Consider the following 1,017,719-nt stretch of genomic DNA (forward strand, 5'->3'; position numbering starts at 1 on the left):
TAACTCATAAAGCTCAACTATTTACTTATAACCCAGCAAAAAATTTAACAAGAGGTTATATTTTCCAAACTGCAATAGCGAAAATAGCAGACGATAAGTATGATGCAGTAGTGTTTAGGAGTTATAGTAGCGTAAGAATTAAGAGGTTGGCTGCTTGGTCCTAGTACTTTACAGTGACACTCGGTGCGCGCAGAGCGCCAATGTAGACACAGCCAGTAGCGCATCGATATAAACACTGTAGAGTGCGCGCACGGTACATACACACGGACAAGTCGTGTCTAGCCGCTGTCAAAGCAGCGGCTCGGAGTCGGAGTCTGCAGTCTCCTCTCCGCCGTCGTGACTCCCGGTGCGTCGAGACGCGCGCGCGCGTATATGTGTGCCTCGATCCAAGTATACACCTATTAACCAGTTGTGCGCGTCTGTTTGTTTCGGTGTACCTATACGCGTAAACAGCGCGAGTCTTCGGGCGACTCGTATCGTATAGCATCGCGCGAGTACAGCCATAGTGAGGGAGAGAGAGAGAGAAAAGAAGGAGGTGTACTTGTGGAGGTTCAACGGAGAGATCGTCAAGGCCGGGAGTATCCGGGTCGGCGGACGGAGCAGAAAGCAGAGAGCCAGTTCCAGCTATCCACAGGACGCCTGAACGTCGCGCTGCTGTAAGGTTAGGTTCGCCGCTTTCTACTGCTGCTCCGTTTATACACACACTCGCGCGCTATAACTTTCTCACTTGCTTCTTTCTTTTGGCATCGGACTTATTTTTCCACGTTCTCTTCTCTCGCTCTCGGTTTATCTATAGTGTGTATACACGTGCTGATTTTCAGGACAGTTTCGAGACTGAAAGTTGATTACAAACAAGCTGCTAGGCGCTTCAGGTAATTGCTCCAACTTATACTCGAGAGAGAGAGAGAGAGGTGTGCTGGCGATAATTAGATTTTCGGGATACGAACGAGTTGTTCACGAGCTTGTCACTCGGTTCGAGTGAACACTTTCTCGTCAGCTGTTTTTTTTTTCACGTCCTCTTTCGGCATTGACGAACAGCTGACGACGCTAAACCATTACGACAATCGATGTCGTTGACCCGCTGGATTACTTCTCGCCGTAATGGGGAACTGCACCCAGCACACCTATTTTAGTTCGATATAAAACTCTCTCCAAGAATCAATCAAATTAACGAGCTTATCCAGGCTAATCTAGCTCCGCGATAATTTTCCCGCTCAAATTCGCCGACGCGAATCGAGTTATAAATATTGAATATTACCAGCCACGCGCGCGGCATGCATGCTAATGCCAAAAATTATATTTGCAAATATCGCCGCGTCCCGCATAAGCTGCGAAAAATGGAACGTAAATAAAAACCGCGCGTAATTAGCGCGGGAAAAAAAGGAAAATCAAAAATTCGCGCCATGCATTCGCATAACAATGCGTGCGGTCTGAAAGCCCGTCAGCGGCACCTGTTTCCGCCGTCGTCGTCGCTTTTCCTGCGGCAGCTATCGATAAAAACGCGGCTCTGTTGCTGAGGAGATAGCGAATAGCGCGAAAAAGGCCGACCCCCGTTGAATTTCCCCGCGAGCGCGCTTGCGACGAATCAATAAAGAATTCGTGGGCAGCTGCCAAATCTCCGCGGTGAGGTTCTCGACTTTTGGCACTTGATGCGACGCATAAGCGCGCCGCAGTGAGTTATAAGTGCCTATACATTCTCTTTTTTATTACGAGTGCCCACGCGATAGTTTACGCTTTGTTTACACGTCGAAGAAGAAACCTACATTCCCGAAGAAAAACAAAAGCAGCCGCCGCATGCACATCCCTCTTCTAGAAGAAGAAAATCACTCTGATATTCAAAAGATACCCCCCGACAATCCAGCCAAGTCTCTCTTTCTTTCCCTCTCTCGGGCAACGCGTTTGCTTATTCTCCTCGCGTCCCGGCGTCAGGTGTAATGAGTTTCCCTTTTTTCGCGGGGAAGAGCCAGAATAAAAGAGAAGAACTTTTTGCTCGTCCGAGACTCGTCGCTCCGCCGCGAGTGTTTGCCTGCTCGCGGACGTGTGTGTATAGATGTACCCGCGCGCGCGTGTGTGTGTGTGTGTGTGCGTGTGTGTACTTTCTAGAGTCGGCCGCGCGGAACGAGTTTTTTTCACCGGCGAATATTACGGATACACTTTTCCTTTTTTCGACTATATCGAGTGTATAGCGATGACACCGCGGGATTTCGAAAGAGCATGCATGTTTTATCGGGAGATTCGCGCGCGTCGGATCGAGATGTTTTTGCGGCTGATAAGTTTTATCGACGCCGGCGTACATAAATCGGGCGACTTTTCGCATTGTAACCGAGTTTTTGTCACAGATTTATTCTTGGTGTAATTTTATCTCCCGAGCAAACCTCGTCTTTTAATCAACCGCCCTAATATTAGCCTGTTAAATTTTTCCACGTGGATAAACACACGTGACGTTGAAATTGACGTAACGACGTTCAATATTGACTCTCTCCTCGGCACCTGTGATTAAACGCTCGGCTCTTGTAATTTTGCAACGATTATATCGAAGAATAAGTAAAAAGTTCAAACATAACGATCTCTATTTACATCGTTGCGCGAAGCCAACGCGATAGTCGAAATTTCCGACACGCGGATCCCGAGCCAACTCTGTATCTCGAATTCCTCTCGCGCGACTCTGCGTAACAAACTCCTCCGCGAAAAAAAAAACTCTCCTCCGCTGGAATATTCCTCACGAGTGTATCTGGGATGGAGAATTTAGTCTAGCGTGAGCGGAAACCGCTGATCTCGTTATGGGTCGTTTCGTTCTCTCTCTCTCTCGTTGCGACTTGGATTTTGGCCAGCGTGTATAACGTTGTAAATTGCTAAAAGCGTATACTTTTTGCGTTAGAGAAGAAACTTGCACGTCGGCTCTAATGAAGCATCGAAATACGCTGCCGTAAAACTATTATCGTGTACAATATAACACAACAACACACGGGAGTCCGGAAAAAGAACGACCGAACGTATTAATACCTTCCGCCACTCTCGCGTCGTCGGAGAGTCTCTGTCGCCTCGTGCGGGAGAGAAAAACAAGTCTCGCTTGGTGTATACACACGAAATTCCGTCTCGGAGTTTGTTTGGGCGTCGTCGGCGGGGCTTAAGTAATTCACAAAGTCGCGCGGCGAGGATTAAGCTCGCTTGGGGGGCTTCCTCAAGGAGGAAGCGCAAAAAAGAAAACCGGTGCGAGCAAGGCTTCATGTAGGGTAAACACGAGGAAACCACCGCTGATGCAAAGTGTGCGTGTACTATGTAGCGCGATCTTCGGTGTATCGAAACGAAGAAAATAATCAGCGCAGCTCTGATTAGCCCGAAGCGGAGGCTTCTTAATCCAAACGTCGCAGTCAGCCGATTCGGCAGAGCTAACTCTGTGTAAATGTATATAGCTATATAAGTAGCCCACGAGTTTGAAATTTTAGCGCGAAGAGGCAAAACTGCTGCATCAGCTCGGACGATCGGCACATTTCGACGAAGTCGTAGTTTTTTCTTCCTCGCGGCCTTAATTAATCAAGAGGATTTAGGATAGGAACGTGTATCGGGAACGGCTATTTTTAAAAAAGGTCTGCAGCGACAACGACGTGTATAGTGTATGCTCGAAAGACGACGAAGCGCCGGGCAGCAGACTGTGTAATAATGGGATGAATCGATGCAGAAAGTCGAGTTTACCGAATAACCTGCTCGTCCGCTGCGAGTTTTTTTTCTTCTTGTGAACACGCCAGGTTCGTTCGATTCGCTCGATTGAAAATAAACTTGCTGTATTATTTTGTAGGTGTAACAATAATATTCGTTCCTCGAATTAGATGCACAGCGCATCCGCCGTGTCCCAAAATAAAAGTCTCTGAAAATGCAGCTGTATAGGTATATAACACGAGTCTTACATTACATGAACTTTTGAAGCCGCTTTATCGCGTGCGACTCGAAATTGAATACTACCCGCGGGAGTCCTCGGCTGCGGCGCTTTGTAATCTTGGCTAATCGGCGCGCGATGATACCCATACATATACCTATCCTCGAGGGACACGGGTGCATGTACCGGCGATTTTCGCTTGATGCGTTTGTTACGTGTACAACAGCGGATTGGTATATAGTGTAGCCTCGTTACGTGATTATCTCCTCGTTCTTCTCTCCGAAGGTGGTGATTTTTTGCGTTTACGACTTTTATCATTGTCCGCTGATTAGACGCGGGGCTTTGATTGCGGGACCGGAAGAGCTCGTAGGATCTCTGGATTCGCGGAAGACGTGCCAAGGAAAAAAGTTAACACGATTTTCGTCCGTGTATATAAATACCTGATTATTGGTTTTCTTCGCGAGAGCTGCTTAGCATTTTCCCCAACTGTTGCGTATTTGGCAGAACTCGATTTTGAATAATTCATGCACCGGGAATAGCTATCTTCTGATAACGCCGAAGAGAACGTTTCCCAAAACTTGCTCATACTTTGCGCCATATCCGAGTATATACGATTCAGATAACAAAAGCGCTGTATTACGGGTTGCTTATACCGCGCGAGTGAAAAACATCTCCCGACTCCATCATCGACGTTCTCCGGTCACGAAGAGCCGCGAGATTTACCGGCCGTTAAAGTCCGAGCTCTATTTTTTAATCCTCGCGCGCGCGCTTTTATTTTCCCCAGACCGACGAATCGCTCTTGCTTTCGCGGAATTCTTATATAGACTCGTGGGAAAGGGATATTCGAAGATTCGTCTTTTATGACGCGTGGTAATCGAGATGCCCACTTCTTCGACTGGAAGCTTATATGAATATTGTTGATTTTTCCATGTGTATACGCCGGTGCGCAGAGAAAAATGTCTAAAGAGAACCGTATCTCTTCCCGATCTCTCGGCTCATCAAAACGCGAATAAAATCTGAAATGAAATTCCCTACCGTAAAAGGCGTCGGGAGCAAGAACGTTGAGTAAAATCCACAAATTATCCGACGAGTCAGTCCGAAGAAACGTCATTTTGCTGCAGCTCTGCGCTGCACAAGCCGTGTATTATATTCCGGTAGCGCCGGGGGCTCCTTCGGAATTCTAACCCAAACCAGAATGTAAACCCGCGGAGTTCTCTCTCTCTCTCTCTCTCTCTCTCTCTCTCTCTCTCTCTCTCTCTCTCTCTCTCTCTCTCTCCGTCGTTTGTTTTATTCGCCGAGCTGAAGTGCTGTAAAGCAAGACACGAGCGGATGAGAAGAAGCTGTGCTGCGCGCGTTTTTGCGTTGTACACAGCGCCGGTCGAACTATTACGCGCGTCGTTTAATCTCCGGGATGTGTAGAGTTGCGCGGATTTGATTAAGCGGCGCGCGCGGAATTGAGCCGTTAAATTTTCCGCCGCTATATAGTGAGTAATAAATAAAAAAAAAACAGAATCGGGAGAGCGTTTTTACGGCAGCTTGTGCAACACTGTTATTTAATCGCAAGTTATATTACGGCTTATCTCCCCGAGAGAGAAACGTGAGTCTGGGCAGTAATCGTTCGAAACTTGGCGGATGTCGTAATTTCGGCCGGCCTGACAGCCGTGATTTTTCGATACGGGAATTGACGCGCGAGGGTCGGTAATTGTTATCATCGACGCGATTATGCGAGACCCTGACATTACGTCGGTATACTCGCGGCTTCCGGACTTAGGTATTAATAGTCCGAGGTCCGACCTGAAATAAATCTATAATACGAACAATTAATAACGAGCCCTCTCTATCTCGTACAAAAGGACGACCCGAGCATACCTACACACTCCATATAATACAATACAACTATATACCGTCATCGCGTGCGCCGGAAGTCAGACTAGCCGCGCGCGCAGCTCGACTGTCATCGGGGCGGGTCACGCACGAGTGACAGAGCGCAAATTATTGCGCGCGCGAAGGTTCGAGGAACTCCTCCTTCTACCGTCACCTCACTTCGACTCCGGAAGTCCCGTTTTTCGTTACGTTTATTAAATTAACCTTTTGTCCGCGGGCACGCCTCGTTGATCTTCTTCCCCAACCTTTGCGCTCGGCGAATAGCTGAGTCGAACCAAATGAGATTTCGTTCGCTCCGTAGTATAGCGTATCGCTTGAATTCGAAGGACCGTTAGAAAGCGAAGATCGATCGATCGGCTCACCACTGCGGCAATAAACAAGTCGTCGTCGTATGCAAAGGCACAGCGAGTATAATAGTCCTTATAAACCGCGCAAACAGCAGTCCATCAAGCCGTGTTCGGAGTCTAAAAACTTCTCCGGCTGCCGAGCCGGGACGATACAAAACAAACTACTCTTTTTCTCTCTCTCTCTCTCTCTCTCTCTCTCTCTCTCTCTCTCTCTCTCTCTCTCTGAACAGCGTCGGGGCTTCCGCGCACTGTTGTAAAGCTCTTTCTCTCTGGGAGTCCGCGAAACGGCATTAAAATTTATCGACCCTCTCCTGCACTCTGCAGCCGCAGCGCAGGGCGTGTATGACACCCGAGTCGAAGGCTTTTTCACGGATTGAAAAGCCGGCGGTCTGCTGTCTCTCTTTTCTGTTGGAAATCGAATTCGTTCTCGCGGTTCTTCCTTTTGTGGGAGAGGTCAGTTTTTTTCGGTCGAGATCGATTTATTGCCTCGATGTGTATTGGAAGGAAATATTTAATTATTCCCGATTTTCGGACGATCGGAATTCGTGAGACCGACGAGCTTTTATTTTTTGTTATAATTATCGGTTAGTGGCCATATCGGGACGGCGTCGGATTGAATAAGCTTTTCGCGGAGTTTTTTCTCTCGCAGGTTGAGTATTACGAGGAATATCTATAGAGATAAAAGAGGATCCTCCGGGAAGAGGAAATGGCTGGAAGAGCTCTAAAGATCATGTTCGCTCGGTCTGCAGAAAGCTTCGGACAGATATCGACACCCGGCGATTAATGGCTACGAAGTGTATGTACGGAAAACTTATGTTCTTTTCGAAAGCCAGATAGCCTCGTTATTTTCAATTCTTATTGCTGATAGTAGACGTCAGTTTATAATTACGAAAATATTATGAAAAAAATTTTAAAACGTTCTCGCTTGTAAAATACGAATTATGCACCCGACAGATAAGACGAGGCATTGCAGTAACGAAGGCAATTATTAAGCTGCGATAAAAATCCCCATCACTCCAGTACATAACATTTATGAATCATAAACCACACTCGATAATTTACATACAGAAACAAAACGCTTTCAAAGGATCAACCGCTCGTACAGACACGTGTCTCTAATCATCTTTTCAAATCTCCACCGCACACCTGTTCGCGCATACACCACCTGTATTCAGTTCCGTGTGTTGCAGCAGATCACCACTAAAGATAGTCTCAGCCTCGAGAGCCAACGAGAGACGGCTCCATCGCCGCCGCGAGAGAACCCGATACTCGACGCCGTATACGACGAGAGAAGAGAGAAAAATAAAACGAATCAGCAAAGAGATAGTCGCATCCTTAACGCTATGATACACTGTACGCAAAAGCGACGTCGTCCCTCTTCGCTAAATGCAGGCCGACGCGACGAGCCCGATAAGAGCCGTTATCGCTCCTAGCACATCCTCGCCTACGCTACTTCCATTTTTTTTCCTCCTCTTTCTCCTCTGCACCATCATCGCGACCGCTGCTTTTCGCAGCAGCTACACATTACCTATACGACAAATCGCGCCCGCGACAACATCGCATTCGTGGTAATGCCGAAAAGCACGCCTTGTCGCGTGTGATATCGTTACACATAATGTAGGAAAGAATGTGGGACGTCGATTAGGCCGATAACTGCTGTTTATAAATGGAATTGACTTTTTAATGATTTCCACATACACCACCAGGGCTTTTAGTGGATGGGCTGCCTTCGAACGAGCGGCTGTTATGACACCAGTGAGGGCTCGTTATATTACGCTTAATATTTTACAGAACAACACAGAAACAGCCACGTGTATAGAGAGTCTGAAAATTCTCCCACCCACTCATCGTGCAAATTCAATTATAAGAATCTCACACCGCCGACCAAGCGAGCTAGTGTTTAACACGAGTCTCGCGAACGCGCGTCTAATCTATATATACACAAGCGGAAGCTCGGATACCGTTATCACCGCGCAGCTCGTTACGAGTCATCATTTTTCCCTCGAAAAACGCGCGCGCGCACATCAATCAGCATTAAACGCACACCTTGATTCCTCAATATCACTTAGCGGGCTCTCGCGCCGCCGCTCGCGCGACGATGATCGTCCTCCGGTCGTTAAGAGCCATATTTCGCGCGATAAAAAACGAAGCGCAATAACACTCTGTACACCTTGCGGTGCATCTCATCGGGAGCAGTAGCTCATTGCCGTACGCCTGGCGTCGGCTTTTATTATCCGAGCGCGAGTAAGAGGCTAACGGTGCATGCATAATCGCGGAAAAGCGGAGAGAAGTCGCTCGAGCTATACTAGCTTGTTACGATGCCGTGTTTGAAATTATTTTTCCAACGAATTTCGCGAATAAGAAAAAACTCGGCTGGTTGCACGAAGAGAAAGAACGTGCTTTCGGCGCGCGAGGTGTTCTTCCAGCGAGAGAGAGGGCACTTATCGCTCGCTCCTCGACAATGGCTTCACGTATGCGCACGCACGTAGATCGCGCGCTCGTAAGGAGGATAATTTTGAGAAATAATTCGCTTAATTGTCCGCTTGCGCGCTTCTTTCCTCTCGACGTAATGCCGCTCTAGACACGATGCGCGACAGCTGATAACCGCGCGCGCTTTCCTGCCCCGCTACTTACTAAGCGCCTTTGCGTAAGCTCGTTGCGCTTGCTGTCGTGAATTTTTTTTACGGACCGATAGATTTTTTTCTGACGTGCAAACTGTCTCGGCGAACCAGCGTCACGAGATACCGACGACGTTTTTTTTCGAACCATCCTTTACTTCATACGGTCGCTTCATTGTAATCTTGACCCCCCGCGCGTGTAACGGGTAAAATATCGTTCTGGAAGTGGGCCAGGGAAATTTTTCTCCATCCACCGATTTACGCTCGTGCGGGAGAAGTTTGAAGTACGATGTCTTCGCGACGCGACGCGCGAAGAACCGTTGCGCGACGTGATTGTCTATAGTATATAAAATTGGCTCTGGCGTCGAGCGTTTTCGCGATGCTCGGAAAATCCTTCATAACTTTGAAAGAAGGGCAAGACGCGCATTCGAGAATATATGACTCGTCCCAAGAGACAATAACGAAGAAACCACACCGACAAATAATCTCTCGCGCGTTTCCTCTCCGCGCGCCGGATATATGCACGGGATGTACGTGAGGATTAAAGAACGTCGCCGATTACGATGCTTCCTCGTTTTTAGCTCCCTCCGCTGACTCGTACTCGATGCAATTCGTCGTCCCCAGTCGGAGCGATCAAGTAGTGATCTTGGCGGAACGCAATTTTCGCTGCGCAGCGCAACTTGCATTCCTTGTGTACGCGTGACTCGGCGTCTCGCTGTGATCTCGTCGATTGAGAGGAGGAGCTTTTGTTATTCGTTTCATATCGAATGGAAAATAAGAAATAAATTTATGATTGATGAAGAAAGCGATGCGCGTGACGCGTGTACGAAAGAATGATGTCAGGAGTTTAATTGGAGGTCGTAGCGTGTAATCTTTCCGCTTAATAAAACACGATTGATCTTCTGCCTCACTCTCCTGTCCGCTGTGTGTGCATGCAAACCTGCGCCTCCGCTTATTTATAAATTTACATGGAAAAATCAATACATCTGGCGCGAGCTCAGCCTTATGCGCGGCTCGCGTGAATTATACTCCTGTTATTCCAGCCAGTTTCATAACGAGATGCTCCAAATTCGAAGACTCGCGCAAAGGAACCGCGTTATATTTGCCTCTTTCTAAACGTCAATTATCCGAATTTCGGAGTTCTCGTCCCGTGACACTTGACACACAGGACAGTCCTACACTTACTGCAATTCGAGACTCGACTCGCGCGGCGCCGTGAATTCCGTCCAATTATGCTCACCGTAACGAGATTAGCGCAAGAAAGTGGAACAATTAAGACCTGTTTATCGCATCTCTGCACTACGGGAAAACTCTTTTGCTCATATATAATTATCAACGTATAGGGTCACACATACGTATGCTTTGCCCGGAATCCCAGCCATATCGATAAGCCATCAAACCAAAAGGCAAACGGACGAGCGTCGACGAAAGAGCCGTCAGCCGGCGACGACATCCGAAGAGCGAGTCTCCGTCAAATGAGATTCAAGCAGACGTTGCAGGAGGCGCCCGACAGCCGCGACACCAGTCATTGCGCGCGCCAGTCGCGCAATTACCGAGCGCTTGGCGGAATTTCCGCGAAAGGAGTGAAAGGACTCCCCGGCTGCGTTTCCCATTGTCAGGAGGAGGCATATAATGGAAAATTGACTAGTAGACTCGTTTGGCTTATCTTTGTCTTTGTCTCGTTTCGTTTGGGCTTCTGCTCTTTTTTCCGGTTAGCAGGAAAAAGAGAAGAATTTTTCGGGCTTTGTCGATACACACGGGCTTTCACGGATAGTATCTGTTTGAAAAAGAGAGATAATACACCGAGAACAACGCCGATGTGTATTTACTTGGGAGATAACGAGTTTATAGCGAGCCGCAGCTCTCCGGTGAAAAGAATTTTCGGCGAGTTTCAATTTCAGCGGGTTTATGCTGGCCCGTAAAATGCGGTAACGAAATCGATTTTGGAAAAGTCTTTGCCCTTTTACGTACATTTATAGTAAGAACTGTAACAAAATTTATAGATTCTATCGTCGTGGCCGTAAAAAATACACGAGTTATCTGAAGCCAATGCTAGAAGTATGTTTCTCTTGCTTGCAGTTTTCTTTTTTTAAGCACAAAATGTTTTTTTCTTGATGATCTTTTCATATAAAATTTGACCGGTTATAGATATAGTTTATACGCGTTCGATAGTCGCGATTGGAGCGCAGATTTCTACATTATCATCATCGGAAAAACAGCTGGAGCTTTTCCACTTTCTCCCTGCATGAAGCGCTCCATCGATGTTTCACCACACTTTTTTATCACCTGGCGCTAATACACATCGAGAGAAAAGCTTGCGAGCGACATGGTCGGTAACTGGAATTCCTACTCTAGTATTCGCGAGGTTCGAAATAAAAATGCGTTTTATATTTAATGAAAAAACTTTCACAAAGCGCTTCGATTAATAATTTGTAAAGCGTTGCACTTGGTAAATTATTTATGTATAAATGTAGCATTTATTAAGAATTAAAATTTTTGTTTCTTCGACATAAATCTATATTTTTATACAATTACATGTCTACCGTATGTACAATGTGGTCTTTAGCAAGCAATTTTATCGGATTTCAAGAGATTCCTTTGACCGATATTCTTAATGTTATATAATTCTAAATTATATGTATATTTTTCACCTTTTGATGTACTATATGGTTATGGTTCATAGAATACATATATACACTTACGCTAATTATGAGAATATTTATTACTGATTTGAAATAAATCTCGAGTCACTCGAAAACTCCCATTCAGTCACAAAGTCACTTTTCTGACAACTATACATCTACAGGTAAAATAGCGGTTATCTCTAATTTATTGCACTGCTTAACATTTATAAAATCATCTGCTGTAACGTATCGGCTATTTTCTCTTTGGTTATTTCATTCAGAAGCTGCTGCACTACTTTTAATCGAAAGCACCCCGATTTACGTATTATAACTTTGGATTATATACAAAACAAGTCCCATCCAGCCGTAGGCCACACACAGCGTTCACCAAGTCAGTCTCTTCGATCGCACAAGCACTGAACACACTACGAGTTCGATTCCTACACGTATCCGTGAGCCTCGAGTTTGAGGGCTGCCTCGTACGAAGGCAGTCCCTCGTCGTCCCTTCGGCACTCCTCCTCCTTGAGGCCCCTGTGAACTCCGCTCTCGAGGTCGAGGGGCACTGGAAGGATGCAACCGACCGGCGACAGACCACCTCCGGGCTTCTTGTCCGATGGGGAAGCCAGACAGGGTTTGAAAATCAGGCTCTCGTAGGCCGGCGGTGGACCCGGTGTCGCTGGACGCGGCTGCGCCATCGTCGAGGCCGTCACCTCCTCTGGTAGAGACTGGATCTGCTGACCGTGCAGGGATATGACGTTTCGGTCGTAGCACTGGGGAGAAAAAATTGGCCGTCGTTAATTTTTATTTTAATCCCGATTATAAGCAAACCCTCTCGAATAATGGTCGCGAAAATAATAGCCAGCCACGACCTCGATATCCCGCAGACAAATTATAGAAAACGAAAACAAAAACGCCGCGCTCCGGCTATAAATAGAACAGCCGACCCATTTATTAATGAATCCCCATCGATTCCCGCCGAGTCGCGCGACGCGGATCAATGATAATCGCGCGTCGCTCGGCTGGACGTACGTATTACAGGAGGATAAGTAATAAAACGTAATTACCATAGCGTGCGAGTCCATGGTAAAGACTTCCAGGCTGTGGACGTCCGGCTCGGGTCGCCAGTACTGCGTGTACTCGTGCGGTCGATTCTTCCTCATGTTCCTGTGGCAGCAGTAGCACACGAAGAAGACCACTGCTATCACGCCGCCCAACATCGCCCTAAAACGAAACAATGCGGATTATTAAAAATATCGAGTCTGATCCGTCGTTTTTTTTTTTGCTTATGCACACGGTTTTTCGCCAGCGAGGCAATCAACAAAGTCAAAATAACTATGAACGCGGGGCCGTAAAATCTAAAAATCCAATAATCGAGAAGCAAAAACAACGAATCCGCTCGACTGCGCGGGCAATAATTTGCGAATTTTATTTTTTCCCGACGATCGCCTCCGCCAAGTGTAAACAACGAAATAAACGTATACGCCAACTACATAGCTCGCTTATACGATTCACGCGAGAGCCGCGCGGAAAAGTTTCTCGCGCATTCTGTAACGGAAGAACCAATCGCGCGCGGATTTACGAGCCGCATATAACGCGAAATTCCGATCGTTCTCCCCGCAGGGATCGTCGCAGCTCATCATAATCACTATCGCCGAGAGCCGAATGCGGGCTTGTTTTAAATCGCTTCGCGTCGATTGAGCGTTGCGTTGAAAAGCCACCGAGAATTCCAGCGAAAGTCTGAGAATTACGAGAGAGAGAGAGAGAGAGAGAGAGAGAGAGAGAGAGAGAGAGAGAGAGAGAGAGAGCTGAGCTCAATTTCCTAAAAACGTTTCTGTTTACTCGCGAGCGTTGCGTGTCTACGCGTTTTTTCGCCCCTGTTATGTATACTCTGTGTGGATGTATCTCGTTTGTACACAGGAGTCCTTTCCGAGGGTCTGGTATATCGGAAATGGAAAATTTCCCTGGGTATTTTTCTCAAACTTAAAATAACCCTATCTAAAATAGCGACGTTTCACATTATCTGGCATAGGGACCGATGTCCGCGTCCGATTCAAAGCGAAACCGTAAAATATCATATTCGCCAGGGCCTGCGCACATTCAAGTGAAAAAAGCCAGACACGTGGGCGGCAGCTCGTCGGGCAGTTTCCACTTTGAAAAATATGGAGCAGCCTCTGTGGTTAGCCGAGCTCTTTGCGCAGGCGATTTCGGCCCCGCGCGATGACGTGCAAGACTCGCTCACGATTAAATCATCCCCCGACGACGGCGCGGCAACGTTTCCTCCGCTACACACGATCCTTTCGGAAACGATTAACTTTTTTAAAGCTCTCGCGAGCTTAATTGCTCGCTACTGCCTCAATTTTTTTCCCTCCGCGTAAAAGCCTCGTAAACTTTCTTCGCAGCCCTGCGCTGCTGCTGTGTAACGTGTGCCGGGGATGGAATTATTACACACCGGCTCCGGGGAATTGTCGCGCTTGAATTATTTTATTGGCAGAGTGCGCCGCGAGCGATGATTAAAAAGATTCGTATTATCGCGGGAGCCCTTTATACGCCGGATATAATAAAGACGGCCGCGCGTGTGAATCATACTCCGAGGAACTTTACAAAGTTTAGTTGTAAAAGTTGCGTTTCGCGAGTGGATTTTTTTTTATCTCTCATTGGTATATATCGCGTGGAAGGAGGAATCTTCGGGGCCGACTCGCATATAATGAGTTGGGAGCGTACTTTAGGAAGCGCTTACGAAGTTTACTTTTTAATTTTCAAACATCCGTCCACGATAAGCATCCCGGATAAGGATCAGTCCTGCGCGTTCATTAAATCAAACTTGTTTACGCCGACGTTGATATTTTTCCGGGCGTATAGGTGCAGTATCGGAAATTGATCGGGTTCGCTGTTGACGTTATTATACGCCGCGACGGCTGATTCTCTCTCGACGTGTATTTGTGGAAATCTCGGGTAAAAATCATGAAAAGAATTAAAAATACACGCGACCGCGCAATAACGAGCCAAACAAATTCGCTTTGGAAAGCGCGCGTGTACACCGCAGTGAAAAATCGACGAGTAAGACGCGCCTCCGCGATATGAAAGCGGACTTTGTCGTAGCGTCGAAAAAAAAATTCTTCGTTCGTCTTTTCGCCGATGTGTATCACAGAAGCTGGAACAACGTGTAATTGCGCGTATTCGGTTGGAAACGCGGTCGCGATGAGAGCGAAACCTTTGAGAATTATTTAATACATCTGCGACGCGCTTCGTTATTCCTCATGCCGGCTCTTCTTTAGAATCGCGCGTCGATTTGAAAAATTTACAAGCGTCTCGGAAAACCCAATAATAATTCATACATCTGTACAGAAGCGCGCGTTATCCAGAACGATAACGGTTTGCCCGACTGCCTAGTGGGACGACTCGGCGATTAATGTTTCAGGAGCAGCCCTCGCGAAAAAATGGCCGCCATGAATTCGAAAAATAAATTGAGCGGCCCACCCCATGTATGCATCGTCTGGAGAAAAAAGCCCTGTAACATCGAACGAAATGTAAATTATGCAAAGCGCTTCCGACCGCGATCGATCCTATGGCGAGAGCATATTTTTGAGGAAACGCAGCCGATTTACATTCGCCTGTACGTCATTCGCGCGTCGACCCCAAAAGCCCATAACTCGCGCGGATATCAACAAATGCTCGCCGAATAAAACGTGCCCTTTTTGCTTGTCCTTTGTGCGTTGATGGGAATGTTTGCTTATACGAGAGGCTGTTCTCGAGATATAACGCTGGGGAAATGCGTAGTTGAACAGGGCAAAAAATCCCCTTTTTAAAATTTCTTAATTTTTGGCCCACGACACGTTTTTTCATTACGAAATTTTTTAATTAAGTTACCGCGTTTCTGCAAAAAAGCAAACAATACAAGCAGAGCATCTTCATTCAATTTGCGTAACTAATTCCCCGACTTAAAAATCGGGACGCGGGAGAGCCGAGTTGAATTAAATTTCGCGCATTCGTACGTGCTTGGCGGCTCTTATAATATCTGCGAGAGGGGCGACGCGTGCGCGCGAGGAAATTAAATTTCACGGCTTTGCTTTGGTAAACTTGCTGTGTAAGACGGAAAATTCGGCGTTTTTTCACAAAATAAAGTAAAAAGCAAAATATCTCACCCTCCGAGCAGGATATTGACGTTGCCGTGCAGGTCGGTCTCGTACCGGCCGGACCTGCCGCCCCCGACGCCGCTGGACATGCTGTAGCCCTGCTGTCCAGGCTCTCTCGCGGCTGCCGGTGCTCCGGTGCTGTTGTTCTGCAGCAGCTGGGCCGTGTGCACTGCTGACAACACGGCCAGTCTCTTCATCGACATAATGCAGGCCTGAACGGCCGGACCTCTGCCCTCCGTTGTCCCGGCTTTTTTCCCCGGTTATAACAAGTTCTTCGGTTCCTCCGCGGTCAGGAGGCACCTCTCTTACTCCGCGTCATCGTTCGGACTGCTTCTCTTTTTTTTCGTTCGCTGCAGCGCCTGGAAAGAAAACGTTTGGTATAATTCCCGTTGAAATTTGTCTGTTGCAGGTCTCGCCAGCGAGCAGAAGATTTTGGATGAGGCAACCAGCAAGACCGGCAGGATTAAAAAGTGAGTTTGGCTTTTTTTATTTAATCTAAACAGCGTGGCAGACTCGAGATCTGTGGTACCTGTTGGCTAACGCTCGAATTTTCAACTTCGTCCGCGTACACGCACGAGTACTAGCTTTGACGAACGAACGAAGCCCTCTCTCTGCGCCGCTAATTAAAAGCAGCAGCAGCGATTGACGTTATTACAGTGAAAACGTTCGTTTGAAATGCGCGGATTATGTGCCGCTCGGATTAATCACACACGTGTAGGTCCAGCGCGTCCGACTACGCTCGACTGTTACCACTTGTCGCTGTGCCGCTTCGATCACGCGTCGAGTCCCAATTAATTCTTTCGCGAGGCTTTGTGTGTTTCCCCGATGCTTTTGTACGTAAACTAAGAGATACGCTCGTTTTCAAGTGCCCTCGAGGCATTCGCTCGCGGTAACAACGTAGTCGTGGTGGTCGTTCACCTGTCCCCTATAGGCACCTGTACGTGTATTCTCGCGCCTTAGCTTCCCCCCTCGCGGTTCTCGGCTATTTCAAGCGAGACTCCCCGGGTCCTTGATTGCGCGCTATAGATGCACCCGCGTGTATTTATGGTAACCCCATGCGCCTACCACCATCGGCGTTATGTGCGCTTTTCTGTGACTTTTTCCATTTGTCGCATAACGTATGAGCAGGTGGCGAGTCTCGAAAACGAAGTGATCGGCCTAATGGCCGTCGTTCAATCGAAAAGCCGTGTACTTACGGGAGTGAACGGAAATAGCCCTCGATGGGCTGTATGCAATTATATAGAGGCGGTTCAAAAAACTTTTCCCGTCTTGCGTATACGCGCGCCGCGGCCGCCAAGCGCGCGTCGTTATTTTTAGAAGGCAGGAGGGTAAAAATAGAACGAGACACGTAATTCGCAGTCGATCCGCGGCTATTTTTACTTCAAAGACTCCACGATTAGCCGCTGACTATAGGAGACTATGTATGCACGCGATTTTATTCACTCGCTTCTGATATTATACTCACAGCGATCGATCGATCGCGACGCGGTGCGTATCATTCAAACTGCTCTGAGATAGAGGGTGATGTATATTGGATCGAAATTCAAATTCGCGGATTCGAAAGCTTAAAAAACATATTATACATCCGTTGGTGTAGAGCTAAAGTCGCGACTCGCTCCGGCCGTCTATATATACCCTGTGTGCACCCCAGTCGGGCACTTATAAGTTACGCACGTAGGTGCCCTAGGTGCACTCGCGGTCCGCGCGTTGGAGGTCAGTATCCGCAGTACAGCCGAGCAATAGAGACTCGCGCGCGCGATTTTCCCGTTATTGACCGTAGTTTTCGTGCGCCTACCGCTACACCAGCTAAACCAGCTTATTCGAGCCCGTCAGTGACACTGTCGTCATTCCTCTTCTTCTTCTTCTTCTTCTTCTTCGCTGAAGCTCCTTTCTTCTTGTTTCCGCTCTTCCTATTATACGTGTACGCAGTGCTTGTTTGGGTTATGGCCGGTCGGCTTTGTTTTGCTTGCGTAATTGCTGGCCGTCGAGGTGTTGCGTTGCCGATGGAGGAGGGCTCTCGACTTTATTGGAAATGTGTTTACTATTTTTCTTTTTGCCCCGGTGTCTCGTTTTGAAGATTTTTAAAAGGGAACGGTATAGAGGTCGCTCGCGTGACGCATGACATAACCTCAAATTTTTTGAATTCGAAGTTGGTTTGCGTATTTCGCAGGCTCGTATATTTATGACGACTAATTCGTTCATCGTAATTTAAACGTAAAACAAAGTATAACGGCGCAGAAGTTATGAATTATTAGCCATTTTGATGCGCTGCCGGTGCAGATTTCACACGTGGTTTGCTAATGAAAGTTTGTAAATGTTTGATTAAATTATCGAACAGTCGAGTAGTTTTGTCGGCCGCTGTTTTCGTGTACACACACACACACACACACACACTTTTAATAGAGAAACTTGGGCTGTATACACTTCCGTGGGAATTAACAAACGTAACAAGCGCGAAAATGAGGAAAGGATAACTGACACAGTTTATGGTGCGAAGAAACGTGTAGCTGATGTTTCGAAATTTATTTAGCCGAAAAAGTTACTATAGGCAAATAAGTGGGTTTGTTGTACTTTCAGTCGAGCCTCGCGATTCTCGATAGTATACATAGCTGTGGGTATTGGGGTCACTAGAATGCCCTGTCCTTCTGACTATATTTGCTCTTTCAACTTTGAATTCGCAATTCCCGCGCATTAGTTTCATATCCCCTACTGCACCACCTTTTATTTTCAACGATTATTTTTTCTCTTACACGCGAATATCCGAATAGCGTTTATTTTAAGAGCCAACCCAAATTCAAAAACTTCCGCGCATTTCAGCCCTTTACACGCGAGGCACGTTCGATAAAATATATTGGTATACCCATATATGGCTCGGAACTGTCTCCGTATGTACATTTGCTAACTTTTGCGTACAACGCGCTCTTTGCATCCACAGCTCTCGCAATAATAAATGCGAGCGACGCGGGTTTTCATTATTTGCTCAATGATTCAGCCGCTGAAATGATGAGAACAACGAGAAAGAAAACGAAACCCGAAGCGAAGGCACATCCATTTCCGCCCGAAACTTTATATTCCCGAGTCGCGTTTCCCCGATAGTAAAAAAGAAAATACTGAAATCGACTCTACTCCCAACTTATTTACCGTTACATTATCTACCAGCTCTTCGCGCTTATATTCTTATTTCACTCGCCCCACACCCATCGGAGATCTCATCCGTCTTCGTATTTTCCAATTTAAAAAATACACATCATCTCGCGCATCGAGATAACAGTCTCCATTCCACGCAACGCCTCAACCTTCCTCCAGGCCGTTCACCGCCGACAATGCAAACCTAACTAAAAAAAAATACATCACGACAACGAGATGCTACTGTTGCGCAGTCTGGGCGCGGATTTCGCCGCCTACGTGGAGCTACGAGTGCGTCGCCGTCCTCTCGTCAGGTAAACAGCCTCCCCCCGCAAGCTCTCTCGTATACGCTTTATTTTTCCTCCCCTCTCGCAGACTCGGAATTCGCGCACGCACTCTTCTCCCCGGCTGCATTATTCATGTCACGCAGGGAACAGTCGCGAGACGCACACGGCAAATCGGCAGACTACACGCGAGATGGATTTTTCCCCCTTTCTCTGCGCGCGATGAGCTTTTTCCCCGTTTTGCCGGATTCGGAGCTCGAGTCTTCTCGACGCTGTAATAATGTATACCATATAATGTATAACCATCGCCGTGTCATTGTTGAGGAATGAAAACGGCGAATCATCCCCGATTCCACGACCTATTTCGCGAACTATATGATTGACGAACGGGCAATGAGCACCGACTCCTTGCTTGCTCCATTTCTCGAACGATTCGCGAACGCGATGTGCCGAATCGTCCTTGGAAAATCGCCTTGCCAAAAATTGGAAAACAGTTGGGATTTATGCGGATCAATCGCTGCAGTCTAAATATAAAATTTAGCCGGAATCATAAATATTTGCGGAGAAAACCCGGTTATAGCTCCATCAATCATGCAAATTTTACTAGGCTCGAACAATGAGCGGTATAATTAAAATCGGAATATCTGACGCAACTGATCGCGATAATTTCGAATATTCTTTGTTACAAACAATTCGAGCGTTCCAGTAGGACACCGCATATCCTTGAGTAAACAAAAAACTCTAATTGCTTTGTAAAATCGAAGTAGCCGGCCCGTAGTCCCTCGCAACGCCGCAGCGGCGTCGCTTATGTAATAAACGAATAAGGTACAAGCGGCGCTGGTTTTTGCATTTTTCTTTTCCTCGAGTCAATCCCTCGCGCGCGGGAAAAGCCCATTTAAACGCAAATCCAAGCCAAATGAGAGAGAGAGAGAGAGAGAGAGAGAGAGAGAGAGAGAGAGAGCAGAGGGGAAGAGGGAAAATAACCAGTCACTCTGCCAAAAGGAAAACACGAGAAAAAGAGAGCCGAGCGAAGGATTAAGCTTATTGGTGATGCAACGAATTTCGCCCCTTCAAAGGGCCGCGCGCTTTTTTCGGCTCGTTAAGGGATGCGGAGAAAATTCGTTCGTTTCTCCGAGATCGCGTCGAGATTAATTTCGATTGAAAATGACGGAGCGGCGATAAATAATAATACGCACGATTCAACGGCCAAGTGTAATGGAAATTCCCGTATCTTTCGCGAGAATCAGTAGTAAAGCGTCAGGCAATAGTCAGACGACCTTGAGCTGCCGGCATGCGCTAATGGCGTTTTCTCATTCGAGCATTATCACCTTTTCCCCTTGTTATACTCTTTGCATTAGAGCGAGTATAAATATTCTCGTAAAACACTCCCCTTGCTTAAGAAAGTATACCATCAACAGCGTCATACCTCCGTCTATTCAGGCACTCGGAATCATCCCAACACCCACGATCTTCGACGTTCCAGCCACCTCGTGCTTACGGCCACGTGTTCCGCTCATCTTATCGGTAGCACACTTTCGGGCTGTCTCACTAGCAACATTGCTTCACACGCCTAAGAGGTATATCATCGCCATCGCACATCAGCACACTCCTCGTGTTCGTGGGGACGACGATGCGAGGTTATCCGCAGCGATGCGGCGCGCCGCGAACTCCGCGCGAGACTGACTCGACACCGGCGACGGCTTTTCTCGTTACTACGGGCTACGAGAGTCGAGTGCGCGCGACCAGCCACCCCTACTCTGCTATGCCATCGCTCCCCGCGTGTATACTCACCTGCTCGAGAGCATAGCGTGTACGGGGGGGGGGATGACGACAATTTTTTTTATTTCACGTTTTCGTTGGGAGACTGATTGATTGCAAGTAGTGCGGGATTTTCGAAAAGTTCGCTCAAACAAAACAAAATTGTGAAACGTAGAAGCGGAATGAATGTCCGGCTAAGAGCGAAAACCGCGAAAGTTCGTCCTTTCATCGCGCGCGGCTCGTTTAAAAACGTTTCGATGCCGCACAAAGCCTATATACATAGACCGTGTGTACGTTGTCGGCAAACACTGTAAAGTCCCTGTGTACCAGAGTCAATCAATTATGAAAGCGACTGCTTAATTTCTCGCAAACTCATTAATCGCATTGACTTTGTACTTTTCTTCGTACCGCAGCTAATTCTTCGCAGGCGTGCAAAATCGATTGCTGTATAAAAGAACGACGAAATTTTTAACAACCGCACCACTCTCGAAATCGCCGCGCAGACTTTTTCGAGCACCTATATCCTCCCACGACACACGCGAGAATAAAAAAAAATCTACTCAACCAGCGAAATTCCGTACGTAGACACACAGGAAAGGACGTGTATCGATTCCTCGACGCGGCGACTCTCACGCACACGTGCCGCCGCCGCAACGGCGGCTGTTGCGTGATATGCGTCGCTCGCGCGGAAACTGCTTGGATTTTCAAATATCCCGTAATTTACGCGCGGCCGGCGTCCTTTGCATTTATGTTTGCGATATCAGCTTATATATACCTATACACACGGCGGGGCTGTGGGTAAGGAGGACTTTGATGAATATTTCAGGTCGGAATCGCGAGAAACGTTGCGAGGACAGCTGGTGGTTTTTTCGTTTCCTTTTTTTCTCTGTAATACCGATATGCGGATTAATGCCGGGCTTTTATCGCGCTTATTCGTTGGCTCTTGTTTTTCCTTCGATCCGTATCTATCTCCGCGATGTGACGTGCCGAGGAGTAATGAAAAATGTACTACACGGGAAATTTGCGATGAATTCATACTCGGCTCATTTGAAATTTAAAAACGCTGAAGTAAACAGGGACATTTCAAACTTCCCGCCATTATCCGCTTTTTTGCAACAATTTTTTGTTCTGTATAAATTCATACCAGTGTACGAAAACATAGAACACCGCAGCATCGTCGTCGCACGATCTGCGTATATTTTTAAATTAGAAACACTCGGCTCGCGCACGAGACTTATTTTTTTAATAAATGCCGTGTCTTATTCAAGCTCTTTTTGAGCATCGCATTGTTCGCGCCTCGTCGCCGCGCAAGTTTATTGTATGAACGAGTGGACGAGAGCACTACTAAGTCCTCGCTATATTTATAAAATATGTCAACGACTCTCCTTGCCTCCTTCGTTATTATACCGCCAGCAAATTGTTTGTTATTCGTCTAATTTCTTCATTACTCACTTTAACTATCACCATACAACGAACAAACAACGGTCGCACTTTCCAGAAGCATCAGCGGCACTGCACCACCACTTCCTCGCCGATTCGCTTTGAACTTTAAACTCGCGCGCGGCGAACCGGCCGCAACTTTACACTGTGTGCGCTATACTCGCGCCGGGGGACAATAACACACGGCAACGCGTTACACTGCAAAAAAGCTGCTTTGTGTGCCGTGTGCGCCTCGTTAATTGATTCTCGAAAGTATGTACGTGTATCGTTAACCGATCGCCCCCGCACACACAGACTATAAGTCGGGAACGCTACGTCAACGGGATCGATTTTTCGACGACTGGATCGATGCATGTGCAAAACGAGCATTAGGGGTCGACTAGGGGCTACTTTTGCGACGCGACGATGACAAAGGTCGCGACGAATTTACGCAGCTATGCTTGGGAGAATTTATGCAAAACTGCGATATTGCATATCGCTGTTGTACCCGAGATTTTGTTCACCGGAAGTCCTAGAAATTTGATTGAATCCGTGGGACGTGCACGAGTTTGAAATAGATGGAGTTTGGAGTATACATATAATTCTAATGGTATTGCTTTATTGGAAATTCTGCGTTTTCGAAAATTGCAGTTTTCGACGAAACTACGCTTTGCATCTCTCTCGACTAATGGAATATCGAGTTAAAATGTTTGCTCGAATGCGGAAAATAATTCGAGTTTGCCAAAACGCGAAATTAAAAATCGCAACCGCGTTTCCCTTGAAAATAAATTCCAGTGTGTTTTCACGGTAAAGCAGAGTTCGCGATGGAAGTTCCCGTGATTCTTAGCTCTAGTAGTTTTTTTTCCGCTCACGAAATTATTCATTGCCTCCACGCGCGGGCTGCCTTTTCGCTAATTCAATGATAACGTACTATTATGAGAGGTTCCAGGAACATTTTTCGGGGCAGGTCGCTTCTGATGGTTATGTAGCTACACTGATTTTTACCGAGGCAAAATTGGTGAAGAGACGAGCTCTTATCGGTCGCATGATATTTCGAACGCGAATAGCTGACACATTTTTGCACATCGCTCGGCGTCTCGCTCTTTTGTTCGAAATTCCAGGTATTTTCGGCGGCAGCGCGCACAATATGAATTTCGAACTTTCGAGCGCACTGCTGCTGCAGGGGTTCAAAACAGCGTGTAACAGGAATGTACATGGCGAAAAAATGGAAGTTGCAAAGTTAAATGAGGCGCAGGAGTCCTTTCATTTCTCGCATCGCTGCCCACACGCGCGTTACACACGTCTCGATTATATACACTCCGCTTGATTACCTTTGATCGTTATTTTAGAAACCTTAAAATTCAACAACAACCCCGTAATCTCTCCACACCCCTCCTCGCGTCTCTCTGTCTGTCTCGCCCTTCGGAATCCATAACACGTACAGGGCTATGCGTCGGGAATCATTCGCTCTTGTCAGCCGCCAGTCTCATTACGGGATTTTCCTTCTTTCCCGGCGCTCTAACGGAGATATATATCGGAGCATTTCCATCGACGCTCCCCTGACGCCTATGCGACGCGACTTTCCTCCCGCATATGCGATGCGGCTGCTGCGCTGCACAGAGAGAGAGAGAGAGAGAGAGAGAGAGAGAGAGAGAGAGAGAGAGAGAGAGAGAGAGAGAGAGAGAGAGAGAGAGAGAGAGAGAGAGAGAGAGAGAGAGAAAGAATCTCCGATTTTTGAGCGGCGAGCCTCCGAAGGATGAATAATTCCTCTTTGGCGCGCGGATTTTCCCCGTCATACGGGCTGTTTTTTTGTCGTCACCGGCGGCGTGTATAACGCGATGAGTTTCGGCTTTCGCTTTTTACTCGCCGCGTGGGAGTATAGCGCGGAATAAATCGAGTTTGGCCAGAGACGCGAATTGGTTTAGACCCTCCGTAACGAGCTTCTACATATTGGGAGGGAGAGCGAAAGAAAAATCGAATCTCGACGACGGGATTTCGACGTTAGAAGAAACATCCGCGTGATTCTCGATTGCGTCGTGGAATTAGCCCACCATACAGCTGCGAACAATGAACTCCTCAGTCGAGCGGACTTTTTTTCTACGTCGAAAGAGCGTAGGCGATGATTGTCGTGTGTTCGTTGAGGACGTTGCTGCAGGTTTGTATACGTAGGCAGCCTTTGTTCGGCAGCTTTGTCACAATGACTGATCTCGCTGGTCCGCTCGATGGTTATTTTTTTCGCCTCTCCCCCCATTGTCACGACTGTTGTCTGTTTTATCCTTTTTTTCTGCTTGTACGTGGCGCGTAGGCTCGATTATAATCGAATTATTTATTGATCCATGCGTATAAGGATTTATTTTCGCGAGCATTTACAATCGTAATTTATTAGCGATTGGCATTTAGCCAAGGTTATATTCCACATAACAGTTGCTGGGAGGAATTTCAACAACGGAGCAATAGAGTCTCGAAGTTACAGCGCGGTTTCTTACACACTCGCGCGTCTGAAACAGAAATATCAGCATATAATTAGCGTTTGCACATTATCGCGCGCGGGCATTAAAACTCGAATTTCAATCCGACTAATTATCTCCTTCAAAGGACGATTGAGAGCTCTCCTCGGAATAACGACGTTAATTGCTCGTAATATTTATACCCATCACAATATATGAAATAAATCCTAATTGGCAATCAAGCGTTATTGGTATAGTATATTTAAGATTCCACTCTATCACATATATACATCGAATGTACAGCACATATAAATTAATTAAATTCATAGAAGCTCCCACTCCGATTGTTGTCTAATTATAAAGCAATTTCACAAACTCGCGTGCACTAGCGGGTTCGTCGAACCGCCGGTGACATATTTACAATTACATCCAGCGAGCTACCCATCGCGCATACACGACACACAACAAAGTCTATTTACCGAGTCTCTGCAAACGCTCGCGCGCAAGCTCAAAGGAGAAAGTAGACGTGTGTTGGACGTATGTCGGTCCTGCAGGAGTGAGCAGCTCAGAGCCGCGTGCGAACAGCGGCACCGCATCGCAGAGCTGGGCATCAAAGCCGCTACGTCGTGGCTCTCTATTTTTAGCGCATAATTTCGCCGGCCGATCCTGCCTGGCGATATCGAGCGTCCTCGTCTCGTACACACATCTGCGGTCTATCCGTATACACCTATATCTACACGGTCTACAGCGCGCGGGGCGCGAGATAACCTGGATATTCGCGAGCGCACGCGAGAATACGTAGACGGCCAGGACTCGACTTTTGCTTTCGCGCTTTTTTTCCCTCTCCTCCTTGTGACGATCGATGAGGGCATGTTGATACTTTTTTTTTGAAGATGTGGGATCGGCATCGCGTTGATTGGATTGTTTATGTCGCGTCTCGCGGGTATTCCGGTCGGCGGGGGAATCGCGGATTTTAATTAGGTTATCGCGAGTAATTGGTTTTATGCGGATTAGATTTTTTTTCCGCGGATGTATAGGAGCGATCGTTGATGATCGCGAGGGATCACCTCGTTTGCAAGGAGGTTGGATTGTACTCGCCGGTTATTATAATTCGAAAAGTACGAATCGATGGACACAGCCGGTTAATAATGCAGGTAACGACTTGTCGGGCTGGGGAAAGTTTTATTATAGACGCTGTGGGACATATATAGACCACCGTACACATTGCAGTATGAGTTTTTTTTTCAAACTCACCCAGGAATTCCACGCGACGAAGGCATGCACGAATGGCATAATTGAGCCACTATATAATGGGTTTTCTATAATTCTATAAATAAGCGTCGACTGCGCGTTACGCAATACTTCATACGCTGTCTATGCGTATCAGATCAACATACGACGTTGTCTGAAAACATTATAAAAATGCGTTTCAATATGATTACACACAAATCGTCAAGAGAACCCGATAAGGGCACCCCAAGAGAAACACACGAGTTAGAGCCTCCGGTTCGATCCGATTTTTCGGCCCTTAACAGCAACTGCCCGAGTTCTAGCCTACCTGTTTTTGCGTGTTTTTCCGTGCTCTTTAAGCCCGTGTAGGTTAGATTAACGAGAAAACGTGCCGAGAACGCCCGATAAGTGCACCCCAAGAATCACGCGATTTACAGCCTCTGATTCGAGCCGATGCTTCGGCCCTTAGCAGAAACTGGCGGTGGTAGAGACCTACCTAGTTTTGCGTGCTTTTTTGTCCCCTTGAAGCCTATGTAGGCTAGATTAACGTGCAAAGGTACCGAGAACGCCCGATAAGTGAACACCAAGATACTCGCGTATCGCATAGGGTCGAACTGCGTGCCTGACTAAACGCTATCTGTTCTACTTGCAGGTTCGCGAGAATGGTGGGTAGCGTGCCTAGCGGCTGGATGAGGCGGGTCCTTCTCTTTCTCGTTCTTGTCACCGGAGTGCTCCTCATCGCCATGTTCGCCCACACGCCACCGCTTGCATCGCTGCAGCCCTTCACCGCACGCAGGTAAGACACCGTATACAACTTTTAACTCACAGACCTATGGAATGCCTTTCTAAGTCTTGTGCTTGTCGTTTCTCCCTATTTCTTTCTCTTCGGCACCAATGCTGGTGTCGATTTTAAGTTAATACAAATCAATCAGTTCCACGCTCGCGGGGCTTCGTAAAATCGACACCAGCAAGACGAGGTTAAAGTGAAAATGTAATCCTGGCATGTGTTTGCGCGGCCGTTATTTCCTCCACATACACCCCCTCCGTTCCTCGTCTCTCGCGTGCATCGTTGAGAGAACGAGCGAGAAATTAAAAAAGCAGCGACTCTGCGCCCCCGTTTCACCGACACAGCCAGTTTGCTGCCGTAGTCTGAAGGATCTGCGCCGAAGCATGGTCACCCTGGTAGTCTCCGCCGACGACGAGGAAATCGCCTCCGAGAGTCCTCGCCAACGACTTTACGAACTCCCGGAGGACGTACCTCGTGCCAATAGGTAAAGAGAGAGAGAGAGAGAGAGAGAGAGAGAGAGAGAGAGAGAGAGAGAGAGAGAGAGAGAGAGACGCTGCGGCTAAGTGAAAAGAGAAGCTGTGCAATGGGGGTAATGATGGCTTTTAGCGGGATCGGGTGTTCGCTCGTGCCTAGGCTACTGTCCCCGAGATTTAACGCGGCTAGATCTGTCTGTTTGTCTTTGTCGAGATGGCTGTGTGTATTATCATGGTGTTTGCGGTAACCAGTATCCAAAGAATATGGATTATTTTTAGTTTTTGTATTTTGGGCTATGGATTTTGTTTTGTGTCTGTAGTTTGGTTTTTGCTTGTTTTATTATGTATTTTTTTTTAATTTTAATTGATCTCCGAAATTAGGACGCGTATCACATGCATATTTAATCATGCTATTATACGTATCAATTCAGCAGCCGGCAGCGAAATGTGCCTCCGTGTGGAAATCCACTCGTAGAGACGTAGACATCCATTCGTTATGTATACATCGACGGAGTTCTGTTCGATTTATATCTCTCGACGTAGTCGCGTTTGCCATAGGCTTTGAGAACATCTTTAGCCGTCAGGGGACACACGTCTCTTTGTTGGAATAAAAAGATCTGCGACACTGTAATACGTTAGAACCTCATATTCATCGCTGCAAGTGGACTGAGCTGCGCAAATGTATGATAATTGTAATCGTAGATTGAGCTGTATATTGACTATTTGGTATATAATGTGTTTATTTAATATAAATAAATTAATTTTTTTGTATTTACTCACGAGTATACAAGACGACACGTTACATGTACAAAATGTTTATCATCTACGATTGTATATCACCGCCGTACACACGGAAATTAACACTGTACACGAAAGTGTATATACAGCAACGATAATTGTACCTCCTAAACACTGAATTTTAGAACACGCACACACTAAGTGTAACGACCAACAGCAGACCTACAACATAGCGGAGAGCTCTGTAACGATGTACCCTGCCCGCAACTCATTTTAAAATTAAGAAGCGCGTGACATGAGCGAAGAATTTGCTACAAAAGATTTCTTATTTCAATTGAAATAAACCTGGATCGCTGTCTGCTTTAGAATGTGAAATTTTCGCCTCAAACGTTTTTGTGCGCTAGATACAATGGGTCTGCAGATTCATTCATTTTTTCCAACTTCCACCTTATAGTTACATCTTTTTGTGAAAATTGTAAAGCCATTTCAGACAAAATTCGATAAAACTGCTAGTCCACGAAGAAGCCGAGCTTTAAACTCCTTTTCAGCTTACAGCAGGGCCTCATGAATCCTCCATACACTTAACAAATCGTGAACAATACACACTAACAAAAAAAAATAAAACGATTCCAAATGCAGCCTCTAATGAAAAATCTTCGTCTCGCTACAGGACGTTCCAGAGTCCCTGGTCGTGGGCCTGCGTGGCTGGAAGGTGCGAGCGTCGTTCGGTGCGCAGCTCTCGCATCTCCCTGGCGACCTGCACGGCCATGTGCGGCGGCAACTCGAGGCTCCTCTGGCCGAAACCGTCGGGAAGAGTCGACCTCGGTACCGACCACCTCGTCTTTCACTGGCAGCAGGTCGAGCTCTCCACCGTCAACACCAGTAACCAGGACGTCAGGGACCTGTTGGAACAAGCCAAGGATGTGTTCATGGGTATGCGAGAGTGAAAATATCGTTACCATCCATTTGTCTCCTTCCGATGATAATGAAATCAAATTTATTTCCAGGAAACCTGAGGAGTCTGGTGCGAGCGCCGAACGCCAAGAGCCGCTCGGCGGTCGACAGCTTCGTGATCTACCTTAGTGCCGGCGCAGTCCAGGACGCGCGACTGACTCTGGACACCGACGAGTCCTATCACCTACAAGTACTTACCAAGGGCAAACACCTCGAGGTACGAGTGTCCGCTTGATTCGAACTCACTGACTATACATTGATTAATCTTTTAACAACGCAGGTGCGGATAATCGGCAAATCATACTACGGCGTGCGCCACGGCCTGGAGACGTTCTCGCAGATGATCTGGTGGGACGAGGCTTGTAGCAAACAGGGCTGCTTGCGAGTCTTATCTCAGGCCAGTGTCGAGGACAAGCCGGCCTTCGCCTATCGCGGCCTTTTGGTCGACACCGGCAGGCAGTTCTTCAGCCTCGAGCAGCTCAAGCGCGTGATTGATGGTAGCTTGCCTCGCATTTGTCACTTCCGCTCTGCGGGGAAGAGTATACATGCTCGTTTATGAATGATATTGCGTCGGCCGTTGTGTAACGCCGCGCTGATTATGCCGTCCCTTCGTCGAGTGGGAGTGTTTTTTTTTTTTGCCACGAAAATCGATACGCGCCTGAAGGGATGGTTCGGCTTTCTCCTTCGTTTTTTTTTTTTTTTTTTTGACGACGAAACGAGGTGTCCGAGTAATTGCTTTCGGGAATGATTAAAAGTTCGTTCCTCGGCGATTAATTTGCATTTTTATCTCTCGCTACTTTTATTTATCGTTACATAGCGCTCGTAACGGCGCGGTTAATTATTCGCGACTGTAAAAACATAAATTCGCGAACCCGCGATGTCGGTTGCAATTATTTATAGGCGGTATACTGAATAAACGAGCGCGCTGTTTAACGGAACGTGGAGAACGAGTGGACTGCATTAAAAAGCGAATAATTTTTCGCAGGAATGTCCGCCTCCAAGCTGAACACCTTCCACTGGCACCTTAGCGACTCGCAGAGCTTTCCTTACGACTCGGCGCAGTTTCCGGAGATGGCCAGGTGGGGAGCTTACAGCGGCGACGAGGTCTACACGCCCGAGGACGTCAAGGAGCTTGCGACTTATGCCAGGATACGCGGCGTCAGGGTCCTCGTTGAGATCGATTCGCCGGCTCACGCTGGCGCCGGATGGCAATGGGGTCAGTGTGTTGCGCGTATTTTTTCTTTGAAGAAACTATTTCTGTTAAAATTCAGGAAAAAGAAAATTAATAAATGATACGCTTTGCAGGTGTGGAGCACGGACTCGGGGAGTTGGCTCTGTGCGTGGACCAGCAGCCGTGGTCGGCGTACTGCGGCGAGCCGAACTGCGGCCAGCTGAATCCGATCAACGAGAACTCGTACAAGATCCTCGAGGGTTTGTATCGGGAGCTACTCGACCTGACGGAGGTGCGAGACATCGTCCACCTTGGAGGCGACGAGGTCAATCTCGACTGCTGGGCCCAGTACAGCAACATCAGCGCGGCTATGCAGGCGCAAAACATGACCGACTACCACGTGCTCTGGGCTGAGTTTGAGAAGAAGTTGCATTCGGTTGGCTCTCCTTCCCGATCAAATTTTTGTTATAATGTACGCGAATGCAGAATGAATCATTGACCCATGGCTCTCTGTTCCACAGCGCCTGATAAAAGCGAACCACGGCGAGGCTCCGAAAGCGGTGATCCTCTGGAGCTCGCCTCTTACGAAGCGGCCGTACATAACGCAGTACCTGGACTCGTCGGTGCACGTGATACAGTCCTGGGGTGGTAGCAACTGGCCGGACACGCCGGACCTGCTGGAGGACGGTTTCCGGGTGATTCTGTCGCACGTGGACGCTTGGTACCTGGACTGCGGTTTCGGTCGCTGGCGAGAGACGGGCGAAGCCGCCTGTGGGGAGTACCGTACCTGGCAGACCGTTTACAATCACAGGCCCTGGCGGGATTACCCGCCCCAGCAACAGCATCTGCTGCTGGGAGGAGAGGCCGCCATCTGGGCCGAACAGCTGGGACAGGCGTCGCTGGGACCTCGACTATGGCCCAGGGCGTCCGCCCTCGCTGAAAGATTGTGGTAAGTTTGTTGACGAAAGTTCGAGTAATAGAATCAAGATCAATATGTAAAAAGAACCTTTTAAACAAACAAAATCAAGTTAGAGAAGGACGGTAAAACAGATTCTTTCCTCTAGTTTTTTGTTTTGCTCTACTTTATCGACTGAACAGAGAAGCAGTCGCAAATATTTGTATGTCATAGGAGCCCGGGTGGTACAGTTGGCCCGGCTAGCTCAGTCGGTAGAGCATGAGACTCTTAATCTCAGGGTCGTGGGTTCGAGCCCCACGTTGGGCGCATATCTTTTTGTTTTTTTTTTCGTATCATTAGCTTTTAAACCGCGACGCCAGGCTAAGCTTTTGCTAAAAATGATAGAGCCAGTAAGAAATCAAACGCCGATACCCTTTGTAACGTCCGCGTACAAACAAGATTGTATTTTTCTTTTCGCTAAGATGCTGAAACCAATTGTCGTTTCAGGAGTGACCTGCCTTCAAGCGGCTACACCACGGATGAGAGCGTATACACACGACTGTCGGCCCACATCGAGCTGTTACGCTCGCGGGGAGTTAGGACTGAGGCGATGTGGCCTCACTGGTGCACTCAGAATCCTGGAAAATGCCTCTGACCAATCTGGAATATACGTAGAAGTTAACAATAGAATCATTAGCGGATCATTACGGCACTCGTCATTACCTCCCCGATGATAAATATGTATATTCGTACTTCAATGGGTGATCGCCATTTCCCGAACCTTCGACGACTGCAGCACCCTGTTTTATTCTTTTTCATGAATTTTCTTATGTGATTGCGTAGTCGTAGAGAGGTGTTCTTGATGATTATCTGTACGAAGCAGTGGCTTTTGTTACTTTAAGCTAAGATAATGCGATTTTTTCTTCAGGATTCGTTTGGTGTGTCGGAAATCGCAATTATGGCTTATGTTGAAAAAACGTAGGTTATTCGAATAGATTTTATTCGAGGCAAAAATGAAAGTAAAAAAACAATGTGAAAAAGGTAGCGTTTAACGTAACAAAAGCTACCGAATCCCGTTCGAGAACTGCGTTGCGTTGCGTATTTTGAAATACTAATGTCAACACAGTACGTACTCTCGTCGGCGTCGCAATTCGTGCGTTAGACAAATCATACGGCGAACTGTAGTTAAATATATACATACGTATAAAGCACTTTTATAATTATTTGGTAGCAAGTATACGCATAGGTACATCCCTTTATAAACTATACGTAAGAAATTCGGATATGAGCATGGCCCATGCTGCAAAGTACATAGCGAAATGCCAATTTTTACTTGGTTTCCCGATGATAGCTGAAAGTTTGATGATTAGACTATAATAATGCACGCGCTCTTATTGCCCATGTAGCGCTTGCTTTAACTTTGCAGCAGGCTACCCTTGATAGATACGTATTGACTGATACATGCGTTCATCGGTATATATATATATATATGTGAATGTTCAAACGTAAATGGTGTACGTAAGCAAACCATGGCTTGGTCTTATCTGTCAACTAAATACCGCTAAGTACTTTTAAAGTAAACAGAAGTATTTACCGGTGTTTAAGATTGGCCTCAGCGTATAAGTGACGGAACAAAAATTGCACAGAGTGTCGGAAACAGTCAAATGGACACAGATACCTTGGGTTTGTTTCGTTGGAAGTGCCTTTTGGATTTTCAGTTTAGTAAAAGTAACGTATAACAAACTAACTCCTGAAAGGAGTGCGAGCAGCATTGTCGTTCCTATAATGCTCGACTAAAGTAAATTATTACAAAGAAAGCGTATATAACTTAAATACTCCGGCATTTCGAGGCGCTATCGTATGTGTGTATTCAAAAAATGATATCTAGACAGCCACGATGACAGTGTTGCATTAATAATCATGAAAAGCGTAAATTTTGCAAAGAAAATTTTGTATAGAGAATAAGTATTTATATTTGATGGATTAGATTTTATAACGTATATAAGCTTCTGTAAAACTTTGAGAAAAGTTTCTTGGCTTTGGCAGGTCGATTTATTTTTTTTTTTTTTATTATTTTATTTTAATATGAAGAGAATACGAAGAAAGCAATGCATCATGAGTCAATTATGAAAATATTGAATGTGCATTTTTATCTTGAAATCTTTTATATTCGTAAAATTTTATATTTTTAGCAGAGTTTTTGTTAATAAGTTAGCTGATTTACATTTTACTTTGTGCAATAGAAGGTTGTAAGCTGTTAATGACCTGCCCTCAGCTTGATCGTATTAAAAACGCAATGATAATGAATACTACAGCATAATTTCTTATGCATGTGATTTTGACCAGTCGCAGCAGAAAATTAAATAAACGATAAAATAAACAAACATAATAGAAAAATAAATATTTAAACATATGGTACTTACGCGTGCACATCTTTGCTATAGATTTTTATACGCCAGAATCAATTATAATAGCGATGCAGATTTTGTAGTATATATTTATAGAACCAAACGTTCACTAGAAACCTTAGGAGACTTGCTTAAATAGGCAAATACGTTTGGATGAAAACGTTATACGATCGAGAAGAGACACGCGAACGCCAACAGATCGAAACTGCATTATTATAGCATAATTATAGACGTACATAAATTACATACGAATATATTTATACAAGGCATAAAGCACTGGTGTCTAGCTTTATTATGATATAACACAACTATTTATAGCGACTCTGTGAAAGTTCAGCGTGTCCCTTTTCAAAACCATCTGCCGAATGATCTCTGCCGGTCTTTTATACACAGGCCTACGATATCAATTACGTATATTATACACAGTTGCTGGAAAACTTAAGCGTTTATTGCGCGCAACCGAAGCAATAGAAAGATTCAATTCAACTGTCACACAGCCCGCGCGAAGTTACGAGATCAATTATAACGAGTAAAGCGTCTCCTTTCCCCTTAAGAAAATTTATTTATTTTCCGCGAGCACTAGTGCAACCCTTTAACTATGTAATACCATTGTATTGTGTCCGTTAATTTGCATTTCATACTTATGTACATAATATATAATCACGTACCGAGAAATTCACAAACTGCGTTCGTTAAAACGATGAAGACGATGAGATGACGAAAAAATACTCTCTGTTGCGAAGTGCGTGTGTAAATTACGGAGATTCTATATAAGCACGAGAAGATTTCCGTAACGAAGGAAGTCTCGAGTTCTCTCTTTATTTGACATGTATTTCAACATCGTCGTTAATAAATTTATGTATAAATATTTGTTACTATAACAGCCGCCTGTCTCGTCTTGTTCATTTGTACTGCTTGAGAAAGTGCTTGATGAAGTCCTCCTGCAGGTCTGGCCTCACGCCGGCGCTTTGCACGCTGTACGAGTAGCTCTGTTTCAAAGCGGTCAACTCTTTCTTCTGCAGGCTTTCGACCTCCAGCTTAGTCTTGCGTGACCAGTCGCTCAGCCGGTCGATGCTGACGACTTTGAATTTTTCGCGGGCCGGCGGAGTGCTCACGAAATTTTGCTGATGCTGTTCCTTCGAGTTGCGGAAGATCTTGTTGGCGAAGAAGTAGAAGAACTCGACTAGGCTGACGAACGAGCCGCCGACGCAGAGGCCGAAGATGCCTCCGAAGGACGCTGCGAAGAAGAGCGTTTTACGATCATTATTTCTCTGTTTGTTTCATCGATTCTGTACAAGCCAGTTCGAGCCTTACCCAGAACATCGTCCCACGACATCCAGGACTCTTTTCTGTACTTCAAGCAGGTGATACCTCGAAAATAAATGGAAGCAAGGGATACATTTTTCACGTCGAACCCCTCGCTGTAACAACGTCAATTCGATCGTTCGTTAAATCCAAACGGACATTCTCATCCATCACGGGGTATATTTGTTTATCGGAACTTACAGTATTGGCAAGTGAAACGAGACATTTTCCATGAACGCGTTTTCACTATTGGAAGTATATCGGTTGTCATCGCACGATGGAAGACATTCGCACTTGACTGAGTCTTGCGTATTGTTCTCCGTAACCAAGTCGATTATCGTTCTCAGATTGGATAAGCTACCTGGAAGTGTGAATTCGCATTTTATCGTTATGCGCCTATAACCCATCAAAAGAAATTTCAATACAATACCTCTGTACTTGGTAAGGCAATCGACATCTAGCAAAGTGCAAACTCGTTCTTGATCTAAAAATCAAAGGCGTGCTCATTGAATAATTTTCAGAGTACTTTCAGAGTACGACTGATTGCAAATACTCACAGTAATTTGGATAATAAAATGGAACACAATTGCAATATCTCCTAATGTATCTTATCCTACATTCGGTGATACACGACTGATAGCTGTACACCGTGCTGATTTGAAGTTTCTTCTGCAACGAATGAGATCGTTCATTTCCATTCCATTCACGCATCAAAAAAATACTCTCACCTCATCGTTGAACCAGCAGTTCCGCCTCGTCAGGTCGAGGTTCCTCACGTCAGGTGCACTTTCCATGATCGTACCCGACAAGATCACAGCGATCTCCTGGGTGGGCTGTATGAAGCTAGTTAGTATTTCGACTTCCGGATAATTGAATGGATCGTGCACTAGGATCGATGCGCCGACGCTGGGCTTGATCGAGCCGTAGTAGGCCTCTTTCTCGAGGTCCAACACAACCGACAGTCCGACGTCTCTGCCTGCGCCTGGTACACTCTGTTTCGTTAACACGTGTCGTTATTGTTGTTTTCGATAGTTTAAGAAAGGATAAATTCGAATTTAATTGTATGAATCTACCAGGACTTCGAAAACGCCCGGCTCTTCTTTCGTGAGATTGTGTCGAACTGCCGAGCTGACGTTTATGTACTTTTTGGCCCCCTTCACTCCGAAGCTGCGGAAAGAATCGGATGTGAAAACACAGATAGTAGTTTTGATTTCGTTGGGATTTCGTTCGCTCTCACATGGAATTTTCAGACGTGTCGACGTGGTAGTTGAAGGCGCAGCAGAATCCCTCGATGGACTTGATGGGTTTGAAGATTTTGTTGCAGTCGTACACCTTTCCCTCCCACGTGCACCTCAGCAGCAGCTTCTCGCACGGCTGCATCATCTGACATGGATCGGGCCGTGGAGTCATTCGCAAATCATATGAGTGAGTATATTTAAAAAACACTCACATCGTACATGATATCCTCGATGGTGACCTCCGGAGAAGTCATCAACTCCAGAGCTCGTCTGTTGTCGGCATCGATGTAGTCAGGCCTGACTAGCTTCGGCAGCGACGCGAAGAAAGTCACGATCTCTTTTTCGCTCAACCCTTTCCGTCGCCTGAAAAGACCACGATTTGTAACGATGTGAAAGAAGCTCAGCCCATTTTAATCCAGTATGGACTTACATGTCTTCGGAAAATTTATCGGCGTGAGGTTTGTAAACTTTATTGTAATTGCAAATGGAAACCGCTGGAAAATTGAGACTGAAGATCGGATGCGTCGTTGACTCGATGGTCGTTACTGTGGGCGTTTGCTTGAATCTCTGCCACACGAGCATCATCAACGCCACGCTAAAACTCAAGCCGAGAATGCAAACCTGGTTGTTGCACAGAAATTCATTTATTCGTTTATTCGATATGAGCGAAAAAATTAAATTTTTCCATGTCCTCCATCCTTATTTGCTATCAGTTTTCAAAAATATTCGAATGTTTTAATATACTGTACCAGCAACCAAATGAATTTCTCAACGATCGTCGAGTCGCGCGAAACCACGTATCGAAATCCATGAAGCGTCGTGTTTTCGCAATACTGCTGGATAAAGGGTTTCCAAAATTTTTCACCCTTTCTCTCTAAAACACTCATCACGTCGAAAATGTATATCGAAGCTTTCGAATCTGAAGTAAAAGAAAACGATTAAAATCCACTTCGAGCCTTACTCTCACCCTTGAAATTTTTCCTAGTCTTGCCCATCCCGACACTCGCGCGCTCAGCCACTCGACACCTCGCACTGAGCCTTTACAATTCCTACAACAAACATTCGCGGCAATAAAGTGTAATTGCTTTTCCCCGGAGAGACCAGTGCGGCGCTTTTCATTACCCCATTCATCGTTCGCGCAACTTTTCCACACTCTAGCCCCCTCGTTCATAATTAATGCAGTCGTGTGGTCTTTCCAGATCTTTTGTCCGCGATAGTGTGCCGAGAGAAGAGTGAATTAGCTAATTGAAATGCAGAGTTCGATTTGTTCATGCTTTGAATAGAGCTGCTGATACAACATTGATGACGATTCGGGGTAGTTTTGCGTAGCTCTTGGAAAAGCTTTGAAAACAAACTCTGTGCTTGTTATAGTCGTGGGGTAGTTGTGGGATTTCCAGCTAGAAATGCGAATTAGTGTTTTGATATCGAGGTGTGGAAATTTTTCGTGGTAATTACATTAGTCTATAAATTATAGTGGCTATACGGATGATTACTGTTGATTTATATCCTTACCTTAACTTGACTGCAATTAACTGCAGTTGAGTTATATTCTTGATGCAAAAAATATGTACTTCTACATTGGTGTACGAGTGACAAGATAAAAATCAGTGAAACCACTCTTTTATATTGCCTAATACAAAAATAAGAGTCTTACGGAAATAGTGCGTTTTCATCACAGAAAAAAAATTAGGCGTGTAATTGAGTTCATCGAAAAATTAGTAGGTATACTACTAATATCTGATCCAATATTTTTAAATAGGCCGAACGAGGTTTATAATAATTTCTTGTCCCGGGATGATTTGCAAAAGATCAGAGCTCTATTTTTACAATTATAGTTCAAGGTGTATTTGAAAAACACAGAATATACTGAATAGAATATTCTGTGATGAGTAGAATAAAATAGAAATTATTATTCAAATTTGAAAATTATTGGTTTTCGGAACACTGTTACCAGAATATTTAGCATTTATAACTGCAAATGGCAACTACCGCTTTTCTTATCCATTTATGGTAAAGGACTGGTATCCACAGCCCTTCTGGCAATACCTTATTGATTTTCCCTTGCTCGCAGAATAATACAGTTTCATCGTGTGCTGCTGCCACCTATATCCCTGCTAGTGCCTGTGAAGTAAAACAGAGTACCAGTACAACTGAATTTCGATTGTTCATATTTTTAATATAACTGCATTAGAATATTTCATTAAAATATCATCTCTAGATACGCGTCTCCAATTTTTAATTTCACCACTACAACGCATATCATAATGACCGACAAAACCCAAGCCCGAATGACTTTTTAATCGCGCAAAGTATACACACAAGCATATCTCAACCCCCTTCGATCGGTCATCCCACAATCAATCATCAATTTCCAAAGGCAAACAATCGCCGTACACACACACACACACACAGACACAGACACACACACACACAAATCGAAAACCGCATCGCGGTGTCTCCTCCTCCTCTCCTAGGCATTTCACGGATTATGATTCGAGCGAAAGGGGTGTCACGTCATAGCACTTCAATCAACGAGGCGTGTAGTCCCAGAAGGTTACGCGCGCTTGCACGCGCCGACACGCGGCGACCTACCCTTTTTCTCGCGACTGATTATCGCTCTTCGCACCTCTTTTTCCATCCGGATCGATCATGCACGCGCGCTGCGTATGCAGAGTTAGGATGTAATTGCGCGGAAGGGATAGTGCTAAAGTGGTTGACTCTGCGGTGTGTGATGAGTCGGTGAATGATTACCACAGGGGCTGGATAATTTTTGCTTTGGGAGTTGAATTTTTAGCGAATTAATTTGATGAAAATCAACCGTTCTCTTCTTTTGCAACTATATGTTAATACTGTTCTAAGTTTCAAGAACTTTGAAAGTTTCGTATGAGAAAACTTTACGAAGAAAGCGCACGATGTAACGGTTGGCGCAGGTGTTTCATCAGGACGCATCTGCGTCTCCTTAATACAGACTACGCCGACCCTCCGCCGACTCTCTCAAGATAAAGACTTCTCTCTATAGAATCACTTTTTCTTCTCGAGATTCTCGAATAGTCGTTCTAACATTTCTGCCGTAAAAATAAGAATAATTATTTTCTCAGCATTGATCGACCGTAAATAAAGCGGGCATGATTTTTCATGAAGAAATACCGAGTTTTCCTCAACAAAATCGTAATTAGTTAAAATTTCCAAAAATGTATACAAAAGATAAAACAACAATTTCCATCTTTCTCCGATTCGAACCTCGCAAAATCGTCCAAAAATTCACTACACCAATACCAATATTTTCGAAAGCTCCGAACGAGCTTTTTAAAAACTATCAATTATTCATAGCCCGTTTCCTCGACAACAGTGCAAAATCGCAGCCATTTCCCTCCAGAGCACTCAGGGATAGCGATGGCGACGCTTCATCTCCCGTCGAGCAGGGCGTGTTCGCCTCATCTCCCGGAGGCTGTTGCGCCAGCATTGGTCCAGCCGAAGCGTGGGCGGAGCTGCGCCGAATCTCCCGCGACGAGACGCAGCATCCCTGCGACGGCGAGATTTTATCAGAGACTCTAGTAGACCCGGGACTCGACTGTCGGGTCTCGATTTTCGCCTGTGCAAGTTCTGTGTCTTTTTTCGAAGATTTCGTTTTGTGATTTGTGTCGAGAGTCGTGGTGTCGATTGCAGGACTCAAGATGCGCTGTCTCGAGGGAGAGTCAAGGCACCGAGTGATTCGGTAATCTTCTCGGTCAACTTTCGGTAAGGATGCATTTTTTTTTTAATTTAAGTTTGATTCAGCTCTTTTTTAGTTATTCCTTATGAAAATCCATCGCAAGTCGCCATTTGCTTCCCAAAACCGCACGAGATGCATATGAAAAATAAATGCGACCACCGGCCTCGCGACACCCATAAAAATGAGAGCGGGCGCGAAAAACTCCAACCAAAGGCGTTACTGTGAAAAAGTCGCGCTTCGCCTGAATCATGCAGTAGCCGAGGAATCGAAATCGAAACTGCGGCGATTTACAGTTCCCTTGGGAGCTCGGTTTCTTCTTTTCAGAATCGCCGAGATTTTACGGGGCTCGGTTTTACGCCGCTTTGAATTTTTAATGAAACGGGCCGTGCATTATTGGCAGGCGTTTTGATCAATAATTCCAAAGGGCGTAAAAAGCGGTCGATTCGATCGAGCGAGGGAAAGATGTAATTGTACGGCATTTTTACTTCCAAAAGCCTATACCTCAGACAAAGGATTCTCTTAATCCGCATCGCGAAATCTTCGGCAACTACGCCTACACGCTTAAGTTATAACGGCAAATATTTGCGCGACCGATTATCCGCTTAGCTCTTACCCCTTTTCTCCGTTCACCTCCAGTTAATGGCTCTTCCTCGGGGAAATGAGGATGATTGCTCAGCTAATATAGCAATGCGATAAACGCGGGAGATTGACAGCACAAGGAATGTTGAGTTAACAAAATGTGTTTTTATTGCAGCGCGCGAGAAATGGAAAGAGAAGTGCTGCTTCCTATTTCGGCCTGCTGCAACTTGAGTCTTCAAAGTCGGCGAAGGTTTGTGGTGAATCGTGTATACTTGATTAATCATTGCTCCGATGATTGGAAGCTTGAAAAACCATAAGGATTTTGGTTGTTGTTGCAGAGACAGGGAGAACATGGCAAACGGCGGTCACAACATCGTCAGCGGCGTGACTTCGGGGACGGGAAGCTTGTCGAGAGAAGAGAGGCGCCGACGGCGTCGGGCGACGCAAAAGTACCGAACGGCTCACGCGACCAGGTAAAACACAAGCAGTTCTATTTTCACGCGACGCTTTGAATTCTCAAAACGAAATTACGACACGCGCCTGCAGGGTCGACGTCCTGCTGATAGACAGTTAACGAGCTTTAAGCTCAAAATATATTCGGGAATCGTCGCGATCAATCTCTTCGTTCTTGGTACAAATGTAAAACACTGACGAAAATAATTTCCAACAGAGAAAGAGTGCGAGTGGAGGCGTTCAACCTGGCGTTCGCCGAGCTTCGAAAGCTCCTGCCGACGCTGCCCCCGGACAAGAAGCTTTCAAAGATCGAGATCCTCCGGCTGGCCATCTGCTACATCGCCTACCTGAATCACGTTCTCGAGGCGTGATTTTTCTCGCGATCATTGACGAGAGAAAATCGCACGTTAAAGTTCCTGCCGTCCCGAAGACGACGACGCTGCAACGAGGATAATATAAGCCAACGAAGAAGAGTCATTACAATTATTCCTGTGTGTAAATAGTCGGAAATTTCTCGTTCGTTCTTTGCGTAGCATAAGCTCAGCTAATCGTAATTTCGGTATTTTCGAGTGAGGTGCGTAAGGAAGGCGTGTGACTGTGTAAAGTTACCGCATCTCAGAGGCGGTCTCCTGTGTACTATAAAAACACGCCGTAATTAAACTTGTCCTAATGTATAATGAACCGACGGTCCTGTGCATGTACTGTCTTCCGAATCTTTCGTTACATCGTTCGCCAAGCCTGTGTACACCCTCTACACGACGTAATTATATACACGATTATTTTTGAGAAAAAAGAAACGATCATTTTTTCACGACCCCCCCCCCCCCTCCCCCGAATCCTTTGTTCGAGCGCATCATCGATCCCGAATGCTTGGCTCTACTCCGGAAAACGGAAAACAAGTGCCCGTCCGCACGTAGCTCTATCTCCTCGGACATATGCTCGTCGAGGCTCTTAAATCCCATTTCAGCTCGTATACAGCAGCGCGGCAGGTCCGAGCCTCCCCTGGGGTTATCGCGCCGGTCTCTCTAAGTGAAAAAGAATGGGATTACAGCGGAGACGGCATTTCACGGATCGTCGATGGCTGCACCGCCTATATAGATCGATTCTCGTCGGCGATGGAGGCTCTTACGTCTAATTATCCCAGCCGTGCAATGAGGGACCTTGTGTCGTGGTAATTATCAGTTTTATGGTGCTGGACGTAATTCACGTAGGCGTGTGAATTTACCGCTGGAAAGTATACGTGGAAAGCGATAGATGGTATCGTCGCTGTATGGATATATCTAGCGTTTTGCTCGGGCTAATAAACATGTCGGATTCGCGGAGAGAGATTGATATCAACGTCTAAAATGGGAATTTCGCTCCGAAATAAAAGCGATATGGTATATTCGTCGAGTTGTATAATGATCTAATCCACTTGCGTTATATATACCTGAAAGTAGCACGAGGTCGAAAATCGATGATTGATTTTCACCTGATTACGAGTGTCTCCTCTGGGAAATACATAATTATCTGTTTTATGCAAGTAACGCTCGGATGAAATTATTCATAGAATGGCGCGATCGAAGCGATAAGACGTGCGCTCGTCGCTTCTACGAATTACAAACAATCGTAAAATTAATAAATCCAAAACACATGCACTATTCATCTCAGACCCCGTGTACACCCATTACAGGCAAGTTGCAAGCCGCCCCAAGGATCAGCATCAATTTACAAGCCCGAGACAGTCTTATAATCCTCATCGGCGCAGGCGCGTCCCCGAATCCATATTCTCCGCCGCGCATACGCCCATCGACTCGTCGAGCTGTATGCGTTATTTACATGTGTCGAGCCCATGCAAATCGACGCCCGCAATTCTCGCGCCCCGTGTACAATATACCCACCCCCAGAGCCGGTAATCATTCGGCGTCTGGGGATTCGCTCTCGGTTTGACGATCGGTTTTTTTTTCGACGCGATTAATTGAATGCGATATTGCTTTGTCGCACGCGAGCGTGCATATGCGGGGCTGAGTGGATTTTTATGGGTTTAGAGAAATTCAGGATTTTTATCTGCGGAAACATGATTGAATTGATTTCTTATGACTGTTTGCGTTGGCGTGATTCGATCACCCGCAAATAGTAAAACAAACAATGGTATCTAAGTAAAGAGAATATCGGCGAGTCCTTGGTCTGACTTTTCCAGCCTTCGACGCTGCGGAGAAAAACTACGATTGGTTAGTAGCTCGCGATACGCGATACAGCCGATAAGACACCCCGCTAGTGCGGATCCGAACACGCGTGTATAGTCCCGCTAATTACACGACTTCTATATCCATACACAGCTTATAATTTGCATACCTTCGTTTTCATCGAAATATATCAACGTCACGAAACCTCGTCCTCGTTATATTTTTTAAAAATGCGCCGGACAAAGCCCGATGCGGACGCTTTGCCATCCGTAGAAAACGTCACGCGGACCCTCACCCCGGTCCTCTGGCTCAGTCGATTTAGCGGCCTGACCGTTTTCGAGATGCCGGCCGGCACACCTTGGCCGAAATTCAGCGCTGCGTATGCCCTCTTTCTATGCTCGGCCTACGGAACAATGATCTGGTTCGGCGAAACTTTCATCGTCAAGGAAACGACTTCCGTACCCCTCGTGATATTCATATACGCGCTTGTCAAGTATGTCAACGCTTTCCTCGCCGCAGTGTCCTTCGCTGTAGGGCTGCTGCATTACAAGGTAACGATGAGTAGAAGCGTAAAGCTGAGCCGTTTTTATAAAAGCTGTATTTCTATCGCTCAAGAAAACGATGAAGTTCACAAAGAGGCTCAAGCACGTTGACGAGACGTTGAAGGTCTTTGGAATCGAGCCGGAATACGCAGCTTCGCGAAAGGAGAACATCCGCATCGTGCTGATATGGATAGTTGCGACGGTTTTTCAGATTATCGGGGACGCCGCCATATGCTTCGTTATTTACGATCCTGCCTACATTGCTATACTCAAGTTTTTCATTTTTCATATCCCCTTCCAAAGTATGTCCTTGTTGGAGCTGACCTTCGCTATGAAAATCTCGTATGAGCTTCGCTATCTTCATCCATATCTATTCGAATCACTATATGTAATATTGACGATTTTTCGAAATTTCTCTTCAAGCACTGTGAGGTCGAGGTTCGAAAAATTGAATGCCCTGTTTCAAAATGTGCTCGAGAATCCAGTACTGCCGATGCACTTCAAGCATGTGAACAAGTATCACAACATTTTGCGGAGACAGCACAGCGAAGAAGGTGACCGAAACAGAAAGAATCTGGAGTTACTTCTGATGACTTCGAGGTGACGTAAAAAGTTACGGTTTATACATCGTCCTAAGTACAATATTGTCTTAAAAATCCTGTAATTCCATGTTTAATCGGAAGACAACTGCACCTGGAGTTATGTGCAATAACTCGAGAGATTAATGAAGTTTACGGAAAGCAGTTGGCGATGTCGATAGCAGCGAAATTCATTTATGTAACCGGATATGGCTACGTCTTCTATCTCTATTACAACGAGCCGAGCATTTCCTTATCCATTAAAATTTTGAACTGCACGTATATCGCTTACAATTTAACGTTTATCACTGTAATGATGATATACTTCATAGGACAATCGGTCGCTGTAACATTTGAAGTAACTATTGCCAATTGCTAATTACCAAACTAACTATGTACTGTGTACAACAGGCAATGTCTCATTTCAGGCACAAAAAACTACTCAAATAGCTCACGAAATGCCGGTAACGCAGTCGCAAACTAAAATAATTGATGAGGTACAAGTGTATGGCGTATTGCGTGTTCTGTTCACACTCTTTAGAATATTCATTTTAGATCCATCAATTCTCTCTGCAAGTAACGCAGCATCCGTTGGAGATTACGGCTGCCAGTTTATTCACGTTGAATTTTGCCTTCATGCGAGGGGTAAAATTGATTATATAGTAACGAAACTTTCGCAAACGAATAATGTAAAAAAATTAATACGATTAATTTTTTGCATCCATATAGTTCATCGGCTCGATGACGACTTATTTAATCATTTTGATTCAGTATCAACCAAACATAGCGGCAGCAGCGAAGTCGATGATCGACGAGATTATGGCTAATATGCAAAACGTTAGCGCCTTTTATCATTTTGCAAATTTTTCGACGGATTGATTGGATTCTCAGTGTATAAATACAATAAATTAGCGTCTTGTCCGTCGATTCTTTAATGACCCGCAATTTCCCAGAATTTTTCAAGATCTCCCGCGCTGAAAATTAGCCGCATAATTATTAGAAGAAATTGTCACTCAGCGAACAAGGTTTACATACCTATAAACCTAGAGCGACCTGAAAGCTTATAGGACTAATTTGAGAAGTAATCTACGCGGCGAATAAAAACGCTTCGGGGCTGACTCGGCACACGTGAGATTCTAATCGACTAATACGAGCATGTGTCCACGCGCATCGCGTGGATACCCCCGTGGCTCGCCTGTCAGCGACTCTCGTAGTCCGGAACGGACGCGGTTCGAGGGTGGGTATGTGTACACGCGCTATGTCGACGCGTGGCTCGATCAAGCTATCGAAGCCATTCGCTGAACATTATACGGAGTCTAGTTAGTCCGTTTACGGGGACGACTCGGTTCGACAGAAGGTGAATCATTCGAGAGGCAAAATGTACAGCGGCAAGGTATCGCCACCTGCTTCGACCTCGAAAAAGGCGCCGATCAGTTTTCGCGATACGTGCCTTCCTATACTATGGCTCAATCGAATCCTAAGCATGGTCGTCATCGAGGTACCGGAGGGTCGACCGTGGCTAACGCTGAGCATAATTTACGCTACCGCCAAGTGGGTCGGCTACGGTTATTTGTTGTGGTACACGGTGAAAAACGACGAAAGCCGCATTAACAGCATTCCGATCATGGCTGCGGTGTTTCAAGTCATTCTCTACGTCAACGTCGTCATTGCCGTTCTTTCGACTTACTTGGGATTGGCGAACTACAAGGTAAGTCCGTCGCAAGGTGAATTTAGTGCGATCGATAAATCTTTGCTGCGGGTGAAATTAATTGATATAATTTTCTGTTGCCGAAGAAATACGAGTTATACTTCAAAAAAATTGAGTTGGCCGACGAAACACTGGAAATTTTCGGTATCGATCCAGAATATTCATCGGGATTCAAAGATTACATGAAAATAACAGCTATATGGTCTCTCGGAGGCGCACTTGTCTGTGCGACTGACTTCGCGATAGCGTGCTACACCTTCAGCTCGGTCCCTTACGCCATCATCAGAATCCTCGTATTCGAAATACCCATGGTGCTGAATCCGATGGTCGAACTCAACTTCTCCCTCATGATCAAGTAATTCTGCTACTTCTGATACACTTTACTCTGGATAAACGTTAGCTGATCGTTTAAAAATGCTTTTGCTTTTTTTTAAGCGCGATTGGAACGAGATTCGAAAGATTGAACGCGCTTATCCAGAGCGTAGCAGTTACACCACTGCAATCGATGAATTCAAGAAATTTTGACAAATACCAAAATATTTTGAACAGGAATCAGAGCAAAATTGCCGTCAAACCGAATTACTATTATTACAAAAATAGGAACAACATCGAGCTGCTACTGCGAACTGCAAGGTTGCTTTTTACACTCATTGCAAGTTTAAATAGAAATACATAGTTTTTGTTGTAATTTGTACTGTCATTGTTTAAGACAACTTCATTTGGATCTATGCGCAACTGCTCGTGAGGTGAACGACGTTTGCAGTAGACAGATGTCGATGCAAATGGCAGCCAAATTTCTGCTTATAACTGGATTCGCCTACTGCTTATACCTCATTTATAACGATCCAAACATACCACTATCTGGCAAATTACAGCACTACGTTTCCCTGGGAGCTTGGATAGTCATCAACATAGCCAGAATGATTTTCGTTGTTCGCACGTCTGTTAACGTAACATCAGAGGTATTGAGATGTCAATTTTTCTTTACAAATAAGTACCATTGATAACACATAGACACATCATTTCAGGCACAAAAAACGAGTCAAATCGCGCACGAGATTCAAGTATCAAAGTCCCAGAGCAATCTTATTGACGAGGTTTGACCACTAACGCAGTGAATTGTTGATTTTAGATTTATCGCCAAATTAACGACCAACTTAATTATTCACTTTTGCAGATACATCAGCTCTCTTTGCAAATCATGCAACATCCCTTATTTTTCACTGCTTCGGGTTTGCTGGTGCTGGACTTTGGATACGTGCGAGGGGTAGGTTTATTTAGTACAAAGATAATTAATTTTGCTATAAGGACGCTTACAAAACGTGATTAAAAACTCTTTATTTAGTTCGTCGGATCTGTGACAACGTATTTGATGATCTTAATTCAGAATCAATCGGATATGTTGAAAGCTGCTACCACATTGGCTAATCCTAATAACGACACAAGTGCAACCACTCCTTCGCCTTAAATTACTTATACAAGCGTTTTCTGATCATTTTTAAAATTGTACATATTAATTATTTGTTTGTAATAAATTTGTATTTGATATTGATCCGTTTTCAACGTACAAACAAATCCTAGCTATAATCAACTCAATCATGATGAAAAAGTAGAACAAATATTAATTTAAGTAATTTAGTTAAAATACAAGTTTTACAATGTTTCAAAAGCATTGATATACATGAGTATTCTATCCTCGCGTAATCAGTTCTGTATTTTTCCAAGCGCGACGAAAGCTCTTGCAGATCGATGGCAAGATTGAGTCTTGACTTTGACACTGCACCGTTGCAACCGATGAGCCCGGTTTGATATAGTGAATTGCATACAGTAAAAGGGACAGTATTGTACGTACATTGAAATAAGTTAGTTATTGAGATTAAATTATAATTAGTGCATTCAAGGTTGCGTTGAGGTAGAAATTTTTAAAATAAACAATAACATGAATAATTATGAAAAATTATACTTGTTGACTTCTTTAAATTTACATCTGATGACAGAATGTTTCGTATACGGAATAATAAAATTAATCCAAGAAAAGGAAGACCCATATTGAACATCGCGGACTCCTTTCGTCCATTCGTTTGGATAAACGGGTTAATGGGATTCGGAATGATCGAAATGCCATATGGTCGACCCTGGCCAAAACTGAGTGTCTTCTATGGCCTTCTTAGAGCCATTGCTTTCTCCATTCTCTCTTGGTACGTCTTCAAAAATATACAACCGAACACTAGAATTTCGGCACTGATGTTTCTTATCTATAAGATTATCATCGCTGCCAGTGTGGGTGCAGTCGTAATTTCCTCGATAATGGGACTAATCAACCATGAGGTAACAGTCAAGTATTTGAAAAAATGAAAAAAAAGCAATTTACTCATAATATAATACTGGCTATGTTGTTCCAGAAATCAAAGAAATTGTATAAAAAAATCAAATTGGTTGACGAGACGTTGAAGATGTTTGGGGTTGAACCAGAATATGCGTCAGATCTGAGAAGAAATAGAAATATAATAATCAATTATTACCGAGCAATAATCGTATTGTTTATTATTAAATTAGGTAGTTCTTATATTTTCAGCAGGGAGGCGTTTTGTACTCGAAATATTCTTAATGTATTGTATTTCAACATTCCATCGATTATTAATCCATTAGTAGACATTAACTATACATCAAAAATTCAGTACGTATACTCGATTTTAATAAACTCGTTTCGATGCATTTATGTAATATATGATATATTTTGTTCGAAAAGTGTACTAGAAAAGAGATTCGAAAGGTTAAATGCTCTAATCCACAATGTAACCACTTCGCCCTCAAAAATGATGCATACACATGATTTTAAGAAGTATGAGATGATTTTGAACAATCGTGGCGTAATTTCAGTTATACCTAAATACTGCTTCAAAAATAGAAATAACATAGAACATCTTCTCAAAGTTACCAGGTATTATTGATACATATTTTATATCGTACAAGAATAATATAATAACAAGATTTTTGTTGAAAATCTGAAGACAACTCCACTTAGATCTTTGTAATACCGCAAGAAATATGAACAATCTGATTTACACTCAAATGTCAGCGCAACTATCCGCAATATTCGTTCATTTAACTGCGGGTACTTACTGCTTTTATTTTATTTTCAATGAAAAGACTATTATACCATTACAAGCTAAAATACATAGTTACGTCTTACTGATATTTTCTATAATATGTGGTATTGTTCGGATAATATTAATTACCTATGCGACTGTAAGAGTCACTGATGAGGTAACTAAAAAATAAATTTGAATATTCAGCGCTATTTTACTTGTCAATGCATACCCGTTTTTAATATTACATTATTCAGGCTGGTAAAATAAGTAAAATACTGCATGAGATTCAAATACAGAATACAGAAAAAAAATTAACTAATGAGGTAAACATATATTGCTATTAGTGTTGAGCATTGCAACTTTAAAATAATTTAAATTGAAATATTTTCACGAATTTATGATAGATTCATCAATTCTGCATGCAATTAAAGCAACACCCTCTCTCTTTCACCGTTTGTGGTTTCGTAGAACTTAATTTTTCTTATGTAACTGGGGTAAGCTTAAAATTTTGTAATTTTTTAAAATACAAATTTTATATACAACTAGCCGGTATAAAGAGTATTTGAAAAAATATTTAAATATTTTAATAAAGTTTGTAGGTGCTGTCACAACTTATTTGATGATTTTAATACAGAATCAAACAGACATGATAGAAGCTGCTAAAACGATGGTTGATCCTATTAAATCTAATTCGACAAGCGTAACTCCTGCATGAAAATTTTCGTGATTATCTTGATAGAAATTATTATAGTTTTGTCTTTTTAAAAAAGCACGTAGCATTAAATAATTACAATAATAAAAAGATCATTAGTATTATTAAAATATTTGTTTGATTTTTGTACATCGCGCATATAATAAATAATTTTTATATATATCATAGAAAATATTGAGCGAACACTTAAAAAAATTATTGGCTTGGAAGGCCTTTTTAGTTAAGAAATTGCATCACTTTCTTGGTGCATTCTAAATGAGAAAAAAAAACAGTTCTTAGTATGCTAATTCAATTTAGTGATGAAAAACATAGCAAGATTCAAGTATAAGTTTGCGCCATAAGGTCTGTCCTATCAATCTGACATCACACGTGTAGTCTATAACAGTTAGCTCGCTAAATTTCAAATTTTTCTCTAGTTTTGAATTAACTACTTAATAAATTAGTACCACTTAATAAAAAGTTTGAAATAATTGCTAAAAAGTACCAAATCTATTAGTAATCATGGGTGACATTTTTGAAGATATGGAAAAACCCTTTCTTCCTATGCTTATATCAAACTGGATTTTTGGCATCGGTATTATTGAATATCCAATAAGGAGGCAACTGAAACTACTGAGCATAGTTTATAGCACTTTAATTTTAGTTGTTTACGCATATTTAGTTTATATTTGTCATGCGCACATTTATTTAACAGCTGTAGCTCAAATTAAGCCTATTATAGAAATGTTACATTATTACACAAATATTCTAATTACTATTAGCATAATTATTTTTGGCTGGTTTCAAACGCAGGTATAGTAAATAACATTTATACAAACAATTACCTTAATTGGTCAGATTGAAATTGAAAATATTTTCTAAAAATGTGCTTATTATTAAAGGGATTACAAAAATGTATGCTAAAAGCAGCGCAAGCTAACCTTTTAATGCAACAAATTGGTATATTCAAAAATCATTCGAATATTTTGAAAAACGAATTGAGAAAATTTATGGCATTCTTTTTATTTATATTATCAATTATTATAATAAACTCTACAGTAACATTCTATAATTTTGTTCCAAACTACCAACAAATTATATTCATTGTAATATTGCAAAATGTTCCACTTCTTTACGGATACATTGCTGATTCTTCATTTTTGAATATCATTGGGTCAGTTATGAGAATTAACCTAACACTTTCATTTACTCGGAAATTTATGAATTGCATTTTTTACAGCTATGCATACTTTAAATTTGATAGCTTAAATAAATTATTAAAAAGTATATCAATAACTAAAGCAGACAACCCAATGCACAAAATAATTGCTAAGCAACCTTTTTATGAAAAAGTATATCCACAAGTTTATTCAAGTATCGATTACAAAGATTATACCTTCCTGATAAAGAAAATAAAGTAAGTTGGAAATCTATTCTGATGATACGCATATACATGATTATCATTAGTATAATTATTATAATATTATTGAAAATAATTTTCTACAGGTTAGCTCATTTACGATTAGTAAAATTATGTCGCGAAGCAAATAATCTTTATAGTTTTCATATTTTATTGTCTATTGCTATTGCTTTCGTTATGATAATAAATAAAATTTTTAATATTTATGTAGTTTTGAATGATGATGATATTGACGAAGGTTCTAAATTTAGAACTATTGTTAGAAGTGTAAATTGGCTTATATATTATATAGTTAGGAATTTAACCAGTTGCTGCCTCTGTACCACTGTTTTGAACACTGTAAATATGTTTTTTTAATTTCAATATTTACATATTGGACTGAGCAGCAAAACTCGTCATTTATGTTTATAGGCTACAAAAACTGGTGATTTGATTTGCGAGCTTTATGATGAACCTTACATTACCGAAAATACTAGAGCTGAGGTAATTTTTTATTATGATATTATTTAATATCATACAATAATCAATACCAAATGAACATTTTTTTAGATAAGATATTTCAATATCGAGCTGGTTCAAAATAAGTTAGAATTTTCTGCCTATGGTGTTGTTAATATTGATTTAACTTTGTTACAAGTCGTAAGTTCTTATATAAATAATAATTTTTTTTTATTACTATTTACTTTTGGTTTTCTACATGCAGAATTTTTTTAAGATGGCGTCTACTATTGCAACATACATTATTATTATAGTACAATTTCAAAAACTTCACTTTGTACCGAACGCACTTGTGGGAAACCAAACAAACACATATAGAATTTGAACCTAAGAATGGTGTAAGAAATACCTTCAATCTTGACACAAGATATTATACAAGATACTAAAATTATATCTTAATTTTTATAGTTCAAAATTTTTCCTGATGAGTCAAAAAATAGATTAGTTTTTGCATCTGTACGAGAAAATTGATTTCTCTGAGTGAAGAATACATATTTACATTGTAGGGCATCCAATAATAATAAAAGTAAGAGTGGATTTTAAGATGATGGAATTTTTATTCTGATGAAAGAAAAATAAAAAACAAAATTATAACCGCAAGCAAAAACATGATAAATAAATAAATATACTAATGAAATTCTAGCTGGCGAAAAATAAATCTTGCTTTATAAATCTTCATTCTTTAACTCGACGAAGAAGTTTAGTAGGTTCCATACCTGTACTCCTTATAGTCACAATATTTTTTTAAAATCTTTATTGAAATGGTCGACATATTCGTTGATATGGAAAAACCATTCCTACCAATGCTTGTATCAAATTGGATATTTGGTATAGGTATCGCCCAATATCCTATTGGAGTACCTCATCGTGTATTAAGTTTTACTTATTCTTTATTAAACATTACACTCTATTGTGTAGTTGCATTTTTTGCTTATCCTTACTATATCAAATTCATCGATGTAACAAAATCGACGTTAACTACAATGATATTTTCATTTTCTATCAGCATTTTATTAACCATCATAATGATCACATCTGGTTGGTTTCAAGCCAAGGTAAGTCAATATCTATTTACAAGATAATTAGTGCTAAGCCGTGTATAAATTTGCATTTTCTTGCACAGGGTGTACGTAAATGCATTATCAAAGCAGCCATAGTGAATTATCTTATGCAACAAATTATGATTCCAAAGGAAAGCACAGTCATTTTTTTCAAGGAATTCATCAAGTTTTTAATCCCTCTGACTTCTATCTTTCTTATAATAACATTTAATTTATTTATTACGTTTTCTGAATCCTTCGCTCACATAGGTCAAATAGGAGCAAATTTCACAATGAACTATCCAATCATTGTAATGTTTATAATCGATTCGTCTTTTGTAAATATTATAGGGAAAGTTAAAAATTATATATTAATACTCATGTATAATAAGTAGTTTAAGATCCCCTTAAAAAATAATTTAACTGCGTACTTTGTTTGACATTAACAGGTATGCAAATTTTAAATTTATTAAACTAAATGAACTCTTGTATAGTTTATTAACAAGTTCAGCAGATGTACCACAACATAAGAGGACATTCAAAGAATTTATTTATAAAGAAAAAAATTCGAAGTTTCAATATTTAAAAAGTATTAGAAAAGACTATAGTGATGTTATCAAGTGTGCAAAGTTCGTAATTTAATAAATTTTCTATAAATTATGATAATTATTATGTATTTTATACGAAAACGTCATTATTTTATTTATCTAAATTTATATCAGGCAGATTCATCTTCGTCTCGTAGAATTGTGTCAACATGCAAGCAATACTTATGGACTGCATTTTCTGATATCTACTGCTTTTGCAATTGGAATAATGATATATAATACGTACAATATTTATAATATATTAGCGAGCATCGTGATAACCAGCGCTGAATATAATATACACATAATGAAACCGATATTATACAACTGTAATTGGCTTACTTATAACATTTTAAAAATAGTTCGACTTAGCTGGTTTTGTGATTCAATTTGTAAAGAGGTAAGCAAAATTAATAATATGACAAAAAAAGTTATAGTACACTACAAATAAGATATTTGAAATAAATAGTCTGTACGAAGTGGTGATATAGCAAGTGAACTTTATGACGAACCTTTCATAAGTGAGAATACCAAATCTGAGGTATGATTTAATTATACATTTGAAAGATTTTTGTTTTCATAATTTCGTTCATGAATTGTACAGAAGGAAATTGTATTTGCAGATACGAGATTTTGAGAACGAGTTAATTTCAAACAAATTAACATTGACAGCTTATGGATTTTTTCATCTAGATTTTACACTTGTTCATGCGGTACTTTTTCACAGTTTATTAATTTAGACAAATAGATTTTATGCTTTTCAATTTAAATTAATTTCTATTTTTAGATGATCTGTACTGTAGCAACCTACCTTATGATTATAATTCAAGTGAAATCTACATGTCGATAACATTTAAAATAACTAAGAATGCTAAAAAATCGTTCGCACATATTTGATTACTTATCACTACATCCCCATAAAAGCTCATGATTCATACAGAATTTCTTTTTATATTTCTACTTAAAATGATACGTCCATTGGGTGGAATCGATTGGCTTACATAGATGATGAGCACACCTCATACCCATCTCATTAGTTGCTGTTGTACTACGCACTGTACTTGTCAGCATTACGAGAGTACGGTTCAAGCAAGTAGTCTTACGCATTGGTGATACAAAGTTTGAAATTTTTTTCAAATTAAGTAATCAAGTCTACTAATCATGAGTGATATAATAAACAAATTAGAGAAAGTAGTTTTGTCTATTGCATATTACACAAATTGGTTTTGTGGTATAGGCATAATCGAATATCCAATAGGAAAACAGCACCGTGTCATGAGTTTTTTATATACTGGAGTTGTATTAATCGTATATAGTGTACTGTCTGTCTACGTCTACTCCGACTTTGCTATAGTCTCTCGAGACTATGAAGTTAATCAGACAATGATGAAAGGTGTATATTGTGCTACGTTTATTCTGACCTTCAGTACTATCGTTATGGGGTGGTATCGCAATAAGGTAAATTATTACATTCGCTTTTATTTATAGCTGTAGAATCGAGATTTCATATTATACATTTTGTTGTAAAGGAAATACGTTCTATTCTACAACGAATGAATATTGCAATGCGTATAATAGACAAATTGGGTGCATCAAAAAATTACACAAAGGCATTTACAGTACAAGTAGGCTATGCTGTTGGAACCTTAACGTTTCTTATTATCATTGTAATAATTAATGCACTTGTTGTATATAAACGTGATCCTAAGCATGATAGTCACGTATTGACTGTGATGGCTGTAAATTATCCTTTAATAATTTTGCAAGTCGTTGATACATTGTTTATTAACATTATTCAGTAAGTTGAAATTATAGCATATTCATATAAATGTTTCTGGAAAGTGACATATTTATGCATCACACTTGTTCGTTATAGGTATGCTAGAAAAAATATGAGAGTAATAAATGACGTATTACGAGAAATGCTCACGTCCACACAAGATTTTCCTCAGCACACAAAAATAGTGAGGAGATATTTAAGAACTTTGGATAGTCCAGAGCTTGATACGGACATTGTGGATCAAAAAACAGATGCTGAAGATAAAATGTACACCATAAATATGAGCAAGTAAATCCTTTTCTATCAAATCAAAAACTAATATTCCCTAAAAAAATGTATCAAATACCGAATATAATTGTTTACAGAAAAGCCCATCTGACTTTGGTCAAGATTTGTCAAGAGACTGATGACACTTTTGGCCTACATATTTTGTTATCAGTCATCGTTGCTATTATAACGATAACCGTATCGATTTATCACATTTATATGCTAGTCGATTATTTGAGTATTTCACGAGCTATTTATGATAATACATTACTACCTGTCTGTATTTTGCTAATCTACTACTATGTCAAAATCCACGCTATAAGCCATTTTTGTAGTTCAACATCTGAAGAGGTAGCAGTAAAACTTTCAATTTGATTCATCATGATTCTATAAACATATTTTACTAACAAAATGTCTTAGGCAGTAATTACTGGGGACATCATATCAGAACTGTATGATGATTCTTCTATAGGCATAGAATCTCAGACAGAGGTATCTGAATTGCACTGCTATTACGTTATTTTTTACATTGCCCGAGCTACAATTTATAATTTTTTTTTTTTTTTTTTAGATAAGACAATTCGGTGATCAGATAGTACAAAATTCTTTGACTTTTAAAGCTCACGGATTTGTCACTCTGGACTTTACTCTAATTCAAAATGTAAAGAACGGCATCAAATGTGTTAGTAGTTTTAAATGTACGCTTTTTTATTTTAATATATTTATTATGCTGCAGGTCGTAGGATTTGTAACAACCTATTTGATGATTTTAATTCAATTTGGAAGTTCTACGTCAATAGAGATTTCACGTTAACAAATTAATGAAAACCATTAACAGTTTTACTGTAATATATCATAATAACCATGATTAAATATAATCAAGTATATTTATCGATGTGGGAGTATCATCATTATCATAAAACATTATTAATATTATTGATTTTTTTATAATCTTCAGAGAATCATATTAAACGAGTCTAGCTATTTTATAGTAAATACATTATATTCTTTGAGGTGTATGTACGCTGCAGCATATTAATATTCTAAAAGATTACTATTTGAATTTAATATATAAAAAATGAACGAAAATGTACCAAACATTATAAAGGAAATCCAGAAACCGGCCTTACCATTTTTTTTTTTATCAAATTGGATTTTCGGTATTGGCATAATTGAATTTCCTGTTGGTACACCACAGCGACTACTTAGCTTTTTTTACACTTTCTTTATTTTAACACTGTACTGTAGTCTTACGGCGTATGCATATCCTTTCGTACTTCTATTAATTAAAGAAGTGGAGAAGAATATATACATGGTATATCTTTACTTTTTCTTTAATATTTTTCTCACAATCTGTACAACTGTTTTGGGATGGTACCGAAGTGAGGTATGGGGAAAAGCTCTTTTTAATAAACTATTCTGTAAGTACTATACTAATGAATTTCAACTAACATTTAGGGATTGCATGAAATACTTGTTCACGTAGCCATCGGAAATCACATGTTGGAAAAGATTGGAGTCGCCAAAGAATATTCCAAAACATTTCGTTCGTAAATGACATTTCTATCAAAATATATTGTTATTATTGTGATTGTATTAACGGTAAATGTAGTCGATATGCTGTCGAGAGATTTTTCAAGAAGTAGCAAACTTATATCCATAATTCTTTGCGACTATTCCATAATTATTATATTTGTAGTTGATATATCCTTTATTAATATAGTGAAGTGAGTTATATACCATTATACTTGATATTTTGCTAGTCCATTGATCTTGTACTACGATTTAAATAAATACATTTATTGAATAGTTATATTGAAACGAAGATAAACCACATCAATAAGTTATTAATGATTTTGTCTACAAGTACAGATAACTACCCGCAACATAAGAGAATATTGAATGAATTTAGAAAAGAGTACCAAACATCCTTATGCGAAAGAGATGATCTTATTGTATTGGATAAAACATTTATTATTCGCACTGCAAAGTAAAATTTACTTTATGAAACATTTAATTTTATACTGAGAAATTATTTTATAATTGAAATATAATTTATTTTTATGAGAGTACAGGCAAGCACATTTGGAATACATCAAAAGATTACGAACAGCTGAAAATATTTATGCTTTGCACATAATTATGACCTTTTTGGTTGCCGTTAGTATGATTACGGGAAGTTTGTACTACATTTATATCCTGGTGTACGCGACATTTTTTCAACATAAATCTTGGAAGTTTGAAGTTAACAGTTGGAATTGGCTAGTATACTATACTACAAAGATTTTCGTATACAGCCATTCTTGTGATTCTGTTATACAAGAAGTACGTTTCATCAATGTAATTTTAAGAATATCAAAATATTGTTTTAAAATGTTTATCTATAAACTAATTAATATTTTTAGCCAAAACAAAAAACAGGCGATGTAATCTTTGAATTATATGATGAACCTTTGATTAGTAAAAGAACTCGAGACGAAGTAAGAACTCTTCATTAGGCATCAATGATTTAATAAATTATTTAATAATGAAAGAAAGTAGTGACTGCACTATATTCTAATTTCAAATATGCATGATTTATTGTAGATCACAGAGTTTCACATACAATTAATACAAAACTCATTGGAATTTAGAACTGGTGGATTCATTACTATTAACTTATCTTTGATTATGGCGGTATACGATAAATATAACATCCATTAAATTTTGTAATGATTTCATAAAAAAAAATTTTAACGTGTATGTGTTTAAGATTATTGGCGCAGTGACAACTTATCTGGTGATATTAATTCAATTGAGTTATTCGCCGATATAAATGTTTTAAACAACAAAAAATCTACAAAAAATTATGAGCTCACTTTCAGCTCAAAATAGAAAAGTTTTTCAAAGGTCCGTATAGCATATAAAACTAAAAATAAAAACCTTTTTTAACTCCATTTTAACTCTATAGTATTAAAAGTCAGGATACAACTGATAATATACACGAGTAAAATATACTGTGTTATTGCTTTCGAATCATGTGCAAATCTGATAACTGCACTACGCACGCAAGTTTTGACGCATGACCTTCAGTGTGGTAAATCTGTCAAGTTTTTAATGCAAGGATCATTAGTATTACAATAGGTATTGTACGCAGTGAAGAAAGATTTGTGAAACTATATGTATGTTTTAATTTTAATCATAAACATGCCGTTATTGTTCTTAATAAATAAATTGATATAATCGATGTACTTAATAAAAAGTAGATTTTCATGTTGAACACAATGGTTTTAACAAAAGAATTATTACGACCATCTATTCCATTGTACATATCAAATTGGATTTTTGGAATCGGCATTATTGAATACCCTTTAGGAACACAACATCCAATCGTTAGTTTTATTTACTCTTTGATCATAATTTTTACTTACTGTTTATTATCAGGTATCGCTTATCCTTACATTATGACTCTATCCGAATATTACACTAGCAATGTTCCAATCAAAATTATGTTTTACTCTAACATATTGTTGATGATAAGCATTATTATTTTAGGTTGGTTTCGTAGTAAGGTAAGGTCAAATATATATATATATATAGAACATAAACTATAAAATATTCATAAATAATCCATAAGTTTATTCATTAAGGGGCTCCAAGATTGCATAAAACATTTAAGTGAGGCTGATTCCTTAATGGAAAATATCGGTGTGGAGAAAAATTACAAGCTTGTTCACAAAAGATACCTCTTAAAAATTTTCTACGGTTTTGTATTTATGATAATTTTTATGATGCTAAAAGCAGGGATAATTCTAACAGAAAATCTAATGATGCATGAAAGAATTTTAGTTGTTATAGTAACAAGCTTTCCCATAATAATAATATTTGTTGCTGACTCCACTTATACAGGTATTTTGAGGAAAGTATTTTATATTGTTTATTGATAGTCTTTTATTTTATTTTATATTTAAAAAATTTCAACAATAGGTATGTCCGTTATAAGCTGAAAAAACTGAATGAAAAATTGAAAAATTTATCGACAAGCTCTATTGATTCTCCTCAGCACAAAAGAGTTATGAACCCCACTTACGTTGTAAGAAAAGTCTTAAAAAGAAACGAAGAGCTTATTCTGAGAAATGCAAGGTAAATTTAAGTTAAGACTTACTTTTAAAAAATGAATATATTATAATTTAATGTCGAATTTCAATACAACAGGCTAATCCACACGAGATTAGCAATAGCTTGCGATCTAGTTAATACAAATTTCGGATTACAAATTTTTTTGTCAATCGGAGTAGCGTTTGTTTCTATATTGTGTAACTTACACAATACTTACATGATAATAAATGACTCTCAAATAAAATCCCAGCAAAAAATTTACAAAGCATTTACTATATCATGCGTTTGGATAATTTACTATACTATAAGAATCAGTAGCTTCAGTGATGCATGTAGCAGTTGCCAAAAAATGGTAGGTGGTAGAATCTAAATTTTACTGTACCCCATACTTAAATATATATTACTTTTTTTTTTCATAGTCTATTCAAATAGGTTATTATATAAATGAGTTTTACGATGAACCTTTTGTCAGCAGTGAAATACAGTACGAGGTACAATGAAATCTTTAAAATGTCTTTTGATTTGTTTTAAAACAATAAATAATATATTAAAATCTTTCACTTCATTGCCAGATTAGACGTTTTAATGTTCAGTTAATACAATTACCATTACAATTCACAGCACTTGGATTTATTAATGTTGATCTTGCACTCATACGCGTGGTAATAACCTGTTATACTTATAACTATCTTATTTATTGTAGAGTCGTTAAACTGATTTCAAATAATTAATTTTTTCAGATGATAGGCACTATAATCACGTATCTAATGATCATGATACAACTTGGAAAAGTTCAACCTGCAAGGAATTTTAGCGATGGCACCAATTTCTTATAATCTCACTTTTTAATTTTTGTTTTACGAATAAAAATAATAATAAATACGTCTTTATATAGTTGCATATAAATCAATCCTTAAATAAGTAAAAATGAACATGCACACATCACAAGGTGGAATCAATTTCAAGCATTATTGCATACAAGCACGATCATGGTGAATGCTAAAGCTATCATTACACTTATAGTTTTTTATCATTAGCTTGAATCGGTATATTCTACGCATTTGGCTATAGCTTCACAGTATGATGATTCGTCAGAATAGGGACAGAGTAATTGTTTATCACCAAGTAACACATGCGTGAACAAGTTTAAAATTATTCTGGAACTAATAAGAATCCATATAATAGTTTTGCTTTATTGTTGTTCGTATTCTCGAAAATTTTTCGACTATCAAACAGCTTTAGACTAATTACTGCATAAATATATCAAAATGGTTGACTTAAAGCCAATATCAAAATCAGTTTTACCTGTGCTAATCGTGAATTGGATATTTGGAATAGGTGTAATTGAATATCCTTTAGGAAATCCACATCCTATTTTCAGTTTTATCTATTCTTTGATCAGCGTCATCCTTTTTGCTGCATTAGCAATTTGCAATTATTTTAACATAGATTTGTTTATTAAAGTCACGCCAGGCATTGCTGTGCCAATAAAGGTAATTTATTTCTCACAAATCATACTTGTAATGAGTACCGTAATTTTAGGATGGTATCGCAGTAAGGTAAATATTATTTCGATCGTTATCATTTATAATTTAAATAAGAACGAGTAATAACTCCAATATATTGTATAAAGGTAATTCACGAATGTGTTGTAAAGGAAGCATTAGCTGACAACCTAATGGAGCATATTGGCATACAAAAAAATTACAAACAAATGTTAAAAGTTCAAATAGGCAATGTACTTGGCGCATTGACATTTGCTTTGTCTGTGATAATAATTAACTCGTGTATGATTTTTACGAACGACAAAATACCGTTGCGTTCCAAAGTTTCGTCAGCATTTACAATGGGATACCCTGTCCTCGTAACATTTATCGCTGATACAACATTCATGAATATTGTATGGAAAGTATATTATCTATTAGACTAAAAAGGCCAACATTTTGCAAACGCTAAAATACATTATTCGGACAAACTAATTTTGAATAAACATGCGAAAAAGTTCAAATCTGTTTAGCAAATTCAAAGTTATTTTGTCCGAATACTGTGCATGACATAATTGAAATAAAAAAATTTAACACTCGTATATTACTTTCAAAACAGCAGCTGTGCTAAATATAGGTTTACAAAGTTGAATGAATTATTATTGAATCTATTGACGAGTTCACTTGATTTTCCCCAACATAAACAAGTATTGCAACCAATTAATGATCTTAAAATATTAAAAATTGGTACTGTACAGAAGTCATCACGTAACTATGTAACGATTATAAAAATAGCAAAGTAATTGACTATAAAAGAATTGAAATCATTTCAAATCTCATGTTTATAATTCACAATATAATTCTTAACTGTTACCAGACAAATTCATTTGCAATTAATTAAAATATGCCAAGAAGCAGACAATTCATATGGTTTCCAAATACTTTCATCGATTCTTGTGTCAATCATGGTAATAACGGCTAATATGTATATGGAGTACATAATAGTAGTCAAACTTAACTTGCCTCGAAAATTTGTGTATAGAACGATAATTATTGGATTCATTTGGATTACCTATCAAATAACGAAGCTTTTTGCTCTAAGTTGGGTGTGCAGCAGTTGCGTCGAACAGGTTTGCGATCAATATAATAACAAACATGTCTTCCAAATAAGCTTTCTTATATTCATGATCATTCATACCAACAGGCCATTAAAACAGGAGATGTAATAAATGAATTTTATGACGATCCTGTAATCGATAACAGAACGAAAACTGAAGTTGGTACACGATTATTATGTTTCTACGTATTGAATTGCGATGCAATAAAATAAACTCATCCCGTGGTCTTATTTTACAGATTCGCTACTTCAATGTTCAATTAATCCAAAAACCCTTAAAATTCACAGCTTACGGATTTATTGATCTGGATTTTACATTAGTACAAGGGGTATTGCAATTTCATATTTAATATAAACATGTTGAGACATCTCAAGCTATAAGTTTTTTTAAATTTCAGATAATAGCCACAATAACTACCTATTTAATGATAATGATTCAACTTGCACATATTCCTTCATCTCCAATTTTTCAAAACAATTCTACATCTAATGCACTTATTCGCAGTTAATACAGTTATCAATTTCTGATAAATTATTAAATCATCACGAGACAAGAAAAAAACTGTATCTTCTTAATCTCCATCTTGCGTTTTACAATATTTTATTTATTTATTTAAAAATAAATAGGATTCAAAAGCTGACCTTGTATCATTGCTACCCTTCCCCATTCCTACGTCAAAGTAATTACGGAGACACATAAAATTATCATAATTAACAGCACTGAAGTACGTGGTATCATGAAATCGATCGAGCAAGCCACCAGTGCCACTTACAACTCTTCATCCATGCAGTACACAGAGACAGACAAGCTCATCACGCAAGCTTCATAAATAAAAAACAAAAATATTTTCTAATATACGTGTGTGTTTTGGTCAAAATGTTAATATTTCATTTTCTGAGTATGATATTGCATTTAATAAGATTAAGTTACTTTCAGTGATGAGTCGGGGTTAAAACAAGTGAAGTCTAAAGGCAAAATTTATTCAAACCAATATTTTTAATGATTCACTCGGCGGATTATTCAAACAAAATAATGGAGGATTTAAAAAAAAATCAAAAATATGTCCTTCCTTTGTTCGTGCTAAACTGGTCGTTTGGAATGGGTTTGATGGAATATCCACTCGGTACACCGCATCCTATCATAAGTTTTTTATATACGCTACTTTGCATCATTGTTTACATCACACTCTCAGCAATAGCGTATCCTACCATCATCAAGTGGTCCGAACTCTGCGCATTCAACAATAAGGTTCCTGTGAAGATACTTTTTTACTCAAACATCATTAGCAACGTCTGCTTTGTCATCATGGGGTGGTATCGTAGTAAGGTAAGAATTAGATTTTTTTTTCATAACAATACGAATTAATATATTATTATTATACAATCTATGTCGAAGGGTTTGAATATCTGTCTCAACAGAACGCTTCAGATAGACGACTTAATGGAACGTATTGGCATACAAAGAGATTACAACAAAATGTTCAGATGCCAACTTAGTAAAATGTGTCTTTTCCTACTGTTTTCCTTTGCCGTGATCATTGCCCACTCGTTCATAGTATTGTCACAGAATGAGCCAATAACTTCGAAAGTATTGACGATGACGGTAATGTGTTACCCGATTATCCTAATGCTTGTAGCTGATTCGACATTCTTAGTTATTATCAGGAAAGTATGATTTAACATTCACCTTTCAACGATTTTCGTGAGATTTGAAACTTTTTCGTTTACAGTGTACCGAGCTACAAATTCAAACTACTGAATAATCGCTTAAAAAAAATGCTAACCAGCAAAGCTGATTCGCCTCAGTATCGAAGAATCATCAAACCGTTAAAAAGCTACAAAGATTCTTCACCGCAACTTACTGAAGAAGTTCTACGAAGTCCCGTTATTGTTATCAAAACCGCCAAGTAACTCTTTTTATTGCACTATTCTCAATCAAACACTAAACAAATAAATAATGACGAAGCAAAATTATTTTCCAGAGAAGTGCACATGCTATTAATCAAAGGTTGTCAAGAATTAAATCATTTGTTTGGTTTGCAAATTCTACTATCTCTAGTAATTGCGTTCGGAGTAATAACAGGATATCTTTACGACACCTACATGTTGATGCATGAGAGAAACTCGCGAAAATTAATTATTTACAAAGCAATATCTTCTTCAAGCATTTGGATTGTTTATTACACTGTCAAGATCTGGTGCTTGAGTTGGGCGTGTGATAGTTGCACTCAAAACGTACGTAAATATTTATGTAATGATTATCGTGGTGATGCACGTTAATACTAACCAAAGTATCTGTACTCATAGTGTATACAAACTGGAAACCTTATCAACGAATTGTACGATGAACCATCGATCAGTGACGATACCAAAGCTGAAGTAAAAAACTCAAATATCCATTTATGGTTCGTTTTAATATAGATATCTTTGCGTAAATAATGCAACTTCCTTTCAGATTCGTAACTTCAACATCCAGCTGATACAGAGGCCACTACGGTTCAATGCATGTGGATTCATCGATCTCGATTATACTTTGATACAAACGGTAACCCTTTAACATCGCGAATTACATGGATCGTCGCATCCGAACTAAGACTTAATTTTCATTTTTAGATGATAGGATCGATTACCACGTATCTGATGATTCTGATTCAGCTAGGAAACTCTCAAGAAACAACGATGAGTCAAGAGCTTAAAAAAAATGCCACGCATCACCTGCATAATGTTGGAACATCTCGTATAAATGATTAAACAGACATATATGATCGATCAGTTGATAAAGGATTAATTTCGATTCGGTGCCGAGAGAGTACTTGATCAATTAGACCGACGCGAGAATCCCCGATTGAGTTTTGTCGGTTCCCCCGCTCGACGCGTCGATCTATGAAATTGACCCGTGTATAACCGGGTCAGTTCCTTTGTAAAAGTTTTTGAGCTTTAGCGATTACTTGAGCCTAGATTCAAGGACAAGGTAATACACAGAAAACAACTTTTTTTATTGAACAATTATCTCCCTCGTGAAAATGCACTTTTTCAACCTTCTATATTTTTCCTTATAGTCACTGTAATAAAGTGCTTTTATCGATTTTCATCGGACGGCTCCGTCGGCAACGTAAATAATAAATTTTAATCCACTCCAAATTCTACTAATAACAACCAAATTAACAGGTTCGGAATAAAAGCGTCAAACCATCCACATCCTCTCGATCCGCAAAAACACTCGCGACTCATCTCCAGCCACCCCATCGACTCCTCCTCCTCCACAACGTTTTCCAAAAGACACTGCAGACGACACAGCGAGAGAAAGAGAGACAGAAGAGGTGGAGGCCGGAAAGCCAGAGCAGAGCCACATTAATTGGGAATTAGAGGCGTGAGCCGGAGCAAGCGAGCCGGCCACCTGCTACTCGGGGAGAATTGATTTATCGCACCCAAGGGGAACGAGCCACTCGCTCGCGCGCACCATATAGCCCCTCTGCACAGATCGCGTAAAACGCCCTGTAGCGTGTAAGTCAGGGCTTGTGAAGATTCGACCCCCCGCGGGGCGCTGCATTATACACACGTGCGAGCGCTTCGACACCTTTGCTTTATTGTCCGGCGATGCTCGGAGAGCCCTTGTGGTGCACATATAGGCACCTATGCGTTTTAGGATAATTAGCATAGTCGGTGCGTGCAGTTTGAAACTACTTTGGCTGATTGCACCGGACGAGGCGGTTATGACCGCTGATTATCGAAATTGAAAATTTCAACTGGCACGGAGCCACTCGAGCGAATATATATGTGCCTCGTTTTTCGAAAATCGAGTGCAACGCGCAACGATTTCTGTTCGCGATTGGGGTGGCGACGAGTGTGGGCTGAACGAATATCGCAACAACATACGGCTTGGATTAGGAGCAGAAGCTGCCGGGAGGCTTATCCAGATACACATGAGTGTAGGCACAGTCGATGTCATCTTAATCCTCAAACATCGTTTATCATTCGGCGAAACTGTTTGACGTTTACTGATTCTACGTCATTGAATTTTTTTTGTAGGGCTTTGACTCGTCAAATGTTTGTTCGATGTTTGAGAACCTTTTGTTAGTTTAAAAGAGTTATGGGGTCGATTTAGCTCACAAGATTCCTTGGCAATGATTGAGTAAACAAATTTCATGAGTTAAATATAAACTTTTATTTGTTGGGGTTGAGAATATTCAAACGGTCGCATTTATATTCTGGTAATCTTTCACGTGCCAAGATAAAAATATGCTGATTTACTTAACATGATGCTTAAAATTTGAATTTACGTTATTGTAAATTCTAACAAAATAATTATTAAATGTAATAACATTCGTCATACCTGATTCAATTATTTACATTTGTACAAAATACGACACTTCACTTGTCCTAATCCTTCTTCATGTACTTCAATTTATTTTTGAATTTCTTAGGATTCAATCCATAAGCTTTCAGTCTTTCAGCACTTAAGGAAGCAATTTGATCGACTTCCTTGGAATCGCCTTTATTATCCTTTTTGTTTTTCTGTTTATTCTTCTCCAAAAACAGTAATCGTCTTTGCTGTTTCTTGCTCAGTACGCCGTTTTCAGGCTTTTTGTTGTTCTTATTCTTTTGCTTCTTTTTCATTTTCTCACCTTCAGAAGATTTTACATTTTGAGTTTTGTCACATTGTTTGACGGTGTCTTGAGCTTTGGGTTTGCTCTTGGACTGCTCATTCGATACTGTAGACTTCATATGTTCGAAATCAGATTTACCACTTTCAAGATCGTTTTGAACAGTCTTCTTCTTTTTCTTTTTCTTCTTTGATACTTCGGTTTGCTTATCTTCCGTAGATTCATCTAGCTTTATCTTCTTTTTACTACTTGGCTTGTTGTTTTCTTCCGTCAAATTGCTTTCAGTAGTAGAATCTTTCTTTTCGGAAGTCGATTCCGTTTCTCCCTTAAACTTTTTCGATTTCTTAGCATTTGACTTTCCATTTTCGACGGATTTTTCCTCTTTTTCTTTCTGTTGGTCGTTGGCGATTTCTGCGTTGATCTAGAAAAATGAATCAGTCAGTTATTATAAAATCTGCATGATGCAATTTATAAAAAAAAACTGCTTTTACATACCTCTCCATTCTGCTTGTTCTTTCTCTTGCGTTTGCGACTTTTATTTGTACCTTCAGTTCCTGGACTTGGTAGAATACCAGAAGGACCAGGTAATGGGTCTGGCGTCTCTTCTTCTGGGGCACTTTATTTGAAAATAAACACAAAATATATTACATTTTATCTTAAATTTTGCACTGACATAGGCACAAATTGCTATTTACCTGTATAAACTTTTCAGAATCTTTTTCTTGAGAGCCTCATTAGCAGCTTTATGTTTGTAAATTTTTACTTCGTTCAATTCTTTATACTCAGGCTTGTGCTCTAAGGCCTTTTTCAAAGAGCACCATTTATTTAATTCTCTATCATCGGCCATTAAAATCTGTAGAAATATTAAGTTCCAACATAAAAGTTTCACAAACTCATCCTTACAATTTCACTTTTTGACTGAATTTCGTAAAATAGCTTACCTCTTCTACTGTCAAACCATAATCATTCGGCACTACTTGTCTGTACTTAAATCTACAGGGCAAATCACCTATCATGTCTTCATAATCAAGAGCATAATACTGATCATAATATTCTTGATAAGAAGGGTGTAATGTAGGATCAAACTTGGGCTTTTCTTTGGAAATCAACTCGGCGAATTTACTTCGTCTCCTTTTCTTTCTTTTCTTAGTAGATTCTACTAATTCTTCTTGCAAACTTTGCCCATTGTAATCTGCATCCATCTGTAAAAAAATATGACGTTTAAATCAGACTCATTACTTTGTTACCAACTGATGATAGCTATACAAACATTGAATTCTGGATCCTCGCAATGAGGTGCATCGTGATATGGAATCTCTTCTTGGGAAATTTCCTCTGCTCCTGGTTCGTAATCATCCCACGTAGATTCTACCTGTAATTCTTCATCAATATCAGGAAACTCTGGCTTTGCATCTTCTTCTTGTCCAGCATAATAGTCTTCATTAAAGATTTGAGACATCTTTTTGTCATACTCATCAGGATCAAAATCTCCTTCCAAATCCATCATACCCAATTTTAGATCATCGTTTCCTACGGGAAGTACACTTAGTTATTCGATTTTAAAATTAATAAACATTCTAAACCCAGCTTACAAACCTGTAATTTCTTTTAGTTTTTCTATTTTTTCTTCAATTTCTTTTCTTTTCAGGGCTTTCAATTCCTTTAATTCTTCCCTTTTCTTTAATTTTTCTTCTTCCTTACGAGCTTTGACTTCTGCTCTTTTTTGAGCTCTTCTCGTGTCTTTCTTTCTTAATGAATTTTCTAAGGTACGAGGATACCTTATAACAATAGTGATGATATTAAAACAATGATATTATTGAATAAAAATAAAGTTAAATAAACTTGACAATCACCTCTTTATAAATTCTTGATCAGGTTCTTCAAACCTAAAGTTGTACTTGTGTTCAAATTCTTCTTGAGTATTGATATTGCGCTCATCTTCTGACAAATTTTCATCAGAATCATGGGCTATATGTTCGTAGTCAAGATTGGCATCATCTACTGATTCTTTATCCAAAAACTTATTATTCAAAACGTAATCTCTCAAAAACTTTTCATTTGCATCCAAATTAGGATCAGTCCAGAAATCTCTCAAAGGTTTCAATTCTTTTTCTTGCTCCTTGTTGATATCTTTTTTCTGACCCTTAAGCCATTCTTTATAAGCTTCTTCTTCCTATGAGCATTGTAAAATAAATATTATAAATCAACATTTAAAATCCAATTATTTTATCAGTATTAATAAATTACCTTTTGCTTCTCTTCCTTAGATTTAGTTTTAGGCTTCAATAACAAATCATCTTCTTGATCCTCCAATACTTTTTTAAAACTTTCCTTGAGTTCCTGCTGCTCTTGAACATAAGTTGGATTACGAGGCTTTGCTTCATTTTCATTGACTTCATCCTCGCTGTCACTGTATTTTCCACCTCTTTCCACAATGATTTTACGTTCATAATCACGTAGAAACAAGGATTTCTCTTTCTTTTCTTTCTTTGCACCTTCGACACTCTTCAAATCCGTTTCATCAAAAAACTTGACTTTATCATCGTAAATTCTTGGATCTTTATTCTTGAGACAGGCCAGGGTTTTATAAAAGTTCTTCTCAAATTCTTCTGGAATTTCCTGGTAAAACACAGTAAGCATAAGTCCGAAATTGTTTACGTCAAGTTTATAATGATTAATTCAACCTACCTCTCCTTCGTCATCTTCAGACGATTCGCTTGAATCTTCATCGGATTTTAAAAGAGTTTCCGCGTCCTCTCCATAACGCGCTTTCACTGCAAAATCAATTGAACAAGTTGTACACACGATATAAACAAACAGCATCAACATTTTTATCTGCTATTTTCACTTACATTTGTGCAACTCCTCCTTCTGCCGCCAATTGTCGTAATTCGTGGCATAATCTGTGTTGATGTTAAGCTTTTCCTCAGAATCTGAATCGTCGTTTTTAAACAATTTCTGCATTTTTACTGCCACAGTTTAGAGAGAGACATGGAAACGAAGAACACGTTCAACTGCGAATTCTAACCTCTAAATCGGAAATGCACAGTTTTGTCCACGCGCACGTGCGCACGAGTATAGCGCTGCGTTCGCAGTATAAAGACCTAACTTTTCTGATGATGTTATGCGCGGCTCGGCTACTGCAACATGCTTGAGGTTGAGAAGGAAGACTATGCTATGGGTTATTAGTTGCGAAATGATGATTTTTAAAATTATTATTCAAAACTTTGGCGTGCATAAAAACTGCTGATACGGTTCAAAATTTTAATTTAACGTTTTCGATTGTTTTTTTGAATTTGTTCATTACTTTTCTTGAGTGCGCTGTAAGTATATTTTTGAGTAAATCTCTTTACATTCTTTTGACTCTAGCGATTCAATTTTCTTTTCTATTCCAGGAAATTTAACAATGATGAACATACTAAGATGTTGTAGAGGAAGATTGCAGGTGACACCTGTCACCACAATTTTTCGCAGGCCGTACATAAAAATATCGAACAAAATGGAGATATTGTTGAAACAAGCTGACAAAATACCACGAAACTTTGAACTTATATATAGGTATCCAACATTTAGAAGTGCTGGATTTCTGTTCCACACAGTTAATTTCGTTACCATGACTACATTTACAGTAGTCGCATGTGCATATTACATGGATAAACCTATAAATGAAGATGAAAGAAAGCTAGATTTGATACAAAACCCAGTACGTGGAGTAATAGTAGGTTGTGCTACATTTCTAATACTTGCTTTAACATGGACTATGCGTAGTAGGTCTCCTATGAGAATTTATTATCATCCGGACAGTAAAGCATACAGAGCAATTTTCCTAGGAAAAATACCGTACTCATTAGAATATTATGAATTTAACAGAGGCCAGATGAGTTACGTATCTCCAAATTCCATATTACCATGGCGAAGTTTATTATTTGAAGCAAATGGTCGTAAAATGATATTGTACGATGACCATTTCAGAACAGCAGCTGATTTCGCTGAAATGTTTAAACCAGAAGAAAAATAATTATTAACGTTTTGTACATACTCTACAAATTAAAAATGTAAAATAAAACTTTAATTAGCTTCAATACATTTTTTTATTTTTTACAATTATGTTTATAAACAGTTTTTATATGATAGCTTATTCAAGCCATCTAACACGTTTCATATGATAAGTCTTACTTCAGTTTAATAGCTAAACTATGATGCTGGCAGTAAACTATTTTCAATAATTGAATTAGAAACTGACACAAATATAAAATTCTAGACAATTCTTTAAAAAAATTCATTTATTTAGTTCTTATATATATAATATGTATTTACAGCGTCATCACACATAAATGAAATTTGTTTAGTCATAAAATATCAACCTATGTACTTGCATATCTGTTCATAAGGAATTCTTTTTAATAATTTTCTTCTTTCTTTTAACTCAATGTCAACACAAAAATCATCGATTCTCACTTTTTCAACGGTAGCAATTTCACCATTGTATTTACCCCACAAAACCATGACATCTCTGCCAATTGATGGGATTACTGTTTCAAGATATTCCTGATCTATCTTAATAACATGTCCTTCTACATCTTCAGGTGATTTCAATTTAATTTTCCCAATAAAACAATTAGCATCCATCACTTCCTCAACTGTTCCTTTAGCTTTGTAATATTTATCTCCAAGAGATTTAGTGACAACCTTGACTGATAAATCTTTTCTGAGCCAACCTTTGAATTTGTCTTTTTCATCCTCACTCTCACTGTCTATTCTCGATTTTTTAGATGATACACTTGTATCCTTGTCTGTACTTTTTCGTTTTGGCAATTGTTTTTCTTTTCCAGAACTACTTGTGCTCTGTTCATCATCACTCAGAGGTTCTTCTTTAACTTTTACTAAATTTGGCTCTTTCTTTATAGCCAAAACTGGTTGTAAGGGTAACACTTTTTTGGGCTTTAATTTAAGTTCAAGCACAAGTGGAGCATCATCTTCTGGTCTTGCAAGTGGTTGCTTAAATTCCTCTGTGCCATCATCAGTAGTTTTTCCTTTTTTAACTTGCTTTTCAATGAATTCCATCATCCTCTCTTGATCATCCTTGTCCATTTTCTCTTTCTTTTCTTTTTTCTCTTGAGCAGCCAAGGTATCAGGATCTCTGTCTATGTACGTCACAAACCAACCTTTCTCTGTTTCATCGACAACACATTTACCAGTTCTACCCAACCATTTTATATATCCAGTTAGCGTGAGCCACATGGTAGCATTCATGTGTATGTGAGTTCGATCTGCAATGTACTCCTGATACACCCTATTCGCTGGTACACGTTTGGTTCCAAACTGGCGTTTCAACAGCTGTAAGAATCCATGGGAAAATTCCTTGGAAAATTGATCCATGTACTTGTTGGCATTATCAGCAAAGAGTAGCAACTGTCTGTGGTGGGACTCGGACATTGTGTGACACTTGAATCCATTCTCATCTCTGCACTGTTTTTGACACATCTGACAATACCAGCGTAGCTTCTGCAGACCCTTGGCTTTTATTTTATTTGCGATGTATTTGGGTGTCCCGACTTCGTGTTTACCCATTTTGCGAAAACAGCAAAGACTTGATATGTAGCTTACAAACAATCTGGTTCTTAAACAAGCAATCGCAGTTAACTAAGAAAGGACGTTTTGCAAAGTGTCAACACTGACACAGACACCTTCCAATAACATAACCTCAATAACAAAGTCACTTCGTGACGTCACGAGAACATCTGTAGAGTGTGATGTCGCTACTTCACACGATGGCAACGCAAGGCGGGACTCGGAATACTTATTCGACTTGGAAAAATGTTTTCTCGTTCAAGAAATTGCTTCAAACTCAAAGGCTTGAATGTTCTGACGGTGTTTTCTCTTTGGCTTTCCGGCCTCTACTCCGTCCTGTGGTCCGTCATTACGATGGATTCACTCCTACTTCATCAACGACCGTAGCTCACATCGCGACCTTACCGACCTCCGCTAACTCAGTTCCCTTCCCAGCCGTATCCCTCTACATTCCCCCGCACAAAAAGCCGCCCATACAGAAAAATAAATAAACCGTCTCCTCTCGCGGCCGCGACGAGGAGAAAACAAAAGCGGCGTTCGGGGGGCAGCGCTCCGCTGCTAGTAAGGGTCCCAAACACGGTGGAGTGCGCACGCCCGGAGTATAGACTCCGCGAGAGCGGCACGTGCGTGTATGCGAGAGAACGAACTCAGCGGGCTCGAGCTTGCGTGTCTGTGTGCGAGAGAGAGAGAGAGAGAGAGAGAGAGAGAGAGAGAGAGAGCGAGTAGCGAGCGAGCGCTAACGGCGGCCGAAAACTCGCTCAGTGAGTGAGTGTCTGTCGCGCCGCGGAGAGACCCCGAGAGAGCGACTCGTCTCCTCTCCTCGTATATATACTTATATACACACACCTCCTCCATTTTCTCTCTGTCTCTTGTCGCGAGTGTGTGATTACGTTTACCATATATATGAAACAGTTGTCTGTTGTGTGTTTTCTCGGTATATCTATCGCGAGCGAGAGAAATTAATAAGTGTCGCCGACGTTGTTTTCTGCATGTGTCTGCGAGAACTCGTGCCGTACGCGTGAGAGTGTGTATCCGTGTGCGCGTGTGCCTGTGTATATACATAACAAGCGGGGGCACATATAACACACAGGAAAGAACAGAGCGAGAGAGAGAGATATCTACTTCATACATTGGCGTAGCGAGCGCGTGAAAGGGTCGCCGCCGCGCCTGTGTATAGTACAGAGAGCAAGTGAGAAGAGTAGCATTTATTATAGACATACAACGAGAAGAAAAATCGAAGAACCGAAAATGGACGCGCTGCGCGAGCAGGTGATGATCAATCAGTTCATGCTGGCTGCCGGCTGTGCCAGGGAACAAGCCAAGCAATTGCTCCAGGCCGCGCACTGGCAGTTCGAGGTCAGTCTTCGTCTCTTTATCTATCCCCTCTTTTGTTTACGTTACATATTCGCGCCGGAACGAGAACGCACCTGCATAAATTATACATATTATCGGGGCTTTTTCCTCGGACGTCACGTGTGTCTTATGCCTCGAGAAGCTTCTTCTCCTTCGTATTCGCGACGGTATGGGGGTATACGTATAGGTATATACGCGGACGACGAGAGAGCCCGGTCCGTCTGGTGGCGGAGCGTGTTTTGGGTGAGGTGGCTCGTGCACCTCCGAACTTCTCTGTGTTTGTGTACATTCCTGCCATCCGAGGAGTTGTGGAATTCGCTAACGCACTTGTCGTCGGCTGCGGTCGAAAACGTAAATAAACAAAGGAGCTATCGGTATACGGGTTAGCTCGCGTTTCGCGAGGCGATTCAATTTCGATGCATTCTTTCCTCTCTTTTTGAGGTTAGGACCGTCTCTCAATCTCATCGAGCTCGTGCTTCGCTGATTAATCGAACCCCTCGAAACATCTGTATGCCTCGCTAACACTGTCTTATCATCATTTCCAGACACAACGACTCGCAAAAGACAATAAAACAAAACCCGATCGCTCCGCCGCTTTGTTTACACCCCCACCTCCGGCCGAAGCCGTTTTGCAACAAGCCTCGCACACATGTAAAAAAAACAATGGCCGTGTGTGCACATGCACGCGACAGAAGAGGATAATCTAAAAATCCGCAAAAGGTGCCGTCCGCTCTGCCGTCATATCCGCGAGTGGCTGTGCCTTATATGTAAACAAAGCGGGGAGAAAATGGCTGACGCTAGTCGAGCGCGCGCGCGCGCCTTTCCTTTCCTCCTCGCGCGCGCGGCGCTCGACGCGGCCAATTTTCTCCGGTTTGCGGGTTTGTGTTTCGGATGCGAGATCGCGTGACTCGACTTCCTCCTATGGCGTTTAGCTTCGCGAATGGAAATTGACGTTTTGATTTCGCTTTTTTTTTCTTTCTCACTGTATCTCTGCCAGTGGAATTGTTTTTATTTAGCGCTTGGTAATTGTTATCCGGGTTGTTAATCGTTTTATCGTCCTTGAGATATCAATTCGTTATCTCTAGGATCTCGTTGTTTATCGCCGTTTATTGATTTTGGATTAAACGTTGCGACTCCGATTCATCGATTTTTCTTCGTTTATAAACTAACCACTGGCCGATTTACATTCCCGTTCTAGAAACTTTGTTTCGATTTCATTAGCATTTATGATTCGACGTGCGCGCTGTTTGCAGTCGTAATAAACAAAGGCCTCTCCTGCGCGCGAGTATAAAGTTTCCCGTATACAGAACATCACAGCTCTGATGCTTCAATTTTCCAGGCAAACGCTGTAAATGCCACCGAGGTTTTATCGATTTACTTTTACATAAGCCGTGTGCCACTACGCTTATTCAATTACATTATTTAATTTCCTTTTAATTCGTACTCGCCGACGCCTCGGCTCGCGCGCGATAATCTGGGGCCCGAAAAGGCGTATACGTTTAATAATGGAGCCTTTATCACTGCGATAATAAGTCAGCGATGTGATGAAACGAGAAAAACAAACAGTCGACACACATGAAGCATATTACAAAATACGGTCGTGAATTGCGGAAAAATGAGCCGCTGCATTAGCAGCGATCGAATAAGCACGCTATACTGTACTGCAGCATAGTTTGTATTTCTTTCATTTGTAAACACGATAATTACACCCCATTAAATCAATTTCGTAGATATCCTAAACAATCTCTTATCGAATCCCTGCAGAGCATCGTTGCGTGTAAAATAAACCTCGAAAAATTTTCCACTCTCCCAAAAACCGGAGCTTCAACCCATCGCACTCGCCTACGTAACACTTCATCCTCCGCTTTTACCTCCAAAAAGCCCGTACATCCCAGCTCTAGGAAGCGTCGAGGCACATTATTCAATTGATCATATAAAAAAGAGCCTTGACACGAGCCGCCGCCGTTACGTCACACCGCTCTGCGCCGCGCGTGTTTACAAACAGAGCAGCGCGCGCGCGAGCGCCGCGGTGGCCGTCATAACAAGGAAGGACAAAAAACTCGAAAGGGAGTATACGTGTGTGTGCAGCTGCAACGCATCGCCGCTCTTCCATAGGATTATCAGCGTCGATGTTATAACCGGGGGAAAAATCGAAGCCTTATTTTTCGCCGCTTGATAAAAGTGTATGTACATATACGTAAGGGAGAAGCGACGCTGGAATATTCTGTAGACTGCTGCAGTGTGTGCGAGAGACGCGGCGCAAGGTCACGTCGTCGATCAAGTCGCGCGTGCGCCCGACGACTCTCTGGGCACACGGTGAAATTGTGTATATATATTGCTGCGAGAGCTGACGTTTTCATTCACGAAAATGACGCATTGTCCGCTCGCGTTTGTTTATGTTTATTGTTTGAGGTGGGTTTGTTCAACTCTTTCAACATGATTCGTATACACAATAAACGGGGAATAAAAAAAAACGTAAGCAAACAAAGTCGTAGATCATCCCATTAATTGCAGGAATGGAAGTTATCTCTATCAAATTTTCGATAAAGCCCGATGTGTGTTAGTCGCGCGACTCTCATGGTTGTATGAAAGGAGCTAAAAACGGATGTGTTTATCTACTTTTATCACTCCCCCGGCTAGAGCAAAAAGATTGATAGTCAACTGTGAGAAAATTTTTCAGAGAGGCTGCCTCGTGTCATGTACCATGTGATGCCCAAAAATTAGATTCTCTTCTTGTTCGAAGCGCGACATATAAAAGCGGCACACCTAAAATTTCCCAAACAAAAAGCCCCGGCGATATCCAAGGCCTTTCTTTCTTCGCCGAGAGAGAAACGTGCTGCCGGGCCTCTCCAGCGAAAGAAAGAAAGAAAGAAAGAAAGAGAAGCAAGCGCCGCCCTCGTCTGCAGGCTTCGCTCTTTCTCTCTCTCTCTCTCTCTCTCTCTCTCTCTCTCTCTCTCTCTCTCTCTCTCTCACTCACTCTCTGTGCAGCGTGTGCGCTCTATATAGGTGCGCGAAGATTGGCCTCGGGCCACGACGCGGTCGAGGGCCATTGAGAGCAGAGCGGCGGCGACGGCGTCGTCTTCTTCGACGACGACGAGCAGACGAGAATACAAGGGAAGTCCTTGCGCGCAGACCCGAGCCTATGCAAGAGTCACGAGACGCTCGCTCGAATTATTTAGACTTCGGCGCCGTGCTCTCAAACCAACGATTGTTTTATAGATGCGCAGGCCTTTGTCGTTTTTGTTCTTTCTCGACGAGTCTTGACGGTTCCGTCTGCTACTACTGACCCATCGATCATGCATCCGTTACTACTGCAGGCTTCGGAGAGAATCGCTTTTAAATTCAAGCTTCTGAGAATACGCGTCAATGGCACCTTCTCCGTTACATAATCGCTTGCGCACTTTTACACCTGGTATACATCCAAGCGGTATACGCAAGATGCGCTCTATATACTTGTCTAGGACTGCCTATTACTCTGGTGCATGAGAAAAAACTCCGAAAATGGTCGGACGAATCGATTCCCCCGTTATTACGCGAAACAAAGAGCCATGTCGCTGTATGTATACACGCTAAAGTGTTGGAAAACATTACGTAAAACCGGTTTATCTCGATCGATCGAATATTTTTCGCCTAATCAAACAAATTTTCACGAGCCATTGTTTCCAAGTCACATCAGGCGACGTACAAAGACACACGCGCGTGCCATCGTGTGAGTAACCATCGGCGGCGCGCCGAGACGACGGCTACGAGGCGCAGAGGGAAAAGTCACGGGAGCAGAGCCTATACTCCGATGCGACGTTGCCAAATGTCGCATCTGCTCTCTCTCTCTCTCTCTCTCTCTCTCTCTCTCTCTCTCTCTCTCCCCCTCCCTCTCCGCGTGTCTCGCGTATATATATATATATATATATATATATATATATATATATATATATACACAACTCGGCGTGCAGATACACTTCTTCCTCTCTCGCGTCGTGTATATGTGCGTGTGCGGGTATTAACAGAAGAGATATAAACGCGAGAGTTCGATTATACACACAGAGAGCTGCGGAGAGGCCGTTATCTTTTGCTCGCATGCGAACCGCCTTTTTTTCGACTTTGCAGCACTGCGATGTGCTGTTGTTGCGAAGCCGAAGTTATGTATTGCGTGGCGCTGCTGTTGCCGGCCCGCCGCCGAAGTCGAAGTTTCACGCTTCAGAGGGTCTTATACTGTTTGCGCGAGTATGGTGGGGTTCCTTTTTAGACGTTTTTCTTTCGGATGAAGTATAAATAATACACACAGCAGCGACTAGAATGGTTTTAAATGGAACCGAGAGTGGAGACTGAGGAGAAACGTTACATTTATATATTATATATATTTATTAATATCCGTTTTGGGATGCTCGAATCGATATGCATTGTGTACAGGAAAAATTCGCACTCGACGAGTTATCATCGTCGACGCTGTCCAATTTATTTTGCATAATAAACAGCGCAGAGTCGATGATGTATTTTTGCAACTCCGTTTACGAGTATACTCCAAGTTTATGACTATGACGCTTCGTCGGCCTATTGATTTATCGGGAAGCGCTTTACGCGCCCCAAAAACTATTTCGAGAGTGTTTTTTTTTTCAAACTGTGTATATGCTTACAATTGCAACGAGCTTACATAAGCGTAAAACACGCGTAACGGCCTTTCGCGCACGCGAGAGCACCTCCTTGTTACTTCGATTACGCCGTCGTCTAGAGAGATATGATTCACCTCTCGCGGGGATTTCCAAGAAGGGCGCGACGTCGCCGAAAAAAAGCAACACGATCGCGACTCGCTCGCGGTTATTGCGCGAATCTCACGAGTACCCATACTCATACTTATATACTCGCTCGTGCGTGTCTCGGTGTGTGAGTGTTTTTTTTAGTATACTCAGACTTCCTCTCTTGGCACAGCCGGTTTTAATCGGTGAACGAGTCCTTTTTTAGTCCCAATTCGCTTGTGTTTGTATAGCCCCGACGTTTCTTGATGTAACCGGAATGCTCCGGGGCTTTCTGCCGCTGCTGCTGTGTGCTGTGGAAAGTTATATTATACTTACTCGGCTGATTCTTTCTCCTCGAGTGTAATTTCGAACGAGACCTGCTGTAGGCAAAATTCGTTTCGTTTTTAATACCTCGTTTTGACACACACACGCAACCGCTACTCGAAATTTAAATCGCCCTACGTAAATCTCACATCGCTCGCTGATTGCGCCATTTTTCATCGCGACTCTCTCTCCCTCTCCACGCGTGAATAAATCATCCGCGAAGCTCTGGAAAATTTCCCCGAAAACAAAATCCGACCCATTCATACGCTAATACACACACACACACACACAATACCCCGTACGAGCAGACAAACAGCGCATAGCGTCGATCGCAAGGAGCCGCTTCATTTCAATAAAACCACTTTCCTTCGGTGCCGCTGCCGAACAATGGAGAGAGTGAGGGACGCGTCGGGCTGTATTTATAGCGGGTGTAAGTTCCGAGCTGTGTACGATGAGTGGGAAAAACACCGGAGGGAGAGAGGAGGAAGGAAGGAACTGTAGTGAGATGGATAATGGTGTCTGCAGCGAGGAAGTCGGGCCGCGTCATTGTACTTTGCTTCGCGAGCGAGGGTGTAATATAGCGTCGTGCAGTAGTGATGTATAGGTATGCAGTGGAATCGGGTCGAGATTATTGAAGAGAGGATGAGTTATGGGTGCTTTTTCGGGGACGGGGGATTAAATTAGCTGGAAAACATCACGCCGCTGGTGACAATGATCGATTTAACCAGTGACGGAATGAATATGGAGATGCAATTAGCTCGTTGGTTGTATCTCGTATTTTAGAGCTATCGATTCCGATCCGAGAAGACAGCTAATAGACATCGCGGAAACAATGCGGTCCCGCAAAAACTTAGTCGATCCGCAACTGAAAGTTTGCTGTACACACTATGCATCAACTACACATACATACACCCACGTATCCACCCGCGCATACGCGTATACACATCCGGCCGTACAGAGGGTTTGCGGCGAATGCATTTGTCTCTTGCGTCCCTCTCGCGAGGGCGTCGCGTCGAGTCGATCGATCGACGAATTTCCCCATGTGTGTGTGCGCGAAAGGAGAGGAGGTAAACGGGGAATTATTCAGCGGAGCCTCGCGCGTTATTACCGTTTCAATGAACTTTGCCGCAGACGTGAATTTGAGAGAGAGGATATGTATATACGAGGAAGAGAGTCTATCGGAGTTTGCGCGCCAAGTCGCTCTCTCTCTCTCTCTCTCTCTCTCTTTCTCGAGTGAACTTTGAAGTGTAGCTTTTGCCTTTAATCTTTGTTTATGCCTGTGGAGTCGCGGAAGTGATTGGATACTTTATGGAATAACTCCTTTGAAGGCTCCGCATCATCGAGTTTGAAGCTTTTTTCGAGTCGACATCACAGCCGATGAGCGAAAATTTCACCTCAGGAATTTTGCAAAGCCAGATGTGCGAACTGATCTAACGCGAAATGCAATTACGCGCTTTTCGAAAGTTAACTCGTCACTCAAGAGTGCGAGAAGCGAGGGTTATTATTTTTGCAAGGAATTAGCACTCGATTCTCAAATTAGCGCAATTTGCAGAATTTACTTATGCAAAATCAGATCTCATTTGAATCATAATAGTCGAGTGATTCAGAAGCAATAAATATACGTCTATTCGAAAATGCATTATACATTATAAAAAACACGCGCGCTAAGCGCCGCTACTTCGCAACGGTAAATAAACAAAAAAGGCTCTTGGCGGTCATGCTACATAACTTATGGCGGCCTGCTTTACTTGGAAGGAATAATTTGCCACCGAGTGCACATCAAGCATTCACGAAATCGTATCGGTGCAAAAAAGCTTTTGAATTATTTATAGCCGGCTCTATTTTTCCGACAGTCGATTGGCTATTTTTTTTTCCATTATTGAAAGAGAACGTTATACTCTGTCGCGGATATACTGTGTATGCAATTATGTGGTGAATCGATCATTGCATAAGTTGAATTATTTGGTTTCTCTTGGGAAATTTTGTAATGAAATCCATTTAATCAATTTAAATTTTAATCCGCCCCCTCGTCAACGACTCGATCAATTTCATTTATTTTAAACTACGAAATCAATGCGTATTGATAGCAACTTATTGATAAAAGACTGATCTTGAACAAATCAAATAAATATATAATATACGGATGATTGCGTTTTAATTAAATTGCGCTTATCGCGATATAGAGACACGCAGATGTATCGTGAATGTTTTGATATTTTTTTCCGCGAAGTAAAAATATCGTTTCTCCATAAAAAGTCCTCAAAAACAGCTCCGGCTATACTCGAAAGATATTTTATTAATTAAAACAGTTTAAGAAACTCACCGACTACAATCAATGGAGAGTTGAGATAATGGTGACGCAGAAGATTGAAATTTCCACTTTTATCTCTTAACGTTCGATACAAAGCTACATATAGAGAAATAAGAAACTAGAGTGCATAGAAGCTTGTTAATTTAGAATTTCAAGTTGGAACTTGTCTCTTTATACACAGAGTAAACGAAACAAACAAGATTACAATACATCAGTGCGCGCGCGACCATAGGTTATTGAACTTTAGACAGATGTTTGATAACACAAGACACCTCATTGATGACCAGCCAAGGACATGTGCGACATTCGATCATAGAGTGTACTGCAAACAAAAGGGACAGTCGATCATTGTCGCACCAGACTGAAATAACCACCGCTAGTACTATATTTCCAAACACAGCTGCAAATAATATTTGCCCATACGTTTATCTCCTTCTTGTTTTTTCTTCTCCCGGCACGTATCTATACACGACTACGCGATTCCTATCTATCTTATACATGGAAAAGCTGCGGATACGATTTATTATGTGGCCGATAAAGCCTCTGCTTCTAGAGAAATTAGAAGATCCTACTATCGTCATTACTATTTATAGGTTCCAGTTCAATCATTTCTGCTGTATCATTACTCTCCAGCCAAAAAAAGAAATCGTCCGCGAGCCTCCGTAAATAAATTTCCCGTTTCGATCGTCCCGACACCGTCAGCGTAAAAATTCCTCCTCGATAGAACGAACGCGTTTCGCATGAAGCTGCAGAGTACACGTGCCGTTTGCGTCGTCGTCGCAGGACGTGAGCTCGCGCGTATACATTATGTAGTATCTGGCCGAGCCACTTCCGCGTCAGCTGAACGTCAGAGAGGAGGAGGATTTCGCGACTAATAGCCTCGTGTGGTCTGGCTTATCGATTGGGAGGGCTGTAGACTCTCTCGTGTGTGTACAAACGCGCGGACTGCTGGGATTTAACAAACTTTTGTTGTTGGCCTGGGGGCGATTTGATTCGATTCCGCCTGATCCGATTCAACGTCGGATGTTATTGCGTAACCCGGTCTCTGATGCTTCTTTCATTGAAGGACGCTTGCCTTTTGGTCGCTAGATTGATAAACTGATAAGCGAGATTGTAGGTCAGTTTTTTAAGGAACGTGCTTGGCTTACGAAATTTTCGAGCATTTAGACGTGCTTGCACGTTTTTATCATGTGAAATGGCCGGTGGTACTTTTTTTCGTCCGTTGGATCATAATTCACGTTTAGTCAGGGGGTAAAAGAGTTGGGCATCGTTCGTTGCGAGTCACTGAATTAAGAAAAAAGTCATTCGTTTGAATCGATTTCCTTCTCTGCGAGGGTATACGTGTGCCCCTTTTGGAGGCTTTATATACGAGATCGTAATAGATGATAACCGAAAAAGAAATGTGTTTCCAAGTGAGAAATTGGATAAAGCGACGTTTTTTTCTTTCTTTGCAAACGAGAAAAATTAGATACACAAACTGCAGCTAGATAACTCTGTTACACACATACTTGCTTCAAAATAGACAACGTCCATTGTTTATTTCCCGTTTATACCACTAATTGGTCACCCGATCACTGCAGCTATATAAACCGTTAAATAACCATTCGATGCGATACCGCTTCCATTACGGAATTCGTTACGATCTATTAATACATCAAAATAAAGCAGGATTTGTTGTAGCTTAAAGATCCAGCGCGCGATATAATTAAATAATAACCATCATTATCTTGGCTGTATTGGCTTACTTCGGTCGAAACGCGCCGTGCATTTATTATGTCATAAAGTTTTTACTGCGAGATATAAATGTTAAAACTATGTATGCCGCTCCTGTGTGACGATAAGAATATCGGCTGTAATTTATACACATATAGCGATAACGAAGTTTATATGCATTTTTTCATTGATTTTTCAGACGGCGCTCAGTATATTTTTCCAAGAGGCTGCGATACCCTCGTGCGCTCAAGGACCCGGTGGTACACACTTTGGACAGGTGAGTTTTCAACTATAATTATAATAAGTTCAAGTGCATATAAATACAGCAATGATGATTTGAAAAAATTCGCGAAAACACAAAGAGAATTCATGCGAAAAATGTTGTTATTGCACACCGTTGATTTTATTTTTCACCTTCGTATCTCCACGTTTTCAATTCTTCTTTTTATCTGCGCGCGCGAGCAAGGCTACGCGTTATGTACAATGTACATTAATGCACTCGCGCTGCGCTCATCAAAGCGCAAACAGAAAACGAGTATCTCTCTCTCTCTCTCTCTCTCTCTCTCTCTCTCTCGCGAACAGCGCAGAGCCTCATGAATGAATCGGCAAGAAAAAGCTGCCAAGATGTATACTTTATTTTTTTTCGCATGTCGAACTGACAAGCCCTGAAAAATATTGTTCGAGCCTATCGTGAGGCATATCATCTGAAAAAATCTCGCGCGATAATTTCTCCAACTGTATACGCAAATTCGCGTCTCTGAGATTTCACGCTCCAGTGCACCTGCACCAGCTCTCGGCCCGCGGGAAGCATTATCGCGCTCCAGTCGGATTGTGTGTGCGCGTCTTCAGCGCATAAACACGCCGCGACGGCTGCGCTATTGCGCAACTGCGTAAAGCAACAGCCGCTGTTATATATAGGTATATATACACACGCTGGCCGATGACGCCTAGGTTTATCGCTGCGGAATATTGACTCTACTCCTGCGCGTATTTTGTTTGGATTTAGTTTTTTTTTCTAATCTCGGAGAGTAAGAGTTGATTAAATGGAAATGGTTCGTCAAATAGTTCGTCGACAAGGCGAATGAAAACATTTCGTTGCCCAACGTCGTGCGTAAGAGAGCATTTTTTGTGTGGACTACGAAAAAATCAATTTCAATAAAATCGTATCAAAGACATTAAAGTTACCCACACACGTCGAGTTGCTTAATTTTAAACGAACGACAGACTTGTTTAGACATCGGAACATTAAACTCGCGCGCGCGATACGATGTTTCTAATCGTTCACGCCTGAGATGTGGCTCTGCTCGCACCGAGATCGAGGGGCATTGGAAAACACATTGTGTCCCTCGCGCATCTGACCCAGTAAGATACGTCCATCCCATTAGGAATCATTGAAGTGTTGTACGTCCATTGTGCAACGACGTTATGACCCTCTTTGAAATTTCCTCTTACTATAGCATAGAGTTATTGTTCGAAAGTAAATTACTTTCCTTTTCAACAATTTCTGCAACAGCATACTCGCAACGATGCCGCGAGTATATTAAGTCGATTTGTAATTAAACGCCGCATCTCGTGTAATCTTCGGTCATTAAAGCTCGCGTCCATTACAGCCGAGACGCAATCTTCTCTAATACAAAGAGGTTCCACAGCGAGGAAGCGAACGGAGAGAGAGAAAAAAATTGAAATTCCCTCGCGTGAGGTCGAGTGACAGCTGTGGTGCGCGCGGAACACAGCGTCATGTGTGTAATCGAATTGCGCAATTTAATCCCCCTGGCTGTTTGTTAACAGCGAGCCCGATTTTTCTCGATATCTCTATCCTCTCTCTCTCTCTCCGGCGGATGGCGTTTATTTTTGTCATATCCGTCTAAAGTTCCACTCTTCTATTTTTAGCGCAGTCAAACAGCTCTTCCGAAGACACAACATTTCTGTTCGAGCGTTAAAACAATGTTAAACTTGTCCGCAAAGTCTTTTGTAACCAGAACAAAAAAAATTGAACCGTGTCTGACGCTTGTGCCAGCTTTACTTTTTGGTGATTAAGAAACGCCTAGAGAGAGAGAGGGACAGAGAGCGCATCCGCATTTTCGTCTCGTGCGCACTGCACAAATAGAAAAAGTGGATCGCGGCCAGTAAAACAGCGAGAAAATAATCGAGCCACGAGCCACAGGGGCATACCAGCGTCTTGCTGAAACGTGCCGCAGTGCTGCCTGTGTTATTTTGTCTTGTTGTTATTGTTCCTCTATTTCCTGACACGCTAATGCTGTGTGCTGGATATTTTAAATAAGAAAAGCCGTGTGCGCCTGACGGTTTCTTTATTCGAGTAATTTTCTATACCTTGTATTCTATGATCTCTAAAAATACTCACTTTCAAAGACTGATGAGTTCAATTACGCGATTAAAATAACGTAATGCTCAAATGCAAATTCATCGTACACTTTGAAATCGAAGTGGAGTTTTGTTATGGTTAGCCGAGAGATTTCGGATTAACGACGAAATTCAGGGAAACGTTGAAGGCATCAAGTGCTAAGTCCCTTCGCCAACAGCTACTTTAACTTCCTCGAGTCACGCGTCAACATAAATTAAATAGACCGAATCCAAAGACGCCGAGATGCGCGAGTATAGAAGAAGATAATCGCCTATTTACATTCCGATGTTTGTATATTAATATGCAGCTAGTTAAAAATAAAATATGTCGATTATTTATAATAACCGTAGTAAAAAAGATTCGCTGAGAATGTGTTTACCAACACAACACACGACGTCGAGTCCAGCAGCGTCGGTGACGACAAAACCCACCGAGTTATGCTAATGCCCGGAGATGTGTACAGGTATATATTATAATAAAGCGCGGACACCGTCGCCGTGTCTGCAAACAGCGGAAGGGAAAAACGAGCCTGCCTCGAGAGAACGATGACTCACCCGAAGGCCGCCTCTAGCGCACAGCGTCTTCTTCTTCGCTATAATCACGGCTGCTGGGACTTTCGGAAAAAGTTATTTTCGTCAATTATCTAACAAGAGCTCTACGCGCGTCTATGTCCTTTTTTAAGTTGAAGGCTGTCGTCTCGTCGCGACGACGACGACGACGATGATGGACATGAGGCGTTGTATTTCGAGAATGTTTATTTACGATTGTTTGTCTTTTGTGTAAAGTCTGGCAATTATGCAGTTTTCTGGTATTTTCGGAGCCGGTCTTACATAGTCGCGCGAACGATATTTGCGTGTATTAACGACGCCGAGGATTTATTTTCTCAGCTAGACTCTATATAGACGCTGTTGTTTATGCAAGTCGGTTACGACGTGCGAACTCGATTGCAAACAATGTTTCAGGTGCGTTTCTAGTCGAAAATCGCGGTACCTAATCGTGGATCTAGGGTTTTATATTTAAATAATTTGGCAGATCTCAACGTCGCGTCCCTCGAGTTCAATTTGGAAAACAAATTAGACGTGTTAATTATTTTACAAAAATAACGTGCACTCGCGTTTATTAATACAAGGCTGGCAGGCAGAAATAAAACGCGTCTATAGGCAAGAGATGCGCGCCAAGAAAGTCGATATTTCACGTCCCTTCGAAGTGAATGGGTTGTAAATAACAGCTTTTATTGGCCAATAGAGGAGGATGTGAAAGCAAATTTAATACTTAGTCGGCGGAATGACACGGCAGCGCACGAGGTATACTGAACTTTGTTATTTAGTTCCCGGCGCACGTTGGGCATCAAAATTTTTAATCGTCGATACTTAACTACAGCCTTTCCTGTATACTATAAACAAAATAAAATTAACCGATCAATAACGCTGCTGCTGAAAGTAAACACGAGTTAATCGCAATCGCGAAATGTAATCAAAGTCAGCACACGTACTCGCTTAATTTAAATCCGCGATTTTACACGCACGGAATAACTCCCAGTTTTTTTATATGACACCTACACTGTAATGCAGTATCTATTTCGCCTTACGAAAGAGCCGGTGTAAAATCGCGAGTTGTGCACACTGCAGAGCGGCGGAAGTCTCGTTCTCTTCTCCCCCTTCCGGTTCGTAAACGTCATCCGGGAGCGCCTGCTCTCCTTTCATTTTTATTTTACACCCCGTAATGTCCAATGCTTATCTGGCTCAGGGTAAATAAGCCAGAAGTCGTAAAGTGCACTCAGGGCTCGAAAAAGGCGCGACGTTTGAATATTTCAAAAGTCGGTTCGCTTTGATAACTTTTTGTTTTTCTATTCTCCTTCATTCCAAAAAAGAAAACGTAGAGATATAGCCAAGAATTCGCTCAGCGGCGAAAATCACGGCCTTCCAATATCGAGCGAAGTAAGTAAGTAACAGCTTGAATCCGAAGCAGCGCCAGTCGTACAATAAGCAGCTGATAAAATTACCTTTTCGGTGTGCTCGCGCGCGTAGGTTTGTAAAAGCATACCACGTGACCCAAAGACCTCTGAACTCGTAATATACGCTTCACCCACACAGCAGACGCGCGTCTCTGTATCCAACACTCTTTTCTCGTGTGCGACGCGGTAATTTTAGAAGGAGGTTAAACGTCTATTCCCGTTCGCTCGATAAGCGGCCTTTTTTTCTCTCGAAAACTACATATTTTCGCTATTCATAGAAGCGCTAATGCGCGAGCCTCTGAATGGCCGGACTATTTTCGTTGGACGGGCCAGCGCTCGTGTGTATACATACACGATAGACACTTCCCGAAAGAAAGCCACGGCGGCGGCGGTGTGAGTTTTTAGGCCTAATGTAAATACAGGGTGAAAATAGCGCGAACTCGACTCTTCGGAGAAGCCGCTATATATATTGTGTACTTTGTTCTCGGGAGGCTGTCTTTTAGCAAAATTGTAATCTCTGCACACGCCGTCTGCAGTATACTAAAAAATGATAATCGGCGGATCATAATGACGCAGCAATAGCGAAGAAAAAAGCCCTCGCGCACAGTTCACGCTCTCCCTCTCGGTTCAGCGAATAAAAAAATCTCTCCAATCTAACGCTTTGTATCGCTTCAGTCGGGCGATAAATAAACAAACAGCAAGAGAGAGGGAGATGGCATTCGCTGCTCCATTTACATTTTCCGCTTCGAGAGCTTGAATTATCGTCTATGCTAAAGAGCCGATGATAAAACACGTGGCTACCGGGCGCACGAGTGAAAGGTAAAATTCAATATGTCCTTTCGCACTCTTGTCGCGCCGCGCTCCGTTACTCGCTTTGCCTCTTGTCCTTTCTAACGAAGGATAACTGCGCCAATGGGAAACGGGTAATTCCTCTTTTTCTTCTCTCTCTCTCTCTCTTTGTACGGCCAGTGTACAGAGAGACTACTGTACCGGGTTGCGCAGCACAGTGGATGAAAAGGCGATCCGGAAAAATGGGAGCTTTTTATCACGGCTGCGTTAATTAGGGGGAAAGTTTAAATTATCGTGAAAGTGAAGCGGGATGGCTGTGGAATCAATAGGTTTGACGTGTGTGTGTGTTCAAGTTTAAGAGTCGGTTTTTGTAACGATGGAAATAGACGTTGGGGATTTGTATTCGCTGACGTTTCGGCTTTCGTCGGCTTGGAAAATAGACGTTTGAAGTGGATGCGTGCGTGTAATGACCGAGTTAGCCCGCAAATATTTAGACGTTCGGATATCACCTGCATAGCGCGTGCGTGTGCGTGTATTTTTAGCGTCTGTTTTTATTATGTCCCGATTATCGACGCTGCGGTTTCAAAGATCGCCTCTGGGCCGGTATCGCGCAACAACGCGAGCTTTATCTTCTCGTAAACAAAATTCGACAGAAAATTACCGCTCGATTCGTTTTCCATCGAATCGTGTCGTCGCTGGATAATACGCGGACCCCGCCTCCTTTCGCCCGCTCCGAAATAAAAATATGCGCAAGTATTCGTAGCTTCACGAAGGTCGGGTTTTCTTAAACATTCAAAGCCTGTGGGTTTCTCTCGAATTTATGGGAGCCGCGACATCCGACTAGTGTGTTACGACATGTAACGTTCTTTCACGTAACCGAAAGGCGTGATAGAACTACAGCAGCGACCTCTTAATAGCTCCCATACTCAACGGCGTTTTATTACAAAGTGAATTTTCGTACACACGCACACGATGAAAATTCAAACGTCATAAACCTCTCTCTCTCTCTCTCTCTCTCTCTCTCTCTCTCTCTCTCTACGGTCGAAAGCGACGCGCCTCTAAACAAGCGGGAGAACACACACACACACCTCGTGACGCGATGCTTCTCTCCACAGCAGCTCGGCTCTATTCTCGTCGGCGGCATTCCGATAAGCCGCGTGCCAAATCGCCGCCGTCGCTGCGCGGCGTGCCTATCGCGGCCTTTGTTCGCCTCTCTCTCTCTCTCTCTCACTCTCTCTCTCACTCTCTCTCTCTCTCTCTCTCTCTCTCTCTCTCTCTCGTGCGTTTACGCCGACGATCGTAAACAGAGGACACGACCGCGGGAGGGTTATGATGCCCTCTGGGATTGATTTGTTGTGGGACTGTGTGTGTGAGCGAGAGAGTTGCCGGGAAATCGCCTTTTTGGAAGCTGTTTGCGAGGGGAGGGGGTTAATTAGGAAGGAGGAGAATTGCGCTGGTTGGTTTTGATGGACCTTTGTTCCGGGGAGGGATCGCTGTTTTTTATTGTCGCGTTAGCTGCCGGCTTTGGTTCCGACGCGGAGTTTCTGTATTTTCTATATAGGCTCGTAAAATCAAAGGAAGGAAACGAATCCGAAATCAAATATCGCCTATCGAGCAAACTTCCGTATTAAAGTTGGAATGGATGATATGCATATGGAATCAATGAATCAGAAAATATCGCGGTTTGTCGTGTCAGCCAATTGTTTACTTGGAGAATATCGGAAAATAAGTATACACTTATACAAGCATAACTGTTTCTTTTAAAATACGCGAGTATTTTATTTTAATGGGTCATGGTTTCTCACTTATATTAATTGGATTTCGTTCACGGATTCGCTCTCGCTCGCGCGATAAATCAGTCATCCGCGCAATGAACGTATAACATAATGCTCTTTTAAAAATATATCTTCAGTAACTGAAAACGCGTCAGTCTGTTATATCTGAAAATCCTACATTTTTCGCTCTCGAATTTATTTTCGCATTGTGTATTCAAATATTTAAATGCGATGTTCCAGAACTTTTTTTTAGCTTCCGCGTCATTTGTAAAAATAAATACAGAAATCTGTTGCCGCGCAGTCGAGTCCAAAATTCCTCGTGATTCACGTGTGTATAGCACAAGTGATTCATCGACGGAGTGTCTTTACCTTTGGCTTTAATTAAGAATTCGAATTCGAAGCTGAGAAACACAGCATTTATTCGCTCGGTTTCTTCCAATAACCGATACTTATCTCAAACTCGTCAAAAAATCTCGAGCAAAACTACCGATTCCTTCTCTCCCTCAGCGCAGCACGCGTCTGTGTCCGCTTCGCTTGGGGGCAGATGGTCATTTTTTAGGCTCATCCAGAAAACGGCAGCTCGTTCGTTAAGGCGTCTCGAATGAGGGAGACGCTTCGCGCATGTGTAATTCGCTCGTCGATCTGCACTGATGTGGGGACCTTTCGTTGTCTCGTCGCAGGAGTTGTGCCGGGAATAACGATCGGATTCTGGAATGCGTGCGACGGTTGGGCTTCCGTCGATGTAATTTCGAAAACCTTCATTCCAATCTCGCCTCTCCTCTCATAAATCGAATCGCAACGAATCAACATCCGACGCTTACATCCAGACAGAGACAATACCAGCGAGTCCATAAACTCCACGCGCTCCGTGCTGAGCGGAAAATAAAAGCTCGAGGAAACCCGATCCCTTCGCAAATCCTTTGCATACACTGCGATCGAATCGAAACCTCCGAGCCTTGTACACACCAGGAAGAGGAGTCGCTCGATACCTTCTCCTCGCTGCTCTTAAACACAAACACACGCGCAGGCAGCCGAGCAAGTATCTGTCCACCTGATGGCGATGACGTCACGCAAGGAGGCCGCCTCGAAAGGTTGAACGACCTTTGTATATACACACATGTGTATACGCGCGCGGGGACGGACTGTATACGTATAGCAAGAGAGCAAGAACGAGCGACGGCATGCGGGCGAGCGGAGTATTCCGGTTTCCAGCCGCGGGAGTGCTGCTAACGAGCTTATACACACTCGTGTGTGTGCATGTGTGGAGTGGATGCGAGCTCTCTCGCAAGCTCGTTTGTTTACTTTTGCATTGTTCAAGCTCGTGTGTAGGGGATGGAGAGATCGGACTAGAAAGGCAAATGACGTACGCGATTCTTTTTAAAGCGTTATTATAGAGCTTTGACGCGTACTTTTCCTGTCGGCTGAATTTGTCGTCGTGGGATTTTATAAGAGCGAGACGACGGGGTAAAGATCGACGATCGAATGCGTTGCTCTCCTTGGAATCGAATTTCATACGTATGGTAGAGCGCCGTCTTTCATCTCTCGATATTATAGCTCTCGGCGCTCATTTTTTTCCAATAATTTCCACCCATATAACTCTTCAGGTCAATGCTTGGGATTCGAAGCGCTCGTGCCATCGTCGTCGAGGAGTCGAACGAAGAGAACTGGTTCACGAGACGAGTGTACACTGAAATTCCTGATTTTCATTATTATACGTCTCGTTCTCTATCTCTTTGACGCGTTAAATTAATTTTCTATGCAAATTCAAGGTGTCTTGTGCTAATTACGCTCCGAAATTGCACTTTGAATGAAAGCTTTTCTTCGCTGTGCACTCCTGAGAGCGGGAGTTTATTTTCGTTTTTAGGTAGATCGATAGCATCGATTCGGAAAACAAGAGTCAGTCATTGCATTTTTTATGCTATACGAAAGCTCGTTCTCGTATTCGTGTTTTTCTTCCGATATTTGTTGCCAAGTGAAAATGATTATATACTAGAATTAATGCATTTAAAAAATAACCATTACAGCAAAACATTCACGATGTTCTGATAAAGTCGAAATTTTTGCCTTGCAGATAACGCCATGCAACACACCGGCAACTCCACCGAATTTCCCGGACGCTCTGCTGGCCTTCTCAAAAATGTCGGCGGGAGAGAAAACGCCCTCCGGTAAGTTGAAAGCTCTTATTTTAATTAAGCCCTTGCACCGTTCCAGCGCCGCGGCGCAGTTTTTGTCTCTCGTATACTCTCCCTCGACGACGCGAAACGTCGTTTTGGCTGGAGTTTTTTCAATTAGGTATAATGCCTCTCCCGTGTGCCCCTTTGATGCAGCGAAACTCGTATTTAAAACGCGGCTCTGAATAGACGCGAACTCGGTGGAGGCACTTGACAAGCATCTTTTCAATTCGATTCGAAGTCGGAGCGATCTCTTCCCGACCTTGCCTTGGAAATGTCAGTCGGAACATCGCTTCTGGGAAAAAAGCAAACACGATTAGCAACAAAGTGCTCTGCTCGTATTTCTCCGCGATTTTCGAATATCCGCGCGCGCTAAAGCTCCCAATTATCGGCGGTTTACTTTCGCGCGCGCGGGAAAATGTCAAGGCTCGCTTTTCCCACCCCTGATGCAGCTGCACACACCCCCCCTTCCCTCGAGCGGTTCTTGGTCACGGAGTCGACGCTGTTGTTAACACTGCAGCCACTCTTGTCCTCGCGCTTTATTCTTCGCGCGTGGACGAAAAGTTTTCTCTTTCTTTCATTTTTAAGTACACGAGGCTTAGGAGAGTGAACGTTTTCGCGCTGATTCGGGCTTGATTCAAGAGGGAATTCTTGACGGCTTAATTAAAAGTTTCGTCGAGCTCGAGTTTAATGTAGATACAGGTATATAAGTATATTATGCACGTGGAGGGCTATAACGTAGGAAGAGATGAAAAACATGTTTTTCAGGCGGAAGAGGAAGAGTCGATCGCGAAAGAGGCTTCTGTTGACGCGCGCGCAGAAGACGGGTATTGTTGTCAGTGTGCGTTATGCTTTCGAAGTTCGAGAGCAATCATTACTCGCGTAATTCAAATAGATCGATAATCTTGATTTATTAAGCTTCCACATCCCATCAGCTCACAGTCCTGAGAATAGTTTGTCGATCAAACGAAAGTCCAATGAATATATAGGTGAGAGTCGTGGACTAATTACTTTTATCAATCCTAAGCACCGCAGGAGGTAATGAAAGGTAAAAAGCCAATGATATACATTAAAGAAAAAGTTGCGCGAGATAGCCTTAATTAAATGCTCGCACTGACGAAATCGCCGAGTCCGTTTTCATTGATTGCTATTGTGACTCGATATAAGTGTCAAACAGAGTACAGTATTCTGTGGGATGATGAGGTAATCGCATCGATTAAACGAGTCAAGCAGGTGCTGCCCGTTATGCCACGTCGCACATCTATGGCCATTCAGACTTGTCATGCTGAATATTCTGCGCGAAAACAACGAAACGTTCGCTATCCAGGCGTAATGTGATACTCAAAGACGAAGTATAATTGCCGAAACATTGTGAAACGGGGCAGAGAAGCGCGCGTGAGTCATTTGCGATTTGATCAATCAACGTCCTTTCTCCTCTTCACGTCGACTACAGACGCTCTGTATTACACAATGCGAGACGCAATGGAATTACTTGGAATTGAATTGTTATTTGTCCTGGACCCGTTTATTGTGCTAATTATCAAAAACAAATCGATCGAAAGTATTATGCAGTGAAACAGACACATCGCGCGGTTCGAAGCTTCGAGAGAACGACTCCCTAAATATAGAAACGGCTTCGCTACGCGGGACATTCAAAGATAATGGAATAAGACTCGGGAACTCAGTTGCGTATGGCATCGATGAGATCCGGAAGTGTTGTCTGTGTGTGTGTATTACCTTTTTCCCGGCCGTGTGTACCGCCGCTTTCGCATGACGTGTTTCGCTCGCGCTCGACGTCAGCCGCCCACCTTTTCAGCGCTCGACTGCAGTTTTCTTGCGCCTTGCGTATATACACAGCTTGTTTCATTCATCGAATCGATAGAGCATTTCTCTCTCCGTCGTTTGTTTTTGCATCCTGCAATCAAATGATGATGACTCTTAATAATAGGTTTGTAGAATTGTTTTGAAAAAAAGGACGATTCATTTCACTAATGCAACTAGGTATAATTATTGAATCGTCGACACTTCAGAGTATACAGATTTACATCATTAATCGCGATTCTTTGCTTCTCGGTGAAAACAAGTCTCTGGTGAGAGAATTATCTCGTGATTGCAGATTTAATGAAAATACGCGCTAAGCTGTATCTGCATTTATCTCGGAGCCTTGTGAATTTATCACTTTGTTTTTGCGTAGAAGTACCATAATAGTACGTACCTTCGGAATTCAATTAGCGAAGTTGAACTGCAAAAATATCAATCACGCTCTTCTCTCTTTCTCTCGACTTCGAAACTGGCGGGTTAATTTGCGTGCGATTCAAACTCCATGAGCTTGTTATTCCGAATCCGTCGCTCCGCTTCGCTTGGTCGTAAGTCTTCGCATCTTTTGTTCCTCACTTCTCGGGGCATATCCATTTCACGGCTTGAAAAGTGCAAAGTTTCCGAGCTTACACTAATTGCGCACACTTTGTCTGATAGAGAGTATGTAATAAGACGACATTATCTATTATTAGTTATTGATGATGACGAAACGATCGGGGGAAAATATTATACCGTTACACAATGAACTTACGTAACCCATTTTTATCAGACAATGCCTGCGCAGACAATTGTTTTTGCTCGATTTCCGCGAAACACGTCTGCGTTAGAATTTCAAGAATCCTCACGAACGCGATAATTGCGATTCTGTGTACTTTTGCATAAAAAAATAACCGACTTTTATTTCGAATTCCAAAATAAGAACGCGCCCCGATTGCCGTTACGTCGATAAAACAGATAAGCGAGTAAATTTGCCATCGACTGCAAGTATAACAAAACGTGTATATTTTCTTGTGATTGCAGGCATGTCGCCAAGCCAGAACGGCCTCGGGCTGAACCAGCAGCAGCAGACGCCGGCCCAGCGATGTAGCAGTGTGTCGGGCAGCCACGGGCAGCACCATCACCACCATCACCACCAGCAGTCGCCGGCGGCTCAGCAGCAGTTCGGCCTGGGCGAGCCTCAGAGATAAGAGATACTCGTCCCGACGAGAGGCCTGCTCGTGGCAGCAGATCGTCAACATCTTCATCGTCATCATCGTCATCGGCGTCCTCGTCAGAAGGTGTAACACGTGCTCCAGTGCTCTCTTCATACCGCACAACAAGAGGCAAACACATCGTATATACACACTCACATTGTTATACACAAACATTGACATACGAGAAGGCGCAGCAGCGCGCGCGTCCTCCTCGCTGTTTTACCGACCGTCGGTAACCCGTTTGGTTTGCTTATTTCGTCGTATTCATATGCCAGAGGAGAGAGTCGTAAGCGCGTTTGATTCGCGCTCAGTGCCGATGGATGCTAGAGTTCCTGAGAGATGTAAACACACGATAGACACTAACACACACTCGTACTCACACATATCCAGGTCAGCTGCGAGACTGGAATTATGGAGTCGGGCGAAATGCACGTCGATAAAGAGACGAGCAAAGAAGAAGTGAATTGAACGAAGTATAAACGTATGTAGTGCGATGATCCCGTGGTGTTGCGCGATGCACGCGATGTAACGACTCGTTCCAGGCTCTGAATTTTTATGAGTGATATAACAATCTATGTTCTCGTGCGGTCTATGGGATGCAGTCTCTTGTCTCCCGAGGAGATGGCAAAGTTGTTTGGTTATTGACGAATTGAAAGCTTTCGTTTTTCTTTCTTTTTTTTATCGAATGACAAAAGTTTGGATCCCGGTTGTACCGGTGCTCCATGACTCTAAATTTTTCATACATATCGAATTAATTTTGGTTTGACGTTTAGAATGTAGTATATATGTACATGATTTACATGTAATTATTTGTGTAAATAATCTGGAATTTGTATTGAAAGAAATTTTTGTGGATCACCAAAATACTGGATAATGTGACGGGTTGTTAATTTATAATTGATGATTGTTAAGTGTACATAAGTATTGAGCAGAAACATAAAGTAACTGGAATTAAACGAGGAGAATTTAAATTATTGGTGTTGCTGTCCGATTACGATATTTCAATCCCCCAATAATCAACTTCTATTGCTCCGTATCACCTGTGATTAGATTGATCACTTAACTGAAAGCTAAGAGCAAAACCGTTAAAAAACTCTTGTTAAGAAGAACAAACAAGTCCATTGATGTCGATTTTACGATGTTACTAAAAAAACTTTTCACTCTTAGCTTATAAACAAAGACTGGCTCGATTTTTCGTTCTTTAAAAATTCAGAGTTCTTCAAACAAAAAATGGATGAAGCGAAATCCGAGGTAGTGCGTAGATTGAGCTATGTGTCGTAGTTAAAAGACGAAACCGTCCCTCGCCGTTGAAACGTCGAATAAAATTGTAAGGACGCCGACGCGGGGGGCCATAGATTTGGTTTATTTTTTTTAAATGCGTCTGTTTCCCGGATTTTTTCGGACTGTAATTCTCTTCTGAAATTCGACTGATAAAACTCTACTCACTGAATCGATGTTCTCCTATACACACCGTTGCGTTCTACTCGTGGTCTCAAAGCTAATTTTTGCACAAAAATTTACTGATATAAGGTTTTTGTGCGTCCATACGTAAATAATGTTCAATATAGTTGTTATTCAAATCCATAATTAAGAAAAGAGTTTATGTTAAGAGAATGCGTACATCGATTCCCGGTTTTATCAAGTAAAATTTTCCTCCAGAGAGGATGTTACGGAGGGACAGAAGACGCGAGCTTGTTATCAAGTCAGGACAATAGGACCTTCATGCATGAGTTGAAGCTTTTACGTACAATTGTACATGTAGTTCGAAAAGGAGACGAAATACGTTTTCGTCGATTACAAAACGATGGCAGAGAAATCAAGCGCTTTCGTTCAATCTTTTTTGTCGATAAGGGGGTTAAGGAGAGGGGGCAGTAGACGATTAAAGAAGTAACGGAGAGTACTGCTTTTGTTTATATGTGACAGTTTCCAGCATTAATTGTTTCATTAAAGTGATTATTCGTTCGAGATTGCCGATACGACTCTGTAAATGCAACTGAATTAATGAAGACTCGTGATTGTTTATAAGTTTTCCTGTTCGAGTGATTTCTTAAGCATATAGTACAAAAAATAATAATTATTAAATGTGGTGTATGATTGATACTTTGAAAATTTCTTGTCACGTTGACTTTTAAAATTTTCGAAACTAATGTAGATTAAAGAAACCTGTAAATAATTTAAAAAGTATAATGTTTAAAAGATAAAAAAAATAAAATTTCATGTGTAATCTAAGTGTATAAAAGAAATTTTTGCTCTAAAGGCTAAACTTTTAAAATATTGCTAAATAAAGTTACTATTCAATGTATTGAATATTTTCTTTTTTTTATAAATTAATCGTTCAGATTATGAAAGTGTTAAACAAGCCATCAAACGTTCGGTGTTTGTTGTATAATATGGTAATTGCATGTTTGAACATCGCGGTAACAAAAAGGACGCATTTATTTTTACATGATTTTATATAAAATTAAATCAAAAATTAATAATACAAAGACAAGCGTTAGCTTAGAAAAGGTATTATTTTGGTAGCCTGTAACGATTATTTCCTCCGATTAAAACGACAACAAATGTATACTTCGTAATGCAGAGTTTATTTTCTTATACAGAGACAAAATATGTAATCAGAGAAATTTCGTATGATATATATTCAATATATAAATAAATCGGCTTCATTAAAATTGAAATTATTACACAGACTTACAATATAATAATGTTTAAAGTAACGCGACTTATTCTGAAACTCCTTTCTGAACGTTTTTGCAAATCATCGAATAATTTTCGTCCTTCGTATCATATAAAATGGGCAATAGTTAACTTCTACACAAAGTTATAAATGTATATATATCTACTTAACTTCTTAAAGCGAGAAACAGTAGTTTGAATTCAAAACTTTTGTTCTGTGGTCCTTATCTTTATATTTTTTTGACGTCGTCTTCCAAATAGAATCTGCGTCTGCAAACTTTGAATTTTTAAAACCAATTTCAAAATGTTTTTCGTTGTCATTTTGCGGGCAGACCTTGAACTCCAACAAACACAGTACTGTACTGCGGTATCACTTCACGTCACTATAAATCTTATAGAGCATATTCTGTTTCATTAATAATTGCTAGTATTTCTCCAACGCTCACTCGTATGCATTCGTTATCAGACATATAAAAATTTGTTTCACAGGCTTCCTCAAGCTATTAATTCAAATCTTGTGATTGTTTTAATCAAGGACTCAGTTAACTGTAAATTTCTGAAAAAGATTTCAACAATCGAACGACTTTTATGAATCAATGTACATAATAACAATAATGCGCATAAGTAACCATACAATACGCTTACTCTCTCCATCAGGGTTCAGCATGTAGGATAGGATGGACATAAACGATCGGAAAGTGCTGCGATCGCGTGTCTGATGATACCGTAAAAAAGCGAAATAAACAAAGCTCGCTCGGTCGCTTCAACGTTTCCTGAATAGTCTCCGCAACCTTGAGAGGCGATATGCACTTGAACTTCGCGCGATGCTACAGCCCTTGAAACTATACACGCAATCGCAGCCTTGACCTTCGCCTTGAATCGACCCACTTCCGCCTCAGACTCGAGCGAAATGTTTTAACAATAAAACGACCAAATTGACGCAATTGTACTCCTGCTCTCGCGAAGAAAGCAAAAATTTGATCACAAAGGCAGAATCAGAAGCGGTGTGTTTACATATGAGACTGATCCGCGCAAACACACGCTACATAATCCCGCATTGCATCATCAGCTCTAGTTTTCCCTTTAGCCCTGACCTTTATACACGACGCATATACACTGCTACTGCCTTTCCACCCTTTGTCTCTCTCGTTATTATTACTGCTCTTGTTTAACACAGGAACTAAAGGGGGAGACGAGGGAAATCGTACGATTGCGCTGCAAGCTCTGTATCATAGAGTAATTCGATAACATACACACACTTATGTTAAAACCATAATTTTACAAATTGTGTATTGTACTGTGTTCTTTTACTGAAGCGAGGCGGCTTCGTCCAAACTGTCTCGCCTGTTCCTTTCTGTCCGTCTCTAATATATATGACGTTTTGATGATTTCGTTATAGGCCTGTTGCCCCTTTTTCCGGAGATTCGCGTTGTTTTGTATTAACGAGTGACCAATATCGCACAAAAATCCGCTGCAGAGTTTGCGTTATAAAGATTGAATTGTATTGAGAAAGTTTGCGGCGTATTGTGAAAACTTGTATAACTCGAGCGATATTATTCAGTCGATAATAATAAGTGTCATGGCGAACATTTTTTTTACACTGTAGGATTATTCGAGGGTCGAACGATGAATTTTTGGAAAATTGGGCAAGCGAGTCGTATACATGTTGTACATATAGATAATTATAATTATGTATAATTTACCGATCATAATATACCTAGTTTAGATTATTATATAACGAATGCAAAATTCAAATCAACGATCATAAGATACTTTTATACTTATTTAAAAAAAAAAGAATTGTAATTATAATTAGACGTTATTTATAAAAAATACAGGATTAAGCATAATCATCAACTTCGGAAGTAAGCTCGAGAATCGCATGATTCTACAGTGTAGAGATGAACAAACGCAAGTACATTGTGAAGTGTTAGTAACAATAATAGTTTTTCTCAGCGGTAGCCGATAGAGCGAAGGCAACTTTCGCAAATGTAACGATTGGCGAATATGCAATTTCGACTCTATATACGACAAAAGCGAGAATATACTTAGAGTATAAGAAAAGAGTGCGGAACATCACCGCAATAGGATCGAAGCTGTTTCATGTAAATATTATCTCGCGGCGACGATTATGATAATAATGAAAAAAATGTAAGGATTATAGCGATGAGATGATGAGAATCAAGTGTTTTTCCCCCTCGAGGTACATGCTTTAACGTTTCTTGAGCGAATATGCCCCCTTCACGTCTATGACGTCTAGGCTATTATTATGTTATAATTATTATTGTTTCTTTGATTATTAATTATAGAATAATGTTCATTGTACATAATTAAGAGAGAAAAAATTATCTGAATAAATCATTAATAATGGTGCTTTAATAGATGATTCGTTTGCTCGTCCCTTATCCTGTCCTTGCAACTATACATAAGCTATTGCTAATCCATGCATTTTTTAAAAAATAATTATGTCGAATGGGAAGTATAAATTTTTATTGTACAAATATATATTTACATTTGCCCTTGCATATTTAACATGTTTAATAATACATAAGCAGCAATCGACTATATGTAAACGAAACAAAATTTTCGATTAAAAATCATTACAAACATTATCACATTCGATTTAACACAAGCATCTTCTTCTCGAAAGTCTATTGCATAATACGTTTGGCAACAGATCTGTGATTTTGATAATTTCTAATGCATCGTACAACAGACAATATTGACACAAAAATGTTTATAACTAAATAAATATTCCTACGATAGTTTACTAGTTTGTTAAAATCTTTAATACACGCGGTATTAAATATGGTAAATTTTTGTATTAATAAAAAGACCTTTTGCGTAATTATTGCAACAAGTAAATATTCGTATATAAAAGTTCATTACAATTACATAAGTTATTTTAAGTTGAGATGTAATCAAGACAAGAGTATTGCACAAAGTATTAATAAATAAATAATAGAAGTTAATAAAATAACAAGCAAAACAACAATGAAATAATCTGTTAAAACCACAGATCTGAGGCGTGAAATCAGTAAGTTTTGGAAGAAGTATGTCTGAGAATCAGCATCAGTATTGACCATAACTTCACAACCGAAACTCAACTCTAACTGTTCGTTGAAAAAAACTTTTCAGTATGAATATTATACCTGAAGTACTGCTTCTGATTCTCAGTGGCGCAAGTTGTTCGTCCGAAAATTTATGTGGACGTGACACCACGATTAAGACCAGTCCATCTGTCTGGCACCGGTAAGAAATATTTGTGCATCGCGGCGATAAAGCGTGCGCGGTACTCCCCCGGTGAGACAATCGTCGGCAATTTGCCTTGACCGCCAAGGATTCCAGATTTCTTCACCATCGTCTCTATCTTCTTATCCCAAGTAAATGTCCGCAAATAATCTGGGAGAACGGATTTTTTTTATTCTACTCATTTAATTATTATTATTATATTTTTATCATAATTATCAATATTGATAATAATGATGGATAGATAAAATAAAATCTTGATTCTTAGTATGAGCCTTAATTAAACAAATATAACCGAAAATATCTGGTTTCTATGGCCATAAAAATGAGAGACAATAACAAAATTCTCACCAATTATGCCTAATACAAGTTCGTCCGAAGTCGGCTCAAGGCCCACAAGCAGTGAATAGTCCATTACACAGTTGTCTGCCAAGAATTTAGTGTCTTCCTCGATAGCCTTGTTCAAAACAGCTTTGGCATGTGGTCTAATATACAATGGGGAGTCGCAGCTCACTAAAATATGATCGGAAGTGTTTAGTATTACGAACACTCTTTGACGTTCGTACATTGATGTGTAGTTCGATATCAAACGGATTACTTCGCATCTGTTAATAATTCAGTGAAAGATAAAAAACTATTTTCTGTTATACTTACTATTTAATAAATTCTCATCTAACAAAACTAATTCCCCTTCGTGATCGACATCTTCCGGGTTGACTAGTCTATTCCTGACCGAGCCTTTTAGGTCGAATTTGTCGGTGATGCTTCTGTTATAGAACAAATTTTCCATCACAAGTACGCTTGTTCTCAGCGCAGCGTTAGTCGTATTATTTTTAAACGACACCCGATAGATGCCAACAATTTTTCCCAAGAGTGTGGGCTGCTTGGTTTGCTGACACTTTTCCATGTACGCAAAGTAATTAGGAGCAAAGTCCAAGAATATCTGCATGTCCATCCTAGTCATTTCTTTCAGAACAAATCTATCGTCTATTATAAATAAAATCTAATTAGAATAGTTCCTAGTCGACAACCCAAAAATAAAAATCTCCTAACTGACCTTTTGTTTTGCAGAAAGAACTTCCGCTCTTCCCACCTCTCGCAGCCCACAGTACACTCCTACTCAGACTCCTGGTGTATCCTTCTTCACCGTACGTTAACACGTTATTCCTCAGAGCAGCAAACTGTGCTGCAAAGTAAATCCTGCAATAGAAATTAGTCGTCGAGTCAGCGAATTGCACTTCAATGTAATTATGTTGCTGTTGTTTGGCGGCCTTCTTTTCCTCGTCAGTCTCAGGATTCGGAGCTGGAGGAGCACCTGTCGTCTCGATTGACGGAACGACTTTATCGGTTTCCATTGGACTACCCTGAAAGTATGAGTAGAAAGGTTGAGGAGATGCGAATTACTCTCGTCAAGGGTAGAGTGGAATGGAATTGAGGGTGTCGTTATCAGATTGCAGCTGAGCCCTAAGAACTTGCCAGTGCATTTGGATTCGGACTATTGCCTCGTAGGAACGACAGGACTGACGGCCTCTTGGATTCACCAGATTGATTTATCTCCGAAACGTTCTCCTTGTTCTCTGGCAATTTCCTTCTATAGAGCGGACTTGGATTTAATTCCGGGCCCTTGGTACCTCGCAGCTGCTCCTGCAGCGCGTGCTTATAGTCGTGCGAATCCAGAGCGTAAGCTATGATCGATGAGGGCTCCGATTCGTATACGACGATCGGCACTACTGACCTAGAATAGAAATTTTTAATTTATTCGATGGTATTTATTTTTCTCAAACATTATTGCTTACCCAAGAGGTAGTAAATGATGTTCGAGGGGTCCCAGAGGATTTGGTATTGTATTGGTTGTGGATGTCGACGGTAAGAGCTGCGATAGTATTGTTTTCTTTTTCTTCTTCTTGTCTGGCGCGTCTTCCGCAGTAGGAGGTATTGTGTCGGAAAAGGATCTTTGATGTGTTTTAGGAGAACCTTAAACACGAATAAATATTTTCATACGTTAGATTTTTTACCTATGTAGTTGTAATAACAGTTAACACAGTCATGCTGACCTTGAATGACGACGATTTCTTCAGGATTCGTAATCACAGTGGGAGGATCAGGTAGTTCTCCATCCGAGCTTTCAACCGGGTCAAAAGACATCAAGTTTGCCTGTATCGCAGTGATAGCATCAACAGCATTGTAGTCCGCCGACATTGGACTAAGGTCCTCCAGTTGTGATTCTGATGCTGTGTCCTCTGTTATGTATCCATCGTTGCTTTCGACAGCCCCTGTACCACTACTACCGCTAACACTGTTAGTTGCCGTGATACTACTGCGCTCAACTGTAGTTCTCTTATTTGTTTGGCGTTCATATTGTTGACGTTTGGCCGACGCAGTCGCCTCTGCAATTTTAGCATTCCAATTCAAGACTGCATCGGAGATCAGACGTTTAACTATCACGATGCCATCTTCGATGCGATACATCAAACTCTGTACTTGTTTTTCCGAATTCTTGCCTGAAAAAAGTGTATTATTTATTACGAGATTATGCAGAACAATTTGAAATTTAATAGAAAATAAAAATTAAGCACCTTGTGACTTTTTGTTTTCCAAAGTAGGCGAAGTAAGCTTTAACTGCAACTCCTCGATCTTATTCTTAAAGTATAACTGATCTTTCCCCAACTGAATTTTCATATTAGCAAGCATCGCTTCATCCAATTGCAACCCACTGATCTTGTCCTTGACATTACAAAATACCTCGTCACCTTTGAGCGCCAAAGACTTTATTTCTTCGATAACACTCGCGTGTATTCGCGAGTCGTAGATGACATCGATAAGTGGTGGCGGTAGTGAAATCTCCCACTGCGAAATCTTACTGTAGCGCATAATCGTTAACATATTGCGCTTAGAAAAATACTGCTGGTGGTCATGGTGAAGGGAATGTTGACAATTCTCCGCTCCTCGGCGAGTGTAGACGTTGCCATGAAAGCGAAGCTCTAGGTACTTGGCAAAGGATAGGGACCAAGTGTCGTCAGAAATTGGAACGACCGGCGAGACACTCTTGCACTTAGTACACTTGCTCCACATGAATATCTGCTTTGAACTTTCTTGACCTGGATTAGTAAACGGGTCGGCGCTCATTTCGCACAAGCTTATGTGGACGCATCCACCGTCATGTACGAATCTCCTCACGTGCTGAGATATCTGAGCTCTACAACTTTGAGCTGGACACTTGTACTCGGTGGTTAGACAGTAGCGTTCCAGAAAGCGGCCGAGTGCTATGTCATTCCTACCATACAGGTCCATGTTTACCACCCACGGGTTTACACAGAAGGCGGGTGCATTATTTCTGACGAATAAAAAGAAATGTCTCAGTTCACATCAAAATGTGATTCGTTTTAAATATAGACATCAAACTTACGTATTGTTGTTATGAAGAAAACTACAAAATAGCACCGATAATCTTTGGTGACTTGCAGGATCAAGACAATCCGGCCACACAATCTGCTGGTCCATCGACTCGTTTTGCGTCGGAGCTGACGATTGCTTCTTTTGCACAGATACATCGTTGACCGGGTGGAGACGACTACCGCAGGCTCGGAAATGTGCAAGCATCGTCTGGACTTCACGACTGTCAGCTCCCGCCGTTAGCTTTGCCTTGATAAATGGATGCTCCGGTTCGAATTTGATCTTCTTCATGGGTTTCTCGGAGCTCGACGATTCCGCCATCAAGCTGGTCAATTTTGCGCCTGATGGGAATATCACTTCAATGATTTAGTTTGTAAGGTTTCTTTTTGTTAGTTTCCGTAGATTTTGATGACGATTTGGATTAGCTTTTAATGATGTTTTAAAAATCTGAATGGAATATTTTTCAAACCAATTGCAATGGAAAGGTATTACGGTATAAAGTGATTCGTAAATGAAATGTAAAAATTGAATCATTTGTAGCATGAATACCTTCCATCTTATCCGAAAAGTATGCCGAATAATACAACTCCTTAGGAAAGAAGCTCCTCAATACACAGTTTCTTCCAGGCTCGGTCTCCAAATATGGAATGGAAAACTTGAGGTACGGCGAGACGCTGAGGATCGTCCCCTCGAGTGCCTTCTTGAATTTATTCAGCAGCGGCAGGTCAGCCACACTGAGGCATTGTCCGTTAGGACTAACTTGGTCGAACACCTCGTCTTCGTCTTCATTCATGTATTGGTGCAGCGGGTCGCTCTTGTCACTAACCGACTCGCCGTGAACGCGTTTTTCTGGGTCTGGCTTGATTTCCTTAGACTTGCTTGTCCGGGTCTCGTCAGATGCTGCTGCTTCACCTGATGAGCTCTTGCCGAAGAGTTCCAAGGTGCTGTCGTGGTCCGATGTGGTACCGATACCTGATGTATCGTTTTGCGAGCTCGTTTCAAGTAGCGCCGATTGAACTTCAGTTAAACTTGTCTGTAAAAAATGCGTGATTTGAAATTCCGTTTTAGATGATGAAATGTTTTAAAGTTGGAGAATAATAACGAAATCTACCTTTTCGCCGATTTTCGATTCATCAGAGCTAGATTTCGACTTTGTCTTGAATAGCTTCAAAGTGTCATAAGAACTGGTAGCGTTCATCAATAAAGCGGATACTTGATTGAAGTTCTCACTATCGCTGATATTCTCAATACTCTGTTTCCTATCATTACTATCACTCTTTACAAGTGTGCTTTTGTGCATCGGCAAATGATTGTCAAAGTTCTGCTCTTCTCCGGAAATGACACCACTAGTGTCCTCTGATGATTTTTTTGGTTTCTCTAAAATGCTATCTTCACCTTCTTGGTCTAATAGAAAAAAAAAAAAAACAATTCCCATTATAAAACGATCAAGATTTTCGATTAAAGTAAAGGTTTATACGCTTACTTTGGCTGCCAATAGATTCTTTGGTTTTGCTAGGCGAAGCGTTACGCGAAGATTCATCCAAGAAGGAGTTGTCTTTGGGAGAAGGTGGCCTCGCAAACTCGTCCATCAAGAAGGATTTTTCCAGCCGGCAGGAGTATGCAGCAAAGATCATCATCGACGCTACGTTTTTCACTTTGCGCAGCTCGTTCTGCGAGCCACCGCGTAGCAGTATCGTAGCACCGAGGTGTGGGTTCGCACAACCTTCGAAATACATCAACGTCTTCACGCCAGCTTTAAAAGAAAAGCAGCTGCGTTATTATTTTAATTAATTATGTCCATATTGTAAGCTCGAAGTGTACTGACTTTTTTCACTCGGGAAATTCCTTAAATAAAACTTTTTACACGTTCCAAGTCTATATCTAGCGGAGATATGAGCGTCGATTGTGTCGACAATGTTAGCACCGGTGCACCTTGCTAGCCTTTCAAGGATGCTAAGTTTCACATTCAATACAAGAGTTATGCCGCATTCACGCAGTCGGTCTTGTGCTAATCTTGACACAGACCGATGCACTAAGACTATGTCTGGGCCTAGGGAGTTAATTCTAGCTACTGTGTGCCCTAGATATTCATTTTCCTATGTAATCGTAAACGAGTTATTAATTCATTAACCACATCTATATTCTATTATATTAGTATTTTCAATACGATACCTGTAGCATCACAGGTTCTAAGCTAAGCAACCTCCCCTCAACTCGCTGATACATGAGACCACAACGCAGCAAAAGAATCTTTGGATTCGCTATCATAGCGTTCATTCCTTTGTGAGCAACATTTTTGCTGCACACAACTCCGGAGACGATTTCGCAGTCATTCTTACTGCCACCAGGAGATTTCTTAATTTGCACGTATTGCCGGATGTCCATGTCGTCGGCGTCGTGATGCAGATCGGGCCTCACGCGGTCGATTATCTGATGGGCTATTTCGAGAACTACTTCGGACCAGTTTTGCGACAGACCTTCTTTGTTAAGTAGCTGTCGAAGGAGAGAATCTTCGTGTTGTTTGTATGCGGAACTTTAATGATAGAATTTGAGTAGAAATTATTATTATTTTTTTTTTTAATTTCATTTATAAATCAAAACTCACGTTAGACAATTGTAAACGGTGGATTCGTTGAAAGCATTATTCAAGTTCGCCACTTGGTGCCATCCTTCTTGTTTTTTAATATCCTGGACTAACAGTTTATCATTGAGAAGGTCCTCAGGTACTTTATTCTCCCGAGTCTGGAAATTCACTTCCTTCTGCTCGACTATCCCATCGTTACAGTCTGCTGTAGTCGATATTATATCTTCTGAGGTCGGCCTCTTTAAGGTAACTGTTGAAGCTTCTAAATTTAAATCTAAGTAAAAACTGGAACTAGATGAAGGCATTCGCCCTTGTACTTGAGGTGGCTGCCTACTCTCACTCTCGGAATCTGAAATAAATTAGGTGTTTTTTAAAATCATAAATATTGGTAGTTAGAAAAAGGAGAATGGTTTATAAAGTACCCGTAGTCGAATCATGTTGAGGAATATTTTTCACCCATGCTGGTTCCTGAGCATCACAAGAAGTTTGATTATCAACTAAGAAGTCTTTACTTTGTACTCGCGAAAGTTTGGCAGGTTTAAATAATGCAGCTGAATCGCTAAAAGCATTATCCATTAAGACAGGTTCAATAAAACCAGCTTCAAACAAAGCTTGCCCTATTGCAGTTGCTTGTATTCTAAAAAAATCAACATCAGAGTATTATAATGATTTATTCAATTATTCGTAACTTTATTTTCATTGAAGTATAATTTACCGCGTAGCTGCTCTATTCTGAGCAATCATCCAATTTACTAGTTCATTTCCTATAAAACAATTGTAATAACGATTTAATCGGATCCTATGCGTCTGCAGAATGATCGCTTGATTGGAGCGAAACAACTCTTCATAAATCATCCTAAGGGATGTTGAATTTTGCAATGCCAAAGCGCGTTCTTGCGAAGTTAAATAGTTGTGTGACGATCTGAAATTGTTATAAATTAGAGAAATTCTTACTTACATGATAAACTTTGTATTTGCAATGAAAATTTACCTGCCAGTCGCGTATTTCTCTTCCATATAACCAACACTGAGTTTTCTTCTGACAAGAGTCTCATTTTCTGTACTTTCATTGGTACATTTATTTGAGGTTGGTGGTGAATTGGTACCATATTTTTCTTCTAAATCCTCTTGCAAGGCTCTTAAATCTGCAGAAAGATCACTCCTCATATCAGAAGATTGTAGGTAGGACAAAACAACTTTGCAGCAGTATGTACAAACCCTCAGATCACCTGAAAATTATGAAAAGAATAATTATTATATATTTATAGGTTGCACTGTATCAACAATTCATATATTGATCTTCTCACCAGTACAGCCCATGATTTTTCCTGGAATTTCGTCACAACAGCATTTTGAACAAAAAATTTGGCCACACACCCGACAGTGATGTCTTCTCCTGAATGTAGTAAACCTCTCTCCACATTCGTAACATTGTTTGCTTACACTGTCAGGCATCCAATAACTTCTGAGTTGGGAGTCTTTGTATGATTGAAGGTTCTACAAATTATATTGATGAATTATTGTTTGCAGAAGTAATATTTAAAGATATAAAAGGAAAACTCACATTGCTTTTCAAAGCCACAATATTGCTAATGCGTTTCAAGACATTTGGTAAGCTTCGACCCTCCGTTGTATCAACTGAGAAACTCATCAGACTGCTGGTATCTTCTGAGGGAGATTTTTCTGTACTTCCAGGCTGTTTCCATGATTCAGAATCTCCAGATGAACTTTGTTCATCATTATTTGGAGATGTTGCAGCCGTAACACTTGGAGTTGAACCTGATAAACGCAAACAAATTATTAAAACCATCTTAATTCAATTAGTGCTTATTTATTGTCAATTTACTATTTGTAAACCATTTGAAAATATGTTTTGAATTATATAGCATTGTGGAGTATTTGTGAAAAGTCTACAGATGGACTTGAAAGATAGTTAACAGTAAGCGCGTATAGATAAAGATAACAATTAGTGCAACCTATAAGAATTAATCCTTGATAAAATATTCTTTAACCATTATTTTTATCTGTAAAACTTCATGTAACGGATGTTAAACATTTTATCGGCTATTAATTAATGCTATATATAGAGCCACATTGCCTTTAAGGAAATCTTTTTATAAATGTGTACGCACTTATCATAACCTATACATTTGTTTTTTCACTTGTCAACAGGCAAAGCATGGCCTTCAACAAATAGCAATGCTCAAAGCAAGCAAATAAACCACAAACGAACATTTCCAACAACTGTCATCGCCAGACGTAAGCAAAAAGAGCCAAAATCAACAACCACAAAACTTGTCAACCATCCCAAAGAATCAGCTGCAAATGCACGAAAATGCACCACGTACTCTTGGCAAATCCGAAGATCTTGGAGAAAATTGAGGCGACGACGGGCTGGCTCTCCTCTGGGCTCAACGGAGCGAACTCCGTGAGTTTCGACGGTGAGTTCATGTTCTTGTTCATCTTGCCGAGAGTTGCCGCCTCTATACTGTTGTGTTATCCTCTTCTCGCGCTGCAGCAGGACCTCTGTTATCTCTTGGAGTTGTCCGTCATGATGAGACCGATCAGCATCGTGCCTGACACGAGAACAATTGCTGCTCTGCAGCCTCTCGGAGGTGGAGAACGCGAAAACTTCGCGTCGCGATCGCGTAATAACAATAGTCGCGTTCGAGCCTCTCGTCAGCTGATCGACGCCTATATAGGTGTGTTATGTGTATCATATAGGCTGGTCGCGCGGGGATTTTTTTTCTTCCTTATTTTGAGTTTTAAGGTCATTGACTCGAAAGGGCAGTAACTATACTAAAATCGGGGGACTTAAAGAAAGAGGCTTTGTTGTTGTTTGGATCTGTTAGAGTTAAAAAATACAATCCAGGGGGCCCAGATCCCTTAGTTACGGTACTGTCGAATTTGTATACCTATACGAGCCTGGAGTCACGTGATACCGACAATTACAGTTCATCACACCGCGATATTGCGGAATCCAAAATTCGGGACTATACGACGTGACGGAGTTTAAACGGATTAAAATAAAAATAAAGTTAAAGAATGATAAAAGCTATGCCTGACGTCTATTTTTGTATATTTAATATACGTACTTATTCATTAAAGTCTTACTGTGAATCGACTTTATTCAAGGCCAGAAACATTTTTATTGAATGTTAGTAGTTATAAGTAAATAATGCAATATAGCAAATGAACTTATTATGCTGTCTAAACTCTATATTTTAATTGAGTTTACTCAAACATTAAAAAATAAATAAATAAGCTCGATATGACTTTTCCTCTTAAGACGACAATCCGCAACAGAATTTAATATCTCAAATCGTCCGATCGATTCATCCCTCGTCGCATATTCCATTACGACCTAACGTGTCTCGTCGCATTATGTCATACACACGACGACGACGTCGCATCGATTATCATCACACAAACCCCGAGGACTTAAGACTCCATAATGGTATGTACTTTAAAAAGCACAGTCCCGCAGTAGACAAACACGGAAAGACCAGCTTTTCACACGTTATAGACGTTTACTCAAGCCTATAGCCCGAGACTCGCGATTTTCCGCGGACTGGCGTAAATGTTACATAAAATGCGCTTTTATCGATCAACCTTTCACGTTGCAAGACACCGCGAGTCCGATAGCGCAATGCACGTACTTGACAATGGCTTTGGCATTAGTAAGCTATTTTTATACATATATACGCTTCAACACTTTCATGCTCAAGGTGTACGATTATCATTTTGTGCAAACATAGAAGCTGACGAAGCTGCCGATATTTGAATGGAAAATAGTCGTAATTTTGTTGAACAATTTCGAATTCTAATAGAGAGCCGATAGCATATTATCCCATATCTATCGGAATATGGAGCAGTGGGCTGTGTTATTGTTTTCCGCTCGGCGAAGCTCGCGCGCGAGCGTGACTACAAACAGTAAAAACTCGCAATAGCTTCATAACGTTATCCACACATATTTCGCGTCGCGTGATTAGGACATGCTATCCGCGGCATTTATAAGCGACAACACCGGAAGCGTGAAAAACTTTTCTTAAAAAAAAATAATCAAAATTAATCGCCTCCAAAAAAGCACACCACCGTAAAACAGCGCTTGATCGACGCCTGCAGAGCTTACCGCCAGTATAGCAATTAATCAGCCCGTGACACACGTAAGCATACCAAAACACACACACACACCAGCGGCCCGCCTGATGCAAGCGCGAAAAAGCTCTCGGCGGCGGCGCCGCAGAGGGAGCGGAGCACGTGGCGGCAGGTGTGCGCAGGTGCTCGTATACGTACAACAGAGCCAGCTCTCCGCATAGTCTTCTCATTAAAGTCGCCAGTGTGTAGTCGTCGTCGGCGGGCGCCGCGCGCGACGCCGCTCTCTACTCCTCGTGCTTCCTTCTGATGTGTACACATAACACATGTATGTGAGCCAGTTCGTCTTTTGCATGTCCGTGGAATAGGAGTCACGTGCACTACTGCGACTGCTGCTCTGGTGCATTGGGTGAAGTCGCTTGGAGCCGTGGATATATAGGAGGAGGCGATCGAAGAGCGCAGCGACGATGCGATGGCCGAGGGAAGGAGAGATCGCTCTGGCAGAAGGTGAGCGACCGATTATGAGTGATGTACTATGGGGAGCTAATTTAAAGGAGTGTTGTTGTATTTTGAGGCTTGGAGTAGAGACTTTCATTCACGATCTGGCTGCTTGTGTTTTGGAGGCATGATATAGTGATACGTCGATCAGACTGCGATTGATCTAACTTTGAAAATGAGAAATCTCTATTCGCACATAATTCGATTTTCGAGAAAAATGGTGTTTTGAATTTAGTTGCGATTCGAAAAACAGCCGCGCGCGTTTCTAGAAGTCGTAGAGCCAGAACTGCTAACAGGGTTAAAGGAATGCTCGTAAAAAGTGCAGAATTTACACGTCGATTCGAGTAGGCGCAGGCTAACGTGTTGCCAAACCCTGTGTTTACTTTGCATTAATCAATATTTAAAGTTACGTGTATAGAGCTTTTAGAGTGCGTTGACTCCGGCTAAAGTCTTTATTTCAAGCACGAAGACGGCTTTTTTTTCTATAATGATCGCACGAACCGTCTGAATTTGAACAATTTTTAGGATAACTTCGCACGACTCGATTTTGCATTTATTTACAGTGCTCGTGTCGAATGCGTATAGGTATTGTTCCTATATTATTTTGTTGATCTAGATGAGCATGTTTATTTATTTATATTCGTTGATTAATTGTTTGCTGAATGTATTTTATTATTAGTGTTATAGAAAATGAAAATTGCATTAAAAAGCAAGTTTTGATAATAAATCTGTAGAATATATAATCAAATCATATAAAGATTATAAAACTGGCATCATTTTTGTTTGAACAGTATTGGTTATAAAAAATTCAACAATATTTAATACGTCAAATTAAAAATTGATACATATATATAAAACGGATACGCAGATCAACAGCAACTTGTTTCGGGTTCCAAAAAAAACTGGAGATGCCGGGGATCGAACCCGGGACCTTTCACATGCAAAGCGAACGCTCTACCACTGAGCTACATCCCCGCACGGACAAAGTAGAAGTTATAGACCTTTCTAAGCGCCGTACAAGCTGTTTTGCGCGCGATTTATAGAATATTTTCACCTTTTGCCAATAATCGTCAGTTTACATAATTTGCCAACTGCCATTGTTTTTTGCTTGTTTTTAAACAAGACAAAGCAATTCCTTACCTGCCTCATTCATTACTCTCCAATTTATATTTCGTTTCGATTTATCAAAGAAAGAATGAATTTTTTATCGAGCAAAATTTTCATTGAGGAAGCGTGTATTGAAATAGCCAACCAACTGATTCATAGTTACGTAACACACATCACTTCTCAATAATAAGAAAAGCGAATTCGCGTAGGCGAAAAAAACTAATGGTGTAAATTCGTGACCGAAAAGTGGGTCACGACGTTATACTTACCCAGGTTGCTTTTTTCGTATACAACGCCAAGACTGCTCCATCATTTCGATCATCCCATACACGAGTAGGCAGGTCAGTTGCTGCGACTAGCTGTCCGCGATGCTATCTGTGCATCTGCTGTTCTAATCAGAGCCAGGAGCTTTCGACTTGACGATTTTAGGGCTCGTAAAATAGAAAAAATATATTACGCTCGTGTAGATCCTTACCGATCAGTTGCAGGAAACTACCTTACCGGTTTCTAATGCTTTCTATAAACGTTAATTTAGTCTTGTACAAAATTCACGTGTAAATTCAGTATTCACACCTTCGAAAAATTCCACACCCATCCACAAACAACAAAGCGATCGCTCGTCCCAGTCCAGCCAACCTCGATCGCCTCCACTCAATCCTGCCCCAGTCCAAATATAACCGCGCATAAATCCCTTTTACTTAGACCTCGCTCTATACCATCCCACGTCCTGTCGGCACGTGTCTTAAAGACCGTCCAACCTCAGGAAATTAAAGGCTTGCCTGCAGCAGCAATCACTGCTAATGCAGATTTTTCCCGCGACGTGACCTTAATTGCCCCCCCAACCGATTTTTCTCTCTCATAAGGCGGAGTCGCGGGTGCGCCGCCTTCGATCTTCGTTCTTTTTTTTTTTAGAGCCATATCGTTTTAGGACGCGAGCCGAAGGTTGCACGGGATAGTCGCTAATTTGATTTGACGCCGGTATAATGCGCGCCGATTTGCATCGGCTGATCTGTGTCTTTAGCCGATGACCTTCCTTGTTTGTCTATATTTATCTTAATTGGGCGGAACGCGATTGATATTGTATGTGCATACAACGTGTATTATACGCGAGGCTATACATTATTGTCAGATTTACGGTATAGACACGGTGTGTAAAGATTGACATTTTTACCGGGGGATAATTGCAATGTCGCCTATCTTATTTATGTACCTTTAGCTTCATCGGCGATTCGTTTTTGTTCGAGACCGTTTTAATTTTGAACGTTTGAAATTCCGCATACGGTTGTACAGCCGAAATTGCTCAGTCCAGCCGAAGAAACAGCGCAACACGTAAAATTGTTCAGGGGCTGCAGTGCCCGGCTAATTCAGCCCAGAAAATGCAAATGATTTAATCACCCTCTGCTGAGTAAAGTAGATTTAGACAGAAGTAGCGCGTGTGTATGTACTTAAGCTCGAAAAAAGCTCTGTTCTCGCAGGCGTGTGCACTTTTACTACGGCAGAGCCGAGACGACGTCGTATAAATAAAATGGCTCGGGTCGAGGAAGTAGACGAAAGGACGGAGACGGCCGAACTGGAAACAATGTCCGCTGGCGCACACGCAAACTTATAACGAAGACCCTTTTAAAATCGTATAGCTGCTTTGATTTTGCTCTCCGATGCTTAAGTGCCCCATATACTTACCTTATTGTTCTTCATCGATTTCGCTTCATCGAGCAAGTTGTACCGCTTAGGCTCGCAGTTGGAACTTACCTTTCTCGGCGACAAAATTACTATTCATTCATCGTATCCATTTTCTCTATAAAAATCCCCACATCCCTCTCCAAACAACAAAGCCCATTCCCCCGCGTCCAAGAAAACGAAGCAAGCGTAGTAAGGTCCTTTCCTCGCGTGCCGCCGGCTGGAAATGCGTCAGATTGAATCGTGAATAAGGAGAGGGAGCTGCCCGTACAGAGAGAGAGAGAGAGAGAGAGAACTCCACTGACCCCACGTCGTATAATAGTCGGAGCCCTACAACCTCCCCTTATACACACTTATCGTATATACCTGTATATAGTCTCTCACACGGAGAAAACCGTTGCGTGTGCGTGCGGGCCATTTATTTGCCGGCGTTGGGGGGGGGGGGGGGGCGAGCGTAGTGTGTAAGGCGTCGAGACGGTGCGGCATGCAAATCCCCAGGAGGGAACCGGGTCACCGGGTCAGTACTCGCTCTTTTCTCGATCTAGCCTTTGTAAGGCAGCGCTGCGAGGAAGTGTTTTAATGCAGGATTTTTTTCTGCGTTTAAGCGATTTTTCGAATGTTTGCCTTGGGAATCGATTCGACGTGATTGCGCTTCGAATTGATGGTGTTTACGCACGACAGTCGGGAGACTCGGTAATTGGGCTGATGATCCGAACGCAAACATTTCAAGACTATCCCTGGATTCATCAAGCTCTTGCACGCCACGATCCTTTCCTTGACTCTGACGAGGACACCGGCGACAATCGCAGTCGAGTCTTCCGTAACGATTCACGATCGCGCTGTCCGTGTGTCCGATGGAAAACGGCTTTTTCCACTGGTCATCCCCGGATACGAATATCCTTTTTTTTTCTCAATCGTGGCAGTAGTGGGTAACCACTTCACGCAGGACAGAGGAATAAGCCAGATCTGTTTGCCCTTTTAATTACGCTAATAGGCAGTATCGACCGTCGCCCTTTCGGCCGCGTGGAACCTCTATAGTCGGCCTTGACACCGTGTCGGCGGGGGATTTGAATTCCTCGGTGATTTGTCCCAGATTTCGGGGGAGCTTAAGGAGTCTAAAATTAAAACACCTCTCGCCATCCCTGCAGCGACAAATCGCTACAAACCACCCCAACGAAATAAAATTCAAACCCCGTCTCGCCTCAAACGTCCCGATTAACTAGCTCGCAAGCTCGCGTTCGAAGCAGCAAGCTTTTCGGCGTGTGTCGCAAGTAGGTCTCCCGAATAAATAAGGCCCGATAGTCATCTCTCTAGCTCTCGGCGCGGAGGCCGTTACATCGAATTGACTAAAGAGGTTAATAGATATTAGGTCGCCGATAGAGAGCTAATCTCGGAAACGAGTCGCTCCGGCCGTTAGCGCCTCGTGCTTTGTATCTCGTGTCTGCGTATGGTAATTTTTCAGGGGTGGGGGTTTCGCGAGTCCCGCGTGATTTCTATTCATATTTCTCGGAGTAATTCGAGGGAATATTATATAGGGATGGATAGCTGGAATTTTAGTTCTGATGGTGGTCTCGGTGGCCTCGTTCTGCGGAGAATTTCACATCCGCGTACTTATATTCTTACTAAACTTTTCTAGAGAACTTTTCAAGAAAGCGCGACTATAAAGCCATACTGTACTGTGATCAATGACGCCTAATCACTATTTCATAAGAGCCTTGCATATCATTAACATATACGACGAGCGCCGCGTACGGCTGAAATTCGAATTTGATATATTAACACTTTTTATTGCAAAAGTTTACGAATCGCAAAATCAATAATTTGAACCATTGGGAGCAAGAGTAAGCGTTGCTCTCGGCTAATAAAAAGCAAAAAATAATGGCAGCGGTGGGATTCGAACCCACGCCTCCGAAGAGACTGGTGCCTTAAACCAGCGCCTTAGACCGCTCGGCCACGCTACCCTCGTAGCGCGCACGCACTTATACGCGGAGACACCCGAACATGTCATATATATCTCTCGGCTACTCATTCCACTGCTCGCCGGGATTTTCCGTTTTACGAACATTTCACTTTTGAACTATTTTTTTCCCATTTGAAATCAAACATTGCCATAACGATATATTATAAATAACCACTTACTGCTGTTAGTCGTAAAAGCATAAATTAAAACTTCTATATTTCTCCATTATTTCTATCTCGTTTCCCGCGCTGCACACACGTCGCAACAGCGCAGCGTCATCGCGACCGTTAATCGCTCCTCGCAACGCGATCCCTCAACTCGCTCCCTATTATACAGCACAGTTGTGCAGCACAATACGCGCATAATGTTTAACAAAATCCCTCTGCCGAGCATTTATTTATTCATACGAAACATCGTTACGTTTTCCAAGTAAAATTTAACGTTTCCCCGCAGGCGCCGTCAATCTCTGTCCCTAAGGTACATAACCAACGACTCCATTAAAAACTGCGCAATATTATGCAAAACCAGTGATATATCTCAAAAGATTTTTTAATACACAGTTATTTCGTGCATCGCTACGATCGTCGTGTCTCGCGTGCCGACTTCGTGATCGCCCACAGCCCGAGAAACGATACAAACGGGCTGGTGTCCCAACGGCAGCTGGTACCGTTTCCCGCGGACAATAGCTGTGCGCATTTCGTGTTACAGACGTCGATCGGGGAACGGCAATTTTTAGCTTTTCGTTTTTCTCCGGAGGACGTTCGTGAGACAGACTCGTTAAGCCGCTTTGTGTCTTCTGCTCCGGTATTTGTCGTCTGTAGTAGGCTGTGATTTTTCTTTGCTTGGTTTGCTTCCAACGGATATTAATCGCAGGGATTTTTGGTTGATGTACGGACCTTTGGGACGCATTTTCGAAAAGTTGCTCGGTTTACTGCTTCGCAAGTGTCGAGCGTAAGAGAGTTAGTCGTTAAAGTTGTATTGTAGAGACGGCTTATAGTTGAAAGTCACTAAACGTTGCACCGATTTGCATAATTTAAAAGGCTGTTTCATATTTGTACATAAGAGTACATAAGTACACATAGTTTCATCCTAAGGTCGAATCCGCGAGTCTTTAGCGTATACACTCAACAATACGTCATTTAAGACTGACTATCTCTCAAAAATCCATAAACTTGAACCCATATCCCAAAAATCCAACGAACCAGGTCACACGTACACACATCGAGGCTCATCATCAAATCCCGATCCCTTGTATTACACCCTCGCGATCCTTCCAGCGCGCATAAATTTTCCACAAACACCATAATTCTTTTCCGGAAGTAGCTCGCGCGCATAGGAACAAGGCACCTTCTCAAGATCGATGCGTGTGTATATACAATCTTCAGCAGTTTCGCGCGTGTGTGTGTGTATGCATACGGGTTATCGCACGGCGTGTATCGTGCGAGAGCCGCCGCGGGAGCGAGGTCGCGAGGCGGCCGCAGATTTTTAGTTCGCCGCCGGCGCTCGCGGCCGGCACGCGGACCTCTTATACCTTGTATTTTACGCTGCATCTTCGCTCGTCTGATGCCTATGTCGTTGTGTTATGTGAGAAGCTGGTGCTATAGTGTGTGTGTGTGTTTTTTTTTTATAATAACTCGTCGAATAAAATTTTAATTAAAAATAAAAAATAAAAAAAGCATATCCCGAATATAAAGAAAGCGCAGATCGGCGGCGGCGGAGCGAAGTGGCCGGCGCGCCTCCTCGGACAGCGAGCTAGCGCAGGCCGCGTTCGACCTCTCGCGAGGCCGACGCGAGAAGCGGGACAAGTCGGACAACTGGCGTGAGAAATGCCACTTCCACGAGGGCCTCGACGTCGACCAACTGGCGAGGTATCGGCGCAGGCGAGTCGAGAGCCAACCCAGGGATCACCTCGGACCCTGTGCGCCGGACGAGGACGAGGAGGACGAGGAGGAGAAGCGCAAGAAACTCGTCACCGAGTACAGGCTGGCCTTTAGAACGAGTAGCGATGACGTCTTCCGCGATGCCGAGGTATGGGTTGTACCTTTAGTTCTTGCTTAACGTTTTAATTTTCACTCGCTATATTCATCTGCGTAGGGAAGCGTATCGCCGGTCAGAACGAAGCGTCATGTACAAGACGATCGGCCACCGGTACCTCTCACAGCGGCTAACACACGGGCTTCCTATCACGTTTTTCCATTAGAAGGTGTAAAGAGCGACCGCGACAAGGCGAAACCAGACTCGTCGTTCGTTTACAAGACGCAGAACGAAATCGACTTCGCGAAAATCATGGACATGGGAACCGACGTTCTCAAGAGGCCGGCGCCTATCAGACGGTAAATACAGCCCCCCATTATGGTAAATATCTCGAAAGAGAAGATTCGATTATTCATCAACGGCGACTCAGGGGGACGACACTTCGCTACGAGGGCGACTTCAGCTCGGCCACGGAGTACTCCAACTACGTGGCTCACCCTGGGCACCATCGATCGGAGCTGCGTCGTCGAGGGACATCTCTGAGGATGGAGGGTGACTTTGCTGGGAAGACGGAAAAGGACGACAAGTTCGTCGAGTGGCCTGCGGATACCTGGTGCCGACCCGAACCTGCCAAACTTCCGACGCATCTGAAGATGGAGGGACAATTGCAGACCAGTACCGAGTGCCATGACAAGTATGTGCCCTTTGTCGGTGCCAGGAGGCCCGAGATTCTCAAACAGTCGGATCATCTGAGGCTCGAGGGGGATTCCAGCTGGACGCCTGAGTACAGCGATGTGTTCAAGGAGTACGATTTCGTTGGTGAGTCTGATACTTTTAAGGATTATTGTTGATGGTTTACTACCCGTTGAACATTGTATCGTAGTGTGATATCAAAGGTGAACGATCGATAAATCGTTGCGTTGACGACACTTAACCGAATGAAATTATTTTAAATTTTCATATTTGGTAAAAGCTTCTCGTAACAATTGTTTCATTTATCATAACGTTGTAATTTTTATTTTATTGAAACTCTAGGCTTTCGAAAACGTAGCCTCTTCTTTGCTGGGTGGTAAAGCACATTGGTTCCAGAGATTAAGTTGAATTAATTTTTTATTTATTAAACTAGAGCTTGCAGCTTGTATGTGCATGCCGATCGATTGCATCTCATTGCAATGTAGCGCATTTTACAAGCATGAGATTCCTTAGTATAACTCAAACAACATGATAACTAACGACAATAATTGCATAATTTACGATAAAAATCCCGAACAAAATTTCTTTTTCAGAACGTCGAGCTCCTAAGGTGCCGGAATCGAATCTGAGGCCGGGAGGTGGATTCTACGAGAAGACAGAGACGACGGAATTCTTCTCGGACCCACGTGACAAGGAGGCCGAGTTGATGGCCGAACTTGCAAAAGACGCCGAAGAGGAGGAGGAGAAGAAGAAGAAGGAAGAGGAGGAAAGGAGTCGGCTGAAGAAAGAGGAAGAGATGAAATTGCTCGTGTCGAAGTTGGAAGACTTGAAGGGGCCACCGCTCGAGATTCCGGAGTACAAGGATGCTTACAAGGTTGGCGATCGATTATAACTATATTTTTTTTTCTACTAAGGTACAACGATTCGTCTCTTTCGCAGGATTTCCCGCGCGAGCGTCCGAAGCTACTAAAACCAGAGGACGAAATCGGCCGAGCAGACGGTTCGAAGGTCAGCAACGCCTCTCCGAGTCACTCTCGCTTCAAGACCAAGATCGACCAGGACCCGGAGTACAAGTCCATCTACCTGGACCCGGCCAAGGAGCGTCCGGTCTATCACAGACCACCGATGTCCCTCCGACCGTCCGACAACTCGTCCAGTCGGAGTAGTGTCCAAATGAGGGGCCCGACGCAGCTCGATGGCTATCACTACCAGCGGAGAGACTCGAGGAGATCCGACGCGCCTCTGAGTGAAATTCGCTCGCAGTACGTGAACTATGGACAGGTGCCCAGAGTTGAGAGCTTGAGGATGCCTGCGAACCTTAGGTACGTGTTTGGAAAATTGCGTTGCAATTGCTTCCGTGGTAGAATTGAAAAATGAAACCTCCTGAGTGTTCCGAGATCGATCATACTCGCGAGGTTGTACACCCCCGTCTCCAAAAGAGCCGATCCGACCCTCCTCTCAGAAATATCTCTCGCATGTTCTACTCTAAGGCTGGAGGGTAACATCGACCTGGAGCCAGAGTACCGCAACGCCTACGGCTCCACTCAAGACTACCGGCGAGATTCTCACCAGTCGGTCCAGCCGAACTACAATCCGAAACGTCGTGATCGAAGCCTCAGCGCGTCTAGGCGTAAGGACAGCAATTACTGGATCGATAACGATAACCGCGATCTTTTCGGGACTATCAATGCTGCCGAGGATCAGGACGCGTTTCAGGTGCTGCAGACCAGGGTTCACGAGGAAAGTGTTGTTGGGAAACCGCCTCCGGGCAGCAAACGGTATGTTGAATTTATTTAATTTTATAGTTTATTATTTTACAGTTTCTACCTAAAGTATACTCATAGAAGTGGTGAAAGTTGGCTGTTTTGGCTTGGACGGATCAATTTTCTTGGGACCATAACATGTTTTCGTGGTGTAGTGGTTATCACATCCGCCTAACACGCGGAAGGTCCCCGGTTCGATCCCGGGCGAAAACATTTTTTGATTTTTTAAAGAAATATTTTTTAAACTTACGTGAATCATTTTATTTAACCATTTTTCTAATCGTCAAGCTTTTTGACACGAATTATTTATTGTATTCCGCATGTAACAGCAATAATGTCGCTTGAGAATCATCGAAAGTAACGTGATAGAATTACGTAACTCCGCTCGAATACGTTATCAAAATCGCAGTTAAGATTACATTACCATTGTCGAATTAATTAGCAAAATTGACTAATTTGTTTAATTAACTTTTTGAAAAATTTATAATTACTCAAGAGTGAATACAGAACGTTGAACTTTTTAAGAATATACATTGGACAACTTAATTATTCATTCGCATAAAAAAAAACTAGCGCGACTTTATTTTCAACGTCCGACCCATCTCGGACCCTTTCTACTGCGTCTCATTTAAATTGCGCAAAAAACGCCATAGCTCCTGAGAAGAGCTCCTCGTAAACACCATCGACCTCTCCCTTACATTCTACCACAACTAGCCTAACTCCATAACTGCAGGAATTCCAGGTCTTCCCTGGCACGAGACTCGCTGGACATCGATCGATCGGCTCTTCGGAATAACCGCTCACCGAGTCCCAGCAGTTACAGGCTGCAAGTGACCCATGCGGACGAGCAGCCTCGAGGCTTTGCGAGACAGAGACGTTCCCCTAGTCAAAATCTTCAAATCCATCCGTCCACCGATCGAAGCCCTTCGCCTATTCAACAGGTCGAGCTTCTCTATGGCTGATTTTTAGTTTAAACAAATAAATAAATCCTAACGAAAATTTGTTGATCTTTTCATCAAAGACGGCAGAACGTCCCTACTCGCCGAGCTTCGCCAGGGAAAACTCGGCTTCTCACTCTCGACAGCAACAAGCTTTCGTCGTCCTGGACAACAGGGACCAGGAGGACGAACTGCCCAGAAGACGACGTACCGATAGGAACTACAATCCGAGGGAGAGCTTGACGGGTCTAAACCGACAGAGCAACGGCAACGTGGCCAGGCCGAGAAATCGAACGCCGCCCAATTGGATGCCACCCTGGTACGACAGTAGTACGAGTACTATCTAAGCAGAGTATTGTTGAAACAGACGTGTTTTTGTAAATAATAGAGAGAAATTGGTAGACATTAGTTTGGAGTTTTCTCGAATAGCGATTTCGAGCCTGACGTATTCGAGATACTATCATGAATTAAGATCAAATATTTTGTTAATAATATTAATGTTTACGATATACTATCGATGATTAATACTGCCACGATCATTTAAAAACAGCAATTTCATACGCATGCTAGTAAACATACATAGTTACATACACCTTAACGTAAAAACAGGTACAGCATCTAATTTTTATATATAGTTATGGCATTATGGTGATTATTTCGATGTTAATGTAAAGTTCATTGATTATGAATTAGTCCGAATATTTTGATATTGCCAAGAGTGATTTATTTTTGTAATTATTTACGATTACGATATTTTTGAATTAATTTAAAATATATTTTTCATTAGTCAATAAAGATAGTGTTGTCATTATAAATTATAGTATAGTAAAAAGCATGGACTCATTCACAATGTGAACAAAAATAAAAAATGCGAATGAAAAATACATTTATCGAATAGCAATAATCAAGAAATTTGTAATCCTTCGCCAATGCAAACTTTCGTATACAGTAATGCTCAGGTACTGCAAGACATATTTGCGATCAACAGTTTTAAGAACTATATATAATTACGACGACAACTTGTACTGCCGACTGAAAGAATATTATCAACGAATATTGTTACCGCTATGTATGTACAATGAAACATTGTAGATCTTCCACGACATATAATTTTTAGAGAACTATAATAGTACTAGAAATAAAAAAAGTAAATACGTAAGCAACACGTACGTAGTTTTAACAGAAATTTTTAATACAAATATTGTTGATTCGCAAGACTTTATACGTTACCTTTTCTCCAATGTCTAACGAAACGATTATTTGCATTGGAATTTTAATAATATAATAGAAATAACTTTTAAAACGAATGAATTTTATTGTTAAAACGTCATAAACTCTGAAAGTGAATTTTTGTGCAATTATAGACACATGGTTTATTTTTTACTAAATTAAACGATTATACTACACATCATCGTTATAATTGTGTAATTATTTCCTTTTTTAAACGATATTCAATTCCTAATTGCTATTTGACAGCTTTAATCAATTTTCTACACTAACAGTAACTCGATTCACACTTTGATAAATAGAGTACTGTTTTGCAGCCTTCTGCGTGAGCATGTGGAAAAAAATCGATAATCCTGATGTAGTTTTATTTGTAAAAAATTAAATTTATTTTGATTTTTTTTTAAATATTTTTAGAATTTGCTGTAATGGGTTACAAAATTCTATAAAAACTATTTCAGCCCTAATATATCTTTGTGCGTTCAATTATTTGCCATAAACGTTGAGATTCGTAAAAATAATTATGATTACATACCTGTTATCCGGATTACGATAGTAAATGTATACTTATTGATTTAATTTCCTCTTGTTTGGGCGAGAAAGATGCAGCCATATACACATAAGTTGTTCCGAAAACGAGATTTCCTGAGATTCCAATCCCAGCAAAAAGTATTTGCAGGATGATGAACTCATGAAAAGAATATGAAATTAATGTTATAATATTATGTACGTTTTAAATACGCTATCGAAACTTGTTTTAAAAAGTTAGATTTTAATTATGCCTAAAAGTTATTGACTAAATTTTTTTTCAGTTAACTGAGGAATTAGAGTATTTATTTTTAATGCATCAGGTCTAATCGTAATTCGCTATCTCATTTTGAATATGAAAACCATTTCACAGTTTTCGTTCAGCAATACTTAATAAGAATGTACAAATTTGAAATAAAAGAATTTTTTGAAATATCATTAATTGATTGCTTACCCTATCAATATCATCTTCAAAATATACAATCCGTTCCTTTTAATTTTATACAAGATGTAATCTTGTATCCTATAACAAAATATATGAATTTACAACATGATTTTTATGAAAACATTACGATGAAAAATATGAACCAAAAGTGATAACTGTTGTTAAAACTCATCACACAATCATTCATTATTTCATTCTCACGTTCTTTTTCAAAGGATGGACCGAGTTAAAAAATGAAAAAAAATAAATAATTTTAATTATTTATTTATTTATTGGTGTAGAGTGCTGAAATTTTAGGGGCTTTTCCCCACCGAGTCAGAAAAAAGTGCTGCATGCCAATTTTTCCCATTTCGGCAGTGAACGAGTAATAACTTCACGGGTCGCAAAAGCCTGATAAGATCCAATACGTACGGGTCGCATAGGATCACATTCCTATTACATATTTGCATCCAAACGTATCGGGCTCTAATTAGACTTTTGCGACCGGGTTTGGTACGTTTAAAGTTGGGAATTGCACTCGAGTTAAAAAATGGGCAAAACTCAGTAAATTGTGCAACAAGGGAAGAAAATATAGTATTCAGTACAAGTGGTAGTCGAGGGCGGTAAACACCGACTTGTGCTGAAGATACCTTATCCGAAAGGCCATTATTTACCTCATGTGATATTTTTCGTGCCAGGGAAGCGAAGTACCTACATCATTTTGGTGAACGCTCTAGCATTGTCCAATGTTGACTTTGCATATGCAGGTAAGTTTTATTTCACACTCGACCGAAATGGCCACTTTTTACCCCTGAAAATACAGGGGAAGTAGCAAATTTTTCTTGTAAACTCCATTTGCGAGGCGAAAATAAATTTACCGGGACGAACGTAAAATTTGCGAATGCGGGTATACAAGAACGGTCGAGAGTGAAATAATAGTCTGCTGTTTGCCAAGGGCGTAAAGTGGCCTATTTTAGGCACTTTGGTGTGTCGAGTCTGCAGTACGAGTCGAGACGTGCTAGCACAAGCCAAAACGAGTGACGGGCGATAAATTGCTTCATAGCACTGGGTGGCCTAAACCGCACTTAGGTCATGCTTCTCCGTCACTTAAGTATATCCATTATTGCACCTACAAACCGCTAACCGCATGGCGCAAAATGGACTGTTTAATGCACGAATAGCTGTAATAGCGTGTTTAGGCAAGCAGTGATATAATAGTACATTACGATTAAAACGTCGTAAATGCCACTAAAGACACGCGTATCGTAAAATATTATAATACGATATTCGTGACTTAAGTTACCCATTCACGCCCTCAAGTATTGGGCTACTTAGGTCATACGTATCGTAGTGTACTATTAAAAACGCAATTAATTAATATAATTAGAAAGGGTATAGATTCAGGTGAATCATCGTCTGCCATTTAAAATTCAGAGTAAAGCTATCGATTTACTCTCAGCGACTTAAAAGCAAACCCAAAATAAATTTAGTATTATGCAATCTGCATAACTATCAATGGTCGAACGAAAGAAAAATTGATGTCTTCTTCAGTACTCACCTTATATGCTGTAAGCTTGAACTCCTGAGAATCTGAGATTCAACATAGTCTCATATCTATACAATATCTACACATATTGTGCACAATGCGCCTTTGAATTAATTGCTATATTACTACACATGTTGGTCTTATCTCCATGACTGTACCGTCCAGTTACGCCTAAAACAATTTTAGAAAGGAAATTGAAATAAAAATGACAAATGTATAAATTAGTATATTTTTTGACAAGATGACACCAAATTTTGAAGATATATGGATAAAATATAAAGATTTTATCTCCACCACTTCCAAAAAATTATAAACTTAATTATAGTGTATAAGGCTAATCGCAAATCTCAAGCACAAGTCGCTAAGTGTGCATTGACAAAAAGGTGAATTAAAACGGGCTTAGTAATTTCGGGAATCGAGGTCCAAATAATAACGGATTTGAATTTGAAACTTTGTGTCTGTCTATTTTTGATCAAACGTGGGTCAGTTAGTTTTGAATAAAATTTCACATGAAAACGTACTGATAAGGATTTACTGGCCTTGCAAATGAGAGCAAAGTTTACACGAGTAAAAACATAAATAAAAGTATTAGTGTAAACATATAGCAGCAAAAATAATCTGGTATCTTTCCTTCCTCATTTAATAGGGTAATTTTGTGGAAATCGACTTCAGTCTTGATGGAAACATTATAATAAAAAGTGTCTCAAAGTGTTCTTATATCTTCCAATTCTCAGACACAGTTCAGTGCGCAAACCTTGATGAAAAGAATGTGATAAGCCCAGAAAATAAACATATTTACTATTATACTTTTATTGTAATAATTTACATATATATGATATGCGTACAGTATATAAACATTGGAGATTGAAATATGTCGAAGTTTTAATTTCTTGTAATGCTCCATTAGCCCTGTCCAATCTTCTGCCGATTCTGATTTTAAAAGTACAGAGGTAACTATGTGGTACTGGTTATGTTGGTGATCTTGCCTTCAAAGAACGAGGACATGTGGTAGAAGGTAATTAACGGCTATCTACAAAATATATTAAGAAAACAATATTTTTCCTGTTAACTATTAATAAACGACTTGCTGTATACTTATCTATAAGATTGTATAAAAATGTATCATAATAAAAAATTTATTAGCACTTTAACCATTATGATTTCATAATATATACTTCCCAAAGGAGAAGCTGTTCTTGCGCTCGGATATTTCATGAAAGATAACTGATTATGCCAAGCAGCATGTGAAGTTCTGCATACGTGCATACTGTGGAGATGGTTACCCAATAAATAGTCTTATCAGTATCACTGCCACTATGCTTGAGTTTGGAAGTTGCTGCGCCTGAACAGTCCTTTCTTTTTTTACCAATTACCTTCGAAACGTTGAAATCTGGAAATTCTTACGATGTCTACACTAATTGGTTTGGATAGATGCTTCATAAACGTTGAAATATTATAATTACTGCTAACTTATTTTGAGATCCATACCATTGATGATTCATACAAACGAACGATGATAGAATCTTAGAAAGCCATTGACCATATTTAAAAATACAAAAAGGGAATATACATAGGTTTCTACGGCACCAATGAAAAAAATTGAAAAACCAAAGTGTTTGGATTCATCATACACTACTATCAAACAACTTGATATCGGTGCATAGTTTTATTTCTGCATCAGAAATTGAAAATGTTTTTACAAATGTATCGGTAATATGCGCTATAATTCTTTGCATTAAGTGTAAATAACAATTAGTTTGGTAAATTGGGAATCGCGCATAAAAATGTTGTGTCGTTTGATGCTAAAAATGATATAAGGGAAAACTTGTCTAACGCAGACATGCGAACCATGTCATCGATTTGATTACGTACGTACGAATATTTTTACTTTCTTATCACGTCGAAAATATTTGTATGTACAAAAAGAACATCAGCAAAAGGAGATTAAAAAACTGGGAACGAAAATTAGAGCAAAATACACACGTTTTATCGGGGAGAGATATACAATATCGTGGCTCATAGATCTCCTAATCTATTTGAGGTCATAATCCACAATTTTTATAGCAATTCATTATTATACTGCTCTATGTATAAAAAAGTCGCCTTTTTAGTTCACATCTATCACGATCACCGAGGATTCAACGTCAATTTCATGTAAATCCACGGTTGAAACTTATACGCTAGCAGTTAAAAATGTACAGTTATTTTTTACAATGAGTTTAAATCAACCGATTTTCTCGGCAAAATTTAAGCACAGAGAAGTGCTTAAACTAAAAATAACGAAAATATTGTCGGAGAGAAAGAGTGAAAAATACGATATTATCGTTCGTAAAAATGTATCAATCTTTCTCTCTTCACCGCTTATTTAATCGCTTTTTGTTAAATTTGGATTGAAACCTGGGTCTGGGTGATATATACTTTGTGCTCGTGAGTGTGTTGTCTCCGTTGGTTGGATCCATCGCTAGGTTCCCGTGTGTGTGACTAACGTCAGATTCCACTGCCTGCGTGGTCTCCTGCTGATTCTGCTTCTCTAAATCAGCCCATCTTATCTATGAACAGATTAGAAATGTGGACATTATTATAATGTTTTATTTAATAATAAATCAAAAATTTTGAATCAGGCTTTGGTTATGACTGTTTTCTGAGTTGATATCAAAATAAAATATGTAATGTTAATATAATTCAGAAAAAAAAATCAGATAGAAAGATTCTATTAATATGCACATTCGATTTCATATTTTTAATATTTTTATAATATTCTTACGCGTTTCTTTCCAGAACTATCTTTCACATTGTAGTTATCAGGAACCTGCAGAAAATCTTCCATAGATCGTGGTTTATTTTCGTGTTTCCGTTTCAGACCATCGAGTCGATCTATAAAACAAATTCGATTGAATATTACTATTATTTATTTGTTACTTGAAGTCATTGCATAAAATGCAATAGATGTCTTACCTAACTTATCCTCTCCTTCCATTTTTTCCCATTTTCTGACTTCCTTTGTATGTACTTGACTGCCTTCAGTGTCATCATTAGTAGATTTATCTTCTTTCTCTTCAGAATCATCTTTCGGAACTTCTTGCTCATCTTCCGATTTAAACTAAAAATTTGGTATTATATGTTATAATTTTTTACAACTATGACGCAATAAAAAACAAAGTAAAATAAGCATGTATTACATCTTCAATAGTTTGCTCTTGAAGTAGAGGCGTGACATCTAATTTTTCGTGATGACTCGGGGTTGGTTCAAAATAGTCTATTATCCTATTAATTTCCGCTTCCGATCGATTATGAATGTTTCTTTTAAGGCATATTTGCACATCTGTTTCCATTTCACACACATAAACTTTAAAGCCATTCGTTTTGGCTAAACTCCACATTTCTTCATAGTCTGAGATTTTTTCATTAATATTATCTAATATAATAAAGTTGAAAAAGCCATCAGTAACGTCTTTCTTAAATGTTTTGACTAAATGGTTGGAACATTCTGGTTCCATTTCTTCTATGTATCTGTACTCCATTTCCTTAAAAAATTGTCAATCACATTAGTTTTCAATATTAAATTTACACCTATAAAAAAAAACATAGTTACTCTTCATTATAGATTAAGAAACTTACTTCAGTCTTGTCATGGCCTGAAGCTGAATCTCTTTTTACAAGGAAGTAGTCATCGATACTCAGTATCCTCGGTGACGAAGCTCTCTGTATAACCTCCTTATCCTGAAAAAATGAAATTTAAAATATATTGTAAACATATTTAAGGTAAAGATATATATATATATATATATATATATATATATATATATATATATATATATATATATATATATATATATATATATATATATATATATATATATATATATATATATATATATATATATATATATATATATATATATATATATATATATATATATATAGTGGAACTCTGTAGCATTAGAGACTAATTATTACCTTAATTAAGTTAGCTATCAAAGATTTTCCACTTCCTGGTGGTCCTCTAAGAATTATAGCAATCTTGAGTGGCTCAGTTAGCTCACTTGGAGAGCAAAGAATATCGTCGTAAGATAATCTCACCGTTGTGAGATCGGATATTTTTGGTGCAATATTCTTCAAATTTTGCGATTTGTTCTTTTTTTCTTCCTCTTTATTATCTGTCAGTAAAATGAAAATGAAGTGAAAAAATATTATTAATTACAAACAAAATCATGAAGTAAAATTATAATAGAATTATTTGTCTTTCTTCGAAACAGAAATTATTAATTTACTCAAATCAAAAATTAAATAAATTATGGACCTGGTATATATTGTTAGCTGTTAATTAAACCTTTAGAATTTCTAAATATCTGAAGACAAAAAGTCTTACCTGGATTAGAACTTTTTTCGTCTGCTGAAATCGTATCTGTAGCTGGAGTTATTGCTTCAAGTTTTCTCATCATTTCTTCATAATATTCTGATAAGTTCTCCTCATTCTCTTCCCAGTTCTTGAAATCTGCACTTAAGTTGGGTACATTCAGATGTGATTCTCCATGTTTATAGTCGAACACGAAAATGGGTTCTACAAATTCGGTTACGATTGGTCTTTTTGAATGTGCATAATCTATGACTTTGGCAGGTGCTGTGAATTCGTTTTCACTTTTTGGAATATCTTCATCATTACAATTTAACTGTGATTTAGGAGGTATCTTCATATTTGGAGGCGGAACTATTTTCAAATCTAAGAGGGATGGAATGGCCTTTTGGGTTGGCGGCGGAGCTAAAGGAGGCTGATTTTGAGCTTCACGCGGTCCAGACAATGGTAGAGCATTGTTGAAATTTTCTGAATCAAATGATGGAAAATTGCTTTTATTTATTGGCGGTTCATCCACTATCAAAGGGTGTTGTTCAGCAAACGAAGGACGAATAAAATCGTTTGCCCCGTCGAGATTAATATCGTCACTAAAGGATAACGTTGGTGGTTCTTCTAAAGTAGATACAATAGCTGCATTAAGTTGTTTGGATGGTTCTGGATTGGCATTTAAAGCTTGTTCATCTTCAGCTGGTAATATTTTCTCAATTACCTGAGTATCTGGATTACTATCTTGACCTTGACACATCTTATTTGAGATCGGATTCAAATTTAATTCGAATTGTGACGATTGCATACCGAAGTCGGATTGATTCGAGCCTTTCAGACCTGCAGGATCGTTCAAATTTCCCGAAAATTCTTTGGTTTTCGAATCTATCTTATTTTTATTCTTGCCTTTTTTGTTTTTATTGTTTTTACTGTTAGGGCCCTTATTAAACTCAAGAGGACTATTGTTCTCAAAAGTATTCGGACCTTTATTTCCGGCGTTATTTGACATAGCATTAGGTAAATTTCTAGGATCTTCAATACCAAAATCATTTGGACCTTGATGGTGAAAATCATTTCGATCCCTATTTTTAAAGGTTGGTTCAACGTTATCAAAATCACCTCTGTTTCCAACGTTTGCACCATCATTATCAAAATTGTTGAAACCTCTGTTACCAAAATTATTAGGTCCTCGGTTCCCAAAATTGTTAATACCATCGTTGCCGAAATTATTTGGACCTTGATTCCTGACATTAGTAGGTTCATCATTACCAAAGTTATTCTGTTCTCGGTTATTGAAATTATTCGGACCTCTATTTCTAAAATCATTAGGACCATCATTATTGAAATTATTAGGTCCTCTATTTCCGAAATTGTCAGGCCCTCTGTTTCCAAAGTTGGGACCTCCATGTTCGAAGTCATTCGGTCCTCTATTTCCGAAATTGTCAGGCCCTCTATTTCCAAAGTTGGGACCTCCATGCTCGAAGTCATTTCGTCCTCTATTTCCGAAATTATCAGGCCCTCTATTTCCAAAGTTGGGACCTCTATGCTCGAAGTCATTCGGTCCTCTATTTCCGAAATTGTCAGGCCCTCTGTTTCCAAAGTTGGGACCTCCATGCTCGAAGTCATTCGGTCCTTTATTTCCAAAATTGTCAGGCCCTCTATTTCCAAAGTTAGGACCTTCGTGCTCGAAGTCATTCGGTCCTCTATTTCCGAAATTGTCAGGCCCTCTATTTCCAAAGTTGGGACCACCTTGCTTGAAGTTATTCGATCCTCTATTTCCGAAATTGTCAGGTCCTCTATTTCCAAAGTTGGGACCATCATGCTCGAAGTCATTCGGTCCTCTATTTCCGAAATTGTCAGGCCCTCTATTTCCGAAGTTGGGACCTCCATGCTCGAAGTCATTCGGTCCTCTATTTCCGAAATTGTCAGGCCCTCTATTTCCGAAGTTGGGACCTCCATGCTCGAAGTCATTCGGTCCTCTATTTCCGAAATTCGGCCCATCTTGTCTAAAGTTATTAGGTCCTTTATTTCCAAAGTTTGGACCATCGTTGCTAAAGTTATTTGGTCCTTTATTTCCAAAATTTGGACCATCATTACCAAAGTCATTAGGTCCTCTTTTTCTGAAATTCGGTCCATCTTTACCCAAGTTATTCGGACCTCTATTTTTCAAGTTTGGCCCGTTATTAAAGTTATTTGGATCTCTATTGCCAATGTTTGGACTGTCATTTTTCATGTCTTGAGGTCCTCTGGAATCAAAATCTAGATCGTTTTGGTTGAACTCTTGGCTCTTTGTTGATGGTTTGTTTCCAAATTTATTATTATTGCCGAAATTATCATTCTTATTATTATCGTTTCTAAAGTTTCTATTCTTGCTGGATCCATCAAAACGATTCTGACTATCATTTCCTTCATTCAAGTTATTTTTGTTGCCTTGATTACTATCCATAGTTTCTTGACTATTGCCCATGTTTCCTTGATTTCCAGCCATATTTGCTGGATTGAAATCATTATTTCTGTTTCCTGCGTTATTAAAGTTACCGCCTTGACTATTGAAATTAACAGGTGGAGCTGCATTGAACCGCTTTTGGTTTTGATTATTATCACTGTAAGGTGGAGCTCTTTGTTGGTTTTGCGGTTGATTGAAATTGCTTTGACTGTAATTAGGGCCTTGTTGTGGTTGAAGTTTAGTATTAACTGACGGTTGAGACAATGGTGGTGGCATTGCATTACTATTAACTGATGGTTGAGGCTGAGTGAATCCAGGTGGAGGTTGTGACAAATTGACAGGTGGAAATCCTGGAGGTGGCTGTGAGAAATTTGGCTGAGCTGGTGTAGCCATTGTAGCCATTGACATAGGGGGAGGCATATATGGAGTCATAGGTGTGGCCATTGGCTGTGTGTATTGACCCCACTGAGCCCAAGCTTGGGTCATATCAGCAGGCTGCATCATTGGTGTCATTGACAGTTGAGGTGTAGCCGTCAATGTTGGCTGTTGCATGGGAAGTGCAGGTCCAATTTGTGATGAAGGCGCCGTTTGCTCCTGTTTGGACGTCGCATTTAAGGATGTGCCTATTCCTAGAAAATTATAAATATGTTCTTGATTATTAGAAATAGAGAAAATGGTCGGTGTTTTATTACCACTTAGCATACCTTTCTTCTCTGAATCACCTTTTGCAGCAGCAGCAAGTTTCTGCTGTTCTCGTTTAAGCCGCTTCAATTCACGACGTTTGATCTGTTTTTCTCGCCATGATGTATATTGAGCTACATACTGGTTGTATTTATCCTAGAGAACAATCAAAAAGATAGTTTAGAAAAAGAGTTTCAAAATTTGAAGAATTATTTATTCATTCATAAGCATTATTTTTATTCACCCTATCAGGATGATTGGCATTTTGCAATTTCCATGCGTTAAACTGCTCTTCACATTGTTTAAATTGAGCATCAAAGAGTTTCTCAGCCTCGCTGGGTTCATCATTGCTCTCTTTCATTTTTTTGGCACTATCTGACTCAATCTCAGAAATAGATGGTCGCTTAACACCACCGTTGCTACCATTAGGTGGGGGCTATAGAAAAAGTAAATTACATTTTTTGTAACTGTAGTGGTTATTGTATGATGTAAAAAAGAAATGCAATTTAAGATTTAAAAATTCAGTTTACTTACAGGAAGTGCTGTGGAGTATCCATATGAACTGACTGTACTTGCGGGAGGTAATGGAGGTTTCTCATCTTTAGGTGGTGGAGGTGGTGGCTGTGATGTCACAGGTAAAGGTGGTGCCTGTTGGCCGTATTGTTTCATAATGCTTTCCTGATACTAAAAAAATCCAGTGTAATAAAATATTAAAATATTTTGTATTTTTATGTATTTATGTATGGGTTATTTAAATTTAGAATGATATTTTACCTTTTCTCCATATTGTGCTTGCCATTGCTGGTACTGCTGCTGCCATTGTTGATAGCTGGCCCAATTTTGTTGTTGAGCAGCCGCCCATTGTTCTGCTGTGTAACCACTTGGTATCTGAACAAAAAAAAATATATATAATGATTGCCTAAATATCCCAGTAACTTATAAATTTTGTTTAAAAGTTATACAACTTTGTATGTACTTACCGGTTGATTAGGATATTGCATGTAGGTCATAGGATTAGTATTAGGTGCAGCATATCCTGTTGGCGCTGCGGCCATAGGAGTAGCGACTGTGCTTGTTGGTATCGGACATTGATTCCAGGTTTGCATATTTAATATTTATTCCTTAATTACTCTAGTTTTATTTTCTGCTATTTAGCAGAATGACGATGATTTTTCGCAAAGTTGTCTCCTTGGCTACAGACTACAAAGTATCAAAAAGAAGAAATTTTTGTTATAGTTATATATTTGTAACATATACTCTCATGGCGATTAAGAAAAAGAAAAAATAAATATGACAGAAATGTATAAAATAATACCAAATTAAGCATATCAATAACACAAAAATGTATCATGTGCTGAAATGAAAAGACTTTGAATTCTATCAAGATGCTATATGAAAATGTTCCGCAACTTTTTCTATCTACTTTAATGACAATATTATCTTAATTCATACAAACACAATTATCATAAACTATTTCCTTCATATTTCTGTGCAACTATGCAATTTGCATAATAAAACATAACAATTCTGTATCAATATATTCTCAATAGTTCTTCAACCAATAGATATCCTGCAGCATTAACAACATAAAATTTTTGGTTAGAAATACAAAAAGAAGCCACAAAAAGTGAAATTATAACTCTCGAGCATTTGTACTATCAGCCATTCATCGTACATCAAGATGATAAACTTTAAAGTAAATTTGTTGGAAGAAATCAAAGCCTTTGAGAGCTAACTGCTATTGACCCTCAAAAGCTTCAGTTTTACCAAAATTTAACAGTTTTAAAGTTTGCAGGTGTTTGTGGACTATATTCTGTAGTCAACACAAAAAATGTACATGCATGCACACCATAACTTCCCCCACATTCAGACTCGATTGTTCCTACACAAATCACTTTCGCATAATCAAGTAATGCAACACGCAGTATATTTTGATACGTATTAATATAAAGTATATAAAAATCATAACAAAACATAACAAACCAGCGCAGCTAAAGAGCGTAGGCAATGTGCATCCTGTCGATCTTACTGATGTTTCACATTGGAAGAGTGAGTGGAGTTGGAGACACAGCGAGTCGCAGACTCGGGCATAATCGACTGCAGCGCTACACACAGCAGCCCTCCAGCGAAGCTTCCTCAGCTGACTCCATCTTTTTTCTCGGTCGGCGAGTCGCAAGTCGCGTTGATAAGTTAGGTATCTGACGCCGCGTACTTATAGCGATCAATTATAACAATATAATGTTATGGCACTCCTGCGATAAATGATCACAGCTGGTGGCGCGAGTTTGTTGGTTAGGTTGCGCGAACGAGCGCATGGCGAGTGACGCGTGTTTACTCTCTGTTTAAAAACGAGAATAACCAGTCCGCAGTGAAAAAAAGAATATCGTTCGATTTTTTAATCTTGGATAAAATATTGAGAATTAAATTAGGGGACGAAATAATGGCAGACGCGCCAGTAGTAGCAGACGCCGCGGGACCGCCGAAGACGGCTAAGCAGCTCGAGAAGGAAAAGCAGAAGTTGGCGAAGCTCGAGAAGTTCAAGCAGAAACAGGAGAAGAAAAATGCCGCTGGTGCCGGTGAAGCCAAGGAAAAGGCCGAGGTTTGTTGGTTGATTTTGCCTTAGTTGATCGTAGTATTCGAGGGATTTCAGGTTGACTCCTGGGGGATCGCCATATGGCTTTGGGATGAGACGTCCTGTGTATGTAATGGATTTTCAGGAAGTGTCGCATCAGCATTTAGGAATTGATGAGTGCAAGTGAATTTTTCATTATTTCAGAAAAGTTAGTGTTATCAGTGTTCACTTGGTTCTGCTGTCAAACTTGCATCAGCTGTCATTCATTGTTTATCTTCGGAAAAACTTTTACCAACAAGTGAAATTATTTATGATTCATAAAGTTGTCATTGATAAAGAATGTTGATTTATATAATATATTTATCTTGAAAATCATGGCTGTATTTGATTATTTCTATCTTGATATCTTGATCTGATTTTGAAATCTATTGCTCCATAACTGAATCAGATCATGAGTTCAGTGAAAGTTGACCTTTTTGCATACATCAATCATCAAGACTTAATTTAATTTTTTTTAATTATTGATTGTTGAATTTACAGAAGAAACCTGAAAAGAAGAAGGAAGTTAAAGAGACTGTAGTTTACACTTCAAATACTGCACCAGGAGAGAAAAAAGATGTTCAATCTCCCATGCCAGATGCTTACAGTCCACAGTATGTTGAAGCTGCATGGTATTCGTGGTGGGAAAAAAGTGGATTCTTCAAGCCAGAATACAATGTAAGAAAAGAGTTAATTTATTTGCATATTTATGTATTGATATGGATATACATATAATTCATTACATTTAATTTACAGGGAAAAATATCAGAGAATAATCCCAAAGGAAAATTTGTCATGGTCATTCCTCCACCCAATGTAACAGGTTTTCTTCATCTTGGACATGCTTTGACGAATGCTGTAGAAGATGCAATCACAAGATGGTAAGTAAAAAAATGTGTACCTACTTAATAGTTTCATATGACATTGAAGATACAAATGATTTTACTTTTATCTACTAAATTTATTAAATGAATACTTCAGGAATAGAATGAAAGGGCGTACAACTTTATGGAATCCAGGTTGTGATCATGCTGGTATTGCTACTCAAGTAGTTGTAGAAAAGAAACTATGGAGAGAGGAGAAAAAGACTCGTCATGATTTGGGACGTGAGAAATTCGTTGAGAAAATTTGGGAATGGAAGAATGAGTGAGTAGTCTTGATTTTATAGTCAAAAACATATTTTTTAATGTTATTATTCAACTTTGTGCATTTCCTATATGCCAATACAGAAAAGGTGGAAGAATCTATGACCAATTGAAAAAATTAGGAAGTTCCTTTGATTGGGAGAGAGCTTGCTTTACAATGGATCCCAAATTATGTCGGGCTGTTACTGAGGCATTTGTGCGTTTGCATGATGAAGGTACCATATATAGAAGCAACCGTCTTGTGAACTGGAGTTGCACATTGAAGAGCGCTATTTCTGATATTGAGGTGGATAAAGTAGAGTTGACTGGCAAAACGCTACTATCTATTCCTGGCTATCAAGAGAAAGTAGAGTTTGGAGTTTTAGTGCTGTTTGCATATGAAATAGAAGATTCAGATGAAAAAATAGTAGTAGCCACGACACGTATTGAAACAATGTTGGGCGATACCGCTATTGCTGTTCATCCGAATGATAAGCGTTACGCGCATTTAATTGGAAAACATGCCAAGCATCCATTCTGTAACAGAAAACTGCCAATTATTGCTGACACCTACGTTGAAATGGAATTTGGCACAGGTTAACAAATCTTTTTGACCAGACATTTGTTGACTACATACTTTATTATTTGTATTGAGGTGATAATTTTTTTTTTCGTTTTATACAGGTGCTGTTAAAATAACTCCTGCTCATGATCCAAACGATTATGAAATTGGAAAGAGGCATAATTTGCCATTCATCACAATATTTGACGATGACGGTAATATTGTCGGAGATTATGGAGTATTTACGGTATGACATTAATTCATGTATCTTAATTAGTATAAAAAGGCGATTTAATAGTTTAACTATATTTTTGCGCGAATGATTTTAGGGTATGAAACGCTTCCATGCAAGAAAAGAAATCATTAAAGAACTGACTACTAGGAACTTATTTGTGGAAATTAAGGATAATCCTATGTTCGTGCCTGTGTGCAGTAGGTCCAAAGATATTGTTGAGCCCCTTATTAAACCTCAATGGTACGATTATTGGAAGATAAATTAATATGCATATATAGTATACATTTGTCAACTTTTATATATTCAATTATAGGTATATTAAGTGCGATGAAATGGCAGCTAGCGCAACTGAAGCAGTAAAAAGCGGAGAGCTAAAAATTATTCCAGAACAGTTCAAGAAAACTTGGTATTACTGGATGGAGGGTATTAGGGATTGGTGCATTTCTCGACAGTTGTGGTGGGGTCATCGTATTCCAGCATATTACATTTCTATCGAAGGTGCTAATATTGAGGTAATATGAACTCCATTTTTCTGTCAATAATTTACTTATCGCGTTGAATTTAAATATATATATATATATATATATATATATATATATATATATATATATATATATCATCATCGTAAACTTTTACAGGCTTCAGATGATGATCGATGGGTGAGCGCACGCTCGGAGGATGAAGCCAAAGAAAAGGCGGCTAAGAAGTTCGGTGTTAGCAAGGATAAAATTTTACTCAAGCAAGATCCAGATGTCTTGGATACGTGGTTCTCGTCAGGTCTATTTCCGTTTTCAATATTCGGCTGGCCGGATCAAGTAAGGATTTTTGCATTAATGTTGTATGTTTTATTAATCAGTTATAAACAATAGATTTTTATTGCTTTTAGACCGAAGAACTTAATGCTTTCTATCCTGGCACGTTATTAGAAACTGGACACGATATTCTTTTCTTCTGGGTGGCTAGGATGGTGTTCTTAGGTCAAAAATTATTAGGCAAGCTGCCTTTTAAGTAAGTAAATATTTTAGCGCCCTAGAAAACATAATAATATGCGCTGTAAGATTCATTTAAATATTTTCTCTAGGGAGGTCTACTTGCATGCGATGGTGAGAGACGCTCATGGTCGAAAAATGAGCAAATCTTTAGGAAATGTTATCGATCCAATGGATGTGATCCGTGGAACGACTTTAGAGGTAATTTACCAACACTTGTAATATAATTACAAGGGCATGAAACATTTCTAATATTTCTTATATTCTTTTTATCAACAAGAATCTTCACAAGCAATTGTTGGATTCCAATCTGGACCCGAAAGAACTGAAGCGAGCGATGGAGGGTCAAAAGCAAGACTATCCCCAGGGCATACCTGAATGCGGTACCGACGCATTGCGTTTTGCCCTTTGCTCTTACACGTCGCAAGGAAGAGACATCAATTTAGATATTCTCAGGGTGCAGGGTTACAGGTTTTTCTGCAATAAGTTGTGGAATGCCGCCAAGTTTGCGTTTACGTATTTCGGTGACGGTTTCAAGTACGACGAAGCTGAGGATGTCAAGGTGAGATTAATAGTGCACTTTCGGTGAAGGTTTAAGGAGTTTTTGTTTGAATTTGTGTTTGCTTTTCTTATTCAATTATTTTCTTACGTATAATATTCGAATCACCCTCATACGAATGCACTTGTATGGCACACTCTTAGATGATATATAGTCACCCATAATCATTTAGGCCACATTATATGAAATTCCTTTTTAATGAAAAAAAAAGATACTTATCCCAATAATTGCAAAAACGAAAACTGAAAAAACCTTTAGCGCCGCGAGAGCTCGCGAGTGATGGGTGACGCCGACTGGTACCTAGGCACATTGAGCGAGTCCTGCGTGCGGAGCTCGCTCGACGCCTACCTGGCGGACTACCCCTATTTGGATGGCTACACTGCCTCGCATCTCGACACCAAAGTTCACAAGGCTGTTACTCGTCTTTTGGCTCAAGGCAACGATTGCGACCTTGAGCTGAGGCCTCACCTCGCCAGGTGGTACCATCATATCGGCACCCATAGTGAAAAAGAGAGGAGATGCTTTCGATCTGAGAACAGAAGGATACTGTCCTACTGCGAGATCAGGATAGGAGTTGAGGGTGGAAGAGATTGCAATGGCGGATTTCAGGTGACGGGGCTATTTGCTTTCTGTGTCGTTGCTGGTGCTGTAGTTGGTTTTTATTTTTTTTTTTTTTGGTTGAGAGTAAAATTGAAGGGTATGTCAACAAATGAGTGTTGATCATTTTATAAAATTGTTCTCAATCCGGATTTTACACTCTGAACATTTTAAGGGGTTACATAATTCGTTTTGTGTAAGAACATCCTACAACTAGTGCTTTGTTTGGGGCCTTAGGAGTATATAATATACCCCCTCTCCCATTAGTAATCATTAAAAAATTTGAAACTAATGAAAATTCAATATCCTCAGCTTACCGGCAACGAGTCCAACATCGATCTATGGATGCTCTCGAGGGTGAGTTATGCCGCGCAAGTGTGCGACGACGGCCTAGGTCAGTACGACTTCAACAGTGCCACGACCGCCTGCTACAACCTGTGGTTATATGATTTGTGTGACGTGTACCTAGTAAGTGTGCAAAAATATATCGATTATTACTGGAACATATCACATATATGCTATTTAATTTTGAATTTATTTGTATAGGAATGTTTGAAACCTGTTTTCCAAAGTGGCACTGAACAGCAAAAACAGGCAGCCCAACGTGTACTGTTCAAAACCCTGGACGTCGGTCTAAGGCTACTCAGTCCCTTCATGCCATTTATCACGGAGGAACTGTACCAACGCTTACCTCGTAAAAACTTGGTCTACCCCAGTATTTGTGTCAGCCCTTACCCAACTGCTTCTGAGGTAAACCTCTTCAGATCTTCCTACAAACCAAAATAATATATTTAAAAGTAATAAATGTTTACTCAATGCATTGTTAAAATACAGTGTCCCTGGAGGAACGAACAATTGGAAAAAGACATTGACTTTGCCCAGAAGGTAATAAGAAGTGTCAGGTCGTCAAGAGGCACTTACAACATACCGAATAAAACCAAAACTGAGGCTTACTGCGTATGTCACGACGCCGAGCACAAGGACCGCGTGGCTAAGTACTCCGATGTCATCGGTACGCTGGCGTACTCGATCGTTAAGCTGGAGGAGCCACCCGTTGGTTGCGCTATCCTCACGATTTCGGATAAGCTCCAGGTTCATTTGCTGTTGAAGGTAAGTTTTGGAGTTTTTTTTATATTTTTGTCATTTGTGCACTGAATTTTATTATTTATACATAATCGGGTTCCTGTAGGGATTAATCGACCCGGTGAAGGAGTTAGAAAAACTGAAAAAGAAGGAGGAACAGCTTGCCGCGACGATAAAGAAGCTGCAACAGGCCATGTCGTCGGCCGACTATAGTATCAAGGTTCCTGCGGAGGTGCAGGAGGCCGACAAAACAAAATTGCTCACGAGTGAGGGTGAAGTGCAAAGATTAGTGGAAGCGATGGAATCTTTGAAAACAATGTGAATCAACTAAGACAATTTTTTAACGATATTTGAAGATAAAAATTTATTACTATCATATTGATTTCTTTATTTATTAATAAAAATTGGATTTTTGGAAGACGTCTGTTTTTTTCTTCCTACATCAGGTGTTCCGTCACAAATGGTGAAGTAAGAGAGATGTGCGAATGTTTCATGTTAAATTTATTTGTGCCAATTTATGTATATGTATATAATAGATGTATATCTATAGAAAGATATACTTTAACAAATATATTACACATTCCCTATATAACGTATGCTCAAAACGAAGAAGAAACATGATACGTAAAATGGAGCTTTCGATACTCGAGTTTTGGCGCATGTAACTTTCAAAGATCTGAGTACTCTAATGTCCTACTGTTTCTCATTCAAAATAATCGCTCTGTAGACTTTTGCCGGTAAGCTGACGAATAACTGGTAACGATACTAAATTAAAAAATTCAATTCAAGTAAATATATTGTCCATGGTTGCGGGCTAGCGCGACTCTATTTATGAAATATAAAAATCAATGCTTCTGAAAAAAGTGCATCATGATATATATATAAATATAATATATAGTCTAGTTTTACTTTCGGAATGATCATTCTTTCATTCTCATTGTTATTTACAAAAAGGAAGAACACAATCGCCACCTTGAATTTTCTCTTTGTTGATCGATGAGTAATATTATGCCTCTAATATTTTTTTTTTCATGAAATAATTGATTATAGAAATCTCGAATTTACAGAGTATGATATGTCTCATTCAATCGTGAATTCACTAGACTTGTGCAGGAACTTGTGCTGTTTGGGTTCCAATTGAGCTAATATTATTATTACATAGTTTCTTAAAATACAGCTTTTCTTCTGTCGAAAATTCGCATCGAGCTTACACCTACGCAACCTAAAAAATTGGGCAAACTCGCAATGAAAGACTATTTACTATAATAACGCGTGTCTCGTAAATCGTAATTTCATAACAAACATAACTATCACAATAAATGCTTCAAAAACTTTAAAAAACCACACATTGCTGGAAAACAGAAGACAAAATTAACTTATAAGTAAATTACTCAAATCAGAACAAACAAAAAATTTTTACACTTATACAATTGTAAATTATAGATCTAATATTCAATTTTCGATAATTTTTAATGCCCAGTAATATTTTAATGAATAGTAAAATTTAACTCTATCAATGCAAATATTCAGTCATTTTATCGGACCGGCTATTCGTTGTACCCAAAATAAGACATATCAGGCATGCTATAAAGTGATTGACTTCGTTCGTTAAAATCTTTTGCTTTTACAAAATAAATCGCTCTGTATATTTCGCACACTTAGCATCGATTAAATGGACAGAGATAGTATATTTGCTTTATCACAAAAATCTCCAAATTAGTAAGCTGGAATTTACCATTGAAAGAGAAAGAGCAGCTTTCTTTAGCCTTACGTCGATGTTTGATTTGTTTTTATGAGATATGCTTTTTTATCACCAGTGATTTCTACCAACATAACAATATGAATTGATAACATAACCATTCCTATTAATTTAACATAAAGCAAACAGTTTGAACGGTTGATAGATGAAAGATTGAAAGCTGCTTATGTTCTATTCATAGCATCAACAAAATATCAACAACAGAACTACCTTCGTTTATTATTTCATCTTTTACTATCAAATATAAGCCAAAAATGTTGTAAACGGCATCCCTTTTTTTCTCGCTAGCCATAACAAAACGCTGACAGTGCATGTAAAGCCATGCAAATTCATTCGATACATACGTTTCCTTTCATTCGTTCGATGAGTTAAATCAAAATTTACGGTACACGATATTGTAATTTGACTTAGAAAACGTCGATACGACTTCCCGATTTAAAAATCTAATTGAAGAAGAATTGACTAATTACCTTTTCTCTTTTTTCAACGAGATCTACTCAAATAGAATTGATGAATAATTAGTCGATAAATTTTACATACTTGTTACCGATTAATATGCACAGGATATTAATCGGTATTAATAGAGGATCAATTTATTTTTTGCTAACAATTGATCTATTGTTATTAGCCTTCGAAAGTACATTAAAAATATTATGTGTGATGCGAAACGCAACTATTTTCATCGACAAAGTAATACTTTCTAAATATTAAACGATTTCATCATTAATATTCTCCAGCTACTAAACAACTCTTTAGAGTTCTAATTTTCTTTATAAAAGTATTGTAGATATGATTGTTCATAATGATTTCGTTTCCGTCTTAGAAAAGTACTACTGAGCAGATAAAACTTATTTTTGGTATTGAATGTTTAGTTGAGTTAACCTTCTAACTAAAAGACAAGTCAGCATAAGTCACAATTCAATAACCTAGTTAACCCTGTGCCCAAGCTAACTAAATTGAAATACCCCTACGTTACTTTTCATTATTAAATTGTTATAAATTATGTTTCATCGGATGCATCGATTTCATCGTATTGCATCGGAAATGCTAGATATTAATAATGATGTATAAATAAATATAGTTTCTACGCTAACTAAAGAGATAAAAATTGATTATGCAATTCGATTACAAGATTGGTCAGATTCTACAGAATGAATGAGCAGTCTCAAAAAAAAATCCAAACTACAACTGCGACTGATGCTGCTTTGCCCCCGTACTTTCAATTGCGATTCACATCATCTAAATATACATACGCGACGCGAGTCAAGAACACGTTAGCGCAGTCCGCGAATAGAGTGTCTGGTGTACTTGGAAATTCTTCACTCGAACTTGGTCCAGTTGCTCGGCGACTTGACGGTCTGCTGGGCACTGAAGGCCGTACCGAAGGCCGCTTTTCCACTATTTCCGTAGGTTGGCTCTGCCTTGCCACTACCGACGCTGTTGCTATTGCTACTGTTGAGAAGCAGCTTCGAGGAGGAAGCTACGTTGTTGGCGGTCGTATTACTGTGACTGCTCCCGTTTGACAAGTTAAACTTGTTAAAGTCTAGACCGTATTCCTGCAGCAGGTCTAGGTCACCGACTTTTGACTGAAAATGAAATATAATGAAATTCATTGTGTACATTATGAAAATAGTTTTCATAGTTTCTTTCGTTAAAAAAATACCTGGGTAGGAGCCGCAGGTTCCGATTTACGCTGTTGCGGGGCAAAGTACGGGTACAGCGGATTGCTGAGACCTTCACTCATCTCTGGCGCGTGAAGCGACTGGCTCATCTGTTTGGGAATGCCACCGCTACCAGTCGTCGACGGCCTCGAGAGCAGCGGGTCAAAGTCGTCATCGCTGTTCGTCGAGTCCAGTCGAATGAGGTCCTGCACGTCCGATGTACGATCCTATAGATGTTTTGATATTTATTAAAAAAATATAGTGTGAATGCAAGTATTAGTTACTATTTCAATTCGAAATTTATGTATAAATTCTTTTATGTATGCTATAAACGAGTATATTTTGCTGTTGTAAGTGTAGAAACCTTATGTAGATTCGAGAAGCGCATATCTGTGGGACAAGCTATACGTATCACTATAATATTAAGCTAATGAAATAAATTTTATGAAACCAAAACCTGATGGTATGAACCTACTGTTGGTGAACATTTTATATATAAAATCTCAGATATGCACTCTTAGAATATATTGCATGTGTATACAGTAATGAACGTTCAAAAACATGAACTCATCAAACAAAAATAGAAAAAAAACGTACTACACAATTATACCGTGCTCTATAAATATAAAAAAAACATGTGATGTAACATTTACCTTAGCATGTGCAGAGCAGGAATCTATATTTTTTAATGACGAAGGTGAATCAATGGGCAAATTGTGGTTATCTGTGCGAAACAGGGGATTGGGAAAACCAAAAGGATTGAGAACTTGGCTTGTGTCAAAGGGATCGCTCAAACTCTGATTAGAATAGATTTCATTGAGGGTACTTGGATTGGAATAGAGTTCAAATGGATCTTCTGTTCGAAGTTTATTGACAACCTCCTTACTACCATCAATTCCTGAGTCAGTTTTGACTTTTGAACTGCCATCAACTGATTCAAAATCGAAATTTCCATGGCTGACAAAGGGATTGGTAGGATTGACAAACTCATGAGAGACATCAGAGGACTTGGTTTCACTGGGAGCACTGTTTGGTCGAACAGAGGACAGCCCTATCAGTGGAGCTTTGTCCTTTCGCAGCTTTGAGCTATTGGAGGATTTCATTTCTAGAGAGTTTGAGCTAGTACTTTTTTGGTCATTCAACTGAGCAGCATCAACAGATGCTGTCCGAGAAGCAGGAGGTGAAGGGTAAGGATCTTTGGGGATAACAGCTTTGGGGGTAGAATGTTTGGGCAATTGGTAGTGTTCGTAGGGACTGGAGTTTTGAGTGGTACTTGGATTAGGCGGAGGACCGTGCCGCAAGCGCCCACTCCATGCAGGTCTCAAGCTGTCTAAACTGCGTACTGGCTTCAACTGAAAGGTGATGCAACACACACACTTAACTATGGTCTCTTGATTAATGCCATCAACTGGTTCTGGGTGAATTGGTGATAGGTTTGAGTCTTAGGCTTTTGTAAACTTTCTTATTCAATGTCTTCATAATTACCACTCTTAATATAAAATATACTTATTCAAGTTTTTTTTGTATTAAATTCACGAAAGTTAAGCTTTTATTTTATAAATATTGGTCTATCATTTCATGAATTCAAAAAGTACACGACAGAAAGTCTCATCAAACAGGATACGATAAGATTTATCAAAATACAGAGTTTGGAAAGATAAAAGCGTGATTTCAATATAAAGGTTTTCATTGAAATGAATTTTAACGAAATTCGAAAATCGAATAAGTATATAATTAAGGTGATTATGTTAGCAAAAGTAAATTTATAATATTGATTTAAAAAATAATAATAAACGTATAATCTACGATTAAGGAACATGCTAATTAATATTCATGCTACAATAAGATAGATTTTCTGTGATCTTTGAAAATAAATGAAAATTCAAGGAATGCAAATAGGCGAAAAAAAATATTTTTCAAATTTCAAAGACTCATTTGTATGAAAAAAATGCTCGATTCTGAAATCCGACAAAGAGGCGAGTTTCCAAGTAAGAGATAGGGATCGAATTGTCGCTGACTAGACTGAAAAATACTACCACTAGATTAATAGCACAAATCTTATCGGGAGCACACGAGAATCACAACTGGCGTGGCGTTGTGGTTCGCCTCTTGTGTCGAAGTGCAGAATCCAGCGCATTATGCAATGGTACAATGATATTTCGATTTTAGCAACAAATAACGTCTATGTAATGGCTTGTATCCCACTCCCTTCGAGGCGACATAAATATAATGATTATCGAACAAATCACGCGCAAATAATGAATGAGACAAAGAGAATTAAAGTCTGTGCACGTACGTTCTGGGTTCCTCCAGCGCATTCGTAAAATTCTTTTGGCGTAAATAAAAAGAGCAGATCACTTTTCTACGATATAACGAGCACTAATTACGTCTTTTTTGCAATTTCTTATAGTTCTCTATTTCGAAACGAAGCATTTCATGCTCGAACCGATGTTAAAAAAAACACACACACAACAGGTAAAAACGCACGTGTGAGTCACAAATGTGTGTAAAGATGATGAGGCTGGTGTTGAAGGGAGAAGAACACGTTAAATAAGATGAAAATGAGTACAGATGAAAGAGAGCAGAGAAGTGAGGACGATGCGCGCGTTATCACGTGATATTGTTGTGTGCATGTATAAAAGTTGCAACTGAGTGATAAAAGATATCTACTCTCTTTCTGGGCCGCTTTTCTGCGAGTATACTCACGCTTCGGTCCACCGGCGGCGTGTTCGGGAAAATGACATCGCGTAACTCATGCATCAGATCGATGTCTAGTCGCTCCGGCGGCGAGTCCTGATCCTCCGGCGAGCTCGGATTCAGGGGCGAGTATTGCTTCCTGCTGTTGATGCAATATTAATATTAGTATTAATTCAATTTTTTTTTTAATTAAGTAGAAATATTTTTATAATCGAACCTGCACACGAATGAATATAAAAAACTATTACACTACGTAACATAAGAATGATCTATTCACTTAAAATAATCACCTAGTTTCGACGTTACTATTACGAAGCCGAAGTTCTTTTCGGTAGCTTGTCGTGGGTGTGAGGCCACTTGGGGATTTAGAGGGGGAAGCAAAAGATATTGGTCTTCTATCCATCGTTGGCGAACTCGGAGCAGACCTAGGCTGATGAAATCGCATGCTGTTGTCACCTCTTGGAGCTCGTCCTGAAAGATCATTGTTATCACGTCAATTTTTTTATATAATTTTTTTTAATCTAAGTGAAATTCTGCACACCTTTCCACTTAAGGCCTTTGTACGCTGTTTTCATATCCTTCCCCTTATCTTTAACCTGAAATTATCAAATGATTCATCGAATAAACTTGTTATTTTTTATAATAGAGTTGTTAAACATGATTAAGCTTACCGATTTAACTGCGTATTTTACAGCGGGGTTCGCCTATAAAAATATATGATTCATTGACATTTTATTAGTTTTAATCTTCTGTAATAGTTTATTTATAAATTATGCATATCTTATCACAGAAGATAAGGTACTATTAATTAACACTATAAACTCACCTTATCTTTTACACTACGAATAAAGGCCGAACCTTCTTTGCGCATGGCGTAAGTCCATTCTCTGTATTGTTGCATAAATTTACTACCAGATTTATCAGAGTAGTTGCAAGCTTCCATTTCGAACTCGTCCGAAAAGCCGAGACCAGAATTCAGCATGTGTAGCCTCTCTTCGATAAACTGTAAATAAATGGAATTCTATCATGGGTAAAATTATTTTTGCTATTTCTATGTTTTCGAAGAATTTTACGACTTTTTACTATTGGATGTAAATTATATGCTAACATTGTACTATATAAAATTTTAGCGTAAATGAAGACTTCAAAACTTCTAAATGGAGCTGTGACATCTGTTTTATGCTTATCAAGATATCAAATTTTCAGCGCGTCACCACTTTCCGGGTCTTTTGTAAACATTTGCACGCCGCATTGTAGTGCCGTATATGCCTTAAAATTTCTTTATTTCATACCAACATTTCAAATTAGCATCATTTTTCGCTTTTAAAAATACCAGTACGTATGGATAGGTAAGCGAACCTGTTGGAAAATCTGCAGCTCCAGCATCTTCCTGAGAAAAGGTTGCATAGAAATTGGCCGACTCTCGACGAAAGCCTCCTGATCGAAGGTGATCCTCACGTGTTCATCGCTCTGGCCTTGTTGCAAGGTTAGTGCTTCCCGGTAGCCTGCCGTTAATTGAACTAATGCGCGCAAAAAGGCCCTGGACACGCCGTCGCCAAGCAGGGCGGGCCGGTTGCGCAACGCTCGCCTCAGATTCGTTACCTATTCAGCCAAAAGCAAATTGCTGATTAGGTGAAGTTAAGTGGAACGTTTTTGGCTATTTATATACAATGGTTCGAGCTAAATTTAGCTGCATGATAATTCATAATTAAGGTACTCACAACATCTTGGGGTAAGGATTCCAAGTCTTGAAAGGGAGATTCGATCGTGCTATTGTCGGCATCGAGAATTACGACTTCTCCCAAGTCGCTCTGCCGTACGCTCTGTAATAAATAGTTTTCTTCACATATACATGATTTTAGAAGCTTCAATTTTTATGCATCAAAAGAGAGGCGAAAGAGTAAAAGAAAATAACGACTTTTTTCCTAAATTTATTTTCTAACTCAACAGTTAATTTAATGCGCCGTCAAGCGTGTTACTTTGCCCAGAATAAAAATAAATTTGTTCATTAAAAATATCACGCAGACGGTTAATTAATTTTAATTTTATAAATAAATATTGCAGAATAGTACCTTAAGTATTGGCGATGGTACCCCGATTAGAAATGGCATAGGCGCTAATAAATAATCCGTTAATGAAAGCGGTAAGACTGGTATGTATATGTGTTGCCAGATCATTGGGTAGATTAAAGCGTTGCAGGCCTGCACACATGCACTCAATCTGGATAATCTTTTCGACGTGAATATAATGCGCCTTTCATACAGCATGGAAGCAAAAACCATCATCATGTTATGGGAATCAACCGCGCTGAAATACTCCGTCAGATTCCTCTGCAAACCAAATGGTTGCGTAAATTTTAGCCAGAGGTTTTTAAATTTATTTGCCGCTTCTTCGTCTTAAAATAGTTAATTTATAAATATACGTACGTTCTCCGGTATACTTGGCAATTGGAATTGCTTTGGCCTTTGACAGACAAATGTCTGAAATAAAATAACGTTAAAATTAGATTAATATTAAAAAAATATATTAATAAATGCATTTTCCGTGATCAATAAAATGTTAGCCTTACAGTCTTGCAGTCTGGCAATGGAATACTGATCGATGCTCCAGAAACTGGGATGGTAGCCTCATAAACATCTCCAAGAAATTTCCATAAATCCCCTGCATTTTTACTAGCTGTTAAGGTTGCTATATTATTTAATAATCTAAAAAATCGCAAATATTTCATTGTTATAATAACTGAGATGAAATATAATTTTCAATCCTTAAAAAAATACGATGATCACATACTTATAAAATGTTTCGTGCCATGGTAAAGCGCTAAGAACAACTAAAGCTGTTTCTGTCTTTGGATCGTGCCGACAAAATCCAAATGTCCATTTTGAGTCTATGCTGGTGAGTACGAATGAAAAGTGCTGTACTACAACACTGAAAGTACAATTGATTGATTAGCATCTGGCAAATGCTGATAGATGATGATATGCATAGATGTAGAATTGCTTACTTTTCCAGTTCACAAGGATAGGCAAATTTAGGAACAGATTTGAGTACCTCTGAATCATTGTAAGATTCAGGGTACCTCTGAAGTATCCATGCTTGTTTCTCTCCATTTGGTTGTGCTACCTCGCAAAAGCACTCAAATAGCTGCTTCACATTTTCCCTATAAGATTAATTGATATTAACAAAAACATGCTCATTCTTTAGCTCACTTGTATACCTAGTATGTTTGAACTCAAAGATACCAATGTTTTATCATAAAGTCCATAAAATCAAAGAGTTCTGTGACCTAGCAAATTAAAATTCAGAACAATTATTCTCAAACAGGTTGACCATAATCGGAAAAGTTTCTAATGTTTGCGCAAGCATTCCATTTCCATATATGCAATGTAGCATGCGAAACGACTTTCTAATGAGATTAGTGAATTTCTAACCCTTTGCAGAAGGAATCTTCAATCTACATTTTTCACTTAACTTTCATTTAAAAGCTATGCTAATTTATAAATAAAACACTCGTGTTTATTTTGAATTCAATCGACCTTTCAGTTACGAAATCAAATTTTGACAGAAAATAGAATTGAAATTCTAAAAAAGAGGAAGTCTTTCGAAAGCAACTATTATTGGAGTATTGAAGACAAAAAGTAGAAGCTCAAATATAACACATCCTTGCTGCAGCAAGAAAAAGCTGTAAAAATCAACAGCAGCAACACCTCCGCAAAGCCTCACCTCAATCTGGAGCCCATTGCGCCGGCTACTAAAACAATTTGATCTCCTAGTGCAGCAATCCAAGCATCGGCAGCACATCATCTTGCAGGTGTGCGCAGTGACCAGGGCACATCTCAGCAGCAGCCTGCATCAGGCAAATTCCACAGGCAGTCACGAGCATCGCATTCTGCGTTTATTTTAAAGCACATATGTGCAGCAGGATGCGGCACAGACTTTTGCACTTGAATTGCACTGCACACACTCACACGGACACTCTCCTCTTCCTCCCTTTTCCTTCTCTCTCTCTTTAGCTCTCGCTTGTTCAGCAGCTTCGGTCGAGAGCGACGGCTCCTATTAAAGTATATAGGTAGCTATATCTCTCTGCACGCAAATCACAGCTTCATGCGAGTCAAGTCGGTTTGTGCTAGCCTGGCACTATGCTCGCGGCCGCAGCCGAGAGGAACGACTGTGCGTGTGCGCGGTATATAGATATTTCTATCGGCGCCGCACGTATAGGTAGTGGGAGGAGAGGTGTAGGTGCTGCTCTTGATCGCTGACGACGAGATGATTCATCTCTCGAGTGGCCTGCGGGCCTGCGGCCACGGGCCAACGGCAACTTCGCGCGATGCGCTGCTCCGTTCGTGAGGTTGCTCGCTTATTGGCTCGATGATCTAACTCGATTTAAATGCCCGCGATTGGCTGACGCGAACATTTAAATCGACGAGTCTGCAGTCTGCAACCGGGTATTTTTTTTAATTTGACGTTTATCAGGAATAATATGCATTTCGAGAGCTTGGACACTAGGAGCTAATGGGAAATCTACTGAGAATCTGCAGAGGATAATAAATGAAGATGAATGAATGAACAGAGTGCGATTGTTCGCACCAAGATTCAGGTAATTACGTGATTCTAAGGGTAGCTTTTTGGTCGCATTCTTAGAGTCACGTAAAAGCTCCGAGACACGTAAATCTTTTTTTACAGTCACGTAAAATTTACGTGTCTCGAAGCATTTACGTTACTCTAAGATTTTTGCGAAAAATATACGAAACCCAAGTTGTCCGGAAAAACGTGACTCTAAGAATGTGACCAAAAAGCTACCCTTAGAGTCACGTAATTAGGTGAATTTTGGTCCGAATAACGACGTCCATAAATGAACAATTCAACGACTATTTTTATCTTATTTCATTATTTTTACAGTTCAATATAGCAAGTACAACTTTTGTATTAAAACAAAATAATAAACGATAAATTTAATGTTAATTGTCTGGAGCACAGCAGCAATCAGCAACTAAAATCTATTGAGCAGACTCTTAAGCACCGCTGCATATGAAGTTCGTGGATTACACCGGTTGGCAATGGATATTATTTTCGGAAATGCAGCTACTAATTTAGACGAATAAAAAATTTCCAGGCAGTATTTACCCGATAAGGCCACCTTATATGTGACCTTAGCACATCTTTCTTCAGAAGGTTGAATGTTAATGTTGGCCTTGCTAGGGCCTGTCATTTTAACACATAATTGTCCATATCCCGCAGCTGTAAAATCAACTCCAAACTCGTTATCCTCGTTCGTATATCCCAGTTCTGTGGCTTGTCCCGTTATCAGGACTTTGTGTGCTTGAGCAAGCATACTTTTATTTACATCAATACTCATGATCGGGTTTACCTGTATCATTGAACAATTTTTCATGACATATACATGGTGTATTCTTTCACTCTGTGGTATGAATGCTACGCTGACAGAGCCATCTGGTTTTGGTATAAGTTTCCCATGATAAATCATGTTTTCGTTTCTGAGGAACACCACGTATTGACTAATAATATCTCTTCTTATCGTATGCGGTAATCTAAATTTTATTTCTTCGTCGAAGCATTTTTCTGATTGTACTCCATCATCTAAGGAAGATGATATTTGAATTAATTAATGCAATTGTATAAATTAATTATTAAAAAAAATTTTTTTTTAAAGTAACTCACGTTTAACTGTAACCTTAAAAGGACTTTTCCATATTTTAACGTTGTCCAACATAAACAAGACATCATGTACTCCTGGTATTATAGGAGTATAATCAACTTGTATTATTCCTTCTTGAACTGATTTAATAGTTACGTTTTTTTTCAAAATATGTCTATTTGGATCTATGATAGATATTTGTAATCTGTTGCTTAAATCAGGATTGTAAATCTTTTCAGTGGTTTTTATAGTGAATTGTGTTAATTTTTCACAACTTCCTGAAAGAATGCCAGAGCCATAGACGTAAAAAACTTGTACACCCGTTTTCGTCACGATCTGTTTCACCGCACATCTTAAATTCGATGCTGGAAAATTACATCTTATTATAACATTAAATAGTATATTCATATTTATTCAATCATCGTGTACACAGGCACACATACATAATAACATTCGCTCACGCTAGAAATAACTAATTGAAATCTTACATTGTATACGACGTTCGTTATTCAGCATTGCACAGAAATTGTAAATTCCTTCTTCCATAATATCATAATTTAATTGTAGAAATCCTGTATTGCTTATTTTGAAGCGCAGTTGTGCGTCATCTAAAATAAAATGTATACAAACATCAACCAAAATTGCACCAAAAATCCATTGATAAAATATATAAGATTAAAAACTTCAAAAAGGAGTAAAGGCTTAAAATGCAAACCTTTTTTTTTCATTCGATAGGGAGACACCGAACAAACTGTACACATCAAAACCCTACAAAAACGTATTTTCTTACACGGATATTTTCCACACCGATTTTCTATTATTTTACTACACTGCAAAACTCTAGACAATTACATAACCTATTGTTAGATTATATTGTTACAACAATAAGTTATACGCTTGTATAGAGTTTTGCAGTGTAGTAAAATAATAGAAAATCGGCGTGGAAAATATCCGTGTAGAATTTTTCCGCGCAGGAAAATACGTTTGTGTAGGGTTTTTATGTGTATAAAGTTTGTTCGGTGTCCGATAGGAAAAAAAAAATGTTGTTTGTATCCGCAACCAAATGCGCGAAAGTTCCCGCAAGGCGCATTTGTACTCATGTGCTTGCGCCGGCCGCAGCGTAGCGATTTATGACCTCTATATACGCGAGTCGCGATCCTATATATCTGTTTGTTTTGAAAATTCTATCTTGAAATTTTCGTTAATTCTATTATAAGCTATATATATTTAATAGCTTTATCTATACACCGGGTAGCGCGTATACGTACGCGAAACTGGACGCGAAATGTTCGCGTAGGCGAGTCGAAATTTTGCGGAGCTTTTTTTTTAGTCGGAAAATTTCACCAAGTTCAGTATTTGATTTATTATGAAAAAGTACATACCTCCGAATCCAATCACTGAATTCTCTAAATTAGGAGATTCTGTTTCATCCTGTAGTACAACCGCATTTTGCAGGTTCATCTTATATGAGTCGCTGATTTATTCATTCTTCGCCGAACGCTCTCTAAATACTAAGTGTCATACCTACAAAGTCGTACGTAGAAACTCCAGCTATTATTTTTCTCTCGCCTCTCGTAAGCCCCCTCCCTCTCGCCCCGCGCTTTTGTATCCGGTAATATACTGTATCAGCTGGACTTGGGCATAAACGGCATTATATCTAAGGATCGAGACGAGGAGATGGGACAATCGGAGCTCTTCTGATAAACAATAAATAACATCAATCAACATATCTCTTCTTCAAAAAAGTGATACCGAAAAATTTAACCGACAATGGATTGGTGGATTCTGATGAACCGAGAAATGTGATTGGTTAATGGCGGCGCTGCAGATAATATCTAAATTTGAAAATTTCAACTTAAAAATGTAGTGCGCGGTATAGATTTTCTTAGCAGGCATAGGGGAAATAACGATGTTAAAAAACAAAAAGCATTACCACTCAATTTGACGTTTTTTTTTTTTTTTTTTTTTTTTTGAGCTAATGGGAAATCCACTGAGAATCTGCAGAGAACGAATGAACGATTCATCGACTTTTTATCATATCTTATTATTTTTACAGTTCAAAGTCAAGTACATACAACAAAAAAACATCGTCGTTTCTTTACACAGTTAGAGTTCAGCAAACATTACATCTCTCCTCAACCGTCGGAGGTAGCAGTTGCACTATCATGTCATGCCGGTGTTTCGCTTCCTCGCAAAATCGACCTTACTGTACCTAGAAATCGTCTTACTGCAAGAAGTTATACTCAACTCCCAGTTTCTGAACTTCACCTCGCAGTGTCATCTCGTGAGAAACTCGATGAACGTGAAGTTCCGCGTCAACCTCGTGGACTTCATCACAGTCGCGGTAATAGTGTACTGCATCCAGCCCTCGTTCAGGTACGTAGTTGTCTTATTTTTGCCGGTCGGTGGGAAGCAAACTTTCCTCAGCGCCATTGCCTTGAGCAGCAGCCTGGCGAAGCTCGAATTTCCCGCGAATTCGCATTGGGAATAGAGGAGTTCGATGGGCCTTGATCTAAACTCCTGATCCTGTTCGTCCCTTTTGCTTCTGTTAAACGGTGCGACTTCGAGAATATCATCAGCCCTTGTGCAGCGCTGCTCTATTGACGACGGATTGATATTCGGAGTCGTTGCCGGTATACGGAAAACGGTCGATCATTTCTTTCTCCTATTATGTATTATATATAGTTAGCGATCTCACTGTGTACCGATTATATAAAGGATCTTATGCAGATTCTCGACTCCTTCATAGGTCATTTGGTCAGGATACGGAGGCGAATTACGATGCAATGATAGTAGTATACGATAAGAAATGTTACTACTATCTATATACCCCAACAGGGCTGATGAGAAACACATGCGCCACTTGATGACTGTTATGATTTTAACACGAGTTTTATTCGACGGCATCAGCTAGTAGACAAATATATATATATCAGTTTATATCGGCGGATTAGAAAAAATTGTTATTTATTTTTAAAGTGTTCTATAAAAAATTGCATAAAAATAGCTTGTTATTGCAGTAAAAATAACTATTTGAATACAGTACACAATTTATAAATCGTATCTGATATAGTAGCAACCCATAAGCGCGTCGGCCGGTTAGCTAATGATAACATAAAGGACCGCAGCCTATCGCCACCTAACAACACTCGCGCAGTCTTAAATTCAAAGCTCGAAATTTTGCCTCCCCTCTCTACAATAACGGCTTCTTGCGATGATAGTACCTACTGGTATATCCAAACATTCCATCGCATTATACCGAGAGACGACCTATCGCGCGAGAGGTGACGGAAAGCCAAGTGAAAGCGTAATGCAATAAGATTCCTTCGATTGTTCGCAGAAGATTTAGATTTGCGAGTCCTCATGGCTGCTAAAAGGTCGTCATCTGCTAGTCTAGATTCAGCATATTCGAAAAAGGCCAAGTTCGAAAAATTCGACGAGTAAGTGACACGAGTTTTTTCTATTGAATGAATGCAATGTTTTCTGTTTCTAGAATCTAAAATTAACGTTTTATTTCAAAACCGGCTAAGGCATCGACTGATCGCTAACCAACAGTTTGGTAAAGAGAATGTAGATCTACTTGACTATCAAGATGAGAACAAGGACCCTTTGAAAGACTCGAAGTTTCCTAGAAAATCCACGCGTTATCCATTCAACAATCGACGAGCCAACAAACGCCGCAACCGAAATCGTCACCTCGTGAGTTCTATCCAGGTTTGGGAGCATGACGTATCAGATCGGACCAAGAACTTCGGCAACAACCTGTATAATCGTAAGGACCATCCGGGCACACGGCAGAATTTCTGGCATCAGTCTTTTTCTCGCGATGAATTGTCTTTCCATCCTTATCGTGAACTCGATGCTGCCAGAAACCGAGTGATATCTTGGGATGATTATCGAATGTGGTCCAACGAACTCACCAGGTTTGACTACGGAGAATTACCTTTCTATCCTAATCTTGACTTCTGTGGCGTTACAAACACGCTATCTTGGCATGATCACCGGAGGACGTTTAATGAACCCACGAATTTCAACTTCAACCACATGCAGACAGTTGACGCTATGCATCAAACTACATTCGAACCATCGAATGCTCGATCACAGGTTATGCCTTTGGATACGACTTCACCTTATGGAACGCCGCATCAAGTCGAGCCTGTTAAAAGCTCGCCAGCATTAGCAGCACCAGCCCAGGCTTCGAATCTCGATCCCATGGAGCTGTTCGAAAAATTAGTGGAATACGGTATCGTTCCAAAGCCAAACACCGAGGAGAAAAAGCCCGAGGAAGAGACAAGGAACGATCTTATGGAGAAAATGTTCGACACATTCTTTCAACCTGGGACAGAACAATATTTATGCTTACTGCGCTGCACGCAAAATCCAGCTGCTCTGATGGAACTTCACAGTGGAAAGCAGTGCGGCGAATGCGGAGTCAGGTTCCAGATGAAAAGAGAAGAAACTGACTCTTTTAAGAATCACTTGGATTGGCATTTCAGGCAGAATCGCAAGAGGAAGTATTGTTGGGCACAGAATGATACACTGAATTCGAGGCCGTGGTACTGTCGCAAAAACGACTGGATTCAGCTCGATAAAATCGGAGATTTTGAAAATATAAGAGGTATGTTTACACTGACAGCCTTCGAATCGATTTTGATAATATGTCGTCAGAATGATTGAGATTAAAATCGGTAAACGTATTTCACATGGTTAGAGACAGAGATGATGTTAATGATGGACGCGAAGAAGCAAGAGCCTAGTGTTCCTATAATGAACTTCGACGATGATGCTATTTGTAATCTGTGTAAGGAGTCGTTCGAGCAGTTCTTCAACGATTCTGATGATGAATGGCACGTCAGACCAGCTGTTGCTTTCGAGGGACAGAACTACCATCCACGCTGTCTCGAAGATTATAAGGTTGAATAAATTTGAGTATTAATTTTTTAAAGATATTTCGTACATTAAACAAATTTTTATGATATTTAAAGAGAGAGTTGGAAAGGCCGGTTTCAACGCCATGCATAAGTAAAAAGGAAGAAAAGATTGAAGGTAATTGTGAAAAAAACGAAATTGAAGATACTTCTGACGAGAAGAATGAAGATGGCACTGCCGAAGAAAAAGCACCACACGATGCATCTCCAATTTTCGAAAACGTTGAACTCACCGAAGAATCGGTTACCGTAACAGGTATATAACATACACTGCAACTAATTGATATTCTTCCAAAATTGATATTTTTTGTTTCTAATGTAATCATGTCCTGATTTTTAAGTTATACCATTTTTAAGTTATACCAGTTATACCATCGATACCTGTTCCACCTTCCAAGTTCCAGACGAATTGTGCAACTAATATTTCGACAGCTTCTAATAAAACCGACGAGTGGAAGAAAGAGAATAAGATGCTAGCCGAGAGTCCTTTAGAAGTTGAGCCAATGAAGCTTTTATTGGTACCGGCATCGGTCAAGCCATCGTTACAGGGCAAAAAGCTGACGAAACATCCTGCAGTTGAGAAAGGTGCCGAACTCACTGGACTTTGCTCGGTTATGTAAATCATCGAGTCATTTGCGCAAAATTGATGTTGAGGGTATTGCCGTTAATTAAGCGGTATTTTTAGCTTTTGACAATTGAATACAGATAGCTTTATCAAGAATTTTTTCTTCCATTTTAGAATTAGTTTGAAGACCGTTGTTGAATTTATGATATGTTTCGAAGAAATATTATTTGAGTTTCAAAAACTCCAATACACAAATATATGTTTTTTAATGCAAGACTTTTTATCTATTTACTCTCCTTCTCCTCGATCTTTTTCATGACCGTATCTGCCTCATGTAAATTTCTAAATAGTTTTTTCGTTGACCTGAATATACACATATGTATACTCACAGGGGTTTGTTTATTTCGACGCAGCTGCATACGCGTGGCATTTTTTGAACCCTGACGTATTTTTAGGCTAAGGTAAATTTTGAGAGTGTGAACAATGGTCGCGGCGGAGGTCAATGTTCCCCGAGTTCGGATGGACGGGTTCGGGTTCCTTCCCGATGATTCACGCGAAATTGTTCGGAGGTATACTCTTATATAAGTCCTTATCCAGTCGCGCTAAAAATAACCAACTAAACTCATCGGTATACGACTGTTTTGTGAACAGGTTTACGATCACAAATAAAAACAACGCTCGAGTCAGGCTGATCAGTTTGGGCGCAGGGATTCAGTCGATAACGATACCGAGCAACACCGGAGACGATGCGGATGTTGTTCTTGGATTCGATAATGTGGCCGGTCGGTGTAATTGGTAACGAATTGTTGTGAAAAATCAATCAATTCTGCAAAATCATTGGTTTTCAGGCTACCTGAAAAACCGCTACATCGGCCGCATAGTCGACCAAATTTCCAACCCACAGGGAACCATAGGCGATCCATCATCGTCTAAAATCAGCGGCTGCTCTTTCGACATCAGCAACTGGGACTCGTATATTTTAGGCGAGCGAGTAGTGAGGGACATCAGTGTCGTTATCGTGTTTTTTTTTCGTAGTTTGAGACGAGAGTTTTTACGACGTTGTCTGTGTAGGTGATGACGCACGTGAGTCGCGGAGGTTCGTTCGGTGATTTACTGACTCAAGTGACGTATTCCTGGACCGATGAACAGAAGCTTCATGTGGAGATATCCGCTGTCACGACGAAGCCGAGATGTGTAGACATCGGGCTGTGCTCTGTTTTTAATCTCGCTGGACATGTGAGCTTTATTTTATTGATCAAGAATTACCTTACAAAATTAGGTATATGAACATTTTTTCAGGGGATGGGCCCAGAAGAGTTGAGGAAACACATAGTCACTGTAAACGCGGATAGATGGACGCCGATTTGCATAAAAAGTCGATTACCAACTGGGTGTATAGAGGACGTTCAGAAGACTATCTACGATCTGCGATGTCCCACTTGGTTGAGTTCGAAAAGATTACGCAAAGTCCCAGGTGGTGGTTTCAATCACAATTTCTGCATCAACAGTCCCAGTGATCGGTGGTGTTACCGGTTTCACGCGAGGTGAAATTGTTAAAAGAATTCACAAAACGTTATTTGTTGACATTTGACTTATTGCAGATTGCAGCATCCGGAAAGTGGCCGATTTTTGGAAGTTTACTCAAATCATCCCGCGATGCGTGTGTACACTGCCAACGATCTGCCTGATCTTGAGAAAGTCTGGCCGCCAGATTTGGATGACGAGGTAAACACTTTCTTCCGAGTGATTTTCCGTATGTTCGATATAAGAAATTTCCTTTGTTTTAGGGAATGAATGCAAATGTAATACGCGAATCTCGAGATAAAATTATAGGAAAAGACGGACTGCCGTACAAAAGACACGGAGGCGTCGCTTTGATTCCTCAGGGATATCCGTGTGCATTGAATCATGCGAATTTTCCTTTGAATATTTTACACCCTGGCAAAGTTTATGTACATAAGATGACGTATGATTTTGGAGATCTAAATCAGTAAATAGATTTATGAAAAAAAGTTAATAAATGAAAAGAGATGCTCCAGATTACAAAAAAAATTAGTTTTTTTTTATTTTACAAAAGGAAAGACATTGTTCGTTTAAATGAACCAGTTTCTATGTCCATTCACGTCTAGAGTATAGTTATGTCAACTAATTTTTTTAACATTGCATGCTGTTTTTTCTTTGCACATTGGCCGTAACTTACACCCCCCCTTCTCTTCCACTATCTCACATAACTTGAAAAATGTACATCTTGTCAGGATTGGAAGTCATCCTAATATAAATTTGAGAATTGATTGATAAAAACAATGAAACTTTAAAACTATCCTGGTTTAACGGTTACGAGAGTCCCGTCAGCAATGGCGACTTTGTCTTTCCTCTTCTCCTTTGGAGTCAATGATTCCTCTTCTGCAGGCACCGTCGACTTCTTTTGCTCTGCGGATTTGTCAGTCTTGTCATCGGCGTTTCTCGACCACGAGCAGCTCCTCCGTCCCGGAGATTTGGGCAGAGACCAGGTGCTGCTGCGTGACCTTCGTCGCGGTGGTGATCCGCTTCGAGACTTCGCTCGGGTAACCCGTACTCGGGATTTCGCTCGAGGAGGCGTTCGGCGACGTCTCCGAGATCGGGACTTGCTGCCGTTACGCGTCTTAGAGCGAGAACGCGAGTGGCTGCGCGAGCGACGTTTCGAACGGGAACGAGTCATTGACTTTGTTCTGCGATTAAAAAGAATTTTTATTTTAATTTTTATATTTAAAATGTTCTATCTGTTGTGAGTTACAAAAATCGCTTATAGCAACTAACGTCTACAGTCGATCAAATGTACGCACCTTTTCTTTGAAGGTGAGCGCCTCCTCTTCTTCGACCTCGAACTTGACCTAGCAGCGTCACTTCCTACGCGTCTGCGCGACTTCGATCTGGGCCTGTGCTGACTTCTCGATCGTGACCTAGGCTTGTCCTCGTAATCGCTTTCGATGAAATCGTGATAATCTTGGCCGACGAGGCTTGCGAAATACTTGTAGTATTGTTCGTTATACTCCTGTGCGGAAAATTGTTGGTAATTTCCACCACCACCACTATGGTTTCCACGCCAGCGGCCTCGACCGCGACTACGGCGAGCACCTCGAGAGAAGCCGCGTACTGGAGGGACTAAGAGGGGCATCCCTGTGTTGTAGTACCAAGCTTGTGGAGGAAGTCGTGGAAAGCCGTCAGCATAGGGATGATCTGCGTCTGCTATATTTGTGAAAAATAAATTGTTTTAGAAAATTAAAGAAAATTATAAAAGTTGTATTTTAAGATTTTCATGTACCTTCATCATTATTGTCTTTTCCCTTAGCACCTTCATTTTTCTTTTTATCTGTATCTGAGCCAGATAAATCTAAAAGTTTTTTCTGTAAAAATATTATGAACACGTTATTCACGATCAAATTTATCGGCGCATATTATTGTTTGCAACTAATTTACTTGAATTTTACCTTTTTCTTCTTCTCCTTTTTATTCTTTTTCTTGTTCTTTGCCTTGTCTTTCTTTTTAGAACTGTCTGTATCTTCTTTGGTCGCATTTTCATCCTTAACTCCAGATTTTTCATCTTTTTTGTCATTGGCAGCTTTTGGCTTGATGTCGATTTCATTCTTTTCTATCTTAATCTAAAAACGAAAAATTTGATAAAATGTTGCCTTTTTAATTAGTTGTAAAAAAAAAAAATGTCTGTACCTTAATCCTATCAAATAGTGCATCTAACAATCTTATACTCTCTAATTGCCTTTGGGCTTTTATAAGTTTTTTTTCCTCTCTAGCAATTTTCAAAGATACTTTATCTTCTTCTTGTTTTCGAAAAACAGTTAACGCTTTGCGCTTTCGTTTTTCTTCCCTCGTTCGCCGCCTAGAGTCCTTTCCTAACATTTCTGTCTCTTCTTTTTTTCTGTGTCACAATGAAAAATAGTTGTCGATTATTAAGGTTTTTAAAAATCGTTTAATTTTTTTCTCAAACTTACTTTTGTTCTTCTCTTTTCTTAGCTTCTGCTTCTTCTTTGCGGCGTAATTTCTCAGCAGCTAAATTGTCTTGTGCAATGAGACGTTTTCTTTCAAATTCTCGGTGGGATACCGAATTATCACTCATATGTTTTGTTTTGTCAAAATCAACCTGAATAAAAGTGCATTAATTTTATTTTATTCCTAGCATAATTAGACTTATACAGATATGAAATAAAGAAAGGAATTACCTTTATAGAAGCTACTAAGTGATTCTTTTCTTTTTCCTTTCTAAGAAGCTTCATACCACGCAATGCATCCATAGCTCTGACAAAGTCCATATACTCCACATATTGTATGTACGCATCAAAAAATATTCCATCCTCATAACTGAATTTCTGTATTGTAGCTCCAAGCCTCATTCTAGATCTATATGGATCTGCTGCTGGAACATCTACTCTTCTCAAGGTACCGTATCTTTTGAAGATTTTGGCTATTAATGGCTCACTTGGGGTATTTCCTCCATCTTCACTGAACCATTTAACAGGAAGACCTGATATGTGAATGGTGTCAGGCCGTTCGCCTGCTTTTAGTTCATTCATATGTTTGGCATCTCTGAAGTATGAGTCCCAGGAATGCCTTGTTGGAAAATCATCCTTCACCTCTGCAGCTTTGACCTTCAAAAATTAAAATCAAATTTAACAAGTTTGTCAGAAATTAGTGTCAATATTGCATCATACAATAGGAAAAAAATATTACAATTACCTTTAAGACGTTTGGGAAGCCCGCCAGGTTCAGGCGCTGCCCGTCTAGTCTCGCCAACACTCGCTGAAGCCTGGATTTGTCCCCGAGGTCTCCCTCGAATCTGATGAATTCTAATGTACTCTTGACGACTTTCAGGGAAGCAAACTCGTCGGGCCGTATCAACAGGCGTACCTTCTCCATTACCTCCCATGTTGATATTGTTTTTCCTGTTTATATTGTAGTAATGATCTGTAAAATCTGCCACTATTATACAGTACATTAAATCAAATTCAAGACTCCGTTGCATCATTTTCTCATTTTGATTATCTTCGAGTGATGACAAGCAACGCAATCCAGAGTTTGCTCTAGCCTTCTTTAACAGTTCAGAACTGTTTCTCTCTAAATAAGTAGAACTAACACTATCATAGTTATATTTATATATTGATTTATAGGACTGCCAAAACATAGAGAGAAAGACTGAAAATGAACCGAGTGAAAATAATAGTCTAAAGACTTTAGACTAGAACCAAAAGATTGAATTAAAGAACAGAACAGTAATGATTAAAGTAAAAGAATTGAACTCATTAGTTATAAATAAAATAACTACTGAACTTAAGGAGAATACATCTGTCAAGGCTGCTGGCGTGTTTTACCTGGACTCTTCAGTTGTGGAAGATTAATGGACACATGAATTTTAGCAATCGGTTTTAAGTAAATCGCTCTTGTAGTGTACAGTGGTACAATGTCGCTGAGATCCCTACAGCTCCGAAACCCATTAACAACCTCTCCACTAGAAGTTTCACCTACCTTTGTACTATTATCAGTCATCGCACACAAAAAACTCTGTGAATCAAAGGACTCACACTGGCCACTGAAAAGTGCGTCAGATGCATCCGCACAAATCGATATTTGCAAACAGATCTATATGTGTGTGTTATGATTCAAACCAAAAAAGAAAAAAAAAAAAGACTGCGAAATTCACAACAGCGAGAACATAAAAAACACGCAAAACTCAGTAGAGAGGTTGTTAAAGGAGGTTGAATGGGTGCAATGATCCTGAAATACGCTGGGCATATTTCTCTTCGCTTCCTTACTCTTCTCCAGGTCCTCTTCTTCTCGAGGTCGAATTCGCGAGTTCTTCGGCTTCGAGAGGTGTGAAAACAAGGTGAACACTACTCGAGCAAAACGCTGATACGAAACCAAGTGAAAGAAGCTCCGACCGCCATTGCAAATTACGGACCACTCGCAAGTCGCACAGGTCGCACTCCGTCTGCCGCATTATATACTTCTTGTGCTGTATAAGAAAGGGTCGTTTGCATGGAATTGGATTGGTGTTGTAAACTAAACAGAGGTTTTATGGTCGTATGGCAGACGAGCAGTTGTGTCAAATAAACAAAAATTGTTCTTCACACGTTGGAGGTTGCTCGTTTGCTTGGATTCTAATTCTTTTGGAGAGAAAACATGGATCATTATAGTGCTCAATTGATGGATGACATTGTTCTGGAGGCCAGGGGAAGTCCTAAGCCGAATTCGTAAGTTAATAGAGTGGATTAATTTTGTACAATTGCTCGGTTAGTTAGAGGTTAATCTTTTAATGAATCACCTTTCTGCAAGATTTTGACGTAATTGAGCGATAAGCTCTATTGATTTGCTTATAGTTATAATCTTCAATGGATTGACAATCAGTTGGTCACTTGGTCTTTGAAAATCATTGAAAACTTTACCTGAATGGTTGAATAAAAGCTATATTTCTTACTTGTATTTCATGCTTGCAGGTCAAAATCGAACGCAAAGAGTACTAATTCAAAAACTGCCAATGTCAACGTAAAGAGCACGAATCCGCCAATTCCTCCTAAAGACAAGCCAAAGTCTGAGCAGCCTACTTTTCGAAGCTTGAAAGTTGAAATGCAAACTTTGCGAGTTTCTCAAGAATCAGAGAAACAACTCTATGACACATTAAAACATATTCATGGATCTGTATGTATGAAAGGCTTTCTATTTTCTACCTTAGAACATGCAATGAAGTAAGGATTGTGTGCTTTACAGGGTTTCAGACTAGCCAATCCTTCTGAATTCGAAAATAAAAATACAAATTTAGGAAAGCAGTATTGGCTACAAAGAGGCAATTTAATTATCAAAGGAATAACAAATTACTCAGCTAAGGAAGCAGGTGTGAAAAGTCATGAACAGATCACAAGGGACTTTGCAACTTCCAAGCTGGAAACTTACAAGTTTGTTTGATTTATTACTTGTTCTAGTATATAACATAATCAAATGGAGGTTCATTGATAAGTATTTTGTATTCTAGCTTTCATGCATCTCATTGTGCGGAAGCTTTGGCACACACAGAAGGTCACATGGGCAAGGCTTTGGAACTGTTATTTTATAAGTATTATGGGATTGAAAATTTGCCAAAAAAGGACAATTTTGATGGAGTAGATCTAAATGATTTGTTACAAAGAAGACAAGAAGAAAAAGAAGCTTTGGAATCTATTTATGGTGATAGTTTTAAAGAGAAAATAAAAAATCAAATTTGGATTTTCAATGTGAAGTTGGATTATTTGGTAAAAACTGATGAAGACAAAAAAATAAAGAGCAAACCTAAACCACTGTCAAAGGATATATGCAGACTGTACTTACAAGGTAAATGCAGATTTGGAATTAAATGCAGGTTCCTGCACCAGCAGCCTGAGCCAGCAGAAAAACCAAAAGCAAAAATAGATTCTATGTTTACTTTAGAAATTAGATTTCCAGATGGTAAGTTAAAAAAAAATTCAGAAATAATCTTTTTATAAGCCGTTTGTTAATGTCTAAATTTTATTTTATTTTTAGACTGTAAATATCCTTATGAACCTCCATACTTTTATTTTTACAAAAGTGATGGAACTTTTCCTGCCTTAAACTCTTTAAGAATAGCTAGAAGATTACATAATGAAGCTTTGACGTTTTGTGAAGATGGAATACCATCTATGTACTCTGTCATTTCTTTATTAGAAAACGAAGAAGAAATTCTGTCATATTTGAGTGAAAACAAAGAATTTTTCCTGGATCAGGATGATCCCCTTTTCGCCAAGTCTTCAGAAATAGAAAAGGATGGCCCCACACATTATAAGAAGGGCTCAACTAATAAGAAAAATAGAGATGAAATAGCGTGGGACGATATTCTTAGGCAAGACATTGAAATCAAAGCCAAGTTTATGAATAAGCAGAAAAATCCACATTATCTAAAAATGAAAGACGTGAGAAGAAAACTGCCGGCTTGGAGTAAAATGAACGAAGTATTGGAAACTATTCACGAGAATCAAGTAACGATTATTTCAGGAGAGACTGGTTGTGGTAAAAGTACTCAGGTAAAACTTTTTACCAAAATCAAAAGAAAAATGTTTTTATAAGAACTACAATGATAACAAAAAATTATTCTTCATAGGTTCCCCAGTTCATTCTTGATGACTGGATAATTAATATGAGTGAAGAGAGTAAAGAGCATGTAGAAATAGTATGTACTCAGCCTAGAAGAATAAGTGCAATTGGAGTAGCTGAAAGAGTAGCTGCTGAAAGAGATGAGAGGATAGGAAACACAATTGGTTATCAAATAAGATTAGAAAGCAAAGTGTCAAGTAATACAAGATTAACATTTTGTACAACAGGAATACTACTTCAAAGATTATCTGGTGATCCTCAACTTAAATCTGTAACACATATCATAGTTGACGAAGTACATGAAAGAAGCGCCGAAAGGTAAAAATGAGTATAAATTTAAGAGTTCTATGGTTCTTATTGAAATATTTACTAACAATCATTATGTAAATCTGTTCACAGTGATTTTCTGCTAATGTTGTTAAAAAAATTACTTCGACAAAGACGAGATTTGAAAGTGATTCTCATGAGTGCCACGCTAAAGTCTGACATATTTTCAACTTACTTTGGAGGTGTGCCAGTTTTGGATATACCTGGTAGGACTTTCCCAGTGACACAGTTCTTTTTGGAAGATATTCTGGAAATGTCTAATTATGTTCTTGAAGAAAATTCAAAGTATACTCGGAAAATCAAAGGCGGTTGGGAGCAATTGAACGTCGAATTAGAAACGGCTGATGCCGAAAGTTTAGCGACCGTAGCTCCCAAAAACACTATTCTCGATGAAAACTTGACACTACCTCAAATCATGGGACGATATTCGGATTACTCGCGGTCTACACACAAAAATCTTTACGTCATGGATCACGAGAAAATCAATTTCGAATTGATCGAGAGAGTGATTGAGTGGATTGTTGATGGAGATCATGATTATCCAAGAAGTGGCTCTATTTTGGTAACTAGATTGTTTAAATATGAACTTATTTATTTCTCTAATCACAGCTTTTAAATACTTTCGTAATATACTGATTAATGTTACTTTCAAAGGTTTTCTTGCCCGGTATTGCTGAAATAATGTCATTGAAAGATCTTCTAAATGACAATAGAATGCTGTCTCCTAAATCTGGAAAGTTTCTCATAATACCCCTTCACTCAACTTTGTCGAGCGAAGAGCAAAGCCTAGTATTTAAAAGGCCTAAACCTGGTGTTCGAAAAATAGTACTTAGCACAAACATTGCTGAAACATCCGTTACGATAGATGACTGTGTTTTTGTCATTGATACTGGCAAAATGAAGGAAACCAGATTCAATTCAAATCAGAACATGGAGAGTCTGGAAATGTGTTGGGTTTCTAGAGCTAATGCTCTGCAAAGAAAGGGTCGTGCTGGTCGTGTCATGTCTGGTGTTTGCATTCATCTTTATACGTCATATAGGTATGATTGTTTTTTAAACTATTCGAATGCGATTTTCTAATTTTAATATTGAAATTTATTGCAGGTTCAACTACAGTTTCTTAGCCCAACCAATTCCCGAAATTTTGAGGATTTCCTTAGAACCGTTACTCCTTCGTATTAAAATTCTACATAAAAGTCAAGATGTTGATCTTTATCAATCCTTAGGTATATTATTTTAAATTCAAATATTTCTATGAATAATTAACCTAAATTTTTAATTTTAAAATTTGTATGCTAGGTAAATTGTTAGAGCCACCAGCTCAAGATAGTATTTCAACAGCAATCAAAAGGTTGCAGGATGTTGGTGCATTTGATCCAGAATCTATGTTAACCCCGTTAGGTCACCATTTGGCAGCTCTGCCTGTTGACGTTAGAATCGGCAAATTAATACTGTTCGGTGCAATTTTCTGTTGCGTAGATTCTGCTCTAACTATTGCAGCTTGTCTCTCTCACAAAAGTCCTTTCGTTGTTCCTTTCGATAAAAAATACGAAGTCAATGCAAAAAAGAAAGAATATGCTACTGCCAATTCTGATCAATTGACTACTTTAAAAGCATACAGAGTAAGTTTTCTTATTAAAGTAACTTATATAATAATATATTTCTTTGGATACCTTATCAACACAGTTATTTGTAATGAATACAATTTTTTAGAATACATTTATTTTTGTTCACAGAAATGGTTGGAGATTAGTGCTCACGGATACCTGGCAGGACAAACATTTGCAAACGCAAACTTTTTATCCGTACGAACTCTTCAGACTCTAGCTGACATAAAACATCAACTGCTGGAATTATTAGTTTCTATTGGATTTGTACCTGTAAACATAAGAAAGCGACCTATGGGTCAGGACAAGATTCTCGAGGTCACGGGTCAAGAATTAAACACTAATAACGAAAACTACAATCTCTTACAGGGATTACTTTGTGCAGCATTGTATCCTAATGTAGTAAAAGTATTTACTCCAGAAAAATCATTTCAAATGCAGTCTTCCGGGGCCATTCCTAGACAGCCAAAGCCGGAAGAACTCCGGTTCCAAACAAAGGAAGATGGAATGGTCAATATACATCCATCTTCAATCAACTTTAGTGTTGGATATTATACTAGTCCATACTTGGTCTTCCAAGAAAAAATCAAAACCAGCAGAATATTCATTAGAGAAGTGACAATGGTGCCTATGTTGGCACTTGTATTATTCTCTGGTTATGGTATAGATATTGAACTTCACAATGGTACTTTCATTCTTTCATTGGGAGATGGCTGGATTATGTTTGCCGTAGAATCTCATAGAGTAATACCTTTTTCCTTATAAAATTTTTCAAGCTGTAACTTAATGAACTTGAAACCTAACTAGTATTATTTTTAGGTTGCACAACTGTTGCAGTACGCACGAGTGGAGTTGATTAAACTATTAGAGCAGAAAATGGAAGATCCTCTTCTAAATCTTGTGAATCATCCTCATGGAAGAAAAATTATAAGAACTATTGTTAATGTAGTGACAAATGGTTAAATTGATCGAAATTTGCTGGTTTTAAATCTATTTTGGAAAAACTTATATTTATTTATTCTTATTTTAATAGCAAAATCGTTTATTTATGTCGTTAAAGATAATAGTAAAATTGTATATAAGAGATTTTATACGAATGTTATACGCGCGAAAAGATAATATTTTTATAACATTCAAATGCTATATTTATAAAAAAGCATCTTGCGTCTAAACAGAAATATGTAACCAATGTTTTGTAAAAACGATTTGTTACATGAAAATTAAAGCGACTATACTTTTATAACAAAAATGTACGTTTTGAATGACCCGGTATTTATAGTACTTTGCGAACCCAACCTTTATTTGCTCCGAACGCTGCGATTGGATATGAGCAGATATGATACACTATGTATTGTGCGTCAGCGTAGACAAGTATTGTAGAGTAGGTATAGCAGGTACAAACTGACCTTCTTCTAGTAAGTCAATAAAAACATCAAGAATTCTTTGTAAATCGATAAATATAGTTTAAAGTTAATGGAAGACATAGTTTCGGAAGCGCCAGGAAGTTCAAAGACGAATTCGCAAATTTTTGTTTATTAGTTATTAACATTTCGAGGTTTCGTTTCACGAAACACTTGATCAATGTTTTGACACAGCGCGCTTGTCTTTGCCGTACCTTTTCCTTTTTATTAACGAATTTTAACATTGAAGGTTTAACGTTGTTTATCATTATGCCATTTGAATAATTTCATAATTTATTAGTGAAATGATGATATTATTTTATAATATGAAAGTTTAACGTTTTTTCTTTCGGCAATAATATAAAAAATAAGGGAGTCGATGAATTGCTGCTATATAATCTGTTTCAAAAATATTTTGTAATTTATAGTCAAACGTTTAATGTCCAAAATTATTTTTTTTTTACATTCAGTATATTGCTAAAAATATAAAAAATTCATTATAATTAAAAAAAATCAATTTTAGTTACCTAGCCTGATAAAATATTTAGAAATTTATTAGACCAACATTATAGCACTATCATCACCGCCTTTAAATAGTTGCTGCACATCATAGCCAATATTGATCAAAGTCCTATCAAAAGATAACCAGTTCTATATTATGATTGCATCAAAATAAATTTAAATGGTGGTAAATTTACAATATATATTTTTTACTCATTATTTATTTATTTAAAAAAAATTATAGACGCAACTCAAATGCGAGGAAAAAAAAGGTTCGCTCACATTCTAAAAATAAATATGAGGTGGAAGTTATGCCTCAAAATTTAAAATTGAAGTACAAATTTTGGAACTTTCTCAGTCTTATTCATAAAAGCCCATTTGTCGATTCAATCGATAAAAAGCAAGAAGTAAATGCAAAGAAGAAAGAATGCGCAAATCCGATCACTTGACTGCGTTAAAGATCTATACGGTAAATTTATATAAAAAAAATTAGGGGCTTATTTTTAATAAGAAAGTTTAGTTATGATTGCAAAATAATTTAAAAAAATTTACCTTCTTTAGAAATGGCAACAAATAAGTGCGCTTGATTCTGAGAGTGGAGACGTTTTTGCAAACGAAAACTTTTTATCGAAAGAAACGTTAAGAACATTAGTTGACACAAAAAACAAGTTACTCGAATTATTGATTTCTACCGGTTTTGTGTCTGTAATATGCGGAAGAGTCCTGTGAGCCGATGCTTTTGACAAAAGATAACGAAATACTTTCCATACATCCATCGTCCGTGAACTTCAATGTTGCAAATTTCTCTAGTTCGTTCTTGGCGTTTGAAGAAAAGATCGAAAAAAGCAAAATTTTTATCAAAGAAGTAACGTTGGTACCTATGTTGCCACTAGTTTTATTTTCTAGTCATGGAATAGATATTGAGTTTAACGATGGCCAATGCTTACTATCATTGGATGATGGCTGGGTTACGTTTGCTGTGAAATCTCTTAAAGTATATTATAACGATATTACGTTGTTAATTCTTGAAACTTATATTTACACAAGTTTTTAATTTATTACAATTAAATTGTTCTAGGTTGCGCAACTGTTGCAGCTTGCAAGAGCCGAGTTGAGCGATGTATTAGAGAAAAAAATGCGAGATCCTCAGCTTAATTTGTTTGACTATCTTAGAGGAAAAAAGATTATAAACACTATTGTCAACATAATATCAATTTGTTAAAGTAATAAGAACAATTGTTTTTTGTACTGATTCACCAGGGGATAAAATATACGTAACATTGCCCAATACGACAATTGCCGAATATCGACTTTCATTGCTTTATTAAAAAAAATGAATCCAAGATTCGCGATTCGGCTGTAATTTAAATCAGCTTCCTGTTAGCGGTAGTCGGCAGAGGGCAGCAGCTACCATCAGGCTCATGACATATACCTACCTATTATAAATATATATACGTATGCGCGGAGTAGTTGTCAAACAATCCTTCGCGGTTCGCCGCGACCCGCGTAAGCAAGACCGAAAGTAATAATTGTACATACATCTTATACGCGTTAAAAAAGCTTAGACATGGATCGTAGCAGTATTAGATTGATGGAGGATATAGTTTTGGAAGCCCGAGAAGAGAAAAAATCGAATTTGTAAGTTTTTAATACGTTGTTATCACAGTTATTTCTATTCGAGCTTATAACTTGTATCGAGATCGTAAACTCTTGCACAATCTTTTGACACATAAGACCTGTTGCATTCTTCTATCGACTCTACTGTTCTAAACAAATTATGTTAAATGTCATATCGGCCTGTTGAGTAAAAAAGATTTTTCGCAATATTTTTTAATAATTTTAAAATCGTGACATACACTATAAACAAAATCACATTGCTCTTATGAACTTTTTATGAATTTAATAAAAACAAAAGGGCTTCATGTATTACCATAACAAACAGATTCCCGAGCATTATTTTATTTCAAAATTTACGAAATCGAGCTTTTCAAATTCATTGCACTAGTATTGCGCAATAACGGGAAAGCTATTCAGAGGCCGAGATAGAACAAGTTCATTTATCCAGTGTAATATCAAGCGCTTTTGTTATTAGTGTCTCATACTAAAAGTATGTTTATTTCTTCCCATATCTCAAACCGAGATAACGTATTCCAATTATTAATCTTGGACAGATCGTTGTCGACTCTGGACGGCTGAGTGTTTATATCGCTATAATTAAAATGAAATATTGTTATGGTGAATGAATAAACGATAATTTATTGCTAAAAGTTTAAATTATACGAATAATATCTTCTAAATTATAGATCGAAATCACGATTGCATTTAAAGGAGAAACCAAAATCGAAGGACACATGCTGCTTGAAAGCACAAACGCTAAATCTTTCCAAAGATTCAGAAAACCAACTTTTGCATAAGTTGAATGACGTTCGCGGAACAGTATGTTTATCAATAACGTTTTAAATATTGCAATGAATAAATCAATAATATGTATTTAAACATTCATGCATGTGCGTTTTCGTAGGCTTTAAAATTAGCCGACCAATGTGAATACAAAAAGAACAGTAATTTAGGAAAACAGTATTGGGTTGAACGATGCCAACTAATTGTTAAAACAGAGGCTGATCCTTCGTTTACCAAGACATCAGAAGTAAAAGAGGATTCTTCGATATGTAATGACAAGAACTCGCAAAATAAAACTGAAACTTTGAAGCAAAATATGGAGATTAAAGCTATGCATTCGAGGATACAAACGAATTTCGAATATTTAGAAATCGATATCGAAAGGTGCCCGTTGCGTCTACAATATAGAAAATTAAAAATAATAGAAACGATTAACGAAAATCAGGTCACGATTCTTTTTGGTGCGATCGGTTGCGGCAAAACCACGCAGGTATAGCAAACGACGCACAAAAGCACTTATATTATTTATTTATCTATAGATAATCGTTTTATTTCGCAGGTTCCTCAGTACATCCTTGACGAATGGTTAAAAAGTGAAAGCGAAGAGAGTAATGAAAAATTTGGAATAATCGTTACTCAGCCACGCCAAATGAGCGCGATCGGCGTTGCTAAAAGAGTAGCCGCTGAACGTCACGAGAGCGTAGGTAATATAGTTGGTTACAAAGTAGGGCTAAGAAGCGCCTTATCGAGTCACACCAGGTTAACATTTTGCACAGAACAAATTTTGCTCGAGAGACTGTCCAGTGACTCTCAGCTTGATTCCGTGACACACGTTATAGTCGATCAAGTTCACGAAAGAAGTGCTGAATGGTATGTGAAATTATATTCTAAAACTTGACGTGTGAGCTTATTTTGTATAATCTAATTTTTTAATTTTTAATTTTTAGTGACTTCCTCTTAATGTCGTTGAAAAAACTGATTGGTCTGAGAAAAGACTTGAAAGTAATCCTAATGGGTTCCTCACCAAATGTCGATGTATTTTCTGATTATTTCGGGAAAGCGACAGTTTATGATGTTTATCCTGATGGATATTATTTTTTCAACAAAACGGAGATGTTTTTGGAGGACATCATGGATCGCATGCATTACAGTATCGATGAAGGTTCAGAATACGTGCGGAAAGACAGAGGAGACTGGAATCAAATAAACGAGGATATTAGTAATGCCGATGATTTGAAAAAAATAAAGCCGGCGCGTGTGAAAGATACGATTCCGGATGAAGAGTTAACGTTACCCCAAGTTATGGGGCGGTATTCCAAGTACTCGCAGATCACTCGGAGAAACATTTACGTCATGGATCACGATAAGATTAATTATGATCTCATTGAGAAAACCTTAGAGTGGTATATTGATTACAAAAGTTATGACAATCCTACGTGTGGTGCTCTTCTGGTAAACGAATAGTTTTTTTATAATATTTGCTATAAAATTTGTCAAACATCATCTACATGTGTGTGTCTCTTCTTATAGATTTTCTTACCAGGCATAGAGGAAATAGCGACGATGAAAAATATTCTGGAAAAAAACGAAAAACTCGCAGATCCTAAAAAATTTGTCATCATACCGCTTCACCCGGATTTAACACCAGAAGAACAAAGTTTAATATTTCAAAAACGAAAAGCTAAAGTTTTGAGAATATTTCTTACTACGGATATTGCCGAGTCTTCCGTCTGTATAGACGACATGTATATGAAGATCATCGATGCCGGAAGAATTAAAGTAAGACGATTCAATATTAATCTTCACAGGGACAGCTTCGACACATGTTGGATCTCTAAAGATAATTTTAATCGGAGAATGGCTCGAGCTAGTCATACGTATGCGAATTATTATATTCACCTGTATTCATCGTTTAGGTATTGTCAATATTCATTGTGTAAGAACTTATTGTGATGCTAATATTTTCTATTTCCATTATTTAATATCATTTTGCAGGTTTAACCATCAATTAGCTGACAAACCCCCATCAGAAATTTGCAGGATTGCTTTGGAACCGCTATTACTCCGCCTTAAAATACTGCAGAAAAATAAATATTTAGACTTCTATCAAGCTCTGGGTAAAAAACAAAATGATTCTTCAAAAATTATTTTATAAATTAAATAAAAGTGTAAATGTGTTAAACGATTACAATATTTTAGGCAATATGCTAGAGCCACCACCTGTCGATAATATCAATGCAGCTATCAAAAGATTGCAATATGTTGGTGCATTGGATCCCGGATCCATGTTGACCCCGTTAGGCTATCATTTGGCATCTTTACCCGTCGACGTGAGGATAGGCAAATTGATACTGTTCGGGGCGATTTTTCGTTGTGTGGACTCTGCCTTAACTATTGCAGCTTGTTTGTTGCACGAAAGTCCTTTCGTCGATTATGCTCATAACAAACAAGAAATAAAAGCAAAAAAGAGAGAATACGCAACTGAAAATTCGGATCAATTGACCAGTTTGAAAATTTACAAGGTATTTTTCATTATAAATTGTTTTTTTTTTCATTTTTTGAAATTTTAACACAATGACGATAAATTCGGTCCATTTCAGAAATGGCAGGAAATCGCCGCACGCGATTACGATGCCGGAAAAATATTTGCAAATGAAAACTTTTTAAGCCTCGACACCTTAAAAGTCTTAGCAGATACGAAACATTACTTGCTCGAATTGTTGAATCATATTGGTTTTGTATCCGTAAACGCAAAAACCCATTCTACGGTCGAAGATCTGACGCTCGTGAGTACCGGTCAAGAACTGAATGTTAATAACGAAAACTACAAACTCCTGCAGGGTTTGATATGTGCAAGTTTGTATCCTTGTTTGGCAACATTAATTCAGCCAGAATCTTCGGCGACCGTTTCTGAACTATCAAATTCAGAAGAATTCAAGTATCTAACAAAAGAGAACGAGGCGGTTCACGTTCACCCGTCATCCGTCAATTTTAATACCGAGCATAATCGCCCCAGTCAATTTTTAGTTTATCGACAAAGAATTAAAAAAAGCAAAATTTTCATCCGAGATGTATCGGAGGCGCCTATGTTACCAATTGTTCTATTTTGCGGCTACGGAATTGACATTGAAGTTAACGATGATGGTTGCACACTGTCATTGGGAGATGGCTTGATTTCGTTCTCTGTGGGATCTCTCAAAGTATGATATATCAGTCGTACCCAAATTTATTGATAATTGTACAACTTACGCTAATAAATTGCCATATTCTAGGTTGCACAACTTTTGCAGCACGCAAGAATGGAGCTGGCGAAATTATTGGAGCAGAAAGTTCGAGATCCTCAACTAGATCTCGTCAACCATCCCACTTGGGGAAAAGTTGTGAACGCTATTGTCAGTATAGTTACGAATGGATGAATTAATATCTATTTATTTAAATATTTAAAAAAATAACTTGCTGTGTTCTTAAAAGTATCGTGTAAGACTTTATCTGTGATGTTGATCCCTAGAGAAATTTTGTATCGACTTTTTATAAAGACAAAGTTTGTTACTTGTAAAATACAGTGATTTTACTTTTGTATAATGGAAACTTGTTATTTCATTGTGTATTCAAATCTCCCGGCCTTTCCGCCATCTTGCTCCTAACCTTACCTACGTGATGTTACGGAATACGGAGCTAACCTCAACGAGAACACAACAGCTCCGTGATCGTAGCACATTGTTGTACTTATTTTGTTAAATTATGTGAATTGAACATTGTATAATTAAGTTGCTTTCAATGCCGGTTGGCTAATACAGCTATACTATATTATTCTGTAAGTGATTTTGAACTTATCAATCATGTCTGTGGCGAATTTGATCATTACTCGAGGTATATCAACCTCATGCGCCCGATATGGTAAACGTAATTTTAGAAAATTTACGTTGATTAACAAACGAGGCACCAGAATATTCAAGAAAATGCAAGCCGAAGATCCGGATCCACGTTATCCTATTGACAGTAAGTAAAAATTTGGTTAAAAGTATGTCTTTACTTACGCTTCATACTACTGACCCAATGTGTCATATATTTATATTATTACTACAAGATTACTATTACTATTAATTCGCTTGTGTCAATGCTTTTAGAACGTGGAGTAAGAGATGTAGGATACATGGATGGCAAGAAGTTTGTGGAAATACCAGAAATGATTCCAGAATTGATAGTTCCTAATTTGGAAGGTTTCAAATTGAAGCCATACGTTACCTACAAAGTTACAGAAGTTAAGAACGAAGTATTCACAGCTGAGGATCTATTTTATTCGGTGTATGCAAACAAAATCAGAGAAGACTATAACAAAGGAAAATTAGGACCAAATGGAGAACCGTTAGAACCCAGTCCTGAGGAGCTTCTCACTCCCAAAGAAGCTAGAGAACTGGCTAGCAAACCTGGCAACGACATATTTACAGCACCACCAAAACCAGCTGGAACTATTATGCCGCAAGATCCAAGATAGGAATTTCTTTCTTCTCAAGGTACACCGATGATGAAATACACGTACAATACTTTCTTTTTTTACATCTAAAGAGTATTTATTGCAATTTTAGATTAAGTTTAACGTAAAACACTGCGAAAAAGTAATAAAAAAAAATTGTTAAACGAAAAACTACTTTTTGTTGAATAATTTCGAATTTCCCAAAAAGGTACACAGAGGAATCGGAATGAAAGTCTGGTGTCATTATAGTTTGTATATATTTTTATTCAATACATTCTATATCCACCTGCGTTATATCGTTGACGATCCTCTATTTGACTTATAAATAACTGGCGATTATTTGCCATCGCGTCGACAACAACGAACTTCCTCTCTTTCTATCGTCCCTCCTCTTTTTTCTCTCTGTCCCCGCAGTTTTCATCTCAAATTTACAAACGATTAATCACTTTTCCTCCGTCACCTCCTGCGCCACTTGATATGGATCGATCGCGAAATTAAAATCGCCTTTATGTTATTCTGGGTACTTCACATCATGGCAAATAGTCACTCTAAAAAATGCACCTGCAACTATTGACTACCGAGTTTTAAGATCTCGCGCCGATGCAAAAAAGGATGAGCCCTCGTATCACATTTATAGATTATAATTATATATCGTCGTTATACAAAAAAAAATCGCTCCTTCCTCTCTTCTCCTCGTTCGTAATAAGTCGAGTCAAACGCAATCGTTATATAATAGAGTATACAACTTGTGTTTATAAGTGTACGATAGTGTGTGGGGTATTGGTATATTTTTATTATTTATTTTTTATTCCAGTGAAAAAACGCGTGCGTACGCGGGTATACGAGAGAGAGAGAGTTGATTTGAATATTCTCTTTTCCTTCTGCGGGTGACGTGAATTTTTTCTTAGTAAATTATGTTAAAAATTATGAGGTACAACAGTCAAACTGATTTCTTAACTTTTTTTTCGGAAACGATCAATTCCTAATACATTCATCATGATCGATTTCGCGTTTTCCGCACCGCACGTATACATCAAGTAAAAATGTGACGATCCGAGACATAATTAGGCTAAACTTAAGAGCTATATACGGATTCGCTTATCAAAAAGATTATATTCTCGAGCGAAATTTGATTGTTTTCATTCGTGTCACTCCTGCCCATCACCTGCTTCAACTTCCTCGATCCTCGCACGTACTTTTTGCTTGTTTTTTCATTAGTTATCGTTTATAATGGTTTGCTTTGCATTTTTATTCATTTTGATAAAAAAATGGCGATAAACTGGAGCGTCTCTCAGCGTTTCCGTTATATAATCGTTGTCGGTTGTGCGCGGCCGGTATATTGCTTCCTAATAATTAGTGATTAAGATTCGATCTAACGATTAAGAAGAGCGATGCACTCCGTTGAAAGCTCGCGGAGTTCCCTGTGATCCTATATTGTCTGTGTTTCTTTTTTCTTTTAAATAAGACGGATTCGCATCAGTATATATCGTGTAGAAATTTGAAATAGTCGTAGTCTAATCTCGATTAATTCATTATCGTATAATATTATTGTTATTATAATTATTCCTTTAAGATTTCCCTCTATGTGTAAGAAACAAGGGTACAAGCTTTGCGTTTATCATTATTATGGTGTTAAACAATTGTGTGTATACGATGAGGGTTTATGTGAGAACTTTAAGCTTAGAGATATGGTTCATTCGGGAAAACTACAATAAATGAGGAAGCTTTTTCGGAAGTTGGTTTACACACGTATCGCAGTGGATGATATTCAACCGCATAAATGAAAAACACCGTCTAATCACTAAGCATTACCGACTAGACTTGAAAAATCTAACTACGATGTATCGGTGCGTTGATACACACACCTATGCGTTATTAAATACATTACGATCATCGTGTTACATGCGTATATTGTAGGTATATAAAAAGATCGTCGCACATGTGTCGCTTTTATAATCAATATACAATGATTGAACGTTCTTCCGTTCGGCTTATACACGTTCTCTCTTCGTCTCTATACGAATATAGCTGGCGAATAATATCCCTCACCAACCGAGATATGAAAGACGAAGATTCGCTGTCGGATCCAGTCTTATACGGTAGCCTTCAAACGAAAACAGCTCGGAGTGCATCGCCTTCCACACTTTATAAATACACAGTATACCCTTAATAAATGACTTCTTCTCGTATTCGGCTACTCTTTTACAATTTTTTTATTTATTCAAAGAGCTATGCAGTAATAATTGATATGATAATAATAATATCCTTTTGTTTATTATCGTCGGTTTTTCTGTTTTTTTTTCTGTTGCCTCGTACCGTGTGTATGTTTGTGTTTACGTGTATAGTCGCCTCATTTACAGTGGAAGATTTTTTTCATGTCTATATATATTGATACACTTGTATGCGCTGGGTAGTGTAAGCCGAGAAAGATTGTTTTTTTGTTATCAAGCACATGATTCCCCATAAAATCTGCAGCATATAGTAACACACGTTCAATCGAACCTCTAATAATACTCGTGCGGATTTCGCGGGCGGAAGTGATACACGTGGCGTAGAAGGTCTTGTAAATCGTGAGCTTCGAAAAGTTTCAGTATACAAATCAATCGAAAACAACGTGTAGAAAAACCAATTCACTTGCTCAAACGCACGCGCGTACTCGAGAAAGCTCCCGAAAGCTCGGTTACGCTTCGGCTTCGATAATTCCCTGCTAAAGCTATATGCTCGTCTCGACAGCGAATTTATACACCGCGGCACACCTATATATCTACTCGTTCACGCCTCGCCGACTCCTGACACGCGATTTTTCCTCGTTTTTTTCGTGTCCTTTCCTGCTGCTTATCTGAACTTGTATACGCCGGATTCTCTCTGTTCCGAATAGCTCCTTTTTTCCCGAGTCTCCCCGCATCCGCTATATGATTACGAAGTACAATGCTAACTGGTGTATCGCGTGAATATTTTTTTTGTTTCCAAGACCTTACGCCGCTTGTTCCCTTCGTCAGCTGGTGCACAGTGAGAAGTTCGCTGCGGCTGATGTGACTTTTTATTATATAATTGTTTAATTCGAGCTTTTGCTTCACACATCGTCGCAGAAACTTTCTCCGCGAGTAGTGAGAAGAGGCGGGCGATAATAAAGATGCGCAGCTCGATTATGTTGAATTGACGACTTACACTTATGTCCCCCAAGTATAGTATCGATTGCATGTAGCTTCGCATTTGTTTCATTATTGACAGAAGAGTTATTATAATGCAGAGAAGTGGTCGGTATGTCGTAGACGCTTGAAAAATCTGTACAGTAAATCACTCATATAAAATGATAGCCGTAAAAGTGCGCGAGAATTATTAGATCGGAATGTGAAAGCATATTAGTTGTACGTGTATACAAAGTCTTAAAAATAATCGCGCGCGCGTGTGTACGTGGTCGAAACTTTAAAAAGGGATGAAGGGTCAAGTTGCCGGAGATCATAAGTATAATATAACGGGCATACATCGACGAGTATGTAAAGCTCGTCGAGCTTCGATATATCACATTTTTTTTCAACGCATTGTTTAATCATTCATTTTTTGTTTACTCGAACGTCGCATACTTAAGAGTATATTTACCTATTGTATAACGTGCTCTTTGGTCGAGATAAAAGAAACGAACAGCTTTTGGCCCTTTTTCAAAAGTCTCTTTCAGAAAAAAACCTAAATATGCCTCCTTGATTTGTATTCTTCTTCTCGTGGTGTGAATGTATATTTGCTCGCCTCCACGTTCGTGTAAAAGTGCATTAAAGTGTTCAATGTCGCTTGGTGTTACTCATTGTTTTTTTTTCTTTTTTTTTTCATATACATCAGTCTATAATGAAATTGCATATTATTTTCTATCTCTTCATTTTATCGATATACATGTATAAGATATCGTTCGTCAGTCGCGTATAATAATTAAGGCGTACGTGCTACCACAAGACACTGGACTACCGCCTTACGTTTATCTAGTGGATATAATAATTTTTTTCGATTTTTTTTTCTTCAACATTTTTTTTTGCATCTCCGTCGCTAGCATGGTATCATCGTTTAACTTCTCGCGCGAATCACGCAGTTATACAAGTCGCTAAAAAGGCTGACTCTCGTCGGGGGCACTTCCGCGAGAGACGCCACAAATCTTAGACTCTTTACTCACAACAGCTGACTCAAAGAACTTTTAAATATTCGTTTTTTCCTCAACGAGACTCAATTGTATATTTACAATTTTGATGCAACAATATTTTATTTTTTTTATAGAATTTGAGTTGTGTGTATAGTATTATACAATAATATGACTGATTATGCTGAAAAAGACTTGCTCCACTGATATGCGAGTTACGAAAAGTTGTCATTTACAAAAGGGTTGGCAAGTTCACTTATAAAATTTTGCAAGTATTGCTTACAAAGTGCAAAGTGGAAACATACTCGTACAAACACTCGAAGAATTTTCAAAAGTAAATCAAAGAAACGATAATCCATATAGAAAGGACCCTTTTTCGAAAGAAACTTTGTTAAAATTTATAAAAAAAGAATATCTAAAAGTTGATTGACTCTAATCCCTATTATAAACATCAGTCGCGTAGAGTCTCTAGGAGTCATCTACGCCTTTGTAATAATAGACTTTTTATCATCGTCACACGACCAAGAATCTCGAATCGTCCTCGAAAAATCGAAACTTTTATTTAAAAAGCCAATACACAGTTTATCGCTGTTCATCTTTCCGGCAACCAAAAATAACTCGTGTATAGAAACGTACAAACGCGTCGTGTGGAAAGAAAAGAAAGAAGAAAAGCAGAGTCTCTTCGAGAAGCGATTCAAGACGCTTGGCCTTGTAACGTCAATGCAATGACATTTTTGGTAGCACGCGCCGTTCCCCCCCATTACATCTGGAATCATCGTGTGCGACTGGATATAAGCTATATATCTATTAATACATTAACATTGCTCGCGCGTTCAGCGCAGCGCGAAAGATATTGACGTTCGACGATCAAAAGCAGTCGGCAGAGACTGAACAATTTTTTTATTTTTCCGTAGCGAAGACCGCGTGGCTTTATATATTTTTTATATATAGTATACGCTATGTATATATTTACGACGTGTACAATACGTGTGAGCAGTTCCAGAAGGCTGGAATCGAACAATCTACGTAGCGTTTAACAAAAATCGAGATGGACAGTGCATCAGCGTAACGTCTGTCGCTCGTGTATATCGATAATTCATCTCAAAAACTCGCGTTTACCGACCGAGTCGAGTTTTTAGGGGGGCTTTGCGAACGATACTCGACGTATACTATAAAACCAAACGAGTGCATCTTCGAAGCCGTATAACACTTGTCGAAAATCAGATTGAAACGGTGCGTTGCAACGAGTTGCGGTCAAATCGTAACTAAATCCTGTGTACAAATACTTGACGAGTGGCGTTACCAGCTCGGTCGGTAAAAACGACCTCGGCTCTTTCTTCTGCGAAATTCAGGGTCGAATCAGGGACCTCTTGGAGCCGGAGCCACCGGCCGAGCCACTGGCACTCCTTAGCCGGATCGTGCAGTTGGCGAGAGAGGCCCTGATGTCCGGCAGTCATTCCATCGGGTCGCCCGCGCTGTTCTCGAAGATCGTCGAGTGGGGGTTGCTGCTAGTCGGCCAGAGAAAGCCGCCCACGCTTCCTGGCGGAAGGTACGATGCGCCTCCGCTGAGGCCTGCCACCTGTGCGCAGTCGCATTTTTACATCGTCATTTTAACCATCTTTTTTTTTTAATGTTCATTATTGTTGTCGTTGCGGTGGTGATTTTCTACTTGTGCGAGAGTTGTTGGCGTGAGTGAGTGTGAAGCGAGAGATGACCGAAAGTGGATTGGGGATACAGAGAACCTGTTTCTTTTTTTTCTGATGAAATATATGTGTTGGATGACTTTTGCAGAAAACGAGTGCCTTGACCTTTGGAATAGAGATTCGGCTGTCAAAAAAGGAAAAGTTTTAGGAGAAAAAAAACCGGCTTCTGATAGAGCGTTTTGTTGCTGGTTCGGAATTTATCAGAGTGACACATGGCGCGGGGTTTGCATTATGTATATCAGTAGAATGTTGCGGCAAAGCCCGTTTGACATTTTTTTTCGCGATTCTTTAGAAAGTTGTCGCTCTTACAAATTTAGGAGCCACTTTTTACTCGGCGCTTCGCAGACAAGCTCGGTATACAAATCCACTTTGGAGCATCTCGTCCCTCGTGTTGTAAACAATAGCGTGTCAATCAAAGCGAGTCGGTGAAATAGTACACTCAAAAAACATTGTTAAATATCATATTATCACCATATGGTGGTTCAATGCTCTGGCATAACATGATATTTAATCACACTTTTCACATATTCTCGATATTTTTCTCTGAATTAAAAAGTTCAGTTGACCCCGACAAGGTTTTAGGACATTATCGTGTTGGTTATATTTGTAATTTATACGAGATCATTAATTCATGTCGCATGCAACTAAATATTTGATAAAGAAGCGTATTATAAATAGCATTAAAAAACATTTTTTAAACTACTATATAGGCGAGTCGATATTGCTTAGTCGATAACACATGGCTAGTGTTCACAAAAAATATCGAATAATAATCAAGTACTTATAATAAAAGTGTATACATAATAATAAAAATATATAAATAGCAGTATAATATAATAATGTATATAAACTAGCAGCGTGCAGGATACATGGCGGGTATAGTTGGTTGCAGTGGCCATAAATAAAGTACTCGGTGGGTTCAACGAAAAATAATCATTTATTTAAATCAAATGTTGTATAGGAACATAATGCAGGTACTAGAACTATGCAGTGATTTTTTTCGTAATCGGTATAAAACACGCGACAACTCTTTTGACAGACGCACTCCTTTGCATTCAATTATATCGTTATCTCTCAATATAGCTTTGGTAATTATAAATATTATACAATATGCATCTTTCGCGGGAAAAGAATGCATCTTTCTGAAAGGTTTCTGATGATTCTTACTATAATCAACGCTTAAAAAGGATTCTCTTTATACTTACGATAGTATGCTCTCGTTTAAAGCTAGCTTCTTAACACTACGTTTTACTTTATCACTATAATATGAAATATGCACCTATATCGATCTAAATTATAGCCGAGTTATCAGAAGCTTTCAGAAAAACGCCTTTGCGTGGGTGGATGTACTTAAAAATAAAAATCTAACTTTTTCGTACATAAGCCAAAATTATAACGTAAAAATTACGTAAATAAAAGTAAATATATATATGAATATTTAGTTCGATCACAGTATAAAAAATCGAGACAAAAAATATTTGGCAAATGACATGCTCTTCTTATTCTTTATATAGCTTATCTAGTAGTAATCAAATATTGCTATATGATCTTTTTCGCAAAGTTTAAAATACTTTAATCGCTTATTTATGGCTAAATGCTATAAATAAAAGAAATGCCTTATACAAATAATTTAGAGAAACATGTTTTGAGAAGCGTTGTATTAAAAAATTTCAAGTAAATAATGTAAAAATATACATTTAAAAAATGAGTGATAATTCCATTCTATAGTGACAGAGAACTTATTGGTGCAATCAATTTATATGATCGTGGTAAAAATAATTATATTTTTTCCGAAATTTCGCGATAAGCGTTATCAAAAACGTTTCATCTCAGCAAAACTACTTCTACGTACAAATATTGAAACAAGAAAAACAAGAATAATCTCATCACTATAGAGTAGCATTCTGTATAAGACGTTTTAGTCGCGTCGATGGCAAAACAAATCAGGCCTTTGTCAAGTTTTATCCGCATCTAAAACACAGATAAAACTAAACGAAGAAAACAAGTAACAAGCCGGATTGAGCCAGTCCAGTAGTGAAATCTCAAAATTATCTGCGTCTACCAAATATTGATTATCGTCAAGGCTGATTTGTCTTTGCATCCCAAGAAAAGAATAAAAAAAATAGTGATAATGTAATCGTATACTAAAAGAAAAGATAGAAAACTGAACGAAACATAGGCATCTCGCAAGAGAAATTGAAAAGACATTTCACACAATATCGACAAGAATAATGCTAAAAATAGACAGTACAGTAATAATATCCCAAAAGCTCGATCGGCTCGTGGAAGTAAAAGCTCCACGCGCTCGACTGCACCGAGATCCTCGTACTTTCATCTATACGTCATTTGTGTCAGCACGCATTCTCGCACTCGCTCCTTATTTCTCACGCATCTCTCGTATATATAGATATATAAATACTGTGTGTATGTGTCGTTTCAACAAAATTCATCTAAATATACACGATACTCAGAGGAGTCTCGTCAGAGACAGTAATAGTAATAATAGTAATCATAGTAATAGCAATAATAATGATAATTCGTGCGAGAGCAATGATACTCCACGGTAATATTGTTATTTGCCTCTAAAAACATTATTTGGTGTGTGTCGGTATATGCGTGTCTCGGTCTCGATGTCGGTCTACGAGGTTACCTGCTGGCTCCAGAGTAGAGTGCGCTCGGCCAGTTGGCAGTCGGCCGCGAGCCTCGAGGGCAGGCTCTTCCAGCGCTCCTCGTCCCGTTCCCTGCTGCTCCCGCCGCCCATGAACTCGTCCTCCAGCAGATGATGATGGTGGTTGTGGTGGTGCAGGTGGTGCGACTGTCCCGACATTACCGACTGATGGTGGTGGAGCCCGATGCCGGGACTGTGGTGGGGGGAGGGCCCGCCCGGCAGGAGGGGGACAATCTGGGCCCGCTGGGCCAGTTTGTAGCTGTCCTGGCGGGCCAGGTGGTCGCCGCCACTGCTGCTGAGTCTAACGGAGGAGGACGAGATGGAGCTGTTGGCCGAACCGGCCAGAGGTGTGGGGCTGCCGCCGCTGCGGTGCCTGTGGAAGAGGCTGCGCTTCTGCTGGAGCATGCGCTGCTGCACCAAGAGCTGGAGCTGCGTGCCCGAGTCGACGCTGCGCAACTTAAACTGCGACTGGGACTGAGGAGAGGCTGGCGGTGGACGCAGGTGCACCAGGTCTAGGTGTCCCCTTGCTTTGCCCGAGTCTGAAGGTCAGGTTCAGATTTTCTCGTTAATCAACCGATCGAGTCGTCGCTAGGTCAAAACTAGGTTTTTGATCGGGTCTTTCAGCCTACCTTGGATGCTCCTCTGCTTGACGGGTCTGTCGCCTCCTCCCTGCTGAGCGAACAGCAACCTGGGCCCCCCGTCGGATGCCCTTCTGCCCTGGGCTGCGACCCTGGATATCCTGCTGGCAACGGGCGACGGGCTTTTGGGCGGCGGTGGGGTACAGGACGGCAGACTGCTGGTGAAGCAGCTCGAGGTGGTGGTGTAATCGGGCGGACAGCCGGAGTCAAAACTCGACTCGAAGAACTCGGACGACGAGCTTCCGTTGCTACCTCCGTTGTTAACCCCACCGAATATACTCGCGGCGCGTCCGTTGCCGTTCGTGGCCGCGCCGTTGGCCTGGACCTGGCTCTGGTGTTGCATGGCTACCTGGCCACCGCTCGCGGCTGGCTCGAGGGGCTCGAGGATCGGCGAGCCCGACTCGCTGTTGAAGTGCTGGTGCTGGTAGTCGCTCAGCCGACGGTTCACGATCTGGCTGTCGATGCGCTGGCTTATGTCGCGGTCCAGGCCCAGCCGGTGCTCCTCGAGCTTGATCTGCGCGTCGCGAAGCTCGTCGCCGGAGGGCACCTCCTCCAGGTCGCCCTCGGCGCTGCAGCAGCCCTCGTCCGTCGAGGAACTCGTCGAGCTGAAGCGCTTGCCGCTGCGGCACATCTCCTCTCGGCCTCTGTAACAAGTGGAGAGAGACGGTTTAGTGGCGGTGAGCTTGCGCAGGGCTTTGCGAGCTTGCGGCTTTGAATTCTGAGCACGTGAAGCTTCTATTGCAAGTATATAGACTTCACGTGCTCACTGCAAGCGGTATAGTAACGGTACTCATGGCATATATGTATATAAGTCGAAAGTTATAATCAATGAAGTCTTATGAGATATATAGTTAATATGCGTGCCGCATTACCAAAAGGCGATGTTCGTTCAGCGCAGATGATGGACTATGAGATATGTGTTATATAGTGTTTACATGTTAGTTACAGAGACTCATTACCAAGCTTCGATTGACACATGGTTCGATATACGTATGAACTTATGGACATTACGGCAGCAGCAAAATCAACACAGTGTTATATATAGAGAAGAGAAGCGAGTTTATTACGTTTAACTACGGAGCAGAGGATTAATGAGCTTGCAGATGAACGATGAAGTCCGTGAGGATTTTTTATTTTATTTTTTTTTTTCAATCTGATATATAAGAATGTCCTATCGAGATGTACAAAGCTTCAGATTTTCTCTAACTGATGATGATCAACCAAGTTAACGATGAGCGTTTTCACAACAACGTCTTTACAGTAACAAAATTAAAAGTTCGATACGCAAGATTCTCTGAAGTTTTTCTTTTGAAAAAAGGCAGTTTTTATTGAACAAAAAATCAGAGATCTTGGAATTGTGAAATGGCGCCGCAAACCAGGAGAGAACCCAAAAAGCGTCGGATTTGAAAAAGCGATAAATATAGACAATATTAATAGCTACAATAGAAATTTGATCATTTTTACAAACATAAATGCATGTACAAAAGTAATAAGCAGTAGTATAATCTTTTCTCAAATTTCTTAATATTATATTAAAAAAATCTGTGTAATATTAATGACAGTAATAATAACCGAAGCAGGAAAAAAAGAACCGCTCTAATAAAAAGTACCAACACCCTGATTATAATAATAATAATAATAATAATGCAAGAAAGAGAAATCATACACAGTTGAGAAAGAAAAGGAAAAACAGAGGATTAATGACGTTCGCAGTAATAGTAGATGAAGAGTATATAATTATAAAGAAACAAGCAGGATTGTCGTTTGTTTTCAAGTGAAAGAGTTTACCAAAAACACTGAAAGAGACAGCCGCGATCTTCGGCAAATCCGACTTGTCTCTCGAGACAAAATTCAGTCAGATCCTCATAACAACATTGGTCTCGGCCGACCCAATCTCAATGTCCGACTAAGCTATCACTGCAAATAAAAAACCAAAACAAAAAAGATTAAAAATAAAACTCCATCGGCGCATCCTTCTCTCTCTCCCTCTCTCTCTCTCTCTCTCTCTCTCTCTCTCTTCCTCGTAGTCGCAGTCGTTCGTGTATAGCAGCGCAGCCCATAAAATTACAATCTCGTCGTTTCGTTCGTGTGTATATCGTTTTGTTTGTTTCTCGTTTCGTGATCGATGGCGGTGCTTTGTCTTTTCCCACGATGAGTTTGGCAGTGGCGGAAGCGGAAGTTATACAGAACGAGAGACGGTACAGAGATCGACGTGGCTTTTTGTTATTTGTTTGGTTCTTAGGTGCAGGTGATGTCGGTATGTGGTGGTGCAGGTGTGTAGTTGGATTGTGTTATATATTTGTATTGTGCTCTTTGAAAAACAGACAAATCGGTGTGTTAGTGCAAGAAATGGTTAATTATTTATCGTCGATTTATCGCTGTGTGTGTGTGTGTATGATTTTCAAATCGATATAAGTGTTCGTGTGCAAGGAGGTGCTTTTAGTTTGTATAATATATAAAGTAAGCGTATATTATGCTGTAGGCGAGAGTTAGTATAGTATCTCAAGTAACACTTCGTAAAATTATGTTCTCCAAAACTTTTGCACAAGTCTAATCATTGCTTTTTAGTCTTACGATTGCGAAAAGCTTGTATAGAGTTATCGAAAAAAGCTCTGAGCTTGTCGTATACTCATAAACTATATCGATCGCATATAGTATATTCGTGTGAAGTATGATAATCGACGTACCTCGATTTGAATTTCTCGTCCTTCGTTCGGCTTCGATGCTGTTTCAGTCTTTCGAGAAGTAAGAAATATATGGCGGCGTGATGATCGTAGCTGTTGTTCCTCAGTGACTGAAAGCACAAAGCGCACAACCTCGTCAGTCCCGTCGTGTATTCGAGAGACAACGAAAAAAAAATCGGTCCTCACCTCTCGAGTGCGCGCGATGTCGATTCCAAGGCTGTGCATGAGCCTGAGTATCTGCTCGTTGGGTTCCTGGAGCGACGGCGAGGTCGTCGGCACGACAGGGCGAATCGAGTCCGTGGCGCCTGCCATCCAGCGGTGCCTCTTTATCTGCGGTATCGTGTACCGTTTGCCCGGCTCCAGCACCAGCATCTTCCTTATCAGGCTCTCGCAGTCTGAAAATCCGAACAAAGAGCTCAGTACACTCGATTTTGTCCGCTAATTAACGAGCTTTAACCCGTTCGCCAGATAGCCGTTAAATCGATAGCGCAACTACGGGCCGATAATATTTTACGAGAGAGAAACTGTGTTCCACGGCTTGCATAACGTCGATACTCTCACGGCTGACTCACCTGTGCTCATGAAGTAAGGGATGCGGAATCTGCCGCTGAGGACCCGATCCCGCAGCGATTGGAGAGTCGAGCCGTCGAAGGGCAGAGCGCCGCAGACTAGGACGTACAGAACTACACCCAAACTCTGAAATAGAAGGAGAACATTATTATTTGTTATTTTTAACGCAGCAAAAACAAACGTGCGCTTGAGGAAAAATCGGCCGATTTCGAACAATTTCAGCGCAGGCGATCGTAAAACGGCTTATCGGCCTCGAGGCGAAAAAAGCGTTTGACGTAATTCACGGCGGCTTTATTGCTCCAACGAGCAATTAAACCTTTCCGACGACTCGAGCGTTCTCTCTCCGCGTGAGAGGCATTATCTTCGCAATTTTGATTCACGATCTTATCGCATTCGAAAGTGAAAAATAGAAGCTCTACAATTATAAAATTATAAAATTACGCGCGGAAAGCGTTCGCGAAAGCGTCGATTGATAAGCGAGCGAGGCAACGACAAAAAAACAACGAAGTGAATCACTCGAAAGCACGTTTCGCGAGTTATTAGCATTCGTCGCGCGATTTTCAAGCGTTACACTATATACTCTCAGCAATTCGCTCATTAGAATTCCAAAACTCCACTTTTTACGGCTCCTCGTACAATTGAAAAGCGAGCGAGAAAAAAAAATCCTTTCGAAATCGATCACACGCGCGAGGGTCGTCAAACCCGTCCAAGGCTATATAACGTGTGATACACTCACCCAAACGTCGATCTCCGGGCCGGCGTAGTGCTTCCCGCGAAAGACTTCCGGGGCGGCGTAAGGCGGACTGCCGCACCAGGTGCTCAGTCTCTCCCCTGGGGCGAACCTGTTGCTGAAGCCAAAGTCGGCGATCTTCACGCACATCTGGGCGTCGAGCAGCAGGTTCTCGGCCTTGAGGTCGCGGTGAGCGACGCCAGTCGCGTGGCAGTACTCGACGGCCGAGAGGATCTGAGCGAAGGTCGCCCGAGCTCGCGGCTCGCCCATTCGACCGTAGCGGGCTATGTAGTCGAAGATCTCGCCTCGACTCGCGTACTCGCAGACCTGACAAAAAAAAAAATTATAGTTTTTTTTATATGTCTGGAAGGAGGTTTCCGAAGAGCGCAAAAAGAGTTGATTTTATGCCTCAGCGCATGCAGCGATTGTTATGCACTCGTCTGATTGAAAAATTCTTATAGCAAATATCAACGTCTCGTTTCTCACCATGTAGAGCATGTTCTTCGTCTCCATGACCTGGTAGAGCTTGACGATGTGCGGGTGCTCGAGCTGCTTCATGATCTCGACCTCCCGGTAGACCTTCTCGAGATTCGTCGGGTCCAGCTGACTCTTGTCGATTATCTTGATGGCCACCTGCGAGTAGGCGAAAAATAAAATTTTTTCATACGATACTGTGTATAAAGCTTCTGTCGACGCGGCAGAATCGGATAGCTTTCAGAATGCTGATACACGGAGAATATCGTTTTACAATTGACGCGCGGATCATTGAAAGCTCTTTGATTGTAGCCGGAATTCTTACCTCCGTCTTGGTGATTCGATGTCTGGCCAGTTTGACCACGGCAAAGTTGCCCTTGCCGATGGTGCCTTCGATGTCGTAGAAACCCACGCGGACCTGCTTTTTACCCTGACCGGCTCCGGCGTCCATGTCTGCCTCATAAATTCTCCCAAAGACGATGAGAAAATCCAGCCAGTCCTCCTTTATTCAATCACCTGTAAACACAATTTTTACGTGGTAAAATCAAAACGACCGCGTGAAATATAGATCGGTAAAAATCGCAAGACCTTGAAACAGTACGAGCTTCGTATAATCGCAAGGAGACTACGAAAAAAAAGTATACATAGCCGTGTCGTGAAAGACGATCGTTTGTCAAAACGACACATAAACAAAGCCGCGCGTTGCACAGAAAAAAAAACTCAGCATCGATTCTCGCCGCGCGATTTTCCTCCTACGCGCGACACACACACACACACACACACACACGGCTATACAGCACCTGCTCATTAAAATATTTCAATATTCATAAAACTTTGAATATCCGCGAGTGTGTTCCGCCGGCTCTTGTGTGTGTAAAATAGAGGAGCTGTAGAGAGCTATAAACGAGAGGAGAGAAGAGATATATAAGTCGCGAGTAAGAAAGTCGCGCGGATGGACACAAGGTTATCCCCGTACGTATAGGCGCAAGTGACGCAAGAAGTGTCGCCGAGTATAAACCGGTTGCTAGTGTTGTCTATCTCTAGCTGACGATCGGTATGGGAAACTTTCCGAGGAATTTTCACGTCCGCTGCAGTCGTTGACACTCCGATCCTGAAGAGTCGAGTCATAACAGCGAAAAGCACAAAGAACCTCCTCTCGAGAGCACACGTGTGTCCCCTTGATGTACAGACAGGAGCCGAGTATCGCGACCCACCCGACTTTGACGATTCGCACTCCAAGCTCCCCCTCTCGAGAAGCGTCTCATCGAGAGAAATATATACATCTATATACACGCGTCCTTTGTCACGGACAAAGGACCGCGCGAGCAAGGTCGTCTCTCTCTCTCTCTCTCTCTCCAAACATTCAAAGAGCCCGCCCCCGCGCGACCCCTGGGATACAAGACGTGTGTACAGAGACGGATTTTTAATTTCACGCGAGCTAGCCTAGGATTTTTTCGCGAAAAATACACAGGATCGTTCCGGGTTATACGCATGCACCGAATTTTCCGCAGCGCCGATAATCGATGCACACACGCCTACGCAAAACGATATGTCATTATATCTCGTGCGTCAAGTAATAATCGCCGCCGGCGTAATTCAATATCAACCGGCCGTTCAACTCTATATCCTTTCCGAGCCGAAAAAATCTCTCTCTTGCACACCATGAACCTTATACATCCATATAAAGCGGTAAGCCTCCGGTAAGAGAAAATCGATCTAATTGAAAGCACGTAGTAGTGCATCGCACGAAAGCCTACGTCAGCCGGCAACAAGTATATAGATATATGTGTATACGTGCGGGCGGCGTCGCACACGTATATACGCGCGAGTAGCTGCGCTCCCGAATGACGTCACTGGATGAACGCGCGGCGGCACTATGCAGTCGCGGGGCCGCGACCTCTCTCTCTCTCTTCGATATCCCGGGGGAAATTCGCTCGGATGGGCTTCGTCCCGGAATTTTTCTCTCTTTCGGTGAGGGAGATTTATTGGGAAGTCCCCGGCTATAAAGTTTGGACACGTTGTTGGAAATTTCGTTACGACTGTATAAAGAACGAACTCCGCGAAGGTTACGCGCGACTGTATTAATAGGCTAATGAGGCTTTATTTACAAGTGATTTTCTTAATAACAGGGACGAAAGCTTCGCTAGCGCTACTCACAGCCTCCCATACGCATAAAAGCTTTTTACTTTGCGCCGAAACAAAAAGTACACTCCGACGTGGGGGTGACGAAGCTGCTGCTCTTCCTAGCCGGAAAATAATCACACGCGTATACAGGGGAGCCTCTACACAACACCGGAAATCATCCGGAAAGTCCAACCAATAGCGCTCGCGCCTGCGTGTAGAAAGAGCTTTTCGCGCGAGAAGAGCCGCCGCTATCGACTTCTTCCTTCGACCCCCTACACATACTTCGGGGAGCTTTGCCCTCTCTCTGGCGGAGCTTTTGTTTCCGCCTTGTCGCGATCTAATATACAGAAGGGAAGCATAGGGAAACCCGAGAAAAAGAGAGAGAGAGAGAGAGAGAGAGAGAGAGAGAGAGAGAGAGTTGTGTCGCGCGGATGTTTGCAGAAAATAAACGTATACATGTGGGTGTCATAACTCGGAACCGGAATCTCCCCGTTAAACACACCCTGTGGACGAAGGGAGGAAACTGCGCGCGACCACCTCGTTACGCGCCTCTCTCTCGGTCAACGTTCGATTATGCATGTGTGTGTGTATCCTATATCCGGTCGATCGAGCGAGCGATTTCCGTTTTGCGATTCGATCCAGTGGAGGAGCTACTTGAAATCCCTGAATTTACACACGTATACACACTGCTATTAACTCTCTCTCTCTCTCTCTCGTGTCTAAGTATGGAAAGTCGCGTCTCGATCTGAATATCGAAGGTTAGCTGCATTATACATACGCGCGGACGGGAGAGAGCGAGTATAGAGACTCTCTCTAAGTGTTACACTGTGTCATAATCAGTTTTATCTATTCCGTTCTTTTCCAGCGTGTGACAACCGGCTCCCTCCGGAGGACAATCGAAAAACGTTTACCTACAATACACTTCGCTCCAGTTCGTCTTAGGAAATATGGAACAAGCGAGAGAAAAGAAAAGCTTCTGCAATCAAGCTCGAGACGTTTAACTCGTCGTTTTCCTCCGCGAGGAACAAAGACGCTTCCCTCGCGCGTAGCTCCTATATGTGTTCAGCGTTTCTTGTTTTCTTTTCGGCGAAGCTCTGATGCTTCAATGCGGCCCGAAAGAAGGTCATTGCCAGAGAGACAACGGCTTGTTTACGCTTTATCATCGCGACTTGTGTCAATTTTTACAGTCGGCCGAGCAACGAGGCTCGTTTGAATAATCGACGCCAGCTTCCTGAAACTGTCGCTGGAGAAAGAGGGGGAGGGAGAAGAGGAGAATTACCTGTTCATTAGCCGCAAGCACAGGTGGAGACGAGAGCGCGTAAGGGTACAATGAACTTTCCCCGCTGGTGGTTTCTCTCTCTCTCCGCCATAATGAAAGTGTCCATTTCGGAGCTCGAAAACCAGCAGCTCCGACGACGTCTCGCGCATTTTTTGCTCTCTCGTTTATAAATAAGAAACGTGTATAAGTACCGAGGGAGACGCACAGCCGGCGCTTTGTCTCTCGCGGAGCCTCGTAATTAAATTGACCGAGAGACGCAGATCTCAAAGCTCCTCTGTTTGGTACAGAGAGCGATGAAAGCACACAAAGAGACCGGACGTTCCGAAAATCGCGAACAAAGAGTACATCAGCACCCGCTGGATTTCGAGATTCCAATTGGAAGGACCGTTGTGACGTTGTGACAGGCTCTCGTTATCTCCGCGCTTCTATACGCGAAATTGATAAAGCAGCGCTGATAAGCGCAACTCGCGTGCATGATCCGGGATAGACTAAACCGAAACCTCTTCTCGTGCTCTATGTTCCCACGCAAACTCGCTCTCTCTCTCTCTCTCTCTCTCTCTCGCGTGCGATCAAAAGCACTTAGCGCGCTCGCGCCTATATCCCAAAAATAAACGCCTCGGGAATATACCATATAAACTCGGCGCCATTTCCGCCGCTCTCCGAAAAATTCCATCGCGCTTGCCCCTCTCGAGGTGAAAGCTTTCGCGATGTACCAGCTTTACTCTCTACGAGTAAGGGATGAGGAAAAAGTACAGTGGATAGTAGTGCCCTGGCGCGTACCTGGGGGCAACGATATCTCGCCGCGCTCGTGCGATCGATCCCATCGGCGGCGGGGCAGCTTTTTCCCCCTTAGCGGCGCTGCTGCTTCCCTTGCAAGCTCCGCCGTGACTTAGTCGCCGTCGTCGTCGTCGAAGATGAACTGCTGCTCTCCTCCTCTTCTTTCACCCACATAACGATACTCCCGTGCTCTTGACGATGCAAATCGCTGCGATGTATACGACGATAATACCAACAGTTACAATAAGCTAACGAACAACCAGCTGCGTTAGGTGTGTGTGCGGGTCCGCCGCGATGACAACACGCGTCGTTGTACGTACGATGGACTCGGAGGCGGAAAAACTAAAGCACACATAGGCACTCGCGTACTCGTGAAGAGTCGTACCTACGTCTGGCCGCGCGAGCCGCGACGGTTCGATACCGACTGCCAGAAGCCCCGGTGCCGGCCATCTTAGTCGAGAGAGTGAGAGAGAGAGAGAGAGAGAGAGCAGACGATGCGCGCAGGCGCTTTTGTGCGAGCGCTTGCGGAGTGGGAGCACGCGTACGCATAGCTACTACTACTACTACTACCACTGACGCGAGGGTATACGCTGTGTGTAGGAGCTGACGTATTTCGTGCGATATCGCTTCTGCGGGGTTAGCAGACGAGAGAGAGAGGACAGATACCTCTCGCTCGGGTGAGAGCTTTTTGCCGCTTTTGACCGAGTTTCCAGAGGACGCTTTTTTTCCTTTTGGAAAAGATTCAATATGGAAAAGCTCGATTTTTTACTAGGGGAATTAAGGAAAGCAGCGGACGACGTTAGCGGAACGTCCCGCGGTGGAATTTATCGAAATTTCATAAATAAATCCCGTCGACTGTACACAGCAGCGAAATTTCAATTTTGGCTCGGCCCGCAAGCCAAACACGGCGGAAGCTTGTATAGGTACGCGCACACCCCCGCACTCGATTCGAAAGTCGAACGTGGGTGGAAAAATCAATGCCACACAGCCGTGACCTCGTATATGCAGCTGAAAAATCGCGAAAATCGAACGCTGCGAGCAATCCAATCGCGACTAATGAAAAATGCATCCGAGATAACCAACGAAACGCCGAATCTCGCACGACATCCCCTCGGGATACGTCTATACATACAACCGCATCGATCACACTCTCGCGAGTCTAAAACGAGAAAGCCAATCTAATAATCGAGAGACGCGTACGACTAGGCTGCTGAAATGGAAGAAAAGCCGCACGCGAGGTAGGTCAAAGCGGAGCTTACACGAAGGATTATAAAAAGCGCCCTTATGTAACGCCGATTATACCGGCATGCGTCAGTTGTAACCCCTGCACGCGTCATTAGGATTCTCGTTTTCTTTTGTGTATACGAGCCACGACTAGGTTTTCAGTACACACTCGAAGCGTAACCATCAGCATCCAACGAGATTATGTCGAATTTATTTTAATAGACGTGTCGTCACACCGCCTGAATAAAACAATAAATTCGGTGAAAAACGCCGAGCGTTACACAGACCGGCGCAACGAGTAAATATGTGTAACGATCGTAAATTAGATAAACCGCTTATTCTTCAGGCCCTTACATTCGGCTTTTTATGGGTCTCTCTCTCTCTCTCTCTCTCTCTCTCTCTCTCTCTCTCTCTCTCTCTCTCTCTCTCTCTCTCTCTCTCTCTGACGTCAATCGTGCACGAGAGCTCATTACGTTGCTCGGCCTTTTTCCTATTCTGCTTCTCGGTAAAAATTCCCATTCCAGAAAGTTTCGCCTGCCCAGTCGTGTGCCTGGCATTATTCATGCCTTCGCTGCACGTTTTGGCCGAGGACTTTTAATCGGACTCTTGTTCGCACCTGCTTGAATTGGATCGTGTACACGGTGTACAAAGAAATAATTATACGTAAAACTGCTGTACATCGTTTCAGTCAAGGTATTACTCACGCGGCTATTCTTCTCGCGGAAAACTCTCTCTCTCTCTCTCTCTCTCTTTCTCTGCCATTAGTTTATTTCCAGCTTCGACATGAAAAGGAAGCTTCATCGTTGAAAGTATTGTATTGTCCCGGGACAGCGACAAACAGCTTTGATTGCGGCTATTACGCGGCTGTACGTCCTCGTCGCTACAAACGATCTCGTATTGAAAGTTTTCAAGAGTTATGGCAATATCGAATTAAAATAATATTCCGAGCGGTGAAACGAGCTCACCGTCTCGGCGAATTTTCGAGGCTCGAAGCGCGGGGCATACAAAGTGGGCACTAAATTTCCAGTATTCATCTTTTACGACGCGTTTTCTCGTCGCGGGAGATAAGGTCGAACGGCCCGAGAAACGACTCCCGGGTAATCTTTATCAGGTGCTTTACGAGATTTAATTTGTCGCGTCGCGCGAAAATTCACTTCGCCCGCCTCGTCGGGAAGTGTCAACGCCCCTGACATTAGAAACTCGAGCTTTACTTTTTTAATGCCTCGAATTAAAGCGAAATCGTTGTCATTCACCGCAGTGTATGAATGATTAAAACGGTTGAGAGAAAAGAGAAGCGAACGCTGAATATTCATACAGCCCCGCATCAATATTAATCAGGCGAAATGAGAAGGGCACGAGAGCTGTGCACTTCCCCGGAGTTTCCCAATATTAAAAAACTTCCTTCAAAGCCAGATAGCGAAAAGCGACTAATTGTATTCGCTTCTTGAATCCGGCCATTATTCTAAACGTATTTTAATGCCCAGCGGCCAGTATTATTACGGCTCAATTACGTGTACGAATATTCAGGAGGTTTATATTATTGAAAGCTTTCGCATATCGCAGTTTCGTCAGCCTTATAGACGATAATTACACCTACCGGTTATCGATCTCCCGCCGCGAGTGAAAATCGGTACGTACTACTTTCGTCTTACGTATGTAACATCATGGAAGTGCGCAGGCCTTTCCGTTGCTTTATCCACTTACGAGCCCGGCTAGAATTGGAAAATCAAACGCGATCTTGCGTCAAGCTGAAGAAATCTGAAGAACACGTGGTGCGCGCAGCCGTCTTCCGCACACGCGCCACTGCACGCGACGACGTCTCTCGAAAAAAAGCGAGCCTCGCACACTTTTCTCTCTCTCTCTACGTAAGTATAACACATACGCAGAGACAGATGTCTCGAAAACAAAGCATCAGCGCGACCGCAGCAATGCATCATCGTCGCAGCCGTCACACATACCTCTATATACGTGTTCCCTCGCTCTGTGTCTCTCTCTCTCTCTCTCTCATTGACCGTGGACTTTCGTCGCTTCGCTCGCGCCGAGAGCGAGCGAGCAAGAGAGAGAGAGAGAGAGACGAGGTCTCCGGAGATCGATTCGGCCCTGCGGGCAATCGTCGCGCGCGCGTCTGAACTGACGTCAGAGACGAGGTGGAGGGAGAGAGAGAGAGAGAGAGAGAGGGAGAGGTGGGACGTATTACACGACGATGTGTGTATACAGTTCTTTCTTGCAGCGAACTGTGCTAATTGACCGGCTTCCTCGGACGCTTATAATTGCATATAAACACAGAGTTGATCAGCGCTGATGCAATTTTTTCGGCCGGTGTCGTTGATCGCTCGACGAGCATTTCAAATAAATTACGATATAGTATGCACGATCTAATAATCGTGCCGACTGACGACAATTCAATCCCGCCGACTGTCGTCAAAGAATCAAGTGCCCACGTCAGATCCATAACACGCCCTAATGCAACCGAACATCGCTCCGACGTGTCCCTCTGATGCGAGCAATCAGAGGAATTCCCTGGCAAGTGAGCCTCGTTTCGTATGTACGCACGCTCGCTCGGAATTGCGCACACACGACTTTTTGGCAAGGGTAAGAGTAGGCATTCATTGACGCGATTGACCGATCCCATGCGAGGACTATTTCGAAAGTTGCGTATTATGCACTGCGAAGTGTTTATCCGAACAACTATCAGAAAAGCGAGATTCTCATTATTTAAATTTCCCGCTCATTTGAATTCTCTCCGCATACGTGTTCTCGCGCACGTACACGCATTAGCGACGGAAGTACGAAAAAAGTCCGTAATAATCTCTCTCCCTCGAATATAATTCAATCTCTCGAAAAGCTCGTCTGGCGCGAAAATTCAATATCCCACTCGGCGAAAGCTCTCAGCGCGGCACATTCAAATATTGAAGCTGGACTCGTAATAATGACGCTTACCTGCGACGTATAACCCTTCGGAATATAATACCGAGAGATAGACGTCGCGTAATTCCGTCTTAGCATAGATTTTCTCTTGCTTCGGTTTAGTCTCTACGTCTGAAACTTTTACCTTCTCGAGGACTATCAAACGCGAGCGACGCTGATGTTTCGGCTGAATAAAAGATGCTCGAAGAAGAAGAAGAAGCTACTTTTTCGGGGATTATTTTCGCTTATCCAGTTCATTTCACCAAACAACCAACAAGAAGCTATACATTCGTTAAACGCTTTCATAATCGGTAAACTGCAAAATATCCGCGCATCTTCTCTCCTCGGGAGCAGTTATACGTCAAAACAAAAACAAAGCCGTTGCGAAGCATACGAAAACATCCTATTGACAGAGTGTATACAGCAAGCGGAATCTCCGAGCGCACGCGAGACTCACGCGGTGACCTCTAAGCGCACATACGGATCGGCTTCTTCTATCCGATGGCGCAAAAGGAACGCATCATGCATTCGCCGAGTGCGTCATGACGAGAGCGATGCTGCACGAGCAAAGCGGAGCTCGTGAGAAATTCGATAAGAACTGACGCTCATTGTGTGCTCTCGTTTTTTTTGCTTCCTCCTAGTGGAAGCTTTGTAATAGTAAAATTTTGAGTTTCTTCAAAACTTCTAGAAAATACTTTTTAGTGTGTGTGTATGTATACCGTAATATTTCTGGAACTACTTTGTCAATATCAATAAAATTTGACATGCATATATATTTTTGGATTCTGAATTTGGGAAAAAAAGTTATTTTTAAATTCTTAACTATATATTTTTTAATGGCCATTTTTGATTTTTAAAAAACACTATTTTGCGTTTTTTTCAATGACCCCATGTTACAAACAATTCAGCTATAATGCATTTGAAAGAGAATAAAATTGCCTACTTTTCCTCGTTTGGTGCTCGGGATGCTCGTGCTTTGTTCAGCAGATAAAATGAAAAAGGCGATTTTTTCTTAAATTCATATCTCTAAAATTAAACGTCATAACCTCGCGAAAAAAAAATATGTCAATGGGTCACGTGTCAAACTATATCCCATTAATATTTCAAGTGATTTGACTACTTATTTTTTCAGTAATCGAAAACTGAAAAAAATGAGTTTTTTTGTGCCTCGATTACGGACGCAAAAAGGCCTTATTGCACTTGAGATTTCGGGAAAAAGTAGATATTTTATGTGTTTTGGCTAAGTTTATTGCACAGCTTTAAAACCCCTATGGTTCGTAAGATATCAAGGTTTCAATTTTTTTTTGAAAATTTTTTGATTTCTTATATCTCTAAAACAATGTAGTCAAATGCTTCAAAATTTTATTTGGTGATTCACTATAAAAAAGCTATATGCTGTTAAAATTTTAAACGATTCCATCAAGTGGTTTTCAACTAAAGAGCTAAAATGTAAAAATCGTTTTCTTGAAAATTGCTCGAGCGACCTATCTAATGAATAACCTGCTGTTTTGATGGTTAGGTTGGTTAGGAACACATGTAAACATGCGTGAATTTATGTGAAAAAAAATTGACGACAGTGTTGGTATTCTATAATAAGAAAACAGAGGGGTCTGCAAATTTTTGGACAACGAACTATCCAAAACTTTTATTAAATTGTGTATCAAAAATCGCCTCATACATTAGCAAGCAGATATATAGATATATTAAAACAATATTTTTTTTATTGGATTTAAAAATTTAGTTGGAGGAAGCTACGTGCCAATGAATTGGCAGCGGTTTTTTTTATTATGCTTATGCCTCTTTTTATTTATTGCGGGCGCACGCGTCAGGTGCGCGCAGAGAGATGAGAATCGGTTATCTCGAGTGGCGGGAATTTTTTGATTGGCTGCAATAAATTACTCGATCAAACGAGGAATTCCTGAAGGCGAACTGGCTTTTGTAATATACTTTCAATTAAGCGAAGTCGAAGAAGCGACGCGCTTGATAAGCGATAGACAGTTTTGCGTCAAAGAGACCACTTTCGAGTGGCCCAAGCGACGTACACTCGTGATTATCAAAATCTCCGATTGTAATCTCGTCGAGCGTACGAACTGATACATGTGCAATTACACACAAGACTCGAGATATGTGCTTCCGATGCGCGTCAGAGAGAGAGAGAGAGAGAGAGAGAGAGAGAGAGAGAGAGAGAGAGAGAGAGAGAGAGAGAGAGAGAGAGAGAGAGAGAGAGAGAGAGAGAGAGAGAGAGAGAGTTATGGTATCATCGGACATTTTGAGGTTCGTTTGCTTCTGGAAAACATCGATGGGTATCGATGACTCATTCCTAACTAATCACACGAATCTAACGTCAGAACCCTCCGATCATCACGAGCGCCCATCCCCGTATTACAAACTCGGCAATCGGAATCATCGCGATAAGATGCATTGTTGGCGCCGGCCTCTGCGTAAGCCTCTATGTTTCGTAAATATGTAGCATAAAGATCGAGAGGAGCATCGCGTTATCGCGGAAGATAAAGCCTTACGCAACCTCTATCCCTCCCGAGAGTGAATTATTAGTCCAAAGCGCGTGCGGCGAACTCTTATGCTAAATCCGTTCGATAAATAATTCAGTCTGTCCAGGAGCGTCGCGACTCGGTCAAGCGTATCTCGGGGCAAGCTCGTATAAACAAACCGTGTGCTCCTCAGCTCTCTTCGTTAATTATGATGTGAAAACGTGTCGCCGAGATGTACAGGCGCTTATTAAGATGCTAATTGCAGTGCAAACATAGCCGCGCCTCTGACGCAGAGACTCCGTGAGATACTCCCCTTTTAAATCTCAGCGCGGCGAGAGCTTATCTGACAAATTTGTCGAGCAGCCGGGCAGACGGAAAAGAGAATAAGCGAATGACTCCGAATTCGAGCGCAAGGAAGATATACTGATCCGCAGCCGAGAGAGTAGATCGACGATAATAATGCGCGCAGGCGCTAAGCCGTTATCTTTGGCCAATTGACGTCAGAGCTGCAGACTCTATGTCCTTCTCTCTCTCTCTCTCTCTCTCTCTCTCTCGGCGATGTGTGCTATAATATATACTGTGTGTACACTGTACGGCCTTATCGCGTGTATATAGGCGAACGTCAGTAGTCGAGGCGTCAAGTGCACCGCCGCCGACGAGGAGGAGTAGATAAGGAAGCGTCCTTTTGTCGGCCGTAAATTTTTCAGGAGAGATACAAACCCTGCCTTGCAAGCTTGATTCTACGCCTATACTCTTTCTTCTCTCTTTCTCGATATAATAACGCAAAGTCGACACAGTTTTTGCAGCTGCACGTGTTTCCCCAGGCTCCGCGATAAAAATCGTGTTTACAAGTGTTATAGTCCTCCGCGAGGCTTCGGAGCTCCGCGTATATTCACATGCTAAACCGCTTCCGACAATACCATCGCACGAGTATTTCCGTAACGCCGACGATTTCGAAATAGATGTATACTACACACTCTTTATATCGAGTGAATAAAAACGCGTGGGCTGCACCAGCGCACTTGCGATAAAATAAATAACGTTTTTCATTTTTAAACCTCCTCCCACTCGGAGATACGATCGCAGGCGACAATTAAGCAAATCCACCCACAGTGAAAACTCGACGAAGTTTGTACACGCGCGCGCGCGCGCGAAAAGAGGGACATTTTCGAGTACCGCGCGCCGCGCCCACGCGAAGATCGATGCTCGCAGGCAGCGGATCAACGTGCGCGAGGTGCGATCGAGAATAGCTTTGCGGAAAAGGGAGATAACGCGTGTATACTCCGCGGGAGCTTCTTTGTTGGGATTTTCGGACGGGGATCGAGTGTAATTCGGAGTTTTCGCTTTTTGGAGATAAGCGAAGAGCTTTACGAGATGACGAATCGCTTTCGAGAGGAGTAAGGGAGACTGGGACGAGATTCGAATTGGATATTTTATCTTTTATTCATTAATACACATTTCAAGTTATAAATATAGCGAGTCTGTTTACAAAAAAGAGGATATTGAAATACTACGCAGAATAGCAGGAATATCGCAAAGTCGATCCCTATATACTTCTTGCAAAGATAAAAGTCTTCAACAAAACCAATAAAATAACCAGTTGTAAAATCAACAAGCTCTACGCTAGCCGTTAAAACTTCTGTTGATATTGCAGCTGCTCCAGTGTACACACTATACTACCGTACACGAAGTAATATAAAAAGTTCCTCGGCCGGGACAGGGTTGTTCGTAAAGTAAAGTGTAATAATTTTCCCTCGCGAATCTCGCCGAGAATATTTATTAGGAGGTTTGTGCTTACGCACTTCGCTTATAATTTATAGAATTTGTCACACGACTCTTCTCTCGAAAGCAGCTCGGGTTTAATAATAGCGAAATATATCGCAAAAATAAATATCGCCAAACCCGCTGATTCACCGCGTCGTGCGCGAGAGGGTATATAGTCGCCGTGGACATCTTCTTGAAAAAACTATTTTAGACCGGGATTATAAATTATACGCGTTTGTTTTTATCCTCGATAAATTCGCGCTACGGTTATACAATCCGTATTATTGAACAAAATATGCTGTAGTCGACAATAGCCGCCTTTCTCTCCCAACAATAACGTCAACGCGGAAAAGGTGAATAATCATCGAGCCTCTACTAACTACTACTAGTTACATCGAACATAAAATGGTAACTCTTTCATTTTTAAAATAAGATCGCGTTACAAGCGTTACACCTACACTCGCGAAACACACGCGGCTCCAAGAGAGAATCGCGTGCGTCACGTGTGCAGTAGTAGTGAAAAAAAAGGTTCGCAACTGTACGAACGCGAGTTTTACGTATTTAAAAGCGCTGATTTGCCATTTTTACTGTTGCGCTCGCGCTAATCGTATCGTCTTCCTCAAATCGCGTCATCGTTCGCGAAGCTTTCTCGGAAACACTTTCGCGCGTATGTATCTGCGTAATGATTCAATTGTTTAGCGATTTTTTCTCTCAACACATTAGCGCGATCGTGCGTTTGAAAAATAGTCGATTCATCGCGCGGAATTGATCGGCTCTTTTAATTGTGCAATATCTGATTTTTCTTTTATTCTCGATATATAAGTGGATTTCATCGAATCGAACTTATAGCCGTGCGATGTAATTAGAAGTTTATTAGCTTTCACCCAGTGATTACGCAGTCAATAACGAGCGAGTCCTATTTTTTTATAATGAGAAGGAAAATCGACTCGCGTTAACGTATATCGGCTCCTATTCCACTTTCGTCATCGACGTGACAATCAAATGTATGAATACCTCGCGATCGTTGAAAGGGCCGAGAGACAAAAGCTCTTTGGAATCTGCGACAACACGTACTACATATACGTATATAGAACGCAAACATACGCTCGTTTCGTTCGACCGAGCGATGTTGACTCGTTACGTGGTTTTTTTTTAATAGATTCCTGATGGTCTGCACATGGTGGTTGTTGGGAAAACAAGGCTATTTCCGATGCGGCGTATTCAAGGGGTGCGTGTGGATGGAATTGTTGTTATAACGCCTGTGACGATGCACAGTATACTGCTCGTGGCCTTGAAAATCGCTATTCAGTGCGGGGAGTATCTCTTACCTATTTTGGACTTGAGAGCGCTGACCTAGATGTATAGATGTAAAAGAAAATAATAATCGTTCGGTTTCAAAAACGAGTCTTTTAACAAACTAATACGAAGGAGGATGTTGCACCCCCTTAATTATAATCTTCATTATCAACATCATCAGTAAAGTTCCTACCCCGTCGCAACCCCTTAAAACCCGCTATCTCTCTCTCTCTCTCTCTCTCTCTCTCTCTCTCTCTCTCTCTCTCTCTCTCCACAGCCTCGTAAAACACTTGGAAAGCATATTTCCAGCTGATCCGACAGCCGAGAGCGTCTACAGCCTCTAATCGAATTCTAATCCGATCAACCTCTCTCTCCGGCAAACTCCAATTAACCCCTGAAATCTCTCTCTCCCCCACTCACTCGAAAAGCTCAGCAGCAGCGCCGTGAAGCTTCGGTCACCTTTACACACACAGAGACCGTTATATTTTCGGCGCACAGCAGCAGCGCACGTCTGCATTACGCGCGCGTAGAGAGAGAGAGAGAGAGAGAGAGAGAGAGACGTGCGTCATAATTAAAGGAACGAACGCGTATACGCGAGTTAGAGTTTAATATACCGATTGACTCGACGTCCGACTCTCGAGGTCTAACGTCAAGCGTCGCGTGGCCTTTTTTGCCTGAGTCACATCGGCAGTAGTCTTTCTCGAGCTTTTTTTTGCCGCCTCGTCGCGATTGTGCCTGGCGAGCTTTTTTACGAAGCGACGCGCGCGCGCGCGACTGAATTGGACGATAGTAGCGTTGACGACGAGGAAAACCTTGGCTCGCTGAGAGAGCTTCCTACGACGCTATTAATTAGCGTGTCACGCGCTGGATTGTGATTTAGTGTAATGACGGCTGTCTCGGGCGTGATTCGATTCTTTTTTTTTCTTTCAAAGTTTTCAGAATTCAACGGAAGAATTAATTAATAAATTCGCAATCGAAACGCCGTTATAAAACACTTTCGCGAGAACGCAAAACTCATAGCGTGTGCTTATACTTTATAATCGCGAAATGCGAAAGAAAAACATCGCTATACACTGCACAATCGCGCGAAATCAGCGCAGTGCACGCTTTCTGCACGTTACACAACGTGAATACCAAACCTTTTTCCTCGGCGCACTCCTATCTCTCCCGTCCGATCGAAATCCTTCGCTTTATATACTTACTCGGTCTGACGCAGACGAGCCGCCGTCGCTTCTTCCCAAAACCGGCAAAACGATCGTGCGCGCGTCAACGGCCCACTATATACACGTCGACGTTAAAAGAAAAAGGAGGAAAGAGCGCGGCGCGCTTATTTTTAAAATCACGCGCGAAAATGTCGCAGAGAGGATGACGGGAGAACCAACAAAAGTACGCTTTGACGTCTTTCGCGAGGAACTTTCACTGTGTGTTTACGCGTGTATACGTGTACGAAAGTCGAGTACAGTTGCGGGAAGCGGTTTGCACACGTGTTTCATATAAATTCGCTTACCTTTGAATTTTGCGAGGTTTTGGATGATTTTGGAGAATAGAGCGTAGAGTCGAAATCGTCGATCCGTAGCCCTTGAGGAACTCTTCCAGGCTGCATCGCAGGTAGACACTCGTAAGTGCGTGAGGGACAATTGCGGTGCAATTCCGTTTTTTCGGAAAGCGGGCCTAATCCAGATAGTCTAGTACGTCACTCGAGAGTGTCATAAAATTAAATCTTCTTGTAAACTGTCTTGTAATGAGCTACAACGAACTAAAAGCGCGTAAACTCTGCAGCGGAATTTTGCTATGAAATTTTAGTCGGGATAATCCTCGCTGCATATTACCCATCAGACTCTCCAATTTCAGGAGCTCCTTACACTATGTCAGGTTAAATACAGCTGGAAACCCTTTCCAAAAATACACCTCCAGCTACACGCGGAATCAATGAAGCCGTCCCGAAACGAAAGTCCTCGACACACCGGCTCATCTCTCTCTCTCTCTCTCTCTCTCTCTCTCTCTCTCTCTCTCTCGGCGCGAAAATAAATAGAACCGAGAGACGCTGATCGCCAGCGCACGTTTTATTTATCAATGACGATATTCCGGTCCATTTTTGGCGCGAATTCGAGAGAAGGAGAGCAGACGCGTGGGACGAGAACACGCAAATTTTTTCGATCCTCGCGAGCTTATAACGCGACGAAAATAATCCAGATTCATAAATGCGCGTCACGCAATCCTAATTACGACGCGTGACGCATATACAATACCTGCCTTTGTTTACACGTATCGGACACACATACTATTTATGCAGATCGATTCCTTCCTCTCATCCTCGCCAACAAATAACAATAAGCGCTAATCGTTCCGAAAGCCTCTTTGCGTATTCGTACGCATGTGCGATAATGCGGGAGGCGAGAAGAGCGAAAATTTGTATATACGCGCGCGGCGAAACGAAAACAGAGAGAGAGAGAGAGAGAGAGAGAGAGAGAGAGAGAGAGAGAGAGAGAGAGAGAGAAAGAGAGAGGATGCTCATAGCGAGCCGAGCGTAAACAGTGGATTTACGCGCGAGCGATGATTGTCGGTGTATATAGTCCGCGCTATGGCGTCAACCCGGCCGCGAAGATGCCGGAAGTATAGTCCTTGTGTATAACATGGCTCTGCTTTTTTGCGTTTGTTATTGTTTTTCTTTTTGTTCGTCGTTATCGCTGTTTCGGTCGTGATTAAGCTCGTGTGAAGGGAGAGCGTGACGGAGGTTTTTTTGTGTTCGCGGAGACTTTTGTTCTTCTACGCATAGTTGTTACATTATGCGGCTTATTGTAGAGCGGATTTGGATCGGGGTTATGCTTTTTTCGGGTTTATCGCTTTTCGATTTGTCGACAGCTGGGAAATTGAGTTTTTTGTTCAAGCGCGGAATTTTCAATGTGGTCTGGATCGAATTTCTCTTCGTTTAGATAGATAGATAGATAGATTAGCCTTTATTTTGCACAAGTCAAAAATACATATGTATCACATATTGTCATTAATTTATCACAGATTCGTATTACGCATTATGTACATTTTTTCTTCTTATTCGTTTCGTTTGATTGATATACTCGGTTGTATTTTCAGCGCGTCGAGTAAAACTTTCATAACTGTAGTGTAATTCTGTGATTCGAATAATTAAACGATCTAAAATATTAACTCGATGTCGCGACAGCAACAGGAAATCTGGAAATAAAACACTAGATCGAAAACCTACCTTCAATCAAAAAAAAAAAACCGCGCGATTCAAAAGCCGAGAGCCCTCAAACTTGACCGCGCACAAAAAAGCATCCCGCTTATAAAGAGGCGGAAAGCGCATCTATACAGCTGCTGCTCGGCAGTCGCGCGCGAGCTTCTATTTATCAGCTCACCGCGGCGGCAATTTCTGTATTGCCGCATTTAATTAACCGACAAAAGTGCAGCGCTTCCTCCTCGGCTCTCTTTTGACGTGTCTCTCGCAAGCGAGGTCGACGGCCACTTTTCTCTCGCCGCGCTGGAAAACGAGCGTCTGCCCTTTTTTTTCGCCGCGAGACTAGACGTATTACAGTCGAGGGCCATTAAGTCGTCTCCATTTTTTTGTTTTCTTCTTTTTAGGTCTCATTCATCTCGCGGCTAACAAACGTATACGATATTCCGCTTTATTTCGTATGTAGAGGGCAATTTCTCAGAAGACCCTTCGACGTTTCTTCGCTGCTGACGCATAGAGTGTGTCTCGGGGAAAAATTGCCGTCGCCTACGTTTTATCGAACTCGCGCATGTACGCGCGCCGACAGGTTAATTTGCCGGAGTGCAGAAAATTGCCTAAGCTCTCGCTCTCCGGCAATTTGCTGTAATAGCGGGAAAGCCATTCTATGCATTGTGTGTGTGTGTGTGTGTGTGTATCGTCGCGGCTCGAGGGGTTGCCCCCGCGCGCGCGCGCGTCATTACAATTGAACTCAGACGTGTGCGGGGGAGGATCTGATGTAAGAGTCTTGCACCGCAGTTTTTCAATCTTCGTATAAATGAGATTAGCTTTTTACTCAGATTTCGCTTTTTGCAATACACCTGACAATTACACAAGAACTTCTCCAAGAAGCTCCCGCATACAAGTATTCCAAACTCGCGGGCAGCCGAGATTATAACCGTATCGCAGTCGGTCGTGCCAAGGACTCGACACTGGTATTTTTCCGCTCTCCTGCGCTCGCTCGCTTGCGCGCGACATTTTCCAATAAAAAATATAAATAAGCAAGCCGACGACGTGTATCACAGAGGAAAAGCCGTGCGTATCGCCATAAAATCACACGCTAGAGCTGTCAAGCGATTCTAGGATCTGCTCACGGCTACTGTTATACGCTTCGCATCTAAAACCACGACGCATCTCCAGACTCTGCACACGTTCACATCAGCGAACTTTACTCGGTAACATCGTGTCGAGATAACGCGACTACACAACACCGCCGTTACAGCGTGTCACCTGGAACCAACTGCGAAAGTTAGGCGTCGCGCTTGTTAATTTCACGTATAATAGAGATTCTTCTTCTCATTTTTTATTCGAAAAGATCGCGAGAATAACATAAAAGTTTTTCAATGAACGCCGAGGCGCTGAAACTTTCATCGAGCGCCGACAACAACAGGTGCAGTAGCCGTCGAAACTCGAATATATGCAGACGGAAGAATTATATCGCGATTACGAAACGTTGTAAATCGTCGTTTTTATACACGAATATAACGCGCATGTCCGAAATTTTATTATTAGAATTTATCGATCGCCCGTGCCAACTTTCGTCCCTCGCGCGCGGATGAAAATAATTGCAGGTATGCATGATGTATAGCTGCGGCTTTTATTCATGTTCCTCGTTGTTGTTATTTTCGAGCTCCGTTTCGAAAAAGCCGGCTTATTATAATACCGAGAAAGGAGCGCAAAAAATTCCCTCGGGGTTCGTGTGGAAAATCGAGTGCTGAGAGCTATTTCGGCCAAAAATCATACCGGTATATTTATGTTCGAGCCGCACGGCGCGCGAATAAATCAGGAATGCTATAGTACAGCGGATGAAAATAGGTGCTGCTCGCGGCCATAAGTTATATCAATTTCCTTTTCACTCTCGTCTCATCCGGGTCTCCTGAAACTTTCATCCGAACCTTAGCACAGGATCCGCGAAGTGTAACGGGGAGGGAGGCGGCGATTACGCGTTACATCACTGCGATTTTCTCACGAGCGAGCCGAGAGTATAAGTATAGGAAAATCGGAGCGAAACTCGCAAGCATAAACGTCCTGACGCACGAGACGGCGTAAAAAAATCGGCGTCAGGCAACGATCGGCTAAAAAGGCGGCGAAACAAACGAGTGCAATTTCCTCATCTAAACTCGTCCAGTTGGGTAATCGGCTTTTCGAGCGTCGCGCGCGGAAATTGGCTTTTCCGCGGGTCGCTCGGCTCTCGCTCACGGCCCTGCTTGACGTCAGCGCGCCGGGCAACTGACGTCAATCCCGGGGAGCCCTCTATAATACAAGCCGCGAGAGTCGACTGCGGCTGTATATACCTACGCGGGTGTGTACTATATACACGAGTGTGCCTGAATGTGCCTACTGTGTTGTGCGACGGCTTGGCTTTTCTCGGGGGTGCGGGCGATGTGCTTTTCGGTGGGTGTTGCTAAGTGGCAGATTTTCCCTTGCTCTCAGGGAGTAACGAGTGGGATGATGGGGGATTATTGAATTTCTTTTTTTGATTTGGTGATTTTTTGCGCGAATTTTTTTACAATCCGTAATTATGCTCGGAGCTTTTTGTGCCACTGGTATAGGTTTGAAAAAAAAACGGAAAATAGTTTAACTCCGTTTTTCTCCGAACGTAAATGTAAAAGGGCATGGCGAGAGAATGATTTATACCGTGACGACGACTTCGATGTGTGTCTGTGTATGCCAAACTCCAGAAGCTCTTGTCAGCAAGTCCGAGAGGGATGAATGTCACGTTCGCTTCTTTCCCTCTTCTTTACCAGCCCGAGATCTCTTGGAAAAGAATTTTCATCTCGTTTGTTGCCCTATGATTTATTCACTTTTCCCTTTACTTTCAAAACATCAGGCCGTATCCCCGTTTACAACAGTCATTCGCGATGCGGAATCGCCTCTTTACCCAGCTTCCGCAGCCCTCTCGCCAAAGGATGCGTTTACGGGAAAACACACGGCATCTCCCGGGGGAGCACCTCCGGCGCGAGCTTACATCGTCGTTGAGAGCTTTAAGCACGCGATTTGAAAAAACACCCCTACCCACGGGAGTAAGTCGAGAAAAAGCTCGAGTTGAGCGAATGTAAATACGCCGCGTTTATACTGTCCAAACAAAATTTTTCATTATACCTAACCTCGTGTACCTAGAGGAACGAACTACTCCACGCTTATCAGTTATATTTCTTTTTCGGACGCGTCACGCCCTCGAAAACTTTCTATACTCATAAGTACGGCCGTAGTTCCTCGAGTGTAAGCTCACGCACAAGCTTTGCGGGCTTATAGCCTTATCAGATCGTTCTCTACAGTATATGATTATCTCGCCGCTTGGTTATTGCTTTTCGGACACTCGATAAAGCAGTGTTTTGCGCCGTGGAATCAAGACTAATATCCCCCCTCTCGTCTAGTATCGCAGTGATTAATCTCGACGTTAATCTACATTTTATGTGTTGAAGAAAAAGTATCCCGTACACAGTTCGAAAAAAGCTCATCTCCGTGTAGCTTCAGGACAACAGCCCTTAGCATTCAGGTGACGCGCTCTCTCGTGTATCAATTCCACTCGAAAATCGACGGCGACGCCTCCTCCATCCGTCTTCTTCTCTATTAGTTCCAGCAAACTTCCTGCAGGAGGAAAATCCTCGCTCCCCGAAAATCGGCCCCGTGACGTCAACGGTATCGAGGGCTGCACGTGTGCCTCTCTCCCCGACGACGACGATGGCGAAAAAAAACGGAAAAGCCTCTGACCCACTTATACATCAGCCGCGTGTAATGTACCTTTATACATATATGTATAGACGATCATTCGAAGTGGGCGGTGGTGCCGGAGCTTTTTTTTCGTGAGCGAGCTTTAATTGACCGAGGTGAGAGCTTTTTTTCTCTCCGCGCGACTCTCTGTTTGTTGATCCGAAAAGGGAAGCATTGATAAGGGGGTTTCGCGGTCCGGTATATTTTTCCTTTATTTTTTGTCGGCTGGCGAGTGATGGTGTACAAATAAAGGGGGGAAATCGATCGATCTTTTACTTTTGCCGTGTCGATGCTCGCCTAAACAATGCCTGCAAAAATAACGACCCTCGCGCGTCCTTGTCTGCTTCATACGTCCTTTTGCTTTTTAACGTTATCGATGCGCGACCTTATATTTCTCTCGCCTATTTATTGAAAAATATAAACAGACGATCGTCGTCTCGTCTATTGGGATTTTAAATATACATCGGTATAAGGAGAGATGTGTCGCTCGCGGAGAAATGAGCAAATTTATAAATAAGCGACATGCAAAAATAAACACTTGTACCGACCTACATTACACGGCCTTTTCTACCTGAGAGAGCCGCCGACGATGAGTCAAGGAGAGAAGCTCGAGAAATATTTAGTCCTGTGTGTGGTCAGGCAAGATAAGAAGCGTATACTCTACACAGCTCGTCTATAATGCATTTCTGTAGTATTTTTAATCGTCCCGTTACAAGACTACTTGTAATTGTAGCCAAGGTCGCCGCGTAAGTATAACATTAATATTCATTAACTCTTCAATTAATCGTCTAGGAAATTCCTGGTTTTACGTAATTGCTTCTTATACGCACACCGTGGAAACAATAAAATTTTTCACACGCGGAAGCGTCTTCCTACATTTCAAAGGAAAAAATTCTCTCGCTCACGTAATTCGTCTAATTTTAATAGTACACTATACGACTAAAACCCAAAAATTAACGCTTCTCATCCTCGCGTCCAAAAGACTCACGTTTACCTCTCGTGTATGTGTGTGTGTGTGTGAGTTGTGAGATGACAGGCCGATAAGGTTATTGAGGCACGTGTGAATTTGTAATTTGCGGAAAATTGCGACGAGAGGCACTGTATAGCTCTCGAGGATGTAATCGAGAGCCGCTCTTCCGAGGCAAGACGATGAGCCGAGGCGATATGGATACACTTGTAGCGATTCGATCACGAGATTCGTGTGGGAATTGTGGGCCCTTTTTTAGATTTAACTGTAGGTGCATTTTTTTGAAATACGATTTGTCGACGCATTTATAATGTATTTAAAAAAATGGAATTTCCAGGGCAAATTACAGCGTCGCGGTTTTCTTGAATTTCCAATCGAGCCGGCTTATCGGTTTTATCGCACGCCTTTCCGCTTTTTAATCTTGAACCGCCGGCAATCGATTATTACACTTCCAACAGCCGTTAATCGATCCAATCAAGTTTAACGAGATTCCGATGGTGTGTCACTGTAACGTGCTAATTTTTCAGATACGTTTCTTTTACTCGCTGGTAATCGATACACTCACTTGTACACGTAGTCGAGCGATTATTCATTGCAAATCGATGAAACATTTTGAACGCCTCGTTTAGTGCGAGTAAATTTATAATTAGCGAACGTAGTTGTTGAATAATTGATGCTGAAGTAGAAGGTTTTGCAATGGAACATGGCATCGAGTCGATGAAATATGCAGTATCACGATCGAAATGGGAAAGCACAGTTGCAAATCAACGTGATCGGTATGAATAAAAGCCGGGGTAATTTTGTATTCATGTTATTTAAATTTTAGAAACCGTTATGTTCTTTCTCGGAACTTGGGATGAATTGATGAAATGTGCAGTTGATGCGAGTATAGTTTTACGTGTTTCTTAAATAATAGCAGCGATCGAAAAGATTATTTAATATTTAGCAACAAATTACCATATCCTTGTCGGAGTTCACATGGGTGAGTAATGCAGGTAACCATGCGACGTTTTATCGACGAACTGCAAGTTATCAGAAGTGCTGGTAACTTACCGTCTATTGCTGTCGTACAGTTATCGATTTTATCTTCTGATAATCAAAAAGCTCAACTTTTCATAGTTCCATTTTATTCTACATTACATACAGTACAAAATACAGAATCTTTATTCAAAACACAAATAATTTTCAAATACAATTATTCTCCTCAACTCCTTCCTCGTTTCCTCATCTTAGCCAAATACCAGATCACGTACTCTCCGGTGAGTATGAAAAGCGAGAGACCAACGCCGCTGAAGAAGAGTGCAAGGATCGGCACGACGCTCCGGAAGCTCATCGGTATGTAAATCGAGGCCTGTGGTACCATTTTCCTGAGGTGCCTGTTGTTGAGGACCTTTATAATTCCGTGCGATCGAAAATTTTCTATGCTGTGATTTGAATTTATTCTTTAAAAGTGTAAGCGTTCGCTTAATGACAAATTCAAACATAAACCTACTAGTAATTCAGCAATCCGGTGTAGGGACTGTGCTTGAAGAGAGCAAAAGCCGCGCTGTCGAGTCGTCCACTGCTGATGGACATCAGGGTGCACGGGATATCTGCGCTGATTTTGTCCACGAAAAGTTCGTTGGTACAGAGCACCACCTGCTCGTTGCAAACCTGTTTGATCGCTTCGAGCATGTTTAGAGGTAGGTCCTCTGGCCGCTTCAGTCGTTCGCGCATCTGTAGTGCCAGGCTGTTGTTTGATCGCTAGACGGAAACGATGATTCGTGTTAAAACGATAGGAGATCCTAGTTGAAGTTGCGACGAGTCGATTTTACCTCAAAGATGTCGTGGTAAACGCTACCGCGAAGGACGGTCAAGTTGTAGGACTTGTCAGATGCGAATTCCTGTTCCGAGGTGAAGGGCAGATTCGGATTGAACACTGCGAGGTAGCTAGTCAACGCCGCGGAGTAACTGATGTAGATGACCATCGACGGCATGACCAGAGACATGAAGGCTATTTTAAGCGACGATGCTGTAGGAAACTCTGGGACATAGAAGTTAATGATTTTAATTGTCTGAAATTTTGAGCGTTGTAAGTTAGTATGTGCACCTGGAAGCGATTGCTGGCATTGAATGCCCCACACGTAAAAACAGTTGTCTAGAGTGAGAGGGATGATTTTTTTATTTTTGAGCTTCCACATTATCACTGCTATGAGGAACGAGCAGATCATAGCTACGAAGAGGTAAACTGTCCATATTCTGTCGTCTAGTACCTGAAAATAGCAGAAAATATTACGTAAAGTTAACATTCCTTTTAAAATAAATTTGATCAAAATTTGCCTTTACACACCTGCGTATAAGTTGATCACATAATCGCGCTCATATTCGGCTGCTTTATGTAATAATTTATCCTCGTCAATAACAGCGGCACTGTAAAGTCGATTATGTCCATTCTGTGCTTACTTCGTCCAAACTCAGCCACACCGATGTCTACTTCTTTGTACACGAGTCTACCGATCGCTCCGGACCATTTTCCTGTCACTGGTTCATAGCTTCCGTAGTAGTCTTCTGCAGCTATTAACTCAGCCGTGAAGTTTGCCATATCCGCGAGTTCACGCAAGACACTCCCGAAGAGACCATAGAGGGTGTCTCGGTTTTCCTCGTGGTTAGCCATTGCGAATTTGGATTCCTTCGACAGAGATTTTTCTTGCATTCTTTTGAACTTATGACTGCGTTAAAATATAAATTTAACTTACTCTAACTGTAGCAATTCGAATAGTGATGTTATCCAATCGATTCCTCCTCTGCCACATCGAATGTCTATTCACCATGACGAAACCTTCATTCACGGTCCATCTGGCCACCGAATTAACCTTAACTTCAACTCCTCTTACCGAGTACTACTCCTTAATTATAGGATCATTCTCGCACTTGATCAGTATTTTCGTGTTGAAAATCACGTTGAACAGGTTTCTATCCGGTTTCTGACAGAACTGAAGAAGTTCCGGCGATTTGTAGATGAAGACAAGCCAAAGGTTCATGGACATAGTGAAGTTCTTAGCGAAGTTGGAAAATTCCTCTAAATCAAGTTGGCTCTTGAGGGTTATTATATAGAGGGGAAAAAGAGATCGGTACTTGTAGTACTTCAAGTACTTGCGAACGTTGCTGAGCCTCGCAGTCTGGACCAGCACGTTGTGGTCGGAGAAGCAGCGGGATATGCGGTCATCGTCGTTAGAGTTTTAAAAGCTAAGAAAAATTTAAAAGTTTGTTTTAATTGTGCAATATGATAACGTTAGTTTTAGAATCAAAATTTGTTTTCTGTTTACTTCTACTCTTTTCGTTGTAGACGTTAAAGACGCTCGAAGCCCTGTAAAAGTTCTTGACATCAGCTGCGAGTCTAACATGCTCCATCAGCTGTTGGTTAGATATCTTTGCATCGGTCTCCTTGTATTGAAAATTCGTCACGAGAAAAAGGCACATCAACCACAGAAACATTTTTTTTACAATATTTACAAATCTCTTCACTGTTTCGTACGAACGTCTATTCAGCATAACGATCATGACCGAATCAGCACTTGAGATGAATCTCTCTTTTCTGCCATCAGTTTACTCTCCTTGTTCTGAGACTTTAATTTGACAGTCTGATTGATAAGCGTTACATATTTCTGTTTGACGATGCACTCGCAGATCAAGAATTGCAAGGATATGACGATTCCGATACACAGGATTCCCAAGATCGGTATCACGCTCCAGAGAGCTACGGGTAGGTAACTGGAGTCATCGAAAATGAACTTTCTTAAGTATCGGCGCTTGAGGCACTCGACTATCCCAAAAGCTCGCAAATTCTTCAAACTGAAAGTTATAGAACATTTAGCGCAACTTTCTGTATAATACAAATGAACAACGCGAAAATATCGGTATTTACTTGTAATTGAATATTTCTGTGTAAGGACTGTTTTTAGCAAGAACAAATCCAACGTTGTCTAGTCTGCCTTGGGTCAGTGACGTCAGCACGCATGGAGAGTACCGGCTGACTTTTTCGATGAACAATTGGTTTGTGTAGAGTACAACCCTTTCATTACACACCTGAATTGCATTAAATTACATGTTTTCATTCAGTTTTGAAGTAATATTTTAAATAGGTGAGTTTTTAAACATTATATCTGTGTACGCGCATAAATTGAAGTGGATGCGAATTCCTCCTATCATTTTTGCGAATGCTCATAAAATTCGTGAAGTACTGTTATCATTTATTTGACTAGATTGACGCAATCAGTCCAACTTTCAAAGTATTGGTATCTAATGAATATTGTATGCAAATAAATAACAAAATACTTGCCTAATTTGTTGTACAAAAATAAAGCTACCACAAACAAATTCGTCAAACCAAACATAAGCAACGAATTCATAATAAATATAGATGAAAATCTCGACTCATCAAAATCGATAGCAGACTACGATGACAGAGATAAAAAAAGTGCTGACTGATCGCAGGGGTAACTCTAATGTATACATCGCACACCTGCCTGTGATCATGACCTCTTTGAAATTCATCGCTTTATATTTGCATTGGATAAATTTGAAAAACATGCACAAGAAGTGAATCTTCCAGAAAATGTGTATACCTTAGGAAAGTGCTGTAGGCAAAGACGCGAAAAAGACGTCGTTCTTAATACGATACGCAAACATAAGCGATCAAATATTTTGATAAGCGTCTGCAGTGAAATCCACTGTTCCACGTCGGTGTTGAATATGTACAATAATTCAATATCTTACTTGTTTTAGTGCTGCGAATATGTCATACGGTAGATCTTCTTCGGCTTTTAGCAGTTTTCCCATTTTCGAAATAATTGGTATTTTCGATCTCTGTAAATGATTGCATATTTAATGGAATGGCTTGAAGTGAAAAAGTATTTGATATAGTATTTCACTGCATATGTTTAATGATTTGATTCATGTCTAGCCAATTCCATCAATTCTGAGATAATCAAAAATTAAAATGATAAATCTGGGCCATTGTGCTCAACTATGAAATTAAGCTATGTGGCGATCGAAATAAATAAAAAAAAGATTTCTACTGAAAAATCATAAATTAACAATCTCAAGCGTTATTAAACATGCCAAATTTTAAAGAACAAAACTCTTTTACCGGGAAGTTGGATGTAAATAGGAAACAACTACGTATCTTCATCTGTTCACAATGCAAAACATATCGCCACAAACAAGCATAGGTAGTAATTAAGAACTCACCGTAAACAGATCATGATTAGAGCTGTGCCGCAGGATTATCAGTTTGTAGGTTCCGTCCTTGACAAAGCCCTCGAAGGTATTAAACGGTATACTTGGCGTGAAGACCGTGAGATAGCTGGTGAGATAAGCCGAGTAAACGGCAAAAAGGACCAGCGATGATAGGAATACCGAAAGGTAAGCTATTCTTAGCGATGATGAGGCAGGAAAGTCTATCGCAAACAATGTTTTATTTGGTAATGTATTATTCACGAATAAGTGTTGGATTTGTGGTTGGAAATTTTTTATTTCTTCAGCCATCGTCATGTGGACAACTTTTATCATAAACAGACATTTTTTTCATTCCATTCGCAGAATTATATATAGTAAAAGTTACCTGGCAGTGACTTCTGACAGTAGATGCTCCAAATGGCAAGATATTCCTCTAACAAATAACAGCGGCTCACATCGCTCCCTTTGCTGATCCTACACATTATCGCTAACAAAATCGGAGTAATCGCGAGAATTGCAACTATCAGCCCCCATATATTCGTATGAAAAGCCTGAAAATGTATGAATCTCATAAAGGCCCCGTATCATCCTTAAAAGTCATAAATTTCACATACCTTGACATAAGCCGACCAATCTACGTTCGACATATTCGGTCGCTTGATGTATAAGTCAGAATGGCTGAGCATCAGTGGTACCGTATAATCGACAACATCTGCTCGCTGTTGACTCATGGTGAACTCGCCGATTCCGATGTCAATCTCTCGAGCTTCTAAACGGCCTATCACTCCTGTCCAGCGATTCTCGGTCTCGTTCCAGATGCCGTAGTAGTCCTCCTCTGAGATGAATTCCATTTTGAAGTTCATGGTTGAGGACAGCTCTTTGAAGATCATGCCGAAGAAGCTGTTTAAAGATCCACTCCAGTCGGGAATCAGCGCTACTTCCTGCGCAGAAACATTTGACGCGATTTAAGATATGTTCTTGAAATGAATGAACCCAATCCATTGACGCAAGTTGAGCACGGGTTTTCATAATTACTTTTACAGATGAGACCTTCAAACTTATCCCCTTGAAATTGCTCCTTCTCTCGTAAAAATTTTTTTCTGATAGCTTAGTCACACCCTTCTGTATACTCCACATCCCATATTCGGCCACCTCGATCTTCTTTTCGTCCATCGAGTACCATTCCTTGAGCAAAGGATTATTGTAACACTTGGCAAACATCTTCGTACTGACCACGAGATTCAGCACGTTGTCACGTGGTTCCCTGCAGAAATCGTTGAATTTTCTATCCTTTGATTCCATGAATATCACTAACCACGTGTGCAGCCCCATGTTGTACAGCTTCGTTGTGTCACCAAACTGATACAGGTCTTCTAGGGTTTTTAGCATCACAACGAAAAGTGGTTGTACACTCTTGCCATTGTAGTACTCCACTTCTTGATACAGCTTCGTGAAGTTGATGCTCTGCGAGTGGACGTACTTGCGGGAAAATTCCTTCAGCATCTTCGTCATTAGGATGGTTTCTTGAATGTCTACAATTGCGTGAATTGTCACGGTATGTAAATTAAACAAATAAAAAATCTTTCAAAGAAATTAACACAAGCTTACTTTGGTAATGTCCAGCGTTTACGATGAAAACACTGGAAGATCCAAACAATCCTTGAATATCCGAAGCTAAATGCACGTACTGTAGATACAATGAGTAAGACTGATTTCGATTCTCCTCTCCAGCAGCGTACGCTGTGATCGAAACAGCTAGGCATCCTAGAAGCAGTAACATCCTTGCAGCAGATCATCCACCCTCGACTAGTTCACCCGAACCACTAACTTTCGTGGACTCGAACCGACTCCCTTCGACGCAAAGGTAGGAAAACATCATTTTTTAAAATCGCATGCGTAATTACGAGGGGCCAAGTTTACAGGTGGACACGAGCGTGAGTTGACAGTATATTCGGCGCGTCGAGTGTTTTCTCTTTTTTTCTTATCTTAGCCGAGGACAAATCCAGAGCTTTTATTTATGCCCGTCGTTTACGTGATTGCTGGTTTAAGGATCGATAAGGACGCGGTGCGTCGAGTTGGCCGGCATGAGCTTTTCCCCTTTGTCCTTACTCATATAGGCTGTTTGACGTACAAAAATATGCGTAGATTTCTTTTTCTGCTTCCCTTAGTGTAGAGTTATAGTATAGGTCGTGAAAATGAAAACATTGGCATTCGAGTTTTAAAGTTGTAGGGTTGCTTAAATTGCTTTTATTAATAAGTTATTCAGTGCATAAGTAGGCGTACAGTGATTTATTTAGGTAACTTATTATTGCCGGGTCTTATCAGCGGCTTCCAGTAGTTCGTTCTCGATTTAATAAATCCCAGTCTTTTTAAGCGTATAAAGAAATATACCTTTTCACAAACCAAAATCACCAAAGACAACAGCATTCCTTTTATTAAGACTAGAAATATTGGTAAGGCGTTATACAGTCTTACTGGTTCGTAAGTCATATTTACAGACTCACTATGACGTTTGAAGCTTTTCATTAGATGTTGGATCAATCCGCGACTGTTGAGTATGCGTAAACTAGATCAGATGATAACAACACAAATATTAAATAAATAATATCCAAGTTGTCGAATTAGACAATGAAAAATAATCGTAAAATTTTCTTACTAATAGTTAAAGTAATCGACGTAGGGGCTATTTTTCGTAAAAGCAAGTGCCATGCTCACTTGCGAACTTTGTGCGAAAGCCATCAATTCGCAAGGGGGATTTGTTTGATTATTAGTAACGCTGTAGTGGTCCATAAATAGAACAATTTTTCCTGCACAAACCTTAATAAAATATCAATCAAACCTAATTCAATTATTCATGTATTTTACATTTTGTAACAGCATAACATGTAATTTGAAAGTATAAACTACCATTTCAATGCCTTGAGAAATGTAAGTTGGTAGATCATTTTCATCCAGTAATATGCCACTAGCTTTTTCATCCATATCCTAGCGACATAATATTTTGAAGTGATATTGTCACATGGTTTAAGATAAAATAGCGAAAAATAAGTACGTACTCTAAGCAATTCCAAATAGTTCGTATTTTTAATTATTGCTAGTTTATAGCGCCCATCATTCAGGAATTCTTCCATTGTGTTAAATGGTAAATAAGGTATGAAAACCGCCAAATAACTCGTGAGAATTCCTGAATAAATTATGAAAAGTGCATATGCTAATACATGCAGCCAAATATATATACTTAACAGTGATGAAGAATCTGAAACAACAAATTGTGACAATGGGTTATAATGGGTTCAATTATCTATATAATTTATATATTATTGATGTTATGTATAATAATTTACTGTTCAGAGGCATTTTACAGAATATTCCAAAAACGTCAAAATAACAATCTATAATGATTTTTAAATAAGAATTAGATATTTTCCTCGAATCGTGCATATTTCTTCGACGTAATTCTACATAGCTGATAATTGGAGGTAGAATTAGAATAATCGATATCAAGACATAACCAACTGTCTGTCCGAGTGCCTGAAAAATATTATTAGCATATGATAACATAAGATAGCCATAAATTTGAAAAAATACCTTGTAATACATAGACCAGTGCAAAATATGTTTATCCGGTTTTTTGATGTAATATTTTGATGACGATGTAATAACAGGATCACCAAAATCTGTGACCTCAAGTCGATCCTTCGTTGGAGTGAATTCTCCTAATCCGATATCTGTCTCCTTATTTGCAAGTTTACCTATAACTCCGTTCCACTTTTTCGTTGTTAGGTCTTGCACCCCGTAAAAATCTTCAGGTTCCTGAATGTCAATTTTAAAATTTGCTACTTCTGCAATTGTTATCAATAAAGAAGCCATCAAACCGTGTAATCGTTTGTTCTTGTTTGATCTTGCATTCTGAAATAAAAACATGAAAATGGACAATTGAATATTATATTTATATAAAAAAAAGCAAAATTACACTTTTCACAGCTGTGACTTTTAATGTGATATTTTTGAATGATCTTCTTCGTTCCCATAAATTGGATTTGGTCGATATTATCAATGTAGCATTTTTCCAAATGGCAAAATGATCAATTATAGTTTTGTTAGGATGTAAGGAATACCATTCGTAAACGTTTGTCACGGGTCTATGATCGAAATATTTACAAACAACTAACATTCTGGTATTAAACAATAAATTAAAATCATTTCCACGTGGATTTTCACATAGGTTCATAAATGTTTGATTATAGCTTTTAAAGATTACAAGGGAAAAAAAAGTATTTGTTTTTTTAAGTAGCGTAAGTCGTTTATATAATTCATAATCTTCGGACGATTGAAGATATACTACGTTAATAGGTTTAGCAGTGTCGTCTTCATAAAACTGTACGGCTTTCAGTAGATCGGTTATATTGATTATCATCGAGTATATATTTCTTTCATAAAATTTTTGTATCAATTTTCGTTGTTCAGTGTACTGAAAAATAGCTAATTCAACAAGTGTTTGTTAATTTAATAACTTATTTTAAAAACAATAAATACTCTCTACTTACAATCATTTGTTTTACTAAAAGCGACAATTGCAGAGGATACGCCATATTCGTGAAAGATTGATTGCATGAATCGAATAAAATCTACTTCATCAAATTGTTCACAACATGTCGATGTTTCTCTGATCAAGATCGCATATGAAATTACTATCAAAACATGCAAGTGAATTTTCATTTTTATTTTCGGCTGTTTCTCTCAGCAAGTATTCACAACCAACTGTGGATAAAAGAAAACTATGGGTATGAAGAAGGCAGACAAGTATCAATTTGTCTAATGCAGAATAATAACACAATTATTTGTTATCGGGACGTAATGGTTCAAATGTGCGTTCCTTCAAAGCTATTCGTCCACACTATAATTTTTATGATTGTACTGGTTTATTAACCATTTCAACAACAAACGAATGCATAATTGATATCTTAGAACAGTTTCTCGATTTATTAGTAAATTTATAAGTCAGCTAATAGTTGAATGAGTGAAATATCACAAAGCGTATAAATGTTGAATAAATCAATTATCTCGGTGCAGCATAACACTATTATATTGTAAATCTCTGAAGGGAAGTTATTATAAGTCTTAAAATTAGTTATCAGTACAAATTTATAACAAACAAATGTCAAATACATACATTTTTAAGTATATATGTATCATATTTCATTAGAAACTTAAAATTCAGGTCGTATAAGAGACTTCCAATAATTCGTTCTTGACTTTGCAAATTCGTGTCTTCGCAAATTTACGTAGAAATAAATGTTTTCAAACGCCATAATTAAAATAGATAAGAGTATTCCAACGATCAGTATGAAAAATATCGCTAAAGTTCCAACTAATGGCATGATTTCATAACTTGTCTCAAAATCATTGATTCCACGTTCATAGCGTTTTCTAAGAACTTGCAGTACTCCGTATGAACGCAGTCTCTGAAAACTGAAGGAGATATTTTTTATATTTTTGAAGTGAGAAAAAATCAATGATCCATCAACATAAAATGCACTTACTAATAGTTAAAGAAGCCCACGTAAGGGCTATGTTTTACAAAAGTAAAACCCATGTTTATCAGTTGACCTCGATCGAATGCCTCTAATTCGCAGCTAGGGTTGGATATATTGCTACGAACACTGTACTCGTCCATAAATAAAACAATCTTTCCACCGGAGCAAACCTTGTAGTAAAACCAAACAACCATTTTTACATTAGAAACAAATCTTAGAATTTTAAGATGCGCAATCTATTTTAAAATTACCATTTCAACCGTGGTTGCGACATACTGAGGTAATTCTTCATTGGTTAGCATGAATGATTGAAGTTTTTTCATCAATGAGCTATTTCCATGCTATATTCAGTGAATAATATTATTTTTTTTTAATTTTGTTACAAAATGCTGTTGAAATAAAAAAATCCTCCACGCACCTTGAAAATGTCCACAAAACTCGTATCTTTCATTACTGCAATTCTGTATGTTCCATCTTTTATGAATTCATTTACTGAAGTAAATGGTAAATGTGGTTTGAAAACAGTCAAATAGCTAGTTAGAATTGCAGAGTACAATGAAGAAATCATCAATGATAAAAAAAATAATGATATGTATATAATTCTCAATGATGAATTTTCTGGACAGCCGGTAATATTAATTTTCAAATTAGATAATGGCGCAATGAATTTTTTAAAACGTATTCATAGTGACTTTTTGAAAAATTACTTAAGATAGTTATTATATATTTTACTTGTATTTTGCATCCGTCTCTTATGCAATGTGATACAACCAATCAGCGGAGGTATGCCTAATACAATTCCTATTAAAATATACGAAGATCTTCTACCAAATGCCTAAAAGTTATTTGAAAAAATCATTGCAGGCACATTATTTTAATGCAGCTATAAATAATACTCATTGGTGGTAAAATTACTTTGTAGTATATTGTCCAATGGAAAACATTCTCAGCCGGTTTCCGTACGTAATAGATGGCATGCGAGATGATGACTGGCTCTGAAAAATCCACAACTCTTTGTCGTTGCTCTGTTATATTAAATTAACCTAAGCCAATATCAGTTTCGCGGTTCACCAATCTTCCTATTATTCCATTCCACTTTTTTGACAGCTCATTGTAAACTCCATAAGAATCTTCCAATTCTTGACGATCTATTGAAAAATTAGCTTCATCGGCAATAGTTCTCAGCAAATCACCGAAATAGCCATTCAATTTCTTGTGTCTTTCTAAAGTTTCATTCTGCAAAATAAAAAACGATGGAGTTATTCGAAGGTTCAATAGTCTGAATTATGGCAAAATTCAAAGAAATATGATATTCAAAGGTTTGACGACTTTGTGTTCTAGATACGCAAATGACTGCTCAAATTCGTTGACGGTGATGATCATTGAAAATACTTTTTTATCAGATAACTGTCTCGATATTTCTAATGCCTGAGTTGAATTTTTATTTACTGTGAAGATAAAAAGTAAGAATAAAAGAAAGTTTTTAGTGAAATATTTATAAATTTAAAAAAAGCATTACTTTATATACTCACTACTGCATGAGTTACTCAAAGCAATAACAATCGAATACGTCTGATACTGAGATTTGATAGCAAGTATGAATTTTACAAAATCTGATCTACTCTCACTTAATAAACACATTAAATGCATAAATAAATGTTAAATATGAAATCATCATAAAAAAATATAGGTCCATTCGCATTTTAATGAACAGTCAAGCCGGAAGAGCGGTGTCTTTCCGTTGTCGTTTTTAACTACTGCAAAGAAGTCAACATTACAAAAATAAGAAAATCAATATATAGTATTTTTGTCAGCTAAAATTGATGTCATTCTGTATGAAGATAGTATTATACTGTAAAAGCATTGGCTATTTTAGTTTTGCGTTAAGCAATCAATACCTTACCATGTGTGTGATTACAGAGTACTGATGCTTTTCTGAGAAGAAATCATAGCATTACTCTTACATTATCATTATGAAGCTTTTTAGTCTTACTTCTTTTGAACTAAAAGCTTATCGTTATAAAATATTTATAAAAATAGAAATTTGTAACTATATATAAAGCATTATTCTAAAATTATATCATCGGTGTATAGAGAACGAGGAAATTTGCGAATCAGCCCGATATTAGTGAATCTATAATGATGTTGATAACGATGCGCGTGATAATATGATTCGCTAACGTGACCACTTGCGCTAAAGCGGCAAAAATCCATTTGAAACAAGTCTACAATCGTGTATAATTATTCAATTCTGAGAATCAAAAGTGTGCTAATAGTGGAAAATGTATAGATCGATGTTATTGGGGCTATTAATTTGTGTACTTAAAATATGTGGGATAATCGTTTATTGCTGATAACACATGTGTTATTCCGCCTAATTTATCCTGATTTTTTGGTATAAATACTGGAAAAGTAGTTTCGAATGTCACAGTTTGATTTAATCGACTCAAGCTTCAAACATGTTCTCCAAGGCACTCATCCTTGTCCTTTTGGGCGCTACTCTGGTTTTGGTAAGTAGCATTATTTTATACATTTTTATACGTTTATACATTTATCCAAAAAAAGAAGTCAGCGACTCTACAATGTTTTCTTTTTTAATATTTACAGTCCAGCCCCGCCCACACTCTTGACGACCAGATCGAACTGAGGTCCAGTTGGAAGGAAAAGATCAACCAGATCTGGAACAAAGTCCAGGAGACCGTCAAGAATATCTACGACAAGCTGAAGAAGACCTACGACCAGGCCCTTGAGGAGATCAAGAAGCAGGTCGGCAACGCCGTCGAGCTCGGCAAGGAAGAGTACCAGGAACTGAAGGAGAAGTACGAAGATCTCCAAGAGAAGGCTAAGGTCGCCATCGAGCAGGAGAAGAAGATCTGGAAGGCCCGTATCGAGGAGCTCAAGCACCAGGGTGCCGAGTCCGTCGACGCTGCCAAGGAAAAGCTCGAGGAGCTGAAGGAGAAGGCTGAGAAGGCCATCCAGGAACAGAAGGAGAAGTGGCAGGCAAAATACGAGGAGTGGAAGAAGCAGGTCAAGGAAGCCCTTGAGCACACCAAGGAGCACTAAGCTTTAGTTGTTTAAATAATTGTAGCTGGATTTACTTCCTTTATTTTTGTACGCATGACTTTTTGAGCGAAATTTTCAATAAATTGCGTTTTGAATATTTTTGCTAGTTTTATTTAAAATTCATCTATTTAGAACGAATTAGTAAACAGTTGGAGATTTAGCTAATTTAGAGGGCCGATGGCTCATGTAAAATACGATCGTCTCAAAAATTAATATTACCACGCTCAACAAAATTCCAAAGTAAAGAATTCCAAATAGGGGTATTGTGCTCCACAGATCGACAGGTTTGTAGGTCATCTGACTAGGTTCGGATTGCTTCATGTTTTGATATTTTATAGCGTCCAACAAACCAACATTACGCATTCTTTGCAAGCTATAAAAAAATAGCATCGTACAATATAATAGATAAAATCGCAATAAAAAATGTATCCATTTGGATGCTTACTGATAATTGATTAGCCCAACGTACGGACTGTTTTTTGGAAGACCTAATGCCATGCTGCTTAATTTTCCTCTAGTCAAAGCAATCAACTCACATGCCATGTTGATCTTGTTGCTTCGCAAAACTATTTCATCGATGTAAAGGACGAGATTATTCGCTTCGCATATCTTGAACATATAATATGCTTTGATTAAATTAAATCTATGGAATAAAATAAGCATGTTCATTATTTAAAACGGTTTTAACTTGATTTAAAGCAGCCGGTAATGTTGTTGGCAGATCCTTGTCCTCCATCAAGAAACTGTTCAATTCTCTCATCGAAGTGTCATGAGATATCTTTAAACAAGAAGTCATAATTAATACAATTTGAACAAAAATTATTTTTTGCATGATATGTCTCTTATAAACCTTGAATAAATCCATAAAGCTTGTATTTTTTATCGTTATGATTTTGTGTGTCTTCGCATCAGTAAATTCTTCCATTGAGTTGAATGGCATATCTTGTTTGAATATCGTTAAGTAACTGACTAGTAGTGCAGAGTATATCGCATATAACATGAACGATAGGAGACACAGTGAATAATATAAGATTCTTGCCGATTCGTGAGAGGGAAATGCTACAAACAAAGTTCACACGCAATTGATTGAAATTTCATTAAGAACTCGTTTATTGACGTACCTGTCGATTTGGCACAAAAAATACCCCATACGTTGAAATAGTTTTCGTATGCGTTGGCTCCAAAGCTTCTTTTACTTCTTTTCGTCGTTGAGAAGCTCAGTAGAATCGGCGATATGATAAAGATGATAAATAAATAATATGAAGCTTTCACTCCAAATGCCTGTAATAAAAGCAGTAATTACATTTTGAAATAGCTTATTTAAATTTATGTATACATATTTATGAAATCAAATCACCACCTTATAATACATGGACCAGAGCACATGAGATGTGTGTGATTTCTTAAGATAAAAAGTAGACTTCGAGGCAATGATTGGAACTGAAAAATGGACGATATCGAGTCTCTCCTGAGTAACGGTAAACTGGCCGACTCCTACGTCGGTTTTTTTTTCATCGAGCTTTCCCATTACTCCAGACCACTTTTTCGTTACTGGATCATAAGAGCCTGGAGAAATTTCGTAAGGCTGTATATCAATGTGGAAATTTGCAAGCTTCGAAATCTCATCCAGAATTTGGCCGAAGAAGCCCGTCAACTTTTCATTCTGTAATTTATGATACTTATAAAAAAATTATCTTTTGTTAATGACGACGTTACATAACATTTTACTTTAAAATAGTTTACGTGTGTTTACCTCCGTCATCGTGACCCGTAAGCTCATGTTGTTGAGTGAATTTCGTCTTTCGTAGAAGGTCAAGTTGGTTAGCCACTTGAATCCAGGATCTATGCTGTTCCATTCGAGAAGTTCGTTTATTATCGTTTGGTTTGGATACATAGAGTACCATTCTCTGATAAGAGGGTGTCCTAGGCATTTGATGAGAAACCTGGAGTCCAAAACCAGATTGAAAGGATTGCCTTCGGGTCTAAGACATAGTGCTTTCATGTTCTCCGAGAAAATCATCAACATTTGATAAAGGTTCATGTTGCTCTGTCTGGTAACCTTCGCGAAATCGTTGAAATCTGACACTGATCTGATGATGATCACGAAATAAGGCGTAGTCATTCGCTTATCGTAGTAGGCAAGATTTTTAGAGATGTCCCTGATTGTAGTTATCATCGAGAAAACGTTTTGCTTCGAAAAGAGTTTGAGCATTGTCACAAATGCTGTGGACACGGGAAGTTCTGCAAAGAAACAGCATTAACTTTAATTAGGGAATCAAAATACTTTCTTGGAAATATCTTGGATTAAAAAAAAAATTTACCTCCAGATGGTTCACTTCTAGCGATAAAAATGTTGAAGGCTCGAAACGCATTTCTAAAATCACCCACAATTTTTACCAAATTCGTGTAAGTTTTCTCCACACCCGAGTTAGCAGATACAAGCGAAATTATCACTAATAATACGACTGTTGTGAGCTTCATTTCGTAAATTCGAACATCCAAATCGAGAACCCACAGAGCTAAAAATGCTTCTTTTTTCTACCACGAATTCGATTCTACCTCATCGCTCAAAATACTGCCAGATCAGAATATTAATAATAATATGATGTATCATTTTATCTAAACATGTGATCACAAGATCAGCGGGCCTAGTTCAACAAGCTCTTATTGTTTTACGAATTGATACTATGGCTCTGCGTTAGTCCTCGTAAAAAAGCTTTCAAGACATTGAGCCCGAACTGTCCTAGATTTAGGATCGATGTACACGCATGCTACATTACGTGGCTGTTGACACGTTGTAGCGTCATTCGGTGCTTATACCAGGGGTGAAAGGAAAAAATGCCCAAGCGGTACTTATATAATATGCAAGGGTGACGTGTTTACAGGTAAATAGTATGTGTAACTCGATTGTAATATTGTATCTCACAAGTATTGAACGATCAATGATCTTCTGATAAAGTAAGCAAATAAGGTACTGTTCACTGATCTGAGAATAGAATAGTGGCATTGAAAAAAATTTTTATTTTTTACAAATTCTTTTTCAAGCGAATTGTATTGAAACATTGGATATTGGCCGAGTTAGACAATTTTTATTAAACGCCAACTATAACAAAGCTGAGTCAACAATGACAACAGCTGTGCACACTTCTTGTACTTTTTCGTCTTCGCCTCCAGGTTAAACTATCTCGTAGATTCTGTGATTTCGCTGTGCTGCTCGAATCATTGTCACCATCATCATCGAGCTGCGACGACATGTTGTGATACAGCTTTTCGATGAACAACATCAAAACGCTCAATATTGTACCCAAGATCAAGATGGTTATCAGAGGAGCTATTCCCCAAAGCCCAACAGCGTCGTAGTCCTTCGTGGGCTTGTTCAGCTTTTTGTAGTACATTCTCCTCATTCGCTGCATGATTCCGTTGTCTTGAAATCTTAGAATGCTAGACATATGTGTGTTATATTTTTATGGGTACTTTTAATGAAAAATTTTCTCAAAATAATATTCTTACTGGTAGTTTATAAATTCTGTAAAAGGATTGTTCTTCGTTAACGTGAATGCTAAATTTTCTATCCTGCCTGTTGAGATGCCTTTTAAATTGCACGGAATCATGTCGCCCATTTTATCTCTCATCGCATCGGTCGAATAATATGCTACTCTTTCGTGACAAACCTGCAATACAGAGCATATCATTTTCACGATCATGTCACTTCTCTAATTGCCAATAACATTCACCTGTTCAAGTGCTTGGATATCGGTCACCGGCAAATCCTTGTCCCTCTTCATAAGTTTGCTCATTCTTTTCAACTCGTGATTATGCGAAGTCTAAAAAACAATGCGTACATAATTCCAATTAAATTTTCGCACATGAAGTGCAAGTATCGATCGTAATACATACAGCGAACATTTCGTGTTCGGCGCTGTGCCGGACAACGATGAGTTTGTAAGTGCCATCACCCACGTAAGACGCTAAGGTGTCAAACGGTAAGGAGGGGGTGAAAATCGTCAAGTAACTTATTATTGAGGCGGAATAAATAGCCGATAAAACTACGGCGGAGAAAAATATCGAGACGTAAGCTATCCTCAAAGACGATGAATCTGGAAATTCTGAAAATTTAACGAGTCAAGAGATGACCATAGAAAAACTAGAGAATACGATTATTTTCAACTCACCTGATAATCCTTGTTGACAATAAATACCCCAGACGTACAAATGATTTTCCACGAGGTAATTCTTCAGACACCTTATTTTAGCTATTTTCGTTTTCATGTAGGTCAGTAGAATCGCAGACAGTATTATTAGGATTATCAGCGACACCCAGATGCTTGTACTGAAAGCCTGTAATATCGCCAGTAAAATTATAAAATGCGAATGCGTAAATAATCCAACAGTCGACTCCATACCGAACCTTTAAATAAGAATTCCACTGCACATCAGCCCCTCCAGGTTCTCTGATAAACAATTTGGCCCTTGTAATAATCAACGGACAAGCAAAATCGAACGCATCCATTCTCTCTTTCGTCATGGTTATCTCGGAAGTCGCAATGTCAACCTCTCCTGATTGCAGTCTGCCTAATATTCCGGTCCACTTGTTATTGCTGCTGTTTAACACACCGTAAGCGTCTTCGGACGAGACGAAGCGCAAACGGAAGTTCATTTGCGTCGCAAGTTCGATCATTATCTTGGCGAACATTGCGACGCCTTCGCCGTTTGCTTGATTTTTCAATAGGCTTTGGTGCTCCTTTGTGGAGGTAATTTGTTTATTGAATAAGCACAGAATCGATTTATGAATAAACTGAAAAACTCTACCTTCACGGATGACATCCTCAAGACAGTCCCTCCGACGTTGTACCTCCTCTGATAGAGATTCTGTCTGGTCTTCAGCACGAGTCCTGTCTCCCTCCTCCACTCCATCAAATCGGTCGTGATCACCTTGTTACTACTGTTCACCGAATACCACTCGCGAAGCTCAGCATCGTCGTAGCACTTGACCAGCATCCTCGTGTCAAATTTCAAATGGAACTTATTCTTGTCTGGTTTTTGGCAGAAGTCTTGTAGCTTTTTGTCTGTCGATTTCCAAAATATGACGAACCATACGTGAAACGACAACACGTGGTACCTCGTAAACTCGGAGAATCGAGCAAGATTGCTCTCGGACTCCAGTGGTAGGACGAACAGCTGTCATGGGTACTTGGAAAAAGTGTCGTTGTACTTTTTAATCAAGTCGCGGTACTGCAGAACTTGAGATAAGGTCCGCTTGTCCGAGAGGCTTTTTAGATTGTTGAGTAGCATTGTCGTGATGAACATGTCTGTTAAACGAATTATCATATTAAAAGTGGAAAAAAAATTGTAAAGTTTTTGTACAGATGAGCTTACTTTCTTGAAAATTTTCATACACAATGTAAACACTAGTCGCGTTATAATACTGCTTGAGGTCTGCTAACAAAGTAATGTACGGATCTGTCGACTGCAAAACGTTTCCGCGCATGGCCTGTATACAGGATTGTATGCATACAAGGCTCGTTATTAAAAAATTTACCAGAACCATCGTTAATTAATTTAAAATTTTATTATACACAATCAAGTGCGTATGCAGCGTATAAGTGTACCGTTGAAGAGGGGAAAACACTGTCGGTCGTGCTTCCGCCGCTTGACGTTTGACGCTTACCATCAAGGTGTACATTAAGTGCCGTTATCGGGGATAATCTTAAGCGGTAGATCGTGGAATTTGATATGAATCGCATCAGTGTGATTCAGGAATTTAATAATTAATCGTCCTGTCAAGAGAATAAATGTAAAATAGGGTATAGGATCCCGTTTTAATGTTCTTGTGAAAATATTTGTTTATAGGCATTGCAAGTAGTGTAGTATTCCAAAATAATTTGTAATATATTTTAATTATGAAAACATAGTTCGGTTTCGTACAATTTTTTGCTGCATTTTTACCAGAACTTTTTGGGGCATTTTTATGCCGTTAATTGTACTGCTATGTCTATGTTTGATTTTGAAATATAACCGTTCCAACAGCATGATTACAAAACTCAGGATCATTCCGAACAGCAGAATAGCGAGTGCCGGCGCGATTTCTTGAAGGTTGACTGGGCTGAATTCCGTCGAGAAATCGTCGTATCTATTGTAGTACATGTTGAATAAACGATTACTCATACCGTGTTCTTGAAACCTGAGGATACTGTAAGGAATTAAGTATTCAATTTGAGCAAACGAAGTTGAAAAAACATTAAATAGTTAGAACAGTTGCTCACTCACTAGTAGCTGAAAAAATTTCTGAGAGGACTATCTTTAACCAAAGGCAAAGCTTGGTAACGTCTTCGATTCACGGGTACTCGAGCTAATTTGCAAGCTCGAGCTGATTTGTATTTTTTGACCTTTTGATCGTGAGAGTACAATGCGATTTTTCGTCCACCATCACATGCCTGAAATATCGAAGAAATGTGACCTACTTTCCCTTAAAAAAAATATATATATTGTTAAATTACCATTTTAAATCCCTCGGTGAAGTTCAAAGGCAAACTTTTCCAGGGCAGCATTTGCGTATTCCTCATTTTAACCAAAACTGGATCCTTAGTATTCTAATCACATAAATTTTTTGTAAGATGTATAGATGCTTATTTTCAGGTAAATAATAGCATAAGACTAACCAGAAAAAAAGTTTCATCGCTACCGTTGAGAATAGTAACTAATTTATAAGAACCATCATTTAAAAATTCTTCCACAGTTGTAAACGGCAGCCTTGTCTTCAGAGTTGCCAAGTAGCTGACGAGAATCGCAGAGTATACTCCAAAAAGTACTAGTTGTGATAGATAGAAGAATATTATTGTGATTTTCCAGGACAAAGAATATGAATCGTCTTCTATTCCTTGTTGACAGAAGATACCCCAAACATGTAAATAGTTTTCAATGAAATCGTATTTGCCTTCGATTCTCGCTTTGATGTAAGCTAAAACTATTGGTAAGATCGTCAAAATAATCGCAAACGTTATCCACACGTCGACTGAAAATCCCTGTAACGAAGAATAATACAATTCAAAGCTTAAAACAACACTTTTAGAAATAGCTAAAGATACAAAAACACTACATTAATATAAGCATTCCACTCGATATCGGAGATTTCCGGATCTTTGTAGTAAAGCATACTGTGTGCTAAGGTAAGCGGCCATGTGTAGTCGAAAGAATCCAATCTCTCACTGACGATACCAAATTCACTAAATGGAACTTCAATGTTTCCAGCTAATATTTCACCCATAAAGCCGATCCACTTGTTTTGCGATTCATCGAACCTGCCGTAGGTCTTCACTGCTGGCAAAAGTGTCACACTAAAGTTCATCGCATTTATGAGCTCGTAAATGATATTTTGATAGACGTCGATGTGTTGCATTTGTCCATCAGCTGTTAGTCTCGGAAGCTGCTCTTGATCCTATAAAATAAAATTTACTATTCAGGTATGATTGAAAATCCTGAGAAATATGATCATGTTTATTTATGTATGAACCATCATTGCTGCTATTTTTAATTCTGCTCCTCCGAAGTCACGTCGCCTGTCGTATACGTTTTTCTTATTTCGTACAATCAAACCACTTTCGGCTTTCCATTCGATTAAATCTAAAGTTTTTACGGTATCTCTTGCTTTTGACGCGTACCACTCACGAATTTTTTCACTATCATAACATTTTACAAGCACGTGATAATCGATATTCAAATTCAGCCGGTTATCTGGAGGTTTTTCACAAAAGTCAAGCATACTTTTCGTAGGCATTCCATAAAAAATGACAAGCCAATTATGAAAAGCTAAGTTATGGTCTTTCGTGAAATTTCCAAAGCTTTGAAGTTCCTCTTCACTAGCGATCAACATCACAAAAATTTGCCGTGAATAATTTAAAAAAGTTCGGTTGTACATTAAACTCAATTTTTTGATATCGAGGGCTTGTAACGATAAGTTTCTCGCAGAAAATTGTTTTAAAACGTGCAACGTAGCTGTGCCCGCAAAATGATCTAATAAGTGTAAACAAAATTAAGGGTGTAATCGCTTAATGTAAAAAATCGTATAATAAGTATCGTTATAATACTCACTTTCCAAAACATTTTTGTAAATAATAAAAGTACTGTGTAAATTATAAAAATTCTGAATATCCAAAATTAAGGAAATATAGTCATTTATTACTTCGGAGATGTCAACACTCAGAGTACTCGATGCTGCCGAAAATGAAAAAATTAATAAAAGTAAGATATTTCTATTTGTACTCTTATAAAATAACATAGCGAAGATATTATTCAGTTGTGTATCTTAAAAAGTAAACAAAGGGAGTTTCGAGGAACACCATCGCAATCACGGTTTACCCGGTACTGATGGTTTTTCAATTTTCTACTAATAGCTGGGGTGATTATTTTATCTCCTTTACAAGATCGGTAATAGACGATTTTATGATTGTGCTTTTCGATCTTTCTGTAATTAAAACTAAATTATTGGGCTCGAATATTCAACTGATCGTAAATACGATAGCTGCATTAAAATTACAACTTTTGTGATTTTTTTTGTTGCTTTTTAATACTCCAATTTTATTCCTGAGTAAGTTGTAATTTCTTTATTTACATGATTTTTAAACGTATATTTAAGAGCGCTACTTATGCATTCTAACAACAATACAAAAATACTTATAAGTACTCCAAATACTAGAATCGTAAGAAGTGGCGTAATCTCACTGATGCCAACGGAATCGTAGGTTTTTCTTGAATAACCGTTCTTCTCCATGTAATAACGTTTTGTTCGCTTCATAAGACCGTAGTCGTCGTATCGACGTATACTAAAGTAGAGAAAGAAGAATTGGATACATTTGTGTGCTAAAATACACTTCTTTAGCAATTGACAATCGTAGATAAAAGCTTACTGATGATTTAAAAAACCCGTGAGAGGATTATTTTTGGACAGTGGTAGTGCCATGAATCGATTCCCTCCGGTCAAGATGGCAGTGATTTTACAAGGTACCGTCTTCGCGACTTTATTTTTCATCGCTTCGTTCGTATAAAACGCAGCTTTCTCACGGCAGATCTTGAATACACAGCATTTTGTTATAAAATAATAAGCAAAAATGAATTATTTTATTACCTGCTGTAATCCTTCCACATTATTAGCAGGCAAATCTTTATCTCGTACCATCATCTGTTTCATTTTTGCTACGATCGGATCCTGATTGTACTTCGTAAATTAAGAAATATATTAAAATCTCAAAGTCCAAAACGAATGTTTAAAATTTATTTACAAGCTTACAGTAAAATATTCATGATCGAAGCTATTCTTCATGACGGTGAGTTTGTAAGTGCCAAGACTGACGAATTCTTTGAAGGAAGTAAATGGTAGGACTATCGCCAAGTTAGTCAAATTACTGATGATAGATCCAGAGAAAGCAGCCGTGATTACAATAGCACAGAAGAACATCGAAACGTACGCGATTCTAAGAGGCGAAGAGTCCGGAAATGCTGCAATTTAAAAATAATGTGATGAATGTACATCGATCACATGGTACATTTTACGATCCACAAAAGTACCCACCTGGTAATCCTTGTTGGCAAAAAATTCCCCAGACATACAACTGATTTTCTAAAAAGCTATTTTTGTTGCCATAAGTTTGTTTGATTTTGGCCTTTATTATTGTAACGGCTATCGATGCAATTGTCATTAATATCATTATGGATATCCAAATTTTGTAGTCAAAAGCCTAAAATCAAGGTTATTTTAATAAAAAGCTTTAGTATTAACTAAAATCTAGAAATATTTACTTTTGAATAAGCATTCCATTTAACGGCAGATTTTCCAACTTTTTTTATGTAAAGAACATTAGGCGTCATGAAGAGCGGCCAAGTGTAGTCGAAGTACCGATGCCTCTGTCGGGTCATGGTTATGTCAGTGAAGCACATGTCGATCTCACCACGCGACAAATTTCCTAGCATCCCGTTCCATTCCTGTTCCGTCTGATTGAACAGACCGTAGTTTGGTATTGGCTGCTGAAAGCTGACGTTAAAGTTCATGTAGCGCATCATCTCCGTCATCATCAGTTCAATCGGCCTATCCTCGATTTTATTAGAATTACCCGCAGTGCGGACGAGTTCCTGAGATGAAGATTGAATTTTAATAAGTATTCAAAAAAATCGCAACATTTGAAAATATTGCTTTGCAGTGTACCTTGACAGTCGATACTTTCAGCAATTTTCCATTAAAATCTCTCCTGCGCTGATAAAAGGTCAGCTTTGTCTTCCGGATTAAACCTGTTCCAGGCATCCATTCCATCAACTCGTTGACTCTGACTTCAGCTTTCGGATCCAAAGCGTACCATTCTCGAATCTCTGGATTTTCCAGACATTTGACCAGCATCCGAACGTCGAAGTTTAGATGAAAACGGTTCACCTTCGGTTTTTCGCAGTAATCATGTAAAGCTGTTCCACGTCTGGCCCAGAATACAATAAACCATGCGTACATCGATAAATTATGTATCTTGGTGAATTGTTCGAAGATCTTAAGAGTTTGATCGTCCGTAAGAAGAAGAACGATCAGTTGCCTTTTGTTGCCAGTGTATAAGCTCTTATAATTAGCGAAAAATTCGGAATGATGTATCGCTTGAGACAGGATCTTCCGCGAAGAGAATCGTCTTAAGAGTTTGAACGATAACGTGTCAACGGCGAAATCTGTTGCAAAAGTTTTTATCGATTCCTGTTAAATAAATATTAAAAAAATATTACAACTAATTTTTGTATTCCTACCTCCATGTTTGCCATCGAGTACAATATAAACACTGCCAGCCGTGTAGAATTTTTGGATATCGATTATCAAATCAACACGAGTGTCAAGCATACTTTCTTTAGTGCCATTAACTAATGTCGCTAATATCGCAAGTACAGCGCACGAGACTCTGCATGCTAATATCATCGCCTCTTCGCAATTAGTCGTAAAGCAGACATATTATAACCACAGCAGGTACATACTGAGATTTTTAACGCACAAACATTGTTTTGGTTTGTAACTCATATTTGGGAATTCCTCTATACCCTGGGACACATTGAAAAATTCATCATCGCCGATGAAGTGATATGTCGACTCTAAATGTATGAGTGAGGGTGCACGTTAAGATTGAAAGGTATATCATGAAAAAATCTCAACCTATTTTGTCACGCGATCGTCGATACCCATATAATAGCTTCAGCTCGAACTGGACATAGCTTAAAAAACGTATCACTGATGCAAAGCTCTCTTTAAAGACCGCATCGCACGCTCAGTCCATCTAGCGACATTGAAGTGGAACTAGAACGGTAGATTTCGGTTAAAATATTGAATATAAACTTTTGTAACTATCGTAACTTTTATTTGGATAACGATGCAGATTTTGAATCATACATCAGTGACAACTGTAATTTTTTTTTTCAACAACGTCTGAACACAGATTTACAATAGTAATAGACGTATTCTAACGACAATATGAACAAGCTTATTATTACTCCAAATGCCAATATTCCGAGTAGCGGTGCGATTTCGTCGATTCCAACGGAACCACCCCTTTTTCTCAAATTGCCATCCCTCTCTAGGTAAAGGTTTTTCGTCCGCTTCATAAGACCATAGTCCTCGAATCGCCGAATGCTGTAATAATTGATTTGCATTTTACGAATATATTCGTTCTTATTTATTTTTTTTTAACAGATACTTACTGATAATTGACAAAACTCGTTAAAGGGCTTTTCTTAGTCAACGCCAGTGCCATGTAACGATTTCCAACCATAGGGATAGTAGTTATTTGACACGGTATGGTCTTCGCCACTTTGCGTTTTGCCGCATCGCTTGTGAAAAATGCTGTTTTCTCCTGACATATCTTCGAAATTCATTCATGAATTACATAACTAAGATGTACAGTTTTTGGTGAGATAAAATAAGTATTTATTACCTGGCTCAATCCTTGGACATTATTAGCTGGTAAATCTTCATTCCGCACGATAAAATTTTTCAATTTGATTATAGTCGGATCATTGCTATACTATAGAAAACAATAAAAATATGTTACAAATTATAGTCCAAAACTCACGACGAATATTTATAATATAGGCTCACAGCTATATATTCTTGATCATAGCTCTTGCTTTTGATACTAAGTTTGTAAGTTCCTAGTTTTATAAATTCTTCAATAGACGTGAACGGTAAGGCTGTTTCTAAATTCGTCAAGTTACTGACGATAGACCCAGAATAAGCAGTGATGATCGCAATGGCACAAAAGAAAAGGGATACGTACGCAATTCTCAGAGACAGAGAATCCGGAAATTCTGCGATTCAAAAATCTTATTAAAAATGTATTGCAAAGTTAAATAGCTATTATTATATATACAATTAAAGAGAACTACTTGGTAATGCTCGGTTGCAAAAAATCCCCCAGACGTACAATTGATTTTCAAGGAAGTCATTATCGTCCCAATTACCATTTCTCACTTTAGCCTTTATCATGGTGATGACTACTGATGCGATTATCATTAAAAATAATATGGATATCCAAATGTCCCAGACAAAAGCCTGAATACAAAAATTAAACTTAGAGCTTTATTGATTTTCTTACATCACAGAGAATTTACCTTTGAATAAGCCGTCCATTTGACAGCAGCTTTTTCGAACTTCCTGATGGTAAGAACATTACCCGTCATCCATAGTGGCCAGGTCCAATCAAAGTAACGTTGCCTTACTTGCGTGACTGTCATGTCGGTAAAACACATGTCGATCTCGCCGCGCGACAAATTTCCCAACATCCCGCTCCACTTATGCTCAGTCTGGTTGTACAAACCGTAATTAGAAATCGAGGGCATAAAACTTATGTTAAAGTTCATGTAGAGCATCATCTCTGTCATCAATTTTAACACCATTTCAGGCTGTTGATTCGACTTTTTGTGTGTTTCCGTTGCATCGACTAGTTCCTGAGTTGCGACATATAATTATAAATGAATATAGCTTTTCAAACTTTTACATTAAAAATCCTTCCATACATAGTCAATACCTTGACAGTTGTCACTTTCAACAACTTTCCATGAAAATCCCTCCTGCGCTGATAAAAGGTCAGCTTTGTCTTCTGGATCAAGCCTGTTCCAGGCATCCATTCCATCAACTCGTTGACTCTGACCTCAGCTTTCGGATCCAAAGCGTACCATTCTCGAATCTCTGGATTTTCCAGACATTTGACCAGCATCCGAACATCAAAGTTCAGATGAAATCGGTTCACCTTTGGTTTTTCACAGTAATCGTGTAACGTCGCTCCGTGTCTGGCCCAGAATACAACAAACCATGCGTGCAACGATAAATTATGTATCTTAGTAAACTGTTCGAAGATGTTTAGAGTTTGAGCGTCGGTCAGAAGAAGAACGATCAGTTGCCTTTTGTGGCCGGTGTATAAGCTCTTATAATTAGCAAAAAATTCGGAATGACGCATCGCTTGGGACAGAATCTTTCGAAGCGATAATTTTCTCAGCAAATTGAACAACAGCGTATCGACGGCAAAATCTGTTGTTAAAGTTTTGGTTTATAAATTGTCATGGATGTATTTACGACTTATTATATTCTTACCTCTTTGCAGGTCATCGAGAACAATATAAACGCTGCCAGCCGTATAAAACTTTTGAATATCCGCTATTAAATTAACGTGAGTATCGAGCTCACCCTTATTATTATTATTAGTTAATATTGCTGCCGAAATCGCGAACATGGAGCACAAAATAATTAATGCTAATATCATTGTCATTTTGCGATTACTCGCAAAGCTGACATAATAATATAACCCAGGAATTCGATGTTACTGTTAAAACAAAACTCTATAAATTGAACTGCGATTTTTCACGTGGATTCACGAGATTCCCTTACTAATGTGTGACACGTTAAAAATTCATCATCATCGATGAAGTGATATCACGGTTCTTAATATCCGAGTGCACGGCAAGATTGATGAGTGTACCATCAAACATTTCAACCGAACGCTTTTTTGCGATCGATAATAGTTTTAAGCTGTTTTTGAAGATTTTGGAAAACTGATTATATACTGGTAAAATTATTTATTTCATTTTCAATCCTTATACGACAGTGTATCCTGAATTTTTGCAAATGCGAATTCTGTATTGCATTTGCTCTAATAAAAACAAGAGAATACTAAAGACAAAGCCCAGAAATAAAATTGCCAACGCGACACTGATATCGGAAAATTCAACGGGGTGGAATCCATTGACTGTGTTGTCATGTGTCTGTGCATGCATATTTTTTATTCGGTTCATAATTCCATTTTCTTTAAATCTCTGAATACTGTAAGAAATTTCGATTCCTGTCATAGTAATCTGACAAATTAATTATTGCAATGTAATATTAACGGTCATATAACTTACTAATAGTTCATGAAATCCCTCAGTGGATTATTTTTAGCTAATGGAAAGCCCATGAAACGATTTTTATTCGTGAATACCATTGTCAATTTACATGGATACTCGCTAGTGCTGATTTTCTTCACTTTGTTTTCTTCCCCGTAAAAGGCAAGTTTTTCGTTACAAAGCTGTAAAAGATAGTGTATCTAAAATCCAGCAAAATTGACTAAACTCAGTAGTTGACGCTATAACTGATTCATATGTTACCTGACGGAAAGCTTCTATACCACTAACCGGCAATTCGTTATGGGGCTTCAACATTTTGCTCATTTTAGAGTAAACAGGATCTTGTGAAGTCTGCCGAAGGAAAAAATCTATAAAATTTATTATCATATCGCACTTCGAGAGTCAGATTTATCATAATAAAACTTACGGAAAACATGATTTCTTCAGCACTGTTGCGAAGAATCGTCAGCTTATAAGATCCGTCCTCTACGAATTCAGATAATGTTTCAAATGGCAAAGTCGTCGACAGCGTCGTTAGATCACTGATTATAAACGCTGAGTAAATAGCTATGATTATTATTTGGGAAAAGAATAAAAATACGATGGCAGTTCGAAGGGACGATGCTCGTGGAAAATCTGCAATTATTTAATAATAATAATATTCGTATAATTTTTGCAAAATAATTTGAAATGCTGTATAGAAACCCACTTGGTATTCCTTGCTGGCAATAGATACCCCAAACTTGCAGCACATTTTTCATGAAGCTATTTCCCATTAAATTTGTCTTTTCGATTTTCACTTTCATGTAGTATAGCATAATCGATGAAGCTAATAATAACGCTCCTAACGAAATCCACACGTCGGAACTAAATGCCTGTATATCACCAACAAATATACATTATTACAAATTATAAGCCGTTCTCGTAAACGAAAACGCAATAATAGCCTACCCTCAAATAAGCCTTCCACTTGAAGTTATTCATTTCAGGCTCCCTAATATACAGCGAATTCCTCGGCATCGAAATAGCCCAGGTATAATCGAAATACTCAGCTCTGTCCTTCAGTATAGTGAATTCGGTGAACGGCACGTCGACTTCGCCCGAGTCGATTTTGTCGAGAAGCCCCGTCCATCTGTTCGCCGTTTTGTCCCAAGAGCCAAAAGTGTCGACAGCCAGCAGGAGCTGGAAAGTGAAGTTCATTTGCTGGAGAACCTCGAGCATCATGTGCTGGAAGACGTCGATATTGGAGATCTTTCCGTTGCTTATTGTCGGTCCACTTTTGCCCTCCTGGGATTTTGGGTGAATTATTTTTTTATTAAAATACAAGAACATATGAGCTTATTAGGGTTTACCTTAATAGCCGCTAATTTAAGTTCTGCTCCTCCGAAATCACTTCGTCTCTGGTAAAGCTGTCGATCTGATTTTAATATCAAACCACGTTTTAAAGTCCATTCGAACAAGTCGAAACTTTTGACCTCTGTCCTTGATTTGATAGAATACCACTCGCGAATCATTGGGCTGTCGTAGCATCGAATTAGCATCATGGTATCGACGTCTAAATTAAAACTGTTTTTTTGTGGATTTTCGCAGAAGTTTCGCAAGGTTTGCGGTGAACCACCGAAGATTATGAGCCACACGTGAGGTGATAGTGGGTTTGCATTCGCGAAATTTTCGAATAATTTCAAATCTTCTTCTGATTTTATAAATACGGTGAATAATTGTCACGAATATGTTGAGAAAGTCGGATCGTATTTTGTGTTCATGTCCTCTAATGATATCGCTTGGGAGAAAATACGGCGTGTAGAGAAGCGATGTAGTAAGCTCCAAATCGACGTATTTGAAAATAAGTCTACAAATAAAAAAATATTTACGTCAATAAAACCGCAACATCCTGAACGTTGATTATTTCTTACCTTTTTCAATACTGCTGTGGATAACGATCACACTACTCGTTTTATGAAAATTCTGAATATCCAATATGAACTGAGAATAATGATCGATTTCGTGGAACACATTAAGCTTGAAGGCCATCGATGGTATTATAAAAGTGCAAACTATTAAATTTAAACTAGCGAATTTCATTGTTTATTTATTCCTAACTTCATTAATGAAAAACTTTGACAACGCAAGGTTTTTTTTAATGTGAATCGAACACTTGGATCGTATTGATAACTATCAAATTATTCGTTCGAATAATTATTTACTCAAAATATTACTGTTTCAGTCAGACTAATACGAAGTCCAGCTTAAGATTAAGTGCATTCGTATACAGTAGTACTAGCAAATGTAAAGATTAATATCATGTTTAGGATTTATGATTACACGTTTGATAAGATCTGTGTTGGGTGTTAAACGAGTTCGAGGTTGTATGTATAATTAATAATTGTACAGCAGTTTTCAAGGGACAGTTGGGTCTTGGCTTTGTTTTGGAAATTTCGAATCAATACGAGAAACACGTGAGCATTCAAAACGAGCTTCGAAATCCCGATCTTTATAAGATAACACGAATGAAAGCTGTTTTTACTGAATTTAAAAAATTTGCTTACAATGAAATTCGACGATACGAAATAATACAAGTTTTATTTCACGCTTTCAAAAATAAATATACATTTTTTACGTGATATTTACATTTTAAAACAGCCTATTATCTTACAATCTATCATTTTTATCAGCTCTGTGTGTAAATCTAACAGAGACGATATAAAACTCGTATGATAAATGCACTTTTATGAAAAAAGTACGATAAATTGAGGCAGTTATAAATTACATAATATAATAAATATATCTATTCAATAATCAATAACTTGTTAAGAATTATCCATCTTGCACAGCAACTTCTTCTGGTATAATTTTCGCCACTTTCCTCAACTCTTTTACTAAAGTTTTGGGGCACTGCATTTCTGTCCAACTGACTGGTACCATGGCAACTCCTGCAATTTTAATGTCTTTAAATGTATGTCCAATCAAAAGTTATAAAATATAATAAATAGATTATTAACCTTCTTCACTGTGAGCGATGACAACACCCAACTCATTTTCAGCTGTGCTCAATTGATATGTGTGTGCCTCTGTCATTGGTAACTAAATCAAGTATTACAGTGCTAAGGAAAATAAGCTTTCCAAAAACAAGAATTATTTTAAGCTGAAGCTCGTCAAAAATATAAGATCAATAATACATTTGTCAAATGTAGAAGGATACAACTCTTGCGAGGATTATGTCACCAGGTCGAAATGATTTGTACATTTCAATTCTGTCTTTCTCTGTGGCTCTGACATCTTCCCTCCGGACAATTCCTCTGTATGGTCGACTCAATACAATGTCACCAATACACTTAATAGTGCATTTACAGAACCGTTGATTGACAATTGTAACCATTGCTGTGACTATGTCCCCTGGAGCAGGTACAATACTTTGATCCGTCATCCCATGAACTTCAACCGTACACGTCTGTGAATTGTAAAAATTATTATTTACCCGCTATTATTTTCGATTATACGACGGAACAATATATTTTAATTGTATTACATTGTCATTTTTTATAACTTTCACTATTCCTGCAAATTTGGAGTATATGTAGCCAAGTTGTTCATATGTGCCTTGCCCAGCAATATTCGTTTTATCTGCAGGGCATAATCTCTGTCCTGTAAATGCATATTTTTAACTAAATATGTTGTTGATAATTCATTCAATTTTGAATTGGTTTTAGCAACAAAAACAAACTTATAGGTTAGATTCTCGTACTTTCAATCGTAAATATACCGTTATGTATAAAATCTTACCGGGAATACAAATTATCGGGTCTTTGTCACTCATTTTATGATGTCGATCAATTAATACTGCACTAAAATTATTACTTATTTTCTAAAATAGTCCAAGTGGTTTGCGCTCCAAAATAAATCGAACCAAACATCGAAGTAGCACGTGTAGTACTGTGCCAACTGCCAACTGTGCAAAATCGAAAAGAGCATTCCGTCATGTTGGCTATTTTGAGAGCCGTGAAGCGCGCGAAAATTAAAAATTAGACGACATGATAAAAAGAAAATAAATTACGAAATGTGGGGAATTGCTAAAGTAATTTTGTATAAATGATGAAATAAAGATTCAAGAGCTGTAGTATTTAACAGGAAAACGTATGCGCACTATTGCTTATCACAAGGAAAGTATATATTTTCGAGGAAAAATTTATTATAAGGATAAGAGGAAAATAGTAACAAATTATGAAAATAGTTATTTTTCAATTCATTATTTTTTTCATTTATTAACAACAAAATAAACAATTTTTTATTAAAACTTGTACATTGATATAGCCGTATAATACTTTTCATACATACTACGAAATACTTAAACGTAAACGGTTATAATAATACTTATGAACACATAAGAAATTTATAACTAATTAAAGATTTCATGTATATAATATGTACTGAGGATCTTCATTGCGATCATCTTCCGAAATGGTACTTGAACTTGCAACCGCAGTAGCCGGACACACAAATGGTTATCAGATTTTGTTGGCAAGGCTTGCAGTCGCTGACTGTGTCACACTCCTCTGAAAATATAAAAAAAAAATGAAATTATTACCGTTTTATTGGTTTTTATATTTTTAGAACAAGTGATTAAAAACAATTGTTTTTCAAAGATAGATTCCAGATTTGTGGAAATAAATCTGTTATAATATATATGTATGCTACGTTTCTATGCTAAAATATTTTTTCAACAAGAAATTCTATCTGCACTCTATCGTTACTTTTGTGCGAGTTCTAGTTTTTTAACGAGGAGCGGGTGACTAATAAAAGTTTTCACAAAATTCTCTGCAATGCATACAGCAAATAATATAGCTTTTCCAAAAAAGTGATAATTTTACAACGAAGTTAAACCATTTCTTATGCGCAATCGCATCAAAAAGCTGATACTGACTCACAAACTGATTGAATAAAAATTAAAGACCCCATACAATCTTCCCTACAAAAAAAAAATAAATAAAAAATAACAAACAAAAGCAACTACTCACTCGCCCACTTGTCCGGTTTATCAGGAAACAGCTCGTTCTGCGCCCAAGCCAGAGCGACACACACCATCAGCAGCAGTAGGCAAACTTTCGCCAGTGAGCCGGCCATCCTCTCTCAAACACTGTAATATCGTATACAGCAACTCCGAAAGCGAAAAGAGCTAAGGAAATCGAGTGCGATCCGATCCCAACGAAAGTCGCCTCGCGAAAGTGCTCCTCGCCACAATGCCGTCGTTATTTAAACCGCCAGCGAGCTCGTAACACAGCCATGGAAATACCGCCGTCGGGAGAGTATACAACAAAAGCATTCGCGAATGGCAGATCAAGGAGATTCGCGCTTATCGTTTTCTCTCTCTCTCTGTCTCTCTTCATGCGGGATTTCCAGTATACACCTGACGCGCATACTGTACTTTTATTCGTCAGGGTAGAACACCTCGACTAATTGAACGCGACACTGTTCTGGCTATACAGAGGTTTGATTTTTTACGACGGGAAGTGCGTGGTTAGTTTTTCCGGTCGTCGGAGGCGCGACAAATAATACATACACACACGCGATGAGTAACGACGACACTTTCTCGTTTTGGCATCGCGGATTCCGGTTTATCGCGGCTTTATCGTTTCTCGCGCTGTCCCTCGAAAGATAATGAGTCATGCGCGCTTTCTTGGTTTTTAACGGTGATTTGTGCCGAGCGCGGGTGGTTTCAGTATAATCTATATAGGTGAGCAGCACGTTATCCGATAGTTGCGTAAGAACAACAGCTTTCGATCGGTATCGATTATCGATCTGAGATAACGCGCTGACGGATGCGCTTGTTTGGATATGGGAATTCTGAAGGTGTCATCACAGGTTTTTTTTATTTTTCGGCAAGAGCGTCGCTCAAGGAATTTCCTCGCGGATAATTCTTTATTAAGGGGACCTAACCACCGTAAACCGACTTTTGAAAATCAAATAAAAAATTGATAACAGATCGGTTGTCTACTATTTTTGGGGTCGCTGATCACGTTTTCACTATTTTTTAGAAAAATTTGGGAAATTATTTATTGCAAAATTAATGTTTTTCCGGTAAATATGAAATTTACGATCAAAGTTAGTAAAAGAATAATTCATACACAATTATACACATACGCGCGCAAGTATATATATATATATATATATATATATATATATATATATATATATACATACACACATAATTACATATGTGTGTGTGTGTGTGTGTGTGTGTGTGAGTGTGTATACATGCATACATAGATAGCGCGTTATTGTAGAATCAGCTTAGTAGCTACGGAATTTTTCTTCATGCATACGTAGCCTAATGTTGACATGCTTATGTTATGCTACAGGTTTCTTCTGCTTTTAATAAAAAATATAAAATGTATTCAAGAAACCGTCATACAAAAATTGCTAAAAAAAGATCTCTTGGCAGAGAAAAAAAACGTCCAAAAGTTTGTAATGCGAATTATAAAAAAAAGTTCTTCCGCTTATAAATTATTTTCTGTTTACTATCAAGAAGTCAGTTTTGAAGGTTATAGGATTTTTGATATGAGACTTCTTTTTACAATTCTTGAAAATAATTTAGTGTGTAAATGTGGTGGAAATATCAAATTGTATAAAGAATGTTGCAGTGGATTAGGTGGAAAGTATAGTATTTCTTGTGATAAGTGTAAACATGATACTTTTTTTTTTTAATTGCAAGAAAATTGGTAAAAAATCAAATATTTATGAACTAAACAGACGTAGTATTCTTGCCATGAGAATAGTTGGGGGTGGCCTTGAAAGCCTCAGAAGTTTTTGTGGAGTGATGGATTTTCCTGCTCCAGTGCAAAACTCAAGTTCTACTAAAATCAGAAAACAGCTATTAAACGTTACCTGTGATGTTGCTCATAAATTCATGACTGATGCCGTTGAAGAGGAAATCAAAATTACTCAGAATTCAAGCAAAGAAACTGTTGAAATTGATGATTCCAATCACGAAGCTATTCGTTGATTGAGTATCAAAAATTTAGAACAGGAAGATATGTCAGAGAATGAATCGGAGTTGACAAATACTCCAGACGAAGTTGTAGCTTGTACGCGAAACATAGGTGTTCAAGGTGATGGTACATGGCAGCGTCGAGGTCATAGATCTTACAATGGTGTTTTTACAATTATTGGACAAGAAAGTGGAAAAATCATTGATATTGAAGTGCTTTCCTCATACTGTTTACAGTGCAATTTATATGGAAAAATTCATGGATCTGAAGGGACTCCAGAATGGCAAGAATGGTTTAGTGCGTACTTACCATCGTGCACTAAAAATTTTATTGGCTCATCCGTATCAATGGAATCTTCAGCCATTGTGGATATTTTCTGTCGCTCAGTAGAAAAGTATGATGTAAAATACGTATCTTACTTGGGCGATGGAGATTATTCAACATTCTCAAAAATTTTGGAAGCAAAGCCGTATGGTAATCATGTAGTAGTTACGAAGAAAGAATGTTGTGGCCACGGGCAGAAATGTTTTGGCAAGCAACTCAGAACATTAAAAGAAAAAATTAAATCAAAGATTCTTTCCGATAAAAAGAAAATTGGTGGAAAAGGGCGCTTGACAGATAAACTAATAAACGAACTACAAACATATTATGGAAATGCTATCAGAGGAAATTCTGATTCTTTAGAAGACATGACCAGAGCAATTTGGGTCATTTTTTTCATAAAGGTTCGACTGATGAAAATCCCCAACATATGTACTGTCCTACTGGATCCGCATCTTGGTGCAAATATCAAAAGGCATTTGCAGAAGGTAAAGAACAAGATTATATCCATCCTCCAGCAATACCAAAAGCAATTTTAGATGAAATTGAAGATGTGTTTAAAAAACTGTCTGAGCCGGAGCATCTTAGAAAATGTTTAGGTGGACAGGCGCAGAATGCTAACGAGTCCTTCAATAATGTTTTATGGAACATCGCACCAAAGACTGATTTTGTTGGACTTGAAACATTAGATATATCAGCATATATAGCGTGCATTATGTTTTCGGCTGGCTGGAAAGGATTATTATTTCTCATGTCTAACCTTGATATTGAACCTGGCAAAAATGCATTATCTGCTGCAGTGATAAAGGGCCAATTACGTATCAAGGAAGCTGAAAAACAAACAGAAATGAATTCAAAAGAAGCACGAAGATTGAGAAGGCAATTGAATATTCCCACTGCTGATAATGAATATGTCAGTGGCGGATACTGAAATTTTATTTTAATTGTAAGTGGCGTGTATAAAAAGCACAAATACAACATTTTAAATTTTTAAATTGCAATTTTTCATTCTAAGATTATATGTTGTGTTTACAGATTTGGCTTGGCGTATTCAGAGGCTAATAAGTATTGAGACGCAGTCAGATAATTAAAAGTATTATGAGAAGTTATCAAAAAAGTATTGAACTATACCAGTCGCTATTAGTAGTCTCAGTCAGTGATGAACACAAAAGTGTAAAAAAGTGAATAATGTGATATATATTGAACAAAAATGTAATATTAATAAAAAAAAATAGTCAAAATACTTATAACTGTGATATTTAATGTTATTTGACAAAAGTTAATATTGAGATGATTAAGTATTGTTCACTGACCGCAAAATTCAAGCGTACTGAAGCATCGTATTACAACAAATCAATGGTTATTTTGTTCGTTGTGAGTGTTCTCATGGTCCGAGTGTGGGATTTTGAAAAAGAAACTAACCTTAAAAAATTTTATGGAACGATAGTCAACATTTTCAATAAAATCAAGAAAAATACAAAAATTTTGACTTTCATTCCATTAAACTTTTTACGGCCAGCTGTTTTTTTAAACTCCCACACTCGGACCATGAAAATACTCACAACAAACAAAATAACTATTGATTTGTTTTAATATGGTGCTCCAGTGCTTTTGAATCCTGCGGTCAGTAAAAAAACAGCATGCTTATTAGCATAGCTATTTTTGAGCATATAAGGCCACAAAAAAAAATTTAAAACTGTTTTTTTTCGTTTTTACTATATATAACATATATTATAATGTATTTTAACATCTATCAGTTTATTTATTTATTTATTTTTTAAAAATATGACAGCATAACAAACATTATTTTAAGGTGGTTAGGTCCCCTTAAGCATATGCGGACGAAAATAAACACAATTCGTCGTTTGCATTCATTGTATACAGCGAATAACAATTCAGAAAGTAAAATCGAAGTTGCAGCCGCATCGGCCGTTTATGCATTCGGTAGTCATCTGACGCTGACAGGGAGGACAATCCGCGGGACTGCTGCATCGCGATGCTTTTGGATCAACGTAAAAAAAAATGTCACTTTTTGATAAGCTGTGTAAATAAGCAAACTTTGAATGCCCTCGTATATACGTTCCTCGCGAATTTTGACATGCAACCGTGTCAAGGCAAACAAAGGCAAACAGTAGTAAAAGAGTAGCGAGGATGGATTTCTTCATGATGCAGGCTTTCGGGGGCTTACTACAGAAATTCGCGGAACGCTACCAGCTTTAAATAGTTTCGCATAATTATTTCGAAAGGTTTATCATTATAGCGTTTTTTCGAATAGGCAGTAAATTCGTTTAACAAAAGTGATTTGAATATTCGGAAGTGAATAGTGCAGAGGATTCAGTTTAAAATACACGGGGAAAACTTTTTTTTTATGTCGCTTTATTAAAAGATATCTTAGTCTCCATAAACATAAGGCTGTACAAAAAAGACTTAACTTGACAAATACTGATCTAACTCTATTTACTTATTAGAAAAATACGGACCTGCCTTGAAAAAAATGAACAAAATATCGTTTACAGCTTCTTTCCTAACGATAAGCCTTTTTCTATTACATAGATAGCACGCGCTGAGGCGTTACTGATAAAAATAAGCCGAAACCTTGCATAAAAATTAATAATTCTAACAAGTCATTTACGGGTGTGTGCGTATACAGTATATCTCGTATATAGGACTTACGATGACTCGCTATATTCTTCATTCATCCCGTTTTGGTATTTTTACACTTAAACCTACACTGTACAAGAATATTTTCTACGATGTCTTCTTGATTTTCCTTAAAAATCAAGACACACGAGCTGAGGGAATCGAAGAGAGAGAGCAATTAAATAAATATACATTATACGTTCACTGCGGTTAGCAAGAAATCGGCGTATGCACCAGACACGTATATGAGTTGGATTACTGTTTTCTATCCTTAGAAGTATTCCGGAATTTCTGTTAAAACAGCACCACTTTACAATAAATTAAATTATCGATAAAAAAAACTGTGAAATCATAAGAAGAAAAAGTAACGAAGTATATTGTTTTGACTAAAAAATGAAGTGTCAAGAAGAATAAAATATTTTTACCGGTTGCACCGAATCATGAATCTTTATAAATCGTCGATTCTTAATTTCTAACACTCGATTTTTTGTCTTTAATTTCAATGTCAAAATAAAATAAAATATTCATCTTCTACGAATTATCCAAAAATTTCTCTAGATTTTTTTCGCAACTGTTTCACACTTCGTTTTAACGCTATCTAAATTTCCATATAACAATTCGTTCGTGTGGTAAAAAAATGGCAAGACACGTGTAATATGCAATCGAAAAGCAAAGAATAAACCATAACCGTACCTAAAAACTGGTTACTCAACGACGAATTTTGAAAAAGAAACGCCAAAATCATTATAATATTATACTAGTAACCACTTGATTTTCATTGCCCACGCGCTGAGAGAAAATCGTTTTTCAAAAACAAAAAATCATTTTTCTACGTTATCACAGAAATCTGTCTACAATAAAAGTCTGTTAACGAATATGGTCCGATCGAATGAGCTCGTCTTCTGCAGTGAAAATAAGGAGCGTCATTACATCTGATATCCTCGCTATTGTCAAAAAGTGGCACAGACTTCCAGAAAACGATTTTTTCTCAGCCGCTCTTCACAATCACACTTCACACTTCGAAAGTCTTTATCAAATCCGCGTATAAAAACCTACACTATATCAATCAACGTCAACAAAATAAAAATCGCTAAAAACCGATCCAACTCGCTTAGCCAGTTGGATCCATCGACTGTCATCGGATGTGCATTGAATTTCGAAAGTCTAGGTCCTCAGCCCTTTTTGAACTTCAGCAGGAGTATGGCTATGGTGAGGAACACGACGATCCAGATGAAGGTGGCGATGAAGCCTTCGTAGACAGCAGGCTCTTCCATAGTCCAACCACGAGCGAGCATGTATCGGAAGGACTCGGTACTCTTGGTCAACGGCAGTAAGAAGCTGATGTACCTGAGCACATGGTGCATACCTTCGATCGGCCAGATAACGCCGCACAACATGACGATCGGTAAGAACGAGCCCATCGCCATGTAGGTGGCGCTGCGCTCGTTGTCGCATGAGCAGGCCACTACGAAACCTGTAATGGCATTTTTGATGGTTTAAACGATGCTTATTGGAATCGGAAGAATCGGTTGAATAGAATATGGATTTACCGAAGCACATGCCACACAATCCGGTAAGAATCGTTAGCAGAGTGACCCAGACGACCTCGCCCTCGCATGTGACTTTGAACACGGCGAAGGCCACCACCAGGACCATGATGGTTTGCCAAACCATGACGACGAAATGCGTGACAACCTGGCCGAAGAGAACCTCGGTACCGGTGACACCTGTGACGTTGAAAATTTCAGTAACGAGCTTCTTCAAAATTTGTGTGGAATCGAAGGAAGATAACTTACCGACGACTAAACTTCTCTCAAGCAAACCTTCGTTTCTCTCCAGCAACATGGCACCGGACGTCAGAGCGACCGACAAGAAGAAGATGATCCTGCAGTTGGTAAATGTAAAATTAGATTCATACTTCTACAGAAATAAGCCTTTCGTAGAATCAATGGTGACTGTAGGTACTCACGTTAAGATGACACCAGGCGCAGCGAAATCGGTAAAGTTGGGGTTGGACGGTCCGTAAATCGGTTCCTTGAACTGTAACGAAGAACTCATTTATTATCGAAACATCTTTCCATAAATCCAGCAGCTCAAAGTGTTCAACTCACCGATACGGGTATGTCAGCCAGCTTATCGCTGTAGTTGCAAGACTTGGTGATGTCCTTCGAGAACTCCTGGAACGAGTAGTAAAGATCTCGCTGCAGCAGTTGTCCGATCTGCTGATCTGCAATCCGAACCAAATTCATCAGTTTCAACTACGTCACTTCCGCGATCATCGATAATATTATCACAACAACGCTTACTCGACATATCCATAGTGACGTGCATGTCCGCGTACATGATACTGAACTCGTCAGCGTCTTTGCCGTAATCTATCCTTTCCATCAGCGAAGCCGAGTAGTTTCCGGGAAAGTTGATGGTGCCCCAGGCCCAGCCCTTTTCCACGGCGTGTATAGCTTCTTCGTCCGTATCGTAAGGAACGTAGATGACCTTCCGTTTTTCCAGATGTTGCAAGAACCGACAGCTGAGTAGCGTTAGATTACAGCCTATTGTGGGGATGCACGGTTCCATGCTCGAGTTCAGTTCGTTGTTAACGATTGCCAGGCGTAAGCCTACCGGGTCTTTGCCGATCGACAGGCAGAACAGGATTATTTGGACCACGGGAAGACCGATGATAAACAGCATCATTCTGCAAGCGAAATCGAAAAGTTAGCATCATTTGGCTCGATTCGTCGATTTGGAAAGCTGAGAAATTAATAATGGCTTATTACCCAACGTTTCTCCACATCCATAAGAAGTTCTTCCAAATTAAAGCTTTCATGTGTTGTGGATTCAGCCACTGGAATTTGGTGGAGCCCTCTTCCTCTGGAGGCAGATCCAGCGGCTGTAAATGTAGAGGAGAAAGTTTTAGCATGATACATCGAATGAATTAGCTCAAAGTGTGACTCGGCAAGAGAGAATAATCTGATTTTTCTTACGTCATCGTCGGATGTCACAGCTATGCTTCTCCTTCGACTAGATATGCTAACGTTGTCACCGAACTCTCCGCTCATTTCTTCATCCGCATCCTGCGCAAAGAAAGATTTTTCTTATACTCCATGTTTCTTTAAATCTTATTAAAAAATTATAAGAACCACAATTTCAACTCACAGGTTCAGGTGGTACACCGGTTACACTGCTGAGGATACTACTCCTCCTCCTCAAGCCCATGTTCTGTCTCCTACTCAGTTTCAGGAACACCTCTTCCAGGGTGTCGAGTCTGTGCATCTCCATGAGTCTTCTGGGCGACTCTTCAGCCAAAAAGCGTCCGCTTCTCATGAGACCGATGATACCAGCCTGACGAGTCTCCTCGATGTAGTGGGTGGTGATGATGATGGTGGTTTTGCTGTCCTTCGTGATCTGTACCAGATGGTCCCAGATGCTCTGACGCAGCACTGGGTCAACGCCAACCGTCGGCTCGTCCAGAATCAGCAGCTCTGGATCAGCCAGGAGGGAAGCGGCCAAGGAGACACGACGTTGCTGACCACCTGAGAGGTTTTTGACGAAGCGGTTCTCGGAGGGCAGTTGTAGGAACTGTAATCAGATAGGGAAGGTCAGGGGATATCCCACTTTTAAAATAAATCGCAAAAGTGCAACGGCCTACCTTGAGCAGAAACTCGAGCTTCACGTCGACCTGATCTGTGCTCATACCGGCGCACCAGCCGAAGAATATGAAGGTCTCACGAATGGAGAACTCGCCGTACAACGCGATCTCTTGAGGCATGTAACCAACACGTGGTCCCGGTACTCCAGAGCCTTTGGAACCTGGACGTCCTCCCAGGACCCATATCTCGCCTGAGTTCAGTCGACGGCGACCAACTATGCAGGACAGGAGGGTCGTTTTTCCACAGCCACTGGCGCCTAACAGTCCGTAGCTGGAAAGACAACAAATTTGTTAGTCATCAAAGAGAATTTAGCCGTAGATTGAACATTCCTATTAACTGACGTTGCGGAAGTGTTTGACAAGACGAATTATGATTCATGAATAATATTGACAAAGTGCATACTTTTTAGCGAAAATCTTTCAATAGCGTATTCTCTACGTCGAAGGAAAATCAATTTGCATTCAGAATTTATTTTTTCGGCCGATTTCTATATACGTATAGTCCCGAAGGCTGGAAAAAAGTAACGTAAGAAAAGGCATCGACAAAAACGTTGTTACCATTGCAAAACTCCGTCCTATCAGGAGACATTGCCGATCGCGCTCACGCGCCAAAATAAACATTTCATGTTGTTTTACCGATTCTTTCCCCGTAGATATATAATAAGGTCGTTCTCAAGTAAATTTATGCTCCTTTTCATCTCAAGTTCATTCATGCTGATCAGCTGTTGGCATCGAAAAAAGCCAGAATATCAACCGGCATTTTCCTTGACCGTATACATATACTCGCGCCGATAAATAAAGCAAAGCGCACAATCCGGTCAAAATATTCCTTGAATCACGCACGAAATCGGCTTTCACCGAAATATTCCACGCAACAACAGATCGATCCGTCAATCAGCTTCTTTTTTCCACTGGCCAAAGTACCTTTCGACCTTGATACTCGTTTTACACACACTGCAGCCTCACCGTCGAGAGATTTTTTTCAGATCCGAATAAACTACGCGATAATTAGAAAGACTCGTCCAACAGTATGCGCACGTGCAGAGACGAGCAAAAAGAGAGACGAGCCACACACACACACACATATGTATAATCAGCCTCGCGTGATACGATCTTCCTGGTGTGTACTTTTACCGTGACTTTATGATAAATAGACTGACGGTTTTAGCGGAGTCTTTTTGCGCGACGCCGGCTACTTTTTTTACGGGGAGAACATCGTTTTTGCGGCTTTTTACTCGCGGAGGCTGCAGGTTGCGCAACGGGGAGTCGAGTTTACGCGAGACTTTGGGCGTCGTGTGGAAAATCGGAAATCGTTTATTTTTTCCACCAAGGAAGATGACGGCTGGAGTCTCAGTTTTTGCCGGTAATGTCAGTGGTTATCGTCGCGACTTTGTAACAAGACGATAACTGCAACTCTAATAACAAGACGATAACTGCTTGGTAATTCAGAGGTATAACACACGGTGAATTTTCACTGAGAACAGACGGTATATTGATACGATTCCACGTCCTTAGAAACCTTGCACCGATAAATGCAAATCAGTTCGTATACACTCCTTGCGTAAGCTCATTATCCTTCGCTCCTTACATAAGTCAAGAGCTACGTCGCGATTTATCGAAGAAGCTTTCGAACATGTAAAATCGTGTTCAGAACCTATACGCAGATAGATAGAGCCGGTGAATCTACGAACATTTTTTCCGAACTTTGCCGAACGTGATCAAACGTTTCATTAATTCGGTAAACATCCCGCGACGGTACGTGACATTGTTCTCGAATCGCGAGATTGTAACGCAGCCGGCGTCACTTCACGATGAACTACGCTTTAGAGGCTAATGAGGTGCGAAGACACTGCTAAAAGCCGCAACGAGTTTACGCAATCCTTTCCAACCAGAACACTCACATCGTGCCTTTGGGTACGGTCATGTTGAGCCCATCGAGGATGACGTTGGGGTTGCTCTTGGGGCCGTATTTCTTGAACGCCCGACGGACGCAAACGGCGTGTTTGCGCCTCGTGGCGACTGTCGAGGCCTGGGTCTTAAACTGGGCCCGGCGAGTCTTCAGCTCCAGCGAGGCTACCGGCCCGGCCGGTGCCACCGTTCCGCTCGCACCTGACTCCATGTCTGCAAAAATCAAAATCGAATTTTACAACGTTTTCGTACGCACTTGCAAAGCTTCGCGTAATTACCCCAAAACCATAACACGGCCGCGACGTACGTACGTAAATCCGCGGCATAAGTGTAACACGCGCGCGCGCGCGCGCGCATTAGCGCAGCGGCGAGAGAGTCGTGCCGATGTCGTAATCGAGCCTGTGATTTCATCGCCGCGATGAAAGGGAGAACGAATACGAGCGAGTCCATACGCCGAGGTGAGGTTTCACCTGCCGTTATGCGCTTATGGGCTTTTCTTATGGAGAGAGAGAGAGAGAGAGAGAGAGAGAGAGAGAGAGACTCTATGATGATGCGCCTGGATGCGCTCTCGTTTGGAGGTCGAGGGAAAGGATCTTTGCGATGTCGCGGAGACAAGTCATGGGAATCGAGGAGATTTTTCTTCTTGTTCCTATCGAGTTATGCGGTTATTGCCATTGTGTCGCGTTATGCGTCACAGTCGAATAAACCGCGTACACTCCCGATTAAAGTGACATAACCCGCGCTAACAGGTGATATAATCCGTTACAAATTCCGGCCAATTTAATCAATCAAACAAAACAGTGCGGTCTTATGAAACTACGATTTTGAAAGTTCCACTGTGCGACAGCCGGCCGATTCTTCGAAAAGAAATACTATAGCGGATTCTGTAACATCGTCGTCATAATACCTCGTTCTCGTTAAATAAAATTCACGTAAATAATCGTAAAAGTGTCTAATTTACATGCACAGCATAAGTGCACTTATCAATCAACTTAATGCCTCGCAACGAGTCTCGCACTTTTCTCATAATTAAACTTTTTCTCATCCGCGGCTGACCTTTGTCGCGACACACATTTTTTGCGAGATGGTGAGAACAAAAGAAAATTTCTTCTTTCGATTAGAATGATACGTGTGCCATTAATTAAGCTGTAAATAGCCGGCTACCGAGGGATTTTCAAAACAGTGCGCGAGTATAACTCGTTACCGTAATCATCGTAAATAAACAGATAATACTCGTGTTCTCTGTCGCAATTACACGTTTTTGCATCGAAAGTCACAATCATACCATTAGAGCGCGCTTTTATTTTTCACCGCTTCGTCTATTGTCACGACATCGTTGTAGCACCCCCAGTATAGACACCAGAGCTAATCGCTAAATTACGCATTTAAAAGTCCGAACGAATTACGGCAAAAGCCGACTCTTACGCGCGTTATTCGCCCATACGTATTCCTTACGTAACAAGTCCCATTCGGCGGAGCTAAAAGTGCGTTCGAAAGTGAAAAAAGGTGAATACACTTTTTTCTCTCGTTTGCTGTTGATTTTCATCGCGGGAGAATAAACATCGTGCGACTAGATTGAACGATTTTTTCTGACGCAAACAGAAACGTCGATCGCGAGCGACAAAAACTTTATTCTAAATCAAATGCAAACGAGCTTGTAATTGGCCGTGAATATTCCGCTGATGACTATTTCATTGGGTAAAATTAACTTTGCCTATCGATTTATTCAATAACAAAAATAGCCTAAAGTTTACACTCTCCGCGCGTCTAACAGTATCCATTGTAAGCAAATTCGGCTCGTTACAACGATCGGGAAAAGTCGAAGCGGCGCAAGTGCCGATGATGAGGTAATACGCGGGCCTGGATTTTGTATTTTTTCCACGTGACGCAATGCGTATACACAGCCGCGAGATGAAACGGACGGGACTTCGGGTATATGCTACTCTCACCGCGAGCCGGTTACACCGGATAATCGCGAGTCTGTATTATGGTGTGTACACACGAGCTCGAGAATCGATTAATACCGACAATCGGGAATTTTTCGATCGCCTTTTGTAATTCCCCGGCGTTTTCGTCATCCCCTGCGGTTTCTAGCTTGGGAAATGGGAGCGCTGATGCGTGTATTCGTGGAATTCGACTCGATATCGCACAATATAATAACGAGGGTGTAATAATGTGTACCTCGTATACGTAAATAAGAAGCCTTTTTTACCGTTTCTCGAGCGATACCTGTTTACTCGCTCACTTTCATTTTATGCAGGTCATTAATTATCGACGAAAATACCAGCCGGCAATTACAAAAATAAAGCGCGCTTGCGCAACGCGCAGCTCCATCGAGCGATTTTATACACAATGAGATTCACTGATTTGTCGAGAATCATTTCAATTACCCAAATCAACATATCAGGAAAGTATAACGATAATCCTTACATAAAGCTGTGCCGCATTCCCCGCAAGTTTTCCACTTAAGCATAAATCGCGTCAGCCGCGCCGAAGCTATTTATTATCCAATCCGAGCATCGGGTTACGGCACATCGAAGATCCCACGCGAGAATCGAACTCTCCCCGAAGCAGCCTCTCTCTCTCTCTCTCTCTCTCTCTCTCTCTCTCTCTCTCTCTCTCTCTCTCTCTCTCTCTCTCTCTGGGCTAGATCTTTATGTAACGCGAAAAACACCGGCAGTCCCGAAAGACATTCTCGCGTCTGTGGATTTCTATGTGTGTACGGCTTGGTCGACTATGTAACGCTTATAAGAACGGATAATCGAACACGTGCGCGATGCGAGGTGGCTCGGATGTAGGTGAGAGTAGTTTTACGGAGCTACGGATTCGTATTATGTAGCGAAGCTCGATGAGTCCTGATTCTCGACGACGCGTGTGTGACACACTTTAATTAGGCTTCCGAGAAGAAATGTTCAAAGACTATTATACGCGAAGATCGAAATTTTCCGATGAACACACGGAAGCCAAACAATCTGGTCGTTATCGTCGGGTAATTTTCTGTAACGACACGACGTCGAACTAGAAAAAAAGAAGAAGTAACGTAATTCGATCCTCACGGACGCCGATGATGACCAGGCAGAAATCCCCTCATTAATCACCTGCTCTTATACATATCTCAATCCTCGAAAATCTATTCACTCCTAAAGAGCTCCGAAAAGTAATGCTCGTACGCGCGACGCTTATGCGCGCATAAATCTGCATAATAGCCGGCGATTTTTCACGGAGGAACCGACAAAAAAGAAAAAGAGACATCTTCGCCTAGTAGTGTTCCAAGCACATCCATGACTCCGAGCGACCTCGATTTTCAAAGAAGATAATAACGCGCGATCGGCGGCTGCCGATTTCTCAAGGCGCACGGCTTTTCATATTTACGCTCGTGTAAAGAGCTTTTTATTTTAATTTCTTTTTTCGCGCCGTCTATACTCCCGTCGTTTTTAAAAGGCCGATTATTGGACGCGAGAGTGACGCAAGCGAATTCCCGGCGCCGATTTGAGTTTCTGGCCCGCCGCGCACTGCGAAAATTGTTTGTGCCGATTGTGCAGTTTAAAATCGGCCAGTGGGTGCGACAGGCTACTTTTTATTTACGTTAATTTTGAATACAACAAAGCAAACACCGCATCGATATGCGCAACATTCCAAATAAGTCGGAAGAATTCTTCTCGATCTTCGCTGCGGTGTCTAATGTGATTGCGATTTAAAATTCAAAATTGCCTCGGCTGCAGTCGCCGTTTTTTCCGTTAATTGCGCGAGGAGTTTGTTAGCCAGAGCAAAGCAAATTTCCGTTCGGCGAACGGCTGTCGAAGCTCAGCCATTCAGAGATTTTCTTTGTTGGGAAATTTGCGTGAAATGACGCGCGAACTTTTCGTGCCTTGTTTTTCCATTCTAAGAATCGTACGATCTGACGCAGCCGTCGAATGTTTGGTTTGTTTGGTTGAATTGAAGTTTTGCGGACGGAAAAGCGATTAAGGGTACACCAAAATCGATAGTTCGAGACCTCAGAAGTGAAAAAAGAGACGGAAAAACAGAATGATTAATCCAAGAGGAAACCCATCATTACGCCGCTTATTAATGCTTCAACACTACATCCTTGACTAGTCTTCCCACACGACACCGATAATCAATTTACGAGAGCCGAGTTTTTTTTCTGCTACTATATAAAAGAATAAAAAATAACGCAAAAGCCATATCAAAAATCACAAATCACGCGCACAAAACTCGTCACCAACCTCGTGCACTGCAGGAATCGGCGAATTGTCCAAAAGCGCACCACCAGAGCACTTCACTGAACAACAACTAAAAACCGACCGATCACTTGCGGACGCTCGGAAAAGAGGGGGAACTGACACAGGTGCGATCGCGCGGAGAGTAAAAGGTGCGTGCGTGTGGCTCGCGCGCGAAGCCACCGGGAACTGAAAAGTCCGCGAGCTCACGTTCGCCGCCGAGGCGAATATCTGGAGTGGACGAGGTCTGAGTCTGCGATCAAGAGAGAGAGAGAGAGAGAGAGAGAGAGAGAGAGAGAGAGAGAGAGAGAGAGAGAGAGAGAGAGATGCTTAATGGCGGGGGATAAGCACGCGGAGTAGGGTGTTTTGGTCAATTGGAGGATATCGTTGGAATTTCGCGGTGTGCGCTGTGCACAGATCGTTAGCAGTCGAGAGCTTCGTAATTTCGTGGGTATATGCAGAGAGTGTGCCTTCGCGTGTTTTGTTGGGTTATCGAGCGGAGCGTGAGTGTACGTAATTTAAAATTTTTCTGAATATCGATCGGTAATTAAACATAGGATTTATTACCTCGACGAGAAAAACTCAAGTTTGTTGCCTCTTTCCCAGTATATTCTCAAACTCAACTTCGCACATTGTTTAAAGAAAACAACAAAATATCCATCGCTCAAACACGTAGTCAAACACGGCAAAAAATTTCCCCGAAAAAACTCTCATAAATCCCTCGCTTCGCTCGCGGATTACAAATTCAATGACGTATGCCCTGCGCCATCGATACGAATTTTAAGAAAACATCACGAAACTCCATGATCGCTCACCGTCAGAGTTCAAGACCGTCGATCCTCTCGTCCAAGGCTATATGCACCGCGACTTTTTTCCGGATCTCCGCAGTGAGGCCGTTCTCCAGACGGCTGGACTGATGATGGAAAATTTCGGTCCCTGATTATGGCAGTAGCTCTTTCTCCGACAGCCATACCGATTATGTCGACTGTAATATACAGTAGTGGGCTTTCGTAATTCGCCTCGGGTGGCGTATTTTATTGCTGCTCCTGGCGGTGCATCGTGATGCTGGTGGCATACGAGTTTCCGAGGGATTGCTTTGTTGTCGTTTCGGGGCCAAAAGATTCCAAAGTCCGAAATTATTTAGAGCATCGTTGGTACTAGTTTTTTCAACCGAATTACATCCAAGGAGCGTTTATGAATTTATAATTTTTGTCCTCCAGTCAAACGCCGAGTTAGACAGGAATCGAGGAAAGGCAGAGCCGTGGTGATCGATCGAATTGTCATTTTTTTTGAAATGCTGGAACATCACATCGAAGGAGATCCAGCTATTTGAATTTTAAGAAAAAAATACAAGATCTGCAAGTGAATTTTGCGTAAATTTCAATCGGTACTCTATTATCCAACTCGCGGAATTATCAAGCCTCGAAAATAACACATCAAATCCTACAAAACAATGCTTCTTCGCGCGTTTCTGCCAGAAAAAAGAGTCGCCGCAGTGAAAAACCTGATACGTCAGCTAAGCTCTCGTCATCGCTTAGGACCTGCAGAGCCAAGGTTGGCGACTTCAGTGCCTTCCCTTGGTTTATTAATAAAATGCGCAAACAACTCGCGACGACTCGCGAGATCCTCCTTTTTTATCGCGTCTATATAGCATCTCAGGTGCAAAACGAGCGTTAGAACTCGTATATATAGCCTCTGTTGACAGAGGCGCGAACTTGAGACGGAACTGGCTTTGGGTTTGAAAGAGGTGCAAAGTGAATTTTTTCAGCTGTGCGAATCGCACTTTTTAAAATTTACCCGGGGATTCCCGGAGCTACAACTCCACCTTTTATTCAATTTTCCATATAAGTACTATATTGCAGAAATGTCGCGGAGAGCAGCATCGCGTGCAGCTGCGGGGATTCCCACGAGAATGTACGTACGTACAGGCCTGAGGGCGTCGGATGCTGCGATGACGTAGCACCGGATCAACGTTACCTGTGCGTGTGCTGACGTCAGACTTTCAGCAGGATGTCGCAGGCGAGCTGTTGAACTCGCGAGGGATGGATGTGGTTATGGTTTTATACTGTTGTAAAATTCATATTATTGTGAATTTCTTCACCTGCGACGAGTCAATTACAGCAGCCGACACTTTTAAAACATAAATATTTTTTCCCGTAAGAGACTCAACGCTGTTTACGCATCCACTTCTAGCAATTTAAATCCCATTAGGGATCAAAAAAATCTTCCAGAACAACCGACTGCAGCATCGCACTCTATACTCCAGTTCCTCCCGGACCGGTTTTTCGCGCACTTCTACCGAAAAGTCACCCAAGAGACTTGAACGCGCGGTGAGAGTCGGTGCATCGCGTGGACTTTATATTATGCTCTTCAATATGATCTTCATGCGCAGCTTCTTCGAGATTAGAAAGCGTTAACGTGTAATTACACTCCTATGCCTATACATCGTTGATATAAACTTTATAGTGGGATGTTAATCTCTATGATAATGCGAAACGGACTTTCGTCGACCAATAGCCGAGATCCATCTCGTATGAGCATATAATAAACACGTATCGGTCTAACAATGAAAATAACTCCGAGAGACCACTGCGCAACGTTCGCTAGCTCAGAGCCATAATAAAAAGAAAAAGAGACTTTTATATACAGCCGCGCGCGCCGATTTGCGAAACGCCACTTCCTCTCTCTCTCTTCGCGCATTAAATGGTGTTTTCGCAGAGCCAAAGGAGGAGCATCGACGCAGCGGCTTCATTAACGCCGTGTGAGTCGTTGCGGCATATCCTTCGCTTTCCGAATATCACTTTCACTACTTTGCTGCTTTGTTGAAAAATTTATTGTATAATATACATTGTGGTTTTTTATAGTTTGGCTTTGAAAATAGTCCTCGTTTTGATGAGGCTATTTTGGTGCATCTGTTAATGAACAGCTGATCGTTTCCTGAAACTCATTAGCGCGTTCGATGCTTTAGATTTTTTTAGTGGTTATTGATAAATACCTACAACACTTGCTCGAAAAAAATCCAGAGGGTCCCCCAAGTTCAAGGTTAATGCTCCGTGGACATCGTCCCAAGGTATAGACGCGTATATAGCTTGTTTTAGGGTCCGACGGTGCTTGCGAAAGATGCACCGGTTTTTTTGGCGGCCAACGACTTCGCGACGCGAGAAGGACCACAAGGCACTTACCCTGTTCTTATTCATTGTGTTACAGGCATACACTATTAGACAAAGGAGTTCTTTGTTGCTCGCTGGTTTTCCGAGGTTTGGGATAAAGGTCGACTTTGTATTTATAAATAAATGCGTTTATCTTATAGCGATGATAATAAAAACGTCGTAGATGTAGCGTGAAACGAGCGAGAAATGTTTATTCCTGCTATCGGACGATGCTGATATTTATATTACTTATCCGTGACTGCATTAGCATAACATATTCCACACGCGATTCATAATTATTCTAAACTAAATGTATTTCCTGTATTATTCAACCGCGTGATAATCAGCATCAATATTCAAGAAAATTTCCTGATCCCATCTATCAAATATGTGTACAAAATTTACATCATTTAACTTCAAGAATCTTCTAAAACGCTGGTAACGTCGACGGACTGTCCAAATTAAAATGACATTAGGATCCGCGAAAGGAAGGTGAACAGCCTGACAGTGGAATTTTTCATTTCTCAACAAAAATATAAACGCTGGCCTTGAAGTACGATTTCGCGGAACTGCCTTTACGCGTACAATGACATCAATCATTTTAATGTTCGCCATCAGGATTGCATGTGTAAAATTTTGCTACGACTTTTTACTTACACAAGGAAAAATGTCCGAAACTCCAAACAATGCGATGCACGACATAATGGCGCAGCGAAAATTCGCGAGCGACCCACATATGCAAAAAAAATCGCAAACGTCGTACTGTCTGCCTAAGCGAAAAATCTCGAGCACGTGAAGAGGGACGAGTCGTCATTGTCGATTAGTCGCAAACTCGATCCACCTTCGCGCGTTTGTTTTAATTAGCCGTCGATAATCGACACAATTTGGACTTGGAGTTTTACGGGAAAACGATTTTTTTTTTTCGTAAGATGAGGTGTGAATTTGCCGCGGATCGTTGACAAGATGCACCTGAAAGATTTGATCGCTTGGAAGCAGTACCGACCGAAGAGGCTCGTAGAGGCTGACTCTTGTTGCGAGAAATTACTGAGTAAGTTTGTTTACTTCATACCGATTAGCAAGGATCGATAGTTTTTTCTCGTCGTGTTAGATGACACTCGTTTTCAATGATACTCGATAACGCGTCGTATTTTTAGCGACGATGGAACATTATGCTCTTGATGATTTTTCATCGAATAAACGTCGAGCGTTTCTGGATTTAAAAAATCGGTATAATTTCGTAAAAAATATTCACGTAGTTTCTCTGTACGTCACGATTCTTCTCCATACGTACATCTCGCAAAAAGTCGAGACATATTCCTCGAATCATAAATCCAGCTCTGCGAAATTCTGAAACATAATTTTCCATCGTCAAAAAATATTTTTCATCTTTCGGTAATTACACCCTATGAAAGCGTTAGAAATAACAAAATCCCAATCCTAAAAAGTGGCCGCGAGCCAGACGTTCGCAAAGTAGTAAAAATAACAAATCGAGCTTTTTGCAAGATGCAAACGACGACGCAATGACGCGTATCGAGCGATGAGCAAAAAAAAAGAAGAATCGATGCTTTTTTCAAATACGCGCGCGCGCTTTCGTTGTCGCAATGAGATAATCGATGAACTGCACGCCGAGGATCGAAAGGCAGAAAAAACTGTTTGGATGGACGCGCGAGTCGAGGATTTCGTGTTGAAAATAGCAACTGGATTTTCAATTCTAAAAAATATCGAAACTCTAGCGTCATCCAAACCACAAAGCGACGTCAAAGCCCGTATGATAAATTCGTAAATTAAAAAAAAAATCGCTCCCGTACTTTTCCACATCCTCGATCTCATTGCCTGCGTTTCCATGCCGAAAACGAGCGATTTATATTCGCCTCAGCCTTTGTTATTGCACTACACATTATACACTCGAGTTTTATTCTCGCAATGATGCATGTAGTTCTTCGAGCGTAGTCCCTACCATACGCGAGTCAAATAACTATAACAGACTCGTATGACGAAAAAAAAGCAGCAGCGGAAGGTCGACCGGTGCTAATTTGCATGAGAAGTGTTGGATTTTCGTCGACATTATTATATTCTCTTCTAATTTTGAAAATCGTTACCGGAACAGACTGGCATTCAATTTGTTGACTGTGTAACCCACGAGAGCTGTAAATTTACGCAGATTTTTTGCCCCGTAAAAAATTATGGATTACTAATTCACGTCTGCCGCCTTGGATTCTGCAAAAAGAAGCGCCCGCGTGAAATGTTTATGCGATGCGTGGAATGATGTTTATGCCTGCGTGATTGATGCTTATGTTTGATAGTTTTTATGGGTTTTATATAAAGAATACACGTACGCGAGTATCGAATGCAAGGAGCTTTGTGCCTCGTGTAGGTCGTGCCTGATTCTTCTTATACATTTATTTCTGTTAAACGCCATACCCGTGAAATAAATCACCGAGTTACAAGGTGCGTTTTTGCGCATGAAATTTTCGAAGAATATAATATGTACTGCGCAAAACATTTGTGTAAAAAGAATATCTACATTTATGACGCCTATTCGCTAATGAGAAAAACCTAAAGTTCTCTGTCAAGATAATAGTCGCGCTAATCCATAAAACTGCACGTGCCAACGTTTTTTCAAAACCGTTGGGTCAATAAACTTCGAATATTTCTTTCGTCTCCTCAACAGAGATGCAGCGAACGACGTCAGGTGCGGACACATCCCCCCGTTTTATTCAGCCAAACCGGATTTTGGAAGATAACCGCGGAATTCCTTATAATATACTCCGTGTGCCCTGACGCAAAGATGGAATATTTTTCCGATCCAGCGTGATTATTTAAAAATGGCTCTTAAGACGAATCGACGTACACGCGAGAGTTTGTTTACGTAATACATAGGCTTTTAATGTATTCGCGTTAGAAAGAAAAGTCGCCTGAGCGCATGAAGTACTCGTTTTGATTGACGTGACTTTAACGCTCCGAGGGATTCTTATGCAAATGGGCTGTTACTTTCTAAAATATGGTGTATTACGAATATTTCGATTAGCCACTGTTTTGAAGTCGTCGTAACGGATGAAAAGTTGCCGATTCAAGCTGGATTTAAAAAAGGACTGTTATAAAAAGACTGCGAGATAGCAATAAACGCTGCGTCTGAATATTATCTCCGAATCTCGAGCCAAACATCAAGCGGTTCGAGATTCTAGATTAAAAATCCACAAAATCTTGTAGTTTTACATAGGAATTACGTCCTTAAAAAATGTTGCCTCATCGCGCTCGATCTCAGCAACCGCCGGTTATTGTCGCATTCGCGCAAACGCGAGTTTTCTCCATACAGCAAACTTACTTCAAATTATCCACGCACTGCTTACATTCACGAGAGCCAAATCTGACGTCACGTCTCATTAGAATTTGACACTTGCGCGACGTTACGGTTATTAGCATCTTAACCTGGAAACTACGTCGGAGCAAAAAATTCGTAACCAGTCATCCTTCGGCAAACTGGAGCTTCTCGCATTATTTTCCACCGAACATATAAATACGTCAGTCAAACGGAGATCGATTTTTATCGAAAATACACCGGCATGAAGCAACGGCTGCACTTTAGCTTTAGATAAGCCAAAAGTAACGAGATCATAGAAGCTGTGGCATCGAAGCAGTACTTCACCGTGACTCGCAGCCGCGATGATGACATTGACATGTTTCCGATCTCGCGACTGCGTGACAAGGTCGTCGATACTCGCACGTCGCGAGGGTAAACCAGTTTCCCGCTACCTAGAGCCGATTTTTCCAAAGCCTCGGCTCGCTGATGCTTATTTTATCATTAATACACATCGATGATGATGTCGACGCTGCGCGAATTCATTGAGAAAGTCTGAGGTAATTCGATTGAGATTTTATTACAGGTGAATTATGCAGGCTTCTTTGTTAATATAGAAATTTATGAACAGGCTGCGGCACATTAGAGTAGGAAAATTCTAATCCGGTAAAACATATGCAAATTAATAATTGATCCGATTGGATCGTTATTCTCGTGAGAAACGATTCATACATCTCGCCCGATGTGCCATCGACTCAAGATCGAACCAAGAGAGAGAATGACGATGCAGAGAAGCTGCGCCTAACTGGTTTTCCTGCCTTACGCTGACTTTCGTGCGCATTGCGTGGCGGAGCGATGAATAATCAAGGAAAAACGTGGCTGGACCTTTTTCAAACATTTATTTAACGAGCAGTGAACGAAATGTTTGAAGTCGAATTTCGCTTAATATTTAAATTAGCAACGAAAAACGCCATCTGTCGGTTCGATCTAGAAACGTTCAGTAAAATACCGGTTGCCGATCGCTTACCGATGCCCGGTAATTTTAACCAATCCTCTCTACATTACCAACCATCGAACGCAGCATTTCCCATCGGTCGGTAACGTCGCACTCTTCACACCGCGCATATCGAATTTCAGCCCGCTCGTATACCTTACTCAGGTGTTCTCTCCTATCCGCACAAAATCCACAGAAACTCAAGAGCGCGATACTCCCTTCTCTCTTCCCCTAGAATAATATTTCTCCGGAATAAAATAATTCCCCATCGATTTCCGATACCTCAACACACATAGCAAGCGAAGCGTGTACTCTCGAATCTCCTTAAAAGTCCTCGAAATAATTATCCACGTAAAATCGTCCGGAATCAGCGAAGCGGAATTATGTTGATGAAGCAAAGGACTGCGGGCTGCATCCGTCGGATCGCGCGGGGCCGGAAATAATTGAACCCGATTAGATTCCCTCCGTCCCGCCGCGACCCAGTCCGCAAACCCTTCGAGGCTCTCTCTCGCGAACTTTCATATATATATATATACGAACGATGCAATTTCAACTGCTAATCGCGACGTAAAAGACGACCGAGTATACTTGCGAGCTTTTATGCAATATGTAAACAACGCGATGCGTATCCAGCTGGCGATTTCAATACAATTATTATTATCTCGAGGAATAATAATAACAAACGGCGATGCGATGCATTCCTGGGCCTGCACCAATCGGGATATGTCACGCGTTGCGTATTGGCTATCGAGTGTACACGAAGCTTCGACGTGTGCTTGGCGAACTTTTTTTCGATTGATACATTCGACGATTATATTATTCTCTTGTCGCGAGTTGATTCGTTTATTTTTTTTTTTAACTTTGTAAAAAAAGAACTATCCCAAGCCACACATAGACACTCGCGCACGACTCATCGCTTCGTCGTGAAAGGAGGTCCGCGTGCTGGTGCACCGCCGACGATACAGCCGCTATCTTTGCCCCCTCCCCTTTCTCTTAGCATCCATCCTGCCCAAGAGGCCCCGCTAAGCACAACCTCTTCTCACTCGGCCAGTGTACGTGTACTCGTCTGCTCGTCGTAGGCCCTCCGTTATAGTCTTCCTCGCTCTTAATTTTTTTCCTTGTGTCTTCTACAACTCTCGCGTTTTTAAATCGACCTCCTACAGAACGTAATAATTTATACAAACGCGTGGCGCTATAAGCCGAGTGTCGAGGTAAGCACAGAGAGGAGGAGAAAGAAATCCCATCGCGGAAGTGCGCCGCGCGGAATTCGTGTCGCGCGGCGACGATGAGAAGATTTGCGGTATCGACGCTAACGACGCCGACTTCTGGGCCTGACTTCTGAGCCGTGCAACAGAGATATTACAAGTACACAGGCTGTATACGGAGCATTGGATTCGGCCGCTTTTCCGCTGAGAGGATCGAGGAAATAGAACGTGAGTAGCTCTGTGTGCACACGCTAAAGTGGAACGAGCCGCTTTTATACATTGTGTCGGGACACGATTATGCCGTTCGCTTTCCTTTTGTATTCCCGGATCGAACGCGAAAAACAAATCTCCGCTTCGCAGAGGAAGACACGCGCGATAAAAACGCAGCAGCGACACATGTATAGAAGTGCACGCCTATAGAAACTATCTCGACTCCGGAGCTCGATTTCGATTCGAATCGCCCTGTATAGCAGTCGGATCACGCGTGCGTGTGTACCGCCGGCGGAGGCCCATTTCGGCGCTCGGCCCGCGAGGGAAAGTAAAAAGAGAGAGAAGACAGTTTTTAGTTTACGGGCTCGTCCACCGTATAGCAGCAATAAACCTGCGCAACGAGAGGAGAGATAGATCGGGTTGTAGCTACTTGTTTCTTTCTTTCTTTTTTTTTTTTTTTTTTTATTACGCAAGCGCGATTCCGAGCGAAGATGATGATCGATCGCGAAAAGTGTAATTGAGAAATTTTTGTTTTCGTATGCCGAGGCCTTTTTTCGCCGGGTTAAGCGTTTTGCGTTTGCCGACGGTGCGGGTGACACTTTTTTCGCGAGCTGCGCCGCGTTGAGAATCTTTTTAAAGTGAGTCTTATAGATTTCCGCGCCTTGATTAATAATTAAAATCAAAAGTAAACTTTCCATTGCATTATTCACCCGCACTTCGTCGATAATACACTCGCATCGACACTTTACAAAGCAAACACACACACACACACACACGAGAAAGTAATCAAAACACCCACCGAATTCTCGCGCGTCGCCCCTTTTCGCGAAAGACAACAAACGCTCGGAGAAAGAAAATAAAAACCCGAAACACTCACCGACTCTCGCATAATTGCAGTCCAGTTGAATAACCATGTCGCCGCGTTACGATGAAACAACTCGGAAGTCCAGTAGTGCGTCAGCCAAAATATAATACACTCTCCCTGCGCGCGCGCGCGGCACAGCTTTCGCGAATTATTATTGCCGCAACATACACACACACACACGCGCGCTACTGCTCTTCTCTAGCACTTTCTCGCGGACTCGGCTGCTGCTACTATCATCTCGCTGGATCGACGCGCGTTTATACTCGTTTTTATCCTTCTCGAGTGAATTACAACGCGCGAGATCGCGAAATCCCGGGCGACGAGGGCCGACTGCTGAGAGGGACTGGCGGATTTCGGCTAGCTGATTAGGAGCTTCCAGAGAGCCGTGACTCTATAAGGCAGGTCAGTCGCTAGTTCGAAAACAAACAAGCGCGACGTAGTCGTTATACGCGTGTGTCCTGTGTTATAGATTGTAATATAGTCGATATCTCGCGGTGTGTGCTGGAGATCGTTGGGACTTTTGTGCGAGGTACGATGAAAAAAATTGAATATATACGATGTAAGCGTATAACGGCCTATGTGTAATGTAAGGCTTCGAGAAGGAGCAAAAAATCTCTCTTTCGCGCGAAGCCGTCAAAACGAGCATTGTCCGCGCGGAAATATAGGCGAATCTAGAAAGTAAATGATCCGGTGAAATTGGCGCCTCGAACAAGGACGTCGTCGGATTAAAGAGAGCGAGACGCTGTGTACTTACACGCATACGTATATATTTGTCCATCTCTCACTTACCTCGGGTCTACGAACGCGTAGGTTTTACGGAAAAATTCAGAACAAGGACTCACGCGAGGGGAGCCGCTGATGGAAGTATGGAAAATCGCAGCCGTGTAATTATATTGATTGCGCGAGTCCGCGGTTCAACCAGCTAGAGAGAGGTACAAACCGTCATTTTTTCTCTCTATCTTTCTCTCGGAATTATTATGAGAGAGATCGCGGCACAACTGTTTGTTTCTCCTTCGTCGTCGCGAGCTTTTCTTTAATTACACGTGGTTACATTGTCCGCCGACTGGAACAGCTATGAGAGATTATTCGACGAGCGAAACTGTTACGTTATACCGTATAATGGAAAATAGATTCGAGAATGAAGATCTCGAGCTGTAAAAAAGCTCAGAGCTTTAGTTTTCCTTTCGCGAGGAATAAAGTCGTCCATTAGAGCCGATAGAGAATTATACGTTGTTTCGCGGAGGCGAATGCGAGCGAGCGTTCCATGAAAATTTCAGCCACGGAATAACCAGTTCCGAAACTCGGTGCCGTTCGGTCCTAAATTATCAAAAAGATACGGTGTGTCAGCCCCTCGCGCTTTTAATGTCGCGTGAGGAAACGGTGTCAGTAGATCGGCTTTATAACGAGTTTCGTAGTTTCGTAGCTGAAAAAGTGCGAATCTCTCTCTTTCGAGTTTTTTATTTTGCGCCGTGGAGATACTTGCACAATTGTCTTCTTTTTTTATCGAGAAATACACGATTGCAATTTTTATAAGGAGACAAGCGTCAATTATAAAATACTGGCGTATCTATTCCTACGATCACTCTCGGTTATTTTTAAAAAAAAAAAATCGCGCAAAACCTTCTCTTTCGTCATCGCGATGCTCGAGTATTATGCTCGCGGTAGAGATGTCCGAGATAAGCAGAGCCGATTTCCTTATAAATATGCCATTACGATAAATTACGATTCTCGCTAAAGTCTCGGCATTAAAACCCGTAACGCGGCTCGAAAACAAACTGAAAAAAACAATCCGCATAAAAACATAAGCGAAGCTAATTTTGAATAATTAACCGGCTCGGCTTTCAACAGTCGATAGAGCGCGCGAAACATCCATAATATAAAAAAGTAAACAGAATCGCGCAAAAAATCGCTGATATATCTCAAAAACCAACTGCGCACGTTTATCATAAGAACTTGCAAATGACCGTCTTCCTGGCTAAATCCGTCATATCACGTATACCTATACACATAGAGCTATATGTATCGGCGCATCGACGGCACTTTTTGAATAATGAATGATTCTACTCGCTATACACACGTCCAGTAGTGTGGCATACGCGATAGGCCGCAACTCGCGGTGGCAATTACCAGGGGGGGTAATCGCGACGCGTGACTCGCGCTGCTCAGTCGCGCTCGCGGCCTCGAAAAGTGCGGACACGATCGGTCGTGGTCATATACATACATATATATATAGATACAGGTAATTTGTCGGATACAGTGTACATACATGTGCAGAGAGGTTGATCGAGGATACGAATTAGGATACAAGTGCGAGAATAACAGGAGACATCATGACGAGCAACCAGGTGCACCCGCGAGAGACCGGAGGTAGGTGTACGCAGGGTCACGCAGGGGGTGACCCACTGACCCTCTTTGCGAACCCTCTCTTTTTTTACGAGGCGTTACGGGGGATTCTAACGCGATTTCGGTGTACGGATTTTCCGTACACGCAGATTATTTTAGAGCTTCGGGTTGACCGGTATATTATCGTAATATGGAATACGAAGCGCGTCGATTTTGAGGTTATGTTACGCGTGGGTGGCGCAGAGAGAAGCGTATACAGTAAAGCGCGCGAGTATGTATAAAAGTATAACGGATGGCAGCCGACACAGAGTATCAACGGGGCTCGTATAAACGTTTTATGAGTATACATGGGACAGGTAAATCGAGTATACAAGCGCGCGCCGGACGCGTCAAAAGCTGTGTGTATAAACCGAGAGAGAGGCGCATTACGATCGCTGATTTATTCACGGAGTGATTTATTCCGAAAATACGGGATTGATGTATCAATAACAGCCGAGAGATAATCTAGTACGTCTGTTTTTCTCCTCCTCGCGTTAATTTTCATCGCTAGTAATTTTCTCTCTCACACACACACAGATTTGCAAACACCCGCTTGTGTGGATATGTGTGTTTGCATCTGGTCATTTAAGTGCACGCACGCGACGCCGAGACATTCCCATTTCACCGTGTTTTGACACTTAACAGCACGTGTAATTAGTTTAACTCGTCGCTTGTACACACACACACACATAAACACAAAGAAAACCGAGAGGACTGCTAGAGAGAGAGAGAGAGAGGCAGAAAGCTAATTTAGCGCCGAGAACTGTCGGAGATTTAATGCACGGGTGGATTTCAATTTTCGATCCGAGACCTAGCGAAAGTTCAAAGACACAAAGAAGAAGAAAGTTTGAACATCGCGCCTCGTTGTTGCTCCCACGGAGAGTTATTACGCGTCCGTCAGTAGAGCCCCGGGCGACTCCGAGAGACGTTCTCCCGGAAAAATGCATCAAGTCGGATCGTGAAAAATCGCACTATAGGTACAGCGTCCCTCCATAAAACAGAAGAGTACTTCACGTGATCTCGCATAAAGCCAGCTCTGTATACATAACGTCGAGCGCATATAACGGAGATCAACTATATTACAATTTATTTATTTTTCTTCTTTTAGTAAAAAAAAGCAAAAATCGGCGAATCTCCTCATCGAATTCGGAGCGCAATTTCCATTTGCGCGTAGCGCACGCGAAATGGAATATATACGTGTGTGGGTGAGATAGAGAGCGACACATCGAGCTCTTCCGGATTATGCGAGGTTTCTCAGGGTCGAGCTAGCTCGAATTATGTCTCCGTCACCGTCGCTGCCTCGGATAATTTCTGACTGTTTGCTTTTCGGAGCGCGAGCTAGGATGTATGTGTGTGGGCTCTTTTTCTCCAGCTTTATATCTATCTCTCTCGGGGATAAGAGAGATGTGGCTTTTAGCCGGCGGAGTTTGCGTCTCCGAAGTGATTTTCCATTGGATTTTCACTCGGTCACATACGTGCGCAAATTGAATTATTTTTCTCGTACACTACACTTGTAAATATAGCTCCTTACAACACTTCTGGCGTTGAAGCGGCTTAATTGCCTTTTCCGCAACTATCGCATACGCGAGCGTAAGAAATAAAACGTAAACTACGATGCTACCGTCGTCAAATTAATCGACTCGATTTTCCCAAACTTTGGACATAATCATCGTTATTAAAGGCCGAGCTCGTGCCGGCAATAACTCCGGCTGGCAATATCGGCAAAGCCCCATAAAACTATAATACGTCAGTCTCTCTCTCTCTCTCTCCCTCTCGCCGAGTATCGAGCACAAAGTCGTAAAGTAATGCTCGCAATATTACACTACTCTCGCAACAATACACGCCGAGAACATTCCAACCTAATTCGTGAAAGTATCATAGGTAAACGCGCTCATTGAGTCACACGAGACGTTAACAGAAATTTACGTAAAAAATTGCTCAAAAAATCCCAAGCTTTATCACCACAGCTTACGTAAACAATGTAGGCATTATCAGGCGTAATAACGGCGTTAGAGCGTCGACGACAAATCGAATTAAAATATCCGAACGTAACAGGGGGACTACTATTGAGCGAGCGACGCAACCTTCGATTACCGCATAGCGGCTTTTCCCGAATAAGCGCCGAGAGAGAAAGAGAGAAAAACTCTACTGATGTATAGTGTAGAGCTCTCGGCGAGCTATGCTTTCTCAAGTGCAGCCGGGCTTTATGTAACGGATAGAGAGAAGAAAGAGAGAAATGGAAGGGGATGTGGCCTGTGTGATCTCGCTCAGCGACGTTTGCGCTTGGGTGGATTGAACTCTCGCTATATATACTGCGGCTACTTGCTGTGCCACCGCCGCTGCAGTATTTTTCGAGCTTTCGCGATAATTTCCTAAAGCTCAATTTTCCATCAATTCATCCTCCTTCAAACGCGCGCACTTTTTTACTCTCGTATTTTCGCACCTGTAGGCACCTCTCTCTCTCTCTCTCTCTCTCGGCAAACAATCGGCTCTCGTTGCGTCACGCGACGAATTATGTCAGCCGTTGCCGATCCCGCGGCGAGCTTTTCTCGCAACGCCTTCCGAGAACTTTCCTTCGAAACACACATACACACAGGGCGATCGGAAAGCCGCGCACGCGCCGTTTGATTTTTCTGATCTTGGAATACAGTAGCCGAGCTGAATGCGAAAAGAGGGAACCGAAGCTTTTCGTAAGGTTCAAGTGCTACTGAGGTTTTATGACAGGCAAGGGATTAGGCAACCGCGGCCTTGCTCTTGCGCGTCTCGTTGCACGCGAGGACTTCAGCGCGATTGTTTAATCCGTGCGCTGATTTCTCAGGGATCTTCGCTTGTTTTACGGCCGGAGTAAAAATTCCAGAGTTTATGTAGTAGACTGTCGTGTAGGGGGATGCTGGAGTGGGCTGAATTTCAGGGGGATTCCTCGTGGGCTTAGGGACGTAAAAAAGGACTTTATTTTTCTCGCTGAAATGAGTGGCGAGATATAAATGACGATTTTAATTGGGTCGAGCCTGCGAAAAACTATCGGCTCCATTAGTTCAAATCGCCCGCGATGATGTAGGCGGAAATGGCTTTAATTACCCATTGACACCGAATCGCTCGTATACCGATCTCGATCGTATTTTCAGGGAGAAAAAAAAAATATCCGCCAGCTCACCGTCCGTAATAGAAGAATTGTACAATCGATAATTACAGACAAAGAAATGCATGATACCGAGAATTTGAAATAAATTGATTCATGCGTGCGATATTGTGTAACCCAAACACACACTTTTATCTTCATAAATATACGCAAATGCGCTGCGGGTAGTTTTTACATTCAGCGAATTTCCTCACATCAGTGTACTGAGAGAGGACACGATGTTTGTTTGATTACAGGCTCGTCACTGTGTCGATCGACACGTATATGCGGCGTGTGCTCCGATTGTAATTACGGATATTAATAAAATTAAAACGCTCCTGACGCAAGCTCGTATATAACGGTCATTATCTTCTTCCGATTGTAATTGCTCTATCTGTCGCAGCGCGTTGTTGATTTTTTGCTCTTTTTTATATGCCTGTTTAAAATTCACTTTAATTTTTTTATGATAAATATATAACATACACTCCGGTGCGGAATCCAAAGTACGCAGTTTACCGAGAGAGAATAGAGTAGCGCTTTATGAATAAGTGAATAGAATCAATGCGAATCCGTTATATAATAATAATAATTCAAGCGGTTTCAAGTTCCGCGAGTATTATATGCATTCTCGGCTTGAATTAATAATAGGCTTTATAGTAATTGTATATCAGCTTTGGGCGTTTATAAAAGTATAAGCTTATATTTTTTTCTTTATCGTCGTCGTTGCGTCTCTTGCTTTTTGAAATATACTCTCGGTTTATAAAGCGCTTTATTTCGGAAAAGCGAAGCGAATGAATAAATAAAAGTCTCGCATCCATCTCTAGAGATGGAACTAGTGTGTGCAGTATATCGATTCGATAGATAGGCGTGGAACGTGCTCTAAAAACGCGGAACCGTTATGACAACCTCTTCTTTTTTGAATATTCGAACCTCGATTAAAAAATCGAAACTTTTGTTTCAACAGCTCTTCTATCGCATGGATAAAAGGATAGAACATCGGATATTCAAATCGCGCGAAAAGTATGATTCGATCCCACTAAAAACTTCTTCTCGACTCGCAGCCTCCGAAGTGAGCGAGAGAGAACGTTGACCTACAGATACGGTTTTTTTCTCACGACCGGTCACGTGAGCGTTCACGCATATCGCCGGGACCCATGACTATATATATATATATATGCACCTATACACACTCCACCTTCTCTCTCTCTCTCTTGCTCGGACGTAACGGTAAACTATATAGCCACAGAAAGAGAGACGTCGCGGCGACCCTGACCCTGTTTACTCCTCCTTCTTTTTTGGGATGTGTATAGTGATGTATACGTGTATATAACACAGACGAGCTGACCGAGAAAGGAATCTATTTTCTGCGATTCTTCCCGATGCCGGTATAGACGACATTCTTAGTTTGTCTTCTTCCCCCTTTTTTCTTATCTCCCTGACATTTGCCTTCCGTCGGACCTGTACAACTAAAAAATTGTTTTCCACGTGGCCATACACTCGGCAATCGATAGCAGCGCGCAGTTAAAGCCGAGTTTGACGATCGACCATTGCGCTAATCGCTCAACTTTTCATCGCTTTGCGTGATTACATCCATAACTTTTACCCATTACTCGAAAAAAAGCCAACAACCTCCTCTAACACACTCAAGCATCGGCGATAATACCGGCCAAAACGAAGGTTAGACCATCGATTAAAATCCGTCTAACGACGCATTGTGTCGTCGTCACGGCACGACGACGTAATCCTTACATTTGTATTGCGCGCGTGCGCGCAGCGGACGAGGGCCGAAATCTTTGACCGCGAAGCCAATTTCGTGACCCGCTTACGAATCCCGATTTTTTTTTTTTCCCTCTTCGTCGTCGGCTGCTGCTCTCGACGAATTCCTTGTACGCGTTATATGCATATGTGCCTCGGGCTATGTATTTGAAAACATGTTCTCTATCGAGCGAAAGACGCGCGCGAATTCAGCTCGAAATGAAAATTCATACGTTCCGCGTATATAAAAATCCTACTTCCTCGATGCAGCGGAGGTGGGCTTTAAAGCGGCTTATTACTCGGTACACGTAGCGCACAACGTCGCCATGACTAACGTCCCGCGTATAGCCACAAAAGAGAGGAGATACGCGGCAAAAATCAGCGAAGTCAAACCCCGTATAATATGCACTTCGCAGCGTGATTCATACACGTTTGCGGGATCGGGAGACTTATTTCATGAATAATTGAAGCTGCTGTTGACGATTCTTTATGTTTCTCTCGGGTGACGGAAATTAAAGCGCCTTATTTTTTCGCTCTCTCCCGCGAGATAAATCGCGGCTCTTTTATCGGCCGAACTTTTGAGCTTCTTTTCCCACACGTTTTCCAATCGAATTCCATCATTACTCCCGGAATCTCAGCTGCATAAACGAAACAGCTCCTCGGGAGACTTTTATTTGAGTTGCTCCATAAGTCGAACTTGACACAGCTATATGGTAAAATAAATATTTCAAGTGCAGTATATATGTGCCGGGGGGGGGGGAACTTTCGGGCGACGAAAAGTTTCCCGCGAACTTTGCCGTACAGCTACACACTTCCACGTGAAAAAGACGTAGCTATCGAATTTGCGTCAGCCATAAATATCACACACATACGCGCGTTGTTTCCCTAAACGCCTTTCCCGCAACTCATCGATCAACCCATCAAAAGCGAATTTCAGCCTATACGCGTTTCTCCCTGCAGATGTGCATCGCGCGAGAGAGAAATTCCTCGAGACGTTCGATTCTCTCCGCATGCGATATAAGCGCATTTTTCGCGTGCCGAGGCAGCGTATTTCGAATTCGGCACACGATGTGCAGCTCTCTCGGAGTACAGATCGTTGCATGCGATGTATGCGCGCGCGCGTCGGCGTACAAGTACGCGCTTGAATATTCGGACGTTCGTCAAAGCGACGCGTGAGATGCGGGATTTTTCCGGCTGGAAAATGGCTTTTTATGAAATTTTTCGAAACTTTTATATTACACGCCATATTCCGCGAGCAGCTCATTAAAACTGGCTCGTAAAACGCGAAATTCGCATCCCAAAAAAACCATCGTCGCAGGAAAATGTAGAGTAATCCCACCCGAAAGCTCTTGAGAGACGATGATGATATTCACGAGAGCTGTTTGTTTTTTCCAGATACATTCCCGGCTGAGGTGGATCCAGGGCTCAGCAGTATGCAGCAGGACGCGATAATCGTGAGGTTCGCGCGCAAGCGCTACGCCAAGGGCCAGCCGCCGATTCTCGACGGACTCAACATGACCGTACCACGAGGCTGCATGTGAGTTTGTTATTTTTGGGCAATTTTTCGCGAGCGCGAAGGACGTTATGTCACACGACGCGTGCAAACGATTTCGCAAAAAGCTGCCGCGCGGCAAAAAGAAAGTTTGCGCTAAATCATCAAAATAAAGGACCGACGTGTTTTGTAAATGTCCTCGGTTTTTTCCATTACTTATTAATCAACATATAAAAATTTGATGATTGAATTACTGCCGCGCATCAAAACCGTCGAAACTTTTCCGCGCAGTAAACTTTGCGTGCGAGATAAAAGCTAAAAGAAAAAATTCTCTCCGCAAAAGTTACGGGCTACTGGGAGCGAGCGGCTGCGGCAAGACGACCCTGCTGTCGTGTGTGGTAGGCGTGAAAAAGCTGGACAGCGGCGATATCTGGGTTCTGGGCGGTAAGCCCGGAAAGCAAGATTCCGGCATACCAGGCCCTCGAGTCGGATACATGCCACAAGAGATCTCGCTCGTCCAGGAGTTTACCGTCCTCGGGGCGCTTTATTATTTCGGCAGGATCAACGGCCTCGAGGACAGCGATATCGGTGAGCTTTTATTATCATTTTTTTTTTCGTTCATCGCTATATGTACATCGTACGAGGTGAACTTTTCCTCGGTATACTCGTACGCTGTATATAACGTATATAGGAGAGCTGTCAGTTGCCGGCGGCTGTCTCATCGATAAAGTACACATCGACATTTAAATTCCGCGCAGACGAGAGGTACGGCTTCTTCTCGGAGCTGCTGAGTCTGCCGCCGAAGGACCGTCTGGTGAAGCACATGAGCGGCGGCCAACAGCGTCGTGTCTCCTTCGCAGCTGCCCTTATACACAAGCCGGAGCTGCTTATCCTCGACGAGCCGACCGTCGGACTGGATCCGATTCTGAGGGAGAAGCAAGTAGACTTTTGTGTTCTATACCTGAGAGAGAGAGAGAGAGAGAGATAGGCTCCTTTCGAAAGTCGCATTTTATTTATAATACCGCTCCTTTTCAATTTCGAATGCGCTCCCCGCTGAGCTTCCGGGAATATCTCGATATTCGGCGATAAATAAAAGCTCGCCGGTGTAATAAAAGCGGGGCTTTATTTTCTTGCAGTATCTGGAACTTCCTCGTAAAAATCACGAAGGAGGAGGGCACGGCCGTCGTCATCACGACGCACTACATCGAGGAGACGAGGATGGCCAACAGGGTTAGTGCGGCCTTCGTTATAATAATTCTGCATTTTTTTTTTTAAACATAATGAAAATTTTTTATGGACTCTAGATTGGCCTGCTGAGGTGCGGCCAGCTCTTGGCGGAGACCTCACCCACGGCGCTACTGAACAAGTTCCAGTGCCAGTCTCTGGAGGAGGCGTTTTTAATACTCAGCCAGAAGCAGAAGGACAACCAGGACAAAGGCGTGCTGAACAGCGCCGACAGCGAGGTGATCGAGGACTTGGACGAAGTCGCGACACACTCGGTGCCCGTCTCTCAGAACAACCTTCGTAGTAGCACCGAGGTAAGGCTTCGTTTATAAAACGTTGAAACCGACGATTCCTCGTGGATTAACACGTTGATTTTTCCAGTGCATAATGAGCAGCGAGAAGCAGCTGCTGGACAGCCAGTACAACGAGAAGAGACGCACGCCTATCTTCGGTAAAATCTTCAGGGCGCTGATGACGAAGAACATCCTCCAGTTCTTGAGGCATCCGGGGTAAGTAATTTTCTCCGATAATCGAAGGAACCTGCAGACGTACAGAAATAAAAGAAGGTAAATCGATCGGTCACAGGGGCATTCTCTTCGCCTTCGTATTTCCGCTGGTGCAAGTGACGCTATTCTTCTACGCGATTGGCCGCGATCCCAAAGGCATCGTCGTGGCGATCGTTAACGACGAGGCGGGCCACTGCGATCACGGCAACATCATCGGCTCGGTTATCCACAATCCAGACGAGGGCACCTGCGACTACGTCGATATCAGCTGTCGATTTCTCAACGGATTTAATTCCAGTATTATGGAAAAGGTATAGGTGAATTCGATATTTCAAAGCTCGGCATTTACACGAATTCAGCGCTGCGAAAGCAAGCGCGCGCAAGCAAACAATCGCATTCCTAAAAGCTCTCTCTCCCGCGCCAGCACAAAAGCACTCGGCTGGCCACAATCAAATCACGTCTCTAAACTCCCTCTCTCTCTCTCTCTCTCTCTCTCTCTCTCTGCAGGAATTCTATAGTTCGCGAGAAGACGCCAAACTGGCTGTGGAATCGGGAAGAGCCGCCGGCACTATGTTCTTCTCGCGGAATTTCTCGCGCGCTCTGCAGAGCCGACGCGACAACGTGGATTCCGCGAGCAACGCCGACATTGTCGCAGGCGAGATAGACACCGTTCTGGATATAGGCGCAAGTACGAAGACATTTTTTTACATTTCTTTTACGTATCGGGATCGTACTTGTTACACGTGTCATTTTCTTCTTTTTTTTCGGTAGATCGGCAGATCGGACTGTTCCTGCAGAAGAAGCTGTTCGAGAAGTTCATCGAGGTGCACGGGGAGATCGTGTCGACGTGCAACATCCCGAGGAAGTTCGCCGATACGCCGGTTTACGTATGTATAGCGTAATTCATGATTCGAGTAATGCACTTTGCTCAAGAGTTTCATTTGTTGTTCATGATGCTTGCAGTTCGAAGAGCCGATCTTTGGACGCCTGGACGGCAAGTACTCGGAGTTCGTGGCGCCAGGATTCATCCTCACGTAAGTGCAAACTCGTACATTTTCATTAATTGCGTATAAATTAAATTCAATAATAACGATGATTCCCTCACAGAATCATCTTCTTCTTATCGACGGCAGTCTCCTCCTCGATAATCATCGCCGACCGAGCCGAGGGCGTCTGGGACCGCAGCCTCGTACAAGGTAACTTGACAAACAAAAATAAAAAATCGTCCCACTCGACAACTACACCCGTATAGAAAAATCGAAGCTGCTCCTTTTCTGCGTCGCTCGGGTCGCTTATTATGGAAAACAATGAGCCGCTAAATTGCCAAAGCTCGCGATTGATATGCGAGGCGCGCGCGAGACCTCCGCGAAGAGGAGGCTCGTCCCTCTGGCAGTCCGGCGGAAAACAAATTCTTTCACCTCCTTCCTTATTGAATCGGCTTTATGAATAATAATCACGCGCGCATATCGTACCTACCGCGGATTTCTACGAACGGTATATCGCAGTTTCTAATTTATGATGATAAAGCTTTTGTTGTTAAATTTTTCAGGCGTCACGACGGCGCAGATCCTCTTCTCGCACATCCTGACGCAGGTGGTGATGATAATAATCCAAGTGACGGTGGTCATGTGCATCAGCTTCGTGCACTTCCAGCTGCCGTGTAAGGGCTCGCTCGTCACCGTCACCGCGATGGTTCTGCTCACGGGAATATGCGGCATGTGCTACGGTAAGTGCTCGAGGGACCCTCGAGCGGATTCAATCGATTTATCGCTTATGCGTTTGGAGCTTAATGAAGACGCTCTCGTTTCCTGCAGGTTTCCTCATCTCCGTGCTGTGCAACAGCCACACGGTGGCCAACTTCGTGTCGACCGGCAGCTTCTATCCGATTATTCTGCTGTGCGGTAAGAGGCTACTTTTTGTCGTTTTTTTTTTATATACAAATTGCGGCGCATATTCATAAACACGTTTGAGTTTCCGAATTCACGGTAATTTCAAAACAGCTTAAATGATGCGCAGAATTCGCGCACAGTGTTTTTCCGTGTTTGCGAACTAAAAAAAGTAAACAGGATAATTTTGAATATTCAGTGCAAATAAGAATATTGAAACGCTCATTACCATGTTTCGCCACCTCGGTTATAATTTATACACATAATCTTGAAAAATATTTTCCAAATTCACAGGCGCAATCTGGCCAGCGGAGGGCATGCCGACGGTCCTGCGTTGGGTGAGCTTTGCGATGCCGACGACGATACCGAGCTTCTCGCTTCGTGGAATCCTCGAGAAGGGCTACGCAGTCGCCGAGCCCGAAGTCTACACCGGCTTCCTCATCGTCTTTGGCTGGACGTCCGCCTTCGTAATCTGCTGTCTGATCGGTCTCAGAGGCAAGACTGTGTAGATACCGAATTTTCAAACTGTCGCCCCACGAATGCCGATCTCGGCTGGGCTTTCTTTGCGCAAGTGTCAAAGAGAAGCTTCGCACTTTAGGGAGAGAGGAGAGTTCAGGGCTGTTATGGCGATGTTACATACGGGCTGTCCGCGAGTTCGCCGCTCGAAGATACGTATAGAAAAAATTTAAGCGAAACGTGTATAAAGAGAAATCGGTTTTCTCGTCGATTTTTGCCATAACCGAACGACGCCTCGCGCGCACTGTATTATCATGTGAGCTAGACGTTATCGTGCAGGTTTGCTCGTTTTTACTCTCGTGTTTTTACTCGATCAATAAGAATCTAACGACTACCGTATCGACAATAGCAGTATTAGATTTTTTTCTTCGGTGTTCTTTTTAATCGCGCGTCGTTCGGCCGCCGGCGAGGAACTTTTTTAACGATCGCCGAGACTCGACGAGAAAACCGATCGCGCACTGATATTGACGCTCTTGCCAATAATCTTCGAAGTCTCGCGATAACTATTAATTAAACAGGGTTCTTGCGTTGTAAGATATTTTTATAAGATTTTTTTAGCCTCCTCGAGGTGCTGGTAGATTGATTTTTTCTTTTCCATTCGTTATCTCCCTTAGTCGAGATATAGTAGGTCTTATTTAACTGGACATCTTCACACTGGATGTTGTTATATTTTTTTTTTTATATGGATAAGAAGATGAAAATTCGACAAAACTTTATTTTTCGTTGTGTATAATTCAGGTAGTAATAATTTTAGTTTTAAGTTTAACGCAAACTTCTTTTTTTGTATAATTCGTATAGTCGTTAATTATTTTATTTTTTAAATCTACACTTTCCGTTAGTCTCTTTTGTTGATTTTTATCTGAGGAATCCTAGATGGTTGTAAGGAGAAAAATTACTTTCTTGCTCGGACGCATCTCTAGTCAGAAAACAGAATAAAAGGAAGGTAGCATCAGTTTGATTTTTTTTAAACGCAAAGGGAATACGAGTCCTTGTATATGTATACGAAGTCTTTATTCCTAGACGCGCAGTGGCAGACAATTTTTTTACCCTATAGAAATATATGCGAGAGGTTGAGTATAATCCGAAGCGAAGTCGACTGTAAATCGTCGTCGTTGCGTTTTATAAACTTAAAAATATGTAAATAACTTATTTATAAACATAGTGAATTCAATAAACATATTTTTAGCGAATATGCCCTGTTTTTTGATTTCGCAAAATGAAGCTACGTCCCGGGCCCTAAGGGGAGGGGGTGGAAAGTTCCGAAAACCCTATAGGCCTATAGCACGCTTCTACCTGGGAATTTCCGAAAAAGGCGGGGCAGGTCGGAGCGCCCCTTCTTACGGTCTACGCCGGTGCATTTCCCTACAGTCTCGCAAATGCAATTTTCAGTATAGCTCAGTTTAGCAAACGGCGTCGTAGTGGTCACGTCGACGTACGCCGCTTGAAAAATTTCCAAGTTAAGAAGCGTCCCTTATACTTTCCGGCTCTTTCAGTCCAGTTTACCGGTGTGTTTCCAGAAGTACAGACGCTATGGATCAATTTTTCGTAAGTGTTATAACTATTACATTGTAGTTTTTGTGAAATTTGTTGAAATAAGCTCTAATTTGTGAATAAAATTCTAGCTACAAAAAAATGGTTGGAATTGGAGTCAAGTGCACGGTGCCATCGAACGAAGCGATGAGGCCGAAATTCAGAGCCTTCTCGGCAATACGCCTGTATTACTATACAGAGATAAAAACAACAACACGTTACTGCACTTGTCTGCCAGAATCGGCAATTATGCACTGACCCAAAAATATATGGATCGTCACGGTATCGATCCTAACTCAATCAATTATTCTGGCGAGACGCCGCTTATGCTAGCTGCCCAATCGAACCAGCTCGAGATAGTGAAGCTGCTCATTGAATACGGTGCCAACGTCCTATGCAAGAGGTAAGACACGAGTTATACGATAAATTTTTACATCATCGAAAATTTCTCATCGATTATTTCAAAACTAAAATTTTCATCTATCTTCCAGGAACGACGGTCGAACAGCACTCCACTTCGCAATCCCATCCAAGAACCCGGCCATCTTAAACCTGCTCATCGACCAAGACAAGGAAATCCTGAATATGATGGACTGGCGTGGAATTACAGCTCTGCATACGGCCGTGAGTCGTGGAAGCTACGAGCTCGTGGACATTCTCATAAGTCGAGGCATCGACGTAGATCGAGGTCTGGTCGGGTACACTTCGCTGCACGCAGCTTTGAAAAACAGAGACACGTTGATGACCGAAAAAATTCTGGCCGCCGGTGCCAAGAATGTCTTTTTCGAGTTCGCCCAAGGCGCTACCGCGCTGCACTTGGCTGTCTGGATGAAGAGCGTCAGAATCACAAACCAGATTTTGGATAGGGGTGCAGATATCAATGCCAGAGACGACGACGGACTGACTGCTTTGCATGATGCTATCATTGCCTCCGACTACGACCAGGTCGCCTTGCTCGTGGCTAGAGGAGCTAACTTGAACGCGAAAACCAATACTGTAAGCATCTCGACTGTTCGCTCAATTTTTTTTTCCAAAAATTTAAAAATATTTAAAATCAAACATTTTTCTCCCGCATTTGCGGGAATAAATAATTTTTGTTCGTCATAATAATCGTCGTTTGTCATCGCCTTTTCAGCAAAAGACGCCGCTTCACTGTGCCGCAATTAACAAAGATCCTCGAAGTTCTCAGAATATATTGAAGCTCCTACTTTCTCGAAAGTGCAATGTGAACGCGCGTAATCAGAGGGGCTCCACCCCCCTCCACTTTATCGTTAAGCTTGGCACGTTCGAGGATTTGAAGCTTATGACCGCTGCCGGAGGAGACGTCAGTATACTAAACTATTTCGGTGAATCAGTTTTATACTCGGCGGTGGCCAACAAGGACCCTGAAATCTGTCGCTACCTCATCCGCGAAAACAAGCGCAACGTCAACCGGCACTGCTTACTAGGACTGTATCCTCTGCACATCGCTTGCAAAGGTGGACACGAAGAGGTCGCCACTGCGCTGATCGAGGCCGGAGCAAAAATCAACGTAACTTGCCTCACCGGCAAGTCGCCACTTCACTACGCGATCTACCACAATCGGCACAAGATCGTCGCAATCCTGCTGGAACACGGCGCGAATATCAACGGACCGAAAACGAAAGACATGATGCTCAGGTTGGCTACAGAGCGCAGAAGCCAGGTTGCCGCCAGGATCATAGTGAAGTTTCTAGCGAGACTCGAAGCCAAAGGGGTGGCCATCAGCCCAGCGGATTACCAATTGATTGCAAAGAAGGAAGAGTTACTGGAACTTCTGGAGCAATGCAGAGACGAGTTGAGGGCTATGATGGAACAAAACGTGATCAGCAGTGTAACTTTCTTCGACATACTTATTAACAGTACGCGAAACGTACTGTTAGGGTACGTGAGGAACGAGGACTTCCTCAGAAATTTCGAGGGACGAGTGCACCGCTTCCCCTATTACGAACCCACGCTTAGGTCCAATATTAACTGGGCAGTGCAGAGAGACAGATTCCAACGGTCCGTGTCTAGCCTCATGTGCGAGGTGCTTCCAATAGAGGACCCGCAACACTTGATCATCCAGAATATCGTTCGGTTTTTGGACGAGAACGATGTGCCAAATTGGCAGAAGATCGAGGAAGCGTGAGGATTCGACGAGTTTTTAAACTCTGAAAAATCGACGACTGAGGATAAAACCAACGAAGCCTTGTGCGAAATTTGCGTTTTCGCACGTTGTTCCTATTATAACATAATATGTACTGTTTTTAATTTTTTCTACTGAACTGTAACTCATAAAGATGCATTTGCAATAAAAATATGATATGAAATTATACCTAACTGTTTGGCTTGTTAAAATTATTTGCGATATAATTTTTATTGATATATCCCAATCTTCCGACATATATTTTGTACGTTCGCCAAATTGCGCTGCGCAGCGGCAATAAAATCCGTCGTATCCCTGCCTTGAACGCAGGTATGATCAAGTCTAGACGACGACTGGATTTTCCCGACCTTAATTATTGGGATCGGTGCCAGAGATGCGATTTCGTGTCATTAGGCGCTCTCTACCTGGAACGACTCCACCCCTCTGTCTACCCCTGAGTCGCCCCATCCTTTGTACTACCTTGAATCCACCTAACCTGATGGTCTCACTATAATAGATATAGATATTTATGAAGTATATTTGTGCTAGTTGGAATAGATGAATAAATAAATAAAATCTGAACTGCAAAAAATATCATCTTTCAAGACAATGGTGACATGGCAGAATAAAGAAAGAAATTTTGCTTTATAAATGTATTTCTTTTATTCAATATCATTTGCCCTCTCGTTTCGTTTACATTTCGCCGAATAATATATCTCAGCATAATACGCATGCCTCCGTCCCACACATGTATGCACGTTCAATTGCTATTCTCTACGCTCATATAGTACAAACATATACAACATGAAAACTATATACGTTATACGGTAGCAACTTTGATTCCGAATCGCAAATTCGGAGCCCGATTCAAGTTATACACGTCGATCTCGTTGCGGGGTGCGGACACGTACTGGCGATAAAAATTGATCACTTTTTTTTAAATTTTTTAAATCATTCAGTCGTCCTTATTGTTCTAGTATTTTTATTCATCCCTTTTTTTCATCCGCCTCGAAGCACAAAGTTCTCCATGTTACATGATCATCGTATAGTATATAAGGTAGATTATTAGGTGGTAAATGGAATAATCGGCTGTCGATACGCACTCATTAATCAAAAAGACATCGAATGTATAATCATCATGCGGGAGGAAAATATACAGAGCTTCATACGCTTGCGTAAAAATATAGAAGGCTTTTCAGTATAGAACACCGATGATAGATCAGAGGATAGAATCTCGTTACGTCCATTTTTTAAGTTAACAATTAGTATGCGCCTTAATTTGATGAGTCTATCTAATTAACATTAATAAACAACTAAACTGAACTAATTCTAATACAGAGTAATATCATTCAAAATTGACTAAAAAAACTCATGCTAAGCTCGCCAGCTCGAGATTCGAATTCGCCGTATAGACAATTTGGCAACTTCCGCTCTGTATACATCAAGAGCATTGAAAAACCGCGCTCAAATTCGAATCTTGAGGGTGAACTCGACGCAGTCCCCACTGGTGATCCTGATCTTCCTGGTCTTCTCGTGCTTCTTCTCCCTCGACCTTGAGGCCTCTCTAGTCTCCTTTGGGACGATCTTGTAACCTGCCTCCCGGGCGAGTCTCTCGAAGGCCTCCTTCAAACTCGCGGGCGTCGCAGCACTTGGCCCTGAAAAAAGAACAATGCGCGCGTCGGCTGCGTTTAGAGCTTCGTCGTCCTCTGCCGCGGCTGTGTCAGTGTCCATGGTTCCAGTAGTGCGCTTCCGATAAAATTTTTTTTATCTCTGTGCAAGTGTACATGCGCTTCGTCTGAGGGTATATTACAGTCGAATTCGAGAAGAATCAGCGGGGGACAATGAGGCATTTTTTCGATGATATAAGGGTAGATTCATATAAGGTTCGCCTTTGTGCCGCGCGGAGCTTCGTTATTGTTCCTCGAGGAATGCCGAGAAGAGAAGATTCGCCGCGATGACGTCAAGCGCGGCGGGGCGAGGCTTTGCGCGCGTCTCTCGGTGAATTTTCAAGATATTGCCAGCTAGGGGGTGCACTGTTTCAAAGGCTTGCGGGCCGAGTTATTAAAAATGTTGTTGGAGCCATTGAATCCGACAGATTCGAAAGAATTGAGCTATGTGTGCCGAGCGAGGCATGAAAAATTTAACGTATAGCATGTCGTCCGAAAATTTGATTCGTCGAGTTGAAAAATATAAGAAAAAGCAGAGGAAGATCCATTTCTTAGCGAGTGAGAGAGCTATGCTTTTACTTTATCGTTTGATTTTTAGTCACTTTTTTAAAGCTTTGGTCACGTTCACAGTTTAGATACATTTGGTTTTAAGGTTGATTCTTTTTGTAATAGGAGATGATTAACTTGGATGATACATATAAAACCAAAAGAATTTGTCACATAAAAATTCGTAAATTATCAAAAGACCAACATCTACGAACAGACAAGATCATGATAAACATCGATTATAAATTATAAAAATAACTTATCGAGCATTGGTAAATCTAGCATTCGCCAAACAAAATATAGGTCAAAGCTATATATCTATAAAGTAAAATTGATACAGAAACGTCATTCCGTACTATACATAGGTATAAGCAACGATTATCCGTCACTTTTGGCAACGCAAAGTACGCTACATTGCTATAAAAAACGCCGTCTCGCTAAGTCAGTTTAGTTTTTTTCTCTCTATAAATATAAATATATGAAAAACTCGCCGCTACGGCTTTTTCAAGTAGACGTCTATAAGGTCCGCGTTTATAATCAAAGTAGAAACTTAATAGACTATAGGTGTACGTACGTGGTAAAAAAAGTCTTCCGCCTGGGCAACTTTTTCACATCGACACGTAACTCAACATAGACAATTTTTTTTCATGCAACTATATGTATATAATTTTATGCATAACGGGAGGAACGACCATGAGTTTGTTTTTCGTCGTGTGTAAGAAAATTTCGCACGTTTTATCTTAAATTTTATCGCTGATGTAATCAGCGTGTAAACGCCCTTGTGTAAAACACTTTCAAAGTGAGAAGACTTTAATTTCTGTAAATATTGGCACTGACGTACGTAATTCAAAGGTCGCGTGTTTACAATGTAGAATCGCGGGGGAGAGAATCATACATAATAATATTATTTCAAACGATAAAATATATGGCTCAGTGAAATTCGTTTCTTTTGGTCTACGCACTCGTGTATATAGTTTCTCGCGAGGAACGTTGATGTCTCCTTATTTAAAGATTACATACTCGGAAAAATAAATAAATGATCCTTTAACTGCGCGTTCGTCTTGTACATAGCAACATTTGGAACCTTTTTGTCTCTACGTCATATACGTTCCTTAATAACGTGCATTATATATAATAAAGATTATATATATAAAATCTTTATTATATAATTTGTTTCTAATTTTCGGAAATTCATATACTTATAATAAGAGCCTTTACAACCACTTTCGTTTCTTTTTTTAAATGCTTACTTCGTTTATATACCAATCATATGTGTATATATATTTAATGTATATATAACGTGTATAATTATATGAATTAGCTAAGACTCGTATATTGACATGTGTCCAGGATTGTCATGTAAACTCTTCTTTTTAAAGCCTATGAATCTCATTTGTCCTCGAAAACATTCGCATCTCGCGCAAGTCCGATGCTTGGCACATGTTTGGCAACATATTATTTTCTCTTTTCTCGCTTTACGTTATAATATATTCGTGTACACCAATTCCTCTATACAATCCCTCGCTTTTCTATGCTCTTCTTTCTTAAGTCATTAATTGATCTCGTTAAAACTCACAGCATATGAAATCAGAGTTCGACGTTTAATAGTCACTTCGTCAACTGCGTTTTTTTTGTTGATAAAAAAGTGAAATACCGACAAGAATAAACAAACGCCCTTTTCGTTCGAACTAATTTGGATTTCCATTATATTGATCTATTCTCCGTACAGCGCACCGAAACGGAAAGCTGGTAAATTAAAATTTTAATTAATGAAAATTCAAATTGGAAATCCATTAACACGCAGTCGAGAGCGACGTCAAAGGTTTAATTGGCTTTTCGTTATAACGTTCACCTGTTTCGCGTCAAACAACGTCTTTCAAAGGGGAAAAAAAATTTTGTCGATAAAGCAAGCATCCGGGCTACGAAAGGTGTCAACGCAAAATGTTGTGTTCACACGATCGTGGCAAAACCTTTAAAATAATAATAATAATAATAATAATTAGCGATAATTTAACAAACAAATACGTATAAACTAGTGTCTATTCGATATACTCTCTGTACAATACGATACAATTCTCTTTCGCAGTCCAACGTCAAAAAATAGACTTTCAAAATTCAAAACATTACAGAACCGACCGCTCCGTCATCTCCTCGCGTCGCTATAATAGTCTTTGCGCTTGAACCAAATTGATTTCTTTAATAACGCTTCTATAATCGGAAATGGGCAAATCCTCAAATTGATTGTTTCCTTGTGATACGTATATAGCAATATACGTCGCGTTTAACGTGGCGATCGACTTTGTGGAATTGGTATGTGTGTATAATCGTTTTTAACGTTAAAATATTTCGTTGTCTGTTAAAAAACCTCGTTCTCGGCGTTACACGGTTGGCACGCGAATATCAACATCAAATCATCGGAGAGGAAGACACGACACCACAACTAACGAATCCTTTAAAAACTCTGTCTAAGGACATAACTCATCGTACAGCTTAAAACTTTAGTAAAACCTTGATATAAAAAAGTGTTAAACTTCTTCGCCTACACCTTAAAAAATACGCGACAACCACTGCTGCGATATGTTAACGGCAATTCCACAAGCTCGATGCCACCTCGCCGATTAAATAAAGCGGCTATAACCGAACGGAAACTATAACAATAACCATCACTACAAAATAATCTCTTTGCTACAGTCATTGCCCATATCCTCGCCCTATAACACAGTCTCCTTTTGGCTGATGATCTTGATGCCGTGCTTCGTGAGAATCATCTTGATGGTATCGCTGTCCCTGATCTTGACGGTCCTGACCGCACTGCTCGTAGTCACCCCGTTATCGTCCGTATCGGCGTTCTCTTCGAGAGAGTCGAGGTTGTCCCCGGACGAGTCGAATCTCCCAACGTTGTCAGCTGATCTTCTGAGTGACCTGCTCCTCGCGACCCTCGGCCTGATGCTGTCAGCCGATGTCATGAATTTGTTATCACGGGATTTGGAAAATTTCTCGCCGCTCGATCTGAAGGACATCCGGTTCTGCAAGTTGTCCACCGAGGAGAACCTGCGCTTCTCCTGGGCCGCTCTGTCGGCAGCGTTTCTAGTCTTGGCGTAAGATCCCTTGCGGCTGACTCTTTTGTCCCTACCCCCGATGCTCAGACTCCGAGACATGGCTACCTCGTCCTTCGGAGCCCCGGCGTACCTGTAACTCTCAGCCTCGCTCATTGGCTGATGTCTCGGGAGTAGCGGAGGTTGACGGTGTCGAGGTGTGATGTTGACGTAAAGGGGCTCTGGTTGACTGCAGGTGTCGAGAGAGGCGCGCAGCCGGCAGTCTTGCAGTCCGCAGTTGTCGATCTCGAATCGGTCGTCTTCGAGGGTCGAGCGCCCGTAGCTGCCCTTGCTGATCTCGATGGTTGACTTCGCCTTTGGAAGACTCAACGGCATTGGCCTGGAGTTGATGACTGAGCTTTTAGGGTCAGAGGTCAGAGGTTCGTCAGCACTCGTGGCCGGCTCACCGCAGATCTCGCAGATCTCGGCGGTTTCGCTCAGACTCTGCGCGTGAGTCATCGCCGCGTTGTTGCAATCGTTCGAGTCGTCCCTGAGATTACACGAGCTGCAAATGTCGCACTCGGTTGAGTCCTCGTCCTCCGGGGAACTGCAGTTCGACCTGATGGTGTAGAACACGTCAGCGGACGAAGGCTGCTCGAAGCAACAGGCCGAGCAGAACTCCTCCGTCGGCGCGTCAAACTCCTGCGCCGTCACCAGTTGACTCGTGCTGTCGGACTTGAGCTTGGTTGACGCGATGGTGTCGTCGCAGTAGGATATCTCGCCGGGTTTGAGACTCATGACCACGTTGCGCTTGATGGACTCGAAGCTCTTGGACTTCTTCGACATCGACTCCATGACGTTCCTAGCGCCGACGTTGGTTTCGTTCAGGTTGATGGAGTCGAGACTACCCTGCAGCTGCTGACGCTGGTTGATCGGCTTGCCGTCATTGATGATCAACCGCAGTCGCTTGATGTAGCTGATGTCGTCCTCGAACAGCTTCGTGTTCTTCTTCAGCTCGTCTTCCACCACCTTCTCCTTCTCCTCGACGGTCTTCTCCTCGGTTGACTCGGGCGTGCTGTCGATCAACTCGAGCTTCAGCCTCTCGTCCTCGACGCTCTCTTCCTCCTTCGACCTGTCGCTGTCCTCGTCGTCGGTTTTCTTGCCCTTTCTTGAGCTGACCAGGGATTTGACGTACTTGCCATCGATCTCGAACTTTGTGGCCTGTGAGTCCGAGTCCGGACAATCGTACCCCAGAGACTCCTCGGCCCCCTTGGGCATCGTATCGTCGGAGCCGTTTCCCAGCCCGTTGTTCCGCACCGACGTCTCTATCGCGTCCTCCGAGCTCTCATCGTACGTGATAGACAGCGCGTCCTCCTCTCTGTCGTTGCTGTAGGTGTTGTCGCAGAGGGTCGCAAGCTCGCTCTCGGTCGTGTCCTCGAAAGCCAGAAGCTCGTTTCTGGCTCGTGCGCTGCCTGGCAGCTCGACGGGGCTGTGAACGCGCGGACTCTGCAGCGGCAGAAGCGACGAGGAGGACGACTCGCCCCCTGTCAGATGGAGCGAGTCGTTGACGATGCTCCGGAAGAACTTCTCGCGAGCCAGCTCCGTCGTACTGGCCGAGTCATCGGAGTTGTAGCTGCTGTTCTGGAGGTTCTTCTGGAGCACCGTCTCGGGCAATGACCCGTCCTCGTCGTTCGTCGCCTCTGCCGTTGTCCTGGTCGTAGTCGTGGGCTCGCAGGGACTCGTGTCGCGCATGGGAACGTCGCTTGGCGACCGCGTCAGGAAAGCGTCGTCGGCCTGGCTCTTGGCCTCGTCTACGTCGAGATAGTCGGTCGAGGAGTGAATGGAGGAATATTCCAACTTACTTTTGCGCGTCCAGTGAGTTTCGTTGGGACGTCAGTGGCGATGACGGTAGAGAAGAGGGCAGCGTGAAACAAGAGAGACATTTTGAGAAGGATTTAGTTGTGCGACAGCTGGATGTGGGCATCTTTTCACTGTCGAAACGTAAATTTGGCTTACTAGGCAATGTTGGAAAATTATTTTCGATATCACGAAAGATACCCGCCTCCGCTGGCAATAGAATTACGAGAACAAGCAAAAAATAAAACACAAAAATTCAAATACGTAAGAACAGTTTATTCAAAATATTTTGGTCACGTCCAGGACTTTCTTATAAAGATCATTCGATCGCATCGGTGGCCCGAAGCGAAAAGTAAAAATAGTCAGCAAATGTATCCGTCCCACGTTACTTTATTTCCAGAGATCAATATATCATCTCTACACCGAAGAATCATTCTCACTGTTTCAGCACCAATCGAATGCATCATCATCATTGTATAAAATTTGGCTGAAACTTCGCTTCGAGCCGCCTTGAACAGCTCACTTAGTATTTATACAACTGGAAGACGCAAAGGAAGACAAGACTAATGGAATCCTTCTAAAGAGGCAGCCTTCGTTTCGAAAAGTACTCTGATACTTAACCTACATCAATATTGGAACTTCTTTGCAACGTGAGATAGAAAAAAAAGAATAAGCCCGAGAGAAGTTCTAAGGTGAATCAGAGCTACGCCTCCTTTCGCCGGCTCTCCTCGGCAATTAAAACTCCTCCGCAACATCGATGTATCAACCGACGGAACAGCCCTCGCCAAGCTTCTCTCACGGTTGTAAAAACCTAAGTTTCTACGTCTATATAGATAACTACATAACTATACGTATACTATCTCTAGCTTTTTCAGATACATCTCGGCACGGCCAAGTACACATCCTATCATAAATAAAACACACGTACAAAAATAATAACGCTATTCGTCTACGAGCGCGACAAAGAAAAAAGATAACAATGAATCTTCAGCCGTTGACTCACGTGTGCTGGTAGTGGTCCGGATTTTTGGAGTTGTATATTTTGTATGTGTAGATGTACTCCAAGACGGAGTCGTGCAGCAGGTACTTGACGCTCTCGCCGCGCTTCAAAGCCCTCCTTATGCGCGTCGAGCTCACCTCGTTCGGAATCCACTCGGTCACTATGTGTATGTTGTGCTGAAAGATGGGCAAAGGGAGGGAGAAGGAAAAGAGGTTGCGGTGAGATTAATTCGACGTCTGCTGCAGTCTAATATCGGAAAAAGTTCGCTCGTGCAACGAGCAAGAGAGAGAGAGAGAGAGAGAGAGAGAGAGAGAGAGGAAGAGAGAGAAGTTTATGCGCTTTGCAAAAACTTACCAAATGCTTGGCGAGGATATCAGAGTCGTAGATGAACTTGTAGGGATTGGAGCCCACCCGCGTTATGACTATTAGACCGTATCTACCCACGATCTCCTCGATCTGTACAGAATTCAGGTATATAGCTATGCATAATATGTAGGTGTACAAGTGTGCAACACGCGTTGCGGTCGGAGCTGGCGTCGATCGAATACAACCGCGCGACTAGCGGTCAGTCAAACCGTTAGCAGCCCCGCTGAAGCGAAACTAATTTATCTTTGATCGAGCGGCAATCAAGCCGCTTGGAATTGAATTTTCAGCCTGGTAGTAAACCGAATTTCTCGCGCGCGTCTGTGTCTCGTGAACTCGCGAGTTTCTTTCCGCGTCTTCGAAAGACAGCTCTCCGGCTAATGGAGCAGCGCGTGCTCTCGCGAAATAATTTAACGGCCTGCTACCGTAACAGGGTTTTCAACTTGGCACTCGTAGCAAATCAAAACTTTCAGAATTTCCACTCCTCAGCGCGAACAATTTCCGTAACTCGTTCGAATGGAAGCGAATTGAAATTCCCCGGGAAACGAAGTATTTTCATGCTAATAACGACTTGAATAGAGACTCACATCCTCCTCGGCCCAGAGTCCGGGCGTCGCGAAGCTCTCGAGCAGATCACCGCCGCACAGAAGCTTGATCCTCACGGGGCTCGGATCGCCCGTGTCGCCGTTCCTCAGAACATCGGGTATCCACGTCAGATCTTCCTCGTCGACGTTGCTGTTCGCCGCCGCCTGGCCTTGCACCACCTCGTCGAGGAGCGTCTGATGATGCTGCAAGCTCTGGCGCGTTCTCGTCCAGGCCTTCTGCCGAAGCTCCCACTTACTCAGTCGAATCCAGTCGCTGTCGTGCAGCGCGCATTTCAGCATCTCCTCTCGGTGCTCGCCGGCAGCCAGCTCGCTCTTGGCATAGGCGTCGTTCACCGGGGATATCACTCCACCCAGCACCACGTGCGTCCCCAGCGAGTGCAGGTGGTCACGAGCTCGTTCTGCAATGAGAAATAGACGCGCACCAGCGGATGAGTTATCGGGAAAGTAATTAAAAGGCTGCTAGCTGAGGGGGGCGGGTTAGCGGACCGGAAATTTATGTGCGGCTGATGAAGCGCTGAAATTTCGAGCTTTAAATGTTGTGTAAGCGTTGAATTATACAGCCGAGCTAGACGTTGTTAATGGACTCCGCGGCAAAAAAATTATCCGAGGAAAAATTGCAGCGCCAGAGAGCTAGACGTTCAATTCCCGAGACAGCCGGAATTTCCAGGGCTGCACGCTGCAGCAGAGACGAATTTTGCGCGTCAACGTTGATGAGTAGTAGAAAGTTTATGGCTCCGGCTTGAGTTGCAAATTTCAGCTTCTGTGTGTAGCGCGGCTGATTGCGAGAATTGCGAAGATAAATAAGCCTCCCTGGCGATGGCGAACTTTCCTTCCAAGATTAATGAAAATATGCGCGCAGCTTTTTAATCTCGTTATAAGCCCTGGATTCAGCGCGCGGATTTGCATACGAGCCTCGCTGAGTAAATTAGAGCGGAACTGTAACGTTAGCGGGAAGACGTGTTGTTTCAAACAACGCAAGCGCGCTTTTGAATTCTAATTTCGTCCACCGCGTACATCTCTCTCGTCCACTTTGACGTGTCCCTCTCTCGCTTCAATAAAATCGCGCAATATTTACCCGCCGCAATGGAAAACTCGCTGATGAAAAATTCCACAAGCTTCACCGCGCGGAACAATTTCCATTCGCAATGGCCGCATCGACGAGGGATATAATCGCGAGAGAGAGAGAGAGAGAGAGAGAGAGAGAGAGAGAGAGAGAGAGACGAGCTGTCTTATCTCGAGTAATTCATGCACTGGCAGTAGTTGTAGCGTCGCGTTATCGCGTACAGATATAGCCGAGCGCGTTACGATGATGAGGACGGGGAATTGCGGTGTATTTACGCCCCAAAGACGACGTCGACGAGGACGACTGGAGATGCAGCGCAGAGTAATTATACCTCTGCGGAGGCGGAATTGCTGCGCTTTAATTTGATGGTTAATTTTCAAGCCACCGCGCCGGTACGTGTGATTCTCCGAGGGCAGACATCGTCGCTGACGATAAGACTTCGCTGGGATACTCCCGCGACAAAGGCAGTCAAGTTTAATTATTTCGAGCTGCGTGTTTGGATAGCTTCGAGCAAAAAAAAGTTGAAATTTCTCATTCACTCCGCGAGTAGGTCAGGAAGATCATCGTCAGCCGCGCGGAACTAATCCCCTCTATACTTTCCGGGAAATTTATTCAATGAGTGCGCGCGCGCGCCTTTGATAGTCAATTTCCCCAACTTTTTCTCGGCAGCAAACAAAAGCACAGCAGTAGTAGCGTGTACGTACACGCGGTGGAGAGCTTGTTTCCGCGGGAATTATGAGTTTATCAAGCGACTTTCTGTCCCGCGCGCGCGACGTGGATTTATATCGTTCGCTACCGCGAAACTCCTCCAACATTCATCTCTTGACTTTTCATCCCTGAAATGGTACACACACACACACACACCCGCCTCTCGGATCTTATTCTCCTCTCGTGCGAAACTATACGTCCATTTAACGCCCTGTATCGCTGCACACGAGCTTTTGAATAAAACTTCATCGGCCCTGTTTCTTCTCTTTTCTTTTCCCATCGCCGTGTATATAAAAGTATCGTAAAAGCTATATTTATACGGCGCGCAGCGAAAATAAAACTCTTAAGATTCATAAAGAACGGATTAAAAAGCCCTCCGCCGTTCTTTATAATAAGCGCGCTCGGCGCGCGTAGCCATGCGCGCGTAATACAATCAGTCCACCTATACGAGCGCTCTGACCTATAATTCAGTCCGCAATTAATTTAGCTAAGCAGAGAGAGAGAGAGAGAGAGAGAGAGAGAGAGAGAGAGAGAGAGAGAGAGAGAGAGAGGGAAAAAAAGTAGGCAACGAAAATACCAGCTATACAGCCATACTACCGCCGCACCTAGTATAGAAATTGTATACTCCCTCTTTCTAGCTTGCGCGCATCAGCATATCAAAACGACGCGTTGAAAGATTCGCGAGCGTGCGAGCGAGCGTCCATTAGAATATATCGGAAATCCGCTTTTAAAAATAAAATAGGCCGGAGAAAAGCGAGCCAAGGTCGAATATTCCTCACGCTCTCCTACTTTGCATGTGCGGCTCTTTTCAGCGTGCTTTTTCGCTTTGGACTGCACGCACGCACACACACGTCCCTTCGAAGCTTTCCTCCTGCGAGGCATTGAATTTGGGGCGTACAAATGCGCGCGTTATTTACATCTCTTCTGGCGGGCCAACGGGGATTTATTTCGCGGGGTTTCTACTCTGCTTTTTTGCAACATCGGTGTATGCGCTTTTTCGGCTGGATTAAATGAAAACCGCTGCAGCACGGAGTGACTATATACGTTCGTGTACACCTGCAAGAGTCAGGCTGATAAAATTGAGACGTACGGGCTTCTTTCTCGCGTAAGCTTCGCTGGAGCGAACGAACGCTCATTGAAGCGAAAACGCGGGAGAAATGAGACTTTACGCGGACGGAACATTTTTGTCTGTGTGAAAAAGCTCTCCTGTGTGCGTATGTGCGAGGAAAAGGCGAAAAAGGAGATTCAAAGAATTAATTCCGCTCTCCAGTCGAGTGGGAGGTAACTAAAGCGAAAAGAGTAACGCCAGGTGGTTCTCGGAAAAAGATGTGTTTGTGTGTGTGCTTGCAAAAAATTGTTAAAGCGGAAAGCTGCTTAGGAGACTGACGGCCGAGAATAAATGGCGAGGAGATAAAAAGGACTCTCAAACTAATTAGCCAGAAACTCAATTACCTAATGACAACTTCGGAATGGGATAGTTTCGCATGACACTCGCTCTTCCTCGAGCGCGCGACGGGGACAAAAATTAGTCTTCCGTCGCGGAACATGATTTTAACAAGTTTGCGCCGAGTCCCAGGAAACGACGCCTATTATATTCAGTTGGCTTTCCAGCGCGCCGACGAGATACTTTTTTCATTCGACGACTCGCTCGGCTACGCGCGTTCGTTCTTTATTAACGAGAATAACGAGTTTCGCTTATGTACGCGAGCGCATAAAAATTAAACAAGTTCAGAAAGAGAGAGAGAGAGAGAGAAAGAGAGAGAGAGAGAGAGAGAGAGAGCTTCAAAGGGCAGCTTTTAATATACGCGCTTAGAGCAGGACGAGCGATGCGAATGCGATGCAGAATACCCCCGTGTTTCGTAACAATTTCCAGAGATAAGAGCCGTTGTAATCTTGTTTGCCGGATGTATTCGTGCCTATAAAACTTCCATTAGCCCGAGTGCCGTTTCATGCGCGCATTTTTCGCATTACACGTATAAGCGGTTTTGCCGCTGCGCTTTTCTGCGAGCAAACATTTTATCGACTCACTCTCGAAGCGTCGAGAAACACACACACACAGATGCATGAAGACAACGCGACGTTTATCATGCATTGATTGGTGTTCGTTAAGTCAATACTCCCGACGAGTGGAAGAACGAAAAAAAAAATCGTACAACAGAGGCGCCAATTTAAAAAGTCAATCAAACGCCAATACGTTTGTTATCCCAGCGGTCCAATCAAGGGGGGAGAGCGCGGGAACAAAAAATGCGCGCTCGATCACCAGCTATAAATACAAAAGCCTTCTCCCCCGCATATATAGAAGCACACTCTCATCGCGCGCAATAATCGAGATAGACACGCACACGTGCTTCCGCGGATCCGTATACATACATGTGCGATGCGACTCCCCCGAAAAAAGACCATCCTCGGCGAAAACAAAAGAGCGATATAGAGAGAGAGACAGAAAAAGGGTGCGATCATTCGAGGCAAGCTCTGACGTCAGGCCGGCGAAGATAGCTGTAAGCGATACTCCACCCTCGAGCGCGAGCAAGCGAGAGAGAGATACAGCTATATAGAGTATAGTTGTGTGTATAGACCGTCTCTTTCCAGCTCACGCAACAGCAGCAGCAGCAGCTGGCGAGGCGCGTTAAAAGCGCGTTATCGATCATGACCAGAGCTCCCGGTGTGCGTTGTGTGTCGTGGGGCCTAGGTATGTACACAGAGTGAACGACAAGGCTCTGGAGACACACTCACCGAACATCCGGAAGTGCATATGCGTCGGCGGGTTGTAGCTGCCGCACGACATCAGGATCACCCGGTGCTTAGGCTCTTGCTTCGTAAGCTCCATCGTCGTTCTGCGATATCAGCGGTACATGGTTGGCCACCGAAAAAAAAGAAAATTACTGCCGTCAGGAGAAGGAACTCTGTACTCTACTGTGCTTCGAACTATTTCAGTACTTTTTTTTCTCTCTTTCTTCTACCGAGTATTTCTATTCGGCTTTCGCTCGATGCGAGAGCGCCGAGCGTCGAGCGCGCACTGAGCGATGCTCTTTTACGAGCCGAGCTGCGGGTGCGAGCTCGCGCCTGCTCCGTGAGCTGAACTTGGCTTTGCGCATGACGGGGCTCTGCGATGGAGGGAAAGCCGTAGTTTTGATATTTTTACTCACAAATTACTTATTGGTTTGCGAGCTCCGTAGTAGTTGTTCTCGTAGATTGATTTCAGCACATTTTTGTTAACCAGCCACTGAATACTCTCGCCGCGATGCAGGGCTCGACGAATCCACGTGGAGTTCACCTCGTTTGGAATCCACTCGGTCACTACGTTTATGTAGCGCTGGAAGAGAAGAAAAATTAATCAACGAGTTCTTGAGAATCGAGCTTGAAGATGAGACATTGTTACAATGTATTTGCTGAGAATGTCAGAATTGTAAATAAATCTATTGATATTCTGTCCGTCCTCGTCTATGATTACTAATCCGTAATGGGTAAAAATTTCGGCTATCTGAAACGAGACATTGTCGTGAAATATTGTGCTATGTACGTATCTGGATAAACTTACTTTACACCTTGACTCACCTCCTCGTCAGTATAATGTCCAGGAGTCGTGATACTCTCCAACACATCCATACCACAAACTAATTTTATTTGTACACGTGGTACCCGAGGGCTGAGTCCTGCCATCAAGTAAGCTGCCGGTACCCACCTCTTTATTAATTTTGGATTATATATATTGTCATTATCTTTAGCCGCAATATAGTTCAGCACTGTTTGATGAAATCTTAAGGTTTCAAGAATACTTTTGGCCGTGTTTTGTTTGACTGCCCATTTGCTGATAGTCATCCATTGAGTGTATTCCATTGCTAATTCCAACAGCTTTACTCTCACGCTGCTGTCTTCCAGGCAAGGGTCATCGGAAGAATAATTGTTTATGGGTGAAATCGTACCACCAATTACTGTCATTCCCAATGATCGGAGGTGATCTCGTGCTCTTTCTAAACAGAAGAAAAAAATTGTGTAAGTGCATGGCGATTGAACTTCTTCTGGAAACACTCATGTGTGTCAAGTAATAATTATAGTCATGACTAAGGATAGCTTTGCTTGCGAATCACAGTATTATGAAAACGAACAATGACTCAAACGAGTCAGCAAAGCTTTTCATTTTCCCGCAGAATAGCTGCGCGAAGATCGCTGAAAAAATCTAAATGCCAACCAAGTTGCACATCTCTCTGTCTCTATTTGTGAAAGCTCGTATGTAAACATTGAAACATAACCCAACCAGCCGAGCATCTATTGCATCTTCTCGCGTCGGATTGAAAATGTAACTCTCTCGATAAACGCCAGCGCGAATTATTTTCAAACTTTTTTCTTACTCACCCAACCTCCTCAGGTGCATATTCGTCGGCGGATTGTATTTGCCGCAGCTTAGCAGAAGCACATCCTTCGTTGGCATCTGATTATTTATCGTCACTATTTTCTCCTTTTTTCCTGCTTGCGCTGCTTCGGCATCAGCCGTCTCGTATATCGTCTCCATTTTTGCCTCTCTTCTTCTATCTTACCCTGTTTATTAGATATATAAGATAACGCTACTCTATATAGCTAACAGTGAAAATTATAAACAATAAAGTGCAAGTGCAAAATGAACGACGCAGGTGCGAGAGCGAAGTGCACAGTTCGAACGTGAATCGCATACTGCTGATACTGCTGCAGTCAGATTTTAAGGTTAGGTTGGACTCTCTGTTGTCGGCCTATCGCAGCAGCGGCTGATGTGCACACATATATATGTACATATACATATATGCTACTGCTACGCATTTGCATATCTCGACTGTAGGTTATATAGCAGGCTGGCCGAGTGTGAACAGCTGATGCGGGTTTGAATAATCTTTATTTTTAGAACGCCTGAGGGACCTTTGTTTGCGGACACGGATTCTTCCTTATCAGTTCGGAAAGATTAGAGCTGTACGTTATATTATAATCTCGTTGCGCGAAAGTGATCGCTTTATTGATATTTTTTTCTATTGCAATTTCTTCAAAAATTTATAAAAACTGGATGATAAATATTATTTAAAAAGAGAACATAACAGAATGTTCTTTTGTTCTGGTTTATTTCAAAATAATCAATGCACAGCGGGTAAGGAGTTAATAAAATTACCGATTAAATAACGGCACTTTATCATAATTAAATTTGACAAAACTACGTAACATTTGATGTTACGAAATTTCGGTCGATCAATACTTTCCGAGCGCAAGTTTCCCGCTTCCCTTCGGAGATGGCGCCAAAAGCCCTATTCCGCGTGAATTTTGAATAACGCGCATTTATAAAACACACCACGAAAATAAAATTACACAGCTTTGCATACCGGTATATTAGTTAAAATACATCGAGCATCGCAGAGCTTTCACAGTGAGAAATAATTCTCCTTTACATAACTTTATCTAAATAAGAATCGTAATAGCCTTTTTAAAGAAAAAAGAGCTTTTACCGCCGCGCGGCTGTAAGTATGGGAAAAGTCAGCTTAAAAAAAAAAAAAAGAAAAAAACAAGCAAGGCCCTTTTGCTTTTACATCCAACCGTTACTTATGCATCTTCCAACCGCACGTTGACTGTGTACGCAAGACGTGTATATCAAAGTGAAACTTTAAAGGCGAATCTGTTTGCTCTTAGAAAAATGCGCGCGCAAAGTCGGGGCGAAATATTTTGAAAATATCGTTGCGAAACTCAGCGCTTCGTTGTACTCGATTTTGAAAATAAGTGTACGTTCTTGAGGCAAATAGAAAAGTATGCCTCATACTCTGGTCCAAAATGATGTTCTTCAACCAGGTCCTCTTCAACTCCGAGCAATCTCGTTAATGGAGCATAATATCACGTCCCTCTCGAAAACTCGCGTCTCACGTCGTCTTCGTGATCAACCGTAATACACATCGAGTATGCCAGGGAACAGTACATACGTAGGCTCGCATGTATAATACCTCGCGTATACGTAATTGCGGGCGGCAGCTCCTTCGCGACTACGGCGATAATAATAATAACAAGCCAGTTGCCGGTGCTGCACTTATCGGGCCGCAATCAGAGGCGCATTGAGCGCAAAATGGACTAATTGCGCGACTATGGCATTGTGGCCTCGAGTGTGTAGTGCGGTGTATATGGGACTGAGGAGTGGTATTATGGACTGTTTGAGAGCTTCTGCCGATGTATGGATGCGTGTGTGCGTTGTATGCACGAGGAGATGTGGAGGGATTTCGCTTTTTTTTCTTAGGGAGACAACAAATTTGAAGACGAGACACGAGAACACACTGAGGGAAATGAAAAGCCAAAGACACACAATCGTTTGCTTAATAATACACAAATTTTATTTGAATCCGCATAAGCAGAGAAAATCATCATCATCATCATCATCATTATCGTCGTCATCGCCATTGTCATTAATTATGTTCGATGAACAGAGTTGCTCTTCGTCATATTCGCGACAGTCATACGAGTACACATGTAATTACATAACGTATGTACAATAATAAGTTTTTTTTTTATTTCATAGCTGTTTCTTCCCTCTTATATTAATTCATAATTTTTGTTTCACCATTTTCTCTCGCATCTCCCATGTGTGTGTGTGTATGTGTACCTGTTTTGTGTCTGTGTTTTACGCTCTTATTATACTTTCTCACACCTATACGTCCACTCGCTTATCTCTCAATCATCTACAAGTCTCGCATTCGCAAAGTTATGTTTCTCCCACTTTTTTTTTTGTCGCTGTTGCTTCTTTATCTTTGTTAACGATATAATTAATAAGGATAATTAATAATAACCATAATAATCGTAGCGATTAATGAAAATCGTAATAATAATAGTACATTTTTTTGTATCTTTCCTGTCTTTTCCCGTGATGCACAATCATATTGAACAATCGAAAAGAAAAACTGAACCGTCCCAAGAACGCACGTATCATATATGTGTGTGTGTCTCCCTGTCTCACTCATCCCCACATTCGACTCGCTAATTAATTGATTTCTCGCAAGGGCGTAAACCATCTCTCTCTTACTCTCGTCCTTAACCCTTTTTCTCGTTTATTGTTCTAACTTCTCCTCTTTCTTTTTTTTGTAACATATCTCGGCTTTATTCTACTCTTTTACACCGCCCGACACTCGCACACACGTATACGCTCCCATAACGCTCGTTCACGCAGTAATATTACATAATATAACATTATATTCATTTTTTCTTTTTTTTTCTCCTTAAATCGTAGTTACAACTTGTTATCCGTTTACAAACGTGAAACTGGTATATTTTTTTTGTAATTTCTTTTATTTTTTTATGCCATTTTTGTATTATTTTTTTTCTTTAATATCCACTAAGCATTCTTCTACCATTGATTAAATGCTCTTAGTGCCGGAGCCTCTCGCGGTTCTTCACACACGTTCGCATACATACACTCTACTCTCTCTCTCTCTCTCTCTCTCTCTCTCTCTCTCTCTCTCTCTCTCTTCCAACCACTCGCTTCTCGATGAAATCTCTCGATGTCTCGGCCGACTCTTCTCTCCTCTACATCTCCTCTATATAATGTACGTGAATTTTCGAGGCGACGAAACGACGGAGAGAAGGACCGCACTTTTTCTCCGAAGTTGATCGTCCCCCCCATTACTTGATGTTTCGTGTCTTTTACGTATATGTTTGTGGTTATTGTATTAATTGCTCGAGTTTGTCGGAGAGAAGAGAACGGCTCCGACGAATTTTGCAGTTTAACGCGAATAATATTCAGCACCTGATTAAGGCTTTTGACATATTTATATATTACCTTATGTATATTTACAAAGCCAATCGTTACTCTTATTCATTTTCTTTTTTTTTCTCTTTAAATTATACACACGCTAGCAAATTTCACGTCTCTATTTCAAAATACTTTTCGAAAATTTATTAATACTATTCGCAACGCAACTCAGTGCCTCTGCAATTTTGACGCGAAAATCAAATCGAATTTTCCATAACATATTGTCGACACATCGTCGCGCGTCGATTCTCCGTGGTGTATCTACGTGAAAAATCGAACTAGTCTCGAGCGATAATAATCATTTACACAAATCGGACAAAACTCACGTCGAGACTAGTCGAATTTCAACGTTTATAGATGAGAAAAATCGAAGCGCGCGGGAAATTATGAAAACGAAGCGCACTGCTCGGCAACGACTACAAAACTGTTCTGTTACGCTCACACGACTAAAAACATTTACATACGCAGTAATACAGAAAGATTTTTTCAGCAACAAAACACTTTTATATCTCGTCGACGCGATTCACCTATATAATAAACAGCCCAGCCCCCCTCCCAGCCCTTCAACGTCTTAAAACCTATAATTACACGCACGATTACAGCATAATAATTCGTATTTCAGTCAATTTTGAAAAATTCAAAGGCTCCTATAAAACAGACTCTCAAACACAATATATTATCATATATCGACGTATCGCGTCGTCGAGAGAGATCCTCGAGAACAAAACTCATCGCTTTTCACGCCTCACATTTACACACTCACCACTGTCGCTATATCTCGCTTCTACACTCGCATACCACCCGTCGATTTGTAGTTCAATATTTTTTTGCATATTTTTTTTTCTTTTATAGATACTCATCTAAACAATGAAAGCAGCAAAATGTCTTGAGGAAAAATTGTTCGTAGACGGCGATTAGGGGGGCGCGCGACATCCTCGCCGAGCCCGAGACGTGTTTATGTGACCTTTTTTTATTTGTTACTTATTTTTTTTATACTTCTTATTACAGGAGCGCTAGTCGCTTCTTTACGCACTTTTTTTTCTTCGTTCTCTTTCGTCTCCTTTTATCTCTCCGTAAAGTTTTATGAACACCCTCTCGTACGTCTGTTCTTTTTTCGCTTTTTTTTTTTGGTAATATGATTTCCGTTTTTTCTGTGTGTCTGCCATTCTTATACTTTTCTCGCGCGTTTGTCAAGGATCTATGATATATCTTCTGGTGCAGCGGAAAGTCCGTTTACTTATTATTTCTCGTACGTTTGCGTGCGCTGATAAAAGCCGAGTAGAAAAAGACTGCAAAGTGTATGTGTTTTTTGTATCCCTTACTTTTTATTTTACGTTCGGAGAAGACCTCGCATTTATCCATCGTTACTATTATATACTATATTTTTATTAATTTTTTTTTTTACTATTTTGAGACGTTTGATCCTTTGTTACGATTTACTTACGGTAGTGGCAACAGGTATTTATCGCGATTTCTCCCGACTCTTTTCCATGTATCTCTGCTTATTACACGATTTATTAAGCTTGGTTTTTTCCGATTCCAGTAATCTAATAGACATCTAAAAATAACACCCATTTTTACTCGATAGTTTGTATGTTTATGTTTTACGACTGCGTTATTACATATTTTCATTTTTTTTTTAAGTTTCTCCTGATACATCATGTAACCAAGTGTGTTTTATCAAAGATTCTCAAGATCGTTGCGCGCCGCCAAATTCGAGGACTTGTATCTCTATTATTAGTTTTAAGAATTCCACCTGTTCGACGTTTCTTTGTTCCATTTCTATATAACCCTATCGTTAATTTTTTTTTTAATTTATATACTTATGTTTCAGAGTTTGTCATTTTGCTCCTGCAGCCGCGGACCAGCGTAAAAAAGGGCCCGAACGGGACGTTAGAAAAATAAGAAAGAAGATTATCACTCGAATGACGAACGCGTCGTAAAAAACTGTCCTCAACGTCTGTCCGCCTCGTCCTCCCCACAGTGTCTCGATAGGATATCGAACTTTGTTTGCGCCGCGCTTAATTTATATATGTTTGGCCGAGTCCTCGTACTTCAGCGGCGCTGGCAACTCCAGCGCTATTATTTCGTTTGTGTACATACGTTCTTTTGATGTGTGTTTCTGCGTAGCATCATTTTTGTTTTTTTTTCTTTAAAGTTATATTATCAACGCTTGTAACCTGCTCTCAAATAGGATGTAAATTCATTTTTATGCTATAAAAATTTCTCGGTGAAAAACAGCTGCGAAAGAGAGATTTCTTTTTATATATCTGCTCGAGTGTGAGTATTGCTATACATATGTGTGTGTGTGTGTGTGTTCGTGTGTTCGTGTGTTGTTGCTGCGCCCGTTTTCGTCTTCCACTATTGCGTTTGAGCAAAATGATTTGCAGGCGAAAATTTCAATCTCGGATATTGCATGGTCGCGAGAAAGCAGACACTTTTACACGCTTATAAAACGAAACTCTCCGCGTACAAACAAGCCGAGACGTAAGTACATAATAATTTAGAATTCACTTTATAATTTTTGACTTTATTTACAAGAGTGCGCGATTGCGCGCGAAATTTCAAACAAACTAAAAGCTGGTTTCGGTATACGAAAATTAAAACGTCGCAAGACGTAACTCAACCCTCCGCGCACACACGCACAGAAACGGACGAGCGAAAATCCGACCGTCTCTCGGCCCGGAAAGCTCGAATGCCACTGGAAAAGCGAGCCGCAAAAAGACGACGTAACATACAGTCGTCCTTTGCACAATATCGCGTGGACGTCGAAAGGCAAGAAATAGCCCGTGTGTACTTTTGAAAAAGTCGGAGCTTTCGAGTTCAAGCTTGATTTGACGTGTTTAGTGCTTAGATTTCGTCTGCTTCCTCTTGAAGACCGGTGAAAAATAGTTTTGATTCGATCACTGCAAGGAAGATTAGCCAGAGGCATTCTCGATTCTGTGTATTTCTGTTTCATGGCGAGAGCTCGTCTCGAGGAATTTTTTGTACAAAATCCGTAGTGTATTCTTTTTCGCGAGAAAAAAGTTTATTGAAATTTTCTTATGATGTTTGAGATACAGTGCTGAACGCAGTTATGTTGGATTAATCGTAAAACAATTTCGTCGCAAACCCCCGCAACTTAAATAAAAGTTTCAAAAATATACACGCAAGACTATAAATATATTTCGATAAAAATACTTAAAAGAGGTACGTAAAGAGCAATAAGTGATGTTCAGCACTGACAAATCCTCGAAGAATTCATCCGTCGTTAAAATGAAAAATAAACCTTAAAAAAAGACGAGTAAGAACGAAGAGAAATGTTTTCCGTGAGTATTTCCGTCTGATTGCTTTGTACACATATATCGACCGCGCAAGTTTATACAACAATTAATATGATTATTTCCGAGGCTCTTTATATCTCCGCCGTTTCTCTTTCTTTTTTATTTTCAATCGGCGAGACGGAACATTCTTGATACAACAATGCGCCGCAAAGTTCTTCCCATCTTCTCTCGATCTGCGTAGAGAGCTCTCCGTTTATTAAAAAGTGCGAGCGCGCGGTGCGTTCTTTGTGTGTGTGTGTGTGTGTGTGTGTATGGCGCTGTTTGTGTTCTTACTCGAAAACGAAAGACGCAAAGTAGTGATTAAAAGGTAAAAAGCGTAGCGATTAGTTGGCCCAGAACGAAAATAATAATAAAAATAAAAAATACATTTTTTAAATATAATATCATAATGACTGTGATCGTACAATTAATACAAGAAAAAACTAAAATTAATCGACGGTTTTGACAATTGATTTATCTCGTGTATGCGTGTAAATATATATTGCAGTCGAGGTCGCACAGAAGCGTCAAAAGACTTCCTCCCAGAATCGAAAGTGCCTCGACAGACATGCGAACGATGCGCAAAAATTTTCGAAATTTCTTTTTTCGGAACCTCGCGTTTGTTTAGTGTGTGTACAAGCTTTTTTGAAATCGTTAAAAATCCTTAGTCGGTGCGACGTTACACTAAGATCCTCATTGTATCAATGTTTTCTCTTTCTCTCCCTCTCATTTTTTCCCTCGACACCGCGACTTTTTACACATATCGGTTTCAGAGATCACTCGTTACGTTTTTATTTTTTTATTTTTTTTTGTGTCAGTCTATCTAATCTTAAAAATCTACATCGCAAGCTTCGACTCCGTAACCTGCATATATCATTTTTTTAAATCATTTTCTTCCGACCTTCCAGTTCGCGGAGAAATAAAATTCTCTCTCTACCCTCCTTCCCTTCTGCTCTCCCTCTTACACCTCTGCAGCTTCGAGGCCGAAATCTACGTTGGCAACCTTATGAAGGAAATAAAACTCTCCACCGTTGGACGCTTAAAATTTAAATCTCACTTTTTTGTCGAGAGATACAGACAAATTTTTGTTTCCGAATAAATAAATCACTAAAATAATAACACACGAGTTTCATTAAAATTTAGAAATAATTTAGCCGATACATAAATAAAATGATATACTTCCGCCTCGAAGAGATTTCTAGAAAAAGAATTACTTTTTTGCCAGTCAATCTCGAGTTGAATTTTCTCGCTCGTCTCTAGCATTCCTCTAACCTCACTCAGACACATTTTTCCGTCGCTCTTTCTCTCGTTCGCTCTATCTCTCCCTCCTCGCACTCGATTTTCTGTCGATACACCGGAGCATCTATAAAGGCCGAGCTAAAAGTCGGTCGCTAAAACAGGTGATGACGCATATGTTTTACACAAGGGTCTTACAGAATTTGTACTTTTTATCTCGAATGCGCTTCTTTTTTTTTATTTATCTCGCCACTTTCACGACGACGAAACGCGCTACGACGTTTCTTCGTTATTAAACATACGAGTTACTTCAGTATTACCTTAATTAATTATAATTAATTAATTATAATAATATTAATAATGCGCGATTTTTTGTTTGTTTGTTTGTTTGTCGTGCAGGTATTGCACAGTAAATAAAAGTCAGAGCGAGAAATCAGAGCGCTGCTGCGGTCGATTTCCTACTCTGATTTTCCAAATGTCTGTTACTTTCGAAAGTACGATTGACCGAATCACTGTATGGACAATTTTCCCGAAACTCAAATTTTCAATGCTTGAAATTGAAATCCAATGAAAAAGTCTAGCTTGCCGAATATTTATAATATTTTCATCATTGGGCAATCGTGCTTTCGAGCAATAAAACATCTATGTATTTCCTTACGTACATTAAACGACGTTGGCTGTCTGTTCTCCGCAAGTATATATGTATGTGGAATAACACCAACAAAACAACTGGCATTCCGCGATAAACTGATAATCGCGCGTTTAACGACAAATCAACACCGCTTTGTCACTTCGTATGCATGAAAACATTTTTTTCTTCCCTTTTTTCTAGTTCCTCTTAAGAAATTTTATTTTTTTTTTTTTTCGTCAACATCACACTCACACGCGCACTCTCTCTCCCGTTTTTTACAAACCGTTTATCCAGTACAAGCGTGGCGCCGTAACAATTTTTCTTATCGCAAAACGAATCTTAACTCGAAAAAATGGTCTTCCCACGTTTCACGCAGAATTTTGAATTCATCGTTCTTATTTTCCTCATCGTGGCTTCGAAATTAAACGTAAAACGTGCGAGACGAAACCGTTAGCGCAATCGCTGACATTCAACTCTGCGCTTTGCCGAAACGACGAGAATGGACCGTCGAGGGTGTTCTTTACTCTCCGACTAATCTGATATAAATTATACACAGACAATTTTTTTCAAGGTATCTCCGAAATGTACAATTCAAAGGTATGTGCAACGATCCACTCTCGCGTAAAATTCTCAGCAAGAACGCTTGTTCGATGTTCGCAATGTATCAAAGCTCCCTCATCCAACTCTCAAAATATGTACAAATAGACCACTCGTCCCTCATAATTTGCTTTTATTTTTTACACGTACGATAGAGATAACATGCAATGCTCCGCGTGATTCTCTCCCAAACGCTCGATCCTTTCTCTCTCTCACTTTCGCGCCCGACTGTACACATACGTTAATACAACGTCGAAACTTCAACCCCATCCTTTCTCTCCCTCTCTCTCACTCTCAAAACATCGAAGTGTGTGTGACAACGATCATCATCGTCGTCGTCGTCATCAGAAGAAGAAGAAGAATAGTGAGATCTTCCCTCTTTCTCTCGCGCGTGCGCTTTTAAAAAAGGACTGGTTTTCTTCTTTCCCTCAATAGCTCGTCTCTTCGCAAGGGTGGCCAATGTATGTATATAAAGTCAATCCTGCTCTCCACGACATGGACGCCTGTGTGGTTGTGTCTCATATCTTCGTACGTCGAAACGAATCTTCGCTACCGTATGGAAATCTTCCTCGTATCTTCTAGGTTGTCATACTGTGTGTTAGGCGCCGAGATTACGCTGCCTCTGCTGCTGTTGCTACTTGATGACGTAGTCCTCGTCGTCGTCCAGGTCCGTAGTCGTCGTGGTCCTCGTAGTCGCTCTGATGGCTGTCCTCGTCCGTTTTCTTACTCGGCCACGCTTCAAGGTGCTGTTCTCGCCGCGCTTGCCGCCACCCCCGCGCCGTCTTCTTGTCTGCAAGCAACAAGCCGATGACATTTTTCATTAGAACATTATTTATAATCATCAATCTCTACAAGGGGCTCATATTCACCCTTCCCGAATACGGAACACAGCAAGCGCGCGGAACCGGCGATTTTCAATCAGCCGTCATCCATACGTCCCTTATACACGCGGGAGAGCACATGCACGGCGGCGAAAGCGCGCAAAGGCAAATTTACGAGCCAGAGGAAAGCCGCCCCCGCCGGCTATATATAACCGAAGCTATATAGGAGAACGAGGCAAAAGCGAGCGCAGTTTCTCAAAGGCCTCCGAGCCTGATGGATCGCTGCCTCGCTTCAGCCTTCTGTGTGTGTGTGTGTGTGTGTTTCGAAGGGCGCGTGCAGTGCACCGATTCTCCATCGGCCCTCTTCCCCCGTCCGTGCTTTTTTCCAGCGATTTTAGGGGCTTCCAGGGATTTGGAGTCTCACACCGAGACGGGGTTAAGTGCGCCCGATATACTCGGAATTGTGTAGGAGGGCTTTATACGCAGTCCTCTATTGAACATTTGAATTTCGCGCCAGCTCTTCGACGTAATAATTAAATTTTTTCAAAAACGAATATTTCGCGGTATATTTACGCGCGGCGCGTCGGAAGCAGAGCAAAAGTTAACGGCCACAAGCTTCGGCGATAATCCCCGAGGCCGAAAATTAATTTCTGTAATATGGCCGGAGGCGGGGGCCCCCCTGCGTTTATCGGCTCGGTGCGCTTCTGAAATCTCCCGCGCCGATTACGAGCGCCGCAGACTTCCGCGCGCGCGCGCGCTGCCGCGGCCCCGTTATTAATTTTCATTTACATGTGTGAGAGAGCATAATACCACCGCGTGCTCCGGCGGGGGCGGTACTGCTTTTTGCGGCCTGCTGCGGCGCGAGGGGCGATTATAGTTTGTTTACGCGCTGAAACCGTTCGAGCGCAAAACTTACTGCATTGCTATTTATAGTTCGGTATATTTTGAGATATTCACCTAAAGATTGTCCATCATCTCGGAAAGGGTCAGCCTGGAGGTGGACATCGCAACGCCGCTGTCGCTGCTGCTTTGCACGCTGCTATGGTCATCGGTGTCCGACTGGTTGCTCGTGTATCCAATCACATCGACCTCATCTGCAACAGGAAATCAAAAGCGTGGCTCATTATCAACTCTGCGATATTGCAGTATATAACTCTTTCCATCGAGCCAACCGCATAGAAATCCACGTTACAAGAGAATTCGGTGAAAAAAAAATTTCCAAATTCCAAAAGCCGTTCGATCGCTCGTGTCCAGCCCGAAATAATTTCGAGCCCGGCCAGCATCGTTGGCGGCGCGCGTTCCGGAATTTTATGCGAAATCGATACGCCGCCGGCCACTCCCCGGAGTTGCAGCACCGCCACACACGTGCGCCGTCCACGTGCAGCACCGCCGCGCCCAGCACCCCTGGGATATGCGATGCCCCCATGGATGTCTCTCTATGCGTGTGCGGAGAGAGATGTACGAGAGAAAGTTCTTTTATTTAGGATTATAAAGAGAAACGATTTTTTTTAAATTTGGGATATCGATCTCGTCGATTGAATAAACACAGATTCGAGATTGGCTATACAGGGAACGGAGGGAAAATTTCTCGGGTAAAATAAATATTCCCAACCCTCGCCCGTGACTTTTCACACACTCGGCGAGAGGAGAAGCGGAAAAAGCTTTCGAAGCGCGAGCGCGACGAAAGTCGAAATAAAATTCCCTGAAAATGCGTTACGGCTCGAAAAAGCCACTTTTCCCATTCGTTCCCTCTGCGTACACACTCGATACGTCGACGCGCGTCTCGGAGAATATATCACCCATACCACGTTGTAACTATTTTCGCGGTTCATTTCACGCGTAGGCTCGTGTACGGCTTATTTCATGCTCGCCTGGCTCTCGAAATTCCGGTAGATAAGCGTGAAAAAATCCAGTTTGCTTCTCATTTACATCGACGCGAAAGGATATGCAAATTTTGTACGTTTGCTCGGGGCTAATCCAAAACAAACGCAACGAAAGCTGTATTTCAGCTCAATTACACGAAAGCTCCGGGTTAGCGTTTGTTTTTGCGCGGGAATTCGCATACGATTCTCGCGCTCGGCTTTTTTTCTCCGCAGAGAGAGAGAGAGAGAGAGAGAGAGAGAGAGAGAGAGAGAGAGAGAGGCGAACGCACAAAGCAATTATTCGCGTGGCGTCTTCAAAGGGCTTTGGAAAAAAGACCTGCTGACCCAAATCCGACGTTACAGCGATCCGAGAATAGCTACCCCGACGGCGCTGTAAAAATAATTACAAACGGTGTAAGCTCACGCGAGGGGCTACATACACTAGAAGGAGGACAGCAGGTAGTGTCGGTGTATAAAAAAAATACGGCTGAGCTGTTGCGAAATTGATAGTTTGGAAAAATAAAAGAAAACCATAATACGAAAGAGAGAGAGAGAGAGAGAGAGAGAGAGAGAGAGAAGAAATTCAGCAGAGGACACGGATAAGAACGACGTCAACGGCGTCGTGAAGCTCAGCACAGCGAGAATTTCATTTTATTTGTCCTCGTGTTTACGAGAAAAGCCAAGCGCGCGCAGGACTTCACTTCAACGACACACGTCGCTGGACATCCCCTGGTGGCTTTTTTCCTTGCTTTATCGCTTGCTCTTTCTGTGTGTGTACTCTTTGGATTATCTTATTGTTGGAGTTTTTAGTGCGCAGCGGTTGCAGCAGTTTCGCGAGAGAGCGAGATACTTTTATTATACGGCGCAGCTTTCGGGACGATATTCTCTGCGGAGCTCGGATTTACTGTACCGAGTATACTTGTGCGCACGCATCATCGAGCGACGATTAATTCGGTCTCGTGAAACACGATTTCCTATACGCACGTGTAAAAAAGAAGCTACAACCTCATCATGAACTGCCGCTCTAAACTTATACCTCAAGAGCCGTAATAAATTATACCCGCGTCGAGGTGACAAAAAAGCTCTCGAGCGATCACACAGAACAGACGATCTCTTTCATCCTATATTCTCCCCGACGAGAAAGAGAAGATTAGAGGAAGAGAGCGGGGGGCATAAGGGCCACCAGCAATGTACAAGTTATCGCCGGGGGATCATTAGCGCAGTTCAGCGCGTGTACAGCCGCTTCGATACGCCTATTATGAGCCGTGTTAACGACGTCGTTTGCGAGACGCCAGTTTCGGACAGCCGCTGCCGCCGCTGCTGCTGCTGCTTAATGGCCCGATGAAAAAACGTCGGGGATTATACATTCGAGGAATTGTATAATATTATGAGTGACGATTTCGCAACACACGTGTGGGTGCTTTTAGTAGGTATGTGAAAAGAACTTTTGTTTCCGCGAAGATCGCGTAAAACAAACAGGAAAAGAAGGGAAGGAGGAATTACGTAAAATCGTTATAAAACCAGCACACGCTGATTATCCAAATCCATCGTCCCCCCGAAAGTAATCAAACACACTCCCCCTACACAGGGCCTAACTAATCGCAGCGCATCTCAGGACAAACTAAAACAATAACTTATACGTGCTCTAGCCTCATTCCCATCGACTATCACAAACGTAAAGCATTCGTCAGTGTCGCTACGCGAGCGTGTTCGTTAATTTCGCTAATTGCGTAAGCGATGAACGGGTCGGGGACCTCAGACACGGGCTGCTATCGACTGCCATTATCCTCAGCACGCGGCTCTCTCTCTACAGCGAGAGTTTACGTAAAGCCTGGATTCGAGGAATTCTTCAATGCATTTCGACGCTTCGCCGAGTGTATACAGACGGATGAGGAGAATTGGTAAAGGAATCGCCGAAATATTTCCTCTGAATCAGCGCAAATCCAATCAATTCGGCGTACGGAACGACAAGCACACAAGAGAGAGCGAATATTCCAATAGAAAACACTCTTGGTAAAAAGCTGCCAGTCCGGGAGACAGACGCACACGGCCATTATCGTCTGTTTTCGAGCTTCGAGACGACGACGAGAGACGTCGGCGACAGTCTATAAATAAAAAGGAGCTAGTCTTCGGATCGCGATATAACCCATGGACACGACGAGGATTAACATGACGGAGAGGAGACGATGATTTTTATACGCGTCTTTTGTTATTCCCGCGAAAATCAATTTTTTCTCGCAAAAAGCCCGCATTATACCCTCTCCTATATTTGTCCCTCGCGTCATCGGCGATCAGTCGCGCGAAGAAATTCAAAAGTCGCGTTGATTGATCGAGCGTCGAGGCTATACGTGTTATACGCGTATACAGAATTGATGGATCGACTCGCGCCCGCGAGTGTTTTAATCAATTACGCCGCACGCTCGCGCACCCTTTACTTTGTACGCGCAGAAACGGACGTAATGAATACAAATGTTGCCGCGTTAATTGGCGATGGTGTATCGTTTATATGTGATATATTCGGAAAAGAAGGAAATAGGATTGAGTTTTGAGTGTTTGTCGAACAAGCGCACACTTTGTGTTTTTAATTAAAAAATATGCCTTCACTCAACGTGGGATTTAATCTACAGTATTTAAACGCTTTAATTATATTCCGCTTTTATAACGAACGACGTTTCTGAAAAGTCCGATTTCCGCGAAACCCCCACAGCGTTACATAACCTTCCGGGCGCGCGTCTACTCCACGAATTCCTCGTCTCTCTCGCGTTTCTCCCGCGGTTTGCGTCATCTTCGCATTATCCGCGTCACGGATCTCTGTATACGAGCCGCCGACAAAGATTTGCGCGGGGCGGATTAGCGTCTGCCGCGAAAACAGCCTGCGCGTCTCGCGAGTGGAAACAGACGAGTTAGGCCAGACGAGTATACGGCGACAAAAGCGTAGAAGGCATTTCCAGGTATAAGCAGACTGCTGAGCGTTACAGACCGAGGATTAGCTCGGGTCTTAGCGGCGGTGAGTATGCTAATGTAGTTTTTTAATTAATTAACTTCTTAATTAGAGGAGAAGCTCGAAGTGGAGAGACAGAAGGGGGTTTAAGTAGTGTAAACTTGATTGTGTCGGACAGTTGGTGTGTGGAAGTGCGAGAGGCTGCGTATGATTGAAAAAGAGAGGATATATAAACGAAAGTCGCGGGTTTGTTTACGGGCGTTTTTTGCGAGTATTTACGTTTGCGTATACACAGCGAGGAGAAGAGAACAACGCGAAAAGGGGATGAATGAGCAAATAGATTATGCAAATGACCGCTACGAGTCGAACAGCGCGCGGCTTTGAATTTCCTCGTGTGTGTTGACAATTATGTTTTTGCGGTAATTTTTTAGTCGTACACTTCAACCAGTTTCGGAACTTAGCTCCAAAAACACGTCGATTTTTCAAAAAGTTGCACTTTCCCGAACAAACATTGGGAGCTTGCGAGAGGCAACTCGCGTGAAAAAGCAAGCCGCGGCGCTTACTGGAACGGAAAAACGGATAAATCGCTCGTTTCGCGCACTGTTTACCCGCGAGTCGACCTCGATATTTTGATTGCTACGGATTTTCACAGAGTACAAGCCACTAATCGAGCATAGGCATTCATCATCGCTCGCCCTCGAAAGCTCAGCTCGATCCATCTTTCTTCCAACACCTGCGCAGAGCTAATAACGACTCTCCGTTGTGTCTCGTCTGTTTCCACCTGCTCATCTCGCAGCAGAGACGAGCCGAACTGTACCACTGCTGTATTATTTAGCCGAAACGATTGTTGTTATTATTATCGTTATATAGGCTGGCGGCGCATTACACGCTCGCTCGCATCTTACAGGATCAATAATGATTCAGCGGCTACACCGCACAGGGGCGCGTATGTACGTGTAGGTATATACATAGGGGAGGGAGAGAGGAGCCGAGCGACGACATAGCCGGAGATGGATGACCCGGAGGGAGGAGGAGGTCGCGTAATGACGCTCGCTCGGGCTCTCGGCACGTACACGTGGAAATTGACGCGCAGCTGGCGACGATTTCGACCGAGTGACCGCCGAGCTACTGGAATTTGAGTTTCGAGCGAAAAATGCAGATGATAAATCGATCTCTGATTTTACTAAAGTGTATAAACCCATCACCTGCGAGTATAATTTCCGTTATTCCACGGGTGTAAGTATCGTTTCCCTTCCTTCCTTTACCTCGCGTTTACCGCATCTATTTCTCTCTCCGTGTAATTCCACCTCCTCTTTCTCTCCCTCGGCTTGTGTCTCTCTAACTACGTGTCAGCGACACACGCATTAGTCAGTCGGATTCACGGAGCGAAATTTCCGCGCGCATACTCTCCTGTTCTCTTGCGGCCATTGTTGTGCTCGCCCTGTGCCTGCGCCACAGTGTCCCTTATACACACACGCGCGCGCATACACTTTTTGCCCTCGTCAGTCAAAGAAATGACTGTTGAAGCGCGGGGGAGGCGTTGATTTCGGGGCTCTTTGTGCGCCGCTAATCGCCGGCAAGAACTTCAGCGCTCAAATGTTCATGCGTTTGTTCGCGTCGAGTTACCACATCAGTTCTGAAAACGGAGATTATCGAAATTATAAATTACTACGTCGCAGGGAGACAAATCGCATTTCGCCGCGCTGCAGCTGGCTTCGTCGATAATTAAGCGCGAACACATTTCAGGGGAATTCCGCTGTCACTATTTTTTCCGCCCCGCAGGAACCGAGTTATAACGAATCGAAGCGGCTGCCGTCGCTCGGGGAAAAAAGAATACGATACGTATGCGATGCCCGTCATACCCGTAGGTATAGAGGACGACGCGGAGGAAAATTATTGATATTTATTCGGATGGGACATGCGGACGGTGTTATTAGCGGGGAGTCTATATTTACGGGAAATTAATCAAAGCGAGCGTGTAGTATTGACGCGAAACTCCGATGATGAAATATTCAATGATTTTGCAAACGCTGCGGTGTAATTAGCTGCTCGTTTGAATTTTTAATCGTGTACAGGTCGAAACGAGGATAAAAGGCGCTCTTGGATCGAAATCCCAAGGCGTTGCTCTCTCGCGCGCAATTTACACGCGACTATTGTCTTATACACACGCTAGCACAGTGCAGAGAGCCGAGGGAGCGGATCTAGAATCTCGGGAATGACGATTTACGAGGGCTGCAGAGCGACAAGGCGCATTTCAATTAGCGCCGGGGATTTACACTGCGCTCCCGGCAGCGAGTTGATTAGGAACTCGATTCCGGATTAAGAAGCGAAGTATATACAATCCCTGCGCCTATACACACTATACTGGTAAAGCACGGCGGGAAATTCAAATTAGAAAAACTAAAAGCCACTCCTAATCCTCTCGCGCATAGGCGATAAGCCTATACACACGCGTTGGCTTCCAAAGACGATTAAAAATCCTCGACAGTCGAGCTCTCTAGGAAGACACATATAAAGCCTTCGGTCCCTCTACACCCCCACAGATCTTCGCTACTGCAGACAGACAGACAGACAGAGATTAGGAGCATAGCGCAGCTCGCTCAGTCCCTTTGTTCCTCCTCGGCAAGGCGCACATATACACGCACGCGGTATACCTACTCCTGTACCCCCTGCACAAATCCCGGCATAGACTAGCACTCTACTCCGCAGTACACTAGACGCGTCGTCCGCCGCGCTGCAGTTGCGCTTGCGCGCAGTAACTCGTGTAAACGTTATCTGGCCAACGAGCTACTACCGGCGCATGTGTGTGTGCGCTACGCGCCGCAAATTTACGCAGCGTACATTGTGTGCGAGGAGTTCCAGAGAGAGAGAGAGAGAGAGAGAGAGAGGGAGAGAATCTAATGTGCGATGGTTAATGGCGTATGCGATAATGCAAGAGCAGAGGCGCAACTCTGCATGATTTATGGCCGAGCGCGAGTGCCGGCGTGGTTGCGTCCATTGTCGCTTCCGTTTCGTAAAACGCAGCGCGCGAGCGGAGGCAGGCCAAAGAGTGGGTTAAATTAAACGGCAATATTCGAAGGTCGATATGTACGCGCACCGCCGGACTTGGCTCTTTTTTGGAGCGTATAAAACGAGTTCGTCAGCGACGATCGAGAACACTTTCAATTTATGAAGAAAAAAAAGCCCACGATGAAAAGCGGGCCACGATGACGCCTCCATCAGCATGTCATATCCCGGCGTTTTTTTTTTCTTGCCCTCCTAAACAAGCCGAAACGCAACGCTGCACCCGTATATCTCTCGCTAATGCTCGGCGCACGCAACGCTCGGTTACCTCCGCCTCTCGCGCAGATACCGAAATGATATACACGCGAGTATTTCCTCCCGCCGCCGCCCCCGTTGCTGCGCCTCTTTTTTCGACGTACCTACACACACATAGAAAGAGACAAAGGATTTCGCGTCGATTTATGGCGCCCAACGAAAGATACCAAAGCCGCGATAAGGATTTTTCTACCCATTGTGCGACACACGTGTTGAACGTGTAAATTGGCCCGTTGGCGTGTTTCTATATTTAAATCAGCTGTGCCCGTATACTGGAGGGGGGGGGAAGGAGAGGTTTTTTGTTTCGCCACGAAAAAGTGTGCGTGCTTTATTGAGGTGATAAACGGACTCGTTCCTCTGTGCTCTACACGAATTACGGATTTTTACGGCCTCGGATCGTCGGCGATGTAAATTTCGAGCGCAATGAACAAGCTGTGCTTTTTTTCGAGCGCTTATCGTTCCGAAATCAACAACATCGACGCGCTAACCGCGAAACGAGCAGCTGCTGATTACACAAAAGCAAAACACACATATCACTCCACCCACGCGCACTGCTGATTTCCATTTCTCGCCGAAAAAAAAGGAAGAAAGAAGCGCCAGGATGCAAAGCAGCCGCAGCTTTTTATATACGAAAAAAAAATGAAGGCCGCCAGCACGCACAGAGAGAGAGAGAGAGAGAGAGAGAGAGAGAGAGAGAGAGAGAGAGAGAGAGAGAGAGTGAGAGCAGCGGCTAATAAAGCAATATATTTTCCGGCAGCCCTCGTTATAATATTTCAACGTCAAACGCATCGGGCTTCTCTCGCGTCTTCTTTTTCACGGTAAGCTCGTGATGCGCCAAGAGGTTTAGGGGGGGGGGGAGAGGGATATACCACACACACACACACACACACATATATATATATATATATATATATATATATATATATACACATCCATACGAATGAAATCCCGAACTCGTTTGTATGCAAATACCGCCGAGGCGATCTTCTCTCTCTCTCTCTCTCTCTCTCTCTCTCTCTCTCTCTCTCTCTCTCTCTTTCTCTTGAGTTTTATACACACACATCGCGATGGCTTTGTTTGTTTTGGCGAGTGTCGCGCTTTTCCGGCGATACTTTTAACGCCTCAATTCTCGAGGACCGCGCGCGGCTGTGAGAACTTGAATAATCGACGTTCATTCGAATACCTATATACTCGGCTGCTTTATATCACGGTATAACGTTAATATAACCCGTGTATTTATAGTGAGGAGGATTAGCGCGTACAGTGAACGAAAATAACACCGGAGCTTGCAGCGGCGGCATCGGCATCGCATCGCTGCAGCCAAGCGTAAAATAGTTATCCCAGCAGTTCGATCGACATTTATGCCCCAGAGGGCTGCTGCTCTGACGCTTGCCTATCTCCGCTGCAGTAGCCCGGCGTAGAACTAATTTCATCAATTTTCCTCCATAAACGGCTTTGGAGAGTTTAAATTATTATCACGCGCGAACGCAGTTATTCGCCCGATAAAGTACACACCCCACACATAAGAGTTTTTACGCAGTGGTATAGATACCGACGAGGGCATATTTAAAAAGAGAAGATAGAGAGAAAGAGAGGGAGAGAAGCAATTAAATCCGCGAGATTTTCACGCCGTGTCCTTCGCCCCCTCTTGGCTTCCGGCTTTAATTGTTGTTTATCGAGCTTGCGAGCGGCAAAGACGCCTCGGGCTAAGGGTATATCCCGGAAATTCGCATGCAGGAACCTCCGCGCTCGCGTCGGTCTCCACACACACCGGATGCGCATCTCTCCCGCATAATCTTCTTAGTGTGGCCGAGCTTGCGCCTCCGGCTGTTTATCGGGGTTTCAGTTATTTTTTTCTCCGCTCGCCGACAGACAGAGATTTTTGTAGTTCTCTCTCTCTCTCTCTCTCTCTCTCTCTCTCTCTCTCTCTCTCTCTCTCTCTCTCTCTCTCACTCTCGCTCGCTCGAAATTGTTTCCGCGCGTCGCGACTACTGCGGAGAATTTAATAATCCGCTCTCTCTGTCTCTCTGCGACGGTAAAAATAACAATAATGGAAACGACGCGGCCATAAACGCGAGAGAGCAGGAAAGCTCTGTATCAAAGCTGCACAATACCTCGTCCGCGATCGCCTTTGCTTTAATATGCGCGGTTCATTTTCTCGATTTCCCGCCGCGGCTGCAGCGTTATACGTGTTCCCTTTTTATTAGCCCTGCGCTGTACGGCTCTCTCCTGTAAATTTTACTCTCCGCCCCGGAATTTGCATTCAGTGCTTGCGCGCTTTCTAGCTGGCCTGCTGCAGAGAGATGGAAAAGAGAGAGGGCGGAGGAAACAAAGGGAATGATGGAGATTAAGGCGATGCTGTACAACGAGCTTTTTTGAAATAGTATAAAGCCGAGCTGCAGTCGGTATACAACGGAATACGCAGACGCGCATCGGTACTTTTATCATTCGGAAAATACCATTTTCCACAGCCTTTTCAGCCAGCTCGCGCTCATTGTTTGTCCCTCCTCCCTTTCCCTCTGCGTTTAATTTCACCCGTGTTTACACCGAGCGCCGGCTTATCCGCGCAGCCTTTTCTCGAGGCTGCTGCTGCTTCTTCTGCTTTTAATGCCTATTTACGACTTTTGTAACTCGTTCGCGGCTTAAGGCCTGTATACGCGAGTAGTAGCGCAAGCTCTTATCTCGCCGCTCGCGATTTCGGTTTGTTTTGGGAATTTTAAGGGCGTTCGCTTCGTGCCGGGAAAGGTTAACAGCCGCGGTGCGGATTTCTTTTTTCGTTGCGCTCGAGCGAGTGCTTGCGCGATTAGAGCTTTTTTCAAGCTCGCTGAATAAATTCAATCCGAAACCAGCTTACACTCGCAGTCGTCTCGATTTCGGCTTTATTTCCGTGAATACTTCTCTCCTGAAAATCCGGAATATCCCGCCTCAAAAAAGGAATTCCCGAAATCAAGTGAATTCCATCCGCCATTGAACCATTCCTAACAACATTACGCCCAGCTCGATGCACCTCGTCCGAAAGCTTCTCTCCCTCGGAGAAAGAGAGAAATCCCCCTATACAGTGCAAGGGAGGGTAGTCGTCGAGGGTAAAACTCGGGTAAAATCCTAGCGCGCTGCGACGCAATTAGCATGCACGAGAGCCGGCCGGAGAACAGATAGACGACGTGACCGTGAGGATCACTCGATTTTATGCAAAAGCTTGGCGCGCGCGCGTATAGCGAGAGAGGGAGAGAATCAGACAACGCGAGGAAGATTCGAAGCCACGGGCCGGCAGGAAATTAGGCTAGGAAGATTAAACGCCCCTTTCTCGCCGGTGAGCTTAATCTCCTTCTCTCTCCATCATTCTGTCCCTCAGGTCTTTTCGTCTGCTCTCTGCTCTATGCGGGAATTATCCGAAATCTATTTTGCCGAACTGCTATAATACCGCAGCGATAAAACTCAAGTAAGAGAGAGCGCCTTCTTTATATCGCGATATGCAACCGGTTCCAAGATTTATCCGCTGCTGCTAATCAAGAGAGAGCGTCTAATTTACGAGAGGCCATTAAAAAGCCCTTTAATGAAATCACGTTATCTCGAGAGCGAGAGAGAAAGCGCACAATAATCGATCTCCGCAACGGTAAATTCGCACCGGTAGACGTAATCAATCTCGCGATGGATTCAATTAATCCGAAATCCACACGCAGTCACGCCCAGAGAGGTGTATAAACAAAAGCTCGCGCTCCCCTTCTCGTATATCTCTTTCTCTCTCCGGCGAAATAAGCATTCCAGAGCGGCAGCCTATTTCCATACGCCGGCGCTGCAGTTCTCCCTCCCTTTCTCGAGGGGCCGGTGAGTTAGCCGAACTTACTCCTAAAAGCCAATCCAGCCGAGTGCGATTAGCGTGACCATCTCTCCCCGGCTCTTCCTTGTTCCGAGAGCGAGTGCATCCACTACTTCGCCCCGGCGCAATTTCGAGCTTTAAAGCTAGCGCCCCTGCTTTTTCCACCCTGCTTAATAGTCGTGCATAGTTTAGGCTAATCTTTCTCCCATCCATCCCCACTCTCTTCGCGAGAAATGTTTACGCGGCCGTGTGCGAATTTTAATCAGTCCAAAGAGTTGGCTAAACGTCGATCTAAAATTCATCGCGTCTAATCTTCCTTCTTACGGCTCGGGGACGACCCCGCCAGCAGAAACAAGGAACTTCCGGGGATAGATAATACCTTGGGCTGTCCAAGTTGGAAAACTACATTTGCCCCCTCCGCCATCACGCACACACACACACACACATAGATCCGAAGTGGAATAGAGGGTACTTTGACCGTAAAGGACGCATCGCTGCTACACCAAGACGACGTCGGAGGCTTTGCCACCACCGCCGTTTCCTAAGACCGAAAGAGGGAGTGGAAAAGTTCTTAATCGAGGAACTGCGCGACGGGCTCTTTTTTCTCGGCCGCCTCGGGCTAATGGATTGGGAAGTGTGGAATCCCGTGATTCGAGCGAGAGCTATCGAGTATATGAGCGAGGAACTATCGAGAGCGCTCGGTATTGATTAAACAAAGCTATGCGCACTCGTGGGAAAAAAGTTTCCTCGGCTTAATTAATCTCGCGCTGATGTATTGAGATGCGAGTTCAGCGCGCGAAGCTGGCACACGCTCTGGCGTCAAATTCCGTTACTACAACTGACGCGTTCGGGCGCGGTCATTATACCCTGGCATTGGCCTTAAAACTTTAACACCCTTAAGTTACTTACAACTTATAAGTATGGAGCAGCCTGTTCCCTACGCCCACCACCTCTCAGGGGATAGATGAGTTTACAAAATTGACTTTGCTAGTGGCTTAGCTCTCGGTAAGTATGATAATAAAGCTCGAAGTCGCGACATACAATTACGAAATTGAGTAAGCTCGTTAACACTGATGGGGAGTCGAAACCATATACGTACAGTACTGGACAGAAGCTTTCCGAGGTAAAAAGCTCGTTCATTTTTTCGAAAGAAATTTCATCCCCAAATCCGGAATCCGATCGAAGCGACGAGACAGAGCGAGAGAGAGAAATACCGAATTAGGGGCGAAAGAGAAAAGGGAGTACAGAGCTTCGCATAACCAGCAGATGGTGCGCGCCATCCAAGTGGATTACGACACCTCGAAATAGCGCGCAAGCTCGCATATAGCCGAGCTTTCCCGGCTACATACCTACTGTTCCGCTGCCGGGGGGTAAACAACCTCTCGCACGGCTCTTTCCCATTGTTCGATACGATTGACTCGGACACGCATGCATTGTATCCGCCGACGGTAATTAATTAATACAACGGGACACCGGCTCTCTCTCTCTCTCTCTCTCTCTTGATAATTTTCTCGTTAGAAATTGCCGCGGTCGCCGCATTGAATTTCCCGCGACGCGTATACGTGTAAGTACGACAATGGAGAGCCGAGCTCGAAGTGCGACGTTGCCGCGGAATTGATAATCAGGGTACTAATGGATTCCTGGTCTACTCTTTTCTGGAACGAACAATCCCCGACAATGCATCAAAATTTCTCTACCTCTCGTGCCCAAAGCCAAGCAATTCCGCGCGCTCATCCAGCTGTCTGGCATAAAACAAAACGCACTGCGGCATATACGCAGGGACACGGGGTCCATATCCAGAAAAACTATTACTAGCCCGACGAGCTGCTGCCGCTGCTACTGTTCATCTCGAGCCAGTATTTCTCCCTTATTTACGATTCAATAAGCGAAAATACGAGCTGAAAGAGAGATAGAGAGAGAGAGAGAGAGAGAGAGAAAAGAAAGGAGAGAGAGAGAGACGGAGACATAGATAAGCAACGTCGCGCCGGCGGCGCATCGAAGACGCAATTGGGAATTATTGTCCTCGAGGGGGTCAAGGCTGCCGCTGGAATTCGCGCGCGAGAACAAGGCAGAGCGGATAAGAGGCGCATTTGGAATTCGCGCGTATATAGCCTGCAGTGAGGAGAGCGCGAGACGGAGAATTTATGGCTAGTGGACCCTGGCAAGGAGCTCGACGGAGCTAAATCATGCCGCGGCTTCGTTACACGTGCTCCGCAGTCTTCTTCCTCTCTTCTTTTTCTTCTTCGTGTCCAGGACTTTTTCGAGGCCGGAGTAGTTGGTCCTTTTCCGCGGACGGTTGACACGCTCGCGCTCAAGGTATTTCTTGCATACTCTAACTCTAAATAATGTCTTTAGAATATTTTGGAGAAATTTTCAGAATGCCGGAAGTGAAAAGCGCGTCTGACTGGATACCGAGCGTTTCTACTTGTTCCGCAAAACGTTTCTTCGCGGAATCGAGGATGACGTATCCCCTTCAATTTTTGATATACCTCGAGAAAAGACTATTTCAATTTCCCTCAAATTTTCAAAAGCGCCAAACGACGCCATACATTTCGCCAAAAGCTGTCAATTTAGCGCTGCGCGTAAGACACTGCCAACTCGGACCCCCTCAAACTTCAATTTTCATTCTCCTCTGTATTTCACGTACGCGCGGCGCTACTGTGGAGCAGCTTTTTTTCCTTTTTTTTCTACACTTCCTCTCTGTTTCTCTCTCATTTTTCGCGGGGGGTCTTATAAGTTTAGAGATAAGAAAAGTTTTTTAAGGATAGCTGTGTTCGAGCGTTGTTTAATTTTGTTTCCGGAGAAGTCCTTCTCCCCGGCGAGCGATAAATTTTCCGCACGAGTTTTTGATTTCGATTGTCTGGATTCGATTGCCCCCGAGGAGATCGAATTATACCGTATCCTCGATAATTGAATTTCGAGCTTGTATACGCTTGACGATAAACAAAACGCGAATTTCAAATTTCCCGCGCGTTCTTCGAAAAAAAGCTCGCGTTGTAATGCGACGCGCACGCGACCTTCGTTACGCATTCGTGCAATAATCCCCATCGGCGTCGAGTCGATAAGGCGCGAGCATGCGAGGCTCGTCAAGCTGATTACGCCGAGGGAGAAAAAAGCTCTGCCCACTAGTGTGTGTGTGTTTCGCGCTGATACGAGAGGCGCGTGTTTCCGCCCTCCTTTTCTCGGCTCTCGTATCTTGAATTTAAATAATTTCTGAGATAAAATTTCCCGTCGTACTGCTGGAAAAGGGTTGCGAGCTTATATGCCCCTTTTTTAATTAAGGAGCGCGTTCGGCAAACATCCGATTTATCTGCAAACACATACACATATACGGTTTTAATTTAAACTGCGCATACATGCATAAACCGGCTGGTAAAAAACACTTCTTATACGAATTTAATTACATTTTATTGCCCTCCGCAAAATTCGTATAATAAACCGATTTTCGAAAATAGTGTATGCACAGTATGCGTTCGCGACGTGCTTAATCAAGGGCGTCTAATTAAATTTCATCGTGGGAATGTAAACAGAAAAAAAAATACCCGATGTTGTTTCGCCGAAACGACGCAGGATAAGAGCAAATATGACGAATCCCGGGAACGAAAGCTCGAGAGCTTTTACGAGAATCGCAAAGCAAAGTCCTTTTCGCCGAGCTAAAAACGCTTCTTGCGGCTAAAACGAGAAAGATGTGTCGGGGGGAGGCGAGAGCATGACAATTTTGAAATTGCCGCGAGCCCTTAGGGCGCTCTTCCGCGGGCTTGTGTCTAATCTTCTTAAGCGCTGAATGTTTGAGCTGCTGCTGCTACACAGCGCCGAGCAAGTTTTTTAATCTAAAGTTGTGTGTGTTTTTTCTCCACAGCCGTTTGCGAAAGTTCCGAGAATTTTAATGAGTGTATTTTCAGAAAAAAAGGAGAGGAGAGAACGTACATCGTATATTTTCAGCTCGTTCTGGCGCGACGACGACGCGTATGTATGGAGGAAGAAAAATTTAATCTCTCCCCGGCGATAAAAGAACGACCGCGTAAAATTTACGTCGAAGTAGAAGAAGAAGCAAATAGAGAGGGCGAAAAACATTCGTCACTAACGACAAGCAATTTTACAAGCTCCGCACACAGGAAAGAGCCGAACGACTGACGACGACGACGACGGGCAAAAACAAAATGAATTACAGTCCGGGCGAACTCGCGAAACGCTCGAAAGAAAAGCCATTCGCAAATTACTTAGCGACGGAGGGAAAGAGAGAGAGAGAGGAAGAGAGAGCAATAGGGCTAATAAAAAGTGCAGTTAAGGGGGCGGACGAGTAAATTCTCATAACGACGACTTTCGTCTGTGAGCAGCGGATCGTCGGGGAGAGTCTCAACGTCCTCTCTCTGGTAGAACATCGAACGTCGACTTATTACGTACTCGCGTCGAGGAACACTTTGTATCTATTATTTCGCAGGTTCGTCCCTGCAACGATAATTTTTGCCTCCCGAGAGACTAATCCAAGAACGACGTCTGTATACTATACCCGCTAATGGTCGCAGACGAATCGCGATGGATTCGAGAAACTCACTCGGCAAACAAAAGGGAGACGAATAGACGAACTCGACGTACGCGCGAATTACCTCCGCGCCGCTGCGGTATTAATATTACCGCGTCAGTGAGAGCGAGGGAGAGAGAGAGAGAGAAAGGGTTATTTATCGCCCCGACACACGCGCCGGGTTATTAAGTGAAATTCTTGATTACCTTTATGGCTTCGGTTAATTAAATAGCCGCGCGCGCTCGCGTCTGTGTAGGAATCGTAACGTAATTATCGAGGCCTTTTTTAGTCGTCGTAATTTGATTTACGGCTTACGCTGTAAAATCCGAGATGAGCGAGCTACGCTGTTTCGCACTAGTGTACATCAGAGGAGAAAATCTGGAAAATCGAGAGACAGACACGAAGAGGAGAAAAAAGGGCGGCTACAGCGAGATGATCTACAATCGACGAGGGAAAAAGAGAGACACGAGAGAGTCGAGATGGCAGACAGTTGATGGGGTCGCTCTCTTCGCGCGTGATGTATGTTACCTCGTCGCGACGCTGTCCTTAATGATTATCTTTTTCTTTGAAAATTCTATATTTTTTCCCTCACCGATTGTACACGGGACTAGTTTCGTGTTTGGCAGAAGAAAGTAATTGGGAGGGACAATCCTGGACGAGATGAAAATAGAAGACGGCCGAGCTGATTGGAAAAGCTATCGAAGGTGAAAATAAGAAAAGCGACGATAATTTCTTAATTGGAAAAAAGGGAGCGAGCTCTAGGAAATTTCTCTTTATTTTCCCCGAGTCGCATAGGAGAGTAGCTGCATTTTTGCACACTCGAGAGTCCCGCCGGCGAACAAGAGAGAAAAAAGAGAGAATCCAACACGTCGACCGGCGTCATTAGTCGCGCGGTGAGTTGATTGCGACGTCGGTCTAAGTGGATTGAAACGTATTAGCGTAGGCGCGAAAATGGAATTTAATTTTTCCCTCCATTCGAAAACACAAAATAGTCGATCTCGCACGGTCGGCCGGAAAATTGAGCAGATTTCGCTCGGGAGAAGAAAGGGAAGCCTCCTTCAGACACACGCCTTATTTTCCTTTCTCCGAAGCATTGTTCCCTCGTGCAAAGGAGGAGCCAACGTCAACCTCCGAGAGCCATTGTGTATCGAGGAAGAAGCCAAGGGAATCTCCGCTTCTTTTCGGTTCTGACTCTAGACTCGAGCATTTTATTTCGAAGATTTCCAGCTAAGTGCCTAATTAGAGGGCTTTCCGCTGAAATTTCGCAAAAACTCGTGTGTACCCAACGATCGGCAGGTAAACATCGTTAGAGGTGAACTGCCTGCAGCAGGTGCACTTCGCGTCTTAAAAATTCTCTCCGCGGAGAAAATTAATTTTCGCGACTTGGCCGGAACTTTCGAGACTTTGATAGAACTTTAATTAACCCCTTCTCGAATGTACTTTTTACTAGCGAGCGGCTCCGATTCGTCATCCCTCCCCCACCCCCCTCGTTCCATCAAAAAATAATCTACTTTATCAAAAGCCATGGCTATAGCCCGTCTGGAGAGAGAAAAAAAGGAACAAACCAAAAGCCCCAGAGAGAGAGAGAGAGAGAGAGAGAGAGCTGAAACATCAAGCTCTCGCCGACAACTCGAGCATGACGAAGCAGCAGCGGCGAGTCGTGTTTATCGTCTCGAATCGCCGAGGACGTCGTCGTCGTCGTCCCTCGTGCGAATGTTTGCGCATCGTAATAGGCCGCCGCTCGACGAGCATTTAAACTTTCATTGCGAGCTCGCCGGGGCAAACTTTCGACGGCTCTGTACATGTATATAGGAGCAGAGTCGAGCTGCTGCTGCTGGGAAAAAGTTGAAAAATTTGCCGACAATTACTAGCCGGCGTCGTTTAAATTCATTTGTTTTACGATTACTGCACGAGCTCGTAATTGCGATGACGCTTGCGTTTTTCTTTTCCTAGGAGAGTATGTGTGAATAATAGCAATAATACGGCAGTGGAAAGCTTACTCGAAACTTCGCGCGAATGTTTATACGCGATAAACTAGCTCTCGGGTATACGGGCTAATTGAAGGGAAGTTTCGGGACATTGTACGCGCTCATTGTATTGCTTATGGGTTTCTCCATGTTGTTTCGCGAAATTGACCGGTCGCCCCTCGCTGCTACTACCCGAGAGTTCTTGTTGTTTCCCCATTGTTTAATCGTAACAATCGCAGCGCGAAAGCCGGCACGGAGCAGACGGGAAACGGCTTCTCCCTTATAACTAAATTTCGACTGAGTTTCTCTCCCCCTCTCTATCTCTTTTTATTTTTAATAGGCCAAAAAATCGTAGTAGACCCCGCAACCGAACGCAAGCTCGTGTATATTCAACGGCCATTAGACCGACTCTCTCCTCGGCTTTATTTGCCCGGCACTCGGAGTAATTATCCGCCTAATTGGTATTCGAATCGTGACTGTCTCGGTTGCGATGGCCGTCGCTGCTTGTTTATTTATCGCTCCTGCTGCGAGCGCATACCTGCCTGCGTTGCGCGCAGTTTCACTCGGTGAATTTTAGTACACCCGAGCTTTAAAGGAGAGAGAGAGAGAGAGAGAGAGAGAGAGAGAGAGAGAGAGAGAGAGAGAGGGGGAAACGATAGAGTCACGTCCGACACTATTATACCGCGTTGTACAATGAACAGAGCATAGCTTCGGAATTGAAAAGGTACGAGCGCAGCGTCGAAACTATCGATATTAAAAATCCAAGCGTATGTATGCGCTCTCGAGGATAGAGAGGAGGCGCAGCGGTGCAGCACAGTCGAGCGCACGATATAATCTTTCATTTAGCAGATAGCAGTGCGCTAGTATCCCGATATGATCTGCCTCGGCGGATAATGCGAGTCCATATTGAATCTACATAAGTGAATCGCATTATGCCTCGCTGATATTCAGATTCGGCGGCAGTATAACGTGTACGCGGCGAGTACTGTACACACACTGCGCGTATAACCCGAGTGCTTGGGATTCTCCGAGTGAAAATGTTTGAGGAGCCCCCCCGCGCAGACAGTCTCTCACCGATTGATGGGTATATTGTGCGGATTGTTCGAGTGTATTCTAAAACCGAAGAATTTGTTCAGAACTATACGTTTCCGCTAAATTCAAAGCAGCCAACAACATAGCAGCGGGAAAAAGCTGGATCGTTCGAGGGCCACGCGATAAGAGAAGCGGAAGAGAAGAAGAAGAAGAAGAAGAAGAAGAAGAAGAAAGGCCGACAAAGTCGTAAATGCGTTGCAGCAGCGGCATAAAACAAGGTCGAAACTTCCTTACTACGCCCTCCGACGTAACTCATTACTTTTATTACCCGTCGACTGAGTTACAAGCGATCCGAGAGAAAGACAGCCTCGAGACTTTCATAGCGGAACGCGGAATCTGGAATTCCTCCGTAAGAGCAGCTCCGCGAGGAATTTACATCCTAACGAGAGGTGCTCTCCTGGGGGGAGAGGGAGAGGAATTAATTCGCGTAGTATAACGCGAGAGAAAGAGGGATGACTCGCGGAGAACGATTTACGCCCAGGCGAAGGACGTGTCTGCAGCGATTTTCGCTCGTCGGGCTGTGAGAAGTGGGATACGGGATAGTGAAGATTCACTCGATTATCGAGAGACGTCGCGCGGATCAACTCACGGTGACGAAGCGTCGAGATGACTGCAGTGTACTCACCTGCAACAGAAAAAGAAGCTTGCGTTAGTTTTCAAATTTATCGAAAAATTATCGATGTACGGGTGTGCAAACGTATAAATATTTCAAGAGGAAAAAGAAGGAGAAACAACTGCCGCAGGCACCGACTCAAGTCCGGAAAGTTTTTATTACTCGTCTCGAAAGTTGCGGCGCACTTGGCAGCTCCTCAATTTTCGATCGACGCTGGGCAGAGAGAGAAACGCACAAATATCGTCGACGACATAAATCTGGCCGGTAGGGAACGATGATTATCGCCGCGATGAACGATGCGCGTCCGCGTATATTTATGCGCAGGCCGAAGATAAATTTTCCCGCTATACACAGACGACGCCGAAAGTATGCTACGCCGAGAGAGAGAGAGAGAGAGAGAGAGAGAGAGAGAAACAGGCTGCAGCTGCGTGCCGGTGGTTGCCGTCGGAATTCCCGACGAATTTGCGATGTTGCGCGTATATTATACGCATTGCGCTGCGGGAATGCGACGAGGAGAGCTTTTCTTGCACGCAGCGCTTAATGAAAGAACGGTTTGATTTGAATTTTTGAATTTCCCGCGTTAACGCTCCGTCGGTAAATGGTAATACCGAGAAGGGGATGAGATGTAACCGTCGCTCGTCACAAAGGCCGTATAATCCTGGATAGAGAGAGTGTCGAGGGAGCGGTGAGTGGCTATCGAGGCTGTATTACCGGCCGTTGCGTAACAATGCGCGACTTTGTTTCTCGTGGCTGCTTGGAGAAGCCACTCGACTGACTAATTTCCAATCGTCGTCGTCGTCTGTCGCGAAGATTTTGTTTTGCAAAAGAGCTCCCCTTTCACGAGGATTTCTTTTCTTTGAGGAGCTAGACGGAGACTTTGATTACCGGAGCTTTGAGTTATTACCTTCGTATTGGAGGATTACGCTTTCTCGTTCGAAACAATACGCAGTAACGGTTTGAAATATAAATATCGACTTAAATATATACAGTCTTAATTGCGCCCTCGACTTTCATATCAGTCCATCGTCTGATACTACAACGGCACCTCCTTCATACCTGCTGACAAGGACGCCAGGAGATAGAGAGAAGAAAAAAATCGCTGTCACAACAGCAAGCTGCCATCTTTGTCGTTATCGTGACGTCAGTCTCTTCGCGAAGTAAGAGAGAGGGAGAAGCCTAAAAAAAGAAGCAGTAGCCGCTATATCGGATAGCATACAACTAATGCACGTGCGCCTTCTATGCCCGTCGACCTATAATACCGGGTCACGTTGGCTGCTGAAGTTACACTTTTTTCTTTCCACGTGTGCGCTGAAGTTCTTGGATCGATTACCGTCTCGAGTGTCCCCTCTGCGTCGCGCGCAGGCTTTTTAAATAACGTATGTAAGGGGACTAAGCGAAGTTCCTCGTATGCATCATGCGCGCACATCCCCCCTCCCTTCCCGATGCTTCTGAATAATGGATTGTTTTATTTTTCGAGTTTGTTTACCGAAGCCTCGTCGCAAAAGCCTTGCATATTTCACGAGCTATCTTGCGCCGGCTTATTATCGTCGAACAAAGAGCTTGCTATGGCGTGGTAAATCCTTTATGGTATAAAAATCCATAAAATCGCGATTTTCGTATATACTAGAGAGAGTAGAGGGACATGTATATGGAAGTTCCCTTGGCTGCAGCGCGAAAACCGCCAAATCGTAAATAGAGCCTGAAAACGGACGATCGTAAAGCTCCGCTACAACTGCTGCTGCTGCTGCTGCTGCTGCACCGGTGGGTGTAGAAAAAAAACGCGAAGGAATAGCACGACCGACGAAATATCGCGCGTGGAAAAAAAAAGAGGAAGACAAGGGAAAATCGAAACGCGGCGTGATTTAGCGAAAAACGCGCGTGTGCGCGGATTTAATATCTCGAGAGCGAGAAAGGGGAAAGGGAAGAAAAAAGTCTAAGCAAAGAGCTTGCTCGCGTGATTTACATTCAGCTGGGACGGGTCGCAACTTTTTGCGGAGGAAAAGATTGAAACTTAGCCAAGGATTACGTGACAGCCCTACAAAGCGCAATTAATAACTTTCAACGCTGGACTAGCGTAAATATTTGAGAAAATTGTAGGATCGATAACTTAGCAAACATAGCACTCTTTTCACCCTATAAGCTCGCTCTTGCGCGACGACTGCACGAGTTTGCCTCCGGCTAGTCTTCGGGGATTTGCTGCAACACACCGGCCGTTCCAGTGTTCTACTTGTCCGATATAATGGCACAGCCCCGAGTGGCTGCCGGTTGTTCAGGCGTTAACGATGACGACGCTCGCGCGAGAAGGAGCTTGTCGGCTGTGTGTGTGTGTGTGTGTGTTTTGAAATTGCGGCGAGAATAATTAAACGAGTATACAGCCCGTGGAAAGTTTCCTCGAAACGACCCCCTACCCCCGGCCGCCATTACAAGATCATCGTCCTCGTAATAAATCAACTTCCCCGAGCTCGAAAACTTTATGCATCATTTCCATCTCTCTTTTGTGTGTGTGTGTGTGTAGCGGTCGTCCAATCCTAGGCTCCGACGTCGCAAAGTGCTCTCTTTCTCTCTGGAATCTCAATCCTCCCGCCCTCGCATCCGCGTTATGCAAAGTGGAATCGGTCGGCCGGACGGGGGTGGGGCCGCATGTTCCCAATCGGACGGGAATTATTTTCAAAAAGCACGGCTGTGATTCTTCTTCTTCTTTGTGGTTGCGATATACATTACGGATTTTTGGATACCCCGCTGCGATGGCCTATATTCTCCCGGTGGATGTGTTTCGAAACTGTATGTAGAACAAGAGGGGTTTTTCGAGTTCCGTTTGGGTGTTTTGAAATTCAAAACGACCGAGTCAAAACCAAGCCCGAATACATTAAAACTTGTACGATTAGCATGAAAATTAGCCTCATTTCAAGGGCTGTAAGGAATTCGGAAAATTTTCGCCCCTATACGCGAGTCGACTGAAGCGATGACGCATCCCGTGACTCTACAGCGCAGTACAGCGTCAACAGCCGAGTGTTATTACAAGGTCGCGTATAACGTCGGTAATGATCGCTCAAACTTTACAGCCGGGGTATAACTAGCTATCCATCTCCGGCGCGATGGGAACAAACAGCTTCGATGATAAGCCATCGTAGACCCCGTGTCGCACAAAGAGCCGCGGCCGAAAAAAAAGTCAAAACGCGGGGGAAGAGAGCGTATCGATCGGGAGCACACGACACGCGCGAAAGAGTTGTGTACGGCTGGCTCTCGGTTGAGCACCCCTTGGGGGTGGCGGGGGGTAAAGCGACGGTTTAAGGGTGGCGCGAGTACCGCCGACTGAAAGAGTTCATTAAAACTAGCGCCGTCTGCCTCGCCGGATCCCTCGCTCTCTATTTCCGTCCCACGAACCCTCTTCTTCTTTTCTACCTTCCGCCTCGCTGTCTCTCTCTCTCTCTCTCTCTCTCTCTCGGCGCTTTCTTCGCTCGCTGAGCTGCATCGAAAAAAGAAACACGAGTTCTTTTCGCGCCGAAATCATAATTTCGACCTTGGGGCGTGTGTACGCGTCGTTTCTCGCTGCGGAGACAGACGCGACGATTCTTTGTACGTCGAGTAATGGATGTTCTTAGTTCGCGGAGGCTCTTTGGCCGAGTTTTAATGAGACACGCTTTTTCGAGCCTCGAGGTGTGTGTTTCAACTTTTAGGGTTTTGAAAATAATAGGGGGTGCGGGTTATAACAAATTCGAATTGAGGTATAGGATGGAGGAGGCGCGCGAGTAAATAACAATATTTTAGAAGCCCCGCGAGGGAGCTTCCGATGCCGCCGCGGCGTCAGGCAATTAATTATAGGATTCGTCGCTGCTCGGGAAAAGCCAATATGCATATAAATCGAGAGAATCGCATAAAGAAGCTTTCTACACCCCTTCTATATTCTCTCTCTCTCCTCTCGACGAATTTTGCAGGCTCGCTCGTTTTCTGCCACTTTGTCCCTCTCTCACTCACTCCCTCGTATATACTTTGAGCTAGATTGAGTTTCTTCCATGCCATGACTAAAAACTTCGCGACAATCGCGCGCACCCGACAAAATCCAACATTTTGCCGGAGGCCAGATTGCGAAACTCGCGAAATGCATTCAATCAACTCTCTCTTCCTCGCTGCGACTAATAATAACAGCAGCCCACACAGAATTTCTCTCAATGGCGAGCTTGCGACAAAGTTGTGTCCCGCGGACACGGCTCCCACTCGCTCTTTTTAATTCTGCATCGCGCGGCAGTGTAATTTCAAGCCCCTCGGATAACTGAAAGCGCGGCGGCGAGATACGCACACGACGTCACGCGCAGAGAGATGGAGTAGAGCTTAGCCGTGCGGCGTTTCTGCTAGTTATGGCCGCTCCGTGACCGGACAATAGTTGTACCACTGTAAACTGCGCGAATTCCCGCGCACGTGAGCGAGAGCGAGTTCGCGGTGTATAATTATATGCGCATACGTGTGTGTGTGTGTGTGTGGGTTTGCGCGAATCGAATGGTAGAAGTCCTGGCCAGAGGCGAAGGTAGCTTCGAGCGGAAATTGGTGACAGTACTTTAGCGTTGCGGACAAAACGGACGACATGATTTACCGGACGTCGTGTCCGTCGTACACGTATACCGTCAGCCTTTCTCTCTCTCTCTATCTGTCTCGAGCTCGCTCGCTCCGTTTTGTCCCTTTCGCGGAGAGAGAGGGGAGGGGAGTGCGGGAGCAGTCGGCACGTATATAAATGCACGAGCGTGTTGACAAATAGTATTTCCCGTGCGGCTGTTTAAATACGCGAAATGGAGGTGAGACTCGAGTTCTCGCGAGGGAGCTGATGTTTGTTTGATCTTCGGGATTTTCCGCGGCTGTATTGCTAGAGAGAGAGACGTATAATGAAGGTTGGGATTATACGTGTACGTTACACGTTTTTGTTCTTTAAGGTCGAGCTTGTTTAATTATCCGTGAAACAATGTTAATGTCGAGTTGCTTGTGACGCGTGTAATGAATTCGGACGAATTATAGCAATGTGGTTTAATAAATATAACACATGCGTGCATTATTTGCTCGTGCTGAATTCTCGTTAATTCTGCGCGCGATTTCATTTCGTAATTAACGAATTCCATCGAACGCACTGGATTTCAACTTTGACATAATTAAAAATCTCAAAGCACGGAAATCGCATGACAGTATAAGCTACCCAATGAAGTCGGCGCAGTTTCATACGGTTATTCCGTGTACGAGTTAATGAAATTGAAAATTAACGCGACTCGTCGAAGAATGTTTCATTTACTTGAATAGACGACAAAGGGTTCAAGTATATTCGTATGCGTCGCCTTAATGAAATTAAAAATTCCTCCGAGCCACTAAAGCTCGAGACTATCAGCGGCGTCTTTCCCGAAGCGAAGCGCTAAAGATATTCGAGGACAGCAAAGCAAAAGCGGCTTGAATACACTTGTGTTTCGAACAGAATTACGCGAGACGCTTTACGAAAGAATAAAATGCCTCCGGCTGAATAAACGTCGGTTGCGGCGAACGTTCGCGAGTTTGTTTGCTTTGAGATGGGTTTGAATTCGTGCGGCAACTTTGCCGAATTATCAACGCAGATGACGAGCCCTTTGAATGTATGAATATTCATTGCACCTGAAATTTCTATTATTTTATTAGCTTCCGTGTTGCTGTGCGTTGTATATTAGGCCGTTATAAAAACTCGACGTTATTACCAACGTCATTCGCCATAAGCAATTACACTCGCGTCTCAAAAAGCGCGTTTTCATCCGGCCGCTAAACACGTCTCTCTCTCTCTATCTCTCTTTCAAACGCAGCTGGAAAATAAAAAGAGCGAATCTCGCCGTATTAAAAGAACGCGCAATTCCCTCTAAACCCTGTGGCTCTCCTCCTCTACACACACAGCGCCAAGAGCGGGCTATTTTTCTCCTTTCATCCGTAGTATACTCGTCCTGCGTTGCCCCGACGAATACCTCGTTAGAGTCTAATTGTCGGTTCTCCATCGCAGCCCCTTCTCAAGACACATCCTTCTCTCTCTGCATCGACGCGGTGACAGGGGTAAATAAACGCAGAAGCTTGGAGCAGAGAGGAGGATATAAGCCGCGCGCAGTAGTGCAGACACGGCTGTGGTCAGACTCGGAGATTTTATTCCCCGTCGTCGCGGCTAATGACCAGCTCCAGCAGCCGGGCAATCAGTCAAAGCCGCGCATCCGCGAATATCGTCAAAGAGCGCTGTAGCTTCCGTGAAACTCGCGCGTAATCCTGCGGCCTGAACAAAAAGAGCGCCGCACGCGGGGAAATAAAGACTATATGTACGGTGTACAGAGCGGTGAAAGGGCGTCGCTGCAAACCGTCGGAACCGAACGGAAAAGCCACTCGAACCAGCCAACAGCGCGGCGGCTCTCTTTGTGTACCACAAAGAGTAATCCGGCTTACGCGTTTGCCTTTGCTGTGTGTGTATATGACGCTGTAAATATTTCTCGGGCTATATCGATAAAGAGATTCCGAGTCGTTAGCGACGCTGTCCGCCGAGGTATACCTCGATCCGACGACCTTGAAGCTTTGAACAAAAAAATTCGCTGACGCCAGAGTATATAAGCAAACAGCCATTACAATATCGGCGCGGGCAACTTGGTATTCACGCGCACGCGCCTGATTACCTCTCACGCGTATAATTGTTTCTCCCTTTCTCTCTCTTTCTCCGCATCCCAGTGTGTGTATACAGCTCGTTCGCGCACGGATACGCCGTCGACTGTGCGCACGTGTAAATATAAAAGCGGCAGTGGGAAAGTTGCGCCGTCGTCGTCGTCCCATTGTGTGCAAAACGGACGATTAAGCTCGAGAGCGAAAATTGGTATTGCCCGTCGCCGCGTCTTTATTTATCGTGTATATTCGGCGAGAGAGAGGAGGATTTCGGCGAATGGGTTTTCATTAGCAGTTATTGTCCGCGCGGCTAATGGCGTGCTAACGATTGCATGAGCTTCCGCTCTCGCGGAAGATTAGGATTTCAAGAGCTTTGCAGCTTCCTCTTCCTCTCTCTCTATCTGTTTTTTTTTCTTTTTTTTTCGTTGGAATATATGTAAGGCAAATGGAACTTTCTAATCAGAAAAAAACACCGGCACGTCGGCGCTCATTATACCAACGCTCTAACCATATACGCTGCTGTGGAGTTTCCTTTTGACACTGCTTTCGCGCACACTGTAACCAACTCCTCAAAAAGATCACGTCGCGGAAAGAAAGAAGAGCGAGTTCTCAAAGCGACACGAAAAAGAGAGAGAGAGAGAGGCTGCTGCTGCAGCGCTGCCTCCTTTTATTTACCCACACAGAGAGAAAGAGAGCAGAGCAGTCCATTTTTCTCGGCAGGCGAATATCGAAAAAGAAAAAGACGATTCGCGCCGCCGGCTAGCAGTAGAATACTTCTCGTTACGCAAAGAAGCCCTTTAGCCGCGCGTGTATAATGCGCGCGCCCTGAGTCCCTTCCGCCTTTCATGTCGAGGCGTCTCCTGTGAGAAAGAGAGAGAGAGAGAAAACATCAGAGGAGTCGCTACTGTTGCTGCTGCAGTTGCTGGTGCGTAGGCTCGACTTTTCATTCGGCGACTGGCACGTGCTTGAAATATTATTTTTTGTTGGAAAGTCGTGCTTTTAACGATACTTCCGATAAGTTAGAGAAAAAGATTCTATAGTAGCCATCATCAGCTGCGAGTATAGCGTCACAAAGGAACAGCAACAGCAGCAGCGACGAGAGCGGAATACGGAAAGAAAACTATACTCGTCCGTTGCGCTGTCTGTTTCGTAATCCACGAGTATATCGTCTGCAGCTTGGGCTTACGAGCTAAACGCCCTTCGTAAATCATCGGCGCAACGCGATATAACTCACGCGGAATGTACAGCGGATCTCGCGAGAGGATTTTCGCGCGTAATTTTACAAGAAAAGATCGTGTACAAATTTTTCAGTCCCCGGAGAATATTTTTTCGAAATTCAGCAGCAATCGTTACGCAATTCCGTCACGATAGGATCGATGCAGAATTTGAAAAATTCCCAAACGATGAGTCTCGCGCGGATCGCCTTCCTAAGATTTTTCAGCCGTTAAATGCGAAATTCTGCTCGCATGAAAAAAGCGAAAAATGCAAGCTCTCTATTATGCAAAAACGCTGCTTTTACTCTATTATTCAGCGAAAAATAAAAGCTGCCGACCTTCCACCCCATGGGAAAAAAACCACCTCTAAATTTCAACATCCCCTTTTTTTCGTCGCGACGCGAACGAGCGGAAAGCTGCACACTCTCTGTTTCAAGCTCCACCAGCCGCAACTACAGCAAACAGAGGGACGACGGCAGCTACACAAAACTGCGTCGCAGGGGGTATAAGGACAAGACGACGCCGGACAAGAAAATTTCGAGAGACGAATCGGATACAACGAGGGTCGCGACAACGACGCAGAAAAAAAAACGAGACAAGGGAGCGAGACTTTGACAAGTCAAACATGCGCAAACTCCCGCGGTCTAGGTGAAAGCTCGGCTTCAGCGATTTTTCCCGACGCTGATGTATGCGCGTATGCGCGATCGAGTCAAAGGGTGACGACGGGTACTCGAGGATTTCACCGGTGTCTGCTTTTTTGCTCATCGACGACAATTTCCGACGTCATTAAAATGAGGTCGTAAGTTCTCGAGAAAAAACGCAGCGAAGGAAACTCCCGGCTATTATTTTTCAGCGGCGAAGTCGGCGCTATCAATCTGCGTTCGCCCGAAAAAAAGACGGGGGAATATCCGCCGATAGAGCGGAAAAGTGGGACGCCCGGCTCTAAAATTATATTCGAAGATATCGACGTATAGCCGCCTGTGCTGAGGTGAACGAACCCCACATGCGTCGCTCTCCTGTGTTTACGAGTCGAACGAGATCGCGTCGTTCATAATTGGAAGCTTTAATCTCGAAAAACACGGGTATAATTAGTTGCTCGACGTTGATTAACTTTTACCGAGAGAGAGACTTTGCGCTCGTGCTTGCGTCAAAGAACTTTTTGATTAAACTGCGAATTGTTGAGAGAATTAATTTTTCGATTAATTAGCCGCTGCGTATACACGTTTTTCGGACCTGCCTCTGAAACAGTATTCGAGAGAAATTCTCGTCGATTCCAGTCGTAATGAAGAAATAAACAAATATCTCCGTTACGGAGTGTGAGTGTGTGTACAGCGCTTTTTCGCGCTAATCGAAACTCGATGCGTCAAGGGCGGCCCGGAAGTTTGAAAGCTTTTTCCGGGCACTCGAGTCTCGAATATTGCTTCATTTGCTCAAATATTCCGCGAAAACGGAGGAAAAAAATCATCGACGAGGGTCTATGAAAAACTCGTTAGCGAGCGAACGAGCGAATTTCAATGGGCTCTCTCTCTCTCTCTCTCTCTCTCTCTCTGTCTCTCTCTCTCTCTCTCTCTCTCTCTCTGTCTCTCTCTCTCTCTCTCTCTCTCTCTCTCCTCCAAACGCGAAAAAGTTGATTTCGCGAAATAATGAAAATCAATCTCCCCTCTCTCTGACTGCAGCAGCGGCAGCGAACAATGGCTCGCGTATTTCTTGCTAATAAACAAGCCGAGCCGCATTCAAGAATCGCACAGCAGGTATAGATGGAGAAAAAAAACAAATCCGAGCAAAAGACCGCGTACAGCGCGTAACCGAACCTCGCATTGAAAACGCATTACACGCGTAAACCTCCGAACAAACAAGCGCGTAAGCTCGCGTTTAAAACTGCCGCTGGCCCGCACGAGAAAGGGAAAATTGCTGTGCGTTTCGAAAAATAAGAGACGCCGCGCGCGGCTGCGCGGCAATGCATCACTCTTTATTAAACGATAAATCGGCGTAACGAAGCCGCCCATAGAGACGTACGATCTCTTTTTGTCGCTGCAGCGCTCATCCTCCCGTATACACACGTATTCCGGCCACGAGCGAGATGTATGTACGCCACGGTATATTGCGCGCTTTCTTTATGCCCTTTCCGATTCGCTAGTTAGCTCGCTCCTCGGTATACTGCGCGAGCTGTGTTTAATTTTGATAAATGGATAGTAATTTTAGTAAGAAAAACCATACTGTGCGTATCCGCTGTCTATGAACGCGAAAAATTCGAAAAATACCAGACTCTTTTCAAATCGCGTTTTCCCTCTCTGCGCTCTTAATTAAACTCCGCCGAAAAAGCGGGTAGCGAAAAAATTTTTTGAAACGGCGCGTCAAAAGAATACCTCGTCTTCTCATCCCCTTCGGTGTATACATATCCGGAGCGCGGCTTTAATTAAAAGCAGCGAGAGAGAGAGAGAGAGAGAGAGAGAGAGAGAGAGAGAGAGAGAGAGAGAGAGATCACAAGAGTCCTCTCTTCTGCGAAAATTCCGTTTGATGCAGCAGTAGCAACGACGACACAGGCCTGAAATAATCGTCGCGTTCGAATTGACGTTTCAATGTACGATGAACGCAATTACAGAAGGATGAGTTGGCCTCGTCGACGGCACGTGACACTAACAGAGACACGACAAGAGAGAGAGAGCGACAATTTTTTTTTAATATTCGATCGCTCCTCGCGCCTGTCAATCTCTCGGCAGGCTTGTGGCCTATATTCGAGCTGGTGACTCGCGAAAAACGCGGATGCACACTTGAAAACGTCACTAATGATTTTTTTGAAAATTATTTCAGATGCGAGTAATGTAAGCCTACGCGATTATCATTTTCTATTAGCTAGTAAAGTTTATACGCGGGAGTGTTAAACACAATGCTCATTTGCGTTAATTATATTCTCTCAACCGGCGGTAATATATAGCAGCGCGATTTTCCATTCCGACTAAGGCCTTCAGATTGAAATTGAAATAGTACGGAACAATTTAGGCGCGTAAATTGCAAGCTCGCGTGTACTTATTATAATGCTCTCGCTTCCCTCTCTCTTCCTGTGCACGTATACTATATACGTGTAGCCTGGGACTTAGCTATTTTAATTACTTCGCCAGGCAGCGGGAGCAACAACTCTCGCTATTTTAATAAAGAATTTTCTCGCGCCCTGGCCATTACACGTATACAATAGGGTCCTGAATATTATCCCCAGAGGGCGATTAAAATTCTCGGGGACGAGTTTCTACTTACGCAAGGATACGCGTTTGTGCATCGGTCGCGATAGCGGTATTTATATATTTCACGTGATTTAACAGCTCGTTCGAAGATAAACCTATAAAACGGCTGGTTATATGCGTCGAGCTCGCATGAGCAGAGGCAATTAGAGCTTTCATAAAAAATGCTCTCGTGCCGCGCGCTATGAAATTTATTTTCAGAGATAAATGTACACGTACACACTCGCAGGGGAGTCGAAGAGCGAGCCGTTGCGGGGAAAAAATCCCGGCATTAGAGTCACCTGCGCAACTGCTGTGTTTAACACTCCTGTGCATTTATCTGGAGAAATAAATTGTCTTGATTAACAACTCAATTTAGATGCGAGAGATTTTGAAGTACAAACTTCTGGAAATTGGAATTCTTATCGCGAATAAGTAGCGCGCGCGCGCAAGAGATGGCTATCCGGTAATTAAATTCCAAAATCCTCGATGAAACAAATCCGAATGTATACTTCATATTTCGAATGCGCCTACTACTATATGTGCGCTGCAGCAGTGGATAAGCGAAGTGGAGTCACGGGGCCACCGCTGATTAAAACTCTCTCGTCGGAGTGTACACACCCACGCAGGTGCGCGCGGCTCGCTCTCCTGAATACAAAGCAGAGAGCACACGCAGCCTCGTTGTCGTCATAACCTCTGCGAGCTTCTCTCTGTCAATAAGGTCGAGGCTTGTGCCTGCACTATTGCAGCGGAAAATCAAACTCGCGCCCGTTTGTTCTTCGAACGCTGCTGCGGCTTTTCCGGCGCGAGCTGTTTTGAAAATATATTTTCCGCGAAAAAAAGGATGGGAGAAGAATATAACACGAACAGCCCATTCAACAGCAGTTCTCTCTCTCTCTCTCTCTCTCTCTCTCTCTCTCTCTCTCTCTCTCTCTCTCTCTCTCTCGTCGCTGTAATTGGCATCCACTCGAAAAATCGACGAGTGCGTGTACGAAACGCTCCGCAATTACACAACGAGACCTGGAATAACGAAGCGTCGAAACAAGAATCCAAAAGGTCGATGCTCCGCCGACACGGAGTCATTATTATTATTCGTCGGCAAATTATTCGTCCAAGCGCGCAATCGATCAATTTCCTGGTCACGACGACGTCGACTATACTATACGCTGCAGGAGCCGCAGCGCTTGTTTGATGTTTAACGAACTTGGATAGACACTCCGTTTCACGCACACGCACACACACATCAGCTATACACACCACGTCATCGTCTTCGACGAGAGGTAAACTCGGAACTGCAGCGCTTCGTCGTGTTGACGTAGGTAACGGCGTTTAATGGATGGCGCGAGCGCGAGCGTACTTTGCAACGAAAATAACGCCGCAGTCGATGATAGAACGCAAACTTCGAAGGGGTATATTGGCACGAGAAGAATGATGGTTTTGGCTGTACATCGCGGGGATACGAGATACGAGTGAAATTTTCGTAAAAGAAGGTTTAAACAAAGTTTTCCATGGAAAAGTGGCACGTTTGTTTAGCGCTGATTTCTCTCTCTCTCTCTCTCTCTCTCTCTCTCTCTCTCTCTCTCTCTCTCTCTCTCTCTCTCGCGCCCGGCTATACAGGGACTTTTATGGGCCCGCGCGATATAACTTATTTGGAGTGCACGCGAGCTCCAGCGGACTCTCGATAAATCTCGACTTCTTTGCGAGGTCTAGGTGCTCCGCAGTTCGTCTTCCTCCTCTTCCTCTTTTGCGCCGCTGGTATACACTGCAAGTATGCGTGCGCCTCGGCCTATGCACGTTTCTCCCTTTTTTCCCTCCTTCTCCCGAAGGTGTCTCGTTTTTCTAACAGCTCTTCGTGCTTCCGAACTTCGCGAGTGAAGCATTGCCGGCTCCGGTAAATGAATCTACACCGAGTTGTCGTGCGACGCGGGAAAATTCCAATCGAGCTTCGTTCGTTTAAAAAAAAAATAAAGCGGAAGCATTCATCAAATGCGCAGTGGAACTGCCAATAACCGTCGGCCGCGTTCATTATACGCGCGAGCGCGCGATTAATTAACTGATGACCGCGCGAACAAAATTAATCAATCAGCCGACGTTCACGGGCCATCGCCGCCGGCTGCAGCAGCCTATACATCCAATCTCGTGTATCTTTCCGGAGTCTTTTTCCGGATGAGCTTGCGCAGCGAAAGTTTTTTATCGGCTTAATGCACTCTATCACTACACATACACGCGATAACAATAACGATTCGAGACAGACTCTCGAGAGGCTGCGCGCAGCGAACAAAAAGGAAGCCCATCGAAGCGACAAAAAGAGAGAAGAAAGCATCCGGCGGGTGTAGGTATGTGTGGGTATAGGGAAGGGTCGAAAGAATTTTCGGCCTCTCCAGAAGCCCCGAAGTGGGATGTGCGTCGTCGTCGCGACACCCGGCATCGATCGCTGCGCGAATGCGTAATGACGGGGAAATTATGACGGGGGCGCGAATGAATGCGGTCTTTGTCATACAGCGAATCTTACTGTCGTCGTGTTTTTATATGAATGGACGAATTGCGGCTCGTTTCTATTGTCGTAGACCGACGTGAATGGGTCATCGAGGGGTGAGTTCATAGGAATGGGCTTGTTTTCTTGGGACAGCTTCTCTGCGCGTTATGGCATTTTTATTAAGAGCGTCACCGACACCCTATCCTGAAGAGATTCGTGGCTTTTGTACTCACGCGTGTGCAACCCGACAGTCGGAGCAGTTAGTAAGCAGTACTCACCTGGAACAAAAAAGGAGAAAAATCTTGTTATAGCAAAATTATATTTTGTATACTATATGCGAATATTTTAAAACCAGCACCCCTTTCGACGAAATCCTCGAGTGGAGCCTCCCCTGAAAGCGATACTCGCGCGCAGTGTGTGTGTGTGCACCTCACCGCAGCGGGAAAAAAAGGATTAAAAAGCATGGGCGCGCGCGATCACAAAAGGACAGAAAGGCACTCGAATTTAAAGCGAGCCCTCCTCGAGTACGTCAGCGCGCTCGCTTCTTGAATTTCGCAGAGACGCGAGACCCAAAAATCCGGCGCTCTCTGTGTTTCGTATTTCGGCTCCGACACACGATATCTCGATGCTATACATTTTGCGCGTATGTGCCGTGCGCTTCGAAGAGTATAAAATTTATTCCAATTTCTTGTCGCGACAGTCATGTTACGTTCTCGAACATAACCTCAAAAGTCAAAGACACCGCAGCAAACGAACCGCGAGGTAAAAATAGCCGCTACTCGCGCTTCATCACAGAAACCGCGAAGCCGCCGCTAAAGGCTCTCTCTCTCTCTACATAATGCCCCTGCGCGCGCACGTTTACCATAAGTCCAGCAGCGCCGGCTAATGATCGAACGTGCGAGCATTAATGCGACCGGCGGAGATTATTATGCAAGCGCGCGATGTGTGAGTACAGGGATGGACGTGGGCGAGTCTCGTTCCGACGGGTGAAGCAGAGGATATGCAGGACGACGAGATTGAGCCCGGCCGTATGTGGGTTATTTATTTGCTCTGCGGTCGTCTGCTTGATTTGGACGCGGATTCAACGTTCTATGCAAAATCGTGCGTTGGTGGGTATATCTTGCTGGGGAAGGGATGGTTTTGTTAGTGATGCGATTAAATTAGTTTCTCGGTAAGCTCGGAATACTCGAGGCAGCTTAGAAACTCTGAATAATTGAGCGATGATGTGATCCGGAGCAAGTGTCAGTATAGCACGAGTTGGGGCAATAGAAGCGCTAAATAATGCAGGGATTACTTTGTCCCGCACGAGCCCTATTGATTCTTAGAACCGAATGGCTGTATAAGCTTGAATGGATATTTTATGGATTTTCTTTGACGGAGGCGTATAGACACGTCGAGATTATATCTTACATTTTCCATAATTCACCGAACGCTCCCCTTACGCAAGTCTAATAAAGTCGCGCAACGACGCTTTCGAGCCTTCTACTTTAAAAAAAAAAAGTAAAAAAAGAAGCGAGTGAAACAGCCGTCGGCAATCTCGAAAGCTTCAAACCCTCGTATCGTCAGTGGAAAAAGGAGCACATCCGAGTGCATGTGGCTCGGACAGCCCGAGAGAGCTAGCGCACAGTACACATACGCCCTTTTTTCGAAACGAGTCGAGGGCAAGAAAGCTCGCACCCTTTTTTCTCGTTTTCATCCATTCTCTCTCTCTCTCTCTCTCTCGCTCTCGGATAATGCAGAAATAGAAAGAGAGGCGCGACAATGTTGGAAGCGAGTCTCTCGAAAATGAAAAAGAAGAGTGGAATTAAAAGTATCTCGAAACGCAGAGGAAAGCTTTTTCTGTTTCGAAGATAAATTATACCATCCGAAGCTTTAATAATTCCAGGGAAATGCTAGTCGTCGCATCAATAATTCAACAAGTTAATTACGATCCTCGGTTACTTTCCCATCATCTCTCTCTCCCACTCGGCAAGTTTGCGGCCCGGCGAGAAACAACACGAAACTCTTTTCGAGCTCGTTTAAGAATTCATGCCGCCCCCGCGTGTCGATCAAGAAAAACAGCCACAAGTAAACGAGAAACTGCTCTCTGCCGTCGAGAGCTACGGAGATGGAGAGCTGAAAACAGATCGGTAAGAGGCGAAACTGTCGAAAACTAAAGACGTCGAGTAGATGTAAGATTGATTTAAAAGCCAAGCGATACACTGAATAAAATTCATTCCCGACTGGAGCTTCTAAAAGCTCTCAGGTACAGCTTCATCCCATCTTATCCTTCGACGTAGTGAAGGGAGTACAGCAAAGAGGCTTGACTCTCTCGGACAGTCGAGGATCCCGCGGGAGACGCAGCAGCTTACGTGACCACTGCCTGATCTTCTATCCTGTATCCTACGAAATCGAGAAGATCCTAGCGCGCTGGACCGAGTTATCCTCTTTTTTTCACTTTTACTAAAAGCGAGGGATATCGCGGTGTAAAATTTCGAGAAGCTACAACGCGATCGAACATGCAGCAGACTATCTCTCTGACCAGTCAGAATTTCGGCAACACTGTAATTTCCACCCCGGCGAGTCGAGAGCTGGTATATTTCTAAAAAAAATAAAAATTCCACGCGCGCTGTTAAAACAAACAACCACGGGGGAGAACATCCGTCGCGCGTGTCCAGCTCGCTCGACGAAAAAAGCCATAAGGGAGGTCGTGTATTTTTCGGAAAAATATCTTTACGATCCGCAAAGTGTTGCGCTTTCCGCGCTCGAATATGCGGGCAGCGCGCGCTCGCGGAGAAGAATAATAAAAGGAAAGGGAGCCTGAGTGCTCCCTAAGACGCCATAATCCGACAAGGTAATGCCCGGCTGCTGAGAGAGAAGGGGGTGGAAAGGGGGGGGGGGGCGGAGTAAAAAGGAACGGAGGCGAATTACAGGACGGGTGAGTATAGCACTGACCATTTCCGAGCGTCCCCGATCCGGAAAGAGACGCGGATTTCCAAATCGAAGATTCCAGGACGACTTTGCGGTCGAGCTTTTTCCCCGGGCTAGAGAAAAGATGTTTTTCCGGAGAGGGAAAAATAAAAATTTAGGAAAGTTTTACGACGGCCTGCGCACGCGGTAACTTATTGAATAGGTGTGTATACCGCCGAGCTTTTACAAAAAATATTTTCCCTCTGCAGCCGATGCTATACGTATACATACGCCCGTCTGGGAAAATAAAGCAACCAGCAAAATCCACATCCCTCTCTCTCTCTCTCTCTCTCTCTCTCTCTCTCTCTCTCTCTCTCTCGCGACATCATATGCGCCTCGCTCGACTGTTAAATGCAGTGGGGCTCTGCACCGCAATCTTCTCTCCCTCGGCGGCGGCGGCGGCAGTAGTAGAAACGTTCCTCTCGGCACTACTGCCACGAGGCGGCGCACACATACTCGGAAACTCGCGTGGAGGTCCACCGCAGTTTAGCAAACGGCCACCCGCCTAATTGTTCCTATATATTTCGAGTTAGAACGACGAGTACTAGCACCGCCGCTGCGCCACCTAATCCCTCGGCGCGCTCTGGATTTCTTCGGGCGACGAGTGAGAGTGAGTGAGAGAGAGAGGGGAGGAAAGTTTCGGAGAGAGAATCTGTTTTTGATTACCGCGAAAGTTCGAGAGCGCTGTCGTGACCCTCGGGCTAATCAAGAATAAGCACAGTAATTTTCAATGGGGATGAGCTTCGCTATCGGCTAATACGTTGAATCGATCGATTTACATTTTTCCTCGAATATTTAACAGACGACGAGAGAAAAGAAGTAGATGCTTAAACAAAGCCAGACGTTTAATTAACCAAAGAGGCTGCGGCAGTGGAGTAGTGCGGAGCTGCCGCCGCCGCAGTGCAGCTCGTTAAAAGAGCGGCCCTAAATTCTAAATAATAATCCTCCACCCTCGACCGCAATCCTCGAGAGCCCGCGCCCTTATCGCATTTGGTAATTCGCCTAATCGCAGCAGTTAAGAGTCTCGAGTGCGCCAGCATTAAGGTCTTAGGCCGCACGTGTGTGTATGTGTGTGTGTATCGTCGGCCGCCGCGTCTGTCCGACACCACAGCCGGAGAGATTTGATCGGACACGTTGATTTCTGCTGTGGTACCAGAATCCGGCGATCTTAATTAGCGGGAGGAAATGACGATCGCGCGAGGACACGGCGTTTAATGTTGATGATGCCCGGGAGGCTTGTTATTCGAGATTATTGCGCCGAGAGAGTGGAGGAGAGGAGATTACATAGTTGTTTTTCGAAGGGATGAATATTTATCGGATGAATTATTCAGTGGCGCTCGGAGAGCCGTGTAATTTTAGACGTTCGTATACATCTGTTCGAAAATGTTTGTAGATCAAACGCGAATTAACTGTTAATTAAACGCTTTGCAATTTTAATCATAAAAATTATTCAAACGCAAAAATACTAGCCGTCTCCTTTATATTCCACAGCAGCCGGGGAATTATTGCAGTTGCGCCGGCCAATCAAACTTTTCCAATCACTCAAACGGAATTCCGCAGAGCGCGCGCTCGATGCAAATGCGAAAAAAGCTCCCTTTGCGTAAACAAGTTCGCGATATAATGTCGGCTCGCGCTAACTTTTCATCGAATGAAATCCGGCGCTGCAGCGAGAGAAACCCTTCGAGAACAAAGGGAAAGAAGAAAAACAGCACGGAATAAAAAGGGTGTATCGCGCGCGGGAGAAACATTTGCAACTCCCTCGTGAAGCTCTCTCCCCGCGCGTCTTCGATCGTCCGTGCGGCTCCGCGCGCGTAACCACCCGAGAGTATTCGTCGCGTGTAAAGACGCTAAACTTGGCACTCGGACAGTCGAGGCTGAATTTTCAAGTTAATCGCGCGTAATGGACACCTGAGAGCTTTTCTCTTTTTTCCTCGAGTCTCGAAAACCAATGCCAGCGACAATACGCTCTAACGACATCACCTACACAAACGCATCGAGGCTTTTCAGTCGCGCCTTTCCTCGTAAATACCCATTCAGCGAGTTTTTACCTACATCTCTCTCTTTCACTCTCTAAGTGCGTGCGAAAAGAACGAGGCCGTTGAAAGCGTCGGGAGAGAAACGATTAGTGCCTCGAGAGCGGATGGTATTTTTTCTGGGATTTCGCCTTTAAATTTTTCGCCGAGTCTCGCGATCGTTGCGATAGCGCGGCTGGCGTATATGAAATAATAAGGATAGATATCGAAAGGAGAGCCGGCAGCCGCTAATTGAATCGGTCGAAGAAGCGCGGAAAATGAATTTCATCCGATCCCTTAGCTGGAAAAACCATCTCTCGCGCTGCGAGGAATCTTTGTTAGAGAGAAAGATACAGCCCTCTCTCAATGGCAATTGCGATGTCCATTTCGCGGAAGTAAAATCATCGAAAGCATGAACGCGAGAGAGAGAGAGAGAGAGAGAGAGAGAGAGAGAGACGTCTGTGTACGCGTGTGTATAGGTATAGCTACAGCTGAGAGTATTCTCTCTGTCTGTCTTGCTTTACCTGCGCGGCGCGTCGGTGCTGCTGGGATCCAATCGATACCGCGCGCCGGCAGACCTAACCTCACGTGCGCCGACCTGTGTGCGGCGTAACTACCTTGTCCGTGTTGTGGCTGTACGTACGGATATTATTTCAGCCGGACAGCTGCTGGCTACGTATGAATTTTCATCCTCTGTATCATCGTTTCCGATGAAACAAAAAGTTTATTAATACACTCGTTCCTCAGCCAAAGTAACGCATAATGATCCCTTATGAATCTCTAAAGACTCTCGAGGGCGCGTGCGAAGCTCGAAAACTTTGTCGCGCAAGAAGAGCCGCCGCAGCAGCGAACTCGGCAAAAAATCGTGTGGCTCAGCGGACAGCAGTCGTCTGTGGCCACGAGGGAAAACCATCTCTTCTCCTTGTCAGCAAGAAAAATTTCAGTCATTTCACGATCGTCGTCGTCGGAAAGTTCTCCATTAACATAACAATGCCGATAACAAGAAAATGTCGCGGCGGCGGCGAAACTGCAACTTTTCAATTATACAATTTCGCGGAGAGAGACGAAGACGAGGCTCACTTGGCGCTCGTCGTCTTGAAATTCAAAGGAGTGAGCGATGTGGCAAAGGAGATTGAAAGACGTCTCTCTCTCGGATCCGTCCCCTTGAGATCTTCGCTGGAACATTTCTACGTCTATAGCTCCTACGAGACGCGGCGATCGAGTTCCAGCGCTAGCGCGCGCAGGAAGGAACTTTAGCGCGCCGGAACACTTTATGGTCCAGTGAGTGGATTCCTTCCGGTTTCTACGTCCTCGTCCTACTCCCCCTCTCTCTACATGTACCGAGACTTGCTATACTCACTGCGTCTCTATGCTCACCATTGTTTCGCTATATTTCTTTCTCATTGTTCACGGCGGCTCTATTGTACGGCCGGGATTTTTCAGCTGACTTACACGACTAATTTCGAGCGCGGCCGATCTCCCGATCTCGTATTATACAGCCATTACCTCTCGTACAGAGGAGATAGCGTCAAAGTGGACGAGGAAAGCCGGCAAGTTTCGGGCGCGAAAACTTCCTGGGCTCGTTCTCTCTCCCTCGGCGCTCTTGGGGTTAATCAGCGTAATTACTCGCGCTGAACTTGGCGCGGAGGCGAATGCCGTTTGATATGATCTCGGAACAGGGCTTTCTCGCCGGGCTTCGTGTTGGATCGACTTTTTTGATTATTCGGTTTCGGAAGAATAAAACGAAACTGAACAACTAGAACCGAGAAAAAAATTCGGCCGCGTATATCGCAAAAATGGGAGAGTATCGAAAGCCCGAACAAACAGCGCGAGAAGGACTTCAGGTCGCGGAATAAAACCGGCGTGGGGGGAAAAGAGATCTCAGGGGCCATTTCGTTCGAACAGTCGTCGAGCGCGAGAAAAACGCGCTGAAGGCAAGATTTCGCTGGATGTGTCAGCCCTTCCTCCGACAGAGCAACACACATACACACACACGAGGAAGCGGCGGACGTCCGAAACGGATGCGACGACCGAATGGCAAATTCTATTTATTTCAGTTACGTTCGCTCGTTTCGCGCAGAGCGGCGGATGCTCCTTTCTTTTTATCTCGTCCCTCTCACTTAATTTTCCCTTTTCTCTTCTCTCTCAATTTTCCGCGTAACCTCTGGCTTTGACAGTCGGCCCTGGCCCTTCGCTATGTTTGTTTTATACATTTTTTAAAAAAATTTCACAGTTCCTCATCTTTCGCCGACCTTTTCTTCTCCGCGTCCATCTATATATTTTTACGTCGTCGGCGAATTGACAGGTATAAAAGTTGCGCGTGAGGGGGAGAGTGTATAGCTTTTCCGCAAAATTGGTAGATAAAGGGACTGCCGCGCCGGCGATGAATTTTCCGGCGATACGCGGATATATAAATATTACGCGCGCGAGCTTTTTTCCGGGTATAATATCAGTTCGTTAATACTGTATACAGCCCTCGCTCTTTCACTCGACAACATTATTAAAAACGTCCGTTTGATCTTTCTCTAGAGCTTGTTTATCGCATACCCCAGCAGCTTTTTATCAGAGGCGGAGGAGGATATTTTTAATCTCGCACAAGCCTCGAGACTGGCGGCGCTAACGCAATCGATTCGAAGAAAGGCATAAAGCACAATTATACGTGTACAGATACACACGCGCTTCGAAAGTCGTTTCGCGCTTAATCCATAGCCATAACTCGCCACTGCTTTCTCTCTCGCTTCGCTGAGGCTTAACGAAGTTTAACTGCCGCTTCGATATTCTTTCGATTTAATTCCTGGAGAGCGTCGTAGTCGCGTAGTTTCCGAATTAAACGAGTGACTCCTATCGAAGAGAGAGACTGGTCGATGCAATAATAACTGCCACTGTGCGCGTCTCTCCATTAATCTCGTACGTCGCGCGGCTGCGGTGTCTGTGTCTGTGTGTATGTATCTAGCCGAGCCATCTGCAGTATCCATTTCCCATCCGACGCGGCAATGAAACGCGTTATATTGAGCGACAGCCGTGTATATTCAAGTCCTGACGCCCGGCTATTTCAGTTTTCCGTCCTGCTATCCGTGACTCGAATACGCCGCCGAGCCCTGTTCTCCCCCTACGCGCATATATTCGAGAGGGATAGAGCGCGCGCTGCGTATGATCGTTACTTCGTCGACGAGGGAGAATGGGTCAAGGATGTGCCGCGATAAAATTCTATAAATATAAATCCGTCGATATAGGACACACATCTACTGCCGAATGAAAATTTCATTCATCGCCGCCGTCTTCTTCATTACTCCCCGCAAGCTCCGGAGTTTTATACAAGCCCCTCGCGACGCGTTGTTTTCCCGCATCCCGCGGGAGGCCCGCCGCGCGCGTTGCAAACGAATCCTTGGCGACTTTTCATCTACTCCCTCCCTCTCTCTCTCTCTCTCTCTCTCTCTCTCTCTCTCTCTCTCTCTCTCTCTCTCTCTCTCTCTCTCTCTCTCTCCACGAAACGGGTTAAATCCGAACCCGGCGGGACGCAAACCACCATCGTCGCTCGTTTATTTGCGCGCTACTTCCACGCGATGGGATATCTCTCCCTCGACTCGTCTTTCCACACACACGAGAGCAGGTCTTTTCGTTTCCAAAGGACGTTGTCGTCATCAGGTGACGATTCGGTTGATAGGTTTATTCGCGCGGTAATGAGAGTGCAGCGAGTTCGACAGGCGGACGAGGCAGCAACCAGCGAAGGCGCAATAAAAGCGGGATCACGCGCGGAAAGAAAACGCTAAAAATGAATAATGGATAAAAAAGAGGGCATACACGGCGACGCACAGAGGAACGCCGGAATGAAAGAGGAAAGCGACTATGAAAGGACAGTTAGATACACCGCAGGGGTAGAAAAAAAAGAAAATTCAACGGGAGAGAAGAGCGCGCGGGAGATAGCGACAGGCTGAAAAAGTGAGGGGGAGGAGCGCGCAGCTCTCGCTCTAGGTGTAACAGAGGCCAAGTCCTTCCACGCGGAAAGATCGCGGTTCTCGATATCTCTCCGTACTCCCATTTTCTCTCTCTCTCTCTCTCTCTCTCTCTCTCTCTCTCTCGCGAAATATTTCTCTCCGCTGATGGTCTCTTTTATTTCTCAGCTCTTTCTCTCTTTGAAAGTGAATTCGAATCCGCGCGCGCTTTTTTTTCCATACCCACGGCAAGAGACTCGTGAGAGGTATTCGACAGCGAGCGCATTGAGGGACTTCATCAATCAGCGAGCGCTAGGAGATAGAGCTGGGAAAAAAGAAAACAATAAAGTTCGTCACGCCGAAAAATCAGCACGTTTTATCCCCCCGAGCTGCTTTTTTCGGTTCGATATCGTGGGACGCGAGATAAATTGTCACGTTCCACTTTCGGGATTTACTTACGCACAGGTAGTACAGGGTTAGATCGTTTGGCGGAGTGTACTCACCTGAAACAGAAAGAAAAATCGTAGGTTAGTCGCGAATTCATTTTTGGGTCGCGGAAACGAGGTCGAGTTTATAAATATACGTTTCCTAATGGAAAAGGGCGCGATATCCGATAATTGCCAACCCAAACGAGCCCTTCATTCTTCGCGAAAGACTTTGGCTTGCTGAAAAATACACGTCGACTCGGCAGAATAGCAGCGGCAATAAAACAAAAAGGACGATTGATTTATTCACCCGCCGAGAACTGAATTATCAATGCGGTCGTCCCTCACCCTATGCAAAATTGATAACATTTCCATGTCCGTCTTGGAATAATGCGCCGCCGCCGCCGCGTCAAACGTCGAGTCGCTCATTTTTCATCGGTCGATTTTAATATTTCTCTCCGTGTGTGTGTGTGTGAGTGTGTCTATGCGTCCCTTTCCGTACTTCCAACTTTATTTCCCGTTGCGCAGCAGCGACGCAATTATATATATATATATATATATATATATATATATATATATATATATATATATATATATATATATATATATATATTCAAGGCGCGGCGCGTTATAACGAAGAAGTCAGCGCGCGGGAGCGACGATAAATCTTGGCGGCGCCTTAAAACTTAATTCCTGCGGGGACGTAGCTCGCCTGCCAGACTTACTTTGTGTCCTTTTTGTCTCTCTCTCTCTCTCTCTCTCTCTCTCTCTCTCTCTCTCTCTCTCTCGACGTCGCTTCCTTCGCCGCCTTTTTCCCGGCTATATCCCCGATGATATCGCGCTTTCTCGTATTGTCTCGGCCTCGATTTTCCATTCTCTCCGTCGCGTCTTTTCTCGCGCGCGTCACTCTTTATCTTTCTCACTTTTGGCTCTTCTCCCTCGAATTAACGACTTCGTCAAAAGCGACGTACGAGTAGGACTACTCGCCCGGAAAAATATGGACTCGTATATAACGTTGAGTCGGAGTTTAATTGGTATGCCTCGCGTCGTTCGAAGAAGTTTCCTGCAGGTGCGTCAAATTATCCGTAATTGAGAAGAACTCCGCGACGCGCGCGGATGGAATTTAAATCGATCCTACGTACACGCGCTCGAAGTTAATTGTATTAAGACGACTGTTAATGGAGGCCGGAAGTACACGCGCTGTAAACACGCCGTAAAGCTTGTAGTTTTCTCTCGGGGGGTAGATGTTTATCGCGTGTACCCTTTCGCCTTCGAGAGAACTTGGCTCTTAATTACACGATTGCGGCGCGTATCTACGTCATCGGCGGAATTGCCCATAGAGGAGAAAAGTTTAAATACGACTACGCTGTGTTGTTTATTAAAAAGTTGCGGGACGAAAAAAAGCGTGGATTCACGGAGAGGCTAAGCAGCAAGCAGCGTTGCATGTACGACAACAATTTCAGCTTTGAAAACTAAACTTGAAACCAGCGCGAGTTCCTTGCGCTTAATACATCGATAACGGGAACTTGCCAACAACAAAGAAACTTTTGTTCCTGCGCGAGCCGGGGAAAACTAATTTTAACGACTTGGCATTTAATATACCTCTCTCTCTCTCTCTCTCTCTCTCTCTCTCTCTCTCCCTCTCTCTCTTTCTCTCTCTCGTAAAGTTGATGGACATTTACGGCCGCTGAATGCATAACCGAATGTACAGAGACGAAGTGAACTTTCCGCCTCTACATGAGCCGCGAGTATATATTATTGTTATTATTGCGCTCGAGAATTTGCACGCACGAAAATCGTCAGATACGTCCGATAACTCCCGCGCAGTGGTCCTTCTCTCAAAGTGTCCTCCCTCAGCTCTCACCCACACAATGGCTCGAAGCCACTCCCGCGCAAGGGGGAAAAAGGGGGACGACGAGGAAAGAAAAGCTGCCGGCGCTCGGCTCTAATCAAGTGTCCTACGAGAGCAGCAGAAGTAGCAGCCGTTGCAGTATATAGGAGCGAAGGGATCCTCCGAGCCGAATACGTATGGCCGGATTACGGCACGGCGGTTTTCGTCTGAATTCGCCGGCGCTGCTGAAATTGGAAATAATGCCATCGCCGCGCGACGGACGCCGACAGCCCTCGGGCTTTCCCTTTGTCGCGCCGGCTCCTTCTTCTCTGTCCGCCGCCGACGTCTTCCGAAGAGTATGTGTGTATGGATATGAGAGCTATGCGCGCTGGTCGAGGATGGATGAGGAAATTACACTTCACGCGACTGTGTGTATGTGTGTAAGTTTTCTCGAATTCGAACGATTCTATCCTCGGGGTGAAAAGTTTACCGCACGACCTGTACCTGCGAAGCGAATGTCGCTCACGGAACGTAGAAGTGAAGGGAAAGAGTCGCCGACAAAGCGGAAACTTCGGAGTGTATAGTGCGTTCAAGAAAAACCTACGCCGTGGCCGACTTGTATTATTCATAAATAACGGCTGCTGCTGCTGCTACGCCAAGCACTTTGCAAAACAAATAGAGGAGAGAGAGAAGTGGGAGGGGGGAAATCCGTGGATGCACAGGTTAAAGTGGTTTTCGGGAAAACTTCGGAGAGTGCAGCGGACGGCGCCGCGAGTCGAGCTTGAATATTTAAGAGGGCGCGACCGATAATTTTCTTGCGAGACGAGTTTGTTGTTTCTGATGCGTTCGCTTTTTGCAAACTTTCTCTCCAGCGCAGGTTTCAAAGAATATTGATAAAAAAAAAAGCGTCCCACAGAAACAATGGAGGCGACATTCCTTCGTCGGCTGTACTGCACTTTGTAAGGGTTCCTCAACCATGCGCGACGGACACTTGTGAACAGGCCCTCGAAAAAGGCGATTTAATCAGGCGTCGTCACCTGCGCGCACTCGTACAAGTATACGAAAGCTAAGCGCGTTGCTGAAGAGCCGGAATTTCGGTGGGATTGGCATTTCTTTTATCCTGACGCGAGACGTTGAATTCTGATTCGAGTTCACGTGATTTTTTTTCAACTGAGCCGTGGAAGAAACTCGATAGGATAGTGTGGACGAAAATAAAGAAATTCGTATAGGGCTTCAATGCTTTCGAGGGTTTCGCGCGCCTGAAACGCATCGCCGCCGAATATCAGACGCGTTAACGCGATTTATACGCTTTCTTCCACTGCTAACTCGATTTGCCGCTCTATTCTCGTCCGCGTATACATCGTCCCGAAAAGCTCAGCACTCTCTCGAGAATAAAGGAAAAAGCTCCGTATACATGACGCCAGAATTAATTGCACCGTCGTCCAGCGGCAGAGCACCTGCTCAATTGGAAAGCCACAGAGAGGAGGTTCCTGCGGCTAGACGGCTGTGCGTGTGCGACGAAGCTTGCGGGAGACTGGATATTCGGCCGGGCGTGTAAGTGCCCTGTGTGTCGATAAGGCTCCGCTGCCGGTGTCCGGATTTGCCAAGAGACACTGGGCCTTGTTAGCGACTTAATTAAAGGGGCTCGCTGGAAGGCGACGCTTCTTGGAAACTGTCGCTGAGAGCTTTTCGCTGATTACGGTATACCCGTGACACGGAAATATTCACTAGCTCAAAATCGTCGGATACGTGCAGCAGAGAGAAATAGAGAGCGTCGTTTCGCGGAAAAAATGAATTGCGTCGACGCCCGCGGGGCGAAAAAAATCATCGCGGCGACGAAGCGAGCTTGCGGCTGTCCACGAGAGAGGAAAGAAAATTACACGCGATTCAATAAACTTTAAATTAAAACGCGGCAGAACTCGCGCGCCGTCCAGACCCGCCTTTTTCCATTTCGCGAAATTGTGCGCGCGAGAAACAGTGTGTCTGCAGCGCCGGGAGACGCGAGGATATTTGCGAAATGAGGAGGAGAACGAAGAGCGAGAGCTTTAATGCGCGGCTCTGATGGTATTGCTCTCGAGCGAGAGAGGATATTGAAAAGGAGCATTTCGTGGAATTTGAATTTCCCGCGTAAAATTCGTTCGACGAAAGAAAAAATATATATGAGGAGGACGTCGCACCCTTTTACAAGCACACCGAAAGGAAACTCCCTTGGAATATAAGAAACTTCTCTCGGCGAGACGTACAGCCTCGGGGGGTATAAACCTCGAATTACCCACGGATGCGCACAGGTAAAGAGAGAACGAGCGCGTTTGTAAGCGTGCGTGTATACGTGCCGCTCGAAATTATTTTATACTGCGCGAACTTTCCGCAGCGCCGGTATAGCTGTACGGCTTTATTATCCGCGAGTAAGTTTGCGCCCGCGCGGAAAGAAAGTATTATAACCCGCGCCACGCGCTGCTGTACGGCAGTAAGTCAAACTTCTTCGAAGGTACTATACACGTGGAGAAAAAGTCCTCCGTTGTGCTTGATGGATATTTTTTAGGCGATTTTATCTCTCTTTATCGAATAATTCGAGCAGATAGCCGCAAGCATTTGGGATGAGAGCTATACCTCGTTCGTTGGGCTCATTTCTTTAATTGCGTTCGCTCCGCTTCGGCAGGCTTTGTTCCGCCTCTCTTTCTCCCCCCTCTCGATTCGCGGTTTCTACTGATGCAGTGAAATTGGAAGCGGAGAGGGATAATGAAGCATTTGTCGGATTGATCGGTTCGGTCTGTTGCCGAGCGCGTGTTGTGCATACTCGTGTACCCCAGAGCTTCCAACTAATTACTTTCGCATTTTTCAATAAAAACGACACTTTCATACGAGGCCGGCTCAGGCAAAAATACTCGGGATTTCCAGCAGTAGAGGTATCTCCCATCGTCCGGCGTAGAATCCTCCTCAACAGCATTTCTCTCATTCCTCCGAACCATTTCCTCTCTTTCCCTCCTCGGCCGCGGCCCTGTACACACTGGCGCACACATGGGCCGATTGCAATCGCGCAGCCCCGAACTCTCGACAGAAGGAATCCGAGCAATCCTGTCCCTAGCGCTCGCGCGAGCGAAAAGTGCGCCGACTGGAAATTACAATTGAATTGTTCCGAAACTAAATCAATTCGGCGTGGAGTCGCGCATTTGCAAGGAGAGACATCCATTTATCGCTGGATAGGATTCGGCCCGGCTGGATTATAGAGTCATTAAGGCGATCGCCGGACCGGATAAGGGGAGGATACGCGTACGGGCTAGTTTCGAATTGAAAAGAGATTCGATGCTCTTTCTCAGAGGCGAATAAATTGTTTAAACAAACGATCTTTACTCCGGATTCGTACACGACGATGAGTCTTCGAACTTCCAATCGCGGCCGGGGCGAACTTCGCAAAGTTACACGGACGGCTTCAATATGCTCTCCAAGTTTAAGCAATTTTCCTCTCGGTTTTTATCTCGCGCACAGGAGAGAGTTTGCCGCGCGCGCGCGCGCACGCGAGACTCGGGAATCCTTGTTATTTCGAAGTTACGCTGCGCCGAAGTTACACGATGTAACGGCGCCGGAAGCGGGAATCTTTTTGCTACGCGAATTCGCAACTCGTATTTCGAATTTTGCACGCATAGTGCGCGGCGGGGGAGAACGACAATTTTTCACGAACTTTTAATTGTACGCCCCCGCGCCGGGAAGATTGTTTTTCAACTCGGAGAAGATTTTAATAACGCTTCGCGCATTCCGACGAAGATTGTATAAAAAGAGACGAGACGGTCCACTTCCGCAGCGTAATCTCCGAGCGCAAACTCAAACTCTTATATACTCCGGCGTAAGATTGAGCAAATTAGGAGAGAGAGAGAGAGTGAGCCGAAAGCATACACGAAAATACGCTGAAATCTCGGCGCAGCTCACTTATCTCTCCCGTTCAACTCAGCCTCCTAACGACGTATCCCACTCTCTCGGCATTTTCCGGACCGGAGTCACGTCCACGAGATGACGAACTTGCGCCGCCCGATAAACTTCGCCGTGTGTATCGCGCAAAGGGCGGCGAAAAGAGAGGGAAGGACGCTTGTTTCTCGATTACGCGCTCTAATTCGTATTCGATTCTGCGCAGCGGCGGATTTCCCGTGGGAGAGGAGATGCCTCTGAGCGTTTCGTCGTTTACGAGGCGGGAACGAGCCTGCAGTCGATGATTTTTCGCTGACTAGCGCGACGAATCAATGATGGAAATTGAAGGCACTGCATGTTGTAAATTCGAAATCTTGAAAATGTTGTAAATTCGAAATCTTGAAAATGTTTACTCTTGCAAACGGTGCATATCCGCTACGAAACACGATTCCACAGCGTATCAAGGGAAGGAAGTCTTGAATAAAACACTCGGCTCGGCCCGGTAATAAGATCCCAATCATCCTTTTTTCCACGAGACATTTTTGCACTTGGCACGCGAGAGAAAAATAAACAAACAATTTTCAACTCCACCGCTCGCGTGACTCGCCCTTTCGACGTTCCCGCGTATTAGCCACTCTGTGCAAAAATCACAAACTCCCGCAAGTTTTTAAGCAATATACTATAATACGCAGTATGGCGTCATAAATAATCTCTCCCCATTGTCTTTGCAAAACTTTCTTCCGCGAGAGTTTGCACATCCGGCTTTGTTTGCCTTTCCTTCCCTCGCCGGCGCTCTTTGTTTGCTCTCGCACTCTTCCGCGGATGGTCACGCGAAGATTCGCGCACCGAGGCACTTCTGTGTGTATGTGCGAAAGGCGTATCACGCGATCCGACGCCATTTTTAGGGAGTGAATAATGAGATCTGATATACACGTGCTTCTGGAGGCGTCGCGGAGAGATTTTTGTTTTCTTTGCGATTGATTGCGGTTTTTAAAGACACAGCTAGAGATATAAGTAGTTCAGGCCGGATTAGGTCAGACGCCGAGTGATCCAACTAGCAGCTTTCCACTGACTCACGAATAACCTATACGCCAACGCATCGTTTTCTACCGTCACCCCTACAAAAGATCGTTCCACGACAAGCCCGACGGCGGCGCACAATATACACACAAGCTGCAACGCGCCATAGCCGAGAATTTGAATTTTCACCTCGGCTACAGCGACATCGGATGAGTAGATTGGTATCTCGCTCGATTGAGTCTCGATCGACTCTCTCCCCCCTTCTGTGACGGTCTCATCTTCGCTCGGCGATTTAGCCTTAGCACCGGAACGGTGTAATACTAACGCACCGCCGCGAGATAGAGAGCCGAAGCCGACAAGGCCGATCGATATGGCAGCAGCGCGCGGATAGAGCCTCTCGAAATATGTCTGCAAAGACGACGACGACGCGGTGGGATAGGAAGAAGAGGAAGAAGCGAGATAAAGTTCCGAGTGGAGAAATGATCGGCGCAAAAGGATGGGAGAGAGATTTCAAGGGGATGAAAGTTAATTGGCTGACTTTGCGCGCGCGGATGCGTTACGGACGTTAACATAGCGTGTGTATAGGAGAACGAACGCGATTTTTATAAATATATACGCACAGAGTACAGAGAGTCGTTAATTAACGCTGCCGAAATAGAGAGAGAGAGAGAGAGAGAGAGAGAGAGAGAGAGAGAGAGAAAGCTCCTCGGCAAGGCTCGAGATGGGCGATAGCGCACGGGAGAGAAGAAAATGAGACGGGGGGAGAGTGCAGATCATAAGCCCGCGAGAGAGAAAGAGCAAGTATATAGCAAAGCGAGAGAGATGGAACGGCGCAGGTTGCAGCAAACTTCGCCCGAGCGTTATATCCAGGCGGCGTGACGATAAGAGCTCTCTCACCCCTCCCCCGACTCTCGATGCAGCAGCAGCCGAACTTTGCGACCCGCAGACGGAATTCGCCCCGAAAATGACAGCAGCCGCTCTAAAATCTTTCCCTCGTTATTTATCATCGCGCTTCTCATTAGCTCGCTCGTTTCTTCCGCATTTTTGCGAGCCGCACCTTTCTCCCTCGTGTGCCGTTTCCATCTCTTTCTCCGCGTGTATGGAGGAAAAGCTGGCGCTGCTGGTAGTGAAGCTCTGCTGAGTCAGCCGGAAGAAAGTCAAAGAACAAACTGAAGGCGAGACTCCGGCGCATTTCGCCACGTAAGACACTAACTTTATTAGCGCCGACGTGCGGACTCATGCTCAGGAAGGAACGAGAGACTGGGAAAGAGAAGGAGGTTTAAGGGTGAGGCAGTCCTCCGGCTCTATATACATGTATACGGTGTTTTCGAGGGTAAGTCGCAGGGGAGAGAGAGAGAGAGAGAAACTTCATTAAAGAGCTGCTCGGTGACTCGATCTTTGCCGCTATATGGAAGCTATTCCGGAGTTCTGATTTTTCTCGAGGTGAAAATAAGGGGAAAATAATGAAACTCACCGGACTCCGAGACGGATGGACTGCCCGCAGACCTGTCGGAGTTCCTGGAGCTGCCTGTGGAGCTGGTGGACGATGCAGTGCCCACCGAGCACTCGGAGACGCTTCGCCTCTTGGAGAGCATGGCCGCCGCGGCTGCCGCAGCCGCGCCACAGGACGACGCCGCCGGAGCCGACGAGCTCAGCCCGTGTAGCCCGTGTAAACCTGGCTGACCCGTCAGCTGTTCGAGCCTGCGCCTCAGGAACCTCTGCTCCCGAGACAGCTGTTCCTTGTGCACCGCGTGCTTCCTGTCTCGCTCCTCCAGACTCTGAAACAAAACACCACACGGCCGCTGTAGCTTCTTTCTTTCAACACGAGGCATCTGGGACCTCCTCCGAGTCACGCGATCGACGCGCTTTTCGAGAGGGACACCCGGTACACGCCGCACGCGCGCCGGAGAGTCATTACGCGCTCGACTGGCCGTTAACAATGCTTTTTACTTTTCCCTGTATAAACCTGCCCTACTGCATTCGTGTAATTCCGCGAAATTGATGGTTATTCTCCAGCCATTGTGCTTACAACTCTCGCTGCAGACAACCGGCGGCGAATTAAGTTATCGCAACGTCGGGTTTGACAAAGTATCGAATTACGGTTACTCCAGGCGGTAATCGCTCCGAAAAAATGTCATCGCAGCCCGCTCGATCTCCGGAGAGATAATGGACGCAGCCGTTATTGTCTCGATGCCCCGAGACCTCATCGAGAGGAGGAAAAAAGAAAATCGAAGCCCGATCGTGCGCTCAACTCGCGGTGCAAATTCCCGAGATCGCAGTCGCCGGTAATTGCGCGGCTGTGTTCGATGCCAAAGAGAGAGAGAGAGAGAGAGAGGCCCATAATTGCTTTCCTTTGTATTGTGGGACACGCCATTTCGCAACGCCAGGCCGGCGATCGGCTATAGCCTGAAAAGAGGCTGGCCAGTTCCGGCCCTGCGAGGGATGGATATAGCGGTTTTGTAGAGTCGACGGTGATGAGAGAGCAGGATTTTTAAAGCTCGAAAAATTACACCACGGCGCTTCGCAAACTCAATTCCCGAGATACGTTCGAAGCGTTTGCAAAAGTCGGGATGTAAAATAGAAGGCTCGAGTTTACTCTCGAAAGATTCTCCCGCGCGATAAACGTTTAAAAAAAAAAAATGGAGAGGGTCGTCGCTGAAACGGTTTTAACTTCGTGCTCTCCGAACACGACGCGAAAGCTTCGAGTGAACGAAGTGTGAGCGCCGAAACGAGCTGAAAAATTCCGGTCTCGAAAATTTTGTATCTCATCCCAGCCCCCCCGCGAACTAGAAGCGAGGGAAAACGTGATCGGAAAATTTCGCCGTGGAAAAAAGGGCTGTAACTAGAATCTGGATTCGATTATTCTCGGCGGCGACGCTCGGCGGGGAACACAAAGGATTTTAGATTCGAGTTGGATTCGATCGTTCGCCGACGAAATGACGCTCTTCCCTCCTCCTCTCTATCCCCACACCAGTGTCGTTGTCGTCGAATTTGCTGTAAAATATCGGAGGACTCCGATCCGACTGATTAAACTTTTTACACACGCGAGAGGCGTAAAAGCTCCGGCAGCGAGCTTATTTCGCGCGATCGGACGATTTTACGCGAGGCTGTATCTCGTCCGAGTGTTATGAGACGGCTGCGTTATAAAAGAAAAATTCGGTTCCATTCGCTACTGTTGTAAACTCGAAAGCTCCTCGATCCGAATTTCTCGTCCCTCCGCCTCTTAAAAGCAAACGACGCGTGCACGCACTCGCAAATGAACGAGCGCCAGAGAGAACACAGAGAGAGCACTCGTAGTTTTTCACCAGCGCATCTCCGTTCTCCGCGGACCGCACAACGATCCAATAGTCAGAAAAAGCTCTCGACTCGTGTGTGTCCGTGCAAGCACCTGACATCTATGTATGTATGTATATGTATACGGAGATGCGCGAGAGCGTGCACTTGGCGGCGGCGGACGCTCGGGTCGTTTGAACTTTACGAAGCAAACGGAATTACGTCTGCTCGGAAAATTACGAGTCGCCGCGCACGGCGTTATGTACACTGCGAGAGTCGAGGACAAGAGCGTGTAAAGGGAGCTTGGGGCATATACGCGATGGACAAGGCGAAAAAGGGACGACGCCGAGGGACACGAGTATACATGCGGCGTGTCATACGAGGGCGAATGGCGCTGGATTGCTTTTTTCGAGTGCAGAGCGCGAGAGAGAGAGAGAGAGTTTCGTTGACTAGTATAAACAAAAGGAAAAAAATCGACAAGTCGGGCCATCAAGCCCATCGTCGGACGGGGAGGTCTATCGATACCAAACGTTCCGGAACTTCCTCGACTTCGAACTTCGAGCCGGAAATACACTCTTCCCCCTTATACTCTCGGAGTCGAACTTTTGAAATTTCATGCTCCGTCTATGGGCTACAACAGCTGCTTTTTCCTCAAAACTTCCCCGGCGGACGAGAGAGAGAGAGAGAGAGAGAGAGAGAGAGAGAGAGAGAGAGAGAGAGAGAGAGAGAAAGGTATACACCCACGCAACTTCCGCGCGCGGAGAAAGAGAGAAATATTAACGTAAAGAAGACAAACGACGCCGTGCTGCAACTCGGGGCGGGGGAAAAAAGCAACGCCGCAGCGAAATTTCGAGTCGACGCACACACACACACACCTAAGAGAAGCTGCGGGGGAATTTCAAAAGGTCCCTCTGACAGTGCGCCGAAAAAATTTCCATAAAAATGCGCGCGGAATTTTCGCCCTCTTCGCTTTCGGCTCTCTCTTTCTCTTTCCGCGTGTACGTTTACTTCGGGCGGGATAATAAAATGAAGTGAGAGCGAGAGCGAGTCTATTTGCGTCGTCGAGCTTTTTTCTTGCGAGCGCGGGGCAAAAAATTTCATTAAAATTTCGCCTAGTGTTTCGCCGGCGAATATGGCGTAACGAGAAACTTTAATTAGAGTAAAGCAACGGGATATCCTTCGCTCCTCTATCATATACTTTATTTTTCTCCGCTATACTTACTAGTTTATCAAAAAATGCCATACGCCTGCATTTCCCCGCAGCTCTCCGTTATATAAACATTCACGGCCCTATGTGAGCACCGTCGTCGTCGCCGGGGCGGGAATGAAAGAGCCGAAACCGCGCTTAAAAAGTTCTCCCGGAGAGAGATAGAGGTATACACGGGACAAATAGCCAGCGGTGCCGCGTCGGAGGAATTTAAGAGTCGCATCGGCCAAAGTACAAACGCACTAATTGCGGCGCGCTCGCATCGCTAATTGAGTTTTCAGAGCTGCGCGCACCTTCATTTTTCGACTCGGAATTAAAGTCGCTGCCGCTGCCACAGTCTTCCTTATTCTTTTTTCGCGAGTTTATATACGCGCAAGCTCTCACTGAAAATTAACGACTTTGCGCGCGTATATTCTTTCCTTTTTTTCCACAGCGGTTGCGATATCCTCCGCGTATACTGGTGTAAAGAGGTTGAACCTCTGGAAGACGCAATAACCGCGATGAAATTTTCACGAGAGAGAGAGCTGTACATCTCTGTACTTAACGGTAAACACGGATAAGCTCCCGGCTAGCCGCGCAAGCACAATAACGCGGCAACTCGTTCACCGGCTAACCCACATAAACATCAGCCCCTCTAGCTTGCAAGCGCCGCTCGTAAAAATACACCGCACCGCGCGATACGAAAATATGGCAGCCGGCGGCCCTTGTGTCGTTATATCTCTGATAAATCGAAACCGATTCTCCGGCGAGGCTCATCGCGGGGGAATATAGAAAGAGTTGCGCGCGAGGGATCGAAGTTGTGAAAAAAAGCGCGATATCACTCGCATAAGTCAGTATATGGCTACCCTATATGGCTCGCTCCTTCAATCAGCGTTTATCTCGCAGTCGTCGGTGGCCCCCTTCTCGTTCCATAAACTTCGGCTCTTCTATATACGCGGGTCTTTCTCGAGGGACGCTTAATCGAAAGTGTATTACGAGGAAAAATTGCAAAATCACGCTCGATGAAATAGAACGCGATAAGGGCTGCGTCGTCCCATCCGAAATCAAAGTGCCTTTTCGCAAACGAGAAAAGGCGCTTAATGGACGTACGCGAGGGTGGAATACAAAAAGACAACAAAAGCGTCGCGCGGCAGCAGCAGTCGTCTTAAACGCAGCGATTATTCATTTTCAGCTTGCTCGGGGAAAAAGTCCGCTCGAAAAATCCTCTCTCCCCCTTAGGAGCAGAGCGTATTTTTCGCGCGAAATTGCGCCTTAATGAACAGAACGGGCGAGGAGAAACTGCGCTACTGGTATAGCACTGCCAAGAGAAAGAAACGGGGAAAAAGCGCGCTAAGCGCCGGCAAGAGAGAGAGAGGGAGGGGAGACGGAGTTATATACACTCGCCCTCTGTATTTTCCTGACAATTAAACGCTCGATTGTCGCGCGAACGTTCCCGGAATTTATAACCAGTGCCGATGCGATGTCTATCTTTCGCTGTGTGTATACAATAACATCTCTCTTTTCCCTCCCGGCCACAAGCTATTCTTTGTCGTTAATTTCAACGACTTTGACCCGGTCCTCTCCGCGCGGGAGTTAAGTCTCTAATCTTTGCATATTTGAATTCTCGATCCGCGCGCAAAATTCGGGTAATGTAGGAGCATGCGTGGGTGGGTGGCTTCGTTTTACTTTTACCATACGACGCGAATTGAATCGTTATGATTTTCGGCGAAGCTCTCGACGTATATTATAAGAAGTGGTAAAAACGCGGTATTTTATTCGCGCAAAACGCTGATGCAGCGCGAGTCAACAACAGCCACCCACAGAGGCGCCGCACACATGGCTGATTGGATGATCCTCAATGTCAGTGTCGTAAAGTGTTGTGTCATCGCGCGCGCGTATATGCGGGCTGCGCGCACGTCAATTAGAATCCATCCCTTCCTTTCTTTCTCTCTCTCTGCATACAATGCACCGACGTATACAACGACGCACAGCCAATGGATGGAGAGAGAGAGAGATGCATATAAAACGCGTTGATCGATCGTCGCCGGGGGTACTAAGCACAATGTCGGAACGTTTAATTGCACCGGCTGTAATCCGGCGTCGTCGGCTTTACGAGAGGCCGCTGCTGCAGCGTCATGCACGTCACGAACAGAGTGAGAGAGAGAGAGAGAGAGAGAGAGAGAATGGACGCTGCGTATGCGGAGATGGACGACAAATAACGACGGAGAGAGGGCAAAGGGAGTGCAAGCTCTGTGCGGAGTATTGCCTGCCGGTCAGAGCTTACCCGAGAAGATTCTGCACTTGGTTCGGATATCACGAATATCGATCGATTCAAGCCAGCCTTTGACTGCCTTGCGATCTTTGCCTTCAAAGTATACATCCGCCGCGATATTCAAACCTAACGCGCCGTCGCCATAACCGGCGGTATATAGTGCGCCAGCACATCTGGTCCGGAGAAGCGAGAGATATAGGCTGACGCACAGCAGCGTCGATATACACACTGCCTCGGCCGCAGTATTGACACGCCACACAACAAGCCACCTCTCGCCCCAACCCAAAGGTCAGGATTGCGGGGGTGGAAGGAGGCGGCTTTATCAATATAACGCCGGAGCTGCTTCTCGTCTCTCGGCTCGCTGACTGATGCGGATTCCGGCTAATTATGCAGGCGACAGCCGGAGCTTTGCCGGGCGCTAAGACGTCGATTGTCCGTTTTGCCTCGATGATTTCATATACTCCCGCGAGAGATTAACAACTCGAAACTTCGCGCAATTACGCAGCGGCAACGAGAAACTCACGAGCGTTATACTATACACTATACACCTCTCGCGGAAAATAGTCCCACTCGCTCAACCAGAGAGAAACAACGGAGGAAATAAGAGCTGCGAGGCAGCGAGCGAAATTTATTTACCGTCATTACGCGCGCCTCAATTAAACGAGCAAACTGTTCTCTCTCCGCTGCATAGATGCATAGGCGCAGACTTGACGTGACGTAACACCCCCGAAAGTTTCAGCGAAACTCGAAAGCCGTTACTGCGGCGCATGAGCAAGAAGCGGGGAGGACGACGGAATCGGTAGACAAATAGCGCAACAACTCGAGCCGCCAGTGAGAGAGAGACGTGAGACAAACGAGAGGCGTGCAAAGACGCACATAATGCGACGGAGACAAAAGACTCGGCGATGCGTGCAAAAAGCGGCCTAGGCGGAGCGAGAGTGAATAAATCGAGAGGACAGCTTTGCCAGCTGTGAATCGTCGAATTTTTATTATTTGCTACTGTTGCAGCTTTTTTTATAAACCAAAAAGGATCGAGAGGAAAAAAGACTCGAGAATCAAAGGGTTAGCGGGGGCATCGAGGGGCGCGTCGGAGAGAGCAAGTGCGAGAGAGAGCATGATTGAGCGAGGTATCACGCGTCACAGCGACGGGAGACAAAACTCCCGACGAGGACAATGGAAGAGCGGGAGCGACCGCCGCGCGCGCGCGCGAAACGCGGCACCGAGGGCGCCAACGCATTAGGTAATGAATATTCCGTTGTTGCTGTTCTCCGACTCGTGCACAGTGTACACCCTCTTCGTTGATTTCTCTCGCGAACGAAGATTATTTTTCCCTTATCAAAACCACCCCTGAAACTACTGGCCGGTATCGAACGCCTATATCGCAATCTGGCGAGCCTGCGGCCATAAACGTGGTCCTATACGTACGACACATGCGCGGAACCGCAGAGGGAGAGGGAGATAGGGGACAAGGTGTTGCGGCAAACAGAGAGAGAACGAGCGAGGGCTGTATATAGCGCGAGGCACAATGGACGCGCAGTTAGTAAATTACAGACTACCGCTGCCAGTTGGAACAATGCTATTTGCTCTATATCTGCGCGACTCTGCTCGACTGCACGGCTTTCTCCTCCGCTTCCGACTCTTATCGTTTTTCGCGGCTCTCTGTCTCGTGTATTATGCTTGATTGCTTCGTTGTTATATCGCAACCGCTTATGCTCGATTTCAACCGTTATACTGCAGCAGCAGCAACTTTCAAATACGCGCAATGTTGTTTATTGCCGCGCGGTCGGCCCACCTCCTGGGACAAGGAACACAGAGTAGCTCGTAAAAGTGGATACTATACTGCTGCGTGTGCATAAGATGCGCGAGACAGCGTCTTTATGCTTGTATAGACCGAGAGAGAGAGAGAGAGAGAGAGAGAGAGAGAGAGAGAGAGAGAGAGTCCGCGCGATGTAAATAAAGGCTCGCGGTACTTGCAGAACCCGGCGATCGGACAGCCCGCGGAGAGAGCTCGGGGACTCGTAAAATAGTGTTTTAAGAGGGCGTGTGTGCAGTGTGTGGAAAGAAGTAATTAAAATTTATACCGCGCGCGAAAAGTTTCAAACTCGCGAAGAATATAATGTAAATACGTGGTGTACGCGTGAGTAGCAAAACTAGCTCTGATGCAGATGATTCGACGGTGAAAGAGAATTTTTATGCGGAAGAAAACCGTCAGAAACAGAAAACTCCGTAATACTCTGCCCATCCCCTTCGCGCATAAAATTTGAATGGCCTTAACGCGCGAAAAAGTGTAAAAGCGATACTTTAGCAGCAGCAACAGCAGCAGCAGCGTCTCGCCCTTCTCCGAGTAAATTCAATGAACATACAGGTAGATGCAAAGTGGAAAGTCGCGAAGTTTCTTTCGCAGCGAGGCGGAAAGTCCGAGACAGTTTTCGGCGAATACTTAGGCGCTCTAGCTCTCTTTCCACCTTCCTCGAGCTTTATCGAGCGTAAAAATATCGTTCCAGCCCCCGAGAGAGCGTCTACTTAACAAAACGAGCTTCGTCCTTCCGCGTTTTCTTTCCTTCTCCCTTGTGCCGCAGCGATAGAGCCGAGCGCGTTTTAGGATAATGGCAGGTGTCGAAAACACACGCGTATGGAGGATGGATGTGACGAGGGTGAGAGAGAGAGAGAACGTGTTTTTTTTTCCTTGTCGGCTGATGGCTGTTTTTGAGCGAGGAAATGATTTTTCTTCTAGAGGGAGAGATTTCTTTCCGTCTCGCGCGAGCTCGTGTTAGGATTACAGGGATATTCGATGTTAATGGGGGCAAGTTTCGATAGGACCGAAAAAGAACAAGCCGCTGATCGGCGCTTGAGCGTATAACGACCCTTCACTTACGTCAGTCAAGCGCCATAACGCGCGGCTAGCCAGACAACAAGACAGCTAGACGGACGGAGCGAGTCGGGAAAATTTAACGTCCGCGTCGATCATCGCCCCCCTTCGCCGACGAGTGTAAGGTGGGGCAAGGTCAGGTGCTGACAGGATTCCGTCGCGCTGCTGCTTATCGATCGGACGCGGTTTTTAACTCGAAACTGTTTTACCGACCGTGTGGTATAATCAGGCTATTTGGCGCGCCATAGGTAAAACAGTTTCGAAAAAAGCATAGGGGAACCTGAAAACGCTCTTTCTAACGAAATAGCTTCCAATCGGTACGACCCGTAGCGTTACGATTGCTAAAATCTCGCGCTCGACAGGTAAAAAACGAAGATCGAGGAAAGCAAAAGCCTGAAGAGTTACGCCTTTCGCATTTTTCACAGTGTCGCGGCCACGTTGCGGCAGGGGGCTGCGTGCGTGCGCCGCGGAAAAAGCGGCAAGAGCGGGAGCGTGAAAGTAAACGAGGGGCGATTTAGTGGAATCCTAAGGCGATGCGCGCGGCCGCGCGGAAATGCAGGATGATGTATAAGGAGCTTTTGAGGAGCCGCGAGCGTGTGTGTCGTTCACGAGGGTCATTTTCAATTCCCGATGCCAACTCCCTGATAAATTCGGAATTTTAATGAAAGATCAATCTCCTCCTCAAAAACTACGCGCCGCAATTCCTTATACAAAAGACTATGCAATGTATGGAAAAAAAGACAGGCGCGCGTAGCACACTCCTTGGGAGTAAGAGAGATAGCGCGCGGCCGAGGAAGACAGACAGAGACGCGTCGCTTCCGGCGTATTCCCTGCGCTAATTACCCCGTTTTTCAGCACCGCCCTCGAAGCTCCGCTTCGCGGAAACGACATGAAATATTCAAGCATCCGCCGACTTTACGGCGCTCGGCAGCTCTTTCTATGTATCTGCGATCTCTCTCTCTCGGCCGTCGTTGCCTGTTTTATACTTCTATCTTTTCGCTCCTGCGCGAACAGGAGTTTCGCGGCTTCCACAGCTCCGCCGCTGCCGCCGCGACTCGACAGACGAGCTTTCGCAGACTCGTGTAAATGGATTTTAACACCTTGTTTTCGGGGCCCAAGAGAGGGAGAGCAGATATACACACGGGGAATTTCGGGTTCTCGAGAGCACGACTGCGTAATTGATGTAATCTCGCGATTGTTGATGAAAAGTTACAAACCGGATAAAATAATTTCTCCTCTATTCATCAATGCGCACAGCCCAGTGAATAGCATTCTCGCCATGAATATGTAAGAGTGATTCCTGGGTAGTTTAAGAAAACTCCGGGTAATTGAATGATTCCACAACTTATCCTCCCCCTCCTCCTCTAGCTTCTTTATCAAGTTCCGCGAACACTTTACATCGCCACACCCTATTTCAATTTCGCTTATGTATAGCTTTTTTCGCTACTTTTTTTCATTACTTCTTTGCCCTCGATCCCGCAGCAACCGCTTCTAATTTTGTGCGGAAGCCACCTTATTTAGCTATATATCCCGTGCGGAGTGCAGGAGAAAGCATCGCACGCAATAAGACGCGTACAAAGGCTGAGGGAGAGATGCGCTGAATTAAATGGGGAGAAATCCTCTCCGATTCTCGATTCAAACGCGGAGGAATCGCGTCGAGTGCTGGTCGTAGTAGTAGTAGTAGCAGAGACGCATTCAAGGAGACTCGAATAATGGCGCGAATCCGGTTCTGCTACCGGCAGAGAGATTTTTCTGAGATACTCTCCTCCCAGTTTGATTGTACATTTTTTATACTTTTAGCGCAGAGAATACGAGAAATAGATATATGAACTTACCTTAATAAAACGCTTGGCCTTGGTCAGGAGGCCGAGCGTGGTGTGCCTCGACGTTTCTGGACCTAAGGGCACCAGCACTTTCAGCTTCTCGAGGCAGTTCCTGAGATGGGCTCTCCTGCAACACAAACAAAGCGCAGACGGACGATTAAACATTTGTACACCGTAATTGAGTCTCGATCGTGTTTGCGGCCGTGGCGATATAGACGTGTATACGCGCTTCGTTATCGTAAACAAACGGCGGTCGAAATCGACTCCAAAAAGCTCTCGTCCTTCCGGATTAATCCGGATTAATTCCGGATTACACGCGGCTAAAAAACTTGTTTGGCCTATACGTAAAAGAAAAAAATAAAAGGACGAGCCGCGTTGTTCTCGCCCTCTCCTTGATGTAAATAATACCGCGAGGAGAAAAGAGTTCGTCGCGCAATCGAAATTTCCCCCACAATAGTTCTTCGGCCTGGGCTGTACACCGGCTGGCGCGACTGAATTATTTCGACCAGCGCAATCCATTCTCCGGCCGCAGACTAGTATCAGCGCGGCGCAACACACAACGCGCGGAGTAGCCCGCAGGAATAATTTCCGAATGATTCGCGCGTGGAGGCCCGTATTTCACGGGTATTTATCGCCGGGGACGCGCCTAATGGCCCGTAATCGCGTCGATAACCGGCTGCGAGTTCTTTTTTTTTTCTTCTTCGTTCTCTGCGTGTACACGCGTGTGTATTATATGCGCGAGCTTTTTGTCGTCGTCGGATGAGCGAGTGAGTTGTTTTGGGTTCAATGGGTGAGAAAGCCGCGATTGAGTAGCATCGTTATACGTGGGTGGTTCCGAGTTGGAATCGTACATCGTCATTCGAAATTAATCATGGCTATGTATAGTAAGCTAATAAAACGGGCTTTAGAGCGCGTATAAATTTTTATTTATTCAATGGAAGGCCAATCGCGTCCAAGTGAAAATTCGTCCCCTCTGATTCCTTACGTATACGTGTGCGAGTGTGTATGGCAGAGGGGCACTAAAATCGCGGAAGATATCTCGTTTCATCCTTTATTTTCGGATGGAGTGCCATTCGCCGGGCTATCCGCTGCCAAAATACGACGCGACATCGAATTCGTTTTATTGGACTTTTATCTCACTTCTTTTTCTCTCCATCTCTCTGCTATTTAGCCAATTTCCGGCCAGACTTCCAGAAGCTGCGCGACTGGAAAATCTACATTTACGACCTCTCCCAATAAAGATTTTTAAGCTTGTATTTTTCTACAATATAACCTACACTTTATCCTCAAAAATCACTCAAACGAATAATACCCGCAAACTTATCACGCGGACCATTAGACCTGCTTGATTATATGTTTATACGGAGTTAATATCGCATAGAAAACCGTCCGCTCGGCGGCACACACCAGACCATACGAAGTTATACGTCATACTCCCCCAGACTAGACAGAGAGATGAGTATGGCTGGGAAACGGCGGGAGACGTATAAATTCGCCAGGCTACCTCTCGTCTGCGCTGCAGCAGCGTCACACACGCGAATATGATAGTAGAGCCGGCAGGGCTGCAGAGGGCGACGTGCCGGCGTTTTACGAGAAACAATAAGCCGGCTCGGGGTTAATGACGTCATCAAACGGTATTATGCCTTCGCTTACGCCGCCGATATATATATAGACGGGGGTAGAGGTCGGCTTCGTTCGCGCACTCATAGTCCGGGGACGTTTCGCAAGATTTATCGGGGCTATTTATATTGTGATTCTTTTGAACGATTGTTTTCGCGATCATAATGAATATTAATCGAGGTGGTATAAGCCTCTCGAGGAAACGAGGCACTTTGAGCGAATATGCATCAAACTATTGGCACGGTTCTCTCGCGCTTCGGCACGTGCCAGAAGCTAACGAAGCGGCGTTTCGCAAGTCTCGCCTGACCCGATTTCCTCGCGATACACCCACACTAACACGATCGGCGCTTCAAAAATGTTCGCCGCTTTATCAATCAAACGAAAAGTTTGGTCGGGAAAAACAGAATCGCGAAATCGAAATTAATCGTCATTCCAAGAGAGAAAAAGAGCGATAATTCATTAATATTCCCCGACGAGCATCTGCGCCGAGCAGTTCAGTCGTCGCGGGTGGGGGGCGGGGTAAAACTATCTTCATTAACAAACTCGCGATGAAAAAGGAATCTGCGAGGGAATAAGCGCCGCAACGATAAAGCGATAAAGAAAGCGAAAGGCCAGAGAGCTAGCAGCAAGACAAGCGAGCGAGACGAGAGATAAATGCCATCGAGAAAGCACAAACAGCCGCGCGTCGGCGAAAAAAAAGGAAGGAGAAGAAAGTAGACGCGAAGCGCCGGCACAAAGGGCTGCTGCTGCTGCTCTGCAAACGAAGTTGGAGGAAGAGAGCGTAAGCGGCTTAAGGTCGCATCCGCCATTTAAAACTCGAACTCTTTCATAATCAGGCTCGTTGAGAGAGAGGAGCAGAAAATAAAGGCAGTACTGTGTGCAGCAGACGCGCAAAAGGAGGAGGAGGAGGAGGACGAGGCGCAGTTATTCCCCGCGGGACGAAAGTCAGTCGCTTGAATTATTGAACGGGTATTACGATCCATCTCGCAACTTCCCCGTCGGACGAGCTCTCGGGGCCAGCTCCGAGAAGATATCCTCGTCCGGCGCCAGCAGCACGCAAACTCGTTCCTGCACGTCCGCCTGTTCTCTCATCGCACCTACGCTGCTCTTGATACACTCGTTTGGCGAGAAGACGCCGAGACGCGTCCCTTAAACTTCCGCTGAGCCGCGCTTGAATTTTTCAGCGAACCGATCGCTAATTCCGAGCAAGAGCGTTTATACGGCACAAAAATAGCGACGCACATCCACGAGCGCTAGGGAGAGGCGGGTTACTCGTCGTCCGTATGCACGTGCACATCCATGAAAGATGAGGGTGGAGATATAGACGGAGATAGGGCAGCGCTGCTGCTGGCAAGGCACGAAAATTACTCGCTAATTCTCTAACAAGTTTCTACCCTAGCTTCTCTCTCTCTCTCTCTCTCTCTCTCTCTCTCTCTCTCTCTCTCCTATATACGCCAGCATAATGCTCTGCCATCAGCGGGTGTCTTTGCACGAACTTGCAAGGTCACGTCTTTGGCCCGCGGGCGCCTATGCATTACAGCGCTCGTGTGTGTGTGTAGGTGCTCAAGTTATAATGTAGGAGAGACGACGCGACGTAGCACTCGAGAGCGGGAGTAAATTTAAATTACTGTAATACACGCCGCGCGCGGTAACTAGCTCTTTAGAGACGGCTGGACGCGATTTTTTCTTTCTATATTCGGAAGAGCGCCGTAGGCATATAGTGGAAAATTCTCTGATCCAGCCAGCTCAGCGTGAAATGAAATTCTAAGCGCGGTAGCGCCGGGAGAGAGATGCGTCCTGCGGTGTATATAGCTATATAGAGGGTTCGGTCCGAGTTTGCCTCTATCTATCCCAAAGAGGCCAAAGGGAGAGTCAAGCCCCTCGCATAGAGGAGCCCGCTATAGAGAGTCGAGAGTGGAGAAGCGTAACTTGTCGCGTTTATGCTTTAGCCAGTTACGCTAACTATATATCGGTTCTATACATACGTAAGCAGATCGACGCCTAGAAGGGACCAGCAGCAGCAGCAACGACGACGTTAGAGAGAACTATTATACGTTCCGGAAGCTTCCAAAGCTTTCCGGGCTGCTGCTGCTGTGCTCTATACCGATATGCTACGCTGCCGGAGATCTTCGCTTCGCTCTCTCTCTCTCTCTCTCTCTCTCTCTCTCTCTCTCTCTCTCTCTCTCTCTCTCTCTCTCTCTCTCTCTCTCTCTCTCTCTCTCTCTCTGCGTATACGAAATTACAGGAGTAGGAGCTTCGCGATGTATACGTCTTTTCGTTAAACTAATTCATCCAGACTGCAGAGAGAAGCAGCTAGTCTTCTACTTCTACTCGGCAGAGCGAGGAAAACTTGCTCGAAATTCCCACGACTTTGACACCAGAGCAGTGCAGGCTGTCTCTCTGTTTCGCGCGCTCTCGACACGTCGAACTTGCAGGCGATATATATACGGAGAGCGAGTGTATCCGGCCTCTTGGAAGAGCCAACCTTTGAGAACTCTCGTCGATCCCCACGAGAGAGAGACAGTTCGTGGGATAGTCGAGAGATCACTCGACGAAATTAGCGCGAGTGCTTGCGTAGATGCTCCGCGGAATAATATTCCTTTTTGGTTGGGTCCATTCCTCTGCAATATCTAATTAGTATAAAAAATAATTTACAAACGTTCTCCTTTTTCTCTAAGTAATAATCTCCTTCGTAGAGATGCACCGCTCCTTTGTTCGGTTCCGTTTTCCCGAGACTCCTCTCTCTCTCTCTCTCTCTCTCTCTCTCTCTCTCTCTCTCTCTCTCTCTCTCTCTCTCTCTCTCTCTCTCTCTCTCTCTCGTGTAATGCGCTACATCGCAGGTAATCGCACTCGTTATACCTCTCGGAGTCTGTTATACTCTCCCTCTGTGTAGTAATATCGTCGGCGGATGCCGACGATCCTTCTTCGGATGCACATGCACGCAGAAACTACGCGAGAGATGATGAAGGAGATGGCAAAAGTTTCTTCGCCGATAATACCGCACGAGAGTATAGGAGAGAGATACCAGTTTTGATTTTTTTTTTCGTGATTATCCCCTTTATACCCGAAATTAATTCCGCCAAAACGGGCGCACAAAGTCAGTCCCGCAGCAGCCGCTTTGAAATACGGCTTACGCAATCTTATTTTCGCCTCGGCTCGACGCGTGCTGCTGCCATGATATTATACCTACGCGAGCAGCACGTAACGTGTATGCATGTATATAGACCTGAGTCGAAGCGCGCGTTTGGCCGCCGCTCGCGGAAAAGAACGCGCGACCTCGTACAGTATGGACGAATTTTGTTCCGCAAAAATTTCTCAACAATTTCCAATGCGCGCGGTCCATTAAAGTTCAGAAACCGACATACAAAACTTTCCTTACACCCGCTGAAATTCATTAATAAACTTTTCATTTACCTTTCCGCACATCGGTCTCGCGGCAAACAGCAACAGCGACGAGGAGACAAAAAGAGAAGAATCAAAACCTCGTCCCTGCCGCGCAGCAGCGCCGCGAAGGCATGCATGTATGCGTGGCCGCAAGAGAGCGCGAGTTGGGTGCATTGGCCGGCCATGAGTTAGATCGCTTTAACAGCCGCCTGTAAACAGCCTCGTAACTTTTCTCTCTCTCTCGCTCACTCTTTGGCCGCGAGTGCGGCCGCCTGTTTTTCTCGCGACGACTACTCGCCGCTATTGATTAACGTTTTCGCTGGGATCTCCGTTTATGTGTGATGGATTCCAGCTCGACGTGAATTTCTTCCTCGTTTTCGAAACGAACATCCAGCTGGAAACGTTAAGGAGAAAGATCCTTCCCCCTCTTCCATCTTCTCCTCCGTCGCCTTTGTGCGAGCCCTTCTCTCTCCTTTATTCGTCATTAATCGCGTCTTTCTCTCTCTCTCTCTCTCTCTCTCTCTAACTTCGTCCTCCAGCTCCTTGACTTCGTTTTTCCCCTCCGCGAGCTGCGCACGTGTGTTTTTGCTCGATTTTCTCGCTTCGCTCCTTTGTTCGCGCCTGTTATACTCGACTTCTCCGCTCGCTCGAGCTGCTAGCTGCAGTTTTCGGATTATTTATAAGGCCGGAGTAGCTTTATTTTACAAAAAATTATTCACCGTTGGCATATCGAGTTCGGAAAGTGGGTCGCGCAACCGCTCCATACGAATTCGAGCTCATAAACAACTTTGGCAGAATATTTCACGGTAATCAGTTTTGATCGGTTACATAAAAGTTGAGGGACGGCCCGAAACTTTCGGATAGCCGAGTCATGAGCTCTATCACGAGCAAAAAGTTATTCTGTTTGGAATGCAGACTTGCGAGCCAGAGAGAGAAAAGTTTGGAAATTCCTCTTTCTTACATACGCGTATATCTATTATACGTATATTCGTCGAGAGTTTTTCCTCGCGTATTAATATACTAGTGCAGATCGCGTTGGGCCACGTGGCACAAAAAATCGCAGTTTTATTTTCGTCGCCGCGTGACTCAGCCGTCGAACCGCAGAAAATCAGAACAATATATAGAACGAGAGCAACTCTCAGCACGTAGTACATCTCGTCACGATTCTAATCCTGCGAGCAGCAATATCGTATCGCAGTCGGTCTGCTCAGCGTTAATCCGATCCGACCTCTTCTCACTCGCGGCGTTGTCCTTTTCCAGCGCGGCAGCGTATAATTATCGCCGTCGATACATCTTAGCCGCGAAAAAGGACAACACGCGTTTCTCTCCTCTTTTTTTTTCTCCGCCAGCCGAGTCTTCATACGCGCGAGTGCGCTTTATGCGCCTATTGTCCGCCGCTAGTGGTTTACAAAGCCGCGGCGCAGCTTCTTGGGAAAATCGCTCGGCTGTGAGAACGCCGTAGCGGTGCAAAACTGTGCCGGGCCGGAGTGGGGAGGGAGAGCGTTTTTTTTTTATTCTCTCTCGTTGCAAAATATGCACCGCGTGGATATATACTGTAATAAGGCGCGACGCGGCTGTTTACCGGCGCGGCGAGTGTGACTTAGATGATAATGAAGCCGAGGTAGGCGAGCGAGCGGCGCTAATGAATGCCGTGTGTGTCATGTGATTGTTTTACAATTATGGCGAGAGATGAGGAGCTCGAGTGTTGTTTTTTCTTCGGAGCCGCGGGTTTGTTTGATTTGATAATGAAAGCGAGGTGTCGAGGTGCGTTGCGAAATTTTTAGACTTTCGCCACGCTGTCTCAGGCCAACTTAGTATAGTCTGAAAAGTTTCGAGTGCGATCGTCCACCGGAAAAACTTCTCCCTCTGGTCAAAAAACAAAAATTTTCGCGAAATCTCTCTATTCATCATTTCAAAAGAGCCACGCACACATTCACGAGAGCGGGAACAAGATAAAACCGGCGAGTGACTGACGTTGGCTTTTAAATGTCTGAATTTACGTAATTGCGTATTTCAGGTGGCGCAGCCGCGCGTACACGGCACAGCACTATATACACGGAACACCATTTTAAATTCCTTTTTTTCGCGAGCGACGCGCGCTGCACACACACATAGCGCTTGTTTCTTTTAATGGATTTTTTTTTAACGGGGCCGTTCCTCATCGTGGTTTACCGCAGCGAATTTACATTTTTTTCGCGTGCGCGAGTGGGTGTTATTAATTCGTCGGCGGAACATAATTATGAAGCATTTTCGCGGGAAAATAATTACGGAGATTCGCGAAAAATTGATATACACTGGGGAGAATAAAATTTCGGACGCGGCGAGTGAAGTATGGGTTTTGGTTTATTGAACGGAGCTCGATAAGAGTTATTAAGCTGCGTGACTATCATCTCCGATGAACGTTAATTAAATCCTCGTTCGCGATTTTTCGCCAAAAGTTCCGGGCTAAATTCAGCCCCGTCAGCCATTTCAACGATTACCGCCTACGCGAGCATTCGCAGCGAGTATATCCGTCGAGTTCTAATTGTAATAAAGTCTCATTGTTCGGCCAAAAACGCGCGATAAATAGCAGCTGCCAGCAAAGCAAATTGTACCGCGCGAGGATACAATACGCTAGGCGCATTACGTAAGCGTATCATCCGCTACGTTATTATTCCAGCCCGGCATATTTCAGAAAAATATATTTCGAAGGAATTTGCTCCCTCGCGACGAGTTATAAAATTCCGTCTTTTTTTCGAGACTCGTTGCAGCAGCAGGCCGAGAGATGGATTTTCGGTGGAGGCCGGTAAATCACGGACTTTACGAGAGACGAGAGAGAGCTCGTTAACGTTCGCCGCTCGAAGTTGATTTAAACGGGGGGGTCAGGGCGGTTTTACGAGTTTTTAAGTAGACTCGCAGAGCTTTCGGGGATATTAGCGCGAGCGGATTTGAATATTCATCCGCGAGGATATCTTGGATTTACGCCGCGCGACGGACGTAAGAAGAAGACGGATTTGAATTTACTCGATTCTCCAAAACGATCCAAATTAACGACGAGTATACTCTCACCTTCGAACTATGCTACAGCTGACGTCACGTTTCTCCTCTCTCAACCAGTGACGATCGTCACGTCGTCGAAAGGACGAGGAAATCCACTTACAGCCTCGAGCTTTCTCGCGCACGGCGCGCGACTATTGACCTAGATTCTCTCTCTCTCTCTCTCTCTCTCTCTCTCTCTCTCGCGAGCTTGCGAGCTTGCCGAGCTTTGAAAAAATTCTGTGACGTCGTCGATTGTTGTTGGCGATTTTCACCGCTTCGAGAATGGACGAAGAAAGTTCGGCGGGCTACTGGCGTTGACGAACGGCTTGTGTGCACGCGAGAGCCCCCCGCTGCAGTAATTTTTTCCCGGAAAACTTTTCGGACTATATACCCGGGATGGATTTATCCGAATTTAGTTCGCGCGCGCGAGTTCGGGAGCCAGTAGAAGTTTCCTACTAATTTTCGGCCCTCCCCCCGGTTATTGCGAAAGTTAAAGCGCTGTTTTGCGAGTTAAATTTTCTTGCTCCCAGTGCGTGTGTGCCTCACGTCATTAACGCGCGAAGCTCCGAGCGTCGTCTGCGGCGTCATCCCATTCAGACTGTTAATTCATTCAGAAATAGCCGGGCGCGCGAAACAAAACCTCAAAAGCACGTCTGCGCGACACTTGGCGGACAAGGGCAAGGCGAGAGAGTAGAAGAGCGACGAGGAGGAGAAAAAGGCTCGGCCGACAGAAATAGAGTGCAAACAAAAGCAGCAGACACATCCTGCGCGCGCGCGTGCGGAGACGGGTAAAGGTCAGAGCTGACGCGTCGATTTAGGAAATTGCTGATTGAGGTGTTGGTACACACACAGCGTTACTTTCTTTTTTCTCTCGCTCTCTAAAGCTGTGCTCTTGTTTCGGGCTGAACTTTGAAAAACCGATTCCAAAAAAGTTTCCCAACCGGCGTCGTCTTGCTGGAATTTAAACGAGCCTCTCGAATAAGCTCAACGAAATCACTTCTCCCGCTGACAAAGACAATTATCAAGCGACGTTGAATTTCATCCCAAGGCAAATCATTCTAATCTGGCCTCTCGATTAAACTCCTGCTCCGTTCTTTTTAATTCGCCGAATAAATACCGAGAGCCAGCTCCTTCTCTATCTCTCCCGCGTCAAACTTTCAGAGAGACACCCACACGCGGAGCCGAGCGGCAAGAGCCGGGGTAAAAATGACAGCAGAGCCGCAGTGGCTGCGGCAGCGGCGAATTAGAAATGAAGCGAGATAGATAGAGAGAGAGAGAGAGAGAGAGAGAGAGAGAGAGAGAGAGAGAGAGAGAGAGAGAGAGAGAAAAGGGCAGAAGCAGCAGCTCTCGCTTAATTAAACTGCGTCTAGCTGCTGGTCCAAGCTAGAGCGAGAGGAAGAAAATGAGAGACACAGAGAGAGAGAGAGGGGGGGGGGGGCGGAAGCGGCGGCGTCGCGGCGGGCACACGACAAAGGCATGCGCGCGCGTGCCTTCATTAGGACTCGGAACTTGCGCCGGCGGAGGTGTACGTATATAACCCGAGGAGAGGACGAGCTGCCGTTGCAGCCAGGGTAATCCGAAACAACGGGGCAAGGCTAACTTCGTTTATAACCCCGTCTCTGTCTTTATAGCTTCTTGCCGGCTCTCTCTGCGCTGATGCGACTTTCTCGTTTTGCGCCCGGTTTCTTTTGTCCTAGATACAGCGGGAAGAAGGTGTGACCGGCGCGATCGGGAACTTATGATGATTGCGCGCTCGCTGATGAAGACGAATTAGACAAAGCTGTAGAGAAGAAGGCTAATCAAGTAAACGTTCGACGTATATAAAACTGCGAATCATCTCATCGGCATAATCTCCCGAGGAAAAGCTGCGTCTCATCGAGCGGAAATTCACGGTATGTGGGGCCATTAATGAAAGCGCGGAAAGCCAAACAAGTGCAATAAAGGGCAATAAAGCCGACGCCTTCGGTAAAAGGGTCGTCCGCGACGCCGGCGTCGCTGCGAGAAAGTCTATATATATATACGCTACTGTGGAAGACAAACTCGAAAAAGGCGTATATAGTGTGTGTATACAGTGCGCGCGACTGCTGTAACTTTTCCCGTTTCCGGCATACGTGCCTCCCTCTCTCTCCCTCTTTCGAGTTTCCGGGGCAGCTTTCTTTGCTTATACTCGCCTAGACACCGCTCGCGCTCGGGCTGTTAGAAATAACGTTACTTTTAGGGGCTCGTTCCAATTATTTTAGAAGTTCGAGAGATTCGGACGCCCCATTGTGTGTCGGGCGGCGTTTTTGAAAGTCGTCGCGTTGTAACCGAGGATTATTGTCTATTGTGCATGCATATGATTTTAAGTTACTTAGTTTCGTTGGCAATCCCCACCGATTCCCATTATTCTCGTAATAGCGGGAGTATAATCGTCAGGACGATGTTTGCACGCGACACGGGTGTTGCGTAACTGAAATTGCACTTTTCGAGAGCCCGAGCGAAAGACAAAGCAACAACAATGGACGAAAAGTGCTTAATACTGACATCAGTCGGATGGTTAAGTACACGTATGATCTTAAACAAACTTCCCGCGGCGCACGCAGGTATCCGGCGGCTGCACAAAGGACTGTGTGTATGTGCGCGATTCGCATGTGACACGCAAGTGGAAGTAGTCAAAGTCGCGTTGCGACGGCCTTTTGTGCCATCGGTCAATCATGGGCTCGACACCGAAGTACACACACGTGTAATGCACGTATACACTATAGTGTATAAGCGGAATAATCAAATTTGCCGGACTAGCTGACGCGGCTGAATTGTAGGTATAAAGAGAGAGGTAAAAGTGAAGTCAGACTATGTGCGCGAAATATAGAACCGTTGCGTAACTCTATGGATTTCTCGGGCTGCGATGGCTCGTGAAATTACTGTTGAAACGAGTTTGCCGCTAGCGCGATGTTTATCTCTCCTTAGACGCGGGAACGCGACTCGTTCGTTTGAACTTCGGGGGCCCAATTAAGTTGACAATTACATCCTCCCACTCGCTCGATTGAATGATCGATCTTACTTCAGATGCATACTATAACGAAAATCCAAACGCTCGAGTTTAGTCTGTAATACAGCCTCGACGAGGACTAAACGCAACCGATCGTTAAACTTGCATCTCCCCCGCGTCGTTAATTGCCATCAGCGTGGAATGAAAAAAAAACACACAAGCATCGACCTCACGGCAAGATCAAGCCAACGACGTGCGCAATTTGTCCTCTTTCTGGTTCACTGAACCGATTACAGCGCAGCGCCGCAGAGAGAGAGAGAGAGAGAGAGAGAGAGAGAGAGAGAGAGAGAGAGAAAGCCGTGGTGCTGCACGACGACGACGGCAACAAACAGAGAGCGGGAAGAGACGTAGTCGTCGATGACTCTCCTCGATTTTCCAATTGCGAAAAGGGAAGGAAATGCCGCCGGATCCATTGTAATTCAAACGGGAGGAGAGAGGCATGACGTACAACGTCAGGTCGCTGTAATTCTGGAATCCCATTTGGATGCCTGACTCGGAGTGCATTGCAGTGAGATGCCGAGAGGGAACAATGGGGAGAGAGAGAGAGAGAGAGAGAGAGAGAGAGAGAGAGAGAGAGACGAGCTGGAGGGAATCTTGTAACACAAGATAGTCATTATTTGAAATTTAACGATGTAAACGTTGGATGCGAGTTTTTGAATAACGATAGTAACTGCGATCGAACCTCGCTGTACAGACAAAAGTTCCCGTAACTCGGAGCTTGCGAGAGTTCCGGAAATCTTGCATCCCGTGGGGGACGATGCCCTTTGGTCTAGTGGCTAATTTCGCCATTCCGCAGAACAATCGGCGGACGAGCCTCGACGCGACACTGATTTAATAAGTTTCCAAAGCTCGCGAGATAAGCTCCGGAAGGAAGGGCTGTAACGCGGGATTAAGTTTAGGACGACCCTCGAAGTTTCTCTCCCGTTTTTTTCTCTCCTCCCTCCGCAACTGGGTCAACGGGAACGACGCTTGGCCATCGGGTTTCGATCATTCCATCATTAGCCCAGTTTTTTTCGCAAATTAGAACTCTTTCGGCAAGGCAAACAGCCGCGGTATCGGAATTAATTAGGCGCTTTTGTTCCAAGGACTTAACAATCTTACACCCTCCGAATTCCCGCAGCGCGTGCTCTCGGCTATAACAATATATTAGCAGCAGTAGGGGCTGAAACCGCGAAATTTAATTTTACACCGGCGCTCATGCGCGAAATAATCAGCAACGAATATCCACTCAATTATCAAACGCTGCAGCAGCGCCAGCCGTCCTCGAATAAATAACGCGAAAAAGGATACGCGAGAGAGAAACGGAGATAAGGGTGAAAGAGCGAGGGATTCCCTGGCTCTGATTAATTGCCACTCGGTGTTTAATTACGATTAAGTGGAGTTAGTCGACGAAGCGACGTGTGTGTGTGTATATATATATACGCGGCGCGAAAGAGGAGCGTCGCGTCGTGCAGGTATGTGTATACATTTCGGAGGAGCGTGTGCGCGTCGTTAATCCGAGAGAGATGCTGCTGCATCGATCACCTGGACGTGCGCTGATTGCGGGGTGTGTTTGCGATTGTCTTCCGATTATACCTTTTTCCTTCTTCCCGGCGCTGTAGTTATTGTTTGCGCGATGGCTCTTCGGGAGTACTTTTCATTAGCTCGATATTTGCTACACATACAGCCTTATATAAAAATTCATCTCACGCGCATGCGTGGAGGCGTAATTGAAATTCCCCTCGTCGAAATTGTCACTTTGACGAGGAGCGAAAGACAGAGCGCGAGGGAAGAGTCGATAATGGATTACCGCAGAGCGACTTTTACGCTGCACCGAGCCGCGCTTACGTATTGCCGAGGTTGCGAAGGGTTAAGCCGCAGCGGCAGCTGTATATGAGCTCGCGCGAGCTGATGTACGATTATAGTCGATAGAATTAATTATTAATTAATCGGAGTGCGACAGTCTGCTGATTTTACGCTCAAGAGCCGTCCGTTACGCTTATATTACAGCTGTTGCTGACCCCTCGATTCAGACGGATTTACAGCGTATGGCGAAATGATGAACGATTTTGCTGTCCTCTCTAACCGAGAGGCGCGAAAATAAAGGTCAGACAAGCTCGCGAATAATTCCGACGGCGATAAAAGCTCGTCCTTGGCTCGAGGCTCTCTCGACCTAACGACCTTATCGGCACTAACTGTTACCGTTACTGTTACTCTCATTGCTCTAAGCTATACACACACTCTCCAGCGCGATATCGTCCGGAGTACATACGTACGCGCGACGCTGACGACCCCCAGCGGTGAAATCACTTTTCGATTTCCAGCGAGATTGCTCGGCGATTTTTAATCTCAGTCATTCTTGTAAAATTTTAAATACAAATCCGAATTCAAAATCAGACGACTCCTTCAAGATGGAACGATCGAAACTTTCAGGTATAGGACACACGGCGGATCGAAGGTCGTAAAGGGGGGAAAAGGCGAACACGTTAATGACCGAGTAAAAAGAAAAAGTAAAAAAACGCGGCCTGCACACATCCAATCTCTAGCTATAAGAAAACAACCGCGCGCCCGACAACGCCGTGTGTATACACTTTCACCTGCAGCGCGAGAGACAGAGACTGCGCAAAGTTCGATGCACTCTTGGCCCGATGTCGAGTCGCCGCGAGTCGCGATCTTTTCGACCGAGAAAAAATCGGTACAGCAAAGAAGAGCAGTACCTAGTGGTCAGCCTCGAAAAAAAATCCCGCCACACAAGGTCCTACAGCGATCGCCGAACAAAAAGCAGCTGAAGAGAAGGTGACTGCGACGGCGGCGCGACTTTTCCCGTCGCCGTTTCCCTTATACGTCGCTCTAACACCGAAGTGAGAGAGAGAGAGAGAGAGAGAGAGAGAGAGAGAGAGAGAGAGAGAGAGTCGGGTTGTTGGCCCCGCTCGACGCGTCGCGTCTCGTTTAATTGACGCCGCTCGGCTAACAGTTCCCGATTCCTTATCCACACGTATACTGCCGAGTGAAATTTCGCACTTGAGATTTAAAAATTTCGAAAATACGCTACCGGCATTCCTCTACACAGAGACTCGCGACGGTAAACATTTCCCATAGCATTACAGCGGCGATTAGAAAGAGCTACCGCGGTCATTACGCGTAATGCCGCCAATAACGGCGTCCATTAGAGAATCTTCCTGAATTACGGAAAATCTCGCTCCAGCCCATAGGGTCGCGCGCGTACATTCACGCGTGCTCAATTATATACCCGATGCTTTCTCGGAATGCCCATATGAATCCTTCAATCAGGCCTTATTCTACAGAAAAAAATCGGAAAGCCGAACAAAGAGAAAAAACACCGCGGCTGTAAGCCAACGGCCGGAACAACAATGTAAAAATCTTTCATTTGCATGATTGCGGTACGCGTTACGTGTATACACGCGTGTACCTGAAGCTGGTGCGGAAAAAATTGTAAATCACATCTCAGCGTGCGCAGAGAGAGAGAGAGAGAGAGAGAGAGAGAGAGAGAGCCGCGTGTTTGCTCGGACAAATTGAGTTGTAAATTTAACGACGCAGTCACCACCGCTGCCGTTTTCTTCAATTATGCAATCTTTATGGGTCTGTGTGCGAGCTCGACACGAGAACTACTGCGCGGCTCTAACTGGCTTTTACGCGATGACGATTGTTTTATGCACACGACTGCCTAATGTCGTGTACGTTATGTATATGAAAGTTAAAATACATGTGCGCAGTTCTTTTTCGACTCACGTATACGGCCCTTGGATGGTATTTGTTTCCGCTCACCTGGAACAGACAAAAAAAAGACGTAGTTATTTATTATTATTATTATACAATAAGGCACGTCATTCGATACACACACTGCGCGGGCTAAAAAGATTTGCGAAATCTCTCTCTCGTCTATCTCTTGGAGTATATTTTCGCGGAAAGCTTTTCGTCGCAGCCCGGCAGTTTTAAGTTTCCTGCACTCGCGCGCGGTCCCAACCTGCGTCAACTCTCTCTCTCTCCCGCTGTGGAAAGCTCGACTTTCCAGGAAACCTCATCCGAGCCTTGGCTTTTCTCTCTTTTTAGCCGCCCCTACACAAACACACACACACACACACACATGCAGACTCCTGGACGGAATGGCCGAGGCGTTAAGTGCCTTCGATGTCGACTTTTCTTGTTTGCGCTCGCGCGCGAGATATCACCGAGCTCTCGGCGTTAATACATTTGTCGAAAGTAGTTTCCCGGAGAGATGGAATAATTCGAGAAAACTATCTACTTGCAAACGAAGCAAATCAGCCGTAGGCGACGCATTTGAATCTCGCGAGAAAAATATAAGGGAGAAGAGGAAAACAAGTATATATACTCGCTGATTCTCCGCAGGGACTTTTCCATTTCCTGCTGTGAGGCTCCTATACTCGGGGAGTAAGAGAGAGAGAGAGAGAGAGAGAGAGAGAGTAGGTGTGTCCCTGCGGTAACGTAGCTTAATTTATGTTTCACTTTATTGGGTGCTGTTTTATTCATAAGAACTACTCTCCTCTCCTCCTCTCGTGCCTTATTTCCACGCGCAGTTGTCCTCTCCTCTCCCTCTTGCTCGCAAAATCGCATTCGAGTCCCTCTCTTGCTCTCAAGCTGTCTGGCAGCGCAGCGTCTCCAGATCTGAAGTGTAATTGACTCCTGAGGGACTCGTTGTGTCCCGGGGTTAACAATCTACGACTTATTCTTCTTGCCTCCGGTGCTCCACTTTTCTTTTTAGCGACGACGTGTTCCTCGCTCTGCCTCTCTATTTTTCTCCCCACACGCTCAACGAGCTCCGCGTTTCGTCCTCTAGCGCGCGATAGTCAGCTTGGGATATTTTTCCATCGGGCCCGCAAGCTTTAATTCCAACAACTCTCGGCCTCATTTTTAGACAGGCCATTCGAGGCTGTTTAATCGATAGATTTCTTGTAAATCGAAACGGAGCATACACAACGCTGCGTTTTCGCTATCTCCTCGCGTCGCCATTAATCAAACAGCCGCGTGATGTGACCATTATCGCGTCAAACGCTGGGGGAAGAAAAAACCGAGACATAATTCCGTCGACTCCGCCTCTCGGCCGCGCGATAAATCACACGCGAATTTCGGGAATTCTAAGCGCGCGCGACACTTTTCTCGCATATTCGTCGCGCGGAAGATTTGTAGGCCGAGAGAGGGAAAAGAAGGAGGACTATGGTCAAGCTATCGTCTGGTGGCGGGAAAATTCGATTTTTTAAATTCGAGCGCGCTGAAGAAAATGTTTATACCGACTGTTTTCGGTAACGAGCGGCGCATTGATGAGGGTATAAAACGGCTGGGAGTAGAAAAAGAAGCGACGATGTAGAGGACTGCAGCGGAGGAGAAAAGAAGGAAAATGAGCGAAGCGATTCGAACGAGCGATCGTAACCCACGTGCGATTTACGATCGAGCCCGAGTCGTTTCGTGTATAAATGGCGCCGTAATAAGACTTTTAGTGGTGGAATATAACGAATTAATTATTTTTTTCTTCTTCCCTCTCTGCAGCCCCCGTGAAAATTATGCCCCGGCGAGACTCACTTTAGAGGGATATGAAAACGATAATTTTAAAGGCTGCTCTTTAATTTGCAGCGCCGGGTTATTATGGCTTTTGTTCTCGTTATAACGAGAGCCTCCTCGTATTCGATTAACTTTGATGCCGAATCGTCGACTAATTCCGCGTTAATCGAAGAAGAATTACTTTTCTTACGCAACTCTATACAACGTACATCAGCAGCATTGCTTGTATACAAATACACAAGCAAAAAGCTCACGTTTATTTTCAAACTCCCAGCGCTGCGCACGCGAAAGAGAGAGGGAAAAGTCTCGTGCGCGCTGCGTATAAATAATGCAGGCGCGCGAGAGCTGCTGGCGTCCTTAAAAAACCGATAGCTTTGTATATAACGGATAAACGCGCGAGCGCCGGCTAAGAAACTCGGCGAGGGTGTGTATGTCTGCTATACATATACACACGGGGAGTAGGTATAAAATATTAAGAGGCCGATAAATTTCCTTATTATGAGGGAGAGAGCCTTTTCATGCGCGCACTTTATCAAATTACGGAGCTTTTTTAAAGGCGCCTGTGTATACCACCCCGGTTCTTGCGTCTGATGTCAGAGAGACGAATTTTCTCGGGGACGTGTATACCTATATAAGTCGTCGGGAGAGTTTTACGCGCGGTATGAAATTTCGCATTTTGTTACGGCGTTGCTTATCGGATGATTATGCACTCGCGCGTCTGCTTTCCCTTGCGAAAATGCACTTGGACGAAATCATCAAAGTTTTTTCTCGAAACTTCGCTTGAAAATACCGAGGGCAGCGGCAGTAGCTGCAACGATGACGCCTCGTCCGCTCTCGATTCCGATCGGTCCTCTCGCTCTCTCTCTTTCTCTCATATCTACTGCTCTGTTCTGCCGCCCTTTGTTTCCATATACCTATACTCTTCTCTTTTTTTCTCTCTGTTGCAGCTAGGTTTTATTTTGTTTTTTTTCGTGAAAGCCCTTTTTGCAGGCGCGAGTCAATCAAAGCGCGATGTAACGACGACGCTGCTGCTGCGCTATGCGTTTGACAGCGTTTTTTCCTGCTTGTATAAAGGCCGCCGACGGTGACACAGGGGAATTCCTGTAGTGTTTTTTTTTTAATAAAAAAAAATGGGCAGGGGATGCGTCGGCTTTTTCGAATTTCGTTCGATGATAGTGCCGAATATAATGAATTTAAACAAACACAGCCTGGTAAGCCCATCGGCTCCATTAATCAAGCGCGACGCAACTTTCCTTTCTCTACCCCGCTGATCTCAATTCCTCTTATTTTCCCTATCTTTCAAGGTTTCCCTTATTTCTCTTATTCCGGAACACAGCAGGCTTCTTGGAAAGCTCTCGGCATCCAATATATCTTAAAACTCGGGCCATCATTTATCGGTGCTTGTTTTCCGTTTCGTACTTACGCGCGCGAAACTCTCCTTTCTCATAGTTCGAACCGCTTCAGACGCGGGGCTACTCCTTAAAAACAAAGGTCGAACGTAAAAGAGAGAAGCTTGTTTTTCCGAAGAGGTGAGTTTCGAGCTTCGACTCGTCTCTTTGCTGGCGGGAGAGCTTAAGTGGTTCGCGTTCGGAGGCGGACTTATGGAAAATGGAGCTTTTACGTTTTCTACGAGCGAACTTTGATAATATTTGACATTTCATTGCGGAACTCGAACGAGCGAGTAAAAATTCGTTCCAGCAGCTCGTTAAAGCGTATAAACGTCAGCGAAGATACGGCAAAGCGAGACACACTTGAAGATCGCTGTTTGAAAATTCAAACGTTTACCCGGCGGCAAAGTTTGCTCTCCCCCTCTGCCTTCGAAAAAGTACACCCTGTCGCTGTGAAGATACACCCTTCAGATATAAAGGAAGGCCCTTTCACGAGCTTTTTCTCTCGCGAAAAATAAACATCTGCGCGCGCGCTCGGCTCTTCATTTCTGAAAAGCCGAGAGAAGTTTGAAAACGAAGATTCCACTTGGCTCCGATACTTTTCCCGAAATAGTTGCTCCATTTTACGCGACTTCACAGAGAACGAAGTAACTTATCATCGCGTCGTTTTCTCTCTCTCTCTCTCTCTCTCTCTCTCTCTCTCTCTCTCTCTCTCTGCAGAAATTCCGCAAACACATCGCGTCCAGCAAAACCCCTTACATTCCAGATCCACCCTTTTCTGTATTATCTATATACCCCATCCTCGCCTATCGACGACGTCGACGACATCTCAATCGAAGCTCAGCAAGGCGCGCATTCCTTATCCCCAATCTGAGCATCAGCATGTCTCTCCCTCCCCCCCTCACTCTCTCTCTCTCTCTCTCTCTCTCTTTCCGGACAATTTCACGGGGCACGCAGCCGAGAATTCGCGGCTTGCTCGCGCCAACTTTCGATTATACAGCGAGAGCCCGGCGTGTCTAGCGCCGATACACGTCGAAAGGAAAGATGTAGATAAAGAGAGGAGGAGCAGCAGAGGAGGCGAAACGTCTCATCCAGACTTGCACATAAAATATTCGCGACGCGACGGAGGAGCCCAGTGACACTCGATATCAGTGAAGCCAGTCACGCGAGAGTGGCTGCTGCTGGTGCTAGCGGCGGACGTGCTCGGGATCGACATTGCGAATCACGAGAGAGAGAGAGAGAGAGAGAGAGAGGAGGTTAGGGCTGAAAAGCTTCTCTTCGATCAGCCCCCTATTCTGCGCTTAATAGTTTCCGCGCCTCTGATAACGACGCTAGAGGAGGGGGTAAGGCTTCGATCGTCGCTGGAAAGATTTAAACAATCGCTTCTCGCTGACCCAGTTACACCTGAACTGCTGCTGTGTGTGGAACGACGACAAAGTGCCTTTCGAGGAGGCAATTTAAGTTTCGTTCCGACACACACACACACACACACCGCACTGCGAGAGAGTAAATCCTGTTTTATCGCAGTTCTGCTAAACGCGGGATTTTCGTATATATTTTGTCGAAAGCGCATACACTGCGCGAGCGCGCGCTCTCATTTATCCTTCGCTCGTCATTTATCAAGACGCGAGCTTCGCCGTGTCGGAAAGTTCCTTATACACAAGCCTGTCATATTTCACGCGCTTGTTTCTTTCGAATCTCCCGCCAGCGATACCCGCATAAATCTCGCACAACCGCGGCGAGAGTTTCAACAAATTTGCGAATCCGCCGCTTTATCGTTATTCGATAGAAAATAAGTGCGCGCCGTATGTGTACGAGCCATTAATCTAAATTACTCGCGAGATTAATGACGCGTACATAGGATTCAAATCGGCACGAAAACTCGTCCAGAATTGAGAGTCACTGCGCAGGGATATCAGTCCCGCCGCGCCCGCAGAACAGATACCAAAGCAGCTCTCAAAGTGCACGCCGTGTGTGTGCCCTCGCTGCCGGGATATATCAACGTATAGTCTAGACGAAATTGAATTTAAATATGAATGCGAGTAGCGGCGCTGCCGCGGCGCGCATGCATCGAGCGTATAACAGGCGCGTTTCTACGCGAATAGATATTAAGTACGGCCTTCCTCCTCCTCCTCCTTTGCAGCCTTGTATGCCCTTTTCTTCCTCGTCCCATACCGTATCCTACTCCGTGGCTGATATTGTTGCTGTTGCCGTGTGCGAGAAATAATAGGCGACGGTTCCATCAGTCAAATCCTTTTTTCTGCGCGCGGGTCCCATTATATCGCGTATATTCAGACACACGGCACAGCGCGCATCGACGTCTGTCAGCGAGCGAGCGACGGAATACGGGGAAAGAAAGTGATTGATACAAGCGACGCGTTCGCTGTCAGGCCGAGCTTGAAATTTCGGAAAATTGACGCGAAGAAAAATGCTAAAAATTTATAACTATATAAGCTACATACAGTAGCGCAGTGGAAAACTACGTTCTTCCGCAATCATCAATCTCGCGCTCCCATTGAACATCTACTCTCTTGCACCTCCGAAAAAGTCCAGCGAGCGCACATAACCCCTTGCGTATCTTCATTTTTCTCCCGCGGCGGCGCGGCGCTCGGATTTACCGTCGCGCCTTTCTTCCGCCACTCCATCATTTGCGCTCTCTTTCTCGCGGAGTTTCCTCGTCTGCTCATCTATCAAACCAAGCCGGGGAAGTAGTAGTGTGTATCCGCGAGAGCGCAATTTGCAAAGTTACAGAGAGAGAGAGAGAGAGAGAGAGATCGCGCTGCTGTAACGCGACGTAACGGACCGTAAAGCTCTCGCGCGCGAAATTATTCCTCGCGATGGCAGCGTATTATCGAGTGGAAGCTCGCGCGTCGATCGTAAAGACGCGACGAGTTTATATACTATGGGGTAATAAAGAAGCCAGATGCAGGGTTTAATTGGGGGGATGGCTATCGTGTTTAGCTGGATTTATCGAGTGTAAGAGCTTGGACGATGATTCGGAGCTTTTTTAATTCACGCTCGATTTTCCGAGACGAATCGAGAGGAAGTGAATTTCGAGGCACAGACGCATACGGGATGAAAATACGGCGGAAAGTTCAATCACTTGTGGCGCGCGAGACAACGTGCCGTGAAAAAGACTAAGCGGAGGGTATTAGCGATTAATTAGGCGGCGCTAATTAAAATTTAAGCGGCACCGCGCGCGGATAAAATTCTCCCCCGCGCGGAGAGAGCGAAGACAAGATCCTCCGAACTAATACACTTTGTGTTCGTTTAGAGTTGGAGAAGACTTTTAATTTGAAAAAAGTTTGACCCTCTTTCAAGGCCCCTTCTATACCTCGAGAGCTACCGTCCCTGTCGAGGTGGAAAAGTTCGCGCGGAAATGATCCTTAAAAAACTTAGAAAGCTCGTCGGCATAATCGCGCCGACGCCGCGCGAGTAAGTATGAAAAGCTTTTTATTGATATAATTTTGCGAATCTCTCATTACCGGATGGACTCCCTTATCGAAGTTTCTTTTTTGACCCACAGAGACTCGATCCACTTCGGCGGGGAGAGAGGGAGATAACATAACGTTCGAAATCTACGCGGGACGGCCCCGCCGGGAATATTTAAAATCACGAGCAATGAATTTTTCGAGCTGAAATTTCATGCGCGCCACTTTATATCGAAGCGGAAATGAACTTTTTACTATCACATTTTGTATTTATGGGGAAAACAATATCCCGAGGCCATACGCGATGGAACGTCGATGCACCGCGTATGAAAAAAAAAAGGAAATCAAACGCGCCCGCCGTAAAATCCTCGAATATTTCAACGTGGAAAAATTAACTCGGGTATACGTATACTCCCGCGTAAAAAAGCTCGCCCGCATAAATTCAAAATCCAACCGCGCCACGAAACATTAACCGCGAGCCGGCGAGAAAAAAAATCCGTTAAACCCTACACGCGTCACGCTAGAGAACTTTCCGTCCGCAATAATCCCCGACGGCGCTAAGACCGTCTCATTAAAACTCCTTCATACCGATAAATACCCCTTAATTGACTTTAAATCCGGCGAACTTTCGGCTGGCTCTGTACATCCCTCGGAAAAAGGAGGAAAGAAACGCACGGGACAGACGCGCAAAACAGGACTAACCGAGAGAGAGAGAGAGAAAGAGAGAGAGAGAGAGAGGGAGAGGGCGTAGGATTTTCAAGTGGATACGCTCGCGACGCTCCTTAAATCATTAAGTATTAAAGTGGCTGCGGGCGAGCTTGCAGTGCCCGAAACTTTTCACGATCCGTCTCTGTCCGCCGTTACGCCGACTGATTCTTTCCCTCACGCTCGGCCCCTTTTTTCGCCGTGAAGCTTTCGGAAGAGAGCAAAAGCTCCGCTAATTTAACAGTCAAACGGCGCAATGCGGTAAAGATCGTTTTTGGGCTTGAAAAACGTCGGCGTATAACCTCGAAAGATCAAAAAGCTCTACTCTATGAACCCAGCAGCAGCAGATGATGAAAATAACCCAAAAGCTAGCTCGTTAATTATTTCAATAGACTCTCGTAAACTCCATAAATATGCGCACACGACGTATGAAAGGGGGACAGAATGCAGCAGGCGGAAGGCCGTGTGTGCGCGCGAGGCTATACGAATTAAGGCGCGTTTACAACCGAATTAGCCGTAAACGTGATCGTCATGTCGAAGCACTTTGTAAGCGAAGCCCCTCTCTCTGTATACAGCCGAGGAGAGAGAGAGAGAGAGAGAGAGAGAGGGAGAGTACGGCGATGCCGAAAGCCGCGTGTTATATCAAAGCGCGCGCACATGCGCGAGCACGTGAACCCGATCGCGATATAGAAATTTTAAGGGTTATCAAAAGTGCTCGTATTGTTAGCGTTAGGGCGCCCTTCGGATATTATCGCGAGAGCACGCCGGATGGATATTGTTGGATTAAGGCTACGACGGCGCTTTAAAGACTCGCCGGAGAGAGTTTGTTCGATAAGCTTTATTCGGAACGTTTTAATGCGAAGAGCACGGATGTATTTTTAATAAATCCGTACACGCACGCCTTCGGTGATTTTAATTTATGCCCGCGATCGGAGATTCGCAAACGTACGGCTCGTTTTCAATTCTCCATAAATGAATAACGCGCGCAAGCTCGAAAGACGTTCCAATAAAAGCTCTCGGCCAGCTCCCGCGCTAAAATAATTTCCCCGTAAAATCCAAATCGTCACGTTCCACTAAAACCTTCCGCGGGGTTGTGGCCTAACCTCTCGATAAATATTTAAAAACCTCCACGTTAGCTGCTCGAGGCCTCAGAGCAGTCGGCTCTCCGACTTCGTACGGCAACTCCTCCCCCGCGCATAAGTCTCTCTCTGCAGCAACGCGCGCGCGAGCGCGAGTCTCTCGTACGTGACTGCCGCGAGCGAAAACTCGCCTCTACGTGCGTATAATGGCGAACAGAGCAGATGAAAAATTTGCCTCTCTCTCTCTCGCTCTTTTTAAAAATTTACAAAAATGGAAAAGCTATTTTCCTGCCGCTGACACTAGCGCACTGGAAGGCAGAATCGAAATGGAAATTACGAGGGGGTGGAGTGGAATGCGGAATGCGCGGGATTTTCGGGGGTGAAGGGAGAAGGAAGTCGGACAAAAGTCACGTTCGTCGAGGTTTTATTGAAGGACCGCGACGTGAGCGCGAACCGCTGTAAAGGGATTTTTTTCGGAAAATAGCGCGTTTTTGGAGTGACGCTTTGTTTTCGCCACGACTCTGTATAAAGTCGTTGTAATGTACGGCTGAGTGTGCGAATGAATATTCATTGGGCCTTTTGCCGCAGTGAGAACTTTCTTTATTCGGGAACGCGTCTCGAGTCGCTGGTGGAATGCAACGACGATTTTTCTTTCGCTTTTTGTTTCAGGTGTGTAAACACGGATACTTTGGGCTAACAGTCGCAGGGCACAGTTCAGGGCGAAGTTTCGTCGCAGCTGCGTAATGAGACGATGCTCGCACCAATTAAAAATTTTCAGAAAGCATCACGAAGTTATCAGCGTAGAGGACGAAGTTTTTTTGTAAGGCCATAGGATCATACCCGACACAATACATAATTTCGATCAAACCCAGGGCATTATTTTAAAAAATACACCCTACACTCGCTCGGAAATCGCTTCACACGCGCGCGCCAAGAACCGCCGTGGCATTGTGTCTCCTCTCGAAAAAGCTCCGCTGAAATTGTTTGCCAAGGCGCAACGTGTCCATTGTTACACGGCATTGTCATCGGCGAGCGATATACACCCACACACACACAGTAGTAGTAGTAGTCCGTTCCCTTTTTGCCGAGACTTTTCTCCCGAGAGCAAAGCGACTAACTTTATTAATGCCTATCTCCTCTTCTTATTCTTCCACTGCTGCTGCTGCTGGCACGCGGAGATTTTCAATTTTCCCGTCGTGTAATCCCGCGGATTTGTGTAACGCCCGGCGTTGTTGCAGCGACGATCGCCCTTCTCTCTAGCCTCTTTCAGAGGCTTCTTTATTTCCGGGGGAGAGAAGCTTACTCGACGATTCTCGTTTTATTTCGGAGCTTTTGACGAGAGGAAGCGTTGAGATTACGCGATTTTCCCTTTCTTGGTCTAATCGATTATACTTAAGGACGTCGAGGCTTAGTCGAGGTAAAAAAATTCGCGCTTTCGCTTTTGATTTACGTCACACGCACACACACGCAGAGATCATCAAACGCGCGTCTATACTTTCACAAGCCGCATTCCTCGTCGGCGCCGCCCGTACGCGCTTTTGCGCGGGAGATATTCGAATTTCCCAAAGCGAACAATCTCCGGCATTAATCATTCGATAATGGAGTTTCTCTCACTCTTGTTCGGAGGGGGAAGTTCATTGACTTAATCTTCTCTCTCTCTCTCTCTCTATCTCTCTCTCTCTCTCTCTCTCTCTCTCTCTCTCTCTCTCTCTCTCTCTCTCTCTCTCTCTCTCTCTCTCTCTCTCTCTGGCTTACACGAGCGCCGATCGATCCCTGTGTACAGACGTACACACAGACACAGAAGGAAACGTTAAAGTCTAAATCATATCACCTACGTTGCATCTTGGAGAATTATACGAGCGATAACTCAGGGAAGCCGAGAGCCAACTCTGGACGCGAGCTTTGCGCAATTCGCTAATAGCCGATACTATAAATAAACGAGTCGAGCCAACGGCTGTATCGATGGCCTGCAATAAAGCGGGACGACGCTGAGCGAGGAGAGTCTGCTGCTATGTATGTGTGTATGCATGTGTAAGATGAAAAGAGAAAGAGAGATAAACGGAGGAGGGCAACACGACAAAGACAAGAGTTATGGGGAGGAAGAGCGAAATGGAACGTTAAGAGGTGTATTGATTCGTGTACTGCCGCAGCGTGCTAATTTCGGCGAGTGCTCGCTTTTGAAAACGCAGACTATATATGTATACGTACGAAGATAATAATAACGATATACCTGTGGTCGAGATTCGCCAATGAATGAGTGATCGGCATTTGCAATTCCGACGAGCCGGCGCGCTTCAAAGCTGAATTTTGAATGAAATTTCGTGAATCACGATTTTCCCCGTCATGTGTAATCAAGTCGTAATTACACCATCGACGCACACAGCAATTTCGTCCCTACGCTGGAAAATTCGAGGCAAATAGCCTCGAATGAGGCAGACAAACGTGAATACAGACGGATCGAGATCACCCCCTCGAAGATGATGAACACGGCCACTCGACGCAGTCCCTTGACACCTCTCAGGACGATGTGTACCGGCGCGAACAATCGCCGAATCGATTATTCCGCAGACGTATCATCCTCTCGCGTAATTTAAATTAGATTCGTACGCGTATCCACCGTAGCACCACACCGCCAAAAGCACTTAGTCTCGAGCATCGCCATCATCATCATCAGCGCGCGAAAAACACATTTCCCTTCCGCTCTCCGCCGACGTAATTCCATATCCCCTCTCGAGCTCGTCTTTAACATCGCGACTACTTCTTTCTTCCCTCTCACTCTCGACGCGACGAGGGATGATGCGTGGATGTCGTTTCGCTCGAAATTACCAGGGAAAAGTGCGCCGCACGCACACCCTCGGCCTAATGGCGCAATGATTACACGAATGAGTATATATAATACACGGGCGCTGCTGCTGAATATCATTCTCGTATGCTCAGGTGCAGGAGTCGGTGTATCGATCCAGCTTGTTTTTATACACCCACGCGTGCGTGCTGCTCGACTGTTTCGTCGCATTGACGAGCTTTCGATGAGCTTTTTATGACTCTTCGTAATTTTTAATCGTGCGCGAGGGCTGTGCTTTTATTATCGTTTCGAGATGGAAAAAAGGAAGGACGGCACTTTTGCTCGAGGTATAATTTGAAATTTTATCGTCGTCGCTCGGCAAGATTTTTTCCCCCGCGGAAGAGACACATGCCGGCAGCAGCTCTTCTAATACACTCTCTCTCGCTCTGTGTTATCTCCGGCAGCCGCTGCTGTTTCGCGCGGCAATAATCCGGACTTCACTGGCCCCTTTTTCCTGTTGTTATCATCTCCAGATATGGAGTAAGAGAGAGCGAGAGAGAGAGAGGGCACTTTAAAGAAAAAAAGTTGATTCGCGCGGTGTGTCCCATCGTTGGGTAAATCATCGTTACGTTGTGTACAACAGTATATAGTGAGAGCCGATAAAAAATAAGATACTTTTCGATTTGATAAAATCCATCATAAAGCACTCATCGAGTTGGAATGAGAAATACACCGTTGACGCAATCCGGGCTTAAAAACACACTTTTTCTGCCTCGTAAACCGCGTATACAGGCGCGCTTGCGCTCGTAAAGAAAAGAGAGCGCGGCGGCGGCGGCGGCGGCTGGAAAAAAGGGCCGACTGAAAATATCAATAATCGACATCGAGTTGCTGTCGCCCTTTACGGCACGCTATACAGACCGAGCTCTCTCTCTCTCTCTCTCTCTCTCTCTCTCTCTCTCTCTCTCTCTCTCTACGGCGTTTCGTTAAGAGGTCAGGACGATGATGACGCGCGTCTTTAGAGAATTATACAACTGCTGCAGCTCTCGCCGGATGGAAGTGACTGAGTTCCATTAATTTCGCGATAAAAATCTATATCGAGGAAGCATCCATCACGCGAAATTTTAAACCCCTCACGACGATCATTTTTTTTCTTCGTGTATACACCCTGTGCGTACAGAAACTCATCGCTTTGTGTAATACGTGTCGTGCGTCAAGCGAGTCGCGTGCGACAGGCGTATATAAGGGGGCGAGGGGGAGAAATCGCTCTCGCTTGACCTTCCGATAATCAGCGTTGCCTGGCAACTGTATTATGAATTTTCTTTTTCCCCGCGACGGCCGCCGCGCGAAATTAATGGTTTTAATGTGCTTTAGAGCGCGTGATAAAATTTTAATTTAGATCCCCGGCGGGAAAGTGGTCGCTCGCGAGCGCTCTCAACCTTTTGCGCTTTATATTTCCTCCTCTTTTTATGGAATCTTTGCGAGGGACAGCTTTTATTATTATCGAAATAACGTATGCATTCGCGGATATGCCCATTAAAAGCTTATACGACGAGAGCTTCTACGGCCAAGGGCTCTTTGGAAAAAAAGGACGACGACGACCCACTTACATACACATGAAGTCGCAGCCACTACTGCGAGATATTGAAATGTTTTATCGAATCGTTTGAGATGCCTGCGCCGACTCCTCGAAATTGAAAACCCAGCTTCGGAATATTTCCACTGAGAGAACAGAGGAGCTGCGAGTACGGAATCCGTATAAACGCTTTCGAAAATATGCGCAGCGCGAAAATAGCGCGCGAGACGAGCTGAGAATTTTTTGCTTGCGGATGGAAATAGAGACGCGGAGAGTGCAGTGCATTTCCTAATCCCGCATAGTTGAATAGAGTAAACAAGCTTCCTACTATAATCCTCATTCGTGCATAGTCAAGATTGTTAGCGCGCGATGAGGCAATCGCTATTCCGAAATACCCTCGGAGCATCATCGTGCACTTGGTTTTTCGGCCAAGAGAAAAACGAGAGAAAATTCGTAATTCAAGTTTCTTTCAAAAAGACGCGGGAAATTTGAATTCCCCCGTCTGTTTGCCTATCAGCCAAACGGCAACATCGAAACCTGACAATCTACCCCTAAAGTCACGCGCGCGCGAAAAGAGAGTAATCGCGACTTCCTTCGCCCCGGCGTCGTCGAGCGCAGCCTTCCGCGACGTGCGCTGGCCCCGAGCCAGGCCCGGCTATCGTATTTATTTATTTTAATTTGCAAAGTGGACGGCAATCTTAGCAGATTGCGCTTATTCCACCGAGGTGTTGTATGCGCGCTGGAATTCGGGTTTTTTTTTCACGCCGGCGTCAAGGTGATCGATCCGCGTTTCTTCGCAAGCGGATGGAAATTCTCGAGAGTTGATGGATTAGAGGAATTCCGTCAAAATATCGGAGATTCGCGCCGGCTTGTTGTTTTTTTTTTGTATGTGTGCGAAGTGCAGTGGCGCCGCGTTATAACGACATGCATTATTCATCCAATTTGCATACGTAAGCTCATTATTCTCGCGGCATTCGAAACGGATGTAATTCCGCGCGTTGATGCTAATTCAATTTTAATCCTTTTGGGGAAGAAAATAGCAGCCGTTCGGAACTTGCGTTATTAAAACGGGCGTCAAGCGGGCCGATATGAATTTCAAACGAGATTAGAGCTCAAAGCTCGGTATTATTTTGCGTTTATTGTTATATAAAATAAAGCAAAACTGCATCGAACGATTCTCAAGATGATTTACGGGAGGCGAGAACAGCGATATTTTTCTCCTTCAGTAATATAGTCGTCAGTAGAGCATGAAACCGTTAAGCGCTGCATTAAACGTCGACGGCAGATATCAAAATTATAGAGTAGAAAAATCCGAGCTAATTTTTAAGAAGACGCAAATTACCGAGTTTCCGAAAATCAGATTTCAAGGCAGAGAGACAGTCAATGAAACTTTGCTCCGTTATGAAATTGTAAAACGCAACTTCGAGCAGCTTTCCACTTTAGACTTCTCCTCTCTCCCGGGGGCGGGTTTCAATTGGCGCCGAGACCGGAATTTCAAAACGCTCTCGAATTCAAAAGCTCCGAAATCAGAAGTTTGCGGCCGAGAATATTCCCGCTGAATTTCGAATTTAATATTAAGCAGTAGTCGGCGTATAACGTACTCGAAGCTCGGAAAGCTCACGTCAAGCGCAGCGCTGCTCAGCGATAAGTATCTCGAATTAATCGCGCCGCTGTAATTTCGATCGCGACTATCTGCTTGTAAACAAAAGCGGAAAGACGTTGAATAAAAAAATCGTCTTCAATTCCAGAGAGTGATCCCTGCGAGCATATCATACATAACGCATACATACGCGTATAGCCTGGGGCGCACAGGAAAGCCGGCAGACGGACAGCTGGTGAACAATGAGCCTCTCTCTCTCTCTCTCGCATTCGCATAAAACCGACGACGACGTCCGCCGCTGCTGCTGCTCTCCTTACCTATAAGGCGAAGCAGCAACGCGTCTCTTCAACCTAAAACAGCCAGAGAGCTATACGACTCTCGCAATTAGCCTCGCTTCGCGCTTCCGTTTCCTTCACTCTCTTTCCTAACCTCACTTTCGCCGGCGGCCCGGCTGCACGCTTGGCTTCGAGCCCTGCCCCTGCCGTCGATTTAATGGCTTATGACGCCTTCTCTCTCTCTCTCTCTCTCTCTCTCTCTCTCTCTCTCTCTCTCTCTCTCTCTCTCTCTCCCTCTCACACTCGTCTTATTCTTCCTCCTCTTCTTTCTAGTCTGGCTTTTTGCTCTTCAATTATCCATTTAACTTTTTGCACGTGACTGGGCGAAATATCGGAAGTGTTGCTGATACAGCTCGTCGTCACGCGTTCTGAGCATCTGTGCATCATTCAAGGTTGGCCGATTCTTTTTTCGGCGAAACTCTGCGATCCTTTGTATGCACTGGATTATTCATCGCTGATAGCTTTTCTGCCAGCGAGTGTAGAGCGTTTAATCTCATCTTTATTCAATTAATCACCGACGAGCCACTATACTGTACACACTCGGAAGTATCACCAGAAGCAGAGTCGGTGCAAACGAGACCGCGCTGAAGCATTTAATCTAATTACCTTTTTTCAGCCGGAGTCACCTGCTGTAAACGGAACAAATCGACTCGCGCGCATAGCATCTGAATACATGAATATGACGTGCGTTAGAATTTACGCCGGCGTAAACAGCACGAAATTCCCTGAATCGACCATTAGAGCCTCGCACATCCGCGTGCGCGAAGATCGTCACGCTTTTAACGCGTCGCGATCAGATTTCTTTCTTTCATTCTTTCCCCGAATTCCAGCCTAATTAGATACCTCGCTTTTCGCGCGAAATGAGAAATCTCCCGAGGCGCAGATTAGCATATGCCCCTCGGCCATTTGTCATAATTAATCTAGATGCGGAGAAAAAGAGGGACGTCCGTCCGTCTGAATAATCCAACGTCGATAAACAATCGCCGAAACAGGTGGTATCCGCAAACACACACCTGCGCAGAGGGACAAGCATCCAGGAAAGGACGAAAAGCCGCGGAGATAAAAATAAGAAGATATACAGAATGGAATGAGGACCTGTCGCGAACTCGCGGTCAATCGAAGCTGCGGAGAGACAGAGAGAAGTCATCGTCGAGTCTCTCTCTAACGACGACGACGAGACAAGAGGGAAGATGGAAACTTTAATCGGATTTGAAACGACGACGACGAGGGCAAGAGGAAGAGGAGACAGAGACGCGACGAGAGCTCGCTGAAAAGCAAGCTCGTGGTCGCGCCCAGAAGCAATTTGGGAAAAACGAGCGGCGGAGAAGACGACGGGGATGTAGCCTCCGCAGTCGCGATAGTCGAGGATGATTTATAAACGAGGAGGAGGCCGGAATTTGATTGACTTTATTTGCCGCGCCCGCCGCCAATTGTCCGTGAAAAAAAAAAGTGTTTCGGAACCGGATCGATCGGCCGCGCTGCTCCGTATAATGGTGAATTGGGGGATGTCAACCAAGCCGCCGCCGAGAGCATCGGGCAATTCATCAGCAGCCGAATACGAGATTTGAAATTGTAATTTAATTTGGACGAAGTAAGACGAACGCGATGTTTGACCCACATATAACGAATGCTGCAACATTTATCTCGGCAATAATTCAAGTGTACAAAAATCTTGGACTAATTAAATCCTAATCGCGCGAGCGCTGATTAAGACTGCACTTTTTCGAAAGCGAGCGTAAGAGATCGGATTAATTCAAGCTCGTCGTTTATTCGCTGTCCGATGTATAACTCGCGCACAATTAATGCACACAACGCTATAAGTGTCTTGCACATAAGAAAGTCGCGGACGCGGTTAAAAATTGATCTTCGTACCGCTGCGGAGATAACGACGTCGGAGACGGCTTGATTGAAATTTAAATTAAACTGCGTCGCCGGTGTACAACACTTGCTATCTCAAATTTTCTCGCTGATTGAATATTTCGGTGCAGTCCGGCGATAAAAGCTTGTAGGTCAACGAGATATATTTTTTGACCCTTGGTACATAATAGACAATTAAGAAGATTTGCGGCCGAAATTTTGGAAGGGAATCGCCACACAAATCAGGCGTTATATTCTTAAGAGAGGGAGAGACACGCGCGGAGGAGAACGTTCAAAGAGGTCAGCAAAAAACAGGGACAACGACCTCCAACGGCTCGAGATAATGGACGACCGGCCGTAGGATAGTTTTCGCGAATCTTGGACACGAGCTCGCTCTGGAGGGGGGAGGAAGAGGCGCCTCTCTCGATGTGAAAGCGCGGACTTTCACGCGATGACTTATACGCGCTCGCGCGTTCGAAGAACTACCTGCGCTCACGTTATGCCAAGGAGATTAAAGTTGGATTTATCATCGCTCGCGTAGTTTAATTTCCCCGATTGTAAACTTACGTGAGCGTGTGTACGCAGTCGTGGAAAGGAGATTTAGCACGTACCTGAAACAGAAAGAGAATTCGATTGATTATTATCGCTGTGTGAGTAAATCCACAATATTTATGCTCATTACCGAGCGCCGAGCTCTATTCAATAAGCGCAATCTAATCGTGCCAGGGGGGAAAAGTCGAGCTTCGCCGTTACACAGCGCGCAGCATCTCTTGTCGTGCGGCTCAATCCCCTCGACGAGAAGAAGACGAAGAAGAAGAAAAAAAGCTCGAGCAGAAGGTGTCAGGAAGGCAAAGTAGGCACGAGGCGCTCGAGTCACGATTACACGAGCGGCACGCCGAGTCTGCAGTCACGAGCTTCAGCCGCGCTGCACGAGAGTTCGTGCCGTCTCTGACGCGACGGTTTACCTTTTTTCTTCTCGTTCTTCGGTTTTTTGGAATTTCGAGGCGGCACTTTTTTCCGGAATCTTAATGAAGTCGCGGGAGAGAGTTTAATTGGCAGCGTCGTGACAAAGGTTGTGTAGCGTTAAACTTTCAAGCGAGTAGTATACTGCACACAATGGAGAAGCTAGCGCGAATAATTTTTTTTCTCGTCGTTCCCCTCCGGCGAGGCTTTAAAAAGCCGAAAACTATTTGTCAGGTGCGGTAAAAAGACGCGCGCGGGGATAAGCCCTGACAGTGAGAAACGAAGCGATTCCGTCGCATTAAGCGCCGACGTCGATCAGACTGCTGTACTCTGCTGTGTATGGTGTCTATCGAAAGTGATTCGCTCTACGTTTTCGAGGCAAAGTATCGCGTTTTAAAATCGAGATTTTTTTATGTTAAAAAAAAACAATGAAAATTGAACTCTCAGGGATCCCTCCAGCAGGAAAAATCAGCCCGTCGATCATTCCAGCGCACGCACGCGACAACGTCGTCGTCGTCTGGTCCCGCGATAAAATTAATCTCGCGTGCGCAAACGAAGATGGAACGACGGCCGGGAAAAAATTGGCTCTCTCTCTCTCTCTCTCTCTCTCTCTCTCCGCAGTGCACCGCATGTGCGCGCGGAGACGCGTGTGCGTGAAAAGAGCGCGTTACGCTTGAAAAATCACGCCAGCAGCAGCAGCGCAGCGCGTAAACAATTTTTTCGCCGTTAGCCCCATTATCCTGTTTATCACGGACTGAAAAGAAAATCCCGAGGTGATTTGCGGTTACGTGTGCGGACTCGTTATGTGTTGCGCGCGAGCGTCTACGTGTGTATGTATACCTTCATGATTATTCATGAGCAGAGCGAGCGCGCAGGCGCTGCTTTAATTAAATTTCGTGTTGGCGGTTTGCGCGCGCGGGTATTCTTCTTCTTCTTCTTCTTCTTCTTCTTCTTCTTCTTCTTCTACTTTGCTCCGGTGTTTCGGCGGTGCTTTATTTTTTTTCGAGCTTGCGGGGAAGGTTCTGTATTATTTTTGTCTATGGGGGTTGTTCTCCGGTGCAATTTGGCGGATTTTATTAGATTAAGAAGGTAGTTGTTCGAGTGCGGGTAAGTTGTCGGTACAGCTGCGTAAAAAGGTAGTTATCCGCCGCACACAGTGTGTGCATAAGATAACCACATGTCTGGCAGGCATTTCGGTCGTACCTATAGCATACAGTGAAGTTGCTCAACTTCGCGAAGTTAACTTCAAATCAGCGTAATTTATTCATACGAGAATAGTTCGAGCGTCACTGTTTGTTCTTCGTTTCGTCGTCTGTATGACTAAAGAAAGGACATAAATATCCAAACGTCAAATCAGCCCACGCGAGCGAGAAAGAAATCAGGTACATCACCCGGCCATATCCTGACGGCAACAACCTTTTCATGCGCGGCTCCCCCGCGAGAAAAAGTTTGCCCCCTCCCCCTCGCGTGACTTTTTTTCCAGAGCCTTCGATCTCTGCCCCCATAATTCATAGGCTCGCCCTCGACTTATACCCCTTTTTCCGGCCCGCAGCAGCCTCATCGCGGTCGAGGAATATCGCCGATTCTTGTTGCGCGAGGCTTTTTGCTCGTTCGGAGCTGGAGGAAGAAAAACGAGAGTGCAGCAGCAGCAGCTGCCGCCGCTGGTATTAGAATTTCGAGCGTGAGAAGACTTATTTTTGCGGCGATCGTGGAGGTGAAGGGTCGGATGGGGGTAGGTATTGCATCGCTTCTAGGTGTAGATATTTATTGGACGAAATCGTCGACTTTCAATTTTACGAGAACGATGAGCGATGAGCGTTGGATTCGCGTAAATGATTCACGCGGGCTTTGTACGACTGAGGTTTATCTTGCACACTGCATAGGCCCACAGTACGTCATATTACCTTATAGGGCGCGCGGAGGCACAAGTGTATTCATGATCCGCCATTAATCCTGGGATTACCGACGTACGATTCATCACGATGATTACTAAGGGCGACAGTGTCAAATCCATGCGGCTACTCTGCTATACCCCCTCGTAGTCGGGTAATTCATATTTCAGCTGTATATTCTGTGTGGCATCTAGACGCTGCGCGGATTGTTTTTGTCGCCTCAAAGGCGTCCTTGCCCTCTGTCGGCGGAGAAGAGTAATGACATAATTTCACGCGCGCGGGAAATTTGAATTCAGAATATCTAAAAATACGCGAACGGCGCAAACATGCTGAAACTTTCTCCCACGTCGAGCAATTTATCAATCAGCCAGAAAATTGCCTCTAGCCGTCATTACTATGAGGTTACCCGTCCACCCTCAACACATCAGCAGCAGCGACAACAAGGCGCAAGCTCATACGGTATAGAGCAGGGTCGACGAGACAGGGAGTGAAAAAGCGAGACGCAGGGAAAATCCCTCGGCAATTTTCGAGCATAATCCAGGAAAATCGCGCCGAGTATAGACGCGACGAAGAGGAAGAAGAGAGGCAGAAGATAGGTGACCTTTCGCGTCTCTCTCTCTCTCTCGCGGGCTTGCACATGCTAGCGAGCGGGCGCCGGGGCGAAGGCATTTTTCTCACCGGGCGGGCCGACTTGACGTATTGCCAGGCGTATCTTGGCTGCGGATCAGCGCATACATGCATTCCTAATGCCACCGGCTTACGCGGCCAGTCTCCCCCGCTTGCTCTGGAACGAAAAGAGAGGAGGGGGGGGGAGATGGTGCATGCTATCACCGTTGATGAATTGCCGCTAGAGGCCGAAATACCTAAACACACTCGGCTCAGCTCTTTGGCGGGAAGGAGGAGAGATGGAATTGCAAGAGAGAGAGAGAGAGAGAAAGAGAGAGAGAGAGAGAGAGAGAGAGAGAGAGAACTGGACGACCACTACTACTACTGAATTTCTTTCTTCTTTTTGAGGCTTGGTAAAGAATGAGCGCATTCCGGCATTTTTTCGCGCGCTCTTCCTTTTTCTCCGTCGAAATTGAATGAGCAGAGAGATAAGCGCGCGGCGATTGTGAATATTTTCGTTTCGCGGAAAATCGAGCCTCGACGCTAACGAGCGCTACAAGATATACACTTGTTTTGACGTAACAAGTCGTAAAACATACATAGTAGGCCGTTATCCCGCGTGCAACGTGAGAAAGATCTCTCGGCATGCAGTACACACACGAGGCGCGAGCGAAGCATAAAAAATTAATTAGCAAATTAAATTTGCTCTCTCGTAACATTGTCCCGCTTCTCGATCGATGTGTTAACCGCCACCGCAAACACCTACGGTTTTACAACACTCTGATGAAGCGTGATTTGAATTTTCGAACGTAATATCGAAAAGGAGCTGCAAAAAATAAAATAAAATACCCGAGCGCAGTACAATTTCTCATATCACTCGCAATTGCCTCGTACTTATTCATCCCGTCCCGTTGCTAACGATATACCCCCAAGAGAAAGACGACGACGTAAATTCATAAACAAGTTGTTTTCGGAGCTGCGCGCGCAAGAGCAAATACATTTTTAATATATATCGGGCCGGAGAGAGAGAGAGAGAGAGAGAGAGAGAAACTGCATGCACTCGAGAGATACGTTGCTTGCCTGCCTGACTGCTTGCTTGCTTATGCCAGCGCTGGGTTCCCGGATAAGGCAATTACGATATCAAGTGCACACACGCGCGCTCGCCGGGTTGCGGAGCTTCTTTCTGCTTCGAGTTTGTTAGCCGCTCTTTCGTTTTCGTTATTTCAAGTCGATGTAGACGTTATTATTTTCTGCGGAGAAATGCCTTATTCGAGCTGATAGACTCGCTTTTATTCGATTTAATTGGGGGAGTGTAGTAACGATGATTTGTGTCATATTTTTCGGTCGATTCCACTATTCATAAATCAGCTCGAAGCATTTTAACAATATTTTCCTTTCGCCGATTTATTTTCCCCTGGATAATACAAGTGCACGCCGAGAGCAGGCATATTTATCGCTCGTTTCGCGTGCGATATAATTTTCCAGCTTTGCGAAACACGCGATGAAATAAAATACATTTCTGGACTACATTGGAAAGGGGAAATTTCCGTTTCACCAATATAACGAGCAGCGGCGAGTATTTTTCGTAAATCGCGAAAAAGCGTTAATGCAAAATGAAAAAGGGGAAAACTGGCGGAACGAACGGTACGTAATCGAATTTATCACATTTGGATAGCGCAACATCGAAGATACAAATTACAGGCTGATTATTTACGACGCTTCCGAATCGAATCGTAATTCACGCCTCGCTGAGACGGAATTTACGCCTCGATTTTCGATGATCGTCATTTTAATTCATCTCTATTTTGATTATGCATTTCGCTATCTCGATATCTTTCATCCAATCGAAGCGAATGGGGTGAAAAAATCCACCCCACCGCTTGAACCAACTTTACATAGCGAGTCTCTATAGCTTCTTACGACTCATTACCCGCAATCAGCCACGTCTCCGGGCAATCGAATCAATACACACCCGTGTAAAGCCCCCGCCAGCTCGCTGCGTTATGCATTTTCCCTCTATCCGGCTTTGTACACGTACGCGGATCCAGTCGAGCTCGGGTCACGCCTTTCACAGTGTGCATGTGCGTATACCTACGATATGTGTACGAATGTGTGCGAAGACGAGCGCGCGGAAAACGGGCAAATCGATACGTCATGCGCGGCGCGGCTCGTGTCGCCCTTTTCGCTCGAGCTTTGTGTAACGTGCTTTTCTCTCGTAACTTTTTTAGTTTTTTCAAGGTATGATTACGTAAACACGCCGCGACGGCTGATTCGATCAAGCAAGTAACCGATCGTAAACGGGGAATACTTTGGTTTATCGTCTACTCGAACATCCATTCCGTCGTTTCACAACCCTATCCCTCGTAGAATACAACGTACACGCTCGGATTGCACACGCTCCTACCCCCCGTATCCTCAGCCGAAAAACAGAGAGATAGAAAGAGACGAAGACGGAACAAGCCGGCGGTGGCAGCAATCACTTACTCCGGTTTTACGATTAGTTTACTGCTGTCTCTAGCAAAGGGCCACGCCGAAGAGGAAAGGGACAGTCGAGTCGTTAAAGTCGGTGGCCTTTAACTCGGAAGACGAGAGAGAGAGAGAGAGAGAGAGAGAGAGAGAGAGAGAGAGAGAGAGAGAGAGAGAGAGAGAGAGAGAGAGAGAGTCTTGCGCCATCCGCAAATTAATTGCCACTGAATAACAACCGCGTGATTCCTGCAAATTGGATGACAAATTTTAATGGGGCTGCGTTCGCCCGTTTATATGTACCTGGAGATGAGAGCAGGAGCAAAAATTTATACGGGATCACTAGGTTATACTGTCAGACAGCCAATGAGGACTGAAGAAAGGGAGGAAGCTCGGATTATTTTTATTGCTTCATTTATCGTTCCTCTGGGCCCGATTGGACTCCTGTTTACCCGAGCGCTGCACACTACTATACTTAAACTAATCAACCCAGCATCAATCGTCAACGGCGATGTACTACTAGGATGAAAAAAGAGAAGGGACGAAAATATTTCTCATTTCGGCGCGCCGCGAGCAACGAAGCACCTCCGATATATAATCGTTCACCACAGCAGCAGCGGCAGCAACGCTCCCATCACACGACTCGGGCGAGCTTTCACACACACACACACACACACATACACGCACGTATAGAACGCACATCGGTCAGGCGCACGTACATACAGCTGAGAGCGGCAGCTCGGCTGGTTGCACGCGCATTTATGCCCCGCGGCGTCCTGCATTGAATAAGGCATGAACGACGCCATGATAAACGCACGATTTTATCGCGCCGGGCAAAAGTGTCGTTGCGCCGGGAATCGACTCTTGGGTTCAACAAACTAGACAGAGAGCAGATGGCTATACGCGCTCGCGCTGTGTGTGCTCTTTTTATTATTCGTGAATGAAGCCGCCGTATAAAGGTGCAGAGGAGTGATGTTTAATAAAATCTGTCGGCGGCTCTCTCACTATCTGCCGCTTCCGATGCTGCTTTGAGCTTCCGGTTGTATCCTCTCTATATTTAAATATTCATTAAGGAAATTTCGCTTCTGATATCGTTTCGCGCGCGGGGCGAGTATAAATCAAACGGCAAAAATATTCCCGGGAATAATTCAGCGCGCCCGGCCGATAAGAAAGGAAAACAAGCCGCATCGAGATGTATGCCCTCGGACACACACAAGCGAGAGATAAAAACATCCTTCCCTTTATACGTATATATACAGCAGTGCCGCCGACACGTATTTCATTCGTGTCGTCATTTCGTTCCATCTTCATCCCATCTCTCTGCCTCGTATACGTATATCTATACGTATCCACGCGTATCTCCCTCGGAAGCACCTCCATATCCGAGCCACTCTTGCTCGCTTGCGCGTACTCGGCTTCTTACTCAAGAGAGAGAGAGAGAGAGAGAGAGAGAGAGAGAGAGCGAGAGAGAGAGAGAGAGAGAGAGAAACCGAGAGAGATAGGTCGACTTTGCTCATTACTCCTCTCCCCCCCCCCCTACGTGTATATTCCAGCTCCTCGTCTCCGCACGCTCGCTTCATCTTCGCCAGGTCGATTACAACATGTTACCCTGCGCGTACACGTATAGTATAAAGGCCCCCCGGCCTCGTCTTTGTCTGACGCGCTGCAATTTCGCGAGAGAGGGGCTAGGAGCCGAGGCGATAATGCCTCGTAAATTGCGCAAATCGAGTATCACGCGCGCGCCTGTATTTTTGACGCGCCTCTCGCGTCGTCTAATTTCGGCGCAAAAGAGAGAATAACGCGCCGACGGGAATTTCGATTAGCATTGTTAACGAGCAATTCAAACATACACAGAGCGAGCGAGCGAGCGAGTGAGGCTGGAAATTAAGTGAAAAGTCATTTCCTACTTTAATAAGGAATTGCCCGCGTGTGCGCGGCGGCGGCCGCCGGTAACGGTAGCGGCGCAGTGGTGTTTGAAATATTCATAACTCAATTACGCTTATGAGATTTCGTGTACCGAGATGAGGATTAAGGAGTTTCGCCGAGCTTGGACTCTCGCGACGACGTCGGGACGTGCAAAGGCTCGGATGGCCTTTATGTAGACTCTGTGTGCGTTAGACGTTGATGCAGGTTAAGGGAATTTAGGGATGTGTGCTCGTTTTATTCAGTAATGAGGCTGCTGTGTTTGGATTGACGAGATGACGATACTGCTTTGGACGGTTTAAAGAAGTTTTATAATTTACGAACCGTCGGTAAAACAGAACAACGGTAAAGCAAGTCGTAAAGAAGCACGATTGCTAACAAGATCCAAGCGAGCGTAACAACTCCGCAAACAAAGAAGTCTCGTGTCTAACCTATAAAAAAAAGTAACCGAGCCAAATGCTCCGCCGATAATCTCGCTCGACTTTGCCCAACCTCGCGTGTCACCCTCTTTATACTTTGTTCGCTGCAGTGTTGCGCGCCATCTAGTTTGCTCATCTGTATATCTAATCCTTATCTCTCTTCCTTTCTCTCCGCGCGAGACCCCCCGCCCATACACCTTTCCGTTCGCTACTTTATGCTCGCGCGCCGCGCATATTTACATTCGACAACGATGACCGACAAACGAGTCGCAGATAGCGGCGAGAGCTTCGAGGTCAAGAACCAGGACTTTTACAAGCGCAGGTTATTCGAAAATCTCCGATCGTCATCGCGTTGGTGTATATAGGTATACGAGTGGATGCAGCCGAGTGTGGTAAGACACGACCTCGCCGAACCTTTTACCGCTAAAGTATCATATACACCAGGCTCTACCGCATTGTTTATCCCTCCCTTCGAATAATCAACACCTACGCCACTGCGGCCCAAGTACAAGCGCACTCGATGCTGAACTGCAGCAGCCGCAGCCATCTCGAGATCTAACCTCACGAGAGTAAAAGAAAAAGAGAGAGAGGGACGCGTACACTCGGGCGAGCAAACGAGTATTGCGGGAGAGGGCTGCCGGATAATGCACGTATAATGACGGAAGAGCCGAGTATACGCGTGTGTATAACGCGTATACTCTATCTCGTGCTATTGCGGCGAGAGAGACGTTTTCTTTATGCCGACGGCGAGGATCGATGGCGGCGCCGACATGTTTATGGATAGCGGTTATTGTTTTTCCTCGATGCGCGGGATTGTTGCTGCGCGGAACGCACGACTTCATCGTCGGCCGACGTACGAGCGTTTGTCAACAACGTAATTTGTTGTGTGTTTGAGCTGTGGAGTAAAGAGGATGAGCCATTACTGCGAGCTAGAGTTGATTTCAAAGGGGAAACAATTAGCGAAAATATCGAGAGAGACCTGATCGATATTCCATTGGAACTACGACACCGCGCGCATTTATTTTGTATCTGACTCTGCGATCTACGGATAAGGGTGATAACAGCTACGCCGTTCGAAAATGGTTTAATTTCAACTCCACGCGAGCTGTCGTAACTCTGCGCGCGTATATGCAAATAGCGCGAAAATCGACCCCAATTTCTGGGATGAAAAAAGTACACACACGAACTATTTTCACCGCCGTTAAAATTCATCATCGAGACGCCTATACAAATAAGGACGAGGAGGCTCGCGCGAAAAACCTTATCACGTCCAAGGACGGCCGCGAATTAATTTTCCGAGCGATAAGCTCACCGAGAAGCGAGGGATAAAAAAATCGATGCAGGACCAGATGCAGCGGCACGCGGTGAAAACTCCACTCGAGCCAGCCGGCCATGCATTTGCATGCAGTGCTGCTGCTGCTGCTCTCCTGGTCCAATCGAAAAATAAGGGGCTCGGAAAATTAATTCCAAGTGCACACTCGACTTCGGACAGCGCATTAGGCACGCGTGCCACCGCCACCGCCGCCGCCGCGACTCGCATCGCCAAGGAGCGGAAGCCGCAACGGAGGGAAGGAGAGGCTGGAGGAAGAAAGAGAGAGAGAGAGAGAGAGAGAGAGAGAGAGAGAGAGAGAGAGAGAGAGAGAGAGAGAGAGAGGGACGATGAATAAGAAATCGGCCCCGACGGCGAAGTTCGAGGGCGGTCGGGTAATTAGATCAGGTAGATGGATTAGACTGCATTATTTCGAGCCTGATGAAACGAGTTTATTTTTACTTCTTCTTGTCAAATGTTGCGCATCATGAATCATTCAGCGTTAAATCCCTTACTTTCTAATAAACTCAAAAAAACAGCGTTGTAAAAAGCTCGAAGCGCAGCAGCGAAGAGAGAAACAAAAAGAAATCTCGCGCGCCAGCTCGCTCAAATTGACTTCGTAAAATTTTACTACGACTAAAGGGATATAAAACATCGCTACGAGTCTAAGGAGGCCAGGGTACAACGCTCGTGCGAGAAGTTAAAAGATTTCAAGTGGAGAGACTTTTCAAAGGCGAGCGAGCGAGAGGGTGGCACAAAGGCGCTCGGGACGGAACGAGAGGCTGGCCGCGACGAGAGAATGGAGCGGGAAAAAATACGTCGGGAAGAAGAAGACGAAGAAGAAGCTGAAGAAACCAGAAGAGAGAGAGAGGAAAGGCGCTAAGAGAAAAGACGGCTGCAGCGGTGAACTTGCAGAGGGCATATGATTTTATGAAGATTTTATGAAGATTAAGCGTTTTGCCTCGCCGCGAGACTTGGCGCCTCGAGCTCCGCCGCGATGAATAAATTAACGGTTAAACAATGCCTGCACGTATTTTCATCCCTCGACCCCGCTGCCTTCTTCTCATTCGGGTGTCTCGCTGCTGTGCTTCTTGGCCCCGGCTTCGCGCCTTCTACAGCTTGTATTATGCAACGGATCGAGGCAAGTTTCGCGGATTCCGCGAGGCTGCGCGAGCTAAGATTTCGTTAAGGCGAATTTCGAAGTCAGATTTCAGATGCATGCGTTATACATCTCCGGCGAGGTAAAATTAAGAAGCAAGCCGGGTATGAATGAATCATTCGCCTCAAACTCCTGAAAATCAGACTATACGTATTTACCCTTTCCCGGAAGTCTCCCTCCGTGCCATCTCGAGCTCTTCCATTTGCTCTATGGTCGCTACGCTCGAGGTTCTTTTAGCGCGAGAAGCCCCGCTACTGCTATTACATCCCACATAAAGCGAGAGCTCGGCGCAAGACTGAGAGCTAAAAGATCGTTCAAGAAGAGAGAGAGAGGGAGGGGGGGGGGGGGCAAAGAAGACTTTACAGCGTCAAGCGCGTACTCCTCGTAAATTCAGCTCTTTGCTCGGTCAGTAATCGGAGAGAGCTGCTGCTGCTGCTAGCCGAAGCTTAAAGCGAGAGAGAGAGAGAGAGAGAGAGAGAGGGGGCCATTGTTTTTTCGGCCAGCCCCAAAGGGCTCGTTTATTAAAAGTACGTGCGAGAGGAGGGATCGACTGGAATTCGCGAGGTATTCTTGTTCTCGATCTGCAGTTGGTTTTGGACGGTGTCACACAACCCGAACGAATTAGATCAAACTCCTAGCTTCATTAAACGCGAAGGAGTAAAAATAGCCCGGGCATCGAGGAGCGCAAATAAAATCATGACAGATGACGCTCTCTTCGCCTAATGGGACTTTCTTAGACTTACTCCGAAGGAGCTGCTTCTTTCATCTTCGATACCGCGCGGCGGCTTTTCCCTCTCATTTCATTATACTTTTCCTAACTCCGACGCGTGTATCCCTCACCTCTCTTTTTTTTTCCGCGACTATGGCGCACGACGCGTCTGCAGCTCTTCTACTCCATTAGAAGCCGAACTGCGGGGGAGATGTAACTTTGAAAAAGTGCATGCGAGACGTTCGTGCCTCGAATATATCGCGAAGCGAATTCGCTCTCGGGACGCCGAAAATTATTATCGACTTTTTTCGCGTTTACTCGTTCTGACTCTGCTGTGCGATGCATCGATATACCGGCGCATTATATACTTCAAGCTTCAGTAGCAGCAGATCGGCGCGCAAACAAACAAGAATCATTCGGAGCGACTCTTCCATCGGCCTCATGCATATATTCCTCCTGCGCCGCCGTGGCGTATAAGCGCAAACGCAACTAAATTTTCCTTGCGTCAGCTCGAAACAACAAGGAGGGAAAAAAAGGAGAGAAGCCGCGAGAGAGCAGCAAAGTCTGCCTTATTTTAGAGCCATCCTCCTTCTGCTTCTCGCACAGCCTTCATCAATCCATTCCCTTGTCTCCTCGTCCTCTCTCTCTCCTCCGCTATACACACTGTTTGTTCTCTCTCACTCGCTCGCGCACGTAGATTTCTCTCCGGAGTCTTTTCGCAGTGCCGTCGAATATTTATACAAACAGGCTCCTTCAAAGAAAGAGAGAGAGAGAGAGAGAGAGAGAGAGAGAGAGAGAGAGAGAGAGAGAAGAAAACAAAGAGAGAACCGAGTGCTGCTGCTGCTACGATCTTCGGAGGGATAAACATGCGATACGATGCCATCGTAGTATCGCTCGTGCAGCGGGGCTTTTTATCTCTCCTTTTCATCCTCTCTCTCTCTCTCTCTCTCTCTCTCTCTCTCTCTCTCTCTCTCTCTCTCTCTCTTTCTCTTTCTCTTTCTTTTCTCCTCTCTCGCGTAACAGGAGCACACCGGCGTCGTCTTCGAATCTATGCTCTGCTGCTGCTGCAAACGTATAAATGCATAAATAACCGAGAGAGAGAGAGAGAGAGAGAGAGAGAGCGCAGTCGGGTTACGGTCTCTCGTTTTTTCTCCTTCGCTGCAGCGCTGCGTGCAAGCAGCCACCTTTACACACAATTCACGACGAAATCTCGCCCCGGGGATGGATTCCGCTGTGTACGCCGCTGTCTCGGTTTAAACCGCATCTAGTTACGTTATGCCGTCGCCTGGAGAGATGGACCAAGCGGATAGGTCGCGATTTTAACTCGTCGAGTATATTCTTCTCGAAAATTCTCGCAGACAAGAAATCGAGGCGAAAGGCGCAAAGCCGAAACAATACGGGAGAGTTTGCAGCATCTCCATAACGAAATTCGCCGGCGAATCGGAAAATATGCGCGCGAGAAATATGCACACTCTGGAGAGGGAGAGAGTGTGGGCGGCGCTATACCGCCGATCGAATGTAAATGGCGCGACTTACGGAATGCGGAAACGGAGCGAGAACACACACACACACACACACATGTGTATCTCGCGCACGCATTCATTTTTTAAGAATTTCATCGTTGGAGAGGGCGAGGAGAAACAGAGAGCGAGGCAAATGCTAGAACGTGCGCCACCGGTACGTTTACTTTTAGAGCCGCGAGAGAGAAAGAGAGAGAGAGCGCGACTGCTGCTACTGAATGCGGGGGAGTTAGCCTGGCTTCTGGAAATGCACGCGGAAAATAAAGTTTGGATATTCTCCACGCCCGCCTGCCCCACGCCGCAGTATTCCGGAGACGTTTTCTTTCTGCTCTCGCCGAGTTGGAGAGAAGAATTTTGTCGGATTGCTGCGCGCCTGCTCTAGGGGGCGTTGCCCCCTGTTTTCTCTTTAATAAGGCTAGGGACACACAATTAAAAAAACGTTGAACTTTGAGCACAGAGTCGTGCGCGGCCTTTTATCCCCGCATCGAAGATTCATAATGTCGCGGAGTAATTCGATAATTCGCGTATACCTACAGACCGTGCGATACTATACCGGACGGTAAAAAAATTCATATCCTTGTTATCTACTGCCGGTACGCGACAATAAGCCCCCCTATCGATGTACCCTCAATTTGATTCCTCCCTAAATCCCGGCGCATAGCTCGGCTCTTTGAGCAACAACTGCGCGAGGCGACTTTTAAGAATTTATCGCGAAAGAAAAATGCGCCAGGCGCGTTTAAAAGCAGCCCTTGCCATCGGTGCGCATGAGAATGCGTCGTCGCGCTCAGCCAAGTTTTGAATTTCCCGTCGAAATACTTTGACATTTTTGTCGCGGATTTAAACCGAGGACCTCAGCCCCCCGGAGTTTGCGTATGATATTTAAATTTGTAATGCTTCTGCATTAAACATTTTCCTTCGTCCGTATACTTTTCGGAGGATTTCGCGGCGATAAAACCGCGAAAACGCGGTGAGCTCGGATTTTGAATTTTGTGAGTACGACCTCGTGAAATTAAAAATAAAAATCCACCTCGCACGCGTCTCGCGGGAAAAGGACCGGAAAGCGTGCCGGGAATAACGAATAAAAAAAGCGCGCCGTCAGCGGCGAATAATCGATTTGTCAGCGACTGCGGAATGCGTATCCGTTTACATAAGCAAATTCCCATTAACAAAAATAACGCGCCCCGGCCACGAGGGACTATAGCTGCCATGCGTCACTTCGCAAATATTGATTCGAGAGCTGTGACAAAGGGAAAACTCAATTCGCGTTTTAATGAACAGAGCTTTCGAGCAAAAAGTTTTTAAAAGTATACGCACTGCAGTGAAAATTTCCAAAACGACCGTCGCACGTCCGAGGACAAACGCTTCTCTCGCCTCAAACTCGAAAAAAGAAACTCAACGATAAAGAGAAAGCGAAAAGAGAGGAGAATCGTGCAGCCGGAGAATGAAGACGCAGCAGCAGCATCGAGAGAGAGAAAACGAGGAGTCGAACGGCCGTCTCATCGCTTTACGAGGTGCTTCGCGAGAGCCGGCTTCGATTTTTCAACGCGGCAGCAACAATCTCGGGAATACGATCGACTCCCCCACCCCCCTCTTTCGCCATCCTCGAGAAAGAGAAAATCGAGCAGGAGCCAATCGGTTTCTACGTCATCCCTTATAAAGCGCCAGCAGCAGCAGCAGCAGCCGTCGAGGGTGAGATATCAGAGAGCAATAAAGCTCTCTGTCCATCTCTCGCACGCGCGACCCCCTATTCACCATGCAGTCAAAGGAGAGGGGGGCAGAATTGATTGCTTAATGCGACGTGGATTCGATGTTTCGCGAGACATCATTCCGATCTCGCGCGAGTGTTTTTTGTCGCGAATTTATTTTCCCAGCTTTAAGGACGAAGTGTAAGCTGCAGCTGAACAAGGCAACCACTCGCCTGCGAAGCTCGTAAAGTTGCACAGTGGGGAAAGGGACTGCATAAAAACTAGATGCAAATTCTCTCTCTTGGCCAGGTAAAATTTCTTCAGTCTCGGGGTATTAATTGACTTTTACATCGCAAGCTCGTCGCGGTAATTACTTTCTTGATTGATCCCCTCAGAGCTTTGCCGGTCTTTTAATTACGTTTCTCTCGTTATTAAATCTCTCTCTCTCTCGCTCTCTCGCGCGCGCGCGGGCAATTTCAAAGCTTACACGCTGTCGAGTTTTGTTTAATTACTCTCCTGTGCCTCGTCGATCGAATAAAGAAAAGCGGACGCTTCGAGAGTATAACCGAACGCAAAAACGTTGTAATACGGATACTTCCAGTACACATGCGCGCGCGCGGCTTTGATTCCACCCTCACTATCTTTCCGGAATCTTGGCTTTCTGGGCTTTGTAATGAGTTCTGTAATTACGGAGATTTCTTCATCGCTATCTTCCTCTACTCGAAAACTTAAAGTTCTCTCGGCAGCTCTTCTCGCTGAAGTATACAGGAAAGGAGCCGCGGAAAGCAAAGGCTCTCTCGGCAACTAAACTTACCTCTCTCTCTCTCTCTCTCGACGAGGAAAAACACGCTTCAACTTTGCAAGGTTTTCTTTCGACGCTCGCCGAGGAAACTAACCGGTGATTGGAAATAAATTTCAGCCTCGATGCGCAGCCGCGCGGATCGTACACGAGTTTCCCCAACTTTATTTAATTAACCTGTCGTCCTCTCCTCTCTTCTCTATAATAATTTTGTCCCAGCCCGATGTATCCCTCTCGAAACTACGACAACAGCAATAACGCGTCCAGACGACAGTTGCGCGCGTCTCTCAAGGTCCGGCGCTGCTTTCGTTTCCATGAGTTTTTGTACACATACTAGTCCCATCTTGATCCGAGATGCAGGTGCACGATCGCGCGGAAACTTTGAATTTCGTTTCGCCGCATAAGTTAAGGCTAGTAGTGCGCACGCAAGAAGTTCAACGGCAGCGGTAGCTCGGGGAGAGGGCTAGGGAAATGGGACCTCAGTCGGAGCGAGGGATGAAAACGCATTACAAGCTCTCGCGCGCGGATAAGAAACTTTCGAGCTGGAAATGTCGGTTTATTTCGCCGCGGCTCGCTGGGGTTCGCGCGCCGCAAGGCTCGCGGATTGCGTGATGCGATATTTATAAGAATATCTGGTCCTTTCAGGGACTTTAGAGCGAATTAGTGACCTTGAAGAAATGAGAACATTTCCAGAGCGTGGAGTGCACGTGACTTCGAGTATAGAGCGAGACGAGCGCAAGGTCGAGAGGGACAGACGGATGAAACTCAACGCACACGCGTATAGCGCGGCTGAAGCAGCAGACAGTTGTGACGGAGAGACAATTGCCGCGTCTCGGCTTTCGAGCTGCACTGGACTACTATGTGAAGAAAGCGAGTCGTGCGTATGTTTTTGGATTAGACTATACACGAGTGTTTTGCCGTTTAATCGCAGTGAAATTGGAGTACCTGGGGGTAAAAAATCCCGGAAAACGAAACTCGAAGTAAAAGGATAGGAACAGGAGCGTCGAGGCAAAAAATCTCCCGCCGAGCGAAAACGATGAGCGAGAAAAGCTCAAGCGCGTACGCAGTGTGACAGAGAGAGAGAGGCATTTACATTATTCATGAAACGCGCCACTCCGCTTTAATTTGAGATAAATGCGCGCGAGAGAGAGAGAGAGAGAGAGAGAGAGAGAGAGATGACGTCGTCGTCGTCGTCCGCATTACGCGAACGTCAGCCGTACAGGTAAACGCACTCAAGGGTAAATCGCGATGTCTAACCTCTCGTCGCGCCAAGCTTGTGTTGTTTCCGTCGCTCCGCTATATAAAATCCGCCTCCGTATTTCATCTCGTACTTTGCTCCGCGCGACAATTCAAAAGTTTCACTCAGCTACTTCTGTCTCGCAATTTTTCACGGCTGCGAATCGTGTAGCACGTAGAATTTTGACAGACGTGTATATGCCAGGGTTATACTGAAAGATTAATCATCGTATCACACTGAAACCCAAATCCCAGAGCCGAGAGCGGCTTCTGACACCAGTCGCGCGCTAATGCTCTAATAACTCGAAACTCGCTCTCTCTGTATACGCAATACAACGAGGAACGAGAGCGACAGCTGCTGGCTTCATTGTGATCGAAATAACGCGCTATAAGCGCGATCGATGGTGTTTGACGCGCAACAATGATCCTTGATGGTAATTATGCCGCGATTGTCTGCGCACAACTGTGACTGAAATTTCATTCGACGCTGTGTCTTGATCAGTCGCCAGCTCTGATCCATACGCGACCGGATGACGTGTATCGACAGCTCACTGTGTGCAGTGTATTACCGATAATTTTTTCGAGAAACAAAATACACCTCGAGTACAGCCAGTGAAAGCAGCAAAAAACGAAAGTGTCCCCTATACGAGAGCTCAGTTATAATACACAGCCGACCGCAAAATTGACTTCAATTGACGTCCCTCCCTAATGACAGCGCGCAGCTTAAATTCGCACCGCACTTCTCTGCGCACGTGTCGCTAAAGACCACGACGGGGAAAAAACGAAGAGGGACAGCGATAGCGCACGAGGGGTGACATCGGAAACAAAGCCGTCGCCGGGGGATCAGTCGGCAGGACAAACACCGAGGACGACCGGAAGTTAAAAGAGCCGCTGCTGCTGCTGTATGTCTCTAATGTCGTCCTGAAAAATGCAGGCTTCGCTGCGGCGTAATAACGTGGCGCGAGAGAAGTTTCGTGCGCGATCGCCACCCACCATAGGCCGGGACGATCGAAAGAGGCAGACGGCGTGTGCGAGCTTTTTTCGCCGCGAGGACTGTAATCCCTGTCTTTGGACTATTCGAGCAAAAGAGAAATTCCGTACACAGCTCCGTACGTGTTCGCAGAGCGAAAGACACACGGTATATGATATACAACAACACGACATCAGCTGCGCCAAAACCGAGGCGGTATACACGCCTGCAACATCGCCGACCTTCTCACTCCGGTGTGTAACGCTCGCGTACACGTACACACGTACATCCGACAGCGCACAGGCAGTGGCTGCGCGCTGTCATGTCCGTACACGCGACATGTGTGTGCGTATACACGCGAAAACGCGCTCCGCTGGCCACGAGAGCTCTTTTTCCCGCTGCCGCTACATTATGATGGAAATGAGGTAATGCTCGCACGAGGAATAGAACGACGAGGTATTATATGCTGCTGCTGCTGCTACTACAAAGTGAAAGAGCATGATGATATGCCCGAGCGATATGTAGGTGAGAGAGCACAAAGGGACGAGGAGCGACACGCGCGAGTTGTCGGTAAGAATTTTCGGAGGGTTTGCGGTATGTATAGAGTTATATATATATATATATATATATATATATATATATATATATATATATATATATATATATATATATATATATATATATATATATATATATATTATATATATATATATATATATATATATATATATATATATATATATATATATATATATATATATATATATATATATATATATATATATGCAATTTTGCGCTGGATTATGTATCGATTGCCGGTGCGATATGCTTTGTCTGTTGTGCGGACGGTATCTGCTGGCAACGACGACACGGTGTAATATAACATAATATTCGTCGATATTAGTTGCTCTGTACACGCGTGGAAATTCCGTCCGTTGCTGGGCGGCTCTCTGTGTTTGCACGGCAGCTCGGAAAGTATTGATGATTAGCTGTGGTCTATATACACTACATAATACGAGCTGCTGCCTTTGTAGATAGACGGCGCATCATCACCGCTAATTATCAATAATCCAAACGTATACAGCCTGATTGTTTGTTCGCCTAATAACTGCGATGTGTGTCCGTGTATATAACGCTTTCGAATGGGATTGTTTTCTCTGCTAGATTTTCAACCTCTCGTCGCTGCTCATTTTTTACCTCAATTAACCCCGACGTTTTTGGAAGGGGATGGAATATAGCGAAGACTCTCAGGATTTAAAATTCCAAGAGGGAAATCCTGCTGCCGATGGAAGGAAAAGCTCAAAATGCGATTTCGCTAATCCTCCTAGCAAAACAGAGTACATACACATCCTGTATACTAGAAGCTTATGCATCTCGTCTAACCAAACACGGCCAGCACTACTATACTGAGCTTTCCAACTTCCACTCGTTAATTTTTCCCAAATAAGCGAGCCAGCTCGTATAACCGGTCGCTTTTGAAAAAGCTCCGAGCTCTCTTAAAAACCGCGCGCTCGAAACAAAGCACGCGCTTGAAAAAAATTAATAAAATGCACGCGCTCGGGATTAACGGCGTAAACTCGCGCTCTCTGATCCGGCGCGCGTGCGTCCGATGCAATTTCCACGCTCTTTCGAGGCGCTGAATTCGTAATGCGGCCTTCTTGGAAAAAGCTCGGACGGAAGAGTTGAAGTTGCCGAGAGTAAACAACGACGATGACTAAACTATAGTTTACGGCTCTCGCGATAATCTTAACTGCCGGTTTAAAGATTATCGTTGAGGGAAAACAAACGAGTCTTTTTCTCGCGGCGGGACAATAGCGCGTCTAATGCGAGTTTACGGCTGTGTACAAAACTCGACTAACGCAGACCATTACACGCCCGTTAATTCGAATTTTTGCGATAAAGCTCGTTCGACAGGCGCGTCGACAAAAGAGCCGGGATTATTCAGATTCCGATTAAGCTCGCGCCTGAATAATTCCGCAACAACGCACGCGCGTCAAGCCCATGTACGGCCGAGCGAGCGGGGAGAAACTTGGGACACAACTGCATCTACTCGGCGGTGCTGGCGTTCCACACGGCCTCGAAATCGGGCTACAAATCGCTGCCACCAGAGAATTCGCGTCCAAAGTTAGCGGCGGCTGCCGAGACGCTCGCGGAGAGAGAGAGAAAGCAAACTCGCCGTGTAAACGCGAGTGCTGGGAGTGGGAGAAAAGGGTAGAGCCGCAACACAAGCTTTGATTTTAACTCTGGGTACACTCTATTCCAGCGAAATTAAAACTCGAATGTTTCTTTTCAAGGGGTGTGTGCTCAACCCCCGCATATTAGCCCCGTCGCCGATCGAACCACCGATAAGATGCAGCGATATAGTCTCGAGGCCGCAACTTTCGCTCCCCCCCCCCTTGGCTAGGAAAACATTTCCATCATCCGTCAGCCCTTTCTCTCGTGACACTTCCTCCGATCGTCCAGGCCCTTCTCTCATTTCAATCGCGCGCGAACGACTCGGAAAAGGGGTGTCGGGGGAGGAAATGGGCTTAGAAGCGGATAAGGTCGCGCGCGTATACATAACGAGGTCATCGAGAAATAAATTCCGAGGGCAAGCGGCCGGAAGAGCCGAAGATTGATCGACGATGCTTTTCTCGCCGCGCGGCATCGGAAGCTTTTTCGTTTGGATGATCAGCGCTTAATTTTCTTTTTGAGATTTTTGTACTCACGCTTATGTGTTCTGAATGCTTCTCTTTCACACACTCACCTGAAACACAAAGGGAAATGCGAATGAATATTTCGTCGGTTGAAATTTATGTGCGTAATTGTATCAAAATTATAGGACATAACAACGTTCCCCTCAAAAGAACCAGCGTAAAAACAAACCGCGCAGCCATGAAATTCCGCGGAGTAACTTTTTGCTCAGCGCAACTGCGCGTAAATACGCTCGAAAATTTCAGCGCACGCTCGCGCTTAAAAAACGAAAAACCGCGCAAAACATACCGGATGAAAATTCAACGCAATTTTCTCCCCTCAACAATGCAGCAACTTTTGACCCGGTATTTCGCCTCGTCGCGGGATAAATATTTCATATAACGCTTATATTCTCCGCGCTGACATTTTTTCAAGTCCGCGAATTAAACCGACGAAAAATGCGAGCTTTTGACCCACGAGAGATGCTCATTATACGCGCGGATTTTCCGCGAAGCCGCTCTTTAGGCAGCCAGCGCGAATATTCAAAGCACGATTAATTATAATTTCATTCTCTCCAGCGCAGGCTATATACAGCTTCTCGCTCGCGCAGCTGTGCGTTAAGGAGAGCCGAGAGCAATCCTACGGCTCTTCGCGATGACACGCTCGAAGCTGACGGCGCCGCGCGGATGCAAATTTATGCATTAACTAATTTGCTCGAACAAAATAAACGAATTTCCCCGGGTATAATCAGCTTTGGAAAAATCCCCCGCACGCGCGCGGAACTTCTCTCGCTCGCGAGTTCTGCGGCTGGAGAGAGAAGAAAAAATTTTGATTCCAGCGGCAAACTCGACTCTGCGCAGCACAAAAGAACCGCGGAGAGAAAAAAGAGAGCCGAGCGCGCCGGTAATACCGGCCCAGATAAAAAGATTCGACGTCACGCTCTCAAAAGCGCCGCCGCTGTTGGAGTAGGGGAGAGATAAAGCGCGAAAATTTGAAAAAGTGGACGATGGACAGCGGCCGATAAGACTCTCCCAGTGTGTTGGAAGTGAAAGCCCCGAAGAGCAGCCGGGGGGACGACGAAATGATGAATGTTTGACGCGCGAAAGCGAGCGAATGAGGGAACGAAACGCGAAAGAACTGCGAGGCGAGCGTAATTTTTTCGAAACCAGTCTCGCGCGCTATAAGAGCCGTCTCTAAATTAACTAAATAGCCTTTTAATGACGAACAAAGCGCGCACGCGGGGCTCTATAACGACGTTACAATCCCAAACAGAGAGCCGACTGTAACGGCTCGAGAAATACCGAGAGCGACACTACGAGGATGAAATATAGACGGCAGCAGCGGGGCTGTATAACCCGAAGAGCGGCACCCCTCCCCCGCGCGGCCGTCTAGTCTCTGTGCAAACATTCGCCGTCCGCCTCGTCATAAGCGAACAATGAAAATGTCCCCGGTGTATTTTCAAGGGAAAATCGAATCTCGTGTCACTGAATCTTTCTGAAAAATTTTTCGAGATTGCAAACGCGCCCAGTTAATAATTCGCCGCACCAAAGCCCCCTTCACGGGTACACACACACACACACACACACACACACACACATATATATATATATATATATATATATATATATATATAACGCTCTCCTTAATAAACGCGGCGTTCGCGGGTGCGAGCTTATTGCGCGGCGGGCTGTTGCCGGGGCTGTTGCCGGGGCTGTCGCTCACTGGAGAGTGAGATCGTGCAGCGCAATAATCCTCCATTACGAACAGACGCGTACGCCGCGGCCCTGTCGCGCGATTTAGCACCCGAGCTCGACTATACATATTTATAAGCGCGATATTCCAGCAGCCTACTCGAACCAATATGCGCAAGCTCCGGCCCGTTTCATGAAGCACCGCCGCGTTGTAAATATGATATAGGCTTGAAAATCTAGAAAAATAACTGCGAAGACGCTTACAAGCGCGAGTTCGCATGTGCAAATGCCGGAAACTGCGAGCGATAGTGGGGGCAACGGCGCTTACGGTGTTGTTCGAACGTTTACGAGCCATAAAAAAAAAGCGCGCGCCTGCAGCGGCGATTGTCTCTGTCTGCTAGCGTACAACTGCGAGAACGAGTAATTTATGGTAAATACGCCGTAAATCCAAGGGCCGCTGATGTGCAGGTGACGCTCAGCTCGAAAAAAATGGAATAACGAAAAGTCCGACTCTCGCGAGTAATAAAGCCGCTGATGATGATTAATTTGGCGAGTCTTGTGTATGTACGCGAGGAATTTCGAAATTCGATTACGTATAGTACAGTATAACTCGAGCGCGTGAGAGTTCGGCAACTAAATAGCAGCGAGAATTATTCGTCGTTGCTATACACACGAGGAGCTATTGTGCGCGCCGATGAAACGTAGAAATTGTTGAGCCGATGTTTGAGGGCTTGAGTCTTCCCGCCGCTGGAAAGTTTTGATTTGATTCAAAACCTAACGAGGAACCAATAAACGCAAGCGGAATTGGCGAACTTTAACGGCTTTGAGGTTAGGGTCAACAAACTCGCTCCTCTGAAGTTTCTCCTGCCTAATGAAGAATCCGATCGGTGTGCATTGCTACAAGGGCTGCATTATTTCTTCCAAAAAAAGTTTCCGCACCGCAGCCTCTATCGGCTGTGTACATCCCACGCGGCTTAATAAAAAAACACAGTATTTTTTCAGGGTTGCGTTTGACGCAAACTTCATCCGGGCTAAAGTCCTGGTGGTGTCCACGCTGCATTAATAAAAAAAAGCCCAGAGACGAGCCGCGGCATAGTCGCAGTAAATTTCCACGAAAAATAGCTATCGCGTGTTTCGGAATTTCATATTGTTTTCGACTTTTTTTTCGTCGCGCGGATATCGATTCGGCAATTATTTTGCCCGAACGGCGGGCGCGGAAAGTAACTAAAAAGGCTTTTATCGGGACAGTGAGGGAAAATTATTGCCGCACGAGCTTTTGTGCGTTTGCCTTTTTTCACCCCCTATGCGCAACTATATATATATATTCGAGATATATAGAGTTTCAATCAACGGCTTCGATTGTTATCGCGCGTATTAAAAACTTTTGCCTTGACGTATCGACATTCTCCGCGAATATAAAGCGCAGCGGCGTGTATTAATACAGTCTCCCGAACAAAAACAGGAGAAAGAAAAAGCTCCGACTGCATCACCGAGAGGGAGAATCAATAGCCCGTAGTCAAAGCTTTAGCGCGGCTACGTTGCAAATTATCCCTGAAACTTAACAATCCGCGCAAGTTCGCGCGCCACAAAGGCTCTACTATTACTGCCTCACTCCGACACCTGTCGAACTCTCGGCGCGCGCTTATGATGTTTCGGGCGTCAATCGCAACCCTCGCGAACTTGGCGCAGTAACGCATTAATCGCGCTTGTTTATAATTGCGTTAGAGGGCTCGGCGACGGCGAAATTCCGGCGAATCTAGTTAATTATTCGGGAGTTTCGCTCTAGCTTTTTTGTGTGTGCAGATCGATGACTTCATTTTTGTCCGGCGCTACTGTTGCTGCGCTGTTATTGCTGATATTCGTTTGCCGAGAGTGGAGTTATCGGAAATTTTTCGGGCGCAACGAAAAGTTATTGGACGAAATTTTTGATAAGCGCTGGTGAGAACGCTCGCCGGCCGTTTACCATGGGTTCGCTAATTTTACTATCGACTTGAGGAAAATGATATTTTTAGAGTAAAACATATTCTGTAATTTCATTAAGCGGTTGTAGTATGAGCGGCCCAAGCGCATACCCCTACATGTCGCATACCTCTATGTGTACACTTCCAAAGCAAATGGTGATGAGGGAAACTCAAAAGTGCCTACGCGCCATCTATCTTCGCTAGCCAGAAGTTTGGCGCCTCGGTACAGATCCAAATGACCCAATCAACCGGCTCCTCATACCACTTACACACACGCACAGTTTCGTCGGCGCGATCAATCTCTGACCGAAAAATATGATCCCGCCCTCGAGACAAAGTCCAAATTAAAAATTATCCCGACGCGAGAGTTATAGCGCGGAAAGAGAAAGAGAGAGAAAAAGGAGAAGAGCGACAAGGATCGAAATTTATTGTCCACCCGATCCCTCGATCAATTTCGTTATCTCTCTCTCTCTCTCTCTCTCTCTCTCTCTCTCTCTCTCTCTCTCTCTCTCTCTCTCTCTCTCTCAGCGCGCGCGGGAGGACGAATGATGGCAATTCAGCAACACGCGGTTCTGCTCGTTATACCGTAATGTAATAATCCGAGAGCCGCCCCCGGACGAGTGTATATACAGAGGTGGGCGAAGTAAAATGAAGTCTCTCGACTTCGCTTTCTCTTATTGTCGGCTCTTCTGCTTCTGCTCCGGGCTTCCTTCGCCGCTGTAAATCACGATTATTCGAAAAAAATTGCCCACCGACGAGCCGCAGCGATTTTATCTCCGCGCTCGATGATAAAGCCGTTCGAGCGCGCGAAATTCCTTTCTAATTCTTTCAATTAAATCGAGTATCAACGTTTTTTCCTCCTTTTTCTACCTTGGTTTCTCTGCGTCTTTCCTTTATTAAGAAATTTGCTGATCCTTGAATTCGGTAATTCCGTTCACTGAATTAAACCCGCCTCGACTTTTTCTGCTCATTTCGTCAAGTTCGCCGTGCTCACTCCCCTCTTTAATTTCCTCCTCTTTACACTGCTTTCGTCCGATGACGGAAAAAAGCAGCCGAGAGAAAGAGAGAGAGAGAGAGAGAGACGAGCGGCCTCAGGGGCAATTAAGGAAATAGGAAGGACTCGAGAATAGGTTAAACGCAGGACCTCCGCTACCTGCAGCGAATGTTTGCAGTCGTCGCGCGGAGATGAAAGAGCGAAAATTAATTAATTAATACACTCGCACTTCGCCGAGCCAATCCGCCTAATAATATATGCGCGCGTGCAGAGCGCATATTCGGCGTTAAAATCCAGCCCCGCGTGCGCACGCGAGAGAGCCTTTATCCGAAATCAATCAGCTCGGCGCGTCTCATTACCACCGCCGCGCGCAAACCTCAATCGAATAAGCGCCCCACACACACACACACACACACATTTCCAGCTGCTAAAACGCACAGCCTGGTGGCGGTATGGTAGCTCTCGCGTGGTGTCGGCCTCAATTCCCTCAACGCAACGCGACGCTCTCACGCAATCCCACCACCAGCGCCAATAAACTCTCCCCCTTTACATACTGTATGTATATAGTTGTGTACGGGCGCGAAAACCAAAGCGCTCGCAAATCAGGCTACAATGCATAATCACCCTGCGACGAGGACAAGAAACAGCGGTATATAGAGAGCGCGATAGGACTTTGCGGAGGAAGGAAGCTCGTAACTCACTGCAGCGAGAGAGAGAGAGAGAGAGAGAGAGAGAGAGAGAGAGAGAGAGAGAGAGACGTATCGCGCGAGCAATCTCGGGCGCGAGTCTAATTATAAGCCGACGGAACTGATTGATATTCGGAAATGTCAAAGCGACGTGTCTCTAATACCCCTCTAATTGCTAGAGAGGGGGAGTATAAGGAGACGCCGGCATCTGCATCAACCCTTCCGAGGAGATCGATACATACAAGGGACGTTGTATATGCTATAGTGCCCACGTCGCGCGTGAAGAGGGTGAATATCGAATGGAATAATTGCTCGCGGCGCATCAGCCTATATAATATACTTTTCCATCTACAGCAATATAATTGGCGAATTCAAAACTAAAGTGCGGCAGTATCTTCGAAAACTGAAATATCGCGGTACAAGCCGTTACAAACAATAAAAGCCGTATTATGCTACATCGCTCCCTCCTCGCGCTTTCTCTTACTGACGGGGACTATATAGCCGGCGCACGTGCGTCAGTCGCAGCAGGTGCAGCAGCGCGCTGTATATTATTAGATGCATAAACGCCGGCCGCGCGCTGCAGTAGCTCTATATAAGTGTTCGGTCTCGCGGTATATTCCAATTTTAATCCGATGACCGTTGCCTGACTTGCTATACCGCTGCTCGCTCGAGCGCGCGCAGGAATCGCCAAGTTTTTTATCGCTTTACGAGCCGAAGTTCGAGCGCTTTGAAATCTATATTAGATGGCTCTACCACCGATGGGGAAAAATTAGTTGGCCGCGAGTTTTGGAATGCTTTTGCGAAAAAGTGACGTTCGGGTTCGAATTTGGCGCCCAATTTCGAGCACATCCGCATAAACGCTGACGTAATGCGATGTATCCGTCACGAAACGCACCGCAGCCAGAGGGCGCTGTGTATTACGCGCTGGATACGAGGCAATGCGGGCAATTAGAGTTGCACAAGGAACGAGGAAACCAGCAGCCGTATATACACTCGCCGGACGCGGACAAATCTCAATTAAGTAAACATAATTTGGTGCACCCGTAGAATGGATCCCGATACACGATAGAAGACCCGCAAGGCCGGCATTAGCCAACTTGACGCCCTTTTGTAGAGAGCTTTAGCTCGTTTCTCTTCGACGCCTGTCGCGCTGGAATAGAACGCTCTGAATTTTTTATTTCTCAAAATTTCTGTCGTATATTTAGCAGTAGCGGAGAATACTCATACTTTAATCGAGCATAACTCGGAGGTAGAAGGCTCAAGCATGCGCGAGAGAGATTCTACGCCGCCGCTATGGATAATTCGCCGTGTTTCCGGCCAAAGGCGGCTGCTCCGTTCATTATGCAAATCTCGCCGGCCGAAATTACCTTCTCTCTCTCTCGCTCTCCGGCGCCCAGCCACCTCTGATTTTCTCCAAATAAACGACTCCCGACTGCTGCGCGCGGCCAAGTTGGAGGTAAAATTTATGGTGTGCTTCGCGGTTCTTTTCCCCTGAAGGATGAGACTTCATTGTTCTGGAAGTTTCGCCACCGGGATGATGAAGTTCGCGTCTTGTTTCGTGTACCGCCGCGCTGACGTAACGAGTTCCCTCCTTCTTCTTCTTCTTCTTCCGCGGGAAATTCGAAGAAACGCTCTCTCTCTCCCCCCCCCTCTCTCTCTCCGTATATTACTCATCCTTAATCCAATTCCGAAGTATGAATCGCGAGATATAGCTGCTGCTGAGGTAAAATAGTCGAAGCCCTAATTCAGGCCTTCAGCGGTTTCATAAATTTTTTGCCCAACGCGAATATCGCCATCCCCAGCGATTCAAAATCGAATTACACCTCGCTGCTGGATTCCGATTCCAATTCCAGCTCTCTCGGCGCTAAGCCCTCGCGAAAAAAAGGGGCTAGAGAGAGCTTCGAGCGCGCAAGTCCAGAAATATGAGAAAGCCAGCGCGCTCTCTGTGTAATATCGACCACCTCGAGGGCACTAAAAATATCCATCTCGGGAAACAAAATCCCAACGAATTCCCTCTCCAGCGACTACTACTACTGCTGGTACTAGATAGCGAGTCCGAAGGCAATTTAAAGTGGATCCCCGGAGGAGATTGATTCGCCGTAGGTATATGCAGCGCCTCTAGAAAGGAGCATAAGAAAGTAGCCCGACGTCCGACGGATATACGAGAGAGAGGGAAAAGGACAATGCCGGAGAGAGAAAGAGAGAACCCAGTGGAAAAAGTCGGCGCGGCCCGAGGCATCGCTGCTGTCGCTGATTGTCGTTACCAGAGGTCTCGGGAAAAAAGCTGAAGCCTGAAGTGGACGGAGAGCTACGTACGAAGAAACAAACACAAGTCGTGTGAAGAGAGGAAAATGGAGAAAAGGTCCGAGGAGGAGATCTTCAACGGCACACACGCTCTTGACTCGCGATATGTATACACGTGTGCGTATGGAACTGACAGAAATCGAGGGGGCGATCGATATAATCACCGCGCGAAGGAGAGCTGAAGCGCGCGGAAAAATAGAAGCGTAGGAGGAAGCAGAATGAAGTCGCCCGAGGCCTGTCTATCGGCGCGTCTTGTTTGGCCAATGGAGCGACTCGCCGGGGAATTGCGAAAACAGACTCTCGACCCCGGGCTACGTTATAGAGGGATATGTGCTTGCTTATACGCGTGTGTGTGTTATTCCTCTTTTCGTCGCGAGACTCGAAGTAAAGCCCGTTGGCGGGAAAAATCGTTGGGAACGGCTTTTATGAATCGAGTTTACAACCTAGAGAAACAAAGAAAAGTCAAGACTCGCGACAATAAACAAAGGGCACACAGAGAGTTAACGACTGCGCGAATCGTTTTTGTGTATACGTGCGCGCGGGGGTGGAAAATAAAATTTAATTTCCAAAAGAACGCGCGAATATTAACCCGTTCTCGCTCGCGCGTCCCTTTCAATAAAACAAAAACACCTCGACGCAATTTTATCTCTCTGCCCCTTTCCTTCCATTCACCGGCTTTTCGCGACAATGCGCGCCCGCGAGAAGAAAAGCGTCGTGATATAATCGCGGCGTGAATGGGCCGCTCGCGAGTGTGCGCGGAAATCTCATAAACCGTCGAAAAAAGCAAATACGTATACACACGCATGAGCTTGCAGCAGACTACTCTTTTAAACGGAAGCTCGTTCGGGAGCGTAAAGGTGACTCGTAATTACTGAAGCTTTTCGGGAGCTTTTTATGCTTTTTCGATGCGTCCTCGCGAGTGACTGGATCTGAATCGAAATTTCGAAATACGACGTCGTCTGCATAAGCCGAGGGTAAATCTAAGATCGGCTCCCGGAATTATTTCGGAATCCCGCGGCTCTCACCCTCTAAGCGTCGCTTATACACACTTCCCCCCCCCCCCCCTCCTTGAGGTCGTCGTCGAGGCGCGCTATCTAAATTCTCCGGGAAAATACATCGGATCTTCTTTTATTAAATTTCAAATAAAAGAAAACGACTATACCGGGATATACTCCAGAGGAAAAGGTCACAAGAGAGCGAGGGTGAGGGATGAACTCCGGGCTGACGTGCTTTTTGATTAAGTGTTTTTAATACACACCTTCGCGCCAGACGTTAATCTATTACGTATCACATTGGCTCCGGCGAGTTAATCGCGGCCTCAAATTCAAAAATAACAGAGACCGAGAGAGGAACCTTTGACAAATGAAAGTACGATGTAGCTACTGCCGAAGAAGAAGAAAAAAAATTCCAATATTCGCCGCAGCAGTTTTCGCTGCGCGGAAAATCCCCCCTGGGTTTTCCGGGAGAAGAGATGCAGCGACGACCCTCTGCTCGTTTCGTTAAGGCAATCGTCGGTCGGGGGGAAAATACGAGCCATGACGATGGCGGCAGCGCCAGATGCCACACCGGGAAAAAGGGAGTGAATATCGCTCCCTGGAAAAATCCCCCGGCGAATTTTCCTGCAACGCCGGCTCTCTTTGATTTTCTTTTGCACTCGTTACTGGCGCAGCCTCCGTAGATTGCCTCGTCGGCGCTATTATTTTCGGTCTCGGAAAAAGTCAAGAGAGCGAATTCGAAATAAACGATCGACTCGTCGATCCGAGCGTAAACGGGGCCGAAGAGCGCCGAGTCGATAAGCAAGTACATTCAAATCGAGTCCCTGATCTTTCCGCGCGAAGCTCCTAATCCAGTGCAGCCAACGCGGCTTCCTCCTCTACTCCATCTCCGAAATAGAAACAGACAGGGGTATACGGCAGCGTATTTCGCTCTCTTTCGTCGTCGAATAAACCCTCGAAAGTGTCACGAATCCACTTTGCGGCGGCTTCCGCACGACGAGTATCGACAAGTCAATTTTTGCCTGGCGAAAAGAAGAAGAAGAAGCAGCAGCAACGGAGGAGAGAAAAGGGCCAATCGTATTTCACTGCTGCTGCTGCTGCCGTTGGAAATCCAACAGACCGTTAAATACGTGAGCGAATTTCGCGCGCCCTCGGGCGGATTCTTGATCCGCGAATACGGGGGTTGTGTGTATTGGCAGCGTCGACGCGTGATCCTTGTTCTATCGGTATTGGGATTAATATCGACGATGTAGTTAGCTGCTGTGTTATTTTCTTTTTTTGCTTCTCTCGTGGATAAATAAAAATATAAAAACGTGCGCGTACTCACGTTGCCTCGCGGCGGCAGATAACTCGCGAATTATCAGTGTTATTCCCGGGGACGCGAGAGAAATGCGCGTTACGTAAAATAAAAGAGTGTATCTCTCAATTAATTATACCGAGTGCGCGTATTTTTCGCGAGCGACTCGCGAATAATTCGGCTTATCTCTCTCGCTTCGCGATAACCTTGAAAAATGCAGAATCTGTATATAGGACGATAATCGTTCGATCGGCTGACGTGCGAATGCAAAAACAATATTGTGTGAGTGCCTTATCGGCGATAAAGAAATTATCTGTATACGCTCTCAGACAATACGGCCTCGAGAGCAGCAGAGCTTGGTGCATATACTCGATTAAAAGCCGACGATTTTTTTTCTCGCTGGTGTGTCTAAATCTCGGAAGAAGCGGCCAAACGGTCACACGCAAATGCCAGCCCCCCCCTGAATTTCCTTTTTTTCGACTACTGAGAAATAGACCGTGAAGGTAGACAGAAGAGACTATCGAATCCGGCTCATTTAACTCGATAACCCCGGGAGAGAGATCTGCTTCTTCTTCTCCTTTTCTTCGCAGCCTATACACTTCGATCCGCGCAGCGGCGGCGGCTTTTTGGCGACGCGACCGTAAAAGTGCTCCAGCTCGTTTAACTCGATAACCCCGGGCTCTTTTTTGCATTTTCAGCGCTTCTGCACTCTCGCGAAGGGCTGTCTCTCCCATTTTCGGGGGCCGGACGGTGACGGACGAGAGTGGAAGAGGCTCGAGGCTAAGGAAATCCGTTTGGTTTTCTCGAGAGGACTTACCTAAATAAGGGTGTGGGGTGGGTCACGATGCGACACTTACCTGGAACCGAAAAATGAGAGGAGAATATTGAATTATGCGTTTGAAATGTTATTGCAATATATATCGAGAAATTCAGCAAACATCGCTTTGAAATTCCACAAAAAAAAAAAAAGAAAAATAACCCAGCAGCAGCACAAAGGCCCCATTGATCAGGCTCTATATCCTCTGGCATCACTCGCAGCAGAGGCTTGTTGCACCCTATGCGTTGATTGAACGTTCTCTCTCTCTCTCTCTCTCTCTCTCTCTCTCTCTCTCTCTCTCTCTCTCTCTCTCTCTATCTCTACCTCCCACTTGAGCCTCGCCGACGACGACGGCCTACATATATCGGCTCGTCGCAGACCTTGAGCGCGAATCAATGGTATGTACGGGCGTTGCTCGCAGTGCGCGAAGGCGCCCCAGTATCGCCCGGAGGCGGGGGGATCTATAAATACGAGCGATGCTGCTGCGGCGTAGTAGTCTTCTTCGTCTTCTTCTTTTTCGAGGCTTCTTATCTCGTTGCTGCTGCTTCTGTTCGGTTTTTTTTTCGTCAGAGGTGTGTGGGTGGGAGATTAGGGCGAGTTTCGGAGGTCGAGCTTTATCGAAGTCGGAGGAGTTTGCAATCTTTCGCAGATTTCGTGAATTATGCATCGAGGTCTCGCAAATCAAACAACGATTATACTGTATATATAGAAAATGCGCGTATGGATTTACTCAAGCGCGTATTGCGAGAGCAAATTTCGATTCGCGCGTAACGGTAAACAAGGTTAATTAACAAAACGTGATGTTCCCATAAAGGAGTCGATTTGAGCGCACGACAAACATCGCGCGCAAACGAATTTTTATTTTTAAATTCGTGTATTTTTTTTCAGCGAAACGTGATATTTTACTGGAAAATTGTTTGATTAATCACGCGTCGCGACATTTTTTTTTTTTTTTTTTTGACCAATGAAACGCACACGGAAAAAAATGGTTAGTTACCAATAATTTGATAAATGTTACCAAAAAAGCAGGTAACTTACCAATTATTTTATTATACTTACTAAGTACTTGGTAAGGTTAACCAAAAAAATAGTTGGTGCGTATTTTGCCAAGCGGTTTGTTACTGTTACCAACCATTTTTTACAGTGCACTGATGCATAAATATGAGATCGAAATGGGCTGCGATTCTCTCTCTGCGTGTGCATCATTGCAGTACAGCCGATACGCGTAGTGTAAAAAAACACTCGACGTATTATTCGAAAATATCGACGAATAACTTTGCATGCCCGATTTTATTTACCGATGATAAAGCCGTAATGTAATTTCACTCTGATTAATATTCAGGCGGAAGTTTGCGCGCCTGTAACTTCGCTCGCTCGCTCGCGAGCAGCGCGATGCATAAAGCGAAACAAGTGAATTTAATTTAACTCCAAAGTTATTCGGACTCGGCGTGGTTAAGTAATTTTCAAGTTATTCTCTCTCTCTCTCTCTCTCTCTCTCTCTCTCTCTCTCTCTCTCTCCGCTCAAATTCCGCAATTAATGCAAAATTCAACGAGAGAGCAACAGATCAGACTCCGGATAACCCCGGCTGTTAATCGTGATCGAGAGAACTTTTCCAAGAAACCCCAAGCGCGCTCGAATTTCCCTTTCGGCATTGCGGCGAAAGAAAAGAGGCGAGCTTTTTCGGACGGCGCTTTAAAAGCGGCGACGCGCCGCGATGAAAGTTTTATCGCGAAAGTAGGTATGGAGAGCGCCGGCGTACAGAGAGACAGAGAGAGAGAGAAGCGGCCGCGCGACAAGAACTCGGGGATTTTACGACTTGCCGCGCGCGGCGAAGGGGGATGGCATTAGTTTTGAGGGAGAGAGCAGCGGTTAAAATGACACGGAATTCCAGCGGAAAACGTAAACCGCTGCGGATTCCCCAGCCGAAGCCGCTTATACACTAGGAGAGAGAGAGAGAGAGAGAGAAAGAGTAAGAGAGAAGAGCGGAAGATAAAGTGGGAGGAAGAGGATCGAGAGAATTTTCAGGGCGTATTTTCCTGCTGAATTTATACGCGGGGAGATGTTAATGACGGCGCGTGCGCTCTCTTTTTTCCGGCAGATTTAGAGCGATTTTATTCTGTTTGCCGCGCGGCTGAAAATAGGCTTGCGGTTTTCGGGGTCGCATTGAGCCTTTGATTTAGATACGCGGGAAATTACGATGTCGCGGAGGAGTGTTATAGGCGATGAAAAAGACGGCGTGCGGTGGTGGGATTAGAGGGAGGGAAAAGTTTCACGGAAAGAGCGAAACGGAGAGAGATCAAGAGTATTATGTTTCTGGGGTCGGTGTATATCCGCGCAGCTAATTATAAAGCCGCGGATACTTATGCTAATGAGTGTTTCATAGCCATTCTTTTGTGGTGTCTCTTCTTTTTAATAGTTTTCGGAACTGGCTCGAGTGTAGCATTCAGCGTTGCCTCGTATCCTGCGCCAATCAATCGAAAAAAGTCGATAACCCACGAGGCTCCAACAGAGCACGTGTCGCGCGACCTTGACCCCGGCATCCTTCCGAAATCGATCGTCGCTTGTACTCAAAGGTTCGTCCCTGTCGTCGCTCATTGGCCGCAAGAAGAAGAGGGGAAAAAATGGAGAAGCGCGAGCTTAGTATACAATAGGTCAAGAGATGCAACGATCGATTTTTACAAAACAAATAACAACAAAAAAGACCATCCAGCCACACGCTGACACTCGAATCAAAATCAAAAAGCTCGAATCGCAGCGCAGTAAAGATAAAGCCGCAGCGCAAAAACTCGGCCGCAGAAAAAAGCTCTAGAGAGAGAGAGCTTGCACGGACAGACACACGCGCGCGCGGTAGTATAACACCGAAATGGCAGGCTGCCAGTGCACGTGTGTCCCGCTGCTGCTGCTGCTTCCTCTTCGCGTGTCACGATTTTCTCTCCCTGCGCAGCTCGCGAGATTTCGAGCTTGAAGGAGCTCCGCTCTGCAGTGCAGCGCTCTGTTTTTGCGCCCGAGGAGATTCCCAACAGGTTTGCAAGAAGACTACGCTCAGCTGGACCTCTTTTTGCGAGGGCTGTGCGCGAGGCAGAAAGTCGTGAAGCGAGAGATTTGTTGAACGTAAAATTCCCCTTTCTAAAGAGCCTCCGGCTCTCTGCTCTAGACACCGAGTTCTTAATTTTTTTCATTTTGTTCGATATAGTTTCTTCGAAGCGCGCAGCTCTCGAGTGTAATATTGGTAATACGTGCGTATACCGCTAGGAAATTGTCTCTCGCAAGACAAAATCAGCGATCGAGCGAAAAAAGCACACTCGGTCAAAGAGGAAGCCCCGAGACAGAGATAAGCGCTAGTCCTCGAGAAATCGGGTACCGGCGCAGGCACGACCTATCGAGCAATAAACGTCGTGACATCTCTCCTGTGTATCTACGAAGGATCGAAAAAAAGCTTCGCCTAGCGGGAAAAGCGGCTGACCCCAGATACTGGGATACTCTCTAGAAGCTGTTGCGGCGATCTGCTCGCGCTGTGCGTAAAAATTTATACGGTCGGTATAAATTTTTAATAAACTTTATCGGCTGCACACGCGGGAGTTATGAAAAAAAGCGGCAGAGACGAGATTCGAAAAGGACCTCGCGATGGAGTCCGAAATTGCGCGATAAACTTTGTTTTAAGATCTCGTAAAGACGAAAATTCTCAAGGTTGCGAGTTCTATCTTATTGGCCGTTCGCGAGTCCTGCGAATCGATGGTTTGTGCCATCGAGTGGCGATTCGATTCTTATTTTCGGAGAGTATACGAGGTAGTAAATTTTTCATCACTTTCCGCTTTATCAAATCTAGAAAATTCTCCACAAAAAGGAGCCTGAAAAGCAACAACGACAGCAAACGCTCGAAACAGGGACGGAAGAAAAAAACCAGCACACAGGCGTGTGTAAAAATAAAAGAACCAAGAAAAGCAGGCCTCGCCTTCACCTCTCGTCGCTCGAAAAAATTTCCCAAGCGACCACGCGGACTTCCCCTCTGTAGCAGCAGCAGCGACGAGCGAAAGAGAAAGCAGCGGTGCAATTAAAGAGCCGTAAATCTTTATCTCCGACTTCGGCGGAACCGAAGCTCGCCTATGTGGGTTAAAAAGCCGGCTTCGAGGAATGTGGCTATGGCTGCAATTTGCGCGTCGGCCGTAAAAGCGCGCCGAGCGCGATCATCGTGCGAGAGCGGCGGCAAAGTGCAGGAGGACGACGAGGACGGTGCAGTAGTTTGGAAACAGCTGTGCTGGTGTAGCTGCCGTGTCTGCAATTATCCGAACTAGGAAGACCGGTGTCGTTTGTGCGAATTATGTTTATGGGGTTTTCGAGAAATTCGTTGCTCGGGCTTTGGTTTGAGTGGCCTCGATAAAAGATAAAGTATCGTGACTGAAATTTGCACAAGCTCGACCTTGTTGACGCGCAGCACAGTCAACTGGAGCGAGGTTAAGATCACCATCCGCAATCTTATCTGTCGGACCTCCGAAAACACGCGTCATCAATAAACAATAGTCTGCGAGAACGAGCAAGAAGCTTTGCGCTGCTTCTTTATCCTGTTCTCCTGGTTCCACCGGGGGATGGATCCGCCGAAGAAGAAATTGCCGAGGAGGAACGAGAGGCTGCAAAGAAACAAAGGAGCATGCGATAAAAGACACGTGGACGGTCTGCGGCGAATCAAGGAAGAGATTTCGTAATCTAGAAATGTTTCCCTCCTACGATTCGATCTTCTATACCAACCTCTCGCAAACAACATTTTTAGCTCGATCTATCGAATCCTAATTCCGCGGAAGCTGCTCTCGAGTCAAAGCGGAACGTCGACGAAGGAGAGAGAGAGAGAAGGAGAAAGAAAGAGAAAACGCGCAGACTCTCGCGAGGATTTAAGATACGACTACGGCAGCCTGTGCCGAGGTGCACTTCGGGGATTCCCCCCTTTCCCTAACGAGTCCCGGGATTTTCTCAGCCATGGCCTAGCAGATCCTCTGCAAAGCCAGCGGGAACGTAATCGCGACCGATCAAGCCGACCGCGAAAAATAAGCTGCCGGAGCGCCCTTTGCTATATACCTATATACATACCTATACCTAAGACGACGCCGAGGAGGAATCGAGGGAGAAAAGAATGAGGAAACTGGGGGAGTGTTTTTCATCTTCTCTGGCGCTTCTTTCTTATACTCTTTTTTTCTCTGCTCCGCACGGATGGAAGTGCGTGATGAGCGCTGATTAAGTCCTCGGGCGTGTCTGGTGACTCGGAACGAAAATACTCAACGTTTCGATGAATGAATTTCGAAAAATGTATAGAACTTTATATCTAGCGATACGAAATTATCTCTCGGTGTAACGGATCGATTTCCCCTCACCAGCGGCCCATACTTTCATTAAATCAGCCGAGAATAATGGCTCCGCGAATATCGAATCAATTCAAACCGAAAGACGATTCCATTAGCCGCTACACGGATAATGCATAAGCCATAGCTATATATATATATATATATATATATATATATATATATATATACCGCTATACCGAATGTATATTTCATGCACAAAGTAGAGGACTCCAATTCTCATATCGAGGAGGACCCGGAGGAGAAAAAGCGCACTCGGAACGTCGCCAACGATCTCCATATGAAACAAATGAGCCCCGCGCATAAAAATCCGAGAAAAATAGCTAAGAACGAGGAGATATCCGGCATGTGTGCACAAGCGCAGAGACGAAACAAATTACGGTTTTCAGGACGACTCGTTACCCCGTGGAATCTGTCATCTGGGACGTGGCAGCAGCAGACGCCATCGACGTCTGCCATTTTTCCCCGACTGCTTTTATCTCTTTCGTCGTGGCGAATGTATAAGGGGCGTATGCATATCCCGCGGGAAGAAGCGAAGATGCCGCTGCGTGTATGGAAAGGGGCGACGCGATACGCTTAGAAGCTGGCGTCTATTTATTATCATGGGACCGTCTACCGTCGATGTCCCGGTCGCGCTTTATTTCGCGAATGTAAATGCGTACCGCTGCTGCCTCTCGAATGATTTCGAGAGCAAGAGATACGTCAACTAGGTTTCGCGCTGAAAATTCTGCGGTGAAATTTTTCTGAAAGTAGAAATTTATATTCGGCGCCGAAAACGTGCGCGTATGATAAACGCAGCCTTTACAGTCTCAATATGTCGAGCCATTAAAGCTCCGCGGCGGCCTTTATGAAACGCAGGGCGGTTTTGTACTATGATTCCGGCGAAACTAATTGCTTCATAAAAGAGATTTACAGCGAAGACGGCCTTTTAATTTGCAAAACAAGATTTAACTTTCTATTTAATCCGCCATACTCCACGCACACACACACACACACGCATGCGCAAGAGAAAGGCTGTTATGCAGGGCGTAAACAACGATTTATCGCCCTTAACGGTCGAGGCGCGATTAATTTTCCAAGCAAGCTTCTCTCTCCCTGGAACCGACAAGCAGTTATCTGTCACATTAGAATACGACAAAGGACCGAGAATACCCAGAGCTCGGGAGAGAGAAAAAAACAAAAGACATCAATACCTCTCTCTCCCCCGCATCTCCCTCCGCCGCCCGCATCGTATTCTTTGTATCGGAGTTCGATCTTCTTTCTAACTTCCATACTCGTTTCTCCCCCATCCTCCTCCTCCTGGCCCTATTCTTCCGAGTATTTTGCCAGGGCGTGTAAGCGAAGACAGCGGCGAAGTCATACGACGGCGGAGACGTTATGCATATCCTTTTTTACGTATTCATGCGGAGAAAGAGGGCAAGGAGACGACAAAAGCGAGAGGAGACAGTTTCTTCATTCTTTTTTGATTTGATATAGAGAAAAAGGGACGAGAGAGGCGAAGACTTTGAAAGTAGTTTTTGAAATTGAAAAGGATGAGGGACGTTATAAAAAGTTGCGCGCGGAGCGTAATAAACGAACGCGAGGCGCTGCTCTCCTTTTCCGGCTTAATATTGCATAGCGCAACGGCTGACGTCGACGTATATTTTTCACGGCTCTTTGTTTCGCGGATTCAGAGAATTATTAATTCCCGAAGATTGGAAAGTACGAGCGACACCTGCTGCTGCAGCTCTGCGAGGGAACTGATGAAAAAGTTGTCGGCAGAAAGAGAGAAAAAAGCTTCATAGCCAATTAAACTCTCATCTTGCGTGGCGCCCCCTAGCGTCGCGCCTAACCTCTCTAAACGGAATAAAAAGAAAAACTAATCTCGCGCCGGCGAAGAAAGCCGAAACTTCCGTAAACACCTTGCGCGTGATTTAAATAGAACCGCCGGGCTATCCTTCGAGTAAAAGTCTCGCCCCGACGTCGTCGTCGTCGTCGTCTCGCAGGCGTGAGCGGAAAATCCCTCAGATTCACTTTTCGCTCGACGACGGCGGCTCTCTGCCTTCGACGTGTGCATGTGTGCGAGCGTGACGTGCCGGAGGTTAGCTTACAGGACTTGCATAGAAAAAGAAGATGGAGCGCAAAGCTCGGAGTCAGGGGGAAACAAGAGTCTGGCGAGAGGGAAAATTGTTTTCTCTCTCTCTCTCTCTCTCTCTCGGTTCGATATCGACTGCTGAAATTCGCTGCAGGACTTGCAAATCCAACTTTCGCCCTTTGAAATCCGACGAGAGAGAGCAGTAGCCAAAATTCAGGACCACGCTCATCTCCCTCCCTAATATTAGCATAAAGGATTTCCCAGTCGGGATATGGGTGTACGAGAGCGCAAGGGCGCAACGAAACAAGCCGGCGCACGCGGAGACAGATAATAAACGGAAGTGCACGACGCAACGTATTACCTTAGTCATCTTCGTCAACGTCCACGTCACGTATTCCTCGGCGCATAATACGGCAACGGCATCCCAACCCTACAGAGAGAGAGATGCCTATATAGCGGAGGAGGAGGCGAAAGCGCCAGCCGGTGTATCGATTACACGTCCTCCCACACTGTCGGCTGCGAAGTTCACAGCCCTCTCCCTCTCTCGCGTAGTAGTAGTAGTAGTAGTTCCTCTCTTTCGCTCTCCTTCCTTCCGTCGATCCGCCGACACCAGCAGCAGAACGAGCCTCGTTGTGTACAGAGCTGTGTGTGTTTGTGCGGGAAGAGGAGCTAGCGAGACAGAGCCAGCCCGGCGCCGAGGCGATAAGAACACAGCTGAGGAATTAGCGGCGACGCGATAACCGCGTTAAACTCTTTTGCTTATACACCCGAGTTGTGCGACTCTGCTCTCCGGGCTACATAGACATGGCTCTAAGCTGCCTCGATACTCTCTCGCTTGTATGCATGCATTTACGCACACACACATACAGAGGACGTTGTTGTTCGGGAGGATGAGGCTAGATGGCTGAGCGAGTTTTTCGGGGAGGCCGAGCTGTTTTGCATATTTGATCGAACCTTTTTCGGGCTATTTGCTGCGGGGATTGTGGCGAAATACGTTGTTGATGGGGCTTCATTGTTTACGACACGCGGCTCAGGATTGAGCCGTCGTTGCGGTGGAAATCGCGAAAATGAAATGAGATTAAAAAATACGCGCAACTACTTCGCAGTTCAATGGATCTCATCTATATATACGACTCGCATTGTTCGTATTCACGACATGTCCCCGTATTATATCGGGCCGCGGAAATGCTTTAATAACTCGTCTCGTTATATTTTCTCACCGTGGCACTGTATGGAGAGGATCGATGGCAGGAAGGATCCCGATAACGAGGAAATAGGAAGGGGTGCGACGGAGCTTCGCCGTGAGTTTCGTCGAATATAAATCGCGAAAGAGTCGCTACCGCCGCCGCCGCAGTCGGCTGGAAGACACGAGAATAATGGGACTAATGAATCGTGTGTACGCTCCGCTTCCGAATACCTCGGTTATATGATTTCGCGGATTTTAATAATGTGCCCTCGCTATCTCTCGACTTACGTTTATTGTTAGACGGCCCATATGCGGTGTACGTACCTGGAACAAAGGAGAAAGAGGCTTCGTTATTTTTTAACAATCATATGTGCATAGATGTATGTGTATTACAGTGTGTTATCTGAATAGGAGAAGAAGCTCTGCGGGGGCGAGAGAGGGAGATATGATCATTTTCACACTATCTTTATCGGGCGAGCATTAAAGCAAGGAAAGTTGGCGCATAGATGGAGGAAACGCCTCTACTTAAAGACAGGATAATATTGGGCTACGATAATGTCTCTCGGTGTAGATGGGACGTAAGTATCTGCTTTCGGAGACGGTAACGCGAGGTCAGGATTTTATATGCAAAATAACACGCTGTACACCGCGCCCGTAGCGAATCCGCTCTTTCTCTTCTTTTTATCATTTTATTACCGCAGAGACTGCTCTCCTAGTACATCGCGTTACTTTTCATTGCCCCTCCTCTCACTCTAACGACTCCGACCGACGCGAAATCTTCCAAAAACGCAATTCCTCGCCGTCTCATTAAAATCTAAAACGTGCGAGCCCAGCGCGTCCGCTCATTCATCCCCGCTCTGAGCAATGGCCAAGCGTAAAACAAGCCCTTCTCTCCCTCTCGCGGGCTTTAAAGCGAAGAGAGAGAGAGAGAGAGAGAGAGAGAGAGAGAGAGAGAGTGAGCACAGCCGGCCTCGCGGGCGGTTAAGTGTCGATGAATAAACAATGCCAAAGTTCCGACCGCGGAGGGAGAACTCCCTACACTCGTTCGGAGAACTCTCCCACGTGCGTGTCCGCGAGAGGTTTTTCTCCCCCTGAAATATGCATGAGCCGCGCGAGGATGCTGCCGCCGAGTGGCGCTTCGGGTTCGTTAATAAAGACGATTTTAGAGTAGTTCCGACGGACTTCACCGTATGTGTCTGTGTGTTTGATCCGAATGCTTTCGTCGAGGGCCGATGCGGAGTCCGATTGATTTCGGGTAGAGCAAGCTTGAAATTTCCAGCGGCGTGAAAAAAAACGATAAGCTTAGCCCCGCTCGCTAATGACGGAATCGACGGATCAATCGGGAGACGAAAATAGAACGCCACGGCTATAACTTTTGACGTCGGTGTAGTAGCTACCCTCGCTGAAGACGTTAACCTCCCGCTTTTTCTCCTCGGCGTGCGTGTGTGTGTGTGTGTGTGTGTGATTCTTCGAGGAAACTTTCCTTTCTCGAGGTCGTCCCGAGCGTGAAAGACGCGTGTTCGGGATGAGCTAACTTTTTACGAAAATTAAGCTCTTTCCGACCCGCAGAACGAACGGAAGACCCGAGAATTATGGCTCCGTCATTAAACCGTGCGTATAGGCTTGACTCACCGGCGTCGACTCTCTTTTTCTTTTCTAAGGGAAAATAGATCGCCGCGTGTATATCCCGTTACGCGTGGGACGAGCAAATGGATGTACCAGCATAACGAAGTTGTTTGGCTATACACGAGAATAGACTCGCAGCTAATTGACGAGAGAGTCGCTTATCGAACTCACCGCTGCGACCTTGATGCTGATGCACTTATTTCTCTCTTCCTCTTGTTCTCTCTAAAATTCCGTTCAATTATCCTCGATTCTCTCCTCTCGGCGAGTCACCTTGGCAGTGAGAAAGCGGTAAATTGGCCCGGCCGAAAATAGAAGCGCCGAGGCAAAATTTATCAGCAGTGCACAGTGCATGTGCGCGCCACCTGTTTGGATGCTCCAATTTCTCTCTCTGCACACACACACACGAGGTAAAAAAAGCTTGGAAAGAAAGCGAGCTTAGCTTTATCGCCGCTGACGAAGTATGTACGTTATATACATCAGCGAGCGTGGGGAAGGATCAATAATAAGCGCGCGATGATTTTATCGCGCTTCTAAATTTAATCGCCCCGCGCGGGCGTGATTCATTAGGGACTTTTTATTGACTCCTCATCCGCGTCGCTGTAACGAAGTAATTAAACGTTTCATTATAGGCTGGATTAACTAATCAGTTGTCGGTCGTCTGTATAGTATATAAAAGTCGCGTCGTTTATTAACGTACGACTTTCAATTTAAAGCGCTATATACGACGCTGTATAAATCGATAAAACGCGCGCGACTATAAGCGTGCAATTTTCTCGGATTCAACAAACAACGGAGCGAGACAATAGCCGCGATCGATTAGAAAGTGAATAATAATCGCGCGCCGAGTATATCGTTATTAATAGAAGCGCGAGTCGATAACAGTCCGCGATAAGGCACGGGAGAGAAGCGATCATCTCTCTCTCTCTTTCTCTCTCTCTCTCTCTCTCTCTCTCTCTCTCTCTCTCTCTCTCGCGTCCGTAAACATTTCATCATATGACAGAGCGAGTAAAACTCGATGCGTTTGGCATAAAAACGTTACATCTTCGAAGCAATCTCGTCGGGACGGCTCTGCGTTTGTTAATGCGCGAGACTGGAAAAAGGACTGCGTTATGTGCGTAATGCGAGAGATAATGCGTAGAAATTAATTATCGCTTCGGACGGATGGAGTGTGTGAAAGCGAAAACAGTCATTTATAACGGAATGCGTGCGCGTATATTTTTGCCACTTTAATATAACATCTCCAACATAGACGTAGTAGCAGCAGCTAACTAGTAGTTATAGCATGAGTGGTTCAGGCAGGTCCACCGAAAGAAGGCAGTTTGGCATAGGAGACACACCGCTATACATGCACTGGGCTCGCAGATAGCAATGAGGGGAATAAGGAAGCGCCTGGGCGCCACCTACATTCGCCCGTCAAAGACACTCATAGGCCAGTCCAAATCTCGGTCTGAACTTACGCGCGAATCGAAATCAGTTTCAGGTTGGACCGATGGAACAGTTTCTAATAAAAACGTTCAACAATGCAATTTTCTTTTCATCAGAGACACGTCTTGTTTGTCGCGTCTTCTCTAACGCGTTTTCGACTCTTCTCTCTCTCTCTCTCTCTCTCTCTCTCTCTCTCTCTCTCTCTCTCTCTCTCTCGGCTATCTTTTTGACAAGAGCATAGCGGCGAAGAGAATTAGAGTATACGTGACGCAAGGCGAATTCGGGCGTCGGAAAGTGACTTTGTTAGGGACAGCCAGATGCAATTAGAGCCAGTGCTGGAGATCTTTTGATGTACGCACTCGACAGAGAGAGAATTAAATGTAAGGTACTACATACAGTCTAGCGCTGAATTTTTTAGCGGATTAGCGCCGGCTTGAGAACAATTTTTTTTCGGTAAAACGAGGGCTCGTTATTTAACCCATGAAAAATTTAAGTTTCCGGTCTGGAAATTTTACTCCTCTCAGCTACAACCGAGAGAAAAATCGAATTCCTCGTTTATCTCCGATGCCAGACAGACACTCGTTAAGCAAGTTCGTAAATCGTCGGTATCTGAAAGCGACAAAACACCTTCCCGCCGTCTCAATTTGCAGCTGTCAAAGGGTGAAGCTCGAGCAACGGCCGCAGCAGCAACAACGTGCAACAACAAGCTCCGAACAAGTCAGCGACACTAGCCGCGGCGCAGTTCCCGATAACGCCGACTTATAAATTCTCCGCCGCCGCCGCTGTCTATCCGGCTAAAGTGAGGCTTATCTCTTCTCTCGCGCGTATAGACTGCTAGAAAACTATTCGCGGATCGCATTGACCGTTGTTTGGGCGATTTTTTTTTCCTCGACTCTCTTACCGCAATCAAGCCTGAATATCTGGCGATTCTCGAGTCTCCTGAAGAGGAAGAATAATTATCAGTTCGAGCTGAAAAGGTTCGCTCACGCACTCGTAAATCTCGACGCGGCGAAAAAAAGACTCTCTCACAAATCATCAAACTCGCGCGCGATTCTGAACCAGCAGAGAGAAAAAAAGAGGAGTATGAGCTGCAAAGCAAATCCACGAGAAAGAGAGACAAGACACAACAGCGGGACTGAACCACGCCTAGCGAATCGCGAGCGCGAAAGGGTACGAGTAGCGGGAGAGAGATAAAGCCTCGCGATAAAAGGCGGCTTTGATTTATAACAGAATACAGCGCGCGTATTATAGGAAACACACGAGATCTCCTCTCTCTCTCTCTCTCTCTCTCTCTCTCTCTCTCTCTCTCTCTCTCTCTCTTGTGCTGCACGCGGGCAAATAAAGGCACGTATAGACGAATTACGTGGAAGATTGAAACGGGGAGAGCGAGCGAGTGAGAGAGAGAAGCAGCGTAATCATTGACCTCGCGGCACATTTTATCCGCGAGGTCGACGGCCCCGCCGAGGTTGCAGCAGCAGCAGCAGCAGCAGCAGCGGCAGCGGCGCAGCGTCGTGTCGTGTCGCGGAGGAGGAGGAGGTGGGGGTGTGGAAGGGGAGGGGAAAATGGCAGAGCGAGAGACAAAGGAGATACTTTGCGCGCTTTTGTCTATAAGGAGACGAGGAGCCGGTCTCCGAGCCGCTGATGGACACACGTAGGACGACGTGCGCAAGCGCGCGCCGGTTGTTAGCTCATGCGACGGGCTTCTTTGTGTACTGCGCGTGTGTTTGTTTTCTCGAACGTCTGATGGGTGGAGATTTGGTTTCGTTATCTGAGATTCTATCGAAAAAAAAACACGGACTATTACGATTCTTAGATACATACATTCAGCGCGTGGATAGCGACGAGGGAAGCGGAAAAGTGACCACGCGCCACCTATCTCCACTAGCCAGTAACCTGCAGCTACAGACGAAGAAGTAAACGAGAAGACAAAAGCGAAAGAGAGAGAGAGAGAGAGAGAGAGAGAGGCGCCGCGACGCGAATCGAGAGACGCGCGAGCGAGTAAACAGCCCAGTCTCTCTCCCTCTCTCCGTCTTCTCTCCTTTTTTCGCCGCTCGTTATTTCGCCTCGCCTCCTCTCCCCCCTTTTTTTCAGCGAGCTCGCGCGGGCGCGTCCTGTTTTTCGTGATTGTTCATTTCCTGCGGCAGGCGCGGCCACCGTTGCCGCTCTCTTTGAGAGCCTTTTCACGGAAGAAACGAGATAAAGTTTGCACACTGCTCGCAGAGAGGAGAACCGCGCGGCTATGTATGTGTGTGTGTATACACTTGCTCGTCGATCGGCCGAGTTGATCATCGCATGGGATCGGATTTGTTTTTCGATTACTCGCAGCAGCATCGAACCTAACCTCAAAACCGTCGTCGCTGTGGATCAGGGAATCAGTTCTCGTATAATTAAACAATTCCCGACGGCCGCTATAGAAATTATTCAAATTCGCCGAGCGAAAAGATTCGGATCTTTCATGCGCCTCGTTTTTGTCATCCTCGGTGCATCCATTGTGCAAGATGCCGAGCGCGCGGCGGCGAAGTTGTCTCGAAGAATAATCGTTTTACGTAATTGAATTCTCTCCGCGCGAGGGTCGGGGGGGAGGGACGAAAATCCGATAATCGTAAGGAAATATTTAAATATACCCGCGCGCTTTCTATATACTCCGGTCTACCTCCGCGGACTCCTTATTAAATTCCCTATTATTTTCATTGCTTCGCTCTCTTCCCCCTCTCCCGCGGGACCGTTCCAATACCTCTGGGATAAGCGAGAGCGACAAGACGGACAGACGGAATGGTATAATAATATTCGCATGAAAATCTTATCGGGGCGGACCGCGCGCATCTGCATTGCAAATGCGATGCTTGTCTTATCAGTATTTCGCAATAACTTCTTCATGCGGCGCACGATACGTGTATGTGTGCAGTGTATGACTTACTGCTGTTGTAACTCGTATGCGCGCCGCGTATAATTTCAAAGTTTCTCTAACTTCCGTTCGTCTTTTATGTATACGAAAAAAAAAGAATTGATATATTGCCGAAGATAATTTGTCGACTCCTCAATACGACCGTTTCCACGACGTAAACGTCCCCTCGTAAACAGCGAACTTATAAGCACGTGTCAGCCGTCTCTGCCAAAATTCGTCATCGAATGTGAAAAACGATTCCGAAAAGCATAGAAACGCGCCGAAAGCAAATCTGACTGAGACAAAAGCGAGGAAGAGTTGGGTAAGGTCAGGAGATTCTACGGTAGTGACCGCGTGCGGCCGAAAGGAGGGGGGTGGGGAGGGAAGACTGGGATGATGTGTCTCACTCTCTTTTTTTGGCGTTTTTATCTGACTTAATGGCGGACTGTAGGGAATTTCAGCCGAGAGAGCGTGTCTGCAAGTGTTTTTCGGATGTTTAGTGCCACCGCTTCTCTGTTATCCCCTTCCTTTTGCCCAGTGTATACGCTGCGCTGGATTTTTATCTTAATTAGCCTCGGTTATTGCAATAACCTCGCGCTTCGCTAATAATATTGTTGAAAAACACGGTCTATCTCCCACGTAAAGCTTCATCTTGCATCAATGTTTATCGAACTTTTGTTTCTGCGTACACCCTAATTACCGAAACTTGGCTATTCCAAAGGATCAATAGGCGCCCGCTGGCATATGCTCGGCTTCCCCCCCCCCCTTTTTCCTCCCAAACACACTCGCAGTTCTTAGCCCTCCCTCCCGAACGTTCCACGGCTCCTTTCCCCCTCCTCCTCCTCCAGCGCCAGAGCCAGACAAACTTTATACTTTCCCTCTCGTCGCCGACGACCTTGAATGAGAATCTCGTCCGGACCGCGAAGCACGTATATTCGCATTCTGCGCGAGTGGCTCTCTTTCTCTATATCTCGCGGCTTGTTTATTTTCGTTATACTCCCTCTTTTATTCCCCGCTCCGCGAGCGTTTATCTTCGCGCGTTCTCTTTTTACCCTCGCGTTTGTTTACCAAGCGTATAACCAGTAGAGACTTTTCGCGCGATGATCTCTGCCTGAGCTCCGATTGTTTCTCGGCGATAATTAGCGCGCGGCTGCATTTCAATAAACAATGATTCGATAAATCGAGGACCCTTCGAAAGAGAGAGAGCGAGAAGCGAATAAATGAGGAGTAAGAGAGCCTGAAAAATCGAGGCGTACCTTAATTTTTTACACTCTCTCTCGCGAGCGCACAACAACGCGGCTGTATCTCTCCCGCGTGGTATCTTCGGGCCGTATACATCGCCCGCTGTGCGATTCCACGTTTCGTTCGATCGCTGCGCACTTTATTCCTCTCCCTGCTCTTTCCCACCTCGTTTCTTATCTCCCTTTCTCTTTCTCTCTTTCTTTCCTGCTGCCTTCAAAGCAGCGGCTATCAATCGTAGCACTACTGCGCCTCGACTCGCTTTGTCGATCATTTATCAACATCCCGTTCGGCTTCAAAGCGCACTGGCGCGCGAACTGGAGAAAGCGAGCTTCGAGTAAGATTTGTCGACAATTAAAATTAATTGCCGCTTCGATCGCGCCGGCGGATATCGTCTATCGGCCTTCTTTTTTATAAGAGCTGGATCAGAGAGCTGCTCCCCCGGCGTCGTGGGTTTTTTCTTCCCCTTCCACCAGCGTAAGGATATGGGTATCGAGACGCGCGCATCGATCTCGTCATCGGGCCAAGGATGCGTCTATCCAAATATTCCCTCACCGCTGCAGCAGCAGCAGCAGCAGAGTTTGTTTGTCTAGAGGCGAGATTAATCCCGCCGTAAACTCGCTTTCCAAAATTAAACTCGGCGATCGGTTTTAGAACGACGCGAAAATAAACTTTTATCGACTCTGCCGCGCTCGAGATTCGCGTCTCTTCGATTTGCATCCGCGCGGTATGCGTCTTTATCTGCAGGAATTAGCATAATCCGTTTCCTCGGCGGCCTTGGTCGGCTTCGTTTTTATATCGCACGTACACAACTAGCCAAAATTTCTGCGCATCATCGCTATTTACCCGCAGCGTCGTCGCGAAAGCCCGAAACTGTACACGTAACGGGCCTGTGTATAGACAAAAACGCCCCCGCGCGGATATTGACCGGAGTCACGAGATCTCGCGATTAGGAAAGCTTTGTTCGGCGCTCTTTCAGGGGGGGGGGGGGCCGTTAGCAACACGCAGTGGCTCACACAGCACCGCTTGGATATTTATGTCCTTTTAAGGTCAAGTGCTCCGCAGAGCGGGAGTATGACGTTTTAGTTAAAACGTGTGTATAGGTGTCCGCGCACACGTACCTATTGTACATACGTATGTACATACACTGGGGCTTACGAGCGAGCGGCACGTCAAGTCTCGCAAACTGGTTTGTCGATGACGATAATAACGTTATTGCGCGGGAGGGCAGGCTTTATCACTCCCGCGCACGGCTTATTCAACTCTATTTCACAAATTCAAACAGACCATTCGCCTCGCGTTCGGTGTAGACTCGGGAGCGAGACGAAAGGAACTTTCGGCATTTCTTTCGCAATTTCCGCGGACGTATAGCGAAGAAGGGCATCATCCCGGCTTTTCGCGCGAGATATGGATTGACGCGGCAGCCCGGCTCGACAGTTATTAGATCGAAAACGTACGCGAAATCCGCCCCCGCGCGCGATTTGACGCTCTATTTTCATCTGACGAGCCGGCAGCGCTATCAAAGGCAATGTTTATTTCCGTCTTTTTCGGGCTTATCTGAATGAAAAAGTTGCGCTGACGCTTTTGTAATTGCTTTGCGTGTTTGCGCACGAGGATCGCCGTATAAAGGTTAACGGAGGAGATGTATACTTTTACTACTGACTAATACCCCATCTACGCCGGGGGATGATCCCCGACTCGGATTATCCCGAGGTAAAACCACATTCGAGGAAAAGCGGCCGTATTCGCGAAAATAGTCCTTCTCTGCGCTTTATGGCTCTGTGGTCTATTAAAAGCGTGCGAGCTTCGTTTCGAAAAACGCCGATAGAGCAGTTGCGCGATGATGGAATTACGGGGAATCGTGACTTTTTACATAGAGATGATACATCAGCACGTACGCGCGTAAAAGTATGATGGAAAGTTGGCAACACGAGCGCGGAACGAGATCACATCGTTCTGGCTACATTGTTCGCTCGGATGATGATCTGATATGGCGACGGACGAAACGCGATCTCCGGTTACAGTAAAAATTAACCCATTCACGCTCGGGACAGTGAAGTTTATGGAGACGTTTCGCAATGTTTTTCTGGGTCAACGCAAGCGCGGGACTTTCAATTAAAGCGTTATCTCAATGCTGGATAATTTGAAATTAGACGGGGAAAAAAATTCTCGCGTTACGATTCCAATTATACCAGTAGGATAAACTTGAAAAGTTCAAAAAGTCGAAATTGTTGTCTCGCCGCCTGCACTAATGGAACTCGAGGGAGGGCAGACGACGACGCTCGGACATGCTCGATGCGGCCCCTAATTGGAGGCTGTTAACGCATAATTAACATGGCGTTGTTATTCTCCTATTTCAGCGGAGGGCCTCCCAGCGCGCGTACACACACACACACACACACACACACACAGCTCCGCACACCCCAATCGACGATCTCTCACTGCGACTCTATATTCGCGTCGATACGCGTCCGATGCCACACAGACCGCACTTGACTGCGTCTGGTTTCTCTCGGAGCGAAAACGACGCCAACAGGTGCATTCGTACATTAGTTATTTAAACAACGAAAACTACTCCGATATAAAATCCTCCCTTCGCTATCGCATAAAAATTCCCCGTCGATTTCATCGACCCGCAGAGCGACGCACAAAGGCAAAGCGAGCCGCCTCTGCTTTCTTCGTCGTCGCCCTATATCGAAGGGCCTCGGCATCAGCAGCGCCACTCGATATCCCTTCAGCGGTATACTCTGGGACATCAAAGTCGCTACCGTGCGCGCAGCTATGGATTTCTATTTTTAGGCGGATACACATCGAGGGACGCGTCATTCTTTATACGTCGCGGATTCCCTTTAACGAGCTGCCCTCCCTCCGGGCTATATAATGCAAGTGGTCGCGACGAGTGTGGGGAAGATAAGGGTGTGGTGTGCGCGGATATAGCACTATCTCTCTTATGCTTTCGGAGGCGATCCGGATTTTCTGCTTTTTACGGGGGAACACGAGCCTTGTTTTATTAAGGAAGCGGGAGAGGAAAACAGTCGGCCGGCAACGGTCTAACCCATTTCCAAAACCTGCTGACCGTTTAGCCTTTTTCCAATATTCGGATATGGCTGACGTCGAAGAAGAAACTCGCATCCCGACCCCTCGAAATTCGGAGGCCCCCACGTGGCGCTGAATATTTTTACGCGTCGCGATAAATGTGTAAGAGCGGCGCATTTGAATTATTTCGAGAGAGATTGAAGGCGGCGCGGGCAACTGAATTATGCATTTCAATCAACGCCGACAATGCGCAGACCCGTAATTTTACGCTTCGCACCGCACGCGTCTGTTTCAAGCATCGGCAACGAATTCCGTTTGATGAAAACTTTCGATCCGGAGCCGCGGCGTTACAAAGCGCATTCGTTAACGCGAATCGACTGATTACACGTTCCGCAAATTATTACCTCCGCGCGTTTGTGTAATTTCCCGTCAGTGCTCTCACAGCTAGCGAAGCCCCCGAATACGCGCATTCCCATCTTTCCCACATACAGACGCGCGTATTCAAGGTTCAAAACAACGGCGCACATCATCGGCGAGTTTACAAAATAAGGTGTCGTCCCCGCGCGCTTTCGTTAAAAATAAAAATCCACCGGCGGCGGCGCTCGTTGGCGCGGCTTACGGCTGCTACTGTAGGCCGGTGTTTATATCGCGCTTGCGCGTGGCACTCTGCCATTTGTGCTAGTTTGCATTAAATTTAATTTTAAATGCCCGTTCGCGCTGCGACGAGACAGAGAGAGAGAGTTTGGCTCTGCGGATTCGAGAACGGCCCTCTCGCTGTATACTCGAGCGATTGAAAATTTCAGATGTACGAAGCTTTTGTGGGAGAGGGCTAACAATGAAATTTCTATACCGAGAGAAAGAGCGTAGAAAAATCGATGAGCGAACAAAGCGGAGCGGGGGGATATAATTGTTGCGTTTGGTCCAAGATTGAATGAGCGCTCTCCTCGCCTATGCGTGCAGTGTATCGAGCGTCGGCTGCAGCGTTATATGTATTATGAAATTCCTCGGGAGTCGCGCGGATTTATCACACAGCGGTGGACTTCTTCTTTGAGCTTCGAGGAAATCACTCCGCTGTCGGTATTTCATTTCCGAAAAATCCGAAGCGCACGCGACTGTGTGTGTATAAAACAAGCAAAAACAAAAACACGACGCAAAGTATACACACTGATGCAGCGAGAGAGAATACACTCCCCCTACACCGGGCGCCGCGATATCTCGGGGAATTTATCAGCGATCGGCATCGCACAGGCCGGGGCTAACGGTCGCGGCACGGAACCGTGAATCGAGTAGCCCACGAGGTTGTTTATGCATCCGAGGCACGCCGAGCTCGCGCTGAGCTCTCCTCCCTCAGCTATATAGCTGCGCTTGGCATTAAGATTGCCCGAGGTCCGAGTCGCGCGCGTAATGGGGGCCACATGGCGAGGGACATTATTAACGCGCTCGTAGCTGCCCCGCGTCCAATTAGACGAGCTTTCGACGTAGTTTTTGACGCGCAGGCGCCGGAGGGGAAGTTAATTGGATGACTCGGAAAATTCCCCCGCCTGGAAAACTACGCGCATGCGCGCGAATTAAAAATATTTTGCTATAATACTCGAAACTTTGGAGTCGAGAGTCGCATAGCGTTATAAAGCGAGAGAAACCCTCGTCAAAGAATCCAAGCGGACAGCTCGATTACTTCTCAAGCCCAGCAGGAGCGAAACGGAAAGCTCCTTCGACGCGGATAGAGCTTTCTCTCCCCCGCACCCGACGACGAGGCTCCATATACACTGCCACGTATTACACACGTTTCGCGCGTATATATATTTATATATAATCGATACGGCGACATCTGGCCTGTTTTTCGACCTGCGTGCGTCGACTCTATGTGTGTATACCCTGTATACGTGCTCCGCGATGGACTTTTATGTTATTGATATAAACGAGGATTTGAGAGCCGGACTCGCGAGATGACTGGGCTGCTTGGAGTGCTTTTTAAGCGCGTTAAACTCCGTTCGGAATTTATCGCTTCGTTGCCTTCGCGAGACTGTTCGTAAAAGAGCGTAAAGCTGAAACTCGTTCATTATATATAGAGAGAACGAGAGCCGGTTAAGCAACGCTATCGCACTCGTTAGCACCGCGTTCACTCGAGAGAACAGTCCCTCCGTTCAAATCCCCGAAAAAAAAAACAGATCGCGCATCGCCGCTCGCTTTTTACCCGTATCGTGGAAAATTTTCCCGACCACGCGCGGCATGTACTTATATTAATATTAGCCGCGCGCGATCAATGGCTTATCTGCCCGCTGTTCGCCCGGAATAGGCCTCGAATTTTCGGGGCTTCGCTCGATCATTATGTGCCCTATAAATACAAACACGAACTTTTTTCTCCTCAGCTCTCTTCGGTATTCATTGCACACGAGGCGCGGATTAAACATCGCACGGCATCCATCAACACCTCGATGTTTCTCGTTAATACGCGCTAATTATTTCCTCTCCCGAATTAGAGGAAGATGAAAAAAAAGCACAACAATAACGTCGGGGTGTATAACAGATGCTTCGCCGTCGTCTAACGAGCGCGAACGAGATGAAACGGGGGCGACGACGTCGGGAAAAAAATATGGGCGAAAGGGTCGTCGTCGCGTCAGGAAGGAAGACCAAGTGCGGGGATATCGCTTTCAGACACGCTGTAAGCCGATACAAGCGCCGAGGTCTCGTCTCCACCGAATCAGAGAGAGAGAGAGAGAGAGAGACTCTCTTTCTCGATTTAATTACCATTTTTCTTCTCTGATTTCTTTGTACTGCGTCTTTCCAACGCTCTCTGACTTGGGTGCGATGACGAATTTTTCGGCTGAGATGACACACGATATTATTTTCTACGAGAGAGACAGAGTAGTCATAAGATATCTGGCACTCGTCGCTTTGCTTGTAACTATGCAAGTCTAGCGGAAACGAGGGCCGTAACAGGATATTGCTTTTATGCTTTTTTTCTCAGACAATTTAACCAAACTCACGTGCGTGAATGTGTTCAAAGCAACCAGTTCAGTGGATAGTACGTACCTGAAACAGAAAAAAAGGAAGCATTTAACATACGAGTATAATTATAAAATAGAATCGAAAGTTAACAAAGTTCGATTTCGGCAAAATCAGAGCAATTCTAGAGCATCGACGCAATACCGGGAATAATTTCAATAGCTCGCGTTTGAAATTTCGCTCTCTACAACTAAAGTATGCAGCAGAGCGATACGTATAGCAGCGCGAGTATATAATAGCATAAATTTATAACGTCGAATTTGCATTTAATATTCTCATATCCCCGATGGATTTGGAAATTCGATGAAATAAATGAAGTTTATACGCGGCTGCGCTACACGCGGATTAATCGAAATTTAATCGGCCGATCCTGCACACACACAATGCAATTCCCTCTAATACAACTCTACGATATTCGACAAAAGGTCCGACGTTAATCTCTGCAATATGCGTTATGTGTGTAAAATTCGTAATCGCATTCGCAAACAATGGGACGGATCAAAGAGAGTAAATTATATACGGAATATTAAAAAAAAAACTGAAATTGCCTCGAAATGCACAACTTTTAAACCCAAAGCATGTGAAAAAAGAAAGAAAAACCGCTCGCTCGAGCGATAAATCTCCGCGGCGGCAATGAATTCGCAACGCTCGATTTCAAAAGCCCCGCTTATACGAGAGCGCTCCCAAGCGTCCGTTCGCCAATATGAATCATTAAATTCTATTTCTCGAACTTACAACTCTTCCGTAATCAATACTCCCGTTATACCCCCACCCGGAGAGCGGAAACCCACGCGAAATTCCGAGAGAGAGAGAGAGAACATAATTACACTGCACACGTCGATACATAAATAAGGACACATTCGCGTGTACATACATAATAACGACCTCAGCCTGAAATGAATCTAGGACCGGCGGGAGGGGCTTTGCTGCTGCTCCGCTCTGTGTGTGTGTGTGTGTGTAGAGATATTCAATTACCGGAAAATATCGACGCGCAAATAACGGCGGCGATGCGCATATGGGCGCCGCGGGAGGCCGTTTGCTCTCGCGTCTATATCATCGGGGAGTAAGTCGCTCTTAAAATCTAATACGAGCCGGTAATTTCGCGCGTGTTCGGTTATGCGTGTATACGTATAAAGGGTCGAGTGTTTATCGGATGGAAGGGTCGCGAGTGTGCTTTCGAGGCGTTCATCGCTTCGATCGATCGACTCGCTCACTTTATATATTTAAAGAAATAATAAGCTGCGTCTAATTCCTCCGTTAAAATCCAGCCTAACAACCCCATCCTACTAGACTATAGCTATATACCTCATGAATCCACTCCATCGCTCGGCGGTCTTCCATTCCAGTCTCTGCTGCGACTATCGAGTCACCACAAGCTCGAGCAACCGCAGCACCTTAACAATCTCGCCGTGTACATCGGCGCACACACATGCACACACGCGACGGAAAGATATATCCTATCCAAGGAAGGAGCTGCCGCCGCGATCCTCTACGTTTACGTATGCGCCGTGCCATAACAAGCTCGCGCTGCTGCAGACAGAACAGAGGCAAAAGGGGCTGCTGTGGAAGAGACACGCGCGCATGCATACGTACACAGCAGCAGCAGCCGCTGTTTATTTACCTCTCGAATCCTCGCGTAGAGCTAGAGAGTCCGGCTCGGCGATGCGCGATACGATCGCTAAAAATTCGCTTTACTCTCTTCAGCCAAGAGAGAGAACTTACCCGTGCAGTGGAGAGAGAGAGAGAGAGAGAGAGAGAGAGAGAGAGAGAGAGAGAGAGAGAGAGATTCAGATCCGAGGGACGAGGAGGCAAACGCATGAGAATCGCGAGGCGCAAGAGAAGTGTGCTATCGCTGTGTATGTGTGTGTGTGAAGGAGACGATGCTAGATTTATTTTTGAAAATTTGCGCCTTTTCGGAAAATTGATCGATCAGCCTGTCTCGAATGTTTTAGAGAGAGGGAAACAAGCGATAAAACTCGCCGTGTGCGCTTGGCAAACGTTATTCTGGTTGAACAGCTGCATCGCGAAAACAATTAGACATCTGTGTGTATATATAAAACACCATCGACGTTCACCGATAGCTGTCGTCGATGCCTCTCTAAGTGAGCGCATCATCGCGTGTAGCACCTAATTGCTCGTCGCTATTAGACTATACACAGCTAATAGCACACTACAAGATTTCCGAAAAAGCCCGCACTCTGTTTGCTCGAAAAATCACGGAGCGCAAACCTGCGCCATTTGATCAGCTGTTCAGCCCAGCTGGTGGTGGCGTACGTAACTCGCATACAAAATTCAAGCTCGAGCGAAGAGAGCCAGAAGCATTCCTTCAGCCCCGGAGCTCTGTAATACACGCATCCTTCAGCGTATCTCCGTGTGTGTACGTGTGTACAGCAGCAGCAGTAGCGGGAAGGGGGAGAGAAACGAGGTGACTACTACTGCACCGCGATGAATATTTGAAGGCTTGAAAAACGAGGCTCTCGCGCTCGCCGCTCTCGGAGAGTGTAGGGGCCGACGAGGGCAGGTCAATTGGAGCCGATTTGCCGCGCGGTGACGGCGGCGCGATTATTTTTTATGAAATGTAACGAGCGCAGGGAAGAGTGTCTGATGTGTGGAGGATTTTTCGTGGAATCGCGGAGAATTAACCGTCGTTTTTTATAAAAATACCGCGAAGGCGTTGAAATTTCCGACGCTTTTATCGCGCGCGTACGACGATTGTTCGCGACGTGTCGTACAGGCGACTGGAAAGGCGACATCAGTTTTCAGAGCAAAGTGTACAGGCGGTGGTTGAACAAACTTATTTTTAGCCGACAAATACACATACCCGTCTTTCTACTTTCGCGCTCGCGCGCTTGCCGCATTCTGTTTCAGCGCTCGCGCGAGAAAGCTGAAATAATCGATATTTCATTTTCGGAATGCGGCGACGGAGAATCGGGCGCAGCGCCTGGACCTTTTAAACGAGGTATAACGTCGCAGCTCTTACGTAAGTCGAACATCGGGAAAATTAATCCCGCGTGTAAACAACGAGTCAAAAGCCGAGAGGAGCAAAAGGAGGATCGCCAAGTTCATCAAAGCGGCCTTGCCATGGCTGCAGCGTCGTGGAGAGGAAAGAAATTTTCGCTGCAGCACTACTGCTGAATTGAGAACCGCTGCCCTCGAGAGCTCAAGGTGAACGAGCTTCGCGCACGGCCTGCTGGCGAACGAACGAGAGAGGAGAGAGAGAGAGAGAGAGAAAAATAGAGAAGGGTCCATCGTCCCTAATGCCTCGCATCTGCAGCAACGGCGAGAAGGAAGCCGAGGCTCGATTCTGCTGACTTTCGAGAGCGATGGCTCCTGCCCGTGGTTGATGAACTTTTTCAATCTCTCAAGCCCCGCGAGAGAAGCGATCCCATCGAAAAATCAATAGCGTTACGCGCACACGCACACACACACACAGAGGGCAGACTCTGGGATTTCCATAATTCCATCAGGTCCGCGATCCCCTAAATTAGCCGACACTCGGCTGGCGCTTACTCCCCCGTATCACCTCCTAAATTCTCTCCCTATACACTATACACGCTGCTGTACAGCCACCCTCGGAATTCTCGCAAAGGAATCACCTCGGCATCGCCGTTCCCAGCCTCAAACCTCCATCTATTTTTACGGACTCGATTCGCCTCCCTCGCTTCATACATAAAAGCACGAGGCTCTCTTTCTCGGAGAGAGAACGATACGCGATTTATACAGCGTATACACACACACAGACAGAGAGAATCGAAGGAGGAAGAGCAGCGGCAGCCGCGGCATATACCGAGCGCGAGCGGGCCAGATAAGGCTAATAAATAGATAGATATATGTAGGTGAGCGTCTGAACGAACGAAGAGAGAGATTGATAGAGAGATATGAAGCTCTCTCTCTCTCTTTCTCTATACGTGTGTATGTGTGTATGTAGGGAGGGAAAAGCGATGGTTCTTTCGCCAGGTAAATAATAGATAAGTGCCCGGGTTCGCGTTACTCCACTCCCTCTCTCTCTCTCTCTCTCTCTCTCTCTCTCTCTCTCTCTCTCTCTTTCTCATGGATAGGGGAAAAAATGAAATTTCGTTCATCTTCCCTGCGGATTTCTCGGGTTTCCCTGCCACTGATACACAGTCGTGACCTCGACGCACACACGTCTTGAATTTTCTGCTCTTTAGACGCTGACGAAGGACTGACAAACTTACGTCCCGAGACGGCTGAAATTCAATTATTTCGGAATTTCGGCCTGTCGGCGGATCATCGCCGGGCACATTTTGCTCCAAATACGACGCTATTCTACAGCGATGCGGCGGTCCTCATTGTTGTATCGGCTGCCGGCATGTATACGTGTATACAGAAATGGAAACGCTTCGGCTGTTTGATCGCAGCGAAGCGACGCTCGTGTTTGGTTTTTCAATATTTGCCGTCGTCGAATGGGTTCTCTCATTGCATTGCATCTCTCCGGCGACTTATCTATTTGCGGGCTGTTAATACGGGATGACATCGAATTAGCGTCGCTATTAACGCCGACGATAAAAGCAAGCGAGGTGTTTTCGAAAAGTGTTTTTCGCTCGCGAAGCAATCGATATCGATTCGCGTTCAAGGTTACACAGCCGCAGCCGCAAGAAGTATATCTGTCCTCGGGCTTTTAGTTATCACCCGGCGATAAGATTTTTGACACCGATACGCGCTGCTTTTTCTTTGTCGCTTACTGTTTGCATTTGCGCTGTTTGTATTATCGTTATTGAGCGAAATTTTGAAAGACTTTGAGTTTAACTTTCGAGCTTTTTATAGACATAGAGAACGAGCTTGAGTTTGCTTAGGTGAAAGTGTAACGCGGACCTGAAAAGATAATAGACTCGACGATCGCTCGTCTGATTGATTTCTTACATCACCCTTTCAATACGACGTCTATCTTATCCCCGATCAGCGAGTAAACAGAGCGCAGCGTTTTGTATCGGAAAGAGTCGGTTTTGAATCAAGTCGCAAAAAAAGGACGATAAATCACCGACGCAACGTCGCAACAACGACGAAGAAGAAAAAAAATAGCGCTGCGCTTATACTCCGAGAAACAATCTCCGTAAATACACACGGCGCGTCGAGAGAAAATCCGCGTTCTCATCGTCCAATGATGTCTCGGGATCGTGAGAGAGAGAGAGAGAGAGAGAGAGAGAGAGAGAGAGAGAGAGAGAGAGAGAGAACGAAAGGGAGAGACGAAGGGAAAGGTCAGGTTGGAATCAAGAACAAAGAGACGCGGAATGAAAGGGAAGTCTACATTGTAATAAGTGAATTATCTCGAGGCGGAGTGAGTCGCTCGCACTCCGGCTCTCTCTCTCTCTCTCTCTCTCTCTCTCTCTCTCTCTCTCGACTCGAGAGTAATATTCTATCAAGCCAATGCCGCGCCGAGATGGAAGAAAAATATTTTGTATCAACCCGGGAGAGCTTTTCGCACAATGGAGGCCTTATTTACGTTAAATTTAATTCCGGCCGCTAGGGGGCGCGCGCGGGCATTAAGAATTCCGAAAGTTGAAATAGCGGCGAACTGGGCCGATTCAAACTTTTAATTTAATCTCGCTTTTTTAGAGGGCCGTAGCTTCTGTAATGAAAAAGGTATACGCTGCCTCCTCGTCATTGTCGTCGTTGAGAAGTTCTACCGTGTACAAATTTTACACGAAACCGGCACAATGCCAAAATCTCGTTGGCTGGAATTAGGCGAAAAATGAAGTCACGGCGCGGAAAGTTCAAACAGCTCGAAAGTTAATTTGATTGACGTTTCGAAAAGCTGAATTTAAATTACGCCATCGAGCTAGTAGCAGGTCCAAGCTTGCAGGTCGTTAACGGAAACGTTTCGTCGATGCTATCTAGCCTCGTGTATTATACCGAACCAATCTCCAGATCTTTACACGCGTGTAACACGAGTCGTACAACTTTAACAGCAACGACCTAACAACCTCCAAGCATTTGCATAACTGATGAACGGAAACAAGCGAATAAATCCATCGATTCACCTGCGCGCAGCGGCAAAAGCTCTATTTCATCTCTCTTCCCTCTTCACGTTTCATATGTGTAACAGAACACAACGCGGCGCCAAGCTTTATTTCACCCTTCTGACACACATCCCCATATCCCGGCTAAAATTTAAACAATAAACCCGGTCCAAAGACTCGCGGAGCGCAATTCCGACACACAAAGCGCAATTTTTCAGAGCTGCAACGTCGGCCATATACACACACACACACACACACACACACACACACACACAGAGCTACTGCGTGGAATCGAAAAGCTGCGCCGAAAAAAGAGGCGCGGGGGTGGTAGGAAACAAGGAAAGGGCGTGGGGGCGGCCGCGATAAATCACCGGATCGCGAAATCCAGACTCCGCTGTATCGTACTTCCTTTGCCAGAGCGTAGTCGTCCTGACTTTTCGCGCATGCACGCGTCCGACGAACACCGACCGGACACGAGCTCTGCGAGACAGCTTCTGCTGCTGCTGTGATTTTTCTAGATGACTGATACGTTCGCTGCTATGTCTCTCATCGAGACTTTTTTTTCGGGTCACAGATCGTCTAGTGTTTCGAGGTTATGTCGCGGCGTTGTTTGCTTCAAACGATTGTATTTCCGCGCGGCGACGCGAAAGCAAACAATGAGTTTATTTTCATTCGCACGGAGTCCCGTTCAATTACCTAATGAAACTCGTTTACAGCCCGAGCGGCTCCGCCCACGCAGCGGCGAAGGAGGTCAGAAACATAAGCGCGAACCGCCCGAAAAGTCCGTTTATAAAGCTAAAAACAAGCGTGTACCGGGCTTAATCGATGAACGCGCGAGCATATTTAGTCGCCTCTTTATCGGCCTTAAAAAAAACCCCTTACATAAATCCTATTGCGGAACGAGGAAGAGAGGAGGATAATGTATATACACTTTTTTTCGTTCTCAACGCGACTGTGACGATCATTAGCAATTTAAACTTTAAAGACATCGATTTTTATCGCTCTCTTCTGAATGACGTGCAATTAAGTAACCGCTTATCAATGAAAGCTTATCTTCTGGATGAATCGCCGTCTCCGATAAGCTCTCTCTTTTTCTCGAGACAAACGGCCTCTGAAAAAACCAACAACATCCAGCGCAACGTTCAAGACTCTCTCTCTCTCTCTCTCTCTCTCTCTCTCTCTCTCGCGCGTTCTTAGCTTCGGAAGATTGCGCACTGCAGTGTCACTAAATTACGACAATTAAAAAGCGACGGCGACGCGCATGTAAATCCTTCACCTCCGCCAAAAAAAAAAAACGACGTAGAAAGCGACGACAAGATCCCCGTCAAGATAAAAAGCAGCGGCGCGGATGGTTGAGCCTGGTCATGGTTTCAGAATGCGCGGCTCCGTTTTTTCTCAAACGCGTACTGCTGTTGACAAAACCTCGGCTAAAAAAAGATAATAGAGATTCGTAAATTACGCGCAGAGGAAGATAAGCGCGCTGTTTGCGAGAATTTCGCGAATGCGAGGAAGAGACAAAGGAACGGATTTTGATGTTTTTTCCCGAAGTATCAAGCGCTCGTTGTTGAAAGATGAGTTTATTTTTAGCAATCCCGGAGCGACGAGGTGTGTAATATTTTAATACGCAGGCGCTGCAGTTGTTATTCGCGGCGTATAACCTGTTTCAAAATACACGCCGAGTGAGAGAGAGAGAGTCAATAACATCGTGTTTTGTAAACAGAAGATTGCCGCACTTTGCGGATATCGCTGATACACTGCGTTATGTATTTATCAGAAAAAAGCACGACACTCACGGTGGCGACATGTGGGTTAATCGAATGAATTCCTTTGTTTACGCGCAACTCATTAGCCATGCGCTTTCCGCGGAAGCTTTTTTTTAAAGCAACGACTTGCGCGCGAACCCTCGTCTTATCTGAATATTAAACTTGAGAAAGAGAGAGAGAGAGTAGGAAGCGAGCGAGCGAGTGGTGAGGGATGAAGGATGCGTAGGTACAGGTTCCCGCGGCTACGACCTTGACCTTGAGGTTGGCCGGCAGCTACATTCTTCATGCGTCTCTCTCTCTCCCTCCTGCTCGTGCACTTGCACTTGCTCTTAGCGCTCTCTCTCTCTCTCTCTCTCTCTCTCTCTCTCTCTCTCTCTCTCTCTCTCTCTTCTTACCGCCTCTTCTTCTTTCTCCACCCTTTATCATCCGGCTCACCTTCTCTCTTCCTCCGCCACCTGCCTTTCTTTAGCGCGCTTGTATGTGTCTTTATTCGGCAGGATTCTTTCATTATAAATTGCGTCGATTAAAGGGACGTACAGCGATTAGAATATTCTAGGCAGAGATGAGCGTACAACGCCGCGTAATAACTCATCTCCTCCCGGCAGGCTGTCACCTTAATCCCGATATCCATTATACGCACCGATCCTGCAAAATTCACAAAAGGAGCAGCGGCGCACCTTCGCCTCTGCAGACACATCGATCGCTCTAAAGCAATTAAATCCTTCCTGCTTCCCTCGCGTAGTCGAGCTCCGTTCGGTCCTGTATTATTCCCTCTACCGACGTTCATCCACTTGTCCTTCTCTCCCTACCCCTCGGCCCGATGCAGTATATAGTCGACTTTCTTGCTCTTCCGTCTAATCTCCTTTTTACATTCTCTTTTATCTACGAGCTGCCGCCGCACGTGTACATGTCGCAGCGGCTTCCTTTCCTATATTGCGGGTCGTTTCGCGGAAGGGAAATGCGGGGGCGCGCTGCCGTTGTTTTATTGCGATATTACGGGAGAGAGAGAGAGAGAGAGAGAGAGAGAGAGAGAAATGTCTCGAGAGCAATGACGCCGCTCTCCGTCTTCCGGAAAGTGGAAGGAATTTCGCGTAATACTTTTGAATTTCCCGCCAAAAGCAGAGTCAATTAAAAACCCTGTCGCGACAAATCAGTTCACGGATTCAAAAACACAACAACAGCACGACCGACTCCGAGATGGAAATTTATGGCCCGAAAGGGCTAACTCAGAATAATTACCCCCCTCGACGAAAAATGTGTCTCGGCATCGCGCGCGCGGGGGAGTGTCTAAGAGGAAGAAAACAAAGCGACTCGGCCGCGAGCGGACGAGTAGGAAAAAGCGCCGGCGATGGCCCTCGCGCTCGCGCGAGCAAAAATGCCGAGCTAGGTGTATATATAGCAGAAAGAAAAGAGAGCCGCGCGCGCGCGCGCGCAAGACTTATGCAGGAGAGTTACCGCGTGAATTTCCAGGCCGACACTGACAAGTAACGCGAGCTCCGCTCTTTTATCATTGCGTGCATTAAAATATACTGCCCGCTCTCTCTCTCTCTCTCTCTCTCTCTCTCTCTCTCTCTCTCTCTCTCTCTGCGCGGCGCACAATAAGAGCAGCGAGATAAAAAGTATTAAGGGCCGTGGTTTCTATAAATTTTTGTTATCTCCCCGCTGGAGGCCGGTGCTAGACACTCTGCTGTCGTTTTCTTCTCCACTTCCTTTTCTCTCTCTCTCTCTCTCTCTCTCTCTCTCTCTCTCTCTCTCTCTCTCTCTCTCCTAGTCGTCTCTGTCTTTTTTGTCTTTTACGAGCTGATGTAAGCCTCCGCGCAGGCGCGATATTTTCAGTTTAGCCCCTTACTTTTAATGGGATATCGACGTCTCTCTCTTTACCCGAGGGCACGACTATAAGGCTCTTGAGGAGAGAGACGGTGATATTTCCGTGGGAGAGAAGAATTAGAATTCTTCCTGATCTTTTTTTTTTTTTGAAGAAAACACACGCATGCGTACACGAGGAATGCTCGAAAGCAGCTGGCTTTACGATCATTAGAAGCCATTAAATCAAACTACAGAGTCTTTCCTGGGAGAGGTAACTCCCCGCCGACACGCGAATCTCCCAGAAGCCATTTATCCGTCCGTCATTGAAAATCACGTTTAACGACGCTTACACTTCACACGCCGCTTTTAGCGAGTATACTTACCAACGCTGCTCTAAGTGCGCGACTCTTCGGTAGTTTCTCTCCCAACGCGACGTAGTTTCTCGCGCGCATACAGTTCCCCGAACAAAAGGCCAGCCGGCGCATTACGCATGCCGCGAGCGAGCTGCGAATGGAAACTTTTTAAAAGTACGAGAGACCGGCGCAGCTGTATAAGCGGATTCCGTAGCTTTTGTGTGTGTCTCTCTCTCTCTCTCTCTCCGCGTAACAGGAATTTTCGTTACGGGCCGCTGCCCTCGCGCTTCGAATTCGATGTAACGTATTTTGCGTAAATTCCAATGGAGCAAAGCTCGCTGGCGCGAAAATTCGAATAAAAAATTTTTCGGCAGAGGACACACACTATGACAGCCTGCGGTGTACAGCGGCCCTCTTCTCTCTTTATTCGGCTGCGCATAGGCGGTGTCGCGTTAGCGGATGCACCGGGCGGTTGCTCTCGAGTGCGCGCAAACATAAGCGGGCCAGTGCATCTGGAGCCCGTCCAGAAACACAAGAAGCCCCGCGCGCATACGTGCGGCATCGGCAACCTGTAGATACGGAACTCTTCTCACGATCTTTTATTTTCGGGGGATGTGGGCGATATCGGGGTTCCTCCGCGGCGCACCCTGAGTCGGGCTCGTGTGTGTTTTCGGTGACGCTTCCTTGCACGTGGCTTTTTTCGCGCAGCTTGGCTCGCTCGTCGATTTCCAAGAAGCGATTCTTCAGACCGCATCTTTCGACTTTTTTTCAAGAAAGAGAAGCTAATCGAGTAAGCCAAACGCGACATTCTTTCACAGCGGTATAGTAGCGGCAGCAGAAGCTCTCCCTAAAGAGGCCAGAAGTCCTCGCAAAGTGTCGGGACAATTAACATTGCCGACGTTCTCTCTCCCTCTCGTTTATGACACGCGAAACAATCCTCGGACGAACGGAAACGACCTCGAGAGAGAGAGAGAGAGAGAGGGGGGGGGGTAGACGTCGGGAATCCACCTGACCAAGATTAAGCTGCCGAGCGTAAAAGACGACGAGGGGAGCCATTCCGCGTTTATGTACTTCCTGTCTCTCGGCTTTTCTCTTGCGCCCGCCGCGTCTCTCTCCTATATCTATATAGATTATACACTTTCCGTTTCCGAGGATATTTTTCGAGAAGCGCTGTGGGAACTGCAGTTCTCTCCTTAAACATTGAATGAAAAAAAAAGATCGAAATTTCTTCCTCTCGATATATTCCAAAGCGAGGCAAATTCCCGCAATCGTCTCCATGCTCTCTCATCCCCGACAGTGCGGAGATAGTGCGGAGCAGTGAGGAGATGCAACGGTATACGGCAACGTTACACAGGGAAGGTATGCGCGCGAAGGACTCCGCATAACTAAATGGAAATTTATGCACTGATTCGAAGCTCTCTCGCGGCGGCCCGAGTTCATTGACGTATAAGGGACGGAATTAAGGGCAGCACAGCCAGTTCTCTCTCCCAAGTTTGCGGCCATTCACGATGTGCACAACGAGGGGAGGAGAGAGAGAGAGAGAGAGAGAGAGAGAGATTCGTTACGTAAGCGGCCCAATTCCGAAATTTCCGAGCTGTGCCAAGGACCGCCCCCTCGTTGCGGTCGATAGTCGAAAAAAAATTGCGAGGATAGCGATCCGCTTAAAATTCATACCTATACAGCCTATCCCGGGCGAAACAAAATGCCAGGGACGATTACAAGCCAGGACGAGTCTTTGGGGGAAGAACGAACGGTAATAAAAATCGAAGAGCGTGAAAATGAAATTTTCCGCGGAAATCATTTCCGCTTCGTCTGGAGGGGCTACTACCACTGCGCCGCAAGTCCATCTGAGCGAAGTATAGACGTTCTTCTTCTTCGTCTGCACAAAAGTAGTCGGCGCGGGGGAGAGCTTACGGAAGAGCGAAGGAGCTTTTCGTTCGCGAACTATCCGACGCGGCTTAGTCCGAGTGAAAGCTGACGGAGATCCGTATACATATAGCTTCTCTCGTGCGGCGATTCAACGAGATTTTGAATTTTCATCTCGGCGACGAGAAAAATAAATAAGCGAAGAACGGCACATCAGAGAAGAAGCTTCAAAGGGAATAGGCAGCGGAGGAAACAATGTGATGAAAAGATCTAGAGGCTCGGGAAACTGGAGATCGTAAGATCTAGCGCGCGCCGGGGAGGCACACACAAAGGGATAGCGTGTACAGTCCCTACTCCGACTTCCGGCGCACGCTTAAAAATTCAATGCATTTCAAATGGGAGAGAGAGAGAGAGAGAGAGCTTCGTCCTGCTGCTGCTGCTGCTGTGTCTTGCCCTCCGGGCTGTAACGAATCGCAGATTACTCGCGAAATTCGCTCGACTGCGCCGGGTCCAATGAGGCGCTTGCATGCACGGTTCAAAAAATTTAAGTCCGTTTTATATAAGCCAACTCAATTACACCCAGACACCGACTCCTCGCGCGGGAGAATATGCGTGTTCGTTTTTACCGTATAACCTAGAGGGATCTCAAAAAAGGACACAATTTCCCGTGGTTTTAGCTACATCTCCGACCACACGTTCCCAATCGGATTCGCTTCCGTCGATCGCCTAGCTACAATGTTCCTCTTTTTTGTCGACGCAGCAGCCCTCATCCGAAGTTCGATATTTTAGTTCATACGGGCACAGCCCTCCCGATGCAATCGCGCGCGGACCGGAATATAACTTTTTGCCCTTTTTACTATATATATGATCGTTACACGCGAGAAATTATTTCGGGAGCCTTTGTTGCCTATACACGCTTTGCATTACAATGCCGAGTATTTACGAGGTTATTACTGTAGCAATTAACGAGCGGCCGATGTAATCAATAGTCCCGCCATAAATACGGAGATTTATGTATCTTCGATTATTCGGCAATAATAAAGAGCCCATAAAAAAGGGGTCCGAACTTTCCTCCTCCTGCTACATAAAAAAAACAAGAGAGAAAGATAGAGGAAATCCTGAACGATGACCAATGACGATGAGAAATAAAAAGATAAAGGGCAGGCGTACAGAGCAGTAGTGGCGGCACATGGCGATACAATATCGGAAAAAGGGGGCGGAAAAGAAAGGGCCTCCGTTCGTTAAAGGGCAGAAGGAGGAAAAAAAACTGGAGAGAAATACGAGGCCATAAGTCAGTGGGATAAAAGGGGGGTGAGGGGTGGAAAAAATTAATAACGAGCAAAAAGGGAAAAGCCAGGCGGGAAAGAAGGCGCGCGATGACGAGGAAAGCCAAAAACAAATAGGATAAAGCTCGAGATAACGGGGTGAGCCAGAACACGTGCTGCTGCTGCTGCTACACTGTACGGATATGATGTATGTGCGCAGAACAGCAGCAGCAGCAGCAACGCGGTGTATATATACAGTATTCAATAAGCCAGTACCTTGGTCCAATCATCAGAATCGTATACCCGACATAAAAGAGCAACTGTTTCCCTCAGCTACACACCGGGGCAATTTCCAAAGCCAACGATCCAATCTGGCCTCAAAGTCTCAAAACTCGGCCTTTCCGCCGAGCGAAGAGAACAAACGAAGCTTTCCCTAATCGGCAGCGGGGAAAAAAGCAGTAGCAGCAGCAAAGAGGGAAGTTCAAGAGTAAAACCGAGAGAAAGCGAGTTCGTCGACTCTAAGCGCGGAAATGAAAGGAAATAAAGAGGCTGCGGTAGAGCCCACCGCCAAAGTCCGTCCGAAGGGGGTTGTCGAATCGAGCATACGAAGAGAGAGAACGAGACAGAGAGGGCAAAGCCAGAAGGAGAATAAAAAAAAGGAGAAGAAGGAGGAACAGCGAGCCCGTCGATAACCCGGGGGGGGGGGGGGGCTATCGCTTCCGCATCGTGAACACGCCTCGAAAATACCTATCTACCGGAAGTGCTTGTGTAGTATAAACCGAAGGGAGGAAAACCAGATGCCTCTGCTGCTGCAGTGGAACGTGCCAGATATATTCTCGATGCCGCGCCGCGAGGTAACCGAGCGAGAGCCGATCCGATGTGCCCGCTCTATACAAAGGAGAGAAGCTTGCTTCGTGGGACGGATGGAGGGATTTATTAGAGATGGGGGGGGGGGGCAAAGGAGCGTATCCGCGAATTTCGGCGGGAAATTCAAAAACAATCTCTTATCAGACGGATAGCCGGATTCGCAGGAGCAAACATACGTCTCCTCGGAAAAGACGACGAATCCGAGATGAATGCGGGAGAGCGATCGAAAGTCGGTGGATTTACTCATTCCGCGCGCGTCACACACACACACAGAGAAGAGGTAACTCTCTCCGAGCACTGGCGTCGTCGTCTTGGACGAAGATTAAAAGCTCTTTGAATGGCAGTCAATTTCGAGAGCCGTGTATAAAATTGATTGCGCATAATTGTCTCGTCGCGAGAGAAACGCGATTCAACAATGATGAAAAAGCCCTGTCTCTGTCTCTCTCGCTTCGCAAAGAAGAAACGCCGGAGTCTGATTGTGTTTAACGAGTGGAACGTCGTCCGAGACGTTTGTTACCCTCGCGAGAGAGATATCCCCGAAGATTTTTCTTCCTCCCGCTTTTAAATTTGATTCGACGGTTATTCACGGAGCTCCTCCGATGAACGTTATATTCCTTGTCCGAGGCTCCAGCTGGCGGCGACGCGTTGTTAAATCGAGTAATTGAATTTGCGTTTTTATACCGTCGTCGTTGCGCCGGATGTGGAATGATTACTACGGGGGCTACTGTATACGTATGAAAAAGCAAATTGATTGGATGGTTGACGTTATACTCGGTGTCGAATAAATGGATGCGCGCTTGGCGCTCGGCGCTCTCTAACTTTTGCAATTACGGAGCCGCGAGCGAGCTGCGGCGCGTGATTAATATTCAGCCGCTAAACCGCGTTTTGTAATTCTTGCCAGGAGCCGGCGAGTAAATAAACCCCATATCGCCGCGGCGAACTGATATTACAGCGAGAGGCTAATCGAATTTAGCGTCTAATTAACTATCTAATTTCCGAGAATAGACGATGGATCTCGGCGAAAATAGCACAGCGTCGAACTCGCGCACTAGGACACTTGAGAATAGCTCGACTATACATATATAACTATACTCGTAATCTCGTTTGCGAAGACAATGCCGCAATTACGTGCCGATACATCGACGGGCGCCGGAAGCTCTCGAGAGTGCTTGCAGTATTCCTTCGTCTCTCTCTCTCTTTCGCGACGCAGTAGTGCATGGCGATACTAACGGCAGCGTCGATGCTGGAAAAAGCGAGAGATAGCGTGTGTGTATTCGTATATACGACTGCTCGTTATACCAAGTCTCTCGCTCTCTCCCTCCCCCGCGCGACGAACATCAAAGTTGCGAATGTTCTCTGCAGTAGTGTATACGCGAGCTCGCGCATAAAGGTTATTGACTCTGGTCGCGCGCGCTGCACGCTTTGAGGTCACGGAATCTTTTGGCGTAGTCGTTATGTATACCTTTGACGATCGAGCGAGCTTGTAGCTTGTTTGCTGAATTACATGTAAATCTGTCGAGCTTGCGAAAAGTTCCCTTTGGACTAGTTCGAATTTCCCGCGCTTTTTCCTAACCTTTACCATCCACACACAAAAAAGCAACAAGTCCGCGTATATGGTTGCTCGCATCATCGCTCTCGGATATCCGAATCCGAGGTGATTCAGAGCGAGCTTGTGAACAGCGAAGCGTATGCGCACATACTCGCGCAGCGAGTATATAAATAAACCCGCGCGCTCGCGCGGTGTAAATACGCCTCGCCACGGTAGATTCGCTACAACCTTGCGTAGCCTAGCAACGATTCGCCGACTTGCGTGTCTGTGTGAGTGTGACGCACTGCGTGTACGAGTGCACATGTGCATCGGCCGCTAGAGCCAGTGGTAGGGGGGGGGGGTATCGCATTAAGGCTAGCTCTAACTCTCTATATGGCCAAGCCGTGATGATGATGATGAGGAGGAGGAGGAGGTGGTACGGCATTATGTATTACGGACGACGTGTGCGCCGCATGTACGCGTCGCGAATATCGAGGATGAGAAGCTTAATGACGCGCCGCGGACCTTTTGACCTTGACGCTGGACGACGATCGAGGCGGTCTCTCTTTGTGTTATTGCGCTGCGCATATTATGGATTCCGTTTGTTTTCGACGTAAAGGCAGCGCGAAGCATAACTACTTTGACCGATGAACGATTATATGAACGACGGATTAGGTATGTAGGCCGACTAATTTCACGCGTCTTAAAGTCTAGAGAGCAGCTTCGAAGTTTACGCCCGTCATTAGGGGCCGGCTACCCTCGAATCGATTGTAAACGCGCCCTTATGCGCTCCGTACCGGCCGAGGACGCATGCGCCGCCGTCTTATCTATATCGTCGGGGGGAGAAAGGCCGTAAAGGAGCCGGAAGCACGTGGCGGGCTTTCGAGCTCGCGGTTAGCGTTCTTATCCCTCCGAATTTGAAAATCGTGTTTTATAATTAACCGAATTCCGCGGAAGGTTCAAGAACTCGAGCGAAATCCAAACGCGGCGGCCGATGTAAATTTCCCGCTTAATTCCATGGAATTTACGTAACTCCATGAAATGCGTGGAGCTTATACGCGCGGGGGAAGCTTTGCGGAGAGAGAAATTGGAATGGAGTGTGTAATTCGCGTACGAACGAGAGGAAAGACTGCGAGAGATAAGAAGCGAAGCGAGTTCCGAATGCAAAAGCTCATCGTCCTAATTAGACCGCCGCGATATTGTTTATAAGGTATTAGCACACGCGTTTGTTTGCCTCTTCCCTCGCGCGTCGTCGGGAGATAGCGATCGAAGTGGGTCAGGAGAAGACCTTTTTTTTATCGCGGCGATAATTCACGGTAATAAACTCGTCAAACTAAACGGAAAAACGCGTAAAAGCCAATTTTTACTCCGATCCGGACCCACGTGCGTATAAGCCGTAAATAAATCCCCAAGTAATTTTCCGTTCGACCTCAGCCGCGCGGATTACAACTCGAAAATCCGACCCTCGTATGAAAAAAGGAGGAAGCAGGGGCCGCGCATTATGCGCGCGAAGGATTCTCTCGGTGAATTTACGCTCATTCGGCGTAGCGCTAGGGTGGACAGAGAGAGAGAGAGCTATGATAGGGCAGATGCGAGCAGGGCAGTTTATAGCCGGCGCTTGCGCCTTCCGATCACGTGTGCGCTCTGTTGTTATTGCGCCGTGCGCTCGATGAAATCCTGCTTGATTTATACGGGATTCGTTTTGCCCAGTATAAGCTACAACTCTCTGGGTAATCAGAAGCAACGAGAAAAGTGAAAAAATATCCCCTTTCGACTTCAACGCTGAAGCAAAGAGAGTATACACAACACGTATATAACACATACGCAGCAGTGAGTCTTGGCAGCGGCTCGACGACAGTCGACGTCGGTCGTGCGCGCGGCGCGTGTCGGAGAGATATCCTCTTCTCTCTCACTCTCTTTCAACTTGGCGTGACGTAGACCCGCGCTGCATCGCTGCCACGTGTAACGCACATGCGTTTTTCGCGCAATAATAACGACGAGTAACTCCGCTTCGCTCTCTGCGCTGCATATGCATGTATCCGAATTCTCGGCTGCGTATTAATAGCTCTCGGTATTAATATATCCGCTCGGGGACGCTTTCGGTTTTAACGAGTGCGAAAAAATCGATTTCTCTTTTTCGAAAAAAAAAAAAAGAAACGCGACTATCTTAATTAAGCCGACTGCGCGGCACGCGTCTCCCGAAAACACAAAAGAATCCCCCCAAGGCCAACCGGTACAATCAGCCCGTCAAAAAAATTCGCTCTCACTCGATGGATCCCCCTTTTTTCGCCTCCTCTCTCTCCCTCTCTCTCTCTCTCTCTCTCTCGCTCCATCCGGGCTTTCGCGAAAGGGCTCGAAAAAAGTCAGTCCGTACATACATATCTAGCCGCGCACACAGAGAGAGAGAGAGAGAGAGAGAGAGAGAGAGAGAGAGAGAGAGAGAGAGAGAGAGAGAGAGAGCCGCAACCGCTCGTGACGCAAATTCAGGCGTAATTATAAAGGGCAGGGAAGGATAAACGCATTGCCGCAGCAGCAGCTGTTTTTTTTCGCTCTTGCACGCGCGTTTTTTTTTTGCGTCGTTATATGCAGAGAGGCGAGTGCTTTTTTCGCGTTATTTGTAGTACATATAACGTGTAAGGTGCGGTAAGTCTAACTGTTTTGTAAGCGAGAGACGCGCATATATACCGTAAGCGAGAGGGGAAGTGATGGATTCGAAAATATGCGGAGGCGAGAATTATATTAATAGGCGCTCGCGTATTTTTAAGCATCGATTGAGCAATGAAAGTCGCAGCAGGAGAGTATATTCTTCGACGCTTCCTCAACATCGTCAACAACGACAACAACGACAACAACCACGTGGCGCGTTCCCTTATGCCGGTTTCGATTTCACGCGAGAGACCCACCTTAAAAAGGGGGCGAGGCAGGCTCCGAACCGAGACTCGACACGACGTCAACGTCAGTTCGTGCTCTGCAGCACACGCGTCGTCCGCGAGGCTTATGTAATGCGACAGAACACGTATATACGCATAGGTGTGTCGTGTGCATGTGTGAGCGGAGAGGGGGGTACACCCTCGTGTGGAAGGCTCTTTTTTCTCGCTGTTTGCGGATTCTATATGCAGTATCGTGAAGGTTACGCGTATTGTTTTTTCCGCTCGACGATGATGAATTCAACGCGATGTTTTGGTCGGACGGACCTGATGATGACGGATTTTTGGTGTATGTGTGTGTGCATCGATACCGTACGGATATAGCTCCGCTTAATAGAGATTAATGATTTTTGCCTCTCTCTAGCGAGCGGATCCAGTTCGGAGATGACGGGTCGTTCGTAACGATGATCTAACGCGGCTGGCTCTCTAAAAATAAATTAAACTCGAAATTTCCTCGAAAATACACGTCGTGGTATTGTACACCGCTGCATCGAGCGTACACTACATAATACAAGCGTTCATTGCGACATATGTCCCTCTCTCAGCGCACCTTTCCTCCGGAAAATCCACAGGCCGTTATTCCCATCTGCCGGTCGCCTTCGCACGCACAAAACCTTTTCTCTCTCTCTCTCTCCCTCTCTCTTGCTTCTCTCTGGCGCTTTCGGTTTTCATCCCGAGCGCGCGTTAAACAGAAAGCGAGAAACAGAGACGGAGAGTAGGGCACACGCGGAGCGACCCTTCTTCGACATGGGAAAAAAATCAATAGAGTACGCAAGTTCCTCTCTCTCTCTCTCTCTCTCTCTCTCTCTCTCTCTCTCTCTCTCTCTCTCTCTCTCTCTCTCTCTCTCACTCTCTCACTCGCTCTTTCCAAGTGCACGACGACGTTGAGCACGCCCTTGCGTGTGATTTTTTTTTTTCGTTTTGGTACTCGCCCTGTGTATTCGGCTGGCGGGGATGGATGCTACGGCGATTGTTTTTTTGCGTGTGAAGTGTGTACAGGGGAGAGAGGCTTTCCCGCGCGGATATCGATCGAGTTTTCGTGGTGGTTCCCTATAGGCTGGCGCTGATGAAGTCGAAGTTTCCCGAGGCTGAAGTTGCGTCGTCGATGTGCGCTGTGTACTGCTCGGCTTCGAAAACTGTGATGCCGGACGGTTTTCGTTGCTTTGAAAGGAGGCATACGTTAGATTGCCCGTATCCCGCGTACTAAACGGCCCGAAAAAAATTCCCAGCGTATTCGCCCCCTGAAACACTCGGGCATCCATCGAATCCACAACAACATCGCAGCAGTACTATGGCATAGTGCGCGCGGCTCCATCGTTTACGACAGCGTAATTTTTAACGAGGTAATTTCCTGGCGCGCGCGAGAGAGACAGCGAGTTATAAGCCCTAAATGGCTCTACATAATGCAGCGTCGCTCTGGAAGAGAAGGAGAAAAAAAACTCTCCGCATAGCTGGCATCTGCGGCTTTATAAATTCTCCGGGGAGAGAGTTTTTGCCGCCTTGCAATTTCCGAACGACCTCGCCATATTTCAATTTTAAATCGAAACTCCGCGAGACACGTACGTGCTCGGCTCTATATTAGATTCGGAATACGGAACGTGTCTGTCTCGCGCTAGAGGAGATGCCCGAATCGTTGCACACTCGGATGCTGCTACCGCTATGCAGAGCCTCTAAATCGATCGCAATTAGGAGGAACGACGCGAGAGAGACGAAAGGTGAGTTGCTGCAGGTGCAGTGTGTGTGTTAGGGAATGTATAGTGTGCGGTTTACTGGATCGATCGATCGATCAGCTGAGCCGAACTGCTGCGCGTTTTAGATTCGAGAGGATGCGCAGGTGGGATATGCGGTCGCGGGACGATTTGCGCTAGCTTTTGCCGAAGGGTTTAGTTTCCCAGTTGGCATTTCGAGCTCGCTTCAAAAAACTGGAATGCTTCAGTGTACCAACGAGCGAATGCGCGGTAGTTTTTTTCGAAGGACTTCAAAGGTAACGCGCGCGCGTTTGAATTTCCCGCCAAAACAGCCAACAAAGGCGACGCTTCAACTTCTACAATCGAAAATAAATTCGACTTCCTAATCCTCGTACAAGCGAGCCCATTCAAACGGTGTACACACATCACGAACGACCTACCTTAAACTCCCCCCACTCTTCCTTCCCTCGCATCCGTTTCTCTCACCCTCCTTCGAGGCATTATAGCATCGGCAACACACAAAGCAACGAACGAGCGAAGGTTAGGCGGATCTCTCACTCCCGGGGCTCTCGGGGAGGAAATGATTAACCCCCTTTTAACCAAAGTAGGCTCACTCGAGCTAAGGAATCGTCGCAGTTTCTTGGCTGCCGCCGCCGGAACCAGTTTCACTTTTGCCCCATTGTTTCGAGGCTTCCGCTGAGGGAACGCAAGGGCCAAAAGTCTTGAGAAGCGAGAGCCACGTGCGCCGACATAACACGGTTGACTTTGCGATTGAGACGTTAAAGGGGTATGCGCTCGCTTTTGTCGCGACGTGGGAATTTAGGGGCTGTTTAGTTGGCAAGCTTTGGCTGCTGGATTGTAAAATTAATTTCTTTCACCGGACAAGTCGATCTCCGACCACGTCTCCCCTGAAGAAACAAACGCCGATACGTCCTTCGCAACCGGCGCGACTTAAGCGTCCCGAAGAATAAAGGCTTAATTCACAGGGCATTTTTACCGTTTCCGTGAGAGAGAGAGAGAGAGAGAGAGAGAGAGAGAGAGAGAGAGCCAATTAAAAGTTTCTCAAAACGCGCGCCGCGCTCCGACGCTGGAAGAAAGCATCAGCAGCGGACGCGAGACACTCGAACTCGAGCGAGAAAGTAATAAAGGAACTTCTCTCTGTCCCGCTCTCCGTACTCCTCAATTTATAATAAAGTCAGTCAGTTAGAATTCTCGAAAGGAGAACGCGAGCGCAAAATAAGCGTGCTGGAAGGAAAAACGCGAGAGAAAAAAAGGACGAAGTTGCTGTGTGTGTGTGTGCGTTAGGCACTTTTCGTTTGCCCTCGCGCTCTCTTTGTTTCTTCCAGGACTCGTTGCTTTTTCTCGTCGGAGGAGAAGAGAGTTAGACTTTGTTTTCCGTCTCTGTGTCGGATTATTTTTCATTACAGTATAAAAATCTTTGTAAAAAAATAAAAATCGTTGAAAAGCGCGCGGGGTGTTGGCAGCCCTTTGAGAAAAAGGACAAGAGATGCTGTTGCAGCCCCCGGAAACGCATTACGAAATCGGCGTTTACTGTCGCGCGACCTCGCGAGGAGGCGAGGAGGCTTTCTTTCTTTCGCCAAGCCCTACGAGTGCAGGCCGCTATAGCAGTTTGTATCTACGCGAATAGCCCCGGGGGTCGATAACAACGGCCGCCAGAGAGAGACTCGTCAGTGTATGCGTACATGAGGGGATGGGGAGGAATAGAGAGTGAGGGGCTCAATGCTAATGACCGACACGATTATCCTTGTGCCACTTGTACTTTTCTTCGCCCTTCTGATTGGGGTGAGATGTCTTTCGCATGCTCTTTTGTTATAAATAAATGAATAGCAGCTTTTCTTCTGTCTGCGATATTGGCATTTTTAAATACACTTACACGTAGGAGGCTGTTACGTAGCGGAAGAAAAAAGAGCCAAGCTCGAGTTATCCGGCTCCGCGCGCTAAAAATATAATACAAGAGCTTCGCATGCATAAAGACACTCACCTATTTTTTTCCAGCTCGTTATGCGTCGTCCTGCGAACAGAAAGAAGAGAAACGGCGATTACTTTAAGTTACTTAAAGCTAAAGCTCGCCGAGATAAATATTAAACATTATTTGCGTGGGAGGCGGCTACGCAGCTTTTAATTCATGATAATTTTATTCACCTCTTCGCGAGTCCGCTAAATACTTTGATACTCTTACAAAAGAGACGACACGGAGGACTTTTTAAGAAAACATAGTGTATTTGTGGGTCTGCGTGCGTATAAGCTACACGATGAGGGCGGAGAGGGAAAGATAAAAAGGTTCCGCGTGTAATTAGACATGCCAGCTAAAGTAGCGCTTCATCGTGGCCCCCTCTCTTAATAGCTGTGTAAGAAGCGCGATGTAGCTACATTAATTACCCATAAATCTTGTGTTATTTGTAATGGGTAATTTTATCGTAATTGAGTTTTTTGTACACGGTCTTTCGCGCTGGAAATGACGAAGCGCTCTTATAATACAAAACAATCAAAGGATTAAGGCTGATTCTCGTGCGCGATTAAAATTTAAAAAGTGCGCGTTTCTAGCGGCAGAGAAGAGCCGCGCGATCGATGCGCGAAGCTTGCGAATGAAATTTGCAACGTCAATTTATCGTCGCGTACACGCTCGGGTTCGTGACTTTAGAACAATGGATAATTCAATCGGCTAAAAAAAGAAACATTGTTGTGTAAACACACGCGCGAACGCAATATGTTTCTAGTTAGGCTACATACCAAGGAGTTTGTAGCGTTAAATTTACAATTTCTATTTTCTTCGCACACCAGCGTAACGAACTCGCCGTTCGGCCTTATCGTTTCGCGAAATTTTAAAAAACAAACCGATACGCGAACAAAACTCACGATCGCAATTCCACGAAAATAAAACGATTCTCAAAAAAGCGAACGATAAACTCTAACAATAAAAAACGGAAAAATTCAAGCGCACGAAAATAAAACGTTCTCCACGAAAGTACAGCACAGGTCCAGTTCGCTCGCGTCCCAGCAATTTTCGCTCCAAAGGATATGATGGCAGTCGCTGTCGGAAACACAGAGCGAGAGCTTCGTTCGACAACACTCTCGCGAGCGATTCCCAAAGCGGAATCGATAATAATTGGTCGCCGGCAGCGCAATGCTCGCATTGTCAGGGCCGACGCTGCTGCTGCTGCTGCTGCTGCTGCTGCTGCTGACCAGCTGCACGTGACTGTCAACGTGTGACAGTAATCGCTCGTCGGTCAACCGACGACAAAGAGAAATTGGATACAGAAATGCTATATAGCGCGACTGTAGAGGAGAGGAGGGGGACGAGTCGTAGCTGTGCGCTTCTCTATTGCATCGTTGGATTACGATCTTTGCTCTCTGTCTGTGCGTTTGGAAATAAATGCGATTTATGGGTTATTGCGAGATCGATTGTTTAGCGTTTCGTTACGGCACACCGGATTTCTTTTGTTGGAAGATTTTAGTCTTCGGATTGATACGTCTTGTGCATTGCAAAATGGTTTTTAAAAAATTGATCGATTGACGCGTTCCATATCGAGCAGTCATAATAAATTTACAAATGAAAATCGAAAGACGAGAAAAAAATACAGAATTCCATCTCGCGAGAGTCATTTTCGCGTCAATCTCACGGCCGCGCGTGCGGGCCATATATATACCTCTACGTACACAACTATATGCGCAATTTCTCTCCACGGAAGACAGATTCGCGCATCGCGGAGAGGAGAAAATCTCTCTCTACGCCCCAGCGGCTATAGATCAGCGATTTTTACTCAAACTCCGACTAATTCAACAATACCATGTCTAATTAAAATTCCACAAAGCATAGCTTCCACGTGTACACGTTAAACGCAAACACGCATCGTTACACTGCAGCGATAAAAAAATCTCAGAACAGAAGCCCACGAGAGCTGTATATACCGTATATAAGTTGATTAACTCGCGGCGCAAGATAAATCTCGCGCGCACGCGAAACTTCAAAGCCGAAGCTAGCGAAGTGTGTAGCGTAATAGCAACAGCAGCGATAGGATGAAATTTATTGCGTTATTGTTGTTGTTTCCAGTCTAGCAGCTAATTGTGGATACACACGCACGTAATGAGTTATACGGACGCCGCAGAGCCGTTGTATAAGAAGAGAGTAATTGCATCGGAGCAGCGATGATTACATTCGAAAGGAAAATAGAATTGAGGAATCCGCGACGAGCGCGGGTTATTTGAAATTCAAAGCGCCGATGCGAATTACGCGATCGAATTCCAGCTGCATCGAGTGCTCTTTCTCTGCAGGCTTTTGTTTTGTGTTTACGCGCGTGTCTAAGCAAATATCAGACGATGATTAGTATAAAATAACAAAACTCACCTGCTTCCTTGGGATTTTTTCGTCTTTGGCCTCTTGGTGACCGTTCGGATGTCGTCCGGTATCGGCATTGTTGAAGCGTATCCATGTTCGGCTTCTGCAACACAAGCGACGCAAAAAAATCAAATCACCATCAGCGACAAAAGGAGCCTATATATAAGAAGGCTGCGGCGCTCGAAATTCGAAGGAACGGCAGCACGCGACAAAGGAGAGCAAGAGAGGAACGTGCTTGAGAGCACGTTTCGTCGAGCCGCGCGTAAATCGCGGAACCGATCGCCGAATTCGACGACGACGAGGAGGAGGAGGAGGAGGTGGGAGAACCGACCGAGGGTAGAAATAATAAGGAGAGGACTGCGGTGCTGCTGGAGAGTCGTCGAGTTTATTGGACTGGATTTTCGATGGGGATTGTTAATTCTTTTGTGTTCGAAGGCAAAATTCGATGTCTTAAAGCAATTACCGCTTGCGTCTCTCTTGAGATAGAAAATTGCGTTCGCTATACACGATCCAAGAGTGCAATTAGCCTGTACAAGGCAGCAGACTAAATTTCTCATATGCCATTACACTCGACGGCAACACAACACAACCTAGAAATTCCAAGCCTTGAAATCGACGTACTTTTCGCTAGTGCGCCGAGAGCCAATTTCAACGCACTAGTACACACACACACGCGTGCGCGCAAATCTCTCCTCACGCGTGAGAAGCACAATTAGCGCCGCGCGGATTAACATATCACAAAGGCGATCGCGATATTAATTACAGTAGCGCAGCTACACGCGTACCTCACCTGCATCAATTTTGCTCCACATATTCCGATATATGCCCAACGTATACGACGGGAGAGAAAAATAATCGGTTATGTTATTCCGAGTCGTCATCGGTTACAAAAGCGTCGCGTTGAGTTACGTAAAAAAAATATACTTGCGCGGGGGAGGGCAATAACAAAACTTTGCGAAAGTTTGAAAAGCCATTTAAACGTCTGGAAGCTGCCGGCGCGCAGTAGTGCTGTATATGCGCCGAGATTAGTCACTGAAAAAACATCGCCAGCCGCTCATGATTATGCAAAGCATCGCGAAAGAAACTAGAATACGCTCTCTCTCTCTCTCTCTCTCTCTCTCTCTCTCTCTCTCTCTCTCTCTCTCGCGCGCGCGCGTATTTATAATTCGCGTTATGCCTCTCTATATACCTCTCGCCGTACATACGATTTTTTCACTTTTTACTCAAGCCGACTCTCGAGAGCGTATAATATGTAACTTTCAAAAACGTCCAATTTTCCCGCGAGTTTCCGGAGAGCGTCGTACACTCGTGCTTAACTTTTCTATAAATCAGCACTTTACTACGCTCACGCTCTCTGTCGACCCGTAAAAGTCATAGGGGACACAGTCAGAGAGCGCGGCGTATAAAATATCCGCGGGTAGCTTTATTGCCGCCCACATTCGTGCAACAGTTCAAAAATTTCCTTTTCTTTTTTTTCACCGTTTTTCATGCGCTTACAACGTCACGGAATGCAAGAGGGCCGCGCGTAATTGTATTGTAACCGATCAATCGGGCTGTTGCGAATTTCAGCGAGTGCGTCTGGCGCAAACATCACGAACGAATTATCGGCCGGTATAATACGTGCGATTGTGAAACGGCGACGCTATATACTGCAGTCGCCGCGCGACACGACAACCTTGAGACTTTCGCGCGGGCCTTGGCGTAATTTTGCAGTCTAAATTCTTTTTTGTCGAGACCGGAGAGTGAAAGCGCGTATGTGTGCGAGAGATTGTTGTTGGTAGCCGCCGCCTTGCAGGAACGAAACTGACACACAAACGCGACCGAAAATCTCGCTAAATTTAACCGGACGCTTTAAATCGCTCGACGACGACGATGGAATCGGAGAGATAACAGTGATGTGCAGTCACGAGGTCTTTTTTTCTTGTCGAGAAATTTCGTGGTTGGAGAGAGAGAGAGAGAGAGAGAGAGAGAGAGAGAGAGAGAGAGAGAGAGAGAGAGAGACGCAACGGACATCTCCTCGCTCTGGGAGACCGGTTCTCTGTTTTTGGCTTTGGCGAGTCGATGGATACGTGCGTGTATTATATTTTTTTTCTGCTTTGTTTCGCTCTCCTGCAGATTTATTTATGGCGTGTGTTGATGCTGAATATTTATGTGTTTTGCTGGAGTCAACGGAGCCTGAAGTCGCTGGCCGGTGGAGGTGTTAAGATTATTTATACTCCGGGCGAATCGTATTTCTGGATTTAAAGGGCGCATTAACGTTCCCGGTAATGTTCTCGCGCATCGATTAAATGCGAATTTTTGCACCTCGTATACATAATGCATTCGGTCCGAAAAAAAATTCATCACATCGCCGAGCGCAATCGAAAATAATTCCGACAAGGTCAAAAAACACGCCACGCATCGATCCCCACCCGCGCTAAAATCCCCGCACCCCGACGAAAAAAAAAAGGAACGCATATTCTCTTCCTTCAAAACAACGTCTCCCGTAATCGCGAGCGCGAGTGCGTCGACCTTGAAAATCCCGGCGCGCGCGCGATATTGTGCGTGCATCGCCAGGCGGAATAAAAATAGTCGTTGTTCTTTTTGCGGGACTTGTGTTTTTTCGCGCGCGCCCGCGAGAGAGAGAGGCGAGTTCTTGCGCGCCGCGTTAACGAGTTCGACGGGATTTCGCGCAGCGGCGGCTCTCGCGGTTTATTCTCGGGAGAGGAGAGTTTGTTTTGCGCGCGCGCGCGGAGAGAGGAGAGGCTTTTTAAATCGAGACTGGTATTTCTTGCGAGCAAGCGCGAGAAGGAGCTGGATTATACAATGTGGGTTATGGATGTAGGAGGTGCTGCGGCTGATTGTTTTTTGGGTTTTACGTTGTGTAAGTTAGGCTATTTCTCAGAAATTGGAAAAGCGCACTTTTCTCTGTATTTTAAAGCGTCGATGCGCACAGTGAAAGACCTGCTTCTATTTTTCCTTCCTTCAAACTCCTTCCTATACACATGCGCGAATGATGTACGGTTTCCTCAAACTTTTATTTATGTAACGGAAAGCCGAGCAGTTGCAGCACGCAGAGAGAGAGAGAGAGAGAGAGAGAGAGAGAGAGAGAGAGAGAGAGAGAGCTATATACCGGCTGGAAGAATTATTGCTTCGGTAATACTAATTTTTCCGTGCTTGAAAATGATACTCTTAAAGAGTCGTATAGTTACGTAAGTCGGATGAAGACTTTCCGCGCGAGCGATTCTCCCAGGCTTGTTTGTTTTAGTTTCGGCACGTTGCATTGTCTGCGGCATCTGATTGTTCGCGATTTCGAACCCTCTCAAAAAAAAGGAATCAGCGCTACGTCAACAACGCGAGGCAACCACCTCGCGCAGAGAGAAAGGGGCCACGATAAAGCGGCGGGCGGCTTGTGTATAAACATACGCACGCATGTGATGCGCGAGTTTCGAGCAAGTGGAGTGATAAAATGAGATCATCGCGTTCTGGGGACGAGACGCTTGGCACAGCGCACACACACGCGCGTGGATACTTTCTCAACTCCGCTGTATACACATGTGCGCTTGCGTGAGCGAAACCTCGTCGGCTTCTTCGTCGCTCCGACGAGGTGTTGAGCTTTGCTCGTTGGAATGGTGACAGAAATTGAAGCTTCAAGCTCGCGTGGTCTTTTTTTCACGTTGTCTATCTCTCTCGCTGCAGGTTTTTCGGCTCGGCTATTTTAATTATAGAAATATAGACCCACATTTCACGTTATTACGGACCTTCGGACGACGAGCAAGGCGACCTTCGATGATTTGCTTGTTGTTTTCGAGAGAAAAAAAGAGAGAAATTCGAAATCTAAACATAGCGCGCGACAATGCGAAAACAGCAGCGCTATCGCTTCAGTAGTAACAGACGACCCGTCCCCCGAGAGCTTTCTCTTGACCGCGCCGCATTTAAATATCAAAATTTGCCTGAGCGGGAGAGCGAGAGAGAAGTGCTCGAGCGAAATGTTGTTTTCGCGCTGGCGCATTATCTCCGTCTGCCGTATTATTAATTCTTATCACGTGCCGTGATTCATTATATTCATACTCCATTCATCCTCTCTCTCTTTTGCTCTTCTGCGCTGCTCCGCCTCCGCGAATAACTGTACGCGTCTAGTATGACTTTTTACGATGCTTCTTCGCCGCGAAAGAGAGGGACAGATAGAGAGAGAATATTAACATTCATTTCGTTCTTCTTTTTTTCGAGGCTGAAAAATTGCTCGAGATACTTTTACGAAACTCGAAGAAGCGATGCACCGAAAATAACCCTTCGACCCCGAAAAAAGACCCGGAGCGATGAATCCTGCCGTTTGAGAACAGAAAGCGAGAGACGACGGATAATTAAGCGAAAAAAAAGAGAAAGAGAGACAGAAGTCACGTCATACTTTCATTGCGTCTGTCGGTTACCGTGTCCCAATTGAAATTTCGAAATGAACTTTTTCAGCGAGCATTGTATCACAATGTAGGTTAGAGTATACGAAGGTTTTCCGGGAAATATGGGCAAAGTTAATTAGATCGGAATGCTCGATGTAGCTTTGTTATTTCCCGGAGCTGCAGAAACGGTTGGCCTATGCAGCGAGAGCCACCGCGCGCGCAGTATCTATGCAGCGTCGAACGTATGGGCCGCGTGTAAACAAAGAAACCATGCTCTGAAATGATCGTTTCGCGAAAATTGTTTTTTCAGGAGTTTCGGGAAGTTGTTTTAAGGCGAAAACCGAGGGGTCGCCGTGTTTTGACCATATTCCAGGAATCTGTAGCGAGAAAAGTAGCCCCACTGTTTATACGCGCGGCGAAGTAAAATAAATTTTGCCGAATAACGTAACCGTAATTCGGAACGCGATAGAACTCGAAAGTTAATAACGAAATATGGGTCGAACGAGGAAGCAAAAATCGTTTCGAGAGAAAATTGATAAGTTGCAAAAATTGAAGAAAAAAGTCGCGATTTAAAACCCACGGCAAAAGCGTAAACACTTTTCTTCGCTGATGTACGACTCAGCAGCGCAAGAAAGAGAGAGAGAGAGAGAGAGAGAGCGAGAGAGAGCCAAGACAGCAAGGAGAGGTTAGGTAGGTCTGCGCGTACACGCGTTTAAATGCCACGTCCTCTCGCGAAAAGAAAGCCGCTCTTGCGCAGCGTCAATTTCTACATGCACACGTGTACCTACTCATACAGTGACTTGTGCCGATGAAAAAAAGAACTCACCTCTGTCCCTTCGTTCGATATACTCAGCGGCCTGCAGGAGGGCAGCAATGCTCATATTTCCCCAGTTTGGCGTGTTCCCCCGCTGTTCCCACCGCCGGCTCTTCCTGCGAATGCACACTCGCGGTCACACACTGAATATTCTCTCTCTCTCTCGTACGTTCTCCTTCTTTTTTTTTCTCTTTTTCTCGTTCTTTCGCTGTGTCTCGGAAGCGCGAGCGGAACCAACACCAGACACTTGTATAATAACGTATACTCCTACTGTTACTCAACGACGGAGACAACTACTTAATATTATTATTAATATGTACAACACAAGCACTATACTGGACGATGGCGGTAATATTGCGGGTGAAATTCGAATCTGCTCTTTACGTCCGTTTGTTCGATGTGTGGATGAGACGAGGATGACGCTGCTGACGATGATGCTCTTCGTGTGTATCGTACGGGTGTACTTACGATCCTGCAAAACAGAAACACCGGCGACTCGCGCGTTAGCTACTGAAACTCGTATACGCATGCGATGTGCACATAAAAGAAAGCACGTGCACACGGCTCGTGTGGTCGGCCTTATTCACTGGCTCTGTATTATACTGCACTGTCGCGGCGAACTAGCTCTCGCTCTCTCCCTCTCCCCTCCCTCGCGAGAAATTGAATAACCTCCGTTAATTTTTCAACGCGTTATACACACTGATTTGCCAAAGAACTCCGCTGTATCGAGAAAACTGCGGCGCGGCTGACGAAAGGAGGAAAAGAAACAATAACCGCGAGGGAGGGAGAAAGAGAGCGCGAGATATAGATAATATGCACTCGCGAGCGGTCTACCTGCGTGTCGCGCGTATAGGTATGTATATTGCACAGCCGACTCTCTCTCTCTCTCTTTCAGCTACGATACAGCGACCTCTCCTTCTCACTCTTTCTCTCTCTTGTATGTACGTATGTGCTATAGGTGTATATAGCTCGATCCTTCTCTTACTCTTACTCTCTCTCTCTCTCTCTCTCTCTCTGTCGAACGAGGCGAAAAAAAACGCTGCACGCGCGCACGCGACCGAGGACGAGGAGCGACTGAGGAGCCGCTGCGCGAATGCATCGCACAGGCGGTGGTGGCGTTGCGCGCGCGCGCGCTCCCGAGTCCCGGCGGTGGGGGTATATAAGGGAGAGAGATAGAGAGAGAGAGAGAGAGAGAGAGAGAGAAAAGCGAAACGAAGAGGAGAGATGTGCATGCTACTGCATGCGCGCCAGTTGCGCGCGATGTGGATTGATGCCGGCGATTGATGCGCGCTATAGGGAGAAGCTTCCGCGGATTTCTATCTGTCTCCCTGTTTTGGGAGTATTGATTTTTCGAATTTTGGCGGGAACTCCGAACAAAGGCTCGCTGCGCTGTATCGCGGGCTCTGCGAATCTGGGTCCAGTGAGTAAATAACTAGCAAACTTGAGCGCGTGACCTCAAGACGAGAGACTGCAATTTCGCTAACGAGAATCATAAATTTGCATGAAGCTCGCGCAAACAGAACGTTTACAAGCAATGAACTTGATAAAATTACGCCGTCAAGGCGCTCAGTTGAGCGTGAAAAAGAAACGAGTGTAAACAGTATATATGCGCGGAGAGCCCTCGAGAAAGCCATTAAAAAATCGTCCTCGCACCTGCAGCAGCAGTATACCCCATCGAAAATACCATCATCACTCACTTCGAAATGCAAAACGCGTGTCTTCCTCGATATCCCCCAGCACCAGCGACTTTCGAGCGGAGAAAGAAAAGAGAGATATATGCACCGGGCGCACACGGGAGTTCACCTGGATCCAGATGGTCGCGCCTATAACCGGCAGTTTAGCGGAGGGGGCAGAGACGCACGTGGCGCGCGCACTGTGTGTGTGTGTGTGTGTAGCTACTTATAAGGCGAGAAGAATGTTTTGAAAATTCGCTGCGCCGGCTGAGGCCCTAAGTACTGCGTGTTGTTCTCACGGGGCGGCCCGCATAAGGTACTGCTTTTCAGGAATTAGCCTCGAAGAAGGGGCCGAAGAGAGGGAGAGATGCCTATCTGCGGGAGTAATTGATACGTTTCGACGCGGTGTCTAATTTGGCCTGATGATTTTATGGGGCTGTTACTTTTTCATTATTGTTGCTGCTGTTGGGCAATGGAATTTCGCTGGTATATCTGATTTAGCTTGTTTTTCATTTTCGAAAACTCTTTATATACCTACACATAAAGGTATATATGCGTGTATTTATTCGCGTTGCGTAACGCGAGCAATAAATCTAAATTTACGCGGCTCAAGGTGGCGCACATACTCACACACACGCGTGTAATAAATTTTTAACTCTCGTTTTTATTATCGGCTCACTCGCAGATGTGGGCAACACCTGTTTCGGATTCGGAAAACGGAGCGTATATTAAATTTCCTCCGTATAATACGAAACTGCACGAAGTTGCACAACTAATTATTTTCCTCGTGTGTATTATATGCGCGCGACGCGGCTCATAAATATTAGATAAGAAATCTCGGCTCTTTTTTTTTCGCGCGTCGCGTGTATTATCGATCGATTTTAGCGAGCGATTAAAATTCAATGGAACAAAACGCCGCGTTATCCCTTGCGATTATTAATAACAACGAGCGTTATACAGAAAAGCCCGCGTAGTTAACAACAACAATGGGCAAACGTCGCCGACCGCCTCAGTCGCGCTCGGCGCATAAAGTGGGTCAGTAACCCCGCGCGCGAATTTCGGCTCTCTCTCTCTCTCTCCCGTCGAGCCTCCTACACCTCCTCGCAATGTATATAGGTACCTATACAGCACTGGAATCGTGACGCGCAGGTTGGGTCGCGGATTTTCGCCGCTGTTGCCACGCGCCGCGCGCGACAATGGCTCTCTGGGTAACTCGACTGTCGTTGCATAGCGATAGAGAGCGAGAGAGAGAGAGAGAGAGAAAGAGAGAGATATGGGCTCTCTCGTTAAACTGTGTGTAATTATACGCCTATACTGATATCGATTCTCCGCGATACGTTTTTTAATCGATTATTAAGAATCGACTACTACCGCGATGTTCACCGCAGCCTATACCGAAGCTCGCTCTGCGTGTAATGGAACCTAACCGCCTAGAAAAAAAAAACTCGAAGCCTTGAAATCAATCCGGCAATGACACACGCGGACAGTATAATTTTTTTTCGCCTCATTGTTCCACGGACATTTTCCGCGAAGCGCTCGAATATAATGCAGCGCGAAAAATAAAAACGGGAGCGTAAAACTAAATCATCGAAAAACTTTATTACTATGCGAGAGTATATACAGAGCAGATATAGTCGAGGGAACGAAACAAACCGTTTATCCGGCGTGAAGTTTACGAGGGAAAATAGCAGTTCGCCGGAGCGAAACTTCGGCGTCACGCCTCCGCGTTTCTTGAAAATTTCGGTCCGGTTTCCGAGACTTCGCCGCCGCTGCGCTGTGGCTTTTAGGCGTATTGTGTTGTGTAGTTTTCCGGTGAGATGAACGCAGCGAAGTGGATAGGAAAAAGCAACGGCTCTATCGCTGGGAATGAGAGAGGCGAAGTTTTTCGTTTTGTATAACCCGCTTCTCCGCTTGATAGGTATGTTTTTACTGTTTTTATTAAATCTGATATGCTACTGCTTTTATCCGGATAAAAGGATTTTTACTCGCTCTCTATTCCGTTCGGACTCTGGCCTGGATGTTTTAATTGGAAGCAGCCTTTGAAGGCTTACTTTTGATAAAAACTTAACAAACACTTCACTGCCTAAAAATCCAACGTTTCACTCGTTCTAATCACAAGCCCGGCGAAAGATCGCGAGAACCGCACTAATTTTTCAATTTCCTCAATCTTCCCGGTAACGTATACCTACACACGCGAACACCTCCCGACGAGCCGGCAACCGAGTGCAAAAAACCGACGACTGCAGTCACGAGGTCTATACGCCGCTCTCTCTCTCTCTCTCTCTCTCGCCTCTCTGTTATGTGCACTGCACGCGAGAAAATTCGCGAGTCTCGTACCACTATACTGTATATAGCTCGCGAGAGCCTCTCACTGTTATAGCACAGAGTCCCGTATACACGCTGCACTGCACCGCCTCCTCGACACCAGTAGTCTAGTCTTTCTCTTCCACGTCGACGAGGTGTGTATGCGACCGAAGCACCGCCGACAACAATAACAAGAGCCTCCGACGACGGCAGCCAGCGACAACAACAACACGGCGCTGCAGCAGCTCTATCTCTCTCACTCTCTCGCTCTCACCAACACGCCTTTATCGATGTGTCAAACCTCAGGCCGAGCTTACGCGGACTGTCGGACTCGGCGATTGGCTGGAAAGCTTCGCAGCCGAAGTCCGCTGGCCAATGGGAGACGACGTTGCTCCGGCCGGCCGTGAGCCTGTCACGTGAATCTCATGCTTGCAGCGGCCGCCGAGAGGGAAAGAGAGAAAGAGAACGCGCACTTTCCGACGAGGGGAAAACAAAACAAACAGCTGGTCGGTCAGGTGGGTTCCTGCGTGCGTTGCTTATCGGAACGTCAGCTGTTTTTTACGTAAGCAGGAGGAGAGGAGATTCGGAGAGTTTTCTTGGCGCGGTTTTGATTATCATGGGATGCTTAGGTCTTTTTTCTTTGAAGATTGTGTCTTATCACGCTTGGCCGTTTCTACTGGCAGAGCTTTGGGGAGGGAAATTTGAAAATCGGAGTTTTACAAAATGCAAAAAGTCTATTAGCTAGCAAACGTGGATAACTTCGTGGTACGGTGTATAAATAAAAGTCGGATGCGTCTTTGAACTGCGGTAAAGGCAGTTTGTCTCTATTGATATAAAAATACTTATTTACACGATTACTCTCATGTATGTATGTAATGAAGTAAAACTAAATTGTAGGTTTTGATTGCGCTAAAAATCTGCTTATCCTGGCCAAATAAACAAAACTTTTAAACATTCTGTGGATGTTTAAGTAATCAATCTTCATCTCTTTATGCTATAGACTTTTTCATTCTTTAAAAGACAACATCACTTGATGCTCTCTCAGATCTGAAAATACATTTTATCTGTAGGGTTCAGTTTTCCAAATCACTCCATTATACATATACAAGCCATTTAAAATGATTCTACTTACATCGACTACATGTATTGGACTTCCTTAACTTCTAACAGAGCCAATGAATTACGTAGAATAATTCGCAATGATCTGAGAAGATGCAGCCTTTCTGAACATAACTCAGAAATGCGGCTATCGAAAGTCGGGTTTGGCTGTAATATTAATGAAAAAATGTTGATTTTTCTCTTGGTACAATTACCACAGTTTATACTCGTTAAATACTCACCATTAAAAATCGATTTTTTTCATAATATCGACTAAATTCGTGGCATAGATTAGACACAAATGACCACAGCAAGTGAACATTCACATTAAGTTTTGGATGAAATGTAACAGTAGCCTTTAATACATCTGGATATTTAATTATATAATTATAAAAGAGATTCCATTCCTAAAAAATGTAAGATAATATATTTATAGCTTATAAATTAAATTTGAGAAATATTAAAAATGTATGTCAATACCTCAATGTCCAATGTTAAGAATGTAAATAAATTTTCAACTTCCGGGATTTGTGGAATTTCTCCCTTTAATAGAAGTTGTGCATATTTATCTAATACTGCATTCATTCGAACATTATTATATAAAATATATGATCCCTCTGTAAAGAAGAAAAATTATTTATTTATCAGCACAATTATTAGATTATTATAACAATTCACAATGCAATAAAATTACCTTTGACAGATTTATCAATATTATCAAAGTTTTTTAACATTACTGTACTGATGTGTTTTGTTGAAAGTAATTCATGAGATACAGATGCATCTGCAATTTTTTTAATATCCTCTTCACTGTTGCTTCTGGCAACTAAGTCATCAGGATGTCTTTGATCACATAATTCTTTAACTTTTGAAATTTTATTTTGCATGTAACTCTCTACTGTCAAGCACTTCTCCTTTCTTCTGCTGCTATTCACGACAGCTCCACATACATATCGCTCGTTCTTATCAACAGTTTTACCTACTGACTTTATTGTGAAGACATAATTGTGATCGCATACCTCATCTTGAACATTGAAACCTTGGGCTTTCAACAGATTAGTAGAAACTTTTTTAAGCAAATCCAGCCTCAAGTTGGTAAGTTCGGACTCCTCAGCATATTCAACTCCTAATTTGACTTTGATTCCGCAGTCTTCATTAATTCCAAAGTTCTTACCTTGTGTATAAACAGCCTTAATGGCATAAACTGCGTGTACTCCTCTGAGATATTTGATATGAACTAGATTTTGATGAATAGAAAAATCCAACATATACAGAAACTTTGCCATGTCTTCATGTTTTCTTTTAATGCATTTTGAGATCATCTGTAAAAATTAGAAAAGTGCATTAGTCTAACATATGAGTATTGTACAATTTTGAGGTTAAAAATAGTTAACAAATACAATTTACTTACTTGCGTTCTCAGCAGATCAAGAGATATAGTTTTGTCTGAATGAAACTCGGTCCAGCCTAACAAATTGTGCATGGAATAATCCAAAATATTTGTTAGGCTCTGCAAAAAAGGTGTATTGAGTTCGACATAACCTCTCCAATGCTGGATTTCCATCGGGAACGCCAAATCATAATGGCATAGATCATAGTGCGGATTTTTTGAAATATGAACTGTTTTCGGACACTTATGAACACGACCTGTGATGGTTTCAACAATAATTTCAGCTACTTGATTAGGTGTGAATATCATTTTGATGGTTAGGCAGTACTTCTAGTTATAAGTAGTAATACACGGTACGCATGTGCAAAAGTAGCGCTTACTTGTGTCGAGGCCTGTCGAGCACATCGACACGACTGACAGTTGACACGAGCCGCCTTGCACTTACATAGTTAAATCATTGGCATGCCAATTGCCAGCCGAACACAAGAACGTCGGAAAAGTGGGGAGAGCTTCCCCTCATTTTTGGACTCATTTTCCAGCGTAAACGCACCGTCCCTTTGCTACGATGGTACAAAACTTGTGATAATTGGTGTCAAGAGTAAAGTAAAAATGCGCAATCTTTTCATGATATTTATTTTAAACAACTAGAGCAATTGTGCATGAAAATCGCTGTAAAATTTACAGATGATTTTTTTTGTACGAAAATTCCTATTGTCTTTTATATACATATATATTCCTTTCGTTAAAAAAGTCCATTTTTAACATTTTTGATTCACACCTAAACTATTAACAAATACTTGAGATGATTATCCACACAATTTAAAATATACATGTAGTTAATCGTTTTAAAAATTTGTTGTTATAATTTGTCTAGCGCAATTCCATGCTAGATCTACTTTGTATGCTTCGATTGAATCCCTATAAAATGCAAATTATTGTATTTACAGCTAAATTTACATATCATAAATTTCGGGTAATCAGAACTGCTATGTGGAATGATGATATTTAACGTATGCGATCGCCGCTAACTCTTTGCAAAATTCTTCTGTCACAATCGCACTTTCAAGCAGAATTTGTTCCACTTTTGACCTAAAAAATAAATATTTTATGAAATCTCGTCAAATTTTTCGCGTCGAGCACAGAAAATGTAAAAGAATAATACCTGGCGCTAGATTCGGAAACTGTTGAATCATCGATCTGACAGCAATCATCGAATAATCGCAGCCTGGTCTCTTTGAGCGCTTGCTTGTAGTTCGGTATCTTAGGAACTTCGTTCATAAGTTGTTTAACAACTCGCTGCAAACAAATGAATAGACTCTTCTTTCCGGACGTCAAAGGGATCAAAGGATTCAGCAGAAACTCGTGGAGATACGGGTGCGGTAGCAAGGCCAGCTTGGAAATCAGGACAGTCAGTTGTAAGTTGATGTCGTACTTCTGCTTAGGGATGTTGCTGACTTTCTCTAGTAACATGGAGAGAAAAGGTCCTGGATAAAATCTGCTCGAAGAATTATCTGTTTCTGGTCTGGAGTCAGAACTGCCAGAGTCATCCAACGTCACGGCTTCTAGTGGCCAGGCAAGAAGGGCACAGTTCTTTACAACCATCGAATACTGCTTCTCCCAATCTCCCATGTACCTTCCGTAATTGTTGTCCGATTCAGTCTGCAGTTGTCTGGGCACCAGAGAAAGAAAACTGCAAAAATATTCTCGTTAGCAGGCATAAGTAACGAACGATGAATGAATTACAAAATCAATCTCGCAGTACCAATTCAAGATTCTGTGTATATTGCTCGGTGCCAAAGTTCTGCTGTGACTCGTCCCGTGCGAGATATCCATAGAGCCTTTTTTCTCGCGTTCCCTCTCGTCCTCCTCGTCGCTCCACGAAGCGATTGCGCTATCGGCCGCGCTGTTATCGTAATACCCACGCGTGTTTAAGTACGTTAAGACTAGACAGTGCAGGATATGTTCATCCTTTTTCTCGATCATCTCCTCGAACAACTTTAACGTTTCCGTGGTAAGATCGTCACTTTTTGTACAACAATTGTCTATGAGCCTATGGATGACGGGTGAACACCACACGTCTGGAATGTCGGGATCCCTCTGCTGACCCACCAGCCATCGGCCGATTTCTAGAAAATTTTAAAAATTTTAATTTCTTTTTACATTTATGCAAGTAGTTCCTAGATAGAATCAAATCTCACCAGTGCTAAGCGGGGAGCAAGGAATATCCTTTAAACATTTTGTGATCAACGCCGTGATCAGAACGGCATGATGAGCCGATAACGCCGGGGTTAACACTTTTTCGAAAAAGTTTATTCTAATATTTTGAGCTAAGACTTCCGCGACATCCGGATGAGCTTCCCTGGAGAGTTGAGCACAAAAATCGAGCCACATGAAAAAAGCGGCTACTCTTCGACATCCAGGAAACTTCTTTTCATTCAGCAGAGGAGGTGAATCAAGGGCCCACGTTACTTCGATATCTTCGATTTCGCCAGGCTCAACGTGAGCCGGTATTAAGTTAAAGAGAACCTCTAGGCGTTTTGCTAGCACAGCCGATAAATTACTTTTGGCAACAATTTCAGCAAAAAAGGGGTCGTCCAATGAAGCTAGAACCATTATTCCTTCGCATGCTCTTATTCTAATTGTGTTGTCCTGAAATAATTAAAAAATCATCGTCAGTACGAGTACTACTGATCCGTCAACTTAAAATAAAAATACCCACTGCACTGTTTACGTAGCTCTTGAGGGAATCCAAGAGCAGACATTTAGAGTGCTCAGGGCTGCCTGGACCGCTGAGTGTAATATCGTGTTTGCTGCTTCTCGATTTAATATCACCGTTACTAGAAGCATACTCTTCGCTTATTCTTAAGTCTTTAAAATCATTAAGTGCCGCTATCACTGGATCATATGTAGAAGATTCAACTTGTTCAGGTACTTTGTACAAATGTTCGGTTTCTTGGGTGTCGTCGCTAATTTCGGACACTGAATTTGGAATGTTTTCATTGGGCTTTTGTGTAAGTGGACTCGAGGTTCGAGAAGCGATTTCCACGTCCCTTGATGACCTGCTGGATTGTGTCGAGGAGTTTGATCTTGTAGATGTATTACGTATGTGCTTGGACGGTTTGTTTTCTTGTGAGTCCTCTGACTGTGCGATCGATTTGTCAGCAGAATCATTGTGAAAAGACTGGTTCCTGCTGTAAAAATATTAGCAAGATTCGTAAATTTTTACATCCATATGGTAAGTGAACACTCAATTATTCCTCATATATATATTTCTCACCTTGTTTGGAACAGATCAGGATTTACCAACGTAATAGCTTGTGTATTCAGTGGTTTAAACAAAGGATTGGCATTATTCATTTTCCTAGCAGGTATGTAAGTAACCTTTTCAATTTCTGACTTTTCATAATCACAGTGCAAAATTCCACTCTCTTGTCTTACATTACTAGAGTCATTCACTATGTTTGTTACATGTGGGTACTTGCAAACTAGAAAACAGAGACACAGAAGAAATTGTATTTCTTCGTTCTCAATAGGTGAGGCAAGATTTCCATTGCACATAGCTATAAGCCTTTGAACAGGCCCGTAAACAGCTGCATGATGCAGCAGAGGATGCTTGGATCTGGTCAACAATCTCCGCAAGAAGGACAAACAGACCAATCTCATCCCGGGTGGTGTTTCTGCACTGGCCAGAGTTGCCAGTAAATCCAACAATCTGTGCTGCAGTAGATACTCGAGGCATGGACCTGGTTCATCTCCATGTTTTTCCTCCTCTAGCAAGAGCTCCAGCAAACGATCCAAGTGTTTTGGTATGCTTGTGGTTTCTACAGGTACTTTGGAATCGCTCAAGTGATTGACATAAAAGTTCATAAGCTGCTTCCAGTGATAAGTGAAGTCTTGTAGAGGCGTAGCTGGAGGAGCGATCTGGAAAGCAAAGCAGGAGAATAAGCAATTCGAGTTAGATACTTTGCATACAATCTACATATGCTGATCAATTGTTAGTAAAAAATTGCATAGGTTAAAGAAAAAAGAAATATGGAGCGCAACGACAAGCAAAGGAGAGGAACGAACGGGTTGTGGGTCACAAACAAAAACATAAACAGTGGTGGAATGCGTTTGAAAAAAAAAACAACTAAAACAGCACGAACGACAAAATTCACAATGAAGCTGAACAAAAAGAAACTCGATTATGCAAATATGCCATAAACGACGAGCGCAGCGTGGCACACTCACCACGTCAATGGCATTTTTCAAAGCAATCTGCAGACCGCTGATCATGTTTTTGTCTTTGCGATACTCATGCGAAAAGACGGAGACGCTCTGCGCTACTTTCTCCTGACGCGTAGAGTCACCGCCAAGTAGATCCGCATTTTTTTAACGAAAAAAACCACACCGAGCTGCTCTCCGTCGAGGTTGGAAAATTCAGGCTCGTCGTCGTCGTCGTCGTCGCAGTGACACAAACGTCAATATACGCGAGTAGGCTGGTAAATGCGCGGTATGCACTCGCGCGCTGACAGCGAAACGCGCGCACTGCCGTGTAGCAGAAGGAAATCGAGAGGTTTGCACCTTTTGGACCTTAGGTGGCAGCACTTGTCGCGGTGTGGGGGAGGGGGGAAATGTAGACGTGAAAATAGAATTAATTAGCGTTTATCTTTCGACGGTGGGTCATAATTGTTTCCGTTTTTATTCTCTTTCGGTTACTGTTTATCGTTGCGGTGAATATTATGTATACATAGCTGATGAAAAGAACGTTTTTAAAATTACGCTGAAGAAGAATGCTCGGAGTTAAACGAAATGAATTTCAATGCAGTTATGCACGACTTCTAGGTATGATTTTGAACGAATTACTCGTTATCGGCGCGTTATCGCCTTAAGACTGCTATAATTTCAATAGTGCACAGCGGTGTTTGGCTTATCGGTTAAAAAAAAAATTCACAAAAGCTTATACGTAGGATTCAATAGTTTTTTATTTTGCAATTTCAACGTGTACATATTCAACAACATTTATCCTTGGATGTAAAAAAATTATGGTGGATCAATCGAAATGTTATACATGTATGTACTTTGTATACTTTTATACATATGATTACTTTGTTTTCCTTAATAATCATGAAAATTAAGCATCCGGTCGGTTACTAGCCTCATAAAGGCCTCTGTGTTTGTTTACTTTTTTTTCTCTATAACAACGCTTTTTTGTTTTGTAAATCTTCCTCGCGCTGTAGCACCTGCACACACTTGGTGTGTATTTCGACTCAGCCTGGCATTGTTTTGCTATTTAGTTGTCGACTTTTTGTTGCTAAATATTTTTACCATCGCTTTGGATTTTCATAATATACGCAGGATCCACGTTTGAAAGTATACACAAGTGGTACACACTTTATTACAGCCTTTTATAAAAAGAATCGTTATAACAAACCAATCGTATAGTTTTTTCCTATTACTTTTGTCTCTCTCGCGCACATATAATAATAATAATAATAGTAATATCCTCTAAAAAGATTCGAAAGCAACGTTGCCGCTGTACAATGTGTGACTCTGTTAACAAAGCGTCTTCGAAATAATAAAGTCTTTGATGTATCGTAACGTGCAGGTGACGGCGCGATTCTTTATATGATACTACCAACGCGCTTCAAAGGTTCTCCTTTACGAAACCTTAAACAGCTCGTCGATCCGATCGTAAATCTCGAGTTCGATCGTCAATCGTCGTTCTCAAGTAAAATCGAATTTATAATAGTGACTAAAAGAAGCTAAAACAATATATTCGAAGAGTCGACTCGTTCGAGATTTTCGATCGAAGCTATCAATCGACGGCTACGGATACTTCATACTCTACTCACCGACTTCCGCGACAGACGGCGAAACATCGTCGACGCCGAGCAAGAGACTACTAACTCGATGGCTTTTCGAAATCCGAAAAGAATCAGGTGTACATGACTCAAAACCGCGCGAGAACAAACAAGTTCTCTGCGCGGCTAGGCATGCAATATTCTCGCGTCTCTTATCAGCAGATAACGATCGTCGTCGCGTCTCTACATTATATTATTATACGACGTACAGCAGTGCGAGGTACACGCGCATGGTGTGTACCTTTTTATTCGCTTATTCAGTGCGTCGCGCCGCCTCGATCACAACGAAGTGGGAAATTTAAAGATTCGAACGATAGTACAGTATACACAAGTATAATAGATTCGCCAGGCTTAAACGTATATGAATATGATCGCTCCTTGGACTATCTAATAATAACCCTTTCTTCATCTCCTTCCATTTAATTTTTTTTTTCACAATAATTATTATTACTTTTTGTTTGTTCAATTTATACGCTCATCGGCCTCTCCCTTCGCGCGCTTCACTTCCTCGCACTCAGTCGAATTATTATTATTTTCTTGTTTTTCACGTATACGCAACTCACACGCACACATTATTACATATACACAGACGTATATAAGTTTCTCGAGAACTTAATGTAGCGTGTGGCCGGAGCCCCCCCGACGCGATGGTTATTTTCCTTTTTTCGTTGTACGCATATCTCGTGTTCATGAGGGTGTGTGGATTTTCTTCCGCTTAGCGATGTTGGAACGCTGTGCTCGTGAAAAGTGTAAAAAGTATACACGTCTTCGCCCCTCTTCTACGCGCTTCTGTTCTATTCGCGATATGACAACGCACAAGTTTAGCCTTGTGTGTTCGGGTATACATCTATATACGTACGCGAGCTTTTTATTTTTAAAGCAGGCGTGTTTCAAAGGTTCGCTTCTCGACTATGTAATGACGGCGGACTTGGCGAACCGGCGAGTTTCGTATATTTCTCTCGTTTGAATTTTGTCGAAGGAAACGGCGTCGCCGGTCACATAATGGTTGCAAAATTTTTCAAAGAGTTTGAGCGGTAATAAAGACAGAAGTAGTAACTTTGTTTCTTTTCTATTTAATAGAGAGAAAACGTCGAAGAAACTCGCGGTTTGATCGCTGAGACGTTTCTTTTTACATAATATTATCGTGGTTAAGGCGTTTCTAGCTCTTTCTCCTTACTTCGGACCTGCGATATTGAGTCGCGCGATCTGGGGCCTCCAAATACGTATATTCACCGTTAATCTTTGCTCTCGTCGACGCAACGTTTCTTTCTCATCCCTCTAATGCTTTCGCTCTCGTATATTAGCTTCTCTCTTGCACTACACAGTAAAATTTGATACCTCGGATAATACATAATAATAATAGTAATAATATAATAATATATAATAATATAATATGATTAATTACAATATGAATTTACAGACAGAAATTTCTTCCATTGATCATTGGATGCGAGTCGCAGTATATTTTACATACGTTTCGATATTTTATTTTTATTTAGCTAACACGCTCGTGTACTTTAGCTGCCGATGCTGGCAAATTCATAAAACGAATTCGATAAGTAACGATAATAAAACCGATGTACAATAATAAAAAAGAAATGAAGGTCGATCTTCGTTGAGTCGCTCTACAACGTTTTGTTACATCATTTTTTTTATCCAAGTTTGCTCACTTATATATATTAAAAATACGACAGCGATGCGAGGCTCTTTCAGTATCAAAAAATATGGCGGAGCTTCGTGTTATATGTATATATATATTTTTTTCATTTATCTTCACCTTATTCTTCGCAACGTCCGGTATTATCCTTCGAAGAGCCAATTTTAAAAAAATATATAAAAAAATCAACGAATATAATCGCAGTAAAAAGAACCGAGAAACAATTGTCCGGCATCTGTTTTCCCGACGAGAAACAATTATTACAATCACACATGCACTTGTATATATCTTTCTCTCCCTCTCAGAAGATCAGGGTAACGATAAAATCATATGATATACTGACGTCCACGCATCGGACGTCCACGAATAATAATATAATAATATAATAATAATAATATTTTCACTTTTCCGTTAACATTTTTTCCCGTGTATCATGTGTATTTTCACTTAAAAATCGTCGGCTCCGCAAGCTCCTCACGATCACTCGTTCAAAGCGGCTGGTGCACAGTCGGGCTTGGCCAAGCCCTCTCCGACGTCTTTCCTTCGCTCTCCGACATGTGTGAGTGGTAGGTATTTTCATCAATCTTTTTTTCTTTCGTTTTGTTTGTTTCTTTCAGTTAACTAGACTACGCTCTTTGTGCTCTATGTACAGAAGTGTATCAATCTGTCGGTACTTTTTTTAAATTTATTATGTATAATAATATTTATACTTTAGTCTAGAAGTTTTTTTTTAAGTAAAGTTGTAAGCGGCCCTGCCGCCTAGCTTCACCGCTTTTGCGCGGCTACTGCGGCAACCAACGCCGCACCGCGACCGCTGCCGTCTTCCGAAAGCATCAGGTCGAACTGTGAAGCAACAACGATGCGGTTTAGTATAAAAATTTTAAATTTCAAGTCTGCCAGTATGTGCAGTGACAATATCTCACCTTGTACGGCTGCAACGCGCTGATCTTCTCGACCATGAGGTCGTGGAAGTGAGGATGGAATCTGTAGACAGAGCCGTCGACGCCGACCGTCACGTTGTTCTCGCCCATCTTGACGAGGAGCGTCGCGATACCCGCGGACGCCAGATGAGCCGCTCGCCTCGAGACGACCGAGCAGACGTACCGCACGTTCTCGCAGTCCTGGTCCGTCGCATTCCTGATGCCCAGCTCAGCCAGGATCTCTCGGCAGTTGGCGTACTTTCCCTTAGGATCGCTGAAAAACAAACGTCCGTCGGTAAAACATGCTTCTTAACCACAACTTATCACATGTAATATCCCTTCATGTATACTCACGACTCGATTTCGGACACGTATTTGGTGAAGAACTTGCCGCGCTTCCTCAGATCGCAGGAACACTTGCCGTTAAAGAGCAGTCCGTTGTTGGTGAGTTTCTCCAGTACCAGCCTGGCGAGCTCACCCATGTACATTCCCGATATCATCTTCTCGAAGAGCTGTTTGCTCGGGTTGATCGAGTTCTCGTCGATGTCGCGGTCGAACTCGGTCAGGACGAAGTCGAGGGTGCCCTGCTCGCCGAACGCGCCCCACTCCGTGTTTATCAGCATGTGGGGTTTGTGCGCCGCGTACTGGCCCGGTATCGCGCACTCAACGTTCTCCGTCTTCTCCACGTAGCAGGCGTTACTGCCGGTACCTGGAAAAAGTCGATAACCTCGTTACTGTAATGCATAGATTCTGCATTACCGACCGAGCTACAGTATATCTAATTACGCTTTGCTCTTCGAATTAAAAACTGATGCAGTCAGTCATTAAAATAATAGTCGGTTTGTTTTTTCCCTTCGGACAGGATTAGATTTCTATCGCCTTGAGACAATGTGTCGCGCGAGCGTGCGCGAGCGAGTAGAACGTGTTTAATTTAGTCATTACTAGAGCACGATATACATACTCTTGCGCGCGATATCGATTATTATGAACTTACCAACAATGAGGCCAACGCGACAGTTCTTGTTTTTCCAAGCGCAGGACATCAGCGTACCAGTGGTGTCGTTCAAGATCGCGCACACGTCGATTTTGACGTCCTAAAACAGAAGACGAATAGGCGTTATCGAAGCAATTCGAAACTGTAGTTAATAACAAAGTCAATTTTATGCACGGAGTCTTATTATGCCCATTAGAATAGATCAGAGATATCAGAGCAACGTCAAAAGAAGCATTTATCGCGACTCTATAACGACGGATTTTTCCCTTGATGCACACTTTCATTAGTCTCTCTCCACAGACTGACCTCCATTACGGCTAACAACTCAGCACGCAACTATTTCGAAGCTGCAGTCCTTCGCTCTACATCAAACTCTTGCATTTTACGACAATTATACAGAGCTAAGTATAGCCCTTGAATCAATCTACTTTGTTGCAGCTTTTTTTTTTTCTCTCATCTCATACTGTGACAAACCGGCTGAAAGCGGTATACAGGCACAGAAAGCGAAACTCACATTTCTCCTAGCGATGGCATCCTCGAGGAGGGCAACGACGTCCTGCTCGACGACGCCGCTGCAGTTGAATCCCTTGGTCCACCTGACGAGAAGACCCTTGGTGAGGCCCTGTTGGCTCAGGGGGAAGCTGAAGGTGAAGCCAAGGGGCAGAACCTCCTGCTCGAGTTTGAGGTCCTTGACGAAGAGGGCCAGACACTGGGCGATGTGGTCGAACAGCTGACGACCCGTGCCCAGCATCAGGCTCTGCGGTATCGCGTAGATCTTGCTCTTCATGTCGAAGCTCTGACCGTCCAGGGTGATCAGCAGTACGCGGAAGTTGGTACCGCCCAGATCAAGCGCCAGGAAGTTGCCCTTTTCTGAAAACGTCGGGGAATCGGTTTAGCCAATTTGTATCCTCTTAGAATGAAAAGCGTCCATTATGCACAAAGCTGCAGCTCATGAATACCGAGAGCGAATATAATGGCTTTTAAGGGTATCATAGAGTTGGAGAAGCGAAGCTTACCGGTGCCGTTGGGTAAATCCTGCACGTAGGTGGTGTAGCATCTGACGATAGCCTCCTCGTGGCTCTGCTTGGACAGACCCCGGTCGATCTGGTGCCTGAGCCGCTCCATGACAAGCCGGAGCTGCTCGTCCGTGAGGATGAGGTCTTTGCACGCATCTCTGATCTGGAACGGAAATTTTGAATCTTCGTTAAAGCCGGAATGAAAATGGAATAAGGCATAATTCTGTAGAGATATTTGAACCCTTTATCCAACCGGGCAAAAACGCGGCTAGTATCGATTATGCAAGCCCGCAGCTCCGTACGTGGCTGGTAACAGAAAAAGCCGGCGCCGCCGAGACCATTATACATGGTAATCAGGCTTAATTAACTCGGCTGTATGCTACAGCTCTACATGATCTATTTTTTTTTTAATTCTTTCATTGTATACCCAAAGAACTATAAAACACATCGCATAGAAGGAAAAACGCACTCGTCCTTATCAATCATCCCGAAATCTCCGCCTGTGCAATTAAATAATCCCTCCTCTCACCCTCTTGAAATTTACGACTCTACTCTCCAGACGACAGATCGTAAAACAATCGACAGCGGAATCGGATCTCTCTCTCTCTCCCTCTTATCTCGTCTCTCGCAAGCATCGTACGCCGCTGACCTTTGCGCGTCCTTGGCCGACCTTCGAGCGTCTCGCGGCGCTCGAGTCGAGCTTTTCTTGCGGATTTTCGTTTTCCTATTTTTCAAATTCGTACGAATCAATAACAACTAGTGCGTCTATTATAAACGACTTGTAAAACAAGGATATAATAATCCTCGACGTGCAATTATTACTCTCGCAACGATTTTCGAGTCCCCAGCTCACGACTTTCTATTTCGCAAACCTCGCTGATGCGGTTTCGACATTCCGAAAGTCTCTCCGCCGTATAGGAGATGCAGAGACTTTCCTACAATAGTCAAGGTCAAAGTCGCGATAAGCGAGCGCTAGTAGCGCAGGCGATAAGCTCGAATTACACTGGTCTTTGAAATTCGCGCGAGGAATCGCTCGGAATTTGCATAACGCATAGAACGTATAATCGAGTTGTGGTGTGTATGAATTTTAAGGATCGACGCTGTGTTTTATAAACAAGAGAGACTCTTCTTACGATCTTCCTTATCGCTACAGACGAAATAAAAATAACACCGAGTTTCATTCATAAAAACTCGCCGAACGACGCACGCGCGACTATGCGCTATCTCTTCTCCTCTTTTCCTGGATCTATCTACTTTGAAAAAAAAAATACTGACAGACCTAATGATCCGTATACTCCGCTCTTTTCCCTCATAACTATAAGACAGTTTTGAGAAATCGACAATGGTAGGTATAGGTGATTAACGATCGTGTTTTCGTTTGTTCTCTCTCGTCGGCTGCTTGAAAAATACTCGAAACGGCGAAACGCGTGATGATACTGCAGAAACCTCCGAGTGAATCATACTCGTGTAAAAACTGAATTATCATCGTAAACACGAGGAGAGACTATATGAAAAAAACCGCGATGCGCACCTGTGGACGTTAACGAGCGAAATCCAAAACACACATAGAGAAATCCTCTGTATATTTCAGCGCCGACCTTTGACACGAGATCTTCGGGCGGAAAATTCGCGCGAGTCGAAGAAGAAGACGCAGAAGCTTTAATTGCGCGCGAGGCGTCCAAGGCCGGGAGTAATTAACACGTCCAACGCACTTCCTACATCTCGTGCAACCGGTCGAAAGTCGTTTGCTGCACTGCTGTCCTCTATGACGCTCGATTATTGCGTATTTCGCGCTGTAAACAATTTACGTCACCGTCTTTCTCGGTATACATAGTGCAATAGTTAAAAAGACGAATCTGATTGGTGTGATACCGGTTTCAACTTTGACTTTCTCCCAAGCAATGATCGTCAATCAGCGCGGCCAACGAGTTCGAAGCGATCGAAAGCTCTCGCGAAAAAGCTCTGGTAATTTTTGCGTTTTATATATCTAAATCAAAACACGCGCCAAAAAGTCGCCCAGCGTATCTTATCGAGCTTTCCTCGATTATACCGTCTGTGTTTTGAGGGCCGAGACATCGTACGATCGGCAAAAAGCGAATCCTCAATTCGACGCGATAACGCGATTACGTTTGGCAAAAGAGGCGCGCGCGAGTGAGCACAGCATCATCGGTGTCCCACGGAACGACCACGAGTTCGACGCGTGACTGGATGGAGGAACGGCTCGTGTATAGGGATTCGCGGGAAGGTTCTGGTATTTTTGCGGCTTGATGTGAGAAGCGTTTATGATAAACAAAGCGTTAACGTCGATGTTGTGCTGCATCGGAGTGAAACTGGACGTTTTGGGTTAGGAAACTTTTGTAATACTGCGAGTCGCGTGTACGGACTGTGTAAGAGGAAATAAAGCCGACGAATTCGAAATTACGTCAGGCGTTGGATACGGGCCTTCTCTTTTAATTAAGTATAGCGCTTTTGTTCGTTCATTGAGCGATTTTCCGAATAACAGTGACGTTTACGTTAAAGTACTGCTTTCTTAGATCGCGCCGTTATCGATTTCCTAAAAAAGCCGATGATCAATCGTAAATCAAACAATCGCACAAGCCAGACGACTTCGATCTTTTGATACTTACGTACATCATCAGGATTTATCGAGTGTACAGATTCGGTAAAATAAAGCCTATTCGTTCAGAGCAAAAACGTTTTCCAACGTCAACCTCTCGACAAGTATACTTATTCTCTGGCACTGATCGTCACGGTGCAACGACCCATCATCGATTGCCGTCAATTACAGCCGATCACCGAGAGTACACTGAGCCGCGGCTCGTAAATCGAGGAATCGTGACACCGCCTACGTCTCTATCGCCGGCACTGCTTTACGGTGGTGTATTATGTGGCGCATCGGACGCACGTGACGCCATGGGTCAATCTCACGAGAGAAAGAGTTCGCGGTTTGAATGATAATGGCCAAGTTGTGCGTCATGCGGCTGTTTGATGCGTGCGGATCAGCGAGAGTGTTTTTTCGAGAGCGTTTTGGAGGCTTGTTTGCGGCGGAAGATTTTAAACGATTTTTCCTCGTTCTATTGTTTCGAAAAATACGCCGAAAGTATAAGGTTTAAAACTCAACACTTTGCGAATCGCCTGCCCTATTATTCCCGAGCTTTATCTATACTGTCATCGTCGGGCTTCCTCAAAATTAGAAAAGCAAACATCTCTCACTTATCACACCCTACTTCTTCACTCCCACGACCTTATCACGAATCGCAAAACAACAAACCCAAATCTCAAGATCTAAAGTAACCCATCAAACCTGATGGCGTTTCCGTCTCCGTTCATGAAAAAAAAAAACGAAGCTCGGACGTGCTGTCGGACACGCGCATAGACTGATTTCGGCGGACGCGATTTGGGTCACAGTCCGCGTGCGAAAGGTGTCTGGGTCGATACGTACGCGTACACGCGCGCGATTTCGCGAGTCTCGGCCTCGAGTCTTTACTCTGTGCGACTGCACGTTTTTTTTCTTGATTTTTATAGATCCCCGATAAGTCATAACTTAACATATAGCTTCTTTATTATCGATACTAAATAATCCCACCGACGCTAAAGTAATTCTTATGTCAAAATCAATAACTCAGCTGACTAATCTTCGGAATAATTTATGCACAATAAAAGAGACAGGTTTGGCACTGCATATAGACACTCATCATTATAGTCTCTGCGGCTATACTCGATTCGTTATGGTCTGAAAAACCGAGCTGTGCTCGCGCGTATAATTTATACTTTCTTCGAAAGAGAAAGGGAGACAAAAAAGACGAGACTCCGAAAGGCCAGCAACATTTTTGTCGAGGTCGTTGGGTTGCTTGATTAAACGAAACCAGCCGATAAAAATGAGAGACATATACGCTTTAAAGCTCCAAACTGGTATTTCGTATTTATGAACTGTGTGAGGTGAATCGAATGCAATTTCCGATTACTCTATTTACGAGTTTTTTTTACATCGGATTCCTCGCGCGAAAAAACGCGGAATGTCGACGCATAAAGAGCTGGAGATAGACTTTGCTTGTTCGTGGAAGTGCGGAGGAAACTCGATGATGCAGTTGAGAGAAAGCAGGAAGCACAGCGTTCATTGTGCGGTGCGAACGTTGAAAGCCTAAAACGATTAGTCACCGCAAGGCTTGGAGCGACGCCTTGCAAATCTATAGATAAAAAGAGTGGCTATAATACATTAGTTCTCAAGTATTTTCGCGGAGTCGCTTGAACACCGATGAAGTTTTATTCGTTCTGCACCGAAGTAACCTTGCAGTTATTCCAGCGATCGACGCAGCGATGGTTAATTTATGCTTCAGTAGATAAAGACTTTCCTCAACAGTGTATCATACACTCGAGGTTTTTTCCAAGCGCACCGTGCGGGTTAACCCGAAATCCCAAGTTTGTTCAGCCACGTGCGCTAATGGCTTCTGGAATTCCACCTGATCCTTCAAAAACAACACGCGCACCCAAAATTCAAATTTCCCGCCCTCCGCAAGCTCCCCATATCCCAAGCCGCGCGTGCGCGCATCTCGTCGCGATCGATCCGCATATGACGTAGCCACGACACACCCGCGACTGATGCGGCGCATGAATGAGGCATACCTCGTCGTCGCGGGAGCAGGTGCGCACATGACGATCGGAAAAGCGTATACGTGTGTAATGTATAGAAGCCGTCCGGTACGACGGGGAGCTTATCCTGGACACACGTGGAGATGCTGGTGCTAAGAATAGAACGGCGGTAACGGGCGGTATAAGAGGGCTTTTTTTAGGCTGGAGATTCTTTGCGTCGATGCTGTTCAAACGGAGGAGGAAGGAGTTATAAATGCGAGTACGGATTCTTATTATACGCGGAGATGGGTTGGAGAGGGTGATTTACGTAAGCCTTGCGTACATCCTTACCTAACCCTTCCGATGTACCTACTTAAGGGATTGGCGAGTGCAGACGGCGTTGCGTCATGTTTATCCAACTTCTACGACGCATCAGCGTATAACGAAACTTATCAATAATGCGACGTCTTCATCAATCAAAAGCCGGCTAATAAAAAAATCATCGAATCAGTCCAATCGAGCTCGAATTAAGCGCCGGTATATCGAATCAAATCGCGTCTGTCGCGAGTCTCCATTATACTCCTCAGGTTCAACAAACGTCTGCGCGCATAGCGCGTCTGACTCAACGCACGGAATGCAACAACTGGAACGGACCCGATGCACACACGTGTTATTGTGGCTATCCAAGAGGAGAGAGAGAAACATTCCGAGGCGTCGTGTATCGAGGAGGAATACGCCGATTCGGCGTTTGCCGTGAGGAGAAGCTATTTTTAGAGGACGCCTTTGTTTGTTTGTTTGTCTCGGAGCGAAATACTTTTGGACTATTTACTCGAGTGTGTTTTTTGATGTTTCAGGTGCAGTAGCTGAAAGAGAAGCACTTCAGAGCCTTTTCTCTCGTCTCTCGCTGCTGCTGCTGCTGCTGCTGTATTCAAACGGTGACGCGCGCGCAGTTTAATGCTCGACAAATTGCTCCGTAAACGAACTTAAGCGAAGCGCGCCAGCGCACTCGCATACGACGGGGCAAACCGCGACGGACGGGTTCTCGAGAGACGACGATTATTATCAGTGCAGGATTAACCAAACCGCCACTGCTCGTTTCTTTCTTATTCTTCTTAAGGGAAAATTGTGGCGCACCGTGTCATTACACATTTCTTGCGCTTTCGCAACGCCTGTAACCCGTAACGAAATATCGAGAGCTCCGGATATGGAAAAATTCCTGGTAAATTATGAATGAGGATCGATGGCTGGAGAAGAGTAATTTTTTAGAAAGCTGGAAACGAAACAATCCGTCAGTGGAGTTTAAAAATAAAATTTACTAATCAATTATACACACGGTCGAACGGGAATTCGGAGACGCGCCATTTATTTTGAATTCATTCATGCATTATTATTACGCACGGAGTGCGCCCTATTGAATCTTTCGATTTTCCTCTGTATCGTGGAAAGTTTCTTTTTTCTCTTCTTCGAGATGAGTATAGGTCAGAAAATGATCGATCCTCGTTGGAATAGCTATTTTCGCGTCGATATGCAATAACGATTTTGACGCAACCATTGACGATTTTCCACTTTAATTATACGGCTCGATCGCGTCATCGCGAGGGTATTTTCTCGGTCGATTTGCCGGCAGTATTGAACTTTAAAAGTGCATAGAACCGCGACACGTGGATATATTGTGTTATAATTGATCGATTTTTTTTGCCGATTGATTGTTCGAAAGAGAGAGTTTGTGTTCGCGAAATGCGTGCGCGAGCGTTATCGAGTATATACGACCGCCGCGACATGACCGAGAACGATCGAATATTTTCCTTCAAGGGAACAGTCATTCCTGAGTCATAAAACAAATCGCTGTAACCGAGCGGATGTGGATCGGTTGGATAAATATTACGAGGAGGTTTTGTAATATTTGAAAGTCGGACGCGTTATTTTAAGTCGCAAATTTGATTAAGCGCGTCATATTTGCTGAAATGCATCAGAGCGATTATCTCATCGCACTTCAGATGTCAGTCTCGAGTATCGTCTAGCTCGCTAATGAAGACGCAAGTACTCGTTTGGACAACTACTTATACACCAACGAGTGCGGTGACAGAAAAAATTATAGCCAGAATCAACAAAACCATTTAGTCGGGTGACTCTCGGCTATTTGATAAGTCGACTGATTTTTTTTTTTTTTGTATTCAATGCTAGACATTAGTGTGAAATAACTGTTGCGTAAAGTACGAAAAAAAAGTTAAATTACATCCTGGCACGCAAAAATAATCCAAACGTCAATCCGAAAATCCTGCCGAATCCCAACGCAAGAACTCAGACCAGAGAATCGCCGCAGTAGCAGCAGCAGAAGCAGAAGAGGCCGGCGGTTCGCAGTCAGCCGTTATCGATCTCTCGGCCGCTAGCATTGTGTAACGCGTCTCTTCCCCTCGCTCCTCGCTACCGTCCATGTGTGTGTGTGTGTGGCGCGAGCGCGAAAGCCAATGTCAGAGCGGCGGACTCGGGCTTTTCCGTATTTCTTCGGAAGAGCTGCCGTTTTTTGCGTTACTTTGAGGATGCCATTAGTCGTTTAAAAATAAGCCGGTTTTGTTCGCTTATTTGACTGATCGATGCAGGATTTGTCTGTTATTATTTGCGCAGGAAAAACCGAAGCCGAGGATTATCGAAAATTAGTTTGTTTATACTGCAAAACTCGTTTTCGTTTGCTGGTAGCTGTTGGGATATCTCGGTTTTTTGTACGTGGAAAGTCGATCTATGAACATAATGAAATAAGTTTCGGACGATAAACACACTTCGTGCGAATATTTCCAATAATACGCTCCATTTACCCGTACATTTCCAGGCGATTCACGGCGACCCCGTTTTTTGCACTAAAAATACCCTCTGGAAGAAAAGAAAATGTTTATCCAAGCCGATTTTCGAATAATTTGAAAATTGAAGAAAGTCTTAACACGCGAACATAACCTCAACCTGGCTGATGAGGAAATGCTAGTAAAATTGCTAAGTCGACGCAGGAACGTCCTGTAGCGATCAGCAGCGGTCACGACCTTTAAGATTAAGGCCTCCGTCAGTGCAGCCATTGCTTTACCGATGTACCGGCGTGAACGAACGCGGATGGACTTCAGGTTATCGAACATCTTGACTAGTGACCCATAACTACCAGATATTCAAAATCTGCGCTGAACTCCGAGTATTTCTGGGTCTACCGGAGCAAACAGAGCCTATATTTAGAGCTCATTGAATATTAGCGCATGTTTATGTGAACGAATCGAAAATCGGTTCTCGAATTCCAAATGAGAGCGGAGCTGAACGTCAGTAGTTGGGTCACTTACCCTGACTAACAATAAATTCGGCCTTGGTGACGTTTACCGTCGACGTCCTTCCGCCTTTTGCTTCGAGGTATCGATCGAGAGACTATAATTGTTTTTCGACGCAAGGGTTTGACCCTTTTGCAACTTTGCGTTTACGTGTATTTAGAGACTGACGCAGTAGGTCAAATCGAATGTAGGTGGTGTAGAGACTCAGTTTGCGCTTTTTATTTTTACCGTGATTTTGAGAACAATTTATAGAACTTCGCGTATCCAAATGACTTTAACGAGGAAGCAGCAGAGTAGATGTGCCTTAAAAGTAATTACGGCCGCCAATTTTTCGACGGGAAATACGATTTTCCGAAACTGCTCCAAAATGAATTTCGGAGCGGCCGTCTAATAAACAATTCTATCTCATCGCCATCAGCGAACTTTACAATCTTCCCGAATAGCGTAATGCGCGTCTAGTGCACTTACAACAATGCTAATCATTTTAATGATCCTCACGTGTCATAATTCAATTTGCCGCCGACATACGACAGATGAGGTTATGTAAAAAGCTACCTGCAGTGAGTGTACACACTCGCAATTTACTAAAAATCAACGTCCGCGCCTTTGACACATACTCGGTTGGAAAATTGTTTTTTGCTTGAAATTAAAGCACTATAACGTCGCTGCTTATTTTTCACGATAACAAGTGCAGGCAGTTGATGAATTTCGCTGAAAACGAGTAATCAGTTATTCGAAATACCACAGTCATACTCCGAGTCAGTTTTCCACACTGTCAACAAAACATTCACGACTCCCATCGATCGTCGCATCTCGAAAAAGCCGTCCACCTCATTATTCTTTCATCAACCGCATTACAAGCATAACCGATAATGTTCAACAAATACAACACACACGCGAGTTCGTCGGTAAGTCAGAGTCCTGCAACGCGAAAACTCATCAGCATCCACTTAACCTCTTTCTTCGTTTTCTAATTTTTCAAAATTACACCCGCTGATTCCGCGAAGCGAGAAAAATTCTAATCATCGTCATCATTATCATCGTGACGCTGTTCCGAAGTATAGGTATACGCATACACTGACGCCAGCGAGTGTGTCTTGTCTCTCTCTTGCGCGCCGGGGAATAGAAAATCGATAGTCCTTGCCTTGAATGCGGAGAGAAAATCCCTGAATCGACGAGCGTATACGGGAACTCTCTAGATTATTACATTTTTTTCCGCTCGCAGCTTTTTATTCAAATATTCCCGCGCTTAGAACGGTTATTTCCATCGAGTTCAAAATAGTAGCAAAGTCCGAGTTTACGTAATCGAATCAATCCGCGAAACTGAAAAACTGTGGCAATTCGAATGACGAGCCTGTTTTTTTTTATGCACTTCTGCGCGGCAGCAGAAGAATAAAACGTCACGTGGGGTCAGCGACTATATACACACACAGCGTATACGTATACTCACGATGTCAGTCATCGTGCTCGCGAGCGTTTTCCGCGAAAGCTTTGACGTTTTCGGGTCTGCGTATTGATTGACGCGAGGTAAACAGTGGCGGCTCGCTGCCTTACCGACTGCGAGCGATTATACTTATTCTCGTATTTCCTTTGCGCTTCCTTTTCTTTTTATTAGTCGGCCTCAAGCGCGACGTGATGTAATTGACGAAATTCGCGGCGTCGCGTAAGCGATAAGCGCGGGAAGTACGAATTATCAAATAGTAATCAGTCTCTCCACACACACATAGAAGAGCGTAGTTTTGGACTGTATAATTCAAGATCGTACGTCACACTGCAGTGAAAGTCACTTTTCGAAATTCCTCACGAGCTCTCGCTATCGATCCCACGCTGCTGCCGCGGCGGCGTTTCGATTGAGTCAAAACTGACCCTCGCGGCGAGTGTCTACCTCGCATCGGACCACCCCTTCGGAGCCAATCCGATCCACACACACACACACACACACACACACGCTCTCACCTCCGGCTTGAGCAAGTCACTCGTGCAGAGGCTCGGTGTCATCTTCATCCTCTTATGAAGCAGTGTGGCGGCTGACAGTGTGAGTCGGTATACACAGAAGTAGTAAAGCAGTCGACGTTCCGCGCCCTTTTTCACCCCCTCTGAACCGTAGGTCTATATTTCTTTCTTCTCTCCTAGGAACTTTCACCGACGAACTTTCTTCCGTCACCGAGATTGATACTCGTGCTTGCGACAAATACACGCGAGGTGTACTTCGATTGCGAGCGTAAAACGTAAAAACGAGTCGGAGTTTGAGATAAAATGTCGAAGCACACGGGGGGACGATACACTACTCGTCTGCGCCGCTCGCGTGCTCACCAGTCCAGTTTTATATCGCGACTGCCGACACACACACTCCGTGTGTAGCCGCCGCCGCCGCCGCCGCCGCCGCGAGCGGCGCCTCCCTCCCTACCACCTATACGCTCTCTATAGAGACTTGCGCGCGCCGCTGGAAGGGTGGGGGCCACTGCTGCGGTTCCGGGAAATCGAGGAAGGGAGGGGGAGCTCTACGCTCTTTAGTAGTGTGCGGGTGGTTGGCTTTTGGTGAACGTTGCTCGCCGGAGGGGTGACAAGGTGACCTTGAGCCTACGGAGTGCCTTCTTCCGGTTTGGGGGTAAAGATCGCTGGTTGAGATTGCGGGATCGAGACACACACGCGCACCTTATCGCTGTTTGGGTTTAATCTGATGATGACGGGAGTGTAAACAGAGAGGATGATTTGTTGATTTGTTCGGCAAAAGGTATATGCGCGGCGTTAGATTGCAAAGCCACTTTGGAAACGGACCTGGTATCTCGCTGCTTCTTTTTGCAATGAGACAGGTATCGTTGGCCAGGAATTTCAAGGATAACGGCCGGACTCAAAAGGTTCCTTTTTATTAAAGCGCTCGCGAGTACAGAGAGAGAGAAAGCGAAAAAGCGACTCCTCAAAAATTTAAACAAGCTAAAAGGACGCTGGAAGGACGAATATGGGCATGGCGCGGAAAGTAGAGCAGACGAGAGAGAAAAATGAGCACAAAAACCGGAAGACGGTCCAAAAATAGAAATGCCTATACTTGTAACTCAGAATCTGTGCAGCACGAAAAAACTCACTCAAGATGCGTAATACAAACCCGCACGTACAAAGGACAGCGACAGCACAACGAAGCATCGATCCTGTCCAGACCCGCGCCAAAATACCGCGTATCCATCAAGATTTACAAAAGAAGCATCTCGAGCCTATACAGCTGCATCACCTCGCGCACGTGCGCAAGCGAAACGCACCGAAATAAAAGGAGGGAGGGAGAACGAACCTGAATGAACCGGAGAAAGAGAAACGAGGAAGTTCGGACGTATATGTGCGAGAAATTTGAGTCACACGACGCATGCAGCCTCACGAGATACACACACACACACACAATCACACACACACATAGCGAAGATTAAACCGAAGAGAGAGGCAGGAAAAAACGTATAGCAGAAACGTCGGAGGCTCGATCGCGCGCGCGAGAGGGGAATCCCCCTGGTGCTTCCCCCACCAGAGGGGGCACGAGCGTGCACGGGCATATAATTCACGGGACGAGCTGGAGCAAAATTGCGTGGATGTTGCGACAGATGTGTTTTTCCGGATTCTTCGAATTTTGTCGTTTGCTGGGTTTTCAAGATTTTTTTAGGTTGAGTAGGTTAGGTTTTGGAGTTGGAGCGAGTTCACGACCTTGCTTATCTGGAGACGAAGTTGTATTGCGTTGTGTTTCGGGGATGACGAGAGACGTTGTTGTAGGTGATAAACTGGTGTCAAAGTGTCGTGGAGGTTATGTTTACGTCCGTGCGTGCTTTGCGTTCTAGTTTGCGAAAAACCGCGAGAGGTCGCGAGGGATTACGCAATGTGCAACAGCGGCACGGGTTGTCGAGTGCGCGCGATAATGCGATAAGAATTAATGACGTTTCTCTCTATAGTTCTTTTCCGAGGCGCCATTAGGAAGAATATTGACTTTTGACTTGGAGTTCATCGTAAATTGCGCGTCTCCACGAGATACCAGCCGAATACCTGTGACATTGATTGCAGCTGTTTGAAACGTAATTTTTTCTAGCGGACCGTGACTACTATTACGTAGTAAAATACCTTTGCTTGTCTAATCAGACGTGCGATAGTGATCCAGATCTCGGATGTTCATGACTCGATTGTTTTGCGATATTTTTCGTATTCGTGACGCTGCAGTACAAAGGCTATTGTATTTATAGCTCTGTACACACCAGCGTTCGTTATAAACTTCATTTTTTCCGCGAAAGATAAAAGCACAGGAAATGCTCATTATTATGGTAAGCTGTATAACAGTTACCTTATCGATTTGCGAAGAAAAGAAAATTCAAACAAATATTCTATTCAAACCTGTGCATAGTTGTTTTTATTATAAGTGTGAAATCGTAAAATCTCGTCTGAGGCTTTTCTAAGTAATATAAAAATGTCGCGATTTCCATACGAATGAAAAATCTCGTCCCGAGAGCGAGATGAGATTAAAATAATCCGCGAGAGGGAAAATGAACATTTTCGCAGAAATTCGCAGCAAGGATGTAGAAAACTTTGAATTCAAAAGTTACCTGAACATTTTTCACGCGTTTTCAACCGCTTCTACGAAAAAGAATAATCTCACGCAAAGGAAGGACCTATACAGACGAAGACAAATCTTCTCGTCGTAGCGGAAGACTAATAGGGACTCGATTCGTGGGCGTCAAAAGAGAAAGAGACGAAGCGTGCCACGACTCACGGAGGCTCGGCTCGGCTTGAAGGTCGAGGAGAGGTCACGCAGCCCGGGAAATTCGCGAATATCGTTGCGCCAGCCGGTGGGGTTTCGTCATCTCGTGTAAATTCGACTGTTACTACAGACGATTAGAGAAATGCGTTTACTTTTTTTAATATGACAGTAGTTGCATGGGTCAATGCAATTAGTAGAAGTAGATAAAATACTTATAACAGGCACTTGTATAGATTAGATAAACCTTTGCTCGGACTTACCTGAAGCAGAAAAGAAAAGAAAAATGTCACTAAATGATTGCTGACGCACGAGATTAAAAATTAAGACTTTCGTACGTTAAATCAATCTCTATGAAACGATTAAAAAGTTTCACCCCCCAGCGAAATCCTTCAACGAAAGGCGCCAATAATTGCGTCACCCTTGATCCTCCCGACAACTTTTCCAATCAAAATCTTGAATTCCAGTCATCACATCTGAATCAATAAGCCATATTCTGCGCGGATCATCCTCTTTATTAAACTTTTAAATTCTACGGCTTCTCCGCGTGAAAATGGAACGCAACTCTAATTGACTCTAGTATAAGGCGATTCGATCCAGTGTCTCTTTCTCCGTTTCTCGATGTGTAGAGCGTGTCGGAACGATAACGATACGCTTTATGGGACAGTGAAGATTATTCAAAGTGTGTTCGCTGCAGTCATCTGAGAAGTAAGTAACAGCAGAAGCCCTCTCGGCTGCCCTATTTAGATACGAGAATTTCGCGTCATCGATTTTGCATTACGGACTTTTACGTCTACAAGGTGCAATTGCATCAGAATCAGCTGCCGACGAAACGGTCTACAAAATCTGTCCAAAGAACGTCCAAAGATCGAAGCATCGTCAGCAGCCCATAAAAATTAGATCAGCCTAACATCATCACTTGCGTCACATCAACGTTTCCTTTAAACCCTGCCTCGCGACGTCTATGCAAAGGACCTTCTCTCTACTATAATATATAGCACATACAGGCAAGTAAAACACACACGTACACGCACACAAAGCGGGTTCCACGTGAGTAGGGGCGCGATCGGCTGACGCAACGTCGGCGCAACTCGCCATTGGCCCTCGGCGAGGGGCTCGTGCGCGTCGATCCCCCCACGCGCTGACGTCACCTCGCAGAGGCTCCATATAGGCGCGGTTAGCGGGTATCGCTCCGAGGAGTGCGCTCGATCATGGAGGTCACGCGAGGGGAAGTCTATAGACACGGGTGGAAGGGTTGAGTCGCCGTGCGAGGGGTGTAGAGGTGGCCGCTGCGATATTTTATTGCAAAGTGAGAAAGAAAAGAATGAATGTTTGTTCTTGCAAGAGATTTTAAACAAAATTACAAGCCCACATTGTTTACCGCATTATATACACAGACTTTCTAACCAGAGTCGCATTAGACGCGAAACTTTTCCAACACCTCCGCACACACACACACACACACACGCCTACTATCGATCACGCATTTACACGTCCGCGCGAAAACACTTCTCTCTCCACATCGCATTTTTTAAGCATGACTTGCACCGCCCAGACTTTGCACGGCGCAGCAATAATCTGCATCGCGGGCGCGTCTGACGAAATATCCCGGCCGCGACGTGCCCCCGCACGAGGATGACTCATCGGGCGCCGAAATCTCGCGAAAGATTAGTCGTCGATTTCGATAAGGTGAGCTGGCTCAATGTCGATGGGTGTGTTCGCGAAAACAACGGGCCGCTTGTTATCGGCGTTTGTTTATACAACGGGGCAATGAAAATGTTCGGCGTTTGCGTTTTGAGATTATAACGCGTGCATTTGAAGAAAAAAAAATCTGAATGAGAGCGAGGTGAATCACGTTGCATTACTCTATTTATCGACATTCATTGTCGAACTCGGTGAGTATACGCGGGATCAGGCGCAAAGTGTCTGAAAAAACGTGACATTCGAGGCTTCTCAGATTCCGATTAACGCCAGTGCGAATATCGCGAGGATTTAGTTGTCGGCGAAAAGTTTTCCGTTCACCTCCTGTTGACATTCCAATTTCACAGCGCTTTGGAAAATCCTGCGTGTTTTTCTGTTCATAATTTTTTTAAGCCGATCGTTGATCGAACGCATTGTTTTTAATCAAGCTTCGATCGTTTCCTTATTTTTCTGCAATGCACACCGATAAAAAATTTCCAGTCCATCCAAAACAAACAATAGCTGCTGAAAATCATTACTTCGAATCGATAACTAATACACTTGCGAAAACGCGGAGTGGGATTGCAGCAGAAACGATCGGCGAGCACGAAAGCCGCAGAGATCGATCGCAGACGAACCGGGCGGGGAATATACGTGCATGTGCGCGACGACGCATTGCCTTTACTTGCACACATGGCGAACCGGTTTGCGCGAACCGAAATACCAAGAGCCGCGCCCTTTTTCTCCTCGGTCTCTCCTGATGCTGTTGCTCCTGTTACACACTTGTTATAGACACTGCCGAGAATGATGGTCGCCGAAGTTAAAATCTGATCTACTTTTAGTTCAAATGCCTACGTGACGCAAAAAGTCACATCAGCACACAAGACAGTCCAAAAAACTCATCGCCAAAGATAACAGCTCAGTATATACCCGTAGCGAATATCGCGAAAGCGGAACGAAAAGCCGAGGACGACGTGCCGAGCCACACGTGAGCTTCATTGCGTTTCGAAGAAGGACCACGTGATCACGAGGTCCAGACTGGCGTCTCTCGAGTTTATGTATAGGTGTACGTGGAAACGAAAGTCCTCTCGATTATATGCGTTCGGGCTTACGTAACTTTCACCTTGAGCTTCGGGATTCGAAGACGACGGCTTTGGAGTTTTGAAACCGCGCTTCCCTTTCGTTTGTTTGGAGTCTATTTTTAGATCAGCAGTGAGAGATATTTTACATCTGAGATGGCTACATATTTAGTTTAGCAGTGTTCAATCACAAAGCAGTCCATTAAAAGTGTCAACGCTTGGTTCATATTTTGAGCAGATATAACTGCGAAGGATTGATTTACCGCGGCGCAATAATTTCATCCAACTGCAGCAACAGCTGCTAATAATAGAATCCTGTACCCGAAGACACTATAGCGAGTTCGCACATGTGTTTGCTTTGGGTCGAATATGAGTAAACACAGTCATTGAGAAAAGTTTTATCGGTCTGAGTAACTGTTTAGGCTCGCGATACAGTTTTTTCTTTTACTGAAAATCACATAACTTCTCTCGAAATGAGCAATCGAAGAAATTGTGATTTTCCTTTGTTCGAATTGTTTATGACGCTGAGCGTATCTCCGGCGAATTATCGTTGTAAATTTAGCGGGAATACTTTGTGATTTATAAGGCATCGTTCAGAAACGCATTTATTGTTTGAATGAAATTCTCAAAATTTGATTCGCTAGAACTAGACGAGTTCAAAGAAGCTATTCGTTTTACCAAACGAATAGTTGAACTATCCAAAACAGAACAAACTTTATCTCCGAGTGAAAGATACTTTTAAAGGGTGTAAGAGTAAACTTGTAAATTTCGTCAGCTGCAGGGAAAAGCCAGAAATTAGATGTTCTTCGAGAGCGTTCTTATTGATCGCCTGGACTCTTCCTCCAGTGTGTTCGCGTCAAACGCACACACTCATACCGAGTGTGAACCCCACTTATCAACGAGTTATTATTGATTCCCGCAAAGTCAAACATCAAATCCTCCCGACGATGCTATCACCTGATGCCTCATAAACCCACTTCGAACAAACAATAATTCTCAGCTTAACAACAAAATTAAACTTTTCAATCTCCTCATCGTACACAGCCATGAAAGACGCAAAGTTATTCATCTACGATTTCCTCCGAGATACGATACCGCGCATATTCTCTACACGTGTAGTAAGTATAAGCTCGATGAACTTCAACTCCACTGCGTTGCGTAAGACGCGCTTCGGCATCGCTAATTAATCAGACGATGCACTACCCCGGCAACGGCTTATTATGTAGTTGAATAATTTTCGTACAGGTTTGCGTTTCGGAATTGATGATTATGAATTCATTACATTATATCTCCTCAACGCACAGCTCGGGAGCACAATTTTATCCGCCTATAGGTGTTCGAGGAAGATCTGAATTATTGGAGATCGATGCATAATTCGATCGTAAAAAATCGAGCCGCGGTTTCAACCACCGAGTTATTATTATAGAAACACTCGCGTCAGCACCGATGAAATCAATAACCTCGTCCGCGATCGTCAAATCTTCCGTTAAAAATCGATCGCACTCGATATCCATCCCTATAGATCCTATGCACTTTATTACGCATCTCGTGTCTATATTAAGTGGCAGCGCCGGTAAGCGAATATTTGTTTCCGCGCAGTTCGTCGTCGGTGTAGCTTTACAGGTGTATCGCGCGAGATCGTTTTGTTCGATCGAGATCGACTCGGATGTCTCGTCGCGTATGTTCTTCTGGAGATGGAGAGAAATCGGTCGTATACTCGGAATCGATTTCTGTCTTGGAGCGGTGAGAGACGGATTTTTTTTCGTCGTCGGGTGAAAGTGGACGCTGATTTCGTAATTTGTTTGATAAGTGAATTCAGACCGAAATTCGACATAAAAACTGCTTTCATCAATTCATAGAAGCGAGATCACTCGTATAAAGCACTCTAACGACAAAATTCCAACTTTGAAACTACTCATGCTCTCAGCGCACCTCCTCCTTCATAAATTTAAATGCGCGTGTGCTCGAGTGCATCTTCTCAATTAACGCACTAGGCTGCGTCACGTGTTCGTAAATGCGCGCGTGTGAGCTTCTGCGTCTTTCTCCATCGTCTCTCTCATTGACGCTCGGGATGGACTTGCAATTTAGAAGATTTCGAAAATGAAAAAAAATCATACGTACTGCAGTGGATATTATATTCGTCGCGTATCTCTCGCAACGCGATCCGCGAGAGAGCACGTTAGCCTATATAGTCATTTTTGTATAGGAGACACCTATACGTCGCGGTTGCGTAACTCGCGCGATAGTTGCGTCTCTCTACTACTACACTGTCGCGTATATGTCGCTGTTCGATTGCAATGTATAAAGCGAGAGCCAGATTGTAGTCGAGCTACGTTGTGTTGGTCTTAATTGATAACCACGGGTTTTCCTAGAAGTCATTTGATCCGTGGGTTGGGTTAGTTTTTTTTTCGAGATACGATGATCTGCGTTGCCATCCTGATTCATAATTTTTTTTTGAATCAGAAAAAAGTGCTGCAACTACGTTTCAGTGCGATTCGGTTCGAGCTTGGTGTAAGCTACGACTTAGCATATCAGTGGATTTACATACTCTTTCTGCGCAGAATCTCAAACGGATGTAAAACAGAAAAGCACACATAGTGTGTGTCCCGATTACGTCCACAATGTCTTTTAGACGTTTATCGCGCAGGGCTTTTGAATAGGCGGAATTTATCACCGAAAGGGAATACGTTTTACACTTTATGCTTGGTTTAATAATCACACACATACTAGTTTAAGTTATTAGCCTATGAATAGTGTATCACACACGGTTTATCTGAGTATAAACGGCCATACAAGTGTATTAAAAATGCAAAGTGTAACCGCGAAACAATGTTCGCTCAATAATAGCAAATAGATATCAACCGCAATTTACATTCAGAAAACCTAATTTCGCAGTAACCAGAGATTGGGGAAAAACAATGCCTACGATGTACAACACTGCGATAGCGCCACCGCGCACGTGTTTCCTCGTGTAAAAACGTGAGACGCGCGAGAGAGCGGATTTTTTACTTTGAAATCTAAAGCCCGCGCATTCCAGCGTTACATGATTCACCTGCGCACACTGAGCGCCTTGTAGTTTTGTCTGCTGCTCGTGTGTTTTGTTGATTTGCATCGAATTTTTTCTCAATTAGCAATAAGGATTATTGTTGGATATTAGGCGATTCTTTTTCAAAGATTAACGTTGCAATCTTTATGGAATTTGGTATGCCTTGCAGAAAGCTAAGTTTACCTTTGGTCGTAAAAGTTTTATAGTTTTACAGCTAAAAATATGACGTTTCTAACGAAGAGTGCGATAAGACTCTTAAAAACAGTAAGTCGTAAAATTGCCGTAAAATGACAGCACGATTTTCGCATACGATAAACTTGAGATTGACTAGTTCATCATTAAACCTACAAAAGCGTGAAAAGTCATCCCGATAAAGATCAACAAAGCGTAATTCACCTCATCCGTCCAAAAACACCCATCAATCCCCGTAACCCTCGAGATCCGAAGAAGATAACGACCCCTTACCTAAAAGCCTCGAGTCTCATCGCTTAAACATCCCGAGAATAAGCCTCGCGATTGAATTCCCGGAGTATATTAGCATAAGAAACTGGTATTTAATCGCGCGACTCGGGAAAAATGCCCGACTAACACACCGTTATGAGCTTCGGCTTAATTTATAGTGCAGCGAGAGGGTCCTATTTTAAATTCCGATGCTCTTCGAGGGGGAAGTGAAGAGGCTTTATTCGTTTTAGTGTATTTTGGGAAATTGAAAGGAGAGGATCGTTCGGCTCTTTAAAAATGCATTTTATAAATAATTCTTCAGAAGTAATCTTTTTAAATGTTTGGATTAGAAAATATCGACGCTAAATATGCTAAAAAGAACAAACGTGTGCGAAATCGTTGCCAAAATGCGTAACATTTATATTTCTCATGCATTACCATAACATGTGTACATTGCACACTCGACTGCCGAAAAATTCCATCCAATACAATAAGCCCACGAATTTTAATCGATTAGTTCGAATTTAAAAATACCCGAGTCAAAACAGCAGCGCGAAATTGTATTTAAGCCCGTGAAAGAATTAAAGGTATCGCCAGACACACGACGCGTAGTTTTCCACGGATTTATATTATACATTTGGGAATAGTTCAAGGCTTGCGCAGACGGCTCACGTGATCTGTTGATGTAATGATTCTGCGGTGGATTACACGATGCTCAAGTGTGAATGACTCTTTGGTGGCACAATGGTAAATCTTTTTTGTGGAGATACTTCTTAAATAATCGCGTTCGATACGCCCCTAATAGCCGTCGGTGTTCTCTGGGATTCCCAGGACGTTTTCCTCGATGTTTATCGTTCGCTAATTATCATAATCGACTATATTCGAACATTTGCTTATTCCATTCACTTGAAAAAAGCGTTAAACTATGTACCTCCAAATCATCAGACGTGCGCAAAAAAGTCGACGCTTCCGAAAAAAAAAGAAACAAAGGCATCCGTCAAAAACACAAAATCTCGTCAAAAGTCGAAGAAATATTTGCCTATCGAACACGTGCGGGCTCTCGAGGAACGTCGCATAATACTCGCGTGATATAGATTCCGCCGCCGGCGATGTTTACGTTTCTCCTTCTCTCGGGTACACACACCGATGCCATCTTCTATACCAAAACTTTCCCGCGGTTTTTCTCTCGGCCCGTATGCGCGATTTCGGGCGTCACTCTTTTTTCGCATTTGAATTTGAAATTCACGATTCGCACACACTTGAATTATTCAAGCGGCCGATTAAAGAAGAGGAAAGCATGTCGTAATGATAATTCTCACAAAAGGCTTCCACTCGACGGGACTAATTTTTCGGCAAACATACCGTCCAAAAATATTCAGCGACGACAGCCGCTTATCTATACACGCTAATATCGACAAAAAAAAAAAAAAAAAAATCGAAACTCACGCTATCGTCGGGCATGGGTCCGCTGAGGTAGCTGACAACGGTCGGCATGATTCGTCCTCTGCTTGGTATACTGCCCTCTGCTAAACTCTCCACTGGACGATCACAACAAAACCAACTCCGGAAATTTCACACGAACACGACGCGAACCGGTGGACTGAGCTGAAAACACGTGTTGCCCGAACGAGCGATCGGCAGCGTCTGACGCCGGCGGCGACCTGTATACGGCGCTGAGTCTCGGAAGGAGTGTGTGTGGGGAGGTTGTTAGTGTTTGTGTATATGGAGAAAAGTTGTCTCCGTGAGGTTCGGCAGGGGAAATGCCAGCGCCTACGTAGAATCCAGTTTATATATACGTATGCCTGCACTGGAGAGGGGCATCTCTCACTCTCTCTCTCTCTCTCTCTCTCTCTCTCGCAGCGGCGACTTTTTGCGATACAGCTGAACTGACGCTGCGTTGTGCGATGGATCGAAGAATTTTCGGGAGACAAGGATGCTGCTCTGTATTCTCGGGTTACATAATGGTGAGCACACAAAGAATTCATTGAATTCGTTAAATCGCGAGCATTATCTCTCGGTGTCTTCCATAAACGCGCGTAAAAAAGACCGAACAATATCGCGAGCAACACAACAATAAACACACGCCGCAATCAGTCCTTCACGCTCCGTCTCCCTATTTCGTTCGTTATTACGTTCGACTTATTATTGCCATTATCAGTCTTTGCCTCGTTTCTCGTCCCGATTCTTTGATCTTCTCTCCCTCGCCTTTTCGATAACCTCGAACGTATAACGTGTAACTCTCACAAGCACGTTTTGAGGAAAAAATAAGAAGTGTAATATCCAGGGAATAGCGCGTTGCAAAATTCAATAATCTTTACGACGATCATGAGCCCGGCGCGTGACACGAGTCTGATCTTTATTAAATCCCTTAATTTGGATTGTAAAGCGAAACTTGCGCTGATGAGCGTAAAGCTGGAGGATAAATGAGTGAGCGCATCGCTCGGTTGTAAAGATTAGTATAATATATGGCGTTTTCGGTCGTTATATTGAATTCTGTCGCGCGTAATAAACTCTCGTGCTGCACGCGCGGATATTTTTAACAATATTTCATTTTAACTTAATATCGAGTTCTCGAATTTCCAGAGAAATTTCATTCGATTTGTATATAATGTGCATGTGTGCGAGGAGATCAACACACCAGTGTCGCGAATACACGACGTCGAGCTGCAGAGGCGACCTTTTCTGTACAACAAAATGTTCAATCGAATACCGTCGAGGGGCCAGTAGCTCGCGCACGTGACCGTCGCATCGATCTACACTGGAGGCTGCAAAAATAAACTCGGACAGCTGCGCCGGCTATTTTCGGCCTGACTCTGGATCACTTGGAAGATCGAGGTGGTATTTAAAGGACTCGTCTAATTTTACAATTATTTATGGTTTACGTCTAAAATTTGATCAAGACACCCTCTCCTCGTCATCCTCGATCGTCAGACAAAGCCGAAACCCCGCCGGCTGTAGAAATCGAAATTGAGATTTCAATAGATAAGCGAGAACAAGTACACAGAGTAGTGCGGCTCGAAGCACCGACCTTGAACTCGACTCTGGCGGGCGGCGCGATCGATTTGAATATCTTGAAAGGCCAGGAGCCTCGATTATGACGTTAGCTATTATGATTTGGAATTCGATGGGGATTTGAATTTTTTATTGGGCTGTTGCATTAGAGGCGTTCTCGAGGCGCAGAAGCGAGGTTGGGTAAGATTTTGGAATTTATCGGCGATTCAAAGAGGAGTTTCGTGAGTTTATACTTGAAAACGGTGTATTGTCGAACGTCATCGCGCAGCGTGAAAACAGCAACAATAACGAATTAAAAGCGCATTAGAAGAATCTGCAATCCGCTATCGATCATCTCCTAAGTGATTTTCCATCAGAACGAATTTGAATCACTAAAATCAATCATACCTCATCTCCAATTAAAATCACACTCGTCATAACCCATCCCAAACATGCACACTTCATCTGCATGCGGACAATTAAAAAAGCGCGCGTTAAAAAGTCATTAATCCTGAAAATAACGATTGTAACATACGCGAGTTAACACGCGGTACAAGTATCGCATTTCGCCGGACGAATGCACTCGGTCGAGGCGTGCGTTTACCTGTGACGTCACCGCTGAACTTGACCCTGATGAATCCTCGGGGTCTTCCTCCTCCTGAAGCATCTGCTCGCGCGAGTAGCACTTGCACAGTTTGCTCAGAACCGAGATGTTCTTGTTCTTCATGATCAGTCGATCGAGTTTAATTTATGCACACGAGGAACTGAAGGGGTATGCCAGGGGTCGAAATTCAGGGACGACTCGCGAGAGCTGCGCAGAAGAGAGATATGAGGGCAAATTCGTTGTGGGTGCAGTAGAGGGCGGAGACCACGCCTGGAGACGTTTCACTACTGCGCCTGAGCGGCCGGAGACTGCGTGGATGGCTCGCGAGTGTCTAGATTATCGCATCGGCTGGATTACCGGGAATTTTTGACGTTGCGGTAATTTTTTATGCTGCAGAAGGGTGTGGCGATAGATAAGATTGCATCGACTCGATTTTTATAGAGGACCCGTAAACGCCTCGAAAGTAAATAAAAGCACACAACGGATACTCGATCACACTAATAACCAAGATCCGTATAATTTCTTATCCGTTGAGCGGCAGCATCAAAGCCTCGAGCTCCGCAATGAAGCAAGAATCGTTGCGCGAATTCTCGGTACGTAATGCGTATCTATAAGACAACGGACCACGTGCACAGCTGATCGTATCTGCGTAGAGCTTGAAAAAAGAAGCTGCGCACGATGGCCTTGGCAGTTCGACATCTATCGCTTCGCTCAGAAGCGCAACCGCCAAGAATGACGAGCTCTCGGCTTATTGCTTTGCCAAAAAATAAGGCGTCGAGCAGAGAGTTAAGAGGTGTATGATAAAATGATTGTAAAGTTTTAGAAGAGAAAGGACAATAGAAACATCGAGGGTAGACGCGTGATTTTCTCGCTGTCAGCTGATATGCCGAAAGCAGTACGAGGTCGAGCAGTGCTTCTGGAATGAAGTATCACAAGTTGTAAACGCCAATGACGCGAATCGCGTAGGAAGCTTTTGTCTTGTTTTTCGAGAGATGCTGTGCCATTTAATTGCAGCGGAGGAACGATCGCCGGCTGTATAATCCGAGTTCATGAATGGATCCGCGCTGTCTCTCTTATTTTCGTTGGTGCTCTCGGCGATTCGGCTAATCTCCGGGCGATACGTTGTTTTTATGAAGCTATTGCTTTAATTTTTTGAAGAATACTCTTAAAATCTTGAAAAATCAATGGTCCAGGCCGAGCTCATCACCCCAAAATAAGTATTTATCAGCGTACACACGAGGCGTTATCTCCAACTCGATAAACACACATCGTCAGCTCGCGTCTCAATTTCGTCAACATAACCCCGACATGCATCCTCCACTCGTGCGGAAGAGAGCTTTCGTAACCGATGTTTGCAAGTCGCCCGCGCGCTCGCGATTCTCATTGTCACCCACACCAACTCGCACAACGCCTTTGAAACACGCTTTGCCTCTCTAACAATGTATACATACTTTTCATAATTCGCGCTAGATTCGTTTGGTGAATCGGAGGTCCGTTCTATTTTTGCTCATTGTGACGATCCAAGCATAATTCAATCAATGTATACGCTTCGATAGCATAACGACAATTATATTTAGGTCAGCGCGTGCCCTATGCTCGAAAACAAAGCTTGCGTAACGTGTTCATAACCGATAGGTCGCTTTGTTGCTAATTAGCATAAAAAAATTATCCTTATCGCTTGCTTCGGTGTTAATCTCTCTCTCTCTCTCCCGAGTTCCCCTAAAATCGTGGTTTCGGTTACGAGACGGCTAATTATAATAATTGCTCAATGCTAAATTTTGCAGCAAATCAATCCTTGCGTAACGGCTTCAGAGCTGAAGTCAAGTTCGTCATTAACTTCGGACTCGCGGTGCATAACCTGACATTGGCGCTTTGAAGCCTTCGATTCGATTGGAAATTTGAACGGCGTGTTTTATCGCAGACTTGCATATGGATCAGCTCCAGTTTAATCAACCGATAGATTTTTGCCACCTACATTCTATGCCAAAAGCTCACACTCTACGAAATCAATCTACGAAGAAAAAACTCACGTTCTGCTCAATGTGCTCCCACTTTTCATTCACGTAATCCCAAGAAACCGCCTCGCTCGCCATCTTCCCAACCGAACAGCTTCTTCTTCTTCACTGAACTTTCAACCGAAGCAGAAGATCACCACGAGGCAGAGCAAACTTTCCGGTATACGACACTTTTCCCTGGCACTTTTCTCATGCGCGAATCGGAATTTTTTCGACTTTACCTCGACTCGAAGCGCGCGGAGAGAGAGAGAGAACGGACACTTTGTCGTACGAACGATCTTCTCTCTCTCAAGGCAAGAGACGCGCGCGCGAGTCTACCGCTCGAAATACACACGCAAGCGCTGGCATAGGCAGGTATTTTTGGTTGAGAAGACGGAGACGGAGAACGCTGAGGGTATTTTTGAGTGGTCGATCTGTGTGGGGGGTACATGGGTTGAGGAAGACGTTTGCACTTGACATTCGGGAGAGAATCGCGGGCTTTTTTTCAATTGTTTGGATTTATCGGAGCGATGATCTTTTATCTTTTGAAATGTTATACTTCATCGATCATGATACCGATCTCCAATCAGCCATCGATCGAATCGATATATTCTTTCTTTCTTGTCGCGATCCCGCTGAAACATTGTATTAATAGCTTGTCGCTCTCGCGGGGGAACAGCGTCAACGATTCAAACATCGGCGATTCTCGGCACGTACGCACTTCAAGGCTATGAACTCCAAGTGTCCGTTTAACGGTCGAGAACGGCGTGCGTTTGATGTGTACCGGTTTTCCGCGAGCTTTTCATGTCTTTCCCGTCACGAGATTCGACGCCTCCGATTTTGCACTCGGCCGCTGGCGTTCGATTTATTTCGAACAAATGAGACGTCGATGTGGTAAAAATAGATCGACATAGGCTTCGGGAATCGGTGGATTTTTCCGTATTCCTGATACTTTTTAGAGGGAATTGAACCATCGAACGTTTTTGAATTCGTATAAACCCGGGAAGAGAGGAGCTTTGATTTCGTTACACAAATCGACGAGTCAGCAGCTGCTAATGCATATCATTACGGTTATACCAGAATGAATAGATAAGGCTTGTTTATCTTCGCTTATCTCATTACCGCATCCCCCACTACTGACATTTCTTTCTCTCCTAAGTCAAAGCTCGCGATTAACGAACGTCTCTTCGTTCGAACTGATCTAACTTTCGAAAAGCCACAAGCAGGAGCTTGATAATTTCTGCAAATTTTGAAAAGATCGATCGGATCTATAGATCGCGATATTGATTTTTCAAACTGCGCACCGAGAAAATCTCGATCATAAGTCAGGATGGCCGAGCGGTCTAAGGCGCTGCGTTCAGGTCGCAGTCCACTTCTGTGGGCGTGGGTTCGAATCCCACTTCTGACAAATTTTTTTGCCTTTGTTTCGATTGTTGAAGTTGAAAAAATACCAGGAGTCGTCGGGACAAAGGATTTCGAGGATTGATGTTTTCCAATGGCAGGTTAACGATGAAATCGGTGTTCGAGGGACTGTGAGATGTTGCTATGCTTTACAAGTTGAGTTTTTCGTTAAAAAACGTTTGAAGTACTCACTAAACCGGTAAATTTATCCTTAGTTATACAGTTTTAACGGCTTATGATAATATTTGGGATCTGAGTAGTTATTCGGCGAATGAGTCAGACAAAAGTCTTGTATGTTCAGATTATTTTAAGGTAATTCGATTAATAGCGTTTTTCTAAGATTATGCGGTTATTTTAGAAAATCATAACCTGCTTACTTGTTGCTGCAAAATTTGCCCCTTCATTCATGGCGATAAGAGATGATGGCCGGGATGGATGCACCACCCATGGTGGACCCAAAATTAATCTTGCCCGGAACAAAAGAACACGTTCCAACGTGCATACACAAAGAGCACTTGCACTGCCACTACTTATTTGTCTCTCTAGATTTTTATCCAAAATATTTCAACACTCTAGTGTCTGATTCTGTACAACACCTATACACCTACTCACTCCTTCGAGAGTCACTGCCATCGCAAACTTCCAAAACTGATGTCCCATCCCATGTCCTCTGCAAGGCTTCTCCGCCACCATGTTACCCCCACCCCACAGCGAAAGCAAAAACCACAAAAACAAAAGATCAAATTTTGAAATTTGTTTACCCGCCACTCGGTTGGCACTACTGCGCTTATTCCTCGTCGCCGCGAATTTCCTCCAAACAACACATCGTCCGCCGGACTTCCTCGGCGTCGCGGCAACGTCATCCTCTGTTCCTCACCCGTCGATTTCGTCCTTGAATTTCTCTCGGAAACCGCGAGAGGAAAGAGCGCGTGTATTCTCAGTGTCGTATCCGCGGCTTTCAAGAGCAAGTGTCAACCATATCAGTGGCAACATGGCTGATGACGGCGACGACGGTCTACTCGTCACGATTTCGGGAGCTGCTTTTTCCATGCTGCTGTTTGAGAACACCCGTATTCACGATCAGGTTTAGATATCAAGTGCCTTGTGTTTTTTTTTTGTTCATAATTTTTTTTTCGTTTTTTTACGAGTTTGGGAAGGGTGTGTTGTGGGATAGTGAGGTTAGGGCTAACCTCACTTCGATGCGACTTTTCGGCGAGTTTTTTCGTTTGCGAAATTAGTACGCGTTGCGGTGCTGCTTGTTTTTTGCAATTTGAAAGTTTTTGTTGTCATGGTTCGTTGTAATTGATTTTTAAATAGTATGGCGATTTGGTTACATTCTGGACAACTTTGCAAAGTTTGCTTGCTCTCTGATGTTTACATTTACACTTATTCTGTGAATCATAGTTTTATGTCACTATTTCAGATTGGTTTTTTATTGGGTGAAACGCTCGTTTATGTTTCGACAAAAGTCACAGATTCGGACAACGATGTGCAGCATAGAAAGCTACACATAAGTAAGTATCGCTTTTTCTTAAAGGTAATAAATGTAAGATAGTTTTTTACACAAAATTCAACTTCATTTGCAGATATAAAAAATGTCGTATCTTATCCCCTGGGAGAGCCATTTTTCAATGGATTAGGACTAATAAAGAAAGACAAATTAACAGCTCTTCTGGGCCAAAAGTTGAAAAATGTTGTTGGCTGGTATCACTTCCGACAAGAATTTAGATTAGCAACATCGTTGAGAGACAAAAATATACACAATGACTTGTCAACTCTTGTTTCAAGTATCAATCCTTTAATGGAGAAGGAAAGTTTCACACTGTGTCTTCTAAGTTCTTCAGTCAATGAAACTGGTGGAACTCACAGATTCAAGCACCAATTGTTGCGTAGACAAAAGTTTGTACAAATGCCCAAAATAAGTTTGTTGTGAAAGAAGTGATGGTGATTGGAATTGCATTGATTTTTTATGTCCACAGTAAAATTTTCAAGCCAGTGCCATTAAAGATAACTAATTTAGGAGCCGATGCAACAGACCCTGATGGTTCCGATTACAAGCCAACACCAAGATGTTTCTCAAATGATCTTGATGCCTTTGATATAGTATATGACAATATCAAGTAAGCATATTAAAGTAAAATTTGACTGATTCTCATAGTACAAAACTTATTTAATAATTTTTTTTTCATGGTAGGAATGAATTATCAAATTTATCTGGAGTTAAAGCTGTTACACTCATAGAAAGAGCTGCTGAGCATCTTTTGGAGAAATTGAGTCCACAAGTATCTAGCTCTGATAAAGAAGTATCAGAGCTGGAAACACGAGTAGCTTTACTGCGTAATCAGATATTCAAGGCACAGTTTGAGCGTGCCAAAAATAATTTTACAACCCTGGAAGAACAGATGCAAAAAATGGAAGTTGATTCAAAGTCGTATGCTAGACCACTACTCAAATCTCCTTCACCTGAAATTATGGATTCTCCAATGGTAGTACTAACAGTCAACTCACTCACAGATCAATACACTCTCTTTAGTTTATTAACAGAAAAATTTTAATTTCAGAGTCCAATGCCATCCACCAGTGCTACAACAATACAATCTCCGAAGATAACGCACGACGGCAGTGGCGACCGAAGTTCTCGTGACAGGGGCTCTTCTGATCGAGAATTTCCCAGCTCCAACCTTACGCCCTTGAGTTCACCAGGCGATGGCTCGAGACTTCAAGAGTCCGACAAATCACCAAAGGAATCCGCAGCGTCAGCTAGTAATACGTCAGAGTGCAATCGCCCGACAAGGACTAGGCAAACGACTGATCAGTTTATACAGAACACCACGACGAGGTCGTCGACGCAACACCGAGGTCTGTGTCCATCGCCTAAATATAATCCGGATTCTTAACTGTTAAATTCCACAAAAGACGAAGGATGATGATCGTCTTCGTTTTAAAAGGATATATCAAGGAGAGACTAAGGATGACTAAATGATTCTCACGTCTTTCACGTTCATAAATTGTTTACTTTGCTCGTTGATACAACTTGTGTAAATACTTTTGTAAAATTTCGTTATACACGGAATGAGTTGAAGAGACAGTCAGTTCCTGGGAAGGAAATGCAGCAATTGGAGAAAAAAACTCCGCTGCTCAAGAAGAGCTTTTGCACCGCAAAAGATGACGGATATAGATATACATTATAAATATATATAGTACAGAGCACCGTGGGCGCATATATTTTTAAAGAATGTCGGCGGGGTTGTTGGGCAGGCCAGTGACCTCCCAAATAGTGGCTGCAAGCCGCCTTGAGTGCTCGAGTACACAGGACGAGGTGGCAAGGCCCAGATGTACGCAGTACAGCTCATAGATACGGATCTTATTCGGCGAGAGTTTCGGGAAGTACGCCTCGGCTAATTTCCTGTAAAAGTAACGACGTTTAGCTTTTGCGGTTCCCGTTTTCTTGGAAACGAATGCTCAGTGAAAAATATTTTTATTTTTGCAAGAGATTGCCATATCAATGAGAACTGAGCATTCGCGTTTGAGAAAAAGAATTCTGGTTGTTCAAACCTGTAGTAATCTCCACAGAGGATACCAGGCACCGGGAAGTTCTTGAGCGTGTGATTAAAGATTGTCTTGCACTTCAACGGTGTGCCCTAAAAAGCAAAACGCGTTTAAGATTGTTAAATCGAGAAGATATATTAAAGTCGTTGAGCGCGCTGTGAGCTTTCACATACCGAGCTGTCTTCAAACCACAAAAAGTAGGCGTAGTTGAAGGTTGTGTCCTTCCACATTATGGACATGTGACCCTCCTGCAGGTGTATCCTGCTCTGCTCAACCATGGTCCATATCTGTGGAAGTCAAACGATTTTTCTACAACGTGTATATTATACCTAGTTGAACTAAGCTTCTGTAAGTGCTACAACGGACTTTTTCTATCGAATTCCACAACAACGAAAACTCGTTCGTATAAGTGATTATTTACTGCAATCAACTTGTGATTACACGAAAATTGAGAAAGTTAAAAGCGCACTAAGATTCTACTGAAGCCGTACTTTACATAAAATCGTTTATTTTTAAGCTTCGATGATTTGTAATAAGTGAAATCTACGTTATAAGTTACTTTCATTCGATTGACTTTTCAAAGCTGTTATCAATAAAATCAGTAGAAATTTACCTTCTTTGTTGTTAATGCTAGCGTTTCGGAATTCGTGAAGTCTATCGTTGGGGCGGTCAACCTGTGGGTCGTCCTGTCTATGTATATAAAATGCACCAGTCCGGGAAATTCTTCAAGATATTTGTTGATGGTTAGGGAAGTTCTCGTAGAGATGCAAAATAAGACATTAAGGACAGATACTCAGAAGCGTTTTAGCAGAAACACATAATTATTATGTCAAAAAAAGCGAAATTTGTTTTCTATGAGAACCCGTTTTTATTTCTTTACGTTGAAGAAACGAATACTTGATATTCTTATAGAAAACTGGCTTGGATTGAAATTTTAACAACAGTGAAAGCAGAGTACTTTGTTTTTAGAATTGCTACTTTCACCGATATATATATTGTATCAAAAGGATATGATCTAATGTTGAAGTTCTTCAAAGCCTTTACTTTAAGAAAATCGCTGAAATCGTTCAACTTTTGGCTGACCAGTCTACTGACTGTCAGTATCACATCGGTTCCTTGCTTTAAAAAGCTTTTGTCAAGGCAAGTCAGTCTGAATAATTCTTTTAAGGCATCTACAAAACCAACCATGTTTGATTCTATTTGAAGTATTGACTCTGGATCTCTGGACTTCAGAAGTTCCAAATATTTTTTTCTGACAAAGTCCCATTTCATCTGTAATCGCCTTTGGCACATGTCAACGTCGTTGCTGACGTGCGATCTGTTCTTCTTTATACCATCCAAGGTTTTTTTGATCGCTGTTTCGAAATGATCGAATGCTGGCCTGAGTTCATCGATATCTCTTTGCAGTTGAAGCCCATTTATTACATTTAGGTGGAAAAAACTGTCGTACAAACCAGATGAAATGGCCAAGTTTGTCATTTCAACTATTGTTACTAAGTTAATACCCTCAGCTAGTTCAGATATGTGAATGGCATTTGCTGTGTAACCAGTTTCTTCAGAACCAAGAAGCACCAATTGGCTGTAGAGTCCATCCAGGGCAAAATAGCAAAGACCCTCACTGACCGATGAATCCCTTGAGCCTTCTGTAAAATTGATTCGAATATTCCTTTAACAAACTAATTCAATTCAATCAATATACGATGAGAATTTTACCCACCAAATAAATTACTTATATCTTCAGATGTGGGTATGGAAAGTTTTCCAAAGTTTCCATGAGACTTAGCTTCCTCTTCTTTCTTAATTGATTCAGTTCGAGACATAAGTACATAATCATCTTTGGTATCCTTTTCAGAAACATCGTATTCTCCATTTCTCCACTTTTTTGCTACGTAGCACAAGAGGATCATCAGCAGAATATCAGAAGCCAATAAATCCTGCGCATTCTTGCTGGAGTATAAGGAAAGAAACTTGTGTTCAACTAGTATCAAAACGTGCACATTGGAAAACTCTGACTGGGCTTTCAACTTGTCAGCTGCATCGCTTAGAACTCTCAATGTTGCTGATGCCAAGTCTGCATTTACTGATAACTGTTCAACAGCTTCTGTCAAAATGTTCTGCTCGCTACCCCTCAAGTCACTCCATGCATCTAGGAGATGTGAAACCATTTGGACCTTTTGTTTGTTCGTCTTTAATCTATAAGCAGTGAAATATTATCATTTTTAGTTTTGCAATTCGATAAATCGATCATAAAATAATTCCTGAAATCTTACACAGAGACATCTGGACCACAGAGATGCCTTATGATAGTGACGCAGACCCCCAGAGTTCGTCTCATCAGCTCCACGTCTTCATTGGACACGTAGACAAAAGTATATCCCATAAACTCATCAAAGACCATGTTGGTGCCATCTTGACACTTCATCGATGTGTACGTATTCCCAAACTGCGATGCCATAACGTGCTGCGAAGTGACAATTGGCGAGAACAACTGCATTATGATGTTTGGACTGGGTTTGAAGTGTTGTGAATCATTTTCATCCTAAACAAGCGAACACAGAGGTAGCTTTATTACCAGTTTTATGACTACAAACAAGCAAAGTCTGCTCTTCAACTTCTGCCTTGCAGCTAACATAAGCTTGTTTGCAGTAGTGAAGCAAGACACCATTGGAAGACTAATATTCCATTACCATCTTCAAACATTTGCATACCAAAAAAGGAAAGTCTACGTTTGAAAACAAAAATTTCAAAGTCACTACTTTAGAATTCAAAAACTCCCACCTTGTTCTCACCGACCAAGCCTTGGAGCCTGGCCAGCTTCTGTATGTGATTGGCGAACTTCCTGTTGCACTTGGTGAACAGCACATCGTTCAGATGATCGAATATCATTATCCCCTTCATGGCGTGTTTCGATGAAAAAATACTCGTGTACTTCACTAATACGGTGCGTAAAAAAAAGTCTTCTGCGACGGGGAGCGAACTTCTCTATCGCCGTATTGTTTCTCACGACGCCTATATCCTCGGCGTTACGTAAAATCACGGCGGTGTTATTGAACGCGCGTCCGTCAAACGAACAGGTTTCGCCTAGCCGCAAGCGAGTACTACACGCGGTTTTATTTTTGCTAAGTATACACAGTTGTGTCGTCTGTTCGCGCTGCGAAGGCGTCTGCTATTGTGGAGCACACAACGTGTGCGGAGGAGACGAGTGTAAGACGTCGTCGTGTGTTGACAATGTAGGTGGCAGCAGTGCGTCCATTGATTTTTTTATCTCGACTCGGAGAGTGAGACGAGTGAACTCGGGCTCGCGATAACTGTTGTTGCTACTGCACTTTTTCTCGGTACTCAATCAAGCTATTTTCGTTATCGTTCTATTTATTTATGAGTTATGCAATTTGAAAACAAATGGTTGTTCCAATGGGATGATTTGTTAAATATTGCCGCGCTGTATTTGACAATGAAAAATGCTTTACATCGTCTTGCTCTATTCCGATAAGTCCGGCCCGTTATCTCGCATGGACTTTTCTTCAACTTCTCGCTATTAATACTTACGATTGATTGTTTATGCACTAGAGATTATAATCCCGTGCGTCACGTTATGACGAATATTCGAAAGAATTGGCATTCTCGGTAGATATGTTTTTTTCGGTTTTCAAAGTGTTCTCAGATGATAATAAAACAGGAAATATACAATCGAATGCAGTTTGAAGTTGATTTATCGTTTATTTACAGTAACACAAATATATTAATATAATTTGTCGGAATAAAAATTAACTTTTACAAGCCTAACGAATACGCTACGATCAAAATAGCGTTTGAACGTAAAACATACGGATCACGTTTAAATTACAAAACGTTTTACAAGATATTATACTGCGATGGATTATGCGCGTGACGCTTTGTATCACGACGAAGTGTGTGTGTGGCAAAACCTTTATATCTATCTGCTCGAGTTATACACAAAACTTTATCCAAACTCATGCGTTTACATGTACTTTCAATTAACTTTAATCAAACGCGGCTGAATTATGTTTCATTGCTTACGGATTCGATATAACACTGGTATTTTTCCCAAAAACTTAACAACGCAATCTCGGTGTTTGTGTGTATATAATATTTAGCATCGATTCGCAAACGAGCGTGAATTCGATCTTGCGGGCGAAGATTTATATTTTTTTTTTCTCTTGAACAATGTTTTATTATATACTTAGAGCACCCTGTTAAACATTTATTATATTTCACCTTTTATTTTTAAAACTTAAAGCTACACGATATCCTACGCTTGAGATAAACTGCACTTGCATTTATTAGTTTTTGTGCAATTTTTTTTTATAATAATCGGCCAACCGAGAGTCGGATGATTTTTCTTGTATGTAGGCCTTTATCAGCTTTTAAGAGGATATATCCAGTGTGAGTTTATTTGTTCTCTTTTGCGTTTGGCTAAAAAGCATTAATTATATGATAACGATGCAATAATGCAATCATCGAATCTAGGCACTAAGAATATCTTTTAATTTTAATTTTACAGTTTATCGTTTACAATAATATCGAATATTCATTTAATTTAATAAAAAGCTGAAGAGTACAAATTTTTCAAATATTTTCTTGTAAAATTCTTAAAAATATAAGCTTAAATGCAATTTAGCACTTGATAACGATAGCTAGAATATATTTTACGATTCGAAACTTCACGACTATACAAAGATATAATTTGGAAACACACAAAGCTGCGGTTGCGTGTAAACGATTCGATAAAATACTCAATTTTGCGGTAAACATACGATCAACAATATCATTCAATGCTTCTGAGGATTTTTTTCTCGAAAAATCCTGGATGTACCCTCTTACGTAAACGACAGTAACGTCTTAATTTCGACATTGCTGGCACAAGCTTACGATCATAAATTCATATTTTATATAGGAGATTAGTTTTGTGCCTCGTTTTGAAGATTTTAAGTATCACTTTGCCTTCGGTTTTCTCACTCAAAAACTTATAAAGTACAATTTGATAAGAACTCGGGGATACTATATTGTAGATGTGCAGACTTTCCTATTTTGTTCAAATTATTTCGAAAGATCTATGCATTTTGCAAATATCATTGGATAATACCTATGATAAATAAATCTAACACAAAAATAAAGAAATATTATTTTGGTTCATGCTTCGTTTCTTTTTTTACAATAAAACTCGTATAGCATCATTCGTTTAATTTATAGCTTGCTGACTAGATTGAAAAGTTTTTCATCTCCTATTTCTTTCTTTATTTTATATTTTCACCCTAGACAACTTTCTTAGTTACTTTTGTTTTTAATCGATCGCCTATAGAAAAGATTTCTCGTATAATCTTCTTCACTATACCTGTCAGTGTATATAATATTTATGTATATATGTACATACAGAATTTAATTTTTTTCTTCATATCTCTAACTATTTATATATATATATATCTCATTTCTTCAAATTTTTACCTATATAGATACAATTGAACCTCAATTCTCAATGGCCGATTTATAATCGTGACTCCGATTTCACATATAATTGGACAATGTTTATAACTGTGTTTTTACTTATCTATCTTTCTCATATCGTTCTCTTAACACTTTACGTGAACCAATAATTTTTCTTAGATCTGTGATACTATAGTAGCGATTTGATCGAGACTTTCTTGTTTTTTTTACGCGCTTACTTTCCAACTGAGCTTTTTTTGCGAAGTTTTCGGTAAAAGTGCAGAGAGACAGAAGAGACGGAGCGATGATATACAATTATTCAGTATATAATAGCTTCAGACAGAAAAGTATACGTAGACGGCGTTTTACATTTTTTCCCCACATAGTATGGTTCGAGCACAGTAATATGGTCGATAAATTTGAAGAACATGAAAATCGAACGCGTTATCATTGAGTAAAAAGGAATATCTCCTCTTCGTCGTCGAAAGGACTTTTAAAAACTGGAAAAGATCGTTGCTAAAATCGATCGTCGGTCTTGATTCTATAGTTTCTCTCCCTTCCTTTTCTTTCATTCTTCTTTTTTTTTACTAGAAAAATAGTTTACGTTGTTATCGGAAAATGCGATCGAGCGAGTCGTCTTCTTTGTCATTATTATTTTTTTTTTCGAAAAAAATATCAGATTTACAAAAATATCGTTGAAAAATGTGTTGGTTTCAAGTATTCATACGAAATGCTTTTGCTAAAGTTAGGTATATAGGTTCACACCGAGTATTGTATTTGGCTAAAAGTTCTAGAAGGGAGATCGAGGTGGGTTATAAGAAAAGCTGAACAGTTGGAAACGATTCTCTTTTCCTCTTGCGGTAAAATTGCTTTTTTTCAAAGGCTTATCACCATAACGCAGTTGATTATCATCTATGCGTACACTATGTTTATGATTTAGTGGCAATGTTTTCTTCCTCAAAACAAAGCGAGTACAGTATCCCTTCATTCTATTGACAAAGGATTATGCGGATAAATTTATAAACTTCTTTCGACCACATCGAATCAAATCATCAACTTTGTATCCTGCAAGGAAGCAAACGCCTTGTCCTAATCTCCTTACAATTAATTTAAAATCACATATCCTCGAAAGGGCCGCAGCAACTTATGGAATGTTTCGGAGATTTGTAATACCGCACGTAATGTGAGCGTTTCACCAACAAATTTTAAAGTTTGCGAAGAAGATATTATCGCTCGGTTCAGTGAGTGCGCTTCGACTTATATTTTTCTTCATTAAAACTCTATGTGTATATAGGTACGATAATAACCGATGATCTATAATTATAATACGGTAATCCATAGGCCCGGCTTGTATAATTGTATGAAAGACCCGAGAGACGCCTCTAGTTTAAAAATGCACCGACTGCATGCGTATATAAGTAGTATAATTATAATTATAATTTTAATCGTAACTTATCTGGCTAAAGGCAACTGTCTACTTTGTTACGCATCGCTCTGCTTTTCAGACGCGATTTCTTTAAATTCATAGCTTCCAACGAGTTAAAATTACGTACGTATCGTATGAAAGGAATGACGTCTTTCATTCGAACGATTTTGGTTTTAGACAAATTCCCCACGGCTGTGGCTGCTGTCACGTCATCGTATCGAGCAATTTTTCTTTTTGACATAGTATCTCATCCAACTGAAAAAAGGCCACCAGTATATATTGAAAGATTAATCGAACCGAGTGAACTATAAAAGAGAATGACAAATGACCCTGAGGCCGTTATTCACATAAGTATACAACTCAATCAATTACATCTTTTTTGATTCCTTCTTCTATATAATACAAATGTGAAAGTTTGTCAAAAACAACAAAATCAACAAAAATACTGATGCAACATTAACCATTCAACAATTATTTACAACGTTAAAAAAGGAACCGTAAAAAAAGCAAGAGATGACCGTTCGCTCGAAATAATCTCCAACCTAAAGAATCTCATCGCGACCCTTCACTCCAGGGCTGTACATTTTTCAAAAGTAAACAGTGAAAGTTTTCACGTCGACAGTCGACAATTTGATCACAATGTTTCACTACACGCATCATCATTAGTTTCGCCGCGCTCAGCGCGTGCCGAAGCTTTATTCTTCGTCAACAACGAACGAAAAGAATTCTTCTCTCGAGGGGGTCCTCGCATAAAAATTTCACAAAGCCTACTTTGTCAAATCAACGAGTATTTCAGTTCTTAAAATCCTCCGTTGCAAACTAAATCACTCGAAACGCCACCAGGAAGAACAAACAGCGATGTAAACAAAAAGAAATTCTCATCTCGCCTCGGCTTCCTCGAGAGAACCGTCGACTCTTCGTCCCAAGGGTGGAACGTATCGCTTCGATTTTCTCGCTGTGTATGGTATAGATGAAAGAAGAAGAAGTGGTACATATAGGAGCTTGCTGCCGCTGGTTGTTCCTCACTCGGAGGACATCAATTGCACGCTGTCCTCGGCGGAACGGTGCATGCGCCGGACCTCCGAGAGTGAGCGGATCGGCGTCGGGTTCAGCAGCGAGAACGTGTGCGAGTGTCGATCTGTAAGAGGGATTTATATGCGAAGCTTTGATTAGACGGCTTTCGAGTGGATTCAGCGTAGATTTATTATTTCCCAATATTATGGTATATTACTCTGTATATCCCTAATGGATTTAACGTCCACGACACGGCGCATCGCAATGTCTAATAGTATATAATGAATTTCCATTGTGCGGAACGACGTTCGAATCGATATTCCAATACACACACGCGCGCGCGCGCGCCCCCGCAATAACATAATATTACATTACAACCGCGATAAACTGGTTCAAACAATTCCATAACGCAGCGTGTGTATCCCGCGTCAAATAAAATAGTGGATCATCGCAAAACGCAGTCGAGTTTTGACTTTGAAATGGCCCGCGCGTGATGCATATATAGAGCTTGCAATAACTCACAGCCCTCGCTATGCATCATCCCGCTGAATAATGGCGCAACACACGCGAGAGCGTGGATGAGTGACACGTATGAATTCGCGAGCTGAGAAAGTCCATTTTGATGCATCTAAAATCATGCTAATCGCCGTCTGGCTTTTATACGATTCGAATCTGGGTCGTTTTAACGCTTTGGCTTGGATTATAACAACCATGTTACAGAAAAATCAGACAGCCGCGACCGATCCATCAAATCATCGACGAGTCGCCCGGCGGCCACAAGATTAATGCATGTATTCGGGGGCTTTAAAAATATAGGAAATCGATAAATCCCCGCGGCGACGTGTCCATTGTACACACGCGACTATACGGGCGAGGAGCTTACATCATCATCTTCGGCAAGGTCGAGGGCGCGATTCACTTTACGTAATTGCCGCGCACGTGAGCCGGCTGTTCCTTCTCTCTCAGCACCTGAGCTTTCGAGGATCCTCTCGAGGAGGAGAAGAAAGAGAAACTCGCCGCGGCGTGCTTTTCTTTTAATTATTTCCTGGACGGAGGTCGCCAGAATTAATTGAGATTTTTCTTTGTGGTCGAGGTTGCGATGCTTGCTTTTTTCCGCTGCTGCTTAGCATGTGAAAGGGATTTGAATTTTGAACGCGTGGGCGAGTAGGGTATGCACTTCTCCGGGTCACGGATTCGCGAATCGATGTGTGTCTCACGTGCCGCGACGTGTGTGAGCTTGCGTCGTTGAATTTATTCCAGGAGGATGACACGATCGTGTGGATTTATTCGAGAAAGTGAAAGATTCGAATAGAATTACTTCCCCCAAAAAGCCTCTCGATCAAAAGCTCGTATACCTTTGATCTCGCCGTCGCTCTTGGTCTGCTCGTCGCGGTGAAGCATCGATTTCGGCGACGTCGTCCTGTGCAGCGGCGGCTGCTGCTGCTGCGGCTGCGACTGGAGGTGCGGAAAGTGGAACATCGGGGTTCGGCTCCAGGAGGCCGGCGGCGGGCTCCTCACCATGTGCTCGTGGAGCTGCGCCAGTGTCAGCGAGTCCGTGTCGCCGAATTCCTGCGATTTTTAACGTGATGCTTTTTATGGTATAAAAATATGGCATAAATAAGAGTATCGTGCTTAATTTCAGCTCACCTGTGACATGAGGATCGCATCATCGGATTCCGATTCCTCCGTCGGCTCGATGAGGCTCTCCTTGCTCGCCAGTATCTGCAATCGACGAGGGAAAAACAGTCAGCGACAATAATAAATCACGTCGAATGTCAGAGGGCAATCAAATTCTCATCAAGAAGAAAAATCCGCCGAGAGCGAGATGGACAAAAGAAGCGACGAATCTCCTTCAATTGACGGACGAAAATTCGACGGCCTCACGGCTCGAAGCCCTTCAAGGCTATGAATATACGTCACATCGCGCTTTGCATCGGGGAGCAGATTAAACCGGATGCGTCCGAAGGGTAACCGAGAAAAGGGCTAATCGACGCTCGGAGGCTCTCTCTCTCTCTCTCTCTCTCTCTCGTTTCATGGAAATCCCTGAATCGAGCGACACGACGAGGCTTTATTGACGAGGAAGCGGACCCGGTTCTGATTAGTCGGCTTTTGCCGCTCGAGAAGAGGCTTTGTGCAGTGGTCGCGCTCTCTTTTTCTGCGGCTAATTGTTCGAAACTCTCCAAGTACTCTCGATGCTCATTTCTATTATATACCTTGAAAAAGCGGTTTTCAAATCAGCCGCGCGATGACGTTGCGTAATCGCAAGCTTCACTCCGGAATAATTGCTTGTTTATACCAGAGAGAGAGAGAGAGAGAGAGAGAGAGAGAGAGAGGGACCTCGGCGCGATTATGAGGCGAATCGGTGCAGCTTGTTACATCATCAAAGCTCGGCTAACTCCCCCCTCGTTTATTCCTTTCCTCGTTCCGGGAGGGGCTGTAGGCGAGAGTCCTTGTACCAGAAAGTAGCTTTGTTGGAACAATAAAGGGAAACGCCAACGGCTTCGACAGCCATTCTTTTGGCTCGACTCGCAAGCTCGCAATGTGATCCGCGAGCTTTCTTTCTATACACCGCGATGTATCGCGGTTGGCCTTATTTTCCGATTCGAGATGGAAAACGAGAGAGGGAGAGCGGCTATAACGAGAAACAAAGAATCGAGCTTTACTCGATGTATTTTACTCCCCGCAGAGCTTCGAAGTCTCGAGGAGGTAAGTTTACACTTCGGATTGCCCGCAATCACGGCGAACATTGTGCTGCAATTTTCCTTTGTAACGAAATAAAAACCCGAGGATCACTACTACAACTTCTAATGCTATGTACATTCCAAACTATCGAGAGCAATCCGCATTAAGCTCGCGCATTGTCGGCTGCATTATATAGCGTCCGCTGAGCTCTCGAGAAGTATACAGTACAGGTATACACTCGTGCGGACTGAGGAGCCGAAAGCCAATATAACGGAGGCTGCACAGACAGGAAGCTCTTACCTACGTCAGAGAGTAGAGAGAATAGAGTAGCCCGGCTAATTGTATTTATAATACAGTTATAGATCGATGTTACATGCGGAATACATCGAAGATGTCCAGCGAGGGCACAATGGGCGATTCGCGAAAGGGGTATTGTCGGCGTAACTCGATTCGTCGGAGAATTAGGGGAGCTAATGGGACGTTATTGGCCGGGCTTTTCAACGCGGTTAGCTCCGAGCTTTGATGAACTTTACTCGCGTGGTGGAGAGAAAAAAAAGTCCAACGACGAAGCGACCCGAAATCGCTCAGAATCTCTCGGAAAATCGATAGCACAGCGAGCTGCGAACAGAGTAAACAGATAGTACTCGCCTGCAAATAGGGATTATCCTGCCGACTGAGCCTGAGCGCCTCCATGTCCTGGTCGATGTTCCGGGTCCTGCCGGGGGTCAATGTCAGGATCGAGTGGGAGGGTGAAGCTCCGTGGGCCGCTGCTGCGGCGGCAGCTTGCCTGCAAGCCACCGCTACGTCGACGGCCGTGACGCTCAGGGTCGAGGGGATACGCGACTGCACACCGCTGCCCGGCTCGTCGACGACGTTGCTGCTGCTGCTGCTGCTGCTGCTGCTGTGCAGTCCTGCAGCTGAAGCCACCACAGAGGGTTATACGTACGTATGCGCGAGAGGGAGTGAGGAGATGGGCTCGGTGGGTGCGGGATTTTGGAGGATCGATTGTGTGTCCCGGTGCTGCTGCACTCGTGGAGTGGGGCTGGTTTTGGACGACTTTTTCTTTATTTTAGGTTAGTCAAACTTTCTCTTGTTCCGTCTCTCGCTCGCTTGATTTTACCTTTTACGAACGACGTCGAAACGCGCAAGTGCGCTTCGAATCGTGAAACTTTGCTCGTAGGCGCCCAAAGCTTGCGTACGTATTGTTGAAAGAAGCGTCACTCAGCGACTCGATTTTCTTACGCATCAGTCGTATAAACTGAACTATCCTTCAGACAAATGCAACAAACTTGGGATACTCGTCTAAAACAGATTCTTATCGAACCTTCCCCCGCGTGAAAAGTCTTCTAATTTTTCCCGCCGAAAAAAGCTCGACTTGCCAAGGACACGTGGGAGAAACTTCCGTCGGCTGTATTAATCGTTCGATTGAAACTTTCGAAGGACGAAAGGTGCAGCGGAATAGGTACGAATCGTGTTTGTGCGATGTTTTTTTTTTCGAGGATTCGTTGCGCGATTTTTCGCCTCGATGAATAATGGATGAGGGCGGGAAGCAATTAATGCCGATCGAAGCGGTGCTGATTAAATAAGATTTGCATCTGGTTTGCATTAATTGAACGGCGAGTGTGTACTTCGGAAATATATTATACGCGGCTGGTGGGGGATATTGAATTTTGGCGGGATTTTATTTAAATCTCAGCGTTGATCAAGTGCACCCTTTGATTCAATCGAATCGTGTATTATTGGACGATCGATTAACTTTGTAAAAGTCGTTGCACGATCCCATTCGAAGGCTCTCGCGTATTAATGAAAACGTGACGTATTCGCAATTTAACTAATACGCCGTCTATTTCTGTCTCGAGACCACGTTTTGATTAATCCTCCTAATTAAATAATAACCAGCCCAGACTAGAGGCAAACTCCCCCGAGAGTGTGTGACTACTACACACAAAGAGGACATCAGTCGAAAGCTCGGGACGTCCTTTGGAAATTCGGCTCAGCGCCGCGTGACGATGTCCAGCGTCGAATTACGATTTAACGCCTCCGTCGTATAGAAAAAGAGAGACACGCACGTGGGCAGAGAGCCGTGTCTGGGGGTTATTACTTAGAGCCTGAGTTATGGAGTTTGACGGCAGCTTGCATGCGATTTTGGAATTATTCAGCGGGTTGGCGTGCAGAATTCATTCGAATGCGCGATATGCCCTTTTTCGGGGCGAAGGTCGTCGATGCCTCGCAGTTGTGATTAAACAATAAAACGTATTTTTAGAGGGAGAGCTTATTCTTCAAAGGCGATTCGATAAAGCGAAATTTACGTGAATGGATCGAGGCTAAGCGAGTTAGAGGAAAAGCTCGGGTGGAATGACAAAGAGGAATTGAAAGGGAGTATAAGGGCGCGGCGAAAAACGAGCAGAATTCGACGGTGTGTATACATATTTACCCTGATGGATTTACTCAACCCTTGGGCTTTTACGAGCCTGGCGCGCTTCGAATGTTTTATGTGTCGGTTTTATTAAAATTTTCTGACGGATTCACTCTACACTGGATTAAGCTTTATACGGAGAAAATTTCGGGATAGCGAAAGAGCTTGCGGGAAAAGATATACGCTTCCCCCAGGATTCCTCGGTTCGTTTCCGTCTTTCAGGATTAATTCCGCCGCAATCGAATAAACGTCAGTTAGCGACGAATGAAGGTTTGCGACGATTGCGTGGGAGGACACTGGTTTTGCAAACGACGCGCGCGCGTCATTACGTCGATTCGGAAGCGCCTATATATGTATACGCATATTTCCCTATTGATTTCCCAAGGCTGTGAATTCCGATGCGGTTTTGACATGTGTCTTTTGAAAGTTGTCGTTATTATTGGGAAACGCGAAATTTCAACTGGCTTCTTAATGGAACGACCTCGACTTCCCACGTAAGGTACACTCTTATAAAAATCCCGGAATATAACTGCGTCTTAATAATTAACCCTCTTACGCAAGAGAGAGACGCATCGCTGCCAAGGTCGACGGCGACGATTAGAAAGTGAATTTCGCGCGTACCTGTCGCGGGAAGAGGCTTAACGAGGGGTAGAGGAACGAGCGTATAACGAGAGAAGGGTCGAACTGGAGCGACGGGGATTACGCGTTCGTTGTCAGTTGAAATAATTGGAGTATATACGAATTAACTCGAGATACAATAAGCGGTAATTTTTCAGCTTCTCTGGGCAGTACAACTGCGGAGAATAATATTAATGAAAATAAAAATCTTCGAATAATCACCTGGATTCTCGAGTCTGGGTGAGCGCTGCATGATAGTCTCGTTCGTCTGGCTGTTCTTCTCCTCGTCGATGATCCTCATGCCTGCGAGACAGTTATGATTACGACGTCTCACTTTGAAGAGATTCGCCAAAAAGGTCAGGCTCTTTCGCCTCAGCCTGTCGCACTTATCGCTACCACTACCACTACTACTACTAGTGTTGCCGCTACTGCTTCTGGGACAAAGCCCCGGTCCAGCACCACCGCCGCCAACGGATGTTTGCACGTGTATCATTATCGCCGCTCGTGAGCTTTCCGACTTGCTTCTGCGTCGACCCACTGATTTTTTTTTTTTCATTTTAATCGAGAATTTTTTGCAATATATAGTAATGAAAAAATATCGAGGCCTTTGCGAGAGTACATATTACATCGCTCAAAGGAGTCTTTGATGCGTGCGCACGCGAAAAGGAGCCTTTTTCTAACTCGCGGCCTTCAAAGGCATTTTTCGTCAAGGGCCTGCATGTGAGCGCGCAGTTTTGAATTTTCGTGTAAACGAGGCGAATGAATATTGTTGCTGAAAGCGAAGAGATTTTTTTTTTCTTTCACGTGCGCAATTTACGAGTACCGCATCTGCGTAAAAGTCTCCGGTTATACAAGACTGTACGCGTGAAAAACGGAATTTATCGCGATAGCTACATATCAATGCGCGAAAAAGAGAGCGAGCAAACAAAACGAGCTTTTCGCAGATTTGATCGGGCCGTTAAAAAATTAGCGACTGAAAAATTCCCGCGCTGCAGTGCAATAGAGAGCAGGGGCATTAAAAATTGTAAATTCCTTTCTAACGAAACGTTGAAGGGTCATTAGACCGCTGTTTTATGCCGAGTCGACACGTTATCCGCAGCGTTACGAGTTTTAACGACTTTCAATTATTTTCCGAGCAGGTGCTTTGTTGCGCTTGTGTATGCAACAAATTGCTTACACTATTTCGAAAATAAAAAAAGCTTCTCGCTATAAACTCGAATTTAAATAACTTTCCAACGCCGAGAGAGTTCGAGGAAAAACTTGGCGTTGTTACTCGAGATCATTGAGAAAAGTTTCTAGTACCCGATTCTTCCTTGACGTCACGCTCCATTCATTAGAAACTCTATACACCCTCGGCGCGATGAATAAGATATCTCGCAATGAAAGAACGAGGCGCCGCGCTAATTAGCGTTATTCCAAGCAACAGCGACGATACACTCTCGAATGGCTCGAAAAAGTAAAAAAAAAAAAAAAATTCGCACAATGCATCAACCAACCTATCCCGTCGAAAATCAGCGGGCCGAAGCAGGTGACAGCCAGCAGCAGCATCGACGGCAACGACTCTCTCGTCTCCGCATAAACAACAACACACCCCACTGTATAACACCGTATAAAAAAGCTCCCCTAACGAAGGCTGCGGGTAAAAAAGCTACGGAAGACGAGAGCGGCGCACGTGTCCATTGAAAAATACCGAAAGAGACGAACAAGCAGGAGGAGAAGAGGAGGAGGAGGTTATAGAGAAGAGAGAGAGAGAGTAAAGCCGCCTCGCCGGCGCCGAGGCTTCTACTGCAGGTGTCGAGGGTGCGCGTCGCTCTTTTTCGCATCCCCCCTCCGAGTGGCGCTCCATACCCCTACCAACGCGCGACTCGCCGGTTTCGCGATGTCTCGCGCGCAGAGGAGCGAATACCCGGCTTTAAGCTTCGTTCATACAGGTTTCGGGCTTTTTTTGACGAGCTATTAAAATTTTCGTTTTTCACCAACGACGTACGTTCGAAAACGCAGAATCGCGTAGAATGTAGGTCGCAGGTAAAAAAAGACAGTCCCATTTTACTTTGGCAAACACTACCTCCCACTAACTGTTTGAGCATTAATTATGCCCTCGAAAAGGATAATTACGCCATTGTCCCGGTTAAACGCGGCCATCCACGTGCCGCTCGAGATTTCCGCGAGCGTTTACACTGTGGACTTCGATATGTATAGCCTCTACTGCTTACACATCGGGTTAATGTAATGGAAGCGATTGAACGCGCAGAGTTTGAATCGAGTTTTGTGTACGGACGTTTAATTCGATTGCCGCTGCCCGTGAACGACGATATTGCCTTAACTTGAAATTAGCCCGCGACGAGCTTTTTTTGCCGGAAAGAGCTTTCCGCTCGAGTCTGCGGTTTCGGACTGTGTTACTGGAATATCGATGCCGTCGTATAAATAGAAGCTGATCGTCACCGAGGTAGGTTTATTTCTTTGCGTTTTCAAGGCTATAAATGCGGAATAATTCTTAAAGCGGCTATCCTTCCAACGAATATTTCGAATATGACGCGGAGATGTCGAAAGTTAGAGCGATTCGCCCCAGTTAACTCCCGCGAAGCGTCAAAACGTGCCGCTAATCGTTGATTAGAAAACTTTAGAATCTCATCATCAGCCCCATTAAGCTGTCAGTGCGTGCACGGCCCGGACAACCTTCCGAACCAACTATATAAGACACGTGCGCTTAAAAAAAAAGACTAATCAACCTTAGCAATGTGAATCCCCCCCGACGTCTTCCGACACAGGACTTGGCGCAGTTACTCGAGGATCGAAAGCTCCGCGATCGGACACACGTGTGCGTCTGGCGCAAATAAACAGCCGTAAATTTAAAAACACTCCTCTTTCTCCAATCTTTACATTTCGTTCTCCGCGATATAAGCGCGCGGGAGTAGGGATTGAATTAATGGAGCGTCGTGAACATTTCTGCCCGTGATTTACGGTCTCGGGAATTTTTCGAATTTATGCGAGAAGTTTTCTTTTTTTCTTTTATAATTTATACCGCTCTCGCGCGGTTATACGAGAAAGAAAGAGCCGTCCAATTAACCTCGCCGACTCTCGAGAGCATTGCATCGATCAGCGAGGGACTTTGGCGAAGCTCGCGTACGGAGAAAGAAAGAACGTTCGGCACTCGCGCGCGAAAGAAGCCCTCGAGGCTCCGAAGTGCGTCTCGCTCGATATTTCCATAGGCTTTCATCCCGACTCGAACTTGGCCCGATAGTCGGAGCGAAACAACCCTCGTGACCTACATTCCGCCTGTCTGATCGTTGCATGCGTGAGCTTGATCGAGAGAGAAAAAGAGCCTATAAAGCATTTTTTTCTACCGGATTTAATTCCGCAAACTCTCGACTGAATATAACGATTTTTGCGCTATACCACTAGTTCGAAGTTTCATACTTACGGGGGCTCTCGATATCGAGTTTTCGGAGAGAGAGAGAGAGAGGCGATTTAATTTTCCTTCCTCTCGACGACGGAATTTTCCCTATATCCGCCCTCTCTCGCGTCGTTTCACTTTTCCCCGGGAGAGAGTCTTATCTCTCGTTGCCGGCAGTGATTCGGCTCGGCGGTGTGGAAAATTCGCAGTGTCTCGGCGACGAGGATTAAGGCCTCGTTTCGGCTTATTTACGACGAGGGAACTGCTGCATAATGTGATTTGGGAGAATAATAATGCGGAATTATTTTTCCGAGGAGTATGTCTTTCTGTAATTACCCGTCGATGAACCACAACAACAAACGTGTCCTGCGGAACGTAATACGTTTACAAGCTATTCTCGTAAACACGAGTTAATTTTACACGTCGGCTTGCAAGCCCCTCAGACGCGTAAAAACGTTCCGAAACCTCGCACATACCCAAAGTGTATGTACGAAATAAAAACCCTTTTCTCTCCCTCGCCTCGTCATCCCTCGAAATCGTCATTTGCCTCTCAGCGCGTCTGCAGAAGTCGTGTCGATCTCGCAATCATCCTCATCCCTGCACACGTGCGCGAAACCGTCAAATGGGTCATCACTCGCGAGCGCGCGATCGTCCAATCAGTCCCGGTAGCAGCTAAATTTCCGGACGGCCTCGATTCTCAACTTTCGAGTACACGATAGAGATGCGAGGAAAATGTTGCAGTGTTATGTTCGAGCCCTATTACTGTTTTGTTCTTGAATTTTTTTCACAAATATTTTTCTTAAATAATAAAGCCGTCGAACGCATCCTTAAAAGTATCTCCCAGGAAGCTTCCCACCCCCGGCGAGTAAACTCAAACATCTCCGCGAGTGTATTGTGTTGTATAGTGTCTCTTTCTCTCTCGGCGAACGGGAAAAATCCATTAGGACGACGACGCACAGTCGGCGCTCGCTTTTTCCGCCCTGGGGAAGAGGTGATACAGAGAGAGACAGTCGCAGCTTGCGAGCTTTTTCACGAGCGAAGGGTGAAGCGTGATTTAAAAGCTGGCGCGCGATATTATTAAAAGCCGGCTTATTTCACCGCTGTGTGACTAATGCGTCGCTTTGCTATAGTTGAAAATAATTAACGGAGAAATTCGTTTAATGAGCAGGGATTATATATATATATATATATATATATATATATATATATATATATATATATATATATATATATTCTTTTACATTTTTTGGCGAAAATCGCAGCGAGTCGGACTCGGGAGATACGAGTGTATAATCAATAATGCATTAGCAAGGGGTCTCATTAATTGATAACCGATGCTAGAGTCGTCGGGCGAATTAATATTTCACTCGAGATAATAGCGGTCTTTACTGCGCTATTTTCGACTCCCTCTATATCGCGGCTTTCAGTTTCGGTTTTTTTTTTCGTCCATATACACTCGCAGCTTTTACAGTGAAAAATCGACGTGACCTACATTTTCACCATAACGAATTTATTCAACAAAACACGTACGCGCGGTGTGCATTTGGATCCCCTTTCAACGAAATTGCCAGTGGCGCGGGAAAAAAAGCTACATTTAAATTCCACCGCGGGAAAATATTAAATCTCGTCGAAGCGTCGTTTTTCCCCATTGAATCGTGAAGAAAGAACATACCGATCGTGGCTGTCGACGCAGACGCCATCTGTAATTACGCCGAACAATAAGGGAAACGAAGAAGAGGGAGAGCTTCGATTCTACGTTACCGGTCTCAATCCGCGCTGTTGAAAAAAAGCCTTGAACTTGCGTGTCTCGGCTCAAGTTGAATGTTACACTTGCGGCCGAGATAGGATCGAACTCGAGCTTTTCAGCCCCTGTGCGGTCGTCCTTTTATTTTTTCACGGCGACATATCGATGTGAAAACGCGGTAATTTTAGTCGGCTGATTAAAAATACAGTATAAGTGTGTATGGACGACATCGCGTGAAAGACTATATTTAAAACGCTCGGAACGAATATAGAAAAGCTCTACATTCGTATACCGGCGAGCTTACTTTTTTCTCTTTATACTCGCAATCGAAGCGCAACGATGTGCAACAATGTACAGCCACAATAACAGTGCATTATTCTCCGACGAACCGTAACGGCTTTCGATGCGGTTTATCAAAGGTCAATGGCAGAATTTCTTCACGTCGATCAAACGCTACTCGAGCAGCTCTCTACTCTCTTATTTAAACGAACGTTCGAACTCGGCGAACGAGAAAAAAGTCCACCATCTTATCCGAGCATAACTTTGCAGTTAAATTCCAAGTGAGTCTATTCGCAAGCTCGTACGCAGCCGCTTCTCGAACAATGGCAATAAAATCAACGCATCGGTGACTCCTCGGCTTAACTTTCCTCATGAATCCTTGTTTCAGCTTCCACCCACCCACACACATACATACACTTCTCCATCTTTCCCCACGTATATAACTAATCGAGAAACCAAGAAAGTTTTTCCACTAAAGAAAAAAAATTCATACACCATCCAGCCTCGGGTATGCGTGTACAACCGGCAGCGGCGGCGGCCTCTCCCCGCTAGTATAATACACCTACGTACCTCCTACGTCAGATCGATCGCGCGCGCGCGCGCGTATACACCGTGTGTGTGTGTGTGTGTGTGTGTACGATCCGCCTCCGAACGACAACAAAGCTCTCTCCCACTCCCCTAACGCAACTTTACGCACATTCTAGAAGCACAAGCACACACACACACAGAGAGCGAGAGATAAGGCTAACAATACGGTACTCACTATATCAGTTGTCGGGGCGTCGTCGGCGACATCGTCTCCTGGAGCGCATCCTTCACGCGCGACCCGAGGACGGAGAGTGCGCGAGTGAAGCGTCGAGCTTGCGGCCTGTGTAGCGGCCAACTGCGAGAGGGAGAGAGAGACAGAGCTGTATGCGCGAAACGGCTGCGCGCCGGCTTCACGATGCGACGCGGCGCGCGCGAAGGGTGACTGACTGCACTGCACTGGGGATGTGTGTGCGCGAGCTTGCGAGCTTTTGAATCCCTCCGCGCTTTGGATTAGCTTGAAAAGACGTTTCTTTCTGCGAGATATTTGAAAAGCGTATGGTTGGCAGATGACAGCAATTCTTCAGGGGTTGATAACGTTGAGCTTTAAAGCTATTTTATCGCGAGAAAGAACTGCGAGTAGAATCCTTCTCTTTCTGATTTTTTTTATAATTTTACCGAAGAAAAAATCCGTATCCGATACCAGAATTACACGCACTACTTTGTCCCTTCCCCGCCGAGTAACTTATTTAACTCTTGCGCCGTAGCGCACGGCTAGCTCTCTTTTCTCACTCTCTCTTGCCGACTGACCCCGATATTTTATTTACTATGACTCTCCGAGGAGAAACGGGTCGCGGCTCAATTTTTCTAAGCGCCATTTGAAAAAAAGCCGCCTTGAAAAGATATTCTCTCAAGGTATACGTTCGTGTCAGTAAATATAACGCAACGTCTCTGCTACATACGCCCCGGGAAAGCTAATTCTAAACTGGCTTTCAGATATGCAGTCCCCGGTTTAGAAAAATATTCTCTCGTTTTTATAATTAGAGCGAGTAAAACCACGTATAAAGAACGTCTCAACTTGGGTATTCAGAAAAGCTCCCGTCTTTTAATTTTCCCGAGCTTAATCTCATCTGCCGCTAATTAAAAGTTCGCTTCTTCACATAACGAGCATAAAAGACGCGTCCAAGAGAGACCCTGCGCTCAGCTCTTTCGAGTAGGTAAAATATATCGAGGAGACGGGCGACTCGTTAGGACGCACTCGAAAAAAAAAAACTCGGATCACACGAATAGCGGCGTACCGCTGCCAGACTGTTACTACTGATGGCTGGAAGCGTGGGCTATACGAAGAAATCCATCGTATAGCCCACTCATCCTTTTTTGAAAAAAAGCTGAGCCTCAATATTTCTACGAAACGTGTGCTTTTCACCGAATAATTATATTAACATATGAGTATAACAACATCGCGGTGGCCCAGGTCGAGCGCCGGGACACAGAGCAGCGCGCAGTAGCGCAGCATCGATCGTCCGGTGCGGTCGGCTTTTTAGCATGAATGGAAAGCGAGAAAACACGAAGCACAGAGAGAGAGAGAGAGAGAGAGAGAAAAACAGAATAAGCAGAAGCTTCGAGGTCGTGTCGAGCCGATTCGCGAGGATCGATCCTAACCTTCGCTACTGGCCTATGCCGTGTACTCTCCGGACTCGTATCTGCTGCTGGCAGGGCTGCACATTATTATGCACTTGTTGATTGCCACTTTTGCCGCTGCTGCTGCGCGCGAACTTGTTGCCGTGTCCGCGAGAGACAGTGACACACTTCGCGGGGGTAGTGCAGCAGTAGCTAGTCTGCGAGTCAGGTTTATATTCTTTGATGATGGGTGTTGCGCAGTTTGTTGCAAGCTTCATGAATTTTTATTTATTTTTAAAAAAAAAGTTTAATTAGTTTCCTACTGAGAGCTTTAATTATAGTTGAGGCTCGTTAAGGAAAATATCGAATAACTTTTACGCGTCGCAGAGCTTTCAAAAACACTCGCGCGACTTTCAAAACGAAATAAAACCATCGGCGACATCAATACGATCTTCCATTTCATTTTGAAAACTAAAAGCCATAAAAGAGTTAATAAAGCGAATGGCGAAACTAATTACAGAGATGCGTCGAGAAAACAAGTATATGTATATGGAGTTGCGCCGCGTTTCGCAAAGAAACGCAACCGCATCCTTCGTCGTCACACTCCACGGTCATTCCGCTTTCCCTCCCAACCATTAAGTAAACGTCAGAAACAACTTCGATCTCTAAAATTCCTACCTGTTCAGCATCGTCATAAAAAAAAAAAAAAAAAACAGCAGCCGCCCACTTCACAGCATCGCGCCACGATGAAAATGAAAAACCTTCGATCTGGAAAGCTTCGCGTCCTACGCCCTCATCCCTCTTTCATTACACGTCTCGTCTCGTCGCGTTTGGCCTATGTGTGTGTAACACACGTCTCGACTCGAGACTCGAGACGCGTCGTCGCGCAATACCCTGCCCCGATAGAGAGCCGCAATTTCCCGTGCGCGCGCGATATTATCAAGCGCCTCTAGCTCGTGTAGACGCGACGTGTGTACGCGCGAGCTTTTTTTTCTGCTAAAGGGAAAAATCGAACGGATGTGCTTTTTTTATCGACGAGGGTACAGGCGGTTATCAGGCTTTGTATTGGGAGCGGGGTTGATGGACTTTCGAGAACGAGGTTGAAGGATGTCGACGCCGGTATTGAATTGCTGTGTGTGCGGCTAAGATTGAGGAAGCGTAGGGAGATTGTAGACAGATTTCTACTGCTGCTGGAAGATTTACTTTTTAGAATGTTCCGCGTCGCCCGTGGAAAAAAAGGAATAGGGAGGAGATTACGCGTAATGATCAAAGTTTGAAAAAAAAAGAACGTTGACATCAGCGCTGCAGTTTAAACTTGCGAAAGTTCGGTCAGTTTCTACTTTTTCCGATTCTAATTAAACGAAAAAGCTTTAGTGACTTTCAAGCTCCAAAGGACACTTTTAGGAAGATACATTACTTTCGTTTGCCGTCTCGCGCAATAAGGTACACGGCTTTTCGGTACTTTGAAAGAAAGTAATTTCAAACAATAATAGTTTTTAAGAAAGAGTTTATTATCTATATCGAGTTGCTAGAAACGTGTTATTTTCGCTTTCACGGCTTGGTTTGCATTTCGGTACTTCAGCAATTTTGACATTTCTCTCGACCTTGACCCAGTTTTTATTCTCAAAGTGCACACATTTTAACGAGGATATGTAACGCTGCAATTTCGTAAGCAAATAAACGCCACATCAAACTTTGTAACTAATTAAAGCGCAGTAGGAACCTAATTAAAGAAATCTTAACAAGATGAGCTTCCAAGAGTAAACAATTTTGACGAGAATGAAAATAAAAGCGAGCAGCGTCAAGGTGGCCGGAGGTTTTCTCTACGTGTATATTTTCAAGAAAAGAAAACTCAGATATTTGTTTTTAGAAAGATTTATAATATATATATGCAATTCATCTCATTTCGTACATTTCTCGAAACTGCATATCTCGATTGGTCGCAGTGTACAGTCAACCCATTCAAAAAAAAAAAAAAAAAAAAAAAACGAAACATGCGATGAACACTTCCATCGCAGCATTTGCATTAAAAAAAAAAAGAGAACTAAGGAATAAAAATCCCATAACTCGCTTCCGCACAAGATTGAACAACGAGAAACGCCTCTGACATTCGCTCGCACTTTTCCGTTCTAACTCTATCATTTTCGTTTTTAATTGTCTCTTGTACAAGAAGACAAAAACGAAGTACACACAGCTACACGGCTATCGATATGGTTAGTCTAGAAAAGCTATACTCGTTTCTCGATATCGTCCTTCTCGTAGTCGTAAACAAAGCGCGAACACCGAAACATCCTCCGCTAATTATATCCATACAAAGTCATAATTAATATACATATAATATATCTTTTATATTCAATATAAAACATTTGAAAAATCACAGTTACTTAAAAACACTTTTCCATCGTCGACGCGCTCGCGACGCACACTCACTCACTCTCCTTTGTGGTTTATTTCTTTTTTCGCGTGTGCTTTTCGTTTCTGTATTATATCTGTCTCTTGGAGTTTCATTTTTCTTCTATATACTTGTAGTTTGGTCTCTCTTGGAGAAACACTGGCTCCCGCTATATAGTCGTTGAAATATCATACTTTGTTCAATCGTATCAAGCGTATTACGTTTTTGTTTCTCATGTCGATAATTTGTTATTGTGAGTAACTTACATATTTAGATCGAAACTTAAACAATCACTTTGCAAGGTATGTTGGAAACGAAGTGCTCGTATTTCATAGACGACACTTCGTATGATAATAGTAATATAAAAAAATAAAACTTAATAGAAAAGGGTCTACGATCCTTAAATTACAAATTTTCAAATGGAAGAAAGTCTCGGCTTTCTTTATCCTCTCACACGATTTAAGATCTAAAATGCGCCTAAATATCGAAGAGTAAAACTAAACTAAAACAGCTGTCTATCAGCGAGCAAATAGTCTACCCTTAATACACCGCCTCCTCGATTCCGTAGGAAAATACTTATAATCTTTCGTAAAAAAGGGGAGAGAAATGAAAAACTGAGAGAAAGCGTATACAGCAAAGACTTTCCTCTCGAAGCGATAAGTAATCTTAGTCAGACACATGTTTCAAATATACGAAGACAGTTTCTTTTTTCAGTGCACAGGTCGTCTATACCTATACAAACCGAGTGACGCACTATCGGAGAGACAATTTTTCCCTTCGAACCGACAACGGAATCTCCTACGAGATTAGAAAGACAAATGTGTTAGAGTCCTCGGGCGAAACCGTAAATTGCAAAGTGGCAGTGTCTTAGTATATATATTTCCGAGGCAACTCACTCGAGAAACGGAAAGAAGTATATAAGACATGTATTTTTATCATCGTCACCTCTCGATATGCTGTTCGGTGAATCTCGCCCGGCGTTAATGTTATTATTGTTATAAATAAATAAAGGATCAGCGAGCGAATCGGCTCACCCAACAGCATTCGACGGACTGTTTTCTCGATTCTTTTCTTCCTCGTTATACATCATTAATTTTATTTTTCGTGTCGACGATTATATTGACTTTTTTTACTAAGCATTTTCTCAGCTCACTCGCGCACGCAGATTATTATATATGCACCTTATACTTTTTTTTCTTCTCTTCTTCTCGCTCGCACTCGTGGTGGGAAAAATATATGCAAAAGACTTACACGGCAGAAACGCTTTTCTCTTTCTCTCTCTCTCTCTCTCTCTCTTTCGTGACTGCAAACTATATATAGCGTATATTCTGTAGGAAATAAGGTCGAGAGAGAGGCCGACGGTGGAGGAAACAGTTCGGAGAGGGAGAGAATAAGTTCCGATTCGTAACTCACATATTCCAGAATAATCCAGTCCGTTCTCCGGCGAAGGTATTATTATGCTTAAAAGGTGCGTAAAAAATATCACGGCAGGCAGTGTCGTTCGCGGATTTTTTGCTAAAAGCAGCTGCACACTTTACACACTCGGGATTGAGGGCTGGAATATACAAATACTCGCGAAATCACGTACGCGACCACCTGAATCGCACTGATGACGAGGAGAGCGCGTGTTGTGTTAGAGGCGATAAAAGCCGCGATTAGAAGATGTCCGATAAAGCCGACGATGTATATAGTATCTACGTGGGGATGGACGTTACATATTGTTATTATCGTCGTCGATCTGATTTGTCAATTTTATGATGCTCGTATATTTTCAATCGTGTCTATATAGACCCGCGCGCACTGATCGAGATAACGTTTCCGTTCCCGAAAAACCAGTATTCCCCAGAATGATTGAATAGCAGAAGTATTCACACGTGGCAGACGTTTCCGGTTAAACGAAAAAAAATAACGTTTTATAAACAGAGCGGAGAAAAGAAAATCAACGACAGGATGCTCGCCTCTCTCTTATCATTCACATATAGGGTTATATATCACAGTATAGTGTGTGCGAGCCGACTTCTCGCGTCTCGATACGTCGACCTGCTTCCTCCTTCGTCGCCTCTCATAGTTTTTCGTTCTATTTCGTAAAAATAACAAAAGAACCGGCGCTGAAGTTTGCGTAGCCACGTTTCGTTGCTTCGAACTGTGTTACGGTGAACTTATAGGATATATGTATGCAGCGTCGTGTATTTAAGTAAGAATATAACAAAAGCAACGAACGAAATGCGTAGAGATCCCGGAAGCAACGAAACGTGGCTCTATGTATGTACAACGACTCGCTCGAACGTAGCTTATATCTTACAATTACACCGCGATAATTCCGAACAGTGGTTGGCGAGAGAATTTTCACCTTCTCTTCATACGTTTAGTATATATGTATAATATCCTTAGGAGAGAACGTTGACTTCGCGAGGAGAACCGCAGACGTTGAGGACGCTGCCCGCGGAACTTGTCGGCGCGATCAGCTGGCTTCGAGCTTCGCTTTGCGCCTGGCGGATGGCTTCTTTATACGGGCCTTTTTTCTTTTTGTTGTAACGCGTCTGTAAAGAAATGAGGCGAGGATTAGTTTGCAGTAAACGAGTGAATTTACGGATTCAAATTTCCCGCCATTCTACGGCTTGCTCTGTTGGTACAACGAGCGGGAGGAATTCGAATATTGATCGTTTTTTGCTCTTGTTAGTCTTGGCTGATGCCTACCTTGAATGTTTCGAGGAATGGACTGAGTTGATCGCAGGACATCAGTGAACTCGTCGATGAACCGTACCAGGCGACGTGTGCTTGCGGCCCTGACGCCGTTCCGTCTTCTTTACCGGCATCTGTTATGCTTAATACCTACGATTTCAAATAGCACAATCAAAAATCAATTAAAACGGTTAAAGAAGTTTACCGATCGAAAAAAATTGATTTTGTACCTTGCCAGGCCACCAGGGAAAGCCGTGAACCTTCCCCCACACGACGTCGCCCACATCCATCCTCTTACCGCTAGCCGTCAAGCAGTGTTCCACGGGAGTAGCAGCGGCAGAGAGTCTCATTACCAGCGGATGCTGCGGCGGTGGGAAGTCCGGTGCCGTTTCTCCCGCGACTTCGGTGCCGCTGTCTCCCACGTTACACCCCGTATCCTCCTCTTCCTCGTCCTCTTCCTCGTCGCTCGTGGCACCAGGACTCTTGCATCCGGAGGACGCGTTGCTCACAGGGTAACCGATCGACGGTTCGCATCGCGCCGCGTAAGCGTTAGTGTTCAGTCTCTTGAGGGATATGGAGAGCTTCTGCTTGAGACACTGCTCCTTTATGGCCGTGTACGCCGAGCTGTCCTGCTGCTGGTGGGCGTCGTGTTGGCTGGACTCCGAGTTGTCCGCTATGATGGGTTGGTAGACTGGAAGATGATTAGGATGATCCAAGCCGTTCGACGACTCGTAGGACTGCTGGCTCTTGTGCTTGCGCTCCTCCTTGTGCTTCTTCTTGTGCTTCACTTTGTGCTTGCGACGATGGTACATCATCTTGTCAAAGTTCGAATTGTACCTGGGCGAAAAAGTAGCGTTAGTCTTGGTCGGTAAATGAGATTGCCGGTAAAAACGAGTCGTTACCTTGGCGAACCATTACAGGGCGACCTCGCCGGCGACGTCGCCCCGTACATCTTCCTCAGTGCCTTTTTCTTGGCCTTTTTCAGTGCCTTTTTCGCGGCCTTGGCGCTGGCCGTCTCGCAGTCTTTTCCCAGCAGGGCCTGCCTCTGTGGGTCCACCTGCTCCTGGCCGTCTTCTCCGTTGCCGCAGTGATGATAGCCGCCGTACGCATCGGCTTCGTAACTCTTCGGCAGCTCCAGCGGATCTCGTTCTGGCTCCGTCTGTGCCTCTTCCGTGTCGGTGTCCACGTCCCGACCTAACAGCAAAGTCAATTGAGTCTCAGCGATTTAAATATCGACAGTAAAAAAGCCAGACATAATAATCCATTACCGTCATACGGATGCTGTATCTTCGAAGGTATTTTGAGCACGGTCCCCTCGCCCTGAGCGCCAAACGATATTTTGATGACAGGCGTCGCTCGCGTAGCCGTCACCGTTGTTCTCGCGGGGTCTTCGAACACGGACTCGTCCCACAGATCCTCCATCAGTCCTATCGAGCGTTTTTTCCGTGTCACCCGAACCGCTCTGCCGCCACCTAAAAGAATAATAAAACCATTAGACCGCGCGCCGATTTGCATCTCTATACAATTATAGCCGAGTTTTCAATTCGAAATCAGCAAGCGTACCCTTAACCGTCGAATCGGCGGCGGCGAGGGTCTTCTTGTCCTCCTCATCCGGCGGTATCTTGGCGCTCTCCACGGACGAGCTGCTTAATCGTCGGGGCGTGGCGCAGTAGGCCTGAGTCGGGTTGCTGTCGAGCTCCATCGGCTCGGGTCGCGACAGCGTGTTCATCGGGCGATTCTCGACCTCCGCCTCCGCCTCCGCCAGGTTCTCCTCGTCGCGGCCGTTCCAGTAGGCACTGCGCACCTGCTCCGCCATCTGGATGCACGACTTGACCGAACCTGAGGAGTCGAAGTACATTTTAGCCAATTTGCTTGGTTGGCATAGATCGTTACCGACGGTCGGTAAAACAGGTAAGGGGCTCACCTTTGCTCTGAATGGCACTGCCGATCTCGGCGGGCCTCAGCCTCGAGATCTTGGGTATGAGGGTGGGACTGAACTTGTGCGACTGCTCGGACTGGCTCGAGGACGTCGTCTTCGAGGAGGAACTCTCGTCCGAGTGGTCGCCGATCTGGGGCAGCCTGTGACTCCTCGTGTTGAGATGCGTACTGGGTTTGGCTTGCTGTTGTTGCGTGGAACTGCAGCGCCTGTCACTGCGTCTCGTCGGTTGGTCCGAGTGACTCGGCTCCTCCAACTTGCGTTTGCGGCCAACATTCTCGTTGTTTTCGTTGCAGATCGAACGGCACTTGCTGCATAGGACCTGTCGAGGTCTCAGTCTGACTGTGGGTCTGGAATTTTTACTCCTGGCCGGTTGGTTAGAGCTGCGTCTCAGGTCTGTCTTGGTCAGGGCCGTGTGCCTCTTCTCTTGGAAGTAGCTGAAGCGCGCAGCTATCGTCGCGAGTTTATCGCCGTCCGGATCCTTTACCGGCTCTGGCGGTTGAATCCCGCATGGAAGACCTCTGCAAAAAAGCAAGCATTCGCATTTCAAACTTTCTATTCCCCTCTTCTCGGACGTTTTAATAGCAAAGCCCGCGAGAGCGCAAATACACGCACGAGTTGGCGGCGTCGCGCGAGCTTTATCATTCGGATACTCGAGAGCATACTCGCCCTCCGCTGAAAGCAAGCAGCTAATTTTCGCATGAGCTACTTTGCCCGGCCGAATTTCATATCTCTCGGCAGGGCGTCTGCGTCTGCTCATCTCTCTCGAAATTTGCCTGCAAGCTCACGCGCCTGTATATAAGCAGACCTGCGCGATCGCGATAAATCATCGCCTCGAAACTTCTCTCTCTCTCTCTCACTCTCTCTCTCTCTCTCTCTCTGATGCTGTGTTTGTGCGATATATATTCGCGGCTCGGATAAATCGTCGTCTTGGCAACGTAGAAATGCTGCTGCTGCCGAGAGACATTAGACGGGAAAGGTGGACAGGGAAAGTGTCTCGACGGTTTTGCTTGATGGACGCTTTTGTAGCATCATGCAGAAGAAGGGCTTGAATTACGGCTATAGCTTTCCCTAACGCAGTTCGCGGAATACTCCAGAAGCAGCCGTTTTTCAAAACCCGAACGGATATTCGATGACGCGAAGCGGAGATGGAATTTCATCGGGCGCGGCGGATTGATATTCCATTTTATCAGAAATCTAATATTCCGATTTTTCTGATACATAGCGTAGCAAAATTCGAGAGCAAACTAATTAATACCACCAAATGAAATTCTTCCCAATCGCCAAGCGAACGTCGCGCACCCCTTTTACGTACAGCCCCCTTTGTGATAGCACTTACGCACCCTACCTTCGCATTCCCGTATCCATCACACACAGGTACATAGCTGCCGCGGCCGTTGGATTTCGCGCTACGGCAGACATCCCTCACACCGGCAGTCTACACGGCCACTGTATGTGTGTACGCCAGTTTTAGCGGTATTGATTCGCGAGCGCGAGAGAGAGAGAGAGAGAGAGAGAGAGAGAGAGAGAGAGATAGAGAGAGAGAGAGAGAGAGAGAGAGAGAGAGCAGAGGAGCCGTAGAGAGAGATTTTAAGGGAAAGCGAAGGTAAACGCGAAGCGAAGGAAGACGATAATGTCGACGGCTGGCACTCTCGTATACGCGGGGAAATTAAAGGGCGCAATTAGCGAGGAGCTGCGGAGTGCTGTTGTCGTTGGGGCGAATTCCAGGAATTCTGCAAAATTAGCGCGAGAATAGTTTCGCTCTTCCCCAGCAGCACTTGAACTTTTTCATATACACAAACTTCGCTTCGTGTGTAGTGTGTATTATATATACAGCTATTATAGGGGGGGGGGGGGCCACTCGAAGGTGCAAGTGCGCAGTGCGGCGGACGCATCGGCGAATTATGGCAGCAGCAGGTTCCCCAACGAAGGGATGGCTTGGACAACAAAGGCGATTCGCAAATGGGAACGCGTTGGAAGAGGGTGAGAGCCGAGTCAATGTGTGCGAATGGGCGCAACACGCGGCAATCACACCACCGGGGAAAAGAAACCAGTGGATAAAGAGCATTAGCCATTTAAGGGATCAAGGGTACTACTATGCGTACCCCCGATGCGTGTACTATCGCGAAAAAAGAGGCTTGATATTCTCTGCGTTGAAATGAATTCTCTCGCGCCTATTTTCAAACGATCCCATAGCCGTTCGACCATAGATCCTTGAAATTCTAAACTCGTGCGCCTATACACGCGCGCAGGCGTAGCTGTATTGGCTTTTATTTATATTTTTTTTTCGTGTCGTCACGTGGTATCTTTCCCGAAAAAATTCCAACAGGCGCTTGGAATTTTAGCTTTTTTTTGCAAGCCAGTGCGCGGTATTTCAAATATTTTCAGAAGATCCGCCACTGCTATTTTTTACCTTAAATTCTGACAAACCACGTGAATTCCCTCCGATAAATCGAAAAATCCCCGTCGCCCTCGCCAAATCCCTTCCAACTAATTAGTCATATTACAGAGCCGGTCCCGATCGATGGGTGGCGCGCGCGGTGTGCGCTAACGAAAATTGATTGGGAATTAAATCGGACGTCGTTGCTGGCTATCGCTGCAGCACATGTGTATATATAGAGAGCAAAGGGCTGTCAGGGTAATTGCTGATTTACGCGGTGGCAGCAGCAGTCATGCGGCGCTATTCTCATTTTCGAAGGTAATCCGTCGCCGTAATTATGGCCCCGCGAGCACGCCTACGACGACGGGCCGAACAAAGGCGTCGTTTATATTCAGAAAAGGGACCGGTCGTGCTCGCCCGGCTACCTGAGATTCTCTTTCTTTTGGACTCGAATTTTCGTCCTTTGTGTGTACGAGCTCTGCCTGTACATATAGCCTTTGTGTATTATCCCAAATGAAACATTTGATTTTTTTCTCATTCTAGAATAATAAAGAAAAATTAGAGCCGATAAAATCGAATTCAAAGCGACTTTGAAATATATCGGTGGAAGCCGGCAAGTTAGGAATCTTCCCCAATCACCATCAGCCCCCTTTGTCGAGCCATCCAATCCATCCCCCCTGGTGAAGCTCTCTTATCTCCGCAATTCCTCTTCTCGATCCGCCCCTTTCGCCCGTATGCACACACGATATATATACCTGCACATAATCCTTATCTGTGCCTCCAGTGCGCAGTAGCACATCCACTTTTTTCTTGCCTCTAATTCCCAGGCCACGTATATCCAGCGTCAGACCCCTAATGAACCTCATTGACGTCGGAACGTCAGTCAGACTCTCGACTATCCTCGTCTTCATTAGACCGACGGATTGAATAATCCAGAGCGGTTAGACTTCGAAAATTCGGTGAGTCACGCTTTTTTGGACGACGCGTACCTTTTAGCAGCGTCTACTGTACGCGAATGAATCACCGGAGCGAGAGAAGCTTTTAGGGGCTGCCACAAGGTTGAGACAATTTCGTGGGGATCGAAATGGCGTTTATGGTGTATACGTAATGTAGATCGGTTGAAGACAAACAATGGGACTGCCTCGAAAGCGAAGCGAATCGGGCAAAATGACGGCTGATTCGGCGAAAGCGTGCGGCTGTAGTTGGCTTCTATGTACAACAAAAGATTTGTCGGAAATGAATTTTATAAAACGCTTGCGGCACGTCCGAAGTGTGTGACTCTGCGAAAATTTCGATTTCTATTCTCGGCTCTAAGGCAATAACGAGGTCGCATTTTTCTCGCTATCGACCATCGCCGAATCAATCCCTCGCTAGAAAAATCGATCAATCTGATAAGCTATATGCGGGTGTTGTGCTTTGTGTCTGGATTTGTTATATAAACGAGTGGGTGCAATTTGTTCGGATTATCATCGATTATATCGACTGATTTGGAGTACAATTTTTTTTATACTTTTGAAATTGCAGGGTAGCATTGATTTAAAAAAAAATGCGCTTAGCTTTGCATTTGCGATATTTGAAGTATCAACTTGCTATCGATACTTGCAGTATTGCAACAAATAGATATGTGTAATTTGAGGCAGTTACATTTTGTTACGCATGGGTTTTAATGTATTTTTGCTGGAAGTTAGTTTTTGCAGTGGTAGAAAAACTATTCGTAGAAATTAATAAGTAAAATTATTCTACTTTTTATGACTGACTGCGAATGCAAGGTTTTCTTTTACAAATCAGTCGTGATTCGAAATATTGCGATGGATAGTCATGGGTGTACGATGAATAAGCCTATTTTGAAACTTGTGATTTTATCTATTTTGTTCGTTGTGATATTCGGATCAAATCAAAACGACTGGATTTATCGTGTAGTATTCGAAATGCGCAGTGACATGAATATGAAATATATTTCTTTCCTGTTACCGTCTCCAACGAAATTTCATTTACTTCCGCATTAATCGTAAAAAAATTGAACACAGAATTTTTATCCTGCACTGTGCACCCAGAATCATTAGAGCCAGAGTTGATGAATCGTAATGTTCATCTAGATGAGTTGCTTGCATTAGATTCCACCCAGGCGGTAGTTAATGTAATGTTGATAGATGCATCTATTGAAGAAGCCATAATTTCAGCAGATATATTGTATAACTTTTCCCATTTTGAAAATTTATGGATCCAAGATTCATGGCCCTTTTTTATCTTCTGCATTAATGTGAATAGAGCTTTGAATTTCAAGGAACTTCTCAAAACGCTGTGATTGGACAAATATTTATATGTGAATATAATAGAGGTGATTTATCCTGACGATAATAAAAATATGGTGCAAGTATCAACAGTAAGGACGCATGAAAACGTTTCCATTCATCAGTACAATCCGTTTAATGATTCTTATGAAGTAACGCTATTATCGAAAGCCGTCCACCTTTTTAGTGAAAAGTTGAAAAATTTGCATACACATTGAACTCGGGCTTTACTAGAAATGAAGTTTTTGTGATGCTGAATGAAGATTCTTTCATCGCTAACCAATCTTATTCATTATCAGGTGCCGATTTTCGGATAGCAGAGAATATAGCTCATGCACTGAACTTTACTTGCGGCTACTCTCCATTACATCATGAAATAATTGATTTTAGTATGAACTGGTGGATAGCAAGTGATAGCCTGAACACCAACGCTACAAACATTTATATCCTACGTCCTTATGATACGTATCATCTCATTATAAAACAATACGGTTATTACGAAACAGAAATTCGATGGAGTTTTTTATCAACAACTTTAATCGTAGGTTCAGTTACAGTTTTAATAATAGCTTCAACGTATTTATCGGGATTTAAAAGTAAATTTATAACAATACACAATATTGTATTAATGCTTATCGGAATCCCAATAACTATTGAGCCTGGTAATGAAGAAGAAAAAATATTGCGTTTGTATCTTTCGATGGTTTCATCGATATTTTCGACGCAAGCTCTATGTTACTTGTTTAAACAAAATTTCAATAAACAGAAGTTTTATGTTTTCGACACTTTGGAAGATTTGCTTGATTCTGGCATAAAACTGAAAATAGACAAAGAAACGCGTAATATGTTGTATAAATACCGATCACATGAGTTATTGGCCAACGATTCAGTTAATACCGAAGAAGACGACTACTGCACAAGAAAAAACATTTTTGATGATACTATTAATGTATGTGCAAGTGTTGCATGTCGTTAACTACATAATAATTTATTCTCCACTGTGAAAGCCCTTCAAAATTTCGCATAAACGAAGAAGATTGGCATAGGTTGGCTCGCTCTCGTTCGATAGAGCCCCCCGGATTCGAGATGACGCGGCTGGAAATAGCCCGGCCGATCGAGAAACGACTTCTCACTCTCAATTAGCTAATCTCTCTCCCTCCATCTCTCTCGTTCTCGCATAAGCTTTTGCCTCTCGGCTTGCGGATGCGGGATGCAGCGGCGGCGGCGGCTGTAATTGGATTATTTCAGAAGAGCTCTGGGGCTTTCTCTTTATAGCGTGCCCAGTTTTCACGTTGTACACGCACTCCCGAGAGAGAGAGAGAATTTCATCTGGAAGCAACCCACATCATCAGCAGATGAATAGCCCTTTTAAAATACACACCGGCTATCAAGTGCACCTCTGTCATCTCGGATCACCGGATGAGTAATCCCCAAAAACACAAGCGAGAGCTTACACAGAGGATAAAAAGTCGCGAATACATCAACCGAAAATCCTCTCTCTTCTTTCCTATAGCCTAATCCTCGAACGCAATATTTCGCGCGACTGTTAATCTTGCCACCTCGCGCGACGCAACCCTCGCTTAATTGATCAGCGTTAATCCCTCAAAAGCGGAGCTTCGAGATCGGTCGATAAAAAAGAGCTTTCCGCCGTCGCATCTCCTGGGAAGATTAGTCTTTCTTCTTCGGTTCTTAAGCCCCGGTGTTCATGGCATATCGATCGACACGAGCTCAAGAGAAGGACATTAACAAAGACCTTTGTCGTACTGCTAGTTTCCGCCGTCGTGGCTGTGTGTAGGAAGGAGGGAAAAACTGTCGCGGTGTACGTAGCGCTGTAATAACGTCAGCAGATGGGAGACGTATATACTCTGTTATACCGGGGGAATAAATGTTTCAGAGACATTACGCGCGGCTAATCATATTTTCATGTGCCGTCGAGGGCTTTCAGCTCATCCCGCACAGTCCGTAGCTTGAAAAAAAGAGAAAAGATTCAATGATAATCCCGTCCTCTCAGAGAAACTCTCACTCGAAGCCAAAAGTGTATCAGAGCGAGCGTCCCGGCAGATCCTTATTACAAAATTATTCGTTCCACTTCTCGGGACGATTTCGTTACACCCCTCATCGCGAATGGATTCGGCTCTCTGCGCGAAGTCACGCTAACTCTCGCGTGATATATATGAGAGAGAGGGCCGCAAGGGGACAAAGAGACTACGGAGAATCTTCTCCAGTTTGTGATGCACGAACGCTCCGCTGGCGGTTTACTCTGGATTCGGCCGCGCGCTTTGTCGCTATCCGCTTTGTGCGGGTGTGTAACGATTTTGCGTGGTTTTGGCTATATGCTTAGGGAACACTGCTTTTGTAACGAAACCGCCGTCGTTGGTAATGAAGCTTTCACGCGTGTTTGGTTTTGATGAGTCTTTGACGAGTAAAAAGAAACTAAGTTCTAAACTCTTGAGGAAAGACTTTTTTCTTCCGTACGAGCGAAGTTACCCCATGAGTTTTCCGCGACATTTCAGGGTTTCCGGAAGGCGCGCAAGTGCAGCTAATTTCCACGAGGATTTTGACTCGAGCGTCTGGCCCGTGAATTAACGGCCCTAATAAACGACTGTTACGAAACGCTCGGAGCTAAAGCGAGAGACAGAGACAGAGAAAAAGTGTCTTTATTGATGATGAACAGGCATGCCAACTCTGGTACCCGCGATGAGCTCGTTAGCGACGTTTCTTTTTTATTCGCAGCGAGGAACAGCTGGACTGCAATTTCTTTGATATCTCTTAAGCGAGTCTCGTTTCGCAATGAAGACTCGAAAATAACGAGCCGCAGCTTGTTGACTTCGACAAGCCCAGAGTCTGAAGTGTTTTCGCGTGTCTTCCAGGGCTGAAGCTCTCCGACTTCAGCTTCAAACGCGTTTGTACTCTTGATTAAGTCGGATTCATACCCATAGTCGTGATTTATCATAACAATGGCCAGAGGAGTAAAGCAACGCATGTATCCGAGGGAATTTCGTCCGTCCCTTCGGGGAAGAAAGGGCTCGGGCATTTTATAGCCGACCGGAACGATTCGTTACGTACAGCATTTGCACGAAGCATCAATCAAGCGACGTCTCCTGCTCGCTGTGCTCTAGAAGATAAAACGAGAGACGTGGGACGTTTTTCCGTCGAAAACTACTTATCACTCGAAAATCCAATAAACGTCGGGACGCGCGACACGGCCGAAAAACCAAACCTCCTCTTACTCCGCGGAATATCGTCCTCGTAAATTCCGAACTTTCATCCGCCTACGTACAGCGAACGGATGAAACAAAGCCGCAGCAGCAAAACCAAACTCGACGAGAGTCATACTATCTCTCTCTCTCTCTGCGGACGAATACGCGATCCGATAAATTTGTTTCCCACACCTTATCGTCGTTGTTTATCCTAACTCCTGCACACACCGCGGCGCTTTGTTCTTACGCGCGCGCAGCTGTGTGACTCGGCCACCGCCCAGTAAGAGCTGAAATTTACGGACTCGCGACGCAGCCCTTTTTCGGGCTTCTAAAGTTTTTGTTTTTTTTACCGAGGGTAGATCGAGTTCGTTAGGCCTGAAAAAGTATTAATTTATAACCCTTTTTACATTCCGAAGCACACCCGCGAAAATACGGAAGCCTGCGCACATCCAATGGTTCTTTTCTCCCCATACAGTAGGAGGAGAAGGAAAAAAATCGACTCGACAACGACGACATTCTTCACGTTTCTCTCCGAGGCGCGACTTTACGCAGCTTCCCTCGTTCCTTGGGATTTCATTAACTCTCCCTCTCAGACCCAGTGAATATACCCATACGTCTACGTATGGAGAGAACAATGGAGAAACGAGCGCGAGGATGGACGACCGGTTGGTCCTAGCTTGGGAGACTAATTTGTCCGTTTCCATACAGCGATTGTTGCGCTCTCGGGTCAGTGGGACTAAAGGGTTGCGCCTGAGACGGCATAAATTTTCGGAACGTTTAGTCGGCCTTAATTCGAGGGCGTGAGAGGCTCCGATAAGGCGACGACGATGAACTCGCAATTCGAGAATAATCGTGTCTCGCGGAGAAACGCTCGGATTAATCGCTCGTTAATCTACACGTTAACCTACGCCCGTGATAAGAGGCGCGTTATAGAAAACCCAACCGTCCGCTTTCTCGCGATAACCCGTTCGCGCTGTATATTTTCAAATCAAAATCCGCAAACTGCAGACACGGTAGCCGATCGCAGCAACAACAACAGCTATAGCTATGGAGGAAGAAGACAGGGCGTTTCCTGCTGTGCCACGCGGTCTTTGACGAGAGATCGTATATCCGCTTTATCGCGCGGCTTGTATCGCCGCCGAGAGGAGAGGGAGAGCACGTGTGGGCGAGCGCAGAGTCTGGAACAGAGCCCAAGGAGAGGCTTCGCCTGTGTGGGTATGCGCGATGCGAAGATGAATGCTGAGGATTCTTCGATCGGACGAGTTGGAATCGACGAGATTTTTACAAACTTTTCTGCAGACAAAGAGAAAAAAGTAAGCTGATGTCCTTGAAAAAAAGCGAGAAGGGCATGTGCGTGCTAAAGGAGAATAGAGGGAAAAAAAGTTGGAGAGGAAGCGCACAAAAGAGAGATGGCCATCTCGCGAGACGAATCGTAGGAAATTCGTGTACACGAGGGGGGAGAAGAAGAAAGTTGTCTGTCTGAAAAAGTTGCCGCGCGGAAAATTAATTGATGGTATCTTCGGATCTCTCGGTTCATTGATAAAACTCGGCGAGAATTTAACGATTCGTTTTACAGACTGTAAATTCAGAGACTTTTGCACAACACCGTGTTGGGCAAGAGCTTATATTTCTGCTTACGCGTCGTCGTCGTTCCGCATCACCGTAACTCACCTGAAACAAAAAGAAAAACGAACGAAAATTAGTCAACCGCATAGCAGTCGAAGCAAAGCTAAATTAACAATTCCATTATCCCGCATCGCGACAACAAACTCAAGATGGCGTGTCTCGAGAGCCTTGGAGGACAGACACACTGCACTGTCGTCGTCGTCGTCGTTGGCACGCACGAGGCGCCATTGCACAGCGTTACAGTGTGGCTCTGCGGAGAGAATATAGACGCGATCTAATAACTTTCTGCTGAGACGCGCTTAATCCGAGCGTCGATATCACGGATGAAGTTTCGAGAGAGGAGCTTCTCTCCAGCCGCGGTGCGGCTGAAGTGCGGCCACTTCGGGAACCTTTTAAAAGTGTGAGAGAGCAACATTTTTTGCTTTTGAGGAGTGTTATAGACGCGATACTTGAAGTGGGCAAATAGTTGGAGTTAGTATCTTTTGAATAATATAGGAGATAAATTTTTGCTGACAGAGATTATCGTTATATGGTAGGGTTTCAGCGAAGGGGGCGGGCTGAAGTTCAGACTCTCTCTCTCTCTCTCCCTCTAAAGTAGTTACAAAGCCAGTGAGTGTCTATGCGGTTGTACGGGCTCGATTTGCATTATTCTAAGTGCGCATCAAACTTTCTCGGCGGAACAAGATTTTCGAAGGTCACGGAGGGTGTGCCTAATGAAAATTGATGGACCGAAAAGATGTAGCAGGGTTTTTTACCAGCTTGCTCAATCCGCTTTAATTTTCACTCCAAATCGGTTAATATTACAAGCTTTTAACGCACGACTCGTAAAATCCTCCGTTTATGATTTCCTCGATACCTATATACATTCTTCAAACATGTTCCTCGTCTTTCCTCCTTCCTCCTTCCCTCAACCGCAGTTATACGATGAATAGCGCATCTCTCGACTGCGGGAAGAACGAAAGCTACGGAATGGCTCAGAGAGAAAACCTCAACGCTGGCATACAGAAGAATAAGCGATAATTCAGACACACACAGTTGGGAAACAAAAACACGGGCCGCGCGTCACATTCATTTGCAACCGACGACGTCAGTTCAGGGTCTCGAAATCACTTGAGTGTAGTGCGGCGCATCTTTTTAAAACTCCAAGTAGTATTATAGTTTTCAAAGTTTCGCATAGAGCTGAAATTGCGGTTAAGTACGGTCTTGAATGGGGCGTTAAAATTTTTTTAGAGCTTTCTCCGAGAGAGAGAGAGATAGAGAGAGAAAGACGCTTTTATGGGGGGCCGCTGGTAAAATTTACGTCGCTACGAATTGTGTAACTCGAGTTTTACTCGCTGAGCCTCTGCGCGAATTGAGATACACTTTTTTTACTGTTTCCTGTGTACATATTTGCAGTGACGCGCGTTTTTCTCTCCTATAAATACAAGTCCCTGTACAAACGTTTCGGAGCTAGAATCCATTCGTCACAACGAAAAGCCGCAGCGAGTCAGCATAGGCACTGTTTATTAATACCATTTATATACAGGACCTGTGATATGGCGTATCAGAGATAGCGTGTCACGATCCGATCCCTCAAGACGAAAATTCGCCCGGCGCGTTTACATACGCATCCCTAATACCGAGCATATGTCGTGTGGCTGTGGCGTCGATAAGTCGTTCGCGCGTCGCTTGGAATTTCGAGCGTAAAGGGGGTCGGAGGAGGTATGTATATTTGAATTTCACGATGTCACTTGGCTCTGCGGCGCATTCACGCATTCGAATCGAACAAACGAAGCTGCGACGAGACACGTTTTATTGTACTGTATAATCGATTTTACGCTCCGCTCGGCTTTTCCGCTTTGTATAGAGGACGCTATTCCTACACTGTTTCTATGAAATTTGCTAAAATTTACATATCACGTGTGTGTGCTTGAAATTCCAGCCGGCAGCCATAAACCCTCGCGAAGCTCCGCGTCCGTATAGCTTCCGCGACGTCCCTCTCGAAAAGTACCTCCGTGAAAATGAAGACGTCGTCGGTGCCGTTAAACTCTCCTCTCTCTCTCTCTCTCGAAGTTCTCGCGCGTTTTAAGGGCAGAACATTCGGCGAAAGGCACGCGCGACAAGCTCGATAAAGCCGAGCTTTATTGGCCAGGGCATCAACGTTTAATATCTCGCGGCTCGATCGATATAGTTCTTCTCTCTGCTGTGCTGACGATGACGCAAAAGCGTCGTCGGATTTTCCGAACTGCGGATGGATGCGAAAATCGCGGCTGATGTATCCTCGAGGCGAATATATAAGCGAAAGTAAGTACTTCAGAGCTAGACTAATTTGGTCGTCGGCAGACGTAATTTGCGCGCGGCTCGCTCTCTGCGTTACGTCTATGAAAAAGTGCAGCGCGTGAGTCACGCCAGCGGTGATCATCGCCGGTGAGCATGACCTGGCTTGGATCAATCTTAGATTTTGACGCAATTGCTTTAGTATATTAATAAAAAATCTCTAGCAATTTTTACGATCTAAAACTTTAAAGTCAAGACAGCTGTTGCCCATTGACCCACAATTTCACCCATTTCACCTCTGTCACAATGTAAATATCACTCCAACAGCTGGTCAACGGCTGTCCACTGTGTACACAAAGTTCTCGTTTTCTCCAACGCGATTACACTCGGGCTACACATTAATGAACGCGACTTTTTTCCTTGTTTTACAAGCTCCATCATTTTCCCGGGGGGCAAGTGTTTTTTCCCCACCGATGTGTACCGCATAATCCGACGCGGAGGACACCGTTATTATCGTGTACAAATTAAACGTCCAAACAGTATAGAAGAAAAAAATTGTTATCGTTGTTTACGTAACAGTTTCGCATCTGCGCGCAACGCGATAGTAACAAAGTACAGGAGAGACAAGGCGATCGGTTTCAATGCCAGGCTAAAATTTTTAACCGTCATTGCACAACGACACAATGGGTATAAAGAGAGAGAGAGAGAGAGAGAGAGAGAAAACACGCCAGGACAGAAACAAAGGAGCTGCTCGGTTCCCCCGAGGTATACAAAGGGATTATTAATTTTGCTTTGCTTCGATGTTCATCTCGTCGATTGAATTCTGTAATGATGATATTTTTGTGCTCCGGCCCACGATTCTCTGATGAGCAGCTTCCGGTATGCGTAGTTCTTACGCATCTTCTTATCACGTAATAAGAAAGCAAAATGAAAAAAAAAGCGAGAGCCGGTCGACCACATCCTCGAGGCAGCCAACCGCCGCGTCAGCCAAACGCATGTAAAAATCGCTGCCCGCAAGAAGAAACAAAAGCGGAGGGAGAAAAGAATATGGCGCGCAGAGTCGGACGAAATTGAGCGTGGAGAATCGGCAGAGGTGCTTATTCGACGGCTACTTTGCTTCATCGCGTCTTTTATTTCTTGAACACTCTGAGCTTTGCACGAGTTGATTGCAGAGGATGACAAAATGGCGGCAGTCGAGTGCCCCCTAGCGGATCATTACGGAGTACATCCATCAGCCCAACGAAGAATTAACGAAGTGCCTTAATAACGTCCACATCGATCTCTGCTCTCAGCCCGAATATAACGGGGGCCATTCTTTCGTTCCGACAATGCGACCTTGACACTGTCTCGCTTACTCTCTCTCTCTTGTCCCAGGGGAAAGAGCCGCGACTCAGTGTACAGTCCGTAAGTCGAGATTCGGAGCCTCGAGTAAGCGGACACCTAATTCGCGTCATCCCTGCTAATACCCATCGTCAAAATTATTTTTTCCGCATTATTATTTATCGCGAGCATAAAAGCAAGGGATGCTCGCACCCGCATGACGAGATCCCTTTTTTTCGATGCCGCACTCGCTCTCTGCGCGCGGAGGCTGTAATTTCACGCGATAAAGTTGCCTAAGAGCCAAGCGCTGTACGGGAGATATAACGCGCGCGGGCTCTAAAAACGCCCCGCGAGCGAGCGAGCGATGATTTATATATATACGCGGCTGTGTGCAGCCGAAGGGGAGGAGACGCGAGAGAGGAAATTTCATTTTTTTCTGACGCCTGCGTATACGCGAGCATGTTTATGGGGCATTTTTATTTCGCGGACAGGCCGGGGATATGGCTTTCCGTTTTACGGGATGTGCCGCTGATGGGCTTGATTTTTAAATGCAGGGGCAGTTTCATAACGGGATGATCCTTTTGTTTAAAAATTACCGCCTCGTGACAATGCGGAAGTCGGACAGGAGATGGAGTAAAAGAAACTATATCGAAGTGACTCGTTCGAATCGAAAATCGCGCATGAACGATTGTGAGTCAGAATTTGTGAGTAATCGAAGATTACAATGGATTGTATTATTCTTCGTGACTCGCTGGTTTTCATCGCTGTTGCGAAAAATGAAAACATGCTTCAAATTTTACCGCAAAACAGAGCACTCTATTATCCACAGCAACAGCAAGCGAGAATCTCGTTAATCAATCTGTACCCCCGCACAACCATTATTATCATCATCGATTAGCATTATCGACGTCTTCTGATAAAACTCAGCTCTCCGTCATGCAACAACGGCTTCAAATATTCACATCGATCACAGGCAGCCTAAACACGTTCCCCAGAATCGTCATAGTCTACCTGTTTAGGCTCTCTGCACACAATATTCCACACACACACACACACACACACAAGCGAGCTAGAATAAAGGGTCACATCCCGCGGGAATAGATCGAGCTGGTGTATGGCCAAGTGGCGTGACGTCACGGTCCGATTGCGAACCGCGAAAGAAATAGACGAGGTTCGGGATGGACGAGCGCAGCCAACATCATAGCGATGCTGGGCGGATGAGATTTCGGGAGGATATACGGGATTTTGCGGCAGTGGACACGGCTTTGCTTTTAATTTTACGATATTTCGGTAAGAGTGAAGCTGATAAGAATAATGATAAACATTACGGCTTATCGCCTCCGCGTGTGTATGTATTAGTTATATAAATGCAAATATGAATGATCGGCATCGTTATATGCACGGCATACACGAGCATTGCTTTCTACGTGTGCATTGAATTTCATTAGATTTACAACTAGCAGTACAGCAGCGTTAGACGGAATATAATGCTGCATTGGTAAATTGTGAAATGTATGATTAAGAAGAGGCGCATTATGTAAAGTTACATAATTCATAAACAACATATTGTACGGACGTGTAGGGATTCATAAAAAATATAAATTTTAATCAAATATGCACACGTACACGTGCAACGACTGTAAAGTTGCACAGGCGAACTAATACAATATTACTTTCTATATAATACCCGAGCCAGATAAGCCTCGAGGCGGTTAACATTTTTGAAATGGTTAGTAGCATTTCCATAGATATTCACACGCTGTAGAGGAAAAAAATATGTTTCAGCTTTACAGGCCTCTCTTTTTCCCTATGTCGACCGGAGCACATTTCTTCGTTGTCCGATATTACCATTTCAGGATCGATGGAATTATCCTCGAAATAGAATCTTTTTTATTTTAATGAGGAATATTCGCTCGAAAAAAGTCAGCTCAATCAACCCCGCGACTCAATCAGCGACATTTTTCCCAATCGAACCCCCGAGAGGAAATGAAGTCGCACGGTTCAATTAGGCCGGTTGCCATCTCCGTTCGTCATCGGAATATTATTCGTTATTCGCTTCGATCGGCTGGATATACCCAGTTCGATAATACGGACGGCGCAAAAACATATTTTTGATTCGATCGGGAAGCTGAGAATTTGCTTCCGTCGCCACAAATGAACTTTGGAGAACAAAAGGCTCTTGCAACCGACGAAACTATACTTCGCGACTTATCTGTACCACGCGATAAATCACCGGTTAACAATGTCGACTCGCGCAACGTAAAAGTGCGAGTTTGTCTTCGAATCGTGTTTTTTTTTTTGCTCCAGGGATTTAAAGCGAGTTGTTGGAGAAGTGGGCCGATTCGAGCTTGTTCGCGAGTAGGAAGAATATATGTAATGAGAGTACAGGCGATGTTTTGATTTGAACCATGTTGTTATTGCAGCTGTTGACAACGACGGCGATGAAAAAAACATAACCTCAATGTATCTGTGCTCGGTGTGATCACGTGGGCACATGACTGTGTCAATCAAAACATGTTTTTCCTGCCTCTATTTTCATTGTGTTGATTAATATCAATCAGCGTTTCTACATATATAAATGCGTTTTTGGCATGCATGTTTATTTCGAAAATTTCAATGCAGATCTTCTGTAAACACATCGAAGCCTACTGTACATCTATATAAAAAAGCACAATGCCCATGCATGGAGTTAGATTCGTTATCTGGTCAACGACCCGTCTCCCATAACTGATAAATAAAGCCCTTCGAGCAATCCATCAAGCCAATCGTTAATTTCGAGCATCGGAACCACCCACGAAACTCAACAATCCATTATGCATGAGTTCCAGCGAATCAGAGACCCCATAAAACGCCCCCTCACATCCGATTCCCAAAAATTCTCAACATGACTCACACCTATAACATAACCCTTTTGAAATTTCCTCTCGTCATTGAGAAAAATCCTGTCTTTCACTCGAAACATACCTCTCGGCTAATTAGCGCCCACGGGCGAAATATTCTTCTCCAGAGAGCCGTTTTCGCGTGCGATGTCACGTATTCGAGAGAGAAAAATATCCAAGCCCGCAAAAAAGACGGCGACGCGGAGCGACGGATCGTCGCGCGGTTTTTGCAGCTCTGACGAGTGTCTCAATTGTCCGATATTGCGACGAGTCTCTGCGATGGGAAAGCGCGTCTGGGGAATTTCGGTTTTGGAATTTTTGCTCAGAAGCCAGATGGAAGTTGCTTTGGAATGAGAAAGCCGGATTCGGTTTTGAAATTGAAAGTAGCCTGGATTGTGACGAACTTGGTATTTTTAGGGCTGATAGGTATACATCTCGTATATTGATAATCCATTGCAGGCTTGAATAATGGCTAAATGCATCTACGGGTTATTGCGCATTTGCAAGGTTACATGCCCACTAAAGTGCAGTCACAGACGCTTTGAAATCTGGCCGAGGCATATTATATTCCATGTGCTATTGGCTCTTTTAAAGTTACATAATGTACCAAACGACGCTTATACACGCATATAACTTTTTACTCAGGTCAGAAAAGTGTTCTCTCTCCTGAGAGAGAGAGCGAAAAAAAAGACAAAAAAGCGACACTGAACATTGGCAGACAAAAAAAAAATTGAGAAAACTACTAAGAATACTTCAGTCAGCAGTGATAAATGTCTATCCTGAATACAACGTACACGATTCTTGTGACATCTGTAGAAGACAAGCCAATTACGGGACAACTTTTCCGAATATGAAAATTCGACTGCGAGAAGAGCTACGCACACCCGCGTTTAGCGTTTTCCTCCGAACGAGGCGGAAGACGGAAGTGCAAAGAGCGAAAAAAGACGAGAAAACGTGTTTGCTCGACGGAGAGTCGCAGATAAGGCGCAAATTCTCGCATGTTTTCGAGCTCCGATGCCGTGTAACGCAAAATGCGTTTTAACAACTATACACCGCTCGGAAAATGCTTCGGAGAGCTCTCTCGGCTCTGGTTTATTTTCGATGTGCAGAACAAGATTTAAGAATAGTGCCGAGCGCGTAAGGAATGCGAGGCGTCTCCGCTTGAAAAATATAATCGCAAACGGGATCGTTGCAAAGTTCCACGTGAAACCAACAAAATACTCTAATCTCCGCTCGGCCAAAGTGTGTATAAGTCTGAGAAACCGACACATTGTTTGGAAGTTTCCACGGCCTGCACTGGATTTTCGAGATTGAAGCGCGGAGTGACTCGACTTTAATATTTTTGAACTAAACTCGAATATTGTTGAAAAAGCGTCTAGAGTAAAAATACCGCGGCAGAGCGCGAGCGACGGCCTGCGCGCTTATTTGCATCACCTGCGGCGCTTGGGAACACACTAAATTTCTCGAAAAAAACTCGCTCTAAGCAATTGGAGATACACTTCGACTGTCCTGCTTTAGCACAGAGTAAAAAATTTTCAAATTTTCAGCGTTTCCGAGCGCGAGACTCGCGTTGCAACGGTTTCACGAAGAACCTTCGATAACCGCGTGGGCAACGATTTCCCGGTGAAAATAGAAATCCGTCGTCGATTCCTAGACACAGTCCCCCAGAGACCGCGGACAATATTCCCGGAAAACACGAAAAACCGCGCTTGAACTCGCGTTTCAAAACAAAATCCTGCGCGAACTCCCAGCCACCTGCGGCTTCACCGTTGTCCCGAAAAAACCCTCGACACACACACACGCGGTTTCCTCAGCCCTTCGTTGAAGGAAAAGCAAAAAAAGCTGTCCTGCACACTACGATTCTCTCTCACCTCTTGGTGGCATCGAGCAGTGCTCCCTGGAAGTTCTTCCGTCCGTGCTGATAGCTGACGACGAGTATATCCGGCAGCGCACTCTCGACCGTCACGACGATCCTCTCGCCGACCTTGAGCTCTTCCGGCGAGTCCTGGAGCAGCATGAGCTTCGGAGAAGACGTCCTCGTGCAGCCGACGGTCGGCTCCTCATCCGCCATTACGTGTCCTCTCCTCCTCTTCCTCCTCCTCCTCCGGCTCCGGCAACTGTGTCACACCTCACGCGCACGAAACCCGTCCCGACTAGATTCCCGATCTAGCCTCGAGGAACATCAGCGGTAAAAACAGCGTGCGAGCGCGCCTCCAGGAGGCAGCTGCTGGGCTGCTGCTTTCCGACGGTCGGCGCAGCGCAACGAGAGCAGTGGCCCCGGGCTCGCGCGGGCACGGCGATGCCGATCGTCCGTCCTTGTCTCTCTCTGACTCTCTCTCTCTCTCTCGGCGGCGCGGCGGGGCGAGGAGAGAGAGGCAAACGCGCGCACAGCTGGCCTGCAGTGTAGCAGCAGCAGTCGGCATGCCTCGCTGTATAAAATGAGAAAGAGAGAGAGAGAGAGAGCACGAGTCCGTGTGTCTAGAGCACGGACCGCGCGAGGATAGCAGACGACGCGGTGCGCATGCGCAGCCGGCCAGGGGCGGCCCTGCGCTCTGTGGATCCCCGGGCTTTTCGGAACGGGGATACGTGTGCTGCGGGGAGGGAGAGAGCCTTTTTTTCTCCGCCGCACATGGTTTATGGTTTGTTGTTGTTGTAGCTCGCTGGATGGTTGTTGCATTGTTCACGAGGAGGGGCTCGCTCTCGAGCCAAAGGGCTGCCGGGAGTGGAGGGGGGTAATACGGGAGACGGACGCATCGCGCGAGGGAAGACGGATTGTTGATGCGTTTTATTTATTATTTAGCCGCGATGCTCCGAGGGCTGCTCCTCTTATGCTCCGAACAGGTTGAGAAGGAGCTCGTGAATTATTTCGCGAGTCTGCGTTATGTATAGTAGCGTATAAGACGGGATTTTTTTGTAAGGATGGATAGAGGGAATAGGAAGAGACACGTATAGTCGTCGTCTGTGTAAGTTTAGATAAAGATGAATGTTCTCGAAGCGCGTTTTCGTTATGTGCTCGAGAGAGCACGTTGAGGATCGTGTGTTTTGGAAACCATCCTGGAGATGCTAAATTTGTAACACCTGAATTGTAAAAGACGTTTTTCCGCGTTATGTGCAAACGGTTGATTCAGTTGCTTTCGAGTCTGGCGTAGGAGAAATTTTTCAGATTTTTCGTTATCAAAATACGCCTCTACACGCGGAAATTGCGAAGCTGCCTTGATTATTCACGAATCTCCTCTAGAAGCAAATATCTGAGACGTTACAGTCTGCTCACAATGTAAAATCCGTCTCGAAATACTGCCTCGAAGAATTCATAAAAATCCGCAAAAATACTCCTCCCCAGTTTTCCTGAAATATTACTAAAATATCCGAATTTTCATATAAAATATGTAAACTGATCTTTCATCAAGTGGAATAGGGGGGACGCTCGACGACGTGTCCGAGAGAGAGAGAGAGAGAGAGAGAGAGAGAGAGAGAGAGAGAGAGAGAGAGAGAGAGAGAGAGAGAGAGAGAGGAGGGGAGCCATGAAAAGAAGACGTCGACACGAGAGACGCAGGGACAACTCGATGGATGAATTTTGGTAAATTTCATCAACTTTCATACGCGGCATACATTTTTTCACCGCAGCCAACTTTCTCGTCCCTGTGTAATAACAGTCGCCACATCGTTTGCCGCTTAACAGAAAATCACCAGAGCACATTGTTCCTCGCACAAAGAGAGAAAGAGCCGTAATATTATTCCGGACAGTTGCAGCAGCAGAACATCTCGAAAAGAGCCAGTCCAAATCTAATAAATTCTAGGTGAGGGAAAGGGCGTGCCAGATGGAGAAAGAGGGAGGCAAGCGCGAGAGGGACGCGGACAGACAGCGCCCGAGCGAGCGAGTGAGAGAGAGAGAGAGAGAGAGAGACAGACTCACTGTATCCATAGATCGATAGGAATGTTCTTCCATTTATTGCCGCGTGTGTATACTATATCGCTGCGAGAATGACGGGAATTTCGTGAATTTCCAGCGACAAGTCGTTCGAGCATTGTAGCGCGAATTTGCCTGTGTGCACTAGTGCTCTCCATCGACGCTTGTCATTTTAATTGGACGTTTTATCGTCTTTATGCCATACCCTGTGCACTATCGGCTGCTTTCTGAGATTGTCTTGGTATTTAAATTCCATGGCGTGTACAGTACGCTTTCCACCGGTTGAAACTGTATGCAACTCTTTTGAAATGTTAATGCAAACGAGGAGCGAAAAGGATCGGGAAGAAAGACGAGGCTCGGAAATCTGGACGTGAGATATTGCAAAGTCAACAAACTTTCAGGTGCGAGAAATACCTGGGCCGGTAAAAGGGACGGCGAGAGGAGCGAAATTTATGGAAAGACCGCGGATAAAGTATAAAACGCGGATAGATGCGGATAGCCTGATAAATCCGGTGTAATTTATACACGCGCGGGCGTCGTCGTCGTGACGAAATTTAGTAGTGCGATGACGAAATTGTTAACGCCACTGCTCTAATTAATCCCGTCGATATTCGCTCTCGGAAAAAAAAACCTGTGGCTCTACCAGAATTTCCAAATTCTCCCCTGACGTCTTTACGAGGGCTGTTCTCCTTGTACATAGGCGAACGCGGAGGATCCATTCTGTAATTGAGAGATTTAATGACCTTGGCAGACTAGCTAGCATATAGGGGGAAAACGAAGCGACTGTATACTATATATAGTAGGAAATTCGTGCTTTGTGCGCGCATCAGCCTGTGTCCTCGCGCGCAGGTACTTACGTATACAGCTCGGGGATCTTATTACTTTAATTTACGACTTTTTTTCTCTCTCCTCGTCTGCTGACTATGCGGCTTTTTTCCATCAGTGCGTGGGCGAATCCGACTTTATTTACTTATTTTTTGATAAATAAAGTTTCTAATGGCCGTAGACTCAGCGGACGACACGTAACGATGTCGTAATGTACCGAGGGTTCGTCGTAATTATTTTCGTATCGCTTGGCAGGTACGACATTCGCGCTGTTCCGTGTGTATGATGGAGCGTTATACAGGGTGACGCTTTCGTTCGCCCATATGTACGGGCGAGTTGGTTAATATACCTCATCGTAAAAGCGCTTCGTGTCGGCCGTTAGTTAATTAATAATGGCATAATTTATGCAGGGCTTTCGATTACGTTACGGCTCCCGATATGATGCGATAAGAGCACTTCCCAACTTCTCCCATTTTAGCTGTATTACTGTTGCACTGGTTATTCCCTCTTTGTTGACCGAGTGTGTGTGTGTGTGTGTGCGAAAGATTAAAGCGACGATTGAACGTGCTAGAGCGCGTGCGGGGAAAAAGTAAAAGTTATAATTGAAGATTAAACAAATCGGATAAGCAAATCGGCCTTGATACGAAAAGATAATGACGATATTCTACATTTCGTGCTTGACACATCAACGCCTGACTCGATTTTCTACGCTACAACTTATCGCTGTGTGTATGTATGTAGTGATCAAATAAAAGGCTGCAACTATTTTCCGAAATATTTTCTCGACGAGTAAAATTGCGAGAGCAACACACGCCGGGTCTTGTTTAATAACAGTCGTCGGTCGGGGCGCCTATTGATTTTCTTCCTCGCGTCGACTAGAAAGCTCGTCGAACCAACAAAACGGCGAAGGAACATCATGTTTTCGCGAAGAGCGAACGAAAGAGTCACCGATATATCTATAGTTTAGTGTACATACGTGTGCACAGACGTGGTCGCATTGAAATGGCTCTGTGTACGAGGAGTTTGGGCGGTTTTAGGCGACGTGGAAATTTTTCTCTTTTTTGTCCCGCTTAGCAAAACACGAACGCAAAAAATAGAACGTCGATGATGAATGAGTCACAAGTGGCGTGGAGGAGATATAAAAGTGCAATTACCGGAGAAGTAATCTTTCAGCTGAGTCTTTTACGAAGTAAATTTATTTAGCAGTAAAAATAGTAGCCTTATTAAGCGGTTCACACGAAAACCTACTTCATTTCCAGAGACTTTAATTACTTCCCTCGACGCGTCGATCAGAATTAAGAGACAAAGAATCCACACAAAGTATAACGTCAATGCAGTAAAACAGCCCCCATAAAGCGCCTGGTACAGCCGATATATCCATCAAAAAAACACTTTCCCCGCCCAAAAAGCTCTCGACTCTTATCGTCTCACAGGGGCGATGTAATTTTCAGAGAAGTGCCGTCGAGGAGGTCGACACTCACACACACACACACACACACGCATCGAGTCGTTCAATCTTTCGTATCATCAGTCATGCGACGTTCGCGGAGAGACACTATCCAGGTCCTTTAAAAACTGACGAGCATCTGTTTTCTGGCTTTTTCGGCCTTGAGAGATGAATAGAGATGCCTCGCAACTGTGACTAAATATTTCGCGGCTGAGAATCGTTAGAAAGCTACTGATGCTGCGTTTTTTGGGAAGATTCTGTTGTTTTGCTGAAAGAAACGAAAAAATCTCTGCATCTGCATTAAAAAGCACGTAATAAACGAGAAATCCACTTCCTGCCATTACACACCTCCAAAGCAGCTCCAATAGTCCTCGTCTTTTTGTCTCGCTTTTACGTACAGTCACCGGCCACATCATTGTCGTCGTCCAGTCGAGCCAACGCGGATAGCCACGTATATATAGTATACTTAGCGCCGAGCGTCGAAAGAGACTCTGAGTAAACTTTAAAATAAGCGTCGGACTGTATTTTTAGGACGATCTAGGAGTTGGTTTTCTTTCGTATGAATTGTTTCTCTCTCGAGTGTCTCGCAGTCACATAACCGCGCGTGTGTGTGTGCTCGCTTTTTCCTTTTCGGCTAATTATGGAGAGAATTGACTTTGGAGGTCGTCTCTGAATGGAATTTTTTTTCGCGTGGAAAAGGTTCTTTTCACGCTTTATTCCGAGAATTAGATTACCGGCTCTAATTTATTTCTTGGCCACGAGTCAAACGCGCCATTACGTTATTTCAAGCGTTTTGCATTAGAGAGGGGAAATTCTTCCTCCCGACCACAGATGCGGCTGTGTCGTTGGGAAACTGAAAAGTTCACTTTCCTCGCTAGCGAAGACTAATTCCTTACTAAACACGACGAATCGAATCCCAACAGCCGCAAAAGCGAACTTGGCTTCTACCGCGACATCGAGCAACTCTTTAGCTCGGTGTAGAAAACTTATTTTCCCTTTCCGCAACTAAAAGTACGCAAAACAAAAGCTCGACGAGTCCATATAACCGAGTCGAGCCACACACAAGTTGGCTGAAAGTTTCTCCGCGATAACTCTTCCCCCGATAGCTCCGTCTGGTCCTCGAATCTTCCTCTGCTTTTTTCGCGACCCTGTCCTCCAAACTGTCTCGTGTACCCAAGCCGTCGTCGCAGTTTCTATTAGCGTTCGAGCTAACGGTTTTACGTTGCGCGACAGGATGGCCCATGCATGTGTGTGTGTGTGTGTGTTACGGGACGTCGCCGGCAGTGCTGCGAAAGGAAAGTCGCGTCAATTAAGGCAATGAGAGCCAATTTCTGCGAATCGATATGTGCTACGTGTAGGCTGCATATGCCAGATGCGAGAGAGTGCTTTGAACCCTTTGAATATTCGCTTTGGCTGCTGTTGTAGAGCGATGCTCGACGCCATTTTGTGCGTTGCGGCGGCCATTTGCTGGTGCGCTGAATTCTGTCTCGCTTTAAAAAAAAATTAAATTCATCCCAGAATTCCAACAATTAGTTGTAAAATGCTTGCGAATTTCATTTCCAAAGCTCCATATACCACTTCCTGCTGTTCGTGAGGTTTATAGGGCGCGTGCAGATGGTGCAGAGGGCTTAAAGTTTATCGCCGACTCGAAACCAGTCCTCCGCGACTCTGCATGGATTTTACTGTTTCCTAGATAATATTTACGCAAGCGTTTGTCAACTTTTCAATCAGGCATAAATTCGAAGGACGCATTTTTTCCAAACAAAACACAGCCGAACCTCGTACATTCACCGGTGTGTGTGTGTGTAAACCGGAGACTGCGCTCGAAAATCCATAATGTCCGTGTGGCGCAGACTGCGGCTACAGTATATATAGGTGTATGCGCGTTCGCGCGGGCGCCTTTGTTATCTCTGCCTTTATCTATACGAGCTGAGATCGAACTCCGTTTCGCCGCGATAAAAGCAAACAAAATACGAAGGAAAAAAGCGCCGAGATTTACATACACGCGCTATTATCGTGTATGTATAAAACGCCCGCAGTGAAAATCCTGTCAATCTTACTTTGTCTGATGCCTGTGTGGTATGGATACCAACACACAGACACACACGCCTTCTGGTTATTTTCGAAGCCAGAAGTGCAGTAAACCCTGATAACTCGCTAGCTGATGCGCGAGGAAGTGGATGTATTTTTAAAAATGCAATAACGATCCAGATCCGTCTGCATGCTCTAAAGGAAGAAAAATCATCGTCGTTATGAAATTGCCTTGAAACGTTCGATAAGCGTATGCAGACATGTGAATTTTTTTTACAGACTTTCGTTCTCTTTCTCACCTATGCGTGTATCCAGACGTGCAATTTATCTACCCAACGTTTATAGAGTACAGTCGTCTGGGTGTAATAGAACACTTGTTATAACTTACTTCAGGAACGCCGCTGCGAACTTTCGCGTTCGGCGCAAAGCTGCCAGTGTAAGGCTGCTTCTCAATTTACTCGTGGCGACATTGTGTGCTAATTTATGTCATTACACTTCGATGCTTATCATTCGGAAAGGAAATTGAGGAAAGTTTATAGGTTTCTCCGTCATTGTTGCTCTGTATATTCTATAATTGAGAAAATCGTCAATCGCGCTCGTCGAATGCAATAATAATCCGAGGAAGCTTTATTCGTTTTCCGGGTCACCAGAGCAAATGCATCAGCCGAAGGTGAGCGGGTTAACGGATGAGAAGAAACAAAAAATTGTTGATTGCTCTTGCGTAAACTGAGTCTCCTTCGAGTTCTCAAAACTGTTAATACTTTTATCATAGTCTGTAAATATAAATCAACGCATAATTTCTAAATTCTTATTTCATCGGCTTCGAGCCATTATCTGGCACAAGGCTGATATGCAAATTTGCTGATACGCTTATACAAAGTCGTACAAATTACATGTTCAACTTTAAACAGTTTTATCTTCACCGCAAGCACCATCATCAAGGATTCTGAAATCTGAGGAAGCCGCGCGCACAGATTGTTCGAAAATCCCTGAGACATGTTCGAAAACAACGAGAGCGGGAGAGAGCTTCTCTCTCTCTCTCGGGCCATTAGGCAGAGAGGCAATCCATTTCATCAGAGTAGCAGCGGCGTCTTGTCGAGAGTCTATGGGAGATGAACGTCGAGCAGAGGAGGAGGAGGAACTAGAAGAAGATCCACGCGGGCACCTGATGGCGGAACGTCGCTCGCAGCTGGTTAGATACGTCAGTGGCTCGCTGATGGCTGCGACTAGTGCCAGCCAGTGACGTGCCCGCCTGTGGTCGGGCCCCACCGAGGTTTGGAAAAAATAATAAACACGGCCGACATCCGTACGTCACATTCCTGACAGCTTCGCATAGATATGGCTATACTGGCGAAATAATAAAAGGACGAGTCTAGCCCGCCCCTCGTCCGACCATCTTTGGGAAATTGCATATCGAAGGGACATAGGAGAGCACGTTGCACACGGCAGAGGGCTGTAGGGGGGGGGGTCCGTATGTATATATGGATAGCTATATAACTGCAGCGCGACAACGCACACGTAACATTTCGCCGAGGGATTCGGCGCGCAGGGCTGACGGCGCAACCGCTCGATCCCGTGGAGGCTCTCTAGGAGAGATGGAGTTTGTCGGTGTACGTATGTGTGTGTGTGTGTGGATGAAGTAAATAAAGCTATGTTTTAGCAGGGGATTTCGGGGTAGCTTTGAAAATAGAAAATGCGGTTTGGTGGATGTAGGGCAGGCTGAAGCAGGATATTACTACAAGGCAAGAGTTGAAAAACGTGAAAAATTTTTCCACGTTTGATTCTATTATATTTCCTTTTACGCGGGCACATTATTTTTAATCGCAGTGGATCTCTCGGCACCCTCGACGTGCACTGGTGCAGGCGTCTCCCCTTTAAGGCCGCTGGAAGTTTGCCTCGCGATGATACATTCCCAGTCAAAAGTCGGACATGACAAGAAGTTTCTTTTCCATTTCATATTTAATATATCCTTATAAATTATTCCGCGCGGTGGCAAACATGTTGCGAGAAACTTTTTCTCTCCTGAATATTTAGATGCTACTACGGCGGCGAAGTGTGTACAAAGAAATGTGTAACAGACGTTCGAGGTACTTTTCGGAAAAAAGTGACGAAACGAAAATTTTTCGTCGAGTCACGCGACGAGATCCATCAAACTCGAGCCTTTAGATGATCTTTTGGGGTAGGGCTACCAATATACGACAGTTTGAAATAAATATTAAAAAAGTAAATTAAAAGCAGGATACTTCTCAGCCACCCTGTACATACCCTACCTCACAGCAACACTCCCCGAAGCTTCAGGCTAGCCTCGTCGCGGGAAGGGGGAATTCTCGTGCGAGTTTTCTGCCCCGTCTCCCTCTCAATCTCTCTTTCTCCAGCTAAAAGGACTTTTCCCCGGAAGGGTCGAGAGCGTATACCCTGGGACCGGTTCTGCAGCAGCAGCATCAGCTTCAATGGAGCGAAGCAGAAGGAGACACATTATACCGCGTCGGCCAGCGTCGCGGATTTTAGGAGAGACTTTGTTGCGTCGCGCGTACGGGCCACATTTACAATTTAAATGGCTCTCGCGCGCCGGGGACTTTAATTCGAGCCGCCGTGAATGGATTGCGCGTGTGGGTATAACGAGAGAGCAGAACAGTATATGTTCGAAGGTTATGAGTGGCTGGACGAGTATAGGGCTAATTTTGAGAAACACACTTTTTCCAGCCCTCTGTACGAGCTTGCGATTGGTTATGTACTATATCAGAGCGCGCTTTTCAGAACTTCGTGAGGCAAGAGTATAGAGCAACTTTTTTTATTAGAGAAACGTGACAGCTGTATAGCGGCCAACTGGCCGCTCGCCGCGGCTTCTTACGCAAGAGTTCACGAACACTCGAGCTTCAAAGAGCGGATTCAGCGCTTCTCCGATAATGAATAACTCGCGTAGATCGTGAAATTATTTGTAGTGTACAAAAGAACACCGAATCCTTCTGGAAAATTCTCTTCGCGAGAAGCTAACCGCCGTGAAAAAAAAATTCTCACGTCTCTTCGATTCCGTCGGATCACACGCCAGCGCGCATAGTAATAAAAATCCGCTCCGTGTACCCGCATGTAATCGTACGTTTTGTCCTACACCCACAGGCCGAAGCACGGACAGATTTATACCTGATATTATAAAAATTGTTCGGTATTTTACGTTAGAAAAAATTTGTTTCTCGTAACATTATTCATATGCATCCATCAACCTCAACAATTCCAACGGCCGACGAGTGCACACAGTATGCGCGGGCTGTACAACGCGTACGCGCTCTGCGTAAATGACACGTGTTGACCTCGTCTAGGCGGATATACGATTGTGTCGCTGCTGCTGCTGCTGCTGCGGGCTTGCGTGAGGACGGCTTTACTGCGGTTGGCTGCTGCTGCTGTTTTGTCGGGGAAAAGACCGGTGGAAAATTGAAGCTGTATGCGGGAAATATCGGAATTCGGGATTTTTGCGGTTAAGCTCGCGCTTTGTTCACTTATCGGGATATTTCGTGTATTGTTAGCGATGAATTATTGAAATAGCACGATAAAGTTGGCTTTTCTCAAGTTCGACGAAACGAAAAAGCGTCAGATTTTTTTTATCTTGTAACGCGGACAATTTTAGATTAGACCGCGTTACGCAACCTCTCGCCGCTCACCTAGACACCAAAAGTTGATCGCACGCGTTCTATAACTGCGAGAATCGCTACGATACCACGCGTCTAAAAAGTAATTACAGCGACGTTGAGTTACCACTTTTATTACGCTCAACATTATTTCGAGAGAGAGAGAGAGAGAGATAAGTCTTAATTATTTTCGACGATACAATTTCGCAATCGCTTGCGTAATCTCGGCGGAAGCTCGAGTCGCCGAGTCTCTGATACCTATTACATTGTGCACGAAAATATTTACACTCGTATCAAGAGCAAATCACGCCGACTCGGAAACGAATTAGACGACTTTTCTGTTCGATTCTATTTTTACGGTATAGAGTAATCGCTCTTTGAAAAATTCTTCGATAAAATAGCCGAACCGGCTCCTTTTCGCCCTATCGTTCTCCTACGCGTTTGGCGGCTCGTCAACTCGACCGGAAACGCCGTGCCGTGCGTCGTTCCCTTTCTTTTTTTCCCTCTCAGTGGGCCGTACGTATAGGTATACTACCTGTATAGGCGCGTGATTTTTCGACTCGCAAAAGGCAGACGGCAGCGAGAGCCGATTGGTGAATGAGAAAGCGCGACTGAATGGGCGAGTTTTATAAGTGCGACGATCGATGAGTTTCCTTCCGATTTTGCGTTGTACCGGCGAGTCTTTATCGATGCGTATAATTTTTTCTCGAGAAGAAAGTGCGGATATACTCCTTTGTCGATTGATCGGCTGCAATTTCGAGTATCAACTCGTGTAGCGCCATCTGTGCTCGAGGCGGTTAAATTGCTCCGCGAGTTTCTATATTATGTGACGAGTCCATGTGTTTGTATATGGAACGGATGTTACGTGTATTTTTCGAGCCGTATCTTTCGTATTACTGGAAATCTGGTATCGAACCGATGATGCATTGCGTTTCGAAGTCGACGCAAGAGCTACGTAAAAAATCAATCCCTCTCCCACATCGATTCGTAAAGTATATACACGAAATATTTCAATTATACTTTAATCACTATTTACCAGCCAATTCAAACCACGCGCGTTTACTCCCCTTTGGCTCCTCGCCCCACAATCCCTGAATTATTTACTCGAAAACTCTTCGCCTCTGCACACCGACCATATACCATACGATATAGACTCGTACAACTCAAAATTTCCAAAACGCGACGTAAAAAGACGATCGAATTTCCATTTCTTGCCCCCAGTTGCTACGCGAGTGACGGAGAGAAAACACACGCCCCAGAGCGGGACAAGAGGAAATGAAATAGTTCAACCTAAAATCGATGTTTGCCTTGTCCGAGCGCTGCGGCCGCGGGTCATTTGTTCTCGACGCGCTATACTCTGTGCTTTGCATTTATTGAAATGGGGCTTTGATTGTTCGCCTTTCACACCGAATATGTGCTTTTTCAAGCTCTTCGCGTACGCGAATTAAAATAAACATACATAATCATTTTCCGCCCGACGGCAACGCATAATTCTGCAGAACTTTATTTATACTGTATACATACTATAGCCGTAGATAAAGTCTTATCGCGAGAAGCGATTAACGTTATCGTTCGCCGGGACGAATGCAGATATATACGGATTTGACAATAGACCGCGAAGAATGTGCACACGTGAGAGTGCTTTGTTTGAAGTTCGCCTATATAGCAGAAAATTCATTCGCGGATACGTGAGAAAGCGAACGTAGGACGCGCAGCGACTGACGTGCGCAGATGTGAGCTAAATTTGTTCGAACGTCGGGTTTTGAAAATTTCGAAAATTTAATCGTAAAAAAGTAACGTCAAGAGAGAGAAATAACGGATGTCGGCTAAAGTTTCAACCGTCTCGTTAGAAGTCGGCTCCGCGCATATAAAGCGAGTCTAATTAATTAAGAAAAAACTTTGCCTCCCTCGCACTCTCTGCTATTGGCAGGGCGAAAAATGTAGTGCTGGTGACACGGATCTCCCGCTATACAGGGACGTCGATTTAAGCTTTTTTTTTTCACGCGTCTCTTTTTTCTCCCTACTTTTTCAAAGCCTGAAGATTGCTCTATGTCAATTGTATAAATAACGATATATTCAGAACAGAACAGCACAGCGAGCGCAAATTAATTGTAGAGCTGAATAGTCCAAGCCCTGAATAAAAAAAATCTTCCAGAGTAATAGCACGTACGCCGCAAAAGTAAAAAGCAACCAACAACAACGACTCCCCTCGCTTGCTCGCGCGAAACTTTTTTATACAAAGCAGCTCCGTGCGGCAGTGCCGTAGCCGCGAGCCGGCGTCACCCCGAAAACCAGCTGCTTATGTATCCTGTTTTCTCTACATCTAACAAGAGACCTTTCTCCCTTTGTCTTTTCTTCACTTTCTCTCTCTCTCTCTCTCTCTCTCTCTCCCTCTATAGCGCGCACTCGCTCTATATATCCTGCTTTATGCCTTCTTTCTTTCTTTATCTCTTTAGGCTCAGACCGGTCCCGTGTGTCCTTTTCGACCCGCCTGCGTTTTCCCTTTCTTCTCTCGGGCCCTCTCTCGCCATCTTGCCTTCGTTCTTTGGAGCTGCCTGGCTTTTATCATTTTTCCGGTTCGCTCAGCTCTCGGCATTTTTTGCATCGGGGGTTCGCAGGGGATCGGAGATTTCGTTGGAATATTTTTTTTTTATGTCGCTTGGCCCGATCTATTGACTATACCGCAAGTGCCTCGACAATAAGGTATACGAATGGACTAATATTGCAATATTCAAGCGGTTGTCGTGCGCGCGAGCGAAGGGAAATTGTCCCTTGTACGCTCGAAACGCAAAATCGATAAGCGAGCTGCGCTGCTCCGTTACATATTTCAGGATCTAATTTTGAATCGTTGAAATTAACTTAATCACCTGGCTTGAATAATACACAGCCCCTATACTGTATCGCCGCGCACGTCGTTGTTACGCAAAGGCCAGAAGAAGGAAAAAAAAATTAATGAGCCCTTATCATTTCACGGAAGAAACGGCACATTGGCATTGCTGATGGAAGCGAATTCGAAAAAAAAGGGCGCGGACATGCAATATTCAGTATGAATTTCTCGGTACAATTGCGCACGGGGGAATATTTCTTTTTTTTTCAAAGCTAGGGGAAACTTTTTTCCAGGTTGCGTTCGCGGCGCATGCAAAAATGGTGCGAGTGCTGCTCGTCCCTTTAACTCGGGAGAATCTACGTGCGCGCGCACTCCTGCCAAGCGGAAGTGACTGCGTGCGGCGTGTACACCGTGTGTAATTTGACTATATTGTACGGAATAATGGTGTGCTTATTTTTATTTCATTCTGCCTTAATGCCTCGTTGAAATATTTACGCGCAAAGCGTCTGAGTAGGGACACGAGAGCGATTTTCTTATAACTGCCTATCTCGAGACGATAATCCCTCGTATATATGAGTATCTCCCAACGCACATCGCATTTTCAACAAACGCACGTACAGTCGCATACCTGCACGGCCTGGAACTCATGCATAATCCGTCCGAATGAAACTCGAGTCTATTCTTTATTTAGCCGAGGACGAGACGTTCGAACTACATCCAAACGACGAAATTCGACGCGAGATGCATCTGGTCGATGTGTGTACTACGGTCTTACATCGTTGACGTGCGCAGATGCGGTTTAACGCGCGGAAATCCTCGGGGAAATCGCTCTACGTATACATGTGAGAATTGCGCGGTGCGTTTGAGATGAGAATAAAACGCGCGAGTGAAATTCAACTCTTTTTTTCTATCAAACTATCTTTACTTCTTCTCGCTTTGTATACGTACACGTTTTCTCTCCTATACGTACCTCCTCCACTTTTCCCGGGCACGTGTTTCACTATCGCCGGCCGTCCGCAATGTAATTTCTGTATTATTACACTCGGACCATCATTACGCTTTTATCTCCTTTATTCAGCGCGTTATTTTAAAGGTTTTCGAGGGCCGAGTTACTTCTTCTTTCTCTATACTTCATTGTGGAAGTTTTAAAAGTTGCGGAGTTTTCTCGTTTTTTTTTCGCTTCGAGATTGCGCAGAAAGCGCTTTTTATTATTCCGGCGCGTAATTATGGTAATTTCAGTTTTAACGTAGTTGCTGCCCGCTGAAATTGTATTACCGCGCTGCGTATGGTAAGTAGCGGTTTTATGGAACGTTTTCCTTCTTTTTCTTCGTTGATGGATGTTACTTGGAATTGACAAAGTAGGTAAGAATCGTATGATTTATGCGAAACTTTTTAATTTCACTCTGGACGTTCGAATGGAGGAGACTTTTGAATTGGTTCTTGAATAGAACATCGTGTGGTGGAGTAGGTTCGGTTGCATACTTACAGGCGCTAATCGACGGATATTGCATTACCGCTACGTAGCTGTATCATATACGTATTTATTATCACTCTCGAGTCCACGCGGAGAATACTTAGCACTCATTACGATCTCGAAGCGTGTACAGCGTTATTTTCCATGACAAAAACTTAGTCCGAGCTTGCGCTTTACTATGGTAAATGATGATTTTTTTCTTTAAAAAATTTCTTTAAAAAATTTGAATTTCAAGCGAGATTCGTTAAAAAAATTCTTCTTCCACCAGCACGATCCAAGTGCAATAACGCATCGATCGAAGAAATCTGCCCTGGGGATATCGTCTCCCTGAAATTTCCGCGCGCGCTTTCGGCTTCCCTCTTTACCGGGTAAGCTTACAGCGCCAGCGGCAAAAGGTCGATAAACGCGTAGATCTCTGCGCTATGAGCTCGCGATAAAGGCGACTCCGACGTTTCCTTTGCGGCTACGATCGAGAGATTGGCAAGTGGCTCTTAAGGATGTGGGCAATGTTACTGACCTGTCGATATCAAACGTGCTTCCTGAAAATTCCCATTAAAAATACGATCTTCGAGCATTTCAATCCTCCCAAGTGTGCTTTTAAACACCCTTCAAAAAAGCTCGAAAGCTCGTAAGCTCCAGAGCAACCGAAAAGAAAATCCAGCCAATTTTTCCAAAAACCCGTTCAATACCCAAAAATCCAGCCTCCTCACCCCGCCGCACACCCATCTCTGCGCAGGCGCTCGCCGAGCCTACTTCGGCGTGAAAACGTGCGCGATCACGTGAGCCTGCAGCACACACAGACACACGCACACATCCGTTTTACCAGTAGCAGTCGCGCACAGCAACGCGCACGCATAAGGTATCATACACACGGCGTAAGTGATCATATACACACGGCGTAAGTGACGCGCGCGCGCGCGAAACGCCAGTAGTCCGCGGCAAAGATGCCGAGAGCACATCACGCGCGTCTGTAATACCTGTCGCATCGTCTGATTCTTCTGGATTTTTTCCCGGAGGAGCTGCCCGCAACACACGAGGGACAGCAGATTCGCGTGAGTTGCTTCCGCCCCGCATCGATCGATGCTTTATTGCGAGGAGAGAAAAGGTAGAAACGACTGGTTTTGGCTCGATTTTTCGCAGAGACGAGGGGAGAGAGAGAGTGAGCCAAGTGTGTGTGTGTGTGTGTGTGTGAGAGAGAGAGAGAGCGTGTGTGCATCAGTGCTCCGGTTTCACAGCGGTGGCATTCGCGAGTTTAAGTTTTCTCGGAATAAGCGACGACGTGTGGGTCTGCTCCGGAATCCTCCCCCGCGTGTGTACTTACTTCGTTCAATGTTTACGCGATAAGCTGCTTATCTCGGGTTTAGAGGGAGAAACGTCAGTGTGGAGACATGTGCTCGCAGTAAAGGTGGATTTTTTTCGTTTCAGGTGTACACAGATTAGGAACGAGGCCGAGCTATTCGTTGTAGAATGGCGAACGACAGGCTGGACCTGGACAAGCCCCTGTGGGACCAGAGCACCTTCCTGGGCAGATGGAAGCACTTCGCTTGGGTCACCGACTTCCGCACCTGCGTCACTCCCGAGGCGGAGCTGCACAAGGCCAAGGAGCTTTGCGAAAAATACAGGTATTGACTTTTCGATCCGATATCGCTGAGAGAGACTTTGGACGTATCGAATGGAAATCAATAATACAAGAGAGAGAGAGAGAGAGAGAGAGAGAGAGAGAGAGAGAGAGAGAGAGAGAGAGAGAGAGAGAGAAAACAATGCCGACGATCAAAGTCCATCGGTCGATCGATGTGCTTGTCGCACGTGTCTAGTGCGCTGAAAGCAGCTTGTCGATGTTATCGATCCGCGACGCTGATTATGTAAATTGCGGTATGGATTTAATGACACGCGTTATATACGATGTAACGTGTCGGTGGAAAAAACCGGTCTTGCGATACTCGTTTTTCCGTGTTTTCCATCGCTCAAACTTGCCAAGATTTTAAAAAAAGCTGCAGCTCTTTGAAGCTTTGAAAAAAAGCGCCAAATTTAAACTTCGACGAAAGACACGAGCTCGATGTTTACGATGTCGCTCATGCATAATACAACTACATCGAAAATGCATGCATACATCCCCGGGTCAGCGGCGACGAGCTTACGTAAGTGTTAAGCTCGCGCGCGTTTCCCGACTCGGCCGAGTTATTTAAGTATGCGGCTATAACTGCATAGAGAGAGAGAGAGAGGCGTCGGAGGGTTTCACGTATAACATATACTTCACACTCGTTCGTCTTCTATTATTTTTCAGGCTTGGCAAAGAGCCACCAGGAACGACCCGCGAGCAGGTCATCTACGCGAAGAAGCTCTACGAGTCGTCGTTCCATCCGGACACCGGAGAACTCCAGAATGTCTTCGGGAGGATGTCGTTCCAGGTGCCTGGTGGTATGGCCATCACCGGTGTCATGCTGCAGTTCTACAAGTAACTTTGATCACGTCGCGAAGCTTGAAAGCTCTTCTCCGTGTTCGCGAAACTGCGAGAAAATTTAATCAAGCCTCGTTTCAAAATGCTGCGACTCGGGCAGCCCAGAACAGAATCGTCTCGCGACACTCGGTCGAATGAAACATTTTCTAGTTCATCGGGAACAATCAACACGGAAATTGAATTACGCGCTCTCATCGTAGCGGGAACTGGCATGTGGGAGAATATTGAAATTGTGAAAATTTCAGCTTCGAGACTTCGCCTCTAAATTCCGCCAACGTGATAAAGCGACGATATTTTTAGCGTTATCAATATTCCATTATGCAAGCCTGCAAGCCGACCTTTTTCCCACAGTACACTCGTTGCATAAAAATCCTTTTAGCCTGTATATCGATCGATCCCCGACACAATGAAAAACGCGACAAAAGCTCTAACGAAGGTTTCTTTGATAAAAAAAGGACGACGACGGCTGTGGTGTTCTGGCAATGGGTGAACCAGTCATTCAACGCCCTGGTGAACTACACAAACAGAAACGCCAATAGCCCGGTGACGACGACCCAGCTGGCAACGGCCTACGCAAGTGCGACAACCGCTGCCATGATCACTGCCATTGGATGTAAGAGTTTCTGGCAAAAGAGGGCCAACCCCCTCATGGCTGTGAGTGTACTGTTTTCAAGACGCGCGTTTATCCCACTATGATATACTTTACAACGTGTATTGGCATACGACGTTATCGTTGCCAAAGTTCTCAAACTTTGAGAGGGAAAGTCAAAAACTGCCAATATTTGGCGTTGAAAAGTTTTTGGAACGTTATGATGTAGTATAGATTAAAATTCGATTCGAGAGAATCTCAACGCGCGTGGTACACTCGATTAAATCTATTTCAGAAAATATCCTCCAAGGAAACGGATAGTTTGAATCAAACATTTTTTCCAGAGATACGTGCCGTTCGCCGCAGTGGCTGCCGCTAACTGCGTTAACATTCCGCTGATGAGGCAGAATGAAATCCTCGGCGGTATCGACCTCACCGACGACGAGGGCAAAAAGCTGACCAAGTCAAAGGTGAGACGTCGACTAGCGATCGCAGATATCTAATGCTTGACAATAGTTCCAATACGATTTGCATGCATCGTAAAGTGGCTTGCGATCTATTTGAATTCGGTCGAATTCAATCAGGACGCGGTATTGTAGAATGAAAAATACCTTTTTTCTCCGTTTTAGCTAGCGGCTGTGAAAGGTATTAGTCAAGTTGTGATATCGAGGATCATCATGTGCGCTCCTGGAATGGGTAAGCAGAGATTTCAAAATTAAAATCGATTCTAGTAAGAATGACGTAAGTGACGACCGTTATATTTTTTACAGTGTTGCTACCTCCTCTGATGGAGAGACTGGAGAAAAGATCCTGGATGCAGAGAATCAAATTCCTTCACGCACCTTTCCAAGTCCTTATGTGTGGTATCTCGTGAGTACAATGCATTTATGAGCTGAGAAAAACCATATATCTTTTATGAAAAAAAAAATCATAAAAATTTCGTGATCATTTTACAGATTGACAATAATGGTACCAACAGCGTGTGCACTGTTCCCTCAAAACTGTTCGATTTCCTCAAAGACTCTGCAGAAGTACGAGCCAGAGAACTACGAGCTGCTGAAGCAGAACTGCAAGGGAGGCAAAATACCGGAGTATCTCTACTTCAACAAGGGACTGTAAATTAAAAGCAAAACGTTAGTTATTTCTGAGAGATAAAGAAAATAAAAGAGCAATGGATAACAACTCTAGCATATCTAGAAAAAGTTCAAAAGAGACGCAAAGGAGAAGTCTATTTTTATGATGTATTGATCTCCAAGATAAATGCGAATACAATAATAGAATTAATAATGTGTGTAAACAAAGGGAGATTATGAGGGACAAGTCTACGAATTTTGTGTAACCTTGCGAATTGCGTTTTTGCTCTGGTCTTCCACTTTTGTCGTAATAGATTTTAACTCGAGCAGCTGATTGCTTTACAATAAAAATAAATAATACAATAAGCACAAAGCAAATTGAATAATGATGAAGAAAAAGACAGTAGATTACTAATGCATTTAAGAATAACTATTGTGTTATTTACTTTTAAGCGTGAGAGGCATCTGCGGATTGCCTGATTTTGAGATGCTGCCATGTATATCTTAAGTATTTCGTTAATAAAAAAAAGTGACAGTTACTAGAAACAAGTTTTCTTTTAATTGGTACAAAAATTTTCCCTATGACATAAGCTTATTTTTAGATCTTAAAAATTAGTCTTTGAAAATAAGTTAAGAAACCTCAGTAAGGGCATTTTCACAGTGTAATGTTGGGTCTTGGATGGGTAGCTTGCGGAGTCTGTGGTACGTATCCAATTCGCTCTTGTATCTCGGTCGTTGAAAGCTTTCCTCCCCAGGCTGGAGGAACAAATGAGCCTGCTTGTTTCTCCGCCTCCTTTTTGGCTTCTTTCTCCTTTTTTACAGTTTCATATTCTACCAAATCGTCTAAACTCAACTCGACCCTTGTTGGACTCCTTCGAATCATTTTTCTGGAATGATGATAAGGGATATAAGTTTAATACACCTAACCTACGTAAAACAGTAAAGCTTATTACTTATAAGATACGACTGCTGTCAGGGTGTCGTGTGGACAGTAGAATGACCGGATAGTCCGAAATTCGTCCGAGATTTTCTCGAAATTCTTCGTCGGTTATTAAATTCTTATACTTGTTCAAAACTCGGAAAGACCCGACAGAACACCGACATTGACTTTGACTTTCCCTTCGTGTTATGTTGTTTGTTTTGTCGTTAGTGGCGCCACTTTCTGTATGCAGTACGGCCATCAGCAATCATCAGTTCGATCACTGTTTGCGCGCATGCGCAACGCACAACTGCCTACGTTGAAAGTATCTTTATTTATTTAACAATTAAGGAAAGTAGAGCTGACAAAAACTTTACTTGAGCAATTATATATGTAACTTGAGTAGTTTTTTAGCACTTTGAGCAGTTTAAAATAGTATATATATATCAAAAGATATGGAAGTTTAAAAATACGGATAAATGCATTTTTTTCAATGACTTGGCTCTATGCAAAATCACCAAACTGTTCTAGTGACTTTGCCGCATCCGTCCGCATTCGACCGCAAAACAACGTGCTTATGTGGCCAGGCCTTTAACGTACAGTAAAATGACCTGTACCAAAGAAATTACCTAAATGTAGAAGGAGGGGGAGGTGCGAAGCGCACATGCACGACATGTTGTCTGCGCGTCTGGTACAGTAGGGCTTGTACGCGTCGCGCGTCTCCTCCTCCTACATTTAGGTAATTTCTTTTTTATTTATTATCTCGGAACATTGCACTCATCGAAATCGAGTAAAAAATCGATTCCAATTCAAAATTGAACGCCGATTTACCTAATAACCAAAATGCAGCCATTTCTATCGCATTTCGATTTCAAAGCTAATTTTACTAGACTACCGGCACCGGATCATTGTTATTTGTTTGTTGTCACCGTGTCTGCGCCTGCGCAAAGAGCGCGTCAGGCGTCTGGTCTTCTGAGGTTGGGTTAGGTCTTCAAACCGCCGCCGCGGCCGCGCGTCGTCTGCTTCACCGCTTGGAGCATATATAGCTGTGAGAGCTGTGAGCTGTCACATTAGTCGAGTGTTGACTGTTGAGGCCTACGGAGCACCAACATCTCCGAAACGGAAAGGGTCGTTTTGGTGTTTGCATAAAAAACCGCTGTCTAAAAGATGTCTGTCATGGATGATTTAGACGAGTGTAAGTATATTTAGAAATACAGACCGAAAAGTCGTGTTTATAAAAGAAATCGTTATTTTTTTTAAGCTTTTGAAAATTTCGATAATATTGAAACTCGATGTTTTTACCTATAATACTTAGTTCGAAACCAATTAAAAACTGAAACAAATATTCAGCAAGGTTATGTTTACTTATTGGTTTGTGTACATTTGCAGTGGGTCAGTCACTTCCTCAAGAAATGAGGGACCAATTTACAAATTTGAGAGAACTGGACTTAAGTGTGGAAAGTAAGTAAATAAAAAAATATACAGCGATTTTATGCTCTTTTAAACTGTTATTTAAGCACATTGGTTACAAATGAAATTTTTCACCAAAATTGTCATTTCTTAGATAATGTGGATAAGGCAAAAAAACTGGAGAGAAAACTGTTTGCCTCGGCTAAGAAAATGGATGGAAAGGAACGAGAAGCAGCCCATGAGGAAGTCATGAAACACTTCAATAAAGCCAAAGAGGATGCTGATGAAAAGGTGGAAATTGCAACTCGAACGCAAAACATGATACTGAATGTTATAAAGCAATTAGACGCCCAGATAGAGAAGAAGAAAGCTGATTTGGATAGAGAAATTCCAGGGAGTTCTGAGAGAATAGAAAGACTATCATTAGAAACAGATGGACATCCGACAAGCAGAAGCGGGAAGGTGCATAAATACGCTTTGAACCCGACGAAAGCTAATGACAAGCAGAGTAAGTGTATATTTTTAATTCAATTTGTCTTTGATTACTGATTTTAATAACAAATCAATAGCAGTATATTTAATTTATGTGACTAATAATACTATTAAAATCTTTTTCATTGAGCAGCAAAAAAGAATTCAAAGTCAAAGCATCTTACACGCAAGGAGAAGAAACGTCTAGATTCAAATGCATCTTCTACCTCAGTAGAAAAAAACATGGTTTATCCTACTTCCAGCAGCAGTATTCAAGAGCCTCGACCAGATTCAGCTAGTTCTGGTGCCCTCGTGGCCCAGCAGCAGACGTCTTCATTGCCAGTTCCAACGTCTGCATCTAGTATGGCTGGATCGGCCAATTCTGTTGTACCTGTTAACCTGGGGCACATTGGACCAGGTGGTAATGCCATTGCTGCTGCGGCGTCACAAGCCATTGCGGCAACGCAGCAAATGCAACAAGGCCGCAGGACAGCCAGTCTGAAGGCTAGTTACGAGGCTATCAATACTGGAGGTGGAGTGCATGCTGCAGAGTTCAGCCGGGAACTCGCTGGTGCAGCTCAGACTGCCATTGCTGCAATTCAGGAATCATCGAAGAAAAATAAAAAGTAAGTTGAAATAATTTAAGTATACGAAGTATTAAGAGACGTGTGTGCTTTAATCTTAAAGTATAGTAGGAATGCTTTTTTTTTGTAAGAATTTGAATTAGTTCCAATATTTATTTAGAGATTAATCTGTAGTAAAAAGAGAGACTATAGTTGCTATGTAGATTAAACTTCATCAAACTTATATAAATTCCTCACAACACAACGTTTATATGAAAGAGTAACATATTTGACAGACTGATGATCTTAAATTGTAATTTCTGAACGAAAATCACAATTTAACAAGATAGTAATTGAAATCTGTTATTCTTTCTCTAGGACAGAATGTTTGAATGAAACATTTTAATTTTTTTTTTTTTTGCACGTTTTAGTCCACGTCGCAAAAACTAAACAAATTTTTATCCCAACCGTTTCAATAGAAAAGTTTCATCGGTCAATGGGGCAAGTACCAATGCAATACCAGCTTCCCCACAGCAACTGCAAGTTCAGCAGCAAAGCCCACATCAACAGCAAACAGCAGCAGCTGCTTCCGCTGCACCCGTAGCTTCAGCACTCAGTGATCAGACGGGTGCGTCATTCAATTCCGCTAACGCTGCTACATCAACCATTGCTCAGACAAACGCGGGTGCTGAAGTTGAGACTCATGAGTGGATTTATGATCCAAACGAACCAAGATACTGTATTTGCAACCAAGTTTCTTATGGAGAGATGGTTGCCTGCGACAATTTGGAAGTGAGTATTTTGTTGCGTTTCTTCTTGTTTTCTTCAGAAGCAACTGCTTTCTTTAAAATTCGATTAACGGATAATCATCTTTTACAGTGTCCTGTCGAGTGGTTCCATTACCCGTGTGTTAACATAACGGCTCCACCAAAGGGCAAATGGTACTGCCCTCAATGCAACGCTGCCATGAAACGTCGAGGTGGTCGCAAGAATTAAGTAGAAAGAGAGCAAGATGACAATAATATATTTTTAATAGGAATAATAATTGACACCACTACCTCACAGGGCTCTCCCTGATCAAAGTCGAATATGCGTATATTCGACAGTTTTACTAGATAAATTTGTTGCGAAGACGTGCGCTGTAGCGCATTATAGATAGTTAAATTCGTCTTCTACTGAATTAGAGTTTTTTCATTATATTTTTTGTTTAATTTGCAAGGAAAAAGTTGATTGCTGTGATTATTTCTATTTTTGTATCAGTTCTTAATGTTGTCAGAAACAGGAGGGTAGAGTATAGCTTTAAATTGACAATGAAGTTGAGTTCCTTGTAAATGTTGAATTACTTGCATTTAATTTGAGATGACGACTGATTATTGAGATCAGGGTATTTAATAATACTTATATATTTTACATTGAGTTAACCAATAATTAGTTTGTTTTTAGTCGTTTATAAACGTCTATGCGTGTTAGTAAGTGTAGTAATTTGTTATATGAAAAAGACTGAATCCATGGAAGAATCTGTGGACTGAACTGAATTTTAAGGACGAAATAGATAAAATAATAATTTTGATACAGAATATGATGAATTTTTTAATAAAATATGGATTTGCAATTAAACAATGTTGTTTGTTTACTTTTTTAAACCAATAATCTATACCTACATATAAATATATTCCTTCAGGGGTATGTATTTGAATTTGTACATACGTGCCGCCAGCAGGTGTGTCACCGCAGAATGTGTCACGTGATCGAATTGTTATTCGCGAGCTACCAACCAAAAAATGATTACCGCATATTGCACACACACACACACACACGCCAGTCCTGTCTGATAATCCTCGCGAGTGTCCCAGTGTAAATACAATTATTTATTAAATAAGAAAACTTAAGAAAAAAGATCCAAGACACGATCCGAAGATGCTCTACCTGGAGGATTATGTTGAGAGTATGTACTCAGTAATATGGGCTAAAGGGTTGTCTCTTACTTTTTATGGAAAGGAAGCTCGCGTACAGTGTTTTGTCTTTTTTTTTTCAAAGAAATGGATTTTCCAACTTTTAGAATGTATTTACGATGTGGCTCATTGTGGAAAACTTTTTGATTTAGTTTCTAAATTGTTCATATTCGTAAGATTTCGAGTTTTGTTTTGGTTGATTTTGAGGTTAGCTTTATATCTTTGGACACTTTTTGTTTGCATTATTTATTTTTTGACAAACATGATATTTTGGATTTATATTCATTTAAAAGTTTTTCTTGTTATGATTATTTGTTGCTGATTAAATTTGGGGATCTATTTTCATTTGGTGTTTGAATTTCAAAAGAAGTGCTTGCTAGGGTTATGTTTACTTACTGTGCTGCGTATACGTTTTCAGTGATCGAGCATCTGCCTCAGGAGCTGAGGGACAGATTTACAGAAATGAGAGAAATGGACTTGGGCGTACAAAGTAAGCAGATAAAAGGAATATCTTTTTTAAGTTATATATATATATATACCCCCACCTCCAAAATGATTAATATTTTGTAGATTCAATGGACAGTATAGAGAAGAGGGTAAAAGTTTTTTTCTCAAATGCCAAGAAGATGAAGACAAGCGAGAAAGAAGCTGAACACGAAGCAATAAGAAAAGAGTATTACAAAACCTTAGAGGATGCAGATGAAAAAGTTCATCTGGCAAATCAAACGCACGAATTGGTTGAAAGGTACCTAAGGCGACTGGATCAAGAACTCCATAAATTTAAGATGGAGCTCGAGGCAGATAACAAGGGTATTACAGAAATACTGGAAAAGCGATCTTTAGAGTTAGATCAACCATCCACGAACAGCAGTCAAAAAGAGAACAGATACAGCTTCACCTCAAGTAGATCTCGTGATAACCACAGCCATAGTTGTAAGTATTGTATTGCCAAAAATCAATTAATAGCTCAATGTATATAATACATTCGCAGACAACAAATTAATCGTATTCCAAAGCAATGTAACTAACCAAACAAATAACTCAAATAAAAACTGCTTTTATTCAACAGCGAAAAATAACGCAAACCCCAAAATTCCAGCCCGTAACGAGAAGCGTCGGGATTCCAACGCGTCCTCTACATCGGTAGAAAAACGCGTGGTCGTGGAGAAAGTTCCTACCCCCAGCAGCAGTCTTCCAGAGTCTCGACCAGCCTCAGCTAATTCTGGTCCTCTCGTGGTTCAACAACAGTCGTCGTCTGTGGGTTCCACATCAGCAGCGGCGGCCGCGGCACACGCCGCGGCTGCAGCTGCTGCCGCTGCACCTAGCTCAGGCGGACTAACCAATTCCGTCGGACCGGTCAGCTATAACCTAGGGCACATCGGAGCTGGAGGCAATGCCATCGCGGCGGCAGCGTCACAAGCCATTGCGGCGACGCAGCACATGCAGCAAGGTCGAAGAACAGCCAGTCTGAAGGCTAGTTACGAGGCTATCAATACCGGGGGAGTGCATGCTGCGGAGTTTAGCCGGGAGCTGGCCGGTGCTGCTCAGACTGCTATTGCTGCCATTCAAGAGTCCTCGAAAAAGAACAAAAAGTGAGTTCATTGATGAGGTTCATATGACAAACGTTTCAAGACGTTCGTCAAGAAAATTAAAACATCTTTTATCTTAACAGAAAAGTCACATCGACGAACGTAACGAGTACCAACGTTATACCGTCCTCGATGCAGCAGCAAGCTGTCCACCAGCAGCAACAAGCTCAGCAGCAAACAGTTCATCAGCAGCAGTCACATCAGCAGCAAGTGCACCAACAGCAAGCAGCGGTAGCATCCGCCACCGTCGCAGTAGCTTCAGTATCGGGTCATCAAGTTAGCGCAACAAATAGTTCCGCGACTGCTGCTACGACATCAGCTGCTCAGGCAAATACAGTTGCTGATCCAGACAATCCTGACTGGACCTATGATCCCAACGAGCCGAGATACTGTATATGTAACCAGGTTTCTTACGGGGACATGGTTGCATGCGACAATTCCGACGTAAGTGTCTGCATTGCGTTTTTTTTTTCCTGAAATGCAGTATCTTTGGATATCGAATATGGAATAATTATTTTTTATAGTGTCCCTTCGAGTGGTTCCATTATCCATGCGTCAACATAACGGCTCCACCGAAGGGCAAGTGGTACTGCCCCCAGTGCACCTCTTCTATGAAACGACGAGGTGGTCGAAAGAATTAGGAAGCAAGAGAGAAAGAAGAGGAGAATGGAAAAAAATAAATAAAAACGCTTGCCCGCCACGGCCCAGGATTCGCCACTACCTCTAAGGGTTTTCTCCGATTGTCCTACGCGATGGACAGCAGCGTCGGGAAGCCTTTAGTTATTTAGGATGCACGAATATCTCGTTAGATTCGTGCTCTAATACAACTGTAGTTAGCAATTTTTTTTCAAATTTGAAGAAAGGAGGAAAGGCGTCTACTGCAATTCAATCGTTGAATGACGACTTCGTTTTTTCTTCAACCCGTCTTTATTTTAATATAGTGCTCGAAGCATTTTTCTTTGTAAATTACGATTTACAATTTTTTTTCTTTTTTAATAAAACTATATTTTTTAAATATCATCCAACTTTTATGACATTTTTTAAGCTCCTTTTGTATCAAAACTGACAGAAATCCTATTATATCCTATTACTGATTTTAAACGTTTTCGCTAGTTCCTAAATGAAAATCTTGATGGCATATATTATGGCAAGAAACTTTTATTAGACAATATAAAAAATTTTAATAATAAGATACAGTGTCAAATTGAAATTGAAATAATGTAGTTACAGTTGTAATATTTGTTCTCAGTGCAGGCAACAATTTGATTGTATGACTAATTCGTTACTTACAATTCCAACTTCGTAATATGTACGTCGCTCTCGCATTTACACGGGAAAATGTACACTGTTGACAAGTCTAACGCGACCTTTGCACATTCGTAAAAAAATATATATATAAGTTGGGAGATTCAATAGAGTATTTATAATATACAGGTATTAATATAGATTTTACGTATAAAAACAATAATATAACAAAACAATAAATTAATGTAAACGAATGAGATTCTTCTTTTCATATGTAACGTAAACATATAATATCCATTCGATTAATACTAATGGAATTTTGATCTTCGTTTCAATGTTATATAAAAACGATTAGAATTTCAAGCTTGTTTTAACAATTAACATCCTCGCACCGCTTTAGAAAATTTCAACTAACAACAATTTTATGGCAATACCAATCGACTAAATATAGCGTACCCTTTACGTATATAAAAATTAAAGCATTCATTTTGATCTGAGCGAAATTGTCACTTTGAAAAAAGCAATTTTATGACACAACTTTTTACCCTTTCGAAGTTTTGCGTAAATTCAAGACACTAATTGGTTTATGTACAATCCAACGTACAACACTAGCACTTCTCAAATTTTCAGGCAAGATAGACACATCGACCCGTCGTACTTTCATTCAACGTCAACATTCAACCCAACGTCAACTTTTCTCAATTCGAGCGCATCAGTAGTCCGCTTCGCTGACGATCGAGCAGCAGCGATGCCTCGCACATGATCTTGGCGCTGGTGCGGACGAGGAAGAGCAGTTGGTACTCGTCCGTGACGGTGAGCTGGGCTCGTGCTCGGACCAACGCGTGGAGCACAGTCGCTCGCTCCAAGTCCAGCCATCGTTGAAGCGCCTGCTCGCGCTCACGTGGACCGCCCAGTGTCGCGTCCGATGGTCCCCAGAGGGAGAACTCCAGGACGGATTTTACCTGTTGGCGAAACGACGTTTTTTTATTGTTAATTTAAATTCTAGCTTTCTCGAGTTAACGAGAACCCATCGAAGCAAACTTGCTCGTAGTAGCTCTCATTATAATGTAGCATAGTTACCTGGGACAGCGTAACGGCTTTCTCTCGCATGAGCAGCTCCTGTATGAGCGGCAGCTTTTCCGCGAGATTAAGCTCCTTGAGACCGTTCTGAGCACACTGGCACAGCGAGGCGTACTCCTCCCCGTTATTCTCGCAGTTCTCGATGTTCAACCTGCTTCGGCAAAGTTTAATTGGTCTGGTTATAATAACGATGCTCTATACTAAGGTATTTTCTTTATTGTATATTTTCGTTGCGTGAGTAATTGGTAGTTATTAAAATGATCGCAAAATAAAAAATAAAGCGTGCGTCATGTTTATGAACAAAGATAACTCATTACCCCTGGAACATGTAGAGTCGGTGATAGGCGTCCTTGTCCTCTCGGCAGAGCACGACGTTGGCTAAGTTTCCCGGAGCTTCTTCGACGCCCCGAGCTTGCAAGCTCTTCAACGCGCTGACGAGCTGCAAGAGGATGAAGGAAGACTCTCGAATCGAGTTCTCGTCCATGCCGCCGCTTTCGGAGGAGGATATCAGCTCGGCGAAGGACTTCAGGGTGTTGACTTGCAGCCGCGGCAGAACCGATATCGTGGCTGCAGCGAAATTTCATTAATAATCTAATCAACGAGTATAATAATATCGATAAAGCGAATGTATGAACCTTCGGAGCTCTTCTTGCCGTTCAGCCGTCCCAGATCCGACACATCCTTAGGCACGGCATCGATGAACTCGACGATCGGCACGAGGTAAAATTCTTTCCTCGACGCGTGCATACTCGGATCGAAAGCGAGGCAGAGGGTGACGTTCTGCTCGTTCCACACGGCCGAGAAGAAAACTCGACGACCCGTTGAGACGGCGGAGCTTCGGTCGATGCTGAAGTCGCCGAACTGCAGGTTGCTCGCGGTTTTTAGGCTACGGAGACCGACCGGTATCGGCGAGGGCTGGTTCGTCTGGAAAATTGAATCGATAAAATGCTCGTGCTCTCTCTCTCTCTCTCTCTCTCTCTCGTATCACGCGAGGATCGCGTGCGCGTCATCATACCTGTTCCAAAAATTGCGCGAGGGCCTCGTGATTGGCGACGATAACAGCGCCGTAATTGTCCTCCAGACTGCGGTGCACGATGCTCCGACCTCTGCGCTGCCTCAGCCTGCCGATTCGCGTTTCCTCCTCTTTCTTTCTCTCTTGGCCGTCTTCCGCGCTCTGTTTTTCAAAGAAGAAAGCTCGACTTTTAACTTCAATCAGCGTTATTGAGAAAAATCGAATCGTTCATCGCCACAAACCTCGTCTCCGTAGTAGTAACCGAAGGGGGAGTACATCTCGCTCTCAGCCTCGCTGGCGCAATAGGGCAGAGACGTGGACCTGATGAATAGCGCCTGTTGGAACTTCATCTCGCTGCTGTTGGACTCGAGTGCTCCGCTGTCGGATTGCCTCTTGGTGACGGGGTGGTTGCTGCCGCCGTATCCCTGACGCAGCTCCAGACTCGCCGAGGAGTCGTTGAGCTCCGGCGAACAGGAGCGACGGTCGCTCGACGCCTGGGCGGAAAAAATCGTTATGCTCGTCAAAAATAAGAAGCTAAGATAATCTCACCTTCGCTAGTCGCTCCTGCAGGTCCGCTATGACCGGCCTCTGCCTCTCGACTCCCGGCTGTCTCTGCAGGCCTACGCCGTTGCCAGTCCCGGAAGCAGCAGCTCCGATCCTACTCGGCACGAGCCCAGGAGTACCGGTAGTTGGGTTGCCGTTGTTGTTGTTATTGTTGTTGTTGTTAGCCTGGTCCCTCATGCTGGAGGTGCGCCTCGGCTTGGCGGGGGCCAGGCCGCTCCTCATCGCACCTGCAACATCCTCCGCTGCTGCATGCCCTGATGCTGATGCCGCTGCCGCCGCTACTGCTTCGCGCGCGCGGGTCACGCACACACGCCCAAAGCGCGCCATAGTGTTAGTATCAAGTCACAACATCACAAGACAACAAGACTGGCAGTGGTGGTGGTGAGATTGGGTGATTTTTCTTTTTCTCGCTTTTGTTTGGCTTGGCTTTTTCCCGACTGTTGTGTGTGTGTGTGGCACGAGGGTTTACATGGTCGTATGTATAATGGGGTGCTTATATTGGCCATACGCTGTTATGCGGGCGTGTATGCTTGGAGCTCGATGGTTTTTGGGAGGAATAATTTGCGTCGATTTTAAAAAATACCGTTAAACTGCGCAAGTGATAATAGCGAATTGCGCATAAATATCCCGGTCTGCGTGTGTGCAGCGCCGCGAAAGGCAAGGAAAGAGCTGCAAGACAAGGAGTCTGCGACGCGTATAAGTATATAACATCTTCGCTCCGCGCATACGGCGAAATCTGCATTCAATGCATGCTGCGTTAGTGTTGTTGCGCCCAGAGCGGCCAGTTAGAGCGGATAAGAGCTGCTGCTGCTGTTATGCGTATGTGTGCATACGCGCGTGCGGAGGAACGTATGCAGATGAGCTCGAGATGCTACCGGGTAAGTATATAAGTTGTATGATGCACGATAATCGGGCTTTTGGCTCGTGTGTGTGTATTTTTTTTTTTTTTTTTTATTTATTTTTGTCTATTCAGCGCTGGAGGAATTATCGTACTCGACTCTAGCCACAACCAGTTAGAAAACCGCGAAGCAGGAATCGAGCGAATGATAAAGATTTAATACGAGCCAGCCCTCGCGGACACACACTTGTGCCCGACATCAATATATTATGTCGCCTATGAACGCGCGTGGGACACGACGTAAGGTGAAAGCGAGCGCTATTACACAAATCATGATCAAAATGCGCGCCTTTTACACACGTATGTATACATGTCGTATGCACTCGTTTATTATATTGTGTCCTTCTCAGATGCAGACAGTGGTAGGCGCAATGGTCCGTTTTCCTTTTGTTCTTTCTGTTTGTATGTTTCTCGTTTGATTGATTTAGTTGTATGGACGCGAAATTCGAATTTTTTTTTTTCAGTAGGTATGGTTATAGTCAAGGTGCTGAAGTGTTTTTTAGAGTCGATCAACGCATTCGGTTCACTACAATCGGAAGGTGTGTGGAGTGTGAATGAAAACAGATCGACAGATGCTGTGCTGGATGCGAAAGAAAAAAGTTTGCAACGAATACTGTTCGATCGCTGTGATATATATTCATTTTGTCTTACCAGCTCGGTCGTTTTACTCCTCGAAAAAAAAGGTTAAATTAAAAAAAAAAAACCAAAACAAACACAAATTTAAAACAAAGGAGACAAAGAAGACAGAACGAGTAAAAAAAGACAACACAAAAAAACACAAAAACTACGTGACAAGACAAAAAACAAAAACAAAGTGAAGGCGTGTGTGATACTGGCTGCAAGAAAATCATTACCTCGTTCGGTTAGAAAAAGACGTTTATTTTTCCAAAAAAAAAATAGAGAACACAAGTATATCGTAAATCTTCGATTTCTGAATTACAAAAGTTTTCTCGCTTATATAAGTTAAATTGTAGCTTCTCGAGAACTGTAATAAGTGTATATTATGTATACTTTTCCTATACTCGCATAAGAACAGAGTCGACCACGTCTATTCAGCCATTCTCAAACTTTTTTTTCCACGCCTTCGCGCGATCCATCCCTTTCTATCCTCTCACGTCGTTTTCTCTCTCATATTTCTTGACAGATCGATATAACGACCTGCTCCGAGCGATATAAAAAATACTGCTAACAATAATTTTACGTACATGCGTAATAGTAATAATAATAATAGTAATAAATGTATATCAAAGTAGTAAATATATCACAGGATATATCGTTAATCCTCGAGACTCGTGAAGTATCCGTGAAAAGTCAAGAAAAAGGAAGAGAAAAATAAAACAAAGCTGGTGTACAAATAGGAGGAAGAAAATGTATAGGCATTATTATATATAAATGATAGAAGTATAAAGTCTCTACGTTTCACGAATTCACGAATCGTTTTAAAGAAACGACCTAAGATTATTAACAAAAAACTTATTGCACTATAGTTCATGTAGCACACATCGGACGAGATTAAATCGTTTTTTTTTTTTGTTATCGTTGTGGCGAACGAGAAATAAAGCAAGTTTCTTCGCTGACAACTGGACGAGGTTTTTCTTTACGTTTCTGTCTTTTTTTTCTTCGAGACCTTGGGCAAAATATTGCTGCTTATGTTGGGGGTCTTTTTTAATACTACTACTGTTATACAAATTGGCTTCATCACACCATCGTGATTAATTATTTCTCGTTATTACATTGACTACTTTACTTGCTTTTTAAGATTAGAGACGAACAGAGTTCAATTAACAAAGTACAAAAAGAAAAGGATCATTACACCCATTATAAGGGCAGTATTATAAAAACGTACATAAGTTTTGTTTTATTCATTAATATTATAAACGTATATAGTTATTCATTTCGACCTGCATTATTATGTTTACTTTGTAAAATGTACACCGAGAGAAAAAATCAGATTTAATATTCACTTTATGAATTACTAAATTTTCGATACGTCTAAGAAGTCCTCGCTTATATTTTATAGGAGTAATTCAAAGCACACGTTTCTTTCTTAGATCACATGGTAATGACTTTCAAGATTCTCTCCTGCAAAAATATTTTCATTGATTGATTCTTGCAATAAAATGTACCTATACTAATTGCTTTTTGAATTTTACAAGTAAAAATGAGTAGTATGTCAATCAACTGTAAAAAATATACACAATTTATTTGAAAAAATAAACATCAGGATATTCCTGTAGCAATCAACAACTAAAAAAATTCAATGCAAATAATTTTTCAAATTTTGAATCGACATACCGTCCTAAATTTTGTAAAAGTAAAATAAGTACCTTGACGCTCAAACCAATTTAAATTTTGGTATCATTTAAAACATTAAGTGCTAACCTACTTACCTACCTCTAAAAATAATTACTACTAGTATCTATAATACTTTGCTATCGTGAATAGCTAAAAATATAATAATGCTAATACTACTTTTCAATGTAAAAAAATTACTGGTACGCAAGTAAAAATTCAATCGATATCTACAACGAGACTCTTCATTATTTTTTTAAGTCTTTTCTATACCTCTTTTTTCTTCTAAATACTATACTACTTCAACGCAATTTTGAAAACATCTCTATCGCTCACACTAAAAAAATAGAAGAAGTAACAGACTCTTTCTGTCGGTGTACAAAATTACACTTCGTACACAAATCAACAACTGTTTTATCATCATCATCATTATATAAGATAAGCAGGTGCGAGTATCGTGTGAGTATGGCTGTTACATATAGAGACGTAAACATACGTATGTAAAGTATCTATATCTAATAATTATACTTGAGCGTATACAGCAAAAAAAAAAAGAAAGAAAAAAAGAGTGATCGAATTCGATCAAAGTAATAATAAATTGGCGGATGGCTAAATAGAATAGGTGGTGGTTGGCTGGTGGTGGTGGATTAGTTGCACTGAATGGGCCTGAACTTACCCAGATTCGCGTAAATCGAATCGGAGGCCGAAGAGCCACTGCCGCCACTCGGCTGCCAGCTTTTGCCCGTCAGCGGCTTTCCGTTGCTGCTGCTCGTCGGGCTGGACTGTTGGGGCTGCTTCGGGACCGAGGCGCGAGATGTGGGCCGTGACGACTCGTCCAGCGACTGGGACCGCGGTGGCGGTGGTGGTTTGCTTGGTCGAGCTGAGAAATAAAACGAATGTTTGTTTTTTAATGAAATCTGGTAAAGTTATGCTTAATTCCAATATTAATCATAAAAATCGTTCATCAGAGCGGTTATAAATTGAAAAACTCACTCGTTACGTGTTGCGCCCCGTGCACCGGCTGACTGTTGGTGTTGCCCTGTGGTTCAGTCTTGGAGTCGGTCGTGTCCTCACCGCTGATCTTGTCGTTCCTGAGAACCTGCACAGCAGCACCATCGAGTTCCAGTGGATGGATGATTTCCAGTCTCGGCTTCGGCTGTGGCGTCGATGGGATCTCGTCGTTTCTCGAACCGCTCGAACCTCCCGTCATGTCCACGTCCTTTACCAAAACGCAACCATCAAAAAAACTCTGCTCACCGTAAAAATGCAATTCACAAGACTCGTAGTCTCACCTTTCTGGTGCCCATCCTCAGTAACTTTTTCAGCGAAAACTTGGACCGGCTTTTCTTCTTCTCCTCGACGATCCTCTCGGATCCAGCGGCCATCGCCAGGCTGTCCTGCGACAACGAGATGTTTCTCCTCGGCGCAGGTTCGGGTGGTCTACCGGTGACGACCTGGTGGCTCGGGTCCGGAGCATCGCAGACGCCGGACTTGCGGAACTTGGGACTGCAGCTCGAGGCGCGTTCGCGCTTCTCCTTCTCGCGAACTACGGGACAGTCGGATTTCACGGGAGTTGGAGCTGGGTTTCGAGCGAACATCGTCGTGGAAGAGTCTTCCGCCGAGACAGTAGAGCTCGGTGGCTGAGGTGCCATGCGGCGTTTGTTGACGTTAGAACGCGGCTGGTCCGTCGACGAGGCTTCGCTGTCGTCCTCGTCCTCGTCCTCTTCCGTCTAGTATAAATTATAATTTTTATCTAGAGTCAATTATTCTATTTTCAAGTCGCGTGAAAAATAGAACGTACCGTATCATCCTTATCGCCGACCTTGGCCACGCTAGCCTTGAAGATCTCGCTGCACGACTCCGCGACAGCCTTGCCACTCTGGCTCTCCTGTCCGGCGTTCCTCTTCGTCACGACTTCTTCGCACAGCTGAGTTTCGCTCTGCGAGTGCACAAGGTTGTTGTTTCTCGCAGCCTGACTGAGCCTGAACTCGTACGCCCTGTTCTCGCTGAGAAGCGACGCCAGACTCGCCCCGACGGCTTTCGTGGGCAATGTCACGGGTTTCTGCGGTATTACGGGTTTACCGATCGTTTTGGTCTCCGTGATTCCGTGGAGGAACGATGTCCTGGGCTCGGCTAGCGTCGAGTGTCTCTGTTGCTGCTGTTTCTCCAAGGCGAAGGTGCTGGAGCTGGACTCGATGGGAGGTGGGCTCTTGGGTAGGGCTGGAGGCTCCGCGATGACCTCCTCGTCGGCTTTGCCGTCTGGTTCTCCAGCGGATTCGCGACTCTCCTCGAAAGGGTACTTGTCGGTCGCGGCCTCGCCTTCGACTTTGCGCTCGGTTAGGTCCGCGATGCCAGTGGTCTTTCTGGGGTAGTCTGTGCTTTTGTAGCTTGGGATCTCCTGAGACGGAAAAATTCGTTTTAATTTTTTGATTTCATAAATCACGCGTTTCAAAATTTGATCGTTTTACCTTTCCAAAGGTAGTGGTCTCCCTGACGATCTCCTCACCGACTCTGATCGGACTGAGATTGAGCTCGACTCCGTTGGACATCTCCAGATTTTTGTGGTTCCTCGCGGTGTTCTGGTCCACATTGGGCTGCGCAACGGCAATTCTAGGCTTCTCGTTCTCGGGCTTCTTAATCGCCGGTGTCCTAGCGATGCTCGTCGCCCGTTGCTTCTGCTCGGTACTGCTCGTCGACTTGGTCTCGATGACCGACAGGAGGTTCGTCGACGTGATCAACGGCATATCGACGATCTTGCCCAGGTTCGAATTATTGCTGTTGGGGATCGTTTTCGTCGTTGGCGGTTGTTGGCATGGCTTGGGCTCGTCGAGAGGCTTCTTAATCACGGGTTCGGGGGCAGGTTTGGACGTAGGTTCGGCTGCCGGTTTTGGCTTGGTCTGCTCCGGAGACTTTTTGTCGCTTGGTCTCCTGCGATCGACGGAATCGCGAATGTGAGAATCGAACCAACCTGGAGAGAAATTAAAAAAATCGTATCTTACCTGGCAGTGGGAACGCTGTCGTCGCCCCCGAAAGGCGTGACTGTAACGAGCAGCGGTTTCTTCTTGGTGTCTCCATCCTTCGGTGCCCTGCCTAGCATCAGGCTCGCGAAGCTTTTGACATCGTTAGGTTGGACCGCGCCGGTCAGGTTGGCCGTCACGGTATTGAAGTTCGTGTTCGCCCTGGTGAGGTTACCGAGAGCTCGTTCCTCCTCGCTGTCGGGAAGATCATCGACGTCACTGCCGAGGCTGACCTCGAGACCGTCATCGTCACCACAGCCGCTGTCCGGATCGTCAGGTTGGTTCGGGTCGTCGTACTCGTAGTCCGACCCTAGGTCGTCGCCGCCGTCGTAACCAATGATCTCGGTAAGAGATTCCGGGAAGGCGACATTCTTGCGCTTCGAGCGGACTTGGTTCGGTGGGCTGGCTTCTTTCAAGCGCAGGATGCCCTGGAAGGTGAAAGGTATGATTTTCTTAATTCCAGGTATGCAATCTTTATGGTAAACACGAATCAGCGAACATACGTAGAAGCACTTGAGCATCGTTCCATTCGAACAATACACAATATCTCACGAAATTCCAATCGATGTACCCAACTTCCTACTGCACTTCGAAGCGCACAATGCAATTACACAGTCCCGCGATCTTAACAGTGAAATCGTCACTGGCGAAGCCTCTTGTTAAGTCCGGGAAAGTCGAGCTCGTTACAAAGCGCGACGACAGCGATAACCCGCCAGCGAACACGTAATGCGTCGTTCGGAAAATTATGTCCACGGCTTTCGCGCTAACACTTCCGATGTGTGTCCAGCCGTGATTGCCGTGCCGTTAAAGACAGTCGCAGTTTTTGTTAGAAACTAACGCGGAGTATTTTAATCGTCTACCGAATTTTATTACTCGTGAATCACCGAAGACCTTCGATAGTGTAAACTATTGATATTTCACGAAAAATTCTTCATTTTTCGAACGATCATCATACTTGCTAATGCCACGATAAAAGCTCGCACAAGAGTGCATAAAAAAGACGCACTTCTAAATCACCATCAACGCAACGATAAATCAAGACAAAGCGCAGTAAAGCACGAACAATAAACTCGAGCAAAGCATCAGCCCGCGGTGTGAGTGTGTATACAATAAATCATCAGCCCACGATAAAGATCTTCACTCTCTCGCATAAAGAAAAATAATCCTCCGACATAATTACTCATAATCGCGAAATCGACCCCGAAACTCTCATATTTCCCTCGAAAAGCGCAACACCGCCGCTCTCGTCGTTAGGCGACAACTCGAGAGCACGGCATACAATATATAATTGGCCTCGAAGATGCACCGCGCGGATAATACATAAACAATCGCGCGCTTTCCCGCGCGGCTTATCCGCGGCCCAGATCGCTTTACGCGCTCTTGGATGATATTACGGCTTTCGCCCGCGCGCGAAAATCGGACTGGAGATTTTCTCGCCGTTTTTTTTTGCGTCGTGGAAAAACAAACAAACGCTTTCGCTGAATCGAGCTACGTATGGCTGGTGCTTGAATCGACGAGTGAAATTTTTTTTTCTTTTTTTGACTTTTCTGTGTAAATAATATAAAAAGCATACTTTACAGTCACATCTCGAATGTCTAATTTTTCCTCGCAAAAATTACCCTACGAATAAAGTTTTTAACTAGCAATAAGGCTCACCGCAAGTTCGCAACACTACAGTTATATGCACAACCGCAAAAAATGCCACATTCGCATACTCTGCCCTTCAGAAGAGTCGCCGACGGTCTTCCGCAAAAATTTATGAATGGGGAAAGCCTCGCGAGAGAAAAGTGTCCAACTGGAGAGAAACTAGCGGTGCTCGGGCCGTTAATCGCTAATTACATCAGCGATTACCCGCTGCTTTACGATGCCCGCGCGTAATAAGCTGGACTTTGCAGAGACTTTTTTGCTCGGCTGTATTAAAGAAGAGGTATATAATGAGCGACGTTTGTGTAATCGAGAGGATTTATCTACGGGATTGAATTAGAGGCTTAACGCCTGATTGATTAATCTCTCGTTGCAATGCGTATGTGTAAAAATGACGAGTATTACTGCATTATTCAATTGCATCTAATCGACCCAAACCGATAAAATCTCCAAACACTGTGCGGGTATCGCGACGCATGCGTAAATGCACTTGCGGCCGTCGTGGCCTCGTTTTGACGCGACTTCCGCATCGTGCAAGGATAACCCAGTTTTCTCCTACGGGATATGCAGCGCTCGCCCGAGGCCCGTTGAGGAATCCTCGCGACGCAAGGTCGACGACCGAGAGCCGCTAAGGTCAGCCGTATGCTGCTGGTGTTTGGTTTTTTATCGGAGGCGATTTTTTGCCCGGAAGTTTTTTCAGCGTTGTTTCGATCGGAGTTTATCGAACTGTCGATTTCGACGAATTGAAAAATCGATAAAGAAACTCACGTTCACATGGTCTATTCAGAGTCTATTCAGAAACATTGTGTACAAATACACGGCCGCGCAGAACACGTTTCTGAAACCGCGCGACGTTTTGATGACTAGGATTAATCGGCTGCTATTATCGATGGTAAACACGGAAGGTGGAGCGCAGTAATAAGGATTTTATCGTGCGAGCGCAAAAACTCATCCATCGCAAGACCGGCAGCATTTTCAATCGAGGCAAAAAGTAGTGATCGATGGATTCATTACAATAACCTATTAACAATACCTGAACCTTGTGAGCGACGCGTTTGACGCTATTGGCCGTCCTGGTGACTATCTGCCTGTGGCTCTCCTGATTAGCCGCATGTTCCTCTCGTGACTTGAAGCAGTTCGAGCAGAGCTCCTTCTTCCAGGCGTTCTGCACGAAGTGCCTGCACTGCGTCGACATCGTTCAAGGCTGCGATTCCACCGCTACCGTTACAGCTTCATTCTCTCTGCTGCTCGTCGTCTCCTCTCCTGCAATTGAAAGGAAGAGAGAATGCCGAGGTTAGAGCCTTATCCTTTATCTTATATTTCGCGTATATAATAATCATCGCATTTGATGTCGCGTGCGAATATTGGGCAACAGGTGGGGTAATCGAGAAATTTTATATCAGCTGGAAAAACGTTCGATTTTTGTGGTTTACGAGTCCAGGAAATTGTGAATCTTATAACAGCAGCTCCTTTCTTCGCGTTGTTTCTCGATTCAATCGTCGTTTCATGCTTCGTCTGCGTTTTCCATTCCGTTCGCTCCGCGAACTTTTCACGGTGACGGGGAAACGGCCGGTTTTGAAGAAAAAACGTTGCCTCACACTTTCGAATACCTGTGCTCGATAAGCCTTTTGATTCTAGACTTATACACACAATGCACACTTCGCAAGAACGCCTGTCAATCAAACGTTGTATAGAAAGCGAAAGCCTCGATCATTACAATGCAACGGTCAAGCCTTATCAGTTATTGCATTAGGCGAAAGCTTTGCTCTATTTGGAGACACGCTAATACGCTTGGCAGTGGACGTTTCGTTAACGAGTGTTATACGCGATAGTAGTTTAACATTATTTTTAAGTTTGGTAATATTAGATCTATTTGTAGAACCGATGATATCGAGTATGAATACACCTAGTTTCCACAATCTGAGTGACACATTTTCCGAAACCAACAACAGACACACACACACACACGGCACAGCCGAAACCAAAACAAACTCGAAAATTCTCCTCGCCGTTTATCCGAGCTCACTCAGTTCTCATTCGTAATTCGACAAGCAAAGTTCGTCCCATCCCGCATACTCAACCTCGAATCTTCTTACCAACAAAAATTCGATAAATCCCACTCAAAAAATGGCAAGACCATCAAGCCGCAGCATCCCCCGCGTCGCCCTCGCCCCTCCCTCGACTCCTGCACCCGAGAACCAAAGAAGACTGGCCTTTTCCAGAATAAACAACATCGTCACGGGTGTGGGCGTATCTAACCCGGCGCCAGTGGACAGCAACAACAACAGCCGCCACGAGAGGTTCCGGATCTTTATCAGCGTCATCAACTACAACGATCGTCGATCGGCAACTTCTAATGCCGATCCAACCGTCGCAAACACTAGAAGGATCGAGAGGAGCGTCAGAAACCGATCCGCTGCTTCGAGGCCGTCTCAACGTCCTGAAGGAGCTAGAGGCAGAAGTGCCAGGAGGGCTGAGAGAGAACAGCAGGAAGAGGAAGAGGAGGAGGAGGACGAGGTGGATAGCGAGGACGACGAGTTTACCTCGTCGAGGAGATCGTCGAGGAGGAGAGGAAAGTGCGACCACAATCACGCGCTGGAGAAGAGCTTCTGTTCGAGTAAGTGGCATGTTGTTGTTTGGATTTACGCCAGTTTCAAAATCGTCGAAAAATTTCTAAATACGCTTGCTTAACGACGGAAAAAATAGTGTCAGTTTCGATCATTCTCCCACATCAGGCGTTTTCGCTATACCTCTTTTCAACGCTCTAACGCCTTCTTTCTCAACCTCGCTTGCAGAGTGTCACATTCGGCGTCGTCATCTGTGCCGCTGGTGGTGTCGACAGCAGTATCGCCGGCAGGTCTGAAAGATACACGCACACACACACACACACGTACACCAATTCCGTCGAGCTGGCTGTGACAGCTTAGAATTGGCAAACTTCGAGGGCGACGAACCGAGGAAAGCGCTTATTCGTCGAGGCTCTTGCTTTCGTTACTGTGATCGACATCAGACTATTCGATTTTTTAATTTATTGATTATAATATTCACACCCCGTTGACTAGTCTGACGTTCAGCGTGAATTTACTTTTATCTATATATAAGCAATTTTCCATTGTCTAACGGTTTGGAAGACTGTGTTTTTAAACGTAGCATATAAAATAAATTTATTTTCATTACTATTCTACGAGCCGATCGATTCACAGTTACGTCGATTATCCTCCCATTCAATCCAGTCGAGCGTATACAAAGAGGTGTGAGAGAAAAAAGGAACTTCTTGAAAGGGGCCGATCCTGCAATCGGCTCTCGAATCAGCAAAAGTGCCCGGTCGTTAATTTTCCGCGAACAAAAGTACGGATACTCGGTGAAAAGCGAAGATGAAGAGCCTCGGCAAAGGCGTCGTAAAATCTGATTAGGCGACACGACGCGGAGAGTCAAGTTCGCGGAAGGGATTTACGACTTCTCGAATAGAGCAGGGGCCTCGAGAGCGACTTTGATGGCCCGTAACGACGAAATGACAAGTGGATAACGGTCGGAGGGACTGTGTTTTTTCTTCTCACGCGAAAGCTATTTTCACTTCGGTTCGTTTATTCGAAGAAATTTTTCAGTAGAATAAATTTTTTTTATTTCGATCCCATTGCGTGGGCTCTCGATTACAAGCGATGCAAAAGGTAAGCTGACGACAAGGTCGTGTTTTTCCGTAGCGTCTGCGGACGGTCTGGCGCAGCTCGGAACGAGTGTTTTTGCGCGGGTGGCATCGCTGCGCATGTTTCTCGTGAGCTCTTGGTTTACTCGCTGCGGAGGTAAATATTTATAGCGATCGAGATTGTTTTACGAGCTGTGCTTTGGTATCGACGTGAAACATTGTTGTAAAATGTCTTAAACATTGACGTCAATTTGATTTTTGCACTCGCTGGAATTTCATTGACGCAGTGTGTGGACACTATCGCCATCAGGAATTCGTTCATCGGCAAAATCGCGCAATAAATTTACCAAATGAAAATCCTCTCCACAGCGGCACGTGCGAGAGCACATACCTCCACGCGAGCATCGAGCGCGGCAAGGAATTATACCTCGAGGATACTATATACGCCTCGCGCCAGAAACGGTACACTCGCGCGTTTTCCAATCTCGCTGGCCCGTTACATCCATACGGCCACGCGAGCGCGATGAATAATGAGACTGTCCGCTCTCCTCGAATCATTATTATCTAACGTCTGATGCAAGGCAAGCCCCGTTCGTCTTCGCTTTCTAATTAATCTTGTCTGCAGGGTTTTTGGGGTTTGTGGTCTTCTCGATATTTTTTGCTCTTTTGTCTATTTGTTCGGAGTAGAACGTACCAGGCTTGAAAAATAAAATATAATAAGCGAGTCGAGGTGCAAGCACCTCTTTAAATTCCTCAGAAGTACCACTACTTCGTTGCACCGCTACGTCGGAATGCAGCGCGATGAAGTATCGTAAAGATCGAGATCACAATAGTTTAGAGCGATCATTATTAAGTAGGTTGAAGTAATCACGATCGACTGCGTAACGGTTATTCCGATACTTCAGTAAAACAACAAATTGAATCATCCAACGCGATGATTGCGCTCTCGTTACATCGAGACAATCGTTAAGCTACGATCCGATTTTTCGACATACAGCCATATGAGTGATCGTTTAATTGAATTACGCATGGATCTTATTCAATTGCAAACGTCGATCCGGATCGAACAGCGAGTCGCGTCAGTACCGATCTCCGACGTGCCCGCATCATCGAAACCGATCGATTTACATAAGCTACGCTATAAAATCCCGTAGTGAAAGTTCAAAACTACTGAAAATCAATAAACCACATCGGACGTGAACACGTACACCTACATCGCGATCGATAGAGTTATATCTCCCGCTGACGGCGAACACGGAACGACAGGCAGCGTATACTCGTACACGTACCTATATACGAGATAGGCTGCGTGCGAGCTGCGGTGATTAGTTGCCCGGGAGGATCTACATGAGCGCGCGCGAGACGTCTTGTTTGACCGCCGAGGGGGACGTCTCCCACGATGACGCGCGGACTGAACTCTCGCTTCTGTGTCGGGATTATCGTAAAGTTTGATTTAATAGCTATAGAAATATCGCCAACTTTACTCACCGGAATATTGTGTCCGAGCTTGAATTTCCGGCCTAGATCTCGCCTGAAACATAAAAATAAGCGGTTGTTAAAGCTCACGTACAAACTTTCCTCGAAGCGTTGCAACAATGTAACCCATTTCCTCGGTGTATCGAACACTCCCCTATCACGCCCGCAAAACAGTTAGTTACGCGGCACACGGCGATTATCTTACGTGATCTTCGGAGCAAAAAATCGGCACTTTCCACCGGTAAGTTTCCTTTCTCCTCCTGCAGGTTGAAAAAAAAAACCTCCGTTATCACTACGACGACTACATACGTACACGCCCTTTACGTCACCGGATCACCTTATAGATAGACGGGAGAGAGCGTAGATCGGTATCTGCGACGCTCGGATAACAAACCTGAATATCTCGTCCCCTCGTGGCTCCTGCAGTCGTAAAGCCGAGTTATGCAGTTCGCGGTTTGCGGAGAGCCGTGAGAGTATATATAGAGAGAGAGGGTCGAGACACGCGGATCGTAAAAGGTAACGCGTAGGATTGCGTTTCCGATCGTTTTGTGCCGCCGCCGCCGACGACGACGAGTCGTGGCATGTTCGAGATCGGTATGGCGCGTCGGTAATGAAAGGGGAAGGAAGAGATGCTTCTGCGGTTGCTAATGGTGTCGGGGATGAAAGATGGGAAGGTTATATCAAGGTTCTATTGTGCTTGGGGTCTGGAATTGTTATATAAAAGCGTTTGTTTGAATTATCATTCGGGGTTACATCGATTGGCCGGCAGAAACAAATTTTATGCTTTTGAAAATGCAGGAATATTGATTTTCAGAGCCAGGCTTTGAATTCGTTTTTATGTCTGCGAGAACGTTTTGAATATTTAATTGCTACGTGAAGCACCGGTAGCAAGTATTTAAAATTTTCAGTGTTGCAAACAATTAATATATGTAATTTAAAGCAGTTACGCTTTGTTACGCGTGATTTTTAATGTACTTTTGCTGGAAGTTAGTTTTCGCAGAGGTAGAAAAATTATTCACAGAAACGAATAAGTGAAATGAGTCTACTTTTTATGACTGCGAATGCAAGGTTTTCTTTTACAAACCAGTCGTAATTCGAAATAATGTAGTCAAAGGTGCACGATGAGTAAGCATATTTTGAAACTTGTGGGTTTATCTATTTTGTTCGTTGCGATATTTGGATCAAATCAAAACGACTGGATGGATCACGTAGCATTCAAAATGCGCAGCGAAATGAACGTAAAATATATTTCTTTTAAGTTGCCGTCTCTAACGAAAATTTCATTTACTTCTGCATTAATCGTAAAAAAATTGAACACACAATTTCTATCATGCACTGTTCACCCAGAATCATTAGGGCCAGAGTTGGTGAATCGTAATGCTCGTCTAGATGAGATGTTTGCATTAGATTCTATCCAGGCAGTAGTCAATGTAATGTCGATAGATGCGTCTATTGACGAAGCGATAATTACAACAGATATATTGGATAATTTTTCCCATTTTGAAAATTTATGGATCCAAGATTCAAGACCCTTTTTTCTCATCTTTTGCATTAATACTAATAGAGCTTTGAATTTTAAGGAACTTCTCAGAACTTTGTGGTTCGACAAATATCTGTATGTGAGTATAATAGAGGTGATTTGTCGCGACGATTCTAACATTTTGTTGCGAGAGCCAATAGTAAGGGCGCGTGAAAATGTTCTCATTCATCAGTACAATCCTTTTAATGATTCTTACGAAGCAACATCCATATTGAATACCGTCCACCTTTTCAATGAGAAATTGAAAAATTTGCATGGATACACGTTAAATGGAGGTTTTACTAAACACTTTATTTATTTGATAATGAATGAGGCTTTTTCTAGCGGTAATAAAACGTACTGATTATCTGGTGCTGATTTATTGATCGCAGAAACCATAGCTCATGCACTGAACTTTACTATGAAAAAAATTTTTTTAAATAAGACTAAAGTCAGTGCTCTGTCAAGCTTTAATTCTGCATTTGATCACGGAACAATCGATTTTAGTTTGAATTGGTGGTCATTGATTGATAACCAGAACACCACAAACATTTACATCCGACGAGTTTTTGATTCGCCACTTCTCATCATTAAACAATATGGTCATTATGAAACAGAAATTCCATGGAGTTTTTTATCAACAATTTCAGTTGTAGGTTTTCTTTTTGCTTTAATAGCCGCTTCGATGTATTTATCAGGATTTAAAAGTAAATTTACAACAATATACAATGTTGTACTGATGCTTATCGGAATTCCAATTACTATTGAGCGTAGTGGTATAAAAGAAAAAATACTGTGTATCTTTTGACGATTTCATCGATATTTTCGACGCAAGCTCTATGCTACTTGTTTGAACAAAATTTCAATAAACAGAAGCTTTATGTTTTCGACACATTGGAAGATCTGATCAATTCTGGCATGAAACTGAAAATGGACATAAAAGTGCGTAAGACGTTGTCTGATGCATACGAATCACATGAGTTATTGTTCAACGATTCAGCTAATTTTGTAGAAGATGTAGTCTGTACACGAGGATACGCTTTTGATGATGATATTATTAACGTTTGTGCTGCTCCTGTATACGTAGCTTACTACTTAGCAAGAACTTACTCATTTGCAAAGAATGGTTGGATAGTGAGTGTCATGAAGGAACCGATAACCTCCGTTTGGTCATTAGTATTGCTCTCCAAATATTCGTCTTACAAAAATGCATTTGATCGAGTAATAAAAACATCACTTGAATCAGGATTGTACTTCGTTTGGTTAAGTGAAGCTCTGGCAATTTACGGGAAAAAATGGGTATACATGATCTATCCTACAAGATTAGACCACTAGAGCAAAATGAAGAAGGTTTGTATGAATCAACAGAGGAAATGCAGCCAGGAATGAAATTAATTTATTCACTCTTTCTGGGACATTTAATATCATTCGTTATTTTTATAATTGAAATAATTCTGTCGAGAAAGCGTTGCAAATAAAACACTGTCTCTTGAAAATAGCTGACATGTAATGGTTTCCCGCGTTGTTTTTCAAAATTATCAAAATAAAATTACAAAAAAAGCCTTATACCTTTACTACCGCGTTTATAATTTATTCTCCACAGCACACTACCAAGCATCGCAAAATCAATACCTCCAGAAAAATCGAACTATCGGATAAGCTATACGGAAAGGGCAAAGACAGGCGAGGCATTGAAATTCAAGATACGGAAGGTCTAGCCGCATTCCAACACCAGCAACTGCTCTAGCTGACCGGTTCACTGACCGAGTCGGACCCGGCGCGACTCCGATCGAAATTCTGGCCGATCGGCCGCTCTCGCGTGATCTCATTGGCCCGCTAGCGCGTACACGTGTTGGATACCTATACATACGAAGCAAGCAGCTTACTCTCTCACAACGAAATTTAAATGCCCGTCGAATCTGGCTGTACTCGAACATTTTTCGATTCTGAAAATTGAAGTCGCTTAAGAGCGAATTCAAGGACTCTGATGAAGAGCTGTTATTAATTTTTTGTACACGATAATGAGCGACAAGTGCGTCGGAGCCATTTGTTCTGCCGGTGAAACATTGCGCTCATTAAATATCCATCAATCACGTTAATTACATTCCTCAGCACAGTTTTTCGTGCGCAGCACTGTATGCCCAAGGAAAAAATGTCAAATTATAATTCGTTCTAATGCATGATTAACGAATACATTGTTCCATGCACTCAACCCTTCCAAAGCTCATAGCTTTTTCCACATCAGAGAGGCGATAATTTCGCTCTTTTAATCCTCTCTCTTACTCGCGCGTAGTTTTTCGAACAAAGAACCCGTTCGGATCTGCTGTGTAGGTACACAAGCGCTTCAGCGCAGTGTCGCGGAGGAGGCCTTGAACGCGAGACGCGCAGTAGTAGGGAATGCCATTTTAAAAAGGGAAGAAAATGCGTGTGGGAATAAGCATTTGATTTTTCGTTTCTCTTGCCTCTCGAGCTTCGGTGAGTAATATTTTGTGCAAACGATCGAGCGCTTATAAGTGGAAAACTCCTTTTTCTCCTATACATACTCGGGTGTATTTTATAGATGAAGCTTGCGCTCGATTATCAGAAAATTACCGCGCGGCGCGCGCTAGCTCGTGCATGTGTTTGTATCTCGATAAATCAGTGAGTTTTTGCCCGATGCAATCTCCGTGTGTAAAACCGCGAGATTGATGCGGGCTCTTAGCGCGCTCCTGTATCGTTAATTCTCGAGCGATACCATTTTCTTAATTTACGCTCGTATGTGCATATTTCCATCGCTTCATTTTCTCGTCCGAACGTCTTGTTTACGTAAGGCTAAACGTGAAAAAGCTCCGATCGCGGAGGGTCAGCCGGTGCAGAGATTGAGGAGAATCGACCGTCCGTAAGAGGAGACGTAACCGATACGACGCGAACCTCGACTTACGCATTCCCGCGCGCTATACGTATAATAACAGCAGCGGCAGCAGAATATATACGACAAGAGACTCGACTCCTCCTCGGAAGACACTACAGGCGGCGGCTCGGCTCTTCCAAGGCCTCCTTGCATTCCACGCCGCTGAGTGGCTATGCATATGCATCGCAGTATGCGCAGCGCTAAGTAACGAGTCGACCGACTCGATGAATCGGCGATCGGTTGAGGATACGGGAGGATCGAGAAAATTTAGCGCTGTGTTTCATCCCTCGTTTCAGGTGATTTTTAACTCGGAGCGAGTGCATCGTCAGCGCGTGGAAAATGTGTGTCGCGAGATAAAGAAAGCGCGTGCACGAGGAAAACAATGGAAGCGAGAATTTTATCGCGCGATAGCAGCCCTTTGTTTCAGCGCGGTTTCATCGGGTTCATCACCCCTCTTCTGATAGACGCGCCGATGTCAAGGGTGATGGGGTGATGATACTCCGATGGGGCTTCGGATCGATTTTATACACTTAAATTCTCGCGTTCCGACTCCACACTGTGTACACCCACACTTAGAGCCTCGAGGCAAGGACCTCATTTTCCACAAGTGATAATTACAGCCGTACACTTGCGTAACGCATTCCGTTTTCCTTTTTATGATTATTCGAGAAAAGAGGAGGGAGAAAAAAGAACTGCGCGCACGCATGCATACGAGAGGCGTGTATAATCGCCGGGAGGCGGCTCTGGATTCCCACGGCAATGAAAGAAAGAAAGGCGTGGGAGGAGAGGAGAGGAAAAGACAGGAGTGTCATCGCGACGAGTTAACTGAACGAGTGCGGCTGCAGTGTGTATAATGGCTTTGTTATAGAGGCAGTGCGAGACGATTTAAACAAGATAAATCATAAATCGCGTCGAACTACTTATCGCTGTTTGGTTTCTAAAATTCCTATCCATAACCGCGAATCGTCGTTAAAATTCCAACTTCTCTTCCCCGTAAACATCCCAACAACCGCTCGTCATTCATTTATTCTTTCCCTCCTTCTTTGCGCCGCGTCAAATTGTCGGCGAGTTACTGCCTCACTGCCTTTCAGCTCTCCCGACTCCACTGCGCAACAATGTGTATTCCGATGTGTAATTGCACGGATGCATTATCGGTTTCTCATAATAAATCGAGCTTCCCACGTTACCTTTTTACGACGAGGCTTTCCTCCTTCGAAACGGCATTGTTGCGTTGATGAAGCTTACATTCGATTGTACTATACATTTTCGAATGGAACACTCTATCGGTTTCGATTTTACCAGCGAATCTTGCCCGCTCCGAAAGTCCGGTTCTCGTGCCGCGCGGCCTACGCACACGTGCACGGGCGAGAGCAGTCGTCTGCGCAGCGAATTGAATAATTGCGGCAATTAGCTCTCGCCGCGGGATTCGACGTAGGGAATTCACGAGATATACAAGCACGTTAATTATCCGGAATTTTTTCGACAAAACGATTTATTTCAGTCGTTCAGCTGAAAACCCTTATATACCGAGAACCGTTTAAAAACTGTCTCCGAGAGCTACAGCAGCTACGCATCTGGCAAAAAATCGTCCCTTACGAAACGTGCAACGCATCAACGCAGCCGTCGACTCGTTGCAGCTTCCTTTGTTCCGACGCCGGAGAGAGAAAGAGAGAGAGAGAGAGAGAGAGAGGGAGAGTCGGCTTAAAGAACGAGCGTAGAAGGAGGAAAAGGCACTAAAAGGGGTTACAGCCAGTCGCGGCTCGGTTCAAGGCGATAAACCGAGCGGCGATGCGAGAGGAACTCGACTTTACGCGCGCTGTAACCTTCTGTGCGGCGCCGCGAAAGAGCAGATGCGAAATATCGTCTCTCGTCTGTGTGTTAGCTCGTTCGATGATCGTATCATTTGTATACTCACGTATTGAGGATGATGTGCTGGTTCGGTTTGGACTCGGCTGAAACATAAAAATGAGACACTTGGTTAAAAACTCGATTTCCCATCATCGCAGCGAAGCCTCGCATCACGATCCGCGAGTGGAATCTCCCCCGTAAAGCCACAATTTCGCAGCGTATAGCTTCACCCAGCAGCAGATCGGCGCTAAATTGCATACCGAAAAACGACAATCTAGTCGCGAAGCTAAAGCCTCATCATCGTCGCGCCGGAGAGGAGCAATTCGCGTCGCGTCAAACGACGACACAGCTATACTCTACCGTATCATCATGGCGAATATTCGCGGTATATCGAGTCGCTCGATGATGATAACAGGGAAGAGGATATGACAATGGCCTCGAGCTTGACACGCTTTGGACGTAACGGAGATCCACCTGTTCTATTCTATTGAATATAACGAAAATATATACACACAGTTTTGAACTTTACGACGGCCGTTTTATTATTCCGATTCCGTTAACGCCGCAGCCTCGCGAAAAAGTGGAATACAGAGAGGAGGATCCGGAGCTTATCGAGCTCTTGCGATTCGGAGCGTTGACATAGGCGATATTTCATGTAAGCATCTCGTCGAGTCATCATAAATAAAAGCGCGCAGCGCGTTTACCGTTATTGCCGCGAAGATAACACGCTTAATTATATTTTTGCTTTTCGGAATATTGTCTCTGCTTTTAATTGAATGCAGTCTTGACATTTTCTTCCGTGTGCTCCAGCAGTTCTCGGTCATTTCGGCGTGACTAAACGCGGCTAGTCAGCAGGAAACGATTATCGAACGTACTCATATGCTCGATCGGAAATGGGTTAATTCAATATATACTGCGGCAAACAGGTTATTCTCGCTCTGCATCGCATGCGCGCGCGGCTTCGCTTTTTACAGACGGGATGAACTGTTCGTCGCGCGCGTGCGTGCAATTTATAGTCGCGTGACATAACGCTATAAATGATAATCGCGTTATGCCTCCGATTAATGGGAGAAAAATTTACTTATCAATTAGCGCGAGTGTGTGTGTGTGTGCGTGTGTACGGAATTTTTGAAATTCCTTTTATTCGGAAAATTACACTCGCGCGCGGAAAAGAAATCGAGCGAATTTCTCCTCGACATCGCGCAAAATTAGCGCGTGTGTGTCTCACCAGACCAATTACGCTCGTGCGCAAGGACGATGACAAAAGGTCGACGACGAAAACTAGTTTCAGCGACTGGTGCGCCGATGGCATTTCCGCTGTCCTTCGACCGTTTTTAATGTATGCGGATATTTTTTTTTTTCGTCGCGCTTTGGAAGTATCGCCGCCCGATCGTGCGGGTCTATCGGGAAGAGCTGAATTGATCACAGGCGGGTTGGGATTTAGAACCGTGTAGTTTATGGGGGGATATCGTCGAGCAAATTGAAATTCACGTCGCGTCGAGTGGGTAGTTTGGTAGATTGTAGCTTCGGGAGCTATAAGCGATGCTTTTTAAATCAAGCTTGCGAAATCGAATTTATCGTTGCAACCGTATATACGTGTGTGGGTTGCAGTACACAAGAAACGATATTCTCCGTATAACGGCTGAACTGACTTCGTGACTTCGCGTCGTTATGACTTCAAAAAAAAAAATGGAAAAAATTCGGAATACCACAAATCGCCACCGCAGTATTTTTCACTCCGGCCCTCTAAGCGTCGACCTTTACTGCCAATTAATTCTCCGGCGAAAACATTCTTTCTCCAACGATACAGCAGCAGAAGGAAACCGCAGCGGGTAATAGCACTGATGGTCCTAAACGAGGTCGTCCAGAAGTGAGTATCTATTGTCGGTTTCCTGGATGCAGCCGAGGTTGTATAGGTATGGAGCCGATCTGGAGATCCAATGCGGAGATACTGGACTTTGCAGAAGTGGAAAAGAGATCGAGAATAGATGCTTGAAATTCGAAAGAAAAATAAAATGCCCCACATGAATTTTCCGCTCAGAATTCGCTGCACATACAGCGCACGCGAATAAGGAAAGCAACAGGTGCGCGCTAAGGCATGTCTTTGTTACAAAACAACTGGTTAATTAAAAAATTACCTCTCGCTCGTAACACAAACGAATTGCCATCGTGGAATAACACATCGGCGAATTAACCTAATCACGATTCCATTTACGCGTCCAAAACGACGGGAAGTTGGGCGTTTCGTCACGCGCTTGCTACTTTTCCGGGAGTCTTTAGTAGACCGAAATTATGTTTTCATTTCCAGGTCGTCACTAAATCATCGCGACATACAGTAATTTCACTCGTACGCACCTGCTCTGCATATGGTTGGAAGCACTGAATCAAGACGTTAAACTTTCGATCGTTACCTTATAGACACATACGCCTGTATATAATCGTCGAGTTGATTTACAGCTCGGCTTCGGATTTTTCGAGAGGAGATTGAATAAAATTAGAAGCAGATCTTATCGGCCTGCACTACTCAAGCCAACGATTATGTGTCGAGGACATACATATTTTTCGAAAAATTCGTTGAAAGTTCAGCTACACGTCGTGTGAAAGTGTATTAGAGACACGACGTTCGGATGTTAAACTCTATACCGGTTTAGGAGAGAAGATCCTTTTCACGAGTTCGAGAAATTTGAATTTAAAAAGGCCGGGGGGGAGGGGGAGATTCGTTTGCATAATTTCACGCGGGGCACTTTCGATTATTCCGGTCGACGGGTTCCGGCAAAATTTTCGGCTTCAAGCCCATTGTGCCTCGCTTGTTTCTTATAATCTTCGAATTATAAGAAAAACATTTCAACGAATTCTATGTGGAAAATTCTGCAGATCAACATTCAAGATTTCACAATTATTCGGAAAGCCTAATCGATGCCAGCCGCATGAATAATAGGCTGCGCTAACGACGAGCGGATTGTTTGCCAAGAGCACTGAGGAATGCACACGTGACGCGCGTCGCCTATACATCATTAAGCGAATATAAATCCGCCGCTTATTCTCCGAAGCAGAATTAAACAACGACGGATATATTAAATAGCAATAACCTAAATTTCTCCAAATCACGACACCTCCGCCGGCCGTAAAGTTACATCGGAAAATCCATTTTCACTCGGGCTCTTCTTACGCAACCCTCGACATAGTACTACTTATAATCCGATCATAACAACGATATAATTGCACGTCCCCAGGTGAATTTGAAAGCAGCCCATTATACTATATCGCGTGCAAGCGCCCGCATACGACGCGTCGCTCGTTTATCCTTTTCACGCGCGCGCGCGCTTGTAATTTCAAAGAAACTTTCACTGCGCCGGGGCCAGAATTTTAATTTCTCTCTCTCTCTCTCTCTCTCTCTCTCTCTCTCTCTCTCTCTCTCTCTCTCTCTCTCTCTCGAAACACGGAAACTTAGCGTCGGAGCAACGAAAGCGTTTTGCGGGATTTTATGTGTACCTCGTGTGGAATCGGACTGATTTACATCGAGCAGGAGAAAATTCGCGCTGTGTACTTTATACATCGCGTCGTCGAGATCTAGATTAAATTAACGGGTCATTAATCGCGAAAATAAAACCAGCACCGATTGCCTTTTCTCATAGAGATGCGTATACTGTAACAATGAAAGTCGAAACGTAATACAAAGCGCTGATTTATCGCCAAACCGAATCTTAATTAAAGCTGCGCCGAGAGTTTGCGCAGCCCTTTCGCATTCCCGGCTTCAAGTGCATTGACGGTTTGGTCTAACAATGAGTTGTGCTTTATACATATGAATATTGACGTAGCGCATTTCTCGCGAGCCTCGGAGACTCTTGAACCCGATTTATTGGTTCGTAACAGTTTCGTCGCGCGCGTACGTGTCAGCTGGAAGTTTGTCATTGTGTGCATAGTTATGCGAGAGCGAAATAGGTCAATGAAATAAAAACGTCAGTTTTTGCGATGAATTTTCCAGCGAACTGGAACGATCTCATTTTTCATACCCGCACCCAACGATCGAGTAATCGCAGTCGTTCAAAGCGTATAAGCGTCTGCGTAACAAACACAGCTCTTTGTATAATCTTCAACTGAGCTCATCAGTATGCAGCCCACACCGTCCCGAATTTCCGTTACAGATCATCCCAGTCGAACAATCGATCGATTCTTACGAAACCACAACTACGATCAAAAAGCCTCATTGTCCCTCGTAAACCTGCTGTTCTACGCTTGTTAGTACAAGCCCGCGAAAACTAGTGTCTCTTATTCAAATGCACAGCGATCACCAAACGTGTGAAATATCCTCTGGAATTTCACGCCTGACACAGACTACGGCTTCGCGTAGATTCGAGCGGATGGAATTGAGCAACAATGCGGCGATTGATCGACGCAATTATGACGGACTTTCCGTATTTGATGTATAGCTGGACTCGTTCATGAGGTACTTATATCGATCGGCGTTTCGCGGATGTACGCAGGACAGACAGGTAATTATCGCGCGGTGATTCGATGGGTAATTGAGTTATCGGAGAAAAATCGACGGGTTCCACACAATGTCGCGTTACTCGTGTATAAGGAAATGCTTCTTTACAGCAAAAATCAAAATAAAACTTACAAACGATTACACTCGTCCCGTAGGCGACGCTCCATCAACTCGGCAAAAAATCCCAGCCCCTATAACGGCGCCAAAAAAGCCTGTACCTGTCTCAAGGACTTGGCTAAACAACGAAGAACCCGCATCCTCTTACACACGGCTATACACATCATGAGTATGTCGTAACGCGACGATTGCAGTCGCGGGTATATAGCATCGATCCTCGAACGCATTGTGTCGCTCGGCTCATTACGCTCTCGCGATTAGTGTAGGTATGTGTGCGTACGGCGCGATTTTTTTCTTCTTGTTTTTCACGGCTCGGGTTATTGCGCAATTTTTTGCGCGTCGCTCGAAGCGCGATTCGACGCGCGAGAATTGAAGAAGTGTTCCGGTTGCTGTTTTTCTGTGCAAGATTTTTCAATTGAATTAATAGTTCAAATCAATAATGAGCCTACACATAATCCCTAATAACCTGCAGCTCGACTTGAAACGTCTCATTACCCAACTAACCGCACATCATCCCGCCTCGCAGAATAACTCGTGGGCGTACTTTCCCTTCCTGCATACGTTTACATACACGTATTCTACTCGAAGCCGACCTTTGCTCCTCCTATCTGTATCGTGTCAAGAGAACTTGGCACGATTCTGTCGTAAAGCCAAGCGCCTCAAGAGATACGAAGATGCGCTTTCGTATACGGATTATGGAAGGCGGATCTCTCGTAATTATTTCTATCCAGTATGTGTGTGTGTGTGTGTGTGTACCTTCGCGGAGTATAATTGAAGATCGTGTGCGGAATGAATGATCGAGTGTGTATGAATTTAATAAACCGTTTCGAACTTCAATATTAGAATAATCAAACGCACGCGCGCGCAGCTCGATACTTTCGAAAGTTTACACACATCGAGGATGATTTACGGTGTGTACCCTGCATACGTATATTATACTTTCGATGCTATATGGCTCGTGTACAGAGTGAGAAAAAGCGCAGCACCTTTCTCCCAAGCTTAATGAAGTGGATATATTCTAATTCGCTCGAGTTTCGCATCAAAGTGAAAACACTGCAGAGATCGCTGATGCGGGTATTACGCTAATGTATAAATTAGAAGCTCTACTCGTGTATCGATCACTTCTGGAAAAAAAACGCTGCAGTTTCCCTTTCGGTTTTATAAGTCTAAACACAGACCTGTCGCGTTATAGTATTCCGAGAGATAACGACTGATTTTTTACGCTCTTTTTATGACGCACTTCGGGCTTCCTGTGTACAAGAGAGGCGACATCCGTATATTAACGCTTTCTATATGCAGATGATAAAAATATACGGTTTCACGTATTTTTTTCCACTCGTGTACGACTGAAGCTAACGTTTTCATTATGCAACCTCTAATGCAGCGTCTTCGCCGTAAGTCCATTGTTACACTTGTGGAAGCGACTCGGAGCTGTTATCTCGGGTATAAACCCTTCGGCTGACGAGCGTAAACCCGGGGTGTTAGTAGCAGCTTTTATACGACGTCGCGCATGTATAATGTGTGACTTAATTGTCCTCCGGATATTGTGCTATTTACGCTCGAGCTGTTACAAGCACGAATAATGTTGCTTATGGAAACCTTCAGGGATATCATGTACAGCTTCTCCAGAATCGGAGAGAATTAATAGCCGAACAAAAAAGTATAATTTCTCTTTCGGCAAAAAACGTCCTTCTCTCTCGAGAAGGCGCATCCTTTCACTTTTAATCGCCGGACTAATCTCGAGGCGGAAGCTGCGAGCGATGTATACACACGTGAAGGAATACAATGACAGAATTGCGGAGGAGGAATCAGGTCCCTGTAGCGGAGCGTCGACCTGGTGTCCTCTGTCTGTCTCCAGAGAAGATCTAAGAATAAGGTTTCAAAAATTAAATGTTTAAGCACAGCGAGTATACACTCGGTATAAGCGCAAAGACAGCAGGAAATCACGCGATGGAGAGAAAAGCGCAGTAGGAATATGCCGTTACGGCTCCTTTTAATTGCCAGCTGCCGCGGCGCATCCAACTGTTAATTATCGGCGTCGATCGCGGAAGCTGCGAGAGATTTCCGTGCGATTTCTGCCTCTGCAGAGGCGTCACGAGACGTTTTTTTCGAGAGAGAGAGAGAGAGAGAGCTTTCGCGAGGGAATTCGCTAATATGCCGTCTTTTTTGTGTAAATATTCAATTTTCAACGTTTCAGCAGCTCGAAGACACTTGTAATAAAACGTACAGCGGAACTCGAGTCCATTGTTGGCTTTTCCGCTTTTTAATAACGCGGAACTGCCGTATACGTGCTCGCCGTCCCGCGCACGTCCCTCCTCGAGCCTTTTCGAATTCGAACGTCGTATAGCTTTTTAACGAAGACTATACCTACACACGTGTGTTGATATAGGCACGATCGGGAATATTGTTTGCTATACCTACACTGTCTCCGTGTTTGGTTAACGGTCAGCGTCGCGACGGTTTCGAGGACGCGAATTCACAGTTATAATATAGAGCTATACCCTCGGTTCGAATCAGTGTCGAGTGCCGATTTGCATAATTTTCAGAAATAAACGTAGATCCAACGCGATAATCGATATCGATTCGACGGAGCATTTCCTCTCTTGCTTTTCCGCGCCGGTAGTCGCGCCTATATCCGGCGGGTGAGCCGATCGGATACGTGGTTTGCTATTATAGCTTGTGTACTTATGGACTCCATCTGACCATTAATCACCGACTGTACCAACGAGATCACTCGCCTGCGGTGTATAGTTGGCTTTTGATTTTTTAATTATCTCTCCCAACTACACCATAAAAAAATCTCTCTCCCAATTAAAAGCACGAAATAACTTGGTGAAACCCAAGTGACAATGCAAATTCGCGAAATCGAGCCTTGTACACACACACACACACACACGCGAGAGGAAAAAGAAACCAGCGCCAGTCTTGTGACACTGAGAGCTGCAACGATACCCTCCGGAGCATGAGGTGGCTCAATTTTCGTATCCTTCTGCGCAAGCCTCTAAATACGGCAATCTTATGACTCTCGCTTATTCCATAAAAAAAATGCCACACTATAATAGAAAATTATCACACGTATCCCCGATGCATCGCGGACGTATCCGAGAAAAGGCTCTTTAAGGAGTGAAAGATATCTCGACGCGACGATGAAAAAAAAAAAAAACGGAGAGAAGATAGATTCGATACTTCACTCGCGAGAGACGCTCCTCGTTAGGCCGTTCCAGAACGAGACGGGAATCTGCCGCCGCTGATGCGTCGTGTGTGTATTATCGGGTCAAGGAGAGGCGCGAAAAAAAAGCGCGAGGGGAAAGGAGGCTACACCGTATGTATGTGATACGGGAGTTTGGTATGTCGATGTGCAGCTTTGTTTTCTTTGTATTTTACAATAATATATAGCCTTGCGATCGAATGCTTGAATTTTATTCCAAAGTTTATAGTAGGCTGAGAGAGAAGAATCTGCAAACGGCTCAATTAGCCTCGCGATTTTCGGGCTCGTTAACTCCAGAGGCTTCTTCCTTGTGGCCTAACTTGTTAAGGAGATTTTCGTTGGGTTCATTCGATGCGTTATACTTTCGCGTAACGTACGATTATAATACAGGTATACGTTAAACGCGCGTGAGCGAGTGTTATTGGGATCTCGGTTGGGAATCGCAAAAAGAACGGGTTTAACGAGTGTCAGTCGAGAAATTCGTTATCTGCTAATTTTATTCCGAATTAAACTTACCCGCGATGAGAAAAACGTTTTCGAATTCCACCACGATGTAACCGTGAAGATAAGAGGGAAGCCCATGAGAAAATCCTGCAGTTCCGTCTTCGCTTCGGTCGATTGATCGTCACCGCTTTAGAGTTCACGCTCAGAAGGCCGCGATGATCGGTTCGCGGTGTAAATTTGAAATTTTAGCACCGCCAGTGACGCAATGAAGCAGCGCTGTTTTTCAGGAAGTCGAAATGTACATTATTAAAAAAACAAGCAATTCGCACTAACCATAGTCGTAAACGTGAGTTAATCTCGCTAAAGAGCGAAATTTTCGCGCGATAAACCAAGTTTCTCCCGCGGCGCGCGAAATTCAAATTCGGCGTGTAACAAGGTTAACGGCTCTCTTTGTCACGGCGTAGAATCTCCTTTGACACACATCCTTCCTTCCTTAAAAAACAAAGAGAAGAAGAAGCCGTTAAGAAAAAACGCAATAACGCAGCTCGTTCCGTGATGTGTACACTTTTTCCGCGCGCGCGGATCTCGAATAAAGGTCAGGAAAGTTCGCTCTTGACTCGTCGCTTTCGCGAATCGAAGACTTTCAGCGCCGTGACGAATACGAAATTCGGTAGAAATTTTTCCGAACTGCAGTCGTATGCCGATTCCGATCACGAAGGACACTTTCGTCCTCGAGCTTTTCCCAGCTTTGCATCGCATTCCCTAGCAAAGGAGCATCCGCTATACCGCTCTCCATAAACACATGCGATTATTCCAAAGAATGCCGGCGGTCTCGAAAATATTTCGCGCTTAAAACGAAAATTTACGGACGTCCGAGAGCCAAGGAGGTCAATGCCTCTAGAGCGCCTTTCTTCCTCTCTTTCTCGTGAAACTGCAGTAGCTACGCTGCGCCTCCTCTCTTTCTCTTTCTCGTTAGAGCCAGTCGTGAATGGGAATTTACATCGATGAGTTAGCGCTCGTTTCGGATTTTTCGAGAGCCGGGAAGATTTTTTCCCTCCAACGCTGGAATGCGCTCAGGATGGGATATGGTTTCGCGCCGTTTTTACAATGAAGCTTGCAAAATTAGTTTTCTACTCTTTTGCGAAGAACGACCGCGTCGTGCTAATAGGGTGAGTCGTCGTGTCGAAAATTGAATTTTCGAAAAGCGTAGCGATTTCTATTGTTAAATAGAAGCCTTTAGATAAACAAAAACGCGCTTGCATACGCGCGCGACAAGCTGCACTGACACTCGTGGGGGCAAAAAAAGGCATTCCCAGGAAAAGTGAAGGGCCCGGTGCAACGTTCGCGATAAAGGCCCGCACAGGCTGCTGCAACAGCCTTGACACGGGACGAGCATCGTGTCATAAGTAAGCGAGTATATACGCACGCAGATAAGGCGATTGTGTACACGTGTGCATAGGCTATACGGGTGATGATTCTGTGAACATTTCAGTTTCTCTTTTGTACGTATACCCACTGCAGTTTTTATTGCACACGGTGTGATTGGAAACTGGATCGAAGTTCGAAGTGTCAGTTTTATTGGCTGTTTCGAGTGGAATGTGCGGGGCAATAAGGTATACAACTTTCACTCGGGTGTATTCAGATGTGTAGATCGTGCAGCTTTTATCTGAGAATGCGACGCTCGGTGCACGAAAAGCGCGGGAGATTTGAATCTGCAGGTTGAGGAGTGATCCATTAATCGAGTGTTTCACGGCTTTGAAATTCATGTAGCTTTCGTATCTATTTTTTTCGAAACCAGTTTTCAGATTAATACGTTAATATATTTTAATCAAGTGTACGTACGACACTGAACGCTGACGTGAAGAGTGGAAATTGAAATGTTTACTACTTACAGCTCTATCACAGCTTCAGTGGAAATTCAATTTTATGTGTACAAAAGGGGTCAAAGAAGTTTTCACGATATAGATCTCGCAGCGCTCATATACTATATCGATCCGCAGCTGATCAAAATCGCGCGGTAATTTTGAAATCCATAATTACCAGTTTCCACACGATTTCTCCGCAAACGCACTCACATACCGATACATCCAAGACGGCCAGCCATCAGAGCACACAGGGAGTAGAAAACAATGAGACCGTACGGAATCCGAGAATGTAAAGAGACGACGCGCGAGTAACTACTGCAGAAACGGTACTCCACTCGGCCATCGGCCGTGTTGATATTTATTCGGAGGACGGCAGGCACATATATGTGTGTGTGTGTCCGCGAGCAGTGGCTGCTGGAACAGTTAGGCGCTTCGGGTAGGTATAACGCCACGCTCTCGAGTCGACAGGTGCAGCTGCTAGGATAACGTTATTTTTGCCTGCTCTTCAAATTCCATTGTTTTTCCAAGCTGATATGAGTATAAATAAGTGTAATTTAGTTCTTATCAAAATTAGCCAGCGGCAAAGACACTGTATACTCGATCCAACAATAAAATTGCCGTCTTCCATCAAACGTCAAGTGTAAAAAACTCACACCGCCAATCAAGCCTCATCAAAATCACTCCACATGCACATACTTTCACTGATCGCGATTCCGATACGCCGTTATTTTTCCTCTCCTCTAGCGCGCACTTTGTCAGACGCACATACGCGCGCGGTGGTGCTTTGGTCGTTTTGACACCCTAACGAGCGCCGGGACATCCATCAGGCGCGACACGCTCATTACACTTTCACTATATCCATATCGAAGCTGCTGCGCATACGCCCGGGTGACCGTGACAGTGACACGCGAATTTTCACGGGCGCGGTGCTTTCTCCCGCTTTCCCGTCGTGTTGTATAGCCTTTTTTTTCAGAATCCGCCGATTTTATTATTACCTTGAATTTGTCACCGACTGTTCTCCTAGTACGATACAAATAATTTTTAATACATTTTCAACCATATAAAGAACATCGCGTGTACCATAGACATAGAGAGGAATAATAAAGACCCGAGTACGTACTATATGCGTTCCCCCTTTGTTATCCGCGATGTCGATTCCTTAGACCCTGGATATATTACACGCCCATTTCCGCCGTTGGAAAACGTTCTCTCTCGCTCCTCGGTACACGCACTTACGCCACTTGGAGCGCGAGGAATTTATTTTTAGATTTTTATACGCAGCTGGAGGGAAGATGTTGCGTCGGAGGAGAGCCTACCGTCGAGTGTTTTACGTAGACGCTGAGAGATCGGTCATCAGTCGTTTGTTGATCCCCGTGGCTTTTAGGAATACATATAAACGACTATTCTTCATCCATAACGTAAATCTCACGTCCCGACGCACGTATAATCGCAACGAATCCCCCTCAAGTGCAACGTATAGCAATAGCAATGAAAAGAAAAGCGCGAGCTTGTTTGCTAATTCGCACGTGAGAAAGTGTTGCTGAACAATATAAAAAAGGAGCAGAGCAGAAGAAGAAGAAGCAGAAGAAGTCGAGGTTAATGCATCCCACCGCCGCGATGTATGATTTTCCGTTAAGGCGCGGTAGCTTGAGAGTTTTCTTTTCTCCTTCTAGTCGAGAGCCCCGTGCGAGATTTCGCAATATAATTTTAGCGCGAATTCCGATGTTTCTTCTTTTTTTTTCAAGCTTGAGAGTATGACGCGGTTGTGAGGTGTGAGTCAAAGTTTTACTTTTAGTGTTCGAACGCGTGTATGTTTAAGAAGCTTCAATTGAAACGAGAATTTACGGTATAGCAGCGTTTGATTTAGTAACCGGTCGCTGTGGGCTTAGCCCAGAGTCGAGGTATCTTTTCTAGTAATTAAGTTCTGCAATTCGCGGTTTTATAAGCGAAAGTGATCGCAATCTCGCGCCGTATATACTCACAGTCATTACATCGATAACGTCAGCCGGCACAAGTGATTCTCTCCATTATGTTCTTTGCTCACCTGCAACAAACAGAGAGGAAAAAAAAGCGTAATTAGTCGGTGCAGTTGTTCTTAAACTCGAGGCTTTACTGCTTCTATAAGATCTCGTCGCGTATAACAGAAGAAAGTCGGTATGATATGTATAAATTCTCTCCCTTCATCTGCAGCCACAGAAAAAAAGAACGCGGTAAAATAACAGCTTCTTTTCACGAAGACGAGCGTATAATGACATCTGCGGAACCTGGCATTACAATTAGCTAATTGACGCTAAGAATACCACAGCCCCGAGGAGAGGATTATCATTAAAACGTGTATACGCGCAGAGGGATTGTGTGTAGTATCGAAAGTGAACCTTGACACCGCGTGTACTTACACGCAGAGGATGTATGCGTTATGCGCTCGCTTTGCGCAATTGATAGTTTTAACGGAAACTCGACTGTATGTGTGCGTTACGCTACTAGTGGCCCCGTTTCATCGGCTTTATTTCGGCGAGAAAGCGATGCAGTTATACTAGATGTCAATCGTTTTGTTTCGATGATGGATCGCGACGGTTGTACCGTTAGGCTCGAGAGAGAAATGGGTGTAATTTGTCCGTGACGATAACGAGGGTATTTTTCTTCTTTTCTAAAGAAAAGAAACGCTTTATCTCGTATAAGAGCTGGTATGACTCATCGAAGCAGACCAGATTTCCCGAAGGTAGAAAAGCCGAGCTGCACTTACGTAAATATGAAACCAGCCGTTGTTGTTCGTATACCAGCGCGACTTTCACGAAAAAAAGACTTTTACGCTTTGCCTTGTGCTCGCTCGAGCGTGTTATAAGTATACACGGGAGCAGACACGGAGACAATCTATTTCCGTCGGAAGTGCACTTTTTGTCTGTTTATAATAAGAGAAGAGAACGAATGCTCGCCTTCGTGGAAGGAGTTTTGCATCTCAGGCGTGGATTCTTCCGAGAATCGTATAATCATCGAGTGTGATGTCATTAGAGTCTAATGATTAATTCTCTGGCATAACACCTGCACTGTGTGTCTACTCATACACTGCTGTAGTGTATACAAGTTCAGGAGAGCAAACGGAGCAAGCATCGCAATTTGCGAATTCCAACACATAACACAGCTGACTCATCTCAGGCGGACGAACGAGACTATCATCGGCTGCGAGTTTCCATTCAACGGCTCTAAGATTAAGTGGCACTTACAGCTCGCCTCTTCGAGATACGCGAAATTAATTGAGACACTCGCGCACGAGCTAGACGTATAAGCTTGTTACTTATCCTCATATTTTCACTTCGCTTCTTCTCCCTCCTCCTCGATTCCGCTCTGGCTCGAGACGAACAGTCACGCGCGGCTATGTTAATTCTATTTCCTGAGTCGGCGTCGAGTTCAATAAAAAGCCTTATTATACTGCATCATCGTCAACCCAAAAAAGTGCAGCTTATACAGCCGTACACGGCATCATCTTCATAATCATGAATAACAACGTGCAGACAACCCGCCGCGTGTATAATCCCGTCTCCTCGTGTGGTCGCGTCTCCGGCTCCTTTTTCGCTCTTTCTCTCTCTCTATCGCGCGCGAGACGCCTAAAAATACGAAGTAAGGGCGCGGTGAGTACACGTATATATATTTTCGGGCGCGCCTTCGCGACGCGACGCGTGAGTCATGAGTAATTGATTTCGCGAGGCCGGAAACTGAATCATTTTTTCTCCCGACTTCGTCGAAGAGATCAAAGTTTTTTTATATAGTTTATGTTGTACGAGAGAAGTAGACAGACTCGAATGTTGAGCAAGTAGCCGATAGATAAGGAGATAATTGTAATAGTGTAAGCGAGTTCCACTTGACAGCAGCTGTGGTTGCGATTTCGATGGATTGTTTCAAATCGTTTATTCTCGCTATATTTCGCGACTGGGTTTAGTAATTTATGCGGCTGTATAGCGACCGAATAAAGATTTTATCTTTTAATTAATAATTCTTCGGACTGTATGCGTGGTTATAACGTGTACGTTCGATTATGGTTGACCAAACACGCGGCTTTCTAAACGTCACCTTGTGAATAGAATCACAACAATCGCGAAATTGTCCCTTCGGTCTCTACATAGTATATATAGAAACAAGAAAAAACGTATCTCGATAAAATCTATACAGTCGGCATACATAAATCGAGTCACGATTTCTGTGTATCATAAAGTATTTATTACTCTCGGCTAATACCGGATCGTTGCGCAAGGATAAAGTCTAGGACCCTATAGGGCGAGAACGAGTTCAACACATCGCGATACTGCTTATAAAAACCTATCGCTCGACCTCGCTTCGCTGGAATGAACAGCTATACACGAGCTGTGTCGCGGAGAAATTTATTTTCACGAAAATTGTCGCTTGCACTAGTGAAAACCCGTCGTTCTGCCGATCGACTCTTTCTTACGAGGAAAAACAATGAGAGGTCAGCTTTAGTTATAGAATAAAAGTGAAAATTGTTTATTACCGGTAGCCACAGTAGGAAGAAGAAAAAACGCCGGGCTAAGCATTCGACAGCGTAAACAAAGTGTTTCTAAGAAGCCGCACAATGAGCAGCATTGTTGGCATGTATAGAGAGGAGGGGACGATAGCATTTCTTCGCCGTTGATTGACTCATTTCCGACTCTTACATACGAGCCACTGGTTAGCCTATAATTTCGAAGCTCGAAGATTCAGAAGATCGCGTGAAGCTTTTTTTCTTCCAATTAGCTATTAAAAGAGGCGACAACAAAATTTATTGGCCATTATCTCGGAAATTGCAGCAGCACCGGCTAATACGAGCGCTTCTTTATGCTGACAATAATAATATACGCTTTACAAAGTAGTCACGCTTTTCTCTCGTTTGTTATGGTCGAGAGATGATGCGGGTCTTTGACCTGTCTCTATCTCTCTCTCTCTCTCTCTCTCTCTCTCTCTCTCTCTCTCTCTCTCTCTCTCTCACGCTCCTCCACTACATATGTATACTCTGCGGCTCTCCTCCTCGTGTTTATTATGTGTGAAAATAAATTGATATAAATATATATTTTTTCTTGATTATACGAGCTCGTCCGTTTAGAAAGCTGCTCGTAAAAGGAAGCGAGCAAAAAATGCATTTCCCGATATTTTGATGTAGACAAAATAATAATAACTCGTTCAAACCGAGCTAAAACAAGCAATTCGAATTTAAAACCGGTAACACAGCAGCCGCGGTAGGTATACAGCATTTCTCTGCGCGTTTCAACACCGTAAAAGTGATAATCCCGCGCGTCAGTGCTAGCGAGCTCACCGAAGCAAGATTCATTATACCAGCTGCTGCAGCTCTTGCGCTCGCGGATTACAATGTATACATATACAACTGGTCCCGCACCTTTAAAACTCTCTTATTCTCTCGCGTAATCCTTCTGCGCTCTCGGGCGAGAATTACAAGCGTTGACAATGCCGTGCACCGATGAGCGATTGTGAACTCGGGAGCTGGTGACGTAAATAAAAGGCGGGAGTGTCGCCAAAGCAGCATAGAGGATCTAGAATCTAGAAGGATCATTTCGACAAGCTTCTCTCCGCTGCGCGAACGTTTTGCCGAAAAACGAGAAATTTCACGGAACAACGCTTTCTCCTGAACGTATAACCCACGGACAAAGAAGAGCCGATCTTCGCCCTTTAGTGTATCGTCTCGCGCGTTATATTATTTAATCGCCGCTGGATCTTCCAATTAAGAAGTGAAAAGCGAGCGCCTAAGTCGACGCGGAGGCCTAGATATCGAACCTTTCGCCGCTGCAGGCGGAAGCGCGCGGCGTGTATTCTCTTTGTCTGAGCCAAGAAGTCTATAAAACGGGCGAAAAATCGGCGCATTGTTCCCGAGCCGAGAATCGATCGACTTTTTTTCGTCGATTAATATTAATTGGCCCGATGAGTTTTTTTTTTATAAATAAACGGCTCGATTGGCTTTTAATTGAGTATCATAGCATCGATCTAGAGCGAGTTAACGCCTCTTCGTCCTTCGAAAAAGGAGCGTCGTCGATTGGGTAACTGCCGCATCGACCTTGTTCCCAGCAGCAAAAAGCCATCATTTTCCCTCGATTGAGGCTCTCAATTGACTTGCTGAAACGCGTGCATTCAACTCCATTTCTGCTCTAAACTCACCCATCATCGCGTAGCCTCGTCGTCATCGTGACACCAGGCAATAATCCATACACACATACACAGATCTATTTATATCCGGCTTGTCACCGCAAACCTACTCATAAGGTCTCTCGCGCGGGGTTTTATCGAAAATTCGTCGAAAAACTGGCGGGAAAGCGCGCGCGATTCGGATATATACCATTTACACGCGGCGTATGCGCGCGGAGAGCGTAATTGCCAGCGGAAGTGACCCATTTCCCGCGTGTAGAGATCGTTTGTCGCCGCCGGCGCGGAATGTGGGTTAGAGCAGGCTTCTCTACTTCTACACTACATACTCCTTCTTTTACGCGCAACGAAAAACTCCGCCGAGCTACGATTTCACTCTCGGAACTGCTTCGACATTTTTTTTGTTCACCCCCGGCTTCATCTCGAGATCGGTTTGACCTTGATCGGGAATCTTTCGCTTTTCTTCTCGGCCTGACGTCATTTTTTTTTTTCTCCTCGCGAGATTCTTTCAATCCTAATAGCGTCTAATGGACGGAACGACCGCGAGTAATCGCTCGAATTAAGGGGCAATTATTCGTAATTCGTTTATTCATCGCTCCGAAATCTGCAGCGACACCTCTTGGGTCGTCGAGAGAGGCGCAGCCGATTACCGAGAATTAGCGTCCGCGTATGCTATACAACCGGTTCGACGATTGCTTTCTAAGTTTCCCAGGCCCTTGTTCCTGAGCACATGTGCAATTGTGAGCCGCAGATGCTAAGGAGCGGAGGGATATAACGGAAAGAATAGATGGTTTGCGTATCGATTGGCGCAAGCGAGTGGGAAGTGCGCAATCGAGGGATCGGTATTGTGGCTTAGTGGAGGAGAATTTTCATTTATACCGAGAGATTGATGAATGACCCCTCAGATTTACGTGCCGAAGGTCGTCACACCTATATCAATCTCGATCTGATGCAACTGTAACGCATACCCTTGCGCAACGAGCTGAACAATATAAGGTCCCATAATCTATAATATCCTAACACACAAAAAGCCGATATTATACCGATTCCTCGTAACTTTCCCACCTTAATCCTCCCGAAAAAAATCACCAAAGCATTCTACTCTCGAACGAAGCCAACCTCCAGTTGTCGTCAGCAGCAGCAGCGCAGGCCAATTAGCAAGTTCGCCAACTCGACAGTTCGATTCCCACCTCTCGATCTCACCTGCGCGCAGCGAGAGGTAGGCGTGGGCGCGTAATTGCCCGTCTAATTATACACGCGCCGCTGACACTGGCAGATTTTCTACGTTATATATACTTTCTTCTTCTCCTTCTGCTCCTCTGCAGCCGAAGAAGACAGTTTTCGAGCTCAGCCGCTCGGGATGATGACGAAAGAGACGTTATTTTGTCAGGCTTAATTTCGAGGCTAATTTGCGTGCGATTAGGCTTCGTCATATAGAATTGCTTTTCACCGTGTCTAGCACTCGACGATCGTACAACGGAAGAACGAACGAATTCGCCGCGGAAAATTCAAACTCACTGGCTTTTACGCAAGAGCGTTTAGCAATTGATTCGCCGCCGGATTCACTCTAGGCGTAAGGCTAAAAATCGATTTCAACGAGAACCGTGAGAAAACGCTCGCATTCCTCTGTATAGGCAAATAAAATTTAACTCTCGGCTAATTGACCGATCGCGTTTACTGGAGATAGGTATCGGTAAAAATTTTAACACTTCCAGAGAAGCTATCGCGTTACACGTGAGAATAGCGAGTGTCTATACACTCGAAAATATAATTCTATTGATATTGCAAACGAGTATACCCTCACGCTTGGATTTATCGTCCGAAGAACAATCGAATCCTGCAGCGTTCAAAGCTCATTTTTACACACTCGACTGCGCGGATCCGTTGCGAGGGCCTCGACCGCGAGCTAATGAATCGCACTTTCTCACGGGAGAAAACTCGAGCGTGTAATATCGTTGCTGCTGTTATTATTATTATTCGGAATCGAATTGCTGCGCAGTTACGTTTTCCGTTATTAATTACATCGAGATCGAAGAAAGAGAGTTTTCGTTCTCTATCTCCGCTGCTGCATCGGGTCCAGGAAGCGATAGATCAGCCAAGCAAAAAAAGAGTCGCTTCGTATTTTAATTTCGTCACGGAGGAGGCAAAAAAATAACTGTGATTCACAGGAAACCGGTTTGAATCCCAAATGTCCGATTTCCGATTTCCTTTCTGGGCGTAGGCTGAGGTACGCGCTGGGGGGAATAAAGACCGAGAAGGGAATAACGTCTCTCTGTGTGTAAGCGTTCGATCGACGAGTATAGAAATAAAAGATCGAGATCTCGGTTCAGGGCGAAATATGCTAATGACGCAGGGGGGACCGACGGGGATTTCGAATAAATGTTTGGGGAGCCGCTTGACTTACGTGCGAGAGATGCGCTGGGAGAGGATTTTTGCGCGAGACTCGCCTGCAACATAAATAAAAAGCGTATGTAAATATTTTGGAGTATAGAATCGTTTCATACATCATATAAGTTAATCGTCGTCGGAAATCCAAGAAATCGAGTCTGCAAGTTCGCAGTTGGAAGGCGCAGTGCATCGCAACGCTTATACACGTGCACACACATACACAGTAACGGGAGAGCCGACATCCTGCTGCTCTTGCGGTTTCATCGCTGCGTAACGTGCGCCTCAACACTCCAGCGCGGTATGGTATTATTATAGGAAGAGGGAAAAAAGCCCGATAGCGAAGGTTGTACTTTGGAGCTATATTGACGTTTGTATAAGAGAAATTCCTATAACGTTACAATCTTTATCGACCTTTAATTAGGTACACTTGCGGTAGGTGCCGAGAGGTTTATCGATTAATTAACGAAGAAGAAGACGCAGCGCGTTAACGATCTTCTCAGCAAACAAATGATTCATAAATTTTTAATTGGTCGACCGAGGGAGAAGAAATCAGGCCAATCAGATCTCTGCACTTCCTCTCGGCTAGCCAAAAATAAGTTTTCTCGACTCGCGCACAGCGTATAAAAAGTAGGTTAAAGCAAAAATTAAAACTTTTTCACGATAAGCTTATACTCAAAATTATCGTCGAAAAATTTCCTCGTATACATGAAACTATGAAAGAATCGTATCCCGATTAATCCTCTCGAGCAGCATCTCTCCTACTATCACACGCAGCTCTTTATCACAGCTCTCCGTGCAAACATCGTCGCGAAATTCACAGTTAATCGCGGAACTCGTGACGAGACTGTACACACGCGCGTCGCTTTTATATGACGGAATGTTTTCGGCCGCTCCGCGCGCGTTTGATTCATTGCCGTTACGACGCCTCGTTTTTATCGTCCCAAGATTTACTGTCGGCTCTGTGTGTGTTTACGTTTATACATATCTACGGGCTCGTCGTCTAACGGTCGATGATCGTGATGTACCTGTGTGTGTGTGTGTGTGTCTACGCGATGCTTCAGATCAGCGCCGGAGATTCTGAATCGCTGCTTCGGGATAGAGAGAGAGAGAGAGAGAGAGAGAGTCTGGAGAATTATTTTTAGGGGAGGAGACGAGGGTTTGACGTTTATTATTCGTAAGCGTATTACACGCTGCGTTTCCGTGTTTACTATATACAGAGGGTTCACGCGCGAGATGTTATCTCTGTGAGTCGCGTCGGTGATCGCTGAAATTCATAATTTTCTCTATGGTGTGTATCATGCAAACAATCGAGCAATAAATTCCTTCGACAATGAAAAAGCAGAGATAGATGCGCGCGTTTTCCCAACTTTTGCGAAACAAACGCGCCGCCGCGATATGCAAAGCAGTCGAGGCTCTGCTAATTATCTAATTAATTACGTAAAGTCGTGGTATAATTAAACTTTGCGAGAGACAGTTTTATTAGTTATTAATACGGCTTTTAGTTTTAATTGGATTAAGCAGCTGTCGCAAGGGTGAAGTTCGCGCTTACAACGAATCGTCTTTGAGAAAAAGACGGAAAGCACTGGCGCCGACTCGTATACACTCCCGATGATTTGTGCGAGTTAATTCTGAGGATAGAACGACTCGTGAGTCAGCGAGACTGGATTTTTCAGTGGCGCGAAAATGCTAAGGTTCCTTACGATCGCTACTCCAACGAGAAATAATCAACCTGTCACGAATTCGCTAAATCGACTGCCGAAAGGCATCAACGAAGATCGCGATTATTCCGTGTGAAACGGCGCAATCGTATAATTGACCTTTCATCTCTCGACTCTCCTATGTACTAACTACTGTATGCCTTCGGGGGGAATTATTATATCCCATACGCGCTAAATTTCCTCGGCTATGTGATAAGGTGGCGAAATAAACGCCGACTTTGCGCAAGAGACGTGCGTTGGAGCCGGTCGGTGATTTTTCGTGTTTATAATAGGCCCCGATGCGTGTAATACAGTCGACCGGTTGCTCGTTCGGCAAATTTCGCGATAACAACTCAATAAAACAAACCGATCCCGCGAAATTGCTCAATTATTTCTATCGCTGTATGCGCATACCGATTTCTTTTTGGTTTGCTAGAAATCGGCGAAGCTGGAATTTAAGCGTGAAATTCAGCCGACGAGGTCAGCTGTATTGTGGAGGAGACTCGCGACCTCGAGACCGGTGTACTTTTACGCCGACGTTGCCGATTTCAAAGTGTGGGTAAAAGTTGTGCTTCCCGGTTTCTAAACTTCGCAGGTTTTATTATTTTAGCGAGGACGGTCGTAATTCTTTTTTTGCGAAATTACGTCGCTGGCTTGTAATTATTTGGATTGCAGTATCGGTAAGTATAGAGACGTTTATACCCACAGCTATTTTCAACGAATTTCAAGTAAAGAAATCGACGGCTATTTTTTTCACAAATATTTGCTTTGACTCACGATGCGGAGTATTATCGGCGCGAAACACAACGCCCATCGAGAAAATTGTAATACACCGATATACGTGCAACCGATCGGGTAATAAAAAGTGACACAATCGCCGAAACGAATCTTGTAAATCGACGCCCGATTCCGATTAATTTACGGGCCTAACCGCGATACCGATCTCACGTTCGAGATAACGCACCAGTTGCCGCATCTCTCGGTCGTCGCATGTTTTGAGAAAATAAAGCGATCGATGAGTAGCTTATGCAAATACGCTTTTGTGTGAATGAAAAGACTCCGATGTTTTCGTTGATACGACGAAACGGAGCATTAAGGCTTACATTAAACGGCAAATTGATCGATATCGAAACGAAGATCGGTAAAAAAAACCTGCTCGAAATCGGACGACGCCTGGACTTTCACAAAATAAACCTCCTCAACATCTCCCGTATCGAAACTACATCTCAAGCGCAATCAACGGCGCGAAATTAACAATAATTCAACTCGCCCTTCTCTTCACTCAAAAGAAACTCAAAACCATACGTGCGCATGCGCACACTTTCTCCCAAAAAACCACCACCACCACGCGACTACTTCGACCCAATTTTCACCTCGATGAAAAAAAAAAAAATGTTTTCGCGTTTAATAAGTCACGAGCCAGTATCTCCGCAGCGCATACCGGTACATAGGTGTATCTTATTTACATGGGCGACGCGAAGTTGCGACACGCCTTGCCGGTTTTATCGTTCGCTCGCGCTTGCTGTACGGTATATTATTTCTTCCGCGCGCGGCGCCGGTGAAGCGGAAACGAAGTCCGAGTCTTCGAGAAAACTGCATATTTTGGTTCTGTAATAACGGTTTGGTAATACGCCGATTCAGGTTCGCGATAACGACACTTTTTCAGAACGGAAATCGGCAAGTTCAGCTGGGTATGTAGGTCGAGCGTCGAAAATAGCTTAGTTTTGCATACGTTAACCTCCAACTTTCGGCTTATCAGTCGAAGCAAGTGTAGCACGCGGATTTTTCGAATTCCTGCAGTTCGCGTGTACGCTCATTAGGAGACATCTCCTCCTGGATGCATACACATGTACGGATCTGTGTAGCGATAAAAGAATCGATAAGAAAGAGAAATATTTGCTCGCGCTTCGTTCCAATTCAAAAAAATCACGAAAACTTAGAGCTACTATATCGAATCGACAAAGCCGATCGACACATGACTTATCGAGGTGCAATCGTTGCGAGCGATTTTGTCACCGGTTCATGCTAATCCAGCGCGATAATGAGAGCCGCGTGGGATCAACGACACGTCGTCGGTCTCGCTTTGTCGCGGGAATTCCACGCACACACAAGTGCACGCAGAGGAAGCGGATATGCGTTTTTACGCGCGATATGAGTCGTAAACGCGGAAATTAGTGCTCGGAAATTGTAGGTCTGCTGCATGCCGTTTTCGATGTTACACGTGTATTATAGCTGTGGGAGCGACGTTTTTTCGAGGTGTGATGCACGTACATAGCGAGGAATTGAGCTCGTCCGACTGTACCCAATATGATTTAATCTCTTCCGCTGCGCGTGAATCATGTCGGAGAGAATAGGAAAAACCGCGACAAAGAGCGACAGTTTTATTTGCGATGAATAACGAGACACTGTGTGCATTAATAATGGATTAGCAACGCTGCGACTGTGTGACGCAAGCTCGCTAAATTCGAAACGCAGCAGATCCTTCGACTTTCACGAATTTCTGTCTCAAAAAAAAGAGAAGACACGTGGGCTGGCGGGAGATTTCAACGCCGTGTTATAATATAGTGATTCACGAAAAAACACGAAGGACACAGTGGGGAGTTCGAAAATTTAAAAATAGCATCGAAAAAAATCTCCGTTTAATCCTCTGCGATCGTCGTCCAAAAAAGCCTTTCACTCGATCAGGCGGGACAGCCAGGCTCGCATAATTAGAGATAATATGCCTTCTGGCATCTGACCTTTTGGAGGTGTGCGCTGATTTAGTGTGTCGGCTGCTTATATACACGTATATACTATATATCGCGCGGCAAAAGAGAAGGGAAAACGCGCGCCTGTGTACAGTTTGCTCGGTAAGAGGCGTTATTTCGACTCTATATACATCTCGCGCGAGACATTTTTAAAAATTCTCTCACTGTACACCTAAACCGCGAGATCAACAAACGACACGCTGAACTCTTTTGTTTCTATGAACCGGACAGACACTGTTTTCACCTCGAGGTTCGAAAATATTTACGCATTCCTACCTGGAAAGCAGCCCTCGATATCTGTCTCTCTAGGAAGTATCTCCGAGAAGTATCCCACAAACACACCAAGAAGCACAGAATCACACACGCGAGTAGGAGAAAATACGGTGAAAAACAAAGTCGAGTGTTGTGTATACGAGAGAGAGAGGCGCGCCGATCGTGCGTCGAGGCCGCCGGTGCCAAACCGACTGACTGACTGCCGAGTCGAGCAGCGTTGCTGCTGCTGCTGCAGCACGAGGAGAGCTGTGTGGTATGGGTGTACATGTGTGTGTGTTGGTGCGAGCGTATGCCGTTCTTTTTCAGCGGCAGCCTCCAGTGTCTCGATGTGCGGAGAAGGTCTGGAGTGAGAGAGAGAGAGAGAGAGGAGGATGTGTGTGCGGGGAAGGCGCCCCGAAAAATCCCAGTCCACGTGTACAATCTTGACAGAAAGTGTGTGCGGTCGATTGATTTTTGGTGGTGGATTTTTGAAGGCTTGATTTTAAGACTGATTTTTATGAGTGGGTATGAGAATCTTGGTTCGCTGATAGTTTCTACACAAATTTTGGACTATTATAAAAATGTTTTAATGATGCATTTCTCATTATAATAATGCCAGTCAAATTTCCCAAAAAGAAAAACGTAAATTGTAATAATAAACTAATACAATATTAAAAAGTTTATTAAAAAAATCATAAAACGAAACAATATACGCATGGAGCCACTTCGACAGCGCTGTGCTATATCGGTAACCAAAGGGGTTACAACAAACAATGAAGCCTCAAGGAAGTGCGGGAGCGCGTCTGGAGCATTGACTGATCGGCTCTCGTTTGGCTTTCTCAAATCAAGGTCGACGAGATTTCAGTACAAATTCAGCGCTCCTCTCTTTTTCGCTTGTATTATATACGCTTATACGCGCTCTGCCACCGCCGGCGGAGATCACGCGAAGAGGTTCGGTGCGTACAGTCGATGTGGAAATTCGCGAGTTTAATTATGGGGGCGAATATGTTTGAGGTATTTTTTGGTGAAGATTTCGAGTTGGCGATTAAAAAATTCGTGACTGCCGTTCGACGGTGTGTGAACGGATCGTTATCGACGATATTTGGAAAAAACGGGATTGAAGAAATTGATTGGAATGAATATTTTCGGTTTATAACAAAAAGCGTGAGGTCTCTTTTACACTTGGTAGAGAAAGCAAAAATAAAAGGAGAAATACTGTTCGAGCTCTTTCGCAATATTTGGGTGCGCGTGAAAAGATATCTACGTTATCGAGCGTCGCTGTGGATCTCGGAAGTTTCCTTCTTTTCGATCGATGTAAAAATAGATTTTTTGCATTTTTAAGGTTTTTTTTCTCTAAACGCATTTTTGATGAAAACAATTTATACGGTCGTTCTTACTTACTAAGAATAATTTTGAAAAAAAATCACAACCAGCAAATTAATAATGGTAGTTTTGAAAAAGTTTTAAATTTATGTCAACGATTTATTTAACAGGCTATACATTTTCATAAAAATATAAAATCGTGTGCTATTTGAAATTCATTTTGCATGACTCATTTAAAACTACGCTACTGCTCGCGCATGACTATTTACATTTAAATTTAAAATTAAGCCCTGAATAGTTTACTGGCCATCTGCAATTAAAAAACGATTCCAAACGTTGATCCATTAAAATATCTAGAGGTAGATTCTGGCTTTACAAAGTCAAAAAAAAAAATGAAATATAAAAATCTATGCTTATCATCTAGTAGCTCACTTCCAATAAATACTAATGAGACGCTAAGGTCTTCAAGAGCAGCTTAACGCGCTCAGAGAGCAAAAGATCATCTGTTAACAATTCCGTCATGTCGATCGTCTTATCCGCTTGGCCGCTCAAAATCCTGAATTCGTTCCTAGCCTCGACGACATTTTTAAGCGCCTCCTCTAATTTGTCCTACAAAAAAGGCAAAATTTCTATACATATTCATCGAGCATCCGGCTGAAACGATTCGATCGGTCAATCGGAGCGTATAAATCGTTTATGTAAATTTATGATAAATTTATATACTTCGAGAGCCTCGTAATTCGCGACTCCGATGCAGCTGACAAAGCCCTTGCCGTGCGTTAAATATCCTAGCTTACGCCGAGAGAGGCCGAACACAACGGGCACCTCGTGCCTCCTACAGGAGTCGATAAATCGATGCACCATCTTATCTAGTTCACCTGTAATGAATGAGACATTACACAGTGAGCTCCGGCATCGGTACCGGCAAATTGCGATCGTTAAACGTCCATTAATAATGAAATGATGAAATGAAGAAGAAGAAAAAAACACTTCGTGCTGTTTCGACGTTCAACGACGCGCACGTGATGTACACGCTGATTTACCATCGTCGTCTTTGCTTTTATCTAAGTTAGGCGCGACGAGGGCGAGCTTGACTTTGTTGAGCTTGAGGCGTTTCTCGATTTCTCGAAAACCGGCGTAAAATCGTCTTCTGTAGCGGCCCTTGGCGTTGTCACGATTGTACAGGTTTCGCTGGAGCCTCGACAGTTCGGCGATAAATTTTTCAAGAGCTTCGTTCAGCTGCGGGTTTATCGTGTTCGTACAGTACCTACAATTCAACGCGACGACGGTTATCGAAAATGAGGTAGATCACGCATTGAAGTAGTTCAGGGGAATTAGTCAATAATTTCGTTTATTGCTGTAAAACATCGTTACAAAAAGTGGTAAATATAAAATATTGTAAATTACTATGATTCGTGTATAAATGTAATTTACGAAGAACGAAAAAGAAGAAGAATGTACATTTAGATGATTTCATTATGATTTCACAACGTTATAATAAAGCCTTTATGTCGGATGAATGTAAAAAAAACTAAACTTACTCTCTAAATCCTCTAGAAAAGTCAACTAAACCGCTATGAACAACCGGCAATTGAGAACCAGGTTGGTTCTGCGCGTTTGCACTAATATCCAATGACACTGTCTGATCAATGAGACTCATGCATAAAGTTTTTTGAGGGACCGCGTCGTTTATATGGTAGGGATCGTGAATACTGACATTTTCCAACTTTTTCGTCACATCAGGCCTGCTATCTAGCACTGTTCCATCACCCATTTCCACTGGTGGCTCTCGATGGACATTGTCGTAGCAGCTCATCGTTGACACAGCACGGGCAATGTTAAAGTCTATTTTTGGGTCTTCTGCCACTTTGAACTTTGGCGAATCAATTTTCGTCACCAAATCCGATATTTTTGCGTCCATTATGTGATTCTCGTATTCTCGCTTGAAAATCAACCCTGCGTTTGATACATTTTTCTTAGCACAGATCACTTTTCCTCTTGGTTTCTGTACAAAATTGAATCTGTCCTTGATGTGATCCTAAAACAAAATCAATGTTATATTACACGGACGAGCTGCGTGTACTTGGCATAGAGTTGGCTTTACATGCAGTAGAATTCTGTTAACCCGTTAAATTGACAAACTCCATGAATCATTGTTTTTTATCACACAACAAAAGACAAAAGATATTTCTTTCTGAAGATCTGGGTCATTGATTACTTCGTGACATAATACTTTCAAAGCCAAAAGCTGTTTTAATTACTCATTGTCAAATGGAGAAAGAAATCAGAAAGACAGAAGCTTAATAATTTGTACTTACAAGTGAACAAATTTTTGTCGAACAAGCTTATAATACAACTAAAAACATATTCATGTATGGATGATAAATAATAAATTCAAGTTCTAATTCTAAGTAAAGCCAAACAATTGTTAATTTGCTGGACACTTGTATATCTCAAGCGATTAGTAAGCGTAACCTTGTTATTTACAAAAGTATAACTTTAAAGGTCCACGGATCTCTCTTTGTGCGCACGCGATAGCGACTTCCTTTTTTCTCTCAGTTTTATCTATGATTCACGCTGGAATAACTCGATTCTCAAACTAGTTATTCGAATGGCAAAAAAAGCACGAGTACTGCGCACACTGGCAGGGTAAACAAACATGTCCAAAAACAGAGTTACTCCAGGCTTTGGAAGACCAATGAAATCGAATTTCCCATCTCCTGTGTGCAGGCAACTTTCACAAAACAAAAATCCAGGAGTGGGATCCCTGCTCTGTGGGAGTGCCACACAGACACACATGAGTAATCATCATCGTGCGTCTCTCCGTCTCTCTCTCTCTCTCTCTCACCCACATGCAGTCGAGAGAGTTTAAATGGCCTCCCCTGCAGCAGAGGAGAGAAGGAGAAAAAAGATCGATCTCAGCAGTGAAAGGGTCCCCGCGCGCGCAAGAGTGTGTGTGTGTGTATACAGACAAAGAGCGCATGTATATAACATACAGATATATATGTATCAGAGTTAGAGAGAAAAAGGGTGACGAACCTTGGCGTCGCGGTCCTTATTCCTGGAGAAGTGTCGCAGCAGGTCCCGGTGCATTGCCATCTTGAGCTTCATGTCCCGGGCGGGTGGCTTGACCTGGACCTTGTCGTAGAGCCTGTGTCGCAATACCTCGATTGGTGTCCATTGCTTGCTCGACGTCTTCTCGTCGGACGTCTCTCTCCAGGATTTCGGAGCCTCCGCGTGCTGGGCTTCGTGCTGACCCTCCTCCATCCTTGCTCCGTGTGCGTATGTGGGTGGATAGGCTTACGAACTACGGGATACGCTGGTCGGGTCCACGACGAGGTGGTCCCTTTTTGCAACGAGAGACGAGCTTGTCGAGGAGTGTGTGTATCTACTGCGACGACGATGGGACTCGCGCAGCCACTGGATCATCTGTGCTGCGCGACACTGCGACGAGACTGTAGCACTGTATACGCGCTATGTACTGCACTATACTAAATACTTCGATCTGATCGGGATAGAGAGTCGCGGGCTGTTTGGGGGGGGGGGGGGGGGATTATCGAGCTGCTGACCGACACGTAGGACGTATGTGAACGTATGTGGTGTAGCAGTCGACGTATGATAAGCACGAGTATTTTTATTGGTCGGTTGGTCGAGGCGGCGGTAGAGGGCGGTAGCTGTAGCTGCTTTGCGCGGGCTTTTTTGAATTTTTGGATTTTTACATTTCGCGTAGGAGAAACCGCATCGAGTAATCGAAGGATCTTTAGTTTTTCGATCGATTCTTTGTTAAAAGTAATAATAAGAAGAATCGTTTAAATATAGCCCAGCTGCGTCTCTTCAATACACAGATGCGCGTCGGCAGGTCACTCTACAGGCGCTTCCAAAAACACACCGCAAGATGTCCCCACTCGTCCCTCCGCCAACTCCTCAACATCCTCGTCATTATCGCTCATTCACGCGATTCTCCTTCCCCTCATATACTTACAACTCCCTGCGCTCACAAGCTATATAGAGCTACCCCTGCCGCTTTCATTCAGTCGCGAAAAATGATCGAGCGCATGCGCCGAACACAAGCGGCGTTGACGTATAATTGCGCTGCTCTCTTTTTCCTCCTGCTGCAGTGTGTATAAGTATATCGCCTACGCTATAAACACACCGCGCGCTGGCTATTTACAAGCGAGGGAGAATCAATTTTTATTTTTCTAGATCCTATCGTTTTTCGCCGTACACCCGAGCGGTGTGAAATTTTTATAATTATACACTCCGCGAGACGAGAAAAAAAAAAAAAATACGATGTCGTGCGCGTCACGACTTGACGCACTGCACCTTGCGAACCGCGTGACGCGTACGCTGTCTTAAAAAGCGCATCCAATTTTTTCCTTCGAACAAGTCTCTTTTTTTTCTCTCTGACAATGAAAAAAAAGGGCATCGTCGAGCCGCCTGAAACAATTCAACGCGTGTATACAAAACGCGAGTGTATTGCGACGACGACGGACGGACGATGTGTGTGTGTGTGTGTATATGTACGAGGCGAACAATGGGAAAAAGGAGGCAATAGCGTGGGCGGCACGCGCGCGCCAATCGAAAATTATTATTTCGCGCGTGCAATCAACCGTTTTGTTATCGTTGCGATGGGATAGCCGTGAGTATATTTGGGAAAAAAGGCGTTTCGCGATAATTGAACACCGCGCGGTGCGAGTGAAGTGCGATGTCGAGGTGTGAAAGATAGAATTCGGTGTTTGGCTTTTTTTTTTCAGGGTGGGCGAGGAGCGTCGATTGCTGGGTTGAACGGTTCTCGTGGGTGTGGTTGAGAGTAAGAGGTGTATTCAGGTGACGACTGGTATGTGGTTCTCGAGCCAAAACGTAGCGATAGAGTAAGCCTCGATCCTCGAAAACAGCGATACATCAGTATCGCGGGTAAAGGGCTGCGGGGGCGGGAACTAATCAGCTGCTTATATAATCTCCTCCTCGTATTTAATGAAAAAGGAGCGTCTATTTATGGATATGTTTTGCAAGCCAGATATTTTCCTCTTCTTCGCCCGGAAGAAAGATTGGCCAAGTTCTGCGAGGATTAGTCGCGCTTTTCCACGCCTACGCCTACTTTTTAACGACTCGCGGAATCGTCACTCAACTCCTGATTCGATGATCGGACGATAACGTACGTTAATTTTTCCCGTAAACTCGCACTCGATTCCCTGAAAAGCCGTAAAGCTACCCAAACCGCGAGCCGTTCGCACTTTTCTCCCATTCTAGCCAGTTCCCCGTATAACACACGCGCATACGCGCACTGAAACTTTGTTCAGGGCCGCAAGCTCGGATGCGCATACGTCATCAAGGTCCTCTCAAGGTATTATAAACGTTAGCGCAGCGTCACCTCGTAAATGTTATAACAACGTGGGGAACACCTGCCTCTCTCGACGCTTAATTAATAGCGCTCCCCCGTGTGCGCAAAAGATTAATTAATTAAGAAAAATTTTTCGCCGCACACATGAGGTCGGTCAGAGACTTGTCAAAACAAACTGGCTTTTATACGAACTTTCGCGAAATATGCGAGAGAGAGAGAGAGAGAGAACGAGGCCAGCGGAGCCAAGGTCTATTCAATCAAAACGCGGAGAGCGAGCTGTTGCCATTATATTCGTATACATAGGCAGAGTATAGTTTGACCCGGCGATATCGGCGAACGATTTCCAAACTTCGCGCGGGGACCGAGCTTGTCACTCCTCGGGACAAGCGGTTAATGCGCGGTAGGTATATAGCGACTATTTATAGCTCTTTCGAAGTAGGTGACTAGCGCTTGCTCGGACTTTTGCTTTATATTCGTATCGTGAGTGTGAGTGTGCGTGTGTGTGTGTGTGACGCTTTTGTGTATAAATTATAAAGCAAAAATTAAGAGTAAACTCGAATCGACAGCGCTAACGTCGCGCAATCCGTCAATTCCTTCCGCTGCAAGCTCGTGTCAAGCTCTCGGCCGCAGCTGCGCGCAATGGAGTCTCGAATGGAATTCATTAATTGGCGTGTTTGGATGTTGGCTTTTTCGTTTGTTTTCGAAATGTAAACTTTAGCTGGTGCAGTGTTTGGGCTGGAAGTTGGATGCTCTCGAGTGGTAGCAGTCGGGATGCGTCAGACGCGAGCTATGATCTGTTGATCTGTTGTTACAGACTTTGCAATTAAAAAAGTTGGCTGCGCACTAATTCCCGGAAATTTGTTTTTACGAGCCTGCAATGACGGCATTATATACTCTCATAATCTCGAGGTTATTACAAAAAGCGCGGTAAATTGAATTTTTTCAAAAATTCCCCTCGAAATGAAAGAAAACTCGGAAAAAGTTTCGCATCGCGCGTGCATCCACTCTCCTCTCATCTCGACATACACCCTTTCCCTCGTAACGCGCGTGCGCGCGCCGGTTCTCCTCTCTATAAGCTCTTCGTGTATACGCGCTCTCTTCCCGCAACGCGCCTAGGGGGGTGGGATCAATAATTTCCGGGGATATAAAGGACCGGCCCGCGGCGCGCGCCACGGCACACAGAAGCGTGCAGTTCCACCGGTTCTCTCAATCCAGCCAGACGCACACGTTACTCGGACGCAGAACGGCACGCACGATCGGCATACCCGTGTAATACTCACCATCCACCCCCTCATCAAGAGCTACGGACACCCATCACGTAAATAAATTTAGTGCGATATAAGTGAAGGAAAAATTTTTGAGAAAAAAATTAATCAAACCAGTGTTTCGTTGTTGTTCTTGTGCTGGCAGATCTCTTCTCTGTATTCGTTCACACACCCGCACCCGCACACCCACACACACACACACACACCCCCACACATCCATCGGAGAGCGGAGCCGGCGGCACAGCAGATCAGCAGCGTCAGCGGCGGTCTCCGGAACGCGTTTGAACGGAAGAGATTCTCCTAAGAGAAGTATTTACTCGCGGTGGTAAATATCCCGGCGACATATAACATACCGAGCTCGGCGTAATAAACAGCTCTTCCATTTACTATCTTCTTCTTCACTTCTTGCTGTCCCACATACAATATATATATATATATATGTATATTTTTTTTTAAAAAGCCACCACCAATTGCTTGCTGTCGTATGTCCGTATGCGCATACACGAGTTGAGAGAACAAATACATATGCGAGTGGCTCGAGTGCGTGTGCGGCGAGGACGAGGATCTCCAGGACTGGTGACTTTGCTAGGTAGTACGAGTCGGGGGAACGAAAACGGTGTTACAGTGTGTCACAAGTGCAGTCGATGGAAAACGCCGGAGGCCTGCGCGGCAAGGACGGGTAGCGAGCACTTGTTGAATGCGTGTGCCGAGCGCCGCTTACATAGACACCCTCTCCGGTATCTCTTGTGTGCGCGTCGGCTTTTTTAAAAATAGCAAAGTCGCCTCCAGTCGGCGATCCTCGTCGTCGCCGGGGAGAGAATGAAAAAGCTCGCGGACGACCCTTGCAGCAGGGCGTCCGCGCGAGCGAAGGTCTTGACCAGAAAAGGAAATCCTTGTAAAACGAACATGCACTGCAATGAAATGTTATTGACGAGATCGTAACGCTTGAGTATAGGAAGAAATAAGGGTAAACAAACTATACTGTCAAATTGCTTTGAGAACAAAAGTAAAATAACGCTCGACGTTCTTCTCTCTCTCCACACGTTGCGGCAGTGTCGGCCCCTTAGTTCTTCTCGTGCGGCTCTCCTATATCGCAGGCAAGAAAAAAGGGGCCGACGAGAGAGCGTGTGGGGGGCATGGTGTAGGCCTCCTGGGGATACCCGCCATGTAAAACAACGGGAACGCGTGCCTCGCACGGTACCCCCTGGGTGACGCGGAAAGCCGTGCATTCTCTCTCTCTCTCTCTCTCTCTCTCTCTCTTTCGATCTTTTTCCTGCATCCATCCTGCACTGCTGCTGGTACACATCAGAGCTCTATATACGCCCAGGACCTATACACGGAGAGAGATGTTTGCGGATATCAAGTATGTATGCTTTGGTTAATTCAGAGCCAATCGCCTGCCGCCACACACACACACATACACGCACGGCTCTGTTTCAATTTTCAAGAGCCTCTCGCCCGGGCCTTTGTTGCCTCGCGCGACGATGATCGATGGCTATATGTGTGTGTGTGTGCATAAGTTGATGCTTCGTCCGAGAAATTAATTCACGCCGTCTGTTTCAGCTCTGTGCCAGGAGAGACTACGCCAGTGCGACGGAGAAGTGTATTGTGCTTTTGTGCCGCCGACATATCGCCGAAAATAGCCGCAATCAAGCAAATGAGCCGCGCGCGAGTATATATTATGACGAAAAGCGAAGAGACGATATACTTTTTCGTGCGCGCGGACGACGGCAAAGTTTCCGGTTATTATATACGCCTGTCCCCAGCCGAGTGGAATCTTCATCTTCCTGACGTACGTTTATTGGTCCGAGGCATGTAACTTTCGCGTTAACGTAATTCACAATGTCACGCGCGAAGAGAGTTTAACCTTCCGAAGCGATGCGGGGAGCGAAGCTATTATAAAGTCTATACTGTAACGTTTAAGTAGAAAATAGCCGAACTTGGTCAGACGCGCGCGCGAGCGAGCTTTTTTTCTAAAAATTGATTTGCAAGCGCGAAGGGGATGTATTTTTAATTTTTCATGAAAAAAAGCGCGGTTGTCTCATTAAAAGCTTGATAAGGAAAACTTGATACGCACACACGGCCGCGGCTGTTAATTTAATTGTTACGAGCTTTCACATAATGAAGGATATAATAACGACGCGATCGGGGCACTTCGACTAATAAAGTGGATTATATTTCGTTGCGATATAGTTTAACGAGATTAGAAATGATTCAGCCCGGGGAAAAGTTTTTCGAGTAAATATATATACAAAAAGCGATTACGGGGATTACGACGCACTGTAAATCATCGTAACTTTATAACAGCAACGCGGCGTAAAACCGCCGTTTCGGATAAGAGGCTCGTTATGATATAAAAGCGCGGGAAATTCGAAAAAAAAATATTACGAAGAGGAGCCCGCTGTATTTTTATCGGCCGCTACTGCGCGCGTCTGGGGAAAGTTTATGCAAATCCCGAACAAAAATAGAGCGAAAGTTGCTTCGCGCCTTTCATCTATCTCCGCGATGAATTGTTTATCCCGAGCTCATTCAGTCGAATGCCGCCGCGGAGAATTAAAAAGAGATCTAATATTGAATCAATCAAGACGTTCGCTTTGGAAATCAAGCGTTTATCGGCTCTAAAAGCTCGACGATGGATTAAAGGAGCTTTTCAATCTCCTCCTATAAATTAGATACTCCTTTTCCCTCGGGGGGATGAAGAGTATACAAGTATTGAGTAACGTCGCGCAAAGCGATACACACACACACCGCGGAAAATAGAACGCGCTGTGAAAAAGCACCTCGAATTCGAAGCGACGATATGGAAAATCCGGTATAATTTTAAGCTCGCGCGATGTATAATAAGCAAACCGATACGACCTATCATCCCCCGCGTTCCGAAGGACGTCGCCGAGCTGCATAGAGGGTGAGAGAGAGAGAGAGAGAGAGAGAGAGAGAGACAGAGTGCTGAAAGTGAAAAAAAGATAGGAACGACGCATAATCAGCGCCGTCTCTTTGCACGCTCCAATTAGATCGTCGTTTCAGAACCGATATCCACGCATACAAACGCTCCGCAATTTGCGGCTTCGAGGATATAACACACGGTCGTGACGTACGTCGCCGCGTCACTCCTCAGCGGGATCTGTGCGCGAAGGTCGGATTTTCGAGGAATATATAAAGCGCGGATATGTAGAGCTTTTTAATTTTCGAATTAAAATCGCGGATCCATCGAGCTGCGTGGTTACGAGAGGGAGACGAGGGCCGGGTGCGGTATATAAAGTATCATATAAGGTTACAATCGTTATCGATTGCGCTCGGAGCTAAGTGCTCCTCTCGATAAACGCTGGGCAGAGAGGGAGAGAGAGAGAGAGAGAGAGAGAGAGAGAGAGAGAGAGAGATAGCGGTCGCTTCATTATTTAGAATTAATTAGAGGGAGAATCGTTAAAAGTATATGCGCGCGATTGAGAGAGAGAGAGAGAGGCTCTCTTTTCTCGCTCGATAAGAGCGTAAATAAAGATGTCTATTAATAGCCGACTGAATCGCGAGTTCGATGTTTTATTTTCGAACGACGTCGTTGCCGTTTAATTGCGCGAGGTCGAAAGTTTTCCGACACACACGCACACTTTTTTTTCACAGAGTTCGAACGTACTTCCTTGCAACTTGTTTACGAGCGATTATCGTTTACGGGCGTCATCGCGAAGTTTTGATTCGACGGTTTGAATTGCCCGCGCGTCGCGCGTTCGAAATTAGCGTTATTGTTACCGAGAGCGGAAGCCGGAATAACTCGCGCGTGCGTTGATTAATTTTCGGCTTGAATAAACAAGCGATCGAATTTTATCAGCTGTGTATACTTGTTTCGTTATAATTTAACCAAGGGCGAGAACAGTCGCAGGTATACTACGAGAGTCTCAAGGGGATTACCCATAAAGGCGCGGCTCTTTGCGTGCTTCGAGGTCTATTAGTTTTCCGGGAATGCAGGTCCGGTTTATGACACCTGTAAAAGCAGCAGCTCCGAAGCCTGCGATACACCGGAATCATATTATAAAAATTCAAACGCTCGCTCGAGCATACGCACCGCAAAAATTCGAACGTCAGCAGATCGCGATGTTTGCGATAATTTTTCCCGTTAATTATCTTCCCCTGCGCGCGAAAGACCGCGTTGAAATGGTAATGAGCTTGAAATTGCATCGAACTCCCGCTTCGTTTCGTCGAATCCACGCTCGGTTGTTTATACTCGAAAAATTCCGAAATCAAATCGTACCTCGCCGAAAAGCTCTCAAGCTCGCGTGTGTGTACTTTAGCCGAGGAGTCAGCCACCCACGATGTAGCAAAGAAGAAGAGGCGACTATACACGCGTCGCAGTTTGCGTGGGCGTACGTAATAGCCGCTCGTTCTCCGGGTCATTTACGCGGGCCAGACGCGAGAATTAAGACGCTTCTTAATCCTCGATTTTTCCTCGATGTGTGTATGTACGTTCTATAAGTCTCTCGAAACTCTGATCGAAGCCCGCATGAAACATTCAAAAAGCCCGCCGCGCCTTTAATTTTAAAGCTTCGCCTTCGTCTTCAATCTTTGCGAAGCGCTCACCCCCGGCGAGATATCGAGGGGAAGAGATTTAGAGCCGAGAGTGCTCTCGGTTTGGCTTTCCCTCTTCTTTTATACGCATACGTGTGCGCGGATAGGAGATGCGTTTACGGGAGATGGGGATCGGAGATACGAGCGCGCGGATATGGACTTGTTAGGCTGTGTTATATTAGGAGGTGAGATTTTTATGGGATCACGAGGACGGGGGAGTGAGAAGCTTGTTCGGGGATTTTTACATAAATGTATAAGAAATTAGTATATACTCTGCTCATTCGACGCACGCGCTCGCGTTACTGCTCCCAATCACGCTATCACTATGTGTATGATGTGTTCGAGCGCAAAACAATCCCCTTATATTTTCACTTGTATACTCGTAAGACCCTCCGAAAATAGCATCCGAAACTATCTGAATTCTAAGCCGAAAACGCCTCGGGTTCTCCCAGGCCAAAGAAACTCGACTGCTGCACTTCCTTGGAATCCGCATAAACACACTCTAAGCGCGTTCCATAACCGCGACGCCGAGTAATTTAATGGAATTCGCGGGGGCGTGTGCACACACAAGGATGGAAACGACGTCGTCGTCGTCGTTGCAACGGAGTAGGTATATACTATATACGCGGGATTCCGTCGGCTCTGCTTCTCCGCGAGTGGCTTTGTGGGGATCGATTCGCGTTTTGCTTACGCTTCGCCTTGAGCGAGGCGATTTTTTTTTCCCCCGGAAAACACCGCGGTAAGAACGAATTAGCATATGAAAGAGAGCAAATACAAGACTGTAGCCGAAAACTCGCGCGCACGCGAACTTTAGCTCGTTGCGTGCGCCGTTGCAGCGTTTAAGAAAAGAAAATCGTTGGATAGAGCTGTGTGTTGGAGTATACGCTTTAATAACCGCTTCGAAATTCGGTACGATTTACGCATCGCGAAAACACGTCGATTATGTACCAGAAGCGGAAAACAGTATCCCAGTCGAAAAACGCTCGGTGACCCACTTCGCGAACACGGGTGTAATAACGTATAATACAGGCGCAGGCTCGAGAGCGTAAATTTGCTGGAAGCGGATAAGTACAGGGTCGGAACGTAATGATACGCCGAAAATTCGCGCAATTTACAGCAGAGCCAGAGAGGAGAGAACCGTTACTTTATTACACACATCGAGTGTGCAGTACAGCAACGATTTCTCGTTTACGCCGTAGGGGAAAGTACAGGGCTCGTTATTTGCGTTTGTTCGAGAGATATGGACTTTTAACAACGACGAGATGGTTATACGGGAACGATTGGCTGTCGATCGCGACTGTGTCGACGTGTTTGTGACTGAAAGTTTAGTTTAGGCGATAAATTCGTTAGATTTTTGGAATTAAAGAGCGAAAGTCGTTAGCGTAACTTTTAACTTACGACTACTGTGTATCCACGGGGAAAACCCAAACAGCGTCCGCGCGTTACGCTGAAAAGCCGACCGTTGTCTCGAGCTTCCTCCATTAATGATTATTGTTAGCAGACGTCGACCGCGCGACCTTCCAACTTGTACACACCTGCAAACTTGGTCATTATTCCGGCACGTGTGTCCCCCCGTTATACATCCTCTTCGTGAGTCGCACGAAAAAAGTCCGAGTAATTACAAAATCTCTCAAAAGTCTCCCTCCCCCCCCCCCATCGATCTCACACCCACGCTCTCGAGCCACTCGAAAATCAGACCTCGAGCGGAGCTTTAAAAAATTCAGCCTGATTGCGGTGCAGCTCCCCCCTCCCTCTTTTGTGTGTCTAGCCGTCCGAGGGTAATTGATTTCTGGAGGCGAGCCCGCGAGTCTACGCGACGCGAATACGACCTGTCTCTCTGTGTCCCCGAAGATCGTGAAACTCGTGTCGATGAGCGACGACCCGAGAGCTGAGCCTGCGGGAATAAAATATTGCGTTTATGCAGCTCTCTATGTACACGTGAGCTGAATGTCTCCGTATAGTGTCCCGAGCGTTAATCGATGGATTGGATCATGTGCGTCTATTGTAGCCTCGTGAAATGCTTGTGTGATGGATCGGGCCGAATGTGTGCGCTTCAATCTCCTGATGATTTCCGAGAATCTACATGTGCGCGTGTTGTACATCGATCGGACGTACGCACTAATCATCGTCACAACTCGAGTTCAGAAATCAGCTCCGCGAGAAGAAACTTTGGGGTAAAAGCTCAGCAGCTAAACAAACCAAACGGCTCGTTAAATCTTCCTCCTTGCAGAGATAGAGGAAAAAGCGATTGATTGGCCCCGTGTACACACGTAGCGCACCTGCGAGGATTATTGCGTTATCTCTCGCAAACTTGGAAATTGGATCAGTCTACCCTGCCGAAGAAAGGAGGGAGTTTTGGGGCTGAGAGCGTTGACGCAAGTTTGCGGAGGGTGATGCTTCATCCTCGGCTAGTTTCGGCTTGATTATGGGGATGTTTGTCTAGTCCGTGTGGCAGTTGTTTCGAGGGGATGATCCGCTGTGTCTCTCGCGATGAAATCTCGCCGCGAGCGAGTTATTGATATCTTACCGCGTACATTTGACGATTGGCCAATCCTATTTGGAACCTTATCTGGTATTACACATTTTTGTCGTGGTTATCGCCGTCTGACCATACCCGGCCTTACTCCACTTAAAAGCTCGCCCGAGATGAGCTCTCGTGTACGTGGGCGGCGCGACTCTCATCCGTTTCGGCGCTTAGCATGCATCTCGGGAACGTATACTATATGTGGCCGCATCAGTTTCTCACATCGGGCCAACGATAAGCGCAGTTTGTCTCCCGGCGTTTTTCTCCGAACGCTTCATTCGGTATACACAGTCGTTATCTTCCCGTGTGTACGTTTTTGCGAGTGAGACGAAGCTTTGTCCGAGCCGACGTTTAAATCTCCCGCGCTTTTTTTCTCTTTCACGCCTCTTTTCGAGAAAGAGTTGCTCGACTTAATTAACGCCGCGAAAAAAATCAATCGGTGAGATGGGTCTAAAAAAAGAAGAGAAGCTAAACTTCCGAGTGATCGAGCAGAGCCGCCCGCATCCCACCCTCCGTCGATCTATTAACATTCGCACTCCCACGCTCTGTTTTTCAATGCCCCTCTCTCATTACCAGCCTTGAACTCCCTCACTCTCTCTCTCTCTCTCTCTCTCTCTCTCTCTCTCTCTCTCGTTCTCGCTCAGCCATGGCTATTATACCGCGCACTATGCAACGGTGCAACCCCTTTTCCGCGCGTGATACAGATAGTATTTCTTCATTCATCTGCCGTTTGTGCGAGTATCTGTTCTTTTTTGCAGCGGAGGTATTTAGGGGTAGCGTTGCGCGCCGTTTAAAGGTCGGCATTTTCCTTCGGGAAAAATTATCGCGCTCCAGTTTGCCAGCGCTTGTTAAGAGCTTTCTGGACAGAGGGTCTGGGGGGTTGCTTCTTTTTTCGGACTCGAGGATTAATTACGTTTCACTTGGCCGTGTATTCACCTGGCGATTCGGGGCTGCTACAATTTATTCGGGCTTTATTGTGATAAATGAAAAACCTACTCTCTCTCTCTCTCGTTAACTCAAAGTATACGTATATGTAAATAAACGAATGAATAACGAAAAATTTCAATCATCCAGCGTAAGAAGCTTTCTCCAATCGTCCCTCGGCAGCAATTCCATCGCAGTAGCTCTGCAGCCGATAAAACTCGGCTCTCTTATCCATGTGTACACACGATCCCACACCCGGATTAAACGCCTGACGCACGAGGCGCCGGCGCTGATGGTCATCACGCGATGCATCGGCCCTATTGCATCGCGATGCTAATGCGATTGGAGCCGCGCCGTCGGCCTACTTTTCGCCTATATTTTTTTTCTTTTTACTCCAGTGTACTTTTCTTCCGAGCAATTCTTTTGTTTCTCGACCGACTTCCTTCCTTCCGGCAGAAAATCGGAACTACTATTTTCAGAAAAACCGATTATCCCGCGCGCACACACACACACACGTCAAGACGAAGACTAATGCCTCCGCTAAAAAGGTAAACCTTCCGAGCCCTCGACATCGCCGTTAATCATTCGTTATCGCGCGCTAGAGAGCTCCTGTTTGTCTTCGGAAAATATCGCATGCAACTAATGACAGACTCCCGTACACGTACACGCGTGCTTATACTCGAAAGTTCCTTTTTTTTTTGCGCGCGCCAACCTGCAATTTCCCCTAATTGCTGAAAACGAAGCCGAATCGAGCGCGGCGACCGTTATTTTTCCACTTTCCGTTAGCAAACACGAGATGAGAGAGAAAAAAAGCTGTTATTGCTATATGTATACACTCGAGATATTTATTCGCGCAACGGTATGTACAGAAATACTCGAGCAGCTGTGGCGGATCATGCAGATGAGGGTCTAAATATAGCATACGCGTGAGTGAAAGGATATCGCGGCTGTTGGACGGAGAACGAGAGAGAAAGTGAATTTTTGCGCTTGATTAAACGCGCGACGCTTTCATGTTTGCTTTTTTTCAGATCTCTTTAATCGGCGCTTGATTCGCTGCCATCCACATGCCCTACTACTACACGCCAGGCTTGTTCTACTCGGGAGAAAAGTTTTTTTCGCGGAGCTGCAGCAGGTACGTTGTGAATTTTAATTGAGCGAGCTGCTCCTTTTTCTCCTCTTTTTTAGCCGAGTTCTCACTTTAGAGGGTGATTACAGCTCTGCTCGCTGTTTGCAAAGAGGAGAGAGTAAAAAAAGGCGTTGAATTACACGGAGAGAACGATGATGATGATACTGGTGCAGCAAGTGATTAGTATCGAGTTTCTCCGCGGGTGGGTGTGAAGAGCGTTTCGAGGGTTTTCGATTGTTTTTTTTTTTTTTTACAACCATCCGAACGTCGTCGGCGACATCAGACACTTTTCTAATTATCCTTTTTCTTATACGAGCGCCGCCGGTGAATTAACTCTCTTTCGTCAGATCGTCGCCGGGAAATCGAGCGTGCAATTATCGGACTAATTGTCGCGACGATGGCCTACATCGCGTTTTGCGCTACTTTGCGGCTCTTTTTACGTCCTACGAAGAAAATCGGGACGAGTAGGTGAGCTTCTCCCCCAACGCTCTACGATATCCGGATTCCTTGGAAAGTGAAATTTCATTATTCATGGAATACCGCGATGTGTACGCGTCAGGATCACGTTATACGCCATTCAGATCGATGTAAATTCCCGCGCTCGAACAAAGCAGCTGTCCGAACAATGCACCGCGTAAATTTCAATCGAATTAGCGGACTTTTTGAGATCGGCGCGTCGGTCAATGAAGTAGGTGCATAACGTTGACCCTATTGTACGACAGGCCGCGAAAAAGTCGACGGAGCGATAATTGGGGTTTATCGATGGAGTTACGCAACTTTTTGCAACTCCATAGTACTGTATAGGGAGAGACAGGCCTTTATATACAAGTGGCTCCATTATACTCCGGCGCGCTTATGGAGGCTCAGAGAAGCTGAAGCGCTCGCTCGAGCGGGTTTAGGCAGAACTGCTGCGCTGTTTAATTAATTGCCTTCGGCAGACGCCGCTTTGCTCGAGTGCCAGTGAAATTCGGAAAAAATAATCTAGAAGCGCCTCTTGGTCTGTGTTTGATCTGGCGCTATAATTATCGGAATATACACCGTCGAGAGAGCGTTATCACATCTGACATCTGTTGAGTATTACTTTAATTGGGTCGTCGGTCAAGTGCAGCCGCGGATTCTCTCGCCTCGAGATTATAGTACGATTCTTATTAAGCGAGCGCCTTTGACACCGCTCTTTTCGCCTCCCGAGTAAATTTCCTCCTCCGTTTGTTTGTTTGTTTTTTTTTTCATTTTTCAATCTCGAAATTAGAGTTAAGAAAGTATATAACGAGTTTGCCGCAGAAAAAAAGGTAAAGGGGAGAATCCTTCAAAGCCACGTGGAAAGCTCGGCCGAACTGCGCACTTGGCCAACTCCTCGAACTGCATACGCGCGTGTACAGTCGTTAGCCCGGAAGTCACGTACGAGCTTTGGGTACACAAAGCGACTGCTGCAGAGAAGCGGAGCAGCCACCCCCGTGTACGTGTACACCTATGCACTTTAGCCTATGTAGACGTTAAATCGCAGCGAAGGGCTGCATTACAGCCGGTTGCGACGATGCTGATCGCACGTGGCTTTGGGTAATTTGCTGTTTCGTAATCTCTTTCTCACGCCTCTGCGTTTAAAACTCACAGCCTACGTAATACACATACACGACGCTGACGATTATAAGTACAGCGCGATTACCCAACGAGCGCCGAGATAGAACAAAAGCACGTGAAATTCGCTAATCAGAACTATATATCCACGTCTACACATATCTATCCAGCGAGACGTGTTTACCCGGCGTGTATACCCGCTGTGGATTTAACCTACATCGTGTAGAAAATTAGTCACGACACGCAATCAAAATTTGAATTTCTTAATTGAATACAGCCCGATTCGGATTACGTTGTCTTCTCTCGCTGTTTGTCGCTGTGTCACTCGATTATTTAATGAAAAACAATGCCGGAAAACTCATTTGCATACGCGAGGCTCTAATTTGCCAAGCGATCCCAAAAAATTCGAAGGCTCGACGCTGCAACGATTTCGCGCTCTGATATCCAGACCGAGAGACTCGCGAAAAACAATGGACCAGCCAGATCGGCGCTGTATACAGCATGTAATAATAGCCGAAGCGTCGACTTCCTCTCTCTCTCTCTCTCTATCGCAGCGCATCGCGGAAGAAAAGGTGCGCGCATTAGTCCGCGCAGACGGCGTGAACGGAAAAAGCGAGACACGCGTCCACCGAAGAGGACGATCCGAAAGTGCGCGAGGATATATATAGACGTCGCGGAAAAGCGCGGACTTTCGCCACTTTGCATTGTCGCGCGTCTCTTCCGTGTCCTTGTGCTCGCTCGGCTGGAAATTCGAAGAGGAGAGATTTTTATTTTCGTGTATGATGGTTGAAAGTCTTTATACGTTTAAAAAACGTTACGAAAGAAACGTGATATCAAAATTACACAACGGAACGTTTACAGAAAATAGTACAGGCTGCGGCATATTGTGTAACTTTCTTCTTCGCGCAATTTTCCTCGATATAGCGCACACTACTTTATGCAATGCGTGCGCGGGACGAGAGAGAGAGAGAGAGAGAGAGAGAGAGAGAGAGAGAGAGAGAGAGAGAGACATGCGGGCGTGATGGTAATAAATTCAAAAGAACAGCAGTTGCGTTGTTATGTTTCTTTTATTACGTTAGAAAAGTATGGAGAATCTCAATCACCGTCACTTATAGCCATCACAGCACATCACCGATCTTGTACAGGACGTCGACTGGTAAGAGCTTATAAACTCGCGGACTTCTCGGTGATGCCCCTTCCACTCGACGAGATGATCTCGATCACCTTTGAAAACATTGTCGAGGCTGAGCAGGTCGTACAGCGCCATCTTCAGATCAACGTCTCACGACGTTCATCTGCGGGTCCGATTCGAACATCTTACCAAAGTGCACTTGGCGAGTATTCTTCTGTCCAGCTCCAGGTTTCAAAATCCGATTCAAGATCCGTATCTGATTCCGATTCCACAAAGTCGTCGTGCATTCCTGTGCTTCTTCCCCACTTATTTACGTACAAGATGTCGCAGATGATGACCAGCTTGTCGTTGTTGGCCAGTACTTCATCCATTATCCTGCTGGTTTCGCTGAACCGAGAAATGCCAAACTTCTGGTTATAGCTGGGCTCGCGCACCACGATTACGGAGTTCCTCGTTTCTTCGTTTTCGTTGCTCAGAGTACTGAAACGAGCTGACACTGGGATTCCCATCAGCGTACTGCAGCGGCAGTACAGGAAAAGCGACAGGTAGTTTGTATTTTCCTCGCTATCGCCTCTAGGATTCAGACACATCCACCACACACGAACTAGCGGAAATCTCGTCAGGAAGCTCGGAGACTGGATCTCGTATTTTTCTACTTGGGAAGTGAAATTTTCGATTGTCCACTCGTAGTAATTGTAAGGGAGGACGTGGTGGACTGTGCCGCGAATGAGCCTCATTTTGAAAATTCGCGGTGAATATCTTGTAACGAATCAAACTAATATTGTAGAGAGACTCGTTAGAAACTACGGGTATCGCTGGTTAGACGTAGATCAGCGGATCTTATCGCAGAACGCATCGCGCTGATTATGCGACTTTTTGCGCCGCTATATCAGCTAGGCTATCGTCATTGGTCACTTTGACCTTCATTCTATCTCTCAGCTGAATATAAAAACGTAAAACTTGTTTCCCGCGTGTCTATATATAAATATGCCGGCAGAACACGTCAGCGCACCTCGCACATCCATCCCGCGCGAGAATCTCGCCGTTGCATTAAAAAAATCTAGGTCTGTCTAATCGTAAAAAGTAAAATCAACATAAAAACCTCTCCTCTCCGAGACACGATCTACTAATCCTCGAAAATCATCTCGGTTTCTCTCGCTTCTCCTCGCCAACGAATCATCCCTGTATTATATGAAAAAAAACTCCATTCGTTCGATAAACAATCGATAATAGCCCTCCCGCACACGCATTAAAAATCGCTAATCGGCGGCGCTTCCGAGCGCGAAAAGCCGGCGCCTGGCAACAACAACAACATCGCACATAACAGGCTTTCCAGAACGGAACGGAAGTTTCTCGTTTCCTAGTTTTTAATTAGGCGGCCGACGCTAGCGCGATGATAAATTCTTACGACTCTAATTGAGAGACGGAGCTCGCGGATACCAGGAAGCGCGACGAGAGCGCCGTCCAATTAGTCGCGTTGTTCTCTCTCTCTCTCTCTCTCCTTCGTGCCTTTATATACACACAGCGGGGTGTGTACGTTATGGCTGTTCTCTCTATGCAGCTGGAATACGATGGCGCAGGAGTCGGTTGTTTTGCGTTCGGAAATTCAAAAGTCGACGAGTGGATTTGTAACCGATACGCGAACGATTAATCAATCGGAGCTTGCGGCGCATGCATACAGCGCTAATTTGTTTCCGTCCAAGGTCAGCGTGTCAAAGTCGGCGGTAGACGATTCATCATCTCGGACTCGATGTAACTGTTACGTTATACAAACTGCGGCCGTTAAAAATCCGTCAGCACCTATGTGTGTACTCGAACAGACGGAGAAGATCGATCGAGATGAGAGACCGGCAAAAGGGAAGAATCGACGAAATCGAGCGGATCCGCGAGCAAAAGTGGGTCACCTGTTGTGCTGCAGCAGACGGCAAAAAAGTCGCCGCAGCGCAAGTATAGTATATACATACACATCCACGCGGCTCTCTCTTCTCGATTGCGTCTGCGATCTTCCCGAGACTACAACGTTCGAGGACGTCTCTGCGCCTCGATGCACTTTCGAACGTCTGCTTTAAAAATCAAGTCCGATGTAAATTTCAAATTTGACGCATATACAATCGAATAATTCGCGAATCCCACGCGATAGTATAACTCGGCCTGTCAGCTGGTCTAATCACAGAACAATGAACTGGCGGCATAACCGAGATGCAAATTGAGAAATCACATATTTCCCATTCCTTTTCTCGCGCGTCGCGCCTGATGAAGCGGCCGCGATTTCAAGCCTATTCTATGCGATAGAATGCAGCCTCATTTATGCAGCCGCGACGAGGATTTGCGGCAATTACGCAAGCTGCCGCTACTCTCGCTAATCCGCCGGACGGAGGTTCTTCCTAATTTGCATCCTGTACCCTCTGCAAGTTATTCGATTTCACGAGAATGAATTATTTGAGAAAAAAGCTCTCGTCCTTTTTTTACGACTATTCGTATTTTTCCCTCGTGTTATATATTATACCTGGCTCGGCGGCGTCTTTTTCCGCTTTTATACAACGGCCCTGCAGTTCTTCGCGAAGAAACTCGCTTGCGCCTTTAATGCAATTCCACAAAGTGAATCAGCCCAGAGCTCATATTCCTGTTTTTCCTCCCGCGCGGGAAATCTCGCGAAGCCAAAAGCTCTCGAATATAATGAATAACGCAGAAATTTCATCTTTTCAACGACGAACTATACACTCGTCGGGCTTCGCGGGGGAATCGAATGAAGCTATTAATGAGAAACTCAATTAGAGCTGTATGAAAGTTCCTTTCCGGTGAACTGCTTTGAGTCGCGATCTTTTGCCCGTAAAACGTGCGTTCAATCGCGACTACGAGAACTATGTAAATTTTGCAAAAACTGAAGCGTGGAAAATCAGCCGAACAAGTGCACTCGTCAGAGTCGGACTTAAACGAGAGCAGGAGTAGTATACAGATCGCTGGAGAAAAAACAAAACGGACTGCATACGTAATTACGAAAACTGCAGGCTCATCTTTCTTTATTAAACATCGGACCTGTAAATCCACGCTGTATACACTACGCCTTGCAGCTCTCGTAATGCACTTTTCGCTTGGCAAGCGCTTCGGTGTGTACAGGTGCCCGTCGTGTTTCATCATCCCGGAGAGAGATATTCCTTACTTGTCATTGCCTCCCACGCGCAGCTTTGAGGAATGGACTGGCGTCGAATTGGATTTGTGAATGGGGTCTAACGGTTTCTAATCGAATCATTTCATCATCGAAAGCAGCGCAGCTCTGAATTTGGTTTAAAATTTCCAATAAAGCACCCCTATACCCCCTCGTTCATCGCTTGCGCTAATTAGCAAAGTTGATACATCCACACGCGCTGGTTAATTGCGCGGCGATGCGTAAGCGCCAGATTTCGACGCGCGCGTATCATTCAGAGTGAAACCGAGATTTTTGCGCAATTCTGAGAAAATGGGTTTTCAGCTCTCTCTCTCTCTCTCGGGATTGTTTTATCAGCGATATCCGCACGCTCCGAATGAGGATATCATCGAAAGAAATTAAAAGCAGCTGCGAACTCTCGCTCGCAGAAAATTGTCGCGCATCGCTGGCCCGTGGCGCCATATACAAGCTAATCTACGTAATGATCGGGGGAACAATGTAACAGCAGTGATCGGCCGTAATTAACGTTATGACTTTTTAATGCGCCTCTGCGCGCGGCATGAATAATTCAGCCGACGAGTAATTAATACACACCAGCTGTGTGTGTGTGTGTATGTGCATAGGAAAATTAAAAGTAATTGAAGAGAGCGCGGCAACAGCTGATAACGCGAAGATGGAGTGCTGATGTGGATTCGCGTTTGCGCATCTGTGAAATATTATGCGCAAGCGAGCGGTGGTTTTGCGCGATAACGCTTCTGGTCTAGTTGGAGAGGTATAAGCAATATTGCATAATTTAGACGCGGCTTTGAAGTTTCATCGATTTTGTAAAATTCGCCTGTTAAGTTTGGACTTGGGGTTGTTTGCGCAAATAGTGTTACACGCTTAGGTAATTTCGATCGCTGGAAAGTTGGTTTCTTGGGACACGACACAGCGAATGAAGGCACGATGAAGTCGACGCATTTTTTTGACTCACTTATAGTTTTGCTTAATTATGCATAACTGCAGAGAACAATTTTACACGTGTGAATATCATCGATTTCCATACCAACTTGTCGCCTTGTAAATGTATACCTTTTACAGGTTTATAGCGACGAGCAACAAAGCTGAAAATAAAATATTACCAACACCCGAAAACAAATCTACAAATATCCCAACACCCCCGCTATCTCCCAAGAAACCGCCAGCCAATTCCAAAGACCTCTGGGCAATCCAAAAAGCCGGTGTAACCCGACACCGCGTCGCGATATCGATTTCCAAGCGGCCGATCCGACGAAATCGGCGCATCGCTTCGGGAATAAAACGGCCATACGTGCGTATATAGGATCGCGTGCCTGGCTCGAGTTGCACGCGATCTTACTCCGGCAAGAGGCACACACGCGAAAGTATAAGTATATATATTTGGGGAAGAGCGCAAAGCGCCGCTTTAATCAACTGCTCTTTTCGAACTTTGGCGTTTCAATCTGCTATCGGCTCGAGATAGCAGTGCCTAACTATCCGAAAGTCGATCGATAAATCTTCGTTATTTTACCGAGCGTAGATTGTAAAAAATTGCTGTTTCTTATGCTGGCGCGTGAAATTCGAGAAGGGCCCTGCGAAACCGCGACCCGCTGAGTTGGGCCCTCGCTGCTTTCGTCGGAAATGCTCGAGAGCATTCGTCAGAGGGAGGATCGTACGGTCATCGATATAATACCTGGCGTTTTTCGCCTCTTACTCCTTGCCCGGACTAATGCGGCGGCTGACTCACCGACGGCGAGCCTTGTTAATGTCTGCGTAAAATTCGGAAGTGATGGGGGATGAGTCATCTTTATCGTCCTCGGTTATGATGAGTTGATATTTCGTTTCCCTCTAAAAAATTGGAAGAAACGAGAGTAAAAGAAAATGAGATGTCCCGAGTCAGCGCAGTACGTATAAGCGCAAAATTTCTTTCCTCTATCTCTACCGCTTTTATTTGGACATCCCCAAGCAGTTACCGTCAAACGAGGAAAAACCACTTACTCCGTAATCTACTTCGGCTCCGTCTTCCCGCGCTGCTCTTTTTTCCTCCCAAGAGAGCCGTAAAGAGTCGAGAATTGTTAGGAATTAATCTTAGCGACGCCTGATGCCAGCGAAAGCTCCGAAAAGTCATCGTCATCCCTGTAAGTGTTCGAAAATGCAACAAAAAAAAAAGAAGAGCGCATCAAGCGAGGAGAGACCAAGTCACTGGTGCACGACTCGCGGGAGAAAAGAGGAGGAGGAGGCCGACGGCCCCGTCTAGCTCTCGCGGCGACCCACTTCGTCGTCGTCGTTGTCGTCGCGCGGGGACTTACCGGTCAGTTTTCCGCGCAATCCTATGTGTGGGAAATTGATTCGTCGGTAATCGTGTACTTGGTGACGATGTACGCGGTTGGTTTGATCGGTGGAAATGATGAATTATCGCTTTGTGGCGTATGAATAATTTTTCAAAAAAATGTACCGTATAAAAGTTAACTCATTCCAGCGCAAACACATTTTTATCTTTGAAAAAGAAGCAACAGTTACGTTGTACAAACTCTGCTACCCGTATGATGCGTTATACGAAGCTTAGCGTCCAAACGGTATATTTTCACTCTCGAATACAACTCGTCACACTTAGAAACAAGCCTGCACTTCCCAAAAAGCTCTCGATAACCCGCAGCAGTCTGACATACCCCCGATCGCCTCCTCCTCGACATTACCCCCCTCCAAGCGAGAGCCTACACCTCTCACCGCGAAATCTCGTATACCCGTACCTCTGGTAGCCGCCTCGGAGACAGAGCGCCGCAGTACACGCCGGCAGAGCAACGTGCGTGCACGAATGCGTGTGCAGTGCTGAGTCGTCGTGTGCATCCGAGAGAGAGAGAGAGAGAGAGAGAGAGAGAGAGAGAGAGAGAGAGAGAAAGAGAGAGCGAGAGACGGACTACCGGGAGAAACGGCTTGGCTGCGAACGGGTCCTGCGAACGAGCCAGTTCGACACGATACTCGGCCGCGAGCGCAGGACGCCCGCTGCGCGCACTCTCGCAGTCTGCTCCTTACCGATCTATTTACTTCGCTTATCGATTCTTCGATTTTTCACCGCGGATATTTTCGGCGGACGAGAAGATTTCTGCCGATCGTCGCGCTCGACGCCGGAGATCGGTATAGTGAGCTTACCGATTTTTCTACCGGTACTGGATTTTTATCAGAAGTAAAAATAAAAGTCGATCGAAAGTGTACTCTTAGCCGGCTACGAAGGTGTGAAGTGCAGCAGTCGTCAAAAGTGCACGGATCATGCGGTCGGGCTGAGGATCGAGGAAACCATCAGGGCCACCAACAGCAGCATCGACTTCATCCCAATTCGGTGAGTCCCACACCTTGGGGGTCGGAAAATTCCTCGCGCTTATTCTAAATACCGAATTCTCATAGGCGAAGCTCGCTCGATTTATTAACCTAAATAACGTTGCGCCTCTCGCATTATCTATCTCTTTATGGCATCGCTCGGTGTATCGTTCATTGTCATCTAGTTACATCGCGAGAGAGTGCGATTTAATACTCCGTAAAATAACCAAGAGCGCTAAGCTGTGCTCTCTCGGGGTTTGGAAAGCGGAAACTCGTATCGCAAGGATAGTTTCTTCGATATCGTTCCAGTTTGAGGCTAGCTCCGTGTGTGTTACGAAACAGACCTATTCCAATTCGATAATTTCTAATTTTCCCGAGAGAGATGTGTGTGTGTGTGATTAATGCTCGCAGTGGCGCAGGTGTGGTTGAGGACGGGATTCTCGGGGAAAATCGGGGTTTAATGGATGGCTAATTCGGCGAATGGCTATTATTAATTTTCAACTCGATCGAGGCTCTATCGATTCTTTATTATACCAATCAAAACGTAGCCGCTGCTGCTTGACAGGTTTACTAGGTCGCGGGCCGTAATAACGTGTCATCAGAGTGTCCCTCCTTCGAAACATCGACTTTTCAGGCCCAAAAGAGCATTATCCGACCGGTCTCTCTCTCGTTTTCGAATACGGAGCAAGAAACTCGACAAAAAAGGCAACGCAACACTCACGAATCATCGAAATCCCGGAAAAAAAGTCCCCCCAGAAATCCCCTTAGCAGCTGAACCGTGTATAAATATGCAAAGCCAGAGATCTTAGCTTAGGCAATCTTCTCGCGATCTCGAGGCGCGATAAAATCAATCGATACCCATCGATTATATCGATCGTTGGCCGCTCGCGCGGCTCGTAAATCATGTCGGCGCTGCAGCAGCAGGCGCAACGAGCGTGTCGCGCCAGAAGTGGGTGACTGGAGTGCGCGCTCGCGGAGAGGAGACAAAAGAAAACGTAACCCACTTTGCTCCTAATGGAGAATAGAGCCGCGACGTGTATGCTCGCCTCTGGTCATACCGGGAGCGCGCGCGCACACACACACACACACACACACGCGTGAGCGCGTACGAGATTTGGTCGAGTACGATGTACACGGCGACTAATGCTGCAGCGGGTAAAAGTGTCAATCTCGCGCTGCATCGAATCGAAGCGCTGTATAACGGCTCGTTGTTGAAAAGAAGCTAATCATCCGGAGCTTATAACCGTACACGCGTAATGTACACGTACAGAGAGCAGAGCCAAAACGAAAAAGCCTACTTTTCTCCGAGAGCCTCATTACGCGCCGCGACGACTCCTCCTTCTTTTTACCGAGAAGCCGCGGAGATCTCTGGGTCAGCTGCAATCTCAGACTCGATCTCGAGAAAAGGTCGTCGCCGAAGAGAGAGAGAGAGAGAGAGAGAGAGAGAGAGAGAGATGCTAATAAGTCGTCGCGCTCTTCCGCCTCGCGTAATACCCGATAAGGCGCTCTCTCGGCAGCGGCGGCGACCACCTTTTCATTATGCGCCCCGCTGACTGGCTTTACAGATGATAGGCTTACTGCACAGCTACTATCCTTTGCAGTGGAATTAATATTAATATCTTTCTCTGCAGCGGTGGGGCTTAAATTGATTTTTTATATAACTTGTCCCATCAGCTCGCGCGTCGACTCTAATTACGCCGATTTGAGTGTAATTATCACCCGTACGTAAAGTCGAGGGCAAAAATTTTCGTCCACCCGTATAATTATCGCTCGAGTTGGGAAAGTTCGCGGATCAAAGGGCAGCGCCGCGTGTTTGAAAATCCAGTGTCATTAGCGGCAATTTTCCAGAAAAGTGGAGCGATATTACACCGAGACCGACAGACAGAGCCAAAGAGAAAAAAGCGCGTTCGACAATAATTACTCATTTTTTTCCTCTGCGCTGCATAGAAATAGAAAGGCGTCCCGTGAGATCGTGGTTTCATTGTGTATATAATACACGCGCTCGCGATCTTCGGCAGAAAGAAAAGGAGAAGAGGAAAAGCGCTCGAGGAAAGTTCATTAGTTCGCAGAGACGTGTAGACGCTGATTTGAGAAATGATTCCTTCGCAGTCTACTTGCTTTCGGGCGTAATGCGTCTCGCCGTAAATTCGCGCGATAATGCTGTTCGGAATCGATTTATATATATACACAAACACACACACACACACACACACACAAAGCGTCGAGAGTCGATTAAACAGCCTCTTTAAAATTCAACCCGAAGCTCCGCTCGATAAACCCGTCGGCTCGTAACGAAAGGCTCGAGTCGTTAAAGCTGAAAGAAAAAACCAGGGAAATATCCGCGAAGAATCTAAATAGCCGATAAAGCCAGAGGGGGAGAGAAGGAAAAAGTATATCTAAGGCTGTTGAAATTTCGAGAGCATTGTCTTCGTCGTGACGATTTTCCGGATGGTTGCTGCGCGTAATTGAATGGAAAAGAGAGTCTGGAAATAGAATCGCTGGAGCGTGATTCTAGTTTACTCTTCGCTGTAAAAATTCTCAAGCTGTATGAGGGTATATATTCTGCAGCATCACGACGATACTGGAGAACACATGGGCGTCCGAAAATCGCCCCGCGCGTATAACGAGATTTACAGGCGCGGTGCGAATAAATCAAGCGGATTATACGAGAGCATCTCTTCCGTAAATTCGAAGCAAGAAAGTGCAACCGCACACACACACACACACACTCCAGGCTCTCTCGAAATGGGTCGTATACACCGACAGTCGCGTCCGCACTTTCACTGATTAGTCGCGTGCTTAATCCGAGGGCCGCCTGCAGCAAGTCTAATGACTCGCGGTTCGCGCCTCCTCGACGTGGGATATCAGTGCGTTTACAGTTAAGCTCGCTATCTTTCGCACTTTTCTCAGCTGAGGAAGAGTAGTTTGGCTGATTGATACGAGATACCTATAAATAATATTTAGACGCTTTGCTCGAGTCGCCTAGTTCCTCGTCCTTATTTCTTTCCTCTCTCTCTCTCTCTCTCGAGACTGCAACGGCTCTGCGCTAATTAATTTTTCTCGCGGCTCGAGAATTTTGTCGAACGAGCGTGAACTGAATTTCGACGAAAATATTTCACTCGCCGCCGGCAATTAGCGCTTACGCGTGTGTATACATGTATATACAGAGAGATAGAGAGAGAGAGATGCTGGCGCGTAATTGCCGAGAGCTTAACGGTATGTGTTACGCGGCCTGATGAATAAAGGCCTTCGAAATATTTTATCTCCGCGCGAGAGAGCTGATATGCAGTCCGAATAGTTTCGCGGTTCTCTGGGTCAGTGACTCGCGCGAATGGCTATTAAGTGCGCGAGTGTGAGAGAGACCTTGGGATCGTTAAGTTGCCGTTTTGATTTTGAGGCTGGAAATATATGCTTATCATAATTTATTCAAACTCGACAACAGAATTCAGCCAGTCTGGCGAAACAATAAGTGTATAATTTCAAAATCGTATTAATTTTGAGAGAGCTGAGAGCTTACGCTTAGCGATATCGAGTTGCGTAACGCCAACGAGTATTGAAGCTTCTATGCAAATCGAGTTACACGAAGACTCGGTTACAAATTCGCCCCGGCAACATTTTGCACTCGATCCGCCGAACAAAAGCTTACACGCATTATATCCCTCTCTCTCCTCCGTGGAATACAAGCGTCGAAGCTTTAATTTTTTCCTCGAAATATGCGGGCTGAATAGGGCACACAATAAAATCACGCTTCGACACACAGCTAAAAATCCCGAAGCGCATTCAATAGACTCATCCGAGCCGAACAATAGCCAATAAAGCACCCCGTAACCCATACCTTTACGCAATAAACCAATCTCTCTCCCTATCTCTCTCTCTCTCTCGTGAAAGCTAACGTCACGACTAATGCACTCTACACACAAGATGCGCGATAAGCTCGCTGCGGCGTCCTTGCGAAGGCGCGAAAAGCCCGCTGCGCTGGAATTTGAAAAGCCGAGATGTGTAGCGCCCGATAGTGCGACTTTCTCTAGGTCGTGTGTATGTGTGTGTGTGTGTGTGTGTATTGTGGTGTACGAGAGAAAACGTGTCTACACACATGACCGGGGTGTATGTCGTTTCATCGGAAAGGATATATCGAGAGTTAACTCGATTAATTAGGAGAGGAACTAATTGCCGGGGTATAGTGTGTCGCGGCTGAAAGGGCTGAGTGTTGTATACCCGGTAGTACCCCGAGTCGTTAGAGTCGAATGAGAAATATCTACGTTTTGAATTTAATAAAAAAATATCGAAGAAACAGCGAGTTTTCACTCGGGCAGGATTACTTTTTAATACCGCAGCGCACGCGGACTCGAGTTTCAATTACACGCCTCTAGCAAAAAAAAAAAAAAAAAAAATCCGAATCGAAGCACATAATCACACTCGCGGTGGCATCAACAACAGCATCTGAGAAAGAGACACGGACTCGTACGTTTCTCTAAATTTTTCCTCTAATCCACACAGCGCGCGCTCTCGACTTTCATATATCAAACCTCCATTTTCTCCGATACAATCCGCGCTGAAATTGCAAAAACTCTCTGCTCGCTTCACGCCCATGAGTAAATTGCGAAAAAATTAATCAAGCGCGCTTACACACACACACACACACACACACGCTTAATTGAGTTATGCCAAAAGAAAAACAGTTGGAAATCCGCGCCGGGACCTGCGCTGATTAAATTTTATTTAATACGCACGCGCGGGACGCATAAAAGTTCATTTTGATAATGGACCGAGTCGTATACCTAATGAGTCGCGCGCGCGAGCGGAGGTATTATATATGTGCAGTGCGCAGAGAGGGCCGTGTGTTTACAATAATACAGTTGTGTGGCCGGGAATGAATATGCGCGAGAGCGAGCTTTTTCTTCTAGAAGCTACTGATGTACGCGAATCTCTGGAAATTCAAGGGAGGAAATGAGCTTCGAGTGTTTACAGGGCTCCGTTAGTGCGGATTAAAGGGTCGGATAAAGCTCGTTTTATGGAGCCGTGAATATTCGCGTCTTCGAGGGCTTTTACGTGTCTGAACGAAACTGTTCGAATATATGCGCTGTTATTATTTTATAAGGCTATTTTCTCTCTCTCTCTCTGCTTTGTTTTCGAATTTATGGAATATTCTCGAGGCCAGGTCGTAATGCGTTTGTAAGTTTTTAATGACGCTTTTTTACGCCGAGTCTATTGTAACCGCGTGGGCTCGAGCTTTTTCAGCGGCACGTATTCTTCAAACATTCATGAAAATCTGTGTCCTCGATTTCGTCACCCTTCGAGCAGCGAAAGCCTATCAGAGCCGTGTTCCGCACGGAGCAATAATCCCTTCCGCCGTAAAGCTTTACACCGTCGGCGTTAAAATTACCGAATTTCATACCGCACTTACCCCCTGGAACTATCAATTTTAAAGACGACGTTGGAAAAAATTTCACGACGCGGCATCTTCAGCAACAACGTATCGCACTAAAGAATTAATAGCCAAAAGCCCTATCCTCGGGCTTTATAACTCGTTTACGGCTTAGCTTAATAAAGGTCGTCGGGGCAGGTATACGCGTAACGACGAAAAATCGCGGGCATAAGACGGATCCGCTGCGGGGTTTCTTCTCGTCGGATGAGAAATGCCGGCTTTACGCTCGCGCGCAGGGAAAAGTGATTTTCCGGGGGGGCTGAATTAAGGGGAAGACGTATCGCGAGCTTCGTGGGCGGAAATTTATTTCGCGGGATGAAAATCGGCTCGCGGAGGGATAATGATGAGGTGGATAATGCGGCCGACGAGAGATCCGACTTAATTAAGACTCGGGTTGAAAAATCTTCGATTCAAATTTTTCGAAACAGCTGGAGCCTCTCTCTCACACCGCAGGGAAATTTTCCGCATCTCTGGTGTATAATCGTCGCTCTCGGCGTCAGCCTCCCTCGTGCGGTGAATGCACTGCACGACGCACAGACACACACACACACACACACACGTGTAATACCCGCGGATCCGGCCATTAGCGCCGAGTCATCCCGGCGCTGAGGCGAGTGAGCGAGAGAGAGAGAGAGAGAGGGCGGCCTGCCTCTTTAACTCCTGAGAGCGTCAATTTCGCATAATTAGCGCGGACGAGGGTCGGGCCCCCTGGGATTATTAAATTTCGGTTTTACGTTTCTTTTCTGCCAGCCTCTTCTTCTTCTACTTCTTTTTGATGGTAGCTGGCTACGGTTTGATGCGGTTTGCACGGGCTCGAGACGTATTTTGGCGCGGATTGACGGGTTAATTAAATTCTTTTTTGCTCCGCAAGGATTTTCGGTCATCCCGCTCGCTGCTTGACGTTCGGCTTTTTGCGCTTATCAATTAGCGATAAAGGAATTTTATAACTCATGCATATATACTTACTTCGAATTCGCGCAGAGCCAGCAATGACACTAAATCGGCTCTATCGAGCGCGATGTAATTGAGATCGAAATCGCGGCCGAGTATAGGGCTTTTAATTAAAATAAATCCTACGCTGCGCTGCGGAGATCTTTATTACGGCGTAATTATACGGCGTTTCTCGCGACCTTGATTCCGCGCGCGAGCCGACTGACAAAATGTTGATACATAAAATTTACAAGACCGTTGCGCGAGGATATATGCAGTTATACGACGACTGGCTGCTGTTGCGCTCGCGGCTCTGTAATTTCAGTTGGCATTTATGACGAAGAGTCAGCGGAGAGAGGAAGAGAGGATGGATTATACATTTGGGCTGTAAAGCCGCGCGATTGTAATTTTCGTGACGCGCCGAGGGAGCATTGACTCTAAGTGGCCTCTTGTTATGATTATTGTTATTATTATTATTATTGTAAGGCTGTTTGTTTGGGAAAGAGAATATAGACGGCTTTATTGCGGTAAAATTGTTTATTCGGTATGGTACAGCGCAAAACTTGGATTATGTTTAGAATTTAAAAACATTCAAAGTGTAAGCCGTTGTGCGGATAAAACTTTATATACTTTTCACAGAAACACACTTTTATGCACATTGAACGTAAGCTACATAAATTTGGCTATCTTAGGAATCAACAATTCAAAGCTAAAAATAATGATTCCCAAGAACCAACTCGCAGCTAAAATATAGAATATTGGGCTCAAGTAGACAAGGTTTAAGGTACTCGATGAATCTGTCTTCTCAACATGTTTTTCTTTTAAATCTTGAAAGTGCCCTTCTTGAGTGTACAAATACTTTATAAAACCGGCTTCATTCATTTTCACCAAAATGTGATTGAATTTTTTTAGTAGAGGTGAATCCTCTGAGAATACGTACCCACTTGATTTTTCAACTAAATTATCGGTCGAAATATGAATCATATGACTTTTTGGTAAATAGTACCTTATAAACCTTTCTTCTTGTAGACAAACTACTCGATCGCCTTTTCGAAGCCAGTCAAAGCAGGTTTTAATATCGTCGACAGTATTGATTCGTTCGTGTATTTCTAGCGAATTTAACAGTTCTTTAAGATTTTCAGACGTAAAAATTGGTGTACGGCATTTCAATAAATCATCCACCGCATCAATAGTGGAAAACTGATTGTCAGTGGTACTGATTGCTTTTAACAAGCTTTGAACGTACGAGCTAAACGTGAAAGTAGCAACAATGAAAAAGATTAGTAGTATTCTTGGAATCAATGTGCGTGGCTTCTTAAACGTCGAGCTTTGGCTGAAAATCCGAACGAATTCTAAGGCAGCTGATGATGTCGACACTTTTAAAACGTATCTAAGCATCTGAACGAACACGATATACATAATCAACAAAAAAACGCATAATCTGAATGTAAATACTGATGCCAGACCGTCGGCATGTAAAATTTGTATTTTGTACGATACAAATTTTAAGGCCATAGTGGCAAAAGAATGAGCTTGTACTTTCCAAAAATCGCGTAGAATATACTCGTTCATCAGTATGTCTACTGGACCCTTTATTACATCACTAGCCATTCCGTATAATTTTTTATTAACAAGCAGATTTGGTATACTAGAGAATTTTACAGTAAGCGTTGCATTTAGATGGCTCAAAACTGTACAGATTACTTTAAATGGTATTCCGTCGTAGCGCTCATACCCTGTTTTTGATTTATCATAACGACTGATTTTATTTTCCCATAATTTGAAAACAACTTTTACATTGTAGCCATTGAATTTTTTTATTCTATCAAAAAATAACTCTCTAGATAATGTAGCATTAGCTATTCAAAAAGCATAGATTGAATGTGAATTAAATTTTAGATTATTTGCAAGTGCATTTTTTAAAGTAGTTACTCACCATTGAGCTGGGAATATTGAGTGATTGCATCCAATGAATTCTCATACAGTGTCCAGTAGTTATTTAAAGATTCGTTTTGAATTTTGATCCAACCATCGGGAGCTGAGTCGGTAAAAGGATTGAAAGTATACAGCAAAATACCTTTCGAACTCATGCATAAGTACAAAACATACATAATTTTGTATGTCCAAGTAATCGTAAGAAATGTATGAGCCATCTGACAACTATCAATGCCATCGCTGTTAACGATAATGAAATTAGCATCGTGATTCCACCAGATTGAATTTTTCAGGTCTTCTAGTATTTTTTTGAGCCGATTAGCACGCGATACCTCGACAATGGCTGTTGTAACCGGATAGACCGCTTGACGAACGTTAAAATCATCTAAGACGTAAACGTCGCGTAAACGTTTGTGTTTCTGCAAAATCTCGTTACCAAAGAAGCTTATAAAAGCAAAGTTATTCCTTGATAAATTAGGAACAAAGAAATCTTCATCCATTTCATCAATTAACAAAATTGTGATTTTCTTTTCATTAAGACAACAGCGGACGAGATTCATCTTTAATTCGTAATTATTACGAAAAATGTTTGCATTTGCATTTTAATTATTATGAATAAAATCATTGATACTCACCACCGTTTGGGACAGCTCGTTATTGTTTTTTGAAGAGTGAAATACATTTTTTTGTTTTGCCTCGAGGTATTGTATAATTAGATTTAACAGACAAATAAGGCAAAGCGAATATTTTAAATTCATCTTTAGATTGCACGAAGAAGATTCTTCAAGCATAATACACCATGCAAACGTTCAGAAGACTGAAGTAAACTTGTTTGCCAAGAAAGTAAAGGACACGTAAGCGCAGCATGACTATAACCAAAAATAAGAGAAATTAGCACACCGTATACTCTATGCAATTATTGTTAGAAACAGTAAAGTGTTTGTATTCTCAAGAAAGGAACAACTAATCGATAATGTCGATTGTCTATAAGGCTCTCCTTCTAAACTATTGAGTTTAGCACCAACTTATTACTATTAATTATAACTATTGATTTTAGCTGCAAGCCTTTAGATTTCAGAAAACATTCAACTGCATCAATAAGAGTTATTGTAAATTGAAAAATTTACTGTTTGCCTAAAGATCACTACACATTTATGGTATATTTGACTGCAAAATAGCAATTCAAAGCAGAAAACAATGATTCCCAAAAACCAACTCGTAGCTAAAATGTAGAATATTGGGCTTAACTGTATTAAATTTAGAGTCCCCAACACATCTTTCTTTTCAGCATCGTTTACTGCTTTAATACGTTTATTTTCTTTTTCGCGATCGTCGAATAATGCTATGAATCCACCTTCACTCATTTTCAACAAAATATCATTAAATTTCCGAAGTAGAGGTGAATCGTCTGAGAAAATGTACGTATTTGATCTTTCAACCAAATTATCTACCGATACATGAATCCAATCATGTTTATGTAGATAGTAGCCTATAAATTTTTCTTCATCAACACAAACTATGTGATCACCTTTTACAAGCTTCTCGAAGCAACTTTTAATATCGCTGATAATATTGAATCTTTCTGGCGAAACTGATTGTAACAAAGCTAGTTTTCCATGAGGACTAGTCACGAAAATTGGTAAGCGGCAATTTATTAAATCATCTATCGTATCAATAGTGTAAAACTGATTGTCAGTGGTACTGATTGCTTTTAACAAGCTTTGAACGTACGAGCTAAACGTGAAAGTAGCAACGATAAAAAAGATCAGTAGTACTCTTGGAATCAATGTGCTGGGCTGCTTGAGTGTCGAGCTTTGGCTGAAGATTCGAACGAATTCCAAAGCAGCCGATGACGCTGACAATTTTAATATGTATCTGAGCGCCTGGATGAACAATACATAAATAATCAACAAGGAAATTGATACTTTGAACGTAAGTGATGATGCTAGTCCGCTAGTGTGAGAAACTGGTATGATTACAGATACAAATTTTAAAAACACGGTGTCAAAGGAATGTGCTTGTACTTTCCAAAAATCGCGTAGAATATACTCGTGCATCCCAAGGTCTACTGAACCCTGTATTACATCCTTTGCCATTCCATGTAATTTATGTTCATCGTCCATTAGACTTGATACTCCAGAGAATTTCACAGTAAGCGATGCGTTTAGATGGCTCAGAGCTGTACATATTATATCGAACTCCATTCCACCGAACCGATTGTATCCTGATTTGGATGAATTATAGCGATTGATCTTTTCTCTTTTATGCAAAACTACTTTTAAAGTGTAGCCATTGAAATTTTGTATTCTATCAAAAAATAACGTACTGGATGAAGTGTCATTATCTGTAGGAATAAAAACGAAATATAATGTGAAATTTAATATTATAGTATTTGCAACTGCATCTTTTTAGTTTCTACTCACCATTGAGCCTGGAATATTGAGTGATTGCATCCAATGAACTCTCAAACAGTGTCCAGTGCTCATTTGAAGATTGGCTTTGAATTGTAGTCCAACATTTCGGAGCCGAGTCGGTAAAAGGATTAAAAGTATAGAGCAAACTACCTTTTGAACTTGTGCATAAGTACAAAATGTACATGATATTGTATTTCCAAGTAATGGTAAGAAAAGTATGAGCCATTTGACAGTTATCAACGCCATCGCTATTAACGATGATGAATTTTGCTTCGTGATTCCACCAGATTGAATCTTTCAGGTCTTCTAGTATTTTTTCGAGCCGATTAGCACGTGATACCGCGACAATGGCTGTTGTAACCGGATAGACCGCTTGACGAACGTTAAAATCATCCAAGACGTAAACGTCGCGTAAACGTTTGTGCTTCTGCAAAACCCCGTTTCCAAAGAAGCTCATCAGTGCAAAGTTATACCTTGATAAATTTGGAGCAAACAAATCTTCTTCCATGGCATCAGTTAACAAAATTGTGATTTTCTTATCCTGAACGCAAAATTTGGCGAGGTTCATCTTTGAATTTGAATCATCATGAAAAGTGTTCGTTACTGTATGTAATAATATGAAGTAAACTAGTATATACTTACCACCGTTTGGGACAGCTCGTTATTCTTTGTTGAAGTGTGAAAGGCATTTTTTGGTTTTGACTCGATGTGTTGCATAATTAGATTGAACAGACAAATAAGGCGAAAGAAATATTTTGAATTCAGCTCTTGACTACACCACATGAATGTTTCAACAACAGAAGTCAACTTGTTTGCCAAGAAAGTAAAGGACACGTATATGCGACATGACTGTACACAAAAATTACGCAAACTTAGCAAACAGTACACTCGAATTAATTCTAAAAAGACTCAACTAATCGATATCGTCGATTATTCACAATACTTTTTCCTTCGAAAGCCTTCGATTTTCGTAGAGACAGAAGAAAAACCTCTCCATATAATCGATAAAACAACAAACTATATGCAAATTTCGCACAAGGTATAGTTTGAAAATTATTTTTCAAGACGAAAAAGCCACGGAAGTCGCTAAAAAAAATTTAGACGAAATTATCGCTCAACGTTAGCCCAGCGCACAGACGACGCATCGGCAATTAGGAAAACAAGCTGCAGAAAAAACCTCTCCACACACCATCGAAGAAAGTGCGCTCTTTTCACTTGGCAGCCCAGAGAGCTCCGTTAATTATTCACGATGATGCACGGCCATTAGCCCGTTTCTTTTCTCTCTCTCTCTCTCTCTCTCTCTCTCTCTCTCTCGCTCCTCTCCGCGCTGCAGCTCTCGCTACTCGGCGATTTTAATGGCTGATACTCCGACACCGTCTCTGTTTGCCTTTCGCATTAGCCACCTGTGCCTTATCTCGATGAAAAGTTTGAAAAGACTAACAAATTTTTTCTTCCCCCCATCCACGACGAAAATCCATCGATGGGGCATATTCTAACAACATAGCAGGAATGAAATTTCTCCTCGAGCGACCTTGAAAAAAATGAAGCGGCACCTATATAATATATAATACAACGATGCTCTGTTCCTCGTTAGGAAATTCCTCTCCCTCGTAATCGGCAATTAAGCGGCTGATTGTATGGAAATTTCGCGGCGGGCAATTAACCGGAGGGAGAGAAACTTCTATCCTCTTCTTAGCTCCTTCGCGAGAACGCTATACTCTTATAATCGATCGGCGCCGATTACATATGCGCGCCGCGCGCTCGCGCGAGTTTCGAGCAATGCGCTTTCCAAAATCTCTATACGTGCTCTGTTTAGCTTCAAGCGCGCGCGCGAGAGCTATTTGCATTGTGTCTCGCCGTCCAATGCGCGAAATGATCGATTCGCGATGAAAGTATAGTATATACGTGCATCCGAGGGAAAACGCGCTCGATCCGATCTGTGCTGGTATCCACACACACACACACACACACAAGGTATTACATACGAGCGAGTGTGTGTGTGTGTGCGCCCCAGGAGATTTATTGATCCGGCCGATATTTCATACGCGAGCCGGCGTACGATCCATAAAACGGCCGCTCGCTCTGGACATCGAGGAGCACTTGTTCACAATTTGCTGCTAGATTGTGATGGATCGACGCTTAAGCGTGTGTTTATGGTAATCGAACGCGTGCCCCACACGCTAGCACCGAAAAGCGAGGAAAAAACAATTCGTATACCTCCAGCGCGCGCAACGAAAAGAAAAGTACACGCCTCGCTGGAAGCACTGTTATATCCACCTGCAGCAGCATACGGTACCGCACAGCTGTTATCTGCTATCCCGTCCGCTAGCGCGTACGTAGCTATATACAGGTGTATACAGTAAGCGCGCACGCTCTCGATCTTCAAATCTCAATCGACGAGGGCCTCTAATTGCGCCGTGGCCCGAAAAGCGAAAAAAGCGAGCCGCGCGCCGTCGAGCGCGTCGTCTCGCTCCGGAAGAGCCGCGATATAGCGCGTAGGAGGAAGCATACGCGCTGAAAAGGATCAGCAAGATCAGCGATGGGTTTTTCGAGTCGGATTTTTAAAAACGACGTTAAAAGCTCGTGTAATAAAATCTGGATGCATTTCGCGCTCGATCAATAATAAAAATCGTCCAAAAAGCTTCTTTTAGCGATTTTATACTCTCGAGCACAGCTGCATGTTTAAGCGCGCTGCGCTGCAGCCATCTCGAAAAGCTCACACGAGTAGCTGGAGTGTATACGTATACAGAGCGTATGCACATTTTTCATCAGACTTTTTTTTTCTCAACGCGACTCGATATTTCCAATGGAATCGCGTCGTCGCTCCTACACTAAGTCTAAGAAGCGCATTAACGACTTTTTGCGAACTCGCGCGAACTCAATTATATCAGAAATAAGCATAATTTCTTTCCCTCTAGCGCGCGAAGCTTATCTCGCCGGAAACATCGGCAATAACTCGACGCTTTTATTGCGCAACTACACCTCCGCCGGCTTGTTAAACTCTTGGAGCTGCGAAGTTTTTGCTGCAGGAGGCTTTTTTCCGATCGCTTTTCCATGTTTTCCGCTGGAGAAGTTTCTTCTTCAAGTTTTCTTCTTCTTCAGCACACTTCGGAATTGAATTTTCACGAAGCGGAGGCTCCGATCGATCCGGATCTGTATAACGGCCAATTAGATCTTTACGCTGTGTTGTATCCACACAGACGCCGAATAAATTTGTCGTCGCATCTCGATGTATACGGAACAAACGCGAGATAACGTCAGTCGCAGTTCTATAACGAACCAATTAAGCGCCGTATACGAGGAGAGACACTCGCGTTATCGACGAGGACCTGTAGAGGCGCTTTGATCGCGAAGGAAGTATAAGTAAGTATAGGTGCTTCGGCAATATCGTACCTGATACTGGACATCCGAAATTACCGCGTCTCCTTCGAGGAACATCCGATTTGAATACACAGCTGTGAAACTGGGAGCCGTTGAAAAAAAAAAGGAAACGACTCTCGATGATAAGCCTAATCCTCCGCATCCTCCCGCGGCTAAACGCCCAATTACACCCACGCGCTTATGCCAGTTCTCGGAAATATACCTATAACGGAATAACAAAAGAGCTCCCCGTCGAATATTCCGCGGCGATAACGATCGGTTCGTATATTTTTACGGAATAGAACGAGAGATAAGCTACGCGTGGAAAAGGTAAAAATAGAAACGAGAGAGTGTACGCACACGTATGTATGTATGGCGAATGAATTCATTTTCGCGGGCTCGTAAATCCGGCCGCGGAAACGCCGACTACCGATAGGGATCCGTTATGGGAACTCGAGCGAATCGCGAGTCGTGTTTATGTGTGTGTAAGGCTGAGTTTTTGGGTACAGATTTTTTTTTATTCGGGCGTTGATACGACGCAGGGATTTTTAATGGTTTATCGAGGTGATTAATGCGGGGAAACTGTGTGGGTGTTGACGGGAAATCAGGGGACAAAAATACTCTGGCTCAATCGTTAAGAGTAGGGAAAATAACTTTTTTTTACGTTATACACTCCGCCTAATTACGTTTCCATTTTCCTCGATCCGAACGCGAATCTCTGAGCTTGCACGCACTACTCGCACCTGTTGTACAGTAGCTTTTGACCGACGAGGCTTTTTATAACACTAGGGGCTCTTTTTTATCCGACGAATCAATTTGAATTCTGCTTTCACGCCACTTTCGATCGCGCGCCGGCAAGAAACTCAACGATCCCCGCGGATCATTACTCGCACACGAGCTGGCGGCGTATAAGTACAGGAAAAAAAAGGGAAGCGTCAGCAGCGGCCAGTTCTCTCTCTTTCTCTCTCTCTCTCCGGGGACTCACGGTTAGTGGGTCACTTTTACCCCCGATCGCGTTCGCCGATCGGGATCACGGCACCTTCTCTCCGCGCGTCGACGAGCGTATATGGGAGGCAGCTTTATCGGGAGGATCTTATCGCGAGAGAGCGGCCGTCTATGCGTGTGCTGAGAAGCCTAGGATGTGTGAGTGTATACCGTTTGATAGCAACGCGTGTCGTTTATGCTGACGCGCGCTGCCTCGGAGCTGTTTTAACGAGGATTCATTTTTTCGAATTATTGACGCGCGCGCTTTTTAACGAAAATTAAGAAAAATCGTGTACTTAAAACGGAGCAAGATAAAGTTCACGCTTATACTCGGCCGAGAAAGAGATACTCCGATGTGTGTGCAACGGCTGTTTTTGCCACCGATGGAACGATGCCGCGCGGTGTATTAGAAGAGGTGTGTTTGCTCTCGCCTTGATTCCCGATCAAAAACTCGCGCGGAATTGTTACGCCTCTCTCGCTTTTTCCTCTTCACCGCGAATTACCCGCTAATTCATCACACCGCACTTTTCCGTGAATTCAGCGCGATATCACTCGCACGCGGGAATAATAATTAGAGTCAGGCACCGACAGCAGCAGCCGAGTATAATACGCGATCAATCAAGAGAAAAGTGTCCCGCGTTCGCCGAGAGCGCTCGATGAAATATGCATGAGCGGCGATTATTTATTTTCACGAGCAAGCTGCGCTCGATAGCCGCAACTGCAGCAGCAGCAGCAGCCGCTTGTTTACTCGGGGAATTTCTGGACGGAACACGGCCGAGTGGAATTGAAATTCGGGGCTTCGAACATTAATTCCGAGAGGGAGTAGCGGAAAAATTCGAAACAGGTATACATACGAAAATTCCGAGGAGGAAGAGATAGAACAGTCACCGCATAGCGCTCGCGGGATATCATAAAATTCCCGCGGATAGGACTGAGCCCGCTACTGTGTGCGCTCTGCGCGGATCGATGCGAGGAGCTCTCGTGGTTCACTGAACTCGTAAACTCCTCCCGTCGCTCTGGCGTGTCTGTGTACACTCGCGAGAATAGGATTATTCGCGGCGATACGACGGCGAGAAACTTGGACACGATGCAGTTCTCTTAATTCCAGAAATCGCTGCAAATGATAAGCTAGTACAGAGGCGCGAGAAATAAGCGGAAGCGACGCTAGGGGCGGAGAAAGAAATTTTTTAATAAACGCTCTTGCGATTCACCTGAATTTTTATCCCATCCAGCGCGGCTTCTCAAAATTTCCCCGGCAAAAGGAAGGAGAGAAAGCCTGCTCTCTCTCTCTCTCTCTTTCTGTCTCTATATCAACATATAATTTAAAGCAGCGCGGCAAAAAGCGGCTGCTACCGATCTCTCGAAAGTAGGTAAGGACAAATCGGTATAAGATCGAGAAAATCGGCAATCGGTTAGTGCATCCCGACGAGCGACAAAAGCGAGATGCAGGAGGTAAGAAAAAGGAAAAACGAGTAGCGCCATAAATTTCGATCGCGAGCGAGAGACCGGTTGCGCGACAGCGCCGCCGGCGCCGATTTCTAACAAAACGATCGCTCATTCAAAATACGCTCGCGCGAGAGCAAGAGTCCCCCAGGGGCATGAGACGCAGCTTCTCTCCCGGATCGGCCGATATTTTCTCCCGGACGAGCCGATTCGCGCTTATCGATCTCCCCGCATCGACAGGAGAGATCGGTATCGGTTATATATAGATTTGAGCTTTATTCTCGGGACGTCAACTGCCAAGAGATTTGTTGACCTAGAAAATCGGTTAAACGTACGTCGCGTGCGCGCGGTGCATGGAAAAGGCATTACGCTATCTCGCGCGAGTGTGATGTAACGAGATAGCGATATACTCTCGCTCGGTCCGAAAATAAAAAGCTTATCTCAACGCACACTCGAGAGAGTATCCCCGATTACACACTTCCGCCTCCGACACGAGTGTGCGATCCATCCTGGAGTAGAAAAAAAAACGCTGTATTATAAGTATAAACACTTGATGTGCAGCCCTCCTTCTCCGCGATTTTATCCGCGCACTCGATCTAAAACTCGCTGCACTTGTCCCTCGCGTCTGTGTATACATCGTATAATCCACAGTATGGAGGAAGGCGCGGCTTATCTTCACCCAGGGAACGCTCGCGCGTCACGACTTGCGCCCTTGACACGATTCTGATGCAACTGCTGCTGCGCCGCGCGATCTGTCAGTGACCTTAGACTTGGGGGGCGTTTATAGCTTCCCGTATATACGCGAGTTTTATTTCTTTTATTATTACGAAAACAGCTGCATCAAGGTCAGAACTCGCGGCTTGAGAAATTTCAGAAACAATACGCGCGTTTTTCCGGCGGCCGATCCATCACGGAAAAAGAAGCAGCGTCTAGTACAGCTGAGCCCCCCACCGATAGTAATCATAATTAACACTTCACCTCTGTACACATACGAGGCACACACTGACTGTTATAACGACTCGCCCTAAAATTACACCGCGGCGATATCAATCATGCATACATTTTTAAACGGAACTGCCGCGTAATTACACGCTTTCTTCTATATACGTGTATCGAGAGAGACGATCGCGTAAAAGGGACGTACGACCCCGCGGCGGGTTACATACGTGCGCGAAAAACAAATACGGGCTTATCGTCCAATCTGCTCTCGAGAAATATATATAGGAGTCGTTTGGGGCTCGTGTGTGTTTTTTTATCGAGCCGATGCAGATTCGGTGCGGGTCAGGTATATAATCGCGGGACGTTTTGTCAGCGCCTGGAAATTACGCGTTTAGTCCAATATTTGTCCTATCGACACTCGATCCTATATCGCGTAATGACGCCCGTAATTACGCTCGTGAATATTTCGACAAACCGATCAAGCGCTCGAATTAAAAGCTCGAGTACACACTCGAGTGTGAATAAGCCCTCTCCTTCAGCCTCGAAAAGAAATCTCTTCTGGCTTTTAGGAATAGTGCTTCACACATACACATTCCACCTCGTCATTCGGCTCGCCTGGAATTATCGACGTCGCTGCGAGAAAATTGTTTTTTCCGCCGTTCGATAAACCGTTCGTTACGAACGCTGCAGCCGATGTCCATTGTAAGAAGAGATTAGAATTGTTTTTCCACTGTTGTACCGCCTCTTTCTCTGACCTGCAACTGCTTTTCAATCTATACTCGACGCGCGTTAATACGACGTCGGGAGAGAGAGAGATAGGGCGATAGAGTCGAACAATAATGGAACACAATGTACAGGTTTTGGAATTTACATATAAGACATCGGATATATGCGATGTGTGCAGCTTCGGCTGGATGACGTATTGTTTTAGATTACGGGATGCGACGGACGGGCTCTTGATTTATCGGGACATCTGGCACACAGAGGGACTGGAGAGGTTCGATCGTATCTTTTAATTAGCGTGTAAGTAGTCGACGCGAGCGAGGAGTTATTGCTTCAGCGATGATTGAAAGCTTCAGCTGATTTACGATGGCATTGTTAGTACCGGCCGGAAGCGCTAGGTGGCGTCTTCCTCAAAATCCAGTACCGAAGGAGCAATCCGAATGGGAATTCTCTGCTCGAAGCGATATATAACCCTGGACTCTCTGAACGAACCAACAGTGAACCTTGTGTCAAGTGGAACCCATCTACGTTATTCAGACATAATTAGTGTTGCAACTGTATCGGTCAAAGATACAGTTGGGACACTTGTTAAAGTAGAATACGTGTTTGGGTGCTACTTGAAACAAAGTCTTACTGTTCCCGATCTAAACAAAGAATAATTTCGACTGACCCACATCCCACGTATACATTTCATCATCGCACCTTCCTAATCTTCCCGAATCAGTCCTCGAAAAAATCTCGAAAATCCACGTCCGACCTCATCCACGACACTCCATTTTTCCTCGTCTCGCACGTAGGTACACACACACATCAGCACGCGCACTTTCACTCGAGCGGAGGCGTGTAATAATGCCTCGAGACAGCCATTGTGCGCGTACGGCATTGAAAAGGCCGGTGTTTTGTGTGTATACTCGCTGTAGTGAACGCGTGTACACGAGCAAGAGGCCTTAAATCTCTCGTACAAGCTTGTGTTCTCTGACTATTCTCCGTTTGTCACGTTGGATTAGCTACCGAATTCGGGTCTTCGGCCTTTTGGCGAATATTTCAATTTTCCAAAAGTCCGCAAACAAATACGCGATGCTTATCCCGAAGAGGTCAGTGTCCCCGGCGGAACCCACGCGACGACGCGAATAAAAAATCGAAAGCTCTCAGACGATCCAACAAACGTTAACAAGCCACTAAACGCTGCAACTCTGTGCATATACACAAGGCTCTCGAAATAACGCGAGGACCATCGGCGTCACACTTGGAGCCTCGTCGAGGTCGCTGCGAAATCGCTTATAATTCCCGAGAATAAAACAATGGCAGCTCTCTAAAGTGTCATAAATCCACGATCGCGTAAGTACACACACACACAAACAAACACAAGCATAGTCGAATCTGTCCCAACGAGAACCTCGAGCAACAGCGGCGAAACGAAGCGAGAGAAAATGAAGACGCTCGGCGAGAGCCTCGGGGCGATAACGATCTCGGCGATTATCTCGCTCTCTCGCTTCCGCGCGCGCGGGTTTATTGTCCTCCCGCAGCCACTTGGCAGGTCGTAATATTTTTTCCGGCCATTCTTCGGGCGAGGATTTCTTATTTGCTGCACGTCGAGGGTTATTAGGGATGCGAGGGCCGCACGCGGGTGAGGGAGGGAAGGGGGGGGGGGTGAGGGGTAATTGACCGTGGAGCGGAGTGTTACCTTGGATTGTTATTTTTTTTTTCACTATTGCGTGTGTTATTTCGAGTGTATACAATAGGTGAATTTAAGTTTCGAGGCTAGAGAGCTTACAAGCCACTTTAGGAATAAGAAACTGCTGCAATAAGCGCAAGTTCAATCAAAGTGAAACTCGCGCGTTTATGATATTCGCGTGCGCGGAACTAACGACCTTGCAGCTCGCGGTTCGTCGTACCCTCTTCTCAGCCTGATGGCTATCATTGTTATACATCGCGCGACGAGAGGTGACACACCGGCTACACCGGCTAACGCGTTTCAAACGAGCCCGTGAATTACCTAATCGCGATATGTACTGCGAAAGAGAATTTTCGAGGACCTTTTTCGCCTCGCGATACACTCGATTTCGAAGGAGGCCGCGGCTGTAATACCGTAGCGCATCTGATCGTCACCAGAAATGACGATTCGATTGTGTCCGCAGAGGGGCCGTTAAAAGAAGCGTTTATAATTGCAGCGCGTATACGTGTGTGCGCGCGCGCGGGTATAATATCTACTTTCACCAAATTAGCAGTAAAACGACGACACTATCGTCGAGGAGATTCGTTTTTTTTTTCAGCGGCGGTAGTGTGCTCTCGCTTTCGAAATCGACGCGGAGGGAAAATTGCGCTCGAGAGAGGAGGCGAATTAGAGGAGACAGCCGAGCGAGGAATTTTCCGCTTTTCCGAGGTACAAGAGGCTTGGAGAACGGAAGAGACGTGTTTCGATATTAAAAACGTCAAGCAAACAAAACACTCGAGGCAAAAAATTCATCGTCATGCAGTGCCCGAAAGAACGAGCATATAGTAAAAAATTCAAAGGGCCGCGTCGCTCTACGCCAAAACAAACTAATAGTCCCGCCCAATTCAGCAAAGTGCCGGTGCGAATTTTCCCTTCTCTCACACGTCCAAACTCCGTAGGTATACCCACAAGCTCGGCACATAACTATTTCAGCGAGGCGCAGAGAAGCAATTTTTCGCGACCTGTGTGAATGATGCAGTGACAGCTTCGCCGCTCAAAGATGCACGAGTGTATATTCTCGCGAATAAAAGTAAAAGCTCAGGCGACAGGAAAGTGAAAGGTCTCTCGCGCGACGTATTTATATTATTCAAGTCTCGTCGTCGTCGCGGGAAATTAGGCACGTCCCTGGCAATTTCAGCCGTTTCGATGCCCACTCCCCGATAATACGCGGCGCGAAATTGCCAAGAGAGAGAGAGGAAAGTTGATACGGCTGGATTTATGGGCGTAAAAGCGCTTTTTTATGTCCGCAGCCATCGCTGAGTAGTTTTTAATCGCGAGCCGATAAGATCTCAAGCTCGATGAACAAATCAAACGCGAGCTGAAGGACACAAAGTTAATATAATGCTTCCTTCGCTTACATTGATGCACTGATTCACTGTCGATCGTCGATCTCTCTTAGCTCCGGGAATGGGCGGCTAATGAAGAATCAGCCCCTCGAAAGTCCCGCGAGAGGAAGAGACAGAGCACAAATCACTGGTGAGAAGAAGAAGTCTCTGGATGTATATGTGAGGACAAGCCAAGAGAGAGAGAGAGAGAGAGAGAGAGAGTCGAGTATTTACGGGATAATTCGATCCGCACGATGTACACGAATAGTGATGTACGAGTCTCGCGAGGCGCTTTTGTCTTCGCTTATCGCGTGTTTACTCGCGCTTGTAGGCTTTAATTGGATCGCAGGTACTGCGTGTGCTTTTCTTCAAAGAGAAAGCTCTCGAGGTCGGATCTTTGAAGGATAAAGTTTTCAAAAAATCCAACGTCCAACTTCCAAACAGTTCAGCATGATCGATCGTAATTCTATATCGATTCTCGATACGCATACGTATATATCAAAGATGAAAAATAGCCCGGGCAGCGTCGGCGTGTAGCCTTTATTGTTTCGCTGCCCGGCGAGATCTCTCCCGCTGTAAATCTAATCGCGAGACCGATATACTAATGGAGCGAGATACACACACACGGACACGCGTATAATAGTAGCGGGGGACGCGAGTTATGGTTGTTTGGCCGTTCCGCCGCGCGCGGGAGATTTATTCGCTCGTATACGAATTTCGCAAAGTTCAGCTCTGGCTTTATTATTGACTCGTGAATTATGGCGTCTGTGAGTTAAGATGCTGATTCTACGCGAATGTAATTTTTCGAAGCACGAGCCGGGAATTAGTCAAATATGTTCGCCGGCGTCCCCCGAGTAATTTTCCCCGGTTATATACAAAAAGTCAACGCTCTCACCTATACGTTTTCCCTCTCCGGGGGGCGTCTAAAACTTTCCCTCCAAAGGTGCCCCCCTCGCGCTCACCTTTCGCTTTTGAGCGATTGTTTTCAAGTTCGATTCATAATGGCTTCTCCCGCCGAGAAAAGCTCTCTCTCTCTCTCTATCTCTCTCTCTCCCGCGGAAATATTCCAGAGCCGTCGACACTGATTCTCCCGTCCTTTCAATTTCCGACGCTTCCTTCCATCGTTCACTCGGCTCTTTGTTCGCTGTGTCTACCCCTCGTTATTCTTTCTCTCCGCGTGTACGCGCTCATTTTTCTCTCTCTCCCCCCCCCCCTCCCCTCCTTTTTTACCCGATTACACCTGCAGCTCGAAGTTCCGCGGGGCTCTTCCTTATGGCTCCGCGATCGTTATGCTCCTCGACTCGCGCGAGAGGAAAAAAGCCTCGCGCGAGCGGCGAATTTGACCTCCTTATAGCCCATGGGAAAGTTCTTTGCCGAGAGTGAGAGAGAGAGAGAGAGAGAGAGAGAGAGAGAGAGAGAGAGAGAGGGAGAGATGGTCTTAAAAGATTTTACGACTAATAAAGGAGACGCGAACTGCATCGGCGAGCGAACTCTGCTTCTCGATTGACCCCCTTTTTCCAAGAGGGAGCTTTTTTTTCGAATTTTCCCGCCGATTTTTTTACACTGGTATATAGGTGTATCGGGAAAAATTAATTCAAAGTACTCGAGAGAGATTCCAGGTCGCTCGCGCGGATCGATTAAAAGCGAGCGCAGCTCGAGTTTCTCCTGCGCTTGAAAAATCTGACCTCCGAGAGTTCAACCGCCCCCGAAGAGCCGCGTCGAGGCGAAAACTTTCTATACGAGAAAACGCACTCGGAAATTGATTCGCGCGAGCGGCCTACAGCTTCGGGCTGTGTTTTGTTGTCGGTGTGTGTATAGAGAGATGTTATTACGTTATATTCAGGCTTTACGTTGACTCTGGCTTTTCGTGGGAGTTTTCAATAAACTGCGTAAATATTGCGTTTGCGCAAGAGAAGTGAAACCGAGAGCAACAGGTGTAATTTAATAAACTATTCCGCTTTGGCTTAAGCATCGTCGAGTGCTTACTTTTGCTGTCCGGATTTCATTTCGCTTTCGAGGAAGCTCATGGCGTTCTATACAAAAAATCAAAATCGAACGAAAATCGATTCTACCGAGACGAGCAATCTCCTCGTATAACGATACCTAATTATTTTGGAAAAAGTGAGAGACGCCAATCTCGCTCGCTCTCTTCAATTTTTGGAAATTCCAAGAGAAAGCTCTCGGGACTAACGGTGTCAGAGCACACACACACACGTATAGTTGTTATTATTTCTGCTTTTGGCGAAACGATCAAAGACACACGCATACTTGCACTCTTTTTTCGCGACGAACATCCAGGCCGGATATCGACCTACATTTTTAATATATTCCCCGGCGGCGGCCCTCGCATTATCATAACTGTTTTCTCTCGGCCGCCGCCGCAAAAAATTTCCTCTTCTCTCGGCGCGCAATAATGCATCGTCGTCGTCGCAAAATCATCGAAAGAAAGCCGCAGCGACTTTGTAAGAGACCCGCGAGTGCGCAAAGCTAATTAAAAGCGTAAACGTATATAGCTAGCTGCTGCAGCAGTAGTCGTAAAACTCGTATTCCCGCTACTGGCCGATCGGTCGCCGCGTAAATTAGCCGTAATAGACGTCGAGGCTTAATGACAGCGTTGGACGCGTATGAAATAATTCACGATCGGGAAGTCGTCGTCGACGGCGGGGAAAAAGAGAGTAGCATAGGCATAAATAGCTTAACCGTCGCTGCTGATCATATACCTGTGTAGGCACACAAGAAAGGAATCGAGAGCTTATTAGCTCTCCGCTGCAGAGTCGACATTGTTCCGCAGGTCTAATCATAGAGAGTTTCACGCGACGGCGTAAAATCGATGGTGTGCGTAAATAATTATCCGGCTAATAGCGACTAATTAGAGGAGACACTATAGCTCCTTCGAAATTGATATCGACGCTGTTATTACTCATAACTCTCGGGACGATAAATTACGCCGGCGGTGCATCAGCTTCCCTATTAACATTCCTCGATATCGCGGCGCATTAATTCGCGGATCGACGATGACTCCGCAAAAATCCAGCCCCCGCGTAATTCAGCGGCTCGAGTATTACGTACCGTTAATCGAGTAAAGTCTCATTTTAGCCGGAGGGTGTGTATACGCGCGCGACTTTGATTGCGCTCCGCGGGATTTTTGATAAGGGGCCGGCAAATTACATGCGCAAACATCGAATTAGCGGCGCGATGCGTTATGCGCGTAGGAAGCGGAGATAATTCTCGGAGGGAGAGAGAAGCTCGATAAAGCAAGTCTAATTGCCTGTCACGAGGGGTATGGTGCAACAGTTGATTAGCTCCTACACCTCTCGATTAATCCCGAGAGTCGAAAAATTCGCGGAGAGATCGAACGAGTCGATAGGGACGATACGAATTAAAGTATATAAAATCTCTAATGGACACGTCGAATGGAGGCTGTAATGGGCTTTTATGTTTTTGCGCGAGGAGGTGTCACAGGAATGCGCTGTTATTCGCGGCTCGTATAACATTGAATTAACGGCGCTTTGAGTTAGGCTTATTCGTAAATTTTAATCCACAGGAGCCGCGCACACCTAAGGTCCCTCACCTCGGGGTCGACAAACCCGTGCGCGTATCCCCGAAAAACCTTCAGCCCCTTATTTCACTTTCTCATCGGGCAATTAAGCCCGTGTCGTCCGACTGTGTACACGCGAAATGCATCGTGCAATTGATTGCCGGAGTCTCTTGGTATCGCGAATCGGATCTCCTTCTTTTTTCCCGGCCCTTTTTCTCGGGCTTCTTTTATTCAGCCGCCGCCTTTCTCTTTCTTCGCTCCTTCTTGCTCTTCTTCTTCTTCGTCGTCCTTTTTCGGCGGCGCTGATGCTCTTTCTCCCGCTAAGTGTCTCCAAAAGCCTCAGCGAGTTTAGGCCCGTGTAATTCGTCATATTTAACATACCGCAAGCGAGCTTCGATTAAAATCAGCAAAACGATCGCGGATCGACTGGAAGCGTAATGAATGCACTGCGACGCATGCGATTCATCATCGGGAGTAGCAGAGTATAAACACGATCGACGTCACAAAAGCCGGATCCGGTAAATTGAGGCTCGGGGCTTATATCTCTACAGCGAATCGCGAATCGGCCTGTACACACAGGCCTTTTTCGGGGGGATTTTTAAGGGCGCGGCCTGATAATCCGAGTGCAACTGCGCACGAATGAGATTTATTAAGAGCGCGCAAACGAGCCGCGAATTTATACCGCGCGTATATGAATAAAACATGAGCGGCTTGTTTTTCGATGCTCCGCTTTTGTCCCGGGGATTATTCGTTCGATTCGATGATAGAGAAAAATATTCGCGGTTATAATGTACGGTTATACGTATACGAAAATTCCCGAGGCGTGTTCCGAAGGAGAATCAGTTCCGGATGACGCGAGTATCGGTCAGCCGTCGTAAATCCGGTCGTTATACGCGCGTTACAAAGTGGCGATAAATTTTTTCTCGTTACACGCTAATGCCCCCGTGTATAGGCGCTCGACTTAACAGGCTCTCGACGTTTATTACGAATTAAATCAATCGGATGCGCTGCGAGCGATTTAAAATTCAATCCGACACGCGGGCCGATCGATCATCGAGCGCGACGTTGATTCGCGCAGTCGAGAGTCAGCGTGAGAGAAGAGAGAAAGGTGTGGCGAGGCTGAAGAGCCCTGTGTGCATTTTACGAATGAATTGATGATTTTAGAGATTCTTATTTTCCGATTTCTGTTTCTGTTTCAGATTACCAACACGTGAGTCTAATCCCATAACGATTCAATACCTCGGCAGAGCTGGCAATAAGGTAATATCTATACCTTCAACCTGCATCGGAACACATCAATCCATTCCGAGGCACTTACGCAGCATCGCAGAGCAAGTCCTCCTATAAACGGCCCTTTATACTCGAGCACGTATTCGGCCAACGCGTCACACTACGTGGCAGTCTAACGCAATTTACAGCGGCGCGACGTGTAATGAGCTGAACGCCCATACAGCGTACGGCACTGCGTAATACGCTTAATATGTACGAGCCGCGCTTATACCCGCAAGAGGTAGTTTTATCGATTCGCAATTTGTCGTTCGATCGATGCCGCGTCTGCTCGTTTTTTCGAAAACGCTATCTACAGAGATAGGCTATCTCGATTTTTCCTCTGCGTAACCTTGATTCTCGAGAACCGTCTCGAAAAAATAACACAGCCGCTAGATGCAATCAAACGAAGGCACAGCGGAATCGAAAGCAGCTGTTATATCCAGGCGATAATATATGCCTCGGTGTATGTGTACGCGTACGTCTACGCTTCGTTGAAATTCGATTTCGATCCGTTGACTGTACGATGACGAGGCGAATTAATTCACGTCGAGCGAGATCCGGTCATTTTTGGGATGGAAACTACGTGGTATCGCGTGCATATGAACACAGTTCGCGGAAATCCATTGCGGTGAGCCGCTATGCCGTTTTGCACATGTATATACTTGCGGGGGAGAGGAAGTCAATCGCTGATTTGCCGAGAGGGAGTATATGCTCGTGACGGACGGCTCCGAATTGTTAATTCGAGCGCAGTCGAGATGCGGTTTCGGTGCACTATATACAGTGACGGCTAGTTTCGATTTCGATTTTTTTTATTCTTAATGTATAAGAAAGTCTCTTAATTAAACACACGAATTAACCGCCGCCGGGATTATTAAACCGGTGCCTGCGCAGGCGCTGACGCGTACTTATCTGAATCTAAAACGGTGCTCTGAAATTAAAACAACGAGAGAGAGAGAGAGAAACGCCGTGTTTATGGTTAATTCAATTTTCTTATCTGCGCGCTCGCGGTAAAACAACGAAAAACCGTTGTTTAAACATGAGGCTATTCGACAGACTGCGAAAATTGCATATAATCGGGGCGTAAATGTCGAAAACTACGCCGATCACTCTCTCTTTCTCTCGTTCGACTATTATACACACTGCGCTTATAATCCCTGTGGTACACAAAAGCGCGTGAACCGTCGTGCTTTGGTAGGTACACACACACACACACGCGCGCAGCCAGCCGCGACCGAGATAGCGTTACGGTAACTCTACACACACACACACACACACACAGAGTCGGAGGAGATATGTTCATCCGCGCACTTTTTACTCCCGCGATCGGGAATTATTCGCACATGCGTCTGTCCCCTCTACATACACACACGGACTCGTTAACGGCTAGATTATGCGCAGTGTCTACACGGGATTGTTTTATTGTCTAACGGAGAGTTAAGGCAGAGCCTTTAAAGGCGCTAATCGACGCGCGCGCGAGCCTCGCGAGCAAAAAAAGCAACGCTGCTCTCCAGCGGTTTTCCGATTCTGCATTTATTACAAGCGATGCTTAATTACTCGAGCGAGGGAAAAAAGGGAAATTTCAGTACGAAAAATAAACGGTAAATGAATAGAATTCACTTGCGCACCGAACGATAATTTATCCTCTCCGCAGCGGAATTTCAGTAGCGAATCGCCGAGGATGTCTCGGGTATAGGCTGTATGTGTGCGCGGGTACATATAACGGTGCGGATTCCAGGGCGATGAAAAATCGAGAGGAGAGCGAGGATCACCCCGCGTTTGTAATGCTCCCGTACGTCTTCGATGGCTGACACGGAGCTGCTCTGCGAGTGCGATTTATACATGTGTTTGTGTGTGTGTACACGTATATATGGTGGTGTAACTCGGGGTTAGCGGTGCGGGAATCTGCTTATTACCGATGCCCCGGTTACACCCGCGCGATGGCTGAGAGATTGTGTGAGGAGAATTGTATAACAAATTTGACTATACACTCACGCTTACCTTGGATAATCGAACTCGGAAACGATTTTTAAAACTACAATAATAAGTAGTAACAGAGCTGCTTTTGGGATTTCGGATTTGGATTGGTTTCGAACTCATAGAATACACATTATTATCACGAATGAACTTGTCGCTTTATTTCTTACTCTATACATAAACGTTACTCCATCTTATCAATCGTCCGAAACTGCATAAGGTCCCTGAGTCGCGTCGTGATAGCGATCTAAACTTTGTTTATAGAGCACGTAAGCAGCGATAGATCCGCATATAAGCAGCACGAACATTTTAATGCCGAAAATGCACCAGCACCACTGACAACAGCAAAAACAACTTGGCTGACATTCTCTGCTGCGAAACTGCTGGTTCGGAGGCACTAGGACTACGTGTGCTGGTCGTGACTGCGCTGCAGTTTTCGTGGTATCCAATGCTGATGCGGCCGAGAGATTGAAGGTTCCATGGGGCTGATAGTTCGGTGATATTGGTCCGTCGTCAGGATCCGATGTTCTTTCGAAATTTGACGAAGCCACGTTTTTATTGTAAAAATCCGACATTTTACCTCGATTGCGTTGTGTGTCGAAGAGGCGAGGCGACACAAGATTGTAACTTTGAGTTTGTCCCAACTTCTTTATAGAATCGTGTTGTGATAAAAATATTAGATGTTATTCGATAAGATATATCGATATGGTATTGCTTTGTGTTGGCATAGTAAACAATTCCTCAAACTAAAAATAATGATATCAATTTTAGCCTTGTTTGCGATAAATCGTCATATCGGTGCGCTTATCTTGGTATAAAGATCATCCAAGCAGCTACATATACCTAATCTCAAAAAACAACGCAGGAATAAAGTCTCGAAACGATTAAGAAGCGAATACCGATAGCGACAGTAAAGGAACAATTCGATGCGTAACCGGAGTCGATAAAGTCTTGCAATAGTACATTTAACGCAGTGAGAACCAAAAAAAGGTTTTCATAAAGCACAAGTGTGTTTTTATTCACAAATCTTTCGTAAATAAAAATAGTAAAAAAAAAATTGTATAAAGCATTAATAATTATAATATTGCATCCTAACGATTAGTCGGGCAACGACGATGATAAAAATGAAAAAAGCCGACACTAAAATACGACGGCAACAGCAGGAATCCTCGACGTCGCTTTCCTCTCTGTTGTTCACAACGACGACCTGCTGCTGATCTGGCAATGGAGCCGGTCTCGTCGGCTGTTGGATGACCTGGACGATGTAGGGCGGCGGCGGAGGCATGTGGGCGTAGTCCTGACGGCTCAGCACCGGGATGGTATCACGGCCCGGTTGAACATCTTCGTAAGCCGGAGGAGCCGACGACTCCTCGCCGGAAAGTTTCTCGTACGGCACCGACATGCGTAGAACAAAGAAACGTTTCAGCGAAGCTTACTCGTAGCTGTGCACTGAAGCTGACGAAGCCTCGGTGCGGATACATTCGCGGGATGATAAGGATGGAGCGATAAGTCGTTGGTAAGCGGAAGTGAAGTCGCTATTTTTTTCTTTGCGCTTGTGCAGTATATTTTTAAATGTTTTATTTCTATATGTATTCTCAGAGTTTATTACCGGCAAACATCACGTTCCGCCCAACGATACACTGGGGTCGCAACAAAGCTGCCTCTGTGCTCGCGCGCGAGCACGCACGTAAGAACTTTCACGTCAAAAATAACATCTCGTCTTGAGGCTCGAAGACTACACTATCGAATCACTACGCTTTCTACTACACAGACAACTATATTAATCTCGGAAAAATGCTTCCGTCGATAACTTAATACCCGCAAAAACAGCCCCCAGAACGATGCATATCAAAAGCGAGCCACAGCAGCTCGCGCAATCTTCTTCTTCTTTTTTTCCCTTTTTATCCTGGACGAAAATGATATGAGGTCGTTCCTCGCGCACAGCTAGCACGAGGCAGACGGGAGGTCGATTATCGGGAGCCGGTGCTGGCTGTTGAAGTGACCCGGCGACTGTGTCCGACATTGCGCAGCTGTTACTTGGACGTGATCGCGCTTTCGACTGGGAGATGTTTACGATTGGAAGGAGAGTATTTATGCACGGGGAGAAGAAAGAGAGGAGTATTGAACTGACGGATTGTAAGGAGGTATTGAGAGGTGAGCCGAAAAGGAGACAGATGGCCGATTGTTGATGGGCGTGAGGGGCTTATCGAAAAATTTTAATTAATGTGTTACTGTCGAGGAGATTTTATGGAGTAATTGATTCAGATTGCTTTCTTACCAGGAAAACGATAGCATTGCGAGAGTATAGATTGCGATAGGGAGCGGAAACACTGACTAGATTGTTGTGGCTACAAATTCGAATACTTACGCATGAAATTTTACAATTATATTTGTATAGGATATCAGTGAAAACAAACGTGCGTATACTTTTCAAGCATAATCGTCACTTTAATGCTGTAATTTTGTAAAAACTAAGTATACAAAAAATAATAGCGGAAGCTTCGCTTATACATAACTGAGCGTCATACATATCGAGTTACACGTCTGACGTCTTTGTCTCGGAGAATTAACGAGAAGGTGCACTTGGCTGATTTTGCAAAATACATAATTTCTCGGAATAAAGCTAACTCTTTCGCGCTTAATCCGCGCGTGGAAAATAAAAATTATTTTTCAAAATGATTCAACTTCTTTGGAAACTCAAAAGAACAAGCTTAAAAACAAAAAAAAAAACATCGCTTTTCTCGATAAACACACTACACGATGAAATTTAGAAAACACAAAGCAAAATCGGTAAAACTACAGCTTCTACCGAACACTTATCATCTACATAACCAAATCGCTTCTCGAGCACTAGCGACTCTGCGTTCCAACCACTCCGCCGATGATGAGGATCAGCAGCAAAACGAAGAGGACGCAGCAGAATCGTCGGCAGCAGACGCCGCAGCAAGGCCTCTCGACGATCATGGTGTCCCCCATACCATTGTTCACAACGACGACCGGAGCCGCCGGAGCCGGTGCCGAAGGCTGGGACATCTGGACGATGAACGGCGTCGGCTGCGGCATCGGATTGACGTAGCCTTGAGCGCTGGGGTACGGCTGCACCGGCGGTGGCATGTTGTACGCCGAATGCTGAGGCTGGGCTTCGTTGTAGGCCTGGCGCGGAGGCGGAACCTCGTTGTAGGCTGGGGGAGCCGGTAGCGGCGTGTCCAGCAACCCCTTGCGATCGTTATCGGCGGTGAATTTGTCGTACGGAACCGACATGATTCGCTACTGATGTGTGTACTTGGAACTTTATACGATGTGAACTCACCGAAGGTTGAAGTACGTCTGAAGCGATGCAGAGGAGAAGAGAGAAATTGTATATGGGCGCTTCGTCGAGTTACGGTTGACGTAGGCACGGTGCTATGCGTGTAAGCGAGACGATAAGGACGGCGACGAAGCGAAATCGAAGGAGCGAAGCGTCTTTGTTCGCTGAAACTAAGTTGCGCCTTTTCTACACACTGAGCTTCGTGTGAACTGACGGTTTTGGTTTATGCGAGTGCTCTCGATTTGAAATTTTTCGCGGCGCCATCTATTTAGAGGTATTTCACGTTTTGCTGTTTGTTTTGATTTCGAAGGTACTCTTGGTTTCCCAGAATTTGATTTCGACTTTCTGAGAAGGAGAAATCAACGTTTACTTTTGCAACCTTGGCACATTAGATTTCCTTCGATTTACTTGGAGCTAAAAAAAAAAAAAATTGTCTAAAAGCAATTGCGTCAGCGTTGCTTAATCGTCAATAGTAATCGCGACCGAGCATCGCTGTATCCGTTCGGTTCGCGGATGTATGGCAGAGGCGATACGGATGCGCGAAGATAAATCGTCGGAACGCGAACGGTTTCCGAATGCGATACTTTGCAAAAACGAAAGCGCAAAGGAGCTCGAGACCATGATATTTTTGTACCAGGAATTGAGGATAGCGATCGGTATATAAATACGCACAATTTTCAAGCATGTTTGTCATTTTAATGCCGTAATTTTGTGGAAAAAAAGATTATACAAAAAGAGAGAGAGAAAACTTTGTACATATCGAGTTACACACGCACACACACACACACACACATTTGAAATTCATGAACAAATCGACCACTTCAATAAACACAAATCGAAATCGATCGGTAACGAGCCTCTACCGAACACTCATCATCCAAACACTATAGCTCTTCAAGGACACTAAGTTTCTCGTACCAGCCGTCCCACTAACGATGAAAAACTGACGATAATCATAAAAATGATAAAGACGATGTAGAAACGCTGACAGCAGAGACCGCACCAAGGCTTCTCAACGGCGACGGTATCCCCACGCCCACTGTTCACGTCGACGACCGATTGCTGTAGCGACGTCGACGGTGTCATCGGCTGTTGCTCGACCTGGACGATGAAGGGCGGAGGTTGAGGCACCGGAATAGTGTAGCCTTGAAGGTGATGCTGATGCGGAGGTGGCATGTTGTAAGCCGAGTGTTTGGGCGAAATTTCGTTGTAAGCCGGTGGATCCGATGGTGTGTTGAGATACTCCTGATGGCGATCGGTATTACCGGCGAATTTCTTGTACGGAGTCGACATGTTCTTATAGATGTGGACTCGACGAATACTGAGCTGCGTCTGAGGCGGTTGTTACGACGGACGTGAGGTACTACAGTATTTGTTTTCCTCGATTTTGGATCGAACGGTCGAAGGAGGAAAAATTACTGTTTACGTGTGCCGATTTTACTCTACTATACAAGGTGAAGCACGAACTATTCAGTCATGTGCAAAAAATTACCCGAAAAGATCCGAAGACAACTCGCCCGATCCCCGAGGCACCACACACACACACACACACACACACACACACACACACACACACACACAGACGCCTCATAAGCAGGCCGGTCACGATTCTTCGAATTTTTTCATCGTTCACGAAAAGTGCGTGGGATGGTCGAAAAAAAAAAGAGGAAAAGAGTCCGGGGACGAGATAAAGGATAACAGGTCGGATGAGAGAAATCGAAAGGGTGAGAGTCGCTCTCGGCTGTAATAGCTCTGCCGTACGTGCGAGAGCAGACGCCTGAGATGACAATTGGCCGAGGATTCGGCGACTTAATTTTCGGAGACGCGAGGTGAATTCACGGTGTGGCTGTTATTTTTTTGTTTGGCGGGAAATTCAAATCACAGAATATCTCTGCCGTATGAAGAGCCGAAACTGTCAAACTCCGCCTACACATCGGAAAAAAAAACTTTGCTACAGCAGGTACTGGAGCTGGAAATAAATACACGCGGAAGATTTATCCGGACGCTCGCGCGCACGCGTGGCGATGATGTATTTTTGATAAATCGTCCTGCGAGCCGCCGCGACAGTTTTCTCTCTGACATGACAAATCGAGCTAAATCACACGAGGTCCTATACGCGCTCGCGACGCGCCAAGATTACGGATATGAATAAACGACGCGCGAAAAGAGCTTTAATTGTTCGCACCGAATAAAGTGGATATCGCTGATGGATCGATCTCGCGGTGTACGTTTACATCAGGTATACACGTAGGTGTGTAACGCGGAGTTATGGGGGCGTTTAGCAGTGTGGTATAATTTGATGGACGACGGGAGATCGATGACGTTGATGCTCGTACATATACACTATTACGTTTATGGGCAAAGTTATACGTCGAGCTAAACACAATATATCTGAAAAGTCATTCCAAACCGGCTGACACATTCGTATACAAGCTCGCGCGCCAGTTATGTCCTCTCGTCTCATTACACCGAGCTCTGCGCCGCACAACGACGTGAGTATTACTTTAAGAGCCGCTCAACGGCAAACAGTCGTTACGGTAAAACTCTCTTACATATAGTTTCCCGCACTGGAGCCGCGTGAAAGCGACTTACCGCCCGGCGCATACATGCATAAGTAATCGCCGGCTCCGAAAAGCGAGAGGAAAAAGATTGTTGTACACACGAGGGATGCTCTGGTGTATATACGGCGTTCGTGTACATGTGTATACTCGTGTATATAACCAGGAGAGAGAAGAGCCGGGAAAAAATGAGACGTGCCCAGACGCGTTAACCGTTACGTGTTCTCTCTCTCTCTCTGCAATGCACTGCGGCTCACACGTGTGTGCATGCGCGAGGAGGTAAGTGCACGGAGATATGGAACTGCGGCCGCACATACACACCTCTAATTTTGACGCGCGAGCGCGAGTAGCGGCCGGCCCTGACCTTGAATGTTGCTCCGAGAGAGAAGTGATGCCGGCTGTTTGCGGTGGCAGAGAGAGAGAGAGAGAGAGAGAGAGGCTGTGCCGCGCAAGTGCAGGTGATAGTGTCCTGGATTCGACGAGGTGCTTCTTGCTGACGCGGGACGTGTTGTTTTTGCGCCGCGTTTGATTGAAAAATTACAGCTTGACCATCCAATTCTCTATAGTCTCTGGCTTACGGCGATAGGTGGCGCATAGGCACTTTTCGCTTTTCCTCATCTCCATCTGCGCGCCGAGTGATAAATATAGAGGTGTGTCACCTATGCTGAAACCACGACTGCTATATACTTTCTAAGAGAATTAAAATACTTTTGTTAACTGTAAACATTTTGCGTAGAGCAATTCGTCCCTATTCCACAAAACCCAGTGTGTCACGATGTACCCTATTTCCACGTAATCCGACCCGGAAAAAAGCGTTCAAAGCCCACCAAAAACTCCGATCCCACTCCACAGAAACTCGCTCGCATTGCAGTCCAGTGTCCTTCCCTCTTCTCTCCGCGATCACCTGGCCGGAGTAGGAGACCGACGGTCAGCTATAGCGGCGCGACGTGTATACGCGCCTTACCGGTCGGCCCCTTCAGTGCGAGTCCGGCTTCCGTGAGCCGAGCAACCGATCGCGCGTGCGCACTTCCGATTTCCCAGAGTGCACACGGAACGGCTGTGTGACGTGAATTCAATCGTTCCCTATACTCCGCGAGAATTAAAAACCGATATAGAGGGAAAGGAATAAAATCGGTAAGGCAGAAAAAAGGCGCAGTGTTCGCTACGAGCGATCGGCTTGCGCAAAAACAGCCGTGGGGAAGAAGAGGAAGAAGAAGATGAGGAAGAACGGCCGAGTGGCATGCGGATCATTGGCTGGTTAAATTGCCGGCGAAGAAGTCGAGTGAGCGAACGCAACGACGGCGGCTCGAATCGATACCCGGAGAGAAATCGTGCGCCGCCGAAAGCCTCGCAAAAAGGAAGAGCTGCTGCATCTCGCGGGATCTTTGACACTCGAATCTGCATATAAATTCGATTTCGGAAGGGGGGAAGAATTGATATCGCTATCGGAAAAGAAGAAGAACTCATATCGGCCGATCGATTAACCGAGTCCGTGGAAAATCGGCCGCGGTGGAAAGCCAGCGTGATAAATTCGAAAAACCAGGCGTAAAACTACAAATTAACGGTACGGATCAGTAGCAGAAATGCTCGCCGCTGATAGCGGGGCCGCCGCCGAGAGATGCAACGCCGCCGATGAGAACCGGCGCTTGTAGGAGCTGCCGCTCACGTCACAAGCTCTCTCGCTCTGCGGGGATTAATCGACCTCTGACGACCACGAGGCCCAGGTATTTCGATCGAATTCATCAGCTTTCTTCGCTTTTTACAGTAGGCTACTGCGTGAGAACGTTTTTTTTTTTTTTTCTGTAAAATGGTGTACCGAGCATTTGTAACGATGTAGGCTCGAGATTAAGACGTCCGACGCGCGAACTTTCCACTCTCGTGTGTACAGGGGAAATACGAGCGCTCGGCACGAATCGGAGGAATCCTTCTTTCCTGTAAACTTAATTGGACGTAAACGCGATTCCTCTTACACACACACTCAGAGCCGATAAAGCGGTCAGGCATATACCTCGCTCGGAGCTTTTACTCGAAAGAGGTAGCGACTTCTGATCCTCTGAAAGTCGATCGGGAGCCAATCTACACCCCCGGGTTATTATCCACATGTGCGTCTTTTTTTCTTCTACCCTATAGCTCGACTGCTGTGTGCCCCTTTGTGAAGTGCAGCAGGTCGGTAACGAGTTTGTCTCTGCAGCAGCAGCCGCCCACGGCCTGTCAGCGAGATGCCCGCATGTACAACAGAGGTGTCCTTTGGCTGCATGTATTATATATAATACAGTCTCCCCCGGGACGCGATGAATCGATCTTTCTAAAGTGCAGCCTATATACATACGCGTCGCTGTGCATAGGGTTAATTGACGCGTCTACATAATGCATACAGGATGAAAAATCTCCGTTGCACACGTTCGAATCAAAAACAAACGCGCAGCTTTCTCTCGACCATCATCGGCCGAAATGTCGGTTAAGCACACACACGCGCGCGCGTCTACATACATCCGTGTGGCACGTCTCTCACTCTAAACAGTCGCATGTAAATCACGACGACGGCGGCCACGTGAAATTACACGATCGCGCAGCCTTGTCAGATGTAATATTTCCCGCTGCGGGTATAACAACAACAAACTTAATTCGTCCGCCGCAGAGAGCTCGTCCTTAATTTCCTTTTTACGCATTGCATGTCTCTCTCTATGTGTGTGTGTATGTGTATAAAATAGAGGCAGAGAGTGCGTTTACCGAGAATCCGTGTAAATTGTTAAAGTGTCTTTTCGGGTCAGCGCGCGTAATTAGCATAAATGCAAGCCTGCCTGGATTTAGCTAGAGAAGAGTCGTGAAAGTCACGTGCGCGCTTTAATGCGCCCCGTAAAATTGCTCGCGATGTCCTTTTATCCTCTGATGCGTTTTTTCTCCGCTTGTGATATCGTTAGCCTTTTGTGGGAAACTTTTCGGATTGGTCTATTTGAAATAATTGCGAGCTGTCGGATCGATGGAACACTGCGTGGGAATTTGCTTTTTGAAAAAGTCGCGCGGGAAAATTGAAAAGTTGTCAAAGCTCTCGTTTGACAGGCAGAGTGAAACGTTGACTTTGGTACACACACGGCTGTTTCAAATTAAATTTTTGTTTCCACCATACGATTTTTAACCACCCGTCGTACCTTTCGCGCGGTTATCACGATGCATCAGCTTTTGCGCGAAAAGCTCGACTGATACGCGAGCTAAATCTGATTCTGCTTCTCGCCGCAGAGAGAAAGACGTGGAACTGATGAGGAGGGCAAGTTTTTGCCAACTACCGATGCTCCACATCTGCTATAACACTGCGAGGATGCGGCGTTTTCCATTCGGACGTGCGCGCACGAGAAACTGTTCCGTGTATTGGAAACTCGACTTTTTCTTCCTCTCTCGAAAGACGACTTTATGAAGATCATCTCTTTCCGATGGACTTTGAGTGAATTTTAAGTAGCTTATCGCATTAGCATTACGCACTACTTGACATCGGATAGCGAGAAAATAATAATTTTCCAAGTCGCGCGAGAGCCATGAAAAACGCGGAGAAGACACAGTAGGCGAAGTTCAACGAAAACGGAATATAAATCCGAGTCCGAAACTTGCCGCCGCCGCGAAACTCGTAAATACTAACCCACACACACACACACACACACATACGCACAGAAGCGCGAAACGAGGGTCGGAGAGAGAGAGAGAGAGAGAGAAGTATTACGGAAGTGTCACAACGGTAATAAATAACTGCGCGGCGCGATCGACACCTTCTTCGCTATTCTCTCGTATCGCCGAAGATAGAGGCTTATAATGTACGCCATCCTGCGGGATTTCGCGGGGAAACTTTCTTCTTTCCTCGAATATCATTATACTCCGATGACTGATGCGCTCCAGCTATTTCTTTTTTTTTTCTTCAAAATTTATCGTCCATCAGCTCGCCGCGATTAATCATCCTCTTGTGTACGAATAAATAAACGTTATACGATCGTCGACGGTTATTCCACGGAGCGATTAAACAGCCGAACTTCCGCAGCGCGGAAGCGAACGGTACACGCTGAAGAAGAAGAAGAAGAAGCCGATCGACACCTCGCGTCCGCCGACGGTCACGTTTGCATCATACGGTACTATCCCCGCGCTGCTGTCCGCGATATCGCGTGCGTATACGCGTGTGTATACATATATACGCGTAGCGATTAGTAAAATTCCTGCTATTTTCGACAACTTCATCGCTTCCATAAGCGATAGCTCAGACGTGATATTTTGATTTTCGCCGGCTGAGCCGGTGCTCGTTCTATTTTCGTCGAGCTTTTTCCTCGACGCTCCTTGTCTTTCTCTCTCTCTCTCGGCACTTGCCTTCCTTCTATTGATCGCGCGCCGAGCTCACCTGGCGGCCGTCGCTGCAGCAGTTCTCTCGCACCTCTAGGTGTTGTCCCCCGCGCGCTGGACGGAAAGTTGCCGTTTTCTTTTTTCCACTTCGGGTGCTTTTATCGGAGCTGTGAATTACACGCGAGTTTCGCAGGGAAACTAACGATTAATCAATTCGCAATGAATGATTTCCTCGAAAATTCACGAATAAGAACTCTGTGACGATATCCCATCGTAAACAAGAGCGATCCCCTCCAGCTGCTCAAACGAGGTGACCAGGTCCGCTCCATTCCATCCCATCGGTCAGCTTTGTCGGATCTCCTTCTTCCTCTCTACTTTGCTTTTTCTCGCGGAGACACGGAATGCCAGGCACTCGCGTGTCACGTACAATACGGCTCTCTCTCTCTCTCTCCATCTCGTTTTTTCGCGCATCGGAAACACTTTGCTCCGGCCCTTTGTCCCACACACAGCGGAGACTTTCCCGGAATATAAGGGAGAGCTGTAGTCTATACACCTATAGGTCTGCAGTGTTATGACTACGCCGACTGTATACACTTCTTTCAGCTCTCTCGCGAAAGTGCGAGCAAATATTTGCGACGATTATAAAGTCGGATCAGCGCTGCTGCTGTTTGCGCGGGAAAATTCAAAAAGAGCCGTCGGTATGTTATTCTATGATTAGATCTTTGCGCTCTCGATGCGTGTGACACTTTTTTCGCACGCGTGTATCGCTTTCTAAAGCTCGCGACCGGAGAATGCTGTGTGTTCGATTCCGCGCAGCGATAAAAAAGTAAAAGCGCTATTATCCGAGCCGACAACAATGGATTAATAAAGAAAAAGCGCGCGTCCCCCTCGAAGAAAGTCGAAACTTTCCACACAACAGCGACGACGGGAGGCTCGTTTCAATCAACCTTAAATGTATGTGTGCGCGCATGCGCTTGACCACAAGCTATATAACGGTCGCGCGCGCGCGAAATTCCATTTTGCCGCGGAAAACGGAACGCGTGTGTGTTGCTGCTGCTCTCGAGAAACCTCAGAGGAGAAGAAGTGAAAGAGGAAAAAAAACGAGCTCTCCTCGTGTGTATGAGGGGATAAGTGAGGCGTAAAAGTCACTGCGGTGCATTGTGAAAGTTTCCATTATATTACGCGCCGTGAATTTTTGAGATGATGCGCGCGAAAAATAATTCGAGGTGATATCGAGATATTATACGGCTGCGTTTATTTCTCCGAGAAAATCGTGGCGTTTAACGGAAGGTCGTTACGTAAATGCATATAACCTTCCGAAAAGACGGGACTGTTATTCTCCGGGAAAAAATGCAGTCGCACGGGGCCTTACGTAAAGAGAGCCTTTCTGAGAGAAGAGCCGAAAAATCGCAGGCGATACACTACATATACGATATACCGCTATATGGCAGCACTTTCCGTTTCTGTTTTTCGTGTATACCCGCTATAACAGTATTATGCGCTCTGCTCGTGTGCGTACGTGGAGCCGCTGCACTTACCGAGAAAAAAAGGGTAAAGCAGGTGTGTATACGTATACACACGTGCTTGGAAGCAGCGGGAAAACTGGTCCCCGCGCCTTATGGCTATGAATAGAATTAATGGCCTCGGGCTACTCGTCCGTGTGGAATCTCGATCGTCGCACGGTTGCGCAATGTCGCGATTTTCGATTTTTTCTTATCGATAGCGATCGATTCGCGAGACTGAGACGCTTGTCGAACACTGATGTTTCGAAAATGCAGAGTTGGTGTAAAGTCTCGATCTTTAAGGCTCTATTCGAGGTTACTTAAGCCAGCGGTTAGAGATATCGCGTTTTAAAGAGCCGCAGTTTGATCCGTAAAGCTCGACATAATCGCCGATAATTTATCCGTAAACTAGTTCTCCGGTGCGCGCATCGTACAGTTCCGCGCGCATACTTTTCTAATAGCGCCAGATGAGATGTAACTCGTTTTTAATGATGTCACGCGAGTAATATGCAGAAAAATGAAAAGGCTCGTATAATCGCTTGCTAGGAGGAATTTTCAAGATCGTTGAAACTCGTTCCGATAACCAGAAGTGCGTATCTGCGTCGATTGCGTGTTACGAGATAAGCATTTAATTGGGATTTTTCCGATGAGCGAAACGAGAGACAAGCCGGAAAAATGTTAAACGCTTCCTAAGTGGCTCCGTCGACTGGCACGTTTATATCGAGTTAAAGTCGCGATTATCGATTTTCGCTTATTTATAAATACACTTTTAATAATAATTGCTGTTTGAATTTCAAGCCTCTCTCGGGGACTATAATTATCGCGATATGCATATAGAAATTCCGGGAGTGAAAACTTTCGCGAATGTATTTCCATATTCAAAATACTCTTATATATTGCGATATTTATCGCGCCGCACTTTTCATGACAATGGACATGTAAATGCGGAAAGTTTATACATGGAATAAGCAAATTTTAAATTACTTAACAGCTTCGCGCTCAGTGCACCAGCGCCCGAGGTCAAAGTCAAAACTGCGTCTCACGTGTATAAACTCATGAAAAAACGCAATAATCCACGGAAGCATAATTGATCTTCGGCAAAACGGCTGAAATATATCGAACCGGGTAATTATTTAATGATATTATGAAGTATCTATTAAAGTATCAACAGTTTTAATTAAAGTGATTTACGAGCGGTGTATATGGGTCGTGTAACGCTAGACGAGTTTAAGGCTACTTGACATTTTATTTATTACCCGCTCGCGCGCCTGCGTATACACCTATACGCGCGGCTTATATATAATTGTATCTATAAATCAATTCGGATTTTTAATCGAAGTGTATACGTGCCTGCCGCTTTAATCCGCGGAATTTTGAATTACTAGATGAGCCGTTTAGAGTCAATAATCGCGTTTGGAATTGATGCTGACTCATCGTTCTTGGAGAAATTAAATTTTGTGCTACAGCGTAAAGTTGCATTCGCTTTACGATGATTGATCATTTTCGAAATAAATCCAGCTTTATACGAAACAATTACATACGATATTAATGCTTCGTAATCGAAAAATTAATGTATACCTCGGTGTGACGCAAATTGGAATATTTATTAAATCCGAATCCTTACCACACTCGCATAAAACATACAATGTCACAATAGCCGAATTCCGCGAACCGGCCAGCCCTACATCATCGGCCACCCACGCGCTTTATAAGCAAGATATCAAAGAAGACTAGCGTACCTGCGCGTGTACCTCCACCGCGCAAGCGTCTAATAATCCGCGATAATTCACAAAGCCAGCGCGAGAGAGCTCGCATATAACGCACAATTTGCCGTTTAATCCCCCGTGTGTCGTGGGAGGCGGATGTAAATCCTGCTAGCAGCTAAGAGACAAGAAGCCTCTCCCTTCGATCGATTTTACGTCGCGCAGAATTATTATATCGCGCAGATGTATATATTATACGCTCGTTTTAATTAGCGAGTAATCGAGCTCCGAGAGCCGTATTGGATTACCTCGTTTGCGTGAGGTGCGAGAGAGAGAGAGAGGGAGAGAGAGAGAGAGAGAGCGGCTATATCGTATGCGTTACTGCGGGTTTTCTCGAGCTTTACTTATACCTGGCGTATACTTAAAAATTTCGTTCGAAGCGATTCCGTACGTGCCGAATTTTCCAAATACAGCTCCCGAAGGCACGTTTGTACACCATCGGCGCAATTAGATCGTAAAGCGTACTCGCATCCCTAAGGCTTGCTTTTTCCGTTCGAATTTCAAATCCACGGAGCTTTATTCGCGCGGGAAATTCAAGCTCGAGTATACACACTCGAGCTTGCGACGAAGAGAATAAAAGAAGCGAATTATACCAATTTCCAAGCATCCGAATAAATAAGCCCAACTTTTATTCCTGCAGCCTCGCTTGGCTATTCGCCGAATAATTGAATCAGCGCTCGGGGGCGAACTTTCCTCCAAAACTAAAGTCACCTTCCTGCTCTCAATCCATAGCCGTGTGTATACGCGTCCGTTCGAAACTCAGCGGCACAACTTTTAAGTGACTCGATCGAATCCCCCCGACTGACAAAAAGTCCTCCTTCTCCTCTCCGGAAGCATTTAGACACTATCTATCTCTCTCGGGCGAGTCGGCTCGGGAAAAAAAGCAGCAGCCGCGTGTATAGAGAGGAGAGAGTTCTGGGAGTCGGCGAAACGAGCGCAAGAAGTTTCATCGAAGGAGATTAAGAGGGATTTCTCCGAGGCCGACGGTAATTCGAGGTCTCTCCGGCGCGCGCTGCAGTCGATAGAAAAAGGAGCCAAGGGAGCAAGAGGCTACTTCCGCCCCGGTGTAAATCTCGGGATAATTAGCATAGCTCCGGCGAGATATCGCGCCGAGGGATGCTTACATTGCGAGTCCGAGAGTAGGGGCGTATAAGACAGTTTTTGAGGTCTCGGCTTTTTGCGGCTGGTGCAGTGTATAGAGCTTCGTGGAATGTTGTTTATTTATGAGATGCCGATGCGCGCCGGTCGAGGCTTTATGGGCCAGGGAGAACGGGACGTGTGTGCGGTTTGGATTTTTGTGCGTTAAATTCCATTGTATATCCCTTGATTCCCGAGCCCGGAGAAAATCGTAGAGCCTGGCGCTCATTAAAACGTCGTTAAAGCGCACCAGGAAGCCAAGCGGCAGCAGCCCCGTAGTCGTTATTATAATACACGCGCCAACACCTCTAAGCAGATTAAGCATCTATACACTCTATTTTTTACTCGAGAACTTCTCACGGGATCTCGCCTACGCGCCGAGGGAATCGAAGCGGCGACGCAAAGAAAGTAGAAGTAAGGAGAGAGAGAGAGAGAGGATGGAAAAGTAATTCGCTCTGACGAGGAATCGAGTTAGCTCTATGCAGATATAGTCGAGAGCTTCGGGTTAGATGTGGACCAGAGACGCAGCTTCTTTTTCTCGGCTCTGCGCTTCATTAGAGGAGATTGGATCGTCGAGAGAGGAATTCATTATCGGCCCGCCGACGGCTTATTCTTTTATTCGTATAAATAAGAGGAAAACTTTCGCGCAACGTAACACGGAAACGAAAGCTCCGAGATAAACAGTGGGCATTACCGCAAAAGCGGCTTCCCCGCATATTCGCTCGAAAATATAGACATTAGCTCGGGCGCATCGCGCGGTAAGATCGTTGCGGGGAGGAAGAGAGAATCTCGAAGGAGGAAACGATCATCTCGAAAATTTTCGCCACACGCGAAGGTTCTGTTATACACGCGCGCGCGTGTGTGTCTGTGGGAAAGGCCTGTTCTCTCGGGCTGATTATCGCTAATCGTCTTTTATTTATCGGGGATCGGCTGTACGGGGAAGCGAGAAAATTGCGGAGTTGAATTCAATTAGCGATGCTTCCTTTTCCGCGAACTTGTATGGAAAATCGCGCTGATTATGCGTTTAAATATTCGGCCGGCTTGTCGAGAGCACAATGAAAATATCGCAGGATCGATCGGAACTTTCGTAACTGGCGTCGTTTACAATGGCGCCGAATATAGCAGCGAGAGCTTGTGCAACTATCAGACACACCTGCGCGGAATTGCGCGTATCGCGCAGTCTGTATAATAGAGGTTTTTGTGGACTTGTATACACGGATATGCTCACCGTATAAATTTTCGAGGGAGAGAGAGTATAAGGTCGGCTGGAGGTTAAGCGCCGGAGGATTACGCGCGAGAGGGAAGCATCGACGGCAGAAGTTTATCGTTCTGGGTTTTGTAGCGCAGAGTGGATTAGCTTCTTTGTCTCCGGTTGCTGTATACGAAAATTCACTCGAGTATACTCAAAACAAGCAAACCGAAACTCGGGGGGTAAGAAAAGTGTCCGAATTGCGCAATCGGTTCGAGCGATAGCTACCTATATAGTATATATACGCGGAGGCTCATCGTAATAGTCACGCGCGCGCTCGGTGCAAAAGCGCGCCTGTAACGGCTGAGAGAGAGAGAGAGAGAGAGAGAAGAGAGCCTAGCAGTTATGGAACTACGCCGCCGATCTCCCGTGAATGCTAATGTCCGCCCCGAAGAGAGTATTAGAGTTTCGTGACGGAGAGAGAGAGAGAGAGACGAGTTCCGTTCCGAGCTTCCGAAGAGGTTGTCGGAAGGACGAACTCGCTTCTTCTTCGTCTTTTGGCCTATATTTAACTGTGAGCTTTGTGTTTTGGATCGTCGATATATCGAGCGAAAACACTTTCTCACAATTAACGATGCCGATATTTACCGTCCATCGTTCTCCTATAAACATTGATTTACATGCGTAGCTATAGACTACTGTGCCATACACACCTGTATCCAATCGCGAGAAATCGCGAGCGCGTCCGAGTAATAACAGGCCATCGCCGCCGGTATCCGCGAGTAACCGAAATTTATTGTCCTGCTGTCTATGCGTTTTTCCTGCTTTTAACATGCATTGCAATCGTCGAGTGAGGTTAGGCCGCCCTCTACACTGTCGCGCGCGCGGTGACGGACTGACTGTTGCAGAGAGGAACAGCTGATTCGAATACTGACGGTTGCACTTTGGCATTAATTGACGCTTAAAGCAGAGGAAGAGCTTCTCCGTGAAGACGAGAGTCGGATCCACTTGTGAGTAGGCAGTAGATCGTCCTAACGAAGAAAGTGTGTGTGTCTGTGTGTTGCGTTCTTGGAATCTCTCTTCGAAGCTTTTGGCTTTGTCTCGCCAACTATCGACGCAAAAGGTAAGTATCATTCCACAATCCGCCTAAATAATCGTGAATTAATCTCAGTCGTACGAAAAAACGCGTTTATCGAAACTAACCTCAAATCTGATTGTTTACAGAGCGTCAACTCTCGGCGTTGCACACGACTCCTACAAGTGTAGAAAATGGCTGCAATCTGGGGCGAAATCAGCGCTCTGAACCCCACGTACGCATTCAAATGGGTGATCCGAGACTTCCACGTCGACGGTTACAAGTTAGGCGAGGCGATAAAGTCGTCCGTCTTTGCAGTCACGAGCATCAACGACAAGTACCACTGGCAGCTCCTGCTCTACCCGAAGGGCAATATCGAGTACCACAAGGAATTCTGCTCGATTGGCTTCTTGAATCGGCAGTGCAGCAAAGCCTTCAGAGGCAGCATCACCTTCAGTCTCGTCGACGGCAAAGACAACGTCGTACGGAGGATCGAAATCGTAGACAGAATTTTCAGTCCGAATAAGCTCAACGGAAACCCGCGATTTTTCCCACGAAGGTTAATCGCCAATGTACTGAGAGATGGAAACCTCACCATCGTGTGCACGGTAAGAATGGGCGCGACAAGCCAGGCGGAAAAAGATGAGATGAAAGTGGCCGACGAGCGGATCGACGTGGATGAGAAAACCGAGGAGAAAGTTGACGACGAGAGCGCGCTGCGTCTACGGGAATTCGACGACTTCGAGCACCTCCTCGACGAGAAGGCCTTCAGCGACGTGATCTTCATCGTCGGGGGTAACACCCTCTACGCGCACAAGTGCATACTGTCGACGAGGAGCGCCGTCTTCGCCGCCATGTTTCTGCACGAGATGCTGGAGAGGCAGGAGAACAAGGTCGAGGTCAAGGACGTCGACTACGACGTCTTCCGGGAGATGATGCGCTTCATGTACACCGGTAAGGTAAATCGGCTCGATTCGACTATGGCCTACGATCTCTTGATCGCCGCGGACAAGTACGCGCTGGACACTCTGAAGAACATGACCGAGAAGAAGCTGTGCGATGGATTGACGGATAGCTCAGCCTTGGAGTATCTCCAGCTCGCCGATCGCTATGGAGCTAAGAAACTGAAGGAAAGGGCCGTCGAGTTTATCATCCAGCACGCGGACGTTATCATCAAGTCGGAGGAGTTCAAGGCGCTGCCCAACCAACTCGTCATCGAGATCTGCGGCGCTATGGCGAATAAGATCACGTAATTTTAGTTCTCGTGGTTTTTTTTTTTTAATATATTTTTATATATTTTTTTATTAGAGAGAAGTACATTTTGTATGATTAAATAAAATAAATTAAATTTTTCGATATTTCAGTGAAATAATCCAGAAGTGCGAAACATACGCCGAAATCGAGCAATCAAAAAACTGCCATGAAAATTGATCGAATTTTTTTGGTTCCACAAAAATACCCTCATTCCTCGACTGGTTCGTCGGCAAATACGCTCGTAACAAAAGCCGGCGGGCAAGATAAACACTGCGGCAAAAAAAATCTCGCCCAACCGAGAGAGAAAGAGAAAGATACATCAGGCTCTCTCTCTCTCTTTCTCTCTCTCTCTCTCTCTCTCCCACAGGAGTACACAACAAATTAGCTAACTTCATTCCCCGCCTAAAAATAGACGGAGCGCGAGCTCACCCTTTTTTTTCCTCTCCCGATGTTTATTCAGAGCAACGCGATAGCCGGGAGTACGAAAACGCAATTCACGGCGTACTCGCCCGGCTCTTTATTTCGTTTTTAACACTATGCGATGAAGCAGCATTTTACTAGACGAGCAAAAAATTAAAAATTGCAGTGCACGCTTTTATCCTCGTTTAATTCAGCCGAAATACCAGCGATCGAGATCGGAAATTCGAGGTTCAAAGGGCCCGAGAGAGAAACTCGTAGTCGCGTTCGTTGTAGCGTGAAACGACGCGATGCGGTGACTCGAAGAGGTGCTGCACAATAATAATACGCAAGGCCGGCAAAGTGGGTCCGCTCTCGGAGAGATGAATATCCCTGACCCATTAACCCTGCTGTCGTCGCTACTGTATGGTCCGGATGACTGTCCAGTGGAATCCAGGTATTCCTGCGCTCATATCGGCGACGCATCATCGAATTTTAAATCTCGTATGCAAAAGCTCTTCGCCGACTTAATCGCGGTTTAACGAGTCGAGTAAGTACGAAGAGAGCGCCGATTTTACGATTATGAGAAAGGCCGGCGACGTTTCGTGTAGCGTTTTTTTTATTCGCGGCGGTTCTTTTTTATAGGATAGGAACAGTTTTTCAACGGGCGGCTTAGTAGGCTGTGATTTACGGCGGCAAAAAGTGCCGCGACGGGTATTGAGGTTTTAGAAGCGGATTTGTAGGTTTAACGCGATCCCAAAGCTGTGTAAACTTTTTGACACGGGTATGCTGTTCTCTCTCTCTCTCTCTCTCTCTCTCTCTCTCTCTCGGTGAGTTTGGAATTTCTGATGAGCGAGTCGACGCCGTTCTTCAGAATTTTAATTGCCCTACACGATGGAAGCTTTTTTACGCCGCAAAGTCCTATCGCGCGATTTTCATCGGTGGACGAGCGAAAGCGCGCGCTTTATGAAAATGCATAGGAGAGCGTTATTGTATTGTAATTAATAGATGAGAGATTTCAAATAGGAAGTATATTCAATCGTTGTTCTCTCTGAACTATAAAAACAAAGCAGTTTTTAACTACTTGAACTCGCTTTGTTTCAAAACTTTTAGAAGACGATTAGATCGATGTCTCGGGGACAATGGATCGAAACTCTGCTGCCGCGAGAGTAGGTGGACTGAGAGTGTATTACGGTTTTTCCCGCAGCTTTTTACAGCCGAAACTTCTGGAGGACTGAGAAAAAAAACTTGGAAACAAAAAGGTCACCTCCGCGGCGCAACTTTCATAATTAATCCTTTAGCCAGGCCCGAAATTCAGCTCGTCACTCGAGTCCCAGGAGAAATTCCTCCTTCTCTCCCTCTAATAACCCACACACACACACTCACACACACACACACACATACAGGTAAAAGCGCACGGCAAGTCTCGAGACAATATAACCGCGATGCTATCGACGACAATAGATCCTCCCCCGACTTTCCCTTCGAGAGAGAGAGAGAGAGAGAGAGAAAATGCAAGCGCTTTTACCAAAGCTATGCTGACCTTGATTAAGAAAGAAACGCGCGAGTCCGTTTCGCGGCCGAGGACGTGTGCGCAGTAGCGGCCCTTTGACTCTAAGTGGATTTGCGCGCCGCGTCGCTTTCTTCTTGCGTGGGTGGTGATGCTGTGAGTATAATACACACACACACACACGTGTACAGCGAGCTTTATCGGGCACTGTATTCCCCTTGTGTTTTATGCAGGCTATCGTAAAGTCTCTCTGTGTTGCCGCTGCTTTATGCTTCGGAGCGCGCTTTTTCGTTTATGCGCTTTTTGTCCATGATTGAGGTTCCGAGGGAAAGTCCTTTCGGGAAATTCGTTTCTTTTTGTCACCTTGCCGGAAAAGAGAGAAATAAATCAGGTCCAACTTTCATCGCCCGTCGAACAATGAAAATCCCGCGTGTCGATTAATCAAAAACCCGCGCGCGCGACTCGAGCACTTGGCATTCAAGGAACGGCTACGTCGAGCTGCCCTTTCATAACCGGCAGTAGCGATGATTTCACGCGGGATTACGGATATACCTCTCGAGGGCTGCCCGAATTTCTCCGAGGAGATGCTCCGCCGAGGAACGAGCGACGAATCTTAAAGGAGCACAGTAGTAGGGGATGAGCTTTTTTATACTTTTCTTCGACGAGCTGTAAGTTTGACACGTCAAAGCAGCTTCGGTCCTCTGAAAAATTCAGCGATTCAGGCAAACCTGCGAATTCTCCCGACACACACACACACACATACGCGCGAGGACTCAATCAACGAATCTCGATCCAAACTCTCTCTTTCTCTCTCGTGGGCGTATCACGAGGCGCCACGTGTTCCGACTCATCCCGACTCGCTATTTTTCACAAAAGGTCAGGAGTTCAAGACTCCTGCTTACACATACGTACCGCGAGAGCCGAAGCTCTGTTTTATTGCTCCTTTTTACGTCCGACGTTGTCGTCGTCGTCAACGGCGCTTTGTAGAAAAGCAGTACGACGTGGGTGAATAACGACTGTTTATGTTGTCGGAAAAATGCGCCGCGGCTTCGCATTACGTTCTTCGATGTGTACGTGTGTCTGTAATACAGCTCTGGTCTTCTGCCAACGGGGTTATACGCGATTCTCGGGTGCATATAATTGAGAAAAGCATCGACGCCGGATATTACCTCTTAAAATCCCATTAATTCCGCGCTGCGGAGCTTTTATAGAAAAAGTTGCGCTGCAGTAGAGCCAAAGAGTAAACAGTTTTTATTTCGCGCGATAAAAAACGTATATCCTATATACGTGCGGATGTATAGAGAGACAGAGGTGCGCACGCGGGCAATCAAATAATTGAAGCCGAATCGTTGTATAAAACTTTTACGGCCCCTCCATAAAGCAACGGTTGAAAAGAACTTCTTCTTCTTCTCCTTACATTCAGCGGCAAATGAGTCGCTGACTCGCGTAGGTATTGATCTTTCGGCGCTGCTGCTGCTGGCGAAAGGAGTTTCGAAGTTTGCGCAAGTATGTGTGTGTGTGTGTGTGTAGCCAATTACTTTTACAAAATTCGGACGCGGAACGTCCGGCAATTAAGAAGTTTTTAATTAAACCAAAGTACTTCGCAAAGAAAATTTCATTTATTATACTCTTTTCTCGGACGATTTTCCACCGCGGATTCCGATGTATCCGTTATGCAACTTTTCCCCGTCATCCTCGCGATAATCCAAAGTTCGCCTACGCGACTGCGAATATTTCTCGCGGAAATACACAGTCGATACGCTAGTTTTACAGCCAATATAAATATCATGCATTCGAAATGCGCCTCGTCGTCGTCGCGGGAAAAATAAAAGTCGTTCCGAAAGTTTTCATGTCGAATGCAAATGTTAGGATTATCGTCGGATCTGTGCTCGTTGTTCGAGGGTGTGTGTTTGGCTAAGCCGGAGAAGGAGATTTTTTAATTTCGGATTAAAGGGCCGAGGGGGAAATTAAAAGGCTGGATTATCGGGGATCTCCGAGGGTCGGCGCGATTCGATTAGCGGAATTTGCATTTTTTTTTTGCTCTGAATTTTTAATTAAAAATCAAAATTTTCGAGTGTACAACCTCGCAAGCGAAACTCGAGTCTCGACGCAATTCACCGGCGTATAAAATCGCTCTCCAAGCCGTTTTCGAAACTATAAAATCAGTCACGGCACTCAGGACACGTCCCGAGAGCGAGAATCACATCGACTGGAAAATTAAACATCGCCCGAGGACATGGGAAACGTGAATTATCTCAGCCGATCGGGCTTCCGTCGTCGTCCACTTTAAAACCATCTCTCTCTCTCTCTCGAAAAAAAAACGAAAACCTTCGTCGGCCTTACATACACTCATGAAGATACGCCGAGGCAGGATTGATTAGCTTCAATCTTCCCTGCGAATCTTCGGCTACATTGTTAACCCATATTCTCCTCGGCAGCTGCAAGTGTATAACCGAGAATGAAATAATGAGCCGTTTCATCCTCGTGAGCTGAGGAGTTTAATCGGGAATTTTTACTCGAAATTTTATCTGTGAAATACAGCCTGTACCGAACGCCACTTTAAACAGCGTAGAGCTGCAATAAGCAGGCCTCTTTCCCCGGAATTTATCATCCTTCTTTGGTCCGGGAATTTCACCCGCTTAAAAAGAGCGCGACTGACCGCATTTTTTTACATTCCGATATCAAAATGAGAATGAAAATGTAAATTGAAAATTGAGTATTACATCGATGGAATTGCGTTTGTTAAAGTTTTTTTTCTATTCCCACTCGAGGGAATAAGATCTTGCCGAGATTCCAGAGGAGCGACTACTCGATTGAGGGAATTCATTTCGTTGCTGTTTTATGCGCGCCGCATACGCGGGGATATTGAAATTTTCTATCAGAAGGACACTATCCACGTGCGCATCGCAAAAATGCATATCAAGTTTCCAACCACGTTATTGTTTACAAGGGAAACCTCTCCCTGCAGCGGTATAATTTACAAATACGCACTATGACCATATACGCGCATCTGCGAAACGCAAACACGCTGTGGGCAAACGGAGCGGAGTATATGCGCGCGTGGCCTTATAAAATTCGCGAACGAAAATTGAGATTTAAATAAAAAAAAAAAGAGTTAAAATACGATACTTCGCGAGAAACACGGTATGAATTTTCCCAAGCGTAAACGAGCCTCGTTTTTTACGACACACGACTGCAGCCAGATGGAATAAGGCGAACAAGAGGAGAACCGCGACGGATTCGCTCCACTTTCGCTCCGATGCATCTTCTCCTTCTTTCACTCCTGTTATTCATCCGCAACACGACAACGAACTCGTATATGCGAGACGCGTCTCTCTCTCTCTCTCTCTCTCTCTCTCTCTCTCTCTCTCTCTCTTCGGAGAGATAACGCGTAAACGCAGCCTCGAGGACAAAAGAGAAAAAATGGACCTGGCTATCCGAATGAGGGGATTAACCCGGGAGTGAACTGCGTGGGTTAGAGGCTAAATGGCAGAGGAGGCGAGGTCTCTACTCTGTGTGTAATAGAGTTCGAATGGCGCCTCGATGTGGCGAGAGGAAGAGTTTTAGGAGCTGTCCCTCGGGAGATTGGCTGGATTAGCTCTTTTATATATTTTGCGAATATACACTACGGCGTTATAATAGCTGCTTGGAGAGAGACGAATATCAATTGTTATCTCGAGAGAGAGAAAAAGAGACTCGTCTCTCGAGAAATTCAGCCGCGGCCGCAATTATATGCGGGCTTGTATATTTTAAAATGCAGATGCGCGCATGTGGAGCAGTTATATGCGGAATTGAAATATTGCGCAGAGGTGATTCATTCGCCAGATACGGTTGGGGCTTCTTCTTCATTATTTCTTTTTTTTTCTGTTATTCACTGAACTCGTTATGCGCGCCTTGTGTTGGAAAAAACGAGCTGACGTTGATTTACGAAGCGAAGTTCGGATTATTCTTCAATTTAATTCGAATAAATGTGTACCGTAATTTTGATCGAATTCAACAATTATTTCGCTTCGCTCCGTAAAAGTAAACAACCCGCGATGAATCGCGCGTGATGGTGAAAAAAGCGGGCAAAATTCGAAAAACAAAATTGAAACAAGCCATGCGCGATCCAGCGGCACGTGTTGGATACACCGCACTCGTGTCTGCGCATAATGTAATCTCTAAACTCGCGCTCGATCGGCTGACGCAAACGCTGCACAAAATTGGAAAATCGCTGGGACGTTTTTTCCCTCTCTCCCGATAAATCAAGTTCGTATATAACTACATCCCCGTGTGCGCCATGTAAAAGTTTCGAGGCTCTTTTTCGCCGAAGAGGACACACACGTGTTATTTACGGCTCGATGCGCTTTGCTTATATCCTTTTGCCCTGCCCTGATTTACGAGCGCGTTACACGCCGGGAAATTATTGTTTTACATAGGTGTGTTTAATTGTTTCGAGGCTATGAATGCATGTATTTGTATGTGTCAATCATTGTCGACTGGAAATGCGTCGCGCTATTCGAATTTTCAGTTTAATTACGAGAAAGAACACTTCGCGCAGGGAGTAAACATTGAAAGCCCGGGTTTAATAAAACGCTCGCGCGTTCTCGAGAGCGACATGTGAGAACGACGTGAAAGGCAGCTTCGCTTTCAATGCCGTTTTGATATTGCGAGCGTGTCCCCCGCTGCTGTAAATTAAATACACGCGTGTGCGGGCTTTGCATAGCGAAATTCACGGGCAGTCTTCTCTGATAAAACTCGAAGCTTACGTTTGGAAAAAAAAAAAATGTCTGGCTTTACATCCAGTATAACACAGCGAGAAATTTATCGAGCATAGAGTTTGATCCGTCGCGTAATCCAAACTATACACAAGTGACGTCAAATGCAGAAGCTGCCGCTGGCGTGAAACTGATCGCATTCCCGAGGTTGCGTTCTGGACTCGGAAGTTGAAAAGGAAACGGGAAAACTTGCGGAGTGATGCTGTTTTATAAACATTGAAATTCGCGTCTATGCGTGGGATGTTTTTGGATCTTTGTATATACTGTGAAAATATTCGAATGATGCACTCTGGTGTATCACTCGAGGCAGCCATGAATATTCGTTACTTAGAAAATGCTAAGTCTTCGAGGAAAATTTTAAGTTTCTAACTTCCAAGCTTGCGCCAATATCTCTTTATCCCTCGGAGATTAACGTTCTTCTCGCGGGCGGTTATACGAAGAACGATGACCCGGCGTGAGCTTGATATAATCGCGTTTATGGCTAAGTGTCTTTAGAGGCATAATAACCAGCGCGTCGATGGCTGTGGCACCTAATATAGTCTCGCGATTTAATTGACGATAAATGGCTTTATATTTCGCCCATAGCCTCGGCTTATTAAAGCTCGACTTTACAGGGGTATCTGGAAATTTTCTCAAGGTCGACTTAGGAAGTTGGCGACTTTTTGTAAACAATACTCACAATCACCATATTCATGACAGCAGAGACCAAAATCCCAACGGTAGTTCGACCCTCGAAAAAAAAGAACAATAATGAATTCTCCCATGTACCAAATATATGAAACACACCCAATGAATACATTACAACGGCATACATATCACATCCACCTTCGTGACACAAAGCCGGACGATGTGACCTGACGTGCGCACGTGTGTATGTGTACCCACGAAGGCCCGAATTTCTCTTTCTTTGACCGATATCCTCTCGAGCGGCAAATCCAATCAGCGGATGCGTATGCGATTAACACACGCGGCCGAAAACGGGAAGTAGATTCGTGCGAAAAAGACCCGATGGACGGATAACGCTCGCGGCTCTTCTCTTTTATCCGCGGAGGACCAGAGGTGTCGAAGTTTACGAGTAGCTACGACGATGCCTTGGAATTTAGGCTTCGTTTGAATATTCATCAGTCGTGGATACGAGCGTTTAACAGGTGTAAATTGCGATACTCGATGATTCTCGCGTCGGATTATCTTTCTTATATCGATGTCCGATGTTATACAGCAGCGGAATGTGCGATGGGCAGTATAATTGACCAGTGACATTTATTTATCGTTCCAGGGCTCAGGATGCGGTGGATCGGTTACGTGGCTGCGATACTCTGGTGGTCGGGTATCGCCAGGTCCCTCAGCTCCATGAATCGAGGTCAGATACATAGATATATACATATATATACATACTATACACGCTGTATAACCGGTGTATGACTTAAGCCTCTTGTGGTGTGTACATCGCTTGAATGCGCCTCGATCCTCTGAATCGAAAGGCGATGTGCTCATCATCTGGCCAAAAAACGCAATCGTCGCAGAAATGATCAATTCTCGTATATTTGCCGTCGATTGTTGGCGTTGAGTATCGGTTATCGGAAGGACGGAATGTATATTCGCTGCGTTTGTTCATAAAGCTGAATACAATCATTTTATCGGAGTTAATGAATTTTCGAGAGAGACGACGACGATGCGTCATTAATGACCGGGAAATTACTGGCGTTAAAATTTGGAATAATTTTGTTGAACCCGTTTCAAAGTTTAATTATCGCTAACGAACGCGCACAGCTCTCTCTCTCTCTCTTTCGCGTATATTACCTGTGTTTGAAATTAATTCTCCAACTTGTCAATTTCATTAGCGTTTATTACGACTTTGCAACGGAAATTTCGTTGATGATTAAATTATAATTTGCAACAACCGGCGAAGTTGCAACACAATAACATCTGCAGCGGGTCGTTAAATTTTAATTATAATTTTACATCAAACGAATGCTCCCCCAGGCTACAAGATCAGTCCGAAGCCGTGTCGCGTAGCGGGTCAGTCAAACGTCGAGGGCACCTGCATGTTCGTCTGGGATTGCATCAAGTCCGAGGGCACCCACGTGGGCGTCTGCGTGGACACCTTCATGTTCGGCAGTTGCTGCGTCCACAACGCGACGTCCAACAGCATAGGTAGCACTGGCCACCAGACGTCCGGAGGTAGCAGCAGTAGTATTAGTAGTGGTAAACCCGCGGCTAGGCCGTCGCTGACCGATGCTCTGGCCGAAGGGACCACGACGATAAGGACGACGACGTTGGGGACGGCGCTGTCGAGGCCGTTGGCGTCGACGACGCATCAACACGGGTCGACCGGACCCGCTTCTACTAGTCATATCACGGCATCGCAGGCCGGATCACAAGGTGGGTTTATGGAAAATTAGCATAAGTGATCGTAGCTCATTTTGGATAGCGAGTATCAGCTCAGTAGTTTTAGCTCGTTGTTTAAATGAAGTGACCATTGACGGTTCTAGCTCAGATCAATGTCAGTTTCTCAAGCTTACGATAAACTATATATAAAATATAAGCAATACTTACAGATAAAAAATATACCTTATATTGTGTGATTCAATTAAGACCTCATCCACAACGCGCGTCAATTTACATGCAAACTCTATTGAATCAATTACCAGCGTATTCGGCAGCCACTTACTAACTCATCAAAAACGAGTCTCCGGACAAAAAAATAAAAGATAAATTAACCGGTACCCCCACCTTGAACGGTAGAACGGCGTGATCGCTCTCTCGCTCTCTCACTTGCGCACGCAGCTAAGGTGGGGGAAACCAGTTGATGAGACTGCTTGGCGCCACGGCTGCCGGTACCGGCGCGTCTATGGTGGGGGGGACCTTTTGAGGACTCCGGGAGTCGCGACGGAGTGGGGGGAGCGGGGCACGTGCCGCCTGATGTACACGCGCGAGCCATAACACGCGTGTATGAAGGGGAAGTGGCGTGACAGACACATTATCGAGCAATGATTTACCGGATGCTTTGCGGAGGCACGTTTTTTAATAGAATAATGGATTTTAATGAAATTTTACGTTTGATTTCTTCAGAAATTACAATTACATATTGTTTATATAATTTTAAGCAAATTTTTAGATATGAATCAATTTTTTTTTAATTTTTCTGATCTATGGTCATATAATTTTTGGTGATCGAAAGTTAAGCTATCGAGTTTCAACAGCATCGGTGGTTCAGTGGTAGAATGCTCGCCTGCCACGCGGGCGGCCCGGGTTCGATTCCCGGCCGATGCAATTTATTTTTGATTTTTAACGAAAAATTATTGTTTTTTTTGCTCGGGAAGCTTTGCATGATGTGCTAAAGCAAAAAAAAAAAAACAATAATTTTTCGTTAAAAATCAAAAATAAATTGCATCGGCCGGGAATCGAACCCGGGCCGCCCGCGTGGCAGGCGAGCATTCTACCACTGAACCACCGATGCTGTTGAAATTCGATAGCTTAACTTTCGATGACCAAAATTATTATAAACAAATAGTGGAAAATATTGAAAAATAAAATTAATTAGTTATTAAGTCTAAATAAATTTTGATTCCTAAGTTATCTTTGCTAAATTTAATTCTAGTCACCTTAGTTCTATAGCAAGCTATAGAACTATTAATTAAAAATATAAAAAAAATTGTATCGCTATCTACGAAACATAAAAAAGATAAAAGAAAATCTCCTTGATGTTTGTGGATAACAAAAGGAATAATTCAGTCGTGTTTGACTAAGGAATACTTATATAAAAAGTTAAAAAAGAATCCCAAAGATAAGGTCCTAGAAGTGCAGTACAAAAACTTCGTGAGGAACTTAAACAAAGCAATAGCACGTGCTAAATACTTATATGAAGTAAATGAGGTTCAGAGAATTCAAACTAAGGCAGAAAATTATGGGAATTTGTTAAAAAAAAAACTTAATAATAATAAAGTAGGAAATAGTAATAATTTTGATTATATTGAAGAAAATGGAGAAAAAATATCCAATACTGAAGGCATAGCTACTACTTTTAACAAGTTCTTCAGTAATATAGGTCCAAAATTAGCGAATGAAATCAATAAACCTAAACAAAGTATCAAATTTGCCTAAAACACACAAAACTATTATCTCAAGAATAGTGAATTGGTAGCAACAAAATTATTTAACGAATTACCTAATGAACTAAAAATATTATATGTGAAGAAAAAGAGTCTGAGAAAAAAAATTGTTAATTGCTTTAGAAATAATTAAATATTTTATAAAAATGTTATTACTTTTTGTATATCAACAGATAACCTGTAAAGATAATATGCCAAATCATGGCATTGTTTATATTTTTGTTTGTAAGATTAGTTATAATAAGGCCGGATCTATGTACAGGTAACTTAGATTGCCTCTTTAGGATGTAGGTTTTATCGATTATACATTATGTATAATTTGATGTAAACATACATGTCGTCTACTCTGGTAAATAAATAAATAAATAAATAAAATTGTTATATCTCGTGCCCAAACAGTACACACATCATTATTAACAACGAAGCAACCGTCGAGGCCGTCATCCTCGGCGATAGCATCGCGACCCCACCTCCAGAAGAGGCCACATTCAAAACCCAACAATAGTCCGGATCAAGACTACCACGACCATCAACAGCAGCATCACAACTCGCAAAACACGAGGAGGCCTCAGAACGGCATTGGCTCGAGCTACCTCGAGAAACGACCGGAGGAGGACCGACATCACAGCAGTCACTCCCACCACCATCATCACCACCATGGCTTTAAAGATAAAACTTCAAACTCCCATAATACTCTGCTGGTCAGGTTACCTAACAAAAATAGCAATGTCCAGCAAGGCCAGTCGAGTAAAAACCAGAACCAAAGGCCCCATCATCCCAGGCCTGGGTATGGGCCCAGACCTTCTTACCAGGACTCGAGACCGGAAGAAGATGGAAAGACGGACGAGCAGGCGCAGGATCTCAGTGTACAGGAGACGGTGCATAGGCCGAGCATCAATTCGGTGGACGATAACGTGAGAACACTATTTTTATTAATTAGTATTAGAAATAGACTATTTAAGCTTAGTACGATTGATTTTACAAGTAGAATATCAAAATGCATAGTTTCTAATCACCAACAACTTAGGTTACAGGTAAGTAAAATGAATTCCCATCAAAGCTCTAATTTGTTCTTAAAAATGCACAGGGAGCCTCGGAAAAACTGAACAACCCTAGCATCAACCTGATTCACACCGAACGACCCCAGTGGGCTACAAAACCAGCTTCGTTGCATGGCAGGCCCACATCTTTGGAATACTCAAAGCCGTACTTCTCGGTGAAGACCACCCCCACGAGCACGACCTCAACGACGACAACTACGACGACGACGACGACGCAACGGCCCTCGCACTTGGCTGGACAGTCGTCGAAACCCATAACCACGACCGTATCCACTTCGTACTACAGTGGACAGTCGACCAGGTATGCTTCTTCCTATTTCATTCAATATAAAAGTCATTATACGGAAAATCCATTTGCAAAGCTCGAAAAAGCGTAAACAAGAAAAGTGGACAAGCATAAAGCTCGTCGTTAGCAGAGTGAAAGGTAAATAAATAAAATATAAAATTGTCAAAAAATAAAAATACAAAGTTTGTATTTCCTCATCAATCTTTTCGAAAAAAATAATATCTTCAAAGATTTAACAAATATATTATACAAAAGACATCAGAAATATATCTTCCGAGGCATCTAATGCCGTATGACAAAGCGATACAAAAAGAAAGCTAAAATAAAATACGAGCGCATAATAGCAGCCAATCCCACCGTACTGTATTCAATGTCAGCGCGAGCGCGAGCAGTATAAATTACCATTATTAAAATAACAGGCGCATAAAAATCACTTAGCCTGAATTTACGACATTATCAGCCCCCGAAACATTAATTCTCGTCTAAATTTATTCTCTTACCTCAGCTCTAGCTGCGCGTGTGTATTTCACACGACGAGCACACGAAACGTATATATATAACTTTCCGCGGGGCACGTAAAATTTTACGCGAGACTGTAAAATACGAAACTCTAAATATTTACGAACAAAAAGCGTATATAGTGTATAGGGCTCTTGTGCCCGCGCGATAGCATCGGCACGCGACAATTTTCTACGCCATCCCTCCCCGACGAATTGATATGAACTCGGAGTGTGCGTTTTTCTGCTCTTTTGCCTCTTGGTGTTTTTATGGAGATTCTCATTGTTATTCCCGACGAGACCGATATGGACTCCCCCATAAAGTATTTTTGAAACGAGAATACCACGAGAAAACGCGTACCACTCGAAAAAGTTCATCCTCTCAAAAAGCAAAAAATTAATCACGAATCAAGCTCGCGAGAGCTAAAAATAGCCGCAGAAGAAAAGGAGCGAGGAGAGAAGGGATAGACGCTTTTGTTTCGCTCTTTTGCTAACAACAAGGCATCTGGGAATCTCGAAAAGAAAAGAAACTTTCTTACGTAAGTCGGCACTTTACGGCGGTCGTTTTGCAGGCACCTGCCCTCGCGCTCGGCTCTAGGTGAAAAACAAAGAAAAGAACACGGATAATGCGGCACCGCGAGCCAGAGCGAGAGAGAGAGAGAGAGAGAGAGAGAGAGAGAGAGAGAAACGGAGTATAACGGATATAGGAAGTGGAAGAGGAGAGAAAATAGACTCGGCGAATGAAACGAAACGAAACTAACAATTTAATCTCGTCGTAATAAAAGCTCTCGTAATTTAACAGCTGTTAACCGTGCGCGCTTCATCGCGGAATCGAATTTTTAAATTTGTTTTCTTAAAGAAACACGTGATTGCTTACGACAACAGCGAGGAAAAATTCAAGGATAAATTAGAAAAATTTCGTAAACCAAAAGCTCGCCTCACTCAGACCTATCACTCAGCTCCTTATCATTGTAGCGCAGCCGGATCCGTGCCCCAGACGGCCCACTGGCAGGTAACGACGGAGCCGGCCTTCGTCACGAGGCACAAGCCCTCGGCCGCCTCGTCCTCCTCCTCGTCGTGGACTCACAAGCCGCACAAGCCCCAGTGGACGGATCCCCAGAGGCCGAGCTTCAAACCCACCGAGCCCCAGGAGGTACGTTTGAAATTTGATTTTTCCATCCGGCTGAATGGCCAAGTGGATCAGTCCGCGAGTTTTATATTCCATTCTCGGATACCCTCTCTGTACAATGTGTAGCATCGGGTGGGTGTTTGCAGCTTGTATTTTTTTTTTTTCGTTTGTTTCGAAACGCGCGCGCGTTAAATTCTTTCTATGAATGAAGACGGAAGGGCATTTATCGCCGCGGCGCACTTTTATCGTAAAATTCAACGTAAAAACTGCGCCGGGGAGATAGTTATACGCGGCGGTGTAAACTCGCGTTTCCGACTAAGTGAATTTCGACAATGAAAGCCCGGCCGTAAAGTACAGAGCTGGCGAATCTGGAAATTCCATTTGCAGCGATTTTAGAGCGAAAATATTTGTTATCGCCCATGTGAATAACGACGCGGCGTTGCATCACTGTTTTACGATCATCGTCGCCGTGATTCCAAGCGTTTCTCGAGCATCCGCTTGACCCCGTCGCATATGGCAAAAAAGCAGAAGACGCAACTTACTTTCCAGACTGGCCGTTTACGCGGTGAAAATTTTCCAGCTACTTCCGCCTCAAGGTCGAGTGTGCGCCGAGAGCTATCCAGTTTTTTTATCCTCGCTTTCACGCGAGTTCGATTTCCGCGCTAGCGGATGACGCTATGCCGACCTGATCTACTGCGACTCGTGAGCATGTGTGCGCGTATACGTGTATTTCAATTTGTGCTGGTTATTTGGAAGTCAACGGGGAATCGTTGGAAGGAATTCTTGGCAGTTGCAGTGCTACATATCGCGCCGAGGTGCAGTAAAGAAAAAATTTGTCGTTTTCTAGAACAACGTGTACCAAAAGCCCCACTCGGCGCACTACATAACGACGTCCTACTTGGAGACGCCAACGAAGCCTCGGCCGACGAAGAAGACGACGACGTCGACCACCACATCGACGACGACCTCGACGACGACGACGTCCACGACCACCTCGACGACGACACCTCGACCCTCGACCTCCAGCACGACGTCCTCGTCTTCGACGGAAACGAGCACGGAGACGTCCCCCGCGAGGACGGGCTCGGTGTTGACTGTACCGGCGGCTCCGGAGAATAGCGACATGTCCTGCGGTGTGCCGGCTCTCTTTCCACGGCCGGAGACCAGGATAGTCGGCGGGAAGGAGGCTAGCTTCGGAAAGTGGCCCTGGCAGGTGTCCGTCAGGCGGACGTCCTTCTTTGGGTTCTCGAGTACACACAGGTGCGGCGGGGCTGTGCTGAACGAAAATTGGATTGCTACGGCTGGTCACTGCGTCGACGAGTGAGTATACAATATAGACGATCAGTAAAGTGCAAAACTTTCCCTTCCCTTCTCTAATATACGAATCGTCCGTTCCAGCTTGCTGACGTCGCAAATCCGGATACGAGTAGGCGAGTACGACTTCTCGTCGGTGCAGGAGCGATTGCCTTACGTCGAGAGAGGCATCACGAAAAAAGTCGTGCATCCGAAGTACAACTTCTTCACCTTCGAGTACGACCTGGCGCTGGTCAGGCTGGAGACGCCACTGTCTTTCGCCCCGCACATATCGCCCATCTGTCTACCGGCCAGCGATGAGCTGCTCATCGGCGAGAACGGGACCGTCACTGGCTGGGGTCGACTCAGCGAGGGAGGCACACTGCCTTCGGTTTTACAGGAGGTTAATGATCAATTAATTTTAAGCCAGTAAAAGCAGTCGAGCATAGACAGACGCTGATTAAACTCGTCGCTTGTATTCTAGGTTTCCGTGCCAATCGTAAGCAACGACAGGTGCAAGTCAATGTTCCTCAGAGCCGGCAGGCACGAGTTCATCCCCGAGATATTCCTGTGCGCTGGCTACGAAACAGGTGGTCAAGATTCTTGCCAGGTATGGAATCGATTAAAAAAATTCCTTAAGAACAAGCCTAATCAAACCTGCTTTTCTTCCAGGGCGACTCTGGCGGTCCACTGCAGGTTCGCGGCAAGGACGGCCGTTACTTCCTCGCGGGTATCATCTCCTGGGGCATCGGCTGCGCCGAAGCCAACTTACCCGGAGTCTGCACGCGGATATCCAAGTTCGTGCCCTGGATCCTGAAGAACGTAACCTGAGACGACCCAAGTCCATCAGCAGCCAGAGCTGAGTAGGAATCGAACTGGACCTCGTCCTTTGCTTAGTGAAAGAAATAGGGGATCGGTCGACGAAGCGCTGCTCCCGAGGGAGAGACGATCGACCGAGAGACTGTTGTGATGCAGCAGCGAAAGAGAAGTGAAAATACTCGCTGAGTTGAGCGCGAGGCTCGAGAGTCACTGCCGACGATTTTGTATTTATATATACATATGAATAGAATTAATATATTCGCATAGGCGTTAATCTAGAGATAGTGAGGAGTGTTTGGATTGTATGTGTGTGTGTGTGTTGTGTGTGAAATGAGTCCTATCTCATGGCGAATCGTTGAAATTCACCTTCTAGACCAATGTTTATCATCGACGAATGTACTCGAGTCGAAAGAGACAGTATTTTCAATCGTCACGATGGCAGCATCAAAGTCCGAGTTATTCTAAGAGAATCAATTTCTATGCATTGAAAATACGGCATTATATACGTGTATCCTCCAATCAAAAAGATTCCTTTGATCTTTCAAGACGAAAAAAATAAAATTACGAAAGCAATTCATTCACACTTTTGATACTAGTCGCCGCATGATCAAGGTAGGATTTTCGTTTGTATAGCGCAAAATGTTTTATAAATGCTTGGATCTTGCCCATTATTATTACAATTACTATCTCCGTTATTATAATATCTTATATACTATTGCTACTCGTATTGCTATGCATTTTCCCTCGCGTATATTTGTTTTTACGCGTTCCCATCTTTTTTTTTTATATCGTGCTTTTTCTCGTTGTACCGTACATATACGATGTATACAGTGTTACACGAAATGTGAAATACATTCCACTCGTGCTTTCCGCACTTTTTTACATTTTTTAATATTGCCCCCGCGCGAAGCAGTTCTTTTGCGACCTCCTTACGTTTTTATGCCTTTTGTATTCTACGTGTTATTTTGTACAAAGCGAAATCGTACCCAACTCGTATATATACTTCATACCGCCCACGAAATGGAAAAAATGCGCGAAGCTAATTTAAGAGAAGACACTATTACAGATAACTATTTATAGTATACATATAATATACGTTTGTTTATAGAGCTTGAATTTGTTATTTATAAGTATTGCCAAATAAATGCAAGTTGATTATTGGATTTTATAATTTATCAATAGTTCTCCCCATTACGAGACGCTGTACGAGTATAATTTATAATCGTAAATTATTGTACTGTAATTAATAAACTTATGATTGACGCTTGCAATAAACATGATTATCTTATCGTTAATTTTTTATTTAAATACATGATGAACAATCTTTATATTACAATTAAATGAATCTTACGATTAATTATGAACTACGTGTCGAGCCCAACAAAATGATTCCTATTACAGTTTATTCCTCGTTTGAATAATAAGGTGCACGTGTCCCGAAAGTGTACGGCTAAAACAAGACAAGTCCCTCCTCGATAAAATTATACCCGAAGTATTATTGGACGCGAGGCTGAAATAAATGAAGAGCCGGTATAAATAGACCTCTAAACTCGACGTTTGACATTCAACTTTGTCACCGCAGTTGGCCTATCGATGAAGTAATTCGCTTAAACAGGGACAGCTTGATACGCTTTATTCACGGCGACCTGAAATCGAAACGCGAGGCCTAATCATCAATAATACGCTTCCAAAATCCACTTACGGCTATAAAACCACCTATAAGTAAACGAATAATATAGTAATGAATAAATCACAATGATTTTTCAAGAATCGTATAATTTCTCCCTCACTGCATAAAATTAGAAGAAAACAAAACGCTACAGCCAAAATCGAGTCTTCGTTCACATTCAAATGAGCGTTACGGTTGCCCTCGTAGTCCCTCAGAGTATCCTGGAGTTGAGTGGGTCGTCGATGCGACCAGCGATGAGCGCCACGGAGGTCTCGCTGTCGATGATGAAAAACAGGAAAGGATGCTCGGCCGTAAACGGGACGATACTCGGATGCTCCGAGTCCACTCCGTTCACTGCAATAACATCGTAAATAGAGTTTTCGAGTGTGACTCGATTCCGCACTTTGGCGACTCGCGCTACTGCGATCGAATTATTTATTATCTTGATGTATTATAGGTTCTCTCTCGTATACAAAGAGAATAAAATTAATTACTCTACGAAACAAAGGCATTAGCGTTTCAATCGCAAGATTCTCGGTACGAGATAGCCCCATAAACATCAATTAGCACCATAATTCTCTCTCTCTCTCTCTCTCTCTCTCTCTCTCTCTCTCTCTCTCTCTTTCTCTCTCCCCGCGCGATGATTCACCTCTGCGTTCATTATTTCAATGCAAAACGCGTGCGTGCGGCTAAGTGTAGCCGTCGTCGAGCGTAAAATCTCCGAGCGAAGGTTGTAACATCCAAACGAAATCGCGTCTTATCAGCCGGGAGAGAGAAAAATCACGACAGATCGGAATACGTCGATATTGCGGAACAAGGCGCCGATTAAAGCCGAAGCTGAAATTAGACGGCGCAAAGGATCGGCTCGAGAGAGAGAGAGAGAGAGAGAGAGAGAGAGAGAGAGAGAGAGAGAGAAAGAAGGTAAAAAGCGAGAAAGGAGCGAAGACAATGGCTTGTAATATCGTAAACATGAAAAGGAGAAACAGCGAAGTCTTGGCGCAAGGACGGGAGTGAGTCACGCGCGCCAGGATATCAGCCATTAGATCGAAGAGAGAGGACTGCGACAATGCTGAGAAAATTCCGAGAGTCTGAGGTGCGCATCCGACTCGATTAAACGCCGCGTGGATGCGAGACTGGGATGGCATTGCGGGAGAGATTGAATATTCCACTCGGTTTATGCGGGCCGATGGTGGTTATTAGAGCCGCACGCTTTGTTGACCCACATTTTTCGAGCAACGTCGATTCTCGGAGAGAAGGAGCTGGAAAATCAATATTACGACGGATAGAGCACACCGGATGATCTCCCAAGCAACAATCACATAATTAACCTAGCACACCTTTCCCCTCGCTCTCGTTGCAGAGACGCGGGAGAGATCAGCCCAACCAAACACCAGAGGCAGACCATCAGACTAACGAAATTATAATTCACAAGCATAATACACCAGCAGCAGCGGCACATCCCCCGACAGTAAATATATCACCCGCAAGCATTCCCCTGCGTCAACAGAGAGAGAGAGAGAGAGAGAGAGAGAGACTCCCCCTCGCAAGCTCTCTCTCTCTCTCTCCGCGAAAATAGCCGGAAGTCTCTAGCTTCCCCTTATGTACAAGCGGGAAAAACACGAGCAATCTGGTTGCACTTTGTCGAGTAAGACGTTTTTTTTCGTCGCTTAATTTATAGCACTGAGAAAACTGGGTCAATGCTACACTCTTGTCTCGAGAGACGAGATGGTATCGTTGCGCAAAGTCGCGCGAGTAGTAGTGCCTCGCGAATGGTCGGACGGAAAGTTCGACGTGATCATGGCTCTCTCGGCGCGGCTGAGATGAATGTGAAAGGTGTTGCGACAGCTCGTCACGAGGTGACGGAAGAAGAGTCTGTGAGGTAACTTAGGAGGTTTAGGATTGCGAAACAAACCTGGCCGGCTGAATCTGTAAGCGTCTCTGGGCGGCGGCACGTACACCGGTGGATCCTCCGGTGGCGGTGGTCTAGGCGCCTGTGGCATCTGTCCCGCAGGCATGTTCCCGTTCTGTCCCATATTCGACGGATTGGGCCTCATGTTGATGTTGGGGTTGTTGCTGGGATTCACGTTCATGGCGTTCGGATCGGGCTTCATGTAGTTGCGGATGTTGACGGCGATGCTCTGCTGGACGTCCCTGGCGTAGACCCCCAGGTCCGGGGTCATAGGACCCAGGTCAGCCATGCGCGGCTCGAAGACGTCCCTTATTCCGAGCTGGTTTTTAAAACGAAAACATTTATTATAAACGACACGCGGCTCGTAAATAAATCGAGCTAATGTTTTCACGGGGTCAGAGGAAAGACCGAGATGAATCCATATTCAATCGCTGCCTCGTGGGAAAAACTCAATTGGGTCGATCGCGCAGCCCTCCCTCCGCGAATCGATAACATTAGGCTTCTTTTTATCGCAGGGATATCCCCTCGTGTTCTTCTTCACGTCAAAACTCACGCCGGCGTTATCAATTGAAACGGAAAAGGGGAAGACACTCTCGGCAGTCATCCACGGCCAATTAATTATAAGCCTCGCGAAAAACCACTCGTTCGGATTGCGCCGAGTTTTCTTCCCCGATTCGCGAGTCGTTTGTCTTCGCTCGAGCGGAAACTCGGCATCGATTCAGTTCGAGAGGCTCCGCTCGATGCTCAACGAGCAGGACTAATGCCGAAAATTGGCTCTCGAGTACTTACACCGACTATTGTCTTTCGCTGTTTTTACCTCAAAGCGAAAGGTTGTCTGTTTATTCAATTTCGGGACTCGATTGATAATAACCGGTACATATAAATAAAACTACGACCCCGACATACTGAGCGACGCGACTCATTCGTTCTCATCAGTTCTCGACACTGATTACACCCACGCGTGGAGACCGAGATTTAGTTTCCTCTCGCTCTTGGTATTATTCGGCGATGCGAAAAATCGAAGAGTCACGCGACGAGACTGGAGCCGGGGATAATGAATACCGTGTGTACTTATGGATTGGCGGATTTTATTAGTGCATTAGCGGGGCTGGAACGAATATCAACGAGATCCTCTCGGTGGGTGTAGTGATTAACGATGAGGCCTTTTCCCCCGTAATCTCGGAAAGCTAACGAAGTCTCGCTAAATTCCGCGCTTTGTTTAAAAAGAAAAACAAATCCGTATCGAAGCATAACAGAACGTGATGTTATCGGATGCTCCCAACGAAAAAAAAAAAAAAGAAAAATCGAAACACAAAGAGGAGACACTCACCCTCTGCAAATACGGCGTGAGCGTAACGAAGCCCCTGAGCATGAAGCTTGGAATAGTAGCCCTGAGCCATGTCGGCTGCAATTGTCTGCGCAGCAGTCGTAGATTCTGGCCAGCTAGCTCGCGGGACAATCGGCTGGTATCGATCCTCTCGGTCGGCATGAACAGCAGCACGTTGTACCTGGGATTCTGCGAGCGCGCGGGAAAATAAAATTTGCATCCGATTCTTCGGAAGAGCAAAGCTTTAATCGAGTTCCGAGCTGTAGTTTCATTGGATTTACTCTTCAGTTCGATTGGCTCAGTCGACGCCGCGTTGAGTCGTTAATCAGATTTCGATGTTATATACGGGCTATCAAAGTTCAACGCATATACTTACGTCAAGAGGAAACTCGAGCGCGACGGCCTTGAGCGATGGAAAATAGGCGAACGGCAAAACGGTGGTGTAAGTGGCGGCGGGTACAGTCGCCAGATCGCAGCCGTTCACGAGAAACTGCAGATCGGTGGCGTCTCTCTCGTTCGTAGGCAGGACCGGCTGTTCCGCCCAGATGTCCAGGTCCTGCATCCACAGTCCGTCGTCTGGAAGGAGATTTCGATTCGATGAGAGGTTCGATTGTGTAGCTCCAATCATGCCGCATTGTTCGTTAAACAGTAGCCTTTGTACCCTAAATAATATAACGTATCTAGCGTCTCTACCCGGCGAACTGATTAATCCGAGACAATATCCTTATATGTTCAATATAGAAATTAAATCTATATACACTCTATATATTTATCGAGGAACAAGCGCGCTAAATTTCCGCGCAGCTGTATCCCAACAAGATTATCAACTTCCCCCCGATATTCCGAGCAGCTCATCCCACGTGCTTCCGGCAACTTCCAATTAATTTGCAGAAACAAACGGGCGCGAGTAGCATCTGCCCGTCAAAATGCAAATATCCCGGGCGTCTTGCACGCGCAGGTGCCTTGTGACACTCGGAAGACAAGGGTAACGCGATTCCCTCTGCAATCAGAGCCGCTTCACTGCCGAGAGCCCGGAATAACTCGATACCGAAGAGGAGAGAGTGAGAATGGAAACTTCGGAACGTTGTCGTGTTGCTCTTTTTGGAAAACGGGATAATAGTTCGTTTGGCGATCGTTGTTTCCGAGCGTGCCTGCGTCTCTAAAGTTTTGTTCTTCACACGAGGGATTCCTCGCGCACGTGCGAGCCTTCGCTGTTTGCGAATATAAGGTCGTGTGGTTTAATAATGACTGTCTTGATGGCCGGGCGAGTTGCAAAATTATTAGTAACTATCCCATTAGCCCGAAAGTCGTTCAGTTAGGCCAGAATTGGTTTACGTTTACGCTGCCGAGTATTGTGTCGCAAGTTACATAAATTTTTTGCCAATTATATTCCGCGGGACTGTAAAGTCGAACTATATTGCGCGCGGTGTAATTTTCGAATTTAATTGCATAATTATAATTCAAATTACCTAATTATCTTTTCGGGTATAACAGAAGCTATTCAAGTTTTCAAACTACCTGGATAGTTCGAGAAATATCCCTCGTTGCTCCTCCTCCGTCTCCTGCTTCGTCTCCTCCTGATCAGAGCAGGTATGGTCGTCGGCGCGGCGACAGTCGCAATATCCTCCGCGTTAGTGGTCGTCTCGGCTCTCAAGTCGCTGCTCAGCATAGACGTCGTCGTCGGCATTGTCGTCGTCGTCGTGGGCAGATCTGTGCTTGTCGTCTCGCCGGCGGTTAGAAAAGCTCGATTACTCGGAGCCGATGGAGGCAGACGTGGGAGGGTCGTGGAAATCAGAGCCGCGTTGGCGGCCATCGTCGTCGTTGGCGGCATGGTTGTCGGTCTGTTGTAGGTTTTTTTATTCAGGATCGTATGATGGATGAAGATAAACGTTAAATAGAAGCGGATCACTCACAGCATCGTCGTGCTGGTGGCCAATCTCGAGGTCATGATCGTAGAAGCAGCCTGAGCTGCACCAGTAGCCATAGTGCTGGTAGGTGCCCCAGTGGTGGCAGTCTGTGCGGCAGGTGGCAACGTCGTCTGGACACCTGCCAGAGTCGTCGATACCAGCACCACCGAAGTGTCTATAGTCGTCATATCCGCCGGTGCCTGGGTCGTCGGGGGCATCGTAGTGCCTGCTGAATCCAAAAGATCGTTATCGCAGCTCATTAATACCTATCTATTAGATTAATAAAGAAAACTCACCAGCCATGCCTCCGTTCATCGCGGGTGGTACGGTAGTCGGCGCCAGAGTCTGACCAGCAGCGGCTCCGTTAGGCATCATCGTGGATCCTGGTGGTGGGGTCGTGGCCATCTGGGTCTGACTGGTCATGGGTGGGATGTTGGTCGTGCTGGAGCCTCTGAGACCAAAGTTACCGGTGTTGTCGGCTGTGAAGTTCGACAGGTCGATGCTCAGGTCGAAACCGTAGAAGCGCAGGATGTTCTCGTAGTCAGGTCGGAGCGTCGTGTTTTCGCGGTTCAGGTTTAGGCCGCCGAGGAAACCGTCAGGATTCAGGTATGTCTATGTAAAAAAGCCATTACAATGTACACTTGATTATTGAATATCATACGTGCGTTTAGACACTCACCCGCAACCTCCTGTGGATATCCCTCATGCCAACCCTGACGACGTTCCTGTCACGAGGCAAACCTAGACAGTCAACTATCTGCTGTCTGCTGTGTCCGGTCGAGCCTTCGTAAAGAGCCGCCAGAATGAATCCCATACCGGCAGGTGAAAAGGCAACGTTACCGGGTTCGATGTACTGTTGGAGGACTCTTGTTCCCAGGTCGTTGATGACGTCGGTCATCAGGTCGACCGGACGACGAGGTATGGGCGCAGGTCGATGTCGATGCCATGGCTGAAATTGCTGCTGGTGGTAAGGGTTGTGGTAGTGCGCGTGTACCGGCGGCGATGCTGGAATTAGACACTACCGTTGTAAAACTCATTTCCAAGAATACTGTGCATAACGCGAACCTTCCACTCGCTTAAATAGATAAACGCCGAGTACGGCAAGACCCGGTATTACCACACATCATTCACACGCTTCAATAACGCATCGACATACAGATAAGTTTCCAAAAATCAGTTTACTCCACTATACCGCTGTAAACCTATTTCCCATACATCAATCCATACGAGCAATCAGCGCGCGTCGAATAACGATAAAATCAGCATAACGAGTACAAAAAGCCTCTCTAATAATAATCGCATTCAATAAAAGCCTCTTTCCCGTTGTAACGCTCGTTCTCACACTATCCCATCAGCTCAACCTTCTTCGCTATAATTACACATCGGCGCGTATGTAAGTATACATACACATGTACGGCGACGTTACGCAAAATTGCCGTAGTGCAAACAAGCGCAGTGGGGAGAAAAAAAAGTAGCGGCGTTAACTGCCTCTTTGCCCGTATATACAATCGAGCGATAAGGACTTCGTCGACTGCGCGTATACTTAAGGTCGCCGCGACGATTACGCGACGATAAGGAAATTTTGTGCGCTGCCGGCGAGTTATGTTTGGACACAAGTGTGGATCGATTTTATTTTTCAATCGGTTTTGGAAATTCGACATTTTTAACCGAATAAACATCGGCTTTATATTGAGTATGATCTGATGGATATTTAAAGAGTGAATTCAGAATTAAAAAGATAAAATTATCGAATATTCGAAAACGCTGAAATAATAATTTTTTAAAAGCGCACTTCTACATCGTTTAAGCCCGACACAAGGATCGTGGGGAGAAAGGTTCGCGGCGTCGGCGACAGTCAGCCGATATCGTGATATTTTAAAAGAATCGGCCTTTCTTATCTTACAACGCAGAGAGAGAGAGAGAGAGAGAGAGAGAGAGAGATCTAGAGCAAAATCCGCATACCCAGCTGACTTTGATCCATCGAGCTTGCGAGAGCTTTTCTAAGGAAAAGCTCGGATTTGATTTATGTCAGAGCGCGAACAAGCAAAGAATATGCGCACAAAGGGATCGCTGATGTTCTGCCGAAGCTCTCCGTTGAAACGGCAGGATTTTTATCAAAGGAGAAATAATACCGAAGTCAATTAGTCGATTGGATCCTTCGCGTGCGTGTGTTTACATTACTTCTACGAGAGATGAATCACGTAACGGTATGTATTACGATCCCGCAAAGGGTCATCTTATTTATCATTGATACGGGTATACTAAGAATGAATAATTCATGGCACGAAAACTCGACAATTATATATTTATTTTTCCCTACGTATGTACATAGCATATTACCAGCACAAAATACCCTTTGTATTTTCCGTCTTAATTCCATGCAATTATACACAATTCTGTTTATAATATCGGTCAGCGCAGTCGGCCGCACGGTGATTACGGAATTATTTGAATTTAATTATGCGGAACTTACGGCTCTCTTCATGCCTCGGCGAGGCCCGAAGTGTTTGAGTAACCCAAATCGGATTTAATAGATTTGTGTTTCATTTACAAATGACGCAATTCGCCGGATAACGAAAGGCTGTTAAGGAAGAAAGCCATTTTTAAAAATGCAGCCGTAAAAGCGTATATAGCCATAGCCTTTCCTATTATGCATCATCCTCGACTTGAATAATCCCGCGTTCCAGGCTGAGCGAGCGCGCTGATGTGCTTACTTTTTTTATATATAATTTTAAGGCCGAGCTTTTATGCACCTACAATCTGCATCCGCACTTTGCATTCGTTCGTGCGCGAAAGAGGAGCGTATGAATCCGCGTTGAGAAGAGAAAAAAAAACGAAGAATGTTGCGCTTTTGACGCAGGCTTGAATATCTCGCATCAAATTTTACGCGGAGAGCTTTCGAGTAAATGTATTTTCTTCATTACGTGGCTGCAGGATACATCCCGCGACGAAGACGCCGCAAATCCACGAGACGTAGCCGACCATGTCTTCTGTAGGTTTGACTGGATACACACTAATAAATTGCCATTGTCCGAACTGCACTTGCACTTTTCAAAGTTTCTTTTTGGTCGGATGAAAAATTATTCAAAAGAAAATTAGGCCTTTGTTTGATAAGTTAGTGAATTGTACAATAAAAGCACATTAGACCGATCTCAAAACATTCCTCCGACTCTGCGCAAGATCGGCAGCGATCGGTACGCGCGACGCCGTGGGACTGAGGATAGGAGCGCGTTGGACCCCGGAGAAAAGTCGGATCAGCTGCTTCTCCCCCTGACGCCGGTCAGCTTATTGTATTCAGACAAGGTCGCGCTCGGTGAAAATTTCTCAGTTTTTTCCCAACCATTCGCTTACCCTCGAGACGATGGTCGATCGAATCTTCAAATCGAAGGGAAGGCTGCTGGATTTTTATACTAATTAGATTTCTATTTTAGAGCTACTGTGCCGACTATGCGAGTCAAAGGGTTAATTTTTTTTTCGGAAACTTCTTTTGTCGCTGCAACAATGCGCTGTTCTCGTTGTAAGTCTGCAGAGCTAATTAGCTGCCTCGCGGAGGTACGAAAAAAGGACGGGATATATACGCTAGAGTAGGCGGATTTTTCAAATTGATGATACGGTTTATACACACGGCTGAAATTGAATTCTCTCCGCATCGTTACCTCGCGACGCTCAACTTTACATACAGTGTACAATGGTCGAGGGGATTTTTAGGATAAAAAGGTACAAGAGTGATATCCATTTTCGTTCTACGTCGTTAAGTGACACAATTAATTATGCGCCAAAGCGAGCCACGTAATGCCATGGCATGATGTAATAGCAGAAATAATTACAAATCCTTCGAGACTCTGAGAAATGCTCGCGCTTTTGATATTTATTTGTGCACACTAATTAAAATCTCCAACTTTAGCCCTTTGCTCCGGAGTAAAAGAAAAAAAAAATAAATACACGCAGGAATTCATTTCCGGACATTGTCGTAACCGCGGCTTTGCAAACAATTCAAAATACCGATTAATCCCCCATAAAAAAAAAACACGCTACTCTTTCGCACAATTAGCGATTAATAAGCAAAGCGAAACGCGATCTCGGGAGACAAGGAAAGACTTTTTCGACTTACGTAAACTCGAAAGTGGGTCACTGGACATCAATTACGCTATTTAAATTAGACCGGCGTACACCCACGCTCAATTAGGTCGCGAATAATCCGCGCGATCGATTTTTTATCCCTCAACACAATACAGCGAAGAAAGCCCAGCCGAAGTATAAAAAAAAAGCTCTCACACAATACCCTCTCTAGAAACATTTTTCTTGGTAAACACTCGCCGTCGAGAAGAGTCGAAAAAAAAAAGACGAATAACCGTTGGGAAGTACAAAGTTTGTTGTTTCATTGCACGGAACATCTCCCCAACTGTAATCTTTAAACTTCCGCGAAGTCAGACAAAGGGAGATAAAAAGTCTCGGCGCAGGTGAAATGTGCTTTCATCCACTGCTCTCTCTCTCTCTCTCTCTCTCTCTCTCTCTCTCTCTCTCTCTCTCTCTCTCTCTCTCTCTCTCTCTCTCTCTCTCTCTGGCAGAACTCTTGTTTTCTCCGCGTGGTATATATACAGGTATACAGCGAGGCGACCCCCGGTGTAGGTGGATTTTAAAACATCGAACTTTTTCAAAACGCGCTTTCATAGAGTTTTATTATTGTTCTATTCCTGGAAGTTGCGTTATACCGCGCTGTAGTTCGGCTCCGAAGAAATAACTTTGTTCTATTGGACTACCATTCGCGCAGAGCAACGGATTTTTCAATCGAATAACGGATTTACGCGCGTTTGCTTGGTAAATAAATAACGCAAAGTAATCGCAACGCTCACGTATACGAGTGCGCTGATTTAACTATGAATAATACATTATTTAACCGAGAATTTATTACCTTTTCACGTGTCAATAACACGCGACGCTTTAAGCCCCGAAAAATCCATTAAAAAACAAAGTCCTCTGCCTCGACATCGCACCATCATAGCCTTCGCTTAGCTCACAAAGAAGAAGCCTCGCGTTAGCATCCAAAGACAAAAGCCTCCTAATTATATCCTCCATCCGTTTCGCCTCCATCCAGTGGCACAAGTGCATAGCGAGCTACTCCGGCTAAGGAAGGAGAAGAGGAGAAGAAAAAAAAACGAGCGAACGGCGATTTACGAGTGGGAGAATGATTATCCGCCATTGCGCAATATCTCGGGAGACTTTTACCGCCAGCGCTGCGCGGATAGGAGAGCTAAATACGTAACGAGCGAGCGGACGACGAGAGAGGATAAACAGGTGGTTTAGAGAGTGCAAGGAGACAATGGTGTATAGGATCGCGTGCGGAGGATCGATCGATGTTATTTTTTATTTTATTTTTTTTTTTAAACGTTTATTCCTCTCTTTTTATTAGAAAAATTACAATCGTCGTTTCAGGAAACAAACGGCCGAATCAGGCTCCTCTCGAACGCCTCCTTCCTCTTGTGCCAGGCGAACTCGACTCCGATGGCGATAGCGGCGATGACGAAGCCTGAAAGTACAAAGTTTCAGCGACTTTGTGCAAAACACGTAAGTAAGTATCGCTTATACCGATCGCGAGGACGAAGAATATCCCCTGCATGTCGCCCATGTCGACTTTGTGATTGGTGGCTTCCTGGTTCGTCTTCGCGATCTCCCAGCACTTGTCCTTCATCGGCATCTTCTCGGTTATCCACTTCTTCATCAGGCCCGACTCGTGCATTCGTTCGATCCTGGAATGACGCGATAAACGTACGTGTTTACACTTGAAGATATAAGAAGCTCGGTATAAACAGATGCGCATACGCGTCGTTGATCAGCGGCAGATAAGGACTGTCCCCGGAGATGATCATGGCCATGTTCTCGTGCATAAAGTCCTCGGCGCTGACGTGAAAGTGACAGCCGCCTGTATCAATAAGATCCTCTCGCATGAGGAAAGCCAGCGAAATGCGCCAGTCGATGAGCACCTGGTTACCGGCCTTGACTCGGTCCAGGATCTGCTTCGGCTTCGACGGGTCCTGACGTTCCGCGCCGTCCAGCAGCTGTTTGTACTTGGGATCGTCGTTGACGGCTGCGATTAGATACGACTCCAGAGCACTGCCGTTCGGAAACGACCAGTGAAAAGCGTCGCTACGGGCGAGCAAGTCGTCGACGTTGTCGATGGGAGCGTCTATGCGGGGGAAGGTCAGGAAGGCGATGAGGTTCCCCGAGTAAGTCGCCACCACGATCATCACCACCAGCCACCAGGTGCCGATCACCAGACGGGCGCTGTCGGCTTTCGGGAGACTCATGCCACCTTGTACACACACACACAGGCGAGAAAGAGTCGATAACGTATTTGCCTTTCCCGAGAGATCGATGAACGTGTGATGTAGACATACCCTGCTGCAGGAGCGCGCCGTAGACGTACCAGGAGCACTGCCAGGTCGTGGATAGGCTGAGGCTGTTGTCGATGTCGCGGGGTCGGGGGCTCAGTTTCACGGTCAGGTACAAGATCGGACCGATCACGATGAGGACCGACGTCAGGCAGGCCCAGGTCTGCGAGAAGCTTATACTATTATCTCGACGTCGATTTTTACTCCGAAACTAGTTATAACAGCCCAAAAAACAGTCACCTCGTTCGTGTAAGGCGCCGTGAACAAGAGAGCCCTCGACAGGGGTTTGGGCTTAGCCGAGAGTAAAGCGTAATTCTGCATGACTATAGCGGCGGTGAAATTCAAACCCCCGCTGTTCTTCCCAACGGTGAAGGCCGAAGCCGCGATGAAGACCTGCTTCGAGCGCACCAGCTCCACCACCTCCTGGGGTACCTTCTGCGCCACCGACATCGCCGCCAAGTCCATGCTCTGCGCAGATTTCGCGTGGGCGTCTCTACGTTATACGTATAGTCGACTCTAGGGCTCGTAAACTCGAGATTTGATAAGCCGACGCGATGGGAGTTTTACGCGGACGGCGCGAGATTGAGTATTCCGGCGAATTCGAAATTGCGGCGTCATTTTTGCCCGCGTTATTGCTCCGTGTGTATACTTTATCCTGAAAAGTCATTCGAAAAGCGAAAGTTATAACAACACAGCAACGGAATAAAGCCTGTTTATCTTTCATACGCGCGAGGTCGTGTCTTCGCAGTGTATATAGAGGATCGCAGCAAATCCTGCCCATCAAAAAATAATTTCCGCGCGTATATAATATCGATCCCAGACGGCCGCGCGTCATCGAAAATAAAAACTTTCGTCAGTTTCAATCTAGCCGGGGTTTATGCGCTGCGGATAATATATATATATATATTATACATGTATATGTATATATACCTTGGAAGAGTCGCCGGCCGACGGCAGCCGAGTCGGTGCTTCAGCGGCGGGGCTCGAGGCCAACCGAACCGTGTAGGTGAAATTCAATTTAAGACTCAGGTAGTTCAGGACGTCGAAAATCAATCCGCCGTATTCCTGAGCGCCTGTATTTGAATATTTGATTATCTGCCAGGGAGGATTCTGCGGAAGGAGTAATGTTTATTACCGATTTTGCTGAGAACTTTGTTGAAACGAAATTTCTGCATTTTGAGAAACGAGTTATTAAAATTTTCAAACTCAGCGCAGCCACAAGCATATACATCCGGGTAATTTCAAAGCTCTCCCCGCACGTTCTAATTGAATTCCTAGTTCCGCGCATATATACATCCGCAATCGAATGAAGCTCGTTAATTATTCTAGCGCTACACGATGCAGAGAGAGAGAGAGAGAGAGAGAGAGAGAGAGAGAGAGAGAGAGAGAGATAGAGAGAGAGTCCAAAAACACATCACCCACGTGAAAGGTCGAAACGGGCAGACTCCTCCCACGAAATCCGTGTTCAACATGGGGAAACAGCGGCTCGCTCATGTTGACCCCTGGCCCAGGGCTCCAAGTACCAGCATCGAGGAGTTCGCCCAGCCCGAGGCTCTTCTCTCCCAGATCGTCTTCGCTATGTCTCTTGCTATTCTCCCGACGACGTTTTTCCCCTGACTCCCTGCGCTGCTTCTCCTCGCTCGATGCGAACGACGTTCCCCAGGTGATGGCCGAGCTGAAGCGCCAGTTGACGCACTTGCCGCAACTGCTCGTGTGAGCTCGTGCGTAGGAGAGCTCGCGCTGCGTGTGCGATATAGGATTTTTATTATGCATCATTCGTTGTGTGCTTTTGATCGACGGCTTTTTATCGTATCTGATAACGCGGAGATGATGTGAAAAAACACTCGAATATGTGATGGAACAACATCAAAGAGCGCGGTTCCTGGACACGTGCCGCCTCGATGAATTTAATCATCTGATTTCCGGAGCGCATTTATTTGATTATTTCGATTTTGCGAACATACGGAATTTTTCATATACACGGAAAATAAATCGAGATTGCGTATTACCGAAAACCGTTAATGCGCAAGCTCGGAAGTTTCACAAAGGCTTCGACAGCTGCGCAGCTTGCGTATATATATATATATATATACATACAGCTTGTTTTGGCAAGCTATTAGCGCGGGTGGTTTCTGCGGCTGATGCGCGTAGATCGATCGCCTGCTGCGCGCAAGCGAGTGCAAAGCTCGCTGGAGATAATGGAGCTTTCGGAATTTTAATGCAGGACTGTAATTAATAACGGAAACATACCGAGCACCGATTGATCGGCGTTCGATTATAACAAACATTTGATCAATATCGCTCGTTTATTCGGCATAAACACGTTATGCCGAACCTTTCAAAGCTCGCAAATAGACGAATCAACGCGTTTAGCTGTGTGTATATTGACAGTCGCGTGCAATGAGCCGTTTCGATCGGCGAACAATAACAATATAACCTTCGATCCAGCGGCGCACTTTACGACCGAAAATCCCCTTTATTAGAAAATAGAGAGCTGCGCCACCTCTTTTTGCTCTCCCACGCGAGGCAAAAAAAGCGACAATGCCAGCAGCTAAGAATAGCGAGAGATCGAAGCATCATGCGATTATGTATACTCACGTTGACGCTCTTAACGATCTCCTGCTTGCGCTCGGCCTTTGACAACCTGACGACTTCGAACTCCTCCTCGGTAACGCGGTCGTAAAGCTCGAGCTCGTTCAGCAGCGAGTTTTCCAAACTTATAGCCAGCGCTCGAACCAGCTCCTTCACGTGGCACATCAAGCCCATCTGCGTCGGGGAATATTGGATCGTTTTATGTGTATACGAGTGAAAGCGAGGGAGAGTTGTCGCTGCTCTCGGAGGTGAAATGAATTTTTGTTCGATCGTGCGAATATATTATAGAGTGATGACGATGAGAGAAAAGTACACATAAAGCGCACTGGTGCGGGAGAACATCGTTTAATTACGTTGCAGTTGGCTACGTGCTTCGTGGCATTGTGGACGAACGCCACGTTCTCGCCCTCGGCTAGAAGCTCGGCGAACGACGTGACTTTGGCTTCGCGACCCGCGGCGTCGCTGATGACGTACAGCCACTGGCTTCCCGGGTGCACCAATCGCAACGACTTTGCCTGCGCGGACAGTTTCAAATTGATGCGTATTTTTTTTTTTTTTATTTTTTTTTTTTCGGCCGTGATCAGCTTATTGCATCTTTTATAGCCTTATTGCCAGTCTGAGCAAGCTCGGCCTTGTTCTACTTGTACTCACGACCTCCATGACGATCGAGACCATGTCGACGGTGACGACGACCATGAAGCAGCTGCCCAGCTGGTCCACGTGGTAGTTGGAGAGGATACGGTGGACCCGCTGCCTCATGGCGTTCTCGTTCTTCTCGAACCTCGTGGAGAACAGGGCTTGTGCCGAGAGGCTCACCCGCTTGTCCGGAAGCTCCAGCGACAGAGCTTTCACCACTCGGCTGATCGTGTCCCGAGCTGAAAAGTTTGCGGGCTCGTCAATTAGTTTCAATCGGACGGGATTAAAGGTGAAAAAAACTTTTAACGAAGCAACAATTGATTGACGGGATCGATCCTCTCACCGAAAGTGTCGTCGTGGATGAGGTTGACTTTCGGCCAGGATAAGCTGCCGGTAGTCCTCAGGTCCAGGAAGATCTGAGGTAACTCCTCGCCGGGATTAGTCAGCGGCAGACTTATGCCCGCGTCCTCCGGTAATCTCGGACAGTCCGGGTCTGCGGCGTTTCGTTATCGTTAACGAGTGATATTTTTCAAAAATCCAAGCCATAGCTACCTGTTACCGCGAGATAAACGAGCTTTTCCTTCTGCGCTCTCTTGAACAAGTGCCAAGTCGTTTGGCAGCTGGCCACCGACAGCAGGACCGTGTAATCTGCAAAGGGGACGCGTTTTAGAAAAAGTCCGCCACGGCGTTGAAAATTCAAACTCACCTCGAGCTAAATTGACGTCCGCGTCGCCGAAGACGTGCAGGGCTATGCCGCTTATCTCCATGTTCTTCCTGATGACGGCGTTCGCGACGTCCGAGATCTCGTCCAGGGTGTGTCTGTAGTTGTCGGCGCTTTTGAAAAAGCCTTTCTCCACGATCACGGCTATACACGAGCAGAGAATAATCGATCGTTAACTTTCATTAAAATCAAAAAAAAAAATAAATAAATAAACATGCAACTAACCCATAGTGGCATTGGCCGTCATGAGGGACGGAAAGTCGTTGTACCCGGTGCCGATCTCGATCCATCCGGCCAAAAGTACCAACAACGCCAGCAGCATCGCGCCTGTCAACTGACTTCAAAGAGTCCTCGAGACGTCCGTTATAACTCATCCCTCAGTAGTGAAACATTGAGCAGCTCATTATTTTAGATGACTGATTCTTGCGAGCTAGCATCACAGGGTTTTTAAGTAGCCGCGAGTCACGTATGCACTGAAGGAGAAAAAGAGCGAATCCGGGTTACGACGACGGCGCAGAGGTCGAGTCATTAATTGCTAAGCGGATGGCGATCGAATGGACTCTCGCCTGGCTCTTTTGGGTCAAGTCGGGGTTGGATTTTTAATTTTGCAGCGGGAAGGTTTCGCGAGACTTTTATTCCTATCGTTTTTGTCGGTGATTTTCTCATTCATAATTCAATGGAATTTGCTCGTTGATCAATTAATAGAATGGAGGCATTGTTTGCAGCGGATTGATTATATACAAAGAGTTATTAATAGCTGGTTCGGTTTACACTTAATAGATATTGTATCTCATAGCATAAACAAAGTTAAATTTTGAAAAAACCCGTTAATCAACTTTTCAGAAGCGCACGTGACCTTTTTATGATCGGCGAGGTTCATTTTCTCCTTGTAACAAGTTTCCCCGCGAATCGCGCCTGCATTTGTATATGTACAACACACGTATGAGCGAAGAGCTTTATTTTCTCCGCGTGTAGCCGTGCGCAGGCGATCGATGATTTTAATTTCGACTTTTCACCGGCAAAAAAAAAAAAAATCGACGGGGCTGTGAGTGGGTGCGTTTCAATTATTCTATTATTGCGAAATACGGCTCGTAGGTTTTGTTTACACTGCAGGTGCGCATTGATTGCTTTTGATTTATTGATTGATGGAGTTTTGTAACCGAATATATATATATCGCGCGAATGTTCGGTTTTTGTTAAGTTTTTCTTTTTTATTGCGTTCTGAGAATTCGATAGTTCATAAAGTTCATTCTGTTCGCTGTATATCGTGGGGATGCACAACAAACTTTTATATGCAGCCCAACTTCCAATCGATCTCACGATATTCGTATCTCCCGCCAATTCCCTGTCCACCAATCAAAGCCCCGTACCATCAGCCACGACTCAAACTCACCTTCCCATTGGCCAGTTCCTCGAAAAACGACACGGCACACTCGCGCGCATGCGTTTAATTACCTCTTTTTAACTTTGCACATCAGTCGCGCGCGTGCATATGTGTGCAAATTTATAAGCGCCAGAAAGAAAGAGAGAGAGAGAGAGAGAGAGAGAGAAAGAAAGAGCGTTGTAGGTTGTAGGTACAGTGACACCGCGCAGCAGTCAGTGTCAGTGATTACACGGCCGCGTTCGCGTGTTTTCCCGTTCACCTAACCCCGATCTCACGTCGTTTTATGCATACACCGATTTTCTTTCATACTCACGGACTAGCGACAACAAAGTGCAAGTATAAGACAATTGTATAACCGATGAGCGACGCAGCGAGCCGGGACGACCTCCGGAATCATCGGCATCATCAACGCCGTCACCTAGACCTCGAGTCTCGGCTCTGGAGAAACGACACCCGGAGGTGTCTAGTTCTAGCACCGTCTGGAGCTGATCAGTTCGCTCACTCTCTCCTCTCTCTTGTATCCGCGAGAGAGGGAGAGAGGAAAACCGCCGCCGCCGCGCCCCTTTGGCTCGTGCTGCAGGACTTTCGCGCGTCGACCTCGGGATCACTGCGACGCATCGAGTTTAGATAGCCAGAGAACGGAAGACATGGAGCTCGAGGAGCCGCTGCTCCAGGGCCTGCTGCTCCTGCCGCCACAGGGAATGCTGGGACAGCTCAAGGTGGGTCTTGCAACGGACATCCGGCTCTTGTTATTGTTGTTGTGCCGTGCGTTCGAGGGAAGGAGAACAGGAAATTCCGCGGGGAGCCGTTACTACTTGTTGCTCCTTTTTTATATATCTTGTCACTTATATACCATTTCCTAACCTTAAAGTCGCAGGGCCCGGGTTTTGTCTCGTTTATTTTGCTGCGAGCTTGCGCTTCATTATTATTCTCGTAGCGCGGCTCAGGTGAGTTTTTCCTTTTATTTTGCTCGAGTGTGTAGATTGTTGGGACGTTAACCTTCTTTTGTTTAGTGCTATAAACGTGCCTCCACTCACTGGATTTTCATGATAAGTTATTGGATGCGTGCGTAAATGACGTTCCGCTAATTGTGCGCTTAGAGAATTATATGGTTTTTGAGAAAGTAGAACGTGCTGTTATAGCTGTATATTTTTTACTGCGGCGAGCGATCGTTATTTATTGCAGACTCCGTATACGTGATTAGATACTGCAGACGTCTGCTGTTTATCCATGCAGGCTTGGATGGATTTTATTTATTCGTAAATTCGTAACTTATCAGGTTTTTTTCATGAAAAAAAGGAAAGAAAAAGCGCTGAACGGCTCCTTCGCGCTTCGTGCTCAAACATTTCAATATCTGCTCTGAATCATGCTTGTGGGATTTATCACTTGTATCCTGTCTGTGCTGATAATTTCTCCAGTCTTTGCAAAGCAAATTTTTACTCAGATGAAGCATTTTTCACACTTTCAAATGATACCAGAGTGCAAACATCTGATACGTGGTTTTTCCCAGAGGAAAATATTTTATTTTCAAAATTAATGTTTCATACGTATATAATTGCTTTAATATTGCAATTCAGTGTGAATAAAAGTTTATGTTTAATGAGATTTTTTAAATTGATTTGTGAGTGTGAGTGCACTCAAATTTAAAAACTGCATGAATCATTGATGACTCATGCTTTGCTCTTAACCTACAAAGAATACAGTTATTTTGATTTTATATATCAAAGCTCTTGTCAATGATTGATTATTATTAGAATGTTGCTAACTGTAATTTTGAATTTTATTAATTCAAAAATTCACTTTTCAGAAAACATGGCACAAGAAATTTTGCCAAATATTCAGAGCCAGCAAGTATGGCATACAGCGGCTAGAGATTTATGACAATCAAGAGGAAGCTATAACTCAACAGCACACACAGCGAATAATTACTCTAGAAGCTTGTGTTAAAATTGCACCAAGCAACCAACCCCATGTTTTCACTGTAAGTAATTTTGCATTGAGTTTTATCATGAAATTAATGTACCTTAAATTAGGATCAATAATAACTGGTTTTTGTACAACTTTGAATATTAATTAACTTGTTTTCATAGCTGGTTACAAAAACTGGAGTCCATCACTTCGGCTGTTGCTCCGAAGCTGAGATGGCTAACTGGATAGGTGCATTTCAATCTGTTGCATTCAAAGATGATTCTTCAAATTTAACCGTAGAAGAAGACAATGATCTGTACTGCACAAGTGGTGAAGGTGTGTTTTCTGTAAAAATAGCAGAAACAGATGCTTCAAGAAAGTGTGGTCTGGAGCTCTGGAAAAATTATACCCTCATAGTGGGAGCCACTGAAATGAAACTAATGGATGGAAACAGAATGATGTACACCTGGCCCTACCAATACATCAGGAAATATGGATACAGGGATGGAAAGTTTACTTTTGAAGCGGGAAGAAGATGCGGTTCTGGAGAAGGTGCCTTTTGCTTAGAACACAAGAACCAATTAGAAATTTTCAGGTGCTTTGTATCCAATAAGACGAAAATGAAGCAGATGCTCAATGGTGAGAATAGCCCGACTGTAGAAAATAACGATGCTCAATTTCATGCTGCCTTATCAATGGAAGCAGGATCGCGTTCACCCCTGCCGCCATCAATGAATAGTTCCAAAAATCTCATAGACTTGGACATTCCATCTTTTTCTCAAAGTTCACAAAAGCCTTTGCTCATTCCAATATCTCCAACAGAACCTGTCAAGCCACCATTACCAGCCAAGCCAAAGCCTATAAAACCTCCGAGAAAACCCGTGTTTACGTCGAAAATAGATAAAAAGACGTACGATACCGAAATCTTGGATTTGCAAACGTCCGGAAAGTACAGAAGATTGAATTCACCCACGTCTCCTGAGCCTCCCAGGAAGAACATTGTCGTCACCAACGATGAAAAACATTCCTATGATTTAGTTGAAGTCAGAAGTGATGCATGGAAAACCCATGGAATGGACAGTGTACCACACACAGAAAGGCTGAAGCAATCAAAACAGATAAAGAACGAGAAGGATAGTCTGGAAGATCCACATTACGAAACCATGACCTTCCCGTCGTCTACGCAAAATTCCATGAAGAGTAATTCTTCGTCAATTATACACAATATTCCAAGTCCGAACGATCCTCCCGACTACGATAGACTACAGCACTTCGGATCGATTTATAAAAGCAAAAATAAACCAGGATACAGAACTCCAAACTGCTCGACTATATCTCAAAATTCCCAGCTAATGTCTCAAATATCACTGGACTCGAATCCTAGCTGTAATAATTACGACGTCGTCGAGGATATGAATGCGGTCAGATTAGCTGATGACAGTCATCATGGATACGGTATGATAAGAAAGAAATCCAATTCTTCCACTTCATCTACCAATCCATTGGAGCCAAAACACAAAATTATTAACGACAGTGAATATGCCATTGTATCGAAACCTAAAAGAGTTTAGAAACCATCTCAATAAGTTTGATAGCTTTAAGTTACTTAAAATCGATTCAATAACGCGAAAAAGTTGAACTGTCTTACTGCCATTAGCACAATGTTTAGTCAAAAAGTGTCATGATATCGCGCGTCATAGTTATATAGGCAGTTTCTTTATCAAACGCACTTTTTTTTATAAATGAATAAGATCTTGATTCATACAAAAATTTAATATTTTTGATATCCTATACAAATTTAAGCACGATTCAGAACTACTCATATCTCATCATGGTCAAATTGATTTTAAGAAATTTAACGCCTTACCTTTGTGCTAAGGAAAAAATATTTTAACTAGTATTTAAATTCCGATGTGATTCTTATACTTTGTTTATGCGATATTGATCTTGTTCCTTGTTCAAATCTGACCAAGTCTTGTACATTTATTGACTGATCGAAACTCTGATCTAGTGTCTTATTGTTATATCGTAATTATTATTGTTAGTAATAGGATAAGAAACTTGAACCAAATTTAAAAAAAAATCTTATCAGATCTTTGAACTCTCAGAGTCGAACCAGTGTACTTACTATGACTTTGTCAAATAATTATACTTGTTGTTATTGTTACATCGAATTAACTTCTGATATAATATCAGAATAGGTTTATATTTTTAAATTATATTTTATATATATATATTGCATTCACTTTCATACTTAAAGTGTAGGTTATGAGGTACCTAAAGTGTCTAAACGTGATATGTATAAGAGCGACCAAAGAATGATGTACGAGACTATAAGCATAAACGAGAAATTTTTGTAACTTGTGGTTTGCCATAAAGAAAATCAAAAGTATAGTTTGAAATTTTTAGCAAGTAAACAATCAATGCTGATAGTCTCTTGTGTGCCTTGTAATTTTGTAGGGAAGGACAAGTTTTGCAGGACCAATAATTTTAGCTTATTCAGAATTATTAGCTTTAACATTTATCAAATGTAGCGCATCACAACTGTTCAGCTTTTTTTCATTGCTCAAAAAAACCATAAATGAATTGTGGCTGAAATAATTTTTATAATATTCGTTTTATTAAAATAGAATTTTTATTTTAAATTGCAAATCCTTAAACAAATGCGTTAAGATTCTAAAAATTTTATTAAAACCTTAGCTTTTAATAAAAAAGTTCTACAACATTGCATTTACAGTACTTTCAGTGAGTGAAATTCATTATGTAAGTTCTAGCTGAGCTTGTCTGACTAATGTGTCAAAAACAGCGTTTTTTATACAAGAACCTTATTTTATTTGTATATTTACAAAGTGAAAAGAAAACATTCGTACCTATGTAACAAAAATATAAAATAAATTTTTATACAACAAAACATACAATCTAATTCTATATCTAATTTTTTGGTTCTCCAACTTTCTCGTACTTCACTTTGACAACTTCCTCAACCTCTTCAACCAGCTTAACTCCATCTTCAGACCGTGCCTCCTTCATCTGCCTCTGAATCCTCAAGACCTCTTCATTAGCAACAGCCTCAAAGTAGCCATCGTATCCGTTCCGTATCCTCCTCACAGTTTCTCCCTTTTTCTTCAGGATACTCTCGATGTTCCTGGTACCACCAGGTTCGAACCATCCCAAGTTGTCAGCGATCAGGTGATTGTTCTTGCATCCATCGCAGCGAATGATGACAACACCCTTCTGATAGGCATGCTTCGATATGATCTTGTTGTTGCGAGTGTTGCACTTTTTGCAAGTAAAGGCTAGCTGTAACTTTCCTTCTATCGTACCCAATTGCTGTTTCTCTGGCTCTTCCTCCTTCTTCTCTTCTTCCAGTGCTGGTTGATTGTTGGCTTCTGCCCATATTCTTCTGGACAAAGATAAGTTATTGTGCTGGATCGTGAAAATCGAGGGCTTTCGCAGGTTCTGCATCGTGGTCACGTTGTCCTGCAGGTGCTTCAACGTCATCCTCAAGCCCAGGCTCAGAACTCTTCGCGATAAGAACATTTTTTGGCTTTTCTGTGTTTCGAACGACTTGTTCTTAAATTCGAATTTGACGAAACTTGATTGCAATCACTGTTTTTGGCTGCCAGCATAACCTAAGCGTCTGCTAGACGTTTGCGAGCGAACTGATGCCCCGCGGACAGGGTCCACCGTCCACGTGACGCAACTGATTTGTGAGAATGACGAAACATTATTTGTGCGTAGTGCCTTATTTTTAGAATATGTTTATTTGTACGCAAACAGTTAACTGTATTCAATTATTGCAGTATTAAATTAAATATAAGACATTTATATATTATCTACTTGTTTGTATTTTTAATCGAGAAAACAAAGGAAAATAGGAATACAAAGATAGACAGTGATTTTAACAGCTGCATGCAAGCGCAAATTTGACTGCTGAAAATGGTCGTTTGTCTTATACTATTGATAAACGTCAAATTTTGATATAAAAATTTTAAAAAAGCGCAAAATAACAAACAATAACAAACAAAACAAGAGTTAGATAACTGTCTATCCGTCAGTCGATAAAAATTCCAATAATCGCATAATCGATCCGAAAAAAATAACGCAGCGCGCACGTCACGCATCGGCGCGCGCATCGCAAAGCACACAATTAAAAAAGTGGAGGGGGAATCGGCGGCGGAGTTGCGCGATGCGCGCGTCGACTCGGCCCGGCCATCTTGGCAACCACATGACCTCGTTACCGTGTCCCGTGACCAGCTCACGTGAATTTCGACAAAATTCAAACGCTTAGTCAGCTCAAGCCCATGGAAATGGACATCCTGGAGCAGCACCTCGACCAGCAGGACGTCAGGTAATCGTGGTTAATACCTACGACACCGGTTTAACCTCCCAGACACGTCCCAACCTCGTCCCTCTCGCATCCGCGGCTCCTCAAGGTCACTTTATAAGCGCGCCTGTGGCGCATTTTCCTCTCTCCCTCTTTTATCGATAGTCTCACCTCTCTGTGCGAGTGTGCACTTACAAGTTACATGTGCCTCTGTGTTAGTAGAGACGATCTTGGATTTTTTTTGTCAACGAGGATCGTTTTGTTTCTTCGCCGATTGGCACTACTTGTTGTGTGTATAGCGGTGCTGCCTACTGCTGCTTGCGGCGGTGATGATGATGATGATGATGATTAACGTGGTTTCTTGTGTGTTATCTGTGCAGCAATGTTGCTACCAAAGAGGAGCAGAACAGCATCGTCATCGAGGAGGCCGAGATCGTCGACTGCGATGGTGAGTTGTCAATTTAATTGGTTCAACACTGTTGAGTGTTAGACTTATGGTTTATGAGAAATTATTGGTGTTGTGAGTTACAACGTTTTTTGTATTTTATTAGATGCGGTGGGTGAAGATGGTATGCGGTACCAGGAGACTCTTGCCTATAGAGTTGTTCATGTCAACGGAGCACCCAACACTGAAATAGAACTACCTAATGTAACACAGGCCCCTTTGCAAGTTTTAACATCTCCTATAAATGGTCAGTTTTATGTTATTGGAAGTGCGAACGATGTTTTTACAACTGCCCAAACATCTAGATCTGTTATTCCAAGAGCAACAGCTACTATTCAAGTAGAAACACCTCGAACTGCCACTACTGGATTGAAAAAGGTAAGAATAGAACTGATTTCAAATCTATTTGCTAATTGAATCACACTAATTAGAAACTTGATAACTGATCATTTTGCAGAGGGATGACAGAAGAAGAGCCACTCACAATGAAGTGGAACGCAGACGGCGAGACAAAATTAATAACTGGATTGCCAAACTTGGAAAGATAATTCCTGAATGCAGTTCCAACACAAATGGCAGTGGCAGCAGTGGTGAAGGAGGTGGAAAAGCAAACTATGAAACTCAGGTATGTAAACTTATAGTTTGTTTTACTATAGCAGTATAATTTTGATCGCACTTCATTTGGATTCAAAACTTGGTAGGATCATGTAGTATCAAGCAGTGGTATGACAATGAGTTCTTTCATTTTACAGAGTAAAGGAGGAATCTTAGCCAAAGCATGTGAATATATAACAGAACTGAGAACGGCTAATCAATCTATGGGCCAATGTTTGCGAGACAACGAGAAACTTCGGCAGGAGGTAACGGCGTTAAAACAGGCAGTAGCTCAACTCAGACGAGAAAACTTGCATCTGAAGTCGCAGTTGCCAACTTTGTAAAGAATATATTTTGTGTCGACAGTGTTAAAGTATCTAACGTAAGAGACGAAAATTTGATTCCTTTTATGAGTTATAACTTGATTTTTAGTTAAAAAATCGCTGTTTTTACAATGTTTAGAACTTTAGTAGAATTACTATGATTTTTTAGTATTTTTTTGGAGACACCTTTTGTGAAATAGACATACAGAATGAGGGATTACCACAATGTATGATAATCGTGATATCAGTTTTTTTTTATAATTTTTATATTGTAATTACCACAAGCACTCGTAGTGGTATTTTAAGATGCTGAAATCTCTACAGCTCAAAGCCACATTAGAAGACAAGAATTATGAACTTATGCATACTTCTTTGAGCAATTAGCCTATAGTAATTATTTTCTGTACATAAAAATGCTTCAAGCATTCTTTTCTTTTTCCTCGTAACAAATAAGACTTTTGTTTGCAAAACAAAGCAAGAAACATCTCTTTGTCAAATCTACAAGATCAGACTTAATCTTGATGTGCATAGCAACTCAAAAAGTTCTATTTTTAGACGAGAGAAAAAGTTGCCTTATAATGTTGAGAAATTATTTTATGAAAGAAATTAATTTTTTTATTAGGTATAAACGAAAATGTACTTTTGTAAATAATATTTTGATGTTTTCATTGACTGCATTGTTAGTTCATGTTTTAAATTTGAAAATGTTAGATATCTAGTATTTTATTATTAATTTTCTTATGCACAATGAAGCAAAATTCCTAATATTCTAAGGCAAGGTTCAAATCGCAGATTGCAAAATAAATCAGCTGTGCGTTAAACGAACGTTTAATAGATGGCTGTGAAAATCTTACGGCAGTTTATTTCGTTGCTTGTAAAGTTTAAATATGCGATCGTATTGCCATAAAAATAAAGCGCTGAATATGAGGATTACAGTAAATTATCGTTGCTTCGTGTTTCGAGCCGTACTAATTTCATTTAACTTTTTTATTTTTAATACTGTTTCTTTATGGGATACGCATTATCGAAAAAACAAAAAAGTATGTAAAGTAGAGGAGCTATATGGTTCATGATTCAGTGGAGCTTCGAATATATTATATAAACGTAATAGATCTAATTTAAAAGAAAGTTGTATTTTACGCGTGAACGTGAATGTACGACCTAAAAGTTGTAAATACATATATATATACGTGTATATATGTGTATACTTTGTGTGAGTTTTCGATAGAAGTTAGCTTCGAATCGTTGAACTGTTCAAAGAACGGTGGTATTCTGCCTCGTAGAATATGCAGTTTCAGATTGTACTAAAGACAATATAGTTATACGCAAAACAGAAATCTGGAAATGTAATCGTATTTTTTCCAGCACAAAAAGCCTTCGAAACAGCGATAAAAACGTCTGATGCTAATGAGCAAAGGACAGTTATATGATGTATAACGCGTTATCAGCTTGCAATAAGTAGTCCTATAGCCACTGAGTTAAGACTTACTATAAAGTTTCGCACAGTTGGCATTTTAAACTTTTTTTGACGTTACACAGCTAAACATACACAAAAAAAACCTATCTCTGTATTTTCTCGAATCAATGTACGACGCAAAACTGACTTAGAATCTATGCGAAACATGAGTTGTAATTGACATTGTAATATATCGTTGATGTAAATATCGCGGGGTTATTGTTATACTATTATTAAATTGAAAAAAAATCTAAAAACAAACAGAGTTGTCTACGTTATTTACTCCGAGAATTATACAAAACACCATCAATATATTGTGCATAGCTTTTTATTCGTTTTTTTTTTTACATATCATACAATGGAAATGATACTGAAGCTGCTGGAACTGGACATAATGGAGAGCCTCCTCTTTGCATCTTCAACTCTTCTCTCGTAGTCTTTCCTCAACTGCGATACCCAGCACCTTGACATTTTCTTCGTTTTATTTAATTTTTTTTTGTTTAGCCTACCATTCTTAAAACTGTCTATATTAACATTGTATAACATTATTTAACGCCTATGTATACTTTCTGTTACGTTTACATAACATAATAATATATATGATACAATAGATAATAATACTCCACGAGTCAATACGCATTTATCTCTCAAATATCTTTCTCTCAGTGCGCGAATAAGAAAAAACCTGTCGATGGTCCGACCTACGCGTCCAAATCGCGACGCCAAGGCCATGTGTTCAATTCTTTTGTATATTGCGTGTAGGGTGTTCGCGGACGCGTACGGACGGACCGAGAGCTTTTTTCCTCGCAGCGCGGATATTCCTCCTTGTTATAATGTATTGTACAATGATTATAGGATTGTATACATATTATTCTTGATCGTTGCTTTTTTTAATGGTTGTTTGCTATTACTTTTTTTTTTGTTTTTTTTTGTCGTATTTTGTGCATAGTTCAAAGTGAAGTCGACTTGGAGGTTGGCGCGACGTCGTTGGCCGAAAGAAATGCACAAAGTTGGATATATTGCGTCTATTATATAGTTGTAACGGAGAAGAACAATTTTCCGCGCGGTTCATTACAACGCTTCCATGACTTGTGTAACAGCTTTGATGTAATAATAATCGTTTATTCGTACGCATAACAGATAATCGATGGCGAGTTTTCGATTGTGTGGTCCCGAGGAACAAAGTCTCTGGCTGTTTTGTTTTCCAAGAATTAACGATTACAATTTTCCGTCTTATGTACCAGTATAGAAAGCATTACTCATGAACAATGCGATTGAACGAAGAAAAATCGATTCACATGGATCACGAGTAGTTGCTGGTCTGAGCGAAAAGACTTTGTGCCCAGGAAACGGTAGCATACGGAGATCGTACTTGATTTGAGATTTCATCCACGATCGTCGTTAAAATATAGGAATTATAGTTTACAATTATTAGAAACACATGATTTTTTTTGTCGTTTTCATTCAAATATAGATGACGTTTAGGGGTGTCCCATTTGCTTAATTTTTCTTGTTTTTATTGTCTTGAATGGGATGTGTATTGACAGCAAGTGCGAGTCGGTCTCGAGTTCGCTTTCTCTCTAATGAGTTTTTATTCCTCTTTCGCTCAGAGCTCATCGAAACATTGATCAGCTAATTCATAGTCACGATGAACAGTGTGATATAGTTATTATCTATGTACAGCGATCGAATGACATTTTTGCAGAGAAAAAATAACGGTTCGAATATTGAGAAAAAATTCTGCACATAATTATGCGGTCGTTAATCTGTGTACGATCAAAGATGAATCATCATTTTTGAAATTTGAAAAATGTTCACAAAATCTAAGTTTTTTCTCTTTCTATCTGATCTACAATCATACCTAATCCATTAGATTTATGTACAGACGTAGATCTGTAATTATGTACAACAGTCTTTCTCAAATCGCCGAGTTTCAAACTATAAACGAGCCATTATTTGTTTGTTCATATCTGTTTATTATGCGTGAGGGGAAGGAAAAAATATAATCTATAAGAGGCTCGATTAATAAGCAACGAGATTAACATCATCGTTGATTCCTTATTTTTTCACCTTTTAAGTATCGGTCCTAAGACTTGATTCATATTTTATGCAATCGCATAATTTATTTTTGGCGCGTACACGAGAAAACGGAAATGTACACGTCTCAAAGCGCACGACTAATTGCAAGTATCCCGTATACTATATAAAATTAGGATGGAAGAAAGTGAGGAGTGGAGAATGTTAATACGATTTTTCAATTCAAAAACGTGTTCTATGATTCCTTTTTTGTTTTAAAAAACTAAAGCATTCTATGTACGAACCACGTCAGTTTCGTTTTCAAAACACTTTGCATTGGTTTGAGTACATTTTCAAAAACTATTTAAAATAAGAGTCATCTCAATCGTGATTATATCTGTATATGCAAAAAAAAAATAAACTTATTTAGCAGTTGTTCTGTATGTTCAATTGTCAGGAAATACTTTTTTTCGTGCTCTTGAAAATGAAACTAATATTTGCACTTAATAACTAATGGTTAGTCAGGTATGCGCCCCGATTAGAAAACCACATTGAAAACAATACAAATAGACAGAATATTTTGAATCTTACTTATTTCAAGTCTATACAACTCAATTGACAACAAATCTTGAGCTTCTTTGAAACATAACGAACGTGCAATACACACCATAAAACAATTAGACCTTTTAAAGATTTAGGTTATCTCTATTTGTCCCCTAAAGAAAATTCAATAGGGTCGAATACTTTTCTTTTAATACATAATTGCTGAATCATCGCACTTGAATAAATAATAAAAAAAAAATCACCAAGTGTACTTTCTTTTATCTGCAGTCTGGATAAAACTCAGATTAAAAATTAAGTCGATCACAAAAAAACAGTTCATTCTCAATAAACTATTCTGAATTGCGTTCAATAAAATTTTCTAAGCCAGGATTTCCGTGGCGTTCGGATATGCTATGGAATGTTTTGATAGCACTCTCCGCGCGTGAAGCGTGTTTTTCTCAACTTGAAAAAAAAAAAATTAATAATAACACTACTTTGGCCTAATAAAATAAAACAGCCACCAGTCAGCAAACACGACCGTTCTCATCTTCTCTCGGTATTCTCACATTTCCTTACACATTAATCTTTTTTAAAATTATTTTATATAATTTTTGTGGTATGACGGCATGATTTTTTTTTTGTATAATTGGAACAACCCCAAACGACTGCAACTGGAATAATTCCCGTATTCGGCATGTTTGTTTTCACACTGGAACTCCAGGCAGTACGATAACAAGAATTTCACATAAATATTGCGAAAATTTAATCTTCTAAATTCCTAAACGCCTGCTGAATGTCTTCGTGCAACTGGTCGAAGTCAGATCTGATCTTCGCCTCGCCGTCTTTCACAGGGTCCTAAAAATTCATATTTTTATTTACAAAGGTCCAAATTTGATTCGAATATTAATATCAAAATTGATAAGGTCGGGCATAGTTAAGGAATTAGATAAGCGATCGCTTTATCTATATACATGACGTATTTGCCAGATGACAACTGATTTGAAGTGCGTAGTAATATGCTAACACAATGTAGTTTGTAGTTACGTAAGAATTTGCAAATAGTCTAACGTCACAAAGAAAATTATAGATATTTACCTTGAACTTCATGGAACTGAGTTGGTACAGAATATTTCCCATACTGTCTCGAATGACGTTCCATGTGATTTTGTTGTCAGACTGTGCCGTCGATTCAACAGCGTGCCTGGCCATGTCGTAGAAAGCAATCATGTTTCTCAGCATACCGACGGTCTTGTAGAATGGACAGAAACGATCGTATGGCGAGTAGCTACAGAAATATTTGCCGATTCAGTTGCAGCTCTAAAATTTAATTGAGCAAATGATAGTATAAGAAATTACCTGTTCTGTTGCAAGAAATCGTCTTTCAACAGCTTGGCGACTTCAAGGGTGATCTTGTCAGTTTCGGCAAGAGAAGCCTTACCGACGAGCTGCACGATTTCGGACAAATCTTCTTCCTCCTGAAGGATTTCCTTGACCTTGGTACGAAGAGGCACGAACTCCTGGAAGTTCTTGTCATAGAAGTCGTCCAATGCACGAAGGTATTTACTGTAGGAGATGAGCCAGTTGATGGACGGGAAGTGCTTGCGCTGAGCGAGCTTCTTGTCGAGACCCCAGAACACCTAGAAATAGCAAAGTCGTGAGTACCTAATATCGTTTCGTGGTAGCAAAACGGTGGTAAAGTCTTACCTGTACGATACCAAGGGTAGCGCTGGTAACGGGATCAGAGAAATCACCACCAGGGGGTGATACAGCACCTACGATACTGACGGAACCTTCTCGGTCTGGGTTACCCAGACACTTGACTCTGAAACACAGTTTTCAGTTAAAACATTGTCCCATGGTGAATTTATTAGTTTCAAGGCATGCATCAGGTACGTACCTTCCGGCTCTCTCATAGAAACTAGCCAAACGAGCACCAAGATACGCAGGATAACCGGAATCGGCAGGCATCTCAGCCAGACGACCCGAAATTTCTCGAAGAGCTTCGGCCCATCGAGAGGTCGAGTCAGCCATCATCGACACGTTGTAACCCATGTCTCTGAAGTACTCGGACAGAGTAATACCTAGCAACAAAAGGAATCTTTCAGTACTCATCCCTCAAAAAAATGGTATAGATGAAATTCGATCAACACTTACCAGTATAGATAGAAGCTTCACGAGCAGCGACAGGCATGTTAGAGGTGTTGGCGACCAGGGCGGTACGCTTCATGATGGACTCGGTAACTCCGTCGATTTCGACAGTCAGCTCGGGGAAATCTCTCAGTACCTCAGACATCTCGTTACCACGCTCTCCGCAACCGACGTAGATGATGACATCGGAGTTGGAGTACTTGGACAGAGCCTGCGAGATGACAGTTTTACCGCAACCGAAAGCACCGGGGATGGCGGTGGTACCTCCCTGAACACAGGGGAAGAGGGAATCCAAGACACGTTGACCAGTGAGCAGAGGGTGATTGGCCGGCAATTTCTCTGTGACTGGACGTGGCTGACGTACGGGCCACACCTAAAAATAGACGCGCGTCAATGAAAGAGCTGCTTGAAACTGCAAGAGGCATTTAATTTTAGTAGAAGGTCTAAATATTTACCTGGAGCATAGTGTATTTGGTCTTCTCTCCATCGAACTCTGTTTCCAAGACAACATCCTATAAATAAAACGTACATTCAGCATCATCTTCAAGTAGTAGTAAGTAATCCATCTCTATTATTGTCACTGTTCACTCACCTCAACTGTGTAGTTGCCAGCTGGAGCAATGTAGGTAACAGTACCCTTGGCTTTTGGTGGCAGAATCATTTTATGCTTAACCAGAGTATTTTCGTGTACAATACCGTACATGTCGCCTCCAGTGATGTGACTTCCATTCTTGATGTACAGTGGGTTGAATTCCCAGGCTATGGTACGCGACAGGGCAGGAGTGTTGACACCCTTGGGTATGTAAATGGAACCGGTGAGTTCGTTGATGTCTTTCAGTGGACGCTGGATACCATCAAAGATGCTGCCCAAAATACCAGGTCCCAACTCTACGGACAGAGGCTTACCAGTTCGGAGCACAGGGTCTCCAACTGTGACACCGCTGGTTTCTTCGTATACCTGTTGTATTGATGGAAGTTTGATCATCAGATAACATCCATCAGGAAAATCTGTAGTAGAGGTCTGAACTATTGCAAGGTGTATTTACCTGAATGGTAGCCATGTCTCCCTCAAGACGAATGATCTCTCCTACCAGTTCATCATAGCCTACACGAACCAGCTCGTACATAGCTGATCCAGACATTTTCTCTGCCGTGACGACTGAAACAGACAAGTATCCATTGAACAACTACAGATACCATCACTTGCAAACATCAAAGAAGAATTTCCAACTCACCAGGTCCGGATACAGCGTAGACATAGCCGAACTTTGCCTCCTTCTCGACATTAGCAATCTTTGGCAGCGTCATGTTGCTGTGTTAATCTGCAACAGAAACAGCACTCTCTCAAAACCAGTCACTCCATTTTCCACCCTGATGAACCCAAAACTACTATCTACAGCTAACAACCCCAGCCGCAGCCGCCTGTCCAAATCAAAATATTTTTAGCATAGTACACCAAACGGCTTATAGCAGTACATCAGCAGTAGAAATCCACTCAATTGAAAATCACGTGACGCGCCGTACGTCTTCTCTCTCACGAGACAGCAGCCAGCCAAAAAGCCACTGTGCCACACACCCAACTCTAATCGACCGTCCCGAAACCCGAAATCGTCGAAACCAAGACGTCCGTCGCCCTCGAACACTTGTTGAAGGAGAACGATTATTAAAAAAAAAAAAAGGGAAAAACCGAGTATACGTGTCCCTCGATCGATTATTACCAAGTTCACCTCGTGATCTCCTTCTCGCACTCGACTGTGAGAAAAACACGAGACACTTGCAGTAGAGATCTCGTGAAAAAAAGAGACAGCAAAGAGCGAAGACTGATGCAGCTCCGAAATGTCTGAGCGAGAAACGACGGCCGTCGGGATGTTCTCACGTGAGCGGCTGATGTAGGCGTAGCCCTTCCTCCGCGAGTCGCGCTGCTGCTGCTGCTGCTGCGCTGCCTGGTGTCATTACGCCGGTTTTACACTATCGCTCTTAAAAGCGCTGTGCTCTCTATAGATACGCGGAAAAGTGCCTTTACGCTGCAGCAGCTTTATTTCACTAGGGTTATTTATAATGCTTTTTTGTGTTTACGTTGCTATTCATAGAGCTTTTGTATACGTCCGATTTCCCAGAGTAATTCGGAGAGTCGAGTGCGTGTTATGACAGAGAAAGAGTTGATTTCTACACGACTGTCAGCCCGTATATTTTGCAACTCAGCTGCAGTGTCGATTGTTTCATTGTGCACTCGAAAGCTCTTATATTCCCGGACGCGTATAACTCGATTATACACACACACACACACACCTAAGTAGTGGGCCTCTCGAATAACCAGATTCCTCCGGTTCTCCCACGAATAATTATATCCCCGAACTTGACTGTACGTCTACCACCTATATAGCAGCACAGCCGTACGTCGTCACCTGGCACACTAGATAAACACGGAGGAGAGAGAAAGAGAAAAGTCGCTTACCCGTAGCAGCCAGAGATTACCTGGGTCAGTGGAAAAGCTCCGAAAACACGAGTAGAAACCCCCGGGGAAAAGCGATCGTGTATGTCTGTGTGTGTGTGTGTTAAGTAAAGCCGTCTGCTACAAGCGATGAAGCGACTTCGAGGCATATGCCTCCGGAGATGATGCGAGTACTCACCCGTCGCTTCAACTCACACTTATGCAGTTAATCTCACTGTACGAGTAACACCTTCCCCGCGAGCGGACGAAAATATTCGCGATGGCGCACGGATCAATAGGCCAGAGCACTACTCGCTCCGTCTCTCTCTCTCTCTCTCTCTCTCTCTCTCCTGCGCGTATACGTAGATATACCCGCGACGAGTCGCGACATTACGTGCCTTTGTAATTCTAAGAGTTTACGAATGAGACTCACCGGACGTAGAGCAGAGATGACGGCGACGACGACAACGTCAAGGGTGACTACTGCTGCTGACGATGATTAAGATGCGGAGACGCGAAGACTCTGAGAGACACGTCTGGCTCTTCTCTCTCTCTCTTTTGGTGTGTGCTGGCACGGCACACTACTGAGTGGATATGGAATATGGAGAGCTACACGGGAGCTGGCGCGCTGGTCAGCTGACTGCACGTGCTGCCGATCGGCGGCCTATCGCGAGCTTGGACTCGGGAGGGCCGGATGCGCGATTGGCTGCCGGGAGATCGAGATGGCCGCGAGGCGGGAGTTTTTGAATCGATCTTTTTCATACGGATTGAAGTTTTTTATTTTTGCGAATGAAAGTTTAATAGGTTGTCGTAAACCATCTATTATGACTTTTATTCAACAGGAAGCATAAAAAATGAGCTATGAGAAATTAGATCACTCAGGATAATGAAGCGCTGCAAAAAGGACGGCGCCGTTTCATCTAATTAGAGGCGGACAAGGGGAAAAAAACATCGCAGCTTCGAGTTTTGCATTATTTGCGCTCGTGACTGATTAATGGATTTTTGAAATTGCACGCTCTGCTTCGATCAAATTACTAGTGCTACTGATTTCAAATCCTGGAAATTTATGTATTCTAAAATATTTAAGGGTAAGTTTCTGTTCAAATTCGAGTATTGCTAAATTGATTTTCGAAAGTATTTTAACAGACTGTATCGTTAGCCGGCAAAGAAGAAATTCAACTTTTCCTTTTCGTTTTTTACCTGCCGACGGCCGATCTAGAGTCCGATAAGAACGTTTTCATTATATAGAGAACAAATTATACACTAAATTAAAAACTTTAATATTTCAACGTGTGTACTCGAGCGAAAACTGTTACAATTACAATAACAGCTTACATCTATTAAGCAAATTGCATCATCAGCTACAATATAATTCACTCTTATCACTCTCAAGCAATCTCTCGATTAGCCACTACCTTTAATGCATAAAAAAACACGCATCCACGTCCAGCATCGATCTCCTTACCGTACTGCACAGCTTCGCCAAAAAAGCCGACTTGGCGCAAAATAAAAAAGCTCCTTCGCTAAAATTATCTCACCCACTAAAGCCATCCCATTATCCGTAGAGCAATGCGTCTTTATCCATATAACACAAACATACAGCGCGCGTCGCCGTTATAATTAATACCGATAGCTCGTCGGTTCTTAAATTGCGACAGCTTAATTAGCGATGCCGCGCGATCGATCTGTGCGCAGTTACTCTCTTCCACTACTCCTGCATGCATACACGCGCCGACTCGCCGCACGTGCTTGCAGCGTTTGCTGCCCCCCTTTTTTTTTTTTTCTTATTCCACTATATGTACTCTCGGATAGCAAAGTTTATTTTCGCGCGAAAAAAAAATCGCGCGTGCAAGCTAAAATTCGGCTTTCGGTATAACGACACAAAGCCCGCTTATCAAGCTCGCGAGAAAAAGCTCTCGTTTCAAATGCAGCGGCCCTTGTAACTAAATACTTTATCGTCCTAATGAACAGCCGGGGTGTATAACACACGGGAGAATTCATCAGCGCTGCACACTTATCTGCAATTACTATCCTTTGTGCCGTATACGTGCATCAGTAGCGAAAGTAGGCTTTGGCGACCTCGTGACTGACAGTGAAAATCGTCCTTCCCCTCGTTTTTTTCTTCCCCCCACATTTGCTCTCTTTGCGCTCGATTATAACGATATCCACGGCGCTCGTGTAAGTGGCTTTCATACTTTTCTTTTTATAGAATTATAACGGCGGCGGCCGGCTCGTAAAAAGTTATCGGGAAATTTCGCCTCCTCTCTTCTTCTGCTATATTCTTCTTCTTTTTTTTTTTCGCTTTTGTCGTAGGCACGACGACGACGGGGATGGAAAAATGGGATTACGCCGAGAGATTTTACATGCTACTACGTCAAAGGCTTGGGGTTTCTCGTTGTGTAATTGGATGCTGGGGCTTCGATTTAATTTTTCCATATTTTTTTCAGGTCGAAATCAAAGGAGACGCAGTGCGGCCGAATTTATTTCCCGGTCGAACCCGGCAAATCCCAGGTAGAGGGCGATTTGTCTTGATTTGATATGAGAAATTCCTCTCGTACATACATTTACATAGCGGTGAAAAAAAGCTTATTATCATTTCGAGCGAAAGTTTCATGAAAATTGCTCGCTCGAGCGAAACGAAGTTACAACAATATAAGAGTTCCGCGCGGACTTTTCTGCCAGTTTGCTTTACGTTTGCCAAACTCAGTTTATACATCTTGGCACCTAGTTGCGGTCTGCCCGAGTCGCGGGAAAAGTTTACTCGGGACGAAAGTCGCTAACATTGAATTCCATCGCGCTGGTGGTATGATCGCTTTTACACTATGGGTATAAAAAACTCTCGCGCTTTAATGCGATCGTAAAACTGCCGGATAAGCATTGAGAGAGAAAAAACTCGTACAACCGTATCGAGTTTGAAGTATAGGCAAACAATTAAGTCATATTCCCGCTGGCGGAAAAATTAATTTCCCGAAAAATCCACCCCTCGCTCCAATAACCTCCCTCGTCCACGTGCGGCTAATCGGCTCTGGAAAAGCCCTTCCCCCCCCCCTCTCTCGCTTCGCGCCACATACAGCAATCAAGCTCTGAACGGGAAAATTTGATCGTCTGGCGCCAGGCAAGGCGACGCCGAATTTATCGTCGCCGGCCCCAACTTTTTTCATCCACCCCATCGCGGCGTCTTAGCGCAAAGATCCACGGTTATTGTTCTGTGTGTGTGTGTGTGTACGATGGAGACGCACTGGTGACGTCCTTTTGAAAGCGGTATGCTAACGCTTGTTTGCCCTTTTTTCTCTCGGCCACGATGCCCGATGGCTGATCCCTCGCGATGTTTGACCTTGAACACACTGGCTAAAAACGGCCATCGCATATTCATAAAAAAGGCGAAACGAATCTGCATACACACCTGCTAATGCCACTGCAGCATGACTAATCCCGCGAATAAATAATTCAGTCCTCAAGTCCATCGATTACACCCTTATCCCAGTCTCTCGAATGAATCGTCCGCGAAGAAAAGCTTCCGAATCAATTGTTGTATACACATCCCCTAAGATCAGCACACCTATACATACACATCTATATATGTTGTGCATAGACATAAGTCGAATGGAGTAGGGAGAAGGCGAAGGAATGCGGTATTGGCTTTGGTCCAAAAAGTGAAATTGTGTCTCCGTGGCCCAGATCGTGCAACGGCGGCTCGCGCGCCTCTACACATACACACACGCGCGCGCGACGGAATAATCAATCTGTAAGAGAGAGAGAGAGGCCTTCATATTTTGTTATACAGGAATTATTTTCGCGCGGACGTGATCGTTATCGGCGGAGAGGAAAGAACGCGTTGCGTAACTCGCTGTTCCTTGCGATGTATACTGGAATCAATTACTCTAATGGCTCAAGGCTTGAGGAAAAATGAGCGATTTTTGTTTTTTTGTTTTTATGGATGAATGGCTGTTTTATTTAATCTTTCGAACGAAAGAGATCTCGTATTACAAGTAGTACAAGCCTCTCTCGGTCAGGCATACGATAAAAATCGCAGAAAACAATCAATTACCCAGCACAGCAACAATAAATCCCAGCCTCGTGCACAGCATGTCCTATTCAAATCCCCGCAGCCGTTCAACTCTTCCGCCGAGAACATCCGTATCCGATCTCTCATCGTACCACCACGTCGTTCAATTCGATTCCCTTACCCTCTCTTGCTCTCTTTTTCCGGCTCTAAAACGCTCGTAAAATAAAGCGGTTTATCGCCGCGCGGGCCGATATTAAAAATACAGCCGCGAGAGATATAGCATAGCGTCTCTCTAATATAAGGAATATCCCGGTAGTCGAGCTGCTGCTGCGCACTTGACCCATTATTCAGCGGCCGTTTTGTTCATAATAGATGCGCGGCCCCGTGTCTCTGCAGACAAAGTTTTTATTTATCCGAGAGATCGATGTGTGCTTGGGATATATGTGCTTCATCGATTCGGATAATATTTAGTTGCTGCCCTGCAGGTGTGCACAAATTTTGGTCTTGGTGCCGAGCCAGAATCGCCAGCTTGGTTTTTAAACATTTTTCCCCAGCCCGCTTGAATTGAAACGATAACATTCGATTTGTGTAACGCGTAATTGAACGAGTTGCGCCTATTGTTGGAGCTTGATTAAATTCGCGAATCAATACAAAACCGCGAAGCAATCATCAAAATTAATTTTTATGTTCGATCAAAATCCATTCAATGCTACATTGTATGGGCCTTTCATCTCCCACCAAACACGAACTAACGTCCTTTGTTCTTCCGATCGTCGCAAAAACAAAAGCTCCGCAACATTCCCCAAACACGCCTCCCTAACGATCTCCCCCTCTGCGAGAAAATTTCCAAAATAAACAGTCTTCCCTCGGCAACGAATTGAAAATCGGCGCCACGCTGGCGTCGCGAGAGAAGAGAGTCTCCGGCTACAGCGAGAGAGCAGGGGCGGATTGCAATCGATAGGATATCCGTCGAGACGGCGCCGCTAGAGCTCTCCGTCATGCCGACGCTCTGGCGACTGGGCTGCTGCTACTGCTCTGGCTATTATCCGGACGCGATTCCGAGCTGACCCTTACCCCAGCGCGTGTATTTATTTTGTTATCCTTGATTTCCGGGGTAGTCGCTTTTTTCGTCAATTATTGTTTTAATTTACCAGCGGAAATACCGGCGGCGAGAAAAGTTCGGCCGTAAATTTACGATGCGGGAAAATACGAGGAGACTCTTTGTCGTCTCGTCGCGGGAGAGTATCCGCATTGGTGCGGACAACGCCGACGCGTTGCGTAATCGAGTTAGCCCTTGCTACAGCAAACTCTCCACGACATTTTTCCGAAACAGCGCTGGCATTGCGTATTCCTGGAAAAGTTCAGCGAAAAAAATATTAACAACGTGTCCGCGAGCCGATAGAGAGAGAGAGAGAGAGAGAGAGAGAGATAGGATCTACACACTCGCGAGAGAGCTTTCGACCTTACCCCTCTTGAATTCTTTTTTGTTTTTTATCTCCTTCGCTTTTCCCGCGCGTGTCAATCAATAAAAGTCGGCGCGCACAATGTATAAAAACAACGCGACAACGAGATTTCTTCATCCACTCCAATAATTCGCCGTTAATAACGTCTGTTCGACGCCTCTTTCGCTCGGCTCCTTTGACGGCAACTCGACTCGAAAAAAAGAACTCGAGAGAGAGAGAGAGAGAGAAAGGCTGAGTGTGTGGAAGTAGGAACTGGAGAAAATTCTTACCTCGTCCTCCAATTGTTCCACGCGTCGTCCTTTCCGCTTGGCTGTTTCTTTTTATCATTCGCGCTTTCGTTGATGCGCTCTTTCTTTCGCGGCTATTTTATCGTGGGATAATGCTGTATAGGGAGACGTGTCTGTGAGAGAGAGAGAGAGAGAGAGAGAGAGTTTTGTTGCTAAAAATAAGCCTGGGATGCGTCGTCGTGTGAGCGGTCGGGCTCGTGTAACGAGCGAAGTCTGGGCTGAATTAGCACGACACGTACCACTGCGTAGTAAGCTATTAACCCGTAATTATTTTGCTGGGGATTTAGTTTTTTTTTTGTTTTGAAAAAATTGTTTACTCACTCGGTTTTTCGTTAAAAGTCACGTACGCGCGTGGCGTCATTTGTTACATGCGCCGATACTTTTTTTAACGATTTTTTCACGCGAGAAGCGAGGCATCGCATGACGTTGTTGAAACTTTTTTTTTATCCTGCGGTATCTAGTATACAGAGAGAGAGAGAGAGAGAGAGAGAGAGAGAGAGAGAGAGAGATACGTCAGGCGCATATATTAAAGTCGCTCTTGATTTATCGCCGTCAGAGTCGAGGCTTCGAGTCCTAAAGTTTGACGTAAATTTGAATGTACAGTTGTATGAAAAATTTTCATCTCCGAGAGGTATTACCCCTAAACTTTTTAAGAGAGAGCATTTCTCTCAGTTATTTCAATAAAACGCCAACAATAGCACCGCGACTTCCTCCCCCTGAAATAGAATAAAAAGTCACCACCCCCTGTGTACAAACTTTCACGTCAGCTTTTCTCTCGATTATTCATCGCAGGTGCGAGAGAAAGAGAGAGAGAGAGAGAGACATAAAGTTAAGTATTTGGGTCGGTCCGATTCCGTGAGTATTATCGCATTTTCCAAAGATCCGCGGCCGCAACAGCTCTCAGAGGAAATAAATCTCGGATATGAAGCAGATCCCCGGCGTCGATGTGAAAAATCACGAATGAAATCCCCGATATTCCTATAGCTATGCCGCACTTCCGCCTCATTAACCGGCCCCGTTTCTCATCTCCGGAATTAATAATTCTCCCGCGGCCACGTCGCTCTCGCGTAAATCTCAGAGAGAGAGAAGGAAAAAAAGCTAACGTCGGTCTGACCGTTGCCCGACCATTTTCACTGTACCGCAGTCCGCTCGCGTTCATTAGCTCCTCTCGCTCTCTGTCTCACTGAGTTGTGTATATAATGCACGCACGTGTTATCATTCCGCGTCGGTTTTTCAATGTAATCCTTAGGGTGAAGGTTTTCCCGGCGCTGACACGCTCTTCATTTTTATCTCGTTAAGGAGGTCGAGTATTTTATATACAAGTCCATATTTTTATACCGCAGAAGTGCGCGTCGAGGAGATCAAAGGGTTGATCCATTTAATTGCGCTTTCATCAACGTTACACACGGGCCGAGTACATGCGAGGGGAACACATGTAGGATCCGACGATTGAAAAGAATATCGTCGTCGCGATACGATAATTGCCGCGGGGGCTCTATTTTTTTTTCCCAGCCATACGCGCATCGATCAATCATTTCTCTTCCGTCTCTGTTCTCCTATCAATTCATCTCACTCTATTCCAGCACTGCCGGTGTATATCCCACTCCCTGCACTCTTCCGCACCTCCGCGTGTATTTTTTCTCTCGTCGCTGCAAACTTTCCTCTCCATCTATTACACTTTCCAGGGCTGCTTGTTTTCCCAGCACGACTTCTTGATGCGAAGGGGATTAAATAAACTATAAAAGCTCAGCTCCGAGATAGAGACAAGAGATCGCGCTGATTCGAAGGAGAGGAGCAATTTAAAATTAACGGCCGACCGGCTGCGTATAGAAATTGCTCTTAATGACTCGTCGCTTCACTCGCGGCCCCCCTTCGCTGTGTCTGTCTCCCCCTTTTGATTCTCGGGCTTTTGATACGGCGGAATTTGTCGAGAGAAAAAATAATAGTAGAGAGTCTCGGTTCTTAATGATCTGTAAGAGAAAGTCGTTTTCGGAGACGCTATACTGCCTTTCGTTTTATTGCCGAGTTTTCGAGCGTTGAATCGTCGATGATGCGAATCTCGGAGATTCGAAAACAGCTGCGAGTGCAATCTTCTGATAATCTCGGACGAGGATGTTTAAATCTGTCGCAACTTAATCCTGCTCATAACGGTTTTACGTAGGCTTTTTCTCAGTAAAATGAGAAGAGGCTTCTCGAGGAATTTTTCATTATTACACTTTTCATCCGGCGTCCCTCGATAATAAACCTGTTTAATGCAAGTTAAAACTGCATTTCGAAATTTCGCCCATACCTCGAACGCCAAGCGCATCGTCGTAAAAACCCTCGAAAAACCACCTAATCAAGCGACAAAGCTCTCCGCAACACATCCCGCTCGACGTTTTCGCGAAAGCTCGTAGCTGCACGAGCTTGCACCCTCGGCATCATAGTACGCGCGCGCCAGACAGAGACAGATCAGAGAGGAGGGAGCTGGGGGGGGGGGGGATGGCGTCGGCTGGGGGCGCCGCTCTGGCGAGTTTCGCTTGGCGGCGTTGGCGCTAGTCAGCTCCTCGCGCTTGCAAGCTCCAGACGCACGCACATGTCGCGGATCGAGCGCTACATGGGGCGGCTGTGTCCATCAGCCGCCGGCGCCAGGATCCCAGGACTTATTCTCGGGAGATGCTGCCGTTGCTGCTGATAAGCTGCTGGACTGCGGTGTTGTTTGTTGGTGCTGAGTGCAGTGCTTGTTGTTGTTGTGCTAGTGCTCGTACTGGTGCTTGCAGGAGAGGCGGTGTGAGCTTCCGCTGCTGAGCCGAGGATACCAGAGAGGATGAGACGCTGAGGTGAGAAAAAAAATATATAACGCCGATGCGGTCGACTCTGACGTTCGAGAGTAAATTAGAAAACGTCTTCGGTGCAATCTTGGAAGTTGCTCGTCGAGTCACATGTAATATTCCACTCGCGGGTGGCGTCGTCACGGGGAAAATAAGCCGCGCGCGAGCGGGGGCGGCAAAGTTAAATCCGCCGTTCTATGTATATATGTATATATCCTCGCAGCAGTGGAAAACAAAAGTTTGGTCCATCGGAAACTAACGGTTCCCTCTCTATCCTCGAACAAATAAAATTTGCCAAAGTTGCTCGCTATACATCTATCGATCCCATATACAGTCCCGTCATCTCGGAAGAGGGAAAAAACGAAACGACGAGTTTAAGTGATTTCATTTGTGGTATTCGATTATACGAAGCCACACACACACACACACGCGCGCGCGCGGAGACGATGAGCAAAAAAAGAAGTAAATTCGCTCTCGAGGGCGCGAAATCGCTGGTTATACATAAATGTAATAATAACGAGGGCGCTTTCAATTTTCGAGGGAAAATTTCGCCAGCGCGCATATCCATTACGCGTAATTTCTATGTCATCCTGCGGAATTGAAAATTTTCGCATCGCCGGCACGGCTTGACGAAAAACCAGCTGCCGCTGTATAACCGCGAATATACACCGAGGCGCGAGCGAAGGGTATATAGATATATAGACATCTCTCCACTGCAATGCATCAGAAACGCGCAACTTTTTTCGACGTACACGGGCGAGCGAAACTTTTTTCTCAAAAACGGCCTTAATTAAGAAACACTCGCGTGCACAGCGCGAGGAACTTTATATCATGCACTCTGTATAACTCTGTACAAGTTGGAAGACTTTTTTTTAGAGAACATTATGCGCTGTATCTAGGTGTTAAGGGACGAGGAGGGAGTTTAAGCGCGAGTTACATTCGAAACGCGTCCTGAATGGGATCGTTAATTTTTAATTGGCTTAAGTCTGACAAGAGATGTGCGCCGGTAGAATGTGTTAAATCGGACGAGACGGTGCACTCGGTTTAAATTAACGAGTCGAGTCTAATGATGCATGTCTCTTTCACTCGGTGTACTCGCGCAGTTATTTTTTTAAAACAGTTTTTCAAATTCGAAATTCTCGCGCACGTAACGTAACAAGGTCAGAGCAGACGAGCAGCTGAAGGTTAAAGTGCGAGTTGCATAATTAGACTGATTAACGGGGTGATATTTCAAGTGTAAATAACTAACGCGATAAGGCGTGCAATTTAAGTTGCTCGTGTTCGGCTGACCGTTAATTGGAATTGAAAGTTTGAAAATTCAGTTCTCGATCCTTTTTTAATTGGTCAAGTTCGAGGAGGAAGAAGAGGACGTGTACTGCAAGCTCCTCCGTTCGTTAGGAACAAAACTGCATTTTTAATTAACTAGGTGTAGTAGTGCGCCGATAGTTATCGAGTAAGAAAGGACCGTTAAAAATTTACGACTCGCTCTCGCCTTTCCGTTACACAACCGAACTCGAACAACAATGCAGCAATTCAGATCGGGAGCAAAGAGCTGGAAATCCGTCGCCCTGTCTCTCACCAGCGAGTCGAATATATAGCGCAAAGAGAGCGTGCAAATCCAATTCCCCCAGTCTTGCGCCAATACTTCGTTCGTCTTCGCCAACACGAAGGTCTATAAAATTGTCGAACTGCGTCAAAGCTTAATCCACGTCTCGGATGATCCTTTGTCGCGCGTTTTATTGTACTTGCAAGCTTCGTAGCTGGGATGAAAATACGGCGATGCAGCGCGTTTAAGTAAAGCTCCTTCGCTGAAATTTACTTCAGAGAGAGAAAGAGGGCGGAGACCCGGCGATTTTCCGCTCTATACACGCTTGTGCGAATCACTGACCGGAAGTCGCGGGAGTGTATGCATTATTCAATGCGCGGAAATCATCGCACGCGTGAAGCTTCTTATAGATCATCGATAAAGCTTCGAAAAGCTCCGAGACTTAACTAGGCGACTCGGAATTCCACTTTTTGACAAAGTGCAGCTTTTTAAAACTTTCCTCCCGCGGGGCCTACTTACCGCGCGAGGCAACTATTCGCATTAGGGCCGAGAGAACTCGACTCGGACCTGCACAGCTGTCGCGATTGTTCTCCGTTATAACGCGTACACACACAGCCGAAAAATTTGTATATATGGAGACGACGAAGTGGTACAGCTCGAAATATGGGTCGACGCGGAATATCGACGACGTCGCTTATCACGCGTATGTGTGTGTATACTCGAAATTTCGCTGTTTAATTAGAAAAGTTACACTCGCGCAGCAGAGCTTGTGTCATTTGCGCTGCTTTCGCTTTAATTAACCGAATCGTCGCTCTCTCGTATACGCGCCGACTGTCAAACGACGCGTTCGCGATATGAGTTATTTTTGGCTGTATCAAAGCCATCGATCAATCAGTCGACATTTTAATTGTCGCTTTTTTTAAGCTTCGATGCAGGTATAACGAATGTATTTTCCATTCGTTATTAAAAAAAAGCATCGGGAGTATAAGTTCCTCCGTGAGTTAAGGAGCGCTTAAAATTTATCCCAGCGCACGAAGCAAAAAATAAAAGCGAAAGAAGCTCGCGAGGACTTTACGAGTGTTCTGTTTTATCAAAGTCGTAAAAACAGGACATACAAGCGCTTCGCTGCAGTCGTAACAACGCGAAATTTTCATTTTTTTCCCCTCACTTTTCTCCAAGCCCATCGATACGTTTCGCTAATTAAAAACATACGTACTCCCTCAATGGCACTACGTTCTTCTCTGCGTGCGGTGTGGGAAACTTGAATTTTCGCGCTCCGAAGCAGAGGTGAGAGAGAGAGAGAGTGTAATTAAGCCTCGGGCGAGCTTTTATGAATGAAACTTTCCGCGCGCGAGACTCTTTCGCTTTCTCCGCTGTTTCGCGTCTATATATACATACAAGTGTGTAGGTATAGGTGTGTTTGTAGCGTAGCGGCGTATAACCGTTTGCGAGCGGTTTGGCTGTTTAGACACGGTGTGCCGTTACGGATCGGCCGCTTTAATGCTCGCTGTGTATTGCGTGTACTTATTCGAACGGGGGGGGGGGGATATGGCTATGGCCGTATGCTTTCGGGGCTGTGTTTTCAAGCTTGCAGTGGAGCGTGATTTTAAATGTTTGAACCGAGAGAATAACCGAGCTCGGCGTCTGACCTAAGGCTGATATTTTCACTTGATTTAAACGATTCCATGAAGCGAAAAATGTCAAATTACCTCAATCCGCCGCCGAATTCACACGTGTGTATAGTAGGCGAAAGTGCCCCTTTAAAGTCGGAAATTCAGCGGCCCTCTAAATCTCGCCTACACTGCAGTGTCGTCGTCGGCGGTGGTATCCCGCGTTGATCCGGTTCGTCGGATGAAGATAGACAGAGAGAGAGATAGAGAGAGAGGGATTTCCCTCCGCTTTTTAGCCGGTAATGCCGCGCATTTCGAATATACGTACACCAGCCGCAGTCTTCACCGCGCGTTGATGGACGGCCTGTTGGTGACGTTCGATCGGCGCGTACACGTCGTTGTTGTTATTTTGCGCGAATTAATTCAACGTCTGCATGATAATGGAAATGTCGAATGTATAATAATAACGCGGATAATATTTTTGCGGCGATAGTTGTATCGGCCCCCGAGGCGCATTAAGCCGTGATTAATTTCATTTGATTTTCAGATGAGCGAGTCGAAGCGCGACGGAAAAGCTTTGTCCTTTCCATTTGCATGGATTACGACGTGTACATAATGCATACCCCTGTAATCTACAGCATATACACTAGCTCCTTTGAAGCATTTACATGATGCTCTCATACAAGATTCATCCGTCGCTGCTGCAGTTTTATTGCGCGATACGTTTTTTAAATAAAAATACCCTCTCTCTGTCTCTCGGCGGGAAGCTTTTCCAATTTGAAAAATCTAGCTTTATTTATGTATCCCACGCGCGCGGGAATTTCAAATCGACGCGCGCGACCTTTTGTTCCGCGCTCGCGGCGTCAATAGCACGTGTGCTCTAGCGATAGGTCAGTGCTCAGGGGAAATGAAATAAATAAAACTGTGTGTGTGTGTGTATACCTCGCGCTCGATGAAATTTTCAGGAGACGAAAACCGATTCCGATGGAACGTAAAAAAAAAAAATTGAACGCGCGGAGTCGTATATGATTTCCGACGGCCAATTAAAAAGTTTCCCTCGACGGCCGAGGGAGGAAAAGTATAAATAAAACACGCGGAATAATTAATTACGCAAATTCATCTTTCCAGCCTGGAATTATTCCGGAGCGCACGAACTTTTGAAGAAAAAAAAGAAAATAAATAAAAAAATGCATTATTCAACACTTGTGCAAAGGGTAGTGGTGTAACTCTGCGTGCGAGGGTTCGAGGCAAAGATGCGCCGCTGCATTATGTGTCGCGATATTTCGCGGCGCGGCCTACATTCCGCGGGCCGTTTTTTTTCACGAAGCTTTATTATACCCGAGTAATTCGCGCGCATACGCAGCTGCGTAAATAATGAAATGCGAGTCGGGAATATCACGCGCGTTGGTATTAAAAAGCAAGGCGTTACTCTCTCGGCTTTTTTTATTAAAAGGAGTGATTTGTGGGTGACGCTGGAGAATTTCAATATCCGGACGATGTTATTTGTGGGGAAGAACCAAGATTTTGATAATTGGAGATGGCATATTTGAAAATTCAGTTAACTGCCATCGCGGAAAAGAAAATTTCTTCGTTGAGAAATTCAGTTCTAATCGCCGTCGCTTTTATCCAACCGCGAATATGAAAACCTCGCCGACGTGTGCTCCTTATCGATCGCGTTCAATTTTTCATTCTAAGTGAACACAATCGTCCCCTGTCCTCTCAAACATTAAAAAAGCCGTACGACGAAAGCTTCATAAATACACCGTGATCAACCGAAAATCCTCTCGAGCAGATAGAAGAAAAAATGCGCATACAACAATCGACCGCAAAACGACGAATCCCATTCCGCGGCTCACAAAAGAACAATCACACCTTTACGAGAGAGAGAGAGAGAGAGAGAGAGAGAGAGAGAGAGGCAGAAAGAGCGCGGGCAACAAAGCATTAACCCACTTCCAGCTCGGAAAAATCGCGCACGTGGTGCAATATAACGTCTTAAATTTCGTTCGGCCGCTAACTGGGTGGCCTTAAGTGCTTAATTAACGCGGCTGGACCATAGCTGTATACTGTACTGCCTGAGCGCATTGTGTGCTTTCAGACTGACGCAGAGCCTGTGCTGCACAGCGGGAGATGAATCGCGACGCAGCCGTCTATAACAAAAGGGGATATACTATCTCGATATAGCGCGAGAACTAGGTATACAATGATGAATCGCGAGAATGAGGAAGTAAGTATATTGTTAATTCACATATTAGAATTCGCTCTATCATTCGAAAAATAACTTTATTCCCCAGCAAAAGCCGCTACCACAGAGCCTCTGCGGTGCTCTCCAGAAGGAAGCCAATTGCAAATGCCTGGTGCTCTCGGTGCTGATCTACGGATGCCTTGCCGCCGTCACCTGGTGCAGATGCGCCAACGTAACCAAGGTATAATAAACGCGCGTCCGTTATATGCACGTTATACGCGTGCGTACGTCCAGCTGCGCCACGGGAATGCTTCATTTCCGCGTTTATTCAGAGATACGCGGCTATATAATAGCGCCGCTGCTGCTGCTGCTATGCATGTGGGATTCTATATGTAATCCATATGTGGTTGCAATTAAGCTTGTTAGCCGAGGGACGCACGAGATTGAGGCTCTCGGAATTGGCTCGCTTGTTCGCTTTCCTTGTTTATTATTTTTTTTTCTTCTATTTGTTGCTATGCGCCTATATGTTGATACTCACTAGGATTTATTGCGTCTTTTCCAGATAGTCATTAATTTTTCAACCTTCCCAATCAGAAGCACAAAGTATGTCTCGCCCTGTGACGACGGCTACATTTACATCCCCGTAAGTTGATTCTCCTCTCGAAATAATTCAATTTATACACACACGTGCGAGCTGCGGACTGTTGGAACTCATTTCCACCCGACTCGGCCCTTTGTCGAATAAATTCTCTCTGTGTCCTTTGAACCCGTCGAACTTCGAACTCGAAAATTAATTTACACGCGCGCGGTCAACTTGAAAATTCAATATCCCTCCCATAATCCGACTCGAATATAAAGGTGGCCTTCATGGGGATGCTCTACCTGGTCTACCTCGTCGAGTGCTACCACTCGCCGATCCGGATCGACCTGCTTCACGCGGAGGGCCAAAGCGGCGTCTTGGCCAAGCTGACGCAGTTGCGCTTGGCCCAGCCGACCATATGGTGGAAGGCCATCTCTTACCACTACGTGCGCAGAAAGCGCCAGATCATGCGCTACCGCAACGGCGACAATTTCACCACCACACAGGTCAGTCATTCCTTTGTGCCTCGTGTATGAACCTTCGCGGTTTCACTTATGCTGCTGCTTCGGGGAAATTGGCGGGTTTGTTTAGTGCTAGGAGGAGCCGTGCCATCCCTCATCCGGTTTTGATGAGCTCAACGATCGATGAGCAGAGAAAAACAGACCTTGTATAGAGCGGAGTGTGTAAAAAAGGAGAGTAAAATTAATCGCCCGTTCTCGAGGATGATGAGCGTAAACAAGCTGACGAACTTTGCTTAATGCATAAATCGGCATAGATTAGGAGCTTCTCCGCGTCATGCAAAACAGCCTCCCACCTCCCTCTGCAAGCCATTTTCCAATCTCGTACATAAATCCCATCGATGATTTCAAAAAGCCATACCGAAATCTCGAACAAAAGCGGCCAATTATCCTCGAGGCTGTGTGTGTGTGTGCAGAGAGGAGACACGGGAGCCGTCGTTTATTATACCGAGCAGTCCGCCCCTCTCGATTACACGGCCTCAGCGTGCGATCGACTCACGTTCTCGTAATTCAGCTTCGCTCAGCTCACGCACGTGTAATTCCAAACGATCCGTTATATTGTTTTCCAGCGGTCAGTGTCAGACGTATGTGTCGCTCCGCGACCTGTACTTTTCGACAATATAATTACGGTATATCTGTACTCTGGGTTTCTTCGCGATACGCTGCACCACACGCGATTACATCAACATCCTGCTCTGATATGGAACTACCGGATTAAATTGAGTTGCGCGAGATTCTCGGTATACAAGCTTCTTGCGTGGGATTTTAACTAAGCGCAGATGCCATGTGCGCGAAAAAGTTGACATTAACTCTCGCTGCGTTTATCGAGGAAGTTGAGCGGGAGTTCGGCGCGTTTCTTCGATTATTTAACAGCTCTCACGCTGTACGAGGATGATGGCTTTTATTATTCATGGGGTTTCTTGGAGCGATTGTGTGGGATTTTCCGTTTCTTTGATTTTTTGAATGGATGGCTTCGTGTACTGAAATGAAAAATAGTCGCTTTGATCTAATAATGTCTCGTTAATTATACACTCGTGCGAGTGATAAACTATAAAAATACACATCGTTACACTCAACGATGATACTATTTACATAGCACGATCTTTTTAAGCAAACAAATTTCACGCCGCATTCCTCGACAAAAAACTTCCGAATTCCCATTCCAGCACAGCCCGACACCCCTTCGCGTCGCCCATCCTCTCGTCCCGGCAAACAAAACCCGCCGCAGCAGTCAGTCTCGTCGTCTCGCACCGCGGGGGACGGCATCGATTCACGGCGCAACCACATCGCCTCGCGCGACTTCCTTTCCTTTATTCTCTCTCTCTCTCTCTCTCTCTCTCTCTCTCGGGGAGCTGGCAAACAAGAGTTCCGCCGACGCCGCATAATTAATTATTTACGCGCGGATTAGCGGGGATGTGCGCTCGATCGATGCCGAGTGCACACACGGCATTGTCTCGAGAGGAGTTTGAAAAAATTAGCAAAGAGCGCGCGGTTATCGATCTTAATCACAAAGAGCCTTTATGCCGCTTATATCGATCGCCAGCGGGGTTCACGCGCGCAAGGACGAGCTCTCTCGTGTTTTGAATTTCGTGCAAGCTGCTATTCTAGGAGGAGAATAAAAAAAAAAACGAGAGCACGCGGTAATGAAAAAGAGAATAATAGCCCGGAGGAGATAATACTTTCCCGATCGGCTGAATGTCGACCGACAAATCCGATTATCTCTCTCTTGCTCTCGCGGGTCGTACGCTCTAAATAATCGCATCGTTCGATCACACCCGCTAATTGATTTATTCGGCGCGGATATTCAGTTAATCGCTACGCGCGCGCCGATTAATTTATTATAATCGCGCGTTTTCTCATTCGAGAGATCGTCCTGAACAGCATCCCTCCGAGCACACACACACACACACACACACGCGAGGTATTGAATTATTGCAAACACGAGAGTATAGCACGGCTTTGGCGCGCTAATGGACTCGTGCACTGCGACGCGTGCGATGATTGAGCGAGATCGATAATCGCGTGTAGGTATACATGCTGGCGACGAAGAATAAACCGCGAGACCTTGCAGGTGTACTACGAGAGGGTCAACTCTCACGCCGCGACGTCCTTCTACTTCTACGACTACTGCGGCTCGAAGGACATCAGCAAGGAGCTCGTGCTGGACCCGAAGATACCGATAACCAAGATCACCCTGTCCAAGGGCTTCGCCTTCTCCAACGTCAGGTCGGCCACGGAGTTCGAGGAGGCCAGGTCGCGGTTCTTCGCCGAGCAGGTAACAGCCTCTTCTCGGTGTTTTGAAGAAGTCGGTGTGCGGTGTGTACAGTATTATGACGCGAATATTGAATGGGACAGGAGTTCCGAGACGACTACATGGAGATGAGGGAAGGCCTGGATCTGGGCTGCAACTTCAGTCCGATCACCCTGGTCGCCGTGCTCGGGAACCCCTGGTTCACGCGCTCCTACGTTTACTGGTGCCTTAGCGCGCTCCTGCTCAGCTGGCCGCTCAGAATCATCATCGAGTGCAACACGCAGTACGTCGACTACCAGGTGACCAAGCTCTTCGGCGTCAACTACGACACGCCGACCAACATCCAGATCCACACGTCGGCGAGTCAGCTGAGCGCGCCTGGCTCCTACATGCTGGCACCGAGCTACAGCGAGGCCCTCCTCATGGAGCCGGCTGCCCTGCCGACGAACAGAGCCGTGCCCACGACGACCGAGTCGGCGACGGCCTCGGACATGGTCCCGAGCTACTCGGAGGCGCTGCTTTACGATCGAGCTACCGCCGAGCACCAGCCGGACTTCGAGGAGCGGCAGAAGCTACGAGCACCCCTGTACCAGCAGCTGCAGCAGAGGACGGCCACTGGCATCGTGGTCTGCGAGTGTCCCTGCCACGGTCTGGTGGACCACGCGAGCCACGCCTACGACGGACACGAGTACGTCTCGCAGGAGAGCTTGCAGCTGGAGGAGAGTCCGGCGACGGCCGGGGAAGAGGACGTGGACAGTGCTGACAGCGGTGGGATTTCCAGGGCCGAGAGCTCGCAGCGACTGAGACGAGCGGTGAGTTGTCTTCATTTGTCGTATTACCTTGAACTTGGCACAGTGGCGAAAACGGACGTTCGATTCCAGAGCACCGATCACGAGTCCCCCGTGACGAGCTGCGCGAGCGGTAGTTTGCGGGCCGACGCTCGTATCTGCCAAAGTTGCCTGAACGACGCGTCGACGGGCCGAAGATCGACGACGAGCGAGCACGAAGCCGTGACCGTGGCCACGGTCGAGCCGAGGCTACAGCAAAGGCGCAGGTGCATCGTCAGGGACTACTCGGAGCCGGACCTGCGCAGGAGCACCGAGATCCTCGGCGAGGCCGCCATGAGCTTTCTACGAGCCAACGGACGCAGCTTGGAGAACATCATGGAGAACGACGAGAGCGGTAAGAAAGGCCTCGAGTTCGATTCCCCGCAGCTTTTTCCGAAGATAAAGAATAATTTTTCTTAAAATCGAATGCAGAAAACCCCCTGAACCTCCGCGCGATAGCCGAGCGAGCCGAAGCCCTGGTCCTGGAGGAATCGAACTCGTCATCCTCGTCTCAGCCACCGCGCAACACAGGCGCGATTCCCAAGCGCATGGCAGTCGACAAGCCCAGCACCAGCACCACGACGACCATCACTACGAGCAGCAGCAGCAGCAGTCGAGTGACCGTGAACCCGATTGCGGAGGCGGTTAAGCGACTGCCGAGTTCGCGCAGCACCTACTTCTGCCTCAAGTCCATTCTGAAGCAGAACAGACGCAGGTTCACCCTCGTCACGCCGGAGGAACTGCAGAGCCTCACTCGGGCCGGTGAACAGGCTGGACAGATCGGACTGTGCGGAGGGGACGACGAGGAGGACGGGGAGGAATGTAATTGCGACGGATGCAGACCCGAGCTCGAGAGGCCTGACAGCCTGAGAATCGACAGGCAGCGGCCGCTCAGCTGTCAGTCTCTGACTTATAGGAGAGAGAATTCTAGGTGAGAAAAGAACAGCTGCTCGATTAGATCGAAATCAGCTCGGAAGTGTGTATAAGAACCCTCCCCCCCCCCCTCCCCTTTCTTTTTAACGAAAAGTCACAAGCAAGCTAGAGCGTCAGGGTCATAGGCGCGATTCTCGCGTGTCTACCAGTCGTAACGTCGGCCTCTCCTGCAATCTCATAAGTTGTTCTCTTGTTAGCGCGAGGAGGAGTCGCGCAAGGTTAGGCCAGAGTATCCCAGCCGTGAAATAGTTCGCGTGGCGCTATGTATGCGATCCACGTCATAAGTTGCCTTACGTGCATGCGTTACTTTCATAAGCGATGTGTTTTACATCGAAGCGAGTGAAGATTGAATTTTAGAAAATCGATCTTACTAAAATAAACTCTACTCCGCAGAACTTTAATCTACGCGAGTCCAATCCAGTCGGTATGTCCCTCGGACCCGTTCGGCGGCCGCAACGTCGTTCCCAGCGAGAACCCGCCCGACTACGAGGAGGCCCTCAATCTTCCGGTCCTGTCGCGGCTGCGGCGTTCCCTTACGGAACGGGACACAACCGCTGCAGCCGCCGCACTGGAATCAGCGTCGTCTAACGCGGGTTCCTCTGCGGCTGCCTCCAAACGAGCCAGTCACGCATGGAAGCATCGGAGAACGCTCAGCACCGATTCACACCAACTTGCCACGCTGAGGTAAGTATATTCTACTTCATAAGAAAGCAGGACGAAAGAGTTTTTCAGTCCTTTGCAAATCCATACGTAGGTTGAAATACCGATACAGCACCGACAAGATTCGAGCCTATGCTTCGGCCCTTAGCAGCAACTGCCCGAAGATCTAGCCTACCTATTTTTGCGTGTTTTTCCGTTCTCTCTAAGCCCATGTAGGTTAGATCAAGGAGAAGCCCGATAAGTGGACCCCAAGAATCAAGTAAGATTTTAAATAAAATCATCAATTAGTTCCAGTGATAGCACGCGCACGGCTTTGCTGTCAAGCTCCCAGTCAGGCCGAAGCGAAACTGCGATATCTTTGCCGTCCTACGACGGGCTGACGGTGCCGCCGGATTCGCACAGCAGCAGCAACGCCGGCAACAACAGCCAGTACATGTCGAACCTCGTCGACGATCCGTACTTCCGACTGGACGAACTGGCGCTTGCCTCCGGCTCGTCAAGCTCCTCGACGGTCGACTGCGCTGCAGCTGTTGCCGCACAGCCTGCGAATGGGGTGAGCGTGCAATTAAATATTATGTTAGTTGAAATCTCAAACGTTGGAAAAGCTGGACGATCGTTCAAGGATTTTAATTTTTTTTTTTTTAATTTATCGATTAATAGCACACCACTTTAGAGTCCAAGATCGATACACACATTAATCTCTCTGTTCAATCTGACGCACAGAGCAAGGCGATATCCCGACTGACGAGGTCGCTGACGGAGAGGCGAAGCTCACCAGCGGATTCGCGAAGACACGACCGCACGCTCAGGAAGAGCTTTAACGAGCGGGTCGACTCAGGCTGCAGGATTAGCGCCGGTGGCTCCGGAAGCAAACGCACCAGCATCAACATCGAGACTTCGCTGTAGACCGAGGTGCTTAGGAATTCTGCGAGGTATTCGACGAAAGGGCTACTGAGATCACTTCGATCTTCCTACATTCTTCGACGCGAATCGCTTTGTAGGCGAATTTTGAGGACGTGATTTTTTTTAATCGTAGGCGGCTCAAACTTTAGACGATTTGTCGTCGAATTCATCGAACGAAAATTACGGATAAAATTACAGCTTAGTTTCTGGAATTTCGTTGACTCGTGTCGGCAATCCACTCGTTTTGGCAACGTAAATCTGCCTTAAATAAAAAGTCCAAGTCGTTTTTGGGAGCCTCCACCTCGTCGGAAATTCGCTTCGGATACCCATAGAGTCGCCCCCACCGCGAAACGTCCAATCAAATTTTTGTTATTTTTCGAACGAAAAGCGTATAACGACAGATTTATCGACGAGGGGAGGGGGGGACGCTCGCGTTACGAGAGAAAAAATAACAAACAAACTGTCCACACATCGAGCGTTTATATAATGATAAAAGTCGTTTGACCGACGACAGTGTGATAAATGTTTTTTACCGGAGTGTTCATTGTGTTCTTTGATTCGTTCGAAAACACTTGACTCTGTTGTAGTCGAGGTATTGTTTTGGATGACAATTGATCGCGACTTCTATGTATATGATATTACGGTATACATGTATAGATATAATACATACGTGAATGAGTAATTTTCGTAAATATTAAATGTGTATTCTGTCGGTACTTTGGCGATGAAAGGGGCGGTACAATGCGATATTTTGTACTCTGGGATTAAGGTGCAAAGGTATGAATGTCGTTCGAAAGCTCGATGACTACTATACGAAAATTGTTGATCGATAGTACACGTTCCCGTTTGAATTTCTTAGAAAATATAGTTGATTATTCCGACAAAAAAAGTAAGCTTGGCCAAAGCTAATTAGTAAAACGAGCTAATTTGTGTACACCGGAGTATTCAAAAAGGTGCATTCATTTTCTAACGGAGACGAACACTCGCTTATAGTTTTTTGTAAGATCGAGAATTTTTCGATAATGCACAAACGACGCGGTTAAAAGCCACTCATTCACGCGGAAATTCTTTTTGTACAATATTTTTTAAACGGCGAAATTTTTTTTACAATAATCAAAGGACGCCAGCAAAAGTGAAAAACACTTGGCATTTCCGTAGGACGACCAAAGTTTTCCAGCCTCGACGAGCGCGGGCGAAACAGCGACATTCTTCGCGGCCAGAATCGCGTAACATTCGTTACTTCCATAAAAACGTTATAAATATATATTACAGCATCAATTCAAACGAATCGTACGAGTTAGTGCTAGTGTTATAAAAATCGATAATTGTGACACTGTATAAAAAATCTACAGTTTCAGATCATCTCGATGTCTTCGAATTAATCCTATAAAAGATTCGTCGTTTAAACTTACGGATATAGATATACCGCATAGCTATACGAACCTAAAAAATAAATAAATCGCACACTGTACATGTACCACACGTTAACAAAGAGCTCGAAACGCGCTGATGCTTTTAGAAAAAAAAAATAATAATACGGCTGTGAAAATTGCGCGAAGGGAAAATATAATGGAACACGATTCTTCCATAAATTTAATGTTTCTGCTTCGTAGTTTATGCATGAGATCCCGTTTTAGCGCCACGAGAAAAATACGTCGATGCTCGCGCGCATGTTTACCGACCGAGCACAATATGACGCAAAATAGATTTTTATTGGGTAAGTTATTTCTGATCTTATCGCTCGGTTTGACGAGGCGCGAAATTAGATGAAGTATATATATTTACTATCGTTTTTGTCGAAATTGTGCTAAAAAGTTGAAAGCGCCAAAATTATATAGATTTAAAAATTGTTATATCTTGCTCAGTAGGTGTGATATGATATTTTGATGTTGATTTTAGTACGTAACTTTTATTCCTCGTAAGGCTACGTTTCCATCGGTTCTCCGCGAATGCGATGACAATGAATAGTTAACTGAATATACGGAGATTTTCCACGAAACCGAAATAGTTCGATCGAAGGCATGTGTTTAGTGAAAGAGAAAAACAAAGAATTATTTTTGCGCCATTTAAAAACTTTCGACCAATTCGACTCCTTCGTTCACCTTGGATAATCCATAGAAAAACTTATTTTTTTAAAGCATATTATATAAGTTAGCGTATTCTTGCGAAAGGTTTGTTTTTTCGTACGATATACGTTATATAGCGAGATCACAGTGACAATGGAACTTTTAAAAAGTAAAAAAAAAAATCGACGAAAATTTCGAAAAAAAAAATGAAAGAAAACTCACAGTAGAGTATACCGGCATACGTATAAATAGAGGTATATAAAATGAGAAAAAAGTGTATACCTTGTATAAGTGTGCTTTAATCGATCGCTGAAACGACGAAATCTCATCGTGGCCAAATAGCTCATAATAACGGTTAAAATTAAAATGTGCTACCTGTGGCTTGTCTTTCAAATAAATTTTCGCGTTGAATTTTGAGATTTAAATTTATTCATCGCTATTATATATACATGATACCTTACCCATGCAACACGATCACGTAAGTGTAATTCGTTATACGATTATATATATATATATATATATATATATATATATATATATATATATATATATATATAACTTTTTGTGAATCTCGAAGCCCTTCTTGCCGCTTGCATATATATTATATATACATACATGTAAAAGTCGACGATGAAGATGTAAACAGAAAACTTTGAAAGTATTTGTACGATAAATTTACGAAAAAAGAACAATATTAGAAACGCAAAATTAGAGGAACATTCGCGTAGATAAAAGGTGTTTACTATATATGAACGTATAACCATACATATATACTATAAGAGCAGGCGAGCCTTGAAAATCTTTGTGAATTTTCGAATTGTTGTAAACACGACGAACCACTATAAAAAAAAGAATAAGTACGTGTAGAGGGAATTTTGTAAAAATACAACGTGTATAAAATATGTATACTACACTGCATGTATGACAAGAATGTGGAAAGTGTGAAATTCCCAGCAGGAAATTCCACATTCGCTACGTTTGATAACAATCAGTTTGTACGTATGTTTAACAAAACTAATGCGTTTTAATTTAGATTCTTAGTCGAGATATCGATCTCTTCAGAGCCGAGGCAGCCGTGGATTATAGAAAAATCCTGACACACGAACCAAGTATTTTCGTGCGAGCTTCGCAATGAAAAACAACGTTCTATTTCTTTTGACGAATTATCGCGCGCGGCGATCAATTAACGTCACGACGGAAGATTAATTGAAAGTAATAACGCTGCGCTCCACAAACTCGGTTTTAAATTTCGAAATTTTCAGCATTACTCGCAGTGTACGCGTGAATTACGATTATAAACGAGAAATTCTAGTCGGCATAAGAATACGTGGAAATTTATTATATACTATACGATATTGCAACATAACAAATATATTTACCAAAATACCGAGTATGTTTGTTGTACTTTGTATTTCAAAGCTTATATATATATATATATACGTGTATTTTCGACTAAACGGTTATAAATGAAATCGAGGGTGAGAAAAATTTGAGGGAAAACGTAAAAAAATATAAAATTATGTAACATGAAACGCGCAAGTATTACTACGGTCAATTTAAAAGCTTGTACGCAGAAAAAAAATAAGTATAAAAGTTGTACGACAGCAGCGACGTGTTATTTTTAGCTTGTTATAGGGCTCGGAAAAAATAATAAAGACAACGCAATGTAACATTATAATAATACACTATGTGACGTACGACGGAGAATCGCTCGACGAAATGTGATTGTGTGTAGTTATGCAAAGAAAATATTGCTTATAGTTGTACTCAACGTAGATTAATCAAAAAGGCAGATTTCGAGAAAATACAGACTAGATTTTGGGCAAAAACTTTGAATAATTACACAAAATCATTCGCAAAAGTTAGTCGATAGGAAGTAATAAAAAGCTTTTTGCGTGTACGCAAAGAATAGCAAGTATAAAAAAGTCGAGAAAGTGCTGAATAAAAAATAAAGATGTTTCGAATACAAAGGCAGACGCGTGTGCTTTCGCTGTACTTAGTCGACGGAGAAATAATACAAAAATGGTTTTTCGAGCCCAAGTGACGGTGTGAGACTCGAGGGCGACACTGTGGGGAAAATCGAGGAAAAAAACAATACGCAACTTATGCCGTCTCAAAAAAGTGCTCTTGTATAAACTAAAGCCGTAGTGCGAGTTCTTAAGTTTATAAATCGTGTATTAGGAAAGAAGATTCGCGCTAAAGCTGGCAAGCTAAGTTGGAGAGATGTAGGCGTAGAACAGAGTTGGAAGAACTTTTGTTTTGCTGCGAAATCTTAGTGTATAAATAATGATTATTAGTATGATCATTCGATTATTACTACTATTGTTATTCTTACTAACGATCGCATCGCGTTGCTGTATGAATAATATGGTTACCGTATTTCAATAAATGTTATAAAAGACTACTTTGACTTGTTGCTTGTTTTATTTAGCTCCTTGATATCACATGTTTAGACATTTTAACATTTTTCTTCGTCAGTTTTCACACTTCCGAGCGTAGCAGTGTTAGAAGGTGAAAATAAACTAAGCTCTTGATCGCTCTAACTTATATATTTTTCAAAAAACAGAACTCATATATTCGAGGCGCTCATAATGTGTAAGATTGACGATTCCTTATTAATGTATAACCAAGTGTCTCACGAACGGATTACATAGTTCATTTTGTTGATTGTTTTTTGTTTGGTTACGAAATATAAAAAACGATAATAATCAACCCCACCGAATAGTCAACGTGATAATTGTCAGTGAAAAATAGTTAAAACACAATATATCACAAACGAGATGAATACTGCACATTAAAGTCTCTCTAATATAGTACACAACATCAATTATAAATAGGTAATTTTTAATTTTAAGCTGATCCAAGCTCGTTACAATTATTATTATTATGCTCACTCGGTATTATGCTTACATTAATCGTGACAATTTAAGCACGTAACTTATTATGTTTCGTTTTGATATTGTTAGTGTGAATGAACCCTGTAGTACTTTTAACATCAGAAAAACGCGAAAGACTCGACCAACTAGGTTGTTATCATTAGTTGATAACGACAGAGGAAATCATTACGTGTATAAAATTAGCTATTTATAATTTTGACATAGTGCACAAATTCCTTTCACCACTTTTTGAAATATATCAAGTTGACTATCTCTACTTAATTTTCAATACACTTGCCTAAAGATAAATTTCTAACAGAGATTGATACAATTAAAAGTGTCTGAAAAAAACGTGTACAACGTAATAACACATGAAATCATTCAACTAAACACATAAGTATTCACTGAACTGCAAGCATCAGAAATTAATGTAAATTTTGATTTTGTTACATATATTTATACATATGTAATTTTATTGTTCTATGACGATTATGTGTATTGTGTGATTGTTAAAATTAAATTGTATACACAATCAACTCAAGCACTTATAAATTATATTTAATAATAGGAAACAAAGCTTTAAAATTTCATAAACAAAATAAAAATCTTTACTTGTTTGGCAACAATTACCGCATTTACATCAATTTCATAAAATTATTCATTTAATGTGCGCACGTGACGATGTGCGTAAATTTCATACACATTCAGCATACATACATTTAAACCCTCCACACCTGATTCCGTACCGGTATTCTCTCAGACTATTTATTTACACACACACACACCCACACACATAAAAATTCTTTGTACACAAAGTTATACGCACCACAACTTTTAAAAGACATCCAAAATTCTTTCAGTTCTTTTAGTAGAATGAAAAAAATGGGTCACTATGCGTCTATCTAATAAATATATAAATTTTCCTCTTATATTTAAGAAGAGTGCGCTCCTTTTCTTGCATGAAAATAGTTCAAGTGATTTCATTTAATCAGACTAGTATAGCGTTATAAACAATTGCATCAGTGGCTAGTGTTTAACAGTTATACATTGAAACATAACGTCGTTAATGACCTCGTTAATGTTTTACCCAAAGTACTTAAAATATTATTCCTCTGTAACGCCTGGTCTTGTATAGTATACTCTATAGTAAAGCGTTTTACTTCTCCAAAGCGAATATGTATTGTCAAACTTTAAAAGATAAACACCCTGAAAATAAAATAAAGGTTCACTTCTCTGTATTTCTTTAGGTTTTTGCAAAAATAGATCAAACATGTCTAAAGACATAAGAGCTTACCTGTCCAGGATACTGATGACTGCCTGCATAAACTTCTTCCTGTGAATCTCTTCTCAATACCTATAAATTAATGAAATTCGTTTAATAACGAATTATCAGATTTTACATTGATACCCAATCATGTGTGTTCAACTCACAGGCACTATGACACTGATAGGTATTGTGCTTGGTTTGAATTCTGGTTTTGACTCTCCAGTATTATCTCCGCACTCTAAATCCTCCTTGGTCTCGTAATCTTCCTCTTCCTCATCATCTTCTTCTGATTCGCTGATATGAACTGACACTTGTGTAGTTTCTGGCTTTGACCACTCAAAGTAAACACCAAATCCAATATCGTATCCATCTGTTGCGAATTCCCAAAATAGACATGAGCCATCCTCGTGGGTTGGCACTCTGACAGTTACTGTTTCTCCATGGCTAACTTTGATTACAGCATCCCCTTCTTCCCTCCTGATAGTCTCTTTGAACTCGTCCACACCTTTGTATGTCCACATCTCAGCAGGAACTATTTTTGGCCAATCCTAAATAGAACAAATAAATCATTAAATTGAAAGTACAATGGAGAATGAAACAATGTTTATCATTTTTTATTTAAAGTTTGCTTTACCTCTGTCTCATCAGAATCATCTTCATCATTAGTTGCAGACAGATCGTTTGCCAGCAATGGATCCTCCTCTGGCTCTTTATTAGGTGTATCTACACTGCTCTCTTTCTTATCCATATCTTTGTCCTTGATAACCAACTGATTTCTGTGTAACTGCTGCATGTACTGATGATAGTGTTGTTCCTGCAGTTGCCTGACAAGTACACCCTGCTGTTCGGGATTGCCAGGATACTGCTGCTCGGCGTACGATTTGAACTGATAGAAAGTCTGCTGATTCAGTGCATCCTGTATCTGCCTCCGTTGTTTTTCCTGCTTCAAGCGCTGCTCCTCCTCTTTCTTCTTCTCCTCCTCCAGCTCTTTCAGTCTCTTCTCCTCCTCGATCTTTCTCAATTCCTCCTCCTTTTTCAGCCGCGATTTTTCCTCAATATCGCGTTTTTGTGCTTCTACAAACGTTTTGAAAAGGGGACAGAGCTTGTCCAGAAGGACGATGAAGCCCTCCATGGCTTGCTCCTTCGTGATGTCTCCCAGAGTCTGCCATGCTAACTTTCTATCTCTACCAATCACGTCCAAAACTCCCAGCTCTGGTAATTTTTCAGGGCTGTATATTCCATGAGACACTTGTTGTGTAAAAGCTACTAATTTCAGTTTATCTTCGTAAGACAAGTGCACAGCCTTCCCTTCTTTCTCTGTGAGGAAGTAAAACGATTTACATTGCATTAAAATGTATGACCATTGTATTAGTTTGTCATGCTGATACGTAAATTCTACCACAGAAATGAATATAATTCCAATTCCGAGCAATCAAATTTACACAAATATGAAAAAGAGCAGTTTATACGAGATATCATTTACGGATTAAAGTATTAAAGAGTCAAATCTGACACTGCAAGGTGGAGCTTTATCGTCCTTCAAATCTTAGATAATCCAATTATTATTCAGTAATGAAAGCAAGCCTATAACAAAGAGCAGCTCGAACACAAGCCATGAAAAGTTGAGCTACTTCAAGGCAAAGTCAATCATTCCCATGGCTAAGCTAGTCCAAACAGAACCTTCTGGCAAAGCCATATAGAATAGACAGCCAATAACAACCTCGCGACTAGCGTCTAAAGACAACACACAATATAAGTACTATACAATGCATCGCGACTCGGGGCGGCTATCGATCAGGCTCTATTAATTGATAAATAATTAATGCTCAAGGCACCGCCGGCACCGCCGTCGTTGTCAACGTGTCCGCGTAAACACGACGACAATATACCTATACTTAGGATGGAGATGACAGGATGACTCACCTTTGTAAAAGTTGAGCGCGAGTTTGTAGAGTTCGCGGGTCTCGAAGCCGGACAGGTGAGGCTCGAAGACGTCGGCCCGGTCGCCGGCCGAGGACAGCTTCTTCTCGGGGCTGGATGACGTCTCGACCGACAGCTTAGCGATGTTCTCCTCCACGGCGGAGACGTCCGGTTCGTTCGCCGATGCCATCAAGGGTCAGGTTTTTTCGTCCTCTTGCACGAAAACGCTGCGAGGGTACACTAGCCGCAGGACTTGTCGGCGCGGATGGAATGAAAGTCACGTCGATTGATATGCGGAGAGAGTTGCTGCTGGCGATGATGATGGCCGCCGACTAACTACGATATATATAGTATATACACCTGCACGTCAGCTGTTCCAGCGACGACTGAATGACGGATTTGTGCCGACACTGCCGCAGGGATGTTAATCTACCTTGCGTAAGTATACTATGCGTATACTATACGTATACTATATGTATACTATACGTATAGTATACGTATAAAACAGGTATAATGAACAAGGCACAGTATAGTTAAAAATCGAAAAAATAAATTGCTGTAATTAAATTTTCAATATCGGGCAACTAATTAGGTACTAAAAGAATAAAAGTTACTGTAAAAAAGTGATTTTTTAAATTTAATAACAGTTATAAACATTCATTGAACATTTTACGTACTTTTACCCGAGTCGCATTATTGAAATTGTGAAAAATTTCAATTTCAGCATTACCGGCGGTTGAAAACGGTTGAATAATAAACTATATGAAAGTATGAAGTATGAATTATGTAGACATAATTAGAATAATCTAAACGTTTAAACAACAAGGTGGATTAACATCCCTGCATAATAAACTATATGAAAGTATGAATTATGTAGACATAATTAGAATAACCTAAACGTTTAAACAACAAGGTGGATTAACATCCCTGCACTGCCGACTGCCATTTGAAGGTTAGGCGGTTATCATAAAGTGGCTTTCGAAAGGTGACGGTGCAGGGCGCTGAGGTGTGGCGGGAAATTTGAATTTTTGGTGGATTAACGGCTTTGAAAAGTTGAAATTGACTTTTAATTGAGCTTATGTTGATTATTATTACTTCGAACATTTTTGGTCAACCGAGTTAACTGATGGTCGATTAAAAAAGAAACTCGAGATGCTAAGTATGCTAAGAAAATTTTCTCGAAAAATTTAATCATTAAGTTACATCAACGCAGTAACTTTTGCAATTCAACGATTCATCAACCACGTAAAGTGTCGCTCTGTTATACCGATGGTTACCGACGAGATCGTCGTATACTACACGCAGGTAAGTTTAGTCCGAACGAAAAATTTGGGGACTCCGATGGCAGATGGCGTCGGAAGTTTCTAATCCCAAAGACGGTAAAGATATCCCCGATGACTGATATTTTAGATAATCTATAAATAAGCATGGTCGTCCAGTTTAATCGTTCGACGATATAAAAACAAAGTAATAAAATTAAATTAGAATTAAGTAGGGCGATCACTTAAAAAAAAAAAAAAGTAAACTTGAAATGGGACAAAACTCTAAACTAATAATCGAATTTCGCACCATCAATCCAAAAAATAAATTACGCGTCAATCGCAGGAGACACGCGTGAATAGCCCCAACTCGTATACAGTCTATCCTCCTCTCGACACAGATTTTCCCGGGCCCGTATCTATATAGTTCCGCATTAATCGCGGCGTTGGTATATAGGCGAGAAAACGCGCGAATGAAGTTTATCGCTCGTCGCTGCGATGGTTCCTCGATAAGGCCGCTCGACATATACATACATAACCGAGATTACCTGCGCTTCACGAATGCGTGGAATAACTCGAGATAAGACAGAATTTCGATCGATATGCGCCGAACTACGCTTTGCACGCTTCGCTTTATTTTACACGCTATACAATGTATCGTTCTTCAAGTATATACTCATGCAGAGTGTAATATATAATTAATACAGCGGCGTTTAATTGCGCGGCGGCAAATTCGAAAAAAAAAATTATATATAAAATCGCGCTTTACCGTTATCGGGATATCGATAAAGCCGTCGAATTATACAACGCGCGTCAATAAATCAATTCGCGAATTAAGCCGCGAGACGCGTAACGCGTTATGCGTTTCTGTTTATTGATATACACACAGTTATACGCGGAGATAAAAAATATTTTTTTTTCTCGCCGTTATACGCGCCAGCAACGCTTCCCCCCCCCCCCATATCACGCGTATATATTAAATCGATAAAGAGCGCGTCTATGTATATCCTCAACTCGATCTCAATTACGACTAGGGGATGATTAATTATCCGGTGCATCCTGTCGGTAAAGATATAATTGGGTAATAGCCGCCGAGCATCGCATCGGCGAATCGTTCGTGCGAGCGGGGGTTAAAAAAACTTTGCGTGCCCCATTTCGAATCGTGCGTACAGCACACCTGCGGCTGATGTCCCTTTAAACGGAGACTGCTTTGGGTAATTGCATACGGTATTAATCACGCGCCGTGTGTATAATTGTTCGTTTACACGGTCGATGATTCTTTTTTTTTTTTTCGTTTCGGGAGAGAGCTATAGCTATAGCTCGCTCGCGGAGTTGATTTATATCAGTATTTTTTTCTCGATACGGGAAAACTATAATATCGAGCCGATAAGCCTCGCAAGGCTGGCAATGCTGCAAATATATATATATATATACACACAATGCAAGCTACGATCGCGAAGAGAAAAAAATTAATCAGCTCACACGCGCTCTCGTGTTCAATAACCCACGGGCCGTCCACCGCCGAAATCTCTCTCTCTCTCTCTCTCTCTCTCTCTCTCTAGCCAAGGTACACCTCTCCCTGTGCGCGTATATACCTATATATGTATGATACACATACGCGCATCGGCTTATCGAGTGAGATAAAGTTGCCGGAGTAGCGGCTATCTGGTATCTCGGTAGCCGTCGTATACCTCCTCGATTCGTTCTTTTTTCTTCGCCGCTGGGGGAATAGGTGGACTCGGTGTCCGTCGGTGAGTCCAGTACGGGAGTACGTGCAGCGCTTCGCTGACTTTCTTCGGCTTTCGGTTGAGTGCGCGGTTCCCTCGAACATACACATCGATCGAATTCGATCTATCTAGTTTGCTGAGAAATTCTACAATCGAAAGAGACAAAAGAAGGACATGGCATCGGGCTACGACGACTGCTACGATTCCTCCTGGCACATGTTCCCGCCGGACTACGTGAGCAACGCCGACGAGTACGGGTGAGTTTGTCGAAATCGCGAATTATTGAATTTCCGGAGAACCAACAGGTGCCAGGGTAACAGGCCGTACCATACTGTTCTCGGCCCGACGATGTGCGTGAGCGAGCGTTATATATACTTCCCTCACTGTGTATAGGCGATAAGGGGATTTATACATCCCCTTTGCGGAATATTATCCGAGAACGAGGAAAAGGCTAATCGTGGGATCTGGCTGGGTTGAATTTTTGCGAAATAAAACGTACGTATAGAAAGTCTCTTAGAAACTCGACTAATCTAGCGAAAATGAACGTTCTCAGGCCATCAAAAAAGCATCCATCAAACAGTGGCGCGTGACGTCCTCGAATAGCGAGGAGGACAATGTAAGGTTCGGCAGGTAGGTGTGCACGCGATCGAAAGGAGTATTTTTCTCGAGTTAATTAGATGGAAAATATTCCTTTCAGAAAAATCCGGCGAGCAAATCCCTCGGGGAGCGCATTTTTCGCACTTCCTTTCCCCCCGCGCCACTCTATTATGCGCGAGACCTTGACGCCTATAGGCGAGCCATTGACGTTTTTCCTCTGCGTGCATCGTTGGAAAATTCGCTCGTTCAAATCGATAGGACGCGAGAGAAAAATCACGAGCAATTGCTCGGAGAAATAACTTCTTAAACGATTCTTAAAAAGCTAAAGCCCATCGCGAGAGAGAGAGAGAGAGAGAGAGAGAGAGAGAGAGAGAGAGGGAAAGGTCGGGGATTAACCGGCCGTGCTCAGTCCCGGTCACGTTCGAGGCCCTTCTACCACGCAATTCATTGATGAACTCTCGGGACCGGCCGCTGAGCCTTTGTCGGGCTTTTTTCCATTCGTCGCCGCTCGTCTTCCGTCTTCGTCTATACTATGCGTTACTACGCCGAGGTTTCATTCATGCTTTCGGGCTCGGAATTTTTTGGAGAAAAGGAGAGCGCTCGATCGAGTCAATCGGTGTAGTGTATGGCCAGTCTCTCTTGGCTCTTGGATTTTATTGCTGGGCTAAACGATCATGACTAGAGAGAGAGAGAGAGAGAGAGGACGTTAAGTGATTTCCGGCTCGGTGGGAAGTGTTGGATTCCTCTGTGTTATTTAACAGCCATCGAGTTCCTCCTGCCTCTTTTCTTCGCGAGCCTCTTCTCCCCGACATAATGTATAATTCACACTCGCACAGCGAGAAGTCGTCGCCGATGACAAAAGTCGCCCTTCCGCGTCCACTTCCTTTCCGTTCCGTTTCTCGCCAAAGAATCCTTATTCTCGGTATTCCTCGCGAGTACACGAGCCGAAGATACTCTGATGATTTTCCTCCGCGATAATGAGTAATCGCGCAAGGGATGCACTCAGTGAGAGCCGATACGAGAGAGCCGAAAACACTCGCGCGCGGCCACTCGACATCAGAAGAGCGGACTCGATGACACACACTCGAGCCGTGTTAATATTACGGAGGTGCGTAGAGAGTGAGTGCCACTCGACTCGCGCATTTCTCACGTGTGTGTGTGTATGTGTGTGTGTAAGTATGGATTTTATCGTTTGACCAATTTCACGCGCAAGCGCCGGTACCAGCAGCGGAAATAACGGGCGAGCGCACTTCTCTCTCCCACTTGGTCCATGCGTAGAGCTATAGAGAGAGGGACAGAGAAGAGCAGCCGGTTTTCCGCATCTGCGCAGCCGCCGCTCCAACGACGAGCGAAACGTGCCGGCGTCAATAGAACTCGAGCCATTTAAGAAGTACCTGCGCGCGAAACGAATTTCCTGGACAATCCCGCATTAACATAACAATGCGAGTACCTGTCGAGGAGGACCCTGGAGCCCATAACCCAGCGGGGGTGTAGCTTGGTGACAATTTTTCCCCTCCGAAAGCTTCTTGACCGAGTGTCGCGCGGTTCTCTCTCTCTCTCGCTCTCGCTCTGCAGCATGCAGCTGACAAATCCGTGAGAAAACGGAAAGAGAGGGCTTTTATATTATTCTATACGCTGCGCGCACACTACTGCGCTATAGCTCTGCAAGTGTCGGGCGGATTTTCCGGCGATTCTCTCTCTCTCTCTCTCTCTCTCTCTCTCTCTCTCTCTCTCTCTCTCTCTCTCTCTCGTGTCCACGTGCGAGTTTTACAATCAATCCGTCGACGCAGCGCGTATAGAATAAATGATACAGTAAAAGGCCGAGAAAAAAGGAGGGGGCAGAGAGCGCACCTGATGTCCTCTCGCTGCACCTGAGCCGTGTCTCGGGATCGTATAGCTACCGCATCTCGTCCCTTATTTATTGCCCGTACGTGCCGAGGCATAAGTTTTCGACACAAAAAGCTCGCCGCCCCTGCGAACGAGCGGCTCTCTCTCTCTCTCTTTCGATTTTTATTGGTTTACGAGCCGACTGGCACAAGTGCCGGGAGTACACAAGCGAGGGAAGGATTGCGAGCCGTGTGGAATCTTGACTCTCGCTCGAGAGGCCGCTTATCCGGTGGGCGATGCAACATACTGTTTTTTTTCCTCGAGGATCTCTGAAGTGTCCCCGATGTACGTCCCTCGGAAAATCACGACGGGCCCCTTGACTCTGCTGCAGGTGGCAGGTTTGTGCAGCGCGGCTGGTACCTTTATTGCACTTCCCTCCTCCCAAATCATCGGTACCAGCACTAGCTTCGGCTCCAAACAAATGTGCGCGTGAATTACGACAGGTACCTGCGCACCTTTTCCCGGTGCTTAGCAAAAAATTATGCGGCCGCTTTGTATAGAGAGGCCGGTTTATTGTGGTCTATATATAATGTGTTGTAGTGTAGAGAGTGTGATTTCGGGGAAAATCTCCCCCGCGACTTTTTGACGAAAAATCGCCGCTCGATCGGCTTTCGCTCAGCTGTTTGCGCAGGTGAGAGGTCCCTCCTCTCGACGGCGCGCGTAATCTCGTTGGGACTTATTATTAACACCGGCAGCGTTTCTCGCTCTCCCTCTGCTGCAAACAAGCTAAAATAAACACGAGCGGATTATCGGCGGATTAACGCGCGACACGCGGCTTGACTCGTTTCGGAGCTTTCTGTGAGCGGCAGCTACGACTCTCTTGTATAGCTGCTCTCGTGCTGAGTGTTTTAGATATACACGCGGGGGTGGAGGCCTCGAGAGCGTTTGCCGGAAAATCAAGGCCGGACTATCGCAGATCAAGATCGACCGGAGTTTAGGCTTTTCCTTTATTCAAGTGGTGTTCGCAGTGCGGATTATATTACGAAGAATAGAGAAAAATGTAATAACGAATCAATCAATCACCGAGCGATCATCGAACACTTGCGTATAACGAGCATCCCGGCAATGAACGCGATACTTCCGTTGTCTGCAGCGCGTCTGCTGGAGAAAAGACCAAACAGCTCGATTATCCAATTATTCGAGGATCGAGGCCCGATGAGAGAGCGAGCGATATAAACATGAAGCTTATATATACACGGGGTCTCGGTTCACGGCGCGGACAAATTGGCTCGCGTGCGCCGACTCCGCGCGGGGAGAACGAGTTGGCACACAGCTATCGCCGTCGCGACGAGAGGGCGCACAGTCCGTTGGAATATATACATGTATGTACATATCTACATATTTTTTTTTAAGCCGATGCTCTTTCTCAGAATCCATTGCGCCTCCCGCGAAAACTTGATTCTAACCGAATTACCGCAGACGAGAGACCATCTCGTCTCTGGTTTCGCGAGCAGACGTTTTTCTTAAGGGCCTCCAGACATGACAGGCGGCAGTGAAGAGAGCTACCGCGGCTATACGGAGAGCAGCGTTAAATTTAATTATACGATCGAGCAGAGCGCGAGCGACGATGTCGCCGTGTTCGTACATATGTGTATTTGAAAAAAGAAGCATAAACATCAGATTTGAGAGGGCTCGCGAGTTTTTTCTCACCGTCCGCTCTCGCGTGCGAGACATTATGGGCAAGAGCCCTGTGAAAATCGAACGAAGCTTCAATAGCCATGAGAAAATCCCGCGTCGTCTTTGCCCGCCCTCTTCCGTATACGTGTATGAGACACACGCGACAAAGCGCCGGAAATCGGCTACCTGTTTTCGCTCTCCTCGACTTCATATATACACGCGCAGTGGCTATATTATATACGCACGACGACGTGTCGTGCCACTCGTCTGTGTTAATGGCAGCGTCGACTTCGGAGACCACACCTATCGAGGCCTATTGTCCCGCTACCGGGCTTACGCGCTCTCCTGAAGGCCCTTTTTTTAGGGTTCAGTTTCGAATCGACAAAGCTCTTTTACAACTTTTTTTTCGATTACTATTTACTTGCTCATATATGCCGCAGTTCTATAATCGCAAATACATAGTGAGAGATGAGAAAGGTAATGTTCTTAGCAGAAATGATGGCTGATAAAACGTTTCACTATAAATAGTTAAACATGGTTAACTAAAAATCCGCGGAGTATGAATGTGAAAATTTGGTAAAATTTTCCGAGATTTCTTGAGTTTATTCGATTTTAATTCTAAGAGGCCTATCCGTTCGACTTTCAGTTATTAATTTTGCTTCGCTAAGAACTTTTTCGATACAAACATTTTTGCATTGCGTTATTTCTATGCTTTCAATTGTTTTACAGTTGTGCATGAGTTCGCAAAATCCAAAAGCCTCCAGAGATCGACAGTTTGTGCAGCGCAATTTTTTCAAAACCAACAAATTATTGATAAATATCACGTCTGAGATCAGATCCAAAGATGTTAATTCTAACTCCTCTAACTTCGGTAATTCTGTAATGTACAACATTTTGACGTCATCTAATGCTTCAAGAGCTGTAAGAAATCACATTTATTTTGTTAAATGTTAATTGTTAATGAAGCAATAGAAATATTTTATTTTTAAGCAAATAATATAACATCATTTTTATTCACCTCGAAGATATACGCGCCTTAAGTTATGACAGTTTTTACCAAGGGCTTCGAAAAATTCGCGACTGAGCCACAAATCTCCTTCGCTAAGCTCTAGTATTTCAATATTTTTAAATGCATCGATTAAGTTATGATCGATTTTTGCATAATTTGGACGTCTGATGCGCAGACAGTGAATAACTATTCGCTTTAAGCTTTTTTTGACTGACATTAATGATTTTAACACGGCTTCGATACGAATTGTATTACAAAGGTGTGTCTGACGAATTACAAAGATATACGATGAATTCAAAAGACTGATGCTTTTTAATTTCACCCAATTTTGTAAAGCCTAAAAATAACATAAGAGATATATATCTATTTTAGCTTAATAAACTTTAATTTCGTAATAGATAAAAAAAATATTATAATCTGCACTTACTTCACAAAACTCATCATTGATATTTTCGAAGACAGTATCAATTTCCTCGACGGTTTGAGGATTGAGTGTGTTCCAGATACTCGATGCTGCCAGAGGTACATGTATCACTAGTTTACGAAGACATTGGTTGTTGGTTAAATTTAGGCCTGGTATTTGAAGTGGCCATTCCTTGTAGAACCTAAAAAAAAGTATCAGTAAAAATTACTATGGTTTATGGTAAAGTGGTGACAAACTCGATTCATATTAAATTTTAGTATACGAAACAGTAAAATTTCAGATCATAAAACTTAATTCAACGTAATAACATAAACAAAATATTAAAATTCTTGCGCATGTCGAGTTTGTCCCCCGATTAGTGAAAAGTACAGTAATTTTTAAGTTACACATTTCTCACCGTTCATCTTCCTCCAAACGAAAAGTCCACTCCTTCAGTTTTTTTGCTGATTCTAATAAAAATCTTATAGACTTAGAATTATTATTGTATAACAATGGTATGTCAATCGCAAGAAGGTTCGGGCAGTGTTCGCCGATGATAGTTATAAGATGAAAATTGTCTACGGGAATTCGCTTCCATACGGTACATTTCCGCGAACGGCGTAGATCAAGGCAAGTTATGAAAGGCCCGCACACTTGGAGTATATTTTTCAGCACCAAATACTTGTCCATGGGGAAATTGAAAGAGAGATCGCAGCCCCAGTCTTCCAAACTGAGCGTTAAAGTGTTGTAAGATTCCCAAGCTTCGATACTCAGTTTTTGACAAAATTTGCATACTGCAACAAGAATTAGTGAGGATGTAAATTTTCTTAACTAGACGAATCGTCGAATCGAAGAATCTTCACCTCTTTGTATTCGAAATCTGTCACGGAGTGGAAGGTATGAGAATATCTTTAAGAACAAATGATCGGGTAACTTGTAAATGGGCGAAACCCTGTAATTTCCAGCTTCGATGTAATCTTCCACCGGGACGTCGTACTCTCGTAACCTTTTTCGTATACTGTATCTACGATCTTCCATATCGGCTGCTTACAAGGATACTGTACTATAAAAAAAATCATTATATTAGCTTATTTAACGTATGGGTCACATTGAATTATTGTGCATAATCGTGGATAACCATTGACTCTCGTCAGGCTTCTCACCCGATAGTCAAGATCGGCCGATCGCTCGATCCCGAGCCATTGCATCATCGTTTGGTTTTGCCGCTCACCGTTCCGATAATTACATATACGTGGCTTATTGTCTCTCCGATATCGAGCTAATCGAAGCAGGTCTACCCGCGCATAGCCTCTTTTTTCCCCTGACGCTCTCTTTCCCTCGTTCGCGATTAGATAAGGTCTCGCGTGTGCGCTACGCTCTTTTATCGCGCGTTCTCCAACTGAAATAACAGCTCCGACTCTCTCTATCTCTCTCTCTCTCTCTCTCTCTCTCTCTCTCTCTCTCTCTCTCACACACACACACGTGTAAGCCGGCGCAAGCGCGGTGCGCGAAAGCGCCGCCAGGCGGCGTCGGCTGTTTGAAAAACAATCCGAGTTGGTATCGTCTGACGCGCGCGCTCGAAGTCGGCCACGTGTTGCGTGAAAAAAGCGCGACATCGAGCGAATGCGGAGCCTCGATAGAGAGAGAAAGAGAGAGAGAGAACAAAAGAAGAGCGAGAGGCAAGGAAGGTGACACTCGGGAGCCGCTAATGTCCTGGCGCATTAGTGTCTGCCCCCCCCTTCCCCCGAGAAACAGCAACCCCTCCGGGGAAGGATCGAAAGAGCCATTGGCTGGATTCTCAAGCTGGAGTCGCCCCCCAAGGGCGGAGCCTCTGGTCCTGTATAGAGAACCTCGAAGCGAGAGATCAAGCTCTGCGATGATTCTCGATGGGTTTTGCTGCTAGAGAGCTGCTCGATATACGTTTATACGAATAATATAGATCGACAATGGAAAAAACAAGCGTCGCTACAGTACGCGATCCGCACCCTGTATACGCATATACATTAACACAATGGGGATAGAGAACGACAGGCTCGCGTATATCCATTACACAGCGCGATGGCTCGATAAATCGTCCCCTTTCAGACGCGCGTGTCGACCGCCGAAAAAGCAAAAACAGGATTAGCACGACGCAGCCCTGCAGCACGCGATGTCGGCCGACGACCCGCTGCTGAGAGTCGTATACGCACAGCCGAGCCGTGAAGGTCTCCTCGGCTAATTCTCCGAGTTTGGGCTGGTTGTAAACCGCGAGACTAGGAGAAAAATGTTCTACGGCCCTTTTCTCGCCGACAGGCACTCCGGAGTACCGCCATGAGTGTTCGGCGCGTAGTAGTGAAGGAGTACGTGGAGGCGGTTCCAGCAGCGGCGCGCAAGCGTAAAGCTTTTCGCCTCCTTGATACAGACGGAGGTGCGCGATCGGATGTAGGTCGATCACATCCCCGTGCAAGTGCGCGTACACGAGGACTATTGGCAGCTCGCTCTTTGTTATTCGGAAAAACAGGCCTATACCCTCGGTTAACCCCCTGCATAAAAATCAGAACCGCAAACAAGCGACAAAAAAAAAAAAAAAAAGAAATCCAAAAAAAAAGTCCCACTCCGCGCATACTCGTCCCCACCGCGAGCTCAACCCCCGCAAGCGCATCGGCAGCGCTGGAGGGGACAGCGAGTCACGGCAGGGTAGAACCCGCCCCTCGTACGAGTTCCGCCCCTCGCGTCAAGGGCTCGCGGCGTCGAGGGCTCGCGGCCAAGAGCAGCAGCCACTAGCCGTCAAGTGCTCGTCGAGGACGCACTCGAGCTGTTGTCCTCTCCTTCGCGCTCCGGACACACGTACGGGACTTGCTGTTTTTTTCGTTAGTTCGTTATACTCCTTGGTGTGGTGCGAGAGTGAAGCGCGAGAAGCAGTGCGACGAGATAGGTCAGGCATGCACTGACACGCGAGTGCCGAGTCGGTGCGAAGATTTTCCCTCGCGTCTCTCGAGTGCTGAGAGCTCCAAGAGAGAAAGAGCGAGACATGACGGACAAGAACAAGATACTGCCCTGGCCCTTCCTGCCGGCTTACCCCGCCAGTATTCCTCCCAGTCTGCTGACCCAGATGTGGTGCAACCACGCGGTTTACAACGCCAATAGGTAAATTGCGCTTCGGAAATCATGTACGTCGGGCCTATTATCAGAAAAATAGGACTTATCTCTTCCGCGAATTGCTCGAATCTCTATACGCGTGTGTGTGTATTATATAACGAGGAGAAGAAAGCTGCGGAATAAGCGCCTATATGCGATCGATCGAAAATCGATATCAACCCCGGGGAAAATACGCGCCTTTCTCTTTTTTTATTTTTCAACAACTACATAATACACTACTTCTTATAGTCGTTCGTATAATCCAGGTTAATCATTGAACGTGTACACATCGATCAATATATCGCTCCGTTATCGCATCGGAGCCACTCGCGATACGCGCAATTGGCGAGAGTGCCCGCGATTAATACGACTCGACTTATCTTTCTCTCTCACTTCGGCTTTTTCAGGCTCTTCATTAAAAATAAAACTCAAGATCGTTTCGAGAGATTGTAAATCGCGCGCGCGCGCGGCGCATACGAGAAAAAAATCAACGATCGTATCTAGAATCGCAAAATTGTTTTTTCACTGCTCCGCGCGCGCGCGCGCGCGAACGATTATAAAATCGAAAATCATCACGATTATATAGACGGAATAGAAAAATCTCAGTTTCCCGGAGACTTCAACGGCTTGACGAGAGGTCTGTGAGGGGTGCAGCGTAATTAAGGGCTGCCAGCGAGAGCAAAAGTTAAGCGGAACCGTCGGAAGCACCGGCTCTCTCGAGAAGAAGCGGCTAAGAGCCGAAATACTCGGAGCCGCGAGAAAATCTCGGCTAATCCAGTTTCGCGGCTCGACCCTGTTTACTCAACGGTTTACGCGCCGCCGGTTAGGATCGGCTTATATTCCTCCCTGCACCTTGCGCGCGCTCAGGCCAATTTAATAACCGAGCTTTCTCCTGCACCTACACCTTTTGCGATCGGTTAATAAACCCCTGTTGTAGACAGCACGTAAAACTTTCTCCGCAGCCGCTGACGATCGTAAAAAAAAACCTCCGCCGAGAGAGAAAAAAACTCTCACTTCCTTCCTTCCCGTTGTGCGCGCGAGGATATAGAAGCCCTCTCTCTCTCTCTCTCTCCCGCAGCCCCGAGATCGGCAGCAAGACGTCACACGGAGGGCCAGAACGTGCCGCGATAATAGCTCGTTTAGCTTAAACAGCCGGGAGGGCCGGCTCATTGTGCGCCGGCTGCAATAATGGGCACCAGCAATTCCCGAGCGCGCGCCAATATTAACCTGCCGATGTTTTGGCCCGCCCGGGGCGACAGGCTTTGGACTGTGTGCGGCGGTGCAGGACAGGTGCGCCGCGTGGGGTCGTCTTCGCCGCTGCAGCACCAGGCTACTGCGCGAGAGACTGCGTCTGCGATTCATTCTTCTCCGTTTCCGGGCGAAGGTGGAGGGGAGCGAATTTCCGGTTGGAATATTGCGCAACGACTTTTATTGAGCTCGGCCTGTCTGACTTTTCTGTTGAAGGTTGCTCGAGAGCATGAAGATACCCGCGAGGACGTCCGGATTCCACATCAGCGACATCCTCGAGCTGAACGATCCGAAACCGAGCAGCGAGGAGGCCGATGTACCAGGTGAGCCGTCGAGTCGAGAGATTCACATTCGTTTGAAATCGATATCTTTCATCGGACTATAAGAAGCCCTTTTTCCGTACCACCAGGAGGCACAACGGTGCTGCCGCCGGTGAGCGACGTCCCGACGGCGTACCAGCAGCTCCAGCTACTGGAGCAGACGATACTGCACCCGGGCGTACCGGGACTGAACGCCTTCGGCCGACCGGGTGGACTACCCTCGGCTCCGACGGCCGTCGGACTGCTCAACAACTGGCACCAAGCAGCCGCCGTAGCGGGCTTGCAGCCGCCCTCCGTCCAGGCGTCCGCTCCACTTCCTGGACTAGCTCAGCCTCTCGAGGAAGTCAACGGTGAGTCGAGAATCCCGCGTCAGAAAAACACTCCACAACGACCCCGCGTGTACTCCTCGAAAAATATCGCGCGAAGATCGACGACAGCCCGCAAAACACGCGTAGCATCCGTTATACGTATATACAGAGCTCGTCGTCATCTCTTCGCATATAAATCACGAACGACGGGGACAAAACGATGATTCCGACGCCTCTCACCCCTCGAGTCGGTATTTATTTAGCAGCCGGCGATTGGCGGAACCCCTTAAGCAGGATCTAATGGGCGCGAGCGAACGATTGGCCGACTCGTATACGTCCCTTGAGGACAGATGTGCCGCGAAACACACAAGGGACGCGAGAGAGAAAGAGATGTACACGCAGATGCGCGTTGCGGTGAATCGGCTTTTTGCTCGAGGATCGACGTCACGCCCATGCGAACCATTTTGTCGTACGTGGGATATATTATGTGCACTCGCTCCCTTCTCTTCCGTCTCGAGTTTTCCGCTTCGCAGTGTTGCAACAAAAATGTTTTCTCATCGGCGCAATATTCTGAGAAAATCCATATAACGAGCGCCGAAATGAAGTTGTAAAGCGCGAGCACTAAACGCCGGCGGTCTAATTGAAGCGCCGCGTAATCTGCCGTGAAACGGATGCGAGCACCCTCGCCTCCGCTCTATAAACATCGGACGCTCGTCGCGCAACCCCTCGATAATATCGGCCGCGTAGGTGGGCCCCACGGGATTTTCGGGCGTGTAAACCTCATTGTTTCCAGGTTATTATTGGAACGGGGGCTTATATTGGCTGTCGCGCAGATTTATACACTATGGGAAATCATTACCTCTGCACACGCAACAGTTACGAAATATGCGGAGCTTTTTTCAATCGGCAAACTTCCGCCGTGCGCATACCGCACTTTCTCTTCTCTCTCTCTCTCTCTCTCTCTCCCTCTCTCTCTCTCTCTCGAAGCGACGCGGTATAGTCGTGCCGCTTCCTCTTTTACTCTCTCGCCGCTTCTGGTATTGTATGCGGGGGGTTCGTCGGTGCTGCGCGCGGTTCTCGCCTTGATCGATTGACCGCCGATTCTTCATTTTTTTTTCGACGGGGGGTTCGCAGTTTGGTCGATTCTAATTTTCGAAATTGCCGCTCCCGGCTAATTTCTCAATCGCTCTCGAGACGTCTCACTCGAAAAAAAGGTCTAAACGCGATCGTTAAAAGGTAAATCACGCCGTGGTCGCATCTGCCCGTCTGTATAATTGGGCCGCGCGATTGCAGCTGCAGCGTCGTTATCGGCGCCGCGTGCGCATTCGAACGAGTCATCGGCGCCTGAACAGCAGCTTTTCCGAGACGCGCAGCTGCGGCGATGTTTGCGCCCGACGATGATTAGAGCGAAAGCTGATTTTGAAATTTATCTGTACACGGGTCTACACAGCGGATCGTCAGAAGCTTTGAACTTGCGCGAGCTCTGACCTCGAAAAATCGATACACTGCACGGAAGGTGAAAAAAAAAATGGTGCACGCGATCGCGACCGAAGGAAATATTAGGCGGCCAATCGAAGCTGTTTCGTGATCGCCGGGCGGACGAGCGCGAGAAAAGTTCTCGAGTAGTTGTTCAACGTTGCCGTTAGGCAAACAGACACGCGGCTAATGAAAAAAGTACAGACGGGTACACTGCGTTGCTGTCCTTCTTCCCCGCCGTTTGAGGATTTAATTAGACGTTGAACGGAGTCCCTTTTTCGAAAGAGGAAAAAATATTTCGTTAGGCTGTATTATTGATGACTTTCGCTGACGGGGGGAGAGATAGCGTTTTGAAAGAGATTATCCGGAACTGACCCGTGTCCATCGGATGACTCGGCCGTTTCGCGGCTTTTCGCTCCAGCGAGGAAATTCAACCCCCCCATAGAGCTGTTCATCATTTCACCAACGGATAACGCATCAATCCCACGGACGATAAAGAGCGCGAATTCTCTTTCTGTTTCAGCGCTCCAGCAGCCAGACTCGACCAGCCCGGCGATGTCCGACCTGTCCTACCCGTCGCAACGCGACAACAGCTTGCAGGGTTCCAAGGAAGAAGACGAGCTCCCGGAAGAAGAGCTCGACGCCGAGTTCGACGACGATGATGACGACGACGAGGACGAGTCGCCGGAGAAGAAGCAGAAGCTCGACAAGGACGGCAACGCCATCCTCAACCCCAGCGGCAAGGGCGAGAAGCGTCGTCGCGACCCGGACCATCAGGACACCGAGTCCGAGTCCGAGCACAAGAAGCGCAAGAGACGCGTCCTCTTCTCCAAAGCCCAGACCTACGAGCTCGAGCGGCGCTTCCGGCAGCAGCGCTACCTCAGCGCCCCCGAGCGGGAACACCTGGCGTCCATCATCAGGTTGACCCCCACCCAAGTGAAGATCTGGTTCCAGAACCACAGGTATAAGACGAAGCGCGCCGCGACCGAGAGAGTCGAGGCCGCAGGTTCCAGGCTCGACTGCTCGCCCAGAAGAGTCGCAGTTCCGGTCCTCGTGAGGGACGGCAAACCTTGTCAGTCGAAGCTCCTGGAACCTTGCTCCGGTGCTGCCGCGGCGGCGGCCGCCGCCGCCAGCGCCAGCGCCGCTACCTACTCCGGACTCAACGGACAACTGCCCATGCACTCGTACATGCACAAACCCGGGGGCTACTGGTGGTAACAGCGAAGAACACGGGGTCCGGAGGAAGCCGACGGGAAGAGATAGGCGGACTGCTCCGGATCGTGTACTATGTGCGCGTGCTCAAGTGATTTCTCAGTCGAGACGTCTAAGGCCAAGCCAAAGATTATGACTAGAACGGAAATGGGGGTTCGACAGTGAGACATGCAATAGTGTTTTGGTGAACGGCCGGAAAAGTATCTCGCTGCGGACGAGTCAATATAAATATAGCCTGATTGCAGTCGTGTTCTTTAGATCCTCATCGCAGTTGGGCTTGTTCCGAGCGTATAATGTACCAGTGATTTGCGAGTGTCGTTTCTTTCTTCGGGGGGAGGAAATACAGAGGACTGCCATCCGCGTGTACGCGAAGCGAGGTGCTTTTTCGAGCTCGATTTCGTAGATTTTAAGCTGACACTTATAACGCGTATATCGATACGACGCTGTCGGAAAGCAGCGCCAGCAATATTAGAGAGACGAGAGTCGATTTTTTCGGTGTATCGTTTATAACTTTTGAGCAATTGATTTGCGATCGCGTATTATACGTACGTAAAATTGTATTTGTTTTTGGGTTAACGAAAAAGTGAATTCATATCGTTAGTGTTAAATAAGAATTTCCGACGTCGAAAGCTATACCCGCACACGATTACATCGACTCCGAAACAAGCTATTATCCTTCGCATTGCTGTAAGACGACGAAGCGTCTATGGCCATGTAATGGCAAGAGAGCCGACTTTGTCGTCAACTATACGGGAACTACTCGTGAGTTCGAGTCAAGCTTCGCTAACGATTACTTAGAGACACCAAAGAGAGAGAGAGAGGGAGAGAGTGACGAATAATGCAGTTACCGTAGATGCTATGGAAAGCCATAGTGAGAGAATCGAGACACCTGTACATAAATCTAGTTAATCGGAGGGACTGCGAGTATACGTCCCGTAGGTCAAATCGTGTGTCGATTGTCGAGCGTTTCAACCAGACACTAATACGCATATTAAAAAAAAAATACAAGAATATTAGGGATTTTCATGCGTTTCGGAATGCGAACTTAGAGGATTGCAAAGACAGTTAATCACACCCACACACCGATCATGTAACGGTATTTATTCTAGTGACTTTGTATATACTGTACATTCTGTATTATACCTATATAGTAAAATAATATATCAAATGCGTATTTAATAAATAAGGATCGACGATAATAAAATAAATCAAGGTATATATTTTCATTCTCCGAGCCACACAAATCCCATCCTATTATGTTACAAACAAATTTCACAAAATCCCAGCCGTGACGAACAGCCACAATCGAATATAATACACTCGTATAGCCTCTGAGCGTCGCTGTCCAAGGGTGAAATCCTTCCGCGTCCGTCCGACGGCTCCCGTCTCGGTTCGATTGCTTCACGAGTATATATACGTACATAGGCTCCCTTTTTTCCGCGTACGCAGTTTGAGTGACGCGTTTCCGACTTCCGCTTCCGAAGCGGCCATCTTGCTACCGGTTTGGATTTCCTGACGCTGGGGTTCTAATGATGGACGTTTTTGAAAATTATTTCGGCAAACACAGCGATAAACTAAAAAAAAATATCAACGTTGCATAAATCTATCGTGAAACCGAAGGAAGCCCCGAGAGCAATCCTTTTAGCTCGTTCGCGAGTCCATCCAGCCGCCCCCTTCTTTATACCGCTACATATACCCTCCGCTTTGCAGCGGGATGACGTCGGCCGGAGTAAATGGTCTGGACAGCGGCCGGCATATGCCTTATTCTCTCTCTCTCTCTCTCTCTCTCGCGCACTCGCCCACTCCCTCCGTCGCGGCGTTATTACCGCGGGTGCGTTCGACTGGAACTCAGCCGATAACATTCAGAGCCGCGGCCTCGTGTATGATTTATATGACCGGCGACTATCGCGATCCGGACACAGTCCATCGGCCGCAGCGACACTCTTTTCCTTGTGCTGACGAGGATCATTGTGTACACTGGTTTTTCTCCTTAGCGATGGCTTATCGCGAGGTGCTATACACAGCGATGGTTTATATGTATAAAAAAAAAAAGAAAATTCGACGTCAATCACTGGGCTTCCAAGGACGCATTCCAGCGGCAAGCCATCTCAGGCGTTGCGAACTTCCTGCGTCTCTCGTGGAAACTTTTCGCAACAACAATCGCGAGCTTGAGGGAAGAGCGACCGGCGCCTCTCTTCCGGATGTTTATTCGAGGTTCGTTGCGTCAGGCTACGCGAGCGAACGTCGTAATAACGTCGATTCTATTTTCAATCGCGGTTCGATGACGATGCCGCCACCGCCGCCGCCGCAGGCACTAGCATTCTAGACGCGATATCGCGAGGAGACTGTGCTCCGAATTGCTGGAGACATTTTTTTCAATACAATGCCGCAAATACAAGCGATCGATAATTCTCGTAGAATAAAGTTAGAAAATTTCAAGGCTGAAAAGCCCGAAAAGATTCCACTGTTTCTACAGCTCAGCCGAATCCCCCGCATAGTTCGTCTTTCGGCGCGTAGCTCACAGTTCTATTTTCAATCGCTGCCGCTACTACTATGCTATGCCGTTCGGGCTTCCTTTTCCACGTTCCCCGCGCGCCGCCCTCTCCTGTCAATTATTGCGTTTATTAATATCGCCGCGCGAGTTCGCAGAGCTATGCGCCACTCGAGCGAGACCGTACGCGACTTTCGAACGCGGACCTTGCAATATATATATATATATATACGTAAGTATCGACGCTGGGATTGACGGAATACTTTGCGTTTTGTAACGTGGATGCAGATCGGATCAGAGCTGCGCATTAATCATGTGAGCAATCTCCGCGATATGTACTCGAAGGAGATTAGCCGAATGAATATAAATCAGCGATATAATATGCCCACAGAGCTCGAAATCAGTCGCTCGTGCGATGCACAAAAAGCAACCGAGTCACCGCGTCCCCGCAGCGTCGTTCGGAAAAATCGGAAAGAAGAAGCTCCTAATATCGGACTCATATAGTCAATCGGCCGGATAGCGACGATACGCGCACGGCACGCGGCGGCGACGGCGAAAAAAGGAAAGGCGCATACGAAAAAATACATATAGGGGGATGAGGGTCCGGTGCCGATCGACGCTAATAAATTGATAGTTGCGAGTACAGCGACGACGGGACGTCCCCTAATATTTCCGAGTGTAATCGAGGGGGTGTGTGTGCTCTCGCGTACTTCTGGAGAAAAAAAAAGCGGGATAAAGCAGATTCGCGCGGGAAGAAGGGCTGTAGCGATCGAATGAGGAATTGGCCTTTGTTGAGAGCTAATATGCAGATTGGCTTAGATAGAAATTTTTTTTTTTTCTGGAAGCTACAAGAAAACTCGAGATGCTCCAACTTGTAATCGTACGATAATCACCTCCGAGACGAGCCCCTCACACCCTTGTCAGTTCCAAGCCACTGTCCCTGTGTATACTTCCGAAATACACGCTCCGATAAAGCCCCGAAAAAGTGGGCAACATATCAGCTCCAGACTAATAAAAACACATGCACATGCACACACAGGAAGATAAAGCGAGCGCAAAAAAGAGAGAGAGAGAGAGAGAGACAGGGCACTCCGAACCAGTCGAAAAAAGCTAAAGAACTCGAACAATGAAATTCGGAGAGGGGTGGGGGGTCGGCTGTTTTATTGGCTGGTTTCCGTGGGGTGGATCAGCGCGACAGCAGCCTTTCCTTTTTTAACCCCCTGAAGCAACGTCGCCGAATTCCAAGCTGATGCTGCTGCTGCCCGGTTATTGTTACGCTGTAGTGGCTCGATGCTTCGGGTCGAGGACGACGGCATTGTTCGGTACGTCCAGGCTCTGGAGACTGGTCGGGCCTTTTATATATGCGAGCTGATTTTGTCGGGGAGTACAGAGCCAAGGAAGACGTGAATTTTTGTTGAGACAGTTGCGAGTGCGCGTTGGTTTGACTCGAGGACTGACCTTGTGTTAAGAGAGAGAGAGAGAGAACGTGTTTTGAGATTGTTCTATGGATTTTGATATTTGAGATGGTCGGAATGTGGGATGGAATTGTAGGAATGAGGAGGTTTAGTAGGAACAAAAGTTAGGCAAATATTTTTATGGGTAAAAAATTATTGGTTTTGGCAAATTTTTTCATTTTAAGCCTTAAAATTGCCTTTTTTCATTTTGTTGCACCTAGATTTACAATGTTTTCAAGGCCCATTAGCTCAGTTGGTTAGAGCGTCGTGCTAATAACGCGAAGGTCGCGGGTTCGATCCCCTCATGGGCCACTTTTTTTTTAACTTTGATTCAATTCTCTTTTTATATTTCTTATATCCCAGTTAAAAAAAATTCGCGATTTTCCGACAAATTTTTCTTAATTTTTCCTCTCAAAGAAACGTCCCGTTGGCGGTATCACATCGTCGAGTTGCCCGAAACTTAACTCAAAAGTACAGTTACAAATATTTTTTTCCTATAAATCATACAGCTGACAAAATTATTCAATATAAATTTATTCACTTCGCACAATTTATCGAAGCAATTTTTTTTTCAAGTTTCATTCAAACGACAACTATTCCTAACGTTATATCTCCGACGCGAATTCATGAATTCGATAACGTCTGATTACTTCATCGTATCTATACATATTTTATCTCGCGTTAGCTATCAGGCCTACTGATACGGCAGCGAAGCGATGCACGCATATCGTCTCTTATTAACAACAAATCAAATAATTTTCAAATCCCACACCAACCATATATCCATTCATTAGTCGACCTCCACCCAGTAAAGAATCCTAAAAAACTCCCGATCCCCAAAAAAAGTCAAAGCCATCATTACACACGGGGAGGCGAGGCTATATCAAGTGTCGCATACACACGAAACAGTATGTGCATACGGACGATCGCGGGAATCAGCGACGGCCACGCGCGGCGCTCCGATACTATCTCTCTCTCCCGCGTCGACTTGGCACACGACCGACGTCACGGTCACATGAGCCCAAATGCCGAAGAGTGTTACTCCACGAGTGCCGGAAGCGTCGTTTTACAAGGGGACACGCGACCGGAAAGAGCATCCTAATTGATATCGACCCGAGTGTGCCCTTTTTTCCTTGTCTCTGTGTATACAGACTTTTTTGTAGGATCTTTTGTTCGGCCGGTGCAGCCGCGAGGTGAAATTAGCCCCGATGACTTATGGGAACTGGTGTGATTTGATATCTCGATCTGTGTAGGATGGTCAGCGGCTTTGTCTCCGGCCGTGTGAATCTCGCGTTGAAATTCAAAGGGTTGCTTTGCTTTGGGCAAAAAACGACGCTCAATTACGCGCTACATCAGTATATGAGAACGAGTAGGACACTATCGCGACGAAACAATAAAGTGTCCGTCCCGACACGTCCAGTCCAGCGATACAATTCTCCGAACCCTCGTCCTCGACTATGCCGCCGCCGCCGCAGGGGACATCGGCTGGAGGAAGAGAACGTCCACTGCGCGAAACTTTTTCAATCCTGAAAAGTTTCACGAAGTTTCGCGAAGGAAATCTCCCTTGTCGAGGCAAGTCGATTTCCTCCTGGAAGCTGCCACAATGCGCCGATGTCCACTTTGGCAGGACTAATGCTTCGCGAATTACTCGTATAAACGACTGCTTTGCTGCTGCGACGAATACGTTGTTGTGCTTACTCGATTGATCTTGGCGAAATACGAATCAGCGCTAACTTCATCAAGCCTCGGTATAACAACATCTCTCGGCTGTCGTCGCCGAGTGAAAAACGAATTAGCTGCACAGTACCGCGGGACGGTCTCTTCCATATCGATTAAGTAATCTTAATACATCGCTGGGCTGCAATGTACCATAAAGCCGAGGCGGAAACGGAAGCGATTCATTCCTGGAGAGCGAATATGCTTGCTCGGCTCCGAGGAAATTCCCTTTGATTAATTTTGCCTGCCGCCGTCGTCGTCGGCGGCTTTTTCTGCCCACGCACCGCAACGGGGTAAAACTCCACTCTCTGGCTGGCTGGCTGTCGTCCAGACGCGTATATGCAGCTCTCCCCCTGCGTTAACTCATTCGCCGAGATGATGAAGATCGTCGGATAGTGTATACGTCAAGGGTTGCTTCGGCTTTGTTTTCCGCTCGAGGTGCCTCGACGATATCGCGGCTTTTGATTAATAATCTCGTACACTATACAAAACTATACAATCTGACCTCGATCCGCGTATGAATTTCCCAGATTCGTACCTTCGATCCATCGTGAAAAAGCCTCCACTCTCACCCCAATCAGTCGGAAAAAAAGAAGCGTAATTCACGGCAATTAGCCTCCGTCCGTCTCGCCGATACCCATCGCTTTCCCACACGGCAGCAAAGTGCGCGTATCGCTTATATCTATGTAGGCCTCGCGCGCGTAAAAGCCACAGCGGCGACTTTTAAAATCGATTAGCGATCGAACACGTGCATACATACCCATAACGTGTATCCATTGTTGCGAGCTGGCGATCGTCCTTCCATTGTGTTCGCGCCTGCACCTATGTAACCGCGACGGTCGCGTGAAAAAAAAAGAGAGAGAACGAGGGGGGAGAATCGCGTTTCCGATCTGATGGTGCGCTAACGACCGGGTGTATAGTGGCTTTTCGACGCCGCAGCGGTTGTAGAACGCGTGCGACGATCGTTATTTAATGAGCGCGAGGAAAAGATTTTTTTTTTTTCGTTTCGAGCAAAATCAGAGATTCCTCGGTGCTGACGCGCCAAAGCGTATTATTGTTTTATTATACGTTGGGAGTGCGAAGATCAAAGAGTAATATTTCGCGTAATAGCGCTAATTGGCCACAAAAGACGCTGCATTCGCCGTCGATTCACGCAATATAACACCCGGGGGCGCATAATCCTCCGTCACAAGGAGCCAATCGATCGAGAGAACTCCTCCATTGTCGCGTCTACGGCACACACACCCGCGCGCGCACGAGCGTATAAAGAAGCTCGTAGAAATCGTGACACTTCGACAAGGCTCTCCCAAATTGATTAACAATGCGCTGGGAAATCCTGCCCCAGCTCTTCCCGGAAAAACACGGGGCCGTATAAGCCTGCAGAGAGTGAGTTTAAAGTGCGAGAGGATAATCCGTCCGGCGCGAGCAAACAGCGGTAGCGGCGGTCGTATTCAGCGAGGGCGTCAGTGCGTGCATTGATTTCTCGCTCAATTTCGCCTCTGTGTGAGAGACCCGACAGGGATAAGCCCGTTAAACGCGCGCGTCGCGCTGTTTTGCCGCTTGTTTGCTGGGACAGTGTATTATGCGGATACGCTGACATGGGTTCGCTGGACTGAGGAGGCTAGTTTCCTTTGGAGAGCGAACTGGTTCCTCGGATTTTTTTTTTCTTTTTTGAGGACCGAGCCGGAGTTGAATGAGGGAGATTTTGCTTTTTTACGCGCGTTATGAATTGAATTAGCCGCGTATTTTTTGAAGTGATAAACTCCTGCTGAGAAAATAAACTATCAACCACAGCGATCGAGCCTACAAAAGCAAACATCAGGGTGAGAGAGCTCGAGGCACAATCGCCGAAGTTTACGGAAATACAGCAGGGCGATGCGGAGAAAATCCCTGTTCCATGCGCAGCTTTTCACGAGCGAAAACGTTCGATTCGCCCGCCGTCGGCACGGAGAAACGCTTTCCGGATCGGGATCGATCGCAACGCATAATAGAATAATAATGCCTCGTGTCAGCGCAGCGGACGAGGCCATTGTGCGCGACGGCTACTTCTCTGAGCCGACGGATCCGCAAATATTTTCCTAGTAGGTGTCGCTCTATATCCATACATACACACACACAGCCGTGGATTTCGGGGCCCATTGAGATGGGCTACGCGGGGGAAACGGATTAAAATTAGTCTGTGTAAATAGTCGCGAGCTATAAATGTGTGAAAAGGTTAAATCGAGGGAAAGTAAGCGCTGTTTGTGTGCGTTAGGACGTATAGGGAACAGTCGAGGTGCGAGATTATTAATTCCCCGAGTGTCCGCGTGGAAAAGGTGCTGTTATATTAGGCTCCGAGGACTCGCTGCGAGCGCTGAGCTGATTAAAACTTTTCTTATTCGCGTGCGCGCTTCCCTGCGCCGCGAAAAAAAAAAACTTTCGCGAACGATCTTATTAAAGTTTCTCGTAGCTGTGCTATTTATGTGTAGCTCTCTATCTATACTACGCTTCTTGCAAACTTTCTCGCGGCTCTGAGAATTAGCTCGAGTCGAGCGCGCGAATAAACAAGGAAAAATCCCGATTACGATTATATGCCCGAGAAGGACGAAAACGGCTTCATCCCCCCGACGACGACTCTTCCCTGGGTGGCGCGCAACGATCCCATATCTCTCGCCGCTCGCGAAAAGAGAGAGAGAGAGAGAGAGAGAGAGAGAGAGAGAAGAGGAGCGAGAAAAGGGGGCGCGGCGCCAGCTCACCTGGTCCCCGGCGAGAAAGGCGTGGCCAGGGCGACCGGGACGCGAGTGGTCGATACCGCTGCGATGCGCAGACGCGCGAACGTGTATACGTATATATACCTATCTCTGCACCCCGTCGCGGAAGGAAGAAAGGACTCGAGCGAGCTGCTACTTAATTGCCGTTTTATGAAGTATTTCGCGCGGGCTCTTTGTTAGGGGCCGAGGAAATATCATTTATAGGGGGTGGAAAGCTCGCGGGGTTTGTTATCTCTCGGGATTGATGATCCCCTGCGCTGGGGAGCTATGGGTGCGTTGAAGAAATCTTTCGAACTCGATGATTTTTTTTTCTTCAGCGAGCGGGCAGCGCTCAAAGATTACGAGAACTGGCGCGAATCCAAACCTGATAATCGCGCGCTACTCCATTCTACTCTTATTTCGCTCGTTCCACTTTTACCGAAGGTCTCGGCTCGGCTGATGCCCCAAACCGCTATATTTAGAAGACGCGACGCGTCGCGTCGAGAGAAAACGAGCTTGTGTGTGTATACCATGGCGGATTTTCGGAAATTATATCGCTCAAAGCGCTATCCTCGATGCTCGGAAATAACTCTCGGCACGAAAATGCAACCTCACATAAAGCCCGCTCGTATTATCGATCAGCAGCACCCCTTGAGCCGAAAAAAAAAATAATAATTTTTTCCCATCGCGCTGCTGACTGTATGTCGTATATTAATCGCACCGCGAGTCTAAACGAGCTGACGTCGGCTAAGTGCTGCTTTCTGTTGCCGGAAGTGCGGTAATAGCCCGAGCGCTCGCAGTTCATCGCGCGCGCACACACACACCGCTATGTACTCCCCCGAAGGTATTGTCTATCTCTCTCTCTCTCTCTCTCTCTCTCTGATTTCGCGCTATACCGCGCAGAGGCTTCCGACTTATTAGTAGCGCTATCGATCATAGGACTTTTATCGTCTTTCGCCGAGACTTTGTTTCAAAGCTACTGCCATGCGCTAGTTGTGATTTAGTAATAATGAAAGCGTCGCTCGTATAATTATACAGCTGTAGTGTAAACAATATCGCTGTGCGCAAGAATACGCCAAATTATAATTGAAAAAAAATAAGTAGCTTTATTCCCACTTCCTCGTCTCTCCGCTGCTCACCACGGCGTGAAGCTTCGCGTTCGCGCACTGCACGAAAGCGGAGAAACGAACGACGCGGTGATAATAGACGACGAGCTTTCCCTCGCACGCGCGTATAATATCACAGGGAGGGCGAAATGCATATCTGCCTTCCTCTTTCTGCGTACAGCCCCTGACAATGAGAAAAATTATACGCTGCAAGCACCGAACTTCAGTGTTTCGTGCGGAGACGCGTGACATTAGCACCGCTGGAATTGCGGGTGTGTGCCGGTTGTAAATCGGATTCGCTTTGCAGTTAAAACTTCGGTAATTCGAAGGTGCACGTATTTCAGCGTTCGCGGAGCTGCGCAATGAAAAATCTCTCAGAAAGTCCGCGCCTAGATCAAAAACTTCCGACATTCCAGGAAGACAAAAAAGAAAAAAACCTTCACTTCCCATCGAGCGTTCCGGATCCGCAGCGAGCAATGCATCCTCTCTCTCTCTCTCTCTCTCTCTCTCTCTCTCTCTCTCTCTCTCTCTCTCTCTCTCTCTCTCTCTGTGTATACCACCCCTGCGCGAGAATCTTTCTCTCCTGTCTTTATACCTCGGGGTATACACACAGGCGTCGGCCAGTCTAGCGAGGCGACAATGTGCGCACCCCCGGGGCAGGGCTAGGACAATACGCTACCGAGGAGGGAGAAACATCCGGCCAATTGTCGCCCGCCTCCGGCTAGAATAGCGGCACCAGTCGCCCGTAATTATTGTCCTGTGGGTCACGAGGTCGTACTGCGGCATAGTAGAGAGACAGCGATTTTGGCGCGATTGATTCGATGCTCCGTGATTTCGGATTCCGCGAGAATAGCCTTGGGATGATTCTTGTTTATACGCGTGTGGTGTCTATCTCCCGTTTTGTTTATTTGAATCGGATGTCGCAATCGATGCGGCTGCCAAATTTCGCTTGGTTCACCAGATACAACGAATATGAGTCCAATGACGTAGTCGCTCGAATGATCGCGATCTAATAATATTCTCGCTATTCCTAAAATCGACTATCTAATTAAACTCCCTTCGATTCGTCGCAATTTCGGCGGGTCCGAAAATTCCATCGATTTCGAATTTCCGTTTCGCAGCTCGCCCCGGAATTTCACATTTTCCAAACTCTCACGTTTGGAAATTCCAGTAGCACCTCTGCCCCGACTCCTCACCATTGTCCCGCTACCTTTTAGTCGCTTCGCCCGAAAACACACAAGACAGAGAGAGCGAAAGAAGAGAAAAAAAAATCAGCCGGAGGTACATCCGAAAAGTCGGCCGGATGCGACGGACTGGACAACACACTGGCCGACGCTTAAAAGATCAAACCTACGCGCCGATCGATTGTTACGCGCCGATGACCAAAATGGGCGGGTACTCGCACAATAGCCGACGACAAATTTCTTCCCTTTCTTCGTCTCTCGGGTCTTCTTCCGTAGATGGCTTGTATTATGCGGACAGTTTGTAGGAAGGTCTTTTCTGGGGGGAGAAAACGGATGTTTTGCGCAATAAACTTCCGCCGAATTTACCGATTTTCGGTTATATAGGTATAGGCAGGGGTTGATCCTCTACTGTCTTTTTGTTTGCTCGAACGGGAGTTTCACTTCTTTGGGGTGAGTTTTTTTTTAAATGTTCTCTTCCGATATTCGGCCGCGGTTTTTTAATAGTATCAATAAGTTGGCAAGAAATCAAGCGGCGATGCAGCGATGATAAATTATACCCGACTAATGGATTCCAGGGCTTTCCCGCGGCCGAGCTTTCGGAGCCTGTATAAAAAGAGCGTCGGGTTTCGCGTGGGCTTATAATAGAGTGTAAAGGACAAGTTTTGACGGCTACAAGTTCCGGATCGTCGACAAAACGTAAAAATACTCCGCTGGCCTGAATTTTTCCTCAGTCTCTCAATTGTGCAATTATCGACGAGTAATTTATCCGCGTTGTGTATACTTTTTGTCTTCGCGTGTAATCGCAGATAAGAAATAAATTTGGAAACCGGCGGATCGGAAGATTTTACGGTCTTTGCTCGAGTAGTTTCATTAGCGAAAGTGCGCTGAATACGCCCGGATTTATGTTCGCGATCGAGACGAATTAAAAACTGTGAATCGTAACGCTGAGCGACATATCGACTATCGAAAATCGTTCGATAATCTCCGTGCAAAATCGCATCCAGAGTCCCGAGCCCGTATTATACCACACCGCACTAACAAGCTCGTAATTTATTTAGCGCATCGCTTCCGAACTGTCTACCGCGAGCACAATGCAGCGTCGTCCCCCTCCGTAGCGAAAAATCGTCACACCCCACCAGGTCTCTGAGCAAACAAAGGGAAAGTGACTTTTCGAGGCGCGCTCTCGATGGGCGTTCCTTGGTCCCAGCGGGCTAAACGCTCCTAAATGATGCCCCCCGGAAGATTTATCGAGGCGAGAGAGAGAGAGAGAGAGAGAGAGAGAGAGAGAGAGAGAGAGAGAGAGAGAGAGAGAGAGAGAAAGCTGGATTTTTCCCGTATGTGTGTGAGATCGAGAGAAGCCGGATGTGTCGCTCTCGCTGCTTTTTTAACTCTGAGAGCTGGCACTTAAGGGCGTACGTGAATCGAAAGTGCGAGCTTTATTGTTGAGGAAAAAGGTACTCGGCTGTTGTGGGGACGAGTGTGTGCGTTAGTGATGGTTGCGGGTAAAAGTTGATTTTGTACATTTTCAGATTTGCTCAGCAGACGAGAGCACTTCTTGAAAAATATTTCTCTTATCAGATTAAGACGCGAGAACAAATGGGAACTTATTAACGGCAGTCAACAGTTCGATTCGAGCTTCTACTCGAAGCGGACGTATTCTCCGAGGATTAAGGGATCTGAAAGGTCTATAGGTCGAAATCATAAATTCGAAGATTAATCTTACACGACTCGGCAGCAGATGTTTTTTTATTGCTCCTCATGGGCGGGCACTCGAGAGCACACTCACGCTGAATACTCGAAAAAGTGCCAGGTATACAATAAGAGAACGCGACAACCGTCATTTTTAATATTAGCTGGTCAGCGGATTCGACTGTCCTCCGAGAGTTTCGAACGTTACGTTTGCACATGCCGTGTCCGCTGGGAATTTTAATGCACATTCGGTACACACGACTTAATAAAGTGGTGTGTATCCAGTACGACTAATACCAGCAGATCAGATATCACAAGCAGAAGCTATAACACCGGCCAACAACGTATTAATTTCTCGACTCATCCCAAGCCTCGCCCCGAGACAATAGAACCGCAGAGCGCAGAGAAGGAAATAAAGCAAGCAAAGCATCTCGCCGCGTGCGCGATAAATCTGGCACGCGCGGAGTCAAGACCCTGCAACATCATCATTGAATCAACGCGCATATACTCGTCCGCGAAGCTTCCCAGATTCAATTTCAACCCCTACCCCAGCTCCACCAACATACGCTCTAGTGTGAGAGAAAGAGAAAAGCCCACGCACGGGACCGGACTAGCCAATATCAGCCGACCCCCGAAAATGTCAGCAGCTAATTGATATAAACGCCGCGACGTAATATACTTGTCATACTCCTCGTGTGGCGAAGGGAGGGGTTGGACGCGACCCTCCACCTACGTGTGCCTATGTGTATCGCGCGCGACCGTTAAAGCCCTTCGGATTTGGCGTCCGCAGTAGTAGTGCGGAGGATATTATACATATACGTAGAGGAGAAGGTCTCGCGCGGTCTAATATTGGGAGGCGAGATCCGCACGCCCTCCATTAACATATGAAAGCCCGCGTGTGTGTGAGCGTGGTGGGAGTGTGCCCACTGAGGTTTCGGGACGCGTGCGCTGGTGATTTCGCTACTTTCTCAGAGACGCTCTATGCTAATGCCGAGTGAATTTGTGCTGCATTTGAGAGTTTTGCAACAACGGCGATAGAGTTATTATAAAAAACTTCCCCCGACAACATCCCTTTCTATAAGCCCCAACCGAGACAGGATCGCTTACATGATTATAGAGCGCCGCTCTAATTCGCTTTCATGCTAGGACGACGTGTGTTTGCGCGCGTCGACACGCCTGTGGGGTGCTCGCTCGTACAAAAGTAAGGCGTAATCTATAGGCGTATTTTCTTCTTGAGAAAGCTCCACGCAGAAACGACGGATGGAGTGGACCAATGGGTGCAGTTGCGTGGACTGTGTGTACACATGTGTTGCGATTACTTAGTTGCTGGGACGCGGCTTTATTGTATATACGATTGAGTTGCACGCTGGATTGAACACATTGTCGTGTTATTCAAATTTTATTCGAGTTAAAAAAAAATTTAATACTTATCGTAATGCTATGCCTTTTCAATTCGATGCAAACATTAAACTTATGTTTATACGTTGGTTTAATCTTTAAGAAAGCTTCCGCTATCCGTTGTATCACGATTGAGATACTCTAAATCCTTGTCTGTGGCAGTGTAATTTTTGACGATTTATAAATAATCTTTCAACGGGCACAATTCGTCGCAGCTTCCTATTTTTACCGTCTTCATGTTTTCTCAGTCAGCTGGTTGCCAAGCGAGCATCTGCAATGGACATTTGAGATTATGAACGTCGTTCGCGATACAATTGTGTGTTATTGACTCACCTTCATACGTATTCCGACTTTTGAGAGTCTGTGTACTTTTCCATTATCAAAGCACTACCATACGGTAGAATAAAATACGCTTCGAAAGCTTGGGTCATGAGCGCAGTACAAGTAAATTTTTTTCGATGTTACAACATTCCGATTGTCCTTTATATATAAATCCGATTATAAAACATGCTGAAACTTGCGTGATATTGCAGAACATAATACATCCATCCTATGGGATAAAGATTGTTTTTTTTTTAAAGCTTGATCCTGTATTGTTTTCCATGAGCTCGAGAAACTTCCTATACCTCGACAACTCCAGTATGAATTCGGGTTCGTCGATTGTTTTATAGTATGCATCCAAGTAACTTAAAAATATGGATACAAAGCATCGCAACGTTAAATAGTAAATGATTATAGAGGCTAGTTGAAATGTAAAATACTTTTTATTTTGATGCGGAGACAAAAAAATGTCCAAATCAGGTGAGTTACGGTAATAAGGCACAGGCTTCCAATGCAATTTGTTATTCCACGAATCCTCTGGCGCATGAGGAAACAGACCAGCTAAGGCTAGTTGCAAAGACATTTCTGTACGGGGAAAACCAGTGGTCAATGCATGGTATTCCCGAGGATTATAAGGGCCCAGAAATTTGTCATACTTTTTTTGCAATAAGCTGCCCAGCGAGTAAGCTTGCTATTTTCCTTCCTAAAGATTATTTGTGGAAAAAAGGTGTAATAAATAAAGTTATATTCAACGAAAAAGTGGTGAAAGCTCCATGTCTAGAAACCTGAAATAAATATCGTCTTGTCAGAACTGTTTCGAATTTATTATTTATGGTAAAATATTCACTTGAATTCTGTATACTTACGACTTGAACGAGATCTAATTTCAAATCCCCAATACTTGCGTGGCACACGTAAAAACTTGAGAAATATATAATAAAATACGCGAACGAAATTAACCGTTTTATTTTAATAATCTTAAGTTGTGAGACCAACAGAAACACTAGAACTGATTCAACAATAGCGATAGCCGATAGATGAATGCAGCTTAAGGTTAAACTCGCCTAAGAATACGACTTAATAATGACACTTCAGTCACTCGGTAAGTCATTCAGCTTATAAAGGCTAACTTTCAAGGCGCGAGATAAGCGAGATAAGGAAGACAGAGCTAGTGAGAAACGAATTAATTTCTGCTGCAGCAAAAGTTGATATTCATAATTTGTGAAGAAACCAACAAATAAAATAAAATATAAAATTATTATTTAAAAATAGAGCTTTATTCACATCATTTTTTAATTAAAAACATAAAAAATGAATGACACAATTCAAGCTTGAAGAAAATCAATACACGAATATAACCTATGTAAAATTTTATGCTATTTGCCAACCTATATAATCTCCGCGTTGAAATGCATTAAACGCAACCTGCTGTGCAGGTCGATTAAGCTGCCGACGATTTTTCGTGACTAAGTAGCTCGGATACGATAATCCGATTAGCGAGGGTGAATTTTACACAAGTAGAATATTATTCGAACAGAACAGAGAGGGTATATTATTAACTTTCTCCAAATCGAAATTTTTTCATCAAACCAAAACACTCGCTTACCCAACATCAATTCACATGCCGCCTACAAAAACATATTGCCGAAGAAGTCTATCGAGCATATACGAAAAAAGCACTTCCCCGTATACGAGATCACCCTCCAGCGAACCCACGCAGCAGCACATAAACGTATTCATGACTATACCATCGACGTCGTGACGCGATCGAGGGTAACGAGCCCTGGGGGAGAGAGAGAGAGAGAGAGAGAGAGAGAGAGAGAGAGAGAGAGAGAGAGCTGACTGATCCGCTGCAGCAAGGAAAAATCGTAAGCCAGCGCCGAAAAGCCGTATTCGATACTCTCCGGCTGCTAGGCTCTAATAAAGATCGATGGGGTTTAATTAAACGCTCGGCAGAGGAGAAAACGAGGGCGATGAAGGCGTAAAACAGGGAATCGACACGTCGATGAGTCTGCGCCTTTTTACATCGCTCGCTGACTTGCGGATCGGGCCAACCCCTTTTTTTAAAATCTCATCCGCAGCCGGCACGCCCTGAGCGCAGTTTATGCATCGCTTTACCGCTGCTTCTCTTTTTTTCTCTACCGTTCACGATGATTGATCTGTATACGCCACAGTGTCGGTTGCGGAGGGTGTGATTTTTTGGTCGATGCCTCGATGACGATAAGACTCAAGGGTTGAGCAGGCGGTTGGCGGCGTGCTCGATTGATTCGTCCGCCGATGACGCAATTGACGGTATAGTTTGATTAACGGATCAAATAATTAATTACGAATATTAAAACTTTCAAAGAATTTTAGACATTACTATGCAGATGAAGCATTCATAAAATCGTCATCTGGCCGCAAACGAGCTTCCGCACGAACATACCGCTGGAGCAACAGTATAGCAAAGTTTTCCCTAATTCACCCAACAAGCCGATGCATCATCCACCGCGAGCTCGCATACTGCACGCAGCCTCCTCACCTGAATGGCACTCTCTCTCCCATCGCACAAGGCAATAGAAGTGACAAATAGGGGGGATCCCGCGGAGTGTAGCGGACGAAAAAGCCAAAAAGTGCACTGTCTCTTTCTCTCTCTTGCGCGCGCGCCCCTTTCATGCATCCACAGTTACGACTGCCGGCATCTGCCCATTGACAATGGTAATGGGCGTGAAATTTCGGAAATATCCGCAGGCGCGCGCCGCCGCTTGAGGGGCGCGCTGACAAATTCTCCGCTTTATGTCCTCTCCTCTACTGCTTTGCTCACCAGGTGCTCGCGTGCGGTTCTTCTCGGACACGTATACGTGTGTGCTTCCTCTTTTTCCGAGCCCGTATGTATCCAGGAGAGAGGAAGATCGATGCGAGAGGACAATGCGGACTATGGCTGATGCTCGGGAGGATGCGGAGCTGACGCGGTCTCGCTTGGCTTTTGTGGGGATTTGCTTCTTTGGGGAAACGAGAGGAGTCGGTCCAAGGTGATCGTCGGCACCGCAAACACGATTCTCGTTAGGCTCGGATCGACGGGATTCGACACGCGCTGCCTTGCGGACTCGCGCGCTTGTACTTTCATGCCTCGACGGATTGATCGGATTCTAAGTGCTGAGACGAATTGGGTAATTACGCGGAAGACTTTGGAATGAAAATCTTAGATTTCCTGTAGAATTCGTTATTAAATAAAATTTTATCATTTGATTAAAAAAAAAAACTTTTACCCTTCTAAACGAAAAAGTTCACTGCAACTATTCAAGACGCCAAAAAACTCCAATGCAGTGCCATAAATAACGAGAAGACAAATTTCACCTCGAATCTCTCGTGCAATAAAATAAACGCAACAAAGTCCAACCGAACCGAAATCCTAACAACCGGCTCCTAAAAGAAAAACCCGAAAACCCAAGCTCCAAGAGAAACATTCCAAGAAAAACCACCGACACACCGGCCGCGACGGTTGATACTACTCCTTTATTACAATATAAACCGATAAACCGTCACGAGCGAGCGCGTCGCTCCTAAAAGCTAATTCGAGCTCCAAACAAACCGACTGCAAGAAAAGCGCCTCGTCGTTAAAATCTCGCATCGCTCGCTTGCGCGCGCGCGCCCCGAGTCTCCTGAAAAATCAACAAAAGCCTCGGCCTGTGTGTATCGATTTCCCGGCCTCGTGGGCGTTCTTAAAAAGGCATTTAACGCCACGAGCCACACGAGGTCCTTTTGTTAGACCTGGAAGACGTTGCATCCGCGTCCGAGGCTTTTCGGCTAATTTTGTCAGCTGCTACCGTACGCCAGCAGAGAGCAGAGTCGTCGTATAACGATGATAAATTTTACGAATGGGAGGAGAGGCTCTGCACTTTGTCGAGCTAGAATATTGTGCGCGCGCGCGAGGAAGTGAATGGAATGAGGATGCTGAGTTATTGCTGCCCTGCGCACACGGGGTAGAAAGATGCGGAGAGAATGGAAAGGACGGAAGAGATGGAATTGATGTAGTTAGCTTGGTTGCGGGATATCAGTATAATGTGCGCGGCGCTGAATTCCTGAAGTTATTCATCGAGTTTACTGTATCCAGATATAGTTGTTGTTTTAAGCTTGCTACAAAAACCATTGCTATATAAATTTCATAAAGTTATTTATTCCAATTAAAGTAAAAGCAAGCAAACCAAACGAACCAAAAGTCCGCGTTGTCCGAATCGCGTGCACGAGTCGTCGCGACAATACAAAGCCCATTACAAAATATTTGTACTCTCAAACGTACTAAGCGTTTCTCCTTTGCTCTCAGGCGCATATAGCGCTTGGACATTGTTGCGGCTCCTTTGGCTTCTCCCCTCCTTCAGCCTCGCTGCGGTCAGAAAACGCTTTGCATGTCCAAAAGGTAGAAGAATAGACAAATAAAGCGGGAGAGAGACTCTGAAGTTTTTGACCACCCGAGTAGCTTAAATACTCTACAATGGCTGTCAATATTTCCGAGGCTACCGGTGTTTTTTTGTTCCGAGTGTCGAGTGTACAGTAGAAAAGTTTGCCAGAGCTCGCAGACGTCAGTTGTCAAGAGTACGAAACGAAAAGAAACTTTCTTTTAGGTGCTGCGGATATTTTCTGCATCGAGAACGCGTCGCGTCTTTGAATGAGCAGGAAGAAGTGACCTAGAGGAAGTATATAGAAAAGTCTGACTGGTTAGGCTTGCACGACTCATTATGTGTGCACAAGGTTTTTAGCGAGAAATGCGACATTTTCTGTGTACATTACAAGTTATAGAACATTATTAAAAAAAACTACTTCTGGTTATTTACTTTTTTATTTGCTAGTAAACGTCACTTATTATCTCCGCACATAAATATGCTTGCAAACTTTGGACGAGAATTTTAAACATCTTGGATCTATTTTTCTGTTAATGACTGGTTTATCAATTAAAATTTCTTTGCAACAAACATTTAACGTGCCATCATAGCAATTTGTTAAATATAAATAGATACGTTTTGGCAATTGCTCTCGATAAAGTATATGTTTAACGCTTTATTATCTCAAGAAGAATTATAACAATCAATTAGACAAAGAATGAAAGTTCAAAATTAGAATTAGCTTGTGTAACAAAGCATCCAAAAATATACAACTGTGCATTCCAATAGACCGCGTGATTTTTGATGATTCAAACGATTAAATAAGAACTTCGTAATTGCAATAGAATCTTTTCTAGTCACTCGAAAAATATTCGAATTAAGTTGCAGTGAGCTGACTAGGAAATAAGCATTAGCAATAGACGTGACAAAAACGTAAGCGCATTTACAAGATGCATATCATAATCAAGGACAAAGTATTACCAAACACGGTCAGATTTTAGACAAAAGTCGTAAAGTGTTTGCCCAACGTAATGCAGTAGATTTTATGTATCTAATTGTCAACTGAATTTTTATGAACTTCAGTTTCCGTCAGCACTGACTCATGAATAATTTGTTGCCTTCTGACTTCACCAGCTTACTTTAGCACAGTTTGCTGCTTAAAGTGAGTGTACCTTAGTATAACAACATGGTTTTTTGGATTATTGTTCTGCTTTTTACAATTGTACCAAGTAAGTTGATAGAGAATAAGTTGTTATTCAATACTCGAGTATTGAATCTAAAGATTCTAACAAAAATAAAAAATAGTAAGTCGTGCAGAAAATGAAGTTGACTTGTATAAATACACGGCAGAAGTAAAGGCTGAAGTCTACGAGCCAATACGATTTGAATCGAGTTCTAAAGTTAATGCTAATCTACACATACAGCAGGAATCAAAAGAGAGTGATTCAATATCGTATATTATTAAACTTCAAAATATAACCGTTTCTGAATATAATGGGCGGTCAAAGGATAAATATTTAAGAACAACAACAACATACACACCCAAAGGTTCTGAAATAATTGAAAAACCTTTCCTTGTCGTGTATGGAGAAGATGGTCAGGTATGCTTGTAATATATTGCGCATCTAGCTTATAAATATACAATAAATACATAGTTTCAAGGTGTCAAATTTCTAAACGATGATGCGAGTTGGTCGATAAACGTTAAATTATCGATCGCTTCTGCCCTCCAATATAATGGGACGATAGTAAAAAAAGGCAAATCTAATATTTCTTATTTTCAAAATGAGGTAAGATTTTATAAAAGAAATACAAAAGTGTAAGTTATCGCACGATAATCCATATTTTTTTAGTATACTATCCATGGGAACTGCAGAGTTTCTAATGACTTTATAACAAAACCGAAAGGTAATAAAAAAGGAAAGATTATACGTTTAACCAAGAATTATGTGCCAAAATATTGCAGTGAATATCCTAGAGACATATTTGATGTCTCATTTGACCAATGTTTTAAACAATTAGCCGTTAGTACAAATCAAATTAAGTTAAGTGAATAAACTAATGAATATTACATTTTAATTTGAACTTGTTTGCAGGACGATAACATTTCTTCTGTTAATAAGGTATACGAAATTCATGTGCAAGGAAAATCTACTAAATTGATGAAATATGAAGGTGATGAAATCGAAACGCGAATGCCTTATCTTCACAAATCAGATGGATTAGTTTTACGAACTAAGTAAAGTATTTTGGTGATACATTTGAGTTTCTAAAACTAAATAATAACCTTCGTTTTAGGCAAACAATTGTTTATGAAAAATCAGATGCAAAACGTCTTTCGGGGTCAATTTTTAATGAGGAACGCTTAGTACAGGATGTAATATATGACAAAACAACAACGTACGTTGCTGATGGAGCAAGAAATGATATAACGCAAGGACGACACGACTTTGGAAAAGGAAACGTAACGAAAGTAATAGAACTTTTAAAGGCATCATACGATTATATGAACAGCGATCGGTTTATTAAACAAGATCCCGACATTAAAAACAGCAACAATATTAATAAAATATTCGATTCATTGCTTTTTTTCGATTACAATTCGACTAAGGTTTTATGGAATGAATTAAATGACCAAGAAAAGACAGACAAAAATATTTTTATAAGGTTCGGAAATATAGTAGATTATTTCTGCTTTAATTCTCATGCATTCACATTTTTGATTAATTAATTTTTATAGGAAAATTTATCTAGATATTCTATGTTATGTTGGAACTGATGCAAGTGCAGCAACTATACGTGATGCAATTCGATTTGGTGAGATTACCGATACCGAAGCTTTCGATGTGCTTTCAAAATTTCCGCAATATGTTCTAGAACCGAAAGAAGATATCTTAGAAGCAATGGAAATATTATTACATTTAGATGAAAAAATATCGCATGATGTAAAGAAAGCTGGCATTCTAGGATTTGCATCACTTGTGTATCGCATATATGAAGACCATTCAGATGTAACAATACCGGAGAGGCTTGAAAAATATCTGCAGTATTTCAACAATAAACTTCAAGGTAAAATATGAAATACAAAGTTTAAAAACCTGATACTAAAATTATAACAATATTCTAACAATGACAGATGCTATCAAGGCCCAGGACAATGAAATGATACTCGTTTATATAATGGTGTTTCAAAATATTAAAATCGGCAATATCGAGCGATTTCTTTGGCCAATTTTGCGCAAAGAAGTCAAAATTCAAAATGACGGCGATCGTATTCGCGTTGCTACTGCATTTGCTCTCTTTGGCGGCATCAGTAGTAATCATGAGCTGGTTCACAATGTATACTTTCCCATTTTCTCTGACGAAAGTGAATACATGCCACTGCGCACTGCCTCTTTTTTACGACTTATGTACGTCACACAGTTAGAAAATCAAACCCGTCCTATGGAGATGTACTGGCAATATACCGCTCAGAAAAATCCGCTGATTAGGAATTTACTATCGTCAAACATCTTAACCCATGCCAACTTCGGTACAACTTGTAGACAAACTATACGAGAAATGTACGAGAAAATTGTCAAGTTCGCTGAACTAAAAAAAGTCAATTTCAGTATACCATCGGTAAGTTTTATTGATTACTCGATCAATAAATATGCCTTTGGCGAAGCAATGATACAATATATTTTAAAAATTAATGAAAATACGGGATTAGCCGATATTGGGGCTTTCATATATAATGTAGCCGATGGCCGAAAACCAGGACCTTTTATTCAAGTAAGTAAATATATTTCAGCGAATAAGTTCTCATAGCCATAGTAATAATAATATTTTAAAATTTTGTAGTTTTACTGGATGTTTGATGATCTTGAAAATATAATTTTAGACGGATTAAAGTATTTTCTAAACGAAGATCCAGATATTAAAAAATTAATAACCGAATATGAATCGAAGAGTTCTACAAATTCAACATTAGCTATTATCCCGTTTTATGGGTTTCAAGCTACTCAAGTGTACTATTACGATACTAATTCATTGGAAGACTATAAGGAACAGTTTTGGCAACAAATATTTAATACTATGAATTTCACAACAATATATTATAGTAAATTTAAGGAATCTACTGCAGGAACAGATATTGGTGTTCCTAACTATTTTCACCATCATGAACCGACACTTTTTTCATTCAAAGGTTAGGCATAATTTTTAAATTTGAAAATGGAAACATTTTTATGCGAATCATAAACATTTTATTTTTCCAGTTTATTCTAATGCCAAATTAGAAGATAAAACCGTGAATGTAAAATTAAATCTCAAATTTAATACTTGGGCCGACAATTCATACGACTTATCAATTTACAATTCACTAGCTGACACATTTCACCAAGTTCGCCGATCTACATATGTCGATACTATGTTGCCAATTAGTTTTGAGTTATCGTATAACGTAGAAACAAAAACATTACAAATTTCGGTTTCTGAAACTACGGATACTGACGAATTCCGAACAAAATTATCTACTTATTCTAAGGTCTATAGTACGCTATACAGTAGCAATTCTGATGAATGTCAACCTTTGTGCAGTAAAACCGTAACCAAGGGGAAAAATGCTAGAAAAGAATTCCAAAGTGCTTTTGAATCAAATTTGACCAGTATAAAGTATAATTTGGACATATACGATTGCGAAACTGGGTTTAGTCCAGACGTTGATGAGCAAGAGTGGCTTGATGCTGTTAATAATCCAGACAGAAATAATTTGTATTTATTTATTTATACAGTACATTCGCAAAACTATTTTTATACTATGAAACCTAAACATGAACTTTAATTTTAGATTTGGTCCGACATTCGAAGACTTTCTCGTAGCGAAGCAAAAACTAGTTGAAGACATGATGTCTGCAAGGCCAGGAATATGTGGGATGATCAAAGAATTTCTACCAATCAACGGAAACCTTTCTTTTGTTGTGAGTATCCTAATGATTTTCCTCAACCCGTTACACTTTATATCAAACTGAATTCCCTAAATAAATATTTAATAACGATTTTCGTTCTAGGTTAAATTAAAATCCGATTGAATTTGCAGAAACTTTTCGATCATTCATTTTATAAAGCAGACCTAGTTGTGCTTGTAACGTAATATGAAATAAATAATTATGTGTACAATATTTCTAAAATTACAAGAGAAAAAAAATCGGGAGAAAATCGAGCGTGAACAAGTGAAGTAGGCGACGTAGCTAAAAGTTTCAGAGCGATGGCTAGGACGTGCGAAGAGTAAAGCGGCAACGAGAGGGGAGCAAAATACAGGGTTGGCTGGAAAAACTCATAAGTTTCAATTTAGCGAGGATCAGCGTCCTCCGGCACTAACTGAACGGCGAAAAGGACACGGTAAAGACCTTTAGAGCTCGCTGCGAGCGAGCGACTTATTGATTTTGTTTCGGAGACGCTACTTTGCCGCGTCAATTTAGCCTCTAGAGCTCCGAGAAGAGGTAGCCCCTTTAATTAATACATAAAGAATAGCCATCCTTGGCTAAAAATAAATCTTCGGGTGAATCACGCGTTGCTACACTCGTACTGAAGAAGTCTCACTTTATGCAACTCTGTTTGTGCGTGTATAATTTTATTTAGAACCATGACAATGAAAAAGAGAAAAATAAATGGACGAAAACCTTAACCCTCTCGCGGAGCGACAGAAGAAAAACAGACACCAGCCACTCGACGCTGCGTTGTCCCCGGGACTTGATGGATGCGGAAAGCCGCGCGAATATTATGTCGCCCACTGTCACCGCAAGCCGAACATAATAGCATAGCCGGACACGAGGTGGTAACCTACGATCATCGGGTGCATCAGAAATACACGCGCGGTATAAACCGGAAACAAGCGCCGACCGAGCCAAATATCAAAAGTCCCCCGTTGCGAAAGCCGAGCACGCGAATATAATTTATATATAAGGCGTATGTTGATGAGCAGATAGAAATTATGAGGAGGCCTCGCTAAAATAAGGCGCCGCGCACAGGTGAAAATACTTATTAATCTCTCTCGACGCGCGCGCTGTCGCTCCTCACGGCGGGCTTGATTCGAATTAAGAAGAGAAATTTCTTGAATTTCAAGCGCTATTAATACAAGGAACCGATCTGATCATTTCAAGGCGATTCGCTATAATTTTATCAGTGCTACACATATTATTTTGAAAGTAAATAATCTAAACTTTTTTTAATAAATTGTAGTAAATATTGATCATTCGTGTAGATTTAAGCAACTGCTACTATAGGAAATAAGGTTTTAATAAATCAAATCTAATTTTCCGTTTGAGTACCGTTGACATTCAAGTAACGCTGTATCATCTTCATCTGCGTGCTTTCAGCGCTATATTAAATTACACGAAAAAAATCTTATAACCAAAGTATACAAATGTTTCTCTACGACGTTGCCAACTCAAAATTTTGCTATAGGCCAACTAATTCGAGTGATTTTGAATTATTTTGAGACATGTGCACTCTTTTGCGTTATTTTCAGTCGTCTTATAAATATCTAAATTTCAAGAAAACATATTCTATTTACTTCTCGACTAATGTTTGTTTAAATTTGAAATTATTTATAGAAATTAGTTCTCATCCAATAAAAGAAGGTCGCAAGCTCATACTACTTTCCTTCTCCAGCAATCCCAATCGCGGAATTCTCTCAAACATCAGCTTCCTACTCATCCGCGAAGCAGAAAACGCGACAGTCTCGCGGCAACAGTCACGGCAAGGGCGGCGTGGGTGCAATTGGAAGCGCGAGGCATTTGTCTAATTTTAAATTCACAACGAAATCCGCGCTGAGAATTGGGTCGAATACCGAAAGCAAGAATTTTGTAAGTGGGGTATATAAACTGTGAAATAAGTTCAAGCGCGAGTTCTCGCTTGCGTTGTCTCAGATTTTTATTATCGCGATGAAAATTCGCCCTAAAAAAGCCATAAGGTAATAAGACTTTATTTTTTAAATTTTGTAAAACCAGTCGTACTGCTTCGTTATTTTGTTCCTTGCCAGAGAAATAAATTACGGTGGAGCTTTATTATTTTTCTCGAAACAGTCAATGAGTCGAATCGGTACACCTCTGGGGACCCTCGGGACACCATAAACCTCTTCTTTCCTCCTTAACACATGAAAAATGGCGTGGAAGCGGCTAGCACTCTCGCACCCGATGCCCGTTTGGCCGTGGCCGAATTGAAAATAAATGTGCGCCCGCGTCTGTGAGGCCGGTGGTACGGCGACGAAAATAGCCCTGCATTTAGAACGGCCGGTATGTATACTAGAGGACGCGACTGCGAATGACCCAAGATTGCCAAATCCGAGAGATCACCTTTCCAATCTAGTTTCACCCATTTCTCTGATCGCGAGTTTAGCCGCTTGTGTACTGCGGCTGTACGTGACTCCCGACTCCGTAGCACTCTTTCTAGGGTAAGTGGTAGTGTACTCGATCTTTCGGACGATGATCGTTCACTCTCAAAAGGCATTTTGGACTGATTTTGGATTTTGAGCCTGCTTTGGAGTCTAGTTTTATTTTGCCGAGTTAATTAGACGCGATTTCAAAAAATGCTCCAACGCCCAAAGCAAAATAGAGGGAAAATTGAAGACCATCGCAACCAGATGACTTATTTCTGGCACCAGAATATTGTTTCCAAGATCTTTAAGATCGCTCTATTTTTCGCTCCGTAAAGACAACATCATTTTTTCCTTGCAAACAAGACGCTCCGGCTATTCGCAATAAAAGCACGGCCTGACGTCAAGCGTCGCAAACAACTAAAGATCAAAAATTAGATAAACATCCCGACTTTCCCATACGATCGGTAAATGCATCGATTTGTCATTCATGAATGAGAAGCCGGAGAAAATACGTTCCGACGTATGGAGGAAAAGCTCCTGACTATGTCGTATTTTCGCGAGCGTGACGCAGAAGCGCGATGAAATTCACTCAATGACGTGGGTCTATCGCCGCTTGTAAACAAACGCCGGGTAATGCCGATTCTGGCCAATGCGGAGTCAAATTTTTGCTAAATTTACACACGTGACGAGAATTTCGCGAGCTATACGATTACGGACGGGCTAAAATGGTCAAGTGGTTCAGCAGTTCATCCGGCGCCAAAAATGGCGTTTCAAGTGGACTTCGATAAATAATTGTACAGCAGTGAAATTTACTACACGCTCTCGAGGCATCTGATGCTTCTGGGTTTTTGCAAATTTAAACGCCCTCTGTGCACTTTCGAATTTATTTTAATTTAGATTTTGAAGTAGCTCGGTCTTTTTTTTGGATTTCGAACTTTAGATTTATTTTAATACAAAATAAATGGCAACTATACTTGAATGCGCTGCTTTTATCTCAAAATTTATCGGACGCAGAGGTACACGATGCTGTTCTCATAATTCATGAATTATTAAACTTTTCATTCGAGATAAATTGGCGATATTTATAAATATTAATATTATTACTGTTGGGAAACTCCATTAGACACGAGGTCCCTTCATTGCCACGAGCCTCGTAATCCATGGATTTCGTAAAACTAGTCCATTCCAACGTCGCGGTTCCAAATCTGTATAACGTCACGAGAAGTCTCCGTCGTGCTTCAACGCACTCGACCTTCGCCTTACCGCTTGGCTCTTTTTTTATCCCTAAAGGTCGCATCGCACCGGTGTCAATTTTCAAAATAAAGTTGAGCATTTTAATCACTTTGCGGGTGCTTATTAGCTCACTATTTTTATATTTTATGGCGTTTTCACTGCTTCTCAGGGAGAGCAAAGCTGTAAAGTGGTAACATAAAGCGGTTTTGTTGATTGAAGCCAATTTTTCTGGTAAATATCATTATTGTATTATGAAACGAATAATACAACAGAATAAGCTGCAAAACTTGTTGCTCAACAAGAGTAATGTCAGGTTTTTCAACGTCTGTCACATTTAACGAAGATTTGGCATGAACACTGTATTGTATAATTCATTAGTGATTACAGCACATCATTAGTGTCTTCAGAACAGTTGGTTTTCTAAGTAATCGGCTGAGAAAAACTTGCTCATTGCCATATTTCACAAAGTCTTGCAAAGCTTTGCAAAGTTTTGTATTTAATGCAACAGAAATGGATATGGTTTAGTTTTCTACGTGATATGTAAACGAGTCTCATTGAAAACAAAAAAAGCTCTCCTTCGTCGCAGACTACAAATCATCTGGATCGCGATCATCAGTTCCAAGGCGTTCCAAAGATATCGTCGCACTCGACCTTCGTCTTTCCACTTTTTTCCTTCCCCTAAAGGCCAGCACAGCTCTAGCCCAGAGCCCAGCCCGAGAGAAAGAGAAGAGAAAGACAGCGAAAGTTAAGTTAAGACCGAGTGTGTGACCTTCTGAGCCCACGCACGCATCGTCGTCGCCGTCGCTCTCTCTCTCTCTCTCTCTCTCTCTCTCTCTCTCTCTCTCCGTTCTTTCTTTCCTCCTTCCTCGCGCGCGAAAAAAGAAGAACAGAACAGCGTCGAGCTTTGCTGCGACGGAGAACCGAACGAGAGAAGAGGCTGGTAGCGGGGGTTGCCATAAATGTCTCGGGTAGCGTTGGTCGCTTAGGTTAGGTCCACCGCAAGAGGGCGCAGGCGTCGTAGTGCTCCCGGCCCCCGGACTCCTATACTAATTCGCATTTTTGGCGCCCGAAGCTCAGTCTAAGCTCCAATCCTCGAACCGAACGGTCAGCCGAACGGTCAACCGAACACTTAGGTAAAAATCTCAAAGAGGCTTTCCGGACATATTCTGCAGTATTATTACATACATCGACATTTATTTATCATTGGAACGTAAGATTCGAGGAACAGGGGAAAAGGACTTTTTTGGGAAAGAAAAGTGACTTGTTTGAGTATAGATCAGAAGCTACGGAGGAAGATCGTACAGACGCAGGTGTGCGATCGGTAAATTGAGCAAGCCACGTGTGCGCGAATTTGCGGTACTAAGTACAGAAAGGATAAAGAAAGAAAAACAGTGTGTGATATCGACTGAAGTGCGGCAGCTAAACGGCAACGAGTAGAAAGTACCGGGGAGTGGTCAGACCGTGGAGACAGGCGACCACAGGCAGCTGCAAGCTAAGAGAACGATAGACAGGAGCTTTTGTTGACGAGAAAGAAACGTATTAGACTTTTGGTCTCAAGACAAGCTCTACTTTTCGCATTCTCCTTTACTCCTCTTTGTCACTTCTTAAACGCCTGCAGCACGATAGTGAGAGAGGAAATTTTCAAATTGTGTGAAGCATATGCGTTTCACACGATTTTATTACTAACAAAATTGTGAATAATTTTTTTATACAAATAAAGACTAACCTAATAACCCATCGATGTGTTTATTGCTTTCTAACAACAATTATTTTACCGACTTCCAAGATTATTTTTAGAAGATTAATTATGATTTTTGTTTACATTTGGATAACCTACTGACAAGTGGTTATTTATTGATGCAATTGATTAACCATTTTGTTTATTAGTTACAGTAATTTATCTTGTAAATGTTCTCAAAATTTGACTTCAATAAGCTAAAATAAATTCTACTCGTGCTAAAACACACGAATTCCAGTCTTTGAAGGTCGACTTTTAAATATAGCTAACACCTGTCTAAAGCAATTTAACAAAGAATGCATCAAACTCTTCCTCCGTAAATTATCTAGATCAACAGCAAAATCTCATTACTTGATAACATCCGAATGCGGGGTTTGCCAACAAAATTACACCCAACATTTCGTAATTCCAACGAACGCCAAGCGAAGTCGAATAAAAAGAATACAAACAAATTAAGAGCAAAAATATATACAACACGGTCTCCCCAAACCCAGCTAGTTCTCCCTCGCCCGCGCGTGCACCAATCAGGCGGGAGTTTGTTTATAATAATTGGCATCGACTTATCCGGGGTGTGTACTACGCGTGGGGCCATTACGCAACAGAGTCGCACAGCCAGCGCTACGCGGCCGTATTCCGGCAAACTCTTGCGCGTCCGAGGCAGCAGAAGCCGAAAATAGCCAGAAGAAAATCTGACCGTCGCGCGCTGTCCGTTACAGCTCCGAACAGATAGAATCTCGCGCGCGAGCTCGCGCGACAGTAGCCCGCCTTTTGTCCGTTCGCAAGCTCTTTTGTGCCTCATCGTGCTCTCATCGTTTCTGTCCCTTCGACGCAAGAGGGACTTTTTAGTGGGACGCAGGAGAGAAGCTCGACCGCCCGGACACTTTGGTGAGCTTCGAGATTCCTCTTGATTTTTTCGACAGGATTTGCTGGTTGTAATTTTAAAATTGAGTCTCGTAAATACTTTGATTTGATTAAAGTAAACTTCTATAAAGCATCGGTTTAAAAATACTTCCACGAAGTTGCCTTTGAAGTCGGATAAAGTTTCGATGTTTTTGGCTCGAAAAATTTAGAGTAAACCATGCGACTCGTGTGTCAATAGCTCAATGAAAGCACAAGCAGCTAGAAAATGGATCGAATTAAAACGCTCGATTTTACAGTGGGTTCTCGCCGCGAAATTTAAATTGAAGATAAAACGCGATAAAGAATAGCAAAGTAATCAAGCGAGAATTCCCGCGACCTCGAAAACTCTCCAACTATTCGTTCTCGGAAAAAATTTCGCAATTCGCCGTCTCGACCAAGCCGCGGCTCGTAAAGCTCGAGCTTTCGCGTTGTCGGCACATTCCTGCCGAAATAGCCGGGACGAAATATCACTCGTCGATTAATTCCACTCTTTGAAGCTCGCTCTCGACTTTCATTCCGAATTTCATTTAACAATGGCTATTAATAAATCCAATCCGACGAGGATACTCACATCAGGACGAATTTGTTTTCTCGCGCATACGGGTCTCTCGGACTTGAAAGAGACATACGGCCAAATGTCTAGGGTTCTGAGTAATGGAGCAGTGCATTTGTTGAGCTACTGTGTTGCCAATACAAATATTTCATCTGACTGAGGATTCAAACGCTCATAGCACACTTAATTAAAGACGAATGTTCTATATTTTGAAATTCTGGTCGTTATTGAAATGATAAACAAATTATTTCGTTGAATTTCCCTTATAACAGATAGTATAACAAGAGATTGAGTAACCAAGACTAAAAGCAACAGTCTCAATAAATCGATAAACGAACCACCTACGAGCAGAGCTTTAATTTTTTTGGACCGCTGCCCTGGATGATTTCGGACGGTTACGCGGTACCTATTCTTAGGAATCATCTAGATTACAGGCGCCGAACGGAGCATCTCGCGCGTCTGCTTCTCGCCCACTACGTTCCACCTTGAGGCGTCTGAAAAAAAGCAGTGGCAGAATTTTCATTGAACCCATAACTCTCACTTTCTCGAGTGTTTTTCGAGTCCTCTAATAATAAACGCTTTATACCCTCGCTGTCTCTTACTCCAGACGTCGCCTAATATATGCGTGTTTTCCTTATGAATGTCTAACAATATAACGGAGATTTATTCAGCGATACGTGATCGGCCGGGTTAAATTCGCTCGACGAAGATCGCTGCGCACTAAATCGGAGACGGCAGTGAAAACTGATACGCGCTTTCGAACTAACGAAAATTTTTTGGAAATTAACAAAAATTAACAAAATTAATAAAAGTGAACATTGCGTTGAATGCAAAACAGCTCTCCAACGGTGTAGTACAGTGAAGTAGAACTATATTAAAAAAAAATCTGCGAATTCAAGTGAGGAAATTATGAAACATTTTCGAGGCGCGCGGAAAATTTCAAGCGACGACAGTGACCCAATTAAAAATGAGGACATAGAGAGAGAGGGAGAAAGACAGTCGTTTAATAGAGTACGCAGTCCCAAGAGACACGCAGACACCTTTTGGCAGCTACGACGTGCCGGGGGGCTTCTCGTTTCGGCGCTCGGGAATTCGCGTGCGCGATTTTCACGACCATTCAACTCGATGTGCCTCATGCGATGATTCAAAGGCCCGAGTATGCGTGGCTGCGAGCCGTTGGTTCGATTTTAAAAATAAACGCGAGCTGCCTTGCAGCGAGAGACTGTAGGTGGGCTCTCGCGGATTGGATTTGCTTTTTTGCGTAAGGGGGGTCTTTCGAGCGAGGCTGTTTCCGGGATTGCCGAGTAAATATTTTGCGAAGTTGGAATCGAGGTTGAAGTCGGTTATGCAACGGCTGCTTGGGTAAACGAGTGCTGTGTTTTATAATTTTGCTTCGAGTTTCGTAGGGGGCCGATCGATTTCGATTTTCTTCCTTACCGACGCATTTTTTTTAAATATATGTATTTACACTGGGGTAATCGGGCTGAGGTAGGGAGTGACACCGCAGGATTCATCAACCTCTGTTTACTCAGGATCGACGCCAGCCACATACTCAAAAGCTTTATAGATTAAAAGACAACAAAAAATTACCGCTAAAAGTCTGTCATTGCTTAACGCATACTTGATCGTTGTGAAACATTTCAAGCTCATCAGCTCTCGTTGGAAAAATCGGTCAAAGTCGTGCGAGCGCAGGAGCTCGGTTTGTCCACCTGTTTTTCCACCTCAAAACGGTGACGGGCCCGGGCAGCCCTCTAAATATAAACCGTCCTCTCGTCTGACGCTTTTTCTTGCGCCACGTACGCAAAACATTTCGCAGCTTTGAATTCTCGCACGGGTGACGGAGGCAAAAGTAAAATTAATAATATATTCAAATATCGCAATTCGCTTAAAAGCAATGCAAACATCAAACAATCGCCTTTACAGACTCTAAAAGAATTATTGCCAGAAAAAAAAAAATTGGAAACCTGCCCAGACAGTCTCCAACTCGTTCGAATTTATAAGAACTTTATGATCGAAGCTTGACTCAGATCTAAAAATCGCTCCCCTTTTATTTTTGTTCTCGCGCTAAAATTCCAGCACGTGTCGCCTATACTAGCAGTACACAACCACCGAAAAACAACTCAATCGCACATTAGACACGAAAATTCGTCGACGCGTCGGCTTTTTCCAAGAATATATATCCAGAACGCGAGACGGCCTTACCAGCCCAAGACAAACTAATTATCAAGAGCTCGCGCGCAGGTGAAAACTCGTCGCGCGCATACTGTCATAAGCGACACGTGCGTCGCTCGTAAACGGGTCGTCCAAGAATTATGCAAGAACGTAAAACGCGCGCGCGGCCCATTTCGCGCGAGTGTGTCTGGCGTCGATCCAGCGCCGGTATAAACACTATACGCCAGTCCAGATCTTGGCGGCGACGATCTGGCGCTCAATGGATCAAGCGACGTGAGTTATGAGATCAGACGTATGTCCGTATCTGTGGAATAACGAGGGCCTGCTGGTTACGGGTGCGAGATGCGATCAGCTGATTTAAAATCGTTTATATGCTTATATGTATCGTATATAGATAAGGCATCTGCAGTTAGCTTGAAAGTTGCTGCAGTTTTTAGTAATTTTATCATGAAAAGGTAGAAACTAGGAAAAAGCTGAATTATTATTAGCGATTACGTCGGGACGTCGACTCTACAGCTGTTATGATTGCGGTGGTGTATACGTGGACAGCTTAAGCACAAGCTTTGCGTGGAAATACGCCTTTCGTCGTCTTCCGAGAAACCGAGATACTTTACGAGCTTTGGCGAGTCGAGTTTTCTTTAATTTCGATAGAGATATTTTGCTATTTTCGTATCACCGATCCGAATTTTAGACGGAAGTTACGGTACGGGTGCGCTGGTCTGCCAAGTGGTTATCGCAGGATTCAGTCAGACAAGTCACGAGTTCTTCGAGGGGCAGAAAAACATTTGCGAACAGTTCCAATGATAAATAAGCAAAATCCCGAAGAGGCGACCGAATAACTAACTTTTGAATTTTATTTTGATTTCAGCGAACGAACAGTAGCAGTTTCGTAGAGCGGCAAGATGGACGCACGATTCAGAAGCAATCTCGAAATGATCGGGCGTAACGAACCGATTACAAAAAAGGCAAAGTTCTGGCAGAGCTACGTACGTGCTCTAAAAGGTAATTTAAAAGTTTATGAATTGAATTAGTCATTGCATGTTCAAATTTTATAACTTGTAACGTAACTTTGAACTATGATGATGATTTTGTTAATATTGCATTGATCCAAATTATAATCACATGATTTTCACCATCACATTTTTCCTACTTAGTATAAAAATCAAAACAAGGGTGTCGACTGGCTTAGGAAATTGCTTCTGATTTGTTATTAGGCACTGACGACATGAGAGCACCCGAGCACACTCACAGACCTCGCGGCATTTTCCGCTCTGACTACCCAGAGCTACATTCCTCGTGGAATCCTTTTGGAAAGTCCATCTACGATGACCCAATTCATGCTGCTGACCGCATCAACACACCCGGATACAGGTAAAATTTGATTTCACAAATTATGAGGGCTTAATTAATACAAAATAAGCAACACAATCAGGGCATTGAAAATAATTACCAATAAATATTAATATTTACTTACCAAAACTGTAGCTATCAATGTAAAAGTATAATTTCCTTCAAAAGTATGAAGCTTCTATCGTTAATTCTCTGGTATATTTACATAAAGTCCTTGATTATCAAAGGGCGAGTAAAAGGGTTACACTCACAACCAATTGTTTGTGAACATATTATGCAGTTATCCTAAAATCTAAAAAATAATAACATGTCAAAGTTGAGGTCAGAAAAAAACGTATACTAGCAGAGTAAGCTCGTCGCGTTTCATCACCAACTTTTGTCTGTATGTGAAAACGTAACTATCATTAAATTCCAAAAATCATCAAAATCTCTGACACAAACAACTTTTCAGACGCGGTGTAACGTCATCCCTTCATCTCTAAACGCACACATTAGGTACAAACGTAGCCATCGAATTCCGAGAATCGCGATAACGGTTTTACTCGCGTCGATCGAACCATCGAACATCACATCAAACTTTACGCCTCGATGATGCATAAACGCACGTGTATCAGGCAATGGACTAGGAAATTTATGAAAACGAACAAGATTTGCAGTAATCGCGTCTCAAAAAAAAAACACAAACGTCAAACGAATATTGACATCGCGATCTCTTGTCTCCACCGCATACTAACCTCCGTCAACGGTTTTTTCCAAGTTTAGCACTGCACCGAGTCAGTCCTTTGCAAACTTACACTTCACAACTCCATTACAGTTAAATAAAACAATACTTCCAACGCAATCAACAACAAAGCGTCAGCCCAACTGACAGATCCACAGTCGCTCTAGCCGAGCCGGTCGAAACTTAAAACTTCGAGTCTTTGTGCCCACCGGAAGTCGCGATAGTGGCGCGCGCGGGATAATAGAGCAACCGTTGCGTGGCGGGAAATTCAAAAATCAAAATCCCCAACAACGAACTCGAGCAATAATCCGCTCGTCTCTGTGTCTTTTTCAGGTACTTGCCAGTGCACCGCGAAATCTACGGATACTCGCCGAGGCAGCTGTACCCCCATCAGTACAAACCCGTCGAGCGCTTCGTCCCCGGTACGTACTTCTAAAGCAAAAGCATCACATCATCCCCTCGACGAATAACCAAAAGCAAAAAATGTCGTTCGAGAGAGAGAGATATATATATCTATCTATATCGACGCTGATATATAAATGTTCAATTATCTTCTTCTTTTTTTTAAACGCGACGAGTGCGAATCGCGAGCGAACGTTCGTATAAGACACGGATATCGCAATATAGCTATATATATATATATATATTTCGAGATTCCCGCGAAAATATATCGAGCGCCGAATACAAATCACGACGACTAGAACAAAGTTTATGGATAATTTATTAATTATTACTTTTATTATTACTACTTAATACTTATATATATTATTACTATTATAATTTTAATTACGATTATTATTTACTACGATATATATTACTCTATAATTACGTTAAATCGCATATGTTCGATTCGATTTCATCATACATATACAGTTTGAGCGTATAGCTTACGGCTGACGGGCGTCGAACGGCATATGAGATATATTTATACAACACGTGTCATCGCATATATCTTTGTGTGTGTGTTTTTTTTTCTCCGCGAAAATAAGTACTTCGACGAGTTTTGCGACACGACATCCCGCATGAGTGAATGTAACCAGTCCAGTCCGAAAATCGACGCTCATCTTATGCATATATAGATAGATAAAGAGTAAAGAGAACATCGCCGATTTCAAAACGATAAAAAGAAATGCATCTACTTATAGACGTTAAGTTTTCATTTGTGTAACCTCGACGAGCGTCTTCGGCTTTCGATCGCCGGAGCGGGAAAAATAAAAAAAAAAAAAAAGATTTACGTTTATTCAACGGTTATATATTCGCAGAGTCTAACACTAGTTTCGTTATGAGAAAAAAAAAATGCATAAAACGCGAAGCTGTCGCTATCGGAAGCCGAAGACGCCGATTTTTTTCGTATGCATATCTTATATAATATTCAGAGCAAATCGAAACGAGGGGATCGATTCATGTACGTAAGTAGTGACTGAAATATCGTTCGCGTTGTGAGTAAAATAACGAGCAGACGTGTATAAAATTGTGTAAACGACGAGCTCGTTCTTTGCTCGCGACGAGACGACGATATAGTACCGGCTCCGAGGCGCAAAAAAATTATCGAAAATATTCGAAAATCGGAGTCGTTGCTGATATCACCTTGTGCACGTCGACCTGTGTAAAAAACCGTCACTAATTACGAACTTGTTCCCCATACTATCATATGTGTACACCAAGTCGCCCTTGTTTTAACTTCAATTGACTGCACGTTATATGATACATCTATAGATAAGCACGAAAGGATTATACATGAATGCACATGATCACATACATGTGTCGCTCATCTATAATATAAATAAGAACGATATTTGAATTCTATGTAACATGAAAAAAAAAAAAAAAAAAAAGGAACGCCGACGAGGAAACTATATAATCGAGAACTATCCTTTTTAGCTGACAAGCTTCGAATGAAAAATAAAGTGAGCTATATGAAAGTTAAAATAAACACATTTTTTTCATTTATTTTTAGTTTTATATTTTTTTATTTACTATACAATTTTCTCTTTAACTATTATTATTTAAAAAGATTGAATTCAAAATCTTCAAAGCCACACCTCTCAAGTCTCTTAATTGATACCTCGCATCGTCATCGCATCATCAGCAGCCGCGCATCGAGACAGGATCGCACATTCGAATTTTTTTTTTCTTCTTATACCACTGATCATCTCAGTCGCTCTTGAGAAAAAAAAAAAAAAAACAAAAAACAAAAAAGAGACATCGACGCTCTTTCGTCGCATGCACCCATTGTGGTCTTCTCTTGATTTTTGTATTTCCAGGCACCCTACCCTCTCACTGGACACTAATCGAGCGCCTCGCTAGCCTGAGCGACCTCAGAAGGCAGCAGATCTCGCGCAAGTGGGTCCGCAATGAGAGGATGTTGGTCGGGCCGACGGTCTTGCGCTGCTATATTATTCGCAGTCGGGCTAACTACTGATAATATACCTATATCTTCGATTTTTTTTTTCTCCGCGCGATCTTTTCTCCTATATTTGAGTCTCTCGAGAGTAAGAAACTTGCCTCGGAATGTTTAAAACTTTGCACTTTGTATACCGTGACAATACGACGATTCTTTTGTATATACGGCCCCAACTAACGTCCTCTGCTCTGTGTGTCTCGTCGTGTCCGGCTCTCGTGTATGTCCATCTCTATTGTACTGTCTATCCGCATCCGCTCATCAATGAAACAAAGCGACACGAAGCTGTTCTCTATGAAAAACAAAAACCTGGTTGAATCTTGCAGTGCTGGTGGCAACGGCGGCTTAAAATAGACGAGATACGATAGCCTGTATCGTGCGATATATCTATATCTATATATTGCTCTCGCAATGCTTAAACATTCGTTCGCTAAACTGATCGAGAGCGAGAGACTCTGCGTCGTGTTCGACGAGCTTCTTGGAAGAGCTGACGCTGACGACCGAAGAGACCTGAGAAGACTTTTTTTTTTTTTTGCTTTTGGTCCCTTTTTTTTTATTATTTGATTGTTTGACGGCTGTTTTTCGGCAGAATTGATTTTTGTGTGAGAGAATTAAGCAATGGAACGAATGTCAAACGTTAATAAGCAGTGATTAGCGATTTAGAATACTATAAATATGAAAATAAGTATAAACACACATGCAGCTATTATTAAAGGATGGTTGTACGATGGAAAATGTGAATGTGGAACATGGCCACCAAACTTGAAAAAGCTAGAAATTTGAACGCGTTTTATTCGTTCGAACGTTTAATGATATATATCACTTTTCATACTCTTATGTATCACACGTGTAGTAGTGCTTTCGGTTTTTCGACGTAGGCGCCGTTGGGCTGGTCGACGAAATTTTTATCTTTTTCAATACGTTCGATATCATCCGTAACTCGAATTATATATATATATATATATATATATATATATATATATATATATATAATATAACACCCAGGAGCAACCGCGAATTGTGGTGGATGAGGAATCCAAAGTACAGAGCAAACACGATTAAAATTTTTCAATGATATTATGATAAAAATATGTAATTGTAATCAATCACGTTGACGATTATATTGACAAGTATATAGCTATATCTTCTGTACAGAAATATACAAAGCCTCTCACTATATGCAAATCACTTACTAATATAACGCCGCGGAAAAATCGAAAGCTCTCTCAGATTAATTTCTCTCTTCGCATAGCACGCTTCAATTTTTCTTCGGCTTTTCACAAGTTTTTTTTTTTTTTTTAAATAAGCGCACGAGTATACCATCGCATCTCAATACTAACCGAATTTTGAGCAGATTTCTCGATATACTCAAGAATGTACAGCTGGATTGCGCTAATTAATTTTTGATTTTCTTTCGAGAATTTCTGACTTTTTCAGGAGATGGCATGTTTGTTTTTCTTTAATACCCCCTGTACCACTTGATCGTCCCTACTCTGTGTCCCTATTGTAAAGATATGATAAGACCTCAGTTCTCGACCAAATATAATTTGTATAAATTTCAGTGTAACCTTCTTTTCCAAAATAATAATAATTAAAAAATCTGTCGCCCGTCAAAAGACCTCAAGACACTGATGTGAAAATCGTTGGCAACGACTATCTATCTCTCTGGTGCATCAAACTGTGACTGATATAAAAAAGAAAAGAAAAGAGTTATGTTTGGTCCCGTCTTTTCTCGTCCAAATCTCGCACTTGTCTAACGAAAAAAGAGCTCATCGAACGTCGGATCACGATTTTGGCGGGAGACGACTGCAGGCAATGAGTATAGAAAAAAAAAAAAATGTTTACTCAAACTACTCACACGTATTGTACGCAAATTTTTTCGCTCGGATTTTTGCTTCGGAATATACGATAATTTTTTTGGCATAACCAAGGTTAGTATGCGCTTTTCTCTATACAACACACGTATGCACACATCCGAGTCTCTATTATTGAGTGTATTTTTGTTCGATTTTATATCTTTTTTGGAGGGTCATCGACTGCGATGACTCTTTGTTTTTCGTTTCGGTGATTTTTGAGTTTTTTCGTGTTCGAGAATAAATAATGTATTTACTTGGTTTTTTAATGCTCGAGACGATGATGTTGGTAACTAATTCATCCTCTATATAAGCTTAATATACCTTCTCTTTTTGTCTAACATATATATATATATATGTAGCTTCACCAGCATGTTGACCGTCTTTGCACTTTAAATACTGTAATTAACCGAATTTTTCAATTAAGAGACTTACCCACTTTTTTGTAAGACGATGATTGTTTACAACTAGACGTTTTTATTTTTCTCTATAGTGCGAAATCGATGAAACACGATGTCTATGCGGTATAATTCGTATGATATTATACCCATGCCAAAAGTCTGTGACATTTACTTTTACTTTCTCTCTGTAATGTTTAACACCGAATTGGATTTTTGTAGCACCTTTTCTCATGGGTAATTTGATACAAACTTTAACCATACAATATGCGTATACGTATATAATAATCGAGAATTTCTATGTCGCTTTTTACATTAAACCAATGGCGAAACCGTCTACTGAAAGACAAGCGAATTTTTATTTTTATTTCAAAGCAGTTTAATTATATGTGATGCGCACAGCGACGAAGATACCACAATTCACCACTTTCGTGGCACGCTCACTAATTTCCATGGATAATAATTCGAATATAAAATGCGACGATGATAAAAAAGAAATATAGCGATAATATAATCACCACTCACGCTCATTAATTCACCTCCTATAAGCGCAATCGATAACCTCGAGCGAAAAATCAGTAACGACGATTAAATCTATGACCGCAGCAAAGCCCTTCGACGCAGACAAGGCATGGAACGACCATCTCAACCGTCTGGCTGACATCGACAAAATGTATCCAAGCAAGTCTCCGCTCCTGGCTCGCCATACGAGCCCTCTCTCGACGAAGCCGCTCTTTGATATCCACGGTGAGTTAAAATAATACCTCGTCTCTACAGTGCGATACCGATTTTTCACGAAACAATTTGTGCAGGCAACCTCTTGGACGACATCCTGCCGCGATTCCCGTCGTCTCTGCTGAGAAGCAAGGCCCGACCCCTTCTCGACATGTTGGAGCCGTCGCCTTACGCGCCGATCAGCGCTTTCTCAAGGGACCCCTGGTGGTACCCGAGCTACGCGCCCTACATCCCGGCTTACGCCCAGCACAGCACACCCTTCTTCCTCCGGGACAGCTACCTCAGCCCCATCAAGCGCAACTACCTCTGGAGCAGACACCCGCTCAGGCCGTTCGGTACGAGTGATTTTTTTTTTTTTTTTTTTTTTTATATCATATGCGAACGAGTAAAAAGTAATAATATATAATAAGGTCGAGAAAGAGAATTTTCGAAATCGGCTTAGAAAAGCTCGTGGAAGCACCTCCGCAGCCGCGGCTTATGCGGTAGGGAAAACAACGCGAAATTGGATTTTCCCCGGCGGCGCAGCTCTGCGAAACAGCCGCGAATCGATTCAGCCCGAGACGAGAGTATGTGTCGGACAAGCTCACACGTGTGTGCACAGACTCGATCAACCTTCACCTACGCATTAGAGCGGCGGCGATCGATCGAAGTCACTCGTCCACTCCAAGGGTACATAGAGACTTTTCCGGGTTGCCGCGGTTACGTAGGCTCTGTGTTCTTTTTTTAATTTTCCAAATTCTCTCTCTCGGCTGTGTATCGATCAGAGCTTTGACGCAAGCTCTGAGATAATATAACCAAGTGTCGTTTATTTCTAGGGCTTTAGTTCATAAGCATATAAATTTCACGTGTATATATAATCTTGACGTAGCAGAGAATTTTTTTTTTATTAGACGTCGTTTAGCTGGTAGTTTTAGAGTCAGAAATTTCAGATCCATCCAGACTGTCGGATCATCGAACTTCCTCTTTTTTCAGACCGGGATGAGTGGAAAGACTAAGTCTCTCGAGGCGTCAGAGAGAAAGCGTTTGTTTTTTGAGAAAAAAAAAAGAATAAGAGATGATGGCAATTTTTACGTGAGCATTTTTTTCGACGACACGTACACGCTGATGTGCATTTTTTTGCGGAGACGCAGCTCGAGCAGTTATTAGTTGTTGTCGCCTACTGTGTCGCACGCTTCTATAGAAAACACGATGAGATTTATTTATTTTTTTTTTTATATGTCAGCATGATTTTTTTCACACTTGGATTTTTTCAATGTGTCGTTTTTTGCTATTTTTTATTACGCGTGTAGACGATCACGTAGAATAGAACTATTTTTTCACTCTGGCTGGACGTGTTTTTTTTCCTACTACTGTCCGTTTTTTTTTTATGCTGAATTTTTGACTATTTTTTCACGCCTATAATACATCGTGCGCACACATTTTTCCCCGTCACAACGTGTCTCACATGCATTATACATGTGTGGATCATCGCGTGTATATAGATATAGAAAGAAGTTGGTATAACGAAGGAATGGATATCTGTATAAATATAATGCGCATCACGCGAAGCATAGTCAAAGTGCGCCGCGATATTTACGCGTCGTGTATATAATCGCATTTAAAGTAGAGCAGAAAAGATAAGTAGTGGCTTCGTTCGCACTTGGACTATAGCTTCGACATCTCACTCTGAAGCTGAGGCATATAAGACGATGTGTAAAACCGCGACCCTCATGACTTTTTTCCAGGGCAAGCTTATTACTATTATTCGCAGCCCGTTCCAGTCTATCACTTTAGCAAGCCATGGTACAATCATCCAAAGGCGGCTCATTGAAGACTAAAGTGAGCGGAGATCAATCTCATGAATTGTGTTCATTTTTTTTTTTTTTTTTTGTTATATATCTGTGCTTTCGGATTCGAATTTCCCTCAAACTCCACCCCCTTATCGCCTCTATATGTGTGCCCACAACCTCCATATGTGTCTAATAATGATATATATTATATACCAACAACGACAAGCTACAACAGAGATGATATTTTTTTGGCGAGGACAGTTGGAAAACCTTTGAGTATAATTTTTGAATTTTTTTTTTCTCTCCTCAGTTCCCATTGATTTAGGCCTGTATGATCTCGTTAAAGCACATCTGCAGAAGCACGGCAGTATTTATGTTAAAGGCAAAGGTACACTTTATTGTTGCTGATTTTGATTTTTGGATAAATGTTCTCTGTATATGGGGTAATTAATTCTAGATGTCTAGTAGTTTATCACTATCGAATATTTTTTGAATAAATGTGCATAATAGTGATTTAAATGTAAATTATTAATGTTTTACTCGATGGTTATTTTTGTTCAGATATCAGATATAGATCTTGTAGTTTATAGAAAAGCTGTATGTGAATTTACGATGTTCACAGCCTCATCCGTTTTTACTTCCAACTGTGCGATCCTCCATATACATATGCGGGATATTTTCGCATTAACGGACAAACTTTTTTCAGAACTACGTTGTTCTCTCGATTTTTCGCAGCCATTTTTGAAGATTTTTAGGAGCAGTCGCTGATTTTTCGTTTTGGACTGCGACACTCGCACGATTCACTCGATCATCATCATCAACAACATAAACTCCTTCCCATTAAAAACGAACCAATAAAAAAAAGATAAAGCACCGTATGACTCTTATCTGTATCACACTTATACTGATTAATTACTTGGAAACTCTATCTCACCGCACTTGTGGTTTGGCACGTTTGTGACGAAAAGAATGAAAAAACGAGAAACAGCCCCAGGACCCACTTATCGATTTTTTTCGATCGACGTTTGAAAATTTACACATGATATAAATGTTATCTAGAATAGAAGATTTTGACCTTTTGTTTAATACTTTGTGTAATACTGGCGTTTCGATACGACTCACTGCTGCGGTCACTTGAATTAACAGACAATACATCTCGAGGTTTTATTTATGTTACCCAAACAGGCATGACGACTCTCGCGTTTGTTTATTTTGTACACTTGTCGTCGTTGAAATTACCAATGTTCAATGTTGTACTAATGATGCACGAATTGCTTGCTCAATAACGACAAGTTGAACGAGAATGAACAAACGATGTGTACACTAAGCAAAATTTTACACGAGAATGTCAGAGATTTTCGAAGGTTGTAAAAAAGAAACGCCAGTTCTGTCCCCTTGTCTACAAGCCTGCGAGTCGACTTCGTCAACTAAAGTCTTGATTCTCTTTTTCAGCTCATGTCTACTAGGGATTCTGCGTCGCCCTGCATTGGAATCACGTGAAAACGAATACACAAAAACACATTAAATAATCAATTGACAAGTTATCATCATTTCAAAAAGGCAGGAAAACACGGAAGTACAGAATTTGCCAAAAAACAAAAGATGTATTTACACAAAAAAAAAGGCATCCTCTAAAACCCATTATTACGTATGAAAATGTCGACTACGCGCATACTCTTTTCCTCACAGTACAGTTTCGCCCACGGAATTTTATTTATTAACATTATATCGTCATGTAAATACTGTGCGCACATCATTGCTATTTGAAAAAAAATAATAAAACAAAAGAAAAAAATTTTAAACCAAGCGACTTTTATTCTTATCCCGAAACTTGTTCCAACCCTGCTTCCTTCTGTAAATATTTTCTCGTATAAGCGAGATGAAACTGGCGGAAAAAATCAGGAGATAAGAATCATGCGTTTAGAGTACGGAATGAAAATAACTCAAGATTGTACAACAATATGCACGTTTATTAAATTTTATCTCAAAGATGTATATCTTCAGGATGTTTACCGTCGATTTTACATGATGCGGCTGCTGGGATTCGAACGTCGCGCTCGCGCAATCACTTTTCTTTTCCATTTATCAACTACATCTACAATAATACACGGAACGAAAGCTGCACTCGAACGTGATCTACAGTTACATTGTTTTACATGATTTCTTTTTAAATTTTTCACAGTGTATCGTCGTTTATTTCGTTTTCTTTTAGTCGACTCTCGCTAAACACTCCTCGAGCCTAAGAACTACATGAGAGTCGGGACAAAGATATAATATCATAGTTTTCACCGTTTGGTCGAATCGCAGTAAGCGCATCATTTACAAATATAACCTCGCGCTACTTCACATCGCGCGAGATAAGTTTACATTTTCATTTTTTTTCTTTAATTTACTTATTATTATTTCATTTATCATTTATTTTGTTTCGCGACACAAAATTGTTTTTCTTGATCGAGTTGTGAGGGCGAGTTTCGCTCTCCTCTCTCACACACTCTTTCTCTCACTCTAGTTCTCGTGTTAATTTTCTTATTATTTTATGTCGATTTCATTCTCTTCTCTTAGGTGGGATCGCTTTTCTAGGACATCATATCTTAGAATCTCGAAAAATAAACTAGGTTTTTTTGACGTGCAAAACAATAAACGTTATTTATTTCTTAGAAACCAATTTTTGTGTATCGTGTCCAAAAATTCATTACTCGCTTATTGCCTGTCACATAAAAGAAAATAAAGGCTCTGTATAATTTAAACTTATGAATATAAATATACAATTTAATAAGGCCACTTATAAGTAAAATTTGACGCAAATCATTATACAACTAATGAAATATATAAATTAAAATAAAGATCTGTGCTTTGAAGCAACATTGAGATTTCTTGGCTTAACGTCACGACTTATTGTATAAAAAAAATACAACAGTTACATTTTCTCACAACAAAGCTTACAAAATAAAATTTCAATCAAAAAAGTAAAATAATCAACCTTTAGACACTTGAGAAAAATCATCATAGTAACAGTGCCCATGTAAAAAAATACAATGAATCCTCTAGATTTTTTTTCTAGATTCTAAGTCAGCGCAGCTCCCACAAGTGTCTACGTGTGTCTGTGTGTGTATATATATAAATTTACCATTGACAAAACGCAATATAAATTGAGCTCGTCTTCTCATAAAAATATAAAATCGTCATAATTTCAACAAAGATGCTACAAATGCAAAGATTTTTGTGGTCTGACAAATCATTTTATCATTTTTTCATCTTCATTATTTTTCTATTTCTCTCGCATGACACACAAGCCGACTGCAAAATCACCTCGACTATGATATTATCTTCGAATAAACTTGCAACTCTCCTTGATTATCAGAAAATCTATCTAGAAAATCCATCGCTAAAAAACTATATTTCCACTACCCATCGAACAACATATAACGGTGTGTAAGCTAAAAAAGGCATATGAGGCAATCAAAACCGTACAGATTGCGTACTTAAAAAAATACTGATTCCTTATTATATCATCTCCTGTTTCCCTGCATTTCTGTTCGATTGTTTAGTTTCTTAGTTTTTTGCGGTATTAAATCGAATAGGAGTTGACAGACGGTCGCATCAGTGAACAAGGCACACAACAAATGTCATATCCAGAAGTTAGATCGTACTGAATAGTCTTTTTAATGAGCGACATAGTGTAGCTTATATGTGTTATTTAATATAGCCATTTACAAAGATTGAATCGTATGCAGTAAACGTCCTTGTATACTTTTCAGCGAGCTATGTAAGTCTCAAAATTTTAAAATGAGTATCCTGTTTCTCAATTGTCTTATACAATTATTTTTAATTATAAAAAATTAAAAATATGCAATCTAGTCATACAAAACATTTACTATGTATTCATTGCTGCAATGTAAAAACCAACATATACATCGATGTTACAAAATAAATGCAGTAGAGTATCAAGGAGTTTTCAGCTGTTAGTATAATTAGATATACTAGAGAGGAAGACTTGCGTCGTGCAAATTACTACTATTGCTTAGAAGGGTATAGATTACAGAGAAGCTAATCAATTATTAACGATTCGATGCTCACGTTCCCTGACGCATAACAATGCAGTTGGTTATCCTATTCGTCTACCTGCTTGCCATCTCATTACAGGGGTGTCTATAGTCAATGATCTACACATTTTTAAATTTGTATAAAATCTAGCTTGTCGTAGAGTATTTCTCTGACTTTGTCTGAAAACTATAGTTGGTGAAAGCAAATTTACATGCTTAAAATGATTCTTATACAACTTTAAATCCTCTTTAGATCAATAATGCAATTTCGTAGTGTACGAAAGATAAACTGTAGAATTTACAAACTCGTCTATGGACTCCCCTTTTTCTACTCGAGTCTCACCACAGATAATTCACGTTCACTTGATTCAATGAACTTAATCAGCAAAGTATGTTTGTGTGCCTTGTGATTAATGCCTAAAAATCATCAATGCAGCTATCACACATATATAATCGTTATCGTGTATAATGCAGAAGGCGATATCATTTCTGGTTCACCAAATAGAAATTACTGTTCTGAAGAATTTTGTTAATGAAAAGCATCAACGCAATATTTTTATTAATTTATAAAATTTCATTTTTTTACAAATATATACTTTTTCAATCAATTTAATAGAGAAAAGAAGCATCTTTTCAAGTTATCATTTGATTTTGCCCTTTTATCATTGTTTTGAACTTATAAAGGGAAAATACAAAAAAATATTTGCTAATGCGCGATTGATTACTCGACTTTTGAAGTCTTAAATCAGCAAGACATTAAATTGTATTTAAAATAATCAATGCTATTAAATACTGGGTTACCTCACAATATTACCCATTTCCTGGTAATAGTTATAAAAAAAAAAAATAAATTTACATATGTGTATGTCTGTGTACATATGAATGCATTATATTTGTGTATTTGTGTGTATATGAGTGTATAAGTATGGCTTTTCCATCGTTAAATCATAATTAATTTACCTGCATACAAGAGCATTAATGCTAATTATAATAATATGCAATAAATAATCGAATGAAAATAATATTAAAAAAGATTTCGTTTGAGGTTAACTTTGTGAAGGAAGATCTACTTTATGAATAAATCATGCGTCTATAATTCGCTTAAGTAATTGTTTTGACAAATAGGAAGGCGAGATTTTGCCCACATTTTCGCTTAATGAAAAATATGCAATTAAGGAAGGGGTAGATTTTTCATACTTTAAACTTGACGAATCGGTATTTAGAGTTTGGTTGCGACGTCCTGTAACTGAAAAAAATATAATTACTATTTCATATACTGATGTTAATTTTCTTATTATCAGAGGGCTATGAAAATCTATCCTTAAAAAATTGAAAACTAGAGAAATTTCTAGATAGAAACGTCAGGTAAAAACAAAGATTATATTTTAAAATATTTCCTTAGAAATTATGTTTATGAATCTAATAAGTTAACCTATTAATAAACTGGATAATAACGTTAATCAGCAGAAAAAATATTACAAAAGCTTCCATTTCCACGAGGGGAGAATGTATATTTTTCCTGAGCTGGTGAAAATCAATAAATTAAAAATAGGTCAAGCACAAGTTCAAGCTCACCTGTTTTAGAACGCCAGTGTTTGTGGCTATGCAGGCTCAGCTGTGGGTGGTCATTTTTTCTTCGCTGGATTTCTTTGTGGAGTTGATGGTCGGCTGCCTGTTTGGCCGGCGTTCATTCCACCGTACTGATACTTGGCCTTCTTTTCTGACGGTTTCAAAATCTACAAATCATTAAAATTCGAATTATTTGACGTCACCTTTTCAGGTTCGAAAAAACGAAGAAAATTGAACGTAAAATCATTCCTTAACTGTTTCACAATGACATTACGTAAGTTATCTATATATGAACCAGATCTAAATATAACTTCAACGTCGATATAATGATTATTTTCTAGACCAACTTTATGAATAAAAAATGTTGTACAAGTAATCTTTTATTCAGTCTTAAGTTCATTCACATACGCTAAAAAATAAAGCGCGAACTCCCACGCTCGGAAGCGTGGAAGACCCCTTTCCACTGATTTTCGCGAGTTCGAATCGCCAATGTTGCCACTTCCGCGTATTTTTAGAAATCGCGAGATTCGTGCCGTCTATTATTAACCATACGCGCGTGTACGCAGAGAGCACGCGTCTCTACCACTGCTGCGCAACAATCCAAGAGGATTTGTCACCTGGAAGCTGCACATGAGGGTTTCGTCAACGCTCATCATGCCGCCGGCATTGTCGAATTCGCCACAGTAGTTGGGCGCGGAGAAGAGGGTGACGAGCTGTCGTTTTGCGAAGAATTCGTAGCCGTCCTCGACGACCTGGTGCGCTCGGCAGATCAGGTCCATGTCGTGACGGTTCAGGAACTTTGACACCACGTCCGGTCCGAACGTGAAGGACACCCCTCTATCGTTCTCACCCCAGCCCTGCAAAAGATACACGATGTCGTTAATGAACATGACTGTTTAATGATTTGGTTGGCGATGTTTTATTTCGTCAAATTAGCCCGAACTTATTTTTAGGTGGTGCTTCTGCAAGGTTGTCTAATTAAGAATTCGGAGGGAAAGCACGTTTTAATACTGAATGAAAAATGTAATCCACCGAAATAGAACGTTAATGTTGGATAAGGAAACATAAATTACCGAGAGAATTATCAATTATTTATTTAAGCAGCATTACTCTAGAAGAGATACTCTGATAGTAATCGGATGAGAATCGTTTTTTTTCAAAAATTATATTTTACCTGAACATCCTTATCTGGATCCGACCACAGCAAGTCGCAGAGGAGACCAGTGTCGGGTACGTCTGTCGGGCGCATGATTCGTCTAATCTGTTCCATGCCCTGTTTAAAAGTATTACGAGCATTAGTCGTGATTGAAATACCTCGTGAAAATAATTAGCATTTCGTATATTTACCTGCAGATCAGGACTAAGTCCACCATGACAACAGAATATTTTCTCGTCTATGATAGCAGCAATTGGTAAGCAATTGAAACAGTCTGTGAAAGTTTTCCATAATTTGATGTTATACCTGCGCTTGCACTCATCATAAAAACCATATATCCTGTTTATGCTTGCACATTCGTGATTTCCTCTCAATAAGAAAAAGTTTTCTGGGTACTTAATCTTGTATGCAAGTAATAAACATATTGTCTCCAGCGACTGTTTGCCTCTGTCAACGTAGTCACCTAGGAATAGGTAATTTGCTTCAGGTGGAAAGCCGCCGTACTCAAAGAGCCGCAGTAAGTCAGTGTATTGGCCATGAATGTCTCCACAAATCTTCAGGGGTGCCTCAAGTTCCAAAAGTATTGGTTGTTGGAGGAAGATTTCTCGTGACTTTAGGCAGAGGCCTCTTACTTCAGCCTCTGTCATAATAACAGACTTGCCTGGTCGACATCCTCGCACTGTACAAAAAAAATAATTGTTAAAGACATAATAGCCAAATTCTTTGTTGATTTTTACATAGACCAGATACTTCTATAATCAATTGATACACAAATTTTTTACCTCAGAGAACAGACATTAGATATGCTCCACTTATTCGTATCACATCGAGGAGAATTCAAAGTTTACATACATTTTTATCTTATCTTTTCATGTTTGCATTATTTTATGACAATTACAAGCACACCGTTCATAATATTCAGAAGAAGCAAAATTGTAAGGTAATAGAATCATATCTAGAGTTATGACAAATAGTTAAAGAATGCTTTTGAAAACTAAAAACTCAGTTTTATAAAAAAATATCTGTTCTCTATTTACTTTACCTTTGGGACAATAGGAAAGGCAGTCTACGAGTTACTGTTTAAGGATATTATGATAGGAGGAGTATTGATTTTTTGGGGATGGAATATCATGACTTTGAAAAAAAATACAACTTTTACAGATGAGCTCTATTACAATGAATAAATTGTATGATAAATGCACTTTTAGCAAAGTGCAAGAATGCACACGATTCTTTGTTAGCAGATACCATCGGTTATTTATAGTTTACTAGTAACCATAAAAGACTTTGCTATGCGCTTGAACTGCTATCATGATGGCTATTGGAAAAACCAACACCACCAAGGCTGATCCAATAGCAGATAAATATTTTTGGAAAAAAGAGCTTTGGTACTTTAACTTGCGATTTTTACGCTACAATTTAATCCTTCATTTTCTTTATTAAAGTTTTTATTAAAGACAATTTATACATTACTACAGCATGACTGGATAGCATTAAGTTACTGATGATTGAATCAACCAATTCCAACAAGTTTATTGTCCACAGCCAAAAGTACTCTGTTCAAGAGATACATACAGTGAAAAATATCAGGAAATTCAATTTTATTTAAATCATTGCAAGATGGAATAGAGTACATACAAATATTTTATCACTGTGATTGCATAAAAGTACTTAAAGTAGCAACACGTTAAAATAGATTTAATAACAAATAAATTTGATCTCCATCCAAGAAAAACGAGGCATGTAGTCAAAAGTGATGTATACATCAATACAAAAAGTTTATTATGATCTGTTATAAATATTAGTATCTATTTAAAAATTAATGAGACATTAAAAGCAGCATATTTCTTGGCAATTTTCCTGTATATTTCTCTTTGAACTTTGCTAAAAATACAGGTACAAAGTATGAATGTATGAATATATATATATATATATATATATATATATAAGGTGATGCAGACATGAAGATGTAAATTACTGTCTCGGTGCTCAAGGAACAATCATTGTAGTTTATGCTGGAAGCCTCTTTAATTGACAAATTAACCAATTGGAAACAAAGTCTTGGTGCATGCAGAAGAAATAACAGAATGATATGAGGCAGAATGATATATAGCGCAACTAAATAAAGGGCTACGTGTGTGTTGGAGGCAGTTTCCTTAATTTTTTGCGTACCAACAAAGTCTGAAGAAAAAATATCTTTAAGCTTGGCTTTCTTCTGAGTCTGTACCTGAACCTGGTTTTGGTTTTCTTTCTGGTTCTGGTATGCTTTACCGCATTAACATCCCGCAACAAGTGACATGAGAAAAAGAGCAAAACAGAAACATTGTTGTTTTTTGTTCCTCATGAAAGAAATCATCAAATAAAGATAAAACGAAATGTCATGATCAAGGAGTGAGGGTTTGCATCTGTTTACAGCATTGACTATGCAAATTATCTTTTGTTTGCAGTGAGGATAGAGGTTTTTGAGGAGAGCTTCATTGTCCAGCAAGGATCCATTGTCATACTTTGTACAATAAATTTCGAAGCAACAAGCAAACTTTTCTGTGACAAGTGCAAGTCTCCTTATTGACATTCATGACAACTCTGACACTCGACCTCTCAGTCTGAAAAATTTGCTTGTTCATCGGACCCTGCTTTGCGATAGAAATAAAAGAAATTAAACTCCAGACCCCAGACACTCAAGAAGCATCGCAGTACATTAGAGGCCGTCGCGAGACGAAAAAAGCTCAAGCTCTAATCATTGTGTAAAACTCTTTAATAAAGGAAACAAAACAGTGTTGCGGCTGTATGTATGCGCTCAATATTGATCCGCATACTCGACGTTAAATGTAAGTAACATCTCTCTCTCTCTCTCTCTCTCTCTCTCTCTCTCTCTCTCTCTCTCTCTCTCTCTCTTTCTCTGCTGAACCGTCGCCGCCGCCGCCGCCGCTTTGGCACCTCGCGACTCTTTTACAACGCATTGCACGTCGATAAAAGACTCGTGATGTAAAAGAAGTGAGCTATTGTGTCGCAGTGAACGACGTAAATAAATATAGAGAGACTGCACCCAAACAACGCATCAACAGTGTGTATATACCTGTATTCTATCCATCTCTATAGATATAACGCGTTTAGCGTAATCGAGTACATGCACGAAATTATACGTGCGCTCGCGGTGTCGGAAAAAAAGGAGATCACCAGACAGTGCGCGATAAAAAAAGCGCGCGAGGAGACGAAGCCCTTCTACGCTCGCTCTCTTCGAATTCGAGCCATCGCGCAAAGTGTGCAGCCCTTTTGTATCTCAGCAAATTCTCCTTTTTCGTTTCTACACGCGAAGTCTTCACGTATCGAAGCGAAACAGACAAGAGTCTATGCGGAGCACGCATCGTGTCACGTTCGCGGAACACCAGAAAATAATCGAACCGCAGCGTAAAAAGGTCGGCGCTACATTTTCGAGGCCTCGGCGAAGGTTCTCCCCTTCCCTTCCCTCTGACGTTTGGGAAACGCCTCTCGAGACGTACCTTCGAGCAGCCTCTGTATCAGGTTGTCGATGTTCAGCTCGACGTCCGCCATGTTTCCTGGTGCTCGGAACAGCTACTCGCCTCCAAACGTCCCACGCACAGCTCGTCTCCTTGAGAGATGATCCGCGGCCGCCACCAGGTCTCTCTCTTTCTGCAACTCTCCTTCTCTCTTCCGCACACGCGCGTATACGACACACACTATGCAGCTACGTGTCGCGCGCACTACTGGCCAGCAGTCGCCTATGCTCTGCAAGGCTCGCTTTACTCGCGGAGAGACAGACGTCTCTCTGCCTACTACTGACTTTTTTCCGCGGATAGACCGCCTGCGCGGCTCAGCCGCCACCGCGAGGCTCTCTGCGCAGGTTCGATGTTTGTGGATTGTGGAGTAGGTGTGATATGGGTATACCTATAAGTAGACGCACGACGTTCTGCATATATACAGGTATATTGTATACATATACTAACGCTAGCACCTGAGGTTTCCCCTCGACGATGAAACTCGTGATTGCACCGCTGAGCTGCGATGGTTTCTTTTTTCATTTCGGAATATGGAGAGAAATTTCGGTGTATTCGAAAAATTTTTATATTTTTTTTTACGTCCGACTGACTATGTATACCATTATACTACTGATTCTAACAGGTGGTTAATATATTCGACGCGCGCCAGTCAATTTTTTATTGATCGGTCGAATCCGCCTACATTCGAATTGAGAATCTTTTTTTATCTCCGCTATACTTATATACCGAAGATTTTTTAAATAAGAAAACTTTCGAAGGTGGCATCAGTATAATAAATAAAAAAATATACGTTAATCAATCTTTTTTCGGGATACCCGCGATTCATCTTCCGAAACGATAAAAACGTCAAAAACCAATTCTCACTTCCCCGCCCAGTTAAATGTTTAAAACAAAAGCGTATAAGATACGATTCATCACACAAGCGCCGAAAAGTCAAGCACACAAACAAATATTCGAAAAATACTTTCTCATTGTCCTATCGCGCGCGCTTCATAAATATGAATGCGGATAACGATTGTAAGATAGCGCCGGTTATTTGTGTACCTTCGCACCCTTGACACAAAATCAATTAGATTTATCGCGAGCAGTTGCAGCTAGGGAGAAGGCTCGTAAAAAATAACTGTTTCCACGTTGGTTCGTGCGCTTATTTCTTTTTTTATTATCATTTTTTCTTCCTCGTCGTTATACTTTTTGTTTATGAAGAGCAGAGGTAATTTGTAAGTTACACGCTCTGAATAGTTGTACAAGTTGCCATGAAAAATGCATTCATGAGCAGGACAATTTGATCATGCTATATTGATGAGATATGATTTTTGTAGTATTACATCTCTTACGGTAATTGAAGTTTATAATAAATAGGTTTACATGTAATAATATCACACTTCTGTTGATCTTGTATAATTGTTTAGCTTGTTGATTGGATTTTTTCAAGTTTGCAAAATTCGCAGAGTACTCTGCATTCGGTAAAGTTGAATGCTTCCATGGAAATTTCATATTTGTTCGCGTCAATTTTGACTTTCAAATCATTTTTTAAATTCATTTTTTTTAAAAGTTGTCATTATGCGATGATTTTCAGGACAAATTACGCTTATTGGTGCTTATCACATGATTCATTATGAATTACATTAATAAAATTAAAAATTAAGCACTACACTGTTCTTTAGGTCTAATATTTTAAAACATTTTATTACTATTGATGTAAAAAAAAACATCAAAATAATGTCTCTTTTGCAAGGCACCAAAATGAATTCATCCTGAAAACCAATCATTACTATTTACATAAAATAATATAATTTGTATGTATATAATTCGTCCATTAAAAAAATATATAATTTCGCTGTATTGAACGAGATAAAAAATAACGTTATCCCATAACGTTTTGCAGTCTTCTTTGCTTACAAGATGCTAAACTTAATCCTCCATTTTCATACAACTATTTTGCAAACTTTTTATTATAATCTGGCAAAGGGTCCTTATAATCTTGCAGTTGAAATATACTTGCACTATTATTTTGCAAGTATTGGAGGAAATGATGAAAATGTGTCAATAATAGCTGAGTACTTTTTTCGTCAAACGTGGTATAAGACAACATGTCTCCGAGTTTAACTGGAAAAAGATTAACAGTTATTGATATAATTATTTTTCAATCCCAGAATCAGTAAAATATCAATCGTTTATTGCAATGCATACCAAATAATCGTAATAGATAATAGGGTCCATATAAACTACTTGGTAAGACATCAGAGTCTTCAGGCACCATATCTTCAAATTGTGGCCTCTCCCAAGAATACAAAAGTTGTATATTTATGGATACATTAAAGTATTCCCGTATACCCTTTGTCACTTCTATAGCACTTTCCCTGAAAAAAAAGAGAAAAAAATATTAATGATCAAAACACACCTAAAATATATAGAGTTATATTGTTGTTAGATAAAATTCTTACTTGTTTACACCATTAATCTTTCCACTTTCAATTGCTTCTATGTAATCGTTTAAAACTTTTTCTACAGTAATACTCATAGGCAAAGAAGGCAGCTTCTTTTGTTTTGTTATAACATCGCATTCATCCAATAGATGATACTTCAAATCATCAGGTATTGTTATATGAATTTGTTGTTTAACTGTATACTCTTCTGCTTCATCCGAAGGCTCTGGTCGCCCTCGTTTTTTGCGTGGTGCCTCCAGTGGTGAATCGCTTGAGGACGTCGGTGTGAGTGCACTTCCAGACTTACTGGCTCTGCTGGGTGTTCTCTCCAGAAGTGCCACAGGTGTGCTCGCTCTGCTGTCACTGTCTTTTTCCTTGTCCCTACCTCCTTCGCTCCGTCTACCTTGAACTTTGGATGTACCACCACTTTTCCTATTCTGCTTATTGCTCGCCTGTTCATGCACTTTCCGTACTTCGTTTTGCTTCTGCACGTTTGTGTCGTTGAACTTCAGTACTCGTTCTTCAGGTACCCACTCATCCCAGCTATAAATTACATTATAAATTTCATTAGAGATTTAATGCTTTCGTAACTGAAGAAATATACGAGCTTTATTTGCTGATTAACCTACTTCTTATTCCAACCAGCGTAGTGTATATAATACTTTATCTGCTTTTCATCTTTCGAGAAGGAAGACTTCAGACACTTAGCTTCATATATGAGTGGACCATGAAAGCACAGAACTTTTTCACCTGAAAAAATCACAAGATACTAATGTAAACACACAAATGATTTTTCTACAACACTAAGATTACAAGTTTACAAAAAAAGTAAAGAGACGCGCAAAGTCGGCTTCGTGCCGATAATCGTACGAATCTTCGTCAAAGCAACTCGTATATATCTAACACAAAACTTGGAGTTAAAGAAATAATTACAGCGATCAAAACAAGCACCGTACCTTCTTGGAATTTGCATTTCGGGGGCATTTTCCAGTGTGCTGAAAATTTTGTTAGTGTATTCCGTTTTTGTCTCGAGAGTCTGCAGAAAATACGGAACGTTATGCCAGTGTAACAATTTGCGTTAAATATTTAACGCTGGGCAAGTATTAACGTAGAAACTGGAGTATCTGTGTAATTGATTTAATAAGTACTGTATCATTCAGAAGAACGTAAGAGTAACATGACACTCGATAACCACAAAGAACTTGGCAACAAGAATCTTTTAAAGAGTACTACATCGATCACAAGAATATCACACTCAATAATCCAAATTTCACGGTCAAAGTATGCAGTTACGAATATTAGAATTTATACGTAGGCCCTCTTCTCTTGTGCCTGCCAAAAGCCGAATGATGCTTAGGTTAGGCCCACCCTTGGGCCTTTCCGCGACGCCTTGTCGTCGGCGCACCAGTAGGGTTGCAGCCGCGAGTATAGATATATAGTGTAAATTTCTTCCGCCCCCACCTCCCCTCTCGCGCTCGTTAATTTCTTTACCTGGATCTTTCGGAGTACTTAGTCCTGGCCGATATTTCATCGATATTTGGAGTATCAATGGTAATAACGCCGATAATTGATACGCACGCGACGATACATCACCGCGTTATCGATATTTTTCAATTTTATCCGATAAACATCGAAAGCCACCGCAAAAGGATGAAATTGATGAAAAGAGTCGAGGAACAAATCGGAGCGCGAGCTACGAGAGAAACGTCTTCTGCTGTTAGAACCTTCCAGCGATTCGCCGAAACGGGTAAAGCGTTATAACCACTCAAACCACTAAGTCGATCGATCGTGTAACCTGACGGTCTCTTTCACTAAACTGACCCTGCACAACAATCAATAGAGTCGCTGGGTTATCTCGAACAAAGAAAAACTGATTAGCTCGTGAAAGTGTCAAGAGAGGAATTATCAAAGTTGTCTATCGCGGGAGCATAATAGACTGCATAGAGTGACGGTCAGAAGACAGACCCAACCCAACCCGAGGATCCGCGAATCAGATCGCGCACCCACACAAAGGGTCGAGGAAACGACACGAACATATGTGCTGCGATCGCGTATACGAGCCTGCATTATCATGTCGACATTCGCGGTGTGATGTGATTCATAGCTCCTCGGATCATCGTGTTTTAAAGACACACTTATATATACATATACCTACGCAAGCGCAGTGCAGTGGTGTGTGCTATTTCTCTCTCCCTCTCTCTCTCGGCGAAGAGACGAGAACTAAGAAGATAATAAGCACATCAGGAACATCGCGGAGGAAGAATGACGTAGAGAATCATTCTCTACGGTCAACTGTAGTATTATCAAATCAAGTCCAGCCGCATAGAAGAAACAGGCATAGGCACGCATAGATATATCTATATACATACGTGCATTCCTATTTCCCAGTCAGCAGCGGGTATAGTGTCCGGGAATCACGCGAGGTGTCGGTTGCTGTTTGTGTGTTTTCGTCTCTCGGCTTTCTCTCTCGCTCCGTCTCTGTCTCTCATTCCGCTCCTCCCCTCATCGTCATCTGCGCCTCTGTCAGTGTAGGTATTATCGTCGTCGCGAGCCTACCACGGGAGTAGGCAGCTTTTCCAGGAGGAGGACGTCGACGTAGACATGGGCGACGGCAAGGAGAACGAGCGTCAACCGCTGCTCAAGAACGAAAATGTCAACTACAGCAGCAGCGAAGTGGCAGGTGAGTTGTGTGTTAACTTTATCGATATACTCGTTACTGTTTATTGTGGCTCTTTAAATCGTCGAGACGGGATGTATGCTATTTGGCTAATGCACCCAGGCAGTTGATGTATATACGCTTTTTATGCTCTTTGTGCTTTGGCTCGGATCTGAATGTGTTGAGAACGATGATGAGTTGGGTGGATCTGGATGTATGGAACGGATGGTTGCTTTGGAGAGATTTTGGATAGGAAGCTTTGGCCGAGTTGGGGTTTTGGAGCAGTGGTGTTTTGCTGGAATTGAATGTGCGTATGATAGGGACATTGTGAAATATTGAATTTTAGTTTAAATTCGTTACAAAGAATGTTGAAAATGTTGTAGAAGCTCCAATTTTCTTCAAGATAATTGATCGCTGACTAAAATAAATCAGTCACTCTTTTATCTTTGAGATTTCTTGTAATATATAATGTGTATAACTGGATCTTATTAAGTGATTCTTTGTGTGAATACAAAATGAAAGCAATGAACTGACTGTCACGGTAACAGTCAACTTTCCTATACGTTGGCATGATTCACAAAATGTAATAAACAGTTCAGATAAAGTGTACTTATAACATAGCTGACTTTGAAAACTGCTCTAGTACAGTTTATGAATCAATATACAGTAAATTCAATGCACAAGATAAAAACTTTTTAGAAATGTATCAAAATACAAAGATGTATCTATATCTATATCACATCCTTTAATTAGATAAATTAAATGACTGTTGTGCAGGAAGCAGGAAAACTTTCACATTGCATGAAACTGTTCAAATATACTCATACAAAGATAGTAATTGACACATTTAAAAGCTACTTTTAATCAACTGTAAAATATACGTGTATGAGTATTTACTCTAGTTTTGACTGAGTTATCATTAAGAGAATAATCTTCTGACCTTGAAGAAGTTACAACTGTTTTGACTTTTGCTGGATTTGTTGACTGTTTTACAGCACATATGAATATTAACTTTATTTAACAAATTTTCAGGAGCAGAAGCACAGCAGCAAGTTAATACGGTTGCTCCAATTGGTCCTGATGAATTGCCACCATCGTATCAAGCTAGTCAAGGTAGTATGCACATGGTTACCTGCCGAGTATGTCAAGCTATGATTGACATATCTGGCAAGAGAGATCAGCACGTTGTCAAGTGCAGTCAATGCAATGAAGCTACTGTAAGTTTGATACATTCTCCAAAATGTTATATGAGGATATCTTACTATAAAAGAATCTTGAAATAACTGTAACTGTATTTTGTAGCCGATCAAGAATGCTCCTCCTGGTAAGAAGTATGTGCGTTGTCCATGCAATTGCCTGCTCATATGCAAAAGTTCATCACAGAGGATTGCCTGCCCAAGGCCTAATTGTAAAAGAATTATTAATCTGGCACCAAGTCCGGTGACACCACCAGTCTTGTCAATGCCTGGAATGTGTCGAGTCTGCTGTGCTCATTGCCATGATACATTTTTGGTATGTATTACAATTTTTAGATTCTGACAGGGAAAACTACTTGAATGTGCTAATTAATATTACGTTTTTCAGTTTAATACATTGAACAATGCTTTGGCTCGTTGTCCACATTGTCGAAAAGTCTCATCTGTTGGACCAGATTTTGCAAGGGGACGTGGAATCCTTTTTATTATTCTTGGAGTTATCTGTTTAGTCCTTGGTATTGCTGTAACGGTAAGCTCAATAGTTTTCTAAAAATTTTATAATCAATCTATAAGAATGCTACAAAATCAATCAATTTTTTTATTTTTATTTTTCATTATTGTATAAGATTTCTCAATTTAAAAACTTAGTTCAAATTATCGAATGTTCGGAATTCGTGGTTACCAATGCGGAATAAAGTCAACAAACAGACGCGAACGGAGAAGCTATTGATAATATACATGTTGAATGAAGAAAAGAAATACAGATGTTAATGTTGAGTCATCACTATAATAGAACGCCCACGTATTTTTGCGGCCAAATATTGCTGAAACTGAGATTTTAGAAATCCGAACTAAAGAGACTTGATTTTGATGCGTAAAATTTAATATAGCTGATTATGATGCGAATGTACAAATAAAGCTTTACTATTAATTTTTATGAGCATTATTAACTGATAAATTATTTTTTCAAGGTTGGAACATATGCACTTGTAAAAGCAAATGGAGGAATTTATGTTGCTTATGTTGGTGAGTAACAATTTTATCATTTTTTTTTTACAACAAACTTAATAATAATTGCAGATAACTTAATCTTATTACAATTGAAAGTTTCAAAACATCCAAAAATGATTTCCAAATAAAACATATTAATTAGATTGCTTTCTTTTTAGGTGCATTCCTTTTAGCGCTTCTTTTCCTTGGAAGAAGCCTCTATTATTGTACAATGAAGATTAGTCTCATAGAGGGTCCCATGTAGTTTTATTAGAAATGTCGAAGGCTGTTAAATCGCAGAATAATTTTTATCATTATAATTGCATAATCGATTTAGATAAGTTTACAGTGAGTATGATTATAATAAATTAAACAAGCTATACGTGATTAAGAAAACACAGTAAACAAACTAAGAAAATATTTTTAGTACTGAAAACGATATAAATGGTTTTTTTTTTAAGCGATTGAACATGCTGCTTCTTCGATTCCTTAAGATTTAGTAAATATTTGAATTTTTCTCAAGATTTCTTTTTAATGAATGAACTATATAAAATCAAGCCATCGTTCCGACTGAACAGGCTCTGAAATCGAAGTAGACATTCAATTTCTTATCGATGTAACTTTAGATGACACTCGAACTATAAAGCGAGGCTACAATGAACAAAATAAAAAGGAAAAAACAGTTGGAACTCGGCACCCGACGTGTGATCCTTTAATGCATTAAAATGTACAAATCTACACTTTTTGTTCGCTTACTTACAACGTATTCAGCAATTCACGATTTAAAGAAGACATTATCAAAATTATTTTCTGCATCAAATATCAATTGCATACTAAAAACGTAATATATTAGTGATGTTTTTCTTTTTTTTTAAGATTCGAGTACATTTTGATTATTTCTTTTTTAAATCTATTAAGAAGAATCGATTAGAACCAAAAATTGTATATTTGAAAGTTTCACGCCTGAGCGCAATATATATGTATGCGAACGAGTATATAAAGTGAAAGATATACCGCATGTTAAAGTACGGATAACAGAGGAGATTGAATGAGAAAAAAAAGCTCTTCCACGTGATCGCGAAACTGTGACGCGATCTTAGACAGAGGACAGAGTTGCACTGAAATTATGTAGCCAATTTTTTTATATTTTTATTGTTTAATTTATACGTAAAAGTATCTCTCTTCTTAACATTTTCATTTGAAATTATTTGAAAAATGCTTTTGGGTATTGAGATAATATTTTCAGTAAAAATTATAAAGAAAAAAATAAATAAACGCGTAATTTTTTAATTTATTTTCTTAACTATTCCAATTGTACATTTGCTATTCTTTATTATTGCAGTACCGAGGATCTATTTTTCAGAATGGATAAGGCCATTGACAGAATTGAAAAATGATTTAGGTTATTCCTAAACCGTTTTAAAAGTTTTATAAATGTAATGATCTCTCTGTATATATTATGAAATTGTAAATTAAAACAAAAATAAATTTATTTTTTAATTTTTATCAAAATTACCTTTTTTTCCACGTAATGGGTTTTTCGACAAACGATCTGGTAAATATGAATTAAGCAAACATCTGACCAGTCTTGATAATTTTTACTGATAACGTTTTCTTAATTTCCTTCTAAACACTGATTTTGTAGAATAAAGTGACTCTGTTCTCTTGTAATTTATCATTCAAGAAACAGGTGACGTATTTCCCATTGACGTGGGTTTCAAGCATTATAAAAGCATTTGTTTTTAACACATAATCGAAAAGTTACACCTGCTACATTTTACTCGAATTCTTTGTCTTTTGCAAAGTATTTCTCCAGTATAAACAATATCACTCATATTTTTTTCCAGCTATAGTACGTTTATATATTAACAGGCAGGGTAGGATAGCATGACAAAAACAATAAGATTTTATATATAACAGTAAATAACGATAAAAACTAACGTAAAAGTGTAATTTGTTTTGAGAGATACAAGAAAAGGAGAAAAATGTTTTGCACTTTACTTTGTATATAATCAGGAAAAAGTGATGGGTCCTAAATAATGCGATTCAACTTTTTAAAGTCTGACGGAGTAATAATTACTAGGATTCTACGGATAAAAGTGTACCGCATTGAGTATTTCAACGGGATTTAATGTATAAAGTATGTGCATTGATGAAATTTCGTTGGAAAAATTATTAATGTGCAAAATAACGCAGAATTACTTTTTATTGCGCATTCTGTCTTATTGTTATTTTGTATAAAATTGAATTGAAACTTCATGTTAAATTAATTAATGAGTTATTGAAAAGTAATTCTGCGCCTTGATCTGCACACCTATACTCAAATCTTGCATGCGTCTTTTGATTCATGCAAAATTGGTTTTGTAAAATCTGTATTCGTCTGCATATTATCTGTAACGAAAATAAAAATTATGAATCTTATATGGTTTTTAATCATTATCAAACCCCAAAATGTTTAAAACAATTAATCAATTTATTTTATAATTTTCATACAAGAGTAAAGACGCCCTTATATAAAATAATGTTTATATTGATATGAATACTCATATTTTCAACAAAATAACGTCTAATTCTCGCATAATTTAATCGACGCATAATCTTTGTACACTTTTAATTAAATTTAAATATTAGAAAAAAATATATATTCCTATAAGTACAGTCTATGTTACATTTAATACAGTTACATATTTAAATTATCGTAAGAAATCGATATACAAATTTTCAAGGTACAAACAATGCTTGGATCATGTTGGTATATAGATATAAATGTACGAAAGTACGAGTAGGTATCTTTTGGCAGTAGTATTTTATCGAAAAACTATATAAAAAATAAGTATCTCTTTAAGGCAAGAACTTTACTGTTCTTTTTCGCGATTGTATCATGCTGAGTCGTCGCATTTAGTTGCACTATACTTCCAAGTTATTAAACATGCTTACCTTATCACATTTTAACACCTGAAAATCGTTAAACGACATACACTACGTTCTACATTACATGTGCAATAATTGTTAGATACATTAATTGAAATATTTTCACGGAATTGATAGAAATCTCTTCTTATACAAGCAACATTATAATACTTCTTGCTAGATTCGTAAAATATATCTGACGAAAAGCGTCAGCGTTTTTGGTTTCTATACATATATCAATCATACTTTTCAAACTCAACAGAATTTACAGTAGTCATTCATCCAGACTTAAATAGTTGTATGTACAAAATGTAACTTACAGTTAAGTGTGTATGTGTGTATATATATCAAGACCTATCGAAAATCGTCTTCCGCGCAAATTGACAATCTCCTCTCATACATATCACAATAATATGTATATAATATCTTTATCCCTATCAAAGATCTGTTCCTCTGTAGACAAGAATTGAAGCTTCATAGCAGTGACCGTAGATTGCTATTGTCAGATACGTAATTCTCAAGCCATCGTAATGATCAGTCGTTTTTGTGCTTGGCTGTGTAAGCCTCACGCGCGACTTTGCACAGCTGCTCGAACATGGCACGGCCGGTTTGCCTCACCAGCGATGTGAATTGGCTGTGTGATTTTTGCAGTAAAATGTGCGGATGATCGTATTCCTACAAAATGAATATCGTTGTGTAAACAGTTTTAAATAAAATAAAAGGAACGAATCTCAAAAATTCAGCAAATTACTCACCACAAGTCGTCCTCTATCCATAACAAGCACTTTATCACTATCCATAATGGTATTCAATCGATGCGCCACCGTCAGTACGGTACAAGGCGCGAATTTGGTACGAATGGTACGCTGGATCAGGGCGTCGGTTTGCGGGTCGACGTTGGCCGTCGCCTCGTCCAGCATCAGTACGCGATTGTTTCGCAAAATAGCTCGAGCTAAACAGATCAGCTGACGCTGTCCGACGCTGTAATTCGAGCCGCGGTCGAGAACTCGATTATCTAGGCCGTGACCGCTTGCTATCACGGCGTCTTTCAGTTCGACCTATTAAAATACACATTGGTTAAATTTAGAAAAATAACTGGAAAAAACTTCATGCTGCTGCATATAGTTTTTATGTACCTCTTCCAAAACTGCCCACAGAAGCTGGTCGGAGAATTCGTTGAAAGGATCCAAATTGCGACGTAGAGTTCCCGAGAACAGAACGGGATCCTGGGGAATGATCGAGATGTTTTTGCGCAAGTCCTCTAACGCGATGGTCCCGGTATCGATTCCGTCGATCTCTATGACACCATCGACCATGGCTAGTCTGAACAGAGCGGAAATGAGGGACGACTTTCCGGCTCCCGTTCTTCCAACGATTCCGACCTGTGTTTGTATATCTTTAATAAACGATATCTATGGAAGAAAGGATGAAAAAAAAAATCATCGCCTACCTTCTCCGTAGGCTTGATCCTGAGCGTAAGTCCCTTGAGCACCGGGGGTTCTTCCTCGGCGTACCTCATGTAAACTCCCTTAAATTCAATGCAACCATGACTGGGCCAGTCTTTGGGCGTCTCGGCTATACTCTCCTCGATCTCCCGTGCAGCTTTCTTCTTCTTTTTCATCAACATGCCTTTGTCTCTTAGATTAGGCTCAGGCGTCAGGTCGGTGTACTCGAGGACTCGCTCAACGGACATCAGCTGGTTCGTCACCTCGGCGCTTTGACGCATTCCCCACTGGACCATACCCGTCAACGCCATCACCTGCGTTATCGCCAGACCCACCTGACCTCCCGAGAAGTCTGTAAAGTGAAGTAGGAATTATTAGAACTTGAATTTTATACTATATTTTGCAGAGAAGAGAATCGAAGCTGTTAGAACTTACTGTCTTCTAAAAGAAGAAAGCTGAAGGTCACCAAAGTGGTGAAGATGAAGCAGCAGATGTCGAGGGAGAAGCCGAAGGCACTACTCGTCGCGATGAACATGTACCAAGAGGAAGTGTGCACGTCCTGGAACTTATCGAACTCCTTCTTAAGAATAGTTTCAGCGTTATAGGCTCTTATAGTGGACAGGCCGTTGAGAGTTGCGTTAAGGTGTGTGAACACTGGGGATCGAGCTGCAACGTAAAGATTATTTCATTTAGCAATGTTACCAAACTCAATGAACTCGTTCTTTCATTCGTACTTACTCATTCCCTCAAGCCTCTTCACGTTCTTGCTAGTCTTCAGGTAGACCCTTCTGATAAAGAAGAACACAATCGCGATGGCACAAAGAGGCACCAGGAAGATAGGGTTGACGGCGCAGGCTACCACGATCGCACCAACCATCGCGAGGATGATCTGGCCCGCGTCCAGCATCGCTTTTGGCAGTAACTCATCGATAGCTCCCATATCCTTCGAGAACCTGTTGAGGATTCTACCGCTGGGGTTAGTATCGAAGAATCGCATCTTCGCACGAATGAGAGCACCGAAAACGAGGTCGTGAATACGCTGGTTACAGCTCAAACAGATGTTGTAAAAGGTAATGGAACGGATCATGCCTATGAAGAAAATCGAGAAGACGACAGCCGAGTATACGTAGATGTAGTTATTTCGCGGGTACAGGTCCGCCTCGTCCAGAACTGTGGCGTTACGTCTCACTATTAACTCTGTGCCATTTTGCTCCTGCTCGTGGAGGTCTTTGTAGTAGGCTCGGGATTCTTCGGCGGTTACACTGAAAAGCGAAATATCGATTTAGTTTACTCTCTTTTACCACGACATTGTCGAATTCTTGTGCGTGTGTACTCACAGTATTGTGACGAAGTAATCGTTGAAGCTAGTTACGCACTGGGTAATGAGAAACAAGAATATTATCACGCCCAAGTACATGATGTTCGATCCAACTCTAAAGTATTCCACCAGAAGACTACCCTTTACGGCACCACGAGACGTTCCCTCGATCTTGTCAGCCAACTGCTCTTGGTCCGCCTCCTCGTCTTCTCCGTCCGTCTCCCCACCGCTGGGATTCGGTGTTCGACTCTGTAAAATCACAATCGTGTCATACACTTTCCTACAAGAGACAAATTAAATTCAGTTTACAGGTCCAAAACTCACTCTGGTACTGGACGAAGAGAACTGCCGTCTGATGTGAGATCTTTCAATGGAGGAGTCATCGCTCGTATCTCCAGCCTTTTCCTCGGCAATGAGAGTACCGTATTCTGGGTGTGCAGTGAGCAGTTTGTGATAGTCGGTGTACTGCTTGATTTTACCCTGGTCTATAAGGATGATTGCATCAGCGCCTTTGATGAACTGAAGCTGATGCGTCGCCAGAATGCGAGTCTTGCCATACAGGTACTTCTGAATGCAGTCTTTGAACAAGTGCTTGCCGACGTGGGTGTCAACCTGCAAAATCGACCTCGGAATTACAGCGATATTCCAACATGTAGACACTACTATTCGTTAAACATCCTTACCGCACTCAACGGATCATCCAGTAGGTAGATATCCGCCTGCCTGTAGATCGACCTCGCCAAATTGATCCTAGCTTTCTGTCCTCCGGATAACGAGCCTCCTCTCTCTCCAACGATGGTCTGATCACCGTGAGGAAACTGTTTAAAATCTTTCTGCAAAGCACAAGCCTTAACCACCTTCTGGTATCTCTGTCTGTCGAACTCTTGGCCGAAGATGATGTTCTGCCTGACGCTGGAGCCAAAGACCCAGGCCTCTTGACTGGCGTAGCTGATGCCACCCTTGACCCTGACGTTACCCTCGATCAGGTTGATCTCGCCGAGGACAGTGGAAAGAAGGGAACTCTTGCCCGAGCCAACCATTCCGATGACTATGTAGAGCTTGCCTTTTTCCACCTCCAGGTTGACGTCCTCGAGGGTCGTCTCCGATGAGTGGATCTCCCATTTGGCCGTAACATGGTCAAGTTTCACCGCCCAGGTATCACGAGAATCGAGGTTATGGTTACTACTGCTGTTTGGGATCAAATTTTTATTATCGTTTTACGAATTTAAGTATTTTTAGCATCTTTCAATTTACACCAAATCTCTCAACCCACCTGATATTGTTAACGTGATAACCATCTTTCGCATCGCCATTGGCCTGCTTCTTCAGCAAATCGCTCGCCAACACAGCCAAATTCTGGTCCCTATTGGCCGATCTATCGCCGTAGCCCACATCCTCGTCGATGTACGGCAGATCCTGCTTAAGACTCCTGGTCGAATTGTACTTGGAATCTATGTTGACGCTTCCGTTGCTTGTCGAGAAGAGCAGATCGTTGGTGACGTTACCGGTCTGGAACTCCTCGAAAGTCAAGAAGGTCTGGAGTCGCCTCAACGCGACGAGACACTCGGCTATCTCGGCGAAGCCACGCACAAACATACCGGTCATGGTCTGCGCGAGGATGTTGAAGTAGGACGAGAAGACGAAGACCTTATCAGCGGTGAGGTTTTCACCGGACAGCATCAGCGTCAGTAGGGTCATGAAGAGCGCGCAACGTGTCGTGAACAGATTGAAGGTCATGTAGATGCCTCGGATGTAGGAAGCCTTCCGGACGACCCTAAGCTCGAGCTTACGAGCCAGACCCACCAGTGCGCAGAAGGGTTTCTCCCAGGCGTACATTTTGATCACTTGAACGCCGGAGATTATCTCGTCCATCAGTCTGACTCGCTCGTCGGTTTTTATCGCCGTTTGCAGACGGAACTTCGAGGACAGCTTGCCGGTGTAAGCTGTTTCGGCGTGAAAACGTTCCCATCAGATTGGTGTATTCTTTGAATTAATTTTAAAACGAACGAGGCAACACTTACACTGGATAGGAGCGACTATGAAGACGGCGATCATGCCGATTGGCCCAGCCCAACCAGCTTCGCGGTAGAGGAAGTACGAGATGATGACGGCGGATATCGGCGCCGACCACATGTGGTGAAGGGTAATCGAGACCAGGTCGAATCGGTTGACATCGTTCGCCACGAGGTTCACCACCTTGCCTGGAGCCGTCTCGCCGAGAGCAGTGAGATTTAGCTTCAGTGCCTGTTTTTAATGAATCAACGATTAGAGCTCGTCATCCATTTTATTTTTTTATCAACCATCAAAAACTAGTTTTTGCAATTTGAAAAAAAAGCTCGTAAACTAAAATACCTTTCTATAAACAATGGAGCAGACGGCAATGCGGATCCTGCTTCCAATGTGAAACGCATCGAAAAGACCCTGGTTCATGGTAATAGCGTTTATGGCTATGGCGATTGATATTCCACCGGCGTAACATAGCGCCGCCTCGTAGGTAGTCGTCGGCTCTGGTTTGAAGTGCCTGAGCAGAGCGCCGAGTAGTATTGGTGTGCCCAACCTGTTTAAGGAAATCCGGTCTCATTATGCTAATCGTGTTATTTAAAATTATTTATAAAGAGCTTGACTTTAACTGCGTTTCGATAAGAGGAAAAAAAAACGGCTACTGGAAAAATCGGTATCGGAGATTTCGGAGACCGGCCGGCAGATAAGAATCATCAGCAATTATTCCATTGTCCACGATTAAATCTTTGTCACTAACGTATTTGTGGCTACAGTATTTTTCCCACACTCACCTCAAAACAAACTCGTTGAGTATCTGAATCAATCCCAGGATAAAATACTCGAAAAGGAACGTTCGAAAGACTGTTTTCAAGAGGTTCGGTCGCCTTTGCACTTTCCTCGCGTTCGAAACTTCGGCCAGCCATCGTCTGTGAAGGATAAAGAAGACTCGTGTAAACAGGAGGATAATTGAAGGACACTAGCGTTATTTATTCGTCTCGGACGTTTCCGCCGTTACGCAAGACAACTGTACATTCCCGTATACTCACTTTTCCAACCGATCACCCAGTACGGCGGACCTGTCAGTGCTCACTGGATCGTAGAGGTCCTCCGGTCCGAGAACCTTGCTGTAGCCCTTTTTGAACAAGCCAACCGTCCACCTTTAATTCAAACGAGATTCGTACGTTAAAATTATTTAAAATCAAATCGAAAACACAAAGAAACACGGTCTTGTTCGCACTATCTCGTGTCGCTGACGTGCCGGGGAATACTGATGATGAGTCGCCGATCGTTATCGGCGATTTCGTTAAATTAACGATATACACACGCATTGTACTCACCACCAGAATAGAACTGAAAACGTGTTGGCATTTTCCCTCGGATTGGGATTATGAGTAACTTTCGTATTGTCCATGATCGTAGCGTCTCATCGGATGCCCAGTAGCATCCATTCAGGTTCCAAGAATCTCGATTAGGTGGAATGATCGGTATTTACACTTTCAGGAATTAATGACACTTTATCTTGATCCTTCACACTGCAAATTGCATGTTTAATTGGCACTAGATAACGGGACACAAATCTTCTATAATCGTTGACGTTGACGCTCGGACTCGTGACGATCGATTGCTCCACTCAGCGTATTCCTGTATTTATATAAGAAAATTCAAGAGTTAATTATCGCCGCTTTATCGTGTTATCTGTGTGAGCTTATATCGGCAATAAACTATGTCTCGTAAGGTATAAGTTGCGACGATGATACCCTATATATTGTGAAAAGAAGTTGCACTTATACACTGCTGTGTAAGCGCGTGGGAAAACAGTGATGGATTAATTTTTTGATTTTAAAGATTAGATAGAGTCATCTATTATAGATTTCCATCGTGAGTCATGTACATGCCGATCACGATTTTTTTCTAGTGTCTCGTTATCAATGCTGATGATGGGACAGTGAATCTCCGACGCTTTCAAGTTTGTTTTGTATACACAAATACAATTTACGTACTACTTCATATCAGTTTTTTTTTGTCACTTTGAAATCGAGCTCTTATACCGAAGTATTTTCTTCCATTTAATCTCCTTGTCGAAACGCGATACTCAGTCGTGCAATGACTCGCAATGACGCTGCATTACAAGTTGCACCACAATCGCCAAAACTAACGTAAATAACGCTTTGTGCCAACATAAATTATTCAATCTATTTTGCCAACGAACATTGCTTCCTTATCACCTACACTCAAAAGTTCTGGAGTCATTTAAATACCATAATGTCAGTCTTAGTCTGCGACTCTCATAACCGGGGTTTTATATAATTTCATCATATAAGTATAAGAAAACGAAGTGACTACGTCGTTTTACATTCTTCTTCTCATTCTTACAACGTACGGAACACAGTAGTATAACATTCGACAGCAACATGTTGTAAAAATGCTGTTTGCGGAATGACATGCCTGATAATATTGTCAAACCTTACGGGAAGTACGTTATTTTTTTGTTTTTTCATGCAATTACGAATCACAGTGTCAACCAATTTGGATTAGGATTTCGAGAAATCACAGTGTATTTTGATAATTTCGCGAGCTAATAAGCTAATTCTGCTATATGGATGTACTTTTCTACGATAAGATAAGACATTCAGACAATAGTGACGCATCGAGTGTTGTGTGATCACAATCATTATTGAGCCAACTGGAAGCTGATGAATACGAAACAGATATTTTGCATAAATAATCCGAGCAATTACATAACCAAAATCAATGCCCACGACATCCGGTCGCGTCTTAAAATAGCGAGAGCAATAATCGTTGGAATAAATTAGCAATAACAATAGAATATCTCCAAACTAATCTTCGAACTTAACTACAACGACACACGCAGTTCCATCGCATCCAAACCGCTCATTGTCTCGTCGAGCTATGAGCGCCTCTGTTTTCCATCCTCGTACTCGACGCTTTGAAATAAAACTCGATCGGACGTGCTATACTATACTGGAATCTCAATTGGTTGCACACAACGCACAGATCCTGACAATCAACGATCGAATCGGAGAGTCATGCTTGCCTTTTACTTAGCTTAATCACCGCTATCACACACGCCTGTATCTTTTCTACAATTGCGGAAGATAGAAGTGCGTTTACACATAGTTGTGTTGAGTTGAAAACATTTATTTTGATGATTCAAAAATTATACTTCGTGTGATGTACAGCACACGCGCCAGCTAGCTTCGTCATTTAAATACACACCTTGATTTGTTTGCGTTTTTTGTTACGTTTTTGAGCTTGTAAAATTACACAGATTCACATCGTCTCTTGCTCAATGAACGACAGAAATTTTAATTGTCGACGAGTCGAGCGATAATCTATGCGTAGGACGTTGTATAAAAAACGAGCTCATGTACTATCTCACAGTGAGTTGACACCTCGTATTGTTTGTTTACATGGAGATTAGGGCTGATCGAGATGCCTTACACAACATCCTGAGATTCGTAGTGGTAGGCTGCTCTGGATAAGTTATTTTATCTTATCTGAAGATTATACGCAGGTGATATGTAAAATCAGACTCTTTAACCTTTTGTTATGGTCGTGATGCTTAGTCATTGCATGGAAGCTTACGCGATGATTTTGCACATTTTTGAATCTGTCGACACGTATTATGAGACCGTTTATTTCTTAATTTCCGTCGGTTATTTTTTCTTTATAGTCGGTAAAAGCTCAAACTGTGAAATACACTTTGAAAAAGGCGAAAGTTATGAACATGGTATAACGGTCGCACAGTATAAGACGCAAAACGAACAATGACGCATTGCAAAAGCGAAAGATTTCCTCCAACTAAAATTAGTTGTAAATTTCAAACTTTTATGCTGGAAGTCGTTAAAAAAATCTCCATGATACTGAATTTTCTCTCGCGATGCTTACTGCAGAGTCATAAAAACCGTAAAAGATAAAATCCATTCATCGCGAGCTGAATCAGCGGCAGCTGGAGATTACGAGAATGAAAAAAAAAAAAAAAAAAAAAAAGTGAGCTGAAGCAAAATACAGAGCTGCCTTTGTGCTTCTGGCGAAGTCGAAGGGATGCACAGATCCTCGGAAACGCCCAGTCACGAGTTATGAAACAGAGAATTCAACGAGAATCCAACGAGCTGCAGCAGCAATATCAGGTGTATTACTTATGGTTACGTAGCAGTTTGTGCAAAAAAGAAGGAAAGAAAAAAGCACCAGCTGCGATTGCGACAATACAAACAACCTTGAGGCGATTCTGGCTGTTAGGAAAATTTGCTCGTTTCTCGAACAAGTACGCGATAATCTGCGAAATATGTATTATAAGTTTCGGTCAGCGATGTCACGTTACATTACATTATACTTTACAAAAATAATTAACATCTCCATGAGACGGATGAGCTTTCTAGTATCGCAAAAATCGGCTTAATTAGCTGGTAATTACATAGGCTAAGCTGATAACGACACAAACGTCGTCGTCTCCAAGTTATTACTCCTTTCCTTCTGCTGTGAGATAAAGAATTCAGAGTGAAACAAGCTGCCGCGCAATATCCCGCTAGAAACTTTAAATAAATCAGAAAATTAATCAGTCCTTATCAATGTCAAAAGATGCTGCTGTCGCCAATGTGTGATAATTCAGCACTTTGCGGAGCAATCATCGACGCACACGTGATAAGAAACGAGCCAAGAGAGACGGCGAAGGTCACGGTAGCCGCGCAAATTAATTCGAATCGTGATGACGACGACTAATATGCCTTACAAAGACTTGGTTCGATCTTTTGACGTTTATACGGTAATCGTATAGCTATAGTTATTTTTATTTTTCAACCGAAAAACTTTTACAATCGTATGAAAAAATGTCCACGTTATCAATAAACGAGCACAAAGTTCCGGAACAATTACTGTGAAAGGAGTCGTCTTCGAGAGCTGAAAAACCGCAACCGTTATACTCCAATGAATGATGTCACACGCACTTAAGCGCCGTAGGTGCTATATATACTGTTATATAATTTCCGGCACGACGACGGGACGCTATGCCAAAAGCGATTCAGTTATCGAGTCAAGTGAACAGCGTAAGAAAATCAACTGCTCTGCGGTCCGACAAACCGATTGAAGAGAGTACAAGTGTCGCTGATAAAAAGACTGCGAAAGAAATTGATTTTTTTGCCGGCTCTTAGTTTGTACGCAAATTTCGCGGTGGGTTGCGTGATATTGAATATGATTAGGATATAAACGACGTTGAATTTTTTTTTGCAAAAAATGAGAAAGACACTAAGTGCGATTTCGCAACGAAGCTTTTGGATCACTGAATCTGATTACAGAGTACAGAACTTCTAAATTCGTAAATCGGTTCACTGACAAAAGCATATGCTGCGCAGCAGCGTAGTGAAAAACAGCTCGAATGAGAGACACTCTCGGAGATAATGCAACGGGTATATGTGTAATTCGCGCTTTAAATTTCCCGCAAACAATGATAAAGCACTTATCTCGTTTAATTTGAGAGCAAGAGACACATCTCTGGGAGTGAGAATTGATCACGATAACCGTCGCGCGTAATCGATTAACCTCGAGTATAAATCATCGTGATTCGCGGCTTTTTAAATTAATCCGATACGTATACGTCAACGCAAAATATTCGTCGCAAGAGCGAGTAAACAACAATTAAACTTCAATTAAGACGAGCAGTGTAAAGAATTCTTTCCAAATGATCCGCGTGTGGATGTGCAGTTTCAGCCGCGTCGACTGCACCCCGTACAATAAGTTCACTGAACGGATGTGCGACTACTGATGCGGCACGCGCTATATACACCTCGAAGAAAAAACAAATATATCAGTCGTTAAATCTCGATCCAGCACGGACTGCTACCGTTTTTTGTACGTTATTTACAAGTGTATCCCATCGAGATAACAGATCTATGTACTCAGCTAAAGTGTCATATCCCCTTATTATTATTGTTATCTGAACAATATAGTCGACCTACAAGAGGAAGAGATACGTGAGCACGAAAATAAAAAATAATCCCGCGCACAGATTAAATCAAAGCCAAGCAATAATCATTCCCAAGAAGAATAAACCCGCGAGGCAACGAAAAAAAAAAACATCGGCTGCAGACTGTTATTTTTTTTTTTACTCGCCTCTCGTCGCTCCCACGAGTTTTCGCAGCGGCACTATATAACGAGCCAAGTTCATCGCACTACACGACGAGCGACGAATTACTGTTCCTGTCGACGCCGGTCGCCGGCAATTGAGGAACGCGCGCGAGAGCCAGCCTTTCCTGTTAATTCAAGTGAGTATCAGATGATGATGATGATGATGATGATGATGATGATGATGAACCTGCGCTTGGGTTGGGCGCTGCCTCTCGTTATGCTCCGCTGAGGGCAGTCTTCGATTAATACTCGCTATACGCATAGAGATCCCACGTGGTTTACAGTCGCTTATCGCCATGGCGAGCGAGCCATACGTCCGCACGTGCTGGTCATCGCTTTGCGAGAGGCTATTTATGGCTATTTATGAGTCGGTGCTGGGAAGAAAATTTGGAGAAGCTGCTGCATGTCGACAGAATCGTTTTAACGAAAGTTGGGTTCCATGCAAATTTGTCGAGCTTTATCGACAGAGAGATAAAGGATTGAATATCTTTTGGGCCATGTGCGTAACATTGATTTCTCTTTTATGTAGCGAGATAAGGTAAACGGCAAATGTTTGATGTATGAGCCCGATAAAAGGCGCGAGTTGGACTTTTTTATATTTTCATTCTATATAATAATACTCTCGTGCGTTTACCAGCTGTTCGTGTCTAGCCGAGCGAACGAGAATAAATCGATTAGTCTCAACAGTGCGATTAAAAACACAATGAAAATTCCTGCATACTTGTCATCGATTTCAGATATATTTTTTCTCTCGAAGTTACGACTTCGAGAATTCCCTCTCGTAACGCAATAACGAGCCTTTCCTTCGCAAAAAGTGACGAGAGAGCTGGAAACTTTCCTCCCTATTGTTTCAATTATAAAAGTAATCAATCTGAACCCCATTCTTGCGCTTCTCGCAGTTCAGATACACGAATTTTTATTCTGATGCCTTACGAACTCGTTCCGAATAATTAGTTTGCGCAATCGCGAGAAACGCTTTTGCCCAAAATACGACTACACGCTATTTATCGCAGAGCCAACTCCGTGACACTTCCGTGGCACACATCGGGGATACTCATAAATCTCATTTCGTTGCCCTTTTTCTTACAATCTCGGGAGTAAAATTGACACTCGCAATAAGAGAGAGAGAGATAGAGAAGAAAAACAGCAGTAAGTATAGTTTCTCAACCTACTTTCCAACGGAAACGCGACGTCGATCAAGTAATTTCTCACTGTAGGATAGAATGGCCATAAGTCGAATTTCAGAGTAAGAGATTTTTCGACCGAAAATGACTTGCAGAAAGATGCGTACGTGTTTGGGATAAAAGGAGGTCGTGAGTCGACGTTTTTGTTTTCGGTCAGGTGCATGGCAGTGCGATTAGACCGAAGTGGTCAGTGTTTTCGAATTATCGAGAATCATTGATTTCTAACGACATAGTCCTCGTACCCATGTGCTTTTTCAAACGAACCGCTAGTCCAGAATTCAAACAACATCCCTCTGTTAGCCCTCCGATGGTGAACTCGAGCCTCTTACTAATAGAATAAGTAATTACGCTCGAAGCGAAAAGAGAGCCGCACGTGCGAGAGTAGCACAACAATAACAAAATAACACACACACACACACACACCAACCTGTCACAGCAGACGGCGTTCTTCTGCAGTCGTGGTAAGTAACATGTGGTAAGTATATATAGGTACTCGCAGTTCAGGAACCTTAACCTCTTCTCTCCCGTCCTTTTTAATCCTCTTCTCGGCGTATTCCGCTAGCTGTATTCAGGCACAATTATGTCACCTGTGAACCTCTGATCTGTGAAAAACTCGCCGTAGAGACACACTGAGAAGCAGTGTGGGTATATACACATGCACTGCAGCCACGCGGTGTAAACGGTACGCGTGAGTGGGCCCGCCGAAGGCAACTGACGCGTGATCGTTGTGATCTACGTTATATACAGGCCCGTCAGCCACTGGTGAGTACAGTATAGTTATATAGCTTGTCCCCTCCAAACAGCTGCTGCTAGATCAGCAGCCTCCGATTGAGAGAGAGCTGAGCTGAGTTGCTTCATTGCTTGTATACCCTAACCTCAATCGCCACGTGATGTGCCTCTTTCTCTCTCTGTGTATACATGCGCGCATTCGGAGCCCCTATTTAGCGGAGTGTTATTGTAATACTGTGCGCGAGTATACTTAGTTATTATGGATTGGGACGAGTATTTGGTGTAACAAGAGAAAAGGTTCGACGAATACTTTCTTAGTGGATGCGCCTATTTATTACATTATTTTTAGAAAATATTCTTCAAAATAAGGTATGATAGCTTCTCAGTATGCTTATAGTCGGTTATATGCGCGATTAGCTCGCAACGAAAACATCATGCACAAAAAGTAACCGCGTGTACGAAACGCTGTTTTGTTTGAAAATACAATGTTGGGACGCGGTTAACCAATTTGCAAATTTTCAATTGTAAATTATTAAGTTGCAACGCACTTTTTTAAAAATACTTTGAACCGTCATTCAGCCTTCAAAATACGAAATATTTATGATGATTCACTATTTAATGACTAAAATGACTAAATTATCTTAATTATAAAATAAAAATTTGTTAACGCGTGTGACTCAGCGTTTTGTGCTTATGTTGAGTTTTAAAATTCGCGCCGAACGCGGCGGGATAAAATGTTTGAAATCATAAATATTTTTTCATGTAGTTCAATGTTTAACATGATTTCCCACGCAGTATCCTTGGGCACGTATATTGTACGTACTTCTTTATTAAACTCATCGTCGTGTGAGCTTGCTTGAGTCATACATAACTCGTTCGTAGTATATAATTCGCAGTTTGAGATAATAGGGTGGATCAAAAGTGAAGAAAAAAGAACATTGTATATAATTCAATGAATTGCGGTATAATATACCTATAGATATAATTAAATGCATAATATAATAAAAAGGTTTCTCTCGCGGTATAGTTCGACGTTCGATATGAAAGTATTTTGAAATCTGCTCTTTAAATTAATCAAATTAATACGTCATTTAATTCAATTAATTCAAGCCTTATCTATTTCCGATACAGCTATAATAAAACTCACGAACTTACATATCACATAAGATTATCAAATTCATTCATATCACGATCACGATTATAAGAAATAAAAATCAATCTTCAACTCTGTTATCAAGTTAAATTAATTTATCTTAACGTTTGTAAAAAGTCTATAAAAATTTGATTCGATCGCCGAATTACGAAGTATGTGTGATGTGATCTCATGGCAGCTCAATGTAATTGACCTTGTAAGCTCGTTCGGCTATTTCAAACAGGTGCCGGTGCATAGCCGTGCCTGTTTCCCTCACCAGTGCCGCAAAGTGACTCGACTCGTCTCTGAGCAGATTGTATGGGTGGTCGAATTCCTTGAAAAATAGAAAGACTTTGATGATAGAAAATCTTACTTCGAAATTTTAGGTACAATTAGTGCTTACAATTAAACAGCCTTCATCCAAGACCATGACCTTGTCGCTGTCCATGATGGTATTCAGTCTGTGTGCGATCGTGATCACGGTGCACTGAGCGAATTTCGTACGAATGGTTCTTTGAATGAGGGAATCGGTTTGAGGATCGACGTTAGCTGTGGCTTCGTCGGATACCAGTATCCGATTTTTCCTCAGCACTGCTCTGGCCAGGCAGATCAGCTGACGTTGGCCAACGCTGAAGTTGGAGCCTCTGTTCCTCACTTGATACTCCAGGCCGGCTTTCGATAGTTGAATGGTATCTTTCATTTCCACCTGTTGAAGCAACGTCATTTTTTTTTATTTCAAACTTGCCAAATTACTTTTATGATCCGTGTTTTTACGATGAATCGAACCTGCTCCAAGGCACTCCAGATAGCGTCGCTGGAAAATTCATCGAACGGATCGAGGTTGCGTCGCAGTGTACCGGAGAACAGGACAGGGTCCTGAGGGATGATGGACAAGCGGCTTCTCAGAGTTTGCAGGGGTATGGAACCGGTGTCTATACCGTCGATTTCGATTGCGCCTTCCAGCTCCGCTAGTCTGAATAAAGCCGCGATCAATGATGATTTTCCGGCTCCCGTTTGTCCAACTATTCCCACCTGTGTTCAACGTTCAATTAGTACGATTACAATCATTTGATCCAGGACTATACCAACCTTCTCTGACGGTTTGATGACAAACTTCAAATTCTTCAGAATCTTGTCTTCCTCCTTGTTGTACCACATGGACATGTTGTTGAACTCGATGAAACCTGTACTCGGCCACTTTTGCGGTATCTCGCGCGGCTTCTTCGAATCGACCCTCTTCTCATCTTCTTCGGGTAGTTTCGAGTATTCCCTGAGCCTATCAACCGCCATCAGTTGATGCTCCGCTTCGGCACTCATGATCGACCCGTAGCACAGGATCGTAGAGACGCAGAACAACTGGGTTATGGCCAGACCCACGCGGCCTCCGCTGAAATCTTACGTTTGCGTTAAGTGACGTTTCAATGGAAAAATTTCATCGGAAAGAGTGTCTTACAGTCTTTGGAAATCGCAAAGCTAAAGGTCACGCAAGTTAGAAGTGCGTGGCTGAGCAGTTTAACGATCAAGCCGTAGCAGCATCTGCAGCTGTGGATGCAGTATGAGGCGGACGTGTGAAGGTCTTCAAACTTCTCGAATTCCTTACTCAGGATCTTTTCGGCTTTGCACACCCTTATCGTCGATATGCCGTTGAGGGTCTCATTGAGATGTGTGAGTAGAGGCGCTCGGGCTGAAATTCCATGAAATTTATCCTGATTAACTATAGCTTTTGCTTGATTATTGGAAAGTATTCACCCACTTTTTCCTTCCAGCTGTTTCGTGTGCTTGGAGGTCTTCATGAATATGATGCTCATACAGCAGTACAGAGCGAAAACGATCATAGTGGGTAGCACGATTATCGGGTTGACGATACAGGCTATCAGCACCGATCCCAAGGACACCAGTATCAACTGAATCGATTCGAATAGATTTCGAGGCAGGAGCTCGTCGATGATCGACACATCCTGAGAGAATCGGCTCAAGATGCTCCCACTGGGATTGGTGTTGAAGAATCTGAGACTTGTTCTCACTACGGCGTTGAAAGCCCTGTTGTGGAGTACTTCTGAACTTCGCTGACACACAGTCGTGTAGGTCAAAGCTCGGATGATGCCGACAATTAAGATCGACAGGATCAGTGCAGTATAGATGTTGACGTAGTACTGAGCCGGATGCAGATCTTCTTTTCTTGTGCTTCCATGATTGTTGTGAGTGAAAGCGTTACCGGTGCTATTTGCGCCGTTCGTATTGCTGCTGTTGCTGAACCTAGTTTGTTCAGCGTCGGTACTGCGAGGATGAAAGGATCGGTGTGAATTATTCAGTTTCAATCGATGCGACGATATCGGGAAAGACGCTACTTACAAAATGAGGACGAACAAGTCGTTCGAGCATATGAAGGCCTGTATCAAGAGAAAGAGGAAGATCATCACAGTAACGAAAAACACGCTCGTTCCTGCGTTGTAAAATTTCCAGATCATATTTTCATTCGTCTCCGTCGACTTCTCCATCGCATCCTCGAAAGTTCTTGGATTATTATCTTTGACTCCATTAGCGTGGCCATTCTGCTGCTTTGGTAGATGTTCAGTCAAGAGGCCTTTACTGGCTGTGTCACTCTTCTGATTCGTGGAGATTAGGCTGTTGTATTCTGGAAAGTCTAGCAATAGCTCGACGTAATCGGAGTAAAAGTAAGCCCTGCCGTGATTCATCAGTACGATACCGTCAACGTGCTTTATAAACTGAAGCTGATGAGTCGCTAGTATTCGAGTTTTGTTGTTCAGGTAGTCCTTTATGCATTTCTCGAACAGCCTCTTTCCCACTCGAGCGTCAACCTGAAAATTGAAATTCCCTTAGATCGTCATCCACTTGCTCCGCGGTAATTCTCTCACCGCGCTCAGAGGATCATCCAGCAGGTACACGTCGGCATCCCTGTAAACAGCCCTGGCCAAGTTGATCCTGGACTTTTGACCCCCGGACAGGCACACGCCCTTCTCGCCGACCAAAGTCTCATCCCCGTCTGGCAGTGTCGTAAAGTCCTCGGTCAGACAGCAGGCGTCCACCGTCCGATTGTACTTCTCCTGATCGAAGTTCGACCCAAACAGTATGTTCTGTCGCACGGTGTTTCCGAAAACCCAGGGATCCTGCGAGGCATAGCTCAGACTGCCCTTGACGTCCAGGTTGCCGTTTACCACGTTGATCTCCTTGAGGAAAGTGGAGAAGAGCGAGCTCTTGCCCGATCCGACCATACCGATCACAGCGTACAGCTTTCCCTTTTCGAGCTTCATGTCTATGTCCTCCAGGGTGTTGTCCGTCGAGGCCAAGTTCCACTTGGCCGTCAGGTTCTGCAGGTTCACCGCCCAGTTTTCCTCGGTCAGATTGAAGATCCTACCTCGCATCACGATCCTTTATTACAAATAGGACACTAATCCACCTATTGTGCAATGTACTCACGCAAAATCCTCGTCGGCCTCGTCGTACACCGTGAACCCGTTCTCCAGAGACTTGAAAGATTCGTTGAGCTCCTCGAAGATCCTGGGAGCGTATTCCTCAAGCATGAGAAAGCCGTTGATCCTCTCGAGCGAGACTTTGGTCTCGGTCATGTTGGTCAGAGCTCTGCAGTACTCTGATACCATCTCCGCCAGGATGTTGTAATAGGGCAGCATGACGAAGACCTTCTGGACAGTCAAATGCTCGCCCATCAGAACCATGGCCACGATGGTACAGTAGAAGGCGATTCTTGAAGTGAATATGTTGAAGGTCAAGCAGATGTCACGAAGGTAGGTGCTGTTGGCGATTATCCCGAGCTCGAGGTTCCTGACAGTGGCTACCAAGGCGCAGAAGGGCTTCTCCCAGGCATACATCTTGATGATTTTTATGCCCGATATCACCTCCTCCAGGAGCTGAATACGCTCGTCGGTCTTCTGAGTCGACTGCTTGCGATACTTGTTGGACAAGTGGGTCAGGTAGACTGTTAAAGGAAGCTCATTGAAATGTCTCTGAAACCGCAAAAGTTTCAACTCATCATGGTTGAATAGGTCATACCTTGAATTGGAACAAGGATGAAGATGGCGAGCATCCCGGCCAAAGCTGACCAACCGCCTCGCGTGTACAAAACGATACCGATAATCACGAGGCAAAACGGCATGGTCCAAAGGAGGTTAATGTTGACAAGAGCATAGTCCAGTCGAGTGATGTCGTTGGCAAGTAGATTGACTATTTTTCCACTTGTCGTGTTGCCTATGGCTGTCTTACTCAAACGTAGAGTCTGCGAAAATGAGAGAACGTTAGAAAAATCTGTTGGTTGGCTGGGCGATTAGTCCAACTCGCGTCGTTACTCACTTTTCTGTATATCAACGTCGACAAAGCAACGCGTACTCTTCCACCGAGATGCATGAGACTGTATCGCTTGTGGTTGCCTATTATCGTCTTCATGAATTCGAAGACTATGAGAAAAAACGACCACATTAGCGTCTCGCGAGAAGTCTTCGTTTCGTCTGAGAAGCATCGGAGAAGCAATCCGAGCAGAATCGGAAATCCGAACCTGACGAATCGATTTTTCAATAAATAATTATACGCATTTATTTACTTGACAGTCGTCACAGAGAATTCTTACATAACAGCTAGCTCGAATATTTGCTTCACGGCACCAAGTATGAATTCTCTTTGGAATGTGAAGAATATGATTTTTGCCAGGTTCAGCGATTTCGCTCCCTTGTAAACTTGTGTGTTCCATTGACTACAAGAAAAATTAAATGAAGGAGGTGGAATTTTTTTATCGTTTTATTATTATTAAATCGTCCGACGAGTGTTTTCCGCTAAAGATAATGAATATATAAGAATTTGTCAAACTAGTTTGTTTTCTCCACTGACGTTTCCAATCGATCTCCGAGATAAGACGCTCGATCGAGTTCCAGCGGATCGTAAAGGTCGCTCAGCGCCAAAGCCCTTCTGTAACCCTTTTTGTAGATATGCCTAGTCCACCTGCAAATCAGTTACTTTTCCATCTAGTAATTCTTCTCCCGCATCGAATGGCAAGAAAACTCACCAGTAGAAAAGGTTCGAGAAGAAGTTGTCTCTCTCTTGAGGATTCGGATTGCTCTCTGCTGTGGCCGTATTCATTATATTCGAAAGCAAAGGAACAAATGCAATTTAACGCGCACTTTAAAAACTAAGAGTATTCGTGTTATCTCAATAAATAAACCATTTCTCAACGACACATCACTGATCAAAACGTAATATTCCGACAAAAAACGAACCATATAATCTTGTTCATATGATCCGTATACACATTTTTCCTGTTGCAAGTAAGTTGACAAACTGGCTGCAGTGTAAAATTTTCTTCAATGTCTGTCCTATTTACGTATACTGTCGCTGATAATACTTTGAAAATTCAAGGTTCGCTTGTTGCGTGTGCTGCCGCGGGTAGAGTTTTATATTTTAATAGAAAACTTATTTTGCATTTAATACAGTTGTCGGTGGTCTATGGATTTTGATAATCAAATTTTATATTTATATCAATTTTCAGTGACGTTTTATAATCTATAGCAGTAATATGGTGCTATTAGATATCGAACCAGTTGTCTTCGGAAAAATTAGCAACTTAATTTCTTGATAATAGTAACAGATACCTTGAGGAATTACTGTAGTTTTGTGCAAAGTTCGCATCAATAAGCATCCAGAAAGCGCAATTCAAATACGATTCATGGTAAAACATTTAGTAATTATTATTAAAAAAAAAATATATCATATTTTAACATTTATAAAAAAATGAATAAAGACGAGTCGATTGTTGTTTTCCTTACAGGCTATATAGTATAATCTAAGTGAATGTAGCTTTAAAACTAAACCATGACGTTCTGTTCTTAGAGTACTAAGACCAATAATCGATCCAAACCGCGACAATAAGATATAACGCACTCTCTTCGTTTTTTGATCTTTGTAATATAACATTTTTAACATACAATAAATCATCATTTATATCAAAAACTTCCTTCTTGACATCACAGTCAAACTTATTACGAAGTAAAGTATTGAAAGATAAATGACTTCGTTAGCTATCTAATAACGTTCGATTTAAAGCAGTCACTCAGATATCTAAGTATTATTTCGTTACTCGCATGCGTACATAATTGTGTGCATGTTCAAATAATCTTATCCATATATCATACGTCAAATGAGTATGCCTATGTAAAAGGCAAAATACTTAATAATCGTGAAGAAATAAATAATCGTTTTTATCTGCTATTACTGTACTTTTCATTGTAGCACTGTTTAGCCAAATTGTAGAGTTGTTCGAACATTGCGTCGCCAGTTTCTTTAACCAACGAATTAAACTGGCTCGTTTCCTTCTGCAGCAAATTGTAGGGGTGATCAAATTCCTATAAAAGTAAAAATTATGTACATGAATTTAGCTATAAATTTGAAAATTACTTAAAGAATCTGAAGCTAAATCTTACGGCGAGATGTCCTCTATCCATGACAATGACTTTATCGCTGTCGATGATCGTATTTAATCTATGTGCTACAGTAAGTACAGTGCATTGAGCAAATTTGGTTCGGATAGTGCGTTGGATTAGAGCGTCTGTCTGCGGATCAACGTTGGCAGTGGCCTCATCTAGCATCAATACACGATTATTGCGTAATACTGCTCGGGCTAGACAAACTAGTTGACGTTGTCCGACACTGAAGTTTGAGCCGCGATCCAATACGCGTGAGTCTAGGCCAGTTCCGGTAGTAACAATAGCGTCTTTTAGTTCCACCTGTTCACCATAATAATTTTTATTTATTTGATAAGTTTAAATATTTGCATCATTGCTATGGCAAGAGAATAGTTGTCATCACACCTCTTCCAAAGCTTCCCACAAAGCTTTATCAGGAAACTCATTGAACGGATCCAAATTACGCCTTAATGTACCAGAGAACAATACTGGATCTTGAGGAATGATGGATATACGACTTCTTAAATCTTCCAACGCTATCGTTCCGGTATTGATTCCATCTATTTCAATCACACCATCTAATCGTGCAAGTCTGAATAGTGCAGCGATGAGCGACGATTTTCCAGCTCCCGTCCTTCCCACTATTCCTACCTAAAAGTGTATGGTTAAAAATATTAATAACTTTTATGCCTTAATTTACAATTTTTCAAAGAAAAAATAACGTACCTTCTCTGTTGGTTTGACGAAAAAGCTTAAATCCTTTAGTACCGGCTCATCCTGTTCACTGTACCTCATATACACATTCTTAAACTCTACGGTACCACGACTAGGCCAATCCTTGGGTGGTACTACAAGTGGCACCATCGCCACCTGCTCCTTATCTCGTTTCTTCTTAGCCTTGGTAACGATATTGTTGTCGCGTAGGTTGTTTTCGGGCGGAATTTGAGTGTATTCGAGAACTCGCTCGACAGACATCAGCTGATTCGTTACTTCAGCACTTTGACGCATTCCCCACTGCACCAAGCCAGCAATAGCCATCATTTGTGTAATTGCTAGACCTACTTCGCCACCATTGAATTCTATGAAAATTGATAAAGCATTATTTTCAGTTTTCCAATAAAAAAAATTAATTGCTGCTTGATAAATATCATTCAAAACTTACGTTCTTTGAAGATCAGAAAACTGAACGTGATGAATGTTATGAAGCTGAAGGTAAACAAATCGAGAGCAAATGCATAGGCAAGACTACAGGCAGTGTAAATGTACCAGGAGGAAGTGTGAACGTCTTGGAATTTATCGAACTCGTACTTGAGAACGTCCTGGGCCTGATACGCTCTTATGGTTGCTATTCCATTAAGAGTTGCGTTAAGATGCGTGAATACAGGAGATCGAGCTAAAGTCAAATAAAAATTATCATAAAAATGCAATGTAATCAAACAATTAATGTACAATTTAATGTCAAACGTACTCATTCCTTCCAGCCTTTTAATATTCTTACTAGTCTTCAGATAGACCTTCCTGATCCAATAACACACAACGGCAATAACCAGCGCAGGCGCTAAGAATATATAGTTCACTATACACGTGACAATGAGCGCACCAGTGATTCCTAGAAGCACCTGTCCGGAATCCAACAACGCCTTGGGTAGATGCTCATCGATACCGGTCGTGTCCTTTGAGAACCGATTAAGAATTCTGCCGCTGGGGTTCGTGTCGAAAAAGTGCATATCTGTGCGAATGAGGGCAGAGAAGGCCGAATTGTGTAAACTTTCACTGCTCCGCATACAGCAGTTGTAGTAGACGAACGAGCGCGTTAGACCAATTATGAAGATTGAAAAGACGATCGCGCTGTAAATGTAGATGTATATTTGGGTGGGCAGAAGGTTTGACTCTGCGATTGCAGTTTTGGTTCGATTAGTTGCGGCAAATAGCGCATCCGTGTCATTCTCGTGAATTTGGTAATAATGTCGGGATTCTTCGGCTGTCACTCTAAAAAAATTGAATTATTTTAAACGAGTCAGCACGTTTGCACGCTTTTGCGAACGATAAAAACTACTTACATATAGGGAACGCAAAAATCGTTCAAACTGACGAGGATTTGTGTGAATATGAAAAGCATAAACATTATCAACGCTGTGCAAACGGTAGAGCCAGCGTGGAAGTACTTGAAAAAGACTCCTTTTACGGCACCTCTCGACGATTCCTCCATAATTTCCTCCAAATTTCTGGTATCATCTTGATCCTCGTCGATGTCTACTGAATCTCCACATTCGGAAATGCGAGACTAAACAAGCACAATTTATTGCGTTAAATTACTAAATATTCTGTTTAGAAATTATTAATTTTCGAAGTGTATTTTTATGTATTTACTTTGCTTCCAGTCGAAGAGAATCGTCTTCTAATTTCAGTCTTTTCGATGGATACGTCCTCGATGGAATTTTGCTCCTTTTCAGCAGCTATCAAACTACCATACTCTGGGTAAGCTTCCAAGAGTCTGTGATAATTTTCGTAATACTGCATTTTTCCTTGATCCAAAAGAATAATACCGTCAACGTCCTTTATGAACTGTAACTGGTGAGTTGCCAGGATTCGCGTTTTACCACGAAGGTAACGCCTTATGCACTCTTCGAACAGGTGCTTTCCTACGTGTGCATCAACCTAAAATTACCAAGAAATCAAGTCATTTATCTGTTCTAGTTTTCACTAAGGTATGAAAATCTGCATGGAAAACAGCTCTTACCGCACTCAACGGGTCATCCAGTAAATAGATATCCGCCTGCCTGTAAACAGCTCTGGCCAAATTAATTCTAGCCTTCTGTCCTCCGGATAGTGAACTTCCTCTTTCTCCCACAACGGTGTGATCACCTTCGGGAAACTGCGCAAAGTCCTTGAACAGCGAGCAAGCCTTGACCACTCTTTGGTATCTCTGTCTGTCAAACTCCTGTCCGAACAGTATATTCTGCCTAACACTGGATCCGAAAACCCAAGCGTCTTGGCCTACATAACTGATTTTTCCTTTCGTTTTAATACTACCTTCGACAAGATTGATTTCGCCCAGGATCGAGGAAAGTAGAGAACTCTTGCCCGAACCAACCATACCGATTACAGCATATAGCTTGCCCTTTTCGATTTTGAAATCGATGTCTTCTAGGGTGTTTTCTGAGAGCTCGGGATACCATTTGGCTGTCACGTGTTCTAATCGAACGGAGTAGTCTGGTAAATCATTATCGTCATCGTAGTAGGAGTCCGCAGGTCTGTAAAACAAACATTTGATTTACTAGAATTTACTTTTTGCTAGTTTGCCAAAGTGAGAATGTTTGTAAATATAAACCGCTTCTTTTGATTTTCAATTTGGGCTCTACTACGTTTTCTGAGTAATCGTAATACAGTTTTGTTTGCTCGTGTATTAGATCGTCGACGTTTGTTCGCCCTTATCAAGTGACAGAGATTTCCTTATTTTTAGAGTACACTGTTGCAAACGAGGTTTTATAGGGCGATTAATGCATGCCAGAAAAATTGAGAACGACCGGGCTCTTTGCAAGCAAACGTTCATTTCATTATACTGATAGACATTTCGAAATTCTGAAAACTAGCCTAACGGAAAATATCCAAGATTTCTACTAGGCTTCTTACATTTTATAAATACACTCACATAATACCATTAACACTATCCTTATCCTTCTTGATTTCATCCACATTATTCTTTAAGGCCATATTCTTTTCCATCTCTTTGATGACTGCGTTTTGCTTGTTTGTCGGTTGGTCCCCAATAACATTGCCCTCTCTGAATTCATCCAACATCAAGAACGATTGTATCCTGTTAACCGATACCTTGCACTCGGCCAACTCGGCAAAGCCTCTTACGAACATAGCCGTCATCGAGTTAGACAGCATGTTGTAGAAAGACGCGAAGACAAAGATCTTGTCGGCAGACAGAGTCTCGCCGAACATGAGCATTGAGACCAGGGTGCAGTAGAGCGCACAGCGAGTCGTGAACAGGAAGAAGGTCATGAAGAGACCACGGAGGTAGGAGGACTTGCGAACGACCTTGAGCTCGAGCCGACGGGACATTTCAACCAAAGCGCAGAAGGGCTTCTCCCAGGCGTACATTTTTATCACCTGCACACCCGAGATTATTTCGTCCATGAGGCGAACTCGCTCGTCTGTTTTGATGGCAGTTTGGAGACGGTACTTCGAGGATAGCTTGCCGGTGTAGACTGTAAAGTTAAAAATATCGTTTATTTATTGGGTGATTTGTGAAAGTCCGGTATGTATAATTTTTCTTTTTGAAACGACACGAGTAACGGTGTCATTCCAATATTTTACTCGCTAACTCGTGAAAGTCGTGCAAATAACAGAATATAATAATTTTATACGCGATACCGACGATAATATCCTATGTATCTTTACAATGTTTACTCCTCAGATAAATCATTTGCAGTTGTAAGAGCTACAGCGAATAATAAAACGAATGTTTTACAATCAGCCATAAAATACCTTGAATAGGCACAACGGTGAGCAGCACAGCGATGCCGATGAGCGCAGCAAATTTAGCCTCGGTGTAGAGGATGTAGGCGACGATGCAACAAGACATCGGTGCGCTCCACATGGTGTGCAGGAAGATCATGACCAGGTCGAATCGGTTGACGTCGTTGGCCACGAGGTTCACGATCTTGCCAGGGGCCGTCTCTCCCAGGGCCGTCTTGCTCAATCGTAGTGCCTGTCATGACAATTAATTTTTCTTTATCCAATGCGTGAGAGCTAGTATATATTGCAGTACTAAGTGGGACGAGTTTAGAGTAATTTATCGTTTAAGCGATGAATATACTGGCGTCATGTGGTTAGCTTTTGCGGAAACGTTACGCGCGCTTCGTTTGATAATAAATCGATAGTAGATAGTATAGGTACACATGGATGTTACGCGCGATGTCAATCGCGCTACTCGTTATCGATTTATTTATGGCGGCTACTTGTGTCACGAGAATCAATAATTCCACGATCGGATGCCAATGATCGGTTATCAGAAGCGCAGTGCATTAAGATTCGAATCTAAAAATAGAATTCTACGTTTCAACGATTATCGCTTTATCGTGTATGATCTATTATAAACAGTGATGATAAACAATTCAAAATATCGCTATACACCAACCTTTCGATAAACTAGTGAGCAAACGCTGATTCGAACCCTGCCTCCGAGATGGTAAGCTTTGAACAGCATGTGGTTGGCCGAAAGAATTGTGCAGATACTGGCGAGGGCCAAGGAACTCGCGTAGAGCAATGCATCCTCGTAGGTGGACGTCGTCTGCGGCTTGAAGTACTGCAGCAGAAGACCCAGCAGTAAAGGTGAGCCCATTCTGGCGAAAAAATTAAAATTTATTTAAATTTATACATTCTATTAATTTTTAATACAAAAACGTGATGATTTTTTTGTTTACGAAATATCGTGACTACGGAGATTGAAAAAATTATGACGGCATGACTTGCACTTACCGGTTTGTCATCGCTTAATTGCTACTTTATTTACGCTCGTGCTCTTTCATAATCTTAACGAACCAGCGACGAGATTGAGGACTTATTAGCGGTGCGTCTTTCGTATTTTTCAAGCCCGATTTCATTAAACAGTCACTATGACGGACGAAAATTTAATTCATAAATTCATTTAAAAATATGAAAGAACAAATTTGCTTGCGTTTTATCGTTATATTGTATGTAATTGAGATACAGCGGGCGCAAATATAGTCTGTAATCAACAAAAAATGTCACTCCGTTCTCAAAACAACCAGATCATAAGAAAAAAAAAAGATAAATCAAGCATCGAACTGTTTTCTTGGAGCGTCGCGCAAGTGTCGGAGGGGTGGGGGGGGGGGGGGGGGACAATTGTTTGACAGACAACACAGCCATAAGTAGCAAATTCACTTGAGTACACTACATTATCATTGAAAAATAAGATCGACGCGTATATGGTACTGATGTAAGTCAACAATACGACAGTGCGTACCTGAGAACAAACTCCAGGAATACGTGGATGACGCCCATGAAGAAGATCTCGCCGTAGAAGGCAAGGAACATCGCCTTCATCAGACTCGGCTCTTTCTTCAACTTTTTCGACTTTTTCAGCTCCTGTTCCCATCGTCTGAAAAGAAAATTGATCGATATTATTGATCGAGCGTGTGATAAAAGCTGATAAGGATGATGGAATGTACTAACTTTTCTAATCGATCGCCCAGGAGCGTCGATCGGTCTATCTTCAGAGGATCGAACAGGTCGTCGACCGTCAGGACTTTGGTGTAGCCTTTCTTGAATATTCCTACCGTCCACCTGTTTAATTGCAATTGATTGATTATGACGCTTATGATCGTTAAGTTTCTCTAAACTCTATGCATAAATTAGTGATGATTACCGTATATTTAGAACTCATTATTGCGAATTTTCCCGAACTTAAATTAAAAATCGATTCGATTGCACGCAACATACCATACGTGGGCGCCCTTGTAATAGACGAGTCGCGAAACCCGATAGCGCAGTTCTATTTTTCCGATCGTTGTTTTAGCGCGAGTGAATAAATATTTGCGCGACGCAGCACTCTTTCTCTTTATCGCGCTGAAATTGAGTAAATTGAATTGAATTTTCCTCCTCGTTACGCGCCAATCAGTCAGTCTCATAAATATTTCCGAAACGGCCCTGATAACTTTCCGATTTCCCACGAAACGCAGTCCGGTCGGATTCTACACGTCCCCTCCTCATAATAGATAACACGACAAAACCCAAACACAGTAGCTCTTGAAATTTTCCTCGCGCATTATTTCCCATTGCAAGGTCACGAAATTCCGCGCTCTATCGTATAAGTCTACGCGCACGACACTTCTCTGCGCGGAGTGAATGAAAAACCCGCGCGAGAAAACAATGAGCAGGCCTATTTAATCGTCTTGACAGATAGTACACAGCTTCATTAGCATATTGCGCGCGATTCGTTGGAAAATCGCGCGTGTCCGAGGTTCGATAAAAATAGAGCATAGTCCCGGCAAAAAAGTGTTGTATAGCGAGTCTCACCACCAGAGAAGCACCGACAGATTGTTGGCCTGTTCCCGAGGATTGGGCCGACTTTTCGCTCGACTCGTATCCATGACTCTGTATAAGTTCTACTGCGCTCGCACATTAACGTGACGCCTCCTCTTCTTCCGTTATATGCTTCTTATTTTTCTTTCTTCGCTGCTGCTGCTGCCGATGTTTATTTCTTTTTCTATGTTATACAGACGCTGCACAGGCACGCGCGTTTCGCACAAGCTTCGGTCGATATCGAAATAACACAGTAGGCAGAAATGGATAATAAGAGCTTGATTTTACGAATAGCGACGCACTGGTTTTACAATCTCGCATATCAGCAGGGTTTACCTTATAACAAGTGTTACAACTTTGTCGACAGCGCTAGGAATGAAGAGGCGCCTGCGCTCGCGCGGCGCGAGACTCACTGGCGAGAATCTTCTACACTATTTCAATTTATAACTTTTCGCCGATTTTTATCGGCGAAGCTTATCGCGCGCGCGCAAGAGAGAGAGAGAGAGTTTGTCTGTATACATACATAATGAGTCGCGTTGTCGGATGCGGATGAATAATGTGACAGTAATGCTAGGTGAGACGTTGTTTTTCGGAGCATGAGAATTTCGGACTGCGAGTCCTTGAAATAAATAGTTATTCTCTGTATACAAATTTGGCATACAAATCTAGACACTCGAGTGTATAAAAAAGTCGTTGGCTTTGAATAATTCAAGCATTTATGCAATAAATTATTGTAAATACTAACTTTCATATGTAAAAGTATTGTAACAAAAAATACTGGACCGTCACATTTAATTTTGGGCAGTAGAGTATAATGGAATGCCGATCGTTCTAAAACCAGTTTCAGGAACGATTTGTATACTTATACATACGCTTCGAGATTAATATATTACTGGTTAAAACCAAAGCGCCCGCAGTACGTCACAGGCGTATTTATATGTAGAAACACGCAGCCGTTCAATGACTGTTATTAGCATGTACATACAGTACTCGAAATAAAGATAAGCTATAAAAATACAAACTTGATTGAGTTGTGACTTCTACGCGAACAAATTTATCTTGTGTCATTCGTTAGCTATATGCATTATTGTAAAAGTCGTCGGATCATGATTTTTTTTCTTGCAATGTCAAGTGCAAGTGCGATGATGTACAGAGCACGTTTTGTTTTTCAACACTTTCATGATCATTTCGTAAGATCGCGAAATTTTACATTTCACAAGCCCGAACGACACACACAAACGCACAATATCTACGCACACTACTCGCACATCAATCGAGAAAATGTGCTAGATAAACAAGCGCAAGTATGTTTTCACAATTGTCTACGAGAAAAAGTCTCGTCGGCGATGTGCATCGCTGGCCACTGGTCGCGCGATCAAGACGCCCGCGCGCGTCCGACTGCCGACGTATTCAAATATTTAAACTCATTAAGAACGCTAAATTGGCTCTTTCGCCTGTACTCGTGAGCGACGCGCGACCAACTGGCCGAGTGATTTTTTTGACGCGATGCGCTTGCCAATATGAGCGCTAGCCTCTCCGCGAGCTTATATAACTACAGTTATAAGTGTTACGCGCACGTGAATGCATATATTTTTATTTTAGAAAAATCCGCCCTATCTGCTCTTTGCGCACAGAGATCGCAGATGTCGCTTTACAATCGAGTTTTCGGCGTCTTTGATGTGATTCAGTATGGTTAACAGTCGATTAAACAATGCGTAAACATGTTTGGATAGGGCAGAAAGATGATTTAGCGAATACGAATTTGTAGAGATATCTTGACGTCTTTTGTCGCACCGAATTCGTTCGTTTGTTCGGCGCTCAAGTAAATATTTAACTGGATAGCGCAAGTCATCAACCTGTGCGCATGTTTGGTGAATGCGTTTTTGATGAAACTTAAATAAAGGAAAATTTGAGTTGCAATAGAGATTTAAATGATCGAAGATCGCTTTAAATGTATATGTAAAGCGGCGATATTTTTCGATTAATTAACAGTTATCATAAGACTTTTGTTTTGAAGTTTAAAAATAAATTTTGCCAAGTAGCGCACTCTATTCGCACATCGATGAGAAAATACAAGGAGAACGAGCGCAGACGCAAGCTTCATACAAGATCGCAAGTGTATACGTTTTTAGAAAAATCTATTCTTATAATTGTGCATACACTTGTTCAGATAGCAACGGAAATAAGGTGTAGCTGAAAACGAATTTGAACAGATGACATGTCATTCGTCAGTTTTTTATTGTATTGTATGTTGCTTGAGAATAAAGTATTTATGAAGCATTCATCAAGCATTAAGTTAGCGACCGATTATTACATAAAGCTACAGTTTTTTCTCAAATAATTTGACAGAAATAGTGTAATTATGAAGATTTGTTTTTAATATTTATTGTACAGACTTCGTCATACACAAATCATAGTGGATTAAAAAGAATTGCAAAATACTCTTAGTTATAAATAAAGTTATATAGGCTACGGAATAAAAATTAATATAATATGTGTAATGTAACAAATATAATTAACGCTTAACTGAAATTTAACTTTACATGAATCTCGTTTTGCTCGGAAATTAACGTCTGCTCGTAATAATACACTAGGAGAATTTTGTTGAACGCAAATGAAGCAATTTTATTAATCCTACTCATATAAACCTTAAAATTTAATAGATTTTCAAGGTCGTACTTTTGTAGTAAAAAACTGTTGACATGGAAAAATATATGTACAAAATAAGATGACGATCGTAATTAGCATTATTCCCTCAGTTCGACTCTAATCAGCCAAAATGTAGTCAAGAGTAATGTTTAAAATGCTATGCCTTTATTTTTAAATCAAAACAATCATTTTTTGCTCAGTATCCAAAAAATTAATGGCAATGTGTGCTTGTAAATTAATACTATATTTTTACCGTTGTTTTTCTCGTCAAGCAACCAAGTAATCCACAATGAAGAGACCGTTCGTTAATTTACATTCAAGAGTTTGTGGCTATTTCGCATTTTTTAACAGATATTTTATACTCTGAAAGCATTAGTCTCGCTAGCTTTCATCTATTCAAGATATGAGGATTCTCATACTTAGTTGAGTTTAGTCGCCCATTGCACAACTCCAAATAATTACTTTGTGGATTATCTTTCTTTTGGTTGCCATTTTTAAAGCTGCTATTTATAAGAGTACGTTTACAAATAAAAAGCATGATATCGGTTCTTTCAAGTAACTTCAGTGTTACAAGAATGACTGTAAAAGTTTTCACACTATAAGCGGTGAAAAAAAAAACCAGGTAGAAAATGTCGTGTAAAATGAAACTGTGCAGTATCACAATTCTAAATTGTCACTTATAAAAAAAGTAGCTAAAGAAAATTGTTTACCTACTTCTTGGCTCTTAAAAAATACTGGCGTTATATTTAATAAAAAAAACTATAGGCTGCATTTTTCCGTTTCTCTTCCATCTATCTATCAACACTCTTATATAAAAGAAAATTAAAAGAAAAGTTACTCTAAAAATGATCGATAGACCTATGTAAAAAAGTGTCAAACTTAACAGCTCATTAGGTAGCTAAGTAAGCGGTTCGACATATTCCCTGGAATTCCTTTTTCTAAAGAGTGCGTATAGCTACTTCAAAGTTTTATCGCCAATACCGTTGTCCAAGTCGGGATTCTGATTACTTTTCCGAGTTCCCGACGACCATGCGGGATAACGCCTTTGTAGTCAACAGGCTCACTTTGTTGTGTGCGTAGCTAAGACATTTGGCGAGTCCAGGGCAACAACCGAACTCCTGAATAGTTTTGAATCTATACGTCCTAAAGTTCTTTTCTTGATCGATGTAAGTAACGGCGGACATCAGTGGACATAGTATGATCTTTGTATGGTCTTGGAAGTTGATCTAAAAAGAAAAAATTTTTATACATCCAACGTCACACTGACGATTTGTTTTTAAAATCGCTAACGCATACCTGTAATGAGCCATTCGTTAGTAGCATCACAACAGCCGTCTGTGTCCTGAACCATTGGTGCATGTAAGGCGGTCTTGCCAACGAGTCACTTTGCTTCACAGCGACGGCACCGCCAGCCTTCATCAGATGGTCATTCATGTAACGCAAGAAGAAGTTGAGCAGCTTCATCTTTTTCTCAAGATTACGCGGATAGTCCTTGACAGTGTAGTACACTTCCTCGCCCATACGATCGATGTAGTGGATGTTGAAGTTATTGGCGAGCATTATGAGACGTGTACCATCGTTGTACATGACGCCAACACCGTCGTCTGATAGTTGGTAACCAAAACCATATTTGTCTGAATAGTCCACCCACTTGCTGACCCATACGAATGGCTGGGCGTCCGGATCAGTCATCTCGTCTGTAGATTACAAAATATTTGAGTGAGACAATCATAAACATGTACAAAAATATAGATGTTATCAGGGTTAAAGGAATTAAGGATCGTGCCTTTGTTGTGCAGGAAAAGTTGAAAAGGTCTCTGGGTTTCTAATGGAAAATAAAACTATTAGTAAATAAAACAATGGCTTGTTTTCAAAAGGAAGTGACAATTAGTCTTACCTGAAGAAGCCATGTCCCTGCCAGGTTTAGCCTTTAATAGAATCGACAACTGTTCTTCCAGATTCTTAAGCATGTTATCAATATCGTGATCGGCTCTTTGCGTCTGATTCGGATTAATTTGTTTGACTTTCCTTGGACTAGGTTGGACCCTGCCGACCTCTTCGATTTTCAAACTGTTGTTCATTTCCGATAATGGTTTGCGGTTGAAAGATTCAAGCATATCGAGACGTGGTGCCATAGTGAGACAAGATGCTGGCAAGCTAGCAGGCATGAAACCTAAAATTTTGATTTTTTTAACATTGACGATTAAATTGATATAAATACTATTTTAAGAAAGCAATTATCTTTAAGTCTCTCTAACCAGATGTGAAGAAAGGATCTCGAAGCAATTTTCCGACACTTGGTCGTTTGGCAGGATTTCCTTGCAGCATACTCGAAATCATGTACATCGCGGATGTGTTTTTCAAGTCTTCGGGAATTTTGTAGTTCACTTGCTTGATCCTTTGATAAGTTTCTTTCAGACTGGACGTTTCAAATGGCGGCTTTCCAACTAACAGTGTGTACATAATGCAGCCAATACTCCAGATATCTACTTCATAGGAGTGACCGACTTTCGTCAGGATTTCAGGTGCTATGTAGTTTGGTGTTCCACAAAGTGTCCTAAAAAAACGTCAATGTTAAATGAATACAATTAATAATGGATTATGTAGTTTTGAGTATGAAGCTTTTTGAAAATTACTTCTTTCTTTCCCCATCATGTTCAAGTTTTGTCGCCAATCCAAAATCCCCGATTTTTACGTTCAATTCGTCATTGAGGAACACATTTCCAAGTTTCAAATCTCTATGAATGATCCTATTTTGATGCAAATAGTAAACTCCATCCAAGATCTGCTTCATATAGTATCTAGTCTCATATTCCGTTAGAGCTTTTCTTCTCTTGTGTAGTTCCATCATAGACTAATAAATAACCGGAATTAGATTATAAGTGAAACAATGTAAAATATTATAGTTTGATTCATCAACATACTCTTTTCCTGCACAATTCCAAAATAATATAAACATTATAGCTGTCGTCAAAAAATCCATGGAACCCAACGATATGCCTGTGGTTTAAGCTTTTGTGAATGGTAATTTCTTGGGTCATCTTCTCACGGTGGTTGCCTTTTGTCATTAATGATTTCGGCACAATCTTGCCAGCATAGATATCGTGAGTCTGTGAGTCCCTGATTTCGTAGCATTTTGCAAAACCACCCTAAAAAGAATAATCATAATAATCAATTGTCAGAACATCAATTGTCTACCTGAAGTAGTATAAGAGTCTTAAATAAAATTTCAAAATACAAATAGGTTAGCTCGAATCAGAAAAATCACTCGTCTTAAAACTACCCTTCATAAAAAGATTCACCTCATTCATATCTTTCACACTCGTTTCCAAGCTGACTTTCATTCTGTCAACAGTAATACTTTTCAAGCTCTATCTAAGGCTCAAACAAGACTGGCAGTTACGATGCTCCTCTACTATCCAGAGGCATCGTTCCAAATATCTCTCCGATCAGTTACTCAACTGAGCTCATAAAAATCTACATACCTACAATGCAGATACCCTCTAAAAAAGCCAAAAGAACGCTTCCCATAGCGAGAAGCGACTCTGAAAGACTTTTCAGACAAACAGTAAACAAACTGTCACACAGTCGCAGTACACATCAACCTTGACCCGAGTCTGGCCCATCCAAACAAATCTCATCCCGGTGCATCGTACTTACCTTTCCGAAGAACCGGCCCTTGATGTAGGTCTTGCCGGTGCTCTTGTCGTAGATCGGATCAGGGATGATCGTCTCCTTCTCGTCCTTCGACATGTTGCTGCTGCGGCGGCTTCCTTCTTGCTGTGTACGAAGATCACGTTCCAACGACAACGAGAAGAATCGCACGCGGCTCGACTCGTCTTGGCTCTTTTCTGTCTCGCACTACACACTGTACTTCTCCCTTGTTTATCTCGAGTAAAAAATCCGTCGTTTTTCCTCTTGAGATAAATATATAAACAAATAAATTAGTCGTGAGCAGCACAGAGGCAGATGCCCGCGCGAATCGCGGCGTTCTTCTGTGCGAGTAGGTAAAAACCGTCGGATACCCAGAGACGAGTGAAAGAGTGAGAGAGACAGAAAGCAACGGCCGCCGATCCTATATGCGAACTGCAAAGGAGAGATGGACGAACGTTTAAATTCAAACCGGCTGTTGGAAGCCAATCGGACGAGCCGCTGCTGATCACGTGACCCGACGTTGCACCGCCGTATATATTGTATATAGGTATGTATATATAGGAACGAGCTCTGCGGTCAAGCTAGTGACGAGCCGACGAGATTACTACGAGGACTTTGTTAGATATTGGTTAGGCTTTTTCGGGGAAATTAGGAGCTTATTTCTTTTGTTTGTTTCGAGGTATAGAAGCTTTTCGAGGAATTTCGAACCGAGGTCTTTGCTGTTCAGGAGTCGAGGAATATCCACACTGTTGACATCATGGATGAGTTGCGTAGTTAGTAATGCAGAGCGCGAATTTTTGACTGGAATCAATCGATTATTTATTTACTTGTTACTCAAAGATTTTTCGTATACAGCAAATCGGGTTTTTTACATTTCCAGGAATTTCGAAAAGGAAAGATTAATAAAGATCGTCAAGTTAAATTAGATAATTTTTGGCATTGATTTTATTTTATTTTTCTCTTCAAAATGTAATTTCTGCCTAACTGAATTATAAAATAAAAATATGAAAATTCTGATAACAAGTTGGATGAAATGTATAAGTTCACCTGGCAGATTTTGAGATTCCAGCCAATGCGACCGTTAATATATGTAACCAATCAGGCGCGGGGGTCGTGCCTTAAAAACCGTTGGGATGATTTTTAAAAAACGCTGATGTGACAGCATCGGCATAAAATTACAGTTACGAATAAATAACTTTATTAGCATAGTAGTCGTGACAATTATAATAAGATAATATAAGAGTAATAGATTTATGATACGTATTATCGATGATATCATTTTTTTATAAATTTGTAACGGATTAATAAAAAGTCAAAATGTTAAAATTCATTTTCATACAAAAGTAATCATATAACGCTTTATAATTTCCATCACTCCCACAGCCTAAAAGTAAATTTCGAAAATCTCGATTGCATCTGTTCTCTTTTTGACAGAGCAAACGCACATATCAGCAGCAGATGCAGATGCATCAGCAGCCGTTTTGCTCGTCTGCACCGCGAGTGACGTCACACTCATTAATGAATTCAAAACAGCAATTTCGCGTGTATATCCACGGTATTGCATAAAAAATTGATCGATAACGTTTCGTTAAAAAATTCTCTAATCGGTAGACCCACAGCTCATGAAAAACCGGCAATAATCCGACAAATTTAAAAAACAGCTCTAAAAAACGTTTAAATCCATTCCATAGGTCGCCACGCTAGTTTCCGGTCTACAGATGTCGCTGGACTCGTCCGCAGCGCGGGCGGCTCGATGCTCCTCTTTCCGGCGGCGCGGATCACTCCACCGGCGGCGTCGTCCATCTTCCAAACTCGAGTTCGGCTTCTTTAGCCCGCGTCGCAGTACACAGACTTCCTCCCGGGCGCAGGACGCAGAAAAAACGACGCGACAACGTGAGTAGCGCATCGCGTACATCGAGTCAACAGCGAAAATACGAGTACGTCGTCTCGTTACGGCACGCTCGTGTTGTACTTGCGAGTATATGTGCATTAACTGTGCGTGTGTGTGTGTGTGTGCACCCACGCTGTGACATCCAAGCATCAGAAGTGTGAACCGAGTGATTTCTGTTCGCAGGAGTAAGGAGCGCGTCAGGGTAGATACGTTTACGTGCGAACCAGAAAAAAAAAGAAAGGATGGCGGATGCAGCACCGGCGAGAGGAGGATTCCGTGGACGCGGAGGACCCGGCGGACCGCCGCGCGGACGCGGCGGTTTCGAGCGTGGAAGGTGAGACTCGTGTCATGCACGTCTGCGTTTTTATAATCTTCTGTGGCATTTTCGCCGAGAGGAATGTCTACTCCGTTTTTCTTGATACGAGGTTGACGCTTGTTTGGGGGAGAAGAGCTCGATGTGGTAGTTATGTAAATGCGACGCTGTCGATTCGATGTATAGGCTGCGCTCGAGCATAGGTATATATGTATAGATTCTCTGATTGCTGTATCGATTATACGACGAGGTGAGGCTTGGAAAGAGAGATATTCGCTTGAGCTTATTGACCGCGAGCTTGATGAGCGAGAGAGAAATTTGGGGGGTTGAGCCCCCTGGCATTTGGAGCGGCGCGCGCCAGTGTAATCAATAATTTTTCTTTTCCGGGGGGCAGAGAGAGAGAGAGACGCGGGATTGTAATGCGCTTGCAGAGGAAGCTGCAGGGGATGTTTTCATTCAGGGGTGATACTTTTCTAAGAGATAATATTTTATGACAAAGCATTTGTCAGCTGTTGAAATCAACTGGTGATTTATTTGTTATGTCTGACTCTAGCATCTTGTTCATATCAAAAGATAAAGATAGCATTGAACATTGAAATATTATGATATTATACTAAGTATGTATAAAAGAGCATTGCTTCTGTTAAAATTTAAGTAAGCCGAACGAATTGAGCAATCATTCCACTTTTCTTTTTTAACAGAGGTGGCCCACCTAGAGGCATGATGCGTGGTCGAGGGGGACCAGGTGGAATGAGGGGAGGCCCACCAATGCGAGGCCGAGGAGGTCCACCAAGCAGAGGGCGTGGAGGACACTTCCCAGCTGGGTAAGCTTATTTCAATATTGTTTCTTCTCTACAATTTGTATTTCATTTTGAGCAATGTAAATAACTCAATTCATCTTAACAGAGGACCACCAGAAGTAGCAGGTGGTGGAGCTGGAGGTCCTGGAGGAGCACCAAGGGGTAGGGGAGGAGCAGGAGGCTTCAGAGGCAGAGGTCGAGGAGACTTTGGCCGTGGAGGAGGTGGTGGAGGTTTCAGAGGTCGTGGAGGACCAGGAGGTGACAGGGGACGAGGTGGAAGGTAAAAACTTAACTCAAACACTGCTTTATTTTAAATGTCCATTTGGATAAGAAATTATAGAAACGTTTGCTTCAAGGAACATAACTTTACCAATTTTATCTGATTTCAGGGGTGGACCACGCGGCGGCCCAGGTGGCGGTCGCGGAGGCATGGAACGCGGAGGTGGTCGAGGCGGTGCAGGCGGCCGCGGAGGACCACAGAAGCGTGGAGGAGGCCCACCCGGAGCCAACGGCCCACCAAAGAGGCCAAGGTTCGATGCACCGGCGCCACCGCCAGCCAACGGCTACGTCACACAAGCCCCAGCTCCGGGTTACGGCAGTGCAGGCAATGGTTATGCGGCGCCGGCGCCGCCCGCGGGAGGCTACGGTGGCGGTGGTGGCTACCCCCCTCAGCAAGGCGGATATGCACAAGGCTACCAAGGCTATGAGAGCTACCAGCAACCCCCGGAATACGCGCCGTCTGCGGTACGATGAGTCATTGATGATACAATAAGGGGGGTGGGAAGATGTTGTTTATTGATTTCTCTTTTCACAGTAATAAAATTGGATCTTTATTCGGGCTTTTTTTTAGTACATTTGCGATCATTTTTTACTGCTTATTTCTTTACCAGCAAAGAAAATAATCACGTCAAATTTTGATCTCATTAATCACAATAAAATCATTGAAAAATAAAGAACTCATTGATATTAATAAAAAAATTTTAATTACAGGGATATGCGACAGCTCCCCCACCAGATAACCGATATGGAGCACCTCCAGTTGCTGGCTCTGGCTATGCAGATCCTTATGGATATAAAGCACCAGCTCCTGGTAAGTTAAAGTCCATCAAGTTTTATATTCAAGGAAATACCAGTACATTTACATTATAAAATGTTTCATTTCCCTGTCTCATTAAACTCATCTAAAAAATGTCCATGTACTGCCTATTTATTTGAAGCAATTAGAAATAAATAAAAGTTAAAATGTTTGTATTGATGAACAAAATATATTGCAGCTACTTATCAACAAGAGCCAGTTGATAGCGGATATTACAATTATTCTTCCGGTTACGACTACCAAGGCCAGTCTGCTAATTACACACCTATGAACTATGGAAGCAATTAATCAAATACCGCAGTTTCATGGTTAGTTTGTTTTTAAATTATAACTATCATAACAATTGAAGGGCACTTTGGCAGATCAAATTTTTTTCTCTTTTCATCTCAGATTATGCGGCCCATGAAGGTGTTTATGGAAGCCAGGACTATGGTAAGTACCGATATTAAACCGAAGCAAAAAAGCGTAGCTTGCGTCAATACCCCTTGACACTGCTGTGAGTGATTCTGCCTTAGAATTAATAAATGTATTTGTGCTTGCTGAAAAGCATTAAACACATTAAAAGAAATGAAAAAAATGCACAATTACTTACCTCAGTGTTGGCTCATTTGGGAGAGTTATAAATTAGGTCTCTGTTAGATAATTACAAATAACTTAATGTCACCCACATAGAAATTTATATAAAAGCATATAAGGTGAAAAAGAGAATAATATCAATGGGGTAACATTAAACCGTAGTAGGACTCACTTTGACGAACGTTTGATGGTTGCTATTATAAAGATAGTGTGTATATTTATATGGAGTCTTAAGTCGAAAAACAAGGCGAGATGCAAGGAAATAATTTTTATGGCATATTACTACTATAATCAATCACTTTGTAAAATAATATATGTAAACTAAAAGTCATACTTGCCAACTTCCAGTAAATTTTTATCAAACTACGGACAGCGTATAATTTCATTGCGAAAAATATATAATTTGGCACATTTACAAATCATAAAGGAAAAATGCGTACAAGAATACTTGAACAGCAATGAAATTATTGATTAGCTTTTTTATATACATATTCTGTATTGATTTTAAAAGATGAACAATTTATTAACTTAATGTTGAGTGAACAAACTTAATAATGTTTTCTAATACGTAGTTTGTTTTGATAAAAGTGAAAAATCGTTATCAATGCGTATGCACGAAAAAAGTATATAGAGTATCCCAAGTGTATATCAGTTTAGTGACCGAGATGATGCTGTATACACGAAGAATGAAAATATTCGTGAAATAATGCGGTTTTTATAAATTGCCACTTGGTATCAGATTTGATTAATTATTTCATCCAAAGCGTGAAAAAGTTATTTTGTTTGAGATTTATTATTTTATTTTGTTTTAACAAGAAAAGTATTTTAAAGAAATAAAAGACGAGATAAGTCTTTAATAATGACAAAAACTTCAAAATATTTCTTCTGACTTTATCATGCTTATGGATATTAAAATAATTATTTGGTGTAGAGAAAAATGAGAAGCACAATTTTGCTGGTTACTCATATCACTTTACACTTGAACAGCGATAAAGACATTCAACATAATTTCTATTAGGCTTAAGTTGTGCTCAGTATGCATTTGTTTATACAATTTAAACTTAGCAATTATCAAATCGCCAAAATTGCTAGTAGGTACATCATAATATAAGAAAACAAAAAAAATGATCGACTCGTTTTTTTAAAGAAACTCGCCTTATTTTCTAATGAATGTGCTAGATTTTTATGGTAAATATAGATGCAAGTATTTTGTCTTTTCTTAAATAACTATTGTGAAGTGGAAGATTACCAAAAAATTGTACAATTAGGAATTTATTATTGTGATTGTTCACTAATAGAGATTAAGATGTTTATTGACATAAGAAAAAATAGTATTTTATTTCCCGAAAGTATGAGACATGACCTTATAATGCGAATTTTACTGCGATACTGTTAGTATAACTTCACTTCTTTTTACAAAAGCCGGATGTGAGACATCAAGTCTTTAAACAATAATTTTAGTTGAATGATTTATATTGCGCAACAAAATACAGAAAAAAGTCCAATAACCATTTGTCAAGTAAAATGAATTTAATAATTCCATTGTGGTCATTTACATTTCATTCTCCACTAAAAATTGGAGAATCCTTTTGAATGGCTGAGAGATATAAAGATGAAAAGCATGCGTAGAATTGTTTTTGTTTCTTTTTTTATTTAATCCTGCTAGGAAAATGCACTACAATTTTTTTTAAGAAACAAAAAAGAAATAAAAATATAAAATACATTGTAAATTGTCATAGCCGTAGTTTAGTGACAAGCATTGAACATTGTAAGCTATTGAAAAAATACTTCAGCTTTGAAGCACCCAAAAAACTTATTAAAAAACCAAATTAACGAAAGTTTTTGCATTTATTACCTCCTATTATATGAAAAACGAGCATTGAGTGTCGAAGGAATGAATAATTGAAGAAAAAAATTAGTTTATTGATAATCAAACTTACATGACTTTCAATATTTTAAGCAAACACGTTGAACAATATACAGAAACAGGTAAATAATTGAAACCTCTATATAGTGTATCATAATTATTTGTAATATCCGTAGTAGTTATATTTGTGTTCCTTAAATGGTGGCCACTAAACTTGGATATTAACGTAATAGTCAGGGAAATGGCGATAGCAATTATTGCAAACATATGAAAACGAGAATGAAATTTTAGCTAGAGTAATGAATCACTTGAATCCATAATTCAGTGGTCACCATTGAAATCTTAGCATTTAAAGAGCAAAATATTTTTAAAACAATTCTATTTTTTACAAACTTTGTAAGTATTGAAATAACCTTATTTAAGTCATATGAAAGGCACAATTTTATTTTAGAATTTCTGCATACTGTATCATACATATATTTATATTTACATGCACAAAAGAACAAAACTATTGCAACTTCTTTAAGAAGTAAACCAGCACACAAATGAGCTAAAAAACAGTACAAAAGCAAACTTTAAGTCTAGAGATTTTAAACTTAAAGTTGTAACGTAGATATGCAATTTCCTAATTAAAAATTCTATTATGAAGATGTTTTCTCGTTATACATATATCTTTTGATTTATTTCCACTATTATATCTTAAAATGCTTGGTTGATGAACATTTTTCAGTTTTTTTGATCAAATTTTGTTACTGTATATGTTGTGTACTAGTTTTAAAGTTAAGTCTCAAATCTCGCGAGAGAAAGAGAAAGCGTAACATCGAACGAAAGAATATACAATATATCTATAATGTGCAGTCTTTTCACATGAATTCAGTTTATTTCACAGGCAGCAAGCTAAAATACTTTCAGGAATGATATACAATGAAACAGCAAGCGGATCCCATTGCAATAATAAAAAGCAAAAAAATAAAAGAAAAAATGGCGCATCTAAAGAGTCAAAAACAGCTGACAATAAGCTGAGCAGATTTAAGATAGAAACAGAGACATAAAGCTAGTGAAATGCCACAAGTTATGTATTGAAGCAACTTATAAAAACTACACCACGCCTACAAATTTAAAACAATTTAATGAGTCAAAGTAACAATAAAAAATAGCTTTTCAAAAGTTAATGCACTTTAGAGATAAAGCGATTGCATTATATACTATTTTTAAAGAAATTTGAAATTAAGAAAGATATACATTTGAGAGTGAGTCCGCAATGAAAAAAAAAACCTGACACAAAACCATTTCTAGTTGACGAAAAATGATTAAAAATCTTATGGGCATTCATTGAAAGCTTGAAATGATAGAAATTCTCGATAGTAAAGCTTAAAAGTAAAGCTCCATCTCAAGCGCAAAAACAGTCGCAGGTGAGTAAAAATAAAAAAATTAAGTACCTTTCATCTTTCTTTGTAAAAACCAAACCACAAAAAGTATCAAAAAGCAAAAGAAACGATGAGACAATTTTGCTTTGCGAAACACATATATATATGACATTGTAAAAGAGTACTTTGTGAGTTTGCAAAGCATAAAAACAGAAAAAACTGGCAACTTTGCTCTGTTTTCATAGCGAAAAGAAAGTAGAGGAAAAAATAAGAAAAATAGCAACGAGTAAAGTCAATGTACGCTACCAAAACCAAAAACGCATTGCGGGTAAATTTTTTTTTTAATTAGGCTTTATGACTAAGAAATGCGAACAGGCTAAAGTATAAGTAGTAAAATGTAACGATAACGTAAGAATAATAATAATGATGATAAATAGTTAGGGATCAGTCGATGATATTTACAATGTCTACCCCGAAAGGTTCCTTACACGAAAACCAAATCCAAACGGCTAACCAGACTATCGGATATACATATAGAAACGAAAAAGTGAACGACGATGCGCTTTTGAATAATATAATCGATCATAATGAGAGCTTCGTGATTTAATGCGAAATATCCGATGCAATATTCTTATAGTCTGAGCTTACTGTACGAACATTTTTCAAATAGTATATAAAGTAACTATGACAGAAATGCTAAACTAAAAAATGAATGAAAAAAAAACAACTAATTCGTTAAAAAGTAGGGCAGATTTATTAACATAATGTTCACATGTCATTGTTTGTGATACATATATTAATATCACAAAACTGATTTCTTTCTTAGGTTGGCATCAAAAGACGCAAGACGACCAAAGCCTGGACATTTCCCATCGAAGAAGACGTCTACATGGCTGGCGGCGCCCTCGACTGTGATAAGAAGTAAAGAATCTCTGAGGAGTTTATTTTTTTTTATTTTGAATATACTTTACTCGAACGACCTTTTGAAGTCTCTTCTTAACGTTCGTTACGTTTTAGTAACGCGTCTTTATTTCGTTTCAATCTATAATCATGCTTCAAATGGTCATAAAATGTTTGTGCTACGACTGTTTTGCAACTCGTGCTGTGATACCCAAGACTGACAAATATTCTGTGCTCAACCACTGCAGAAAGAATATTTCAAAGTTATATTTATATACAAGGTGTGTACAAAACACATAGTCAAGAAGAAGAATAAACGAAAATATTTTTCCACGTTGAAATCAGTGCTTTCTTTATACGTCGTTCTACAAAAAAACAATCCACTCCCCACACAAACGAATCGTCCTCGAGTCCAGTGAGAAAGCGCATCCTCGACCGCAGCCCTCCTTTTTTTAATCTCGCTAATATACAGCCGACGCAGAGAGAAAGCAAGACATTTGTAAGCACTCTTAGTTGTGCTCACCGAGCACGATTATTTCCCCTGAGATAAGATAGGGGAAGAGCAGCGCTTGCATCTCGCGATAAATATTAATAAGTTCTCGTTATACAGACCGTCGGCGAGTTTAATTTTTTTTTCCTTCTCGGTGACCGCATCTCGACTTTATATGCGCAGCTAGATATGTACGGAGTGTCGCAAATGGCTTCGTCGTTTTGCTATTTATGTATTTTTCTTTACGTACTTTCTTTGCGAGATTAATCAGTAGAGAGTCTTGGAGGAAGTTAGTTAAGTTTTTAATTCATCAAAAATCCATCAACATCGACGGGGCATTTTTCCAACTTTTATCCATCAAACTAACGAATCCCAACGAGGTTCAGCTCGTGACAGCGGAACTCTTGTATAAAGCTTCGGCGAACTCCCCCTCCATTCATACTCTATTTCAGAGTTGCTCCTCCAATTTTCTCGATCTTAAAACTTCATCAGCAGCGGCATCGAGTTATAACGTCGGCTAATGAATTCGCTCGGGTTTTACGGCCTCGTAATTCCGCTGCACTTATGCACAAGTCGGAACGAGGAGGTGGCGCGCTGTGTTGGGATTATGCAGGGAGGGACGATTGACGAGCTATTTTTCAAGCTAATCTCGCCTGTTTGTCTCGCCGAACGCGAGACTCGTGACACGATCCGCGCACTCGCGCACTCGAGGGTTCTTTCGCCTTTCTGGGTTAATATGCTCTATACGCTTGAATTATAACTTTTTTAAATTAATTTCGAGAAAAAGCTCTTTTTGTTTAATATTTCATCGAGTTTTTTTTCTGCATTTTACAGAATAATCTGGATTTTAATAAGCTCTTCTTCGGAAATCCGCTAAATTATAAGAACAAAAAATGATCTCTCTCCACGAAGAGCGAATCTCCCGCTGACCTCATCATTAACCCGCAGCAGTGCATCGACCATCAGAGAGCAGCAGAATTTTCAAGCAAGTCAGGATTAGCCTCCTCTCGCGCAATATTCTCCCGTGCGGACTATACGTCGTGTGCCAACCTCAGGTATCAATGAGTCATTCGAATTTACGGCCGAGCTGGGTTATTACTGTTCGATGAAGACTAATTTTCCGGATTTTCGCGTGCGCGGAAATCCCTTTCGCGCGATCGGACTTTCGCATAATGCGCGAGGCATTAAAGCTTCCCTAAAGGATTAATTTGACGTACGAGCCGGGAACGCGCGGCGAGTTGCCGATCATTCGCTTATTAACCCCGCTGCGGAGTTGCGGCGCGGAAGGTACGATATATCAGGGCCAGTCGATGCGTGGACGCTATCGGCGGGCCGGCAAGAGAAAGTTATTGTAGTTGCGCGATTGTTCTTGCGCGCGAATTATGAGTTTAATTTTCGGACGCTCGTAGCGGCTTGATGTATAGTGTGCCGGATCGGCTTGTGGGTATTGGGCGTATATATTCAGTTCGACTACTGTCCGTGATCTGTTCCTGAAAAGTTTCAGAATTATTTTCATTGAACGACCGCGCGATTCGTTATTTTGCTCGATCCATCGAGCGCGAAATGCGCTGCACATTATACAGAGAATAATCTTCCTATACCGAAGCACCGTCCATTACGATTCTCAAACACTCGGCTGAAAATTGCACAGTCCACTATACATACCCCTCTCGTAATGATCACATCAAAGCAGCAGCAGCTCGAAATCTGCATCACCAATCCTCCAGCCCTTTCCCAAATTGCTCCCGCATAAATCAATTGCAACTGTGCGCGCAGGCGAACTTTCTCGGTTTATCATGGGCGAAAATCCGCAGCGGCCAACGAATTGCTGGCCCGGAATAGCGGCCGACCAAACGGTATATAATGCCGCACGTAGTTCCGAGTCCGTTGGCCAAGAATTTCAACGGCCGTTTGGTGAATTGACGGATGGCGAAGTTGAAGGTGCGGGCTTAATGCTGATGGAGCCGTGTGGTTTCGACGCGGTTTGTAAATGGATTACTTTATGCACTAGTTCGAGGTGATGTTTTTATTTTTAACACGAATGCAATAATCTCAGCCGAAATCAATCTGCGAGTGACTAATCCAGGAGTCCGCACGCATTTACATGGAGATTAGTTTGTCACGCGATAGGACGTATTTTTCGGATCACTGACTCTCATTCAGATTCAAATTCAAAATGACGATGGCCGCGAGAGCACGTGACGCGCAGTAGCACATACGATATAGCCCGCAAAGTTCGCTAAGTAATTGCACCTAAATGAATATTGCTTCCCAGGCGAATTCAGGAATTAACAAAATGAGGATCATTCGAATTCTAGTTCGGAATCAAAGCCTGTAGCTGGAAAGCTTTGAATTGAATTAATCTAATTATAGTTTAGAGTTGAACTTGCATGTATCTCTCTTTGGCTATAATTTCGCTATAATCAAATTTTCTATTCCAGCAATCATAACTTTCTGTTATTTACTACTCTATATATACTGTATAGTTGTACTAAAATACAAGTCCTTACTGCACTAATGTTGACAATTTCCACGAGTGATTTTTAAAATTCGCCATTAAAGACCCGAGAAGTGAACAAAAACACGACGATTAATCGCAGCTGCACATCTCTGATTTCGCAATCCGCTGCACCTCTTGGCCATCGTCAACTAGAGCTCGTGCAAGCCTCTTCTCCGAATGCCAATATACGAATAGCCTCACGATCTCGGTTTTCCTCGTTTTCTCGATAAACTCAAGCAAGTGCGTGTGTGACGACGCTGACGTATGCATATATACATCAGTACACTTGCACTGCCCAGAATTCAGGACGCGATCTCGAGGTGGAAATTTTTCCGCGAATACGGGGAGCGGCTTCGCGCAGTCGGCCATCTTCAATTAAACATGAGCCGCGAAAGCGATGCGCCTTGGCTTCTTCGAGCGTTAATGGAGTTTCTGCGGAATGCGCTCCCGTGAAGTATATTAATGAAAATTATAAAATCGTTAAAACAGTCGTTCGCGAGAGTAGGAGCTTCCGTTGGAAACTTTCAACGCGGTATATTTACGATCTCCGCTCTGTCAATAAAGAAACTTGCCGAGTATATACCACGCGAAAACTTTGGCTGATTAATTAACGTATCGGCCCTAATCGTTAAACCCGAAAAGTCGATGAAAAAACCAACTCCGTCCATTAGGCGAACGAGGCAGAAACTTCATTGAAGTTCCTGTTTCTCTCGAAGAAAATCGCCTCGTCTCTCTCTCTCTCTCTCTCTATCTTGCAGCGATTACTCGGTCGCGAGGCGGGTCGCCGAACTGTACATACGTACTTGGCAATTAGAATTCAACGCTCAAAGCATTCAGCCGTTGCTCTCTCTCTCTCTCTCTCTCTCTCTCTCTCTCTCACTCGAAAGAGAGAGAGAGAGACAAAGAGGGGACATTTCTTCGTCGTGCATTTGCATTCGCTATAATGTCGCCTGCGTTTGAATTGAACGCTGTCTGTGTGTACACATGATTGAGTAAAAAAAACGACTCGTTGGAGTATAGGTAATATGTCTTTCACCGGAAAGTCCGCCGAGCGACCTTACATACCGCGAACTTGATCGCGTGTGAGTGTCGCGTGGGTATCACTTGCGTGCGATCCAAGTTTTGCCTGAAGAATTTAAAAAGTCAAAATTTTTCGTTACATAACATTAAAGTTTAATGAGCGAGTAATCATCCAGAAATTATCGTCTCTGGCATGTAAGCCCAAGAAAGTCCGCGCGAGCCTCTCGCGTTTCGTGGGAACTTATATAGGGAGCGACTATCCGAAGGAGGAACAATAGAAGGGTACTCGTGTAGGAAGAGACGACACCTGTTGCGCGATAAGAACGAGGAGTTCGTCATAGCCGGACGTTTGGAGACGCGATGCTTTCGCGACTTGCTGATCTTTTTAAAGAAAATTTTCGAGTTTTGTTGATTTTGTCCTTTATTTAGAGTTCTGAAAGTTATAACGAAATAATAATAAATTCAATCTGACGCACGTTTATTTGCTCATCTTCGAATCAATGGATATCCGATAACGAATGTAAAGCAAAACAACAGTCGGCAAATATAATATTCCCTTCGAAATTATAATCCGCGTAATTTCAATAAATCAATCGCTTTTGCAGCGCGAAATTGCAAAGTTAATGCAACTCAACGAACTGTTATACATCGTGAATGAACGAAAGGCCAGATCGCCGGGCAAATTTTTATCAAACTCGCACCGCTACGAATTTTCGCCATAAACGCGCATGGATGGCGCTTAATTATTCAAACCGTAAAGTGCGTCCGCCACTGTCGCGAAATTGGATAGCCGATATAGCTAAAAATACAGCGGACACCCAGCCGGATATAAATTACCGATAAACGTATCGTGTAGCAGCGAAATTTCGTGGTCGTAGCGGTGTTACTCAATAATTAAGGGATAGCTCGATACCTAAACAAACGCGAAATCTATATATATGTATACGCGTACCTATATACGAATTTACGCGGTAGCCGAGAGCGTTGAGCTGGGCAGTATCGAATTCTGTTGGTCTGGCGAGAACGCGATGCTAACTGATGTAAATTTAATGATGAAACGTTTGGTATCATTTATTTATTATTATAGTAAATTCATACACCTTTAGTGGATTATTATGATTAGAAAACATTAATAATTATTCTACAATATTTATCAGACATCGAAAATTTTTCTTAACATATAAACGTTAAGCACACAAGATAATAGGGATCAAAACATTTTTGATATTGTGCATACATTATTTAATCGATTAAAAACTGTAAGTATCAGTTCAACGTTATACGTAGCTCGATTTCAGTACCTGCTATCATCTGAAACTTTTTTTACCAATCAGCATAAAATTAGAAGTTTATATATAGTGACGTAGAAATAGCAGAGCAGCATACTTACCATTACGTTCAGGAATTGCGCATTCCACTAATCAAACCATTTTTTATTCTGAATATCTGGCTACTGGTGCGCTTGAAACCCAAGTTTATTTGTTTGCAAACGGGGTGAAAAACTTTTGTTTTCATGTTATTCAAAAATACACTGAAACTGAATTTTCTTCCGAATCGCGATGCAATTATTTCGCCTATCAGAATTATGAATGCTAAGATGTAGCCAAAGATAGCTACAGTCAATAACTGTCTAAATCCTTGACTTGTATTTGGATTATTTTCTAAATCATTCGATTCTACGATTGTTTTCTTTTCTTCCTTGCTTCGAATCATTTCAGTTTTATACCACTTATCCACCAGACCGGCTTCGGTTAAATACTGTACCACTTGCTCAAATCGCTTCACGTACAAAAATTTTGGTCTGGTAAATATCGTTGCCCAGTGCATAACCAAGTATTCTTTTAAAATTTTAACGTTCGCCTCGCCATGTATCAAAATGGAATTTCGGACTACGCTCTCAGCTTTCGATTGGTATTGCATACACGTCAGATTCTTGTAAGATTTAAGTAGAAGATTGTTAATGCAATCTTCTCTAATCTTGTAGTCAAATGTAGTAATCGCATTTTCAGCGAGAGAGATTACCGCCGGGTTGTGGGACTCCAGCAATAAGTACTTGTTGTAATTGTCGGTCATGAGTGAAAGGTTGTACTCTTGAAGCTTTACCAATGTATTCATCTCCAGTAGTTGATTGAGTTCCAACTGAATGTCCACCAATTCATCGATGATCCCGACCGAATATATCACCGACAAGAACAATATACAGGTCAGAATTATGCTTTCAGTAATGTTAGCATTACTTATAGCTATGTCCATTCCGAAAATAGCATACAAAATATTTTTTATATTCCAAACTTCGTCGTTGAATTTCATTAATTTAACTGTAATTCTTATGATAATTACAATTACCAGAGTGGAAATGAATAGTGTCAGAAAGTTTTCGGACAATTGTATACCGTTTCGATAGAGTATCGGTACTATAACAACTAGTGGCTCAGAACGACGCATATAACTTTTACCCAAATATTTCAACTGAACAGCAGTTATAGAACTGTTCATTTTCTCAAAATTTAGCAGATACGGCATATACTCAAAATTGCCCATTACATCTATTTTGTTTCCAACTAGATTTGAGAACGAATCATAGACGATGCAACTTTGATTTGACGTTTTTCTTGCTTGTCTAATAAATTGATAAGACTCCTTCAGTATCTTCCATTGAAAATTACTAGATTCGGCTATTTGCTTTAATATAAGCCCCTGAGGGCCAACTAACGTTTGCGAATCGTAGCAGCCATCTGAATTCAACTGGGCATCCAAGTTAGGTGGATTTGGTTTCAGCACCATTGTCAGCACTTTGTTCTGTAAATTCACTTGACTTAAATCGAATATGGAATGAATTTTAGAAAACGCAGTGATACTGTATAATTTTGTATAGTAATCATAGCTATGCATCAAAGCAGTCGATGTAGATTTAGAATTACGAAGCGTATTAGTATTTCTAACGTTTTCAATAATTTCGAGAACTTTCAGTGGCGCATCCTTGTGCAGTTTGTGCCATCTTATCAAAGTTGATTTTATCATTTCGTTCGAAATATTTGGAGAATGATAAACGATGATGAAGTATATCGTCATTTTTTGGGGAGCCGCGTACGAAGTTGCACCGCTAAATTCTCTTTGTACATTCCTTACGCTATAATTCTCCTTGATCTGCAGTATGGAAATAATCAAATTTGACGAATATAGTAAATATTCATCCAATATGCCATATTCCGAATCTTTGTCCATTATAATCATTGAGACATTATTTTGCCAGTCTGAGAAAATTTGCGAAACTTCCTGAGCTTGTCGTTTATTGCTTTGATCCCAAATGAATAAGATCAGAGTAAACATTCGATCACGAATCATACACTTTTTTAAATGATCCAACCAATTAAACTGACATTGTACAAAATTTGTCAACACTGCACAAGAGAGGAACAAGAAAACAATTTTAGCAGCCATAATTTTAACGAATGCATTACTTTCGATACTCTACGACTGCCCAGCTGGTTGATACTGATAACAGATGGATACAAGAAATTATTTAAATTATTATAGCAATGGAAAAGATTTAAGTTACCAGCAATAATTACTGGCGGCTTAATATAATTGCACTGGATATTTTATCACTTGAAATTAAATCTACCGGTACAGATTATACACTTTCATAATTTACCTCATATGTAAAATTCACGAGCAATATTGCAGTATGAATCGCTGAAGGTTGAGGATTTAGTGAGTACATACAAAAATTAATCATGGTAATTATGATCTAATGAGAAGAATTTTTTATTTACGATATCTAGTTATTAGTGCTCTTAAACTTGTGTTTATTTTACTCCAAACGTGGCGAAAAAGTTGCGTGCTTATTTTTTTTAAATAATTTAAGTTATAAATTATACCCATACGGGATCTAGGATTGAATTTCCACCCAAGTCTTGATATAGATATTTCTCCTAGCAGAATGGCGAATGCTGATAAGTATCCAATGATAGCTATTGTCAATAGCTGTCGAAATCCTTCACTCGTATAAAATTTGTTTACCATATCGTTTTCCAACTTTTCATTAATAGTTACATTTTCCTCCTTCCTTAGCATTTCAGTTTTGTACCACTTATCCACCAGACCGGCTTCGGTCAAATACTGTACCACTTGTTCAAATCGTTTTACGTATGAAAATGTTGGCTTCGCTAATATAGCTGTCCACTGCAGAACCAAGTATTCTTTTAAAATTTTTACGTTCGTCTCGCCATGTATCAAAATGGAATTTCGGACTACGCTCTCAGCTTTCGATTGGTATTGCATACACGTCAGATTCTTGTAAGATTTAAGTAGAAGATTGTTAATGCAATCTTCTCTAATCTTGTAGTCAAATGTAGTAATAGCATTTTCAGCGAGAGAGATTACCGCCGGGTTGTCGGACTCCAGCAATAAGTACTTATAGTACTCGTCGGTCATGAGTGAAATGCCGTACTCGTGGAGCTTTTCCAATGTATTGATCTCCAATGGTTGATTAAGTTCCAACTGAATGTCTAGCATTTGATCAATGATCCCGACCGAATATATAATCGACAAGAATAGTATACAAGCTAGAATTATTTTTTCGGTGTTGTTGGGGGAAATTTTGATTGCTATATTCATTCCAAAAATAGCATACAAAATATTTTTTGTATTCCAGAATTGAATGTCAAACTTCATTAATTTAGCGGTGATTCTTAAAACAATCACAATGATCAGTGTGACAATTAATAGTGTCAGAAAATTATCGGACAATTTCATTCTATTTCGATGAAGGATCGGTATTATAGCAACTAGCGGATCAGAACGACGCATATAACTTTTACCCAACATGTTGAACTTAATCACAGTCGTCGAGTCGTTGGTCAATTGTTCAAGATTCTGTAGAAAGGGTATGTGATTGAAGTTGCCGATTATATCAACTTTATTGCTAATCAGGTACGTTAGTGTATCGTACCGGAGACTACATTTCGGGTTGAATTCGGCTGCAAGTTTTGGAGTAAAATCATACTCCTTCATTATCTTCCACGTAAAATTATTCGATTCCGCTATATGCTTTAGTATAAGCCCTTCAGGACCTGCTAGGGTTTGTGGATCGTAGCAGCCTGCTGAATTTAATTGGACTTTCAACATAGGAGGATTTGGCGTGAGCGCCATCGTTAGTACTTTGTTCCGTAAACGACTTCGAGTTGTACGAAATATGGAAGAAATTTTAGAAAACCTAGAGATAGTGTATACCCTTCTATAGTAATCGAAGCTGTGCATCAGTACAGTCGATGTCGATTCAGACTTGCGAAGCGCATTGGCATTTGGAACGTTTTTGAAAATTTCTAGAACTTTCATTGGAACATCCTGACGCCATTTGTGCAATTCTATCAACGCTGATTTAATCAATTGGTTTCGAACGTTTTGAGAATGATAAGCTATGATGAAGTATTTCGTTATTTGATGGTAAACTGTGTACATAGTTACAGAGCTAAATTGTTTACGCAAACTCAATGTGCTACAATTTTCCTCGATCTGCAGTATGGAAATAATCAAATTTGACGTATATTGTAGATAATTATCTGATACATCATACCCTAAATCTTTGTTGACTATAATCATTGAGACATTATTTTGCCAGTCTGAGAAAATTTGCGAAACTTCGTGAGCTTGTCGTTTATTGCTTTGACCCCAAATGAATAAGATCACAGAAAACATTCGATCACGAATCATACATTTTTTTAAATGATCCAACCAATTAAACTGACATTGTACAAAATTTGTCAACACTGCACAAGAGAGGAACAAGAAAACAATTTTAGCAGCCATAATTTTAACGAATTAATGCATTACTTTCGATACTCTACGACTGCCCAGCTGGTTGATACTGATAACAGACGGATACAAGGAATTATTTAAATTGTTAGCAATCAGAGAAAATTGAGTAGCTATCAGCAATCACTTAGGCCTCAATATGATTGTATACTGAATATTTGATCACTGAAAATAAAATCTGAAATATTCAGCAAATATTGTAGATTACGTTCTAGCATTACCAGAAAGTAATGCATTGATTTTTTTAGCAATTTTTGACGTATTACGCTTACGCAATACTTTAAATGTTTTGTCAGTATTTTTAAGGAAGGAACAAATTATAGAAACTGATTTTCTTATATTTCCTTGTCTGAATTTAAAAACTTTTTTGTTTTTCAAAGCAGCAGGCTTGTTATTTAGTTTAATTCGTGAAAAAATAAGCTCTCCTAGCAAAATGACGAAAGATACAACGAAGCCAATAATTGCGATGGCCAGGATATTTTTCAATTCTTGTGCACTATTTTTTTCACTTCTTGCATCAACTTTTGACTCCAAAATATGGCTCTTTTCATCTGGTTTCAGAATTACCTCGGTTTTGTACCACTTGTCTATCAGTCCGGCTTCGTTTAAGTACTGCACTACTTTTTCAAATCTTCCCGTATGCACAAACGTTGCTCTGACATATATCATTAACCACTGCATAGATATGTGCTCTTTTAAAATTTGTACGTTTGCTTCTCCATGCTTTATAATGGACATTCTAACTACTCTCTCAGCATCTGAATGGTACTGGATACATGTCAAGTTCTTGTAAGACTTACGGACAAGATTCTCGATACAATCCTCATCACTTGCTGTGCTATATGTAGTAATCGCATTTTTAGCGAGTGATATTATAGCGGGATCTTGAGACTTCAGCAAAAATCTCCTGTTAAAATCAACTGTCATAAGAGTAAGATTGTATTTCTCAAGCTCTTGTAAGGTATTTATCTCCAGCGGTTGATTGAGTTCCATCTTAATGTCTAGCAATTGATCGACGATTCCAACAGAATAAATCATCGACAACAACAATACACAGGTCAGAATCATTCTTTCGGTTGCGTTAGTAGCTCTTCCCGTTTCGATGCCCATTCCAAAAATAGCGTACAACATTGTCTCTATATTCCAGAGCAGAGAATCAAGCTTCATCAATCTAGTTGTGATTTTTAAGATGATAACGATTACTATTGTAGAAACAAATAACGAAAGGAAGTTATTTGATAGCGCCATCGCCCAGGTTTTGTAAAATATTGGGATTACAGCCATTATGGGTTCAGAATGACGTACGTGAATTACACCTAAAAAGTTGTCAATATCCTCTAAAAGCTTCATCATATGGGGAAAGTGTTTGAAATTGCCCATAACGTCTGATTCATATGCTACCAAGGGTGCCAGAGACTCCCAGACGCTACAAGATTTGTTGATTGTTTCATTTTTTGGGGCATCTATATACACTCTTAATATTCGCCATCTGAAATTGCTAGTCTTAGCTATATTTTTTAAAATAAGTCCATGAGGACCAGCGAGAGTTTCTGGATCGTAACAACCATCAGAATTTAATTGAGCATTTAAATTGGCACTTGGAGCAAGCGTCATTGTCAGAGTTTGGTTATGCAAATTTTTTCTTATATCAAATATGTTTCGAATCTTGAAGATATCAATTGCGCTGTGAGACTTTTTTGAGTAATCGTAGTTATGCATCAAAACAGTCGATTCAGATTCATAATTGTACAATGTAGTGATTTTTTTTACGTTATTGTATATTTCTATAACTTTAATTGATGCATCCAAATATTTATCTAATAACCATATTAAAGCCGTCTTTATAAATTTATTTGGAATATTTTGCGAGTGATAAGCTATAATTAAGTTCTTTTCTACTCTTCCACCCCATCCTAGATACACTGCACTTATAAACTTACGTTGCAAAGCATTTGAATTGTAGTTCTCTTTAATTTCTACAATGGAAATATGTATATAAGAGTATTCTAAAAGCGTTACATATCGGTCGCCATCAACTACATCTGGGTCTAAAAGTATCGCTGGGATATGTTTTTGTAAATCTGAGAAAAATTGAAAAACTTCATTAGGTTGTCGTTTAGTGTCGTTAGTCCATTTTACACTTATCATATTTATCGTTTGATCGCGTAGTATACATGTTGTTAAATGATTCATCCAATTTGACTGACACTGTACAGAAAATATTAACACCGTAGAAAAGAAAATTTGTAGGATAACGTTTTGGACATTCATATTTTATGCATCGTAACAACGCTTCTTTAGTGTCACTCTGATGTCGAACGGCGTACTTCGGTTCTTCTGAAACACTAGGAATAAAAAAAAGATAGCAATGCAACAAATGTTTTTTTCCTAATATGATATAATTACATTACGTATTTTATCTAAAGCGCAATCTAGCACTAATGATGATTACAAAGACGCATATATTATAAGCAATCATTGTAGCAATGTTATAAACTTTCATTTATTTTTCTTTTATCAGCAAAAACTTTAATCTCTCTTCGAGCTTGAAATATTAAAGCGATAAGTAAAGCTCATATAGTATTGCCTTAATTATTTGGATAATAACTTCTTTTTTTCAAAATTGGAAGATATCTTTGCAATCAGGACTAGTACCTTACTTATATCAATTTGTTCAAAGGAAAAATATTGAATGCTGAAATATCGGCAGTATTTATTACTTTATATTTATTGAATGATAATGTCATTACAATTGCAAATTGCTATACATAGTAGAGGATTAATGATTTTGAAAGCCTTGTAGTTAATATTACCATTACATCGAACGTCTAATATTTCGCATGACGTACAAAAGATAAATTCATTAGATAAAACGTCTAACACACTGCTGATACTGCACACATTCAAACTTATCGTCTATCAAAAATCATTAACTTATATAATTTTATAGTTAAACAGATTTATCACTCCAATCAAAATCAGCTATTCGATTCTCCGTAATTTCACTTAATAGAGTCCTCCCGGCATCGGCGAAGCGAATGTTTGTTTAATAAACGCGAAATTTTCATAACTTCATCACTCCAAGACTCTTCTTTCTCTCGAGCGTCCGCAGTAGCCGAGCTCCTCTAGAAACTTTTGTACATTAAAAAATGTAATTTTTCATTTTCATTAAAAGTTTCCTGCTACGCGCGCAAAATTCGCCTCGACGGTGGATCTGTGGCCCTTTGCATACCACTGAGCGCGCGAAAAAGTTGTTGATTTTTTTTGTGGATTCGCGGAGAAATACTTTAATGGGGACCGGGGGTTTCACTAATGAATCGGACGTTTCAATAATAATGGTGATTAAGCTGAATTTGAACATTTTTTAAATATAGATATCGTCCTTCATTTTATTTGATTTAGTAGTAATTAGCTCACGAATGAGTTGCCGTGTTAAAATAATAACAATACTTACAGCTGCTGAGGAATCACATGTTGAAGTGTACATCAAAAAAGTCTTTGAGGAATTTTTTATTTTTAGTATTTACCTACGTGTGCGCTTGAAATAAATGTTTATTTTACTGCACACGTGGCGAAAAAATGTAGAATTAATTTTTTTCAACAAATTAACAATGCTGTTTTTCATGTGTAAATTCTTTAGGGCTTTGCTATTACAATTAAAAATATTTATTTTCCTGTAAATATTAAAATTGATTTTTTTTCTAAATCGTGATGTTTTTATTTCTCCTATCAAAATGAGGAATGATAAACCATCGCCAACGATAACTACTGTCAATAGCTGATGGATTCCTTGACTCCTGCTTAGTTTATTAATATAATCAGTTTTTGTCTGTGAAATACTTGTTTTTTCCTCTTTGCTCTGTACCATCTCATATTTGTACCACATGTCTATCAAACCAGCTTCGGTTAGGTACTGTACTGTTCGTTCGAATTTTTTTCCATGTATAAACGATGGCCTTGTGAATATTGCTAACCACTGCACAAGCAAATATTCGTCTAAAATTTCTATCTTCGCATTCCCTGTATTCATCACTATGTTTTCTCGAACTATGCTCTCAGCCATCGGTTTGTAGTGAACACACGTCAAGTTCTTGTAAGCTTTAAATACAATATTGTCGATGCAATCCATATTAATCTTATAGAGGGGTGAAGTGATCGCATTTCCAGCAAGTGAATTTACAGTAGGGTTCTGAGAATCTAATAATAATTCCTTATTGTAATCGCTAGTCATGATGGAGAAGCCCAATTTTTCGAGATCCATTAAGGTTATCTTCAATGGTTTATTCAGTTCCAATTGAACGTCTAACAATTGATCCATGATTTCGATCGAATATATCACTGATAATATTAACATGCAACCCAATATTATTTTTTCAGCTTTTTTGACCTTAGCAATCGCTACGTTCATTCCAAAAACAGCATAGAGAATGTTTCTCACTTTCCAGAACTTGATATTAAATTTCATTAATTTAGCTGTGATTTTTAAGACGGCTACAAGTACCAGTGTGGTTAACAAATATAACAAAACGTTTTCGGACAATTTTATTCTGTTTTCATAAAGTATTGGTACTATAGCAACAATTGGTTCAGAACGACGAATATAATTTTTACCGATAATGCTGAAATGTATAGCAAATTTTGAAGATCTAGTTAATTTTGCAACATAGGGCATATAATTAAAGTTGCCCATCACATCAACGTCGTCGATATACACAGATTTTAATGAATTTTCGACATAACAGCTATTATTTAATTTTTTTTTGGCTTTTTTAACAAATCCATCAGAAAACGAGAGTATTTTCCATTTAAAATTATTGGTCTTGGCTATTTCCTTGAGTATAAGCCCTTGTGGACCAACTAGGGTTTGTGAATCGTAGCAGCCGTCTGCAGTCAATTGGGCATCCAAGTTAGGAGGATTTGGTTTCAGCACCATTCTCAGCACTTTATTCTGTAAATTCTCCTGAGTTCTATTGAATAGGGAATTGATTTCAGAAAGCTCTGTTGTGATGTGTGATTTTGTATGGCGATCATAGTCATGCATCAAAGCAGTCGGTGTAGATTTGTTATTAAGAAGCTTATTGATATTTCTAACGTGTTCGAAAATACCGAGAACTTTTATTGGTATATCCCTATGTAATTTCCGCCAAGATATTAAAGTTGATTTTATCAATTCATTTGAATCGGTTCGAGAATTATAAACAACGATCAAGTATCTCGTTATCTTTTGGGGAGCTACATATGAAGTTACATGACTAAATTCTCTAACTAAACTCTTTGTGTTATGATCCTTTCTCATCTGTAATGCAGATATAACTAACATGCTCGAATGTTGTTGATATCCATCTAATATATCCACGCCTATATCCACGTCAATCAGAATCATTGAAAAGTTTTTTTGCAAGTCTAAGAAAATTTGAGAAACATCGTTAGCTTGTAGTTTATTCCTTCGGCTCCAAGTAAAAGCAATTAAAGTCCACATTCGATCACGAAGTATACACTTTTTTAAATGATCCAACCAATTAAACTGACACTGTGCAAATTTTGTCAACACTGCACAAAAGAGGCCAACCAAGAAAAGAATTTTAACATTCATATTTTAAATGAAATAATGTAATAGTATAAGTATTTTGTCGATTCTCGACGACTGATCAGCTGGTTAATACTGGTAACAGACGGATACAAAGGACCTATTTAAATTGTGAGCAATCGGAGAAAATTGAGTTACCATTAGCAATCACTTGTACCTTTATATCATTGTACTGAATATTACAACACTTGAAAACATAACCGCTACTTGCACTTTCTAAGCTCACCTCACAATGTATGGGAGCAATTATCTCGAGTATGCTACTTTTTTATCATTGCCGGTGAGAAGGTCACAGAAGATGACAGTAATTACAATATATTACTGTGTCTTTAAATCAATTGATTTACGTGACGTTGAATAACTTTATCTACAGCTGTCTTAATTATTTGGATAAATTAAAGAAAGACAAAATTTGAGTAAATAAATTTTTTAAAGCACGTTTCACCAATATGATAATGCATTTGCTTTTGAAAACCATAAACTTGATTTTTAATTTTACTCGTGAAAAAATCATTTCTCCCAGCAAAATGAGGAATGCTAGAATGTAACCGAAAAAAGCTACGACCAGGACCTGCTTGAATCCTTGTCTAGCATGCAGTTCATTAGTCGTATTAACTGTTGACTCAACGGCAAAACGTTTTTCGTCTTTCGTACGTATAATTTCCGTGCTGTACCATCTCTCTATCAGACCAGCTTCGGTCAAACGCTGTACGACATTGTAGAATCTTTTTGTGTGCACAAATCCTGGTCTCGTAAACATTGTCAGCCATTCCATGACAAAGTATTCTTTTAAGATTTGTACCTTGGCCTCTCCGGTCTTAGAAATGGACGCTCTAACCGTATCCTCAGCGGTCGACTGGTGCTGAGAACATGTTAAGTTCTTATAAGATTTGAAAATAAGATTCTCGATGCAATCCCGATCAGATTTCCCGTATGCCGAGGTAATGGCATTTTTAGCGAGTGACAATATGAAGGGATTTTCAGATCCCATCAAAAAATCCCTAGTGTAATTTTGCGTCATAAGAGTAAGTTTGTATTTCTCAAGCTCTTGTAAGGTATTTATATCCAATGGTTGATTAAGCTCTAACTGAATATCTAGCAGTTGATCGATGATACCAACAGAATATATCACCGATAAAAGCAATATACTCGCTAAAATCATTTTTTCGGCCCAGTTGATCGTTTTACGGGTATCTATAACCATTCCGAAAATAGCATACAATATTGTCTCTATATTCCAGAATTGAAAATCAAACTTCATCAATCTGACTGCAATCCTCAAGACAAAAGCGATTACTATTGTAGCAATTAATAATATACGGACATTTTCAGATAGATTTATCCCATTTCCATGAAATACTGGTATGATCGCCACTAGAGGCTCAGATCGACGTATATAAATTTTACCCAAATAATTGTATTGTTTCAGATTCGGATTCAATCTCATTGTTTTAATATTAACCATGTAAGGAATGTAATCAAAATTGCCCATAACATCTGCTTCGTATCTTGTCAAGGGTCTTAATAAATCGCTGATGGCACAACTCTTGTTGACTTTTTGTTTAATTTTTTGGATTTTTGTTAGTTTTGCTAGTATTCGCCATCTAAAATGGTTGGCCTTAGCTATATGCTTAAGTATGAGCCCTTCCGGGCCAGCGAGAGTTTCTGGATCGTAACAACTATCAGAATTTAATCGAGCATTTATATTGGCAGTTGGGGAAAACGTCATTGTCAGAGTTTGGCCTTGCAAATTTTTTCTGGCTTCAAACACGTTTTGAATTTTGAAAATATCAGTTAGAGTATAAGACTTTTCGAAGTGATCGTAGCTATGCATCAGAACAGCCAACGTGTTTTGAGACTTTTGCAATGTGGCGGGTTTTTTCGCGTTCTTAAATGTTTCTATAACTTTAATTGGCACATCCAAATATTTCGTGTGCAAGCGTATTATATTCGGTTTCATAAATTTATTTTGAACATTTGAAGCATGATAAACCATAACTAAGTTCTTTTGTACTATCAGATTACTATGGAAAAGTACACCTTCTGTCTCTAGCATCAATTTTCTTAAACTGTACTTCTCACTGATTTCTAGTATCGTGATATATAGAAAGGGCCAAGTAGTTAAGGGATCATATTCTCCATTATGTTCTAAATTTGCGTCCATGACGATCGTTAATAATTCCTTCTGTAAATCCAAGATGAATCGATCAATTTCATAAGGTCGGTGGTTAGTTTTCGGATTTTCGTTCCATTGTATGATTATTATTCTAATCGTTTGATCGCGAACCAAGCAATCCTTCAAATGATTCAACGAATCCAACTGACATTGAACAGAAATAACCAGCACTGTAGGGTAAAAAACTGATAAGAACAAATTTTTGAGATTCATCATTTTTTTATAACTAATGATGTAACGTATACTTTGATGCACTGACAACTAAAATTTTATGCGAGACATTGAAAGGTGCAGTTGGATTATCGGAAGCACTAGAAAATTAAAAAGAAAAACTTATATTCAACAACGAAAGCTTTTAGCATAATATGATGTGATTGCGCTTAATATTTCAGTGCTTTAAGTGAAACTATCTGATGCATTATACCTAAAAATTACGAACATTCGGATTTTGCAATGCGGAAGGATGTACTATAGTTTTGACCATCTTTTTTTATATTAAATACCGCAAATTGTCTTATCTACCAATAAGTATGCATACTATTATTTCCTCTCCGTACGTGTTATAACGAAGCCGTAAAACTAAAGCTCACCGCTTAAGACGCGCCGTTAATTTTTACCACAGGCAGCTTATGCACTCTTATAAGGAAATGAAAATCTCATCATTCCCGTTTGCGCTAATCGAGGACAGTCCGCGGGTACTTTAACCGGAAAAAATTCACGCGGCGGCCGTCGCGGCTTCTTAATTATTTGAAAGCTTCGAGAACAAGGTTTGAATTTTGATATGGCCGGAAGCTCGCTTATATACAAACTCGATAGCGACGTCTCTTCGGGCGTAATGCGATATTTACTAGAGCTCGCTCGCGGCGACTTTGCAAATTCAACATTATACAAATTTAGATAAGAAGAAGAATTTACACGTTCATATACGGCTTATCGCTTAAAAGCACACACGCGGCCTTCGGCCTACGAGTGTCGAGAGAACGAGCTCGAGCTAGTTGTCGCACTTTTTGCCCGCAGTGGCTCGCGCGCTCTCTCTCTCTCTCTCTCTCTCTCTCTCTCTCTCTCTCTCTCTCTCTCTCTCTCTCTCTCTCTCTCTCTCTCCCCGCGCAATTAGAAATCTAATCAAGGTATAACGAGAGCGATGCCGAGCTTTCGGGGATTATAGAACATCCCGTTCCGAGCTTTTCAAAAAAATATCTACTCGATTCGGGTTTGAAATAAAAATTCTTTTTTTTCCTCGTATTACTCCCTCTGTTTAATGAAATTTCAATCCACTCGAGCTTCAACTATATATACAATACGAAACAAAATTCGTTCATGTTCTCGCCCCCTTTCTTGCTATACACGCTCTATCGAATTTCAATCAACTCGATTCAAATTCGAAGCTACTCCTTCGTTCTCTTTTGTTTTAATAAATAACAAAACTCTCGCAGGCAAGCGTATCCAGCTCTAAATACCCTCATCAAAGCCCTCGCCCGGGATGTATATACACATCCAGCTTTTTCCTCTCCGACTGGCGTAATTACGAAATCTAATCAAGGAGACTCCCTCCCCCGCAGATATAACAACCCCGACGATGCGAGCATAAGGACACTATAAGAGAGAGAGAGAGAGAGAGAGCGTCGCCTCTATATACATGCTGCACATAGCATAGCGTGTCCCAAAAGCAGCAGCAGCAGCAGCAGCGCAGGTGCGGACGCAGTGGAAGCGCGCGAGACGCGGCAGTTTGCTCGGGACTTTCGTGAGAGCTACCTCGCGTGTGAGCCTGTACATACCGTCGCGCATCTCTCGGCTGACTGATAGTGTTTTTCTTTTCACGCGCCCTCTCTGAGAGCAGAGCTGCTTTTCCGAGGGTAAACTTTATTTTGTTCAAGGAGACTTTGGAGAGGCTTCAACGAGTTTTGTATACCTGTTGCTTTTGGATCGAGGTTTTTATGCGCTTGTTTTTTTATTTTCAATACTCACAAACTTGCGCGATATTATATCGCATCGTTTTTTTATGCCCCGAAGCGGAATAATAATTTTTATACATCGAGTTTCGGTAATCCTTCGATCGATCGGCGGCGCTTTAAAAGCGCGAATTTTCATCGCTTCGCCCGACGCGTACCTTAAAATTCCCGAACGCGATATCGCCCCGGTAAAAAACTCTCGTTTTAAAATCACTCGCCGAGCCGTATATACAGGCGCGAAACTCCCGCGGCAATTCGCGAGAACGACTCGTGAAAATATACACGCTCGGAAAACTTTGCAGCTCCTCCTCGCGTGGGCGAGAACACTTAGCCGCGGCGACCGCGGGACCGTTGGCTCATCGACTACATCGGAGTAGCGTAAAATACACAGACGCCCCGAGTACACACAGGTGTTATACACTTACACAGCAGACTCGAAGTTGGGAAGTTGCGGCTTGTAGTGTGCGGTACTTTCGCCGGACAGCAAATGAAAGCGGCGTGTGTCCCGAGTGTATATATAGTTGGAAAATTTCGAGAGGAGCTGCAGCTACTCGCTTGCGGGGGATCCGGTGTGAGATTTCGTCGGGGATTGAATTGGTTTATTTTCCCAGTCGCGAAAGTTCGGCTGTTCATAAAGGGATTACGTTCGAACGTTTCCGTTTCGGCTAATTAAATGCGAATCTAGCGATGCGGTGTCTATGTGATTTACGTTGAGCGCGAAATTTCGAATAAAGAAGGGTAAATTTTGAGATATAAAATAAAACGACGATTCTCGTGAAACTCCGTCCGCGAAACTCTAGCCGCGAAGAATCCGCACAGGTTCGAAAGCGGAGACAAAGTTCGTCGGCGAAGAATAAAGGCGCGCGATGTTTTGGGGAAAAAAGAGGCAGGAAGTACACGTGAGCGAGGACGTGTGTATAGGCTTTTATACGTGAGGGGGAGATAAAAGAATGCTGTGCGCGAACCCGGGAGAATATCAAAATGTCCGTGTTTCTTTTTTCACTCCAGCTATCGATTTTCAAACGTCGCGTTTCTCATTGTAGGGATTTTAATAACGAAAAGCTTTTCGCTGTGTATTTTCACGGGAAAATGAAATTATCGAGCGGTTTTCGATTGCTTTAACGAGTTATGAAATAGGTATACACGAAAACATAATAAAACGTCGCGTATTAATATTAACAATCGCGAAAGTGCCCGGCAGTTTATTTTTTATTTCCGATGCGATATTCCGCGGACGCCGTCGCGTTTGCGATTAAAATCGTATTATAACGAATAAAATCAACCGCACGACGACTGGCTCGCAATTAATGGAATCAAACGCGAGCGCTCGTTCGAAAATAAACCGTATATAATTCACTCGCGCGATCCCATCGCGTTGCAGTTTTTCAGGTTTAATCAAGACTACACTGTCGTATATTTTCCGTGAGGCAGCAATTTTTTAAGTATATTAGGGACGAATTGATTGATTGCAGCTGTGCCCGACACGCGGACTGCAGCGCAGGATTGAATTAAACCGAATGGACGAACTTTGACGAAGGCCACGCTTTGGAGCTGTGTGTGTGTGAGAGAGAGAGAGAGAGAGAGAGAGAGAGAGAGGGAGAGAAAGAGGAGAGCCGAGAGAATCGGAGGCTGACTCGACGAAGACAAAGGAGAGAGAAATTTTGATGCAAGTATGACTTCGGTGCTTCCGGAGGAGGAGAGCAACGTGACGCGACTGAAGCTCAAGTCATCGCACGCTGTGAGTTGTGGTTATATTCTCGTAGGCTCGCTTATTATGCTGTACTCTCTCACTCTTTGCTTGCGCGATTAATTTCTGCCTCCGTATATTCAGTGATTTAATATTATTCGTGAAATTAAATAAAGAGAGCTTTCGCCTGTCCGGGACATAATACTGTAAAAAAATGGCCTTTGAAATTGTACATTGAATATGTAAATTATTAAGCCGCTCGTTTATGGGAAATGACACTCGCATTATTTAGCCATGCATTATTAATACGCAATCACGTATTAAAGAGGAAATCTCCACAGGCGCACAGCAGTTCGAAGCAGCGCAACGCATCCCATCAGCAGGACGAGTCTCGCTCCTTCCTGACCTTCTCCCGCGAGAACCTGAGCATCTCGACGTCCGACCTGGAGCAGGGCTTCTCCAAACCGTCGCGTACTCGCTGCTGCAGCCGACAGACGTTGCTCAGCTGTGCCGCCCTGCTTCTGGCTTTGAGTTGCGCCGGCCTCGAGCTTTGGAAGCTCAGGCGCGTACTGGAGAACGCGAGCGACATCGAGACCCTCAAGAGGGACGTGGAGACGCTGAAGCACCGCTTTCTCGAGAAGGACCTGCTCGACGAACTGCGGGCTTTCGAGGAACAGGTGGGTCGTGTACGACTGATGTATGGCCGAAGCGAGAGAGAGAGAGAGAGAGAGAGAGAGAGACGGCGGATGGATGGTATACGCTACGAGTACAGGGATTGTTGTCGGGATGGTTTATATACGCTTTGAATTTCGAGCTTTTGTACAGTCGTGAAAATTTCGAACGCAGCGCAGCAGTTCGCGAGACTCGAGGATTTACGAGACGACGCAGCGCGTTTTAGCTTTTTATATGCATATACAAGCGCGCAGCAGATGGTCGTCTGTGTATAGGTATATGCTATAGACGCGAGATCGTAAAAGTAAGATCAAAATTCTAGATATAAATGCAGTTATATATGCTCTTTAGAATCGCCAGGTTTATTGGGTCGTCGGGAGGTGAGCTGCGCAGTGACGATTTGAAATTGTTGCGGCGTTCGACTACTCTGCATATTATACTCTGGAGAGAATTACTACGGATGTTATGAAAATATTCGACCGTTTTAATTAACGACAGCTTTCGAAATCTCTGCGTGCATTTGGAGCTTTTTTTCCCGTGAGAGCCAAATACATTTACTCCGTTTTCAATTATATAACGGAAAGAGCTTTTAATATTGCACATTGCGTTTTTTCCATGCATCAGGATTTCGGGGAAAAAACATTACACGATTTCAGCTTTGAAGTCATTGTTTATTCTGCGCTAGCTGGAACAGCATCGCGGAGAAAAATTTTAAAAGCATTGCACTTCGTTTTCAGCTCGAGTAAACAGTTGAAATGCGCGTTTAAAATTTGCGCCTGCAGCGGGGCACGTTTGAAAAAAATTTGCAATTCCAAGCTCACCCTCTCTCTCAAAAAGTCGCTCTTTCAAATTGATCCTGTATACACGCATTTAAAAATATGTATTACGATCTCCGCTGCAGTATCCCGAATTCGTATGTAAATCCAGCCGACCGCAAAATCTCAGCTCGCCGCGATCAAACGATTACAGCCTAGCCATGATCATCATCGGTAAACGCCTCTACTACCCACCCCTCCAACCATACACGCACAGGCCTTACGGCTCAAAAAACACGTAACCCGCGCGTCTCTACCATACGACCCGTCTCTTCCACTGGCCGCGTTTTGCCGACATTAATCACGTCGCCACGTAGCAAAATAAACACTGCAGCGAGCACACATGCACTGCACACACCCCCGCGAGCTAGTCTACTCCGCAAAAACCGTCCGGAGAAGAAGACACGCGGGGGTAAACAGCGACAGGGGCAAATAAATAAAAGATGCGCCTGCGGCTATGCAGCACGAAAGAAAGAAACGGAAGGATTGTTTGTACTCCATTATGCTGCGTTATGCAATTTAACTTGGCGTGTAGGATTCTTCTTCTAATTTTTTTCCTTTTTCTCTCTCTCTCTCTCTGTTTCGCGGAAGTCCGCGTATTTCATTTGCATTTAAAGGACTGAAGCTCGAGGATGGATGGAGTTTTAATGGTAATGAATGGATGGGGATTTCTCTCTTTTTTTTCTCTCTCTCTCTCCTCGCGATACCGCGTAATCTACCCTTTTTCCTCGGCGAGTCTGGATCGACCTTATCGAGAAACGTGTAATCGATGATTAAACGTTCGCCGCATACTCATCGTCGCTTTGACCTCTCGCGAGCCTTGTTATCGCGCGAGTCGAAGAAAGCTCTAATTCCGTCTCGCAAAGTGGATTCGGGGAATTCAAACGATGAGCGACGGAGTTTAACGTTCAGAGAATTAGTTTGAAAATTTTTTCCTTCAAAGACCGCACTCCAGCTGTAAAAAAACACTTCCTTGCGGCAAAGGAACGACATGAAGTGAACAAGCATAACTCTCTCGTAAACAAGCGCATTTCCCTCCCTCCTTACGGTCTTGCATTCATGCCTATGAGCTCCGAAACGGCAACTATAACAATAACTCCATCATCAAGCTCGCTAGCAGTCAAAGGTGCGTTTCCAGCTTCCTGGAAAGCCTCTGTATACGTACTGTACCGTAGAGCGTTTCCGACTGCACAATGCGACATCGGTATAACGGCGAGAGACAAAACGCTCCTCGGCAGCTGCAATTTCCAGGCGCAAGCGTCTTAATTCCACTGTTAATAACCATAATCGTTGTCTCCCTCTCTCTCTCTCTCTCTCTCTCTCTCTGGCTCCGATGCGAGGCTTCCTTATCGCGAGCGCATTGCTGGCATAATTCGAACGACCGAGTATGTACGTATAGGTATGGATAGCCGCTTGTACGGGTAATCGTCCGAGTAATTTCGTAATTGATATTGCGCGACGAGCACGAGTTTTGGCGGTGCACTGAGGAGGACGCTAATAGACTTGTTGATAGAAGCGAACGAGGTCTCGCGGGTGTTGTTGTGGGGACGATTTTTTTTTGTTTTTTTTTTTGTTTTTTTAATTGCATTCGGCGCAACCGAAGCTCGAAACGCTCGTTACAAACGACAGCTGCGCGACGCGTTTACTGATTTACGTTATTCGCTCGTGTATGTACATACATACACAGCAACTGGAAAATCGAATAAGAGCTATACTGCGAGGGGAAGTGCGCTCGTCAGTTATTGAATTGAAATTTTTTAATAACACTCGAAGGATTGATTGCGAAATTTTTAAATGATGAATTCCGCCGATATTTAACGCGCGCAAACAAACGCGCGGGGGAAAGCTTGAAACGTGTATAAACAACGACGGGCGACTCGACGCGTTGCGCGGCAAGCTCTTTTCACGATGACACAAAAAATACGCGTGTTCGAATAACCGTGCGCCAATATTTTCGAGTTTTTTTTTTTCAAACGTGCCGCGGAATTGAATAGATCAAATGTAGACCAGTGGGAAATTCAAGATTTTTTAGCATCGCGTTAATCCTTGCAATTCAGCCTCTGCGCACTAATCTCCGCGTAACTCGTCCGGCAAATTACCCCCCATTGTCCCTCGTGAACTTGGACGCGAAGTTGACGAGCAATTTCTACGTAGATTTGCCAAGTTATAATTTATGAATTAAGTTTATGGGCTGCAGCTGCGTTTGGTCAAACGGAAAAGTATATACCGTCGCAGCTAAATAAAAACAAATATAGACAGCCCGAGTAGGAAGAGGGAGTTGGCGGACTGGTATTATTAAAATTTATGAAAATTAATAACTTTTCACTTGGCCCGCGCCCATCAGGGAAGATTGAAGTCGCGGAAGTTTCGAGCTTTTGGAAAACTTCGAAATGCGAGATGCTGCCTGCGTTAAGGAGCTCTTGTAAACGTAGACGTCTCTTGGCTGCAGAGATGCAAGTAGGTCTTTGATGGACTTGCAACTTGGTAGCTCGTTGGAAACGTTTACCTGCTATATCGTATTATCCGACGAGGCTTATCTATGTATAGATTTTGACAACTGACTTTATACGAGCTTGGAATCGCTATCTGGATGTGCCAATTCATTAGCTATTTTATACAAAATACTTCTAAAACGCACAGGATGACGGCGAAACCGCAGCTAAAATTGTAAGCTCCGGGACCGCAAAACAGCGAGCAAAACTTGCCCCGCGAGCACCCGAGAGGCGTAATCTCAACTGGTTTCAAACTTACCCATACCTGTGCGTGCATCAGGTTATACCTAAGTGTATACGCACGCACAAGCGCTCGAGGAGTAAAAACACACGGTTCCCGAGAGAAGCAGAGACAGAGACAGTATGGAGCATCTCTCACTATCTCTCTCTCTCTCTCTCGCGACAATCGCTTTTGCGCATACTTTATGTAATTGAATTTCACCGGGGAAATGCTAGTCTGCCGCGTAGGGAGACACCGAGGGCCAAAGAAACTTTAATCCGATGCTTGTATATGTTGCCAGTCTAATGGCAAGCGATGCTTCTCGTTGCTTTAATAATTTCGCGAGATTCGAACAGCGCAGCGATATGAATTGTTTTATACACCTTTTTTATCGCGCTCGTTTTTATTGCATTCAATCAGCCGTTCGGCAAATTTATGACACGGAATTTTCGCGGAATTTGTACGCAGCTCAAACAAGCAATTCGCTGCACAGCGAGATATCAATGAAAAAAAAAAAATATAGATATTGAACGCTTTTAGAATTTTGCAAAATACCCAACAGCAATATCCAGAGCTCTGATGCGTCTATATATTGTGAAAAGCTCGAAAGGACGTGATTATACCAGCTGGCTGTGCAGTGTGCACACGAGCAATTTAATAACCTGCCTGCACGCTGCGATTTTCATATATAATTCTGCATAAAAGCGTCGAAGCGCATGAAAGGTTTGCGATATATAGGCCAAAAAAAGAGAGAGAGAGAGAGAGAGAGCGCTGGACACTTCCGGGTATAACGAAATATACTCGCGCGCGCGCTATGAACCGATATACCCTTTGCCGTCTGGTATTATTTTCTTGTTTTCTCTTGCGCGCTAAAGCTCTCGCTGCGAGCGTTTATTTCGTTTTCACGATTATATAATTTTGAATATATCGCGCGCGCGCGCGGAAGTTAATCAACAAGTGAAAATCCACTCGCAGCGCAATGATCCCGGCGAGCGAAACTTTTCAGCCGTGTATATCGCATTGCGTCGATCAAAACGAGCGTCCAGGCAATTTTCGCGCGCGAAAGCTCCGCTAACTTCGTTCCTGGCTATATGTGCGTATGGCGAGTGAGAGCTGTATATAAAAGTTCAATCTTTGTCGACTTTTGTCTTGAAGCAGCTTCGATATATGTGTCGTCGATTTGCATAGACACGCGCGCGAAATTCAAGCTTCGTATGCGCGTGTGTATAGGCTCGAGGAATGGAAGAATGAAAACGGCAGCTCATTGTTACTCTCTTATACACGGAGCTCGTGTAAATGCTTAATGTTCGCGCGATGGAAGAAAGTCATTTTTTGCGCGACGTCCGTGTCGGATATAGCAAGCCCTGTTATGTATGCGACTCGCTTTTGGTATTCCATCGAGCGAGGAGGCAGTTTATTGCTTTTTGTGAATATGCGATGCAATACTTGTCAGCAGAAGGCTTCACATCTGTGCAGCATGAATCTTTAATTCGCTGTACTTCTTCGAGATTTTAACTCGTAGTATACTTTTCAAGGAATATTGGAATATTTTTATACACGCTTGATCTCGTTTTGAAGTAGCGAAGAGTCAGCTCTTTTCGATTACGTCTCATCGAGTATAATAATAGACGCAAATTCAGTCCGTAAGTTAAAGCGGAGTGGGAAAACTATACGCATTTCATTTGCAATTCAATTTCTATAGTATAACACAGGCGCACAGTATTATAATGTACTCCAATTAGTAGTTTACGCCAAGTAAGGCCGCTTGTGCAATTCAAATAACCGACAAAGGTATAAAACGGCGTTGAAAATTCATTCGAAGCTGAAATCGAGGTCGTGCAAAGTTCATCAAAAACTAATCCAGCGAAAGCCAAGCAATTCGAAACTCAAAAGCTCTATCCATCGGCTACTTTTCCCCTTCAGTATATACACAAATTCCCCGTGTAAGGTGAGACCAGCTTTGAGAGATCGCGACAGCAGCCTCTCGGATGTCGAAAGTGTCTTAATTGGTCGCGTCGCAGCATGAATAGAAGAGAAGAAAAAAAAAATTGAAATCGTCTGATACATGTCTCACGGTATACGTACGTATCCCCAATTAGTGCAAGCACTTCTTGGAATCCAGCTGGCTGTATACACTGCTCGGGCTTCTGAATAAATTTCCCTCCAGTATACCCGCCGAGCGATACACGATTCGGCACACACATACTACAAGGAGAATCGGGCTAACGAGCTGCATGTGGCCTCGCGCGCAAATTGATTTAGAAATTACGCGGTTAGATCCTTATCGCGCGGATCAGTAATCAGGCGTTTTCTCGGGATTGAGTTTAGATTTATTATACGCCGTGATGTGTATGGATGATTTCCGCCCAGGGACTAATCGACTTATAGCTCGTCTCTGTGTATAGATTCGAAACTCGCGGATTACACGCGCGTCGTCGAAATATATACACATGTATAATCAAGGGTGGGGAATTTGGAATTACGTGCGCACACACACACACACCCTCGCGTCGGTGTATTTTCAAACGCGGATTGCATAATTCAAGGCTGGGAGCTATGCGCGAGCGAGAACAATTGCTTATTAGTTTACCAACGAGAGGAGGGTTTAATTATTTATGTTCGCGAAATATTAATGAGGTTCGACGTGATATCTTGGCTCGCTTTTAATATACTTAACGCTGCGTTTTGTTGTGTCGCGTGTAATTCGAGATTTAATTAAATTCACAAACAACTATGCGCTATTGTAATATAATACGCGATACTCGAGCACAACGGTCTATCGTAAAATTCCTTTGCAAAATAAAAAGACAAAATAAACTATGTATCGCTTTTCCAGCTCTACGGCGAAGGCGCGAGCGACGAGGAGGACCTGTCCTCGAACCCGGTCTCCAACAATTCGGACTACGACTCGAGCTACGACGACTCATCCGGCGGCACCTCGTCAACCAGCGGCGATTACCCGACGGTCACGTTCGCCCCGAATCATCAGCCGAGTCTCTCGACCATCTCGATTCCGAAGCTGACATCGACCTCCTCCGCGACGCCCTGTACCAGTAAAGACCTCGAGGAGGTCCTCGCGGTCCTTAGACGAGCCGAGGCCGAGAGGGGACAGGCCTTTGAGCAGAGCGTTCGCGAGAGGGAGAGACTCATCGAGAGCGAGAGGGACAGGGAGCAGAAACGCGTCGTTTCGGAACACCGGATTCAAAAGGGGGATGAGAAGCCGCCTGTATCAAGTGGCCGGAAGAGGAAGAGGGAGGCGACGAGCGCCGGAGAGACGTGGAGAGACAAGACGTTTTATACGTGAGTAGCTAATCGATCGCACGATGCGAATAACTGAAAATAGTAATGTAATCGAATTAGGTTTGTCGATATCCGTTCGCAGTCGACTGAAACGTCCGTTCCAGAAGTAACCGACAGGAGCCATCCATACGAAGCAGGCGGGGTCACTGCCCATGTAAGCCATATCAGCAGCACAACGAATCCAAAGCAGCGGGTGAATCCAGTTGAAATTCTAAAATAACTATATACCGCAGCTCGCACAGCCAATATTGCGCGTCTAACTCGACTATAATAACAAAATCATCACCCCACAGTCGCGCGCAACTACACGAAGCCGCAGCGAAATTAGCCACGTCTCCGCATCACGTGCTATGGTACCAGCAGCCGCAGAAAATTCAATCGACCGCCGCACGTGACGAGAGCCGTCGAGCTTTTCATCGAGTTGAATATATCCACATATAAACACATCTGTGCAGCTCGGCGGAAGCAAAAAACCCACCGCAGACCGAGTGAAAGTGATTCGAGTTTTTTTCTTCTACGTCACACAATACGCGCTACTGTGCCGTAAGAGGACAGACGACATAGAGACATGTGTATGCGAATTCGGTTATATTGCGATATGTCGTCTGAGAAGTGCGAGATGATGTAAGATATTTTTTATATGTGTACGTAAAGCCGCACCTGTATTACCGTCTCTTTTCTTTTTGATACTTTTTCTATGTGTGTCCATATTATGCATTACGGATTTAGATTACTCTGTAATTTATACGATCATACGAGCTACGAAATGTGAATTCGACGTTGTCCTATCAGTTGCATTAACGAATAAAGTGTTTTATTACTGACACCGATTCTTTTATCTCTTCTTCCTTAAAATAGCGCTTCGACCACTAACTCGATTACACGCGACGAAAAAATCCATCCAAAAGATGCGCGTATTGGAATATCGTTTTCGCGCGAATCTGCATACGCATCGAAATCCCTTCTTCGTTTAGCCCTCAAAATCGGCTTTGCGCGTTGAACGAACGTATATTCTTTTTTTTATATAGAAGCGTACAGAAAAAGTTTCATCCACAGCAGGTAAAGTCGCAGCAGGTCCTCTGCTCGCGATACCGCTGGGATCGAGCGCTACCGATCGGTATGAGATCGCCGGGCTGTTCCATCAGGTCGACGATGTAATTCTCGCGCAGAAACTTGGCCGGTAACCTCTCGTCGTTCGCCGCTTCGGATAACTGTATAATCGAGAGCCAATTTCATCTACACCTGGACATTCCAGACGATCGTTTCATTTCCCATCAACTCACCATCGGCGAAGCGATCTCTATCCAAGACCTGCCGTACCTGCCGCGCACCAGACACGCGGGTAGTCCGATCCTGTCGGCCATGACCTTGAACAGCATAGCTCGTTCCAGGTAAGAACCGACTCTGAGCTGACCGAGCGGTATGACGCTGGTCTCGATATTATCCTTTATAGCCCTCAGATGAAGCTCCAGCTGCTGGTCCACGCAGGAGCCGTTGTTCGGGCTGACACCCGACAGCTGACGAGACACAAAGTCGCCCAGAAGTCGAGCTCGGGAACTGATCTTCGAGACGTGCACGAGGCTCGGACTAGGGATCGTGGGGCTGAGAAATTTGTATCGTTAGAGTTAACTGGAATCGAAACGGAAAGCAGTATCAGCAGCTCTATCTCGTATCGCGAGCGTTACATCGCGGTGTATTTTGCTGACTGCGTGTATCGATTGTAAAATAAAGGCTATTACCAGAAGCGCGGCGTACGTGACATCGTATAGCTCGTCGCTTGCTTCGGATTCGACGAGCTTGCGGAAAGTAAAAAGCGCTTTTAAAAGATATCGGCGGAAATTCAAAAAAAAAAGCTCAAAACTTTCGACATTCGTCAATTCGTAACGCACTCTATCTCACGCGCGAAAGCTCGCCTTGTGCATTCATCACTCCATCACACGAAGCGTCATAGATCAATCAAAAAGCATACCACAACACACATAACAAGCGTAATAACTCACTCTCCATCTCCGCGTCCCTCGACAACCGCAAGCTCGGCCCTAAACATCCTCAAATAGCTTTGCAGCTGAGGGTCCGGTTGTAGTCTGCCAAACTTGAGCTCGAGCCAGGCGTTGATCGTCCCCTCGGACACTCGTATGCCTCGAGCTTGACTCTCGCGTCTCATCGTAGCTCGAGCCGCTGCAGCAGCGTCGTGTGTTTTCCGGGTGTGTATGTGGAACGCGATGCATAAACATGAGGTGAAATATGTGCAGGTAATATGTTGGCGGACTCGGGAGAAAGTTTCGGGGAGGATGAGGCTTTTAATTGACCCAGTCTCTCTCTCTCTCTCTCTCTCTCTCTCTCTGACAGCCGTGTGCAGCTTTATTGAAATCTGCATGCCGAGAGAGCTTTTTGAACGAGTTCGGGACTTTGTTGGCGAGCTTTTTTTGCTCGCTCGTTGATGGAGCGCTAATTTTAAAGTTAAGCGTCGACGGATAATGAATTTTTGAGCTCGTTGAGCAATTCCCATGCGTACAAGCGATTATACATTCGACAAGGATGCTGATGTATATAAATGGTGAAATATTCGACGAAATGTCTCGCAACGAGATAACCGAGGCGGATTATACCCTCGCGAGTATTATTGTATTAATCGAGCGAGCAGCCAGGAATTTCGATGATAACTAATTAAACGAGCGCGCGCAGCTCTTCTCTCTCGCGATATAATCCCCGAAACTTCCTCTCCGTAGCATCTCGAGAATGTCTAATTAGCCGCGTCATCCTGCAGACACACCCCCTGTACGACTCTTTTTCTCGCTCGCAGTACTCTGCACGAGTCAGCACCACATATACAGCCTCATCCCTTTTCGAGACGTGTATATATAGTGTGTATAGGTATATACCTATATACCAACCGTCGAAGGCGGCGCGTTTGCTGGCGAGATACTCGTCGTCCTCCTCGTCGTCTGGTTCCGGACCGTCGGCGAAATTAGCCACGTAAATGGGCTCCAGTGGACAGAGCTTTAGACGGAAGAGTTCCTCCAGCACAGGAAATCTGCGGTAGAGAGGGATAGGGGGTGGAGGGGGGGATCATTCGGATAGTGTACAAATCTGTCCGACTGCCGGGATGTTTGCGCTGCTGTTTTTAGTTCCGAGTTGGCCGGTCGCTTCTATCTCCGCGCTTGATTGCGACTTTTCAGGGAAACTTTTTGTTGCGCCCGGCTATAGACCTTCCGAGACGAAGTTTTTAATTTAAAAAAAAAAAGAAAGAAACTTGCATACTTTATCAATCTTTCGGCAACGCTGAGGCAAAATATTGTTTTTTTTTTTTCGTAAACTCTAAAAATCCAATCTCGCTTTTTCACGGTAAAATAAAAAGGAAGAAGCGAGACACTTACGGACAGGAGCTCCGGCGCATCGCGTAAAATCCATCCCGCGTGACGTCGTGCAGCGCGAGTCGGCCCGTGTAGGCGAACTTCACCGGCAAATCCGCGCTGAATAGAGCCTCCACACAGGCGGCCCACGTCGGGATGTTACGGGAGGCTGCGCCGCGGTTCTTCAGCAGACTGTGTGTATAGTAGAAGTGTATATTGAAAACTCTCTCGTCTCTCTGTATATATGCATGACTTCGCGCGATGAATACGTAAAATAAATCGATACGTATAAAGAAATATATGTATAGAGATACTCCATTGTGCGTTTCCCGCGCGTCTACCTAACAAGCTCGAAAAAATTGTTGTTGTACACTCTCTTTTAACGAGGCCACGAACTATATACACGTGCCCTCGCGAGCAGCTCGTTATTTTTCGCGAAACGAGAAACTTAAGAAGAGTCAATTTTTTCCCCCACCAAACGAGGAGTCCCTGCTGGACACAGAGCTGAGCGAATAGAGGCTCGGCGCAGAGGAGGAGGACGAGGCGGATTCCGGCTTCTCGGACGGGTATCGGGTGGTCCGGACAGGTTACCAGGTGGCAGAGCTTCTGGGGAAGCTTCGCGTGGATCAGGAGCCGACGAGCCGAGGAGATCGAGGAGAAGCGGCACAGGGCGTCGATGCCGGCGATTTTCAGATCGGCTGGAGCTGTACTGTCCGGCTGCGAACTTTTTTTTTTAAGTATGTATTTTAAAAAGTCAGAAGGCCGACTCACCTCGATGGCAGAGCAGAGCGCGGAAAATAGATCCAAGTCGATCAAGTCGTAAGCCAGGCTGGGGTAGTCGGCGATCGCTGAAATAGCCTGGACGACGGTGACTTGGGTCTCCCAAGGGACATCTGTCTCCGGTCGGTTTACCATCCGCATCAAGTGCTTCTGAGGCATAATATAATTTATACGAAAGCCGTTGTGTGCGCTATCTCGGGGGGGGCGAGAATAGAACGAGAGGCTATACATTATTATTTACCTGCCCGTCACTGTCTATGAAATTGATGCAGTTCTGGTAGTCGCAGGAAAACAATTCTTTCAGCGCGAAAGCTGCCGTCTGTCGCTCCGTCCATCCCGTCTGTTCGTTGTTGAGTAAATCTGGAAACGCGGCGACGTTTTTTTTTCCCCTCGAAATGGTAGTGTAATTTTGCAACGCTGTGTCGCGCTTATACTTAGAATGTAGTTCACGGGATTCGCCCGAGCGATCTCTTCGTTGGCTGGATTGTACTGGGACATCTTCGCTATTCCCAGACAGACGGTGGCTTGAACCTCGGATTTCGCCTTATCAACTTCCAGATACTTTAGCAGGTGATCGGTTAGTCCTCGGGAATGTAGAACCTTCGATGTGTAAGTTACATAGATATAGAGTAAAATTTAATAAAAACCATCGATTCACCTAACATACCCTTCTTCCATTAACGCCGTCAGCCAGGCGAACCAAAATACTCAGCGCCCGATGTTTCAACTCCTCGTCGGGCGTTTTTTCCAGGAATCCTAATAAAAGCTTCGTCCCGTCGCTGCTATTCATAAGCTCCGACGTTTTATTATTGTCGCACGCCAAGCCCAGCACTCTCAGCGCTTTAACGTGCAGGTCCTTCCACTCCTCTTGCTATAATCGCATCATAAATCATCAAGCTCGAAGCTATATACTTCAGGAGCATCGATCCTTACGTCCAAAATATCGAGCAAGTGCCCAAGACCATCCGAGCGTCGAAAAGTTTCTTGCAGCCAGTCGTCTGCATTATGCATCACAAGACGCTCGACGCCGTCCAGGGAGAGCTGCTGCATAATCGGATAGGGCTGCTTGAACAATTCATAGACAGCCTGGAAACTCAAGTCCTGCGGGCGCAACGCGTTCGCCGGGGGAACATCGATCGATTATACCGTGGCTGGCGGATTTTTGCCGGGGATTTGCTTTGATTTCCAGGGTAAAGGGCAAAGTTGCCCGATGAAGGTGAAAAATAAATCGGTAATACCTTTGACCTAGTGACGAGATCGAAGCCCCGAAAATCCTTCAGCAAGTTTACGACGATCTCCATGCAGTTCTTCTTGACGTCGGGATCCTCGGCTTTTATCTTCTCGAACAAGAAGCTGAGATCCTCGAACTTGTCCGAAAAACTCGCCGAGCCCGAGGGATCGCTCGACAGTTCGGCGAGAATACGGGAGGCGAATTCCTGAAGAAAGACGTCGGACTCGCTGACGAGCATCTCAGTGAAAAACTCGATGTACGTGTTGGCCTCCAGCAGGTGAGTTCGAACATTTGGCACAGCCGACATCAGAGCCAGGAGCTTCAAGGCGAACCTGAACGATCGAAAAAATGCACCTGCTATATCAGAAAAATAGGTTTGAGGAAACATCGGGTGAGCACCTCCTGGTGAACACGTCTTCGTGTCGGATCAACCCGAGCACGCTGTCGGTGATGTCCAGGTCGAAAAGAGCTTCCAGGTTCTTCCTGGCTTTCTCGCCGTACTGGGCGAGTGCAGCTGCCGCAGCGAGAAGAATCGGCTTCTCCGGACTTTTGAGCAGGAGAATAGCCGTGTCCGGATAGCGAACCTCTAGACTCAGCGGTGGAAAGGTCGTCAGGGCCTCTGCTGCTCGATCCTCCCTTGGCTGCAGGTTGCTCGTAGAGATGCATCTTTGCTCGGAGTTTCTGCGGAGCTGGAGTTTTCAGGATTTATTGCGGTGTTTTTGAACAAAGAGAACGTTTGCAAAATCAACGGATTTACCTTGGTATTCTTTTTAACCATTTGATTGATTGTTTACACTTGCGATGCGCTGTAGGTTAAACTGTAATTTCGACTGAAAAGTATGATCGTGAAATTGGCAAAGTTATGGAGTATCGCAATTGATGAGCCAACTTCAATTAGAGGGCGAAGAACGAATCGTTCGCAAATGAAAAGAGAAACACTTGATTTATGCTTTAAATGTTGTATATTTCAATTCATTACAAAATATATGCGTTGTGCTCTTATGGTCTCTTATGTTAAAATTATCGTAGGTACACGTGTTGTTGGAGCGTTTACAATTTACTTTAGTTATTGCATTTATGGTGGTGCGTTTCTACTATCTATATTGTATTGCAAATGAATCTCCATGCTGAAAAATTATATCCTAAATTGCGAGTAATGGAACATGAAAATGTGATAAAATGAGATCGCTGGTGTATCGATAACTATATGAAGTGCAGCTGCACTTTTGTCCCCTAAATTTTACAAATGTAAATGAATGTGATGTACTAAATTATTTTGCACTTTGTCGCGACGTTTAATCGAGAATTTAATTATTAGCTTAATGCGTCTAGCTTTGATTTACAGAGATCACTAATTTCTAAGGCAATGAGTGGATGAATAATGCTGGCAATAATCGTTGAATATGGTAACAAGTATAAAAAATATTTGTATGCAAAAAAGACAAGGAAAACCGGCAAAAAACAGATTATTATTTTGCCGAGGTATCTCTTTTATACTGTGAATTATCAGTGCTCTACTATACATATTTAATGTGTATTTGCAATAAACTTATGAACTAAAGTATGTTAAGCCAAAATAGAGTTCGAGAAAAGAGAATAATGAAGCAAAACGCTTTTAAAATTATGCACGGAGTTATCGTCGACAGTAGTATATCGATGATCCTATATAATACAAAGTAAAAAATATATAATATTTTTATACGATAATCTATACAATCGTTTTGCAAATTTGTTGGACGGATATCAACCTTAACGACTAAGTGGATGGAAATAGAATGACTTCGGTGAAATCATGATGGCGAAACAACGTTGGATGGCAGTTCAAGACATCGTGTAAAAAGTCACCATTGTTATTGAAAGGCGTTGATGTTATAATGTTAAATAAAACATGTACGGTACTCGCATTCGCATCCTTTTGGAAAGTATTTGCACTACAAGGCTAGCATTTCATGCTAGATTATAATTACAGTCATCCAATTCGACTATATTATATGTATATATGTACATTACATACATAACTTGATCATTCTCGTGTGTCTTTGTTTATCGTTAAACCTTAACAAAGTGTACAAAAAAAAAATATAAAAAAGCTTAATTAACATGGGAAAGATATTATTGTTTTCGCGTTTCTACTGCGAAGAAAACTACAACTGGACAGCCAACAAAATGGTAATCATTCATTGTCTCGTTACTTTAAAAAAAAAGAGTTGTACTTTATAACTTAATTGCTGGATTCATAGCTCAGTTGCAATTTGTCATAAGGTTCGTACTTTTATCATTTATTTCGCTTTTTCTTATCGACCTAGCTACTTGTTTCGTTAAAAAAAAAGTAAAAAATCAGACAGCATATACTGAGAAAAAAGACAATTTTCGCAAAGGCACTCTTCATCTCCATCTAAAACAAAGGCAGTGTAAGAGCACTTGTAGATAAAAAGTTTCTCATTAAAACTTCTCAGCAGACAATACAAAGTATAAACTCCGCACTCGAAAAGAACAACAATGGAATGTCAATCGAAAAAAAAAACTTTACATCCCGTCTCAAACCGCAGTCTGAGGCACACCTTGTACTAGATGCGTCTTGCTCTTGCTCTTGGGCAAGCTGGACTGACTGGCAGCCCGGTTCATCGCTCGTGGTTGACCGTTTGGCGAACTGGTGACAAAGCCCTCGTTTCGCGCGTCCTTGAGCGAAGCATTTGAATTGCTACGCAGCGATGGCGTAGAGCTAAACTTACGGTTCTGAGCCAAACGCTCCTGAAGCTTGATGTCGTGCTGACTGGGATGCTGATGGTGGTTGATGTTGCGAGGATTGCGGGCGCGAACAGGTGGCGTGTCACGATACTCGTACATGTTCTCCTTGGAGGCGCGAGTTAGATTGTCGATTCCCTCGGACTGCTCATCGTCTCGTACCATCAGGATATCTCCGCTATAGTAGTGGTCTGACTGTCTGTTGAGGGAGACAATTTATTATTAGCGAAGTTAGACTTTACAGAATATTCAGCGATTGAACTAATAATAAAACTAAAACCATGAATTATTTTTACATCGAATAAATTAAGCGTTCGTATTTACAAATGCTAGTGCAATGTGCCTAAAATTGATAAAAAGCATTAGTGACTTGATTTAATAAACGTGAAATAACAAAACGGCAGGACATTTTGCGATGTTTTGTTCATTATAGTGTATGTAACAATAAAAGTGCTGTACTTTTTTCTCAATCAAAACGGATGTTTACCTGCATATTCTCTTGCAGCGTCCGATTTACTGAGTGGAAAGCAAGAAGTAATGAATTTTAAACACTGTTAGTAACGAAGCGATTGCGATGTAAGTATACTGAATGAATGAACTTTGATTATCTAATCATGTATGTAATATTATATAATTCTACTCAATTGTCATCTATTTGTTAAATAGAAACCAGAACCTTTGTTCACGTGCACTACCAATCCCCTTGGCTTCTGAGTCAAGCGTAGTCACATGGATTTGGTTCTGTTTACCTTTTGCTTACCTTTTGGCGTTACGCCAAAGCATACAACACACCGCCGACATGACAATCAACAGCAGGCAGGCTGTTGACATGGACCAAAAAGCGATCTGCAGAGGTTGCGCCGGCTCCCACCAATACTGAAAAGATATTTCGAGTCAGGAAAAATCCATAACTTGACTTTGATTTGAAAAATAAAAAAATAGAGTAAAACTCACTTCTGTAACTGGTGGGTAAGTGGGTACTAGTCGGCCGATGACCGTTGGTAAGTACTGCGACCAAAATGCACTCTCAGTTTGTCGGTAGTTTATTAATATAGAGCTGTTGTACGTCGTGTTTATGTTCAAATATTTTAGCTGACCAAATTTAGCAACATCAAAGTGCAATCCCAAGATCTGAGAAGGGGTTGGATTTCTGGAATATGAATTTCATGCGTTATATCGATGATGCAAGACAACAACATTAATTTCAACTACTGTATTCCGTTAACATACCCAAAGTGTGCAAAGTTAGAATAAGCTTTCATGAAGAAATGACTCATATTTCGATCGTTGTCTGTCCACATATCTCTTCTTAGCCTTAATTTTTCAGGGAAAAATTCGACATCCATAAACGGAGCTCCTGTTAGCAACATGTGCTCCAAATCGTGCGGAACTCGTCTCCAGAAAGGCAAATTAAATGCTTCAATCGTTGTATTCAGTACGTACAAGAAAACAGGTACATTTCGTTCGACCAACATTTTCGCAATTTTGTCGTGGGGAGCGACGTAGTGGAAATCGGACAGCAACTAGGCAAACGTAATCAAATTTTGACTCGTTTATTATTTTTTTCTGATAAATAACCAAGATATTCACTGATACTCACATTGATGTATTGCTCTCGGATATGCGTCACATTGTTTGGATCTGGCCAGTAAGTATACATGTACTTAATCGCTTCGTAGACACCCCAGGGATTCAAAGTGTAATTGTAGCGTAGAACAAGTTCCCAAATTTTTTGATCAAACATTTCAGGTGTCATGATAAAGTCATTTCTAGCTAAAGTCGCATTATTATCTGAAAAATAGAAAATTTTATTTAATTATGTGGCCTTTTTAAATGGGTCATCGACAATGATACTATACATACACAGAATGAAAGACGCTTCTTGAGTAGTAACTCCAGCCATGTACATTATGTCATGCCTGTATTTTCGTGTTTTAATACTTTCTTCGGGCTCTTCCGAGAAGAAGTGCCAGTCGGATGCACTCCAGGAATCGTAATAATCTCTTGGTACTGTAAAATTCACATCGTAGACGGGAGCCCAAGGGAACATGCCGACGTGCGGCTGGAACTCAGCATTTCCCAACTCATAAATACTACGACCATCTTTCAAACATTGCACGAGTTTCCAACTACTTTCGATACTGCAGCCGAGCATCTGCGCGTACACTCTAGATGTATTCTGAGCTCGATACTTGTCGACAATTACAGCCCAATCTGCTAAAGCAGAGCCCGATTGAGCTATCACCTTTGAGACCATGTCTCGGGTTCTGGAAATTGGAAAAGGTAATGCATCTTCTTTTTCTACTAAATTGAATTGAATCGTAGTTAATATAGAGATGATAGAAGCTTACCTTGGTGCAACCATCAACAAGCCAGCACTAGCTGCTCCAGCTCCAGGTCCAAATAGTGTAATTTTCTCTGGGTCACCATTGAAGAATCTGATGTTGTCATATACCCATCTCAGAGCCATTGCTTGATCAAGAATTCCGTAGTTTCCAGGACTGTTTTCATCTCCTGTGCTCAAAAAGCCTGTGAAATCGTAAATGAAAAATGTCAGATGCGTTCTCAACAGTTCACTTGATTGAAATTACAGTAAACCACTGAATTATCTCACCAAGGGCTCCAAGACGATAATTAATGGAAACAACTGTTACATTGTAAAAGCCAGCTAATATGTGTGCTGGGAAAAGGTTGCTTGCTCCATGTACAAATTCTCCTCCATGAATGTAGAACATAACAGGATACCCTCTTGCCAAGCCAGATTCCACCTAAAATGAAATTCAGTTTTTCTCATCAAACTGCTGTGTACTTTTATAAGATACATATATAGAATCAGAAGACTCTTGCGACTACTCACATTAGGGCTAAAAATATTAAGATACAAACAATCCTCGTCAATGTCGCGTATTCCCTTTGTTGCACCGGTGTACTGACTTGGCTGTGGACAGGCTGGACCCCAATCCACGGCTTGCATGAGGTTCCAACCTCTGAAAATCGAATATTTGCTAGAAATCTCGCGACAAATCATTTCGCACTTTGAGTCATTTTGTCTTACTTGTGTATTCTAGGTGGTTTGAATCTGCCTTCTTTAATTGGTGGCATTGCGTAAGGTATACCAAGAAACACATTGACAGTTGCAGTGACTCTCTCGACAGGAAGACTCCAAGGTCTGTGCCTGGCTTCTGGGTGATCATAAAGGTGCACTTTGAAACCCTGAACATTTCCATAATGAGTTGTGACAAAAACATCTCGTTCAAGGTTCTTGGAATCGGGACGTTCCCTGCCCTGCAAATCTGGCCTCCAGCCACCCAGTATTCCTGGCAGGGGTATTCTCTCGGTTACCTGAAAATATTATTAGATATATTATTAAAAATACGAGCATAAAGCATTTAACAAATGTCATTAAAAATATAAGCATGATGCTTTAACTCTTCACAAAAATCGCAACAGTAATACTGCTATGAATGAGTGGCATGAATGAGTAACACCTGGCTTACTATGCTCAGTGATAGTAAACTGATAGTACTACACAGGTTGTGCAATGTTGGACAGGATGTGATTATGACATTCCAAGGCTTCATCCTAGCATGAAATGAATGACTTGAACAAGCCAGCCACGATGATAATATGCAAATCAAACACAACATGTATAGCTATTAATTAATATTTTTCAATGTTAAATGTGAAAATATAAGAATAATCCTCTCTTTGACAAGATATTGCCTAAGCATCAGTTAATAAAATCATTTAGCATGTTCCCTCATGACTGTACACTGTGCTTTTAAAGTAAACAAAGAAACTAGGAGGGATGCACTAATGAGCATCAATTATACTCATTGGCTAGATTTACCACACTCTAAGAAATTGAATCTAACCGCACTCGTCTGCTCGCAGCAACAACAAACCGCGTTCGTTCAAAAAGAATCTCGCATCGCAATAGCTCGCGCGTAAACAACGATCTATATTCCCACAGGTGCGTGGGCGGGATCATTGACCCAGTAAGAGATCGGTATAACCAACGAGCTCGGCCTTATCAGCCAAGAGAAATAAAACGCACACGCTGCAGCAGAGCCACTGTTACTTTCGTTCATCTATACATCGGCGCGAGAATCCAACGCCCTGTATACGATAGTACACACATATAACTATTGCGAAACAGCCGTAAACAAGCGCGCGCCCACACTCAAACAGAAAGAGTACGATACAGGCTTCGCACTCACGTCGTAGTGAAATCGGTCCTCGGGTGCACGGGTCGGTCCCCTGTTGTAGTAGGGGTCCAGGTAGCTCGGCTGATAGCCGTACCTCCTGTCCTTGTAGAAGTAGGTCTTGTAGCCGGGCTCGCTGTGCGGCTGGTCCCCGTATCCTCCTCTGGGATTGTAGTACGAGCTGCCGGAGGCGTAACGGCTGCGCTGCTGCGGATTCTGAGCGTCTTGGGAGCTGGTGCCCGCGATGCAGGCGAAGAAGAGGACGATGCCCAGGAGATGGCTCACCAGGTGGAAGGCGTGTGCCGCGGCGGCCATCTTGCCGCGCAGCGAGTGTGTGTGACTCCGCTATACTGACTGCACGACGCCCTGCGCTGCAACGCGCGTAAACGTTGTAGTAGCTGCGGCCTCCTGCGAGAGAGAATGGAATATATCAGGTGTGCAGTGTTTGAGAGAAAGAGAGAGTGCCGAGGCCGCGCGCTGCTGCCACCATCGCCGCGAGCGTGTGTGTGTTCGTGTTTTGTTGCGCGCGGTAAGGAGGTGATCGGTCGGTATATACGTAGGCGGTAAGGTCGCGGCGGACGGTACTCGCACCTATGTTTTATTACCTGATGCAGTGACGAGTCTGCAGGTATGTGTCAGTTTTGTTTTTATAGTTGTTTTTCTGGATAAGTCATTTGCTATAAGATATATTGCACGTTCATGCGAGGATTATTAGAAGCAAGTATCGCATGTATGAATCTTTATCATATTTTTTTTTGAAGATTTAGTCGTTAGAGTTCCTTATCCGTTATTTCGGATCACGTGGCAAAATTCATACTCGTTCCACGTCAAAAACGCCGAGCTACTGGTAATCTTACGCGCGCAAAGACAAAACCGCAGAGAGAGAGAGAGTCAGGAAATTAATAAACGAAGCTTTCCGGCTCTCTCTCTCTCTCTCTCTCTCTCTCTCTCTCTCTCTCTCTCTCTCTCTCTCTCACTTGATGCACGTATCCACTTTCGCAGCCTCCCAACGTATATCCACATACACTCGTTGTAGCGGAGCAACGTACATTAAAATCCGCTTTTATAGACGCGTAAGTATACGGCCTGCTTTTGCAAGCTTTCAGCCGCTGCAGCACATAACACTGCGCTCGCGCAAAGGGAACGAGAAAGAGAGAGAGAGAGAGAGAGAGAGAGAGAGAGGGCCGGCACCACAGCCTTTTTTCTGCATCAGACTAACGGTGCGCGGCTCCTCTTTCTCGCTCTTCTTTGTACTTTGCGCCTGTGTGTATATGTAGGTACATTTGCGAAAGTCGTATAATGTAAAGAGAGGGAGAGAGGCGCGTGCTTTCGTTTAATTTCATTTTTTCGCTCCCTTTTGCGGGTTTTCGCTTTTGTCCGTTATTGAGTTTTATTGCCACGCGACGATTAGTCGGGATTTGCAAGCTGTTTATTATTATTTTTTTTTTTTTATAAGCCACCTCGCGATTAAACATAAAGCGCCGGTGTAAATCTTGAAAACGCTCGCCCCGAGTAATCAACGAGATTAAAAGCCCGGAGAATATTTCACGCGGGAAAAAACTGTCGCCGCATTGTTAACCGAAAGCCGAAAAGCTCTTCCGCTGGAGACGCAGGTCGTATATAATTTAATTAAACTGATAATTTCAGCCAGATATGCTATAGACACAGAACTATAAAAACGTGCCCCTTTCGCTATACTGTACACTGAGAGACATTTATTAGGGCTTAATTTTTTCCGAGACGCGAGTGCGAGGAGGTTCTCACAACGGCTCTAATTGCTCGCTCGCGAGACTCGTAATGCCCTGGTTAACGCCCGCTGACTGCTACACCGGAATGTCGGTTTATGTATTGTGATTTTTTGGAACGTTGCTTTTTAGGTCAGCTTATCTGCTGTTGATTTAGCAGAGAATTTTTTCGAAACTGTTATAATAGAGTTAGAGTCGTCTATGTCAATGCAGAGAATAAATCGTTACTTAGAATCGCGCTAATTATTGAAGGAAGTGTACATTCGAGAAACCGTGAATCAACGTCCCGGATAAGCGGAAGCGGTGAATCAGCCTGTCAACTTAACGGCGAGTCGATTCCATTTGCAAAATCCTGTACCTATACACTGCATTCCCTTCTTAAAAAATCCTAAACAAAACCGAAACCTCGACATAATCTCATCCCTCGAATCTCGCGTTATCACACACACACACACATAAACCCAAACTTACGCCTCAGCTCTTCATCCTCTCCTGCTTGACTTTCACTCTCCTCTTTCTCTCTAAACCAAAAGAAAAAATAATTCTATACTACGGAAGAAGCCCCACACGCGCGAGCCGCTAAACTAACAATATTCCCGAGCGACTGTCCCGAACGAAACTGAAAAGCCAACTTGCAGTCACGTACAGCACACGCTCCGTTCAACAGGAGGTTACACGGCATATACTCATATATACACCGCGCATGTGAGTCAGTAGCGAACGGCTGGCGCTTATTGGCCGCCCACTCGCGCGCGCTGTCTCCTATATATAATACACAGCTCGAGATGCACGCTTACTTAGTTTAGTGTGTAATGCACAGCCGATCCAGAGAGAGAGAGAGAGCTCATTGTCCGAAGCGCGCGCGTGTCGTCCCATTGTTTTGGGACATAATGCCGCGCGGAGGAGCTTTTGTACGCGCGCGTGTGGTCGGCGGATATCGAGAGTATGCGTCTCACGAGCTGATGAGATGCGCGACGTCGTGTTTGTTTTTTTTTTTATTTTTCAAAAAATCGACGCAGGAAGCACAAGTATACCTTTGTTCGGGGAGAGAAAAAATTAGAGAGAGGGCATTCCGAGCTTACGGTATTGTAGCCAATAATGCCAACAGCTGACTGTACTTATATAAACCGCTAATAACCGCACAGTGGCTACAGAGAGCTGCAGAGCGGTCTTTTTTTCCTGCAGTTTCGAAATCGGAATCGTATAGCTATATATATAGGTATAAGCTTTATCCGTCGTTATCCGGCTGGGGAGATTAGATAGAGCGATAAGAGTCGTCGCGAGCACGTGTGCGCCGCTCGATAATCGATCGCTTTTATGCACTGCACCGATAGGTGTTCGACGTGGTTTCAGAGCGGTGAAAGTTCAGCTAGACGATTGTTGCATATGGAATAAGATCGTTTTTAAATCTCGCGATTTCTGAAATTGCCTTCTCGAACGGAAAAAAGATTCCCTGCACAGAACCTCGTCAATTCCGCAAAGCCAGCCCACTCTTACACAGACGAGAAAGCAGCTTTAATCCGGCATAATTGGTCGATTTATTTTAATTTCTCAGCTCGCATCCTCCTCCCCGTAAAGCAGCGAGTCTCGCTCGGCGTTCCCACTTCCATACACAGCCCCTTATTACATCTCACACAATGCACTCGTCGAATACGTCTTGCGGACGAAGAGCGTCGACGGCGTCATGCTTCGCGACGCTTCTACAAGCGTAATAATAAGTCGTTTAATGCAGCCGTCTACTGCCTATTATGAGCGAACGAGGCGAAAAGCCGCGACGGCCCTGATGGCGAAGTTTGCTTTAATCTCTTTTCAAAATTTCCCGCGCTTTCTTGAAAATCAAGCAGAAATCATAAATATTTTTACTCTTACTCGCGTGCAATCACCATAATAAGCCGAGCGCCTCGGATCAAGGACCCCGAAAAAAAGCCCGTTCTCTCAGCTCGTCGCGCTCCGAAAAAAAGCAAAAACATATACGAGCAACGCACACCGCTGCACTTCTCTGCATCAGGACGAGATGCACATACCTATAGGATATACGCCGTAGCAGAGCGCAGGTACAAGGCCCCGACGGTGATGCCTATCTTTCTCTCTCTCTCTCTCTCGGCCGCCGAAAAAAGGAAGAATACGAACCGGCAGATGCCGGGGCCCGTGGTCGGAACGAATTGGCCGGCTGTCTCTGTGTATGCGTGTGTGTGTGTGTGTGTGTGTGTGCGAGTATAACGAGGAGAAGGGGAGGTGGGGGTGAACTCGCTGCACGCGCTTTCGGCAGAGAGAAAGAGAGAGAGAGAGAGGAGAGGTAACAGCGGGTCCCACTTTTGAGATTTCACTTGTGCGCGGCTGCTGCAGCTATAAGCGCGACGCGATCCTTTTGGCCACGCGTGCAAGATGCTACGCTTTTCGAGGATTTTTCGGGGAGAGATTTTCCGAGAGTGAGATTTTTTTTTTTTTGCTGAAAGGCTCGCTTTTGGGTTAATGAATGGTTAATAAAAAGCGCGATTGCCGTAAATTGCAGGGAAATTCCATTCTCGCAACCCGATATTCCGCACTGTAAATTCGAACAAAACCATCCCGATAGCCCAAAAAAAAAAAAAAAAAAAAAAAAAATACAACCAATCAATCACTTCACATCCTAATCACATCCAAAGGCTCATAATAATAATAATAATAATAAGCCAGCAGCTCCTCTCAAAAAGCCAAGCCGCCGCAGCCGTGGAAAAAGCATCAGAAACAGCTGTATACTGGCGCGCGCGGCGGTGGGGGGTGCAGAGAGCCGAGCGAGCATCGGCGGCACACTTGTTCCAAGTCGTTCCCCCGCTCATTCGCTCACGCGTTGCCGGCGAGGCAACATCGTTCGCTCTCTCGGCCCTTAAACAATTCGCGAATGTCTCTCGGTACAAGCAATTGACTCTCGCCGGAAAAAAAAATCTCTCCTCGAGCACTTCTCCCCTCGCGATCTTGAAGTAAAAAGGCATCAACCTGGATCCCATAAGGTCAGCGAGAAGACCGGCCAGCAGCAGCACGCCCAAGATGACGACGACCACGGCTACGGTCACGGCGGCGAGTCTCACCCGGGACGTCGACTCGCACATCGTCACGCTTCTGAGTAAGCTCTCGGCACTGCGGGAGCACAACCAGCAGCGCGAGCAGCAGCACGACGAGCACAAGCAGCCGATGTCAATCGAGGCCAGGAGTCTGGAGCTCTGGAGGTCCGTCGCCGTCGAGTGTTTCGCCACCTTCCTCTTCGCCTTCGTCGTCGCCGGGGCTGCTATAGCGTCGTCTGTATCCGGAAGCGGACTGAACGTGCTGGCAACTGCTATAGCAAGTGGATTCGCCATCGCGGCTGTGCAGCTCATCTTCGGACCCGTCAGCGGTGAGACATTATTTTTCATTTTATCTCTCGACTAAACGGAGATTGTTTTAAAGGACGCGCGGCTCTCGTTACTTTGTGGCGTCGTTTACGGTCCCGCACACAGAGACGCTCGATTGGCTCGTTAACCGCGCGCTCGGGAATGCACGTATTCAGCGGCAGATAATATACTGTACACACGCTCGAGTATAAAAGACGTTCGGAGAAACGTCTCTCGGGAGATGCGGCTTTATTATTCTGTGCCTATACCGTTAGACTCTCTCTTTATATATTTTTTTTTTCTATTCTATCCTCGATCCTTTTGTAGCGCATACGAGCGATTCCAGGACCTCCGTATGCTAATTCGCATTGTTCTCCGTCATAGAGGCGCGCACCTGAATCCGGAAAAAAATCGATAAAATTAAACCCCCGTTTAAAGTTCCGCGAGAGATTCGTCCCCTTCTGTAAATCGAGAAAACAGCCATATAACGTGAGCGATGAACTCGACAGGTGGGCACGTGAACCCGGCAGTCTCGGTGTCGTTCGCCCTGTCGCGGAAGGTGTCACCCCTCAGGGCTGGACTGTACGTCGCGGCCCAGTGCGGCGGTGGAATCGCCGGCGCGGCTATGCTCTATGGGTGAGTACCACTTTTGTCTGCCGTTATATACGAGTGAATGTTATAATGAGTGACTGCGTTGGCTGCATTCATGGAGCTCGATTTTTAATTCAAAGTTCGAGCGCATTCACGCGAGATCCTAATGGATTTTCAATCTATCTCTCTCGACCCACGTAAAAGCGGAGTTTCTTAAACAGCCGATAATAGCTCGCCCTATTCACATTTCACTCTGAAATACGCAGCCGAGCGATCGAACGCTGCTCCCTATTGTTTTCCATATTCCGCCGTATAATATGCCGGCGTTTATTGTCCGCGTATAATCGGGACCTGAATTTAAGCTGTATTGCAAAAATCGACCGCTATCCAGCAGCCGGTGTACATATACCCGGAAGCTCGAGTTTCTCTTCTTACGAGCGGCGCAAGAACGTCGCGTTGCGCAACTGTCTCTGTATGAAATTTCGCGAAAACGAGTGCATACGGCTATATTGTCCGATCCTTAGAGGGGCTCTAAAAAACAAAGAATCACAATGCGAGATACCATTACCGCGCGGCTTTTTCAATTTACCAGCTGGCCGAAAACCACACGCTCATAATATATAACGCAAGTATATCTCGAGAGAGAGAGAGAGAGAGAGAGAGAAGAAAATCCTCGCCTCCTCGTCGAAGACACGCGCGCTCGGTTTTGAATTTCAAGAGGACCTCGAGAGCAGCTGCATCGAGGGCCTTATCTCGCCCGAGGCCCAGAGCGCGCGAGGTAGGAAAATAAAAGGAGCCGACGCGCGGCACGTGCCTCTCTTTCTCTCTCTCGTCCGCGATAATTCGGCGCGTGTAGGTAGAATCGAGAAAAACAAATAAAGGAGAGAAAGCGCGTGCCGGCTGCAACTGTCAGCACAGCCTGTAAATTCTCTCTATATACGCGAAGAATCGACGACCTATCGGATTGTAACGCATCGCTTTTCCGGAAAACCGAAAATCGGCATATGCCTTATAACTCCGGTGCTCCGGCAGCGAGAGGCACGCGGCTGCATAATTGCTCTCCGAAGAAAGAGAGAAACAGGCGGAGAGAAGGAACACCTGCCGGTCGCGCGCGCGCGCTCGGCAGCTGCCGCAGATGTTCCGTCGTCGTGGACCGCTGGCGCGCGCCGATGAAAAAGGAAGCGGCAGAGAAGAAGAAGGATCTTTCGGGCCTTTTTTTTTCTTCTTCTTCTCCCGATGCTGCGGAGGAGGAGGGGCGGTAAAGAGAGTAGTGGCCCACGGCAGCGACGAGGACACGCGTCCGCGTATTATGACGCGTGTGCGCAGATGCTACTGCTCTCGGCCGATTATCATCTCCTTTCGGAGGAGGATCGTTGGATCTTCTCACAGCTGCCGCGCGCTTCAAGAGCGAGTGCATTTCGGATTGAGGCGAAAATATATCGGAATATATATATATATCGAAGTTTATTAGCCTCTGCGGTGCGCGCACCAGATGAGCCCACAAAGAGGTAACAAGTGCGCGATATGTACCGAAATAATAATCGAACAATGCGCCGGTTAACCGACCTCGCCCTTCTCTCGGGGTTTTTTTTTTATTCTCAATGGCGAGAAAAAAGATAGATGCGAAGTGGGGTGCAGCAGCAGTAGTGGCGACTCTCTAGGGGGGGAGGGGGGATATTATACCGCGTGTACATGGGCGGGAGATGATCCGGTCTGGTGTCGCGACGATTATTATACTCGCGTTCGATTTTCGGTCTTAACTTTTTTAAGAAACTGTAGTGTACTATACAGAGCTTGAGAAATCGAGTTCAAGCGTGACACGTGACATCGCGTCCCCGAAAATAAAAACCCTCAGCGCGCGCTACTTCCTCCGAGGTAAAAAAGAGCCCTCTCTATAATACACACTCGGAAAGAAGAGAGAGAGAGAGAGAGAAAAAAAAAATCGGCTCTCCCGAGGGACTCGAATCCTCCAACACATGCAGACGGTGCATCTGTTGGATCACGACGCGGCGCTCGGGGTGTGAGTCGCGCGCTAGCGTCCCCGGGATAAATAAAAACAGGGCCGATAAATCGAGAGAAGTGTATATGTCGCAATGGGGAGTGTATAGTATACGACGCTGTCCAACTATCCGTGGAAAATTTACACGAGTATGTACACCCGATACAGGGGGGGGGGGAGATCGATGATTTCGCTGATCGTCGTCGGCTCCGAGAAAGCTAAGGCTCAATCTCCGCTGCGGCAGCTATAGACACCCCCGCACACATAGCGGCGAAAAAGGTGCATCGTGTAGCCATACAGGAAGGAAGGTGCACACGTGTGCTTATATTATAGTATATACGCGCAGGGCATATCCGGTGCGGTGCCACGCGCTCTCTCCAGGCGCTCCGGGGGTAGTCTGGGCTACGTCACGAGGCACACCTGCTTCCTCACAGCTGTTTCCGTGTATATATAGATCCCCAAAGGCAGACAGAGTTGGTGCGCTGCAGACCCCTCCTGTGACGACATTGAAAATCGTCGTGCTGATTTTTCGTGCGCCGCGATGCGCGGGGGTGCTGTGTTTTGGGAGAAAGTTTTACCGTTTTTTGTGTTTTCGCTCTCGAGGAATAAACAGAGTCTAAGATACACTTGTATAATGTTGGAGAAAACGTTTCAATCTCCAGCTCCGAAGGAGCACTTCCAACAAATACTCGGATAACAATGATTACGGCTGAATGGCGCGGGAGAAAGGCTCGGAGAGGGTAAATAGCCGGCGTTTTACTTTCCTCTACTCTTCCTCTCCGGGCTTTCAATTTTTCCATCCTATTCTGTACAAAGCAGCAGACTTCTATATAACTATATATATATATATATATATATATATATATATATATATATATATATATATATATATATATATATATATATATATATATATATATATATATATATATATATATATATATATATATATATATATATATATATATATATATATATATATATATATATATATATCGGTAGAGAACTCGAATCTTCTCTTTTGCTCTGCGACAATTTTTTCGAACTTTCGCATCCTACTTACGTTGGAGAAAAAAAGGTGAAATTTAAACGCCTCGCGAGAACGGCGCAATTGGGCTTTTTGCGTGAATTTTTCTCTCTCCCGAGCGCCAAAGCCCCCGATACACACGAGACCTCAAGCCGTGGGCTTTGGTCCGATTCCCGGAAGAGAGCCGCATCGATTACTAGGACTCCGTTAAACTCACGATTTTCGAGCTACGTGGAGGAGAGAAAAGGAAAAGCCGAAAATTCCGGGCCTTCTCCGCCTACCGTTCGCTGATGCGGAGGACAAGGAAAAACGGTTAGGTCGAGGCGAATTCGTGTGCGGTTCGGGGAGAAAGCTATGGACGGATCGGTACACAAAGGAGAGGATGTTTGCTCGGGGGCTTTGGGAAAACGAAATCATTGCGGATTTGTTATTGTTTTTGACCCGTGATTTTCGCACAAGGTCGCGCGAAAAATAGCTCACGCGAGCAAACCTCATCCGTCACGCTTAATCCCAAAACGAGCGAAAAGTCCCATAAATAAGCAGATCAAGAACTCGCACGTACTTCCCGAAAAAATAACTAAGCATCACCAGACGTCCTCGCAACAGCCATATCCACACTCCGACAAAAGGCCAGGTGTCTCAGGTATCCCGTCTACCTGGCTCTCATTCATCTTTCCGCTTCTTCGAGCCTCAGTTCGATTTACGCCCCGGCACGATTTTTCCGAAAGTCCATTTCACACCGTGAGTTTCCTCTTCTCTCCGCTCAGTCAATGGAATTAATTAACCGAATAGCTGCGCGAGTATACTCGCAAAAATTATCCTGACAATAACTCCAGAGGTTCTACCCTCATAAATATCGCTTACACCGAGCTTCGCGTCCTCACTTCCCACGAAGCTGTGCGTGTACGAAAATAAATCCCAGCCCGCATCACGTGACTTCGAAAAACGTCTGCCGGGAGACGTAACGAGGTTTACTTACACTCGGCGGTGCAGTCGAGAACAAGGGCCTTTTACATATGTGCGACGACGTTTGTTGTACTCAGCGGCGTTTATAACGAGGGTTGCTCTCGTTAGGAGTCTTGGATTTTCGTTTTCCCCGCCCGCTAATTGCTCGTATATAAACGAATCTAATCTAGTGTGTAGTGTACTCGAAAAGAGGTATAAATGTAAAAATAACACGCGCCGCATCTGTCGAAGAAAGAAAGAAGGAAAGTATAGAAGAGGACAGGATGACAGATTGAGAAACAAAAACACAGCCGGTATAGCAAAGCGACGGGCCTAAGAAAGGATGATCGCGCCGGGCGAAGAAGCTCGAGATTCCAGAACAGATGTTCCTTTCCGCGGTAATTGCCGGGGATTAGGATTTCGTTTTTTCGTTTCGCCAACACCTGTCGCCCTTCGAGATTCTATACCTTATGCAAAGCTCACTGTATGGACTGCATATAAATTTCAGATATCAACAAAATCCAATCCTCGTGTGTAGGCTGTATACACATGTGTGCGCAGCGATTAACGCGTCGAAGGCTCTCCCCTACGCGAGACCGTCGTCTTATCCTACTCGGGCTCGTCTTTTCCCTCCTCGAGTCTATATGCGTGTACACACGCAGCGGAACATCTGTCGATGCACACACGCGGTTGAGCGAAGGAGTTTCGTACAAGACGCTGTTAACAAGCACATTGAACAGTCGAAAGTAATAATTCTACGAAAAGCGAATCGCGCGGGAAATTTGAATTTCGAGCTCGAAAAGTTTATAACAGAGATAGAATCTGGATAAAAAGCGCGGCAGGAGCGATACGTAGAAACTATAACGCAAGGTCCTTTGTGAGGGCGAGCGAAGAAGAAGAAGAAGAAGAAGAAGAAGGGCGTCTTTTGTGCAACATGTGGCAGCCACGTGTTATGTATACGTCCCCCCCCCCCCCTCAGATATGCACACACGCACAGAGTCGGCTCTCGTTGGGTCACAGCCGCCCGTAGTTTCAGCTGCCGGTCCTCCGTCTTCTTTAGGGTCAATGGAATTTCTCATCCTGCGGGCGACCTTTTGGAAGCGAAGAAAAAATCGATGCATCAAGGGGCAGGAGGATCGGGATCTATGCGTTTGTATCGGAAGGAGTTTCCGGCGCTTTGTGCTTCTCTTCTATCGTCGTACGTCTGAGCTGCGTATCCTCGTATAAAGTGTGTCAGGAGCTCGTAATATATATATATTGAAACGAATGCGCGGAGACGCGTATGCGGGCGATACACTACTGCGCCGAGTGTGATTGGACTCAATTGGGCGTCGTCGAAACTCATCAGCGAGTTATTAATGCCCAAGGCGAAACGAAAATCGAGATCCGTGTCCTTAAATAAACTTCCTCAGGCTCTTGAGAATTCTAACGTAACAATGCGTATATGCCACCCAAGCGTCGAGTCGCGGAGGATTTACGATGCTTTTTCTCGATTTCCCTCACAAAAGCTTCTGCTGCTGCATCCATGTATCTCTTCGCAACCGTCCATTCTTCTGACTGCGGCGGGTCCAAGACTTTTCTTTCTCATATAATTCCGTCGATGGAATAGCTGCCCGGGTCGAAATACTCTTGGCTCGAAGAGCCGTCGAGAGTCGAGCCAAAAAAGCTGCGCTTGGCTCGGGATTTTACACTCGGACTGTTTTTGTTGTTCTCGCCATATATTTATTACGATCGATCAATCGAAAACGCGTATCCCTCGACACGTGCGGCGGTCACTCGAACAGGCGCGTTTTCAAAGGCAAAATTAATTTCATACCGTCGCGGCTCGTGTAGCGGAGAACGCGCACAATGAGCCCGAGAGAGAGAGAGAGAGAGAGAGAGAGCGAGAGCTCATTTGTCCCTTTCGAGCTGGACACGCGGATATTAATTTGCTCCGTTCCCCTTTATGCCGCATATAGCGCGTGAGAAGACTGGACTCGACGCGTCATCGCTTTAATTCGCCGGCTTTTTAGCAAACTCAATTTTCGATAAAATACAAACGGTTCTGCTTACAACGGATTAAATTTAAACGATGGTTAGATTCGATCTAGAGTATATAAAAGAACTCGGATCCGCAAAGCCATATCTCTCTCTCTCTCTCGCTCTCTGCGGTAGACACACGCGATTGCGGAGGGTGCGCGTATATAGGGTATCAATAGCTCGTTAAACGCAGCCCCGATCCGCATTCACTCGCCGCAATAGCCCAGCCACTTGAGTGCTCGAAATTTATTTAAAGCGCGACGACCCTTCCTCCATATACACGAGATCGAGGGGGTCGGGACATACTCTCTCTCTCTCTCTCTCTTTCTCACCCCCTTGTGTGCACTTGTTGTTTTCGTGTAGCCCGGCTTTGTGCCTGCGGATGTCGCAAAAAAATTCAAAGCCCCCTCTACACTATATACACGCACGTTTTAACTCGCTGCACGCGGGGCTTGACTGCAGCCGCGCGCTCTGTGTGTAATTGTTCGGGCGTATGTTGGGGTGGAGTATATAGTTTAATTTGTTTATTTTACACGGGATTTGCGGCTTTTTTCCGCGAGTCGTTGATTGTGTATGAGAGTTTGAAAAAAAAAAAAAAAAAAACAATCAGGCAAACTTGCGAGGCTTCTCGGCTCGATTATACACGTACCATTAAGCAACTCTTCTCTGGCTCCGATTTCTTTCTCGCGCGCGCGCGCGCACTTGCATTTCTCCAGGGGCCTTTCGTCCCACGCTATAATACGAACTTGGAACCATAAGCGCGTGTCTCCAGCGCGTATGAATGACTTCGATTGAGTAGACTTTTTTTGCGCTTCGTATCTCTATGTGGGAAATCCCGTGGCGCCGGCTCCCAGATTTTCGGAAAGCCGATTATCCTCGCTCCTTTTAAACGCGCGGGAATAAGTTGTTGCGTATAACCCCGAGCCCAATGCAGCGGCTGATCCGATCAATTGGCGCTCTCAATTTGCATGAGCGCTCTTTTTCACGCCGGAGAGATTAAGCCCACAGTACAGGTGCTGTCGTGTATATAATACACGCATATCGAAGGGGAGAAGTGCGATAGTCATCGCCGGATCGACACGATGATCGTTTGATGTTTCACTCGCTGGAATATATGTGTCCAGCCTGCGGCAGTGTATATCCTCGTAATTGCGTTTCAAGTCAAGATATACCGGCGTATCAAAGACGGCCGCTCGAGGGTTGGTCGAATTAATTAGTGCGATTGCGCCGGAGCCTTATGCACATTACTCGCGTATACACTCACGAATTTTCATCGACATCTGGGCCGTATATATAAACCATCGAATCGCGCACTTGTCACCATAAAGCACACATTTCCCCGTATATATAGCATACCTACGTTAAAACTGCTCCGAAAGTCTCCTGCACAGGAGGAGAGAACGAAAACATTAGATTGTATATATCGGAGACTTGCTCGAGGGTGAGATGATACTCTCTGCGCTTTTTTCCGATGGGAAAAATCATCGTATTTCACGCGCGCGCTCGCATAAAATTTCGCCCTCGGCGAAACTGGCGCCCATATGTGCCGTATGTGTGCAGCGCTCGACGTGTATATATGGTAATGCGAGACGACACTTTTTGCCCCCGGATGTGCTGCCGCGTATTATAGATATTGGGGTGAGTGTCCGTGTGTGTATATTACACGCGCGAGTGCGAGAGAGAGAGAGAGAGAGAGAGAGAGAGAGAGAGAGAGAGAGAGAGAGAGAGAGAGAGAGAGAGAATTGACTCGTATATACGTACGCGAGCGTTTAATCGATTTTGTCATATTGGCTTATTGGAAAGTCGAGATTAATGAATTTCTGATGCGTCAAGTGCGTCGCACTCGTGTGCATGAAATAAATTGAATTTTCAACGCCGCATATAAATATATAATATTAACATTTTCATCTTCCTTCTGTTGCAGAGTCGCCAATTCGCCGCAGACCCTGATGATCTCCCCGGGACGTCTGAGCGAACAGGCGCTGCTGAAGCTGCTCGTCGAGCTGTCCCTCTCGGTCCTCGTGGTTCTCGCTCACTTCGCCAGCGAGTCGCCCAAGACTCTGCCGTCGACCGTCTCGGCCAAACCCGCCTGCGTTCTCGCAGCCGCCTACACCGCCGCTACTCTGGTTTCGGTAAGCGGAGTTAGTATTCGTCTTTTTTTTTTTTATTTTTTTCTTCTCTCTACAGACGCGTCCTTCATTCCCACGCTTTGATCGATGCTCCCTTTCGGATGTATTTTTTTTTTTTTAGACACGGCTTTCTCCTCTCGCGAGCAATAAATATCTCGAGAAAAGCTTCCTACGCGCGAGTCTGCATAATACACCGGCACTTTCCTCGCGCTCCTTATTCCCTTTACGACTCTCCTGATGATACACGCTATAACATCCCGAGAGCGAGAGCCCAAGTGAAAGAGAGCACCTGTGAGGGTCCAGCGAGGGCCACCTGGCTCACACAATGCTCCGTGAATGAGAGAGAGAGAGAGGAAAAAAAAATCGCACAAAACGCCTGCATTTAGAGCATCAAAAGCACATCCTGCCTCTCCTATAGCCACCGCCGTCGTTTCCTCCCTGCGCGCAGAAGGCCGTACGCGCGGCACTTGAGAATTTGTATACGTATCGCGAAGGTGTATGGGGGGGGGGGGAAGGAAAATTGTAGGTGTCGCGCTAGATGGGGTGGAATTAAACATACGATGTAGTTGCTGGAAGGCTGAAATTTAAATAACTCTTCTCCTTTGTGTTACAGAGCCCCTTCCTGAACCCGGCGCGAGCCTTGGGCCCGGCCTTCGTGATGAACAAGTGGGACAACCACTGGGTCTACTGGATCGGCCCGATCGCCGGTGGCGCCATCGCTGCGGTGCTTCACGAGTACGTGCTCAGCAACAACCGTCGCTCGCGGGATAACCGTGATCTCGACGACGGCGAGAGCTCGTCCATGCGGTCGGACGACGAGACCTACGACGATCTCGACAAGGGCGCCCCCAAGTTTCCCGGAGCCTACGCCACCTACCGGCCGGTCGCCGGTGCTGCCTCCATCTACGGGCCACCTCCGAGCGCCCTGGAACGCGTCGAGTCCATCTACGGCGGCACCAAGTCCCTCTACTGCAAGAGTCCGCCGCTGACCCGGGCTAACCTCAACAGGTCTCAGAGCGTCTACGCCAAGTCCACGTCCGGTACGCGCGACGGTCTGATCCTTCCCAAACCCGGACCTCTGGTGCCAGCTCAGAGCCTGTACCCCATCAGACTCAACGCCGTCAGCTCTCAGGCCCCGGGACGCGAACTCATGCCCAGTGGTAGTCAGCAGCAGCAGCAACAACAGCAACAGCAGACGCAGCAACAACCCCAGAGCAATGGCCAGCCCTCGACTACTCAGAACCACAACAGCACCAACCAGAACATGCAGAACCAACTGCAGCAGTGCACTCAGAACATCTACGGTATTCGGGGTATCACCACGAGTCTGAGCACCCGCGACGGTATCTACGGCCATCTGGGTAGTCGCGAGAACGGTACCATCACCACTGGCGGCGGTGGCGCCTCCAACATCTACGGCAGGGCCCCGGCACCTCCACCATCCAACCACGGACCCCCTGGCCAACAGCAGCAACAACAACAACAACAGCAACAGCAGGGCCAGATTCAGAGTCCCCCCACCCGTGAGAACGGTCAGGGACCTAGTATACCACCCCACCAGGACGAGGCCAGACGCTCTGAGCCACCAAGACCCGAGAGCATGTACGGTCACGTGAGACGCGGAGATGACTCAGCCTACAGTACCTACCAGAGCTCGTCACGGAGCACCTACGGCAAGGCCCCGGGACCCCCACCACCATCCGGCTGGCGTCCATCGCCCGTCAACGTACCCCCGCAGGGCAACTTCACCAGACACTCGCCCAACCCACCCCAGTACTGATGACTGGCAGCCGGGGTCAGCGAGAGCTTATCCGCTGACAACGTGCTGAGCAAGACTGGCAGTAGTCAATGGAGAAAGCCTGCGGTTGGCTGTCCCCTGCACCAGCGGGACCCGCAGTGCCTTCTGCACGCATGAGAGCTGATGGATGGATCGTCCGGCCAAGGTGGCTGTTGAGACGCGTCCCGAGAGGATAATATGGAAAGCTGGAGGCTGTGACGATGTTGATGTGGTCATCAGCATCATGCAGCCGGGCGCCTGGCCCTGCATTATGCTCGTAGGAGGATTTTTTGTAATATAGAGTCTGTATTGTCAATTACGTAAAGAGCGTTTTTTAAAGCCGATTTTTTTGTATTAGCGGAAAATTTCTTGACACTTTGCACTTGCAAGATGCGAGAATGGGGCAACAATAACCAGTGAAAATATTTTTTAGAGAGCTGATGTGTTGTGTAAAAATTAATTGAATTGTTTAGGAAAGCGTTGGTTAATTTTTCACACAGTACGCATGAAAGCTAGAATGAATGTTGAAGCGCCGATAGAACAATCTTTCGAAGTAGCATTGGTAACAAATTATAATGACAGTATTTATGTTTAAAGGGCTCGGAAAACTTGAGAAAAGAACGACATGACGTTCGAGATACAACGATCTCATTTTACGCATTTGCACAATCATATTCATCATTCAACGAATGGTGTTTTTGTTAAAATTGAACGAATGGAGTATGATTATATGACTCGTTTATAGCGATTTGTACAGTTACATGATATAAGTCTTTTATTGTTAAAGTTAGAAAAATCGTTTTCTCTTTAAAACTTCTTGCCATGACTTGTATACACTTTCAGCTGAAGACTGCGCGCCGTTTAACCAAAGTCTGATGTATACTTGTAAGCAAACAAACATCTCGTATTCTTATCGACAATACTGTAGTTCTGGTAGAATCTCATTTGTCATTCACAGTACTTGCTAGAAATTGTGATTCTCGTCATTCTGGATTTTATATGTCATTTTAACTACATCACTGCCAATTCTCACAATTTCAAATAGCGTTTAAATCTACCGTATAATTACATGTAAGTATACGTATATACACTTATGTATATACTTATATATACACACACACACACACACACACACACATATATATATATATATATATATATATATATATATATATATATATATGGCGGAAAACGATAATTGTTAGTCAATACCTATTATAATTATAAGAGTTAGGATATAGCAAAATAGAAAAAGACTAAAGAGTTAGGGACTTGTAAATACTATACACGTATAAATACTTTCTGTATTTATTATTTTATAATTTTTAGTAATCTCGATAGTTTGTAATCGTTCAAGCGTTGCATGTTTATGTACATGCAGATAGTAAATGACAATAAAAAAGTTACAAATATGTACCCAAATCTGCTTGATTTATTCGAAAACCCCCGAATAAACCTATCGACTCAGTCTCTGCGGCAGTTATAATCACAAATTCACAAGAGGTCAAGAGTGCGGGTGCTGTGTGGCGCTTCAGTATCGTTCCGATCGAGGTCCCGATCATATCGATGAACGAATACACCGGTTATACTTTGCAAACACAACGAGGCTGTGGTAGCTGTGATCGAATGAATATCAAGTAATTTTCATTTAAAGTTTAAACTTACTCATATGCGGTTGCCGTAATGGCGAACGAAGTGAAGACCGGTACAATATTTGAACTGGATTTTGAATCCGAACTGCGTCTCGATAAAAACAAAACCTTAATAGTTGTAGTATGTGTTTACACTGTTTCAAAATCTTCAAATTTATAGACTAAAGAAAATTTATTCGATTCTAAAATATATTTTCTTCTTTCCAGTTGAAACAAGGAACAGCCGAAGTGTTTGGTGCGGAATTGACGATAGGGCTGAAGTACGAGTTTACGCGCGGAGGCGCCGTGTTTACCTGGAAAGGCTGCACTCTCGAGGTATTTGGACAATCGAACGAATCTTACGTTTTCAAAGCGACTGAACCAATGCTCATGTACTTGAATTGTCATATGATGCTGGAAGAGATGCGACGAGTTGCAGAAAACAATGAAAAAAGAGGACCTATTCTGATGGTTGCTGGACCCTCTAATTCCGGAAGATCTACTCTGTGCAGAATTTTGCTGAATTACGCAGTGAGATTAGGCAGAAAACCAGTGTTTGTCAATTTGGATGTTGGACAGGGACACATTGGAATACCTGGAACTATCGGAGCCTTGCTAGTCGGAAGGCCATCCAACGTCATACATGGCTTCAGCCAAGAAGCACCTTTGGTATTCCACTTTGGATACTTAGCCCCTGATTCAAACTGGGATCTGTACAACCAACTGGTCTCGAGTTTATCCGAAGCTTGCATCAAACGGTTGGAAGCAAACAGAAAAATCAACAAGGCTTCCGGCATCATCATCAACACATGTGGATCAATCGAAGATGAAGGTTACGAAAGTGTATTGCGCGCTGCACGGGCTTTCGAAGTCGACGCAATCCTAGCACTGGATGATAGACTCTTCAGTAAACTGTCCAGAGACTTGCCTAAAGTTTCGAAAATTTTACGTCTACGCAAGAGTGGAGGCGTCGTCGTGAGAACTCCGGCACAAAGGACCAAAGAAGTCGAGGAGTCGGTGACGGAATATTTCTACGGCGCGAGAACGTCTTGGATCTCAAGAGACGAGTTTTACAAGTTGAGAACGCTACCACTCTACCCGCACAGCTTCGAAGTGAAATGGAGCGAACTTAAAATTTACAAATTCGTATGCATCGACAGTCCACCCTTGTCGTGCCTGCCTTATGGAACGACGATCAAAAAAAAATCGATGATTCTGGGTTCGATCAATCCGGGACCTGACATATTACACCACATATTCTCGGTATCGTTCGTCGATTCTCCGGAAGACGATATCATGCAGGCAAACGTCGCCGGATTCGTTTGCGTGACGAGCGTCGATGTGGAGCATCAGACGATCACGATCCTGAGTCCACAACCTGGGCTGCTGCCGAACATCGTTTTACTTCAGAGCGAAATTATATTTGTGGACACGGTGCATGGGTATTGACGATCGATCTACTGCGTGTAGCATGAACATTTTACGATTGACTATTGATTTTTTTATATGAATAGTAATAAAACCGATTTTTATGCAAACCCCTTAAACTTCAAAATCGCTACGCGGCAGCCACCTACAATCATCGTCGCGAAACCTCCAGCTGCCGGTAACGTAAAATCAAATCTGCTTATACCGATAGAGCATCGCGCCACAGACCTTCTCGAATCGCGAGGGCACTTTCAATTTCGCCTCATCCTCCCGCACCTCCGCCTCCTCGATCGCTCCACTTTTTCACTTCTCATTCGGCTTTCTTTCTCCGAAAAAAGCCAAAATAAAAACACAAGCCTCGAAGAAAACAAAGCCGCCTATACTCGACGTCGCATTTCGGCTAAATGCGGGGCCCTTACTAGTCGTCGACGGAATAAATTGTTCGCGAGAACGCTACGATAAAAAGCGGCGATAGTAGAGCTATTTAGCGTGCGACGACTTGCCCAAAATATACATTGGAAAACAGCTGATGACGCAATCAGAGGCTTGCGTACGTTCAACTGCATTATGCGCTCGAATTAGTGCAATTGATATATACGCGGCACAGCGTATAACGTGTACGATGTTTACATTCTTCTAACGCACATGAGTTATCGATAAGGTTCAAATTTAGGGGATACTCGAATTAATTAAAATTCAAGCAAAGCGGAAAAACTGCAGGTGCATTGCACCGCGGCCGAAATCTCGTAGATATGCGCACCATCAAAACAAAACACGAATAAAAATAACAAAACTCGATACCTAGAACTCGTCATCCTCTCTCCATCCATCCCTTCCGCACGCATGAAAAGCCACGACTCTTCGCCCTTTGTGCCCTTCCAACAACAATCAAGAGTTCCGCAAAGATCACCTCCCTCCGCCCTCCAAACTCACGTGCTCGTATGTTCGCTGTATATGTATATAACTATACTTACTCTTTTAGACGACTCACATGTTCCTCCAGCTATAAGGCGCGCTATATACCTACAGCCGGAAATCCGCCGGTCGTCCCTTTCTTTCTCTCTCCTCCACGTATACGAGACATGTTACATATCCACCGCAGCCACACAACACAAACCAGTGTACTCGCGGCGCACGCATCGTCCCGTCCTTCTCTCGCGCATACACATATATATACATATACATACATATATACGTGTAACTCTCGCTTCGGTGATAGCGCGCGCGCCAGCGCTCGCGGGAGCGAAAAAACAACGACGACGACGACGATCCGCGGACGACGTTCTCTCCTCGCGACGACGAGCGCGCGCGCACAGAGGCGGCCGAATCCCTCTCTCTCTCTCTCTCTCACTCGCTCGCGCGTTCGTTTCGAGTCTGTATGCGTGAGTGTTAGCGTATCAGTGGGCACCTACGATTCCCCGCGACGACGACGACGACGACGACGACGAGCTGAGATCGGAACGAGTCGTGTGCGGTATAAGTATAGTAAAGTAGGAAAAGAAGAGGAGAGATAGAGAGCAGTCAGTAAGCAGTGAAGCAGCGGAGGAGACGAGAGATCGCGGATCATCCCGAGAGAAGAGATGAGCGTCGACGCATACGGGCCGAGCAGCCAGACGCTCACCTTCCTGGACACCGAGGAGGCAGACCTCATCGGCGCCGACACCCAGGGTTCCGAGTTCGACTTCACCGACTTTACCCTACCCTCGCCCAGTCAGACCCAGGCTTCGCAGCACGATGCCGCGCAAGCTAGCCAGCAGACGCAGCCCGTTCAGGTTAGCTATAGCCCTTTGCCTCGTCCTCGTCTTCCTCGAAATCTGTCTCCGTGCGGTCGTCGTCTACCTAGCTTACGTTCGAGGCAGGCCAAGAGGGAGAGATAGAGGTTGGGTTCGCGTGCACGGGGGGTGGCATGGGCGCCGTAAAGCGCGCGCGCGACTGACCTTGAAACCGTAGCATGGGGTCGGCGAGCTTTTCCCCGTGTGCTCGATGAGGAAAGTCTCTGCGCGAGAGGCGCAACCATGCGGTCCCCCTCATCGTTCTAACCTCAACGCCGCGAACGAGTTTTTCCGAGAGATACAAGTTTTCTCGCTTCTACATGCCTCGCGGACACGGTTAGCTGATGATCGTTTCTTTAGCGGATCTTCTCGGGTATAGCCTATAGATGAGATGTTTAGCTTGACTGGGAAAGGAAGCATTGGTTTACAGGTCTGCGTATAAGACAGCGTAGGCTGGCTTCTCGTGTGAGAGTGCTTGAACATGACTTGGAGTTTGGATAGGATGTAGCATCAGCTGGAATTTTGGAGCAGCTCTACAATGTAGAGAGAAAGGAATCTGTCGCAAGACTGTTGTGGTGATCTGATGACCAGCAAGATTGCTGAAACCTGCTTTATGTAACTGATAGTACATACACAAATGAATGGGGGGTCCATTTGAATAAGATAATAAGATATCTTGATAAATTGGAAATTCTCAAATGAAAATTTTGCTTTAAATGTAGTGAATGGGAACAGATTTATCGACTTGTTCAAAAAGAATCACAAAATGATTAGATAGCATATTAATTCATTAGTAAGGAAAAGTCATTTGACGCATGTCAGAGTGACCTTGTTGCGGATTAAACATTGCCAATTGCTGAAATTTTATGTGGACTTATTCAATTTTGAGAGAAACACTTTTTTGTCATTGTAAAGCTTGATATGTTTTGACAGTTTATTTTTCACTGTTCAGTGATAATTTTTATGACGCACGAAAAATGTAATTTTCTCTTAAGGCAATAACATTTTTAGAACTTCTGATAAGACTGTTGTATTGTTTTTATTGCTACTGTGCAATGAAATTCTTGAGCATTGCGTGATTGCAGAAAATTTAAAGGCTTAGACTGTATACGAGTGAAAATTCCAAATGACAGCCATTAAAATTTTTGTAAATTTCTAGATTAATGGCACGGTTGGGACATCAGCACTAGACCTCAAGATCTCTGGAGCAGCTCAAAGTTTAGCCGAACTACAGTTTGAAGAGGAAGAAGAGGAAGCTTACTATAATCGCGATTTACCTGATCATGCTTGTAAATATTGTGGTATTCATGAAGCATCCTGTGTTGTTATGTGCAATGTCTGCCGCAAGTGGTTTTGTAATGGCAGAGGCAACACATCTGGATCTCACATCATCAATCACCTAGTTCGTGCCAAGCACAAGGAAGTAACTTTGCACAGGTATGCAAAATCATTGAGATAGCACAGTAATAGCTATTTTTATAAAACTTATGAACTATTTTAAGCAATAAAATTTGTTCTTGTACAGGGATGGACCACTGGGTGAAACCATATTAGAATGTTACTCGTGTGCAGTGAGAAATGTCTTTGTACTTGGTTTTATACCAGCAAAAGCTGATTCTGTTGTTGTACTTTTATGTCGTCAACCATGTGCTGCACAAAGCTCGCTGAAAGATATGAATTGGTAAATATCATTTTTCCTCTAGATGAAATTTCTCAATTTAAAATATTTTTTGCACTAATTACTGAATCTGATGTGAACAGGGATCAGGAGCAGTGGAAACCTCTGATAGAGGATCGCAGTTTTCTGTCGTGGCTTGTAAAGATCCCTTCAGAGCAAGAACAGCTGCGCGCTCGCCAGATCTCGGCACAACAAATAAACAAACTGGAAGAACTGTGGCGCGATAACGTCGACGCCACTTTTCAAGACTTGGAAAAACCCGGCGTTGATGAAGAACCCCAACAAGTCTTGTTGCGCTATGAAGATGGTTATCAATACCAGAACATCTTTGGGCCACTGGTCAAACTGGAAGCAGATTACGACAAGAGATTGAAAGAATCACAGACCCAAGAGAATATCGAGGTTCGATGGGACGTGGGTCTGAACAAGAAGACCATTGCGTACTTTATGCTAGCTAAAACTGACGGAGATATGAAGCTGATGCACGGAGACGAGTTGAGACTGAGATATCTTGGAGAACTGCACAAACCTTGGTCGGGCATCGGACACGTTATTAAAATTCCAGACAACTATGGTGAGGAAGTAGGGATCGAGCTCAAAAACAACTCGGGCGCGCCAACTGAATGTACGAGCAATTTCGTGGTGGACTTCATCTGGAAAAGTACCAGCTTCGACAGGTTTGTACAGCATTTTCCGCTGCTAAATAAAACTTGGGCTAATATAAAAATTCGTTAACAGGATGCAATTAGCGCTTCGCAAGTTTGCAGTGGATGACACATCCGTCTCGGCCTACATCTACCACCGACTTTTGGGTCACGAAGTCGAGGAGGTCCTCTTCCGCTGCCACTTGCCCAAACACTTTAGCGCGCCGAACTTGCCGGATCTCAATCGCTCGCAAGTCTACGCGGTAAAGCATGCGATTCAGCGACCGCTGTCACTGATTCAGGGTCCGCCGGGTACGGGCAAGACTGTCACTAGTGCCACGATTGTTTACCAGTTGGTCAAGCAGAACGGAGGTCCTGTCCTAGTGTGCGCACCATCCAACACCGCTGTTGATCAGTTGACGGAGAAAATTCATAAAAGCAATTTAAAGGTCGTGAGATTGTGTGCCAAGTCCAGGGAGGCCATTGACTCGCCTGTTAGCTTCCTAGCGCTTCACAATCAGATCAAGAACATGGAGACTAACACGGAGCTGCAGAAGCTTCAACAGCTGAAGGACGAGACTGGAGAACTGTCAAGTGTTGATGAAAAGAGATACAGACTTTTGAAGAAAGCTGCCGAGAAGGAATTACTAGAAGCAGCGGATGTCATTTGCTGCACATGTGTGGGAGCGGGCGATCCACGTCTGCACCGACTCAAATTCCACTCAATCTTGATTGACGAGAGTATGCAGGCAACGGAGCCAGAGTGTATGGTGCCAGTAGTTCTAGGTGCCAAGCAGCTCATCCTCGTAGGCGATCACTGCCAGCTCGGACCTGTTGTCATGTGCAAGAAAGCGGCGCGCGCCGGACTTTCTCAGTCGCTGTTCGAGCGTCTAGTAGTACTCGGCATCAGGCCGTTCAGGCTTGAGGTCCAGTATCGTATGCACCCTGATTTATCTAGGTATGTAAAATTTAAATTATATCACTAGTGCAACATAATATTATAACTTATTTTAAAAAAAGGTCAAGTTTACAAGAAATTTAAATATTGTAACAGGTTCCCATCCAACTTCTTCTACGAAGGTTCGCTGCAGAACGGCGTCTGTGCGGATGAGCGCAAGCTCCTGAAAATCGACTTCCCTTGGCCTGCGCCAGATAAGCCCATGTTCTTCTACGTGACGCAGGGTCAGGAAGAAATTGCAGGCAGTGGTACCTCCTACCTCAACCGTACCGAGGCCTCTAATGTCGAGAAAATCACAACTCGCTTCTTGCGATGCGGTGTCAAACCTGAGCAGATCGGCGTAATTACACCTTATGAAGGCCAGCGCGCCTATCTCGTCCAATATATGCAGTATCAGGGTTCGCTGCACTCCAAGCTTTATCAAGAAATCGAAGTGGCCAGTGTTGACGCCTTCCAGGGAAGAGAGAAGGATATCATCATTATGTCGTGTGTTAGATCCAACGAGCATCAGGGCATTGGTTAGTAATCGTCTCTTTCTAGTATGCAGTGGAACGATCTCGTATTTTTTACGCTTAGATAACACGCTCTTGCGTAACCTCTTTTGTAGTGTAACTTTTGTTGAGCTAAAGAGAATCTATACTATAGTGAGAGCCAAGAGAAAATAACCAATGTTTGAATGAGTAAAAAGTATTAATTGTTATTTAAAAAAAAATGTTTTTTTTTTCATTACAGGTTTCTTGAACGATCCGAGACGATTAAACGTCGCACTAACGAGAGCCAAGTATGGAATTATCATAGTAGGGAATCCTAAGGTACTGTCCAAGCAGCCATTGTGGAACCACTTATTAAGTTTCTACAAAGAGCAAAAAGTCTTGGTCGAAGGTCCGCTGAACAATCTCAAGGAATCGATGATTCAATTCGCCAAACCAAAGAAACTTGTAAACGCTGCCAACCCGGGATCGCACTTCATGTCGACGTCGATGTACGACGCAAGAGAAGCTATAATTCCTGGATCTGTTTACGACAGATCAGGCGCTCAGGTGAACGGAACGCAAACGCACAATCCGTACTACCAGCGCAATGTGCCGATTGACATCTTCAGTCGCACCCACGATACTATTAGCTACATCAGTCCCGAGAGAGCACAAGCTGCTATGAACAATGTACCCGTCCCTGTGGGCATGTTCATGAATATGGCGCATGTGCCGCCGAGGTTCTACAATCAACATCAACAGGCGTTACAAGCTCGGCAGCAGAATCAGCGAGTTCGACGTGGTGGCGTTAACATGAAGGGTGAGTAGCTTTCAAACTAGATAAAGTTCTATCTATTAACATATTGTGCTAAATTATGCGAACGTTATTCAAACAGGCAATAATAAAGTTGGCGGCGGCGGAGGCGCACGCCTGGGTAAACTCAGTCAGTCAGAGCAGAATACACAGCCCTATAGTCAACCGGGTCTTCCGCTCACACAGGGCACCACTCAGGGCATGTCACAGCCTGGTTTTAGTCTTTCGCAGCCGGGACTGTCCCAAGCAGAGTTGTCGCAGGACTCGTTTGCCGTTGGCGAGTTCCAGTCTCAGATGGATGGACTTTTGTCACAGGACTCAACTTATCAGGGAGACCGAAGCGGTACGCAATCTAATTTAAAAAAAATATACAACGCATGTTATATTTATTAATTATATATGGTTTAAATGATTATAGGTTTTTATCAATCCGGTCAATCACAAGCCGGGGGCCAGTTCTCCCAGCCATACTGAGCCGAGTTAGTACGGCAGAGCAATGCATTCGCCATGCAGCAGCGTCGCGGGAGCGACTGAGAAGGCTCGTTCGATCAATTCTTCATCGACAACCAAACCAACAACCAAACCAAATCACTCTGTAACTGCGCGAAACGGTACAAACAACCAAAACTCAATGCGAAAGGGAGATACAAAAAACTCGACACAAACACGCCGACGAGAGACTAGAACAACAGCACAATGTTTCTTGGCGTGGTCGCTAGAACAACATCAAACAAAAAACACCGACGGCTGAATCTTTCTCTTTTTTTATTAACTATGAAAAGGGAGAGAAAGAGCTCGAGAATGATAACGACTCGTACGTCATCTGATGACGGGACAAGCTAATAGGGATGTAACAATCTAAAGAGGGTACTGCGTTTTCCTTCTGGATTCTCTCTCTGCCCGCGTTTGTCACGTGCAAGCTAAAAGGGTAGGCAAACATCGGGTTTTAGGGCCAGAAAAAAATCGCCGTTTCATATAGCGGAGAAAATCGGTTGACGCTGGGATTGCAAACGAAAAGTTTTCGACTATGAGAAGTTTACAAGGTTAAAAAAACGAACGTATGACGAATATTATAAAAATAAATGAGTAATAATTTAAAAATGACGCTACACTGATTGCTAACGTGCCAAGCCGTTTTTCTCGCAGTGGGAAAGCGGCGAGAAATCGAAAAATCCTCGATTTTCTTGGGTACGTAAAAATAAAATCTAACGATAATTTGCGTACACTTGGGCTGAAAAATTGTATGCTTTACTTTGAAGGCATATACGGAAATGTTAAGTAAATGCAAATTTCATGCGGAACATTTTTGAATGTTTGACGGGAAATTATTCAACTTGAATATTCAAGATTCTTTTAGAAGAGGAAATTTTTCGTTGTCTTTATTGTATTATATCTAATTCCGACATTGCAATACCGCTAACCAAGTTGTAAACTTTTAACAAATAACGAGAATCTCTAAGCAAGATAAAACAACGTTTATTTCTCCTTTGCCTTAAAATCAGATTATAACTAAGAGATTCATGAATTATTCCACCGTATTAAACATAATATACATTTTTTACATTAGTTGCAAGAAATGAGAAAAGCCTCGTATTCTTTTGTAAAATTTTGTCCCTATTGTTTTAAAATCGCGTAAATTACTCTATTGGGCAAGTAAAGAAATAATTATTTTTTTAAAATGATAAAGTATTTTGTGTAATTAAAATTTTATTATTTCTTTTTATCTTGTAAGGAATATATAAACTAGAAATATTAATCCTGGTTTCCAGCTCGATCTGGATAAATTTATATTAGAATGAAATGGTCATTCAAGAAAATTTTCATATTATTATAAGATCTTTCTTGCTTTAATTTGGTCTTTTACACCAATAACTAAAAAATGTCGAGTAAATGCGCAAGCAATCTGCAATGCCAAATTTCACATTTGTTTATTTTCAATTTTTTTTTCACGCTTGTTTATATTCAGTCTATTCTTTAAAGACCAAATGTGCACAGTTATACAAAGATATGAAAACAAATTTATTGTAAGATCTTGTGGTACCAATAAATTTAATTCAAAACTAATTAATCTTCTTTAATTTCAATGTATCTTCACATAAGAACCATCTCCTCCGACCTACTCTGCAAATGAAGAAGTGATTAAATAAAAACTGGTGGTAGATTTAATCTAAATTTATTTACAACGCCTGTTTCTTTGTTACATTTCCAATTTCATACTGACCGATTAATATGATAAATACAATTTTCGATTTTCGTAGCTTCACAAATTATATCAAGAGTTTTCAATGCTTACATGATTTCTGAGGATTATCTTTATATATAATGCATTTGTATATAATATATTTTTTCGTTTCTAGATCATTTTACTAATCATGAATCTAGAACACGGTCGTGCAATAAAATAGCTTTTTTTAAATATATATATATATATAGAAAGATCAAACAGTTTGAAATTTTCGAACTCGTAGCGTTATACAATTTTTGACAAAACAATAGCTGTGCAGTTTCATCGTTATTCTTACTAACTCTGTGTCTTGATAAATACAAGAGATCGTCAACACAAAATAGACAGACTATATACTTAACAACGGAGCAAACAAAATGTATCTCATTTACAAATATTTTCCTATATAAAATCATATAATCAATTAAAATGAACTTTGTGTATGGTGTAACAATATTAATAAAATGTGGACAAACGATTTTCGATACAAATATGGATACACGTGAAGTCTCTTCATTTATACTGGTTGTCTTCACACTATACCAAAAACCAGGTAGTCTTTTATCGATAAACCCATTTTCCTTTACAATAGCCGGCTATTTGATTCTCATCTGCTGCAGTAATTATGTATCTCTAACTGTTATCACAAATTTTAATAAAAATATATCCACTACTTATTATTGAAGTCGTACTACTGAAAAATTTGACAATTCGCATATACACTGTACGTTTTTCTAGTTAGTTTTGCACGAAAAAATATATGTAGGAATTGATTATCATAGTTTCCAAGTTAGTTCACTACTATAACTGTTTTTGTCACTATAATATAAAAAACTCGAAGATGAACCTTTGGGTATATATATAAGCGACTTTCAACAAGTGATTAAATGCATTGCAGCTAAAAATGCGTTCACCAAGAGATTATCGGAGTGTGTCCATATCTGCTTCTTGATCAGTAATCGTCTTTACTGGAGGCACAATACGGCTACTGCACACTCCAAAAAACACAACAGACAAAACATGTATATAACAATGATTCGTAATAATCATACATTCAATTTAGAAGACTCGACCAGGTATAACCATGAGATAAATCAAGACGGCTCGTGTCCACTCCTTGTCGTCGTAAACGGCACTTGTCGATGCGGACTGATAACGACGTGCATATATATATATATATATATATATATCCGATTTTCCGGGGAAGTGAATCGAATTGCAGTGTTGACTTATTGACGCAATGCTGAATCGTAACACTTTGGAGGCCGCAGTCGATTCTTAACAAGCGTTTTATCGTTATGTACATTTTTAAGATAGCATGTACAGAGTTTCGGTGGATTTCAAGTAGCTGGGTATATTTTAAATTTTAAATTAAACAGGTGCAAGCTTTCGGATTCTTTTATTCTAGCTATTGACTGAACGATATAGACTTGTCTAATACAGTTGATTTTTTGTTGACTAATACAACAGTTTAACAAAGCAAACACGCTACTGTGAAAATTGTACAGTTATATAAAAACGTTTTAGTATTATTATCATTATTATTATTATTATTACAAGTAATGAACGTTTTGTTTCCTATTATGTTTTCACTCGAATGCAGTATTTTACGATGACACAGCACTGTATTGAGCACTCGATCGCAATATTTCAAGTATATATTTTATTAAAGGTATTCGAGTTTCAAAAAAAAAAAACATCTCAGAATCACGATCGTAAATTTTTAGAAAGAAAAGCTTACTAGTGTAAACGTACAAAAGAGTTTTGTAACATTCTTTATTGAATCAAGCAGTGTATACGTTTGCGTACGTGTTAAAAACGTTTTATTGGAAAGACGAGGGTTCTACCCTCTTAAATGTATTACGAACACAGTGATCATCATGGATCTTAACGAAACGCAAAAATGAATGGCTCTCAATACATTAAGGTCGGAATTAGTCTCAATTTGTTTTTTTCATATGAATTTGTAATATGGAATATGTGTAATATAATATAGATGTATATTGTTTGTATGCATACATCATCGACATTAAATTATCAACAGAATTATACACTATTATGCCTAATAAAGTACTTATTTCTTTATCGTTTATTCCATACTTGGTCGACGCTGCCAGCAACGACCAATAAAAATAGTTGTAGCCAAGTCGGTACATCGTTTATGTTGCCAGGAATAGCTATTTTATCTGGAATTGCAAGAAGAGTCTGGATGTATCATTCTCCCGTGGTTTAATCTAAGAATGGCACCTTAGGCATTTACTGTCGCTCTTTCCCTCTCTACTTGTTTTACTGCTGTTCACATCTGCGATTTTTTTCTGGTTATAATATATAGAATAGGTATCGTCATCATTGAATTTTGGTTCGATTTTGCACGTCGATTGTCAGTAGGGGATAATTCTTAACATTTTTGTTAACACCACACTGTCCTTCCTCTAACGCAACATCGGTTACACATGGGTTTTGAGCACAAAACGCAGATTCAAAATCAAAGCTACACATCAACACGAAAGCAAATTAGATCGAAAATTATATCGACATCAATTTCAACATTTAGATTTTCAAGACCCTGAGATATTTTATATTTATTAGTCAACAAACTAAACGAGTCGTCATTGCATTTCATCTGCTGCTTCTGTCGCAAATTTACTAGAGACAAGAATCCATACGTTGGAAATCGCGTTCGATGCCAAGGTGTTACAATCTATCCGTTATCTATAGGGAATCGAAGAAACGTATTTCGATCTATATATTATTATTGTAGGTAATAATTCCCTTCACGTTATGTTTGGTCGGTCTACGTATAGCACTTCGTCGTCGTCTCCTCGAAACAGTATAGTTGCATTCCATAATCTAGCAGTTACGTGGACGAATGTTCGACGGCGTCCAACGACACGCGGCGTTGTATCTCCCAGGTTCCCTTATAGTTGGATTTTGGTATCTAGCTCGGCGACTACCACTTGTTCAGTCCAGCGCCGCCGCTCATGTCGGGATTCACGAACGGATTTGTTGACGCTACACGTTGTGAATTAAAGGCCGCTTTAGTTGACATCGATTTCTTTTTCACGCAGCTTTGAAACATGCTTGTACTATTTACGCATATACATGTATGTACATTCAAAAAACGGCAAAATACACAACTCACGCAAAAATAAAGGTTTGTAATGATAAACGGTCGAAATAAATAAAACAACGAAAAGTATAGAGGTGCAAATCATTTTGTTTAATTTGAGCAAGCAATAATTTACATGATGCAAAATATGTATGAACAATTAAAAGTATGACGGGTAACAAAATTGATTGAATTATTAAATTAAAATGTCGAACGCCTTACAAAAAAAAAAAAAAAAAAAAAACAATGATTCCAAACGTTCTGAGGGCAGTGTATCTATGTATACGAAAGTTTCAACATCAAGCGTTTCTAAAAAGCCGTATTTTTATGTTGACGGCAACATAATAAACTTCTTTTTTTTATTAACTGATTTTCTCAACGCGTTTTTATAAAAATACTACCGTACCTAGGAATAGACTAACATTAAGTATACAATAAGACTCACAGTGGAAAACAAATTTGCTCAAAAGTCTTGCCGGAACGTCTAATATATGAATGTGTACCTCACAAAAATACGGCAAATCCGATTACTCTTGATAATCACGAATTCCATACAATTACTGACTAAGTATATGTATGCCATCATTCGTTGGTGATTTGATCTAGTAACTATGCTCACTGACTCATTTATGCTCACAGTAATCACAATAAAAGAATGAAAAATACTCTTCGCAAGGTCTCGTCAATCTAAAGTAGTATACACACAAGTCATCTCGGGTAATACCGCCGAAAGACTATTATTCTCTTCGGAACAACATCCTGAATAGACACACCCGATATCAACGAGATATTGAAAAAATATAGAAGCTTATAAAACTATGGGCAATAAGGAGGTCGACGAAAGCTTCCGTCGCCTTAATGGAAAACATGCGGGTCAAGTCCACGGTAATACATAGATTTGTCGGTGCATCATCGAACTCAATAAATTAATTAATTAATCTATACCTCAAAGTTACGTGTCGCTTGTTGGGATTCTCACGGTAATTGCAGGTATGATAAGTAGCATCGTTAAATTAATTACAAAAAAAAAAAAAAAAAAATAAAGAAAAGTTTTAAAACGTCATTCCTGTATATACGCTGGTATGCGCGGCATACGAAAAGAAAGCCTTAGTAGCTCTCGGTATAGGCACACCGGAGTGGAGAAAATCCGATAAGCTCGTCTCAATGGAGCTTCGGATGGGCTTTAGGCACGTTTCGCTCTTTCTGATTCGTTCAATTACCGCACGTTTGGTTCCTCTATCCCTTCCCCTCTGCAGTCTTGTCACGCTAAATTTAGCCCCGGAATACATTGTTCACTTGGTCGTGTATATTTACGCCACGTCGATTTTGGTATGCAAGGTATACACAATCGTATACGAAAGAATGTGTGCTGATAGTATATGGTATAATTAGCATGCGGACAATCAAGATTTACATGCGTGCTACGGTGTCTTTTTTGGATAGTTATTTAAAAAAACAAAAAGAGAAACATAATGATGTACAAGTATGCAGACTGACTACCGCGTCGTCAAATGGAGACTAACCATCTTGGGATGAAGAGAAGCGCTGGAGAGATTTGAAAAAGCAGAGCTTGCAAATTTTTTTCCAATATTTCTTCGTATTTTTAAAAAAGAAAATTCTACCGGATCCTCCAGCCTTTCTCTCCACCTTGTTATGAACTAGACCTAATATCCTAGTCTCAACAGCAAACAACAACGATGGCGCGTCGCACTCTTTTTTTGTGTGGAGGCAAAAGCACGATGAGCATACAGGCAGCTCAAGAGCTAGAAATACCAGGGGTGTAGACGACGCGTTCTCGGCCGCTGTTGAGGGTCGTGTTCTCGTCAGCCTGGGGCTGGGGCTGGGCCATCGGTGGGGCCGGCATCGCGAATGTCAGCGGCTGGCTCGACGGCTGGGATGCGCCGCTCTGCGGCTGGGACGTCACCGCTGGCTCCAGGTCACTCTCCAGGTCCCCCTCCTCCTCCTGTTATTATACACAAACAATTAAAATCAAACATCGATTTAGTCTCGGTCAAGATAGCTCGATCTTTTGTAAATTTTTCGTAAATATAGTAGTCGTATAGTTGTGATTTGCGGACGAGACGATTGCTGTTGTTAGATGGCATACAGATTTACATAGTTTAAAGACCGACTTGGCTGCTGATCCTCGGAGTATATTCGAGGCAATGTTTACGTATACAGTTCACACACACACAGACTGGTACGATGAGGATAGATTGGTATACACAGGTGGACAGAGAGAAAGGTGTTCTAATGCGTCACGCGGAAAAGAAAACGTGCGAGTTTTAAGAAAAGAGAGAGATATAGCCAGAGCGAAAGTTCGCGTTCTTACGTGCGCTAGCGATCGGCTCGACGACGCGTCATATTTAGGGCTATGAGCCGCCCACGTAAGCATGCGCTGATTTCCACACTGAAATTATACATGTTAGAGTGTCACTAGTCCACAAAGTCACCATCGTCGAAAGGGGATGTTAGTATAGAGGCCAAGCGTTTTCGGATTCTTTGTTTACCTTGGAAGGGACGGGGGAAAGAGAGAGAGAGAGAGAGAGAGAGAGAGAGAGAGAGAGAGAGAGAGAGAGAGTAGGGAGTAAGAGAACGGTGGACGGCAATCGATACTGAAACTTACCTAAGCTCGGTACTTTGCGCTTAATTGATTTTCTATAAAGTTTGCGTTTTTTCTTAATAAATTGTCGGTTATATAAAAAATAAGTTGAAGTGCATAGAGAGAACAAGATTTTACTCGTCAGACTGGAAGATATTTTCCTTCAAACAAGCATAGAGTTATATCTTACATAAGGAAAGCGTGAAATAATATACGTGAGATAGAAGGACGTCGGGTCGAAAGAGATACACAATAAAAGGAGAGGATATAGGTATGCGTGCAAGTGATGTATAAATTAATAGAAGCGCAAACGGGATGCATATTATAAAAACTTACGAACACTTTGCGGTTGACTTGATATTACGTCGCCCTCTGGATTATTCCGGTCCCGCTATAATACAACAACAACATAAACAAAACTGCTAGTCTATATGCATTTCATCAGATGTCTCGGGCGCGGCATGCTTGGCAATGAAGATGTTCCCGCGTGCATTATTTCCTTTTATTTTCTCTCTATTTATTGTTCTCTAGTGCTGGATGTATTCTCTGATTTTCTTTTCGTTCAGTGATGTAATAAATGAGTGAAATCAAATTCGCAATACAATATTGTGAATCGAAATAATAATAATAATAACGATGATTGCGTGTGATTAAATATCTCGGTGCCTCGGTGATAATGCTTGATAAAGACTCGATGACTCAGTGCCAAGAATGCATTGCCAGAATAATAAATTACATCGGAGGTGATATAAAAAATGTCAATTTCACTCGACACTATACCTTCATCCAGACCGTTAAAATCCGTCAATCGTCGAACGTAAAATTCTTTGTAATTTACGACTTTCTACGCATGTATACGATAATCAACTCTCTTCAGGATTAACCATCTAGATGAATCTATCGATTAATTGCCAAGATTCATTGATAAATGCTCTTATCTACATTACTGAAACTAGACGTCGCTTGTATTAGGCAGGAAAGTCCGACGGTTGTTGAAAAAGAGGAAAAAAGCTCAAATCGAACATTCCTACGTGATAAGGCGACGACACTCGCAAATGTTTGGTCGCTGAGGCACGAAGCGAATCGCAAATTGTTGATAAAATTGATCTGGAGCACGCACAATAAAGACTGACGCTTAACTCAGCTTCCGACGCTGATGGAAGTTTCGTGTGTAATTTTGTTATTGTTGTGACGTGGCCACGGGTGTACAACAGTTAGTACAGCGTTAGTCGACACTAAACATTAACGCGATTGCTCGTACGTTTTCGACACGAGCGATTTTTTTTTAATTAGCGGCGAAATTTTAAGTCCGCTTGGAGAAAAAACATCGAAATGGGCTAGCGTGACGTATGAAAATATATGTTTAATGGTGTGACACGAAACGACATGTAGAGTATGAAGGACGTACAAAAAAGAGAAAAAACGATCGATATGATTCGTGACTCTATATATACCGTGCTGCTTTGCGCCGCTTAACAGCCAGCAGACTGCTGAATAATTAGGATTTTAGAAAAAAAAGAGAACAGAAAAATATACATTAGTAGTTCATGTTGGCTAAATGGCTGAAATACATGTTAGTTAAAAAAATGACAATAATGTGGCGAAAAATAATAATTCAAACGAAATGATAAACATGAATGATAAGAACTTAATACATTGACGATTTAAATGATTGCTAACGAGATGTAACAAAATGAAGACTGGCAATACACATGTTTGACGGATAACACAATCATGCAATGGCTTTTGTCTTCAAAATACTGCACAGGTGACGGTGATCGAAGAACAGCGCCCAGCGGAGTACTCACCGAGTCCGAAAGATTTTGAAGGACTACCTGAGCATGGACTGAATTAGACTTTTTGGCCTTGAAAAGACTTGCTGTTACAAGTTTTTAGTGAAAAAAAATAAATAAAACTGCAACTTCACTTTGTTGGGCTTGCTGTGAAATATAAGCTTGCACAGATTTTTTAGTGCCTTACATCTGCAAGACATGAAGGCTGCATCTCCAGATACAAGAAGTAGTAGAAACAAGTGTCAGTCAAGGCATGCAAGTCGGTATTTTCGATTAAAGGGTGAACGTGAGAATCTGTGTTGTGATGTGGATTTGTCAAAAAAGTTCAATCAAAACTGAATCATTTTTTGGAGCTTTGCATGCCTACTTTCAAGCATTTATTGATGCTACAGTTTCGATGACAAAGGATGATACTATATTTATGTTTAAAATTGTTGCTATTGCTATTCCGGCACGATTTGAATATACGCCTCTGAAAAGAATCGAACAGCATGCACAGCCAGCAAAAACGATCGTCAAAAGCATTATTTATGGTATACATACGGATTTTCGCCATTATCGACTTACAATCGATAATTTTTTCCTGTGAATTCAATTTACACAAGAAAGAAGCAACATGACACTAAGAAAACATGGCATCACGTGCATACGTAAGTCTTCCTATACGAGCAGTAGATTATGTGTCAGGTCTTGTTTGAAGAAAAAATTCTGCATCGATCAACCTAGCAAAGGATACAACATAGCTTGTATGCAGAATAAGTCTAAAGAATAGATACCGCTAAGCTATGATCATCATATTGCACTGGTGTTTGTGATTCATGAGCTCAGTATCTATTGCCTTAAATTTATTTCATCTATTTCAAGTCCAACGAATACAAAAAGGGCTGCTCTACGAAATAATAAGTATTTGTAGTGCAAAATTAAAAAAAGTCAAATACACTGTGCCATCAGCTACCAAATAAAACAAGCTCATAAATTAGTAAAAAATAAAATCCGTTTTGTAAAATAAAAAAAAACCACGTCATTGACGAAGCTGTTAAAAAATAGTCAAGTATTAAATTTCGAGTATAATTTTATAATAAAGTGTGTGCAAACCTGTAGATTGTGATATGCCCCACTATCTTCTGGAGGTGTTGGTTTACATTTGCCACAGCAGAAGTTGCAGCAGCAGCAGAAACAGCAGCAACAGTAGCATCCAGTGATGATACCACAGAATAAGAAGAACATCTAGAATTTAAAAAGTAACATGTTACACCTGTGCATAAAGTTGAGGTTAAGAGTTTTTAGAAGTCCTTATTCCATACCTTTGTCCATTTGGAAGTAATGACAAAGTATGCATTGACATTCTCCTCTCCAAACTGTTCCGCAACATAGAGCCCAAGAGAGCCATAGTTATCGTATATATTACGCTTAGTCAAATCTGTCAATATTATTCTTGCCCTATTGATTTCCTTGAACTGAAAAGACAAGACGCGTCAGATCCAATCTAGTTACAAAAGAAATCCTGCACCAGCATTTAAAATGTACCTTCTCAGCTGCTTCTGGATTATTGGGATTCTTGTCCGGATGATACTTGAGAGCAAGTTTTCTATAAGTTTTCTTGATGTCATCAGGAGTGGCAGTTTTTGGAATCTCTAAGATGGCATAGAGGGAATCCCCGGAGGTTCTGTGGAAAATACGCAACTTTGTAATTTGCTTGCAAATATTCATGGATACAAGATTTTTTCATGTACAAGCGATCAGTGAGTCAGTTGTGTAGATAAGAAAGCGACAACGAATTTTTATCTAAAATCGGCTCTGCGAAAGCGCAAGTTCCCCTGACGGACTACCTCTCCCCAAGCTATATAGTGGCAATTAAATCAAAACCAATAATTCAATCAGCAGACAGACATTCCGACGAGGGAAAACTGCAGCTCTTATAACGCAGCGAATCCCAAGTGTCCGTTGACTCATCTCTCCCGGCATAAATTACAACACCCCACTCGAGGCCCCTGCGCCTCCTTCGAGTGACACTCATCGCAATCGCGGCGGGTCAACACATGGTGTCCGATCGGAAAATTCGCGCACCCACGCATACCGTGGCTGCACGTCAGAAAATGGACGATGCGTACGATGACAGCAGCTGCCGCCGCCTGGCAAAAATGTCCCGCCTAAAAACGAGCGTCAGTCCGCATATCCGCGAAAGGGCGCGCGCTCAACGATCCTCTCGGGCGGAGTCTCGCGAGACGAACTCCTCGCATGTCTAACCTCGCGGGAGCTGGGAAACCGGAGGAGGCCATCAGTCAAGGTCACGGATACTCACGACAATTTTCTCCTGTCCATTCTGCCGCCAGACTCTTGTGGCTGCTGCTGTTGTCGAGGATCCGTCGCGGGGTTGGTCGTAGCTCTCGCTCCTCCCCGGGACAGTTGGTCGGCGGACTGCGTCTTGGGGCTGTGTCTTCGACTTCAGGGGGGACTAAACACTCGACGTTGCTCGTCGTCTACGCGGACATGTCGCGCGCTTCGCTTGTACGTACTCTCTCTCTCTCTCTCTGCGTCTCTCTCGGGAGCACCTGCACCTAGACTGTTCGTGTATGCTAGGTACGTGGGCCGTTCGAGACTCGGAGGAGACGAGGGCCACGATGAGTTTTACACACGCAGCAGGCGGACACTGCACAGCTCGGCGACGACCACCGCCAAACGCGGCCCATTCAATATTTTAGTCCCGTAGTGGAACGCGAGCGGCGCTGCTTTACAGGGGGAAATCAAAATCAATGCCCGCGCGAATTTGAGTCGCGGGTGATTGATTGCGCGCCGGACTATACTGCTGCAGTCTCCGCAGAGGTGATGTTCGAAAACTCGATCGCAATATATGGAAGCTGATTGCTAAAGTTTTCGAAGTGAATTGCGACTCGAGGTTAAAATTTTTATATACACAATTTATTTCTATTTAATCTACATATTGTGTTATATGCGTACGGTTTATCGAATCACTTTGAAATTTATTACTCATTCGTCGTGCATAAAAAATACTTCGCCTGAGGAAGGCATAAACAGTGAGAGCATGGAATTTTTAGTATTTACAAATTTATTCACTTGCTTATATATACATTATTATGCAGCTCGAATTTAGACGCCGAATCTGAACAAATAAAGAAGAAAAGTTCGCTCATAGTTGCGTGAAGAAATATATCATACGTCCGCCGATTGTTGATCTGACAAAACGTCGACGCATTTATAAAAAGTGTAATAAAATGTAAATAAGAAACAGGAATTACATAATAAGTTCGTTTTCTTACATGACAACTTGAAACGGATACAATTATTATGTTTTGTTTGTTACTCTATATGTAAAGATTATATGTGTTCGGAAGTTGGAATAATGAAGAATCGTCTTTGCAAGAAGTAACGTTACGTGATTTAAACAATCTCTTCTTCATCATTAAGTAACAGTATACAATATTCTTTTTTCCAACAATTTTCGATAACAGCATAATAACTAGATTAATTTAACATTAGAATAACGAATACGAGAAATTCTTAAGCAACTGTACAAAATTAACCGTCAAATCACAGTGAGCCAAGAAATCGGCTGCATACATATTTTCGTCGTATAAAAAATGCAGTACTTAATCTTACAAAACGACGTTCGGTTATAAAAATAATTATTTTAGAAGTAATATAGTTTAACAAATTAGGTCCAACAAAAATTTTACAAATCATTGATTGACCGGATTTCTTGTCACGCTGTAAAACACCCCAATCATCTCGTTATTGTTACAAATCAATCTTACATTAAAATACCTCCTTTTCCTTAATTTACATAAATATATGTTATTCAGATCGTATTCAAGTAATTTCAACTACTTGAGACTAATATATCGGTCGTTTCCAGATAGTTTTCTGATTTTATCTATGCGTATTAATGATTATACAACAATATTTCTGCAAGTCTTTGGCAAATTAAAGCTTTTCGCAGAAAAAGGTAAGACTTTATTGTTTTGTACATTATTCTCTTTAACGATCGTACTCGCATTAACAAACGTAGCTCATTCGTCAAACCTTCTACTCTTCTATTACTACCAAATTTTTAGGCTGTTTTACTATTTTACTATACATAATATATCTATTCATAATTCAAAAAAACATCGAAAAGCTGTACACCACTGATTATTTAAAGAGAAAATAAAAGTTTAGAATCGACATTTACTAGAAAAATTACTTTTACATGGCATATCATAAAAAGTTGATCAATCAAGTTATCAAGTTGCTTTAATCTAGTCTCTATTCATACAATTTTTCATCTAGATAACGAAATTCAGATTCTAAGCCAAACTCGTTAATTCACCCTGTTTTTATAAATCAATTTTCAGTATCATTTCCGTTTATAGTTCGAGCAAGGTTTCGTATGTATATCTCATTGCACTCACCCTTTTTATATATTAGGTCTCTCTCTAGTCATACAAACGCGCTTATACTGTAATGGTAAACGTATACGGCGTTGTTTTTATATGAAGCAAATGTCAAGAACAAAAAATTTTCCGTTTAAACTCTATCATTAGAAAAAGTTGTTAAATCGAATAAACGCATTTAAACGTGTCCCCCGATTACTCGAGAGCTGTAAAACACACAAGAATTTTTTTACTATAACAATGATTATGAACATATAAATTTGCTGTATAAAATTGCGTAAAACTTTTTTGATTTTAGAATAAATGTGCTAAAGTATCAAAAACATTGTAGTTTATAAATCTAAGATACACGTTCATCAATTAACCAGCAATAAAGAAATAAAGACCCAAGCACTCTAGTTTTCAGTCTCTAGTACATAAAATACTAGTTCTAGTACAATTTGTGTATCCTCACAGCCTTGTACAGCTTTTTGTAAAACTTGTACAAGTTCGTTATCTAAACTATTCATATAAATAGGTGGTAAACGTGTTCCCTCGCTTCCTGCCTCGTATCCAACCTATCGAAACAATTTATTTTAGACGTAAATTTTAAACTCATCTCGATTGAAAGTTGATCTAGTTTTTCTATACTTACGTTGTCGGGTTGAATAGTTGCTCTCACAGCAATTTTCACAAGTCCCGCGTTCGCCAATAAATCCAATAGTTTGACAAGCGCTGTACAGGTCGCTCTAGCTATACTCTCCGAGAGTTTATTTATATCCACAGGATAGTGCATCCCGAATGGTTGATCGTCGTCCGACTAGAATATTGCATTTCATATTAATAACGATTCTTCCTAAGTATGTTGCTTATAAGAGTTTCAAATTACCTTTATTATAAATACTTCTGTCCAACGTATAAACCTGCTTGTTCCCACATAATTAATTCCGTTGTGCACTCTTATGGATGGGATTCCGTCCATAGGCTTGCTGTCGATGGGGCTTTTTACACTGAAAACGATAAATTGTTGTAGGCGCAAGCTAGGCTTGAAAAAGAAATTAGTAAATATTTTCAACGTACCCAAGATTAAATTGAGTATCTTTTTCCACCCATTTAATATTCACAATTTCATCAGGTTCGGGAGCACCTTGTTTGCCACAGCCAATAGTAAAATCTTGCATATTCTTAAGCGCAGCTTTTAAGGCTTCCATTTTTTCCGGCATTATTTGAACCATCAAGCCGTCCTCTACTATGCTAGATTTCGCAGAAAGACCCATTGACGACTTGAGCGCACCATTTATGACAATGAAACTTGCACCAGTTACTGTGTGAGAAACAAAAATTCATTACAAGAAAGTTTTGGAAATCGTTTAAACACAAGAAAATCGATGGCTTTATGCAATACCTTTTCTAGGTTTATTCTGTATATTTATAGCCTGAGTTTGATAACCGCTGTCTTCCTCGTTATTCACAGCAACTTGTATGCACACTAGGTGAGAATCGGCCTGAATACTAAAGTTAGACGCGAAAGCAAGTACGTGATCGTTGGAATTGTTCAGTCCCTTGATCACCTGGTTGTATCGATTTTTCGGAAATCGAACGTTCGTAGTATTGCCTTCCATGTGAATCGTCATTCCCTGAACTTTGGGTAAAGTATAAGCAAAGTTACGGAAATCCGCTAGAACTTTCATGATCGTGTGGCCAATTTCCAAGTACACAGAATTTCGCAAGCGGACGGATACCAACGGACATGGATAATACCGATATTCAGCACCTAAACGCAACACCAGACGTAGCGGAAATACTTTGGCCCAAGGAGTTTCCCACCTGCGCAATGATATTACATTTATCAAATAATCTAATAATGAGACATTAAATTACGCACACATTGATATTCGTGTATTGTTTATACCTGTGGACTAGGAGCCCGACGAGGAAGGGGGCTGGAGGAACGATAACTTTCTGTAAGCACTGAAGTGTCTGTCTTATAAAAAGAAATCCTACGTGTTCCCGAGATCCAAGCAAGTTTCCCTCTTGATGTATGGACATTCCATACTCGGGTATTGTGTTTCCTGCAATGTTTTAATATTTGTAAATAATTGTATTTATTCTATTTAGAATCGAACTTGCTTATATTGCAAACGATCGATAGTACGCATGATTTACCTTTAGCAGCTTCGTGGTAAATCAGATTAATATGTAAAAGCAGATCTTTCGGCACTTGGGTCTCGTCTGGCAAAGTTTCGACTAGGAAAACTATTTCGTCTTGACCAACACAAGCCAAGCCTTTCGAAGTCACATTCCAGCATATTCTATTAACGCAGCAATTCACTGGAAAATCATAATGACGTTCAAGTGTGTAATTCAAAAAGTTCAAGTCATGAAATCCCCACAAGTCAACTTACAATTTATTATTTTTACAAGAGCGAAGAGATTACGTTGAATGGCAAACATAACTGGAGGTTCGCATTCATTTTTCAGCGATGCGCAGAGACTCACAGGGTCGGTGACTTGGTGATAAGTGATCTCTGAAAAAGTAGAATAACTTGAGCGACCGATGACAATAGATCGACAACGAAACAAACAATATTAAAGTTATACTGACGTCCTTTATGTATCGTCACCGTGGGAGGCAGAGCTGCCGGGTCCTGAGGAATATAGCTATTAGTTTTCGCGTCGATCGGTGGACAATTTTGCTTCTTGCTCGAGGACGACGCCACGTAACCCGCTCCGATCGTTCTCCTGGGCACCGGGTTTCTCGCGGCAGCGGATGGTCCTTTCCAATCCCATGAGGTGTCGAGCTCTGTCAGGTCACAGCCAGGCCTTATTCCTGTGTTTTTATTTAAGATGCGTGTGAAAACAAAACAAACGGGAATGGAGCGGGGCTCGAGGCGTTCGTGAAGCGCATCGAGGGGCCGAAATAAAAAAGAGTCAAAATCTTGTGTGTATTACAGGAAGATTAATTGAAAATCAAAAGCAACTGAAAATAGAACGAGTTAGAGTGTGCGTGTCGTGTGTACGTATGATGCTTTGTTCATAGCTCACAAACATTCGTACATAAGAATAGAAATAATAATGCAGAGCAAAGAAAGATAGATCGTATAGCAATTGAAAATGTATAGAAAAAATACGTGACGTGATTCGATCAGAGACTCACCGTCACTGAACATTACGGACTTGGGTCCCTCAGATCGCTGCTTCGAACTTCCCTCGCGTTTGAGCACGCCGACTGGTACCATGACTGTAGGAGGTGCAGGTGGCAAACCACCTGCCAACTGTTCCAAAGGTGGGATTTTTGAACAGTACTCCATTGGATTATTTGGATTAGGCGGTCTCCCCTATAACCATTTGTCGAATACTCCAGAACTCTGACGCTTCTTTCTTTTTTTTGCATTTGTTTATACTTGGGGCGGGTTAATTTTGAGATATATTATTGGATTTCAGGATATCTTACCATGCACGTTTCTTTTTTCAATTACCAATACATTGTCAAGCTGTTTGTTTACCCAATCCAATACTAGATTTGCAAAATTCGACTCTAAATTTTGTTCTCAGTTCGAAATTTTGAATATCGAACCGTTATCAGAGGTTATTGTTATTTAATCATGCAAGGTATCATCTATTTTCCAAATAATTGTTTAATTTTTTTTCCAATTTAATCTTTGGGTACTAATCGGGTTTAGTTATTCATGCTCAAATCATTAGCACTGTGAGATATGAGGTATTCAACAAACTTGTTACAGGTATATAATTTAGCATTCACTATGTTCACTAGTTATAAAGCAAGAGTGCAGTTTGCAGTAAAATCTGCAATTTCAAGTGTTGTTTGGTGCAATAATCAACGCGGCAAAATTTACCTGAGGAGAGTTGATTCCGGTGCTGTTCATAGTTGAGAATCCGGCATAGTCTCCTGATCCAGTGTCACTTTCAGCTGTAATTCGTTATTGATTTTAATTTCATGTGGCAAGATTAAATATATACTACTGAAGTGAGAAAGCACAATACGTTTTGTCAGAACTTGATGGCATGGAATGCACACTCTAGAATCGATAGTCTTCTGGTATTCTAGCCTCAACTTGTTGCTGCAGCACTTGTTACAGAAAACCTTAAAAAGAGAAAATCATCAAGAAATGAAATATATACCCGCAAGAAATTAAATCCTGTAGCTTACCTTGCCGCATGCTCTGCAGTGATGCCTTCTCTTGACAACCGTGAATTTCATATCGCACAGCATGCAATTTGGCGCGTCACTATCTGGTACCCAGAACGGTGGCTGCTTTCCTAATACAGTACCAGACTCCATTGAAGAATTTTCTGATACATCCGGGGATGGAACTCGACCGCTGTCTTTATCACCCTCAACATCCGACGTTTCTCGATTGCAACAAGCTCCTAACGTATAAAATAATTAGTACCAAGTTGATAAAACGAATTGCATTTTACTATGAACCCGAAATTTGTTTACCTGCAGAAGAATCTGACATATTTACTGTTGACACGACATTCAACGTTTGAGGTCTGGATGGTCTATTGGGATCATCATCACTGCTTTCATCAAGCTCTGAATTACTGTTTTCTGTGTGCTTGACTATATTATGTGATTGTGAAGGAATAGGTCTGCCACCTAGTTTATCATTAACATCTACATTCCTAGTCACTGAAAATCTTGAAATAGTTTCTGTGTTCCTAACTGGTGTTCTGGTATTTGCCAATTTATTATCATCCGAGGTGATGATGATATTTTGATCATTATTCTGTAAATTTTTAACATCAGTATTATCAAGTTGCTCGGATGTTGTGCTTTCAGTGGAATTAAAATTTTTATTTTCTTCAGCAAGAGCCAGTGTTTTGGCATCTAGGTTATTCTGTTTATCATCTGACTCATTGGTAGTCACATAGTTTCCGTTTTCCTCATCCTTTTCAGTATCCTTATCTTCATTATTGCTCATTTGCTCACTTTGACTAGAAGCTTGTGATGTAGGCTCTGTGTTATCTGAACTTTTTCTCACTTTTTCATTTGTCTTTTTACTTTTCTTTACTTTACTTTCATCATCTGCTTTCACCTGATTCAGACTAATTCTAGCTGTTTCAGGCTTTTTTGGACAAGAGAACTCGCTTGATATTTCTCCACTGCTACTGCTGCTGCTAGTTCCAATGTTATAGTCAATTACAGGGAATTTTTTGGCTTTTTCTGCAAGATCTTGTTGAGGAACTTGAGGCAGTTCGCCTATTGTGACTGCTTCAAATATTGGAGCTTCATTAGCATCTTCATCATCTTGTTGTTGAATTGGTAATGAACTAGTTTTTAAATTTTCTCTAGTATTGTCAACAGCAATATTTTCGTATACTGCTGCAGCTCTTTCATTCGCCCTTTCCTCTGCTTCAAGATCAGCCAGATACTTGCTTAGCTCTTCTTCAGACATGTCATCAATCTCAGTGAAACCAATGACTGATTTTGGCTCTGGAACTTGAACACTATCCAATTGAACATTCTGGAAAACTGGTTTTATATTGGTGCTTGCAGCACTTGGAATGGGGCAAACATTCTGACTCTCAGATTCTTTCAAATTTAAGTGATCAGCCATTTTTTTGGCTGCAATTTCTAATTCTGTGTTGGTTTCTGGTAAGTTATCCCTATTGCTAATATAAATGCATTCATACACTCCATCCTTATCCTGTGGCACTGAGCTTATGCTTTGGGTTCCAAAACTTACATTTTCATAAGTATGTTCAATCTCAGGGTCTACTTTTCTTTGTTTATTGAGAGGATTATTAAACACCTGTTGAGTCTTTGGAATATCGGTTCCAATGTATACATTTTCATACACATGTTCTGGCTCATCCAGTATACTTTTCACAACTTTATCTGGCTTATCAAAACCTGCGCTTACAGCTTGATTAGTGTCTGTCATTAAATCGGGAAATTTCAAATCTGGTTCTATTCCATTTGTCTTAGTTTCGCTAGATTTATTACATGTGTCTAGCTTGATAGGTAGCAAAATATTCTGATATTTTGGAGGTGCTGCATTGTGATCCTTCTTATCATCCATCATATCTTGCACCTCAGTTGTGAGTAAATCATCTATAGAGCATTTTTCATGCTTTACAAAACTTGACATACAAGAGTCAGTCATATTAACCATTCCTTCGCTTGGTATAGTATTATACATGTTGCTCACCACATTCTCATCGTCTAAACTAAGCAAGCTAACGCTTGGAGCGCTCATGTATTCGTTAAAATTATTAAAAACATTGCCGACGTCAAGCTGCATGTGTGACTGATTCAATTTCTTGTCATAGCTATTGATCAGAACGTGATCGTTTGGCTGTTTCTGGGGCAACTTTTGGGATATGTCATTGTGTATAGTCAAAGCTGATGGCTCAGCCTCTCCCACATTCACGTTCAACTTATGCTGCAGCTTGTCGTCCAACAGGCTATCATGCGTATAAAAATGGTTTATAGAATCTAGATTATCCACCAAGAGTTCGGATTTTCTCAGATTATCCATGTTGCCGGCAGCCAGGTATTCCTGCTCCTTCATAAGATTCATCTCGTTGCCCTTCAAGCCAGAGGGATCCACCATCATGTTCATCATTCCCAGCTCACTGTTCACAGCGGGCATCGGAGGTTGATGATAGACATTCGGGATTCCGTACTGCATGGGCAGCCCCTGCATCGGTTGGTGCATCTGAGAGTGCATCACAGGATGCATGGAAGAATGCATCGCTGGGAGCATGGAAGGGTGCATGGGGGGAGCAGAGGCCGATGGCATTTGCTCCGCTTGGTCTGAAAGTCAAGCCCAGACGCGCAAGCTTATCTAATCTGTACTCAGATGTTTGTAGAGATACAGGTATACGAAAGAAACGGTGACATTGAACTTGCGCTTACCATTGTTGAAGTCGAACTCGTCAAGGACCTTGTCGACGGCGAACTTCTCCATCTTGTAATCGTATGTCATTCAAGCTACTGGGTCCAGGCGATCCTCGCTTGCTGATCAACGGCCGTACTGCTGCAGCAAAGAGCGTGGAATTGTCGTCGAGGGCCGCGGTAGCATTGGGGCCCGGTCAAGTGCATCTGCTGAAGCCTTTGCCGCGGCGCGCCAGTGTCATCGACTCTGTGCAGTAAATACAATAAGTAACTAGTCAGCGTACGTGCAAGCTGCTCTCGTTTTAAACAAAAGCTGCGCCCAAGGCCCAACAAAGGCAAAACAAAAGAGCGCGCGGCGGCTTGCTCTGCGCTGCTGCATCGCCGATCGCCGCGTATTTATACCTCGTGACATCAGCTGTGCGCCGGAGCTCCTGACAGCGGTCGCGGGGCGTAGATCGACGTCGGGATCCTCCTCGTCGTGGGCTGCGCGATAACAGCAGATGTAGTAAGGAGTAACGAGTGCGAGCGTATATATATATATAATATATACGAGAGACACGACACGGTACAACACCACACAGCTCTACAGGGGGGTCGTGGCTCCGGACGTCATCGGGAGGAAGCTTCGCGGACAGTTGACAGTAGCACTAGCACTGCGAATTGCAAAGTTGACTATAATACAGCTGTCTAGGGAGTATCCCTAGGAAATAGTGTCGGCTCCGAATTTAATTCGCTGTTTCATCAGGTTTCATTCGTTCGATAGTCGCTCGCGAAATCACTTGCGCTCGCCTCCAAAATCTACTCGCGAAATCAAAAACATCGGGCTACGCATGCGCACCGCAGGGTGCCTCTGTATAGTCTGTACTCTTGCAGCGGGAGATTTGAATGTAATGACGAAAGTGCCTATATAAGGGCTGAAGGACCAGAGGTCGATCATTGAGGAGAATCCGAAACTGGAAGATCATTTCGTCGTGAAAGAAACTTATAAATTTTACATAAAAAATGTATACAGTTGATTAATGTAGTTTTGTATTATTTTATATGAATAACAAACAAACACAAAGTGACTTTTGGAAGAAAAAAAATTTAATATGTTATACCTGTTAATGTAACCATAGAGCTCGCCTCGAAAATCTCGGGGAGAGTACCATAGTAATGAGTATAAACACAACATATACAATAGCTATAGGCCGGTGCATATGTCAAATTATCGAACGCTCGCGCGTCCTCGAACGAACAATAAAAATTCAGCGGTACGAGAGTCGTCGAAGAAGCTCGTATATCGGACGTAATACTTAAAGTGAAACGTGACATTTTCTCCGGCGGGGCGATTGAACATGTGCACATAGGTCTTGACATTGTCAGAGAGTGTAGTCACTTGAGCGCTCGCGGAGCGATGATTCGCAGCACTGCATAGGATCCGAGGCCGAGAGCCGAAACTGATAATACGCAGCTAAGTATCAGCATAGGTTTACATAATTTAAAAAGCGCTAATTAGGTAGTTGCTATATAGTGTACAGCTCAATTTCTTCGCCCGTCAGCACGAGAGGTCGCTTAAAAGTTCAAGTGTGTCAGATGGTCAAAAATCCTTGTCGCAGATCCGAGAGCGAGTGGAAGTATACTCCTGCCGCTCGACATCGGTGCATATCACGCGATTTATTCGGGACGGCTAGTACTCTCGCCTAAAATGGCGACCTCCTTGCGCGATTCTCGGCTGCTTTGACAGCCGCGCGCTTATAGGTACACCTACACTGTGTGTATACTATACGGGCTCCGAAATCCGACGCTGCACTTGTCAAGGTGTCGCGTAGGCGGCGGGCGAGAGGAGGGAGCGCGCGAAAAATAATAGGCCAAGCCTCGTGTTCTCATCTCGCGTCTCACACACGTATACACGCACGGTTCTCCAGCGTGTCAGGCCGTTTTTGGAAGAGCCTCGCGCGCGTGGATTGTCCGGAGCTCGACGATGCAGCCTTCTCCGCATCAGTGAAAGTTTCGCGACCAGAGACGATCGTTGTTGCTGCTGCTGGAGGTATAAGGTACATACGCGTGTACCTGTACGCGCTGTGATGATGGTGTAGAGATGCCGAGAGGATGACCCGCGGAAGAGGTGCGAGGATCAAGTGATGTGCATATCAGGAAACTGGGATGAGGACTGGTACGCCGGAGATGCTCGACGCAGTGAAAGCAATAGCTCCAAGGACTAGTGGGTTTTCGACCTAAATAATCATGAATCAGAGACAAGCTGGTCGATTGAAATCGCAGAGCACACAAGCAATCATGGCTGAAACCGAACAGTATCCTTTACACAAGTGTATATTCGAGGGGGATGTCAAGGCACTGAGCTCGCTTATTAGGGTTCACGATATCACTGCGAAAGATAAGCAAGGTATTTTCAGTTTGATCCGATTTTTTGCTGCTTTTTTACCACTTGCAATCTTATCTGGTGCTTTTTTTTGCCGCAGGAAACACCCCCTTACATCTAGCTGTCATGCTAGGGAGAAAAGGTAAGAGCGTACGTCAACAAACACAATGAAATAATGAACTAACCATGAACTGACATTATTACAGAATGTGTTCAACTTTTATTGGCTCATGGAGTACCTGTTAAAGTTAAAAATTTAGCTGGATGGAGTCCTTTAGCAGAAGCAATCAGTTACGGTGATAGACAGACCAGTAAGGACATCATAAATAAACCTGCTAATTCATTAACATCCATGCACCAAGGCTCTTTTTTTAAAACGCATTTGTGTTTTTGCAGTATCATCTCTTGTGAGAAAATTGAAGCAACAAGCAAGAGAACAGATGGAGGAAAGAAGACCAAATCTTGTAGCAGCCCTACGACAAATGGGGGATTTTTATATGGAGTTAAAATGGGATTTCCAAAGCTGGGGTAAATTTTGCATCAATAAACTAATCAGCAATTCAGTGCATGCAGTACGAATTCTTAATTATTTTTTTCTCTTGTGTCACAGTACCACTAGTTTCAAGGATACTCCCATCGGATATTTGCAGGATACATAAAAGTGGGGCATCCATCAGGATGGATACTACTCTTGTAGATTTTAATGATATGAGGTGGGAACGGGGTGATATATCTTTTATTTTTAACGGTGACCAGAAACCTAGCAAGTCTCTGACCGTCCTTGACAATAAAGCCAAACTTTTTCAACGAGTCAGATACGAGGTTTGTATTTATCTTTTATCACGTCTCAATCTTGTTTACTCGCGCGATAAATCATGGGGAATTAATTATGGATTATTTTTCTCACCACAGGAGACAGAGCTGGAAATTGAAGATGAAGTTGACATATTGATGTCCAGTGATATAATGGCAGCGCAAATGTCAACAAAAGGTATTACATTTTCAAGAGCACAGACTGGCTGGATTTTCAAAGAGGACAAAAGAGTGAGTGCAAACTAATTAAAGAATCTCATTTGCTTAAAGAATAATTAATTTATTGAACGTCGTTTTTTTTAAGGAAATGGTTGGCCCGTTTAATGCAGATTTTTACCAAATAAACGGTATGGTGCTTGAAAGTCGAAAAAGGCGAGAACATTTAAGCGAAGAAGATCTCCAAAAAAATAAAGCCATTATGGAGTCTTTGACTAAAGGTTCATCTCAAGGTTTTCAAAATGGAGAGGTATTGAATCTCGTTATTCTGAATATAATCGCGCGTAAATTCATCATGCAAGTTTTAACTCGAAAACTTTGGTTTTCAGCCACCCATGAGAAGAGCATCATTAAATCCACCACCTGATTCTAATATCACGTGGGAGGATTATCTGTCTGCTCCATCTGGCCAATGTCCATTATTAGGTAGAAGTCTAGTGTACAAAGAAAGTAGTAAATCATTCAAAGCTACAGTAGCAATGAGTCCTGATTTTCCTCTGACTGTGGACATGTTGCTCAACGTCTTGGAAGTCATTGCACCTTTCAAGCACTTCAACAAGTTACGGGAATTCGTGTTAATGAAATTACCACCAGGTTTTCCTGTCAAGATAGACATCCCCATTCTTCCGACAGTCACGGCAAAAATTACCTTTCAAGAGTTTGCTTTTAAAAACGACATCAGTCCGGATCTATTTCAAGTGCCGCTAGACTATTTCGAAGACCCAATGAGGTGAGCCATCTTTTTACGTACTTCAATTTATTTACGTCATGAATGAATGTTGTGGATATTTCAAGTCGAAGACGTTCACTGATTAACCAAGTTCAAATGTTAACAAGACAATTGAAAAAAAATCGTTAAATCTAAATAAATTTCAGATGCTATGGAGCATATTTGTCTATGTTGATGGTCCTACACACTATGTCGTCCGTTTAAAGATAAGACTTTCTAAGAAATTTCAAAATTCAATTAACTTTTAAACAATAAACGGATTAACAACTAACCATTTCTATTAATAGTTTTCGCTTGTAATTAAGTTTTTTTAAACTTGAAATTTAGTAGCTATATAAAAAAGAATAAAACTAAATAAAACATCACAAACATGTTGGTATTTTTAACTAAAATTTATTTAATTAAATAATGCGTATAAATTTGAATGAAAATCTAATTGGACTAAATCATTGCGCTTGAACATAGTCATCTTGGATCATCGATCTAATAACAGAAAAAAATAATAATAATAATCAGACCATTAGACTTGTGTAACCATTATTTTGAGCTTCATAACACTAGGTTGCATCTACTAATATTCGCATTTACACTTCCAGATTTCCAGATTTATGACGCTTCGATATCTTAACACTAATCAAGGTCAGTTATTGGACCAGTTTGGGGTTGCTTTCATTGCTGAGGGACGTTTGGCACTCGATTTTTCTCTTGGGATCAATCTCAGCAGCATTTATTTGAGTCACTGTGTAATATTCATTGAGTAATTCATCCTTCATTCACACCTCGTTGTATACTATTGGGCGTTAATCCGTTAACGGATGACGTTAACGGTGACAGCCAGTTATTATTAGAATATCATTATGAATAATGGGTTGTCGTGCTGCTACCACTATGCTGAAAGTTGAAATAAATAAAATTGCACTTTTGTAAAAACATTATTTATCAAGCTCTATCAAAGACTGTCAAGTTTTTTGTGCTCTTTGTCGTGATTAAGAAAAAGATTTTTTTTAAGTAGTAGTAAGACTACGATGACCAATCCAGATTTAATATCGTCCATATTCGAAATCTCGCCAAATATGAAGAGCTTTATTGAAATAAAAAATGAGAGATTTTTTTGAAAAAAAATATATTATTTTTGCTTGGGTTTACTCGTTTGTTAAAGAACTCGTTTTTTTACCTTTACTTCGATTATGGCCAGTTACTTATCTGTTCTAATACTGCTGCCATTAACATTTAATGAATGATTGTAAAAACAAATTGAAATGAATGATGTGTATAATTGAACTTGTTGTTGAAGTTGATTTTCCAAAAGCGAATCGTCTATCGATTAATTACAAAATTATTATGCAAATACTTTTTGATAAGAAGCCACATGAGTAGATTTTGTACAGTTAATACTTGTTATTTATCGAAAAATATGCGTTATTTACATACACAGCATAGTGTGCTTTGTATAACAGTATTTTGTTTTTTTTTTATCCTTAGTATGTCTAGTTTGATGACAAATATTGTATTTAAACTCTAATAGTAGAAAAAAGAAAAATAAGAAAAAAAATGTACGACTAAGTGGAAGACGTTTCGAAATACAATTCAAATTGTATAAACTTGTGACAATTCAAGAAAATATTCGCGAGTCGATTCAATTAGTGAACTATGTGTGAAAATGTTTAACTCTGTGGAATTGAGATATAATATGAATATCTTCGAGTATTAAAAGAAAATAACTCGGTTTTATCAAATTCGATTCAATGTATAATGTGGTCTAGTTGGTACCAGATCGAGCTTTTTTACACTACATTTGACGTTCTAATTTCGCAAGAGTGTAAAAGCAGTGTATCGCTACGTAACGAAATAACAAAAAAAGGATTTTTCCATCACTATTCTATGTTCTCTAACGGAGTAAACAACTAAAATCTAGCATCATAGTAAAGATCTTTAGAAAATATTCAAAAATGAAATTGTGATGGTTCATTGCAAGTAATTTTTATGTATAGAAAATCCATGTTCATTTCTCTCTTCAGAAAGTGATTAAATCGTTGTTTTTGTTCAGTTATACTGATTTATTTTCAAACGTTTTTATTTCCATTGAATTTGCTTTTGTAATACAAGACTGTTGAACGTATACGTATAGTTGATGCAATTCTCGGATGTGCGCAACGTATTTCGTTTACTCGTTCAAAAAGTATATACAACTCGAACTGAAACTTGAAAGGAAAATCATAAATAAATGGGACGAAAATTTGTATTTTTGACAAATCTAGCTTAAAAAGAAAAACATATTTGCCTTATTCGCTGCTGCTATATCTGGGAATTATTTTATCAAATAATAAAAAAAAGCTACTAACTGCAAAGCGACGATATTTTTTCAAATGAACAAAATTCACGTTGTTAATCATATATGCATAATCGTGTCGACTAACTCTCTCGTTTCCCAACTTCCTCCCCCTCAACAAGTATACAAGATTCACACAACACACAAGTATTCTCGCTGCCTTTACAATGACTACTTTAAATTGCATTCATTACTACGGAGAACTTTGCCTTGTTAATGTAGGAGTTTACTAAATATACTTGCCGAGTCAATACACAAGCGTACATAATATTATAATATATATATTGTAATCTCTGAAACTGAATGAAACTCAACAATCAATCCGTACATCAAATGCAGAAGTGTGTTTTTTAAAAATTTTACCGCATTGACCTATGTACAATTCACACAATATATGTATAAAGACCGTATATGAATATTAAACGACAACGTTCTCTATGAAAACTTACCAAAAATCACGCTAAGTACACCTGTACCGGATAATCCAACGCTACCAAATGTTTTAATCTACGCATTTTCCGTAAAAAGATCTGCAGCCTAGAGTATCCGAATCAATCGACTTGTGCATCATCGAAGCATCGTCGTCGCTCGAATGACATACATTCCGGACTGACTGTAATAAAAATAGCTCAAAAGCGAGAAAAAAAACCACACACACGTTGTTTTCAAAGGTCTACTTACTCGTCTCTGTAAAGAAGGCGCCTGTAAAATCTGTGTCTATGGCAATCATCGCGTATGTTACGTAGGTAATAAAACTCTATAACGATTATAACAAAGTATTTTTCAGGGGCCTTCTCGTCTCATCGACCAACATACATACACACAAACACACGTAGTATACACTCGCAGATAATATAGTCTGTACTGTTTAGCGTGTAAGCCTCGGATCAAAAGTCGTAATTGTTAATCTACTGTGTCTCTCTGAATCAAATCGGGCTTTTGTCGTGCGTCAACGCGCATATGTACGAGACTAGGTAGATTTTTTCTAACAAGACTATATATACGTAAATGCTGTGTATACTATTGTACTATCGAGTGAAGTGCGAGGCTATTTTTTCGTGATCTAGTTCACTCTCGAGGTATCCCAATGCGTGATGTACTACTTGGTGTGAGATGCAAGAACTATTATTATAATTAATATTCCTCTCCCTCCCATATCTCTGGGCAGCAAATAAAAAAACGTTTACATCGGGGGGGGGGGGGGGGGAGAGGGAGAGACAACGTGAGTGGGAAAACACTCAAACTACACAAAGTATTTGTAAATTGTCATAACGAGATGAATAAAATCGAAAACGTACTAAAACATTGTTTGCTGTTGTGCTTAGAAAATAAGAGAACGAACCTTGAGACGCGCGCGCGCGCGTATTTATCGCGCACAGACGCTCCGATAGTAGGGGGTAATCGGAAAAACTCGGATTCGAGCGCGTCTATTTTGAAAATGTCCTTTATTTACTCTCGACTCTCGCACATCTATGGATTTAGGAGCTCGTAATCTTATCGAGTCAGATAGCGAGTGCGCGGTTCTAAATTTGAAAAGGGCAGAGGTCCGCCGTATTGTACAGTCGTTACGCTTACATTCTCCTCGTTTTATATCATTTTTATTCACCAGTATTACAATCAAGCCGATTATTTTGTGACACCCCCTGCGGCAGGCGATAACGGCCTTGAGATTATGCATAAGCGTGCGCCTAAACTGTGCCAATATTGCGACTTCGGAGTGCGTTATTCGTCGTCGCTTTTTGTCCGATTAAAGCGAGTGCGCGTGACGATAGGAGAATTTCTCAGAAGCGGGAGCGAGGCACTCGCTCGTACTCTGTCACTCCGGCGTTGCGGTTTAATCGTAACGGCGAGGCGTAGTCGGTCTTTTTTTCTTCTCTTTGTTTATTAGTCATGGCTTCTTCGAATCTATTTGTTTTTCGCGCTTCTTCTCAAGTAAATAAGCGCTATAGCTTGATGGATTTCGAAATTATAACGACTCTATAATCGATTCGAATGTTGCTCGCGAGTTTGTAATTTACGGCTGTTATAACAATGATTGAAATATGTACACGCGAGAGCTTCGAGGGAGAAACGTTTACAATGTAACGCCGCGAGCCAAGAGAGAAATACACGCCGAGATTGCAAATTGTTGATCATCCGCCTTTAATAAACGTCATTTGCCGCTTGATAAAGCACCAGCTGGATCGTTCGTCTTGTTCCTCGTATACAACAAGGATCATGCGTGTATAGTATTTCCGCGCAGCGACTAACTGAGCGATTTTTCATTAGCCTATATGCGCAGGTGATCGCGTGCAGCAGCTATAGCTACGCAATTGTAAATCTAATTGAT

At 43.6% G+C, this 1,017,719-nt stretch overlaps 87 protein-coding genes, 3 long non-coding RNA genes, 8 other non-coding genes and 4 pseudogenes across 240 annotated transcripts; 50 read left to right on the forward strand and 52 right to left on the reverse strand.

The window, feature by feature from the left end:
- The first annotated feature begins 259 nt into the window (after positions 1 to 259).
- Positions 260 to 34,053, forward strand: LOC100122289 (probable beta-hexosaminidase fdl). Of its 7 annotated transcripts, none has more exons than XM_031931193.2 (12): positions 260 to 661; positions 15,890 to 15,950; positions 18,787 to 18,920; positions 26,397 to 26,540; positions 26,893 to 27,015; positions 28,413 to 28,675; positions 28,750 to 28,913; positions 28,977 to 29,193; positions 29,682 to 29,912; positions 30,002 to 30,303; positions 30,389 to 30,816; positions 31,270 to 34,053. In XM_031931193.2, exons 3-12 carry the CDS (start codon positions 18,844 to 18,846, stop codon positions 31,415 to 31,417), a joined length of 2,097 nt encoding a protein of 698 aa, XP_031787053.1. In that variant the 5' UTR covers positions 260 to 661; positions 15,890 to 15,950; positions 18,787 to 18,843; the 3' UTR covers positions 31,418 to 34,053. The 7 variants fall into 7 exon arrangements, with proteins under 7 accessions (XP_031787053.1, XP_031787054.1, XP_031787056.1 ...); XM_031931194.2 differs by having other exon boundaries at positions 260 to 656; positions 31,270 to 34,038; XM_031931196.2 differs by lacking the exon at positions 26,893 to 27,015 and having other exon boundaries at positions 261 to 661; positions 31,270 to 34,038.
- On the reverse strand, positions 11,422 to 22,283 carry LOC100679920. 2 transcript variants are annotated; one of them, XM_016986015.3, is made up of 4 exons: positions 22,101 to 22,283; positions 15,490 to 15,839; positions 12,412 to 12,568; positions 11,422 to 12,117 (listed from the first exon to the last, which is right to left on the reverse strand). In XM_016986015.3, exons 2-4 carry the CDS (start codon positions 15,681 to 15,683, stop codon positions 11,788 to 11,790), a joined length of 681 nt encoding a protein of 226 aa, XP_016841504.1. In that variant the 5' UTR covers positions 15,684 to 15,839; positions 22,101 to 22,283; the 3' UTR covers positions 11,422 to 11,787. The 2 variants fall into 2 exon arrangements, with proteins under 2 accessions (XP_016841504.1, XP_003426623.2); XM_003426575.5 differs by lacking the exon at positions 22,101 to 22,283 and adding an exon at positions 20,317 to 20,595.
- On the forward strand, positions 31,017 to 31,089 carry TRNAK-CUU. The gene has a single exon. It is a non-coding gene; the product is annotated as a tRNA-Lys (tRNA).
- On the reverse strand, positions 32,875 to 36,715 carry LOC100122274 (sodium channel protein Nach). The gene is made up of 11 exons (XM_031931198.1): positions 36,463 to 36,715; positions 36,144 to 36,334; positions 35,926 to 36,076; positions 35,713 to 35,858; positions 35,549 to 35,642; positions 35,204 to 35,467; positions 35,033 to 35,144; positions 34,906 to 34,959; positions 34,677 to 34,836; positions 34,485 to 34,591; positions 32,875 to 34,407 (listed from the first exon to the last, which is right to left on the reverse strand). Exons 1-11 carry the CDS (start codon positions 36,598 to 36,600, stop codon positions 34,073 to 34,075), a joined length of 1,752 nt encoding a protein of 583 aa, XP_031787058.1. The 5' UTR covers positions 36,601 to 36,715; the 3' UTR covers positions 32,875 to 34,072.
- Positions 36,716 to 39,238: 2,523 nt separating this feature from the next.
- On the forward strand, positions 39,239 to 41,250 carry LOC100122259 (helix-loop-helix protein 1). The gene is made up of 4 exons (XM_008208861.3): positions 39,239 to 39,451; positions 40,180 to 40,254; positions 40,343 to 40,477; positions 40,675 to 41,250. The coding sequence occupies exons 2-4, from the start codon at positions 40,190 to 40,192 to the stop codon at positions 40,826 to 40,828; spliced, it is 354 nt and encodes a 117-aa protein (XP_008207083.2). The 5' UTR covers positions 39,239 to 39,451; positions 40,180 to 40,189; the 3' UTR covers positions 40,829 to 41,250.
- Positions 41,251 to 42,852: 1,602 nt separating this feature from the next.
- On the forward strand, positions 42,853 to 44,621 carry Gr48 (gustatory receptor 48). The gene is made up of 7 exons (NM_001190532.1): positions 42,853 to 43,173; positions 43,238 to 43,506; positions 43,588 to 43,764; positions 43,848 to 44,088; positions 44,171 to 44,239; positions 44,298 to 44,387; positions 44,472 to 44,621. Exons 1-7 carry the CDS (start codon positions 42,853 to 42,855, stop codon positions 44,619 to 44,621), a joined length of 1,317 nt encoding a protein of 438 aa, NP_001177461.1.
- A 328-nt stretch (positions 44,622 to 44,949) lies between these two features.
- On the forward strand, positions 44,950 to 47,002 carry Gr49 (gustatory receptor 49). Of its 2 annotated transcripts, none has more exons than XM_016985500.2 (7): positions 44,950 to 45,450; positions 45,537 to 45,805; positions 45,886 to 46,083; positions 46,160 to 46,412; positions 46,479 to 46,547; positions 46,628 to 46,717; positions 46,796 to 47,002. In XM_016985500.2, the coding sequence occupies exons 1-7, from the start codon at positions 45,121 to 45,123 to the stop codon at positions 46,916 to 46,918; spliced, it is 1,332 nt and encodes a 443-aa protein (XP_016840989.1). In that variant the 5' UTR covers positions 44,950 to 45,120; the 3' UTR covers positions 46,919 to 47,002. The 2 variants fall into 2 exon arrangements, with proteins under 2 accessions (XP_016840989.1, NP_001177462.1); NM_001190533.1 differs by having other exon boundaries at positions 45,121 to 45,450; positions 46,160 to 46,400; positions 46,796 to 46,918.
- A 446-nt stretch (positions 47,003 to 47,448) lies between these two features.
- Positions 47,449 to 49,257, forward strand: Gr50 (gustatory receptor 50). The gene is made up of 7 exons (NM_001190534.1): positions 47,449 to 47,778; positions 47,853 to 48,127; positions 48,200 to 48,391; positions 48,462 to 48,699; positions 48,797 to 48,865; positions 48,947 to 49,036; positions 49,135 to 49,257. The coding sequence occupies exons 1-7, from the start codon at positions 47,449 to 47,451 to the stop codon at positions 49,255 to 49,257; spliced, it is 1,317 nt and encodes a 438-aa protein (NP_001177463.1).
- A 498-nt stretch (positions 49,258 to 49,755) lies between these two features.
- On the forward strand, positions 49,756 to 51,476 carry Gr51 (gustatory receptor 51). Its single transcript, NM_001190535.1, has 7 exons — positions 49,756 to 50,046; positions 50,136 to 50,407; positions 50,474 to 50,650; positions 50,740 to 50,992; positions 51,065 to 51,136; positions 51,203 to 51,292; positions 51,369 to 51,476. The coding sequence occupies exons 1-7, from the start codon at positions 49,756 to 49,758 to the stop codon at positions 51,474 to 51,476; spliced, it is 1,263 nt and encodes a 420-aa protein (NP_001177464.1).
- A 436-nt stretch (positions 51,477 to 51,912) lies between these two features.
- Positions 51,913 to 53,628, forward strand: Gr52 (gustatory receptor 52). Its single transcript, NM_001190536.1, has 7 exons — positions 51,913 to 52,206; positions 52,275 to 52,573; positions 52,641 to 52,820; positions 52,914 to 53,178; positions 53,248 to 53,319; positions 53,402 to 53,491; positions 53,566 to 53,628. The coding sequence occupies exons 1-7, from the start codon at positions 51,913 to 51,915 to the stop codon at positions 53,626 to 53,628; spliced, it is 1,263 nt and encodes a 420-aa protein (NP_001177465.1).
- A 221-nt stretch (positions 53,629 to 53,849) lies between these two features.
- On the forward strand, positions 53,850 to 56,611 carry Gr53 (gustatory receptor 53). Of its 2 annotated transcripts, NM_001190537.1 has the most exons (7): positions 53,940 to 54,236; positions 54,308 to 54,576; positions 54,655 to 54,846; positions 54,924 to 55,182; positions 55,246 to 55,317; positions 55,397 to 55,486; positions 55,562 to 55,639. In NM_001190537.1, the coding sequence occupies exons 1-7, from the start codon at positions 53,940 to 53,942 to the stop codon at positions 55,637 to 55,639; spliced, it is 1,257 nt and encodes a 418-aa protein (NP_001177466.1). The 2 variants fall into 2 exon arrangements, with proteins under 2 accessions (XP_031786745.1, NP_001177466.1); XM_031930885.1 differs by having other exon boundaries at positions 53,850 to 54,236; positions 54,924 to 55,176; positions 55,397 to 56,611.
- Gr54PSE (gustatory receptor 54 pseudogene) lies at positions 55,904 to 57,640 on the forward strand (annotated as a pseudogene).
- Gr55PSE (gustatory receptor 55 pseudogene) lies at positions 58,077 to 59,759 on the forward strand (annotated as a pseudogene).
- Positions 60,192 to 62,033, forward strand: Gr56PSE (gustatory receptor 56 pseudogene; annotated as a pseudogene).
- Positions 62,525 to 64,275, forward strand: Gr57PSE (gustatory receptor 57 pseudogene; annotated as a pseudogene).
- Positions 65,666 to 69,205, reverse strand: LOC100122189 (protein KRI1 homolog). The gene is made up of 10 exons (XM_008208857.4): positions 68,981 to 69,205; positions 68,817 to 68,902; positions 68,376 to 68,747; positions 67,982 to 68,301; positions 67,725 to 67,906; positions 67,399 to 67,658; positions 67,070 to 67,330; positions 66,824 to 66,981; positions 66,624 to 66,744; positions 65,666 to 66,549 (listed from the first exon to the last, which is right to left on the reverse strand). Exons 1-10 carry the CDS (start codon positions 69,090 to 69,092, stop codon positions 65,905 to 65,907), a joined length of 2,517 nt encoding a protein of 838 aa, XP_008207079.1. The 5' UTR covers positions 69,093 to 69,205; the 3' UTR covers positions 65,666 to 65,904.
- Positions 68,952 to 70,210, forward strand: LOC100679852. 2 transcript variants are annotated; one of them, XM_003426574.5, is made up of 3 exons: positions 68,952 to 69,451; positions 69,524 to 69,831; positions 69,999 to 70,210. In XM_003426574.5, exons 2-3 carry the CDS (start codon positions 69,535 to 69,537, stop codon positions 70,056 to 70,058), a joined length of 357 nt encoding a protein of 118 aa, XP_003426622.1. In that variant the 5' UTR covers positions 68,952 to 69,451; positions 69,524 to 69,534; the 3' UTR covers positions 70,059 to 70,210. The 2 variants fall into 2 exon arrangements, with proteins under 2 accessions (XP_003426622.1, XP_008207080.1); XM_008208858.4 differs by having other exon boundaries at positions 69,102 to 69,451; positions 69,524 to 70,210.
- Positions 70,211 to 70,393: 183 nt separating this feature from the next.
- On the reverse strand, positions 70,394 to 72,226 carry LOC103316209 (DNA/RNA-binding protein KIN17). The gene has a single exon (XM_008208856.4). The coding sequence runs from the start codon at positions 71,697 to 71,699 to the stop codon at positions 70,488 to 70,490; it is 1,212 nt and encodes a 403-aa protein (XP_008207078.1). The 5' UTR covers positions 71,700 to 72,226; the 3' UTR covers positions 70,394 to 70,487.
- Positions 72,227 to 72,300: 74 nt separating this feature from the next.
- Positions 72,301 to 99,249, forward strand: LOC100122147 (UBA-like domain-containing protein 2). Its single transcript, XM_001605699.5, has 4 exons — positions 72,301 to 73,055; positions 82,330 to 82,407; positions 91,082 to 91,175; positions 94,020 to 99,249. Exons 1-4 carry the CDS (start codon positions 72,948 to 72,950, stop codon positions 94,184 to 94,186), a joined length of 447 nt encoding a protein of 148 aa, XP_001605749.2. The 5' UTR covers positions 72,301 to 72,947; the 3' UTR covers positions 94,187 to 99,249.
- On the reverse strand, positions 98,929 to 109,667 carry LOC100122133 (1-phosphatidylinositol 3-phosphate 5-kinase). 2 transcript variants are annotated; one of them, XM_008208855.4, is made up of 21 exons: positions 108,443 to 109,667; positions 107,659 to 107,873; positions 107,402 to 107,591; positions 107,086 to 107,323; positions 106,810 to 107,016; positions 106,517 to 106,731; positions 106,116 to 106,443; positions 105,683 to 106,043; positions 105,336 to 105,606; positions 104,994 to 105,263; positions 104,622 to 104,914; positions 104,060 to 104,543; positions 103,524 to 103,866; positions 102,694 to 103,451; positions 102,172 to 102,618; positions 101,914 to 102,091; positions 101,594 to 101,852; positions 101,175 to 101,481; positions 100,772 to 101,104; positions 100,469 to 100,630; positions 98,929 to 100,270 (listed from the first exon to the last, which is right to left on the reverse strand). In XM_008208855.4, the coding sequence occupies exons 1-21, from the start codon at positions 108,555 to 108,557 to the stop codon at positions 100,071 to 100,073; spliced, it is 6,174 nt and encodes a 2,057-aa protein (XP_008207077.1). In that variant the 5' UTR covers positions 108,558 to 109,667; the 3' UTR covers positions 98,929 to 100,070. The 2 variants fall into 2 exon arrangements, with proteins under 2 accessions (XP_008207077.1, XP_001605733.2); XM_001605683.6 differs by having other exon boundaries at positions 103,524 to 103,851; positions 108,443 to 108,794.
- Positions 109,668 to 110,090: 423 nt separating this feature from the next.
- LOC100677861 lies at positions 110,091 to 122,205 on the forward strand. Its single transcript, XM_003426472.4, has 9 exons — positions 110,091 to 110,696; positions 117,126 to 117,459; positions 117,526 to 117,764; positions 117,836 to 118,224; positions 118,692 to 118,972; positions 119,038 to 119,420; positions 119,589 to 119,876; positions 120,595 to 120,802; positions 120,883 to 122,205. The coding sequence occupies exons 1-9, from the start codon at positions 110,662 to 110,664 to the stop codon at positions 121,144 to 121,146; spliced, it is 2,421 nt and encodes an 806-aa protein (XP_003426520.1). The 5' UTR covers positions 110,091 to 110,661; the 3' UTR covers positions 121,147 to 122,205.
- TRNAA-UGC lies at positions 111,591 to 111,662 on the reverse strand. Its single transcript has one exon. It is a non-coding gene; the product is annotated as a tRNA-Ala (tRNA).
- On the reverse strand, positions 115,351 to 115,432 carry TRNAL-AAG. The gene has a single exon. It is a non-coding gene; the product is annotated as a tRNA-Leu (tRNA).
- TRNAV-AAC lies at positions 120,002 to 120,074 on the forward strand. The gene has a single exon. It is a non-coding gene; the product is annotated as a tRNA-Val (tRNA).
- LOC100677831 (probable serine/threonine-protein kinase DDB_G0282963) lies at positions 122,092 to 134,095 on the reverse strand. Of its 6 annotated transcripts, XM_031931218.2 has the most exons (16): positions 133,971 to 134,095; positions 132,968 to 133,187; positions 132,762 to 132,875; positions 132,522 to 132,671; positions 132,232 to 132,423; positions 132,011 to 132,143; positions 128,891 to 131,935; positions 128,479 to 128,678; positions 128,140 to 128,241; positions 127,701 to 128,045; positions 127,477 to 127,621; positions 127,286 to 127,395; positions 126,940 to 127,070; positions 124,534 to 124,692; positions 123,006 to 123,074; positions 122,092 to 122,711 (listed from the first exon to the last, which is right to left on the reverse strand). In XM_031931218.2, exons 2-14 carry the CDS (start codon positions 133,091 to 133,093, stop codon positions 124,662 to 124,664), a joined length of 4,824 nt encoding a protein of 1,607 aa, XP_031787078.1. In that variant the 5' UTR covers positions 133,094 to 133,187; positions 133,971 to 134,095; the 3' UTR covers positions 122,092 to 122,711; positions 123,006 to 123,074; positions 124,534 to 124,661. The 6 variants fall into 6 exon arrangements, with proteins under 6 accessions (XP_031787078.1, XP_031787077.1, XP_031787074.1 ...); XM_031931217.2 differs by having other exon boundaries at positions 122,092 to 123,074; XM_031931219.2 differs by lacking the exons at positions 122,092 to 122,711; positions 123,006 to 123,074; positions 124,534 to 124,692 and having other exon boundaries at positions 126,173 to 127,070; positions 128,891 to 130,774; positions 130,844 to 131,935.
- Positions 134,096 to 134,241: 146 nt separating this feature from the next.
- Positions 134,242 to 140,165, forward strand: LOC100122086 (valine--tRNA ligase). Of its 2 annotated transcripts, XM_016985845.3 has the most exons (17): positions 134,242 to 134,586; positions 135,100 to 135,276; positions 135,355 to 135,479; positions 135,580 to 135,744; positions 135,828 to 136,318; positions 136,407 to 136,531; positions 136,614 to 136,759; positions 136,833 to 137,031; positions 137,158 to 137,334; positions 137,406 to 137,527; positions 137,601 to 137,709; positions 137,789 to 138,070; positions 138,326 to 138,676; positions 138,977 to 139,132; positions 139,211 to 139,414; positions 139,499 to 139,774; positions 139,854 to 140,165. In XM_016985845.3, exons 1-17 carry the CDS (start codon positions 134,428 to 134,430, stop codon positions 140,067 to 140,069), a joined length of 3,480 nt encoding a protein of 1,159 aa, XP_016841334.1. In that variant the 5' UTR covers positions 134,242 to 134,427; the 3' UTR covers positions 140,070 to 140,165. The 2 variants fall into 2 exon arrangements, with proteins under 2 accessions (XP_016841334.1, XP_016841335.1); XM_016985846.3 differs by lacking the exon at positions 138,326 to 138,676 and having other exon boundaries at positions 139,854 to 140,157.
- LOC100122070 (DENN domain-containing protein 1A) lies at positions 140,126 to 150,391 on the reverse strand. 2 transcript variants are annotated; one of them, XM_001605623.6, is made up of 16 exons: positions 149,588 to 150,391; positions 148,869 to 149,024; positions 148,655 to 148,792; positions 148,434 to 148,569; positions 148,291 to 148,344; positions 147,937 to 148,194; positions 147,586 to 147,687; positions 147,224 to 147,466; positions 146,691 to 146,867; positions 146,536 to 146,568; positions 146,406 to 146,460; positions 146,155 to 146,335; positions 145,874 to 146,006; positions 143,821 to 144,519; positions 143,170 to 143,394; positions 140,126 to 143,092 (listed from the first exon to the last, which is right to left on the reverse strand). In XM_001605623.6, exons 1-16 carry the CDS (start codon positions 149,602 to 149,604, stop codon positions 142,826 to 142,828), a joined length of 2,874 nt encoding a protein of 957 aa, XP_001605673.1. In that variant the 5' UTR covers positions 149,605 to 150,391; the 3' UTR covers positions 140,126 to 142,825. The 2 variants fall into 2 exon arrangements, with proteins under 2 accessions (XP_001605673.1, XP_016841337.1); XM_016985848.3 differs by lacking the exon at positions 143,821 to 144,519 and having other exon boundaries at positions 149,588 to 150,031.
- Positions 150,392 to 150,724: 333 nt separating this feature from the next.
- On the reverse strand, positions 150,725 to 153,080 carry LOC100679495 (filamin-A). 2 transcript variants are annotated; one of them, XM_003426567.4, is made up of 4 exons: positions 152,903 to 153,080; positions 152,009 to 152,128; positions 151,544 to 151,885; positions 150,725 to 151,462 (listed from the first exon to the last, which is right to left on the reverse strand). In XM_003426567.4, the coding sequence occupies exons 1-4, from the start codon at positions 152,979 to 152,981 to the stop codon at positions 150,855 to 150,857; spliced, it is 1,149 nt and encodes a 382-aa protein (XP_003426615.1). In that variant the 5' UTR covers positions 152,982 to 153,080; the 3' UTR covers positions 150,725 to 150,854. The 2 variants fall into 2 exon arrangements, with proteins under 2 accessions (XP_003426615.1, XP_031787411.1); XM_031931551.2 differs by lacking the exon at positions 152,903 to 153,080 and adding an exon at positions 152,236 to 152,356.
- A 1,678-nt stretch (positions 153,081 to 154,758) lies between these two features.
- Positions 154,759 to 157,287, forward strand: LOC100679358. Of its 4 annotated transcripts, none has more exons than XM_016985798.3 (5): positions 154,759 to 154,960; positions 155,045 to 156,138; positions 156,232 to 156,434; positions 156,506 to 156,704; positions 156,790 to 157,287. In XM_016985798.3, the coding sequence occupies exons 1-5, from the start codon at positions 154,884 to 154,886 to the stop codon at positions 156,867 to 156,869; spliced, it is 1,653 nt and encodes a 550-aa protein (XP_016841287.1). In that variant the 5' UTR covers positions 154,759 to 154,883; the 3' UTR covers positions 156,870 to 157,287. The 4 variants fall into 4 exon arrangements, with proteins under 4 accessions (XP_016841287.1, XP_016841288.1, XP_016841286.1 ...); XM_016985799.3 differs by having other exon boundaries at positions 156,847 to 157,008; XM_016985797.3 differs by having other exon boundaries at positions 154,761 to 154,960; positions 156,806 to 157,287.
- A 114-nt stretch (positions 157,288 to 157,401) lies between these two features.
- LOC100679466 (aldose 1-epimerase-like) lies at positions 157,402 to 159,065 on the forward strand. The gene is made up of 7 exons (XM_003426566.5): positions 157,402 to 157,582; positions 157,665 to 157,795; positions 157,862 to 158,007; positions 158,085 to 158,249; positions 158,313 to 158,557; positions 158,615 to 158,738; positions 158,801 to 159,065. Exons 1-7 carry the CDS (start codon positions 157,497 to 157,499, stop codon positions 159,005 to 159,007), a joined length of 1,104 nt encoding a protein of 367 aa, XP_003426614.1. The 5' UTR covers positions 157,402 to 157,496; the 3' UTR covers positions 159,008 to 159,065.
- Positions 159,054 to 163,021, reverse strand: LOC100122023 (A-kinase anchor protein 17A). Of its 5 annotated transcripts, XM_001605579.6 has the most exons (10): positions 162,815 to 163,021; positions 162,374 to 162,477; positions 161,742 to 161,947; positions 161,228 to 161,653; positions 161,000 to 161,148; positions 160,719 to 160,926; positions 160,481 to 160,651; positions 160,315 to 160,396; positions 159,836 to 160,238; positions 159,054 to 159,721 (listed from the first exon to the last, which is right to left on the reverse strand). In XM_001605579.6, the coding sequence occupies exons 1-10, from the start codon at positions 162,997 to 162,999 to the stop codon at positions 159,331 to 159,333; spliced, it is 2,325 nt and encodes a 774-aa protein (XP_001605629.3). In that variant the 5' UTR covers positions 163,000 to 163,021; the 3' UTR covers positions 159,054 to 159,330. The 5 variants fall into 5 exon arrangements, with proteins under 5 accessions (XP_001605629.3, XP_032456205.1, XP_032456204.1 ...); XM_032600314.1 differs by lacking the exon at positions 162,374 to 162,477 and having other exon boundaries at positions 161,742 to 161,969; positions 162,815 to 163,004; XM_032600313.1 differs by lacking the exon at positions 162,374 to 162,477 and having other exon boundaries at positions 161,742 to 161,978; positions 162,815 to 162,983.
- LOC100122010 (putative ATP-dependent RNA helicase DHX57) lies at positions 162,968 to 168,532 on the forward strand. Its single transcript, XM_003426561.5, has 12 exons — positions 162,968 to 163,252; positions 163,496 to 163,697; positions 163,767 to 163,951; positions 164,029 to 164,477; positions 164,553 to 165,070; positions 165,148 to 165,458; positions 165,540 to 166,029; positions 166,122 to 166,507; positions 166,572 to 166,693; positions 166,767 to 167,089; positions 167,204 to 167,818; positions 167,894 to 168,532. The coding sequence occupies exons 1-12, from the start codon at positions 163,182 to 163,184 to the stop codon at positions 168,035 to 168,037; spliced, it is 3,816 nt and encodes a 1,271-aa protein (XP_003426609.1). The 5' UTR covers positions 162,968 to 163,181; the 3' UTR covers positions 168,038 to 168,532.
- A 708-nt stretch (positions 168,533 to 169,240) lies between these two features.
- Positions 169,241 to 170,286, forward strand: LOC116417617 (putative ATP-dependent RNA helicase DHX57). The gene is made up of 2 exons (XM_031931550.1): positions 169,241 to 169,969; positions 170,054 to 170,286. Exons 1-2 carry the CDS (start codon positions 169,709 to 169,711, stop codon positions 170,195 to 170,197), a joined length of 405 nt encoding a protein of 134 aa, XP_031787410.1. The 5' UTR covers positions 169,241 to 169,708; the 3' UTR covers positions 170,198 to 170,286.
- A 149-nt stretch (positions 170,287 to 170,435) lies between these two features.
- LOC100121980 (39S ribosomal protein L41, mitochondrial) lies at positions 170,436 to 176,023 on the forward strand. Of its 2 annotated transcripts, XM_001605532.6 has the most exons (11): positions 170,436 to 170,613; positions 171,279 to 171,411; positions 171,497 to 171,865; positions 171,935 to 172,245; positions 172,323 to 172,827; positions 172,906 to 173,291; positions 173,371 to 173,492; positions 173,575 to 173,897; positions 173,976 to 174,575; positions 174,648 to 175,374; positions 175,503 to 176,020. In XM_001605532.6, exons 1-10 carry the CDS (start codon positions 170,543 to 170,545, stop codon positions 174,789 to 174,791), a joined length of 2,964 nt encoding a protein of 987 aa, XP_001605582.2. In that variant the 5' UTR covers positions 170,436 to 170,542; the 3' UTR covers positions 174,792 to 175,374; positions 175,503 to 176,020. The 2 variants fall into 2 exon arrangements, with proteins under 2 accessions (XP_001605582.2, XP_032456207.1); XM_032600316.1 differs by lacking the exons at positions 170,436 to 170,613; positions 171,279 to 171,411; positions 171,497 to 171,865; ... (3 more) ...; positions 173,371 to 173,492; positions 173,575 to 173,897 and having other exon boundaries at positions 174,525 to 174,575; positions 175,503 to 176,023.
- Positions 176,024 to 176,092: 69 nt separating this feature from the next.
- On the reverse strand, positions 176,093 to 194,062 carry LOC100121942 (MAP/microtubule affinity-regulating kinase 4). Its single transcript, XM_008208844.3, has 10 exons — positions 193,623 to 194,062; positions 189,765 to 189,955; positions 189,452 to 189,598; positions 188,972 to 189,292; positions 188,238 to 188,361; positions 187,852 to 188,060; positions 187,669 to 187,775; positions 184,973 to 185,625; positions 184,326 to 184,882; positions 176,093 to 181,551 (listed from the first exon to the last, which is right to left on the reverse strand). Exons 2-10 carry the CDS (start codon positions 189,888 to 189,890, stop codon positions 181,426 to 181,428), a joined length of 2,370 nt encoding a protein of 789 aa, XP_008207066.1. The 5' UTR covers positions 189,891 to 189,955; positions 193,623 to 194,062; the 3' UTR covers positions 176,093 to 181,425.
- Positions 194,063 to 212,624: 18,562 nt separating this feature from the next.
- LOC103316275 lies at positions 212,625 to 213,634 on the reverse strand. Its single transcript, XM_031931028.1, has 3 exons — positions 213,536 to 213,634; positions 213,021 to 213,458; positions 212,625 to 212,949 (listed from the first exon to the last, which is right to left on the reverse strand). Exons 2-3 carry the CDS (start codon positions 213,414 to 213,416, stop codon positions 212,698 to 212,700), a joined length of 648 nt encoding a protein of 215 aa, XP_031786888.1. The 5' UTR covers positions 213,417 to 213,458; positions 213,536 to 213,634; the 3' UTR covers positions 212,625 to 212,697.
- A 5,444-nt stretch (positions 213,635 to 219,078) lies between these two features.
- On the reverse strand, positions 219,079 to 220,597 carry LOC116417598 (glutamate receptor 4-like). The gene is made up of 7 exons (XM_031931396.1): positions 220,397 to 220,597; positions 220,012 to 220,332; positions 219,768 to 219,954; positions 219,662 to 219,679; positions 219,480 to 219,607; positions 219,331 to 219,408; positions 219,079 to 219,240 (listed from the first exon to the last, which is right to left on the reverse strand). The coding sequence occupies exons 1-7, from the start codon at positions 220,595 to 220,597 to the stop codon at positions 219,079 to 219,081; spliced, it is 1,095 nt and encodes a 364-aa protein (XP_031787256.1).
- An 846-nt stretch (positions 220,598 to 221,443) lies between these two features.
- LOC103316206 lies at positions 221,444 to 223,288 on the reverse strand. Its single transcript, XM_008208836.3, has 7 exons — positions 223,032 to 223,288; positions 222,876 to 222,955; positions 222,693 to 222,795; positions 222,379 to 222,452; positions 222,212 to 222,301; positions 221,967 to 222,130; positions 221,444 to 221,895 (listed from the first exon to the last, which is right to left on the reverse strand). Exons 3-7 carry the CDS (start codon positions 222,703 to 222,705, stop codon positions 221,634 to 221,636), a joined length of 603 nt encoding a protein of 200 aa, XP_008207058.1. The 5' UTR covers positions 222,706 to 222,795; positions 222,876 to 222,955; positions 223,032 to 223,288; the 3' UTR covers positions 221,444 to 221,633.
- A 1,090-nt stretch (positions 223,289 to 224,378) lies between these two features.
- Positions 224,379 to 225,074, forward strand: LOC116417576 (coiled-coil domain-containing protein 34-like). Its single transcript, XM_031931220.1, has 2 exons — positions 224,379 to 224,470; positions 224,568 to 225,074. Exons 1-2 carry the CDS (start codon positions 224,420 to 224,422, stop codon positions 225,021 to 225,023), a joined length of 507 nt encoding a protein of 168 aa, XP_031787080.1. The 5' UTR covers positions 224,379 to 224,419; the 3' UTR covers positions 225,024 to 225,074.
- Positions 225,075 to 225,464: 390 nt separating this feature from the next.
- Positions 225,465 to 227,504, reverse strand: LOC116417597. The gene is made up of 7 exons (XM_031931395.1): positions 227,345 to 227,504; positions 226,777 to 227,264; positions 226,381 to 226,686; positions 226,145 to 226,304; positions 225,874 to 226,082; positions 225,712 to 225,801; positions 225,465 to 225,632 (listed from the first exon to the last, which is right to left on the reverse strand). The coding sequence occupies exons 1-7, from the start codon at positions 227,502 to 227,504 to the stop codon at positions 225,465 to 225,467; spliced, it is 1,581 nt and encodes a 526-aa protein (XP_031787255.1).
- A 532-nt stretch (positions 227,505 to 228,036) lies between these two features.
- On the reverse strand, positions 228,037 to 230,551 carry LOC107981089 (glutamate receptor ionotropic, NMDA 1-like). The gene is made up of 8 exons (XM_016985532.2): positions 230,400 to 230,551; positions 229,833 to 230,332; positions 229,432 to 229,764; positions 229,196 to 229,361; positions 228,921 to 229,129; positions 228,758 to 228,847; positions 228,534 to 228,694; positions 228,037 to 228,464 (listed from the first exon to the last, which is right to left on the reverse strand). The coding sequence occupies exons 2-8, from the start codon at positions 230,019 to 230,021 to the stop codon at positions 228,143 to 228,145; spliced, it is 1,470 nt and encodes a 489-aa protein (XP_016841021.1). The 5' UTR covers positions 230,022 to 230,332; positions 230,400 to 230,551; the 3' UTR covers positions 228,037 to 228,142.
- Positions 230,552 to 230,891: 340 nt separating this feature from the next.
- LOC116417596 lies at positions 230,892 to 235,799 on the reverse strand. Its single transcript, XM_031931394.1, has 13 exons — positions 235,794 to 235,799; positions 235,219 to 235,743; positions 234,816 to 235,145; positions 234,589 to 234,754; positions 234,307 to 234,515; positions 234,145 to 234,234; positions 233,927 to 234,087; positions 232,534 to 232,879; positions 232,120 to 232,458; positions 231,683 to 232,045; positions 231,521 to 231,613; positions 231,291 to 231,457; positions 230,892 to 231,213 (listed from the first exon to the last, which is right to left on the reverse strand). Exons 1-13 carry the CDS (start codon positions 235,797 to 235,799, stop codon positions 230,922 to 230,924), a joined length of 3,087 nt encoding a protein of 1,028 aa, XP_031787254.1. The 3' UTR covers positions 230,892 to 230,921.
- Positions 235,800 to 236,365: 566 nt separating this feature from the next.
- On the reverse strand, positions 236,366 to 238,553 carry LOC116417557. The gene is made up of 7 exons (XM_031931026.1): positions 238,058 to 238,553; positions 237,642 to 237,977; positions 237,417 to 237,582; positions 237,130 to 237,338; positions 236,966 to 237,055; positions 236,733 to 236,893; positions 236,366 to 236,664 (listed from the first exon to the last, which is right to left on the reverse strand). The coding sequence occupies exons 1-7, from the start codon at positions 238,484 to 238,486 to the stop codon at positions 236,451 to 236,453; spliced, it is 1,605 nt and encodes a 534-aa protein (XP_031786886.1). The 5' UTR covers positions 238,487 to 238,553; the 3' UTR covers positions 236,366 to 236,450.
- Positions 238,554 to 239,087: 534 nt separating this feature from the next.
- Positions 239,088 to 241,826, reverse strand: LOC103316272 (glutamate receptor ionotropic, NMDA 1-like). Its single transcript, XM_016985531.2, has 8 exons — positions 241,322 to 241,826; positions 240,761 to 241,257; positions 240,360 to 240,695; positions 240,118 to 240,283; positions 239,836 to 240,044; positions 239,670 to 239,759; positions 239,427 to 239,590; positions 239,088 to 239,346 (listed from the first exon to the last, which is right to left on the reverse strand). Exons 2-8 carry the CDS (start codon positions 240,950 to 240,952, stop codon positions 239,121 to 239,123), a joined length of 1,383 nt encoding a protein of 460 aa, XP_016841020.1. The 5' UTR covers positions 240,953 to 241,257; positions 241,322 to 241,826; the 3' UTR covers positions 239,088 to 239,120.
- A 135-nt stretch (positions 241,827 to 241,961) lies between these two features.
- LOC100121863 (exosome complex component CSL4) lies at positions 241,962 to 243,351 on the reverse strand. The gene is made up of 5 exons (XM_001605422.6): positions 243,189 to 243,351; positions 242,935 to 243,050; positions 242,608 to 242,856; positions 242,408 to 242,489; positions 241,962 to 242,338 (listed from the first exon to the last, which is right to left on the reverse strand). Exons 1-5 carry the CDS (start codon positions 243,220 to 243,222, stop codon positions 242,223 to 242,225), a joined length of 597 nt encoding a protein of 198 aa, XP_001605472.1. The 5' UTR covers positions 243,223 to 243,351; the 3' UTR covers positions 241,962 to 242,222.
- A 5,720-nt stretch (positions 243,352 to 249,071) lies between these two features.
- On the reverse strand, positions 249,072 to 268,985 carry LOC100121846 (ABC transporter G family member 23). Of its 3 annotated transcripts, none has more exons than XM_003426556.4 (12): positions 268,860 to 268,985; positions 254,900 to 255,119; positions 252,999 to 253,269; positions 252,506 to 252,928; positions 252,334 to 252,423; positions 252,127 to 252,239; positions 251,659 to 252,044; positions 251,464 to 251,579; positions 251,322 to 251,392; positions 251,149 to 251,237; positions 250,903 to 251,079; positions 249,072 to 250,826 (listed from the first exon to the last, which is right to left on the reverse strand). In XM_003426556.4, exons 1-12 carry the CDS (start codon positions 268,894 to 268,896, stop codon positions 250,525 to 250,527), a joined length of 2,295 nt encoding a protein of 764 aa, XP_003426604.1. In that variant the 5' UTR covers positions 268,897 to 268,985; the 3' UTR covers positions 249,072 to 250,524. The 3 variants fall into 3 exon arrangements, with proteins under 3 accessions (XP_003426604.1, XP_008207060.1, XP_032456694.1); XM_008208838.4 differs by lacking the exon at positions 268,860 to 268,985 and adding an exon at positions 259,133 to 259,359; XM_032600803.1 differs by lacking the exon at positions 268,860 to 268,985 and adding an exon at positions 259,942 to 259,958 and having other exon boundaries at positions 249,082 to 250,826.
- LOC100121828 (ABC transporter G family member 20) lies at positions 263,136 to 282,916 on the forward strand. Of its 7 annotated transcripts, none has more exons than XM_008208839.3 (16): positions 269,258 to 269,376; positions 271,105 to 271,214; positions 277,498 to 277,639; positions 277,938 to 278,182; positions 278,353 to 278,530; positions 278,731 to 278,824; positions 278,899 to 279,132; positions 279,200 to 279,327; positions 279,404 to 279,635; positions 279,832 to 280,012; positions 280,096 to 280,211; positions 280,288 to 280,358; positions 280,432 to 280,520; positions 280,874 to 281,050; positions 281,139 to 281,225; positions 281,505 to 282,916. In XM_008208839.3, the coding sequence occupies exons 2-16, from the start codon at positions 271,178 to 271,180 to the stop codon at positions 281,717 to 281,719; spliced, it is 2,226 nt and encodes a 741-aa protein (XP_008207061.1). In that variant the 5' UTR covers positions 269,258 to 269,376; positions 271,105 to 271,177; the 3' UTR covers positions 281,720 to 282,916. The 7 variants fall into 7 exon arrangements, with proteins under 7 accessions (XP_008207065.2, XP_003426607.1, XP_008207064.1 ...); XM_003426558.4 differs by having other exon boundaries at positions 271,122 to 271,214; XM_008208843.4 differs by lacking the exons at positions 269,258 to 269,376; positions 271,105 to 271,214 and adding an exon at positions 263,136 to 263,323.
- A 79-nt stretch (positions 282,917 to 282,995) lies between these two features.
- On the forward strand, positions 282,996 to 285,591 carry LOC103316271 (putative ankyrin repeat protein RF_0381). Its single transcript, XM_008209395.4, has 4 exons — positions 282,996 to 283,271; positions 283,349 to 283,659; positions 283,748 to 284,252; positions 284,392 to 285,591. Exons 1-4 carry the CDS (start codon positions 283,257 to 283,259, stop codon positions 285,403 to 285,405), a joined length of 1,845 nt encoding a protein of 614 aa, XP_008207617.1. The 5' UTR covers positions 282,996 to 283,256; the 3' UTR covers positions 285,406 to 285,591.
- Positions 285,592 to 286,040: 449 nt separating this feature from the next.
- Positions 286,041 to 300,989, reverse strand: LOC100121756 (nicotinamide/nicotinic acid mononucleotide adenylyltransferase 3). 4 transcript variants are annotated; one of them, XM_031931520.2, is made up of 9 exons: positions 300,600 to 300,989; positions 299,802 to 300,217; positions 299,626 to 299,727; positions 299,393 to 299,559; positions 298,980 to 299,080; positions 294,458 to 294,873; positions 293,862 to 293,963; positions 293,511 to 293,683; positions 286,041 to 287,056 (listed from the first exon to the last, which is right to left on the reverse strand). In XM_031931520.2, exons 1-9 carry the CDS (start codon positions 300,754 to 300,756, stop codon positions 286,867 to 286,869), a joined length of 1,824 nt encoding a protein of 607 aa, XP_031787380.1. In that variant the 5' UTR covers positions 300,757 to 300,989; the 3' UTR covers positions 286,041 to 286,866. The 4 variants fall into 4 exon arrangements, with proteins under 4 accessions (XP_031787380.1, XP_008207057.1, XP_031787379.1 ...); XM_008208835.4 differs by having other exon boundaries at positions 286,041 to 292,511; XM_031931519.2 differs by lacking the exons at positions 299,393 to 299,559; positions 299,626 to 299,727; positions 299,802 to 300,217; positions 300,600 to 300,989 and adding an exon at positions 299,184 to 299,312 and having other exon boundaries at positions 286,041 to 292,511.
- A 1,563-nt stretch (positions 300,990 to 302,552) lies between these two features.
- On the reverse strand, positions 302,553 to 489,972 carry LOC100113917 (max dimerization protein 1). 7 transcript variants are annotated; one of them, XM_031931208.2, is made up of 8 exons: positions 489,542 to 489,887; positions 485,544 to 486,003; positions 480,351 to 480,444; positions 477,987 to 478,016; positions 371,746 to 371,860; positions 361,785 to 362,088; positions 311,532 to 311,668; positions 302,553 to 310,543 (listed from the first exon to the last, which is right to left on the reverse strand). In XM_031931208.2, exons 2-7 carry the CDS (start codon positions 485,596 to 485,598, stop codon positions 311,532 to 311,534), a joined length of 735 nt encoding a protein of 244 aa, XP_031787068.1. In that variant the 5' UTR covers positions 485,599 to 486,003; positions 489,542 to 489,887; the 3' UTR covers positions 302,553 to 310,543. The 7 variants fall into 7 exon arrangements, with proteins under 7 accessions (XP_031787068.1, XP_031787070.1, XP_031787071.1 ...); XM_031931210.2 differs by having other exon boundaries at positions 488,858 to 489,786; XM_031931211.2 differs by having other exon boundaries at positions 489,577 to 489,761.
- Positions 489,973 to 490,300: 328 nt separating this feature from the next.
- On the reverse strand, positions 490,301 to 492,462 carry LOC100121719 (DALR anticodon-binding domain-containing protein 3). The gene is made up of 6 exons (XM_001605280.6): positions 492,018 to 492,462; positions 491,301 to 491,928; positions 491,087 to 491,223; positions 490,849 to 491,013; positions 490,641 to 490,774; positions 490,301 to 490,555 (listed from the first exon to the last, which is right to left on the reverse strand). The coding sequence occupies exons 1-5, from the start codon at positions 492,303 to 492,305 to the stop codon at positions 490,646 to 490,648; spliced, it is 1,347 nt and encodes a 448-aa protein (XP_001605330.1). The 5' UTR covers positions 492,306 to 492,462; the 3' UTR covers positions 490,301 to 490,555; positions 490,641 to 490,645.
- A 148-nt stretch (positions 492,463 to 492,610) lies between these two features.
- On the reverse strand, positions 492,611 to 496,547 carry LOC100121700 (protein FAM160B1). Of its 2 annotated transcripts, none has more exons than XM_032600805.1 (7): positions 496,387 to 496,547; positions 495,274 to 495,917; positions 494,716 to 495,187; positions 494,195 to 494,645; positions 493,759 to 494,122; positions 493,159 to 493,686; positions 492,611 to 493,085 (listed from the first exon to the last, which is right to left on the reverse strand). In XM_032600805.1, exons 2-7 carry the CDS (start codon positions 495,861 to 495,863, stop codon positions 492,983 to 492,985), a joined length of 2,508 nt encoding a protein of 835 aa, XP_032456696.1. In that variant the 5' UTR covers positions 495,864 to 495,917; positions 496,387 to 496,547; the 3' UTR covers positions 492,611 to 492,982. The 2 variants fall into 2 exon arrangements, with proteins under 2 accessions (XP_032456696.1, XP_001605312.2); XM_001605262.5 differs by having other exon boundaries at positions 496,227 to 496,524.
- A 395-nt stretch (positions 496,548 to 496,942) lies between these two features.
- LOC100121683 (hexokinase type 2) lies at positions 496,943 to 527,208 on the reverse strand. Of its 4 annotated transcripts, none has more exons than XM_008208824.4 (7): positions 526,889 to 527,208; positions 502,427 to 502,589; positions 501,925 to 502,280; positions 501,411 to 501,510; positions 500,771 to 501,125; positions 500,420 to 500,690; positions 496,943 to 500,339 (listed from the first exon to the last, which is right to left on the reverse strand). In XM_008208824.4, the coding sequence occupies exons 1-7, from the start codon at positions 526,949 to 526,951 to the stop codon at positions 500,262 to 500,264; spliced, it is 1,386 nt and encodes a 461-aa protein (XP_008207046.1). In that variant the 5' UTR covers positions 526,952 to 527,208; the 3' UTR covers positions 496,943 to 500,261. The 4 variants fall into 4 exon arrangements, with proteins under 4 accessions (XP_008207046.1, XP_016841191.1, XP_008207047.1 ...); XM_016985702.3 differs by lacking the exon at positions 526,889 to 527,208 and adding an exon at positions 524,859 to 525,355; XM_008208825.4 differs by lacking the exon at positions 526,889 to 527,208 and adding an exon at positions 522,710 to 523,026.
- Positions 523,153 to 532,414, forward strand: LOC100678743 (BRISC complex subunit FAM175B). 3 transcript variants are annotated; one of them, XM_031931206.2, is made up of 6 exons: positions 523,153 to 523,227; positions 529,677 to 529,767; positions 529,840 to 530,152; positions 530,233 to 530,373; positions 530,448 to 530,739; positions 530,815 to 531,463. In XM_031931206.2, exons 1-6 carry the CDS (start codon positions 523,168 to 523,170, stop codon positions 531,148 to 531,150), a joined length of 1,233 nt encoding a protein of 410 aa, XP_031787066.1. In that variant the 5' UTR covers positions 523,153 to 523,167; the 3' UTR covers positions 531,151 to 531,463. The 3 variants fall into 3 exon arrangements, with proteins under 3 accessions (XP_031787066.1, XP_031787065.1, XP_031787067.1); XM_031931205.2 differs by lacking the exon at positions 523,153 to 523,227 and adding an exon at positions 528,640 to 529,337 and having other exon boundaries at positions 530,815 to 532,414; XM_031931207.2 differs by lacking the exon at positions 523,153 to 523,227 and adding an exon at positions 529,404 to 529,607.
- On the forward strand, positions 528,177 to 528,260 carry TRNAL-CAG. The gene has a single exon. It is a non-coding gene; the product is annotated as a tRNA-Leu (tRNA).
- Positions 531,247 to 535,016, reverse strand: LOC100121634 (Hermansky-Pudlak syndrome 1 protein homolog). Its single transcript, XM_008208822.4, has 8 exons — positions 534,581 to 535,016; positions 534,073 to 534,341; positions 533,520 to 533,995; positions 532,815 to 533,445; positions 532,416 to 532,560; positions 531,976 to 532,089; positions 531,809 to 531,894; positions 531,247 to 531,659 (listed from the first exon to the last, which is right to left on the reverse strand). The coding sequence occupies exons 1-8, from the start codon at positions 534,698 to 534,700 to the stop codon at positions 531,482 to 531,484; spliced, it is 2,019 nt and encodes a 672-aa protein (XP_008207044.2). The 5' UTR covers positions 534,701 to 535,016; the 3' UTR covers positions 531,247 to 531,481.
- Positions 533,772 to 536,006, forward strand: LOC107981121. Of its 2 annotated transcripts, XR_001729184.2 has the most exons (3): positions 533,772 to 533,982; positions 534,077 to 534,361; positions 534,452 to 536,006. It is a non-coding gene; the product is annotated as an uncharacterized LOC107981121 (long non-coding RNA). The 2 variants fall into 2 exon arrangements; XR_004345048.1 differs by lacking the exon at positions 533,772 to 533,982 and having other exon boundaries at positions 534,230 to 534,361; positions 534,449 to 536,006.
- Positions 535,495 to 551,788, reverse strand: LOC100678633. Of its 3 annotated transcripts, none has more exons than XM_003426551.5 (6): positions 551,581 to 551,788; positions 545,623 to 545,703; positions 543,015 to 543,283; positions 541,332 to 541,406; positions 541,040 to 541,253; positions 535,495 to 539,808 (listed from the first exon to the last, which is right to left on the reverse strand). In XM_003426551.5, the coding sequence occupies exons 2-6, from the start codon at positions 545,699 to 545,701 to the stop codon at positions 539,693 to 539,695; spliced, it is 753 nt and encodes a 250-aa protein (XP_003426599.1). In that variant the 5' UTR covers positions 545,702 to 545,703; positions 551,581 to 551,788; the 3' UTR covers positions 535,495 to 539,692. The 3 variants fall into 3 exon arrangements, with proteins under 3 accessions (XP_003426599.1, XP_003426598.1, XP_008207043.1); XM_003426550.5 differs by lacking the exon at positions 551,581 to 551,788 and adding an exon at positions 546,897 to 549,826 and having other exon boundaries at positions 545,623 to 545,937; XM_008208821.4 differs by lacking the exon at positions 551,581 to 551,788 and adding an exon at positions 546,897 to 548,418.
- Positions 551,789 to 554,452: 2,664 nt separating this feature from the next.
- On the reverse strand, positions 554,453 to 578,197 carry LOC100678600 (PWWP domain-containing protein 2A). Of its 2 annotated transcripts, none has more exons than XM_003426549.5 (8): positions 577,796 to 578,197; positions 559,961 to 560,493; positions 559,600 to 559,875; positions 559,305 to 559,508; positions 558,939 to 559,230; positions 558,267 to 558,873; positions 558,052 to 558,186; positions 554,453 to 557,894 (listed from the first exon to the last, which is right to left on the reverse strand). In XM_003426549.5, exons 1-8 carry the CDS (start codon positions 577,993 to 577,995, stop codon positions 557,742 to 557,744), a joined length of 2,400 nt encoding a protein of 799 aa, XP_003426597.1. In that variant the 5' UTR covers positions 577,996 to 578,197; the 3' UTR covers positions 554,453 to 557,741. The 2 variants fall into 2 exon arrangements, with proteins under 2 accessions (XP_003426597.1, XP_031787302.1); XM_031931442.2 differs by lacking the exon at positions 577,796 to 578,197 and adding an exon at positions 563,108 to 563,830 and having other exon boundaries at positions 554,946 to 557,894.
- A 14,668-nt stretch (positions 578,198 to 592,865) lies between these two features.
- On the forward strand, positions 592,866 to 596,724 carry LOC100113883 (sideroflexin-2). 3 transcript variants are annotated; one of them, XM_008208819.4, is made up of 8 exons: positions 592,866 to 593,163; positions 593,484 to 593,680; positions 594,343 to 594,513; positions 594,972 to 595,170; positions 595,450 to 595,575; positions 595,735 to 595,801; positions 595,876 to 595,975; positions 596,062 to 596,724. In XM_008208819.4, the coding sequence occupies exons 2-8, from the start codon at positions 593,526 to 593,528 to the stop codon at positions 596,222 to 596,224; spliced, it is 981 nt and encodes a 326-aa protein (XP_008207041.1). In that variant the 5' UTR covers positions 592,866 to 593,163; positions 593,484 to 593,525; the 3' UTR covers positions 596,225 to 596,724. The 3 variants fall into 3 exon arrangements, with proteins under 3 accessions (XP_008207041.1, XP_008207040.1, XP_008207042.1); XM_008208818.4 differs by having other exon boundaries at positions 592,866 to 593,110; XM_008208820.4 differs by lacking the exon at positions 592,866 to 593,163 and adding an exon at positions 593,246 to 593,367.
- On the reverse strand, positions 595,310 to 597,645 carry LOC116738610. Of its 2 annotated transcripts, XR_004345050.1 has the most exons (5): positions 597,132 to 597,645; positions 596,818 to 597,065; positions 596,083 to 596,218; positions 595,885 to 595,997; positions 595,310 to 595,792 (listed from the first exon to the last, which is right to left on the reverse strand). It is a non-coding gene; the product is annotated as an uncharacterized LOC116738610 (long non-coding RNA). The 2 variants fall into 2 exon arrangements; XR_004345049.1 differs by lacking the exon at positions 595,310 to 595,792 and having other exon boundaries at positions 595,834 to 595,997; positions 597,132 to 597,359.
- Positions 597,646 to 597,712: 67 nt separating this feature from the next.
- On the forward strand, positions 597,713 to 604,102 carry LOC103315310 (inhibitor of growth protein 3). 3 transcript variants are annotated; one of them, XM_031931443.2, is made up of 8 exons: positions 597,713 to 598,292; positions 598,487 to 598,558; positions 598,662 to 599,015; positions 599,130 to 599,604; positions 600,021 to 600,173; positions 602,684 to 603,085; positions 603,166 to 603,526; positions 603,607 to 604,102. In XM_031931443.2, exons 1-8 carry the CDS (start codon positions 598,265 to 598,267, stop codon positions 603,721 to 603,723), a joined length of 1,962 nt encoding a protein of 653 aa, XP_031787303.1. In that variant the 5' UTR covers positions 597,713 to 598,264; the 3' UTR covers positions 603,724 to 604,102. The 3 variants fall into 3 exon arrangements, with proteins under 3 accessions (XP_031787303.1, XP_031787304.1, XP_032456700.1); XM_031931444.2 differs by having other exon boundaries at positions 599,133 to 599,604; XM_032600809.1 differs by lacking the exons at positions 602,684 to 603,085; positions 603,166 to 603,526; positions 603,607 to 604,102 and adding an exon at positions 600,421 to 601,158 and having other exon boundaries at positions 599,133 to 599,604; positions 600,021 to 600,333.
- A 120-nt stretch (positions 604,103 to 604,222) lies between these two features.
- On the reverse strand, positions 604,223 to 649,784 carry LOC100678346 (inner centromere protein A). Of its 13 annotated transcripts, none has more exons than XM_031931439.2 (19): positions 649,580 to 649,783; positions 644,876 to 644,918; positions 638,316 to 638,377; positions 626,278 to 626,314; positions 619,966 to 620,008; positions 615,874 to 616,097; positions 613,173 to 613,618; positions 612,642 to 613,101; positions 611,975 to 612,571; positions 611,466 to 611,903; positions 611,167 to 611,392; positions 610,850 to 611,053; positions 606,969 to 607,267; positions 606,662 to 606,913; positions 606,423 to 606,581; positions 606,043 to 606,331; positions 605,725 to 605,974; positions 605,408 to 605,558; positions 604,223 to 605,289 (listed from the first exon to the last, which is right to left on the reverse strand). In XM_031931439.2, the coding sequence occupies exons 6-19, from the start codon at positions 616,027 to 616,029 to the stop codon at positions 605,026 to 605,028; spliced, it is 4,191 nt and encodes a 1,396-aa protein (XP_031787299.1). In that variant the 5' UTR covers positions 616,030 to 616,097; positions 619,966 to 620,008; positions 626,278 to 626,314; positions 638,316 to 638,377; positions 644,876 to 644,918; positions 649,580 to 649,783; the 3' UTR covers positions 604,223 to 605,025. The 13 variants fall into 13 exon arrangements, with proteins under 13 accessions (XP_031787299.1, XP_031787300.1, XP_031787298.1 ...); XM_031931440.2 differs by having other exon boundaries at positions 606,969 to 607,210; positions 615,868 to 616,097; XM_031931438.2 differs by having other exon boundaries at positions 606,969 to 607,264; positions 615,868 to 616,097.
- LOC100678455 lies at positions 616,853 to 618,021 on the forward strand. Its single transcript, XM_031931445.2, has 2 exons — positions 616,853 to 617,451; positions 617,630 to 618,021. The coding sequence occupies exons 1-2, from the start codon at positions 616,962 to 616,964 to the stop codon at positions 617,695 to 617,697; spliced, it is 558 nt and encodes a 185-aa protein (XP_031787305.1). The 5' UTR covers positions 616,853 to 616,961; the 3' UTR covers positions 617,698 to 618,021.
- Positions 649,785 to 651,002: 1,218 nt separating the features above from the next.
- LOC100678317 (selenocysteine insertion sequence-binding protein 2-like) lies at positions 651,003 to 654,476 on the reverse strand. The gene is made up of 5 exons (XM_003426541.5): positions 653,918 to 654,476; positions 652,420 to 652,916; positions 651,922 to 652,145; positions 651,602 to 651,756; positions 651,003 to 651,487 (listed from the first exon to the last, which is right to left on the reverse strand). The coding sequence occupies exons 1-5, from the start codon at positions 654,143 to 654,145 to the stop codon at positions 651,323 to 651,325; spliced, it is 1,269 nt and encodes a 422-aa protein (XP_003426589.2). The 5' UTR covers positions 654,146 to 654,476; the 3' UTR covers positions 651,003 to 651,322.
- A 523-nt stretch (positions 654,477 to 654,999) lies between these two features.
- On the forward strand, positions 655,000 to 657,871 carry LOC107981110. The gene is made up of 2 exons (XR_001729174.3): positions 655,000 to 657,537; positions 657,630 to 657,871. It is a non-coding gene; the product is annotated as an uncharacterized LOC107981110 (long non-coding RNA).
- An 8,554-nt stretch (positions 657,872 to 666,425) lies between these two features.
- LOC103316204 (serine proteinase stubble-like) lies at positions 666,426 to 739,006 on the forward strand. Of its 5 annotated transcripts, none has more exons than XM_031930950.2 (11): positions 666,426 to 666,618; positions 701,706 to 701,716; positions 729,791 to 729,874; positions 730,498 to 730,896; positions 733,026 to 733,540; positions 733,714 to 733,988; positions 735,446 to 735,623; positions 736,447 to 736,919; positions 736,998 to 737,295; positions 737,377 to 737,502; positions 737,565 to 739,006. In XM_031930950.2, the coding sequence occupies exons 1-11, from the start codon at positions 666,551 to 666,553 to the stop codon at positions 737,721 to 737,723; spliced, it is 2,586 nt and encodes an 861-aa protein (XP_031786810.1). In that variant the 5' UTR covers positions 666,426 to 666,550; the 3' UTR covers positions 737,724 to 739,006. The 5 variants fall into 5 exon arrangements, with proteins under 5 accessions (XP_031786810.1, XP_031786812.1, XP_031786813.1 ...); XM_031930952.2 differs by lacking the exon at positions 666,426 to 666,618 and adding an exon at positions 675,311 to 675,798; XM_031930953.2 differs by lacking the exons at positions 666,426 to 666,618; positions 701,706 to 701,716 and adding an exon at positions 709,362 to 709,548.
- On the reverse strand, positions 669,236 to 670,135 carry LOC103316270 (speckle-type POZ protein-like). The gene is made up of 2 exons (XM_008209394.3): positions 669,509 to 670,135; positions 669,236 to 669,411 (listed from the first exon to the last, which is right to left on the reverse strand). Exons 1-2 carry the CDS (start codon positions 670,054 to 670,056, stop codon positions 669,408 to 669,410), a joined length of 552 nt encoding a protein of 183 aa, XP_008207616.1. The 5' UTR covers positions 670,057 to 670,135; the 3' UTR covers positions 669,236 to 669,407.
- Positions 719,897 to 721,945, forward strand: LOC103316205 (speckle-type POZ protein B-like). Its single transcript, XM_008208810.4, has 2 exons — positions 719,897 to 720,645; positions 720,747 to 721,945. Exon 2 carries the CDS (start codon positions 720,792 to 720,794, stop codon positions 721,848 to 721,850), a length of 1,059 nt encoding a protein of 352 aa, XP_008207032.1. The 5' UTR covers positions 719,897 to 720,645; positions 720,747 to 720,791; the 3' UTR covers positions 721,851 to 721,945.
- Positions 731,717 to 731,787, forward strand: TRNAG-GCC. The gene has a single exon. It is a non-coding gene; the product is annotated as a tRNA-Gly (tRNA).
- On the reverse strand, positions 731,904 to 731,974 carry TRNAG-GCC. The gene has a single exon. It is a non-coding gene; the product is annotated as a tRNA-Gly (tRNA).
- A 461-nt stretch (positions 739,007 to 739,467) lies between the features above and the next one.
- LOC100121217 lies at positions 739,468 to 747,790 on the reverse strand. 2 transcript variants are annotated; one of them, XM_008208808.2, is made up of 9 exons: positions 747,448 to 747,790; positions 745,203 to 745,528; positions 744,820 to 745,135; positions 744,530 to 744,749; positions 744,135 to 744,457; positions 742,993 to 743,192; positions 742,620 to 742,805; positions 741,293 to 741,608; positions 739,468 to 739,734 (listed from the first exon to the last, which is right to left on the reverse strand). In XM_008208808.2, the coding sequence occupies exons 1-9, from the start codon at positions 747,506 to 747,508 to the stop codon at positions 739,592 to 739,594; spliced, it is 2,091 nt and encodes a 696-aa protein (XP_008207030.1). In that variant the 5' UTR covers positions 747,509 to 747,790; the 3' UTR covers positions 739,468 to 739,591. The 2 variants fall into 2 exon arrangements, with proteins under 2 accessions (XP_008207030.1, XP_008207029.1); XM_008208807.2 differs by having other exon boundaries at positions 744,530 to 744,752.
- A 2,094-nt stretch (positions 747,791 to 749,884) lies between these two features.
- On the reverse strand, positions 749,885 to 755,316 carry LOC100121193 (ionotropic receptor 93a). 3 transcript variants are annotated; one of them, XM_031930947.2, is made up of 14 exons: positions 755,087 to 755,314; positions 754,847 to 755,005; positions 754,700 to 754,788; positions 754,484 to 754,633; positions 754,156 to 754,379; positions 753,858 to 754,019; positions 753,511 to 753,678; positions 752,335 to 752,652; positions 751,843 to 752,022; positions 751,153 to 751,380; positions 750,919 to 751,075; positions 750,344 to 750,833; positions 750,110 to 750,270; positions 749,885 to 750,050 (listed from the first exon to the last, which is right to left on the reverse strand). In XM_031930947.2, exons 1-14 carry the CDS (start codon positions 755,233 to 755,235, stop codon positions 749,953 to 749,955), a joined length of 2,733 nt encoding a protein of 910 aa, XP_031786807.1. In that variant the 5' UTR covers positions 755,236 to 755,314; the 3' UTR covers positions 749,885 to 749,952. The 3 variants fall into 3 exon arrangements, with proteins under 3 accessions (XP_031786807.1, XP_031786808.1, XP_016841100.1); XM_031930948.2 differs by having other exon boundaries at positions 749,891 to 750,050; positions 754,159 to 754,379; positions 755,087 to 755,316; XM_016985611.3 differs by having other exon boundaries at positions 749,891 to 750,050; positions 754,693 to 754,788; positions 755,087 to 755,275.
- A 1,011-nt stretch (positions 755,317 to 756,327) lies between these two features.
- On the forward strand, positions 756,328 to 761,064 carry LOC100121173 (docking protein 3). Of its 2 annotated transcripts, none has more exons than XM_001604711.6 (3): positions 756,328 to 756,964; positions 758,053 to 758,226; positions 758,336 to 761,064. In XM_001604711.6, the coding sequence occupies exons 1-3, from the start codon at positions 756,893 to 756,895 to the stop codon at positions 759,722 to 759,724; spliced, it is 1,635 nt and encodes a 544-aa protein (XP_001604761.1). In that variant the 5' UTR covers positions 756,328 to 756,892; the 3' UTR covers positions 759,725 to 761,064. The 2 variants fall into 2 exon arrangements, with proteins under 2 accessions (XP_001604761.1, XP_031787377.1); XM_031931517.1 differs by lacking the exon at positions 756,328 to 756,964 and adding an exon at positions 757,078 to 757,192.
- Positions 760,400 to 762,295, reverse strand: LOC100121151 (DNL-type zinc finger protein). The gene has a single exon (XM_003426539.5). The coding sequence runs from the start codon at positions 761,691 to 761,693 to the stop codon at positions 761,085 to 761,087; it is 609 nt and encodes a 202-aa protein (XP_003426587.1). The 5' UTR covers positions 761,694 to 762,295; the 3' UTR covers positions 760,400 to 761,084.
- On the forward strand, positions 761,842 to 765,559 carry LOC100121128 (upstream stimulatory factor 1). Its single transcript, XM_001604665.6, has 5 exons — positions 761,842 to 762,504; positions 762,861 to 762,928; positions 763,032 to 763,303; positions 763,383 to 763,550; positions 763,678 to 765,559. Exons 1-5 carry the CDS (start codon positions 762,458 to 762,460, stop codon positions 763,861 to 763,863), a joined length of 741 nt encoding a protein of 246 aa, XP_001604715.2. The 5' UTR covers positions 761,842 to 762,457; the 3' UTR covers positions 763,864 to 765,559.
- Positions 765,560 to 765,610: 51 nt separating this feature from the next.
- On the reverse strand, positions 765,611 to 773,075 carry LOC100121100 (V-type proton ATPase catalytic subunit A). Of its 4 annotated transcripts, none has more exons than XM_003426538.5 (11): positions 772,636 to 772,832; positions 771,241 to 771,327; positions 771,052 to 771,164; positions 770,598 to 770,963; positions 770,461 to 770,517; positions 770,012 to 770,378; positions 769,755 to 769,938; positions 769,562 to 769,679; positions 769,214 to 769,494; positions 768,953 to 769,142; positions 765,611 to 768,712 (listed from the first exon to the last, which is right to left on the reverse strand). In XM_003426538.5, exons 2-11 carry the CDS (start codon positions 771,311 to 771,313, stop codon positions 768,620 to 768,622), a joined length of 1,842 nt encoding a protein of 613 aa, XP_003426586.1. In that variant the 5' UTR covers positions 771,314 to 771,327; positions 772,636 to 772,832; the 3' UTR covers positions 765,611 to 768,619. The 4 variants fall into 4 exon arrangements, with proteins under 4 accessions (XP_003426586.1, XP_032456701.1, XP_003426585.1 ...); XM_032600810.1 differs by having other exon boundaries at positions 772,481 to 772,660; XM_003426537.5 differs by lacking the exon at positions 772,636 to 772,832 and adding an exon at positions 771,724 to 771,927.
- Positions 773,076 to 780,726: 7,651 nt separating this feature from the next.
- On the forward strand, positions 780,727 to 795,299 carry LOC100121076 (serine-rich adhesin for platelets). The gene is made up of 12 exons (XM_008208803.4): positions 780,727 to 781,011; positions 786,254 to 786,382; positions 786,450 to 786,581; positions 786,903 to 786,983; positions 787,199 to 787,426; positions 789,510 to 789,713; positions 789,794 to 790,501; positions 790,571 to 790,871; positions 790,949 to 791,447; positions 791,843 to 792,133; positions 792,398 to 792,662; positions 792,833 to 795,299. Exons 2-12 carry the CDS (start codon positions 786,359 to 786,361, stop codon positions 793,013 to 793,015), a joined length of 2,916 nt encoding a protein of 971 aa, XP_008207025.2. The 5' UTR covers positions 780,727 to 781,011; positions 786,254 to 786,358; the 3' UTR covers positions 793,016 to 795,299.
- Positions 795,300 to 797,483: 2,184 nt separating this feature from the next.
- LOC100121026 (Golgi resident protein GCP60) lies at positions 797,484 to 801,537 on the reverse strand. Its single transcript, XM_001604561.6, has 5 exons — positions 801,145 to 801,537; positions 799,856 to 800,538; positions 799,386 to 799,769; positions 799,249 to 799,308; positions 797,484 to 799,160 (listed from the first exon to the last, which is right to left on the reverse strand). Exons 1-5 carry the CDS (start codon positions 801,329 to 801,331, stop codon positions 799,059 to 799,061), a joined length of 1,416 nt encoding a protein of 471 aa, XP_001604611.1. The 5' UTR covers positions 801,332 to 801,537; the 3' UTR covers positions 797,484 to 799,058.
- Positions 801,538 to 804,159: 2,622 nt separating this feature from the next.
- Positions 804,160 to 818,529, forward strand: LOC100120954 (homeobox protein HMX3). 2 transcript variants are annotated; one of them, XM_016985690.3, is made up of 4 exons: positions 804,160 to 804,384; positions 814,222 to 814,328; positions 814,415 to 814,675; positions 816,633 to 818,529. In XM_016985690.3, exons 1-4 carry the CDS (start codon positions 804,302 to 804,304, stop codon positions 817,325 to 817,327), a joined length of 1,146 nt encoding a protein of 381 aa, XP_016841179.1. In that variant the 5' UTR covers positions 804,160 to 804,301; the 3' UTR covers positions 817,328 to 818,529. The 2 variants fall into 2 exon arrangements, with proteins under 2 accessions (XP_016841179.1, XP_016841178.1); XM_016985689.3 differs by lacking the exon at positions 804,160 to 804,384 and adding an exon at positions 812,382 to 812,766.
- Positions 808,628 to 851,960, reverse strand: LOC103316203 (putative RNA-binding protein EEED8.10). Of its 5 annotated transcripts, none has more exons than XM_016985687.2 (7): positions 851,808 to 851,960; positions 851,198 to 851,365; positions 810,504 to 810,703; positions 810,059 to 810,434; positions 809,665 to 809,842; positions 809,247 to 809,574; positions 808,628 to 809,147 (listed from the first exon to the last, which is right to left on the reverse strand). In XM_016985687.2, the coding sequence occupies exons 3-7, from the start codon at positions 810,676 to 810,678 to the stop codon at positions 808,831 to 808,833; spliced, it is 1,374 nt and encodes a 457-aa protein (XP_016841176.1). In that variant the 5' UTR covers positions 810,679 to 810,703; positions 851,198 to 851,365; positions 851,808 to 851,960; the 3' UTR covers positions 808,628 to 808,830. The 5 variants fall into 5 exon arrangements, with proteins under 5 accessions (XP_016841176.1, XP_008207020.1, XP_016841177.1 ...); XM_008208798.3 differs by lacking the exon at positions 851,808 to 851,960 and adding an exon at positions 851,448 to 851,761; XM_016985688.3 differs by lacking the exon at positions 851,808 to 851,960 and adding an exon at positions 851,444 to 851,751.
- TRNAI-AAU lies at positions 821,505 to 821,578 on the forward strand. The gene has a single exon. It is a non-coding gene; the product is annotated as a tRNA-Ile (tRNA).
- On the forward strand, positions 836,892 to 840,931 carry LOC100677991. The gene is made up of 12 exons (XM_016985684.2): positions 836,892 to 836,996; positions 837,073 to 837,368; positions 837,423 to 837,557; positions 837,621 to 837,791; positions 837,864 to 838,006; positions 838,066 to 838,434; positions 838,508 to 838,836; positions 838,904 to 839,541; positions 839,611 to 839,956; positions 840,027 to 840,522; positions 840,599 to 840,728; positions 840,819 to 840,931. The coding sequence occupies exons 1-12, from the start codon at positions 836,954 to 836,956 to the stop codon at positions 840,837 to 840,839; spliced, it is 3,117 nt and encodes a 1,038-aa protein (XP_016841173.1). The 5' UTR covers positions 836,892 to 836,953; the 3' UTR covers positions 840,840 to 840,931.
- Positions 845,146 to 860,752, forward strand: LOC100120906. Of its 13 annotated transcripts, none has more exons than XR_004345051.1 (9): positions 845,247 to 845,493; positions 850,592 to 850,725; positions 850,938 to 851,094; positions 852,128 to 852,216; positions 857,053 to 857,193; positions 857,259 to 857,516; positions 858,154 to 858,252; positions 858,906 to 858,999; positions 860,403 to 860,737. XR_004345051.1 is itself a non-coding variant. In XM_008208801.4 (8 exons), the coding sequence occupies exons 2-7, from the start codon at positions 850,626 to 850,628 to the stop codon at positions 858,989 to 858,991; spliced, it is 831 nt and encodes a 276-aa protein (XP_008207023.1). In that variant the 5' UTR covers positions 845,146 to 845,493; positions 850,592 to 850,625; the 3' UTR covers positions 858,992 to 858,999; positions 860,403 to 860,752. The 13 variants fall into 13 exon arrangements, 8 of the variants coding, with proteins under 8 accessions (XP_008207023.1, XP_001604500.2, XP_032456703.1 ...); XR_004345052.1 differs by lacking the exon at positions 845,247 to 845,493 and adding an exon at positions 846,634 to 846,983; XM_008208801.4 differs by lacking the exon at positions 858,154 to 858,252 and having other exon boundaries at positions 845,146 to 845,493; positions 860,403 to 860,752.
- A 147-nt stretch (positions 860,753 to 860,899) lies between these two features.
- On the reverse strand, positions 860,900 to 869,584 carry LOC100120879 (serine/threonine-protein phosphatase PP1-beta catalytic subunit). 4 transcript variants are annotated; one of them, XM_031931261.2, is made up of 7 exons: positions 869,219 to 869,526; positions 867,891 to 867,983; positions 865,910 to 866,397; positions 865,737 to 865,835; positions 865,180 to 865,419; positions 864,569 to 864,729; positions 860,900 to 864,233 (listed from the first exon to the last, which is right to left on the reverse strand). In XM_031931261.2, exons 1-6 carry the CDS (start codon positions 869,268 to 869,270, stop codon positions 864,619 to 864,621), a joined length of 1,083 nt encoding a protein of 360 aa, XP_031787121.1. In that variant the 5' UTR covers positions 869,271 to 869,526; the 3' UTR covers positions 860,900 to 864,233; positions 864,569 to 864,618. The 4 variants fall into 4 exon arrangements, with proteins under 4 accessions (XP_031787121.1, XP_016841180.1, XP_032456702.1 ...); XM_016985691.2 differs by having other exon boundaries at positions 860,900 to 864,239; positions 869,219 to 869,525; XM_032600811.1 differs by lacking the exon at positions 867,891 to 867,983 and having other exon boundaries at positions 869,219 to 869,517.
- A 787-nt stretch (positions 869,585 to 870,371) lies between these two features.
- On the reverse strand, positions 870,372 to 873,629 carry LOC100120855 (mortality factor 4-like protein 1). Of its 4 annotated transcripts, none has more exons than XM_031931265.2 (6): positions 873,154 to 873,599; positions 872,619 to 872,698; positions 872,292 to 872,412; positions 871,681 to 872,205; positions 871,427 to 871,596; positions 870,372 to 871,342 (listed from the first exon to the last, which is right to left on the reverse strand). In XM_031931265.2, the coding sequence occupies exons 2-6, from the start codon at positions 872,644 to 872,646 to the stop codon at positions 871,170 to 871,172; spliced, it is 1,017 nt and encodes a 338-aa protein (XP_031787125.1). In that variant the 5' UTR covers positions 872,647 to 872,698; positions 873,154 to 873,599; the 3' UTR covers positions 870,372 to 871,169. The 4 variants fall into 4 exon arrangements, with proteins under 4 accessions (XP_031787125.1, XP_031787126.1, XP_031787122.1 ...); XM_031931266.2 differs by having other exon boundaries at positions 872,974 to 873,328; XM_031931262.1 differs by lacking the exon at positions 873,154 to 873,599 and adding an exon at positions 872,811 to 873,125.
- Positions 873,630 to 873,659: 30 nt separating this feature from the next.
- Positions 873,660 to 878,925, forward strand: LOC100120829 (type 1 phosphatidylinositol 4,5-bisphosphate 4-phosphatase). Of its 4 annotated transcripts, XR_004345055.1 has the most exons (8): positions 873,660 to 874,003; positions 874,195 to 874,342; positions 875,351 to 875,535; positions 875,621 to 875,830; positions 875,903 to 876,043; positions 876,486 to 876,540; positions 876,684 to 876,852; positions 877,847 to 878,925. XR_004345055.1 is itself a non-coding variant. In XM_008208797.4 (7 exons), exons 2-7 carry the CDS (start codon positions 874,264 to 874,266, stop codon positions 876,767 to 876,769), a joined length of 756 nt encoding a protein of 251 aa, XP_008207019.1. In that variant the 5' UTR covers positions 873,731 to 874,003; positions 874,195 to 874,263; the 3' UTR covers positions 876,770 to 878,925. The 4 variants fall into 4 exon arrangements, 1 of the variants encoding a protein (XP_008207019.1); XR_512273.4 differs by having other exon boundaries at positions 873,677 to 874,342; positions 876,966 to 878,925; XR_512274.4 differs by having other exon boundaries at positions 873,677 to 874,342.
- Positions 877,363 to 892,256, reverse strand: LOC100120811 (multidrug resistance-associated protein 4). 2 transcript variants are annotated; one of them, XM_008208796.4, is made up of 16 exons: positions 891,931 to 892,256; positions 885,516 to 885,819; positions 885,225 to 885,335; positions 884,970 to 885,104; positions 884,530 to 884,734; positions 884,199 to 884,421; positions 883,451 to 884,120; positions 882,861 to 883,362; positions 882,502 to 882,789; positions 882,197 to 882,426; positions 881,598 to 882,121; positions 881,295 to 881,525; positions 880,865 to 881,211; positions 880,551 to 880,796; positions 880,170 to 880,472; positions 877,363 to 880,089 (listed from the first exon to the last, which is right to left on the reverse strand). In XM_008208796.4, the coding sequence occupies exons 2-16, from the start codon at positions 885,587 to 885,589 to the stop codon at positions 879,949 to 879,951; spliced, it is 4,230 nt and encodes a 1,409-aa protein (XP_008207018.1). In that variant the 5' UTR covers positions 885,590 to 885,819; positions 891,931 to 892,256; the 3' UTR covers positions 877,363 to 879,948. The 2 variants fall into 2 exon arrangements, with proteins under 2 accessions (XP_008207018.1, XP_001604413.2); XM_001604363.6 differs by having other exon boundaries at positions 882,861 to 883,365; positions 891,931 to 892,255.
- A 773-nt stretch (positions 892,257 to 893,029) lies between these two features.
- Positions 893,030 to 898,512, reverse strand: LOC100120763 (probable multidrug resistance-associated protein lethal(2)03659). 2 transcript variants are annotated; one of them, XM_031931495.2, is made up of 14 exons: positions 898,397 to 898,512; positions 898,222 to 898,332; positions 897,965 to 898,087; positions 897,691 to 897,892; positions 897,394 to 897,616; positions 896,803 to 897,319; positions 896,241 to 896,736; positions 895,717 to 896,183; positions 895,118 to 895,641; positions 894,818 to 895,048; positions 894,454 to 894,758; positions 894,151 to 894,396; positions 893,768 to 894,070; positions 893,030 to 893,698 (listed from the first exon to the last, which is right to left on the reverse strand). In XM_031931495.2, the coding sequence occupies exons 1-14, from the start codon at positions 898,468 to 898,470 to the stop codon at positions 893,555 to 893,557; spliced, it is 3,966 nt and encodes a 1,321-aa protein (XP_031787355.1). In that variant the 5' UTR covers positions 898,471 to 898,512; the 3' UTR covers positions 893,030 to 893,554. The 2 variants fall into 2 exon arrangements, with proteins under 2 accessions (XP_031787355.1, XP_008207016.1); XM_008208794.4 differs by having other exon boundaries at positions 896,241 to 896,754.
- Positions 898,513 to 898,589: 77 nt separating this feature from the next.
- Positions 898,590 to 908,327, reverse strand: LOC100120739 (probable multidrug resistance-associated protein lethal(2)03659). The gene is made up of 15 exons (XM_001604297.6): positions 906,840 to 908,327; positions 905,997 to 906,107; positions 905,788 to 905,922; positions 904,939 to 905,143; positions 904,287 to 904,509; positions 903,442 to 904,006; positions 902,530 to 903,043; positions 902,160 to 902,447; positions 901,850 to 902,073; positions 901,258 to 901,778; positions 900,952 to 901,182; positions 900,516 to 900,868; positions 900,195 to 900,440; positions 899,808 to 900,110; positions 898,590 to 899,729 (listed from the first exon to the last, which is right to left on the reverse strand). The coding sequence occupies exons 1-15, from the start codon at positions 906,911 to 906,913 to the stop codon at positions 899,586 to 899,588; spliced, it is 4,137 nt and encodes a 1,378-aa protein (XP_001604347.2). The 5' UTR covers positions 906,914 to 908,327; the 3' UTR covers positions 898,590 to 899,585.
- A 737-nt stretch (positions 908,328 to 909,064) lies between these two features.
- Positions 909,065 to 913,728, reverse strand: LOC100120719 (serine/threonine-protein kinase polo). Of its 4 annotated transcripts, XM_031931496.2 has the most exons (9): positions 913,520 to 913,728; positions 913,155 to 913,411; positions 912,419 to 912,643; positions 912,131 to 912,348; positions 911,753 to 912,051; positions 911,392 to 911,667; positions 911,281 to 911,319; positions 910,791 to 911,191; positions 909,065 to 910,720 (listed from the first exon to the last, which is right to left on the reverse strand). In XM_031931496.2, the coding sequence occupies exons 2-9, from the start codon at positions 913,245 to 913,247 to the stop codon at positions 910,499 to 910,501; spliced, it is 1,773 nt and encodes a 590-aa protein (XP_031787356.1). In that variant the 5' UTR covers positions 913,248 to 913,411; positions 913,520 to 913,728; the 3' UTR covers positions 909,065 to 910,498. The 4 variants fall into 4 exon arrangements, with proteins under 4 accessions (XP_031787356.1, XP_032456710.1, XP_031787358.1 ...); XM_032600819.1 differs by lacking the exon at positions 913,520 to 913,728 and having other exon boundaries at positions 913,155 to 913,513; XM_031931498.2 differs by lacking the exons at positions 913,155 to 913,411; positions 913,520 to 913,728 and adding an exon at positions 912,797 to 912,922.
- A 1,127-nt stretch (positions 913,729 to 914,855) lies between these two features.
- LOC100680477 (glycine-rich protein DOT1) lies at positions 914,856 to 922,299 on the forward strand. 5 transcript variants are annotated; one of them, XM_032600824.1, is made up of 10 exons: positions 914,856 to 915,041; positions 915,223 to 915,373; positions 916,054 to 916,176; positions 916,259 to 916,432; positions 916,542 to 916,896; positions 917,143 to 917,242; positions 917,427 to 917,556; positions 917,639 to 917,680; positions 919,785 to 921,103; positions 921,885 to 922,299. In XM_032600824.1, the coding sequence occupies exons 2-7, from the start codon at positions 915,282 to 915,284 to the stop codon at positions 917,534 to 917,536; spliced, it is 954 nt and encodes a 317-aa protein (XP_032456715.1). In that variant the 5' UTR covers positions 914,856 to 915,041; positions 915,223 to 915,281; the 3' UTR covers positions 917,537 to 917,556; positions 917,639 to 917,680; positions 919,785 to 921,103; positions 921,885 to 922,299. The 5 variants fall into 5 exon arrangements, with proteins under 5 accessions (XP_032456715.1, XP_032456713.1, XP_032456714.1 ...); XM_032600822.1 differs by having other exon boundaries at positions 917,639 to 921,103; XM_032600823.1 differs by lacking the exon at positions 919,785 to 921,103.
- A 1,027-nt stretch (positions 922,300 to 923,326) lies between these two features.
- LOC100680446 lies at positions 923,327 to 951,509 on the forward strand. 9 transcript variants are annotated; one of them, XM_016986056.3, is made up of 6 exons: positions 923,327 to 923,503; positions 942,970 to 943,235; positions 943,526 to 943,861; positions 950,220 to 950,683; positions 950,744 to 950,876; positions 950,977 to 951,509. In XM_016986056.3, the coding sequence occupies exons 2-6, from the start codon at positions 943,170 to 943,172 to the stop codon at positions 951,076 to 951,078; spliced, it is 1,101 nt and encodes a 366-aa protein (XP_016841545.1). In that variant the 5' UTR covers positions 923,327 to 923,503; positions 942,970 to 943,169; the 3' UTR covers positions 951,079 to 951,509. The 9 variants fall into 9 exon arrangements, 8 of the variants coding, with proteins under 8 accessions (XP_016841545.1, XP_031787363.1, XP_032456712.1 ...); XM_031931501.2 differs by lacking the exon at positions 923,327 to 923,503 and adding an exon at positions 941,222 to 941,401; XR_004227854.2 differs by lacking the exon at positions 923,327 to 923,503 and adding an exon at positions 941,244 to 941,476 and having other exon boundaries at positions 950,766 to 950,876.
- On the reverse strand, positions 927,095 to 929,426 carry LOC107981142. Its single transcript, XM_016986059.2, has 2 exons — positions 927,359 to 929,426; positions 927,095 to 927,285 (listed from the first exon to the last, which is right to left on the reverse strand). The coding sequence occupies exon 1, from the start codon at positions 929,407 to 929,409 to the stop codon at positions 927,367 to 927,369; it is 2,043 nt and encodes a 680-aa protein (XP_016841548.2). The 5' UTR covers positions 929,410 to 929,426; the 3' UTR covers positions 927,095 to 927,285; positions 927,359 to 927,366.
- Positions 951,510 to 951,671: 162 nt separating the features above from the next.
- On the reverse strand, positions 951,672 to 956,906 carry LOC100120584 (armadillo repeat-containing protein 3). Of its 7 annotated transcripts, none has more exons than XM_016986055.1 (15): positions 956,805 to 956,906; positions 956,447 to 956,736; positions 956,055 to 956,379; positions 955,750 to 955,917; positions 955,484 to 955,687; positions 955,251 to 955,416; positions 955,058 to 955,176; positions 954,808 to 954,963; positions 954,512 to 954,753; positions 954,061 to 954,228; positions 953,578 to 953,717; positions 952,684 to 952,861; positions 952,423 to 952,479; positions 951,967 to 952,285; positions 951,672 to 951,894 (listed from the first exon to the last, which is right to left on the reverse strand). In XM_016986055.1, exons 1-15 carry the CDS (start codon positions 956,823 to 956,825, stop codon positions 951,730 to 951,732), a joined length of 2,718 nt encoding a protein of 905 aa, XP_016841544.1. In that variant the 5' UTR covers positions 956,826 to 956,906; the 3' UTR covers positions 951,672 to 951,729. The 7 variants fall into 7 exon arrangements, with proteins under 7 accessions (XP_016841544.1, XP_008207013.1, XP_016841543.1 ...); XM_008208791.1 differs by having other exon boundaries at positions 954,808 to 954,966; XM_016986054.1 differs by having other exon boundaries at positions 955,046 to 955,176.
- Positions 956,907 to 956,990: 84 nt separating this feature from the next.
- LOC100120557 (gliotactin) lies at positions 956,991 to 982,628 on the reverse strand. Of its 5 annotated transcripts, none has more exons than XM_001604140.6 (12): positions 965,214 to 965,363; positions 963,013 to 963,405; positions 961,848 to 962,134; positions 961,650 to 961,779; positions 961,407 to 961,560; positions 961,144 to 961,321; positions 960,656 to 961,059; positions 960,393 to 960,583; positions 960,023 to 960,315; positions 959,747 to 959,942; positions 959,553 to 959,668; positions 956,991 to 958,991 (listed from the first exon to the last, which is right to left on the reverse strand). In XM_001604140.6, the coding sequence occupies exons 2-12, from the start codon at positions 963,310 to 963,312 to the stop codon at positions 958,586 to 958,588; spliced, it is 2,655 nt and encodes an 884-aa protein (XP_001604190.2). In that variant the 5' UTR covers positions 963,313 to 963,405; positions 965,214 to 965,363; the 3' UTR covers positions 956,991 to 958,585. The 5 variants fall into 5 exon arrangements, 4 of the variants coding, with proteins under 4 accessions (XP_001604190.2, XP_032456716.1, XP_008207003.1 ...); XM_032600825.1 differs by lacking the exon at positions 965,214 to 965,363 and adding an exon at positions 959,280 to 959,308 and having other exon boundaries at positions 963,013 to 963,452; XM_008208781.4 differs by lacking the exon at positions 965,214 to 965,363 and adding an exon at positions 982,610 to 982,628 and having other exon boundaries at positions 956,998 to 958,991.
- LOC100120534 (neurogenic protein big brain) lies at positions 965,356 to 979,750 on the forward strand. Of its 2 annotated transcripts, none has more exons than XM_031930999.2 (4): positions 965,356 to 968,112; positions 968,599 to 968,725; positions 976,595 to 976,811; positions 977,413 to 979,750. In XM_031930999.2, exons 1-4 carry the CDS (start codon positions 967,770 to 967,772, stop codon positions 978,577 to 978,579), a joined length of 1,854 nt encoding a protein of 617 aa, XP_031786859.1. In that variant the 5' UTR covers positions 965,356 to 967,769; the 3' UTR covers positions 978,580 to 979,750. The 2 variants fall into 2 exon arrangements, with proteins under 2 accessions (XP_031786859.1, XP_016841019.2); XM_016985530.3 differs by having other exon boundaries at positions 976,595 to 976,802.
- On the forward strand, positions 980,066 to 981,745 carry LOC100120508 (protein CLP1 homolog). Of its 2 annotated transcripts, none has more exons than XM_031931000.1 (2): positions 980,066 to 980,213; positions 980,436 to 981,745. In XM_031931000.1, the coding sequence occupies exon 2, from the start codon at positions 980,592 to 980,594 to the stop codon at positions 981,654 to 981,656; it is 1,065 nt and encodes a 354-aa protein (XP_031786860.1). In that variant the 5' UTR covers positions 980,066 to 980,213; positions 980,436 to 980,591; the 3' UTR covers positions 981,657 to 981,745. The 2 variants fall into 2 exon arrangements, with proteins under 2 accessions (XP_031786860.1, XP_001604145.1); XM_001604095.6 differs by having other exon boundaries at positions 980,099 to 980,349.
- Positions 982,629 to 982,918: 290 nt separating the features above from the next.
- Positions 982,919 to 990,018, forward strand: LOC100120483 (regulator of nonsense transcripts 1 homolog). Its single transcript, XM_003426529.5, has 9 exons — positions 982,919 to 983,407; positions 984,567 to 984,844; positions 984,933 to 985,088; positions 985,169 to 985,762; positions 985,824 to 986,687; positions 986,784 to 987,205; positions 987,420 to 987,980; positions 988,057 to 988,317; positions 988,393 to 990,018. The coding sequence occupies exons 1-9, from the start codon at positions 983,216 to 983,218 to the stop codon at positions 988,446 to 988,448; spliced, it is 3,384 nt and encodes a 1,127-aa protein (XP_003426577.1). The 5' UTR covers positions 982,919 to 983,215; the 3' UTR covers positions 988,449 to 990,018.
- Positions 989,913 to 1,000,502, reverse strand: LOC100120456 (dnaJ homolog subfamily C member 5). 3 transcript variants are annotated; one of them, XM_031931001.2, is made up of 8 exons: positions 1,000,005 to 1,000,502; positions 999,230 to 999,368; positions 999,007 to 999,159; positions 998,798 to 998,929; positions 996,250 to 996,300; positions 995,640 to 995,717; positions 995,081 to 995,270; positions 990,132 to 993,210 (listed from the first exon to the last, which is right to left on the reverse strand). In XM_031931001.2, the coding sequence occupies exons 1-8, from the start codon at positions 1,000,022 to 1,000,024 to the stop codon at positions 993,149 to 993,151; spliced, it is 825 nt and encodes a 274-aa protein (XP_031786861.1). In that variant the 5' UTR covers positions 1,000,025 to 1,000,502; the 3' UTR covers positions 990,132 to 993,148. The 3 variants fall into 3 exon arrangements, with proteins under 3 accessions (XP_001604097.2, XP_031786861.1, XP_008206999.1); XM_008208777.4 differs by lacking the exon at positions 995,640 to 995,717; XM_001604047.6 differs by lacking the exons at positions 995,640 to 995,717; positions 996,250 to 996,300 and having other exon boundaries at positions 989,913 to 993,210.
- Positions 1,000,503 to 1,000,748: 246 nt separating this feature from the next.
- Positions 1,000,749 to 1,009,743, reverse strand: LOC100120433 (zinc finger FYVE domain-containing protein 16). 3 transcript variants are annotated; one of them, XM_031930997.2, is made up of 16 exons: positions 1,009,343 to 1,009,743; positions 1,008,962 to 1,009,187; positions 1,006,538 to 1,008,859; positions 1,006,244 to 1,006,464; positions 1,006,078 to 1,006,177; positions 1,005,930 to 1,006,003; positions 1,005,230 to 1,005,347; positions 1,004,678 to 1,004,902; positions 1,004,478 to 1,004,600; positions 1,004,239 to 1,004,403; positions 1,003,985 to 1,004,144; positions 1,003,478 to 1,003,899; positions 1,003,153 to 1,003,396; positions 1,002,962 to 1,003,082; positions 1,002,728 to 1,002,892; positions 1,000,749 to 1,002,650 (listed from the first exon to the last, which is right to left on the reverse strand). In XM_031930997.2, exons 2-16 carry the CDS (start codon positions 1,009,029 to 1,009,031, stop codon positions 1,002,489 to 1,002,491), a joined length of 4,692 nt encoding a protein of 1,563 aa, XP_031786857.1. In that variant the 5' UTR covers positions 1,009,032 to 1,009,187; positions 1,009,343 to 1,009,743; the 3' UTR covers positions 1,000,749 to 1,002,488. The 3 variants fall into 3 exon arrangements, with proteins under 3 accessions (XP_031786857.1, XP_031786856.1, XP_008206998.1); XM_031930996.2 differs by having other exon boundaries at positions 1,004,678 to 1,004,875; positions 1,005,230 to 1,005,410; XM_008208776.4 differs by having other exon boundaries at positions 1,005,230 to 1,005,410.
- A 266-nt stretch (positions 1,009,744 to 1,010,009) lies between these two features.
- Positions 1,010,010 to 1,014,342, forward strand: LOC100120406 (ankyrin repeat domain-containing protein 13C). 2 transcript variants are annotated; one of them, XM_003426528.5, is made up of 9 exons: positions 1,010,010 to 1,011,326; positions 1,011,403 to 1,011,444; positions 1,011,509 to 1,011,613; positions 1,011,699 to 1,011,830; positions 1,011,913 to 1,012,124; positions 1,012,215 to 1,012,346; positions 1,012,420 to 1,012,581; positions 1,012,661 to 1,013,061; positions 1,013,208 to 1,014,342. In XM_003426528.5, exons 1-9 carry the CDS (start codon positions 1,011,167 to 1,011,169, stop codon positions 1,013,263 to 1,013,265), a joined length of 1,404 nt encoding a protein of 467 aa, XP_003426576.1. In that variant the 5' UTR covers positions 1,010,010 to 1,011,166; the 3' UTR covers positions 1,013,266 to 1,014,342. The 2 variants fall into 2 exon arrangements, with proteins under 2 accessions (XP_003426576.1, XP_001604053.2); XM_001604003.6 differs by having other exon boundaries at positions 1,010,313 to 1,011,326; positions 1,013,658 to 1,014,342.
- Positions 1,014,343 to 1,017,719: the final 3,377 nt, after the last annotated feature.

This window comes from Nasonia vitripennis, chromosome 5 (genome assembly GCF_009193385.2).
Source record: "Nasonia vitripennis strain AsymCx chromosome 5, Nvit_psr_1.1, whole genome shotgun sequence".
In the NCBI taxonomy this organism is placed as follows: Eukaryota; Metazoa; Arthropoda; class Insecta; order Hymenoptera; family Pteromalidae; genus Nasonia; species Nasonia vitripennis.

Coding starts and splice junctions, on each gene's coding strand:
- LOC100121980 (XM_001605532.6), top strand. CDS start 170,543: ATGGATCGTAGCAGTATTAGATTGATGGAGGATATAGTTTTGGAAGCC. Junction 173,292..173,370: donor CACCTGTATTCATCGTTTAG/GTATTGTCAATA, acceptor ATCATTTTGCAG/GTTTAACCATCAATTAGCTG. Junction 174,576..174,647: donor TCTCTGTGGGATCTCTCAAA/GTATGATATATC, acceptor GCCATATTCTAG/GTTGCACAACTTTTGCAGCA.
- LOC100122086 (XM_016985845.3), top strand. CDS start 134,428: ATGGCAGACGCGCCAGTAGTAGCAGACGCCGCGGGACCGCCGAAGACG. Junction 137,032..137,157: donor TCGAAGGTGCTAATATTGAG/GTAATATGAACT, acceptor AAACTTTTACAG/GCTTCAGATGATGATCGATG. Junction 137,335..137,405: donor TATTCGGCTGGCCGGATCAA/GTAAGGATTTTT, acceptor TATTGCTTTTAG/ACCGAAGAACTTAATGCTTT.
- LOC100678317 (XM_003426541.5), bottom strand. CDS start 654,145: ATGGAGGAGGGTCAGCACGAAGCCCAGCACGCGGAGGCTCCGAAATCC. Junction 652,917..653,917: donor ATAAGGACCGCGACGCCAAG/GTTCGTCACCCT, acceptor ATTTTGTTTTAG/GATCACATCAAGGACAGATT. Junction 651,757..651,921: donor TAAAAGCAAAGACGACGATG/GTAAATCAGCGT, acceptor CATTCATTACAG/GTGAACTAGATAAGATGGTG.
- LOC100679358 (XM_016985797.3), top strand. CDS start 154,884: ATGGCTGCTAAAAGGTCGTCATCTGCTAGTCTAGATTCAGCATATTCG. Junction 156,435..156,505: donor GCTGTCTCGAAGATTATAAG/GTTGAATAAATT, acceptor TGATATTTAAAG/AGAGAGTTGGAAAGGCCGGT. Junction 156,705..156,805: donor AGAATCGGTTACCGTAACAG/GTATATAACATA, acceptor ACCATTTTTAAG/TTATACCAGTTATACCATCG.
- LOC107981142 (XM_016986059.2), bottom strand. CDS start 929,409: ATGGCTGCTAAAATTGTTTTCTTGTTCCTCTCTTGTGCAGTGTTGACA.
- LOC100121756 (XM_008208835.4), bottom strand. CDS start 300,756: ATGGAGACGATATACGAGACGGCTGATGCCGAAGCAGCGCAAGCAGGA. Junction 294,874..298,979: donor TATGCACTTCCGGATGTTCG/GTGAGTGTGTCT, acceptor TTCTCATTGCAG/AACGAGCTCGTGACCACCTG. Junction 292,512..293,510: donor CCGGACCACTACCAGCACAC/GTGAGTCAACGG, acceptor GACGCGCAAAAG/TAAGTTGGAATATTCCTCCA.
- LOC100121700 (XM_001605262.5), bottom strand. CDS start 496,271: ATGATCAGCGGTCTGCAGATTGCTTTGAAAAATGCCATTGACGTG. Junction 495,918..496,226: donor TGAAAAATGCCATTGACGTG/GTGAGTGTGCCA, acceptor TTTGCTTTCCAG/ATCGCTCCTCCAGCTACGCC. Junction 493,687..493,758: donor ATACACAGAATCTTGAATTG/GTACTGCGAGAT, acceptor ATATTTTTGCAG/TTTTCTTTCTCTGGTGCCCA.
- LOC100122147 (XM_001605699.5), top strand. CDS start 72,948: ATGGACGCGCTGCGCGAGCAGGTGATGATCAATCAGTTCATGCTGGCT. Junction 73,056..82,329: donor CCGCGCACTGGCAGTTCGAG/GTCAGTCTTCGT, acceptor TTGATTTTTCAG/ACGGCGCTCAGTATATTTTT. Junction 91,176..94,019: donor GGGAGAGAAAACGCCCTCCG/GTAAGTTGAAAG, acceptor TTGTGATTGCAG/GCATGTCGCCAAGCCAGAAC.
- LOC100122189 (XM_008208857.4), bottom strand. CDS start 69,092: ATGCAGAAATTGTTTAAAAACGACGATTCAGATTCTGAGGAAAAGCTT. Junction 68,748..68,816: donor CTGAAGATGACGAAGGAGAG/GTAGGTTGAATT, acceptor GTGTTTTACCAG/GAAATTCCAGAAGAATTTGA. Junction 66,550..66,623: donor AGAACAAGCAGAATGGAGAG/GTATGTAAAAGC, acceptor TCATTTTTCTAG/ATCAACGCAGAAATCGCCAA.
- LOC100121151 (XM_003426539.5), bottom strand. CDS start 761,693: ATGTTCTTATCGCGAAGAGTTCTGAGCCTGGGCTTGAGGATGACGTTG.
- LOC100120954 (XM_016985689.3), top strand. CDS start 812,651: ATGACGGACAAGAACAAGATACTGCCCTGGCCCTTCCTGCCGGCTTAC. Junction 812,767..814,221: donor GCGGTTTACAACGCCAATAG/GTAAATTGCGCT, acceptor TTTCTGTTGAAG/GTTGCTCGAGAGCATGAAGA. Junction 814,329..814,414: donor CGAGGAGGCCGATGTACCAG/GTGAGCCGTCGA, acceptor CCGTACCACCAG/GAGGCACAACGGTGCTGCCG.
- LOC100120456 (XM_031931001.2), bottom strand. CDS start 1,000,024: ATGGACAGGAGAAAATTGTC. Junction 996,301..998,797: donor GGGCATATCACAATCTACAG/GTTTGCACACAC, acceptor GTTGTATTATAG/CGGGACCGGAATAATCCAGA. Junction 993,211..995,080: donor ACGCGTCGTCTACACCCCTG/GTATTTCTAGCT, acceptor CACAACGTGTAG/CGTCAACAAATCCGTTCGTG.
- LOC103316204 (XM_031930950.2), top strand. CDS start 666,551: ATGCCCTACTACTACACGCCAGGCTTGTTCTACTCGGGAGAAAAGTTT. Junction 735,624..736,446: donor AACCCACCGAGCCCCAGGAG/GTACGTTTGAAA, acceptor GTCGTTTTCTAG/AACAACGTGTACCAAAAGCC. Junction 737,296..737,376: donor TGCCTTCGGTTTTACAGGAG/GTTAATGATCAA, acceptor CTTGTATTCTAG/GTTTCCGTGCCAATCGTAAG.
- LOC100120508 (XM_001604095.6), top strand. CDS start 980,260: ATGGCGAACGAAGTGAAGACCGGTACAATATTTGAACTGGATTTTGAA. Junction 980,350..980,435: donor ACAAAACCTTAATAGTTGTA/GTATGTGTTTAC, acceptor TCTTCTTTCCAG/TTGAAACAAGGAACAGCCGA.
- LOC100120906 (XM_008208801.4), top strand. CDS start 850,626: ATGGACGCACGATTCAGAAGCAATCTCGAAATGATCGGGCGTAACGAA. Junction 852,217..857,052: donor CGTCGAGCGCTTCGTCCCCG/GTACGTACTTCT, acceptor CTATGACCGCAG/CAAAGCCCTTCGACGCAGAC. Junction 857,194..857,258: donor GCCGCTCTTTGATATCCACG/GTGAGTTAAAAT, acceptor CAATTTGTGCAG/GCAACCTCTTGGACGACATC.
- LOC100122133 (XM_008208855.4), bottom strand. CDS start 108,557: ATGAACAAGAACATGAACTCACCGTCGAAACTCACGGAGTTCGCTCCG. Junction 107,017..107,085: donor GAGAAATACGCGACTGGCAG/GTAAATTTTCAT, acceptor TAACAATTTCAG/ATCGTCACACAACTATTTAA. Junction 102,619..102,693: donor GGAAAACAAAAAGTCACAAG/GTGCTTAATTTT, acceptor CACTTTTTTCAG/GCAAGAATTCGGAAAAACAA.
- LOC100679495 (XM_003426567.4), bottom strand. CDS start 152,981: ATGAACCTGCAAAATGCGGTTGTACTACAGGATGAAACAGAATCTCCT. Junction 152,129..152,902: donor TTCAGTGATTGGATTCGGAG/GTATGTACTTTT, acceptor ATTTTATTTTAG/ATGACGCACAACTGCGCTTC. Junction 151,886..152,008: donor TAACGAACGTCGTATACAAT/GTAAGATTTCAA, acceptor GTAATTTTCCAG/CATCGAATTTAAGATGTGCG.
- LOC100678346 (XM_031931430.2), bottom strand. CDS start 616,029: ATGTCGACGCAGTGCAGGCACTTCGTGCAGAACGCCTGGAAGAAGGAG. Junction 606,914..606,968: donor TGCAGGAGCGACTAGCGAAG/GTGAGATTATCT, acceptor TTTTCCGCCCAG/GCGTCGAGCGACCGTCGCTC. Junction 606,332..606,422: donor TCGCGCAATTTTTGGAACAG/GTATGATGACGC, acceptor TCAATTTTCCAG/ACGAACCAGCCCTCGCCGAT.
- LOC100121846 (XM_003426556.4), bottom strand. CDS start 268,896: ATGGTTATTCAACTGGACTGCAATTATGCGAGAGTCG. Junction 252,929..252,998: donor AGCTCGAGTTTCTGCTCAAG/GTAGGCCGTTGC, acceptor ATCTGATTACAG/TTCCTACAACTGCCCTCCGA. Junction 251,238..251,321: donor GCGCCTGGTGTCATCTTAAC/GTGAGTACCTAC, acceptor TACCAACTGCAG/GATCATCTTCTTCTTGTCGG.
- LOC100120829 (XM_008208797.4), top strand. CDS start 874,264: ATGGGCGACGGCAAGGAGAACGAGCGTCAACCGCTGCTCAAGAACGAA. Junction 874,343..875,350: donor CAGCAGCAGCGAAGTGGCAG/GTGAGTTGTGTG, acceptor ACAAATTTTCAG/GAGCAGAAGCACAGCAGCAA. Junction 876,044..876,485: donor TCCTTGGTATTGCTGTAACG/GTAAGCTCAATA, acceptor TATTTTTTCAAG/GTTGGAACATATGCACTTGT.
- LOC116417596 (XM_031931394.1), bottom strand. Junction 234,088..234,144: donor ATGTGGAAGGATTACAGCAG/GTAATAAAATAA, acceptor TGTGTATTCAAG/ATCTGCCGTGAGAAAGCTGC. Junction 231,214..231,290: donor AGAAATTTTTTCAGCTACTA/GTGAGTGAGCAA, acceptor AATTCCTTACAG/TATCCTCAGGTTTCAAGAAC.
- LOC100679852 (XM_008208858.4), top strand. CDS start 69,535: ATGATGAACATACTAAGATGTTGTAGAGGAAGATTGCAGGTGACACCT.
- LOC116417598 (XM_031931396.1), bottom strand. CDS start 220,597: ATGTTAGTTGTTTGTAAATATTTCGATCATAGACCCGTGACAAACGTT. Junction 220,333..220,396: donor AAGTCACAGCTGTGAAAAGT/GTAATTTTGCTT, acceptor TTTTTATTTCAG/AATGCAAGATCAAACAAGAA. Junction 219,955..220,011: donor ACTGGTCTATGTATTACAAG/GTATTTTTTCAA, acceptor AATATTTTTCAG/GCACTCGGACAGACAGTTGG.
- LOC100120739 (XM_001604297.6), bottom strand. CDS start 906,913: ATGGATACGAGTCGAGCGAAAAGTCGGCCCAATCCTCGGGAACAGGCC. Junction 904,510..904,938: donor GCTCACTAGTTTATCGAAAG/GTTGGTGTATAG, acceptor TTGTCATGACAG/GCACTACGATTGAGCAAGAC. Junction 900,111..900,194: donor TGTGGGAAGCTTTGGAAGAG/GTGTGATGACAA, acceptor TATGGTGAACAG/GTGGAACTAAAAGACGCTAT.
- LOC100120406 (XM_003426528.5), top strand. CDS start 1,011,167: ATGAATCAGAGACAAGCTGGTCGATTGAAATCGCAGAGCACACAAGCA. Junction 1,012,125..1,012,214: donor TTCAACGAGTCAGATACGAG/GTTTGTATTTAT, acceptor TTCTCACCACAG/GAGACAGAGCTGGAAATTGA. Junction 1,012,582..1,012,660: donor AAGGTTTTCAAAATGGAGAG/GTATTGAATCTC, acceptor TTTGGTTTTCAG/CCACCCATGAGAAGAGCATC.
- LOC100678633 (XM_003426550.5), bottom strand. CDS start 546,948: ATGCTGCTGCTGGCTGTCACCTGCTTCGGCCCGCTGATTTTCGACGGG. Junction 541,407..543,014: donor AGGATAATCCCTATTTGCAG/GCGAGTACTATC, acceptor CGTCGATTGCAG/ATACTGGCGAGCAAGGAGAG. Junction 539,809..541,039: donor GAGCGACGGCGAGATCAAAG/GTATACGAGCTT, acceptor TCCCTCTTACAG/ATCGACACTCGCACACGTTC.
- LOC100122259 (XM_008208861.3), top strand. CDS start 40,190: ATGGAAAGAGAAGTGCTGCTTCCTATTTCGGCCTGCTGCAACTTGAGT. Junction 40,255..40,342: donor AGTCTTCAAAGTCGGCGAAG/GTTTGTGGTGAA, acceptor TTGTTGTTGCAG/AGACAGGGAGAACATGGCAA. Junction 40,478..40,674: donor CGAACGGCTCACGCGACCAG/GTAAAACACAAG, acceptor AATTTCCAACAG/AGAAAGAGTGCGAGTGGAGG.
- LOC100121193 (XM_031930947.2), bottom strand. CDS start 755,235: ATGAGTTATAACGGACGTCTCGAGGACTCTTTGAAGTCAGTTGACAGG. Junction 754,380..754,483: donor CATCCACGACGACACTTTCG/GTGAGAGGATCG, acceptor CAAACTTTTCAG/CTCGGGACACGATCAGCCGA. Junction 753,679..753,857: donor AGCACGTAGCCAACTGCAAC/GTAATTAAACGA, acceptor TCCCCGACGCAG/ATGGGCTTGATGTGCCACGT.
- LOC100677831 (XM_031931214.1), bottom strand. CDS start 133,093: ATGCAAACCTGGAATCAATGTCCGATACCAACAAGCACAGTCGCTACT. Junction 132,876..132,967: donor TGCAATATCCTAATCAACCG/GTAAGTACATAC, acceptor TTTTTTGTTCAG/ATACCAAGTGGTTACACAGC. Junction 127,071..127,285: donor ATAGTTCTGGAAAGAAACGC/GTAAGAATATTA, acceptor ATCTGTTCATAG/ATAAGATGGGCTGATTTAGA.
- LOC103316206 (XM_008208836.3), bottom strand. Junction 222,131..222,211: donor TCGCAACCACGGTTGAAATG/GTAATTTTAAAA, acceptor TTTTACTACAAG/GTTTGCTCCGGTGGAAAGAT. Junction 221,896..221,966: donor GTGGGCTTCTTTAACTATTA/GTAAGTGCATTT, acceptor TATCTCCTTCAG/TTTTCAGAGACTGCGTTCAT.
- LOC100120557 (XM_001604140.6), bottom strand. CDS start 963,312: ATGGCCGCCGCGGCACACGCCTTCCACCTGGTGAGCCATCTCCTGGGC. Junction 961,561..961,649: donor TTAATATTTTTAGCCCTAAT/GTGAGTAGTCGC, acceptor ATTTCATTTTAG/GTGGAATCTGGCTTGGCAAG. Junction 959,943..960,022: donor TCTAACTTTGCACACTTTGG/GTATGTTAACGG, acceptor TTCATATTCCAG/AAATCCAACCCCTTCTCAGA.
- LOC116417576 (XM_031931220.1), top strand. CDS start 224,420: ATGTTCTCCAAGGCACTCATCCTTGTCCTTTTGGGCGCTACTCTGGTT. Junction 224,471..224,567: donor TGGGCGCTACTCTGGTTTTG/GTAAGTAGCATT, acceptor TAATATTTACAG/TCCAGCCCCGCCCACACTCT.
- LOC100120584 (XM_008208790.1), bottom strand. CDS start 956,825: ATGGTTAAAAAGAATACCAAG. Junction 955,918..956,054: donor ATCTCGTCACTAGGTCAAAG/GTATTACCGATT, acceptor TTGCGCCCGCAG/GACTTGAGTTTCCAGGCTGT. Junction 955,417..955,483: donor ACGGCGTTAATGGAAGAAGG/GTATGTTAGGTG, acceptor TACACATCGAAG/GTTCTACATTCCCGAGGACT.
- LOC100120534 (XM_031930999.2), top strand. CDS start 967,770: ATGACGACGACCACGGCTACGGTCACGGCGGCGAGTCTCACCCGGGAC. Junction 968,113..968,598: donor CATCTTCGGACCCGTCAGCG/GTGAGACATTAT, acceptor TGAACTCGACAG/GTGGGCACGTGAACCCGGCA. Junction 976,812..977,412: donor CTCTGGTTTCGGTAAGCGGA/GTTAGTATTCGT, acceptor TTTGTGTTACAG/AGCCCCTTCCTGAACCCGGC.
- LOC100120855 (XM_031931262.1), bottom strand. Junction 872,206..872,291: donor TACGCTGGTTGGAATAAGAA/GTAGGTTAATCA, acceptor TGTAATTTATAG/CTGGGATGAGTGGGTACCTG. Junction 871,343..871,426: donor TTATCTATTACGATTATTTG/GTATGCATTGCA, acceptor ATCTTTTTCCAG/TTAAACTCGGAGACATGTTG.
- Gr51 (NM_001190535.1), top strand. CDS start 49,756: ATGGGTGACATTTTTGAAGATATGGAAAAACCCTTTCTTCCTATGCTT. Junction 50,651..50,739: donor TTCCTGATAAAGAAAATAAA/GTAAGTTGGAAA, acceptor AATTTTCTACAG/GTTAGCTCATTTACGATTAG. Junction 51,293..51,368: donor ATTTAACTTTGTTACAAGTC/GTAAGTTCTTAT, acceptor AATTTTTTTAAG/ATGGCGTCTACTATTGCAAC.
- LOC100678743 (XM_031931205.2), top strand. CDS start 528,945: ATGTTACCCCCACCCCACAGCGAAAGCAAAAACCACAAAAACAAAAGA. Junction 530,153..530,232: donor CAATTGTTGCGTAGACAAAA/GTTTGTACAAAT, acceptor TTATGTCCACAG/TAAAATTTTCAAGCCAGTGC. Junction 530,740..530,814: donor AAATTATGGATTCTCCAATG/GTAGTACTAACA, acceptor TTTTAATTTCAG/AGTCCAATGCCATCCACCAG.
- LOC100121173 (XM_001604711.6), top strand. CDS start 756,893: ATGGAGCTCGAGGAGCCGCTGCTCCAGGGCCTGCTGCTCCTGCCGCCA. Junction 756,965..758,052: donor GAATGCTGGGACAGCTCAAG/GTGGGTCTTGCA, acceptor TTCACTTTTCAG/AAAACATGGCACAAGAAATT. Junction 758,227..758,335: donor ACCAACCCCATGTTTTCACT/GTAAGTAATTTT, acceptor TTGTTTTCATAG/CTGGTTACAAAAACTGGAGT.
- LOC100120719 (XM_031931496.2), bottom strand. CDS start 913,247: ATGTCGAAGGACGAGAAGGAGACGATCATCCCTGATCCGATCTACGAC. Junction 911,668..911,752: donor AGATCCTTTCTTCACATCTG/GTTAGAGAGACT, acceptor TCAAAATTTTAG/GTTTCATGCCTGCTAGCTTG. Junction 911,320..911,391: donor CAGGGACATGGCTTCTTCAG/GTAAGACTAATT, acceptor ATTTTCCATTAG/AAACCCAGAGACCTTTTCAA.
- LOC100122070 (XM_001605623.6), bottom strand. Junction 148,793..148,868: donor TATCCTTGTGAACTGGAAAA/GTAAGCAATTCT, acceptor TTGTACTTTCAG/TGTTGTAGTACAGCACTTTT. Junction 148,570..148,654: donor TGGCACGAAACATTTTATAA/GTATGTGATCAT, acceptor GCGATTTTTTAG/ATTATTAAATAATATAGCAA.
- LOC100121100 (XM_003426538.5), bottom strand. CDS start 771,313: ATGACGCTGCCAAAGATTGCTAATGTCGAGAAGGAGGCAAAGTTCGGC. Junction 770,964..771,051: donor GAGACATGGCTACCATTCAG/GTAAATACACCT, acceptor TCAATACAACAG/GTATACGAAGAAACCAGCGG. Junction 770,518..770,597: donor CTGGCAACTACACAGTTGAG/GTGAGTGAACAG, acceptor TTTTATTTATAG/GATGTTGTCTTGGAAACAGA.
- LOC100120879 (XM_031931261.2), bottom strand. CDS start 869,270: ATGGCGGACGTCGAGCTGAACATCGACAACCTGATACAGAGGCTGCTC. Junction 865,836..865,909: donor GACTTAGTCCTGATCTGCAG/GTAAATATACGA, acceptor ACTTTTAAACAG/GGCATGGAACAGATTAGACG. Junction 865,420..865,736: donor ATCCAGATAAGGATGTTCAG/GTAAAATATAAT, acceptor TATCTTTTGCAG/GGCTGGGGTGAGAACGATAG.
- LOC103316205 (XM_008208810.4), top strand. CDS start 720,792: ATGGCTGCAATCTGGGGCGAAATCAGCGCTCTGAACCCCACGTACGCA.
- LOC100122289 (XM_031931193.2), top strand. CDS start 18,844: ATGCTACTGTTGCGCAGTCTGGGCGCGGATTTCGCCGCCTACGTGGAG. Junction 26,541..26,892: donor CAGCCCTTCACCGCACGCAG/GTAAGACACCGT, acceptor TTGCTGCCGTAG/TCTGAAGGATCTGCGCCGAA. Junction 28,676..28,749: donor AGCCAAGGATGTGTTCATGG/GTATGCGAGAGT, acceptor ATTTATTTCCAG/GAAACCTGAGGAGTCTGGTG.
- LOC100113883 (XM_008208819.4), top strand. CDS start 593,526: ATGGCGAACGACAGGCTGGACCTGGACAAGCCCCTGTGGGACCAGAGC. Junction 594,514..594,971: donor GTCATGCTGCAGTTCTACAA/GTAACTTTGATC, acceptor TGATAAAAAAAG/GACGACGACGGCTGTGGTGT. Junction 595,976..596,061: donor GTCCTTATGTGTGGTATCTC/GTGAGTACAATG, acceptor ATCATTTTACAG/ATTGACAATAATGGTACCAA.
- LOC107981089 (XM_016985532.2), bottom strand. CDS start 230,021: ATGCTGGTCAAGTGCTACGACGATGCTGAGCTTCGCGAGTGGTATTCG. Junction 229,130..229,195: donor TTGTCAACAAGGATTATCAG/GTGAGTTGAAAA, acceptor TTAAATTTTCAG/AATTTCCAGATTCATCGTCT. Junction 228,848..228,920: donor CCGAACACGAAATGTTCGCT/GTATGTATTACG, acceptor ATTGTTTTTTAG/ACTTCGCATAATCACGAGTT.
- Gr49 (XM_016985500.2), top strand. CDS start 45,121: ATGTACAGCGGCAAGGTATCGCCACCTGCTTCGACCTCGAAAAAGGCG. Junction 46,548..46,627: donor AGAGCAATCTTATTGACGAG/GTTTGACCACTA, acceptor TCACTTTTGCAG/ATACATCAGCTCTCTTTGCA. Junction 46,718..46,795: donor ACTTTGGATACGTGCGAGGG/GTAGGTTTATTT, acceptor CTCTTTATTTAG/TTCGTCGGATCTGTGACAAC.
- LOC100120433 (XM_008208776.4), bottom strand. CDS start 1,009,031: ATGACATACGATTACAAGATGGAGAAGTTCGCCGTCGACAAGGTCCTT. Junction 1,008,860..1,008,961: donor CGAGTTCGACTTCAACAATG/GTAAGCGCAAGT, acceptor CTTGACTTTCAG/ACCAAGCGGAGCAAATGCCA. Junction 1,005,411..1,005,929: donor CCGGAATCAACTCTCCTCAG/GTAAATTTTGCC, acceptor AAATGGTTATAG/GGGAGACCGCCTAATCCAAA.
- LOC103316203 (XM_016985687.2), bottom strand. CDS start 810,678: ATGGAAGATCGTAGATACAGTATACGAAAAAGGTTACGAGAGTACGAC. Junction 809,843..810,058: donor CGTTTGGAGGAAGATGAACG/GTGAGAAATGTG, acceptor ACTTTTTTTTAG/GTTCTACAAGGAATGGCCAC. Junction 809,148..809,246: donor AAGGCGCGTATATCTTCGAG/GTGAATAAAAAT, acceptor GATTTCTTACAG/CTCTTGAAGCATTAGATGAC.
- LOC100121828 (XM_008208843.4), top strand. CDS start 263,239: ATGCACCTGAAAGATTTGATCGCTTGGAAGCAGTACCGACCGAAGAGG. Junction 279,328..279,403: donor CAGTTCTTGAGGCATCCGGG/GTAAGTAATTTT, acceptor GATCGGTCACAG/GGGCATTCTCTTCGCCTTCG. Junction 280,013..280,095: donor CGTTCTGGATATAGGCGCAA/GTACGAAGACAT, acceptor TTTTTTCGGTAG/ATCGGCAGATCGGACTGTTC.
- LOC100122023 (XM_001605579.6), bottom strand. CDS start 162,999: ATGCGGCAGACGGAGTGCGACCTGTGCGACTTGCGAGTGGTCCGTAAT. Junction 161,948..162,373: donor TCCACAACTGAAGAGTCCAG/GTAAAACACGCC, acceptor CAATATAAACAG/GAAAAACAATATCAACATGG. Junction 160,239..160,314: donor AAAAGACAATAATGATGAAG/GTACATGAAAAT, acceptor TCACAAATATAG/CAGACGCAGATCATCCCTAT.
- LOC100121634 (XM_008208822.4), bottom strand. CDS start 534,700: ATGAAGGGGATAATGATATTCGATCATCTGAACGATGTGCTGTTCACC. Junction 532,561..532,814: donor AAGAACTTCAACATTAGATC/ATATCCTTTTGA, acceptor TTGCATCTCTAC/GAGAACTTCCCTAACCATCA. Junction 532,090..532,415: donor TAGCATTAACAACAAAGAAG/GTAAATTTCTAC, acceptor TGACTTCCACAG/ATATGGACCATGGTTGAGCA.
- LOC116417617 (XM_031931550.1), top strand. CDS start 169,709: ATGCTTTTGACAAAAGATAACGAAATACTTTCCATACATCCATCGTCC. Junction 169,970..170,053: donor TTGCTGTGAAATCTCTTAAA/GTATATTATAAC, acceptor AAATTGTTCTAG/GTTGCGCAACTGTTGCAGCT.
- LOC100679466 (XM_003426566.5), top strand. CDS start 157,497: ATGGTCGCGGCGGAGGTCAATGTTCCCCGAGTTCGGATGGACGGGTTC. Junction 158,008..158,084: donor ATATTTTAGGCGAGCGAGTA/GTGAGGGACATC, acceptor TTGTCTGTGTAG/GTGATGACGCACGTGAGTCG. Junction 158,250..158,312: donor TTTTTAATCTCGCTGGACAT/GTGAGCTTTATT, acceptor ACATTTTTTCAG/GGGATGGGCCCAGAAGAGTT.
- LOC100121942 (XM_008208844.3), bottom strand. CDS start 189,890: ATGGACGCCGGAGCCGGTCAGGGTAAAAAGCAGGTCCGCGTGGGTTTC. Junction 188,362..188,971: donor GCCCGGAGATCGACGTTTGG/GTGAGTGTATCA, acceptor CTTCTATTTCAG/AGTTTGGGTGTAGTTCTGTA. Junction 187,776..187,851: donor ACATCGCGCGCACTCGAGAG/GTGAGGACCGAT, acceptor TTGTGCTTTCAG/TCACTGAGGAACAACAGCTA.
- LOC103315310 (XM_031931443.2), top strand. CDS start 598,265: ATGTCTGTCATGGATGATTTAGACGAGT. Junction 599,016..599,129: donor GAAAGCTAATGACAAGCAGA/GTAAGTGTATAT, acceptor TTTTTCATTGAG/CAGCAAAAAAGAATTCAAAG. Junction 603,527..603,606: donor TTGCATGCGACAATTCCGAC/GTAAGTGTCTGC, acceptor TATTTTTTATAG/TGTCCCTTCGAGTGGTTCCA.
- LOC100120763 (XM_008208794.4), bottom strand. CDS start 898,470: ATGAATACGGCCACAGCAGAGAGCAATCCGAATCCTCAAGAGAGAGAC. Junction 898,333..898,396: donor TTCTCGAACCTTTTCTACTG/GTGAGTTTTCTT, acceptor ACTGATTTGCAG/GTGGACTAGGCATATCTACA. Junction 897,893..897,964: donor ATATTCGAGCTAGCTGTTAT/GTAAGAATTCTC, acceptor TCGATTCGTCAG/GTTCGGATTTCCGATTCTGC.
- LOC100677991 (XM_016985684.2), top strand. CDS start 836,954: ATGGTTTTTTGGATTATTGTTCTGCTTTTTACAATTGTACCAA. Junction 837,792..837,863: donor AATGTTTTAAACAATTAGCC/GTTAGTACAAAT, acceptor ACTTGTTTGCAG/GACGATAACATTTCTTCTGT. Junction 838,007..838,065: donor GGATTAGTTTTACGAACTAA/GTAAAGTATTTT, acceptor CCTTCGTTTTAG/GCAAACAATTGTTTATGAAA.
- LOC100121076 (XM_008208803.4), top strand. CDS start 786,359: ATGATGAATCGCGAGAATGAGGAA. Junction 786,383..786,449: donor TGAATCGCGAGAATGAGGAA/GTAAGTATATTG, acceptor TTTATTCCCCAG/CAAAAGCCGCTACCACAGAG. Junction 786,582..786,902: donor GATGCGCCAACGTAACCAAG/GTATAATAAACG, acceptor CGTCTTTTCCAG/ATAGTCATTAATTTTTCAAC.
- LOC103316209 (XM_008208856.4), bottom strand. CDS start 71,699: ATGGGTAAACACGAAGTCGGGACACCCAAATACATCGCAAATAAAATA.
- LOC100121217 (XM_008208807.2), bottom strand. CDS start 747,508: ATGGTCGGCTACGTCTCGTGGATTTGCGGCGTCTTCGTCGCGGGATGT. Junction 744,753..744,819: donor GATGAACGGAGGCATGGCTG/GTGAGTTTTCTT, acceptor TTTTGGATTCAG/CAGGCACTACGATGCCCCCG. Junction 741,609..742,619: donor TCACGCCGTATTTGCAGAGG/GTGAGTGTCTCC, acceptor TTTAAAAACCAG/CTCGGAATAAGGGACGTCTT.
- LOC100121719 (XM_001605280.6), bottom strand. CDS start 492,305: ATGATATTCACACCTAATCAAGTAGCTGAAATTATTGTTGAAACCATC. Junction 491,014..491,086: donor TCTTAACATTGGACATTGAG/GTATTGACATAC, acceptor TACATTTTTTAG/GAATGGAATCTCTTTTATAA. Junction 490,775..490,848: donor AAAAAAATCGATTTTTAATG/GTGAGTATTTAA, acceptor TTAATATTACAG/CCAAACCCGACTTTCGATAG.
- LOC100121026 (XM_001604561.6), bottom strand. CDS start 801,331: ATGGCATCGGCGAACGAACCGGACGTCTCCGCCGTGGAGGAGAACATC. Junction 799,770..799,855: donor ATGATTCTGATGAGACAGAG/GTAAAGCAAACT, acceptor TGTTCTATTTAG/GATTGGCCAAAAATAGTTCC. Junction 799,309..799,385: donor CTATCAGTGTCATAGTGCCT/GTGAGTTGAACA, acceptor ATTAATTTATAG/GTATTGAGAAGAGATTCACA.
- LOC116417557 (XM_031931026.1), bottom strand. CDS start 238,486: ATGCGTCATTCCGAATTTTTTGCTAATTATAAGAGCTTATACACCGGC. Junction 237,978..238,057: donor TGAAAGTGACAACTGTCAAG/GTATTGACTATG, acceptor GTCGCAACTCAG/GAACTAGTCGATGCAACGGA. Junction 236,894..236,965: donor ATGTCCAAGGATTGAGCCAG/GTAATAAATACT, acceptor TGAATTTCGAAG/ATATGTCAGGAGAAAACAGC.
- LOC103316271 (XM_008209395.4), top strand. Junction 283,660..283,747: donor GCCAACGTCCTATGCAAGAG/GTAAGACACGAG, acceptor TCTATCTTCCAG/GAACGACGGTCGAACAGCAC. Junction 284,253..284,391: donor TGAACGCGAAAACCAATACT/GTAAGCATCTCG, acceptor TCGCCTTTTCAG/CAAAAGACGCCGCTTCACTG.
- Gr48 (NM_001190532.1), top strand. CDS start 42,853: ATGCGCCGGACAAAGCCCGATGCGGACGCTTTGCCATCCGTAGAAAAC. Junction 43,507..43,587: donor ACCTTCGCTATGAAAATCTC/GTATGAGCTTCG, acceptor TTTCTCTTCAAG/CACTGTGAGGTCGAGGTTCG. Junction 44,089..44,170: donor TCATAGGACAATCGGTCGCT/GTAACATTTGAA, acceptor GTCTCATTTCAG/GCACAAAAAACTACTCAAAT.
- LOC100113917 (XM_031931208.2), bottom strand. CDS start 485,598: ATGAGCATTGCTGCCCTCCTGCAGGCCGCTGAGTATATCGAACGAAGG. Junction 478,017..480,350: donor AAAAAATCCCAAGGAAGCAG/GTGAGTTTTGTT, acceptor TTCTGTTCGCAG/GACGACGCATAACGAGCTGG. Junction 362,089..371,745: donor AGGCCAAGCGTTTTATTAAG/GTAAGTTCATAT, acceptor GTTTTGTTTCAG/AGTCTGGAGGAGCGAGACAG.
- LOC100122010 (XM_003426561.5), top strand. CDS start 163,182: ATGGATCATTATAGTGCTCAATTGATGGATGACATTGTTCTGGAGGCC. Junction 163,698..163,766: donor TAAAACATATTCATGGATCT/GTATGTATGAAA, acceptor TGTGCTTTACAG/GGTTTCAGACTAGCCAATCC. Junction 163,952..164,028: donor TCCAAGCTGGAAACTTACAA/GTTTGTTTGATT, acceptor TTTGTATTCTAG/CTTTCATGCATCTCATTGTG.
- LOC103316275 (XM_031931028.1), bottom strand. CDS start 213,416: ATGATCTGCTCGTTCCTCATAGCAGTGATAATGTGGAAGCTCAAAAAT. Junction 212,950..213,020: donor TTTACCACGACATCTTTGAG/GTAAAATCGACT, acceptor GTTTCCGTCTAG/CGATCAAACAACAGCCTGGC.
- LOC100121128 (XM_001604665.6), top strand. CDS start 762,458: ATGGAAATGGACATCCTGGAGCAGCACCTCGACCAGCAGGACGTCAG. Junction 762,505..762,860: donor CTCGACCAGCAGGACGTCAG/GTAATCGTGGTT, acceptor TTATCTGTGCAG/CAATGTTGCTACCAAAGAGG. Junction 762,929..763,031: donor CGAGATCGTCGACTGCGATG/GTGAGTTGTCAA, acceptor GTATTTTATTAG/ATGCGGTGGGTGAAGATGGT.
- LOC100120483 (XM_003426529.5), top strand. CDS start 983,216: ATGAGCGTCGACGCATACGGGCCGAGCAGCCAGACGCTCACCTTCCTG. Junction 985,089..985,168: donor TCGCTGAAAGATATGAATTG/GTAAATATCATT, acceptor TGATGTGAACAG/GGATCAGGAGCAGTGGAAAC. Junction 986,688..986,783: donor ATGCACCCTGATTTATCTAG/GTATGTAAAATT, acceptor ATATTGTAACAG/GTTCCCATCCAACTTCTTCT.
- LOC100680477 (XM_032600822.1), top strand. CDS start 915,282: ATGGCGGATGCAGCACCGGCGAGAGGAGGATTCCGTGGACGCGGAGGA. Junction 916,177..916,258: donor GGAGGACACTTCCCAGCTGG/GTAAGCTTATTT, acceptor TCATCTTAACAG/AGGACCACCAGAAGTAGCAG. Junction 916,897..917,142: donor CGGAATACGCGCCGTCTGCG/GTACGATGAGTC, acceptor TTTTAATTACAG/GGATATGCGACAGCTCCCCC.
- LOC100122274 (XM_031931198.1), bottom strand. CDS start 36,600: ATGAGTGTTTTAGAGAGAAAGGGTGAAAAATTTTGGAAACCCTTTATC. Junction 36,335..36,462: donor AGAAATTCATTTGGTTGCTG/GTACAGTATATT, acceptor TGCAACAACCAG/GTTTGCATTCTCGGCTTGAG. Junction 35,643..35,712: donor GACACGTCTGAAAATTCCAT/GTGAGAGCGAAC, acceptor TTCTTTCCGCAG/CTTCGGAGTGAAGGGGGCCA.
- LOC100678600 (XM_003426549.5), bottom strand. CDS start 577,995: ATGGCGGATGAGGAGCCGACCGTCGGCTGCACGAGGACGTCTTCTCCG. Junction 559,876..559,960: donor CAGTGCCATTCAGAGCAAAG/GTGAGCCCCTTA, acceptor TCGACTCCTCAG/GTTCGGTCAAGTCGTGCATC. Junction 559,509..559,599: donor CGCCGATTCGACGGTTAAGG/GTACGCTTGCTG, acceptor TTATTCTTTTAG/GTGGCGGCAGAGCGGTTCGG.
- LOC100121863 (XM_001605422.6), bottom strand. CDS start 243,222: ATGAGTGACAAAGACCCGATAATTTGTATTCCCG. Junction 242,857..242,934: donor AAGTTATAAAAAATGACAAT/GTAATACAATTA, acceptor TACAATTCACAG/ACGTGTACGGTTGAAGTTCA. Junction 242,490..242,607: donor ACATAATCCTCGCAAGAGTT/GTATCCTTCTAC, acceptor TACTTGATTTAG/TTACCAATGACAGAGGCACA.
- LOC100120811 (XM_001604363.6), bottom strand. CDS start 885,589: ATGGACAATACGAAAGTTACTCATAATCCCAATCCGAGGGAAAATGCC. Junction 885,105..885,224: donor CTGGGTGATCGGTTGGAAAA/GTGAGTATACGG, acceptor TATCCTTCACAG/ACGATGGCTGGCCGAAGTTT. Junction 880,797..880,864: donor GGATCAAGCCTACGGAGAAG/GTAGGCGATGAT, acceptor ATACAAACACAG/GTCGGAATCGTTGGAAGAAC.
- LOC100678455 (XM_031931445.2), top strand. CDS start 616,962: ATGGCAAGACCATCAAGCCGCAGCATCCCCCGCGTCGCCCTCGCCCCT. Junction 617,452..617,629: donor GGAGAAGAGCTTCTGTTCGA/GTAAGTGGCATG, acceptor CCTCGCTTGCAG/AGTGTCACATTCGGCGTCGT.
- LOC116417597 (XM_031931395.1), bottom strand. CDS start 227,504: ATGAAGCTCACAACAGTCGTATTATTAGTGATAATTTCGCTTGTATCT. Junction 226,305..226,380: donor GGTCCATGTATTATAAGGTG/GTGATTTGATTT, acceptor CTTTTATTACAG/GCATTTGGAGTGAAAGCTTC. Junction 225,633..225,711: donor TACCGGCTGCTTTAAATCAA/GTTAAAACCGTT, acceptor TATATGTTCAAG/ATATGCGAAGCGAATAATCT.
- LOC100679920 (XM_016986015.3), bottom strand. CDS start 15,683: ATGTCGATGAAGAGACTGGCCGTGTTGTCAGCAGTGCACACGGCCCAG. Junction 12,569..15,489: donor GTCAATATCCTGCTCGGAGG/GTGAGATATTTT, acceptor GTTTCGTTTTAG/GGCGATGTTGGGCGGCGTGA. Junction 12,118..12,411: donor CCATGGACTCGCACGCTATG/GTAATTACGTTT, acceptor TTTTCTCCCCAG/TGCTACGACCGAAACGTCAT.
- Gr50 (NM_001190534.1), top strand. CDS start 47,449: ATGTTTCGTATACGGAATAATAAAATTAATCCAAGAAAAGGAAGACCC. Junction 47,779..47,852: donor TGGGACTAATCAACCATGAG/GTAACAGTCAAG, acceptor ATGTTGTTCCAG/AAATCAAAGAAATTGTATAA. Junction 48,700..48,796: donor TATTAATTACCTATGCGACT/GTAAGAGTCACT, acceptor TACATTATTCAG/GCTGGTAAAATAAGTAAAAT.
- LOC103316270 (XM_008209394.3), bottom strand. CDS start 670,056: ATGAGGCTCATTCGCGGCACAGTCCACCACGTCCTCCCTTACAATTAC.
- LOC100680446 (XM_016986056.3), top strand. CDS start 943,170: ATGACTTCGGTGCTTCCGGAGGAGGAGAGCAACGTGACGCGACTGAAG. Junction 943,236..943,525: donor AGCTCAAGTCATCGCACGCT/GTGAGTTGTGGT, acceptor AAATCTCCACAG/GCGCACAGCAGTTCGAAGCA. Junction 950,684..950,743: donor AGAGACAAGACGTTTTATAC/GTGAGTAGCTAA, acceptor TAATCGAATTAG/GTTTGTCGATATCCGTTCGC.
- LOC103316272 (XM_016985531.2), bottom strand. CDS start 240,952: ATGATGCTAATTCGATGCTACGACAGCCCAATGATTCGCGAGTGGTAT. Junction 240,696..240,760: donor TTAAATTAGCGGCTATTAAG/GTAAACCCTAAT, acceptor CCAAAATCCCAG/GAGGGCAAAAGTGGACCGAC. Junction 239,347..239,426: donor AGGGATTTCATGAACTATTA/GTAAGTTATATG, acceptor AATTTCTTACAG/TATTCAGAGATTTAAAGAAA.
- Gr53 (XM_031930885.1), top strand. CDS start 53,940: ATGAGTGATATAATAAACAAATTAGAGAAAGTAGTTTTGTCTATTGCA. Junction 54,577..54,654: donor TTGTTTATTAACATTATTCA/GTAAGTTGAAAT, acceptor TGTTCGTTATAG/GTATGCTAGAAAAAATATGA. Junction 54,847..54,923: donor TACACCATAAATATGAGCAA/GTAAATCCTTTT, acceptor AATTGTTTACAG/AAAAGCCCATCTGACTTTGG.
- LOC100121683 (XM_016985702.3), bottom strand. CDS start 524,981: ATGAAGAACAAGAACATCTCGGTTCTGAGCAAACTGTGCAAGTGCTAC. Junction 502,590..524,858: donor GTTCAGCGGTGACGTCACAG/GTAAACGCACGC, acceptor TTTCCGTTCCAG/ATCAGAGATGCGTGCAAAGA. Junction 500,691..500,770: donor TACGTGTCCGAAATCGAGTC/GTGAGTATACAT, acceptor TTTGTTTTTCAG/CGATCCTAAGGGAAAGTACG.
- LOC100677861 (XM_003426472.4), top strand. CDS start 110,662: ATGGCCGAGGGAAGGAGAGATCGCTCTGGCAGAAG. Junction 110,697..117,125: donor AGAGATCGCTCTGGCAGAAG/GTGAGCGACCGA, acceptor CCGAATATAAAG/AAAGCGCAGATCGGCGGCGG. Junction 119,421..119,588: donor AGGATGCCTGCGAACCTTAG/GTACGTGTTTGG, acceptor TTCTACTCTAAG/GCTGGAGGGTAACATCGACC.
- Gr52 (NM_001190536.1), top strand. CDS start 51,913: ATGGTCGACATATTCGTTGATATGGAAAAACCATTCCTACCAATGCTT. Junction 52,207..52,274: donor CTGGTTGGTTTCAAGCCAAG/GTAAGTCAATAT, acceptor TTTCTTGCACAG/GGTGTACGTAAATGCATTAT. Junction 53,320..53,401: donor GTGAGAATACCAAATCTGAG/GTATGATTTAAT, acceptor TTGTATTTGCAG/ATACGAGATTTTGAGAACGA.